This window comes from Mobula hypostoma, chromosome 23 (genome assembly GCF_963921235.1).
Source record: "Mobula hypostoma chromosome 23, sMobHyp1.1, whole genome shotgun sequence".
Taxonomy (NCBI): Eukaryota; Metazoa; Chordata; class Chondrichthyes; order Myliobatiformes; family Myliobatidae; genus Mobula; species Mobula hypostoma.
This window is the reverse complement of record NC_086119.1, coordinates 1,638,126-2,599,835: the sequence shown is the minus strand read 5'-3', so window position 1 is coordinate 2,599,835 and position 961,710 is coordinate 1,638,126. Positions and strand designations below refer to the sequence as shown.

At 47.3% G+C, this 961,710-nt stretch overlaps 8 protein-coding genes and 1 long non-coding RNA gene across 22 annotated transcripts in view; 5 read left to right on the top strand and 4 right to left on the bottom strand.

Moving 5' to 3' along the window:
• wdr81 (WD repeat domain 81) overlaps positions 1-87,413 on the bottom strand; it is a 96,165-nt gene extending 8,752 nt beyond the window's left edge. The window contains exons 1-10 of one of the 2 annotated variants that reach the window (XM_063031004.1): positions 87,351-87,413; positions 28,905-32,219; positions 28,349-28,456; positions 22,022-22,209; positions 21,247-21,428; positions 15,461-15,626; positions 10,943-11,093; positions 8,956-9,609; positions 7,033-7,178; positions 5,919-6,098 (exon numbers count right to left, since the gene is read on the bottom strand). In XM_063031004.1, coding sequence (XP_062887074.1) covers positions 5,919-6,098; positions 7,033-7,178; positions 8,956-9,609; positions 10,943-11,093; positions 15,461-15,626; positions 21,247-21,428; positions 22,022-22,209; positions 28,349-28,456; positions 28,905-32,142 — 5,013 coding nt within the window. In that variant the 5' untranslated portion in view covers positions 32,143-32,219; positions 87,351-87,413. The other variant, XM_063031005.1, reaches the window with a different exon arrangement.
• A 17,940-nt stretch (positions 87,414-105,353) lies between these two features.
• Positions 105,354-139,470, top strand: si:ch211-167j9.5 (tyrosine kinase receptor Cad96Ca). The gene is made up of 12 exons (XM_063031109.1): positions 105,354-105,686; positions 111,996-112,095; positions 112,407-112,509; positions 115,827-115,992; positions 116,456-116,594; positions 127,120-127,218; positions 129,514-129,674; positions 132,050-132,181; positions 133,186-133,300; positions 134,623-134,722; positions 137,036-137,135; positions 138,322-139,470. The coding sequence occupies exons 2-12, from the start codon at positions 112,026-112,028 to the stop codon at positions 138,442-138,444; spliced, it is 1,308 nt and encodes a 435-aa protein (XP_062887179.1). The 5' UTR covers positions 105,354-105,686; positions 111,996-112,025; the 3' UTR covers positions 138,445-139,470.
• An 11,808-nt stretch (positions 139,471-151,278) lies between these two features.
• tsr1 (TSR1 ribosome maturation factor) lies at positions 151,279-196,389 on the top strand. The gene is made up of 15 exons (XM_063031193.1): positions 151,279-151,411; positions 153,086-153,189; positions 158,353-158,569; positions 159,759-159,893; positions 162,400-162,812; positions 174,316-174,463; positions 176,012-176,172; positions 176,368-176,573; positions 179,948-180,107; positions 181,994-182,104; positions 183,183-183,315; positions 184,812-184,928; positions 185,770-185,910; positions 194,461-194,535; positions 196,136-196,389. Exons 1-15 carry the CDS (start codon positions 151,288-151,290, stop codon positions 196,312-196,314), a joined length of 2,424 nt encoding a protein of 807 aa, XP_062887263.1. The 5' UTR covers positions 151,279-151,287; the 3' UTR covers positions 196,315-196,389.
• A 32,792-nt stretch (positions 196,390-229,181) lies between these two features.
• On the top strand, positions 229,182-763,236 carry smg6 (SMG6 nonsense mediated mRNA decay factor). Of its 3 annotated transcripts, XM_063031015.1 has the most exons (19): positions 229,182-229,341; positions 232,931-234,728; positions 261,263-261,455; positions 266,452-266,562; positions 271,161-271,267; positions 275,421-275,499; positions 296,154-296,264; positions 303,970-304,191; positions 359,025-359,086; positions 428,737-428,882; positions 480,378-480,494; positions 533,802-533,961; positions 552,266-552,467; positions 647,003-647,179; positions 651,785-651,934; positions 690,764-690,917; positions 728,754-728,965; positions 748,275-748,356; positions 763,091-763,236. In XM_063031015.1, exons 1-19 carry the CDS (start codon positions 229,254-229,256, stop codon positions 763,219-763,221), a joined length of 4,302 nt encoding a protein of 1,433 aa, XP_062887085.1. In that variant the 5' UTR covers positions 229,182-229,253; the 3' UTR covers positions 763,222-763,236. The 3 variants fall into 3 exon arrangements, with proteins under 3 accessions (XP_062887085.1, XP_062887086.1, XP_062887087.1); XM_063031016.1 differs by lacking the exons at positions 229,182-229,341; positions 232,931-234,728; positions 261,263-261,455; ... (1 more) ...; positions 271,161-271,267; positions 275,421-275,499 and adding an exon at positions 294,524-294,613; XM_063031017.1 differs by lacking the exons at positions 229,182-229,341; positions 232,931-234,728; positions 261,263-261,455; ... (5 more) ...; positions 359,025-359,086; positions 428,737-428,882 and adding an exon at positions 441,536-441,813.
• Positions 763,237-765,705: 2,469 nt separating this feature from the next.
• On the bottom strand, positions 765,706-769,415 carry hic1 (hypermethylated in cancer 1). 6 transcript variants are annotated; one of them, XM_063031018.1, is made up of 2 exons: positions 769,043-769,415; positions 765,706-767,482 (listed from the first exon to the last, which is right to left on the bottom strand). In XM_063031018.1, the coding sequence occupies exons 1-2, from the start codon at positions 769,092-769,094 to the stop codon at positions 765,714-765,716; spliced, it is 1,821 nt and encodes a 606-aa protein (XP_062887088.1). In that variant the 5' UTR covers positions 769,095-769,415; the 3' UTR covers positions 765,706-765,713. The 6 variants fall into 6 exon arrangements, with proteins under 6 accessions (XP_062887088.1, XP_062887093.1, XP_062887092.1 ...); XM_063031023.1 differs by lacking the exon at positions 769,043-769,415 and adding an exon at positions 768,568-768,862; XM_063031022.1 differs by lacking the exon at positions 769,043-769,415 and adding an exon at positions 768,604-768,694.
• Positions 769,416-839,929: 70,514 nt separating this feature from the next.
• LOC134337111 (uncharacterized) lies at positions 839,930-882,099 on the top strand. Its single transcript, XR_010015932.1, has 3 exons — positions 839,930-839,954; positions 847,380-847,498; positions 881,373-882,099. It is a non-coding gene; the product is annotated as an uncharacterized LOC134337111 (long non-coding RNA).
• On the bottom strand, positions 879,619-921,229 carry poldip2 (polymerase (DNA-directed), delta interacting protein 2). 2 transcript variants are annotated; one of them, XM_063031955.1, is made up of 12 exons: positions 920,965-921,229; positions 920,519-920,600; positions 916,628-916,725; positions 911,146-911,245; positions 908,800-908,875; positions 906,422-906,529; positions 904,297-904,433; positions 900,902-900,928; positions 898,908-899,033; positions 889,756-889,835; positions 882,290-882,426; positions 879,679-879,815 (listed from the first exon to the last, which is right to left on the bottom strand). In XM_063031955.1, exons 1-11 carry the CDS (start codon positions 921,096-921,098, stop codon positions 882,297-882,299), a joined length of 1,098 nt encoding a protein of 365 aa, XP_062888025.1. In that variant the 5' UTR covers positions 921,099-921,229; the 3' UTR covers positions 879,679-879,815; positions 882,290-882,296. The 2 variants fall into 2 exon arrangements, with proteins under 2 accessions (XP_062888027.1, XP_062888025.1); XM_063031957.1 differs by lacking the exon at positions 882,290-882,426 and having other exon boundaries at positions 879,619-879,815; positions 920,965-921,187.
• tmem199 (transmembrane protein 199) lies at positions 921,114-939,452 on the top strand. 5 transcript variants are annotated; one of them, XM_063031959.1, is made up of 7 exons: positions 921,114-921,247; positions 923,696-923,922; positions 928,703-928,776; positions 930,585-930,674; positions 931,080-931,122; positions 933,697-933,809; positions 935,389-939,452. In XM_063031959.1, exons 2-7 carry the CDS (start codon positions 923,739-923,741, stop codon positions 935,482-935,484), a joined length of 600 nt encoding a protein of 199 aa, XP_062888029.1. In that variant the 5' UTR covers positions 921,114-921,247; positions 923,696-923,738; the 3' UTR covers positions 935,485-939,452. The 5 variants fall into 5 exon arrangements, with proteins under 5 accessions (XP_062888029.1, XP_062888031.1, XP_062888030.1 ...); XM_063031960.1 differs by having other exon boundaries at positions 921,238-921,404; positions 931,083-931,122; XM_063031958.1 differs by having other exon boundaries at positions 921,240-921,404.
• A 2,473-nt stretch (positions 939,453-941,925) lies between these two features.
• LOC134336832 (homeobox protein SEBOX-like) lies at positions 941,926-950,160 on the bottom strand. Its single transcript, XM_063031379.1, has 3 exons — positions 950,046-950,160; positions 949,614-949,816; positions 941,926-942,357 (listed from the first exon to the last, which is right to left on the bottom strand). Exons 1-3 carry the CDS (start codon positions 950,074-950,076, stop codon positions 941,926-941,928), a joined length of 666 nt encoding a protein of 221 aa, XP_062887449.1. The 5' UTR covers positions 950,077-950,160.
• Positions 950,161-961,710: the final 11,550 nt, after the last annotated feature.

Genomic DNA, 961,710 nt, shown 5'->3' with positions numbered 1-961,710 from the left:
AGAGCGGGGAGGGAGAGCGGGGAGGGAGAGCGGGGAGGGAGAGCGGGGGAGCGGGAGGGAGAGCGGGGAGGGAGAGCGGGGAGGGAGAGCGGGGAGGGGGAGGGAGAGCGGGGAGGGGGAGGGAGAGCGGGGAGGGGGAGGGAGAGCGGGGAGGGGGAGGGAGAGCGGGGAGGGGGAGGGAGAGCGGGGAGGGGGAGGGAGAGCGGGGAGAGGGGGAGGGAGAGCGGGGAGGGGGAGGGAGAGCGGGGAGGGGGAGGGAGAGCGGGGAGGGGGAGGGAGAGCGGGGAGGGGGAGGGAGAGCGGGGAGGGGGAGGGAGAGCGGGGAGGGGGGGGGGGAGAGCGGGGGGGGAGGGAGAGCGGGGGGGAGGGAGAGCGGGGGGGAGGGAGAGCGGGGAGGGAGAGCGGGGAGGGAGAGCGGGGAGGGAGAGCGGGGAGGGAGAGCGGGGAGGGAGAGCGGGGAGGGAGAGCGGAGAGCGGGGAGGGAGAGCGAGGGAGGGAGAGCGGGGAGGGGGAGGGAGAGCGGGGAGGGGGAGGGAGAGCGGGGAGGGGGAGGGAGAGCGGGGAGGGAGAGCGGGGAGGGAGAGCGGGGAGGGAGAGCGGGGAGGGAGAGCGGGGAGGGAGAGCGGGGAGGGAGAGCGGGGAGGGAGAGCGGGGAGGGAGAGCGGGGAGGGGGGAGAGCGGGGAGCGGGGAGGGGGAGGGAGAGCGGGGAGGGGGAGGGAGAGCGGGGAGGGAGAGCGGGGAGGGGAGGGAGAGCGGGGAGGGAGAGCGGGGAGGGGGAGGGAGAGCGGGGAGGGAGAGCGGGGAGGGAGAGCGGGGAGGGAGAGGGGGAGGGAGAGCGGGGAGGGGGAGGGAGAGCGGGGAGGGAGAGGGGGAGGGAGAGCGGGGAGGGAGAGCGGGGAGGGAGAGCGGGGAGGGAGAGGGGAGGGAGAGCGGGGAGGGAGAGCGGGGGGAGGGAGAGCGGGGAGGGGGAGGGAGAGCGGGGAGGGGGAGGGGAGCGGGGAGCGGGGAGGGAGAGCGGGGGGGGGGAGAGCGGGGAGGGGGAGGGGAGCGGGAGAGCGGGGAGGGAGAGCGGGGAGGGAGAGCGGGGAGGGGGAGGGAGAGCGGGGAGGGAGGGGAGGGAGAGCGGGGAGGGAGAGCGGGAGGGGGAGCGGGGAGGGAGCGGGGAGGGGGAGGGAGAGCGGGGAGGGAGAGCGGGGAGGGAGAGCGGGAGGGAGAGCGGGGAGGGAGAGCGGGGAGGGAGAGCGGGGAGGGGGAGAGCGGGGAGGGGGAGGGAGAGCGGGGAGGGAGAGCGGGGAGGGGGAGGGAGAGCGGGGAGGGAGAGCGGGGAGGGAGAGCGGGGAGGGAGAGCGGGGAGGGAGAGCGGGGAGGGAGAGCGGGGGGGAGAGGGGGAGGGAGAGCGGGGAGGGAGAGCGGGAGAGGGGGAGGGAGAGCGGGGGGGAGGGAGAGCGGGGAGGGGAGCGGGGAGGGAGAGCGGGGAGGGGAGGGAGAGCGGGGAGGGGGAGGGAGAGCGGGGAGGGGGAGGGAGAGCGGGGAGGGAGAGGGGGAGGGAGAGCGGGGAGGGAGAGCGGGGAGGGGGAGGGAGAGCGGGGAGGGGGGGAGAGCGGGGAGGGGGAGGGAGAGCGGGGAGGGAGAGCGGGAGAGCGGGGAGAGCGGGGAGGGAGAGCGGGGAGGGAGAGCGGGGAGGGAGAGCGGGGAGGGGGAGGGAGAGCGGGGAGGGAGAGCGGGAGGGAGGAGGGAGAGCGGGGAGGGAGAGCGGGGGGGGAGGGAGCGGGAGGGAGAGCGGGGAGGGAGAGCGGGGGGGAGAGCGGGGAGGGAGAGAGCGGGGAGGGAGAGCGGGGAGGGAGAGCGGGGAGGGGGAGGGAGAGCGGGGAGGGGGAGAGCGGGGAGGGGAGAGCGGGGAGGGAGAGCGGGGAGGGAGAGCGGGAGAGCGGGGAGGGAGAGCGGGGAGGGAGAGGGGGAGGGAGAGCGGGGAGGGAGAGCGGGGGGGAGAGGGAGAGCGGGGAGGGAGAGCGGGGAGGGGGGAGGGAGAGCGGGGAGGGGGAGGGAGAGCGGGGAGGGGGAGGGAGAGCGGGGAGCGGGGAGGGAGAGCGGGGAGGGAGGCGAGAGCGGGGAGGGGGAGGGAGAGCGGGGAGGGGGCGGGGAGGGAGAGCGGGGAGGGGGAGGGGGCGGGGAGAGGGGGAGGGAGAGCGGGGAGGGGAGCGGGGAGGGAGAGCGGGGAGGGAGAGGGGAGGGGAGCGGGGAGGGGAGAGGGAGAGCGGGGAGCGGGGAGGGAGAGCGGGGAGGGAGAGCGGGGAGGGAGAGCGGGGAGGGAGAGCGGGGAGGGAGAGCGGGGAGGGAGAGCGGGGAGGGGGAGGGAGAGCGGGGAGGGGGAGGGAGAGCGGGGAGGGGGAGGGAGAGCGGGGAGGAGGGAGAGGGAGAGCGGGGAGGGAGAGCGGGGAGGGAGAGCGGGGAGAGGGGAGGGAGAGCGGGGAGCGGGGAGGGAGAGCGGGGAGGGAGAGCGGGAGGGGGAGGGAGAGCGGGGAGGGGGAGGGAGAGCGGGGAGAGGGGAGGGAGAGCGGGGAGGGGGAGGGAGAGCGGGGAGCGGGGAGGGGAGCGGGGAGGGAGAGCGGGGAGAGGGGGAGGGAGAGCGGGGAGGGGAGGGGAGGGGAGGGGGGGGAGGCGGGGAGGGGAGGGGAGGGAGGGGAGGGGAGGGAGAGCGGGGAGGGGGAGGGAGAGCGGGGAGGGGGAGGGAGAGCGGGGAGGGGATGGAGAGCGGGGAGGGGATGGAGAGCGGGGAGGGGATGGAGAGCGGGGAGGGGAGAGGGAGAGCGGGGAGGGAGGGAGGGAGAGCGGGGAGGGGGAGGGGAGGGAGAGCGGGGAGGGAGAGGGAGAGCGGGGAGGGGGAGGGAGAGCGGGGAGAGCGGGGAGGGGAGGGAGAGCGGGGAGGGGGAGGGAGAGCGGGGAGGGGGAGGGAGAGCGGGGGGGAGAGGGGGAGGGAGAGCGGGGAGGGAGAGCGGGAGGGGAGGGGGAGGGAGAGCGGGGAGGGGGAGGGAGAGCGGGGAGGGGGAGGGAGAGCGGGGAGGGGGAGGGAGAGCGGGGAGGGGGAGGGGAGCGGGGAGGGGGAGGGAGAGCGGGGAGGGGGAGGGAGAGCGGGGAGGGGGAGGGAGAGCGGGGAGGGGGAGAGGGAGAGCGGAGAGCGGGGGAGGGAGAGCGGGGAGCGGGGAGGGAGAGCGGGGAGGGAGAGCGGGGAGGGAGAGCGGGGAGGGAGAGCGGGGAGGGAGAGCGGGGAGGGAGAGCGGGGAGGGAGAGCGGGGAGGGAGAGCGGGGAGGGGGAGGGAGAGCGGGGAGGGGGAGGGAGAGCGGGGAGGGGGAGGGAGAGCGGGGAGGGGGAGGGAGAGCGGGGAGGGGGAGGGAGAGCGGGGAGGGGGAGGGAGAGCGGGGAGGGGGAGGGAGAGCGGGGAGGGAGAGCGGGGAGGGAGAGCGGGGAGGGAGAGCGGGGAGGGAGAGCGGGGAGGGAGAGCGGGGAGGGAGAGCGGGGAGGGAGAGCGGGGAGGGAGAGCGGGGAGGGAGAGCGGGGAGGGGGAGGGAGAGCGGGGAGGGGGAGGGAGAGCGGGGAGGGGAGGGAGAGCGGGGAGGGAGAGCGGGGAGGGGGAGGGAGAGCGGGGAGGGGGAGGGAGAGCGGGGAGGGGGAGGGAGAGCGGGGAGGGGGAGGGAGAGCGGGGAGGGGGAGGGAGAGCGGGGAGGGGGAGGGAGAGCGGGGAGGGGGAGGGAAAGCAGGGGCGGGGAAAGCAGGGGCGGGGAAAGCAGGGGCGGGGAAAGCAGGGGCGGGGAAAGCAGGGGCGGGGAAAGCAGGGGCGGGGAAAGCAGGGGCGGGGAAAGCAGGGGCGGGGAGGGAGAGCGGGGAGGGGCGAGGGAGAGCGGGGAGGGGGAGGGAGAGCGGGGAGGGGGAGGGAGAGCGGGGAGGGGGAGGGAGAGCGGGGAGGGGGAGGGAGAGCGGGGGCGGGGGGGGAGAGCGGGGGCGGGGGGGAGAGCGGGGGCGGGGGGGAGAGCGGGGGCGGGGGGAGAGCGGGGGCGGGGGGAGAGCGGGGCGGGGGAGAGCGGGGCGGGGGAGAGCGGGGCGGGGGAGAGCGGGGCGGGGGAGAGCGGGGCGGGGGGGAGGGAGAGCGGGGAGGGGGAGGGAGAGCAGGGGCGGGGAAAGCAGGGGCGGGGGGAGAGCGGGGAGGGGCGAGGGAGAGCGGGGAGGGGCGAGGGAGAGCGGAGAGGGGCGAGGGAGAGTGGGATGAGGAAGAGCAGCCTCACCAAGGACTTGTCAACTACAACACAATGTCCGAACTTGTTGGCACATGATAAAATAGGCCATAGTCAGCATAATTCCTTTAAGAGAATATCTTGCTTGACAAATTTGTTGGAATTCTTTGAAGAAGTAACAAGCAGGCTAGACAAAGGAGAATCGGTTGAAGTTGCGTACTTCGATTTTCAGAAGACCTTTGACAAGGTGCCACACGTGAGGCTATTTAACAAGCTACGAGCCCATGGTATGACAGGGAAGATTCCAGCATGGATAAAGCAGTGGCTGACTGGCAGGAGGCAAAGAGTGGGAATAAAGGTGCCTTTTCTGATTGGGGGCAGTAACTAGTGGTGTTCCATAGGGGTCTGTGTTGGGACCAATTCTTTTTATGTTATATGTCAATGACTTCAATGACGGAATTGATGGCTTTGCTGCCAAGTTTGCAGATGATACGAAGATAGGTGGAGAGGTAGGTAGTTTTGAGGAAGTAGAGAAGCCACAGAAGGACTGAGACAGGTTCGGAGAACAAGCAGAGAAGTGGCTGATGGAATACCATGCCGGGAGTGTATAATCATGCACTTTGGTAGAGGAAATTAAAAGGTAGACTATTAACTAAATGAAGAGAAAATAGAAAAAAAACTGAGGTGCAGAGGGAGAGAGGAGACCCTGTGCAGGATTCTCTAAAGGTTCATTTGCAGGTTGAGTCCGTGGTGAGGAAGGCAAACTCGATGTTAGCATTCATTTTGAGAGGACTAGAATATAAAAGCAAGGATTTAATGTTGCGGCTTTATAAAGCACTGGAGAGAACTCACTTGGAGAACTAAGAGCAGTTTTGGACCCCTTAGCTTAGAAAAGGTGTGCTGAAACTATAGAGGGTTCAAAAGAGGTTCATAGAAATGATTCAAGGATTGAACTGCTTGTCACATGAAGAGTATTTGATGGCTCTGGGCCTGTAGTCACTAGAATTCAGAAGAATGAGGGGTGACCTCATTGAAACTTATCGAATAGTGAAAGGCCTTGACAGAGTGGATGTGAAGAGGATGTTTCCTGTATTGGGAGAGTCTAAGACCAGAGGACACAGCCTCAAAATAGAGGGGCATCCTTTCAGAATGGAGATTAGGAGGAATTTCTTTGGCCAGAGACTGGTGAATCTGGGAATTTGTTAGCACATGTGATAGTGGAGGCCAAGTCTTTATGGATAGTTATGGCAGAGGTTAATAGATTTTTGATTAGTCAGGGCATGAAGGGATACCGGGAGAAGGCAGGAGACTGGGGCTGAGAGGAAAAATGGATCAGCCATGATGAAGTGGCAGAGCAGACTCGATGGGCCAAATGGCATAATTCCACTCCTATATCTTAAGGTCTCGTGATCTTTTTTACCACCCTGTCTACCTGTGATGCCACTTTCAAGAAGCTATCCACTTGTACTGTTCGGTCTTGCTGTTCCATTACACTGACCATTCAAAGTACAAGGCCTACACTGGCTTGACTTTCCTAAATGCATCAGCTCACACTTACAACAAATACAGATGGGCCCAGGACTCTAGTGGTTCTGAAGGTGCCCAGGCAAGTTGAGAAGTTGGGAACTAGATAGTCGACAGTATGTCCATCATTCAAACACAACCCCAGCCACCCCCACCCCACCCCTACCTTCAGCTGAAGTATGTCACTCTCATGGGCTGGCCACACCTTCAGGATGAGGCCGGTCCTGATGTCCAGCAGGTAAATGTACCCCGAGGAAAAGCCCACGGCCACCGAACGTCCACTGGGGCTGACGGACATACAGCGGATTAGTCCAGCACTGGCGTTCATCCCGAGCCGAAACTCATGCTGCCAGGGAACGACATACTCATCAGTCTACCATGTCCTACAGCACACCCCTTCCCCGGCCAAGGAGTTCCAAAAGACTAGAAACAATTCCCAAAAAAGTCCAACCTCCCCTCCCTATGCACCATCCAACCTCCCCTTCATCCCACCTCCCCATCCAACCTCCCCTTCATCCCACCTCCCCGTCCAACCTCCCCTCCTTTCGCACCATCTCACCTCCCCATCCAACCTCCCCTCCCTACGCACCATCCCACCTCCCCATCCAACCTCCCCTCCCTACGCACCATCCCACCTCCCCATCCAACCTCCCCTCCCTACGCACCATCCCACCTCCCCCTCCAACCTCGCGTCCCTAGGCACCATCCCACCTCCCCCTACATCCTCCCCTCCCTACGCACCATCCCACCTCCCCATCCAACCTCCCCTCCCTACGCACCATCCCACCTCCCCATCCAACCTCCCCTTCATCCCACCTCCCCGTCCAACCTCCCCTTCATCCCACCTCCCCTCCATCCCACCTCCCCGTCCAACCTCCCCTCCCTACGCACCATCCCACCTCCCCTTCATCCCACCTCCCCATCCAACCTCCCCTTCCTATGCACCATCCCCAACACCACCCGCATCCTCCGTCCCACCCACTTTTTAAACAAAACTATAAAAGTTTATTTGCATGACAAATGCACAAAGTACAAACATTCATTATTTATAAGGCAGTGAATAATTCACATTCAGATATGATTACTACAGTCAATACTGAGGGGCCCACCACTACCGGAAATTCCCCACTGTACCCAACGTGACAGCATGCTCCCTCTCCAAGGACAGCCGGACACGAACACACCCCCACAGTGTGACCCTCCCTCGGTACCACCCCTCCCACAGGGTGACCCTCCCTCGGTACCACCCCTCCCATGGCGTGACCCTCCCTCGGTACTACCTGCAGTCCGGGTTTGCGGGGGTCGATGAAGTGAAGCACAGAGTCTGACGTTCCCACCAGGAGGCTGCAGTGAGGGGAGGGCATGGCTGTCAGAGCTGTGATCGGATTCCGGGAATCAAAACCATCGAATACCCGGATCGACTTTCCTGGAAAACACAAGTGTCAGAGCTGGGGGGGGGAGTGGAAACTACTGTGGGACCAGGTGGGAGGGGGAGACACTGGTGTTGGATCGGGAATTGGTGGGACCACCGATCTGCAGGGGGTGGGGTGGCAGGCCTGGTGACTTCCCCACCCCAGCAAAGGAAGATGTGGGGGTGGTGACCACTCTCCCCCCTACCCCGCCCCCCATAGCTCCCAGCCCACTGGGTGGCCCCCGTACGGGTGTTACCCCCCCCCCGCAGGTACGCAAGGCTCCCACCAGGTGTCTCCTCACCGTGAGCTCCCGGGGTGGGGCTGCCCCAGCAAGGTTCAGTCCCCCAGGGTGAGCAGGTTTGACACTAGTGGGTATACGTTGAAGGGAAGGGTTCAGGTTGGTAAGGGGATGCGTAGGTAAGGGGACCCCAGTCACTTTTTTGTACACTTTAGAAATTTTCCAACTGTCTTTGGTGACATACCAAGTCTCTTCAAATTCCTGATGAAATACAGACACTGTCACGAGTCCTTTTTAACTACATCGATATGTTGGGCCCAGGATAGATCTTTAGACATGTTGATGCCCAGGGAATTGTAACTGCTCACCCTTTCCACTGCTAATCTCTCCACGTGGAGAAGGTGGGAATCTTCTCCTACCTTCTGCACATCCATTACAACAAAGCCCTTTCAGGCTGTGGGGACCTCTTTTCTTCACTTCACTCTACAGGTAGAGTCAAAGTGAAGTACAGCACAGAAACAGGCCCTTTGGCCCATCTAGTCCATGCCAAAAGCATTTAAACTGCCTCGTCCCATTGATCTGCACCAGGACCCAAGCCCTCTATACCTATCCAAACTTTGCTTAAACATTGAACTCGAGCTCGCCACCACCCCTTGAGCTGGCATGACCCTCTGAGTGAAGAAGTTTCTCGTCATGTTCCCCCAAACTTTTCACCTTTCACCCTTACCCACGACCTCTGGTTGTAGTCCCATCCAACCTGAGTGGAAAAAAACCTGCTTGCATTTACCCTGTCTATACCCCTCATAATTTTGTGTACCTCTATCAAATCTCCCCTCAATCTTTTATGAAGTCCCAACCTATTCAATCTTCCCTTTTAATTCAGTTCCTCCAGACTGGTAACATCCTTTTCTATTTTCTCTGCACTCTTTCAATCTTATTCATATCTTTCCTGTAGGTAGGTGACCAAGACGGCACAATATATTCCAAATTGGGCCTCACCAACGTCTTATACAATTTCAAAAGAACATCCCAACTCTTGTACTCAATACATTGATTTATGAAGGCCAATGTACCAAAAGCTTTCTTTATGAACCTATCTACCTCTGACTCCACTTTCAACAAATTACGGATCTGTATTCTCAAATCTCTTTGTTCTACCGCACTCCTCAGTGCCCTACCATTCACTGTGTAAGACCTACCCTGGTTGGCCCTACAGAAGTGCAACACTTCACATTTGTCTGCATTAAGTTCCATTTGCCATTTTTCTGTCCATTTTTCCAGCTGGTCTAGATCCCTCTGCAAGCCATGACAGCCTTTCATGCTGTCTACTACAGCCCGAAATCCAGCATAACACGGTGTCAAAGAGACTCTGGGGGTTCTGGGGCGGGGGGGTGACATCGAGGAACATGGGGCAAAAGAACAGAGATTGGTCTGAAAGGCCTGCTCCTGCCTGACCCCCCTCCCCAGGCCAGGAGTCTCACCTGTGAAATGGTCTCAGATGTGGATAGTCCAATTACCCTACCCCCCACCCCCTCCCCAGATGGGGGTCTCACCTGTGAAAGGGTCCCAGATGTGGATGGTTCCATCACAGCTGGCCACTTGCTGTAGGGTGTCCAGATGTTGTGTTGCGAAGACGGGGCGGCGGTGCTGGGCATAGGTGAGGCGGGGGCCCACGGCGTCGTTCCCATCCCCCCGGTTGTAGAGGGGCCACAGGCGCACGGTCCGGTCGCGACCAGCGCTCAGGAAGAAGTCTTCAGCGGGGAGGGGGCAGAGAGCACGAACGGCACTGGTGTGACCGCGGAAACACTGCAGGGGGATCTGATGGAAGTGGCAGCAGTGGTCTTGGTGCGCCCGGCCCACCTCGTATTGCCAGTGCGCCAGCCAGTTGCCGTCCAGCCAGCGGCCGCTCCGAACCAGCTCCTGTTTCAGGCCGCCAGGCTCGTGGGGAGGGGCCGCTCGTGACCCCGAAGCCACCCCTGCTCCCCGCCAGCCCGCGGAACCCCACGCCACCTCAATCCGGTTGCCCACAACGCCGCTGCCGAAGATGCCGCTCTGCCCGTCTTCAGCTCCCGCACCCCACCACAAAGGGGACTGGCTGGCGTCCGGCGAGGGTGGGGTGGGGCAGGTGCTGACCTCCTCCTGGTAGCGGGTGGCAAGGGCCCGCACCCACCCATCATCCCACCGCGGCTGCTGGGAGGGGCTGTCTCCTGCAGTAGAGCAAAGGGCAGGGCTAGTTCAGGGGTAAGACCACCTCCATGCCACAACACTGCCCAATCCTTCCAACCCAACACCCACTTGACCCCACCCAGTGGGAACACAGACTCCTCTCCCCCCCCCAATACTTCAATCTTCCCTTCCCCAGCCTGCCACCCAATCCAACATGACCCTCTCACCCTGCTCTCTACCATCGGATATAAGAGCAGAATTAGGCCAATCGGCCCATTGATGCTCTGTCATCCCATCACGGTTGATGTATTTTCCCTCTCGACCCACTCTCCTGCCGTCTCCCCTTTAAAAACCCTGCCTCATCAAGAACATATCAAACTCCGCTTTAAACATACCAATGTCTTCCCCTCCACCGCCATCTCTGGAAATTAATTCCACCCACTCAACACCCTCTGGCGAAAGAAATTCTTCCTCACTTCTTTTCTAAAGGGATATCCCTCTATTCTAAGGCTGTGAAAACAGGACACAACAGATCCCGCCCACACAAACCCAGGACAGGACAGGTACAACCCACACTGACCCAGAACAAGTACCGGCCACATTGATCCAGGAGCAGGCAGGGACCACTCACACCTACTTTAAATGTACCCAATGACATGGTGTCCACAGCCATTGTGGCAATGAATTCCACAGATTCACCACCCTCGGGCTACGAAAATTCCTCCTCCTCTCTGTTCTAACGGGGCATCCTTATATTCTGAGTCTGTGTCCTCTGGTCCTAGACTCTCCCACTACAGGAAACATCCTCTTCACACCCACTCTATCTGTGTCCTCTGGTCCTAGACTCCCCCACTACAGGAAACATCCTCTCCACACCCACTCTATCTGTGTCCTCTGGTCCTAGACTCCCCCACTACAGGAAACATCCTCTCCACACCCACTCTATCTGTGTCCTCTGGTCCTAGAGTCTCCCACTACAGGAAACATCCTCTCCACATCCACTCTTTCCAGGCCTTTCAATCTCCAATAGGTTTCAATGAGATCTCCCTCATTGTTCTGAACTCCAGTGAATACAGGTCCAGAGTTATGAAACGCACCTTTTAACCTTTTCATTCCTAGAATCATTCCCATGAACCTCCACTGGACACTCTCAAATGCCAGCTCATCCTTTCCATATGGTGTCCATAACTGACCACAATACACCCAATGGGGTCTGATCAATGCCTTCTAAACTCTCAGCATTACACCCTTGCTCTTATTTAATCCCTCCCCCCACTCCCCCACGCATCTCACTGAGGGGGCCCACCATTACCCTGTCCTATCCTGCAACCATTCTTCCCCAGCTCTCCAACCAAGACTCTCCCAGCACCCTACCGATCAGACAGTTGAAGAGGACGTAGGCAGAGTAGGCCATCTCCGGGCTGAACGTCTCCTCAAGCTCCTCGAGGGCTGCAAGATCCCAGCCTCCTCCAAGCTCTGTCTCGGACACTCCTGCCCAGTCCTGGGCATCTGCGCTCAGCCCCAGCTGCAGGGAACAGCACAAAACTCAGCAAGGTCACCAGCAGAGATTTACCAGGATGCTGCCCGGATTGGAGAGGGTGCAGAGGAGATTCACCAGGATGCTGCCTGGATTAGAGAGGGTGCAGAGGAGATTCACCAGGATGCTGCCTGGATTAGAGAGGGTGGTTTATGAGGACAGGTTGAGCGAGCTAGGGTTTTTCTCTTTGGAGAGGAGAATAAGAGGCAACTTGTTGGAGGTGTACAAGATGATAAGAGGCGTAGATCGAGTGGACAGCCAGAGATTTTTCCCCCCAGGACAGAAATGTCTAATACCAGGGGACATCATTTTAAGGCGTTGGAGCTAAGTATAGGGGGAGGTGTCGGAGGTAGGATTTTTACACAGACAGCGGAGGGTGCGTAGAACATGTTGCCAGGGGTGGTGGAATATAGGGGCATTTAAGAGACTCTTAGATAGGACCATGGATGATGGAAAAAAGAAGGGCTATTTGGGAGGGAAGGGTTAGATCGGTCTTGGAGTAAGTTAAAAAGTCAGCACAAGATTGTGGGCTGAAGGGCCTGAACTGTGCTGTAATGTTCCATGGACCATTTAACATAGGAGCTGAATGAGGGCATTTGGCCCATCAAGTCAGCTCTGCCATTCCATCATGGCTGATTTATTATCCCTGCCAACTCTATATTCGTGCCCTCTCTCTGTAATCTTCAACATCCTTAAAAATAAAGAACCTACCAAGCTCCACCTTAAATATACCCAATGACTTGACCTCCACAGCCGTCCGTGGCAATGAATTCCACAGATTCACCAGCCTCTGGCTAAAGAAGCTTCTCTACATCTCTGTTCTAAATGGACGTCCCTCTATTCTGAGGCTGAGCCCCCTGGTCCTGAGCTCCCCCAGTACAGGAAACATCCTCTCCACACCCACTCTATCCAGGTCTTTCATGAGATCCCCCTCATCCTTCTAAACTCCAGTGAGTACAGGGACAGAGCCATCCTATGCTCCTCATAGGTTAACCCTTTCTTTCCCAGAATCATTCTCGTCAACCTCTTCTGTACCTTCTCCAATCCCAGCATATCTTCTCTTCGATAGGGACCTAAATTTGCTCACAATGATCCAAGTACAGTCTGACCAATGCTTTATAAAGCCTCAGCATCACATCCTTGCTTTTGTATTCTAGTCCTCTTGAAATGAATGCTAAATTTGCATTTGCCTTCCTTACCACCGACTCAACCTGCAAGTTAACCTTTAAGATTCTTGCACAAGGATTCCCATGTCCTTCTGCACCTCAGATTTTTAAATTTTCTCCCCATTTGGAAAATAGTCCACACCTTCATTCCACCCGCAAAAGTGCATCACCATACACTTCCCAACACTGTATTCCATCTGCTATTTCTTTGCCCATTCTCCTAATCTGTCTAAGTCCTTCTGTAGCCTCTCTACATCCTCAGGACTACCTGCCCCTCCACCTATTTTCATATCACCTGCAAACTTGGCCACTAAGCCAACAATTCCTTCATCCAAATCATGACATATAACGTGAAAGGAAGTAGTCCTAACATCGACCCCTGCGGAACACCAGTAGTCACCAGCAGCCAAACAGAAAAGGCTCCTTTCATTCCCACTTTTTGCCTCCTGACAATCAGCCAATGCTCTATCTATGCAAGTATCTTCCCTCTTATACCATGGGCTCGTATCATGTTAAGCAGCCTCATGTGTGGCACATCAAAGGCCTTCTGAAAATCCAAATGAACAACATCCACCGTCTATCTGGCCTGTTATTTTGTCAAAGAATTCCAACAGATTTGTCAAGCAAGATATTCCCTTGAGGAAACCATGCTGACTTTGGCTCATTTTATCATGTGCCTCCAAATACCCCAAAACCTCATCCTAAGTAATGGACTCTAACATCTTTCCAACCACTGAAGTCAGGCTAACTGGCCTATGATTTCCTTTCTTCTGCTCCCCTCTCTTCTTGAAGAGTGGAGTGACGTGCAATTTTCCAGTCGAGAACCATTCTAGAACCTCATGATTCATGTAAAAAAATCATTGCTAATGCCTCCAGATTCTCTTGAGCCACGTCATTCAGAACCACGGTATGTAGACAACCTGATCCAGGTGACTGATCCACCTTCAGACCTTTCAGCTTTCGAAACACCTTCTGGTCTTCCACGGGCACTACCCCATCCCCAGGACCAATGACAGAGGGAGCACCCGCCACCTCTGGATCCAGGACCCGTCCCACAGCCAGAGCACGAGCCTGCTGGGCTGTGCCCATCTCCACACCTTTGTCACCCTCCTTGGAACCAGCACGAGGAGAGTCCCCAACTTCCTTACGTCCTGGGACACAGTCCCTGTGATCAGCTGCTCAGGATGGTGATCCCAGGCTATGTGGTTCCCCTTGTGGACAAGATGCCCCTCAGCAGGGCACTTAGCCTCGACTGAGGCAACAATCTGGGAAACTAATCGGACCGGTGACGCTGTACCCACAGGCGATCCACGTTCTCCAGGACTTTGCCTCTCCCCGGGGAATACGTGCTCCGAGTGTACACTCAGCTGAGGGAAGCCTGCCTCCCCACACCGTCCCTCTGCAGTGGCGCCGCTCACCAGCTGCGAGGGCGCATCTCAGGAGATGCCACCCCAGCACAGGGCCTCTGTATGCCAAGGCTATCCTCCGGCTCCGCGGTGACATACTCCGCGCAGACGGCCTTTACCGCTCCTCTTGCAGCCCCTGATTTCCGGACTCCGGGGACACGACCCTCCGCCATTTCGGGCAGCAGAAATGCTGAGGAACGCTGATCTCCATTTCAGAGGTGTCCCCAGTCTCCGGCATCATATCCCTCCCCCGACTTCATCAGGGTCTTGCTGGATTTCCGGAGCCACGGGACTCTCCGGGTCAGTTCAACAAAATAGCCTGCTCCTTCTTCCCAATGTCCCGAACTCCTTCCAGGCATGGCACATTGGGCAGCCCTAGCCCACGGGACAGTGTGAAAATGCCCCTCAAAATGAACCCAAAGCCGCCCTTGCCATCCCCACCCCTCTCCAGCTGCATAAGCAGTCGGCGCTGGAATGAACAGATTCTCATATCCCCGCGGAGGTGCCCTGTACAGTATTGGGGTTATTTTCGAACGCACCTTGCCAATGGATCGCAGGTAGGGAAAGAAGGTCTTGTCAGGGATATGGGGGTGGACGTCTGAGAGTATTACCATCTGCACGAGGGCCAACACCGGCTCCACCTGCATGAAAACCCTCCCCACCCTTAACCCCAGACTGAAAATAGTCTTCCCATTCAAAACTGCTGATGCAACAAATGCCCTCAAGGCATCCAACATTCTCCACCACGGCTTTTATGGGGGCATTCCTACCGAGTGAAGGAGGCACAGTAAACTGCAAAGGATTCTTTAAAGTCAGTAATTTAAATGTATGGTCCTCTTTGTGGGCTGCAACTCCCAAGCCTGCAGCCTCTGCATGTGACTCTGGCGCAGATATCTGAGAGCTCCACTTTACCATCACTTCGCAGTTTGAATTCAAAAGTTGAACACCACTGCTAGGATACTGCCCAGCCTACACCCAGTGGAAAACCAGAAAACAGTCAAAAAGAAACAAAAACAGTTCAGAGACAAGACAGGACCAAGCAGTGGATAGGAGAGGTCTGTGCAGTGTTAAGAAGTTCAGCGCCATCCTTGCAGCTGTGAATGAAGGTACTTTTCCGCTGTCACAAATGGAATACATCCGTCCCTGCTCCCGGCAAAGTCAGACTCAAAAATTTGACAATCCGCCAGCTGTACCCACTGCTCAGCGCCCAGAGACACCAAACAGTTGTTCCAGACAAATAAACCGTTTCAGTCCACTGCCGAGCTGATATTCCACACTCCCAAAATCTTCTGGCAGTGTCCAAAACTGTCCTTTGGTGATACTGCCATAAAATTTTCAACTTCAAAGGAGAGAGAGCTCCCACCGTGTGAGTCACTCTTAGTACCACCCCTCCCACAGTGCGACCCCCCCTCAGTATCACCCCCCCACAGTGTGACCCTCCCTCAGTACACCCCCACAGTGTGACCCCCCCTCAGTACCACCCCCCCACAGTGTGACCCTCCCTCAGTACCACCCCCCCACAGTGTGACCCCCCTCAGTACCATCCCCCCCACAGTGTGACCCTCCCTCAGTACCACCCCTCCCACAGTGTGACCCCCCCCTCAGTACCACCTCTCCCACAGTGCGACCCCCCCTCAGTACCACCCCCCCCACAGTGCGACCCTCCCTCAGTACCACCCCCCCACAGTGTGACCCTCCCTAAGGGTGTGACTGAGTGGGACTGTCAAACTGGAGCTCCTTGCCCCCAGTCCTGCCTCGCCTTGCCCCCTTCCCCTGCACTCACCTTCTCCCGCAGCTCAGGCACAACGGAGAATCCCTGTAAGAATCTGCCCAACATCTCGGTCATGTGCTGCATCACCATCTCCTGGCCAATGCGCAGGCACACCAGAGCAAGTAGCCCGAGGGTCTTCACCCCCAACACCGAGCGAGTCTGTGCCCCACCTGGGAAACTGAGACACTCGTACCGTCAGCAACACAGCCAGAGCCCAGGATAGTCCGTCCACCCACACAGAGACAGTGACCCGTACACAAAACCCACCACCCACACAGAGACAGTGACCGGTACATAAAACCCACCACCCACACAGAGACAATGACCCGTACACAAAACCCACCACCCACACAGAGACAGTGACCCCTACACAAAACCCACCACCCACACAGACACAGTGACCCGTACATAAAACCCACCACCCACACAGAGACAATGACCCGTACACAAAACCCACCACCCACACAGAGACAGTGACCCCTACACAAAACCCACCACCCACACAGAGACAGTGACCCGTACACAAAACCCACCACCCACACAGAGACAGTGACCCGTACACAGTCTCCACCACCCACACAGAGACAGTGACCGGTACACAGTCTGCACCACCCACACAGAGACAGTGACCGGTACACAAAACCCACCACCCACACAGAGACAGTGACCCATACACAGTCTCCACCACCCACACAGAGACAGTGACCCGTACACAGACTCCACCACCCACACAGAGACAGTGACCCGTACACAAAACCCACCACCCACACAGAGACAGTGACCCGTACACAGTCTCCACCATCCACACAGAGACAGTGACCCCTACACAAAACCCACCACCCACACAGAGACAGTGACCCATACACAGTCTCCACCACCCACACAGAGACAGTGACCCCTACACAAAACCCACCACCCACACAGAGACAGTGACCCCTACACAAAACCCACCACCCACACAGAGACAGTGTCCCGTACACAAAACCCACCACCCACACAGAGACAGTGACCCGTACACAAAACCCACCACCCACACAGAGAGTGTCCCGTACACAAAACCCACCACCCACACAGAGACAGTGTCCCGTACACAAAACCCACCACCCACACAGAGACAGTGACCCGTACACAGTCTCCACCACCCACACAGAGACAGTGACCCGTACACAAAACCCATCACCCACACAGAGACAGTGACCCGTACACAAAACCCACCACCCACACAGAGACAGTGACCGGTACACAAAACCCACCACCCACACAGAGACAGTGACCCCTACACAAAACCCACCACCCACACAGAGACAGTGACCCCTACACAAAACCCATCACCCACACAGAGACAGTGACCGGTACACAGTCTCCACCACCCACACAGAGACAGTGACCCCTACACAAAACCCACCACCCACACAGAGACAGTGACCCGTACACAGTCTCCACCACCCACACAGAGACAGTGACCCCTACACAAAACCCACCACCCACACAGAGACAGTGACCCGTACACAGTCTCCACCACCCACACAGAGACAGTGACCCGTACACAAATCCCACCACCCACACAGAGACAGTGACCCGTACACAGTCTCCACCACCCACACAGAGACAGTGACCCGTACACAAAACCCACCACCCACACAGAGACAGTGACCCCTACACAAAACCCACCACCCACACAGAGACAGTGACCCGTACACAAAACCCACCACCCACACAGAGACAGTGACCCCTACACAAAACCCACCACCCACACAGAGACAGTGACCCCTACACAAAATCCACCACCCACACAGAGACAGTGACCCCTACACAAAACCCACCACCCACACAGAGACAGTGACCCGTACACAAAACCCACCACCCACACAGAGACAGTGACCCGTACACAAAACCCACCACCCACACAGAGACAGTGACCCGTACACAGTCTCCACCACCCACACAGAGACAGTGACCCGTACACAAAACCCACCACCCACACAGAGACAGTGACCCGTCCACAGTCTCCACCACCCACACAGAGACAGTGACCCGTACACAAAACCCACCACCCACACCGAGACAGTGACCCCTACACAAAAACCACCACCCACACAGAGACAGTGACCCCTACACAAAACCCACCACCCACACAGAGACAGTGACCCGTACACAAAAACCACCACCCACACAGAGACAGTGACCCCTACACAAAACCCACCACCCACACAGAGACAGTGACCCGTACACAAAACCCACCACCCACACAGAGACAGTGACCCATACACAGTCTCCACCACCCACACAGAGACAGTGACCCGTACACAAAACCCACCACCCACACAGAGACAGTGACCCCTACACAAAACCCACCACCCACACAGAGACAGTGACCCCTACACAAAACCCACCACCCACACAGAGACAGTGACCCCTACACAAAACCCATCACCCACACAGAGACAGTGACCCGTACACAAAACCCACCACCCACACAGAGACAGTGACCCCTACACAAAACCCACCACCCACACAGAGACAGTGACCCGTACACAAAACCCACCACCCACACAGAGACAGTGACCCGTACACAAAACCCACCACCCACACAGAGACAGTGACCCGTACACAGTCTCCACCACCCACACAGAGACAGTGACCCGTACACAAAACCCACCACCCACACAGAGACAGTAACCCGTACACAGTCTCCACCACCCACACAGAGACAGTGACCCGTACACAAAACCCACCACCCACACCGAGACAGTGACCCCTACACAAAAACCACCACCCACACAGAGACAGTGACCCCTACACAAAACCCACCACCCACACAGAGACAGTGACCCGTACACAAAAACCACCACCCACACAGAGACAGTGACCCCTACACAAAACCCACCACCCACACAGAGACCCCTACACAAAACCCACCACCCACACAGAGACAGTGACCCATACACAGTCTCCACCACCCACACAGAGACAGTGACCCGTACACAAAACCCACCACCCACACAGAGACAGTGACCCCTACACAAAACCCACCACCCACACAGAGACAGTGACCCGTACACAGTCTCCACCACCCACACAGAGACAGTGACCCGTACACAAAACCCACCACCCACACAGAGACAGTGACCGGTACACAAAACCCACCACCCACACAGAGACAGTGACCCGTACACAAAACCCACCACCCACAGAGACAGTGACCCATACACAAAATCCACCACCCACACAGAGACAGTGACCCATACACAGTCTCCACCACCCACACAGAGACAGTGACCCGCACACAAAACCCACCACCCACACAGAGACAGTGACCCGTACACAAAACCCACCACCCACACAGAGACAGTGACCCCTACACAAAACCCACCACCCACACAGAGACAGTGACCTGTACACAGTCTCCACCACCCACACAGAGAAAGTGACCCCTACACAAAACCCACCACCCACACAGAGACAGTGACCCGTACACAAAAACCACCACCCACACAGAGACAGTGACCCCTACACAAAACCCACCACCCACACAGAGACAGTGACCCGTACACAAAACCCACCACCCACACAGAGACAGTGACCCGTACACAGTCTCCACCACCCACACAGAGACAGTGACCCGTACACAAAACCCACCACCCACACCGAGACAGTGACCCCTACACAAAAACCACCACCCACACAGAGACAGTGACCCCTACACAAAACCCACCACCCACACAGAGACAGTGACCCGTACACAAAAACCACCACCCACACAGAGACAGTGACCCCTACACAAAACCCACCACCCACACAGAGACAGTGACCCCTACACAAAACCCACCACCCACACAGAGACAGTGACCCATACACAGTCTCCACCACCCACACAGAGACAGTGACCCGTACACAAAACCCACCACCCACACAGAGACAGTGACCCCTACACAAAACCCACCACCCACACAGAGACAGTGACCCGTACACAGTCTCCACCACCCACACAGAGACAGTGACCCGTACACAAAACCCACCACCCACACAGAGACAGTGACCGGTACACAAAACCCACCACCCACACAGAGACAGTGACCCGTACACAAAACCCACCACCCACAGAGACAGTGACCCATACACAAAATCCACCACCCACACAGAGACAGTGACCCATACACAGTCTCCACCACCCACACAGAGACAGTGACCCGCACACAAAACCCACCACCCACACAGAGACAGTGACCCGTACACAAAACCCACCACCCACACAGAGACAGTGACCCCTACACAAAACCCACCACCCACACAGAGACAGTGACCTGTACACAGTCTCCACCACCCACACAGAGACAGTGACCCCTACACAAAACCCACCACCCACACAGAGACAGTGACCCGTACACAAAAACCACCACCCACACAGAGACAGTGACCCCTACACAAAACCCACCACCCACACAGAGACAGTGACCCGTACACAAAACCCACCACCCAACAGAGACAGTGACCCCTACACAGTCTCCACCACCCACACAGAGACAGTGACCGGTACACAGTCTCCACCACCCACACAGAGACAGTGACCCCTACACAAAACCCACCACCCACACAGAGACAGTGACCGGTACACAGTCTCCACCACCCACACAGAGACAGTGACCCCTACACAAAACCCACCACCCACACAGAGACAGTGACCCGTACACAAAACCCACCACCCACACAGAGACAGTGACCGGTACACAAAACCCACCACCCACACAGAGACAGTGACCGGTACACAGTCTCCACCACCCACACAGAGACAGTGACCCCTACACAAAACCCACCACCCACACAGAGACAGTGACCCCTACACAAAACCCACCACCCACACAGAGACAGTGACCTGTACACAGTCTCCACCACCCACACAGAGACAGTGACCCCTACACAAAACCCACCACCCACACAGAGACAGTGACCCGTACACAAAAACCACCACCCACACAGAGACAGTGACCCCTACACAAAACCCACCACCCACACAGAGACAGTGACCCGTACACAAAACCCACCACCCAACAGAGACAGTGACCCCTACACAGTCTCCACCACCCACACAGAGACAGTGACCGGTACACAGTCTCCACCACCCACACAGAGACAGTGACCCCTACACAAAACCCACCACCCACACAGAGACAGTGACCGGTACACAGTCTCCACCACCCACACAGAGACAGTGACCCCTACACAAAACCCACCACCCACACAGAGACAGTGACCCGTACACAAAACCCACCACCCACACAGAGACAGTGACCGGTACACAAAACCCACCACCCACACAGAGACAGTGACCGGTACACAGTCTCCACCACCCACACAGAGACAGTGACCCCTACACAAAACCCACCACCTACACAGAGACAGTGACCCATACATAGTCTCCACCACCCACACAGAGACAGTGACCCCTACACAAAACCCACCACCCACACAGAGACAGTGACCCCTACACAAAACCCACCACCCACACAGAGACAGTGACCCGTACACAAAACCCACCACCCACACAGAGACAGTGACCCACATGCAAGACCCTCACCTGGCGAAGGGGTGGGGCCAGGCCGGGCTCACCTGGCGAAGGGGTGGGGCCAGGCCGGGCTCACCTGGCGAAGGGGTGGGGCCAGGCCGGGCTCACCTGGCGAAGGGGTGGGGCCAGGCCGGGCTCACCTGGCGAAGGGGTGGGGCCAGCCGGGCTCACCTGGCGAAGGGGTGGGGCCAGGCCGCACTCACCTGGCGAAGGGGTGGGGCCAGGCCGGACTCACCTGGCAAGGGGCGAGATGAGCAGGTCCAGCACAGGTAGCAGCAGGTCCTGGTTAATCTTGGGCAAGATGTCCATCAGCGTGGTGTCCGATAGGTAGACAATGATCTTATGCATCAGGACCACTGCTGCCAACAGCCCTGCCTCCTTCCGACTGTTCAGCCGCCGGCTGTTGCTAGGGGCAACCTGTGGGACACAACCTACGGGGTCAGAGTGCAGCCAGTACCATTCCCTCCACACCGACCTTAGCTCTGTGTCCACTCTGCTGGCTCAGGGACGGTCACACAATCCGGGACCCCATCCCATCCCATCATAGGTTCATCCCATCGGTCGGCTCCCGGCTCGTTTCCATGGTTTCCATCCCCCAGCACGTACCATGCGTCATGTCCCTCAGCTGCCCTCCCTCCCTCTGCAGCAGAGAGGACATTGCAGCCTCAGCCCGTGACAAGACCACCCCTTCCTCAGTCTGACTCCATGGGATCAGTGCGACTGGGTGGTCAGTACAGATCAGTTGGGCTGAAGGGCCTGGGCTGCATCTCAATGGTATCCTGCCACCCAAATGCACACATTCCTGCTCCCCATCACCAATTTTCTGGGTGCAGGGACTGGTGAGTCCTTCGACCAGAAATATAAATGAGAGAGGGAGGGGACAACAGGCCAAATTCACGTGACCGGGCCCTCCAAACCCACCATTCTCCCTGGTCACTTCTGCCAGAAGGAGCCAGACCAAACGCCCCCACCCCATTGCAGGATCGGGATGAGGCCTGGAGTGTGCTTACCAGGTAGGCGACGTAGGGCAGGCACTGGTAGGTGAGTACAGGCTCCCCGTACAGCTGAGACACGTGGACCAGGCAATCCAACACGGGCCGCGCCACCACGTCACCCAGTACCATCTGCTGCTTGTAGACACTGCCCACACATGGCACATCCTCTTCACCGCTCACCACAAACTGCTGCTTCTCCACACCTGAGGGGTCAGACACAGAGTGAATCTCCCTCCACACCGTCCCATCACACACTCCCGGGTCAGAGAGTGAATCTCCCTCCTCACCGTCCCATCACACACTCCCGGGGTCAGACACAGAGTGAAACTCTCTCTAGTGTCCCATCACACACTCCCGCGGTCAGACACCGAGTGAAACTCCCTCCGCACTATCCCATCACACACTCCCAGGGTCAGACACCGAGTGAAACTCCCTCCACACCGTCCCATCACACACTCCCGGGTCAGAGAGTGAATCTCCCTCCTCACCGTCCCATCACACACTCCCAAGGTCAGACACAGAGTGAAACTCCCTCCGCACTATCCCATCACACACTCCCGGGGTCAGACACCGAGTGCCTGATTCTATCATCCAAATGCGGATGTGTTCCTGTTCCCTGTAAGTAATCATTCCATTGAACATTGTGCTGAGATTCTGGGCCAGACCCAGATGAACTCAACCAGGAAGTGGAATAGCGGATAGAAAATCAAAGATGTTGAGAAAGTTCACTGAAGTGGACCCTGGGACTTGGGAATGCACGGACTGCCCGTGCACACACATTCCGTATCCCTCCGTTCCCTGCCTCCTTTCCTCTCCACAGTCACTGCCTGACCTGCTGAGTACTCCAGCAGTTTGTGTGTGTTGCTGAGGGTTTCCAGCTTCTGCAGAATCTCTTGTGTTTATGGTTCTTGTACACCTGTAGCTTCTTTGCTGAGCTGAAGTTCACAGGCTGATCTAACCCACTTCAGACTAGTTTGCAGTAGGAAAATCGTTCTCACCTCATTCTTCTGGGCATCATCACCTCCACATTCAACAACTTGGTGTCCTGAACAGGAGTAAAGGACAGAAATAACCCAGGGTGTGACAGGAAATGTCAGTGTGCAAGGCTTCCCTCAATGTCAGAGAAGCGTCCTGTTCCTGCCTCACTGCACTCTGCTCTGCTTTATTAAGCAGCACTGTTTGGCTACGCGTTGTGTATTAATTTAACAATTCAGTGTGATGTAGTCACTGCGCACAGTCCATCGTAGAATCTGTTTTCTCAGGCTATAGATTCAGGCCCCCGGCCCCCAGTAATCAGAATCAGATTTAATATCACCGGCGTATGTCCTGAAACTTCTTGTTCTCACAGCAGTGGTACATTACAGTACAGGTAAAAAATGTAATTACTATTTTATATATACACAAAAAATAGTTTTCTTGGGTTCATTGTCCATTTAGAAATCGGATGGTAGAGGGGAAGAAGCTGTTCCTGAATCGTTGAGCGTGCGTCTTCAGGCTCCAATAAGAAAAGGACATGCCCTAGGTGATGGGGGTCCTTAATGATGGACTTTTTGAAGCATCGTCTTTTGAAGGTGTCCTGGACACTGGGGAGGCTGGTGTCCACAGTGGAGCTGTTTGAGTTTGCAGCTTTTCCTGATCCTGTGCAGCGAAGATGTCCTTGAAGCTGGGGAGGCGTGGTGAGCATCACTGCCTTCCAGTCAGTGAACGATCGTTCTAAACCTACACACACACAGTGGGGAGGAGAATCAGGGTCTCGGCCAACTACAGAAGTAACCTACTGCAGGAAAACAGGGAACGGAACCTCACAAAAGTGCCAGAGGGAATCAGCAGGTACGGCAGCATCTACGGAGAGGAACAAACAGTCAATGTTTCAGACCAAGACCCTTCATCAGGACTGGAAAGGAAGGGGGAGGAAGGCAGAATAAGAAGGTGGGTGGGGAGAAGGAGTACAAGCTGGCAGATGATCAGTGAGACCGGGTGAGCGGGAACGGGTTGGGTGACGGACAGGGATGAAGAAGGAAGCTGGCAGGGAACAGGTGGAAGGAGGTAAAGAGCTGAAGAAGGAGGAATCTGAAAGGAGAGGAGGGTGGACCACAAGAGAAAGGGAACCAGGGAGAGACCATGGCAGACGAGGAGAGGAAAAGGAAATAGAGAGAAGCCAGACTGGGAGATGGAAAAAGAGAAAAGGGGGAGGGGGAGGGATTATGGAAAGTTTAGAGAAATTGATGCTCATGTTATCAGGTTGGAGGCTACCCAGATGGAATATGAGGCTTTGCTCCTCCAGTGTGAGTGTAGCCTCATTGTGACAGCAGAGGCCCTGGACCGGCAGGTCGTAACGGAAAGGAGTAGTAGAATTAGTATGGGTGACCTTCAGGAAACCCTGCCTGTTGTGGGGGACAGAGCGAAGGAATCTCCAAATGTTACGTTTGAACAACAGACTGAGGGTTTGAGTTCTCATCTAAACTTTCTAACTAGAGGTTTTCTAAGTGGGGAAGAAAAAGAATGAGGTGCATCATCAGTGCTGAGTTTACTGGAATCTGCCTGCCGGCTGATAGTAAAAAGGCCTGGGTAAAATCCAGAAAATGTCCAAGAGGGAAAACAGAAACTGATTGGACATTTGCAGCCTTATCACAACTCAGAAAGAGGTGGTGCAGTCACTTACAACGTCAGCAAGCAGTGTCAAACTCCATCTCACACAACCTCTCACGGTCCCAGAACACATTCTGCACAGTCAGGAGAGCTCACCAGGGCCCCTACTTTGAGGCGGATGAAGAGGGCTGGACTTTGCAAACCCATGCTCGCCTCACTCTACAGATGTGTAATGGAGCCCCTGGACCAAGGTCCCCTAACAACAACCTCAATGCAAAGAACTGGAATTGGTTTATTATCATCAAGTGAAAAGCTTGTCTTGCAAACTGTTCATACATTTACTGGAAAGGGACAAAGCAGAGTCCTCTCAGCAATGTATCTGAGGAAGATCATTTATCCAACATTAATCAGCTAGGGAAAGGGGAATTCTTGTCAAGAGACATAACCCATCAAACCGGTTTGGCCAGTTAAGGAAGTGAATGGCTCCGGGAGACTGACAGTGGCTGACAGGGCAGCCAGTCAACACACTAACAGGTTCACTCCTCTGGTAGCTGAACCATTAACCATCTTGTTGATGGGCGGTTGCTTTCTCTGGAACTGAAATATTGGCATGAGGAAGATTGGCTCCTGGTACCTCTGTACAACAGGCAAAGCTGATGGAACTTGTAAGATGGCAGAATGAAAGCAGCTGACATCGACACAGATCCTGATAGCTTTTGGTGCAGTTCACAATTCTGAACAGTTCTAGAGGCAAAGGGGATTTCTTACAGCTGGAAGAACTGCCACCAAGAATGGCCAGTTGCTGCAAGAATTCATGGATGTTGTACAATTGCCGACAGAAGTGGCCGTATTGAAATGTAAAGTCCACTCCAAAACAGACACAGTGGAAAGCTTTGGAAATGCATTAGCATGTAGAACATAGGACAGTACAGCACAGGAACAGATCCCACAGTATCTCTAACTCTTTGCAAAGATAAAGTGTGACTCAGTCATTACCTACTCCCAGGTTTCTTACCAAACTCACTTCAGACTGGTTTGCAGTATAAAAGGACACCATATGCTCTTTACAAAGAGAAAGCGATGCACACTGGAGAACCCAGTGCAGAGTTCATTCGTTATGTGCCATATGGTATGACGTAGGCGATCATGGTCTTTCCATGACCTTGATTGTTTTCGGCAAATTTTTCTGCAAAGTGATTTGCTGTTGCCATCTTCTGGGCAGTGTCTTTACTAGACAGGTGACCCCAGCTACTACCAATACTCTTCAGAGATTGTCTGCCTGGCGTCAGTGGTCGCATAACCAGGATTTGTGCAGAGTAAGGTCTAGAATTAACTCAGACTGGAAATAAACAGAATGGCAATTAAATCGAAAGCCAAAACCACAAACAGTAGAACTGGAGATGGAACTCTATGATTGAGCACTGACTCTGCTCAGCACGAGGCCCTTAAGTACAGACTTCCCCTGAAGGAATGTGGCAGGCAATCACTGGCAGTCTGAGTTTTAAAGGGACAGTGGTAGCTAACCATTCCTCGGGGAATTGGAGCACCGAAACTTGGATGCCTGCCGCTGTTCAGACTGAACTTTGTTATTTACCTCCTTTGCTGGTGAAGAACTTTCTACAGGGGCACAATTGAGAGCATCCTGACTGGCTGCATCACTGCCTGGTATGGGAACTGTACCTCCCTTAATCACAGGACTCTGCCAAGAGTGGTGTGGACAGTCCAGCACATCTCCAGATGTGAACTTCCCACTATTCCGGACATTTACAGTGACAGGTGTGTAAAACAGGCCTTAAGGATCATTGGGGACCCAAGTCACCCCAACCACAAACTGTTCCAGTGGCTCCCATCCAGGAAACGGTACCGCAGCATAAAAGCCAGAACCAACAGGCTCCGGGACAGCTTCTTCCACCCGGCTGTCAGACTGATTAATTCCTGCTGACACAACTGTATTTCTGTGTTATATTGACTGTCCTGTTGTACATATTATTTATTATAAATTACTATAAATTACACATTGCACATTTAGACGGAGACGGAACATAAAGATTTTTACTCCTGATGTATATGAAGGATGTAAGTAATAAAGTCAATTCAGTTCAAAGACAGGTGACCCTATCTGACCTGTACTAAGATAAACATAAGATAAAACAGCTGTGATGATAAGGTTTCTGCCTGATTGTTGACTTCTGAAGGACCTTCTAACTCTGCCAGAGGTGGCCCCAAACCCGGCCACAAAAGGAGGGAGGTTGTGCATGGAACTAACAACCCCAACCCATCAAAACCCAGAGCTACAGAAACACTAACAGAAGCTCCAGAGACCTCATCCCTGCGAGAGGAAGGAGCTTTGAAGATGGGCGACACCTAAGGACACCTTGGACGTCTGGCCCAGACAGAGGACTGGGAGCTGCTGTTTGCCCCAGTGGGGCTGATCGCTTAAGAAAGACATCATGTGTAGATCGAACACACAACTGACTGAGCCCCCACAGCTCTGATGAGGAGCGAGCTGCCTCTGAATGCAGACATCTCTCCTCACCTCTGTTCTGAACAGCCAGTCCCTTATCCTCACACCTTGTCCTGGTGCTCTCAGCCAGGGACAGCATTTCACTGCGTCCAGCCCATCAAACGCAAGAAGAGTTTTTAAACTTCACGAAGATTCCCTCTCCCCTCACTTCCTGGAGATGTGTCCTGGCCAACTGCTCCTCACAGGGAAACCTGCTATCCCTGAAAGCTGAGCAGAGAGCTCCTGTTGTACTCCCTCCACGTCCTTCCTCAGGCAGGAAGACCAGAAGCATTCATAACCTCACCGAGGTGTGACACAACTGTTTATCCCTGTGATCAAAGCTTCTCAGACAGAGCAGAAGAGTTTATACAAAGGGCCCAAGGTATCGTTGGGATTCCCTACCACCCATCCCACAACCTGATTAACCCAGTACTGTCAAGCAGAAGGTATAGGAGCATCAGGACTGGGACTGTCAGACTGGGTAACAGCTTCTTCCCTCAGGGTGTGAGACTAATGAATACCCTGCCACCTCCGGGTCTCGTCACTGGGACAGTGAGCTGTTTACTCTTTCCCTGTGCTGCACTTCACATGCACTTTGAATTATAGTTTATTGACTTATTTGTGGTGATATTTTGTTTCATGTGTTGTGTGTAAAACACGTTGTGTGTGATGTACGTTGTGTGTGATGTATGTTGCGTGGCGTTCCGGGGTCTGGGGGAATGTTGTTGCGTTTGGCTGTTTCCGTGTACAGACAGGTGCCGATAAACTTGTGCTTGAACTGGAGGGTGGAGGAACACACGGGAGATGAGGTCCAGGTCATGAAGACTGTTAAGGGTGGGGAGACTAGGAAATACAGAGGGGGGGGGGATTAATACGAGAGCGAGAGGCTACAGCGAAAGGAAGGGTGGACACCCACCCATCAGACCTGACCCTGAGGCTACCTCCTGGTGCTGCGTCCCACCACTGACTCTTCGGTTAGGGTGGCCTGTGGCAGAGGTCGCTCTAACTGGCCAGAGAAGTGGACACGTTCACTGTCTCTGCCCACCCAGAGACAAGCTAGTCCACTGAGTGGGGAACACGGGCTGACTCCCCCTCCATTAACCCTGCACCAGGCGGGGTGTCCTGTCCGCTCACGAACATGGGCGGTGTGGGAGAAGAGAAGGTGAGGGTGTCTGCAGACACTTCCCCCACCCAACTGGCCCCCACAGCAGCAGCCCCTCCCACCGCGAGTACCCCATGCCGTCACTTACCGAAGTAGCAGGTGACGAGAAGGCGTAAGAGGGTGCGGACAATGTGCCTGGAGCTGAGGGTGGGGCCCAGCTTCGCCGACAGCCACTTCACTGTCTTACAGGCCGTGTCTGCGGGGTGGAGGGGACAACAGTATCAGTGCTGGACGTCCCGCCAAGCCTAGGTGCTGCCCCCATCTCACCTCGTCTCTCACGCTCTCCTCACAGACCCCACCCCGAATCCCTCCCTTCTCCTCACACCAGGCAATACCTTCACCCATCCCATCCCTTACCCACTCACACACCCCCTAACCAAATCTACACCCCCAGCATCACCCATACCCACCTCCTCTCAGATGGAACAACCCCTTCCTCGGGCACCAGGGTGTGCCCGTCCACGGCCAGTGTTCACGCTTACATCACCAGCCCACCCAAGAGTGCCGGCCTGGGCACGTGGGACCAGCCCTGGTGGGCATCTGATCCAGGCAGGCCAAAGGGCCCATTCATAGGCAAACTGGCCATTTCTCCCTTCCATCCCACAGCCCTGTCCTCTCCCCCATGAGACCAGCCGCCCCCTTACCGAGTAATATCTTCTGCTCCTTGTTCTCGCTCAGCTCGTCGTCCTCCTCCTCCACACTCTGCCTCAGTTCCTCACACGCTCCTGCCTCCGGAGTGCCGCACAACACAGCTGTGGCCTCTGCCTCCTCCTCCTCCTCCTCCTCTGCATCCTCCTCCTCTTCATCTTCTTCGGGTGGCCTCAGCTCCTGTCCACCGGGCGAGGGGAGCTGCAGCCCGTCCCTGGACTCGGGATCGGGCTCGGGGCCTAGCTCGTCAACCGAGGCCTCGCTGTTGCTGCTGCCGCCACTACCACTAGCAGCCTCAGCCTCGGCCTCGGCCGGAAAGATCTCTGGCGGCAGCTCCCCGCTCTCAGCTAGCTCAGGCCCACTACCCAGGTAGTCCGCAGCGGCCTTGCCCTCTGTGGGCCCCGCCTCATCCTCCAGGCTGGCGGCCAAGCCCGGACTGTCTGCTGGGCCCTCTAGGCCGGTTAGCACCTGCAAAATGTGGGGCAGCAGGCCGGTGAGGAAGGGTCGCAGGCCGAGCCGCACTAGCAGCTGTAGCACAAAGCAGTCGGTGTAGAGGTAGAAACGGCCGGGAAGGGAGCCGGGCCTCTCGTAGACGGCTGAGAGTGGGCCGAGCAGACAGCGCTGGGTGCCACAGGGGCCCAAGGCCCGTGCCAAGGGCTCAAACAAGTACCAGGCGGCATAGATGGCAGTGGCATCAGCTGAAAGCAGCTCCAACACGAAGGGCAGCAGAATGTCCAGACCCTCGGGCTCCAGCAGATCCAGCAGCTGCTCCAGCTGCTGCCAGAGCAAGAAGACAAAGTCGCGGCCCAGCAGGGCAGCGGCCTCGCCTGGGGCCGGGAAGCTGCAAGCCAGCCGGTACAGGCCGGGGAAGTAGGCCGGAAAAGGGATAGTGGGGCAGCAGGGACTGAGCAGCAGGTCGGGGCTGGGCGGAGGCAGCCCCTCCTGCACGGCCGGGTAGCGAAGGGGCAGCGTCTCGGCTCTGGGGGCCGGCTGCTCGCCCTCCAGCTGCAGCAAGGTGACTACGGCCTGCTGCAGGGGCCCGGCCACCTCCCGCAACCGGGAGCAGGCCAGCTGGCGGGCAGCCTGCAGGCGCTCGTCCAGCGAGGCCTCGGGCCCCAGGAGCCGCAGCCGCGGGGCGAAGAACATCTCGGCCACCAGCACACCGAAGGCCTGCATGTCGCGCTGGAGCAGGTGGAGCAGGCGTGGCAGGCGTAGGCCATCGCTGGGTTGGGGTGGGGCCAGGGGCGGGGGGCCCTGCAGGCCGCGGGTCAGGAAGCCGCCCAGCCTTTCCAGTTCCTCCAGAGCCTGCAGCGGGTTGAAACCCTGCGGCAGCAGCAGGCGGCCCTCTTCCTCCTCCCCCTCCCTCTGGCCCTGGCCCACCCTACCAGGGGCCTCCTCTAGGCCTGAGAGGGAATCCAGAGCCTCAGTCCCCTCCTCGAGGTCTCCTGCCTCCTCCGCCGCCGCTGGCTCTCGGCCCGCTGCCTCTCCCCCCTCCTCCTCGGGCACCGGCCTGGCGAGGCGGCACTGCCCCTGTCCCTGCCGCAGTCGGCGGGTAACGGCGGGCGGCTCCCAGCCGGGCCCCGCCAGGCGCTGGGGGTGGGGCTGGTCGAAGAGCTGCACCACGCCGTAGCTGGTGAGGTGCGTGTGTGCGTCCACCAGAGGCAGGCAGACGTTCTTGGCCCGCACCGCCTCCTTGCCCGAGAGCCTGTGGCCGAAGGTCAGGTCTACCCAGTGATGCAGGTGGAGCGAGACCTCGGGCGACTCCAGCAGGCGGCGGTGCGCGGCCACGAAGCTGGCGGGCGTGCCACACCAGGCTGGCACCTCCAGGTCTGGCATGTCGTCGTGGATGGACTGGAAAACGGTGGGGTCGGTGTAGAACTCGGGGATGCATTCGTCGGGCGTCCACGCCTGCATACGCTCCACGCTGCCCGGGTACTCGTGAGGCTCCCACTGCGAGCGGACGTGACGGCACAGGAGCGAGCGCGGCGTGCGCCGGGCCCGGTACACGTAGTAGGTGATGTCCGACAGAACGTCGGGGATGTGGTGCGGGACGTGCAGCCTCTCGCTGCTCCCTGGGCCGGTGGCGGCCTCCCGGTACGTGAAGTCCAGCTGCCGGTCACCCTTGTTGAGCCGGAACTTGGACTTGCGGAGGTCGCGGAGACGGCCGTGCGGCGAGGTGAAGTCCGTCACCCAGGGGAGCACCGGGTGGTAGTTGGGGTCGCCCCAACGCCGGCCCGCCAGCCGGTTCAGCACCATCAGGTAAGCAAAGTTGCTGAGCCGCCCGTGTACCCAGTCGGTGACCAGCTCCCGCAAGGACCCAGGCTCTCGGCACGAGCCCTCCTCTCCCTCCTCGGGCGTGATCGCCGCCTGGCTTCGCTCCCCGCCACCATCCGGCCCCTCGTAGTCTGCCAGGTTGAGGCGCAGGCGGGTGAAGAGGCGCTCGTCCAGCGACAGGTGGGCGGGGGTGAGGGCACCGCAGGCCAGGCCGTGATGGTGACAGGCCCTCATCGCCTGCAGGGCCTGGTACAGCACAAAGAGCACCTTGGCGTGGCTGCCCGCCAGCTTGGCAGGGCTAAAAGTGAGCACGTCACACAGGGTATGGCTGGGCAGCAGCTGCACCAGGTACAGGGCCTCCGCTGACTCCAGGAGGGCCTCAGCGGGCAGCAGGTTGGGATGCGGGCTCCCCAGGGCCTGGTCTGGGCTATCCTCCTGCTCAGGGCTTCCCCCTGGCCCCACCCAGGTGAAGTTGCAGCCCAGTACCCTGCTGAGGGAGGCCTTCAGGGCCTGCAAGCAGGGAGTTGCCCAAACCTTGGCTCCGGGTTCAGGCCCCACCGGCCTGGCAAACCTTTCGTGGGCCTCCCGCCACAGGTTCTGGTAGTTCTGCTCAGCCACGTGGCTCATGAAGCCGCAGAAGGAGTCAAGGTCAGGGTCAGGGTCGGGGGCGGGGGCCAGGGGCTCCGATGGCAGCCAGCACGCAAGCCGCCTCTTCCTCAGGCCCTGGATGGAGATGCGGGCCCAGCCGGAAGGCAGCTTGCTGACAGAGGGCTGCAGCAGCGTGGACAGCTCGGCCTGGTTCAGCCCCTCAGGCCTGGGACAGGGCCCAGGCCAGCTTTGCCGCAGGCTGCCCAGCCACCTCACCGGCACCAGAGCCACCAGCTGCCCCCCCTCGCCCAGCGCCAGCTGCCCGCCATCAATGCCCAGGTCCATCTGCACTGCCGCCAGCAGCCACTCCATCCTCTCCGGTCCCCTCAGACAGCGTGTCGCACCCTGGGGAGACGGTGGCCCGTCAATCGACAGCCGATGGAGCCCACCTGTGGGACACAAAGCCAGGCCAGTTCAGACCCATTCTGTATATCCCCACCCAAACTGACCACTCCGTCCTCCCACACCACCAGCGTATCCAACAACGCTAACGCTCTTAGCATCGTCAGTGAACCCTCCCACCCGTTTCAGAATCTCTTTCACCCCCTACCATCCTCTGGAGGTACTGTAGCATGAGGACAAAGACTGGGGGGGGGAGGAGGGAGAGGTGAAGGAGGGAGGGGTGAAGGAGGGGAGGAGGAGGGAGAGGTAGGAGGGGAGGAGGAGGGAGAGGTAGGAGGGGAGGAGGAGGGAGAGGTAGGAGGGGAGGAGGAGGGAGAGGTGAAGGAGGGGAGGAGGAGGGAGAGGTGAAGGAGGGGAGGAGGAGGGAGAGGTGAAGGAGGGGAGGAGGAGGGAGAGGTGAAGGAGGGGAGGAGGAGGGAGAGGTGAAGGAGGGGAGGAGGAGGGAGAGGTGAAGGAGGGGAGGAGGAGGGAGAGGTGAAGGAGGGGAGGAGGAGGGAGAGGTGAAGGAGGGGAGGAGGAGGGAGAGGTGAAGGAGGGGAGGAGGAGGGAGAGGTGAAGGAGGGGAGGAGGAGGGAGAGGTGAAGGAGGGGAGGAGGAGGGAGAGGAAGGAGGGAAGGAGAGGTGAAGGAGGGGAGGAGGAGGGAGGGGTGAAGGAGGGGAGGAGGAGGGAGGGGAGAGGTGAAGGAGGGGAGGAGGAGGGAGAGGAAGGAGGGGAGGAGGAGGGAGAGGAAGGAGGGGAGGAGGAGGGAGAGGAAGGAGGGGAGGAGGAGGGAGAGGAAGGAGGGGAGGAGGAGGGAGAGGAAGGAAGGAAGGAAGGAGGAAGAGGAAGGAAGGAAGGAGGAGGGAGAGGAAGGAAGGAAGGAGGAGGGAGAGGAGAGGTGAAGGAGGGGAGGAGGAGGGAGGGGTGAAGGAAGGGAGTAGGAGGGAGGGGTGAAGGAGGGGAGGGGTGAAGGAGGGGAGTAGGAGGGAGGGGTGAAGTAGGGTAGGAGGAGGGAGAGGAAGGAGGGGAGGAGGAGGGAGAGGAAGGAATGGAGGAGGAGGGAGAAGAAGGAGGGAAGGAGGAGGGAGAGGAAGGAGGGAAGGAGGAGGGAGAGGAAGGAGGGGAGGAGGAGGGAGAGGAAGGAGGGGAGGAGGAGGGAGAGGAAGGAGGGGAGGAGGAGGGAGGGGTGAAGGAGGGGAGGAGGAGGGAGGGGTGAAGGAGGGGAGGAGGAGGGAGGGGTGAAGGAGGGGAGGAGGAGGGAGGGGTGAAGGCGGGGAGGAGGAGGGAGGGGTGAAGGAGGGGAGGAGGAGGGAGGGGTGAAGGAGGGGAGGAGGAGGGAGGGGTGAAGGAGGGGAGGAGGAGGGAGGGGTGGAGGGGAGGAGGAGGGAGGGGTGAAGGAGGGGAGGAGGAGGGAGGGGTGGAGGGGATGAGGAGGGAGGGGTGAAAGAGGGGAGGAGGAGGGAGGGGTGAAAGAGGGGAGGAGGAGGGAGGGGTGAAGGAGGGGAGGAGGAGGGAGGGGTGAAGGAGGGGAGGAGGAGGGAGGGGTGAAGGAGGGGAGGAGGAGGGAGGGGTGAAGGAGGGGAGGAGGAGGGAGGGGTGAAGGAGGGGAGGAGGAGGGAGGGGTGAAGGAGGGGGAGGAGGAAGGAGGGGAGGAGGAGGGAGGGGTGAAGGAGGGGAGGAGGAGGGGTGAAGGAGGGGTGAAGGAGGGGAGGAGGAGGGGTGAAGGAGGGGAGGAGGAGGGGTGAAGGAGGGGAGGAGGAGGGGTGAAGGAGGGGAGGAGGAGGGAGGGGTGAAGGAGGGTAGGAGGAGGGAGAGGAAGGAGGGGAGGAGGAGGGAGAGGAAGGAGGGAGAGGAAGGAGGGAGAGGAAGGAGGGAGAGGAAGGAGGGAAGGAGGAGGGAGAGGAGAGGTGAAGGAGGGGAGGAGGAGGGAGAGGTGAAGTAGGGGAGGAGGAGGGAGGGGTGAAGGAGGGGAGGAGGAGGCAGGGGTGAAGGAGGGGAGGAGGAGGGAGGGGTGAAGGAGGGGAGGAGCAGGGAGGGGTGAAGGAGGGGAGGAGGAGGGAGGGGTGAAGGAGGGGAGGAGGAGGGAGGGGTGAAGGAGGGGAGGAGCAGGGAGGGGTGAAGGAGGGGAGGAGGAGGGAGGGGTGAAGGAGGGGAGGAGGAGGGAGGGGTGAAGGAGGGGAGGAGGGGGGAGGGGTGAAGGAGGGGAGGAGGGGGGAGGGGTGGAGGGGGAGGGGTGAAGGAGGGGGGAGGGGTGAAGGAGGGAAGGAGGGGGGAAGGGTGAAGGAGGGGAGGAGGGGGGAGGGGTGAAGGAGGGGAGGAGGGGGGAGGGGTGAAGGAGGGGAGGAGGGGGAGAGGAAGGAGGGGAGGAGGGGGGAGAGGAAGGAGGGGAGGAGGGGGGAGAGGAAGGAGGGGAGGAGGGGGAGAGGAAGGAGGGGAGGAGGGGGGAGAGGAAGGAGGGGAGGAGGGGGGAGAGGAAGGAGGGGAGGAGGGGGGAGAGGAAGGAGGGGAGGAGGGGGGAGAGGAAGGAGGGGAGGAGGGGGGAGAGGAAGGAGGGGAGGAGGGGGGAGAGGAAGGAGGGGAGGAGGGGGGAGAGGGGGGAGAGGAAGGAGGGGAGGAGGGGAGGAGGGGAGGAGGGGGAGAGGAAGGAGGGGAGGAGGGGGAGAGGAAGGAGGGGAGGAGGGGGAGAGGAAGGAGGGGAGGAGGGGGAGAGGACGGAGGGGAGGAGGGGGAGAGGAAGGAGGGGAGGAGGGGGAGAGGAAGGAGGGGAGGAGGGGGAGAGGAAGGAGGGGAGGAGGGGGAGAGGAAGGAGGGGAGGAGGGGGAGAGGAAGGAGGGGAGGAGGAGGGAGAGGAAGGAGGGAAGGAGGAGGGAGAGGAGAGGTGGAGGGGAGGAGGAGGGAGAGGTGAAGTAGGGGAGGAGGAGGGAGAGGTGAAGCAGGGGAGGAGGAGGGAGAGGTGAAGCAGGGGAGGAAGGGCACAGAGTGGATGGTTAAGTGACCAGAGAGTGGCCGGGAAACTGGGGCCAGTTTGGACATCGAACACTCCTCGACAGGACGAAGGATTCAGCACTACGTCCCCACAGTACACCACACCCTCAGCAGTGTGCTGCTAAACACACATTACCGTGCAGACTCCAGTGAGAATCTGGGGGTGAAATCAAACCAGGGTGGTGGGATCACCGAACTGTGAACTGTACACAGTCATAGTCATACTTTATTGATCCCGGGGGAAATTGGTTTTCGTTACAGTTGCACCGTAAATAATAAATAGTAATAGAACCATAAATAGTTAAATAGTAATATGTAAATTATGCCAGTAAATTATGAAATTAGTCCAGGACCAGCCTATTGGCTCAGGGTGTCTGACCCTCCAAGGGAGGAGTTGTAAAGTTTGATGGCCACAGGCAGGGATGACTTCCTATGACGCTCTGTGCTGCATCTCGGTGGAATGAGTCTCTGGCTGAATGTACTCCTGTGCCCAACCAGTACATTATGTAGTGGATGGGAGACATTGTCCAAGATGGCATGCAACTTAGACAGCATCCTCTTTTCAGACACCACCGTGAGAGAGTCCAGTTTCATCCCCACAACATCACTGGCCTTACGAATGAACACAGATGCAACACCCTGCACACACAGAGACTCGTTCCAGACAAGGTGAGGAGCCTCACAATACAACCACGTCAGAACATAGCTGTTCATCAGCTGAAAACGTGTGGACAAGCGTCACCACCCAACCCTGCAAAGGCAGGTCACCAGACTTACAGCCACAGCATGAGCTCTCAATCTCCCTCCACACCGTCCCGTCGCAGAGTGAAACTCCCCCCACACCGTCCCGTCGCAGAGTGAAACTCCCCCCACACCGTCCCGTCGCAGAGTGAAACCCCCACACACCGTCCCGTCGCAGAGTGAAACTCCCTCCACACGGTCCCGTCGCAGAGTGAAACTCCCTCCACACCGTCCCGTCGCAGAGTGAAACTCCCTCCACAGCGTCCCGTCGCACAGTGAAACTCCCTCCACACCGTCACTTCACAGAGTGAAACTCCCTCCACACCGTCCCTTCACAGAGTGAAACTCCCTCCACACCATCTCTCCACAGAGTGAAACTCCCTCCACACAGTCCCATCACAGAGTGAAACTCCCTCCACACTGTCCCTTCACAGAGTGAAACTCCCTCCACACCGTCTCTCCGCAGAGTGAAACTCCAACCACACCGTCCCATCACACAGTGAAACTCCCTCCACACCGTCTCTCCAGAGAGTGAAACTCCCTCCACACCGTCCCATCGCAGAGTGAAACGCCCTCCACACCGTCCCATCACAGAGTAAAACTCCCTCAACACCGTCCCATCAGAGTGAAACTCCCTCCACACCGTCCCATCGCAGAGTGAAACTCCCTCCACACCATCCCATCGCAGAGTGAAATTCCCTCCACACCATCCCATCACAGAGTGAAACTCCCTCCACATCGTACCATCGCAGAGTGAAACTCCCTCCACACGGTCCCGTCGCAGAGTGAAACTCCCTCCACACCGTCCCGTCGCAGAGTGAAACTCCCTCCACAGCGTCCCGTCGCAGAGTGAAACTCCCTCCACACCGTCACTTCACAGAGTGAAACTCCCTCCACACCGTCCCTTCACAGAGTGAAACTCCCTCCACACCATCTCTCCACAGAGTGAAACTCCCTCCACACAGTCCCATCACAGAGTGAAACTCCCTCCACACTGTCCCTTCACAGAGTGAAACTCCCTCCACACCGTCTCTCCGCAGAGTGAAACTCCAACCACACCGTCCCATCACACAGTGAAACTCCCTCCACACCGTCTCTCCAGAGAGTGAAACTCCCTCCACACCGTCCCATCGCAGAGTGAAACGCCCTCCACACCGTCCCATCACAGAGTAAAACTCCCTCAACACCGTCCCATCAGAGTGAAACTCCCTCCACACCGTCCCATCGCAGAGTGAAACTCCCTCCACACCATCCCATCGCAGAGTGAAATTCCCTCCACACCATCCCATCACAGAGTGAAACTCCCTCCACATCGTACCATCGCAGAGTGAAACTCCCTCCACACCGTCCCGTCGCAGAGTGAAACTCCCCCCACACCGTCCCGTCGCAGAGTGAAACTCCCCCCACACCGTCCCGTCGCAGAGTGAAACCCCCACACACAGTCCCGTCGCAGAGTGAAACTGCCTCCACACAGTCCCGTCGCAGAGTGAAACTCCCTCCACACCGTCCCATCGCAGAGTGAAACTCCCTCCACAACGTCCCATCGCAGAGTGAAACTCCCTCCACACCGTCCCATCGCAGAGTGAAACTCCCTCCACACCGTCCCTTCACAGAGTGAAACTCCCTCCACACCATCTCTCCACAGAGTGAAACTCCCTCCACACCGTCCCATCACAGAGTGAAACTCCCTCCACACTGTCCCTTCACAGAGTGAAACTCCCTCCACGCCGTCTCTCCGCAGAGTGAAACTCCAACCACACCTTCCCATCGCAGAGTGAAACTCCCTCCACACCGTCCCATCACAGAGTGAAACTCCCTCCACACCGTCTCTCCAGAGAGTGAAACTCCCTCCACACCGTCCCATCGCAGAGTGAAACGCCCTCCACACCGTCCCATCACAGAGTAAAACTCCCTCCACACCGTCCCATCAGAGTGAAACTCCCTCCACACCGTCCCATCGCAGAGTGAAACTCTCTCCACACCGTCCCATCGCAGAGTGAAACTCCCTCCGCACCATCCCAACGCAGAGTGAAATTCCCTCCACACCGTCCCTTCACAGAGTGAAACTCCCTCCACACCGTCCCATCACAGAGTCCAACTCCCTCCACACCGTCCCATCAGAGTGAAACTCCCTCCACATCGTCCCATCACAGAGTGAAACTCCCTCCACATCGTCCCATCACAGAGTGAAACTCCCTCCACACCGTCCCATCGCAGAGTGAAACTCCCTCCACACCGTCCCATCGCAGAGTGAAACTCCCTCCACACCGTCCCATCGCAGAGTGAAACTCCCTCCACACCGTCCCATCGCAGAGTGAAACTCCCTCCACACCGTCCCATCGCAGAGTGAAACTCCCTCCACATTGTCCCTTCACAGAGTGAAACTCCCTCCACACCGTCCCTTCACAGAGTAAAACTCTCTCCACACCGTCCCTTCACAGAGTGAAACTCCCTCCACATTGTCTCTCCAGAGTGAAACTCCCTCCACACCGTTCCTTCAGAGAGTGAAACTCCCTCCACACCGTCCCATCACAGAGTGAAACTCACTCCGCATTGTCCCTTCAGAGTGAAACTCCCTCCACATTCTCTCCACAGAGTGAAACTCCCTCCACATTCTCTCCACAGAGTGAAACTCCCTCCACACCATCCCATCACAGAGTGAAACTCCCTCCACACCATCCCTTCACAGAGTGAAACTCCCTCCACACCGTCCCTTCAAAGTGAAACTCCCTCCACATCATCCCATCAGAGTGAAACTCCCTCCACATCATCTCGCCACAGCGTGAAATTCCCTCCACATCGTCTCTCCGCAGAGTGAAACTCCCTCCACACCGTCCCTTCACAGAGTGAAACTCCCTCCACATCATCTCTCCACAGAGTGAAACTCCCTCCACACCGTCCCATCACAGAGTGAAACTCCCTCCACACTGTCCCTTCACAGAGTGAAACTCCCTCCACGCCGTCTCTCCGCAGAGTGAAACTCCAACCACACCTTCCCATCGCAGAGTGAAACTCCCTCCACACCGTCCCATCACAGAGTGAAACTCCCTCCACACCGTCCCTACAAAGTGAAACTCCCTCCACATCATCCCATCAGAGTGAAACTCCCTCCACATCATCTCGCCACAGCGTGAAATTCCCTCCACATCGTCTCTCCGCAGAGTGAAACTCCCTCCACACCGTCCCTTCACAGAGTGAAACTCCCTCCACATCATCTCTCCACAGAGTGAAACTCCCTCCACACCGTCCCATCACAGAGTAAAACTCCCTCCACACCGTCCCATCAGAGTGAAACTCCCTCCACACCGTCCCATCGCAGAGTGAAACTCTCTCCACACCGTCCCATCGCAGAGTGAAACTCTCTCCACACCGTCCCATCGCAGAGTGAAACTCCCTCCGCACCATCCCAACGCAGAGTGAAATTCCCTCCACACCGTCCCTTCACAGAGTGAAACTCCCTCCACACCGTCCCATCACAGAGTGAAACTCCCTCCACATCGTCCCATCACAGAGTGAAACTCCCTCCACACCGTCCCATCGCAGAGTGAAACTCCCTCCACACCGACCGTCCCTTCACAGAGTGAAACTCCCTCCACACCGTCCCATCACAGAGTCCAACTCCTTCCACACCGTCCCATCAGAGTGAAACTCCCTCCACATCGTCCCATCACAGAGTGAAACTCCCTCCACATCGTCCCATCACAGAGTGAAACTCCCTCCACACCGTCCCATCGCAGAGTGAAACTCCCTCCACACCGTCCCATCGCAGAGTGAAACTCCCTCCACACCGTCCCATCGCAGAGTGAAACTCCCTCCACACCGTCCCATCGCAGAGTGAAACTCCCTCCACATTGTCCCTTCACAGAGTGAAACTCCCTCCACACCGTCCCTTCACAGAATAAAACTCTCTCCACACCGTCCCTTCAGAGTGAAACTCCCTCCACATTGTCTCTCCAGAGTGAAACTCCCTCCACACCGTTCCTTCACAGAGTGAAACTCCCTCCACACCGTCCCATCACAGAGTGAAACTCACTCCGCATTGTCCCTTCAGAGTGAAACTCCCTCCACATTCTCTCCACAGAGTGAAACTCCCTCCACATTCTCTCCACAGAGTGAAACTCCCTCCACACCATCCCATCACAGAGTGAAACTCCCTCCACACCATCCCTTCACAGAGTGAAACTCCCTCCACACCGTCCCTTCAAAGTGAAACTCCCTCCACATCATCCCATCAGAGTGAAACTCCCTCCAAATCATCTCGCCACAGCGTGAAATTCCCTCCACATCGTCTCTCCGCAGAGTGAAACTCCCTCCACACCGTCCCTTCACAGAGTGAAACTCCCTCCACATCATCTCTCCACAGAGTGAAACTCCCTCCACACCGTCCCTTCACAGAGTGAAACTCACTCCACACAATCCCATCACAGATTGAAACTCTCTCCACACTGACCCTTCACACAATGAAACTCCCTCCATATCGTCTCTCCACAGAGTGAAACTCCCTCCACAACGTCCCTTCACAGAGTGAAACTCCCTCCACATTGTCTCTCCACAGAGTGAATCTCCCTCCACACCGTCTCTTCACAGAGTAAAACTCCCTCCACATCATCTCTCCACAGAGTGAAATTCCCTCCACATCGTCCCTTCACAGAGTGAAACTCCCTCCACACTATCTCATCACAGAGTGAAACTCCCTCCATATCGTCTCTCCACAGAGTGAAACTCCCTCCACACCGTCCCTTCACAGAGTGGAACTCCCTGCACATCATCTCTCCACAGAGTGAAATTCCCTCCACACCGTCCTTTCACAGAGTGAAACTCCCGCCACATTGTCTCTCCAGTGAACTCCCTCCACACCGTCCCTTCACAGAGTGAAACTCCCTCCACACCGTCCTATCGCAGAGTGAAACTCCCTCCACAACATCTCTCCACAGAGTGAAACTCCCTCCACACCATACCTTCACAGAGTGAAACTCCCTTCACATTGTCTCTCCACAGAGTGAAACTCCCTCCACATCGTCCCTCCACAGAGTGAAACTCCCTCCACATCGTCTCTACAGTGAAACTCCCTCCACACGATCCCATCACAGAGTGAAACTCCCTCCACATCGTCTCTCTACAGTGAAACTCCCTCCACACCGTCCCATCACAGAGTGAAACTCTCTCCACACTGTCCCTTCACACAATGAAACTCCCTCCATATCGTCTTTCCAGAGTGAAACTCCCTCCACACCATCCCTTCAGAGTGAAACTCCCTCCACACCATCCCTTCACAGAGTGAAACTCCCTCCACATCATCCCACCACAGAGTGAAACTCCCTCCACACCGTCCCATCAGAGTGAAACTCCCTTCACACCGTCCCATCGCAGAGTGAAACTCCCTCCACACCGTCCCTTCACGGAGTGAAACTCCCTCCACATTGTCTCTCCACAGAGTGAAACTCCCTCCACACCGTCCCTTCACAGAGTGAAACTCCCTCCACACAGTGAAACTCCCTCCACACCACCCCTTCACAGAGTGAAACTCCCTCCACATTGTCTCTCCACAGAGTGAAACTCCCTCCACACCGTCCCTTCACAGAGTGAAACTCTCTCCACACCGTCCCTTCACAGAGTGAAACTCCCTCCACATTGTCTCTCCAGAGTGAAACTCCCTCCACACCATCCCATCACAGAGTGAAACTCCCTCCATATCGTCTCTCCACAGAGTGAAAAACTCCCTCCACACCGTCCCTTCACAGAGTGCAACTCCCTGCACATCATCTCTCCACAGAGTGAAATTCCCTCCACACCGTCCTTTCACAGAGTGAAACTCCCTCCACATTGTCTCTCCAGTGAACTCCCTCCACACCGTCCCATCGCAGAGTGAAACTCCCTCCACACCATCCCATCACAGAGTGAAACTCCCTCCACACCATCCCTTCACAGAGTGAAACTCCCTCCACACCGTCCCTTCAAAGTGAAACTCCCTCCACATCATCCCATCAGAGTGAAACTCCCTCCACATCATCTCTCCACAGCGTGAAATTCCCTCCACATCGTCTCTCCGCAGAGTGAAACTCCCTCCACACCGTCCCTTCACAGAGTGAAACTCCCTCCACACCGTCCCTTCACAGAGTGGAACTCCCTGCACATCATCTCTCCACAGAGTGAAATTCCCTCCACACCGTCCTTTCACAGAGTGAAACTCCCTCCACACCGTCCCATCGCAGAGTGAAACTCTCTCCACACCGTCCCATCGCAGAGTGAAACTCCCTCCGCACCATCCCAACGCAGAGTGAAATTCCCTCCACACCGTCCCTTCACAGAGTGAAACTCCCTCCACACCGTCCCATCACAGAGTCCAACTCCTTCCACACCGTCCCATCAGAGTGAAACTCCCTCCACATCGTCCCATCACAGAGTGAAACTCCCTCCACATCGTCCCATCACAGAGTGAAACTCCCTCCACACCGTCCCATCGCAGAGTGAAACTCCCTCCACACCATCCCATCGCAGAGTGAAACTCCCTCCACACCGTCCCATCGCAGAGTGAAACTCCCTCCACACCGTCCCATCGCAGAGTGAAACTCCCTCCACACCGTCCCATCGCAGAGTGAAACTCCCTCCACATTGTCCCTTCACAGAGTGAAACTCCCTCCACACCGTCCCTTCACAGAATAAAACTCTCTCCACACCGTCCCTTCACAGAGTGAAACTCCCTCCACATTGTCTCTCCAGAGTGAAACTCCCTCCACACCGTTCCTTCACAGAGTGAAACTCCCTCCACACCGTCCCATCACAGAGTGAAACTCACTCCGCATTGTCCCTTCAGAGTGAAACTCCCTCCACATTCTCTCCACAGAGTGAAACTCCCTCCACATTCTCTCCACAGAGTGAAACTCCCTCCACACCATCCCATCACAGAGTGAAACTCCCTCCACACCATCCCTTCACAGAGTGAAACTCCCTCCACACCGTCCCTTCAAAGTGAAACTCCCTCCACATCATCCCATCAGAGTGAAACTCCCTCCAAATCATCTCGCCACAGCGTGAAATTCCCTCCACATCGTCTCTCCGCAGAGTGAAACTCCCTCCACACCGTCCCTTCACAGAGTGAAACTCCCTCCACATCATCTCTCCACAGAGTGAAACTCCCTCCACACCGTCCCTTCACAGAGTGAAACTCACTCCACACAATCCCATCACAGATTGAAACTCTCTCCACACTGACCCTTCACACAATGAAACTCCCTCCATATCGTCTCTCCACAGAGTGAAACTCCCTCCACAACGTCCCTTCACAGAGTGAAACTCCCTCCACATCATCTCTCCACAGAGTGAAATTCCCTCCACATCGTCCCTTCACAGAGTGAAACTCCCTCCACACTATCTCATCACAGAGTGAAACTCCCTCCATATCGTCTCTCCACAGAGTGAAACTCCCTCCACACCGTCCCTTCACAGAGTGGAACTCCCTGCACATCATCTCTCCACAGAGTGAAATTCCCTCCACACCGTCCTTTCACAGAGTGAAACTCCCGCCACATTGTCTCTCCAGTGAACTCCCTCCACACCGTCCCTTCACAGAGTGAAACTCCCTCCACACCGTCCTATCGCAGAGTGAAACTCCCTCCACAACATCTCTCCACAGAGTAAAACTCCCTCCACACCATACCTTCACAGAGTGAAACTCCCTTCACATTGTCTCTCCACAGAGTGAAACTCCCTCCACATCGTCCCTCCACAGAGTGAAACTCCCTCCACATCGTCTCTACAGTGAAACTCCCTCCACACGATCCCATCACAGAGTGAAACTCCCTCCACATCGTCTCTCTACAGTGAAACTCCCTCCACACCGTCCCATCACAGAGTGAAACTCTCTCCACACTGTCCCTTCACACAATGAAACTCCCTCCATATCGTCTTTCCAGAGTGAAACGCCCTCCACACCATCCCTTCAGAGTGAAACTCCCTCCACACCATCCCTTCACAGAGTGAAACTCCCTCCACATCATCCCACCACAGAGTGAAACTCCCTCCACACCGTCCCATCAGAGTGAAACTCCCTTCACACCGTCCCATCGCAGAGTGAAACTCCCTCCACATTGTTCCTTCACAGAGTGAAACTCCCTCCACACCGTCACTTCACGGAGTGAAACTCCCTCCACATTGTCTCTCCACAGAGTGAAACTCCCTCCACACCGTCCCTTCACAGAGTGAAACTCCCTCCACACAGTGAAACTCCCTCCACACCACCCCTTCACAGAGTGAAACTCCCTCCACATTGTCTCTCCACAGAGTGAAACTCCCTCCACACCGTCCCTTCACAGAGTGAAACTCTCTCCACACCGTCCCTTCACAGAGTGAAACTCCCTCCACATTGTCTCTCCAGAGTGAAACTCCCTCCACACCATCCCATCACAGAGTGAAACTCCCTCCATATCGTCTCTCCACAGAGTGAAAAACTCCCTCCACACCGTCCCTTCACAGAGTGCAACTCCCTGCACATCATCTCTCCACAGAGTGAAATTCCCTCCACACCGTCCTTTCACAGAGTGAAACTCCCTCCACATTGTCTCTCCAGTGAACTCCCTCCACACCGTCCCATCGCAGAGTGAAACTCCCTCCACACCATCCCATCACAGAGTGAAACTCCCTCCACACCATCCCTTCACAGAGTGAAACTCCCTCCACACCGTCCCTTCAGAGTGAAACTCCCTCCACATCATCCCATCAGAGTGAAACTCCCTCCACATCATCTCTCCACAGCGTGAAATTCCCTCCACATCGTCTCTCCGCAGAGTGAAACTCCCTCCACACCGTCCCTTCACAGAGTGAAACTCCCTCCACACCGTCCCTTCACAGAGTGGAACTCCCTGCACATCATCTCTCCACAGAGTGAAATTCCCTCCACACCGTCCTTTCACAGAGTGAAACTCCCGCCACATTGTCTCTCCAGTGAACTCCCTCCACACCGTCCCATCGCAGAGTGAAACTCTCTCCACACCGTCCCATCGCAGAGTGAAACTCCCTCCGCACCATCCCAACGCAGAGTGAAATTCCCTCCACACCGTCCCTTCACAGAGTGAAACTCCCTCCACACCGTCCCATCACAGAGTCCAACTCCCTCCACACCGTCCCATGAGAGTGAAACTCCCTCCACATCGTCCCATCACAGAGTGAAACTCCCTCCACATCGTCCCATCACAGAGTGAAACTCCCTCCACACCGTCCCATCGCAGAGTGAAACTCCCTCCACACCGTCCCATCGCAGAGTGAAACTCCCTCCACACCATCCCATCGCAGAGTGAAACTCCCTCCACACCGTCCCATCGCAGAGTGAAACTCCCTCCACATTGTCCCTTCACAGAGTGAAACTCCCTCCACACCGTCCCTTCACAGAGTAAAACTCTCTCCACACCGTCCCTTCACAGAGTGAAACTCCCTCCACATTGTCTCTCCAGAGTGAAACTCCCTCCACACCGTTCCTTCACAGAGTGAAACTCCCTCCACACCGTCCCATCACAGAGTGAAACTCACTCCGCATTGTCCCTTCAGAGTGAAACTCCCTCCACATTCTCTCCACAGAGTGAAACTCCCTCCACATTCTCTCCACAGAGTGAAACTCCCTCCACACCATCCCATCACAGAGTGAAACTCCCTCCACACCATCCCTTCACAGAGTGAAACTCCCTCCACACCGTCCCTTCAAAGTGAAACTCCCTCCACATCATCCCATCAGAGTGAAACTCCCTCCACATCATCTCGCCACAGCGTGAAATTCCCTCCACATCGTCTCTCCGCAGAGTGAAACTCCCTCCACACCGTCCCTTCACATAGTGAAACTCCCTCCACATCATCTCTCCACAGAGTGAAACTCCCTCCACATTGTCTCTCCAGTGAACTCCCTCCACACCGTCCCTTCACAGAGTGAAACTCCCTCCACACCGTCCTATCGCAGAGTGAAACTCCCTCCACAACATCTCTCCACAGAGTGAAACTCCCTCCACACCATACCTTCACAGAGTGAAACTCCCTTCACATTGTCTCTCCACAGAGTGAAACTCCCTCCACATCGTCCCTCCACAGAGTGAAACTCCCTCCACATCGTCTCTCTACAGTGAAACTCCCTCCACACCGTCCCATCGCAGAGTGAAACTCCCTCCACACCATCCCATCACAGAGTGAAACTCCCTCCACACCATCCCTTCACAGAGTGAAACTCCCTCCACACCGTCCCTTCAAAGTGAAACTCCCTCCACATCATCCCATCAGAGTGAAACTCCCTCCACATCATCTCTCCACAGCGTGAAATTCCCTCCACATCGTCTCTCCGCAGAGTGAAACTCCCTCCACACCGTCCCTTCACAGAGTGAAACTCCCTCCACACCGTCCCTTCACAGAGTGGAACTCCCTGCACATCATCTCTCCACAGAGTGAAATTCCCTCCACACCGTCCTTTCACAGAGTGAAACTCCCGCCACATTGTCTCTCCAGTGAACTCCCTCCACACCGTCCCTTCACAGAGTGAAACTCCCTCCACACCGTCCTATCGCAGAGTGAAACTCCCTCCACAACATCTCTCCACAGAGTGAAACTCCCTCCACACCATACCTTCACAGAGTGAAACTCCCTTCACATTGTCTCTCCACAGAGTGAAACTCCCTCCACATCGTCCCTCCACAGAGTGAAACTCCCTCCACATCGTCTCTCTACAGTGAAACTCCCTCCACACGATCCCATCACAGAGTGATACTCCCTCCACATCGTCTCTCTACAGTGAAACTCCCTCCACACCGTCCCATCACAGAGTGAAACTCTCTCCACACTGTCCCTTCACACAATGAAACTCCCTCCATATCGTCTTTCCAGAGTGAAACTCCCTCCACACCATCCCTTCAGAGTGAAACTCCCTCCACACCATCCCTTCACAGAGTGAAACTCCCTCCACATCATCCCACCACAGAGTGAAACTCCCTCCACACCGTCCCATCAGAGTGAAACTCCCTCCACACCGTCCCATCACAGAGTGAAACTCCCTCCAGATTGTTCCTTCACAGAGTGAAACTCCCTCCACACCGTCCCTTCACGGAGTGAAACTCCCTCCACATTGTCTCTCCACAGAGTGAAACTCCCTCCACACCGTCCCTTCACAGAGTGAAACTCCCTCCACACAGTGAAACTCCCTCCACACCACCCCTTCACAGAGTGAAACTCCCTCCACATTGTCTCTCCACAGAGTGAAACTCCCTCCACACCGTCCCTTCACAGAGTGAAACTCTCTCCACACCGTCCCTTCACAGAGTGAAACTCCCTCTATATCGTCTCTCCACAGAGTGAAACTCCCTCCACACCGTCCCTTCACAGAGTGGAACTCCCTGCACATCATCTCTCCACAGAGTGAAATTCCCTCCACACCGTCCTCTCACAGAGTGAAACTCCCTCCACATTGTCTCTCCAGTGAACTCCCTCCACACCGTCCCATCGCAGAGTGAAACTCCCTCCACACCATCCCATCACAGAGTGAAACTCCCTCCACACCATCCCTTCACAGAGTGAAACTCCCTCCACACCGTCCCTTCAAAGTGAAACTCCCTCCACATCATCCCATCAGAGTGAAACTCCCTCCACATCATCTCTCCACAGCGTGAAATTCCCTCCACATCGTCTCTCCGCAGAGTGAAACTCCCTCCACACCGTCCCTTCACAGAGTGAAACTCCCTCCACATCATCTCTCCACAGAGTGAAACTCCCTCCACACCGTCCCTTCACAGAGTGAAACTCACTCCACACAATCCCATCACAGATTGAAACTCTCTCCACACTGACCCTTCACACAATGAAACTCCCTCCAAATCGTCTCTCCACAGAGTGAAACTCCCTCCACACCGTCCCTTCACAGAGTGAAACTCCCTCCACATCATCTCTCCACAGAGTGAAATTCCCTCCACATCGTCCCTTCACAGAGTGAAACTCCCTCCACACTATCTCATCACAGAGTGAAACTTCCTCCATATCGTCTCTCCACAGAGTGAAACTCCCTCCACACCGTCCCTTCACAGAGTGGAACTCCCTGCACATCATCTCTCCACAGAGTGAAATTCCCTCCACACCGTCCTTTCACAGAGTGAAACTCCCGCCACATTGTCTCTCCAGTGAACTCCCTCCACACCGTCCCTTCACAGAGTGAAACTCCCTCCACACCGTCCCATCGCAGAGTGAAACTCCCTCCACACCTTCCCATCGCAGAGTGAAACTCCCTCCACATTATCCCTTCACAGAGTGAAACTCCCTCCACATTGTCTCTCCACAGAGTGAAACTCCCTCCACACCGTCCCTTCACAGAGTGAAACTCTCTCCACACCGTCCCTTCACAGAGTGAAACTCCCTCCACATTGTCTCTCCAGAGTGAAACTCCCTCCACACCGTTCCTTCACAGAGTGAAACTCCCTCCACACCGTCCCATCACAGAGTGAAACTCACTCCGCATTGTCCCTTCAGAGTGAAACTCCCTCCACATTCTCTCCACAGAGTGAAACTCCCTCCACATTCTCTCCACAGAGTGAAACTCCCTCCACACCATCCCATCACAGAGTGAAACTCCCTCCACACCATCCCTTCAGAGTGAAACTCCCTCCACACCGTCCCTTCAAAGTGAAACTCCCTCCACATCATCCCATCAGAGTGAAACTCCCTCCACATCATCTCTCCACAGCGTGAAATTCCCTCCACATCGTCTCTCCGCAGAGTGAAACTCCCTCCACACCGTCCCTTCACAGAGTGAAACTCCCTCCACATCATCTCTCCACAGAGTGAAACTCCCTCCACACCGTCCCTTCACAGAGTGAAACTCACTCCACACAATCCCATCACAGAGTAAAACTCCCGCCACATTGTCTCTCCAGTGAACTCCCTCCACACCGTCCCTTCACAGAGTGAAACTCCCTCCACACCGTCCTATAACAGAGTGAAACTCCCTCCACAACATCTCTCCACAGAGTGAAACTCCCTCCACACCATACCTTCACAGAGTGAAACTCCCTCCACATTGTCACTCCACAGAGTGAAACTCCCTCCACATCGTCCCATCACAGAGTGAAACTCCCTCCACACTGTCCCAGAGTAAAACTCCCTCCACATGTCTCTCTACAGAGTGAAACTCCCTCCACATCGTCCCTCCACAGAGTGAAACTCCCTCCACATCGTCTCTCTACAGTGAAACTCCCTCCACACGATCCCATCACAGAGTGACACTCCCTCCACACAGTCCCTTCACAGAGTGAAACTCCCCCCGCATCGTCCCATCACAGAGTGAAACTCCCTCCACATCATCTCTCCACAGAGTGAAATTCCCTCCACACCGTCCCTTCACAGAGTGAAAATCACTCCACACCATCCCATCACAGATTGAAACTCTCTCCACACTGTCCCTTCACACAATGAAACTCCCTCCATATCGTCTTTCCAGAGTGAAACTCCCTCCACACCATCCCTTCAGAGTGAAACTCCCACCACATTGTCTCTCCAGAGTGAAACTCCCTCCACACCATCCCTTCACAGAGTGAAACTCCCTCCACACCGTCCCATCACAGAGTGAAACTTCCTCCACATCATCCCACCACAGAGTGAAACTCCCTCCACACCGTCCCATCAGAGTGAAACTCCCTCCACACCGTCCCATCGCAGAGTGAAACTCCCTCCACACCGTCCCATCAGAGTGAAACTCCCTCCACACCGTCCCATCGCAGAGTGAAACTCCCTCCACATTGTTCCTTCACAGAGTGAAACTCCCTCCACACCGTCCCTTCACAGAGTGAAACTCCCTCCACACAGTGAAACTCCCTCCACACCACCCCTTCACAGAGTGAAACTCCCTCCACATTGTCTCTCCACAGAGTGAAACTCCCTCCACACCGTCCCTTCACAGAGTGAAACTCTCTCCACACCGTCCCTTCACAGAGTGAAACTCCCTCCACATTGTCTCTCCAGAGTGAAACTCCCTCCACACCATCCAATCACAGAGTGAAACTCCCTCTATATCGTCTCTCCACAGAGTGAAACTCTCTCCACACCGTCCCTTCACAGAGTGGAACTCCCTGCACATCATCTCTCCACAGAGTGAAATTCCCTCCACACCGTCCTTTCACAGAGTGAAACTCCCGCCACATTGTCTCTCCAGTGAACTCCCTCCACACCGTCCCTTCACAGAGTGAAACTCCCTCCACACCGTCCTATCGCAGAGTGAAACTCCCTCCACAACATCTCTCCACAGAGTGAAACTCCCTCCACACCATACCTTCACAGAGTGAAACTCCCTCCACATTGTCTCTCCACAGAGTGAAACTCCCTCCACATCGTCCCATCACAGAGTGAAACTCCCTCCACACTGACCCAGAGTAAAACTCCCTCCACATGTCTCTCCACAGAGTGAAACTCCCTCCACATCGTCCCTACACAGAGTGAAACTCCCTCCACATCGTCTCTCTACAGTGAAACTCCCTCCACACGATCCCATCACAGAGTGAAACTCCCTCCATACCTTCCCATCACAGAGTGAAACTCCCTCCACACGGTCCCTTCACAGAGTGAAACTCCCTCCACACAGTCCCTTCACAGAGTGAAACTCCCCCCGCATCGTCCCATCACAGAGTGAAACTCCCTCCACATCATCTCTCCACAGAGTGAAATTCCCTCCACACCGTCCCTTCACAGAGTGAAAATCACTCCACACCATCCCATCACAGATTGAAACTCTCTCCACACTGTCCCTTCACACAATGAAACTCCCTCCATATCGTCTTTCCAGAGTGAAACTCCCTCCACACCATCCCTTCAGAGTGAAACTCCCTCCACATTGTCTCTCCAGAGTGAAACTCCCTCCACACCATCCCTTCACAGAGTGAAACTCCCTCCATACCGTCCCATCACAGAGTGAAACTCCCTCCACACCGTCCCTTCACAGAGTGAAACTCCCTCCACACAGTCCCTTCACAGAGTGAAACTCCCCCCGCATCGTCACATCACAGAGTGAAACTCCCTCCACATCATCTCTCCACAGAGTGAAATTCCCTCCACACCGTCCCTTCACAGAGTGAAAATCACTCCACACCATCCTATCACAGATTGAAACTCTCTCCACACTGTCCCTTCACACAATGAAACTCCCTCCATATCGTCTTTCCAGAGTGAAACTCCCTCCACACCATCCCTTCAGAGTGAAACTCCCTCCACATTGTCTCTCCAGAGTGAAACTCCCTCCACACCATCCCTTCACAGAGTGAAACTCCCTCCACACCGTCCCATCACAGAGTGAAACTTCCTCCACATCATCCCACCACAGAGTGAAACTCCCTCCACACCGTCCCATCAGAGTGAAACTCCCTCCACACCACCCCTTCACAGAGTGAAACTCCCTCCACATTGTCTCTCCACAGAGTGAAACTCCCTCCACACCGTCCCTTCACAGAGTGAAACTCTCTCCACACAGTCCCTTCACAGAGTTAAACTCCCTCCACATTGTCTCTCCAGAGTGAAACTCCCTCCACACCATCCAATCACAGAGTGAAACTCCCTCTATATCGTCTCTCCACAGAGTGAAACTCCCTCCACACCGTCCCTTCGCAGAGTGGAACTCCCTGCACATCATCTCTCCACAGAGTGAAATTCCCTCCACACCGTCCTTTCACAGAGTGAAACTCCCTCCACATTGTCTCTCCAGTGAACTCCCTCCACACCGTCCCTTCACAGAGTGAAACTAACTCCACACCGTCCTATCGCAGAGTGAAACTTCCTCCACAACATCTCTCCACAGAGTGAAACTCCCTCCACACCGTACCTTCACAGAGTGAAACTCCCTCCACATTGTCTCTCCACAGAGTGAAACTCCCTGCACATCGTCCCATCACAGAGTGAAACTCCCTCCACACTATCTCATCACAGAGTGAAACTTCCTCCATATCGTCTCTCCACAGAGTGAAACTCCCTCCACACCATCCCTTCACAGAGTGGAACTCCCTGCACATCATCTCTCCACAGAGTGAAATTCCCTCCACACCGTCCTTTCACAGAGTGAAACTCCCGCCACATTGTCTCTCCAGTGAACTCCCTCCACACCGTCCCTTCACAGAGTGAAACTCCCTCCACACCGTCCCATCGCAGAGTGAAACTCCCTCCACACCTTCCCATCGCAGAGTGAAACTCCCTCCACATTATCCCTTCACAGAGTGAAACTCCCTCCACATTGTCTCTCCACAGAGTGAAACTCCCTCCACACCGTCCCTTCACAGAGTGAAACTCTCTCCACACCGTCCCTTCACAGAGTGAAACTCCCTCCACATTGTCTCTCCAGAGTGAAACTCCCTCCACACCGTTCCTTCACAGAGTGAAACTCCCTCCACACCGTCCCATCACAGAGTGAAACTCACTCCGCATTGTCCCTTCAGAGTGAAACTCCCTCCACATTCTCTCCACAGAGTGAAACTCCCTCCACATTCTCTCCACAGAGTGAAACTCCCTCCACACCATCCCATCACAGAGTGAAACTCCCTCCACACCATCCCTTCAGAGTGAAACTCCCTCCACACCGTCCCTTCAAAGTGAAACTCCCTCCACATCATCCCATCAGAGTGAAACTCCCTCCACATCATCTCTCCACAGCGTGAAATTCCCTCCACATCGTCTCTCCGCAGAGTGAAACTCCCTCCACACCGTCCCTTCACAGAGTGAAACTCCCTCCACATCATCTCTCCACAGAGTGAAACTCCCTCCACACCGTCCCTTCACAGAGTGAAACTCACTCCACACAATCCCATCACAGAGTAAAACTCCCGCCACATTGTCTCTCCAGTGAACTCCCTCCACACCGTCCCTTCACAGAGTGAAACTCCCTCCACACCGTCCTATAACAGAGTGAAACTCCCTCCACAACATCTCTCCACAGAGTGAAACTCCCTCCACACCATACCTTCACAGAGTGAAACTCCCTCCACATTGTCACTCCACAGAGTGAAACTCCCTCCACATCGTCCCATCACAGAGTGAAACTCCCTCCACACTGTCCCAGAGTAAAACTCCCTCCACATGTCTCTCCACAGAGTGAAACTCCCTCCACATCGTCCCTCCACAGAGTGAAACTCCCTCCACATCGTCTCTCTACAGTGAAACTCCCTCCACACGATCCCATCACAGAGTGAAACTCCCTCCACACAGTCCCTTCACAGAGTGAAACTCCCCCCGCATCGTCCCATCACAGAGTGAAACTCCCTCCACATCATCTCTCCACAGAGTGAAATTCCCTCCACACCGTCCCTTCACAGAGTGAAAATCACTCCACACCATCCCATCACAGATTGAAACTCTCTCCACACTGTCCCTTCACACAATGAAACTCCCTCCATATCGTCTTTCCAGAGTGAAACTCCCTCCACACCATCCCTTCAGAGTGAAACTCCCACCACATTGTCTCTCCAGAGTGAAACTCCCTCCACACCATCCCTTCACAGAGTGAAACTCCCTCCACACCGTCCCATCACAGAGTGAAACTTCCTCCACATCATCCCACCACAGAGTGAAACTCCCTCCACACCGTCCCATTACAGAGTGAAACTCCCTCCACACCGTCCCATCAGAGTGAAACTCCCTCCACACCGTCCCATCAGAGTGAAACTCCCTCCACACCGTCCCATCGCAGAGTGAAACTCCCTCCACACCGTCCCATCAGAGTGAAACTCCCTCCACACCGTCCCATCGCAGAGTGAAACTCCCTCCACATTGTTCCTTCACAGAGTGAAACTCCCTCCACACCGTCCCTTCACAGAGTGAAACTCCCTCCACACAGTGAAACTCCCTCCACACCACCCCTTCACAGAGTGAAACTCCCTCCACATTGTCTCTCCACAGAGTGAAACTCCCTCCACACCGTCCCTTCACAGAGTGAAACTCTCTCCACACCGTCCCTTCACAGAGTGAAACTCCCTCCACATTGTCTCTCCAGAGTGAAACTCCCTCCACACCATCCAATCACAGAGTGAAACTCCCTCTATATCGTCTCTCCACAGAGTGAAACTCTCTCCACACCGTCCCTTCACAGAGTGGAACTCCCTGCACATCATCTCTCCACAGAGTGAAATTCCCTCCACACCGTCCTTTCACAGAGTGAAACTCCCGCCACATTGTCTCTCCAGTGAACTCCCTCCACACCGTCCCTTCACAGAGTGAAACTCCCTCCACACCGTCCTATCGCAGAGTGAAACTCCCTCCACAACATCTCTCCACAGAGTGAAACTCCCTCCACACCATACCTTCACAGAGTGAAACTCCCTCCACATTGTCTCTCCACAGAGTGAAACTCCCTCCACATCGTCCCATCACAGAGTGAAACTCCCTCCACATCGTCTCTCTACAGTGAAACTCCCTCCACACGATCCCATCACAGAGTGAAACTCCCTCCATACCGTCCCATCACAGAGTGAAACTCCCTCCACACGGTCCCTTCACAGAGTGAAACTCCCTCCACACAGTCCATTCACAGAGTGAAACTCCCCCCGCATCGTCCCATCACAGAGTGAAACTCCCTCCACATCATCTCTCCACAGAGTGAAATTCCCTCCACACCGTCCCTTCACAGAGTGAAACTCCCTCCACAACGTCCCATCGCAGAGTGAAACTCCCTCCACATTGTCTCTCCACAGAGTGAAACTCCCTCCACATCGTCCCATCACAGAGTGAAACTCCCTCCACACCGTCCCATCAGAGTGAAACTCCCTCCACACCGTCCGTTCACAGAGTGAAACTCCCTCCACACCGTCCCTTCACAGAGTGAAACTCCCCCCGCATCGTCCCATCACAGAGTGAAACTCCCTCCACACCATCCCATCACAGAGTGAAACTCCCTCCACACCTTCCCGTCACAGAGTGAAACTCCCTCCACACCATCCCTTCACAGAGTGAAACTCCCTCCACACGGTCCCATCACAGAGTAAAACTCCCTCCACACCGTCCCTTCACAGAGTGAAACTCCCTCCACACCTTCCCATCACAGAGTGAAACTCCCTCCACATCATCTCTCCACAGAGTGAAATTCCCTCCACACCATCCCTCCACAGAGTGAAACTCCCTCGACACCGTCCATTCACAGAGTGAAACTCCCTCCACACCGTCCCTTCACAGAGTGAAAGTCCCTCCACACCTTCCCATCACAGAGTGAAACTCCCTCCACATTGTATTTCCACAGAGTGAAACTCCCTCCACACCGTTCCTTCACAGAGTGAAACTCCCTCCACATCCTCTCTCCACAGAGTGAAACTCGCTCCACACCATTCCATCACAGAGTGAAACTCCCTCCACACCATCCCATCACAGAGTGAAACTCCCTCCACACCGTCACTTCACAGAGTGAAACTCCCTCCACACCATCCCTTCACAGAGTGAAACTCCCTCCACACGGTCCCATCACAGAGTGAAACTCCCTCCACACCGTCCCTTCACAGAGTGAAACTCCCTCCACACCATCCCATCACAGAGTGAAACTCCCTCCACACCGTCCCATCACAGAGTGAAACTCCCTCCACACCGTCCCTTCACAGAGTGAAACTCCCTCCACACCTTCCCATCACAGAGTGAAACTCCCTCCACATCGTCTCTCCACCGAGTGAAACTCCCTCCACACCGTACCATCACAGAGTGAAACTCCCTCCACAATGTCCCATCGCAGAGTGAAACTCCCTCCACATTGTACCTTCAGAGTGAAACTCCCTCCACACCGTCACTTCACAGAGTGAAACTCCCTCCACATTGTCTCTCGACAGAGTGAAACTCCCTCCACACCGTCCCTTCACAGAGTCGAACTCTCTCCACACCGTACCTTCAGAGTGAAACTCCCTCCACATTGTCTCTCCACAGAGTGAAACTCCCTCCACACCGTCCCTTCACAGAGTGAAACTCCCTCCACACCGTCCCTTCACAGAGTGAAACTCCCCCCGCATCGTCCCATCACAGAGTGAAACTCCCTCCACATCATCTCTCCACAGAGTGAAATTCCCTCCACACCGTCCCTTCACAGAGTGAAAATCACTCCACATCATCCCATCACAGATTGAAACTCTCTCCACACTGTACCTTCACACAATGAAACTCCCTCCATATCGTCTCTCCACAGAGTGAAACTCCCTCCACACCTTCCCATCGCAGAGTGAAACTCCCTCCACATCGTCTCTCCACAGAGTGAAACTCCTTCCACACCGTCCCTTCAGAGTGAAACTCCCTCCACATTGTCTCTCCAGAGTGAAACTCCCTCCACACCATCCCTTCACAGAGTGAAACTCCCTCCACACCGTCCCATCACAGAGTGAAACTCACTCCACACCATCCCATCTCAGAGTGAAACTCCCTCCACACCTTCCCATCAGAGTGAAACTCCCTCCACACCGTCCCTTCACAGTGAAACTCCCTCCACATCATCCCATCACAGAGTGAAACTCCCTCCGCACCATCCCATTGCAGAGTGAACCTCCCTCCACACCGTCTCATCGCAGAGTGAAACTCCCTCCACATTGTTCCTTCACAGAGTGAAACTCCCTCCACACCGTCCCTTCACGGAGTGAAACTCCCTCCACATTGTCTCTCCACAGAGTGAAACTCCCTCCACACCACCCCTTCACAGAGTGAAACTCCCTCCACATTGTCTCTCCACAGAGTGAAACTCCCTCCACACCGTCCCTTCACAGAGTGAAACTCTCTCCACACCGTCCCTTCACAGAGTGAAACTCCCTCCACATTGTCTCTCCAGAGTGAAACTCCCTCCACACCGTTCCTTCACAGAGTGAAACTCCCACCACATCCTCTCTCCACAGAGTGAAACTCCCTCCACACCGTCCCATCAGAGTGAAACTCCATCCACACCGTCCCTTCACAGAGTGAAACTCCCTCCACATCATCCCATCACAGAGTGAAACTCCCTCCACAACGTCCCATCGCAGAGTGAAACTCCCTCCACATTGTCTCTCCACAGAGTGAAACTCCCTCCACATCGTCCCATCACAGAGTGAAACTCCCTCCACACCGTCCCATCAGAGTGAAACTCCCTCCACACCGTCCGTTCACAGAGTGAAACTCCCTCCACACCGTCCCTTCACAGAGTGAAACTCCCCCCGCATCGTCCCATCACAGAGTGAAACTCCCTCCACACCATCCCATCACAGAGTGAAACTCCCTCCACACCGTCCCATCACAGAGTGAAACTCCCTCCACACCATCCCTTCACAGAGTGAAACTCCCTCCACACGGTCCCATCACAGAGTAAAACTCCCTCCACACCGTCCCTTCACAGAGTGAAACTCCCTCCACACCTTCCCATCACAGAGTGAAACTCCCTCCACATCATCTCTCCACAGAGTGAAATTCCCTCCACACCATCCCTCCACAGAGTGAAACTCCCTCGACACCGTCCATTCACAGAGTGAAACTCCCTCCACACCGTCCCTTCACAGAGTGAAAGTCCCTCCACACCTTCCCATCACAGAGTGAAACTCCCTCCACATTGTATTTCCACAGAGTGAAACTCCCTCCACACCGTTCCTTCACAGAGTGAAACTCCCTCCACATCCTCTCTCCACAGAGTGAAACTCGCTCCACACCATTCCATCACAGAGTGAAACTCCCTCCACACCATCCCATCACAGAGTGAAACTCCCTCCACACCGTCACTTCACAGAGTGAAACTCCCTCCACACCATCCCTTCACAGAGTGAAACTCCCTCCACACGGTCCCATCACAGAGTGAAACTCCCTCCACACCGTCCCTTCACAGAGTGAAACTCCCTCCACACCATCCCATCACAGAGTGAAACTCCCTCCACACCGTCCCATCACAGAGTGAAACTCCCTCCACACCGTCCCTTCACAGAGTGAAACTCCCTCCACACCTTCCCATCACAGAGTGAAACTCCCTCCACATCGTCTCTCCACCGAGTGAAACTCCCTCCACACCGTACCATCACAGAGTGAAACTCCCTCCACAATGTCCCATCGCAGAGTGAAACTCCCTCCACATTGTCCCTTCAGAGTGAAACTCCCTCCACACCGTCACTTCACAGAGTGAAACTCCCTCCACATTGTCTCTCGACAGAGTGAAACTCCCTCCACACCGTCCCTTCACAGAGTCGAACTCTCTCCACACCGTACCTTCAGAGTGAAACTCCCTCCACATTGTCTCTCCACAGAGTGAAACTCCCTCCACACCGTCCCTTCACAGAGTGAAACTCCCTCCACACCGTCCCTTCACAGAGTGAAACTCCCCCCGCATCGTCCCATCACAGAGTGAAACTCCCTCCACATCATCTCTCCACAGAGTGAAATTCCCTCCACACCGTCCCTTCACAGAGTGAAAATCACTCCACATCATCCCATCACAGATTGAAACTCTCTCCACACTGTACCTTCACACAATGAAACTCCCTCCATATCGTCTCTCCACAGAGTGAAACTCCCTCCACACCTTCCCATCGCAGAGTGAAACTCCCTCCACATCGTCTCTCCACAGAGTGAAACTCCTTCCACACCGTCCCTTCAGAGTGAAACTCCCTCCACATTGTCTCTCCAGAGTGAAACTCCCTCCACACCATCCCTTCACAGAGTGAAACTCCCTACACACCGTCCCTTCAGAGTGAAACTCCCTACACACCGTCCCATCACAGATTGAAACTCCCTCCACATCATCTCTCCAGAGTGAAACTCACTCCACACCATCCCATCACAGATTGAAACTCTCCCCACACTGTCCCTTCACACAATGAAACTCCCTCCATATCGTCTCTCCAGAGTGAAACTCCCTCCACACCGTCCCATCACAGAGTGAAACTCCCTCCATATCGTCTCTCCACAGAGTGAAACTCCCTCCACACCGTCCCTTCACAGAGTGTAACTCCCTCCACATTGTCTCTCCAGAGTGAAACTCCCTCCACATCGTCTCTTTACAGAGTGAAACTCCCTCCACACCGTCCCTTCAGAGTGAAACTCCCTCCACACCGTCCCATCACAGAGTGAAACTCCCTCCACACCGTCCCTTCACAGAGTGAAACTCCCTCCACATCATCTCTCCGCAGAGTGAAACTCCCTCCACATCGTCCCTTCACAGAGTGAAACTCCCTCCAGACCGTCCCATCAGAGTGAAACTCCCTCCAGACCATCCCATCAGAGTGAAACTCCCTCCACATCGTCTCTTTCCAGAGTGAAACTCCCTCCACATCGTCTCTTTCCAGAGTGAAACTCCCTCCACACCACCCCTTCACAGAGTGAAACTCCCTCCACACCACCCCTTCACAGAGTGAAACTCCCTCCACATTGTCTCTCCACAGAGTGAAACTCCCTCCACACCGTCCCTTCACAGAGTGAAACTCTCTACACACCGTCCCTTCACAGAGTGAAACTCCCTCCACATTGTCTCTCCAGAGTGAAACTCCCTCCACACCATCCAATCACAGAGTGAAACTCCCTCTATATCGTCTCTCCACAGAGTGAAACTCTCGCCACACCGTCCCTTCGCAGAGTGGAACTCCCTGCACATCATCTCTCCACAGAGTGAAATTCCCTCCACACCGTCCATTCACAGAGTGAAACTCCCTCCACATTGTCTCTCCAGTGAACTCCCTCCACACCGTCCCTTCACAGAGTGAAACTCCCTCCACACCGTCCTATCGCAGAGTGAAACTCCCTCCACATCATCTCTCCACAGCGTGAAATTCCCTCCACATCGTCTCTCCGCAGAGTGAAACTCCCTCCACACCGTCCCTTCACAGAGTGAAACTCACTCCACACAATCCCATCACAGATTGAAACTCTCTCCACACTGACCCTTCACACAATGAAACTCCCTCCATATCGTCTCTCCACAGAGTGAAACTCCCTCCACAACGTCCCTTCACAGAGTGAAACTCCCTCCACATTGTCTCTCCACAGAGTGAAACTCCCTCCACACCGTCTCTTCACAGAGTAAAACTCCCTCCACATCATCTCTCCACAGAGTGAAATTCCCTCCACATCGTCCCTTCACAGAGTGAAACTCCCTCCACACTATCTCATCACAGAGTGAAACTCCCTCCATATCGTCTCTCCACAGAGTGAAACTCCCTCCACACCGTCCCTTCACAGAGTGAAACTCCCTGCACATCATCTCTCCACAGAGTGAAATTCCCTCCACACCGTCCTTTCACAGAGTGAAACTCCCGCCACATTGTCTCTCCAGTGAACTCCCTCCACACCGTCCCTTCACAGAGTGAAACTCCCTCCACACCGTCCTATCACAGAGTGAAACTCCCTCCACAAGATCTCTCCACAGAGTGAAACTCCCTCCACACCATACCTTCACAGAGTGAAACTCCCTCCACATTGTCTCTCCACAGAGTGAAACTCCCTCCACATCGTCCCATCACAGAGTGAAACTCCCTCCACATCGTCTCTCTACAGTGAAACTCCCTCCACACGATCCCATCACAGAGTGAAACTCCCTCCATACCGTCCCATCACAGAGTGAAACTCCCTCCACACGGTCCCTTCACAGAGTGAAACTCCCTCCACACAGTCCATTCACAGAGTGAAACTCCCCCCGCATCGTCCCATCACAGAGTGAAACTCCCTCCACATCATCTCTCCACAGAGTGAAATTCCCTCCACACCGTCCCTTCACAGAGTGAAAATCACTCCACACCATCCCATCACAGATTGAAACTCTCTCCACACTGTCCCTTCACACAATGAAACTCCCTCCACATTGTCTCTCCAGAGTGAAACTCCCTCCACACCATCCCTTCACAGAGTGAAATTCCCTCCACACCGTCCCATCACAGAGTGAAACTTCCTCCACATTGTCTCTCCAGAGTGAAACTCCCTCCACACCATCCAATCACAGAGTGAAACTCCCTCTATATCGTCTCTCCACAGAGTGAAACTCCCTCCACACCGTCCCTTCACAGAGTGGAACTCCCTGCACATCATCTCTCCACAGAGTGAAATTCCCTCCACACCGTCCTTTCACAGAGTGAAACTCCCTCCACATTGTCTCTCCAGGGAACTCCCTCCACACCGTCCCTTCACAGAGTGAAACTAACTCCACACCGTCCTATCGCAGAGTGAAACTTCCTCCACAACATCTCTCCACAGAGTGAAACTCCCTCCACACCGTACCTTCACAGAGTGAAACTCCCTCCACATTGTCTCTCCACAGAGTGAAACTCACTGCACATCGTCCCATCACAGAGTGAAACTCCCTCCACACCGTCCGAGTGAAACTCCCTCCACATCGTCTCTCCACAGAGTGAAACTCCCTCCACATCGTCCCTCCACAGAGTGAAACTCCCTCCACATCGTCTCTCTACAGTGAAACTCCCTCCACACGATCCCATCACAGAGTGAAACTCCCTCCACACCGTCCCTTCACAGAGTGAAACTCCCTCCACACCGTCGCTTCACAGAGTGAAACTCCCTCCACATCATCCCATCACAGAGTGAAACTCCCTCCGCACCGTCCCATTACAGAGTGAACCTCCCTCCACACCGTCCCATCGCAGAGTGAAACTCCCTCCACATTGTTCCTTCACAGAGTGAAACTCCCTCCACACCGTCCCTTCATGGAGTGAAACTCCCTCCACATTGTCTCTCCACAGAGTGAAACTCCCTCCACAGCATCCCTTCAGAGTGAAACTCCCTCCACACCGTCCCTTCACAGAGTGAAACTCCCCCCGCATCGTTCCATCACAGAGTGAAACTCCCTCCACATCATCTCTCCACAGAGTGAAATTCCCTCCACACCGTCCCTTCACAGAGTTAAATTAACTCCACACTGTCCCTTAACACAATGAAACTCCCTCCATATCGTCTCTCCAGAGTGAAACTCCCTCCACACCGTCCCTTCAGTGTGAAACTCCCTCCACATTGTCTCTCCAGAGTGAAACTCCCTCCACACCATCCCTTCACAGAGTAAAACTCCCTCCACACCGTCCCATCACATAGTGAAACTCCACACCATCCCATCTCAGAGTGAAACTCCCTCCACACCTTCCCATCAGAGTGAAACTCCCTCCACACCGTCCCTTCACAGTGAAACTCCCTCCACATCATCCCATCACAGAGTGAAACTCCCTCCGCACCATCCCATTGCAGAGTGAACCTCCCTCCACACCGTCACATCGCAGAGTGAAACTCCCTCCACATTGTTCCTTCACAGAGTGAAACTCCCTCCACACCGTCCCTTCACGGAGTGAAACTCCCTCCACATTGTCTCTCCACAGAGTGAAACTCCCTCCACACCGTCCCTTCACAGAGTGAAACTCTCTCCACACCGTCCCTTCACAGAGTGAAACTCCCTCCACATTGTCTCTCCAGAGTGAAACTCCCTCCACACCGTTCCTTCACAGAGTGAAACTCCCACCACATCCTCTCTCCACAGAGTGAAACTCGCTCCACACCATCCCATCACAGAGTGAAACTCCCTCCACACCATCTCATCACAGAGTGAAACTCCCTCCACACCATCTCATCACAGAGTGAAAGCCCTCCACACCATCTCATCACAGAGTGAAACTCCCTCCACACCATCCCTTCACAGAGTGAAACTCCCTCCACACGGTCCCATCACAGAGTGAAACTCCCTCCACACCGTCCCTTCACAGAGTGAAACTCCCTCCACACCATCCCATCACAGAGTGAAACTCCCTCCACACCGTCCCATCACAGAGTGAAACTCCCTCCACAACGTCCCTTCACAGAGTGAAACTCCCTCCACACCTTCCCATCACAGAGTGAAACTCCCTCCACATCGTCTCTCCACCGAGTGAAACTCCCTCCACACCGTCCCTTCAGAGTGAAACTCCCTCCACATTGTCTCTCCAGAGAGAAACTCCCTCCACACCATCCCTTCACAGAGTGAAACTCCCTCCACACCGTCCCATCAGAGTGAAACTCCCTCCACACCGTCCCTTCACAGAGTGAAACTCCCTCCACATCATCCGATCACACAGTGAAACTCCCTCCACACCGTCCCATCGCAGAGTGAACCTCCCTCCACACCGTCCCATCGCAGAGTGAAACTCCCTCCACATTGTTCCTTCACAGAGTGAAACTCCCTCCACACCGTCCCTTCACGGAGTGAAACTCCCTCCACATTGTCTCTCCACAGAGTGAAACTCCCTCCACACCGTCCCTTCACAGAGTGAAACTCCCTCCACACCGTCCCTTCACAGAGTGAAACTCCCCCCGCATCGTCCCATCACAGAGTGAAACTCCCTCCACACCATCCCATCACAGAGTGAAACTCCCTCCACACCGTCCCGTCACAGAGTGAAACTCCCTCCACACCGTCCCTTCACAGAGTGAAACTCCCTCCACACGGTCCCATCACAGAGTAAAACTCCCTCCACACCGTCCCATCACAGAGTGAAACTCCCTCCACACCGTCCCATCACAGAGTGAAACTCCCTCCACACCGTCCCTTCACAGAGTGAAACTCCCTCCACACCTTCCCATCACAGAGTGAAACTCCCTCCACATTGTCTCTCCACAGAGTGAAACTCCCTCCACACCGTCCCTTCACAGAGTGAAACTCTCTCCACACCGTCCCTTCAGAGTGAAACTCCCTCCACATTGTCTCTCCAGAGTGAAACTCCCTCCACACCGTTCCTTCACAGAGTGAAACTCCCTCCACACCGTCCCTTCACAGAGTGAAACTCCCTCCACACCGTCCCTTCACAGAGTGAAACTCCCTCCGCATCATACCTTCACAGAGTGAAACTCCCTCCACATCGTCCCATCAGAGTGAAAATCCCTCCACATCATCACTCCAGAGTGAAATTCACTCCACACCATTCCTTAACAGAGTGAAAATCACTCCACACCATCCCATCACAGATTGAAACTCCCTCCACATTGTCCCTTCACAGAGTGAAACTCCCTCCACACGGTCCCATCACAGAGTGAAACTCCCACCACACCGTCCCTTCACAGAGTGAAACTCCCTCCACACCGTCCCATCACAGAGTGAAACTCCCTCCATATCGTCTCTTTACAGAGTGACACTCCCTCCACACCGTCCAATCACAGAGTGAAACTCCCTCCACACCGTACCATCACAGAGTGAAACTCCCTCCACACCGTCCCATCGCAGAGTGAAACTCCCTCCACATTGTCCCTTCAGAGTGAAACTCCCTCCACACCGTCACTTCACAGAGTGAAACTCCCTCCACATTGTCTCTCCACAGAGTGAAACTCCCTCCACACCGTCCCTTCACAGAGTCGAACTCTCTCCACACCGTACCTTCAGAGTGAAACTCCCTCCACATTGTCTCTCCACAGAGTGAAACTCCCTCCACACCGTCCCTTCACAGAGTGAAACTCCCTCCACACCGTCCCTTCACAGAGTGAAACTCCCCCCGCATCGTCCCATCACAGAGTGAAACTCCCTCCACATCATCTCTCCACAGAGTGAAATTCCCTCCACACCGTCCCTTCACAGAGTGAAAATCACTCCACACCATCCCATCACAGATTGAAACTCTCTCCACACTGTACCTTCACACAATGAAACTCCCTCCATATCGTCTCTCCACAGAGTGAAACTCCCTCCACACCTTCCCATCGCAGAGTGAAACTCCCTCCACATCGTCTCTCCACAGAGTGAAACTCCTTCCACACCGTCCCTTCAGAGTGAAACTCCATCCACATTGTCTCTCCAGAGTGAAACTCCCTCCACACCATCCCTTCACAGAGTGAAACTCCCTCCACACCGTCCCTTCACAGAGTGAAACTCCCTCCACACCGTCCCATCACAGAGTGAAACTCCCTCCACATCATCTCTCCAGAGTGAAACTCACTCCACACCATCCCATCACAGATTGAAACTCTCCCCACACTGTCCCTTCACACAATGAAACTCCCTCCATATCGTCTCTCCAGAGTGAAACTCCCTCCACACCGTCCCATCACAGAGTGAAACTCCCTCCATATCGTCTCTCCACAGAGTGAAACTCCCTCCACACCGTCCCTTCACAGAGTGTAACTCCCTCCACATTGTCTCTCCAGAGTGAAACTCCCTCCACATCGTCTCTTTACAGAGTGAAACTCCCTCCACATCGTCTCTTTACAGAGTGAAACTCCCTCCAGACCTTCCCATCAGAGTGAAACTCCCTCCAGATCATCCCCTCAGAGTGAAACTCCCTCCACACCGTCCCTTCACAGAGTGAAACTCCCTCCACATTGTCTCTCCAGAGAGAAACTCCCTCCACACCGTTCCTTGACAGAGTAAAACTCCCTCCACACCGTCCCTTCACAGAGTGTAACTCCCTCCACATTGTCTCTCCAGAGTGAAACTCCCTCCACATCGTCTCTTTACAGAGTGAAACTCCCTCCACACCGTCCCTTCAGAGTAAAACTCCCTCCACACCGTCCCTTCACAGAGTGAAACTCCCTCCACACCGTCCCTTCACAGAGTGAAACTCCCTCCACATCATCTCTCCGCAGAGTGAAACTCCCTCCACATCCTCCCTTCACAGAGTGAAACTCCCTCCAGACCGTCCCATCAGAGTGAAACTCCCTCCAAACCATCCCATCAGAGTGAAACTCCCTCCAGACCGTCCCATCAGAGTGAAACTCCCTCCACATTGTCTCTTTCCAGAGTGAAACTCCCTCCACATCGTCTCTTTCCAGAGTGAAACTCCCTCCACACCGTCCCATCACAGAGTGAAACTCCCTCCACACCGTTCCTTCACAGAGTGAAACTCCCTCCACACCGTCCCTTCACAGAGTGAAACTCCCTCCACACCGTCCCTTCACAGAGTGAAACTCCCTCCGCATCATACCTTCACAGAGTGAAACTCCCTCCGCATCGTCCCATCAGAGTGAAAATCCCTCCACATCATCACTCCAGGGTGAAATTCACTCCACACCATTCCTTAACAGAGTGAACATCACTCCACACCATCCCATCACAGATTGAAACTCCCTCCACATTGTCCCTTCACAGAGTGAAACTCCCTCCACACGGTCCCATCACAGAGTGAAACTCCCACCACACCGTCCCTTCACAGAGTGAAACTCCCTCCACACCGTCCCATCACAGAGTGAAACTCCCTCCATATCGTCTCTTTACAGAGTGACACTCCCTCCACACCGTCCAATCACAGAGTGAAACTCCCTCCACACCGTACCATCACAGAGTGAAACTCCCTCCACACCGTCCCATCGCAGAGTGAAACTCCCTCCACATTGTCCCTTCAGAGTGAAACTCCCTCCACACCGTCACTTCACAGAGTGAAACTCCCTCCACATTGTCTCTCCACAGAGTGAAACTCCCTCCACACCGTCCCTTCACAGAGTCGAACTCTCTCCACACCGTACCTTCAGAGTGAAACTCCCTCCACATTGTCTCTCCACAGAGTGAAACTCCCTCCACACCGTCCCTTCACAGAGTGAAACTCCCTCCACACCGTCCCTTCACAGAGTGAAACTCCCCCCGCATCGTCCCATCACAGAGTGAAACTCCCTCCACATCATCTCTCCACAGAGTGAAATTCCCTCCACACCGTCCCTTCACAGAGTGAAAATCACTCCACACCATCCCATCACAGATTGAAACTCTCTCCACACTGTACCTTCACACAATGAAACTCCCTCCATATCGTCTCTCCACAGAGTGAAACTCCCTCCACACCTTCCCATCGCAGAGTGAAACTCCCTCCACATCGTCTCTCCACAGAGTGAAACTCCTTCCACACCGTCCCTTCAGAGTGAAACTCCATCCACATTGTCTCTCCAGAGTGAAACTCCCTCCACACCATCCCTTCACAGAGTGAAACTCCCTCCACACCGTCCCTTCACAGAGTGAAACTCCCTCCACACCGTCCCATCACAGAGTGAAACTCCCTCCACATCATCTCTCCAGAGTGAAACTCACTCCACACCATCCCATCACAGATTGAAACTCTCCCCACACTGTCCCTTCACACAATGAAACTCCCTCCATATCGTCTCTCCAGAGTGAAACTCCCTCCACACCGTCCCATCACAGAGTGAAACTCCCTCCATATCGTCTCTCCACAGAGTGAAACTCCCTCCACACCGTCCCTTCACAGAGTGTAACTCCCTCCACATTGTCTCTCCAGAGTGAAACTCCCTCCACATCGTCTCTTTACAGAGTGAAACTCCCTCCACATCGTCTCTTTACAGAGTGAAACTCCCTCCAGACCTTCCCATCAGAGTGAAACTCCCTCCAGATCATCCCATCAGAGTGAAACTCCCTCCACACCGTCCCTTCACAGAGTGAAACTCCCTCCACATTGTCTCTCCAGAGAGAAACTCCCTCCACACCGTTCCTTGACAGAGTAAAACTCCCTCCACACCGTCCCTTCACAGAGTGTAACTCCCTCCACATTGTCTCTCCAGAGTGAAACTCCCTCCACATCGTCTCTTTACAGAGTGAAACTCCCTCCACACCGTCCCTTCAGAGTAAAACTCCCTCCACACCGTCCCTTCACAGAGTGAAACTCCCTCCACACCGTCCCTTCACAGAGTGAAACTCCCTCCACATCATCTCTCCGCAGAGTGAAACTCCCTCCACATCCTCCCTTCACAGAGTGAAACTCCCTCCAGACCGTCCCATCAGAGTGAAACTCCCTCCAAACCGTCCCATCAGAGTGAAACTCCCTCCAGACCGTCCCATCAGAGTGAAACTCCCTCCACATTGTCTCTTTCCAGAGTGAAACTCCCTCCACATCGTCTCTTTCCAGAGTGAAACTCCCTCCACACCGTCCCATCACAGAGTGAAACTCCCTCCACACCGTTCCTTCACAGAGTGAAACTCCCTCCACACCGTCCCTTCACAGAGTGAAACTCCCTCCACACCGTCCCTTCACAGAGTGAAACTCCCTCCGCATCATACCTTCACAGAGTGAAACTCCCTCCGCATCGTCCCATCAGAGTGAAAATCCCTCCACATCATCACTCCAGAGTGAAATTCACTCCACACCATTCCTTAACAGAGTGAAAATCACTCCACACCATCCCATCACAGATTGAAACTCCCTCCACATTGTCCCTTCACAGAGTGAAACTCCCTCCACACGGTCCCATCACAGAGTGAAACTCCCACCACACCGTCCCTTCACAGAGTGAAACTCCCTCCACACCGTCCCATCACAGAGTGTAACTCCCTCCACATTGTCTCTCCAGAGTGAAACTCCCTCCACATCGTCTCTTTACAGAGTGAAACTCCCTCCACACCGTCCCTTCAGAGTTAAACTCCCTCCACACCGTCCCTTCACAGAGTGAAACTCCCTCCACACCGTCCCTTCACAGAGTGAAACTCCCTCCACATCATCTCTCCGCAGAGTGAAACTCCCTCCACATCCTCCCTTCACAGAGTGAAACTCCCTCCAGACCGTCCCATCAGAGTGAAACTCCCTCCAATCCGTCCCATCAGAGTGAAACTCCCTCCAGACCGTCCCATCAGAGTGAAACTCCCTCCACATTGTCTCTTTCCAGAGTGAAACTCCCTCCACATCGTCTCTTTCCAGAGTGAAACTCCCTCCACACCGTCCCATCACAGAGTGAAACTCCCTCCACACCGTTCCTTCACAGAGTGAAACTCCCTCCACACCGTCCCTTCACAGAGTGAAACTCCCTCCACACCGTCCCTTCACAGAGTGAAACTCCCTCCGCATCATACCTTCACAGAGTGAAACTCCCTCCGCATCGTCCCATCAGAGTGAAAATCCCTCCACATCATCACTCCAGAGTGAAATTCACTCCACACCATTCCTTAACAGAGTGAAAATCACTCCACACCATCCCATCACAGATTGAAACTCCCTCCACATTGTCCCTTCACAGAGTGAAACTCCCTCCACACGGTCCCATCACAGAGTGAAACTCCCACCACACCGTCCCTTCACAGAGTGAAACTCCCTCCACACCGTCCCATCACAGAGTGAAACTCCCTCCATATCGTCTCTTTACAGAGTGACACTCCCTCCACACCGTCCAATCACAGAGTGAAACTCCCTCCACACCGTACCATCACAGAGTGAAACTCCCTCCACACCGTCCCATCGCAGAGTGAAACTCCCTCCACATTGTCCCTTCAGAGTGAAACTCCCTCCACACCGTCACTTCACAGAGTGAAACTCCCTCCACATTGTCTCTCCACAGAGTGAAACTCCCTCCACACCGTCCCTTCACAGAGTCGAACTCTCTCCACACCGTACCTTCAGAGTGAAACTCCCTCCACATTGTCTCTCCACAGAGTGAAACTCCCTCCACACCGTCCCTTCACAGAGTGAAACTCCCTCCACACCGTCCCTTCACAGAGTGAAACTCCCCCCGCATCGTCCCATCACAGAGTGAAACTCCCTCCACATCATCTCTCCACAGAGTGAAATTCCCTCCACACCGTCCCTTCACAGAGTGAAAATCACTCCACACCATCCCATCACAGATTGAAACTCTCTCCACACTGTACCTTCACACAATGAAACTCCCTCCATATCGTCTCTCCACAGAGTGAAACTCCCTCCACACCTTCCCATCGCAGAGTGAAACTCCCTCCACATCGTCTCTCCACAGAGTGAAACTCCTTCCACACCGTCCCTTCAGAGTGAAACTCCATCCACATTGTCTCTCCAGAGTGAAACTCCCTCCACACCATCCCTTCACAGAGTGAAACTCCCTCCACACCGTCCCTTCACAGAGTGAAACTCCCTCCACACCGTCCCATCACAGAGTGAAACTCCCTCCACATCATCTCTCCAGAGTGAAACTCACTCCACACCATCCCATCACAGATTGAAACTCTCCCCACACTGTCCCTTCACACAATGAAACTCCCTCCATATCGTCTCTCCAGAGTGAAACTCCCTCCACACCGTCCCATCACAGAGTGAAACTCCCTCCATATCGTCTCTCCACAGAGTGAAACTCCCTCCACACCGTCCCTTCACAGAGTGTAACTCCCTCCACATTGTCTCTCCAGAGTGAAACTCCCTCCACATCGTCTCTTTACAGAGTGAAACTCCCTCCACATCGTCTCTTTACAGAGTGAAACTCCCTCCAGACCTTCCCATCAGAGTGAAACTCCCTCCAGATCATCCCATCAGAGTGAAACTCCCTCCACACCGTCCCTTCACAGAGTGAAACTCCCTCCACATTGTCTCTCCAGAGAGAAACTCCCTCCACACCGTTCCTTGACAGAGTAAAACTCCCTCCACACCGTCCCTTCACAGAGTGTAACTCCCTCCACATTGTCTCTCCAGAGTGAAACTCCCTCCACATCGTCTCTTTACAGAGTGAAACTCCCTCCACACCGTCCCTTCAGAGTAAAACTCCCTCCACACCGTCCCTTCACAGAGTGAAACTCCCTCCACACCGTCCCTTCACAGAGTGAAACTCCCTCCACATCATCTCTCCGCAGAGTGAAACTCCCTCCACATCCTCCCTTCACAGAGTGAAACTCCCTCCAGACCGTCCCATCAGAGTGAAACTCCCTCCAAACCGTCCCATCAGAGTGAAACTCCCTCCAGACCGTCCCATCAGAGTGAAACTCCCTCCACATTGTCTCTTTCCAGAGTGAAACTCCCTCCACATCGTCTCTTTCCAGAGTGAAACTCCCTCCACACCGTCCCATCACAGAGTGAAACTCCCTCCACACCGTTCCTTCACAGAGTGAAACTCCCTCCACACCGTCCCTTCACAGAGTGAAACTCCCTCCACACCGTCCCTTCACAGAGTGAAACTCCCTCCGCATCATACCTTCACAGAGTGAAACTCCCTCCGCATCGTCCCATCAGAGTGAAAATCCCTCCACATCATCACTCCAGAGTGAAATTCACTCCACACCATTCCTTAACAGAGTGAAAATCACTCCACACCATCCCATCACAGATTGAAACTCCCTCCACATTGTCCCTTCACAGAGTGAAACTCCCTCCACACGGTCCCATCACAGAGTGAAACTCCCACCACACCGTCCCTTCACAGAGTGAAACTCCCTCCACACCGTCCCATCACAGAGTGAAACTCCCTCCATATCGTCTCTTTACAGAGTGACACTCCCTCCACACCGTCCAATCACAGAGTGAAACTCCCTCCACACCGTACCATCACAGAGTGAAACTCCCTCCACACCGTCCCATCGCAGAGTGAAACTCCCTCCACATTGTCCCTTCAGAGTGAAACTCCCTCCACACCGTCACTTCACAGAGTGAAACTCCCTCCACATTGTCTCTCCACAGAGTGAAACTCCCTCCACACCGTCCCTTCACAGAGTCGAACTCTCTCCACACCGTACCTTCAGAGTGAAACTCCCTCCACATTGTCTCTCCACAGAGTGAAACTCCCTCCACACCGTCCCTTCACAGAGTGAAACTCCCTCCACACCGTCCCTTCACAGAGTGAAACTCCCCCCGCATCGTCCCATCACAGAGTGAAACTCCCTCCACATCATCTCTCCACAGAGTGAAATTCCCTCCACACCGTCCCTTCACAGAGTGAAAATCACTCCACACCATCCCATCACAGATTGAAACTCTCTCCACACTGTACCTTCACACAATGAAACTCCCTCCATATCGTCTCTCCACAGAGTGAAACTCCCTCCACACCTTCCCATCGCAGAGTGAAACTCCCTCCACATCGTCTCTCCACAGAGTGAAACTCCTTCCACACCGTCCCTTCAGAGTGAAACTCCATCCACATTGTCTCTCCAGAGTGAAACTCCCTCCACACCATCCCTTCACAGAGTGAAACTCCCTCCACACCGTCCCTTCACAGAGTGAAACTCCCTCCACACCGTCCCATCACAGAGTGAAACTCCCTCCACATCATCTCTCCAGAGTGAAACTCACTCCACACCATCCCATCACAGATTGAAACTCTCCCCACACTGTCCCTTCACACAATGAAACTCCCTCCATATCGTCTCTCCAGAGTGAAACTCCCTCCACACCGTCCCATCACAGAGTGAAACTCCCTCCATATCGTCTCTCCACAGAGTGAAACTCCCTCCACACCGTCCCTTCACAGAGTGTAACTCCCTCCACATTGTCTCTCCAGAGTGAAACTCCCTCCACATCGTCTCTTTACAGAGTGAAACTCCCTCCACATCGTCTCTTTACAGAGTGAAACTCCCTCCAGACCTTCCCATCAGAGTGAAACTCCCTCCAGATCATCCCATCAGAGTGAAACTCCCTCCACACCGTCCCTTCACAGAGTGAAACTCCCTCCACATTGTCTCTCCAGAGAGAAACTCCCTCCACACCGTTCCTTGACAGAGTAAAACTCCCTCCACACCGTCCCTTCACAGAGTGTAACTCCCTCCACATTGTCTCTCCAGAGTGAAACTCCCTCCACATCGTCTCTTTACAGAGTGAAACTCCCTCCACACCGTCCCTTCAGAGTAAAACTCCCTCCACACCGTCCCTTCACAGAGTGAAACTCCCTCCACACCGTCCCTTCACAGAGTGAAACTCCCTCCACATCATCTCTCCGCAGAGTGAAACTCCCTCCACATCCTCCCTTCACAGAGTGAAACTCCCTCCAGACCGTCCCATCAGAGTGAAACTCCCTCCAAACCGTCCCATCAGAGTGAAACTCCCTCCAGACCGTCCCATCAGAGTGAAACTCCCTCCACATTGTCTCTTTCCAGAGTGAAACTCCCTCCACATCGTCTCTTTCCAGAGTGAAACTCCCTCCACACCGTCCCATCACAGAGTGAAACTCCCTCCACACCGTACCATCAGAGTGAAACTCCCTCCACACCGTCCCATCGCAGAGTGAAACTCGCTCCACACTGTCCCTTCACAGAGTGAAACTCCCTCCACATCATCCCATCACAGAGTGAAACTCCCTCCACACCGTCCCTTCACAGAGTGAAACTCCCTCCACACCGTCCCATCACAGAGTGAAACTCCCTCCACACCGTCTCTCCACAGAGTGAAACTCCCTCCACACCGTCCCTTCAGAGAGTGAAACTCCCTCCACATTGTCTCTCCACAAACTCCCTCCACACCGTCCCTTCACAGAGTGAAACTCCCTCCACACCGTCCCATCAGAGTGAAACGCCCTCCACATCATCTCTCCACAGAGTGAAACTCCCTCCACACCATCCCTTCACAGAGTGAAACTCCCTCCACACTGTCCCTTCACAGAGTGAAACTCCCTCCACACTGTCCCTTCACAGAGTGAAACTCCCTCTACACCGTCCCTTCAGAGTGAAACTCCCTCCACATCGTCCCATCAGAGTGAAACTCCCTCCACATCATCTCTCCACCGAGTGAAACGCCCTCCACACCGTCCCTTCAGAGTGAAACTCCCTCCACATTGTCTCTCCACCGAGTGAAACTCCCTCCACACCGTCCCTTCAGAGTGAAACTCCCTCCACATTGTCTCTCCAGAGAGAAACTCCCTCCACACCATCCCTTCACAGAGTGAAACTCCCTCCACACCGTCCCATCGCAGAGTGAAACTCCCTCCACATTGTCTCTCCACAGAGTGAAACTCCCTCCACACCGTCCCTTCACAGAGTGAAACTCTCTCCACACCGTCCCTTCACAGAGTGAAACTCCCTCCACATTGTCTCTCCAGAGAGAAACTCCCTCCACACCGTTCCTTGACAGAGTAAAACTCCCTCCACACCGTCCCTTCACAGAGTGTAACTCCCTCCACATTGTCTCTCCAGAGTGAAACTCCCTCCACATCATCTCTTTACAGAGTGAAACTCCCTCCACACCGTCCCTTCAGAGTGAAACTCCCTCCACACCGTCCCTTCACAGAGTGAAACTCCCTCCACACCGTCCCTTCACAGAGTGAAACTCCCTCCACATCATCTCTCCGCAGAGTGAAACTCCCTCCACATCGTCCCTTCACAGAGTGAAACTCCCTCCAGACCGTCCCATCAGAGTGAAACTCCCTCCAGACCTTCCCATCAGAGTGAAACTCCCTCCAGACCGTCCCATCAGAGTGAAACTCCCTCCACATTGTCTCTTTCCAGAGTGAAACTCCCTCCACATCGTCTCTTTCCAGATTGAAACTCCCTCCACACCGTCCCATCACAGAGTGAAACTCCCTCCACACCGTACCATCACAGAGTAAAACTCCCTCCACACCGTCCCATCGCAGAGTGAAACTCGCTCCACACTGTCCCTTCACAGAGTGAAACTCCCTCCACATCATCCCATCACAGAGTGAAACTCCCTCCACACCGTCCCTTCACAGAGTGAAACTCCCTCCACACCGTCCCATCACAGAGTGAAACTCCCTCCACACCGTCTCTCCACAGAGTGAAACTCCCTCCACACCGTCCCTTCAGAGAGTGAAACTCCCTCCACATTGTCTCTCCACAAACTCCCTCCACACCGTCCCTTCACAGAGTGAAACTCCCTCCACACCGTCCCATCAGAGTGAAACGCCCTCCACATCATCTCTCCACAGAGTGAAACTCCCTCCACACCATCCCTTCACAGAGTGAAACTCCCTCCACACTGTCCCTTCACAGAGTGAAACTCCCTCCACACTGTCCCTACACAGAGTGAAACTCCCTCTACACCGTCCCTTCAGAGTGAAACTCCCTCCACATCGTCCCATCAGAGTGAAGCTCCCTCCACATCATCTCTCCACAGAGTGAAATTCCCTCCACACCATCCCTTTACAGAGTGAAACTCCCTCCACACCGTCCAATCAGAGTGAAACTCACTCCACATCGTCTCTCCACAGAGTGAAACTCCCTCCACACCGTCCCTTCACAGAGTGAAACTCCCTCCACATCATCTCTCCACCGAGTGAAACGCCCTCCACACCGTCCCTTCAGAGTGAAACTCCCTCCACATTGTCTCTCCACCGAGTGAAACTCCCTCCACACCGTCCCTTCAGAGTGAAACTCCCTCCACATTGTCTCTCCAGAGAGATACTCCCTCCACACCGTTCCTTGACAGAGTGAAACTCCCTCCGCACCGTCCCATCACAGAGTGAAACTCCCTCCGCATTGTCCCTTCACAGAGTGAAACTCACTCCGCATTGTCCCTTCACAGAGTGAAGCTCACTCCACATTCTCTCCACAGAGTGAAATTCCCTCCACACCGTCCCATCACAGAGTGAAACTCCCTCCACACCGTCCCTTCACAGAGTGAAACTCCCTCCACACCGTCCCTTCACAGAGTGAAACTCCCTCCACACCGTCCCTTCACAGAGTGAAACTCCCTCCACACCGTCCCTTCACAGAGTGAAACTCCCTCCGCATCGTCCCTTCACAGAGTGAAACTCCCTCCGCATCGTCCTATCAGAGTGAAAATCCCTCCACATCATCTCTCCAGAGTGAAATTCCCTCCACACCATTCCTTCACAGAGTGAAAATCACTCCACACCATCCCATCACAGATTGAAACTCCACACTGTACCTTCACACAATGAAACTCCCTCCATATCGTCTCTCCACAGAGTGAAACTCCCTCCACACCTTCCCATCGCAGAGTGAAACTCCCTCCACATCGTCTCTCCACAGAGTTAAACTCCCTCCACACCCTCCCTTCAGAGTGAAACTCCCTCCACATTGTCTCTCCAGAGTGAAACTCCCTCCACACCATCCCTTCACAGAGTGAAACTCCCTCCACACCATCCCATCGCAGAGTGAAACTCCCTCCACATTGTCCCTTCAGAGTGAAACTCCCTCCACACCGTCACTTCACAGAGTGAAACTCCCTCCACATTGTCTCTCCACAGAGTGAAACTCCCTCCACACCGTCCCTTCACAGAGTCGAACTCTCTCCACACCGTACCTTCAGAGTGAAACTCCCTCCACACTGTCCCTTCACAGAGTGAAACTCCGTCCACACTGTCCCTTCACAGAGTGAAACTCCCTCTACACCGTCCCTTCAGAGTGAAACTCCCTCCACATCGTCCCATCAGAGTGAAGCTCCCTCCACATCATCTCTCCACAGAGTGAAATTCCCTCCACACCATCCCTTTACAGAGTGAAACTCCCTCCACACCGTCCCATCACAGAGTGAACCTCCCTCCACATCATCTCTCCACAGAGTGAAACTCCCTCTACACCGTCCCTTCACAGAGTGAAACTCACTCCACACCATCCCATCACAGAGTGAAACTCCCTCCACACCGTACCATCACAGAGTGAAACTCCCTCCACACCGTCCCATCGCAGAGTGAAACTCCCTCCACATTGTCCCTTCAGAGTGAAACTCCCTCCACACCGTCACTTCACAGAGTGAAACTCCCTCCACATTGTCTCTCCACAGAGTGAAACTCCCTCCACACCGTCCCTTCACAGAGTCGAACTCTCTCCACACCGTACCTTCAGAGTGAAACTCCCTCCACATTGTCTCTCCACAGAGTGAAACTCCCTCCACACCGTCCCTTCACAGAGTGAAACTCCCTCCACACCGTCCCTTCACAGAGTGAAACTCCCCCCGCATCGTCCCATCACAGAGTGAAACTCCCTCCACATCATCTCTCCACAGAGTGAAATTCCCTCCACACCGTCCCTTCACAGAGTGAAAATCACTCCACACCATCCCATCACAGATTGAAACTCTCTCCACACTGTACCTTCACACAATGAAACTCCCTCCATATCGTCTCTCCACAGAGTGAAACTCCCTCCACACCTTCCCATCGCAGAGTGAAACTCCCTCCACATCGTCTCTCCACAGAGTGAAACTCCTTCCACACCGTCCCTTCAGAGTGAAACTCCATCCACATTGTCTCTCCAGAGTGAAACTCCCTCCACACCATCCCTTCACAGAGTGAAACTCCCTCCACACCGTCCCTTCACAGAGTGAAACTCCCTCCACACCGTCCCATCACAGAGTGAAACTCCCTCCACATCATCTCTCCAGAGTGAAACTCACTCCACACCATCCCATCACAGATTGAAACTCTCCCCACACTGTCCCTTCACACAATGAAACTCCCTCCATATCGTCTCTCCAGAGTGAAACTCCCTCCACACCGTCCCATCACAGAGTGAAACTCCCTCCATATCGTCTCTCCACAGAGTGAAACTCCCTCCACACCGTCCCTTCACAGAGTGTAACTCCCTCCACATTGTCTCTCCAGAGTGAAACTCCCTCCACATCGTCTCTTTACAGAGTGAAACTCCCTCCACATCGTCTCTTTACAGAGTGAAACTCCCTCCAGACCTTCCCATCAGAGTGAAACTCCCTCCAGATCATCCTATCAGAGTGAAACTCCCTCCACACCGTCCCTTCACAGAGTGAAACTCCCTCCACATTGTCTCTCCAGAGAGAAACTCCCTCCACACCGTTCCTTGACAGAGTAAAACTCCCTCCACACCGTCCCTTCACAGAGTGTAACTCCCTCCACATTGTCTCTCCAGAGTGAAACTCCCTCCACATCGTCTCTTTACAGAGTGAAACTCCCTCCACACCGTCCCTTCAGAGTAAAACTCCCTCCACACCGTCCCTTCACAGAGTGAAACTCCCTCCACACCGTCCCTTCACAGAGTGAAACTCCCTCCACATCATCTCTCCGCAGAGTGAAACTCCCTCCACATCCTCCCTTCACAGAGTGAAACTCCCTCCAGACCGTCCCATCAGAGTGAAACTCCCTCCAAACCGTCCCATCAGAGTGAAACTCCCTCCAGACCGTCCCATCAGAGTGAAACTCCCTCCACATTGTCTCTTTCCAGAGTGAAACTCCCTCCACATCGTCTCTTTCCAGAGTGAAACTCCCTCCACACCGTCCCATCACAGAGTGAAACTCCCTCCACACCGTACCATCAGAGTGAAACTCCCTCCACACCGTCCCATCGCAGAGTGAAACTCGCTCCACACTGTCCCTTCACAGAGTGAAACTCCCTCCACATCATCCCATCACAGAGTGAAACTCCCTCCACACCGTCCCTTCACAGAGTGAAACTCCCTCCACACCGTCCCATCACAGAGTGAAACTCCCTCCACACCGTCTCTCCACAGAGTGAAACTCCCTCCACACCGTCCCTTCAGAGAGTGAAACTCCCTCCACATTGTCTCTCCACAAACTCCCTCCACACCGTCCCTTCACAGAGTGAAACTCCCTCCACACCGTCCCATCAGAGTGAAACGCCCTCCACATCATCTCTCCACAGAGTGAAACTCCCTCCACACCATCCCTTCACAGAGTGAAACTCCCTCCACACTGTCCCTTCACAGAGTGAAACTCCCTCCACACTGTCCCTTCACAGAGTGAAACTCCCTCTACACCGTCCCTTCAGAGTGAAACTCCCTCCACATCGTCCCATCAGAGTGAAACTCCCTCCACATCATCTCTCCACCGAGTGAAACGCCCTCCACACCGTCCCTTCAGAGTGAAACTCCCTCCACATTGTCTCTCCACCGAGTGAAACTCCCTCCACACCGTCCCTTCAGAGTGAAACTCCCTCCACATTGTCTCTCCAGAGAGAAACTCCCTCCACACCATCCCTTCACAGAGTGAAACTCCCTCCACACCGTCCCATCGCAGAGTGAAACTCCCTCCACATTGTCTCTCCACAGAGTGAAACTCCCTCCACACCGTCCCTTCACAGAGTGAAACTCTCTCCACACCGTCCCTTCACAGAGTGAAACTCCCTCCACATTGTCTCTCCAGAGAGAAACTCCCTCCACACCGTTCCTTGACAGAGTAAAACTCCCTCCACACCGTCCCTTCACAGAGTGTAACTCCCTCCACATTGTCTCTCCAGAGTGAAACTCCCTCCACATCATCTCTTTACAGAGTGAAACTCCCTCCACACCGTCCCTTCAGAGTGAAACTCCCTCCACACCGTCCCTTCACAGAGTGAAACTCCCTCCACACCGTCCCTTCAGAGTGAAACTCCCTCCACATCATCTCTCCGCAGAGTGAAACTCCCTCCACATCGTCCCTTCACAGAGTGAAACTCCCTCCAGACCGTCCCATCAGAGTGAAACTCCCTCCAGACCTTCCCATCAGAGTGAAACTCCCTCCAGACCGTCCCATCAGAGTGAAACTCCCTCCACATTGTCTCTTTCCAGAGTGAAACTCCCTCCACATCGTCTCTTTCCAGATTGAAACTCCCTCCACACCGTCCCATCACAGAGTGAAACTCCCTCCACACCGTACCATCACAGAGTAAAACTCCCTCCACACCGTCCCATCGCAGAGTGAAACTCGCTCCACACTGTCCCTTCACAGAGTGAAACTCCCTCCACATCATCCCATCACAGAGTGAAACTCCCTCCACACCGTCCCTTCACAGAGTGAAACTCCCTCCACACCGTCCCATCACAGAGTGAAACTCCCTCCACACCGTCTCTCCACAGAGTGAAACTCCCTCCACACCGTCCCTTCAGAGAGTGAAACTCCCTCCACATTGTCTCTCCACAAACTCCCTCCACACCGTCCCATCACAGAGTGAAACTCCCTCCACACCGTCTCTCCACAGAGTGAAACTCCCTCCACACCGTCCCATCAGAGAGTGAAACGCCCTCCACATCATCTCTCCACAGAGTGAAACTCCCTCCACACCATCCCTTCACAGAGTGAAACTCCCTCCACACTGTCCCTTCACAGAGTGAAACTCCCTCCACACTGTCCCTACACAGAGTGAAACTCCCTCTACACCGTCCCTTCAGAGTGAAACTCCCTCCACATCGTCCCATCAGAGTGAATCTCCCTCCACATCATCTCTCCACAGAGTGAAATTCCCTCCACACCATCCCTTTACAGAGTGAAACTCCCTCCACACCGTCCCATCAGAGTGAAACTCACTCCACATCGTCTCTCCACAGAGTGAAACTCCCTCCACACCGTCCCTTCACAGAGTGAAACTCCCTCCACATCATCTCTCCACCGAGTGAAACGCCCTCCACACCGTCCCTTCAGAGTGAAACTCCCTCCACATTGTCTCTCCACCGAGTGAAACTCCCTCCACACCGTCCCTTCAGAGTGAAACTCCCTCCACATTGTCTCTCCAGAGAGATACTCCCTCCACACCGTTCCTTGACAGAGTGAAACTCCCTCCGCACCGTCCCATCACAGAGTGAAACTCCCTCCGCATTGTCCCTTCACAGAGTGAAACTCACTCCGCATTGTCCCTTCACAGAGTGAAGCTCACTCCACATTCTCTCCACAGAGTGAAATTCCCTCCACACCGTCCCATCACAGAGTGAAACTCCCTCCACACCGTCCCTTCACAGAGTGAAACTCCCTCCACACCGTCCCTTCACAGAGTGAAACTCCCTCCACACCGTCCCTTCACAGAGTGAAACTCCCTCCACACCGTCCCTTCACAGAGTGAAACTCCCTCCGCATCGTCCCTTCACAGAGTGAAACTCCCTCCGCATCGTCCTATCAGAGTGAAAATCCCTCCACATCATCTCTCCAGAGTGAAATTCCCTCCACACCATTCCTTCACAGAGTGAAAATCACTCCACACCATCCCATCACAGATTGAAACTCCACACTGTACCTTCACACAATGAAACTCCCTCCATATCGTCTCTCCACAGAGTGAAACTCCCTCCACACCTTCCCATCGCAGAGTGAAACTCCCTCCACATCGTCTCTCCACAGAGTTAAACTCCCTCCACACCCTCCCTTCAGAGTGAAACTCCCTCCACATTGTCTCTCCAGAGTGAAACTCCCTCCACACCATCCCTTCACAGAGTGAAACTCCCTCCACACCATCCCATCGCAGAGTGAAACTCCCTCCACATTGTCCCTTCAGAGTGAAACTCCCTCCACACCGTCACTTCACAGAGTGAAACTCCCTCCACATTGTCTCTCCACAGAGTGAAACTCCCTCCACACCGTCCCTTCACAGAGTCGAACTCTCTCCACACCGTACCTTCAGAGTGAAACTCCCTCCACACTGTCCCTTCACAGAGTGAAACTCCGTCCACACTGTCCCTTCACAGAGTGAAACTCCCTCTACACCGTCCCTTCAGAGTGAAACTCCCTCCACATCGTCCCATCAGAGTGAAGCTCCCTCCACATCATCTCTCCACAGAGTGAAATTCCCTCCACACCATCCCTTTACAGAGTGAAACTCCCTCCACACCGTCCCATCACAGAGTGAACCTCCCTCCACATCATCTCTCCACAGAGTGAAACTCCCTCTACACCGTCCCTTCACAGAGTGAAACTCACTCCACACCATCCCATCACAGAGTGAAACTCACTCCACATCGTCTCTCCACAGAGTGAAACTCCCTCCACACCGTCCCTTCACAGAGTGAAACTCCCTCCACATTGTCTCTTTACAGAGTTAAACTCCCTCCCCACCTTCCCATCACAAACTCCTTCCACACTGTCCCATCAAACACTCCCAGGGTCAGATACAGAGTGAAGCATCCCCTACAGTGTTCCATCACACACTCCCAGGGTCAGACACAGAGTGAAGCTCCCTTCACACTGTCCCATTACACACTCCCGGAGTCAGACACAGAGTGAAACTCCCTCCACACTGTCCCTTCACAGAGTGAAACTCCCTCCACACCGTCCCTTCACAGACTGAAACTCCCTCCACACCGTCCCATCACAGAGTGAAACTCCGTCCACACCGTCCCATTACAGAGTGAAACTCCCTCCACATCATCTCTCCACAGAGTGAAACTCCCTCCACACCATCCCTTCACAGAGTGAAACTCACTCCACACCATCCCATCACAGATTGAAACTCTCCCCACACTGTCCCTTCACACAATGAAACTCCCTCCACATCGTCTCTCCACAGAGTGAAACTCCCTCCACACCATCCCTTCACAGAGTGAAACTCCCTCCACATTGTCTCTCCAGAGTGAAACTCCCTCCACATCGTCTCTTTACAGAGTGAAACTCCCTCCACACCGTCCCTTCAGAGTGAAACTCCCTCCAGACCGTCCCATCAGAGTGAAACTCCCTCCAGACCGTCCCATCAGAGTGAAACTCCCTCCACATCGTCTCTTTCCAGAGTGAAACTCCCTCCACACCGTCCCATCACAGAGTGAAACTCCCTCCACACCGTACCATCACAGAGTGAAACTCCCTCCACACCGTCCCATCGCAGAGTGAAACTCGCTCCACACTGTCCCTTCACAGAGTGAAACTCCCTCCACATCATCCCATCACAGAGTGAAACTCCCTCCACACCGTCCCTTCACAGAGTGAAACTCTCTCCACACCGTCCCATCACACATTCCCGGGTTCAGACACAGAGTGAAGCTCCCTCCTCACTGTCCCTTCACAGAGTGAAACTCCCTCCACATTCTCACCACAGAGTGAACCTCCCTCCACACCGTCCCATCACAGAGTGAAACTCCCTCCACATTGTCTCTCCACAGAGAGAAACTCCCTCCACACCGTCCCTTCACAGAGTGAAATTCCCTCCACACCGTCCCTTCACAGAGTGAAACTCCCTCCACACCGTCCCATCACAGAGTGAAACTCCCTCCACACCGTCCCATCACAGAGTGAAACTCCCTCCAGACCGTCCCATCACAGAGTGAAACTCCCTCCACACCGTCCCATCACAGAGTGAAACTCCCTCCACACCGTCCCTTCAGAGTGAAACTCCCTCCACACCGTCCCTTCACAGAGTGAAACTCCCTCCACATCATCCCATCAGAGTGAAACTCCCTCCACATTGTCTCTCCACAGAGTGAAACTCCCTCCACACCGTCCCTTCACAGAGTGAAACTCCCTCCACATCATCTCTCCACAGAGTGAAACTCCCTCCACATCGTCCCTTCAGAGAGTGAAACTCCCTCCACACCGTCCCATCACAGAGTGAAACTCCCTCCACACCGTCCCATCAGAGTGAAACTCCCTCCACACCGTCCCATCACAGAGTGAAACTCCCTCCACACCGTTCCTTCACAGAGTGAAACTCCCTCCACACCGTCCCTCCACAGAGTGAAACTCCCTTCACATTGTCTCTCCACAGAGTGCAACTCCCTCCACACCGTCCCTTCACAGAGTGAAACTCCCTCCACATCATCTCTCCACAGAGTGAAACTCCCTCCACACCGTCCCTTCACAGAGTGAAACTCCCTCCACACCGTCCCTTCACAGAGTGAAACTCCCTCCACACCGTCCCTTCACAGAGTGAAACTCCCTCCACACCGTCCCTTCAGAGTGAAGCTCCCTCCACATCGTCCCATCAGAGTGAAACTCCCTCCACATCATCTCTCCAGAGTGAAATTCCCTGCACACCATCCCTTTACAGAGTGAAACTCCCTCCACACCGTCCCATCAGAGTGAAACTCCCTCCACATCATCTTTCCACAGAGTGAAACTCCTTCCACACCGTCCCTTCACAGAGTGAAACTCACTCCACACCATCCCATCACAGATTGAAACTCTCTCCACACTGTCCCTTCACACAATGAAACTCCCTCCATATCATCTCTCCACAGAGTGAAACTCCCTCCACACCGTCCCATCACAGAGTGAAACTCGCTCCACATCATCTCTCCACAGAGTGAAACTCCCTCCACACCGTCCCTTCACAGAGTGAAACTCCCTCCACATCATCCCATCAGAGTGAAACTCCCTCCACATTGTCTCTCCACAGAGTGAAACTCCCTCCACATCATCTCTCCACAGAGTGAAACTCCCTCCACATCGTCCCTTCACAGAGTGAAACTCCCTCCACACCGTCCCATCACAGAGTGAAACTCCCTCCACACCGTCCCATCAGAGTGAAACTCCCTCCACACCGTCCCATCACAGAGTGAAACTCCCTCCACACCGTTCCTTCACAGAGTGAAACTCCCTGCACACCGTCCCATCACAGAGTGAAACTCCCTCCACACCGTCCCTTCACAAAGTGAAACTCCCTCCACACCGTCCCTTCACAGAGTGAAACTCCCTCCACAGAGTGAAACTCCCTTCACATTGTCTCTCCACAGAGTGCAACTCCCTCCACACCGTCCCTTCACAGAGTGAAACTCCCTCCACATCATCTCTCCACAGAGTGAAACTCCCTCCACACCGTCCCTTCACAGAGTGAAACTCCCTCCACACCGTCCCTTCACAGAGTGAAACTCCCTCCACACCGTCCCTTCACAGAGTGAAACTCCCTCCACACCATCCCTTCACAGAGTGAAACTCCCTCCACATTGTCTCTCCAGAGTGAAACTCCCTCCACATCGTCTCTTTACAGAGTGAAACTCCCTCCACACCGTCCCTTCAGAGTGAAACTCCCTCCAGACCGTCCCATCAGAGTGAAACTCCCTCCAGACCGTCCCATCAGAGTGAAACTCCCTCCACATCGTCTCTTTCCAGAGTGAAACTCCCTCCACACCGTCCCATCACAGAGTGAAACTCCCTCCACACCGTACCATCACAGAGTGAAACTCCCTCCACACCGTCCCATCGCAGAGTGAAACTCGCTCCACACTGTCCCTTCACAGAGTGAAACTCTCTCCACACCGTCCCATCACACATTCCCGGGTTCAGACACAGAGTGAAGCTCCCTCCTCACTGTCCCTTCACAGAGTGAAACTCCCTCCACATCATCCCATCACAGAGTGAAACTCCCTCCACACCGTCCCATCACAGAGTGAAACTCCCTCCACACCGTCCCTTCAGAGTGAAACTCCCTCCACACCGTCCCTTCACAGAGTGAAACTCCCTCCACATCATCCCATCAGAGTGAAACTCCCTCCACATTGTCTCTCCACAGAGTGAAACTCCCTCCACACCGTCCCTTCACAGAGTGAAACTCCCTCCACATCATCTCTCCACAGAGTGAAACTCCCTCCACATCGTCCCTTCACAGAGTGAAACTCCCTCCACACCGTCCCTTCACAGAGTGAAACTCCCTCCACATCATCTCTCCACAGAGTGAAACTCCCTCCACATCGTCCCTTCAGAGAGTGAAACTCCCTCCACACCGTCCCATCACAGAGTGAAACTCCCTCCACACCGTCCCATCAGAGTGAAACTCCCTCCACACCGTCCCATCACAGAGTGAAACTCCCTCCACACCGTTCCTTCACAGAGTGAAACTCCCTCCACACCGTCCCTCCAGAGTGAAACTCCCTTCACATTGTCTCTCCACAGAGTGCAACTCCCTCCACACCGTCCCTTCACAGAGTGAAACTCCCTCCACATCATCTCTCCACAGAGTGAAACTCCCTCCACACCGTCCCTTCACAGAGTGAAACTCCCTCCACACCGTCCCTTCACAGAGTGAAACTCCCTCCACACCGTCCCTTCACAGAGTGAAACTCCCTCCACACCGTCCCTTCACAGAGTGAAACTCCCTCCACACCGTCCCTTCAGAGTGAAACTCCCTCCACATCGTCCCATCAGAGTGAAACTCCCTCCACATCATCTCTCCAGAGTGAAATTCCCTGCACACCATCCCTTCACAGAGTGAAACTCACTCCACACCATCCCATCACAGATTGAAACTCTCTCCACACTGTCCCTTCACACAATGAAACTCCCTCCATATCGTCTCTCCACAGAGTGAAACTCCCTCCACACCGTCCCATCACAGAGTGAAACTCGCTCCACATCATCTCTCCACAGAGTGAAACTCCCTCCACACCGTCCCTTCACAGAGTGAAACTCCCTCCACATCATCCCATCAGAGTGAAACTCCCTCCACATTGTCTCTCCACAGAGTGAAACTCCCTCCACACCGTCCCTTCACAGAGTGAAACTCCCTCCACATCATCTCTCCACAGAGTGAAACTCCCTCCACATCGTCCCTTCACAGAGTGAAACTCCCTCCACACCGTCCCATCACAGAGTGAAACTCCCTCCACACCGTCCCATCAGAGTGAAACTCCCTCCACACCGTCCCATCACAGAGTGAAACTCCCTACACACCGTTCCTTCACAGAGTGAAACTCCCTGCACACCGTCCCATCACAGAGTGAAACTCCCTCCACACCGTCCCTTCACAAAGTGAAACTCCCTCCACACCGTCCCTTCACAGAGTGAAACTCCCTCCACAGAGTGAAACTCCCTTCACATTGTCTCTCCACAGAGTGCAACTCCCTCCACACCGTCCCTTCATAGAGTGAAACTCCCTCCACATCATCTCTCCACAGAGTGAAACTCCCTCCACACCGTCCCTTCACAGAGTGAAACTCCCTCCACACCGTCCCTTCACAGAGTGAAACTCCCTCCACACCGTCCCTTCACAGAGTGAAACTCCCTCCACACCGTCCCTTCACAGAGTGAAACTCCCTCCACACCGTCCCTTCACAGAGTGAAACTCCCTCCACACCGTCCCTTCACAGAGTGAAACTCCCTCCACACCGTCCCTTCAGAGTGAAACTCCCTCCACACCGTCCCTTCAGAGTGAAACTCCCTCCACATCGTCCCATCAGAGTGAAACTTCTTCCACATCATCTCTCCACAGAGTGAAATTCCCTGCACACCATCCCTTTACAGAGTGAAACTCCCTCCACACCGTCCCATCAGAGTGAAACTCCCTCCACATCATCTCTCCACAGAGTGAAACTCCTTCCACACCGTCCCTTCACAGAGTGAAACTCACTCCACACCATCCCATCACAGATTGAAACTCTCTCCACACTGTCCCTTCACACAATGAAACTCCCTCCATATCGTCTCTCCACAGAGTGAAACTCCCTCCACACCGTCCCATCACAGAGTGAAACTCGCTCCACATCGTCTCTCCACAGAGTGAAAGTCCCTCCACACCGTCCCTTCACAGTGAAACTCCCTCCACATTGTCTCTCCAGAGTGCAACTCCCTCCACACCATCCTTTCACAGAGTGAAACTCCCTCCACATCATCTCTTTGCAGAGTGAAACTCCCTCCTCACCGTCCCATCACAAACTCCTTCCACACTGTCCCATCAAACACTCCCAGGGTCAGATACAGAGTGAAGCATCCCCTACACTGTCCCATCACACACTCCCAGGGTCAGACACAGAGTGAAGCTCCCTCTACACTGTCCCATCACACACTCCCGGAGTCAGACACAGAGTGAAACTCCCTCCACACTGTCCCATCACACACTCCCGGGGTCAGACACAGAGTGAAGCTCCCTCCACACCGTCCCATCACACACTCCCGGGGTCAGACACAGAGTGAAACTCCCTCCACACCGTCCCATCACACACTCCCGGGGTCAGACACAGAGTGAAGCTCCCTCTACACTGTCCCATCATACACTCCCGGGGTCAGACACAGAGTGAAGCTCCCTCCGCACCGTCCCATCACACACTCCCGGGGTCAGACACAGAGTGAAACTCCCTCCACACTGTCCCATCACACACTCCTGGCGTACACAAACAGTGAAGCTGCTACTTGCATGTCACAGTCTCGGGTTGTGCTTTGCACAGATTAGTGTGTGAAGCTGCCGTGTCTTTCTCTCTCTAATGGTTCCTACCCTGGCGGGTCCCGTCCCGTACAATCCGCTCTCCGGGCCTGTCTGCACCCCCACCCCTCCGGAACTCACCGAGTGCCGCTAATTCCGCAGCTCGGACAGCCGCTGGCGAGAACAGGTCAGATGACTGGTCACGTGAGGCGAGTCTCGCTCCAGAGGGGCACGTGACCCGGAACTCGGAAGCAGATGAGAGGCGCCGGGCCGCCGGGCCGCCGAGCCGCCCTCGGGCTGTCTGAACCCGGTGGCGGGGAAAGCGGAAGAGGAGGGTGGGACACGTTTGGCGGGGATCTGACTGGAGGAGGCCAATATGAGCAACATTTCCACCACATGGATAGGTCACGTCTGCTACTTTATCTTATGGCTGCCAAACCCGCGTCTCCCCAAGCAGATCCCTTACTCCCCGTTGAAGGAAGGTCAGTAAGCCCCTGGTGGGCAAAGGAAACGCTTCCAAGATAACGTCAAAATCAGCCTGAAGAAATTCAACATTACATCCAAAAACCAGGAAGACATTGCACTCACCTGGAGGGAGTTGCGCTACATGAGAGCGACCTCCTCTGCGCCGCAGGGAACAGGCGGCAGCTGAGAAAGGAGAGACTGAGCAACCAAAAGACCCAAACCCTGGCCACGGCCACCACTTACCCTTGCCCACATTACACCAAAGTACGTGAATCCTGGATCGGCCTCTGCAGCTCCCGAGGACACAGCAATAGACCCCCTGTGAGAACATCGTGCTCAAATGCAGTGATTGCATTCCTGCCGAGAGGAGTCAGGGATGGTGGATAGGGAGGAGGGGGCAGAAAGAGACAGAGAGGTGGTCTGCCAAATAAGGGAAAGGGTGGGGGTGATTGGGGGAGGGCTCTGACTACTCCACCCTGTTAATCAGCCCTAGACCAAGAGGGGAAACTTCGGGTCAGGGTCTTCTCCCAAATCTCACCCTGTCCTTTGCCCAGTGATCCCACCTATTACAAGACAAAGGAGCAGAAGTAGGCCATTCGGCCCATCGAGTCTGCTCCGCAGCTCCCCCATGAGCTAAACTATTCACCCATTTAGTTCCAATTTCCAGCTTTTTCCCCAAATCCCTTGATACCCTGACTAATTAGATACCTGTCAATCTCCTCCTTAAACACCCTCAATGACCGGGCCTCCCCAGCTGTATGTGGCAACGAATTCCACAAATCCACGACCCTCTGGCTAAAAAAATTTCTCCTCATCTCTGTTTTAACTGGGTACCCTCTAATTCTAAGACTATGGCCTCTTGTCCTGGACTCACCCACCAAGGGAAACAACCTTTCCACATCTACTCTGTCCAACCCTTTCAACATTCGAAACGTTTCTATGAGATCCCCTCTCATTCTTCTATACTCTAATAAATATAATCCAAGAGCCGACAAACGCTCCTCATATGTTAGCCCCTGCATTCCAGGAATCATCCTCGTAAATCTTCTCTGAACTCTCCAACATCAGAACATCCCTTCTAAGATAGGGGCCCAAAACTGCACACAGTATTCCAAATGAGGTCTCACTAACACCCCATAGAGCCTCATCAACACCTCCTTACTCTTATACACTATTCCTCTTGAAATGAATGCCAACATAGCATTCGCTTTCCTTACCGCCAATCCAACCTGGTGCTTAACCTTTAGGGTATCCTGCATGAGGACCCCCAAGTCCCTTTGCACTTCCGATTTTTGAATTTTCTCCCCATCTAAATAATAATCTGCCCAATTATGTCTTCTTCCAAAATGTACAACCGTACATTTCTCAACATTGTATCTCATCTGCCATTTCTTTGCCCACACTCCTAAACTAACTAAGTCTCTCTGCAGCCTTTCTGTTTCTTCAACACTTCCTGTTCCTCCACCTATCTTGGTGTCATCCGCAAACTTAGCCACAAAACCATTTAATCCATACTCTAAATCATCGATATACATTATAAAAAGAAGCGGCCCCAACACTGACCCCTGCAGAACATCACTGGTAACCAGCAACCAATCAGAATAGGATCCCTTTATTCCCACCCTTTGCTTTCTGCCTATCAGCCAATGCTCCACCCATTCCAATATTTTTCCTGTAATTCCATCGGCTCTCATTTTATTAAGCAGCCTCTTATGTGGCACCTTATCGAAGGCCTTTTGAAAATCCAAATACACAACATCCACAGCCTCTCCCTTGTCAATTTTATTCAAGATTACCTCAAAAAATTCCAATAAGTTGGTAAGGCAGGATCTTCCCTTCATGAAACCATGCTGGCTTCGACCTATCTTGTCATGCACCTCGAGGTATTTCATAACCTTGTCCTTGAGGATTGACTCCAATATCTTTCCAACCACCGATGTCAGACTAATAGGTCTGTAATTTTCTTTTTGCTGCCTCCCTCCTTTCTTAAATAACGGAACTACATTTGCGACCTTCCAGTCCTCCGGAACCATGCCAGAGTCTATTGATTCCTGGAAGATCATTTCCAATGCTTCCACAATCTCCAAAGCCACCTCCTTCAGAACCCTTGGGTGCACCTAATCCGGGCCGGGAGACTTATCTATTCTTAGTCCACGTAGCTTCCCTAGCACTTTCTCTCTAGTAATCTTGACTGTACCTAGTTCTATTCCCTGATACCTCTGGCTATCAGGTATATTGCTCATGTCTTCCACTGTGAAGACTGATCCAAAATACTCATTCAGTTCCTCCGCCGTCTCTTTGTTATCCATTATAATTACTCCAGCATCATTTTCAATGGGTCCCATATCTACCCTTGTCACTCTTTTCTCTTCATATATTTAAAAAAAAATCTTAGTATCCTTTTTTATGTTAATCGCCAACTTCCTTTCATAATTCATCTTTTCTTTCCTAATGACTTTCTTAGTTTCTTTCTGTAAGTTTTTAAAAGTCGTCCAGTCCTCATTTTTCCCACTAATTTTTGCTTCCTTGTACGCCGTTTCTTTTGCTTTTATTTTTGCCTTAACCTGTCTCGTTAGCCACATTTGCGCCATTTTTCCATTCATGATTTTCTTTTTTCTTGGAATATACTTTTCCTGCATTTTCCTTATTTCTTGTAGGAATTTCATCCAATTCTGCTCTGCTGTCCCTCCATTTAGTTTACTTTTCCAATTGACTTGGGCCAAAGATGTACAGTTGCTCTTGAATACGTCCATTGACATCGGGGGAGAGATTTCCAGAGACTCACCACTCTCAGAGGGAAGAAATTCCTTCTTATCGCCATTGGACACGAGTGATCCAACCCTGATGTTCTAGTTGCCCCCACCGATCACCCAACCTGCAAACCCTCCCCAACTCCAACCCCCGATGTCAGCTTCGTCACCCTTCCGCACTGTTTCCTTAAATCTGTGCCCACGACTCTGGGTCCAGTCAGCACCTCCCTGTCATGTCAAAAGATTAAAAATTACTCTTGTTTGTCACATGTACATCAAAGTATACAATGAAATGTGTGGTTTCTGTCAAGGAGCAACACAGTCTGAACTTGTGCTGGGGGCAGCCTGCAAGTGTCACCAAGCTTCTGGCGCCAAAATTGCACCTAACCTGTACATCTTTGGGTTGTAGGAGGAAACCAGAGCACCCGGAGGAAACCCACACAGTCACAGGGAGAACGTACAAACTCCTTACAGACAGCAACAAGTTGAATCAGGTCCACGGGCCACGGGCACGGTACAGAGTTACACTAACCGTTTTGCTACCGTGGCCCTCTCTCTATCCCTCAGCAGACTGTGTGTTGTCACAACCAAACAGTCATCAGTCTCTCTCTCACCACCAGGATGGGTCAAGTAAGGCCAAGTGAGACAACATCTCTCTGGACCAGGATGTAAAGCACAATACACATAAACACATTTCACAAAGCAGGGATAATGGGGGACAAGGAGATGGCAGATGAACTAAATGAGTATTTTGCATCAGTCTTCACTGTGGAAGATACTAGCTATGTGCCAGATGTTGAAGGGTGTGAGGAGATAGAAGTGAGTGCAGTTACTATTACAAGCAAAGACACAAAATGCTCAGCAGACCAGGCAGCACCTATAGAGATGAGTACAGTTGACGTTTCAGGCCAAGACCCTTTGGCAGGTCTGGAGAAAAAAGCTGAGGAGTAGGTTTAGTGAGGGGGGTGAGAGAGAAAAACACAAGGTGATAGGTGAAATCTGAAGGTGGAGGGGTGAAGTAAAGATCTGGGAAGTTGATTGGTGAAAGAGGTACAGGGCTGGAGAAGGGGGAATCTGATAGAAGAGGACAGAAGGCCATGGAAGAAAGAAAAGGGGGACAGGAGCGCCAGAGAGAGGGAGGTGATGGGTGGGCAAGGAGATAAAGTGAGAGAGGGAAAAGGGGATGGGAAATGATGAGGGGTGGGTGACCTTTACTGGAAGTTCGAGAAATTGATGTTCATGCATCAGGTTGGAGGCAGCCCAAAAGGAATATAAGGTGTTGTTCCTCCAACCTGAGTGTGGCCTCATCACAAACCCATATCAGTCTGTGTCTGACCCACATCACTGTCCCAGACCAGGCCTGTGTCTGACCCACATCACTCTCCCAGACCAGGCCTGTGTCTGACCCACATCATTGTCCTAGACCAGGCCTGTGTCAGACCCACATCACTGTCCCAGACCAGGTTGTGTCAGACCCAAATCATTCTCCCTGACCAGGACTGTGTCTGACCCACATCACTGTCCCAGACCAGGCCTGTGTCTGACCCACATCACTCTCCCAGACCAGGCCTGGGCCAGACCCAAATCATTCTCCCTGACCAGGCCTGTGTCTGACCCACATCACTGTCCCAGACCAGGCCTGTGTCTGACCCACATCACTGTCCCAGACCAGGCCTGTGTCAGACCCACATCACTCTCCCAGACAGGCCTGTGTCTGACCCACATCACTGTCCCAGACCAGGTTGTGTCAGACCCAAATCATTCTCCCTGACCAGGACTGTGTCTGACCCATATCACTCTCCCAGACCAGGCCTGTGTCTGACCCACATCACTCTCCCAGACAGGCCTGTGTCTGACCCACATCACTGTCCCAGACCAGGACTGTGTCTGACCCACATCACTGTCCCAGACCAAGCCTGTGTCTGACCCACATCACTCTCCCAGACCAGGCCTGTGTCAGACCCAAATCATTCTCCCTGACCAGGACTGTGTCTGACCCACATCACTGTCCCAGACCAGGCCTGTGTCTGACCCATATCAATCTGTGTCTGACCCACATCATAGTCTCAGACCAGGCCTGTGTCTGACCCACGTCACTGTCCCAGACCAGGCCTGTGTCTGACCCACATCACAGTCCCAGACTAGGCCTGTGTCTGACCCACATCACTGTCCCAGACCAGGCCTGTGTCTGACCCACTTCACTGTCCCGGACCAAGCCTGCATCTGACCCACATCACTGTCCCAGACTAGGCCTGTGTCTGACCCACATCACTGTCCCAGACTAGGCCTGTGTCTGACCCACATCACTGTCCCAGATCAGGTCTGTGTCTGACCCACATCACTGTCCCAGTTGTTGAGATAATGCAGGATGACTTGGACAGGTTGGGAGAGTGGGCAGATGCAGTTTAATATGGATAAATGTGAGGTTATCCACTTTGGTGGCAAGAACAGGAAGGCCGATTACTATCTGAATGGTGTCAAGTTAGGAAAAAGGGAAGCACAATGAGATCTAGGTGTCCTTGTTCATCAGTCACTGAAAGTAAGAGTGCAGGTACAGCAGGCAGTGAAGAAAGCTAATGGCATGTTGGCCTTCGGAACAAGAGGAGTTGAGTATAGGAGCAAAGAGGTCCTTCTGCGGTTGTACAGGGCCCTGGTGAGATCACACCTGGAATATTGTGTACAGTTTTGATCTCCAAATTTGAGGAAGGACATTCTTGCTATTGAGGGAGTGCAGCGTAGGTTCACGAGGTTAATTCCCGGGATGGTGGGACTGTCATTTGTCGAAAGATTGGAGCGACTGGGCTTGTATACACTGGAATTTAGAAGGATGAGAGGGGATCTGATTGAAACATATAAGATTATTAAGGGATTGGACACGCTAGAGGCAGGAAACATGTTCCCGATGTTGGGGGAGTCTAGAACCAGAGGCCACAGTTTAAGAATAAGGGGTAGGCCATTTAGAATGGAGTTGAGGAAAAACTTTTTCACCCAGAGAGTTGTGCATCTGTGGAATGCTCTGCCTCAGAAGGCAGTGGAGGCCAATTCTCTGGATGCTTTCAAGAAAGAGTTAGATAGAGCTCTTAATGATAGTGGAGTCAAGGGATATGGGGAGAAGGCAGGAACGGGGTACTGATTGTGGATGATCAGCCATGATCACAGTGAATGGCGGTGCTGGCTCGAAGGGCTGAATGGCCTACTCCTGCACCTATTGTCTATTGTCTATTGACCCACATCACTGTCCCAGACCAGGCCTATGTGACCCACGTCACTGTCCTAGATATCTCTGGGGGTTGCAAGGAACGTGTGCATCTGGGCGCCCTGTGAGTGAGTGTGGGGTATATGTATCTGGGGTCAGAATTATAAAGCGGTCACCTGGCAGACAGAACCCACATCCTGTGTCACATGCTCGCTCTCTTGCTATCTCAGTTAACATCAGCGTGTGTCGAGGCTGTGCACAGGGCAGGGACTCATGCTTTCCACTCGAGTTCACACACCAGAGATAGTTGTGCTTATTAACTCTTTCATTGCTGCAGAATGTCCCATTGTAACCTCACAGCCTTGCGTTTTGTACCATGACTTGTTACTGACAATCAGAATCAGGCTTATTGTCACAGGTGCACGACCTGAAATTTGTTGTTTTATGCCAGCAGTCCAGTATTAGGAACTTATAGTAACAGAAAATCACTCTAAGTTACAATAAGTAATGTATTAAAAATAAATAACAAAACTATAAGATATAGGAGCAGAAGCAGGCCATTCAGCCCATCGAGTCTGCTCCACCATTCAATCATGGGCTGATCCACTCTTCCAGTCCCCAACTCCCCTGCCTTCTCCCCATACCCTTTGATACCCTGGCTAATCAAGAACCTATCTATCTCCCCCTTAAATACACCCTCCACAGCCTCTCATGGCAAAAAATTCCACAGATTTATCACCCTCTGACTAAAGTAATTTCTCTGCATCTCTGTTCTAAAAGGACGTCCTTCAATCCTGAAGTCGTGCCCTCTTCTCCTAGAATCCCCTACCATGGGAAATAACTTTGCCATATCTAATCTGTTCAGGCCTTTTAACATCTGGAATGTTTCTATGAGATTCTCCCTCATTCTCCTGAACTCCAGGGAATACAGCCCAAGAGCTGCCAGATGTTCCTCATACGGTAACCCTTTCATTCCTGGAATCATTCTCATGAATCTTCTCTGAACCCTCTCCAATCTCAGAATATCCTTTCTAAAATAAGGAGCCCAAAACTGCACACAATACTCCAAGCGTGATCTCACGAGTGTCTTATAGAGCCTCAACATCACATCCCTGCTCTTATATTCTATACCTCTAGAAATGAATGCCAACATTGCATTTGCCTTCTTCACAACCGACTCAACCTGGAGGTTAACCTTTAGAGTATCCTGCACAAGGGCTCCCAAATCTCTTTGCATCTCTGCATTTTGAATTCTCTCCCCAGCTAAATAATAGTCTGCCTGTTTATTTCTTCCCCTAAAGTGCATGACCATACACTTTCCAACATTGTATTTCATTTGCCACTTCTTTGCCCATTCTCCTAATCTGTATAAGTCCTTCTGTAGCTTCTCTACTTCCTCAAACCATCTAAATCTCTTTGCAGGCTCTCTGTTTCCTCAACACTACCCACTCCTCCACCTATCTTTGTATCATCAGCAAATTTAGCCACAAATCCTTTAATCCCATAGTCCAAATCATTGACGTACATCGTAAAAAGCAGCAGTCCCGATACTGACCCCTGTGGAACTCCACTGGTAACCAGCAGCCAGCCAGAATAGGATCCCTTTATTCCCACTCTCTGTTTTCTGCTGACCAGCCAATGCTCCACCCATGCTAGTAACTCCCCTGTAATTCCATGGGCTCTTAACTCGATAAGCAGCCTCATTTGTGGCACCTTGTCAAAGGCCTTCTGAAAATCCAAGTACACCACATCTACTGCATCTCCTTTGTCTACCCTGCTTGTAATTTCCTCAAAGAATTGAAGTAGGTTAGTCAGGCAGGATTTTTCTTTCAGGAAACCATGCTGGCTTTGGCCTATCTTGTCATGTGCCTCCAGGTACTCCGTAATCTCATCCCTAACAATCAATTCCAACAACTTCCCAACCACTGATGTCAGGCTAACAGGTCGATAGTTTCCTCTCTGCTGCCTCCCACCCTTCTTAAATAATGGAGCAACATTTGCAATTTTCCAGTCATCCAGTACAATGCCAGAATCTATCGATTCTTGAAAGATCATTGTTAATGCCTCCGCAATCTCTCAAGCTACTTCCTTCAGAAACCGAGGGTGCATTCCATCTGGTCCAGGAGATTTATCCACTTTCAGACCATTAAACTTCCTGAGCACCTTCTCAGTCATAATTGTCACTGCACATACTTCACTCCCCTGACACTCATCTTGAATGTCTGGTATACTGTAGATGTCTTTCACTGTGAAGACTGATGCAAACTACTCATTCAGTTCCTCTGCCATCTCTGCATCTCTCATTACAATATCTTCAGGGTCATTTTCTATTGGTCCTATATCCACCCTCAACTCTCTTTTACTCTTTAAATACTTGAAAAAGCTTTTAGTATCTTCTTTGCTATTAGTCGCCAGCTTCTTTTCATAATTCACCCTTTCCTTCCTAATGACCTTCTTAGTTTCCTTCTGCAAGATTTTAAAAGCCTCCCAATCCTCTATCTTCCCACTGGCTTTGGCTTCCTTGTCAGCCATAGTAGTGTCCTTCTTCCATTCAAAAATTTCTTCTTATTTGGAATATATCTGTGTTGCACCTCCCTCTTTTTTCACAGAAACTCCAGCCATTGCTGCCCTGCTATCCGTCCTACTAGTGTCCCTTTCCAGTCAACCTCGGCCAGTTCCCCTCTCACGCCATTGTAATTTCCGTTGTTCCACTGAAAAACCGACACATTGGAATTTAGTTTCTCCTTCTCAAATTTCAAAGTGAGCTCGATCATATTGTGATCACTGTTCCCTAAGGGTTCCTTAACCTTAAGCTCCCTTATCACCTCCGGATCATTGCACAACACCCAATCCAGTACAGCGGATCCCCTAGTGGACTCAACAACAAGCTGTTCTAAAAAGCCATCCCATAGACATTCTACAAATTCTCTCTCTTGAGGTCCAGTACTGGCCTGGTTTTCCCAATCCACTTTCATGTTAAAATCCCCAATGACTATCATGACGTTGCCTTTCTGACACGCCTTTTCTATCTCCTGCTGTAATTTGTAATCCACATCCCGCCTGCTGTGTGGAGGCCTGTATACAACTGCCATTAAGGTCCTTTTACCCTTGCCATTTCTTAGCTCAACCCATAGAGACTCTACACTTTCCAATCCTATGTCATCACTTTCAAATGATTTAATATTATTTCTTATACATAGGGCCACACCACCCCCTCTGCCTACTAACCTATCTTTCCAATACATTGCATGTCCTTGGACGTTCAGCTCCCATCCTTTAGCCAAGTTTCAGAGATGGGCACAACGTCATACTTGCCAATCTGTAGCTGAATTTCAAGATAATTGGTGCAAGAGAGCTAAAGTAGTAAGGAAGTGTTCATGCATTCAATGTCCGTTCAGAAATCCGATTGTAGAGGGGAAGAAGCTGTTCCTGAATTGTTCAGTGTGTGTCTTCGGTCGTTGAGTGTGGTGTCTTCTGTACCTTTTCTCTGAGGGTGGTATCGTGAAGAGGGGATGTTCTTGATGCTGAAGGTCTTTCATGATGGATGCTGCCTTTTTGAGGCATCACCTACTGAAAATGCCCTCGATGCTGGGGAGGCTGGTGCCCATGATGGAGCTGGCTGAGGTTACAACCCTCTGCAGCTTTTCCCGATCCTGTGCAGTGGCCCCTCCGTTCCAGACGGTGATGCAGCCAGTCAGAATGCTCTCCATGGTACTTCCGTAGAAATTTGCTGGAGTCTTTGGTGACACACCAGAAGAACATGGATTGGTCACTGTGACGATGTGGACTTTGCCCACCCACTCCTGGGATTTAATCGCCCTCTGTCCCATCCAAAAGGCAACATCACTTTCTGCTGACATCAGAATCAGGTTCATTATCAATGACGTGCAGCGTGAAATCTGTTGTTTTGTCCAGTGCAGGACAAAACTTCACGTCCACTGGTGTGCAGCCAGTTAACTCTCTCATTTCCATGCACCCTTCACCTCCTGTGGCTCTTCCAGACACCAAGCAGAACGTGAAGCATGTTCTGAAACACCACGAGAGGCTGGCACTCGATTAACACACAAGAACGAGCAGTGACTGAGGGGGATGGTCAATCCACTCTCACTCTCAGAACCTGAAGCTGCATGTGGCCCTTAAAGACAGTAGTCAAACCGGGTGTCCCTCCGCACTTATTGTCACATGTTGGAGACGAAGGGCCTGAGGCACTGCTGAGGATCCCTACCACCCAGCCCACAATCTCTCTGACCCACTACCGTCAGGAAGGAGGTACAGGAGCATTAGGCCGCGGACCACCAGACTGGGTAACAGCTTCTTCCGCCATGCTGTGGGATTAATGAATACCCTATCACCACCAAGGTTTTGTCTCTCAGACAGTGAGCTGTTCAATGTTTACCTGTGCTGTACACTTTGAATGATATTTTACGAACATTTCTGGTAATATTTTGGTTTAGGTGTGTGTTATGTTTTGTGGGTGCACTGTGGCCTGAAGGAACGTTGTTTCATTTGGTTGTACACTCAGATGAGAATGAATTTGAGGTTGAAAGCTGTGTTCAGTACTGGCTATTGGAATTCAATATTCAGTTGGAAAGAGTGCAGAGGAGATTTTCCAGGATGTTGCCAGCACTCGAGTAGTCGAGTGACTGAGTTACAGGGACAGGTTGAGCAGGTTTGGACTGTGGAGAATGAGGGCTGACATTACAGAGGTGTATGAAGTCAATAGGGTGAATGGGCACAATGTTTTTCCCAGGTTGGGAAATCAAGAACTGAAGGACACAGATTTAAAGTAGGAGGGGAAAGAAGCTGAGGGGCAACATTTTCACCCAGGGAGTGGTCAGTGTACGTAACGAGTTGCCAGAAATGATTAAGGCAGGGACAATAACAACATTCAGCTCACAATGTTGTGCCAAACTTATAACCCACTTTACGATCAATCTAACCCTTCCCTCCCACATAACCCTCTATTTGTCTGTCTTCCATGTGCCTATCTAAATGTCCATAATGTATCTGCCTCTACCACCACCCCTGGCAGGGAGTTCCACACACACACACACCATTCTCTGTGTAAAAAAAACTACCTCTGACATCCCCCTCGTAATTCCCTCCAATCTACATAAAATTATGCCCCCTCATATTAGCCATTTCCACCCTGGGAAAAAGTCTCTGACTTTCCACTCTATCTTCGCCTCTTATCATCTTGAACACCTCTATCAAATCACCTCTCATCCTCCTCCTCTCCAAAAAGAAAAGCCCGAGCTCACTCAACCTATTCTCATAAACCACCCTCTCTAATCCAGACAGCATCCTGGTAAATCTCCTCACCACCCTCTCTAATCCAGGCAGCATCCTGGTGAATCCCCTCAGTGCCCTCTCCAATCCGGGCAGCATCCTGGTGAATCTCCTCTGCATCCTCTCTAATCCAGGCAGCATCCTGGTGAATCTCTTCTGCACCCTCTCTAATCCAGACAGCATCCTGGTGAATCTCCTCCGCACCCTCTCTAATCCAGTCAGCATCCTGGTAAATCTCCTCTGCACCCTCTCTAATCCAGGCAGCATCCTGGTAAATCTCCTCTGCACTCTCTCTAATCCAGGCAGCATCCTGGAAAATCTCCACTGCACCCTCTCTAATCCAGGCACATCCTGGTAAATCTCCTCTGCACCCTCTCTAATCCAGGCACATCTGGGCAAATCTCCTCTGCACCCTCTCTAATCCAGGCACATCCTGGTAAATCTCCTCTGCATGCTCTCTAATCCAGGCACATCCTGGTAAATCTCCTCTGCACCCTCTCTATTCCAGGCAGCATCCTGGTAAATCTCCTCTGCACACTCTCTAATCAAGGCAGCATTCTGGTAAATCTCCTCTGCATGCTCTCTAATCCAGGCACATCCTGGTAAATCTCCTCTGCACCCTCTCTAATCCAGGCAGCATCCTGGTAAATCTCCTCTGCCCCCTCTCCAATCCAGGCAGTATCCTGGTAAATCTCTTCTGCACCCTCTCTAATCCGTGCAGCATTCTGGTGAATCTCCTCACCACCCTCTCTAATCCAGGCAGCATCCTGGTGAATCTCCTCTGCACCCTCTCTAATCCAGGCACATCCTGGTAAATCTCCTCTGCACCCTCTCTAATCCAGGCACATCTGGGTAAATCTCCTCTGCACCCTCTCTAATCCAGACAGCATTCTGGTAAATCTCCTCTGCATGCTCTCTAATCCAGGCACATCCTGGTAAATCTCCTCTGCACCCTCTCTACTCCAGGCACATCCTGGTAAATCTCCTCTGCACGCTCTCTAATCCAGGCAGCATCCTGGTAAATCTCCTCTGCAGGCTCTCTAATCCAGGCACATCCTGGTAAATCTCCTCTGCATGCTCTCTAATCCAGGCAGCATCCTGGTAAATCTCCTCTGCACCCTGTCTAATCCGGGCAGCATCCTGGTGAATCTCCTCTGCATCCTCTCTAATCCAGAAGCATCCTGGTAAATCTCCTCTGCACCCTCTCTAATCCAGGCACATCCTGGTAAATCTCCTCTGCTTTCTCCCAAGGCATTTGGTCATCTACATTCATGGGAAAGATTTCGAGCAGGGGTTCCCGACCAGGTGTCGAAGCACACACGGTTAGTGGTAAGACTCCAGGGTTTACATAGAACATAGAGCATAGAATAGTACAGCACAGTACAGGCCCTTCAGCCCACAATGTTTTGCCAACCCTCAAACCCTGCCTCCCATATAACCCCCCACCTTAAATTCCTCCATATACCTGTCTAGTAGTCTCTTAAACTTCACTAGTGTATCTGCCTCCACCACTGACTCAGGCAGTGCATTCCACGCACCAACCACTCTCTGAGTAAAAAACCTTCCTCTAATATCCCCCTTGAACTTCCCACCCCTTACCTTAAATCCATGTCCTCTTGTATTGAGAAGTGGTGCCCTGGGAAGAGGTGCTGGCTATCCATTCTATCTATTCCTCTTATTATCTTGTACACCTCTATCATGTCTCCTCTCATCCTCCTTCTCTCCAAAGAGTAAAGCCCGAGCTCCCTTAATCTCTGACCATAATGCATACTCTCTAAACCAGGCAGCATCCTGGTAAATCTCCTCTGTACCCTTTCCAATGCTTCCACATCCTTTCTATAGTGAGGTGACCAGAACTGGACACAATACTCCAAGTGTGGCCTAACCAGAGTTTTACAGAGCTGCATCATTACATCGCAACTCTTAAACTCTATCCCTCGACTTATGAAAGCTAACACCCCATAAGCTTTCTTAACTACCCTATCTACTTGTGAGGCAACTTTTAGGGATCTGTGGACATGTACCCCCAGATCCCTCTGCTCCTCCACACTACCAAGTATCCTGCCATTTACTTTGTACTCTGCCTTGGAGTTTGTCCTTCCAAAGTGTACCACCTCACACTTCTCCGGGTTGAACTCCATCTGCCACTTCTCAGCCCACTTCTGCATCCTATCAATGTCTCTCTGCAATCTTTGACAATCCTCTACACTATCTACAACACCACCAACCTTTGTGGCGTCTGCAAACTTGCCAACCCATCCTTCTACCCCCACATCCAGGTCGTTAATAAAAGTCACGAAAAGTAGAGGTCCCAGAACAGATCCTTGTGGGACACCACTAGTCACAATCCTCCAATCTGAATGTACTCCCTCCACCACCACCCTCTGCCTTCTGCAGGCAAGCCAATTCTGAATCCACCCGGCCAAACTTCCCTGGATCCCATGCCTTCTAACTTTCTGAATAAGCCTACCGTGTGGAACTTTGTCAAATGCCTTACTAAAATCCATATAGATCACATCCACTACACTACCCTCATCTATATGCCTGGTCACCTCCTCAAAGAACTCTATCAGGCTTGTTAGACACAATCTGCCCTTCACAAAGCCATGCTGACTATCCCTGATCAGACCATGATTCTCTAAATGCCCATAGATCCTATCTCTAAGAATTTTTTCCAACAGCTTTCCCACCACAGACGTAAGGCTCATTGGTCTATAATTACCTGGACTATCCCTACTACCTTTTTTGAATAAGGGGACAACATTCGCCTCCCTCCAATCCTCCGGTACCATTCCCGTGGACAACGAGCACATAAAGATCCTAGCCAGAGCCTCAGCAATCTCTTCGCTCACCTCGTGGAGCAGCCTGGGGAATATTCCGTCGGGCCCTGGGGACTTATCTGTCCTAATGTATTTTAACAACTCCAACACCTCCTCTCCCTTAATATCAACATGCTCCAGAACATCAACCTCACTCATATTGTCCTCACCATCATCATGTTCCCTCTCATTGGTGAATACCAAAGAGAAGTATTCATTGAGGACCTCGTTCACTTCCACAGCCTCCAGGCACATCTTCCCACCTTTATCTCTAATCGGTCCTACCTTCACTCCTGTCATCCTTTTTTTCTTCACATAATTGAAGAATGCCTTGGGGTTTTCCTTTACCCTACTCACCAAGGCCTTCTCATGCCCCCTTCTTGCTCTTCTCAGCCCCTTCTTAAGCTCCTTTCTTGCTTCCCTATATTCCTCAATAGACCCATCTGCTCCTTGCTTCCTGAACCTCATATATGCTGCCTTCTTCCACCTGACTAGATTTTCCACCTCACTTGTCACCCATGGTTCCTTCACCCTACCATTCTTTATCTTCCTCACCGGGACAAATTTATCCCTAACATCCCGCAAGAGATCTCTAAACATCGACCACATGTCCATAGTACATTTCCCTGCAAAAATATCATCCCAATTCACACCCGCAAGTTCTAGCCTTATAGCCTCATAATTTGCCTTTCCCCAATTAAAAATTTTCCTGTCCTTTTTGATTCTATCCTTTTCCATGATAATGCTAAAGGCCAGGGAGCGGTGGTCACTGTCCCCCAGATGCTCACCCACTGAGAGATCTGTGACCTGACCCAGTTCATTACCTAATACTAGATATAGTATGGCATTCCCCCTGGTTGGCCTGTCCACATACTGTGACAGGAATCCGTCCTGGACACACTTAACAAACTCTGCCCCATCTAAACCCTTGGAACTAATCAGGTGCCAATCAATATTAGGGAAGTTAAAGTCACCCATGATAAGAACCCTGTTATTTTTGCACCTTTCCAAAATCTGCCTCCCAATCTGCTCCTCTGTACCTCTGCTGCTACCAGGGGGCCTATAGAATACCCCCAGTAGAGTAACTGCTCCCTTCCTGTTCCTGACTTCCACCCATACTGACTCAAAAGAGGATCCTGCTACATTACCCACCCTTTCTGTAGCTATAATAGTATCCCTGACCAGTAATCCCACATCTCCTCCCCTTTTTCCGCCCTCTCTATCCCTTTTAAAGCACTGAAATCCAGGAATATTGAGAACCCATTCCTGCCCTGGTGCCAGCCAAGTCTCTGTAATGGCCACTACATCATAATTCCATGTACGTATCCAAGCTCTCAGTTCATCACCTTTGTTCCTGATGTTTCTTGCATTGAGGTACACACATTTCAGCCCTTCTACCTTACTGTCTTTACACCGTTTATTCTGCTTCTCTTTCCTCAAAGCCTCTCTGTATGTTAGATCTGGCTTTACTCCATGCACTTCTTTCACTGCTCTATCGCTCTGGGTCCCATCCCCCTTGCATATTAGTTGAAATGCTCCTGAACCATGCTAGCAAACCTACCTGCAAAGATATTGCTCCCCCTCGAGTTCAGGTGCAACCCATCCAATCTGTACAGGTCCCACCTTCCCCAGAAAAGATCCCAATGATCTAAAAATCTAAAACCCTGCTCCCTGCACCAACTCCTCAGCCACGTATTCAACTGCCATCTCCTCCAATTCTTACCATCTCTGTCTCATAGCACTGGCAGCAATCCTGAGAACGTCACCCTTGATGTCCTGTTCTTCAGCCTTCTGCCTAATTCCCGAAACTCACACTTCAGGACCTCATCCCTCTTCCTGCCTATGTCGTTGGTCCCAACATGTATCACGACTTCTGGTTGCTTTCCCTCTCGTACCAGGATGTCGTGCACCCGGTCAGAGACATCCCAGACCCTGGCACCCGGGAGGCAACAAACCATGCGGGTATCCTTCTCACGTCCACAAAATCTCCTGTCTGCTCCCCTGACTATAGAGTCTCCAATGACGACAGCTCTCCTCTTCTCTGTCCCACCCTTCTGCACCACAGGGTCACACTTAGTGCCGGAGGCCCTGCCACCGTGACTCACACCTGGTCGGTCGTCCCCGCCAACAGTATCCAGGACGGTAAACTTATTATTCAGGGGAATGGCTACAGGGGTGCTCTGCACTACCTGTCTGCTCACCTTTGCTTTCCCCCCTCTGACTGTCACCCAACGACCTGCTTCCGGCAGCCAAGGTGTGACTACCTCCCTGTAGCTCTCATCTATGACTGCCTCATTCTCCCTTATGAGTCGAAGGTCATCCAGCTGCTGCTCCAGATTCCTTACACGGTCTTCCAGATCGCCCAGCCCTATGCACTTCTGGCAGATGTGACTCTGCAGGAGAGGGGCATTCCCCCAAGACTGCCACATCTCACATGAGAGGCACATCACCGTCTCAGGAGACATTGTAAAAAACTAACTGCGAGCCAGCTTCTCCTCCGCCTCTTCTCGTCGAAGCCTCTCGAGTCAAAGCCTCAAAGCTCCACTCTTTCACTTTAGAGTGATATGAGCCAAACATGGGCAATGGGACTAGCTTAGCTGGGAACCTTGGTCAGCAGGGAGTGGTTGGGCCAAAGGACCTGTCTTGGTGCTGTGTGACCCTGCCCCTGGTGGTCACAGGATCTCTCCTACTGTATGACAGGGCAGCACCCCTTGGAACCGTGGCTCCATTTGAGTGCAAGACCAAAGAGAGGAGGCTGGTGGGGCCTGGGGCAGGTTTGGCCTATGTAGCCTCTCTTCCTGAGACCCTGGAGAACCAGACAACAGTTGGGTACCTAATGCTACATCCCTGGTGGCTGGATCTCACCGTTCCCCCCTCCCACAGCTCACCCAATGACAGATAGTGGTGTGCCCCCCTCCACCTGCTCGTGGTAACACACACCAAATGCTGGAGAAACTCAGCAGGTCAGGCAGCATCTATGGAGATGAATTAACAGTCGACGTTCCAGGCCGAGGCCGTCGCTTTTGTTTTTGCATAGTGCATTGTCTGCTGTACATTGATTGTTTGTCCATCCTGTTGGGTGTGGTTTCTCAGTGAGACTTTTGTGTTTCTTGTATTTACTGTGAATTCCTGCAACAAAATGAATCTCAGGGTTGTAAACGGTGACATATATGTACTTTGCCAATTAATTTACTTTGAACTTCCTTTGGAAAGGAAGGGGGAAGAAGCCACGAGGAGTTGTTTACCTCTGCCCCGCCTGAACCAACTGCTAAACCCTGCCAATTTCTCAAGCATGATGGGACTGCTATTCCCTTCTGGCCATCCCAGAGACGAGGATGTCAGGGACACAGTGGAAAGGTGAGGCACCTTCAGCCCAGAGGTACAGGGTGAAAATAAGAAGTTTCACAATAGCAGGCAAGCAGCACAGCACCGGAAACCACAGGCTGCTCCCGGAGTCTAAGGTACCACGCGAGGCAGTGGGCTGTTGGTAACGTGAAAGGAAATGGTCTGAGTGAGTCTGTCGTCACACCGGGCAGAGTAAGTGAGTGAGCAGGACCTTGAGGGAGGGAGGGAGGCAGGTACGGGGAGAGTGGCAGAAAGCTGGAAGGAGAGCAGAAAAGGGAAGGGGGAAGGGAGCATAAATGGAGTGAGAAAGGGATGGGAAGAAGGAGAGAGAGGGGCAGAGAGTTATAGAAAACAGAAAGAGATAAAGAGGGAAGGAGGGAGGCAGCAGGGGGCTGGGGAAGGAGAGAGGTGACGAGTGATGTCACGTCTGCAGAGTGAGTGATCGGATCACTCTTCAGAGATTGACAGGAACGAAAGATTCACTTTGAAATTTTCTCTCAGTTTCTGCTCTCACATTTTTCAATATCTCCATGGAGTTTTCGATAACGTAGAGAGGAGGATTTTGGTTTGAAATCAGTACCTTCCAGTCGGAAGGAAGGACAAGACTCACAAGGTAAGAGAACTTGGATGTCGAGGGAGGTGGTGAGAAGTGTGTAAAACTTAGGAAGCTCGAATCAAACAGAGCCCTTGAGGATATAAAGAGGCCAGAAAAGAACTCAGGAAAGCTGGAAGGGACCATGAAGAGTCCTTGGCAAGTAGGATTAAAGAGAATCTCAAGACATTCTATACGTACATCATGATAACTAGGGAGAGCACAGGACCGCTCAAGGATAGAGTTGAGAACATTTGTTTGAATGTGGAGGATGTGGGTGAGGTTCTTAACAATACTTTACATCAGAATTTACCAAGGTGAAGGAGGAGGACGATAGGGCGATCAGTGCTGAGAGTATTGATATGCTGGGGCATTTCAAGGTAAGGGAATACTCACAACACGCTGAGGGAACTCAGCAGGTCGGGCAGCATCTGTGGAAACGATCAGTCAATGTTTCGGGCCGGAACCCTTCGTCAGGACCGGCCTGAAATGTTGACTGATCGTTTCCACGGATGCTGCCTGACCTGCTGAGTTCCTCCAGCGTGTTGTGAGTCTTGCTTTGACCCCAGCATCTGCAGATTATTTTGTGTTTTCGAGGTAAAGGATGAAGTTATGTTGGGTCTCGAAAGAATATTAAGGTGGATAAATTCCAGGGCCTGATGGAATATACCCCAGGTTATTAAGAAAAGCATGTGAAGAGGTTGCTAGGGCCTCGATGAATATTTTTGTATCCTCTCCAGCCACAGGCAAGGTCCTGGAGGACTAGCAAGTAATTAATGTTGTTCTATTGTTCAAGAAGGGAACCAAGGATAATCCTGGAATACATAGACCGGTGAGTCTCATGTCAGTGATTGGGAGGTCGCTGGAGAGAATTCTTAGGGATAGGAATTACAAGCATTTGGAAAACCATGATCCAATTAAAGAGAAACCAGCAAGACTTTGCACAAGGCAAGTTGTGAATTACTAACTCGATTGAGTTTTTGACGAGGTGACAAGGGCTGTAGATGTTGTCAACATGGACTTTAGTAAGGTGCTTGACAAAGTCCCTCATGGGAGGCTCACCTAGATTAAGATGCGCGGGGTCCGTGGCGAATTGGCTGTTTGGATTCAGATCTGGCTTGCGCACAGAAGACCGAGGGTAGTGGTTGAAGGGACTCGTTCTAGTCGGAGGTCTGTGATTAGTGGTGTTCTGCTGGGACCTCTGCTGTTTGTGAAGTACATAAATGACCTATGTAGATGGGTGGGTTAGTAGATTTGCAGGTGATATGAAGATTGGTGATGTTGTGGATGGTGTAAATGACTGTCAAAAGTACAGTAGGATATAGATCAGTTATAGGTAAGGGCACAGAAATGACAGATAGAGTTTAACACAGCCAAATGTCAGCTGTTGCACCTTGCTAGGTCAAATGAGGAGAGACTTAAGGCTCTCCATTGTCGGGGTTGACAGTGGATGCTCCATTCCAGCTGAATACGTTTGATACGCAAGCCAGGGCAGTACAATGTGGAGAGCAAACTGTTGCCCATGTAGTAGGCTCACCCTCTCCACACAGAAGATGAATCAAAAGAAACAGCAGGGACCAGTACAGATTGACCCCCAGCAGATCACCGGAGCTTCCAGTCAGCATTGAATTCAACGTGGAACTGCCTTGGGCATCACAGCTCTGGATTTTCCCTATGAGTGAGTGAGCCACGAGGCAGCGGAGGTTTGAGATCAGAGATTGCCTTCTCCTCGATGAGCTGCCAACCACGGTTCACAAGCCCTATCTGCCCAGTGTGATTGACTTTAAGGTATCAGTAACCCACCTTTGCCCCTTCTCCTGTCAGTAGAAAAGGTTCTGCTGGGCTTAGAAGCTAAGCCACAGGTGAAGGCCGGGGACTGGACTTGGTTGTCAGAGGCTATTTGAGAAACCCACCATTGGGAGCACTTAATAGGTAATGGGAGGTTGTCCTGCTAACCCTCATCCCTGGCTATGACAATCTTAAAGAACCTGTAAAGAGACTGTGCACTATTAAGGCCAAGATCCTTAACAGTGTGGAAGAGCAGAGGGGTCTTGGGGTCCAAGTTCACAGTTCCCTGTAAATGGCTGCGCAGGTTGCTAGGGTGAGTAAGAAGGCTTATATTACTCCAGGCATTGAGTTCAAAAGTCAGGAAGTTATGTTGCAGCTTTACAAAACTCTAGTTAAGCTGAGACGAGATCAGACAGAGGCTCATAAGATTATGAAAGCATAAATAGAGTAGATTTGCAATATCTTTTTCTCAGGGTTGAAATGTCTAAACCCAGAGGTCATGCTTTTAAGGTGACAGGGGGTAGATTCAAGGAAGGTATGAGAGGCAAGTTCTTTTACACTGAGTAGAGGGTGCCTGTGGTGGTGGTCGAGGTGGGTAGGTTAATAACTTTTAAGTGGCGTTTACATAGAAACATAGAAACATAGAAAATAGGTGCAGGAGTAGGCCATTCGTCCCTTCGAGCCTGCACCGCCATTTATTATGATCATGGCTGATCATCCAACTCAGAACCCTGCACCAGCCTTCCCTCCATACCCCCTGATCTCCATGGCCACAAGGGCCATATCTAACTCCCTCTTAAATATAGCCAATGAACTGGCCTCAACTGTTTCCTGTGGCAGACAATTCCACAGATTCACCACTTTCTGTGTGAAGAAGTTTTTCCTAATCTCGGTCCTAAAAGGCTTCCCCTTTATCCTCAAACTGTGACCCCTCATTCTGGACTTCCCCAACATCGGGAACAATCTTCCTGCATCTAGCCTGTCCAATCCCTTTAGGATTTTATACGTTTCAATCAGATCCCCCCTCAATCTTCTAAATTCCAACGAGTACAAGCCCAGTTCATCCAGTCTTTCTTCATATGAAAATCCTGCCATCCCAGGAATCAATCTGGTGAACCTTCTTTGTACTCCCTCTATGGCAAAGATGTCTTTCCTCAGATTAGGGGACCAAAACTGCACACAATACTCCAGGTGTGGTCTCACCAAGGCCTTGTACAACTGCAGTAGTACCTCCCTGCTCCTGTACTCAAATCCTCTCACTATAAATGCCAGCATACCATTCACCTTTTTCACCGCCTGCTGTACCTGCATGCCCACTTTCAATGACTGGTGTATAATGACACCCAGGTCTCGTTACACCTCCCCTTTTCCTAATCGGCCACCATTCAGATAATAATCTGTTTTCCTATTTTTGCCACCAAAGTGGATAACTTCACATTTATCCACATTAAATTGCATCTGCCATGAATTTGCCCACTCACCCAACCTATCCAAGTCACCCTGCATCCTCTTAGCATCCTCCTCACAGCTAACACTGCCGCCCAGCTTCGTGTCATCCGCAACCTTGGAGATGCTGCATTTAATTCCCTCATCCAAGTCATTAATATATATTGTAAACAACTGGGGTCCCAGCACTGAGCCTTGCAGTACCCCACTAGTCACAGCCTGCCATTCTGAAAAGGTCCCGTTTATTCCCACCTTTTGCTTCCTGTCTGCCAATCAATTCTCTATCCACATCAATACCTTACCCCCAATACCGTGTGCTTTAAGTTTGCACTCTAATCTCCTGTGTGGGACCTTGTCAAAAGCCTTTTGAAAATCCAAATATACCACATCCACTGGTTCTCCCCTATCCACTCTACTAGTTACATCCTCAAAAAATTCTATGAGATTCGTCAGACATGATTTTCCTTTCACAAATCCATGCTGACTTTGTCCGATGATTTCACCGCTTTCCAAATGTGCTGTTATCACATCTTTGCTAACTGACTCCAGCAGTTTCCCCACCACCGACATTAGGCTAACCGGTCTATAATTCCCCGGTTTCTCTCTCCCTCCTTTTTTAAAAAGTGGGGTTACATTAGCCACCCTCCAATCCTCAGGAACTAGTCCAGAATCTAACGAGTTAGACAGGCACAGGAATGTGAGGAAAGTGGACGTGGACATTGTGCAGGCAGGAGGGATTGATTTGGTTGCCCATTTGATTACTAATTTATCTGGTTCATCAGAACATTGTGGGCTGAAGAGGTTGTCCCTGTGCTGTACTGCTTATGTTCTATGTTCTATCTTCCAGACAACAGCTACAGTTCAGTAACTTGCCCAGGGTAACTCGGGTTCACTAACTCGACTGGGGTATAGAATTGTTATTTTCCATGTAGTATAATCTTTCCGAATCACCTACGCATGTATTCGTAATTGTTCAATGTTCCAGTAATTACAGTAGAGTGGCTTCTGTACTTCTCTAGAAAGTTCTTTGTTTTCACTCTGCGTATCACGCTACTGAAACCTGGCTATGTTATCGGTTGATTGTTGTCACTGGGATGCTGTTATCTCCAGTCTGAATCTGAGACGCCCACAATTATATTTTCCTTTGTCTTTTCTTTCTTCTCCGAGCTCTCTCGTCTTCACTTTTTTGTTCTTGTAATATCTAATAAAACGGCCATAAGCAACAGGTTTAAAGCCTTTTTCTCGACTTCCGAAGAAGCTTTGGATTGCAGACATCAGGATCCAACACCAGGGACTGGGATCTCGTCTCAGACTGGCGGCTGGCTGCCAGCGGAGGAGGTCAGGGTCCTGATGTGGATTCAGCGGGCAGAGGTCAATGCTAACACCCAGAGATCACAGGCAGGGTTGCCGTTTCTTGCCAGAGGCAGACTTTTGCATTTTATTTCTCTTTCTGGCATCTTCACCTTTCCTTTCCAATCCTGATGAAGGGTCTTGACCTAAAACCTCAACTGTTTTTTCATTTCCATAGTTGCTGCCTGATCCTCCACCATTTTGTGTGTGTTTCTCTGGATTTCCAGCATCTGAAGAATTTCTTGTGTAGCTGACAGAAGCAGTTGTGAGGGGGGAGAGAGAGAACTTTCTTACTTGCTTAAGCCTGTTTCCTCTACCGGGACATAGACCACGAACAGTAGCTTGTCAGAGTTCTCTATTCTGGACCAGCCTTTCGTGTTGTCCCAGATGTCGCGCATTTTCTTGGTATATCCTCCCTCTCCCAAGGGTGAGGTCTTTGGAACTTCTGTTGGTGTTTCTGTAGTGCTGGGTTTTTTCAGAATGGGGTTGCTAGTCTCCTCCTTTCACAGCCGGATTTGGGACCATCCATGGCTGAGTTGAGAGAACTCTGCATACCCTTCTTGTTTTTTTTTCACTGTTTTAATGGAGGTCGGGATTGAGGACGTGATTTTAAGTTTAACTCTGTTTGGTTTCAAGTTAGCCCATTGCTTTGCTTTGCTTTTAGTTAGTTGCACGGTGGGTTTTTTTTTTGGGGTTTTTTTTTCTTTTTTTTCCATTGATATATATAAAATCTAGTATACTATTATGTTATCTTGGTTTCTTATGCTTAAATTACATTGTTTGTAGTATTTTCTTTTTGGTATTGTTATCTTTTGGAATTTTATTATACTTTAACATTGTATTAATGTTTATATGGCTTACCTTTTTTGTATACTTACTCAATAAAAAGATTTAAAAAGAAAAAAGAGAGAACTCTGCAGCGTTGAAATTCTCCGGGTATGTGGGTGCACGCAACTGGGTCAATTGGTAAATTAGTATTTTCACATATACAGTGAAAAACTTCAAAGTCGTTACTACAATAACTGAACGCAGAGTAGAGAGTCACAGCTACAGAGACAGTTCAGAGAAGGCAGACTGTAAAGTGCAAGGGCCAGGGCGAGGGTAAGTTGTGAGATCAGCAGGGAGGCTTGGTTCTTGATAAGTCAGGGCGTCAGAGGTTACGAGGAGAATGGGGTTGAGAGAGATTATAAATCAGCCATGATGGAATGGCAGAGCAGACTTCCTGATCCTTTGTCTTATGATCTAGTTTCCGACTATTAGGGAGCCATTCAGTGGGGGGGGGGAGAAGCTGTCCTCGAGCCTAGTGGGATGTGCTTTTAGGTTTTTGGTTTCTGGTGGAAGAGGGGAGAAGAGATAATGTCTGGGGTAAGTGTGAGGCTGTGGGAAGAGGGGTTTTGAGACATCACCTTTTGAAGGTGTCCTCGATGCTGGGGAGGCTGGTGTCCATGGTGGAGCTGGCTGAGTTTACAACTTTCTGCAGCTTTTCCCCATCCTGCCAGAACTCCGGAAGGATTGTAGTGTACGGAATGCAGGGAATTGGGGAAAGCAGCACCTGAAGTTCTGATCTGGGTGTTGCTGTTTGAGGAGTTGTTTGGCTGCTGTTGAGCCCACCGAGGACTGAGGGAGGGAGGGGTAATCATGAGACTGTTATCAGGTATACTGCGGTGAGCAGGGGTGGGGGGACAGTCCGTACGCGGTGCAGTGTGGAGGAAGATTCTGGAACTGCTCTGGGTTTGTGTCTTTCAGCTGGGGCAGAGTTCCCACCCCCCACCACTGATGGACAAAGAGAACTCAACTGCAAACTATTCAACCTTCGCCACTTCCATATACAGCACCAGACCAGACGGTGAGGGGCAGGGGTGGGAGGGGGAGAGGAGACAAGGGAGGGTGGGAGGGGATGAGGAGGGGGAGGGGAGGTCGGTGGTGTGAGGGGGAGTGAAAGGATGAGGGAGGAGGATGAGGGTAGATACAGACTTTGTGACATGGAGATTCCTATTGCTGCGTTCAGTATCAATGCTTGTACTGTGTGGTGATTCGGTTCATTTCTACCCTCTCTCTCTCCCCCTCTCCCTATTCCTCTCTCTCTTTCCTCTCTCCCTCTCCCTCTGTTCCCCCTTCCTTTCTCCCTCCCTCCCCTCACCCTCTCCCCCTGTTTAGAAGCTGGCTCTGGGCACAAGCTACCCCCCTTAACCTGGCTGATCCTGGTGCTGCTGCTGGTGTCCGTGGGATTGGTCCTCTTCCTCCTCATCCGCTACCTGAGGTGAGTTACCAACCAGACTATTCAGCCCATCGGATCTGCACTTGTAGTTCCAGCCCTTCCCAATCCTGGGCCAGGTCTCTCATCTAGGGGTGCTGCTGGGCCAAGAGGGGTTGATGTGGCAAGGGAGGGACAGCGAGGGTGCATGAGGGAGATTAAGGAGGGGTGGTAAGTGATGTCCCACTCCACCCTTGCAGACAGCAATCCCCTCCTCCTCCTCCTCTCTCCCCTTCCTTTCCCTTCCCTGTCACAACCCTCCCTCTCTTCCCCACATCCTTCAAAGATTAGTTGAGATTCCCCCCCCCCGGTGAGAGAATTGGTCCTCCCTATTATTAAGAACATTAGAAACTAGAAGCAGGAGTCGGCCATTTGGCTCATCGAGCCTGGTTCGCCATTCAATAAGATGGTGGCTGAACTGGCTGTGATCTCAGCTCTGCCAACCTGTCTTTTCCCCATAATCCTTCATTTTCCTGCTGTGCAAAAATCTGTCTATCTGGGTATTAACTATATTTACTGAGGTAGCCTCCACTGCTTCGTTGGGCAGAAAATTCCACACATCCACTTCTCCTTGAGAAAAGTAGTTTCTCCTTTTCGCCATCCGAACTCTATTCCCCTGAATCTTGAAGCTCCAGTTCTAGTCTCACCGACCAGTGGAAACAACTTTCCTGCCTCCATCTCATCTATCCCTTTCATAATTGTGTATGTTTCTGGAATAACCCCTCTCATTCTTTTAAATTCCAGTGACTCCCAGGTGACTCAATTTCTCCTCATAGTTTAAACCCCTTATCTCCAGAATCAACCTGGGGAACCTCCTCTGCACTGCCTCCAAAACCAGCATATCTTTCCCCTAATAAGGAGACCAGAACTGCAGGCAGTACTCCAGATGTGGCCTCACCAGTACCCTGTACAGTCGCAGTGTAACCTCCTGTCAGATTCTTCCCATTCGCTTAACCTATCTATATCTCTCCGCACACTACCCATAACCTCTGTACAATTTGTTTTTCCATTCAATTTAGTGTCATCAGCAAACTTGGATGCACTACACTTGCTCCCCTCTTCCAAATCATGAATGTAATGTGTATCGTGAACAGTTGGTGGTCCAACAAAGATCCTTGTAGCACCCCACTCACTACTGACAGCCAACCAGAAAAACACACATTTATCGCAGCTCTCTGCCATTTATTGGCTAACTAATCCTCCATCCATACTAATACATTACCCTTAACTCTATTGGTTAACCAACCCTCTGTCCATGCTGAATATTACTCCACTCCATGTACCCTGATTGTATGAATGTCTTTCATGACCTTCTGGACATCCAAGTACACAACACCCACCCATTCCCCCATGCACTGCGCTCATTCCTTCACTCAACCCCAGTAAGTTTGTTATGTTTAACATGCCCTTCATCCACAAAAAGCAGAATTCCCAGTGGCCAACCATGTTAATTTCTATTCCCATTCCCATTCCGACATGTCGGTCCATGACCTCCTCTTCTGCCATGATGAGGACACTCTCAGGGTGGAGGAGCAACATCTTATATTAAGACCATAAGACCATAAGACAAAGGAGCAGAAGTAGGCCATTCGGCCCATCGAGTCTGCTCCGCCATTTTATCATGAGCTGATCCATTTTATCCTATTTAGTCCCACTGCCCCGCCTTCTCACCATAACCTTTGATGCCCTGGCTACTCAGATACCTATCAATCTCTGCCTTAAAGACACCCAATGACTTGGCCTCCACTGTCTGGGGAGCCTCCAACCTGATGGCATCAACATCGATTCCTCCAATTTCCACTATTTTCCCCTCATCTTGCCCTCTTCTTCATTTCCTCACTCTGACCTCTTACTTCTTCTCCTCACCTCCCCCGGTGCCCCTCCTCCTTCCCTTTCTCCCATGGTTCACTCTCACCTCCAGCTCTTTACCTTTTTCCACCTATCACCTTTCAGCTTCTCACCTTATTCCCTCTTCCCCACCCACCTGGCTTCACCTGTCACCTTCTAGCTCTCCTTTCCCTCCAACACCTTTTTATTCTGGCATCTTCCCCCTTCCTTCTCAGTTCTCAGGAAGGGTGTCGGCCCAAAACGTCAACTGTTCATCCATTTGCATAGACGCTGCCTGACCTGCTGAGTTCCTCCAGCACTTTGTACGTGTTGCTCTGGATTTCCAGCATCTCCTGTGTTTGTGCCTTTCAGGAATCCATGTTCCCCCTGTTGGATGCCCTCCCCTCACTATTTTACACTGCTCTCAGCCCCCTCCTTACCAGGGAGATGAGCCCCTCCCCACGGTCAGTTCCCCGGCAGGAAATGAGCTACTGATCAGTTGAGCAGCATCTGTGGAAGGGAGTGGACGGTGTGTGTGTGAAGACCAGTTCCCTGGCCATGGCTTCCTCCTCTGTCCCCTCCCACAATGTCTACTCTGTCCTGGCTATGAACAACCAAGGCACAGGTCCAGAGTATACCCTTTCACCCCGCCCCCCCCCATCCCATGCTCCTGTCTCCCATGCCTTGGCCAATGAAGTGAAGTTTCCCTCCCGCCACAGACCGAGGTAGCGCCAGCACTGACGTGCACTTCAGCTCTCCGCTGCCGCATGGCGCACCGAAACCTTGTGGCGAGTGTCAGTGCTCAGGTATGGAATGCCAGCACCCCCCACTCCCTCCAACACTGGGTGGAGAAGAGGAGCTAACGTGTAACCTCCTGGAGTTCAAGACAGGCAGGATGGAGACCAAGCTGCCCATCGGCTGCACATCGCTCTCAAAATTTCCGCTGCAGTTTCTTCTCCAAAGTCTTATAACTTTGTTATTGGAATATTGTGTTCAGTTCTGGTCACCTCATTATAGGAAAGATGTGGAAGCTTTAGTGAGGGAGCAAAGAAGGTTTTCCAGGATGCTGTCTGGATTGGAGAGCACATATTAGGAGGATAGTTTGAGCAAGCTGGGACTTCTCTCTCTGGAGTGAAGGAGGATGAGAGGCAACTTCATAGAGGTGTACAAGATGATGGGGGGCATAAATCCAGTGGATAGACAGAGACTTTTTCCCATAGTGGAGATAGCTAACACAAGGGGACGAGGAAAGTACAGACGTGATGTCTAGGTTTTTATTGGTAGATGTGTGGAATGGGATGGTGGTGGAGACAGCTACATCAGGGACATTGAACAGTCTTTTAGATGGGCACATGGATGATGGAAAACTGGAGGGCTTTGTGGGAGGGAAGGGTTAGATTGATCTTGGAGTTGGTTAAAGGGTTAGCACAATATTGTGGGCCGAAGGGCCTGTACTGGGCTGTACTGTTCATTGTTCTATGTTCTCTGGGGCACAGGAAGTGGAAGGCCAGGAAATGGCGGCAGTCCAGAGTGACAGAAAGGCAGCAGGCTGGACACATGATGGTGAAGGTGCTGCCGTCTCCCAAGCAGCCGGCTCCAGGACAAGGACCCAGACATCCATTAATCATCGCACGCTTACCAGCGAGAGGACCGAGCCTGCAGGTATTCACACACAGTGGAATAGTGTATACAGGGCTGGCTATATCAGTGCACACTGTGGGTCACTTTCAAGGTTACAGATTAGTTTTATTTGTCACATGTACATCGAAACACAATGAAATGTGCCATTGACCATCACACCGTGCTTCTGGCACCAACATAGCACGTCCACAAACTACTAACCCCCACTGTATGTATCTGGAATGTGGGAGACACCCACACGGTCACAGGGCACCGGGAGAAAGTACAAACTCCTTACAGACCCTGGCAGAAATGAACCACAATCGCTGGTGCTGTCAAGAGTTACGCTAACCGCGGTGCCACACTGTGTGTGTTACTCAGTTGTGTGGGTGTGTGAGACTGTGTCCCTGTTTATGAGACTCTGTGTGTGTGTGTGTGTGTGTGTGTGTGTGTGTGTGTAGCTCTGTGTTGTGAGGGCTGTGTCTAACCCTGCCTGTCCCCACAGCCGGTGCACTTCACCGTCCGGGACCTGTCTCTGCTCGAGGTTCTGAAGGTTGGCCAACAGGGCAGTTTCTACCGGGCCAAGATCACCAGAGGCAACTGTAAGGGTCATCGGCTTGTCACCTGTAAATTCACCATGAGAAGTGAGTATAGCCCTCTCTGTACAAGCCTCATCTCCCTCGATACTGCAGTTCAGACAGCCTGTCCCCAGCAGATCAGCCGTGTCTGCACTGACCATCACATCACGCCTCACGTGAAAACCCCTTCCTTATTGCCCCTTTCTGTTTACAAAACTACAAAAGAGAAATTACACCAACCATAAGTGTTCACAAGACAGTGAATAAATACAAATTTAGATATGATTACTACTGTCTATAAAACAGTCAATACTGAGGGTCCACTGCTTCCGGAAATCCCCCACTGCACCCAACGTGACCTCAGTCTCCCTCTCCACGGACAGCCGGGCATGAACGTATCCTCGGAAGAGGGGCAGACAATTGGCCCTGGCAAAGCCCTCAACTGTCTATTCTGAATGGCCATCTCGTTCAGGCCCAGGAGTAACCCCCGAGGAGATCCCCCTCGTAACCCGCCCCACCCGCTGTGAGGAGATTCCCCTCGCGACCCCCCCCCCACCCGCTGAGGAGATCCCCCTCGCAACCCCTCCCCCACCCGCTGTGAGGAGATCCCCCTCGTAACCCGCCCCACCCGCTGTGAGGAGATCCTCCTCGTGACACCCCCCCACCCGCTGTGAGGAGATCCCCCTCGTGACACCCCCCCACCCGCTGTGAGGAGATTCCCCTCGCGACCCCCCCCCACCCGCTGTGAGGAGATCCTCCTCGCGACCCCCCACACCCGCTGAGAGGAGATCTCCCTCGTAACCCGCCCCACCCGCTGTGAGGAGATCCCCCTCGTGACACCCCCCCACCCGCTGTGAGGAGATTCCCCTCGCGACCCCACCCACCCGCTGTGAGGAGATCCTCCTCGCGACCCCCCCCCCACCCGCTGTGAGGAGATCCTCCTCGTGACACCCCCACACCCGCTGAGAGGAGATCCCCCTCGTGACACCCCCCCACCCGCTGTGAGGAGATTCCCCTCGTGACACCCCCCCCACCCGCTGTGAGGAGATCCTCCTCGCGACCCCCCCCCCCACCCGCTGTGAGGAGATCCCCCTCGTGACACCCCCCCACCCGCTGTGAGGAGATTCCCCTCGCGACCCCCCCCCACCCGCTGTGAGGAGATCCTCCTCGTGACACCCCCCCACCCGCTGTGAGGAGATCCCCCTCGTGACACCCCCCCACCCGCTGTGAGGAGATTCCCCTCGCGACCCCCCCCCCACCCGCTGTGAGGAGATCCTCCTCGCGACCCCCCACACCCGCTGAGAGGAGATCTCCCTCGTAACCCGCCCCACCCGCTGTGAGGAGATCCACCTCGTGACACCCCCCCACCCGCTGTGAGGAGATTCCCCTCGCGACCCCACCCACCCGCTGTGAGGAGATCCTCCTCGCGACCCCCCCCCCACCCGCTGTGAGGAGATCCTCCTCGTGACACCCCCACACCCGCTGAGAGGAGATCCCCCTCGTGACACCCCCCCACCCGCTGTGAGGAGATTCCCCTCGCGACCCCCCCCACCCGCTGTGAGGAGATCCTCCTCGCGACCCCCCACACCCGCTGTGAGGAGATCCCCCTCGTGACACCCCCCCCACCCGCTGTGAGGAGATTCCCCTCGCGACCCCCCCCCCACCCACTGTGAGGAGATCCCCCTCGTGACCCCCCCCACCCGCTGTGAGGAGATCCTCCTCGCGACCCCCCCCCCACCCGCTGTGAGGAGATCCCCCTCTGCGACTCCCCCACCCACTGTGAGGAGATCCCCCTCGTGACACCCCCCCACCCACTGTGAGGAGATCCCCCTCGTGACCCGCCCCACCCGCTATCCCGTATACGAGGAGCGCGGGGCTGAAGTGATCGAGAACCTGAGCAGCCCCTCAGACACCCAGCCAGGGGCTGCGACCTCTCACACTCCGTGTAGGCATGGTACACTGACCCCCCCCGGGCACGGAACGGACAGGCGGACGTGATGTCAGTGAACCTGCTGTACGGTACTGCCCAGTGCGACACCTTCCACCCCAGGCCCCCAGTGTACGGGGAAAGGCCCGTGTAAAGAGATTTCCACCGGGAGCCTCCTCCGCTGCCCGATGGTCGAGTCCGGTCGGCAGACGGAGGCGAGGAAGTGAAAGGTGCGCAGGAGCAGCCCGTACAAGAGACGCTTTGGATCGTCATGGAACCACATGGTGGGCATCCCTGCGAGACGGCTCACGTTATGCAGGACCCTCTCCCGCGAGGTATTCTGAGGCCTGGGTCCGATGAGCACTTCTGGCTGAGCAGGTGTTAGTGCAGGCAGGACCCCTCCAATTCCCTGAGGCACCCCCCCCCCAAGACCCAGCATAATAGGGTTGGGACCAGTCCCCCAGCAGCCACAGCACCCTGCCTGGAAGAGACAAGTCCCCATACCCTTAACAGCTCTCGGTAGAAGTGAGGCAGTTCCCTCAGAGCGGTGTGGCTGGTGCTGTCCGCTGGAAGCTGCGTGCCCTCCTGCAGGCAGGGTCCCCAGCAGAGAAAGTGCCATCTCGGAGGGTGGTCTCTGCAGGGTCCCGAGGCGGAGAGCCACCAGCCGGGTGCCCACGCACACCAATGACTGACCGCCCTCCGCGATCGGAACACTCAGGACCGCAGAGAGACTCAGTGCCTCCTGTTGCCCCAGAAGTCCACCAGCCTCTTCTGGGTCCAGGATACAGACGCTGTGGACGGGACTAAAGTAATCAGCTGGTACCCGATCATGGAGGTGACCAGCTGATTGATCACTAAAGCACCCCCTCCCCCGTATGAGATCGCGCAAAGGAGGTCGAACAGCGTACCAGCCGGGCAGAGATATTTGTCTCCAGATCCCACCAGTTCACCGGCCAGGTCTCCTCTGTCGAGCTCAGGTAGACCCCCAAGTGGAGGAGGTGTGTGGTGCTCCACGCAAACGGCCTCAACCTCTCCGGTAGGGAGTCCACCTGCCACTGACCCACCAGGAGGCCCACACTCTTCTCCCAGTTGACCCTTGCAGAGGACGCAGCCGAGAGGACCTGCTGGCGGTCTCGCATCCTCTGCAAGTCAACAGGGTCGGTGACCATGAAGAGGATGTTGTCAGTGTAGGCCGACAGGACAACCTCGGTGTCCGGTTCACGCAGAACCAAACCCGTTAACCTCCCGCAGAGTAGGCACAGGAATGTCTCCACGCAAACAGAGTACAGCTGTCCCAACATCGGGCACCCCGGCACACTCCCCTCCCAAAGCACAAGGGCGCTGTTAGGGACTCGTTAACTTTTTACCAGGCACTCCGCAGTTGGACGTGGGCCGCCCTAGCCCAAAGGCTTGCAGAGTCCTCATGGTTCACCCTGTCAAACCTTTCTCTTGGTCGAGGCAGAGAAGAGCGACTGACAGACCAGTCTTTCAGCACGGGTAGATCAGATCCCGGACAAGGTGGATATTGTCCTGGATCGACCGCCCTGGGACCGTGTAGGACTGATCAGGGTGGACTACTTACACCAGCACAGAACCCGGACATTGACCATTGCCCGGGCAAAGATCTGACACTCCGTGCTGAGGAGGGATACGGGGCGCCAATTCCGCAGGCTACGGAGAGACCCCTTCTTGGGCATCAGGGCCACGACTGCCGTGCGCTAAGAGAGGGGCATCTCACCCATCGCCGTGCTCCCCGCCCCCCCCCCGGTATATGGATCAGGCCAGAAGAGAGCCTCATAGAAGGAATGGACTCCACAATAATTCTCGCCGGATCTGTGACAGAGGAGCCAGAAACTCCATGAGCTGCCTACAGACACTCCTCCCCTTCTCAGGAGAGTAGAAGGGTGAGGTGTAGTCCAGCTCTACGACCTCAAGTAAGCGCCTCGGGACCTCTCAAGCTGCAGGTGCCTCAGTGCCTCCTTCTTCCTCTGGCACTCATCCCAGCGGGGCTGTTCTCCATTGGTCAGCCCCAGCCGGGACTCCAAGTCGATCAGTTCCTTCTCAAACCAATCGATCCCAATCAACTGCTGCTTGGTTGACCCATGACCATACTCCTGGCAGAATATGTGAGTCTTGCCCACATCCCACAGGAGCCTCCTGTTCCCTCTCACCATGTCCCATGCTCTCGTCATCCTCCAAGCAGTTACCATCTGCACTCGAATTGACCACTTCCCTCCTCCCCAGGCCCTAATGGGAGACCCCACCATGGGCACTACCCCATCCCCAGGACCAGTGACGGGGGAAGGCCCCGCCAGAGTCCAGAATCTGTCCCACAGCCAGAGCACGAGCCTGCTGGGCTGTGCCCATCTCCACACCCTTGTCACCCTCCTTGGAACCAGCACGAGGAGAGTCCCCAACTTCCTTACGTCCTGGGACACAGTCCCTGTGATCAGCTGCTCAGGATGGTGATCCCAGGCTACGTGGTTCCCCTTGTGGACAAGATGCCCCTCAGCAGGGCACTTAGCCTCGACTGAGGCAACAATCTGGGAAGCTAATCGGACCGGTGACGCTGTACCCACAGGCGATCCACGTTCTCCAGGACTTTGCCTCTCCCCGGGGAATACGTGCTCCGAGTGTACACTCAGCTGAGGGAAGCCTGCCTCCCCACACCGTCCCTCTGCAGTGGCGCCGCTCACCAGCTGCGAGGGCGCATCTCAGGAGATGCCACCCCAGCACAGGGCCTCTGTATGCCAAGGCTATCCTCCGGCTCCGCGGTGACATACTCCGCGCAGACGGCCTTTACCGCTCCTCTTGCAGCCCCTGATCTCCGGACTCCGGGGACATGACCCTCCGCCATTTCGGGCAGCAGAAATGCTGAGGAACGCTGATCTCCATTTCAGAGGTGTCCCCAGTCTCCGGCATCATATCCCTCCCCCGACTTCATCAGGGTCTTGCTGGATTTCCGGAGCCACGGGACTCTCCGGGTCAGTTCAACAAAATAGCCTGCTCCTGCTTCCCAATGTCCCGAACTCCTTCCAGGCATGGCACATTGGGCAGCCCTAGCCCACGGGACAGTGTGATAATGCCCCTCAAAATGAACCCAAAGCCGCCCTTGCCATCCCCACCCCTCTCCAGCTGCATAAGCAGTCGGCGCTGGAATGAACAGATTCTCATATCCCCGCGGAGGTGCCCTGTACAGTATTGGGGTTATTTTCGAACGCACCTTGCCAATGGATCGCAGGTAGGGAAAGAAGGTCTTGTCAGGGATATGGGGGTGGACGTCTGAGAGTATTACCATCTGCACGAGGGCCAACACCAGCTCCACCTGCATGAAAACCCTCCCCACCCTTAACCCCCGTACTCTCGGCCAGAAATACATTTCTCACCAACCTCAAATAGAAAATGGACTTTCCATTTGAAACCTTTGACACAACAATGCCCCCCAACCTTCAACAGTCTCCCCCATGGCTTTTAAAGCACCATTCCTACCGACTGCAGTAGATACAGTACATGGTACGCCGTTCTTTAGTCGGTCACTCCGACGGGTTGTCCTCTTCACTTGCTGTTACTCCAAAGCCCGCAGCCTCAGCGCGATATCTTGGAGTTGCAGTCCACCATGACGATCAGAACACAGTCTGAGATTCGACACCACCACCAGGGTTTTAGAAACACAGAAACATAGAAAACCTACAGCACAATACAGGCCCTTCGGCCCACAAAGTTGTGCCGAACGTGTCCCTACCTTAGAAATTACTACGCTTACCTATAGCCCTCTATTTTTCTAAGCTCCATGTACCTATCCAAAAGTCTCTTAAAAGACTCTATCATATCTGCCTCCACCACCGTTACTGACAACCCATTCCACGCACTCACCACTCTCTGCGTAAAAAACTTACCCCTGACATCTCCTCTGTACCTGCTTCCAAGCAGTTTAAAACTGTGCCCTCTTGTGGCAACCATTTCAGGTCTGGGAAAAAGCCTCTGACTATCCACACAATCAATACCTCTCATCATCTTATACACCTCTGTCAGGTCACCTCTCATCCTCCGTCGCTCCAAGGAGAAAAGGCCGAGTTCACTCAACCTATTCACTTAAGGCATGCTCCCCAATCCAGGCAACCTCCTTGTAAATATCCTCTGCACCCTTTCTATGGTTTCCACATCCTTCCTGTAGTGAGGCGACCAGAACTGAGCACAGTACTCCAAGTGGGGTCTGACCAGGGTCCTATATAGCTGCAACATTACCTCTCAGCTCCTAAATTCAATTCCACGATTGATGAGGCCAATACACTGTACGCCTTCTCAACCAGAATCAATCTGCACAGCTGCTTTGAGTGTCCTATGGACTCGGACCCCAAGATCCCTCTGATGCTCCACACTGCCAAGAGTCTTACTGTTAATACTATATTCTGCCATCATATTTGACCTACCAAAATGAACCACTTCACACTTATCTGGGTTGAACTCTATCTGTCACTTCTCAGCCCAGTTTTGCATCTTATCAATGTCCCGCTGTAACCTCTGACAGCCCTCCACACTATCCACAACACCTCCAACCTTTGTGTCATCGGCAAATTTACTAACCCATCCCTCCAGTTCCTCATCCAGGTCATTTATAAAAATCACAAAGAGTAAGGGTCCCAGAACAGATCCCTGAGGTCACCGACCTCCATGCAGAATATGACCCGTTTACAACCACTCTTTGTTTTCTGTGGGCAAGCCAGTTCTGGGTCCACAAAGCAATGTCCCCTTGGATCCCATGCCTCCTTACTTTCTCAATAAGCCTTGCATGGGGTACCTTATCAAATGCCTAACAGTTCAACACCAAGCGGAACACAGCAGATAGATTCAAATAGAAAACAATTCAGAGACAGGCGGGGAAAAGTTAGGAAAGGCTGTGGATAGGCAGGAAGTGCATGCATGTTAAAACCTCAACACTGTCCATGCTGCTGCAAAGATGAAGCCGTCTCCTTGGCCAGTTCACTCTTCCTTTGGCCACTGAAAAGTCTGAAGTCCTTTTCACCCGGTTGTCCTGGGCTGTGCACTCCATTGTCACAAACAGAATAAATCCATCCCTGCTCCTGGCAAAGTTTAGACTTGAACTTTGATAATCCACAAGCTGATCAGTGCTCAAGAAACAGGGACAAAACACTCTACAACAGACTCCTTCCAGGAAAGAATCTGGTCTCGTCCTTTGCCAAGATGATACTCCACATTCCCAAAGGTTTCTGCTGGTCTCAAAACCTGCTCTTTTACGATTTTGCCATGAAAATTTCAACTAGCAGAAAGAGCTCTCACAGTGTGACCCCCCTCAGTACCACCCCCCCACAGTGGGACCCTCCCTCAGTACCACCCCTCATAGTGTGACCCTCCCTCAGTACCACCCCCCACAGTGTGACTCTCCCTCAGTACCACCCCCTCACAGTGTGACCCTCCCTCAGTACCACCCCTCCCACAGTGTGACCCTCCCTCAGTACCACCCCTCCCACAGTGTGACCCTCCCTCAGTACCACCCCTCATAGTGTGACCCTCCCTCAGTACCACCCCTCCCACAGTGTGACCCTCGCTCAGTACCACCCCTCCCACAGTGTGACCCTCCCTCAGTACCACCCCCCACAGTGTGACTCTCCCTCAGTACCACCCCCTCACAGTGTGACCCTCCCTCAGTACCACCCCTCCCACAGTGTGACCCTCCCTCAGTACCACCCCTCCCACAGTGTGACCCTCCCTCAGTACCACCCCTCATAGTGTGACCCTCCCTCAGTACCACCCCTCCCACAGTGTGACCCTCGCTCAGTACCACCCCTCCCACAGTGTGACCCTCCCTCAGTACCACCGCCCCACAGTGTGACCCTCCCTCAGTACCACCCCTCATAGTGTGACCCTCCCTCGGTACTATCCCTCCCACAGTGTGACCCTCCCTCAGTACCTCCCCTCCCACAGTGTGACCCTCCCTCAGTACCACCCCTCATAGTGTGACCCTCCCTCAGTACCACCCCTCCCACAGTGTGACCTTCCCTCAGTACCGCCCCTCCCACAGTGTGACCCTCCCTCAGTACCACCCCCACAACAGTGTGACCCTCCCTCAGTACCACCCTTCCCACAGTATGACTCTCCCTCAGTACCACCCCTCCCTCAGTGTGACCCTCCCTCAGTACCACCCCCACCACAGTCTGACCCTCGCTCAGTACCACCCCTCACAGTGTGACTCTCCCTCAGTACCACCCCCCACCCCTCACAGTGTGACTCACCCTCAGTACCACCCCTCCCACAGTGTGACCCTCCGTCAGTACCCCCCCCCACAGTGTGACCCTCCGTCAGTACCACCCCTCCCACAGTGTGACCCTCCGTCAGTACCACCTCTCCCACAGTGTGACTCTCCCACAGTGTGTCCCTCCCACAGTGTGACCCCCCTCAGTACCACCCCTCCCACAGTGTGACCCTCCCTCAGTACCACTCCCACACTGTGTGACCCTCCCTCAGTACCAACCCCCCCCACAGTGTGACCCTCCCTCGGTAACACCCCTCCCACAGTGTGACTCTCCCTCAGTACCACCCCCCCACACTGTGACCCTCCATCAGTACCCCCCCCCCCCACAGTGTGACCCTCCCTCAGTACCACCCCTCCCACAGTATGACTCTCCCTCAGTACCACCCCTCCCACAGTGTGACCCTCCCTCAGTACCACTCCCCACAGTGTGACCCTCCCACAGTATGACTCTCCCTCAGTACCACCCCTCCCATAGTGTGACCCTCCCTCAGTACCACTCCCCACAGTGTGACCCTCCCTCGGTACCACCCCTCCCACAGTGTGATCCTCCCTCAGTACCACCCCCACCACAGTGTGACCCTCCCTGAGTACCACCCCTCCCACAGTACCACCCCCCACCCCTCACAGTGTGACTCTCCCTCAGTACCACCCCCCAACAGTGTGACCCTCCCTCAGTACCACCCCCCCTACAGTGTGACTCTCCCTCAGTACCACCCCCCCACAGTGTGATTCTCCCTCAGTACCACCCCTCCACAGTGTGACCCTCCATCAGTACCCCCACCCCCACGGTGTGACCCTCCCTCAGTACCACCCCCACCACAGTGTGACCCTCCCTCAGTACCACCCCTCCCACAGTATGACTCTCCCTCAGTACCACCCCTCCCACAGTGTGACCCTCCCTCAGTACCACCCCCCACAGTGTGACCCTCCCTCGGTACCACCCCTCCCACAGTGTGACCCTCAGTACCACCCCCCACAGTGTGACTCTCCCACAGTGTGTCCCTCCCACAGTGTGACCCACCTAAGTACCACCCCTCCCACAGTGTGACCCTCCCTCAGTACCACTCCCACACTGTGTGACCCTCCCTCAGTACCACCCCCCCCCCCACAGTGTGACCCCCCTCGGTAACACCCCTCCCACAGTGTGACTCTCCCTCAGTACCACCCCTCCACAGTGTGACCCTCCATCAGTACCCCCCACCCCCACAGTGTGACCCTCCCTCAGTACCACCCCTCCCACAGTGTGACCCTCCCTCAGTACCACTCCCCACAGTGTGACCCTCCCTCGGTACCACCCCTCCCACAGTGTGATCCTCCCTCAGTACCACCCCCACCACAGTGTGACCCTCCCTCAGTACCACCCCTCCCCACAGTGTGACCCTCCCTGAGTACCACCCCTCCCACAGTACCACCCCCCACCCCTCACAGTTTGACCCTCCATCAGTACCCCCCACCCCCACAGTGTGACCCTCCCTCAGTACCACCCCTCCCACAGTGTGACCCTCCCTCAGTACCACTCCCCACAGTGTGACCCTCCCTCGGTACCACCCCTCCCACAGTGTGATCCTCCCTCAGTACCACCCCCACCACAGTGTGACCCTCCCTCAGTACCACCCCTCCCCACAGTGTGACCCTCCCTGAGTACCACCCCTCCCACAGTACCACCCCCCACCCCTCACAGTGTGACTCTCCCTCAGTACCACTCCCCCACAGTGTGACTCTCCCTCAGTACCACCCCTCCCACAGTGTGACCCTCCATCAGTACCCCCACCCCCACAGTGTGATCCTCCCTCAGTACCACCCCCACCACAGTGTGACTCTCCCTCAGTACCACCCCCCAACAGTCTGACCCTCCCTCAGTACCACCCCTCCCACAGAGTGACCCTCCCTCGGTACCACCCCTCCCACAGTGTGACCCTCCCTCGGTACCACCCCTCCCACAGAGTGACCCTCCCTCGGTACCACCCCTCCCACAGTGTGACCCTCCCTCAGTACCACCCCTCATAGTGTGACCCTCCCTCGGTACCACCCCTCCCACAGTGTGACTCTCCCTCAGTACCACCCCTCCCACAGTGTGACCCTCCCTCAGTAACACCCCTCCCACAGTGTGACCCTCCCTCAGTACCACCCCTCCACAGTGTGACCCTCCCTCAGTAACACCCCTCCCACAGTGTGACCCTCCCACAGTGTGACCCTCTGTACCACCCCTCCCACAGAGTGACCCTCCCTCGGTACCACCCCTCCCACAGTGTGACCCTCCCTCGGTACCACCCCTCCCACAGAGTGACCCTCCCTCGGTACCACCCCTCCCACAGTGTGACCCTCTCTCGGTACCACCCCGCTGATCTTTCATCCAGGGTGGTGCTGAGCTCTGGCCTGTTCACTCCCAACAGCTGTGTCCCAGAAGAAGATGAAGACAGAGATCAGCATCATGAAGAAACTCGGATACCACAAGAACGTGATCCAGCTGTTGGAGTGGAACATTCTGGAAGGTGTGAGCTCAGATCGAATGACCCATCCCAGTGGGGCCATGGAGCAAGGACCTCTGTCGCCCTGACCCCTTGTGTTCAGCTTGCTCACAAAGCATAAATTCGGATAAACCGGCTGGTAACTTGTGACCGGTGAGGTTGTTTGGGGCCTCAGCTACTCACAGACCTGGCAGGCAGTGAGCCTCAGATTAGAAGCACGTCCATTTAGGACAGAAATGGGGAGGAATTTATTTTGCCAGAGAGTGGTGAATCTGTGGAATTCATTGCCACAGGGAGCTCTGGAGGCCAAGTCATTGACTATATTTAAAGCTGAGGTTGACAGGTTCTTGATTCATTGGGGTGTCATAGGCTTTGGGGAGAAGGCAGGGGAATAGGGTTGAGAGGGATAATAAATCAGCCATGCTGGAATGGTAGAGCAGACTCGATGGGCTGAACGGCCTCACTCTGCTCAATGGCTTTGTGGTTGTGTGTTGGCCACTGGAGCCATCTCGGGGCTGATACAAAGAAGGTTGGTCTGCTGGTTTTTCAGCAATGTGTACTGGTCTGGTCACCACTCTCAGCAGATGCTGGAGGACCTCAGCAGGTCAGATAGCATCTATGGCCAATGTTTCAGGCCAAGAACCTTCATCAGAACTGGAAAGGAAGGGGTTAGAAGGGAGAGGGAAGGGAGGAGTGCAAGCTGGCAGCTGATAGGGGTCAAACCAGATGAGCGGGAAAGTGAGTGGGTGGGGCGGGGGATGAACTAAGAAGCCGGGAGGGGATAGGTGGGAAAAGTAAAGTCTGAGGAAGAAGGAATCTGATAGGACAGGAGACTGGACCATGGGAGAAAGGGAAGGAGGTGCACTGGAGAAAAGTGAGGAGAAGAGAAGGGACGAGAGAGGAACCAAAGTGGGGAATGGAAAAACGGAGAAGGGGAGGGAGAGAAACCTCCAGAAGTTGGAGAATTCCATCTTCGTGCCATCAGGCTGGAGACCAGCCAGATGGAATATGAAGTGTTGCTCTTTCAGCCTGAGTTTGGGCTCATTCAATCTGCTTTACTCCTCATCTTCGGAATGTGGGAGATAACTGGAGTACCCCAAGCAATCCTACGCCTTCGGGGAGAGTACATACAGCCTCCCTACAGACAGTGGCAAGAAATGAACCCAGGCTGTTGGCACTAACCGGTTCCCTACCATGACAGCTAAATCACGTGGGATTGGGATGGAGACTGACTGTTTCCTGACCATGACAGCTAAATCACATGGGATTGGGATGGAGACTGACCGTTTCCTGACCATGACAGCTAAATCACATGGGATTGGGATGGAGACTGACCGTTTCCCGACCATGACAGCCGGATCATGTGGGGTTGGGATGGAGACTGACTGTTTCCCGACCATGACAGCCGGATCACGCAGGGTTGGGATGGAGACTGACCGTTTCCCGACCATGACAGCCGGATCACGCAGGGTTGGGATGGAGACTGACTGTTTCCCTACCATGACAGCTAAATCACGCAGGGTTGGGATGGAGACTGACCGTTTCCTGACCATGACAGCCGGATCACGCAGGGTTGGGATGGAGACTGACTGTTTCCCTACCATGACAGCCAGATCATGTGGGGTTGGGATGGAGACTGACTGTTTCCCTACCATGACAGCTAAATCACATGGGATTGGGATGGAGACTGACCGTTTCCCGACCATGACAGCCAGATCACGTGGGGTTGGGATGGAGACTGACTGTTTCCCGACCATGACAGCCGGATCACGCAGGGTTGGGATGGAGACTGACTGTTTCCCTACCATGACAGCCAGATCATGTGGGGTTGGGATGGAGACTGACTGTTTCCCTACCATGACAGCTAAATCACATGGGATTGGGATGGAGACTGACCGTTTCCCGACCATGACAGCCAGATCACGTGGGGTTGGGATGGAGACTGACTGTTTCCCGACCATGACAGCCGGATCACGCAGGGTTGGGATGGAGACTGACTGTTTCCCTACCATGACAGCCAGATCATGTGGGGTTGGGATGGAGACTGACTGTTTCCCTACCATGACAGCTAAATCACATGGGATTGGGATGGAGACTGACCGTTTCCCGACCATGACAGCCAGATCACGTGGGGTTGGGATGGAGACTAAGGATTGGCCTTTTCTGCGACATACACATCAAAATGTATAGGGAAGTGTGCAGTGAAATGAGTCAGCAGTGATGCTGAGGCCAGGGCTTAATCTGAGGGGCTAACAGGCTGAGTGGTACTCCAGTTCCTCGGGCATGCAAGTGCTAACGAGCTTATGTGGTGTTTTCCAGAGCCGTACGTTCTGATCATGGAGCACGTGGGCTCCCAGAACCTGAAGAGCTTCCTGCAGGTCAACAGGGAACAGCTTTCCAGCTGCAAGGACCTGTTGTCCCAGCTGACACTGGCGGCATACTTCATCTCTCTGGGCATGCAGCACATTGCATCAAAGAAGGTAAAGGTTTGGCTGGGCTGGCATGGTGAGCAGGTGCCAGCCGGGTGTGGACGGCCGAGATAAAGCGCCGCGGCCCTTCCCAATGCCACTGACCTTCCCATGGTCAGGGCCGTAGATTTATAAAGGGGCAGTTAAGCCGGATCTCGGGTATTGCATTCAGTTCCAGTCACCCTCTTGTAGAGAGGTTTTAAAAGACAGGTCAGTTTTATTTGTCACATCTACATCGAAGCATACCGTGAAATGTGTCATTTGTATCAACAACTAACACAGTCCAGGGATGTGCTGGGACCAGCCCACAAGTGCTGCCACACTTCTGGCACCAACATAGCACGCCCACAATTTACTAACCGTAACCGGACTGTGGGAGGAAACCCACGCGGCCTCTGGGAGAACGTACAAACTCCTTACAGACAGTACTGGGATTGATCCCGGGTCACTGGTGCAGTAAGAGCGTTGTGCTAACCGCTACCCTACCGTGTGGAGATTTCAGAGAGGGTACAGAAGAGGTCTACCAGGATGAGAGATCAGACAAACCTGGAGTGCTTTCCCTGGAGCAGGGGAGGCTGAGCATCATCAGAAAACCTAGGAGCTGAATGAGGCCATTCAGCCCATCGAGTCTGCTCCGTCATTCCATCATGGCTGATTTATTATCCCTCTCAATCCCACTCTCCTGCTTCTCCCTGTAACCTTTGGTGCCATGACTAATCAAGAACCTATCAACCTCCCCTTCAAATATATCCATTGACCTGGCCTCCACAGCTGTCTGTGGTAATGAATTCCACAGATTCACCATACTCTGGTGAAAGAAATTTCCCCTCATCTCTGTTCTAAATGGATGTCCCTCTGTTCTCCAGTCCTAGACTCCCCCACTGTAGGAAACATCCTCTCCACACCCACTCTATCTGTGCCCTCTGGTCCTAGACTCCCCCACTACAGGAAACATCCTCTCCACACCCACTCTGTCTGTGCCCTCTGGTCCTAGACTCCCCCACTGTAGGAAATATCCTCTCCACACCCACTCTATCTGTGCCCTCTGGTCCTAGACTCTCCCACTATGGGAAACATCCTCTCCACACCCACTCTATCTGCGCCCTCTGGTCCTAGACTCCCCCACTACAGGAAACATCCTCTCCACACCCACTCTATCTGTGTCCTCTGGTCCTAGACTCCCCCACCATGGGAAACATCCTCTCCACACCCACTCTATCTGTGTCCTCTGGTCCTAGACTCCCCCACCATGGGAAACATCCTCTCCACACCCACTCTGTCTGTCATCAAATAATCCTCGTGTTAACCCCTTCATTCCCTGGATCATTGCCATAAACGTACTCTGGAGCCTCTCCAATGCCAGCACACCCTCTCTTCGATATGGGCCCAAAACTGCTCCCAGTATTCCAAATGTGGGATGAGCACAGAGGAAGAATGTTGAGTCTTTGGAGAGGGTGCAGAAGAGATTTACCAGGATCAGAGGGTCTGATTGAGGTTTATAAGATTATGAGAGGCACAGATAGAACAGACAAAAACTAATATGTTCCATGAGTTGAAATGTCTAATACCAGAGGGCAAGCTTTCAAGGTGTGTGTGTGTGGAGGGGGAAGGGTTATTTCAGAGGAGATGTGAGGGGCAAGTTTTTGTACAGGGAAGGTGGTGAGTGAGTGCCTGGAATGCGCTGCCGGCTGCCGGCTGCCGGTCGAGGCAGAAATGATATACGTAAACGTTCAAGAGGTTCTTGGATACACGAATTTCCCCCGGGATCAATAAAGTATGGCTATGACTATGAATGAACTTGCAGGAAATTAGGGAGGCACTGTAACGTCGCAGTTAACATGACACTGTTACGGCTCAGGGTGTTGGAGTTCGGTGTTCAAACCTAATGTTCTCTGTGAGAAAGTCTGTATGTTATTCCCGAGTGTACATGGGTTTCCTCCCATAGTCCAAACACATACCGGTCAGCAGGTTAATTGGTCATTATAAATTGCCCTGTGATTTGGCTCGGGTTAAATAGATGGTTGCTGGGCCCGTGGCTCATTGGGCTGCATTCTGTGCTGTATTTCTAAATAAAATGGATATATATGGACATTGCATGGGCAGAAGGGCTTCATTTATTTGGACATTTGATTAGTAATTAATTAGTGTGGTACAACACTGTGGCCAAAGGGATTGTGCTCTAGAACCGCTCCACATGGCGCGTTTGGGTTTGGCGTCGCTGAGCTGGTCATTGGCCAAGCCAGGCTCAGTGCAATGGCGCCATCCAGCGGTGTGTCCTGGATTGGCAGTGCGCGCACGGCCAGGCAAACTTCTCCGCATCGGTCCCGCATCGGCCCCGTCTGGCCCCGCATCGGTCCCGCATCACTGAGGCTGACTTCTCTCTGCAGATCGCTCACCGCGACTTGGCTGCCCGAAACATCCTGGTGGGACGCTTTCCCCAGGAGTGTAAGATTGCGGAGTTCAGTCTGGCCATTGACTTTTCTGATCCTCGGGTCAAGATGCAGAAGAGGGGAAGCGCGGTGAGTAACTGTTTGGAGAAAGTACAGGAGGGGTCGGAGTGGTTTTATCACACCGGGTGCCGAGTGCTGGGGCTGGGTGCCGGGTGCTGGGTGCCGGGTGCTGGGTGCTGGGTGCCGGGTGCCGGGTGCTGGGTGCCGGGTGTCGGGTGCTGGGTTCTGGGTACCGGGTGCCGGGTGCTGGGTACCGGGTGCTGGGTGCTGGGTGCCGGGTGCTGGGTGCCGGGTGCCGGGTGCCGGGTGCTGGGTGCTGGGTGCTGGGTACCGGGTGCCGGGTGCCGGGTGCCGGGTGCTGGGTACCAGGTGCTGAGTGCTGGGTACCGGGTGCTGGGTGCCGGGTGCCGGGTGCCGGGTGCTGGGTGTGTGCAACGCTCTGCCAGCATGCTGATCCAGGCAGAGATGTCAGGGACATTATGACAAACTTACATAAGCACACGGATAACAGAAAAATGGAGTTATGCGTGAGGGAAGGGTTAGATTGATCGTATGGTAGGTTTAAAGGTCGGCAGGGATACAGTATTCACAGTTCAATGAAACAAAATTACTTTAATTTCACCAACAATTTCTCATCATAAAAAGCATTTTCGTTGTTACAGTATATAGTGACAGACCCGTCCCCACCGGTACCGTACCCCCGGTGTGAAACACTGACAGACCCGTCCTCACCGGTACCGCACCCCGGTGTGACACACTGACAGACCCGTCCCCACCGGTACCGTATCCCCGGTGTGACACACTGACAGACCCGACCCCACCGGTACCGTACCCCCGGTGTGACACACTGACAGACCCGTCCTCACCGGTACCGCACCCCGGTGTGACACACTGACAGACCCGTCCCCACCGGTACCGCACCCCGGTGTGACACACTGACAGACCCGTCCTCACCGGTACCGTACCCCCGGTGTGACACACTGACAGACCCGTCCTCACCGGTACCGTACCCCCGGTGTTCTATAGTGACAGATCTGCATCCAGTGATTTTAAAGTTTAACTGCTTTGTGCAGAACTTCAGCATCCCGTTCCGTTGGTACCCCCCGGAATACTTCACTGACGGGACTTACAATCTGCAGGGAGACGTCTGGGCATTTGGGATTCTGCTCTGGGAGCTCTATAGTCTGGGTAAGAGCACGTTCCGTGGAACTCTGGAGATCGTCCCCTCTGGTCCCTCAATCCCAATTCCACCCCCATCACTCATCACTGAATCATTACTTATCCGCTGCACATCTTTCTCCCCCTCACTCACTTCCCTCCACTCACCACCCCTCTCTTGTGCATTCCACTGCTGCTAGTCACTCTACATTACCTCCCTCCTTCCATCCACACCATCAATCCATCCCTCATTCCTCCCTCCACTCTCCCTCTTACACCACTCCATCTTGCCCTCCATCCCCAACCTCCTGTACCCCCATTTGCACCCTTATTCCTCTCTCTCTGTCCCCCATTCATCCCTCCTTCTGCCCCTTCATACTCACACCCCAATTCACGGCCCTCCTCCCCCCAAAGCAGTCCCTACTTCCTCCAACATACATCAAAGTTGCTGGTGAACGCAGCAGGCCGGGCAGCATCTGTAGGAAGAGGTACAGTCGATGTTTCAGGCCGAGACCCTTCGTCAGGACTAACTGAAGGAAGAGTGAGTAAGGGATTTGAAAGCTGGAGGGGGAGGGGGAGATCCAAAATGATAGGAGAAGACAGGAGGGGGAGGGATGGAGCCAAGAGCTGGACAGGTGATAGGCAAAAGGGGATACGAGAGGATCATGGGACAGGAGGTCCGGGAAGGAAGACGTGGGGGGGGGACCCAGAGGATGGGCAAGGGGTATATTCAGAGGGACAGAGGGAGAAAAAGGAGAGTGAGAGAAAGAATGTGTGCATAAAAATGAGTAACAGATGGGGTACGAGGGGGAGGTGGGGCCTTAGCGGAAGTTAGAGAAGTCGATGTTCATGCCATCAGGTTGGAGGCTACCCAGACAGAATATAAGGTGTTGTTCCTCCAACCTGAGTGTGGCTTCATCTTTACAGTAGAGGAGGCCATGGATAGACATGTCAGAATGGGAATGGGATGTGGAATTAAAATGTGTGGCCACTGGGAGATCCTGCTTTCTCTGGCGGACAGAGCGTAGATGTTTAGCAAAGCGGTCTCCCAGTCTCCCGTGGTTGTGGACAACTGTGTCGGTGCTGGTGAGGGTACCTCTCTGTTCATTGTGCCCCTCCCCACCCGATTCATTCTCCTGCCCAGCTCAGGGTGCCGACACTGGGTCTGTGTTCTGGTAATGATAACCCACACCACTGTGCCCAGGACACTAACCCACTGGACTCAAACACTGTCCACTGCCCAGTACAATGCTGACATCATGTGGCATTCCTGGGTGGGCTGATCTCGGGTTCAGTCCCGCAGATGCTTCTGCCGTAGGTCCCCATTGACCCTGGTTCCATTCCTGCCACAGGGAGCTCCCCCTACCCGGAGTTCGAGTCAGCCAAGGAGGTGGTGTACAACATCTGTTCTGGATACAAGATGAAGGCCCCCCAGCAGTGCCGACAAGAGTTGTAAGTACTCTCACTCTTCGTGGACTCTCCAACCCTCTCCAGCCATGTGCAGTGGTCCAAGGTACAGTCTGATCTCAGCCATCCCCCAGACAGCCATGGACCGCACGTTCTCTCTCTGTGGGGACACAGGGTACAGTTATATCCCTCGAGCTTGCAGCTCAGTTGCTTTTTCAGATTTTGAAGGGTTGGGGACAGCATGGGGAATCATGGGACAGGTTGTGGTTCAGGGACATGAGGGGTTAAAAGTCAGATTAGGGTTCAGGAACAGAGATGTGGGGGAGATAAACGTCAGATTAGGGTTTATGGACAGGGATGTGGAGGAGTTAGAGGGCAGATTAGGGTTTATGGACAGGAATGTGGATGTCAGTTGTCAGATTAGGGTTTATGGACAGGGACATGTGGAGTTAAAGGTCAGATTAGGGTTCAGGAACAGAGATGTGGGGGAGATAGAGGTCAGATTAGGGTTTACGGACAGGGATGTGAGGAGTTAGAGGTCAGATTAGGGTTTAGGGACAGGGATGTGGAGGAGTTAGAGGTCAGATTAGGGTTTAGGGACAGGGATGTGGGGAGTTAAATGTCAGATTTGGGTTGAGAGACAGGGATATGGGGAGTTAAATGTCAGATTAGGGTTTAGGGACAGGGATGAAGGGGGAGTTATGGGTCAGGGGCAGTAAATGAAAAGTCAGGGTTCAGAGTTGAAGCACTCTGTGCTTGAAGGGCAACACTCCCCAGAGGGTGGGTCACCAGGCGCTGAGGACCAAGATCAACAAGTCCTCAACTCAGAGGTTTGTGTCGGCGGGAGACAGGAGGTCCGACAGCATCCCAGGGTCAGAGGTCCATGTGAGTCCAAAGTCAATAGCCAGGGCACGAGGCCCAGGGTGGGAGGTGTGTGCGCGCCTGCCTCTGTGTTTCTGTGTGTGTGTGTGGTACGTGTGTGTGTGTGTGTGTGTGTGTGTGTGTGTGTGTGTGTGGTACGTGTGTGAGAAATGGGTTTGTTTTGCTGTTGTTGCTTTGTTCTGTTGTTTTTGCTAGTTTAGCACCAGAATGTGGAGACTTTAGCAGGCTGCCCTCAGTACATACTTCTGTCGTTTTGGTCGTTAGGGTAAAAAGATAAATGTTGGTGTATGTTTTGATGCGCTGTACAAGTGATAAATAAATAAATTTTGTATATCAATCCACCCCTCCCCCCACCTGACGACCGAACAACAAGCAGGACCACCACTCCACATCCCTCCTGACTCAGAATCTGGGGAACAGGGCTCAAATGCACTCCAACGTCAGGAGTTGCCCCCTCAGACACTGAAGCAGGAACTACAACCTGTCCTGACGATGTGCACCCACCCTGGGGTAGGGTGAGAGGGTGGGGTTGTGGGTCAGCGGTGAAAGGTTATGGGAATGTTCACCTCAGGAAAGTCATGAGAATTATTCAGGGAATGAAAGGGTTAACATATGAGGATCATTTGATGACTCTGGACTGTACTGGGCTTGTACTCGTTGGAATTTAGAAGATTGAGGGGGGATCTGATTGAAACGTATAAGATCCTAAAGGGATTGGACAGGCTAGATGCGGGAAGATTGTTCCCGATGTTGGGGAGGTCCAGAACGAGGGGTCACAGTTTGAGGATAGAGGGGAAGCCTTTTAGGACCGAGATTAGGAAAAACTTCTTCACACAGAGAGTGGTGAATCTGTGGAATTCTCTGCCACAGCAAACTGTTGAGGCCAGTTCATTAGCTATGTTTAAAAGGAAGTTAGATATGGCCCTTGTGGCTACAGGGGTCAGGGGGTATGGAGGGAAGGCTGGGTTCTGAGTTGGATGATCAGCCATGATCATAATAAATGGCGGTGCAGGCTCGAAGGGCCAAATGGCCTACTCCTGCACCTATTTTCTATGTTTCTATGTTTCTATGTTTTAAAACAATCGAATATTGAAAGGCCTGGATAGAGTGGATGTGCGAGGATGTTTCCATTAGTGGAGGGGGAGGGGAAGGGAGTCCGGGACCGGAGGGCACAGCCTCAGAACAGAGGGACATCCATTTAGAACGGAGATGAGGAGGAATTTCTTTAGCCAGAGGATGGTGAATCCATGGAATTCATTGCCACATGTGACTGGAGGCCAAGTCATTGGGCATATTTTAAGCAGAGGTTAATAGGTTCTTGATTGGTTAGGGTGTCAAAGGTTAAGGAGAGAAAGCAGAAGAATGTGTTTGAGCAGCTATGAAGGAATGGTGGGGGAGATCTGAGGGCCAATTGGCTAAATTTGCTCCTATGGCTTGTGGTCTTATGGTTACCCAGGGGTTCCTGTGTCTCTGCAGGTACGAGGTGATGGGTTACTGCTGGACAGACAGACACGAGGAGCGGCCGCCGTTCAGTGACATCACCAAGTACCTGGAGGATCTGGTGGAGAACGACGCAGTAAGTGGGGAGGTGGCCATTTAACAACCGAGCCTGTTGGGCTATCAGACTGGACACCAGGCTGAGGACTGAGCTCACCGCACTAGAGGCATCCTGACCCAACAATGACCCTGGTCCACCCTGGGTCGAATCACCAGACACCAGGAATGGGGGGAGATAGAAGCTGCATTAAACAATGGTGGGATGTTAGAAACATAGAAAACCTACAGCACAATACAGCCCATTCGGCCCTCAAAGTTGTGTCAAACATGTCCCTAACTTAGAAATTACTAGGCTTACCCATAGCCCTCTATTTTACTAAGCTCCATGTACTACCGGAAAGTGTCTTAAAGACCCCATCGTATCCACCTCCACCACCGTTGCCGGCAGCCCATGTTGGTGGGCAGGGGTAGCGATGTGGTTACATCCCACCTGCTGCCATCTCATCCAGTGGTTCCTGTGGCTGCTGGATTGAGTCTGGCTCTGAATAACTGATCTGCACAATTTGTCTGCAAGAGTGTGTCGGGACCATCAGGACCTGGGATATGAGAACACCAATACCAGAGAGAGAGAACACCCTGGGGTCTGTCCCCAGGGAGGGAGAACACCCTCAGGGAATGTCCCAGGGAGGGTGAACATCCTCAGGGTCTGTCCCCATGGAGGGAGAACACCCTCAGGGAATGTCCCAGGGAGGGAGAACACCCTCAGGGAATGTCCCCATGGAGGGTGAACACCCTCAGGGAATGTCCCAGAGAGAGAGAACACCCTGGGGTCTGTCCCCAGGGAGGGTGAACACCCTCAGGAAATGTCCCAGGGAGGGTGAACACCCTCAGGGTCTGTCCCCAGGGAGGGAGAACACCCTCAGGGAATGTCCCAGGGAGGGTGAACACCCTCAGGGTCTGTCCCCAGGGAGGGTGAACACCCCCAGGGTCTGTCCCCAGGGAGGGTGAACACCCTCAGGGTCTGTACTCTCGAGGTGGATATGTTACAAGTGGGGTGGGGGGAGGTGTTGTCATGTGCGGGGGGTTTCCGTCAGTGGTGGGTTCCTCAGTGATCAGCTCGCACGGTGACGGATTCCTGGGTGAGCAGATCTGTCAGTGACGGGATCCTCGGTGATGTGTCCCTTGGCGAGCAAGATGAGGGGCTCCCATTGTGAGCAGATCACTCGGTGGCAACCTGACTAACTCTGCAATCTTTCTTTTGAAAGGATTACATCCAAGTGGAGGACTGCTTTGTGCCGTCTGCACAGCGGAACACCTCTGCTCGCTGGAGTCTGCCTCACCCCCACCACACGGAGACCCCTGTCATGGGCTGGTTCGATTCGGTCTGATGTAGACCTTGATCTTCCTCTCACCGCCCATCCCCCGCCTACGTCAGGTCCCAACCTTCGCCCACAGTGTGGACAGAACGTGACCTGTAACCAGCAACACTCGGCGTGTACACGGTCCCTCAGAACTACCAGCATACGTCATGAAACGTGTTGTTTTGTGACTGCACTACCATGCAATATATGAAAAAACTATAAATTTCAATGTATATAAAAAATATATCATGCAAAAGGAGACCAAAATAGTGATGTAATTCTCATAGGATCGTGGACCTTTCAGAAATCTGATGGCGGAGGGGAAGAAGCTGTTCCTAAAGCGTTGAGTGTGGGTCTTGAGGATCCTACACCTCAGGGGTTCCCATCTGGAGTCCACGGACCCCCTGCTCTGTGGCATAACATAGGTTGGAAATCCCTGCTGTATGTCCTCGCTGGTGGTAGTGAGGAGAATAGGGCATGACCTGGGTGGTGAGAGTCCCCAATAATGGATGCCACCTTGAGCCATCGCCTTTTTAAAGGCCTTGATGCTGGGAGGCTCGTGGCCATGGTGAAGCTGGCTGTGTCTATAGCCCTCTGCGGCTTTCCCTGATCCTGTGCGTTGCTGGCTGCATGGCAGATGGCGATGTAACCAGTTCGAATGCTCTCCATGGTACATCTGCAGAAAATTGCTGGAGTCTTCTCAAACCTGGCGACTGACTCCAGTGGAGACCCGTGCCCACATGCAGGGAGGCTGTGCATGGGACCTCAATATTGCCGGCTATGACCCTGTGCCCACAGATGGGTGGCACTGTGGCATAGTGGTGGGCATAATGCTGTTACAGTGCCAGCGATCACCGATCGGGGTGCAATTCCTGCCGCAGTCTGTCAGGAGTTTGTATGTTCTCCCTGAGACCACATGGGTTTCCTTCGGCTGTTCTGGTTTCCTCCCACATTCCATTGGTTAGGGTTGTGGGCATGCAATGTTGGTGTGGGAAGTGTGACCACACTTGTAGGATGTCCCAGCACAATCCCCAGGCTGTGTCGGTTGTTGACGCAAATGATGCCTTTTCTTTATGTGTTTTGATGTTTCAATGTAAATGTGATAAGTAAAGATAATCTTTAAATCTTTAATCTTGGTGGCTGGCTGCTGTCCCTTGCACTGGGTTACTGATTTACCTGGGCAGTGGAAAGTGGTTTGGCATGCCCAGGCAGGTGAGGTGTGGATGGTGTTGCTGCTCGGTGTGGGGCTGTTGTCTGAGGATAGCAGCTGGTTCCAGATGAGCTGTGTGTGAAAGACTGTTCTTAGCTTCTCACCGTGTGTAAAACCGGGTGTGCGGTTGTAAAGCTGCACCTCTGCCTGTCAGTGTCAATGTTACAACAATGTGATCAGACAGAAATTACAATACCAGCACAGAAGGATGCACTGTCTCCTAGCTCAGTGATCACATCAGTCTCGTTATCCACTCCTCACCTCCCTTTATTCCTGCAACATTCTCTTTCCCACTTGTCCATCAGCTCCCCCTCCCCATCCATTCTCCGTACGAAGGGTCAATTACTTACCTATCCACCCGGTCAGGCACCTCCACCTCCACCCTCAAGTTTAGTTTTTGTCACTCAGATGTACACACATATACCACCAAATGAGAGCATGTTCCTCCAGGCCAAGGTGCACAACACAGTACATACAGCTCACACACCTAACACATACAGTAATACCACCACAAATAAATGATCAACTATTCAGGTGCACTTATGACACAGGTAGAAAATTTAAAACGCTGCTTGCATTGTATCAGAATCAGGTTCAGTGCCTCTGGCATTCGTTGTGAAATTTGTTGATTTGTGGCAGCAGTACATTGCAATATGTAATAAAATAGTGAGGTAGTGTTCATGAGTTCAGTGTCCATTCAGAAATCGGATGGCACAGGGGATGAAGCCATAAGAACTTAACATATAGGAGCAGGAGTAGGCCATCTGGCCTGTCGAGCCTGCTCCACCATTCAATAAGATCATGGCTGATCTGACCATGGACTCATCTCCACCTACCTGCCTTTTCCCCATAACCGTTAATTCCCCTACTATGCAAAAATCTATCCAACCTTGTCTTAATTATATTTACTGAGGTAGCCTCCACTGCTTCATTGGGCAGAGAATTTCACAGACTCACCACTCTCTGGGAAAAGCAGTTCCTCCTCCTCTCCATCCTAAATTTACTCCCCCGAATCTTGAGGCTATGTCCCCTAGTTCTAGTCTCACCTACCAGTGGAAAGAACTTTTCTTTCTCTATCTTATCTATCCCTTTCATAATTTTATATGTTTCTATAAGATCTCCTCTCATTCTTCTGAATTCCAGTGAGTATAGTCCCAGGTGACTCAATCTCTCCTCATAGTCTAACCCCCTCATCTCTGGAATCAACCTGACAACTCTCCTCTGCACTTCCTCCAAAGCCAGTATATCCTTCCTCAAGTAAGGAGACCAGAACTGCACACAGTACTCCAGGTGTGGCCTCACCAGTACCCTGTACAGTTGCAGCATAACCTCCCTGCTCTTAAATTCAATCCCTCTAGCAATGAAGGCCAACATTCAATTTGCCTTCTTAATAGCCTGCTGCACCTGCAAACCAACCTTTTATGATTCATGTACAAGCACTCTAAGAACCTCTGCATAGCAGCATGCTGCAATTTTTTTTTGCCATTTATATAATAATCTGCTCTTTCATTATTCTTTCCAAAGTGGATGGCTTCGCATTTACCAACATTGTCCTCCATCTGCTAGATCCTTGCCCACTCACTTATAATATCTATCTCTCTGTCTCTGGACTCTCCATAACTTCTGCACAATCTGTTTGTCCACTCAATTTAGTATCATCAGCAAACTTCGATACACCACACTCGGTCCCCTCTTCCAGATCGTTAATGTGCATCATGAACAGGGGCCCAGCACCAGCCCCTGCGGCCCAACGCTCACCACTGATTGCCAACCAGAGTAACACCCATGTATCCCAATTCTCCACTTTCTACTGGTTAACCAATCCTCTATCCATACCTGAAGCCAATCCTGAAATGTTGGGTGTGTGTCTTCAGGCTCCTGTACCTCCAACTTGATGGTAGCAATGAGAAGAGGGCATGTCCTGGGTGACGGGGGTTCTTAATGATGGACGCCTCCTTTTGCGGATATTTGTCATTCAAAATCAAACTGTGAATTTCTGTGGGTGTCTGCAACTCCAATTCCCAATCCAAGTCTGAGGCCGAAGCTGCGATCACTGTGTCCTGGCGTTAGAGGAGTGTGTGTGTGTGTGTGTGTGTGTGTGTGTGTGATTGAGTGTGTGTGTGTTTGTGTGTGTGTGTGTGTGTGTGTGTGTGTGTGTGTGTGTGATTGAGTGTGTGTGTGTTTGTGTGTGTGTGTGTGTGTGTGATTGAGTGTGTGTGTGTGTGTGTGTGTGTGTGTGTGTGTGTGTGTGTGTGAGACAGAGAGTGTGTGTGTGTGTGTGATTGAGTATGTGTGAGTTTGAGTGTGTGTGTGTGTTTGTGTGTGTGTGTGTGTGAGACAGAGAGTGTGTGTGTGTGTGTGTGTGTGTGTGTGAGACAGAGAGTGTGTGTGTGTGTGTGTGTGTGAGACAGAGAGTGTGTGTGTGTGTGTGTGTGTGTGTTTGTGTGTGTGTGTGTGTGTGTGGTGTGTGTGAGTGAGTGAGTGAGTGAGTGTGTGTGTGTGTGTGGAAGAGGGGAATGGGGGTCTGTTTTGCTGTTGTGTTGTGTGTTGTTGTACTGAGCACTGTCAGTATGCTGTATGGGCACAGGAACTCAGACTGCCGCCAGCACACCTCTGGGTGTGTTGGTTGTTAATCCGAACGATAGATTTCTCTGTATGCTTTGATGCACACATGATAAGTGTGGTAAACCATGTATATATGTTGTAACTCGGCTACCTGTCTGGACACACCCCTCTGCTGACTGCCCCTGTGGCTCCTCCCACAGATTCCTGTATAAAGGTGTTTGCCTTGCCCCTCCCCCTCAGTCCGGGGGCAGACACTCACCATGCAGGTCGTATTGTACAGCGAATAAAAGCCTTTCAGTATTTTACCCAACCTCAGTCTTTTGGACTAATTGAAGGTGCTTCAATTTTATTCGCTGTACATTTTAAAACATGGAACAGGCCCTGAGACCAGAAAAATTAGACCTCGATCCGCAAATGCCTGACGCTGGAAACGCTTTCGAACTCTGGCTGGCCTGCTTCAAAGCGTATCTAGAGGAGATTAAAGCGACCGACCCCGTAGCGAATTGCAGAGTTCTACTCTCCAGGGTCAGTCCACGGGTCTATTCACTGATCAGAGACCAGCCGAACTACGACAGCACGATGAACGCACTCAAAAGACAATACCTGCGGCCGATAAACAGCGTCTATGCGCGACATTGCTTAGCGACATGGCAACAACGGTCTGGGGAATCGAGTGCTGAGTTTGTCCAGGCCCTACGGACGCTCGTGCGGGCCTGCAATTGCCAGGAGCTGACGGTGGTGCAGCATGCAGAACTCCTAGTGAGAGGCGCCTTCGTTACGGGGACCAGGTCAGTGTACGTGCGCCAGCGGCTGCTGGGAAAAGCCGATCTTACCCTAAGTTTGGCGATGGAGCTGGCTGATACGTTGGAGGCCGCTCTGCATAACTCCGAGGCTCTCCAGGCACGCGATACCCCGATGGCCTCGTGGGCGCCGCAGACCCTGCAACCCGCCGGCGAATCGACCTCGGCTGCAGCCAGTCGTGAGTCCGCGAAGTGCTACTTCTGCGGACTGGAGAAGCACCCCCAGAAACGCTGCACGGCCCGACAAGCTACCTGCTCCAGCTGTGGAAAGAAGGGCCACTTCGCCAAGGTCTGTAAGTCCAAACCGCGAGCGGGATCGAGCAGCGCCACGTGCGAGTCGTGGAGGTCGCCTTCTTCCCTGCACACTGCCACCACATGCGAGACATGGGGGCCGCCATCTTCCCTGCACGCCACTACCACGTGCGAGACATGGGGGCAGCCATCTTGGTCGGCGCCACCTCCCATCACCTACGACCAACGGGTGCTCACAGGGCACCCCACTGCGCCGGACCAAGACAGTGACTCAACCCTGGCCTCCGTGACCCTTGACCAAAGCGCTCCCCACCAGCTCGCAAGGTCAGTGATGGACATCCTGGTGGAGGGGCACAGGACAAGCTGCCTGTTTGACACAGGCAGCACGGAGAGTTTTATCCACCCGGCCACGGTGCAGTATTGTGGACTCATGATACGGCCAGTAAGTCAGAGGGTCACCATGGCCTCCAGGTCGCATACAACAGACATCCGGGGGGGGTTGTGTAGCGACACTAGTGGTGCAGGGCACAGAATATCGGGACTTTACGTTACTGGTCTTGCCTCAACTGTGTGCCCCTGTGCTATTGGGGTTGGACTTCCAGAGCCACCTGAAAAGCGTGACAATGAAGTATGATGGGCCCCTCCCACCAATTACTGTCATAAATCCCCAGTTTTGTAGGGATATGTCACGTACCCCGCTACTGACCACACACACACACCGACCCGCGCATCCCACCCAACACCATGCCAACTGCCGCACTACCGACACCACTTGCGGCCTCTCTACCCTCAAGATCCCTCCCCCACCGCTGTTCGCCAACCTGACCCCCGACTGTAAACCTGTGGCAACTAAAAGCAGGAGGTACAGTGCGGGGGACAGAGCCTTCATTAAGTCGGAGGTGCAGCGGCTGCTCAGGGAGGGGGTCATTGAGGTAAGCACAAGTCCTTGGAGGGCCCAAGTGGTCGTTGTTCGGAACGGGGAGAAGAATAGGATGGTCGTGGACTATAGCCAGACCATCAATAGGTTCACGCAGCTCGACGCGTACCCTCTACCCTGCATTGCGGATATGGTCAATCAGATAGTACAGTACAAGGTGTACTCGACCATAGACCTAAAATCCGCTTACCATCAGCTCCCCATCCGCTGGGAGGACCGCCCTTACACTGCCGTCGAGGCGGACGGCAGGCTTTATCAATTCCTGCACGTCCCCTTCAGTGTCACGAATGGTGTATCTGTCTTCCAGAGGGCAATGGACCGGTTGGTGGACCAGTGCCAACTGAAGGCCACGTTCCCATATCTGGGTAACATCACCATCTGCAGTCACAACCGGCAGGATCACGACAACAACCTCCAAAAATTTCTCCAAGCGGCCAAAGCTTTCAATCTCACCTATAACAAGGACAAGTGTGTATTCGGGACCACCCGACTTGCTATCCTTGGGTGTGTCGTGGAGAATGGAGTCATTGGCCCTGACCCCGACCGTATGCGCCCCCTGTTGGAACTCCCTCTTCCCAATACCCTCAGAGCCCTCAAAAGGTGCCCGGGCTTCTTTTCATATTACGCCCAATGGGTCTCTAACTATGCAGACAAGGCCCGCCCCCTGGTCAAGTCCACCACATTCCCCCTCTCAGCCGAGGCCCGCGTGGCCTTCAACCGCATAAAAGGGGACATTGCCAAAGCAGCAATGCATGCGGTGGATGAGGCCATTCCCTTCCAAGTAGAGAGTGACACCTCCGACTTTGCGCTGGCTGCTACCCTCAACCAGGCAGGAAGACCAGTGGCGTTCTTCTCCTGTACCCTTCAAGGCCCTGAAATTCGGCACTCCGCAGTGGAGAAAGAGGCCCAGGCCATAGTGGAAGCTATAAGGCACTGGAGGTACTATCTTGCCAGCAAAAGGTTCACCCTGCTAACTGACCAGCGCTCAGTCGCGTTCATGTTTAATAATCAGTAGCGGAGCAAAATCAAAAATGATAAAATTCTGAGGTGGAGAATCGAACTCTCCACCTACAACTATGACATCATGTACAGGCCTGGGAAGCTCAACGAGCCCTCCGATGCCCCATCCCGGGGAACATGCGCCAGCGCGCAGATCGACTGGCTATACGCCTTACATGTAGACCTTTGCCACCCGGGAGTCACCCGGCTTTTCCACTTCGTGAAAGCCCGGAACCTGCCTTACTCCCTTGAGGAGATCAGGATGATGACCAGGGACTGCCAAGTCTGCGCAGAGTGCAAACCGCACTTCTACCGACCCAAAAAGGTAAAACTCATCAAGGCCACCCGCCCCTTTGAGCGACTGAGTGTTGACTTTAAGGGCCCCCTTCCCTCCACCGACTGCAATGTGTACTTTCTTAACGTTATCGACGAGTACTCGTGGTTCCCCTTTGCCATCCCCTGCCCCGACACCACTACCACATCAGTTATAAAAGCCCTGCGCAAGCTCTTCACTCCGTTCGGATACCCATGCTGTATCCACAGTGAGAGAGGGTCCTCGTTTATGAGTGACGAGCTGCGCCAATATCTACTGGCTAGGGGAATTGCAACCAGTAGGACCACGAGCTATAATCCCCGGGGGAATGGACAGGTAGAGAAGGAGAATGGCACAGTGTGGAAAGCCACACTCTTAGACCTCAGGTCAAAGGGACTGCCAGTCTCTCGCTCGCAGGAGGTCCTTCCCGAGGCACTCCCCTCCGTCCCCTCCCTGTTATGCACAGCCACCAATGCCACCCCTCATGAGTAGCTCTTTTCTTTTCCCAGAAAATCGACCACTGGAACCACCCCACCGACTTGGCTGATGTCCCCGGGGCCAGTGCTGCTCCGGGAACATGCGAGGATCAATAAATACTCCCCAATAGTCGAGAAGGTTCACTTACTTCATGCGAACCCCTAGTATGCCTATGTGGTTTTACCTGATGGGCAGGAGGACACGGTCTCCATCCGCGACCTGGCGCCCGCAGGAGCTCTGGGCCCCTACCCTGAACACTCCGTGGTGATTATTGACCCCGTACCCACCAATGTATGTACCTACGAGACACTGTGCACCCCAAACCCTACACAGACACCACATGACACTCCCATACCGGGCGTGACACACACGCACGGGGGATTACCGACGCCTAACGTGCTAACACCTGAAGTCAGGCCGGAGCCAGCACAACCGCCATCGCCGGTGCTACGTAGATCACAGCGACGGACTCGACCGCCTGATAGACTTAACCTGTAAATATACTTCTTGTAAATATTGTCAGTCACTTCACCCCGCGGGACTCTTTTAAAAAAAAGGAGGGGTGAATGTGGTAAACCTCATATATATGTTGTAACTGGGTTACCTGTCTGGACACACCCCTCTGCTGACTGCCCCGTGGCTCCTCCCACAGAGTCCTGAATAAAGGTGATTTCGCCTTGCCCCTCCCCCTCAGTCACTCACTGTGGAGGTCATATTGTACAGTGAATAAAAGCCTTTCAGTATTTTACCAAACCTCAGTCTTTTGGAGTAATTGAAGGTGCTTCAATAAGCAAACATGAATCTTGAGAAAATGCTGGAGACTTTCAGCAAGTCAGATTGTGTCTGGTGAAAGAGCCAATGTTTCAGGTTAAAACCCCTTCACCAGAACTGAGAGAGGTACGTCAGCTGGCAAGGAAGGCAAATGCAAATTCAGTTCGAGAAGACTAGAATATACAAGCAAGGACGTAATGCTGAGGCACTAGTCGAACCACACAGAGTACTGAGAGCAGTTTTGGGCCCCTTGTCTAAGAACAGATGTGGTTGCATTAGAGAGGGTTCAGAGGGCACTCAGGAGAGTGATTCCAGGAATGAAAGGAACACACATCAAAGTTGCTGGTGAACGCAGCAGGCCAGGTAGCATCTGTAGGAAGAGGTACAGTCGACGTTTCGGCCCGAGACCCTTCGTCAGGACTAACTGAAGGAAGAGTGAGTAAGAGATTTGAAAGTGGGAGGGGGAGGGGGAGATCCAAAATGATAGGAGAAGACAGGAGGGGGAGGGATGGAGCCGAGAGCTGGACAGGTGATTGGCAAAAGGGATATGAGAGGATCATGGGACAGGAGGCCCAGGGAGAAGGAAAAGGGATGGGCGGAACCCAGAGGATGGGCAAGGGGTATAGTCAGAGGGACAGAGGAAGAAAAAGGAGAGTGAGAGAAAGAATGTGTGTATAAAAATAAATAACGGATGGGGTATGAGGGGGAGGTGGGGCATTAGCGGAAGTTAGAGAAGTCGATGTTCATGCCATCAGGTTGGAGGCTACCCAGACGGAATATAAGGTGTTATTCCTCCAACCTGAGTGTGGCTTCATTTTTACAGTAGAGGAGGCCGTGGATAGACGTGTCAGAATGGGAATGGGATGTGGAATTAAAATGTGTGGCCACTGGGAGATCCTGCTTTCTCTGGCGGACAGAGCGTAGGTGTTCTGCAAAGCGGTCTCCCAGTCTGCGTCAGGTCTCGCCAATATATAGAAGGCCAAATTGGGAGCACCGGACGCAGTATATCACCCCAGCCGACTCACAGGTGAATTGTCGCCTCACCTGGAAGGACTGTTTGGGGCCCTGAATGGTGGTAAGGGAGGAAGTGTATGGGCATGTGTAGCACTTGTTCCGCTTACAAGGATAAGTGCCAGGAGGGAGATCGGTGGGGAGGGATGGGGGGGAACGAATGGACAAGGGAGTCGTGTAGGGAGCGATCCCTGCGGAAAGCAGAGTGGGGCGGGGAAGGAAAGATGTGCTTAGTGGTGGGATCCCGTTGGAGGTGGCGGAAGTTACGGAGAATAATATGTTGGACCCGGAGGCTGGTGGGGTGGTAGGTGAGGACCAGGGGAACCCTATTCCTAGTGGGGTGGCGGGAGGATGGAGTGAGAGCAGATGTACGTGAAATGGGGGAGATGCGTTTGAGAGCTGAGTTGATGGTGGAGGAAGGGAAGCCCCTTTCTTTAAAAAAGGAGGACATCTCCCTCGTCCTGGAATGAAAAGCCTCATCCTGAGAGCAGATGCAGCGGAGACGGAGGAATTGCGAGAAGGGGATGGCATTTTTGCAAGAGACAGGGTGAGAAGAGGAATAGTCCAGATAGCTGTGAGAGTCAGTAGGCTTATAGTAGACATCAGTAGATAAGCTGTCTCCAGAGATAGAGACAGAAAGATCTAGAAAGGGGAGGGCTGTGTCGGAAATGGACCAGGTAAACTTGAGGGCAGGGTGGAAGTTGGAGGCAAAGTTAATAAAGTCAATGAGCTCAGCATGCGTGCAGGAAGCAGCGCCAATGCAGTCATCGATGTAGCGAAGGAAAAGTGGGGGACAGATACCAGACAACAGGAATTCTGCACATGCTGGAATTTCAAGCAACACACATAAAAGTTGCTGGTGAATGCAGCAGGCCAGGCAGTATCTCTCGGAAGAGGTACAGTCAACGTTTCAGGCTGAGACCCTTCGTCAGGACTAACTGAAGGAAGAGTTAGTAAGAGATTTGAAAGTGGGAGGGGGAGGGGGAGATCCAAAATGATAGGAGAAGAGAGGAGGGGGAGGGATGGAGCCAAGATGAGGCTTTTCATTCCACGACGAGGGAGATGTCCTTTTTTAAAGAAAGGGGCTTCCCTTCCTCCACCATCAACTCTGCTCTCAAACACATCTCCTCCATTTCACACACATCTGCTCTCACTCCATCCTCCCGCCACCCCACTAGGAATAGGGTTCCCCTGGTCCTCACCTACCACCCCACCAGCCTCCTGGTCCAACATATTATTCTCCGTAACTTCTGCCATCTCCAATGGGATCCCACCGCTAAGCACATCTTTCCCTCCCCCCCCCCACTTTCTGCAGGGATCGCTCCCTACGCGACTCCCTTGTCCATTCGTCCCCCCCCATCCCTCCCCACTGATCTCCCTCCTGGCACTTATCCTTGTAAGCGGAACAAGTGCTACACATGCCCATACACTTCCTCCCTTACCACCATTCAGGGCCCCAGACAGTCCTTCCAGGTGAGGCAACACTTCACCTGTGAGTCGGCTGGGGTGATATACTGCGTCCGGTGCTCCCGATGTGGCCTTCTATATATATTGGCAAGACCCGATGCAGACTGGGAGACCGCTTTGCTGAACACCTATGCTCTGTCCGCCAGAGAAAGCAGGATCTCCCAGTGGCCACACATTTTAATTCCACATCCCATTCCCATTCTGATATGTCTATCCATGGCCTCCTCTACTGTAAAGATGAAGCCACACTCAGGTTGGAGGAACAACACCTTATCTTCCGTCTGGATAGCCTCCAACCTGATGGCATGAACATCGACTTCTCTAACTTCCGCTAATGCCCCACCTTCCCCTCGTACCCCATCCGTTATTTATTTTTATACACACATTCTTTCTCTCACTCTCCTTTTTCTCCCTCTGTCCCTCTGACTATACCCCTTGCCCATCCTCTGGGTTTCCCCCCCTCCCTTGTCTTTCTCCCTAGGCCTCCTGTCCCATGATCCTCTCATATCCCTTTTGCCAATCACCGTCCAGCTCTTGGCTCCATCCCTCCCCCTCCTGTCTTCTCCTATCATTTTGGATCTCCTCCTCCCCCTCCCACTTTCAAATCTCTTACTAACTCTTCCTTCAGTTAGTCCTGACGAAGGGTCTCGGCCTGAAACGTCGACTGTACCTCTTCCTAGAGATGCTGCCTTGCCTGCTGCATTCACCAGCAACTTTGATGTGTGTTGACAGATACCAGAATAGGTTTGGAACATAGATTGTTCCACAAAGCCAACAAAAAGGCAGGCATAGCTCGGACCCACACGGGTGCCCATAGCTACACCTTTAGTTTGGAGGAAGTGGGAGGAGCAAAAGGAGAAATTATTAAGAGTAAGGACTTATTCCGCTAGACGGAGCAGAGTGGTGGTAGAGGGGAACTGATTAGGTCTGGAACCCAAAAAGTAGCGGAGAGCTTTGAGACCTTCCTGGTGGGGGATGGAAGTATATAGAGACTGGACATCCATGGTGAAAATAAAGCGGTGGGGGCCAGGGAACTTAAAATCATCGAAAAGTTTAAGAGCGTGAGAAGTGTCACGAACATAGGTCGGAAGGGATTGAACAAGGGGGGATAAAACCGTGTCGAGGTATGCAGAAACGAGTTCGGTGGGGCAGGAGCAAGCTGAGACAATAGGTCGGCCAGGACAGGCAGGTTTGTGGATCTTGGGTAGGAGGTAGAAACGGGAAGTGCAAGGTGTGGGAACTATAAGGTTGGGAGCAGTGGATGGGAGATCCCCTGAGTGGATAAAGTCGGTGATGGTGTGGGAGACAATGGCCTGGTGCTCCTTAGTGGGGTCACGATCGAGGGGTAAATAAGAGGAGGTATCCGCGAGTTGTCGCTGTGCCTCGGCAAGGTAGAGGTCAGTACGCCAGACTACAACAGCACCCCCCTTATCGGCAGGTTTAATAATAAGGTTAGGATTAGTGCGGAGGGAGTGGAGAGCAGAGGGTTCGGAGGGAGTGAGGTTGGAATGGGGACAAGGTGCGGTGAAGTCGAAACGGTTGATGTCCCGTCGGCAGTTGGCAATAAAGAGATCCAGAGCAGGCAGAAGACCAGAGCGGGGAGTCCATGAAGAAGAGGAGGGTTGAAGATGGGAGAAGGGGTCATCGGTGCCGAAGAAGACCTGAAGACTCAACTCACACTCTCTCTCTCCATCGCTATTCAACTAAATACCACGAACTGAACTGAACTGAACTTTACTCAGCATCGTAAGACTGTCCTTTTACCCCTAGACTTGAAGAAGCTTGGTTTTTTCATACATCTATTTCCACTCACTGATTTACCTACTTATATATAATCATTGCTAACCTGTTTGATTTATCTTCATTTATATTACTGTATTGCGTAGTTACTAATAAATATTAGTAGTTTATAGCAATACTGGACTCCAAAGAGTTTTCCATCTCTGCTGGTTCTTTATTCCCGTCACGGGGGACGCGACACTCGAACGAAGAAAAGGCTGGAGGCGCCCGTCAGTCCTCCGGCATCCCAGGGTGCAGCGCGCCAGGTCCCTTCTTGCCGTCGCTGGCGATGGCGATGGCGGGCGGCATGGGGCAGCAGGAGACGCATCGGCCCGGTTCCCTCAATCGGCCCAAGAAGGCGCACAAGGCGGGGCGGCACCGTACCAAGGGCGCGGTGGAGCGGGCGAACAGAGGTAGAGGGGAAGGCCTGGTCCCGGGACTCTGGAGCCCCCTGATCCTCGGTCCCCGTCCCTCTCCCCCCGACCTTCTCTCCTCGATCCCCCGTCCCTCTCCCCCCTGATCCTCGGTCCCCCGACCCTGTCCCCTCGGTCCCCGACCCTGTCCCCTCGATCCCCCGTCCCTCTCCCCTCGATCCCCGTCCCTCTCCCCTCGATCCCCCATCCCTCTCCCCCCGATCCCCCGTTGATCCTCGGTCCCCGTCCCTCTCCCCCCTGATCCTCGGTCCCCCGAACCTGTCCCCTCGGTCCCCGACCCTCTCCCCTCGATCCCCCGTCCCTCTCCCCTCGATCCCCCATCCCTCTCCCCCCGATCCCCCGTCCCTCTCCCCCCTGATCCTCGGTCCCCATCCCTCTCCCCTCTGATCCTCGGTCCCCCGTCCCTCTCCCCCCTGATCCTCGGTCCCCCGTCCCTCTTCCCCCTGATCCTCGGTCCCCGTCCCTCTCCCCTCTGATCCTCGGTCCCCCGTCCCTCTCCCCCCTGATCCTCGGTCCCCCGAACCTGTCCCCTCGGTCCCCGACCCTCTCCCCTCGATCCCCCGTCCCTCTCCCCTCGATCCCCCATCCCTCTCCCCCCGATCCCCCGTCCCTCTCCCCCCTGATCCTCGGTCCCCGTCCCTCTCCCCTCTGATCCTCGGTCCCCCGTCCCTCTCCCCCCTGATCCTCGGTCCCCCGACCCTGTCCCCTCGGTCCCCGACCCTCTCCCCTCGATCCCCCGTCCCTCTCCCCTCGATCCCCCATCCCTCTCCCCCCGATCCCCCGTCCCTCTCCCCCCTGATCCTCGGTCCCCATCCCTCTCCCCTCTGATCCTCGGTCCCCCGTCCCTCTCCCCCCTGATCCTCGGTCCCCCGTCCCTCTTCCCCCTGATCCTCGGTCCCCGTCCCTCTCCCCTCAGTCCCCCCTGATCCTCGGTCCCCCGTCCCTCTCCCCCCTGATCCTCGGTCCCCCGACCCTCTCCCTCCGGTCCCGGTCCCTCTCCCCTCTCCCCTCAGTCCCCCGTCCCTCTCCCTCCTGATCCTCAGTCCCCCGGCCCTCTCTCCCCTGATTCTCGGTCCCCCTCTATCCCCCGACCCTCTCCCCTCGGTCCCCCTTTCCTCTCCCCCCGATCCTCGGTTCCCTGTCCCCCTCTGCCCTCCGTGGCCCAGCCCCTCATCCTTCTTTCCTCTCTCGTCTTACCCTGGCCTCTCCCAAATCTAACCACAGCCAGCACACGTTCCTTCTCAACCCTCAATGTCCTTGCCCTCACCCCCAACAGCCTCTTGTCATCCCTTCCCACTCTTTCTCATCACTGTCTCCTGACTGAATCACTACTGGTTCTCAATTTCCACCTGCATCTGCCCTCAGCTCGCCCCCCCCGCCCAATCAGTCTTCTCCATTTCTTACCAGTCTTGCACCATAGCACCCAACTCTCAGATCCTTCTCCTCCAGCCAGGTACTCCTTACCCACTGGCCCCTCCCTGCTCCTTTCTCACTAAAAGCCCCACTCCACCTCCCCAGCTACCCTTGAAGCCTGACTCCTGCTTTCCTTTTACCACAACACTCTAACTCCTGGATCGACCTCCACGCCCCAGTCCCAGCCTTGCTACTTCCACCCAGCCCCTGTCCTGTGCTGATACTGTGCTGTGTCCACAGGCAGAGTTGATGTGAAGGTCGTTAGTAAGAAAGCGAATAAGGACCAGCGGAAACACGACAGGAGGCATCATGCCAGCCAGCGGCGGCAGCAGTGTAGAGAGGCGGTGAGTCAGCCCCGTTATCGCACCAGCTCAGCCAACGTTACAACCCTTAAGATTCTCCAACAAGAATCCAGGTTTGAGTCTGCCCAGGACTCAAGTAAGAGAAGGTCGGATTTATTTGTTACACGTATATTGAAACACAGAGTGAAATGTGTCGTCTGTCTCAATGACCAACACAGTCTGAGGATGTGCTGGGGACAGCCTCAAGTCAACTCACTTTTTATTGTCATTTCGACCCTAACTGCTGGTACAGTACACAGTAAAAATGAGACGACGTTTTTCAGGACCATGGTACTACATGAAACAATACAAAAACTACACTGAACTACGTAAAACAACACAAAAACTACACCAGACTACCGACCTACCCAGGACTGCATAAAGTGCACAAAACAGTGCAGGCTTTACAATAAATAATAAACAATAGGCACAGTAGAGGGCAGTAGGTTGGTGTCAGTCCAGTTCTGGGTATTGAGAAGAAGAAACTGTTACATACTCTGGTCGTGAGAACCCGAATGCTTCGGTGCCTTTTGCCAGATGGCAGGAGGGAGAAGAGTTTGTATGAGGGGTGCATGAGGTCCTTCACAATGCTGTTTGCTTTACGGATGCAACATGTGGTGTAAATGTCTGTAATGGTGGGAAGAGAGACCCCGATGATCTCAGCTGACCTCACTATCCGCTGCAGGGTCTTGCGATCCGAGATGGTGCTATTTCCGAACCAGGCAGTGATGCAGCTGCTCAGGATGCTCACAATACAACCTCTGTAGAATGTGGTGAGGATGGGGGGTGGGAGATGGACTTTTCTCAGCCTTCACAGAAAGTAGAGACGCTGCTGGGCTTTCTTTGCTATGGAGCTGGTGTTGAGGGGCCAGGTGAGATTCTCTGCCAGGTGAACACCAAGAAATTTGGTGCTCTTAACGATCTCTATGGAGGAGTCGTCGATGTTCAGCGGAGAGTGGTCGTTCTGTATCCTCCTGAAGTCAACAACCATCTCTTTTGTTTTGTTCACATTCAGAGACAGGTTGTTGGCTCGGCACCAGTCTGTTAGCCGCTGCACCTCCTCTCTGTATGCTGACTCATCGTTCTTGCTGATGAGACCCACCACGGTCGTGTCATCGGTGAACTTGATGATGTGGTTCGAGCTGTGTGTTGCAGCACAGTCGTGGGTCAGCAGAGTGAACAGCAGTGGACTGAGCACACAGCCCTGGGGGGCCCCCGTGCTCAGTGTGACGGTGTTGGAGATGCTGCTCTCGATCCGGACTGACTGAGGTCTCCCAGTCAGGAAGTCTAGGATCCAGTTGCAGAGGGAGGTGTTCAGGCCCAGTAGGCTCAGCTTTCCAATCAGTTTCTGAGGAATGATTGTGTTGAATGCTGAACTGAAGTCTATGAAGTGTCTTTTTTGTCCAGGTGTGTTAGGGCCAGGTGGAGGCTGATGGCAATGGCGTCGTCTGTTGAACGGTTGGGACAGTACATGAACTGCAGGGGGTCCAGTGAGGGGAGCAGCAGGGTCTTGATGTACCTCATGACGAGCCTCTCGAAACATTTCATGATGATGGATGTGAGAGCAACGGGACGGTAGTCGTTGAGGCAGGACACTGAAGACTTCTTCAGCACGGGGACAATGGTGGCGGCCTTGAAGCACATAGGAACGATGGCGCTGCTCAGAGAGATGTTGAAGATGTCAGTGAGAACCTCTGCTAGCTGGTCTGCACATCCTCTAAGCACACTGCCAGGAATATTGTCTGGTCCAGCAGCCTTCTGTGGGTTGACCCTGCACAGGGTTCTCCTCACATTGGCCATGGTAAGACACAGCACCTGGTCATTGGGAGGAGGAGTTGTCTTCCTCACATCTGGGAGGGAGGCATCACCAGCTCAGGCAGGTGGTGTTACCTTGTAGTTGGTGATGTCCTGAATGCCCTTCCACATGTGCCGCTGTCCTGGAAGTGGCTGTGGATTCACTGGGTGTGTGCACACTTTGCCTCTCTGATGGCCCGGGACAGTTTGGCCCTCGCTGTTGTTAGGGCTGCCTTGTCACCTGCTCTGAAGGCGAAGTTACGGGTCTTCAGCAGCGCACAAACCTCCACGGTCATCCATGGCTTCTGGTTAGCGCATGTAGTGATGGTCTTGGCCACAGTGACGTCATCAATGCACTTGCTGATGTAGCTAGTCGCTGATGCTGTGTACTCCTCTAAGTTGGTAGAGTCGCCATCGGTTGCAGCCTCCTTGAACATGTGCCAGTCAGTGTGCTCAAAGCAGTCTTGAAGAGCAGAGATGGCTTCTGCTGGCCAGGTTTTCACCTGCTTCTGAACTGGTCTGGAGTGTCTGACGAGCGGTCTGTATGCTGGGATTAGCATAACAGAGATGTGGTCAGAGTAACCGAGGTGGGGGAGGGGCTCCGCCCGGTACACGTTGGGAATGTTTGTGTAAACAAGGTCCAACGCGTTCTCCCCTCTTGTTGCAAAGTCCACATACTGATGGAATTTGGTTAAAATCTCCGGCGACAATAAACAGTCCATCAGGGTGTGCGTTCTGCAGTTCGCTAATAGCCCCATACAGTTCACAGAGCGCCTCCTTAGCATTAGCGCTGGGGTGAATGTACGCCGACTATAAGGACAGTGGTGAATTCCCATGGCAAATAAAATGGTCTGCATCTAACAGTCACAAACTCCACTGGCGATGAGCAGTATCTGGAAACCAGCACAGAGTTCCTGCACCATTCCGTATTGATGGAAACACACAAGCCGCCACCGCGAGTCTTACCAGAAAGAGCTGCATCTCTGTCCTCTCGAAACAAGACGAGCTCGTCCAGCTGAATGGCGGCGTCCGGGATTCCATCGGACAGCCACGTTTCTGTGAAAACATACGCACAGCAGACTCTGTACTCCCGCCGAGTATTTCGTTAGAGTCGGATGTAGTCCAACTTATTGTCCAGGGAGCAGACATTGGAGAACAGAATGGACGGGAGAGCCGGCCGGCTAGCGTTTGCTTTATGCCTCGCTTCCATTTCATAGAAACATAGAAACATAGAAAATAGGTGCAGGAGTAGGCCATTCGGCCCTTCGAGCCTGCACCGCCATTTATTATGATCATGGCTGATCATCCAACTCAGAACCCAGCCTTCCCTCCATACCCCCTGACCCCTGTAGCCACAAGGGCCATATCTAACTTCCTTTTAAACGTAGCTAATGAACTGGCCTCAACAGTTTGCTGTGGCAGAGAATTCCACAGATTCACCACTCTCTGTGTGAAGAAGTTTTTCCTAACCTCGGTCCTAAAAGGCTTCCCCTCTATCCTCAAACTGTGACCCCTCGTTCTAGACCTCCCCAACATCGGGAACAATCTTCCTGCATCTAGCCTGTCCAATCCCTTTAGGATCTTATACGTTTCAATCAGATCCCCCCTCAATCTTCTAAATTCCAACGAGTACAAGCCCAGTTCATCCAGTCTTTCTTCATATGAAAGACCTGCCATCCCAGGAATCAATCTGGTGAACCTTCTTTGTACTCCCTCTATGGCAAAGATGTCTTTCCTCAGATTAGGGGACCAAAACTGCACACAATACTCCAGGTGTGGTCTCACCAAGGCCTTGTACAACTGCAGTAGTACCTCCCTGCTCCTGTACTCGAATCCTCTCGCTATAAATGCCAGCATACCGTTCGCCTTTTTCACCGCCTGCTGTACCTGCATGCCCACTTTCAATGACTGGTGTATAATGACACCCAGGTCTCGTTGCACCTCCCCTTTTCCTAATCGGCCACCATTCAGATAATAATCTGTTTTCCTATTTTTGCCACCAAAGTGGATAACTTCACATTTATCCACATTAAATTGCATCTGCCATGAGTTTGCCCACTCACCCAACCTATCCAAGTCACCCTGCATCCTCTTAGCATCCTCCTCACTGCTAACACTGCCACCCAGCTTCGTGTCATCCGCAAACTTGGAGATGCCGCATTTAATTCCCTCATCCAAGTCATTAATATATATTGTAAACAACTGGGGTCCCAGCACTGAGCCTTGCGGTACCCCACTAGTCACCGCCTGCCATTCTGAAAAGGTCCCGTTTATTCCCACTCTTTGCTTCCTGTCTGCTAACCAATTCTCCACCCACACCAATACCTTACCCCCAATACCGTGTGCTTTAAGTTTGCACACTAATCTCCTATGTGGGACCTTGTCAAAAGCCTTTTGAAAATCCAAATATACCACATCCACTGGTTCTCCCCTATCCACTCTACTAGTTACATCCTCAAAAAATTCTATGAGATTCGTCAGACATGATTTTCCTTTCACAAATCCATGCTGACTTTGTCCGATCATTTCACCGCTTTCCAAATGTGCTGTTATCACATCCTTGATAACTGACTCCAGCAGTTTCCTCACACACCGCTTACGACGTCTCCACCTCCGGCCACCGGCATCAGGCGACTCCAAGGTCTGGCAACCCGATCCCCTCAGCAAGCCGAGGTCGCGCAATTTAACCAGCAGATCTTTGTGAAGGTTTGTTTTTGGGTGATCTCTGTATTGTAGCAGTATCTGGCGATGGTAGATAGTCGCTCTGTTATCCATGTGCCCTAATCAAAAATTGTGCCTTAAAATTAAATTTAAAAATTAAATTGAAGTAACACCAGATCGGAAAGGCCGCTGCTGCCGTGCCGCGCTGCCTGCAAGTGTTGCCAAGCTTCTGGCACTAACGTAGCATTCCCACAGCTCATTAACCCAACCCATATATTGTTTAGATTGTTTAGTGTACACAAATGTAAGGAGAACAAGATCATTGTTACTCCTTGCCTGATGCAGCACAAATAAAACACAGAAGCTAATGAGCACCATAATAATAATAAACACGCAATAAATATACATGAGATAATCTGTCTACATTGTACATCCATTAAGTGACACTAGGCTGTTCGTAATGTGACTGACGGGAAATAATAAAGTAGTGGTGGAGTTAGTGGGTGGAGGCGCTGATCGGCCTTACTGTATGGGGAAAGGAACTGTTTTTGTCTTTGTGGGAGGAGGGAGAGCATACAAACTCCTTACAGACAGTGGCGGGAATTGAACTCAGATCGCTGACACTGTGAAGTGTTAAGGCTACCGTGCTGCCCTGTGCACGGAGATGGCCATAGCAGAAGTTGAAGTGTTTGGCACACGTTCCTTCTCCAGGTGCTGACGGAGAAGCGGGGTCTGGGCAGTCGAGACGGCCCCCCACACCTGGTGGCTGTGATCCCCCTGCATGGTGGCATCGGTGTCCAGGATGCCTTGAGGCTGATTTGCAGTGACGAGAAGGCGACTGTGTTTGACGGTGATGGAAGTGGCCAGTGTTTTGGGTTGGTGTCTGCCAGGTTCAAGCGGAGGTTTTACTTTGTACGAGCAAACGCAGGTGAGCAACTGTCTTTACCGATCAGTGTGTCTGTCTAGCATGCAGAAGTTACGAATAGAGGGGATAAAGCTATAACTGTAGTCATGGGGGTGGGGGCCGACAGAAAAGGTGGGAGGTGGAGAAAGCAGTCCTTGTGAGGAGTCATCAGTGGAAAGGTTGAGCAGGTTCAAGTTCCTGGGTGTCAGCATGTCTGAAGTTCTGTCCTGGGTCCAACATGTTGATGCAGTCACCAAGAAGGCACACAGCGGCTCGATTTCATTCGGAGTTTGAGGAGATTTGGTATGTCACCGAAGACACCCAGGAATTTCTACAGATGTACTACGGAGAGCATTGTAACTGGTTACATCTCCGTCTGCTATAGAGAGCTCACTGCACAAGATTGGAAAAAGCTGCAGAAAGTTGTAAACTCAGCCAGCTCCATCATGGGCACCTCACAAAACGCTGGAGCGTCAGGCGGCACCTATAGGGGAAAAAGTACAGTCGACGTTTCAGGCAGAAACCCTTTGGTGGGTGTGGAGGAGTAGATTTGAAAGGTGGTGTGGGGGAGGTGAGAGAGAAACACCGGGTGATAGGTGAAACTTGGAGGGGGAGGGATGAAGCAAAGAGCTAGGAAGTTGATTGGTGAAAGAGACAGAAGGCCATGGAAGAAAGAGGAAGGGGGTGAGGGGAGGAACACCAGAGGGAGGCGATGGGCGGGCAAGGAGATAACATGAGAGAGGGACAAGGGGATGGGAAATGGTGAAGGTGGGGGAGGAGGTAGCATTACTGGAAGTTTGAGAAATTGATGTTCGTGCCATCAGGTTGGAGGCTACCCAAATGGTAATTGTAATGCCTGAAGGCGCACATTCAATGTTTCAGGAACAGCTTCTTTCCCTCTGCCATCAGATTTCTGAATGGTTTGTGATCACTCCCCCAGTGTTCTGTCCCTGTTTTACGCTGTTTATTTTCTCTGTAATTTGTACTGTACTCTATGTAGTGCATTGTGCTGCGGCCGCAAAACAACAACTTTCCCGTGATACGTCAGCAATAATAAACTTGATTCTGGCTGTAAGAAATTGGAGAGGTGTAAATGTGAGGAATTCCCATGAAAGATTTGTGTGATGGGTTCAGTTTGGGCTTTGAGAATTGTGGTTCAGGGCAGTTGTGTTCCGAGCTGAACTTACTGCTCTGCTTTTCTGTTCTATTTTAGGTGACATTCATGCGGTTCTTGACCTGGCCAAGGTAGCTGACACGCTGATGTTTGTACTGGATCCGTATGAGGGATGGGACAGTTACGGGGACTTCTGTCTCTCCTGTCTGCTTGCCCAGGGCTTCCCCAGCCATGGTATGTGGATTCATTTTGGTTCTGCTGAGGACTGGGAGGGTCAGTCATTATATCGACACAGTAGACTGCACTTGCTGGAGATCTGGAGTTAACTCACATAATAGAGCATAGAAATCTACAGCACATTACAGGCCCTTCAGCCCACAATGTTGTGTCAGTCATGTAACCTAGTCAAGAAACTGCCTAGAATTGCCCTACCGCATGGCCCTCTATTTTCCTAATCTCCATGTACCTATCTTAAAAGATCCTATTGTATCCACCTCTACCACCGTCGCTAGCAGTGCATTCCACACACCCACCACTCTGTGTATAAAAAAAACAAACTTACCCCTGACATCCCCTCTGTACCTACTTACAAGCACCTTAAAACTGTATCCCCTCATGTTAGCTATTTCAGCCCTGGGGAAAAAGCCTCTGGCTACCCACACAATCAGTGCCTCTCGTCATTTTACACACCTCTATCAGGTCACTTAACCTATCTATAAGTCTCTGCAGACTCTCTGTATCCTCTGCACAATTTGCTTTTCTACGCAATTTAGTATGATCAGCAAACTTGGATACACTACACTCGGTCCCCTCTTCCAGATCGTTAATGTATATCGTTAACATTTGCAGGCCCAGCACTGACCCCTGTGGCACACCATTCACCACTGATTGCCAACCAGAGAAACACCCGTGTGTCCCAACTCCCTGCTTTCTATCCATACATCACCCCCAACTCTATGCTTTGTTATCTTAAGGATAAGTTTTTTATGTGGTACCTTATTGAATGCCTTCTGGAAATCTAAGTAAATAACGTCCATCTGTTCCCCTCTATCCACTCGTTATATCCTCAAAGAACTCCAGGAAGTTTATCAAACAGGACCTGCCTTTGCTGAATCCGTGCTACGTCTGCCTGGTGGATCCATTTCTTTCCAGATGCCTCACTATTTCTTCTTCAATAGCAGCTTCAAGCATTTTCCTAACTACAGATGTTAAACTAACTGGCCCATAGCTACCTACCTTTGGCCTACGTCCTTTTTTGAACAGTGGTGTGAAATTGACAGTCTTCCAATCCACCAGGACCTGCCCAGAGTCCGGAGAAGTTTGGTAAATTATCACCAAAGCCTCAACTATAACCTCTGCCATTTCTTTCAGTACCCTGGGATGCATTCCATCAGGACCAGGGACTTGTCTCTCTTTCGGCCCACAAGTTTGCTCAGCACTACCTCTTTAGTGATAACCATTGTATTGAGGCCCTCACCTCCCATCACATCCATATTATCTCTCTTTGGCATGTTAGATATGTCCTCCACAGTGAAAACTGACACAAAATAGTCATTCAAAGCCTTGGCCATTTCCTTATTACCCAATATCAATTCCCCCTTCTCGTCCTCCACATTCACTATGGTCACCCTTTTCCGCTTTATATAATTATAAAAATTTCTACAATCGGTTTTTATATTTTGTGCTTGTTTTGTTTTCATAATCTATCTTCCCTTTCTTTATTGCTCGCTTCGTGGTCTTTGTTCCTTTTCAAAGTTTTCCCATTCTTCTAGTTTCCAACTACCCTTGGCAACTTTGTACGCACAAACTTTCCGTTCAATGCTTTATTTCCTCAGTTATCCAAGGTGGGCTCTCCCCATCCTTACTGTCCTTGCTTTTAACTGATATACGCTTTTGTTGAGCACCGTGAAAAATCTCTTTGAAAGTCTTCCACTGTTCCTCAAGCATCTCACCATGTAGCCTGTGCTCCCAGTGTACCCTGTCCAACTCCTCCCTCATCCTGCTGTAGTCTCCTTTGTTTAGGCAAATTACACTTGGAAAGAGTGATCACAGCATGATTGAGTTTCTCAAACAAATGGAGAGTGCAATAGTTCGATCTAAATCCAGTGTATAATGATGGGTTTAGGCATTCAATTCTTCAATGTTTTAAGCCACAAAGAGTATCGTAAGAAATGACAATGAATAGAACATTACAGTACAGTACAGGTTCTTTGGCCCACAACGTTGTGATGACCCTTTAACCTGCCCTAAGATCAACCTCGCCCTTCCTTCCTGTGTAGCCTCCATTTTTCTTTCATCTGTGTGCGTACTTAAGAGTCTCTTCAAAGTCCCTAATATGTCTGGCACAATGTAACATGTAATTACAGTTAAAATTTGGAAAAATAAACACAGAAAATTCTGAAGATGTTGGAAATCCAGAGTAACATGCACAATATGCTGGAAAAACTCAGCAGATCAGGCAGCATTTATGAAGAATAATAAACACTTGGAAATTCAGGATGAGACTTGATCCTGAACTTGTCTGGGACTGCCAACTGTTTATTCCTTTCCGTAGATACAAACCTGTATGCTGCCCCCTTGTGGGAAAGGAAACCGGCTGTGTTTGGATTAAAATTGGCTTCAAGGAGCACCGTGTTGTAGGTTGTTAGAGCAGGACTGACTTCAGGGGGTGTGAACAAATCTGGTAACATGAGTTTCTGTCAGGAGGGTCCCACACCTCTAACTAACTGTTCCTCCGCAGTGTTTGTGGTTCAGGGAGTTAATGACCTTCCCACCAAGAAGAGGGCTGATGCCAAGAGGAATCTGAGCAGGATTTTGGAGCGACGGTTTCTCGACGCCAAGCCCTTTCACCTGGACACTGAGCAGGAAGCCGTTCAGCTCATCAGACACATGGGCGACCAGAAGCAGAGGCAGCTGTCCTATCGACACCACCGTTCCTATTTACTGGCTCAGCACGTGGCATTTGAAGCCAGTGAGGAGAGTGGCCTCGTGGGAACGCTGAAGGTGACAGGCTACGTCCGAGGGAAACCTCTCGATGTCAATAAGCTGGTGTACATTGTTGGACACGGTGACTTTCAGATGAGCCAGGTTGATGGGCCACCTGATCCCATGCCCCTGAACCCCAGAGTCACAAAGAAAACAGCAGGTGCTGAGGTGAGAGCGGATGGGATGGGTGAGGGTTAACCTCCTGCAGGGAGTGAGAGTGGATGGGATGGGTGAGGGTTAACGTCCTGCAGGGAGTGAGAGCGGATGGGATGGGTGAGGGTTAACGTCCTGCAGGGAGTGAGAGCGGATGGGATGGGTGAGGGTTAACGTCCTGCAGGGAGTGAGAACGGATGGGATGGGTGAGGGTTAACGTCCTGCAGGGAGTGAGAGCGGATGGGATGGGTGAGGGTTAACGTCCTGCAGGGAGTGAGAGCGGATGGGATGGGTGAGGGTTAACCTGCAGGGAGTGAGAGTGGATGGGATGGGTGAGGGTTAACCTCCTGCAGGGAGTGAGAGCGGATGGGATGGGTGAGGGTTAACCTGCAGGGAGTGGGAGCGGATGGGATGGGTGAGGGTTAACCTGCAGGGAGTGAGAGCGGATGGGATGGGTGAGGGTTAACCTCCTGCAGGGAGTGAGAGCGGATGGGATGGGTGAGGGTTAACGTCCTGCAGGGAGTGAGAGCGGATGGGATGGGTGACGGTTAACGTCCTGCAGGGAGTGGGAGCGGATGGGATGGGTGAGGGTTAACCTCCTGCAGGGAGTGAGAGCGGATGGGATGGGTGAGGGTTAACGTCCTGCAGGGAGTGAGAGCGGATGGGATGGGTGAGGGTTAACCTCCTGCAGGGAGTGAGAGCGGATGGGATGGGTGAGGGTTAACCTCCTGCAGGGAGTGAGAGCGGATGGGATGGGTGAGGGTTAACCTCCTGCAGGGAGTGAGAGCGGATGGGATGGGTGAGGGTTAACGTCCTGCAGGGAGTGAGAGTGGATGGGATGGGTGAGGGTTAATGTCCTGCAGGGAGTGGGAGCGGATGGGATGGGTGAGGGTTAACCTCCTGCAGGGAGTGAGAGCGGATGGGATGGGTGAGGGTTAACCTCCTGCAGGGAGTGAGAGCGGATGGGATGGGTGAGGGTTAACGTCCTGCAGGGAGTGAGAGCGGATGGGATGGGTGAGGGTTAACGTCCTGCAGGGAGTGAGAGCGGATGGGATGGGTGAGGGTTAACGTCCTGCAGGGAGTGAGAGCGGATGGGATGGGTGAGGGTTAACGTCCTGCAGGGAGTGAGAGCGGATGGGATGGGTGAGGGTTAACGTCCTGCAGGGAGTGAGAGCGGATGGGATGGGTGAGGGTTAACGTCCTGCAGGGAGTGAGAGCGGATGGGATGGGTGAGGGTTAACGTCCTGCAGGGAGTGAGAGCGGATGGGATGGGTGAGGGTTAACCTCCTGCAGGGAGTGAGAGCGGATGGGATGAGTGAGGGTTAACCTCCTGCAGGGAGTGAGAGCGGATGGGATGGTGAGGGTTAACCTCCTGCAGGGAGTGAGAGCGGATGGGATGGGTGAGGGTTAACCTCCTGCAGGGAGTGAGAGCGGATGGGATGGGTGAGGGTTAACCTCCTGCAGGGAGTGAGAGCGGATGGGATGGGTGAGGGTTAACCTGCAGGGAGTGAGAGCGGATGGGATGGGTGAGGGTTAACCTGCAGGGAGTGAGAGCGGATGGGATGGGTGAGGGTTAACCTCCTGCAGGGAGTGAGAGCGGATGGGATGGGTGAGGGTTAACCTGCAGGGGTGAGAGCGGTGGGATGGGTGAGGGTTAACGTCCTGCAGGGAGTGAGAGCGGATGGGATGGGTGAGGGTTAACTCCTGCAGGGAGTGAGAGCGGATGGGATGGGTGAGGGTTAACGTCCTGCAGGGAGTGAGAGCGGATGGGATGGGTGAGGGTTAACGTCCTGCAGGGAGTGAGAGCGGATGGGATGGGTGAGGGTTAACCTCCTGCAGGGAGTGAGAGCGGATGGGATGGGTGAGGGTTAACCTCCTGCAGGGAGTGAGAGCGGATGGGATGGGTGAGGGTTAACCTCCTGCAGGGAGTGAGAGCGGATGGGATGGGTGAGGGTTAACCTCCTGCAGGGAGTGAGAGCGGATGGGATGGGTGAGGGTTAACCTCCTGCAGGGAGTGAGAGCGGATGGGATGGGTGAGGGTTAACCTCCTGCAGGGAGTGAGAGCGGATGGGATGGGTGAGGGTTAACCTGCAGGGAGTGAGAGCGGATGGGATGGGTGAGGGTTAACCTCCTGCAGGGAGTGAGAGCGGATGGGATGGGTGAGGGTTAACCTCCTGCAGGGAGTGAGAGCGGATGGGATGGGTGAGGGTTAACGTCCTGCAGGGAGTGAGAGCGGATGGGATGGGTGAGGGTTAACGTCCTGCAGGGAGTGAGAGCGGATGGGATGGGTGAGGGTTAACCTCCTGCAGGGAGTGAGAGCGGATGGGATGGGTGAGGGTTAACCTCCTGCAGGGAGTGAGAGCGGATGGGATGGGTGAGGGTTAACGTCCTGCAGGGAGTGAGAGCGGATGGGATGGGTGAGGGTTAACCTCCTGCAGGGAGTGAGAGTGGATGGGATGGGTGAGGGTTAACCTCCTGCAGGGAGTGAGAGCGGATGGGATGGGTGAGGGTTAACTCCTGCAGGGAGTGAGAGCGGATGGGATGGGTGAGGGTTAACTCCTGCAGGGAGTGAGAGCGGATGGGATGGGTGAGGGTTAACCTCCTGCAGGGAGTGAGAGCGGATGGGATGGGTGAGGGTTAACCTCCTGCAGGGAGTGAGAGCGGATGGGATGGGTGAGGGTTAACGTCCTGCAGGGAGTGAGAGCGGATGGGATGGGTGAGGGTTAACCTCCTGCAGGGAGTGAGAGCGGATGGGATGGGTGAGGGTTAACCTCCTGCAGGGAGTGAGAGCGGATGGGATGGGTGAGGGTTAACCTCCTGCAGGGAGTGAGAGCGGATGGGATGGGTGAGGGTTAACGTCCTGCAGGGAGTGAGAGCGGATGGGATGGGTGAGGGTTAAGTCCTGCAGGGAGTGAGAGCGGATGGGATGGGTGAGGGTTAACCTCCTGCAGGGAGTGAGAGCGGATGGGATGGGTGAGGGTTAACCTCCTGCAGGGAGTGAGAGCGGATGGGATGGGTGAGGGTTAACGTCCTGCAGGGAGTGAGAGCGGATGGGATGGGTGAGGGTTAACGTCCTGCAGGGAGTGAGAGCGGATGGGATGGGTGAGGGTTAACCTCCTGCAGGGAGTGAGAGCGGATGGGATGGGTGAGGGTTAACCTCCTGCAGGGAGTGAGAGCGGATGGGATGGTGAGGGTTAACTCCTGCAGGGAGTGAGAGCGGATGGGATGGGTGAGGGTTAACCTCCTGCAGGGAGTGAGAGCGGATGGGATGGGTGAGGGTTAACCTCCTGCAGGGAGTGAGAGCGGATGGGATGGGTGAGGGTTAACCTGCAGGGAGTGAGAGCGGATGGGATGGGTGAGGGTTAACCTGCAGGGAGTGAGAGCGGATGGGATGGGTGAGGGTTAACCTCCTGCAGGGAGTGAGAGCGGATGGGATGGGTGAGGGTTAACGTCCTGCAGGGAGTGAGAGCGGATGGGATGGGTGAGGGTTAACGTCCTGCAGGGAGTGAGAGCGGATGGGATGGGTGAGGGTTAACCTCCTGCAGGGAGTGAGAGCGGATGGGATGGGTGAGGGTTAACCTCCTGCAGGGAGTGAGAGCGGATGGGATGGGTGAGGGTTAACCTCCTGCAGGGAGTGAGAGCGGATGGGATGGGTGAGGGTTAACCTCCTGCAGGGAGTGAGAGCGGATGGGATGGGTGAGGGTTAACCTCCTGCAGGGAGTGAGAGCGGATGGGATGGGTGAGGGTTAACCTGCAGGGAGTGAGAGCGGATGGGATGGGTGAGGGTTAACCTCCTGCAGGGAGTGAGAGCGGATGGGATGGGTGAGGGTTAACCTCCTGCAGGGAGTGAGAGCGGATGGGATGGGTGAGGGTTAACGTCCTGCAGGGAGTGAGAGCGGATGGGATGGGTGAGGGTTAACGTCCTGCAGGGAGTGAGAGCGGATGGGATGGGTGAGGGTTAACGTCCTGCAGGGAGTGAGAGCGGATGGGATGGGTGAGGGTTAACGTCCTGCAGGGAGTGAGAGCGGATGGGATGGGTGAGGGTTAACGTCCTGCAGGGAGTGAGAGCGGATGGGATGGGTGAGGGTTAACGTCCTGCAGGGAGTGAGAGCGGATGGGATGGGTGAGGGTTAACGTCCTGCAGGGAGTGAGAGCGGATGGGATGGGTGAGGGTTAACCTCCTGCAGGGAGTGAGAGCGGATGGGATGGGTGAGGGTTAACCTCCTGCAGGGAGTGAGAGCGGATGGGATGGGTGAGGGTTAACCTGCAGGGAGTGAGAGCGGATGGGATGGGTGAGGGTTAACCTCCTGCAGGGAGTGAGAGCGGATGGGATGGGTGAGGGTTAACCTCCTGCAGGGAGTGAGAGCGGATGGGATGGGTGAGGGTTAACCTGCAGGGAGTGAGAGCGGATGGGATGGGTGAGGGTTAACCTGCAGGGGTGAGAGCGGATGGGATGGGTGAGGGTTAACCTCCTGCAGGGAGTGAGAGCGGATGGGATGGGTGAGGGTTAACCTCCTGCAGGGAGTGAGAGCGGATGGGATGGGTGAGGGTTAACGTCCTGCAGGGAGTGAGAGCGGATGGGATGGGTGAGGGTTAACCTCCTGCAGGGAGTGAGAGCGGATGGGATGGGTGAGGGTTAACCTCCTGCAGGGAGTGAGAGCGGATGGGATGGGTGAGGGTTAACTCCTGCAGGGAGTGAGAGCGGATGGGATGGGTGAGGGTTAACTCCTGCAGGGAGTGAGAGCGGATGGGATGGGTGAGGGTTAACCTCCTGCAGGGAGTGAGAGTGGATGGGATGGGTGAGGGTTAACCTCCTGCAGGGAGTGAGAGCGGATGGGATGGGTGAGGGTTAACCTGCAGGGAGTGAGAGCGGATGGGATGGGTGAGGGTTAACCTGCAGGGAGTGAGAGCGGATGAGATGGGTGAGGGTTAACCTCCTGCAGGGAGTGAGAGTGGATGGGATGGGTGAGGGTTAACCTCCTGCAGGGAGTGAGAGCGGATGGGATGGGTGAGGGTTAACGTCCTGCAGGGAGTGAGAGCGGATGGGATGGGTGAGGGTTAACCTCCTGCAGGGAGTGAGAGCGGATGGGATGGGTGAGGGTTAACCTCCTGCAGGGAGTGAGAGCGGATGGGATGGGTGAGGGTTAACCTCCTGCAGGGAGTGAGAGCGGATGGGATGGGTGAGGGTTAACGTCCTGCAGGGAGTGAGAGTGGATGGGATGGGTGAGGGTTAATGTCCTGCAGGGAGTGGGAGCGGATGGGATGGGTGAGGGTTAACCTCCTGCAGGGAGTGAGAGCGGATGGGATGGGTGAGGGTTAACCTCCTGCAGGGAGTGAGAGCGGATGGGATGGGTGAGGGTTAACGTCCTGCAGGGAGTGAGAGCGGATGGGATGGGTGAGGGTTAACGTCCTGCAGGGAGTGAGAGCGGATGGGATGGGTGAGGGTTAACGTCCTGCAGGGAGTGAGAGCGGATGGGATGGGTGAGGGTTAACCTCCTGCAGGGAGTGAGAGCGGATGGGATGAGTGAGGGTTAACCTCCTGCAGGGAGTGAGAGCGGATGGGATGGGTGAGGGTTAACCTCCTGCAGGGAGTGAGAGCGGATGGGATGGGTGAGGGTTAACCTGCAGGGAGTGAGAGCGGATGGGATGGGTGAGGGTTAACCTCCTGCAGGGAGTGAGAGCGGATGGGATGGGTGAGGGTTAACGTCCTGCAGGGAGTGAGAGCGGATGGGATGGGTGAGGGTTAACGTCCTGCAGGGAGTGAGAGCGGATGGGATGGGTGAGGGTTAACCTCCTGCAGGGAGTGAGAGCGGATGAGATGGGTGAGGGTTAACCTCCTGCAGGGAGTGAGAGCGGATGGGATGGGTGAGGGTTAACGTCCTGCAGGGTGTGAGAGCGGGTGGGATGGGTGAGGGTTAACGTCCTGCAGGGAGTGAGAGCGGATGGGATGGGTGAGGGTTAACCTCCTGCAGGGAGTGAGAGCGGATGGGATGGGTGAGGGTTAACCTCCTGCAGGGAGTGAGAGCGGATGGGATGGGTGAGGGTTAACGTCCTGCAGGGAGTGAGAGCGGATGGGATGGGTGAGGGTTAACCTCCTGCAGGGAGTGAGAGTGGATGGGATGGGTGAGGGTTAACCTCCTGCAGGGAGTGAGAGCGGATGGGATGGGTGAGGGTTAACCTGCAGGGAGTGAGAGCGGATGGGATGGGTGAGGGTTAACCTGCAGGGAGTGAGAGCGGATGAGATGGGTGAGGGTTAACCTCCTGCAGGGAGTGAGAGTGGATGGGATGGGTGAGGGTTAACCTCCTGCAGGGAGTGAGAGCGGATGGGATGGGTGAGGGTTAACGTCCTGCAGGGAGTGAGAGCGGATGGGATGGGTGAGGGTTAACCTGCAGGGAGTGAGAGCGGATGGGATGGGTGAGGGTTAACCTGCAGGGAGTGAGAGCGGATGAGATGGGTGAGGGTTAACCTCCTGCAGGGAGTGAGAGTGGATGGGATGGGTGAGGGTTAACCTCCTGCAGGGAGTGAGAGCGGATGGGATGGGTGAGGGTTAACGTCCTGCAGGGAGTGAGAGTGGATGGGATGGGTGAGGGTTAACCTCCTGCAGGGAGTGAGAGCGGATGGGATGGGTGAGGGTTAACGTCCTGCAGGGAGTGAGAGCGGATGGGATGGGTGAGGGTTAACGTCCTGCAGGGAGTGAGAGCGGATGGGATGGGTGAGGGTTAACCTCCTGCAGGGAGTGAGAGCGGATGGGATGGGTGAGGGTTAACCTGCAGGGAGTGAGAGCGGATGGGATGGGTGAGGGTTAACGTCCTGCAGGGAGTGAGAGCGGATGAGATGGGTGAGGGTTAACGTCCTGCAGGGAGTGAGAGCGGATGGGATGGGTGAGGGTTAACGTCCTGCAGGGAGTGAGAGCGGATAGGATGGGTGAGGGTTAACGTCCTGCAGGGAGTGAGAGCTGATGGGATGGGTGAGGGTTAACCTCCTGCAGGGAGTGAGAGCGGATAGGATGGGTGAGGGTTAACGTCCTGCAGGGAGTGAGAGCTGATGGGATGGGTGAGGGTTAACCTCCTGCAGGGAGTGAGAGCGGATGGGATGGGTGAGGGTTAATGTCCTGCAGGGAGTGAGAGCGGATGGGATGGGTGAGGGTTAACGTCCTGCAGGGAGTGAGAGCGGATGGGATGGGTGAGGGTTAACCTCCTGCAGGGAGTGAGAGCGGATGGGATGGGTGAGGGTTAACGTCCTGCAGGGAGTGAGAGCGGATGGGATGGGTGAGGGTTAACGTCCTGCAGGGAGTGAGAGCGGATGGGATGGGTGAGGGTTAACCTCCTGCAGGGAGTGAGAGCGGATGGGATGGGTGAGGGTTAAGCTCCTGCAGGGAGTGAGAGCGGATGGGATGGGTGAGGGTTAACCTCCTGCAGGGGGTGAGAGCGGATGGGATGGGTGAGGGTTAACCTCCTGCAGGGAGTGGGAGCGGATGGGATGGGTGAGGGTTAACCTCCTGCAGGGAGTGAGAGCGGATGGGATGGGTGAGGGTTAACGTCCTGCAGGGAGTGAGAGCGGATGGGATCGGTGAGGGTTAACGTCCTGCAGGGAGTGAGAGCGGATGGGATGGGTGAGGGTTAACCTCCTGCAGGGAGTGGGAGCGGATGGGATGGGTGAGGGTTAACCTCCTGCAGGGAGTGAGAGTGGATGGGATGGGTGAGGGTTAACCTCCTGCAGGGAGTGAGAGCGGATGGGATGGGTGAGGGTTAACCTGCAGGGAGTGAGAGCGGATGGGATGGGTGAGGGTTAACCTGCAGGGAGTGAGAGCGGATGAGATGGGTGAGGGTTAACCTCCTGCAGGGAGTGAGAGTGGATGGGATGGGTGAGGGTTAACCTCCTGCAGGGAGTGAGAGCGGATGGGATGGGTGAGGGTTAACGTCCTGCAGGGAGTGAGAGTGGATGGGATGGGTGAGGGTTAACCTCCTGCAGGGAGTGAGAGCGGATGGGATGGGTGAAGGTTAACGTCCTGCAGGGAGTGAGAGCGGATGGGATGGGTGAGGGTTAACGTCCTGCAGGGAGTGAGAGCGGATGGGATGGGTGAGGGTTAACCTCCTGCAGGGAGTGAGAGCGGATGGGATGGGTGAGGGTTAACCTGCAGGGAGTGAGAGCGGATGGGATGGGTGAGGGTTAACGTCCTGCAGGGAGTGAGAGCGGATGTGATGGGTGAGGGTTAACGTCCTGCAGGGAGTGAGAGCGGATGGGATGGGTGAGGGTTAACGTCCTGCAGGGAGTGAGAGCGGATAGGATGGGTGAGGGTTAACGTCCTGCAAGGAGTGAGAGCTGATGGGATGGGTGAGGGTTAACCTCCTGCAGGGAGTGAGAGCGGATGGGATGGGTGAGGGTTAATGTCCTGCAGGGAGTGAGAGCGGATGGGATGGGTGAGGGTTAACGTCCTGCAGGGAGTGAGAGCGGATGGGATGGGTGAGGGTTAACCTGCAGGGAGTGAGAGCGGATGGGATGGGTGAGGGTTAACCTGCAGGGAGTGAGAGCGGATGAGATGGGTGAGGGTTAACCTCCTGCAGGGAGTGAGAGTGGATGGGATGGGTGAGGGTTAACCTCCTGCAGGGAGTGAGAGCGGATGGGATGGGTGAGGGTTAACGTCCTGCAGGGAGTGAGAGTGGATGGGATGGGTGAGGGTTAACCTCCTGCAGGGAGTGAGAGCGGATGGGATGGGTGAGGGTTAACGTCCTGCAGGGAGTGAGAGCGGATGGGATGGGTGAGGGTTAACGTCCTGCAGGGAGTGAGAGCGGATGGGATGGGTGAGGGTTAACCTCCTGCAGGGAGTGAGAGCGGATGGGATGGGTGAGGGTTAACCTGCAGGGAGTGAGAGCGGATGGGATGGGTGAGGGTTAACGTCCTGCAGGGAGTGAGAGCGGATGAGATGGGTGAGGGTTAACGTCCTGCAGGGAGTGAGAGCGGATGGGATGGGTGAGGGTTAACGTCCTGCAGGGAGTGAGAGCGGATAGGATGGGTGAGGGTTAACGTCCTGCAGGGAGTGAGAGCTGATGGGATGGGTGAGGGTTAACCTCCTGCAGGGAGTGAGAGCGGATGGGATGGGTGAGGGTTAATGTCCTGCAGGGAGTGAGAGCGGATGGGATGGGTGAGGGTTAACCTCCTGCAGGGAGTGAGAGTGGATGGGATGGGTGAGGGTTAACCTCCTGCAGGGAGTGAGAGCGGATGGGATGGGTGAGGGTTAACCTGCAGGGAGTGAGAGCGGATGGGATGGGTGAGGGTTAACCTGCAGGGAGTGAGAGCGGATGAGATGGGTGAGGGTTAACCTCCTGCAGGGAGTGAGAGTGGATGGGATGGGTGAGGGTTAACCTCCTGCAGGGAGTGAGAGCGGATGGGATGGGTGAGGGTTAACGTCCTGCAGGGAGTGAGAGTGGATGGGATGGGTGAGGGTTAACCTCCTGCAGGGAGTGAGAGCGGATGGGATGGGTGAGGGTTAACGTCCTGCAGGGAGTGAGAGCGGATGGGATGGGTGAGGGTTAACGTCCTGCAGGGAGTGAGAGCGGATGGGATGGGTGAGGGTTAACCTCCTGCAGGGAGTGAGAGCGGATGGGATGGGTGAGGGTTAACCTGCAGGGAGTGAGAGCGGATGGGATGGGTGAGGGTTAACGTCCTGCAGGGAGTGAGAGCGGATGAGATGGGTGAGGGTTAACGTCCTGCAGGGAGTGAGAGCGGATGGGATGGGTGAGGGTTAACGTCCTGCAGGGAGTGAGAGCGGATAGGATGGGTGAGGGTTAACGTCCTGCAGGGAGTGAGAGCTGATGGGATGGGTGAGGGTTAACCTCCTGCAGGGAGTGAGAGCGGATGGGATGGGTGAGGGTTAATGTCCTGCAGGGAGTGAGAGCTGATGGGATGGGTGAGGGTTAACCTCCTGCAGGGAGTGAGAGCGGATGGGATGGGTGAGGGTTAATGTCCTGCAGGGAGTGAGAGCGGATGGGATGGGTGAGGGTTAACGTCCTGCAGGGAGTGAGAGCGGATGGGATGGGTGAGGGTTAACGTCCTGCAGGGAGTGAGAGCGGATGGGATGGGTGAGGGTTAACCTCCTGCAGGGAGTGAGAGCGGATGGGATGGGTGAGGGTTAAGCTCCTGCAGGGAGTGAGAGCGGATGGGATGGGTGAGGGTTAACCTCCTGCAGGGGGTGAGAGCGGATGGGATGGGTGAGGGTTAACCTCCTGCAGGGAGTGGGAGCGGATGGGATGGGTGAGGGTTAACCTCCTGCAGGGAGTGAGAGCGGATGGGATGGGTGAGGGTTAACGTCCTGCAGGGAGTGAGAGCGGATGGGATCGGTGAGGGTTAACGTCCTGCAGGGAGTGAGAGCGGATGGGATGGGTGAGGGTTAACCTCCTGCAGGGAGTGGGAGCGGATGGGATGGGTGAGGGTTAACCTCCTGCAGGGAGTGGGAGCGGATGGGATGGGTGAGGGTTAACCTCCTGCAGGGAGTGAGAGCGGATGGGATGGGTGAGGGTTAACCTCCTGCAGGGAGTGAGAGCGGATGGGATGGGTGAGGGTTAACGTCCTGCAGGGAGTGAGAGCGGATGGGATGGGTGAGGGTTAACCTCCTGCAGGGAGTGAGAGCGGATGGGATGGGTGAGGGTTAACGTCCTGCAGGGAGTGAGAGCGGATGGGATGGGTGAGGGTTAACGTCCTGCAGGGAGTGAGAGCGGATGGGATGGGTGAGGGTTAACGTCCTGCAGGGAGTGAGAGCGGATGGGATGGGTGAGGGTTAACCTCCTGCAGGGAGTGGGAGCGGATGGGATGGGTGAGGGTTAACGTCCTGCAGGGAGTGAGAGCGGATGGGATGGGTGAGGGTTAACCTCCTGCAGGGAGTGAGAGCGGATGGGATGGGTGAGGGTTAACCTCCTGCAGGGAGTGGGAGCGGATGGGATGGGTGAGGGTTAACGTCCTGCAGGGAGTGGGAGCGGATGGGATGGGTGAGGGTTAACCTCCTGCAGGGAGTGGGAGCGGATGGGATGGGTGAGGGTTAACCTCCTGCAGGGAGTGAGAGCGGATAGAAGAATGAGGGAGGATCTCATTGAAACCTATCAAATATTGAAAGGCCTAGATAGAGTGGATGTGGAGAGGATGTTTCCTATAGTGGGGGAGTCTAGGACCACGTGGCACAGCCTCAAAAAGGACATCCCTTTGGAACAGAGATGAAGAAGAATTTCTTAGGCTGGAGCGTGGTGAATCTGTGGAATTCATTGCTATAGACTGCTGTGGAGGCCAGGTTAATGGAGGTGATCAGTCAAGGTGTCAAAGGCAGGGGAGTGGGGTTGAGAGGGATAATGATGGAATCTCGGAGCGGACACGATGAGCTGAATGGTCTAATTCTGCTCCTAGATGTTCATGGTCTTATGGATTCAGGCTGTTGCTGATTCTCTGAATAATGTTGTTATTAATAAATGCTCCTGGTTTTGGGGTGAGATTGATTGATTACTAACGATTAAGCCCTTGTTCTGATTTTAGGATGCTTCCTGCGAGATGGAAGAAGATGTGAAAGTTCTGATGAAAGCAGACTGCAGCAAGCAAGAATCATTGGAGTTGGAGGTGGTCCCTGACCCAATGGAAGGGGAGCAGACCTGGCCGACGGATGAGGAGCTGAGGGAGGCCGACGGTGTGTACTGGGCACGCTGCAAACACGTTTCACTCTTCTTTTTTGAGTTGTCTACCACTAACTGCTGCAGCAGAAAGTGGCGAATCTCCTCGTGACTGCTGCCACCCTTCTTGTGAATGTGCTTCTATGGTGACGTTGGCGAAGGAGTTAGAGACATTAGTGATTATTGACCAGTTATACGTTTCCTAATCAGGATAGTGGGTGACTCTACATGGTAATATTCCCTTGCGTCTCCGAGTCCTTTCCCATCTTGATGGTAGGGTCTGTCGGTTTGGGAGGTATTGTCAGCATTTTACAGATGTAGATATATGCAGGAGTGTTTTGGATGGAGGATAGTGGGCTGCTTTGTTGTGTGATGTCATGTGTCCCAGGCAGCCAGAGAATGTTCATCAGAAGCCTGCTCGTCACAACTTCATTAGACACAAAAGATTCTGCAGGTGCTGGAAATCTTGGACAAGACACCAAATGCAGGTCAGCCAGTATCTGTGAACAGGAGTAAACAGTCAATGTTTCAGGCCGAGACCCTTTACCATGACTCAAGTTCATTAGAGATCATTTAATAACTATTGTTTATTTATGGACTTACAGTGAATTCCCTTGGCTTGAACCTCACCACAAACTTGTAAATATGGTAATTTTCCAGATATTTCTCTGGAAGAGTGATGAAAGTTTTAACAAATAATTAAATCCGGGTGATGGGATTAAGGTAGAGTTGAGAGCGAAGAGGAAATGTTGAATTCGAATGTTGATAGAATCAATGAAAATTGGCAATTTGTGCTACTGAAATCTGAAATGGTTGAAAATGCTCAGCTGGTCAGATAACATCCATGGGGAGAGAGACAGAGACCAAGTTAACATTTCAGGTCAACAAACTTTCACTGGAGTTGACAATCATGTTTGATACCAGCAGTTATTAAACCCGTTGCATATTTATGGAGTGTGGAGTGACAGAGTTGTCTCATGGGCCCTTGTACAAACTGTGTGCTTCTCACTAACCTCTTCTTTATTTAACAGATTTATGGAGGCCTCCAATCAGGATGCCATTGACACCTGCCAAATGCTGGAGGAAACCAGCAGGTCAGTCAGTATCTGTGGAAAGGACTTTCGGGCTTAGATCCTTCATCAGGAGACCTGTCATCTGAAAGGGTCTTGGCACGAAACGTTAACTGTCTTTTCCCATAGATGCTGCCTGGCCTGCTGAGTTCCTCCAGCATTTTGTGTGTTACTCTGGATTTCCAGCATCTGAAGAATCTCTTGTGTCTGTGATACCAATGGCGGAGTTTTATTAAGGATTAACATGTTCTTGTTTGTCTTTCTAGCCTGTATAATTAACTCCAACCCACCCACCTCTCATTACCCCCCAACCCCCTGCCCCTAAACTGTCAGCAGTGATCCAGGCAAACAGTCTTTGCCTCAGGCTGGTCTCGTGGCTGGGTTACACCAGCATTAACGCGTTGGTCCTGAATTGTGGGTTGTAGGTGAGCTGTGCTCTCTTTGACTCAAAGCCTTCAATGCCCATTCATAGCTCTGCCAATTTGGCTGATTTAGATGCACTGAGGGAAAGCAGGAAGATCGTTCGAAGGGTCCCAAAAGGCACATCAGACTACCAGGCTGCCTGGATTCTGGATGATGAGGAAGATGTGGACAAGGAGGAAGAAAGTGGTGACGAGATGGAAGAGGAAGAGCTGATGGGAGACGCTGTGTCACAGGTAGGTAACTTCTGGGTGCATTACATCCATCATCTGGAATTAGGGAAGACTGGGCAGAACAGTTTCAGGACAGACAGCCCCTCCTGCATTGGAGGGCTCAGTCTGAAACTTCTGGAGTGAGGGCTTTGTGTCTGGGTCTCATTGACTGGCTCCAACCTGGCCTTCGTCAGTACTGCCAATATTCTCTCTCTTCAGGCCAGCGATGAGAGTGACGATGAAGGGGAAGCTGTGGATGAATGTGAAACCATGACTTTGCCTGAGAGTGTCCGTGATGACAATTACGATGAGAAGATTGACGAAGCTGAGGAGGAGGAGATGCTAGAAAAGTACAAACAGGAACGGATGGATGAAATGTTCCCTGATGAAGTGGACACTCCAAAGGATGTAGCTGCAAGAGTCAGGTACTGGGTGCCGGGGGCAGTTGTCTCAATCGTTTAGTGTCTGCTTACCATGGACAAGTGACACCCTGGTGCACACAATCCTGCTTTTAAACAGAGTGGTGGTGGAACTTGTTTGTTTCTTTAGAGCTGGTAACCGGCCCTTCTCACCCAATGAGTCCACACTGCCCAATTATGCCGATGGAACCACTTAACCTACTGACCTTTACAAGTTTGGAATGTGGGAGGAAAGCAGAGCACCCGGAGGAAGCCCCAGTGGCAGAGAGAATATACCAACTCCTTACGGACAGTGGCAGGAATACCTGGGTCACCGGTGCTGCAGTCATGCTATGCTGCCACGCCACCCTCTGGATATAAGTTATAAACCTTTAGATAAAGAAATTGTTTGTCTCCTTTAAAAATCCTGTGACTGTTCAGATTGAGAAAGAAGCCTCTCTATATCCCCTTTAGACTGACTTTCTTTCATCTAAATCCTAGTGAGAAAAGACCAATTCCACTTTGTCTCAGGCCAGGCTCTCTACGCAACCGTGTGTAACAGTAACATTTTATTCAAGTTCATTGTCACTCAACCATACACAGGTATGGAGCTAAACAAAACTAGGGCCAAGGTCAAAACACAGTTCGTATAGCTGCACACAGCACATATAATTGCAATCCAGTGCATACGGTCACAAAATATTGCTGGAAATCCAGTGAAAAGGAATGCTGGGGGAACTCAACAAGTCAGGCAGCATCTGTGGCGAGACAAATTAGAGACATGAGATACTGCCAATGCTGGAAAATCAGAGGAACACACAAAATGCTGGAGGAACCCAGCAGGTCAGGGAGGAATGAATAGTGTTTTGGCTGAGACCCTTCCTCAGATCTGTGGAGACAACAAGACTGTGCTTGTGTAGATATTGACAAATGTTGCTTTGGGTATTCTTTCTCCACAGGTACTACCTAACCTGCTGAGTACTTTCTGCATTCTCTCTTGTCCAGGTTCCGTCAACTGCACTGTTTTATGTCTCTCAGAATCACCACTGATTTCCCTTGCTCCTCCATTTTTTCATGAGCTGCATCTAAGAAGCTCTTGCCACCCTCTTTCAGTTGGCAATGTCACCTTTTACATTGCCTGGATGATCATTTGCCGCAGGTGTACGGAGTTTGCTGTGGTGTGTGGGTCACCATGTGACATGCAACAAAAAACCTTCAGCACTTATTCAATACACACGCAAATACTATCATTTACAAAGTAAGCAGCATGATAAATAGTGGTTTAAATTGTTTACAGTGTAGTGCAGTGATGGGGTAATAGATAAGGGTGGGAGGGGGTATCTAGAATGGTTGATTAGATTAACTGCCTGGGGATGGAGCCTTTATTTCACTAGCCCTATGTCCTTTCCACAAGGGAAAATCTGGTTTGTTGGGTAGGTAGTGTCCGCAACGATTTTTTCCTGTCCCTTTGTTGAATAGTGATGGTAGACTGCAGCTAACGACCTTTTCTGCTGATCTGACTGTTCACTGCAGGAAGGGTAACCCCCTTAAGAGATTCTAGTATATGCACTCAAAGGCCATTTCATTAGCTACCACTTGTACCTAATAAATCAGCTACTGTGTAGTCTTCTGCTGCTGTAGCCCATCTACTTCAAGGTTTGATGTGTTGTGCATTTAGAGATGCTCATCCCCATGCTACTGTTGTAATGTGTGGTTATTTGAGTTACTGTTGCCTTCCTATCAGCTTGAACTAGTCTCTGACCTCTCATTAACAAGGCATTATCACCCACAGAAATGCCACTCACTGGATTATTTTTTTTACGCACCATTCTCTGTAAACTCTAGAGACTCCTGCATAGATAAAGCAGTAGCTGATTGGCAGGAGGCAAAGAGTGGAAATAAAGGGAGCCTTTTCTGGTTGGCTGCTAGTGACTAGTGGTGTTCCACAGGGTTCTGTGTTGGGACTGATTCTTTTTACTATCAGATGGAGGAGCAGAATTAAGCCATTTGGCCCATTGACTCTGCTCCACCATTTCATCATGGCTGATCTAATTTTCCTCTCAGCCCAATCTCCTGCCTTTTCCCCGTATCCCTTCATGTCCTGACCGATCAAAAATCTATCAACCTCTGCCTTAAATATACGGAAAGACTTGGCCTCCATAGCTGCCTGTAGTAAAGAATTCCATTGATTCAGCACCCTTTAGCTAAAGAAATTCCTCCTCATCTCCATTCTAAAAGGACACCCCCCTATTCTGAGGCTGTGTCCTCTGGTCGTAGACTCTCCCACCATAGGCACATCCTCTCCATACTCGCTCTATCAAGCCTTTCGCCATTCAATAGTTACAAATGAGGTCAGCTCTCATTCTTCTGAATTCCAGTGAATACAGGCCGAGAGCCATCAGACACTCTTCATATGACAAGACATGCAACCCTGGAATCATTTTTGTTGACCTCATTTGTACCCTCTCCAGTGTCAGCACATCCTTTCTAAGATAAGGGGGACAAACCTACTCACATACCCCAAGTGAGGCCTCACCAGTGCTTTATAAAGTTTTAACATTACATCCTTGCTTTTATATTCTTGTCCTCTTGAAATGAATGCTAACATTGCATTTGTCTTTCTCACCACAGACTCAATTTGCAAATTCATCTTTAGGGAACCCTGCACAAGGACTCCCAAGTCCCTTTTGTCTCAGTTTTTTGTATTTTCTCTCCGTTTAGAATCTTTTCATTCCCACTCTTTGCCTTCTGCAGTTAGCCACTGCTTTATCCATGCTGGAATCTTTCGCGTAATACCATGGGATGGTAGCTTGTTATCAGCCTCATGGGTGGCACCTTCTCAAAGGCCTCTGAAAATCCAAGCACACATCAGCTGATAATATGACATGTGTTGTATGTTTCAATGATTTGGATAATGGAATTGATGGCTTTGTTGCAAGAGATCAGCAGTTTCTGAAATACTCAATCCACCCCGTCTGGCACCAACAATCGTTCCATGGTCAAAGTCACTTAGATTACATGACTTCCCTTTTCTGATGTTTGGTCTGAACAGCGACAGAACCGTTTGAACATGTCTGCATGCTTTCATGCATTATTGTTGCCACATGATTGGCTGATTAGATAATGAGCAGGTGTGCCTAATAAAGTGGCCACTTTGAGTGTGCATTCATACCGATAGTCCCAGTGCAGTTTCAGACTGGAGTCTCAGCCATGAGATAATGCCAAGACCTTGCTTGACCAGCTGGATCTAAAATGTCCCTCTGCACATTTTGGAAGGGAAGGTGTGTGTCTCCAGTTGGAAGGTGGAACATAGCAGCCAACTTTTCCTTGGTTTCTGCACTTCCCTTACTCTGGTGTAGCTATTTTTTGTGTATCCTGATGATTTCCTGCAAACTTCACAGGTTTCAGAAATACAGAGGCCTGAAGAGCTTCCGGGCATCACCGTGGGATCCCAAGGAGAACTTACCCCGGGATTATGCCAGGATATTCCAGTTCCAGAACTTTGCCCGAACGAGGAAGCGAATCTTCAGTGAGCAGACGGAGGAGCAGGAAGGTGCAATGGTAACGTGTCTGTGCAGAGCAGTGCTGAATGGCACAAATATCCTTCGCAGTTTACTGCTTCAGCACCCTGATCTCCACTAAAAACATTCGGGGAATGGGGCATACTGTGTACTGATTGTGTGAGGTGTGTTAATACCGACTGGAAGGAGTTTCAGACGTACCTGTCCCCTGCTGTGGGAATACAGAATATGGAGGCCAACACTGGCCAGTATTGTCTCAGTTATGTTCTCCATGAACTGAAGCATAAAATTCCTAGTCTAATCAATTTTCTAGCAGTAAATTTTATTTTATTTAGAGGGGATCACAGTAGTGTAGCAGTTAGCACAACACTATTACAACTTGGGGTTCAATTCCGGCATCCTCCCTAAGGAAGTTTGAATGTTCCTTCCTGTGTGCTAGTAGCTTTCGTCCAGGTGCTCTGGTTTCTGCTCACAGTCAAAAGATGTACTGGGTAGCAGGTTAATTGGTCATTGCAGATTGTGCTGTGATGAGGCCAAGGTTAAATCGGTGGGCTGCTGGGCGGCTAGCTTGTTGATCTGGAAAGGCCTGTTCTGCACTGCATCTCCAAATAAATAAACAGGCACACCACAGTAACAGGCCCTTCTGGCCCAACAAGCACTCATTACCCAATTACACCCGCACGGCTGATTAGCCTGCTAACACATACGCCTTTGTGATGTGCGAGGGAACCAGAGAACCCATGTGGGTGTTGGGAGAATGTACAGTCTCCTTTGGTGGGAGTTGAAGCCAAGTCACTGGCACTGTAATAGCATTATGCTAACTGCTAATTTACTGCACTACCATGGCACCCTAAAGGATAGCATTGGTCAGGTCTGGAGATCATGGTGGGTTTTGGCAGCGGGGGAGTCATTCCCCGCCCCCGGAAAAACTCCTCATTCCAGGTCGCGGGTGCTGTGACTCCACAGTGTGGGAGATTCTCCCTGCTTACAGAGAAGAGCATAGTGCAACTTCACTTCAGATCTGGTTTGACTGAAGCACTGTGCATTGCAACAAGACTTTCTCCATCTAAACACAAGAGATTCTGCAACTGCTGGTAATCTTCACACGTGCGCGCACACAGACACATGCATGTGCACACAGACACACCACACGTGCACACACAGACACACCACACACACACAGACACACGCACTGCACACACACACTGCACACACACAGACCACATGCACGCGCACACAGACACACCACACGTGCACACACAGACACACCACACACACACAGACACACTGCACACACACACACACAGACACACGCACTGCACACACACAGACACACCACACACACACTGCACACACACACACACACACAGACACACCACACGTGCACACACAGACACACCACACACACACTGCACACACACAGACACATGCACGCGCACACACAGACACACCACACGCGCACACAGACACACATTCTGCACACGCACACAGACACACCACGCACACGTGCACACACGTGGAGGAACTCAGTAGGTCAGGCAGCATCTGTGGAGGGGGAAAACAGTCAACTCTTTCATCAGGATGGGTAAGGAAGCAGGCTGAGCAGGATAAAAAGGTGGTGGGGGAATGGGGAAGGAGTACAAGTTAATAGATATTAGCTGTTTATTCCCCTTCAGGGATGCTGCCTGACTTGTTGAACTCCAGTTTTTTGCCCTGATGAAGGGTCTCAGCACAAAACATTGGCCATTTATTGCTCTTCATAGATGTTGCTCGACTTACTGCGTTCCCCCAGCATTTTATTACTTGTGTGTTTCAGCCTCATTTCATTAAGTGCAAATGTACCAATTTAATTGCCAACAAGTTGTAACTGGATTCCTGCTCCACCCTGCACTGCAGTCATGCCCTCTCTCTTGGCTTCTTCCCCAGGCTGGGTGGTACGTCACAGTCCACATCTGCCACGTGCCGCTGACCGTGATGGAGAGTTTCAAGCCTCAGGCACCTCTTGTCCTATTCACCCTGCTGCCCCATGAGCAGAAGGTACGCTGGCCACTGGGGAGGGGGCAGGAAAGGGTGTGGAGGGTAGAGGGGATAAGGGAATGAGTTGGAGATGGTCAGCAGGACTGGACTTTGTACAGTATGCTGGTGTTACACAGTGACAGACCCGTCCCCACCGGTACTGTACCCCGGTGTTATACAGTGACGGACCCATCCCCATTGGTACTGTACCCCGGTGTTATACGGTGACGGACCCGTCCCCACCGGTACCGTACCCGGGTGTTACACAGTGACGGACCCATCCCCACCGGTACTGTACCCCGGTGTTATACACTGACAACCCATCCCCACCGGTACCGTACCCCGGTGTTATACACTGACAACCCATCCCCACCGGTACCATACCCCGGTGTTACACAGTGACGGACCCGTCCCCACCGATACTGTACCCCGGTGTTACACAGTGACAGACCCATCCCCACCAGTACCGTACCCCGATGTTACACAGTGACAGACCCGTCCCCACCGGTACCGTACCCCGGTGTAATACAGTGACAAACCCGTCCCCACCGGTACTGCACCCCGGTGTTACGCAGCGACGGACCCGTCCCCACCGGTACTGCACCCCGGTGTTACACAGCGACAGACCCGTCCCCACCGGTACCACACCCCGGTGTTACACAGCGACAGACCCATCCCCACCGGTACCGTACCCCGGTGTTACACAGCGACAGACCCGTCCCCACCGGTACCGTACCCCGGTGTTGTACACTGACAGACCCGTCCCCACCGGTACCGTACCCCGGTGTTGAACACTGACAGACCCGTCCCCACCGGTACCGTACCCCGGTGTTACACACACGGTGACATACCCGTCCCCACCGGTACCGTACCCCGGTGTTACACAGCGACAGACCCTCGCAGGAAGAACACCAGCAGTACCAAAGTCTGTATTGACCTGGGTACCCATATGTGGGTCATTGCTGCTTTGCAGCACGAGTGTGTCGTCCCGTGTCACAGGCAGACAGACTTGAGTTGGGGTTTCTGTAGCATGGGCTTTGTGTGTTTGAGGGTAATCTCGTGATGAGGACTGCCTCAGGAATGATGCTCTGTTTTCTAGATGTCCGTTGTCCATTTTTTGCTGAGGAGACATGCGAGCAACAGCGAGCCTGTTAAGTCGAAGGAGATGATGGTTTTCCACTGTGGCTGCAGGCGATTCCGGGCTCCTCCACTCTTCTCCCAGCACACAGCAGGTGTGCACCACCCTCTGTTGCCAGCGGATACGTTTGTAATCCAAAGGTTATTCACAAGGATGAGACTCAAGACCTGTTGCTTACGACCATTTTTTAAAATGCTACGAGAATGGAAAGTGAAAGAGGAGCTGAGAACAAAGAAGAAAATAGTTGAGGATGTCACATACTCAGCTGGCTAACGATCCAGTGTTAACAATTAACCTCTAACTAACGATCCAGTGTTAACAATTAACCTCTAGCTAACGTTCCAGTGTTAACAATTGACCTCTAGCTAACGATCCAGTGTTAACAATTAACCTCTAACCAACGTTCCAGTGTTAACAATTAACCTCTAACCAACGATCCAGTGTTAACAATTAACCTCTAACTAACGATCCAGTGTTAACAATTAACTCTAACTAACGATCCAGTGTTAACAATTAACCTCTAGCTAACGTTCCAGTGTTAACAATTGACCTCTAGCTAACGATCCAGTGTTAACAATTAACCTCTAACCAACGTTCCAGTGTTAACAATTAACCTCTAACTAACAATCCAGTGTTAATAATTAACCTCTAACGTAGCCAGATTTAAGTGGCTTGATATGTAGAGTGAAAACTAAGAAGCTTCTAGAAGAATACAGAAGTAACTGTCATAATTACTGTAAAATTCACTGAACAATTGCATTTACGTAGATGATTATATACAATTCTAAACAAGCAAAGGAAAGCTGAGCGGCAAAGAAGATGGTTCTTCTCTGCAGTCCAACACCTCTATGGCTGGCGATCCAGAGTGGGTCAAGGGGGGACACTTCCATGCGGGGATCGTCAGGGCACGTTTGATGAGATGAGGGTACCTCTGGCAATGTCAGTATTTAGAGAAATCAACCTAAGTTTGTCCAACTCTGCTTGTAACACCTGCTGCCTAATCCAGGTAGCGTCCTGGTGAAGCTGGTGCGGTGCTGGTTAAAGGAGTGGCTGTGCTGCGCCAGCCTGCCCTGTGGGATACCTGACGGGTGGCCAGAGTGTTTGGACCAACTTGGGGTGTTTTCTCTGAAGCAGCAGAGGCTGTGGGAAGACCTGATAGAGTAATAGGCAGCATCTATGAAGGGGAATAGACAGTGGACATTTTGGGCTCATACCAGGGGGCAAGCATTTAAGGTGAAAGGAGGTAAGATCAAAGGAGATGTGTGGGGCAAGTTTTTATTTACACACAGTAAAGTGCTGCCGGGTGCGTTGGGGGCAAATACAACAGGGGTATTCAAGAGGCTCAGAGAGAGACAGCTGAATATGAGGAAATGGAGGAATTTTGTGTGGGCAGAAGAGATCAGTTCGGCATTTGATTTACTAACATAATTACTTCACACGACGTTGTGGGCCAAAGGCCTTGCTCCATGTTCATTAACTATGTGGATATTTCACTGGGTATGTCAGTCAGCACAGCTGATACTCGTGGAATGAGGCTCTCCGAGGATGTGAGGCAGGTCTCTTCATTCACCAACTACTTCTCCTCCGCAGCCAACAAGTTCAAGTGTGAGAGATTTCTGCGTCCTAATACCACAGTGGTGGGCACGGTGTACTGCCCAATAACGTTTCCTCCAGCAACGGTCTTGATGTTCCGGCAAAGAGCCAACGGTACGTCCTGCTGATTTTCAGCAGGTCTGGACTTGGGGTGGGGCATGTGGGTGTAGGTGGACATGAAGTGCTTATGTGTGAGTAGGGAGCTAGGGGCTGGTGTCTGTACAGTAGAAATGTGTCCATAAGAATTTAGGTAAGGTGTGTGTGTGTATACTGGTATAGATAGTTGTGTGCGTGTGCATGAACAGTGTTGGGGACGAGCACGTGTGTATAAAGCATCTGGTGTCCATGTGTCACTGTGGCTGGCGTTGCCTGTCAGTACATGTGCTCTGCCTGTGCCTGGGACTTCAGTGGGTCCAGACTCGGTGGTACTGCAGTGAAGTTGCGCTGTCAGGGGTGCCCAGGCCTGCTGCTTGCTGAGTAATTTTTTTAATTTAAAGATATAGGATGGTTAACGGGTCCTTCTGGCACAGTAAGCCCATGCTGCCCTTTTACACCCATATCACCAATTAACCTACTAACCAGTACATCTTTGGAATGTGGGAGGAAACCAGAGCACCCTGAGGAAACCCACACGGTCACGGGGAGAACTGGGTCATTGGCATTGGAAAATGTTACACTAACCATTATGCAGCCATGCCTCAAATTATCATGGCTGATGGCTCACTGCTGGTGTGACCAGGTCCCAGGATGTTAACAGCTGACTTGTGCGTTTATGGAAACCTAATTCTGTGACTCTCCAGTGGATGACGGCAGTTGTCTGTGATGCCCCGTGCTCTGGAACTGCTACCCATGAGTGAACGTTGCGGTAGGTGTGAGTGGTTCAGTGCAGGGAAGGTGAGTTTCACAGTGACCTGTTCCCATCACTTACAGCCTGTTACACCTTGCACTTGCCCAGGTATGCAGGACCTGATAGCCACGGGCTCTGTGCTAAAAGTTGACCCTGACCGAGTGATCGTGAAGCGAATCACCCTGAGTGGACACCCTTTCAAGATCATGAGCAAAACCTCGGTGGTTCGATACATGTTCTTCAACCGTGGTGAGTGGAGGGAGGGACTTGACTTTGGAGGTGGTGGGGAAAGGGGATGAGAGTGGGGTGGCAGGAATCATATTAGAATGTGAGTTAACAGCTGACATTTCATGACAAGTGTCTGAATATTACATGTCAAGGGTCCCTTCATTTGAGTGTGTCATGTGTCACTGCAGAGGGAGTTTCACTCTGTGTCTGAACCTTTTTTTTAAAACAAATTCTTTATTACAAATGTCGGTGCTATACAATATGTACAAAACCAGTGACTAACACATTTACTACACTACAAACAGACCCAATACATGTTAAACCAATATATTACCATCCTCATCAATGATGGCATTTACACCCCGCGGAGCCCAACGGTTCCGGAACACCTCTACGGTCGCCGTGGACTGTGCGTATTCCTTTTCAATGTTCACCCGGGCACGAACATACCCCCTAAACATAGCCAGGCAGTCCGCCCGGGAAGAACCTCCTGCCACCCTTTTCCAGGAGCCACAGATGGCAATTTTCGCCAGCCCCAGGAGCAAGTTGACAAGGACATCCTCATCCCTCTGTGCCCCCCTCCTTACTGGATGACCATATATGAATAGGGTGGGACTGAAATGCAACCAGAAGGCGAGAAGCAGCCCACGCAAATACGCGAAAAGGGGCTGCAGCCTCATACTCTCCACGTACATATGGTACACGGTCTCCTCCAGCCCGCAGAAGTGACACACGGCTGGGAGATCCGTGTACAGACTAAAGAACTTATTGCAGGGCACCGCTTTATGCAGCACCCTCCAGCCGAGATCCCCAAGGTGCATGGGAAGGACTCCCTTGTAAAGGGACTTCCATTTCGACCGCCATGGTGTGTCGGGACGGTGGACAAAGGCTAGGAAGTGGAGGGTGTGGAGCAGCAGCCCATAAAGGTACCTCCTGCCTGCATCCCTGAATGGGATTGTGGGTGTCGACGAGAGACGGCTCAAGTTGTGTGGATTCGTCTCTCGGGTAAGGCTGCGGGGCCTGGGCCCGACGAGCAGCTCAGCTTGAGTCGATCCACACACCTGAGCCGCACCAACATCCGCTGAGGCAGGGCAAGGGTCGGCCAGGACCCCGCCCTCTGCCAGAGGAGGGGATTCCCGGCCTGAGGCAACCATGTTCCAGACTCTCAGTAGGTCCTGATAGAAGCCGGGCAGCCTCTGCAAAGCAGCACGGCTGACGCCCGCCGGTGGTAGCTGCATATCTTCGTGAAGCCAGCAGCCCCCCCGGAGGAAGAAAGTCGCCAACACGTGCCACCTGGGAGGGTGTTCGGCGTACAGGAATCTCTGCAGAGTCCTGAGGCAGAGAGCCGCCAGTCGTGTGCGTACACACACCAGCGACTGTCCGCCCTCTCCTACTGGGAGACTCAGAACCGCTGCAGAGACCCAGTGTTTCCTGTTTTCCCAGAAGAAGTCCACTAGCTTCCTCTGCATTCTCGTGACAAAAGGGGCAGGGGGGGCCAAGGTGACCATCCCGTACCACAACATGGAGGCCACCAGCTGGTTTATGACCACCACCCTGCCTCGATAGGAAAGCACCCTGAGAAGGCCTGACCAGCGCCCCAGCCGGACCATGACCTTTGTCTCCAGGTCCTGCCAGTTCGCCAGCCAGGTCTCCCCAGAAGGACTCGGGTAGACTCCCAGATAGAGAAGGCGTCTGGTGCTCCACTCAAAAGCTCTCATCTCCTCCGGCAGGGAGTCCACCTGCCACTGGCCTACTAAGAGTCCGGAACATTTCGCCCAGTTGATCCTTGCGGAGGATGCCGCCAAGAAAACATCTTGGCACTCGCGCATCCTCCCCAGGTCACAGGGGTCTGTCATCATGAGGGGTACGTCATCGGCGTAGGCCGAGAGGATGACCTCCATGTCGGGTTCGCGCAGAACCAGACCTGTCAGCCTTCGTAGAAGAAGGCTGAGGAATGGCTCATCAGAGATGGCATACAATTGATCAGACATGGGGCACCCTTGACGCACTCCTCTTCGGAAGGGAATAGGTCATGTCAATGATCCGTTAATCTTAACTAGGCACTCTGCGGCAGAGTACAGGAGCCGAACTCGGGCCACAAAGTGTGGTCCGAGCCCAAAAGCCTGCAGGGTGCCCACCAGGAAACTGTGGTCCACCCGGTCAAACGCCTTCTGGTCAAGAGAAAGAAACGCTGCCGGGGTCCCAGTCTCCTGGAGTAGGTGGATCAGGTCCCGTACTAGGTGGACATTGTCCTGGATGGAGCGGCCCGGGACTGTAAGATTGGTCAGGATGGACCACCTGTCCAATTACCGAACCCAGACGGTTGGCCATTGCCCGGGCGAAGATCTTATAGTCCGCGCACAAGAGGGAGACCGGCCGCCAGTTCTTTAGCAGGCGGAGGTCTCCCTTCTTGGGCAGTAGGACCACAACAGCTCTTCGCCATGAGAGGGGCATTTCTCCGGTGGCTAGGCTCTCCCCTAGGACAAGGCTGTAATCATCCCCCAGGACATCCCAAAAAGCCTGATAAAACTCAACACTCAGTCCATCCAAGCCAGGGGACTTGCCCCTCCGGAGTTGCCGAAGGGCAGTGGACAGCTCCTCCCGAGTCAGGGGAGCATCCAGATGCACTGCGTCCTCTGGACTGACCTTAGGCAAATCCTTCCAGACCTCATTAAACGCCTCCGCATTTGACGGATCAGGCGAGAATAAGTGCTTTTGATCTCCCCGCCACCTCTCCAACGAGTAGAAGAAGGGTGAGCCACGGTCCAAATCCTGCAGCATTTGGATCCGTGACCTCACGTACGCACCTCGGGACTGCTGAAGCTGCAGGTCCCTTAGTGCGTCCTTCTTCTCCTGGTATTCCTGCCACAGCTGCTGGTCTCCAGCGGTCGGACCGAGGCGGGACTCCAGGTCAAGCAACGCTCTCTCAAGCCGCTCAATCTCAGAGCCCCGCCCTTTTGTCGACCCCCTAGTGTACTCCCGACATAAAAACCGGATGTGGGCTTTGCCCACATCCCACCATAGCCGTAGGGAGCAGAACTCTCTCCGCCTCTCCTTCCAGGAGACCCAGAACGCTCGGAACGAATCCCGGAATCGGCTGTCCTCCAGCAGCCGGTTGTTAAAATGCCAATACCCGGATCCCACCCGAGGGTGTAGTGGAATAAATTCCATCCACACAAGGTGGTGGTCCGAGCACGACAATGGCCGCATGGAGGACGCCGACACGCGGGAGACGTAGGCCCGAGAGATGTAAATGCGGTCTATCCTGGAACCTCCTTCTCTAGACCTTCTCGAGAAGGCGCTAGAGTCGGGGTGAAGATTCCGCCAGCTGTCCACCAAGTCAAAGGAGCCGACTAGCTCCTTTAACTTTTTTGCTGATGCTGGCTGGCGTTGGAGGCCCGAGCAGTCCTCCGCCTCGAGGGTACAGTTGAAGTCTCCCCCAAGGATGACGCAGTCCCCAGGATCGATGGAGCTCAGCAGGGTGGACAGCTGGCAGAATAGGCGCGTCTGCATCACCCCGCGCCTGGGAGCATACACATTGATAAAATGCAATGGTACGCCATCCAGGCGCACAACCGGGTGGAGCAGACGGCCGGGCACAACGTCCTGGACTCTTTCAATTACTGGCTGGAAGGTCGGGGCCAACAGGATCGCCACCCCGCTAGAAGTGGAGCTGAGGTGACTCATGTAGACCCTGCCCTGCCACTCCATGGAGCCAAGCAGACTCGTCCCCAGGGATGGTATGGGTTTCCTGCAGGAAACTCACCGTGGACCGCCCATCCCTGAGGACTGAGAAATTGTTATGCCTGCGAAGAGGACCCCTGCTGCCGTTTACATTTAGACTAGCTATGGTAAGCTTCATGGCGGGAGCACACTAGGCCTCAGCAGCTGTGCCCATTTCGGTGAGAGCGGAGGCGCCCTCCACCACACTGTCCCGAAAGAAAGCAAGGATACTTTTTGCCTTCCGGGCTCGAGTGGTACCAGCGACACCCTGTGACCCGCCATCCCCCGTTGGAGCGAGGCTGCTTCTCCCTCTGATGTCCCTCATCTAGGAAATATTTTAGTTGCCGTCTGTCGTTCCCCGACACCGCATTCCTCTTCCCCTTTCCCTTCCGTCTGAGGATGACTCGCAGGGAATTCACCAGCCTCGGCATGCTGGGCCAGCGAAGCGAGGCTAGTTGAGGCCGGCGCTTGGCACCCTCAGAGGTGAGAATGAAATGCTTAATTTCCTCTACAGGTATCAATGGGGATTTCTCAGGAGGGGGAGGATGTCCATTGTTTCACTATGGAAGGAGTCCCCCTCCAACCCGTCACTGCAGACAGAATCCCCATCGGCCTCCCCGCATGTTCCAATAGATGGCTGCGCCTGTGACCCACACCGCGCAGCAGGCACCTCGCTCTTACCTGCCTTCTCCACCGTCGCATCAGCCTCATCCACATTTGCCACAGTGGAGGGACAATCCCCAGGGACTCCCTGCAAGCCATTTATTGCTGGGGTTGACATGCATAGAATATCGTCCTCCTCAGGGGGCAGGTATAGAGGGGAACCCGGCACCTTTGGTCCAAGGGATTCACAAGCAGCCTGGTGCTGAGAATGAGAGAGCTTTGCCTCGTCTCCTCTTACACTATTTGGTACACTTGCCTCCAGGGAGGCGCTGGCTAGTAAGTCCAGGGTGGAGGTCTCCAGGGCTGTCTCATTTGTGCAAGCAGGGCTATCACAAGCTTTTTGCACAACCACACCAGCTACCCCAGGACTGGTGGCTACATCTGGGGACTCAGGTTTGGAACTAACATCCGCCAGGATTCCCACCCCTTCCTGGGACTCCCCCGCATCTACATCCCCTGCCCTCTTGCGGGAACGTTCCCTTCTCCTCTTCACGCCGGAGGAGCACACAGGTGCAGGCTTCACTGATGGGGCGGTGCTCTCTGTTTCCATCGCCCCGTCTGCTTGTGCACCTCCCCGAGCCCCACGCTCCACTTCAGGCGAAATGGGCGTGAGCTCTGCGGCCTCAGAGGCTGGCTTCTTAGGGTGTTTGGATTTCTTCTTTGCCTTCTTACTCCGCACAGACTCCACCCCATCCCCCACCTGAACCACAGGGAGAGGAACAGGGACCGACCCAACCGCAGGAGTAGGGACAGGGGTAGGGGCAGGGTGAGGGGCTGGGGCAGGATCACGGGTGGGGGCAGGGTCAGATGCAGGCGCAGGCGCACGCGCAGGAGTAGGATCAGGGGCAAAGGTAGCTGGGGCACTGGTGCCCGAAGTGGGCTCCCTCGGGTTCCGGGTGGTAGGACAGTCCCTCCGAAAGTGCCCCACCTCCCTGCATGGCACCGTGGGCGCTTGGAGCTCCAGTACACCTGATAATCTACTCCCTCGTGCCGGACAGTAAACCGGCCCTCAACATCGTCCTCCCTTTCCAGCTGCATGAATACCTGACGCCGGAAAGAGATTACGGTGCGGAGGGTGCGTCTCTTAAATTTGTGTCGGATGGCAGTGATCTCCGACCTTACTTGCCCTAAACGAGCCAGTGGGGGAAGCAGGTCCTCATTTGGAATGAAAGGCTTAACATGCCCAAGCACGATACGTTGCGTGGGGGCCGTCACCAGCTGCATCGGTAAAAAGATGTTGTCTACCATGACTCCCCTGCCTAGGGCCCGGTGCACTAGCTCTTCATTCGCCAGATAGAACACCGCCTTTCCGAACTCATTTTCGGTGGCCAGAATACCACCTTTCCCCACAAGGTCCTCCATGGCCTCCGCACACTTTTCTAGTGTCATTCCCGGGCGCAAAATACATTGCACCCCGCGTTGCACCTTCACCGACCGAAACAGGGCGTTGTCCGAGGCCGGGGAGGCAGCCGACCTTGTGTAACTCCCCGAAGGCCCGCGACTCCCTGGAGACCGGTCCGGCATGCTGGCGCTCTTTCCAGTCCGAGAATTTTACAGCGGTGTCGATTAGAAGTCCTGGAGCGAATCGAGTAACTGGCCGGGAAAGTTTGCAGTCGACAGTTCCTCGCTGGCTCGGCGCCAGGAAAGGCTCCGTCGGGCTTGCAGAAGCCCAGGCCAGGAGAGGTCGAAACGTCCTTTCAGATGCTCCAGCTCCGACACCGGACGAAAATCAGGAAAATAATGGAGGAGGAACGTTGCCCCAATGTCAATGGGGGGGAACGACGGCGTTTGCCTCCGGTTTTGGAGCGAACTGGCTTCCTGGCGAGTTGCCAGCGGCCGCAGCTGGGAGCTACGCAGTTAGCAGCCGCCAACAAACTCAGCCCAAACCGGCAGTAAAACTCCACACCGAGCTTCCACACCAACGCCGTCACTCGCTCAGTTGTCCAAGAGACTTTTAGTGCCACCTCCAAAATATTCCACGAACTTTATCCAGTAGTTTTGCCTCGATTTCTCCCAGCTCAGTCAGCACAGCTCCTCTCTGTGTCTGACCCCGGGAGTGTGTGATGGAACAGTGAGGAGGGAGCTTCACTCTGTGTCGGACCCCGGGAGTGTGTGATGGGACGGTGTGGAGGGAGCTTCACTCTGTGTCCGACCCCAGGAGTGTGTGATGGGACGGTGTGGAGGGAGCTGCACTCTGTGTCTGACCCTGAGAGTGTGTGATGGGGTGGTGTGGAGGGAGTTTCACTCTCTGTGATGGGACGGTGTTGAAGGAACTTCACTCTGTGTCTGTCCCCGGGAGTGTGTGATGGGATGGTGAGGAGGGAGCTTCACTCTGTGTCTGACCCCGGGAGTGTGTGATGGGATGGTGTGGAGGGAGTTTCACTCTGTGTCTGACCCCGGCAGTGTGTGATGGGACGGTGTGGAGGGAGATTCACTCTGTGTCTGACCCCGGGAGTGTGTGATGGGATAGTGTGGAGGGATTTTCACTCTGTGTCTGACCCCGGGAGTGTGTGATGGGATGGTGAGGAGGGAGCTTCACTCTGTGTCTGACCCCGGGAGTGTGTGATGGGACAGTGTGGAGGGAGATTCACTCTGTGTCTGACCCCGGGAGTGTGTGATGGGACGGTGTGGAGGGAGCTTCGCTCTGTGTCTGACCCCAGGAGTGTGTGATGGGATGGTGTGGAGGGAGTTTCACCCTGTGTCTGACCACGGGAGTGTGTGATGGGATGGTGAGGAGGGAGCTTCACTCCGTGTCTGTCCCTGGGAGTGTGTGATGGGGTGGTGTGGAGGGAGTTTCACTCTCTGTGATGGGATGATGTGGAGGGAGCTTCACTCTGTGTCTGACCCACTTTTTTTTCTTGGTCAATTTTATTGAATGTAGTTTGTGCAGGAGTCCTGACCATCCATCACCTCTTCATTGTGATTGAGGTGAAGGTAACCGAGTTTGCAGTTCACTTTTCATGAGCTGAGTGTTGCATATTGTTCCTCTGAAGATGTTCCTGAGGTGTCTCGGGTATCTCAGGAGCTCGGAAGCTGTGGTGATCCCTCTGTTGTTCTCAGTAGTTACCCAGGTTTCCCCTTTAGCTCAATGTGTTCCCAAGGAGCTGTTCAAAACTGACAGCCCAGTGATTTTGTCCAACTGGTGTTGCCACTGCTGTTGGAGGCTGTGACAAGGTAAGGTGAGTGTGGAGGGAGATTTCCTTTCTGCTACCCAAAGTTGAAAGTAAATTTATTATCATAGTACATGTGTGTCACCCTGAGATACAGGAAGTACGGTAAAATAAAGGAGTACAATAGAATCTGTGCGAAGCTGTACATAAACGTAGACTGACAAGCAATGTGCAAAAGCAGACACAGTGCAATTAATAAAAATAATGAGAACACAAGTTGTAGATTCTTTGAAAGTGAGTCTGTATGTTGTGGAATCAGTTCAGTGTTGTGAGTGAAGTTGTCCACACTGATTTCCGAGCCTGATGGTTGTAGGGTAATGACTGTTTCTGGACCCGAGGCTCCTGTACCTCCTGCCCAATACTAGTACTAAGACGATTCAGGATTGTTTAATGTCATTTCCAGTACACAAGTGTAAAGGAGAATGGAATAGTTGTTAGCATACAACAAGATAAAGAACCTAATAATAATAAAATCACAATAAATATAGGTTATCCATCCATAAAGTGACACCAGGCACAGGAGTGTCTGTACACAAGGTGCCTCTGACAGGAAATGATAAAGTAGTGGTGGTTGGGGGTGTGGAGGGGTGGGTTCATGGGTGGAGGTGTTGATCAGCCTCACTGCTTGGGGAAAGTAACAGTTTTGAGTCCGGTGGATGCTAGGTAGCCACCTCAAAGATGGGAGTGGGACAAAAAAATCCCTGAGCAGGATGGGTGGAATCCTTCATGATGTTACTGACCCTTTTCCGGCACCTTTCTCTCTACAATCCTTCACGGTGGATAGGCTGGTGCTAGTAATGCATTGTATAGTTCTGACTCCTCGCCGTACAGCCTTCCTGCGTGCCGCACTGCAGTTTCCATGCCAGGCAGTGTCACAGCGTAGTAGGATGCCCTGCACTGCACATCTGTAGGAGGACAGCATTGGTTGGGTGGTGGGGATCCTTGATAACGGAGGGTTTGATAGAGGCATTGATGCCCTGGGTAAGGACACACAATTCTGCTGTTTTTCTTTCAGATGATGTTCTGTGGTTCAAACCAGTGGAGCTCCGTACCAAGTGGGGTCGCAGAGGCCACATCAAGGAGCCTTTAGGTAAGCAGAGCACAGTGAGACGTGGTAGGACAGTGCTGTGGCAGGATGCTCTATGGAGTCTCATTACTTCAGCACCAAGGTGACTTTTCCCTTGCAGCTTTTCACCGAGTGGAGCATCAAAGAGCTCAGGCAAAGCTGGGCATTGAGGGGAAATGGGGATCAGACCTCACCCAGAGGAAGATGGGGGTGGGTGTTGGAGGTCACTCACCCTAGCCCCAGGACATCACACAGGAGTCCCTTGGGGCAGGGTCCTGAGGTCAACCTCCTTCAGGTGCTTCAGCAGTGATCTTCCATCCATCAGAAGCTCAGTGGAGATGAAGAAAGAAAGGATGAGTTTATTTGTCACTTCGAAGTTCGTACAGATGGTTGAGGCAACAGGTTAGGGGGCAGGTGAGTAGAGTTAGGGGACAGGTTAGGGTTTTTGGATAGTGATTTGGGGATTTAAGGACCCTGCAGAGACCACATCTGGAGTTGTGTGGACAGCTGTGATCTCCTCACCTGAGCTTGGATGCTCTCACCACAGAGTTCAATGGACTGATTTCTGGGATGGCAGGACTGGAGGGTAGAACGAGTCAATCTTGGAGGGTCTGTTGTAATCTAGAAGCAACAATACTCAGTTTTGCACCTCACATTTACTGTATTCACTAAAACACAAAATACTGGAGGAGCTCAGCAGGTCAGACAACCTCTATGGAAATAAACATTCAGCATTGGGCTGAGATCCTTCTCCATAGATGCTGCCAGACACCTGCAAAGTTCCTCCTGCATTTTGTGTGTGTTAGTCTGCATAATCTCTTTTGTTATACAACATTAACTGCTTTTAACTTTTTTTTCTTGATTTGATAAGTCTGGACTTTATCTGATCCTTGGTACACCTTATGATTGCTGATGAACCTTTAACATTTACTGTCAGCATTTACCATTTAACTGGGTCATAACTTAAATGTGCTGTTGACACTATGGCCTTCCCAATGTTCTACCTTTCCCTTCCTCAACAGTTTTACCTCACAATCAGAATCAGGTTTAACAACACTAACATATGTCATGAAATTTTTGTTATGCAGTAGCTGTACATTGCTGAGCATAATTTTAAAAACAAAAAATATGAAAAATAAAATAAATAGTGAGGTCGTCTTCATAGGTTCGTTGTCCATTCAGAAATCTGAAGGTGTTCCTGAGTGTGGGTCCTGTACCTCATCCCGGATGGCAATAAGAAGAGGCCTGTCCTGGTGACGGGGGTTCTTCATGACAGGTGTCACTTCTTTGAGGCGTCTCCTTTTGAAGTGCCCCGGATGTTGAGACAAGCAGCCATGATGGTGCTGGCTGAGTTCAGAACTTTCTACCCCTTCTTCCTATCCTGTGCAGTCGCCCCTCTATACCAGACAGTGGTACAACGTCAGGAATAGGAAGAACATGTATTATTGTAAAAAGGGTGAAGGAATGTGGGGAAAGGTTGGATCAGGGTACAGAAGTAGCGGTGTTAAATGGTGGAACAGAACTGAAGCTTTAACGAGTCTCCTGCTACTTCTGTCTGTGTCTGTTTGAGAAGTTGTTCTGATCTATGCTCCAGTCTGACATGGCGCCTTTCTCTTGTCTGCAGGGACTCATGGACACATGAAATGCTTGTTTGATGGCCAGCTCAAATCCCAGGACACTGTGCTGATGAACTTGTACAAGAGGGTTTTCCCACGTTGGGCATATGACCCCCACGTTCCCAATCCCGTGCCGTGGGAAAAGTCTGAGGATGGCGTCAGTGTGCAGGAGGTGCCAATGGACTAGAGTAAACAGCAGGAGTTTGGAGTTGCTGCCTTCTTATTAAAATGTTTCCGTTCAACATCCTTTGAATTGTGAAGTGTGTCAGTGCCCGCATCTGAGAGGACTACAGTACTGTGGACCGCCACAGGGAGACACCAGAGTGCTGTCAGAAAGTTGCCACATAATATTGGGAACAAACAGTATTGGATACTCTCCACTGTTTCCATCCCGTACACTCCCTGGCTTTTACTGCCCCTAAGTCCGTGCTTCACCTGCCATCATTCTGGGCAGGAGAAGCATGCGATGTTGGGAACATTTCCCTAGCCTGCTGCTGTTTGTGGCTAGTGGCTATCGTAGATCATAGAACAATACAGCAGAGTACAGGCCCTTGGTTCTATGATGTTGTACTGACCTTTTAACCTACTCTAAGATCTATCTAACGTTTCCCTCCCACATTGTCCTGTATTTTTCTATCACCCATGTGCCTTAGAGTCTCTTAAAAGTCCCTAAAGTATGTTTCTCAGCTACCATCCCTGGCTGGGTGTTCCATGCACCCACCAGTCTCTGTGTTAATAAAAAAAAAATTAAAAGGTAAAAAAACTACCTTTGACATTCACCCTGCCTAGACTTTCCTCAAATCATCTTAAAAATTATGCCTCCCTTGTATTAACCATTTCTGCTCTAGGGAAATGGCTGTGCACTTGATCGATGGCTCTTATCATCTTGTAGAATTCTAACAAGTCATCCTCCTTCACTCCAAAGAGATAAGCCCTAGCTCGCTCTACCTATCCTCATAAGGCACGCTCTCTAGTCCAGTCAACATCTTGGTAAATCTCTGCACCCTCTCCAAAACTTCCACATCCTTCCTATAATGAGGGGGCCTAATCCTATCCACTCAGTCTGTGCCCCTTATTGTCTTGTACACCTCTATCAAGATGCCAGTGAGCTGGGAACCGTGGTGACACTGGTGTGGGGGTTGGAGTATCAGTGGGGAGTGTATCGGGTGACACCGAGCTTGCAAGGAGACTTCCTCTGCGTCAAGCGAACAGAACAGCGTCATCTGTTAAATGGGTTTGTTGGGTCGGAGATCGGAGATGGTGTCCCCTCCCCCACCTCTCTCTCCTCGGTGAAGTCTGTCGCTCCCTTACGAGGTTTCCTGTGGCGGCATCTGGGAAGGGGGTGGGAGGACAACCTGCACCTCACCCTCAGCAGAGTGCTGTGTGGTTGGCCTGAAGTCTCTCCAGCCGAGGTGAAGCCTTGTTCAAGGATGGAAAACGTGCCCAGTCTCTGGCCCACACGCCCCTGTTCCCAACCTCTGACCCCCCCTCCCCCCATTCACACTATCTCTGTGCTCCCCACCGCCACAAGCCCCCTGTGGTTCTGAGGGGGGAGTTTGGGTCGGTTCAGTACATGGATGGGCGGGGCACGGAGCACTCTGGTCAAGGTGCATGTCGGTGAGATTAGGCAAAATAACAGTTCTGCACGGACTGCGGGGGCTAAAGGATGTTTCTGTTCATTTATTACCAACACATGTTTACCACATACAACCTTGAAATTCGTCTTCTTGCACACAAAACAAAGAATCACATTAGAATTCACAAAAAAAAACACATAGAATAGATTGGAAGCACCCAATGTGTGGAAAAAATCATGCAAACAATAAAAAAGTAAATAAATAATACATAGAACCGCAGAGTCCCTGAAAGTGCATCCAGGGCCACACGGAGCCAGTTCGGTGCTGAGGTGCGTGAAGATGGATACAGGCCATGGAGCCAGTTCTGAGGTCAGTACTGATGGTTGCAGGCCACAGCCATGGAGATTGTTCAAAAACACAGCCCCCAAGGGGAAATTACAAGTGGTGGATGACTATAGAGCAGTGTCTTTCAGTGAGATACTTATCTGACATTTGCCTTCTAGGCCCATTGTCCTCCACTCAGGTTTCTGGTGATTCACTGTAGATTTCTCGGGGGTGGGGTGGGGAGGGCAGCGATTGCTATTGCTCAATTTTGCCCTGTGTGGTGTGTCCATAGCCTGCCAGGGAAGAAATGCCCCTTGGAGGGGCGGTGGTGTGCTTGCCACCCTTCCTTGCACACTGTGTAGGACCACAGGTAGCTTGAGCTGAGTATGCTGGTTTGACAGGAACACATTGGCTGTGCAGCCTTCCCTCGTCAGGACCAGAATTATGTAATTTGGCCCATCGAGTCTGTTCCACCATTCCATCGTGGCTGACATTATCCCTCTCAACACTATTCTGCCATTTCCCTGTAACCTTTGGCACCCTGACTAATCAAAAGCCCCCAACCTCGGCTTTCAATATTCCCAATAACAAGCTTTCAATATTCCCAATGACAAGCTTTCAATATTTCCAATAACAAGCTGTCAATATTCCCAATAACAAGCTTTCAATATTCCCAATGACAAGCTTTCAATATTTACAATAACGAGCTTTCAATATTCCCAATAACAAGCTTTCAATATTCCCAATAACAAGCTTTCAATATTTCCAATAACGAGCCGTCAATATTCCCAATAGCAAGCTGTCAATATATCCAATAACAAGCTGTTGCAGGGAATGTTGTCAGAGTGGGTTATGTTAACTGCTATTTTTGCATCCGCCACTGACAATACCTTGCTCCCACCCTCACCATTCTTGGGTGCAGAGAACCATGCCTGATGCCTCTGACCTGATCATAAAAGCTAGTGGAGATTAAAAACGAGCCGAAGCAGAGGATGATACAGCACACCCACTCCATACTGATCACCCATTTCCACCGATCTGGGATTTGTGCTCATTCCCCCTACGCTCCCATCAACCCCACCTCTCTCCCACACATAGTGGCAGGTGGGGGGCGATTTGCTGTCTACATCTCTGGGATGTGTGGGAGGAGACCAGGGAATTTCATGCCGTCACAGGGACCATGTGCAGACCCCAATGGGGAATTGGGCTGGTCTCCATGGAGTTGTGACCTCGATCTTGGGTCAGAATCCAAACCGAGGATTGACCTCGACTGAGTCTGCAATGCAGACCTGTGGAGTCAATGAATGCTGTTGTGGAGCCTCCTGAGCCAGCCATTCACACCACTCCAGAGGAAATGGTGCAGAGGGTTTGGGCTTTCATAAAGCATTACAGGCCCTTCGGACCATCAAATACTCTCCCACATAACCCTCCATTTTCTATCATCCATGTGCTTATCTAAGAGTCTAATGTCCCTAATGTATCTGCGCGTCCCACACACCCACCACTCACTATATTTTAAGAACACCTCCGATATCCCCCTTGTACTTTCCTTCATACGTCTCCATCAGTCCAATGAAACAGTAAGGAAATGCACAGGGTGACCTGTGACAGGTGTGTCCAGCTACTTACTGGAATACAGTGTTGCGAAATGTATGATAATGCATTTTGGTAAAAGGAACAATAATGTGGACTATTAATCTAAATGGGGAGGAGGTTCAAACATCAGAGATGCAGAGGGACTCGGGAGTCCTCATGCAAGACTCCCAGAAGGTTAAATTACAGGTTGAGTCTGTGGTAAAGGCAAATGCAATGTTGCCATTTATTTCAAGGGGAATAAGAGTATAAAAAAAAGGAGATAATACTGAAGCTCTATAAGATACTAGTCAGGCCACACTTGGAGTATTGTCAACAGCTTTGGGCCCCATATCTAAGAAAGGATCTGTTGTTATTGGAGAGAGTGCAGAGGAGGTTCACAAGGATGATTTCAGCAATGAAGGGGTTAACATGAGCAGTTGGGAGCTTTGGCCCTGTACTCACTGGAATTTAGAAAAATTCAAGGGAATCTAATTGAAACCTACCGAATGTTGAAAGGACTAGATAGGCTGGTTGTGGAGAGGATGTTTCCTGTGATGGGAGCATCCAGAACTAGATCCTCAAAACTGCACGGTGACCCTTTAGAACAGAGGTCAGGAGGATTTTTTTTTTAGCTGTTAAATCTGTGGAATGATCTGCCACAGACTGTAGTGGAACCCAAGTCTGCGTGTATATTTAAGGCATAAGTTGATAGTTTCCTGATTGCTCAGGGTATCAAAGAATATGGTGAGAAGGCAGGTGGTATGCAAGGCATTTGATAAGGTGCCCCATGAAAGGCTTATTGAGAAAATAAGGAGTCATGGGATCCAAGGGGACATTGCTTTGTGGATCCAGAATTGTCTTGCCCACAGAAGGTAGAGTGGTTGTAGATGGGTTATATTCTGCATGGAGGTCGGTGACCAGTAGTGTGCCTCAGGGATCTGTTCTGGGACCCCTACTCTTCGTGATTTTTATAAATGACCTGGATGAGGAAGTGGAGGGATGGGTTAGTAAGTTTGCTGATGACACAAAGGCTGGGAGTGTTGTGGATAGTCTGGAGGGTTGTCAGGTTACAGCAGGACATTGATAGCATGCAAAACTGGGCTGAGAAGTGGCAGATGAAGTTCAACCCATGTAAGTGTGAAGTGGTTCATTTTGGTTGGTCAAATATGATGGCAGAATACAGCATTAATGGTAAGACTCTTGGCAGTGTGGAGGATCAGAAAGATCTTGGGGTCCGAGTCCAGAGGACACTCAAAGCAGCTGCGCAGGTTGACTCTGTGGTTAAGAAGGCATACAGTGCATTAACCTTCATTGACCGTGGGATTGAGTTTAAGAGCCAAGAGGTAATGTTCCAGCTATATAGGACCCTATCAGACCCCACTTGGAGTACTGTGCTCAGTTCTGGTCGCCTCACTACAGGAAGGACGTGGAAGCCATAGAAAGGGTGCAGAGGAGATTTACAAGGATGTTGCCTGGATTGGGGAGCATGTCTTATAAGAATAGGTTGAGTGAACTCGGCCTTTTCTCCTTGGAGCAATGGAGGATGAGAGGTGACCTGATAGTGGTGTACGAGATAATGAGAGGCATTGATCGTGTGGATAGTCAGAGGCTTTTTCCCAGGGCTGAAATGGCTAGCACAAGAGGGCACAGTTTTAAGGTGCTTGGAAGTAGGTACAGAGGACATGTCAGAGGTAAGTTTTTTTACGCAGAGAGTGGTGAGTGTGTGGAACGGGCTGCCAGTGGCGGTGGTGAAGGTGGAAACGATAGGGTCTTTTAAGAGACTCCTGGATAGGTACACAGAGCTTAGGAAAATAGATGGCCATGGGAAACCCTAGGTAATTTCTAAGGTAAGGACATGTTTGGCACAGCTTTGTGGGCTGAAGGGCCTGTATTGTGCTGTAGGTTTTCTGTTTCTATGAATGGGATCTGGGATCTGCCATGATGGAATGGCGTGGCAGACTCGATGGGCTGAATGGCCTAATTCTGCTCCTGTGTCTTATGGTCTTATCGTTCAGCCTTAGGGCAGTGATCCTATCAGCCTCAGAATAGAAGGACAAAGATAAGAAGGAATGTGATGATTCAGGCAGATGGTGATTCTGCGGAATTCATTGCCACAGGCGGCTGTGAAGGCCAAGTTTATGGGATATTTAAAGCGGAGGTTGATAGGTTCTTGCCTAGTCAGGGTGGGAAAGGATGTGAGGAGTAGGCAGGAGAATGGGGCTGAGAGGAATAAAAATCAGCCATGGTGGAATGGCGGAGCTAAGTCAATGACCTAATTCTGCTCCAATGTCTGATGGTCTGGTGGTCTTATGGATTTGGAGTGTATTGTCACATATGCCCATTAACTAGAGACAATTGGCAGCAGCAGCTCTGTGGGAGGAAACTGGAGGAGTGTGTATACACACACACACACGAATTGTACCAGGCTTTGAGGTTGCATTCGGCATGTTGTGTTCAGTTTCAGTTCCCACCAAGCCAGAAAGAATGCAGAGGAGATTTCTGATGTTGCCAGGACTTAAGGGACTGAGTTACCGAGAGGTTGAATAGGTTGCGCATGGTTTTTCATTGGACTTGGGAGAATGGTGAGTGATGTTATATATGGTTCCATGATGTTATGGGGGCAGAGTAGTTATTGTCTGATCACTTGCATATGATGTCCTAAGGCAGGGGTTGTCTATTGGTGCGTTTTCAGGTAGCTGTAGAGGCCAGTCCAGGATCACCACAGGATGTTAGCATGGATTCAACGGGGAATCCCTATGCCTGATTTTGGTGGAGAAGCTGATGCTTGACAGATCGGAGTCAGGGTTCAGTGGAACAGAGTTCATGATGACTGGGGACCCTTCGCTGCTGCCCCCTGCCTCCACCTTCACCGCCATTGTGATGTGTCATCATCTTCCGCCAGCTCCACCGTTGAGGGAGGTGCAGATAGGGTGAGTGTGCAGTCTTTCTCCCCAAACTGGAGAATCAAGAACATGATGGCATAGGTTTAAGGTGCAAGGGGAGACATTTAGTGAGAGTGTTTTTTTGTTTTCCCTCACCCAAAGAGTGGTGAGTGTGTGGAATGAGTTGCCAGAGGAAATCTTTGAGGTGGGTACATTAACATTTAACAGACACTTGGATGGGTATGTGGGGAAAAAAATATTTATTTCAAGATAGGGTGCAGAACAGGCTCTTCCTGCCCGAAGAGCTGCGCTGCCCAACGGCCCATCTATTTAATCCTAGCCTAGTCATGGGACAGTTTACAATCATCAATTAGTCGACAAACCGGTATGCCTTTGAACTGTGGGAGAAAACCAGAGCACCCAGAGGAAACCATGTTTCACAGGGAAGATGGCATCGGAATTGAACTCTGAACTCCACCCTGAGCTGTAATTTGTCATGATAACCACTACGCCACCATTTAGAGGGATATGGGGCTTAGTTGGATGGGAATCTCACTGGGGCTGAAGGACCTGGTTGCACAATGTATGACAGAATAACACAGGCAGTCCCCAAACACCGCATCTGCCGGGGTTCCTGCAACCGAGAGTCAGCCGCAGGGGTAAGATCTGGTGAGGGAGGACACTTAACAGCCGCCCTTAGGGCAGCACATGTGATGCAGTTCAGTGTTTTGGACTGGCGGCAGAGTTTTGACATATATGTTGTAAAATCAAAGCCCTTAAAAAAAGCCTGGCGACCCAGAACTGTGGCCTGGAACTGGCAAAAACAATTAAACTCTGCCTGACCTGTCTGTGTGATGCCAAGTAAACTGGCCTTGATCACCTTTCAAGCTGTCAGCAAAGGCAGGAAAACATGCAAGCAATCAGTAATTATTTTGGGAGCCAGTGTTTCCAATGTGTGTGCCAGCTGACATCGATTCAAACACAGGCTCTCACTTAAGTGCAGCTTCAAAAATATCCCCAGTAACCAAAGAAACAAAAAAAATCAAACTGGGAAAAGGGTTGGAAAATGGGAATGCAGAAAATAAGCTGCATTGGAAATGTGAAATAAAAAAACCATGAGAAGAGATTGGGAGAAGCAGAGTGGTGAGGGAACATAAATCAGAGGAACAGTGCTCCGGGACACCACGTCCCCACCACTCTTCCTAAAAGCATCAGTAGCTTCCCTCACATTGGGGCATTCTTAGTTTTAGAACAGTACAACACAGGAATGGGTCCTTCAGCCCACAATCTTGTGCTGAACCAAATAAATTAAAATGGATAACTAAACGAATCCCTTCTACTGACACAATGTCCATATCTTTCCATTTTCCTCACGTTCATGTGCCTATCTAAATGTCTCTTTTAAAAGTCTTTAATGTATCTGCCTCTACCACCACGCCAGGAAGCACATTCCAGGCACCCACCAATCTGTGTATGAAAAACAGAATTTGCCCCTCGCATCTCCTTTGAAGTTACCCCCTCTCACCTTCAATGCACGACCTCAGGTATTAGACATTTCAACCCTGGGAAAAAGGTACAGAGGGCCATTACACTTCCTTTCAGATTCCCCCTTCTCCAGCCCTGTATCTCTTTCATCAATCAACTTCAAGCTCTTTACTTCACCTCTCCCTCCTGGCTTCACCTTCCCTCCTACCTTCTAACTCTGACTCTTCGTCCTTTTTTTCTCCAGTCCTGATGAAGGGTCTCAGCCTAAAACTCTTTTCCATAGATGTTGTCTGGCTTGCTGAGTTCCTCCAGTGTTTCATGTGTATTGCCAAGAGATTTTATTTTTATTTACAGATAAAGCCTGGAACAGGCACTTCCAGGCCAACGAGCTGCACTGCCCAGCAGTCCACTGGTTTAACACTAGCCTAATCACAGAACAACCCACCAGTTTAACACTAGTCAAATCACAGAACAACCCACCGGATTAACACTAGTCAAATCACAGAACAACCCACCAGTTTAACACTAGTCAAATCACAGAACAACCCACCAGTTTAACACTAGCCTAATCACAGAACAACCCACCAGTTTAACACTAGTCAAATCACAGAACAACCCACCGGATTAACACTAGTCAAATCACAGAACAACCCACCAGTTTAACACTAGCCTAATCACAGAACAACCCACCAGTTTAACACTAGCCTAATCACAGAACAACCCACCGGATTAACACTAGCCTAATCACAGAACAACCCACCAGTTTAACACTAGCCTAATCACAGAACAACCCACCGGTTTAACACTAGCCTAATCACAGAACAACCCACCGGTTTAACACTAGTCAAATCACAGAACAGCCCACCAGATTAACACTAGTCTAATCACAGAACAACTCACCGGTTTAACACTAGTCTAATCACAGAACAGCCCACCAGATTAACACTAGTCTAATCACAGAACAACTCACCGGTTTAACACTAGCCTAATCACAGAACAGCCCACCGGTTTAACACTAGTCTAATCACAGAACAGCCCACCAGATTAACACTAGTCTAATCACAGAACAACTCACCAGTTTAACACTAGCCTAATCACAGAACAGCCCACCGGATTAACACTAGCCTAATCACAGAACAACCCACCAGTTTAACACTAGCCTAATCACAGAACAACCCACCGGTTTAACACTAGTCAAATCACAGAACAACCCACCAGTTTAACACTAGCCTAATCACAGAACAGCCCACTGGTTTAACACTAGCCTAATCACAGAACAACTCACCGGATTAACACTAGCCTAATCACAGAACAACCCATCCGTTTAACACTAGTCAAATCACAGAACAACCCATCCGTTTAACACTAGTCTAATCACAGAACAGCCCACCGGATTAACACTAGTCTAATCACAGAACAACCCACCGGATTAACACTAGTCAAATCACAGAACAACCCATCCGTTTAACACTAGTCTAATCACAGAACAACCCACCGGTTTAACACTAGTCAAATCACAGAACAACTCACCGGTTTAACACTAGCCTAATCACAGAACAACCCACCGGATTAACACTAGTCAAATCACAGAACAACCCACCGGATTAACACTAGTCAAATCACAGAACAACCCATCCGTTTAACACTAGTCTAATCACAGAACAACTCACCGGTTTAACACTAGCCTAATCACAGAACAGCCCACTGGTTTAACACTAGTCAAATCACAGAACAGCCCACCGGTTTAACACTAGCTTAATCACAGAACAACTCACCGGATTAACACTAGCCTAATCACAGAACAACCCATCCGTTTAACACTAGTCAAATCACAGAACAACCCATCCGTTTAACACTAGTCAAATCACAGAACAACCCACTGGTTTAACACTAGTCAAATCACAGAACAACCCACCGGTTTAACACTAGTCAAATCACAGAACAACTCACCGGATTAACACTAGCCTAATCACAGAACAACCCATCAGATTAACACTAGTCTAATCACAGAACAACTCACCGGTTTAACACTAGCCTAATCACAGAACAGCCCACCGGTTTAACACTAGTCTAATCACAGAACAGCCCACCAGATTAACACTAGTCTAATCACAGAACAACTCACCGGTTTAACACTAGCCTAATCACAGAACAACCCACCAGTTTAACACTAGTCAAATCACAGAACAGCCCACCGGTTTAACACTAGTCAAATCACAGAACAACCCACTGGTTTAACACTAGTCAAATCACAGAACAACCCACCGGTTTAACACTAGCCTAATCACAGAACAACCCATCAAATTAACACTAGTCTAATCAGAGAACAACTCACCGGTTTAACACGAGCCTAATCACAGAACAGCCCACCGGTTTAACACTAGTCTAATCACAGAACAGCCCACCAGATTAACACTAGTCTAATCACAGAACAGCCCACCGGTTTAACACTAGTCTAATCACAGAACAGCCCACCAGATTAACACTAGTCTAATCACAGAACAGCCCACCGGTTTAACACTAGCCTAATCACAGAACAACCCACCAGTTTAATACTAGTCAAATCACAGAACAACCCACCGGTTTAACACTAGTCAAATCACAGAACAACCCACCAGTTTAACACTAGCCTAATCACAGAACAACCCACCAGTTTAACACTAGCCTAATCACAGAACATTTTTCCATGACCATTTGGTAGGGAGATGACAACCAGTATGATAGAGCTGAGGATGAGCCAGCAGGTTTACACATAGATGATGGATGTAACATGAATATAAGGAAGAACAAGCCAATGATTGGCTACAAATTCAGACAGAGCAAAGAGTTAAATTGTACCACAGTGACAAAATTCAAAAGGGTGAAGAACGCAGGACTAAAGATGCTGTATTTAAATGCGCGTAGCATTCAGAATAAGGTGGATGAACTCATGGTGCAGTTAGAGATTGGTCGGTATGATGTTGTGGGCATCACTGAGTCATAGCTGAAAGAAGGCTGTAAATGGGAGATTAACATCAAAGGATATAGTTTGTATCGAAAGGACAGGTAGGAAGGTATAGGCGGTGGTATGACTCTTAGTAAGAGATGGAATTACATATTTAGGAAGAGGTGACATAGGGTCAGAGAACGTTGAATCTTTGTGGGTGGAGTTAAGAAATTGCAAGGGTAAAAAAACCATGATGGGGATCATATATTGACCTCCAAATAGTAGCCAAGATGTGGGGTTGAGAATGCAAAGGGAGCTGGAAAGGGCATGTAATAAGGGTAATGTCACAATTGTGATAGAGGACATCAATATGCAAGAGCTTTGGGAAAAGCAGATTAGTGTCAGGTCACAAGAGAGGGAATTTGTTGAATGCCTACGAGATGGCTTTTTAGAGCAGCTTGTGCTTGAGTCTATTCAGAGAAAGGCTATCTTAGATTGGGTATTGCGTAATTACCCAGATCTTACTTGGGAGCTTAATGTAAAAGAACCCTTAGGAGACAGTGATCATAATAAGATTGAATTCATACTGCAGTTTGAGAGGGAGAAGCATAAGTCACATGTATCAGTTTCACAATGGAATAAAGGGAATTACAGAGGCATGAGAGAGGAGCTTGCCCAGGTGGATTGGAGGAGGATACTGGCGAGGATGACAGCAGAGCAGAAGTGGCTGAAGTTTCTGGGAATAGTTCACAAGATTCAGGATAGACAAGTCCCACAGAACAAGTTCTCAAATGGCAGGGGTAGGCAACCGTGGCTGACAAGGGAAGTTAAGGACTGTGTAAAAGCCAAGGAAAGGGCATATAAGGCAGCAAAAGTGAGTGGGAAGTTGGATGATTGGGAAGCTTTTAAAATACAACAAAAGGCTACTAAAAAACCTATAAGAAGGGAAAAGATGAAATATGATGGCAAACTAGCCAATAACATAAAGCAGGATACCAAAAGTCTTTTCAGTTATATCAAGAGTTAAAGGGAAGTTGATATTGAACCACTGGAAAATGATGCTGGAGAGGTAGTAATGGGAACAAAGAAATGCAAATAAACTTGAGGAGTATTTGCATTTGTCTTCACTGTGGAAGACACTGAGAGTGTGCCAGAGGTCTGTGAGTGCCAGGGAGCAGCAGTGAGTGCCATTACTGTTGCAAAGGAAAAAGTGCAGGCATGCTCAAAGGTCACCTGGGCCAGATGGACGACATCCCAGAGTCCTGAGAGAGGTTGCTGAAGAGATAATGGATGCAAAATATCAAGACACAAGCGTGGCGTGTTGGAGAAGGTGTGGCTCCAAGGATCACTTTCACTTTCATATTTTTTGGGATTGCCTTAAATTAAGTTTATATTGGAAAGATATACACAGAACATTAGTTAAGGTATTTAAGACTCAGATACCTCTGAACTTAGAGACTCTCTACTTGGGGGATGTATTGTTTTTGGAGCAGAAGGAAGATATAAAGTTGCTGCAGGCCCTTTTAGCGGCAAGTAAGAAATCAATCACCAGGAAGTGGCTAAATCCAACATCACCTACATTAGAAGATTGGCATGAAATTATTTTGGAAATATTTAAAATGGAAAAGATGACTTACTTTCTGACAATTCAAAAAGAAGAATTTTATCAAATTTGGAATAAATGGATTGAATTTATAACCCCAATGCGAGCAGACTTTAGATGACTCTCCTTAAGGTTCCTACTGATTTCCTCATCAATATAGTTATAGTGTTAGTGTAAACTCCCTTGGTTAGAATGTTCACTGTTTTATTTATGGAAAACATGGAATTAATACAAGTAAAGGTAAAGATTTGGGAAAAAATTATAAAATGAAGTAAATAAGTACACAGGGATTGGATAAGTGTATCTGTGGGTAGGAACAAATATGAATGTGTACTTGTGAATGTATAAATATATACAGACTTATACATGTATAAAAAAATGGAAAAGGTTTTTATATGTAAAAAAGTTTGTGTAATATCTTTCCCAAATAAAAAAATATTTTAAAAAAAGATAATGGATGCATTGGACATGATCTTTCAAGAATCACTTGATTCTGGCATGGTCCCAGAGGACTGAAAAATTGCAAATGTCACTCCACTCTTTAAGAAGGGAGGAAGGCAAAAGAAAGGATGAGCCTAACCTCAGTGGTTGGGCAAGTGTTGGAGTCTGTTATTTAGGATGAGGTTTCGGGGTACTTGGAGACTAATGATAAAATAAGTCAAAGTCAGCATGGTTTCTGTCAAGGGAAATCTTGCCTGACAAATCTGTTAGAGATCCTCGAGGAAGTAACAAGCAGGGTGGACAAAGGAGAGGCCGTGGATTTCATTGACTTGAATTTTCAGAAGGCGTCTGATAAGGTGCCACACATGGAGGCTGCTTAGTAAGATAAAATCCCATGACATTACAGGAAAAATACTGACATGGATAGAGGAATGGCTGACAGGCAGGAGGCAGTGAGTGGGAATAAAAGGGGCCTTTGGCTGGCTGCCAGTGACTAGTGGTGTTCCTCAGGGTCAGTACTGGAACGGCTACTTTTCACATTGTTTGTCAATTATTTGGATAATGGAATTGATGGCTCTGTGGTAAAGTTTGCAGATAATACAAAGATAGGTGGAGGGGTAGGTAGTACTGAAGAAGTAATGTGATTGCAGCAGGACTTGGGCAAATTGGAAGAGTGGGCAAAAAAAGCGACAGATGGAATACAGTGTTGGGAAATGTATGATAATGCATTTTGGTAAAAAGGACAACAATGTTGACTGTTATCTAAATGGGGAGCAGGTTCAAACATTAGAGGTGAAGAGGGATTTAGGAGACCTCGTGCAAGACTCCCAGAAGGTTAACTTGCAGGTTCAGTCTATGGTAAAGAAGGCGAATGCAATGTTGGCTTTTATTTCAAGGGGAATAGAATATAAAAGCAAGGAGATAATGCTGAACCTTTATAAAAGACTAGTCAGGCCACACGGAGTATTGTCAACAGCTTTAGGCCCCATATCTTAGAAAAGATGTGTTGTCATTGGAGAGGGTCCAGAGGAGGTTCGCAATGATGATTCCAGGAATGAAGGGGTTAACATTTGAGGAGCACTTGGCAGCTTTGGGCCTGAACTCACTGGAATTCAGAAGAATGCAGGGGGTATCTCAATGAAACCTACCAAATGTTGAAAGGACTAGATAAGGTGAATGTGGAGAGGATGTTCCTACGCTGGGGGTATCCAGAATTAGAGGGCACAGTCTCAAAATTGAGGAGTGATCCTTTAGAAAAGAAGTAAGGAAGAATTTTTTTTAGCCAGAGGGTAGTGAATCGGTGGAATGCTCTGCCACAGACTGCGGTGGAGGCCAAGTCCGTGGGTATATTTAAGGTGGAAGTTGATAGTTTCCTGATTGGTTAGAGCATCAAGGGATATGGTGTGAGGGCAGGTGTATGGGGTTGAATGGGATCAGCCATGGTGGGGCAAACTCGATGGACTGAATGGCCTAATTCTGCTCCTATGCCTTATGGTCTTATTAACCAACTAACCAGTACATCTTATTAACCTACTAACCAGTACATCTTACTAACCAACTAACCAGTACATCTTATTAACCTACTAACCAGAACATCTTTGGACTGTGGAAGGAATCCAGGGAAAAACCACACACCCTTGACAAGAGCATGCAAGCTCCTTACAGCCGGCACTGGATTTGAATTCCAAACTGCAATGTCCCAAGCTGTATCAGTATCGTACTAACCACTACATTACTGTGGCACCCAATTTAGCCCTTCCCTCCTATATAGCACTCCATTTTTCTACCTTTCATGTGCCTATTGGAGAGTTTTTTAAACGTTCCTTGTGCATCTGGCTTTACCACCGCCGTGGCAGAGCATTCCACACACCCACCACGCTCAGTGGAAAGAGAAACCTACCTATGATATCGCCTCAAAGTTGCTGGTGAACGCAGCAGGCCAGGCAGCATCTATAGGAAGAGGTGCAGCCGACGTTTCAGGCCGAGACCCTTCGTCAGGACTAACTGAAGGAAGAGTGAGTAAGGGATTTGAAAGCTGGAGGGGGAGGGGGAGATCCAAAATGATAGGAGAAGACAGGAGGGGGAGGGATAGAGCCGAGAGCTGGACAGGTGATTGGCAAAAGGGGATACGAGAGGATCATGGGACAGGAGGTCCGGGAAGAAAGACAGGGGGGGGGTGACCCAGAGGATGGGCAAGAGGTATATTCAGAGGGACAGAGGGAGAAAAAGGAGAGTGAGAGAAAGAATGTGTGCATAAAAATAAGTAACAGATGGGGTACGAGGGGGAGGTGGGGCCTTAGCGGAAGTTAGAGAAGTCGATGTTCATGCCATCAGGTTGGAGGCTACCCAGACGGAATATAAGGTGTTGTTCCTCCAACCTGATGGCATGAACATCGACTTCTCTAACTTCTGCTAATGCCCCACCTCCCCCTCGTACCCCATCTGTTACTTATTTTTATACACACATTATTTCTCTCACTCTCCTTTTTCTCCCTCTGTCCCTCTGAATATACCCCTTGCCCATCCTCTGGGTCCCCCCCGCCTTTCCTTGTCTTTCTTCCCGGACCTCCTGTCCCATGATCCTCTCGTATCCCCTTTTGCCAATCACCTGTCCAGCTCTCGGCTCTATCCCTCCCCCTCCTGTCTTCTCCTATCATTTTGCATCTCCCCCTCCCCCTCCAGCTTTCAAATCCCTTACTCACTCTTCCTTCAGTTAGTCCTGACGAAGGGTCTCGGCCTGAAACGTCTGCTGCACCTCTTCCTACAGATGCTGCCTGGCCTGCTGCGTTCACCAGCAACTTTGATGTGTGTTGCTTGAATTTCCAGCATCTGCAGAATTCCTGTTGTTTATGATATCGCCGCCCCCCCCCCATACTTTCCTTCAATCATTTTACAGTTATGTCCCCTGTATTAGCTATTTCCGCCACAGGTAAAAGGCACTTCCTGTCCACTCAGCCTCATTATATTGTACACCCTACAAGTCACCTCTCGTCCTACTTGTCTCCATAAAGAAAAGCTCACTCGACCTATACCCATAAGACGTGCTTTCTAATCCAGACACCATCCTGGTAAATCTCATCTGTACCCTCTAATGCTTCGATGTCCTTCCTATAAAAACTTTTTCTATGCCTAAGGCTTGTTTCGCCGCTGGTCTGTCGGCTCAGACTGTGTCTGCCCTGATTTACTCTCTGAGGCCATGCTATTAGGAATGACAACATTTGACGATGCTGAATGTTCTGGGAGGAACAGGACTTGTTGCAAGTGGAAAAGATTGAATTGCTTCTTAGGACTGATAATCCCTCCCCAAATATTGCTCTGATTTCAGCAGGAGTTTCTGCTAAAACAGTTTGCCTGAACCAGTTCTACACACTGGCATGCATTTACAAGCATTGGAAAGAAGTGTGATTAGATTTCTGTGACAAGTATAACAAAGCCAGATACCTCCTGTTGGACGCCAGCCACCACATTCGTGGACTTCACTCCTGGGACATCAGAACCATTGTTTTAATTCTGTTTGTCAGTTTGTTAGGGGTTAGATGTTTAAGATATCACGACTTGAAGTCAGCCAGGGGAGTTCTTGTAGTGTTTCAGCCAACAGTTATCCCTCAACTCACACCATCGGAATAAAACTAGCAAGTTGTCCATCTAGCTGCTTGTGAGGTTGCGGGAGGTGCAGTGACGGTGGTGTGAGCTGACTGTCTATATCACACTTCATGCTTCACGCACCGAGTCGCTTTACAGCTCCCCAGCCCCCTGGCAGCAGAAGAACTGAAGCTTACCACCAAAGTTTAACACTTTCATTACCCAGAAAACTCCATCAAACAGGAACCTTGCACCATAACATGTGATTCATAGAACAGTACAAGCCCTTCGGCCCACAATGCTGTGCTGACCGTTTACTCTGGGTGCCAGTGGTAGAGTAGCAGTTTGTGCAACACTATCACAGGTCAGGGAACTGTTCAGACTTCAATCATGATGTCATCTGTATGGAATCTCTGTCCTCCCACAGTCCAACGGTGTTGCTAACCAGTTAGCAGGTGAATTGGTTGTTGGAAATTGTCCTGCGATTAGGCTAGAGTTAAATCGATGGGTTGCTGGGTGCTGTGATTCAAAGGGCCCGTTCCATGCTGTATCTCTAAATAAAATTTTACAATACTCCAAGATCAATCTAACCTTGCATTTTTCTATCTCTATATCCCTATCTAACTGTCTCTTAACTGCCCCTAATGTATCTTCTCTACCACCACCCTTGGCAGTGTGTTCCACATATCCACCACTCCCTGTTTAAAAAAAAAACCCTCTCGCATCCCCTCCATACTCGTCTCCAATCACCCTTGTATTTGCCATTTCCACCTTGAGAAATTTCTCTGGCTGTCCATTCTATCATCTTATCATCTTGCACACCTCTATCAAGTCATCTCTCATCCTCCTTCGCTCCAAAGAGGAAAGCCCGAGCTCACTCTACCTTTCCTCATAGGACACGCTCTCTAGTCCGGGCAGTATTCTGGTAAATCTCCTCTGCACCCTCTCTAAAGCTTCCACATCCTTCCTATATTATGAGGCAAATGGAGGGGCATAGATATTGGGAGGGAGGGAGAATGTGTATCCTCAGTGTGAATTGGACCATGATTGACGGTGCTGTTGGAGTGTGTTTTGTCTTTTGGCAGTGAATGACCATGGCTGGAGGCATCTGCGCGTGACCCAGTTGTCACATGCCCAACTTGCCACACTGCTGTGAGATCTGTGAGCAGCTGGGTATTGCCAATTCAGAGAGCACAACAAAGATCTTAGAGTTATAGAACACTACAACACAGAAGCAAGCCCTTCATCCCATCTGGTCTATGCTGAACCATTAATCTTCCTAGTCCTATTGACCCGCTCCTGGACCATAGCCCTCCATACTGCTCCCATGTACTTGTCCAAATTTCTCTTAAAAGTTGAAATTGACTCCACACCCACCATTTGCACTGGCAGCTCATTCCACACTCACCACCCTCTCATCCCCCCTCGTGTTCCCCTTAAACCTTTCACCTATAACCCATGACCTCTAGGTTTAGTCCCACTTGCACTGGCAGCTCGTTCCACACTCACCACCCTCTCATCCCCCCTCATGTTCCGCTTAAACCTTTCACCTTTCACCTATAACCCATGACCTCTAGGTTTAGTCTCATTTACCCCATCTATACCTCTCATAATTCTGCATACCTCTATCAAATCTCCCCTCGATCTTCTACGTTCTAACCAGTTCAACCTTTCCCTGTAACTCAGGTCCACAAGTCCCATCAACATCCCTGTAAATTTTCTCTGTACTCTTTCAACCTTATTTACATCGTTCCTGTAGGCAGGTGACCAAAACTGCACAAAATACTCCAAGCAACATACATCAAAGTTGCTGGTGAACGCAGCAGGCCAAGCAGCATCTATAGGAAGAGGTGCAGTCGACGTTTCAGGCCGAGATCCTTCGTCAGGACTCCAAATTGGGCCTCACCAATACATTGATTTATGAAGGCCAATGTACCAAAAGCTTTCTTTATGAACCTATCTACCCGTGACTCCACTTTCAACATATTACGGATCTGTACTCTCAGATCTCTTTGTTCTACCGCACTCCTCAGTGCCCTACCGTTCACTGTGTAAGACCTACCCTGATGGGCCCTACGTACCTCACACTTGTCTGCATTACATTTCCCTGCCATTTTTCCAGCCGGTCCAGATCCTGCTGCACGATCTGATAGTTCAAGATTTCTGGTCTAAGATGGCACTGGCGATGCCAAGTGACTACTTACGGGTGTCAAAAAACAAATCAAAGGAACCTACTCTGTACCTTATTGATAACGATCAATGGAGAAGCAACCAAAGGGTGGTCAGGGTGAGTGGTGGCAGAAGCGCAGGCAAGCGGAGGCGGAGTTGGGGTCAAAGCAGAGTTGTTACGTCCCCGAGAACAAGGAGAATCCCAATGACCGGTCGATTTAAGTGGCGGCAGGTTCCAGGCTGCAGAGTGATCCGAAAGTGAGAAAGAACATGACGTTTGGATGACTTAAGTGCCAGGCCAGGGTGTCAGGACTGGAGGCAAAGCGAGGGCTTGCTGATCAGTACTGGTTACTTGGTTCTATGCTATCACTCTCTGGCTTCTTCCTTAAGGTCAATGTCTAATCCAATTTACCAGCTCATCTCGAATGCTGAGGGCCTGGGCCTCCTTTACCAACCTCCCGGACAGTACCTCGTCAAAGGCCTTGCTAAAGTCGATGTAGACAACATTCACTGCCTTGCCTTCATCAACCTTTCTTGAAAAGATTGCTAAGACATGACTTACCAGGCACAAAGCTATGTTGATTACTGCTAATCAGTCCCTGTCTATCTAAATACTTATATAACCAATACCTTCCCAATAACTTTCCCACTACTGATGTCAAGCTCACCGGCCTAAATTTTCCTGGCTTATTCTTAGAGCTTTTCTTAAACAACTGAACACCATTAACTATGTTTCAATCCTCGGGCACCTCAGCCATGGCAAAGGATGTTTTAAATATCTGCTAGGGCTCCTGCAATTTCTGCATTTGCCTCCAGTGGGGTCGGAAGGAACACATGGTCAGACCCTGGGGAATTATCCACCCTAATTTGCCTCAAGGTAGCAAACATCATCTCCTTTGTAACCTGTATATGGTCCATGATCTTGCTACTGCATTGCCTCTCATCTACAGACTCTGGGTCCGTCTCTTGAGTAAATACAGAAGCAAAAAAATCCTTTTAAAATCTCCCCTGTCTCTTTTGGCCCCATGCATACAATAGCACTCTGATTTTTCAGAGGACCAGTTTTGTTCCTTGTAATCCTTTTGCTCTTAATATAGTATCTGCAGAGCTTGTTAGGATTCCCCTTCACCTTGTCTGCTAGAGCAACCTCATGCCTTCTTTTAGCCCTCTTGATTTCCTTCATAAGTGTTCTCATGCATTTCTTATGCTCTTCAAGTGCTTTGTTTCTCCCTGCCTGCCTACACTTGCTATGCACCTCCTTCTTCTTAACCAGGGCCTCAATATCTCGAAAACCTGCCATCCTTGCCCTTCATTCTGATAGAAACATACAAACTGTGTATTCTCAAATGTTAATTTTGAAGGCCTAGCACTTACCAAGCACACCTTTGCCAGAAAACAATCTGTCCCAATTCGCAGTTGCCAGATTCTTTCTGATACCATCAAAATTAGTCTTTCTCCAATTGAGAATCTCAAACCAAAGGCCAGACCAATCCTGTTCCATAATTACCTTGAAGCTACAGGCATTATGATCACTAGATGCAAAGTGTCCCTTACAGAAACTTCTATAAGCTGCCCTGTTTCATCTCCTAATAGGAGATCTAGTATTGCACTCTCTCTAGTTGGGACTTCTATGTCCTGATGAAAGAAACTTTCCTGAACACATTTGACAAACTCTTTCCTATCCAGCCCTGTTACAGTATGGCAGTCCCAGTCAATGTGTGGAAAGTTGAAAACAGCTATGATCACAACCTTATGTTTCTTGCAAAGGTCTGCGATCTCCCTACAAATTTGTTCCTCTAAATTCCAAGAACTGTTGGGTGGCCCATGAGATAATCCCATGAATGTGATCATACCTTTCTTATTCCTCAGTTCCACTCATAAAGCCTCAGCAGATGAGCTCTCCAGTCTGTCCTGACTGAGCACTGCTGTGACATTTTCCCTGACTGGTAACGCCACGCTTTAATCCCTCCCGCTCTGTCACTTTTAAAACAACGCAACCCCAGAGCATGGAGCTGCCAGTTCTGCCCCTCCTGCAACCAAGTCTAAATAATGGCTACAATGTCATAGTTCCACATGCTGATCCATGCCCTAAGCTCAATTGCCTTTCTAACAAAACTTCTTGCATTGAAATATATGCATCTCAGGACATTAGTCCCACCATGCTCACCTTTTTGATTCCTGACCTTGTATGTAGGCTTAATATCTGTGTTTACAACCTCTCCACTATCTGTCCTGGTGCTCTTAGTTCTCCCATCCCCCAGTACCTTTAGCTTAACTCCCCCCACCCTCCAATGCAGGATTGGCAAACCTTCCCATTAGGAATTAGTCCCCCTCCTGTCCCAGTACAAACCATCCTTCTGTACAGGTCCCACCTTCCCTGGAAGAGAGCCCAATGATCCAAAAGTCTGAAGCCCTCCCTCCTGCACCATCTCATTGGCCACATGTTAAACTGTATGATCTTCCTAGCTTTTTATTTCTTTTTAATATTTTTGGCCTCACTGGAACATGGCACAGGTAGCAATCCTGAGATGACAACCTTGGTTGTCCTGCCCTTTAACTTTGCTCCTAACTCCCTGAACTCACTTTGCAGAACCTCGTCACTTTCTGTGTGTCATTGGTACCTACACAGACCATGACCTCTGGCTGCTCACCCTCCTACTTAAGAAAGTTATGGACTCAATCGGAGATGTCCCAGACCCTGACACCCTAGAAGCAACATACCATCAGGGAATCTCGTTCTCGTCCACAGAACCTTCTTTCTGTTCCCCTAACTAATGAATCCCCTATCACCACAGCTTGTCCTTTCTCCCCACCCCTTCGCTTCTGAGTCACAGAGCCAGACTCTGTCCTAGGGACCTGACTGCTGTGATTTCCTATACTCGGTCATACCCCACAATAGTATATCCTGTTTCTCAACCCCTCAGCCTCCCAAATAATCCAGAATTAGAAACATAGAAAACCTACAGCACATACAGGCCCTTCTGCCCACAAAGCTGTGCCGAACATGCCCTTACCTAAGAAATTACCTAGGGTTACCCATAGCCCTCTATTTTTTTGAGCTCCATGTACCTGTCCAGGAGTCTCTTAAAAGACCCTATTGTTTCCGCCTCCACCACTGCCGCCGGCAGCCCATTCCACTCTCTGCGTAAAAAACTTACCCCTGACATCTCCATCATTAGAGTTCCAGCTCTAACTCCTTAACATGGAGTGTTAGAAGCTGCAACTGGATGCGCTTCTTTCAGGTGTAGTGGTCAGGGACACTAGAAGTCTTCCTGCCTTTCCCACATCCCACAAGAGGAGCACTCCAGTATTCTGACTGGCATCCCCAATGCTCGAAATGTGCAATAAGAAAGAAATAAAGAATAATTTTTTGAAAAGAATCTATGTACAGCCGACACCTCTCCTTATCACTAAGGGGCAGAAGACGCTGGTGGGAGTTGTGTACAGGCCACCTAACAGTAGTAGTGAGGTCGGAGATGGTATTAAACAGGAAATTAGAAATGTGTGCAATAAAGGAACAGCAGTTATAATGGGTGACTTCAATCTACATGTAGACTGGGTGAACCAAATTGGTAAAGGTGCTGAGGAAGAGGATTTCTTGGAATGTATGCGGGATGGTTTTTTGAACCAACATGTCGAGGAACCAACTAGAGAGCAGGCTATTCTGGACTGGGTTTTGAGCAATGAGGAAGGGTTAATTAGCGATCTTGTCGTGAGAGGCCCCTTGGGTAAGAGTGACCATAATATGGTGGAATTCTTCATTAACATGGAGAGTGACATAGTTAATTCAGAAACAAAGGTTCTGAACTTAAAGAGGGGTAACTTTGAAGGTATGAGACGTGAATTAGCTAAGATAGACTGGCAAATGACACTTAAAGGATTGACGGTGGATATGCAATGGCAAGCATTTAAAGGTTGCATGGATGAACTACAACAATTGTTCATCCCAGTTTGGCAAAAGAATAAATCAAGGAAGGTAGTGCACCCGTGGCTGACAAGAGAAATTAGGGATAGTATCAATTCCAAAGAAGTAGCATACAAATTAGCCAGAGAAAGTGGCTCACCTGAGGACTGGGAGAAATTCAGAGTTCAGCAGAGGAGGACAAAGGGCTTAATTAGGAAGGGGAAAAAAGATTATGAGAGAAAACTGGCAGAGAACATAAAAACGGACTGTAAAAGCTTTTATAGATATGTAAAAAGGAAAAGACTGATAAAGACAAATGTAGGTCCCCTGCAGACAGAAACAGGTGAATTGATTATGGGGAGCAAGGACATGGCAGACCAATTGAATAATTACTTTGGTTCTGTCTTCACTAAGGAGGACATAAATAATCTTCCAGAAATAGTAAGGGACAGAGGGTCCAGTGAGATGGAGGAACTGAGTGAAATACATGTTAGTAGGGAAGTGGTGTTAGGTAAATTGAAGGGATTGAAGGCAGATAAATCCCCAGGGCCAGATGGTCTGCATCCCAGAGTGCTTAAGGAAGTAGCCCAAGAAATAGTGGATGCATTAGTGATAATTTTTCAAAACTCGTTAGATTCTGGACTAGTTCCTGAGGATTGGAGGGTGGCTAATGTAACTCCACTTTTTAAAAAAGGAGGGAGAGAGAAACCGGGGAATTATAGGCCGGTTAGCCTAACGTCGGTGGTGGGGAAACTGCTGGAGTCAGTTATCAAGGATGTGATAACAGCACATTTGGAAAGCGGTGAAATGATCGAACAAACTCAGCATGGATTTGTGAAAGGAAAATCATGTCTGACGAATCTCATAGAATTTTTTGAGGATCTAACTAGTAGAGTGGATAGGGGAGAACCAGTGGATGTGGTATATTTGGATTTTCAAAAGGCTTTTGACAAGGTCCCACACAGGAGATTAGTGTGCAAACTTAAAGCACACGGTATTGGGGGTAAGGTATTGGTGTGGGTGGAGAATTGGTTAGCAGACAGGAAGCAAAGAGTGGGAATAAACGGGACCTTTTCAGAATGGCAGGCGGTGACTAGTGGGGTACTGCAAGGCTCAGTGCTGGGACCCCAGTTGTTTACAATATATATTAATGACTTGGATGAGGGAATTAAATGCAGCATCTCCAAGTTTGCGGATGACACGAAGCTGGGTGGCAGTGTTAGCAGTGAGGAGGATGCTAAGAGGATGCAGGGTGACTTGGATAGGTTGGGTGAGTGGGCAAACTCATGGCAGATGCAATTTAATGTGGATAAATGTGAAGTTATCCACTTTGGTGGCAAAAATAGGAAAACAGATTATTATCTGAATGGTGGCCAATTAGGAAAAGGGGAGGTGCAACGAGACCTGAGTGTCATTATACACCAGTCATTGAAAGTGGGCATGCAGGTACAGCAGGCGGTGAAAAAGGCGAACGGTATGCTGGCATTTATAGCGAGAGGATTCGAGTACAGGAGCAGGGAGGTACTACTGCAGTTGTACAAGGCCTTGGTGAGACCACACCTGGAGTATTGTGTGCAGTTTTGGTCCCCTAATCTGAGGAAGACATCTTTGCCATAGAGGGAGTACAAAGAAGGTTCACCAGATTGATTCCTGGGATGGCAGGACTTTCATATGAAGAAAGACTGGATGAACTGGGCTTGTACTCGTTGGAATTTAGAAGATTGAGGGGGGATCTGATTGAAATGTATAAGATCCTAAAGGGATTGGACAGGCTAGATGCGGGAAGATTGTTCCTGATGTTGGGGAGGTCCAGAATGAGGGGTCACAGTTTGAGGATAGAGGGGAAGCCTTTTAGGACCGAGATTAGGAAAAACTTCACACAGAGAGTGGTGAATCTGTGGAATTCTCTGCCACAGCAAACTGTTGAGGCCAGTTCATTGGCTATGTTTAAGAGGGAGTTAGATATGGCCCTTGTGGCTACAGGGGTCAGGGGGTATGGAGGGAAGGCTGGGTTCTGAGTTGGATGATCAGCCATGATCATAATAAATGGCGGTGCAGGCTCGAAGGGCCGAATGGCCTACTCCTGCACCTATTTTCTATGTTTCTATGTTTATCAAAGCCTTGATGAGTCAAGTCCTCAACTCCCCACTCCAACACTGGCCCACTCATACAATGGCCGCTCTGTTTAAACTTAACTTCTTTTTGTTGGCTCTGCCAAGAGCCTAATCATGCACAATTCAATGTCTCCACGGGAACTGTGACAAGTAGAATTTGTTTGTTTATTTATTTATTTATTGGAATACAACATAGAATAATCCCTTCTGGGCCTTCGGGTCATACCATCCAGCAACCCCCGATTAACCCTTGTAGAATCATAGGACAATTTACAAGGACCAATGAACCTACCAACCAGTAAGTATTTGGAAGAAACCTACGCAATCACGGGGAGAACGTACAAATTCTTTACAGGCAGCGGTAGAAATGTGCCAACTTCCCCCACTCACTTCTTTTAAACTGTTTCTCCTTCTACGCAATCTAATGACTTCTTGGGAATTGTGGCACACAAGATGAGGTGTTATCCTACCACAGGGTCAGGGGAAGGTGATCAAACATGCCTCCATTTGGGGTAAGGAAGAACACAACAAACACCAAACTAAAACAACAACAGCAAGACGACAGAAGAAACTCTTTTCACACTCGCACACAGACAAGCCTCCAACTCCAGCACAGCTCACCTCCAGACTTCCAGTCCTTAGCCCTTGACCTCCAGACTGGCTGACCCGTGGAGTCACTGGCCCTCGTACCTCAGGCTTATGTGGACCTGTGACCTGGGGATTTGCCGACCCGGGGGTCGCTGGCCTCTGTCCTCAGCGCCTGCTGATTTGACTTCCCAGACTGCTGGCCTTCGAGCATGGAGCACTTTGTCTTCAACACCGGCTTCTGCCCCGACCTCTAACTCTCCCTCACCCTAACCTGCCCCCTAACTTCCCGCGCAGTCTCCAAACCATCCCTACAAACCTAAAAAACCAACGGTCTGAGCTATGAACTCGATGGAAACCACAGCGCAGTGACACCTTCACTGGAACAGTTACTGAAGTGTTAGGCCAGGGAGGGACAGACCTGGGCAGAGTCACGTCAGCCGATCACTCCCAGCGCAGTCACTCCTGCTTAAAGTGTTTCACCAGAGCATTGCCGTTCAATCCAGATGGTGTTAAGAGGCCACGAGTGAATTAAAGTTCGAAAGGCAATACGGTGATGTGTCAGAAATTCGTGCGGAAACAAGCGTAGAATTCTCCCAATTACCCAACTCTGACTCAGCTTTGCAGCCTGATCTCTCTGTAGGGTTCCCTCAGCATCATGGACAGTCAAACAAATGTGACCACCAGCTGTTTCTTCGTATCAGATGTACTGTGGTGTCCGAGTGTCCTTGGAATGTTAGCTACCTTGTAACCCTACCCAGTCCAGCGTAGGGTTACAGCAGGTTTCACCACGGATGCTGGTTACCTGTAGGTAATCCGTGGAGGAGAAGATTCAGGATGCTTGAGACATGGTGATGTAGTTGGTCTGGCCGAGAACTTGCAATTCCCTGCACCAGCCTCTTCCTGTGTCAGAAGAATATAACAGGACCCCTGCCTGTCTGGCAGGGACGACACAGCTTTGTTTGGCTGCTGCGGCAGCATAACTGTTAGTGCAATGCTAGTTCAGGGCGTTCTGGAGTTAGGTGTTCAATTCCAGCGTCGTCTGTAATGAGTTTGTACGTTCTCCCCATGAACTGTGTGAGTTTCCTCTCACTGTCGAAAGATGTACCAGTTAGCCGGTTAAGTTGTAAATTGTCCTGTGACTTGGCAAGGGTTAAGTAGGCGGGTTGTTGGGCAGTGCAGCTCATTTGGCCAAAAGGGTCTGTTGTGCAATGTATCTTGAAATAAAAAGAAAAATAAATAATATCTGTTTGACATCAAATGAAATGTCAGTCCAACCCAATCTGAAGAGCCCTCCCACTGTGGGAGGGAAGGGCTAGATTCATCTTGGAGCAGGTTAAAAGGTTGGCACAATATTGTGGGCCGAAGGGCCTGTACTGTTCTATATTCAGAGACTGAGCCTCCAGGTTCCTTTTGGTGGAAAATTCCTGAGATTCACTGGGTGGGACATTTTTCTCAATTCTGTCCTTGACCTAGCCGTCTCTTTGGTTCTGGACATCCAGCAAGCAGTCATCAATTCCGTATCTGTCCTCTTCACTATCTGTGACCTAGCAGATTTTGGTGCCATAGGGTCATAGAGTCAAGGAGGTGGTTGTGGGAGGCAGAGGAGCGGTTTTGAGCCGGTGGACTGGGCCGTGTTCAAGGACTCACATGTGGATCTGGATGAATACACCATAGTTGTCACAGACTTTTTAAAACAGTTTGTAAATGGGTGTGTCCCCACAAAATCATCCACCCAGCAGCCCAGGATGAACCATGAGATCGGCAATCTGCTGAGGGCCTGGTCAGAGGCATTCAGGTCTGGTGACCAAGAAAGTTACAAGCGGTCCAGGCTTGATCTCCAGAAAGCCATCTCATGGGTGAAGTGGCAATTCTGGACCAAACTTGAATCAACAAAGAATGCTTGACAGCTCTGGCAGGGCCTGAATGTTATCACCTGTTATAAAGTAAAATTAAGCAACATTGGCAACAATGGGGCTTCACTTCCAGGTGAGTGCAAAGCCTTCTCTGCTCATTTTGACCATCAAAACATGGGGAAACCATCAGCAACTTCTGCAGCCCACGATAATCCTGTGACTTCATTCTCTGAGGCTGACGTATGAGCTGCCTTCAGGAAGGTGAACCCACAAAAAGCATCAGGCCCAGACGCCAGTTGGCCAAGTATAAAAGATATCTACTGATCAACTGGCTGGAGTGTTCACCAATATCTTTTATCTCTTGTTTTGGCAGTCTGAGGTACCTACCTGCTTCACACATCTATCGTTGTGTGGTGGAGAGTAAGCTGACTGGCTGCATCACAGCCTGGTATGGAAACACCAATACCCTTGAATGGAAAATCCTACAAAAAGTAGTGGATACAGCCCAGTTCATCACAGGTAAAGCCCATCTTTGAGCATATTTACACGTTGTCGCAAGAAAGCGGTATTCATTGTCAGGGACCCCCACCACCCAGGACACGCTCTCTTCTTGCTGCTGCCATCAGGAAGAAAGTACAGGAGCCTCAGGACCCACAGGTTCAGGGGTTTTAATCCCTCAACAATCAGGCTCTGAACCAGAGGGGATAATTTCACTCAACTTCACTTGCCCTTCCAATGAAATGTTCCCACATCTATAGAAGTTTGTCAAAGTTTTAGATGTTAAATCTATGTAAACTCTTAAGACAGTAGAGGAACTACCATGCTTTTTTCATAATTATGCTTACATGCCGGGCTAGGACAGATCCTCTGAAATAGTAACACCCAAGAATTTAAAGTACTGACCCTCTCCACCTCTGATCACCCGGTCAGGACTCCGGTTTCTCTCCCAAGGTCAATAATCAGCTGCTTGGTCTTGCTGACACGGGGTGAGAGGTTGTTGTGGCACCACTTGGGCAGATTTCCAATCTCCCTCCAATGTGCTGATTCACCACCTTTGATTCAGTCTACAACAGTGGTGTCGTCAGCAAACTTGAACACGGCATTGAAGCTGTGCTTAGTCGTGGGTGTAAAGCGAGTGGAGTGGGGACTAAGCGCAGCCTTGTGGAGCACCTGTGCTGATGGAGATTGTGGAGGAGATGTTGTTGCCAATCCAAACTGACTGGCATCTGTATGTGAGGAAATCAAGGATCCAATTGCACAAGGAGGCATTGAGCCCCGGGTATTGGAACTTATTGATTAGTTTTTAGGGGATGATGGTATTGAATGTTGTCGATAAAGAGCATCCTGATGTATACACCTTTGCTGTCCAGATGTGTCAGTGAAGAGCCAATGAGATGGTAATCTGCTGTCGACCTGTTATTCCGGTAGGAAAATTGGAGCAGATCCAAGTTGCTTCTCAGGCAGGAGTTGATATGTTTCATCACCAACCTCTCAGAACACTTCCTCACTGTGTACGTAGGTGCTACTGAACGGTAGTCATCGAGGCAGGTTACCGCATTCCTCTTAGACACCAATATAACTGAATCCTGGTTGAAGCAGGTGGGTACCTCAGACTGCCGAAGTGCGAGGTTAAAGATCTCAGTGAACACTCCAGCCAGTTGATCAGCACAGGCCTTTGGTACTTGGCCAGGTGCCCCACCTGGGCTGGACATTTCTCATGGGTTTACTGAACAGTTAACAACGGGCCCAGCACTGATCCCGGGGGCACTACCAGTCGCAAGCCTCCAGGCTGAGAAATAACCTTATATCTTCACCCTCAGTATTCCACCTCCCGGTCAATTCTGTGCCTAGTTTGCTAGCTCTCCTCACGATATGCAATCTAACCTTCCGAGGCAGCCCATCACGCAGACCTCTATCAGAAGTCAGTACCCCTGTGGCCATCATCCTCAACCATGGTTACACTGCTTCAGCTCTGTGGCTCAGGAGGGGTGGGGGGGAGACAGACGCGAGCTGTAGTGAGAGGGGATTTGTTAGTTAGGGAAACATAAGGAGGTTCTGTGGGTGAGAATGAGATTCCTGGAAGGTAGGTTGCCTCCCAGGTGCCAGGATCTGGGACGTGTCGGATCGAGTCCTCAGCATTCTGAAGTGGAAGAGTGAATAGCCAAAGGTTGTGGTCCCAATGCCATGGGTAGGATGAGTGATGAGGTTCTGCATAGGGGGTTCAGGGAGTTGGGTGCTAAGTTAGAGGACTGGACCTTCAGGGATTTGATCTCAGCATTGCTACCTGTGCCACATGCTAGTGCGTTCAGAACTAGGACGATTATACAGTTTAACATGTGGCTAAGGAGTTGGTGTAGGAGGGAGGGAGGGCACAAGATTTTGGATCATTGGGCTCTCTTCCAGGGAAGTTGGGACCTGTACAGAAGGGAAGGTTTGCACCTGAACTGGAGGGGGGCTTAATATCCTCGTGGGAAGGTTTGCTAGTGCTGCACAGTGGGGTTTAAAATAGAGTCGCAGTGGGATGGGAACCAGAGTGCCAAAAGAGTCAGCGGAGAGGCTGTGGAGCCAGATGTCGCTAAGACCTCAGGCAAAGTCAGGAATCAGAGAGTTGAGTCCGGTGGGCCGAATGTTCCGAGTTGCATATATTTCAATGCAAGAAATATCGTAGGGAAGGCAGTTGAGCTCAGGGCATGGACCAATGCATGGAAGCATGATACTGTAGCCATTAGTGAGACTTGGTTGCAGGAGGGACTGGACTGGCAGCTCAGTTTTCCGGGATTCCATTGTTTTAGACATGGCAGAGTGGGAGGGATTAAAGGGGGAGGGGTGGCATTACTGGTTGGGGAAAATGTCACAGCATTGCTCAGTCAGGACAGTCTGGAGAACTCGTCTAGTGAGGATTATGGGTGGAACTGAGGAACAAGAAAGGTATGACCACATCAGTGGGGCTGTATTACAGATCACGCAACAGTACTGGGGACAAAGAGGAACAGATTTGTAAAGAGATCACAGATTGTTGCAAGAAACATAAGGTTGTGATAGTAGGTGATTTTAACTTTCCACATATTGGCTGGGACTGTGGCTTCCAAACTGTAAAATGACTAGATGGGACAGAGTTTGTCAAATATGTTCAGGAAAGTTTCCTTCATGAGGGCAGGTGACAGAAATTTGTAACAGGGAACACTTTGCATCTAGTGATCCCATGCCATTAGTTTCAAAGTAAGTATGGAAAAGGATCGGTCTGGTCCTCGGGTTGAGATTCTAAATTTGAGAAAGGCCATTTTTGATGGTATCAGAAAAGATCTGGCAAGTGTGGATTGGGACAGGCTGTTTTCTGGCAAAGGTGTACTTGGTAAGTGGGAGACTCTGAAAAGGGTAAATTTCATGCCTGTCAGAATAAAAGGCAAGGATACAAGTTTAGGGAACCTTGGTTTTCCAGAGATATTGAGGCCTGGTTAAGAAAAGAAAGGAGGTGCATGGCAGGTAAAGGCAGGTGGGAACAAGTGAGCTCCTTATGGAGTACAAGAAATGCAAGAGAACACTTAAGAAGGAAGCAACACACACAACGTGCTGGAGGAACTCAGCAGGCCAGGTGGCATCTATGGAAAAAAGTACAGTCAACGTTTCGGGCAGAGGCCTTTCATTAGGATTCTTTTTTCTCCAGTTGTGATGAAGGGTCTTGGCCCGAAATGTCGACTGTCCACTAGAAGATCAGAATAAGAATTCATGTGTGAAGCCGAAAGAGATGGGGAAGATCTTAAATGGAGCTTTTGCATCTGCGTTTCCTCAGGAGATGGACTCAGAGTCGAGAGAAGTGAGGCAGACCAGCAGAGAGGTCATGTACAGATTACAGAGGAGGAGGTGTTTGCTGTCTTCAGGCAAATAAGAGTGGATAAATCCCCAGGGCCTGACAAGGTGTTCTCTTGGACCCTGTGGGAGGCAAGTGCAGAAGTTTCAGGAGACCCTAGCAGAGATATTTAAATCATCCTTAGTGACAGGTGAGATACTGGAGGAATGGAGGATAACTAATGTTGTGCTGTTGTTTAGGAAAGGCTCTAAAAATTAACAAGGAGATTATAGGCTGGTGAGCCTGACATTAATAGTAGGAAAAGGTATTCTAAGGGACCAGATATATGAGTATTTGGATAGGCAGGGACTGATTAGGGATAGTCAATATGGCTGTATAGTCAATAGGTCATGTCTACTGTGGATGTTGTCCTCATGGAATTTACAGCCATTTTGACTATCCCTAATCAAGACATTTGACAAGGTCCTGCATGAGAGGCTGGTCAAAAAGGTTCAGTCGCTTGGCATTCAGGACGAGGTAGTATATTGGCTTTGTGGAATAAGCCAGAGAGTGGTATTAGAGGGTTGCCTCTCTGACTGGAGGTCTGTGATGAGTGGAGTGCCACAGGGATCGGTGTTGTTTGTCATCTATATCAACGATCTGGATGATAATGTGGTGAACTGAATCAGCAGATTTTCGGATGACGCCGAGATTGGGAGTGTAGTGGACAGCGAGAAGAACTATCACAACTTGCAGCAGGATCTGGATCAGCTGGAAAAAATGGCAGATGGAATGTAACGCAGGCAAGTGTGAGGTGTTGCATGTCAGAAGGACCAACCAGTGTAGGTCTTACACAGTGAACGGTAGGACACTGGGGTGTGTGGTAGAACAAAGGGATCTGACAATTCATTGAAAGGGGTGTCACAAGTAGACAGGGTTGTAAAGAAAGCTATTGGCACATTTGCCTTCATCAATCAAAGTACTGAGTACAGAAGTTGGGATGTTATGTTGAAGTCGTATAAGATGTTGGTGTGGCCAAATTTGGAGTTTTGTGTGCTGATTTCGTCATCTACCTACAGGAAAGATGTAAATAAAGTTGAAAGTTTGAGAAGAAAGTTTAGAAGGATATTTGCCAGGTCTGGAGGGCCTAAGTTATAGGGAAAGATTGAATGGGTTAGGACTTTATTCCTTGGAATGTAGAAGATTGAGGGGAGATTTGATAGAGGTATACAAAATTATGAGGGGTATAGATAGGGTAAATGCAAGTAGGCTTTTTCCACTGAGGTTGGGTGGGACTACAACCAGAGGTCATGTGTTAAGGGTGAAAAGTGAAAAGTTTAAGGGAAATTTCTTCACTGAGATGTCGTGAGAATGTGGAATGAGCTGCCAGTGCACTTGGTGGAAGTGGGCTTGATTTCAATGTTTGAGAGAAGTTTGGATAGGTATATGGATGGGAGGGGTGTGGACCACATGCAGGTTGATGGGGACAAGGCAATTTAAAAGGTATGGCACAAACTAGGTAGATGGGCCGAAGGAACATGCACAGAGGAAGGAATTTAGCAAGCCAGGCAGCATCTGTGGAAAAAAAGTACAGTTGATGTTTCATCTGGGACCCTTCCAGTATTTTGTGGATGTTGCTTGGATTGCTGGCATCTGCAGATTTTCTCTTGGGCTGAGGGCCTGTATTTGTGCTGTAATTTTCTATGATGCTATGACTTAAAGCCTGTCGGGGTTCTGAACACAGTTATTGATTTTAGCACCGTGCTGAACGGACTCACAACTGTGCTCGGTGTACTGAGGAGGCATCTGAGGGACACAGTTGCATCTGTGGAAAGAGAAGCAGTTAATGTGAAGGCACTTCAGTGGAAGTATTGATTTCTCATTGAGGTCGGGGCAGCAGACACTTGAAGAGAATATCTCCAGGATGTGGTGCCTCAAAGACATCAGGACACACTCTCCTAATTCCTACCCCCAGGGAGGTGGTACAAGAACCCAAAGATCCGGACTCAACAATTCGGGAACAACTCTTTCCCCTCTGCCATCCGACTTCTGAATGGTCCATAAACCTATGAACACTATCTTGCAATTCCTCTTTTGCACTATTGATTTATGTTATGATATTTTCCATGTTCTTTATCTCTTGCACTGTTCTACAGGCTCAAATCAAGAAGTTTCTTGTCGGACGTCAGTGACAGAGGGCTGGGTTCACGGCAGGACATCAGGAGCGCCTATCCGCCGCCAGGGGAGGCTGCATGGCCGCCGCGAGCCACCGTGGCGCGGTGCAGTGTGGGGCATGTAGTCCAAAGCGGGGAGAAGATGGCGGAGTGCTTGGAGCGAGTGCGGGTGTCGGAGGCCGAGCTAAGGGAACTGGTCAGGAGCCTTGGTCCAGCGACAGCCCGCGCCGGTAAGGATCTGTTGTATGCTTGCTTACGGGCCCGGGAATCCTCAGGTGCGCTTCTGACTCTGAGCGGCGGTGCCGATGCCGCAGGCCCACAACCTGGGGCCCAAGCGCGATTCCAACCGGCAGCCGGCGGCTCGAGCCGCCCGTCACAGCTCCCTCACCGACCCAGAACTCCCTCCTACCCACTACCCTCTCCCTTCCTTCCCACTACCCTCTCCCCTCCTTCCCACTACCCTCTCCCTCTCTCTCCCCCTCCCCTCCCCTCCCCTCCCCCTCTCTCTCCCCCTCCCCTCCCCTCCCCTCCCCCTCTCTCCCTCCTACCCACTACCCTCTCCCCTCCTTCCCACTACCCTCTCCCTCTCTCCCCCTCCCTCCCCCTCCCCTCCCCCCTCCCCCCTCCCCCCTCCCCCCCTCCCCTCCCCCATCCCCCCCTCCCCTCCCCCCTCCCCTCCCCCTCTCTCCCCCTCCCTCCCCCTCCCCTCCCCCTCTCTCCCCTCCACTCCCCTCCCCCTCCCCTCCCCTCCCCCTCTCTCCCCCTCCCCTCCCCCTCTCTCCCCCCCCTCCCCCTCCCCTCCCCCTCCCCTCCCCCTCCCCTCCCCCTCCCCTCCCCTCCCCCCCCCCCCCTCCCCCCTCCCCTCCCCCTCTCCCCCTCCCCCTCTCCCCCTCCCCTCCCCTCCCTCTCTCCCCTCCCCCTCTCTCCCCTCCCCTCCCCCTCCCCCTCTCCCCCCTCCCCCTCTCCCCCTCCCCCTCTCCCCCCTCCCCCTCTCCCCCCCTCCCCCTCTCCCCCCTCCCCCTCTCCCCTCCCCCTCCCCTCTCCCCCTCCCCTCTCCCCTCTCCCCCTCCCCTCCCCTCTCCCCCTCCCCTCTCCCCCTCCCCTCCCCTCTCCCCCTCCCCTCCCCTCTCCCCTCTCCCCCTCCCCTCCCCTCCCCTCTCCCCCCTCCCCTCTCCCCCCTCCCCTCTCCCCCCTCCCCTCCCCTCCCCTCTCTCCCCTCCCCTCCCCTCTCCCCCCCCCCTCCCCTCCCCTCCCCTCGCCCCCCTCCCCTCCCCTCCCCTCTCCCCCCTCCCCTCCCCTCTCCCCCCTCCCCTCCCCTCCCCTCCCCTCCCCTCTCCCCCTCCCCTCCCCTCTCCCCTCTCCCCTCCCCTCTCCCCTCTCTCCTCTCCCCTCCCCTCCCCTCCCCTCCCCCTCCCCTCCCCTCCCCTCCCCTCCCCCCTCCCCTCCCCCCTCCCCTCCCCCCCTCCCCTCCCCCTCCCCTCCCCCCTCCCCTCCCCCCTCCCCTCCCCTCCCCCCTCCCCCCTCCCCCCTCCCCTCCCCCCTCCCCTCTCCCCTCCCCCTCTCCCCTCCCCTCCCCCTCTCCCCTCCCCCTCCCCCTCTCCCCTCCCCCTCCCCCTCTCCCCTCCCCCTCCCCTCCCCCCTCCCCTCCCCTCCCCCTCCCCTCCTCCCCTCCCCCTCCCCCTCTCCCTCTCCCTCCCCTCCCCTCCCCCTCTCCCTCTCCTCCCCTCCCCCTCTCCCTCCCCTCCCCCTCTCCCTCCCCTCCCCCTCTCCCTCCCCTCCCCTCTCCCTCTCCCTCCCCTCCCCCTCCCCTCCCTCCCCTCCCCTCTCCCTCCCCCTCCCCTCCCCCTCTCCCTCTCCCTCCCCTCCCCTCTCCCTCCTCCTCCCCTCCCCTCCCCTCCCCTCTCCCTCCCCTCCCCCTCCCCTCCCCTCCCCCTCCCCTCCCCTCCCCCCCCCCCCTCCCCTCCCCTCTCCCCTCCCCCTCCCCCTCCCCCCCCTCCCCTCCCCCCCCCCCTCTCCCCCCCCCCCCCCTCCCCCCCCCCTCTCCCCCCCCCCCTCCCCCTCTCCCCCCTCCCCCTCCCCTCTCCCCCCCCCCCCTCCCCCCTCTCCCCCCTCCCCTCCCCCCCCCCCCCCCCTCCCCTCCCCCCCCCCCCCCCCCTCCCCCCCCCCCCCCCCCCCTCCCCCTCCCCCCCCCCCCCCCCCCCTCCCCCCTCCCCCCTCCCCCCCCCCCCCCCCCCTCCCCCCTCCCCCCCCCCCTCTCCCCCCCCCCCCCCCCCCCCCCCCCTCCCCCCTCCCCCCTCCCCCCCCCCCCCCCCCCCCTCTCCCCCCTCCCCCCTCCCCCCTCCCCCCTCCCCCTCCCCCTCTCCCCCTCCCCCTCTCCCCCTCCCCCCCCCCCTCCCCCCCTCTCCCCCCCTCCCCCTCTCCCCCTCTCCCCCTCTCCCCTCCCCCCTCTCCCCCCCCCCTCCCCCTCCCCCTCCCCCTCTCCCCCCCCCCCCTCCCCCCCTCCCCCCTCCCCCCTCCCCCTCTCCCCCCTCTCCCCCCTCCCCTCCCCCCTCTCCCCCTCTCCCCCCTCTCCCCCCCCCTCTCCCCCTCCCCCTCTCCCCCTCCCCCTCTCCCCCCTCTCCCCCTCCCCCTCTCCCCCTCCCCCTCTCCCCCTCCCCCTCTCCCCCTCCCCCTCTCCCCCTCCCCCTCTCCCCCTCCCCCTCTCCCCCTCTCCCCCCTCTCCCCCTCCCCCTCTCCCCCCCTCTCCCCCTCCCCCTCTCCCCCCTCCCCCTCTCCCCCTCCCCCTCTCCCCCCTCCCCCCTCTCCCCCCTCCCCCCTCTCCCCTCCCCCTCTCCCCCCTCCCCCCTCTCCCCCTCCCCCTCTCCCCCCTCCCCCCTCTCCCCCTCCCCCTCTCCCCCCTCCCCCCTCTCCCCCCTCTCCCCCTCCCCCCTCTCCCCCTCTCCCCCTCTCCCCCTCTCCCCTCCCCCCTCTCCCCCCTCCCCTCCCCCCCTCTCCCCCTCCCCCCTCCCCCTCCCCCTCCCCCCTCCCCCCCCTCCCTCCCCCTCCCCCTCTCCCCTCTCCCTCCCCCCTCTCCCCTCTCCCTCCCCCTCCCCCCTCTCCCCTCCCCCCTCTCCCCTCCCCCTCTCCCCTCCCCTCCCCCCTCTCCCCTCCCCCTCCCCCTCTCCCCTTCCCCCTCTCCCCTCCCCCCTCCCCCTCTCCCCTCCCCCCTCTCCCCCTCTCCCCTCCCCCCTCTCCCCCTCCCCCTCTCCCCCCCCCCCCTCCCCCTCCCCCTCCCCCTCCCCCCCCCTCCCCCTCTCCCCCCTCCCCCTCCCCCTTCCCCCTCTCCCCCCTCTCCCCCCTCCCCTCTCCCACCCTCTCCCCTCCTCTCCCACCTCCCCCCTCTCCCACCCTCTCCCCTCCTCCCCTTCCCCTCCCTCTCCCCTCCTCCCCCTCCCTCTCCCCTCCTCCCCTTCCCCTCCCTCTCCCCTCCTCCCCTTCCCCTCCCCTCCTCCCCTTCCCCTCCCTCCTCCCCTTCCCCTCCCTCTCTCCTCCTCCCCTTCCCCTCCCTCTCTCCTCCTCCCTCCTTACCACTACCCTCTCCTTCCCACTACCCTCTCCCTCTCCTCCTCCCCTCCCTCCTCCCCACTACCCTCTCCCTCTTCTTCCTCCTTCCCACCTCCCCCTCCTCATCCCTCCTCCCCTCCTTCACATGGCATTCAGCTGGCCCCTTGCTCACTACCCCTCCCCAGCCTGCCCAAGGGTCCCTCACATTAAATTTCCCTCTCCCTCTGTATTTCTGTGAGTTGGTTTCTAAACATGACGACTCTGCTTCCTTTCCAGACATGTGCAAAGAAGTTAAAGAGCCTCGGCAAAGGAAGGACAACCGGCGCCCTGATATTCAGATCTACCAGCCCGGTATATCGAGGCTAAGCACAAACAAGCAGAGAGCCACAGAGGGTGAGGAAGTAGATCATGGGGGACGTAAGGATGGCTCTTGTAAGTTAGTGCCAGAGAGGAGCACTCCCTCAACTGGTGAGGACCATCGTTTTGGAGTTAGTACTCAGAGATGTATGAACAGGAATGGGCAGCTGGATAGAAATGGTGATGAAGATTTGAAGTGGACTGATGAGCAAACTGGGCCAAATTGCAGTTGTGCTACTGTTGGGAAGCAGTTAAAAAAGACGAAGAAACCCGATCGGCAGATCTACCAGCCAAATAGACGGATGCAAGGGCTCAGCGTGGAGTCAACTGCTGGCCTAGGCAACGAGGAACTGGTGAGGAAGGTGGAGGAGCTGAGACTGGCAGACTACGGTAAGGCTGCCTGTCCCGGCGAGGAGCGCCTGGAGGTCCGAGAGAAGATCCAGCCAGCTGAGGGGGCCAAACCTGGGAAGAGGGAGAAGGGGAGAAGAGGGGGGAGGGAAGATGGTGCAGACGAACCTGTGGACAGTCAAATTAGCCGCTCGCAGGCCAGAGCGGAGAAAGCGGGGGGGCCGTCCAAGCGTTACTCCAGGTCTGACAAACGCAGGGGCCGCAAGCGTACTTGCAGTACGAGCTCCGCAGGAAGCAGCAACAGTCTAGATGGTCCCCAGTGCCCACACCGGCCCGCTGACGGGGAAAGGAAGAGGACAGTGGGGAAGGACAGGAAGACTGCCGGAGAGCGGAAGGAAAGGTTGAGACCTTACAAGCAGGTTTCAATCTCCTCTACAGACTCTTTGGAGGAAGATGTTGCTGAAGAGAACAGAGCTCACACACCTGAAAGGTGGAAAGCTTTTGAGAAAGAGTGGCCTGTTGGCAGAGATGATGGGCGGTCAGACTGCAGGACCAGGGAGGATAAGGCCTCGCCCAAGGTTGTGTTCGACAGTGAGACTGTTACATCCAAGTTAAACTCTGAGGAAAAGACTAAAGGGAGAGGCAAAGCCAGCAGACCAGTGTCCAAACTCAGCCTGTCAGCAGGCAAGTTCCATCAGAGCACAGAGAGAAGGGAGAATGTGGAAGAGCCCAGAGGGAAGGGACGGGGTATCTTGGTCCTGCCTGCCAACACCGATCTATCGTCCACAGCGCCTGGGTCTCCTGACACCCCACAAGCGGGGCCAAGGCTCCTCTTTGGTCACAGTTCCCGCAGCCGGGGTCGAGGTGGGACATCCCGCCGTCTCTGGGACCCCAACAATCCCGACCAGAAACCTGCACTGAAGGGTCAGGCCACCCTGTTGCACTTCTTGGACACTGATGATGAATGCAGTTCATCCTCCCAAGGTGAGACCTACTCCTCATACTCACACCCGACCCCCACGGCGTTCTACAAGTTCCAGAACTCGGACAATCCGTATGGTTACTCTAGGACGGCGGTGACTGGCCCACAGTATTCCTACGGGGCGTATCCCATACCCTACCAGATGGGTGGTAATAACAGCCTCTACTCAGCGCAGTATTACCCGGGCTACCCGCCTCCGCAGTTGGTGGCTCCCTACCAGGCTGGGCAGATGAACCCAGAGGAGGTGGAGCAGCACGTGCAGACCCTGCATCACCAGGAACTGGGGAAGCTGCTGCGGATGGCAGACAACCAGGAGCTGCAGCTTAGCAACCTGCTGTCCAGGGACACTGTCAGCAAGGACGGCTTGGAGAGGATGGCCCAACTCAGGTGAGTGTTATTCAGATTCAGATTTATTAATCACATACAGGTGTCCCCCGCTTTTCGAGCGTTCGCTTTACGAAACCTCACTGTTATGAAAGACCTACATTAGTACCCTGTTTTCGCTTTCAGAAGGTGTTTTCACTGTTACAAAAAAAAATCAGCGCGCGATAAAAGGCAGCGTGCGCCCTGAGCAGCCGCTCTCCCCCGGATTCGGAATGGCTTTCTCGCCGGCATTGCTTAAACACATGCCTGTGAGCAGTCGTTTGTAAGATGAGTTCTATGATATCGGAAAAGCCTAAAAGAGCTCGTAACGGTGTTACACTTTGCGTTAAACTAGACGTAATTAAGCGTTTCGATCGTGGTGAACGAAGTAAGGACCAAGTGAGTTTGGCTTGTGGAAGTTGACTAAGATGATGTTGAAGACGTTTTGGCATCCCATGACCAAGAACTGATAGATGAGGAGCTGATGTATCGCTCGGCAGCCTGGAGGGTGGGGCCACTGCACCACCCAACCTCCGACTCAGTCTAACACACCATCATCAGTGTGCTCTGCGCTGTCTTCCCGATTCCCGTAAGTGATACTACACTGTACATACATTGTTTCTACTTTATATAGGCTGTGTATTTTTACGTGTTATTTGGTATGATTTGGCATCTTCATAGCCTAAAGGTTACTGGAGAGCGCTTGTGCCAACAGTACTTGCGTGAGATTTTCGCTACGGAGAACAGTTCAGTAATGATTGTGGAGAAGTATTTCTACTTCATATAGGCTGTGTATTTATCATATCATTCCTGTTTTTACTATATGTTACTGTTGTTTTAGGTTTTATGTGTTATTTGGCATGATTTGGTAGGTTAATTTTGGGTCTGCGAACGCTTACAAAATTTTCCCATATAAATAAATGGTAATTGCTTCTTCGCTTTACGACATTTCAGCTTACGAACCGTTTCATAGGAACTCTTACCTTCGGATGGCGGGGGAAACGTGTACAGTGAACTGCATCATTTTCTGTTAACAACTAATGCACTCAAAGGATAAACACAGAGATTCTGCAGATTAACACACAAAATGCTGGAGGAATTCTGTAGATCAGGCAGTAACTATGGAGGGGAATAAACATTCAACAGTTTTGTCCGAGACCCTTCATTGGGACCGGAAAAGAAGGGGGAAGCAGCCAGAATATGAAGGGGGAGGGGAAGGAGGACAGGATGAAGATGGGGGGGGGTGGAATGAAGTGAGAAGCTGGAAGGTGATAGATGGAAAAGGGAAATGACTGAAGAAGGAATCTGATTACTAGGGGAGAGTGGACCATGGGAGAAATGGAAGGAGGTTGGGCACCAGAGAGAGGTGATAGGCAGGCAAGGAGAAGAGATGAGCCAGGGGAATGGAAGAAGGAAAGGGGGGAAGTAAAAGAGAAATCAATGTTCACCTAAGGATGGGCTTCACAATTGTTCCAAACTAACTCTCCGCTAGTTCCTGTCTAACGCTCTCGTTATTTGTCTTGCTCCAATTTAATATGAGGTCCATATAGATTTCTTAAACTGCTCACCGACTGCGAGTCAGTTACCCGAGCAGACTCATTCCCCATCACCAGGTCCAGTTGGACTATCTACATATTGATTGAAGAAATGCTCCTGGATGCATCAAACAAACTCTACCCCATCTAATTCTCTTGCACTGATGAATTTGGAAATCAGAGGTGCAAAGGGACCTGGAATCCTATTGCAGCATTAAAAGGTTAACTTGCAGGTTGAGTCAGTAACAAGGAAGACAGTGCAATGTTAGTATTCATTTTCAGAGGTCTAGAATAAAAAAGCAAAGATATAACGCTGGGACTGGCGAAACCACACTCGAGTATTGTGAGCACTTAAGGGCCACATATCTAAGAAGAGATGTGCTGGTGTTGGAGAGGGTCCAGACAAGGTTTACAAGAGTGATCCCAGAGTTGAAAGGGTTATCCCGTGAGGTGCTCTGGGCCGGTATTTGCTGGAGTTTGGAAGAATGAGATGGGTTCTCATTGAAGCCTATCAAATATTGAAAAGTCTAGATAGAATGGATATAGAGAGGATGTTTCCTATAGTGGAGGGAGTTTAGGACGAGAGAGCACAGACACAGTACAAGAACATTATTTTAGAACAGCTGAGGAGGACTTTCTTTAGTCAGGGTGGGGAATCTGTTGATATCATTGCCATGGATGGCTGTGGAGGCCAGTTTGGTATGCAGGTTTCCCCCGCTATCTGAAAGTAGAGCATTCCTATGAAACAGTTCGTAAGTTGGAATGTTGTAAAGTGAGTAAGCAATTACCATTTATTAATATGGGAAAAATTTTTGAGTGTTCCCAGACCCAAAAAATAACTACAAAATCATGCCAAATAACACACAAAACCTAAATTAACAGTAACGTATAGTAAAAGCAGGAACGATATGATAAATACACAGCCTATATAAAGAAGAAATACTTTTCTGCAATCATTGAAGCACTGTCTAGCGCAGTGAAAATCTCATGCAAGCGCTCTGGGCAGAAACACACTCTCTCCAGTAACCTTTAAGCTATGAAGCTGCCAAATCATACTAAATAACACATAAAAACACACAGCCTATATAAAGTAGAAATAATGTATGCACAGTGTAGTATCACTTACCGGAATCGTGAAGACAGCGAGCACACTGATGGTGTGTTAGACTGAGTCGTCGGAGGTTGGGGTGGTGGGACGCTGGGGTGTCATCTCATCATCGTCTGTTTCCATCAGGGCAGACAGGTCATCTTCTATGTCTGCCTGCCTCGATGTCGAAGGTCGAGGTTCGTCATCTGCTGTGGCTGAAAAACGACAGTATGCTTGACTGCTAGCCTCATGCATTTTTCTATTGTACAGTTCTTTGTAAACACTCAAACCATCCTGCAAATATGCCCTAAACCTACATACCCTTTCAAAGTCGTACTTTTCTGCAATCATTGTCGTCAATTGCAGTGAAAATCTCACGCAGTTGCTTCACGTTCAGTTCCTGGATGACTTCACTTTCGGTCCGTTTGCTACTGCGTTCGGTTTCGATTGTTATCCTTTCCTCTTCCAATTGCATCAGCTCCTCATCTATCAGTTCTTGGTCATGGGATGCCAAAACCTCTTCAACATCATCTTAGTCAACTTCCACAAGCCAAACTCACTTTGTCCTTACTCGTTCACCACGATCGAAACACTTAATTATGTCTAGTTTTACGCTAAGTGTAACACCCTTATGAGCTCTTTTAGGCGTTTCCGATACCTTAGAACTCATCTTGCTAACGGATTCTCAAAATAAATTGACATGAAGCATAGATGCTCACAGGCACGTGTTTAAGCAGTGCGGGCTAGAATACAGTTCCGGGGGAGGAGCTTGGCTGCTCGGGGCGCGCGCTGCCTTTTATCGTAACAGTGAAAACACCTTCTGTTAGTGAAAACAGGTAACTAATTTAGGTCTTTCGTAACAGCGAGGTGTTGTAAAGTGAACATTCGAAAAGCGGGGGGACACCTGTGTTTAAATTGGAGGTTAATAGGTTCTTGATTGGTCAGGGTGTCAAAGGTTACAGGGTTGAGAGGGGTAATAAATCAGCTGTGATTAGATTATGAGGACACTCAGTCCTCGTTTATTGTCATTTAGAAATGCATGCATTAAAAAATGATTCAATGTTCCTCCAGTATGATATCACAGAAACACAAGACAGACATAGATGAAAACTGACAAAAACCACATAATTATAACATATAGTTACAACAGTAATTTGATAAGAGCAGACCATGGGCACGGTAAAAAAAAAGTCTCCAAGTCCCAATAGCCCCAACATCTCACGCAGACGGTAGAAGGGAGAAACTCTCCCTGCCGTGAGCTTCCAGCGCTGTAAGCTTGTCGATGCAGCATCCTGGAAGCACCCGACCACAGTCCGACTCTGAGACTGTCTGAAAACTTCGAGCATCCGACCAGCCCTCTGACACCGAGCACCATCTCTGTCAAGCACTTCAACCCCGGCCCTGGCCGCCGAGCAACAGGCAAAGCCAAGGATTTGGATCCTTCCCTTCCGGAGATTTCGGATCACACAGTAGCAGCGGCAGCGAAAAAGGAATTTCAGAAGTTTCACCAGATGTTCCTCCGTGCTCTCACATCTGCCTCCATCAAATCAGAATTGTGCACGGCCTCCTACTTGACAGATAACTGATAGTCATCACCGGAGAGGCCGCGCGTGCTGCATTGCTCCGCCATCTTCTCCTCCTGCCGATGGAGTGATGGGGCAGACTTGATGGGCCAAGTTCTGCTCCAGTATCTTATGTCGTGAAATTAGTTATTTTGCAGTACTGCGCAATACATAACATACTATACATTACAATAAGAATATATATAAAAAAAACAAGCCTCTGTTGTCCTTCTCTGCAGATTAATAGCTCGGTTTTTGCTGGTGAATGGGCTGCCTCATTGCTTCTACCTTTGTTCTTGTTCTAGCTGAGGTCTGAGGGACTGACCATTCTCCGGGCACCTGTAATGCAGTACACTAACCGCAAGGATATAAATGTAACAGGTTAGCAATGATAGTATACACATATAAACAGAAATAGGGTAATAGGAATCAACCAAGCTCTATCGCAGTCGAGGGGTAAAATGATCAGTCTTAGGGTGAAGCAGAGTTCAGTTCAGTCTAGTGTAGTTTGAAGTAATCGCTGTTGTTGTACCGTTGGGGGGGGAGAGAGAGAGAGTGAGAGATACACTTGGTTTCAGGCAAACCTTTCGATGCCTTCTGATCCCGCTGTAGTCACCGATTGTGACCCCTCCGTTCTGGATGCGACCGTTCTTCCGTGGTGAACCCGGTACCCAGGCAAGGGCAGACACACAGCAGGTCCCCACTGGTTGTACCTTTACACCCTGTGAGCCTCTGGCCAATTCCTGCGAATCGGTCCTCCAACTTCCACCAACTTGTGGGGCACAATGCTCTTTCCAGGGTCTCGTGGCGTGTGTCTTGTGCCTTAGCAAACCCGCTATTTTTATCCCCCTGATGGGGTATCACCTGTCCATCAAACTTCACACTTCCTATTGTCTCAGCAGGATTGTTAATGAACAGTTCAGGTTCAAAGCAAACTGTCTGTGGCAGATGCCAACATCTGAATTATGTGTCTCTCTCTCGTTATCTCTCTCTTCTCTCTTATTAGCACTTTGAATGGCTCTCCGCTGTCTCTCGTTATCTCTCTCATTAACATCATCCGTCCTGCAGCTCTACTTGGTTTCACACATGACACAGTGGATACCCTTGCTATATTTAGAAGCATTAAGAGCATCAGTAGGGCAGCGTCTCCACACCCCGCTGCCCACGGGAGGACTGCAGTGAGGAGGAGTCTGTGACCCACCTCTGCACACTGTGGGTTTGCAGAGAAGGTGTGGTGGAGGATGTAAGTGACGGTGTCACGTTTCACCCCCAGCAGCTGAGTAACAGAGGACTCTCTGATCTGCAGGCTGCTCCCGGGGACGCACACGGAGACCAACATCTGGTGCTGCTGGCAGATCATCAACTCAGTGAAAGACGCTCTTTGGTAGGCCTGAAACTTGATGATCTACCAGCACATGGAGATGTCCATGGGAGAATGCTGCCGACTGGCACATTCTCGGCTGCACGGCTGCAGGAGTATGTGCTGAGGGACGCGCTGAAACTTGGTGCAGACACTGCAAGGGCCCAGTGGGGAAGGACCGCGGTTTAGGGTTCTTCTCCCGCGGGAGTGGGAGGGGTCGGGTGGTGGGGAGTATACCCCTCAACAGTGGTGTGGAAATATGAAACAACAGAGCGCCACGTGGGTGGCTAAAAGTGTGGAAATGTAAAGCCTGTAATGGAAACATCTGTAAAGGATTGAGAGTCATTGAATGGTTTATTGTACATAATTTTATTTTTGAATAAAGTATATTTTGAAATTAAAAAAATCAGTGGGGCACGAATAAGTGAGTGCTCCTTTGACTCTTCTCTCTCATTCCTCCCACATCTACTTGTGTCATTTTCTAGCATTGTCAACAAAAAATGGAGGCTGTGTAAGAGGGTTAAAGGGTCAGTACAACATGGTGGGCTGAAGGGTCTGTACTGTACTCCCTGTTACGAGAATACACATAAAATTAAGATGTTTGCTGGCCTGGGCTAGCATCAGTGGCATCAGCAGTTGGTCTGCCACCTGCCCTCAGGGGAAGGAGAGATAAGGAACAATGGAGCAGCGTCTGGAGATGTGTAATGAAGGGATGTGGGAGGAAGAGCTGTCTGGAGCGGCTCCCCCCTTTGAACCCTGAACTGTTTGAAGTGATGGACAGGCGATACCCCAGCAGGGGGATAAAAAGGGACAGGTTCGCTAAGACAGACACACGCCACCCGAGGTAATGAGACCCTGGAAGCGGTACGCTTCTCACGAGTGGGTGGAAAGGTACGATCAGCGGGAACCCGGTGTGTGTCCGCCCTTGCCTGGGTGCCGGGTTCACTGCAGAGGATCGACCGCATCTGGAGGAGGGGTCACAGTCGGTGACCTCAGGTGACATCACCAAGGACCCGCCCAAAAGCTGTTTGTGAACCATCTCGCTGGTCTGTGAGCCATCTTGCTGGTCTGTGAGTGAAGCCGTTCTGAATGATGAGTTGTTCCTATTCTATCTCTCTCTTCCCCCACCTTGTCCATCGCCATGGCAACGATTACTGCGAACTGAACTACAAACTGGACTGAACTTTGAGTCATTTTGAAATTGGTCATTTAACCCCTAGACAACGATAGAGCTTGATTGATGCTGTTATCTTAATTCTGTGCACATGTGTGGTTATCATTGTTGAATTGTTGCATTTATTATCCTTTCGATTACTGTGTTGCTTGTCTCTTTAATAAAACTTTCTTAGTTCTAGTACTCCAGACTCCAACTGAGTGATCCATTTCTGCTGGTTTGGCAACCCAGTTACGGGGTACGTAACATCCCTTAACAAGTCTGCGAGTCTGATCCATTCTATGCTTTCATCTGACATGCTGGCATAACGTGGACTAGGAACTGGGAATGGATTCAAAATCCCTTTTTTTTTGACATGTGCATGCACAATAAGTTGAATGCTAACCTGTAAATTTTGAGTAATATTCAGCCAAACAGAAGCTCAGTTCTATTGGCAAGGTCTTTACCTGGTTCAGTTTTGTGTACAGTCAGATCTGCAGAGAAACACGTTGAAAGGAAAAATTCAGTCACTTTTGTTTCACTGACAGATCAGCCTTTTGGTTGACAGTGAAGTAATGTTTATATATTTGGAGAAAAGGCCTGAAAATCGGTTGTTGGGTGCTTGTGTGAGTTCAGTCGAAGTCTCGCAGTTCTGTGCAAGTTCCACAGTGAGATTCAGACCTGGGCTGCTCAGAACTTGGTACGATCTACGGGTCAGACTCTAAGTAAGAGTCTTGGGTGCCATACCATGAGCAGTATAGTGGTTAGCCCCACTCAACCAGGTGCAATTGCTTGGGTTTCCCCCACGGTCCAAAGATGTACAGGTTAGGGTTAGTGAGATGCCAGCTTTCAATGTTGGATTTGGAAGTATGACAGCACTTGCAGGCTGACCCCAGCATTTCCTTAGATTTTATTGGCTGTTGACTCAAAATACGCATTTCACTGTATGTTTTGAGGTTTGGACCGATATGGTGTGCAATAAATTTAATCTTTTAAGCTTTCTGCAGATAACTCCCTGATCAGGCTAAGTTTGCTGTTTCCACTTTGAGCAGTGCCCAGCCCTGCTGTTCACTGGCCACAGGATACAACCTGTACTTTTATCTTACTACAGTAACTCAGTTACAAATATTCCTTAAGTAGTAAAAAATGTTCTTCAATGGGGAACTGTTAGACAAGATGCGAAACAAAATACTGGGCTGGGTCACCAAGAGATTTATCAAGGAGTTAGGTAAAAAGAAGTCAGATGGGTTTAACAAAAGAATTCACTACTTTAGCAAGGGGTAAGTGATGTGTGGGTGCTCTGTACTGGGGTTGGACATGGGGTAAGTGATGTGTGGGAGCTCTGTACTGGGGTTGGACGCGGGGTAAGTGATGTGTGGGTGCTCTGTACTGGGGTTGGACATGGGGTAAGTGATGTGTGGGAGCTCTATACTGGTGTTGGACACGGGGTAAGTGATGTGTGGGAACTCTGTACTAGGGTTGGACACGGGGTAAGTGATGTGTGGGTGCTCTGTACTGGGGTTGGACATGGGTTAAGTGATGTGTGGGAGCTCTGTACTGGGGTTGGACACGGGGTAAGTGATGTGTGGGAACTCTGTACTAGGGTTGGACATGGGGTAAGTGATATGTGGGTGCTCTGTACTGGGGTTGGACATGGGGTAAGTGATGTGTGGGAGCTCTGTACTGGGGTTGGACACGAGGAAGTGATGTGTGGGAGCTCTATACTGGGGTTGGACATGGGGTAAGTCATGTATGGGAGTTCTGTACTGGGGTTGGACACGGGGGAAGTGATGTGTGGGAGTTCTGTACTGGGATTGGATAGGGTAAGTGATGTGTGGGAGGTCTTTACTGGGATTGGATGGGGTAAGTGATGTGTGGGTGGTCTTTACTGGGATTGGACACGGGGTAAGTGATATGTGGGAGCTCTATACTGGGGTTGGACACGGGGTAAGTGATGTGTGGGAGCTCTGTACTGGGATTGGACGGGGTAAGTGATGTGTGGGAGGTCTTTACTGGGATTGGACACGGGGTAAGTGATGTGTGGGAGGTCTTTACTGGGATTGGACACAGGGTAAGTGATGTGTGGGAGGTCTGTACTGGTGTTGGACACGGGGTAAGTGATGTGTGGGATTTCTGTACTGGGGTTGGACACGGGGGAAGTGATGTGTGGGAGCTCTGTACTGGGGTTGGACACGGGGTAAGTGATGTATGGGAGTTCTGTACTGGGGTTGGACACGGGGGAAGTGATGTGTGGGAGTTCTGTACTGGGATTGGATAGGGTAAGTGATGTGTGGGAGGTCTTTACTGGGATTGGATGGGGTAAGTGATGTGTGGGTGGTCTTTACTGGGATTGGACACAGGGTAAGTGATATGTGGGAGCTCTATACTGGGGTTGGACACGGGGTAAGTGATGTGTGGGAGCTCTGTACTGGGATTGGACGGGGTAAGTGATGTGTGGGAGGTCTTTACTGGGATTGGACACGGGGTAAGTGATATGTGGGAGCTCTATACTGGGGTTGGACACGGGGTAAGTGATGTGTGGGAGCTCTGCTGGGGTTGGACACGGGGTAAGTGATGTGTGAGTGGGAGCTCTACTGGGGTTGGACACGGGGTAAGTGATGTGTGGGAGCTCTACTGGGGTTGGACACGGGTTAAGTGATGTGTGGGAGCTCTACTGGGGTTGGACACGGGGTAAGTGATGTGTGGGAGCTCTACTGGGGTTGGACACGGGGTAAGTCATGTGTGTGTGGGAGCTCTACTGGGGTTGGACACGGGGTAAGTGATGTGTGGGAGCTCTGTACGGGGATTGGACGGGGTAAGTGATGTGTGGGAGCTCTATACTGGGATTGGACACGGGGTAAGTGATGTGTGGGAGCTCTGTACTGGGGTTGGACACGGAGGAAGTGATGTGTGGGTACTTTTTACTGGGGTTGGACACGGGGTAAGTGATGTGTGGGAGCTCTACTGGGGTTGGACACGGGGTAAGTGATGTGTGTGTGGGAGCTCTACTGGGGTTGGACACGGGGTAAGTGATGTGTGGGAGCTCTGCTGGGGTTGGACACGGGGTAAGTGATGTGTGAGTGGGAGCTCTACTGGGGTTGGACACGGGGTAAGTGATGTGTGGGAGCTCTACTGGGGTTGGACACGGGGTAAGTGATGTGTGGGAGCTCTACTGGGGTTGGACACGGGGTAAGTGATGTGTGGGAACTGTACTGGGGTTGGACACGGGGGAAGTGATGTGTGGGAGCTCTGTACTGGGGTTGGACACGGGGTAAGTGATGTGTGGGAACTGTACTGGGGTTGGACACGGGAAGTGATGTGTGGGTGCTCTGTACTGGAGTTGGACATGGGGTAAGTGATGTGTGGGAGCTTTATACTGGGGTTGGACATGGGGTAAGTGATGTGTGGGAGCTTTATACTGGGGTTGGACACGGGGTAAGTGATGTGTGGGAGTTCTGTACTGGGATTGGATGGGGTAAGTGATGTGTGTGAGGTCTTTACTGGGATTGGACACGGGCTAAGTGATATGTGGGAGCTCTGTACTGGGATTGGACGGGATAAGTGATGTGTGGGAGGTCTTTACTGGGATTGGACACCGGGTAAGTGTTATGTGGGAGCTCTATACTGGTATTGGACACGGGGTAAGTGATGTGTGGGATCTCTGTACTGGGGTTGGACAAGGGGTAAGTGATGTGTGGGTGCTCTGTACTGGGGTTGGACAAGGGGTAAGTGATGTGTGGGAGCTCTGTACTGCGATTGGACACGGGGTAAGTGATGTGTGGGAGCTCTGTACTGGGGTTGGACACGGGGTAAGTGATGTGTGGGAGCTCTGTACTACGATTGGACACGGGCTAAGTGATGTGTGGGTGCTCTGTACTGGGATTGGACACGGGGTAAGTGATGTGTGGGAACTGTACTGGGGTTGGACACGGGGGAAGTGATGTGTGGGAGCTCTGTACTGGGGTTGGACACGGGGTAAGTGATGTGTGGGAACTGTACTGGGGTTGGACACGGGAAGTGATGTGTGGGTGCTCTGTACTGGAGTTGGACATGGGGTAAGTGATGTGTGGGAGCTCTGTACTGGGGTTGGACATGGGGTAAGTGATGTGTGGGAGCTTTATACTGGGGTTGGACACGGGGTAAGTGATGTGTGGGAGCTCTGTACTGGGGTTCGACATGGGGTAAGTGATGTGTGGGAGCTCTGTACTGGGGTTGGACATGGGGTAAGTGATGTGTGGGAGCTTTATACTGGGGTTGGACACACAGTAAGTGATGTGTGGGAGGTCTGTACTGGTGTTAGACGCGGGGTAAGTGATGTGTGGGAGCTCTATACTGGGGTTGGCACGGGGTAAGTGATGTGTGGGAGCTCTATACTGGGGTTGGACACGGGGTAAGTGATGTGTGGGAGCTCTATACTGGGGTTGGACACGGGGAAGTGATGTGTGGGAGCTTTATACTGGCGTTGGACACACAGTAAGTGATGTGTGGGAGCTCTGTACTGGTGTTGGACATGGGGTAAGTGATGTGTGGGAGCTCTATACTGGGGTTGGACATGGAGTAAGTGATGTGTGGGAGCTCTATACTGGGGTTGGACACGGGGTAAGTGATGTGTGGGATCTCTGTACTGGGGTTGGACAAGGGGTAAGTGATGTGTGGGTGCTCTGTACTGGGGCTGGACACGGGGAAGTGATGTGTGGGAGCTTTATACTGGCGTTGGACACACAGTAAGTGATGTGTGGGAGCTCTACTGGGGTTGGACACGGGTTAAGTGATGTGTGGGAGCTCTACTGGGGTTGGACACGGGTTAAGTGATGTGTGGTAGCTCTACTGGGGTTGGACACGGGGTAAGTGATGTGTGGGAGCTCTGTACTGGGATTGGACGGGGTAAGTGATGTGTGGGAGATCTATACTGGGATTGGACACGGGGTAAGTGATGTGTGGGAGCTCTGTACTGGGGTTGGACACGGAGGAAGTGATGTGTGGGTACTTTTTACTGGGGTTGGACACGGGGTAAGTGATGTGTGGGAGCTCTACTGGGGTTGGACACGGGGTAAGTGATGTGTGGGAGGTCTTTACTGGGATTGGACACGGGGTAAGTGATGTGTGGGAGGTCTTTACTGGGATTGGACACGGGGTAAGTGATGTGTGGGAGGTCTTTACTGGGATTGGACACGGGGTAAGTGATGTGTGGGATTTCTGTACTGGGGTTGGACACGGGGTAAGTGATGTGTGGGAGCTCTACTGGGGTTGGACACGGGGTAAGTGATGTGTGTGTGGGAGCTCTACTGGGGTTGGACACGGGGTAAGTGATGTGTGGGAGCTTTACTGGGGTTGGACACGGGGTAAGTGATGTGTGGGTGCTCTGTACTGGGATTGGACATGGGGTAAGTGATGTGTGGGAGCTCTACTGGGGTTGGACACGGGGTAAGTGATGTGTGTGTGGGAGCTCTACTGGGGTTGGACATGGGGTAAGTGATGTGTGTGTGGGAGCTCTACTGGGGTTGGACATGGGGTAAGTGATGTGTGGGAGCTCTGTACTGGGGTTGGACATGGGGTAAGTGATGTGTGGGTGCTCTGTACTGGGGTTGGACACGGGGTAAGTGATGTTTGGGTGCTCTGTACTGGGTTTGGACACGGGGTAAGTGATGTGTGGGAGCTCTGTACTGGAATTGGACACGGAGTAAGTGATGTGTGGGAGCTCTGTACTGGGGTTGGACACGAGGAAGTGATGTGTGGGAGCTCTATACTGGGGTTGGACATGGGGTAAGTGATGTATGGGAGTTCTGTACTGGGGTTGGACACGGGGAAGTGATGTGTGGGAGTTCTGTACTGGGATTGGATAGGGTAAGTGATGTGTGGGAGGTCTTTACTGGGATTGGATGGGGTAAGTGATGTGTGGGTGGTCTTTACTGGGATTGGACACGGGGTAAGTGATATGTGGGAGCTCTATACTGGGGTTGGACACGGGGTAAGTGATGTGTGGGAGCTCTGTACTGGGATTGGACGGGGTAAGTGATGTGTGGGAGGTCTTTACTGGGATTGGACACGGGGTAAGTGATGTGTGGGAGGTCTTTACTGGGATTGGACACAGGGTAAGTGATGTGTGGGAGGTCTGTACTGGTGTTGGACACGGGGTAAGTGATGTGTGGGATTTCTGTACTGGGGTTGGACACGGGGGAAGTGATGTGTGGGAGCTCTGTACTGGGGTTGGACACGGGGTAAGTGATGTATGGGAGTTCTGTACTGGGGTTGGACACGGGGGAAGTGATGTGTGGGAGTTCTGTACTGGATTGGATAGGGTAAGTGATGTGTGGGAGGTCTTTACTGGGATTGGATGGGGTAAGTGATGTGTGGGTGGTCTTTACTGGGATTGGACACAGGGTAAGTGATATGTGGGAGCTCTATACTGGGATTGGACGGGGTAAGTGATGTGTGGGAGGTCTTTACTGGGATTGGACACGGGGTAAGTGATATGTGGGAGCTCTATACTGGGGTTGGACACGGGGTAAGTGATGTGTGGGAGCTCTGTACTGGGATTGGACGGGGTAAGTGATGTGTGGGAGCTCTATACTGGGATTGGACACGGGGTAAGTGATGTGTGGGAGCTCCACTGGGGTTGGACACGGAGGAAGTGATGTGTGGGTACTTTTTACTGGGGTTGGACACGGGGTAAGTGATGTGTGTGTGGGAGCTCTACTGGGGTTGGACACGGGGTAAGTGATGTGTGGGAGCTCTGCTGGGGTTGGACACGGGGTAAGTGATGTGTGAGTGGGAGCTCTACTGGGGTTGGACACGGGGTAAGTGATGTGTGGGAGCTCTACTGGGGTTGGACACGGGTTAAGTGATGTGTGGGAGCTCTACTGGGGTTGGACATGGGGTAAGTGATGTGTGGGAGCTCTACTGGGGTTGGACACGGGGTAAGTCATGTGTGTGTGGGAGCTCTACTGGGGTTGGACACGGGGTAAGTGATGTGTGGGAGCTCTGTACTGGGATTGGACGGGGTAAGTGATGTGTGGGAGCTCTATACTGGGATTGGACACGGGGTAAGTGATGTGTGGGAGCTCTGTACTGGGGTTGGACACGGAGGAAGTGATGTGTGGGTACTTTTTACTGGGGTTGGACACGGGGTAAGTGATGTGTGGGAGCTCTACTGGGGTTGGACACGGGGTAAGTGATGTGTGTGTGGGAGCTCTACTGGGGTTGGACACGGGGTAAGTGATGTGTGGGAGCTCTGCTGGGGTTGGACACGGGGTAAGTGATGTGTGAGTGGGAGCTCTACTGGGGTTGGACACGGGGTAAGTGATGTGTGGGAGCTCTACTGGGGTTGGACACGGGGTAAGTGATGTGTGGGAGCTCTACTGGGGTTGGACACGGGGTAAGTGATGTGTGGGAGCTCTGCTGGGGTTGGACATGGGGGAAGTGATGTGTGGGAGTTCTGTACTGGGATTGGATGGGGTAAGTGATGTGTGGGAGGTCTTTACTGGGATTGGACACGGGCTAAGTGATATGTGGGAGCTCTGTACTGGGATTGGACGGGATAAGTGATGTGTGGGAGGTCTTTACTGGGATTGGACACCGGGTAAGTATTATGTGGGAGCTCTATACTGGTGTTGGACACGGGGTAAGTGATGTGTGGGATCTCTGTACTGGGGTTGGACAAGGGGTAAGTGATGTGTGGGTGCTCTGTACTGAGGTTGGACAAGGGGTAAGTGAAATGTGGGAGCTCTGTACTGCGATTGGACACGGGGTAAGTGATGTGTGGGAGCTCTGTACTGGGGTTGGACACGGGGTAAGTGATGTGTGGGAGCTCTGTACTACGATTGGACACGGGCTAAGTGATGTGTGGGTGCTCTGTCCTGGGATTGGACGGGGTAAGTGATGTGTGGGAACTGTACTGGGGTTGGACACGGGGGAAGTGATGTGTGGGAGCTCTGTACTGGGGTTGGACACGGGGTAAGTGATGTGTGGGAACTGTACTGGGGTTGGACACGGGAAGTGATGTGTGGGTGCTCTGTACTGGAGTTGGACATGGGGTAAGTGATGTGTGGGAGCTTTATACTGGGGTTGGACATGGGGTACGTGATGTGTGGGAGCTCTGTACTGGGGTTGGACATGGGGTAAGTGATGTGTGGGAGCTTTATACTGGGGTTGGACACGGGGTAAGTGATGTGTGGGAGCTCTGTACTGGGGTTGGACATGGGGTAAGTGATGTGTGGGAGCTCTGTACTGGGGTTGGACATGGGGTAAGTGATGTGTGGGAGCTTTATACTGGGGTTGGACACACAGTAAGTGATGTGTGGGAGCTCTGTACTGGGGTTGGACATGGGGTAAGTGATGTGTGGGAGGTCTGTACTGGTGTTAGACGCGGGGTAAGTGATGTGTGGGAGCTCTATACTGGGGTTGGACACGGGGTAAGTGATGTGTGGGAGCTCTATACTGGGGTTGGCACGGGGTAAGTGATGTGTGGGAGCTCTATACTGGGGTTGGACACGGGGTAAGTGATGTGTGGGAGCTCTATACTGGGGTTGGACATGGGGTAAGTGATGTGTGGGAACTCTGTACTGGGGTTGGACACGGGGAAGTGATGTGTGGGAGCTTTATACTGGCGTTGGACACACAGTAAGTGATGTGTGGGAACTCTGTACTGGTGTTGGACATGGGGTAAGTGATGTGTGGGAGCTCTATACTGGGGTTGGACATGGAGTAAGTGATGTGTGGGAGCTCTATACTGGGGTTGGACACGGGGTAAGTGATGTGTGGGAGCTCTATACTGGGGTTGGACATGGGGTAAGTGATGTGTGGGAGCTCTGTACTGGGGTTGGACATGGGGTAAGTGATGTGTGGGAGCTCTATACTGGGGTTGGACACGGGGTAAGTGATGTGTGGGAGCTCTGTACTGGGGTTGGACACGGGGTAAGTGATGTGTGGGAGCTCTGTACTGGGATTGGACGGGGTAAGTGATGTGTGGGAGCTCTATACTGGGATTGGACACGGGGTAAGTGATGTGTGGGAGCTCTACTGGGGTTGGACACGGGGTAAGTGATGTGTGTGTGGGAGCTCTACTGTGGTTGGACACGGGGTAAGTGATGTGTGGGAGCTCTACTGGGGTTGGACACGGGGTAAGTGATGTGTGAGTGGGAGCTCTACTGGGGTTGGACACGGGGTAAGTGATGTGTGGGAGCTCTACTGGGGTTGGACACGGGGTAAGTGGTGTGTGTGGGAGCTCTGCTGGGGTTGGACACAGGGTAAGTGATGTGTGTGTGGGAGCTCTACTGGGGTTGGACACGGGGTAAGTGATGTGTGTGTGGGAGCTCCACTGGGGTTGGAGACGGGGTAAGTGATGTGTGGGAGCTCTACTGGGGTTGGACACGGGCTAAGTGATGTGTCTGTGGGAGCTCTACTGGGGTTGGACACGGGGTAAGTGATGTGTGGGAGCTCTACTGGGGTTGGACACGGGGTAAGTGTTGTGTGGGAGCTCTACTGGGGTTGGACACGGGGTAAGTGATGTGTGTGTGGGAGCTCTACTGGGGTTGGACACGGGGTAAGTGATGTGTGGGAGCTTTACTGGGGTTGGACACGGGGTAAGTGATGTGTGGGTGCTCTGTACTGGGATTGGACATGGGGTAAGTGATGTGTGGGAGCTCTACTGGGGTTGGACACGGGGTAAGTGATGTGTGTGTGGGAGCTCTGCTGGGGTTGGACACGGGGTAAGTGATGTGTGTGTGGGAGCTCTACTGGGGTTGGACATGGGGTAAGTGATGTGTGGGAGCTCTGTACTGGGGTTGGACATGGGGTAAGTGATGTGTGGGAACTCTATACTGGGGTTGGACACGGTAAGTGATGTGTGGGTGCTCGTACTGGGGTTGGGCACGGGGGAAGTGATGTGTGGGTGCTCTATACTGGGGTTGGACACGGGGTAAGTGATGTGTGGGAGCTCTATACTGGGGTTGGACATGGGGTAAGTGATGTGTGGGAGCTCTGTACTGGGGTTGGACATGGGGTAAGTGATGTGTGGGAGCTCTATACTGGGGTTGGACACGGGGTAAGTGATGTGTGGGAGCTCTGTACTGGGGTTGGACACGGGGTAAGTGATGTGTGGGAGCTCTGTACTGGGATTGGACGGGGTAAGTGATGTGTGGGAGCTCTATACTGGGATTGGACACGGGGTAAGTGATGTGTGGGAGCTCTACTGGGGTTGGACACGGGGTAAGTGATGTGTGTGTGGGAGCTCTACTGTGGTTGGACACGGGGTAAGTGATGTGTGGGAGCTCTACTGGGGTTGGACACGGGGTAAGTGATGTGTGAGTGGGAGCTCTACTGGGGTTGGACACGGGGTAAGTGATGTGTGGGAGCTCTACTGGGGTTGGACACGGGGTAAGTGGTGTGTGTGGGAGCTTTACTGGGGTTGGACACAGGGTAAGTGATGTGTGTGTGGGAGCTCCACTGGGGTTGGAGACGGGGTAAGTGATGTGTGGGAGCTCTACTGGGGTTGGACACGGGCTAAGTGATGTGTCTGTGGGAGCTCTACTGGGGTTGGACACGGGGTAAGTGATGTGTGGGAGCTCTACTGGGGTTGGACACGGGGTAAGTGATGTGTGGGAGCTCTACTGGGGTTGGACACGGGGTAAGTGATGTGTGTGTGGGAGCTCTACTGGGGTTGGACACGGGGTAAGTGATGTGTGGGAGCTTTACTGGGGTTGGACACGGGGTAAGTGATGTGTGGGTGCTCTGTACTGGGATTGGACATGGGGTAAGTGATGTGTGGGAGCTCTACTGGGGTTGGACACGGGGTAAGTGATGTGTGTGTGGGAGCTCTACTGGGGTTGGACACGGGGTAAGTGATGTGTGTGTGGGAGCTCTACTGGGGTTGGACATGGGGTAAGTGATGTGTGGGAGCTCTGTACTGGGGTTGGACATGGGGTAAGTGATGTGTGGGAACTCTATACTGGGGTTGGACACGGTAAGTGATGTGTGGGTGCTCGTACTGGGGTTGGGCACGGGGGAAGTGATGTGTGGGTGCTCTGTACTGGGGTTGGACACGGGGTAAGTGATGTTTGGGTGCTCTGTACTGGGTTTGGACACGGGGTAAGTGATGTGTGGGAGCTCTACTGGGGTTGGACACGGGGTAAGTGATGTGTGTGTGGGAGCTCTACTGGGGTTGGACACGGGGTAAGTGATGTGTGGGAGCTCTACTGGGGTTGGACACGGGGTAAGCACGGGGTAAGTGATGTGTGTGGGAGCTCTACTGGGGTTGGACACGGGGTAAGTGAAGTGTGGGAGGTCTGTACTGGGGTTGGACACGGGGTAAGTGATGTGTGGGAGCTCTCTACTGGGGTTGGACACGGGGTAAGTGATGTGTGGGAGCTCTACTGGGGTTGGAGCGATTGGACACGGGGTAAGTGATGTGTGGGAGCTCTGTACTGGGGTTGGACACGGGGTAAGTGATGTGTGGGAGCTCTGTACTGGGGTTGGACATGGGGTAAGTGATGTGTGGGAGCTCTATACTGGGGTTGGACATGGGGTAAGTGATGTGTGGGAGCTCTGTACTGGGGTTGGACATGGGGTAAGTGATGTGTGGGAGCTCTATACTGGGGTTGGACACGGGGTAAGTGATGTGTGGGAGCTCTGTACTGGGGTTGGACACGGGGTAAGTGATGTGTGGGAGCTCTGTACTGGGATTGGACGGGGTAAGTGATGTGTGGGAGCTCTATACTGGGATTGGACACGGGGTAAGTGATGTGTGGGAGCTCTACTGGGGTTGGACACGGGGTAAGTGATGTGTGTGTGGGAGCTCTACTGTGGTTGGACACGGGGTAAGTGATGTGTGGGAGCTCTACTGGGGTTGGACACGGGGTAAGTGATGTGTGAGTGGGAGCTCTACTGGGGTTGGACACGGGGTAAGTGATGTGTGGGAGCTCTACTGGGGTTGGACACGGGGTAAGTGGTGTGTGTGGGAGCTCTGCTGGGGTTGGACACAGGGTAAGTGATGTGTGTGTGGGAGCTCTACTGGGGTTGGACACGGGGTAAGTGATGTGTGTGTGGGAGCTCCACTGGGGTTGGAGACGGGGTAAGTGATGTGTGGGAGCTCTACTGGGGTTGGACACGGGCTAAGTGATGTGTCTGTGGGAGCTCTACTGGGGTTGGACACGGGGTAAGTGATGTGTGGGAGCTCTACTGGGGTTGGACACGGGGTAAGTGTTGTGTGGGAGCTCTACTGGGGTTGGACACGGGGTAAGTGATGTGTGTGTGGGAGCTCTACTGGGGTTGGACACGGGGTAAGTGATGTGTGGGAGCTTTACTGGGGTTGGACACGGGGTAAGTGATGTGTGGGTGCTCTGTACTGGGATTGGACATGGGGTAAGTGATGTGTGGGAGCTCTACTGGGGTTGGACACGGGGTAAGTGATGTGTGTGTGGGAGCTCTGCTGGGGTTGGACACGGGGTAAGTGATGTGTGTGTGGGAGCTCTACTGGGGTTGGACATGGGGTAAGTGATGTGTGGGAGCTCTGTACTGGGGTTGGACATGGGGTAAGTGATGTGTGGGAACTCTATACTGGGGTTGGACACGGTAAGTGATGTGTGGGTGCTCGTACTGGGGTTGGGCACGGGGGAAGTGATGTGTGGGTGCTCTATACTGGGGTTGGACACGGGGTAAGTGATGTGTGGGAGCTCTATACTGGGGTTGGACATGGGGTAAGTGATGTGTGGGAGCTCTGTACTGGGGTTGGACATGGGGTAAGTGATGTGTGGGAGCTCTATACTGGGGTTGGACACGGGGTAAGTGATGTGTGGGAGCTCTGTACTGGGGTTGGACACGGGGTAAGTGATGTGTGGGAGCTCTGTACTGGGATTGGACGGGGTAAGTGATGTGTGGGAGCTCTATACTGGGATTGGACACGGGGTAAGTGATGTGTGGGAGCTCTACTGGGGTTGGACACGGGGTAAGTGATGTGTGTGTGGGAGCTCTACTGTGGTTGGACACGGGGTAAGTGATGTGTGGGAGCTCTACTGGGGTTGGACACGGGGTAAGTGATGTGTGAGTGGGAGCTCTACTGGGGTTGGACACGGGGTAAGTGATGTGTGGGAGCTCTACTGGGGTTGGACACGGGGTAAGTGGTGTGTGTGGGAGCTTTACTGGGGTTGGACACAGGGTAAGTGATGTGTGTGTGGGAGCTCCACTGGGGTTGGAGACGGGGTAAGTGATGTGTGGGAGCTCTACTGGGGTTGGACACGGGCTAAGTGATGTGTCTGTGGGAGCTCTACTGGGGTTGGACACGGGGTAAGTGATGTGTGGGAGCTCTACTGGGGTTGGACACGGGGTAAGTGATGTGTGGGAGCTCTACTGGGGTTGGACACGGGGTAAGTGATGTGTGTGTGGGAGCTCTACTGGGGTTGGACACGGGGTAAGTGATGTGTGGGAGCTTTACTGGGGTTGGACACGGGGTAAGTGATGTGTGGGTGCTCTGTACTGGGATTGGACATGGGGTAAGTGATGTGTGGGAGCTCTACTGGGGTTGGACACGGGGTAAGTGATGTGTGTGTGGGAGCTCTACTGGGGTTGGACACGGGGTAAGTGATGTGTGTGTGGGAGCTCTACTGGGGTTGGACATGGGGTAAGTGATGTGTGGGAGCTCTGTACTGGGGTTGGACATGGGGTAAGTGATGTGTGGGAACTCTATACTGGGGTTGGACACGGTAAGTGATGTGTGGGTGCTCGTACTGGGGTTGGGCACGGGGGAAGTGATGTGTGGGTGCTCTGTACTGGGGTTGGACACGGGGTAAGTGATGTTTGGGTGCTCTGTACTGGGTTTGGACACGGGGTAAGTGATGTGTGGGAGCTCTACTGGGGTTGGACACGGGGTAAGTGATGTGTGTGTGGGAGCTCTACTGGGGTTGGACACGGGGTAAGTGATGTGTGGGAGCTCTACTGGGGTTGGACACGGGGTAAGTGATGTGTGGGAGCTCTACTGGGGTTGGACACGGGGTAAGTGATGTGTGTGGGAGCTCTACTGGGGTTGGACACGGGGTAAGTGATGTGTGAGTGGGAGCTCTACTGGGGTTGGACACGGGGTAAGTGTTGTGTGGGAGCTCTACTGGGGTTGGCCACGGGGTAAGTGATGTGTGTGTGGGAGCTCTACTGGGATTGGACACGGGGTAAGTGATGTGTGTGTGGGAGCTCTACTGGGGTTGGAGATGGGGTAAGTGATGTGTGGGAGCTCTATACTGGGGTTGGACACGGTAAGTGATGTGTGGGTGCTCGTACTGGGGTTGGACACGGGGGAAGTGATGTGTGGGTGCTCTGTACTGGGGTTGGACACGGGGTAAGTGATGTGTGGGTGCTCTGTACTGGGATTGGATGGGGTAAGTGATGTGTGGGAGCTCTGTACTGGGATTGGATGGGGTAAGTGATGTGTGGGAGGTCTGTACTGGGGTTGGACACGGGGGAAGTGATGTGTGGGTGCTTTTTACTGGGGTTGGACACGGGGTAAGTGATGTGTGGGAGCTCTACTGGGGTTGGACACGCGGTAAGTGATGTGTGTGTGGGAGCTCTACTGGGGTTGGACAAGGGGTAAGTGATGTGTGTGTGGGAGCTCTACTGGGGTTGGACACGGGGGAAGTGATGTGTGGGTGCTTTTTACTGGGGTTGGACACGGGGTAAGTGATGTGTGGGAGCTCTACTGGGGTTGGACACGCGGTAAGTGATGTGTGTGTGGGAGCTCTACTGGGGTTGGACAAGGGGTAAGTGATGTGTGTGTGGGAGCTCTACTGGGGTTGGACACGGGCTAAGTGATGTGTGTGTGGGAGCTCTACTGGGGTTGGACACGGGGTAAGTGATGTGTGGGAGCTCTACTGGGGTTGGACACGGGGTAAGTGATGTGTGGGAGCTCTACTGGGGTTGGACACGGGGTAAGTGATGTGTGTGGGAGCTCTACTGGGGTTGGACACGGGGTAAGTGATGTGTGAGTGGGAGCTCTACTGGGGTTGGACACGGGGTAAGTGTTGTGTGGGAGCTCTACTGGGGTTGGCCACGGGGTAAGTGATGTGTGTGTGGGAGCTCTACTGGGGTTGGACACGGGGTAAGTGATGTGTGTGTGGGAGCTCTACTGGGGTTGGAGATGGGGTAAGTGATGTGTGGGAGCTCTATACTGGGGTTGGACACGGTAAGTGATGTGTGGGTGCTCGTACTGGGGTTGGGCACGGGGGAAGTGATGTGTGGGTGCTCTGTACTGGGATTGGATGGGGTAAGTGATGTGTGGGAGCTCTGTACTGGGATTGGACACGGGGTAAGTGATGTGTGGGAGCTCTGTACTGGGATTGGACACGGGGTAAGTGATGTGTGGGAGCTCTGTACTGGGATTGGACACGGGGTAAGTGATGTGTGGGAGCTTTACTGGGGTTGGACATGGGGTAAGTGATGTGTGGGAGCTCTACTGGGGTTGGACACGGGGTAAGTGATGTGTGTGTGGGAGCTCTACTGGGGTTGGACATGGGGTAAGTGATGTGTGGGAGCTCTGTACTGGGGTTGGACATGGGGTAAGTGATGTGTGGGAACTCTATACTGGGGTTGGACACGGTAAGTGATGTGTGGGTGCTCGTACTGGGGTTGGGCACGGGGGAAGTGATGTGTGGGTGCTCTGTACTGGGGTTGGACACGGGGTAAGTGATGTTTGGGTGCTCTGTACTGGGTTTGGACACGGGGTAAGTGATGTGTGGGAGCTCTACTGGGGTTGGACACGGGGTAAGTGATGTGTGTGTGGGAGCTCTACTGGGGTTGGACACGGGGTAAGTGATGTGTGGGAGCTCTACTGGGGTTGGACACGGGGTAAGTGATGTGTGGGAGCTCTACTGGGGTTGGACACGGGGTAAGTGATGTGTGTGGGAGCTCTACTGGGGTTGGACACGGGGTAAGTGATGTGTGAGTGGGAGCTCTACTGGGGTTGGACACGGGGTAAGTGTTGTGTGGGAGCTCTACTGGGGTTGGCCACGGGGTAAGTGATGTGTGTGTGGGAGCTCTACTGGGGTTGGACACGGGGTAAGTGATGTGTGTGTGGGAGCTCTACTGGGGTTGGAGATGGGGTAAGTGATGTGTGGGAGCTCTATACTGGGGTTGGACACGGTAAGTGATGTGTGGGTGCTCGTACTGGGGTTGGACACGGGGGAAGTGATGTGTGGGTGCTCTGTACTGGGGTTGGACACGGGGTAAGTGATGTGTGGGTGCTCTGTACTGGGATTGGATGGGGTAAGTGATGTGTGGGAGCTCTGTACTGGGATTGGACACGGGGTAAGTGATGTGTGGGAGCTCTGCACTGGGATTGGACACGGGGTAAGTGAAGTGTGGGAGGTCTGTACTGGGGTTGGACACGGGGGAAGTGATGTGTGGGTGCTTTTTACTGGGGTTGGACACGGGGTAAGTGATGTGTGGGAGCTCTACTGGGGTTGGACACGCGGTAAGTGATGTGTGTGTGGGAGCTCTACTGGGGTTGGACAAGGGGTAAGTGATGTGTGTGTGGGAGCTCTACTGGGTTTGGACACGGGGAAGTGATGTGTGGGAGCTCTACTGGGGTTGGACACGGGCTAAGTGATGTGTGTGTGGGAGCTCTACTGGGGTTGGACACGGGGTAAGTGATGTGTGGGAGCTCTACTGGGGTTGGACACGGGGTAAGTGATGTGTGGGAGCTCTACTGGGGTTGGACACGGGGTAAGTGATGTGTGTGGGAGCTCTACTGGGGTTGGACACGGGGTAAGTGATGTGTGAGTGGGAGCTCTACTGGGGTTGGACACGGGGTAAGTGTTGTGTGGGAGCTCTACTGGGGTTGGCCACGGGGTAAGTGATGTGTGTGTGGGAGCTCTACTGGGGTTGGACACGGGGTAAGTGATGTGTGTGTGGGAGCTCTACTGGGGTTGGAGATGGGGTAAGTGATGTGTGGGAGCTCTATACTGGGGTTGGACACGGTAAGTGATGTGTGGGTGCTCGTACTGGGGTTGGGCACGGGGGAAGTGATGTGTGGGTGCTCTGTACTGGGGTTGGACACGGGGTAAGTGATGTGTGGGTGCTCTGTACTGGGATTGGACACGGGGTAAGTGATGTGTGGGAGCTCTGTACTGGGATTGGACACGGGGTAAGTGAAGTGTGGGAGGTCTGTACTGGGGTTGGACACGGGGGAAGTGATGTGTGGGAGCTCTACTGGGGTTGGATACGCGGTAAGTGATGTGTGTGTGGGAGCTCTACTGGGGTTGGACAAGGGGTAAGTGATGTGTGTGTGGGAGCTCTACTGGGGTTGGACACGGGGTAAGTGATGTGTGGGAGCTCTACTGGGGTTGGACACGGGCTAAGTGATGTGTGTGTGGGAGCTCTACTGGGGTTGGACATGGGGTAAGTGATGTGTGGGAGCTCTACTGGGGTTGGACACGGGGTAAGTGATGTGTGGGAGCTCTACTGGGGTTGGACACGGGGTAAGTGATGTGTGTGTGGGAGCTCTCCTGGGGTTGGACACGGGGTAAGTGATGTGTGGGAGCTTTACTGGGGTTGGACACGGGATAAGTGATGTGTGGGTGCTCTGTACTGGGATTGGACATGTGGTAAGTGATGTGTGGGAGCTCTACTGGGGTTGGACACGGGGTAAGTGATGTGTGTGTGGGAGCTCTACTGGGGTTGGAGACGGGGTAAGTGATGTGTGTGTGGGAGCTCTACTGGGGTTGGACACGGGGTAAGTGATGTGTGTGTGGGAGCTCTACTGGGGTTGGAGACGGGGTAAGTGATGTGTGGGAGCTCTGTACTGGGGTTGGAAATGGGGTAATTGGTATGGGGAAGCTTAGTCTGAGGAGGGGCTGAGGATGTGCTGGGGATAGCTGCCATGTTTCCGGCACCAATATTGCATGCTCACAACTTGCTGACCCTAACTTTTCAATGTGGGATGACACTGGAGCGAGCAGAGGAAACTCACACAGTCATGGGAGCAGAGGTGGTAATTGAACTCGAATCGCTAACTGCCGTGCTGCTGTGGCACCCAAGATCGAGTCTCGCTGGAACCTGTGGACTGAGGTGGTTGTGTTATTTGGAATCATTGGTGGTGCTGGGGTTTATCGCGTCTGAGCTCTTCACTGCAGAGTGTAACCCATGTCGACAATGAAGCCCCTTGATATTGTGCTGTAGGATGTTTGATTAATATCCTTATTGCACGGAGCTGCAGCTGCTGTGAATCTGACACAGATCTTAGCTCTGAAGCATTAACTCAGTTCCTCTCTCTGTAGGAGCTGACTGACAGGGGTACAGGTGTCCCCCACTTTTTGAATGTTCGCTTTGTGCAACTTCACTGTTACGAAAGACCTACATTAGTACCCTGTTTTCGCTAACAGAAGGTGTTTTCACTATTATGAAAAAAGCAGCGCGTGATAAAAGGCAGTGCGACCCCAAGCAGCCGCTCTCCCCCGGATTCAGAACTGCAATCTCGCTGGCATTACTTAAACGTCTGTGAGCAGCCGTTTGCAAGATGAGTTCTATGGTATCGGAAAAGCCTAAAAGAGCTCGTAAAGGTGTTACACTTGGTGTAAAACGAGACATAATGAAGCGTTTCGACCGTGGTGAATGAAGTAAGGACAAAGTGGGTTTGGCTTGTGGAAGTTGACCAGGTTGATGTTGGAGAGGTTTTGGCATTCCATGACCAAGAACTGATAGATGAAGAGTTGATGCAATTGGAAGAGGAAAGGATAACAATCGAAACCGAATGAGTAATGATAAAGTACGACTTTAATTTTGAAAGGGTACGTCGGTTTAGGAGATATTTGCAGGATGGTTTGAATCCTTATTAAAGAACTGTGTGATAGAAAAATGCTCGAGGCTCAGCAGTCAAGCAAGCCTTCCACATCAGCCACAGCAGACGACGAACCTCGACCTTCGACATCGAGGCGGGCAATCACAGGAGAAGCTGAGCTGCCTGCTCTAATGGAAACAGACGACGAGATGACACCCCAGTGTCCCACCACCCCAACAGCCAGGCCGCGGACAGATACGGATTCGTGGAGAATGCAGCAATAGCCAGGTGACACACAGCACATCTTTAAGAAAAAAGCCAAAATAAACATGCTAATTAATTAGGTGCCGCCGACACGTAATTGTCGGCCCAGATCAGAGGCAATGCAATCGGAAATCGGCACTGATCTGGGCCGACAATTACGTGTCGGGCGGCACCTAATTAATTAGCATGTTTATTTCGGCTTTTTTCTTAAAGATGTGCTGGATGCCTCCCGGCTGCTGCTGGACCCCAACATGCTTCGCGGCAATGTATCGCTCGGCGGCCTAGAGGGTGGGGGCCGCTGCACCACCCAAACTCCGACAAGTCCAACACACCATCACCAGTGTGCTCCGCGCTTTCCCAATTCCATTAAGTGATACTACACTGTACACACATTATTTCTACTTCATATCGGCTGTGTATTTTTACGTGTTATTTGGTATGATTTGGCACCTTCATAGCTTGAAGGTTACTGGAGAGCGCTTGTGCCGTGTTTTTGCCGACGGTGCTTGTGTGAGATTTTTGCTATGGAGAACAGTTCAGGCGATGATTGTGGAAAAGTAATTCTGCTTTATATAAGCTGTGTATTTATCATATCATTCCTGCTTTTACTATATGATACTGTTATTTTAGGTTTTATGTGTTATTTGGCATGATTTGGTAGGTTATTTTTGGGTCTGTGCATGCTCACAAAATTTTCCCATATAAATAAATGGTAATTGCTTCTTCACTTTACGACATTCCGGCTTACGAACCGTTTCGTAGGAACGCTCTACCTTTGGATGGCGGGGGAAACCTGTATATGCAGTGTTTTCTGTTATTAAATCCTTCCCTCTTTCTCTTCTGTAGGGCAGAGATTCTGCTCTTGTATGAGCGTTGCATTCTCTCAGATATTGAATATTCTGACAATCAGAATGTGGAGCAGACAATGTGGAAAAATGCCTTCTACCAGGTCATTGAGAAGTTCCGGCAGATGCTCAAGGAGCCCTCTGGAGACAACGGGGTGGAGATCCGAGGGAGGCTTTTAAAATTATTGGATGAGGTGAGAATATATAGATGAAACTTAACATATAGATGCAAGACAAAGTTTGTGAAGCCTTTTCAATTACCTGGTTTTCTGCATTAATTACTCATAAAACGTGGTCTGATCTTCATCTCAGTCACAATAATAGACACTCACAATTTGCCTATACTATTAACACGCAAATAGTTGAACTTCTCATGTCTTTATTGAACACATTGTAAAGGGTTCACAAATTTTTTCTTGCAACTGTAGATCTTCAAATTTTTATTTGCTATAAGTGCTTCTCATCAGCCAGCTCCTCTCTGACTTTCTTTCCTTCTGCCCTCTGAACTGTTGCCCTTTTTGTCCTTGCTGTTTCCTTGCTTTCCTTGCCTTCGCTGTTCCGTTATGGAGTCAATTTAAACTGTTATGTAACCGGCAACAATGAATATCAATTGAGACAGGTTATATAAAAACAACCAAACATTTATTAAACACGGATAAACAATAAAAAAAAACAAACGAAAACCTTAACCGGAAGTTAACCACTATGCAGCCGTTCAACAAATCGTCACTCGGCACTGGTTCTTAAAGCGTTAAATGCGAAAACAGTTCTTAAAGCGGTAAAGTCAGATATAGTTCTTAAAATGGTAAATTCGAAAGTCCAACTGATTTATACGTTCAATTGGGAGAGACTTCTCTGGAGAAGGAGTTCTTCATAGACGCAACTTTCCTGTTGGTTCTGTCGAAAGGATTCACGATGCAGGAAAAACAGTTTAAAACAACTGACCTTAAATTCTAGAGAGCACCTTGCATGAACTCTTTTCTCTTTTGGCAAGAGTTATCTTCGATGCAGGTCACTACTCCTTCAACGAAGACTCAATAAGGTCGATTCTTTTGTTAAACTGCCGAACGATACTGACTCCTCTCAATCCTTTGGGTCCTGTACTTCGATAAAGTCTTCACTCTCCCGCACTACTGCTGGAATAAGGTACATCAACACATCTAGCAAAAATGTCCAGTCCACACTATTGTACCTTGCCACAGAACGTAACAACCATTTTAAAAATGAAACTGTGTTATAAAAACAAATACGCAACAGAAACGGAGACACATCAACGTTCTAGCTGGAAAACTAAAAAACTAACTGCATCATCTGAGGTCTTCCCTTATATACCCGTGGCGCACATGTCATCATGTGACCTCACCGGCGGGAAAATTACACCAGGTGACCTCCAAAAGACCATTACATCATTCTCACAAAAAAGATCACAGATCTCCTTGAGGCATGTAACAAAACACCGGCCTAGATAGTCTGTAGACAGGGTGTCGGTTGGGACAAGAGCTAATTTTGCTGGGTCTCTGTGATGGTCATCGTCATGGTGCTGAGTCTATGAAGACTGCCCTGGTTGCTGTGTGCCGTGCCCACTAATATGATGAAGAGATGAATCGAGGCTTTGGGTGTGCTCTGGGCTGCCCTGGGATCGGATCTGAGGACTCGACTCAGTTTTGGTTTGGAGTGCTTTCAGTCGCTTCCATTGTTTCCTTTTTTAAAAAAATTTTATTTTTATTTGGATAAGGAATTCACAAATATCATGTACTTTTTTCACACATATAACCTTTTCCAATTTTTTATATGTATAAAACTATAATTATTTATACATTCTTAAGTACACATTGAGATGATATAAAAGGAAATTAGACACTTAAATAGATAATTATGTACTGTGGTTATTCTAATCTATTAGGCTAAGTAATGGTATTAGTTGTTAAGAAAATAGTAATAACAGTTTCCATATAACTCTTCTGGACCATTTCCACTGGTCCAAAATGTTGTATGTAAGCCTATGTAACAACCATTGTAGGTGTTTATATCCTAACTTGTTCATGCTTGCTCCTGCCCGCAGACATAATTATCCCATCCCTATGTACTTATTTACTTAATTTTTTCATTTTTTATCCCTTTCCCAAATCTTTCCCTTTACTCGTGTTAATTCTCTATTTTCCAAAAAAAAACAAAAACAGTAAACATTTAGACTAGGGGTGCTTACGTTAGCAATATTACTGTGTTGATGAGAAGAGCAGTATAAATCATTAGGAGAGTCATCTAAAGTCTGCTCGCATTGGGGTTATATATTCAATCCATTTATTCCAGATTTGATAAAATTTTTCTTTTTGAATTCTCAGGGAGTAAGTCAACTTTTCCATTTTAAATATTTCCAAGATAATTTTGTGCCAATCTTCTAATGTAGGTGGTATTGGATTTAGCCACTTTCTAGTGATTGATTTCTTACTTGCCGCTAAAAGGGCCTGCAGCAACTTTATATCTTCCTTCTGTTCAAGAAACAATACATGCCCCAAATAGAGCATCTCAAAGTTCAGAGGTATCTGGGTCCTAAGTACCTTAACTAATGTTCTATGAATACCTTCCCAATATAGACTTAATTTAGGGCAATCCCAGAAAACATGAAAATGATTTGCCTCCTTGGAGCCGCACCTTCTCCAACACGTCATGTTTGTATCTTTATATTTTTCCTGATATGGGGTCTTGAAGTATCTTATAATATTTTTCCAACAATGTTCTCTCCAAGTCAAAGAATTAGTCGAGGACCATTGAAAGCTGCAGATTTTCCCCCAAGCCTCCTCTGAAAGTACCAACCCCGCCTCTTTCTCCCACTTCTCTTTAATATACAATGTGTTTACATTTTTAGCATGGGAGAGTGCATTATATAATCGAGAAACTGATTTACTAGGTATTGAACTGCAAGCCGAATTCAGAATCTTGAAAAATTCTAATTCTACTGTTGATAGGTCTGTATATCTACAACTCTGGTTAACATAGTTTCGTACTTGAAGGTACCTAAAAACAGTCCTTGTGTTCTAGGCCATGTTTGTCCTGCAGGATTTGGAAACTTTGTAATACTCTTTTACGCTTCCATCGTTTCCATGATTTTTTTTCTGCTTTCATTTTTATTTTTATTCTTTTTTTCTTTAATTGGGTTCTTTCGGGTTTCTTGCCTTGTGGCTACCTGCAAGCAAATCTCAAGGTTGTATAATTTATACATGAATCTTGAATCATTTTTTCCAGTCAAATATTAACATCTGACATAAATGTCATACATTAACATAGAACATTACAGCACAGTACAGGCCCTTCAGGCTACTATGTTGTGCTGACCTACTCCAAGTGGAACCTACCCCTTCCCACGTCACTTTTTATTTTTCTATCCTCCATGTTTCTGAAATGTCCCTAATGTATCTGCCTCTGCCACCATCTCAGCAGAATACTCCAATCTGTGTTTTAAAAAAAAAACTACCTCTGTACTTTCCTTCAATCACCTTAAAATTATGCTCCCTCGTATTAACCATTTCCATGGCGGGGGAAAGAATCTGTTTGTCCACTTGACTTATGCCTCTTATCATCTTAGACACCTCTGTAAAGTTACCTCTCTTCTTCCTTGGCTCCAGAGAAGAAAGCCCTTGCTCAGTCAACCTTTCCTTATAAGATACAGTTGCAAGAAAGTGTTTGTGAACCCTGGTTTTCTGCATTAATTACTCAAAAAATGTGGTCTGATATTCACCTCAGTCACAATAATAGACATACACAGCCTGCATTATACTAATAACACACAAACAATTGTACTCTTCATGTCTTTATTGAACATATTGTTTAATCATTCACAGTCCAGGCTCGAAAAAGTATGCTGACCCTTTTATTTAACAACTGGTAGAACCTCCTTTAGCAGCAATAACCTCCGCGAAATGTGTCTTGTAGCTACTGATCAGACTTGCACAATGGCAAGGTGGAATTTTAACCATTCCTCCATACAAAACTATTTCAGTTCACCTTTATTTCTGGATACCTTGCATGAACAGCCCTCTTCAGGTCATGCTGCAGCATCTCAATTGGGTTAAGGTCTGAACTCTAATTTGGCCATTTCAAAACATGAACTTTCTTCTTTTTAAATTATTCTGTTACTGATTTGTGTTTCTGGTCATTGTCTTGTTGCATCATCCAACTTCTATTAAGCTTCAGGTGACAGACCGCTACCCTGACATTCTCCTGTAAAATGTCTTGACACAATTTGAATTCATTGTTTCCTCAATGATTGCAAGCTGTCCAGGCCCTGAGGCAGCAAAGCGGCTCAACCCATGATGCTCCTTCCACCGTGCTTCACAGTTGGGATGAGGTTTTGGTGGTGTTGTGTAATGCCCTTTTTCATCCAAACACAATGGTGTGCATTTCTGCCACAAAGTTCCACTTTGGTCTCTTCTGTCCACAGAACATTGTCCCAGTAATGTTGTGGAACATCCAGGTGGTGTTTTGCAAACTTGATACATGCAGCAATGCTTTTTTGAGAGCAGTGGTTTCCTCCATGGTGCCCTTCCGTGAACACCATTTTGTTCAGTGTTTTTCTCATAGTGGACACACAAAGAGAAACTTTAGCAAGTTCTAGAGATTTCTGCAGGGCTTTTGCTGTTACCTTTGTTTTCTTTTTGACATTCAGTATTGCACGTCGTGCTCTTGGTGTGATCTTTGCAGGACACCCACTCCTAGGGAGAGTAGCAACAGTACTGAGTTTCCTCCATTTGTAGACAATACTTTTTCTAGAAGGCATTATTCCCAAGATTCACATAGCTTTTTGAACCTAGACTGTGATTGTTTAAATGGTGTACTCAGTATTAATGAGAAGTATATTGTTTGTGTGTGATTAGTTTTGGCAGGTTGTGTTTGTCTGTTATTGGGACTTAAATGAAGATCAGACCACATTTTATGAGTAATTAATGCAGAAAACCAGGTAATTGAAAAGGTTTCACTCACATTTTTTTGCAACTGTGTGTTCAAAGGAAGGGTACTTGGTTAGGTGAGGGGTATCGTCCAGTAAAAACGGTGGCTTGTTTCTGCCCTGAGGGGTATTTCCTTCCCCAATGTCAGAGGAAGTGAGAAGGTTTGTGTGTCCTGTTGCTGTCGGTGCGAAGTGTGCAATGTGTACCAAAAACCAGGCTTGTGATCCCAAGTCTGTTTCTGTTTTAGGGAACCAGCTTCTTTGAGAACCTCCTGCACAAGCTGCAGGTCACGTACCAGTTCAAACTGGAAAACTACATGGATGGGATGGCCATACGTAGCAAGCCTCTTCGTAAAGCGGTGAGTAGATAATGCATGGAAACAGGCCCTTTAGCCCAGCCCAGCTGAGCACACTATCCTCCCTGTATTCGGCTCATAACCCTTCAGGCCCCTCCCCTCCATCTACCTATCCAAATGCCTCTTAAATGTTTCAGTTGTACCTGCCTCAACCACTTCCTCTGGCAGCTTGTCCTAGGCACTCACTACCCCCTGTATAAAGAAGTTACCTCTCAGGTATTTTTAAAATCTCTTCCAACTTACCTTTTATCTGTGCCATGTAGTTTTGGACTCCCCAACCCTGGGGAAAAGAGTGTGAAGGTTGATTTATACTTCTGCGTCAAATCGATGCCGTAGGTATGGCGTCACCGCGAACCCTACGCAGAGCCTACGCGGGTCCCTATGCTGTAGCCTGGCGCGCACCTCTCCCAAAATGTAACTACGCGTCGCGGCAAAGCAGACCGCAACAACAGTGATTGGTCCACTTGGTAGCATCGCATTTCCTCCTACACTGCAATAGCTTCCCATTGGACGACTGAAGGGCAGGGAAGGAACTCTGGCTGCAATGCTTTCTCTGAATTATGGAGGATACATTTCGCTTTTACGAAAAAAGATGCTCGCTTTAAACTTGTTTACCCTGAGAAAGACTACCATGACCATGAAGCCTCGCACGGGCAGGTGTGTGCGCATGCGTGACATGCGCGAATTGCAGAGTGACACAGACACACCAACGCACAAGTATAAACGCTCACAAAGCGCGTAGGCCACTTGTGTAGATTATGGCGTCCATTTGACGCAGAAGTATGAATCAACCTTGACCGACCACCGTATCTATACCTCCCATGATTTTATGAACATATAACTTAGTCCCTCTAGTCCAGGCAGCATCTTCATGAATCTCTTGTGTACCCTCTCCAATTTGACAATATTTTTCCTGTAACAGGGTGACCAAACTGTACACAATACTTCAAGTGTGACCTCAACACTGACGTATATAACTCTTAACATAATGTCCCAACCCTGAAACTTGATGCCCCGACTGACGAAGGCCAGCATGCTAAATGCCTCCTTGTGCAGCCACTTTCAGTGAACTGTGCACTTGTATTCTCAGGTCCCTCTGTCCATGAAACTTGTCAGTACCCTGCCATTCACTGTGTCGGTCCTAATCTGGTTTGACTGCCCAAAATGCATCACCTTACACATACCCAAATTGAAATCGATTTGCCATTTCTCGGCCTCTCTCCCCAGCTGATTGAGATCTTTGTAATTCACTGTAACCTGCCTCAAAATCAATGATACGCCCAGTTTAGTATCATGGCAAATTTGCCAATTGTGCAGTGTACGTTCACATCTAAATCATTTGTGAATAATGAATAACAGAGGCCCCAACACTGATCGCTGGAGCAGCCCGCTAGTCGCAGACCTCCAGTTGGAAAATCAACCTTCAACTATCATCCTTTGCTTCCTGTCATTGAGCTAATTCTGAATCCACTTCACCAGCTCCCCCTGAATCCCACGTGACCTAACCTTCCAGATCAGCCTGCCCTGTGGGACCTTATCAAAGGATTTAGTTACAGTGCCAATACAAAGTATTCAACCCCCTTTGGAAGTTTTCATGTTTTATTGTTTTACAACATTGCGTCACAGTGGATTTGGCTTTTTGATACTGATCAACAGAAAAGACTCTCTTGTCAAAGTGAAAACAGATCTCTACAAAGTGATCTAAATTAATTACAAATATAAAACACAAAATAATTGATTGCAGAAGTATTCACCCTTTTCAAATGTGTATTTAGTAGATGCACCTTTGCCAGCAATTATAGCCTTGAATCTGTGTGGATAGGTCTCTGTCAGCTTTGCACATCTGGACACTGCAATTTTCCCCCTTTCTTTACAACCACTTCAGGACATTAACGTTGTTGTTTTTAAGCTATTCCTGTGTAACTTTGGCTTTATGCTTGGGGTCATTGTCTTGCTGGAAAACAAATCTTCTCCCAAGTAGCAGTTCTCTTGCAGATTGTATCAGGTTTTCCTCCAGGATTTCCCTGTATTTTGCTGCATTCATTTTACCCTCTACCTTCACAAGCCTTCCAGGGTCTGCTGCAGTGAAGCATCCCCACAGCACGAACGTTAACCATGCTTCAGGGTAGGGATGGAGGTTTTTGATAATGTGTGGTGTTTCACTTACACTAAACATAACGTTTAGTCTGATGGCCAAAAAGCTCAATTTTGGTTTCATCAGACCATAGAACCTTTTTCCAGCTGACTTCAGTCTCCCACATGCCTTCTGGCAAACTTTAGCTGAGATTTCATGTGTTTTTTTTCAACAGTGGCTTTCTCTTTGCCACTCTCCCATAAAGCTGTGACTGGTGAAGTGCCCAGGCAACAGCTCTATGTACGCGCAGTCTCTCCCATCTCAGCTACTGAAGCTTGTAACTCCTCCAGAGCTGTCATAGGTCTCTTGGTGGCCTCTCTCATTAGTCCCCTTCTTGCACAGTCACTCAGTTTTTGAGGATGACCTGCCCAAGGCAGATTTACAGCTGTGCCATATTCTTTCCATTTCTTGATGATTGACTTAACTGTACTCCAAGGGATATTCAGTGACTTCAAAATTTTCTTGTATCCACCTCCTGACTTGTGCTTTTCAATAACTTTTTTGTGAAGTTGCTTAGACTGTTCTTTTGCCTTCATGGTGTAGTTTTTGCCAGGATACTGACTCACCAGCAGTTGGACCTTCCGGATATAGGAGTATTTTTACTACAATCAATTGAAACAGCTTGACTGCACACGGTGATCTCCCTTTAACTAATTATGTGACTTCAGAAACCAATTGGCTGCATCAGTGATGATTTGTTGTGTCATATTAAAGGGGGTGAATACTTATGCAAACAATTATTTTGTGTTTTATATTTGTAATTAATTTAGATCACTTCGTAGAGATCTGTTTTCACTTTGACACAATAGACAATAGGTGCAGGAGTAGGCCATTCGGCCCTTTGAGTCAGCACCGCCATTCACTGTGATCATGGCTGATCATCCACAATCAGTACCCCGTTCCTGCCTTCTCCCCATATCCCTTGACTCCACTATCTTTAAGAGCTCTAGCCATCTCTTTCTTGAAAGCATTCAGATAATTGGCCTCCTGCCTTCTGAGGCAGAGCATTCCACAGATCCACAACTCTCTGGGTGAAAAAGTTTTTCCTCAACTCCGTACTAAATGGCCTACCTCTTATTCTTAAGCTGTGGCCTCTGGTTCTGAACTCCCCCAACATCGAGAACGTGTTTCCTGCCTCTAGCGTGTCCAATCCCTTAATAATCTTATATGTTTCAGTCAGATCTCCTCTCATCCTTTTAAATTCCAGTGTATACAAGCCCAGTTGCTCCAATCTTTCAACATATGACAGTTCTGCCATCCCAGGAATTAACCTCGTGAACCTACGCTGCACTCCCTCCATAGCAAGAATGTTCTTCCTCAAATTTGGAGACCAAAACTGCACACAGTACTCCAGGTGTGGTCTCACCAGGGCCCTGTACAACTGCAGAAGGACCTCTTTGCTCCTATACTCAACTTCCCTTGTTATGAAGGCCAACATGCCATTAGCTTTTTCCACTGCCTGCTGTACCTGTACGCTTACTTTCAGTGACTGATGTACAAGGACACCTAGATCTCGTTGTACTTCCCCTTTTCCTAACTTGACACCATTCAAGTAGTAATCTGCCTTCCTGTTCTTGCCACCAAAGTGGATAACCTCAAAGTGTCTTTCTGTTGATCAGTGTCAAAAACAGCGAAGTTTTTGTGAATCAATGTTGTAAAACAATAAGACATGAAAACTTCTGAGGGGGGGAGTGAATACTTTTTATAGGCATTGTACAGACAACGTCCACTGGCTTACCTTCATCTGTCCCCTTAGTTACCTCCAAAGGACGAAAAGGTTACTTTGAAAGATTCACCAGACATGATCTCCCACACCAAAACCATGCTGACTGTTTCTGATCAGTCCTTGACTATCCAAATATGTCCATCAGAATTCTCTGCCGTAACTTCTGTAGAACTGAAGTCAAGCTCACTGGCCTGTAGTTCCCTTCTTGAACAATGGAACAATATTATCCTTTTACTGTTAATGTAACTGAAAAACCTCTTGTGAGTACCAGTGAGACTTGCAGCAGTGATTAAACAGGTCTGAGAGAAATGGAAATAATGAATTAAGTGGTAATAATTTTCCCTGGCTTTTAGAAGCTGTGCTTCTCTGGGTACGATCACTTTTGATCTGGACTGGTTCCACCTGACTCCTCTTACCCTTGCTCCCCATCTAATCCTGCTGAAACCAGTCTGAATGTTCTCCATAGTGCATCTGTAGGAATTTGCTAGATTTTGGTGACATACCAAATCTCCTCAAGAAGCGCTGTATACTTTGGACCAACTTAATTAAAAAAAATTCTTCTTTTCCTCTATTTAACATTTTTTTTCATAAGAAATTCGGGTTCTCGCTCTGTAGTGCTCTGCTCTCTGGCCAGTTGTGTTCTGCTCCAACTCACAGTAGCTCTGGAGTAGCAGCGTCATTGTAAGTGTTCAGCGCTCCTCTATAGTTTCAGACTGGTAACCCATTGTGTTTGCCCTCCAGGTGAAGTATGCATTGATCAGTGCTCAGCGGTGTCTGATCTGTCAGGGAGATATTGCCCGCTACAGAGAGCAAGCAAATGACACCACCAACTACGGCAAGGCACGCAGGTGCAGTATCACTGTGCAGATGAGAAGTGGAATCTACCCCCACTTGATTTCATTTTGGATTGTGTTCTGATTTGTACTAATCTGTTGTTAGCACAGCGACACCATCCTTTCCCCATATATCACAATCAGATTTATTATCACTGTCATATATTACATGAATTTTGATTTTGTGTCAGTGCAGTGCAAAGACGAACAAAGTTACTATAAATTACAACATAAATATTGTAAAGAAAGGAACAGTGAGGTAGTGTTCATGGATGCATGGACTGCTCAGAATTCAGATGGTGAAGGGGTGAAGCTTTTCCTAAAACGCTGAGTGTTGGTGTTCAGGCTCCTGTAACTCCTCCCTGCTGGCAGTGAGACATGGTTTCTGGATTTGTGTGCTTGTCTGTGCGATTGGACCCGATCTCCCAGCCCACAGCCCCAAAGGCTGATGCTGCTTATCGAGATGCTGTTGACACTGCCTCCCTCACCCAACAAAATCTTGATTTGGAGTTTTCAGTGCTTCTTGCCCTGGTTCACGAGAATGATCCTGGGAATGAAATGGTTAATGTCTGAGGAGTGTGATGGCTTTGGGCCTGGAGTCGCTGGAGTTTAGAAGAATGGTGGGTAGGGTATCTCATTAAAACATATTGTAAGGTCCAGATAGACTGGATATTGAGAGGATGTGTCCAATAGTTGGCGAGTCTAGGACCAGGGGGCACAGCCTCAGAACAGATGAGGAGGAATTTCTTTAGCCAGAGGGTAGTGAAACTGGAATTCATTGCCACAGATGGCTGAGGAGGCAAAGTCGTTGGGTATACTTACAGTGGAGGTTGATAGGTTCTTGGTTAGTGAGGGAGTCTAAAGTAACAACGAAAAAGCAGGTGAATGAGGTTGGAAAGGCAAATAAATCAGATACGATGGAATGGCAGAGATACTCAATGGGCTGAATGGCCTCATTCTTCACTGATGAATTATAGTCGATAACTGTGCACAATCATCCAGGTGCAGACTTAGCAATATTTCTAGCCCCCTTATAGTAAAGACCAGTGTGCCACTTGCCTCCCAAGCCATGCAGTGTACCTAGCTTCTTTTTGTGATTCATGCACAAGAACAGTCTTTCTCCATTTAGATAATCTTTCATTAGACTTGTCTCTTACTGAAGAGTGTGACCTCTATTTGCCAAGTTTTCACCCACTCACACAGCCTCTGTACCATGTGTAATAGAGCTGTACCATTGTCACAACATGTCCTCTCACCGTACATCGTGTTACAGAACTGTACCATCATCACAACATGTCCTCTCACAGTACATCGTGTTACAGAACTGTACCATCATCACGTCCTCTCCCCATACATCGTGTTACAGAACTGTACCATCACAACATGTCCTCCCCCCCGTACATCGTGTTACAGAACTGTACCACCATCACAACATGTCCTTCCCCCCATACATCGTGTTACAGAACTGTACCATCATCACGTCCTCTCCCCGTACATTGTGATACAGAAACGTACCATCATCACGTCCTCTCCCCATACATTGTGTTACAGAAACGTACCATCATCACGTCCTCTCCCTGTACATTGTGTTACAGAACTGTACCATCATCATGTCCTCTCCCCGTACATCGTGTTACAGAACTGTACCACCATCACAACATGTCCTTCCCCCCGTACATCGTGTTACAGAACTGTACCATCATCACGTCCTCTCCCTGTACATTGTGTTACAGAACTGTACCATCATCACGTCCTCTCCCTGTACATTGTGTTACAGAACTGTACCATCATCACGTCCTCTCCCTGTACATTGTGTTACAGAACTGTACCATCATCATGTCCTCTCCCCGTACATCGTGTTACAGAACTGTACCACCATCACAACATGTCCTTCCCCCCGTACATCGTGTTACAGAACTGTACCATCATCACGTCCTCTCCCTGTACATTGTGTTACAGAACTGTACCATCATCACGTCCTCTCCCTGTACATTGTGTTACAGAACTGTACCATCATCACGTCCTCTCCCTGTACATTGTGTTACAGAACTGTACCATCATCACAACATGTCCTCTCTCCTGTACATCGTGTTACAGAACTGCACTGTCATCAGAATGTACCCTCTCCTCTGTGCATTGTGTTACACAGGCGTATCTGCTCTCCCCCCCCTCTCGGATAGCTTGCAAGTTCCTCCTGGTCAATAATGGAAAGGTACTGATTGTGGACCGAGAGCTGATCATTGGGGCACCTCACTACTTTACATCCTTCCAGCTACATTCAGGCCTCTTTACGTAGAACAGTACAGCACAGTTCAGGCCTTTCAGTGTGCCGTGTAGTGCCAACTCTTTAATGTACTCTAAGATTAATCTAATCCTTCCCTCACACGCAGCACTGAATTTCTCCTTCATCCATGTGTCTTAAGAATTTCTTAAATGTCCCTAATGTATTTGCCCCTACCACCACCCCGGCAGGGCGTTTGGCACACCCAGCACACTAGTAAAAACCTACCTCTAACACCTCTTGTAAACTTACCTCCAATCACCTTAAAACTATGTTCCCTGATATTACCTATTTCCACCCTGTGCTCAAGTCTCTGACTGTCCAGACTGTCTGTGCCCCTTATCATCTTGTACAGCTCTTTTAAGTCACTTCTCATTTTCCTTCATTCCAAAGTGAAAAGGCCTAGCTTGTTTGTCTTCTGTATAATGACTCAACTTCAGTCTGTTGTGCCTCATTGACAGTGACAGGAGAAAGTCTTTATGATAGATGGGGTGTGGAAGTGGGGCAAAGTTATGCACACTCTGTGATTGTGGCCAGAATGCCGTTGGTGTGAAGGGAATGGCACTGATTTGGAGGAAGACTGGATTTGGCGAGGCAACGTGCTGGGGTACTGCGTCCCGCTGACCCTCATCTGGTTGGGGTGCCACTGCAGTGTAGCAGTTAGCACGACGTTTTTATAGCTCGGTTGTTAGAGTTCAGCTTTCAATTCCTGTGTTCTCTGTAATCTTTCCTGTGTGTTCATGGGTTTCCTCTGGTGTTCTGGTTTCCTCCCATAGTTAAAAGATGTACTGGTTAGTAGGTTAATTGGCCATTGTCACTTGTCCTGTGATTAGGCCAGGGTTATATCAGTGGGTTGCTGGGCTGTGCCAGAAGGGCCTGTTCTGCATTAATTAAAATAAAATAATTTCACTCTCCCACAGCAGGGTCAAACAGGGATTGGTGATCATTGCCCAAGCTGAAGCAGCAATAGACAGGAAAGGTCTCTGAGTAGCACACACAAAATGCTGAAGGAACTCAGGAGGTCAGGTAGCATCTCTGGAAATGAATGAACAGTCAGTGTTCACCGTGGTGGTGATAGGTGAAGCCTGGTGGGTGGGAGGGGGGGGATGAAGCAAGAATCTGGGAGGTGATAGGTGGAAAAGGCAGAGGGCTGAGAAGGAGGAATCTGATTGGAGAAGAGGTACTGGGGAAGGTGAGGAGACGAGGGAGGAGGCCAGAGCGGTGAATTAAACAGGATCAAACAGGGATTAGTGATCATTCCTCAGGCTGAAGCAGCAATGGGCAGGCAGTGTCTCCGAGTGTTAGTAGAGCACATGTGAAGTTTGGCCAGGACTCTGGACAAGTATCACTTGAAACAGCAGATGCTGCTCCAGGCATAACAGTACAGTGAGGGCCAATAAACAGCTATGCTGACACCCGGTCTGTGAAGTGAGACCCTGCCAGCTGATGTTTGCAAGGACCTCAGGGACGTTGGTACTGAATCCTTGGACAGCCACAAGCTCTGCAACTGAGAAGGTGGACCAGGTCTCAGACTGTGTCCCAGACCAGGCCAAGAGACAGTTCCTTGATGTTCTGAGCATTAAATTCATATGCCATGTGGTTAATGTTGGGCTGTTCAGGGGTGAACTGAATAAATTCTGTGGGGCATGGGATTGAAGGGTGAGTGTACTGTTAATTGAAATGAGATTGGCCAGATTAATTGTGTTGGCTCTTTCCACGAATGTGATTTCCTCTGTTTGTGTTCAACTGTGGGAAAACTGTTCAGTCATAAATCTTGGAAGTGGCATAAACCATCTGATGAGTGAGTGTTTAGCAGGAGGGGGTGTGTTCACAGTGCTGATGGAACTGGAATGGGACAGTATTTAATGTCTGCTTTCTTCTCCACAGTTGGTACTTGAAAGCTCAACAAATTGCACCAAAAAACGGGCGACCCTACAACCAGCTGGCTATTCTGGCCATCTATACGGTGAGACCATTGTTCGTCCTAACACTCTTGGATCAAAGCTTTTGTGCACTAGCTGGAGTTACTTTGCACCTTAAGTTTTTATCCCATTTGTAGGATTGCATCCCAGAAGATAAAAGTTGCATATTCTGTGTGTGTGTTTTTGCATTTAACAGAAATTGTCTCAGTACATCAATTGGAGGGGTATGGTCAGGTACAGGTCGATGGGACAAGGCAAAATAACAGTTCGGCACAAACGAGATGGGCCAAAGGACCTTTACAATTGCCAGACATCTGAATTTCTCATACCGAAGGGAGGATTCTGAAGAAACACTTTATTTTCTGCAGTGATCCTCTTTATATTGGCATGCTACAGTTCAAAGATGCCCAAATTTAACACTCTACAGACCGTACTGATGTCAGGAAAGGAGGTGGTCATCGGGATTGCCTGTGACCGGGTGGGTTTCAGGTGAAATCCCATTGCTCGTGAAGCACACTGTCCACAAGAGGGGTTTGAAGCTGGGATGGTGGCAGTATGAACATTGCTTAGGCATAGAGCTCTGGGCCAAAGGTTGATATGAACAAGATGGTCTGAATGGCCTGTTTCCATGTTGAATAAATTTAAGACTCTGGTCTCTAGAACTGTTTGCTCTTGGGAGAGTGTTATGGGATATTTAGCAAGTTTCCAAACTTTAGTTTAATGTCTCTGTAAATAAATGTAGCACTCCTGCACTGCGTTCCAAATTAGCAAAACAGGGGATGAGCCCATAACTCCCTGCCTTTCAGTTCAATTGTTACTAACTGATCATCCCCAACCCTTTTAAAATTTTTTTCTTGCGTTGTGCTCCCTTTGGGTCCTCAGTCCCAAAAGGATGAATTTGGAGACCAGACTGTGTGGATGTGAAACCTTCAGGTGCTCTGTGCTCAGTTACCACCAGGTGGCAGCACGAGTCCATTCTTGTGGTGCGACGGAGCGGCCTGAGAGGCTCTCACCATCAGTCATTATCACCAGCCTCAGGTCTCCCTGAGCTGGTGGGTGTAGTCTGTGTGTGATTCCACCCCTCTTCAGAGGGGCATGACGCTTCATCAGTCAGGTACATGACTGAAAATCTAAAATTAAATTGGGAATTGCTTGAAGTGGGCTCTGATGTGGCACAGTAGTGCAGTGCTTTATTTATTTAGCAATATAGCGCAGAGTAGGCTCTTCCTGCTCCAGCAGACCCCCCCCCCCCCGACAATCCCGATTTAACCCCACCCTAATCACGGGACAATTTACGATGACCAATTGACCTGCCCGCTTTACAGCGCTGCTGTTTATAAGGAGTTTGTACGTTCTCCCCAGGGGGGCAGTCGGCAAGTGTCACCATGCTTCCAGCAACAATGTAACATGTCCAGGTTACTAACGCTAACCTGTATGTCTTTGGAATGTGGGAGGAAACCGGAGCAATTCCACATGGTCATGGGGAGAGTGTATAAATGTCTTACAGATGGTAATGGAAATTGAAGCTGGGTCACTAGTGCTGTAAAGCCTTGCGTGAACCGCTACGCTACCACGTCACTCCGTATGAAACTGAGCTTGCTATCTGTAACCATCTTAGCCTTCTGAACACAGAATTTATCAGCCTGCAGCTTAGCCCAAGCCCTGAACATCTGAACTGTTATCACATAAGCCCTTTACTAGTTTGAACTTATTTATTGATAGAAGTGTACAAGGTGATAAGAGGCATAGATTGAGTGGACAGCTGAAGGTGGAAATGGCAAATACTAGGAGACAAAATTTAAAGATAACTAGAGGAAAGTGTAGGAGTGTAATGTATTGTGTGAGTATTCGTAGCATCAGAGTGTGTATGACATCAGGACGTGGAAAAAGGGTTTAAAAAAATGGAAGTCTGGTGAATAAAGGTTGGTTGTTCAATCTACACCGGTGTCTGAGTCACATCAATATTACATGGTGTCAGAAGAAAACGTGAAAAATAAAAAGGAAGAGAAGACACGTAAAAGATGTCACAGTTACAGCCACCGTCAGGTTTAAGCCTACAAGGTAATCTTGCTGAGAGCTGGAAAATATGGATCCCGAAGTTTGAGCTGTTTTGCACCGCTAGCGACCTAGCTGAAAAGACGGAGAAAGTGCAATGTGCTACGTTTCTGCACGTAGCGGGAGAAGAGGCAATAAAGGGTTGCAACACGTTTGTCTTCCAAGATGATAAGCAAGATAAAATTGAAGTGTTATAAAAAAAAAGTTTCAAGATTACTGCAAACCGAGAAAAAACCTACCGTTCATCCGACACCAGTTTTTCACGAGGGCTCAAGGACCAACGGAGACCATAGACGACTACGTAACAGATTTGAAGAGCAAGGCAAAAGACTGTGAGTTTGGACAACTGCATGATTCTTTAATACGTGACAGGATTGTACATGGCATACGAGATGATCAAGTGAGAAGCAGGCTATTGAGAGAGGCAGATCTTACATTAGAAAAGGCGATTGATGTTTGCCGTGCCAGCGAGATCACGTCAAGTCAGGTTAAAGTGCTCAAATCGAGAAGGAATTACTCACCATAGTTTATGGATGTGAGAAGTTCCACCAATATGTATATGGCAAAGAAATCCAGGTTGAGAGTGATCACAAACCACTTGAGAGCATCTTCAAAAAGCCACTCCACCAAGCTCCTATGAGGCTGCAAAGGATGCTTCTCAGGCTACAGAGGTACACTCTCACAGTCACCTATAAGCCAGGAAAAGAACTGTACATCGCTGATGCTTTGAGCTGTGCTTACCTCAAAGAGCAAAAGGAAGAGTTGCTAGGAAGAGAGCTGGAGGTCAACTGGGTTACACCTCAGCTACCCATCTCTGAGGAGAAGTTGAACATGTTCAGGAAAGCGACTGCAGATGATCCTGAAATGCAAATACTAACAGACATTACAATGAATGGATGGCCAACAGAAAGAAAAGATGTTCTAAAGGAAATACAGAAATACTGGAGATTTAAATAGAAAATCAGCTATGCATCAGGACTAATATTCAAAACGGCAAAACTCATCGTACCAGACCAAATGAGACAGGAAATGCTCAACAGAATTCATGAGTCACACCTGGGGATAGTGAAATGTAAAGAAAGAGCAAGGGACATTCTCTATTGGCCAGGCATGTTAACTCAGATAGAGGACATTGTGTCTCAGTGTGCTGTCTGTAATGAAAACAAAAACAGCAATCCAAGAGAGCCTCTGCTTTCCCACCCACTACCAGGAAGGCCATGGGAGAAGATTGGCACAGATCTCTTTCACTACAATGGTGCAGAATATCTGCTTTGTGTGGACTACTATTCAAAATATCCGGAGATCACCAAGTTAAGTGACACGTCCAGTCGAGGTGTCATTACCGCAATGAAGTCAACATTCACAAGACATGGAATTCCAGATATTGTCGTTAGTGACAACGGTCCACAATATGCCAGTGGTGAGTTCAGAGGGTTCTCAGAAAGCTGGGAATTTCAACATGTTACTTCCAGTCCAGGGCACGCTCAGTCTAATGGACAAGCAGAGAGAACTGTACAAACTGTCAAGAACATGCTCAAGGAGGCACAAAGCAGCAAAGGTGACCTTTACATTGCTCTGCTTGAATACCACAACACACCGATTGAGGGTGTGGGGTTCTCTCCTGCACAGCTGTTGATGAGACGTCATCTGAAGTCCAAACTGCCAACATCCACAACTCTACTGACTCCTGAAGGTAACGCTCACGTACATGACAAGCAAATAAAGCAAATAAAGCAAAAGAGCTACGATGACAGACATACAAGACAGTTGCCAGATCTACATACAGGTGAAAATGTCAGAATACAGAGAGGAGACACTTGGCAACCAGCTGTGGTTGTGAACAGACATCAGCAACCAAGATCCTTCATAGTTCGCACGCCGGATGGAAGAGTCTACAGGAGGAACAGGAAGCATCTGCTGAAGACGGGCGAGAGGGAGTTTCCACGTACAGATGCACAGGACATTTCCACATGTACAGACATGGGAACAAACGACACCAAGAGTGATGCTGACCGCAAAGACACAGACGTCACTTGAGAGACTGGCACTGATGAAGGTCAAGCACAGTCACAGTTGTATCACACACGGTCTGGGAGACAAGTCAAACTTCCAGCTAGATACAGAGACTAGACATACAGTTGAGGCAAAGTCACACATGTCATAAGTTCCAAGGTGTGAAATAAAAGGTTTATTAGTCTATGTTAGTAAAAGAAAATACACTGCTGTTAGTATTGTAAAATACAATGCAGAATACAGTACAAGAAGGTAAGATTTTTTTTAGTTTATGTTATGGTTGTTGCACTGTAAGAAAGGCGTACCTAGAGGCATTGTTTTGGTAATTCACAGTGTTGTAAAAAAAATCTTGAGAAGGGGGATGTAATGTATTGTGTGAGTATTCGTAGAGTCAGAGTGCGTATGACGTCAGGACGTGGAAAAAGGGTTTAAAAAAAATGGAAGTCTGGTGAATAAACGTTGGTTGTTCAATCTACACCGGTGTCCGAGTCACATCAATATTACAAGGGGGATATCAGAGGTAAGTATTTTACACAGTGATTGTTGGGTGTGTGGAACGCACTACCAGGGATGGTGGTGGAGGCAGATACATGGGGGACAATTAACAGACTCTCCGATACGCACATGAATGATAGAAAAATGGATGGCAATGTAGAAGGAAGAGTTAGATTGATTTTAGTGTAGGTTAATCGGTCAGCAGTACATTGTGACATGCAACACAGAAACAGCCCTTTTGGCCAACCTTTTATATGCTGTTATTAATTCCAGAGTATACTTTTATACTGATGTATATTATGGAATAAATATGATGGTACTGATCTATACTGATCCCACTTCCCAGTGCTTGTTCCATAGCTTTCTATGTCTTGGCAATATAATTGCTCATCTTGATATAGCCAGGTATATTTTGTGCGAGTCTCTCTCTCCACCACGCCTCCAGTCAGTAAATTTCTGATGGCAAGCGTGGGTGAAATATTCTTCCTCAAATCCCCTCTGCAGCTTTCATTACTCAGCTTAAGCATGTGCCCTCTGGTTTTGGACAGGACTTGGAGTATTGTGTGCAGTTCTAGTCACCACACCATTGGAAGGATGTGTTTGCACTTGAGGGGTGTAGAGGAGATTCGATGTTGCCCGGATGGGAAGTCTTTAGTAATTGGGAGAGATTAGATAGGGTGGGTTATGTTCCCTGGAGCATGGAGGCTGAGGGGGTGACTGATAGCTAGGGTTGTCAAAAAGTCTCTTTCCTGTGATGGGACCATCAGAAACAAGGGTGATTTGAGGATAAAGTTTATTTTTGCAAAGAGTGGCATTGATTGCAGGAGTTAGAACAACTGTACTAGTCATTGGTGAGACCACAGTTAGGGTGTTGTGTCCACTTCTGCTCAGCAGGTTTGTGAAGGATTATTAAGCTGGAGAGGGTGCATTAAAGAGTCGTGATGTTACTGAGATTGTAGGGCTTGAGTTATAAGGACTGGGGGGATAGGCAGGGACTGTTTTCCGTGGTGTGTGGAGATTGAGATGTGACCTGACAGAAGTTGATAAAATAATGAAAAACTGGATATACGAATGGCCAGAAGTTTTTCTGCAGGGGTGGTGAGTCTAAAACGGAGGGCATTGGATGAATGTAGGAGTATGCACAGATGTTGAAGTGGTCAGAAGCTCTTCTGCAGAGGAGGCAAGTCTAAAACTTAGGGGGCATGGGTTTAAGAGGAGAGGGGAAAGATTTTAGAGATCTTGGGAGAATGTTTTTCCACATAGAGGGCAGAGGGTATATGAAATGAGTTTCCAGGAGGAGGTGGTAGTATACTTCCCCTAACATCCCAATGTTAACGTTTCACAACACACACAAAATGCTGGAGGAACTCAGCAAGCCAGGCAGCATCTAGGAAAAGAGTACAGTCGACATTTTGGGCTGAAACCCTTTGGCAGGACTGGAGAAAAAAAGCTGGGGAGTAGATTTGAAAAGTTGGGCGGTGGGGAGAGAGAAATGCCAGGCGATAGGTGAAACTTGAAGGGGGATGGATGAAGCAAAGAGCTAGGAAGTTGATTAGTGAAAGAGACAGAAGGCTATGGAAGAAAGAAAAAAATGGAGTGCAGCACTAGAGGGAGGCAGTGGGTGGTCAAGGAGATAAGGTGAGCGAAGGAAAAGGGGATGGGAAATGGTGAAGGAGTTGGGGCATTACTGGAAGTTTGAGAAATCAATGTTCATGCCATCAGGTTGGAGACTACCCAAACGGAATACAAGGTGTTGTTCCTCCAACCTGAGTGTGGCCACATCGCGACATTGGAGGAGGCCGTGGATGGGCATATTGGAATGGGAAGTGGAATTAAGATGTGGCCACTGGGAGATGCCACTTGTTCTGGCGGATGGAGTGTAGATGCCTGCCCATTGTGTCCCTCTGGTGTTATCTCTATCGCCTAGTGTTTCTCTTTCCCCTCACCGCACCTTTCAAATCTACTCCTCAGCTTCTTTCTCCAGTCCTGCTGAAGGGTCTTCGCCTGAAACGGCGACCGTTCCGAGCCTGCTGACTTCCTCCCGCATTTTGTGTGTGTTGCTCAGATTTCCAACATCTGCAGATTTTCTCTTGTTTAACATTTCAAAAGGTCGTCTTCTGTTAAATGCTCTGTTTTTGTTAAGGACATTTATTGTGGTATTGCTATCTGCCACTGGAAGAGATACAAAATCACAAACTCACCTCTCCGAGCCTCTCATCCACTCATCAAAACTCACCCAGTTTGTTAAACAGCTACACGCTTGTCATCTGCAAGAGATCCCCTTTTTCTAGTGCAGGGCAGTCCAGAACTAGAGGTCACAAATTTAAAGAGATAATTATTTTCACACAGAAGGTGGCAAATGTCTGGAATGAGCTGCCAGAGATGAATACAGTTACAACATTTAAGATGCTTTTGGTCAGGTACTTGCGTAGGAGAGGCATAGAGGGGTATGGGTCCAATACCGGCAATGGGACTAATGTGGGTGGGGAGTCTCTGTTGGTACCGACAAGGTGGATGAAGTACTGTTTCCCTGTATGATCCCAAGCCATGGGATCCTGTGCTTGAGCAGCTGATAGAACTCAGGAAATCTGCAGACTAACCAGAAAAACATAACCATTGTGACCTTGAGGTTTGGAAGCCAAGAATGGCGCATAAACCCCAACCCTAATGTATGAAACGTTATAAGAACAAAAAATGAGCAAAGAACAGTGGAGAAACAGAAAAAGTTGTGGATGTCCTCAGCAAAAGCTAACTCTGACTAAAATAATCAACAGTCCAGTAATAAACAATTAGAATAGTGGCGTGGCGTGACATGTACAGGCAGCCTAAGAAGCTTCTCAAAATACAGAAGCAGATGTATTTCAATTATTGAAAAATTCACTGAGCATTTACTCCTGTATAGGTGATTAGATAAAAATACAAACAACCATAGGAATATTGAACAAAGACAAAAATACAAGAAAAATAACAATTCTGTATCTTAATCTAGTACACCAAGTAAACAGTGTAAATAAATGAACCAACAGTTTACAGTTATTGTAGTATTTGAACCTTGTATATTCTGATATTCAGTGATGTAGTTGGGTGGTGGAGCGGGATGGACTGTGTCATACAGTCGTAATCATAGGGCACTACAGCACAGAAGTTTGGCCTTTGGGTCGTTTATCCCATGCTGAACTATTAATCTGCCTAGTCTCATCGACCCATAGCCCTCCATATCCTTCCCATCCGTGTACTTATCCAAATTTGTCTAAAACGCCGAAATTGAACCCAAACCCACCACTTGCACTGGCAGCTCATTCCATGCTCTCACCACCCTCTGAGTGAAGACGTTCCCCCTCGTGTTTCCCTTAAACAGGTCACCTTTCATCTTTAACATAAGACCTCTAGATCTAGTCTCACTGAGCCTCAGTGGGAAAAGCCTGTTTGCATTTACCCTGTCTCTCCCCTCTCTTAAGACCATAAGATACAGAAGCAGAATTCAGCCATTTGGCCCATTGAGTCTGCTCTGTCATTTCATCATATGGCTGATCCATTTTACTCTCTTGCCTTCTCCTCATATCCCTTCACGCACTGACCAATCAAAAATTTATCAACCTCTGCCTTAAATATACATAAAAACTTGGCCTCCACAGCTGCTTGTGACAAGAAATTCCACAGATTCACCACTTTCTGGCTAAAGAAATTCCTTCTTTATTTCCATTCAAAAAGGGCAACCTTCTATTCTGAGGCTGTGTCCTCTGATCCTACCACCATAGGAAACATCCTCTCCACATCTACTCTCTCAAGGCCTTTCACTGTTTGACAGGTTTCAATTAGGTCACCCCTCATTCTTCTGAATTCCAGTGTATACAGACCAAGAGTCATCAGACGCTCTTCATATGACGAGCCATTCAATCCTTTCATGAATCTCCTTTGAACCCTCTCCAGTGTCAGCATGTCCTTTCTCAGATAAGAGGCCCAAAACTGCTCACAATGAGGCCTCACCAGTGCTTTATAAAGCCTCAACATTATATCCTTACTTTTATTTTCTAGTCCTCTTGAAATGAGTGCTAACGTTGCATATGCATTCCTCATGACAGACTCAACCTGCAAATTAACCTTTTAGGGAATGCTGCACAAGGACTTCCAAGTCCCTTTGCATATCAGATTTTTAAATTTTCTCTCCATTTAGAAAATAGTCTACCCTTTTATTTCTTCTAAGGTGCATGACCATACACTTCCTGACACTGTATTGCACCCGCCATTTCTTTGCCCATTCTCCTAACCTAAGTCTTTCTGTAGCCTCTCTACATCCTCAAAACTACTTGCCCCTCCACCTATCTCCGTATCATCTGCAAACTTTGCAACAAAGGCATCAATTCCATCGTCCAAATCTTTGACATATAATGTAAAAAAGCAGTCCCAACGCAGATCCCTGTGGAACATCACTAGTCACTGGAGAAAAGTTTCCCTTTATTCCCGCTCTTTGCCACCTGCCATTCAGCCACTGCTTTATCCATGCTAGAATCTTTCCTGTAATACCATGCGCTCTTGTTAAGCAGCCTCATGTGTGGCACCTTGTCAAAGGCCTTCTGAAATTCCAAGTACACAACATCAACTGATTCTCCTTTGTCTATCCTGCTTGATATGTCTTCAGAGAATTCTAACAAGTTAGTCAGGGAAGATTTTCCCTTATCACGTGCCTCCAAGTACCCCGAAACCACATCCTTAACAATCAAATCCAACATCTTCCTAACCACTGATATCAGGCTACTCGGGGTATAATTTCCTTTCTTCTGCCTCTCTCCCCTATTGAAGAGTGGAGTATTATTCCAGTCTTCTGGAACCTAGTGATTCTTTAAAGATCATTACTAATGCCTGTACAATCTCTTCAGCCACCTCTTTCAGAACCCTGGGGTGTACACCATCTGGTCCAGATGACTGATCCATTTTCAGTTTCCTAATACCCTTCTCCCTAGTAATGGCAACTTCACACATTTCTGACACCTGACACTCTGGAGCTTCCATTATACCACTAGTGTCTTCTGCAGTGAAGACTGATCCAAAATACTTGCTCTGCTTGTCTGCCATTTCCTTGTCTCCCATTTCTACCTCTCCAGCATCATTTTCCAGCAGTCCAATATCTACTTTTGTCTCTCTTTTACACTTTATTTATTGAATAAATTTTTGGTATCCTCTTTAATGTTGTTGGCTAGCTTACTTTCATACCATCCTTTCCTTAATGACTTTTTTAGTTGCCTTTGGTTGTTTTCTTAAAAGCTTCCCAATTTTCTAACTTCACACAAATTTTTGCTCTATTATATGCCCTCTCTTTGGCTTTTGCCCATTACACTGCTGACATTTAGGGCAACATTGAAGGTCTTCCATCTCCGGCAGTGTTCATGGTTTCCTTCATCATGCCATTAGTTTCCATCTGCAGTCAGTCATGCAAGTGGATACTCTGAAATACCGTCGTGGAATTCTTCATTGCTGTTTTCGTAATCATTTTGTTTTACCACTCAGGGTTGTTGGCCCTGAGCTGAACCTCTGAACCTGCAGGACTGGTGGACCACTCTTAGTTTGGCCTCTACCCTTTCACCTGTTTGCATGGGTGGCCCTACCAAGAAGCAAAGCATTAAGTCCTGACTCCAAGCCAACATAGCTTTCCAGGTCATTGAGAAACACAGGCCTCCAAATCAAGACAAGGTTGTGATCCTTTTGGAGGATTTACCCTATCAATACCCCTCATAATTTTGTATACTCTTATAGAATCTTCTCTTACTCTCCTGCACTCCAGGGAATGAAGTCCGAACCTATTCAACCTTTCTCTGTAACTCAGATCTCAAATCCTGGCAACATCGTAGATTTCCCCTCTTTCAGTCTTACTGATATTTTTCCAGTGTGTTCTGCTGCAATTTCTCTCTATTCCTGCATAAGGAAATACTGTGATATATTTCTGCTGGGTGACATTGTGCAGACTTCCCTGGTGTAAGCAGTGATAGGGTTAACATCCAAGACAACTGCTCCCAGGAGAGTGGGTTGGTATGTGGCTATCTCATCGTTACCAAGTGCTGTCATCTGGATAGCCACTGTGGAAGGGTTGAGAGTAGCTAGAATCCTGCTCTCGGGTTGAATTGTGAGCTAGCGTTTAACTTCTTAACTTCACAGTGAAATCATGGCTGAGAAGTGGGATGGAGCCATTGTAACTTCTCCAGATCAACCCACACAAAATGGGGCAGGAACTCAGCAGGTCTGGCAGCATCTAGGAAGAGGAATAAACAGTTGACATTTCAGGGCAAGACCCTTCATTGGGACTGGAGAAGAAGGTGGAAGCAGCCAGAATAAGAAAGTAGGGAGGGGGAGGAGGAGAAGCGAGAAGGTGAAGGGTGAAATCAGGTGGGTTGGGGTGGGGACTTGAAGTAAGAAGTGGGGAGGCAATGGTTTGAAAATGTAAAGGGCTGGAGAAGGAGTGGGATGGGAGAGGAGAATGGACCATGGGAGAAAGGGAAGAAGGAGGGGTGCTACGGGGAGTTCTTAGGCAAGTGAGATGGGAATCAGAGTTGGGAATTCAGGAAAGGGGGGAAGTACCAAAAGTTAGAGAAATCGAGATTGGAGGCTATGCAGACAGACTGTGAGGTGTTGTTCCTCCAGCCAGAGGATGGCCTTCTCGTGGCAGAAGAGGAGGCTATGGTCTGACATGTTGGAATAGGAGATGGGATTGGAATTAATCTGGGAAATCCTGCTTCTCCATCTTGTCTTCTGATTTTCATTATCCTTTGAGCTACAGTCTGTCCCTTGTGTTAATGCCTCTCTGAGCTGCAGTCTGTCCCTTGTATTAATGTTTCACTGAGCTACTGTCTGTCCCTGGTGTTAATGTTTCACTGAGCTGCAGTCTGTCCCTTGTGTTAATGTTTGACTGAGCTGCAGTCCGTCCCTTGTGTTAATGCCTCTCTGAGCTGCAGTCTGTCCCTTGTATTAATGTTTCACTGAGCTGCAGTCTATCCCTTGTGTTAATGCCTCACTGAGCTGCAGTCTGTCCCTTGTGTTAATGCCTCACTGAGCTGCAGTCTGTCCCTTGTGTTAATGCCTCACTGAGCTGCTGTCTGTCCCTTGTGTTAATGTTTCACTGAGCTGCAGTCTGTCCCTTGTGTTAATGTTTCACTGAGCTGCAGTCTGTCCCTTGTGTTAATGCCTCACTGAGCTGCAGTCTGTCCCTTGTGTTAATGTTTCACTGAGCTGCAGTCTGTCCCTTGTGTTAATGTTTCACTGAGCTGCAGTCTGTCCCTTGTGTTAATGTTTCACTGAGCTGCAGTCTGTCCCTTGTGTTAATGCCTCACTGAGCTGCAGTCTGTCCCTTGTGTTAATGTTTCACTGAGCTGCAGTCTGTCCCTTGTGTTAATGCCTCACTGAGCTGCAGTCTGTCCCTTGTGTTAATGCCTCACTGAGCTGCAGTCTGTCCCTTGTGTTAATGCCTCACTGAGCTGCAGTCTGTCCCTTGTGTTAATGCCTCACTGAGCTGCAGTCTGTCCCTTGTGTTAATGTTTCACTGAGCTGCAGTCTGTCCCTTGTGTTAATGCCTCACTGAGCTGCAGTCTGTCCCTTGTGTTAATGCCTCACTGAGCTGCAGTCTGTCCCTTGTGTTAATGCCTCACTGAGCTGCAGTCTGTCCCTTGTGTTAATGCCTCACTGAGCTGCAGTCTGTCCCTTGTGTTAATGCCTCACTGAGCTGCAGTCTGTCCCTTGTGTTAATGCCTCACTGAGCTGCAGTCTGTCCCTTGTGTTAATGTTTCACTGAGCTGCAGTCTGTCCCTTGTGTTAATGCCTCACTGAGCTGCAGTCTGTCCCTTGTGTTAATGCCTCACTGAGCTGCAGTCTGTCCCTTGTGTTAATGTTTCACTGAGCTGCAGTCTGTCCCTTGTGTTAATGCCTCACTGAGCTGCAGTCTGTCCCTTGTGTTAATGTTTCACTGAGCTGCAGTCTGTCCCTTGTGTTAATGCCTCACTGAGCTGCAGTCTGTCCCTTGTGTTAATGCCTCACTGAGCTGCAGTCTGTCCCTTGTGTTAATGCCTCACTGAGCTGCAGTCTGTCCCTTGTGTTAATGCCTCACTGAGCTGCAGTCTGTCCCTTGTGTTAATGCCTCACTGAGCTGCAGTCTGTCCCTTGTGTTAATGCCTCACTGAGCTGCAGTCTGTCCCTTGTGTTAATGCCTCACTGAGCTGCAGTCTGTCCCTTGTGTTAATGTTTCACTGAGCTGCAGTCTGTCCCTTGTGTTAATGCCTCACTGAGCTGCAGTCTGTCCCTTGTGTTAATGTTTCACTGAGCTGCAGTCTGTCCCTTGTGTTAATGCCTCACTGAGCTGCAGTCTGTCCCTTGTGTTAATGCCTCACTGAGCTGCAGTCTGTCCCTTGTGTTAATGCCTCACTGAGCTGCAGTCTGTCCCTTGTGTTAATGCCTCACTGAGCTGCAGTCTGTCCCTTGTGTTAATGTTCACTGAGCTGCAGTGTGTCCCTTGTGTTAATGTTTCACTGAGCTGCAGTCTGTCCCTTGTGTTAATGCCTGAGCTGCAGTCTGTCCCTTGTGTTAATGTTTCACTGAGCTGCAGTCTGTCCCTTGTGTTAATGCCTCACTGAGCTGCAGTCCGTCCCTTGTGTTAATGCCTCACTGAGCTGCAGTCTGTCCCTTGTGTTAATGCCTCACTGAGCTGCAGTCTGTCCCTTGTGTTAATGTTTCACTGAGCTGCAGTCTGTCCCTTGTGTTAATGCCTCACTGAGCTGCAGTCTGTCCCTTGTGTTAATGTTTCACTGAGCTGCAGTCTGTCCCTTGTGTTAATGCCTCACTGAGCTGCAGTCTGTCCCTTGTGTTAATGTTTCACTGAGCTGCAGTCTGTCCCTTGTGTTAATGTTTCACTGAGCTGCAGTCTGTCCCTTGTGTTAATGTTTCACTGAGCTGCAGTCTGTCCCTTGTGTTAATGTTTCACTGAGCTGCAGTCTGTCCCTTGTGTTAATGCCTCACTGAGCTGCAGTCTGTCCCTTGTGTTAATGTTTCACTGAGCTGCAGTCTGTCCCTTGTGTTAATGCCTCACTGAGCTGCAGTCTGTCCCTTGTGTTAATGCCTCACTGAGCTGCAGTCTGTCCCTTGTGTTAATGTTTCACTGAGCTGCAGTCTGTCCCTTGTGTTAATGTTTCACTGAGCTGCAGTCTGTCCCTTGTGTTAATGCCTCACTGAGCTGCAGTCTGTCCCTTGTGTTAATGTTTCACTGAGCTGCAGTCTGTGTCTTGTGTTAATGTTTCACTGAGCTGCAGTCTGTCACTTGTGTTAATGCCTCACTGAGCTGCAGTCTGTGTCTTGTGTTAATGTTTCACTGAGCTGCAGTCTGTCCCTTGTGTTAATGTTTCACTGAGCTGCAGTCTGTCCCTTGTGTTAATGTTTCACTGAGCTGCAGTCTGTCCCTTGTGTTAATGCCTCACTGAGCTGCAGTCTGTCCCTTGTGTTAATGCCTCACTGAGCTGCAGTCTGTCCCTTGTGTTAATGCCTCACTGAGCTGCAGTCTGTCCCTTGTGTTAATGTTTCACTGAGCTGCAGTCTGTCCCTTGTGTTAATGCCTCACTGAGCTGCTGTCTGTCCCTTGTGTTAATGTTTCACTGAGCTGCAGTCTGTCCCTTGTGTTAATGCCTCACTGAGCTGCAGTCTGTGTCTTGTGTTAATGCCTCACTGAGCTGCAGTCTGTCCCTTGTGTTAATGTTTCACTGAGCTGCAGTCCGTCCCTTGTGTTAATGCCTCACTGAGCTGCAGTCTGTCCCTTGTGTTAATGCCTCACTGAGCTGCAGTCTGTCCCTTGTGTTAATGCCTCACTGAGCTGCAGTCTGTCCCTTGTGTTAATGCCTCACTGAGCTGCAGTCTGTCCCTTGTGTTAATGCCTCACTGAGCTGCTGTCTGTCCCTTGTGTTAATGTTTCACTGAGCTGCAGTCTGTCCCTTGTGTTAATGCCACACTGAGCTGCAGTCTGTCCCTTGTGTTAATGTTTCACTGAGCTGCAGTCTGTCCCTTGTGTTAATGTTTCACTGAGCTGCAGTCTGTCCCTTGTGTTAATGCCTCACTGAGCTGCAGTCTGTCCCTTGTGTTAATGCCTCACTGAGCTGCAGTCTGTCCCTTGTGTTAATGCCTCACTGAGCTGCAGTCTGTCCCTTGTGTTAATGCCACACTGAGCTGAAGTCCGTCCCTTGTGTTAATGTTTTACTGAGCTGCAGTTTGTCCCTTGTGTTAATGCCTCACTGAGCTGCAGTCCGTCCCTTCTGTTAATGTTTCACTGAACTGCAGTCTGTCCCTTGTGTTAATCCCTCACTGAGCTGCAGTCTGTCCCTTGTGTTAATGTTTCACTGAGCTGCAGTTTGTCCCTTGTGTTAATGCCTCACTGAGCTGCAGTCTGTCCCTTGTATTAATATTTCATTGAGCTGCAGTCTGTCCCTTGTGTTAATGTTTCACTGAGCTGCAGTCTGTCCCTTGTGTTAATGCCACACTGAGCTGCAGTCTGTCCCTTGTGTTAATGTTTCACTGAGCTGCAGTCTGTCCCTTGTGTTAATGCCTCACTGAGCTGCAGTCTGTCCCTTGTGTTAATGCCTCACTGAGCTGCAGTCTGTCCCTTGTGTTAATGTTTCACTGAGCTGCAGTCTGTCCCTTGTGTTAATGCCTCACTGAGCTGCAGTCTGTCCCTTGTGTTAATGCCTCACTGAGCTGCTGTCTGTCCCTTGTGTTAATGTTTCACTGAGCTGCAGTCTGTCCCTTGTGTTAATGCCACACTGAGCTGCAGTCTGTCCCTTGTGTTAATGTTTCACTGAGCTGCAGTCTGTCCCTTGTGTTAATGTTTCACTGAGCTGCAGTCTGTCCCTTGTGTTAATGCCTTACTGAGTTGCAGTCTGTGTCTTGTGTTAATGCCTCACTGAGCTGCAGTCTGTCCCTTGTATTAATGTTTCACTGAGCTGCAGTCTGTCCCTTGTATTAATGTTTCACTGAGCTGCTGTCTGTCCCTTGTGTTAATGCCTCTCTGAGCTGCAGTCTGTCCCTTGTGTTAATGTTTCACTGAGCTGCAGTCTGTCCCTTGTGTTAATGCCTCACTGAGCTGCAGTCTGTCCCTTGTGTTAATGCCTCACTGAGCTGCAGTCTGTCCCTTGTGTTAATGCCTCACTGAGCTGCAGTCTGTCCCTTGTGTTAATGTTTCACTGAGCTGCAGTCTGTCCCTTGTGTTAATGTTTCACTGAGCTGCAGTCTGTCCCTTGTGTTAATATTTCATTGAGCTGCAGTCTGTCCCTTGTATTAATGTTTCACTGAGCTGCTGTCTGTCCCTTGTGTTAATGCCTCTCTGAGCTGCAGTCTGTCCCTTGTGTTAATGCCTCACTGAGCTGCAGTCTGTCCCTTGTGTTAATGCCTCACTGAGCTGCAGTCTGTCCCTTGTGTTAATGCCTCACTGAGCTGCAGTCTGTCCCTTGTGTTAATGTTTCACTGAGCTGCAGTCTGTCACTTGTGTTAATGCCTCACTGAGCTGCAGTCTGTGTCTTGTGTTAATGTTTCACTGAGCTGCAGTCTGTCCCTTGTGTTAATGTTTCCCTGAGCTGCAGTCTGTCCCTTGTGTTAATGTTTCACTGAGCTGCAGTCTGTCACTTGTGTTAATGCCTCACTGAGCTGCAGTCTGTCCGTTGTGTTAATGTTTCACTGAGCTGCAGTCTGTCCCTTGTGTTAATGCCTCACTGAGCAGCTGTCTGTCCCTCGTGTTAATGCCTCACTGAGCTGCTGTCTGTCCCTCGTGTTAATGCCTCACTGAGCTGCAGTCTGTGTCTCGTGTTAATGCCTCACTGAGCTGCAGTCTGTCCCTCGTGTTAATGCCTGAGCTGCAGTCTGTCCCTTGTGTTAATGTTTCACTGAGCTGCAGTCTGTCCCTTGTGTTAATGCCTCACTGAGCTGCAGTCTGTCCCTTGTGTTAATGCCTCACTGAGCTGCAGTCTGTCCCTCGTGTTAATGCCTGAGCTGCAGTCTGTCCCTTGTGTTAATGCCTCACTGAGCTGCAGTCTGTGTCTTGTGTTAATGTTTCACTGAACTGCAGTCTGTCCCTTGTGTTAATCCCTCACTGAGCTGCAGTCTGTCCCTTGTGTTAATGTTTCACTGAGCTGCAGTCTGTCCCTCGTGGTAATGCCTCACTGAGCTGCAGTCTGTCCCTTGTGTTAATGTTTCACTGAGCTGCAGTCTGTCACTTGTGTTAATGCCTCACTGAGCTGCAGTCCGTCCCTTGTGTTAATGCCTCACTGAGCTGCAGTCTGTCCCTTGTGTTAATGCCTCACTGAGCTGCAGTCTGTGTCTTGTGTTAATGCCTCACTGAGCTGCTGTCTGTCCCTTGTGTTAATGCCTCACTGAGCTGCAGTCTGTCCCTTGTGTTAATGTTTCACTGAGCTGCAGTCTGTGTCTTGTGTTAATGTTTTACTGAGCTGCAGTCCGTCCCTTGTGTTAATGTTTCACTGAGCTGCAGTCTGTCCCTTGTGTTAATGCCTCACTGAGCTGCAGTCTGTCACTTGTGTTAATGTTTCACTGAGCTGCAGTCTGTCCCTTGTGTTAATGCCTCACTGAGCTGCAGTCTGTCCCTTGTGTTAATGCCTCACTGAGCTGCAGTCTGTCCCTTGTGTTAATGTTTCACTGAGCTGCAGTCTGTCCCTTGTGTTAATGCCTCACTGAGCTGCAGTCTGTCCCTTGTGTTAATGTTTCACTGAGCTGCAGTCTGTCCCTTGTGTTAATGCCTCACTGAGCTGCAGTCTGTGTCTTGTGTTAATGCCTCACTGAGCTGCAGTCTGTCCCTTGTGTTAATGTTTCACTGAGCTGCAGTTTGTCCCTTGTGTTAATGCCTCACTGAGCTGCAGACTGACCCTTGTATTAATATTTCATTGAGCTGCAGTCTGTCCCTTGTGTTAATGTTTCACTGAGCTGCAGTCTGTCCCTTGTGTTAATGCCACACTGAGCTGCAGTCTGTCCCTTGTGTTAATGTTTCACTGAGCTGCAGTCTGTCCCTTGTGTTAATGCCTCACTGAGCTGCAGTCTGTCCCTTGTGTTAATGCCTCACTGAGCTGCAGTCTGTCCCTTGTGTTAATGTTTCACTGAGCTGCAGTCTGTCCCTTGTGTTAATGCCTCACTGAGCTGCAGTCTGTCCCTTGTGTTAATGCCTCACTGAGCTGCAGTCTGTCCCTTGTGTTAATGTTTCACTGAGCTGCAGTCTGTCCCTTGTGTTAATGCCTCACTGAGCTGCAGTCTGTCCCTTGTGTTAATGTTTCACTGAGCTGCAGTCTGTCCCTTGTGTTAATGTTTCACTGAGCTGCAGTCTGTCCCTTGTGTTAATGCCTCACTGAGCTGCAGTCTGTCCCTTGTGTTAATGCCTCACTGAGCTGCAGTCTGTCCCTTGTATTAATGTTTCACTGAGCTGCAGTCTGTCCCTTGTATTAATGTTTCACTGAGCTGCAGTCTGTCCCTTGTGTTAATGCCTCTCTGAGCTGCAGTCTGTCCCTTGTGTTAATGCCTCACTGAGCTGCAGTCTGTCCCTTGTGTTAATGCCTCACTGAGCTGCAGTCTGTCCCTTGTGTTAATGCCTCACTGAGCTGCAGTCTGTCCCTTGTGTTAATGCCTCACTGAGCTGCAGTCTGTCCCTTGTGTTAATTCCTCTCTGAGCTGCAGTCTGTCCCTTGTGTTAATGTTTCACTGAGCTGCAGTCTGTCCCTTGTGTTAATGCCTCACTGAGCTGCAGTCTGTCCCTTGTGTTAATGCCTCACTGAGCTGCAGTCTGTCCCTTGTGTTAATTCCTCTCTGAGCTGCAGTCTGTCCCTTGTGTTAATGCCGCACTGAGCTGCAGTCTGTCCCTTGTGTTAAGGCTTCATCGAGCAGTCTCCTGGCTGATGTGCAGAGGAACCTGTTGTTTGGCTTGTGTGCCCTCTCAGCAGAAGCAGGAAGAGTGGAGGGGTAGGAGATACAGCTGTGAGGCACTGTGGCACTGCTCTGGCTGGAAGTTGATGTGTTACTGATCCTATGTGTGTTTACCCCTGAGGAAAACATAGAAGAGGAGAACACAGGAAGAGGCCCTTTGGCCCACAATGTTGTGCTGAACCAATTAAATTAATAATCAAATGACAAAGTAAATTAATCTCTTCTGCCCAGACAATGTCCATATCCTTTCATTTTCCTCACTTTCCTGTGTCTTTCTAAAAGTCTGATAAATGTCTAATGTATCTGCCTCTCTCATCTACCCCAAGCGTCGCAATCCAGGCATCCAACATACTCTGTCTTGTACAAAAAAAAATCTTGCCTCTCACAACTCCTTTGAAATTACCCCTGATCATCTTAAATGCATGCCCTCTGGTATTAGATATTTCAACCCGTGGTAAATAACGTTTGCCTCTCATCGGTCTTTATCGGATCTCCCCAAGCCTCCGCTGCTTCAGAAAAAAACAACTCAAGTTTTTCCAACCTCTCATTATAGCACTTGCTTTGTAATCCAGGCAACATCCTGATAAACCTCTTCTGCATCCTCTCCAAAGCCTTGACATTATTCCTGCAATGGAGCAATCAGAACTGTATGAAATACTCTAGGTACGACCTAACTGGAGTTTTATAAAATTGCAACATAACTTTTTGAGAAAGGAAGCGATGTTGTTCCTTGGGGAAGGGCACTGACTTCATGGTCGGAGCTGGGATAAAACGGCCAGTTAAATGTACGGCGACTCTGAACCCTTTAGCTGCTCCTTCTGCCTGGTGGTAACAGACACACCTGGGCACTGGTTTTCCCAGATACTGGGAGATTTATTTCTCCTCCTCCTCTTCACTGAGAGAATATCAACCGACCTCAACTGTTCACCTCTCCCTGTGCAAATACTCTCTGAAGAGCCGTGTCCACAATGATTGTCTTCATGTGGTTGTGGTTAATGTAACAGTAATGTGGAGGTAGTGACTGGTGTTCGCTCCTCCCCCGCCCCCGGTGCATCCCAGATTTTGAGCCCTTTGACTGACATGGTCCCAACTCTGCCAACTCAGCTCAAACACTTCGCTAGCTATTCCCCTACTCCTTCTCACCGAATGTCTGCATAAGGCCAACACATCTGGATGTTCCCGTTTAAAGATGTGCTGAAGAAGAGCAGGGAGGTTTTCCGCAGTGGTGGCCAACATTCCAGCCCAAGCTGACATTCCCAGAAGCCTGCCCGTGGGATTGTGCTGTGTACAGAATGGTGGGAGTTGTGTCTTGTATAAGTCACTGCACTGTTCCTCTCCAAGCTGCCTGGGACTGGTATTCTTGTAACTGTGATGAGTCTTCAGTTAATCAGACCTTTTTGGAAATTAGATCTTTAAGCCTCACTTTAATCTGTAAGTTTTTGAATCTGAACTAGGGTTGGCATGTATCCTTCGTGCCACTTGATGTCATTGGCTGATGTGAGATTTGTTCTGGGGAAGGATCTGAAGTGATAATGAGGAGTCATTCTTTTCCCAGAGGACTTGCTGATTAAATTTCCCATTTGAAATAGGGCAAGGAATTCAATCTCATGGCACTGAAAGCTGCACTGCGTGGGTTTCACGTTGAGTTGGTGCCAGGATGTTGCAAAAAATGGAACAGATTTTGTGCATTTCTCTTGGAATTTTAATCTCCTTGGAGTTGGGCCTCAACACCCTCACCTCGTGAGGTGTGTGGCGCTACGTGTCTACGGATAGTTTTTGCGTTGATATCGCAGTGACCCAAGGAATGTGAAACCTTAGCTTAGCATTCAGAGGTACAGCCAGTAAATATTTCCCTCCTTGTTAAACTGCAGTTGTTGGTATTGTTTTCTTTGCACCCATGCTGATACGGGCATTGAAAAGGTCGATAGCCTGCCCACCTCACGGAACAGCCAGGGGCCAGGACAGGGGTGTGAGAAGTCTGCCTTGTTATTTTTGTGTTGAGCTGATAAATCTGCTCCTCAGGGGTAAGCCAGTGGGGGAAAAATATCCAGCATTTTTTTATGAAAGTTGGATAATTTATGACTAATAGTTTTCGTGAAAATGAAGTAATTGTGGGAATGCCTCATAATTGGGTTCAGCTGAGATTTGTCTGCTTTTTAAACGGGTTTCATCTCTGCTCTTTTAAAAATTTTTGTTTTAACAGAGGCGGAAGCTGGATGCTGTATACTATTACATGCGGAGTCTGGCTGCTAGTAATCCAATTCTTACAGCCAGAGAGAGTCTGATGAGCCTCTTCGAAGAAACGAAAAGGAAGGTCAGTCTATCGCTCAGTGCAGGCAGCAAGCTGGCACAGTTTGTCAGTGTGTGCGTGCGTGGGAGGGAGGCAGGCAGCAAGTGAATGAGCTTGGCTTTTACTGCTGTTTACTTAGTCCTAAACAGACCTTGGTGGCGGTGCTGGAAGACACTGTGAGATCTGTGTGACCTGTCAAGAACAGAAAAACAAGTTGGACAGGCCGTGTGAAAATGACCATTCGTGCCTTCTGCACGACTGTGATGGCAGGCTTGGCAAGTGGACAAACTGTGATCAAAGCCCTGCTCTCTCTTCTCTCACAAAATAAACAGAATGAACTGGGTTTCAACACTTCAGGGAGGTTGAAAAGGCTGCACTGAGTGCAAGTTGGAGCGCAGGATTACATGGGGATACGTTGCATATTTTTAAAAAAATGTACTTTTTAAAACAGCTATTCCAAAAAAGATGAAACCCAGAGGCCACTGAATGCCTGGCTGTATTATTCATTCTGGGTAAAAAGGCCTGGATTGGACTGTGCACCCAGTGCCTGCTTCTCGGTATGGGTCATTTGCAATTTTCCCACCACATGCATTCCTTCTGATGTGTGACATGAACAGCATTTTTTTACGTTAACACTGAATAAGGATAACTGCACCAGTTGGGCCAAAGCACTGATTTTTGTGCTGTGACTTTATATACAGAGCAGCGAAAGGCAAGAAGTCTGACCTCTTTTGTTGAGAATCATACACTTCACCATTAGTTCCTCTCAGGGTTTAAACAGCATGGGTTAGGCTCAGAATAAAGCTTCCTCTTCACTTTATCGGTCACATGTACTTCGAAACATACAGTGAAATGTGTCGTTTGTGTCAACAACCAACACAGTCTGAGGATGTGCTGGGGTAGCCCGCAAGTATTGCCAAGCTTCTAGCGTCAACGTAGCATGTCCATAACTTCTAACCCTAAGCTATGCGTGGTTGGAATATGGAGAGAATGTACAAACTCCTTACAGCAATGAAATTGAACCAAGTTCACAGGCGCTGCAATAGTGTTGCATACTATGCTGTAAAACTGCTATACTTCTGTATCCTGTTACACACTCCTTTTTCACCTTCCACCCCTTTATTGAGATATAGCATGGAACTGGCTCTTCCGGCCCTTTGAGCCGCGATGCCCAGTAATCCCCTGATTTAATCCGAGCCTAATTAAGGGGCAATTTACAGTGATTGATTAACTTGCCAACAGTGGGTCTTTGGTCTATGGGAGGAAGCTGGAGCACCCAAAGGAAACTTGTGTGGTCATGGAGAGAACGTACTTTATAGGCAGTGGTGGGAATTGAACCTGGGTCGCCTGGTGTCGTGCTACTGTCTCCACTACCATGCTGCCCTAACTCCCATCAGTGTTATAGAGTTGGGACACAGTGGATAAACTTTGCAACTTGACAGCTGCACAAATCGTATTATATTGTGAAGATTTCATTCCTTGTCCCCATTATCCTAGGGCTTCTGAAAACCCACATCCTTTTGGATGATTGCCAAAGGCTGGCCAGTAATTTCTGCTCACTATCCCTTCTCAAGTCTCTCTCCAGTTTCAGTGTGAAACTCAGGGTGGACAAAATAGGGAAGCTGTTGGGTGGATTGAAATGATCAGAAGCCATGTGCAGAGCATGTTCTTTTGAATCTTTCACTTAGAGGTAAATAAGTAATCGGAATGTGTTGGGGTGGGAGTGAAACGCCTCGTTCTGTTGGAGCACCGGGAGGAAACCCATGCAGTCGAGGGGAGAGCGTACACACTCCTCTCAGACAGCAGCTGGAATTGAACCCTGTATAGCACCATACTAACTGTACAGTACTGTGCTGCTCTAATGTTGCACTGAGGGGCTAAATACCCAGACCGACATAATCCCACATTCATGTGCAGCAGCCTGTGCTTCCTAGTTTGGTGCCTGATTGCACTTGGTTGAAATGTTTGAGTTGGTTTGATCTTCAAGATTGAAAAATGCCTGTAAGATCTCCTTTCCCATTTCCTGCCATTTCTAAATGCCTGAAACTTCCAGAGAGAGCTGCTACGTCACAACTGGGGTTTGGATGAGAAGTTACTTGTGGTGCACTCCACTTTTCTTTCCCTAGGTGCAGAGCCACCGCGGCTGTTAGCCCTGCTCACTGTTTTGCCCGTGTCCTCCTCTCTGCCCGTTGGATCACTCATTGCTTACAGCCCAGACTGCAATCTGATCTTTCTCGCTTCCTGTGAGACTCCATTGACACAGAAGGACTGAAGGGAGAATGTATCAGGAAATCTCTCTTCGTGCATGCTGCTCTCTTGGTGATTTCCAGGTGGGAGCCTGCTTAGTGTTTTGGGCGACCAGCTGCAGATTCACTTTCCATTTTCCCTTTACACCGTAGTGTGCGGTGCAGATGGACAGCCCCGCCACAGGCTTTATTGTGTAAACAGTAAACAGTTTGCTGTCTAGTGACAGGAACTCAGTGGTGGCAGTCTCACAGCCTGAGGGGAGAAACTTACTCGGTCTGCCAGTCCTAGTCCTGATGCTCCTGTGCCTGTTAATATTATCATAACACATCGTAGCCTTATTATACACCCTATGCATCGTTCACTGATGATACAACTGTAGCTGGCCTCATCAAAAATAGTGATAGGTCGGCATACGGAGAGGAGGTAGAGAGGCTTGTCAAATGGTGTGAAACTATTGCCTGAGTCTCATTATGGACAAGACAAAAGATTGCACAACAATGGCTCTGCCATGCAGTGAGTGAATAGCACAAAGTCTCTTGGTTCTAACCTGAACCCACAACACTCCTCATTAGTCAATGTCTGCACTTGCTGAGGAGATTGAGGTGCCCCCATTCTAAGAACTTTCTACAGGAGTTCCATGGAGAGTCTCCTGTCTGGCTGCGTCATTGTGTGGTATGGAAACTGCAAAACCCTAGAGAGGACAGTAAAAACCACCGAGAGGATCACCAGCGTCTCCTTACCCCCTTCTTGTGACATTTAACAGGAGTGTTGTATATAAAGGGACTGAAGAATTGTTGAGGATCCCACAATCTCTTTGACCTACTACCATAAGGAAGGAGGACTGTCCGACTGGGTACAGCTTCTTCCCTTAGGCTGTGAGACTAATGAATATCCTCCCACCACTGAGCTCTAACAAGCTGTTTACTGTTTACCTGTGCTGCCTTTACTGCATGCATTTCGAATTATATTTTTATAAGTTACAGTCTCACATTTTGTCTTATGTGCTGTGTGGGCATACTGTATTCTGGAGAAATGTTGTTTCGTTTGGTTGTATATGTGTACAGTCAAGGTGGCAAACTTGAACTGGAACATACTTAAGCAGGTAGAACTCTGTGTGTGGGAGAGTGTTTGTGGTGAAACATAACTGCTCATGTGTTTCCATCTGTGCAGAGAAAATACCTCTGATCTTGGAAGTCAGGTGACAGTTACAGTACTGGCCAAAAGTCTTAGGATGTATATCTAGCCAGGGTGCCCAAGACTTTTGCACAGTACTGTAGTCAATTTATGTGCTGCAAAAAAAAAAAGAATTGTGACATATGTGAGTAATGATAAACCTGATTCTGATATTGGTCTCTGGACTGAGAGTGAAAGGGGCAGGGAGAGAGGAACAATGCACCAGAGAGACATTATGTTGTTTGGCATCAGATGTCTTTGACTGGTGTCTCAGAGCTGGGTGTGTCAGCACCAAAGCCATCCCCTATTGCTGGCATCATTCCTCTGCCAAGATAACCCATCCAAATCAATCCTGTTTACCAACGTTTGAGCTATAACCTTCTCATCTTCCTTATTCAGGTATCTGTCCCAGTGCCTTTAAAGCTTTGCAGCTGAGAGTGGGTGTAACAGTTGGCAGGGACATGATGGAATGGAAAAGGCAAAGGGCAGTTCTGCTGGGTATGTTGGAAGGAGTGGAGGGGGTGAAGCCCCTGGTCCTGGTGGAGCTGTGGGAAGGGGTGGGGAGTAAAACCCTGGTTCTGTTGGAGCTGTGGAATGTGCTGAGAGGGAGTGAAACCCCTGGTTCTGGTGGATCTGTAGGAAGGGGTGGGGTTGAAACCCTGGTTCTAGTGGATCTGTGGGAAGGGGAGAGGTTGAAACCCCTGGTTCTAGTGGATCTGTGGGAAGGGGAGGGAGTGAAACCCCTGGTTCTAGTGGATCTGTGGGAAGGGGAGGGAGTGAAACCCCTGGTTCTAGTGGATCTGTGGGAAGGGGTGGGAGTGAAACCCCTGGTTCTAGTGGATCTGTGGGAAGGGGAGGGAGTGAAACCCCTGGTTCTAGTGGATCTGTGGGAAGGGGTGGGAGTGAAACCCCTGGTCCTGGTGGAGCTGTGGGAAGGGGTGGGGAGTAAAACCCTGGTTCTGTTGGAGCTGTGGAATGTGCTGAGAGGGAGTGAAACCCCTGGTTCTGGTGGATCTGTAGGAAGGGGTGGGGTTGAAACCCTGGTTCTAGTGGATCTGTGGGAAGGGGAGAGGTTGAAAACCCTGGTTCTAGTGGATCTGTGGGAAGGGGAGGGAGTGAAACCCCTGGTTCTAGTGGATCTGTGGGAAGGGGAGAGGTTGAAACTCCTGGTTCTAGTGGATCTGTGGGAAGGGGTGGGAGTGAAACCCCTGGTTCTAGTGGATCTGTGGGAAGGGGTGGGAGTGAAACCCCTGGTTCTAGTGGATCTGTGGGAAGGGGAGGGAGTGAAACCCCTGGTTCTAGTGGATCTGTGGGAAGGGGTGGGAGTGAAACCCCTGGTTCTAGTGGATCTGTGGGAAGGGGTGGGGTTGAAACCCTGGTTCTGGTGGATCTGTGGGAAGGGGAGAGGTTGAAATCCCTGGTTCTAGTGGATCTGTGGGAAGGGGTGGGAGTGAAACCCCTGGTTCTAGTGGATCTGTGGGAAGGGGAGGGGTTGAAACTCCTGGTTCTAGTGGATCTGTGGGAAGGGGTGGGAGTGAAACCCCTGGTTCTAGTGGATCTGTGGGAAGGGGAGAGGTTGAAACTCCTGGTTCTAGTGGATCTGTGGGAAGGGGTGGGAGTGAAACCCCTGGTTCTAGTGGATCTGTGGGAAGGGGAGGGGTTGAAACCCCTGGTTCTACTGGATCTGTGGGAAGGGGTGGGAGTGAAACCCCTGGTTCTAGTGGATCTGTGGGAAGGGGTGGGAGTGAAACCCCTGGTTCTAGTGGATCTGTGGGAAGGGGAGGGAGTGAAACCCCTGGTTCTAGTGGATCTGTGGGAAGGGGTGAGAGTGAAACCCCTGGTTCTAGTGGATCTGTGGGAAGGGGAGGGAGTGAAACCCCTGGTTCTAGTGGATCTGTGGGAAGGGGTGAGAGTGAAACCCCTGGTTCTAGTGGATCCGTGGGAAGGGGAGCGAGTGAAACCAGTGGTTCTAGTGGACCTGTTTATTTGTCTGTTTGAATATCTATCTATTTATTTATTTAGTGCTCCAGTGCGGAATTGGCCTTTCCAGCCAAACGAGCTGCACTGCCCAGCAACCACCTATTTAATCTTAGCGTAATCACAGTGCAATGTTCGTTGACCAATTGGCCTCGAATGATGTAGGTAACTGGAGCACCCACAGGAAACCCAGGTGGCTCACGGGGAGGAACGGACAAATTCCTGACAGATGTCATCAAAACTGAACTCTGAACTTCAACGTCCTGAGCTGAAATAGCGTTGTGCCACTGTAGCTGTGTGAGGTTTTGGGGTGGAGGTGAAACCCAGTGGGTCGTTCTGGGGGGCTATTAGATGTGTTGAAGTGGACCATTGCAGGAATTCATCTTGTGCATCACTCTGGAGTAATATGAGAGTTAGGGTAATATTTACTACCTGTATTATTAAAAATACTGGTTGATATGTTGTTCCTTCATGAAATCATATTTCTTTAAAGCTTATTGTTTGTGACAGTTTTGGACAGCCCACCTTGCCATTTTTTTTGACGTCTACATGAGCAGGTCTTTGTGTAGGAAAAATCCTTGGGAAGGGCTGAGTCATTGCTGAAGGACGATTGTCCCTCACAGCTTGTGATAGTGAATATCTGCCCTTTCATTTCATTAGTTCTTTCCTGAAAAATGAAAAGATAAGACATCTAGTTGTTTCTTTGAAAGAGTTACTAAATTTCAATTTCCCTTTGTATCTACCTCATAGGTACAGTATATTGTTACAGTCAGATTTAACCTTGGTCCTCCTCTGCAGTGTGTACTGTGTTTACTTACAACTGACCTGGGCCCGTAGCTGCCAGTGGGCCATATGTCCCCATCGTCTGCATGGTGGAGGTCACGAATGCCTTTCTAATCCGTGGCATCCACTAAACAGGGGATTGGCCTGAACGGCTTCGCCAGAGCCCTGGTGGCCGGCCTCGCTCATTTCCACCTCTCACCATGGACTTATACTGTACTTACACGAGGAAATCTGACACCACCTCAACCCCCTTCTTTCCGAGGGAGGGAAGTGACCTGCACTCATTAGATCAGTTTTGTCATTCTTGATATCTGTGCTTATCATTGATTAGTAGAACAATTTTGAGGGACTGAGTGGCTCTCTGTTCCAGTAACACCCGACTCTCCAAGAGCCAGATTCATTCAGGGTATTTAAGAGACACTTAGAGAGGCACATGGATGGAAAAAAAAAGGATTGATCTTTGAGTGGGTTAAAACGTTGGCATGTCATAGTAAGCGGACGGGCCTGCGCTGTGCTGCAGTGTTTGTTTATTCAGCGATACAGTGAGTCACAGGCCCTTCTGGCCCGAGAAACCTCACACCCTGCAACCAGCCTAATCACAGGACAATTTACAATGACCAATTAAACTACTAACTGTTCTTCTTTGGACTGTGGGAAGAAACCAGAGCACCTGGAGAAAGCTCACACAGCCATGGGGAGAACGTACAAACTCCTTACAGATGGTGCCGAAATTGAACACTGAACTATGGAACACCCCAAGCTGTAATGGCAGTACTGTGTTACACTACCATGTTCTGTTTAAGACAATCCAGCCTATAATTCCATCACCCTGGGCTTCTGCCTCAAGGGAAATGAAATGAGTTTGAAAGAGCAAACGGCAAGGTGCAAAGGCTGATTCAGACCCAGCATGTTAACAGATTTAAGATGAACAGAGCCAGAAATATAAAAATCTACAGAAAAACAGTGGCATTCTGTGTCTGTCCCAGCATTAGCTCATTATTTGTGAGATCCTCTGGCCTGCAAGATGGATTGTCACTTGAAAGTAGTTAATGAAATGTTAAGTACTTTGGGCTATATGGGAATTAGGAGAGTGACTTCAGACATGCACCTTCGTGCCTGCGTTTGTCACCCTAGGTACTGTACCGAGACTCCTGCTCTGTTGTTCAATTCCCCACTCTGGCCGCTTCCCTCTTCTCCTCACTTGCCTATCACCTCCCCGGTGCACTCCTCCTTCCCTTTCTCCCATGATCCATTCTCCTCTCAGATTCCTTCTCCAGCTTAACCTTTTCCCTCGTCTCCCAGCTTTTTACTTCATCACACTTCGCTTCACCTATCACCTGCTAGCTTGTTCTCCTCATTCCCCTCCCCCGCTTCTTCTCCCTTCCTTTTCAGTCCTGATGAAGGGTCTTAGCCTGAAACATTGACTGTTTATTCCTCTCCATTGATATTGCCTCACTTAATGAGTTCCTCCAGCATTCTGTGTGTGTGCTCTGGATTTCCAGTATCTACATAATCTCTTGTGTCCATTGTCTCTTTGTTTTTGCTCCAGGCTGAGCAGGCAGAACTCAAGAGACACAGGGAATCAGATCACAGCCCAGGCCCCAAAGTCAGGGGCAAGAAGCAGACTTTTCGGCAGGTTGGGGAAGATACCAGCAGGGTGGAGGTCTGGATCCACACTACCCATCCTCACTTCCTTCAGGGTAATGAGCTGAACAGGGATGAAGCGACTTCAGAGCAAGACGAAGACCTGGGAAATCTCTCTCCCAGTGATGTAAGTACATTGATAATGTCGACAAGTAATAGTTACTGTTCAAGATTGTTTAATGTCAGTGCCAGTGTAAAGGAGAACAGAATAATTGTTACTCCGGATCTGATGCAGCACAAAAAAAACACAGTAAAGTAGAAAACAAATAAATAAATACAAATAACACAGTAAATATAAATACGTAAAATAGTTTATATCCATAGATTGATTGTCTGTCCATAAAGTGACACTGGGTATACGAGTGTCTGTACATAAGGTGACTGACAGGAAATGATAAAGTAGTGGTAGTTGGGGGTGTGGAGGGGTGGGTGAGTGGGTGGAGGTGTTGATCAGCCTCACTGCTTGGGGAAAGTAACAGTTTTTGAGTCTGGTGGTCCTGATGTGGATTCTACACAGCCTCCTCCCTGATGGGAGTGGGACGAACAGTCCATGAGCAGGGTGGGTGGGATCTTTCATGATGTTACTGGCCCTTTTCCAGCTCCTTTCTGTATATCTGTCATTGCTGGTGGGTAGGTGGGTACTGGTGATGCTTTTGTCTGTCTGTTGTGGAGTAATACAAAGGGCAAAATAGTGAAGTAGTGTTCATGGATTCCTAAAACATTGAGTGTGTGTGTTCAGACTCCTGAACCACCTCCCTGATGGTAGTAATGAGAAGAGCGCGTGTCCGGATGGTACAGGTTCTTAATGATGGATGCTGCCTTCTTGATGGTGGGGAGGCTGGTGTCCATGATAAGCAACACTCATAACACGCTGGAGGAACTCAGCAGGTCGGGCAGCATCCGTGGAAACAATCAGTTGACGTTTCGGGTCAGAACTCTTCGTCAGGACTGTAGAGGGAAGGAGCAGAGGCCCTATAAAGAAGATGGGGGGAGGGTGGGAAGGAGAAGGCTGGTAGGTTCCAGGTGAAAAACCAGTACGGGGAAAGATAAAGGGGTGGGGGAGGGGAAGCAGGGAGGTGATAGGCAGGAAAGGTGAAGGAATAGGAGAAAATACAATGGGTAGTAGAAGGAGGTGGGACCATGAGGGAGGTTATAGGCAGCTGCGGGGGGGGGGGTGCAGAGTGACATAGGGATAGGGGAAGGAAGGGGGAGGGAATTACCAGAAGTTGGAGAATTCTATGTTCATACCAAGGGGCTGGAGACTATCTAGACGGTATATGAGGTGTTGCTCCTCCAACCTGAGTTTCGCCTCATCATGGCAGTATAGGAAGCCATGTATGGACATATCCGAATGGGAATGTGAAGCAGAGTTGAAGTGGGTGGCTACTGGGAGATCCTGTCTGTTTTGACGGACGGAGCGGAGGTGCTCGACGAAGCGGTCCCCCAATCTGCGTTGGGGTTCACCGATGTAGAGGAGACCGCACCGGATGCAATAGATGACCCCAACAGACTCATAAGTGAAGTGTTACCTCACTTGGAAGGACTGTTTGGGGCCCTGAATGGTGGCAAGAGAGGAGGTGTAGGGACAGGTGTAGCACTTGCGCTTACAGGGATAAGTGCCAGGTGGGAGATCTGTGGGGAGGGACGTGTGGACCAGGGAGTCGTGGAGGGATCGATCTCTGTGGAAGGCAGAGAGGGAAGGATGTGCTTAGTGGTGGGGTCTTGTTGAAGGTGGTGGAAGTTGCGGAGGATAATGTGCTGGATCCTGAGGCTGGTGGGGTGGTAGGTGAGGACAAGGGGAACTCTGTCCCTGTTGTGGTGGCGGGAGGATGGGGAGAGAGCCGAAGTGCAGGAAATGTCTGTGTGTCTCTTGTTTTACGGCGGTTGGCATCCAGCTTAATGGTGCATTACCGCCACCCTCTGCTCCAGAATGTGCACTAGACATACATTCTAAATCCCTTCACCCAATCGCGCATGCGTGCGCGCGCACACTCCCATCTTTGACCATCCTAGTATCCTATTCCTGTTTATTCGTCATATTCTATAAAAAAACCCCTGTACCCCTAAAAATACCTGGACTTGTGCTCTCTCACCCATGCCCAGCAACCCTTTTAATGTGAATTACTACAATCCCAACTCCCTTAATTTATTTCTCATCATCTCTCTCTGTATCCCATATTTCCTGCAACTCAGGACTACATGTTCTACTGACTCCTCTTCCTGACATTCCTCACACAATCCTGTCTGGTGTTTCCCTATCATTTTCAATGTTTTGTTTAATGCACAGTGTCCACACAATTTCCTCTCTTCTGTTTCCATTACCTACCCTAGTAACTGCAACACTCTTTTGGATTTGATATAAATGCCTCCCTTTCCCCTCCCTGTCCCATCTTTCTTGCCACATTCGGTTGACTTTTTCCCAGATTACACACTTAACCTCTGCTTTACTGATACTAATGTGCATTTCCACATTTTCTTTCTTTAATGCCCTCTTTGCCAACTCATCCACCCTCTCATTCCCCTTCACCCCTACAATGTGCTGGAACCCATAGAAATTTTACCTGACCTCCCTGATTTGCAATTCTTATAACTAACTGAAGAACTTCATAAAGTACATCTTGCCGACTGTTTGTGTGAAAAGACCTTAAGCTTGGTAGAACTGAGGATGAATCTGAACATATCAATGCTTTGGCTTGTCTGGCTTTCTGCACCCATTGCAACGCAACCAACACTGCCAGCATCTCCACTGTAAACACCCCTAACTTATTAGATGTTCTTCTGCTGATTCCAATTTCTTTTGCTGGTATTACCACCCCAAACCCTGTCACTCCTGTTTCAGGTTCCTTCGCACCATCCGTATAAATGTGAGTATAATCACTATACTTTTCCATCACATGACAGTTAAATGCATTTACCAAATCTGTTTTATATCTTTCTTTCCTTTTTACCTCTAACAAATGCCAGTCTATGTCAGGCCATACAAGCTTCCATGGAGCTACAACCGGATAAACTACTGAAGGACTTATCCTCAGATCAAACACTCCACATTCTTTCGCAATATCATTCCCTACCCAACTAAAGGTATCCCTCTGAACCTCCCATTTTCCCAGCACTCCTGCAACACTCCTTTAGTAGGGTGAGAATCATTATGCCCCTGCAAGTTAGCCCAGTAGTTTGCCATCAGTTGCATCCTTCTTAGTTCCAAAGGCATTATTCCCATTTCTACCTGTAGGGCGACACTGGTGACGTTTTAAAAGCCCCACTGCACACTCTCAAGGCCTGAGCCTGAATCACATCCAGTTTCCTTATAAGAGACCTAGCTGCTGATCCATATACTATATTTCCATAATCCAATACAGATCTCACTAAAGCCACATACATTCTCTTCAAAGCTGAACAACTTGCTCCCCATTCCTTACCAGTCAAACATCTCATCACATTTATTACTTTTTTATATTTCTCCTCAACTTTCCTGATATGGAGTGTGGGAAATGGAGGGGATGCGGGTGAGGGCATCATTGATGACAGCAGAAAGGAAACCATGATAACCATGGTGTCCATGATGAAGCTGACTGAGTTTACAACTTTCTGCAGCTTTTCCGATCCTTTGCAGTGGCCCCTCCATACCAGACGGTGATGCAGCCAGTCAGAATGCTTCCCATGGTATATCTATAGAAATTTGCCAGAGCCCATGGTGATATATCAAGTCTCCTTCAACTCCTAATGAAGTGTAGTCAGTGGTGTGCCTTCTTCGTGATTCCATCAATCAGGAGTAGGCAGTGCGTGCTTAAAATGAATTTAATTAGCAAAATAACCAAATCATTAACCAGACAGACAAAATCAAAATCAGGTTTATTATTACTGACTTGTGTCATGAAATTGGTTGTTTTATGATAGGAGTATGTGCAAAGCATAAAATAATTACCATATAATAAGAAAATATAATGTAACAGAGGAATTGATAGTGGCTATGGATTTGTGGACAGTTTAGAGATCTGATGCTGGGCACAAGAACAGGCAGAGAATGGAGGGATGTTTACCAGATACAGGCAGATGGTGTTAGTTTGGATTGGTGTCATGGTCAGCGCAGGCATAATTGCCGAAAGGGCTGTTCTTTTGTTGTATTGATCTATGTTTCTTGTATACAGTTCAAATTCTCTTTTTTTTGTAATTTATTTTTTATTGAAGTTCATCATCAAACAAACATTTCCATAAGATGTATTTCAGATACTGTACATACATATCATATAATCATATTTGTCACAAATCTCCACATAATATTTATCTGAGGTATACACATATAGAAAGGAGAGGAAAGAAAGAACAATCGAAAGAAGAAAACTACGTACAGAGTAGGGAGTGTTTTTTTTTACAACATATTCATTGACTTGTGAGAATAAAATCAGGCCTATGAGGTGTTATGTAGTTAAACCATTTTTTCCAGTATGAATAAAATTGTTCCAATTTATGAGTATATCATTGAAATTTGCAGAATGTAACATAATCGATCTACTCCCTGAACAAATAAGAGCCAAGAAACACTAATAATAATAAAAAAAGGTAACAAAGGTGTGATTCCAAGGCTGGGGTCTCTAGATGACCGTGGGTTGAGCTAGAAGAAACGTCTAGCTGTGGGGGATAGCCCCTCCTACCTGTGAGTTGAGGGCCCCTGCTGCAGTACCTATAAAAGTAAGTAAAAAAAAAACTGTCCATTACACAGAAATGGGTTCCCTGTGTATTCCTCCCATGTATATATTCTCATTTAAGTGGGGAAAAAGGAATGAGTGAATAAAAAAATTTTGAGTAATATAAAATCCACATTATAATACATTTTCTCGAGATAGGTATATCACTGTCTATTTTTGCTTCCGTTTAGTTTCTCAGCACTTTTAAAGTTAGCTAAACCTTATGGCTCTTCTGGAGGAGATGAGGGCTGTCCTCGGAGAACTCACAGTCTCTTCCTAATATCCTTCTCTCGTCCTGTTCCCGTCTCCTGCTTTCTCGGCTCTCTTACTATTTCCCAAGCAGATCGGGATTACTGCTCAGCCAGACTTTTCCTTGGTTTGACCATGCTAACGGGCAGTCCTCTGTTATTCATGTCTGCAGTCGCCTCTTCCACCGTCTGATATAGTTGTATCCCTTCTTGGTAAAATAACCTCAGTTTAGCAGGGTACAGGGTTTGGAATTTAATCTTTTCTTGCTTTAATATTCGTTTTGCTTCGGAATATTCCTTCCGTTTCTGTAGGACCGCCGGGGGGTAATCATGATTGAAGTATATTAACTTCCCGTTCCAAAAAACCCCTCTTTTTACCCCAGGCCCTTCGTAGAATCTCTGCCTTGCTCTTAAATCGAAGGAATTTAAGTACTATTGAGCGCTATTATTAAGTACTACTTTCTCTGTCTCTGGGAGGCCTCGGGACGAGCGCACGATGTGCCCTCTCAATTTCAATCTCCATAGTCGGCGGAATCTCCAGCGTGTCCCGCAGCAGCTTCTCTACAAAGTCTATCATCGACAATCCCTCCGCTCCTTCGGGAACATTATAAATCCTGATTATTTTTCCGTCGCGGTCTTCCCTCCTGGTCAAGCAATTTACTTTCCTGTTGATTTAATATTTTTATCGTCTTACTTAGTATCCTTGCCACGTTTTGCACGCGATCTTCCACCTTCTCAATTCGAGTCTCTGCCACTGCTATTTTCTGATTGACGTTGGCGAGCTCTGACTTTATATCATTGAGTTGCTGCTTTATATCTTTTTGGACTTCCCTCATCTCCTCCAAAATCCTTATCATATTTGCCACTTTGCCTGCACGAGGCCCCGTGTCAGCTTCGCCACAATGCGCACACGTAGGAGAGCCGCGCACTGTACCGCTCTCTTCCATAGGCTCCGCAGTGGTGCTTTCTTTTTTTAATCTCCATTCTTTCTCCCCATTCTTGCCCCCCTTATCAATTCAGGTATTTTTGAAAGATCTTATATTTGATGGATTAACGGGGCAAAATATGCATTTTTCCAGAGGAGCTATTGATTTAAGCTGCCATTCTGAACGATGACATCACCGGAACCCTATCCAGTTCAAATTCAAGTTTATTGCCATCTGTGCATATGTATGTACAAATGAAAGAGTGTTCCTCTGGAGGACAGTGTGTATGAAGTGTGTGGAATGCACTGCTTGTGTGGTTGTGGAGCCAGATTCAATGTGGTATTGAAAAGGGAGCTATACGGGTATTGAAAGAAGAGCAGGCTAGTGTGAAGAGAGTGGGGTGGGGTGTGGTGTGGTGGTGTGCTGAGATTAGCTGGTCATGCCATGGATGGACTGAATAGCATTCTCCTGTGTTGTTATTTTTCTACAGTTCTGAACTTGTCAGTGATACCTGTGTGCCTGATAAGGTACCAAACTGATATGTACGGTGTCTTTGTTCCACTTTGATCTGCAGTTGTTTTATTGGCTGTGTGGTTACAGGTCTTGCATTGCCCACTGAATTTCATGTCAGTCCTGTAATTCTTACTGTGCCCCATGCTGTTGGTTGACCATCCACCCCCACTTTCCTCTCTGACTACCAAGTGACTTGGCGCTGAGTTCCTTCAGCATTCCCGGTTGGGTAATTGGCAGGATCTTCTCTTGGGCATACCGTGCCAGTCTGATATTCGGTCTGCCCCAAAGGCAAACAAAGTCTAGAGTCACAAAGTTATATAGCACAGAAGCATTCTGTCCAACACGTCCATAGCTGATGTGTCCATGCCCATTAAAATTGCTATCAATTATTCCATTGCCTCCATTAGGCCCATATCCTCCAGGTCTTTCTGATCCATGTACCTGTCCAAAAAGCCATTTAAACATTGTAATTATGCCCACCTATCCATCTCTACCACTTTGGCAGCCTGTTTCCAAATACCCGCCTCATTGTGTGTTGGGAAAAGTTGCCCTCACGTCCCTTTTGAATATTTCTTGTTTCACCCTAAACCTGTCCCCTCTAGTTTTCGACTCCCCTGCCTGCAGTAAAGCATGACCATCTTAGCGTGATTTTACATACCTCAACAAGGTCATCATCAGCCTCCTTTGCTCCAAGTAAAACAGCCACAGCCCAGCCAGAGTCTCTCCTTAAGTCCTCAGGAAGCTTTTCTGCACCCTCTGGTTTGATCACATCTTTCCTCTGGTGTGGCAAGCAAACTTAAATTCAAATTCAATATGTTCTTGTAGTGAAGTTGATTAGAGTCTGATTTATTTCTCTTAGTACGTCGAAATCTAAAATTTGACTAAGCATAAATGGCAATATCCCGTGCTCTTGTAGAAGTATGCATGAGAACGCAGTCACAGTGAAGTACAACAATTATAACATTGCACCTCATTGATTGGCAATGATCATTTATTCTGAATGCATTTCACACGTAACAGAGGCCAGTTGATTCAGTTTGTTTCCCCTCTGATGAAGGATTTCCACCTTTCCCACGCCTGAAAGATGTAAGGAAAGCAAACTTCAAACAAGTCAAATATTAAAACCAAATCGCAATAAAAGCAGAGCCCAGGTCTGGCATCAATAGACTACTACATGTTGAAGTGTTTTGTACACGTAAATTTCTATTATATTTTCTCCACTTGTGAGGCTGACATGCCTGCCTCAATCGAAGAATAAGAAACATATGAGACATTTCAATTTCACGTCTGCTCTGTGGAATGTCTGCACTTCTTTGCCCCTTCACCTTCAATCAATCAATTATTTATTAAGTAGTTTAAAAGGTTCACTTTACATACTGTACAAGTTAGTGCCAGCAGAAGATTCTGTGTTGTGTTTGGTGTCGCAATGGAGCAACAGCAACATGAGCATCACCGTGCTGCTGTGAGTGTTGGCATTGAAGCAGGGTATTGGTCAGGGGATCTGGGCAAGGAATTGTTTGGGGGACATGGGCAGGGTATCAATTGGGGGGGTGCGTGGGCAGGGTATTGATCGGGCGGGGGGGAGACTTAGGCAGGGTCCGACGGGGGGGGCGTGGACAGGGACTGACTGGGGGGGGGTGTGTGGGCAGGGTCCGACCAGGGAGGGGGGCTTGGGCAGGATATCAATTGCGGGGGGATGGCGGGGGGTGTGGGCAGGGTCCAACTGGCGGGGTGTGTGGGCAGGGACCGACCCGGGGGGGAGGGTGGGCAGGTACCAACTTGGGGGGGTGGGGAGGTGCACGCGGGCAGGGTACCGACCGGGGGGAGGTGCACGTGGGCAGGGTACTGACCTTGGGGGGAGGGGCGTGGGCAGGGTACTGACGGTGGGGGGGCTGCACATGGGCAGGGACCAACAGGGTACCAAGCCGGGGGGAGGTGCACGTGGGCAGGGTACTGACCTTGGGGGGAGGGGCGTGGGCAGGGTACTGACGGGGGGGGGCTGCACATGGGCAGGGACCAACAGGGTACCAAGCTGAGGGGAGGTGCACGTGGGCAGGGTACTGACCTTGGGGGGAGGGGCATTGGCAGGGTTCCGTCCAGGGGCGGTGGGGGGTGGATGTGGGCAGGGTACTGGGGGGGGGCGGGGAGCATGGGCAGGGTACCGACTGGGCAGATGTGGGCTATGGAAGCAAGCTGGCACTTACACAAGTATGTTGTTTGAGATGGCTGGCATTAATGCTTTAGTTGCAAACTTGCAGACTTTTTTATAATCTTGCATTTTCTGATTTGGCATTCTCTTCGAGCCATTAGTGTGCTACAGCAGTAGAGCTCCAGACATCCAGCTTTGCTCCTGACCTCCAGTGCTATTTGTGTGAAGGTTGCAGTGTCATCAGCCTGATGGAATTGTGTAAAATTGTTGTTGCTTGTGCTGTTCTGCTGAACTTTTTGGGCAGTAAGCAGTCTGCCCTCACACATCCTGAGTGTGTTGTTGATGCATTTAGAACATAGACTATTACTGCACAACACAGGCTTTTTGGCCTATGAGGTTGTCCCAACCTTTTAAACTACTCTATGATCAATCTATCCCTTTCCTTCCACGTAACCATCCAAGTTTGGTCATCTGTGTGCCTATCTAAGAATCTCTTCAATGTCTGTCATGTACCTGCCTCTTGACATTCCCTTATACTTTTCTCCAATCACCCTCTCGTATTAGTTATTTCTGCTCTGGGGAAAGTCTGGTCATCCATTTGATCTATTCCTCATCATCTTGTACTCCTCTATCGAGTTACCTCTCATCCTCCTTCGCTAAGAAGAGAAAAGTCCTAGATCACTCAACCTACTCTCGTAAGACATGATGTGTAATCCAGGCGGTATCCTGGTAAATGTCCCCTCCACCCAGGCGGTATCCTGGTAAATGTCCCCTCCACCCTCTCTCATGTTTTCACATTCTTGAACTAGATACTGAAATAGATACGGGAAATAGTGGAAGAACTTTGTTAGTCAGACAGCATCTGTGTCACAACTTCAGTGAAGGGTGTCTGACCCAGAATGTTATCTCTGTGCCCCTTTCGCTGGATGGTGCCTGAGCTCAGTATCTGCAGTGTTTTAAGTTGGAGCTGGATTTGTCTATGATGATCAGTCAGTGCTCATTCCCACTTGCTACACCTTAGCATTGCCGATGTTCCACTGTAAGTCGGCATCTAATCCTGGATTGGTGTGTAGCAGATAAGCTTGTGTGCTGCAGTAGTGTTGCGGTTAGTGCAACGTTATTGGAACTCTCCTTATTCTGGAGTTCAGAGTTCAATTCTGGTGCTGTCTGTAAGAGGTTTGTACCTTCTGCCCATGAAGCGTGGGTTTTCTCCTACAGTCCAAAGGCATACTGGTTAGTAGGTTAGTTGGTCACTGTAAATTGTCCTGTCATTAGGTTAGTGTTAAAGAGGTGGTTTGCTGGGTGGTGCCGCTTATTGGTTTGGAAAGGCCTGTTCTGCATCGTATCTCTAAATAAATAAAATAAACTATCGTTGCTCACTGACCATCTCCACAAGAGAGCCTGATCATGTACTCTTGATGCTGAAAGACATTGCTAAAAATCCCTTGATTCATTGCTAAAATCCATTGCTAAAACCCACCCCTTGAATATAGCCCTCCATATCTCTGCCAGCCAAACTGTTGAAATGGAGCCCACATACATCTCTTCCACTGGCAGCTCATTCCAAAGTCGCACCACCCTCTGAGTGAAGAAGATACCCCTCAGATTTCCCTTAAATATTTCAACTTTCACCTTTAACCTATGAACTCTAGTTCTAGATTCACCCAATCTGAGTGGAAAAAGCCTGCTTGCATTTACCCTCTCTACAGCATTACTACCATGGCTAGAAGGGCAGCTCAGAGGCAGGGTATTCCTAACACTTCAGCTCAGGATTGTAAAGGAATTTTTCCACTTGCCTGGGTGAGTTCTCAGGAAGCTTGTCTCCATTCACTTTTTAAAGTCTGAATGTTGGGCAGCAATACTCACATCCCATGAACAACGTGTCGTTCAGTATCCTAGGTGCAGGCTCTACAATACAAAGCCACAGAAAGCATTGAATGCTTAAACGTTTACCAGTTCTATTCTAGTTCGTTTAATTCTTCGCTTTATGTGAGATACCTGAGACGAGAGTGACCACACATATCAGTTCTGTGTTCTTGAAATAATTAGCAGCGTGTTACATTTATATGTAATGAGCAGAGTGGTCTTGGCAAGGTGCTGAAGATGCACGCTTGCTGGAGACCAGCTACAGAAAGCAAGCAACAGAGTTTATTTCTGGATGTTGCACAATGCTGCAGACCACCTGAGCTGTGAGACGTGCTTGCTTGCTCGCTCAGAGACTGAGGCCTGCGGTGTGTGATCGTTCACTCGGACTGCAGAAGCACTGTGATGTGCTAGTGGCTATCGTCGTCTCTGAATGCGGGCTGCTAGCCTGTAGAGGATTCTCCCAGCAGTGTTGTTCACCTGGTTCCTCTAAGTGTTGTTAAATATTCAGCAATCTTTCCCAAATATCTGTTCCTTCATTAGAAGTTGTTGATCAGATGGGTACGGAAGACAGTCCTTGTCATAGAGTCCTAACAATATTGTATGACGGCACAATAGCGTAGCTGTTAGCGTAATGCTTTTCAGTTCCAGCAGTCAGGGCCACTTTCTGCCACTGTCTGTAAAGAATTTGAGCATTCTTCTGATCATCGCGTGCATCTTCAGCACCTTGCCAAGACCACTTTGCTCATCACATATAAATGTAACACACTGCTAATTACTCAAAGTGCTCCAGTTTCCTCCCACATCTCAAAGCTGTCCAGGTTAGGGTTAGAAAGTTATGGGCATGCTACGTTGGTGCCAGGGGCATGGCGATACTTGCAGGTTGTGCACAGGACGTTCTGGGATTGTGTTGGTTGTTGACACGAACACCACATTTCATTATATGTTTCGATGTTCATTAGAAATGAGAACAATACAGTACAGTACAGGCCCGTCGGTTCACAAAGTGGTGCCTACCCCTAAATCTGCTCTAAAATCAATCCAACCCTGCTCCCCCACATAGCAGTCCATTTTCTTTTAATCCATGTGCTAAATCTCCTCTGCATTCTCTCTAAAGCTTTCACATCCTTCCTATTCTGAGGTGACCAGAACTGAACACAATACTCCTAGTCTGGTCTAACCAGAATTTTATAAAGCTGCAATATTACTTCATGCTCTGACTAATGAAGACTGACACACCATACGTCTTCCTTTCTCAGGTGCCCATATCTGCTCTCGATACTCAAAGTAAGGCCTCAGCAGTGCTTTATAAAGTCTCAACATTTCATCCTTGCTTTTATATTCTAGTCCTTTTGAAATGAATGCCAACATTGCATTTGCCTTCCTCACCACAGAGTCAACCTGCAAGTTAACCTTTGGGGGATCCTGCACAACAACTCCCTTTGTGCCTCAGTTTTTTGTATTTTCTGTCCACTTAGAAAATTGTCAAATCTTTAATTTCTTCTACCAAAATGCATGACCATACACTTCCCAATACTGTATTCCATCTGCCATTTCTTTGCCCATTCTCCTAATTCGTATAAGTCCTTCTGTCGCCTCTCTACTTGCTCAAAACTACTTAGCCCTCCCCCTATCTTCATATCGTGTTCAAACTTAGAAACAAAGCCAGCAATTCCATCATTCAAATCATATAACATGAAAAGAATTGGTCCCAACACAGATCCCTCTGGAACACCAGTTGTAATCGGCAGCCAACCAGAAAAGGCTCCTTTTATTCTCATCTTTGGCTTCTACCAATCAGCCACTGCGTTATCCATGCTAAAATCTTTCCTGTAATACCATGGGCTCATAGCTTGTTAAGTAGCCTCATGTGTGGCACCTTGTCAAAGGCCTTCTGAAAATCAAAGTACACAACATCTCCTTTGTCTATCCTGCTTGTTAGTTCTTCAAAGAATTCCAACAGATTCGTCAAACAAGATTTTCCCTTGAAGAGACCATGCTGACTACAGCCTATTTTATCATGTGCCTCCAAGGATGGTAGACTGCCAAAGGACATCCTCTATGGAAAACTAGCAACAGGCAAGGGGGACGTTGGTAGACCCCGCTTCGCTTCAAGGAGCTCTGCAAGCGCGACATGAAAGCCTTAAAAATCAACATAGAGTGCTGGGAGGGTACAGCAGATGACTGCAACAAATGGCGAGGTACTCTTCAGCAACACCTCGAGCAAGGCGAAAGACTGATCGTGAGTCAGTTTGAGGAGCGGAGGGCTACACGAAGAGGACAGCGGACAACAATTCCACAACGCCCTACACGTGCAGCAACAGTGGCAGAGCCTGCCGTTCCAGGATCAGCCTCAATAGCCACAGTTGACTCTACTCAACAAACCAGTGTCTGCCAGAGGCGCAGTACCCATTGTTGACCACGACCAACGGAGGCCACACACCAAGTACCTTGACACCTCATCCTTAATAATTGACCTCCACGTCTTCCAAACAACTGTGGTCAGACTAACTGGCCTGTAGTTTCCTTTCTTCTGCCCCTTTCCCTTCTTGAGTAGAGTGACATTTGCAATTTTCCAGTCTTCTGGAACCATTCCAGAATCTAGTGATTCTTGAAAAATCATTAGTAATGCCTCCACAATCTCTTCAGCCACCTCTTTCAGAACCCTGAGGTGTATACCATCTGGTCCAGGTGACTTATCTACCTTCAGACCTTTCAGTTTCCCAAAAGCCTTCTCTCTAGTTATGGTAACTTCACACACTTCATGACCCTTGACACCTGGAGTTTCCACCAAACTGCTAGTGTCGTCCACAGTGAAGATTGATGCAAAATACTTATTCAGTTCAACCGCCATTTCATTGTCCCCCTTTACTACGTCTCCAGCATTGTTTTCCAGCAGTCCGATATCCACTGTCACCTCTCTTTTACACTTTATGTATCTGAAGAAACTTTTGGTATCCTCTTTAATATTATTGGCTTGCATATTTTCGTATTCCATCTTTACCTTCTTAATGACTTTTTTTTAACTTGCCTTCTGTTGGTTTTTAAAAGCTTCCAAATCCTCTATCTTCCAACTGATTTTATGCCCTCTCTTTGGCTTTTTATCACAGCAAGGGAAAATCTGCAGATGCTGAAAATCCAAGCAACACACACAAAATGCTGGAGGAACTCAGCAGGCCAGGCAGCATCAATGGAAAAAAGTACAGTCGACAGGTCCTGCCAAAGGGTCTAGGCCCGAAATATCAACTGTACTTTTTTTTCCATAGATGCTGCCTGTTCTGCTGAGTTCCTCCAGCATTTTGTGTGAGTTGTTTGGTTTTTATGTTGTCTTTGACTTGTGTTGTTAACGATGGTTGTGTCATCTTTCCTTTAGAATACTTCTTCCTCTTTGGGATGTATATATCCTGTGTCTTCTGAATTGCTTCGAGAAATTCCAGCCATTGCTGCTCTGCCATCATCCCTGCCAGTGTTCTTCTCCAATCAATTCTGGCCAATTCCTCTCTCATGCCTCTGTAATTCCCTTTTCTCCACCATAATACTGATACATTTGACTTTAGCTTCTCCTTCTCAAGGATGAGTTTGATCATTTTATGATCACTTGCTCCTAAGGGTTCTTTTACCTTCAGCTCTCTCATCAATTCAGGTTTATTGCATAACACCCAATACAGAATCTCTGATCCCCTCGTGGGCTCAATCATGAGCTGCTCCAAAAAGCCATCTCATAGGCACTCTAGAAACTTCCCCTCCTGGAATCCAGCACCAAGCTGATTTTCCCAATCTACCAGCGTATTGAAATCCCCCATGACTATTGTAACATTACCCTTCTGACATTCATTTGCTATCACCCATTGTAATTTGTAGACCACATCCTTACTATTGTTTAGAGGTCTGTATACAACTCCCATCAAGGTTCCATCAAACTCCCATTAATGCATGGAATATAAGAAATAAGGTGGATGATCTTGTTGCACTTTTCCAGACTGTTGGGTATGATGTTGTGGCCATCACTGAATCGTGGCTGAAGGATGGTTGTAGTTGGGAGCTGAATGTCACATTGTATTGGAGGGATAAGAAAGTAGGCAGAGGGGGTGGTGTGGCTCTGCTGGTAAAGAATGGCATCAAATCTTTTGAAAGATGTGACATAGGATTGGAAGATGTTGAATCCTTGTGGGTTGAGTTAAGAAACTACAAGAGTAAAAAGACCCTGATGGCAGTTATATACCGGCCTCCAAACAGTGGCTGGGATGTGGACCACAGCTTACAACAGGAAATAGAAAAGGCATGTCAAAAGGGCAAAGTTATGATCGTCATGGGAGATTTCAACATGCAGGTAGATTGGAAAAATGAGGTTGGTAATGGATCTCAAGAGAGTGAGTTTGTTGAATGCCTACAAGATGGCTTTTTAGAGCAGTTTGTCATTGAGCCTCCTAAGGGAACAGCGATACTGGATTGGGTGTTATGTAATGAACCAGAGGTGATTAGGGAGCTTAAGTTAAAGGAACCCTTAGGAGACTGTGATCTCAATATGACTGAGTTTAACTTGATAGGGAGAAAGTAAAGCCTGATGTAGCAGTATTTCAGTGGAGTAAAAGAAATTACAGTGGTATGAGAGAGGAGTTGGCCAAAGTAATTTGGAATTTGGCATGGATGTCAGCAGAGCAGCAATGGCTTGAGTTTCTGCGAAAAATGAGGAAGGTGCAGGATAGATGTATTCCAAAAACAAATAAATACCCAAATGGCAAAATAGTACAACCGTGGCTGACAAGGGAAGTCAAAGCTGATGTAAAAGCAAAACAGAGGGCATACAACAAAGCAAAAATTAGTAGGAAGATAGAGGATTGGAAAACTTTTAAAAACCTACAGAATGCAACTAAAAGAATCATTAGGAGGGAAAAGATGAAATATGAAAGCAAGCTAGCAAACAGTATCAAGGTGGAAAGAAAAAGCTTTTTCAAGTATATTAAAAATAAAAGAGAGATGAGAGTGGATATAGGACTGCTAGAAAATGAGGCCAGAGAAATAATAATGGGGAACGAGGAGATGGCAGATGAACTAAATGAATATTTTGCATCAGTCTTCACTGTGGGAGACACAAGCAGTGTGCCAGGTGTTGAAGGGTGTGAGGGAAGAGAAGTGGGTGCGGTTACTATTACAATGGAGAAGCTGCTCAAAAAGCTAAAAGACCTAAAGACACCAGACATAAGACACCAGGACCAGATGAACTGCACCCTAAGGTTCTGAAAGAGGTAGTGGTAGAGACTGTGGAGGCATTAGAAAATGATCTTTCAAGAATCATTCAAGGACTCTAGTATGGTTCCAGGGGACTAGAAAATTGCGAATGTTACTCCAGTCGTTAAGAAAGGAGGAAGGCAGCAGAAAGGAAATTATAGACCAGTTAGCCTGATCTCAATGGTTGGGAAGATGTTTGAGTCAATTGTTAAGGATGAGGTTATGGAGTACTTGGTTACACAGGACAAGATAGGACAAAGTCAGCATGGTTTCCTCAAGGGAAAATCTTGCCTGATGAATCTTCTGGAATTCTTTGAGGAGATTACAAGTAGGATTGATAAAGGGGATACAGTGGATGTTCACAACAGGAATTCTGCAGATGCTGGAAATTCAAGCAACACACATCAAAGTTGTTGGTGAGGGGTCTCGGCCTGAAACGTCGACTGCACCTCTTCCTACAGATGCTGCTTGTCCTGCTGCGTTCACCAGCAACTTTGATGTGTGTTACAGTGGATGTTGTATGTTTGGATTTTCAGGTGGTCTTTGAGAAGGTGCCACACATGCTTACCAAGATAAGAGCCCATGGTATTACAGGAAAGTTACTGTCATGGTTAGAGCATCGGCTGATTGGTAGGAGGTGACAGTGGGAATAAAAGGATCCTTTTCTGGTTGGCTGCCAGTGACTAGTGGTGTTCTGCAAAGGTTGGAGTTGAGACTGCTTTTTATGCTGTATATCAGTGATTTAGATGATGGAATAAATAGCTTTGTTGCCAAGTTTGCAGATGATACGAAGATTGGTGGAGGAGCAGGTCATGTTAGGAAACAGGAAGGCTGCAGAAAGACTTAGACAGATTAGGAGAGTTGTCAAGAAAGTGGCAAATGAAATACAGTGTTGGAAAATGCATGGTCATGCACTTTAGTAGATGAAATCATTGTGAGACTATTTCCTAAATGGGGAGAAAATCCAAAAATCTGAGATGCAAAGGGACTTGGGAGTCCTTGTGCAGAACACCCTAAAGGTTAACTTGTAGGTTGAGTCAGTGGTGAGGAAGGCAAATGCAATGTTAACATTCATTTCAAGAGGTCTAGAACATAAGTGCAAGGATGTGATGCTGAGGCTTCATAACGCACTGGTGAGGCTTCACCTCGAGTATTGTGAACAGTTTTTGGCTCCTCAACTAATAAAAGATGTGCTGGCATTGGAGGGGGTTCAGAGGAGGTTCACAAGGACAATCCTGGGAATGAAAGGGTTATCATACAAGGAACATTTGATGGCTCCAGGCCTATGTTTGTTGGAATTTAGAAGAATGGTGTGGGATCTCATTGAAACCCTTTGAATGTTGAAAGGCCTAGACAGAGTAGATGTGGAAAAGATGTATCACGTGGTGGGGGAATCTAAGACAAGAGGGGAATCTAAGACAAGAGGGGACAGGCTCAGAGTAGAAGGTTGTCCATTTAAAACAGAGATGCGGAGAAATTTATTTAGCCAGACGATGGTAAATTTGTGGAATTTGTTACTACATGCAGCTGTGGAGGCCAGGTTATTGTGAGTATTTCAGGTGGAGATTGATAGGTTCTTGATTGGCCAGAGCGTCAAAGGTTATGGGCAGATAGCTGGGAGTGAGGCTGAAGTGGGGGAAAGAACATGATCAGCCGTGATTGAATGGTGGAGCAGACTCGATGGACCACATGGCCTAATTCTGCTCCTGTATCTTATGGTCTTTTTACCCACGCCTTTCCTTAGCTCTATCCACAGTGATTAAACACTTTCCAGCCCTATGTCACCTCTTTCCAAAGAAGTTCTCTTTATCTAGTTTTAGGACTTGTGTGAAGATCTGATCATATTTTAGATCATATTTATGCAGAAATAGAGAAAATCCTACAAGGTTTACAGACTTTTTAGCACCACTGTATATGTGGGGTGGGTGACTACAGGCTGGTTCTGAGGCACTTTAGAGGTGTATATGTAGAGTGCAGGTTGTAGGCTGGAAGCTGGTTGAGTTGGAGTGGGGTATATAATAATACTTTATTGATCCCCAGTGGGAAAATCTTCCATTACAGCAGCAATGTTTCAAAACGCACTTTGCAGTTTGCCTTACTCATAATACATACAGAATAATAATATACCAAAATAGTGTACCAATGTGCAATAATAATGTACAAAATAATGAACAGACTATTGTACTATGATGTGTGTTCTCCTGTCGCACAGAGATGAACTGGTGAATGTATTCCATTTGGTAGGAAAGGTTTTCTGTAATGACCCTTGTGACAGTGGAGCTGAATGAGCCTGTTTGAAAGGGTGCTCCACTGCTTGTTCAGTAGGTCATGGAGAGGATGTGCCTGATTGTCCATAATGGTTAACAGTTTGTTCAGTGACCTCCTCTCCACCACAAACTCAAAAGAGTCCAGGTTGTAGACATAGACGGATCCAGCCTTTTTTTTGTAGGGTGATAGATTACTGGCTGTTCTGATTCAGTTTAGGGGTGTATATAGAGTGAGGGTTATAGGCTGGAATCCGGTTGTATTGGAGTGGGGTATATATGCAGGGTGATAGATTACTGGCTGTTCTGATTCAGTTTAGGGGTGTATATAGAGTGAGGGTTATAGGCTGAAATCCGGTTGTATTGGAGTGGGGTATATATGCAGGGTGATAGATTACTGGCTGTTCTGATTCAGTTTAGTGGTGTATATATAGAGTGAGGGTTATAGGCTGCAATCTGGTTGTATTGGAGTTGGGTATATATGCAGAGTGATAGATTACTGGCTGGTTCTGAGGCAGCGTAGGGGTGTCTATGGAGTGAAGGTTATAGGCTGCAGTCTGGTTGAGAGGAACTTGGAGAGCAGGGTGTCTTGTGCAGAGGGATCTGGTTTAAGGGATTAGGAACGTTATGCACAGGGTGACTGAGTGAGTTATGTGCTGGCATCTAATTGAGAACAGCATCTGATGGTTATCTGATCGATGACCGTTTTCTGAACTCTGGTAGATAACTGGCTAGAAATGGGCTGCAGCTTTTGGTTTTAATATATGGCATATTGTTTATGTTTTATGTGGAGATTGCAATCAGTTTTTGGCTCCTTTCCTTGGCAGGAGTAGTGGTCAGGGCTGCTGCCGACTATCTTGGGGGAGGTCTGTTTTTATGATGTTCACTTGGTACGTTTAACCTATTGAATGGATTCTGTCTTACTTTGCTGTGCCCTCTGACTGGACACTCTAATACGTTGCCATTGGGCTGTGTTTCAGCAGCTGCTGTGTTGGTTTCCCATCAGCACTTTTGCCACTGTTGTAACCTGTCAGCTGCTGCAATACAGAATGTAGAACGGTGTAGCACAGTACCTGCTTTTTGGCTCATCCTGTGTGCCGACCCTTTAACCTACTATAAGATCGATCAAACCCTTCCCTCCCACATGGCTCTCTATTTTACTATCATCCATTTGTCTATCTGAGAGTCCCTTGAATGCCCCTAATGTATCCGTCTCTACCACCACTCCTGGCAGTGCATTCGACGTGCCCACTGCTCTGTGTGTTTTTAAAAAAAACACTACTATCATCCCCTCTATGCATTTCTCCAAATCAGCTTAAAAGTATGTCTGCTGGTATCAGACATTTCCATTAGAACCATAGAACACTACAGCACAGAAAACAGGCCATTCGGCCCTTTTAGTCTGTGCCGAAACTTTATTCCACTAGTCCCATTGACCCGCACCCAGTCCATAACCCTCCAGACCTCTCCCATCCATGTATCTATCCAATTTGTTCTTAAGAGTGAGCCCGCATTTACCACGTCAGATGGCAGCTTGTTCCACACTCCCACCACTCTCTGAGTGAAGAAGCTCTCGCTAATGTTCCCCCTAAACCTTTCCCCTTTCACCCTAAAGCCATGTCCTCTCGTATTTATCTCTCCTAATCTAAGTGGAAAGAGCCTACTCGCACTTACTCTGTCTACACCCCTCATAATTTTGTAAACCTCTATCAAATCTCCCCTCATTCTTCTACGCTCCAAGGAATAAAGTCCTAACCTATTCAATCTTACCCCGTAACTCAACTCCTGAAGACCCGGCAACGTCCTAGTAAATCTTCTCTGCACTCTTTCAATCTTACTGATATCCTTTCTATAGTTAGGTGACCAGAACTGCACTCAATACTCCAAATTTGGCCTCACCAATGTCTTATACAACCTCACCATAACATCCCAACTCATATACTCAGTACTTTGATTTATGAATGCCAGAATGCCAAAAGCCTTCTTTACAACCCTGTCCACCTGTGATGCTACTTTCAGGGAATTATGTATGTGAACTCCCAGATCCCTTTGTTCCTCCGCACTCCTCAGTGCCCTACCATTTACTGTATATGTCCTACCTTGATTTGTCCTTCCAAAATTCAACACCTCACACTTGTCTGCATTAAGTTCCATCTGCCATTTTCTGGCCCATTTTTCCAGTTGGTCCAGATCCCTCTGCAAGCTTTGAAAGCTTTCCTCGCTGTCCACAATGCCTCCAATCTTAGTGTCATCAGCAAACTTATTGATCCAATTTACCACATTATTATCTAGATCATTGATATAGACAACAAACAACAATGGTCCCAGCACAGATCCCTGAGGCACACCACTAGTCACAGACCTGTAGTCTGAGAAGCAATCATCCACTACCACTCTCTGTCTTCTCCCACACAGCCAATTTCAAGTCCAGTTTACAACATGGATATCTAGTGTCTGAACCTTCTGAACTAACCTCCCATGTGGGATCTTGTCAAAGGCCTTACTAAAGTCCATGGGGAAGATGTCTGTGGCTGCCTACTATCTACGCCTCTGTTATCACTTTGTACACCTCTGTCAATCACCTCTCATCTTTCTTCTCTCCAGAGAGAAAAGCCTTAGGTTGCTCAGTCTATCCTCATAAGACACACTCTCTAATCCAGGCAGCATCCTGGTAAATCTCCTCTGCAACCTCTCTAAATCTTCCACATCCTTCCTGTAATGAGACACCCACAAATGAAGGCAGTACTCTATGTGGTCTAACCAGGATTTTATATTATAGAGCTGCAACATTACCTTGTGCCTCTTGAACTCAATCCTTTGAGAAATGAAGGCCAGCGCGCCGTACACTTACTTTATTCTGTATTCCCCAGTGATCATGTCCATGTACTTCCCAACAGATGCTGAATAACAGACTCATTTTCTGCTTATCAATCCAATGATTTCAAGACCACCCAGTGCCCTTGCTGGGCAAGGTTAGACCAAGACGTGCTGGGAACTGTTCAAATCACAAGCGAGAAAATCTGCAGATGCCAGAAACCAAGCAACACAAACAAAATGCTGGAGTAACTCAGCAGGCCAGGCAGTATCTATAGAGTACAGTCAACGTTTCAGGCTGAGACCCTTCAGCAGGACTGGAGAAAAGAAGATGAGTCAGACTTAGAAGGTCTCTACTCATCTTTTTTCCAGTCCTGATGGAGAGTCTTGGACTGAAACATTGACTCTACTCTTTTCTATAGATGCTGCCTGGCCTGCTGAGTTCCTTCAGTATTTTGTGTGTGTTGTTGGGATCTATTCTATTTCATTTGGCACAGGTGACACCAGTGTAATGTTGGGGAAACTGAAGTGGTAATGGTCACTGCTTCTTTAAGCTGCACCACCAAATGGGAGGTGCAGGCAGGGAAGGTGGGTTTCACGTTGCCCTACTACCTGAATAGGGCCCCTTATCTAAGGAAGGATGTGCTGTGGTTGAAGAGTGTCCAGATGAGGTTCACAAGAATGATCCTGGGAGTGAAAGGGTTAACATATGAGGAATGGCACTGGGTCTGTACTCATTGGGGTTTAGAACAATGGGGAGGGGGTGGTATCTCATTGAAACCTATTGAATATTGAAAGCCCTAGATGGACTAGATATTTCCTGTGGTGCGCGACTCGAGAACCAGAGGCACAGCTTCAGAATGTCCCTTTGGAACAGAGATGGAGGAATTTCTTTTGCAAGAGGGTGTAGAATCTGTGCAATTCATTGCATATTTGGATGTGGAGGCCAAGATAAAGCGGGGATTGATAACCTCTTGATTACTAAGGGCATCAAAAGTTATGGGCAGAGTGGTCTCCTATGGACTGAGGCGTTTATTTTGAAGATGTAATTGAGCTGTTGTTCTTCCTGTGGTCAACAGGTGGGGCTGTGCCGACTGATTCGTCATTGAGACCAGTATGTGTGTGTGTGGGAGCTGTAGATTGGTAGTTTCTGAAGTAATGTAGTTTTAGGTAGGCTCCTGTGTGCTGAGGAGGAATTGTCACCATGTTTAAAAATCAATTGTTTTTTATCGATCACTAATTGATCAGAAAGTTGATGACTAGATTAGTTTTTTAATGTCTATTCCTTACTAACTGTATAGTATATTTCAAACCCGGGGCAATATGGCCAGGATGTCAGATTCCAATTCTTTTATTTGTCACATGTACATTGAAACGTACAGTGAAATATGTTGTTTGTATTCACAGCCAACACACCCAAGGATGTGCTGAGGGCAGCCCGTAAGTGTTGCCACACATTCTGGCACCAACATAGTATGCCCACAATACTCGTCAAGAGCAGCACAGAACACAGCAAACAACAAGACAACAATAGCAAAGACCTCTGGGCCACGTAGAGAACAATTTGCTTCAGTTTATAAGCAGTGTGATATAGAGTGTTATATTTTGTTTAAAATGTATGTATACTCCAGAAGAGTGGTGAACTGATTCTAAGATGACTATTGTCATCTCCATTTTGTTTCCTGACTCTGTCGTAGACTTTGCTAATTCTTTGGAACTTTTATCCAAACTTTTAGCCTTCTTTCTTCTAGACCTGGTCATTCCACTTCACTCCTGGCTGTCTTCCTGTGTTAGAGTCATAGAATACTACAGCACAGAAATAGGTCCCTCAGACCATCAACCTGCACTTGGATCACTGCCCTCCATACCCCTCCCATCAATGTACCGATCCAGACTTTTCTTACACGTTGAAATCAACCCTGCATCCACCGCTAGCGCTGGCCGCTCGTTCCACACTCTCATCTGAGTGAAGAGGGTCCTCATCAGGCTCCCCTTAAAATATTTCACCTTTCATCCTTAATCTATGACCTCCAGTTTAAGTCTCACCCAATCTCAGTGGAAAAAACGTACTTGCATTTACCCTACCTATACCCCTCTTCTCATATTCGTAAACTTGGAATCGTCCAAAACCCAGGATACAGAAAATACTCAGCAGGGAAAGCAGCATGTGTGAAGAGAGAAAAAACCCTGATATTTCAGATCAGAATTATCTGAGACCCATCTGCTCTTAATGTAGACCAGGCAGATCCGTATTTATAGAGCATAGAACAGTACAGTACAGGCCCTTTGGCCCATGTTGTTGTGCTAACCTTTTAATCTACTCCTAGATGAAAGGTTTATTCCTCTCAGATGATGCCTGACCTGCTGAGTTCTTCCAGCATTTAGTGTGTTGCCCAAGATCAATCTAACCCTTCTCTCTCACATAGCCTTCCATTTTTACTATCATCCATGTACCTATCTCAGAGTTTCTTGAATGTCCCTAATGTATCTGCCTCTACCATCACCCCTGGCAGGCTCAGGTAAAATGAACTTCTGCAATGTTTCTTTTCTTTGGAGCGTAGAAGGTTGAGGGGGGACTTGATAGAGGTATTTAAAATTATGAGGGGGATTGATAGAGTTGACGTGGATAGGCTTTTTCCATTGAGAGTGGGGGAGATTCAAACAAGAGGACATGAGTTGAGAGTTAAAGGACAAAAGTTTAGGGGTAACATGAGGGGGAACTTCTTTACTCAGAGAGTGGTAGCTGTGTGGAACGAGCTTCCAGCAGAAGTGGTTGAGGCAGGTTCAATGTTGTCATTTAAAGTTAAATTGGATAGATATATGGACAGGAAAGGAATGGGGGGTTATGGGCTGAGTGCAGGTCGCTGGGACTAGGTGAGAGTAAGAGTTTGGCACGGACTAGAAGGGCCGAGATGGCCTGTTTCCGTGCTGTAATTGTTATATGGTTATAATATTCACATTTGAGAGTAAAGATTGTTAATGTAATTTCCCATGCACAAGTTTAAAGGAGAACAAAATAATTGTTACTCTGGATAAGATGCTGCACAAAAAAACACAACAAGATAAAGAACACAATAATAAAAAACACAATAACTACATAAGAGAGCTTCTCTGCACAGATTGATTGTATGTCCATAAAGTGACTCTAGGCACAGGAGTGTCTGTACACAAGGTGACTGACCGGAAATGATAAAGTAGTGGTGGTTGGGGGTGTGGAGGGGTGGGTTAGGGGGTGAACGTGTTGGTCACCCTTACTGCTTGGGGAAAGTAACTTTTTTTAGTCTGGTGGTCCTGGGATGGATGTTATATACCCTGCTCCTGATGGGAGTAGGACAAACAATCCATGAGCAGGATGAGTGGTATCCTTCATGATGTTACTGGCCCTTTTCAGGCACCTTTCTGTGTGTATGTCATTAATGGCAGGTTGGCAGGTCGGCTGAAATGCTAATTCTGATTCCACTGCCGCAAAAGCTGCCTGACACACTGGAAATGTCAGTATGAGACATTCCACTGTGTGCTTCGATGTGCATGTGACAAGTAAACCTCATCAAATCTATTTCCAGCATTTACTGTTTCACTTTAGGAAATGTTCATCCTATCACACCAATGCCAAATCCAGGCTCTTTCCTCCATCTGCTTTTTCAAATTCATTTAAATAAGTAGTGCAAAGAAAGTAAACAAATGGAGGAAATAAGCTCATGGTCCATGCAGATAACTGATGGTGGTGGGGAAGAAGTTGTTCCTGAAACATTGAGTATGTGTCTTCAGGCTTCTGTACCTCCTCCCTGATGGTAGGAATGAGATGAGAGTATGCCCTGGGTGATGGGGGTCCTTGATGATGGATGTCGCCCTTTTGAGGCACCACCTTTTGAAGATGTCCATTGTACATTGATGTCTATTGGGATTAAAAAAGTTGCACATTATCACCAGCCCATGAATCACCTCATTGGTTTGATACAGGGGATTGTATTTTCACTAAGCAGCTGCTGCCAAAACCATGATATGAAATCTTTCCAGTCGGAATAATACTGAGTGTCTGATATATCTGTTATCACCATTCCTGATGAATGGTGAGTATTTCACACAACTCTATTCAGCATTATCAGAAATGTGTGCATGCATTTTGACAGGCTGGCTGCTGTTAGCTGTAACTTGAGAGGTATTGGATTTTCATTCAAGGGATGGGAAACATGCAACACACATCAACGTTGCTGGTGAACGCAGCAGGCCAGGCAGCATCTCTAGGAAGAGGTACAGTCGACGTTTCAGGCCGAGACCCTTCGTCAAGACTAACTGAAGGAAGAGTGAATAAGGGATTTGAAAGTTGGAGGGGGAGGGGGAGATCCAAAATGATAGGAGAAGACAGGAGGGGGAGGGATGGAGCCAAGAGCTGGACAGGTGATTGGCAAAAGGGATATGAGAGGATCATGGGACAGGAGGCCCAGGGAGAAAGAAAAGGGTGGGGGGGGGGGAAGCCTAGAGGATGGGCAAGGGGTATAGTGAGAGGGGCAGAGGGAGAAAAAGGAGAGAGAGAAAAAGAATGTGTGTATATTGGGGTACGAGGGGGAGGTGGGGCATTAGTGGAAGTTAGAGAAGTCATTGTTCATGCCATCAGGTTGGAAGCTACCCAGACGGAATATAAGGTGTTGTTCCTCCAACCTGAGTGTCCCTTTCCATCCCTTCCCCTCCTGTCTTCTCCCATTATTTTGGATCTCCCCCTCCCCCTCCCACTTTCAAATCTCTTACTAGCTCTTCTTTCATTTAGTCCTGACGAAGGGTCTCGGCCTGAAATGTTGACTGTACCTCTTCCAATAGATGCTGCCTGGCCTGCTGCGTTCACCAGCAACTTTTATGTGTGTTGCTTGAAATTCCAGCATCTGCAGATTTCCTCGTATTTGCGATGGGAAACGTGGGTGATTTTGTGGGGATACGTTGGACTGATGGAGAGGCTTGGTTTTTTCTGCATTCCTCATGTCTGAAAGCACTTCACGGGAAGAAATAGGGTTGAAATGGTGATGCCGAAGGTAGTTTTTTTTTACACAGAGAATCGTGAGTGTGTGGATCACACTTCCAGGGCTGGCGGTAGAGGCAGGTGCATTAGGGACATTTAAGAATCTCTTAGGCACATGGATGAATGAAAAATTGAGGGTTATGTGAGGGAATGGTTGGATTGATCTGAGCAGGGTGAAAGGACAACCGTAACATTGTGTGCCAAAAGGTCTGTAATGATTCTGTGTTCAAATTGAAAGCAAAATAAGGTGTGGAGGCTGTTTTTGAGAGGATTAGCAATGTACATTGGGTTGGTATCAGTGGGGAGATCAGGGTTCAGTGAGTAATAGGCTGAGTTTTGTGCTTACTTGGTGGATGAGAGCAGGTTAGGCTCGGAGAGCCGAGAGTAGTTGAGCTTTTTCCAAAATAATTTGCTTTATTATCCATTCAGAAAATCTTTGCCATGTAGTTGACATCTTGGTAACTCATTCTCAGTGTAAACACCATTCTCTGTTCAGTAATATTTAATTTGATTTGGAGATTGCACATTAAATAAGGTGGTGGCTGATGTGTAGGACTTTCAAGTGAAGATTGCATTGGGTTTGTCAAGCGCCAGTGCCCACGCCAGATCAATTACTTCATCATCTGTGTATTGGAGAGGAGGTTGAAGATAAAGCCATGTAGCAATAAAGTCTGTGGTAATGAATTTTGCAGGTTAACTATCATGTGGCTAAAGAAATTCTTCGTCATCTCTGTTCGAAAGGGACATCTTTCCATTCTGGTCCTAAAATATCCCACTATAGGAAACATCCTCTTCATGTCACTCAGTCTAGACATTTCAAAATTTGATAAGTTTCAATGACATCCCCCCTCCAATGAGTACAGGCCCAAAGATATCAAACCCTTTTCACATTAACCTTTCCATTCCTGAGATCATTTTCATGAACCGCTTTTAGACCCTCTTTAAAGCCGGGACATGCTTCCTTAGATAAGGGGTCTGAAACTGCTCACAATACTTCAAGTGTGGTCTTACCAATGCCTTATAAAGCTTCAGCATTATATCCTTGTTCTCTCGAAATGAATGCTAACATTGTATTTACGTTCCTTACTACCAGCTCAACCTGAAAATTAACCTTAAGAGGATTCTGAACGAGGACTCCCAAGTCTTTATGCACCTCTGATTTCTGAATTTTCTCTCCATTTAGAAAATAGTCTATGCTTTTATTCCTTCTACCAAAGAGCATGTCTGTACTCTTTCCTATACTATATTCCATTTGCCACTTCTTTGCTCCCAATCTGTGGAAGCCCATCTGTAGACTCCCTGCTTCCCCAATCTCTGCCCCTCTATTTATCTTTGTATCATCCACAAGCTTGGCCACAAAGCCATCAATCCCATCATCTGGATCATTAACATATAACATGAAAAGTAGCAGATCCAACACCAACCCCTGCAGAGCTTTGCAGGTTTCCATAAGACATAGGAGCAGAATTAGGCCATTTGGTCCATCGAGTCTACTTCACCATTCAATCACGGCTGATCCTTTTTCTCTATCTCCTCCTCAACCTCAGTTCCCGGCCTTCTCCCCATAATCTTTGATGCCATGATTTCCTTATTAAGTGATGAGGCATTTTCGGTATTGGTACTGAACAAGGACAAACGAAATAGAAGCAGGTGTCGATCACCAACCTGTCATACCTTTCAATAAATCACTTCTTTTTCCTGTACTTAACCCCATATCCCTTCATTCACAGTATCGAAGACCATAATAGATTGGAGCAGAATTCAGCTATTCGGCGCATCAAATCTGCCATTTGATCATGGCTCATTTATTTTACCACTCAATTTCATTCACCTACCTTCTCCCATAACCTTTAACACCCTAAAGCTCTCTTCATATGTTAACCCTTTCCATCTAAAACTCTGCCTGCCTCTAGAGGGAATATTTTCAGCATCTAAGTTTTCACACTTCCAGAGACTCTCTGCATTACTTTCTCCTCATCTCTTCCCTGAAGGACCTGCTGCTTAATTTGACACTGCAACCATTGATTCTCAACGTTCTGGCCAAAGGGATTTCAACTCCCCTTCCTGGTGCCTGAAGAATATTGTCAGTTTGCATGAGATCACCTCTCATTCTGAACCCCAGAGAGTATAGATCCAGGCTGGATAATCTCACAAGAAGGCGTCCCAGAAATCAGCCTGGTGAAACTTTACTGCATTCCCTCAATCACAAGCAGTTTGTTGCTTAGTTGGGAGACCAGACTTGTACATATTATTCCAGATGTGGTCTCACCAGAGCTCTGTGTAATTGGAGCAAGATGTTTCTCTGCTTGTATTTGAATCCTTTTGCAGTAAAAACCAATGTTAGCCTTCCTGATTGCTTGCTGAATCGACAGGTTAACTTTCAGTGATTCACAAACAGGATACTCGAAAAAAAAGTACTTTTCAGTCTCTCACTATTTAAAAAATGCTCCTCCTTACCATTGCTAAAGTAGATGACCTCATATCCACTTGGCATAGTGTAGCGATTTACAGCACCAGCGATCTGGGTTCAGTTCCTGTCACTGACTGTAAGGAGTTTGTACGTTCTCCCCGTGACCACATGGGCTTCCCTCCATGTGTTCCAGTTTCCTCCCACATTCCAAAGGTTGGAGTTAGTAAGTTGTGGGCATGCATTGTTGGTGCAGGAAGTGGGGCCGACACTTGCGGGCTGCCCCCAGTACATCCTGGAACGGTGTTGGTTGTTGACACAAACAATGCATTTCACTGTATTTTCATATACATATGACGAATAAGATTATAAGAAAGGAACAGAATTAGGCCATTCAGCCCATTGATTCTGCTCCACCATTCTATTCTGGCTGATCCTAGATCCCATTCAACCCCATGCACCTATCTTCACTAACCTTTGATGTCCTGACGAATCAGGAAACTATCGATTTTTGCTTTAAATGTACGCACGGTGTTGGCCTCCACAGCAGTCTGTGGCAGAGCATTCCACAGGTTCACTACTCTCTGGCTAAAAGTTCTCCTTACCTCTGTTCTAAAAGGTCGCCCCTCAATTTTGAGGCTGTGCCGTCTAGTTCTGGACACCCCCACCATAGGAAACATCCTCTCTACATCCACCATATCTAGTCCTTTCAACTTCCAATATGTTTCAATGAGATCCCCCTGCATTCTTCTAAATTCCAGTGAGTATAGGCCCAAAGCTATCAATGCTCCTCAGATTTTAACGTCTTCATTCCCAGAATAATCTTTGTGAGCCTCCTCTGGACTCTCTCCAATGACAACGCTTCCTTTATAAGATATGGGGCCCAGTACTGTTGACAATACTCCAAGAGTGGCCTGACCAGTGTCTTATAAAGCTTCAGCATTATCTCCTTGTTTTTATATTCTGTTCCCCATGAAGTGAATGCCAACATTGCATTTACCTTCTTTACCACAGTCTCAACTTATTAATTAACGTTCTGGGAGTCTTGCACTAGGACTCCTAAGTCCCTTTCAGCTTGGATGTTTGAATTTTATCCCTATTTAAATAATCGTCTGCACTTTTGTTCCTTTTACCAAAATGCATTATTATACATTTCCCAATACTATATTCCATCTGCTACTTTTTGCCCCATTCTTCCAATTTGTCCTTCTGCAATTGCATTGCTTCCTCAGCACTACCTACCCCTCCACCTATCTTTGTGTTATCTGCAAACTTTGCCACAAAACCATCAATTCCATTGTCTAAATCACTGATGAACAATGTGAAAAGTAGCGGTTCCAATACTGACCCCTGAGGAACACCACTAGTCACTGGCAGCCAACCAGAAAAGCCCCCATTTTTTCCCACTCGTGGCCTCCTGCCTGTCAGCCATTCCTCTGTCCATGCCAATATCTTTCCTGTAATGCCATGGGATTCTATCTTGTTAAGCAGCCTCGTGTGTGGTACCTTATCAAATGCCTTCTGAAAATGCAAGTAAATGACATCCACTGCCTCTCTTTTAAAAACCCTGCTTGTTACTTCCTTGAGGAACTCTAACAGATTTGTCAGGCAAGATTTCCCTTTACAAAAACTATGCTGACTTTGACTTATTTTATCATTAATCTCCAAGTACCCTGAAACCTCATCCTTAATAAGGGATTCCAACACTTTCCCAACCACTGAGGTTAGATTACCTGGCTTATAATTTCCTTTCTTTTGCCTTCCTCCCTTCTTAAAGAGTGGAGTGACATTTACAGTCTTCCAGTCCTCTGGGACCATGCCATAATCGAGTCATTTTTGAAAGATCATGACCAATGCATCTGCTATCTCTTCAGCAACCTCTCTCAGGATTCCGGAATGTAGTCCATCTGGCCCAGGTGACTTATCCACCTTAAAACCTTCCAGTTTGCCTTTCTCCTTTGTAACAGTAATGGCACTCACTCCTGCTCCCTGACACTTAAGGATCTCCGTCACACTGCCAGTGTCTTCCACAGTGAAGACTAATGCAAAGTACTTACTTTAGTTCATCTGCCATTTCTTTGTTCCCCATTACTATCTCACCAGCATCATTTTCCAGTGGTCCAATATCAGCTCTCACCTCCATTTTACTCTTTATATAACTGAAAAAACTTATAATGTTCTGCATTATATTATTGGCTTATTTGCCCTCATATTTCATCTTTTCCGTTATGGCTTTTTGAGTTGCCTTTTGTTGGATTTTAAAAGCTTCCCAATCATCCAATTTCCCACTCAGTTTTGCGACCTTGTATGCCCTTTCTTTGGCTTTTATGCAGTCCTTAACTTCCCTTGTCAGCCACGGCTGCCTAGCCCTGCCATTTGAGAACTTCTCCTGTGGGACATATCTATCCTGTGCCTTGTGAACCATTCCCAGACACTTCAGCCACCTCTGTACTGCTGTCATCCCTGCCGGTATCCCCCTCCAATCCACCTGGGCAAGCTCCTCTCATGCCTCTGTAATTCCCTTTATTCCATTGTTATACTGATACATGTGACTTTTGCTTCTCCCTTTCAAGTTGCAGTATGAATTCAATCATTTTATGATCACTGTCTTCTAAGGGTTCCTTTACATTAAGCTCCCTAATAAAATCTGGATTATTACACAGCACCCAATCTAAAATGGCCTTTCCCCGAGTAGGCTGAGCACAAGCTGCTCTGTCTTCCGTAGCCTTGGGGAGACTATCTCCCTGTTGCTCCTGTTTATCACTGCTTCACTTTCCCTAACAAGCCGAAGATCATCAAACTACAGCTCCGGTTCCTCAACATGGTCTCTAAGGATCTGTATCTCAATGCACCTAGTGCAGATGTGGCTATCGGGGAGGCTGAGAGTCTCTGGAAATCCATCATCTCTGACACCCAGAACAGCACATTGGCTCTGTAGACATACCCCCCATTCTCTCAAGAGTTAAATAAGAAAAAGAAATAAACTGACCTACTTACCTCGCCTCTGCCTGTTCTTGCATGGGAACGTTTCTATTGCATCTGCGCCGCTGTCCAATCAAAGGTGATCTCTTTATCTTTGACATTCACTGTATCCTCCTGATAGCCCACACTTAGTTTCAGCAGCAAACTTGGATATAGTACATGATATCATCAACCAAGATATTGAGATACCTTGTGAACACCTGGGCTTAGCCCTTGCCCTACAGCACCTGAATGGACATTGGCAACCTCAGTCCGAAAGCAGGACTTTTGTTTGTTCTGTTTGTTGCATTTGTTTTAGTTTATTAGTGTAATGTATAATTTATTATGTTCTGCAATGTACTGCTGTCGCAGAACAACATATTTCACGATGTATGCCAGTGATATGTAAAGGGACAGTAACCATTGAGAAAAGGGAGGACAAAACCTATTAACAGACTTCAAATGATATGCAAAAGGGAAAGATTAACTATGTGGGTGACTTACAGACTATAGCAGATGAAAAATGTTGAGGAAGAAAAGAAATATATATTGTGTTGCTGTTTTTAAGGAAGAAAGCACAAAAACCTTCCAGAAATAATGACGAACTTCAGATCATGAGAGAATGAAAAGTCTAAAATACTGGTAGCTGTAATGAATTAGTATTGGAGATATTAATGAGACTGAAAGGTGTATTTCTGAGGAGGGAATGACCTTCAGAGCAGGTTTTTGAAGACTGTAAATGCCCAGATTCTTATCTTCAATTCCAACCCATTGGAAGGGAGCAGATGTAATCCCCACAGTTTAAGAAAGGAGTGGGAGCATGAACAGGGAGTGGTGGGTCAGCTCACCTGACATTGGCAATGGGGAAAATGCTGGAATCAATTATTAAGGAAATGGTAACAGGGTGCTTAGAACGTAATCACAGGATGTAATAATTGGAAAGAGTCATGAAGAAGTACAGCCTGTAAGCGAATCCTTTGGACTGCCAATTACTCATTTGTGCTAATTCTACAGTCATGCTATTCTCCCCATATTCTCATCAGGTCTTCTCCAATTTCAGCACTCACCTACCCCTTAAGGGAATTTTTTTGCAGATACAGATACAGGGCAATGCGCACACACACCTGGAAGAACTCAGAAGATCAGGCAATGTCTCTGGAAATGAATAAACAGCTGATGTTAGGGGCTGAGACCTTCCTCATGCCCTGATGAATGGTCTTTGCCTGAAACGTTGACTGCCTGTTCCTCCCCATAGACGTTGCTTGACCTGCTGGTAGTTTTCAGGAGTCGGTTAACCTGCCAACCCACACACTTTTGGAATGTTGGAGGAAATTGGAGAAGCCAGGTTTACTGCCTCGCTACCATGGCACCCCTTTATCATGCACTCCAGTCTCGTTTAATAACCTTGTGTGGCACCTTACTGAAGGCCTTCTGAAAAGAAGGAAAGTCAGCTGGTTACAAAGAGAGCATGCAAACTCCACAAAGACATCACTAGAGGTCCTGAGTCTCTACTTGCTGCTCGGACAGATCTGTCTGAATTTGAGGTCCTAGCTATTAGAATAGTAGTAGGCAAACGTTTTTTTTTCCAGAAGGCCTTCAGTAAAGTGCCACACCAGGTTATTAAACAAGACTAGAGTGCATGACTTGGTATCAGCTCACCCCTCTGCAATTGGACCTTGGACTTTCTGACTAACAGACCCCAATCAGTTAAGATAGACAACTTCTCCTCCTCCACTCTCACCCTAAACATCGGCGTGCCTCAAGGCTGTGTGCTGAGCCCTCTTCTGTACTCCCTTCTCACCTATGACTGCGTTCCTGTACGTGGTTCTAACTCCTTAATGAAGTTCGCAGACAACACCATGGTGGTTGGCCTGATCAGAGCTGATGGACGAGACGGACTACAGGGACGAGGTCCAGCACCTGGCCGCGTGGTGTGCCGACAGCAACCTGGCCCTTAACACCCAGAAGACCAAGGAGATCATTGCGGACTTCAGGCATGCTAGGAGCCACACTCACGTCCCCATCTACATCAATGGAGCTGTAGTGGAGCATGCATCAAGCTTCAAATTCCTTGGTGTCCACATTTCCGAGGATCTCACCTGGTCCCTGAACTCTCCATCCTGATCAAAAAGGCGCATCAGTGCCTTTATTTCCTGCGGAGCATCAAGAAAGCTCACCTCTGTCCCAGGATACTGACGGACTTTTACCGCTGTACCATTGAGAGCATACTCACCAACTGCACCTCAGTGTGGGATGGCAATTGTCCTGTATTGGACCACAAAGCACTCCAGCATGTGGTGAAAACTGCCCAGCGGATTATCGGCACCCAATTGCCCACCATTGAGAACATCTACCATAAACGCTGACTGGGCAGGGCGAAAAGCATTATCAGGGATGCATCTCACCCTAACCATGGACTTTTTACTCTCCTCCCATCCGGTAGGTGCTACAGGAGCCTCCGCTCCTGCTCCAGCTGGCACAGGAAGAGCTTCTTCCCTGAGGCTGTGACCTGCTGAACCTCACATCACAGCGCTAAGCAGTATTGCACCCATATTGGACTGTCTCAGTACTTTTATATTTGTGTGCTTTAGCACTTTTCACTTGCAGTTATTTTGTAATAACACTATTCTTTGCATTTCTGGTTAGATGCTAACTGCATTTCATTGGCTTTGTATCTGTACTCGGCACAATGACAATAAAGTTGAATCTAATCTAATAAAGGGGTGCCCTGGTAGTGAGGTAGTAAGCATGATGGTATTACAGTTTGGGGCGTCAGTGTTTGGTGCTGTCTGTAAGGACTTTGTACATTCTCTGTTATGAATGTGTAGGTTTCTTCTGGATGCGCGGGTTTCCTTGCACAACACGAAAGCGTACAGCTTAGTCGGTTAATTAGTCATTGTAAATTGTCCAGTGATTAGGCGAGAGTTAACATTTGTGTGTTGCTGGGTGGTGCGGTTCGGTGGGCTGGAATAGTCTGTTCTGCACTACATCTCTAAAGAAAAATAAGTCAATAAAGTATTCGAGGTAATGACAGGTGGAGATTGAGGATTGGTTCAGGGTAAACATTAGGAATTGGATGATTCTTTGATGTTGGAAGGCTGTGATCTGTGGGATGGGTACTAGACCCAATTGCTCAGAAACTCAAATCAGTGTGCTGAATAAGGGGATCATGTACAATATATCCAAGTCTACGGGTAATTGAAAGCTAGATGGCAGTATGGGCTGTGGGACTGAGCCAGAGTGACTTCAGAAAGGCACGTTGTGAGTAAGCAAGGCCATTGCAGAGGGACTGAGAGGTTATTCTCTGGTAGAAACAAATGTGGACTTCTTAAAATGTGAGAGTTTGAAATATTCAGATGGATCTTGGTGCAACTGTACATGGATCAGTATACGTGTTAATATGCAAGAACATTCAACAATTAGGAAGGCAAGTGGTAGTATAATGGTTAGCATGATGTATTACAGCACCAGTAATTAGGGTTCAATTCTCTCCGTTGTCTGTAAAGAGTTTGTACGTTTTCCCTGTCAGTGCGTATGTTTGCTGTCTGGGTGCTCTGATCTCCTCTCACATTCCAAAAATGTACTTGTTAGTAAGTTTGACCTATCGCCTTCCCCTCCCCAGCCAGACCTCCTTATTCTGGTTTCTTCCCCATTCCTTTCCAGTCCTGATGAAAGGTCTCAGCCTGAAACGTTGACTCTTTATTCCCCTCCATAGATGCTGCCTGAGCTGCTGAGTTCCTCCGGCATTTTGTGTGTATTGCTGTAGACATACAGTGTTGGTGCCAGAAGCATAGTGACACTTGCAGGCTGCCCCCAGCACATCTTCAGACTGTGTCATTGACGCAAGTGACACATTTCATGATATGTTTTGATATACATGTGGCAAATCTTTAATCTCATTGTTTTTTTCTGCAACAGAACTTGTCCACTGGAGTAGGGCCCTTATGCTCCAGTTTTACTAGCCCCCGGTGATACTACACCTGGAATATGATTTGCATTAGCCTACCAATGTAATAATTCACTTGCAGTTGTGGGTTCAGTGAAGGTTTACTAGCCTGTTTCCTGGCATGATATATTTGCCATACATACAGATTAAAGTAGGCTAGGCCTCTTTGCTGTAGTTTCAAAGAATGAGGTGTGACTTAACTGAAGCAAAATCTGACTGGACTTCAGAGGTGAATATTGGAATTCTCTATCCAAAATTTAGACACTGAGCAGAGACAGATGATTTCATAGGAATGAAGAGAATTGAGGCCTGTGGGATTGGTTTAGGAAAGTGCCACTGTGATTCTTATTGGTGGGCCATTAATGAGGGACCTAGTAACTTTGTCCTGCTGATAATAAATTAATTAGTTCTCTATCCCAGTAGTGTTGGCTCAAAACTAATTTCTGTTTCCTACATTCGTATGACTTGTACTCAATCCTGTTATTATTTTCTAAGTGCCATGGTTTCACTCCTTAACATTTTGCCTGCTGCTGACAGAAGGCCAGCTGACCTGTTGTTCCTTGTGTCTCTTGCCCTCCTTTCTTAACTAATGAGTTAACATTTGCTGCTTTCTGATCTGTGGGAATTATTTTCAAATCTCTTCAGAGGTACAAGATAACAACTAGCCATTAACTCGGTCCGTAGTGGCTACCTTGAAAACTGTAGGTTGCAGGTCACCTGTGATTTATCACCTTTTAGTCTGTTACTTTGTAATTCTAGTTTAAAAAAATAAATTTATAAGATCATAAGATATAGGAGCAAATTAGTCCAATCATATCTATTCTGCCATTCCATCATGGCTGATGTATTATCCCTCTCAACCCCATTCTCCTGCCTTGTCCCTGTAACGCAAGACACCCTCACCCTGACTAATCAAGAACCTAGCAACCTCCACTTTAAATTTACCAAATTATTTGGCCTCCACAGATGTCTGGCAATGAATTCCATAGATTCACCATCCTCTGACTAAAGAAATTCTTCCTTATCTCTGTTCTAAAGGGAAGTCCTTGTATTCTGAGCCTGTGCCCTATGGTCCTAAACTTACCCCACTGTAGGAAACATCCTTTCCACATCCACTGTATCTAGGTCTTTCAGTATTTGATAGGTTGCAATGAGATCCCCACACCCAAACCTTCTAAACTCCAATGAGTACAGGTATGCCTTTGAGCTGATCAATTTTAAACCTGGAGTTCTCCACTATTTCCGAGAGATTTCCTGAGATAAACTTGCTGGGTTGTATGTTAGCTCCAAGGAGGGCCTTGGTTGTCAACCATGCCTGTTATGTTTGTGAGGGAGCCTGTGGGTTTTTGGTTATGGTAAGGAAGGAACTGAAACTTTGCTGAACAAGCTAGTCTGATTCATTCGTACTCCTTTAGAAGCCCTGAGTTGCTTCTGAAGTTGCCTGGTATGGATGCACCAATGCCTTTGAACAGAAAATCCTGCACAAAAAAGTAGTGGATACAGGCCAGTCCATCGTGGGAAAAGCTGTCCACGCCATTGAGCGCGTCTACTGTATATATGAATCTCTGTCACAGGAAAACAGCATCTGTCAGCAGGAACCCCCACCATCCAGGTTCTCTCTTCTCAATGCTTCCATCTGGCAGGAGATATAGGAGCCTCAGGACTCACACCACCAAGTTCAGGAACGGTTATTACCCCTCAACCATCAGTCTCTTGAACCAGAAGGGATAATTTCACTCAACTAAACCCTCCCCGTCACTGAAATATTCCCACAACCTCTGGACTGACTATCAAGGACTCTTCATCTCATTTTCTCAATATTTATTCTTATTATTTATTATTATTATTATTATTATCTTTTCTCTCTTGGTATTGGTAGTTTGTTGTCTGTTGCACACTGGTTGTCTTTGTCACGTGCTGTTTTTTATTGATTCTGTTCTGTTTCTTTGTATTCACTGTGAATGCCTGCAAGAAAATGAATCTTAGGGTAGTATATGTACCTTGATACTTTGAAGTTCGTGTGATTCATTTTATGATGTTTGGGAACTTCCTGCTGCATTGTAAAGTATAACCAGTTGGGATTTTGATTAGAGTTGGGATCAGATGTCTGGACAGGAAGTTCTTCACACCCCTTCCCTTTGCCATGTCAGATTGCTGTACCTGGATTCAGTAGGTGATCAGTAGTGAAACCTCCTGTGACATGCGTATTCTCAACTGGGATTGCTGGAGGGATTGAATTAATTTAAGTTCTTTTAGTTCCCTGTCGGTGTCCAATTACCAAGCAAGTTGTGCCGTTAGTGAGAATGTCAGTTAGATGGTTAATACAGATGAGCTCATGTTCTAATCATTGGCGTTGTATTTTCTCTTAGGATAATATTTAAAAGCTAAATATTCTAAAGCCACATCAGATGGATTGGCTCATTTTCACTTGCGTTGCCTGCAGTTATATTGGAACCGGTCCATTGAGTAATGTAATGCACCATTTAATTGCTCTACCTCATTGGCAATAGTTCTGCCAATTGTCTCTCCTTCCTCACACTGAGAGTAACACCACACCTAAGCTGTCATGCCAGTGACAGTCTGTGTGCTTAGTTAGTAGAGAAGTAGTGGTTTGCACATGTCCATAGTTGAACTGCTGGCAAGGTGTCTTGATGGTGAATAAGGTCAGAAATGCTGACACCTCTTTCTCTGAGGCTAAGTTTGTGATTTAATCAATGTCACTGTAACTAGTGAAAAGCTTGTGAGACGTTGTTTGTCAGTAATGCATCCCCACAATGAGGCAGTACAGAGATAAACAGGATTGCAAGTGTTGTGGAATCTAGTACAAAACCAATGCTGGAAGAACTCAGCTGGCTGAGCAGCATCTGTGCACGTTGACACTTTGGCACTTCAGGTTGAGACTTTCCATCAGTACTGAGAGGGAACAGGAGAGATTTTCAGTATGTAGTGAGGCCGATTGACAGGTGATAGGAGGAACCACTTGGGATCACCACCCAAAGTTGAAAACCCAATTTACCTGAAACCCAATTTCGGGCGACCCACATCTCGGGTGCTGTCCTCCCACCCTCAGCTAATCCAGCTAGTTTCATAGAACATAGAAATTTATAGCACGTTACAGGCCCTTCAGCCCACGATGTTGTGCCGACCATGTAACCTGCTCAAGAGTTTCCTAGAATTTCCCTAGTGTATAGCCCTCTTTTTCTAAGCTCCATGTACCTATTTAAGAGGCTCTTAAATGACCCTATTGTTTCCTTCTCCATTTGTTCCTCTCTCCCATCCCTTCCCTGGCTGTACCCATTACCCACAAGTCTTGATCTTGCTGTTCCCCCACTCCCACTTAGGTATTTGTTCTTGGAGAAAGAACTAGTGAATAGTGTTAATGTGGTAACGGAACCACAGACAAAAGTAGGGATATGGCATGTAGAAACAGTGACACCAAGTTATAGCATGCACGCATTCTTGTAATTGACAATTGGATTTACTGGTAGACCTGTGGATAATCATTTCATTCTGTAATCAGGACCTAGTCTGTTACTTAATATCTCCCTGTTACCACCATTTTGTTAACAAAATGTAATTTTACTGGTAATCTCATCAACTGAGAACGTAAAAGCTGTACCAAATTCATGTTCCAGTAGATCAGCTGTAAATGGACTCCTGGTGCATGGCATTTTTTAATAAATTGCTCACTATTTCGAACACCAACTACGTGTGTTCTTTCAGTCTGCTCCTACAGTACTGGTGATCTTCCCTTTTCCCTCTTGGTCCCAATATAGGGTCTCAACCTTACACCTCTTGCCTCTGCAGACACTTCTTGGCCTACAAAGTTGTTGCAGTGTTTTGCGTTTGAGTTGTGTCACTGACTCCAGCTGTAACCTGACATGGAGCTCCATCTGTACTTGCCTACCTGTTCCATATGTCTGACTTGAGTAGGTTACCCTGTGGAAACATGGTTGAGGATTCAGGCTCCAGCTGATGTAAACCACCATCGTAAATCTCACAGAATTGCTTTGACAGCTGGCGGAACCACACCCGCAGCCTGAACCAAATGTAAAACAGCTTGAATGTTTGTGAATGTCTGAAATTTAAATTATTGACCTCCTCTTAAAAATATGCTTAAAATCCTTTAACTCAAGTCATTTCCAACAAAATGTACCTTATTTGAAGTGTGGGCGGCACTGAAGTGTGATGGTTAATGTAACTCTTTACTGTGCCCTCTATAAAATCGGGGTTCAGTTTCCACTGCTGTTTACAAAGATTTTGTATGTTCTCCCCATGACCGCAAGGGTTTCCTCTGGGTGCTTCCACATTCCAAAGACGTATGGGATAGGGTTAGTGAGTTGTGGGACATGCTGTGTTGGTGCCAGAAGCATGTTGACACTTGCAAGCTGTTCTCAGCACATCCTCAGACTGTGTTGGTCGTTGATACAAGTAGCACATTTCTGTGTGTTTTAATGTAATGTGACAAATAAAGCTGTTCTGTATCTTTGTGCCCTTGTCTTATTCAAGTGAGGGGAGTCAATGAACTGTGCCAGGTGTAACCGAGTCATGTTTCAGCAGAGTTTCCAGTATAAACTGGTCTATTATTGTCACGTACAGTAAAGAACTTGTCTTGCTGGGCTGGCATGGTACTGGAGCAGTTAGCGTCTTGCTGTTGCTGCGCCAGTGACCGTGGTTCAGTTCTGCCGCTGTCCATAAAGAGTTTTTATTTCTCCCAGTGCTGCTGGGTTTCCTCTGGGCGCCCCGTTCCCTCGCACATTCCAAAGATGTATGGGTTAGGGTGAGTAAGCTGTGGGAATGCTACACCCAGGAACGTTGCAGTCGCTTTACAGCACCAGCGATCATGGATCGCGGAGCAGTTCCCGTTAGTAATGAGTCTGCACATTCTCCTTGTGACTGCGTGGGTTTCGTCCAGGTGCTCTGCTAAACGCAAGGTCATAATGAGGTGCATTATGAGGTCAAGTGCGGTGCTGGGCAATCAATAGTGTAGAGATTTGGGATGTCTGCATTCACATGCACTTGCAAGGGAGCCCTGATATACCTGGCTTTGCACAACTTTTCTGAGAAAATTTCAGCTGTTTTGGGAGATGTTCGACTTTGAGTGGGGAACTTGGGCACAGTAATATTAGGTTTGTCAGCATGAGATGAGTAAAAGGAATCACTGCTCCATTCCCCCTCTGTCCTTTCAGTGGTCTCTCTGTACAGGGCCAGTTTTATCCGTTGGCTCCATGGCCACCAAGATCACTTCTTTCACCACATGCGTTTGCAGTCAGCATTCAGGGCTGGATTTCAGTGTGCTTTTTACAGCTTTGACCACTGCATATGGAAATATTTAATTGCTGTAGGTAGGCATGAAATCTGAAGTCTCGAGCAGTTGTTTGAAAGTGTTTTGTGTGTGTTCCTGGCATTGTGTCACCTGTGACTGGGAAGATGAATGTGGTTTACCCTGAGGATTGTTGAGCGTGAGTGTGTTGTAACAATTGTCTGCCTCGGAAGGAGCAGCAGAAGTCACTGATGGAGATGTGTTTTGAAGTTGATGCTGGGTTTATGATTTTTCAATGAGCTTTTTTTTCTGCTTATGTGGCACTCACTGTGGCCTGCACTTGATGGCGTAGAACATTACTGTACAATACAGGTCTTTTGGCCCAAAATGTTGTGCCAACCTTTTAACTTACTCTAAGATCAATCTAACTCTTCACTCCTACATAGCCCTCCATTTTTCTGGGCCAATCTAAGAGTCTCTTAAATGCCCCTAATATTAGTGTCTCTACCACCACCCCTGGTAGCACATCTCTTGCACCCATCACTCTCTGTGTACATTAAAAAAAAACTAACCCCTGACATCCCCCCTGCCTCCCACCGTAGTTTCCAACAATCACCTTAAAATTCTGCTCCCTCGTATTAGCCATTTCCACCCTGGTAAAAGTCTCTGGCTGCCCACACAAACTATGCCTCCTATCATCTTGTACACCTCTATCAGGTTTCCACTCATTCTCTTTTGCTCCAAAGAGAAAAACCCTGCCTCGGTCAACCTCTCTTTATAAGATATGCTTTCTAATCCAGGCAGCATCCTGGTAAATCCTCTCTGCACCCTCTCAGAAGGGACTCAGCTTTCTGAAGTGAATAGAGCTGACTAGGGTGACTTGGTTCTTTCATATGTAAACCCTCATGGGTGATGCTGGAAATTCCATGCTCATGACAATATTTTGTTTCCCGTACCAGCTCAATTTGGTTCCCTTACACGTAACATTTTGCCCAGTTTTAACTAAGCAGGCAGAATCCTGTTACTCACTTCAGTCAGATACATGGAGAAGGGGATTTTTTAATGATAAGCTGTTTATTACTTTGAATTTGATTATCAAGAAGTTATAACTTGAGGTTAACCTTTTCCTGGTCTCCTCATGGCAATTATTCATTGTAACAGTTGGATGTTAAGTGCAGTGCAGTGTCACAGTTATTATCCCTGAACTGTCAGGCCCTTGAACCAGAGGGGATAACTTCACTTGCCTCATCACTGAACTGTTCTCACTTTCAAGGGCCCTACATCTTATGTTCTCCATATTTATTGTTTATCGATTTATTATTATTATTATAAGTTTATTTATTCTTGTTCTGGTATTTGCACAGTTTGTTGTCTGTTGTACATTGGTTGTTTATCCATCTTGTCATTCATTAATTCTATTGTGTTTCTTTGTATTTACTGAAAATGAACCTCAGGGTAGTATATGGTGGCATATATGTACTTTGAACTTTGAATGTTAGTCTCCCTTGATTTGTCCATTGCTCTTAGAATGAAGTAGACTCCATACTTGGGAGGCCTTGCTGCTGCCATTTTTGTACCAATGTAGATGATGAAATCTTGGATCTTTTGGAAAGAGTGTTGATGTTGTTATAATTTATATCAGCAGTGTGTGAGATCAAAGACCACCAACTGGTTAGTGATATTGTCAAGGGGTTAATGATTTATTCAGTGAAAAACTGGTGTACGTGCAACACTCACTGCAGTCCAAAATAAAAAAAAACACAGATAAATGTATCTTGTCTCTTGGTGGTTGTTTGAGAGAAGCTCGTGTGAGAACAGTACTTGTTGGTATGAACTTTCTGTGGTTTGACCGGGGCTAACTTCACCTCAATCGAAACTGGAAAAACTAACAAGTACTTTCCCATCTCTATTCTCCATCTTGTTAAACTGCTTCAAGTTCAAAGTTCAAAGTAAATTTATTATTGAAGTGCATATTTGTCACCATATACTACCCTGAGATTCATTTTCTTGTGGGCATACTCTTTAAATACAAAGAAACACAATAGAATCAATGAAAGACAACACCCATCAGGCTGAAAAACACCCAGTATGCAAAAGACAAATTGTGCAAATACAAAAGAGGAAAAAAAGTAATAAAGATCAAGAAAATGAGTTGAAGAATTCTTGAAAGGGAGTCCATAGTTTTTGCGAACAGTTCAGTGATGGGGCAAGTAAATTTGAGTGAAGTTATCCCCTCTGGTTCAAGAGCCTGATGGTTGAGGGCTGTTGGGCTAGAACCTGAAACTTTCTGCAGACTAATAGTGTGATCACTTGAGTATATCTGGCAGTCATGCTAGTAATTCCACTTCAGCAGTAAGACTTTGTCAACCATATCGTGCCTGAGTGCAGAGAGCGTTTTACTGTGTTCAGCCTAGGTGGTCTCTGCCTTGGTGGCTCTGATAAGACAGTGCACAGGCAGCTTTTCTGTCCCTGAAAGTGGCTACACAGGTTGGTAGAATGGTTAAGAAGGCATATGGCATGTTTGCCTTCATTAGTTGAGACATCGAGTTTACATCGCTGGTTATCAACTAGAGCTCAAGAAAAGCAGCTAAGATCTCTGCAAAGCTATCAAGGCTGCGAAACAACAATATAGGGACAAGATTGAGTCAAGATTCACAACGAAAAGCACATGTGACTTGTGGTGAGGGCTGCAAACCATCACAGACTTCAACGCCAAACGTTGTGGTGCTGCCAACATCGTGGCTTCTCTCCCAGATGAGCTCAATCGCCTTTACACTCGGTTAATGTTGCTAACTCTGAGCCTCCGAGGAAAGCCACTGCTACAACCTGCAAGCTGGTCATCTCTGAGGCTGAGGTACGTAGATGTTTCCATCGAGGGGACAGTCACAAGGCTGCGGGACTGGACGCCATCCCAGGGCGAGTACTCAGGATGTGCACAGCACAACTGGCAGGTGTATTTACTGACATTTTTAATCTCTTCCCTCTCCCAGTGTAGAGTGTCCTCCTGCTTCAAATTATCCACCATTGTCCCTGTACCAAAAAAGACCAAGGTAACATGCCTGAAGGACTAGTGTCCTGTCACACTCACCTCAATAATAAGCAAATGCTTTGAGAGGCTGGTCAATGATCACATCTCCAGCAAGCTACCACCCACACTGGACCCCCTGCAATTTGCCGACCGACATAACAGATCGACAGACGACGCAATAGCCACTGCTCTACACACCGTCCTTACACATCTGGAGAAGAAGGATGCTCATGTGAGAATGCTGTTCTTGGACTACAGTTCAGCATTCAACACCATAGTTCCATCCAAGCTCGACAAGAAGCTCGGAGACCTTGGCCTTGACCCTGCCTTGTGCAGCTGGATCTTGGACTTCCTGTCAGATTGGCAGCAAGTTGTAAGAGTGGGCTCCCTCATCTCCACCCCTCTGACACTCAACACAAGAGCCCCTCAGGGCTGCGTACTGAGTCCCCTCCTTTACTCCCTGTGTACCCATGACTCTGTCGCCACCCACAGCTCCAATCTGCTAATTAAATTTGCCGATGACACTACACTGATTGGCTTAATCTCAAACAATAACGAGGTGGCCAACAGGAAAGTCATCTCTCTGACACAGTGGTGTCAAGAAAACAATCCCTCCTTCAATGTCGCAAAAACAAAGGAGCTGGTTGTGGATTACAGGAGGAATGGAGATGGGCTAACCCCTATTGACATCAATGGATCTGTGTTTGAGAGAGTAAACGGCTTTAAGTTCCTCAGCATCCACATCACCAAGGACCTCAAGTGGTCTGTACGCAACAGTGCCTCTTTCACCTCAGACGGTTGAGTAAGTTTGGTATGGGCCCCCAAATTCGAAGAACTTTCTACAGGGGCACAATTGAGAGCATCCTGACTGGCTGCATCACTGCCTGGTATGGGAACTGTACCTCCCTTAATCACAGGACTCAAGAGAGTGGTGTGGACAGCCCAGCGCATCTGTAGATGTGAACTTCCCATGATCCAGGACATTCACTAGAACAGGTGTGTAAAAAAGGCCCATAGGAGTATTGGGGACCCAAGTCACCCCAACCACAATCTATTCCAGCTGCTACCATCTGGGAAGCGGTACTGCAGCATAAAAACCAGGACCAACAGGCTCTGGGGCAGCTTCTTCCACCAGGCCATCAGACTGATGAACTCATGCTGATTTGAAGAAGAAGAATTACATTGTTCTATTTATTATAAATTATTATAAATTACTATGATTGCACATGGCACATTTAGTTGGAGATGTAACGTAAAGGTTTTTACTCAGTATGTGAAGAATGTAAGAAATAAAGTCTATTCAATTCATTGAGTTGAAAAGTCAGGAAGTTATGTTGCAGCTTCATGAAACTCGAGTTAGGCTGCATCTGGTGTATTGCATACATTTCTGGTCTCCTCATTATAGGAAGGAAGTTGAGGCTTTGGAGAGGATGCAGAAGAGGTTTACCCAGGACGCTGCCTGGATTACAGGGCATGTGCTGTAATGGGAGGTTGGACAAAGTTAGATTGTTTTCTGCGTAGTGGTGGAGGCCGAGGGGAGATCTGATAGAAGTATATAAGATTATGAGAGGCATAGAGTAGACAGACAGTATCCTTTTCCCAGGATTGGCATGTCTATAATACCAGAGGGCTTGCATTTAAGGTGAGAGGGGGCAACTTCAAAGGAGATGTGAGGGGCAAGTTTCTTCCACAGAGAGTGGCGGGTATCTGGAATGTGCTGCCTGGTGTGGTGGTAGAGGCAGATACATCGGGGCTTCAAAGAAACATTTAAATAGGCACATGAATGTGAGGAAAATGGACATTGTGTAGGCAGAAAGGAATTGTTTAGTTAGACATTTAATTAGTTTGCACAACATTGTGGGCCAAAGGGCCTGTTCCTAGGCTGTATGTTCTGTGTTCTACTTCTTCTTGCTTATTTGCCTACTTTTATTGTTTGCACGACTTTTTGCCCCTGCACAATGGGTGATTGATGCTCTCTTTCTTAATGGGTTCTATTGGTTTTTTGTTTTGTGGTTGCCTGTAAGGAGATGAATTTAGGGTTGTATACTGCATACATACATTGATAAGGAATGTACTTTGAACTTTGAATCTTTTTCTATATTCTATATTCTTATCGAACTAGCGTTGTCCCTGCTGTGGGAGAAGGTGACCCGTAATGTAGTGGGAGGCTTCCTGCATATCTAATCAATTTAAATTTAAAGTAATATTATTTTAAACAGCAAGCAGTTAAATTAAAACATATAAATAGAGCACTATAGCACAGTACAGGCCCTTCAGCTCATGATGTGTCGACCTTTTAGTCTACTTTTAAGACCAATCTAACCCATCCATCCTACATAGCCCTCTGTTTTTCTATCACCCATGTGCCTATCCATGAGTCTCTTAAATGCCCCTAATGTGTCTGCCTCTACCACCAACCCGGCAGCACGTTCCACACACTCACCACTCTGTGTGTAAAATAAACCACCCCTACCTCTGACATCCCTTCTATACTTTTCCTACTATAACCTTGACATTGTACCCCCTTGTATTAGCCATTTCCACCAAGGGGAAAATGTTTCTGGTTGTCCACTTGATCTATGCCTCTTATAATCTTGTACATCACTATCAGGTCACCTCTCGTCCTTCGCTTCACAGAGAAAAGCCCTAGCTTGCTGAGTGTGTTGTTGTGTATGTTGCTCTAGACTTCCAGCGTCTGCTGAATCTCTTGTGATTAAAATTAAAACACTATGCTCCTTATTCAGGATGGGCCTTGACCTCTGTGGCAACAATGGTCTTGGGCCTCCAGTAAGCCAATTGCTACTGCGTGCTCTGCATGCAGAATGCTGGATAAACTGGGCAAATCAGGCAGCATTGATGGCGGGGAATAACTGTTGACTCTTCACACTGAGACCCTTCCTCAGTTCCGTTGAATCCCAATGGTGGGTCTTGGCCCAAAATATTGACTGTGTATTCACCTCCATATATGCTGCCTGGCCTGCTAAGTACCTCCGAGAGTTTGTGTGTTACTCAAGATTTCCAGCATCTGCAGGATCTCTTATGTTTATGATTTGCTACTGCATGCTGAGTGTCCAGGGATACTTGGGTCAAATGCTGCTGTTCCTGCTCTGGGAATGAGTGATGGGACAGTGTGCAGCGGTTTTCCTCTGTGTCCAACAGCTGCTATCTCTGACCTGGGATTGTGTGATGGGGCAGTGTATCTAGGCAGATACTTTATTGATTCCAAAGGAAATTAGTGTCGCAGTAGCATTACAAGTGCACAGATAAACAAATATACCAATATTAGAAGAGAAGTAAGAAAAAATAAAAAATAAGTTACCATAAGCAATCAAACAGGAGGGAGTCATCACTTCCCTGGCTATAGGTTGACTCATTATAGAACCTAATGGCCGAGGGTAAGAATGACCTCATATGGCCCTCTTTGGATCAGAGCAGTTGTTCTAGTCTTTTACTAAAATTGCGCCTCTGTTCAGCCAAAGGGGCAAGCGGAGGGTGAAAAACATTGTGCAGCCCCTGTGTTGGTGCCCACTCAAGTCTGGTCATTTAGGTGCACCCCTAGGTATTTGTCGTCTTCACCATATCCATGTTCTTATAGAGAGCAGTGCTGGCTTAGTCTTTCTGAAGTCCATCACCATCTCCTTTGTCTTACTGAGGCTGAGCTGCAGATGATTCAGCTTTCACCATCTGACGAAGTCCTCCACCAGGGCCTGTATTCATCCTGCCACCCTCCCTTTGTACACCCAGCTATTGCTGAGAACTGATGGGCCGCACTGTGGCTCGTACAGTGCTGCAGGACTTGTGTTCAGTCCTGCATTGTACTGCTATCTGATTGGAGTTTTCATGTTCCTTCTGTGACCACACGTGTTTCCTCTGAGAACTTCAGTTTCTGCTTTCATCCTAAAAAAAAGCAGGGTGGGCAGGTTGCTTGACCACTGTAACTCACCACTGGGGGTGTTGATGTGGGGAGAGTGAAAAATGAGTTGGTGTTGTTGGGTGGTATGAGAGGTGAAGAATTTGTTTCCAAGCTGTGACTCTGCAGCGGTTTATTCTGTTACAAACCCGTGCTGTCCTTGCCCTGGGAGTGTATGATAGCAGAGTATGGAAGGAGATGTACTCGGTCTGACGTGGACTTGTCATCTTGAATCCGGTTGACAAGACTTCACTGCATCACTCATCACCTCGGTTAAAATGGAAATAATTATTAAAAAAAATTAAAAGATTTGTATTTGTATTTGTTAAACAGCCAGGAACTTGTGTTGCAAGTTTATAAAATTCTGGTTAAGTCACAACTGCAGTTTTGCATTTGGCTCTGGTTACCCCATTATTGGAAGGGTGTGGAGGTTTTGGAAAGGGTGCAGAAGAGGTTTCCCAGGATGAGAGGGCCTCAGCTATAACGAGAGGTCAGACAACCTAGTGCAGTTTTCCCTGGCACAGCGAAGCTCGAGAGGGCACAACACTGGTGCTCCACAAAATGCCTCATGTCATGAGTGTAGAGGAGGCCAAACACAGCACTGAATGCTGTAAGGGCAGGTAGTGCACCTCCGACAGTGGCAGGGGGTTGGAGGGAGGGGTGGGTAGGATGTGTGAGACAGGGAGTCCTGAAGAGAGTGGTCCCTGCAGGAAGTGGGAGAAGAGGGGAAGATGCGACCAGCGGTGGGATCTGGCAGATGGTGATGTACTGGATATGGATTTTGGTGGGGTGAAAGGTGAGGGTCAGGGGAACTTTATTGGTGTTCTGCCTGGGGAGTGGGTTGGTTCAGAGCAGATGTGCAAGAAACAGGAAATGCATGCAAAGGCTCCATCAACTATGGCAGAGGGTCAGGCATGTACTGGGACGAGAAAGACATTTCAGAAGCCAGTGTTCATCATTTGATATCCTGAGCAGCTGTCACTGCTATTTCAGATTCATTTTATTACATATATATTGAAGCATACGGTGAAATGTGTCGTCTGCGTTAACAACCATCACAAAGTAGGGATATGCTGGAGTGTTGCCACACCAACATAGCATGCCTGCAATGCTCTTTCAGAACAGCACAGAACACAACAGTGAAACAAGCCCCTTTTTTTCTTGCTCTCTCTTTGTCTCTCTCTCACTCACTCCCATTATTGAGTTAATACCCGCCAAGATTCTGAGCTTGCTCATTTGGTAATCTGTGCTAGCAAGTGAAGGCTGCCATCTGGTTAGTTCACTCATATCCTTGTCACCTCTTTCGTCTCTTTCGCATTGGCAGTGTTGGATCAGTAGGTGGCTGTTTTTCTCAATGTCGTTTGTGGATAAGTCCAGGCTCATTGGCGGAGAGGAAGTGCTTTATGTTGTAATGACTTGACTGGTGTCACATTCAGGCTGGGTTCGTGCACTTTGTGACCTCGGTCACTCAAACCACTACTGAAGTGGTAGATCACCACGATTCATTTTAAGAAGTGCTGCTGGTTTCCAGTGTACTTGTTTTGCTGTCGTCGGCCAGTGTGTGCCAGGTTGGTTAAACACAAAACCACATACGAGTAGTAAATGTGTCGCAGCGACGTGACAAGATCCGTGTAGCTGTGCCGAGGCTGCAGGTTCGAGCAGCTCATGAGGTAGTTCACCACCTACCTTTGCTCACCCTCCTTATTATGTTGATCACTAAATGGAAGCCTGCGTGATTTCTCCCCCTCCTCTGTTACATCCGTTACTTGAAGGTTATATTTAAATGTAAACTTGTTTGAGTATGTGTATTGGGGGCTATTTTTTAATTTCATGTTTGGGTGTTGTCCTGTCCCTTCCCTCCACCCTGTGCTAAGCGGAACTCTGTCAGGGTACTGAAGGAACTGAAGCTGCCTCGTATCACCCGAAGTTTCCGAATTTACATGTCCTGCTCCGTGAGAAGTCACTGCTTTTCTCGGCTGTTGTGGGGGCTGAGAGGTTCTGTGAGAAAGTTTGGTGCTGAGAAGCACAGCCTACCGCCCGAGCAGGTGGATGTTGCTGGCTGATGGATAAACTACAAAAGGGTGGAAAGCCGAGGGACAAACTGGTTTTTCCATGACATGACCTCTCTCTCTGACCTCTGATGAAAGATGTCTGGTGGCTGGAGAGATCTGTGCTCAGTTGGAAACAAATGCCCCTCTGGTCCTATTTGCATATGGCCAGACTTCACAAAGAGTGTTGCTAGACTATGCAGCTTCGATTGCGGGGGTGGAGATTGCAGTTTAGCAGAGAGCAATGCTCACTCTCCTCCCCTTTCCGTTACCCCTCTCTCTGCCTCCTTGCAGGGACTGCATTCCTGCCAGTCTGTTGCCCATGCAGAACAATCCGTGAATATTTTACACTCTCTTTGCATTAATTTATTTTTATCTTTCTCTTTGTAACATAGTCGTGTTTATATGTATTGCAGTTTACTGCTGTCACAAAACAACACATTTCACAGCGTACGTCAGTGATATAAACCTGGTTCTGATGAGGTGCTTTTTCTGCTGGCCCAGCACAGCTGAATGGATCCTGTTCTTTGGTGGACAGGAAGAATCTACAACGTGGTGAACTCAGCTGAGTATATCATTGGGACCAGCCTACCTGCCATCAAAGACATGTATCGAGAGAGGTGCTCGAAGAGGGCCTGCAACGTCACCTTGCTCATGGACTGTTTGCCTCACTCCCACTAGGGAGGAGGCTACATAGCATCTATGCCAGGACCACCAGACTCAAAAAACTGATACTTTCCCTAAGCAGTGAGGCTGATCAACACCTCCACCCACTATCCCACTCCTCCAACCACCACTACTTTATCATTTCCTGTCAGTCACCTTGTGTACAGACACTGTACCTGGTGTCACTTTATGGACAGACAATCAATGCATTAAGCTATCTCATACATTGATATTTATGTGTTTTTTAATTAATGCTGTTTTCTTTATCTTATTTTTATTTTGTGCTGCAACAGATCCAGAGTAACAATTATTTTGTTCTCATTTACACTTGTGGACTGGAAATGATATTAAACTGTCTTAAATCTTGAATGAATGCAGCCATATCGGTCTGTATGGCTAGTGACTGTCTGTGTTCCTGTCCTCTGTCAGGGCCTATTGGTCTGTATGGCTACTGACTGTGTACCCGTCCTCTCTGTCAGGGCTTTGAACGGAGAGCATCTGAGTTTTATTTTCTCACTCTTGGAATGTTGAGTGACGTATTTTTGGAATTGCTTCTTGCTTGGGTATGATGGAAAACATTTGGGGTGTCCACCACAGTAACTATTTTGCTTTGCTCTGTTTTGAACAGTGGAATTTAAAGTTTGAAGTTCTGATCTATTCCCGGTGAGACATTTAACGTTTAAACAGCCCACATTAGTATTCTTCCTCAGATGATAACATGGTAACAAGTAATGCTGTGATATGATAAGGAGCTCTGGTTCAGAGCATTGCTGCTTGGGCCTGGGCCTGCATTAGTGGCATCGGAGGTGACTACTGACTCTTGTGTCATTGAATTTTTATAATGTGGAGGCTGTGTATAAATGTTCTCCCAAACAGTGTGGCCACGCTAGGCTGAGAGTATGGGAACTTTGCTAACCCTGGGTTAGTGCATCCTGTGACAGCTGTAATGTCGTGATTTGATTCTGGCCACTGTCTGTAAGGAGTTTGTACATTCTCCCCATGAACATGCGGGTTTCCTCTGGGTGCTCCGAATTCCTCCCACTTTCCAAGGATGTACCAGTTACAGTTAGTGAATTGTGGCCATGCTATGTTGGAGTTGGAAGCGTGATGACACTTGCAGGCTGGCCCCCGCACAATCTTCGCCGATTTGATTTGATGCAAACGATGCATTTCATTCTATGTTTTGATGTACATTGGATAAATAAACCTAATATTTCTTCAGTCTTTTGCATTGAGTTAAGCAAATGGTGAGAATGCTTTCCCTCTGGATGTCTGCTGTGTCTTAATGGAACACAGAATCTTGCTTGTGACGAGGTAATGGTGAAGCAAGGGAACGTATATGCCCTCAGTTACACATCTGTACCCTCACTGCCTATCCCCTTAACTCTACCCTCAACACATCTGTCAAGATTCAACATTGTTCAATGTCATTTTCAGTACACAAGTGTAAAGGACAACAAAATAATTGTTACTCTGGATCTGATGCAGCACAAAAGCACAATAATAATAATAAACAATAAATATAAATATGTAAGAATATGTAAGAATTCCTTACAGACAGAAACAGGTGAATTGATTATGGGGAGCAAGGACATGGCAGACCAATTGAATAATTACTTTGGTTCTGTCTTCACTAAGGAGGACATAAATTATCTTCCGGAAATAGTAGGGGACAGAGGGTCCAGTGAGATGGAGGAACTGAGGGAAATACATGTCAGTAGGGAAGTGGTGTTAGGTAAATTGAAGGGATTAAAGGCAGATAAATCCCCAGGGCCAGATGGTCTGCATCCCGGAGTGCTTAAGGAAGTAGCCCAAGAAATGGTGGATGCAATAGTGATAATTTTTCAAAACTCTTTAGATTCTGGACTAGTTCCTGAGGATTGGAGGGTGGCTAATGTAACTCCACTTTTTAAAAAAGGAGGGAGAGAGAAACCAGGGAATTATAGACCGGTTAGCCTAACATCGGTGGTGGGGAAACTGTGAGAGTCAGTTATCAAAGATGTGATAACAGCACATTTGGAAAGCGGTGAAATCATCGGACAAAGTCAGCATGGATTTGTGAAAGGAAAATCATGTCTGACGAATCTCATAGAATTTTTTGAGGATGTAACTAGTCGAGCAGATAGGGGAGAACCAGTGGATGTGGTATATTTGGATTTTCAAAAGGCTTTTGACAAGGTCCCACACAGGAGATTAGTGTGCAAACTTAAAGCACACGGTATTGGGGGTAAGGTATTGATGTAGATAGAGAATTGGTTGGCAGACAAGAAGCAAAGAGTGGGAATAAACGGGACCTTTTCAGAATGGCAGGCAGTGACCAGTGGGGTACCGCAAGGCTCAGTGCTGGGACCCCAGTTGTTTACAATATATATTAATGACTTGGATGAGGGAATTAAATGCAGCATCTCCAAGTTTGCGGATGACACGAAGCTGGGCGGCAGTGTTAGCTGTGAGGAGGATGCTAAGAGGATGCAGGGTGACTTGGATAGGTTAGGTGAGTGGGCAATTTCATGGCAGATGCAATTTAATGTGGATAAATGTGAGATTATCCACTTTGGTGGCAAAAACAGGAAAACAGATTATTATCTGAATGGTGGCTGATTAGGAAAAGGGGAGGTGCAACGAGACCTGGATGTCATTATGCGCCAGTCACTGAAAGTGGGCATGCAGGTACAGCAGGCGGTGAAAAAGGCGAATGGTATGCTGGCATTTATAGCGAGAGGATTCGAGTACGGGAGCAGGGAGGTACTACTGCAGTTGTACAAGGCCTTGGTGAGACCACACCTGGAGTATTGTGTGCAGTTTTGGTCCCCTAATCTGAGGAAAGACATTCTTGCCATAGAGGGAGTACAAAGAAGGTTAACCAGATTGATTCCTGGGATGGCAGGACTTTCATATGATGAAAGACTGGATGAACTAGGCTTATACTCGTTGGAATTTAGAAGATTGAGGGGGGGATCTTATTGAAACGTATAAAATCCTAAAGGGATTGGACAGGCTAGACGCAGGAAGATTGTTCCCGATGTTGGGGAAGTCCAGAATGAGGGGTCACAGTTTGAGGATAAAGGGGAAGCCTTTTAGGACCGAGATTAGGAAAAAATTCCTCACACAGAGAGTGGGGAACTCTCTGCCACAGGAAACAGTTGAGGCCAGTTCATTGGCTATATTTAAGAGGGAGTTAGATATGGCCCTTGTGGCTAAAGGGATCAGGGGGTATGGAGGGAAGGCTGGTGCAGGGTTCTGAGTTGGATGATCAGCCATGATCATACTGAATGGCGGTGCAGGCTCGAAGGGCCAAATGACCTACTCCTGCACCTATTATCTATGTTTCTATGTAAGATAGCTTGTATACATAAATTATAGTATGCCTATAAAGTGACAGTAAGGAGTATGTGTAGGTAAAGTGACTCTGATAGTAAATGATAAAATACCTTTTTCCACAGTTGCTGCCTGGCCTGCTGTGTTCCTCCAGCATTTTGTGTGTGTTGCTTCGATTTCCAGCATCTGCAGACTTTCTGTTGTTTGTGAAATGATAAATTAGTGGTGGTTGGGGGTGTAGAGGGATGGGTTAGTGAACGGATGTGTTCATCAGCCTTACCACTTGGGGAAAGTAAATGTTTTTGAGTCTGGTGGTCCTGGCGTGGATGCTGTGTAGCCTTCTTTCTGCTGGGAGTGGGATAAACAGTCCATGAGCAGGGTGGGTGGGATACTTCAGCACCAAGGTTCCCTCTGATCTTGAGCTGTGCAATTTTTTCCTCAGTGATAACAACATGTGCACATTGAATAATGTCTTCAATAAAAACAGTATAAATAACCAGTTCTAAAATCTGCAGACAAATCATCACAAACTCCACGTTGTCAACACCGTCCAACCAGAAACCGGGAAAAGAAAATGCTGATTGTGTACGATTGTGAATTATACTTAACATGCCAACGAGATAGAGGGTGACAACCTTTTGTGTGTAGTTTAAATTCCTTTGTGCGCTAGTAGCAAAAGATCTGTGCACGCTCTCATCTTCGAGGGAACGTTGTACAGCAACTGTCTCAACAGTCAGATTGCAAATGTCCTAGGCTTTACGCGGTCATTCCCTTCTGTGCCACCCAGCGAGGGGGAAAGTCGGGGTAATTTTATAAGGAATGTTTCTATTATTATTATTAGGTTTAAGGTAAAACGACAAGAAGTTTGCAAAACACTGGAAGAATGCTTTCACTCAAATTGCCTGAAGGGGTGGTGGAGGCTCGTACTTTCACATCTTTTTAAGAGGTATCTAGACAAGCACTTCAGTTGCCATGACATAGAAGGCTGTAAACCATTTGCCAGTAAATGACAAGCAAGAGCAAATCCAAGCAACAAGTCCTGATGAAGGTTCATGGCCCGAAACGCCAACTCTTTTCCATAGGCGCTCCAGCATTTTGTGTGTGTTACCAGTAAATGAGACAGTGGGTCAAAATGGCCTTTTTGTGCTCTGAATCTCCTTTCCCCTTCAAAACCCACCCACCCAAACCTATCTGAGTATGGTGTTGAGATGATTGCACATATCATTTTTAAATGGTATTTATTTATTTTGAATGTCTCGGAAAATGGAATGAGAGCATCTGGTGATTTAGTTGTGTGATATGCGTTGAACAGACATTCCATTTTGTATTCTGACTTAACTGTATTTCTGGCCCTTTATGAGGTCATGATTTCTATGAGATATTTCATATTTTACTGTGATTTGGAATTAGCTGCACTGTCATTGATTCCCCTGCTGTCAAATGGGTTTCAAGGTCAGGGTATGCCTGGGGCTTCAGGTATGGGTGATTTCCAGCAGAGGGCGGTACTGAGCCTTGGCAGCAGCAGCAGGGCTAGGACTGTGACTCTGGGCACGTTTCGCCTCCAGGCATCTGTTCCTTGCCACTGAGCTGTGGTCATGCTGTCCTCTGCCTCTGATGTTGACTGCTGATAAAAACGCACTGCAACAAGATTAATTGTCTCTTTCTTTCTTTTTTTATTCCCTTCCCTTCTATCTTCTTCCCCAAAAAAAAGCTGAATAAAAGATTTATCCTGAATTTTCTTCATGCCCAAGGGAAGCTCTTCACCAAGATAGGGTAAGTGCAAAATACATTTTTTCTTTTGTATACTAAAGATGACATTTCAATGGTTCCTCAGAGGTTTTTGTTTCCTGCATAATGTTGAAATTAAATATTGTAATGCCAGCAGTTTCAACATGTTAAATAAGCTTGGCATTAACTCTTTTTGAGCTGCTTGATTTTGCGACTTTTTGAAATGAGGTTTTGGTTGTGGTATGGTGAGCTTATATCTGGCACGTTGCATATGGGCAGCACTACAAATTACTAGTTGGACATTCTGGCAGCATCCTGGGTGGCCAGTTATCTGTCCGTCTTTGTGCATCACAGTCTGGTGGTGCTGCGTTTGTCTACCGTAGAGGTGCAGGGCCCCGCACTGTTAGAATACTTCGAACAGCTGAAACACTGTTGGCTTTGGGAATGAAGCATGATCCATCTCTCATCCTTTTAAAATCACATCCTCCAGCAGTAATTTTATAGATGAAGATTAGATTAGCTTTATTTGTCACACGTACATTGAAACATACAGTGAACTGTTCTGGGGGTAGCCTGCAAGTGTTGCCATGCTTCTGGCCCAAATGTAGCATGCACAGAACTTACTAACCCTAACCCTAACCCATATGTCTTTAAGGTGTGGGAGGGAGCCAGGCACCCAGAGGAACCTACGTGGTCTTGGAGAGAACGTACAGACTCTTTATAGACAGTGGTGGGAATTGAACCTGGGTCGTTGGCAATGTAATAACCAGTTTTAGGATGTAACAAAACACATTGATGAAGGTAGAGCAGTGGATCTAGTGTATATAGATTTCACTAAAGCATTTCATAAGGTTCCCTATGCAAGGCTCATTCGGAAAGTAAGGAGGCATGGGATCCAAGGAGACCTTGCTTTGTGGATCCAGAATTGGCTTGCCCACAGTAGGAAAAGAGCGGTTGTAGACGGGTTATATTCTGTATGGAGGATGGTGACCAGTGGTGTTCTACAGGGATCTGTTTTGGGACCCCTCCTCTTTGTGATTTTTATAAATGACCTGGATGAAGAAGGTTAGTAAGCTTGCTGATGATAGAAAAGTTGGAGGTGGTGTGGATAGTCTGGAGGATTGACAGAGGTTACGATGGGACATCGAACGGATGCAGCACTAGGCTGAGAAGTAGCAGATGGAGTTCAACCCAGATAAGTGTGGTGTGAATTGGTAGGTCAAATTTGAAGACAGAATATAATATTAATGGTAAGACTCTTGGCAGTGTGGAGGATCAGTGAGATCTTGGAGTCTGTCCATAGGACACTCAAAGCTGCTGCACAGGTTGACAGTGTTGATATGTTTGCATTCATCAACTGTAGGATAGGGTTCGAGAGCTGGGAGGTAATGTTACAGATATATAAGACCTAAGTTAGACCCATGTGGAATACTGTGAGTTCTGGTCGCCCCAATACAGGAAGGATGTGGATACTATAGAGAGAGTGCAGGGGAGCTTTACAAGGATGTTGCCTGGATTGGTGAGTATGCCTTATGAGAATAGGTTGAGCGAACTTGGCCTTTTCTCCTTGGGTGATGGAGGATGAGGGGTGACCTGACAGAGGTGTATAAGAAGCTGAGAGGCATTGATCATGTGGATAGTCAGAGACTTTTTCCCATGGCTGAAATGGCTAACTTGAGAGGGCATAGTTTTAAGATGCTTGGAAGTAGGTACAAGGGGAATGTCATAGGTAAGTTTTTCACTCAGAGTGGTGGGTGCGTGGAATGCACTGCCAGTGATGTTGGTAGAAGTGGATACAATGGGGTCTTTTAAGGGACTCTTAGATAGGTACATGGAGCTTAGTAAAATGGAGGGCTATGCGATAGGGAAATTCTAGACAGTTTCTAGAGTAGGTTACATGGTTGGCACGATATTGTGGGCTGAAGGGCCAGTACTGTGCTATAGATTTCTATGTTCTGTGAGTTTGTTTCCTGTTTCTCTGTCTATCTTGGGGAGAGAGTGGCCTTATGCTGAGTTCTGTGCTTGAGCTGAAGTGTGATTTGAATGTGGCAGGCAGTAATTTTCTTCCCGTCACATGAGTTGACCTGAACATATGAGATTTGAATGTAGTGGGAATAACCAAAAGCAAGTTCCTTGCTGACTATTTGAAATAGTAAGTTTGGTTCTCATAAGTGGGAGGTGCAGAAATTGTTAAAAGTTTAGGATGGTCAGTCAGTGTCCTGAAGTATCTTAATGCTCAGCAACACAACCTTTTCCTTGGGCTTCACTGGGAGGAATGCTGGTGACTGGCACATTCCAGGCTACAGGAGGACATGCTGAGAGACACACTGAGGCCTGGTACCGCCACCGCCAGGCCAGTGTGGAGAAGGACCACAGCTGAGCGTTCTGCTGTTACTGGAGCAGGAGGGGCCAGGTTGGCCGAGGAAGCTCCTCAATGATTGTAGTAGGGTATCAGCCCAGGGGGCACAGAATGACAGCAGTGTTACTGAGGTACAGGAAGCATTGACCATGTACGCAAAGAATGTAAAAGCATTGCACAGCTTATTCTTGGAAACATGCTTTGGTTTTCGAGTTCATTAATATTCCTTTTCTTTCAAACAGTATTAACATACATCACATTTTTATTTGGCAATTTGTTGGTCATGGGAGAAGTATTCAAAGCAGTTTGAAGTGATTTCAGGCTTTGTAGAATATTAGAATGTTACCCCATTACCAGCTTCACAATCACAGTTACAGATTCTGCAGATTCCAATAATCAGTGATCCAGTCTTAAAAGTTGCTGGTGAATGCAGCAGGCCAGGCAGCATCTCTAGGAAGAGGTACAGTCGACGTTTCGGGCCGAGACCCTTCGTCAGGACTAACTGAAGGAAGAGATAGTAAGAAATATCTCTTCTTTCAGTTAGTCCTGACGAAGGGTCTCGGCCCAAAACGTCGACTGTACCTCTTCCTAGAGATGCTGCCTGGCCTGCTGCGTTCACCAGCAATTTTTATGTGTGTTGCTTGAAATTCCAGCATCTGCAGATTTCCTCGTGTTTGCGCCCAGTCTCAGAAACTGCCGCAGACTCCATCCCTGGAAATAGTTAACCTGTGAGGATAGTCCGGCTGCTGTGACTCTGGCAAGGTTAACATGACATCGTAAAGAGTTGTCGTCATTGTAGAATGCAAGGTTTGGAATGAAGAATAAAAGAGCAACTCTGTAAATAACGTGGCGTAATGTGATTTGACTGATGTATCTGATTTCAAGGCAGAATTCCTGGAGCAACTCTTGAAACAGTGAGCCTGTAATGCATTCGGATGTGCCTATCATTGATCTGTCTCAGGCTGTGCATGCTGCTTCTTTCTATCCATGTTTCATTTGTCCTCTCAAGAGTGACAAGTGTGTGTCTGGGTAAGACACTGTGTGCATGGCGATTATCTACTTAATGTCTATGTGTGCACTTACAAAAGAAGCCAAATAAAGTGAGTGATGAAATATGTCAGTATTAAATCCAGTGGTGGGAGGTTTGTGAACACGTGGTGTTGATGCAAAAAAGAGAAGTGGAAGTATTTTCTTGGTAGAAAATGAGGAGGTGTGAAGGAGCCTGTGGATTTTGTTATCCATGTGCATGTCATTAAATGCAGCCTGCTGGTACAAAAAATTAAGCAATAAGACCATAATACCATAGGAGCAGAATTGGGCCGTTTGGCCCATCGAGTCTGCTCCACCATGCCATCATGGCTGATTTATTATCCCTCTCAGACCATTCTCCTGCCTTCTCCCTGTAACCGCTGACATCCTCACTAATCAAGAGCGTATCAACCTTTGCTTTAAATATACCCAATGATTTGGCCTCCACAGTCATCTGTGGTAATGAGATCCACAGATTCACCACCCTCTGGCTGAAGAAATCCCTCTTCATCTCTGTTCTGAAGGGGTGTCCCTCTATTCTGAGGCTGTGCCCTCTGGTCCTGGACTCCCCCACTACAGGAAACATCCTCGCAGCTTCCACCTTATGCAGGACTTTCAATATTTAACAGGTTTCAATGAGATCATTGTTCTTCTGAACTCCAGTGAGTACAGGCCCAGAGCCATCAAACTCTCTTCATCAGTTTTATGCCAAAGAGGAATAAAAACAGATGGGCCAGGTGTAATCTATGTGGAGAGGAAAAGAGTTGGGGTTTCAGGTCAGTGGCCTTGCGTCAGAACTAATGGAGTATTGGCAGGGCACAGGAACAGGCCCTTTAGCCCACAGTGCTGTACTGTTTTTGGCAACACAAAATCCTGGGCTTTTGTCACAGAACCTTGGTCAAACTGCATCCAGCTTGTATGCTTATTGTGGGATTTTAAAGAATCAGAGGAAGCTGTGTCGGCAAGAATCGGAAGAAAGTGGCCTGAGGCCAAAGGTTGGTCATGATCTTGCTGCATGGTGGAGCAGTGACTGGGGCCAGGTGGGTAGTTTTTGTAATGTCTGAACACCACACCATGAAGGGGATGTAGGCAGCTGTGACTGGGCTACACTGTACAGGGAGATTTAAATATATCCAGTGACTCGGCATCCAAAACTGTCAACTGCACAAGAGTTGTGAACTCAAGCCTGCTCCGTCATGGCCACTACACTCCCCATCATTGAAGACACACACATTCAAAAGCTGCTGCCTCGAAAAGGCAGCAGTCATCATTGAGGGCCCCCATCACCCAGGACGTGCCCCCTTCTCATTGCTACCATCAAAGAGGTGGTACAGGAGCCTGATGACACATACTCAACGATTCAGGAACAGCTTCTTCCCCTCTGCCATTAGATTTCTTAATGGACAATGAACCCATGAACACTATCTCACTATTTTTTCCCCTTCTTTTTGAACTACTTGTTTAATTTAATTTTTCATATATATTTCTTATTGTAATTTATAGTTAAAAAAATGTATTGCAGTGTTTTGCTGTGGCAAAACACATTTCACGACATAAACAGTGATATTAAACCTGATTCTAATTTATTGAATTTATTCTTAGACTTAAAGGGTTAAATTGCAAAATCAACGATTACTTAAAGTTGGTTTGAATTCCCTTGTTTGGGAGGTCAAGGGGGATATAATTGAGGTATTTAAAACGATTGGGATTTCATAGGGTAGTTAACATGAAACTATTTCCTCTAGTAAGGAAATCCAAAACATGAAAGCACAGTTTTCAAGTTCGAGCTGAGCCATGTTGTTGTGAAACAGGGCGGCTGCTCTAGACAACTTCAAGTTTATTGTCATCTGACTGTCAGTATATACAGTCAAATGAAACAAAGTTTCTGTGGACCACAGTGTACCCACAAAACATGTATCACGTACAGCACATAAAACAAAATATTACAACATATAAGTTAATAAAATATAACTCAAAATACATGTGGTGCATAGCACAGGTAAACAGTAAGCAGCTTACAGTCCTAGTGATGAGACCTTGGTGGCGGTGCGGTGACATCCCTGCCCCCAGTGTTCTTGCTGTGGCCTGACTGAAATTTGAAAATGAGAGTGTATAATTACGTAAAGTAAGAATGAGCTGCTGGATAGAAGTGAGAATATAGAATGGAGTTACAGGTTACCTTTCAAATTGCTCAAAGAAGTGCCTCCCTGTTCAGACCACCTGTATATTTCTCTAGTTAGGGCACATGAACCTTTCTCTCCCCGATCAGCAGCAGCGATTATCCTTCTCTCTTGATAACGTGAATGCAGTGTGAGAGATTCTACAGGTATGTAGACTGTTGGGGAAAATGCGAATCCGTGACAGTCAGAGTTCTGAGAATCTATAATGGGAAATAAGGAAACTGCAGAGGAGTTAAGCTATTTGTGTCAGTCTGCGTGGGGAGAAAAAACAGAAACACCTCCCCAAAACATCGAGAACCAGGGGTCTAGCAAGATTAGAAACTGATAAATTCTAATGACCGATGAGCCACATTGTGACGGGTTGGTGTAGGACAGTGAACCTCCCAGTTGTGATCTTCCTGAATTCTGTAGAAACTTAAATTCTGCTTATGGATTGGAAGGAAACAAACATGGCCTCAATATTGAAGAGGAGGAGAGAGAAAACAGGAAACGACTCATCTGTCAACCTACTTCAATAGTAGGAGAAGCTCGGAATCAGTACTAATGTAAAAACAGCACATATCCAGTACTGTGCAGAAGTCTTCGGAACATTCAGTATATATAGCTACAGTGCTTGAATTTTGCAGCGTACTGTATTTATCAATGTGGAGCGGAGAGTGAGTTGTGAATTTGGCAAGAGCAAAGGATGTTTAGAATGGTGAGGGTGGAGTGCCGCTGGAGGGATGGGATGTGTAGCAGAGAAGGAATGCCAGGGTGGTGGTGATGTGGGTGCAGACACACCCAGCCCTGAGACACCAGGCAAAGTCATTTGATTCCCAGCAATTGATTTATTGATCATTACAGAATGTGTCTGTGGTGCTTCCAGCTCCCTCCCCGCTCCCTTCCCCATTTCCCAACCACGATTCTCCTCTCCCTGCCCTCTTCCCACTCTCAGTCCACAATAGAGACCCGTATCAGAATCAGGTTTATCATCACTCACATGTCATGAAATTAGTTTTTTTTTAATGTGTGGCAGCAGTGCAGTGCGATACATAAAATTACAGTACTGTGCAAATGTGTTAGGCACCCTAGTTATATACAGGTGCCTAAGACTTCTGCACAGTAAGTGTATATCAGCAATTCAGCTGAGGGAACCATATGTCAGATACCCAAGTTTGATAGTTGGGATTGTGAGCAGGGGGAAAGATTTACAGAGGTTTCATGGGAATAAGGCCACACTGAGTGACAACTAGAGTCCAAGATAGAAATGTGAAATCACTTACTTTGGTACAATGCACCTATTAATTTGGTTAATTAAGGCTTATTTATTAAAAGAAACTTGATGGTGTTGTGAATAGTGTAGGAATTTGTCAATGGTTGTAATGGCACATCGATAGGATGTAGAGCTGAGGTACGAGGTGGCAGATGAATTTTAATCCAGAAAATTGTGAAGTGATGTACTTTAAAAGGTCAATCTTGAAGGCAGAGCACAAGGAAAAGACAATTTTAAGCAGTGCGGTGGAGCAGCGGGATCTTGTAGTATATAAATCCCATAAATTTGCCATGCAAGTTGGTGTGATGGCCTTCATTAGTTGGGGGGGGGATTAAGTTAAGCTCATGAGGTAACGTTGCAGCTCTTTAAAACTCTGGTTAGATCAGACTTGGAGTATTGTGTTCCGTTCTGGTCACCTCGTATGGCAAAGTCTGACATGGGAGGTTGGTCAAGAAGGCTCAGTTGCTCGTCATTCAGGATGAGGTAGTAAACTGGATTGGACATTGGCTCTGTGGGAGAAGCCAGAGAGTGGTAGTAGAGGGTTGCCTCTCTGACTGGAGGTCTGTGAGCAGCATTGTGCTGCAGGGGTTGGTACTGGGTCCTTTGTTTGTCATCCATATCAATGATCTGGATGATAATGTGGTTAAACTGGATCAGTAAATATGCGGATGAAACCAGGATGGGGAGGGGGGTGGTGGCGGGTGTAGTGGACAAGTGAGGAAAGCTATCATGGCTTGCATAGGAATCTGTATCAGTTGAAAAACGGGCTGAAAAATGGCAGATGGAACTTAATACAGCCAAGTGTGAGGTTTTGCACTTCAGTAGGATCAGCCAGGGTAGGTCTTACACAGGGCACTGAGGAGTGTGGTAGAACAATGGGATCTGGGAATACAGAAACATAGAAACCCTACAGCACAATACAGGCCCTTCGGCCCACAAAGTTGTGCCGAACCTGTCCCTACCTTAGAAATTACTAGGCTTACCCATAGCCCTCTATTTTTCTAAGCTCCATGTACCTATCCAAAAGTCTCTTAAAAGACCCTATTGTATCTGCCTTCCCCACAGTTGCTGGCAGCCCAATCCACGCACTCACCACTCTGAGTAAAAAACTTACCTTTGACATCTCCTCTGTACCTACTCCCCAGCACCTTAAACCTGTGTACTCTTGTGGCAACCATTTCAGCCCTGGGAAAAAGCCTCTGACTATCCACACAATCAATGCCTCTCATCATCTTATACACCTCGATCAGGTCACCTCTCATCCTCCCTCGCTCCAAGGAGAAAAGGCGGCGTTCACTCAACCTATTCTCATAGGGCATGCTCCCCAATCCAGGCAACATCCTTGTAAATCTCCTCTGCACTCTTTCTATGGTTAACACATCCTTCCTGTAGTGAGACGACCAGAAATGAGCACAGTACAGGTGTCCCCCGCTTTTCGAGCGTTTGCTTTATGAAACCTCACTGTTACGAAAGACCTACATTAGTACCCTGTTTTCGCTTTCAGAAGGTGTTTTCACTGTTACAAAAAAAATTCAGCGCGCAATAAAAGACAGAGCGCGCCCCAAGCAGCTGCTCTCCCCCGGATTCGGAACGGCTTTCTCGCCGGCATTGCTGAAACACATGCCTGTGAGCAGCCGTTTGCAAGATGAGTTCTAAGGTATCGGAAAAGCCTGAAAGAGCTCGTAAGGGTGTTACACTTATGGTAAAACTAGACATAATTAAGCGTTTTGATTGTGATGAACGAAGTAAGGACAAACAACAGGAATTCTGCAGATGCTGGAAATTCAAGCAACATACATCAAAGTTGCTGGTGAACGCAGCAGGCCAAGCAGCATCTATAGGAAGAGGCGCAGTCGGCGTTTCAGGCCGAGACCCTTCGTCAGGACTACGTCGACTGCGCCTCTTCCTATAGATGCTGCATGAAGTAAGGACAACGTGAGTTTGGCTTGTGGAAGCTGACGAACATGATGTTGAAGAGGTTTTGGCATCCCATCGCCAAGAACTGACAAATGAAGAGCTGATGCAATTGGAAGAAAAAAGGATAACAATCGAAACCAAATGAGTAATGATAAAGTATGACTTTAATTTTGAAATGGTGCGTCGGTTTAGGAGATATTTGCAGGATGGTTTGAGTGCTTATTAAAGAACTGTGTGATAGAAAAATGCTCGAGGCTCAGCAGTCAAGCAAGCCTTCCACATCAGCCACAGCAGACGACGAACCTCGACCTTCGACATCAAGGCGGGCAGAGATAGAAGAAGATGAGCTGCCTGCTCTAATGGAAACAGATGACGAGATGATACCCCAGTGTCCCACCACCCCAACAGCCAGGCCACGGACAGATACCGATTCGTGGAGAATGCAATGGTAGCCGGGATGCACACAGCACATCTTTAAGAAAAAAGCTGAAATAAACATGCTAATTAATTAGGTGCCACCCGACATGTAATTGTCGGCCCAGATCAGAGACGACGCAATCGGAAATCGGCACTGATCTGGGCCGACGATTACATGTCGGGAGGCACCTAATTAATTAGCATGTTTATTTCGGCTTTTTTCTTAAAGATGTGCTGTGTGCCTCCCGGCTACCACTGGACCCCTGCGTGCTTCGCGGCAATGTATTGCTGGGGGGCCTGGAGGGTGGGGGCCACTGCACCACCCAAACTCCGACAAGCCTAACACACCATCACCAGTGTGCTCTGCGCTTTCCCAATTCCGGTAAGTGTTATTACACTGTACATACATTATTTCTACTTTATATCGGCTATGTATTTTTAAGTGTTATTTGGTATGATTTTGCAGCTTCATAGCTTAAAGGTTACTGGAGAGAGTGTTCTTGCCAACAGCGCTTGCGTGAGATTTTCGCTACGGAGAACAGTTCAGTAATGATTGTGGAAAAGTATTTCTACTTTATATAGGCTGTGTATTTATCATATCATTCCTGCTTTTACTATATGTTACTGTTATTTTAGGTTTTATGTGTTATTTGGCATGATTTGGTAGGTTATTTTTGGGTCTGCGAACGCTCACAGAATTTTCCCATATAAATAAATGGTAATTGTTTCTTTGTTTTATGACATTTTGGCTTATGAACCGCTTCATAGGAATGCTCTACCTTCGGATGGTGGGGGAAACCTGTACTCCAAATGGGGTCTGACCAGGGTCCTATATAGCTGCAAAATTACCTCTCGGCTCCTAAATTCAATTCCATGATTGATGAAGGCCAATGCACCATACGCCTTCTTAACCACAGAATCAACCTGTGCAGTTGCTTTGAGCGTCCTACGGACTTGGACCTCAAGATCTCTCTCATCCTCCACACTGCCAAGAATTTTACCATTGATACAGTACTATATTCTGCCATCATATTTGACCTACCAAAATGAACCACTTCACACTTATCTGGGTTGAACTCCATCTGCCAATATAGATCCATAATGTGCTGAAGGTTGCATCACAGGTGGATAGGATCATAAAGAATGCTTTTGGCACATTAGCCTTGATAAATCAATGTACTGAGTGCAGGAGGTTGGATGTTATGTTAAAGTTGTACAAGATGTTGGTGAGGCCTAATTTGGATTGTTGGGTGTAGTTGTGGTCACCTACCTACAGGAAAGATGTAAGCAGATTGAAAGAGTACAGAGAAAATTTACAAGGATGTTGCTGGGTCTGGAGGACCTAAATTATAAGGAAAGGTTGAGTAGGTTAGGATTTTATTCTTTGGAACGTAGAAGATTGGGAAGAGGTTTGATGGAGGTATACAAAATTATGAGGGGTATAGATAGGGTAAGTGCAAGCAAGCTTTTTCCACTGAAGTTGGGTGGGACTGCAACCAGAGGTCATGGGTTATGGGTGAAAGGTGAAAAGCTTAGGGGGAACATGAGTGGAAACATTTTCACTCAGAAGGATGTGAGAGTGTGGACTGAGCTGCCAGCACAAGGGGTGCATGTGAGTTTGATTTCAATGTTAAAGAGAAGTTTGGATGGTTAATATGAGGGAGCATAATTTTAAGGTGATTGGAGGAAAGTATAGGGGGGTTGTGAGAGGTAGATTTTTTTTACACAGAGTGATGGGTGTGTGGAACATATCGCCAAAGGTGCTGATAGAGGCAAGCACATTTAAGAGACTTTGATGGGCGAATGAATGATGGAAAAATGGAGGGCTGTGTTAGATTGATCTTGGAGTAGGTTAAAAGTTTGGCACACTATATGGGCTGAAGGGCCTGTACTGTATGTTCTAATTAAATGGTGAGAGGTGAGTATTAACCAGCAGAAACACTGTTCTTGTAAGCAGCTCACTTGAAGCTAGCATGCAGGTCAGAAAGCAATAAGGAGTGTTAGTGGCATGTCAGTCTTAAGGAAGTCCTACTGAAATTATCTAACACTTTAGTGAGACTACATACAACACACACAAAAGTTGCTGGTGAACGCAGCGGGCCATACAGCATCTATAGGAAGAGGTACTGTCGACGTTTCGGGCTGAGACCTTTCGTCTGGCCTGCTGTGTCCTGACGAAGGGTCTCAGCCTGAAACGTCGATGGTACCTCTTCCTGTAGATGCTGTCTGGCCTGCTGCATTCACCAGTATTTTTTGTGTGTGCTGCTTAAATTTCCAGTACCTGCAGATTTCCTGGTGTTTGAGTGAGACTACATGTGTGGTTTTGGTCTCCTTGTTTCATGAAGCAAAGGTGCTTCGAAGAATTCAAAGATAAGAGGTGCAAAGGGACTTGTGAGTTGTGTAGGATTCCCTAAAGGTTAATTTGCAGGTTGAGTCAGTGGTCAGGAACACAAATGCCATTTTAGCATTCATTTGGACAGGTCAAGAATATAAAAGTTTAAGGATGTAATGTTGAACCTTTTATACAATGATGATCACACCACATTTGGAGTATTGTGAACAGTTTTGTGTCCTATTTCTTAGAGAAGTTATGCTGGAATTGGAGAGTGTCCAAAGGGAATGAAAGAACTAACATATCAGGAGCTTTTGATGGCATTGGACCTGTACTCACTGGAGCTTAGAAGAATGTGTGGGGGCAGGAGAGGCAGAATCTCATTGAAACCTATTGAATATTAAAAGGCCTTGATAGAGTGGATGTGGAGAGGATGTTTCCTATGCTGGGCAAATAATTTCCCTAAAGAATAGAAATGAGGAGGAATTTCTGTACCAGAGGGTAGTGAACCTATGGAATTCATGGTCACAGATAACTGTAGTGGCCAAGCACTGCAAGTCATTGGGATATGGCGTGCCACGGTAGTGTTGTGGTTAGCGCAATGTTATTAGAGTTGAGTTGAATTCCAGCATCCTCTGTAAGAAGGTTTGTCCATTCTTCCCGTGAGCATGTGGATTTCCTCCTGGTGCTCCAGTGTGCAAAGATCTACCGGTCAGTAGGTTAATTGGTCATGCTAAATTATCATATGATTAGGCTGTGTTGCTGGGTAGTGTGGCTCATGAGGGCCAAAGGGCCTGTTCTGTGCTGTATCTCTATAAAAAAGGGAGGTCAGAGGTTTTTTTTACGTAGACAGTGATGGGTAGTGGTCGAAACAGATACATTACGGACATTTAAGAGAAAAATGGAGGACGATGTGGGAGGGAAGGGTTAGATCGCCCTTTCTCACCCACTCTTTGCCCTGGAGGAACCCTTGAAATAATTTTCAGGTCTCAAAATTATTATATTTACAGCTCATGCTATGTTAGTGTTTCAGTAAGTTGTAGATGTAATAATGCAAAATAATTGCCAATGTTCTTTTGAGTAGAGAATGAATTTTAGCAAACCTTTCTCAATTTAAAAAAAAAGATAACTTTTTTGAAATTATTCTTTCTTTCCCTTTCATAAATTTTAAAAACTCTTGAGTCAAATGTAATACATTTCTGTTAATAAAATATAAAAATAACTAAATGAGAAAACTACAAAAATACGAATACTTGTCAATACAACTCACTTCTAACCTCCACACTCCACCTTTTACAACATTTACAACAGCAAAACGGCAGCCTGCAGCTGAGTCGCGGCACGTAAAATTTCCTCCTTTAGAATGAAAATTTCCTTCCAATATTCTACTACATTAGTAGAGTTTGTTAGCTCTCAGTTGGTGGCACATATGCGAAAGTGTGGGGTGGGGGATAATTTGGGAGGGAGAGACTGATGTCAGAGCCCAAGTTGGGCGAGTCCATTCAGTGCTCGGAAAACACACTTCACGCTCCCCATCAGCCTACCGTCCTCCCCTTCATGCAATACATCCCTCACCAATTGTTAATGGCCTGCTCTAGCTATAGTCAAAAAATGAGAATGGATTCAACCAAATAAACACAATCCTATTGTGCATTGCCATACTGGGCTGAGAGAATTCTAACGAGATTGCTAACGGGGTTGCGTGAAGTTAAAAAAATGTTTTTTTTATCACTATCTCTTGCGGAACCCCTAGCGACTTCTCATAGAACCCTAGTTGAGAAACCCTGGGTTAGATTGATCTTAGAGTAGGTTTAAAGGTTGGCACAACATCGTGATCTGAAGGGCCTGTACTGTGCTGTAATGTTCTATGTGTATATACTGACTTGGCATCCAGCAATCGGGGAGACTCAGAGCCTAATTGCTGACTTGGCCTCATTTCTGCTTGTATTCATTGGCACCACTCTGTGTATGTTACTCTGGGCAAGTGCTGAACGAGTCTGATTGTTTCATAAATTCTATTGTATTTCTTTAATTTTCCTGTAAGTGCCTGCAAGAATTTCAGGGATAGGATATGGTAATATATACAGACTTTGATGATAAAATTTTTTGAACTTTGAAGCTGAGGTAAGAACTATCAGAGTCACAGCCTTCAGCTGAATTTAAATCACTTTTATCTAATCAGGCTGGGGAGTCATGTTGTCAAAGAACACAGACAAGGTTCACTGATTAAAAATAAAATGGGCAAATGCTCTCAGTCAGCTTTGTGCAGTTGTTGCGGGTATGTGTATGGGTTGATGTTGGCAGAAGTTTTAAACATTAGGAACAACAGAGAATTGGACAAAAGGAGGTAACAACTGAGCCGAAGGTCAGGGATAATAGTTTAATAAAGCTATGAATGTCATCAAATGTGAAAAATGGCGGTATAGGGGGCGCTGGATAGAGGTAGTACCTTTGATGTCTGTCATGCTGCTCCGTATCAGCTTTACGCCAAGACAACCAGTGCAGTACTTGCGCAGGGCACCATTGGGGAGTGGTTCTGTACCTCTGTAGGAGTCCGTCAGGCCTGCCTCCTCTCCCCCACTCTCTTCAGCGGCTTCCTGGAACGAATCATGAGTGTTTTCCCCTTGAAGATCATGTGGGCATAGTCAGCATTGGAGGGAGGAACATCACAAACCTAAGATTTGCTGACGACATTGATGGACTTGCAGGAAAAGAGGATGAACTGGCCAACCTGGTCAACCATAGAACCATAGAAACTACAGCACAGAAACAGGCCTTTTGGCCCTTCTTGGCTGTGCCGAACCATTTTTCTGCCTAGTCCCACTGACTTGCACACGGACCATATCCTTCCATACACCTCCCATCCATGTATCTGTCCAATTTATTCTTAAATGTTAAAAAAAGAACCCGCATTTACCACCTCTGCCATCTTGACAGAGCCTCCACAAGGTTTGGAATGGAAATAAGTGCCGAGAAAACCAAGCTCGTGGCAAATGCCAATGGTGCCATCACAACAGACATCTCAGTCTATGGTCAGACACTTGAGACAGTGCAGCAGTTCAGATACCTGGGGGCAATCATCAGTGATGAAGGATCAAGACCAGAAGTCCTGGCAAGAACTGCACAGACAATGACTGCACTATCCAAACTCAAGACAATATGGAGGGGCAGCAACATCACCATGAAGTACAAGATCAGACTCCTGTGTGCATTGGTATTCTCCATCTTCCTGTACGCATGTGAGACATGGACCCTCACAGCACAGCTACAGAGGAAGATACAGACATTGGAAATGAGATGCTGTCGCAACATCTTGGGCATCTCATATTTGAGCCACATCACAAACGAGCAGGTCTGCAAGACCATCCAGCACCACATTGGCCCCCATTAAGACCTCCTCACAATGGTGAAGAAAAGAAAGCTGAGATGGTACGGCCATGTAACAAGATCCAATGGCCTTGCAAAGACTGTTCTACAAGGAACTGTGGAGGGGAAAAGAAGGACAGGCAGACAGAGGAAAAGATGGGCAGACAACATTTAAGAATGGACAGGGAAAACATTTGCGGTGACCCAGGCTCTGGCACACAACTGCGACAGATGGAACAGACTGGTGCAAAGCTTGTCATGACTGTGCCCCGACGACTCCACAAAGAGTTAAGGGCTCAAGGAAGGAAGGAAATGCGAAAAATAAAATACAAGGACTCCATATTACAAATTAGCAATCTTGGGTACAAATTTTGTGGGAGGGAACTGGGTCCCAAAAGAAGCTGGTTGATAAGTTAATTGATTACTATAATTTCCCTTAGCAGAAAATCTGGAGGATATTATTGGGCATGTGAGAGAGTGGGTGTTACATGCATGAGAGACCTGGGGTGGGTTGGGGGTTACACGGGGAATACCTAACAGTCACAGGAGTATCTGGGTCCCTGGGTATTCTACGAGGGCTGCTATGCTGTTACAAGTAGTGCAGCAACACAGTTATTTTAGTTATTCATTGTTGCTTTCAAGTTGTCCAATCTTCTGATCTGCCATCTATCTTAGCAATTATATGCTTTGCTTAATTGGGTTTCTGATGCCATGGTCATATGGGCCGACCAGGTCCATGCTGACAACCAAGTACCCGTCTGTCCAAGTGCCATTTAGTGTGAGGTCTTTGTGACGCTAGTGCTTTTCTGGAGATAATTGGAATAGCTTTATCCTGGTACCACTCCTCCACTGTCCCTCAGTCACTCAGCTCCAAGGAAAACAAAGTGCTGCCTCTCCAGATTCTCTACAGAACAAAAGTGTTCCAACCCTGGTGAATCTTCGCTGCACCTTGTCCAGTGCATTCACATCCTTTCAGTGGTGAGATCAGAACTGCACACAGTGTTTGATTTTATATCAGATTTAACGACGGACAATGGGTCTGTCGCATGGAATCCAATAAACATTGAAAGGACTATGGGGCGGAGGCGGGGTAGAGCCAGTGGAAGAGGTGACACTCCACTGCCCTGGCACTGATCAGTCCTGACCCCCTCTCACACCATCCCCCAGACTCTCAGTGTCTCTTCCCACCTGGTTGTTTCACTGTCTCGCCACTCCCTTGGACCTTCTCACAATCTTGCCCCCTCACCTTGACGTCAGTGCAGCTGGAGTTGGACTTAGTGCACAGTACTTGACTTTATATCTGATGTAACCACAGATGATGGGTTTGTCCCATGGAATCCAACAAACATTGGAAGGGCAATGGGCCTATCAAGGTTGTGTCTCTGTGAATTGGCGGATGGTCGAATGCCTGGCTATGTGTTGCGTTATTTTGATTTCCTGTCCTTTTATTTTTAAAGCACTAGACTTTTGTTCAAAGCTGTTTATTTCTCTGATGTGAAGCAGGCAGGCCAAGCCCTGGCTGGGCGCTGCTTCATTGTGATTGGGTGGATGAAGTGATACTCTGTCCTACCTGTGACCGTGCCCAGTTGTGTGTGGATACTGTGGATATTTTTTCAAAATGTTAGCTGGCTTTTAAGCAGAGGTGGTACATTAGGGACTAGGTTAACATCCATCTCATTTCCAAGCGCCCTGCTGGGAGACCCACATGTTACAGTTCTTTGAACTACAAGAATTTTTAGAAGTGGTCAAGGTTGGAGAAATCTCACAACAGTTGATTCTCCAAACCAAACAAATAGCTGCTTTATGTAGTGCAGATTTTCGCTCCCTTGAGAAATATTGCATTTTAAGCTTGGAGGTAATTAAGTAAGTGTCTACTTCAGGTTTCTTCAAGCCCATTCCTGGATATGTACGGGGACATTCTGGTGTTTATTAAGTAGGCAACATGAATTACCTTTCTGGAGGGTGGAAAACTATCTGACCAGCGAGAATGTTTGGTTTTCACATGTTTGGGACCAAGGTCGACTTGACTGCAGCCACAAAGAGTTGATTTATTTCTCTAGGCCTTGTAGTGTGATAATATTGGTGGTGGGTTGCCATCATCTCTCATAGTCATAGGAAGAGCACATCAGCTCACTGGGATAATCCCAAGGGCATAATGCCATTAATCCCATCTTGCTCTCCTACTTCACTGTACCCCTACAATTTATTCCTTCTACTCTATGCCATAAATTCCCACTTGATGCTCTTTGCCATTGTATTGTGTGGGAGACAATGAAGCACATGGATGATAAAAAAAAAATGGAGGGCTTTGTGGAGGGAAGGGTTAGATTGATTTTAGAGTAGCTTAAGAGGATGGCAGAACATTGTGGGCTGAATGGCTTGTGTAACCCTCAGGCTCAGCCAGTTCATCTAGGGGAAGGCAGTTTCTGACCCCGCCAAACTGAGAAATCTCGTTTGTGTGGATGCTGCGTGATGTGTTGCCTGGTTACAAATCCGCACTGCAAAATATCAGACAGTACACCATATGCAATTAAATGTTTGAACTTCATAAATCTTAATCTGAATATAGGGTTAGTAAAGAAAATAAAAAGAAAAAGGGCCGATTTTACAGAAAAAGTCAAAGTTGGAGCGCACTGATACAGCCATTTATCAACCATTGACCTCCTCCGAGTGTCACTGACCTTCGGATCTTCACTCCCAGTCCACTCCTTCTGGTGGTCTACCAGCTCTCTCACATGCATCTTCCTTCTTCTTCTCTTGCCAACAAAGATTGCAAAAATCCCTCTTCCAGACCCACAAGACAGAACAACATTCTTCTCATTGGATAGCCAAACATTCCAAAGCCCCATTATCTCTAGTCATAACCCAAACATTGCTGCTACAGAGAAACCATTACATTAGCAGTGAAACATTACAGAGAGGCTATTACATTAGCAGTGAAACGTGTTACGCTTGTAATGTGCTGTAGTGTTCTATGTTCTGTGTATACAGAAGAAACTCAGGCAGCCGCGGAGAGAGGAGACTTGATTCGTGCTACAAATAAGGCAAGGCAGCTCCCCTGCCGTCGCTCTTGTTAATGAACCAATGAATCGGTCATGCCATATTATAAATTACCAATGTCCGACAGGGTCTTGCAATCACAACAAAAGCATCCAAGACAATCACCTGCACTGTCCATTGGGTCACATATCACCTCTGTACACTGCCACTAGTGCCTTCTTCCCTGGGTAGCTGAAGCAGGCTACAACATGGTACGCAACAAGTTCAGCTCTTAAACAACTTGCTAGTGAGGTAGATCTACAGTACTCAATGTTCTTGATAACCATCAGTCTCTTGTGATTGTGAAAAAGATGTAAAGGGCGAACAATCACACCTTTGTTTGGATCCAGAGAAGCTGCTGCCTATAAGTTTGTTGCCATCTTACAGCCTGAAAGTGATGGTTCACTTGATTCCTTGGAGATTTTCATGCTTATAAATGACACAATGCAGACTCCAGAATTCAAGTTTAGATCCTCTCTTCGACGGGAGTTCAGTGAAACCATCTCTCACTGCTCCCCATCTGTAATTTCTTCGGCTCTTCAACTTTTCGACCACACTTTGACTCAAACTCGCTATCACAGCCATATATCCTTCCTTGGAACGTGCCTCCGTCGCCAACTTACTCCAGTTGGCTTTAGGATTCGTTTCCAAGCCTCTCAATTTGGACCTTCTGAGGACCCCAGGTACTCACATTTTATTGACTCTGCCTCTCGCCGCTTCTCCCGTCAAGCTCTGAAGGCGACTCTCTCCGCCATGAGGAGGTACTTGGTGTCCCTATCCCAGACCCTTCCACACCTTCGGGACACTTTCTTCGCCGTCTGTAATGGTCCTACCCATTATTTCATCCTCCGTCGGATCCACGCCTGCAATCGCCGTTTTTTTGACTTTGTCATGTTAGGCAAAGATCGTAAGATCTTACATCTACGGACTCCAGAGCCTGCCGGCCCCGACGCTAGCAGGCATGAACTTTCAATTGCGGCCCCTGCCATTGATCTCGGCGGCTCCAACACCTCAGGACATATTCAAAACCCGGACTCCAGCAACGACCATGGACACATTCACAGCGATTGCGCAACCACCAACTGCAACTCCAGCCTTGAACTCCAGGCCGGGTCTTTATGTGCTGCTGTTGTGACTCCCGTCTCCCCTTCCCCCACCACCACTCCGCAGCCCCGTCTTCCTCAGATCCCACCGTCAACTCCTGGGCCCTCAGAGGCTCCATCTTCCTCTCACCCCAACCCTCCCCTCTCCACTGACACCCCCAGCCTCCCCCCTCCCCCCTCTGATCCCAGCTCTCATCCGTGCCGGGTCTTTACCATCCCCTCCGACCTTCAACTGTCGGAGGCAGAACGCTCTGTTCTCAGTAAGGGCCTCACGTTTGTCCCCCTTCGCCCACACCTCAGCGAGTTCCGTGTTCGCCACGATGCGGAACTTTTCTTCCGCCGTCTCCGTCTCCGAGCCTACTTCTTCGGCAAGGACTCTTCCACCCCCACCGATGACCCCTTCTCCCGTCTTCAACCGTCCTCTTCTTCATGGACACCCCGCTCTGGTCTTCTGCCTGCTCTGGATCTCTTTATTGCCAACTGCCGACGGGACATCAACCGTCTCGACTTCACCGCACCTTGTCCCCATTCCAACCTCACTCCTTCGGAACGCTCTGCTCTCCACTCCCTCCGCACTAATCCTAACATTATTATTAAACCCGCTGATAAAGGGGGTGCTGTTGTAGTCTGGCGTACTGACCTCTACCTTGCCGAGGCACAGCGACAACTCGCGGATACCTCCTCTTATTTACCCCTCAATTGTGACCCCACTAAGGAGCACCAGGCCATTGTCTCCCACACTATCAACGACTTTATCCGCTCAGGGGATCTCCCATCCACTGCTACCAACCTTATAGTTCCCACACCCCGCACTTCCCGTTTCTACCTCCTACCCAAGATCCACAAACCTGCCTGTCCTGGCCGACCTATTGTCTCAGCTTGCTCCTGCCCCACCGAACTCGTTTCTGCATACCTCGACACTGTTTTATCACCCCTTGTTCAATCCCTTCCGACCTATGTTCGTGACACTTCTCACGCTCTTAAACTTTTCGATGATTTTAAGTTCCCTGGCCCCCACCGCTTTATTTTCACCATGGATGTCCAGTCCTTATATACTTCCATCCCCCATCAGAAAGGTCTCAAAGCTCTACGCTTCTTTTTGGATTCCAGACCTAATCAGTTCCCCTCTACCACCACTCTGCTCCGTCTAGCGGAATAAGTCCTTACTCTTAATAATTTCTCCTTTTGCTCCTCCCATTTCCTCCAAACTAAAGATGTAGCTATGGGCACCCGTATGGGTCCTAGCTATGCCTGCCTTTTTGTTGGGTTTGTGGAACAATCTATATTCCGTGCCTATTCTGGTATCTGACCCCACTTTTCCTTCGCTACATCGACGACTGCATTGGCGCTGCTTCCTGCACGCATGCAGAACTCGTTGACTTTATTAACTTTGCCTCCAACTTTCACCCTGCCCTCAAGTTTACCTGGTCCATTTCCGACACCTCCCTCCCCTTTCTAGATCTTTCTGTCTCTGTCTCTGGAGACAGCTTATCTACTGATGTCTACTATAAGCCTACTGACTCTCACAGCTATCTGGACTATTCCTCTTCTCACCCTGTCTCTTGCAAAAACGCCATCCCCTTCTCGCAATTCCTCCGTCTCCGCCGCATCTGCTCTCAGGATGAGACTTTTCATTCTAGGACGAGGGAGATGTCTTCATTTTTTAAAGAAAGGGGCTTCCCTTCCTCCACTATCAACTCTGCTCTTAAACGCATCTCCCCCATTTCACGTACATCTGCTCTCACTCCATCCTCCCACCACCCCACTAGGAATAGGGTTCCCCTGGTCCTCACCTACCACCCCACCAGCCTCCGGGTCCTACATATTATTCTCTGTAACTTCCGCCACCTCCAACGGGATCCCACCACTAAGCACATCTTTCCCTCCCCCGCTCTCTCTGCATTCCGCAGGGATCGCTCCCTACACAACTCCCTTGTCCATTCGTCCCCCCCATCCCTCCCCACTGATCTCCCTCCTGGCACTTATCCGTGTAAGCGGAACAAGTGCTACACATGCCCTTACACTTCCTCCCTCACCACCATTCAGGGCCCCAAACAGTCCTTCCAGGTGAGGCATCACTTCACCTGTGAGTCGACTGGGGTGATATACTGCGTCCGGTGCTCCCGATGTGGCCTTTTATATATTGGTGAGACCCGATGCAGACTGGGAGACCGCTTTGCTGAACATCTACGCTCTGTCCGCCAGAGAAAGCAGGATCTCCCAGTGGCCACACATTTTAATTCCACATCCCATTCTCATTCTGACATGTCTATCCACGGCCTCCTTTACTGTAAAGATGAAGCCACACTCAGGTTGGAGGAACAACACCTTATATTCCGTCTGGGTAGCCTCCAACCTGATGGCATGAACATTGACTTCTCTAACTTCCGCTAGGCCCCACCTCCCCCTCGTACCCCATCTGTTACTCATTTTTATGCACACATTCTTTCTCTCACTCTCCTTTTTCTCCCTCTGTCCCTCTGAATATACCTCTTGCCCATCCTCTGGGTCACCCCCCCCCCCGTCTTTCTTCCCGGACCTCCTGTCCCATGATCCTCTCGTATCCCCTTTTGCCTATCACCTGTCCAGCTCTTGGCTCTATCCCTCCCCCTCCTGTCTTCTCCTATCATTTTGCATCTCCCCCTCCCCCTCCAGCTTTCAAATCCCTTACTCACTCTTCCTTCAGTTAGTCCTGACGAAGGGTCTCGGCCTGAAACGTCGACTGCGCCTCTTCCTATAGATGCTGCTTGGCCTGCTGCGTTCACCAGCAACTTTGATGTGTGTTGTTTCCAGAATTCACTGATGTTTCTGAATGATAGAATTTCAATCCATGCAGAGGAAGTTACATATGGCAGCAAAGAGTGAGAATTTTAATTTAATAGAGGGTTTGTACAGAGTTTAATCCCTCCCCCCCTCGCTATCCCTAACAGTGACATGGGCTCAGTTCACTTCCTGATCATATCTAAATACAACATATCAGTGTACAATAATATCCTGCTGTTGTCGTCCATCTGTTGCCTTGGACCAACATGAAAAGGAACCCCTGTGTTTACTTTATATCATTGCTGTTAATACTCTACTCTGCTGGGTGAGCAGTTCCCGAATCTCAGCAAGTCTACACTGTGAGCATGGACCCTTCACTGTTCGGTTATCATTCACGCCCATTACTCGGTGTGACAACTGTGTTGTTGTTCTATAAAAATTACTTTGATGAGGCATTTCTCCTGCTAATCTTTTGGGTTTGTATACTGTATCTGATGCTCCCGATGCGGCTTCCTCTGCGCTGCTGAGATCTGATGTAAATTCGGGGACCACTTTGTCGAGCACCTCCACTCTATCTGCAAAAAGCAGAATTTCCCGCTGACCAGTCATTTTAATTCCTATCCCAATTCCTGTTCTGACATCTCGGTCCATGAATGAGTTAGTAAGTGTGTGGATGAATCCAAGATTGGTGGAGTTGTGTTTAGTGCAGAAGACGGGCAAAGAATACAGCGCAATATAGATCAGTTGCAGATCTGGGCAGGGAAGTGGCAGATGGAGTTTAACCCAGATAAATCTGAAGTGTTGCACCTTGGTAAGGCAAATATAGGGAGACAGTACACTGTTAAGGGTAAGGACCTTAATAGTGTTGCTGAGCAGAGAGATCTCGGCATCCAAGTTCATAGCTCCTTGAAATTGGCTACAACAGGTTGATAAGGTGGTTAAGAAGGCTTATGGAATGTTTGCTTTTATTAGTTGTGGCATTGAGTTCAAAAGTCAAGAGGTTATGTTGCACCTTTGTAAAACTCTGGTTAGGCCACAGCTGGAATATTGCATAGTTCTAGTCATCCCACGATGGGAAGGATGTTCAAGCAACACACATCAAAGTTGCTGGTGAATGTAGCAGGCCAGGCAGCATCTCTAGGAAGAGGTACAGTTGACGTTTCAGGCCGAGACCCTTCGTCAGGACTAACTGAAGGAAGAGTTAGTAAGAGATTTGAAAGTGGGAGGGGGAGGGGGACCAAATCTCTTACTAACTCTTCCTTCAGTTACCCCTCCCCCTCCCACTTTCAAATCTCTTACTCACTCTTCCTTCAGTTAGTCCTGACGAAGGGTCTCGGCCTGAAACGTCGACTGTACCTTTTCCTAGAGATGCTGCCTGGCCTCCTGCGTTCACCAGCAACTTTGATGTGTGTTGTTTGAATTTCCAGCATCTGCAGAAGTCCTGTTGTATGGGAAGTATGTTGATGCTTTGGAGCGGGCGCCAAAGAGGTTTACCAGCATGCTGTCTGGGTTACAAGGTATGTAGTATCAGGCAGGAGAATAGGGTTGAGGGGGAAAATGGATCAGCCATGATAAAATGGCGGAGCAGACACGATGGGCCGAATGGCCCAATTCTGTTCCTGTGTCTTATGGTGTTATTACAAAACAAAGGGAAATAACAAAGTCGAACTCTTACATCTTTTGTTTGTGATCAGAGGAAGATGATTTCTGAATAACCAAATTATTTTACTCAAAATAACTGTGTAAAACAAGCAAACAGAAAAGTTGTCCGATCACTGTCAAAGCACTCCACTCCTTAGAATGTTGCATAAAGGCTCACGTCTGCCAATGGATTCTTACCCTCAGCCAGCGGTAAAACAGCCTTGTGCAAGGAGCAGGCCATCAGGATAAATGATTGACCACCTCATAATGAGTCGTCGAATAACTGACCTCTAGGGTTGTGAATCCCTGGCTGGAATTCTGTTTCTCTTCTCCCCCCTAAGGGTGGGGCTGGCCAGGTGATTAGATATAGAAGTTACTGGAGAAAATCCTTGGGGATAGGATTTGTGGGCATTTGGAAAACCATGGCTTAATTAGGAAAAGCCAGTATGCTTTTGCATGCAAGTCGTGTTATATTAACTTGATTGAGTTCTTTGATGAGGTGATGCAGAGGGATTGATGAGGGTAAGGCAGTGGATTTTGTTGATATGGATTTTAGTAAGGTGTTTGACAATGTCCCTTCCTTAAATCCATATTGACACTGTTTAATCATATTATATTCTGTGACATCACATCCTTCATTATTAATTCCAACAACTTCCTCACATCTGATGTTAGGCTAACAAATCAATAATTCCTTGCTTTTTCTCTCTCTCTTCTTTGTTAATCATTAATGGTACGAAAGCGTAAGAACAGGCATGTGTGTGAGCAATGAGCCAATGGAGATGACTAACGCTGAGTCAGAGAATAAATATAAATGGGAAATAAACAGGTAGAAGAAATCTTTTATCTTAAAAGGTTGGCAGTGTTGAGTGCCTGTATTAATTGTCAATTTTGGCTTCTCTAATCTGTGCCAATCAACAGCACTGTGCTGACGCTCAGGGATAACAATGGTCAGCTATCTGTTGCTGTAAATAGATTATACATGTGTACAGAAAGATGCCAGAAAAGGGCCAGTAACATCATGAAGGATATACCCCCCCCCCCCCGCCAACCCTGCTCATGGGCTGTTTTTCTCACACCCATCAGCACCACCAGAATCAAAAATAGTTACTTTCCCTAAGCAATATGGCTGATCAATATATCTACTCACTAACCCATCCTACCACACCCCAACCACCACTATTTTATCACTTCCTGTCAAAGTCACCTTATATACTGACATTCCTGTGCCTAATGTCACTTTATGGACATACGATCAATCTATGCATATAAACTACCTTACATTGAGAACATGAGATGAAGAGTCCTTGAAAGCAAGTCCATAGGTTGTGGGAACATTTCAGTGATGGGACAAGTGAAATTACCCCCTTTGGTTTAAGAGCCTGATAGTTGAGGAGTAATAACTGTTCTTGAACCTAATGGTGTGAGTCCTGAGGTTCCTGTACCACCTTCCTAATGACAGCAGTGAGAAGAGAGCATGACCTGGGTGGTGGAGATCCCTGACGATGGATGCTGCTTTCTTACTACAGTGCTTTGTGTAGATGTGCTCAATGATGGGAGGGCTTTACCCGTGAAGGACTTGCCATACCCACTACTTCTGAAGGATTTTCTGTTGAATGGCATTGGCGTTTCCATACCAGGCTGTGACGCAGCCAGTCAATATACTCTCCACCACACATCAAAGTTTTAGTGGCATGCAGAATCTTCAAAAACTCCTGAGGAAATAGAGGCACTGTCGTGCTTTCTTCGTAATTGCACACATGCTGGGCCCAGGACAGATCCTCTGAAATGTTATCACTGAAGAATTTGAAGTTGCTGACTCTCTCTACCTCTGATCCTCTGATGAGGACTGGATGATGGATCTCTGGTTTCCTCCTCCTGAAGTCAATTATCAGCTTCTTAGTCTTGCTGACATTGAGTAAGAGGTTGTTGTTGTGGTACCACTCAGGCAGATTTCCTGTCTCCCTCCTATATGGTGATTCATCACCACCTTTGATTCGCCTGATGACAGTGGTGTCATCAGCAAACTTAAATATGGCACTGGGATTGCACTTACAAACACAATCAGAAGTGTAAAGTGAGTAGATCAGGGGCTAAGCACACAGCCCTGTGGTGCACTTGTGAGCGAGCAAAATTGATGTATAGATTGGAGGCTACCCAGACAGAATATGAGGCGTTGCGTCTCCAACCTGTGGGTGGCTTCATCATAACAGTAGAGGAGACCTTGGACAGACAGTTGTTTATAGGTCCCCAAACAGGAATGCCAGTCTAGAACATAGTATTAATCTGGAAATTAAAGGTGCATGTAAATACAGTAATCATGGGGAATAGAATTTTCACCGAAGACTGGGAAGCCCAATCAGCAGTGGTAGTGTAGAGAGTGTATTTTATCTCATATTATCTAGTATTGTTGTAATGCCAACGTGTTAATTGTTGATCTAGTAGTTATTGGGCCTCTGGGAAACAGTAATTGTTGTATCTAAAGTTGAAAGTGATTTAGTGTAGTCCGAATTAAAGCAACTTTCACAATGTGCAAGTTGGCTATGTGCGATCGGTACTTCAGCTTTTTGAAAAAATGATATATCATTTACAGACTGTAAATATTCCTGGAAGACCCAAAAGCTGAACAGGAAGAGTGGCTATTGAAAGTTAGAGATAATTTTAGATCAAAGTATTGCCTAAAATAAAGCAGTGAGCCTGAGGAAGAAGACAGTTTGAGAGTTCAGCAGAGGTTCAAGAGGGTGATAAGGGAAGGAAAAGCAAAGTATGAGAGTAGGCTAGTGGGGAAGATTAGATTGTGAGAACTTCTGTAGCTAAGTACAATCGAAAGGGTAAACAGAGTTTAAGGAGAGCAGCTTGCAAAAGCTGCCATGCTCTGGTTACGGATTGAGACAAGAAACAATACTGGGCAATAACGAAATAGAGAAATGGCAGAAGGTAAAGGAAATCTCTTAGAAATGGAGGACCACAGCTCCAGATTTAATATGGAGCTCCACAAAATTCCCATATTGGAGATATTAACAGAACAGAATGGCAATAAAAGGCCTGGAACTGATGATGCTGGGATTTTGAAAGAGGTGATGGGTGCACTAATTGTCATTTTCCAAAATTTCATAGATTCTAGAATATTCTCATGGAGTGAAATATCACAGATGTAATAGAAAACATAGAAAATAGGTGCAGGAGACGGCCATTCGGCCCTTCGAGCCTGCACCGCCATTTATTATGATCATGGCTGATCATCCAACTCAGAACCCTGCACTAGCCTTAGCCTTCTCTCCATACCCTCTGATCCCCCTAGCCACAAGGCCATATCTAACTCCCTCTTAAATATAGCCAATGAACTGGCCTCAACTGTTTCCTGTAATGTCATCATTTGAGAATGAGGGAGAGAACGCAGCAATCTTTAGCCTGACATCTATAGAGGAAAAATTCATGGTTTTTTAAAATGGTGGAAATGGTTGTATAGCACTTGGAAAGCAATAATAAGATTGGAGAGTCCAAAAGGATTTCAAAATGGAAATTATGTTTGGCAAACACGAGAAAATCTGCAAATGCTGGAAATCCAAGCAACACGCACAAAATGCTGGAGGAACTCAGCAGGCTAGACAGCAACTGTGGAAAGAGTAAACAGTCGACTTCTTGACTTGAAGCCTCGACTGTTTACTCATTTCCACAGATGCTGCCTGGCCTGCTGAGTTCCTCCAGCATTTTGTATGTATTGACAAATCTGTTTATTTTTTTTGGGCTGTAACCAGCAAAATAGATTAGGACAAACCAGTTGGTGTGTTGAATTTAGGCTCTCTGGAACCTTTAGTAAGGCTCCATCTGAGATTATAAAGTATTAAAAAAATACGTGTGTATGTTATTGTGAGTATTATGATGGAGTTGCACAACATGAAGTTCGGAGCCTGGAATGTCAGCAGTGACAGAGCTGAATGCTGATCTGCTATTGTGGCTGAGGAACTCGGCCACTTTGATGTCAATACAATGGACAGGAAGCAGCTGGAATGAAGAACAAGGCGGTGGGCGCACCACCTGCAAGGGGGAACAAAGAGAAATGCCCTTCACCAAGAAGAATAAACTGGCCTGGCTTCTCAGTGATCTCCACATGGTATTAGGGAACACATCATCACTTTTAGTTCAATGAGCTGGAAGAACTCAGTGGGGTCGAGCAGCATCTGTGTGAAGGTGGGTGGGAGGGCATAGGGAATAGAATTGTTGATGTTTCATACTAAAGTCACTGGTGGGAACTCCTCCAAAACCTTGGTCATAATGCAAATGCCACAATTCCATCCCACTGCAGCCTTGTTATCCCAGCCTCACTATAGTTATATCCTATCTTAAAAAATACCACCTCAGGATCAGCTGGAACCACTGCTGAAGTTCTGACTTCAGCAGTAAAGAGATTTATTTTACAAATTTGCAGTGTTTTTGTCACATCTAGAGAGAGGAGGATATACCAGAGACCTCAGACGCTGTAATTATCATCTTTTAAGAGAAGAGGTAACGGTTGATCTAACTCTGTTACTGCGTCAGTAATCCACGTTCAATTCTGCAGCTGCCTGTAAGAAGTTAGTACATTCTCCCCATTACCACGTGAATTTCCTCCCACAGTCCAAACATTCAAAATTGTTCAGTGTCATTTCCTATACACGTGTAAAGGGGAACAAAATAATTCTCACAACACGCTGGAGGAACTCAGCAGGTTGGGCAGCATCCGTGGAAGCGGTCAGTCAACGTTTCGGGCCGGAACCCTTCGACAGGACTGAAGAGGGAAGGGGCAGAGGCCCTATGAAGAAGGTGGAGGGAGGGTGGGAGGGAGAAGGCTGGTAGGTTCCAGGTGAAAAACCAGTAACGGGAAAGATAAAGGGGTGGGGGAGGGAGGCAGGGAGGTGATAGGCAGGAAAGGTGAAGAAAGAATAGGGGAAAGCACAATGGGTAGCAGAAGGAGGCAGAACCATGAGGGAGGTGATAGGCAGCTGGGGGAGGGGGCAGAGTGAAATAGGGATAGGGGAAGGGAGGGGGAGGGAATTTCCAGAAGTTGGAAAATTCTGTGTTCATACCAAGGGGCTGGAGACTACCTAGACGGTATATGGGGTGTTGCTCCTCCAACCTGAGTTTAGCCTCATCATGGCAGTAGAGGAGGCCATGTATGCCCATATCCGAATGGGAAGCGGAGCTGAAGTGGGTGGTTACTGGGAGATCCCGTCTGTTGTGGCAGAAGAAGCGGTCCCCCAGTCTGCGTCAGTTTTCACCGATGTAGAGGAGGCCACACCAGGAGCACCGGATGCAATAGATGACCCCAACAGACTCACAAGTGAAATGTTGCCTCACCTGGAAGGACTGTTTGGGGCCCTGAATAGTGGCAAGAGAGGAGATGTAGGGACAGGTGTAGCACTTACGCTTACAGGGGTAAGTGTCGGGTGGGAGATCTGTGGGGAGGGTCCTGTGGATCAGGGAGTCATGGAGCGACCGATCCCTGTGGAGAGCGGAGTGGGAAAGATGTGCTTAGTGGTGGGGTCTTGTTGAAGGTAGTGGAAGTTGCGGAGGATAATGTGCTGGATCCGGAGGCTGGTGAGGTGGTAGGTGAGGACAAGGGGAACTCTGTCCCTGTTGTGATGGCGGCAGGATGGGGTGAGGGCCAAAATGTTTTATAGGGCCTCTGCCCCTTCCCTCTTCAGTCCTGATGAAGGGTTCTGGCCTGAAACGTTGACTGATCGTTTCCACGGATGCTGCCAACCTGCTGAGTTCCTCCAGTGTGTTGTGAGTGTTGCTTTGACCCCAGCATCTGCAGAGTATTTTGTGGGAACAAAATAATTGCTGCTTCAGGACAGATGCAGCCCCCAAAAAAATCTCAAAAGATAAAAAAAAATAATAAAAAATAAAAAAATAAAAAACACAATAGAATCAGTGAAAGTCCACACACAACAGGACAGGCAAACAACCAACGTGCAAAAGACCACAAACTGTACAAATTAAAAAAGAAGAAAAAACAATAAATGTTGAAACAATCAATATTGAAAACATGAGATGAAGAGTCCTTGAAAGTGAGTCCATAGATTGTGGGAACATTTCAGTGATGAGCAAGTGAAGTTGAGTGAAATTATCCCCTTTGGTTCAAGAGCCTGATAGTTGAGGATTAAGAACTGTTGAAGATGAATGTGGTGTGAGTTCTGAGACTCCTGTACCATCTTCCTGATGGCAGCAGTGAGAAGAGAGCATGACCTGGGTGGTGTGGGTCCCTGAAGATGGATGCTAATTTCCTGCAACAGTGCTCTGTATAGATGTGTTCAGTAATGAGGACAGCTTTACCTGCAATGGACTAGGTCATATCCACTACTTTTTGTAGAATTTTTCATTCAAGGGCATGATGCAACTAGTCAATGTACTCTCCACCATATGTCTATAGAAATTTGTCAGAGTTTTAGATGACGTGTTGAATCTTCACAAACTTCTAGGAAAGTGATGAGCTGCTGTGCTTTCTTTATAATGGTACTAAGTGATGGACCAGGACAGATCCTCTGAAGTGATTACACTGAGGAAATTAAAGCTGCTGACCCTCTCCACCTCTGATCCCCTAGTTAGTACTGGTTCATGGACTTCCGGTTTCCTCCTCCTGAAGTCAATAATCTTCTCCTTGGTCTTGCTGACATTGAGTGAGAAGTTGTTGTGGCACCACTCAACCAGATTTTCAGTTTCCCTCTTATATGTTGATTCATCGCCACCTTTGATTCGGCCAATGACATGGTGTTGTCTAGCAAACTTAGATTTGGCATTGGAGCTGTGCTTAGCTTCACAGTCATAAGTATAAAGTGAGTAGAGCAGGGGGCTAGACCACAGCCTTGTGGTGCACCTATGTTGATGGAGATTGTGGAGAAGACTGACAGGAAATAATAAAGTAGTGGTGGAGTTGATCAGCCTTACTGCTTGAGGAAAGTAACTGTTTTTGAGTCTGGTGGTCCTGACGTGGATAATACGTAGGTCACCCAATGGGAGTGGGACAAACAATCCATGAGCAGAGTGGGTGGGATCCTTCATGATGTTACTGGCCCTTTTCTGTCACATTTCTGTATATATGTACTTAATGGCAGGTAGGCTGGTACCGATGATGCATTGACTACCCGTCGTAGAGCCTTGGTCTGCCACAATGCAGTTACCGTATTAAGCAGTGATGTAGCTTTTCAGGATGCTTTCTACCACACATCTGAAGAATGACATGAATATTGATGTCCATAGTCCAGCTCTCTTCAGCTTCTGAAAGTAGAGCTATTGATGCGCTCTCTTGACTATGTAGGAAGTGTTCTGGGACCATGAAGGGTTTGATGTGATGTGCGCTCTCAGGAGTTTAAAACTACTTGTAGTTTCCGCTATTGTGCTGCTGATGTAAAAGGATGTGTGAGTGGTTTGAGTTCTCCTGAAGTTGATAGAAACATAGAAAATAGGTGCAGGAGTAGGCCATTCGGCCCTTCGAGCCTGCACCGCCATTCAGTATGATCATGGCTGATCATCCAACTCAGAACCCTGTACCTGCCTGCTCTCCATACCCCCGATTTCTTTAGCCACAAGGGCCATATCTAACTCCCACTTAAATATAGCCAAAGAACTGGCCTCAACTGTTTCCTGTGGCAGAGAATTCCACAGATTCACCACTCTCTGTGTGAAGAAGTTTTTCCTCATCTCGGTCCTAAAAGGCTTCCCCTTTATCCTCAAACTGTGACCCCTCGTTCTGGACTTCCCCAACAATATTCCTGCATCTAGCCTGTCCAATTCCTTTAGAATTTTAGACGTTTCAATAAGATCCCCCCTCAATCTTCTAAATTCCAGAGAGTATAAGCCTAGTCGATCCAGTCTTTCATCATATGAAAGTCCTGCCATCCCAGGAATCAATCTGGTTAACCTTCTTTGTACTCCCTCTATGGCAAGAATGTCTTTCCTCAGATTAGGGGACCAAAACTGCACACAATACTCCAGGTGTGGTCTCACCAAGGCCTTGTAAACTGCAGTAGTACCTCCCTGCTCCCGTACTCGAATCCACTTGCTATGAATGCCAGCATACCATCTGCCTTTTTCACCGCCTGCTGTACCTGCATGCCCACTTTCAATGACTGGTGTACAATGACACCCAGGTCTCGTTGCACCTCCCCTTTTCCTAATCGGCCACCATTCAGATAATAATCTGTTTTCCTGTTCTTGCCACCAAAATGGATAACCTCACATTTATCCACATTAAATTGCATCTGCCATGAATTCACCCACTCACCTAACCTATCCAAGTCACCCTGCATCCTCTTCGCATCCTCCTCACAGCTAACACTGCCGCCCAGCTTCGTGTCATCTGCAAACTTGGAGATGCTGCATTTAATTCCCTCGTCTAAGTCATTAATATATATTGTAAACAACTGGGGTCCCAGCACTGAGCCTTGCGGTACCCCACTAGTCACTGCCTGCCATTCTGAAAAGGTCCCATTTATTCTCACTCTTTGCTTACTGTCTGCCAACCAATTCTCTATCCACATCAATACCTTACCCCCAATACCGTGTGCTTTAAGCAACATACATCAAAGTTGCTGGTGAACGCAGCAGGCGTTTGTTACCGTGTGCTTTAAGTTTGCACACTAATCTCTTATGTGGACCTTGTCAAAAGCCTTTTGAAAATCCAAATATACCACATCCACTGGTTCTCCCCTATCCACTCTACTAGTTACATCCTCAAAAAATTCTATGAGATTCGTCAGACATGATTTTCCTTTCACAAATCCATGCTGACTTTGTCCGATGATTTCACCGCTTTCCAAATGTGCTGTTATCACATCTTTGATAACTGACTCCAGCAGTTTCCCCAGCACCGATGTTAGGCTAACCGGTCTGTAATTCCCTGGTTTCTCTCTCCCTCCTTTTTTAAAAAGTGGGGTTACATTAGCCACCCTCCAATCCTCAGGAACTAGTCCAGAATCTAAAGAGTTTTGAAAAATTATCACTAATGCATCCACTACTTCTTGGGCTACTTCCTTACGCACTCTGGGATGCAGACCATCTGGCCCTGGGGATTTATCTGCCTTTAATCCCTTCAATTTACCTAACACCACTTCCCTACTAACATGTATTTACCTCAGTTCCTCCATCTCACTGGACCTTCTGTCCCCTACTATTTCCGGAAGATTATTTATGTCCTTCTTAGTGAAGACAGAACCAAAGTAGTTATTCAATTGGTCTGCCATGTCCTTGTTCCCCATGATCAATTCACCTGTTTCTGACTGTAGGGGACCTACATTTGTCTTAACCAATCTTTTTCTTTTCACATATCTATAAAAGCTTTTACAGTCAGTTTTTATGTTCCCTGCCAGCTTTCTCTGATAATCTTTTTTCCCTTTCCTAATTAAGCCCTTTGTCCTCCTCTACTGGACTCTGAATTTCTCTCAGTCCTCAGGTGTGCAGCTTTTTCTGGCTAATTTGTATGTTTCTTCTTTGGAATTGATAATATCCCTGATTTCCCTTGTCAGCCACGAGTGCACTACTTTCCCTGGTTTATTCTTTTGCTAAACTGGGATGAACAATTGTTGTAGTTCATCCATGTGATCTTTAAATGCTTGCCATTGCATATCCACCGTCAACCCTTTAAGTATCATTTGCCAGTCTATCTTAGCTAATTCACATCTCATACCTTCAAAGTTACCCTTCTTTTAGTTCAGAACCTTTGTTTCTGAGTTAACTATATCACTATCCATCTTAATGAAAAATTCCACCATATTTTGGTCACTCTTACCCAAGGGGCCTCGCACGACAAGATTGCTAACTAACCCTTCCTCATTGCTCAATATCCAGTCCAGAATGGCCAGCTCTCTGGTTGGTTCCTCGACATGTTGGTTCAGAAAACTAAGAAAACTATCCCGCACACATTCCAAGAAATCTTCTTCATCAGCACCCTTACCAATTTGGTTCACTCAATCTATATGATAATCATCTTCTTCATCCTGTTGACCTTAATAAAGAGATTATTTGCCTGGCACCTGGCCTCAAACTCTCACCTCCTCTCTGTTTACTGCTTCATTGTTGGTGATGAGCCCCATCATTATTAGCTGTTCAAAATACTTCATGATGATTGATGTCAATGCCACCGGGTTGGAGTCATTTAGTTTTGAAGGTGAAGAATTCTTTGCTGCAGGGATGACGGTAGCTGATTTGAAGCATGTGAATGAAGTTTTGGAGATGTCGTGAAGACGTCAGTGAGTTGGTGTGCATGGTCCCGGAGTACTTGGCCTGGGATGTTGTCCGGCCCAGCGTCCTTACAGGGATTGACTCCCTGCAGAGCCCTCCTGCTACTATTATAGACAGTGGCTGCTCAGCTGGGAGTGGGGGTTATCTTTCGTGGCCAGCATTGTGTTCATGCCTTGAAGCATTCATAAAATTTGTTTACAGCTTCAGGAAGGGAGGTGTTACTTTACAGACAATGCTGTTTTTTTTTACGTAATCTGCAGTGCCATTGATGCCCAGGCACATATGCTGGGGATTGTATGTTCCTGAAATTTTTGTGCATAGATTGTCTTTTGATGCCTAAGATGAAGTTTCTGCTGGCTGCTGTGAAAGGTGTCCGGTCACCAGACTTGAAGGCAGTGCCCTGAGCTTTTAGTAGGGAGCACATCTCTGCGTTCAGGCGTGTTTCTGGTTGAGCCGTGAGATGACTGTTCTTGAGATACCAATGTCGTTTACACACTTAATGATGTGGCTGAAAGAGATGAGACATATTCCTCGAGGTCTGTGTCTTCTCCGTTTGTGATAGCCTCCTTGAATGTCTGCCAGTTAGTCCATTCAGAACAATCCTGGAGCAAAGAGATTGCTTTATAAGGCCATACCAGGATGGTCCTCTTGACTCTTTCTCCATTTTCAGCAGCAGTCAGTATGCTGGGATTAACATTAGGTTAGAGAGGCCAAGATGAGGGCGTAGGGTGGCTTTGAAGTACTGCGTTTTTTTGTACAAACACAGTCCAGTCTGTTTGTTCCCTAGTGGCCATGGTTTCGTTTTGGTGGAATTTAGGTAGAATATCCTGTAGCGTGACATGATTGAAGAGTCCTGATTGAAGTGTCCTGCAATTATAAAGTGAGCGGACTTTGGCCAGAAAAAGTGATGGTACTGCTGATCTGGTTGGATCAGCTCTCAACCTCACGAGCGCCCAGCTCTCTACCTCACGAGCGCCCAGCTCTCAACCTCACGAGCGCCCAGCTCTCTACCTCACGAGCGCCCAGCTCTCTACCTCACGAGCGCCCAGCTCTCTACCTCACGAGCGCCCAGCTCTCTACCTCACGAGCGCCCAGCTCTCAACGTCACGAGCGCCCAGCTCTCTACCTCACAAGCGCCCAGCTCTCTTGCCACCTGCATCTGCCCCTTTCTTGGCTGAGCTGCAAAGTCAGTTTGCCGTCGCGGGGTTTGGTGCCCTTAGAATCCCCAGTCCGTTGAGCACCACTATTAACTCGTGTGGGTTAATTGGCCACGTAGGTGTAATTGGTGTGGCATGAGCTCATTGGGCCAGAAGGACCTGTTACTGTACTGTAAATAATAGGGGGAGTACAGCAGACGTTCACCAGGTTGATTGGTGAGATACTGACTTCTTGTAAGAGGAGAGATTAAATGTATTATGTATTACTTCACTGAAGATCTCGGTGAAACATAAAATTCTTACTCTGCTTGACAAGATGCTTTTTCGTGCCCAGGGTATCTGGAACCAGATGTCACTGTCCGAAACTAAGGAGTTAGCCATTCTGGATAGAAATCTGAATCCGAATAGGGAAAGAGCAATAATGGCCCACTGAGTCTTCACCAGCCAGCAAACACCCATTTACACTCTTCCTATTTATCCCGTAAACAACAAACCTCCCGGTTTAACCTTACATACACACTGGAGGCAATTTATAGTGGCTAATAAACGGACTTGGATCTCTTGGGATGTGGGAGAAAATCCACATGTACAGTTGAAGATGCTTTGCAAACAGCACCTGAGGTCAACATCGAATCTGGGTGCGAATCAACTGGCAAATTATTTCAAGAAAGATTTGAAAGTTCAGTTTATTGTCGGATACACAAGTACATATATGCACATGTATTACTTGTGGGAACACCACATAGTTTTATATATTACAATTGTTTACAGTCACACGTATCAAGGTACAGTGAAAATTGTTTCTTGCATTCCGGTTATGCAGATCAAATCATTACACAATGCATTGAGGTAGAATAAGATAAAACAATAATAATGCAGAATAAAGTGTAAAAGCTACTGAAAAAGTGAGGTGTAAGTAAATGATAAAGCACAAGATCATAATGAGGTAGACTGTGAGGCCAGGAGTCCACTTTAGCACAAGAGATCTGTTCAGTCTCTTATAACAGCGGGGTAGAAGTTGTCCTTGAGCTTGGTGGGATGTGCTTTCAGACTTTTGGTATCTTCTGACCAAAGGGAGATGGGAGAAAAGTAATGTCTGGGTGGGTGGGGTCTTTGATTATGCTGGCTGCTTTCATGAAGCAATCAGTCAGGATACTTTCAACAGTGCATCTGTAGGAGTTTTTTTGAGTGTTCGGTGACCTGTTGACCCTCCTTAACCTCCAAGAAAGTAAAGACACTGGTGTGCCTTCCTTATCATTGCATCTACGTCAGTGTCAACATCAGCAAGACGAAGGAATTGGTTGTTGACTTCAGAAGGAGTAGCGGACCGCACGACCCAATTTACATTGGTGGTGCGCAAGTGGAACAGGTCAAAAGCTTTAAGTTTCTCGGGGTCAATATCACAAATGACCTGACTTCGTCCAACCAAGCAGAGTCCACTGCCAAGAAGGCCCTCCAGCGCCTTTACTTCCTGAGAAAACTAAAGAAATTTGGCCTGTCCCCTAAAACCCTGACTAATTTTTATAGATGCACCGTAGAAAGCATTCTTCTAGGTTGCAACACAACCTGGTATGGAAGTTGTCCTGTCCAAGACCGGAAGAAGCTGCAGAAGGTCGTGAACACGGCGCATCACATCACACAAACCAATCTTCCGTCCGTGGACTCACTTTACACTGCACGCTGTCGGAGCAGTGCTGCAAGGATAATCAAGGACACGACCCACCCAGCCAACACACTTTTCGTCCCTCTTCCCTCTGGGTGAAGGCTCAGGAGCTTGAAGACTCGTACGGCCAGATTTGGGAATAGCTTCTTTCCAACTGTGCTAAGACTGCCGAACAGATCCTGACCCGGATCTGGGCCGTACCCTCCAAATATCCGGACCTGCATCTCGGTTTTTTTTTTGCACTACCTTACTTTCCATTTTTCTATTTTCTGTTTATGATTTATAATTTAAATTTTTAATATTTACTATCGATTTGTAAACCAGGGAGCGAGAAGCGCAGAATCAAATATCGCTGTGATGATTGTACGTTCTAGTATCAATTGTTTGGCGACAATAAAGTATAAAGTATTTGTGTGCTGGGCCCAGGATCAGACCTCTTGTACATTAATACCAATGAATTTAAAGCTGCTGGCCGTCTCCATTGCCAATCCAGCAATGTAGGCTTCCCCTTTTTGAAGTTAACAGCCAATAGTTCAGTTTTACTGATGTTGAGTGAGAGGTTTTTGTTGTGGGGCGACTCAAACAGGTGTCCCCCATCCATGATTTCTTCATCAACAGTGGCATTGGAACTGTGTTTAGCCACATGGTCACGTGTGCTGAGAGAGGAATACAGGGGGTGAAGCACGCAGCCTTGAGCTGCACCTGTGTTGATGGTCAGCAAGGTGGAGATGTGGTTACCAATCCTTACCAATGAGGAAGTTGAGGATTGAGTTGCAGAGGGAGGTCCAAAGGCACAGGTCTCGATGTTTGATGATGAGTTTGGAATGGAAGCTTTGTTTCATTGAAAGGGAATCAAGGGGAATTATACTAGTGTGGCAAATGGTTTAGAATTGAACAATCAGTTATGATATTGTAGGTATGGTATGTGGGGATGCACGTAGCTTACACTTGTAATACTTAATCTTCTCTTGTAACCTCTTAGAGGGAGCTTTGAAGTCTCAGAGCCTCAGGTTTCTGGCTCCTGGTTCAACTCCTGCTTTCTTGCCTTCAGTTACAGTGCCAATTCTGCAGTTCTCTTGTACCTCTTTTTATTGGAAATCTCTATTCCTATGGGATCTTCTTTAAAGTTCTTGTTAATTCAGCTTTTGGTTAATTTCCTGTCTACCAGGTTAGATGTGAAAGATATAGTCTTGTACTGAAAAACATTGCTTCTTCCATGCACATTCTCAAAACATGCATCAACCTGCCACCCATATCAGACTGTTGGTGGGACTTGTTTTGAGCTAATGGGCTGTTGCTGGGAAGTGCTTGGGGCCAAATCAAGCATGTGAAAGGAGCTACATAAGGCATGTTTAGTTTCCTTGTCTCCACCCAGAGTTAATGCTCAGTGCTGCTAATGAATGTTGTTGGGTTCCCAGAGTGGGCTGTTGATAATGTCTTCAGTAGCATCTGCTATTTCAACACATCATTTTGAATTGTTTGTGGATTCATTGATCACTAGGAAAGTGCAATATGCTTGGCAGCCTGGCTTGTGGTTAGTTGTAGCAGCACATGGTGGTGCATAATGTGGGAGAGAATTGAAAAGTTACTTGGTACAGAAGCCTTGGATCTCACACCACCAAATTCAAGAGCGGTTATTACCCTACAGTCATCTAGTTCTTGAACCATTGTGTAGAATTTCACTTGCCCCAACTCTGGACCGATTCTACGACCTACAGATTCTCTTTAAAGTTTTGTTTACAATTATGTTCTCTGTATTTTTTATTTGCACAATTTGTCTTCTTTCGCACATTGGTTGTTTATCGGTCTTTGTTTTATGTATAGTATTTTTGTAAATTCTATTGTATTTCTTTATTTTTCCTGTAAATGCCTACAGGAAAATAAATCTCAAAGTAGTATATAGTAACACGTGTACTTTGGAAATAAATTTGCTTTGAACTTTGGACTAAATTATTTAGAAAGCGGAGCACCACAGGTACTGAAAATCTGAAGTCCTGTGAGTGCTCAGTTCGTCAGGCAGCGTCAGTGGAGGGGGAAAGAGTTAATCTCTAGGTTGTGTGATTCTCTCTGCCTCTCATTCAGCTTGCAGTAAGTGGTTATAATGTTTACTACTACGAAAATAATGAGAAATATCTTAAGCTCCGTCACGCTGAGCACTGGTCCGCCCGGGGCTGTGTACTCAGTCCACTGTTGCTCACGATGCTGACTCACAGACGCACTGCTAGATCCAGCTCAAACCACATCAGCATCAATGATGAGTCAGCATACAGAGAGGAGTTAGAGAGGCTTGTCAAATGGTATGAGAACAACAACCTGAGTCTCAATATGGACAAGACAAAAGAGATGATTGTGGACTTCAGGAAGGCGCAGGTCAACCACTCTCCATTGCACATCAATAGTTCTGCTGTGGAGAGAGTGAAGAGCATATAGTTTCTTGGTGTGCACATAATGGATGATTTAACCTGGACCTTCCAAACCTCCTCATTAGTCACAAAGGCACAGCAGTGTCTACACTTTCTGAGGAGATAGAGGCATGCAAGGCTTCCCACCCCATTCTAACAACTTTCTGTAGGAGCACCATCGAGTGTCCTGTCTGGCTATGTCACTGTATGGTACGGAAGCCCAAACCTCACAGAGGATAGTAAAGACCGCTGAGAGGATCACTGGGGTCTCCCTCTCCCCCGTTTGTGACATTTACTGGGAGCGGTGTAAACGAGGGGACCAGAGTATTGTCGAGGATCCCTATCCACCCATCCCATAAACTCTTTGACCCACTACCATCAGAAAAGAGGTGCAGGAGCATCAGGACTAGGACTATCGGACTGGGTAACAGCATCTTCCCTCAGGCTGTGAGACTAATGAATACCCTGCCACCAATGAAGACAACGAGCTGTTTACTGTTTACCTGTGCTGCACACTACATGCATTTTGAATTATAGTTTATTAACTTGTTGTAATATTTTGTTTTATGTGCTGTGTGCAATATGTATTTTGTGGGTGCATCATAGTCTGGGGGAGCCTTGTTTTGTTGGGTTGTATATATGTACTGTCAGATGACAATAGAGTTGAACTTGAAGAGCCTGTTAACCTCCTGAGTGAGTGACCCCATGTGTTGTCCTCACCATTCACTGATCACTGGGAAGCGGGAAGATGTCTTCAGCCACCTTCACAGGTGTCACTTTCTTTTATAGCTGTGCCCTTTTGGATCGGCTGTGGATACATACCTACAGAAAAACTTGACATTTTAAATATCAGCTATCTGGGAGGAAGCAGAAGTTAGGAGATTTTAAATATTTACAAAGTGTAAGGTTGAAGTTTTGTTCTTTAAATGCTGATATCCAAAATACATCTGTTATATTGGCTGGTATCTTGGGTATAAAAACACTTTACTAAGAGACACCCAGACTGAACCACAGCTGCTGTGGATGATGGTTGTCTTTGACTCCTATTAATTAATACAGTCTTGTTGAAAGTTCTCGATATGGGAGCAATGCTAATTGCAAGACAAGCCTGCTCCCCAAAAGCCACGAGTCACTTGTGCTTGGTGCTATGAACAGTTAGCAGGCTGTCAGAAGACAGCTGCCTGGGGAATGGAATGGGGAACAAGGTGTCCCATAGAAAATCTGTGTTCAACCCCCTTCTAATAGGAAAACCAAGGTAAGTCCAGGCATTTTCTCCAGTAATTACAGGTCAGCAGATCCGGCCAACGTGATGACTGTTGTGTGTGATGCCAGTATTAAGTGTAACTCTGCAAGTGTTGACTGTGCTGAGCTAAGTGCACAACATGGTATGGATACTGAAATGTATGGGAACACAAGAGGTTACAGAGAGTGGTGGATTCAACCAGTTCCATCAGGAGTACAGCTCTACCCACCATCGAGGGTACCTGTAAACAGCGACGTCACAGGAAGGCAACATCCTCCATTAAGTATTCCAGGCATCCAGAACATGCCCTCTTCCCAATGCTGCCATCAGGGAGGAAGTACACGAGTCTGAAGACCCACACCTCAAGGTTCAACAACAGCCTATTCCCCACTCTGAACAAGTTCTTGAACTGACTGAAGAAACCCAAACCCTGCCTGGGAATGTGTTTCTTATTTTGCCTCCCCCTCCCCCAGGGAACAGAACACAGCATTCAGACACTTGTTGGTCAGTAACAACTAATTTCACTAGGGAATGACAGGGGCCAATTTGAGAGAGTTTAGTTGATTTTCTTTCCCTTGTACCTAAAGGCATCATTGCCAAGTGCCCTACCATTAATAGAAATGTGACATTGCTTCTTATAGGTACCCTGGATGGTGGGTAGAGCTGTACCCATGATGGGACTGGTTCAGTCCACCACTCTAGGTAGCCTCTTGTGTTCTTGTACATTAGCTTAAAACTGAATATCTCTCCATCTGGCATCTAGAGCCTTGATGCTTTTACCAGACGCAATTCAGTAGTGTCACACGATGCTGTTTGCTTGCCGGGGTGGCAGCAACACCAAGAAGCTCAAATCCATTCAGAGCTGAGAAACCAACTTGACTGTCATCTCCTTCAGTATTATAACCCTTCATGTCACATCTGTGTCATTGCGGCTACACTATGTACTGTCTGCATACTGTGGCAGGGAGTAAAAGGGGCTTGCTTTGCTGTTGTTTTGTTGCTTGTGTTCTCTGAATAATGTTTTGCTCTTGGCATCAACAAGTCTGACACCCAATATTGAGAAGCTTTCAAGCAACAAACAGCATCAAGTTTCATATTGATTTATCGACTGTTTGCATTAAAGTTTTCTTTTATATTATACTTAATTTACCACTATTCAATGCATCATGGTCATATGTTTTATGTTTAAAGATTCTTTGTGTCCTTTTAATAGATTCAAAAGATGCCTTGATCGAAATAAATTGCAACTAAACTGAGTTCTTTGATTACTAATTGGCATCCTTGGTTAAGCCCAATAGTCAGAGAGAATTGGAGGAGCAAATCTGTAGAGAGATAACAGACTGATGTAAGAAACAGGAAGTTGTAATAGCAGGGGATTTTAACTTTCCACATATTGACTGGGACTCCCACACTGTGAAAGGGTTAGATGGCGTGGAGTTTGTCAAATGTGTTCAGGAAAGTTTTCTAAATCAATATATAGAGGTACCAACTACAGAGGATGCAATACTTGATCTCCTATTAGGGAACCAGACAGGTCAGGTGACAAGTATGTGCAGGCGAACATTTTGGGTCCAGTGACCATAATGTCATTAGTTTCAAGTTAATTATGGATAAGGATAGGTCTGGTCCTCAAGTTAAGGTTCTAAATTGGAGAAGGTCCAATTTTGAAGAAATGAGAAAGGATCTAGGAAGAGTGGATTGGGATAAATTGTTTTCTGGTGAGGATGTGTTCAGTATGTGGAAGGCGTTCAAAGGCAAAGTTAACAGGCATAGGGAACCTTGGTTTTCAAGGGATATTGGCGATCTGGTTAAGAAAAGTTGCATGCCATCTTGGACAATGTCTCCCATCCACTACATAATGTACTGGGTGGGCACAGGAGTACATTCAGCCAGAGACTCATTCCACCGAGATGCAACACAGAGCGTCATAGGAAGTTATTCCTGTCTGTGACCATCAAACTTTATAACTCCTCCCTTGGAGGGCCAGACACCCTGAGCCAATAGGCTGGTCCTGGACTTATTTCCTGCCATAATTTACATATTACTATTTAACTATTTATGGTTTTATTACTAATTAATTATTTATGGTGCAACTGTAACGAAAACCAATTTCCCCCAGGATCAATAAAGTATGACTATGACTATGAAAAAGAGAAAGGTGTATAGCAGGTATAGGCAACAAGGAACAAATGAGGTACTTGAAGAATGTAGAAAATGTAAGAAAATACTAAAGGAGGAAATCAGGAAGGCAAAAGGAAGACATGAGGTTGCTTTGGCAGATAATGTGAAGGTAAACCCGAAGGGTTTCTACAAGTATATTAAGAGTAAAAGGATAGTAAGGGACAAAATTGGTCCCCTAGAAGATCAAAGTGGTCGTCTATGTGTGAAACCTCACGAGATGGGGGAGATCTTAAACAATTTTTTTGCATCAGTATTTACTCAGGAAACTGGCATAGCGTATATGGAAGGAAGGGAAACAAGCAGCAGTGTTATGGAACATATAGAGATTAAAGAGGAGGAGATGCTTGCTGCCTTACAGTGAATAAAGGTGGATAAATCCCCCAGGTCTGACATGATATTTCCTTGGACCTTGAGAGAGACTCATGTAGAAATTGCAGGGGCCCTGGCAGAAATATTTAAAATGGCCTTAGCCACAGGTATGATGCCGGAAGATTGGAGGGCAACTCCTGTTGTTCCGTTGTTTAAAAAAGGCTTCAAAAGTAAACCAGGTAATTACTGGCCAATGAGCCTGGCATCAGTAGTAGGTAAATTATTGGAAGGTGTTCTGAGAGATCAGATATACAAGTATTTGGACAGCCAAGGACTGATTAAGGATAGTCAGCATGGCTTTGTGCGTGGTAGATAGTGTTTAACGAATCTTGTAGAGTTTTTTGAGGAGATTACCAAGAAGATGAAGGAAAGGCTGCAGATGTTGTCTACCTGGACTTTAGTAAGGCCTTTGACAAGGTCCCACATGGGAGGTTAGTTCAAGCGCGAGGTATCCATGGAGAAGTTGTAAACTGGATTCGAAATTGGCTGTGTGGGAGAAGACAGGGAGTGGTAGTGGATGATTGCTTATCAGACTGGAGGCCTGTGACTAGTGGTGTGCCTCAAGGATCTGTGCTGGGACCATTGTTGTTTGTTGTCTATATCAATGATCTAGATAATAATGTGGTAAATTGGATCAACAAGTTTGCTGATGACATTTAAGATTGGAGGCGTTATGGACAGCAAGGAAGGCTTTCAAAGCTTGCAGAGGGATCCAGACCAACTGGAAAAATGGGCCAGAAAATGGCAGATGGAAATTAATGCAGACAAGTGTGAGGTGTTGCATTTTGAAAGAACAAATCAAGGTAGGACATATACAGTAAATGGTAGGGCACTGAGGAGTGCGGAGGAACAAAGGGATCTGGGAGTTCAGATACATAATTCCCTGAAAGTGGCATCACAGGTAGACAGGGTTGTAAAGAAGGCTTTTGGCATCCTGACATTCATAAATCAAAAGTATTGAGTATAGGAGTTGGGTTGTTATGGGAAGTTTGTATAAGACATTGGTGAGGCCAAATTTGGAGTATTGTGTACAGTTTTGGTCTCCTAACTAGAGGAAGGATATCAGTAAGATTGAAAGTGTGCAGAGAAGATTTACTAGGATGTTGCCGGTCTTTAGGAGTTGAGTTATAGGGAAAGATTGAACAGGTTAGGACTTTATTCCTTAGAGCGTAGAAGAATGAGGGGAGATTTGATAGAGGTTTACAAAATTGAGGAGTATAAACAGAGTAAATGTGAATAGTCTCTTTCCACTTATATTAGGAGAGATGACTACGAGAGGACATGGCTTTAGGGTGAAAGGGAAAAGGTTTCGGGGGAGCATTAGGAGGAACTTCTTCACTCAGAGAGTGGTGGGAGTGTGGAACAAGCTGCCATCTGACATGGTAAATGCGGGCTCCCTCTTAAGTTTTAAGAATAAATTGGATAGGTACATGGATGGGAGAGGTCTGGAGGGTTATGGACTGGATGCAGGTCAATGGGACTAGCGGAGTCATGTTTCGGCACAGACTGGAAGGGCCGAATAGCCTGTTTCCTGTGCTGTAATGTTCTATGGTTCTATTTTCTAGCATGCATTATTCATTAATTTGAGGCAAAGCATAACTAGATGTACTTAAATGGATAATTCCCATATTTCAAGTTATTTATGGCAATTATCTGGCCCACTGTCCGCTCATTAATACGTGATCCGGCCCACAGAGGCAAAAAGGTTACTGACCCCTGCCCTAGAGCAAGGGATTTAGATGGGGTGGAGTTTGTTAGGTGTGTTCAGGAAGGTTTGTTGACCCAATATGTAGATAAGCCTACAAGAGGAGAGACTATACTTGATTTGGTATTGGGAAATGAACTTGGTCAGGTGTCAGATCTCTTAGTGGGAGAGCATTTTGGAGATAGTAATCATAATTCTATCTCCTTTACAATAGCGTTGGAGAAAGATAGGAACAGACAAGTTAGAAAGGTGTTTAATTGGAGTAAGGGGAATTAATGAGGCTATCAGGCAGGAACTTGGAAGCTTAAATTGGAAACAGATGTTCTCAGGGAAAGGTACGGAAGAAATGTGGCAAATGTTCAGGGGATATTTGTGTGGAGTTCTGCATAGGTATGTTCCATTGAGACAGTGAAATTATGGTAGGGTACAGGAACTGTGGTGTACGAAGGCTGTAGTAAATCTAGTCAGGAAGAAAAGAAAAGCTTATGAAAGGTTCCGAGAGCTAGGTAATGTTAGAGATCTAGAAGATTATAAGGCTAACAGGAAGGAGCTTAAGAAGGAAATTAGGAGAGCCAGAAGGGGCCATGAGAAGGCCTTGGCGGGCAGGATTAAGGAAAACCCCAAGGCATTCTACAAGTATGTGAAGAGCAAGAGGATAAGACATGAAAGAATAGGACCTATCAAGTGTGACAGTGGGGAAGTGTGTATGGAACTGAAGGAAATAGCAGAGGTACTTAATGAATACTTCACTTCAGTATTCACTATGGAAAAGGATCTTCGTGATTTTAGTGATGACTTGCAGTGGACTGAAAAGTTTGAGCATGTAGATATTAAGAAAGAGGATGTACTGGAGCTTTTGGAAAGCATCAAGTTGGATAAGTCGCCGGGACTGGATGAAATGTACCCCAGGCTACTGTGGGAGGCGAGGGAGGAAATTGCTGAGCCTCTGGCGATGATCTTTGCATCATCAATGGGGACGGGAGAGGTTCCAGAGGATTGGAGGGTTGCAGATGTTGTTCCCTTATTCATGAGAGGGAGTAGAGATAGCCCAGGAAATTATAGACCAGTGAGTCTTACTTCAGTGGTGGGTAAGTTGATGGAGAAGATCCTGAGAGGCAGGGTTTATGAACATTTGGAGAGGCATAATATGATTAGGAATAGTCAGCATGGCTTTGTCAAGGACAGGTCGTGCCTTATGAGCCTGATTGAATTTTTCGAGGATGTGACAACACACATGATGAAGGTAGAGCAGTAGATGTGGTATATATGGATTTCAGCAAGGCATTTAACAAGGTACCCCATGCAAGTCTTATTGAGAAAGTAAGGAGGCATGGGATCCAAGGGGACATTGCTTTGTGGATCCAGAACTGGCTTGCCCACAAAAGGCAAAGAGTTGTTGCAGACGGGTCATATTCTGCATGGAGGTTGGTGACCAGTTGTGTGCCTCAGGGATCTGTTCTGGGACCCTTACTCTTCGTAATTTTTATAAATGGATGAGGAAGTGGAGGGATGGGTTAGTAAGTTTGCTGATGACACAAAGGTTGGGGGTGTTGTGGATAGTGTGGAGGGCTGTAAGAGGTTACAGCAGGACATTGATAGGATGCAAAACTGGGCTGAGAAGTGGCAGATGGAGTTCAACCCAGATAAGTGTGATGTTGTTCATTTTGGTAGGTCAAATATGATGGCAGTATATAGTATTAATGGTAAGACTCTTGGCAGTGTGGAGGATCAGAGGGATCTTGGTGTCCAGTCCATAGGACACTCAAAGCTGCTGCGCAGGTTGACTCTGGTTAAAAATGCATAAGGCGCATTGGCCTTCATCAATCGTGGGATTGAGTTTAGGAGCCGAGAGGTAATGTTGCAGCTATATAGGACCCCGGTCAGACCCCACTTGGAGTACTGTGCTTAATTATGGTCACCTCACTACAGGAAGGATGTGGAAACCTTAGAAAGGGTGCAGAGGAGATTTACAAGGATGTTGCCTGGATTGGGGAGCATGTCTTATGAAAACAGGTTGAGTGAACTCGGCCTTTTCTCCTTGGAGCTGATAGAAGTGTATAAGATGATGAGAGGCATTGATTGTGTGGATAGTCAGAGGCTTTTTCCCCAGGGCTGAAATGGCTGCCACAAGAGGGCACAGGTTTAAGATGCTTGAGAGTAGGTACAGAAGAGATGTCGGGGTAAGTTTTTTACACAGAGAGTGGTGAGTGCGTGGAATGGGTTGTCAGTAACGGTGGTGGAGGCAGATATGATAGAGTCTTTTAAGAGACTTTTGGATAGGTACATGGAGCTTAGAAAAATAGAGGGCTATGGGTAAGCCTAGTAATTTCTAAGGTAGGGGCATGTTTGGCACAACTTTGTGGGCCGAAGGGCCTGTATTGTGCTGTAGGTTTTCTGTGTTTCTATGTATCATTGACAGATAGTTCTGCCAGAACAGGCATTCAAGTTCAAGTTTATTGTCATCTGACTGTGTGTGTGTGTGTGTTTATATATATATATATATATCTCAATGTTCCTCCAGACCATGGTGCACACAGCATATTATCTAAAATATTACAACAAATAAGTTAATAAAATCTAATTCAAAGTGCATGAAGTAAACAGTAAACTGTTCACTGTCTTAGTGATAAGATCTTGGTGGTGACAGGTATTCATTAGTCTCACAGCCTGGAGGAAGAAGCTGTTACCCAGTCTGACAGTCTTAGTCCTGATGCTCCTATACCTCCTTCCTGCAGTTAGTGGGTCAAAGTGATTATGGGATGGGTTATAGGGATCCTAAACAATGCTTCTGGTCATTTGGCTATAATGCTGCTGTTAAATGTCACAAACAGGATGGAGGGAGACCCTGGTCATCCTCTGGACACTTTTTACTATTCTCTGTAGGGCTTGCAGTCTGATGCCTTGCAGTTTCCGTACCACACAATGATGAAGCCAGACCGGACGTTCTCCATGGTGCTCCTGTAGAAAGTTGTTAGAATGGGGGCAGGGAGCCTTGCACAGCTTGATCTCCCCAGAAAGTGTAGATGCCTTCTTGACTAGTGAGGAGGTGTTGTGGGTTCAGGTTAGATTGTCGTTACATGCACACCAAGGAGCTTTGTGTTCGTCACTCTCTCCACGACAGAGCCGTTGATGTACCATAGAGAGTAAGTAGTTGACCTGTGCCTTCGTGAAGTCCATAATCATCTCTTTTGTCTTGTCCACTTTGAGACTCAGTTTGTTGTTCTCCCACTATTTAACAAGCTTCTTTACCTTCTCTCTGTATGCTGACTCATCAATGTGGCTGATGAGGCCAACCACTGTTGTATGATCGGTGAATGATGCAGTCTGAGCAGGATCCAGCCGTGTAGTCGTGAGTCAGCATTGTAAACAGCAGCAAGCTGAGCACATAGCCCCGGGGGCACTACTGCTCAGCGTCATGGAGCTTGAGATGTTGCTGCCCGCTCAGACAGACTGGGGTAAGCTGTGAAGAATACCAGGATCTGGTTACAGAGAAGGGTGTTGAATCGCAGTGGAGGCAGTTTACCCACCAGTCTCTGAGGGTAGGTTGCGTTAATCCGAGCTGAGGTCGATGAACAACAACCTGGCGTATGAAGCAGGATCTCCCAGTGGCCACACATTTTCATTCCACATCCCATTCCCATTCTGACATGTCTATCCATGGCCTCCTCTTCTGTCAAGATGAAGCCACACTCACGTTGGAGGAACAACACCTTATATTCCGTCTGGGTAGCTTCCAACCTGATGGCATGAACATTGACTTCTCTAACTTCCGCTAATTCCCCACCTCCCTCTCGAACCCCATCCGTTATTTATTTATATACACACATTCTTTCTCTCTCTGTCCTTTTTCTCCCTCTGTCCCTCTGACTATACCCCTGCCCATCCTCTGGGATTTTCCCCCCCTCCCACTTTTCCTTCTCCCTGGGCCTCCTGTCCCATGATCCTCTCACATCCCTTTTGCCAATCACCTGTCCGGCTCTTGGCTCCATCCCTCCTCCTCCTATCTTCTCCTATCATTTTGGATCTCCCCCTCCCCCTCCCACTTTCAAATCTCTTACTAACTCTTCCTTCAGTTAGTCCTGACGAAGGGTCTCAGCCTGAAACGTCGACTGTACCTCTTCCTAGAGATGCTGCCTGGCCTGCTGCGTTCACCCGTATCTTTGATGTGTGTTGCTGGCGTATGAAACATTGTTTTCTAGGTGGTACAGGGCGGAGTGGAGGATCGAGGCTAAGGCATCATCAGTGGACAGGTTTGAGCATTAGGCGAACTGGGAAGGGTCCAATGTAGCTGGAAGGTGGGATTTTATAGGATATATTACCAGCTGCTTAAAGCGCTGCATGATTGTTGAAGTTAGTGCCATTGGTCGGTAAACATTCAGGCCAATTATCATTGTTTTCCTGGGCACCAGAGTGATGGTGGCTGCCTTGAAGCCTGTGGGGACAGTGGACTGATAGAGAAATATTTCATTTTATTTTAGCGATACAGTATGGAGTAGTCCCATCTGACCCTTTGATCCACGCTGTTTCAGCAACCCCACAACCTCAATTTTATCCTGACCTAATCACGGGATAATTTACAATAACCAATGAACCTACCTGCTACATCTTTGGACTGTTGGAGGGAAACCAGAGCACCTGGGGAAAACCCATGCATTTCATAGGGAGGACGTACAGAGACTTAGAGTCATAGAGAAAACAGCCCTTTGTTCCCACCTATACCATACTGAAACCATTCGAACTGCTTACTCTCATTGACCTTCCATACCACACCATCCATGTACCTATCCAAATTTCTCTTTAACATTGAAATCGAGCTCGCATGCACCATTTGTGCTGGCAGCTCATTCCACACTCTCACAACCATCTGAGTGAAGAAGTTTCCTTTCATGTTCCCCCTAAACTCTTCACCTTTCATCCTTAACCCGTGACTTCTAGTTGTAGTTCCACCCAACCTCAGTGAAAAAGCCTGCTTGCATTAATCCTATCTATACCCCTCATAATTTTGTATGCCTCTATCAAATCTCCCCTCAATCTACTACGTTACAAAGTATAAATCTGCTCAGGTCCTGCAGACCCAGCAACATCCTTGCAGATGTTCTCTGCACTCCTTCAACCTTGTTTATTTCTTTCCTGTAGGTAGGTGACCACAACTGCATCCAATAATTCAAATTAGGCCTCACCAACGTCTTATACAACTCCAACATGACATCCCATCTCCTGCACTCAGTACATTGATTTATGAAGGCCTATGTGCCAGAGGCCTTCTTTACGACCCTATCCACCTGTGATGCCACTTTCAATGAATTACGGATCTGTATTCTCAGATCCCTTTGTTCTACCGCTGTCCTCGGTGCTTTCCGGTTCACTGTGTAAAACCTACCCTGGTTGGTCCTACTAAAGTGCAAAACCCTGTACTTGCCTGCATGAAATTCCATCTGTCACTTTTCAGCCCAGTTTTCAATGCGATGCAGATCCCTCTGCAAACCATGAGAGCCTTTCTCGCTGTCCTTGCTTTTTATAGAATGGCACTGGACTCCCTGATCTATGATAGCATCGTGCTAACTTCTACGCTACCGTGGCGCCCAAATTAAAGATGTCTGTTAAGATCTCTGTTAGCTGGATTGTACAATCCCTCAATACCTGCCCAGATATGTTGTCTGGCCCCTCAACTTTGTGTGAGTTTACGCTAGCTAGGATCCTCTTTGTTTCAGCTGCGGTTAGACAGGGTGGCTGTTCCTCAGGGGGCTAGGGGGCTTTCCTCAATGTCACATCATTCATTGTCTCAAGTCATTCAGAGAATGTGTTCAGCTTATCAGAAAGAATTATCCCTGAGCACTTTACTCTAAGTCATTGGAGTATACCTGGCCCAGTCCTTGACCAGTAGTCTGCAGGCAGTTTCAAGCCAGTAAAGCAGGTTTTATCTCATCATGCACCTTTTCAGAAAATCATAAATACAAGAGATTCTGCAGGTGCAACACACTAGGTACATTAGGGGCGTTTTAAGAAACTCTTAGATAGGCACATGGATGATAGAAATATGGAGGACTGTGTGCGAGGGAAGGGTTAGATTGATCTCAGAGCAGGTTATGTGGTTGGACAGCTTTGTGGGTTGATGATATTATATGTTCTAACACACACAAAATGCTGGAGAGACAATACTTTATACTTTATTGTCACTAAACAGTTGATACTAGAACATACAATCATCACAGCGATATTTGATTCTGCGCTTCCCACTCCCTGGATTACAAATATTAATTATTAAAACTAGTAAAAATTAGTAAATATTAAAAATTTAAATTATAAATCATAAACAGAAAATAGAAAAATGGAAAGTAAGGTAGTGCAAAAAAAAACTGAGAGGTAGGTCCGGATATTTGGAAGGTACGGCCCAGATCCGGGTCAGGATCCATTCAGCAGTCTTATCACAGTTGGAAAGAAGCTGTTCCCAAATCTGGTCGTACGAGTCTTCAAGCTCCTGAGCCTTCTCCTGGAGGGAAGAGGGAGGAAAAGTGTGTTGGCTGGGTGGGTCGTGTCCTTGATTATCCTGGCAGCACTGCTCCAACAGCGTGTGGTGTAAAGTGAGTCCACGGACGGAAAATTGGTTTGTGTGATGTGCTGCGCCGTGGTCACGATCTTCTGCAGCTTCTTTCGGTCTTGAACAGGACAACTTCCATACCAGGTTGTGATGCACCCTAGAAGAATGCTTTCTACGGTGCATCTATAAAAATTAGTCAGGGTTTTAGGGGACAGGCCAAATTTCTTTAGTTTTCTCAGGAAGTAAAGGCGCTGGTGGGCCTTCTTGGCAGTGGACTCTGCTTGGTTGGACCAAGTCAGGTCATTTGTGATATTGACCCCGAGGAACTTAAAGCTTAAATGTATCCTTACGAAGCATTGACTGTTTATTCCTCTCCATAGATGCTACCTGACCTGCTGAATTCCTCCAGCATTTTGTTGGTGTTGTTCACCTTTTTGGAAGGTTGCTCTCTCTCCATGATGAGGCTGAAAAAAACAATCCATTTACAATCTACAATAAAAGAATGGGGTTGGTTAATTGAAAGCAAGAAATATTGGAGTGGGGAGAAAGAGGCAAAGCTTATTTCATCCACTCACTGCCTGTTCCTAAATGTGCCCGAAGGGCCGTGAGGCACCACTATCTTGAATCACTGCAGTTGACCCAGTGAGGTTGAAGAAATAGAGATACCTCCATATCTGGTTGTTTAACTTGGAGTTGAGTCTGGAAGTTGTGTTCCCCCATGCCTATTGCCCATGTCCTCTTGTTGATGGGCATTGTCACTGAAATTTTGCAAAGTTCCTCTGGGGCATTCTGCAGCTTGTGTAGACTCAGCACTGCTGAACTGGATCTTTATGCTGATGGGGTGCCAGCACGGTGCTATTGAAGCACCAGTGACCCGGGTTCAATTCCTGCCTGTGTTGGTAAGGAGTATGTATGTTCTCTCCATGATTATGTTTCTAAAGATGTACGGGTTTGGGAGTGAGTAAGTTGTGGACATACTGCATTGGCACCAGAAGCGTGGTGACACGTGGGCTGCCCCCAGTACAACCTCAGACCACGTTGGCCGCGGACATTTCATTGTATAATTTGATATACTTTACATGTGACAAATAAAGCTCTCCTCTCTATCATTCATGTGGTTTGCTCTGCTTTGGGTGTTGTTGAACTTTCTAGGTATTTACTCAGGCAGTGTGCGTTCTGGGGTGGAGAAGATGGCGGCGCGACGCAGCGCACGCGGCTGCTCCAAAATGATATCGTATTTGTAAGTAGGTACTGTGCACAGTCCTGATTTGATGGAGACAGACGGAGAAGCGTGGAGGAACATCTGGAGAAACTTCTGAAATGCCCGCTTTGCTGCCGTTGCTGCTGTGCGATCGAGAATCTCAGGAGGGGAAGGCCCCAAATCCACAGCTTTGCCTATTGCTTCTTGCTGGGGCCGGGGTCGAAGCGCTCGGCAGAGATGGTGCTCGGTGTCGGAGGGCTGGTCGGAGGCTTGAAGTTTTCGGATGGACTCAAGAGTCGCCTGTTGTCAGGTGCTTCCAGGGTGCTGCATCGGCAAGTTTGCAGCGCTGGAAGCTCATGGCAGGGAGAGTTTCTCCCTTCTACCGTCTGCGTGAGATGATGGGACTATCAAGAGACTTTGAGGCTTTTTTTTACCGTGCCCATGGTCTGTTCTTTATCAAATTATGGTATTGATTTGTACTGTTGTAACAAATGTTATAATTATGTGGTTTTTGTCAGTTTTTCAGTCTTGGTTTGTCTTGTGTTTCTGTGATATCATTCTGGAGGAACATTGTATCATTTCTTAATGCATGCATTACTAAATGACAATAAAAGAGGACTGCGTGTCCTCATAATCTAATCTAAATCTAATCTAAATCTAATCTTTCACATTTGGAGTAAAAAAAACTTGAATTAATCACTGCAGAATACCCAGCTCTGGCTCTTTTGGTTTCCTGTAGTGACAGTTATTTTGTGACTGGACCAGATGACTTTCCAGTTGATGGGAGTCATGTGATTTCCCTCACCTCCTGTCTTCACTGCCTCCCACCTTATGCAGGGTACTGAAGATAGGGAATTTAGTGATTATCATTCAGATATCCTGTAGAAATATTGACACCTCTCTTATTGAAACTGGTCTCTCCAAATGACACAAGTGTACTCAGTGAATTCAGTCTAACTGTGTGGACCTTGTTGTACACAGGCACGAGCAGCATGTTGTGAATGGAATTAAACATTATGCAAACTTCAACCATGCTGAATGGAAGGACATTGGTGAAACAGCAGCAGCTGGTGAGGTCAATGGCTGAGAGCTGAAGTGTTCCTGCTGTGATGTCTTGGGATGGAGCTCTTTTGAGCTCAGTACCATTCTGGATTCATCTGTATTCGCGTTAGCTTGAATTTGACCAGGACTCCTTGATGCTTCACTTGATCAAGTGCTGACTTAATGTCACAGCCACTTCACTGTAGTTTAGCTGCTTGGTCCATGTTTCAACCGAAGCTCCAGTAATGCCTGAACTGGGAGAATTTGCGTAGGTCAAAATTGAAACAGCAGGTTTGCTAGTGTCTGTGAAAGGAGTTAAAGCAAAAATCTCAATTCAAGATTAAAATTAGCTTTATGTGGCACATGTACATTGAAACATACAATGAAATTGTTGTTTGCATCAATGACTAATAGTCCGAGCATATGCTGGGGGGTTGGGGGAACCTGCAAGTGTCATAATGCTTCCGATACCAATATAGTATGCCCACAACTCACTAACCCTATCCTGTACGTGGGGTAAACCCACAAGGTCACAGGGAAAACGTATACACTCCAAACTCCTTATAGACGGCAGTGAGAATTGAACCCCAATCGATGGTGCTGTAAAGCGTTGCATTTACTGCTGTGCCGGCCCAACCAATGGAGTGTTGTGATGGTCCTTAACTTCTGGCTTAAGTGCGTGCATCACCATGATTGTTGTTGTCAAGACGATGTGAATTTAACATTCGGGATTGTGTGGTACAGCTAGTACTTGGGTGTGGGACAGACACTGTTGTGGTACTGCTGGGAGTTCGGTGTGAGACAGGCATAATTGTGATACAGCTAGGATTTGGGTGTGGGACGGGCACTGTTGGTGTCTGGGGGGTGGGGGTGGACATCAACTTTCTCTTCGGGTAGATGCTGCCTGACCTGCTGATTATTTAGATTTCCAGCATCTCCAGTGATTTGTTTCAGAGATTGTTCTGTCTTGGGTATTTGACAAAGAAGTGATGATTTTACATACAGATACTTGTATGCAGATGCGTGGGATCTGTATGGGGACTAACCTTGTCATGGGATCTGTGTAAGAGAATGGCATTGTTTGAAGCTCTCTTTAATCAGTATTTTCATTGCAGTCCTGTCCTGGGGAGAAAGACAGCAAAATCAGAATCAGGTTTCTTGTCACTGACGGATGTAATGAAAATTCTTGTTTTGCGTCAGGTACAGAGTACCTGGAGGCATATGACAAGATAGGCAGAACTCAGCATGGATTCCTTAAAGGAAAATCCTGCCTGACAAACCTATTACAATTTTTTGAGGAAATTACAAGTAGGCTGGACAAGGGAGATGCAGTGGATGTTATATATTTGGATTTTCAGAAGGCCTTTGACAAGGTGCCACACATGAGGCTACTTAACAAGATAAGAGCCCATGGAATTACGGGAAAGTTACATACGTGGATAGAGCGTTGGCTGATTGGCAGGAAACAGAGAGTGGGAATAAAGGGATCCTATTCTGGTTGGCTGCCGGTTACCAGTGGTGTTCCACAGGGGTCCGAGTTGGGGCCGCTTCTTTTTACATTGTACATCAACAATTTGGATTATGGAATAGATGGCTTTGTGGCTATGTTTGCTGACGATATGAAGATAGGTGGAGGGGCCGGTAGTGCTGAGGAAACAGAGAGTCTGCAGAGAGACTTGGATAGATTGGAAGAATGGCAAAGAAGTGGCAAATGAAATACAATGTTGGAAAGTGTATGGTTATGCACTTTGGCAGAAGAAATAAATGGGCAGACTATTTAAATGGGGAAAGAATTCAAAGTTCTGAGATGCAACGGGACTTGGGAGTCCTCGTGCAGGATACCCTTAAGGTTAACCTCCAGGTTGAGTTGGTGGTGAAGAAGGCGAATGCAATGTTAGCATTCATTTCTAGAGGAATAGAGTATAGGAGCAGGGATGTGATGTTGAGGCTCTATAAGGTGCTGGTGAGACCTCACTTGGAGTACTGTGGGCGGTTTTGGTCTCCTTATTTAAGAAAGGATGTGCTGATGTTGGAGAGGGTTCAGAGAAGATTCACTAGAATGATTCCAGGAATGAGAGGGTTAACATATGAGGAACGTTTGTCCGCTCTTGGTCTGTATTCCTTGGAGTTTAGAAGAATGAGGGGAGACTTCATAGAAACATTTCGAATGTTGAAAGGCATGGACAGAGTGGATGTGGCAAAGCTGTTTCCCATGATGGGGGAGTCTAGTACGAGAGGGCATAACTTAAGGATTGAAGGGTGCCCATTCAGAACAGAAATGTGAAGAATTTTTTTAGTCAGAGGGTGGTGAATCTATGGAATTTGTTGCCACGGGCAGCAGTGGAGGCCAAGTCAATGGGTGTATTTGAGACAGAGTTTGATAGGTATCTGAGTAGCCAGGGCATCAAAGGTTATGGTGAGAAGGTGGAGGAGTGGAACTAAATGGGAGACTGGATCAGCTCATGATAAAATGGCGGAGCAGACTCGATGGGCCGAATGGCTGACTTCTGCTCCTTTGTCTTATGCTTTTAATACAGTGCAACACATAAAATAAACTGTAACACCGCAGTAAAGATTTTACTGCTAATGTTGTTGGATATTTCATGTAATGGTTTTCTGTAGAAACTGTGCATTCTGCTGGTAGTGTTTGGTTTACCATTAAAGATGAGGGATGCTTAGGAATGTTGTGTCATCCAATCAGGAGGGTGGAACTGGGAGAAGGTTCCAGAGAAAGCTGGAGAGAGGTTTTTGTGACAGAAACTGAGGTGTGTTGAGGTCTTTTTTTTGGCGGGAAATGGTGATAGAAGCTGGAGAGAACTGGCCATAGGATTTGATCCAGCTGAAGTGTGCAATTTCCCAAGAGGGGAAATTCTACCAGGGATCGGTGAGTATGAGTTGGTGCAGTGAGAGAATTGGATACAATAGGTTTTGGAAGACTTGAGCTCCACTTGTATGCATTTAACTGTATAATTATAATGGGCCCGTTTTGTTTCTTTCCCTTTCTTTTTAATAACTGGTTAAGTTAACATACATAAATATACTTTCTTTATAATTGTATGCAGTGTACGATTTGTTATTTCTTGCCGACGGGCAGTGAATCACACAGTATTCACACAAACTGGGGTTTGGGTGAGTGAGATATCCAAATCTCACGGGTTTGGCGTGACCAAAGTCTTCTATACCCTAGATGTATGGAGTCTGAGAACGGTGGCTTATTCGCCGCGGGTCCAGTGGCTGTTAGTCTTTCTAGATATGCCCAATAAAAAGAGGTTTCAATACTATCAATTACAGTAAGAAATACCACACACACACACACACACACACACACACACCTCCCCCCTCCCCCCCCCACCTCTCAGTTCGGCGAGCAGCTTAATCTGGGGGAAGGCAGCCCTCGGCCTGGCCAAACTTAAGGAATTTTGTTTGGGAGGATGCTGGGCAATGTGTCCCCTCTTACAAATCAGTACCAGGGAATACGAAACAGTACACTATATGCGATTAAATGATTGAGCTTTATAATTCTGAATTTAACTTTATGGTTAGTAAAGAAACATAAAAAAAAAGAAGGGCCCATTCTCATGAAACAGTCTAATGCGCAACGTTGGAGCTCACGGTTCCGTTCATTTGTTCCCCGTCGACCTCCTTCAAGTGTAGCCGACCTTCGGTCCCTCGCTCCCAGTCCACTCCATCCGGCCGTCTACCAGCTCCCTGCATTCACGTCTTCTCTCCTCATCTCTCCCCAGCAAAAGACTTCAAAATCCCTGCTCCCAGACCCACAAGAAAGAACAACATCTCGCTCATTGGCGAGCACATATTCCAAATCCCCTGTTATCTCTAGTCATAACCCAATCATTGCTGCTAGGACATTACAGAGAGGCCTTTACCTTAGCAGTGAAACCTTACAGCCTGTTACACTCTCCCTCCACTAAATTTAGTCATATCCTCATAGAAATATAAAACATAGAAAACCTACAGCACAATACAGGCCCTTCGGCCCACAAAGCTGTGTCGAACATGTCCTTACTTTAGAACTACAGCGGCTTACCCATAGCCCTCTATTTTTCTAAGCTCCATGTATCCACCCGGGAGTCTCTTAAAAGACCCTGTCGTTTCTGCCTCTACCACCACCACTGGCAGCCCATTCCACGCACTCACCACTCTGCGTAAGAAAAACTTACCCCTGACATCTCTACTTCCAGGCTCCCCAATCCAGGCAACATCCTTGTAAATCTCCTTTGCACCCTTTCTATGTTTTCCACGTCCTTCTTGTAGTGAGCACAGTACTCCGAGTGGGGTCTGACCGAGGTCCTATATAGCTGCAACATTACCTCTCGGCTCTTAAACTCAGTCCCACGCTTTGTGAAGGCCAATGTACCGCATGCCTTAACCACAGAGTTAACCTGCATAGAAGCTTTGAGTGTCCTATGGCAGGGGTCCCCAACCTTTTTTGCACTGTGGACCGGTTTAATATTGACAATATTCTTGAGGACCGGCTGGCTGGGTGGGGGGGGGAGGGGGGAGGGGGGGAGGGTTGCCAACGGACAAGAGTAGCAGTCAAGTACGTTGTGTTTACCCAGAAAAGACTACAATGACCATGAAGCCTTGCTCGGGCACCAGTGTGCATGCGTGACCTGCGCATGTGTGTACCTGCCGATTTTTTTTCCCTGGAAATCCTTTTTGGCGATTCTGTTCGGGGGTGGAGGGGGGGTGTTGTTAATCACGACTGGAATATTGGTGATAAGTGGCTAATACACTCAATGTCATTTCTAAATGGGTTTATCTAACGAATTTAATATTAAACACAGCGCATATTTTCCTCGCCTGAATATAGCGATAAATCAATTATCAGGGGGAGGACAGGGGAGCTTGAAGTAAGTTTGGAACAAACTTCCAGTAGAAGTGGCAGAAGCAGGTTTGATATTATCATTTAAAGAAAAATTGGATAACTATATGGACAGGAAAGGAATGGAGGGTTATGGGGTGAGTGCAGGTCAGTGGGACTAGGTGAGAGTAATGTTCGGCATGGACTAGAAGGGCCGAGATGGCCTGTTCCGTGCTGTAATTGTTATATGGTTATATAAGTGAGTCAATAGCACCATAACATTTTAAGTAACGTTTGGATATTAAACACACAGCACATATTTTCCCCGTATGAACATATAAAATCATTGCAACACACCAATATCGCTGAATCAGTGGGAGCCCTGGGCTTGTTTCCTTGCAACAACACAGTGCCATCGAGGGGTGATGGGAGACAGCGATACCCGAAGGGGGTTCCTTATGTCCAGTCTATTCCGCAATTTAGTTTTCGTTGCATTTGTTGCAGAAAAGCCCGCTTCGCAGAGATGTTGTTGGAAATGGAAGCAACGTTTTCAGTGCTCTTGTGGCTATCTCAGGATATTTAGCCTTGACTTTGATCCGGAATGCCAGCAGAGATGTTATGTCAAACATACTTTTCAGCCCGTTGTCATTTGCAAGCTTGAGGAGTTGATCTCCTTCCCGCGCTGACATGGATGACGCACGGGTAATGACCTCACATGTGTTCAGGCTCAACAGTGCGTGACAGGGAATGAAGAGAGGTGCAGCTGACTCCTATCACCAAATCATATCGATTCCTTGCGGCCCGGTAGCACATGCTTTCCGGCCTGGTACTGGTCCGCGGCTCGGTGGTTGGGGACCGCTGTCCTATGGACTCAGACCACAAGATCCCTCTGATCCTCCACACTGCCAAGAGTCTTGCCATTAATGCTATATTCTGCCATCATATTTGATCTACCAAAATGAACCACCTCACACTTATCTGGGTTGAACTCCATCTGCCACTTTTCAGCCCAGTTTTGCATCCTTTCGAACTGGAAAAATCCCAGGGGACGTATAAATGTTGTCTTTTCTTAGTCTGCATCACTCATGGGGATCTGGTAATATCCACTCCTCAAGTCCAGCACACTGAACCACTTCACCCCACTCAGGCAGGCCAGCGCGTCTTCAATCCTCGGGACCGTATACTGGTCAGGGATGGTGCTCTTGTTCAGAGTCCTATAGTCCACATACATCTGTACCTTCCCATTCTTCTTTCGGGCCACTACTGTTGGGGATGCATAGGGGCTTTGAGACTTGGTGGTGATCCCAGCTTCCTTCAACTTACACAAATGCTGCCGAACGTCCTCCACCTCTGCAGGGGCCAGTCTCCACGACCGCTCTCTAAAAAGGGTGTCCTCGGTCACCTGGATAGTGTGACGAGTGCTTTTGGAACAACCCACATCAAACTCGTCAGTGGAAAAGACACCTTCCAGCTTCAACATATTCTTTACCAACCTCCTCCTCCAACCCGCAGGAACTGGAGAGTCCCTGAAGTTGAATGACTCAGTGGTCGACTTTCCCCCCCTTTTCCAGTAGTTTCTCCCTGGCTTGTCTCACAGGGACAGTAGACATTATCGTCACCTGGAACAGATGCGCCGGGGCATCTCCCGCTTGAAGGTGATCTCCCTCTTCGTAGTGTTCCTGCTGATCACTGCCATCCTGCTCATCTGTACAACTGTGGGCTTCTGCCTCACCAGTACCCCAGCAGGAAATCCCGACTCGCCCTCCTGGTTTTCCGGAGGGTCCATTAAGAGGGCTTCACCCTCAGGCACGCCGGGAAATTTTGGGGTCTCCATCACTCTCGCTACTTCCCTGGGCCGTACCACACAGTCCCTCGTCTAAATTCGGTATCCAGCCCAATGCAGCCACATACTTCCTCAAAAGCAACTTGAAACACCGGGTGCATGGACAATGTTCCCAGAAAGCTTTCTACTTGCAGGCCCCCATGGGCCTCCTCACAAGAGGGGTGTTGTCCCAGCAGAATTGAAACGCTGCCCTTCTCAACAGGGTCCGGACAAACCAGTACCAATGTATCAAGGACCTCAGACACTCCCACACCGGCCTCCGAGAACTCCAACTTCACTGACAAATAACCGTCGTATGGATAGTCACTAGCACTAAGCCCCCAGACCTCCAATGCCCTGAATGGGATCAATGGTAAATGCTGCAGATACCGGTTGTAAAATGAATGGTGCAACAATGTGACCTGCGACCCAGTGTCGAGTATGGCTTTAGCATAAATACCCTCTATCTGTAGTGACACACTGGAGCATGGTCCCACTAAGCCTTCAGAAATTGGGCCTTCCCCTTTTGGGGGTTCCCTGGTACATTGCTGGGAACGTGTTCCCCCAGAGACAGCAGGCCGTTCCCTCACTGGGTCTCCTCTAGGTTTTCCCAACAACTCTCTCTGCTTAGGTACCTGGGGGCTCACTCTCCTCCTTGTATGACACCTGCTGTCAACAGCCCTCCACGCTGTTTGTCCCCTTAGGGGATCCGTCCCCCCATCAGCTCCATCCTATGGGGGCGGGGGGGATCACACCCGCTGATAACAGCCGGAACATCTCCGTTCTCAACTCCGCCACGATCTCCTCTATCGCTCCCTGGGGTGGGTTATCCATGGTCACTTCATTGCAGGGGACCACTACTGAGGACTCTACCCTGCAGACGGAGGCCTCCCGCGCCTTCGACGTGTTCTTCTTTTCCTGTACCTCTCTGATCAGCTCAACAAAAGATGGAGGGGGCTGTGTCTTACGAGACTGTTGGAGACCCCAAGCAATCGGGTCCTGGGACCAGGCGAACTTAGCTATCTGGTCCATTCTTAACTGATCCACCTCAGCCGCCTGAATGACCTTTCTGCGCTGCAAGCAATTTATCTGCCTCTCTAGCCGAAAAATAAAAGCAGAAAGCTTCTCCCCCTTCTCCTGACACGTTCTGAAACCCCGTCACGAGCTCCATCGGGCTTCCTGTCGGGCCAAAAGCATTGTCCAGTGCTCGCATGTGATTGACAGCTGTTGCTACGGGATACCGCAACCTGATGGCTCTCACAACGTCAGCGGCCTGCCCATTCAAACTCTCAACCAATCTCTGTCACTTTACATCATAAGAGCACTGCCACTCATCTAACCACTGAGAGTCCGCTCCGCTCAAGTCTCATACTCCTCCTCCCCTTTTGGGGTGGGCGTTATTCCAGAGAATAGGTGGAATCTACTGTAACAAGGACTTTGAACGGAGCATTTTTCTATTTATTCGCTAGAGGGGTAAGGGCGGATACTAACTCAGAATTCTCACTCTTCACTGGGGAATGTGGACTAATTAGACATTCCAAATCACACCACTCCTTCCCCTCCCTCCTCAGAAACGACAGAAACCTGCCTTTGAAATCTCGCCCCCAGCTACCACTGTGTCAGCACTGGTCTGCTTTAAAATGAGAGCTGCGCCAGCCATTTTATCAAACCTCCGCCCCGCAGTAGCAACTTTAACAGACGAATTAATAATTCATCCGGAGTACGATTATCTACCCCACTGGTTCAATGCTCAGGGTAATCACACAGCATTCAACGAAATCAATCCCGGACGAGCCCCCACAATTGTAACTCTCGGTTCGGCTAGTGGCTTAATCTAGGAGAAGACAGCCTTCAGCCTGGCCAAACTTAAGAAATCTTGTTTGGGTGGATACTGCGCAATGTGTCCCCTGTTACAAATCAGTACCACGAAATAACAAACAGTACACAATATGCGATTAAACGATTGAGCTTTACAATTCTTAATTTGACTGTATGGTTATTAAGAAACAAAAAAAAAGGGCCCGTTCTCATGAAACAGTCTAATGCTCAGTGTTGGAGCTCACAGTTCCGTTCATTGGCTAGCACACATTCCTCCGCTTCTCTGAGCGTAGCCGACCCTCAGACCCTTGCTCCAAGTCAACTCCGTCCAGGGGTCTACCAACTCTCTCCATTCACGTCTTCTCTCCTCATCTCTCCCTGGCAAAAGACTACAAAATCCCTGCCCCCAGACCCACATCCCGTTCATTGACGAGCACACATTCCAAAGCCCCGGTTATCTCGAGTCATAACCCAAACATTGGTGCTACAGAGAAACCATTACTTTAGCAGTGAGTGAAACCGTACAGTGTGTTACATATATATTCTGAAACCTCGCTGGTTTCCTTGGCTGTGACAGTCTGGGGAAGGCACACTCTGGTCCCGCCAAACCCGTGAGATTCATTCGGCTCTCCCAGTCCCAACCCTGGTCTGTGTGGATGCTGTGTAATCTGCAACCCTGTTACAATTCAGTGCCAAGAAACAACAGACAGCACACTGCATAGGATTAAAGGAATCTTTCATTTTTGATCTTGGGGTCAGCAGCCATAGGACACTTAAAGCAGCTGCGTAGGTTGACTCTGTGGTTAAGAAGGCATAGGGTACATTGGCCTTCATCAATCGTGGGATTGAGTTTAAGAGCTGAGAGGTAATGTTGAAGCTATATAGGACCCTGGTCAGACCCCACTTGGAGTACTGTGCTCATTTCTGGTCGCCTCACTACAGGAAGGATAAGGAAACCATAGAAAGGGTGCAGAGGAGACTTACAAGGAGGTTGCCTGGATTGGGGAGCATGGTATGAGAATAGCCTTTTCTTCTTGGAGCGACAGAGGATGAGAGGTGACCTGATAGATGTGTACAAGATAATAAGAGGCATTGATCGTGTGGATAGTCAGAGGCTTTTCCCCAGGGCTGAAGTGGCTAGCACGAGAGGGTATAGTTTTAAGGTGCTTGGAAGCAGGTACAGAGGAGATGTCAGGGGTAAGTTTTTTACGCAAAGTGTTGAGTGTGTGAAATGTGCTGCTGGCGGTGGCGGTGGAGGTGGATACGATAGGGTCTTTTAAGAGACTCCTGGATGGATACATGGAGCTTGGAAAAATAGAGGGCTATAGGTAAAGCCTAGGTAGTTCTAAGGTAAGGACATGTTCGGCACAGCTTTGTGAGCCGAAGGGCCTGTATTGTGCTGTAGGTTTTTTATGCTTCTATGAATTATATTTATGAATCATAACTAAAGGGTTAGTAAAGAAAAGAAAGAAAAAAACAAAAAGGGCCCATTATAATTTAACAGTTAAATATGCACCAGTTGGGAGTTCAATTCCCCGATCCTCAGTCGATCTTGCCATCCGGCTCCATTGAATCACGATCTCCCCATTGGGTTGTATCCTACGACCCATTCTCTCCAGTGCCTTCTCTCTTCTTCAACAACGCTCCCAGCTCACATTCCAAAGCATCTGTTATCTCTCACATAACCCAAACATTGCTTCTACAGAAAGACCGTTATATTGGCAGTGAAACCTTTCCCAGGGTGTTACAATTATATTAATTAAGTCATTTAATTTAAGGTGCCAGTAACCTGCCTTTGTCTCTTCTCCTGTCAAGAAGCATTTCCACCGGGCTTTGTAGCTAAGTCACATGTGAAGTCCAGGAACCGGACTTAGTTGTCAGAAGCTATTTGAGGGGCACGCCTTTGTGATCATTTATTAGGTAGTGGGAGCTTAACCCCATTACCACTCCTGGCTATAACAACCTTAAAGAACCTTCACAAACAGGAGAAAATCTGCAGATACTGGAAAATCAAGCAACATACACAAAATGCTGGAGGAACTCAGCAGGCCGGGCAGCATCAATGGAAAAGAGTACAGTTGACATTTAAGGAATGTTAAGGAACCTTCACTTTGGGCAAATGGGGCTTGTCAGCCGTGATTGGCAGCTCATCTAGGAGAAGCTAAGCTATGATCTCAAACCTCAGCTTCCTTGCGGCTATACCCACGCATGGGGAAAGCTTTGGGAGTAAACCCCGAGGGAAACGTCTGGAGCTGGAATCCCGAAGATAGTCCTACATTGAGTTGTGTTGACAGCTCCTGTGACACTGCTGGTGCCAAACTGTATTATTCTCAGTCATTCTTTCGGGTTCATTGGATATGTGGAGAGGTGAAGATTGCTACATGGGCAGCAGCTTGCTTTCCATATCGTACTGCCCTGGCTTGTGTATCTAGACAGCTAGGATGCAACATCCATGGTTGACCCTGACCAAAGGAGGCCTCAAATAAGTTGTGCAAAGAGAGCAAAAATAGTGAGATAGTGTTCATGGGGAAGAAACTGAGGGGAAGCAGAGGGGAAGACACTGTTCCTACAATGTTGAGAGTGGGTTTTCAGGCTTCTTGTTCCTCCTCCCTGATGGTAGTAATGGGAAGAGGGCAAGTCCTGGGTGGTGGAGGTCCTTAACGTGGTAATATCCTGGATGTGTCACAGCACAAGTGGTTGTCTCCTATCCTGCAATGACGAAAAGGAAAGGCAGATTAGAAAATGTGATTATTGGCAGCAGCCAGCTGAGTTTCCTTACACTTGATGATTTGTCTGAAGCAGGTAGAGCGGTGGATTCTGGGTTAGTCCTTTATGGATTCAGTTGTGTGGAAATGTCATGGGGGAAATCAGGAAATGGCAGCACATCAGTCTTCTCAAGTGAAGACTTTGGCCCGATTCCAGATGCAATCTCACTGGTTCAGAAATGTGTAACACATGTAGAGGTCACTTATGCCTGTGTTATGAAGAATCTTGGTGCATTAAATACATACAGGGCACCTGGACCAGATGGGATATGCTCCAGAATCCTAAAGGAAATTAGCTTGTGGCTAATGATTTCTAGATTGTGCCCAAGGGTTGAGAATTGCTCAATTCACAGTGCAAGATATAAGGAATAGGCTCCCATAAAGACAAGTTATTTTTCCAATTAGCTGGGGTGTCTAGTGGCAATGGGAGGGGAAACTGGACAAGGGATTCCTGTTCCTGATTATAATCTAGTGATTGGAAAGGTGCAGAGAATGGGAAAACCATTCGGGACACAATCCATGGCCAGTGAAATAGGACTAGAATCCCTGAAGTCACGGTCAAATCTCAACAAGGCAAATTGTAACTTGAGCATTAATAAAGTCAATGATTTCCGGATTCTTTCAGAAAAAAATATATAAAACAAACTCACCAAAGCTCCTCTCTGTTCTCCTTACTCAGGATGACATACATGCAGTTCTGGTCCTGTAAGTTGCCTTACTCTTAATAATTGGCAAATACCTTAGAATCAGAATCAAGTTTATTATCACTGACATGTGTTGTGAAATTTGTTCTGTGGCAGCATTACAGTACAATACATAAAAAGGTCAAAAAGTTCTGTAATATTCATGGGTTCATGAACCATTCAGAAATCTGAGGGGAAGAAGCTATTCCTAAACATTGAGCGTGGGTCTTCAGTTTGCTGTACCTCCTCCCTGATGCTAGTAATGAAATGAGGGCGTGCCGTGGGTGGTGACACTTGCTGCCTTCTGTGAGCCACTGCCTTTTGAAGATGTACTCGATGGTGGGGAGGCTAGTGCCCACAATGGAGCTGGCTGGGTTTTCAACCTTCTGCATTTTTTTTCGATCCTGTGCAATGGCCCCTCCATACCAGATGGTAAAACATCCAGACAGAATTCACTCCACGGTGCATCTGTGGAAATTTGCTAGCTTCTTTGATCACATCCCAAATCTTCTCAAACTCCCAATGAAATAGAGCTGCTGGTGTGTCCTCTATGTAATTGCATCCATCTGTTGGGTCCAGGACAAATCCTCTTCTGAGATGTTGACTCCAGATGTTTGCCGAGATGTTACAAGATTAACCTGCCTTTCAGATGTGTATCCGGGTGGTGTGTGCATGGAATGACTGACAGAGTGCATCATTGCACTGAGGGAGACGATGGTTTCTAGGGCCGCCATGGCAGGTGTGGTCCTGCTAGTATTCATCGCTGAGGGAAAAATTAGAAAGGTAGGATGGTGTGGAGCTTGGACGGAAGCATTCACATAACTGTACTTTCTAAAATTGTGGATCCCTCACCATGTGTGGGCATGTGGCCAAGTGGTTAAGTCATTGGACTAGCTAGCTGAAGGTCGAGAGTTCGAGCCCTAGACGAGGGAATGTGTTGTGTCCTTGAGCAAGGCACATAATCACACATTGCTCTGCGACGACACTGGTGCCAAGCTGTATGAGTCCTAATGCCCGTTGGCGTCGTGGAGAGGGGAAACTGCTGGTCTTCCATACAACCTTGCCCAGGCCTGCGCCCTGGAAAGTGAAGCGCAGATTCATGGTCTCGCAAGACTAACAGATGCCCTCCCCGTGAGCTTGCCAGTGCCTCTGAAAAAGGAGGGAAATCAATGTGTCTTCAAGTCATAGCTGGAGGAGGAGGTTGGGTGTAGTGGGGATAAGTTCCCACTACCTATTAAATACTCCTGTTGGCATGCATCTCAAATAACTTCTGACAACTATGTCCAGCTCCTGGCCTTCATGTGTGTTTTAGCTACTAAGCCAGGTAGAACCATTTCTACAGATGGGAGAAGGGACAAAGATGGGTTACCGGCACTTTGAAACCAGTCACTTCGGGCAGATGGAGCTCATCAGCCATGCTTGGCAGCTCCTGTAGGAGAAGGAAAACTCTGCTCTCGAACCTCCACTGCCTTGCAGCTATGCCCACTCATGGGGAAGGCTTTGGGAATAAACAAAATGGGAAAATCTAGAGCAGGAGCCCCTAATGCGGTTTAAAACTGACTGAGAACTCCTGCAATGCATCTGGTGCCAAACTGTATTGGTCTCTGTCATTCCTTTGGATTCATCAGCTGTGTGCAAAGGACGAACCTGCCTCATGGGCAACAGCTTGAGCTGCATATCGTACTAGCTTGTGTGCAGCTATCGCACAGCATCTATGCTGAACTCAGACCAGTGGAGAGCCCTTGAATGTGCAAGTCTGCAGTCAGCGCTTGAGAGAGATGAGAAGTCAAACTCCTCAGCTTGCTATTAAAGTGAGTAATGTTTATATGTTTTGATGGGTTGCCCAGGCCTGCCTGTGAACCTAGCGAGCCTGTGTTCCTCTGCAATGGAAGGCAGCACTGGAATTTTTATGTTTGGATCGGTGTCGAGATTGGATCCGGCGTGTGTTTATCTGTACTCAACAGCACTTGACAACTTGGCAATAACTATGCAGCAAGAGTTTATGTTGGGATAGAGCAATGAGGCACTTGTTCATTTGAGGTCTAAGTGCATATGCTGACACAGGTGAGGTCCTCGTATCTGTGATGGTTATTACTGTTTGCTAGTGGGTTATGTTACAGTTTGAAGTTAGTCAAAGATTAGTCATAAGTAGAACAGGGTTCTCAGCCAGTTTTTCCCATTACAAGTACGACGAATGCTGTACCGTGTGGTATGCTGTTAACTAGACCTCCTCATTTTCAGGAAAAGTCCTCAGCAATGAATTCCTGTCATTCCTATAGTCGGGTGTTTATAATTACCCAGTGTTACAGCTGCAGCTTCAAGCAGCATGCATATGATGGGCTATGTGTGCCAACTGTTGTTTGGAGATGTAAAGCTTTCTCATGGATGCCTTCCTTCATGGCAATGTCTTTATTCATTCTGTAAATGTTCATACCCCTCAACCATCAGGCTCCTGAACCAGAGTGGATAGCTTCACTCACCCCAACACTGAGGTCCCAACTGATTCCACAAACTATGGACCCACTTACAAGGACTCAACAACTCCTGTTGTTAATTTTATTTATCACTTATGAAACTCTCAGGTTCTGTCGGCTGTGTAAGTCTAGGGAAGACAACCTCTGGCCCCTCCAAACGGGTGAGATTGAGATGTGAGACCACCCCGAAACCCCCGTTTGTGTGGGTGATGCGTGATTTGTTCCTGTGTTACAAATCAGTACCACGAAATAACAGGACACTGCATACAATTAAACGATTAAGTTTTATAATTCTTAATTTGACTATAGGGTTAGTGAAGAAAAAGCAAAAAAAGAAAAGGGCCCATTTTAATGAAACCGTCTAATGTGCACAAGTTGGAGCTCACAGTTTCCCCGTCACCGATCTTCCTTCGATCCCCTGGATGGTCTAATGTGCACAAGTTGGTGCTCACAGTTTCCCCGTCACTGATCCTCCTTCGATCCCCCCGGACAGCCTAATATGCACAAGTTGGTGCTCACAGTTTCCCCTTCTCTGATCCTCCCTCGATCCCCCCGGCCAGTCTAATGTGCACAAGTTGGTGCTCACAGTTTCCCCTTCTCTGATCCTCCCTCGATCCCCCCGGCCAGTCTAATGTGCACAAGTTGGTGCTCACAGTTTCCCCTTCTCTGATCCTCCCTTGATCCCCCTGGCCAGCCTAATGTGCACAAGTTGGTGCTCACAGTTTCCCCTTCTCTGATCCTCCCTTGATCCCCCTGGCCAGCCTAATGTGCACAAGTTGGTGCTCACAGTTTCCCCTTCTCTGATCCTCCCTCGATCCCCCCGGCCAGTCTAATGTGCACAAGTTGGTGCTCACAGTTTCCCCGTCACCGATTCTCCTTCGATCCCCCCGGACGGTCTAATGTGCACAAGTTGGTGCTCACAGTTTCCCCGTCACCGATCCGCCTTCGATCCCCCCGGCCTTCGTCAGATCATGGCTCCGCTCCAGGTCGAGTCCTATGACCTCTTCCCTCTGTCGTCTTCTCTCTTTATCTCCTCCTGAACAAAAGAGCCAGATCACCCCAGTATCAGGCACACAGTACGAAAACACCCTCCCATCATTGGATGGCTCATATTGCAAAGCACCCGTTATCTCTAACCATAACCCAAACACTGCCTCTACAGAAAGACTATTACATTAGCAGTGAAACCTTTCCCGGTGCGTTACACTTATTTATGTAATATTATTTTGTTCTTTTTGTATTTGTGCAATTTGTTGGCTATTGCACATTGGTTGTGTGTTTCATTGATTCCATTGTGTTTCTTTGTATTTATTGTGAATGCTGCAAGAAAATGAATCTCAGGGTAGTATATGGTGACGTATATGTAGTGTGATAATAAATTTGAATTTTGAACTTTGTTCTATAATCTTACAGGCTGCTTTTTGTAAATAAGTTTTTCTTTGTTCTTTCTGTTTTAAAATTACCCTATTGAAAGGAACAAAGACAATCTGCAAAATGTTCTTTTTGGCCATTCTTACAGCATCTGTTAAACCCCATGGGCTCTGCCAGCATGAAGAAGGGTAGACTTGCAGTGGAACACCACTACCTGAAGGTTCCCCTCCAAGTTATGGTCCATCCTGATTTGGAAATGTTTCACAAGTCTCCTATAATCAGTCTTCGTGTGTACAGTTGCCAACACAATACTAATGGGGTTATGTCCTGGGAAGAGTGAACTGATTTATTTGCATGTGGCAAAGAATGGTAACTGGAGTGGTGTTGAGAAGTATGGGGAAGCAGAGAACTTGTAGTGCGTGTCTACAGATGTCAGGGCAGGCAGCCAACTGATTGAGAAGTGTCACAGAACGATTACCTTTATTTATCACAGAACGGAGTGCGACACTGAGAGGTCACACTGGGACAAGAGCTTGATGAGGACTACAGCCACGTGTACGGTTCTGATCACCACTCTCCAGGAAGGGTGGACAGTAGTAATGAGAATATAGGGGAGTTCTGCTGGGATGCTGCTGAAGCAGGGAATTGTAGATGTGAGCAGAAAACGTAGGCTGGCATTCCTCTCTACCATCTTTAGATGATTATATATTTCTCACTGGTGCATTGCTCTGTATTAATTAATAGCTTCAATCTCTTGAAGAGAACGATTTAACTACCTTTGGAATCTCTTGAAAGCTACATAATGTGTATGCTTTTTGTTGCAGAATGGAGACCTTTCCATCAGTGGCTGCAAGCGTTCTAAAGGAGTTCCGAGTGTTGCTTCAGCACAGTCCATCCCCTCTTGGTAACACGCGGATGCTGCAGCTGATGGCTATAAACATGTTTGCAGTGCACCGCTCTCAACTCAAAGGTGAGCCGTACCTCTACTTACTAAGTTTCCGAAAAATACCAGTGCCGCCAAGTATGAGTTTGATTAACAGTGGGATTTAGATTGAGTATTGTTCAGTTCAGACTTTCTGCAGACCATCAGACATAGGAGCAGAATTAGGCCATTCAGCCCTATGAGTCTGTTCCACCATTTCATCATGACTGATTTATTATCCCTCTCCATTCCATTCTTTTATCAATCTGCTTTAAATATACCTAATGACTTGACCTCCACAGCTACCTGTGGCAATGAATTCCATAGACTACTACCCTGTAGCTAAAGAAATTCCTCCTCATCTCTGTTCTAAATGGATGCCCCTCTATCCTGAGGCTGTGCCCTCTGGTTCTAGACTCCCCCGCAGTAGGAAACATTCTCTCCACATCCACTCTATCTAGGCCTTTCAAAATTTGATAGATTTCAATGAGATCCCCCTCATTCTTCTAAACTCCAGCAAGTACAGGCCCAGAGCCATCAAACACACCTTGCATGTTAACCCTTTCATTCCCATGATCAATCTCATAAACCTCCTCTGGACTCTCTCCTTTTCTAGTCTGTCTTGTCATTAGTGACAACAGGTGACAAATGTACTCAGAACCACAGGTTCTGAGGCCTGCTGCCATTGACCCTTTAACCATATTTTCTATTTTCCTGACATTTTGGCATTGTTTTATCAAATGCCTTGTTATAATCCATTAGCGAGCATTAGCTGTATTGTCTTCACCAACTTCTCCATTGATCTAGGACACAACATTGTAATTGGTTTATTATTGTCAAAATGAAAAACTTTGGTTTGCTTGCTATCGAAACAAATTATGCCGTACATAAGAACATAGAGGTGGTAGTAATAATAATACAGGATATAATATTAGATTGGCAGCAAAAGTGCAGTGCAGATAGACCAATAAAGTGACAGGGTAGATAAAGAGATCGTCTTTATCACTCATAATGTCTGTTCAATTTCCAATTTATTGTCATTCAGCTGCGTACACGTATACTGCCAAACAAGACAGCAATCCTTCAGATGAAATGAAACACAAGTGAGCACTATCTTGTTTAGAACAACCCCCATCTTTTAAATCTACTCCTCAGCTTTTTTTTTCCAGTCCTGCCAAAGGCTGTCAGCCAGAAACATCGATTGTACTCTTTTCCATGGATGCTGCTTGGCCTGCTGGGTTCCTCCAGCATTTTGTGTGTGTTAGTGGGATAGAATATTGTGTTTAATTCTGGTCACCTTTGGAGAGGGTGTGGAGGAGACTTTGCTGCCTGTTTTAAAGAGTATGTCTTATGAGGATGGGTTGAGCGAGCTAGGGCTTTTCTCTTTGGAGTGAAGGAAGATTAGAGGTGACTTGATAGAGGTGTGTAAGATGATAAGAGGCATAGATTGAGCGGACAACCAGACACTTTTTCCAGGACAAAAACGGTTCATACGAGGGGCATAATTTTATGGTGATTGGAGGAAAGTAGAGAGAGGATACGAGAGGAAAGTTTTTCACACAGAGAGTGGTGAGTGCATGGAATGCACTACCAGGGGTGGTGGTAGAGGCGCAGATATTAGGGATTTTTAAGAGACTCTTAGATAGGCACATGAGTGATAGAAAAACGGAGGGGTTATGTGGGAGGGCAGGGTTAGATTGATCTTGGAGTAGGTTAAAAGGTTTCCATGGGGTAAAAAGGTTCTATGTTCTTAAGATGTCCTTTAAGTTGGTATGGGTAATCAAGCTTTTATATATTGAATCTTCTGTTTAGACAGGTGTCACTTGTTCATTCTTTCAGGGTTACCTCAATGTCCAGGCCAGTTCTTAGGGTTGTTTGTGGGTGCAGAGTACTAAATTCCTAAGCAGCTTTATGGGCTCCAAGCAAAGGAGTGTGAGGCCTGCCCTTTGTGAGTGGGTGAGTTGGAAAGGGACTTGTTTTGTTGTTGTTTGTGTTGTTCTGCTGTACATTGTGGGTATGGTATGTTGTCACTGCAATGTGTGGCAACTCTTGCAGGCTGCCCCAGCATATCCTTAAAGAGTGTTGGTTGTCAATGCAAATGATGCATTTCAAACGATGTATATTTTGATATACATGTGATAAATAAGTCTGAATGTGTTCTGCCCGATAGAAGAGAAAATAACTGGGCCGGGAGAGGTTCTTGATTACGTTGGCTGCTTTCCCAAGGCAGTGGGAAGTGTAGACAAGAGCCAGTGGAGGAGAGGCTGGTTTTAGTGGTAGACTGGGCTAGGTTCATAACTGCAATTTATCATAATCCTCTGTCCACTCACACTGGATTTCAAGCACACTCGTATCCTTTGAACATGAGCTGTACCCAGTCTGTCACCATTTTACAAGTACTCAGCTCTCCTGCGTTGTGTCTGATATTACACTTTGCCACATCAGTCATGCTCTCAGCTTGCCCATATCTCCTTCAAGTCTCTTGTACATCCTTGTACTACGGATTTAGTGGAAATTAAATCCCGCCTCAATAAACTTTGGTAATATCACATCCTGCCCCTCAGCCATATCACTGATAGAGAGAATGAATCTAGGGCTGAAGTGTCAGTCCATTAAGCACAACCTGCTAACCTGAGAGTGATCTCCTCAGAGACACTGCTGCTCTCTGTTCAGTAAACACTTTGCTCAGTCCATGCTATCCCAGCGGCCTAATCTTTGTGCCCAAATTCCTCTGGGACTTTATTGAAAGCCTTTTAAAAATACATATACATATAACATAGAATATTACAACATAGCACAGGCCCTTCAGCCCACAATGTTGTGCTGTCATTTTAACCTATACTAAGATCAATCTACCCCTTTCCTCCCACATAGCCCTCCATTTTTCTAAACACAAAGAATTCAGCAGATGCTGGAAATCCAGAAAAATACACACAAAATGATGGATGAACTCAGCAGGTCAGGCAGTATCTGTCAATCCTGATGAAGGTTCCCAGCCTGTGACATCAACTGCTTATTCCTCTCCATAGATACTGCCTGACCTACTGAGTTTTTCTAGCATTTTGTGTGTGTTGCTCTTCATTTTTCTATCATCTATATGCCTTGCACCATATCTATGGGCTCCTCTTTATTCATTCTACTCATCACTTAAGGGTTGAAATACATTATTTAAAATTGGTATTCCTTTCATAAATTCCTGCTGACTTTGCTCAGTCTACTGTTCTTTCCGAGGTGTTCTATAATCACATCTATCGCTATAGATTGCAGCATTTTCCCAGTTTCTTTTTCTCTTCCCCCACTTCTTTGTGGTGGGACCACACCGATGATGTTAACCAGAGCATCTACTGTCTCCAGAGACACTTCCTTCAGAGCTCTGGGAAGTGATCATTGCCTTCTTGGAATTTATTGACTTTCAAGTTTACCAACTTCTCTAGAAGTAGTTTTTGGCTAAAACCTACATTTAGTTTGTCATTCTCACTGACCTTCTGGTTCTCCAATATTTGTAGCTTCCATGGAAATAGACACGAGTAGTTGTTTAATCCCTCTGTCATTTCTTTATTCCCCATTGTAGATTCTCTTACCCCTCTCTGTGAGGGACCCTTCTTTGCCCTTGTCCTTGTGCAATCATCCTACAGTACATTTGTATATTTCTGCCTGCCTTATATTCTTCTTCTTAAGCCTGTCACCCCTACTGGGACATAGGCTGCTGACAGTGGCTCACTGGAGTCCTTTATCCTGGGCCAGTTGTTTCAGGTTGTCCCAGGTGCAGCCCATGTTCGAAGATCACTTCTCTCCCAGGGTGAAGTGTTTGGCTCTTGTGTGAATGTTTCTGTAGCTCTGGGATTTTTGTAGTGGGGTTGTTAGCCCCATGTTCATCCCTCCTCCTTTTGTAGCCGGGCTTGAACAGTCCATGGTGGAATTTTCTCATATTCTGAATTGCCCTTTTTTATATTTAGGTGTCCCTTTGCAGAGCGCTGGAATGCTGTTAGTGCTGCTGATTTCTGGCAGTTTTATGCTATCTCTGAGTTTTCCTATCAGTCGTGGATGAATCACTTTCATTGTGGATGAAGCATTTTTGTGTCTTCAAGGATTTTTTTTTTGCCATTTTTACACTATTTCTTTCAACTCTAACCATTGCTACCCACAGTCAGACCCCCTCAGTGTAAACACAAAATAATCTGCAGATGCTGGGGTCAAAGCAACACTCACAACACGCTGGAGGAACTCAGCAGGTCGGGCAACATCCGTGGAAATGATCAGTCAATGTTTCGGGCCGGAGCCCTTCGTCAGGACTGAAGAGGGAAGGGGCAGAGGCCCTATAAAGAAGGTGGGGGGAGGGTGGGAAGGAGAAGGCTGGTAGGTTCCAGGTGAAAAACCAGTAAGGGGAAAGATAAAGGGGTGGGCGAGGGAAGCAGGGAGGGGATAGGCAGGAAAGGTGAAGGAATAGGGAAAAACACAATGGATAGTAGAAGGAGGCGGAACCATGAGGGAGGTGATAGGCAGCTGGGGGAGGGGGTAGAGTGGAATAGGGATAGGGGAAGGGAGGGGGAGGGAATTACTGGAAGTTGGAGAATTCTATGTTTATATCTATCAAGGGCTGGAGACTACCTAGACGGTATATGAGGTGTTGCTCCTCTAACCTGAGTTTAGCCTCATCATGGCAGTAGAGGAGGCCATGTATGGACATATCTGAATGGGAATGTGAAGCAGAGTTGAAGTGGGTGGCAACCGGGAGATCCTGTCTGTTTTGGCGGACGGAGCGGAGGTGCTCGACGAAGCAGTCCCCCAATCTGCGTCGGGTTTCACTGATGTAGAGGAGACCGCACCGGGAGCACCGGATGCAATAGATGACCCCAACAGACTCACAAGTGAAGTGTTGCCTCACCTGGAAGGACTGTTTGGGGCCCTGAATGGTGGCAAGAGAGAAGGTGTAGGGACAGGTGTAGCACTTGCGCTTACAGGGATAAGTGCCGGGTGGGAGATCCATGGGGAGGGACATGTGGACCAGGGAGTCGCGGAGGGAATGACCCCTGTGGAAAGCGGAGAGGGGTGGAGAGGGAAAGATGTGCTTAGTGGTGGGGTCTTGTTGAAGGTGGCGGAAGTTGTGGAGGATGATGTGCTGGGTCTGGAGGCTAGTGGGGTGGTAGGTGAGGACAAGGGGAACTCTGTCCCTGTTGCGGTGGCGGGAGGATGGGGTGAGAGCCGAAGTGCGGGAAATGGAGGAGATGCAGGTGAGGGCATCATTGATGACGGCAGAAGGGAAACCACGATCCTTAAAGAATTGATCCCCCTCAGTATGTTCTCCCAGTGAACCACAGTCAACTCTCATACGTTCATATTTCCTTATCGAAATATTGAACAACATTGCTTTTGAAATTGTATTCTAGTTACAAACAAGAGAAAATCTGCAGGTGCTGGAAATCTGAGTAACGCACACAAAATGCTGGAGGAACTCAGTGGGCCAGGCAGCATCGATGGAAAAGAGCACAGTCGATGTTTTGAGCTGAGACCCTTCATTAGGACTGTAATCAATTTTGAAATTGTGTGTGAAATTCTGTGATGTTATGGTTACTCTTCCCTAGAGCCTTCCTAACAAGATTATCAATCAATCTTCCTGCAAAACAGTGTCTAAAATGTCCTTTCTCTTTGTTACACAGTTTGTTGCTTGTGTATATTCCATGAATTTGATTTCCACCTTATTGCTGCTAATTTGACTTACCCAGTCTATATTTAGGTCGGAGTCCCTCATGATTAGCTCTGTAACACACTGCTCTAATTTCCTGATTATGTGGTTCCCAAAGTTGCAAGTACTATTGACTGGCCAATAAATAACCTCCACCGCTTATTTTCTGCCCTTGCAGTTTCTCAGCTTAAACTGAATGGATGCTCGTTCTTCGCTGTGATTTGCCAAGCTAGGCTCATTCTCACCACTGCATTGCTATTCTTTCTTTAATACATGTGTTACAACACCCCCTTTTTCTTTTTCATGTCTTTCAGAAGTGTAAATTGTCTTCAATGTTAGCCCTCAGGGTTGGTCACATAGCTCTGATTTCTCTGCAATAGGAACTGTACAAGCTGTTCGGCCCGTCATGTTGAGCTGGCCATTTCGTTTACACTGACCACTATCTGTGTGAAAACAAACACACCTGCCTCTGACATTCCCCCTATACTTTCCTCCAAATATCTTAAAATCATACCCCCTGGTATTTGCCATTTCCACCCTGGGGGAAATATCTATGCCTCTTATAATCCTGTACACCTCTATCAAGTCACCTGTTGTTCTCCTTCACATCTTGCTCCTGTTTCTTCAGACAATTCCAACTTGTCAGTGAAAAAAACTGGAGCTAAAAAAGAGAAGTCTAAGATGTACTTTTGCATATTACCTTGGCACATCCATCAAATGAACAGCCAGAAACGCTTCACTCGCACTGGGCTTTGAGCTGCAGTAACTATTAATCAGGAATGGGAATGTAACTATTCAGTAAAAGCTGTAATTTTAGGGCGAGCAAAGCGTTGTCTCAATCAAAATGCAATGCCGGCATTTGGCAAGGCAGTGTTTTGTTACCCTGATTATTTTTATGTGCTTCTGAGGAATTGGTTGCCAGTACAACAAAAGCAGGTTGAATTTACGCAGCACATTCTCGCTTTGCTTCATATACCCAAGTGACACTGGCATGGTATTGAGAGACACCAGAAGGCATTGCAAAAAGTTCAATCAGCAAGGGATTGTTAAGTATAGTTTGAGGAGAAAAGAGGCCAGAGGAAGAGGATGTTTCCTTTGGTGGGAGAGTCTGGGACCAGTGGGCGGATGTCCATTTAGAACAGAGATGAGGAGGAATTTCTTTAGCCAGAAGATGGTGAATCTGTGGAATTCATTGCCACAGTCGGCTGTGGAGACCAACTCATTGGGTGTACTGAAAGTGCAGGATGATAGGTTCTTGATTAATCAGGGTGTGAAAGGTTACAGGGAGAAGGCAGGAGAATAGGTTCCATCAGTCATGATGGAACGGCAGAGCAGACTCGATGTGCCGAATGGCTGACTTCTGCTCCAATATCTTATGTTCTTATGATTGAGGGAAGGAATTCCAGAGTAGAACCCAGACAGATAGAGGCACACATTATGATTATAAAGAGTGGAAATAAAACAAGTCAAGATCAGGGAGTGCAGGGTCTGGATTGCATGACAAGAAGTTACAGATTGAAGCATCAAGGTTAGAATTTTAATTGTGAATAAAAAAGCAGCAAGTTGTTAGAAGCACAGTAAGTAATATGAAGAGGCAGCAGAAGATATCAAAAGACAATTCTTTAATAGGGTCAGAATGTAGGAAAATGGGAAGGTGGAAAAATTCAAGGTGCCGCCCAAGGCAAAGCAAACAACCGATCTAATACAGGTAAATGGGATTAGTGTAGATTGTTTGGAAATGATGGGCCCAATGCCCTGTTTCTTTGCTGAAACGCTCTTTGAATACTTAAAAAGAACTAAATGGGCACTGCCCGGGGTGGTGGTGGAGGTAATACATTACAGGTATTTTAGAAACTCTTGAATAAGCACATGGATGATAAAAAAAAATGGAGAACGATGTGGGAGGGAAGGGTTAGACTGATCTTGGAGTAAGTTGAAAGTTTGGCACAGCATTGTGGGCCGAAGGGCCTGTATATTCTGTGAGCAGTTCCCTAACTGCTGGTGGTCACTCGATGGCTTTGGCTATTGGTGTTTAGCATGTAAAGTTGCTGCAGTCAGCAAGTTGAGGGATACTGCACTCTGGTGTCAAACATTAGCTGGGAGAGTCAGAAGGTAAGGTGGGTGGAAGCTGTCACCTTCCACCAGCCTTTGTACTATGAAGCGTCAGACATTTTGTGCAACAGCCGGCAAATTTCAGTTTGTACTCAGCCCCTCTGGGTTTGCCCTCTGAGGAGTTCGCTCTTCATAAGGCTTGATTTTTACAAAAGGTGCTTGAGTAGGTCACTTCATTCAGCACTCTCAATCTGCAGGGGGAATTTTCCAAATGGTAGACAGACAAGTCTGGGGAGAGGCAGCCCTGGAGTGACCCAGACACTTGGAAGAGACGCATTAAAACATAATTTAAAAAAAAATGATGGATTAAAACAAATTTATCGCCACACCTGCTGTATGAACTGGAAACTCGCAAGTTAGTGAATATAACCAGCTCCATTCTGACACAATAAACAGAGAATTCCGCATTTCCCAATTGCCTATCCTCAATTTCTTTTCTCTCATCTGGGAATGATAAAGACTACAGAGCCTAGATCGGCATCATTTTCAATAGTAAAAACACAATTTTTTAAAGTCGCAATGTCAAAAGTTTTTTTAAAAAGACTAGGTTTTCTTTCCAATATTTGCACCCACTCAGTAATGTTTGTTTATTATTTATTGAGATACAGCGCAGAACAGGGCCTTCTGTCCCATTGAACTGTGCTGCCCAGCAATCTCTGATTTAACCCTAGCCTAATCACAAGGCATTTAACAATGACCAATTAACCTATTAATGGGACCGTAGGAGGAAAGTGGAGCATCCGGACAAAACCCACGCGTTCTCTGGGAGAAAGTACAAACTCCTTACAGATACTGGCGGGATTTGAACTCTGAACTCCAACACTCCGAGCTGTAATAATGACACTCTGTGGTGCCCATGTATGGGATAGGAGTGAGTGATTATATTGCATTGCAGTGAGTGAGGCTGCAGCTGAGCTGAAGTCCATGGTGAATGCAGAAGAGTTTGGATTTTGTTAAGTATTGAGTTAATGAAGTTATTTGTCTTATTCCGCACACCCGCCAGTGCAGAGTCGTGCACTCCTCCAGGCACCAAGTAGGTGGTGTGTGATTGGTACTCCATCATGTTCCCATTGCCCTTGTTCTGCTCTTGTTGTCCGATTGGAGACTCTGCACCAGGCCCTGGACTCCAGACTCGAGGTGTAACCCCCAGACCCAGATGTGTAACCCACAGCCACACCAGACATCGGACCCGAGTGTGACTACCAGCCACACCGGGCACTGGACCCGAGTGTAACCCACAACCCCTCCAGCCATTAGACCCAGAGTGTAACCCACAACCCCTCCAGGCATTAGACCTAGAGTGTAACCCACAACCCCACCGGTCATTAGACCCAGAGTGTAACGCACAACCCCTCCAGGCATTAGACCCAGAGTGTAACCCACAACCCCTCCAGGCATTAGACCCAGAGTGAAACCCACAACCTCACCGGTCATTAGACCCAGAGTGTAACCCACAACCCCTCCAGGCATTAGACCCAGAGTGAAACCCACAACCCCACCGGGCATTAGACCCAGAGTGAAACCCACAAGCCCTCCAGGCATTAGACCCAGAGTGTAACCCACAACCCCTCCAGCCATTAGACCCAGAGTGTAACCCACAACCCCTCCAGGCATTAGACCCAGAGTGTAACCCACAACCCCACCGGTCATTAGACCCAGAGTGTAACGCACAACCCCTCCAGGCATTAGACCCAGAGTGTAACCCACAACCCCTCCAGGCATTAGACCCAGAGTGAAACCCACAACCTCACCGGTCATTAGACCCAGAGTAACCCACAACCCCTCCAGGCATTAGACCCAGAGTGAAACCCACAACCCCACCGGGCATTAGACCCAGAGTGAAACCCACAAGCCCTCCAGGCATTAGACCCAGAGTGTAACCCACAACCCCACCGGGCATTAGACCCAGAATGTAACCCACAACCCCACCGGGCATTAGACCCAGAGTGAAACCCACAACCCCACCAGACATTAGACCCAGAGTGTAACGCACAACCCCACCGGGCATTAGACCCAGAGTGTAACCCACAACCCCTCCAGGCATTAGACCCAGAGTGAAACCCACAACCCCACCGGGCATTAGACCCAGAGTGTAACCCACAACCCCTCCAGGCATTAGACCCAGAGTGAAACCCACAACCCCACCGGGCATTAGACCCAGAGTGAAACCCACAACCCCCCCAGGCATTAGACCCAGAGTGTAACCCACAACCCCTCCAGGCATTAGACCCAGAGTGAAACCCACAACCCCACCGGGCATTAGACCCAGAGTGTAACCCACAACCCCTCCAGGCATTAGACCCAGAGTGAAACCCACAACCCCACCGGGCATTAGACCCAGAGTGTAACCCACAACCCCACCGGGCATTAGACCCAGAGTGAAACGCACAACCCCACCGGGCATTAGACCCAGAGTGTAATGCACAACCCCACCGGGCATTAGACCCAGAGTGTAACCCACAACCCCACCAGACATTAGACCCAGAGTGTAACGCACAACCCCACCGGGCATTAGACCCAGAGTGTAACCCACAACCCCACCAGGCATTAGACCCAGAGTGTAACCCACAACCCCACCGGGCATTAGACCCAGAGTGTAACCCACAACCCCTCCAGGCATTAGACCCAGAGTGAAACCCACAACCCCACCGGGCATTAGACCCAGAGTGAAACCCAGAACCCCCCCAGGCATTAGACCCAGAGTGTAACCCACAACCCCTCCAGGCATTAGACCCAGAGTGTAACCCACAACCCCTCCAGGCATTAGACCCAGAGTGTAACTCACAACCCCACCGGGCATTAGACCCAGAGTGTAACCCACAACCCCACCGGGCATTAGACCCAGAGTGTAACCCACAACCCCACTAGGCATTAGACCCAGAGTGTAACCCACAACCCCTCCAGGCATTAGACCCAGAGTGTAACCCACAACCCTACCGGGCATTAGACCCAGAGTGTAACCCACAACCCCTCCAGGCATTAGACCCAGAGTGTAACGCACAACCCCACCGGGCATTAGACCCAGAGTGTAACCCACAACCCTACCGGGCATTAGACCCAGAGTGTAACCCACAACCCTACCAGACATTAGACCCAGAGTGTAATGCACAACCCCACCGGGCATTAGACCCAGAGTGTAACCCACAACCCCACTAGGCATTAGACCCAGAGTGTAACCCAAAACCCCTCCAGGCATTAGACCCAGAGTGTAACCCACAACCCCACCGGGCATTAGACCCAGAGTGTAATCCACAACCCCACCGGGCATTAGATCCAGAGTGTAACGCACAACCCCACCAGGCATTAGACCCAGAGTGTAACGCACACCCCCACCAGGCATTAGACCCAGAGTGTAACCCACAACCCCACCGGGCATTAGACCCAGAGTGTAACCTACAACCCCACCAGGCATTGGACCCGAGTGTAACCCACAACCCCACCAGGCATTGGACCCGAGTGTAACCCACAACCCCTGCGGGCATTAGACCCAGAGTGTAACCCACAACCCCACCAGGCATTGGACTGGATTGTAACGACCAACCCTACAGTGCACTGGACCCAAGGTGTAACCCCTATGCCCACTAGGCATTGGAATCTGAATTCTCCCTCCCCCCCTCCCCCCACCTGCCAGGCAACGAATCCAGGGTCTAACCTCTGCCCCTTCCCCTCACAATCTCCAGACCTGGATCCTTTTCCTTCAGCTACCAGACCTGAGGCCACTCCCTGCTCCCCACTCCCCACCCCACCAGATAGTGGCCCTTGGTCTCTTGTCTCATTTGACCATTTTTATTTGAGTTTCTTGTGTATAAAGTTCAGTATTAAGTTTTACTGAGTAGTACAGTGGTAATAAACCAAAATAGCCCTAAGTGTACTCAGCAAAAAATGGCTCCTGCACACCAATAAACAGCTTGGAAGTTGGCCAGGGTGTTTATTCATTGTGCAGCAGCCGTTTATTGCCTCATACACTCTGGGATTCCTACATTTATCACTTAATTTTCACTGCCTCTTTCAGCTTACCACCACCGCTACGCCTCAATACTTTCACTAACTGCTTCTGCCTTGAATCATTACAATTTGGGGATTAGTGAGTCCTGCCTCAACCCTATCAAAACTCAAGGTTTGTTTGTCTTCAGACTAAGTGTTCAAGCCCTTCCTAACCGAACACACGCTGAATTCCCCTCACACACAAGCACATCAATCAGTGAGCAAAACTCCTCTGTAAACTCACCTTGTGCAGACTTGTAGTGGGACGCTGTGTCTTTATACAGTTGCTCTTTTGCTTTAGTGTAAACTCTGGTGAAGTGCTCTTGTGTTTTTACGGCAAATGTTTTGATGTTAAAAGAATTCAAATTTGTACTCAGCTGTGCTCAATTTGGTAAATGGGGTTCCTATTTTTCCCTAATGCGTCAAGTTTCTGGAATTAAAACCATATCTTCAGCACAAGATTTTCTATTATTATTGTATGAAATTCACCATCAATCAGTTGGAGTGCAGCGCACTGAACAAACGCTCACCATATGCTGAGGAAATGCAGCAATAGAGGGCACCCAAGAGACACTCCTAGAGTCAGTGTGTGCACAGAAAGATGTGACATCTATTATCTCCCTCCACCCCACCCACAGCTACCCTCCGTACTTCTCCCTAAACATCTCAGCATGTTCCAGTCTGTATTCCTGTCTGCCCCACTACCTAGCCTATGGTTCTGCCTGTTCCTGTTGTGCTGACTGACACTGAAGTGTCTCCACAACCTGCAGACGCGCTTTCATGGGTCTACAACTCAGTATTATTTATTTACTTTTCCAAAAATTATTTGCACGACCTGTCTTTTGCACATTGTCAGTCTTCATTATTTATCATTTTTCATAATTTCCATTGTATTTCTTTGTTTTCCTGTGAGTGCCTACAGGAAAACGAAGGAAAATGAATCTCAAGTTAGTTTATAGTAATGTATATGTACTTTGATCATAAATTTACTCTGAACTTTTAATAAGCTTGAAGTTCAAAGTTCAAAATAAATTTATTATCATAGAATGTCAGGGTAGAATCGCCGTACTCTACCCTGAGATTCATTTACTTGCAGGAATACCTGATCACAGTAGATCAAAGAAGTACAATGGAATCAGTGAAAAACTACACACAACAAAGACTGACAATAGCCGATGTGCGAAAGAAGACAATAAATAAGTAAGTAAATAATACTGAGAACATGAGTTGTGGAGTCCTTGAAAGTGAGTGTGCCGGTTGTGGAATCAGTTCAGTGTAGAGGTGAGTAAAGTTGTCCACTCTGGTTCAGGAGCCTGATGGTGTAAGGGTAATAACTACAATGCTCTTTATTAAAATTCATTGTTTTCCTATAAATGCCTACAAGAAAATGAATCTCAAGATAGTATGTAGTGATATATATGTACTTTGATAATAAATTAGCTTTGTGCAGAGAGCCTGGTACACACAGTGTTAAATGTGCACAATCTTTCCACATTGTGGACTGATGAAGCAGACATGGTGCAGCTGGTATAAGACACTGGTGGTTTCAAGAACTGCTGTCTGTTGGGATTTGGTGTCTGCAGAGAGAGAGCAACAACGGCTGGGGTGGCAGCCTGCCAGCCCTGGTTAGCTTGCCCCCACTTTAGTCATTGCTGGCCAGACATGGATTAGTCTAGTATAAGACTCTGGGCACTTCACTTGTTGGCACTGATCGGCAGGATGTGGGTTTTTTTTGTGTTGGCTGACTTTTTTACCTCTCTGAGAATTTGGAGAGCTGTGAGATTCACTTTTTTAACGCAGTTTTCCTCGAACAGCTCTTTCTGCTGTGGCTGCTTATTAATAGATTACATATGTGGTCTTAGTTTACATCAGTATTGAAATATTTTACGTGGGACCAAGTATGTTTCCTGAGGAAATTTTAAAAGGATATTTATTGGAGGTACAAAAAAGACACTAATTTATATTCCTTTTGATTTTTAACACATGAATTTAGTTAATAAATTAGAATATTATCAACACAGGATTTGAGACAGTGAGATCTGAAATTGTGTCTATGTTTATGGACCAGAGTTTGTGAACAATAAACTCCAGGGAAATAGTTCTCTGTGCTCATCCTCCTGCCCCTTAACCCCCCAACTTTTCTACACGAATTTCATTCCAGTAAGAAAGTGCCACGGCGGTGTAGCGGCCAGCGCCACGCTGTTACAGCTTGGTTATTGGAGTTGGGAGTTCAGGGCTGATGCTGTCTGTAAGGAGTTCGTATATCCTCCCTGTGGATGTGTGGGCTTGCTCTGGGTGCTCTGGTTTCCTCCCACAAACCAAAGACTTGCTAATTAGTAGGTGAATTGGTCATTGTAATTTGTCCTGTGATTAGGGTAGGGTTGAATCGGTGAGTTGCTGGGTGGTGTGGCTCCTTGAGTCCAAAGGACCTATTCCGTGCTGTATCTGTAAATAAAGAAATAGATATTCTTTCTCTTTCCACCCTGTGTTTCTGGAGCTGCTTATCTGTACTCGTCTTTGACAGGGTTAGTGCTCTGTGCACTGACCTTTGAAGTTCTGATATCTGCTTGTGATGATCGCCTTCCACCCCATCAGGAAACTGCACAGTTAGGTGCAGTTCAGGAGCAGATAACAAAGTCTAATGTCTCTATACATCAGATTATGAGTTAAAGATTAAAGATTAGCTTTATTTGTCATGCGTACATCAAAACATACAGTGAAATGTAACGTTTGTACTTACAACAAAGTTGATAGGTTCTTGATTAATCATGGGGAGAAGGCAGGAGAATGGGGTTGAGAGGATAATACATCAGCCATGATGGATTGGTGGAGCAGACTTGATGGGCCGAATGGCCTAATTCTGCTCCTGTGTCTTGTGTCTTAAATGCATTGTTTGCGTTAATCAAATCAGTGAGATTGTGCTGGGGACATGCTGCAAGTGTCGCCATGCTTTTGGCACCAGAATGGCATACCGACAGCTCATTAACCCTAACCTGCGTATCTTTGGGCTGTGGGAGGAATCAGGAGCTGTGGAAGAGCCTCACAGGGACAACGGATAAATTTCTCACAAGCAGCGGAAGGAATTGAATAGAGGTTACTGACAATGTAATAGTATTATGCTAACCACTACACTGCCTCACAGGGACAACGGATAAATTTCTCACAAGCAGCGGAAGGAATTGAATAGAGGTTACTGACAATGTAATAGTGTTATGCTAACCACTACACTGCCATACCATTGCTTGCTGAGTTCCTCGAACGTTTTTTGTGTGTTGCTCAAGGATTCCAGTATCTGCAGAATCTCTTGTGTTTATTGTGTACCATCGTCAGGACTGACAAAGGGTCTCGGCCCGAAACGTCGACTGTACCTCTTCCTAGAGATGCTGCCTGGCCTGCTGCGTTCACCAGCAACTTTGATGTGTGTTGCTTGAATTTCCAGCATCTGCAGAGTTCCTCACGATTATGTAAGAATGTTGAGTTGGTTTGTCATACTGTGTACATCTTTGGTAGTGTGCTGTTCAGGTTGTGACCCAGGGCCAACATTATGTGCCTGAAAGTGCAGCAGAGACTTGGGGCAGAATATGCCTAATTCTAATTCGTGGGCTGAAGAGTCTGTAGTCTGGTTAGTGTCCTCTGTCTGAATATAATGGCAACACACACACTTGGCTACACATTTCATTGTAAATGTCTCAGCAGATATGGTTGTTGTTGCTCCTTTCTAGACCTAATTGAACTAACGTTGTTTCCCTGCCCTTGTCTTATACTTTCACTTCATTTTATTTTCCTACCATGTAGACACTTTTCTGAAGTTATATATAATGCCTGAAACCTCTGATGATCCTATTTCCAAAGACCTCTCAATTTTTCAGCCTCTCTGTGATCTGTGGAACCCAACTGCATCCTTGGGAGGGATATTCCAAAGTTTGAATCCTTCAGATCGTGGTATGTCAAAATGCTGCACATATGCAGTTCATTCCAAGGAGAGTGGCTGTCCAGTCCATTCCTTTGGGTATGGAGTACCTGTTCATTCCCTAATCCGGTACTAAACAGCTGAAGTATGGAAGTGGTTTTATGTAAAGTGCTTCCTATTTGGCCGTGCTCACTTTCAGCTTAATGCCTTCAGACGACCTACTTTAGAAATGGTGTAATTGTCAGTACTTTGCCCAGAGTTAAAACTGTTGAATTAACTCTGATTAACCTGACTCTGATCAGCAATGCATGTAAGCAGTTTGACAGTACATCATCATTAATTCTGTACATGCAGTAGCCTGAGCCCTAAGTCTACCCTTTAATTTTACCACAGAAGTTTTCAAAGTGAAAAGTAAATTTACTATCAAAGTACAATTATGTCACCATATACTATCCTGAGATTAATTTTCTTGTGGGCATTCACAGTAAATACGAAGAAACGCAAAAGAATCCATGAAAAACTGCACATATGATGGACAAAGAACCAATGTGTAAAATACAACAAACTGCAAATGCAAGAAGGAAAAGAAAGCAAACAAAATAATAGTAAATAAGTAGGCAATAAATATCAAGAACATGAGACGAAGAGTCCCTGAAAGTGAGTCCACTGGTTGTGGGAAGAGTACGTTGATGGGGGAGTGAAGTCAACCCCTCTGAATCAAGAGACTGATGGTTGAGGGGTGATAAATGTTCTTGAACCTGATGGCGTGAGTCCTGAGGCTCCTGTCTCTTCTTGCTGATGGCCGCAGTGAGAAGAGAGCGTGAGCTGGGTGGTGAGGGTCTCTGATGATGGATGCTGCTTTCCTGTGACAGTGTTTCATGTCAATGTGCTCAGTGGCTTTACCTGTGATGGACTGGGCTGTATCTACTACCTTTTGTAAGATTTTCTATTCAAAGGTATTGGTGTTTCTTTGCCATGTTGTGATGCAGCCAGTCAATATATTCGCCATCACACATCTGTAGAAGTATAGATACCACCATATACTACCTTAAGATACATTTTTCCAGGTATTTTGAGTAAAACAAGGAAATATAATAGAATTAATGAGAAACTACACACAAAGACTAACAAGCAACCAATAAGCAAGAGAAGACAAACTGTAAATAAATAAATGAAATGAGTCCCTAGGTTTCACGTAGCATCAATTCAACCTTTTTACTGCAAGTGGCCTCCTTGCTTCCTCATCTGTTGTACCCAAATTTCTTTTAGTTCCTTTTCCTGGAGTTTGTGTTTAGTTTTTATTCTTTGCCTGTTAAATGACTAATCTTTTCCCTTCTGAGTCCCAGTGGGTTGTTGGGCTATGTCGCCTCACCAGATTCCAAGGTCTGGGATGCTTTCTCTGCTTTCTCTCTACTCGGGTGTGAATAAAGCCCCCCCTCCCCCCGTTTGATTGGGTGAGATGATAGATGGGTTTCACTAGGATCTTTATTCTTGGGTGTGAATAACTCCCCCCTCCCCCGATGTTTGATTGAGTGAGAGGAAAGATGGGTTTCACTGGGATGGTTCCAATGAGGCTTTTTTTTGGAGTCATACTGTGAACTTTGAGGTCATGGTTACAGGGTATTTTTTTGGAAGAGAAATAGTGACAGAGAGCAAATTTCATCAGTTTCACACTAATCCAAGCATGTTTGGTTATAATATCACTAATGCTGCCTTGTTATGTAATGTCTACACGTGTCAGAGTGTAGTGCCGAGTGTTAGTGTCATAAATGTCAGTAATGGCACTCCTGAAGAAGGATCTCGACCCGAAATGTCAACTGTTCATTTCTCTCTGCAGATGCTGCCTGACCCCCAGAGTTCCTCCAGCACTTTGTGTTGTTCAGAGAGTTTTCCCCATTGTTAGTATCACTGCCCGGATCAATAACAAGTGTGTATTGATGTAGAGCATGCCTGTTTCTGTGATGTAATTAACTTTACTATTCCTCTTGAAACAACTTCAGATTCCAGCAGCTTGGTTGGGAAATCCACATTCAGTTAACCAATCTGGGGTGGTGAAGGGAGTTTTTGGTATATTGACCTTCATAAATCAACGTATTGAGTGCAGGAGTTGAGATGTTTTGTTGAAGTTATACAAGATGTTGGTAAGACCTAATTTGGAGTATTGTGTGCAGTTTTGGTTACCTACCTACAGGAAAGATATCAATAAGATTAAAAGAGTACAGTGAAAATTTGCAAGGATGTTGCTGGGAATTGAGGACCTGACTTATAGAGAAAAGTTGAATAGGTCAGCACTTTATTTCCCAGAGCATAGGAGAATGAGGGAAGATTTGATTGAGTTATACAAAATGATGAGGGGTATAGATAGGCTAAATGCAAGCAGGCTTTTTCCACTGAGGTTGGGTGAGACTGGAACAAGAGATCATGGGTTAAGTGTGAAAGGTGAAATGGTTAATGGGAGCCTGAGGGGAAACATCTTACCTCAGAGGGTGGTGAGAGTGTGGAACGAGCTGCCAACAGAAGTGATGGATGTGGGTTTGATTTCAACATTTAAGTGAAATTTGGATAAGTACATAAATGGGAAGGGTATGGTCCGAATGCAGGTCGATAGGACTAGGCAAAGTAATAGTTCATCATGGACTAGATGTGCCGAAGGGCCTGTTTCTGAGCTGACTTTAAATACGCCTGTAATTATAAAGCTAGTAACATTGATCGTGATCTTGGATTGGATTTTGTAAAAATCTGTTTGCCTCACTAATGTTCTTTAAGGGATGAAAGTCGTAGAGTCATTGAGCACTACAGCACAAAACAGGCCATTTGGACATCTACTCTGTGCCAAGCTCTTAATCTGCCTAGTCCCATTGACCTGCGCCTGTACCGTAGCCCTCCGTACCCCTCACATCCAGTACTTATCCAAATTTCTCCTAAATGTTAGAATTGAACCCACATCAACCACCTGAATCTGATTACAGACCTGCAGGAATGTAACTAACTCTTAACTACCGTTAATGTAGCACAAAGTGAGGTAGATCTTTGTATGTTTGGAAGCAAGTGCCTTGAATTGTCAGAGAAGGCTTGATGGTGAATTTCCCATTATGTTGAAACACAAATTAAGGGTGTGGCTTGAATTGTACTATCTCCTGGGCTCATTGGACATGTTCGTCATCTTTGCACGTTGCCACAAATGTGCTTCCAGTTACCATCCTGCATGCTTCATGGTTGCAACCACTGTCTACAATGCCAGCATTCACTCACACAAGTTTTATTCTCCAAAGTTGCTGACATCTGAGGTGATACTGAATTTAAGAGCGAGTGCGTGTGATGGTCCAGTGCACTGTACCAGATTTCATTGAGGAAGGGAAATGTGAGCCGCTCTCCAGGCCAGTGACGTGGCATTGTTGCAGGAGAGAGGAACCTTTCCCAGGTCTCACTCAGTACCACAAGCTTGTTCCTCTGCTGACTTTCTGTTTGCACAGCTCAGTTAAAGGCATGGTTGCCCCTTGAGCCTGGCGTTTGGACATTTGGGAGCTAGGAATGCAGTCTAGGGCCCAGTGTTTCAGTTTTGTCCTTTTGGGTGAGATGTTAAGTGAAAGTCTGTCTGCTGCTTCAATGAGGATGTGTGACACAATTGAAAGGAGAACAGAAGGTCCCCTTTGTGTCCTGGCCAAAGCACCTGATCATTCGCAAGTCACAGGGGATTGACATGAGGATTGCTGTTTCAGCACAGTCTTTATTTCATGGAAGCACTTTTTCTTACTAAATTTCTAACCCTACAAGATTCTACCTGTAAAGCGAGCTGCATAAATCGTTGAGCTTCCTTTGAACGCTGTGATCCGTTGCCTCATTTAGGGAAAAGGCTTGTGGCACTGGGCCAGCCCATGTCCCGCTCTACTGCACCATGCCTGTATTAAAACAATTTAGTGAAATTAGCGATTGCATTGTTCCTGATTTACCCCAATCTGCTGGTAATTATTTATCTTGGCCATTAAATGTTGGAATTGTATTTAAAAAATTCCAGCCATGCTGTACATTTGTGCATGGGTTACAGATGCGTTTGTTTGTAAATGTCCCTTTACCCGCTTATGGAGATTTATGGATTTACTAATTAACTTTGCTAAAAGAACCTGATCTGGCATTATTGACATGTGAAAGGATAGTATGGCAGACTAATGGAAGTGTAGCTAGAGAATGCCATTCAACCTTGTTTTCAATTAGATTGTGACAGAACTGTGCTTTAATCCAGTGTTTTAATTGATACGCTTACCTGTAAAAATACCTCCACAGATAAAGCATCCGCTGCATCTTGGGGTCTGTTTGGTCTGCATGAGCCTTTATGAAGCATGATGTTCTGACACTGCATGGTTCTAATTGTATGTGCCCTTCTCCTCAATCACTTTCTTCTGCTGTTCTTGCACAAATCAGAGGAAAGAATCCCTTTATTTTCCCCTTTCAGTTCAATTAGTCCTTTATATTCAGGAGTTCAGACAATGTTTGTGGGAACCTTGTCACCCTCAGTTCATAACAACATGACATTCAGTGAGGCTCGAGAGTGAACAGTTTCTGTCGTCCAGCATTTGTGTTACAGAATCAGAAGAGATGGTGTTGGAGAAAGTGCCTCTGATGATCTCCCTGATGGCTGAGGCCAGGTTACGAACTTGTCAGTGCTGTCCTAGGTGATCTCAGCCTCGTCTGCAGTAACCCTGGTACAGGTCACAAGGGGACTCATGTTACTGAAATACTTGATGGCTGCAGGAATAGTGAGCGTCATGCTTAATGCCCCTTTGTTGCCTAACTAACATTTTATTTATATATTCCAGTCTACAGCTTGAGCTTAGAGTGGGAAAATGAGTGTTTTTCAGTTGTGGGGAATCCATAGTGCAGTCGTTTCACGCTTCCTGTATATTAAACACAGACATGTTCACTGGGTCACCAGTGGGTTTTGCATTCTGAGTCATCAGACAGTCCGATGTGTAATCCTTCCAATAATGGTGGGGTTGCATGACAGAGAGAGACAGTAATTGTTTATAAATGTTCTCAGTTTTACAACGTTTCTGGCTTTCAATTTGTACACGATGCTGAGGATCCGTCATCTTTACATCTCAGGTGGCAATGTAGCGCAATCAGGACGGCGTGGAAACAACAGTTAGTTTAGTGCTTTATAGTGCCACTGTTCGATTCCCACTGCTGTCTGTAAGGAGTTTGTACATTCTGCCCTTGACCAAATGGGACTCCTCGGTGTGCTGCGATTTCCTCCCACAATCTAAAGACATATGGGTTAGCTTTAGTAAGTTGTGGGCATGCTACATTGGTGCTGGAAGCGTGGCGACACTTGTAAGCTGTCCAACACAATGCTCACTGATTTGATGTGACGCAAAGCGATGCATTTCACTGTATGTTTCAATGTACATGTGACAAATAAAGATAATATCTTTAATCTTTACATTTCAATCCGGTACAGGTGAAATACTCTGGTCACTGTTGCTACCCCCACCTTGGCTGACTCACCTGAGATGTTTTATTTCTGGAATGTATGCGCTGTCATGTGAGGACAGAGTCAAAACTTCTACTAAACTTTTCAACTGCTGTGAAAAATCCTAGTCTGAGTTCTCATGTCGTCAGACAGAGGCAGTGAGAAGATGCTTCCCCAATGCCGCCTGCAGAGTGGCTACCTGATCACCTGCTGTTTGAACTTTTTTAAAAACCTTTTTCCACTAAAAGTTGGAAGGAAGTTGGACTCTTAGACATAGGAATGAATGGATTATTTTGAGTTACTCCAAATGTGGAGACAGTTTGTGTGGGACTAGTGAGATGAGCGGGAGTATCCCACCTACCCTGCTTACGGTCTGTTTAGTCCTCTCCTATCAGGGAGGAGGTGACATAACATCCACACCAGGATCACCAGACTCGAAAACAGTTACTTTCCCCAAGCAGAAAGGCTGATCAACACCTCCACCCACCAACCCACCCCTCCACATCCCCAACCACCACTACTTTATCATTTCCTGTCAGTCACCTTCTGTACAGACACTCCTGTACCTAGCGTCACTTTACAGATATAGAATCAATCTATGGATATAAGCTATCTTATGTATCTGGTGTATTTATATTCATTTCTATTCACTATTATTATTGTGTTCTTTATCTTTTGTGTTGTATGCTGCATCAGATCTGGGGTAACAATTATTTAATCCTCCTTTACACTTGACTTTAAATGAGATTAAACAATCTTGAATACTAGTTATTTATGTTTATGGGAGTAAGATTCTGAATTATAATTATCAACAGAGACACTGTCATCTGTGCAGTCCCTTTCTTGTAGCACCCCACCTGGCGACTTGCTAGTGCTGGGTTACCTTCAGAGTTTGATTCCCTTTGAATTTCAATTGTTCTATATTCATTATTTTGAGTCAGAGTTTCCAGTTGAATGGGCAGTTTAACTTTGTGCCAAAATGGATTGCAACCAGCAAGTAGGATAACTTTTCCTTTTCACATTTGAGGAAAATTGCAGAATTCCCACGGAAATTCCCTGTAGCTGTGCCATCGGTCTTAAGGGTTGTTACTGGAATTTTGTTTTTGCTGAGGGTGGAAGATTTGGATTCTGTGTTTAGCAAAAATTCAGATCATACTTTCCAATGATATTTGACCTGTTTCATTTGTTTCCAGCAACTTACTGACTCAATTCAGGAAAAATCTGCAGATGCTCAAAATCTGAAATAAAAGCAGAAAATGTTAGAAACACCCAACAGATGAGGCAGTGTCTATGGAGAGGGAAACCAATATAATTTCGGGGTAATTTCAGGTACATTTGAAGGATGTTGTGTGGGCGTGGAGAGATGTGCTTGTTATGTATTTAGCTGAGTCCACTACTCTCTGTAGCTTCTTATGTTCCTGCACATTCGAATTGCTGTGTCAGACCATGATGCAACCAGTCAGAATACTTCCAATGTATGTCAGTAGGAGTTTGTTAGAGTGTTGCATTACACATCTCTCCCCACTGTACTGGAGCTTAGGGCTAGGTTGTGATGAGCAAGGTGAAAATGAAGAGTGTGTAAGGAAAATTAGAGTCTGGGGCCTGGACTGAAATGGTGCAATGTACAAAATACGTCAGAACACAAAGCTTAGAATAGTGTACATGGTCATCTGCTGGCTGTGTACACTGACCTCCACAAACCAAAAGGCATAGAACAACAGAACTGAACCAAGAATGTACAACATAGAATGTTGCAACACACGACAGTCCCTTGGCTCACGATGCGGTACTGACCTATTAACCTACTCTGAGATCAATCTAACCCTTCCCTCTTATATAACCCTCTATTTTTCTATCACCCATGTGCCTATTTAAGAATCTCCCTAATGTACCTGCCTCTACCATCACCCCTGGCTGCGCATTCCACGCACCCATCTCTCTCTGACATCCCTCCTATACTTTCCTCCATTCACCTTAAAATTATGGCCCCTCAAATTAGCCATTTCCACACTGGGAAAAGTCTGTTTCTCTTCTCTATTGATGCCTCTTATTATCTTGTACACATCCATCACCTCACCTCTCATTCTCCTTCACTCCAAAGAGAAAAGCTTGAGCTTTTCTCATAGCAGATGTGCTAATATCAGTGTTCTTGTGTTATTTCTGTGAATGAAGGCTGCAACAAAATTCAATTATATCTGTCATTGTAACATAGAAACATAAAAAATAGGTGCAGGAGTAGGCCATTCGGCCCTTCGAGCCTGCACCGCCATTCAGTATGATCATGGCCGATCATCCAACTCAGAACCCTGTACCTGCCTTCTCTCCATACCCCCTGATCCCTTTAGCCACAAGGGCCATATCTAACTCCCTCAACACATTTGTCTCCAACATCTTTTGTGGGAAACAGGGATAATCTAGCCTCGATACCCTGCCTCGGTGTAATATTTGGCTGCAGCTTAACTTTTTTTGAACCATCTCTGAAAAGGTACTGCAAAGATCAAGTGAATACTGTGTAAGAACTAGCTGCGATGTTGGAACCTCTCTGCCCTTCTCAGTGGGAGATTGCAGTGTGCCTGTCTGGGCTATTAACACTGATTAAAGGGATGGATGTCTAGTTCATTTATGTAATGAGTACTATCGTTGGAACCCTGATAGCAACTTGATGAGGTTATACTGTTTTAATCTACTCCTAGATCAATATAACCCACATCCTCCGTTTTTTTCTATCACCCATGTACAGGTCTAGGAGTCTCTTAAATGCCCCTAATGTATATGCTTCTACCACCAGCTCCCTTGCAGTTCATTCCACGCAGTGTAAAAAACCTACCTCTGGCATTCCGCCCCCTATACTTCCTTTCAATCACCTTCAAAATATGTCCTCTCATACTAACTATTGCTGCCCTGGGAAACAGGCACTGGCTATCTATCAGTGCCTCTGAGATGCAAAGGAACTTGGGAGTCGTTGTGCGGAACACTCTGAAGGTTAACTTGCAGGTTGAGTCAGTGCTGAGGAAGACAAATGCAAAGTTAGCATTCATTTCAAGAGGTCTAGAATACCAGAGCAGAGATGTGATGCTGAGACTTTGTAAGGCACTGGTGAGGCCTCACCTTGACTATTATGAACAGTTTTGGGCTCCTCATCTAAGACAAGATGTGCTGGCTTTGGACAGGGTTCGTTTGATGGTTCTGGTTCTGTACTCTGGAATTTGGAAGGATGAGGGGGATCTCATTGAAACCTTTAGATTGATTGGTGGAGCAGACTCGATGGGCCAAATGGCTTAAATCTACTCCTTTGTTATGGTCTCTTATCTTAGGATGTTGACTGTGGACTTCAGGAAGACACAGGTTGACCACTCTCCATTACACATCAATGATTTTGCCATAGGGAGAGTGAAGAGCACAAAGTACCTGGACCCACAACACCACCTCATGAGTCAAGAAGGCACAGCAGTGTCTGTACTCTTGGAGGAGACTGAGGTGTGCAAGGCTCCCTGCCCCCATTCTAACAACTTTCTACAGGAGCACCATGGAGAGTGTCCTGTCTGGCTGCATCATTGTGTGATACAGAAGCTGCAAGGCATCAGACTGCAAGCCCTACAGAGGGTAGAATAAACCACCGAGAGGATCACCGGGGTCTCCCTGCCCTCTATTTGTCATATTTACCAGCAGCATTATCGACAAAGGGCCCAAAGCATTGTTTAGGAACTCTATAACCCATCCCATAATCGCTTTGACCACTTCCATCAGGAAGGAGGTACAGGAGCATCAGGACTAGGACTGTCAGGCTTGGGTAACAGCTTCTGCTCTCAGGCTTGAGACTAATGAATACCCTGCTACTTCCAAAATCTCATCACTAGGACAGCAAACTATTTACTATACTGTTTACCTGTGCTGTGCACTATGTGCATTTTGAATTATATTTTATTAATTTATTTGTGTTAATATTTTGATTTATGTGCTGTGTGTGTTATATGTTTAGTGTGCACTGTGGTCCAGAGAAACATTGTTTTGTATGGTTGTATAGTATATCTGTACAGTCAGATGACAAACTTGTCTTGAGCATCATTTTATACAGCATTATCAAGTCACCTCTCCTCCTCCTTTGCTCCAAAGAGCAAAACCTTAGCTTGCTTAACCTATCCAATGACATGCTGTCTAATCCAGGCATCATGCTGGCATCCTGGTTAATTTCCTCTGAACCCTCTCTGAAGCTTCCACATCTTTCCTAAAATGAGGCGACTAGGACAGACCATAAACACGAGGAAATCTGCAGATGCTGGAATTTCAAGCAACAAGAGATAGTAATCTCTTACTATCAGTTAGTTCTGATGAAGGGTCTGGGTCTGAAACGTCGACTGCACCCCTTCCTATAGATGCTGCCTGGCCTGCTGCATTCACCAGTGATTTTTATGTGTGTTGCTAGAACAGAACATAATGCTTCCCAAGTGTGGTCTAACCAGGATTTTATGAAGCTCAGTCCTCTAACTAATGAAGGCCAATACATCAGTCTGCAGGCCTCTCCTTCTCAAGTTCTATAAGTCTGGTGTCTCCAGTACAGTTTCTATGCGGTGGTGTGCTGGGGCAATGGCATCAACACGGGTGATGCCAACAGGCTCAATAAACTGACTAGAAAGGCCTGCTTTATTATAGGAGTCAAAATGGACACACTGGAGGTTGTAGTGGAACAAAGGACCCTATAGAAAATCCTGGCAGTTTTGAACATTGTTTCTCAACCTCTGCATGCCACTTTGGCTGAACAGAGGAGCACTTTTAGAAATAGACTAAGACAACTGTGCTGCTCCAAAGAGCACGATATGAGGTCATTCTTACCCTTGGCTATTAGGCTCTATAATGAGTGAACCTTTAGCTGGGAAAGCGATGACCCCCTGCTTCTCTTCTAATATTTATATCTTTGCAATTGTGATGCTATTGTGACACTAATTTCCTTTGGGTTCAATAAAGTACCTATCTATACACCTTTGTAACAACCCTATCAACTTGCATAGCGACTTTGAGAGATCTATGGATGTGGACCCCAAGTCCCTCTGTTCCTCCACACTGCTAAAAATCCTGTCATTAATCCTGCATTCTGCCTTCAAATTTAACCTTCCAAAGTGAATCGCTTCACATTTTCCGGAATTGAACTCCCATCTGCCACTTCTCAGCCCAGCTCTGCATCTTGTCAATGTCCTGTTATAACCTATGTCAACTCTCTACACTCTCTGAAATTCTACCAAGCTTCATGTCATCTGCAAACTTACTAATTCACCTTTCCGCTTCCTTATGTAAGATATTTAGTAAAATCACAAAGAGCAGAACAGATGCCTGCAGAATACTACTGGTCACCAACCTCCAGGTAGAATACGCTCCATCTACAACCACCTCTGCCTTCTATAGGCAAGCCAATTCTGAATCCAAGTTTCCCTGGATTCCATGTCTCCAGACTTTCTGAATAGGCCTACCATAAGCAAACCTTGTTGAATGCCTTATTAAAATCTATATACACTGCATCCACTGTTCTAGCTTAATCTACAGTATGTGCTCTGTTACACTGTCAAAGAATTCAATCAGGCTCATAAGACATGACTTATCCCTCTTTTAATCAGACTATGTTTTGCCAAATGCTCATAAATCTTGGACCTAAGAATCCTCTCCATTAGTTTTCCCAACACTGTCACTGGTCTATAAATCCCAGGATTATGCCTGTTACGTTTCTTGAACAAAGAAATAACATTAGCCACTCTCCAGTCTTCTGTTGCCAGTGAAGGTGCAATGATCATCTCCAAAAAGCGGCACTATTTTCCCTTGCAAGCCTGTAGTAACCTGGGATCTATCCCGTCCAGCCCCAGGGATTTATCCAGTCTAATGTTTTTCAAAGATTCCAGCACATCCGCTTTCTTAACTGTGACATGTTCCAGCAATTAGCTTGTTCAGCGCTGACCTCATGTTTGTCAAGGTGTTTCTCACCATTGAATACTGAAGTAAAGTATCCAGTAAAGACTTCCCCAACTCCTCTTACTCCAGGCATATCATTCCTCTTTTACCCCTGATTGTGGACTTCATGAAGGGTAAGACGAAGGAACACATACCAATCCTCATAGAGGAATCAGAAGTGGAGAGAGTGAGCAGTTTCAAGTTCCTGGGTGTCAAGATCTCTGAGGATCTAACCTGGTCCCAACATATCGATGTAGTCATAAAGAAGGCAAGACAGCGGCTATACTTCATTAGGAGTTTGAAGAGATTTGGCATGTCAACAAATACACTCAAAAACTTCTGTAGTTGTACTGTGGGGAGCATTCTGACAGGCTGCATCACTGTCTGGTATGGAGGGGCTACTGCACAGGACTGAAAGAAGCTGCAGAAGGTTGTAAATCTAGTTAGCTCCATCTTGGGTACTAGCCTACAAAGTACCCAGGACATCTTCAGGGAGTGGTGTCTCAGAAAGGCAGTGTCCATTGTTAAGGACCTCCAGCATCCAGGACATGCCCTTTTCTCACTGTTACCATCAGGTAGGAGGTACAGAAGCCTGAAGGCACACACTCAGCGATTCAGGAACAGCTCCTTCCCCTCTGCCATCAGATTCCTAAATGGACATTGAATCCTTGGATACTACCTCACTTTTTAAAAAAATATACAGTATTTTTTTTGCACTTTTTAAAATCTATTCAATATACGTATACTGCAATTTATTTATTTATTTATTATTATCCTATGTTATGTATTGCATTGAACTGTTGCTGCTAAGTTAACAAATTTCACGTCACATGCCTGTAATATTAAACCTGATACTGATTCTAATCATTACTCTCGTTATCTTCCTTTTCTTTATGTACGTATAGAACACCTTGAGGTTTTCCTTAAACCTGCTCACCAAGGCATTCTGTTGGCCTTGTCTAGTTCTCCTAAGTCCCCCCTTAAGCTCCTTCCTGCCTCCTTTATAACTTTTAACCCCTTGTCTGACCTTTGTTTCCTAAACCTTCAGTAAATTCTAAGATTTCACCTTCTCGCTAACTACTTTTGTAACTCCAAAGAACACAGACGGATCTCTTTTTGTTCCTTGTAAGCAGTACAGCAATGCTATCACAAAGATTAGCCATGAATCTCTTTTGGACAGCTTCCCATGGCAGTGAGAGAGGAGTCAGACATTTTGCACAGTACTCAAGGTTTGACCTCCTAGTCACTGAAAAACTGGAACAACATGCCTCTCTTTCTGAATTGTAACTCTCCTAAAGGACAGAGTGCCCTTTGCCTTCCTGGCTACTCTGCTACATTCTCCTGGCTAACTCTGTGTGATTCCTGCACAGCGAGATCCCTCTATACACCTGCAGTCTCCCTCCATTCAGATAATCTGCTTTTTGATTCATCGTACCAAAGTGCATAATCGCACACATACTCCATTTTTACCCACTCACACAACTTACCTGTATCCTGCTGCACTGTTGCAACGTGCCATCCCACCAAATTTCATATCAGCAAACCTTAATGCATCAATAAACTAACTGGGGAGATCGATAGATATATACTTTATTGATCCAAGGAAATTACAGTGTCACAGTAACACTACAAGTGCACAGATATACAAATATTAGAAGAGAAAGTAATAAAGAATAAAAAATGTTATCTCAAACAATTTAGCAGGAGGGGGTCATCATTTCCTTAGCTATAAGTGACTCATTATAGAGCCTAATGGCCGAGGGTAAGAATGATCTCATATAGTGCTCTTTGGAGCTTGGTAGGCTTGGCAGTGTCTGTGGGCAGAGAAATTGTCAATGTTTTGATTTGAGACCCTGTGTCATTTAGAACAGAGATGAGGAGGAATTTCTTTAACCAGAGGGATGATGAATCTGTGGAAGTCATTGGCACAGACAGCTATAGAGGCCATGTCATTGGGTATATGGGGTGCCAAGGTAGAGTAGAAGTTAATGCAACACTATTACAGCCCTGGTGCCTCGGCATTCAGATGTCAATTCTGGCGTTCTCTGTAAACAAGTCTGTGCATTCCTTCCTGTGAGCACATGGGTTTCTTCCAGGTGCTCTGACTTCCTTGCACAATCTAAAGATGCAGCAGTTAGCAGGTTAATTGTAAATTGTGCTGTGATTATGCTCGGGTTAAATATGTGAGTTGCTGGTCATCACAGTTTGGTGGGCTGGAAGGGCCTGATTTGCACTGTATCTCTAATTTTAAAAACTGTTGACAAATTCCTTGCTCCTCACAGACAATGCTGGGTCACTGAGTTCCTTCACTAGTTCTTTTGCTCTATATTCCAGCCTCCGCAGTCCCTTGTGCCTCATTTGATACCTTACACTCTGTTCCTTCTGTTCATTAATACTGAGTCACTGTTGCACAGCGCAGAAATGGGCATCAAGCCCAATTTGTCCATGCCGGCCAAGTTGTCTACCTGAGCTGCTCCAATCTGCATGCCTTTGGCTCATTTACTTCTAAATCTTTCCTGTCCATGGACCTGTCAAAATATCTTTTAAACATTGTAATTGTACCTGCCTCTACTACTTCCTCTGACAGCTCTTTCCAATTACCCATCACTATCTGTGTACATACTTACTGATCAACACCTCCCCCCACTAATCAACCCCTCTACTCCCCCAACCACCACTACTTTATCATTCCCTGTCCCTGTCAGTCACCTAATGCACAGACAGTCCTGTGCCTACCATTACTTTATGGGCATACTGTCAAGCTATCTAACGTACTTATATTGTGTTTTTAAAAAATTATTATTGTGTTCCTTATCTTATTATTTTTTGTGCTGCATTGGATCTGGAGTCACAATTATTTTCTTCTCCTATGCATCGTTGTACAGGAAATGACATTGAACAATCTTAAATGTTAAAGTTGCCCCTCAGGTCCCTTTTAAATCTTTCCCTTCTCACCTTAAACGTATGCCTTGTTTTAGCCTCCTCAACTCTGGGGAAAAAGATTGCCACCATTCACCTTGTGGTTTTAGAGTGCCATCCCTCAGCCTCTGCTTTGGGTTAAAAAGATCCCAGCCTCACCAAGTGACAGAGGACAGAGCACAGAGCAGGCCCCTTCAGCCTCACTTGTCCGTGCTAAGCAAAAGGTTCTGTGGGCTCTCTGCTTCTGGCAACTCGTCTGCTTTTAGATCCAATAGTTTTTCCAGTACCTTGCCCTTCAACATAGTGATTTTTATTAGTTCTTCTGTACTGTTTGAAACCAATCCATCTTTCCATCATAAAGGCTGATGCAAAGAATCAACAATGTCCTTGTTTCCTGTAATTCATTTCCCCATACTTGCTCCTGAGAGATCCCACACCTACCCAGCTATCCTTTATCTTTTAATATATCTGTATAAGTCAATTTACCCAGTCCACTCCTGGTAACTCCACCTTCATTATAGTTGACAATCTAGAGCAGATAACGGCTACCTTCATACAATATTTTCAGCGATTGCATCCTCCAAATTTTCTTCTTCATTGTAGTATTCAAGAAGATTGTCGATACCTTCAAATTCTTCATAGTTCCTCACTTGAAGGAGAAAAATCGTTTCATTTTTACTAGCTCACTGTTCGAGAGTATCAAGTTAGCTGGTTGCATCATAGTCTGGTATAGAGGGATCATGGGATCAGAAAAGGTTGCAGAGTTGCAAAATCAGCTAGCTCCATCATAGGCACTAGCCACCCCAGCTGTGAGGACATCTTTAAAAGGTGATGCCTCAAAAAGGCGGAGTCTGCCACTAAGGTCCCCGTCACCCAGGACATGCCCTCTTATTACTAGCATCAGAGAAGGAGGTACAGTAGCCTGAAGGTACGCACAACGTTTTAGGAACAGCTTTTTCCCCTCTGCCATCAGATTTCTGAGTTAACAATGAGCCAATTCATAAACACTAGCTCACTATTTTTGCACAACTTATTTCATATATACAGTAGCATGCAAAAGTTTGGGCACCCCTGGTCAAAATTTCTGTTATGGTGAATAGCTAAGCGAGTAAAAGATGAACTGATTTCCAAAAGGCATAAAGTTAAAGATGACACATTTCTTTAATATTTTAAGCAAGAAAACTTCTTTATTTTCATCTTTTACAGTTTCAAAATAACAAAAAGGAAAAGGGCCCGGAGAAAAGCAACACTCACAACACGCTGGAGGGACTCAGCAGGTCGGGCAGCATCGGTGGATAAGATCGGTCGAGGTTTCGGGTCGGAACCCTTCGTCAGGACTGAAGAGGGAAGGGGCAGAGGCCCTATAAGGAAGGTGGGGGGAGGGTGGGAAGGAGAAGGCTGGTAGGTTCCAGGTGAAAAACCAGTAAGGGGAAAGATAAAGGGGTGGGGGAGGGGAAGCAGGGAGGTGATAGGCAGGAAAGGTGAAGAACCTCCCTGCACCTCCCTGCTTCCCCTCCCCCACCCCTTTCTCTTTCCCCTTACTGGTTTTTCACCTGGAACCTACCAGCCTTCTCCTTCCCACCCTCCCCCCACCTTCCTTATAGGGCCTCTGCCCCTTCCCTCTTCAGTCCTGACGAAGGGTTCCGGCCCGAAACCTCGACCGATCTTTTCCACGGATGTTGCCGGACCTGCTGAGTTCCTCCAGCGTGTTGTGAGTCTTGCTTTGACCCCAGTATCTGCAGAGTATTTTGTGGCCCGAAGAAAAGTTTGGGTACTCTGCATGACAGTACTTAGTAACACCCCCTTTGGCAAGTATCATAGCTTGTAAACGCTTTTTGTAGCCAGCTAAGAGTCTTTCAATTCTTGTTTGGGGGATTTTCGCCCATTCTTCCTGGCAAAAGGCTTTTAGTTCTGTGAGATTCTTGGGCCGTCTTGCATGCACTGCTCTTTTGAGGTCTATCCACGTTTCTCGATGATGTTTAGGTCGGGGGACTGTGAGGGCCATGGCAAAAGCTTCAGCTTGCGCCTCTTGAGGTAGTCCATTGTGGATTTTGAGGTGTGTTTAGGATCATTATCCTGTTGTAGAAGCCATCCTCTTTTCATCTTCAGCTTTTTTTACAGACAGTGTGATGTTTGCTTCCAGAATTTGCTGGTATTTAATTGAATTCATTCTTCCCTCTACCAGTTAATGTTCCCTGTGTCACTGGTTGCAACACAAGCCCAAAGCATGATCGATCCACCCCCATGCTTAACAGTTGGAGAGGGGTTCTTTTCATGAATTTCTGCACCCTTTTTTCTCCAGACATACCTTTGCTCCTTGCAGCCAAAAAGTTCTATTTTAACCATCAGTCCACAGGACTTGTTTCCAAAATGCATCAGGCTTGTTTAGATGTTCCTTTGAACCTTTTGAATAGAACTTTTTGGCCGCAATGAGCAAAGGTATGTGTGTGTGTGTATGTATGTGTGTGTGTGTGTATATATATATAGTGGCATCCGTTAGTCTCGTGAGACCCACCTGAAAAGTCTGAGTGTCCTTTCCAGGGCGCAGGCTTGGGCAAGGTTGTATGGAAGACCGGCAGTTGCCCATGCAGCAAGTCTCCCCTCTCCACGCCACCGATGTTGTCCAAGGGAAGGAAGGGAAGGGCAAGGACCAATACAGCTTGGCACCAGTGTCGTTGCAGGAGTTGCCAGAACGAGGTTGAAGGCAACGTCGGACTGCCTTAGGGACTCCAGCTCCGGATTTGTCCTCAGGGTTTACTCCCGAAGTCTTTCCCGTGAGTGGGTATGGCCGCAAGGCAGCAGAGGTTTGAAATCAGAGTTTTCCCTCCCTTAGATGGACTGCCTTCCCAGGCTGACAAGCTCCATCTACCCGAAGCACTGGTTTTAAGGTGCCAGGACCCGCCTTCGCCCCTGCTCCTGTCAGTAGAAACAGTTCTGCCGGGCTTAGAGGCTAAACCACATGAGAAGGCCAGGAGTTGGACTTGGTTGTCAGAGGCTATTTGAGGTGCATGCCATGAGGAGCACTTTTTAGTAGTGGGACCTTGTCCCCACTACCACTCCTCGGCTTGACAACCTTGGAACCTATATTATAATTCTTGTATTTTTATTTATTGCACTCTACTGAATCTAGAACATAGAACAGTGCAACACAGGAACAATGTTGTTCCAAACCAATTAAGTTAGTAATCATGCAAACACGAGGAAATCTGCAGATGCTGGAATTTCAAGCAACACACATAAAAGTTGCTGGTGAACACAGCAGGCCAGGCAGCATCTTCAGAAGGGTCTTGGCCCGAAACGTCGACTGTACCTCTTCCTAGAGATGCTGCCTGGCCTGCTGCGTTCACCAACAACTTTTATGTGTGTTGCGTAAGTTAAGTCAGTAATCAAATGGCTAACTAATCTCTTCTGCCTGCACAATATCCATATCTGCCATTTTCCTTATATTCGTGTGCCTATCTATAAGCCCCTAATGTATCTGCTTCTACACTATTCTAGGCTGCACATTCCAGGCACCCACTGCTGTGTTAAAGAAATGTGCCCCTCACATCTCCTTTGAAATTACCCCCTCTCACCTTAAGTGCATGCCCTCTGATATTCGACATTTCAAAATGCTGCAAAACAGCCAGTGATATTAAACCAGATTCTGATTCAGTCGTGGACATTGGTTATAGACCCTGGGGTTTTTGTCCTCAAACTGTATTTGGAATTCTGTCATATCGAGGCTTTGGAGGTTCACTGGGATGTTGCTTGCATTAGAGGATATGTGCTATAATGAGAGGTTGGGCAAATTTGGGTTGCTTTCTCTGGAGCAGTGGGGGCTGAAGGGAGATCTAATAGAGGTTTATAAGGTTATGAGAGGCATAGATAGAGTAGACAGACAGTATCTTTTTCCCAAGATTGAAATGTCTAATGCCAGAGGGCATGCATTTAAGGTGAGAGGGAGTAATTTCAAAGGAGATGCAAGGGGGATGTTTTTTTACACAGGGAGTGCCGAGAATGTGCTACCTGGGGTGGTGGTAGACTCAGATACATTTGGGAGTTTTAAGAGTTGCTTAGATAGGCACATGAATGTGAGGAAGATGGAAAGATATGGATATTGTGTGGACAGAAGGGATTAGTTTAGTTGGCCATTGATTTGGTTTGGCACAATACTGTGGGCTGAAGGGCCAGTTCCTGTGCTGTCCTGTTCTATGTTGTGATCACTACTCAGGGGATCGTTAACCACATCTTCTATTAATTCTACCTCATCACACAGGGCCAAATCTAAAGTATCTTGTTCCCGGGTAGGTTCTGTAGCATACTGCTTTCATTTGAACAGGGCATAGACACTGTGGTCACTGGATGCACAAGTGGTGAGCTTGAATGTGCCTGTGGCAGTCCTGATCAAACTGTGGACCACACAACAACACTCTGCAGTCAACACCCACTTAACATTTCAGTGGTACGTTTGTTTTCCCCAAGAGCATTCACTTAACCTGGACATAATTGCTGTTCTAAGTCAGCTGTACAAAAGAGGGGAGAAAGCACAAACTCTGTGTGAACTGTCAGATTCAACATGCTGCCTGCCAGGATTACATTCCTAACAATTGTTGCCTGCTTTCTGGGGAGGGGTAGCTGTTTCAGAAATGGTTTTGCCAGTCTTTGCTGCCTGAATGTCTGATGTACAGTTTTCTAATCGAGCCAGTGGCTGAAGAATGCCCCGACGACGGAAGTGGGAGCTGCCAACTGAAGAACAATTGAATAGTGTTATTAGTTTATTGTGTGAGGAGACACACTGGTGAATGATACAGAGCTAATTAGAAAGGCACAACATCCTGCCATGTGTTGGCCCTCTCTGCCTTTGTTTCCTGACCCTCCAGTCAGCCTGCTGAATTCTGTTTCATGATTTCCCAACTGTACGTCTCACTCCTAAAGAGGCACTGTCTAGTCTGTTAGAATGCACAATCACTTTATTCATCTTCGATTTGACCACTTGTCTGCTAACCTCATACACGCATTGTGTTGTTTAAAGATAGTTTTTCATCTTGTGTGAAAGGTTAAAGAAACATGTACTTTTTTGTGAGGCTTTTAAGGAACCTTAAATGCAGTGTCTGTGTTGTGTGCAGAGGCTTACTGATTCTTTGCTTGTATGAGAGTGAAGAATGCTCCTATGCCTAGGTAGCAATTCCAGCTTTGCTGTGTGTTTGGCGATGCAGCGTGCAGTCTCTTCCTGTAGTTGCTATTGCATCTTCAAGTATCAGGTACAGTACTGTCGTAACTACACTGCAATGGACAGGTAGTGAAAACGGCCCAACGCATCGCTGACACCATCGAGGACTTGTATACAGAAAGCTGCTGGAAAAGGGCTGGTAACATCATAAATGATCCCATCCACTCTGCTCATGGACTGCTTGTCCCACTCCCATCAGCAAGGAGGCTACATAGCATCCACACCAGGGCCACCAAACACAAAAATGTTTACTTTCCCCAAACAGTAAGGCTGATCGACATCTCCATCCTTATGTACAGACACTTCTGTGCCTAGCGTCACTTTATGGGCATGCAATCTATCTACGTACAGCATATAAGCTATCTGATGTGTTTATATAAAACCTACTAATATTATTATAATTATTGTGTTAATGGTGTTGGCACGTGGCCAAGTGGTTAAGGCGTTCGTCTAGTGATTTGAAGGTCGCTAGTTCGAGCCTCAGCTGAGGCAGCATGTTGTGTCCTTGAACAAGGCACTTAACCACACATTGCTCTGCGACGACACTGTTGCCAAGCTGTATGGGTCCTAATGCCCTTCCCTTGGGCAACATCGGTGGGGTGGAGAGGGGAGAATTGCAGCATGGGCAACTGCTGATCTTCCATACAACCTTGCCCATGCCTGTGCCCTGGAAACCTTCCAAGGTGCAAATCCATGGTCTCACGAGACTAACGGATGCCTATATATTGTGTTATTTATATTATTTGTTTTATTTTGTCTTGCATCGGATCTGGAGAAACAATTATTTCATTCTCCTTTATACTTATGTTCTGGAAATTATATTAAAGAATCTTGAATCATGTTTTAATGGGCCAAGCGAGAAGCCTCATCCTCGATTTGCGCGAAAATATTGTTCACAAATGGGTTCATAATGCTCATAGCCTTAGAGGAGAACCTGGTGTCAGGGTGAATCTGCTTCGTAAGACATAGGAGGAGAATCAGGCCATTCAGCCCATCAAGTCTGCTCTGCCATTCCATTATGGCTGATCCTGGATCCCACTCAACCCCTTACACCTGCCTTCTCACCATAACCTTTGATGATTTGACCAATCAGGAAACACTCTTTTTTTGCTCTAAATATACCCACGGTCTTGGTCTCCACAGCTGTCTGTGGCAGAGCATTTCACAGATTCACTATTCTCTTGCCAAAAAAATTCCTCCTTACCTCTGTTCCAAAGGGACGCCCCTCAATTCTGAGGCTGTGCCCTCTGGTTCTGGACACCCCACCATAAGAAACATCCTCTCAACATCCACTTTATCTAGTCCTTTCAGCATTCAGTAGATTTCAATGTGGTTCCCCCACCCCACCCCGCATTCTTCTAAATTCCAGTGAGTGCAGGCCCAAAGCTGCCAAACACTTTCCATATATTAACCCCTTCATTCCCAGAATCATCCTCGTGAACCTCCTCTGGACTCTCTCCAATGACAACACACCCTTTTTGAGATATGGGGCCCAAAACTGTTGACGATACTTCAAGTTCACCTTGACTAGTGTCTTATAAAGGCTCAGTATTATCTCCTCGTTTTTATGTTCTATTCCCCTTAAAATAAATGCCAACATTGCTTTTGCTTTCTTTCCCATAGACTCAACCTGTAAATTAACCTTCTGCGAGTCTTACACAAAGGCTAAGTCCCTTTGCACCTTGGATGTTTGAATTTTATCCCCATTTAGATAATAGTCTACTTTTGTTCCTTTTACCAAAATGCATTATCATACATTTCCCAACACTGTATTCCATCTGCCAATTTTTGCCATTCTTCCAATTTGTCTAAATCCTTTGTACCCACTTCCCCTCCCCCACTCTCCCCTCTCCAATGTCTCACCTCCCTTTTACTCTCTATATAACTGAAGAAACTTTTAGTATCATTGGCTAGTTTGCCCTCATATTTCATCTTTTCCCTTATGGCTTTTTTTAGTTGCCTTTTGTTAGATTATTAAAACTTTCCAAACATCCAACCTCCAACCTCCCACTCACTTTTGCCACCTTATATTCCCTTTCCTTGGCTTTTATGCAGTCCTTATCTTTCCTTGTCAGCCATGGTTGCCTGCCCCAGCCATTTGAGAACTTCTTCTGTGGGACATACATATCCTGTGCCTTGTCAGCTATTCTCAGCTGCCTCTGTTCTGCCATTATCCGGCTAGTATACCCCTCCAATCCACCTGGGCAAGCTCCACTCTCATGCCTCTGTAATTCCCTTTATTCATTATGATATGGATACACGTGAATTATACTTTCCTCTCAAATTGCAGCGTGAATTCAATCATATTATGATCATTGCTTCCTATGGGTTCCTTTACCTTAAGCTCCCTAATAAAATCTAGATTATTACTCAGCACCCAGTCTAAGATAGCCTTTCCCCCAGTAGGCTCGAGCGCAAGCTGCTTTAAAAAGCCATTTCATAGGCATTCAATAATTTCCCTCTCGACACCAACCTGATTTTCCCAATCCCCTTGCATATTGAAGCCCCCCATTTCAATTGTGACATTACTCTTATTACATGCCCTTTCCAGCTCCCTTTGCAACCTCAACCCCACATCTTGGCTACTATTTGGAGGCCTATATATGATCCCCATAATGTTTGTTTTGTAAATGTTGGCAGCATAACTCTCCTTCCTTGCCTGCTTCTGCCTCTTACTGGCCTTGGCTTGCACTTCACTTTGGACTTGGTTTTCTTAGTGCCCTTCTGTGGAGCTTCCCATAATCTGGCATTTCTTCAGTAGTCTTCACACCCAGACAGAAAAATGGGCATTAGGTTATTGACCAAAAGCACAAAAGGTTCTGCAGGTACTGGGAATGCTGGAGGAACTCAGCAGGTCAGGCAGCATCTGTAGGGAGGAATAAACAGTCGCTGTTTTGGGCCAAGGCTCTTCTTCAGAACTGGAAAGGAAGGAGGAAGAAACCAGAATAAGAAGGTGGAGGAATACAAGTTGGCAGGTGATAGATGAGACCAGGTGAGGGGAAAGGTGGGTGGTTGGGGGAGGAAATGAAGTGAGAACTGGGAATTGATAGGTGGAAAAGGTAAAGAGCCAAGGAAGAAGGAATCGGTGATAGGTGATGAGAGTGGGCATGGGAAAGGGAAGGAGGAGGTGCACCAGAGGAAGTGATGGGCAGGGGAGGGGAGAGAAGGGATAAGAGAGAACCAGAATGGAGAATAAAAAAAGAGAGAAAAGGAGAAGAAGAAATTACCAGAAGTTAGAGTTTTCCATGTTCATGCCATCAGGTTGGAGGCTACCCAACAGGAATATGAGGTGTTGCTCCTCCAACCTGAGAGTGCCCTATCATAGCAGTAAAGGAGGTCATGGGCCAACACGTCTGAACGGGAATGGGAAGTAGAATTAATATGGGTGGCAACCGGGATAACCTATAATTATTAATTTATTAAGTAATTAATCCCTGATCCTGAATGGCATGGAGCTTCAGGCTTGTATCATTGGTTAATATCCCTTCAAGTCTGTGCCTGAGCACCTATCTTCCGTTGCTATCATCTCACCCAAGACCATTGACCCACACACTGGGGGCAATTTACAGTGGCCAATTAACCCAGCAATCCACACATATCTGGTATGTGAGGGGGAATTACACATGGCTGCTGTGGAAGCTCCATGGACTATATAGAAGGACTGGCCCTGTGTCAGTAGAGCTGCGAGGTAGAGATTCCCTTTTGCTTCCCTTCATGCTGCAGCCACTTCCTTCCTGCTCTCCATAAGTCAATTGGAAGTGTCCTTTCAGCGGATTCCTGTCTGATTTTGTGCACCGTGAGACCTGTTTTGGAACTAAATATATATATTACCAATTCCAAAAGAGAGTGGGTAGTTAATTTTACCAGTCAGTTTCATTTTTTACCATGTCAATATTAAACCGGTCTGCGGTGCAAATAAGGTTGGGGACCCCTGACTTAGGACATACCCCCTTTCTCATGCTACCGTCAAAGAGATGGTACAGAATCCTGAAGACACATTCTCAACATTTCAGAAACAGCTTTTTCCCCTCCACCATCAGATTTCTGAATGGACAATGAACCTATGTACACTACGTCACTTTTTGTTTGCTCCCTTTTTGCAGCACTTGTCTAATTTAATTCTTTAAAATATATTTCTTATTGTAATTTATAGTTTTTTATTATTGTGTATTGCATTGCGCTTCTGCCACAAAACAACAAATTTCTCGACATATGTCAGTGATTGTAATTCTAATGTCTTATGTTATATCCACAAATAAGCCTGGGATGAGATGGTGATTTTCTTTGCCCTCCTTTCAATTTGCTAATCCCTTTAATATCAGAAGTGGTTGCATACTTTAAGTACTGTTATCTACAAGTTTTGGGAATGTTTCTCCTGGGGACTGGGCAGTGCAGTGATCTTTCAGCTCAGGGATCTGCATTGTAATCTCTGCTGCACCAAAGGAATAAAACACCATCTTGCCAGCATCTACCACAAGCTTGAGGTAGTCTCTGCTTCCACTTTAGTGCAGAGATGCAGACGAAAGTAGTTTGCCAGTGGTAGTCTAAACAAACTAATTGAGGAGACCAGTTTAGGAATTGAAAATGTCACAGATCATCTGACCAGTTGGACAGAAGCATACCAAATGGAATTTAATCCAGAGATGTGTGAAGTACTATATTTTTAATATAGCAGTGGAATTAGGCCATTTGGTCCATCAGGTCTGCTCCACTATTTCATCCTGGCTGATCCATTTTTCCTCTCAGCCCCAGTCTGCCGCCTTCTCCTCATATCCCTTCATGCCCTGACTAATCAAGAATCTATCAACCATTGCCTTAAATATACCCAATGACGTGACATCCACAGCTGCCTGTGGCAGTAAATTCCACAGATTCACTATTCTCTAGCTGAAGAAATTCCTCCTCTGTTCTAAATGAATATTTCTGTACTCTGAGGCTGTGCTGTCTGGTCCTGGATTCCGCTACTATCGGAAACATCCTCTCCACATCCACTCTGTATGAGCCTTTCAATATTCGATAGGCTTTAATGAGATCCACCCCTCCCCCAAACCCTATTCTCCCGAACTCCAGTGAGTACAGACCCGAAGTCATCAAACACTTCACATACATTAACCCTTTCATTCTCAGAATACTTCTTGTGAACCTCCTGATCCTCTCCAATGCCAGCATGTCTTTTCTTAGATAAGGGGCTCAAAACTGCTCACAGTGCTCCAAATACATTTTGACCATTGCCTTATAAAGCCTCAGCATTACATCCTGACTTTTATATTCTAGTCCTCTCAAAATGAATGCTCATATTGCATTTGCCTTCTTTACCAACGACTCAACCTGCATTCTGGACAAGGACTCCCAAGTCTCCTTGCATCTCAGATTTTTTTCGAATTTTCTCCATTTATAAAATATTCTAAGCCTTTATTCCTTCTACCAAAGTGCACTACCATACACTTCCTACACTGATTTCCATCTGCCACTTCTATGCCTGTTCTCCTAATGTGCCCAAGTCCTTCTGCAGACTCCCCGCCTCTTCAACACGAAGTGCCCTTCCATTTATCTTTGTATCGTCTGGAAACCTGGACACATCCAGTGATATGTCAATCCAAATAATTGACATATAACGTGAAACAAAGCGGTCCCAGTACCGACCCATCTGGAACATCACTAATCACTGGCAGCCAATCAGGATAGTTAAAAAAAAGACCCCCCCCCCTTTATTCCCACTCTTTGCCTCTTGTCGGTCAGCCAATCTTCTATCCATGCTAGTATGTCAGAATTAGAATCAGGATCAGGTTTAATATTGTCGGCCTGTGTCATGAAATTTGTTGTTTTTCCAGCAGCAGTATAAGGCAACACATAATAATAGAGAGGGCAAAACTGAGTTACAGTAAGAGGGTGTGTGTATATCTCAGAGGGAAGTCTTACCAGTGGCTGGAAATAGCAGCACAGAGTCGCTGCTCATGGCTGCACATGAGCAGTAGAAGCAGGGCTCTATCACACCAGACAGGACACAAGATGCAAGGCTGTGCAAGGAATCCATTGAAACCATCCAGCATATAGTAGCAGGGTGCAAGATGCAGGCGGGGACAGCATACACTGAACAGCACAACCAAGTTGCAGGAATGCTGTACAGGAACATCTATGCTGAGTATGGATTGGCCATCCAACCAGGCCTAGTAATACTGGACAAGGAACAGAAGAAAGCTATAGTAATAGATGTGGCAATCCCGAATGACAATAACCTCAGACTAGGAGACAAGAATATGCAAAGGTGGAGAGCGAATAGAAAGGATGTGAAAGGTTAAAGCCAGAGTAATCCCAGTGGTGATAGGAGCATTTAGAGCTGTGACACCTGGACTGGGAAAGAGGCTCCAAGAAATCCCGGGAACAACACCTGAGATCTCAGTGCAGAAGAGCACACTACTAGGAATATTGTGCCTAACCCTCAAGCTCCCAGTTCTCTGGTAAAGGACCTCAGATTGAGAGAAAGTTACACATACACATCACTCATAAGAGATGTGAAAAAATATACAATAGTTAAATTAAATAAGCTGTGCAAAAAAAAATCAAATATATTTGTGAGGTAGTGTTCATGAGTTCAATGTCCATTCAGGGGAAAGGGGAAGAAGCTGTTCCTGTATTGTTGAGTTTGTGCCTTCAAGATCCTGTACCTCTTTCCCAATGGCAGCAATAAGGACAGGGCATGTCCTGGGTGATGGGATTCCCAATGATGAATACCGCCCCTTTGAGGCATTACTCCTTGAAGATATCCTGGATAGAATGGAAGTTGAGGCACATGATGCTGCTAAGTTTAAAACTTTTCTGCAGCTTATTTTGATCCTTGCAGTAGCCAAGCCCCCATATCAGATGGTGATGCATGTAATTCCATGGGCTCTCATCTTGTTTAACAGCCTCATGTTCAGCACCTTGTCAAAGCCCTTCTGAAAATCCAAGTAAACAACATCCACTGACTCTCCTTTGTCTATCCTGCCTGTTATTTCCTCAAAGAGTTCCAACAGGTTTGTCAGACAAGATTTCTCCTTAAGGAAGCCTTGCTGACTTTGGCCTACTTTATCAAGTGCCTCTAAATACTTAGTAATGGACTCCAACATCTTCCCAGCCACTGAAGCCAGCCGAACTTGGAAGGTGTTTGAAAGGAAGGGATTACAGAATAAATGGGAGGGTATTGATTGGTGTGAAGGACCAGAGAGAATTTGAAACGTTTGTCCAGGGATCTTTAAAGACAACAGAAATTTTAAATATGGCACTTAAACTGGCAAGAAGTAATAATTAAACGGGATGAGACACTGGTCATACCAGGAACAAGGAAGCACTCTGCAGAGGGTCAGCTCCTGTAAGGTGGTGGGCTGGACACCAGCATAGGCAAAGTACTTGGGGTGTGCACTGCGACACACTGACATCATCCAGGCTGCTGCCCCACATGCTTCAAATCAGCTACCATCATCCCGGTAGCAAAGAACACCTTCAGAACTAAACAACCATTGTCCGGTTGCACTGAAACCAATAATCATAAAGTACTTTGAACATATCAGTGAAACATCAAAACTCATTCCTGCCACATTGGACATTCACCAATATGCTTACTGACAGCTACTCTATTTCAGATGCCATAGCATCTGTCATTCAACTGGCCCTGATACACCTAGAAAACAAAGACACACCAGTCTGGATTGCAGTTTGGCATTCAACACTATTGTCCACAGACCTTGGTGAACAAACTCCCACTCCTCAGTCTAAATACACCACTGTGCAACTGTGTATTTGACTTCCTAACGAACAGACCTCAGATAGTCAAGTTGCACAGCATCTTCAGTATAGGTGTCCCCCAGGGCAGTGTGCTGAGCCCATTGCTGTATCCTCTGCTCATACATGACTATGGTCAAACACCTGAATAAAATCACATTGTCAAGTTTGCCGATGACACAGCAGTTGGCCTACAGAGAGAAGGTGGAAGAGCTTAAAGTCTAGGGGCAGACAAGTAACCTCCTCTGTAATGCCAACAGGACAAAGGAGATGGTTATTGACTTTGAGAGAACTCACACCCACTTTACATCGGCGACAAAGCAGTGGAAACTGCAAGCAGCTTCAAACTCCTGGGTGTGTCTATCACACACAACCTCTCACGGTCCAAGAACACATCCTGCACAGTCAGGAAAACTCACCAATGCCTCTACTTTCTGAGAAGGTTGAAGAGAGCTAGACTTTGCACATTCATACTCACGTTATTCTACAGATTTGCAATAGAGAGCATTCTAACAAGCTGCATCACTGCTTGGTACAGAAACTACACTGCGGTGGAGAGGAAGGGTCTAAAACGAGTAGTCAAAGCTGCCCAGTGTATCACTGGCACCTGCCTACTCCCCACTCCCCACTCCCCATCAAGGACGCATATACAGAAAGGTGTCAGAAAAGGGCCAATAAAACCATGAAGGATTCCACACACCCTGCTCATGGACTGTTTATCCCACTACTATCGTGGACGAGGCTGCTTAACATCCACACCAAGACCAATAGACTCAAAAACAGTTACTCTTCCTAAGCAATAAGACTCCACCCATAACTCTGCCACTATTTCCCATCAGTCAGCTATGTTTAGCCGAGTGTCATTTTATGGACATAAAATCAATTTTATGTATATAAGCTATAATTATGGATATATATTTCTTGTGTGTGTTTTTTTTTAGTAGTTTTATTGAGTTCTTTATCTTTTTTGATTTTTTTTGTGCTGCATTGGATCCGGAGTAACTATCATTTTGTTCTCCTTATGCTTGTGTATAGAAAATAACATTAAGCAATCTTGAAAGGTATGACTGGATGAGAGAGGATGCAGAGGAGATGGTTTATGAGGATATTTACCATGACTGAAAAGCTAGTCATGAGGAGATATTTGATAGAATAGGGCTGATTTATTTGAAAATGAAAAGCCAAGAGGAGACTCAATTAAGGTGTCTAGAACTATGAGGGCCTTAGGTAGAATAAATAGGAGAGACTTACTTCCCTTGTCAGAGAAGCCAAAAATCAGTGGGCGGTGCTTGAGTAGAAGTTGTGGGGTGAGCAGTGCAGGAAGACGAGGGAGTTTTACTCAGAATAGGTAGGAGCCTGGAACTTGGGTAGAAGCAGAAAGTCTTTCACGTTAAGTTACCTGGATGTGGGCTTGAGGTTGTGATCTTCAAGGCTACAAATCCAGAACTGAAGGTGAGACTAGGCTGCAGACCTTTCTTGATATTGGCACAGGCATTGGTTCTGTAGTTCTGTATAAATAAAGGGTGTGCCTAATGTGCTGTTCACTTGTAAAGTACTGCCAAACTGAATTCCACACTGCTGGATAATTGCCCTTGATTAGCAGGGTGGCATCGATTCTCCATTCACCTCAACCTTTTATCATTTTTGACTCCATACTCACATGTACGTACATGCTGGGCAGAGCCAGCAGTTTGAGCTTCCTACTGGTACAGTGAAGCCATTTGTTTGTTCTTCTGTCTTCTGCATCCTAGACTACCCTACCTGCATCAATGTGACCATTCCAGCTTCTGCATCAGTGACTACTGCATTCTATCTTCTGTGTTTCCATGAATTTCTGTGGACTGAAACTTTTGCTAACCTTTATCATCACAAGGAACATCATTGGACCTTTGCTGCTTCTTGGAACTGGCTTGACCATGCCCACTCACTACCAAGCCCTGCCTTTGCTTGGCTGAACTTTTCATGGTCCGAGCAGTCATAGTTTAAATTGCTTTGTGGATAAAATGCTTAGCTCTGGGTTCACAGATAGGTTCTATCTACTGTGTAATTTTTGCAAAACACAGTACCATTGAGCACATCTACACGAACTGCGTCGCAGGAAAGCTGCAATCATTATCATAGACGTCACCATCCAGGCCATACTCTCTTCTCACTGTTGCCATCAGGACGAAGGTACAAGAGTCTTAGGACCCACACTACCAGGTTCAGGAATAGTTATTACCCTCTCAACCATCAGGCTTCTGAACCAGAGGGGATAACTTCACTCACAACATTGAACTGTTCCCACAATCTATGGATGCACTTTCAAGGACTCTTGATAATGTTCTTGATACTTATTGCTTATTTATTTATTACCCTTAATTTTTTTTTGTATTTGCACAGTTTGATGTCCGTCCTGTGTGTGGTTTTTCATGGATTCTGTTGTGTTTCTTTGTACTTACTGTGAATGCTAGCAAGAAAATGAATCTCAGGGTTGTATATGGTGACGTATATGTACTTTGATAATAAATTTACTTTGAACTGTTGAATATGGCAGTCTTTGGATTCCAGCCTTACCTGCTTCCCTCAAGATATTGTTGCCTGGATTGCTGTTTTTTCTGCTGGTTTGGAGATTTTCATTGCTTATCCTTGTTCTTTGCACTCATCATGTTGAAATGAATTGTCTCCTTCTCGGATTATCGTCTGCCCATATCAGGAAATCGTTTCCCACTACATTGTTTATTAAAAACCTATGGGCTTTCACTATCATTTGGATTGCTCAGTTCACCATGCTTCCTGCACCCCAACTCCTATCCCTCCCCCCTTCGCCCTCTAGCCTCCTCCCTGTCCCCTGCCCCTCCCCTTCCCATACCCTCCTGCTGTCTCCCTCTCCCCCTCCCCCTCCCCTCCCCTCCCCCTCTCCCCTCCCCTCCCCCTCTCCCCCTCCCCTCCCCCTCCCCTCCCCCTCCCCTCTCTCCCCCTCCCCTCTCTCCCCCCTTCCCCTCTCTCCCCCCTTTCCCCTCTCCCCTCCCCCTCCCCTCCCTCCTCCCCTCCCTCCTCCCCCCCTCCCCCTCCCCCCTCTCCCCTTCCTCTCCCCTCTCTCCCCCCTCCCCTCTCTCCCCCTTTCCCCCCGCCCCTCCCCCTCCCCTCCCCCTCCCCTCCCCCTCCCTCCTCCCCCCTCCTCCCCTCCCCCTCCCCCTCCCCCCCTCCCCTCTCTCCCCTTCCTCTCCCCTCTCTCCCTTCCCCTCTCTCCCCCCTCTCCCCTCTCCCCTCTCTCCCCTTTCCCCTCTCCCCTCCCCCTCTCCCCTCCCCCTCCCCCTCCCCCTCCCCCTCCCCTCCCCCTCCCCTCCCCCTCCCCCTCCCCTCCCCCTCCCCTCCCCCTCCCCTCCCTCCTCCCCCTCCCTCCTCCCCTCCCCCCTCCCCCTCCCCTCCCCCCCTTCCTCTCCCCTCTCTCCCCTTCCTCTCCCCTCTCTCCCCTTCCCCTCTCTCCCCCCTCTCCCCCCTCTCCCCTCTCTCCCCCCTCTCCCCCTCCCCCTCCCCCTCCCCCCCTCCCCTCTGTCCCGGTTCAGAGAGACCGTGATGTGGAAAAATATTAGAGTGAATAAGCGAGAGCCAAGAACCTGGTTATCAGGTTTGAGGTGTTCCCAGTGCTGTTGTACTTGTCCCATTGTCCAGTCCTGCACCCTGCCCCCTGCCAGTCACTCAAGCCAGCTTCTGTTTCAGCTTTGGGTTCGTGATGGAATGGGTCACAATACACTCATCCATAGACAACATGGGCAATGTACATTGTTAAGGGCATCACAAGTTACAGGGAGATGGCAGGAGAATAGAGTTGAGATAGATAATACATCAGCCATGATAGAATGGTGGAGGAGACTCGATGGGACAAATGGCCTACTTCTGCTCTTAAATCTTATGGTCTTATCCACCAGTACCCTCATCCTAATGACTACCTTTGTGTATGGCTGCATCACCTTGCAGTTGGAATCAGAACGTGGGTACCAAGTGTCAGTACAGGCTGAGGTCCTACGTGTCCCTGGTGTTGCGAAGAGTGGACCTGACCCTCTTGCCACACAGTATCCCAATCAGCAGGACATTGCCACATGACCTGTCCTTTGTGTTCTTCCAAAAAAAAGCATCTTAGACCACATGTCTAACAAGCCGTCATCAGCTGGGATCATCCTGCAGACTATACGGGAAAAAACAAGGTGGATGCTGTGGACAGGTTTCCCGAGCAAATTATTGGAACCCAGGTTTAAAAACAGCTTCTTCCCTACTGCCATCAGTTCTTGAACTGACCTGAAATACCCTAACTCTACCTTGGACTATATTCCTTTCTTCTCTCTCTCAACTTGCGCTAATATTTTTATGTTTTTTAAATTTTTAGAAAATTTTGTCCTCAAGTAAGTTATGTATAATCTATGTTAATTGCTGTTTGTCATGTTTGTAATGTGCTGTGCTGCTGCTGTTGCACAAAGCTCATTTCCATGGAATTTATACCCTGCCCTGGGTATTTATCCCTATGCCAGTAAGCTTGAACTTGGAAATACTGTATGATGCAGTAAAGTTAGTTGCATAGACTTTGTGTGGAACAACTGCAGTCTGTTGTCCCTTAGCCAGTAGACACTGAGGGGCTGGGTCCCGTGTAAAAGCTCCTCAGACAGTGAGAGTTTGTATTGTCCCAGCCAGGGGCATACGAATGGCAATGGTGCCTTGTACACAGAATGTGATAACACTTTCTAATGTCTACAGCAAGTGACACTGAATGCAAGAACTGAATGTCACAACAAATATAGAGAGTCATCTTCCTTTTCTTTGTACTTGCATATATTTTTATGAATAAGATGGAAAGAGTGCAGGGAAAAATTGCAAGGATGTTGCCAGGACTTGAGGACCTGAGTTATAGGGAAAGGTTGAATATTCCCTGCAGCGTAGGAGACTGAGGGGAGATTTGCTAGAGGTATACAAAAATTTGAGGGGTATAGACAGTGTATGCAAGCTTTTTTTCACTAAAGTTGGCTGAGACTAGAACTATAGGTCATGGGCTGAAGTTGAAGGGTGAAATATCTGAGGGGAACAGGAGGGAGATCTTCTTCACTCAGAATGCTGAGCGCGTGGAATGAGCTGCCTGCACAAGTGGTGGATGCGGAAAGAGAAGTTTGGATAGTTATGTGGATGGGAGGGGTATGTTTCTGGTGTGGGTCGTTGGGAGTATACAGATTAATATTTTGGCATGGTCTAAATGAGCGGAAGGGCCTGTTTCTGGTGTGGTAGTGTTCTATGACTGACTTAATGAATAAAATTTATTTCTTAAATAATGGAGAATTGCTTCAGTTTTTTGCTACTAATCTGGGTTCCTTTCTCAAACATCCCGCTGTGAAGCATTAATGTCCCATTAGGGCACAGGAGACAAAAGTGTGCCCTTTACTCACCAGATTGTTCCTAAATTATAACTCCTAGCATTATTTTCTTCCAGTCATTACTAATCTAAAATCTTGAACATTTGTTCCCGCTACCACTCAGAGTGCAGCTGGTTTCAATAATCTTTCCCCCGGCACTCTGTAACCTCTCACCTGTGCTCTGCTGCACTTCCGGTGTTTCTATTTTTTTTACTCTTTCCCGATCGTGTTACGGTTGGCCACAGTAAATGATATTGGCTGCTTGTCAGCCAGATTTACCCAAATCTGCATCAGTGTCAAATGGCACAGTGTCATGTACAGTGTGAGAGAGTGGATGTTAAACGTGTAGGCAGGAGCTGAACACATCTTTGTTGAAGGCAGGTCTTGCTTGGCGGGGAAGCAGTTGATCAAAGTTGATAAATTTATTAGCAAAGTACATATATGTCACCGTATACAACCCTGAGGTTCATTTCCTTCTGGGCATACACAGTAAATCCAAGAAACTCAATAGAATCAATGAAAGATCGCACCCAACAGGTCGGGCTAACAACCAACGTGCAAAAGACCGCAAACTGTACAAATACCAAAGAAAGAAAAAAATAATAATTAAGCAATAAATATTGAGAACGTGAGATGAAGAGTCCTTGAAAGTAAATCCATAGTTTGTGGGAACATTTCAAGGATGGGTAAGTGAGGTTGAGTGAAGTTATCCCCTCTGGACTGATGGTTGAGGGGTAATAACTGTTCCTGAACCTGGCTGTGTGGGTCCTCTGGCTTCTCGCAGTGGCAAGAAGAGAACATGGCCTGGATGGTGAGGGTCCTTGATGATAGATGTTGCTTTCCTGCAACAGTGCTCCTTGTAAGTGTGCTGAATGGTGTGGAGGGCTTTACCCATGAAAGACTGGGCCATATTCATTACTTTTTGAAGGATTTGATGCTATATTAATGGTCAAGCAGTGAGAAATGTTGGGCAACATTACCGAAGACAAAGTGGATCAAGTCTGACATACATTACCGGAAATGGGAACTGATACTGGATGTACTATAATTAATTGTTCTGTCTGCGATGGATTGAACACATCTCAGCCGTGATCGTATTAGTGCAGTATGGCTTGGTAGCACAACACTATGCAGCATCAGTGATCACCAATCACGGTTCAGTCCTGCCGCTGTCTGTAAGGAGTTTATATCTTTCCCCATGACCATGTTGGTTTCCTCCAGGTACCTCCCACGTTCCATCACCAGATTTCTCAAAAGTGCACGAACACTACCTTGCTATTCCTCTTTTGCTCTATTTAATTATTGTAACAGATTGTAATGTTTATGTCTTGCATTGTACTGTGCCGCAAAACTACGCATTTCACAAGCTGTCACTGATAATAAATGACTTTGATTCAGTGCTGTCATAGGTGTGAGGACACAGAGAGGAGAAAGCTTGATGTAGGTGTGAGGGAGGGAGAGGGGACAGACTGATATCGATGAGAGGGTGATGGTTTGTTTTAAGTGTTTGGTTGAACAGGTTGCATTTGATGGAAGTGAAACTGTGTGAGAGCAGCACCATCCAGGTTAATCACCAAGGTGTGCAGCGGTGGGTGAAGCAACATGGAAATATGGGAGGACATTCAGAGATTGGGCAGTGTTGTGTGTCTGGTCCAAAAGCACATATCATGAGGTTCAAGGGCAGCTTCTGTCCTGCTGTTCTAGGGCATTTGAATGGTCCACTGGTCTGATAAGATGGATTCTTGACTTCACAATCTACTTTGAGGTCAATCTTATTTATTTATTGAGAAAGACAGCATGCGTGGAAAAGGCCCTTCCGCCCCACAAGCTGCGCTGCCTAGCAACCCACCTATTTAACCCCAGCTTAATCGCAGAAAACCAATTAATCTACTAACCAGTATGTCTTTGGAATGTGGGAAGAAACCCACGCGTTTGCCTTAGGACAGTACAAACTCCTTACAGACAGCATTGGAATTGAAATATAAACTCAGACGACTTTATCTTGTACCTCATTTTCTCTCTGTGTGCTGCATTTCCCTGTAACATGTTATTCTACATTCTTATTGTTTATCTTGCACTACCTCAATGCACCGTTTAAAGTTCAAAGTAAATTTATTATCAAAGTACATATATGTCATCATCTACAATCCTGAGATTCATTTTCTTGCGGGAATTCACAGTAGATACAAAGAAATACAATAGTATCAATAGGGCACCATGGTAGTGTAGCGGTTAGCATGACAGTATTACAGCTTGGAGCATCAAGAATTCAATTCCAGTAAGAAGTTTGTACGTCCCTCCCGTGAGCACATGGGTTTCCTCTGGGTACTCTGGTTTCCTCCCACAGTCCAAAGACGAACTGGTTAATAGGTTAACTGGCTAGGGTTAAGTAAGTGGGTTTCTCGGTGGTGCTGTCGTTGGGCTGAAAGGCCTGTACTGCACTGTAACTCTAAATGAAATAATTGAAAACTATACACAAAGAAAGATGGACGAACAATTGTAATGAATTGATCTGTATCGACAGTATGCAAGACAAGTTTTACAATGTACAATAAAAAACCCATTTGCCAATTTATTATCTTAAATGACTTAATATTTATAGAATTATTGTTGATTCCTTTGAGTTCCTATAATTCTAGTATTTTCTTGCCTTTAACGAAGAACTTCCTCCTATTGGTAAATCAGACACCATTGTTAGCTCACTGACACATATGTTTTGTTTACTGACATCCAAGGGGATCCTCCTTAATTCTTACCTGTAGCCAGTGAAGTCCCAGATTTCTAATGACTTACCTAGAAAATCTGTTTGCAGAAATCCACATTCTCAAGCTAAAACCAAAATCAATGGGAGTCTGCACCAGGTCTTTGAGCATTTATAAAAATCAGGATAACATTTCAGGTACAGTATTACATCAGATCTGGAAATAGTTCAGTCATGTTTTCTGAAGGATTTGGCGTTCACCCGTTGTTTGTGGGGGCTAATGTCCTGAATGCAATTCAACTTGCAGTTTATTGGTGAAGGAATTTGTGTTAACATGGCTCGACCTGTGGTCAGATAACTGTAAAAAAAATGTTTAAATAAACTGTACTGGTGCAACTGAAAGTTCTCCAAGTCTTTGAGGAAAGAGCTGACAATTTTTCTCAGTCCTTATGAATAAAAGTGTTGTCTGTCCTGTGATGCATTAGATTCTGGTTCGGAGAACTGCCGATCAGTCATTCAGGAGCACGCTACCACACTGGGACTGGCCATGTTTGGTTTGCTTGTTGAACGTTGCGTCAAACTGTTAAAGGAAGCTGCCCAAGGTAAGTGTTGGTGTCTGTCTATATCAGGTATTAAAACACCAGTATTTATTTATCCTATATGTCTATAGGTATGTAAAATCATACCTTTGTAATGAGGTTTTGCATTTTTCCTAAAGCTTTCATGTTGTAGCTTTGGTAAAATGGAAGGATATGTACGTTGTGCAGCCAGAAGGAATGAGCTTAGTTGGGTATTTAATGACTAATTGGTATTACCGAATATCATGGGCTGAAGGGCGTATACTGTTCAATGTTCTACCAACCCCCTGCCTGTAGTGTGTTACTGGATAGTACATTGTACCATATTGTCAGCATATATTTCTACCTTATACCCAAAGTGGTTCAGAGTAGAAAGTCAAAGTTGACAGGGTACGGGGACTGCACTGTGATGTGTCCTGATTGTGTGCTAAGTCCTCTGAGATCATTCAGCTCGTGTCTCTGGAAGCTGATGAACTAGTCGTAGCTCTTTACACTTCACTCTGTAGAATGTTCCCTTTATAAGTGCTTAACAAATTCTGCTTATTTTGTCAGTTAAATGAGCTTCTTAACATAGATTGCTCCTTCTCATTCCATAAAATATAAATTTAAATTACTTTCCACAGTTTTGTGTTGCTCACTTTCTCTGCTCTTCTGATGATAGATAGTCCTTTTGTTCTCTCTATTCTGGCTTTCCCCAGTTCTGGTGCATCTTCCTCTCTGATCCTGCCCCTCCTGTGGAGCAATTCCATCTCATTCTATCCAAGGTTTTGGCTACACACATAAAAGTTGCTGGTGAACGCAGCAGACCAGGCAGCATCTCTAGGAAGAGGTGCAGTCGACGTTTCAGGCCGAGACCCTTCGTCAGGACTAACTGAAGGAAGAGTGAGTAAGGGATTTGAAAGTGGGAGGGGGAGGGGGAGATCCAAAATGATAGGAGAAGACAGGAGGGGGAGGGATGGAGCCAAGAGCTGGACAGGTGATAGGCAAAAGGGATATGAGAGGATCATGGGACAGGAGGTCCGGGAAGAAAGACAAGGGGCGGGGGGGGGGGGACCCAGAGGATGGGCAACGGGTATCCCCCTCCAACTTTCAAATCCCTTACTCACTCTTCCTTCAGTTAGTCCTGACGAGGGGTCTCGGTCTGAAATGTCGACTGCACCTCTTCCTAGAGATGCTGCCTGGCCTGCTGCGTTCACCAGCAACTTTTATGTGTGTTGCTTGTATTTCCAGCATCTGCAGTATTCCTGTTGTTCAAGGTTTTGGCTTCTCCTTTTATCTCTCCCATTACCCCCTCCCTACGCCCCTTCCTGCTGTACAAGTTTGTTCTCTGACTTAGAGATCTCTAATGATAGTGTAGGAGTTAGTGCAATCACTTTACAGCACCAGTGTTTAATTCCCACTGCTGTAAGGAGTCTGTACACTCTCCCCATGACCATATGGGTTTCTTCAAGGTGCTCCGTATTCCTCTTACATTCCAAAGACGTACAGGTTTATGTTAGTAAGTTGTGGGGATACTTTGCGGGCGCCAGATGTACGGTGACACTTGTGGGCTGCCCCAGCATATCCCTAGACTGTGCTGGTCATTGACAGGTGCAACTCGTTTCATTGTATTTTTGTGACAAATGTGACAAATAAAGCTAATCCCTTATTTTCTTCAAAGCACTAACATTTCTATAATGTTTCAGTTAGTGACTGAAGACATTAACAGGTCTTCCCCACCCTCTCCCTCTCCCTCTCAGCACCAATACCAATTGTACCATTCAGTCTGTCTTGGTCTTCTGAACACAGGTATGGGTGTCCAACTTCTTTATACCATGGCCCAGTACCATTCAGCAAGGATATCGGACCCAGGTTGGGCATCCCTGCTTCAGAGCACATTGACACTGTATATAATGGTAAACACAGGAGATTCTGCAGATGGTGGAAATCCAGATTAACACACACAAAATGGTGGAGGAACTCAGCAGGTCAGGCAGTATCAATGGAGAGGGATACAGTGTTGACGTTTTGGGCCGACAACCTTCTTCAGGACCAGGTTAAGGGTCTTGGTCTGAAACATTGACTGTTTATTCTTTTCCATAGATGTTACCTGACCTGCTGAGTTCCAGCTGCATTTTGTGTGTGTCACACTGTATAGAATGGAACTTTTCTATGTACGCACAGTGGAAACCTGGGATATATGAATGATAGAAAGTCTGTTTAAGTTGCTGTACTGATCAGCTCTCAGTAGGTTCTGTTCCTGAAGAGAGTGACATGCTGTTGCAGCAATGTGTGTATAGTCACTGGGAACATGATGAGCTTTGGGTTCACCAGGTTTGGGTCATTGTGATCCTCATAAAGATCTCCTCAATGAATGATAGCTCTGAGAAGTAAATGTTTCTCTCATGCTCTGATCTGAAGTTTAAAAAAAAAATCAGTATCTGAGAGGATCACTTTTCTCTTCAGATAAACTGTTCTTTGGAAAAAACCCAATTAGTCTGAGTATGAGTTGTCCTCCTTCTATGACTTTGTCACATTGGCAGCAGAAAGTTTCCATCTTGTGGTATGGCCCTTTAACGTTCTAAGCATTTCTTTACCACTTTTCTGATTGGAGTTTACTATCATTTTACATTGTAAAGTCTCTGAGCTGATGTGCACAGATGTGTACATTGTGTGGCTTTGAGATTATTTTGATGGTTACGTGGCAGAAAAATTAAATCTAAATTCTTGGAGTGCCTACATCGTTTTTAAAGAAAGCTCTTAAATGATTTTACAGCTGAAATAGTCATTTTTATGTGATTCTAGTTCTTGTTTTCAGACAATTTAAGAGCAGTTATCCACAGAAATGTTACTAGCTGGCAGTGAGTAATAGGGCAGTAATTCAATCTCAGAATTTGGATAATGTATCTAAACCAGAGTGAGCAGTCCTCCTTGTTGATGATGTCATTTGGAGTCCCCTGCATTTCATTACCACCATGACGCTCTCTGAAAACATGTAAAGAGTTCCAGTATGTGTGTTCATCATGCAGAGTTTGAAGGTGGAATTCTCCAATGCTGATCGGAAGCAGTTTTGCATGTGATATATTATGATGTAGTGCCATTCACAATAGTACAGGTTTCCCCCGCTATCCGAAGGTAGAGCGTTCCTATGAAACGGTTCGTAAGCCGGAATGTCATAAAGTGAATAAGCAATTACCATTTATTAATATGGGAAAATTTTTTGACCGTTCCCAGACCCAAAAAATACTCTACAAACTCATGCCAAATAACACACAAAACCTAAAATAACAGTAACATATAGTAAAAGCAGGAATGATATGATAAATACACAGCCTATATAAAGTAGCAATACTTTTCAGCACTGACTAGCGCGGCAAAAATCTCACGGCAGCACTCTCGGCGCAAGCGCTCTCGGCAGAAACACTCTCTCCAGTAACCTTTAAGCTATGAAGCTGCCAAATCATACCAAATAACAAATAAAAATGCACAGCCTATATAAAGCAGAAATAATGTATGCACAGTAGCCAAACTCACTATTGCCGTATTTATTGTTGATGGTTTGAAGCCTTTAAAATCGTTCACTGCCTCGGGACACAGTTTCCTCCAAACGCCATTTCTCATCGAGACTGTTAGCCTATTGAGAGCATCTGCCAATTTTATATTGTATTCTTTCCAGCTCTCTCGCAAAGATGCTTCGGAGTTGCCCTCTCTGTCAATGGCACTTACAATAAAAATGCAGCACATTTTGCGTATAGTAAGCCTTAATTATGGCCATTAGGCCTTGGTCGCACGGCTGCAGCAATGATGTCGTATTCGGTGGTGAGAACGTAACATGTATGTTACCGCCATACTCGGTAATGCCAGGCGGATGAGCAGCACAATTATCGACAATCACAAGACACCTATTATTGAGGTTATTTTCTCTACAGTATTTTTCAACAAAAGGACTAACGTATCGAAAGGACAGACTGATGGACAGAGGGGGTGGGGTGGCTCTGTTGGTGAGGAATGATATTCCGTCCCTTGCGAGGGGGGACATAGAATCAGGAGACGTAGAGTCAGTATGGATAGAACTGAGAAATTCTAAGAGTAGAAAGACCCTAATGGGAGTTATCTACAGGCCCCTAGACAGTAGTCTGGATGTAGGGTGTAAGTTGAATCAAGAGTTAAAATTGGCATGTCGCAAAGGTAATGCTACAGTTGTTATGGGGGATTTCAACATGCAGGTAGACTGGAGGAATCAGGTTGGTACTGGACCCCAAGAAAGGGAGTTTCTGAAGTCCCTCTGAGATGGATTCTTAGAACAGCTTGTACTGGAGCCTACCAGAGAGAACACAATTCTAGATTTAGTGTTGTGCAATGAACCGGATTTGATCACGGACCTCAAGGTAAAGGAGCCATTAGGAGGTAGTGACCATAATATGATAAGTTTTAATCTACAATTTGAGAGGGAGAAGGGAAACTTGGAAGTGTCAGTATTACAGCCGTTGATTAGACAATCAAGATTTGAATAGCTCAGACTCAGCAGAAAGCAGCTGATTGGGCAGTTGAGGTCAGGTGACCAAACATTTTGAAAAGCTCAAACAGATAAATAGAGGGATAGCTTAAGCGAAGCGGCCAGTGCGTGAGTGGACCAGTGAAGGAGTGGAGCTTTGAGGCTTTGACTCGAGAGGCTTCGACGAGAAGAGGCGGAGGACAAGCTAGCTCGCAGTTAGTTTTTACAATGTCTCCTGAGACGGTGATGTGCCTCTCATGTGAGATGTGGCAGTCTTGGGGGAACGCCCCTCTCCTGCAGATTCACATCTGCCAGAAGTGCATACGGCTGGGCGATCTGGAAGACCGTGTAAGGAATCTGGAGCAGCAGCTGGATGACCTTCAACTCATAAGGGAGAATGAGGCCGTCATAGATGAGAGCTACAGGGAGGTAGTCACACCTAGGCTGTCGGAAGCAGGTCGTTGGGTGACAGTCAGAGGGGGGAAGCGAAGGTGAGCAGACAGGTAGTGCAGAGCACCCCTGTAGCCATTCCCCTGAATTATAAGTTTACCGTCCTGGATACTGTTGGCGGGGACGACCGACCAGGTGTGAGCCACGGTGGCAGGGCCTCCGGCACTGAGTCTGACCCTGTGGTACAGAAGGGTGGGACGGAGAAGAGGAGAGCTGTCGTCATTGGAGACTCGATAGTCAGGGGAGCGGACAGGAGATTTTGTGGACGTGAGAAGGATACCCGCATGGTTTGTTGCTTCCCGGGTGCCAGGGTCCGGGATGTCTCTGACCGGGTGCACGACATCCTGGTACGAGAGGGAAAGCAACCAGAAGTCGTGATACATGTTGGGACCAACGACATAGGCAGGAAGAGGAATGAGGTCCTGAAGTGTGAGTTTTGGGAATTAGGCAGAAGGCTGAAGAACAGGACCTCAAGGGTAACATTCTCAGGATTGCTGCCAGTGCTATGTGACAGAGATGGTAAGAATTGGAGGAGATGGCAGTTGAATGCGTGGCTGAGGAGTTGGTTCAGGGAGCAAGGTTTTAGATTTTTAGATCATTGGGATCTCTTCTGGGGAAGGTGGGACCTGTACAGATTGGATGGGTTGCACCTGAACTCGAGGGTGAGCAATATCCTTGCAGGTAGGTTTGCTAGCATGGTTCAGGAGGGTTTAAACTAATTTGCGAGGGGGATGGGACCCAGAGCGATAGAGCAGTGAAAGAAGTGCATGGAGTAAAGCCAGATCTAACATACAGAGAGGCTTTGAGGAAAGAGAAGCAGAATAAATGGTGTAAAGACAGTAAGGTAGAAGGGCTGAAATGTGTGTACCTCAATGCAAGAAGCATCAGGAACAAAGGTGATGAACTGAGAGCTTGGATACATACATGGAATTATGATGTAGTGGCCATTACAGAGACTTGGCTGGCACCAGGGCAGGAATGGATTCTCAATACTCCTGGATTTCAGTGCTTTAAAAGGGATAGAGAGGGCGGAAAAAGGGGAGGAGGGGTGGCATTACTGGTCAGGGATACTATTACAGCTACAGAAAGGGTGGGTAATGTAGCAGGATCCTCTTTTAAGTCAATATGGGTGGAAGTCAGGAACAGGAAGGGAGCAGTTACTCTACTGGGGGTATTCTATAGGCCCCCTGGTAGCAGCAGAGATACAGAGGAGCAGATTGGGAGGCAGATTTTGGAAAGGTGCAAAAATAACAGGGTTGTTATCATGGGTGACTTTAACTTCCCTAATACCGATTGGCACCTGATTAGTTCCAAGGGTTTAGATGGGGCAGAATTTGTTAAGTGTGTCCAGGATGGATTCCTGTCACAGTATGTGGACAGGCCGACCAGGGGGAATGCCATATTAGATCTAGTACTAGGTAATGAACCAGGTCAGGTCACAGATCTCTCAGTGGGTGAGCATCTGGGGGACAGTGACCACCGCTCCCTGGCCTTTATAATTATCATGGAAAAGGATAGAATCAAAGAGGACAGGAAAATTTTTAATTGGGGAAAGGCAAATTATGAGGCTATAAGGCTAGGACTTGCAGGTGTGAATTGGGATGATGTGTTTGCAGGGAAATGTACTATGGACATGTGGTGGATGTTTAGAGATCTCTTGCGGGATGTAAGGGATAAATTTGTCCCATTGAGGAAGATAACAAATGGTAGGGTGAAGGAACCATGGGTGACAAGTGAGGTGGAAAATCTAGTCAAGTGGAAGAACGCAGCATACATGAGGTTTAGGAAGCAAGGATCAGATGGATCTATTGAGGAATATAGGGAAGCAAGAAAGGAGCTTAAGAAGGGGGCATGAGAAGGCCTTGGCGAGTAGGGTAAAGGAAAACCCCAAGGCATTCTTCAATTATGTGAAGAAAAAAAGGATGACAGGAGTGAAGGTAGGACTGATTAGAAATAAAGGTGGGAAGATGTGCCTGGAAGCTGTGGAAGTGAGCGAGGTCCTCAGTGAATACTTCTCTTCGGTATTCACCAATGAGAGGGAACTTGATGATGGTGAGGACAATATGAGTGAGGTTGATGTACTGGAGCATGTTGATATTAAGGGAGAGGAGGTGTTGGAGTTGTTAAAATACATTAGGACAGATAAGTCCCCAGGTCCTGACGGAATATTCCCCAGGCTGCTCCACGAGGCGAGAGAAGAGATTGCTGAGCCTCTGGCTAGGATCTTTATGTCCTCGTTGTCCACGGGAATGGTACCGGAGGATTGGAGGGAGGCGAATGTTGTTCCCTTGTTCAAAAAAGGTAGTAGGGATAGTCCGGGTAATTATAGACCAGTGAGCCTTACGTTTGTGGTGGGAAAGCTGTTGGAAAAGATTTTTAGAGATAGGATCTATGGGCATTTAGAGAATCATGGTCTGATCAGGGATAGTCAGCATGGCTTTGTGAAGGGCAGATCGTGTCTAACAAGCCTGATAGAGTTCTTTGAGGAGGTGACCAGGCATATAGATGAGGGTAGTGCGTGGATGTGATCTACATGGATTTTAGTAAGGCATTTGACAATGTTCCACACGGTAGGCTTATTCAGAAAGTTAGAAGGCATGGGATCCAGGGAAGTTTGGCCAGGTGGATTCAGAATTGGCTTGCCTGCAGAAGGCAGAGGGTGGTGGTGGAGGGAGTACATTCAGATTGGAGGATTGTGACTAGTGGTGTCCCACAAGGATCTGTTCTGGGACCTCTACTTTTTGTGATTTTTATTAACGACCTGGATGTGGGGGTAGAAGGGTGGGTTGGCAAGTTTGCAGACGACACAAAGGTTGGTGGTGTTGTAGATAGTGTAGAGAATTATCAAAGATTGCGGAGAGACATTGATAGGATGCAGAAGTGGGCTGAGAAGTGGCAGATGGAGTTCAAACCGGAGAAGTGTGAGGTGGTACACTTTGGAAGGACAAACTCCAAGGCAGAGTACAAAGTAAATGGCAGGATACTTGGTAGTGTGGAGGAGCAGAGGGATCTCGGGGTAATGTCCACAGATCCCTAAAAGTTGCCTCACAGGTGGATAGGGTAGTTGAGAAAGCTTATGGTGCGTTAGCTTTCATAAGTCGAGGGATAGAGTTTAAGAGTCGCGATGTAATGATGCAGCTCTATAAAACTCTGGTTAGGCCACACTTGGGGTACTGTGTCCAGTTCTGGTCACCTCACTATTGGAAGGATGTAGAAGCATTGTAAAGGGTACAGAGGAGATTTATCAGGATGCTGCCTGGTTTAGAAAGTATGCATTATGATCAGAGATTAAGGGAGCTAGGGCTTTACTCTTTGGAGAGAGGAGGATGAGAGGAGACATGATAGAGGTGTACAAGATAATAACAGGAATAGATAGAGTGGACAGCCAGCGCTTCTTCCCCAGGGCACCACTGCTCAATACAAGAGGACATGGCTTTAAGGTAAGGGGTGTGAAGTTCAAGGGGGATATTAGAGGAAGGTTTTTTACTCAGGGAGTGGTTGGTGCGTGGAATGCACTGCCTGAGTCGGGGGATACACTAGTGAAGTTTAAGAGACTACTAGACAGGTATATGGAGGAATCTAAGGTGGGGGCTTATATGGGAGGCAGGGTTTGAGGGTCGGCACAACATTGTGGGCCGAAGGGCCTGTACTGTGCTGTACTATTCTATGTTCTATGTACAGTTGAACAAAGGGAACTGTGGTGCTATGAGGGAGGAGCTGGCCAAAGTTCAATGGAACAATTCCCTAGCAGGGATGACAGTGGAACAGCAATGGCAAGTGTTTCTGGGAATAGTGCGGAAGGTGCAGGATCAGTTTGTTCCAAAGAGGAAGAAAGATCCTAAGGGGAGTAAGGGGAGGCCATGGCTGACAAGGGAAGTAATGGACAGTATAAAAATAAAAGAGAAGTATAACATAGTCTAGACAAGTGGGAAGCCGGTGGATTGGGAAACTTTTAAAGAGCAACAGAAGGTAACTAAAAAGGCAATACACGGAGAAAAAATGAGGTACGAAGGTAAACTAGCCAAGAATATAAAGGAGGATAATAAAAGCTTCTTTAGGTATGTGAAAAGGAAAAAAATAGTTAAGACCAAAATTGGGCCCTTGAAGACAGAAGCGGGTGAATTTATTATGGGGAACAAGGAAATGGCAGACGAGTTGAACAGGTCCTTTGGATCTGTCTTCACTAGGGACACAAATCTCCCGGATTTAATAGTGGCCAAAGGACCTAGGGTAATGGATGAATTGAAGGAAATTTATATTAGGCAGGAAATGGTGTTGGATAGGCTGTTGGGTCTGAAGGCTGATAAGTCCCTGGGAACTGATGGTCTGCATCCCAGGGTACTTAAGGAGGTGGCTTTAGAAATCTTGGACGCATTGGTAATCATTTTCCAATGTTCTATAGATTCAGGATCAGTTCCTGTGGATTGGAGGGTGGCTAATGTTGTCCCTCTCTTCAAGAAGGGAGGAAGAGTGAAAACAGGGAATTATAGACCAGTTAGCCTGACGTCGGTGGTGGGAAAGATGCTGGAGTCAATTATAAAAGATGAAATTACGACACATCTGGATAGCAGTAACAGGATCGGTCCGAGTCAGCATGGATTTATGAAGGGGAAATTGTGCTTGACTAATCTTCTGGAATTTTTTGAGGATGTAACTATGAAAATGGACAAGGGAGAGCCAGTGGATGTAGTGTACCTGGACTTTCAGAAAGCCTTTGGTAAAGTCCAGTTAGGAGATTAGTGGGCAAAATGAGGGCACGTGGTATTGGGGGCAGAGTACTGACATGGATTGAAAATTGGCTGGCTGACAGAAAACAAAGAGTAGCGATTAACTGGTCCCTTTCGGAATGGCAGGCGGTGACCAGTGGGGTACCGCAGGGTTCAGGGCTGGGACTGCAACTGTTTCCAAGATATATTAATGATTTAGATGAGGGAATTAAAAGCAACATTAGCAAATTTGCTGATGACACAAAGCTGGGTGGCAGTGTGAAATATGAGGGGGATGTTATGAGAATGCAGGTTGACTTGGACAGGCTGGGTGAGTGGGCAGACGCATGGCAGATGCAGGTTAATGTGGATAAATGTGAGGTTATCCACTTTGGTGGTAAGAACGGGAAGGGAGATTATTATCTAAATGGAGTCAAATTAGGAAAAGGGGAAGCACAACGAGATCTAGGTGTTCTTGTGCATCAGTCACTGAAAGCAAGCATGCAAGTACAGCAGGCAGTGAAGAAAGCTAATGGCATGCTGGCCTTCATAACAAGGGGAATTGAGTATAAGAGCAAAGAGGTCCTTCTGCAGCTGTGCACAGGGCCCTGGTGAGACCACACCTGGAGCACTGTGTGCAGTTTTGTCATAGTCATACTTTATTGATCCCGGGGGAAATTGGTTTTCGTTACAGTTGCACCATAAATAATAAATAGTAATAAAACCATAAATAGTTAAATAGTAATATGTAAATTATGCCAGGAAATAAGTCCAGGACCAGCCTATTGGCTCAGGGTGTCTGACCCTCCAAGGGAGGAGTTGTAAAGTTTGATGGCCACAGGCAAGGATGACTTCCTATGACGCTCTGTGTTGCATCTCGGTGGAATGAGTCTCTGGCTGAATGTGCTCCTGTGCCCACCCAGCACATTATGTAGTGGATGGGAGACATTGTCCAAGATGGCATGCAACTTAGACAGCATCCCCTTTTCAGACACCACCGTGAGAGAGTCCAGTTCGATCCCCACAACATCACTGGCCTTACGAATGAGTTTGTTGATTCTGTTGGTGTCTGCTACCCTCAGCCTGCTGCCCCAGCACACAATAGCAAACATGATAGCACTGGCCACCACAGACTCGTAGAACATCTTCAGCATCGTCCGGCAGATTTTAAAGGACCTCATTCTCCTCAGGAAATAGAGACGGCTCTGGTGGTCTCCAAATTTGAGGAAGGACATTCTTGCTATTGAGGGAGTGCAGCGTAGGTTCACAAGGTTAATTCCCGGGTTGTAGGGACTGACATACGTCGAAAGATTGGAGCGACTGGGCTTGTATTCTCTGGAATTTAGAAGGCTGAGAGGGGATCTTATTGAAACATATAAGATTATTAAGGGATTGGACACGCTGGTGGCAAGAAGCATGTTCCCGCTGATGGGTGAGTCCAGAACCAGAGGCCACAGTTTAAGAATAAGGGGTAGGCCATTTAGAATGTTGAGGAAAAACTTTTTCACCCAGAAAGTGGTGGATATATGGCATGCTCTGCCTCAGAAGGCTGTGGAGGCCAAGTCTCTGGATGCTTTCAAGAAAGAGATGGATAGAGCTCTTAACGATAGCAGAATCAAAGGTTATGGGGATAAGGCAGGAACTGGATACTGTTTGTGGATGATCAGCCATGATCACAGTGAATGGCGGTGCTGGCTCGAAGGTCCGAATGGCCTACTCCTGCACCTGTTGTCTATTGTATCCGCTCATTTACTCAGAAAACAACACTTGGGTATTCCAACCACTTGGATGTGAATGGAACACAATGGGAAGTGTTTTTTTATCAACGCCTTTAAATGCCCTCGGATTTTCTGAATGGTACACTAGTAGAAGCTTAAGGACAGCATCACCAGTGGCATTAATAATAGGCATTAGGGTAAACCTGTCCTTCGATGCCTTGTGTCCCTTAACCTGCTTTTCTTCTATCAAAATAAATGTCTTGCTTGGCAATTTTTTCCAATAAATTGCAGTTTCGTCACAGTTAAATCCTTGCTTATACGAATAACCAAACACCATTTCTCTCTGCATATAAATAGTGCGAATGGTGGACGCAGGCAAGTTCAACGCGCGGACAATGTCCTTACTTCGTTCACCACGATCGAAACGCTTCATTATGTCTAGTTTTACGCTGTGTAGCACCCTTATGAGCTCTTTTAGGCTTTTCCGATACCTTTGAACTCATCTTGCTAACGGATGCGCAAAATAAATTGAGATAAAGCACGTGTTTAAGCAATGGCAGTGAGAATGCAGTTCCGGGGGAGGAGCTTGGCTGCTCGGGGCGCGCGCTGCCTTTTTTTGTAACAGTGAAAACACCTTCTGTTAGCGAAAACAGGTAACTAATGTAGGTCTTTCGTAACAGCGAGGTGTCGTAAAGCGAACATTTGAAAAGCAGGGGCCACCTGTAATTTTGTGCATGGCAGTGGTGGATACTGTTGATGTATTTGTGTCCTAATGATTTTATAGGGGATTTTAAAATCTGAATGGTGCAAACCAAGTCAATTTGCCCAGCCCTGTTCTCATTTTGCAGTATGGGCAAGGTTATATTTCTTGCCTTCCTGTGGTATCTTCAGGGCACCAAGAGCCAGTTGCGTCATATGAGGCAAATCTCATGCAGGTAATGATTCATTTATTCGATAGGGGTGTGGGAGTTCCATCATAAAACCCACTAGGGATGTTTTATGACGAGCAGTTGCTTTCATCATTATTTTCTGGTATCAGTCCAGAGATTCATGGAGTTAGGCTTTACTGCTTGCCATGATGAGATTTGAAATCTCTGTCTGGAGTTGCTAGTCCATTACCAGAAGTGTTAGGAGCTTCCCCTTTTAGGTAAGGTTACCTGATACTCGACCAGGGGCTTTTCCTAGATTGCGTGGACATGGACAGGATGTTCCCCATTGTGAGCGGGTCTAGGTCCGGAGGGCACAGTCTTAGAATAGAGGGACGTCCATTTAGAAAGGGGATGGGGAGAAATTTCTTTAGCCAGAGGGTAGTGAAGCTGTGGAATTCCTTGCCACAGACTGCTGTGGAGGCAAAATCGTTTGAGGTTGATAAGATCTTTATTAGTCTGGGTATCAAATGCTTCAGGTCAATGTTCCCTCTAAGGTGTGTGCATGTGTGAGCGCACACACATCTTTTGCTACTAGTGCACAAAAGAATTTAAACTGCACACAAAAGCTTGTCATCCTCTACCTCGTTGGCATGTTAAGCATATTTCACATTCATACACAATCACATTTCCTTTTCTAGTTTGTGATGCAGATGGTGTTGACAACATGGAGTTGGCGATGATTAGTCTGCAGATTTTAGAATTGTCTTATTTATACTGTTTTACTTGAAGAAATTATTGATTCACCGTGTCAAATTCCAAAGAAGCAAAGGGCGTGAAGCGCAAAAGAGCTGCTCGTTCATTTCAAGTGGAATGGCTTAATGAAAAAGTAGAAACTGCTACACCGAAAGCTCATGAAGTCAGGAAGGTACAGCTACGAGAAATATTTGTGTACAACACAGAAACTGGTGTATTGTCGCGATGCAAAAGTTGCTGGAGAATTTGCAATTGGGAAGAAGTGGAGTAATATTTGGACACCTGACTTCTTTCTTAAAGCGTCATTTAGCAAGTGAATCACATATGGATGGTGTGCTAAAGCTCCAGCGAGAAAATCCTTCATTATCCTCTACAGGCCTGCTATGTATGTTTTGTTAAAGTGCAGATGAACGAGAGTGAAAATGGTCAAACCCAGAGGAGATTAGAGTTCTTATTGACAGTGTTTTGCTAGCTGTTAAAATGAATATCTCTATATATAACATGTTGCCACTGGGGGAAAAAATTGCACAGCATGAGTTTTGCACACACTGGTCTTTACAAATCAAAGGGAACATTGTTACAGGGAGAAGGCAGGAGAATGGAGTTGAGAGGGGTAATAAATCAGTCGTGATCAAGTGGTGAAACAAACTTGATGTGCCGAATAGCCTGATTCTGCTCCTATGTCTTATGTTAGCATAGGTTAGTGTACAGTTTTAAGTTTTCAGTTGTAACCATCTAGTTTCTAGCTGGTGGAGTATTGGAGAAATCACCAGTGAAATACCACTTGCCAAGAGATATGAAGTGCAGTGCAGTGGAGGGCTCTTTCTGACACAGGCTTCCCCCACCATCCGAAGGTAGAGCATTCCTATGAGACAGTTCGTAAGCCGGAATGTCGTAAAGTGAAGAAGCAATTACCATTTATTTATATGGGAAAAATTTGTGAGCATTTGCAGACCCAAAAATAACCTACCAAATCATGCCAAATAACACATAAAACCTAAAATAACAGTAACATATAGTAAAAGCAGGAATGATATGATAAATACACAGCCTTTATAAAGTAGAAATACTTTTCCACAATCATTACTGCACTGTTCTCCATAGCGAAAATCTCATGCAAGCGCTCTTGGTAGAAACACTCTCTCCAGTAACCTTTAAGCTATGAAGCTGCCAAATCATACCAAATAACGCATAAAAATACATAGCCGATATAAAGTAGAAATAATGTATGTACAGTGTAGTATCACTTACGGGAATCGGGAAGACAGCGCCGAGCACACTGGTGAAGGTGTGTTAGGCTGGGGTGGTGCAGTGGCCCGCACCCTCCGGGCAGCGAACCAATACCGATCCGCGAAGAATGCAGGGGTACAGCGGTGGCCAGAATGCACCCAGCACATCTTTAAGAAAAAAACCGAAATAAACAAGCTAATTAATTAGGTGCCGCCTGGCACGTAAATGTCAGCCCAGATCAGAGGTGACGCAATCAGCAATCACCTCTGATCTGGGCCGACATTTACGTGCCGGGCGGCACCTAATTAATTAACTTGTTTATTTTGGCTTTTTTCTTAAAGGTGTGCTGGGTGCGTCCCGGCTATTACTGCATTCTCCGCGGCAATATATCGGTCCGCGGACCCGGGGTTGGGGTGGTGGGACATTGGGGTGTGATCTCATTGTCGTCTGTTTCCATCAGGGCAAGCAGGTCATCTTCTTCTATGTCTGCCTGCCTCGACGTCGAAGGTCGAGGTTCATTGTCTGCTGTGGCTGATGTGGAAGGCTTGCTTGACCTCTTAGCCTCACGCATTTTTCTATCATACAGTTCCTTGTAAGCACTCAAACCATCTTGCAAATATGCCCTAATCCGACTTACCCTTTCAAAATTAAAGTCGTACTTTATCATTTCCTGGACGACTTCACTTTTGGTCCGTTCACTACTGCATTCGATTTCGATTGTTATCCTTTCCTCTTCCAATTGCATCAGCTCTTCATCTATCAGTTCTTGGTCATGGGATGCCAAAACCTCTTCAACATCATCTTCATCAGCTTTACAAGCCAAACTCATTTTGTCCTTACTTCGTTCACCACGATCGAAACGCTTAATTATGTCTAGTGTTACGCTAAGTGTAACATCCTTACGAGCTCTTTTCGGCTTTTCCGATACCTTACAAGCCATCTTGCTAATGGGTGCTCCCAGCCACGTGTTTAAACAATGCCGGCGAGAATGCAGTTCTGAACCTGGGGGAGGAGCGGCTGCTTGGGGCGCGCGCTGCTTTTTTTGTGTGCTGCCTTTTTTCGTAACAGTGAGAACACCTTCTGTTAGCAAAAACAGGTTACTAATGTAGGTCTTTTGTAACAGTGAGGTTTCGTAAAGCGAATGTTCGAAAAGTGGGGGACACCTGTAGTCCTCCTTTCGCCTGATGCACTGCTGAGGATCTCTGCTGGCCAGCTGTTCATTTCTTTCTGGAAATGGTCTTCCTTGCCCAGTCAAGACCAGGGAGCAGTGGGCCACCTGTTACCCTGCCCATAAGCTTCGAGTTTACCTGGAACAAATCTACCAGAGTCATCTTGGTCCCAGAAAAAGCCTGCTCCCATTCTGATGGGTGAGGCCCTTTGGAGCACTGCCTTGTGAGCACAAATGTCAAACCTTGCCCACAAAGACTGGCCAAGCTACTACCCACGATAACCACATTTCCAATTACCAGAGTTTGTAGTGGATAGTGAAGTGACTGCTGACTGAGATTGTGAGGGCTGAGGGTTACTGAGATGAAATCGGCAAATCTCATGACTGCCCAAGACTGGGCACGTTTCTCAAGGTGGGCTGGTTTGATTTTTATGATTCCCCATTCCTTTTTCAAACCCTGTCTCCAGCATTTTTAAAGTTTGTCATCCAAATACAAGACCAATCAGGTTTTCGTCAGTGTCCTGACGAAGGGTCTCGGCCTGAAACGTCGACTGCACCTCTTCCTACAGATGCTGCCTGGCCTGCTGCGTTCACCAGCAACTTTGATGTGTGTTGCAACAATCAGTTTTATCAGTTGTTCAGTTGATGATCAACCATGAAATTCCTAAAATTATACCTGTAATGACCTGTGCTGTTTATTGAGCTGTCAGATCTAGAACGCAGCACAGGCCAGGCCCTTCAGCCCATGATGTTGTACTAACCCTTTAACCTAACTCCAAATTCAATACTTCCCTCCAACATATTCCTTCATTTTTCTGTCATGCATATGCCTATCTGAGAGACCCTTTTATGTCTCTAAAGTATCTGCCTCTGCCATCATCCCTGGCAGAGTGCTCGGTGAACCTACCACTTTGTCTATAAAACATATCTCTAATATCCCCTCAACACCTTACAATTATGCCCCCTTGTATTAGCCATTTCTGCTCTGGGAAAAAGTCTCTGGCTGTCTACTCTCAGATGGTGATGAGATGTACAGGAGTGAGATAGATCAGCTGGTTGAGAGGTGTTGCAGTAACAACTTCGTACCCAGTGTCAATAAGATCCAAGATTGATTGCAGACTTCAGGAAGGGGTAGTAAAGGGAAGTGAAGAACACACTTACCTGTCTTCATTAAGGGATCAGCAGTCCTCATCAAGTGGAAAAGGGTGAGCAGTTTTAAGTTCCTTGGTGTCAACATCTCTGAAGATCTATCCTGGGCCCCAACATATTGATGCAATTACAAAGAAGGCACATCAGCAGCTATAAATTATGAGGAGTTTGAGGAGAATTGATATGACATCAAAAACTCTCACAACTTTCTACAGATGTACTGTGAAGAGCATCCTAACTGGTTACATGACTGTCTGGTGTGGAGGGGCCACTGCACAGGATTGGAAAAAGCTGCAGAGGATTGTAAACTCAGCCAACTCCATTATTAAGGACTGGCATCACCCAGGACATGCCCTCTTCTCATTGCTACCATCAGGGATGAGGTACAGGAGCCTGAAGACACACATTCAGCACTTCACGAACAGCTGCTTACTCTCTACCAGTAGATTTCTGAATGGACAATAAACTAACCCATAAACTCTACCACACTATTTTGTGGCTCTCTTTAAATATTTATATCTCTCTCTGTATCTGATAGTAATTTATAGGTTTTTTATGTATTGTACTGCACTACTTTTGCAAAGCCACAAATTTTGAGCCATTTGTCAGCAATAATACATCTGATTCTGATTCTCTATCTATGCCTCTTATCATCTTCTATGGCAATATCAAGTGACCCCTCATCTTCCCTTGCTTCAAAGAAAAAATCCCTTGCTCGCTCAACCATTCCTCCTAAGATATGCTCTCTAATTCAGGTAGCATCCTGGTAGTTCCCTCTGCACTCTCTCTAAAGCTTCCACATCCTTCCTATAATGAGGCGACCAGAGCAGGACACAATATTCCAAGTGTGGTCTAACCTGGGTTTTATAAAGCTGCAACAATATCTTAGAGCTCTTGAACTCATCCCCTAACTAATAATGCACACCTTCTTAGCCACCCTATCAACTTGTGTGGCAACTTTTGAGGGCCAAGATCCCTCTTTTCATCCACACTGCTAAGAAAATCCTACCATTAACTCTATTTTGCCTTCAAATTTGATTTTCTAAACTGATTCAATTCACACTTTTCTGGCTTGAACTCCCTCTGTCACTTCTCAGCCCAGCTCTGCATCCAGTCAATGTCCTGTTGTAGTCTGTAATAACCTTGTACACTATCTACATCTCTACATTCTTTTGGTCATCTTCAAGCTTACTAACTCACCCTTCCACTTCCTTATCCAAGTCATTTAGAAAAATCACAAAGAGCGGGGTTCCCAGAATAGATCCCCGTGGAACATCCCTCTGTCTATTACGGTCCTCTGCTTTCTATAGGCAAACCAATTCTGAATCCATACAGCCAAGTTTCCTTGGATTCCATGCCTCCTGACTTTCAGAATGAGCCTAACATGGGGAAGCGGTAGTAAATCAAGGCAACTGGACTTGCCGTGTTCTCTAAAAGACGTTTCGCCACTCATCCCAGAGGCTTCTTCAGTTCTAATCCATGGTGGGTAGTTTTCTGGTTTATAATCTGAGTTGTTTAAAGGTATAGCAATCACATGAGGGTCATTAAGAGTTGTAGAGGTATGAACTGTTGTAGAGATGTTAAGATTGCATTGTATGTAGCTGATAGCTGGTGTCATACCCCATCCCCTCTGTTCAAGGATGAGTTTTTCAGTTTAACAACGATGGCTTCTTTAACCTCTCTTTCAAACCACCTCCCCTCCTGTTGAAAATGTGCACATTGTTATCATCAAAGGAATGTCCCTTCTCCTTTAGGTGTAGATATACAGCAAAGTCTTGACCTGAGGTGTTAGTTAGTCCTCCTATATTGGGCCATCCATTTGTGATTCTATGTCGGTTAACGACCCTAGTGTGATTGCTATCACCTTAAACAACTCACAGAGTTTATAAGCCAGAGAACCCCCCCCCCCCGTGGAATTAAAACTGAAAAAGCCTCTGGGATGAGTGGTGAAACGTCTTCTAGCCAACACAGCAGGTCCAGTTGTCTTGGTTTACTACTGCTTGATATACAGTGACTTGAATGACTGAGAACCTTCATAGACATAGAAACATAGAAAATAGGTGCAGGAGTAGGCCATTTGGCCCTTCGAGCCTGCACCGCCATTCAGTATGATCATGGCTGATATCCAACTCAGAACCCTGTACCTGCCTTCCCTCCATACCCCCTGTTCCGTTTAGCCACAAGGGCCATATCTAACTCCCTCTTAAATATAGCCAATGAACTGGCCTCAACTGTTTCCTGTGGCTGAGAATTCCACAGATTCACCACTCTCTGTGTGAAGAAGTTTTTCCTCATCTCGGTCCTAAGAGGCTTCCCCTTTATCCTTAAACTGTGACCCCTCGTTCTGGACTTCCCCAACATCGGGAACAATCTTCCTGCATCTAGCCTGTCCAATCCCTTTAGAATTTTATACGTTTCAATAAGATTCCCCCTCAATCTTCTAAATTCCAGCGAGTATAAGCCTAGTCGATCCAGTCTTTCATCATATGAAAGTCCTGCCATCCCAGGAATCAATCTGGTGAACCTTCTTTGTACTCCCTCTATGGCAAGGATGTCTTTCCTCAGATTAGGGGACCAAATACATATACAGTTAAGTCAGAAGTTTACATACACCTTAGCCAAATGCATTTAAACTCAGTTTTTCACAATTCCTGACATTTAATCCTAGAAAACATTTCCTGTCTTAGGTCAGTTAGAATCACTACTTTATTTTAAGAATGTGAAATGTCAGAATAATAGTAGAGAGAATGATTTATTTCACCTTTTATTTCTTTCATCATTTTCCCAGTGGGTCAGAAGATTACATACACTTTGTTAGTATTTGATAGCATTGCCTTTAAATTGTTTAACTTGGGTCAAACGTTTTGGGTTGCCTTCCACAAACTTCTCACAGTAAGTTGCTGGAATTTTGTTCCATTCCTCCAGACAGAACTGGTGTAACTGAGTCAGGTTTGTAAGCCTCCTTGCTCGCACACGCTTTTTCAGTTCTGCCCACAAATTTTCTATCGGATTGAGGTCCTGGCTTTGTAATGGCCACTCCAATACCTTGACTTTGTTATCCTTAAGCAATTTGGCCACATCTTTGGAGGTATGCTTGGGGTCATTGTCCATTTGGAAGACCCATTTGTGACCGAGCTTTAACTTCCTGGCTGATGTCTTGAGATGTTGCTTCAATATATCCATGCCATCTATTTTGTGAAGTGCACCAGTCCCTCCTGCAGCCAAGCACCCCCACAACATGATGCTGCCACCCCCATGCTTCACGGTTGGGATGGTGTTCTTTGGTTTGCAAGCTTCACCCTTTTTCCTCCAAACATAACGATGGTCATTATGGCCAAACAGTTCAATTTTTGTTTGATCAGACCAGAAGACATTTCTCCAGAAAGTAAGATCTTTGTCCCCATGTGCACTTGCAAACTCTAGTCTGTCTTTTTTATGGCGGTTTTGGAGCAGTGGCTTCTTCCTTGCTGAGCAGCCTTTCAGGTTATGTCGATATAGGACTCGTTTTACTGTGGATATCGATACTTGTCTACCTGTTTCCTTGAGCATCTTCACAAGGTCCTTTGCTGTTGTTCTGGGATTGATTTGCACTTTTCACGGCAAAGTATGTTCATCTCTAGGAGACAGAATGCGCCTCCTTCCTGAGCGGTATGACGGCTACGTGGTCCCATGGTGTTTATACTTGCGTACTATTGTTTGTACAGATGAACATGGTACCTTCAGGCGTTTGGAAATTGCTCCCAAGGGTGAACCAGACTTGACATCATTTTCTAACCTCAATCTGATAGAAAATTTGTGGACTGAACTGAAAAAGCTTTTGCGAGCAACGAGGCCTACAAACCTGACTCAGTTACACCAGTTCTGTCTGGAGGAATGGAACAAAATTCCAGCAACTTACTGTGAGAAGCTTGTGGAAGGCAACCCAAAAAGTTTGACCCAAGTTAAACAATTTAAAGGCAGTGCTACCAAATACTAACAAAAGGTATATAAACTTCTGACCCACTGGGAAAGTGATGAAAGAAATAAAAGGTGAAATAAATCATTCTCTCTACTATTATTCTGACATTTCATATTCTTAAAATAAAGTAATGATCCTAACTGACCTAAGACAGGGAATGTTTTCTAGGATTAAATGTCAGGAATTGTGAAAAGCTGAGTTTAAATGTTTTTGGCTAAGGTGTATGTAAACTTCTGACTTCTACTGTACATACCATGGGGAACATTATCAAACGTCTTACTAAAATCCATATACACCACATCCACTGCTCTACTTCATAATTTTTTTCAAAATGAAGACAAACTGAAATCAGCAATACACACAAAATGCTGGAGGAACTCAGCAGGCCAGGGCTCCTGCTGAAGTGTCTCACCCTGAAACGTCGACTATACTCTTTTCCATAGATGCTGCCTGGCCTGCTGACTTCCTTCAGTGTTTTGTGTGTTGCTTGGATTTCCAACATCTGCAGATCTTCTCTTGTTTGAAATTGAAATCGTGAAGTACAGTTGATCTAGAGGGGGCACTGTCAGTTATGTATAACGTGGCTGTTGGAGGTCAGGGGAGGGGATGATTGAATTGCATTGAATTTATTACTTATATCTTTCAAATACACAAGGAGTAAAAATCTTTACGTCACGTTTCCGTTCAAATGTGGAGTGTGCAATTATAGTAAGTTATTAAAAAAATAGTATGTACAACAGGACAGTCTGTATAGCATAGAAATGCAATTGTGTCAGTGTGAATTAATCAGTCCGATGGCCTGGTGGAAGAAGCTATCCCAGAGCCTGTTGATCCAGGCTTTTATGCTGCGGTACTGTTTCCCGGATGGTAGCAGCTGGAGCAGTTTGTGGTTGGGGTGACTCAGGTCCCCAACAATCCCTCGGGCCCTTTTTACACACCTGTCTTTGTAAATGTCCTGAATAGTGGGAAGTTCAGAACTACAGATGCGCTGGACTGACTGCACCACTCTCTGCAGAGTCCTGCGATTGAGGGAAGTACAGTTCCCATACCAGGCAGTGATGCAGCCAGTCAGGATGCTGCACTGATTACCCAGAAATCGCTGTATATTCTGACTATTGTCCTAAAGTGTTGAGTGTGTACCTTTAGACTCTTGAACGGGTATTCTTTGATATTGTACCCTTTGCTTCTGGTCAGCTTTGTCCTACACCTCAGACCTTCCTTATTAGGCATTGAGTTGCTTTGTGCTGTAAGTAATGATAGGTAAAGTAATGTCTATTGTCCAAAGGGCAAGTAGCAAAGTGTCTATCTGCACAGCACTTCACTCAGATGCAGTGTATTGATTCATTTGGGTTGGCTTAACGCAGAATCTAGTAAATGACAACGTGTCTATATTTCTAACTTGCACCAGCTGGCACTCCACAAGTTTGCATAAAGAGCAGGAGTATCTTGTCACATCTTGTTAGCTGCTGGGTACCATCCTGACCCCTCTGCATGGTGCTCTGGGATAGTGTAAGTAATGAAGTTCACTGCTGTACTGCAATGTTTGCTGCTTTTGAGTACTTTGTTTTTACAACATAAGACCATAAGATATAGGAGCAGAATTAGGTCTGCCCCACCATTTCGTGATGACTGATCCAATTTTCCTCTCAGCTCCAAACTCCTGTCCCCTTATCCCTTCATGCCCTGACCAATCAGGACTCTATCAACTTTGCTTAAATATACATAAAGACTTGGCCTCCATGCTGCCTGTGGTAAAGAATTCCACAGATTCACCACACCCTGCCCAAAAAAAATTCCTTCTCACCTCCATTCCAAAAGGGCGCCCCTCTATTCTGAGACTGTGCTTTCTGGTCTTAGACTCTCCTACCATAGGAAACATCATCTCCACATCCACTTTATCAAGACCTTTCACTATTCGATAGATTTCAATGAGGTCACCCCTCATTCTTCTGAATTCTAGTGAATACAGGCCTGGAGCCATCAAATGTCATTCAATCCTGGAACCATGTTCGTGAACCTCCTGTGAACCCTCACCAGTTTCAGCACATCCTTTCAAAGATAAGGGGCCTAAAACTGCTCACAATACTCCAAGTAAGGTCTCACCAGTGCATTATAAAGTCTCAACATTACATCTTTGCTTTTATATTCTGGTCCTCTTGAAATTAGTGCTGACATTGCATTTGCCTTCCTCACCACAGACTCAAACTGCAAATTAACCTTTAGGCAGTCCTGCTCAAGGACTCCAAGTCCCTGTGTGCCTCAGTTTTTTGTATTTTCTCTCCATTTAGAAAATAGTCAGTCCTTACATTTCTTCTAGCAAAGTGCATGACCATATACTTCCTAACACTGTATTCCATCTGCCATTTTTTTTGCACATTCTCCTTTGCAACAAAGCCATCAATTCCATCATCCAAATCCTTGACATTTGAACATGAGCCACCTGAGAGGAAATGCTGATTGTTAGCTTGCTGTCCTATTGTACACTCTCAATCTAAAGTAATGATGAATTTCTCCTTTCCGGTGGTTTTATTTACCTCAGCTTTTAACGTCTGTGTTAGTCCACACGACAGACTCATTCCTGTTTAGCAATCAATATACCTGATTCATCAAGTCATGTTACAGAATGCGGCTCAGAACCTCGCTCACTAAATCTGAGATTAACAACCCACAAAATGTAACTGTAGGCATGAAAGCAGTGATGAGTCTGCACACAGATGGGTGGTGGAACGGCTGGCCCTCTGGTGTGGTCAGAACAATTTGGAGCTAAATACGCTCAAGACTGTGGCGATGACAATGGACTTCAGGAAGAGCCCCCCAATACTCCCCCCACTCGCTATACTCAACAGTATTGTGTCTGCTGTGGAGACCTTCAGGTTTCTGGGTGTCACAATCTCCCAGGGCCTGAAGTGGACACCCAACATGGACACTCTTATCAAAAAGGCTCAGGCCATCAGTCTTATGAACACTTGAATTTTAGTCTATTATAAACCAAGTCCACCTGTACATACACAGGTATACCTCATTGTATATAGTTCACGATTATTTGCACTATTGTTTTGTTGGCTTTTTGATTCTGTACAGCGAGAGCTCAGGGAAACCAGCATCAATTTCCCTGTATGTGTCCATATACTTGGTGATAATAAAGGATTCGGATTCGGATATTTTAACGTACTTAGGGCAAACAAGTGATTGAGGAATCCCTCCGGCTTCTGCAGATTTGGAGGCTGATGCTACATCATTTAGTGAATCAGAATCAGGTTCATTATCACTCATGTACAGTACGTAGTTAAAGTTCTTGTCTTGTGGCAGCAGTATATTGCAAAGCATAAAAAATACTGTAGGTTACAATAAGTAATAAATAGTGCAAACGAGAAAGAGTGAGGTAGTGTTTGTAGTTGGATAACTCACAGCAGAGTGTTGGTTAGTCATAGTCATACTTTATTGATCCTGGGGGAGATTGGTTTTCGTTACAGTTGCACCATAAATAATAAATAGTAATAGAGCCATAAGTAGTTAAATTGTAATATGTAAATTATGCCAGGAAATGTCCAGGACCAGCCTATTGGCTCAGGGTGTCTGACCCTCCAAGGAAGGAGTTGTAAAGTTTGATGGCCACAGGCAGGAACGACTTCCTATGACGCTCTGTGTTGCATCTCGATGGAATGAGTCTCTGGCTGAATGTACTCCTGTGCCCACCCAGTACATTATGTAGTGGATGGGAGACATTGTCCAAGATGGCATGCAACTTGGACAGCATCCTCTTTTCAGACACCACCGTCAGAGAGTCCTGTTCCATCCCCACAACATTACTGGCCTTACAAACGAGTTTGTGGATTCTGTCGGTGTCTGCCACCCTCAGCCTGCTGCCCCAGCACACAACAGCAAACATGATCGCACTGGCCACCACAGACTCGTACAACATCCTCAGCATCGTCTGGCTGATGTTAAAGGACCTCAGTCTCCTCAGGAAATAGAGACGGCTCTGACCCTTCTCGTAGACAGCCTCAGTGTTCTTTGACCAGTCCAGTTATTGTCAATTCGTATCCCCAGGTATTTGTAATCCTCCACCATGTCCACACTGACCCCCTGGATGGAAACAGGGGTCACCGGTACCTTAGCTCTCCTCAGGTCTACCTCAGGTTATTGTTTACAACCTCAATCCAGTGTACATTGGAACATGATAAAATATTAAGAATTCAAAATATAATAGGAATTTTAATAACCAATAATTTGCAAGTGTAAATATCACAGTTTAGTGGTTAAACTTTTCACATAATCAATATAAAAAGCAAATAATTTCAACCCACATTTAACCAACTTGCCATAGTAAATGCTGATTACAGCTGTTAGCACACATTGGGTTGAGTTGCTCTTATCCAGTGTGGAACAACTTTCCCTGGTTGTCTGTAGTAGAAATATATCAGGGTTGTGGTGTTTGGAGACAAAGGTGGGAAGAGTTATGGTTAGGAATAGAAATGTACTTCCCAGAGCATTAACTATCTGTCCTCACAGTAGAAGACCTGTATAAATGAGGCACAGAAGCTACTCAAGGTGTATTGGCTGACTTATCATCTAACAGCTTATCAATGTACAGGTTTCCCCCGCCATCCGAAGGTAGAGCATTCCTATGAAACGGTTCATAAGCCGAAATGTCGTAAAGCGAAGAAACAATTACCATTTATTTATATGGGAAAATTTTGTGAGCGTTCGCAGACCCAAAAATAACCTACCAAATCATGCCAAATAACACATAAAACCTAAAATAACAGTAACATATAGTAAAAGCAGGAATGATATGATAAGTACACAGCCTATATAAAGTAGAAATACTTTTCCACAATCATTACTGAGCTGTTCTCCGTAGCGAAAATTTCACGCAAGCGCTGTTGGCAAGAACTCTCTCTCCAGTAACCTTTAAGCTATGAAGCTGCCAAATCATACCAAATAATACGTAAAAATACACAGCCTATATAAAGTAGAAATAATGTATGTATAGTGTAGTATCACTTACGGGAATCGGGAAGACAGCGCTGAGCACACTGATGATGGTGTGTTAGACTGAGTCGGAGGTTGGGGTGGTGCAGTGGCCCCCACCCTCCAGGCTGCCGAGCGATACATTGCCACCAAGCATGCAGGAATGCAGCGGTAGCCGGGAGGTACACAGCACATCTTTAAGAAAAAAGTCGAAATAAATATGCTAATTAATTAGGTGCCGCCCGACACGTAATTGTCGGCCCAGATCAGTGCCGATTTCCGATTGCGTTGTCTCTGATCTGGGCCGACAATTACGTGTCGGGCGGCACCTAATTAATTAGCATGTTTATTTCGGCTTTTTTCTTAAAGATGTGCTGTGTGCCTCCTGGCTACCGTTGCATTCTCCGCGAATCGGTATCTGTCCGTGGCCTGGGGGTTGGGGTGGTGGGACACTGAGGTGTCATCTCGTCATCGTCTGTTTCCATTAGAACAGGCAGCTCATCTTCTTCTATCTTTGCCTGCCTCGATGTCGAAGGTCAAGGTTCGTCGTCTGCTGTGGCTGATATGGAAGGCTTGAAGAACGACAGTATGCTTGACTGCTGAGCCTCGCACATTTTTCTATCACACAGTTCTTTGTAAGGACTCAAACCATCCTGCAAATATCTCCTAAACCGACGTAACCTTTCAAAATTAAAGTCGTACTTTATCATTACTCATTCGGTTTCAATTGTTATCCTTTTTTCTTCCGATTGCATCAGTTCTTCATCTGTCAGTTCTTGGTCATGGGATGCCAAAACCTCTTCAACATCACCTTCGTCAGCTTCCACAAGCCAAACTCACGTTGTCCTTACTTCGTTCACCACGATCAAAATGCTTAATTATGTCTAGTTTTACGCTAAGTGTAAAACCCTTACAAGCTCTTTCAGGCTTTTCTGATACCTTAGAACTCATCTTGTAAATGGCTGCTCACAGGCTCATGTTTAAGCAATGCTGGCGAGAATCCGGGGGACAGCGGCTGCTTGGGGCGCGCTGCCTTTTATCGCGCGCTGCTTTTTTTTCGCAACACTGAAAACGCCTTCTGAAAGCGGAAACAGAGTACTAATGTAGGTCTTTCGTAACAGTGAGGTTTCGTAAAACGAACGTTCGAAAAGCAGGGGACACCTGTATCTATCTTTGCCTTAAAATTTTTCAAATGCCCTTTTTATTTATATATATATATATATATATATATATATATATATATATGAGAGACAGACTGACTGACTGACTGAGCTGGAACTGCCTGTTACCAAGCTGTACTGTATCTCTAACATAAAAGTTAAAAAAGTATTTAAAGGGGTGATACCCTTAAACATTGAGCCCTGATTCTAGATTCTGTCCATGTCCACCTCATCCATATCCCTCAGGAATTGTATTTCAATCAAAATGTGGCAAAATAGAGATGAACCAAAGATCTAATGACGTTGATAATCTAAAATAATATTATTGTGCAGAAATTCTGTGGACTAAACACTGATTAACCCCCAGGATCCTCAACCCTGAGAGTGATGGACTTGTGGTAATCATGCAAGTTTCCCTAGATTGTGAAATGCTCCAAAAGATTGGAATGATGTAAATGTAGCACTATAACTCAAGAAAGGCAGGACAGAGAAAATAGGGCATTGCAGTCTGGGTGGCCTGACATGTTGAAAATTGTTAAAATCTGTTATTAAGGACATGAGAATGGTGTGTTTATTGGAATTGGTTTATTATTGTCATATGTACCAAGATACAGTGAAAATTTTGTCTTGCGCACCGTTCATACACAGTGCATTGAGGTAGAATAAGGTAAAACAATAACTGCACAACAAAGTGTAAAAAGACAGTGCAGGTAAATGATAAAGTGCAAGATCATAGCAAGGTAGGTTGTGAGGCATACAAGAGGTCCATTCAAGAGCCTGATAACAGTGGGATAGATGCTGTCCTTCAGCCTGGTGATGAGGCCTTTGTATCTTGCCTGATGGAGAGGTGAGAAGAGCGAACGTCTGGTATGAGTAGGTCTTTGATTATGTTGGCTGATTTACTGGGGTACTGAGAAATATAGACGGAGTACATGGAGAGAAGGCTGGTTCCTGTGATGTGTCTGTAACTCTCTGCAGTTTCGTGTGATCACATGCAGAGCAGTTGCCATACCAAGCCTTGATGCATCCAGACAGAATGCTTTCTGTGGTGCATTGATAAAAATTGGTTGATGAGAGTTGTCGGGAATATGCCGATTTTTTTTTTAGCCTCCAGAGGAAGTTGAGGCATTAGTGAGCTTTCTTAGCCATGACCTCTTGGTGTTTGGACTAGGACAGGATATCAGTAATGTTCACATCTGGAAACCTGAAACTCAAAGACAGGAGCATGTACACCCACCTCCTCCCCATTTCTTAAAGTCAGTGACCAGCTCCTTTGTCTCGCTGCCATTGGGGGAAAGGTTGTTGCCATGACACTGTCACTAAACTCCTTCTGCTGCTTCGACTCATCGTTACTTGAGATACGGCCCACTACAATGTTGTCAGCTGCAAGCGTGTAGATGGAGTTAGAGCGGATTCTAGCTACACAGTCATGAGTGTACAGGCAGTAGAGTCAGGGGGTTGAGGACACAACCTTGTGGAGCAGCAGTGTTTAGAATAATCTTGGTAGAGGTGTTGCTGCCTATCCTTACAGATTGTGGTCTGTGGGCAGGAAATGAAGGATCAATTTGCAGAGGTAGGCATTACTCCCAGGGACCAGGGTTTGATGATGAGTTTACTTGGAGATATAGTTGTCAATAAACAATAGTCAGACGTTTAGAGGTGAGTGAAGGTTCAGGGAGATTCTGATTGGCAAATTGCAGTGTGTTGAGGTTATCAGGAAAACTCATGTTGATGTATGTCAGACCAGACTCTCAAAGCACTACATTCTTAAGATTAAAGTCTGTCACAAGCCTTGTGGCCCATCAGGCTGGTGCTTATGCCGGTTTCCATGGCATGAAGCGACTGAGAGTACGAGACTCCATCCCCCCGCCCCCCCCCCCCGGATAGGACGCCAGTCTATCGCGAGGTTAACCCCCAGCATTTTTGCCGGTATCCATTTTCAGCTGGGTAGACTGGAGCACTGTATGGTTAAATGCCTTGCTCAAGGACACACATGCTGCCCCGGCCAAGGATCGAACCCACAACCTTCAGGTCACTAGTCCAATGCCCTAACCACTTGGCCACGCGCTACACACTACATTCTTAAAATCATAACTTAATTCAGTGGTGCTAACATGGCTTTGATGGAGAATTATATTTGACAATCCTAATAAAAGTTTGGTGAATAAAGAGTAATCAATAGATGCAGTAATTTGGGTTTTCAGAAGATATTTGAAAATAAGCCACATATCAGATTAGGATTCACAGGGTATGTATTAATAGATTAGAGTAGATATCTAAGAACGGGAAAGACGGCAAGGATGGTAAACCTTCGGCTGAACCGAAAGCTACGGATCTCCCTCCGACTGAATCACCGGTGACTTTGAAAGCGATATCGGAGTTAATTCAGAGGGAAATTTCAACCTCTGTTAGGGAGATGATTCGTACGGAAATTGCAGGCTTTGTTAAAGACCTGATTCATACGGAAATCTCAACTAATTTCCAGAAAATTGCCGATTTAATTGATAAGATGCAAACATGTATTGCGGAACATCAGTCGGCTATATCTGATCTTCAAAAATTCGCGCAACAAAGTGAGCTTAAGATGGGGAAAATCGAAGAAACAATTAATGTAATGAAGAAGAAACTTGACTTTTTGACTTTTAAAAACTCTGACTTGGAATCTAGAATGCGACGGCAGAATTTACGAATGATTGGCGTGAGGGAAGCCGTTGAAGCTAACAACCCCATGAAATATTTCTCCCAACTTTTAAAAGATGCATTCCCTACTGTATTTCCTGACCAACCACCGCTACTGGATCGTGTTCACAGAATCCCATCATACTCGTCTAGGTCAGATAGACCTAGGCATGTTATCTTACGTTTTCATTACTTTCAAGACAAGGAGAGACTGTTTCGATTCGCTCGATCTAAAGGTTTCATTGATTTTTCGGATCTTAAGTTCCGATTCGTGGAAGATTTCAGTAAACCAATCTGGGACCAACGGGTCCGTTACAGATCCGTGATGTCGGAATTCTATAAGAGGGATTTAAGACCAGCGCTGCTGTACCCTGCACGTCTAAGGATTCGCATGTCAGATGGAGCCCTTCGTTTTTTTGATTCTCCATCGGATGCCCAGAGTTATCTGGATCAACTTTCATCTCCAACATCTTAATTGCCTTCTTTTTAATTTTCTCCGTTGATCGGAGGCTGTGAATTGGTTGGTTTTAACTTTTCTGTGCCCTATTTGGGCAGAAAAGTTTACTTTCGATTTCTTAATATGGCTACTAAACTTTCTTTTTAACTGCGTCATTTCTTTCTTTTCCCAGGGGATTCTGGGTGGTTACTTCCCTTTTGTCATCTTACGTATTTCCTGTGCGGCCTTAAATTTTGTAGTTTTTGTTTAAATTTTATTCTGTTTTGCTTTTTATAATCACTTTATGTTAATAATCCTATATTTTTTTTGTTGCTGTGTCTATTCATGAGTTTGAGGTTTATTGTGGTTTTTTTTTAATATATATTTTCCGGCTTTTGTTCTGTTCTGTGTGTATTCTAATTGAGCTAACTTTTTTTTACTTATTTTTTTACTGTTTTACAATTAGCTGATCCTTTTCATATTTATACCTTTTTTTTAGGGAGCGTATACCGGAAGTCATGGGGGTAGTTTTAGCGCTTGCTTCTTTCTGGCGGGTCTGCTTTAGATTTTGCCTTGGGGTCTTGGGCTGGGGGGTGGCGGGAGGGGCTTCACGTTTTAGTTTGTTTTTCTTTGGGCTATATACATTATTGAAGTACTGGTTGCGTCCTTTTCCCCGGTATCTTTTGTATGTTCTGTTTCCTCTCCGGGTTTGTGGGTCGCGCCTATTGTCAATCCTCCTTGTTGTGGGTTGACTTTAGGATTTATGGAGTCTATTATTAATTTTGTCTCCTGGAATACTAATGGTCTTAATCATCCTATTAAAAGAAAAAAAGTTTTTAAAGTGTTCCGGAGACTTAAAGCACAAATTTTATTTTTACAAGAGACCCATGTACGGAGGGGGGACAGACTACGTTTTTTCAAATTCTGGAAGGAACAACAATTTCATTCGAACTCCAATGCTAAGATTCGAGGCGTCTCTTTTTTTATAGATTCCTCAGTTACTTTTATACAACAGGATATTATTTCTGATCCGAATGGTAGATTTTTATTGGTTAGTGGTTTACTATTTAATAAAAAAGTAGTTTTGGTTAATGTTTATGCTCCTAATATGGATTGTCCGGAATTTTATAAATCATTGTTTGATCAGTTTCTGAATTTGAACGAGTTTTCATTGATTTGGGGCGGAGATCTTAATACCTGTTTATCTCCAGCTTTGGACCGTTCGGCTCCTTTACGGACTTTACCTAATAAATCTGCAAATTTGATTAATTTTTTCCTTTCTGATTCTGGGTCGACGGACATTTGGCGTTTTCTGCATCCTCAGGAAAAAGATTTTTCCTTTTTTTCACATGTTCATCATTCCTATTCAAGAATTGATTATTTTTTTATTGATTCTCGTCTCATTCCTTCAGTGATTAAATGTGATTATGATTCTATAACCATTTCGGATCATGCTCCACTTAAGCTTTCTATTAAAATTATGGCCAATATACCAAACAATAGACAATGGCGTTTTAATTCGCTGTTGCTTCAGGACTCGGACTTTGTTAATTTTATGAATGAACAGATTGAGCTTTTTTTTACAATTAACCATACAGAAGATATTTCGGTTAACACTCTTTGGGACACTTTTAAAGCCTATATTCGGGGTCAGATTATTTCGTATTCCGTTGCTTTGAGGAAGAAACAGAAGCAGGAGGAGATGGCAATTGTGGACAAGATTAAAGAAATTGATAAGAAATATGTTATGGCTCCTTCTGAGGAGCTATACAAACAAAGAACTGAACTTCAAATGGAACACAGTTTACTACTCTCGTCCTCGATTGTAAACCAATTAAAGAAAACAAGAAGTGATTTTTATGTTCACAGTGATAAAATTGGCAAGCTGCTGGCTAATCAATTGAAATCTAATTATGTTAAATCTCAAATCAATCAGATTTATAACCAAAATGATCGATTGATATTGGATCATGTGGGGATTAATCAAACCTTTTGTGATTTTTATTCTTCTTTATATCAATCAGAGTCTCCTCGAGATTCTAAATATATGAATGATTTTTTAGATAAGTTAGACTTCCCTCTGATTTCACAGGATATGTCTTCTTTATTAGATACTTCCATTACAATGGATGAGATTAAGAATGTTATTTTTTCTATGAATCTGGGGGAAGCTCCTGGCCCTGATGGGTTTACCGTTGAATTTTATAAATGTTTTGCTTCTTTATTGATTCCTTGGCTCTATAAGGTTTTTGAGGCTTCTTTGAAACTTGGTAAACTTCCGGAATCTTTTAATAGAGCATCAATTTCTTTAATACTAAAGAAGGATAAAGACCCTGCTCAATGTGCATCTTATAGACCAATATCTTTATTAAATGTTGATTCTAAAGTTTTTTCTAAGTTATTAGCAAATAGACTAGAAAAAGTACTTCCTTCTATTATTTCGGAAGACCAAACGGGTTTTATTAAAGGTCGTTACTCTTTTTATAATATTCGTACATTGTTAAATATCGTTTATACTCCCTCACAAAATGTTCCTGAGTGTGTTATTTCTTTAGATGCCGAGAAAGCTTTTGATAGAGTAGAATGGCCTTATTTATTTAAGGTGCTTGAAATGTTTAATTTTAGCCTGAAATTTATATCCTGGATTAAACTATTATATCACTCCCCTGTAGCCTCGGTTCGTACTAACTCTTTAAACTCACCTTTTTTTCCTCTCTTTCGTGGTACTCGACAAGGCTGTCCTCTTAGTCCCCTATTATTTGATATTGCATTAGAACCTCTTGCAATTGCTATTCGAGAATCTTCAAATATTACTGGGATAACTCGGGGATTAAAGTCCCATAAATTATCACTCTATGCTGATGATTTACTTTTATATATTTCTAATCCTGAGAGATCTATTCCTGCTGTCTTAGAGTTATTAGCACAATTTGGTCTTTTCTCAGGTTATAAATTAAATCTTAGTAAGAGTGAACTTTTTCCGATTAATAAACATCTTCCCTTATATTATAAATTTCCATTTAAATTGATTAATAATTACCTTTCATATCTTGGGATTAAAATTACTTGTAAACATAAAGATTTATTTAAGACTAACTTTTTACCATTAATAGACCATATTACTCAACTTTCATCTAAATGGTTTCCTTTATATTTAACTTTGATTGGTCGTATTAATGCAGTTAAGATGTTTTTTTTGCCAAAATTTTTATATGTGTTTCAGGCATTACCAATTTTCGTTCCTAAATCTTTTTTTGATAAAGTCGACTCTAAAATTTCTTCATTTATTTGGCAGAATAAGAATCCGAGACTGGGTAAAATACATCTACAGAAAGCTAAGAGAGATGGAGGTTTAGCATTACCTAACTTTAGATTTTATTATTGGGCTATTAATATTCGACATATGAAATTTTGGTTACTTGACCGGGATATACTATCTATTCCTAAATGGGTAGCATTGGAATTACAATCTGTTCAGGGTTATACACTTGGTTCTATTTTAGGTTCATCTCTTCCTTTTGATTCGAAACGCCTTAAGCAGGTCTCTAACCCGATCGTTAAATATGCTTTGCGTATTTGGTTTCAATTCAGAAAATTTTTTGATCTTAATCAATTCGGGTTAGCGATTCCTATTTTAGGTAACATATTTTTTCCTCCCTCTTTTACGGATCGCGCTTTTCAAACTTGGAAGACTAAGGGTATTTTACGGTTTTTGGATTTATTTTTAGATGGTTCCCTTATGTCTTTTGAACAATTATCTAATAAATATAACCTATCAAGAATACATTTTTTTAGATATTTACAAGTTAGAAATTTTCTAAGTACTATACTTCCTTCCTTTCCAATGCTTCCTCCTATATATATTTTAGATTCGATAATTAACCTTAATCCATGTCAGAAAGGTGCATCGGCTATGATTTATAATATTATTATGAAACTCAGGAAAGCTCCATTTGATAAGATTAGGGTAGATTGGGAACAGGAATTGGGGCTTATCATTTCTGTGGATGATTGGGGGCAGATTTTACAATTAGTTAATACTTCCTCTATTTGTGCTAAACATTCCCTAATTCAATTCAAAGTGGTGCATAGAGCACATATGTCCAAAGATAAGTTAGCGCGTTTTTACTCGCATATTAATCCTTTCTGTGATAGATGTTCGGGGCAGATAGCCTCTTTAACTCATATGTTTTGGTCTTGCCCTACTTTGGAAACTTTTTGGAGAGATATTTTCAATATTATTTCTAAGGTATTAAATATAGATATCTCTCCTCACCCTATTACTGCTATCTTTGGACTACCTAAAATTTCTAGTAATCTTTCCCCTTCAGCCCGTAGAATGATTGCATTTCTTACTTTAATGGCGAAAAGATGTATTTTACAACATTGGAAAGAGCTTAATGCTCCAACTACCTTTTTTTGGTTTTCTCAGATGATTTTATGTTTGAATCTGGAGAAAATTAGAAGTAACCTTTATGATTCTTCATTTAAATTTGAACAGATTTGGGGACCTTTTATTCGATATTTTCATTTAATGTAATATTTACCCTTCTTGTTTTTTTTTTCACTGTTTTAATGGATGTCGGGATTGAGGACGTGATTTTAAGTTTAACTCTGTTTGGTTTCAAGTTAGCCCATTGCTTTGCTTTGCTTTTAGTTAGTTGCACGGTGGGTTTTTTTTGGGGGTTTTTTTTTTCTTTTTTTCCATTGATATATATAAAATCTAGTATACTATTATGTTATTTTGGTTTCTTATGCTTAAATTACATTGTTTGTAGTATTTTCTTTTTGGTATTGTTATCTTTTGGAATTTTATTATACTTTAACATTGTATTAATGTTTATATGGCTTACCTTTTTTGTATACTTACTCAATAAAAAGATTTAAAAAGAAAGAAAGAGTAGATATCGAGTTGGTTACAAGAGAGAAAGGAGAAGGCATAAGTGTATGGTTTCCAACATCCACAAAAACAGAGGAGTACCCCAAAGAATGAATGACAGTTAAATGTTAGAACCCCACAGCCCCCCAACTCCCCCCTCCCATGCATAAGCAGCAGTACCCCAAAGACTACTCGTTCACCCGGTAATTCGACATACCACAGGCTCTCTCTTTCCTTAATAAGGGAAAAAGAGGTGTCCCTGTTTCACAGCGAGGGGTAAACATAACAAAAACAATTTGCTGATTTATGGTGTTAAAAGTCTGTTGCGTTGCTTTTTCTGAGATTTCTGCCCAAAGAACTCGGGTCTCTGGCACACAGCCAGCAGCCAACTTGCTGCTTTAATCTTCCATGTACTCCCACAACACATCAGGCGGCGGCAGCGACCATGAATCTGCCCGCCTCCAGAACCATGAAAATCCAGCACCCTGAAGGTGCACTAGGCTTCCAGGCCGCATCCTTGGCATATCAAAAAGTGGTCGGTCATGAGGCCTGAGAGCGGGTCCCACTGCCGTAAAGAACTGAAGTCAATGTGTAACTCCAGGTCAGGGTTTTTAAAAGAACCCTGAAAAGGGAAAAAAAATATTAAAAACAGAAATAGAGCTGTTTCTGAAGATGCAAGCAAAGGAGACGCTGTTAGGCCCCATCATCCTAAACTCCGCCCTCCGGTTTTGTCTTTAAGTTTTTGTTGTTCTGGATGATTATAATCCAGTCATGATTATGAAGCCAGGCTTCCTTAGGACTTGGGTATCCTTGAAACTGGTCAAACCTTTGGTGTATGGTGCTGTGTTTTGGGAAACACAAGCTCCTCTTGCTTCTGTTAACTTCTTTCTCCTGCTCACTTCTTAACAGAAATTTGTTCAACTTACATTGAAGCCACCACTTCACACTGTCCAATCAGTGCTGGTTTTGGAGTGATGAGGTTTTCTTTATTTATTACTCCAGTGAAGAAGTATTATCTTTGTCAATATTGGACTTTTCATCTCTGAATTTCTATTGTGACAAGATTGAATGCCCATGATTTAGAGTCACAGAACTCTACAGCACAGAAACAGGCTCTTTGGCTTATCTAGTCCAGTTGAACTGTTATTCTGCCTCGTCAAGTTCGAGTTTAATGTCATCTGACCATACAAATATTTAACCAACTGAAACAGTGTTCCTCTGGACCCCGGTGCACCCACAGCATATAAACCCAAATATTTCCATAAATTAATTAATAAAAAAAGTGCCATAGACCCTGGACCATAGCCCAGAGATTTGATTTATTTATTTGTATTTCTGTGTCGTTTTATTCTGTTGGATCTTTTTGAAGACAGGGCAGTGTGGCAGTCCTCAAAGAGTTAATCAACCTGGTGAATAGTGGTTGACGCATTTTGTTTTCTCAGTAATTCCAGCGTTTCCATTCTATCTCTGCCTCGAGCCCAGGGTCAGTCACCCTTTGATTGAAAACAATGGAAGTTCGAAGGCAGCTTTTCTCTGCATCCGATAACCCTGTGTGTTTTTTTTTGTTTTTGTTGTTTTCTTCTATAGATTATACTGCACTGCAGTGTGCAACATAACTGTGGATTCACAGCAGGTCATGCAGGAGTCAGAATTTGTAAATACTTTCCACTAGGATCCAGTGCCAAGTGGTTGGAGTTGGAGCAGTCCATGTTCTGTAATTTTAAATATAATTCTGCATACAAACTCCACTTGGCACAGGATTATTGATACCCTTCACTCTGTGATCTTACTCCCCCCAAAATATACTTCATTATGGTGTAAGAAAAGCACAGCGGGCCAGGCAGAGTGGGTAAAGAAGCTAAGAAAGCTGTTAAGTATTTTTACATTTTTATTTGACTTCCAGTATGGTTCAAAGCTGTGCTGTGTTGTCCACGATCAGACTGCTGTGTGCTTGTTCTAGCTGACATCATCCAATTCACCATCCATCTACAGGACATGACACTCCGCGACTTCGGCTGGATTATTATGTGTTTATGTGACTATACGTTTACTGCTATCATCATTATATGTCCCTTGTGCTGTGTGTAACTGTTGGTACTGTGTTTTGCACCTTAGCCCTGGAGATATGTTGTTTCATTTGGTTGTATTCATGGGCATTCATGTATGGTTGAATGACAACTAAACTTAAACTTGAGTGTCATTTTTCAAGTGAGCTAGGCCACAACTTCGTTTTAATCAACTGGCTTGGGGGCTATGCCACTGTGGGGAGAAAACATGAAACTCTTCACACTTCTGCTCAAGCAGGTCCCAGTCAAGCCTGCAGACAGCAGACAACATACAAGACGGAGATGCGAAAGGGTGTCCCTGACCCTGACTCACAGCCAGCCGGCAGCCATACACATCCCTGTTAGAAACAGGCAAAGGTGACAAGTGGGAACAGATTGGAACTTGCTGTAGGCTGGGGATTCCTAGTGAAGAAAACAATGAAGGCAATAGTCCAACAATTGCTGGAACCTGCACGTTCTGTATTATCAAAGCACATGGGAACATTTGATGGAGAAGGACCTGCTGTGTTTTGTTGAGAAGGCCCATCAGTGTGAACTGATGGTTTAGGTAAGGGAATTATTGTGAGTATTGGTAAACTGTAGAAAGAGTTCAGGTAAAAGCACTTGTTTCACTGAGGATGGTGAAGAAGTAAATCCCCTTCCGGGAACTGTGCTGGAGACGGCACATTGGGAAGCACATTTATAAAGAGAAAACAACTACTAAATGCGATTAAGTGACTGACTTGTACTTGCCTGATAAACAGAATGGGTTACTCTTTACAGTGTAAGTATGGTTCTGGTGTAAGTGCCATTGTTCCGGTGTAAGCACGCTGGCTCTGCTCCTGTTCATAGATCTATTGGTCATGGACCTAGACAGGAGTTTGGAATCTGGAGCAGATATAATCAGCTGGAGGAACTGTCAAATTTTTGGGTCGAAACCCTGCATCAAGACTAAGGGCTGAGAGGGAAGATAGCCAGCATAAAGAGGAGAGGGGGAGTGATAAGATGGGGGCCAGTGGGTGATGCATTGTTGGCTCGGTGCTCTTCCTTGTGTCAGTTATTTACAAAACTTAGCTCCACAGAGCAGTGAGAAGTAGGATGTTGATTGCCATTATAATTGGTATGTCAATACCACCACCATTAGTAATTCTCATCAACATCAGTAGGGAGAAGGTACAGGATCCTGAAAGCTGCTTTCTTCTGCACCATCAGGTTTCTGACCATTATTTGTCTTTCCATTGATTGATTTATCTATTTATTTATCCATTATTTGTTTGTTAATCTATTGACTGATGTATTGATTGATTGAATCTTACAGTAATGTATCTAAGGCATCCGTTAGTCTTGCGAGACCATGGATCTGCGTCTGGAAAATCTTCACTCTCCAGGGTGCAGGCCTGGGCAAGGTTGTATGGAAGACCAGCAGTTGCCCAATGCTGCAAGTCTCCCCTCTCCACGACACCGATGTTGTCCAAGGGAAGGGCACTAGGACCCATACAGCTTGGCACCAGTGTCGTCGCAGAGCAATGTGTGATTAAGTGCCTTGCTCAAGGACACAACACGTTCCCTCGTCTGGGGCACGAAATCACGACCTTCAGGTCGCTAGTCCAATGCCTTAACCACTTGGCCCCGTGCCCACACAGTCAAAATGCTCGAGGAACTCAGTATCTTGTTTGTGTTGAACTGGTTTATTATCACCGACATATAAATTACTGTAAGATTCAATCAATCAATAAATTAGTCAATAGGTTAACAAACAAATAATGTAAAAATAGTCGACATTTCTGGCAGAGGCCCTGTTGAAATCTTGATGAAGGGTCTTGGCCTGAAATGTTGACTCTTTATTCCCCTCAATAGATGCTGCCTGACTTGCTGAGTTCCTCCAGAATTTTGTGTGTGTTGCTTTGGATTTACAGTATCTGCAGAATCCCTTCAGTTTATGATAAACCTGATTCTGATTTGTTTGGAAAATCTTCCATTAAAACCTTTCTAAAGAATTATCTCGTGTGCTCCTGGCTTGCTAGGTAACACTGCATGGTATGATTATGGTCATGCATACCGGTAAATTCCCCTATCCACACTGAGTTAACTCGGTCTGGGAATCACATCTCCAGCTGGCTCATTTCCCCTGGGCTGAGGAAAGAATCCTGCTCCTGATCTGCACTTGGTGATTCCTGCTAGAAACTGTGAGTTGCTCTGTACAGGAAAGAGAAGCAGGGCTTGCAAAGCTGTAACATAGAATCATGGCTGAAAATTTCAGTTCAGCCAGAGTGAATATTTTTCATTTTTTCACTGGCTGTGTCCTTGAGCCTGGAATTTCAGTGAACTGTTGAAAACATCACAATTAGATTTCATCAAAAAGTGCCATGAGTATTCTGCATCTGAGCTAAATCAGTCCCCAGGGCCCATGCACTAATGCAGAGGAAGTGATGTTGTATCCTCGGTAACTTCCGTTGTTTGCTGTTATTTTCAGCTTTGGCGGGATCTAACTGCATTGCCTCAGAGCTGAACGTAGTGTTTGGATAGCAGCACTCTTTTCTCTCAAGCAGGTAATCTGAACATCAGAGAAACAACAGCTGAAACACTTGTGGAGATTAGTTTGCAGATTTCATGTTGCAGGGACCAATATTGCCCTGACATTTCAGGCCTGACGTTGATACCCTGACAGAGACATGAAGTCATAGAGCCATACAACATAGAAATAGGCCCTTCAGTCTGCTGTCTGAGCTGACCATCCACCATCAACTTACACCAAACCTATCTTGTTTCCCTCATGTTTTCATCAGTTCCCCACACCCCACCCCACCACAGACTCACCAACTCACTCAAAACCACATCAAGTTCACTGATGGTACAACAGTTGTGGCTCTTCAGCAACAATGATGAGTTGACATACAGAGAGGAGGTAGAGAGGCTTGTCAAAAGGCGTGAAAACAGCAGCCCGAGTCTCAATGTGGGTGAGACAAAAGAGATAATGATGGACTTCAGCATGGCACAAGTCGAGCACTCTCCATTGCACGTCAATGGCTCTGCCATGGAAAGAGTGAAGAGCACAAAGTTCCTTGGTCTGCACATAATGGACAATCTAACATGGACCCACAACACCACCTCATTAGTCAAGAAGGCACAGCAACGTCTACACCTTCTAAGGAGATTAAAGTGTCCTAGGCACCTTATCCCCATTCTAACAACTTTCTACAGAAGCACCATTGAGAATGACCTGTCTGGCTGCATCATTGTTTGGTACGGAAACTGCAAGGCATCAGACCACAGGACCCTACATAGGACAGTAAAAACTGCCAAGGGGATCACCTGGGTGTTCCTCCATTTGTGACATTTACTGCAAATGTTGTAGGCGAAGGGCCTGAATCATTACCGAGGATCCCTACCACCCATCCGACAATCTCTTTGACTACCATCAGGAAGGAGGTACAGGAGCATTAGGACTAAGATGGCCATACTTAGTAACAGCTTCTTCCCTCAGGTTTTGAGACTAATGAATACCTTGTCACCACAGAGGTCTTGTCACTAGGACAGTGAGCTGTTTACTGTTTACCTGTGCTTATTTGAGGTAATATTTGTGCAGACAGGTCGAGAGCGGATGCCATTTCATTCACTCTTCACACAACCCTGGATCATCTGGACAGTAAAGGTGCATTCATCAGGATGTTCTTTATCGATTACAGCTCAGTATTTAGCACCATCATCCTCTCAAAACTAGTCAGTAATTTCTGGACCTCCATAACCCCTTGTGCAATTGGATCCTGGATTTCCTCACTTGCAGACCCAGTCATTTCAAATTGGCAAAAACATCTCCACAATCTCCATCAGCACAGGAGCACCACAGGGAGTGTGCTTAGCCCCCTGCTCTACTCGCTTTACACCTCTGACTGTACAGCTCCAACACCGTATACCAGCTTGCTGATGACACACTGTTGTGGGCCGTATCAAAGGTGGTGATGAATCAGCATGCAGGAGGGAGATTGAAAATTTGGCTGAGTGATGTAATAACAACAACCTCTCACTCAATGTCAGTAAGACCAAGGGACTGATTGTAGACAGCATTCTCAAAATGCTGGAGGAGCTCAGCAGACCAGGCAGCGTCGATGGAAAAGAGTACAGTCGACGTTTCGGGCTGAGACCCTTCGGCAGGACTGGAGGGAAAAAAAACTGAGGAGTAGATTTAAAAGATGGAGGGAGGGGAGAGAGAAATGCCAGGCGATAGGTGAAACCTGAAGGGGGAGATATGAAATAAAGAGCTGAGAAGTTGATTGGTGAAAGAGACACAGGGCTGGGAAAGGGGGAGTCTGATAGAAGAGGACAGAAGGCCATAGAAGAAAAAGAAGGGGGAGGAGCATCAAAGGGAGGCGATGGGTGGGCAAGGAGATAAGGTGAGAGAGGGTAAAGGGGATGAGGAATGGTGGGGGGGGGGGGGGATATTACCAGAAGTTCGAGAAATCGATGTCCATGCCATCAGGTTGGAGGCTACCCAGACGGAATATAAGGTGGTGTTCCTCCAACCTACGTGTGGCTTCATCACAACAGTGGAGGAGGCCATGGATTGACATATCAGAAGGGGAATGGGAAGTGGAATTTAAACGGGTGGCCACTGAGAAATCGCGTTTGTTCTGACGTACAGAGCATAGGTGCTCAGCAAAGCGGCCTCTCAATCTATGTTGGGTCTCACTAATATACAGGAGGTGACACTGGGAGCACCGAACACAGTATATGGCCCAAACAGACTTACAGGTGAAGTGTTGCCTCACCTGGAAGGACAGTTTAGGGCCTTGAATAGTGGTGAGGGAGGAGGTGTAGGGGCAGGTGTAGTACTTGTTCCGCTTGCAAGGATAATTGCCAGGAGGGAGATCAGTGGGGAGGGACAAATGGACAAGGGAGTCGCATAGGGAGCAATCCCTGTGGAAAGCAGAAAGTTGGAGGGAGGGAATGATGTGCTTGGTGATGGGATCCTGTTGGAGATGGTGGAAGTTGCAGAGAATTATGGGCTAGACGCGGAGGCTGGTGGGATGGTAGTTGAGGACAAGAGGAATCCCATCTCTGGGAAGATGGGGTAAGAGCAGATGTGCGTGAAATGGAAGAGATGTGGTTGAGGGCAGCATTGGTGGAGGAAAGGAAGCCCCTTTCTTTGAAGCAAGAAGACATCTGCATCATTTTAGAATGAAAAGCCTCATCCTGAGAGCAGATATGGCAGAGATGGAGGAATTGAGAGAAGGGGATGGAGTTTTTACAAGTAACAGGGTGGGAGATGGTATAGTCCAGGTAGCTGTGAGAGTCCGTGGGTTTGTAATAGACATCAGTAGATAAGCTGCCTCCAGAGATAGAGCCAGAGAGAGGAGGAAAGTGTTGGAAATGGACCAGGTAAATTTAAAGGCAGGGTGGAAGTTGGAGCCAAAGTGGATGAAGTCGACGGGTTCTGCGTGAGTACAGGGAGCAGCACCAATGCAGTTGTTGACGTAGCGTAGGAAAAGTATGGGATGGTCACCAATGTAGGCTTCGATCATATACTCGTTCCAACTGATTGTAGACCTTGGGGGAGGGAAACCAGTATCCTTCAGAGGATCAGAGGTGGACAGAGTCAGTAGCTTTAAATTCTGGGTGTCACTATCTCAGAGGACCTGTCCTGGACCCATTATATAAATATAATTGCAAAGAAAGCATGATAGCATCTTTAGTTCCTCAGGAGTTTGACAAGATTCGGCATGTCATGGAAAACCTTGGCAAACTTCTATAGCTGTGTGGTGGGAAGTGTGCTGACTGGCTGCATCACAGCCTGGTATGGGAACACCAATGCCTTTGAGTGGAAAATCCTACAAAAGATAGTGGATTTGGCTCAGTACATCACGGGTAAAACTCTCCCAACCATTGGGCACATCAGCATGAAACATTGCTGTAGAAAAGCAGCATCCATCGTCAAAGGTCCTCACCACCCAGGCCATGCTCTTATCCCACTGCTAGAAGGTAGAAGGTACAAGAGCCTCAGGACTCACACTACCCCTCAACCATCAGGATCTTGAACAAAAGGAGATAGCCTTACTCATACAACAGGAATTCTGCAGATGCTGGAAATTCAAGCAACACACATCAAAGTTGCTGGTGAACGCAGCAGGCCAGGCAGCATCTGTAGGAAGAGGTGCAGTCGACGTTTCAGGCCGAGACCCTTTGTCAGGACTAACTGAAGGAAGAGTGAGTAAGGGATTTGAAAGTTGGAGGGGGAGGGGGAGATGCAAAATGATAGGAGAAGACAGGAGGGGGAGGGATAGAGCCAAGAGCTGGACAGGTGATTGGCAAAAGGGGATACGAGAGGATCATGGGACAGGAGGTCCGGGAAGAAAGACAAGGGGGGGGGAACCCAGAGGATGGGCAAGAGGTATATTCAGAGGGACAGAGGGAGAAAAAGGAGAGTGAGAGAAAGAATGTGTGCATAAAAATGAGTAACAGATGGGGTACGAGGGGGAGGTGGGGCCTTAGCGGAAGTTAGAGAAGTCGATGTTCATGCCATCAGGTTGGAGGCTACCCAGACGGAATATAAGGTGTTGTTCCTCCAACCTGAGTGTGGCTTCATCTTTACAGTAGAGGAAGCCGTGGATAGACATGTCAGAATGGGAATGGGATGTGGAATTAAAATGTGTGGGCACTGGGAGATCCTGCTTTCTCTGGCGGACAGCGTAGATGTTCAGCAAAGCGGTCTCCCAGTCTGCGCCGGGTCTCGCCAATATATAAAAGGCCACATCGGGAGCACCGGACGCAGTATATCACCCCAGTCAACTCACAGGTGAAGTGTTACCTCACCTGGAAGGTCTGTTTGGGGCCCTGAATGGTGGTAAGGGAGGAAGTGTAAGAGCATGTGTAGCACTTGTTCCGCTTACACGGATAAATGCCAGGAGGGAGATCAGTGGGGAGGGATGGGGGGGACGAATGGACAAGGGAGTTGTGTTGGGAGCGATCCCTGCGGAATGCAGAGAGAGGGGGGGAGGGAAAGATGTGCTTAGTGGTGGGATCCCGTTGGAGGTGGCGGAAGTTACGGAGAATAATATGTTGGACCCGGAGGCTGGTGGGGTGGTAGGTGAGGACCTTTGGCCCTTCTTGGCTGTGCCGAACCATTTTTCTGCCTAGTCCCACTGACCTGCACACGGACCATATCCCTCCATACACCTCCCATCCATGTACCTGTCCAAGTTTTTCTTAAATGTTAAAAGTGAGCCCGTAGTTACCACCTCGTCTGGCAGCTCATTCCACACTCCCACCACTCTCTGTGTGAAGAAGCCCCCCCTAATGTTCCCTTTAAAATTTTTCCCCCTCACCCTTTACCCATGTCCTCTGGTTTTTTTCTCCCCTAAGTTAAAGATGACACATTTCTTTCATATTTTAAGCAAGAAAACTTTTTTATTTCCATCTTTTACAGTTTCAAAATAACAAAAAAGGAAAAGGGCCCAAAACAAAAGTTTGGGCACCCTGCATGGCAGTACTTAAAACACCCCCTTTTGGCAAGTATCACAGCTTGTAAACACTTTCTGTAGCCAACTAAGAGTCTTTCATTTCTTGTTTGGGGGATTTTCACCCATTCTTCCCTGCAAAAGGTTTGTAGTTCTGTGAGATTCTTGGGCCATCTTGCATGCACTGCTCTTTTGAGGTCTATCCACAGATTCTCGATGATGTTTAGGTCAGGGGACTGTGAGGGCCATGGCAAAACCTTCAGCTTGCACCTCTTGAGGTAGTCCATTGTGGATTTTGAGGTGTGTTTAGGATCATTATCCTGTTGTAGAAGTCATCCCCTTTTCATCTTCGGCTTTTTTACAGACGGTGTGAAATTTGCTTCCAGAATTTGCTGGTATTTAATTGAATTCATTCTTCCCTCTACCAGTAAATGTTCCCAGTGCCACTGGCTGCAACACAAGCCCAAAGCATGATTGATCCACCCCCGTGCTTAACAGTTGGAGAGGGGTTCTTTTCATGAAATTCGGCACCCTTTTTTCTCCAGACATACCTTTGCACATTGCGACCAAAAAGTTCTGTTTTAACCATCAGTCTACAGGACTTGTTTTCAAAATGCATCAGGCTCGTTTAGATGTTCCTTTGAACCTTTTTGAATAGAACTTTTTCCTAAAAACATCAAGAATCTGTGGATAGACCTCAAAAGAGCAGTGCATGCAAGATGGCCCAAGAATCTCCCAGAACTAGAAGCCTTTTGTAAGGAAGAATGGACGAAAATCCCCCAAACAAGGATTGAAAGACTCTTAGCCGGCTACAGAAAGCGTTTACAAGTTGTGATACTTGCCAAAGGGGGTGTTACTAAGTACTGTCATGCAGGGTGCCCAAACTTTTGCTTCAGGCCCTTTTCCTTTTTTGTTATTTTGAAACTGTAAAAGATGGAATTAAGAAAGTTTTCTTGCTTGAAATATTAAAGAAATGTGTCACCTTTAACTTTATGCCGTTAGGAAATCAGTTAATCTTTTAATTGCTTAGCTATTCACGGTAACAGAAATTTTGACCAGGGGTGCCCAAACTTTTGCATACTACTGTATGGTCCCCTCAGCTGAATTGTTGATATAGATGTGTTGTTATTACATTAGTACTGATTCATATATTCTGCTACAACTGATGTAGTCAACAGCTCTGTAGTTCCCCATTTTCTCTCTCTTTTTCAATATTTGATAGGTTTCAATGAGATTCTCCCTTTCATTCTTCGAAACTCCGGCGAGAACAGGCCCAGAACTATCAAAATTATGAATGGTATAAATAGGGTAATGCAAGCAGACTTTTTTCCACTGAGGTTGGTGAGAAAAGAACTAGAGGTCATAGGTTAAGGGTGAACGGTGAAGCATTTAAGGGGAACCTGAGGGGGAACATCTTCACTCAGAGACTGGTACGAGTGTGGAATGAGCTGCGAGTGGAAGTGGTGGATGTGGTATCAATTGCAACCTTTAAGAGAGGTTTGGATAAGAAGATGGATGGGAAGTGTCTGGAGAGCGATGGCTCAGGTGTGAGTCAATGAGACTAGGCATTTTTCTTCATCAGAGCTACGTTTCAGATCAAAAGGGTTGACAATTTCAGGATAGTGGAACAGTTGGCTGAATATTCTATTAAGAAAACTGCTACCATCCTATCATATTTCAGGAAAAGCCACAAAAAGGGAGGTTGTTTTTGCTATGTAAATGTTTAGTGTTGTGTGTGGGACTTTTGTGTTTGGTATAAAAAAAAATCCAGGAGTTGAGGTAGACTTGAACAGTTTTGATTCTCTTGACTTTCTGATCTATTCCTGCAGGACTTTATCTTCAGTTGTTTATGACTATTCTTCTCCTTAGATCTCTGTAGCTATGTTTGAGAGGCATTTGGACAGACATGAACAGGCAGGAAGCAGGGAGGGATAAAGACTACATACAACCGGATGTTCGGTTTAAATTTGCATTGTGGTCAGCAAAGACTATGTGAGCTGAAGGGTCTGTTCCTCTGCTGTACTGATGAATACTCAGTAGCTACTTCATTAGGTGCATTTGTACACCTGCTTGTTAATGCAAATATATAATCAGCCAATCATGTGGCAGCAGCTCAATGCATAACACGTGCAGACATGGTCAAGAGTTTCAGTTGTTGTTCAGACTAAGCATCAGAATGGGGAAGGAATCTGATCTAAGTGACTTTGAGTGTGGAATGATTGCTGGTGCCTGATGGGGTGATTGGAGTATCTCAGAAACTACTGATCTCCTGGGATTTTCACACACACAACAGTCCCTAGAGAATGGTACGCAAAACAAAAAAAGTGAGCAGAAGTTCTTTGGGTGAAAACGCCTGATTAATGGGAGAGGTTGGAGGAGAATGGCTAGACTGATTCAAGCTGGCAGGAAGGTGACAGTAACTGAAATAACCATGTGTTACAACAGTGGTGTGCAGAAGAGAATCTTTGAATATACATGTCAAACCTTGAAGTGGGAGGGCTACAACGGTAGAAGACCATGAATATACACTCGGTAGCCACTTTATTAGGTAGAGGAGGTTTGTAACAAAGTGGTCATTGAGCAACAATTTATCAGGATGTTGCCTGTAGTTAGCTCTTTTCAGTTGTAAGGAGAGATTGGTTAGGCTGGGATGATTCGTTGATTCTTACTGGAATGTATGAGGCTGTGGAGTGACCTTACAGAGGTTTGTAAAATTATCAGAGACATCGATAGGATCCTTAGTCCAAATCTTTCTCCCAGGGCAGGCGAGTCCAGAACAAGGGGACACACATTGAAGGGTTGTAGTTGTCTGGAATGATCTGCCAGTAGAGGTGGTGGAAAAAAGGTTTTGGACAGTTTCTTGGATGGGATATGTACCTGTTGCTAGCCAATGGAATTAATGTAGATCAGAATGGACGAGCAGGTCAAAGGGTAGTGAATCGTTCAAGGCTAGTGAATGGTGGTTTGGGTTGCAGCAAGGTTCTGCCTATTAGACGTATTGGGGATGTGTGAGATGAGTGTATGTATTTATCTATACCCCTCATAATTTTGTATACCTCTATCAAATTGCTTCTCAATTTTCTACATTCTGCAAAATATAGTCCTAACTTATTCCACCTTCCCCTATAACTCAGGTCCTCAAGTCCTGACAACATCCTTGTAAACTTTCAATGTACTCATTCAATTTTATCGATATCTGTCCTGAAGATAGGTGACCAAAACTCCACACAGTACTAAGATAGGTGGAGTTGTGGATAATGAAGTAGGTTTTCAAAGATTGCAGAGAGATTTAGGCCAGTTAGAAGAGTGGGCTGAAAGATGGCAGATGGAGTTTAATTCTGATCAATGTGAGGTGCTACATTTTGGTAGGACTAATCAAAATAGGACATACATGGTAAATGACAGGGCATAGAAGAATGCAGTAGAACAGAGGGATCTAGGAATAATGGTGCATAGTTCCCTGAAGCTGGAATCTGATGTGGATAGGGTGATGAAGAAAGCTTTTGGTATGCTGGCCTTTATAACTCAGAGCAGTGAGTATAGGAGTTGGGATATAATGTTGAAATTGTATAAGGCATTGGTAAGGCCAAATTTGGAGTATTGTGTACAGTTCTGGTCACCGAATTATAGGAAAGATGTCAATAAAATTGAGAGAGTACAGAGGAGATTTACTAGAATGTTGCCTGGGTTTCATCTCCTAAGTTACAGAGAAAAGTAGAACAAGTTGGGTCTTTATTCTTTGGAGCATAGAAGGTTGAGGGGGGGACTTGATAGAGGTATTTAAAATTATGAAAGGGATAGATAGAGTTGACGTGGATAGGCTTTTTCCATTGAGAGTGGGGGAGATTCAAACAAGAGGACATGAGTTGAAAGTTCAAGGGCAAAAGTTTAGGGGTTACATGAGGGGGAACTTCTTTACTCAGAGAGTGGTAGCTGTGTGGAACGAGCTTCCAGCAGAAGTGGTTGAGGCAGGTTCGATGTTGTCATTTAAAGTTAAATTGGATAGATATATGGACAGGAAAGGAATGGAGGGTTATGGGCTGAATGCAGGTCAGTGGGACTAGGTGAGAGTAAGAGTTCAGCACGGACTAGAAGGGCTGAGATGGCCTGTTTCTGTGCTGTAATTGTTATATGGTTATATGATTTGTATCATACATCAATACGTAATGTATTGTTCCTTAAGACCACTGAAACCACAGACCATTGACCCTAACATCAGTGGAAGCATTTGTGAGAGGTAGAATCTACCTGATGGAGGTTTATAAAACCATGACAGGTGTAGATAAGGTGAATAGTCACAGTGTTTTTTTTTTCTGGGGTAGGGGAGTCCAAATCTAGATGGTATAAATTAAAAATGAATGAGGAACCACATATCCACCCAGAGGGAGGGGGTATCCAGACCCAGCTGCTAGAGGAGTTGGTAGAGGTAACAAAGATTAATTTAAAGATTACGAAGTTTAAAACAATTTAGACAGTCCATGCATAGGAAAGGTTTAGAGCAGGGGTTCCTGACCTTTTTTATCCATGACCAATATCATTAAACTTAAAGGGCAGGACCTCCAGGATTCTGACCTCAGGATTGCTAGCCATGCCACATGCTAGTGAGGCCAGAACTAGGAAGATTATACAGTTTAATACATGGCTAAGGAGTTGGTGTTGGGGGGGACGGCGGTGGTGCATAAGATTTTTGGATCATTGGGCTTTCTTCCAGGGAAGGTGGGACCTGTACAGAAGGGACAGTTTGCACCTGAACTGGAGGGGGACTAATATCCTAGTGGGAAGGATTGTTAATGATGCACGATGGGTTTTAAACTAGAGTTACAGGGGGAAGGGACCCAGAGTGCCAGAATAGTTGGTGTAAAGTTTGTGGAGGCAGATGAAGGTAAGACCTCAGACAAAATTAGGTTGAGCATGGTGCAACTACTGACCTGAGCTGCCTATATTAAACTGAAAGAAGCATCACAGGAAAGGCAGAAAATAATGCTAAAGATGAGGTAGCTGGTTTACAAACAGAGGCAATGTGTAGTGAGGAGAGGCTGTTGATAGGGCAAAATTGCAGTTAACAGGATGAGCTGCAACGTAAAAGGCGGACAAAATTGAAAAGGGTGAATACAGGACTGAAGGTATTGTATCTTCATGTGTGTAGTATACAGAATAAGGTAGATGGACTTGCAGCACGCACAAAATGTTGGAAAAACTCTGCAGGCCAGGGAGCGTCTAGGGAAAAGAATACAGTCAACGTTTTGAGCTGAAACGTCAACTGTCCTCTTTTCCATTGATGCTGCCTGGCCTGCTGAGTTCCTCCAGCATTTTGTGTGTGTTTCTCTGATTTCCAGCATCTGCAGATTTTCTCTTGTTTGTGAGATGAACTTGCAGTATAGTTACAGATTGGCCAGTATGATTTTGTAGGCATCACTGAATCATGGCTGAAAGAAGATTATAGTTGGGAGCTTAATGTCCAAGGATACATATTGTATCGAAAAGATAGGCAGGAATGCAGAGGGGGGTGGTGTTGCTTCTTTGGTTAAAAAAAATGAAATCAAATCATTAGAGAGAGGTGATACGGTCGGAAGTGGTTGAATCATTGTGGGTAGAGCTAAGGAACTGCAAGGGTAAAAAGACCCTGATGGGAGTTGTATACAGATGCCCAAACAATAGTAAGGATATGGCCTACAAATTTCTATGGGAGATAAAAATTGATGCCAAAAGGGCAATGTTAAAATAGTCATGCGGGACTTCAATTTACAGATAGATTGGAAACATCAGGTTGGTGCAGAATTGCAGGAGGGGGAATATCTAGAGTGTCTGTGAGATGGCTTTTAGAACAGCTGATGGTTGAGCCTATAGAGGATCTGCTGTTCTGGATTGGGTGTTGTGCAAAAAACCAGAACTGATTAGAGAGCTTAAAGTAAAAGAACCCTTAGGGGCAAGTGATCATGAATGTGATCAAATTCACCCTGAAATTTGAGAAGGAGAAGCTCAAGTCAGATCTATCAGTATTACAGTGGAGTAGAGGGAATTACAGAGGCATGAGAGAGGAGTTGGCTAGAACTGATTGGAAAAGAACACTGGCAGGGATGATGGCAGAGCAGCAATGGTTGGAATTTCTGGAAGCAATTCGGAAGGCACAGGGTATATACATCCCAAAGAGGAAGAAGTATTCTAAAGGAAAGATGTCACAACTGTGGCTAACAAGAAAAGTAAAAGCCAACATAAAAGCCAAAGAGTGGGCATATAATAGTGCAGGAATTAGTGGAAAGTTAGAGGATTGGGAAGTTTTAATAACCAACAGAAGGCAACTAAAAAGTGATTAAGATAATAAAGATGGAATACGAAAGGAATAAGCTAGCCAATAATATTAAAGAGGATACCAAAATTTCCTTTAGATACATAAAGTGTAAAAGACGAGAGTGGATATCAAACCGCTGGAAAACGATGCTGGAGGCAACGAATGGGGGACAACAAAATAACAGACAAACTGAACAAGTATTTTGCATCAGTCTTTACAGTGGAAGACACCAGCAGTATGATGGAAGTTCCAAATGTTGGGGGCATGAAGTGTGTGAAGTTACCATTACTAGAAAGAAAATTCTTGGGAAAATGAAAGTTGTGAAGGTGGATAAGTCACCTGGACCAGATGGTGTACACCCCAGGGTTCTGAAAGAAGTGGCTGAAGAGATTGTGGAGGCATTAGTAATGATCTTTCAAGAATCAGTAGATTCTGGAGTGGTTTTGGAAGACAGGAAAATTGCAAATGTCACTCCACTCTTCAAGAAGGGAGAGAGGTAGAAGAAAGGAAACTATAGACCAGTTAGTTTGACCTCAGTGGTTGGAAAGATGTTGGAGTTGATTGTTAAGGTTGAGATCTCAGGTTACTTGGAGGCAGATGATAAAATAGGTCATATTAGCATGGTTTCCTCAAGGGAAAGTCTTGCCTGACAAATCTGTTGGAATTCTTTGAAGAAATAACAAGTGGAATAGACAAAGGAGAATCGGTTGATGCTGTGTACCTGGATTTTTAGAAGGCCTTTGACAAAGTGCCATACATGAGGCTGCTTAACAGGCTATGAGCCCATGGTATTACAGCAAAGAGTCTAGTATGGATAAAGCTGTGGCTGATTGGCAGGAGGCAAAGAGTGGGAATAAACGGAGCCTTTTCTAGCTGGCTGCTGGTGACTAATGGTGTTCCACAAGAGTTTTTGTTGGGACCAATTCTTTTTATGTTATATGTCAATGACTTGAATGATGGAGTTGACGGATTTGTTGCAAAGTTTGCAGCTGATATTAAGATAGGTGGAGGGGCAGGTAGCTTTGAGGAAGTGAAAAAGCTACAGAAGGATTCAGACAGATTAGGAGAATTGGCAAAGAAATGGCAGATGGAATAGTTTCAGGAGGTGTATGGTCATGCATTTGGGTAGAAGGAATGAAAGAGTTGACTATTTTTTAAATGGAGAGAAAATACAAAAAACTAAGGTGCCATGGTATTTGAGAGTCCTTGTGCAGGATTCCTTAAAGGTTAATTTGCGGGTTGAATCTGTGGTGGTGAAGGCAAATGCAATGTTGGCATTCATTTCAAAAGGACCAGAATATAAAAGCAAGATGTAATGTTGAGACTTTATAAAGCACTGGTGAGGCCTCAGTTGGAGTATTGTGAGCAGTTTTAGGTTATGAAGACACGCAGTCCTCTTTTATTGTCATTTAGTAATGCATGCATTAAGAAATGATACATTATTTCCTCCAGTGTGATATCACAAAACACAGGACAGACCAAGACTGAAAAAACTGACAAAACCACATAACTATAACATATAGTTACAAACAGTGCAACAATACCATAACTTGATGAAGAAGTCCATGAGCACAGTAAAATTCAAAGTTTCTCAAATGTCCCACATCTCACGCAGATGGGAGAAGGAAGAAAAACTCTCCCTGCCATGCCGACCACAATCCGACTCTGAGTCATCCAAAAACTTTGAGCTCTGATCAGCTCTATGACACTGAGTACTGAGTGCCATCTCTGTCTGAACAATTCGACCTCCTTCTTGGTCGCAAAAAGCAGGCAAGGCTGGGGATTTTGAGGCCTACCCTCCGAAAGATTCCCGACCACACAGTAACGACAGCAGCGGACGGGCGTTTCAGAAATTTCTCCAAATGTTCCTCTGTGCTTTCACGTCCATTCTCTATCAAATCAGAATTGTCCACGGCCACTATTTAACAGAAACGATATCATTTTTCACCGGAGGGCTGCGCATGCGCAGCGCGCTGCCATCTTCTCCTCCCACCTCTTGGGCACTTTACCTTAGAAAGGATATGCTGAAACTGGAGAGGATTCAAAGAAGGCACATGAAAATGATTCCAGGATTGAATGCAAACAACAGGAATTCTGCAGATGCTGGAAATTCAAGCAACATACATCAAAGTTTCTGGTGAACGCAGCAGGCCAAGCAGCATCTATAGATGAAGTCCTGACGAAGGGTCTCGGCCTGAAACGTCGACTGCGCCTCTTCCTATAGATGCTGCTTGGCCTGCTGCGTTCACCAGCAACTTTGATGTATGTTGCCAGGATTGAATGGCTTGTTATATGAAGAGCGTTTGATGGCTCTGAATTCAGAAGAAAGAGGGGTGACCTTATTGAAATCTGTCAAATGGTGAAAGGCCTTGGTGGATGTGGAGAAGATGTTTCCTATGGTGGGAGAGTCTTAAGACCAGTGGACACAGCATCAGAATACAGGGGTGTCCTTTCAGAACGGAGATGAGGAGGAATTTCTTCAGCTAGAGAGTGGTGAATCTGTGGAATTCTTTGCCACAGGCAGCTGTGGAGGCCAAGTCTTTATGTGTATTTAAGGCAGAGGTTGATAGATTCTGGATTGGTCAGGGTATGAAGGGATACGGGGAGAAGGAGATTTGGGCTGAGAGGAAAATTGGATCAGTCATGATGAAATGGTGGAGCAGACTCAATTGGCCAAATGGCCTAATTCTGCTCCTATATCTTCTGGTCTTGTGCTCCTATGGACCTGTGCAGGGCGTCTGTGGTTGGGATCCCCTGGTTTAGAGAGATCTGGGTCAGACACAGGCAAATAGGACTTGCTCCAGTTGAATCTTTGGTCATCATGGATATGTTGATGCAAAGGGCTGTTTTCAATGATGTATAACTCTGAGACTGTAATTCTATGAATATAGAGCTCCGTTACTTTCACAAACAACATACGATGTACTGTTTATTTCCACACAGTCCACTCGAGTGAGGCGGAGGAGGAAGATGATATCAAAGTGTCAGCTTTCAGCGTTGACTTGAAGGAGCTGCTTCCCAGTGTGAAGGTGTGGTCTGACTGGATGCTGGGCCACCCGGACGAATGGAACCCACCACCAAACTCGCTCATTCTGTCAAAGGAGTATGTTGTTTTAATCTCTCTTTACACGGCAGAGTAGAGAATGTTTGTTTGTTTACAGTTATTCTGTTCACTCTCTGATGTTTGGGTGTTTGAGAGCCAGGCTAATATGTTGAGTTTAAAAATCAGTTTAATGCCCCTCAACTTTCCATTCAGCGCTCAGTTTCTTTGTCAGATTATGTTTGTGCTTTAAAGATACAGAGCTGACAGACGCATCGAGTAGTTTTCAGAGTTTCTGACCCAAGCTCTCCTCTCATTCACTGTGACTGATTGGGACACTTCTAGTCACATTCTTCTAACATTGCTTTCAGACTCAGATTACTAACATAATGTTTCTAACATAATCCCTCTAAACTTTTCCTCACCACGTACAGTACCCGTTCATTGTCTGCACCCTTCCTAAACATGTAACTGTCCATTGTCTATACCTTTCCTATCCATGTACAGTATCGGTCCACTGTCTAAACCTTTCCTATTCATGTATCTTCCCATTGTCTAAACCTTTTCTATCAATGTACAATACCTGTCTATTGTCTAAGCCTTTCCTATCCATGTACAGTATCTGCCCATTGTCTAAACCTTTCCTATCCATGTACAGTATCTGCCCATTGTCTAAACCTTTCCTATCCATATATCCATATATTGTCTAAACCTTTCCTATCCATGTATAGTATCTGCCCATTGTCTAAACCTTTCTTATCTATGTATCTGTCTAGAAACTTAAAAACATGGAAAACCTACAGCACAATACAGGCCCTTTGGCCACAATGCTGTGCCGAACATGCACTTACCTTAGAAATTACCTAGGATTACCCATAGACCTCTATTTTTCTAAGCTCCATGTACCTATCCAGGATTCTCTTAAAAGACCCTATCATATCTACCTCCACCACCGTCGCCAGCAGCCTATTCCACGCACTCGCCACTCTCTGCGTAAAAAAACTTAACCCTGACATCTCCTCTGTACCTACTCCCCAGCACTTTAAACCTGTGCCCTCTTGTGGCAGCCATTTCAGCCCTGGGAAAAAGCTTCTGACTATCCACACAATCAATGCCTCTCATCATCTTATACATCTCTATCAGGTCACCTCTCATCCTCCATCACTCCAAGGAGAAAAGGCCGAGTTCACTCAACCTATTCTCATAAGACATGCTCCCCAATCCAGGCAACATCCTTGTAAATCTCCTCTGCACCCTTTCTCTAGTTTCTACATCCTTCCTGTAGTGAGGTGACCAGAACTGAGTGCAGTACTCCAAATGTGGGGTCTGACCAGGGTCCTATATAGCTATAACATCACCTCTCGGCTCTTAAACTGAATCCCACGGTTGATGAAGGCCAATGCACCGTATGCCTTCTTAACCACAGAGTCAACCTGCGCAGCAGCTTTGAGTGTCCTATGGACTTGGACCCCAAGATCCCTCTGATCCTCCACACTGCCAAGAGTCTTACCATTAATACTATATTCTGCCATCATATTTGACCTACCAAAATGAACTACCTCACACTTATCTGGCCTGAACTCCATCTGCCACTTCTCAGCCCAGTTCTGCATCCTATTGATGTCCCGCTGTAACCTCTGACAGCCCTCCACACTATCCACAGCACCCCCAACCATTGTGTCATCAGCAAATTTACTAACTCATATCTCCACTTCCTCATCCAGGTCATTTATAAAAATCACGAAGAGAACGGGTCCCAGAACAGATCCCTGAGGCACACCACTGGTCACCAACCTCCATGCAGAATATGACCCGTTTAGAACCACTCTTTGCCTTCTGTGAGCAAGCCAATTCTGGATCTACAAAGCAATGTCCCCTTGGATCCCATGCCTCCTCACTTTCTCAATAAGCCTTGCAAAGGGTGCCTTATCAAATGCCTTGCTGAAATCCATATATAGTATATCTACTGTTCTACCTTCATCATTGTTTTTAGTCACATCCTCAAAAAATTCAGTCAGTCTTGTAAGACACGACCTGCCTTTGACGAAGCTGTGCTGACTATTCCTAATCATATTATTCCTCTACATATATTCATAAATCCTGCCTCTCAGAATCTTCTCCATCAACTTACCAACCACTGAAGTAAGACTCACTGGTGTATAATTTCCTGGGCCACCTCTACTCCCTTTCTTGAATAAGGGAACAATATCTGCAAGCCTGCAATCCTCCTGAACCTCTCCTGTCCCCATTGATGATGGAAAGATCATTGCCAGAGGCTCAGCAATTTCCTCCCTCGCCTCCCACAGTAGCTTGGGGTACATCTCATCCGGTCCTGGAGACTTAACCAACTTGATACTTTCCAAAAGCTCCAGCACATCCTCTTTCTCAATATCTATATGCTCAAGCTTTTTAATAGAAAATTTTCTATTCTCTAAACCTTTCCTATCCATGTATCTGTCTATTATTTACACCTTTCCTATCCATTTACTTTGTTGCCCATTGTCTAAAACTTCACTCTCCATATACAATAGCTGCCCATTGTCAAAACATTTCCTATCCATGTATCTGTTTATTGTCTACACTTTTCCCATCTAGGCACCTGCCATTGTAATTCTATCCACCTGTACCTTTCCTCTGGCAGGTTGTTCCATCTATCCACCTTCCTTCATGTGCAAATCATTGCCCTACAGGACCCCTTTTAAATCTTTTCTCTCTCACTGAAACCTGCTGGTTGTCCTTTAGTTTTAGATGCCTCTATGCTGGGGAAAAAAATGGCAATAATTCACCCTCATGATTTTGGATACCTCTACAAGGTTAACGTGGCAACATCAAATTTGGTGTAGTAGTGAACAGCGAGGGTCATCTAAGATTACAATATAAGACATGATCAACTAAGGAAGCAGACCAAGGAAAGGCAAGTGGACAAGTCTGAGGTATTGCATTTTAGGAAGTTGAACCAGGGCAGGACTTGCAAAGTAAATGGTAGGCCCCTGGAGAATATTGTGGACAGAGCGACCAAGAGCTACAGGTAACTAGTTCCGTTAAAGTGGCAACAGAGGTAGGCTTCATTGATTAGGGCATTGAGCACAGAAGTTGAGATGACATGTTACAGCTGCACAAATAGTTGGTGAGACCATACATCGAGAGTATTATGTGTGCAGTTCTGGTCCTCCAACTACAGGATAGATCTCAATAAGCTGGGCAGGGTACAGGAGAGATTGACCAGGATATTACAGGGAAATGACGGGAGAATGGAAGAAATAAATCAGCCGTGATCAATGTTCCCTCTAAATTTATACAGTTGTATAGACGTCTGGATTGCTTACAGTTGTAGAGACCTCCAGATCATTACAGTTGTAGAGACCTCCAGATCATTACAGTTGTAGAGACCTCTAGATCACTACAGTTTACAGTCCTCGAGATCACCAACAGTTGTACAGACCTCCAGGTCACCTACAGTTGTATAGACCTCTCAATCACCTCTCGTTGTACAGACCTCTGGATCACCTACAGATGTGCAGACCTCTAGATCACCCACTGTTATGCAAACCACAGAATCATCTGGAATTGTACAGACCTCGAGACATTTACAGTTGTACAAGGCACTAGTTCACCTAAAGTTGTATACACCTCAAGATCATTACAGTTACACAGACCTCTAGATCATTACAGTTGTACAAACATCTGGATCACCTACAGACTTCTAGATTACCTACAGTTGTACAGACCTTTGGATCACATACAGACCTCTTGATCACCTACAGTTGTACAAACCACTGGATCACCTACAGTTGTACAGGCATCTGGATCACCTACAGACTTCTAGATTACCTACAGTTGTACAGACCTTTGGATCACATACAGACCTCTTGATCACCTACAGTTGTACAAACCACTGGATCACCTACATTTGTACACACCTCTGGATCACCTGCAGTTGTACAGACCTTTGGATCACATACAGTTGTACAGGCATCTAGATCGCTCACAGTTGTACAAACATCTGGATCACCTACAATTGTACAGACTTCTAGATCACCTACAGTTGTACCGACCTTACTGTTGTACAGAAATTGGATCACATACAGGGTTGTACAAACCTCTTGATCACCCACAGTTTTACAGAACCCTAGATCACTACAGTTGTACAGACCGCTGGTTCACCTACAGTTGTACACACCTCTAGATCACCTACAGTTGTAAAGACCCCTAGATCACCCACTGTTGTGCAAACCACAGAATCATCTGGAATTGTACAGACCTCGAGACATTGACAGTTGTACAAAGCACTAGTTCACCTAAAGTTGTATACACCTCTATATCATTACAGTTGCACAGACCACTAGATCACTTACAGTTGTACAAACATCTGGATCACCTACAATTGTACAGACTTCTAGATTACCTACAGTTGTACAGACCTTTAGATCACATACAGACCTCTTGATCACCTACAGTTGTACAAACCACTGGATCACCCACAGTTGTACAAACCACTGGATCACCTACTGTTGTACAGAAATTGGATCACATACAGGGTTGTGACCTCTTGATCACCCCCAGTTTTACAGAACCCTAGATCACAGTTGCACAGACCACTAGATCACTTACAGTTGTACAGACCCCTGGTTCACCTACAGTTGTACACACCTCTAGATCGCCTACAGTTGTAAAGACCCCTAGATCACCAACAATTGTACAGAACTCTGGATCACCTACAGTTGTACACACCTCTGGATCATCTACATTTGTACAGACCCCTGGATCACCTTCAGTTGTACACGTCCCTAGATCACCAAGTTATACAGACCTCTAGATCACCTACACTTGTACAACATCTAGATCATCTACAGTTGTACAGACCTCTAGACCACCTACAGTTCAACTCACCTCTAGATCACCTACAGTTGTACAGACATCTGGATCACCTACAGTTGTACAGACCTCTAGATTACCTACAGTTGTACAGACCTTTAGATCACCTACTGTTGTACAAACTACTAGTTCACCTACGATTGTACATACCTCTGGATCACCTACAGCTGTACAGGCCTCTAGATCACCTACAATTGTGCAGCCCTTTTGATCTGCTCTGGCTCTTTTTCACACTGCATTCCCAACAATTTCTCAAAGCCTGCTGCTTGTAGGCAGTTCTCTTGGATCATCTGTCTCCTTTTGTGGTAGCACACTGATTATTTCTCTGTAAGTTTGTGTGTGTGTGTGTGTAGCCTTGTTTTTTTTGGTAAGTAAATTTCCTTCCTTTTTGAATTCCTCCTTACTACTTTCTGTCATTTGTGAGGAATGGAGGGATGCTGGGGTCCACATCTATAGATCTTTCGAAGTTGCTGACAGGGTGGTTAAGAAAGTGTACAGGGTTGGCTGTCCTTCGTCAGGGTATTGAGTGCAAGAGCCACAAGGGAATGTTGCAGATCTCTAAAACTCTGATTCAATTACTTCTGGAGTATTTTGTTCAGTCCTGGTTGTTTCATTTTTGGAAGGATGTGGAAACTAGAGAATGTATGGAGGAGATTGACCAGGATGCTGTTTGGATTAGAGAGCGTGTCTCATGAGGAAAGGTTGAGTGATCTAGGGTTTTTCTTTTCGGAGTGAAGGAGCATGAGAGCTGACTTGATAGAGGTGCATAAGATGATAAGAGGAATAGACAGACTGGACAGCCAGACATTTTTCCCCAGGGCAGTAATGGCTAATTTGAGGGGGCATAATTTTAAGGTGATTGGAGGAAAGAATAGGGGCTTGGCAGAGGAAAGATTTTTCACAAAGAGTAGTGAATGCATGGAATGCTCTGCCAGGGGTGGTGGTAGAAGAGGCAGATGCATCAGGGACATTTAAGAGACCCTTAGATCGACACGTGCATGACAGAAAAATGGAGAGTTATGTGGGAGGGAAGGGTTATATTGATTCTAGAGTAGCTTATAAGGTTGGCACAATATGGTGGCCCGAAGGGTCCGCACCATGCTGTAATGTTCTTATGTTCTATGATGTTGGTGATGAGTGTTTGACTCCTTTAAAAATCTAAAAGAAGAAATGGAAGACTGGTAAACTTAAATCGATGTCTTTGGATACTGGCGGTGCATGCGGACGTTTCACTGAAATTAAATTGTTGGACCTCACTGCAGGTTTTATCTGCTGTACTCAGTCCATTGTGACAACAGATAGATGGCAGGCAAGCGTATATGAGATTTCAAGAAGTGCTCCCTTCAGTCTGTACAGAAAGTGGTGCCCAGATTTGTGTTGTTCCAGTTTGGGAAGGTGTTTATAAAATCTCAGGGCCTGTTGCTGAGCAGCTGATGTCTCTATTGGCTATTCGCTGTCACCAATCCAATGGTATCACCGTGGGGTTTCTCTCTTCATTCAGCTCCCACACCTGCAGCACAGGAAACTCAACAAGTAATAGCCACGTCAGAATTCACTGAGATTCAAAGCTGTTTTTCTCCTCTAACCTCCCTTGCTTCTTCAATTCATAAATGCAAGGGATTCTGCAAACGAGCGGAGGTATTTTCAAAGGAGATGTGAGGGGCAGTCTTTTTACACAGAGAGTGGTGGGTGCTCCCCGTGAGGCAGAAGCATCAGAGAGACATTTAGATAGGCACATGAATGTGAGGAAAATGGAAGGATATGGACGTTGTGTAGGCAGATTAGTTAGCCATTTGATTACTCATTTAATTGGATCGGTATAACACTGTGGGCCGATGGGCCTGTTCCTGTGATATACTGTTCTATGTTCTACATTCTAGATGCTGAAAATCCAGAGCACACGCACAAAATATTGAAGGACAGTTCTGATGAAGGGTCTCGGTCCAAAACAATGACTGTTTATTCCTCTGCATGTATACTGCCTGAGTTCCACCAGTTTTTTGTATGTGTTGTTTCTTCAGTTTTCACCACGTAGGTGAGATTGGGTCCCTTTATTAATGTGGGATACACGGCCACTTGTGCAAGTACAAACTTGCATGTGCACTCACTTTCTCCTGAGTCTAGTTAATAAACATAAATTTCCTTTTTTTTAAGGAATCAGCTTTGCCTTTAAGCAAATCTAAGTGAGAGAGCAGTCAGGCAGAGAGCTATTGGCAAAGTCAGTTTCTGAGGGAGTTTGCCCTGCCGGCAGCATTGAGTTTGGAGCTGCAGCGGCTGAGTTTCGGCCCCTGGTTCACTCCTGCACAGCTGTGTGACACTGTCTTGGCCCGGAGCTGGGATAGGAAAACAGAAAGCGGGCCAAGCCAGAAAGTCCTCTTTGTTTTGTAGCTGGCAGCCTGCCTGTGACTGGGGTTACATAATGGGAATCATTGTGGTACTCTTGAGATCGCTGGAGTATTTACGGGATCTGGGTCACACTGAGCGCTGTGTGGCTGCAGCAGGGTCACATGACTCTGGTATGTCAGTGTCAGGCCCTTCCCCCTACCCCCACCCCCCTCCTTTCCCTAGTCTTTCCTCTGCCTTGCAGCTATAGAACGGTGTTTCTTGGCAGCCGCCCATGGGTTGTATGTGACTTAACTCGTGTAATGGCTTTGGCTCGTAAGGATCTAGAGTCAACAGAGGGGCACAGGGAGGAGGCGAGCAGAGCCTGGAGCGTCTCATGGGCAAGCAAGCAGAGAGGCTGGAATACTAGACTCGAGCCATATCACATCCGTCTGTTGTCTACCCAGCCAGCTTTGGATAAACTCTCTAAGACCAGTGCAATACATCATTCCTTTCTTCTCTCTTTTTTTTCTTTTTTTGCTTTGGGGTCATGTAAAGTTCTGTGTTTGTGCTTTTAACCCTGTAAACACTTTCCTTAAGGCAGCTGGCAACCAAATGCAGCTCTGGTTCCCATTACATCACAGTTTAAAAAAAGTCAAAAAATAACTTCTTACAGAAACTAAACTTTGCTGGAAATTTTCTCTCAGCAAAAAAAAAGCCTATTTAAAAAGCAACAGATTTGCCACCGTGGTAAGTGAACTGTGGTCAGGAGTGTGTTGTGCTTAAGAGGCTGGCTTTGCATCTGTCCCGACGTAGAGTGCGTGGCAGAGGCAGGTCAGAATGAAGATGAGGTAGTAACAAAGGAATTAGTCAACTTCAAGAGTGAGCTTACATTTATCTGAAGCTTTTCATGACCCTCTGATATTCCAAAATGATTCATGCTACTAGTGAGAAGCTTAGGAGAAGCGAGATGAATGTCCAAATGATCTGTGTGTTGGTGACAGGGGGGAAACTAAGCAGGAGAGACCCCAGATTTTCTCTGTATTGTCTTCTAATTACTTTTGTCTGCCAGAACAAGTAGATAGTTTAGTAGAGCAAAAGGCAAATTGCTGGAGGAATTCAGGTAGAATCATAGGGTCACAGCGCATTACAGCATAGAAACAGGCCCTTCAGCCCATCTAGTCTGTGCTAAACTATTATTCTTCCTAGTCCTATTGACCTGTACTTGGACCACGAACCTTCATACTACTCCTATGACTGACAAATAACCCATGTGGAAAAGAAGCAAACTGTAAATACAAAAAAAAACCCACAAATTTATATATAAATAAATAGATAGATAAATAATCCTGAGGACATGAGTTGTAGCGTTGCCAAAAGTGAGTCCATAGGTTATGGAATTAGTTGAACTGAGTGAAGTTATCCACGATGGTTCAGGAGCCTGATGGTTGAAGAGTAATAACTGTCCCTGAACCTGGTGGTGTGGGACCTGAGGCTCCTGTACCTTCTTCCTGAAGGGAGCAGAAAAAAGAGAGCATGACCAGGACAGTGAGGTTCTTGATAATGGATGCTGCTTTCCTGTGACAGTGTTTCACATATATACGCTCAGTAGTAGTGAAGGCTTTCCTTGTCAAGGACAGGGCTGTACCCACCACTTTGTACACAGTGTGCTTTTTCTTTCTCGGGCTTTGCTGTTTCCATAACAGGCCATGAAGCAACCTTTGTGCATTTGGAAGTTTGTCAGTCAATGTCCTCGATGACATGCTGAAGCTGTGCAAACTTCTGAGAAAGTAGAACAATTGATTACAGGGTGCTGTGGCACCGGGGGAGCTGCCCGTCACGGTGCCTGTTTTTGGGAGGTGACCAAAAACAGGGGGAAGCCCAAAGTTTCTGTGAGTTCTGTTCAAAAATACATTTAAAACACTGGATAGGTGGACAGGTGATTTATCAGGCTGAGGGCAGATTGTTCCTTGGGTCCAGCTGGAGGTAAGATTAGAGAAGGTACATCTCTAAAGAAGCATGTCAAAGGGTCACCCCGAGGAGTGTAATTATCAACTGATTTCAAACATTGAAAACCTAAATAGTTAAAGGAAGAATTCTGTGCAGAAAAGTATTTTGTAGATCAGTGTGAACGGCCCTTTATATCAGGATGCTGCCTGGATTCGAGAGCATGTCTTCACAAGATAGGTTGAGTGTGCCAGCCTTTTCTCTTTAGGACGAAGGAGGATGAGAGGTGATTTGATAGAGGGTCTGCAAGATTTCAAGAGGCATCGATAGAGTGGACAGCCAGATACATTTTCCCAGGGCAGAGATGGCTAATATGAGGGAGCTTAATTTAAGGTGATTGGAAGAAGTATAAGTCAGAGGTAGGGTTTTTTTAAACAGAGAGCGGTGAGTGCATGAAACTCCCTGCCAGGGGTGGTGGAGGAGGCAGATGCATTAGGGACTTTAGAGGCCCCTAGATAGGCACATTTATGATAGAAAATTAGAGAGCTATGTTGGAAGGAAGGGTTAGATTGATCTTGGAATAGGTTAAAAGGTCAGCCTGTGCTATGCTATGCTGTTCTCTGTTCTGTGTTGTGGTTTGAATCACAAACATGAGTTTTTGGCTTAGACTGCAGAGAATTGGACAATTGGAGGCAACTTTCTTTTGTTGAGGAAGTCATAGTGATTGTGTGTGAACTTCAGAGCTAATGCTGTAGGTTCCATCCTTTGAGTGCATTGTAGTGGGATGCCAGCTCACTGGTCTCGCTGCATGCTCGTCACCACATACTGCTGATGGGGGTTCATCACCACACGAATGGTTGTAGAGTTATTTCACCAGTGCTGTTTATGAAAATTGGTGTGCGTTTTATCAGGTGAATTGGATTTGCTGTTGTGATGAAGATGCTAAGCTGAGTGAAGTTGCTGACAGTGGATCGTAAGGCATAGGAGAATAAATAGGCCACTCGGCCCCTCGAGTCTCTTCCACCATTCCATCATGGCTGATTTATTATCCCTCTCAACCCCATTCTCTTGCTTTCTTCACATAACCTTCGACATCCTGACTATCAACCTCTGCTCTAAATATTCTCAATGTCTTGGCCTCCACAGCCATTTGTGCCAGTGAAATTCCATAGATTCACCCCCTTCTTGCTAAAGAAATTCCCTATCATCTCTGTTCTTAATGGATATCCCTCTAGTCCGAGGAAGCATGCTCGCCACATCCACTCTGTGTAGTCCTTTCAATATTCGATGGGTTTCACTGGGATCTCCCCTCTTTCTTCGAAACTCTCGTGAGGACAGACCCAGAGCCATCAATTAATACATTAACCCTTTTATTCCCTGAATCATTCTTGTGAACCTCCTCTGGAACCTCTCCAATGCCAGCATAACTTTTCTTAGATAAAACTGCTCGTAATCTGACCAATGCCTTATAAAGCCTTAGCATCACATTCTTGCTCCTACATTCTAATCCTCTGTAAAATGAAGGCTTACATTGCATTTGTCGTCTTATCACCAACTCAACCTGCAAATTAATCTGTAGGGAATCCTCTGATTTTTGAATTTTCTCGCATTTAGAAAATTGTCTGTGCCTTAATTCCTTCTACCAAAGTGCATGACCATACACTTCCCAACACTATATTCCATCTATTACTTCTTTGCCCATTCTCCCAATCTGTTCAAGTCATTCTGTAGACTCACTGCTTCCTCAACGCTACCTGCCCCTCCACCTATCTTTGTATCGTCCGCAAGCTTGACCACAAAACCATCAATCCGTCATCCAAATTGTAATAGTTACATTTAATGTCAGAGAAATGTATACAGTATCCATCCTGAAATTCTTTTTCTTTGCAAACATCTACGAAAAACAGAGTGCCCCAAAGAATGAATGACAGTTAAATGTTTGAACCCCAAAGCCCCCCAACTCCCCCCTTACACGCATAAGCAACAGCAAAGCAACGACCCCCTCCCCCACCAGCCAAAAAAGCATTGGCACCCCCCCCACTGAGCACTCAAGCATGCAGCAAAGCATCAATAAAGACAAGACTTGCAGTACCCCAAAGATTACTCATTCACCCTGTAATTCGACATACCACAGGCTCTCTCTCTTCCTAATAAGAAAAAAAAGGTGACCCCGTTTCACAGTGAGAGGGGAGACATAGCAAAAACAACTTGCCGATTTATGGTGTTAGAAGTCTGTTGTGTCACTTTTTCCGAACTCGGGTCTCTGGGCACCTTGCTGCTTCCGATTTTCCGTGTACTCCCATGACACATCAGGTGGCGGCGGCACTGACCTCGAATCCACTCACCTCCAGAGCCATGAAAATCCGGCACTCTGAAGGTGTGCTTGTCTTCCAGGCCGTGTCCTTGGCATATCGAAAAGCAACCGGTCGTGAGGCCCTGAGAGTGGGTCCCATTTCCGCAAAGAACCAAAGTCAGCATATAACTTCAGTCAGCAAGTGAAAAGAAGCTTTCCCAACACTGAACCCTGTGGCACATCACTTGTCACCAGCAGCCAAACAGAAAAGGCTCTCGGCCCGAAACGTTGACTGTACCTCTTCCTAGATATGCTGCCTGGCCTGCTGCGTTCACCAGCAACTGTTATGTGTGTTGCTTGAAATTCCAGCATCTGCAGATTTCCTCGTGTTTGAGGCTCTCTTTATTCCCATTCTTGGAGACATTCATCTCATGGAGACTCCTCCACGTTGGCATGCTTGCCACAGTTATGATCACTGTCTCCCAAGGGTTACTTTACCTTAAGCTCCCTGATCAGGTCTTGTTCATTGCACAACACCCAATCCAGAATAGCTGATCCACTAGTTGTTTTGAAAATCCATCTTGTAGACATTTTGCAAGTTCCTTTTGACGTGTGTTTTCTATCCCCAGTTGTAATTTGTTGCCCACATCCTAGGTACTGTTCAGAGGCCTGTATATAACTCCCATAAGGCTATATTTACTCTGGCAGTTCTTTAACTCTACCTACAAGGATTCTACATTTCCCGATCCTATGTCACTTCTTTTCAAAGGTTTCATTTCATTTTTTACCAACAGAACCATCCCACCTCTCTGCCTACTGCCTGTTTTTTTGATTCCAGTGTGTATCCTTGGATGTTAAGTTCCCAGTTGCAATCTTCTTTCAGCCACATCTGAGTGATACTCACAACAACATACCTGCCAATGTTTACAAGAACATCTACCTTATTGTGTATGCTGTGTGCATTCAGATATAGCACTTGCTGTCCTGCATTCATCACACTTTTCAATTTTACACTTCACACTTCATGTTACACTTCACTGTTACTTTGCCCTACCATCTGCCTGTCCTTCCTGACAGTCTCACTACACATTGCATCGACTTGTATACGAACTGCCCCATCCTCTAACCTATCATTCTGGTTCCCATCCCCCTGCCAACTTAGTTTAAATGCTCCTCATCAGCTCTTTCAAATCTGCCTGCCAGGATAGTGGCCCCCCTCGGATTCAGGAGTAACCTGTCCTTTTTGTAGAGGTTATACCTTTCCCAGAAGAGATCCCAATGATCCAGAAATCTGAAACCCTCCTCCTGAACCACTCCCCCAACCACTCATTCATCTGGACTATCATCCTATTCCTACCCAGCCTAGCTCATGGTTCTGGCATTAATCCAGAAGTTACTACCTTGGAGGTCCTACTCCTCAGCCTCTTCCATAACTCCTTATACTCACTGTGCAGGACCTCTTCCCCCTTTCTACCAAAGTCGTTTGTGCCAGTGTGTACCATGGCCTCTGATTGCTCACCATCCCTCCTGAAAACCCTCCTTTTGATCCTCTTGAGGATCTGAGATGTGAAGAAGGTAAACGAGTACAACAAAACTGGGAAGTATTTAGGCACATAACCAGGGAAATTGATCACAAAATGGTAGGTTGGTTAATGAGTTCAGGTGCAAAGAGACTGGGGTGGTGATATAAGAAGGGAGAGGTATAAATGGGTTCAGGAACAGAGAGATTGAGATGATTGTACAACAAGAGAGAGGTATAACTGGGTTCAGGAATGGGCGATTGGGTGGTTATATGAGGGAGAGAGGTGTAAATGGGTTCAGGAGCAGGGGACTGGGGTGGTTATATAAGGAGAGAGAGGTATAAATGGGTTCAGGAACGGAGGACTGGGGTGGTTATATGAGGGAGAGAGGTACAAATGGGTTCAGGAGCAGGGGACTGGGGTGGTTGTATAAGACAGAGAGAGGTATAAATGGGTTCAGGAACGGAGGACTGGGGTGGTTATATAAGGAGAGAGGTATAAATGGGTTCAGGAACGGAGGACTGGGGTGGTTATATGAGGGAGAGAAGTACAAATGGGTTCAGAAGCAGGGGGACTGGGGTGGTTGTATAATGACAGAGAGAGGTATAAATGGGTTCAGAAGCAGGGGACTGGGGTGGTTGTATAATGACAGAGAGAGGTATAAATGGGTTCAGGAACGGAGGACTGGGGTGGTTATATGAGGGAGAGAAGTACAAATGGGTTCAGAAGCAGGGGGACTGGGGTGGTTGTATAATGACAGAGAGAGGTATAAATGGGTTCAGGAGCAGGGGACTGGGGTGGTTATATAAGGACAGGGGTATAAACGGGCTTAGGAACAGACTGAGGGGACTGTGGTGGATATATAACGAGAGAGACAGAGATATAAATGGGTTCAGGAGCAGGGAGATTGGGGTAGTTATATAAAATTGGCAGAGCAAGTTCTGACGATTTAAAAAATAAAAAGCATATGAGATTCTTGGCTTTATTAAGAGAAGACAAAAGCCAAGAGGTTATGTTAAAGCTTTCTGAATCATTTGTTGAGCCTCACCGGGGGTAATGTGTTCAGGTCTGGGCACCACACCGTAGGAAGTGCAGAAAAGATTGATTAGAGTGGTTCTGGTGTAGACATTTCTGTTCTTTGAAGACGATGGGGTGATTCTTGGGGCAGTAGAGTTAGAGAGTTTAATAAACGTTCAAAATCATGAAAGATTTAGTTGAAAAAATAAGGAAAATTGACACCTTCGACGGCTGGAGGCTTGGTGATCAGAGGGGACCAATTGAAGATGTTGGCAAACAAGGAAGGAAGATAAAATTGTTTTTGTACAGTGAACTGTGATCTTGTCTTTGCTGCTGGTAAAGAGAGTGCAGCTGGAGTCAACACCAACTCTCGAAAGGGAATCGCTTAGGAAACAGAAATTAAGAGGGCATTCAGGAAAGAGGAGAGCTTAAAAAACAGAAGCCCAGTGCGATAAATGGCCACCAGTACAGGACCCCACACTTCCACATCAGGTCACTACACCTCCAGTGCACGTCCCCTCACCTTCCAGTACACGTCACCAAACCCCCAGTACATGTCCTCTCACCCCCAGTACACGTCACCTCCAGCACACGTCACCTCACCCCCAGTACACGTTCCCTCATCCCCAGTACACGTTCCCTCACCTGCAGCACACGTCACCAAACCCCCGGTACACATCACCTCACCCCCAGTACACGTTCCCTCACCTCCAGCACACGTCACCAAACCCCCGGTACACGTCACCTCACCCCCAGTACACGTCACCAAACCCCCAGTACACGTTCCCTCACCCCCAGTACACGTCACCAAACCCCCAGTACACGTTCCCTCACCTCCAGCACACGTCACCAAACCCCCAGTACACGTCACCTCACCCCTAGTACACGTCACCAAACCCCCAGTACACATTCCCTCACCTCCAGCACACATCACCTCACCCCCGGTACACGTCACCTCACCCCCGGTACACGTCACCAAACCCCCAGTACACGTCTCCTCACCTCCGGCACACGTCCCCTCACCCCGGGTACACCTCACCAAACCCCCAGTACACGTCACCTCACCCCCAGTACACGTCCCCAAACCTCCATCACATGTCCCCTCACCTCCAGTACACGTCACCAAACCCTCGGTACATGTCACCTCACCCCCAGTACACGTCACCAAACCCCCGGTACATGTCACCTCATCCCCAGTACACGTCACCAAACCCCCGGTACACGTCACCTCTCCCCCAGTACACGTCACCTCACCCTCAGTACACGTCACCTCACCCCCAGTACACGTCACCAAACCCCCAGTACACATTCCCTCACCTCCAGCACACGTCACCTCACCCCCAGTACACGTCACCAAACCCCCAGTACACGTCACCTCACCCCCAGTACACGTCACCAAACCCCCAGTACACGTTCCCTCACCCCCAGTACACGTTCCCTCACCCCCAGTACACGTCACCTCACCCTCAGTACACGTCACCAAACCCCCGGTACACGTCCCCAAACCTCCAGTACATGTCCTCTCACCTCCAATACACGTCCCCTCACCTCCAGCACACGTCCCCTCACCTCCAGCACACGTCCCCTCACCTCCCATAACCTGTCCCCTCACCTCCCATAACCCGTCCCCTCACCTCCCATAACCCGTCCCCTCACCTCCCATAACTCGTCCCCTCACCTCCCATCACCCGTCCCCTCACCTCCAGCACACGTCCCCTCACCTCCAGCACACATCCCTCATCCAGCACACGTCCCCTACCTTCCATAACCCGTCCCCTCACCTCCAGCACATGTCCCCTACCTTCCATTACATGTCCCCTACCTTCCATTACATGTCCCCTCACCTTCCATTACATGTCCCCTCACCTCCAGCACATGTCACCTCACCTCCAGTACACGTCCCCTCACCTCCATCGCAAGTCCCTCATCCAGCACACGTCCCCTCACCTCCAGCACACGTCCCCTACCTTCCATAACCCGTCCCCTCACCTCCAGCACATGTCCCCTACCTTCCATAACCTGTCCCCTCACCTTCCATTACATGTCCCCTCACCTCCAGCACACGTCCCCTCACCTCCATTGCAAGTCCCTCATCCAGCACACATTCCTCATCCAGCACACGTCCCCTCACCTCCAGCACACGTCCCCTACCTTCCATAACCCGTCCCCTCACCTCCAGCACATGTCCCCTACCTTCCATAACCTGTCCCCTCACCTTCCATAACCCGTCCCCTCACCTCCAGCACACGCCCCCTCACCTTAAATGCACCCCATTGTTAGGAATAAGAGTTCGGGAAGCTAGTGTGATGGATTTGCCAGCTGCTGTGGGGCTGAAAGCATGGAGGCATCTTCTGCTGGATGGGAAGTCAGTCTGCAGCCATGTGTCCAGTTTGCAAACTGTCTGGATCCCCTGCCATAATCTGGGGATGACCAGTATTTCTCAGTCATCTTTTGCAGACCAGATCCCAAGGAGAGTCAGTAGCTTTGAGGAATGTACCTTGGAAAGAGTTAGTACGTCAGGGACTGTACCCCAGGGAGAGTTGGTTCATCTGGGACAATCGGTACATTAGGGACTATATCCTGGGGAGAGTTGATACATCTGGGACTCTACCCCAGAGAGAGTTGGTACATCAGGGACTGTACCCAGGCAGAGTCTGTGTCTTTGGGTACTGTACCCCAGGGAGAGTCAGTACCTTCAAGAAATGATACAAGGGAATGTCCGTGGTTTTGAAAGAGAGAAGATTGATGGACAATTGAGAAATGACAGGGGAATAATTATGTAAAACAAGACAATATTTGCGTGTGGGGACTTGCTGCCATGTCTCCATTGGTTTGTTGTTGAGGTTTGAGAGACGTTGACCTGAAGGAGCTTGTTGTTCTTGGCCTGTAGTTATACCCACGGGGGTGCTGTCACTCCCAGCTTGTTGGCATGTTCAAACATACCCTGCTTAGCTGGCTCCCTTAAAGCTGCATTGGGACAAAATTCCTCTGAAATTTGCAGGTAATTTAACTTCCCTTGTAGAGCAGTGGGTTTAGACTTAAAGACACAAACTGCAGATGCTGAAATTGGGAACAAAAATCAAACTGCTGGAGGAACTTTTTCAAGTGTTGAGCGGCATCTGTGGAGGGAAAAGGACAGCTATTATTTCAGACTAAGAAACTTCATCTAAACTCTGATTTTTTTCCTTTATCATTCATACCTTCCTTCACTGTATCAAAAATTTTTCATTCAAAGCAGAACTGCATGAGGCAGTTAAACATGAATGTAGAAATTGGAAGGTTGTGAGGTTAAATCTACATCAAGTTTATAAGGGCCTGTAGTCAGGAGAATGTTGCCTACAATGGTGCAGCCCTCCTACAGTATGGCACTGCAGCGTCAATCTGGCTTCTGTGGGTAGGGTACCAGGAGTGGGAATTGAACCCATAATGTTCTGAGAGAGGTTGCCCACTGAGCCAGTGTGTGTCAGTAGTTTACTGGTTCCCAAGTGTAGTTACAACTGCTGGTCACCATGGGAACATGAGTCTCCTCGGAGACGTGTCCGTATTTGCAGCATTCTTGGAGGGGGTGTGCCCACCTTTGTAGAGGACCAGGCTGTGTGTCCATGTTTGAGGGATCCCTGAGGTCTGTGTGTCCCGCTTTGGGAGTGGCCTTGGGGTGTGTGTCCATCTTTGCACAGGTCCTGACATGCGGTATGTGCTGGGATGTCTTCCTGTGTTTGTGGATGATCCTGGAGCAGATGTCTGTGTTTGCAGCCAGCCCCAGGGCATGTGTCTGTGTTTGAAGGGAGTCCTGGAATGCATGCTGGTGTTTGCAAGGGGTCCCAAGGTGCATGATAGTGTTTGCAGGGAACTCTTAAGTGGTTCTGAATTTGCAAGAACATTCCTGGTCATATGTGTGCTCACAAGGAATAACGAGAAATTGTCAGAAATCTGCAGCGTATGGAAAATTTGAAACAACCTGTGCCGAGATGAGGTATCAACAACTGAACGCAATACATCACCCGGAGGGTGTGCGTGCAGGGCTGCTGGGAATTTGTTATGGAAATGCTTTTTCAGAGAAACCCTTAATGTTCTGGGTAATGGGGTGTAAAATACATTGGGTATCTTTTGAAAAGTGGGTGAGTGCTAAGAGGAACAGGAGTGTCGAAGTCTCAAAGTCACAACACCTGCGTCTGTTTCTTTTTTCCTAATTGGGTAATCGTTTGAGACCAAAATCCGGAACTGTTCTTGCACTGACTTAATAAAAACATCATCTGTTTTTCTAGTTCCAAATGAATGTTTTATTATTAACAATGTCTTTACATCCTAAAACACTTTGCTGAGCATCGTTTTCATCTCCCCAGTGAGCTAACCTTTGACTCTTGTTCCTTTCTGCTGGATTTCCTCTGTTCAGAATTGCCATCGACGTGTGGGCCACGTTGGCAGAGTTCTGCAACGTTTTCACAGCCGTCAACCAGTCCGAGGTACCGCTGTACAAGGACCCGGATGAGGACCTCACCCTGCTTGTTCTGGACGAGGACAAGATCCTCTCAGGCTTTGTTCCTCTCCTGGCTGCCCCTCAGGACCCTTGCTACGTGGAGACAGCCGCAGATAAGGTCAGCCGGGGGGCACACTGTAAACTCTTGTTCCTGGGAAGGCTTTTTTTAAACAGAATGTGATTAACTCAGTGAGGGTGTAAAGGGAAAACGGTGACCTCAACATCTGACATCTGTCTGTACAGCACCAGTGTCATGAAAAGCACCTCTTCCTGTAGCGTGCATTCTGTGGCATGCTTTGTATACACTGCCTTCCCTCCTTGTCTAAATAGCTAGTGTTGGCCACCCTGCATTCCTCCAAACGGAGGCTGTCAGACCCTGCCAAGGCTCTGTGCTGGGCTGTCATCCAAATCCCCTGGGCTAATATCACCATCCCAGAATATGATTTTCTTTAGGCTTGGGGCTGAACCTCAATCAAACTCTGACTGCCTCCTGTCCTGTAAAAGCTGCTGGGGCTGAATTCGTTGACTTCAGCTGTTAGATTTGATGCATTTTTAAAGCAATGTCAGAAGCACAGACATAGGAATTTATCCGCACATAGATAGGTGCATTCATCATGAGCCAACTCTGATGCCCAAGACTTTCATGCCACCACCAACAGACTGACTGGCTCCACCGTGATTGCATGGGCTGCTTGTGGTATGATATTGACCTGCTGAATCATAAAGATCAGCTTTATTTGTCACATGTACATCAAAACATTGAACCATACAGTGAATTGTGTCGTTTGCATTAAAGACCAACACAGTCTGAAGAGGTGCTGGGGGCAGCCTGCATGTGTTGCCACACTGATGCCAATAGAGCATGTCTACAACACACTAAACCTAAAGCATATGTCTTTGGAATGTGGGAGGAAACCAGAGCACCCAGAGGAGACCCATGCAGTCATGGGGAGAAGGTACAGATAGTGGTGGGCAGTGAACCCTGGTTGCTGGTGCTGTAAAGCTTTACACCATCTGGTAGACTACTGGCTAGCATCGCAGTACAAAATTGTTTAGGAATCTTAGATTGTTTTCCCAGCTTGAGTTACCTTAACAGGTAACAGGCTGCCTCAGCTGACTGAGACATTCAGGTCCTACAGAGCCCTGCATACCCTGATCCTATTTTGTGGTGGAATGTTGAGCTTGTAAGGAGTCGAGGTGTTAGAGTGAGCCTCGTGATCCTCTAAATCACCAACAGTTCTGATTGCGTTCCATGTGTGTACACGGCTCAAATGTGATGCCCCCTTCTTTGACAAAACCGCACACCAACGCTCACAAGCAACTTCACAAAGGTACCAAAGTCGTCCAAAATACTCTTCTTCACCTTGGGCCCTGAAGAGGAATCAAGGACTTCAGAAGAGCTGGCGAGTTAGTAAGAGGAGAAGAAACTTTACCCTTCACTCTCAGTCTCCTGACACTGCATGCTCCAGAGCCTGCCTGGATCAGGAACAGGCACTTTGAACAAAAAAATGTGTATCAGCTTGAAAAGTCAGGACATATTTTGGCATGAATAAATTGTAGACTAAGTCTGGTACGGAATGATCTGCTCTTTGGGGAGAGTGAGCTGTTGATTTGTGGAGGCATGATGTTCGGCTCAGCAGGTGTGCAGCATCGAATCACTGCTCCAAGGCTGTTAGCTTTAGCCTATGGGGCAACCTTCCCTTAGTCTTGGCTTCTCTGAAACTTCCCTCTGTTTGAAATGTATAGAGGAGCCATACTGTCCCAAACACAGAGCCTGAATGTGTTCGCATGTAACACAGTACCACAAGTTAAACTTGGCATCTCTACAAAGAATTGGCCTTGAATATTCTAATGTTAGAATCCAGAAAAAAAATTGCTTATAATAAGTATCCCGTTTTCTCTTTGTAATTTTAAAGTGTATCAGCTACTGTTGTCCGGTGCTGTAGACAATGTGACAGGAAATCATATCGGATCAATGGCCAGGTGGCTGATCTGATGAATCTGTGATTAGAGTCATAGAAAAGTATAGCACAGAAACAGGCCCTTTGGTCCATCTAGTCTGTGCCGAGCCATTTAAACTACCTATTCCCATAGACCTGCAGCGGGACCATAGCCCTCCATACCCCTACCATCCATGTACCTGTCCAAGTTTCTCTTAAACATTGAAATCAAGCTTGCGTGTATCACTTGAGTTGCAAGCTCGTTTCACACCCTCGCCACCCTTTGAATGAAGAAGTTCACCCCCCCCATCACAAACAAGAGAAAAACTGCAGATGCTGGAAATCCAAGCCAAGCACACGGAATGCTAGCGGAGCTCAGCAGACCAAGCAGCATCTATCGAAAAAAGGTACAGTCGACGTTTGGGCCGAAACCCTTCGGCAGGACTCCCCATGTTCCCTTTAAACTTTTTACCTTTCACTCTTAACCCCTGACCTCCAGTTGTAGTCCCATCCAACCTCAGTGGAAAAAACTTGCTTGCATTTACCCTATCCATACTCCTCATAACTTTGTATACCTCTGTCAAATCTCCCCTCAATCTTCTACATTTGTCACAATGGGGGCATTGGGAACGGACCCAAATACAAGACACAGACACTGAAGTACAAGGAACAAGATTTGACTAGAGAAAGGACGTGACAGGATACAGACAGGGAGCAGAGACAAGTACGCAGACTTGGGTTTGGACCCCGAACCAGACTGGACAAGGACTCAGAACCTGGGTCTTTCCTCGGGCTCGGGCCGGGACCCGGACCCCAGAACCAGGCAAGGACGTGACATGACTACAGGACTGGAGGCAGGCTGGGGTCTTGGCTCCTGGGGCTTGATGCCGGGGTCTTGGCTCCTGAGGCTTGCGGAGGCTGATAACTCAGAGGCTGGAGCTCAGAGACAGACTGGGAACTGAACATCAACATAGAGCCAGGACTCATCCTTCGAAAAGCTGGGACTCATCTTTAACACAACACCAACATGAGACAGGACAGTACATAGACATAGAGCCAGGACTTATACTTAGACAAGCCGGGACTCAACTTCTTCTCCACACCAAGGTGGGACAGGACCATCCATCAGGTAACGGCAGAACAGCCGGACTTACCCAACAGAAGCAAAGCAAAGACAAGACAAGACAAGACAGATCCCCCTGCAGGGTAACGGCAGAACGGCCTGTCTTACCCCACAGAGGCGAGGACAAGACAAGACAGATCCCCCGGCAGGGCAACGGCAGAACGGCCTGACTTACCCCACAGAGGCAAGGTCAAGAAGAGACAAACACCAAAGAGCGACAGACAGTTCCATCTCTGCATTGGGGTTGCTCCGAGTTGTAGTTACAGCCAGCAACCTAAGCTGGCTATGGAAACAGCCGGATCCCTACCTAGCTTGGAGTGGCTGACGGCCACTCAGCTGGCCCGGGAAACAGTCAAATCCATATCACAAAGACAGCTCTGACTACTGACAGCAAGGATCCATGAAGCGATGGTTCTCTAATGCAGCCTAAAGATGGCAAGTGGCTGCTCTAGTCTTTTACCAGCAGGTTGCTCCCAGGGGATCTTGACAAGTCAAACCAGCAGCTCACACTCAACCCCAAGGCTACTTATATTCCAAGCCTCAAGATGGGAATCTGGTGCCTATGATTAACTCAATCAAAACAAGGGACAGCTGGAAGACCCAGAGTCCTGAGTCCACGGACTGGACTGTGAACAGGAATGCGGACTTCACGGACCAGACCATGACAACATTCTAAGGAATAAAGTCTTAACCTACTAAATCTTTCCTCATAACTCAGGTCCTCCAGACCCGGCAACATTCATGTAAATTTTCTCTCTACTCTTTCAATCTTATTTACATCTTTCCTGTAGGTAGGTGACCAAAACTGCACATGATACTCCAAATTAGATCTCACCAACCTCTTATACAACTTCAACAGAACATCCCATCTCCTGTACTCAGTATTTTGATTATGAAGACCAATGTGCCAAGAGATTCCTTTACAAGCCTATCTATCTGTGATGCCATTTTCAATGAAATATGGACCTGTATTCCCAGAAACCTTTGTTCTACCACACACCTCAGTGCCCTACTGTTCACCGTGTAAGGCCTATCCTGGTTGGTCCTACCGAAGTACAACACCTCACACTTGTCTACATTAAATTCCATCTGCCATTTTCAGCCTATATTTTTCAGTTGGTCCAGATCCCATTGCAAGCTCTGATAATCTTCCTTGTTGTGCACTACACCCCCAATCTTAGTGTCATCCACAAATTTGCTGATCCAGTTAACCATATTATCATCCAGATCATTGATATAGATGACAAACAACAAAGGACCCAGCACCAATCCCTGCGGCACACCACTAGTCACAGGCCTCCAGTCAGAGAGGCAATCCACTCTGGCTTCTCCCACAAAGCCAATGTCTAGCCCAACTTACTAGCTCATCTTGAATGCTGAGCAACCGAACATACTTGACCAATCTCCCATGTGGGACCTTATCGAAAGCCTTGTAGACAAGTCCGTTGCCTTGCTTCATCAACTTTCCAGATAACTTCCTTGAAAAACTCTATAAGATTGGTTAGACAACAACCTCCCACACACGACACCATGCTGACTATCCCGAATCAGTCCAGTTTGGTGAAGCTTGCATTTGCTTGCAGAAGCGGTTTTGTGAATACAGTGTGTGTCCTGGTGTGGAGCCTTTAAGACCACAGAGGTTCAGCTCTGACTTCTCCCTGGCTGAATTGTCCTGTCAGCCGGGACAGCCATAGGTACACTACTGCTGCCTTCAGTGCTGCTACAGTAAATCAGCGAGGATGATTACCATCGTATCACCCCTGCTGAAAATTGTGTGTGTGTGTGCTCTGCCTGTCTGTGTGAACTCGGCCAGTGTTTGCCTCACCTTTGATTCTGCTCTGGTGATGACCATGCTGACTCTGCCTGCCAACGTTCCCATCTGTTGGCCATTCCAGTGGCACCCTAATCCAGGAAGAAAGAGACACTTGCAAATGGCTGACTGCATCTTTTCTCTGAGCCTTAGGGTCAGATGCCTGGTCATTAAGTGAGAAATCTGAGACTGAGTTATATTTCTTTATACTGTTTGAGCAAGGGAATCAAATTCTCATACTGTTGAGCTCTAACAGTTGATGTGAATAGATGTAAATGATGAAGAAGTTCTGTGTGAGCAGTCCTGGTCACTGCACTATGTGGAAGGATATACTGGCATTTGAGGGAGTGTAGAGGAGCTTATCCATGCTGGCCTGAGGCAGGATGCTCTCCATTGCCTTCTGATACCTAAGCCTTTCACCATAGAGTCCTACCCCAACTCAGGCATGCCAACCAAGGCGCCCACCTAAACTAATCCTATTTGTCCCATTTCCCTCCAAACCTTTCCTACCCACGTACACCCAGATGTCTTTTAACACTCTGTACTTCTTAGTCCAAACTTCAAAGTAAACTTCCAAGAAAATTTATTTTCAAAGTACGTATATGTTGAATAAACTCTTCTTAGGGTTCCAGACAGGTCCAGGTATCGATTATAACTGCTGCTTCAATTACAAACTCTGTTATAACAGGAAGCTCAGAGACCTCTGCCTGCACCCTACCTTGTGCAGCTGGATCCTGGACTTCTTATCAGATCACCGACAGATGGTGAGGATAGGCTCCCTCACCTCTGCCCCTCTGACCCTCAACACAGGAGCCCCTCAAGGTTGTGTCCTGAGTCCCCTCCTCTACTCCCTTTACACCCACGACTGTACTGTCGCACACAGCTCCAATCTGCTGATCAAATTTGCAGATGACACAACATTGATCGGCCTTATTTCTTGCGGTGACCAGACAGCCTACAGAGGAGAGGTTGACACCCTGACACGGTGGTGCCAAGATAACAACCTCTCCCTCAATGTCCAAACAACAAAAGAGCAGATTGTGGATTACAGGAGGAATGGAGACAGGCTTGCCCAGATCAACATCAATGGGACGGCAGTTGAGTAGTTTCATTTTCCTCAGTATACACATCACTAAAGGTCCTTCCTGGATTATACACACTGGCTGTGTAGCAAAAAAAGCACAACAGCATCTCTTCCACTTCAGGTGACTAAAGAAGTTCGGTATGAGCCCCCAGATCCTCAAGACCTCTACAAGGGCATAATTGAGAGCATCCTGACTGGCTGTATCACTGCCCGGTACGGGAACTGCATCAACCTTAATCGCTGGTCAGAGAGTGGTACGGACAGCCCAGCACATCTGCGGGGGTGAACTTTCCTCCATTGAAGACATTTACAGCAGCAGATGCGTAAAGAAGGCCTGGAAGATCACTAGGGACACCAGTCAACCCAACTATAAACTCACAGCTGTTTCCATCTGGCAAATGGTACTGTGGCATTAAAGCCAGGACCAACAGGCTACAGGGTAACTTCTTTCTACAAGCCATTAGACTTAAAATTCATGTGTCTGTATATTGTGACGGAGTCATAACGCAAAGATTTTTACTCCCTCACATTGTGGGATGGATGTAAGATTTAAATAAATTCAAATCAATATATGTACCTGGCTGGAAGCCAAAGAAGAGTTTATTCGTCATATATGCTGGGGAAGTACTGGATCCTTTTTTACATATAGGTCACCATTTACAACCCTGAGATTCACTTTTGTGCGGACATTTGCAGTAAATCCAACAAACACAATAGAATCAATGAGAGACTGTACCCAACAGGACAGACTGATAACCAGTGTGCAGAAGGCAAATAGAAAAGTGCAAATAGAAAAAGAAAAAGGGAAATAATCATAATAAATAAACAATAAATATCAAGAATATAAGATGGAGAGTATTTAAAAATGAGTCCGTAGGTTGTGGGAACGGATGGGTGACGGGAGGAGTGAAGTTATCCCATTGGTGGAAGGGTTATTACTGTTCCTGGACCTCGTGGTGTAGGTCCTGGTCCTGAACTGCTGAGGAAATACTGGAATGGTAAAATAGTACAACCAGGGAAGTTACAGCTATTGTAAAAGCAAAAGAAAGGGCATACAACAAAGCAAAAATTAGTCGGATGATAGAGGATTGAAAAGTTTTTAAAAACCTACAGAGAACAACAAAAAAAATTATTAGAAGGGAAAAGATTAAATGAAGCTAGCAAATAATATCAAAGTGGATAGCAGAAGTTTTTTCAAGTATATTAAAAATAAGAGAGATAAGAGTGGATATAGGACCGCTAGAAAATGAGGCGAGAAATAATAACGGGGGACAAGGAGATGGCTGATGAACCAAATGAGTATTTGCATCAGTCTTCACTGTGGAAGACACTAGCAGTGTGCCTGATGTTGTAATGTGTGAAGGAAGAGAAGTGGCTGCAGTTACTATTACAAGAGAGAAGGTGCTCAAAAAGCTGAAAGACCTAAAGGTCACCTGGACCGGATGAGCTGCACACTAAGATTCTGAAAGAGGGAGCATTAGAGATTGTGGTGGCATTAGAAATGATCTTTTAAAAATCATTGTACTCTGGCATGGTGCTTGAGAACTGGAAAATTGCAAATGTCACTCCACTTTTTCAGAAAGGAGGAAGGCAGCAGAAAGGAAATTACAGACCAGTTAATCTGACCTCAGTTGTTGGGAAGATGTTAGAGTCAATTGTTAGGATAAGGTGATGGAGTACTTGGTGACACAGGACAGGATAGTACAAAGTCAGCATGGTTCCCTTCAGGGAAAATCCTGCCTGACGAACCTTTTGGAATTCTTTGATGAGATTACCAGCCAGATAGATCAAGGGGATGCAGCGGATGTCATATATTTGGACGTTCAGAAGGTCTTTGACAAAGTGCCACACATGAGGCTGCTTACCAAGTTAAGAGCCCATGGTATTACAGGAAAGTTACTAAGATGGTTAGAGCATTGGCTGATTGGTAGGAGGCAGCGAGTGGGAATCGTTTTCTGGTTAGCTGCCTGTGACTAGTGGTATTCCGCAGGTGTCGGTGATGGGATCATTACTTTTTATGCTGTATATGAATGATTTAGATGATGGAATAGAAGGCTTTGTTGCCAAGTTTGCAGATGATACCAAGATTGGTGAAGATTGGTAGTGTTGAGGAAACAGGCTGCAGAAGGATTTAGACAGATTAGGAGAATGGGCAAGAAAGTGGCAAATGAAATACAATGTTGGAAAATGCATGGTCATGAACTTTGGTAGTAGAAATAAATGTGTGGACTATTTTCTGAACGGGGAGAAAATCCAAAAATCTGAGATGCAAAGGGACTTGGGAGTCCTTGTGCAGAACACCCGGAAGGTTAATTTGCAGGCTGAGTCAGTGGTGAGGAAGGCAAATGCAATGTTAGCATTCATTTCAAGAGGTCTAGAATACAAGAGCAGGGATGTGATGCTGAGGCTTTATAAGGCACTGGTGAGGCCTCACCTTGAGTATTGTGAACAGTTTTGGGCCCCTCGTCTTAGAAAAGATGTGCTGGCATTGGAGAGAGTCCACAGGAGGTTCACAGGGATGATTCCAGGAATGAAAGGGTTATCATACAAGGAACGTTTGCTGGCTCTGGGTCTGTACTTGCTGGATTTCAGAAGGATGAGCGGGGATCTCATCGAAACCTTTTGAATGTTGAAAGGGCTAGACAGAGTAGATGTTGAAAGGATGTTTCCCGTGGTGGGAGAGTTTAGGACAAGAGGGCACAGCCTTAGGATAGAGGGTTGCCCATTTAAAACAGAGATGTGAAGAAATTTCTTTAGCTAAAGTGTGGTGAATTTGTGGAATTTATTACCACAGACAGCTGTGGAGGCCAGGTTGTTGGGTGTATTTAAGGTAGAGCTTGATAGGTTCTTGATTGGACATGGTATCAAAGGTTACAGGGAGTGGGGCTGAGGAAGGGGAAAAAAGGATCAGCCATGATTGAAAATGGTGAAGCAGACTCGATGGGCTAAATGGCCTAATTCTGCTCCTATGTCTTATGGGACCACAAACTGATGTCCCTTCTAAGTCGCAAGAAGTCCAGCACTGCTATCAGCTCTGAACTCTCAGAAACCACTGGAACCCAATTACACCCCTCTAACAGTCTGGAGAAACCTTGTCAGAACTGGTATTCATGGAAGAGTTGCTGTCAAAACGTCATTCCTCCAAAGTAGAAACAAAGCCAAGAAACTCACCTATGTACAGAAACACAAGGACTGGGGTGGTGAAAGATGTTGGACTATGTGCAGCAGATGGGATATGTTAAATTGGCATTGTGGTTGGTGTAGACATTGTGGGATGAATGGCCTGTTCTTTTGCTGTACTGTTCTATGTTTAAAGGCCTGCTATTATTCAGCCTGCCAAACGTCAATTCCGATTTCTAAAAGCCAAATCTGTTCCCATCCATTGAAATTGGCCATACTCTAATGGACTTTTTTTATCTTGAAATGCTTTATGTCCTTTTCCATAATTATGGTAAATGTAATTATATTATGATTGCTGTTTTCTGTGTGTTCCTCACTGACATCTACTCTACTTGCTACAGGAGATCAAAGGTTCATTTTATTGTCAAATGATGCATGTACAACTCTGATATTTGTCTACTTCAGATAACCATTAAATACAGAAAGACCACGGGTGTTGATGTAAGAAAAGATGTCAACTCCCCCCCCCCCACATGCTAGCATAGAAAAGATAAGAAATAAAACTTGCAGACCCCAAAATCCCCCTCCCCCACAGCCACAAATCAGCCACAGTAACAATCTCCGACCCCCTTCCCTCGCAGAAAAGAACAGTGGCAATAGCACCAAACCCACCCCCCACACAAAAACTTAGCAGATCACCCACCCGCCAATCGTCCACAAGAAAGAAAACACCAAAAACCTGAAGGAAACCAATATAAAGTATAGTCCAATAATCATATAAATCTCAGTATGGGAAAAGTCTTTTCAGTTGCACTTGAGGAGAGTGATCACACAAACTCAGTCCTTCCATAAAGAGTGACTGCCGGCCCGGGTGGGAGAGCTGCTGGTCCCGCGGATGATGGTCTCCGTTGGGAGCCATTGCTGACCTCCTCTGTATTCACCTTGATGCTTCAGTCTTCCTCACCTCTTCGAGATGGAGTCATTCATAACCCCGCACCTCATCTCTGGAGTTTTCCACGAGTCAGTTTGTGTTCTTGGTCCTTTTCATTTCGTTCCCCAATCTCTAATCTCCACGAGGCGGCTCTCCGGACACAGCATAGCTCTGGGTTCTTTGATCAAGTTCCAAAATGTACGTCACAGGCTCCAACAGTTTGCATAACACAAACAAGACAGAGAACAAGCAGAAGGCAAATAGAAGAAGTGAAATAATTGGAGAGATTTGCTATCTGGAAGATGTCGCCCGAGGAATCATTGTTTGCTGGCACTATCTTGACTGGAAGAATCCTTAAAGGTTGGCTTGGATGTACAAACACTTTACCCTGGTGCATCTGTGTCAAACTCTAGACTTCCCCTTCTTCACTTTGGAAGAGCTACTGCTATTGGAGCTCAGACTGGGATCTTTATTGCTTGACCTGTAGAAAAGGAGATACAGAACTATGTGCCGCTGCAAGTTGTGAGGGAAGTCTCCAGCTCACTTCCCCTTCTCTGTTTGCTATTGGATCTAATTCTTATTGTAACCTGGACAAGAGGGAACTGAGTGCTGTCGTCTTTCATCTCTGGAACTTGATTTCACATTCATTAATGCGACTTCAAATAAACGTCTGGTCCCCATGGACACAGAATTGTTAACTATCCTTCAACTAGTGAGGAGTATGGCCTTGGACTTTAATAGTTTTATGTTTTGGGTGCGACTGAGAATGCTACTGTGTGGTCAGTGTTGACCATTCAGATTCTGTTCTTGTCAATATGAACACAATGGGTCATTCTTCACAGATACTACCTGACCTGCCGAATGTTACAGAAATTTCCTTTTCATTTTAGACTTATAGCATCTGTTGGTTTTTACTTCAAAATCAGATAGTTTGCTCACTGCAATTTGGTGTAGCTGCTTCTCGCCATCCCACAGTTGAAACATTATGAAAATTGGAATGTTGAGTTAGGCTTCCACAAAGAGGAAGAAGGCTGGGGAGAGTGGAGAAGACTCAAGTCTTTTTTTTATATAATGTATATTCTTGGTTGTCTCAGCACATTAACGGGTAAGAAATTTAACATTAATGCAGTACTGCAGGATAAATGTTTGCTGGAAACATTAGACTGCAATTTTGCAGCATCAAGATACACAGTAGTTAAACAGTTGGTTTGCTGTAGTTGAGTTCATTGTATGGCATTGACCAATAACTTCCCACACTTATTGGATTCTGTGTCCTCCACATTACTTATTCATTCTCTGTCTCAAGACAACTGCCATAAAAGTGTGCGAGGGAATTTGTGAAACATTTTACAATGTCAAAGTTGAAAGTCAAGTTTATTGTCATCCATACGCGTACATGTATTGCGTGCTCAGGTGCAATGAAAAACCTACTTGCAGCAGTATCACAGGCACGTAGCATTAAATAATTAACATTCACAAGAAGAACATAAATTATACACAATTTTGTATGTTTGTCAGACCCAAGTTGTGTCCATAGACCCAAGACCCAAGGGCAACGTTGTGTATCTGGTATTTGGTTCAGTAATTGATGCTGCCCAGAATTGAAGAATCAGCCATTTTGGAATTATTGTGGCATGGAAGATCTGTAGTGCCTGGAATAGTTTCATTCCCATACAGATCCCTGGCTGTAAGTATAAGAGTTGCGGGAAGCTCAGTACGTTGTTGCTTTCTCTCGTGTGGCCAGACACCACCTATACTTACTGCCATGGTCTCAGGTGATATAGTGCTGTCTTATTGTCTTTCTCTTGTCAGTTCTAAACATTCACTGATGTATGCCTGTTGTCCTCAGAAATGTGACCCATCCTACCCTGGTGATGGCCCAGGTTTGTCTGCTGTTAATCGCTAGGGCCAGTGACAAGGGTAATAGAGGTGAGTTGGGTCTTTGAGAGGAAGTGGTGGTTAGGTGGGGACTGGTTTCAGGAGGAAGGTGTTGAAGGATTGATGATGAAGGTAGAAGGGAGGAATTTAACATTCACACGGTATTGCAAAGTAAATGTTTGCTTGATACATAACCTTGTTCCACTTTGGTAGCAAAGAAGTGACAGGCAATTATCCAGTTCAGCTTCTGACACACCTGGTCAGTTGGCCCCTTGCCAGGTTGTTGCCAGATTATTTTTAAGTGAGTCTCCTGGCAGTCAAACACTTCTGCCATTTTGTGCTGTGTGACCGATGGGGAAACGTGAGACATTATAAGCAGATGACATGTCATAGAAAGCATTCTTCACTGAGGAGACTCTGATCTTCTGTTATGATTGGCTGAAGGCCAGTCAGCATTACTCCAGGCGTTTTCTGAGGTGGGGCAGGGGGTTTAAACAGGTAATAAAAGTAACTTAATACTTCAGTTTTAAGTAATTGCCCAAGAGTCCCACAAATAACATGCCAAGGTGTTTAACTCTTTGGTGACCCAGACAGAAACTGCATCCAATGCTCTTGTGTTTATTGTGAAGACCATTGTGGACCAGTGTGCCAACAGTGAGTTGCTGGTGGAGGCTCGGCTGCATGTACCTAGAGACCGGGTCTTCAGAAGCCCAGAGCATCAATGGCGGCAAGTACATTTCAGACTTAGATGTTAAAGCACTCACTGAAGCTGGGGTTACAGGTGGGACTTGGTGTTGAGGTAGAACATAAGCTTCTTGAATGATGGAGCTAATGCTTCTTGTGATCTCATTTTCCTCACACTGTATAAGGGGGCCACGCAACTCCTGCATTTTAGAGATACTGTGCAATATGAGTCTCTTCTGACGCAGTAAGACCACACTGTCCAAATTCACTCATTAAACCCGAGCATCATGAGGAAACCCATGCTGCCACAGGAAAATGTACACACAGTGGCGGGAATTGCGTTATCCTAACTGTTATGCTGCTATGCCCCTTGCTTCCTTGTAACCTGTTCCCTCTCATATGCCCACCTACGCTAGGGAAGACTTTTAGAGGAACCGATTACATAAAATAGTACAGCGCAGGAGAGGCCATTCAGCCGGTAGCGTTATGCTAAACTAATGCAACCAGTGGCACCTAATTAATCTAAACCCACTTCCCGGTACATTTGCCATGTATCTTCCTCCCTTTGCAGATTCATGTGCCTGTTAAAGGGTCTCTGAAACACTCCTGTCTGCCTCCACTGCTGGCCCAGCAGCACATTCTGGACCCCCACCACTCTCTCTGTAGAAAACTGGCCCTGCACAATTTCTTTGTACTTTCCACCTCTCACCTCAGATACGTGCCCTCAATCCTGGAAAATGATACTGGCTGTCAACTTCTGCCTTGCATAATTTTACAAACTTGTATCTCCCCTACAAACAAGCAGCTGTTTGGGATGTGACGGGAAACTGTTGCACCTGGGGAAACCCACACAGTTCTTGATTGAACTTGGCATGAAAGGTTATGGGGAGAAGGCCAGGAACTGCGGTTGAGGAGGAGGGGAAAAAATAGGATCAGCCACAATTGGATGGTGGAGCAGACTCGATGGGCTGGATGGCCTAATTCTGCTCCTATGTCTTATGGTCTTATAGTTGTAGTTAGGACATGCAAACTCCACACAGTAGCTGGGTTGCAGCAACTGATCTCGTTGTCTCTGAGCCTGTTCTGGTGAGCAGCTCCTCGTTCCTTGCGGTTTGGTTGAAATATTTAAAGAGAATTCTTGCAAAGCGAGCAGTAGCTGAGAAGGCAAACAACAGGAGTTCTGCAGATGCTGGAAATTCAAGCAACACACATAAAAGTTGCTGGTGAACGCAGCAGGCCAGGCAGCATCTGTAGGAAGAGGTGCAGTCAACGTTTCAGGCCGAGACCCTTCGTCAGGACTCACTGAAGGAAGAGTTAGTAAGAGATTTGAAAGTTGGAGGGGGAGATCCAAAATGATAGGAGAAGACAGGAGGGGGAGGGATGGAGCCAAGAGCCGGACAGGTGATAGGCAAAAGGGATACGAGAGGATCATGGGACAGGAGGTCCGGGAAGAAAGACAAGGAGGCGGGGGGGGACCCAGAGGATGGGCAAGGGGTATATTCAGAGGGACAGAGGGAGAAAAAGGAGAGTGAGAGAAAGAATGTGTGTATAAAAAAAAAGTAACAGATGGGGTATGAGGGGGAGGTGGGGCATTAGCGGAAGTTAGAGAAGTCGATGTTCATGCCATCAGGTTGGAGGCTACCCAGACGGAATATAAGGTGTTGTTCCTCCAACCTGAGTGTGGCTTCATCTTTACAGTAGAGGAGGCCGTGGATAGACATGTCAGAATGGGAATGGGATGTGGAATTAAAATGTGTGGCCACTGGGAGATCCTGTTTTCTCTGGCGGACAGAGTGTAGATGTTCAGCAAAGCGGTCTCCCAGTCTGCGTCGGGTCTCGCCAATATATAAAAGGCCACATCGGGAGCACTGGACGCAGTATATCACCCCAGTCGACTTACGGGTGAAGTGTTGCCTCACCTGGAGGGACTGTTTGGAGCCCTGAATGGTGGTAAGGGATGAAGTGTAAGGGCATGTGTAGCACTTGTTCCGCTGACACGGATAAGTGCCAGGAGGGAGATCAGTGGGGAGGGATGGGGGGGACGAATGGACAAGGGAGTCACGTAGGGAGCGATCCCTGCGGAATGCAGGGGGGCGGGAGGGAAAGATGTGCTTAGTGGTGGGATCCCATTGGAGGTGGCGGAAGTTACGGAGAATAATATGTTGGACCCGGAGGCTGGTGGGGTGGTAGGTGAGGACCAGGGGAACCCTATTCCTAGTGGGGTGGCGGGAGGATGGAGTGAGAGCAGATGTGCGTGAAATGGGGGAGATGCGTTTAAGAGCAGAGTTGATAGTGGAGGAAGGGAAGCCCCTTTCTTTAAAAAAGGAAGACATCTCCCTCGTCCTAGAATGAAAAGCCTCATCCTGAGAGCAGATGCGGTGGAGACGGAGGAATTGCGAGAAGGGGATGGCAATTTTGCAAGAGATAGGGTGAGAAGAGGAATAGTCCAGATAGCTGTGAGAGTCAGTAGGCTTATAGTAGACATCAGTGGATAAGCTGTCTCCAGAGACAGAGACAGAAAGATCCAGAAAGGGGAGGGAGGTGTCGGAAATGGACCATGTAAACTTGAGGGCAGGGTGAAAGTTGGAGGCAAAGTTAATAAAGTCAATGAGCTCAGCATGCGTGCAGGAAGCAGCGCCAATGCAGTCGTCGATGTAGCGAAGGAAAAGTGGGGGACAGATACCAGAATTGCCACGGAACATAGATTGTTCCACAAAGCAAACAAAAAGGCAGGCATAGCTAGGACCCATACGGGTGCCCATAGCTACACCTTTAGTTTGGAGGAAGTGGGAGGAGCCAAAGGAGAAATTATTAAGAGTAAGGACTAATTCCGCTAGATGCTCTGAAACTTTTCGATGGTTTTAAGTTCCCTGGCCCCCACCGCTTTATTTTCACCATGGATGTCCAGTCCCTATATACTTTCTTCCCCCATCAGGAAGGTCTCAAAGCTCTACGCTTCTTTTTGGATTCCAGACCTAATCAGTTCCCCTCTACCTCCACTCTGCTCTGTCTAGCGGAATTAGTCCTTACTCTTAATAATTTCTCCTTTGGCTCCTCCCACTTCTTCCAAACTAAAGGTGTAGCTATGGGCACCCGTATGGGTCCTAGTTATGCCTGCCTTTTTGTTGGGTTTGTGGAACAATCTATGTTCCGTGCCTATTCTGGTATCTGTTCCCCTATTCTGGTATCTGTCCCCCACTTTTCCTTCGCCACATCGACGACTGCATTGGCGCTGCTTCCTGCACGCATGCAGAGCTCGTTGACTTTATTAACTTTGCCTCCAACTTTCACCCTGCCCTCAAGTTTACCTGGTCCATTTCCGACACCTCCCTCCGCTTTCTAGATCTTTCTGTCTCTGTCTCTGGAGACAGCTTATGCACTGATGTCTACTATAAGCCTACTGACTCTCACAGCTATCTGGACTATTCCTCTTCTCACCCTGTCTCTTGCAAAAACGCCATCCCCTTCTCGCAATTCCTCCGTCTCCGCCGCATCTGCTCTCAGGATGAGGCTTTTCATTCTAGGACGAGGGAGATGTCTTCCTTTTTTAAAGAAAGGGGCTTCCCTTCCTCCACTATCAACTCTGCTCTTAAACGCATCTCCCCCATTTCACGCACATCTGCTCTCACTCCATCCTCCCACCATCCCACTAGGAATAGGGTTCCCCTGGTCCTCACCTACCACCCCACCAGCTTCCGGGTCCAACATATTATTCTCCGTAACTTCCGCCACCTCCAATGGGATCCCACCACTAAGCACATCTTTCCCTCCCCCCTCTCTCTGCATTCCGCAGGGATCGCTCCCTACGCAACTCCCTTGTCCATTCGTCCCCCCCCATCCCTCCCCACTGATCCCCCTCCTGGCACTTATCCGTGTAAACGGAACAAGTGCTACACATGCCCTTACACATCCTCCCTTACCACCATTCAGGTCCCCAAACAGTCCTTCCAGGTGAGACAACACTTCACCTGTGAGTCAGCTGGGGTGATATACTGCGTCCGGTGCTCCCGATGTAGCCTTTTATATATTGGTGAGACCCGACGCAGACTGGGAGACCGCTTTGCTGAACACCTACGCTCTGTCTGCCAGAGAAAGCAGGATCTCCCAGTGGCCACACATTTTAATTCCACGCCCCATTCCCATTCTGACATGTCTATCCATGGCCTCCTCTACTGTAAAGATGAAGCCACACTCAGGTTGGAGGAACAACATCTTATATTCCCTCTGGGTAGCCTCCAACCTGATGGCATGAACATCGACTTCTCTAACTTCCGTTAATGCCCCACCACCCCCTCGTACCCCATCTGTTACTTTTTTTTATACACACATTCTTTCTCTCACTCTCCTTTTTCTCCCTCTGTCCCTCTGAATATACCCCTTGCCCATCCTCTGGGTTCCTCCCCCCACCTTGTCTTCCTCCCCGGACCTCCTGTCCCATGATCCTCTCGTATCCCCTTTTGCCTATCACCTGTCCGGCTCTTGGCTCCATCCCTCCCCCTCCTGTCTTCTCCTATCATTTTGAATCTCCACCTCCCCCTCCCACTTTCAAATCTCTTACTAACTCTTCCTTCAGTTAGTCCTGACGAAGGGTCTCGGCCTGAAACGTCGACTGTACCTCTTACTAGAGATGCTGCCTGGCCTGCTGCATTCACCAGCAACTTTGATGTGTGTTGCTTGAATTTCCAGCATCTGCAGAATTCTTGTTGTTTGCATCTTGAACATGTCTGCTTGTTTTTATGTATTGGATTGCAGCCGCATGATTGGCTGATTAGATAGTTGAGTTAACAAAGCAGGTGTACCTGATAAAGTGGCCACTGAGATTATAAAATAAAGTTAGGTACAGATATGGAATAAAATGTGCATAAAACATAATAGCAGCATGTATTTACAATGGACAGCATTATAAAAAGTGGTTTGAAGTGCTTACAGTGCAGTGCTGTAAGCAAGAGCACACAACAACTCTGCCAACAGCTTTTCATCTCTTTATTTTCTCTGGATCTCTTCTGATTCCACCGTTACCACAGATTTGTATGATATCAATGTTATAGCATTAATATATAAAATACTAGTGAAACTCATTTAAGTTTTAAATTTCAAAATGTATATGGTGGTTATATCAGGGCTGAAATGTTCATTTACACTGTGAAGCCGAGCCCTAGGGCTGCTTTCATTGTCTGTACAGCCAGGCTGTCTTTTTATATACCGAATGGCTTTGAGCTGTCACAGTCCCAGACCTGCACTGAGACTCTCCTTCACTGAAGTCAGCGGTTAGATGAAGTCAGGATGGTAATGAATGCTCATCAGTTTTACTACCTGAGATGTTACAGCTGCAGAGTTGTGTTTCTTTACCAATTTGCAACCAAATCGCATTTCCTGCCTAAATGGAGTGATTACTCCGTTATCATATGGCCACCAAACAAGGATCCCAGAATCAGGTTTAATATCACTGGCATATGTCGTCAAATTTGTCTTGCAACAGCAGTACATTGCAATACATCATAAGAAGATAAAAGAATGAAATTACTATAAAAATAGATATAAAAATTAAATTAAATATGTAAAAAGAAGATAAAAGAATGAAATTACTATAAAAATAGATATAAAAATTAAATTAAGCAAGTTGTGCAAAAAGGGAGCAAAAAAGAAAAAATGGTGAGGTAGTGTACATGGATTCATTGTCCATTCAGAAATCTGATGGCAGAGGGAAACGTTGAGTGTGTATCTTCAGGCTCCTGTACCTCCTCTTTGATGGTAGCAATGAGAAGAGGGCATGTCCTGGGTGATGGAGATCCTTAATGAAGGATGCTTCCTTTTTGAGGTATTGCCATTTGAAGGTGTCCTGGATGCCGGGGAGGCCGGTGACCATGATGGAGCTGGCTGAGTTTACAACTTTCTGCAGCTTTTTCCGATCCTGTGCAGTGGCACAGCACAACAGGCGTCTATCTTCATAACATTTTGTGCTAGAGGAATCAAGAATGGCCATATTGGTCTCACCATTTCTGCATCTACCACCTTGCTTCATTATCTCTAGATCTCAAACCGCTTACAGTGGTCATTCAGTATTCCCTGAAAAGCTGTAGTGGCCATCTATCAACCATAGTCTCTGGTTAAACAGTGTCTACTTCTCTAAAAGAATGCCCTCCTCTCTCCCTCTCTGACCACTTCAAATTAATGCCCCACATTTCTGGCTCCCGATACAGATAAAATAGTCATTCACAATAACACTTCAAATGTGTAAATCTTCTGATATCCCAGCCTTTTAGTTTCAGTGGTCACTTTCAGCATCTTGCCTCTCTGCCCAAGTGCTGTTGGTCATTTCTATTATCCTTGTGAATCCACCATTCTGTGCTTTCATCAAAGGAGTTGAATTAGGCCATTTGGACCATCAAATCTGCTCTGCCATTCTATCATGACTGATTTATTATCTCCCTCACTCCTATTCTTCTGCCTTCTCCCTGTAACCTTTGACGACTGACTAATCAAGAATCTACCCACCTCCATTTTAAATATACCCAATGACTTAGTCTCCACAGCCATCTGTAGCACTGAATTCCACAGATATTAAATATGATTGACTTCAGGAGGAAGAAACTGAAGGTCCATGAGCTCGTCCTCGCCGAGGGATCAGAGGTGGAGAGGGTCAGCAACTTTAAATTCCCAGTGTTATTATTTCCTGGGTCCAGCACGTAAGTGCCATTACGAAGAAAGCATGGCTGTGTCTCGACTTAGAAGTTGGTGAATATTTGGTGTGTCATCTAAAACTTTGACAAACCTCTATAGATGTGTGGTTGTGAGTACATAGACTGGTTACATCATGGCCTAGTATAGAAACACCAAGCCCCTTGTACGGAAAGCCCCCAAAAAGTCGTAGATACAGCGCAGTCCATCATGGGGACAGTCCTCACCAACATGGAGCACATCTACATGGAGTGCTGTTTCAGGAAAACAGCATCCATCATAAAGGACCCCACCATCCAGATCAGGCTCTCTTCTTGCTGTTGCCATCAGGAAGGAGATATAGGAGCCTCAGAACCCACACCACCAGGTTCAGGAACAGTTATCACCCCTCAACCATCAAGCTGTTGAAACAGAGGGGACAACTTCACTTGCCCATCACTTTTTTGTATTTTATCAGTTTGTTGTCTTTTGCACAGAGTGTGTTTACCTTTTGGGTATGGTCTTTCATTGATTTTATTGCATTTCTTGTATTTACTGTGAATGCCCACTAGAAAATCAATCACAGGGTTGTGTATGGTGACATATATGTACTTTGATAGTTAACTTACTTTGAACTTTGAATTTAAACATTAGGGGGATTCAGGGACTTGCAATCAGTGCAGTAAAGTGCTGCTGAGGGATTTCATGAATGGCAGAGCATGTAACAGTCCGAATGGTCCTCTGTTTCTAAGTATAACGCTCTGGTAAAAATTTTACTGCTAATATTGTAGGGTATTTCATGTAATGGTTTTCTGTAGAAGCTGTGTGTTCAGCTGGCAGTGTTTGGTTTACCATTAAAGACAAGGAATGCTTAGGAATGTGGTGACATCTAATCAGGATGGTGGAATTGGGAGAAGGTTCTAGAGAACATTGGGGAGAGGTTTTGGCTGAAGGTCTTATTCGGTGGGAGATGGAGAGAGAAGAAGCTCGAGAGAACCGGCTATAGGAGTCTGGTGGGAATGCGCGATTCAGTGGAGCCCACAAGGGGGAATTCTACCTCGGATTAGTGAATAGGAATTGATGCTGGGAGTACATCAGACATAACGGCTTTTGGAAGATTTAAACATAGAAACATAGAAAATAGGTGCAGGAGTAGGCCATTCGGCCCTTTGAACCTGCACTGCCATTCAGTATGATCATGGCTGATCATCCAACTCAGAACCCTGCACCACCCTTCCCTCCATACCCCCTGATCCCTTTAGCCACAAGGGCCATATCTAACTCCCTCTTAACTATAGCCAATGAGCTGGCCTCAACTGTTTCCTGTGGCAGAGAATTCCACAGATTCACCACTCTCTGTGTGAAGAAGTTTTTCCTAATCTCGGTCCTAAAATGCTTCCCCCTTATCTTCAAACTGTGACCCTTCGTTCTGGACTTCCCCAATATCGGGAACAATCTTCCTGCATCTAGCCTGTCCAATCCCTTTAGAATTTTATATGTTTCAATAAGATCCCCCCTCAATCTTCTAAATTCCAACGAGCATAAGCCTAGTTCATCCAGTCTTTCATCATATAAAAGTCCTGCCATCCCAGGAATCAATCTGCTGAACCTTCTTTGTACTCCCTGTGTGGCAAGGATGTCTTTCCTCAGATTAGGGGACCAAAACTGCACACAATACTCCAGGTGTGGTCTCACCAAGGCCTTGTACAACTGCAGTAGTACTGCTCCTGTACTCGAATCCTCTTGCTATAAATGCCAGCATACCATTTGCCTTTTTCACTGCCTGCTGTACCTGCATGTCCACTTTCAATGACTGGTGTACAATGACACCCAGGTCTCGTTGCACCTCCCCTTTTCCTAATCGGTCACCATTCAGATAATAATCTGTTTTCCTATTTTTGCCACCAAAGTGGATAACTTCACATTTATCCACATTAAATTGCATCTGCCATGAATTTGCCCACTCACCCAACCTATCCAAGTCACCCTGCATCCCCTTATAGCATCCTCCTCACAGCTAACACTGCCACCCAGCTTCGTGTCATCCACAGACTTGGAGATGCTGCATTTAATTCTCTCATCCAAGTCATTAATATATATTGTAAACAACTGGGGTCCCAGCACTGAGCCTTGCGGTACCCCACTAGTCACTGCCTGCCATTCTGAAAAGGTCCCGTTTATTCCCACTCTTTGCTTGCTGTCTGCCAACCAACTCTCTATCCACATCAATACCTTACTCCCAATACCGTGTGCTTTAAGTTTGCACACTAATCTCCTGTGTGGGACCTTGTCAAAAGCCTTTTGAAAATCCAAATATACCACATCCACTGGTTCTCCCCTATCCACTCTACTAGTTACATCCTCAAAAAATTCTATGAGATTCGTCAGACATGATTTTCCTTTCACAAATCCATGCTGACTTTGTCCGATGATTTCACCGCTTTCCAAATGTGCTGTTATCACATCTTTGATAACTGACTCTAGCAGTTTCCCCACCACCGATATTAGGCTAACCGGTCTATAATTCCCTGGTTTCTCTCTCCCTCCTTTTTTAAAAAGTGGGGTTACATTAGCTACCCTCCAATCCTCAGGAACTAGTCCAGAATCTAAAGAGTTTTGAAAAATTATCACTAATGCATCCACTATTTCTTGGGCTACTTCCTTAAGCACTCTGGGATGCAGACCATCTGGCCCTGGGGATTTATCTGCCTTTAATCCCTTCAATTTACCTAACACCACTTCCCTACTAACATGTGTTTCCCTCAGTTCCTCCATCTCACTGGACCCTCTGTCCCCTACTATTTCCGGAAGATTATTTATGTCCTCCTTAGTGAAGACAGAACCAAAGTAATTATTCAATTGGTCTGCCATGTCCTTGCTCCCCACAATCAATTCACCTGTTTCTGTCTGCAGGGGACCTACATTTGTCTTAACCAATCTTTTTTTTTTCACATATCTATAAAAGCTTTTACAGTCAGTTTTTATGTTCCCTGCCAGTTTTCTCTCATAATCTTTTTTCCCCTTCCTAATTAAGCCCTTTGTCCTCCTCTGCTGAACTCTGAATTTCTCCCAGCCCTCAGGTGAGCCACTTTTTCTGGCTAATTTGTATGCTTCTTCTTTGGAATTGATACTATCCCTAATTTCCCTTGTCAGCCACGGGTGCACTACCTTCCTTGATTTATTCTTTTGCCAAACTGGGATGAACAATTGTTGTAGTTCATCCATGCGATCTTTAAATGCTTGCCATTGCATATCCACCCTTTAAGTGTCATTTGCCAGTCTATCTTAGCTAATTCACGTCTCATACCTTCAAAGTTACCCCTCTTTAAGTTCAGAACCTTTGTTTCTGAATTAACGATGTCACTCTCCATCTTAATGAAGAATTCCACCATAATATGGTCACTCTTACCGACTGGGCCTCTCACGACAAGATTGCTAATTAACCCTTCCTCATTGCTCAATACCCAGTCTAGAATAGCCTGCTGTCTAGTTGGTTCCTCGACGTGTTGGTTCAATAAACCATCCCGCATACATTCCAAGAAATCCTCTTCCTCAGCACGCTTACCAATTTGGTTCACCCAATCTACATGTAGATTGATGTCACCCATTATAACTGCTGTTCCTTTATTGCACACATTTCTAATTTCCTGTTTAATACCATCCCCAACCTCACTACTACTGTTAGGTGGCCTGTACACAACTCCCACCAGCGTTTTCTGCCCCTTAGTGTTATGCAGCTCTACCCATCTCGATTCCACATCTTCCCGGCTTATGTCCTTCCTTTCTATTGTGTTAATCTCCTCTCTAACCAGCAACGCCACCCCACCTCCTTTTCTTTCGTGTCTATCCCTCCTGAATATTGAATATCTCTGAATGTTGAGCTCCCATCCTTGGTCACCCTGGAGCCATGTCTCTGAGATCCCAGCTATATCATATTCATTAATAACAATCTGCACTTTTAATTTATCCACCTTGTTACGAATGCTCCTTGCATTGACACACAAAGCCTTCAGGCTCGCTTTTACAACTCTCTTAGCCCTTATACAATTATGTTGAAAAGTGGCCCTTTTTGATTTTTGCCCTGGATTTGTCAGCCTGCCACTTTTACTTTTCACCTTACTACTTTTTGCTTCTACCCTCATTTTACACCCCTCTGTCTCTCTGCACTTATTCCCATCCCCCTGTTGTGAACTAACCTCCTCTCTCTTAGTCTCTTTAATTTGATTCCCACCCTCCAACTATTCTAGGTTAAAGTCACCTCAGTAGCCCTCGCTAATCTCCCTGCCAGGATATTGGTCCCCCTAGGATTCAAGTGTAACCCGTCCTTTTTGTACAGGTCACGCCTGCGCCAAAAGAGGTCCCAATGATCCAAAAACTTGAATCCCTGCCCCCTGCTCCAATCCCTCAGCCACGCATTTATCCTCCACCTCATCGCATTCCTACTCTCACTGTCGCGTGGCACAGGCAGTAATCCCGAGATTACTACCTTTGCGGTCCTTTTTCTCAACTCCCTTACTAGCTCTCTATATTCTCCTTTTAGGACCTCTTCCCTTTTCCTACCTATGTCATTGGTACCTATATGTACCACGACCTCTGGCTCCTCACCCTTCCACTTCAGGATATCTTGGACACGATCAGAAATATCCCGGACCCTGGCACCAGGGAGGCAAACTACCATCCGGGTCTCTGGACTGCATCCACAGAATCACCTATCTGACCCCCTTACTATCGAGTCCCCTATTACAACTGCCCTCCTCTTCCTTTCCCTACCCTTCTGAGCTACAGGGCCGGACTCTGTGCCGGAGGCCGGCCACTGTTACTTCCCCCAGGCAAGCTGTCCCGCCCAACAGTACTCAAACAGGAGTACCTATTGTCAAGGGGCACAGCCACCGAGGTACTCCCTATTACCTGACTCTTCCTCTTCCCCCTCCTAACCGTGACCCACTGGTCTGCCTCCCGTGGCCCCGGTGTGACCACCTGCCTGTAACTCCTCTCTATCAACTCCTCGCTCTCCCTGACCAGACGAAGGTCATCAAGCTGCAGCTCCAGTTCCCTATCGCGGTCCCTTAGGAGCTGCATCTCGGTGCACCTGGTGCAGATGTGGACGTCCAGGAGGCTTGGAGACTCCAGGGCCTCCCACATCCGGCACCGAGAACAACAAACTGCCCTCACACTCATACTGCCCCTCTCCTCAAATAACAACAAAAAATGAATACCAAACCTTCCTCGCCTCGCCCATTTCCGCCTAAGCCCGTTGAGTTGAAGCCCTTAAGCCTTCACTCTGCTCCTGGCTCACTCCGCTGCCCGCAAACTCCGCTGCCTGCTGTATGAGGCTCTGTTCCCTTTAAATCTTCCGCGCTGCACTGCCCGACGTCACACGCCTGCGCAGTCCCACCTCTCTGAACGCCGATGGAAAAAAAACCCAAAAAATTCTAAAATGTCTTCCTCCACACTCCCGCTCCGACTCTCAGACTTCCTTCTTCGAATCAAACCCGAAGCAGGATTTCTGCCCTTTTAAATCTTTCGCTCGTCACTGCCCGACGTCACACGCCTGCGCAGTGGGGTTTGCGCTCCAACCTGTGCACATTTGACTGTTTGATTGTGGTGGGCCCATTTCTTTTTTTAAAAAAACTGTTTGTTTAAGTTAGCGTTCATAAATACACTCTTCTTATAATTGTATGCTGCATACGGTTTGTTATTTCTTGCTGCCAGATGATTACATGGGAGCAGTAAGTTGCACAGTATTCACACAAATTGGGGTTTAGGTGGGCGAGACATCCCAACCTCATGGATTTCGCAGGACCCAAGTCATATCTACCCTAGACGTACGGAGTCTGAGAACAGTGGTTTTCTCACCACTGAGTCCAGTGACTGTTAGCAAGGGGCTGGCGAGCTGCATCTCCAGGGACACCTAGTAAAGGCGGGTTTCATACAGTTCTTACATTCTGATGTTATTGAGGTGAGATGCCCAGAAGGCTCACTGATCTGACTAGCTTTAAGTTCTTCACTAATACCCTAATGCTTGTTCATAAAATAGTCATAGGATTTTAGGTACGTGGATGTTGCTTAGAATGTTGCTTCTGGTCCATGTCATGCGTATAATAGTCACCCTTTGATAGTAAAGCAGTATGAGTATTTGGAGAAACACAGTCTGATTCAGAATAGTCAGCATGGCTTTGTGAGGAGCAAGTCATACCTTACAAGCCTGATTAAGTTCTTTGAAGATGTGACAAAAGCACATTGATGAAGGTAGAGCAGTGGATTTGGTGTATATGGATTTTAGTAGGGTGTTTGATAATGTTTCCCCATGGTAGGCTTATTCAGAAAGTCAGAAGGCATGGGATCCAGGGAAACGTGGCTGCATGGATTGGCAATTGGCTTGCCCACAGACAGCAGAGGGTGTTTGTAGATGGAGCATATTCTGACTGAAGGTCAGTGACCAGTGGTATTCGACAGGGCTTTGTTATGGGACTCCTGCTCTTTATGATCTTTATAAATGACTTGGATGAAGAAATGAAAAGGTGGATTAGTAAGTTTGCAGATGCTGTTAAGGTTGGTGGTGTGTAGGTAGTGTAAAAGGTTGTTGGTCATTACAGTGGAATATTGATAGGATGCAGAGCTGGCTGAGATATTGCAGCTGGAGCTCAGCCTGGAAAAGCATGAAGTGATTGTCTTTAGAAGTTTGAACTTGAAGAAGGCCAAATACTTGGTTAATGGCAGGATTCTTAGCAGTGTTAAGGTATAGAGGGGTCTTGGGGTCCACACTGAGATCCCTCAATGTTGCGATGCAAGCTAATAGGGTGGTTAAGAAGGTGCATGGTACGTTGGCCTTCATTACTTGGGGGATTGAATTCTAGAGTCACATGGTAATGTTGCAGCTCTGTAAAACCCTGGCTGAACCACGCTTGGAGTATTGTGTTATTTTCTATTTTCTGGTCGTCATGTTGTATGAAGGATGTGGTAGCTTTAGAGAGGGTGCAGAGGAGACTTACCAGCATGCTGTTGGATTAAAGAGCGTGACTTATGAGGAAAGGTTGAGTAGGTGAGGGCTTTTCTCTCTGGAATGAAAGAAGTTGAGAGGTGACTTTATAGAGCTGAATAAGTGCCACACATGAGGTTGCTTAATAAGTTACCAGCCCATGGTTTTACACGAAAGATTCCAGCATGGATAAAACAAAGGCTGATTAACTGGAGAGAAAGAGTGGAAATAAAGAGAGCCTTTTCTGGTTGGTTGCCGGTAACTAGTGGTGTTCCACAGGGGTCTGTGTTGGGACCGATTCTTTTTACGTTATATGTCAGTGATTTGGATGACTGAATCGATGGCTTTGTTACAAAGCTTGCAGATGATACAATGATAGGTGGAGGGGCAGGTAGTTTTGAGTAAGTAGAGAGGTTAAAGAAGGACTTGGACAGATTAGGAGAATGGGCAAAGAAGTGGCAGATGGAATACAGTGTTGGGAAGTGTATGGTCGTGCACATTGGTAGAAGAAAATGAAAGGGTTGGCTATTTTCTAAATGGAGAGAAAATACAAAAAACTGAGGTGCAAAGGGACTTAGGAGTCCTTGTGCAGGGTTCCCTAAAGGCTAATTTGCAGTTTGAGTTTGTGATGAGGAAGGCAAATGCAATATTAGCATTCATTTCAAGAGGACTAGAATATAAAAGTAAGAATGTACTGTTGAGACATCATAAAGCACTGATGAGGCCTCACTTGGAGTATTGTGAGCAGGTTTGGGCCCCGCAGAAAGAATGTGCTGAAACTGGAGAGGGTTCAAAGGAGATTCACGAAAATGATTCCAGGATTAAATGCCTTCTCATATGAAGAGGAGATGTTATCACTAATCCGCACAGATTGTGGTTAGGAAGTCGAAGATTCAGGCGGTCTAAAGCGGTGTGAAGAGCCATTGAGATTGCGTCTGCCATTGACCTATTGTGGCGATAGGCAAATTGCAATGGGTCCAGGTCCTTGCTGAGGCAGGAGTTCAGTCTAGTCATTACTAACCTCTCAAAGCATTTCATCACTGTAGATGTGAGTGCTGTCAGCTGATAGTCATTAAGGTAGCTCACACTCTTCTTCTTCAACACTGGTATAATTGTTGCCATTTTGAAACAAGTGGGTTCTTCCACCCGTAGCGGTGAGAGGTTGATTCATTGGATCTCAGAATCTGGTTTAATATCACTGATATATGGTCATGAAACTTGTTGTTATATGGCAGCAGTATTGTGCACACATAATAATAAAAGCTGTAAATTACAGTATATATATTTAAAAAGTTAAATTAGAGTGGTGAGTGCATGGAATGGGCTGCCAGCGATGGTGGTGGAGGCAGATATGATCGGGTCTTTTAAGAGACTCCTGGATAGGTACATGGAGCTCAGAAAAACAGAGGGCTGGGCAGGCTGGTGGCGCAATGACATCGGCGCCAGACCCGGGAGCGGAGGTTCCCGGGTTCGAAACCAGCCGGGTCCGCTCCCGAGTACGCTTTCCATCCGTGCCGGGTTGAGTGTCGAGATCGCAACTCGACCTCGTAACATAAAGGGAAAAATACTGCAAAATGTCTGTGTGAGGAGTGGCTCGTCACACAGTGTCTGTCTGTCTGTCTGTGTGAGGAGTGGCTCGTCACACAGTGTCTGTCTGTCTGTGTGTGTGAGGAGTGGCTCGTCACACAGTGTCTGTCTGTGTGTGTGAGGAGTGGCTCGTCACACAGTGTCTGTGTGTGTGTGTGTGAGGAGTGGCTCGTCACACAGTGTCTGTCTGTGTGTGTGAGGAGTGGCTCGTCACACAGTGTCTGTCTGTCTGTGTGAGGAGTGGTGTGTCACACAGTGTCTGTCTGTCTGTGTGAGGAGTGGCTCGTCACACAGTGTCTGTCTGTGTGAGGAGTGGTGTGTCACACAGTGTCTGTCTGTCTGTGTGAGGAGTGGCTCGTCACACAGTGTCTGTCTGTCTGTGTGTGTGAGGAGTGGCTCGTCACACAGTGTCTGTCTGTCTGTGTGAGGAGTGGCTCGTCACACAGTGTCTGTCTGTCTGTGTGAGGAGTGGCTCGTCACACAGTGTCTGTGTGTGTGTGTGAGGAGTGGCTCGTCACACAGTGTCTGTCTGTGTGAGGAGTGGCTCGTCACACAGTGTCTGTCTGTGTGAGGAGTGGTGTGTCACACAGTGTCTGTCTGTCTGTGTGAGGAGTGGCTCGTCACACAGTGTCTGTCTGTCTGTGTGTGTGAGGAGTGGCTCGTCACACAGTGTCTGTCTGTCTGTGTAAGGAGTGGCACGTCACACAGTGTCTGTCTGTGTGTGTGTGTGAGAAGTGGCTCGTCACACAGTGTCTGTCTGTGTGAGGAGTGGTGTGTCACACAGTGTCTGTCTGTCTGTGTGAGGAGTGGCTCGTCACACAGTGTCTGTCTGTCTGTGTGAGGAGTGGCTCGTCACACAGTGTCTGTCTGTCTGTGTGAGGAGTGGCTCGTCACACAGTGTCTGTCTGTGTGAGGAGTGGCTCGTCACACAGTGTCCGTCTGTCTGTGTGAGGAGTGGCTCGTCACACAGTGTCTGTCTGTGTGAGGAGTGGTGTGTCACACAGTGTCTGTCTGTGTGTGTGAGGAGTGGCGTGTCACACAGTGTCTGTCTGTGTGAGGAGTGGCTCGTCACACAGTGTCTGTCTGTCTGTGTGAGGAGTGGCTCGTCACACAGTGTCTGTCTGTGTGAGGAGTGGCTCGTCACACAGTGTCTGTCTGTGTGAGGAGTGGCTCGTCACACAGTGTCTGTCTGTCTGTGTGAGGAGTGGCTCGTCACACAGTGTCTGTCTGTGTGAGGAGTGGCTCGTCACACAGTGTCTGTCTGTCTGTGTGAGGAGTGGTGTGTCACACAGTGTCTGTCTGTGTGAGGAGTGGCTCGTCACACAGTGTCTGTCTTTGTGAGGAGTGGCTCGTCACACAGTGTCTGTCTGTCTGTGTGAGGAGTGGCTCGTCACACAGTGTCTGTCTGTGTGAGGAGTGGCTCGTCACACAGTGTCTGTCTGTGTGAGGAGTGGCTCGTCACACAGTGTCTGTCTGTGTGAGGAGTGGCTCGTCACACAGTGTCTGTCTGTGTGTGTGTGAGGAGTGGCTCGTCACACAGTGTCTGTCTGTCTGTGTGAGGAGTGGCTCGTCACACAGTGTCTGTCTGTGTGAGGAGTGGCTCGTCACACAGTGTCTGTCTGTGTGAGGAGTGGCTCGTCACACAGTGTCTGTCTGTGTGAGGAGTGGTGTGTCACACAGTGTCTGTGTGTGTGTGTGAGGAGTGGCTCGTCACACAGTGTCTGTCTGTGTGAGGAGTGGCTCATCACACAGTGTCTGTGTGTGTGTGTGAGGAGTGGCTCGTCACACAGTGTCTGTCTGTGTGTGTGAGGAGTGGCTCGTCACACAGTGTCTGTGTGTGTGTGTGAGGAGTGGCTCGTCACACAGTGTCTGTCTGTGTGAGGAGTGGCTCGTCACACAGTGTCTGTCTGTCTGTGTGAGGAGTGGCTCGTCACACTGTCTGTCTGTGTGTGTGAGGAGTGGCTCGTCACACAGTGTCTGTCTGTCTGTGTGAGGAGTGGCTCGTCACACAGTGTCTGTCTGTGTGAGGAGTGGCTCGTCACACAGTGTCTGTCTGTGTGAGGAGTGGCTCGTCACACAGTGTCTGTCTGTGTGAGGAGTGGCTCGTCACACAGTGTCTGTCTGTGTGTGTGTGAGGAGTGGCTCGTCACACGGTGTCTGTCTGCCTGTGTGTGTGAGGAGTGGCTCGTCACACGGTGTCTGTCTGCCTGTGTGTGTGAGGAGTGGCTCGTCACACAGTGTCTGTCTGCGTGTGTGTGTGTGAGGAGTGGCGTGTCACACAGTGTCTGTCTGTGTGAGGAGTGGCGTGTCACACAGTGTCTGTCTGTCTGTGTGAGGAGTGGCACGTCACACAGTGTCTGTCTGTCTGTGTGTGTGTGTGTCTCTCTCCCCCCCGTAAAAAGACATCATCACACACGCACACAGGCACACGCCAAACAAAAAAAGAAAAATAGAGGGCTATGTGCTATGTTCCCTCGAAGCTGTGTGTGCACGCGCGCACACACATTTTTCAACCAGCACACAAAGGAAATTAATGTGCGCACAAAAGGTTAGTTACCTAAAATAATGTAGTAATTAATAATTATACTTATTGAAAATAATCTTTTAGCTAAATGTTTCTGTTAACTAGTTAGTCGTTTTTCAAATACCACAATGCACGTCACTAATTTACATCACCTCACCTTTCCTGTTACAGTTTGTACAGCTGTATCACAGCGGTGCCATCTTTGGCGGATAGTGTTTGTAACATAAAGTTTACAAAGATCTGTTTCAAATCCTGTAGATAGCTTACTAAGTTTTTATTGAAAAAAATATTGATTCTCTATGTCAAATTCAAAAGAAGTGAAGGGCGTGAAGCGCAAAAGAACTGTAAATTTGTTTAAAGTTGAATGGCTTAACAAAATAGTGGAAACTGCTACACCGAAAGCTCATGAGGTCATGAACGTTCAGCTATGAGAAATATTTATGTATGATTCGGAAACTGGAGTTACTGTTTGTATTGTCGTGATGCAAAAGTTACTGGGGAATTTGCTAGTGAAAAGAAGTGGGATGATATTTGGAATCTTGACTTTTTGAAGTGTCATTTGGCAAGTAAATCGCATTTGGATGGTGTACAAAAGCTCAGGCAACAGAACCCGTCATTACCCGTTACAGGAGTGCTGCGCATGTTACGGTTGAGTGCAGATGAGCAAGAGCGAAAACAATCAAACCCAGAGGAGATCAAAAGTTCTTATCGACAGTGTGTTAAACAGGATATTCCACACTTAGTTCAGCAACACTGTGTAGCACACCGTGAAGATCTTTTCCAGCTGAAAATACTGTAATAGTTAAACAGTTTAATGATTTCAAATTTTCCGTGCAAGAAAAAATTAAATCCAAACTAATTTCAAACTTTGCTCAAATGGTGGCATTTGTACTTCAAAATGAACAGTTTTGCGACCTTGCACAGTTGATGGACATTGGGGGAACCTTTCTTGCGTCTAGTGCAGACTGTGAGCGAGGTTTTAGCCTGATGAATCAACTCAAAAACAAGCTGAGAAACCGTTTAGGTGAATGTTATTTGGATATGTTAATGAGAATCAAAAGCTATCAATTGGATGGAAGTTCTATTAGGTTAGATAGAGTTTACAAAGAATGGGTAAATGCCAAAGACAGGCGAGAGAAAAAATAACTGAGTGACTTAAATATGTATGTTATTTTGTTATTCTGTGCAGTTTTATGTTAAATAATTTGTAAACCTATATAAACTGTGCCATGTGTGCATTCGGTGCTCACATACTTTTGTCCCTGGAAAAGAATTTGCACAACTTAAGATTATTGCACACACTGACTACTAAAAATTAGAGGGAACATTGGCTATGGGTAACCCAAGGTAATTTCCAAAGTAAGTACATGTTCAGCCCAGCTTTGTGGGCCGAAGGGCCTGTATTGTTCTGTAGGTTTTCTATGTTTCTAAATAACTAGTGCAAAAGTAGTGAGGTAGTGTTCATGGGTTCATTGACCATTCAGAAATCTGATGGCGGAGGGGAAGAAGCTGTTTCTGAATTGCTGAGTGTGTGCCTTCTGGCTCCTGTACCTCGTAATGGTAGCAGTGAGAAGAGGGCATGTTCAAAGTTCAAAGTAAAATTTATTATCGAAGCGCGTACATGTCACCACATACAACCCTGAGATTCTTTTTCCTGTGGGCATACTTTTAAATCTACAGAACAGTAACTGTAAACTGTAAACAAACTGAGCAAATGCAGATATAAATAAATAGCAATAAATAATGAGCATGAAATAACAATATTACAGAGTCCTTAAATGAGTGTAGTTTTCCCCTTTTGTTCAAGAGCCTGATGGTTGAGGGGTAGTAACTGTTCTTGAACCTGGTGGTGTGAGTCCTGAGGCTCTTGTACCTTCTACCTGATGGCAGCAGTGGGAAAAGAGCCTGGCCTGGGTGGTGAGTGGTGAGGATCTTTGATGATGGATGCTGCTTTTCAATGGCAATGTTTCATGCTGATGTGCCCAATGGTTGGGAGAGTTTTACCCGTGATGTACTGAGCCAAATCCACTATCTTTTGTAGGATTTTCCACTCAAAGGCATTGGTGTTCCCATACCAGGCTGTGATGCAGCCAGTCAGCACACTTCCCACCACACAGCTATAGAAGTTTGCCAAGGTTTTCCATGACATGCGGAATCTCCGCAGACTCCTGAGGAAGTAGAGACGCTATTGAGCTTTCTTCGCAGTTATATTTATATGATAGGTTCAGGACAGGTCCTCTGAGAGAGTGATACCCAGGAATTTAAAGTTACTGGCACTCTCCAGCTCTGATCTTCCGGTGACTCCTGGCTCACGGAGCTCTAGTTTCCCTCTCCTGAAGTCTACAATCAGTTCCATGGTCTTATTGACATTGTTATTACAACACTCAGCCAAGTTCTGAATCTCCCTCCTGCATGCTGATTCATCACCACCTTTGATACGGCCCACAACAGTGGTGTCATCAGCAAACTGGTATAGGGTGTTGGAGATGTGCTTAGCCACACAGTCACAGGTGTAAAGCGAGTCAGGCAGGGGGCTAAGTACACATCCCTGTGGTGCTCCTGTGCTGATGGAGATTGTGGAGGAGATGTTTTTGATTGTGATGGACTGTTGTCTGCAAGTGAGGAAATCCAGGGTCCAGTTGCACAAGGGGGTATTGAGGCCCAGGTCTTAGAGTTCACTGTTTAGTTTTGAGAGGATGATTGTATTAAATGCTGAGCTGTAATCAATAAAGAGCATCCTGATGTATGTATCTTTGCTGTCCACGTGTTCCGTGGTTCTGTGAAGAGCCAACGAGATAGCATCTTCTGTTACTTCGGTAGGCAAATTGAAGTGGATCCAAGGCACCATTCAGACAGGAGCTGATATGCTTCAACTCCAGCCTCTCAAAACATGTAATCACTATGGATGTAAGTGCCGCCGGGTGATAGTTATTTAGGCAGGTTACCTCACTCTTCTTGGGCACCAGTACGATTGAAGCCTGCTTGAAGCAGGTGGGTATCACACACTGCCGGAGTGAGAGGTTGAAGATATCCGTGATTACACGATCCGGTTGGTCAACACATCTCTTCAGTACTCGGCCAGGTACACTCTCTTGAAGGCAACCGGCACGTAATCGTCAGGTACTGGGACCAAAGAATTGTCAGGAAACCGGGTGCATGACGGTTCCTCCCTGTTCTGGTGGTCAACATGAACATAGAAGGCATTGCGCTCATCTGGAAGCGAAGCTCTACTGTCCCCTATGTCACAAGATTTAGCTTTGTAGGAGGTTATGGCATTCAAACTCTGCCACTGCCATCCAGCATCCCTCATTGATTCCACTCTAGTCCAGAATCTCCACTTTGTCTGAGAGATGGCTTTCTGGAGATCATACCTGCACCTCTTGTAGCATTCTTGATCTCCAGACTAGAATGCCTCTGATCTGGCTCTCAGCAGCAGGTTCCGGATTTAATTGTTCATCCAGGACTTCTGATTGGGGAAGCACTGAGCGATTTCACGGGAGGAGCACTCATCGACAGCTGTTTTAATGAAGTTTGTCGTGACCCTGGTGTTGTCATTCTGGTCCTCATCTGAGTTCTTGAACACAGCCCAGCCCTTTGACTCAAGGCAATCCTGTAACTGTTCCCCCATCTCCCACGACCACCCCTTAGTCGCCTTGATCTGTGGAGCCTTGCTGTTTAGGCTCTGTCCATATGCAGGTAACAGGAGTATAGCCAATCGATCTGACTTATCAAAATGCGAGCTCGGCAAGGAGAGATAGGCATTCCTTATCGTAGTGTCTTGAGTGGTATAGCAAAGACCTACCATATCTTCCTAGCTCTCCTGTTTCTTAACTCCACCCAAATTATTTCCTACATCTTGAGCTGAGCCAGTGTCATTTCTCATTACTGCACTGATGTTACTTGGTGTTCTAGTTCCCATTTCTGCTAAGGGACAAAATCCTACAAAAAGTTAATGAATAGTTGGCCAGACTTGGAGGGGGTTATAAATGTTTGGAGTGAGGAAAGATGTTGGAATGTATGGAGTGGAGGGGTGAAGTTGGAAGTCTATCGCAGCTCTAGATTCTGGCTGAGTCGGTCACTCTGTATCCTACTGAAGTGAAGAGCAGGGCATAGGGACTACCACATGTTCCGTATGCATGGAACAAAAATGACAATGGAGTGGTTGGATTAAACGTTATCACTGAGTTGTGTTAGGAACGGTACACGCTGGACAACGTACAGGGTGGGAGTAACGAACTGGGCCAGTGGAGATGAAAACGTATGTTGGAAAGGCCCCACGCTGCATTCTTGATTTGATCTTCATTGCCAAATATTAGGTATCCACGGAGAAAGAGCAACAAAGAAGTGGTATGATGAATCATTTTTATTGAGTCGTGTTAGCCATGGTACATGCTGGGCAACTTGCTGTGCGGGAGCGAAGAACCAGGCATACACTTGAATGCCTGCAGAAAAAGCGAGTGCCTTCCACACACAGGAGCCGCAATCGATTGGCGGCGTGATCATACTTGCCACATTCTCGCAATCAATGTGATAGCGTTCACCACCCAAAGACATTCAGTGTGTCAGGGTCTGTGCTAAGTCCTGTTGTCATGCCTCAGGAGCAGTCTGTCTGCTCTGCATCTCAGTGCAGTGATGTGTGACTGGGTGGATTATTTGGTGTAACTTTGTGTTGTTACAAATATGTGCACTGGCTCGGGCTAGCTGGGATTCTGAGTAAAACCAGACAGTGCTTGATTCTAGTCTCACCACATACTTCACAAGGACAGGTCACGAACTTGCATGATGCCTAGGTGGAAGCTGACATAATAGCTGTGTAGTTTGAGGTCAGATTGTGACCAAAGAACCTGCAAGCATTATGAATGATTTAAGTTAACTTTCACATTTAACTTTAGGATCTGCTTGATCCAATTACTTATTAAATATTTCTATATTTAAGCTTTGTTTTGTACGTAGAAGAATGAAAGGAGATCTTATAGAAACATATAAAATTATGAAAGGGGTAGATAAGATAGAGGCAGTAAAGTTGTTTCCACTGGTAGATGAGACTAGAATTAGAGAATATAGCCTCAGGATTCTGGGGGAGTAGATTTATGATGGAAATGAGGAGGAACTGCTTTTCCCAGAGAGTGGTGAATCTGTGGAATTCTCTGCCCAATGAAGCAGTGGAGGCTACATCAGTAAATATATTTAAGATAAGGTTGGATTGATTTTTACATAGTAGGGGAATTAAGGGTTATGGGGGAAAGGCAGGTAGGTGGAGATGAGTCCATGGCCAGATGAGTTTATGGCTAACACGAGAGGACACAGTTGTAAGGTGCTTGGAAGTAGGTACAGAGGAGATGTCGGGGTAAGTTTTTTTACACAGAGTGGTGAGTGCATGGAATGGGCTGCCAGCCATGGTGGTGGAGGTGGATACGATAGGGTCTTTTAAGAGGCTCCTGATTAGATACATGGAGCTTAGAAAAATAGAGGGCAATGGGTAACCCGAGGTAATTACTAAAGTAAGTACATATTCTGCACAGCATTGTGGGCTGAAGGGCCTGTATTGTGCTGTTTCTATAGATCAGCCATGATCTCACTGAATGGTGGAGCAGGTTCAACAGGCCAGATGGCCTCCTCCTGCTTCTATTTCTTATGTAGGTGAGACGAGAAGTGTGGCTCCCAAGTCATTGAGAGCACAACTCTGATGGTTATTGTTCTTTATGAGGATTTAACGAGCACAGTAGTCAAGACCAGTACTCATTCTTTGGAAGGTGAATCTTATGTCAGGGCTGAGTGTAAAATCACCTGTGTAAGGGGCAGAAGATGTCCTGACTTGTAACATTTTCAAAGTGCACTGAAGTTTTTAATTTTTTTCTGATTTTGTTTAATTTAGGCTTGGAATGCTAACCAGTCATGAGGAGGTTAACAGCAACTTTGGTTGTGACCACCAAGAGAGAGGGGGGCTGGTTGAAGTCACCCAGTCACCCAACCACCCACACTGCTGGCCCTGAGCTGTGTTGTACACAACAGGCCCTCACAGCTGTTTCTCAGAACAGATTGCCGTCCCAAAGTGTCAGATTAACCTTTCGGGGACTGGATGACTGCGTTCTCTCAAAATGTTGTAAGAATATGAGAAATGGGAGCAGGAGGGGACCATGTGGGCACTTCTGATTGTTCCTCCGTTCTGTTAGATCATGGCCTTGACCTCACAGTCTACCTGGTTATGGCCTTGCAACTTATTGTCTATCTATACTGCACTTTCTCTGTAGCTGTTACACTTTATTCTGCATTCTGTTACTGTTTTACATCATGCTACCTCAATACACTGTATAATGAATTGATCTGTGGAAATAATAGGCAAGACAACTTTTCACTGTGTCACAGTGTATGTAACAATAACAAACCAGTTCTAACTCCAGTTCCATTTATTTATTGTTTTAGTTATTTATTTTTATTTAGGGATACAGCGCAGAACTGAGCCGCACTGCCCAGCAACCCATCTATTTAACCCTGGACTAATCACAGCACATTGTACAATGACCTAATAACCTACTAACTGCTACGTCTTTGGACTGTATGAGCAAACCAGAGCACCTGGAAGGAACCCACACGGTCATGGGGAGAACATATAAATTCCTTGCAGACAGTGCCCGAATTGAACTTCGAGCTGTAATGGTGTCGCACTAACCACTATGCTACCTCAGTAAACTTACCAACATCTCTGAATTCTCTTGAGATGCAAACACCTATCACCCTCTGCCTTGAATATATGGCTGGCCCGAGTCTCCACATCCACTCTCTTTCGGGTAAGGGAATTCCTCACAGTATTGTCCTCAATGACTGACCCTTTGAAATATTGGCCTGTATTCCAAACATTTCTGTCTTTCAGTAAGATTAGCTTTCATTCATTTAAGCCCAGTCTGCTAAGAAGTCTCGCTCCACCTGTCAAACACAATTTCCCTTCCATAAATTCATGTTAACTTTACCCATTATATCGCAGTGAATCGCAATGACCAAGGTACCACTTCCGCAATAATTGATTTGGTACTTTTCTTTCTGCTGTTGTCGTTATGTTGGGTCCTGAGCTATTCCTGCCGAAAATCAGCACTGTACGTCAGTTGTTGAGTACAAACGAGGCCTGGGCTTCAGGCAGGACCTTTTGGGGATTCCATTCCATGCATTACCCATGTCTTTCCTTTCTCATGTGCGTGACCAGTCCGCTTTATATTTCAGTAGTTCTGTGGTTTTATTTATTGTTTTTCTGTTGTTTCAGTGTGGGTTTCTGTATCCAGGAACCCTGGAAAGAGCAAGCTGATGATTCCTTTTCACCTGCTCTGTCTCCATTTCAGACTTTCTTCAAAGTTTTGTGAAAACTTTTACTGAGCTGTTTCCATCACATTTCCTGGTGGTGTGTAAGGCTCAAGGCTTCAAACTTCTTCTCTTGAGCTTCCGCTCCTGCAAGTGGAAGTAATTTCTCCCAATTTACTTCCTTAAAACCTGTCCTCAGCCACCATTTTCTGTCCATGTCCTGTCAGTCCAAGTGAGCATAAAAGACATTTAGCTCATCTGGGAGCAAAACCTTGTTTATGTTGCTTGGTTTTGCTTTGTAGGAAGTGATGGCATTCAATTCCATAGTATTTATTTATCTTCCTGAAATTAATCTCAAGGTAGTATATGGTAATCACATACTATAAAGGTAGTATAGTCAGAAGTTTACATACACTTAGGTTGAAGTCATTAAAACTCATTGTTTAACCACTCCACAGATTTCATATTGGCAAACTATAGTTTTGGCAAGACGTTGAGGACATCTACTTTGTGCATGGCACGAGTAATTTTTCCAACAGTTGTTTACAGACAGATTATTTCACTTTTAATTGACTATATCACAATTCCAGTGGGTCAGAAGTTTACAAACAAAATCAAAAGAAATCAGCCAAGACCTAAGAAAAAACAATTGTGGACCTCCACAAGTATGGTTCATCCTTGGGAGCAATTTCCAAACGCCTGAAGGTACCACGTTCATCTGTACAAACAATAGTACGCAAGTATAAACACTATGGGACCATGCAGCCGTCATACCGCTCAGGAAGGAGATGCATTCTGTCTCCTAGAGATGAACGTACTTTGGCCCGAAAAGTGCAAATTAATCCCAGAACAACAGCAAAGGACCTTGTGAAGATGCTCAAGGAAACAGGTAGACAAGTATCGATATCCACAGTAAAACGAGTCCTATATCGACATAACCTGAAAGGCTGCTCAGCAAGGAAGAAGCCACTGCTCCAAAACCGCCATAAAAAAGCCAGACTACAGATTGCAAATGCACATGGGGACAAAGATCTTACTTTTTGGAGAAATGTCCTCTGGTCTGATGAAATAAAAATTGAACTGTTTGGAGGAAAAAGAGTGAGGCTTGCAAGCCAAGGAACACTATCCCAAATGTGAAGCATGGGGGTGGCAGCATCATGTTGTGGGGGTGCTTTGCTGCAGGAGGGACTGGTGCACTTCACAAAATAGATGGCATCATGAGGAAGGAAAATTATGTGGATATATTGAAGCAACATCTCAAGACATCAGCCAGGAAGTTAAAGCTCGGTCGCAAATGGGTCTTCCAAATGGACAATTACCCCAAGCATACCTCCAAAGTTGTGACAAAGTTGCTTAAGAACAACAAAGTCAGGGTATTGGAGTGGCCATCATAAAGCCCTGACCTCAAACCAATAGAAAATTTGTGGACTGAACTGAAAAAGCTTCTGCGAGCAAGGAGGCCTACAAACTTGACTCAGTTACACCAGTTCTGTCTGGAGGAATGGAACAAAATTCCAGCAACTTACTGTGAGAAGCTTGTGGAAGGCAACCCAAAACGTTTGACCCAAGTTAAACAATTTAAAGGCAACGCTACCAAATATTAACAAAATGTATGTAATCTTCTAACCCACTGGGAAAGTGATGAAAGAAATAAAAGGTGAAATAAATCATTCTCTCTACTATTATTCTGACGTTTCACATTCTTAAAATAAAGTAGTGATCCTAACTGACCTAAGGCAGGGAATGTTTCCGAGGATTAAATGTCAGTAATTGTGAAAAACTGAGTTTAAGTGTATTTGGCTAAGGTGTATGTAAACTTCTGACTTAACTGTGTATGTATTTTGATAATATATTTACTTTGACTATATTGTCTATGTTGCAGTATTACAGATTGCCAGGTATGATGTTGTGGCCATCACCGAATTGTAGCTGAAGGATGGTTGTAGTTGGCAGCTGATTGTCCAAGGTTACATGTTGTATCAGAGGGATAGGAGGGTAGGCAGAGGGGGTGGTGTGGCTGTACTGGTAAAGAATGGCATCAAATCAGTAGAAAGTTGTGACATAGGATCAGAAGATGTTGAATCCCTGTGGATTGAGTTAAGAAACTGCAAGGGTAAAAGGACGTTGATGGCAGTTATACACAAGCCTCCGAACAGTGGCTGGGAGGTGGACCACAGGTTACAATAAGAAATAGAAAAAGCGAGTCAAAAGGGCAATGTTATGGTAGTCATGGGAAATTTTAACATGCAGGTGGATTGGGAAAATCAGGTTGGTAATGGATCTCAAGAGAGTGAGTTTATTGAATGCCTGAGAGATGGCTTTTCAGAGTAGTTTGTCGTTGAGCCTACTAGGGGATCAGCTATACTGGATCGGGTGTTATGTAATGAACCAGAGGAGATTAGGGAGCTTAAGGTACAGGAACCCTTAGGAACCAATGATCACAATATGATTGAGTTCAACTTGAAATTTGATAGGAAAAAAGTAAAGTCTAATGTAGCAGTATTTCAGAGGAGTAAGGGAAATTACAGTGGTATGAAAGAGGAGTTGGCCAAAGTAAACTGGAAGGAGCTGCTGGCAGGGATGTCAGCAGACCAGCAATGGCGTGCGTTTCTGGGGAAAATGTGGAAGGTGCAGGGCATGTGTATTCCGAAAATAAAGAAATACTCAAAGGGTAAAATAGTACAACTGTGATTGGGTACTTGGTGACACAGGACAAGGTAATACAAAGTCAGCATGGTTTCCTTCAGGGAAAATCCAGCCTGATGAACCGGTTTGGAATTCTTAGAGGAGATTACAAGTAAGATAGATAAAGGGGATAGAAACATAGAAAACATAGAAAATAGGTGCAGGATTAGGCCATTTGGTCCTTTGAGCCTGCACCGCCATTCAGTATGATCATGGCTGATCATCCAACTCAGAACCCTGTACCTGCCTTCTCTCCATACCCCCTGATCCCTTTAGCCACAAGGGCCATATCTAACTCCCTCTTAAATATAGCCAATGAACTGGCCTCAACTGTTTCCTGTGGCAGAGAATTCCACAGATTCACCACTCTCTGTTTGAAGAAGTTTTTCCTAATCTCGGTCCTAAAAGGCTTCCCCTTTATCCTCAAACTGTGACCCCTCGTTCTGGAAATCCCCTCGTTCGGGATGCAGTGGATGTTGTATATTTGGATTTTCAGAAGGTCTCTGACAAGGTGCCACATGAGGCTGCTTATCAAGTTAAGAGCCTATGGTATTACAAGAAAGTTACTAAGATTGTTACATCATTGGCTGACTGGTAGGAGGCAGCGAATGGGAATAAAGAGATTCTTTTTTGGTTGGTCGCCAGTGACTAGTGGTGTTCCACAGGGGTTGGTGTTGGGACCACTTCTTTTTATGCTGTATATAAGTGATTTAGAAGATGAAATAGATGGCTTTGTTTACAAGTTTGCAGATGATATGAAGATTGGTGGAGGGGCAGGTAGTGTTGGGGAAACAGGTAGGATGCAGAAGGACTTAGACAGATTAGGAGAATGGGCAAGAAAGTGAGAAATGAAATACAATGTTGGAAAATGTATGGTCATGCACTTTGGTAGTAGTGTGGACTATTTTCTAGACGGGGAGAAAATCCAGGAATCTGAGATGCAGAGGGACTTGGGAGTCCTTGTGCAGAACACCCTGAAGGTTAACTTGCAGGTTGAGTCAGTGGTGAGGAAGGCAAATGCCATGTTAGCATTCATTTTGAGGTATAGAATACAAGAGCAAGGATGTGATTCTGAGGCTTTTTAAGGCACTGGTGAGGCCTCACCTTGAGTATTGTGAACAGTTTTGGGCCCCTCATCTAAGCAAAGATGTGCTGACAATGGAGAGGGCCCAGAGGGGGTTCACAAGGATGATTCCAGGAATGAAAAGGTTATACAAGGAACATTTGATGGCTCTGGGTCTGTACTCGCTGGAATTCAGAATGATGAGGGGGGATCTCATTGAAACCTTTTGAATGTTGAAAGGCCTAGACAGAGTAGATGTGGAAAGGATGTTTCCCATGGTGGAGGAGTCTAGGACAAGAGCGCACAGCCTCAGGATAGAGGAGCGCCCTTTCAAAACAGAGATGCAGGGAAAGTTCTTTAGCCAAGGATGGTGAATATAGAATTTGTTGCCAAATGCAGCTGTGGAGGCCAGGTCTTTGGGTGTATTTAAGGCAGAGATTGATAGGTTCTTGATGGACATGGCATCAAGGGTTACGGGGAGAAGGCTGGGAACTGGGGTTGAGGAGGAGATTTTAAAAAAAAGGATCAGCCATGATTGACTGGCGGTGCAGACTCAATGAGCCAGATGGCCGAATTCTGCTCCTGTGTCTCATGGCCTTATGGTCTTATGGACTTTTTTTTTATAATTTTAAACACAAACATTAAATATACCCTTAGTAACCTGAGCTAAAAGGAGAATGATCTGAGCTCCTCTAGTCACTCCACTGAACTGAAATCTGTAGTTCCTGAAACAGGAATAGGAAGAGGCAGTTCTGTTCCTCAAACCTGTTGTCATTTAATAAGATGGTGATGATTCATCTTTATAGATACCACTTTCCCCTATCTAAAACTGCCATGGATTGATTTTCATAACTAATTTCATTTAATGTCAAAACTTGGCTTTGATTAGAGAAGAATGTCTAAATCTCTCTGTCTCTGTGTGTAGTTTTGCTTCTGGAAGGCCTTACTCTCAGTTTTCAACACTTCCCAGCCAGTAGAGTTTCTTTCCTTCTATGTTTTTGACTCTTAATATTCCTTAAATGCTTTTGTCTATTCTATGTTTTTAAACTTTAATGTTCCTTAAAATCATCAACCAAATTGCTCTCTGATCTTCTGAATTTCAAGGAACACCACAGTTGATGAAATTTCTCCTCCCGAGTTTTTCTAATCCTGGTTGACCAGTTATCAACCTTGCAAATCTCTGCTGTACTCTCCTCCCAAAACGTTAGAAGACATTGGGGCATACTTAGGCCGTTCAGATCATTGAGTCTTCTCTGCTCTTCGTTCATGGCTGATTTATTATCCCTCTCTACCTGATTCTCCTGCTTTCTCCCCATAACCTTTGACATCCTCTAGCTGGAGAAATTCTTCCTCATTTCAACGTCAAAGTCAAGTTCAATGCCAAATGCACAAGAATACAAGTGCATCTGCAATGAGAAAAACTTACTTGCCGCAGCAACATAGGCACATAGCATTAGATGAACAGCACTCACCGGAATAAATAAATTAAACATAAATTATACAAATACACAGTTGGAACCAAAGCAAAGTCCATTTCAGCTCAACATGTTCAGAGTGGCTATAGCGTTGCTAAACTGTAGTGTAGATTAGTTAAAGAACTGGATGGTTGAAGTCGTAGCTGTTCTTGAACCTGGTGATACAGGCATCTAGCTTCTGTACCTCCTGCCTGATGAGAGTTGCAAGAAGGTGGCAGGGCCGGGTTGCTGTGGGGTCTTTGAGGACGGATATTGTCTTCTTCAGGCGGTACCTCCTGTAGATATTTCCAATGGTGGGGAGGGATATGATTTATTTATTCTGCATTTCATAGTAATTTTATATCTTTGCACTGTACCGCTCTTGTAAAGCAATGAATTTGACATCATATAAGGCAGTAATATAAATCTGATTCTGAATAGGAGTTGATATTATTGAAATATATCAAATTCTGTATCTCTTGTCTGATGGTAATAGCAAGAAGGTGGCATAGTCTGGGTGGTGAGGGTCTTTGATAATGTGTAAATGTGTACTCAGTGTAACACACACAAAATGCTGAAGAAAGCAGTTCAGGCAACATCTATGGAGAGGAATAAACAGTCTCTAAAGCAGTTACTTTCCTCAAGCAGTAAGGCTGATCAGCACTTCCTCCCACTATCCCATTCCTTCACATCCCCCACCTCCACCACCTTATCATTTCCTCTCAGTCACCTGATGTACAGACACTCCTGTGCCTAGCGTCACATTATGGGCACACAATCACTCTATGTATCATAAGCTATCATATGTATTTTTATTTCTTGTGCTTTTTATTTTTATGTTCTTTATCTTATTGTATTTTTTTGTGCTGCATTAGATCTGGAGTAACAATTATTTTGTTCTCCTTTACATTTGTGTACTGGAAATGACGTTAAACAATCTTGAATCTTGAAACGGTCAACGTTTTGGGCCGACATCCTTTGTCAGGACTGGAAAGGAAGGGGGCAGAAGCCAGAAAGAACTTGAGCATAGTAGTTCAGAATGGGTTGGTGGGCTCTTTGTTAAACACAGGATTCTGAACACAGTCTAGTTGCAGCTAGGGCTGGAAGTGTTGATGTTATAATTAACAGTGCTGCCCATTGGTGCTGTTTCATCCCAGCCACAAAGGAAAAGTGAGAAGTCTCTCCCTGAAGTCAGTTGTAGTTGAGCTATGCAGTAATCCATGTCAATCTATGTCAATGTATTGTCCATACAGGATCGAGAAAAGTCAAGCTGCTGTTGGCTCTTGCCTCGGCTTGGCTTTGTGGTGGGTGGCATCTTGCTGAACCACAGATAAGTGCTCTTCCCTTTCCTCTCCTCCTTTCAAAAAAAATCTTAGGAAGAAAGTATACTAATAATTTCAAAATTTCAATTAATGAAAAAGTCTTGAAGGTTGACAGTAAATGGAAGTTCCTGTTCAACAACACTGAACTTGAAAGCTACATTGGCTGTACAGGTAGTTGAGAGAGAAGTTCCTCACAGGTGGTCTCTGTCCTGCAGTCAGAGGGTTAAAGACAATGAGAGGTACTCGTTTATGAATCAATCTCCCTCAGCAAGACGTGAGTGCCCTCAGGGATTAGGATAATTACTGTGTGCCTGTGTGAGATAGTGTAACGTTATTTGAATTCATTAGGTTTTGAGAATGATTCAAGTTGGTAAAAGATTGATTTGTGGGCTTGTACTGCCACATTCCTGTAGGAACCTGCCCTTTCCTCGTCTTAGCAACTGAAGCAAGATGCAATGAAGCCATTAATCATGCGTCTGACCAAACTTCCATTTGTACAGTTGTCAGAAGGGTTTCTCATACTCTTAAATTTGTTATATCTCCTTGATCTCCTCTTCTTCATTTCAGAGTGAATTTGGTTATTTGCCAGATGCTCAGATGCCATGTGTGACACCAAGTGAGATCTGGCAGTAACAGTAGTGTATGAACACTGTTGATGAGGCTGGTGGTAAACAAGAATGTTGCCAGGGCTTGAGGACTGGCGTTGGGGAGCCATGAACACTACCTCACTTTTTTTAATATTGTTTCTGTTTTTTTGCACTATTTTTAATTTAACTATTTTATAATATTTATTGTAATTGATTTACTTATTTTTTCTTCTGTATTATCATGTATTGCATTGCACTGCTGCCGCTAAGTTAACAAATTTCACGACACATTTCGGTGATATTAAACCTGATTCTGATTTACTGCACTTGATAATAAGTTTACTTGGAAGTTTCATTATATTTTGTTCTTCATCCTGCTTCAATTTCATATGTGTCTAATTTGGGAGAGGAGAATTCCCACATTTCTGGATGAATACTACGAGAACATCAGAGACTGCACAGAGTGTTGTTTATCACAGGAACATAAGGCCTGCCTGGTCTGTGCTGACTGTGATACCTGTCTACACTCATCCCATCTGACGGCATTAGGCCCATTTCCTTCTACTCCTTTTCTATCTAAGTACTTAGCCATATGTTTTTATGTATTGTAATTGTATTGGCCTTCCTCACCTCCTCTTGCAACTTATTCCAGATATTCACCACAATCTTGTGGGGGAGAAAACTACCTCTCAGACTCCCTTTAAACTTTGCCTCTCTCACCTGTGTCCTCCAGTTCACCTTAAATGCATGTCCTCTAGTACTTGACATTTTTAGCCTGGTATAAAGATTTTGATGGTCTACCCTACCTCAGTGAAGTGGTTAGCATGCATTATTACAATTCAGAGCATCGGAGCTCAGAGTTCAATTCTGGCATCATATACCTGTGGATACGAATTGACAATAAACTGCACTGGTCAAAGAACACTGAGGCTGTCTACAAGAAGGGTCAGAGCCGTCTCTATTTCCTGAGGAGACTGAGGTCCTTTAACATCTGCCGGACGATGCTGAGGATGTTCTATGAGTCTGTGGTGGCCAGTGCGATCATGTTTGCTATTGTGTGCTGGGGCAGCAGGCTGAGGGTAGCAGACACCAACAGAATCAACAAACTCATTCGTAAGGCCAGTGATGTTGTGGGGATGGAACTGGACTCTCTGACGGTGGTGTCTGAAAAGAGGATGCTGTCCAAGTTGCATGCCATCTTGGTTAATGTCTCCCATCCACTACATAATGTACTGGGTGGGCACAGGAGTACATTCAGCCAGAGACTCATTCCACCGAGATGCAGCACAGAGTGTCATAGGAAGTCATTCCTGCCTGTGGCCATCAAACTTTACAACTCCTCCCTTGGAGGGTCAGACACCCTGAGCCAATAGGCTGGTCCTGGACTTATTTCCTGCATAAATAATTTACATATTACTATTTAACTATTTATGGTTTTATTACTATTTATTATTTATGGTGCAACTGTAATGAAAACCAATTTCCCCCGGGATCAGTAAAGTATGACTATGACAACTATGAACTATATGAAAGCAAATTTGTATATTCCTTCATGTGGAATGTATGTTTTTTTCTGTGTGCTCCCATTTTCTCCCACGGTCCAAAGATATACCAGTTAGGTTAATTGGTGATTGTAAGTTGTCCTGGGATCAGGTTAGGGTTGAATCCGGTTGCTGGACGTTGCTGGAGTGGTGTTGCTCAAAGGGGCTGGAAGGACCTACTCTGCACTCTATTGCCGAATAAATAAAATTGTATCATCCTCCACCAATATCTCCCCTCAGCCTTTAGTGCTTCCAGCCTCTCTTTACAGTTCATAATAACACACACAAAATGCTGGAGGAACTCAGCAGGTCAGGAAGGATCAATGGATTGGAATAAACAGTCAATATTTCCAAGCCGAAACCCTTCACCAAGAGGGTCAGGGAAATAAATGGTTGCCATTTCATGCCGAGACCCTTCATATGGAGGGTCCTGATAAAGGGTCTCGACCTGAAATATTGACCATTTAATCCCCTCCGTAAATGTTGCCTGACCTGCTGAGTTCTTCCAGCATTTTGTGTGTATTACTCTGGATTTCCAGCATCTAGAGAATCTCCTGCCCTTATCGCTCATGCTGTCATGATCCAGGCAACACACTGGTGAACCTTTTCTGCAGCTTCTCCATATCATCCAGATCCTTCTTGTAATGAGCCAACCAGAACTGCAAACAAAGTTTTATACAGCTGAATGCCCCCAAACAATGAAGACAAGCATGCCGTATGCCTTCTTTACCACTGTGGTCATTTTCAGACTCAAAAAGTTCAAACTTCAGAGTAAATTTATTATCTAAGTGTGTATATGTTACCATACACTATGTTAAGATTCAATTTCTTGCAGGCAAAAAGGAATACAATAGAACTTTGTAAAAAATTATAGGTCAACTGACAAATAAGCAATGTGCAAAAGAAGACAAACTGATCAAACAAAAATATTACTGAGAATATGAGTTGTAGACAGTCCTTAAAAGTGAGTCGGTGGGTTTTGAGGTGAGTGAAGTTATCCACACTGGTTCAAGAGCCTGATGTCTTGTAGGGTAATAATTGTTCCTGAACCTGGATTAGGATACTCATCCTACTCATCTTGCGTTAGGAGAGGCAGAAGAAAGGAAACTATAGGCCAGTTAGTCTGACGTCAGTGGTTGGAAAGTTGTTGAAATCGATTACTAAGGATGAGGTCTCAGGGTACTTGGAGGCACATGATAAAATAGGTCGTAGTAAGCATGATTTCTTCAGGGAAAAATATTGCCTGACAAATCTTTTAGAAGTCTTTGAAGAAATAACAAGCAGGATGGACAAAGGAGAATTGGTTGATGTTCTATATTTGGATTTTCAGAAGACCTTTGAAAAGGTGCCACAGGTGAGGCTGTTTAACAAGCTACGAGCCCATGGTATGACAGGGAAGATTCCAGCATGGATAAAGCAGTAGCTGACTGGCAGGAGGCAAAGAGTGCGAATAAAGGGAGCCTTTTTTTACTGGCTGCTGGTAACTAGAGGTGTTCCACGGGGGTCTGTGTTGGGACTTATTCTTTTTACGTTATATGTTAATGATTTGGGTTATGGAATTGATGGCTTTATTGCAAAGATTGCAGATGATACGAAGATATGTAGAGGGGCAGGTGGTTTTGAGAAAGGCTACAGAAGGTCTTAGGCAGATTAGGAGAATGGACAAAGAAGTGGCAGATGGAATATAGTGTCAGAAAGCCTATGATCCTGCACTTTGGTAGCAGAAATGAAAGGATTGACAAAAAACTGAGGCGCAAAGGGACTTGGGAGTGCTTTGCGCAGATGAGAGCAAAACCGGTGCGTTACCTGTTACTGTGTGTGTGAGTTCCAGGGTGAGGCTCGGAAAGGAAAGCTGACTGAAGTTCAGAAGCAAGATGGCAGTGGAGACCTCTGAGCACATTCCCAGGTTGTGGTGAAGACCACCTGGACCGGACCCTGTAACTGCTGTGTGATGCTTTCACAGAGGGGAAACCCATTACAAGGGTGGCTGGAGGGATTTATAATTGGAAACAGTTAACAGTAAAAGTGTGACAAGTGATACAGACAGGAAGTGCAGGCAGGTGCACAATTTTTAATAAACTAAAGATTAATGTTCAATGGTTTGAAAGGCTTAGTCAAACTAAATATGTCGTTTCACCTGTTTTTAATGGACAGTGGGTTGTTTTTCATTCATACTTTCTAAGTTCTCTACAATCAACAGCATCATCTTCGGGTGCAGAATGAGGTACTGTGGCAATAATGTTTGAAGTCATGGTTGAAGGTTTGAACACAACAGACAGATGTGAACAGTTGATTCACATCTGGTACAGTACAGTTTCTGAGGGTGTCTGAACTTCAGTAAGCTTTCCTTTCCAAGCGTCATTCTGGAACTCACACACATAATCATGGCTAATGGATCAGTTTTGCATCAAGGGTCTGGTCCGTCCTTTTGGGTTGATTTAAAAAAAAGTATCATAAAACAAGAGAGCAGTGGAATTCTCTTGAGACTGCCATTATAGACTAATACCCGTTTACCTCATTAACTTAATCGTTACGCTAATCACTAGGAGTGTGCTGTGTACAGTATGGTACCATACAATGAGATGATAAAAGGCCTGCATCTTGTGAGAAAGTATCACTGCTTCACTCTCCGGTCATTGCAGGACAAAGAAGCGGGCAGGAAAAATCATTGCGGTCTCTACCCACCCTACAAACTACCTTTTCCGAAAACTCCCTTCCAGAAAGTGCTATGGGGCTGTTAAAACAAAATCTTCATGCCATATTAAAATGTTTCTTCCCCTCTATCTGTTACCTCAGTCACTGCACTGTAAGCACTTTAAACCACTTTTTACATTGCAAATACATGATGGTATTTATGTATTTCTACACATTTTATTCCATATCCATACATCTAGCTTTATTTTATAAGATTCTTTACTCTTTATAATTGTTAGATGTCTTTTGTTGCACATTACACCAATACACCACAGAAAATGTAAATGTATGTGAGAAGACAGTTAAAAATGGATATGTGGAGTTACAAGAAAGGGCACAAAGTTGGCTAATGGGATGTAATGAGGGAAAACATGAGATTTTCCATTTCGAAAGAAAGGATGAAAAAGCAAATTATTGTTTGGTCTGTCCCGTTCCTATTCCTTATATTATTTAATTGGATTGTTGTTGTACAGAGGGATCTGAGAGCTAATGTTCAACACCTGTTCTTCACAAGCCACTTCTGTTCCAGGGGGTAGATTTCTAGCATTTTGGTGACTGAATATCTACAGAGATTATTTATCTGCACGACTTGCTGAGGGCATATGAGGGTGGTTCTCCAGTCAAGTTCCTTGATATTTGCTGCCCACTGTGTAGGGTCTCTTTGTGGTGCTGTGTGTGAGTCTTAGTGAGTCCTTGATAAAAGCAGGAAAACTGATTTTTGAGAATGGTCAAGCTTGTGGAAGTTTGGTCATCAGCCTTCCAGTTTTAAAAGCAATGGTGATGAATGGGTGGTTGAGAAAATACCCTCTTTATAGCCCTTTACCAGACTTTACGTCAGGAGTTCCCAACCTGTGGTCCACGGACCTCTTGTTTAATGGTATTGGTCCATGGCATAAAAATGGTTGGAAACCCCTGCTTTACTGGGATTCCTCTGATACCAGGAAATGGGAGACAACAGTTGTCCATCCATCATCCTATGATTATCAATGTGTTCACTCCATCCTCTGATTACCTTTCAGCAAAGAAGCAGCTGCTGGTAATAGTGAGGGAGATTACATTCTCTATTGATCATCAAATGTTAATTAAACCAATAAATATTGTAGTGGCAAACACGAGGAAATCTGCAGATGCTGGAAATTCAAGCAACACATACAAAATGCTGGTAGAACACAGCAGGCCAGACAGCGTCCATAGGAAGAAGCACAATCGATATTTCGGGCCGAGACCCTTCGTCAGGACTAACTGAAAGAAGAGCTAGTAAGAGATTTGAAAATGGGAGGGGGAGGGGGAGGGGGAGATCCGAAATGATAGGAGAAGACAGGAGGGGGAGGGATGGAGCCAAGAGCTGGAAAGTTGATTGACAAAAGGAATATAAGAGGATCATGGGACAGGAGGCCCAGGGAGAAAGAAAGGGGGAGGGGAGCACCAGAGGAAGATGGAGAGCAGGCAAGGAGTTATTGTGAGAGGGACAGAGAGAGGAAAAAGAGAAAATAAATAAATAAATAAATAAATAAGGGATGGGGTAAGAACGGGACGAGGGGCATTAACGGAAGTTAGAGAAGTCAATATTCACCCCAACCCTTATTTATTTATCTAGCTATCTGTCTGTTTGTTTGTTTGTTTATTTATTTACTCTTTCATCCTCAGTCGCTCCAAGGAGAAAAGGCCGAGTTCACTCAACTTTTTCTCATAAGGCATGCCCCCCATTCCAGGCAACAACCTTGTAAATCTCCTCTGCACTCTTTCTATGGTTTCCTCATCCTTTCTGTAGTGAGGCGACCAGAACTGAGCACAGTACTCCAAGTGGGGTCTGACCAGGGTCCTATGTAGCTACAACGTTACCTCTCGGCTCCTAAACTCAATCCCACAATTGGTGAAGGCCAATACACTGTATGCCTTCTTAACCACAGAATCAACCTGCGCAGCTGCTTTGAGTATCCTATGGACTTGGACCCCAAGATCCCTCTGATCCTCCACACTGCCAAGAGTCTTACCATTAATACTATATTCTGCCATCATATTTGACCTACCAAAATGAACCACCTCACACTTATCTGGGTTGAACTCCCTCTGCCACTTCTCAGCCCAGTTTTGCATCAAGTTTAACTCAATGTTTGAAACAATTTTTGAAACCAGAGACTCTTTCCCAGGGTGAAAATGGTGATAGAGGAGGGGATCATTTTAAGGTGATTGGAAGAAAGTATAGGGAGATGTCAAAGGAAGGTTTTTACACAGAATGGTGGGTGTATGGAACACCCTGCCAGGGTGATGGTAGAGGCAGGTATGTTTAAGAGACTGTTAGGCACATGGATGATAGAACAATGGAGGGCTATGTGGAAGTGAAGGGTTAGATTGATCTTAGAGCAGGTTAAATGCTCACCACAATATTGTTGGCTGAAGGGACTGCACTGTGCTGTAATGTTCTGTGTTGTGTGTTCATTGTGTTTGTGTGTGTGTGTGAGAGAGAGATGCCCTTATACCTGCAAAATCTCTTGCGCATCAGCCTGTGTAAATCTACATGAGCCTATGAGTCTGTGTTTGCGTGTAGTGCATATGAATATGTTTGTGTCTGCCTACACTTATATATCAAATGTGTGAGTACCTGTTTCTGAATGTGTATCTCAGCAGACACCCATAGATACTGGTAGGTACGTGTGTGCATATTTACCTTTTGTTAGCCTAGTCTAAAGCAGTCTGAACGAAATCTTCCAAGGGCAACTGACAAAAGCAATTGCATGCAGGTGTTTTGTCATCACACATGGTCCACAGTGGGAGCCGGCAGCTTCAGAGACCGTACATGGGTGTCAACAACTGCACCAGAAGTTTAGCCTGATTTTAAACAGATCTGGTAAACAACGAGTGTTTTTACATCAGGCTGTTACAATTTAAACATTGGACAATAACCAGGCATGCTGGGACCACACCAGATCCCGGTGGTTGCTACACTGGGCCATGGAATTGTTGGACAAATTTCTCTTGGTTGTAGTGACTCCATGGGTGTCACATGATCTTTTATTATTCTTCTTCCATTCCCATGTTTTCATCTGCCTTGAGTCGCTCTGGCTCACATGGGCTTCTTTCAGTAAGGAGCTGTGCAGAAATTCATTGTGTACTGGAGATGTGGAGCTGCCTTGTGCAGATAGGTTGCCAGTGCGAAGGTGCAGCTGCGCCAGAGGATTCTGCTATTGTCAGCTCTCCTGAATCATTAACTAGAACTTCAGCCCTCAGATTCAGCCCTTTGGTTAAATTTGTAGTTGTACAATTATCCGGACATAAACGGCACGGGGCTCTCCTGGTTCTCCTGGCGAGGGTTCAAAGGAGGTTCACAAAAATGATTCCATGTTTGAATGGCTTGACATATGAAGAGCTTTTGATGGCTTTGGGCCTGTGTTCACTAGAATTCAGAAGAATAAAGGGTGACCTCATTGAAACTTATCGAATGGTGAAAGGCCATGATAGAGTGGATATGAAGAGGATGTTTCCTGTGGTGGGAGAATCTAAAACCAGAGGATACAGCCTTAGAATAGAGGGACATGCTTGTTAGAATGGAGATGAGGAGGAATTTCTTTAGCCAGAGGGTGGTGAATCTGTGGAATTCTTCCGCACAGGCAGCTGTGGAGGCCAAGTCCTTATGTATATTTAGGGCAGAGATTGGTACATTCTTGATTGGTCAGGGCTTGATGCGATACGGGGAGAAGGCAGGAGTTTGGGGATGAGAGGAAAATTGGATGAAATGGCAGACCAGATTTGATGGGCCAAATGGCCTAATTATGCATGTATATCTTATGGTCTTATCCTTCTTTTCTATTTATGTGTAGGTTACTCGTAATTTTATACATCTAATCTACACTCTTGGTCTCATCTTTCCAACAAAAGAAAATTTGTCCTATCCATTCCAGGTAGTTTGATCATGAATCTCCTCTGATTTCTCCGCATTGGAGCCATACCTTTACTCTAAATACACTTGCATTACCAGCATAACCTTGCTGCTCTTTCATTCTAAGCCTTGCTCGCTAAATGGAAACAATTCCTCTGCTTTTTGAACTACCTTGTAACTCTAAAAACTAAAATCGACAGAAAAACCTGGGAGCCCGGGAGTACTCATTTACTTCGGTTTTCTTTTTGTGAAGCGCGCACATATGATGTGGTATAATATTGCATGGCATTCATGTACTTCTTACACATAACCAGTAATGAATTACGCAAATGAACAAGGATTGCTTAAACAAACAATATATTTGTAGTATTAGTCAAATATTAAATTACAACACTCTTTCCTGCTTAGCTATAAACTGCCACACAATACAGAATGCGTCTCAACACAAATATGTAACATATTGCTCTCTTGTCATTATATACATTCACAGTATGCAATATAATACAACTTCTTTATAGATATCTAGGGGCTAAGCACACAGGCCTGTGGTGAATCTGTGCTCCTGGAGATTGTGGAAATGTTTTTGCCAATCTGAACTGAATGGGGTCTACAAGTGAGGAAATCCAGGATCCAATTGCACAAGGAGGTATTGAGGCCAAGGTCTTGGAGATTATTGATTAGTTTTGAGGGGATGGTATTAAATGCTGATCCGTAATCAATAAAGGGCATCCTGATGTCAGCATCTTTGCTGTCCAGATGTTGCAGAGTTGTGTGAAGAGCATCTACTACTAAGAAATTTATGCCCATGGTCAGGCAAAATACATTTGAAACCTCTGGCAGGGCAATGCAGGCCATTCCCAGGGATGGAGTGGCACTGTTCTTGGCATCTTCTGGTCGAGTTGGCATCCCAAACAGCACATGATAAGCTGTTTGATTTGCTGATCTATCCCAAGCCTCCAGACAAAGCTTCGATCCAATGCTTTCATTCTGACACGCCTAGATGACCAGCAACGCTTGAGCTCGTAGCCTGGATGGTACAACAACTCTCAATTCCCCATGTAAGGGCAAGTTCACCCAGGCGCTGGTAAGAATGGGGATCTGGGATTTCTGCTGCACATTCCAGCCATTTGGGGTTGCCATGTAGACCTGAGACAGTGTGGGGTCTTCTTTGGTTTCCCGTTGGATCATCTCTGCCATAATAGGGAGACTTTTGATTGCTTTATACTTTATACTTTATTGTCGCCAAACAATTGGTACTAGAACGTATAAACATCACAGCGATATTTGATTCTGCGCTTCCCACTCCCTGGATTACAAATACTAACTATTAAAAATATTAAAAATAGTAAAAATAAGTAAATATTAAAAATTTAAATTATAAATCATAAATAGAAAAATGGAAAGTAAGGTAGTGCAAAAAAAGCCGAGAGGCAGGTCTGGGTATTTGGAGGGTTGGGCCCAGATCCGGGTCAGGATCCGTTCAGCAGTCTTATCATAGTTGGAAAGAAGCTGTTCCCAAATCTGGCTGTACGAGTCTTCAAGCTCTTGAGCCTTCTCCCGAAGGGAAGAGGGACGAAAAGTGTGTTGGCTGGGTGGGTCGTGGCCTTGATTATCCTGGCAGCACTGCTTCGACAGCGTGCGGTGTAAAGTGAGTCCACGGACGGAAGATTGGTTTGTGTGATGTGCTGTGCCGTGTTCACGATCTTCTGCAGCTTCTTCCTGTCTTGGACAGGACAACTTCCATACCAGGTTGTGATGCACCCTAGAAGAATGCTTTCTACGGTGCATCTATAAAAATTAGTGAGGGTTTTAGGGGACAGGCCAAATTTCTTTAGTTTTCTCAGGAAGTAAAGGCGCTGGTGGGCCTTCTTGGCAGTGAACTCTGCTTGCTTGGACCAAGTCAGATCATTTGTGATATTGACCCCGAGGAACTTAAAGCTTTTGACCTGTTCCACTTGCGCACCACTGACGTAAATTGGGTCGTGCGGTCCGCTACTCCTTCTGAAGTCAACAACCAATTCCTTCGTCTTGCTGACGTTGAGGGATAGATTATCGTCTTCGCACCACGCCACCAGGTTCTTAATTTCCCCTCCGTACTCAGACTCATCATTACCCGAGATACGGCCTACATTTGGAGAGAATACACCAAGAGCAGGGTTGCTTTTTTGTAAATTTTTCAGGTATTTCCTTTTCCAAGGGTAAATGGGTCAATCCGTCAGCAACTCGCCGATAAGTTGTCCTCTTGAATTTGGTCTTGTAATTGTGTCCTACAAGAAACAGACCTAGCCTCCGCATTCGTGCTGCTGCTGCTAACGGAGCACCCTTCTGTGGATTGAAAATGGACACTAGCAGTTGATGATGAGTAATAAGGGTAAACTCTCTCCCAAACAAGTACTAGTTGAAACGTTTTACACCTCAAACCAGACTGAAGGCCCCTCTGTCAATCTCTGTGTAATTTTTCTCTGCAGCGGTAAGGGAACGTGATACAAAGGCTATGTATGGAATGTTCACTTCCATCACTCATAACATGCGACATGACTTCACCTATACCATGAGGTGAAGCATCACAGGCAAGCTTCTCGGGTCAGTATGGATCATAATGTGTGAAGATGTGTCTGACGTCATCATTTCCTTTACCTTTTGGAAAGCCACTTCACACTGCTTTGTCTATTGCCATTTCTTCCCAATCTGTAGTAATGAGTTCAAGGTTTGGCAGGAACCTGTTATAGTAATTGACAAATCCTAAAAAGTTCCGCAACTGTAACACATCCTTTGGCTTTGGGACATCCACCACTGCTTGATTTTTCTCAGCATGCTTGCGTAATGCTTGTGCATCAATGGTGTGACCACAGTAAGTGATGCTTGGTCTAAAGAATTCACACTTTGTTGCATTGTGCTCTGAGCCCATAATCTTCTAATCTTTTTTAATACTGTCTTAAGATTTTAGAGATGTTCCTTGTCATCTCACTGGTAAGAATGATGTCATCCAGGTAAAACTGAGTTCCTGGGCAGCCTTGCAGCACTTGATCCATGGCTTATTGCGGGAGTGGAGGCACAGATGCTACTCCAAAAATAAGCCTATTATAGTGATGAAGTCCTTTGTGAGTGTTTATGATGAGAAACACTTTGGACTTTTCTTCCATCTCCATCTGTAGATAGACTCAGTGTTTTCCTCCTGAGAGGTTTGCAAAGTTATCTTCCATCCTGGGCAGGGGTATTGATCGACTTTCAGTACCGGGTTGATGGTGACATTAAAATCACCACAGTTCCTGACAGTCCTGTTCTTCTTGGCTACTGGGACCACTGGTGTTGCCCATGGGCTCTACTTAATCTTGGAAAGAATTCCTTCATTTTGGTTCATTTTTAACATCAGAGAATTCATCTTCTATGCAATCTAGCTCACTGGCAACTTCATCATGGATAGTATAAAGAACTGGATGGACTTTGTAAAACTTGGGTGTGACATTTTTATTCAACACAACTTTACCCTTGATATGCTCAAATTTTCCAACGCCATTTTGGAATACTGCTGTGGCGTCATCCAGTACCTTTCTTAATTTGGTTTCAGTTGTCTCTATTTATTAAAATATTTCCTTGTTGTACCACTCTAGAGGTATCACCTCACATTCTGCTCCCTCTCTGATCAACTGATCAGATCACCAGTTTTATTCACTCACAAAATACAAACATCAGGGATTGACAAGACTGTAAGTAATTTCAAATTAAAATATAGTTACAAAATACTCAATTCCCCAGGGGGCCCACCATTTCCAGAAATCCCCAACTGTACCCATAGTGACTGCATGGTCCTTCTTCAAGGACACCTTGGCATGAACGTAACTCCAGAAGAGGGAGAGGCATTCAGCTCAGGCGGAGCCCTTGACTGCCTGTCCCCTGGTCCTGGCACCATGAGCATGAATGGCCATCTTGGCCATCCCAGAAACAAGCCCAGTAGTGGATCCTCTGAGCGACCCACAACACCCCCCCCCATTAATATAAATTGCAAAAAACGCGGGACCACGGGTTGAGCTCTGTGAATTTATCTGATACAGTTACATAAATGCCTACCAGACATTATCACTTGCTTCCAACGACTGGACTAGTTTGTCACTGACCCATAGAGCATGTGGACCTTTGTCAAATGCCTTCCCAAGGTCCATGTATATGGCCTCAAAATATGCTTACCTCATTGATTCTCCTTGTTAGCCCTCAAAATTCTGCAGTTTGTCAGGCCTGGCCTTCCCTTGTCAAATAAATACTGACTATTCTTGATTAATCCATATCTCTCTATTTTAAGGGTATACTTTCCCTTAAAATTGATAACAGTAATTTGGCTACCTCTAAAATTAAACCAGCTGGCCTGTAGTTGAAGAAAATGTTGTAAATATTCAACTTGTGAGAGAAACAATTAAAATTGCAGATGAATAAGTTCTCCATGAAGGGCTATTGATTTTAAATGTTAACACTTTTTTTCTCCACTGCCACTGAGTGACTCAGTATATTTTAGTCTTGATTTCAGATTTCCAACATCTGCACTGTTTTGCTATCCACTGATCTGTAACCACTTGACTTGGGTAACAGTATAATAGTGATCCTTTGGCACCAACCCTGTTTTCAGGAAGGGACAGTCAGCATTCCTGAAATTTACTCCTTGTTTTATATTTCACCCTGCTCAATAACTTACTCACTTGGAGATAATCCCCTTACTATTTGGGGTGCCACAGTAGTGAGTGGCTATAGTGATGCTAATACAGCTCTGGGTATCAGAATTAGAGTTCAATTTCATCACCATCTGTAATAAGTTTGTATGTTCTCCCATGAGTGCGTGGATTTCCTCTGGGTGCACCGGCTTCCTCCCACAGTCCAGAGACATACTGGTTAGTAGGTTAATTGGTCATTGTAATCTGTCCTGTGATTAGGTGAGGGTTAAGTAGGCGGGCTGCTAGCTGGTGCTATGGGCCAGAAGGGTCTGTTCCACACTCTATGTCTAAATGATAATAAGTAAAAATTTCCTTCGTTACCATGTTTATTCCATGCAACCAATCAGCGACACGACCCCCGCCCAACATCACAATTCAGTTTCCACAATGTCGACCGATCAACTGATTGATATGTTTATAGAAGTCAGCAGTGGGATGACACAGCACAAGTGAACAGCACATCGATGATGTCTGCTCATATGGTGATGAAACATTTTCAAATGGATTGCCAAGATCAGAGAACAACTCGATGCCCCCAGTGTTCTTCCCATTCAGCTCTACTGCCCCAGTCACATTATTAGCAACTCTGACCACTTGCTGCTATAATGGACTTCTTTCAGTTCTGATTGTGTTTGCTCTTGTTAAAGTTGTGTATCGTTTATGTTTTACATTTGGATGTTGTGTACCTGATGCTCTTTGCTTATGCTGCTGCAAGTACGTCTTCCATTGCACCCTGTGTACACACTTCAACTGTGACTTTCACACCACCTATTCTAGTCCTTTTTAAGTTTCCTTCCATTCAGAATCAGATGATTATTTTCTGTGTATCTTTTGAGTGGAATCCTTTCGGGTTGCTGAATCTCTGTAATATTGCTCAAGTTTTTTCTTGTCATTTCAACTGTATCCATGTGTACCGCCAAACGAAAAAAAAGTTTGTCTGTACCAAGGTACCCCAGTACCTATAATTCACACAGAGCACATGAAGAAATATTACATGAATAAATTAACAAATAATAAGATGCATTTACAACACAAAAATAAAAATAATGCAGTGTTTTGCAGTCATAAGAAAGACATAAAGGACAAACAATGACACCATTAGTTGGAACTGGAGTGGGCACTATGACTGGTTGTGCCGAAGTCTTGAGCAAAATGCTGCTTTGCTCTGTGTTCCCCTTCAGGTTTGGCAGCCTGGTGACTTCATTACCACCTTTCACTGTACATTATTATGAAAGGGCAGGTTGTGCCTGGGTTTTGCCCTCCTCAGTTTTGTGGCAGAATGCATTCCCAGGTGTCATAAATCCAATGATCAATCCATCCTACATGGAGAGCATGGGCCCTGAAATGGCGGTAGGGTTTCCCCCCACAGCTCATTGTGTTACTGACGTGCCATGCTGCTGAGGATGTTTTCAGTCTGCCCAAACAGTGGAAATATCACGTCGCACTGCAAGGCTGCCCAGTATCCTGTCTCCACACAATGGACATTTCCACAGCATTTTTTTTCAATTTGAAGATTCCAGCAATGTTTTCTGCCTCTGATGTAGAATAGAGGCTGTCGCCCCCGGCCACTTCCTGGAGCTGTTTATTTGTGTTGGGATGTGCCACTGGGCTGTCCTCCGGTAACTTGCCCCTTCTCTGTCACAGGCTAGTGTGACCCTGTCCTGGCCTGACATCCGCTTCCTGGCAGGCAGCGTTGCACGATGTTAATTCCTCCCTCCCACCCCCTCTTTGTGAACTCTGTAATATTACTTTTGTAACTCTATTTTCTGTTATCAGAATTATATGTGCTGTATGCGACTGTTGGTACTGTGTTTTTCACCTTGGCCCTAGAGGAAAGCTGTTTCATTGGACTGTATTCATGTTTATGGATGAATGACAATTAGGCTTGAACTTGAACTTGTATAGTGCCTGGCGCTGTCTTTCTGTCCTAAGCTCACCAGCCTGCACACAGAAATTCTGTCTGTATTTTTCAGTGGATTCTGTAAGGGCAGATTGTTCATTCCCAAGTTTTCTAAGCAACCTAACCACTGCAGTCATCTTGGGCAAATATCCATCTTCCTCCTTTCCCCTTCCCCTATACCTGGTTTCACCTGTCCCCTGTCTGCTTGAGTTCCTTCCTCTCCCTCACCTTCTTGTTTGGGCTTCTGCCCCACCCCCCACTTCCTTTCCAAGGATTGATCTGAGTAGGTTAAAGGTTGGCACAGCATTGTGGGCCGAAGGGCATGTACTGTGATGCAGTATTGTGTGTTCTTTCTTTACTCATGTGAATCACTTTCAGATCCTGTTGATGTTTCAGACAGAGGCTGGTAAACGCGTTTCTTATCAAAAATAAATATGTGTGGGGTATTCTTGAAGCAGCACCCATGTCCAGTGCTCAAGGGGTTAAACGTCTGCACTGCACGGCCTCATTCTAAGTGTGCTATAGTATGAAAGCGGGTATGAGCCAGTGGAATTGTACTGAGCTCCATTTTTACTATGTGTTCAGTACGATTTACAAGAGTCTGCTTAGTTTTCTGAATGACATGCTGCGTACTTTCCAGTTCCCACAGTCAGGCTGCCAGCAAGAGGTAGTAGATGGTCCAAAAGCAACGTCAAGTTGCTGTTTTGCCTTTGAAATTGGTTCAGGTATTTGCCATCTCACTGCAAAGTTCTTCAGGCAAAAAAAAAACAGGCGCATTATATCGAGGTGAGGGATGTAGAACGGCCACTTCAAACCTGTGATTTTAACACCTTAGTGAAAAAAATCAGATTTCTGCCTCAGAAACTGTAGTGTATAAGATATTCTGCAGTTATTGTGACCTCAGCAGAAACAAGAGTGGGCAATTTTGTATCCTCCTGTATCCACACCCTTTTCAGTTAGGTCCTACACTGAGTGTCCACTTTATTAGGTACACCTGTACACCTCATTAATGCAAATAACTGATCAGCCAATCATGCAGACTTAATCAGACGTGGTCAAAAGGTTTAGTTGTTGTTCTGACCAAACATCAGAATGGGGAAGAAATATGATCTAAGTGACTTTGACCATGCCAGACGGGTTGGTTTGAATATCTGAGAAACTGCTGATCTCCTGGGATTTTCACACACAACAGTAGCTAGAATTTACAGAGAATGGTGCGAAAAACAAAAGACATCTAGTGAGTTGCAGTTCTGTGGGTGAAAATGCCTTGTTAATGAGGGAGGTCAGAGGAGAATGGCCAGACCGGTTCAAGCTGACAGGAAGGTGACAGTAACTCAAATAACCATGTGTTACAACAGTGATATGCAGAAGTGCATCTCTGAACGACAATATGTTGCACTTTGAAATAGTTTGACTGCATCAGCATAAGACCACACCGGGTTCCGCTCCTGCACCTAGTAAGGTGGCCACTGGGTGTACCTGTCGCATTGACTGCTGTCTGGACTCACACCTGGGCAGTTACTCAGGATGGTCCAGTTGCTGAAGAGGGTGTTGTACATTGCAGGTGTAGCCATCTCATCATTTACATTTGCGTCATGGGAAGGAAAGGGTTGAGTGTATGTCACTGTTGTTGAGCAGGGACCCAGGAAATAAGGTTTTCATTAACACAGAGCATACCTCTGTTATACGGATCTCCTATAAGATAAAGATGAACTCCTGGTCTCTCAATCGACCTTGTCACAGCCTTTTATTTCATTTATCTGGCTGCATTGCACCTTCACCATAACTCTTAGCGCTATGTTGTTTATTGTGTCTTTTTCCCTTTGGTGGACTTTGTATGGAGTGTTCAGTCTGCGAATGGAATGAGAGTCAGGATCAGATTTGTTATCACTGACTTATATTGTGTGAAGTTCGTTGTTCTGTGACAGCAGTACAGTACAAAGGCAAAAGAGATTCAAGATTCAATGTTTAAAGTCATTCCCAGTACAGAAGTGTAAAGGAGAACAAAATAATTGTTACTTCTGATCCAATGCAGCACAAAAAACACAATAAATATAAATACATGAGATACTTTATATACATAGATTGATAGTATGTCCATAAAATGATGCTAGGCACGGGAGTGTCTGTACATAAGGTGACTGACAGGAAATGATAAGGTAGTGGTGGTGGTGGTGGGGGAGGAATACTGAGGTAGTGTTCATGGGTTCACAGACCTTTCAGAAATCTGACAGTGGAAGGCAAGAAGCTGGTCCTGAATCATTGCATGTTGGTCCTCAGGCTCATAAGAGATTTCCTCTGTACCTTGGTACAAGTGCCAGTAATAAACTAATTACTGATGCCCTGGGAGTGTAAGAATATACAAACCCCAAACTGCTAGTTCCTGTGTTTCACGTCATTAGTTAGTCACAGTGCGACATTACCTTCTGGTGGTCAGTCCCAACCTATTGTCCAGTCTTCCTTAATTAGCAAAGCAGAGCGCATTGAGCTCCCACTTGAATTAATTGTCACTGCCTCCACAAATGTATTTTCCACTGGATGCGGTTGTTACGCCTTCAGATGGCCTTTAGTTAAGCTTTCGCCCTCCGAGCTCCTGTGTGCCATGTGAGCTGTGACCTGAATGTTGTACTTTGGAGTGGTTCCAATTAGGAACAATCTCACTCAGTGTCCAAAGCCTGCTCCACCATTGCTTTGAAGTGTTGATCAGATTGTAACCTTATCCCTGAACCCCCACCCATCTCACCAATTACCAAAATATTTACAGATTCTTCCCCTTGCCCTTTTAGGACATCCAAAGATTGATGACCTGCTAAGATTTAAAAAAATGTTCACCTCATTTCTGTTTTAAATGGATCATCATTATTTTTAAACCTTGACTCCCAGGTCTAGATTCTGCTAGTAGATCAACTCCACCCTACTTTTGTAGTTGGTTGTTTGTTAGCCTTTGTTTATGCATAGGTTTTGTTTTTGTAAATTCTATTGTAATTCTCTGTTTTCCTGTAAATTTCCATCATCAGGGAGCCCACCAACCAGGTCATGCTCTCTTCTCACTGTTGTCATTAAGCTGGAGGTACGGGAGCCTTTGGTCCCACACTACCAGGTTCAGGAACAGTTATTACCCCTCAATCATCAGCATCCTGAACCAGTGTGGATAACTTTTGTCACCTCAGCTTTGACCTGATTCAGCAACCAGTGAACTCACTTCCAGGGAATCTGCAACTCATGTTCTCAGTATTAATTAATTTAAGGTCTTGAAGGCAGATTGGACCTGGCTGGGTTCAAACTCAGCCAGGTCCAACCTGTTGCAGCAGCAGTATCTTCATGGAAGAAAGGCCTGGCAATCTATTTCCATATTTTGCCATGAAAACCCTGTGGACCCTATGGTCCATAAGATCACAAAGAGTCGGACTCGGCTAAACGACTGAACAACAACAACAACAATAACAGTAAGTAAATAAACACACACACACACACACACACACACACACACACACACACACACACGGTGATTGATAAGTTCGTGGCCTAAGGTAGAGGGAGATGAGTTATTAACTACAAACTTTCTGCATAATCGCTCAAAGAGTTGGTCTGCATGTGCATGTAACGAGAGCTGTAAACTCATCTCCTTCCACCTTAGGCCACGAACTTATCAATCACCCCTGCTGTGGACCACTTTCTGGAGGTCCAAGATGCTGACTTCTACAAAGAAGGGATCCATATGCTCCACGACCGCTAGACTAAGTGTGTAAATGTAGGAAAAATAAATGTGCTAGGTTTTCTAAAATTGACTCCTTCTACCTTAGGCCACGAACTTATCAATCACCACGTTCGCGTGCGTGCGTGTGTGTGTGTTTATTTATTTATTTGATACTTTGAGCACTATACTTTGATCAAGGCTCCTCAGAATCATATAAGTTTCAATCAAATCCCACCTACAATTTTAAACTTTCCTCATAAGACAAACCTTCCCAATTAAAGATTGCATTTAAGAGTGAAGTTCTTTCCATGCCACGGCAATAGTTGGCTTTTGACCAGCAGTACCAGCAACTGTGTCCTTTACACACTGGTTACTTGTCTGTCTGTGCATGTCTGAGTTTTGATTGATTCTATTGTGTTCCTTTGTATTTATTGTGAATGCCCACAAGAAAATAAATCTCAGGATTGTATATGATGACATGCAAGTACTTTGATAATAAATTTATTTTGAACTTTGAACTTTGAGCAGTGACCAGTTCTTCACTCCAGTGAATCATGTTTTTGTAAAATAAAGTTGACAGTTCTGGAGTGATACACTGGCTGTGATATGCCTTAGGGTGCCCTGGCCTTTCATTTGGGTGCTATAGAATGTGAGCTTGTTCTCTGCTGGGGTTTGGTGACTCAGCATTTGGACAAATGCCCTGTCAGTAAAGTAACTGATGAATAATTGAGTTCCCGCATTTAGCCATGTTGCATCATGTGAATGAAGATAAGTCTGAGACAAGTGTCACAGGCTGATTTAAACCCAGCCATTTCTGCCACAAGATTATTCTGGTGTACGGGGAGGGGGAGAAGCTGGGTGATGAGAGTGTAGATTGGTTATCATGTGCCTTTTAAATACTGCTGCTCAACAGGCAGCTCCTTGGAAGATGCTGCTCCTTGGCTCAGCCTGCCTGAGGAAGAATCTCTTAAGCATACACATGGCCCCTTCTAACCAAGTGCTGTGCCTGAGAGGTTCCCAGGCTGAGAAGTGTTTGAACTGTATATTGTTCACTGAGTCACATTTTCCATTCACTGATGAGCTCGCTGCTGCTGAGCCTGGCCTTCATCTGCTGGGCTTCGTACGTGTACCCTGACTGCCATGGGATGAAATATGACTGGAAGAAGATTAACCTACAATGCAAATATTCAGCAGAGAAAGCAGTGGCGATTCATCTGCACCAGGGATTTATTACTGCAGTAAATACTAATTGGACAGACATTTGTGAATGAGCTGCAGTTCATTGTTTTCCAATTCAGCTGTGAGGGAAGATTAATATTATTTTTCTTTACAGTTGCAAACTCTGTTCCTTTCGAGAAGCAGATGGTTTTTAAAATGTTGTGAGTTTTTTAAAGTTAGGCCAAGTTAATGTCTGCTGAAGTTGCTGCCATTATTCAGTTAATCTGCACACCAGACTCTCTGTAGTTTCCTGTCTCTATGTTCCATCTGGAAATTGGCACAATTTGGGATAAGTGGCACATTTCAACTCTGCCCCCAGAGCCCCCTGATTCATACGCTGCAGTTCCACACTTCTTTCACGCACCTGAGGCAGCATAGTAGTATAGCAGCTAGCGTAATGCCATTCCAGCACTAGCAACCAAGGCTGAGTTCCTGCTGTCTGTACATTCTCCGCATGACTGCACTCCTCCAAGTGCATTTTTATCTTCCCACATTCCAAAGACATTTGTAGGTTAATTTGTCACATGGATGTAATTGGACAGTGGGGGCTCGTTGAGGTGGAAGGTCTTGTTAACACGTAATATCGTTACATCTAAATCTCTCAATGATCTGGTAAATTGTATGGAGAGGCATAAGATCTGGGGAGAAATAGTGTTGATTTAAGGCTGCAGAGTATATAGGGCTGGCAGAACGGGCAAACAAGTGGCAAATTAATTGTTTTTTTTTCTTCATTTTTGGAGATCTGGATGTCACTGGCAAGTTCAGCATGCATATACTTTCAGGAAGTGTAGGTGAGCTTCCCCCTTGTACCACTGTAGTCCTGCTGGTGACAGGTCCCCAAGTGCTATTGGAGAAGGGGTTCCAGAGTGTGGATCCATTGGGACAGTAAGTCCAGTGATTTCAATGTCATGTTGGTGTACGGCGTGAAAGGAGACCTGCAGGTGGAAGAGTTCCTATGTGCTTGTCCATTGTGGTGGTAGAGTTTGCAGAGTAGCTGGGGTACGGAACTCAGTGCACACGAGTTTATACTGCAGTGCACAGTCTGGTACACATTGCATCCCTATGCACTAATTACCACCAAGGTGGCACCGAGAGTGGTGACTATTTGTGCACAGCTATCAAGGGGATCATTAAATATTCCTATTCAGAATTATTGCAAGCTTTGAAACCTGGGCTTCTGTACCTTCCTTTGCAACTAGTTTCTTGACTTCTTCATTTAAAGACCACAGTCAGCACGGATTGGGGATAACATCTCCTCCTCACTGACAATCAACATCAGTGCATCTCAGGGATGTGTGCTTAGTCCACTGCTTTTCTCTCTCTACACTCATGACTGTGGCTAGGTACAGCTCAAATGCCATATATAGATTTGCTAATGCCGCCACTGTTGTTGGCAGAATCTCAGATGGTGATAAGGAAACGGACAGGAGTGAAGTAGATTGGCTGCCTGAGTGGTGTCACAGTAATAACATTGCATTTTTTCATTAAGATTTAAAGGAGATTTGGTATGTCTTCAAGGACTGTAGCAAATTTCAGCAGATGTACCATAGAGAGCAGTCTTGACCGGATACATTACATCCTGGAATGGAGGATCCAATGCACGGGATTGCAAGAGGGTGCAAACGTTGTAAACTCAACCTGCTTCATCATGAGCACTAGCATCCCACCGTCGTAGACATCTTTAAAAGGCGATGCCTCAAGAAGGTGGCATCCATCATGAGTGCACCCTCACCGTCCAGGACACGCCTTCATATCATTTCTACCATCGGGGGAAGTACAGGAGCCTGAAGAGAGACACTCAATGTTTCAGGATTATCTTCTTCCTCTCCGCCATCAGATTTCTGGATGGACAATGAACTCATGAACACCACCACACTATTAGACTTTTGTACTACTCTTTAATTTTCATTGTAACTTATAATAATTTGTTATTCTACTGCTGCCACAAAACAACAAATTTCATGACTTGTCAATGATTTTGATTCTAGAGAAAGAACAAATATTTTGGATGGAAGATGGGTTCTGAATCAGGTAGATTGCTTTGTGTTAAATGTAGTTGAGCTTCTGGGAAGATATTGGCACTACAATTGTTGAGAGAGGAATTGATTAATGCTCCTAACTTGTAGATGGTGGAAAGCCCTTGAGCAGTCACTCATCGTAGGATTCCCAACCTCTAAACTGCTCTTGACCCATCAGGTTGAAGTATTGGACCAACTGAGTTCCTAGTCAGTGACAATCATTCAGGATATTGAGGGTATGCCACTGAATGGCAAGGGTGCATGGTTTGATACTCTCCTGGAGGTGGTCTTTGCCTGGCACCTGTGGGGCACATATATCCATGCCTGCATCGGCCATGCCTGAACATTGTCTCGGTCTTCCTCCATGCAGACACGGACTGCTTCATTGGCTGAGGAGGCGTGAACATGATGCGGTTATCAGTTGCCATCCAATGGAAGGAACGTTGTTGATCGGTGGCTGAGAAACTCCTGCAGTGACATCTTGCAGACTGACACACCTGCAAGTGCCTTCCTTTGTGTGAGGTGTTCCTCCAGTCGTCCTTTGTCCGTGGATTTCAGCTTTACCAGGATAGCACTTAGTCAGACATTGGCTTGATGTCAGTGCCATGAGCTCGCACTTCTGTAGTACTGATGAAGTGAAACCTAGACCGGGTAACATGACCAGGTGACAGCTGAGAAAATACTGCACAATAGCACAGTAAATGACAACTTCTTTCGCTTTGCTGGATTAGAGGGCACGGGTAATAAGGAGAGGCTGGACAAACCTGGGTGGTGGTAGAGGCAGATACATTTGGGACATTTCAGAGATGTTTAGATAGGCACATGAACGTGAGGGAAATGGGAGGATAGGGACATTGTGTAGGCATAAGGGATTTGTATAGATGACCATTTGATCATTAATTTAATTAGTTTGGCACAACATTGTGGATCAAAAGGCCTGTTCCTGTGCTGTATTGTTCTAAGTTCTTCCCTGATGACAGGAGGATACTAAATTTTCTTTTTGTTTGTTTGGCATTTCGTGTTCAACACTGGTATTGCATTGTGGGAATTTGTAGAAGGAATGCAGCCTGCGCCATACTGTTTGTTCTCAAATGCTTGGAGAATGGTTTCAATTTGATTTCCCATGACACTGTACCCAGTGTCTAACAGGATTCACGTGCCAAGCTAAAAGGAAAATTGTGAAGGTATCTGTTTATTTCATTTGGAAATATTTACATTTGAACTTTGCGTTAGTTCATGTGCTCACTGGAAGGGTGATTCTGTGAACACTTAATAGTGTGTGAGCAGCAAGTTGAAGTATTTTGTCACCTGTCTGTACATATATACAACCAAACAAAACAACCTTCCTCTGGACCACAGAGCACACACAAAGCATATCAAACACAGCACATAAAACAAATATTACTACAAATAAGTTAACAAAATATAATTCAGAGTGCATGTAGTGTATAGCACAAGTAAACAGTAAACAGCTCACTGTCTTAGTGACATGGTGGCAGATATTCATTAGCCTCACGGCCTGAGGGAAGAAGCTGCTACCCAGTCTGGCCGTCCTGGTCCTTATGTTCCTGTACACCATATTATTCTGTGGAAAACCCTGGAAACACCACCCTGCTCCTTCCATAACTAGGTCTGCTTTCCCCCACTTTCATTCATCAAAGGCTAGATGGTTGGTATTGTTTCTGTTTATTTTGAGAATTGTTTGAAGTGTCTTTCCTGAAATTGAGCTGCACATTCCATTCTTAGCTGCAGCCAGACTCTGAAACATTGAATTAACATCTTGACATGCTAAGGTATCATTGTAAATACAGTTTGTACAATGCAGACATCAGTTGTGTAAGGGTGACAACATTTTGGGAGCTGTGGTGAAATATTCTGTTGATTTCTGTAGATATTGTAAGCGGTTTTGGGCCCCTTATCTATGAAAAGATAAGCTGACATTGGAGAGGGTTCAGAGGAGGTTCATGAGAATGATTCCAGGAATGAAAGGGTTAATGTATGAGGAGCATTTGATGGCTCTGGGCCTGTACTGTCTGGAGTTCAGAAGAATGAGGGGGATCGCATTGAAACCTATTGAATATTGAAAGAGCTAGATAGAGTGAATATGGAGAGGCCCTTTCCCTATAGTGGGTGAGTCTCAGATCAGAGGGACATCCATTTAAAACAGAGATGAGGAATTTCTTTTGCCAATGGGTGGTGAATCTATGGAATTCATTGCCGCAGACTGCTGTGGAGGCCAAGTTATTGGATATTTTTAAACCAGGCCTAAGGTTGAAGGAGATGAGTTTACAGCTCCCGTTACATGCACATGCTGGTCAACTCTTTGAGTGATTATGCAGAAAGTTTGAAGTTAATAACTCATCTCCTTCTACCTTAGGCCACGAACTTATCAATCATCCCTGCTGTGGACACTTTCTGCAGGTCCAAGATCCGTATGCTCCACGACCGCTGGACTATGTGTGTAAATGTAGGAGGGGACTATGTTGAAAAATAAATGTTCTAGGTTTTCTAAAATTGACTCCTTCTACCTTAGTCACAAACTTATCAATCACCCCTCGTGTTTTAGACTCTCCTGTGCCAGGATAAAGACGATGACTCTGTATTCTATACACCTCAGTAAGGTCACTCCTATGTTTAAGTGAGAATCTCTCCTTGTTATTACAGCCCTCCATTCCTGGCAGCATCCTGGTGAATCCCCTTTACACTCTTTCTAAAGCTACCAAAAAAATTTAAAGTATTGTATGTATATGTCACCATATATTACCTTGAGATTCACTTCTTTGCAGGCATTTACAGGAAAATAAAGATGTACAATAAACTTTATGATAAACTATTCATAAACAAAGGCTGACAAACAGCCAGTGTGCAAAAGAACCCACACACCCACCAATGTCTGCAGAAAAAAACTCTACCCCCTGACCTCCCCCTTTATACTTTTCTCCAATCACCTTAAATTTATGCCCCCTCACGTTAGTCATTTCCACCCTAGGAAAAAGTCTTGTCTGTCTGCTCTGTCTATGCCTCCTATTGTCATATACACCTCTATCAAATCTCCTGTCATCCTCCTTCACTCTAGAGAGAAAAGCATAGCTCTTTCGACCTGTTCTCATGATTCATGCTGTCTAATTCAGGCAGCATCCTGGTGAATCTCCTCTGTACCCTTTTTAAAGCTTCCATATCCTTCCATAATGAGGTGACCAGAACTGAACGCAATACTCCATGTGGTATAACTCGGGTTTTATAGAGCTACAGCATTACCTATATAACCATATAACAATTACAGCACGGAAACGGGCCATCTCGGCCCTTCTAGTCCGTGCCGAACTCTTACTCTCACCAAGTCCCACCGATCTGCACTCAGTCCATAACCCTCCATTTCTTTCCCGTCCATATATCTATCCAATTTAACTTTAGATGACAACATTGAACCTGCCTCAACCACTTCTGCTGGAAGCTCGTTCCACACAGCTACCACTCTCTGAGTAAAGAAGTTCCCCCTCATGTTACCCCTAAACTTTTGCCCTTTAACTCTCAACTCATGTCCTCTTATTTGAATCTCCCCCACTCTCAATGGAAAAAGCCTATCCACGTCAAATCTATCTATCCCCCCCATAATTTTAAATACCTCTATCAAGTCCCTGCTCAACCTTCTACGCTCCAAAGAATAAATACCCAACTTGTTCAACCTTACTCTGCAACTTAGGAGATGAAACCCAGGTAACAGTCTAGTAAATCTTCTCTGTACACTCTCAATTTTGTTGACATCTTTCCTATAATTCGGTGACCAGAACTGTACACAATACTCCAAATTTGACCTTATCAATGCCTTGTACAATTTCAACATTACATCCCTACTCCTATACTCGATGCTCTGATTTATAAAGGCCAGCATACCAAAAGCTTTCTTCAACACCCTATCCACATGAGATTCCACCTTCAGGGAACTATGCACCATTATTCCTAGATCCTTCTGTTCTACTGCATTCTTCAATGCCCTACCATTTACCATGTATGTCCTATTTTGATTAGTCCTACCAAAATGTAGCACCTCACATTTATCAGCATTAAACTCCATCTGCCATCTTTCAGCCCACTCTTCTAAGTGGTCTAAATCTGTCTGCAAACTTTGAAAACCTACTTCCATCATCTACAACGCCACCTATCTTAGTATCATCTGCATACTTACTAATCCAATTTACCACCCCATTATCCAGATCATTAATGTATATGACAAACAACATTGGACCCAGTACAGATCCCTGAGGCACACCACTAGACAACGGCCTCCAATCTGACAAACAGTTATCCACCACTACTCTCTAGCTTCTCCCATCCAGCCACTGCCGAATCCATTTACTACAATATTAATACCTAATGGTTGAACCTTCCTAACTAACCTTCCATGTGGGACCTTGTTAAAGGCCTTACTGAAGTCCATATAGACAACATCCCCCGCTTTACCCTCATCAACTTTCCTAGTAACCTCTTCAAAAAATTCAATAAGATTTGTCAAACATGACCTTCCACGCACAAATCCATGTTGACTGTTCCTAATCAGACCCTGTCTATCCAGATAATTATATATACCATCTCTAAGAATACTTTCCATCAATTTACCCACCACTGACGTCAAACTCACAGGCCAATAATTGCTAGGTTTACTCTTAGAACCCTTTTTAAACAATGGAACCACATGAGCAATATGCCAATCCTCCAGCACCATCCCCATTTCTAATGACATTCGAAATATTTCTGTCAGAGCCCCTGCTGTTTCCACATTAACTTCCCTCAATGTCCTAGGGAATATCCTGTCAGGACCCAGAGGCTTATCCACTTTTATATTCCTTAAAAACACTAGTACTTTCTCTTCTTTAATCGTCATAGTTTCCATAACTACCCTACTTGTTTCCCTTACCTTACATAATTCAATATCCTTCTCCTTAGTGAATACCGAAGCTCCCATCTCTTTTGGCTCCGCACATAGCCGTTCACTCTGATCCCCTAAGGGACCAATTTTATCCCTCACTATCCTTTTGCTGTTAATATAACTGTAGAAACCCCTTGGATTTATTTTCACCTTACTGCCAAAGCAACCTCATATCTTCTTTTAGCTTTTCTAATTTCTTCCTTAAGATTCTTTTTACATTCTTTATATTCCTCGAGCACCTCATTTACTCCAAGCTGCCTATATTTATTGTAGATCTCTCTCTTTTTCCGAACCAAGTTTCCAATATCCCTTGAATACCACGGCTCTCTCAAACTTTTAACCTTTCCTCGCAACCTAACAGGAACATAAAGATTCTGTACCCTCAAAGTTTCCTCCATTTTTCTGTTACATCCTTCCCATAAAACAAATTGTCCCAATCCACTCCTCCTAAATCCTTTCGCATCTCCTCAAAGTTAGCCTTTCTCCAATCAAAAATCTCAACCCTGGGTCCAGTCCTATCCTTCTCCATAATTATATTGAAACTAATGGTATTGCGATCACTGGACCCGAAGTGCTCCCCAACACATACCTCCGTCACCTGACCTATCTCGTTCCCTAACAGGAGATCCAACACTGCCCCTTCTCTAGTTGGTACCTCTATGTATTGCTACAAAAAACTATCCTGCACACATTTTCCAAACTCCAAACCATCCAGCCCTTTTACAGAATGGGTTTCTCAGTCTATTAGATTTAGATTAGATTATGAGGACACGCAGTCCTCTTTTATTGTCATTTAGTAATGCATGCATTAAGAAATGATACACTGTTCCTCCAGTGTGATATCACAGAAACACAAGACAGACCAAGACTGAAAAACTGACAAAAACCACATAATTATAACATATAGTTACAACAGTACAAAGCAATACTGTAATTTGATAGAAGAACAGACCATGGGCACGGTGAAAACAAGTCTCAAGGTCTCTCGGAAGTCCCAACATCTCACGCAGATGGTAGAAGGAAGAAAACTCTTCCTGCCATGAGCTTCCAGCGCTGCAAACTTGCCGATGCAGCATCCTGGAAGCACCCAACCACAGTCTGACTCTCAGTCCGTCCAAAAACTTCGGGCCTCCGACACCGAGCACCATCTCTGCTGAGCGCTTCGACCCCAGCCCTGGCCATCAGCAACAGGCAAAGTCAAGGATTTGGGGCCTTCCCCTCCGGAGATTCTCGATCGCACAGTAGCAGCGGCAGCGAACCGGGCATTTCAGAGGTTTCTCCAGATGTTCCTCCGTGCTTCTCACGTCTGTCTCCATCAAATCAGAATTGTGCACAGCATCCTACTTACAAATACAATATCATTTCACCGGAGAGGCCGCTATGTGTGGAAAATTAAAATCTCCCACAATCACAACCTTGTGCTTACTACAAATATCTGCTATCTCCTTACAAAATTGCTCCTCCAATTCTCGCTCCCCATTAGGTGGTCTATAATACACCCCTATAAGCGGTTAAACACCTTTCCCATTCCTCAATTCCACCCAAATAGCCTCCCTAGACGAGTCTTCTAATCTATCCTGCCAAAGCACCCCTGTAACATTTTCTCTGACAAGCAATGCAACACCTCCCCCTCTTACCCCTCCAATTCCATCACACCTGAAGCAACGAAATCTAGCTTTCTCTATTTGTGAACGAACCTCCTCTCTCCTAGTCTCTTCAATTTGATTTCCACCCCCCAACCATTCTAGTTTAAAGTCTCCCCAATAGCCTTCGCAAATCTCCCCGCCAGGATATTGGTCCCCCTAGAATTCAAGTGTAACCCGTCCTTTTTGTACAGGTCACACTTGCACCAAAAGAGGTCCCAATGATCCAGAAACTTGAATCCCTGCCTCAATCCCTCAGCCACGCCTTTATCCTCCACCTCATTGCATTCCTACTCTCACTGTCGTGTGGCACAGGCAGTAATCCCAAGATTACTGCCTTTGCAGTCCTTCTTCTCAACTCCCTTCCTAACTCCCTATATTCTCCTTTCAGGACCTCTTACTTTTTCCTACTTATGTCATTGGTACCTATATGTACTATGACCTCTGGCTCCTCACCCTCCCACTTCAGGATATCTTGGACGCAATCAGAAACATCCTGGACCCTGGCACCAGGGAGGCAAACTACCATCCGGGTCTCTGGACTGCGTCCACAGAATCGCCTATCTGACTCCCTTACTATCGAGTCCCCTATTACTACTGCTCTCCTCTTCCTTTCCCTACCCTCTTGAGCTACAGGGCTGGACTCTGTGCCAGAGGCACGGCACTGTTGCTTCCCCCAGGTAAGCTGTACCCCCCCCCAACAGTACTCAAATAGGAGTACTTATTGTCAAGGGGCACAGCCACTGGGGTACTGTCTAGTACCCAACACTTCTCCTTCCCCCTCCTAACCGTGACCCACTTGTCTGCCTCCCGTGGCCCCGATGTGACCACCTGCCTTCCACTCCTCTCTATCAACTCTTCACTCTCCCTGACCAGACGAAGGTCATCAAGCTGCAGCTCCAGTTCCCTAACACGGTCCTTTAGGAACTGCTGCTCGGTGCACTTGGCGCAAATGTGGACGTCTGGGAGGCTAGGAGACTCCAGGACCTCCCACATCCGACACCAGGAACAGCAAGCTGCCCTCATACTTCCCTGTTTCCTCAAATATCCAGGGATATTGAAAACCAAACCTACTTTGCCTCACCCGTTTCCGCCTAAGCCCGTTGAGCCAAAGCCCTTAAGCCTTCACTCTGCTCCTGGCTCACTCCGCAGCCCGCAAAACAATGCTGTCCGCTGTATACGGCTGTGTTCCTTTTAAATCTTCCGCACTTCACTGCCCGACGTCACACGCCTGTGCAGTCCTGCCTCTCTGAACTCCGATGTGAGAAAGAAAAAATCAAAATGGCTTCCACCGCACTCCCACTCCGATTCTCAGACTTCCTTCTCTGACCTCACGGCTCTTCAGCTCAATGGGTCGAAGGACTTAATTCTGCTCCTATGTTTTATGGTTTATGGTAGTGTCTCATAAACTGAAGAGATTCTGCAGGTGCTGGAAATCCGGAGTAACACATACAAAATGCTGGAGGAACCTTTTGGGCCGAGACCCTCGGTTGGGTATCGCCTTCTTGTGCTTTCAGCTATTTTGTGTGTCAGTGTTTGAAAAGTGATAAAGGTAGGAAAACAATGAATGACTCAGAAGAGTTTTTTGCCTGGAGCTCGGGTATAGGACTGGCATTATTGATGAGCAGCTTGATATGGGAAGCCCCTGGTTTTCATTACCATTTGCATCACAAACAGACAGCTGATCTGCAACACTAGCTGCACACCTGAGCAGCAAACTGAAAATGCAGCCTGTGCCTGTTAAATAGGCTCGATGTTACGGGCTTTCTCCCAGCCTCTGAGCAGCCCAGGTGTTGCAGAACAATTTGAAAACTGTTCCAGCTGCAAGCAAAATGCCTAATTGTTAATTCAGAAGGCTTAACCCTTTCTGTATGGCTGTGGGCAAAAACAAGTCAGAATTCTGCTGATGCCTGGACTGTGGCGCATCACTTTGCTCGGGGCTTTGACTGAAGCCAGCTGCCAGCAATGTGCACTGAGCCACAGCGTAGACATCATGCACTCACAGCTTCTGGCAGTCCTCAAGCCACAGAGGGGCCCAGGCAGTTCCGCTAACAGGGACATATAAATCTAATTAGCTGCTGAATGGTGATAGCATCAAATGAAAAGGCATATATACAGCAGTGGCAACAGTTCAGCAGTCCGAACCTCTCAAACTGGAACTTGGGCTCCGTGCCAAAATCAATAGCGAGGTAGCTTGTGTTTCTCTGCAGCTGCCTTCAGATGTGAATGGAACTGTGAAAGGCTTTTCCTTCCATTCACATGAAGGACAGCTTTGGCGTTACTGTATGGCACTATCTATATCGATATTTCTCTATAACCTCCCATTCAAGTTCACCATCTGAATAACAGGATGGATAGCTTCACGTTTCACTCTGCACCAACATCTGTCTGTTTGGATACACTCCTCCTCAGCCTGGAGCTGACGTTGCAGTGTTCTTAAATAAAAACAGAAAGGCTGGAAATGCATAGGAACTCTGTCAGAATTAGTGAAAGGAAACACAGCATAGCAATTCAGTGAGGTCCACACCTGGCCCATTCACTGCCCTTCTTCGCAGGTGATGAGAGACTTGAATTCTGCCAGATCTTCCGTTTATTTGCGCAGTTCTCTTTTCCCCCTGGACTCCTTGTTAATGGTCAGGATTTTGAGGAGAATAACAGCAAGTTGGTTCTGTTGCTGTGGTTCTCATGACACCAAAGTCCTACTGATCTATCAGTGTCCTGTCGTATCATGGGCAGACATAGTATAAATGCCATGAAAATGAGCTTTGTGAAGCAGCAACACAAACATAAGTTAATATAAACTTAACGTAAATTATCCATAACTTGCACATGTGAAAGGAGCTGCCAGCGTAGGATGTGGGTGTGATTTCAACATTTAAGCAAAATTTGGATAGGTACATGGATGGGAAGGGTATGGAGGGCTCTGGTCCAGGTGCAGGTCGATGGGACTGGGTATATCAATATTTTGGCATGGTCTAGATGGGCTGAAGGGCGTGTTTCTATGCTGTAGTCTTTCTAGTGCTCTACAGTATATGGAAAAATAACAGCAAAATAAATATAACAGTACTATTGCAAGGTTGAGAGGGAAGGAAAGTGACAGTCTGAGACAATGTATGGCGTTTGCAAATCAGTTCAAGAACCTTGAAGAATCTGGGAGTGGGGAAGAAGTAGTTGTTGAACTTCGAGGTGTGGATCTTCAGGGTCCTGTACCTCCTTCCTGATGGCAGCATTGAGAAAAGGGCAAGGCTAGATGGTGGAGATCCTTGACTGTGGAGAGTGTCCTTAAACCAAGTTATTAAACTGAGGACTCTCATGTTTCCCAGCTGTGTATTGAAGTTATGAGCCCATAGAAAGGCTGGTACTTCCAGCCAGTAGGCTTTTCTCAGCCACACGCCAGTAGTTCATGTCCCCTGGTCGTTCATCAAAGTTCATGAGCTTGTAGAAACACAGGTAGTTCTGGCCAATGGGCTTCCCTCAGCCACATTCCAGTAAAGTTCAAGTTTATTGTGATCTGACTGTACATACATACAACCAAATAAAACAACGTTCCTCCGGACCACGGTTCACCCACAAAACATATATCACACAAAGCACATAAAACAAAATAATACAAGTACGTTAACAAAATATGATTCAAAATGCATGTAGTGCTTAGCACAAGTAAACAGTTCCTTGTCCTAGTGATGAGATCTTGGTGATGGTAGGGTTGTTCATTGGTATGGGAAGAAGCTGTTACCCAGTCTGACAGTTCTAGTCCTAATGCTCCTGTACCTCCCTCCTGACAGTAGTGGGTCAAAGAGATTGTGGGTTGGGTAGTAGGGATCTTCAGCAATGCTTTGGTCCTTCGTTTGCAATGCTCCCAGCAGATGTCACAAATCGGTGGGAGGGAGACCCCAATGATTCCCTTGGTGCTTTTTACTATCCTCTGTAGGCTCTTGCAGTCCGATATCATGCAGCTTCCATACCACACTGTGACACAGCCGGACAGAACACTCTCGATGGTGATCCCTCATCTTGAACAGACTCTGGGTGCTTTGATAAACTTTGCAATGGGAGGGATGGTGCATATATCTGTTACTTCACTCTCGGCCGATAGCCAGAAGCTGTGTTTGTGTTTTGCCTTCAGTAGCTGCGTCAGTAACCCATGATATGTTAGGTCTTGGAATGTACTTGAGCCCTGGTTCCTGGCTGTCTCACTACAACTCAATGTATTGAGAACCTGCCAGACATGGCACATCATCAGCACAAAACTGCCTGAAGAAACTTGACTCCACAATCTCTGCCATTGAATACTATTTAATATTGTTTAAATAATAATGAAGTGGAGAAAGCCAGCCAGGACTGAGACGCAGCTCTGTTCCGACTCTGTGTGCTAATGACATATGAGCTGGTAAAGGGGGGCACCTTGATGAATGGCTTGTCCAGAGTGGGAGTGTAAGAACTCAGAGCCAGCAATCTCCTCTTTGCATTGTATCCTTGGAATCTGAGACAAAACACTATAGATTCAGCTCTCCTCTCTACACCGATGATACAGGTCATTGTTTAATATGTGTATTTAACAAGTAAGTTGTAATTGTACAGGACATTTGCAGATGACACAAATGTTGGTTGTATTGTGGATAGTGTAGGAGGGTGTCTTATGTTAAAACAGGACATTGATAGGATGTAGAGCTGGGCTGAGTAGTGGCAAATGGAGTTCAACCCAAAAAAGTTTGAAGTGATTCACTTTGAAAAGTCAAATTTGAAAGTAGAATGCAGCATTAATGGCAAAATTCTTAGCAGTTTGGAGGAACAGAGGGATCTTGGGGATCATGTCCATAGATCCCTCAAAGTTGCTACGCAGGTTGATAGGGTTATTACAAAGGTAAATGGTGTGTTGGTTTTCATTAGTTAGGGGATTCTTCCCTCTTTCTTTCCAGTCCTAATTAAGGATCTTGGCCCGAAACATTGACTTTTTATTCCTCCCCAGAGATGCTACCTGATCTGCAGAGTTTAAGCAGAATTTTGTGTGTGTTACTCTGGATTTCCAGCATCTACAGATCTCTGGTGTTCATGATTTTCTATATCTGAATCTGGGATATACTGTCCAATTATTTGCTGCTAATTTCATGTTTCATGCACATGGACACCCTGATTCAGAAGTTCAAAGTTTCAATAGGTACCTTTAAAGTACCTATTCAAAGTTGAAAGAAAATTTATTATTGAAGTACATATTTGTCACAATATACAACCTGAGATTCATTTTCTTGTAGGCATACTCAGTAAATCCAAGAATCGCAATAGAATCCGTGAAAGATGGCACCCAATGTGCAAAAGACTACAAACTGCGCAAATACAAAAGAAATAATAATAAATAAGCAATAAATATCGAGAGCATGAGATGAAGAGTCCTTGGAAGTGAGTACATGGGTTGTGGAAACATTTCGGTTACGCGATGAGTGAAGTTATCCCTTCTGGTTCAAAAGCCTGACGGGTGAGGGTAATAACTGTTTCCGAACCTGGTGGTGTGAGGCCTGAGGCTCCTGTACATTTTACCTAATGACAGCAATGAGAAGGGAGCATGGCTTGGATGGTGGGGGTCCTTGATGCTGGATGTTGCTTTCCCGTGATTCTGCTAGCAACCTTCTATCTTCTATGTCCATTCAGAGTATTCTGCTTCTCTAATCTCCCAGGCAGAATGGATAACCTCTTGTTATTTCCACTGGATGACAGATAGTTGTGAAACTGAAGTCTTGTATGCCCCGTTGATCAAACCCAATGCCATTTTCTCAATGAAGGGATAGTGGGTCTCGGCCCAAAACATTGACTGTTTATTCCTCTCCATAGATGCTGCCTGACTTCTTGAGTTCCTCCAGCATTGTGCATGTTTGCTGCCCAGGATTTCCAGCATCTGCAGAATCTCTTGTGTGTTCACTCTAGCCTCCCAGGCCAATATTTAGCCCTCAACCAACATTTGGTGATTATCATATTCCTGGTTCCCTCCTATGTGTTAGTGGTAATTACACTTGAAAAGGGATACGTTTTGCATTCTCCCATTACTGTATTTAAAAGGCTGTTATTTTCATTTAGCAATAGCATCTCATTTGTAAATCACACCAAGTAATCTTGTGTAAATTGTAACAGCTCATAATGGGTTAGGTGTCATTTTCAATAGAGCTCTGGGATTATCTGAAAATTCCATTTTTAATGTTCATAATGTTGGGATGGAAGATTTGTCCTGAACATCTGATAGAAGCATGATCAATTGTAATTTTTAAAAGGGTATTGGATAGATACTCCAATACGATGTAGGGAAGCTAAGGAACAGGATTAATTTGATTTCCTTCCAAAGGAAGGGCCCAGTGTGATGGACTTGATGGAATCCTTTGTTCTGTTATTCCACTGGTTTTCACTGATTTTTCTTCTCTTTCCTCTTTGAATGTTCATCATCTTGTGATCAAAAGCATTGCTGAATAATTGATTCCCCCACTGGTGGTGAACCCGTCTTGTTAGGAGCATTAAACCTATAAAGCAGGTGATACATGTTGGTATTTCAGTAGACACTCTTTCTCTCTAATCTTGTATGGGCTATTTGAGCTGTTGGTTTGTTTCCCTCACCCGTGGAGCCCCTTTCCGCATTCACCAGAGATGTGCTTACCTAACATAAGGCACTGGCAGCTCACACGGAGTGGCACAGGAGTGGGGAACAACATAAGACATTGCTTTCTAATCAAACTCACTCCCCACCTTTTAACCCCTTCACTCTGCAGAAGCCCCCACCACCCTTGGAGTATTTTTGTACCATACTTAAACCCATAATGGAGGGACGCCCCTTTAGAACAGAGATGAAGAGGAATTTCTTTAGCCAGAGGGTGGTGAGTCTGTGGAATTGATTATCACAGATGGCTGTGGGGGCCAAGTCATTGGATATAATTAAAGCAACACACATCAAAGTTGCTGGTGAATGCAGCAGGCCAGGCAGCATCTCTAGGAAGAGGCACAGTCGACATTTCAGGCCGAGACCCTTCGTCAGGACTAACTGAAGGAAGAGCTAGTAAGAGATTTGAAAGTGGGAGGGGGAGGGTGAGATCCAAAATGATAGGAGAAGACAGGAGGGGAGGGATGGAGCCAAGAGCTGGACAGGTGATTGGCAAAAGGGATATGAGAGGACCATGGGACAGGAGGTCCAGGGAGAAAGAAAGGGGGAGGGGGGAAGCCCAGAGGATGGGCAAGGGGTATAGTCAGAGGGACAGAAGGAGAAAAAGGAGAGTGAGAGAAAGAATGTGTGTATGCAAATAAATAACGGATGGGGTACGAGGGGGAGGTGGGGCCTCAGTGGAAGTTAGAGAAGTCGATGTTCATGCCATCAGGTTGGAGGCTACCCAGACGGAATAAAAGGTGTTGTTCCTCCAACCTGAGTGTGGCTTCATCTTTACAGTAGAGGAGGCCGTGGATAGACATGTCAGAATGGGAATGGGACGTGGAGTTAAAATGTGTGGCCACTGGGAGATCCTGCTTTCTCTGATGGACAGAGCGTAGGTGTTCAGCAAAACGATCTCCCAGCCTGCGTCGGGTCTCGCCAATATATAGGAGGCCGCATCAGGAGCACCGGACGCAGTATATCACCCCAGCCAACTCACAGGTGAAGTGTCACCTCACCTGGAAGGACTGTCTGGGGCCCTGAATGGTGGTAAGGGAGGAAGTGTAAGGGCATGTGTAGCACTTGTTCCGCTTACACGGATAAGTGCCGGGAGGGATGGGGGGGACGAATGGACAAGGGAGTCGCGTAGGGAGGCAAATGGTTAAGGATACAGAATTTATTCGCCAAACCAACCATTGCAATTTCTGTCAACTCCAGCAAGATTCCACCTGCTGATGTGCATTCCCCTTCCCTTTCAGAATATCCAAGGGATGACTCCCCCTTGTCTCCCTGGTTTGTTTGCCCAACTCATCGACCACTCCCTGTCTTATGGCACCTTCCCATGCAGCCACAAGAGGTGCAGCTTGGGTTCTTTCTCCTCTTCCCTTCTCACAATCCAGGGAGCTGAACAGTCGTTCCTGGGATACAGGTACATAGTGGCCCAGTGAGTGTTGTAGAACAGAGAGACCCAGGGGTACAGGTACATAGTGGCCCAGTGAGTGTTGTAGAACAGAGAGACCCAGGGGTACAGGTACATAGTGGCCCAGGGAGTGTTGTAGAACAGAGAGACCCAGGGGTACAGGTACATAGTGGCCCAGTGAGTGTTGTAGAACAGAGAGACCCAGGGGTACGGGTACATAGTGGCCCAGGGAGTGTTGTAGAACAGAGAGACCCAGGGGTACGGGTACATAGTGGCCCAGGGAGTGTTGTAGAACAGAGAGACCCAGGGGTACGGGTACATTGTGGCCCAGGGAGTGTTGTAGAACAGAGAGACCCAGAGGTACGGCTACATAGTGGCCCAGGGAGTGTTGTAGAACAGAGAGACCCAGGGGTACGGGTACATAGTGGCCCAGGGAGTGTTGTAGAACAGAGAGACCCAGGGGTACGGGTACATTGTGGCCCAGGGAGTGTTGTAGAACAGAGAGACCCAGGGGTACGGGTACATAGTGGCCCAGGGAGTGTTGTAGAACAGAGAGACCCAGGGGTACGGGTACATTGTGGCCCAGGGAGTGTTGTAGAACAGAGAGACCCAGAGGTACGGCTACATAGTGGCCCAGGGAGTGTTGTAGAACAGAGAGACCCAGGGGTACGGGTACATAGTGGCCCAGGGAGTGTTGTAGAACAGAGAGACCCAGGGGTACGGGTACATTGTGGCCCAGGGAGTGTTGTAGAACAGAGAGACCCAGAGGTACGGGTACATTGTGGCCCAGGGAGTGTTGTAGAACAGAGAGACCCAGAGGGACCCAGAGGTACGGCTACATAGTGGCCCAGGGAGTGTTGTAGAACAGAGAGACCCAGGGGTACGGGTACATAGTGGCCCAGGGAGTGTTGTAGAACAGAGAGACCCAGGGGTACGGGTACATAGTGGCCCAGGGAGTGTTGTAGAACAGAGAGACCCAGGGGTACGGGTACATAGTGGCCCAGGGAGTGTTGTAGAACAGAGAGACCCAGAGGTACGGGTACATTGTGGCCCAGGGAGTGTTGTAGAACAGAGAGACCCAGAGGTACGGGTACATAGTGGCCCAGGGAGTGTTGTAGAACAGAGAGACCCAGGGGTACAGGTACATAGTGGCCCAGGGAGTGTTGTAGAACAGAGAGACCCAGGGGTACGGGTACATAGTGGCCCAGGGAGTGTTGTAGAACAGAGAGACCCAGGGTGCATAGTTCACTGAGAGTGGTAACATAGGTAGATAGAATCAGAATCAGGTTTATTATCACCAGCATGTGTCATGAAATTTGTTAAATTAGCAGCAGCAGTTCAATGCAATACATAATATGGAAGAAAAAAACAAAATAAAATAATAATAACAAATAAATAAACCAATTACAGTGTACGTATATTGAATAGATTAAAAATCGTGCAAAAAACAGAAATAATATATATTTAAAAAGTGAGGTAGTGTCCAAGGGTTCAATGTCCATTTAGGAATTGGATGGCAGAGGGGAAGAAGCTGTTCCTGAATTGCTGAGTGTGTGCCTTCAGGCTTCTGTACCTCCTACCTGATGGTAGCAGTGAACAAAGGGCATGCCTTGGGTGCTGGAGGTCCTTAATAATGGACGCTGCCTTTCTGAGACACCACTCCTTGAAGATGTCCTGGGTACTTTGTAGGCCAGTTCCCAAGATGGAGCGGACAAAATTTACAATCCTCTGCAGCTTCTTTTGGTCCTGTGCAGTAGCCAACCCATATCACCCATCCCCCCCCCCACCAGACAGTGATACAGCTTGTCAAAGTGCTCTCCACAGTACATCTATAGAAGTTTTTGAGTGTATTTGTTGACATACCAAATTTCTTCAAGCTCCTAATGAAGTATAGCCGCTGTCCGCTGTCTTGCCTTCTTTATAACTGCATCGATATGTTGGGACCAGATTAGATCCTCAGAGATCTTGACACCCAGGAACTTGAAACTGCGCACTCTCTCCACTTCTGATCCCTCTATGAGGATTGATATGTGTTCCTTCATCTTACTTTTCCTGAAGTTCATAATCAGCTCTTTTGTCTTACTGATGTTGAGTGCCAGGTTGTTGCTGTGACAGAACTCCACTAGTTGGCATAACTCGCTCCTGTTTGTCCTCTCGTCACCACCTGAGATTCTACCAACAACAGATGTATCATTAGCAAATTTATAGATGCCATTTGAGCTGTGCCTAGCCATATAGTCATAGGAATATAGAGAGTAGAGCAGTAGGCTAAGCATTCATCCCTGAGGTGCACCAGTGTTGATCGTCAGCGAGGAGGAGATGTTATCACCAGTCTGCACAGATTGTGGTCTTCCAGTTAGGAAGTTGAAGATCTAATTGCAGAGGGAGGTACAGAGGCCCCGGTTCTGTAACTTCTCAATCAGAATTGTGGGAATTGCGGTAATTAATGCTGAGTTATAGTCGATGAACAACATCCTGACATAGGTGTTTGTGTTGTCCAGATGGTCTAAAGCCGTGTGAAGAGCCATTGAGATTGCGTCTGCTGTTGACCTATTGTGGTGCTAGGCAAATTGCAATGGGTCCAGGTCCTTGCTGAGGCAGGAGTTCAGTCTAGTCATGACCAACCTCTCAAAGCATTTCATCACTGTAGATGTGAGTGCTACCGGATGATAGTTATTAAGGCAGCTCACGTTATTCTTCTTAGGCCCTGGTATAATTGTTGCCTTTTTGAAAGAGGTGGAAACCTCCACCCGTAGCAGTGAAAGGTTGAAAATGTCCTTGAATACTCCCACTAGTTGGTTGGTACAGGTTTTCAGAGCCTTACCAGGTACTCCATTAGGACCTTCCGCCTTGAGAGGGTTCACTCTCTGTAAAGACAGCCAAACATCGGCCTCTGAGACAGAGATCATAGGGTCATCAGGCGCAGCAGGGATCTTCACAGCTGTAGTTATATGCTTCCTTTCAAAGCGTGCATAGAAGACAATTGAGTTCATCTGGTAGTGAAGCATCGCTGCCATTCATTGAGGATGGTGACGAAGGTATTTTGTTTTCATTGGTTGGGGCATGGAATACAAGAGTTGGAACACCATGTTACAATGAAAGACAATGTTGCTGAGACCACACTTCATTGCTGCAGCTATAGGAAGAATGTCATTGAGCTGGAAAGTGTGAAGAAAAGATTAACAGGGATGTCACCAGAACTGGAGAGGTTGAGTTATAAGGAGAGATTGGATAGGCCAGGATGATTTGTCCTGGAGCAGGGGAGGCTAACGTCCAATCTTTTGGAGCTGTATAAAATTGTTACGCACGTGGGTACAGTGAATGGTCAGTCTGTATAAATTCTAGTCACCCTATTACAGGAAGGATGGGCGGCTTTGGAGAGTCTGCAGAAGAGCTTCGGCAGGGCGCTGTCTGGATTAGAGGGTATGAGCTATGACGGGCAGTTGGACAAACTTGATTGTTTTCTCTGGAGTGGCAAAGGCTGAGGACAGACCTGACAGATGTTTATAAGGTTATGATTGACATAGACAGAGTTTCTTTTTTACCCCCAGAAGTGAATTGTCTAATAATAGAGGCCACGCATTTAAGCTGAGAGGGGCTAAGTTTAAAAGGGTTGTGCAGGGCGGAGAAGGGTGGGTGCCTGCAGTGTGTGGCTGGGGGGGTGGGGTTGTGAAGGCAGATAGGACAGAGGCTTTTAAGAAGTTTTTAGATGTTGGATGTTGTGTAGGCAGAAGGAATTAGTTTATTATGCATTAAATTACTGATTGGCACAGAATTGTGGGCTGAATGGCCTGTGTGTACTGTACTGTTCTGTGTTCTAAGATGTCATCTTCTGTCTGGGCACGTTGCAGTCTGCAGAACTCAGTATCGAATTCTCCAACTGTAGGGATCTTGCTGTTTCTATCAGAATTGACATTTTCCATCTTCCTTTGTTTTGGCTCAGTTTTTACTTGGTACAGACTGACCTGCTGGGCGTACCCACAGCCTTACCATTGTTAACACGTTGCGCAGACAGAGAGTCAGAATCAGGGTTGATATTTTCTATCTTATATGGCATTTTGTGGCAATAGTACAGTGCAGACATAAAATAACTATACATAACAGAATAAGCAGTGAATCTGATTCTAACTGCTACAACAAAGAGTATGATGTCACCCTATCGGATATATTCCTTTCCCTCCCTTACCTCAGAGGCACGTTTATTATCATTGACATACATCTTGAAATTTGTTCTATTGTGTACAGTGTAAAATATACTATGAAGTACAATAAATAGTGCCAAAAGAGAGCAAAAATAGAAGTTGTTTGTTACGTAAATTACCTTGATTTTTCTCTTTCTGAATTCTGTTGAAGGATTTATAGGCTGAACCATTAATTGGTTCTCTATCCACAGACACTGCCTGGATTGATGAGTGGTTCCAACATTTTCTGATTTTATTTCAGATTCCCAGCACCTGCAGAACTCTTGTGTTTTGATTTACAGTTTTATTTCAGTTTGATGAACTGGTGCTGAAATGGGCAGTTTCTGGCCGGCACACTGTATGAAGCAGAGAAGAGTACTGTGACAGCACAGGAGGTTGGTGGGGTGAGAAATACAGCAGGGCTGGGGGGCAGCTTGCAGGAGGGGTACAGAGGAGGTGGAGGTTTGGCGAGTGATGGTGTGAGATGTGACATGCAATGTTGACCGCAGTGAAGTACGTGGAGACGATTGGTGGGCTGTGATCAGCAGGGTAGGTGGGTGTTGTGTGGAGATGTAAAATGATGTTTACTGTTAAGAAGAGGCTGTCGCAATATAAAGAGGTACAGGAGCAGGAAACTTGGGGAGTTGCCTTTCTTTACGGGAAGCAAAGAAAACTAAGCTTGTGTTTTAACAAAAGTCCATTGAGGCCTTCAGCTTTATAAACGGACATAGCATATATAGGCTTAGAAACTACATAACCACTTCATTGTATTGTCCAGTTCTAGGCTTCCCTCTACCAGAACAGACTAAGTCAGAGAAGATTTGGTTGAATTGTATCAGAGAAACTTTATGGAAAGTTCAGAGGAGCAACTGTGTTTTTTTTATAAAGGATGACTTGAGCACCACTTTGGAGTTCTGTCCTTCTCTATGTCCTCCCTATGGAATGCATGGGTTTCCTCCGGCTACTCCGGTTTACTCCCACAATTCAAATACATACCAGTTGGTAGATTAATTGATTTTGTAAATTGTCCTGTGATTAGATTAGGGTTAAATTGTTGGGTTGTTGGGTGGGGCAGCTCAAAGGGCCAGAGGGTCTGATTCCCACTGTATCTTTAAATAAATAATAACGAGTCATTCACCAAAAATTTTGAAGGTGGGTCTTGAAAGGAATAGGGAAAGTGATACAGTCATCTCAAAAGGGATTTATATAAACGGTTAAAGGAAAATACTGCAGAACAGATGAGTAGAACTACCTGGGGAGAGTGTTCTGTCTGTAATACAAGGATTGAGACTGCTGTCCATGACAAGGGTGCTAAGCAACAAATTACAGAGGAAAAGACGTTTGTCCTGTAGAACCTGGCTGGAGGGTCTGTTCGTGTGCTGTACTGTTCTTTATCTGGATAACCTAGCCTCCCAAGGGGCTGTGATTTGAAAGTTGTTGTTACTTGCATTTAAGGACCAGAGTTTGGTGTTACAGCTGGAGTTAGTAATTGTAAACAACACATACAGTGCCTTGAAAATGTATTCAGCCCCCACAACTATTTTCACATTTTATGTCGTTTTCTATATTTGAAGTAGGATTCTTTGAGCTAATCTACAAAACATTGTGCATCATGTCAAATGAAAAGAAAAATTCGAAAACCTTTCAACAGTTTACTAAAAATTAAAAACCAAAATTGTAAGACTGAAAAAGCTTTGCAATTACTATGCTAACTTTCCTCAGGTGCAATATAATACTTTACCAACTCATCCAGTTTATCAATGTAGAAAATTGGAAATTCGTCTTTTTTCAATGAATTTGTAAGAATAAATAGCCCCCTCTCTCTAAGGTCCAAGAGTATGGTAGATTTTCAACAGTCAAACCAAAGTGAAGACAGAAGGGCATTCAAGACAAGTCAGGGAAATGATAATAGTGAAGCACAAATCTGGGGTAGAGTACAAGACCATCTCAAAGGAACTGAACATGTGCTCTGTGCTCAATGGAGTTCTTTGTGAAAAAGTGCAAAAATATGAAACCACAGCCACTCTGCCTAGGTCAGACCGCATCTTTAAACTTAGTCACTACCCCAAGAATGGCACTTGTAAGAGAGGCTACCGTGATGCCAACAGTCACTCTGAGTGAGCTGCTGAAGTCACTGGCTTCAATTGGAGATGAATTAGATGGGTTCATAATCTCTAAAGTCTTGCACGAAAAGGTTATTTATGGAAGAGTGGCAAGAAAGAAACCCTGGCTAAGTAAACAGCATATCCCTGTCTGTAAATATTTTGCAAAGTGTCACCCAGAAGATATTGTAAAGATGTGGAAGAAGGTCTTGTGATTGAATGAGACTAAAGTGGAACTTTTGGGCTTCAATACTAAGTGGTACGTGTAGCGTAGATCTAATACTGCACATCAGCCAGGTAATACCGTCCCTACAACAAAATATGGTAGAGGTATCATGCTATAGGGGTGCTTTTCAGCTGCAGGGACTGGAAACCTGGTCAGGATTGATGGGAAGATGAATGATGATAAATACAGAGAGATCCTGGATAAAAACCTACTAGCCTCTGCCAGAAAGCTTAATCTGGGGAGGAAGTTTGTCTTTCAGCAAGACAACAACCCAAAGCACACAGCCAGAGCAACCATGCAGTTGGCTTCAAATGAAGAAAATTGACATGGACTAGAAGGGCCGAGATGGCCTGTTTCTGTGCTGTGATTGTTATATGGTTATATGATGTCATTGAGTGGCCCAGTCAACTGGAGATGAAGTCCTGACCTTAACCCAATTGAACATCTCCGGCAATTCCTCAAGATTGTTGTCCACCACTGCTCCACAACTAACCTGGTACAGCTTGAGGAATTTTGCAAGGAGCAAGGGGCAAATATTGCTTTATCATGCTATGCAAAGCTAATAGAGACTTATCCAAAAAGACTATTGTCTGTAGTAGCTGAGAGAGGTAGTTCAAATAAGTACTGAACAAAGAGGGATGAATACCTTTGAACTGCTGACATTTCAGGTTTTGAATTTTTAGTTTTTCATACTTTACTACTTTCCCTGATTTTTTGGCTCTACTGTGAAAAAGGAGCATGTTTCAAAGATACATTTAATGTCAGAGAAGTGTATACAATATACATCCTGAAATTCTTTTTCTTCGCAACCATCCACAAAAACAGAGGAGTGCCCCAAAGAATAAATGACAGTTAAATGTTTGAACCTCAAAGCCCCCCTCCAGCTCCCCTTCCCACATGCACGCAGTAGCAAAGCAATGATTCCCCCTCCCCCACCAGCAAAAAAAGTATTGGTGCCCCCCCGCCCACCAAAGCATTGATAAAGACACAGACTTGCAGTACCCCAAATTCTACTTGTTCACCCAGTAATTCAACATACCACAGGATCTGTCTCTCCCTAATAAGGGTAAAAGAGGTGTTTCCATTTTACAGCGAGAGGGGAGACATAGCAAACAACTCGCTGACTTACGGTGTTAAAAGTGTGTTGTATCATTTTTCCAAGCTCTGTGCCCAAAAAACTCGAGTGATTCACAAATTAAAATTCCCAGTTAAATTGGTCAAAATCCCTGGTTGTAATATTTATGTGATCAAGGATTAGGGGCTGAATACTTTTACAAGACAATGTATAAGATAATGGAGGAACTTAGCAGCATCTGTGGAGAGGAATGATGATCTGAAGGGTCCTGATGAAACGTCATGACCCAAAACGTCAACCGTTTATTCCTCTCTATAGATGCTGCTTGACCTGCCGAGGAACAGCATTTTGTGTGTGTTGCTCTGAATTATCTTATGGTTATTGATTGTAAAACTTTCATCGTAGCTGTCTATTCACGAGCTGTTTGCTATCCTTGCACTGAAGGTGTATTTTGAAATCCACAACTATAATTATAATTGAGTTCTGATGAAGGGTCTTTGTTAGGTTGTTTCTTTTTCCATGGCCGCTGCCTGCCTTGCTAATGTTGCCAAGATTTTCTGTTTTTATTAACTATAAAATATCAGCTTTGCAAATTAGACCACAAAACAATAACATTATAGGATTAGGATTAGGCCATTTGGCCCATCGAGCCTGCTCTGCCACTTCATCATGGCTGATTTATTATCCTATTCTCCTGCCTTCTCTCCATTATCTTTGAGTGGCCCTGACTAGTCAAGAACCTATCAACCTCTGCTTTAAGTATGCTCAATGACATGGCCTCCACAGCCATGGTAATGAGTTCCTCAGATTCACCATTCTCTGGCTAAAAAAATTCTTCCTCATTTCTGTTCTAAGTGGGCGTCCCCCTATCCTGAGGCTGTGCCCTCTGGTCCTACACTTGCCCACTGCAGGAAACATCCTCTCCACGTCTACTCTATCGAGGCCTTTCAACATTCAATAAGTTTCAATGAAATCCCCCTCATTCTTCTAAATTCCAAAGAGTATAGGCCCACAGCCATCAGTCACTCCTCATTCTTTATCCCTTTCATCCCTAGAATCGTTCTGTTCAACCTTCTGTGGGCCCTCTCCAATGCCAGCTCAGATGAAGAACCCAAAACTGGGGCCCGCTGGTGGCGCAATGACATCAGCGCCAGACTTTGGAACGGAGGTTCCCGAGTTCGAACCCAGCCGGGTCCGCTCCCGTGTACGCTTTCCATCCGTGCCGGGTTGAGTGTCGAGATCGCAACTCGACCTCGTAAAATAAAGGGAAATGTCTGTGTGAGGAGTGGCTCGCCACACAGTCTCTCTCTCTCGCTCCGTGCCTTGTAAAGGCATGAAAAAGACATCGTCCCGCCAACATCACACAAGCACACGCACGTACGCACACGCCAAAAAAAATGAACCCAAAACTGCTCACAATACTCCAAGGTGCAGTCAGGCCTTATAAAGCCTCAGCATTACATCCTTGCTCTTATATTCTAGTCCTCTCAAAATTAATGTTAACTTTGCATAATTAGTATACTATTTACTACTACTAATATAAGTTACTGTATCAAAGTGTAATAATTAACTTTCAGGTATTTAATGAGAACTAATATTAATGAGGTTTATTGTTGGAGGGAAGGTGTTTGGCAAAGGAGAGTGTGTGAGTGTGGTTAGTGGTTTGGAGCCATATGGAAATTTTCAGCTCAAGCCCGATGATTGTTGATCTCGTCTGCTTTCTGATAGAGTGTTGCCCTGGAAGGGCTTCAGAGATGCTCCAGGCAGTGAATTTCATAACTCTAGGTTTTAGTTAAAAATCACAGCTTCCTGCTGTGTTCTGGATCATTACTCCTTTATAATTTTCTCTTTTGAAAGAGAAGCCAAAATAAGTCAATCCTTTTATCTGCCCATGCAGATACTTCCTTGCCGTATTGATATTCTTTGTGCTCACCTACTTGAGCCTCTTGGGTTCTAATGAATGACGTCTTTCACGGTTTTAAAAATAGAAACTGTTTTGTTAAATGACGCTGCTGCGAAATGAAGACATCTCAGGCCACACCCACTGACGTCAAACTCATTTCAGTCATAAAGCCAATGTCACTAGGGGCTGTCCTTGGATAGAAACACTCTGTTCCTTGCAACGTTAACGTAGAAAGGTGTTGCCATGGAAACTCAGGATACCTGACTGAGCAGAGAAGGGAGTGACAAAGGCAGACGCACTAAGATCCAGGGAAAAACGCAACATTATTAACTGCTGCCATCTCATTCCCTGTTGGGGCTTTCCACTCTCTTTAATGTAAGCATTTTGGTGAATATATCATTTCATTCTGATCCAGAGAGCAGCGTGGTATGAAACTTCAGCTGGCGAGAGCAACAGTAACAAAGCAATGCCTTACTCGACAAAAATAAAATTAAGGAGACCAGCCAATCCCTTAATCGCAGCAGGTACCTCATAGGTTATCAACAGGAGATTCTGCGGATGCTGATCAACACACACAAAATGCTGGAGGAACTCAGCAGCTCAGGCAGCATCTGTGGAGGGGAATAATTAGGACTGGAAAGGAAGGGGGAAGAAGCCAGAAGAAGGTGGGGAGAGGGGAAGGAGTACAAGCTGGCAGCTGATAGGTGAGACCGGGTCACAGTTTTCCATGTACACGTCTAGAGATGATTTAAATGCGATGAGCCTTGCTGCCTTTACCACCCTGTCATGCAGTCAGCTCCAGCTCACCCTCTCTCCACACAATGGTTGAAAAAATATTTTCCATCTTTCACTTACTTAAATTTGTGCGCCTTCTTTCCTTCTCCTAGACATGTTATGATTGAAAAAGCCACGTGGAAATCCCCTCCCCCCCATCACAAATTGTGACTATGTGCCAGGAAGCTGTCATTAACCTGGATAATGCTAAAGCTAAAGATGAAAGATTGGCTTTACTTGTCATTGAAACATACAGTGAAATGCATCTTTTGCACAACAACCAACACAGTATGATGATATGCAGGAGACAGTCCACAAGTGTGGCCTTGCTTCCGGCACCAACGTAGCATGCCCACAACTTACTAACCCCACCCATCTTTGGAATGTGGAAAGAAGCTGGCAAACCCAGAGGAAACCCACACAGTCATGGGAAGAACGTGCAATCTCCTTCCAGACACTGGCGGGAATCAAACCCCTATTGATGATTGCCCATGCTGTTAAGCGAATGCGCTAACCACTATACTACTGTGCCAACCCATAATATGGATGAATGAAGTGGCATTAAATGTAAAAGTGTCTGGAGATCTTAAAAGTAATAAAAAGAGGCTGAAGTATTTAGTGAATACTTTGTATTAGGAAAAATAAACGTAGGGATATTGGTGGAGAACTCTGACCTAGGTTGACCAACGTTACAAGAGATAAAACCAATACTTCCCCCAAGGTATCAAGGTACTTGAGTCCAATTGGGCAGGACTGAAGAGGGTCAAAATTAACCTTTGTTTGAAAGTGTTTCTGAGCAAGCAAATGGTGTTATTGCAGCCTGATCGTTCACAGTCTAAGGTGTCTGAGAATTTCAGTAAGGATGCATTTACCAATCTGACAGATAACGGAAATTAGTTAAAATAGCAAGAACGGATTCCAGATGGAGCATTTGTACTTGAGGATCTAAAGGTCACAATGGATAGAGAAGTGCAGTGTACAAGGATATGAACAATTAGGGTGCTTTGAACATTGTAGATTACAAGCGATTATCTTATTTTTAAAATCATCAGGGCGGCCGATAGGTGAGAGCTGTTCTCAGTCAGTAAAGGTCTGGGATGAGGAGCCAAAGATGTAATTAACTATTGGAAGTTTAGAAAAGGGATCTGTTTTTTCAAAGAAATAGGAAGAGTTGAATTTACAGTGGGTTGGAGCTTGGAGAGGAGTTGAAAGGATTTGGAAGTGGGTTGGTTCATGGGGAACGTGGTACGGAGTGCACAGCATGTATTGTTTCCTCAGCAACATACACAAAAATGGAAGTTAATAGGTTTTTGATTAATCAGGATGCCAAAGGTTAGTGGGAGGAGGCAGGAGAATGGGGTTGAGAGGGATAATAAATCAGCTGTGATTGAATTGTGGAGCAGACTCGATGGGCTGAATGGTCTAATTCTACTCCTATGTCTTGCGGTCTTATGGTGGCTGTTCAGCATTGTCGCGCTGGGCCAAAGGGCCTGTATCCGTGCTGTATTCCTGCTTAATTTAATATTTATTTTTCCTCTTTCTGTTGCTTATTTTTTTCTTCTTCATCGAGTATTGCAGTAGAGAAACAGGCTGTTCAGTTTCATGTTAATCCCATTTTCCAGCACACGGTCCATAAGTTACTCTGTCTTGGTGATTTTAGTCCTGATTCTGAAGTATTGTGAGAGGACCAGACTGTCTGGCAGTGTGTTCCCAATTCCACCCACTCTACAGTGAAAATATTCTTCTGGTTTGTCCAGGCCTCCTGACTCATCACCCATTCTACCTGTAGACTTGTATGTACACCAATGCCCTTCCGTTCCTCAGTATCCCCTAAGGGCCTACCATTCGTGCTCTTTAACCCATGAGACATAGGAGAATAACTAGGCCATTGTCCTACTCTTAGTTAGGTCATCCACTCCAAAATATGTCACCTCATTCTTGTTAGGATGAATTTGCATCTGTATCTTACCAGCTTCCTCAAACCCACTGACTCCAACATGAGGGAAAGCACCAAGATCAAACCCCTAGAGTCCAGCTGACTTGCCAAGGAAGCGGCTGGTATTTTACCTCTTCCTACTCCTGCACCTTCCCCCCCCCCCAGCTCATTCTACCACACAATACCCCCCATGACTCTTCTCCTTGCCACTGTTCCCCAGCTATTGCCAGTGATTGCCTGGGGTGGTGGTAGAGGCAGATACATTAGGGACATTTAAGAGACTCATAGCTAGGCACACGGATGATAGAAAAATGCAGGGCTACGTAAGAGGGAAGGATTAGCTTGATCTTGGAGTAGGTTAAAAGGTCGGCACAATATCATGGGCTGAAGGGCCTGTACTGTACCCAAGCACCCCACCCCCAACAGAATTTTCCACTCTTCCCCAGAACTGCTCCCACCCTTCTTACTCTCACTGCTCCATCTCTCTTCTCCCCCTCACTGCTTCTCCTGCTCACCCCACCCTTTCTCTTCCCCCCACCCGGCTCTCTTCTCCCTCCCACTTACAGCTCCAGTCCCAACCCTCCTCCCTACCTCGGCCCCCGTCCCTTTTCCCTCTCCGTTCAGTCTCTTCCATGGTATGGTGGGTACCGCGCTCCCACATACCCTCCCTGGCAGTATCAGGGCCGAGTGTGACACTCACAGTCAGTTGCTGATGATGAAGGGTTCCTGTTCGAATAAGATGAGTTTCACCCCTAACCTTGTAATCTATTAACCATTAGTATGTGTTCTTTGGTAACTCACAGTACAGTTTTATATTTTGACTTTAGAAGCTACCCACTGTCAGGGCAGCCCTTTCTGCAGTTGTAGCTGTTCGGTATTGTGCATTGAGTGGAATATACATTCCACATACATTGCAAAAGTATTTAATTTATACTTTTGTGAGAAAAAACGTCCCCTTGATTGCAAAACAACAATTGAAAAGGATCATGTTATGTTTTCAGTCTGCACTTTGTAGAAGCGGACATGAATCTATGTCAGTACTCTGCCGACCTGAAGCTGTACCCCCAGCTTAGGGTCAAGCCTGAGGTTCTGGTTTTGTGGTCACAGGTCACGCCAGTGTCAAGAGGCTGACGAGCAATATGATCATGGGTAGTTAAAATTAAAGAAAGGAGGAAGTTGATGCTATTGTGGAAATCCTTTTAGTTTCTTTTTTGTGACTTAAACCATCTTTCAAACGCCCTGCTGGTCTTTTTATGTTCCTCTTGTGATGTCGGTGGCACGTAGCGACTCCTGTGCTGTGTACTTTTGGTTCCGCTTGCGACCATCCCTGTGGCTTCTGATCCTGCCGTCAACTCAGCTTGAGCTGTCCTCCTGGTAGCCTCAATGCCGTTTGACACGTTTCTCATGAGCCTTCTGGCACTCAACCAACAATGTGGGTTTTTTTCCCCCTGCTAATGTTCTGGTTTCCTCCCCCAAAACACTAGGTAATAGCGGCTGACTGCAAGAGGGTCACAGTGCTAAAGTACTTCCTGGAAGCTCTTTGCGGCCAAGAAGAACCTCTGCTGGCATTCAAGGGTGGAAAATATGTGTCAGTGGCACCCATCCCAGACAGCCTGGGAAAGGAAGATGGAGGCCAACAGGGAAAACAACTGAAAGATCAGGTACAGCACACCAGAGGGATTTTTTTTATTCCATTTCCTGAAATTCCACTGCTGCTACGAGATCCACATGCTGTTTTCGATTTCACTGTTTAATGGATGATTTAATGGAGCTAACCTCGGCAAGGTCAAGGTTCAGGAGTAGGATAAAGTTTATAGCTGTGGCACTGATTTCACAGGGGGCCTTGCTTGGAGCACTGATACAGGAAGAGACAAACTCATTGGTTTGTGTGGAAAATTGAACAGCAGCCCACATCCTGATATGATTAGGGAATTTGCTGGTGTTCCTGCTTTTTCATATATACTCCCTTAAAGCTGCACTGTCTCCAATTCTTTGTTCACTAAGTGCTTCTTTCACTCTGAATCAGCCCGTCTAGTGAATGTATACATATCCTGCACATAGATCGGACAATGACATCTGTTTCGTGGGTTTTACCGCAGCCGAGTACATAACCAAATTCCCATCAAACCTGTGCCTTTTTGATGACATCCCCTGGTTGAGCAGCTGCCATGCTGTTTAATTTTAATCACCAATTATCAAACTGCTTGTCACTTGCTGACATGTGCCTCCCACCACATGCATGCCCACTCAAAGCCCCACACCCCTTTTGGGTAAATGTTTTTACACTAAGATGAAATATGTAAATATTGAAGAGATACTATGAAGGAATATATGAGAGAAAGTCATTAAGCTTATTCATGAGACATAAGAGCAGAATTAGGCCATTCGGCCCATCAATCCTACTCTGCCATTTATTATGGATGATTTATTATTCCTCTCAACCCCATTCTCCTGCCTTTTTCCCGTAACCTTTGACACCCTAATTAAGAACCTTTGAACCCCTGCTTTTAAAAAACCCAATGACTTAGCCTCCACAGCAGTCTATGGCAATGAATTCCCACAGATTCATCACCCTCTGGCGAAATAAATTCATCCTCACCTCCATTCTAAAGGGACGTCCTTCTACTCTGAGTCTGTGTTCTCTGGTCCTGGACACTCTCAATATTGGAAACTTCTTTCTACATGCACTCTATCTTGGCCTTTCAATATTTGGTAGATTTAGATGAGATCCCCGCCCCCCCCCCCCATTCTTCTAAAGTCCAGGGAATACCGATCCAGAGCCATCAAAGGCTCCTCATACAGTAATCCTTTCATTCCCAGTGTCATTCACACGAACATCCTCTGGACCCGCTCCAGTACCAGCTTTCTTAGATATGGGGCCCTAACTGCTCATAATACTCCAAATGTTGCCTGTCCAGTAATGGTGAAATAACATTTCACCATTAAATCCTTGCTTTCATATTCTAGTTCTCTGGAAATGAATGCTAACATTGCATTTGCATTTCTTACTGTCAACTCAACCCGCAAGTTAGCCTTTAGGAAATCCTGCACGAGGACTCCCAAATATTTTTGCACCTCTGACTTCTGAATTTGCGCTCTGTTTAGAAAATAATCTACATCTTTATTCTTCATTGCTTGCAGCTCAGCTCCACCTCTCCACCTTTGTGCCATATCTCTTGCTGCCCTTGCTGCACAGCATTGGTCATCCTCCAGCCTGAAGCCTTTGGCCTCAGTGTTGGCATTCCTTTACCTCCCATTCCCTTCCCATTGTTTACCTCGTGGTTCAACGTGGGCTGCCATAACCGGTGAGCTAGACAATAAAACCACCTGTATCAGTGAACCACTTCAACTCCGTTGCAAATAAGCTACTTGCTTCAGACCTCTATAGATGTAGCTCACCACCCTGCCCACAGCCCCTGCAGAGAAACCTCTTTGTGCCAGCTACAAACTGCGGCACCTCAGCTTAACTAGACCGTAAGATAGAGAGGAATAAACCATTCGGCCCCTTGAGTCTGCTTTGCCATTCAATCATGGCTGATTTATTTCTCAACCCCATTCTCCTTTTTCTACCCATAACCATAACCACCATTTCTGGCACTCTCAAAAACACTGCACTTTGAACATGCCCTTCCCATTCCTAATGGAGCAGTTTCTGGGCTTAGAGGTTGGTCTCCCTATCCCCAGAAAGGTGAAGCAGAGGTCCCTCACTTCCCTCTGCACGAGCCATTGGAAGAGAAGCCAGCTATTGAGGTCTCTCACTGTGAGCTTCTGACATCTCTTCCTGAGACGTGAAGAGAGGCACGATGGGCCCGTGCCAGAGTCAGTGCCTTGAAGGTAAAGTAGGAAGGTGTTGGATCCAGCAATCTGACCGATTGGCAAAGAGGAAACTGGAATGTACCACGTTACCAAGGGAGCATTCTTTCAGTTACTGGCTTGCCAGCAAATACTCAACATCTGATTCAAGTCATAAGGATTTTTACAATTTAAATAAAAAAAGTTTAACATACAGGTTCTCAGCTGGTAAGTGGGTTTGGGTTATGGGGAGAAGATGGGAAAATGGAATTGAGAGATAAATCAGCAATGACTGAGTGGCAGAACAGACTCAAAGGACCGAATGGGTGAATTCTGCTGCTGCATCTTCTGGTTTAATTAAGCTGAGATGCCACAGTTTATAGTGGGCACAAAGGTGCAGTACCAGCTGCATGCTGCCACAGATGGCGCTTGGCTAATGGTTGGCAGTTACCAAGGATGTTCTATGTTTATGTTCATCCCACTGGGTGCCACACCCTCCCCGTGCCTGTTTTCTCTGACTGTGTAGGAAAGAGACTATCGGCTGCCTCAGCTTGCCAGAGTATATTTTGTTTTATTTCTTTTCTTATTTAAAAGTGCAGTCTGTTGCGGGTATGGCTTCCAGGCTTGTGAGTATTCATAGGCTCCTAACTGAGGAGGACATCACAGCTTGTCCTTTAAAAGATTAGCTTTATTTGTCATATGCACATCAAAATATACAATGAAATATGTTGTTTGTGTAAACAACCAACAAAATTTGGCAATGTGCTAAGAGTAGCCTGCAAGTGTCACCGTGCCCCGAATTCACTAAGCCTAACCCACGTGTCTTTTTGGACTGCGGGGGGCGGGGGGGGAACCGAAACACTGAGAGGAAACCCGGGCGGTCTACAAGCTCCTTATAGACTGTGGTGGCAATTAAACCCCGATCTTACAGCTGGTGTGGTAAAGCATTATACTAACCTCCCGCTATGCTACTGTGCTGTCCCTTGCCCTCACCTGTTGTCCTGTTAGCCTGGGCTCCTAGCAGTGGGCAGCAGTCTCTAGTGATCTACATGTTGCTCAATCCCACTAGCCTAGTCCATACAATAAAAACCCTGCACATGAAATCCTCATTCCCAGCTCATTGTACTTTTGAACCAACATTGTAATCTAGAAGGTAGCAATGTTCCAAGATGCTGAGCCTAGTAGTGACAGGTGTATGTGGGTGGTGCTGTTGGACTCAGTCGCTCTCTGTTTCCTGGTCTGTATGGGCTTTATACCACTGAATCAATGTTAGCAGTGAGTTCAGTTGAAACTGTGGGCTAATAGTGGAATAGTGGCAGCCTAAATCAGTAGTGACGAATGACTTAAATTCCGTCAGCTGATCAATCCCTGATTGAAATCATAGTGTCCTCATGATCTAACCTGGTGGCCCCCGATTTTTTAACAAAACCCTCATTGTTCAAACACCTCCCTCATCCCATGAACCCTGATCACATCACAGGCCACTCCTTTTAAAGTGTTAGAAATGGCCAGAAAATTCCAGAAAAGTACAAGTGGTCCTAAGGCTGTGGTCACTTAAAGTAGTAAATCTATTTCTGTATTCTGTCAACTCTTCTACCAAATTTCCTCAAAATTATTGAAGTGGCGTGGGCCTTCTGTACTCTCTGCACCCCTGTCTGCCACCCCAGCACCTGTGGTTGAAACACTGGCCAAACTGTTGACACCTAGCAATGAAATCAGTATTCCATGAGTTGCTGCTGTGAACCTTGCATGCTGCAATGTGCAGTGGGAGCCAGAGGCCTCCCTTCCTGGCCAGCAAAGAACACACAGACACTACCAGTGCTCTGAATTCTCTGGAGTGAATCACTTTCAGCTGTGTGGCAGTGTGAAGCCTGAGCAAAACTGCTTTTTCCACTGATGAAGTGGAGGGTGTGACAGCAGAATGCTGGCTTTTCACACAGGCAAGCTGAGTTGCACAGAGCCAGGTGAGATACTTGGAATCAGTCCTTTCAGCCCTTGGTGCCAGTAAGCGTCGAGGTAACAGTGGAGCAGATGTGACCTCCTTCCCTCTAGCAGGGTGGTGCCTGTCATTTGTATCTTTGGTTGGTTGCCCAATCATGCAGTTTGCCTCTGCAGCCAGAGGTAATATCTGCTGGGGCAGGACTCTGCCAATAGCATGATGCAGGACTTGTGGAAGCTCTCCAGTAGACCTGGTGTTTTCAAATATTAGAATTTAACTTGAGAAATCTGGATTTGGAGTCTACTAGAGCTACCAGACCTGCTTGGTAATCCATGTTTATCTAGGTTTTTTGGCAGCAGAGGCATTATTAATCACCGAGGCATGAATATGACAGCTGAAATGTGTGTTGCTGAACTTTAGTTTAATGTATGGGGCTGAATATTGAAGATGGCAGCGCCTTGCTGCATCTTGTTAATAGCAATCTCATTTTTCACCGTTGCTCACTTCAGTTCTGTTGCCAACCATTTGTGCACAGGAAGAAGATGTCATCATTGAAGAATACGAGGGACAGGACACTGAAGCTGAAGGCAGCGGAGAGGAAGATGATATAAAGGAGCTGAGAGCAAAAAAGCAAGCTCTGACTAAAAAGTTTGCTGAGCAGAAGCGCAGACAGGAAAAGATCCAGGTACCCAAGGCTCTTCACTGGGGAGAAAACTTTCCATCTTTTTTTTCTTTCATTTCTGTCAGCCTTGAACTGGAGCCAGAAGCATCTGTCTAGCCATATGCTTCAAACTCTTGTGCTATGTAGGGCTGGTTATAAAATAGGCAAACCAAAGACCCTTTTGGGAAAATGCACATGTGTGCCCTCGAGGCTTTGGCTTTGCTCCTGAACAGACTCAAGTTATTTTTCCAAACCCAGCTTAACCTTTTAAAAGTACGATAAATGTTTTAAAATGTTAATATCAACAGAGTCTGATGTTTCCTTCTCGATTTATCCATTCAGAAAAAGTGTGTTTTTAGACAGCTCTCCCAAAGACTCATTTGTTAAAGTTAATTTCATGTATTTTTACAACTAGCTCTCTGCTTAGGACCCAGCGGCTCGTATTAAAATCGATCACTGACAGTTAACCTGTGCACTAGCTAGAACTGATTTCTTATTTTTGGCATGTCTGATCCCTGTTTTAGTTCAATTAACTCTTTCAGTGCTAAAATATTGCTGCCATTACTTATGTCCAAGCCCTGTGCTGTTTCCTTAACGTGATTTATTTTAGGCATATCTTTATCATTGAGCTACAAACCTTAAAGGTTGTGGAAAAAATATTGCAGGATGTTGGGTAGTATTGCTTGGAACATTGTGTGTGTGTGTGTGTGTGTGTGTGTGTGTGTGTGTGTGTGTTTGTGTGTTTTGTCTTAACAACCTCTGTTACCTGGACAACAGGGAATCTCAGTCACCCAGGAGTCCATTCTCTCAGGTGCCAGTTACACTGTTCTCAATAGGATAATTTGCAAGCATTGCTGTTTTATAGTACAGGGATGTGTGATTATTGACAAAGGAAACCACAAACCAAGTGTAACTACTTCACACTTCGGGATTAATTTTTATGACAGGATGTTGCCAGCGCAGCGAATGAGAAGCCTGACAAAGCAAGAACCAGGCCGATTTGTAGTTTAGGGCTGAGGGGGTGAAGAAGGCTGACAGGGTTGGGATGAGATCCAGACAGATACCTAGGTGAGGTGGGCTGTTGGAACCTGCCATTTCCACCTCGTGTTCCTCTGGAGATGGCGGTCTGGCTCGGCGCAATACAAGGAGGGACAGATTCCAGGGCCAAGCCTTTCTGCCTCTTGGATGCTGTGCTCTCTTGGGCTCACTCAATCAGTCACACACTCCTAATACATAACAACAATCCGTAGCTCAGACACAGGCTGTCCCAGGGCACCCTACAACCAGAGCCCAAGTGGTACTATGTAAATGTAGTCTTTCTTTCCCTCTTCCCACTGAGGATTCAACTTGAATGTGTCAGTAATATTAGACTGACTGTCCCTGGTGTTTACCAGGGACTACAGGTTCAAAATACTTTGTTGAATTCAGTAAATAGGGTGTTTCTGAAGTTGTTACTGGTACTTTGTTAGATCATCACACTGGTAAACTCCGATATTTAGATTTCGAGAAAATCATTGCTCCAGAATAATTCCCTTCCACTGCTGGAAACACTTTTTGTTTTCTATTTACTACCAAGTCCCCTCATGACTCTTCATTAGATCTGATCTCTTCCCAGCCTCTTGTGATGTGGGGAGAACCCCTGTTGCTGTTCCAGTCACCTTTGAAACTGAAGCCCCTGATCCTACAGAACTACCTCTGGACACTAATGAATCTTTTTCGTACCAAGCTGGACAGTGCAACCAGAACTGAGCGACAGTTTTTTATCTGGTACCTGTGTTGGTCATGGTCCCTCAAGGATCCATTCCCAAGGCCTTACCTATACACCCCAATTTCCAAAGAGAGCCCTAGGCTTTATTAGACACCACAGCCCCTACCCCCGCTCATTAACACTTTCCTGGAAAGTTGGTGGAGAGATACATGAAGTGACTCTCCAGCCCAGGAGACACAAGGTGAAAGCCAGTGTTGTGGGTTGAAACCTGCATTAGGACTGAGAGGAGATAGGACAAATTGCAAGTACGTAATGGCATGAGATAGAGGCTGGAAGATGGGTGAGAGGTGGAACCAGATAGATGTTCCAGCTCCCATCTACACTCCTCCACCCCACATTCTCTATGTCCTGCTGTACACTAGCAGCCTTTCCTGTTCTCTCTCAGTCTTCACATTGTGCCTCCATAGATGCCGCCCGACCTGCTGAGTTCTCCGGCATTTTGTGTGTGTGTTGCTCAGGATTTCCAGTATCTGCAGAATCTCTTGTGTTATGTTAAAAGGCATAGATCGAGTGAACAGCCTTGTTTCCAGAGCAGAAATGGCTAATACAAGGGAGCATAATTTTAAGATGATTGAAGGGAAGTATAGGGGTATAGGAAAGTCAGAGGTAGGTTTCCTTACACAGGGGGTGAGTGCATGGAACACCCTATCTGGGGTGGGGGTAAAGGCAGATACAGTACATGAGGGATGGAAGGAAGGGTTAGATTGGTCTTGGAGTAGGTTAAAGGGTTGGCACAACATTGTGGGCTGAAAGGCCTCCCCCTGTAGCTTTTTTGGAATTCTGGCCTGTTCAATCATCCTTCAGGGATTCCAGTCTCATCCTGCTGCTCCTCCTCTCCTCTGCCGTCAGATTCCAGCCTTCCCTCCATCCCTCAGGAATTCTGACCTTGAGATTACTGAACATCCTCAGGAAAAAAGCGAGGTTTGCTGACATTAGAACTGGATGCTGATAACTGCTTTCTCCTGGATTTATTGCTGAAGCCCACATACTATATAATTCTGTGCAGATGGTCACTGTTTGAATGAAGCACACACCATGGATGTGTCTCATGACACATGTTCAGAGTTCGTCATGTAATAGAGACAAAGGTGCATTGAGTATGAGATTATGATGATGACAAGAAGTTGATCTATTTAGTAGTGGGATGGGTTGTGAGGTGGAGATACATCTGTACTGAAGGAGGTGTAAGGAGCTCCTTCCCTCCGCTAGCCTGCAGGTCACCCTTAGGCAAGGTGTAGCACCTGCTTAGCCTCCGATCAGGGTCACGTGGACCCATGGGAGCAGGTGGTGGATGGTCGTATGAGCAGCTGGTGCACATCACAGGTCCTGGTTATGCAACTCCTGATGCCAGCAGACAGTCTCTGAAGAATATTGATAATGGCCGGGGGTCACCCATCTTGTAAAAACACTGCCTGGAAGAAAGCAATGGCAAACCACTTCTGTAGAAGAACTTGACAGGAACAATCATGGTCATGAGACCACGATGGTCCACGTTATACGATATGGCACATAATGACGATGAGTATTTGGAATGTGAATGGGTTTCAAATGCTAATTAAGTTGCAAGGCATTAGTGCTCACTTATATTGCTCACCCAGATTCTGGGTACTTTTGATATGGACTCTTTGTGCCTATTTTCAGTGAGCTGTTAGGCTCGGCATTTGATCCAGATCCTTCACTTGTTCTTAGACCTGTCTGGGAAACTGCCTCTCTCAGTCTCATTGACCACCATACCTAAATCAGATCAAAGACACAGATGCACTGAATGGATTCTGGTTGCCTCCCAGTTACATAAACTGGAGATAATCCTAAATAATCTGAAACATTTATAATTATTTAACAACCAAGGAAGTACTACTTAATAATCCTCACTGAGATGAACAAAATCTTAAACACAAGGAAATCTGCAGATGCTGGAATTTCAAGCAACACACATAGAGGTTGCTAGTGAACGCATCAGGCCAGGCAGCATCTCTAGGAAGAGGTACAGTTGACGTTTTGGGCCGAGACCCTTGTTAGGACTAACTGAAGGAAGAGTTAGTAAGAGATTTGAAAGTGGGAGGGGGAGATCCAAAATGATAGGAGAAGACAGGAGGGGGACGGATGGAGCCAAGAGCTGGACAGGTGATTGGCAAAAGGGATATAAGAGGATCATGGGACAGGAGGCCTAGGGAGAAAGAAAAGGGGAGGGGGAACCCAGAGGATTGGCAAGGGGTATAGTGAGATGGACAGAAGGAGAAAAAGGAGAGAGAGAAAAAGAATGTGTATATATAAATAAATAACGGATGGGTTATGAGGGGGAGGTGGAGCATTAGCGGAAGTTAGAGAAGTCAGTGTTTATGCCATCAGGTTGGAGGCTATCCAGACGGAATATAAGGTGTTGTTCCTCCAACCTGAGTGTGGCTTCATCTTTACAGTAGAGGAGACCATGGATAGACATATCAGAATGGGAATGGGATGTGGAATTAAAATGTGTGGCCACTGGGAGGTCCTGCTTTCTCTGGCGGACAGAGCGTACGTGTTCAGCGAAACGATCTCCCAGTCTGTGTCGGGTCTCGCCAATATATAGAAGGCCGCATCGGGAGCACCGGACGCAGTATATCACCCCAGCCAACCCACAGGTGAAGTGTTGTCTCACCTGGAAGGACTGTCTGGGGCCCTGAATGGTAGTGAGGGAGGAAGTGTAAGGGCATGTGTAGCACTTGTTCCGCTTACAAGGATAAGTGCTGGGAGGGAGAACGGTGGGGAGGGATGGGGGAGACGAATGGACAAGGGAGTCCCATAGGGAGCGATCCCTGTGGAAAGCAGAGGGGCGGGGGAGGGAAGGATGTGCTTAAAGGTGGGATCCCATTAGAGGTGGTGGAAGTTATGGAGAATTATATGTTGGACCCGGAGGCTGGTGGTGTGGTAGGTGAGGACAAGGGGAAGCCTATTCCTAGTGGGGTGGTGGAAGGATGGAATGAGAGCAGATGTGCGTGAAATGGGAGAGATGCGTTTGAGAGCAGAGTTGATGCTGGAGGAAGGGAAGCCCCTTTCTTTAAAAAAGGAGGACATCTCCTTCGTCCTGGAATGAAAAGACTCATCCTGAGAGTAGATGCGACGGAGACGGAACTCTTCTTCTGCCGGCACAGTCTTCAAACCTACTTCTTCTGCAAGGACTCTCCCACCCCCACCGATGACCCCCTTCTCCCATCTTCAACCCTCCTCCTCTTCATGGACACCCCGCTCTGGTCTTCTGCCTGCTCTGGATCTCTTTATTGCTAACTGCTGATGGGACATCAACTGTCTCGACTTCACTGCACCTTGTTCCAATTCCGACCTCACTCCTTCCGAACACTCTGCTCTCCACTCCCTCCGCACTAATCCTAACCTTACTATTAAACCTGCCGATAAGTGGGGTGCTGTTATAGTCTGGCGCACTGACCTCTACCTTGCCAAGGCACAGTAACAACTCACGGATACCTCTTCTTATTTACCCCTTGTTCATGACCCCACTAAGGAGCACCAGGCCATTGTCTCCCACACCACCACCAACTTTATCCGCTCAGAGCAATCTCCCATTCACTGCTACCAACCTTTTAGTTCCCACACCACGCACTTCCCGTTTCTACCTCCTACCCAAGATCCACAAACCTGCTTGTCCTGGCCGACCTATTGTCTCAGCTTGCTCCTGCCCCCCCGAACTCGTTTCTACATACCTCGACACGGTTTTATCCCCCCTTGTTCAATCCCTTCCTACCTATGTTCGTGACACTTCTCACGCTCTGAAACTTTTCGATGATTTTAAGTTCCCTGGCCCCCACCGCTTTATTTTCACCATGGATGTCCAGTCCCTATATACTTCCATCCCCCATCAGGAAGGTCTCAAAGCTCTCCGCTTCTCTTTGGATTCCAGACCTAACCAGTTCCCCTCTACCACCACTCTGCTCCGTCTAGTGGAATTAGTCCTTACTCTTAATAATTTCTCCTTTGGCTCCTCCCACTTCCTCCAAACTAAAGGTGTAGCCATTGGCACCCATATGGGTCCTAGCTATGCCTGCCTTTTTGTTGGCTTTGTGGAACAATCTATGTTCCGTGCCTATACTGGTATCTGTCCCCCACTTTTCCTTCGCTACATCGACGACTGCATTGGTGCTGCTTCCTGCACGCATGCTGAGCTCGTTGACTTTATTAACTTTGCCTCCAACTTTCACCCTGCCCTCAAGTTTACCTGGTCCATTTCCGACACCTCCCTCCGCTTTCTAGATCTTTCTGTCTCTGTCTCTGGAGCCAGCTTATCCACTGATGTCTACTATAAGCCTACTGACTCTCACAGCTATCTGGACTATTCCTCACCCTTTCTCTTGCAAAAATGCCATCCCCTTCTCGCAATTCCTCCGTCTCCGCCGCATGTGCTCTTAGGATGAGGCTTTTCATTCCAGGACGAAGGAGATGTCCTTTTTTTAAAGAAAGGGCCTTCCCTTCCTCCACCATCAACTCTGCTCTCAAACACACCTCTCCCATTTCACGCACATCTGCTCTCACTCCATACTCCTGCCACCCCACCAGCCTCCGGGTCTAACATATAATTCTCCGTAACTTCCGCCACCTCCAACGATCCCACCACTAAGCACATCTTTCCCTCCCCCCTCTCTCTGCTTTCCACAGGGATCGCTCCCGACACGACTCCCTTGTTCATTCGTTTCCCCCATCCCTCCCCACCGATCTTCCTCCCGGCACTTATCCTTGTAAGCGGAACAAGTGCTACACATGCCCTTACACTTCCTCCCTCACTACCATTCAGGGCCCCAGACTGTCCTTCCAGGTGAGGCGACACTTCACCTGTGAGTTGGCTGGGGTGATATACTGCGTCCGATGCTCCCGATGTGGCCTTCTATATATTGGCGAGACCCGATGCAGACGGGGAGATCATTTCGCTGAACACGTACGCTCTGTCCGCCAGAGAAAGCAGGATCTCCCAGTGGCCACACATTTTAATTCCACGTCCCATTCCCATTCTGACATATCTATCCATGGTCTCCTCTACTGTAAAGATGAAGCCACACTCAGGTTGGAGGAACAACACCTTATATTCTATCTGGGTAGCCTCCAACCTGATGGCATGAACATTGACTTCTCTAACTTCCGCTAATGCCCCACATCCCCCTCGTACCGCATCCATTACTTATTTCTATACACACATTCTTTCTCTCTCTCTCTCTCTCCTTTTTCTCCCTCTGTCCCTCTCACTATACCCCTTGCCCATCCCCTGGTTTCTCTCCCCCCCCCCCCCACCGTCTTTCTCCCTGGACCTCCTGTCCCATGATCCTCTCATATCCCTTTCGCCAATCACCTGTCCAGCTCTTGGCTCCATCCCTCCCCCTCCTGTCTTCTCCTATCATTTTGGATCTCCCCCTCCCCCTCCCACTTTCAAATCTCTTACTAACTCATCCTTCAGTTAGTCCTGACGAAGGGTCTCGGCTTGAAACGTCGACTGTACCTCTTCCTAGAGATGCTGCCTGGCCTGCTGTGTTCACCAGCAACTTTGATGTGTGTTGAACAAAATCTTGAAGGTTTGAATCCCAGCAATGTGTGCTCCAGGCCAAGATCCTTCATGAGGATTATGTGAACCTCCTGAGGAAGGGTCTCAGCCTGAAATGTCAGCTCTTTATTCCTCTCCATAGATGCTGCCTGACCTGCTGAGTTCCTCCAGCATTTCGTGTGAGTTAATCTAGATTTCCAGCATCTGCAGAAGCTATGTTTAGGACAGTGCTCAGTGGGTTTCTGGAAATGTGGAGTGTTGAGCAGACTTCTTTGTTTTTCCTTGACACAGGTTTGCCTTTCTCTGGCCTCAGTATGCATTGGCTGCTATCCAGACCATAGTTTTCCTTTGATAAATCTTGCTTTACACTCTCTTCCTTGCCCACTTCTCCCTTTGACCCCATTTCTCCTCTTTGTGCCTTGTTTTTCTTCTGGCAACATTTTCCCTCAGTTGTCCAGCTGAGCTTTGTTCCTCTTGTTGCTGGAGCAGCCTTCGGTTCCACATTGGAGGCTGGTCAACAAGGTTCAGTCGCTCGACATTCAAGATGAGATAGCAGAATTGGATTCAGCATTGGCTTATTGGGAGACGTCAGAGAGTGGCTGTCGATGATGTCTCTCTGACTGGAGGCCTGTGACTAGTGGAGTGCCGCAGGGATCGGTGATGGGTCCATTGTTGTTTGTTATCTGTATCAATGATCTGGGTGATAATGTGGTTAACTGGATCAGCAGATTTGCAGATGACACCAAGATTAGGGGTGTAGTGGACAGCAAGGAGACTACCAAAGCTTGAAGAAAATGGTCAGGACCTGCTAGGAAAATGAGCTAAAAATGATGAATGGAATTTAATGCACACAAGTGTGAGGCATTGCACTTTGGGAGGACAAACCAGGATAGGTCTTGCACAGTGAGCAGTAGGGCACTGAGAAGAGGGGTAGAGCAGGGATCTGCGAATACTGATCCATAATTCATTGAAAGTAGCATTTTAGGTAGATAGTGTCATAAAGAATGCTTTTGGCATATTGATCTTCATAAATCAAGGCAGTGGGTGCAGAAGTTGGGATGTTATGTTGAAGTTCTCTAAGACGTTGATGAGGCCAAATTTGAGTATTGTGTGCAGTTCTGGTCAGCTGCGTACAAGAAGATTAAATGATTGCAGTGAAAATTTACAAGGATGTTGCTGGGTCTTGAGAACCTGAGTAATAGGGAACGGTTGAACTGGTTAGGACCTCATTCCCTGGAGTGTGGCAGAATGAGGGAGATTTGATAGAGAGATACAAAATTCTGGGGGATATAGATGGGGTAAACACAAGCAGGCTTTTTCCACTGAGGTTGGGTGAGACTGGAACTAGAGGTCATAGGTTAAGGGTGAAAGGTGAAATATTTAGGGAAACCTGAGGGGGAACTTCTTCCCTCAGAGGGTGGTGAGAGTGTGGAATGAGCTGCCAGCACAAGTGATGGGTGCAGGTTCAGTTTTAACATTGAAGAGAAGTTAGGGTAAATACGTGGGTGGCAGGGGTATGGTGCAGGTGCAGCTCGGTGGGACTAGCCAGAATAACCGTTCAGCACAGACTAGATGGGCTGAAAGGTCTGTTTCTGTGCTGTACTGGCGCTATGACTCTTCACCTCCCAGTTCACCCTCCTCTGGGGCCATCATAGTCTTGCTAAACAGTTTCCTAATCGCAGTTTCCAGTGGCTACTAAGCCAGTCCAAGGAATCTGGCACCCATCTTTCCTTCAGGTGAATTAATGTCTCTGGGTTAATATGGCTCAAAGTAACAGAACAGCAGTTGAAGACTGAATGAAAGTCAGTTCTCCAGTTTGGATTGGATAATTGTATGGCCTTGCAAGAAGGTTGACTCAGGGTACGGTTGATCATTGCTGAGACCCAGTGGTGTATTTCTGTGGTTGGAAGCTGGTCGAACTCCCACAGTCTCTGGATGCCATTACTGCCTGTGTGTCAGCCACTGCCAAGAAATACCAAAGCTCTTTAGATTTGTGCTAATGTGGTTTGTCCTGATGGATATGATACGTTGCATTCTATACTGGGCAAAATGGATCTCTCCTGTGGATTTAGCAGTAATTTACTTCAGATGGTAATAAAGAGGAGAATTGGTTTCCCAGTGAATCAGGCACTTAGCTGATTACAAAAAGGCTTAATCTATCATATGAGCTGGTATGAAGTGATAATGTTGTCTGTTCTTGATTCCCTAATAGTTCTGCTTGCATCCACAATGGTAAACTTCTTCATAACGTACACACGTACCTCTTGCAGACTAAATCAGGTCTTTCTCGTTCTGAGCTTTTGTTCACCCGAGCAGCCTGCCACTGGACAATCAGCTGTTGGTTATAACAGTGGTTCCCAATGAAACATCACAAGTCCTGGTTATGCAACCATTGACGCCAGGCAGACAGTCGCTGAAGAGTAGTGACAATGCTGGGGTCACTGTCTTGTAAAGACATTGCCCAGAAGAAGGCAATGCAAACCACTTCTGTAAAAGAACCTGCCAAGAACAATCACGGTCATGGAAAGACCATGATCACCTAAGTCACAGGACATCGCACAAATGAACAAGCCCAATGAAAAGAGCTGTGAACCTCAACACCCCACTCCTCTCACAACCATCAACACCCCCTCCCTCTCCACTGCTCTCATCACCCCCTCCCCAACCCTCACTGCCCCCTCCACAGATGCTGCCTGCCCATCTCCAGCATTCTCCATTTTTATATCAGGTTCCAGCATGAGCGTTTGTTGTTTTCTCCCATTCCCATTTGTGTCTGGGTCTGTTCTTGCTGTACACATTCCAGGATGAAGCATTAGTAAGGAGTAATTCTAAGGTGCGATAATTGGTTTTATCATGTTGCTCTACACTAACTGCACTGCATATGGCAGTCTTGTCAAACCTGCCTTGCTTGCAACCCCTTTGGCTTGAATTAAAACTGTCCATTCTTTGTGGCTTGTATCTCTCCCCATTGCCCAGGTCAGCCTCTGTCCTGCCTTGTTGCCTTCTGTTAGGGGTGCAAGATGGATGTGAAGAGACAGGGCAGTTTGCACCCAGTCTTTGTGGAGAGGATGTTTCCTATAGTGGGGTGTCCAGAACTAGAGAGCACAGCCTCAAAATTGAGGGGCGACCTTTAGAACAAAGGTAAGCAGGTTGTTTTTCAGTCAAAGAGTAGTAAGTCTATGGAATGCACTGCTAAAGACTGCAGTGGAGGCCAAGTCCGTGCTTTATTTAAGGCGGAAGTTGATCTTTTCCAGATTGGTCAGGGTATCAGAGGATGTGGTGAGAAGGCAAGTGTATGGAGTTGAGTGGGATCCAGGATCAGCCATGATGGAATAGCAGAGCAGACTCGATGGGCTGAATGGCCTAATTCTCCTCCTATGGTCTTATCTACCTGTTAATTTTATCAGAAATTATCAGGAATCAGAAACACAACATTCTCTTTCAACCCCAGCCTTGGTTTAGGAAGAATTTCACATGGTTTCTATAAAGAATTACTTCCGTCCTGGCATCTTTTGCACCTTACAGCCAAGTTCATTCTGATCTCAGTCTGAGAACGACAGGTGTGATTTCAGCTTCCCCATCCCAAGCATTAAGCACCAGTGCCCACAGCAGGAATATTGTTCATCAGTCTAATCTCCACATGGGCCTCTTGCACACTCTCACTCATCCAGTTAAACATTTAACTGTTTTCATACTCGCCCCTTTCACTTCCACTGTGATTTAATGTTCTACGCTGAAACATTTTGCACACTACTCACAGATCCTGCAAAGGAGGCACAACAGCGGCTATATTTCCTTCAGAGTTTGAGGAGATTTGGTATGTCACGAAAGACACTCACAAATTTCTACAGATGTACCATGGAGAGCATACTAACTGGTTGCATTCGCCATTTGATATGGAGGGGCCACTGCACAGGATCAAAATAAGCTACAGAAAGTTATAAATTCAGTAAGCTCACTAACCTCCCCAACATCCAGGACATCTTCAAGGAGCAATAACTCAGAAAGGCAGTATCCATCATTAAGCGCCCCCATCACTCAGGACATGCCCTCTTCTCTCTCATTACTACCATCAGAGAGGAGGTACAGAAACCTGAAGACACACACTCAACCATTCAGGAACAGCTTCTTCCCCCTGCCATCGTATTTCCTAATGGACGTTGAACCGATGAATCTTCACTACTTATTTTTGCTCCTTTTGCACTTCTTATTTATCAGAGTAGCCTCAGATCCAGGGGCACTTTATTTTACAAGTGGCCCAACATGCTTTGAAAGGGCAAAGGAAAGGAATTGTGTACATACTGGAGGAGAAAGTCATAGGGCAGCCGGGAGGGAAGTAGCACGAATTGGGTAACCTTTTAAAAGACTGAGCACAGACATGATGAACCAAATGGCCTTTTTCCAAATTGTACAATTCCATGAGTGAGTGGGAGTGCAGAACAATTTAGAACAGGGAGTACGTTTGCCACTGGCAATGATGTTAGATGTGAAAGACAACCATCTTGTCCTGTAGCAAATTCCTTTTTGAGTGAAAGACTTGTTAACTCTCTGACAGGTTTGCTAGTTCAGGGTTAAGGAAGTATTACTGAGACTGGTGTCATACATCATGCAATGGTTGTTTTTCCTTAGCATCTATTTTTCAATTCAGTTGTATGAGACCTAAAAAAATTCTCCAAAGCCCTTGGAAACCAATTCAAAATTTAGACAAATTTGTGACTGAAGGTCTCTGAAATTAAGCTCAGATTCCACAAAGCTTAGTTAACACACAAAGTGTTGGAGGAGCACAACAGGTCAGGCAGCATCTATGGAGGGGAATAAATAGTCGAAGATTGGAGCCAACACCCTTCGCTAGGATTAACTTTCGACAAAGTGTTGGAGGAACTCAGCAGGTCAGGTAGCATCTTTCGAGGGGAATAAACAGTCAAAGATTCAGGCAAGACCCTTTATGAGGACTAGCTTGCCACAAAGCTACTGGGTTTACCATTCTATGCTAAGGATGAGTTGGGAGGTATTCTCCTGTTCAGTACCATGGAATAATAGGGATGTTTCTTCAGCCCATTGAACTTTCTGCAGCCTTCTGCTATTGCCCTGCACCTTCCCAATGCTTTGCAGTGTTTGAAAATCAGACTCACTTCTGTCATTAACTTCAGGCACTGAATTGCATGAAAACCGTCCTGGTTTAAGTACGGGTGCTAGCTTAAGTATTTGATGTTTTGCAGTGCTAATGATATTATATAAATACAAGTTACTGATGTTTATAAGCTCTTCTGTGAAATCCGTTTAGATTACTATTTTAAGAAAGAGTATATTCGTGGGAACCCATCTCCAAAGAGGTTGGCTCAAAGAATGTCTTTGGTTTACAGCAATTTGACCATAAGACATGGGATCAAAATTAGGCCATTCAGCCCTTCCTAGTCTGCTTCACTAAGTTTGTTTCCATTTCTTCCCTAGGTTGGCAGAAGTTGATCAATTTTGTTATCTTTAATTGGTTCTACTTCAGTTTGGTTCCATCCACACCTTACATGTTGAGTTGAATGCAATGTTCAGGCTGGGTATTTGTACAATGAAGTGATGATGGACGTAGGCTGGGTAAGGTTGGGGTACTGCCATGCAGAATCAGTGGACAGACCTATGACTGTCCAGAAAACGGTCTCGCTGTATAACTGGTTCCTTTTTGGATGGAGTGTTACATTCCCAGTAGCTGAGCTGAACATTAAAGAAGGGCTTATGGGAAAAGGTGATGGAGGATGTGTTGGCCAAATAACCCTCAGCATTTCCTCCTTGGTTCTGTCATCACAAGGCTTCAGAAACCCCTTCAGTTCACTGATAGATGTACCACCAACTTCTCAAGGGGGCATTTAAGGACCCACACTAATAAATAAAAGCATAGAAGAGGTGGAGTAAACTAGACAGAGAAGACATTTTTATTTATTAAGATGCAATGCGGAACTGGCCCTTCCAGACCTTCAAGCTGTGCTGCCCAGTAACCCCTGATTTAACCCTAGCTTAATCACAGGACAATTTACAATGACCTATTAACTTACCAACTGGTAGGTCTTTGGACTGTGGAAGGAAACTGGAGCACACAGAGGAATCCTACAGGGTCATGGGAGAAAGTACAAACTCCTTCCAGACAGCAGTGGGAATTGAACCCAGATCAGTAGTACTGTAAAGCACTGTGCTAACCACTACTGTACTGGGGGCATGTTGGGGAACATATCGTTAAAGATTATGGGAGATTGTGATCTGAAATTGTGAAGAGACCTAGTGGATTGAGGACAGAAGAGACCCAGTGGATCAAGGATTGATGATGGAAGAGATCTAGTGGATGAAGGATTGGGGATGGAAGAGACTCAATGGATCAAGGATTGAGGGTGGAAGAGACCTAGTGGATCAAGGATTGAGGATGGAAGTGACCCAGTGGATCGAGGATTGAGTATGGAAGAGACCCAGTGGATCGAGGATTGAGGATGGAAGAGACCCAGTGGATCGAGGGTTGAGAGCAGAATTGACCCAGTGGGCTGAGGGTTGAGGATTGAAGAGACTTAGTGGATCAAGGGTGGAGGATGTCCATCCATAGGACATGAGCAGCATAACTGCAGGAAAATTTGGAGAGGGAAGACACTGGGGGAAATAAAACTCTGTACACAGGAGTAAAATTGAAATGTTGCTGCTTGATTGTACTAGTTACAAAGCCTTTCATCACTTCATTTCATTGCTGAGTAGATGTGGGGTGTTAGAATGGGTGAACGATTGTCCACATTGTCAGGTGGGTGGCAGTGATGTAACTGTTACAGAGTGTCTCAAGGCGCAGCTGGTTTTGGGGAATAGCTCTTCCATGGTGCAGTTGAGATGTTACCTGATCCGGTAGCTGTTGATGTACCCAGTGTTTACAACCCTATGGCATAGAGTGATCAAGTTGGCTGAAGGCTGCCTTCCATGATGGGGAGGTGGGGCGGATCTGAAGTATTGCCAGCATCTTGGTCCATTTCTGTTTCAGCCTGGTCTTGCTGAGGGTGACACATCTGGAAGCCACTTCCTCCTGATGCCTCTTTAAATGCAGTTCCTGCCATCAGGTAGTCAATATCTCTAACTTCTGGTAATTCCCCCCTCCCCTTCTCTCTTTTTCCATTCCTTCTCACTCCTTTTCTTCTCCTCACCTGCCCATCACCTCCCCTGGTGCCCCTATTCCTTGCCTTTCTCTCATGGTCCACTGTCCTCTCCTATTAGATTCCTCCTTCTTCAGCCCTTTACTTCTTCCACCTATTACCTCCCAGCTTCTTTCTTCATCCCCCTCACCTATACACCCACTCACCTTCCCCCTCACCTATCATCTACAGTTTGAGCTCCTTCCCCCCCCCTGCCAATTTCTTATTCTAGCCTTTGTCCCTTTCCTTTCCAGTCCCGATAAAGAATCTCAACTGCTTATTCCCCTCCATAGATACTGCCTGACCTGTTGAGTTTCCCCAGCATTTTGTGTGTGGACCTCTTTAAATTGTCTGCTGCCTGTCACTCTCATATGTCCGTGCCAGGATCTGATCCTTGGTGCAATTCCTTAACTGATAATTTTCTCGGATGTTGTTACATCATCATTGGATTTTTTATCTTCACTTCAGGTATCCCTGCTGCTGGCTAACATTCCCTGTCGAATCAGAGATTTAGATTGGTAAATTGTCACAGGTACAGTGATCTTCTACCTGATGGGAGAGCCTAGTTCTTTCCACTCAATGTGTAACCAGCCAACCATCCATTCTTCCTCTAAAGTCTCCACATTGGCAGGTTTGTCACCACCAAGGCTCTGTTCACCAGGCCAGTACCTTATCTCTGAAACCTCAAGTTGTCTTGGATTCACCTCTTGCATTACCTTGGAGTCCAGCCACTAGGCAGTGACAGCCAGAGGCCAGGCAATTGCTGGCTGCACCCTGGACAGTGAAGTCTTGGACCAGAAGGAGGCCAAGGCTGGATGGTAGGAACACACTCCACATGTTGTCATTCACCCAGAATGTAGAGTTAAATAAACTCCTTCCTAGCATTAACAGAGTCATAGGACACTACAGTACCAAAACAGGCTCTTTGGCCCATCTACTCTGTGCCAAATTATTAATCTGCCTGGTCCCATCAACCTGTACCCGGACCATCGCCCTCCATACCTCTCCCATCCGTGTACCTATCCAAACTTCTCTTAAATGCTGCAATCAAACCCACATCCACCACTTCTGCTGGCAGCTCGGTCCACACTCTCACCACCCTATGATTGAAGAAGTTCCCCCTCATGTTCCCCTTAAATATTTCACCTTTCATTCTTAACCCATGACCTTTACTTCTCGTCTCACCCAACCTAAGTGGAAAAAGCCTGCTTGCATTTACCATATCTATACCCAACATAATTCTGTATACCTCTGTCAAGTCTCCCCTCATTTTCCTATGTTCTGGGGATAAAGTCTTAACGTATTCAACCTTTCCCTGTAACTAAGGTTTTCAAGTCCTGGCGACACCCTTGTAATTTTTTTCTGTATTCTTTCAATCTTATTGACATCTTTCTGCAGGTTGGTGACCAGAACTGCACACAGTGGACCAAAGTCGGCCTCTTCAACGTCTTGTACAACTTCAACATAACATCCCAGCTTTTGTACTCATTGCTTTGATTTATGAAGGCCAATGTGCCAAAAGCTTTCTTTATGACCCTATCTACCTGAGATGCCACTTTCAATGAATTATGGATCTGTATTCCCAGATCCCTCTGTACACTGCACTCCTCAGTCCTGCCTTGGTTTGTCTTCACAAAGTGCAGTATTTCACTCTTACCTGCATTAAATTCAATCTGCCTTTTTTCAGCTGGTCCAGATCCCGCTGCAAGCTTTGATAACCTTCCACACTGTCCAGTACACCCACAATCATGTTGTCATCCACAAATTTGCTGATTCAGTTGACCACATTATCATCCAGATCGTTCACATAGATGACAAACTACAACAGAAACCAGCAGCGAGTCCAGTCAGAGAGGCACCCATCTACTATACTCTGGCTTCTTCCACAAAGCCAATGTCTAATCTAATCTACATCATCTTGAATGCCGAGCGACTGAACATCCTTGACCAACCTCCCATGTGAGACCTTGTCAAAGGTAATAAAACCATTAATTTAGGCTAACACAGCCCAAAACCATCACAAAAGCTGGCCTCCCCACCATAAGCTCTGCCTACACCACAATGCTTCAGGGAAGCAGCCAGCAAGATCAAGGACCTTGCTCACCCAAGGTATTCCACCCCTCCCCCAATCAGGCTTGAGAGCACATATCACCAAGCTCAAAGCCAGCCTGCACGCCGCTGTTACAAGACACTTGAACAGCCCCTTGTACGATAAAGATAAAGCTTGATCTTGCAATCAACCTCGTTATTGCCCTTACAGCGTATTGTCTACCTGCACTGCATTTCTATACAGAGATCACAGTTAACCTGGTGACTGTGTGGGACCGTTACCTGTGTCCTGTACAGAGATCACAGTTATCCAAGAGACTGTGTGGGACGTTACCTGTTCTATACAGAGATCACAGTTATCTTGATGACAACAGGATGTTACCTGTGTCCTGTACAGAGATCACAGTTATCATGGTGACTGTGTGAGACGTTACCTGTGTCCTGTACAGAGATCACAGTTATCCTGGTGACAGCAGGATTTTACCTGAGTCCTGTACAGAGATCACAGTTATCATGGTGACTGTGTGAGACGTTACCTGTGTCCTGTACAGAGATCACAGTTATCCTGGTGACAGCAGGATTTTACCTGTGTCCTGTACAGAGATCACAGTTATCATGGTGACTGTGTGAGACGTTACCTGTGTCCTGTACAGAGATCACAGTTATCCTGGTGACAGCAGGATTTTACCTGAGTCCTGTACAGAGATCACAGTTATCATGGTGACTGTGTGGGAAATCAGGGTGTTATTCTGCAGCCTTTGGTCAATGTGTGAAACCCAGGTGACAGTGTTGTTGTTTTCTGACTGGGAAAGTTATTTCCAATTAAATTCTTCTTTGTTTTCTGTCTTTTGCTAAAAATACACAGCGCAGAGGAAGAGATGGCTGGATCTAGGAGTAGATGGGAAGTGCACTCAGTTCGTGGAGATTTGAATTGAATTAGAGGGTCACGTCCAGTTTAGGATGTGAGTAAGTCAATCCCTGAATAATGCAGCCAGAGGATGGGGCAGGGAGACCACGCTTAGAATAATGGGTGGTAGTTACAGTCTCCCCCTTTTCCTCATCAGTGTTTCCTTTCCTATGGCAATTGTGACCTGCATCTGGCCTGGAGACTTGCATTGATAGGATCAAAAACCAGGTGGTCACTGCTCCAGTGAGACAGAGAGAGAGGGGGGGAGGAAGTTTCAAGTTTAGCTGACACCCTCCATAACCTCTGGAGGGTTTCTGCATGGGCATCCTGCCAGTAAAGCATTATGAAGCACAGAACAACCCCAAGAGGAGCTTCTACAGACTCTTCATATACAAACACAAATAAATCTCGCTGACTTGTGAACCCTGCAGCTCGGTATAAATCAGTTGAAAGCTGGAGTTCACTTCCACCGGCCGCTGTGTGTGACTTGGCACTCCTTCCCCTTGGCCTTGCTGTGTGCATCCTGTGTCCTGTGCACCACACGGTGCAGGCTGCTATTGGGACGTGACAAGCTGCACAACAGCCTCTCCGCTGCCAGATTGTGATGGGGTGAAGTTGAGAAAATGGGTATAGGCAGACAGAAGGCTACATGTCACTTCCACTGCTGGCTGCAGTTTAACCCTTTCCCTGCTGTAGGATGTGTCTGCCCTGTCTTCAAAATCTTGACCCTAGTATTGGAAAGCTTCCCTGCTCAGACTCCCACTTGCAATTTGTTCCCTGTTGCAATACAAGGGTCTCGGAGAAAAATTCTGTAATGCTGCATAATACATGGAACAAGGAACAGTACAGCACAATATAGGCTCTTTGGCCCACAATGTTGTACTGACCCTTTAACCTACCCTGAGATCAATCTAACCCTTCCCTCTCACATATCCCTCCATTCTCCGATCCTCCCTGTGCCTATCTAATAGTCTTTTAACTGTCCCTCGGTATCAGCCTCCACCACCACCCTTGGCAGCACATTCCACACACTCATCACTCTCTGTGTAAACAAACCTACCTCATATAAAAAAAAGAGATGGATAGGGCACTTAAAGATAGCGGAGTCAAAGGTTATGGGGATAAGGCAGGAACTGGATACTGATAGTGGATGATCAGCGATGATCACAGTGAATGGCGGTGCTGGCTCAAAGGGCCAAATGGCCTACTCCTGCACCTATTATCTATTGTCTGTTGTCTATAGCCACCCCTATACTTTTCTCCAATCACCTTAAAATAATACTCCCTGGTATGAGCCATTACTGCTCTGGAAAAGGGTCTCTGGGTGTCCACTGGGCCTGTGGCTCTACACTTGATGTGTCCTGGACAATGCAGTGTTTGGAGCTTGAGATCGTTAATCATCTCCTTTCTGCAGTCAGCAGGACACAACATTGTTTTACTGGAAATGTTGCACTGTGTAGTTTGTCAATCAGCTTCTGAAAATACGTGTCAAACCTTCTGCAATGTACACTTTGCCAACAAAGATACTGGTAAGAAAGTCAGTTGTGAAGAGGGCATAATGAAGCTGAAGAGGGATTGAGATGGGTTGGGTGAGTGTGAAATGATCTGGTAAATTGTATTTGCTGTGGGAAACTCAGATTGTCCATGTTGACAGAAACAGAGAAAGATGCAAAGGTGCATGTAAGAGATTGTACACCTTGGAGATAAGGTATTTATGTGCAGTGTGCAGGCACAGCGCGTATGCGAGAAAAAACAGACACAAAATGCTGGAGGAATTCAGCAGGTCAGGCAGCACCTATAGAAAGGAATAAACAGATGACATTTCAGCTGAGACCCTTCATCGGAATGTATGTAGAAAAGCTGGTAGATTTTATTGCTTTACTGTGAGAAGAACCAAATACAAAGTACAGAGATTATGCATCAGGCTTTGGTGGGCTACATCTGGAAGGAGTAATGTTAGGTGTTTGAGGATTAATATCAATACATTAGAAACATACAGAAAGTCTTTACTAATACTTGAAATGGGCAGGCTGTCTTATAAGGAAAAGTTACGCACTTGAGGCTTGTACCTGCTATAGTTCAGAAGGTAGATGTGGGAAGTGTCTACAGATAGGAGTTGCTCTTTAAATAGAAGTGGTCACCCATTTATTTTCTCCTGAGGTAATGGCTCTTTGCAACTCTCTTCCCCAAAAGGTCATTAAGGAAACAGTCCATAAGACGTAGGAGCCATTCATCCCATCAAGTCCGCTCTGCCATTTCATCATGGCTGATCCTGGATTCCATTCAACCCCATACACTTGCCCCCTTCATAATATACCTTGATGCCTTGACCACTTAGGAATCTATCAACTTCAGCTTTAAATATACCCACAGAATTGGCCTCCAGCGCAGTCTGTGGCAGAGCATTCCACAGATTCACCACTCTTTGGCTAAAAGATTCCTCCTTACTTCTGTTCTAAAAGGTCACCCCTCAATTTTGAGGCTGTGCCCTCTAGTTCTGGATACCCCAGAGAGAACATCCTTTCCACATCCACCTTGCCTAGTCCTTTCAACATAAAGACCATAAGACATAGAAGTAGAATTAGACCCAATCCAGTCTGCTCTGCCATTTGATCATGGCTGATCCTTTTCTCCCCTCCTGAGCCCCACTCCCCGGCCTTCTTCCCATAACCTTTGATGTCATGTCCAATCAAGAATGTATCAATCTCTGTCTTAGATACCCCCAACGACCTGGCCTCCACAGCTGCTTGTGGTAATAAATTCCACAAATTCACCATCCTCTGGCTAAGGACGTTTCTCGGCATCTCTGTTTTAAATGGATGCCCCTCTATCCCAAGGCTGTGCCCTCCTGTCCTTGACTCCCCCACCATGGGAAACATCCTTTCCACATCTACTCTGTCTGGGCCTTTCAACATTCAAAAGGTTTCAATGAGATCTCCCCTCATCCTTCTGAATTCCAGTGCGTACAGACCCAGGGGTATCAACCGTTCCTCGTACGATAAACCTTTCATTCCCAGAATCATCCTTGTGAACCTCCTCTAGACCCCCTCCAATGCCAGCACATCTTTTCTTAGATGAGGAGCCAAAAACTGTTCACAATAGTCAAGGTGAGGCCTCACCAGTGCCTTATGAAGCCTCAGCATCACATCCCTGCTCTTGTATTCTAGACCTCTTGAAATGAAAGCTAACATTGCATTTGCCTTCCTCACCACTGACTCATCCTGCAAGTTAACCTTCAGGGTGTTCTGCACAAGGACTCTCAAGTCCCTTTGCATATCAGATTTTTGGATTTTATTCCTGTTTAGAAAATAGTCTGCACATTTATTTCTTCTACCAAAGTGCATGACCATGCATTTTTCAACATTGTATTTCCTTTGCCAATTTCTTACCCATTCTCTTAATCTGCCTAAGTCCTTCTCCATCCTACCTGTTTCCTCAACACTACCTGCCCCTCCACCAATCTTCATGTCATCTGTAAACTTAGCAACAAAGTAATCTATTCCATCATCTAAATCATTTGTATACAGCATAAAAAGAAGCGGTCCCACACCGACTCCTGTAGAACACCACTAGTCACTGGCAGCCAACCAGAAAAAGATCCTTTTATTCCCACTCGCTGCCTCCTACCAATCAGCCAATGCTCTAACCATGTTAGTAACTTTCCTGTAATACCATTGGTTCTTAATTTGGTAAGCAGCTTCGTGTGGTCATTTTCAATGAACATTCTTCTAAATTCCATTGAGTTCAGGCCCAAAGCTGTCAAACATTTCTCATATGTTAATCCCTTCATTCCAGGAATCATCCTTGTGAATCTCCTCTCGCTTCCTCAGCGCTACCTACCCTTCCACCTATCTTAGTATCATCTGCAAACTTTGCCACTAAGCCATCAATTCCATTATCTAAATTATTGACAAACAATGCGAAAAGTAGCGGTCCCAATACTGACTCCTGAAGAACACCACTAGTCACTGGCAGCTAACCAGAAAAAGCCCCCTTTATTCCCACTTGCTGCCTCCTGCCTGTCAGCCATTCCTGTATCCATGCCAGTATATATCCTGTAACACCATAGGATTTTATCTTGTTAAGCAGTCTCACGTGAGGCACTTTATCAAATGCCTTCTGAAAATCTAAGTAAAGGACATCCATTGCCTCTTCTTTGTTCATCCTGCTTGTTAACTTCCTCGAAGAATTCTAACAGATTTGTCAGGCAGGATTTCCCTTTACAGAAAGCATGCTGACTTTGACTTATTTTATCATTAGTCTCCAGGTACCCAGAAACCTCGTCCTTAATAATGAACTCCAACACTTCTTCAACCACTGAGGTTGGGCTAATTGGCCAATAATTTCCTCTCTTTTGTCTTCCTCTCTTCTTAAAGAGTGGAGTGACATTTGCAATTTTCCAACATCTGGAATCTTGCCAGAATCAAGTGGTTCTTGAAAGATCATGACCAGTGCATCCGTTATCTCTTCAGCAACCTCTCTCAGGACTCTGGGATGTAGTCTATCTGGCCCAGGTGACTTATCCACCTTAAGACCTTTGAGTTTGCCTAACACTTTTTCCTTTGTAATAACAATGGCACTCACTCCTGCTCCCTGATACTCATGGACCTCTGGCATACAGCTGGCGTCTTTCACAGTGAAGACTGAAGCAAAGTACTTATTAAGTTCATCTGCCATTTCTTTGTCCCCAATTACTACCTCAGCAGGTCAGCCATGATAACAAGGAGACATGCTCCTACCATTAATTCATGTTTGTGTGTAACTTTCCCACTAAACTTTCTTTAAATCATTAGTCTTCAATAGAACAAAAAGCATCACTTCAGTTTGATCAACAACAGTTTTTCAACATTAACATAATATTTTAGTTGTAATTCTATAGTTCACCCCAATGGATCTTTATTGGGCTTCTAGGAGTTGGGGTTGCAACACAGAGCCATCACCCAAGTTGTGGGTGACAGGGGGTGGAAAAGTTGAAGCTATTGCTTTAGGAATGGGGGAGGGAAATCAAAAATTGTCGCCATTGTTTTATGGAGGTGGAATTGACAACGTTTTTGGTGTGATGGACTACGTAAAGGTACAGCTCCTATGATATGTTTAAATCATTAATAGTTTATTATTGTCACCATGAACAGCCTTGTTTGCTGACCAGATAAGCCATTTCCTACATAACTACATGGAGGTGGTTCAGAAGGAAAACTCAATTCAGAACTTAGCAAAAGTAGAGTGTAGGTGCACAATGTCGTTCAAGTTTGTTGTCATCTAACTACAACCAAACAAAACAACGTTCCTCCGGACCACGGCGCACCCACACAGCATGTAACCAAAATATTATCATAAATAAGTTAATAAAATATAATTCAAAGTGTATCTGGTGCACTGCACAAGTTAACAGTAAACAACTCACTGTCCTAGGGATGAGACCTCGGTGGTGGCAGGGTATTCATTAATCCTGTAGCCTAGGGGAAGAAGCTGTTACCCAGTCTAACAGACCTATTTCTGAAGCTCCTGTATCTCCTTCCTGATGGCAATGGGTCAAAGAGATTGAGGGATGGATGGTAGGGATGCTCAACGTTTGGGCCCTTCGTCTACAATACATCTCAAGTGCGCACCTTCCTAGTAACGAGACCTCGGTTGTGGCAGGGTGTTCCTTACTCTCACAGCCTGAGGGAAGGAGGTGCAACTCCAACTCCTGATTGCCATCCCCTCCTCCCTTATTCCAGTGTTATTCCTTTTCAATGGCTAATTTCATTTAATAATGATTTATAGATGCTGCCTTATTGTTGGTAGAACTGCTCTCAATGTCTGGAAACTACATGTTCCCAGCACAGATCATTCCTGTCTTTCTGATATTGACTGGGTTTGTGAGAGAGATTTACACATTCTGACCACCCTCTGTGTGATGAACGATTTCCAGGGCTCTCCACTTTTTGAATTGGTGCCATCTCACCAACGAGGAGAACTGATCACAACTTCCCTTCTCATAACTCTGTCTGGTCTCCCCTTCACATCTGAATCCTAAACATTCCCCATCTTGCAAATCTCTTCTCCTTTGTCTTTCATATCTGATCAAAATGCTGTTGGCAAGATTGTGTCCAATTACACCCACATTCTGTAAAGTGTATATAAGTTGAACAGTTCTTTGACTCTTTGATTTTGACATGGGATCTTTCTCACATTCGTACACAGTTAAAAGTCCCGCCCAAAGAATAAATGTCACCCATGAAAAGCAGGACTGGTTTAAACACACTGCACCCTTCACTCACAGGGTTTATTTAAACAAGATTGCAGCTTCTGGGAAGTATTGAAGAGAGAGACAGTTTCTGATTACCTCAGGAAGGAAATGTTTGAGGTGAAGTTCGTGACATCCCTACTTCACTGCAGTTTTATTGTGGAATCCCAGGAGAATGTCGATTGTTCAACCGTAGCAAACTGTACCACAGAGCCATTCGGCCCATCTATCCTGCTGTGCCATTCCATCATGGCTAATTTATTATCCATCTCAAACCCCATTCACCTGCCGTCTCCCGTAACCTTTAACACCACTATTTTCTGGTGCAGCACTGGGATACAGTGCAGCCCAGGACAGGAACATGACACAAAAACTGAAGAGGGTCTCCTGCAAACTCCAGCCACCTCTGTAGGAGCCGTACATGTACACAAGTGAAGAGGTACAGGAGTGTGCCACTTGTCCCTTCTATCCTGCCCCACCATACTATGCTGGCTTCAACTTCTCTGCCTTTTCCCCAGGTCCGATCTTCCACCTAAGTATTTATGTTGATCTGGTCTCCTCCACCCTCATGGGCTGAGAATTCCAGAGACCCACCACCCCCGAGAGGAGACAATTCTATACACCACAGTTTTAACTGAATGGTCATATTTAGTAGATATGTCCGCTTGTTCAAGACTCTTATACAAGTGAAAACATCTCAACGTCTATGTCAAGACCCCTTGAGGTCACACCTCCTTCGACACACCAACGAATACTGCTTGGTTTCTAATAGGGTAAACTGGTAGCTCAGCTTGTCAGCTAATTCCCTTCAGGCACAAATATGTCATTAGAGTTCCTAAAGTAAGGAAAGTTATGGGTAGTTATTTTCCAATATTGTGCCTTTCCTCGTCGCACCCTGTCCCCACCCCACACCAGCTGCGATGGGTCTGATTGCATGTTGCTGCATTTCTCGGCATGTCCCTGACAGGAAGTATAACCAGAGTGATCCCAGACAGAAATGAGTGTCCCCTGCCCCAGCATTGACAGCGACCCCCTTCCTTCAACGTGGCACTCCATCTAGTGGCCTGCCTGAGAATTGACAGATTGCTACACAATACATGACAACTGGACATCATGCCCCGGTTGGTAGTTTCCTGTGCTCCTCAGTTATGTGTATAACTAAAATACAATTCCACCCAGCTGGTTTAAACCTGGTAAAGTATTTCATTTTGATTCATTTTTTCTCCACTTCTGCTGGAGTACAATCACCCAGGTACAATCCCTGAAGACACCATTTCTCCCCAAGTGCTGTCCCTGATACACTAACTCTTCCCAGGGTATGGTCCCTGATGTACTGCCTCTCCCTGGGGTCCAGACACTGATGTACTGACTCTCCCTAGGGTACAGTCCCTGATGTATTGACTCTCCCCAGGGTACAGTCCCTGATGTACTGACTGTCCCCAGGGTACAGTCCCTGATGTACTGACTCTCCCCAGGGTACAGTCCCTGATGTACCGCCTCTCCTTGGGGTCCAGACCCTGATGTACTGACTCTCCCTAGGGTACAGTCCCTGATGTACTGCCTGTCCCCAGGGTACAGTCCCTGATGGACTGCCTCTCCCTGGGGTCCAGACACTGATGTACTGACTCTCCCCAGGGTACAGTCCCTGATGTACTGACTCTCCCCAGGGTACAGTCCTTGATGTACTGGTTTTCCCTGATGTACAGACACCGATGTATTGACTCTCCCCTGAGTCTGGTCCCCAAAGTCATCGATTATCTCCAGGATCCGATTGCTGAAGGTACTGAGTCTCCCCGGGTATAGTCACTGATGTACTGACTCCCGCCAGGGTACAATCTCTGAAGATATCCCAGTTATGGGAGAGCTTCCTGAGAACATACCGATGCTTTCCGAGAGTGACCTCCAGTCAAGAGGTGACTGTGTAGATCAGGAAAAGCAGGATTCATCATTCCCACCTTAACTCCACAGCAGCAACCTTTATCTTTATGAATTGCACCTGCATTTCCTCATCTCTTTTCATGTGACTGTAATGATGTTTCACTGTCAGTGAGGTACTTCTTAAATATATTTACTGTTGTGAAGTTGGGCAATGACGCAATGAGCAGTATGATAGAGAATAGTTTAATTGGCATTGTTTAAGGGATAAAGATTGGCTAGGACCCCAGGGATGACTCTTTTTTTTCCCTCCTTGATATCATAGCTCTTGAATGTTGTGTGAGAGCGAACAGCAGTGTGTTTTAAAGGTAGCTCCTCCATCTGGGTTACAGTGCTGGACTAAAGAAGCAGCCTAGATTCCTCTGGGTACATAATGCCTTTTAACACAGTAAAAAGTATCCAGGACTTCCAGGAAAAATTTTATATTTACACAGTTGGAAGATAAAAAGGCAAATGCTGAGGTAGATTGAAAGGTAAGTAGCAGTGATGAGAGCTGCACAGCTGGGGAAGTTGACATAAACTGGGAGGGGCGAGTGTAATGTTTTCAACCACCATTAGTTAACTTCACCTGTTTCCTATATCCTTAGCTTCTTCATGCCTTTATGTAAAATATTTGTTGGATTAAACCTGATTATTGTTTTGACAGATTAACACAGAAATCATAAAAATTGACATCAATGAATGCTAAGTGCCAGGGAATGCTGCATTCTGTGTATGTAATCTTAAAGGTAGAAGTAAGTTGGGCGCAACTGCCTCAGTGATGGGCACCTCAACGCCCAGAGCCAGCTAGCGATGCTGAGTTTATAAACAAGTGGAATCAAAGGACAAGGAGGTAGTGTGGAAATGGACTTCCTGTGACAATCTCAGAGTGAATTACCTTCAGTGTAATCAGTGCTTATCTTTTCTTCTTGGCGTGTGCGCGAGTCTGTGTGTGCGTGTCTGCGTGTCCGTGCATGTGTCCACCGTGATGATGGATTTTTCATGGCTTCTTCCAAGGCGCAGAGCGAGAGAGAGACTGTGTGGCGCGCCACTCCCCACACAGACATTTTTGCAGTATTTTCCCTTTGGTTTACGAGGTCGAGTTGCAGTCTTGACACTCAATCCAGCACGGATGGAAAACGTACTCGGGGGCAGACTCGACTAGTTTCGAACCCGGGAACCTCCGCTCCTGGGTCTGGCGCCAATGTCGTTGCGCCACCAGCCGGCCCTGTAAACAGTGTTTCAATAAGGAAGCTGTATAAGTTCTTCTGCAAATTGTATGTCCCAGAATGAAAAAGGTCACCAATTTACTGCTTACAGTGACAGCTGCAGAAGGAAAAGGACGGTGGACATTTTCACCTGGACTGAAAGTTGGAGGGTAGATAGCCAGTATAAAGACATGAGGGGTAGGGGTGGATGGCATGTGATAGGTGAGAAGAAGGATCAGAGTCAAGTTTATTGAAATGCAGCAACATCACTTTGGCAGATGGAGGAGGGAAGGACACAGCCTCAGAATACAAGGGCATCCATTTACAATAGTTGAGGAGGAATTGCTTTAACCAGATGGTGGTGAATCTGTGGAATCCATTACCACGGGCTGCTGTAGAGGCCAAGTCATTGGGTATATTTAACGTGGAGGTTGATAGGTTCTTGACTAATCAGGGCATCAAAGGTTACAGGAGATGGCAGGAGAATGGATTTGAGAGAGAAGATAAATCAGCCATGGTTGAATGGTGAAGAAGACTCAATGGGTTGAATGGCATAATCAGCTTCTGTGTCTTAAGGTTTTATGAAAAAGTTAAAATAGTGACAGAGGTAGGGAGGAGATAGGTGGAGGCACCTATCACTTCTTTTGCTGCAGATTCCAGCGTCTTGTGTCCCCATAGCTTATGGTGTTGCTGTCTGAGGGTCAGACATCTCAATTACCGGGAGAACTTTGCTGCTCCTCCTTAATAATGTTATATGTCTGTCTACCAACGAGTATGGCTTCAGTTTATTATCTTATCTGGAAGGCTTCCTCTCGCAGTACAGAACGATCCAGAGGTCAGCTAGCAGTGAGCCAGAGCTAGCCCTAGACAAGGATGAAGCAGGCTGATCAAGCTGGAGGGTCTGTAACAACTTTTGTCAGTGAGTCCAGGTCATTTAAACTCTTGCATCAGGTGTTGTAAAAAGTGGATAATTCTGAAAGTCCTCGCCTGCGAGCAGCAGTTTGCGCAAAGATAAGACAGATGTGTTGGGTGTAGTTGTGGCTCAGACAGTAACAGAAAGTCGCAGTGCTCAACAGCACGTCAGGTTATAAAAGATGAAATAAGAATGAACTACCAACCTGTGGATATGGTGCTTGTCACACAGAGGCAAGCAGCTTTCAAACATTCAGTGTAGATCTTTCAGATAGAAACATCTATACGGGATCTATATTCTGAAGGTCTGTCCTGGGCCCAATATATTGATGCAATTACAAAGAAGGCATGGCAGCAGCTAAATTTCATTTGGAGATTGACTGTCAAATTTCTACAGATGTACCATAGAGAGCATTCTAACTGGTTGAATCCCAACTGGTATGGAGCCTGCAATGCACAGGATCAGGGAAAGCTACAGAGGGTTGTAGATTCTGCCAGCTCTATCATGGGCACTAGCTTTCCCACATTGAGAACATCTTCAATGGGCAATGCCTGGAAAAAGTGGCATCCATCATTAGGGACCCTCGGCATCCAGGATGTGCCCTCTACCCATTGCCTAAGACTCACACTTAAAGAATTAGGACCAGCTTCCTCCCCAGTCCATGAATGGCAACAATCAAATTTATTGTCACAGACGTACTATTTGCAGTGAAATTTGTTGTTTTGTGGCAGCAGTACAGTGCAGTACATTTTACTACAAATACAGTAATAATATATTTTACAAAATAAATAGATAATGCAAAAAGAGAGCAAAAATAGTGAATTAGTGTCTATGGGTTCATGGACTGTTTAGAAATCTGATGGCGGAGGGGAAGAAGTTGTTCCTAAAACATTGACTGTGTGTCTTCAGGCTCCTGAACCTCCTCCCTGACGGCAGTAATGAGAAGAGGAGCTGCTGGCATTGAAGCAGTCATGTTCTTCTGTTGAAGCGCTGCCTGATACCGACTGCCAAGTTATAAAGAAATGAGCTGACTCTAAACACCCACTCCCAATCGTTATGCTACAAAATGAATGACAAAAATTAAATTATAGAAATAACACTAATCTAACTTTAATGGTTGCACACAGTCACAAGATTACTTCATGACTCTAAACTAAAGAAACTGATTGTCCTTAAAGATGCTATTTTGATGGTACAGATGACTACTAATAATGATGTTTGGGCAGTGTTGATGCCCTGAATGAGATGCCAGCCAAAGGTTACATTTTTTTTGTAATATTGTTTGCTGCTTCCTGCAGTTGCCAATACCCAATGGTACTGTCCCCGAGGTACAGTCCCTGATAAGACCCTAAGATGTAGGAGCAGAATTAGGCCATTCAGCCCATCGAGTCTGCTCTGCCATTCCATCATGACTGATCCCAGATCCCACTCAACCCCATACACCTGCCTTCTTGCTATATCCTTTGATGCCTTGACCAATTAGGAAACTATCAACTTCCTCCTTAAATATATATGTGGACTTGGCCTCCACCACAGTATGTGGCAGAGTTCCACAGATTCACTACTCTCTGGATAAACAAATTCCTCCTTACCTCTGTTATAAAAGGTCGCCCCACAGTTTGGAGGCTGTTCCCTGTAGTTCTGGATACCCCCACCGTAGGAAACATCCACCCTATCTAGTCCTTTCAACATTCAGTAAGTTTCAATGAGATCCCCATGCGTTCTTCTAAATTCCAGTGAGTACAGGCCCAAAGCTGTCAAACACCCTTCATATGTTAATCCCTTCATTCCAGGGATCATCTTTGCGAACCTCCTCTGGACCCTCTCCAATGTCAGCACATCCTTTCCGAGATATGGGCCCCAAAGCTCTTGACAATACTTTGTGGCCTGACTACTGTCTTATAAAGGCTCAGCATTATCTCATCACTTTTATATTCTATTCCCCTTGAAATGAATGCCAACATTGCATTTGCCTTTTTTACCATAGACTCAACCTGTAAATTAACCTTCTGGGAGTCTTGCACAAGGTTCTTCCCAAGTCCCTCGGCAACTCCAATATTTGAACCTTCTCCCCATTTAGATAATAGTGTGCACTGTTGTTCCTTTTACCAAAATGCATTACTGTACATTTCCCAACGCTGTCTTCCACTGCCACTTTTTTGCCCATTCTTCCAATTTGTCTAAGTCCTGCTGAAATCTCATTCCTTCCTCAGCATTAGCTACCTCTCCACCTACCTTCATGTCATTCACAGACTTTGCCTCAAAGCCATCAGTTCCATTGTCTAAATCATTGACAAACAATGTGAGAGGTAGCAGTCCCAATACTGACCCCTAAGGAACACCACAACTCACTGGTAGCCATCCAGAAAAGGCCCCCTTTAATAATAAACTTTAATCTCATCCTTAATTACAGACTCCAGGACTTTCCCAGCCACTGAGGTTAGGCTAATTGGCCTATAATTTCCTTTCTTTTGCCTTCCTCCCTTTGTAAAGAGTGGAGTGACATGGTCCAGTCCTCCGGGACCATGCCGGAGTCAAACGATTCTTGAAAGATCATGACCAATGCATCCATTATCTCTTTAGCAACCTCTCTCAGAACTCTAGGATGTAGTCCAACCTTTCAGTTTGCCTAGCAGTTTTTCCTTTGTAATAGCAATGGCTCTTAATCCTGCTCCCTGACACTCACAGGTATCTGTCACACTGCTAGTGTCTTCCACAGTGAAGACTGATGCAGAGTACTCATTTTCATCTGCCATTTCTTTGTCCTCCATTACTACCTCACCAGCATCATTTTCCAGTGGTCCGATATGAACTCTCACCTCCCTTTTACTCTTTATATTACTGAAAAAACTTTTAGTATCCTATTTTATATTGTTGGCTAGTTTGTCCTCATTTCATCTTTTCCCTTCTTATAGATTTTTTTAGCTGCCTTTTGTTGGATTTTAAGAGCTTCCCAATCATCGAACTTCCCACTCACTTTTGCTACCTAATATCCCCTTTCCTTGGCTATTATGCAGTCCTTAACTTCCCTTGTCAGCCACGGTTGCCTACCCCTGCCATTTGAGAAATACTTCTTCTGTGGGACATATCTATCCTGTGCCTTGTGAACTATTCCCAGAAACTTCAGCCATCTCTACTCTGCCGTCAACCCCACCAGTATCCTCCTCCAATCCATCTGGGCAAGCTCCTCTCTCATGCCTCTGTAATTCTCTTTATTCCATTGTGATACTGATACATGTGAGTTATGCTTCTCCCTCTCAAATTGCAGTATGAATTCAATCATAATATGATCACTGCCTCCTTAACAGTACTTTTACATTAAGCTCCCAAATAAGGTCTGGGTTATTAAACAACACCCAATCTAAGATAGTCTTTCCCCAAGTAGACTCAAGTACAAGCTGCTCTAAAAAGCCATCTCGTAGGCATTCAACAGACTCACTGTCTTGTGATCCGACACCAACCTGATTTTCCCAATCCCCTTGCACATTGAAGTCCCCTGTTACAATTGTGTCATTACACTTATTACGTGCTTCTTTCAGCTCCCTTTGCAATCTCAACCCCACGTCTCGGTTGCTATTTGGAGACCTATATATGATTCCCATAATGTTTTGATTTTAACCCTTGCAGTTTTTTGTTACCCTCTCCCCAGGGTCCAGTTTCTGATGTACCAACTCTCCCTGGGGTCTGGTCCCTAATGTGCCTACTCTCCCTGGGGTCTGGTCCCTAATGTGCCTACTCTCCCCAGGGTCCAGTCCCTGAGAGATTGACTCTCCCCGGGGTCCAGTGCCTGATGTACTGACTCTCCCCAGGGTTTGGTCCCTGATGACCTGAGTCTCCCTGGGATACAGTCACTGACATACCAACTCACCCTGGGGTCCAGTCCCTGATGTACCAACTCTCCCCAGGGTCTGGTCCCTGATGGTAGCTCAAAAGGTACCAACTCTCCTTGGGAAAAGTGGTAATGTCCAAGTTACCTTGATCATGCCTCCTCTCTTCTGTTACATTTTTCTTCTGTCAATAGCATGTTAATTCAAACACATATGTGAGTGTGCTGAGGTAATGATTAGTTAAGTTCTCTCTGTGTCTGCAGAACCATAAGGTCACACTCCACAGAGACAAAATATCATACAGCCACATTCATACATAATGAAATTCACTAATTGTCCCACCTTTTCTATCCCTCCTAATCCCGCCCCCCAGCACATAGTCAATTAGCGAATTACGTATTCGTCTTAAGACCTTATACTTGCTCTCAATGACTCTGCTTACTCTGTTTTCTTGGACAGTGTGTTTCAGCTACTTGCTGATTTCTGGGTTAAATCAGAGTGCGAATCAAGCTTAATATCACTGACATATGTCATGTAATTTATTGTTTTGCAGCAGCAGTTCATTGCAATACATAATAAAAATCTCTAAATTACATTCTGTAAATATATAAAAAATAAATAATTCATGCAGAAAAAGAGGGAAAAATGATGAGGCAGTGTTCTTGGGTTTAATGTCCATTCAGAAATCTAATGGCGGGGAAGAAGCTGTTCCTGACACATCGAGTGTGTGTCTTCAGGCTCCTGTACCTCATCCCTGATTGTGCAGTGAGAAGAGGGCTTGTCTTGGGTGTGTGGGTCCTCAATGACGGATGCTGCTTTTTTGCGGCAACAACAGTGTTCTGGATGCTGGGGAGGCTGGTGCCCATGGTGGAACCTCTGAGCTTGCAAACTTCTGCAGCTTTTTCCAATCCTGTAGAGTGGCCCTTTTCCTAAACCTTTGTCCTCTAGTTTTATTGACCTCTCATAAGGGGAAAGGGCAGATGTACAGAACATGTATCTACATTGTCATCTTCAATATGACATGTTGTTTTAGAGATTAGCTTTATTTGTCATGGTTAAACATTCAAGTATCGAAACTTACAATGAAATGCATTGTTTTGCATCAATGGCCAACTCCATCCAAGATGGTGCTGGGTGCAAGTGTCACCATGTTTTCGGCACTGGCATAGCATGCCCACAACTTACAGCCGTACTAGCCCTAACCCATAGGTCTTTGGAGTGTGGGAAAAAGTGGAGGAGATCCACATGGTCACAGAGAGAACGTACAAACTCCTTAGAGACAATGACGGGAATTGAACTCTGATCAGTGATTGCCCCAACCACTACGCTCTGTGGTGTGTTGTTGGGAAATTAATTGTTACCAAGGGTGGAGACCAGCTTGAAGAATTCTCTGACCAACTACCACCAGCAGACCATCTGTGGAACTATGGTCAAGAACACACTGGGATATACAAGTTGCATCCCACAGTGCCATTTTTACAAGGAGAAGGTACAGGAGCCTGAAGACCTACACTTCTAGAAACACATTTCAGGAAAAGCCTCTTCCACTCTGCCGTCAGATTTCTAAATAGACCATGAACCATATCACTACCTCACTATTTGCTCTCTTTTTGCACTACTTATTTTTAAATATATATTTCTTATTGCAACTTACAGTAATTTATTAAGTCTTACACTGTACTGCTGCCACAAAACAACGTATTTCACAACATATGTTTGTGATAATAAATCAGATTCTGATTCTGAAATGTATGATGGTAAGTTGTGACAGACAAGCCAGGTTGGTGGGTGGAAGTGCACACCTGGGTTTTTTAATAAATAGAGAATTATAAAGGGAGACAGAGACGTTGAATTTGTGAAATTTTGAGTTGTACCATGTGAACACAAATTATCAAGAGGTAATTTAGGTAACTTATCACAAATGTTATAGGGAAAGGTTGAATACGTTAGGACTTTAATTCCCAGAGCAGGGGTTCCTATCCAGGGATGCACAGACCCCTTGCTTAATGGTATTGGTCCATGGCATAAAAAAGCTGGGGAACCCCTGCAATCTGGAGCATGGGAGAATGAGGGAGATTTGATAGCGGTAGGCAAAATGATGAGGGGTATAGATCGGCTAAACGCAGGCAGGCTTTTTTCACTGAAGTTGGGTGAGCCTAGAACTAGAGGCCATAGGTTAAGGGTGAAAGGTGAAATATTTAAGGGAAACCTGATGGAAAATTCTTCAGTGAGAGTATGGAACAAGCTGCCAGCAGAAGTGGTAGATGTGGACTTGATTTTAACATTTCAGAGAAATTTGGATAAGCAGACATCCCACCTCTCTCGGAAGTTCCGGGAGTCTCCCGCATATTAATAGTGGTTCCCTGATGTACAATATCCTGGAAATCAATTTTTTGAGAGCGAGCGAGAGAGCGACCATGAGAGAGAGAGAGAGAGAGAGTGCAAGAGAGCGAGCGCGCCATGGCAGAGTGTTCCAAAAGAAGAAAAAATAAAACGTATGTCACCCCAGACCTCCCTAAAGTGTACCCCTGCCTAATAGGGGTCAAAAATAATGACAGTGTTGCTCGCTGCACTGTTTGCAACAGTGACTTTTCTATTGCCCATGGTGGGTTAAGACTGTACAAGACATGTTGAGGTGAGTTTAACAGGTGTCATTCATTCATTAGCATAGCTAACGTTATTTAATCTAGCTGGCTAGCTGCTAAGGAGCTACTCTATTGCAGACATCCCACCTCTCCCGGAAGTTCAGGGAGTCTCCCGCAAATTGATGGTGCTACCTCCCTGAAATGAGTTTTTGCAGGGTGGGATGTCTGGATAAGTACGTGGATTAGGAAGGGTTTGGAGGGCTACGGACCAGGTGTGGGTCGATGGGACAAGGCAGAATAACACGGTATGGACCTGATGGGCCAAAGAGCCACTTACAGCGCTGTCGTGCTCTATGACTCTATAATGAACATCTGCAAAGTAGAGAGTGCATGGCAGTGGACGAGTTGGAAACAGAGATGGAGGTTAGTGCGGGGCCTCGTGATGATTATATCATTCGCTGTGTTCTGCTGCAGATCTGCTTTGTTCCATGAGGTAAATCTTCAGCACTCAGACATTTTCCAGCTATTCAGCTGACTGGGCAGTTGCTGGCACTGAGGGATAACTGATTATCCCCGCAGCTGTTGTGCCTCTGGATATTTGCTCTTTGTTCACAGATTATTACCAAAACCTCTGGTACAGTCTAAATGGAAACACGTCCTGCTTCACTGGTTGAAAATCACACGCAAGGGTAATGGAGTAAAATGTGTGTCTGTGGGCCGAGCAGTGGCAGGGATAAGAAAGGAGCAGAGCTGCCAGGACAGTGGGAGTTTCCCTTCATGGAGAAGATATGTCACTGGCTGTGAGCACCGCAACTCTGACAGTGTTGGGATGGCCAACAGGATAAGGATAAAAATTAATTTTATTTGTCACGTGTTCATCCACACCAGCAAAGGACTTGTATAGTGAATGGTCGGTCACTAATGGGACAGTGCACAGTTGTTTGAAAGCAGCATCACAATTAGGTAGGGTAGTGGAAAAGGTCTTTAGTATGTTGGCCTTCATCTGTCAATGTGAACAACACAGTGAAGTGTGTCATTTTGCCTCAAAGCAAATCATTCAGTATGCGTCACCACGCGACCAGCACCAACATAGCATGCCCACAATTCCCTAACTCTAAGTTTTGGATTGTGGAAGGAAACTATCATATTCAGAGGGAACCACACAGTCACGGGGAGAATGTACAAAATCCTTACAGACAGTAGGGCAATAATCAAACCCCGTCTTACAGCTGGCTGCTGTAAAGTAATAGACTAACAGCGACACTACTGTGCCACCTGAACAAGGAGGTTGTGCCCTTGCATTGAGTTGGCATCCAGACTCCAGCTCTGCATCCAGGATGGAGAGAGTACTTGAGTTTTCCCAATCTGGGCCCAGGATTGAGGGAATTCTTGTCTGGGCACAGTGCGGGACACTGCATTGGCCAAAGCCCAATGAATGGTTTGACTGTTAGTTTAGAAATATCGAATGGAACAGCTCAGACCATTGATGGAGCCAGCCTCCTGTGGACTGACACTGAACCTCTATGTACGGCATTGTGGGCCAAGGGGCCTGTATTGTGTTGTAGGTTTTCTATGTTTCTATGTATCCCTGGTAATTGTCCACAGTAATGTTGTCAATAATCTCTGACACTATCTTTCATATGTACATTACTTCTTGCAGTGGCTACTTCAAAGTTCAAAGTAAATTTAAGTACATATATGTCACCATATACAACACTGGATCCATTTTCTTGCAGGCATACTCAAATTAATCCGTAATAGAATCAAAGAAACATCGCACCAAATTGGTAGTTCAACCAGTGTGCAAAAGACAATAGACAATAGGTGCAGGAGTAGGCCATTCGGCCCTTCGAGCCAGTACCGCTATTCACTGTGATCATGGCTGATCATCCACAATCAGTACCCTGTTCCTGCCTTCTCCCCATATCCCTTAACTCCACTATCTTTAAGAGCTCTATCTAACTCTTTCTTGAAAGAATCCAGAGAATTGGCCTCCACTGCCTTCTGAAGCAGAGCATTCCACAGATCCACAACCCTCTGTGTGAATAAGTTTTTCCTCAACTCCGTTCTAAATGGTCTACCCCTTATTCTTAAACTGTGGCCTCTGGTTCTGGACTCCCCCAACATCGGGAACATGTTTCCTGCCTCTAGCGTGTCCAATTCCTTAATAATCTTATATGTTTCAATAAGACAACAAACTCTGCAAATACAGAAATAAATAAATAAATAAACAAGCAAGCAAGCAAGCAATAAATATTGAGAATGTGAGATGAAGAGTCCTCGAAAGTGAGTCTATAAGTTGTGGGAATATTTCAATAGCACAAAATACTCTGCAGATGCTGGGGTCAAAGCAACACTTACAACACGCTGGAGGAACTCAGCAGTTCGGGTAGCATCCGTGGAAACGATGAGTCAATGTTTCGGGCTGGAACCGACCCAAAACGTTGGCTCATTGTTTCCACGGATCCTGCCCAAACAGCTGAGTTCCTCCAGCGTGTTGTAAGGGAATATTCCAATGATAGGGCAAGTGAAGTTGAATGTAGTTATCCCCACTGGTTCAAGAGTCTGACGGTTGACAGGTAGTAACAGTTCCTGAACCTGGTGGTGTGAGTCCTGAGGCTTCTGTACCTTACTGTACATTCCCAAACCAAAAGCCGTGGATGAACCAGGAGGTACATCGTCTGCTGAAGGCTAGATCTGTGGCATTCAAGTCTGGCGACCCAGGCCTGTACCAGAAAACCAGGTATGATTTGTGGAGGACTATTTCAAGGGCGAAGAAACAATATCGAATGAGGTTGGAGGCAACATTGGATGTACGGTAACTCTGGCAGGGTCTGCAAGACATTACTTCCTACAAAGCAAAACCCAATAGCATGAATGGCAGCAATGCTTCACTACCAGATGAACTCAACGCCTTCTATGCACACTTTGAAAGGGAGAACACAACTATAGCTGTGAAGATTCCTGCTGCACCTGATGACCCAGTGATCTGTGTCTCAGAGGCCGATATTAGGCTATCTTTAAAGAGAGTGAACACCTTACAAGGTGGAAGGTCCCAATAGAGTACCTGGTAAGGCTCTGAAAACCTGTGCCAACCAACTAGCGGGAGTATTCAAGGACATTTTTAACCTCTCACTGCTACGGGCGGAAGTTCCCACTTTCTTCAAAAAGGCAACAATTATACCAGTGCCTAAGAAGAATAATGTGAGCTGCCATAATGACTATCACCCAGCAGCACTCACATCTACAGTGATGAAATGCTTTGAGAGGTTGGTCATGACTAGACTGAACTCCTGCCTCAGCAAGGACCTGGACCCATTGCAATTTTCCTATTGCCACAACAGGTCAATAGCAGACACAATCTCAATGACTCTCCACACGGCTTTAGACCATCTAGACAACACATCACCTATGTCAGGATGCTGTTCATCGACTATAGCTCAGCATTTAATACCATCATTCCCACAATCCTGACTGAGAAGTTGCAGAACCTGGGTCTCTGTACCTCCCTCTGCAGTTGGATCCTCGACTTCCTAACCGGAAAACCACAATCTGTGCGGATTGGTGATAACATATCCTCCTCGCTAACGATCAACACTGACGCACCTCGGGGTGGTGCTGTGTGGCTAGGCATAGCTCAAATACCATCTATAAATTTGCTGATGATACAACCATTGTTGGTAGAATCTCAGGTGGTGACGAGAGGGTATACAGGGGTGAGATATGCCAACTAGTGGAGTGGTGCCGCAGCAACAACCTGGCACTCAACGTCAGTAAGACAAAAGAGCTGATTGTGGACTTCAGGAAGTGCAAGACGAAGGAACACATACCAATCCTCATAGAGGGATCAGAAGTGGAGAGGGTGAGCAGCTTCAAGTTCCTGGGTGTCAAAATCTCTGAGGATCTAACCTGGTCCTAACATATCGAAGTAGTTATAAAGAAGGCAAAACAGCGGCTATACTTTACTAGGAGTTTGAAGAGATTTGGCATGTCAACAAATACACTGAAAAACTTCTATAGTTGTACCGTGCAGAGCGTTCTGACAGGCTGTATCACTGTCTGGTATGGAGGGGCTACTGCACAGGACCGAAAGAAACTGCAGAAGGTTGTAAATCTAGTCAGCTCCATCTTGGGCACTAGCCTACAAAGTACCCAAGATGGCTTTAGGGAGCAGTGTCTCAGAAAGGCGGCGTCCATTATTAAGGACCTTCAGCACCAGGGCACGGTGCTGTTACCATCAGGAAGGAGGTACAGAAGCCTGAAGACACACACTCAGCGATTCAGGAACAGCTTCTTTCCCTCTGCCATCCGATTCCTAAATGGACGTTGAATCTTTAGACACTCCCTCACTTTTTTATATACAGTATTTCTGTTTTTGCACTTTTTTCAAATCTATTCAATATACGTAATTGATTTACTTGTTTATTATTTTTTTCTCTCTGCTAGATGATGTATTGCATTGAACTGCTGCTGCTAAGTTAACAAATTTCACATCACATGCTGGTGATAATAAACTGGATTCTGATTCTTCCTGATGGTAGCAGTGAGAAGAGAGCATGACCTGGGTGGTGGGGGTCCCTGATGATGGATGTTACTTTCCTGTGACAGTGTATTGTGTAGATGTGCTCATTAAGGGGAAGGACTCTACCCATGATGGCCTGAGCTCTATCCACTACTTACACATCCCTCCAGTCCCCACACCTTCACCTCACATACCCTGCAGCAAATCCAATGTTTAGAGATCATTCTCATGTGTTTCGTATTTTCCTTTCTTTCTTCAACAGGCCCTGTTAGAAGATCAGACTTTGAAGAGGCAGATCGAGATTGAGATAACACCTGTGTTTCTCGTGCCAGACACCAATGGATTTATTGATCACCTCCCTGGCCTGGCCAAGCTGCTGGATAGTAGACTGTACATCATCGTGGTCCCTCTTATTGGTAAACATATTTTTTCCTGCCCTCTGGTCGGAGTTGCGTGTGTGTGTGTGTGTGTGTGTGTGTGTGTGTGTGTGTGGGGTTAGGGGAGTGGTCTGGCAGAAGTACTAAATGCAGTAAATTGATGAGTTGAGCCTTCAGTTGAGTCGCTGCACCAGGTTACGTCTGGTATTTTCTTTTTAAGGGTCTCCTTTAAAGTGCATGCCACAGTAAACTACTAGGAATATGAGAGAGAGAGAGTCTTCAGAAACCAAACAAATTCGAATCCCTGGTCACTGTTGATGGTACACTCCCCAGTGATGTGAGAGCTCAGGAGAGTGGAAATCAATGCAAACCAGCACCGGGTGGAAATGCATCTCTAAACATCTGAGCCTATAACACAAGCCACAAGAACAACACTCAAACCCCAGACTGTAAAACAGCCCAGAATTTAGAGCCAACCACTTGTCTATTTCTAACTCTAACCTGGTCAATCTGGGTCCTGATCTCAGAGGTAGCAAGCAGGGGTGATCGTTGAAAGTTGTACCTTGGAATCAGGGGTTCGCAACCAGGGGCCCACAAGCCCCTCGGTTAATGGTAGGGGTCAATAGCAAAAAGATTGGGACCCGCTGCTCAGAATGGAGGCCAAATACTAGTGTTGTGCTGCAGGGATCATGTTTGAACCCTCATTATTCATTATTTATACAAATGATTCAGATGTGAATGCACAAAGCGTGATCAGTAAATTTTATGGGGCTGATCAGTGGCATCAACAGAACTCTATGAAGAAGAGGTGTTTCTCGCAGGTTGGCGATGATTATTTAAAAGGAGAGCGTCGGGGGTGTTGTCCATTGTACGGGGCCTATCAGCAGTGTCATCAGAGCTCTACGAACTAATAAAAGAACAGAAGGTATAAGTGGAGTGGCCACTGTCGGGAGTAGGCCAGTGGCGAGAGTAGAAGTGACAGGCTTTGGCTTGAAGGAGGCTTCAGCTTGGAAGAGGTGTCAACTCTGTGCAAAGCGTCTGTTTAGGTTTCCTTTTTATCTTTTTTCCCTCTCTTACTGTACCATTTAAATGGCTGTGGTGTGTTCTTCTTGACAGATGTTGGAGTCTTGGGAGACCCAGAGTCTCCTAGGGAACTGCACCTGCGTGAAGTGCATTGGACTGCATCTCCTTGAAGACTGTGTTAGGGATCTGGCACAGCAACTGGATGATCTTTGGCTTGTACAGGAGAGTGAGGACCAATGACATAGGAAGGAAAAGCAATGAGGTCTTGAAACGAGGATTTAGACAGCTAGGTAGAAAGCTGAGAAGTAGGACCTCCTGGGTTGTAATTTCTGGATTGCTGCCTGTGCCACGCGCCAGAGAGGGTAGAAACAGGATAGTTTGGCAGATAAATGCGTGGCTGAGAAGCTGGTACAGGGGGTAGGGCTTCAGGTTCTTGGATCATTGGGATCTCTTCTGGGGGAGGTATGACCTGTTCAAAAGTGACAGGTTGCACCTGAACCTGAGGGGGACCAATATTCTTGTGGGCAGGTTTGTTAGAACTGCTGGTGAAGGTTTAAACTAATTTGGCAGGTGGGTGGGAACCGGAGTGAAGGGACTCAGGATAGGATGGATGGTAAAAAAGTAAAGATAGCATTCAGTCAGACTGTCAGGAAGGGCAGGCAGGTGACAGTCCTACAGGCTGAATATCAAATCATTAGGGATGCAGAATCAGGAAGGATAGCAAATACGGTACTCAAGGGGTTGTGTCTAAATGCATGTAGAGTGAAGAGCAAGAGGATAAGACGTGAGAGAATAGGACCAATCAACTGTGACAGTGGAAAAGTGTGTATGGAACTGGAGGAGATAGCTAAGGTACTTAATGAATACTTTGCTTCAGTATTCACTACGGAAAAGGATCTTGGCGATTGTGGGGATGACTTACAGCAGACTGAAAAGCTTGAGCATGTAGCTATTAAGAAAGAGGATATTGACATATGGCAGAGATTTCAAGATGGCGGCGCAGTGAAAAGTCTGCTTTGCTGAGCTCAGCACTGCAACACTGATAATTTTGCCTATAAACCTATCCGTTTCAACTTTTTTAAAAGTGCTCAAGTGTCAGATTTAATGACATGAACATTAATGAGTATTTTTTTTTGAGCTGCTTCAACACCATGCCATCGAAAAGCACTAAAAAGGCGGCCAGGATGGACTGCACAGAGTGCTCGCCTGGGGCTGAGGAGCTAGCTGCTGCTAGCTATGCTAACACGTTGGACCCTACTTTTCGTCAAGTAATTCAGGAAGTTACGGAGAACATATCCAAAATGATGGACGAGAAGCTGGGTCCACTCTCTCTAACACTCCAGAACCACACATTGGAGCTTAAAAATCTTGATACAAGAACGACCGAGGCTGAGGGACGAGTCTCCGTGGTAGAAACTGTAACTGATCAGCCCCAAAGCCACATCCGAGCGCTAGAAAAGCAAGTTCAAAGCCTGTCTGACCATATCAATGATCTTGAGAACTGAGGTAGGAGAAAGAATATACGAATCATCGGTCTACCTGAAGATACAGAAGGCAGCCAACCGGCGAAGTTTTTTGAGGGCTGGCTGCCTAATTTCCTTGATTTGGAAACCAAGGCTGGACACATTAAAGTGGAAAGAGCTCACCGTATGCTGGCACCAAAACCGGGCCTAGGCCAACGTCCTCGTGCAGTTCCATAATTTCAGTGATAAGCAAAGAGAGATGAAGGCTTCGAGATGCCACGGGACTGATGCCCAGGCTTTAATATATGAGGGATCCAGGCTTATGATTTTCAAGATTTTTTGGCAGCTGTTTTTCGGAAGCGCAAGGAACTCGACCAGGTAAAGAAACGGCTGAGAGAATCCGGAATCCAGTGCTTTCTTCTATACCCAGCAGTGCTAAAAATCACTTACAATGGGACCACCAAGATATTTGATTCTCCTGGCATAGCTAAAACTTTTGTGGACACGTTGGGCTAAAGAATGTATACAGAATGTTGTGTAGCCCTGGTTATGGACGATAACATGCTTGATGGTCGCTTTATTTTACCCTTTCATTACTCGTTGGCAAGATATCTTATAGGATGGGTAACGTGTTTGTTTTGATTAATACAGTTTCATTATTTGTTTTAATTAGCGGTGCTGCTCCAGCCTGAAGGAGTTTAAATATGACGGTAACAAATCGGTGGATTGATAAATTATGTCCTGTTTTCATTTTTGACTATGTTAAATGCCATATTGGCAGTGGGGCAGAAGGTTCAGATATCCCCTTTAAATGTGGGGTAAGTCCTCTTGTTCAGCGCTGTTGGCGCTTTGTTTTTTTTGTGAGTTTTTTTAATTTACTTATTGCTGCTCAGCTGACCTTAAGTCGGGTTTCTTCTACTCCGGAATCACATGATTGTTATAAAGGGTTATGACCAGTAATATATTAAAATTGTGCACTTGGAACATTAAGGGGAGTCATTCACCAATCAAGAGAAAGAAAATCCTACTAATCCTGAAAAAGGAAAGGGTGGACACAGCCTTATTGCAGGAGACTCATTTAATTGATAAAGAACATCTAAAACTGCAACAGAGTGGATTTGATCAAGTCTATTTTTCATTTTTTAATACCAGGAGTAGAGGGGTGGCTATATTAATTAGGAAGAACTTACCTTTAAGTTATTAGACTGCATTAAGGATAAGTATAAAGCAAAAGAAAGGGCATACAACAAAGCAAAAATTATTGGGAAGAGAGAGGATTGGGAAGTTTTTTAAAACCTGCAGAGAGCAACTTAAAAAACCATTAGAAGGGAAAAGATGAAATATGAAAGCAAGCTAGCAAATAATATCAAAGTGTATAGTAAAAGTTTTTTCAAGTATGTTAAAAATAAAAGAGAAATGAGAGTGGACATAGGACCGCTAGAAAATGAGGGAGGAGAAATAATAACGGGGGACATGAAGATGGCTGATGAACTAAATGAGTATTTTGCATCAGTCTTCACTGTGGAAGACACGAGCAATATGCCTGATGTTGTAGTGTGTGTAGGAAGAGAAGTGGGTGCAGTTACTATTACGAGAGAAGGTGCTCAAAAAGCCAAAAGATCTAAAGGTATATAAGATATGTTTCTTTGGCAGTTTGAACAGGGCACGACTGCGCAAGCGCGTGGAGGTCAGCCAGTGAGAACAGCAGGAAGAGTTTAAAAGGAAGACAGATTTACAGAGCGGGCAACGGAGTAGTGGGTGACAGAGTAGGAAGGCTTTGGCTCAACGGGGCTTAAGCAATAAGGAGTCAAGGCCTGGTAGGTTATCTGTTTAAAATAAAGACACAGTATGTGTATGAGGCCAGTTTTCTGTGCTCGGTGTCAGATGTGGGAAGTCCTAGAGACTCCCAGCCTCCTGGACGACCACATCTGCACCAGATGCGTTGAGCTGTAGCTCCATAGAGACCGCGTTAGGAAACTGGAACTGCAGCTCAATGACCTTCGTCTGGTCAGGGAGAGTGAGGAGGTGATAGGGAGGAGCTATAGGCAGGTAGTCACCCCAGGACCACAGGAGACAGCGAAGTGGGTAACAGTCAGGAGAGGGAAGGGCAAGAAGCACGTACTAGAAAGTACCCCAGTGGCTGTCTCCCTTAACAATAAGTATTCCTGCTTGAGTACTGTTGGGGGGGAAGCAACAGTGGTCGTGCCTCTGGCACAGAGTCTGGCCCTGTGGCTCAGATGGGTAGGGAAAGGAAGAGGATGGCAGGAGTGATCGGGGACTATATAGTTAGGGGGTCAGAAAGGCGATTCTGTGGACACAGGAAAGAAATGCTTATGGTAGTTTGCCTCCCAGGTGCCAGGGACCGGGGATGTTTCTGATCGAGTCCACGATATCTTGAAGTAGGAAGGAAAACAGCCAGAGGTCATGGTACATATTGGTACCAACGACATAGGTAGGAAAAGGGAAGAGGTACTGAAAAAAGACTACAGGGAGTTAGGAAAGAAGTTGAGAAGCATGACCTCAAAGGTAGTCATCTTGGGATTTCTGCCTGTGCCATGTGACAGTGAGTATAGGAACAGAATGAGGTGGAGGATAAAAGCGTGGCTGAGGGATTGGAGCAGGGGGCAGGGATTCTGACTCTTCTGGGCCAGGTGTAACCTGTACAAAAAGGACGGGTTGAACTTGAATCCGAGGGGGACCACCGTCCTGGCGGGAAGGTTTGCTAAGGCTATTGGGGAGAGTTTAAACTAGAATTGCTGGGGGGTGGGAACCAAACTGAAGTGACAGAGGAAAGGGAGGTTGGCTCACAAATAGAGAAAGTTTGGAGACAGTGCAAAAAGGAGAATAGCAGGTGATAGAGAAGGGACGCGCTCAGTCCGATGGTTCGAGATGTGTCTATTTTAATGCGAGGAGTATCATTAATGAAGCGGATGAGCTTAGAACGTGGATCAGTACTTGGAGCTATGATGTGGTGGCCATTATAGAGACTTGGATGGTGCAGGGGCAGGAATGGCTACTTCAAGTGCCAGGCTTTAGCTGTTTCAGAAACAATAGGGAGGGAGGCCGGGTGGGGGGGCATGACACTGTTGATCAGAGATAGTGTCACGGCTGCAGAAAAAGCGGAAGTTACTATTGGGTTGTCTACGGAGTCTCTCTGGGTGAAAGTTAGGAATAGTAAGGGTCAATAACCCTACTGGGTGTTTTTTATAGACCACCCAATAGTAACAGGGACATCAAGGAGCAGATAGGGAGACAGATTCTGGAAAGGAGTAATAATAACAGGGTTGTTGTGCTGGGAGATTTTAATTTCCCAAATATTGATTAGCATCTCCCTAGAGCAAGGGGTTTAGATGGGGTAGATTTTGTTAGGTGTGTTCAGGAAGGTTTCTTGACGCAATATGTGGGTAAGCCCTCAAGAGGAGAGGCTGTACTTGATCTGCTATTGGGAAATGAACTTGGTCAGGTGTTAGGTCTCTTAGTGGGAGAGTATTTTGGAGATTGTGATCACAATTCTATCTCCTTTACCATAGCATTGGAGAGAGATAGGAACAGACAAATTAGGGAAATGTGTAATTGGAGTAAAGGGAACTATGAGGCTATCAGGCAGGAACTTGGAAGCATAAATTGGAAACAGATGTTCTCAGGGAAACGTGCCAAAGAAATATGGCAAATGTTCAGGGGATATATGCGTGGGTTTCTGAGTAGGTACATTCCGATGAGACATGGAAAGGATGGTAGGGTACAAGATCCGTGGTGCAGCCTTGATTGAGTGGGATTGAGTTTAAGAGACGAGAGGTAATGTTGCAGCAATATAGGTCCCTGGTCAGACCCCACTTGGAGTATTGTGCTCAGTTCTGGTTGCCTCAGTATAGGAAGGACGTGGCAACCATAGAAAGGGTGCAGAGGAGATTTACAAGGATGTTGCCGGGATTGGGGAGCATGCCTTATGAGAATAAGTTGAGTGAACTCAGCCTTTTCTCCTTGGAGCGACGGAGGATGAGAGGTGACTTGATAGAGGTGGACAAGATAATGAGAGGCATTGGTTGTGTGGATAGTCAGAGGTTTTTCCCCAGGGCTGAAATGGCTAGCATGAGAGGGCATAGTCTTAAGGTGCTTGGAAGTAGGTTCAGAGGAGATGTCAGGGGTAATTTTTTTACACAGAGAGTGGTGTGTGCGTGGAATGGGCTGCCGGCAGCAGTGGTGGAGGCGGAAACGATAGGGTCTTTGAAGAGACTCCTGGATGGCTACATGGAGCTTCGAAAAATAGAGGGCTATGGGTAAAGCCTAGGTAGTTCTAAGGTAAGGACATGTTCGGCACAGCTTTGTGGGCCGAAGGGCCTGTATTGTGCTGTATGTTTCTATGTTTCTAAGTCACCCGGACCAGATGAACGGCACTCTAGGGTTCTGAAAGAGGTAGCGTTAGAGGTTATGATGGTATTAGAAATGATCTTTCAAAAATCGTTGGACTCTGCCATGGTGCCAGAAGGCTGGAAAATTGCAAATGCCACTCCATTCTTTAAGAAAGGAGGAAGGCAGCAGAAAGGAAATTATAGACCAGTTAGCCTGACCTCAGTGGTTGGGAAGATGTTAGAGTCAATTGTTAAGGATGAGGTGATGGAGTGCTTGGTGACACAGGACAAGATAGTACAAAGTCAGCGCGGTTTCCTTCAGGGAAAAACCTACCTGACAAACCTGTTGGAGTTCTTTGAGGAGATTATAAGTAGGATAGATAAAGGGGATGCGGTAGATGTTGTATATTTGGACTTTCAGTAGGCCTATGACAAGGTGCCACACATGAAGCTGCTTACCAAGTTAAGAGCCCATGTATTACAGGAAAGTTAGTAACATGGTTAGAGCATTGGCTGATTGGTAGGAGGCAGTGAGTGGGAATAAAAGGATCCTTTTCTGGTTGGCTGCCAGTGACTAGTGGTGTTCCGCTTGGGCCAGTGTTGGGACCACTTCTTTTTATGCTGTATATAAATGATTCAGATGATGGAATAGATGGCTTTGTTGCCAAGTTTGCAGATGATATGAAAATTGGTGGAGGGGCAGGTAGGGTTGAGGAAACAGGTAGAATGCAGAAGGACTTAGACAGATTCGGAGAATGGGGAAGAAAGTGGGAAATGAAATACAGCGTTGGAAAATGCTTGGTCATGCACTTTTTTTGGTAGTAGAAATAAATGTGCAGACTGTTTTCTAAATGTGGAGAAAATCCAGGAATCTGGGATGCAAAAGGACACCTTGTGCAGAACACCCTGAAGGTTAACTTGTAGGTCGAATCAGTGGTGAGGAAGGCAAATGACATGTTAGCATTCATTTCAAGAGGTTTAGAATACAAGATAAAAAATGAATAATAAAAAAAAATACAAGAGCAAGGATGTGATGCTGAGGCTTTATAAGGCACTGGTGAGGCCTCACCTTGAGTATTGTGAACAATTTTGGGCCCCTCATCTTAGGAAAGATGTGCTGGTATTGGAGAGGGTCCAGAGGAGGTTCACAAGGATAATTCCAGGTGTGAAAGGATTATCATACAAGAAAAGTTTGATGGTTCTGTGTCTGTACTCGCTGGAATTCAGAAGGATGAGGAGGGGATCTCATTGAAACCTTTTGAATGTTGATAGGCCAAGATAGGGTAGATGTGGAAAGGATGTTTACCATGGTGGGAGGGTCTAGGACAAGAGGGCACAGCCTCAGAATAGAGGGGCGTCCTTTCAAAACAGAGATGCAAAGAGATATCTTTAGCCAGAGAGCACTGAATTTGTGGAATGTGTTGCCACGTGCAGCTACGGAGGCCAGGCCATTGGGTGTATTTAAGGCAGAGATTGATAGGTTCTTGATTGGACATGGCATCAAGCGTTACAGGGAGAAGACCAGGAACTAGGATGGAGGAGGAGGGAAAAAAGGATCAGCTATGATTGAATGGCGGAGCAGACTCGATGGGCCAGATGGCCTAATTCTGCTCCTATGTCTTATGGTCTTATTTGTGGATGACATGAAATTACAAGGTGGTATTGATCGTGAGGAATGATTTAGTAGATTACAGGAATCTTGATCACTTAGGGAAGTGGGCCAAGGATTGACAAATGGATTTCAGTTCTTAGAAGTTGAAGAGATTTATTTTGGAAAATCAAACTAGTATAGGAATTATACGAGGAATATTGGGGCACTAGGGAGTTTAATGGAACAGTGGGATTTAAGAATACAAGTGCAGATTTTGTTAAAAGCAGTGTCACAGATAGACAGGGTGGCAGAAAAGGTGTTTAGTATGCTAGCCTTCTCAGTTGGGGCATTGAATGCAGGAGTTGGGATGTTTCATTGCAGTTCCATAAATTGTTGGTGAGGCCACACTTGGAGGACTGTGTACATTTTTGTGACGCAATTGTAGGAAAGATATAATTAAACTGGAGAGAATGCAGAAAAGGTTTACAAGGATGTTTTCAGGACTATAGGGCCTGAGTTACAGGGAAAGGTTGACTATGCTAGTCCTTTAACCATATAACCATATAACAATTACAGCACGGAAACAGGCCATCTCGGCCCTTCTAGTCTGTGCCGAACTCTTACTCTCACCTAGTCCCACTGACCTGCACTCAGCCCATAACCCTCCATTCCTTTCCTGTCCATATAGCTGTCCAATTTAACTTTAAACGACAACATCGAACCTGCCTCAACCACTTCTGCTGGAAGCTCGTTCCACACAGCTACCACTCTCTGAGTAAAGAAGTTCCCCTCATGTTACCCCTAAACTTTTGCCCTTTAACTCTCAACTCATGTCATCTTGTTTGAATCTCCCCCCACTCTCATTGGAAAAAGCCTATCCATGTCAACTCTATGTATCCCCCTCATAATTTTAAATACCTCTATCAAGTCCCCCCTCAACCTTCTATGCTCCAAAGATAAAGACCCAACTTGTTCAACCTTTCTCTGTAACTTAAGGAGATGAAACCCAGGCAACATTCTAGTAAATCTCCTCTGTACTCTCTCAATTTTATTGACATCTTTCCTATAATTCGGTGACCGGAACTGTACACAATATTCCAAATTTGGCCTTACCAATGCCTTATACAATTTCAACATTACATCCCAACTCCCATACTCAATGCTCTGATTAATAAAGGCCAGCACACCAAAAGCTTTCTTCACCACCCTATCCACATGAGATTCCACCTTCAGGGAACTATGCACCATTATTCCTGGATCCCTCTGTTCTACTGCATTCTTCAATGCCCTACCGTTTACCATGTATGTCCTATTTTGATTAGTCCTACCAAAATGTAGCACCTCACATTTATCAGCATTAAACTCCATCTGCCATCTTTCAGCCCACTCTTCTAACTGGCCTAAATCTCTCTGCAAACTTTGAAAACCTACTTCATTATCCACAACTCCACCTATCTTGGTATCATCTGCATACTTACTCATCCAATTTACCACCCTATCATCCAGATCATTAATATATATGACAAACAACATTGGACTCAGTACAGATCCCTGAGGCACACCACTAGACACCGTCCTCCAATCTGACACACAGTTATCCACTACTACTCTCTGGCGTCTCTCATCCAGCCACTGCTGAATCCATTTCACTACTTCAATATTAATGCCTAACAATTGAACCTTCCTAACTAACCTTCCATGTGGAACCTTGTTAAAGGCCTTACTGAAGTCCATATAGACAACATCCAACGCTTTACCCTCGTCAACTTTCCTAGTAACCTCATCAAAAAATTGAATAAGGTTTGTCAAACAAGACCTTCCATGCACAAATCCATGTTGACTGTTCCTAATCAGACCCTGTCTATCCAGATAATTATATATACCATCTCTAAGAATACTTTCCATCAATTTACCCACCACTGACGTCAAACTCACAGGCCGATAATTGCTAGGTATACTCTTAGAACCCTTTTTAAACAATGGAACAACATGAGCAATACGTCAATCCTCCGGCACCATCCCAGTTTCTAATGACATTTGAAATATTTCTGTCAGAGCCCCTGCTATTTCCACACTAACTTCCCTCAATGTCCCAGGGAATATCCTGTCAGGACCCGGAGACTTATCCACTTCTATATTCCTTAAAAGCTCCAGTACTACTACTTCTTTAATCATCATAGTTTCCATAACTACCCTACCCGTTTCCCTCATCTTACACAATTCAATATCTTTCCCCTTAATGAATACCGAAGAAAAGAAATTGTTAAGAATCTCCCCCATCTCTTTTGGCTCTACACATCTGATTCTAATTCTCTAAGGGACCAATTTTATCCCTCACTATCCTTTTGCTCTTTATATAACGGTAGAAACCCTTGGGATTTATTTTCACCTTACTTGCCAAGGCAACCTCATATCTTCTTTTAGCTTTTCTGATTTCTTTCTTAAGATTCTTTTTACATTCTTTATATTCCTCGAGCACCTCATTTACTCCAAGCTGCCTGTACTTATTGTAGATCCCTCTCTTTTTCCGAACCAAGTTTCCAATATCCCTTGAAAACCATGGCTCTCTCAAACTTTTAACCTTTCCTTTCAACCTAACAGGAACATAAAGATCCTGTACCCTCAAAATTTCACCAGGGTAGACGAGTCTAAAACTAAGGGGCATAGCTTTTGGGTGAGAGGGGAAAGATTTAAAAAGGACCTGAGGGATAATTTTTTTTCACACAAAGGGTGATGAGTGTGGAACGAGCTGTCAGAGGAAATGGTTGAGGCAGATACAGCAGCATTATTGAAGAGGTACATGGAGGGGCGGGACTTTGAGGGATATGGGCGAAATGCAGAAAGTTGGGACGAGCTGTGTGGACACCATGGTTGGCTTGGACTGGTTGGGCCAATTGACCTGTATCTGTACTGTATTGCTTCATGAGTCTATGATACTCGTACGTCTAATAGCACAACACTCCATTGTAGGTATACCCGTGCTTAAAGACGGAGAGGTGCACAGTATACTCTGCTCTGTGTGGGTCCCACTTTCCTTCTCTTCCACTGCTCTCCCCTTGCAATACACCCACACTTCATTACCCTTCCAAGCTATGTGTTATTTCTGCCTTTATTTTCAAAGTTCAAAGTCAATTTATTCTCAAAGTACATATATGTCACCATATTCAAAACGGAGATTCGTTTTCTTGTGGACATACTCCATAATAACCATCACAAAAAATGCTGGTGAACGCAGCAGGCCAGGCAGCATCTCTAGGAAGAGGTACAGTCGACGTTTCAGGCCGAGACCCTTCGTCAGGACTAACTGAAAGAAGAGATAGATAGAGATTTGAAAGTGGGAGGGGGAGATCCGAAATGATAGGAGAAGACAGGAGGGGGAGGGATGGAGCTAAGAGCTGGACTGGTGATTGGCAAAAGGGATACGAGGCTGGAGAAGGGAGAGGATCTTGGGATGGGAGGCCTCAGGAGAAAGAAAGTGGTGGGCGGGGGGAGCCCAGAGGATGGGCAAGGAGTTATAGTGAGAGAGACAGAGGGAGAAAAGAGAGAGAGGTAAAAAATAAATAAATAAGGGATGGGGTACGAAGGGGAGGTGGGGCATTAGCGGAAGTTGAGAAGTCAATGTGCATACCATCAGGTTGGAGGCTACCCAGACGGAATACAAGGTGTTGTTCCTCCAACCTGAGTGTGGCTTCATCTTTACAGTAGAGGAGGCCGTGGATAGACATGTCAGAATGGGAATGGGACGGGAGTTAAAATGTGTGGCCACTGGGAGATCCTGCTTTCTCTGGCGGACAGAGCGCAGGTGTTCAGCAAAACCGTCTCCCAGCCTGCATTGGGTCTAGCCAATATATAGAAGGCTGCATTGGGAGCACCGGACGCAGTATATCACCCCAGCCGACTCACAGGTGAAGTGTCGCCTCACCTGGAGGGACTGTCTGGGGCCCTGAATGGTGGTGAGGGAGGAGGTGTAAGGGTATGTGTAGCACTTGTTCCGCTTACAAGGATAAGTACCGGGAAGGAGATCAGTGGGAAGGGATGGGGGGGACGAATGGACAAGGAAGTCGTGTAGGGAACAATCCCTGCGGAAAGCATTTTTGTGTGTGTTGCTTGAATTTCCAGCGCGTTCACCAGCATTTTTTGTGTGTGTGTTGCTTGAATTTGCAGCATCTGTAGATTTCCTGGTGTTTGAACAATAACCATAATAGAATTGATGAAAGACTGCCCAAGTAGGGCGTTCGATCAGACTGCAGAAGACTACAAACTGTACAAAAAGAAGAAATAATAGTAATAAATAAATACGCAATAACTAGTGAGAACATGAGATGAAGAGTCCTTGAAAGTGAGTCCATGGGTTGTGGGAACATTTCAGTGATGGGGCGAGTGAAGCTGAGTGACGTTATCGCCTTTTGTTCAAGAGCCTGATATTGAGGGGTAATAACTCTCCCTGAACCTGGTGGTGTGAGTCCTGAGGCTCCTCTACCTTCTTCCCGATGGCAACAGCGAGAAGAGAGCATGGTGGGGATGGCTTTACCTGTGATAGACTCACTGAGTTCTCTCTATATTTCTCTTTGTAGTTTCTGCATACTCCTTCATGACTTACTGTTCCACGTTGTTGTATAATTACCAGTCCTGGACGTACAACGGCTGGCGTGGTGTAGCAGTTTGTGCAACACTATTACAGCGCCAATGATCGGGCTTTAATTCCCAGTGCTGTCTGTAAGGAGAATGCATGTTCTCCATATGGCCACATGTGTTTTCTCTGGGTGCTCTGGTTTCCTCCACCATTCCAAAGATATACCAGTTAGAGTTAGCAAGTTGTGGACAATGCTTTTTTAGATTAGATTAGATTATGAGGACACACAGTCCTCTTTTATTGTCATTTAGTAATGCATGCATTAAGAAATGATATAATGTTCCTCCGGTGTGATATCGCAGAAACACAGGACAGACCAAGACTGAAAAACTGACAAAAACCACATAATTATATAGTGCAACAATACCGTAACTTGATGAAGAACGGGCCATGGGCACGGTAAAAAAAAGTTCAAAGTCTCTCGAAAGTCCCATGATCTCACGCAGACGGTAGAAGGAAAAAGCTCTTCCTGCCATGAGCTTCCAGCGCCGCAAACTTGTCGATGCAGCATCCTGGAAGCACCCGACCACAGTCTGACTGTGAGTCATCCGAAAACTTCAAGCCTCCGACACTGAGCACCGAGCACCATCTCTGCCGATCGCTTTGACCCCAGCCCCGGCTGCCAGCAACAGGCAAAGCTGAGGATTTGGGGCCTACCCTCCGGAGATTCTTGATCGCACAGTAGCAGCGGCAGTGAACCCGGCATTTCATAAGTTTCTCCAGATATTCCTCCGTGCTTCTCACGTCTGTCTCCAGCAAATCAGAATTCTGCACGGCCCCTATTTAACAAATACAATATCATTTCACTGGAGAGGCCGCGCCGCCATCTTCTCCTCCCGCCAGACTGGCGCCAGAAGCATAGTGACACTTGCAGGCTGCTCCCAGCACATCCTTGGACTATGTTAGTCGGTGATGCATACAGCACATTTCACTGTATACTTCAATGTTCGATATACATGTGACAAATAAAGCCAATGTAATCTAATCTGTAATGCCCATGACATAAGAAAGACTGCAGATGTTGTTATCTGGAGCAAAAAAAACACTAGCAGAACTCAGCAGGTCAGACAGCGCCTATGGAGGCAGAGGGAGAATTGACTTCTCAGACAGGTAAGGCCCTGCATCACAACTGAGAGTATAGAGGGGAGATAAACAGTAGAAAGGGATAAGGCAGGTTGGCAAGTGATAAGTGGATCCATGTGAGGAGATGAGGGGGGAGGTAGAGACAAGGGCTGGCAGGTGATGGGTGGATCCAGGTGAGGAGATGGTGGGGAGGGGAGATAAAGACAGGGGCTGGCATGTGATGGGTGGATCCAGGTGAGGAGATGGGGGGGAGATAGAGACAGGGGCTGGCAGGTGATGGGTGGATCCAGGTGAGGAGATGGGGGGAGGGAGATAGAGACAGGGGCTGGCAGGTGATGGGTGGATCCAGGTGAAGGAGGATGACCTCATCAACTGACTCATTAATATAAATGATAAATAGCTAAGACCCCAGCATTATTCCCTGTAGTTCCTCACTAGATAGAGTTTGCTAAACTGAAAATAACCCAATTTCCCTGACTTTATTTTCTTCCAATTAACTAGCCCTCCACTTCTGACAATGCAGTCAATGGCCACTTTATGAGGACCCTTCTGTGCCTAATAAAACTGGCCTCTGAGTACATGTTCTTGGTTTTCTGCTGCTTATTTCTATTGCTGCTGTAATATTGGCATCCACCATTTTGCTGACGATAAATATTAGACCAACTGGCCAATATTTGCTTGTATTTCCTCGCTCTATTTTGAATCATATTGTTGCATTTGTGGTTTTCTAATGAACTGAAGCCTTTCCACAATTAAGAAGTTTTGGCAGGTCACAACAAATGCACCAACTTTCTTAGTGGCCACTTTCTTTGGAACCCAAAGCTCAAAGCCATTGGGTTCAGGAAATTTGTCAATCTTTGTCCCATAAGCTTACCTTGTACTTTTTTTGTAAAGGTGACTGGGGAAATTAAATTCCTCTCCCCTACTTTCCCCATTGTTTCTGGCTATTTTTGGTATTCTTGTCATCTACCAAGAAAACAGATGCAAAATATTTGTACAGTGTCTCACAATTTCCTTAATTCCCATAATTAATTCCCTTGCTTTGGTTTCTAAGGGACCAGCATTTACATTCTCTGTGTCCCCTTTCTAAATATAGAAACCCTTGCAATCTGTCTTCATGTTCGTCACTGGCGCATACTTATATTCTGTGTTCTACCTCCCTGTGTTTTTAAATTTTTAGCCATCTTTTGCTCTTTTTACATCCTCTCTATCCTTAGGCTAGTGCTACAATTTAAGTCTTTAATTTCTCCCTAATACCATGCTTGATAACTTCAGATCACCACAAATGACTTCCTTTCCCAATCAGACTTTCTTTCTCAGTGGTAGTATCAGTTGACAATTATTTAAGTATCTGCTTATCTACATTCCACTTGTAAACTAATTTCCAAAGTCACTTTAGGGAACTTAGATCTTTATAAATGCCTTTCCTTTGGTTTAGTACCTTTGTTTCAGACCCAAGTTTATCAGTCTCATGATGTGAAATTCTACCATATGCCAATCCCTTCGCCTAGATGAGCAGGATTATTAATTCTACTCTTTTCATTCTACATGTTTGTTCGTTATGTAATACACCCATGTCGTATTATGTGGGCGATCATGGTTTTTCCATGACCATAATTGTTCTTGGCAGATTTTTCTACAGAAGTGGTTTGCCATTGCCTTCTGGGCAGTGTCTTTACAAAATGGGCGACCCCAGCCATTATCAATACTCTTCAGAGATTGTCTGGCTCCAGTGGTCACATAACCAGGACTTCATAGTCATAGTCATACTTTATTGATCCCGAGGGAAATTGGTTTTCGTTACAGTTGCACCAACCCAGAATAGAGTATAAATATAGCAATATAAAACCATAAATAATTAAATAGTAATATGTAAATGATGCCAGGAAATAAGTCCAGGACCAGCCTATTGGCTCAGGGTGTCTGACCCTCCAAGGGGGGAGTTGTAAAGTTTGATGGCCACAGGCAGGAATGACTTCCTATGACGCTCTGTGCTGCATCTCGGTGGAATGAGTCTCTGGCTGAATATACTCCTGTGCCCACCCAGTACATTATGTAGTGGATGGGAGACATTGACCAAGATGGCATGCAACTTAGACAGCATCCTCTTTTCAGACACCACCGTGAGAGAGTCCAGTTCCATCCCCACAACATCACTGGCCTTACGAATGAGTTTGTTGATTCTGTTGGTGTCTGCTACCCTCAGCCTGCTGCCCCAGCACACAACAGCAAACATGGTGTGCACCAGCTGCTCATACAACCATCCACCACCTGTTTCCATGGCTTCATGTGATCGTTATCAGGGGTCTAAGCAGGTGCTGCACCTTGCCCAGGGATAACCTGCAGTCCAGCGGAGAGAAGGAGCACCTTACATCTTCTTTGGTAGAGACGCCACCCAGCATTTTACATGAGCCAATCTAAAACAGTCAGGACCTCAGGGAACAGTCTTGAATGCATCCACGTTCTCACCCTGGAGATTATCTCTGGCAATTTAATTTATCTAAATTAACTGAAGATCACAGTCACAGATTTGCAACAAGTTCATTTTAATTCTTCATCAATACTTCTTCCAACGCATAGTGCTCAGAGATGCAGAACCTGCTGCCAACATTAGCTTTACTTCAGTTCTCATTTTTCTCTGTCCAAAGATCATTCAATCCTCTGATTTGGGAGTTGCATTGTTTCTCACACCTTTTACTGTGTTATCCTTCATTGTCTGTGAAAGGAGGTAGTTCCCTTCTCTGTGGTGTTCTAGAATAGGTGAAGGGCAGTTAACATCTCTTGGGGGTTTCCAGATTGATGGAAGAGCCCATTATTATCTGTGGGTTACTAAAATGCGTGACGGGGCAGTTAACATCTTTATGGGGTTCTAGAATGGGAGAAGGGGCAGTTAATATCTCTGGAGTTCTAGAATGAGTAAAGGGGTATTTACCTCTCTGTTGGGTTTGTAGAATGAGTGAGAGTGCAGTTAACGTCTTGTGATGTTCTGGAATGTGCAAATTGGCAGTTTCCTCTTTGTGGGATTCTAGAATGGGTGAAGGGGCGAAGTGATTCTGGAATAGGAATAGGGGTAGTTACCTTTCCATAGGATTCTAAAATTGCTGAAGAAGTAGGTTAACTTTGTGTAGAGTTCTAGAATGAGTGAAGGCCACAGTTCACTTCCCTGTGTTCTGGAGTGGGTGTAAATGGACAGTTGACTGCCTTGTGGGTTCTTAACTGAGTGAAAAGGAGCATGGAGTTCTGGAGTAGGTAGCCTTCCTTTGGGGTACCGGAACTTGTAACTGAAATGTGTGGACAAGCTGCCAGCAGGAGTTGCCAGAGGTGGGTGCAGTGGCAGTGTTTAAAAGACATTTCGATATACGGGGAAGGTTCCAGTGCAGCATGGACTGAATGCAGGTAAATGAATCTTGGTCAGCAAGGAGCTGGTACCCTGCTGGATAACTCTGTGATTGATAGCCCGTCAGTGTGGTACTAGAAGGTAGTAAATTCCCCATGCTTGCATTTCAAACAGGGGTGACGTCACTCTTACTCCCCATTAATTAGTTGTATTGATCTGATCATTTGTCCAGCTGTGGTCCAGAGCTCTCAGTTGTGTGTGTGTGTGTAAAACTGACCAAGTGATTTGCACAATCTGTTGTCTTTTACATATTGGTTGTTTGTCCACCCTATTGGGTGCGGTCTTTCATTTTATGTACTTGGAAAATAAATTTACTTCGTACTTTGAACCCTAGGACAGGCCATCAGTGACCACAAGTGGACTCATGAATTTGCAGATATTGGACCTTCAGCTTCCCCAGCGTACTCATAAAGTCGGGATGGGGGTCATATGGGCATCTTGTCTTAACTCATATTTGGAACTACGAAAGAAAAAAAACCTCTCAGTCTTTGCTGTCAGCAGTCCATGACAGTCGGCTTCAGAATAAGCTGCTGAGCAGCCCCAGGTTCCCCTTTTCCTCTGCCTCTTCCTGGTTCACAGAGAGTATCAGAGCGTTTGCAGTGGGTCTGCCTATATGTGTTTTAAACACCCACATCTTACATGGACTTGAACAGTACCCTGCTTGAAATGGTCCTTGAGGTGAATCATGTAAACGAATCCTCAATTTTGTGTGTGTTTACAGGGAATCTGAATGGGCTAATGTCCCCAGCACTCGTTTCAGTTCCAGGGTAGATGGCAGCAACCACTATGTGCTTGTGCCAAAACAATCAAGTCCTGACCACAAAACTCAGCTCTAATTTTATGTTGTAAGGGTGCACAAAGCAGCCTGTGTGGTCTGAGTAATAGGTTGTCACTGGTGCAGTCAGCAGTGCCATTCACAAAAATTTGGCACACCACATGCAGGTCTCAGAATGGAATAATTTTAATTAAAGCAAAGTGGAACTGGTTTGAATGCAGCCGCGCTGCAGAAAGTATTGCCAATTGAGTGATCTTGCTCTGAGATGGGAGGGATCTGGAGGGACCCGTCTTCTGTAAGCAATGGTAGTGATCAGACCAGCGCTGAATGCACCCTGGATAAAGGGGGTAGGATTATCTACCATGTGTCATCAGGACAGAAGTGGGCTGTGCTAGATTTGTCCCATACAGATCGGTGGATTGGATCCAGAGAGCTCCAGGAAATAACAAGGAGCATGGGAGATTCTGATGGGGAGATTCACATCTCAAGGATGGAGGAGACATTAACACCTCCTAGTTGAAGGGAGACAGAGATTTCTATATCGTCTTTATAGTTTCTATACAAATTGCACTGTTTGCTTTTACTCTGGCTCTCTTCCAATGGCTCTGTATTGCTCCCTTTGCACCCTCCCTGTCTTCCACACCTTCCCTTCCCCCTCTTTCTTTTCCCTTTCTCTCTCCCTCACTTTTTTGCTCTTCCCCTTCTCAACCTCCCTCTGCTCCTTCCTCTCCCCCTCTTCCGCTCCCTCTCTCTTTCTACACACACCCCCCTCCCTCCCCTTCTCCGTCTCCCTCTCTTTTCCTACTCTCTCTCTCACACACCCTCTCTCCCTCTCTCTTTCCCATTCTCTCTCTTTCTCACCCACACACACCCTCCCTCTCACCCTCTCTCTCTCCCCCCTCCCTTGCTCTCATTCGCCCTCTCGCTCCGTCTTTCCCATTCTCTCCCTCTCACCCACTCTCCCTCCCTTTCCTACTCTCTCTCCCGCTTTCCTATTCTCTCTCTCTCTCCCCCCCCTCCCACCCTCCCTCCCTCCTCCCCACCCCCCAGGACCTCCCTCAATCGATGCTTGTCTCTGGGAGCTGCGTGTCATTAGAAGTCGCCATGGTGTATGAAGTCTCTCGCAAGCCCAAACCATATATGGCAGCTGCACATATAGGTCCAAGGACAGAGAGTCACCTCAGGGTACACGTACACGCACACCCCAGCGACTGATCGTTCTGCCCACTGAACCACAGAGCATAACAGCAGGGTAGTCCAGTGACTAGAGTAACGCTTTATAGCACCAGGGATCGGAAGATCAGGTTCGGTTCCCTCCCCTCCCCATCTCCTGGGGCAGCCCACAAATGTCGCCACACATTCCGGTGCTAACATAGAATGTTCAGCAGAACACCCAGGCAATATACAAGCAGCAACAGCAAAATAACCCCATCCCATACACAATGGACTTCAGTCCCAGGGCAGGCCACCTGGAGCTGGTGTGTTTCATTTCTTTCCAAGCACAGTGTGTTCCAGATTTCTTGAGGATCTCTCTTTCATTTACAAAGTGCCCATGGATCATTAGTCATGGTGTCAAAAAGGTTGTGTGGAAGGCAGGAGAGTGGGGTTGAGAGGGTTAATATATCAACCATGATGGAATGACAGAGCATACTCAAAGTGCCAAATGCCCTAATTCTGCTCGAATGGTCCGGTCACAAAATACAGCACAGTGGTGCAGCAGGTCGAACCGCTCTCACACAGCTCTAGTGACTCCAGTTCAGTCCTGACCTCTGACACTGCGTGTGCGCGTTTGTGAGTGTGCGTGTGAGTGCTAATGTGTGTGAATGTGCATGTGAGTCTGTGTGTGCGTGTGTGTGTATGTGTGTGTGTGTGTGTTTGTGTTTGGGGGGGGCATACATTTTGTTTCCATGACCATATGGGTTTCCTCTGGTTTCCTCCCACATCTCAGACATGCAAAATGGTAGGTTAATTAGCTGTTGTAAATTGCCCCTTGAGCAAGGGGAGGGAGGGCAGCAAGTTGATGGGAACATGAGGAGAGTAGGCTATAGGAAAAAGTAGTGGCGGGCTGGGATGAGTCGCTGTGCTGAAATAACCTCCCAAATTACACAGAAATGGAAGAATGAATTGTGCAGCTCACAGTTGGGAAAGTGAAGGTGGTCTACAAACCAGCTGTCTGGCTGCCCTTAGATTCAAGTTCCATGTCAGTACACCATGTACCACTCTCCTCTCTCCTGAGAATGTTTCTGAGCCCACGATTCAAAGAAGGTCAGGCCCTTCCACCTACTCTGCCACTTCGAAAGAGGGAGGCCTTTTGTCCATCTGTCTGGGCGTGATTCAAAAAGCAAGCCCCAGAGATGAAAGGCCTGTCTGCACCACCCAGTCCCAGTGAATCTGTGATTAGAGTGAGGCAGGTGGGGCTTCCCAGAGAAGAGCAGCTGTTGGATTTCAGTGACGAGCCCGGCTTTTTACAGAACTCTCAGTCTTGTGTTCCTCTTCAGAATGTCAACTCCCAGAGTTAACTTGGAAGTAGAGCACCACTGAAAAAGGCAAACAAGGTTTCTTGGGGGTTTATGTAATGTCCAAAACATTGAGAGTGCCTCAGGGAGTCGCTGGAGTTTGAAAAGCATTAGGCAGTCCTGGAGAGGCTGAAGGGCCCAGGCAGAGATGCAGTTAGACTGAGCCAGGAACTGGTAGATGGTTCAGAAACTGGTTTAATATCACTGGCAGAACATAGAACATAGGAAACAGACAGCACACTACAGGCCCTTCGGCCCACAAAGCTGTGCTGAACATGTCCGTGTTAGAAATTAAAATGTTGTTTTGCAGCAGCAGTATTTTGCAATACGTAATAAAAGTATTATAAATTACAGTAAAAAAATAGGTAGTGCAAAAAGAGAGGAGAAAAAAACATAGTGAGGTAGTGTTTGTGGGTTCATTGTTCCTTTAGAGGGGAAGAAGCTGTTCCTGAATCATTGAGTGTGTGTCTTTAGGCTCCTGTACCACCTCCTTGATGGAAATAATGAGAAGGGGGCATGTCCTGGATGATGGGGGTCTTTAACGATAGATGCCACCTTTATGAGGCATCTCCTTTTGAAGGTGTCTTTGATGCTGGGGAGGCTGGTGCCCATGATGGTTGCTGGTTGAGTTTGCAACTTTCTGCAGCTTTTTCTGACCATTTGCAGTGGCCCTTGCATACCAGCTAACTTGCTACTCTCGAATAGTGATCTAATAAGGGGATATCTTCTCTGTCACTGTATTTAACTGGTTCAGGTAATTAGGTATTCTGGATTCTGCTGGGAAATATTGGACGTGTGTTTTCCTTGCCTGTTAACTTTAATCTTCAATTTTTGGTTAACATTGTTGTTTCCTTTTTAGAAATTGTTTGACATCCCTTGAGCATATTTGAGTGAAAACAAAATAATGTGTTTGTCAGTGTATGAGGGCCAATGTAAAAGAGGTGCTGAGAGAGAAGTGTACTCAGACAGCTCCAACGCACTGGCAAGGCAAAACCATCGGTGATTATGGCACAGGGCTTCACTCCAAATTACCTTCTTCCTATGTATTCTTTTGATCTAGCCGTGTAGAATTTGTTGAGAATGCCTTTGCCAGAATTTTACTTGCTGCACGCCAGAAATTCTTGAAGTGAGTTCAATGCTGTCAATTTGTGTTAAGTCTGATCTCAGTTTGTCTTTAAAATGCTCAAAAAGTATCAGGAATCTATCTTGATTCATTAATTGTTTTCAGAGGCAAACCAGTATTAAAAGATGAACTTCCTTCAGCGAGAGTATGAAACTGAATACAGGAACTATGTGAAGGCTTGAAAGCTTCAAAGTCTGCTTGTTGTTCATCTGATTTATAGTAGAGGAACCGATACAGTGGAGAGAAACTCTCTCTTAATCCTACATGTCTAAACTATGATCCATCAGCCCTATTTACTCTTGTGTTTCTTCCTCGCTGATTTGTCTTACTTGAATTTTGTGTTGACGTTTTGGAAAGGGTTTCTAGTAGCAGTCGACCTGATAGCAATGGTAAATGAGTCGGAACACAGCCCGGCTACAGTGCATGTGAACCCTCAAGATCCCACAGCGTAGTCCAAGTGGCCAGTGGAGAAACAGAATGGCAAGCTTGTATGGTGCAACATGTCCCACCACGTATTCCAACTCACTGGAAAATTGTACCAAGGTACATGTCTTGCATACTGTCCATACGGATCAATTCATTACATCGGGGTAGAACAAGGTAAAGTATTAACAGAATGCAGAATAAGGTATTACAGTACAGAGACAGTGCAGTGCAGGGTTATAACAAGGTACACTGTGAGGTCACGAGTCCTCAAGGAAACCTTTCAACTGTCTTATAAGAGTGGCTGCTAGGAATGCACTGCCAGAGGGGTGGTAGGGACAGATACATTAGGAACATTTGAGAGCCTCTTAGATAGGTACATACGTAGGTGCAGGAAAAATACAGGGCTAAGAGGGAGGGAACGGTTAGATTGATGTTGGAGAAGGTACAACATCATAGGCTGAAGGGCCTGTACTGTGCTGTAATGTTCTATTACAATGGGATGGGGGCTGTTCTTAATCCTGGTGACTCATGCTTTCAGGCTTTTGTATCTTCAGCCTAGTGGGAGGGGACAAAAGAGAGAATGTTTGGGATGGGTAGAATCTTTGATAATATTGACAACTTTACTGAGTGTAGACAGAGTCCAGGGAGGGAATGCTGTTTTCTGTGACATGCAGAGCTGTATCACATCTCTCTGCGGTTTCTTGCTGTCATGGGTAGAGCAGTTGCCGTACCAAGCTGTGACACATCCAAATAGCATGCTTTTTGTGATGCATTGATAAAAGTTGGTGAGAGTGAAAGGTGACATGCCAGATTTCTGTAGCTTGGGGAAGTAGAGGTGCTGGTGAGTGTTTTTGTACATGGCATCAGAGTGACTGGCCCAGGACAGGTTATTATTGGTGATGTTCACACCTCAGAACCTGAACCTCTCAGCCTCAACACGGTTGACGTAGATAGAGACATGTGCACGATGCTCCTTCCCGAGTCAAGGACCAGCTCTTCTGTTTTGCTGACACCATGTCACTGAGCTCTCTCCCTCCTTCCTGTACTCTGACTCATCGTTATTTAAGATAACACCCACTACGGCAGTATGATCTGCAGATGTGCAGATGCAGTTAGAGCAGAACCTGGCCACGCAGTTGTGAGTGTACAAGGGTGCTGAGGATGCAGAATTTAGAATAATCGTGTAGCTGCCTATAAGCTCGTAGCTGTGTCATCAGCTCAGGAGCAATGGATGGTGATTTTATGATGAGCTTGCCTGCATGATATCCACAGCGAGTTAGTAATTTGGTACAAGATGAACTTGCTCGTAGAAGACAGAGGGTACTAGTGGAGGGGTGTTTCTCTGGCTAGTAGTCTGTGCGATATATATTTCTTAAAAGCGCCTATGAAAAGTATTCATCCCCCTTGGAAGTTTTCATGTTTTATTGTTTTACAACATTGAATCCATTGAATCACAGTGAATTTAATTTGGCTTTTTTCTGATACTGATCAACAGAAGAAGACTCTTTCGTGTCAGAAGTGAAAACAGATCTCTACAAAGTGATACAAATTAATTACAAATATAAAATATAAAATAGTTGATTGCATAAGTATTCACCCCCTTCAAGTCCATATTCAGTAGGTGCACCTTTGGCAGCAATTACAGCCTTGAATCTGTGTGGATAGGTCTCTATTCTTCTTTACAAAACTGCTCAAGCTCTGTCGGATTGCATGGGGATCGTGAGTGAACAGCCCTTTTCAGGTCTGGCTACAAACTCTCAATTGGATTGAGGTCTAGACTGATTTGGCCACACCAAGACATCAGCTTTGTTGTTTTAAAGCCTTTCCTGTGTAGCTTTGACTTTATGCTTGGGGTCATTGGCTTGCTGAAAACAGTTGTCTTGCTGAAGTTGCAGTTCTCTTGCAGACAGCATCAGGTTTTCCTCCAAGATTTTGCTGCATTCATTTAACCTTCTACCTTCACAAGCCTTCCAGGGTCTGCTGCAGTGAAGTATCCCACAGCACAATGTAGCCACCACCATGCTTCCATGGTTGAGATGGTGTGTTTATGATGATGTGCAGTGTTTGGCTTATGCCAAACATAGCGTTTAGTCTGATGGCCAAAAGGCTCAATCTTGGTTTTATTAGACTATAGAATTTTCTTCCAGCTGGCTTCAGAGTTATCCATATGCCTTCTGGCAAACTCCTCGAGAATTCATCTGAGTTTTTTTTTCAATCGTGGCTTTCTCTTTGCCATTCTCCCATAAAGCTGTGACTGGTGAAGCACCTGGGCAACAGTTATAAGTGCAGTCTCTCCCATCTCAGCTACTGTAGGTTGTAACTCTTCCAGAGTTGTCACAGGTCTCTTGATGGCCTCTCTCATTAGTCCTCTTCTTACAGGTCACTCAGTTTTTGAGGACAGCTTGCTCTAGGCAGATTTACAGCTGTGCCATATTCTTTCCATTTCTTGATGATTGACTTAACTGTACTCCAAGGGATATTCAGTGACTTGGAAATTGACTTGTATCCATCTCCTGACTTGTGCTTTTCAATAACCTTTTGTGGAGTTGCTTGGAGTGTTCTTTTGTCCTCGTGGTGTAGTTTTTGCCAGGAATCTGACACACCAGCAATTGGACCTTCTAGATACAGGTGTATTTTTACTACAATCAATTGAAACACCTTGACTATACACAGTGATCTCTATTTAACTAATTATGTGAATTCTAAAACCAATTGGCTGCACCAGGGGTGATGCCTTGTGTCGTATTAAAGGGGGTGAATACTTATGCATTCAATTGTTCAATGTTTTATATTTGTAATTAATTTAGATCACTTTGTAAGGATTTGTTTTCACTTGACACAAAAGAGTCATTTTCCGTTGATCAGTGTCCAAAAAAAGCCAAGTTAAATCCACTGTGATTCAATGTTCCGAAACAATAAAGCATGAAAACATCCAAGGGGGTGGTGTGAATACTTTTTATAGGCACTGTACTTCCATTGAAATGTATGCTCAACCGTGCTCAACCTTCTCCCATTGCCCTGCAACTCTACTTTAAACCCCACTGTGCAGCATTAGCAAGCCTTCCCACCAGGATATTAGTCTCCTTCCTGTTCAGATGCAAATTGTCTTTTCAGTACAGGTCCCACCTTCCCAGGAAGACAGCCCAATGATCCAAAAATCTTATGCCCTCCCTCCTACACCAACTCCTTAACTGTATAATTGTCCTAATTCAATGAAACAATAAAACATGAAAACTTACGGGGGCAGGGGGGAGGGTGAATACTTTACCTGGCGGGAGCAAAGGATCATGTGCATGGTGAAGGTGTGGCGCTGTGGGAGAGGTGTGGGACAGGTGGTAGAGGAGTGTTGGATGGTGGGTGGCAAGGGTGCAGACACACCCAGCCCTGAGACACCAGGCAAGGTGATTTGATTCCAAACAATTGGGTGTCTCTCTGGTGCTTCCCATACACTCCCCACTCCCTTGCCTTTTCCTAACCATGACTCCCCTCTCCTTACCTCCTTCCCACTCTGAGTCCACAATAGAGATCCATATCAGATTCTGGTTTATTATCACAAACATGTCATAAAATCTGTTGGGTTTTTTTTGCGGCAGCAGTACAATGCAATAAATAAAATTACTACAGTACTGTGCAAAAGTCTTAGGACAGTAATATATAGAACTTGGGTGTCTAAGACTTGTATGTAGGCTGATAAGCAAGTCTGTAGATGGCACAGAAGTCAGCAGAGTTCTGGACAGTGTTGCCACACTAGGGGAACAATATGGAGGCTTTGGAGAGGGTGCAGAAGAGGTTCACCAGGACATTATAAACACACAAGATTCTGCAGATGCTCAAAATCCAGAGTAACACACACTTTTCTCTTTCTCACCTTATCTCCTTGCTTGGCCATCGCCTCCCTCTGGTGTTCCTCCCCCTTTTTTCTTTTTCCATGGCCTTCTGTCTCTTTTATCAATCAACTTACCAGCTCCTTACTTCATCCCTCCCCCTCCAAGTTTCACCTGTCACCTGGTGTTTCTCTCTCACCTCTCCCCACTTTTTAAATTTACACCTCAGTTTTTTTTCTCCAGTCCTGCTGAAGGGTTTCAGCCCAAAACGTTGACTACTCTTTTCCAAGGATGCTGCCTGGCTTGCTGAGTTCCTCACATTTTGTGTGGAAGCTCAGATCACCCTGTTGGGCAAAACAAAGATGTTCTGCAAAGTAGTTTGGTTTCTCCAAGGTAAAGGAGACCACATTACAGAACGTGGAGCACACCAGTTGCTCTGCTCTGCAGCTTTTAGTTTCTCCTTTTGTCCTGGTCCGTCTCCATCTGTTGATGCTTCTCCACACTGATCAGCGATGTTTACCGAACATCCATGGACGTGAGCAGGTGCCCCTGTACCTCCTGGTCCTCAGGCCCCCCGCCGTTATGAAGTTCCGGTCTGCACCCTCCCTCTCCACTGGTTAAAGGGCTCCTTTTGTTTACATTCCCTGTGGCCTGGAACGTTAGCTCTGTTTCTCTCCAGAGATGCTGCCTGATCGGCTGAGCAGCGACAGGACTAACTGCTTTTACGTTTCTAACTCTTGACAGTCTGTCCCTATGCTGCAGTAATAACCACCGTGATCTGTCACAAATCGAGTTTTTTCTATGTTTCCATGAACCAGTAATTCAGTCAGAGTGTTTCATGTGTTTGTTCTAAGGACAATAATTTGGACCCACACACCAGGCAGTAATTCTGTAAATGTTTTATTCTATTCTTGTGTCTCTCTATGATTTAATCTGTATTTCTTGAATTCGACTCACCTTCACTATCTGAAAACTTTTTTCTACTCTCTTACCTTTAGAACATAGAACAGAGCAACACACACATAAACATCAACTGTTTATTCCTCTTCACACATGCTACCTGATTTGCTGAGTTCCTGTAGCACTTCATGTGTTACTCTGGATTTTCTAGCCTCCTCAGAATCTCTTTTGTTGAGAACTTTGAACAGTACAGCACAGTACAGGCAATTGGCCCACAATGTTGTGCCTACCTTTTAACCAATTCTAAGATTAATTTAACCCTTGCCTCCCGCATAACCCTCAATTTTTCTATCATCCATGTGCCTCTCTAAGAGGTTCTTAAATGCCCCTAGTGTATACTTTATACTTTATTGTCGCCAAACAATTGGTACTAGAACGTACAATTATCACAGCGATATTTGATTCTGCGCTTCCCGCTCCCTGGATTACAAATATTAAATATTAAAAATAGTAAAAATTAGTAAATATTAACAATTTAAATTATAAATCATAAATAGAAAATAGAAAAATGGAAAGTGCAAAAAAACCGAGAGGCAGGTCCAGATATTTGGAGGGTACGGCCCAGATCCAGGTCAGGATCCGTTCAGCAGTCTTATCGCAGTTGGAAAGAAGCTGTTCCCAAATCTGGCCGTATGAGTCTTCAAGCTCCTGAGCCTTCTTCTGGAGGGAAGAGGGACGAAAACTGTGTTGGCTGGGTGGGTCGTGTCCTTGATTATCCTGGCAGCACTGCTCCGACAGCATGCGGTGTAAAGTGAGTCCATGGATTGAAGATTGGTTTGTGTGATGTGTTGCACCGTGTTCATGATCTTCTGCAGCTTCTTTCGGTCTTGGACAGGACAACTTCCATACCAGGTTGTGACGCACCCTGGAAGAATGCTTTCTATGGTGCATCTATAAAAATTAGTGAGGGTTTTAGGGGACAGGAAAATTTCTTTAGTTTTCATAGGAAGTAAAGGCGCTGGTGGGCCTTCTTGGCAGTGAACTCTGCTTGGTTGGACCAAGTCAGGGCATTTGTGATATTGACCCCGAGGAACTTAAAGCTTTTGACCTGTTCTACTTGCGCACCACCGATGTAAATTGCGTTGTGCGGTCCGCTACTCCTTCTGAAGTCAACAACCAATTCCTTCGTCTTGCTGACGTTGAGGGATAGGTTATTGTCTTCGCACCATGCCACCAGGTTCTTAATTTCCTCTCTGTACTCAAACTCATCATTACCCGAGATACGGCCTACAATTGTTGTGTCATCAGCAAAGTTGTATATTGAGTTTGATGGAAACTTGGCTACACAATCATGGGTTACAGTGAGTACAGCAGGGGGCTGAGTACACAGCCTTGTGGGGCACCGGTGCTCAGAGTGATTGTAGAGGAGAGCTTGTCCCCTATTTTTACAGCCTGGGTCCTGTCTGTGAGGAAGTTGAAGATCCAGCTGCAGATCTGAGTGCTAAGGCCCAGGTTCCGGAGCTTAGGAATCAGTTTATTTGGAATGATGGTATCTGACTCTACCACTACCCCTGGCAGATCATGTCATGCACCCACCACTCTCTCTATAAAAAACCCATATCTGACATCCCCCCTATACTTGCCTCCAATCACCTTAAAATTTTGCCCCCTACATATTAGTCATTTCTGCCCTTGGAGAATGTCTTTGGCTATCCACTTGACCTATGCCTCTTAATATCTTATACACCTCTAACACGTCACATCTCATCCTCCTCCTCCCAAAGAGAAAACCCAAGCTCATTCAACCTTTCCTCGTAAGAAATGTTTTCCAATCCTGCTAGAGCTCCTCTGCACCCTCTCTAAAGCTTCCACATCCTTTCTATAATGAACTGAATACAACATTCCAAGCGTTGCAAATGAAGCTGACCTTTGATCTTTGAGACAGGAGCTATATAATTTAATCTCATAGAATCACCTTGCTAAATTATTTAAACAGAAAAAGTAGTTGACGTTATCTGTGCTGGTATTTGCTGCTCCCAGCCCACTTCCTCATCTGCACCTTTCAACGTATCTCCCTCATCGACCTGTCCTTTTCAAAAGCATCCAGACTGAACCTATTGCTTGTAGTAGCAGGCTAATTGTTTCCTTCGTTGCTTATTCAATTTCATGTTTAGGTACTGCACCTGCTCTGCCAGCTACAGGATGTCAGTCAGGTTACCTGTCAGTTATCTCTTCAAATGAGAAAAAAACCCAAGTACTCAGCCTTTCCTGACACCTCCAATCTTCTGCTAGTATCCTCACAAACCTTTTTGCTGTATAATACATCAATGTCCTTATAGTTGGAAGATTCTAACCTCACTAAATGCAATGTTAATTATTTATCAAAACTTTGTTCCACTTGAATTCTACACTTAAGAATCCCATTACCTTTCAATCCCTCTGTTAACTAGCAGTAATGATTCTAGATATCTGTTCACCATGCTACTTTCTAAAATGAATGTGATATTCATCTTAGTGATCTATTCACTATCCTGTGTTCCAAGGTGAATGTGTTATTTCTGCATGTCCTATCAACTCATAACCCATAGTATCATTGCTCATTTTCCTGAAGTTCAACTGAAGCTGGTTCACTTGCACTACAACCTTCCTGACCATCCCAGTCATCACCTGCCACTTGTCCCAGTCGCTACCTACAGGTTGTACAATTGAGTATGCTGTTTCCATCTCTAAGCAATTTATATATCTTGTAAACACCACATTCTAACCTTCTCCAGTCTACAATAACTACCCTTTTACCTCTCTGTCTCTGCACTCAGCCTTAACTAATTTCCTTTCCATTCACCATAGCCAGGAGTAGGCTAAATATTTGTTAAAAAAGGTCACTGTACTCCCTAATCACTTACTACTCTCACAAGCTGTCTGTCTGTGATTCATTTACAAAAATGACCATGACATGTGCAAGCCATGAAACTGGGAAATGTTAGTCTCTGTGACCAAGGAGAAATTAGCATTTTTATATTGTATATTGGGTTGGAGTTTGCATGAAAAGCTTAACTGTAAATAGTAAATGCTTCATCTGAACCATCCTCCCTTCCCCCACCCCCTCCTGTAACAAAGCCATCCCAATACTAAAACAGGGTCTTGGCCAGAATGTTCCTCTCTATAGATGCTGCCTGACTTGCTGAGTTTCTCCAGTATTTTATATGTGTTACTCTGGATTTCTAGCATCTGCGGAACCTCTTGTGTTTATTATGACTATCTTCTCTATCAGTTGTCATGTTAGCTGCTCGTCTTTAAGGAGAGCATTTGGAGATAATTCCTCAGCAGCTGAATTGTACTTCCTTTTCAATAAAATCTGAGAGTACTGTATGTTGTAAACACCGCATTCTGCATCCAGGGATACCCCTGAAGATGGAATCCCATTCCCATTTTTGGAAAAGACTTGGCTGATATGAATCTGCCTTGGAACATGAGGTGCCCACTGGATGATGGTGCTGGATTTTGACCAATAGTGGATACATCTGAGTGTGATACATTTACCTGCTCAGTATTCGAGTTTGATCTGGCTCTAATCTGACATTGACAAAGGCCAGTCTAACTCCCTGCAAACAATGTGCCATTTCTGTAAAGTACTGCCTTTGCCCTAACTCTTTAGATCAGACTTTTAACAAATTGTTCACCTGTTTCAAATTAGTAACAAGAAAACTATAACCACAAGCAGTGAAATGGATTCAATCAGGGCAGTGCAACAGGATCTGTCTCCCCATCTGCTGCATTTAAACCTTAAACACACACCCAAATCAAATTGATGGGGGAGGTGTTTTAATTTTCCCTCATGGTACACCAGCGATTAATGATCAAATTGTACCATATCACAGAATCTGGATAGTTAAATTGTTCCCTCGAGGAGTGCACTGAGCTTGTTTGCCATCTTGAACACTCACTAATAATTATACAGTATTATTCAGTGAGGACGCCTGGACTGTCAAACAGCACAAAACAGCCCCTTTGGCCCACCCTTGTCTGTACTATCATAACACAAGCTTATCTCATTTTACCAATACCAGTACTCATACTAATGCCTCCACATTCTTTAGATTAGAGTAGATTCAGATATATTTATCATCTGTACATGGAAACTTGCAGTGAAATGTGACATTTCTGTTAAGACCAAAAGACATAAAGGGCAGAAGTAGGCCAGTAACAACCAGCACACCGAAGGATGTGTTGGGGGCAGTGTGCAAGTGTCCCACACATTCTGGCACCAAGATAGCACGTCCACCATGTTCAATGAAACTGAACAGAATACAACAAGCAACAAAACAACAGCAGAACAAGCCTTGATGCTCTCTCCTACACACATGGACAATCCTCCCACTCCAGGAAAGGCCTCCAGTCTCCAGGCTCCAGGCTTTGGCCATTGGGCTTTGATTTCCAGACTTCTGGTCGATCTTTGGGCTTCAGCCTACGGTAATGAACCCCCTGACTAGCCAATAATAGGACCTTGAACTCTGGGCTCACTGACTAACCAGCCCTCATGCCTTCAGCTCATAAGGTCATTGATCCCAGGACCCAGTGACCTGTGACAGCCACACATTCACAGATATCCTTCACCACCCGTCCACATTGCTGGCCTGCCAGGCAGTGTGTTTCAGGTTCCATCCACCCTCTGGGTGAAAACATCTTCTTTTACATCCTCTCTAAAGCTCGTACCTTCGCCATTGAAGGGGTGGATTCAATTGAAGGGGTATTAGAAAGTTTAAAAAATTATTTTATATACAGTATTTAGAGAAACAGTATGGAAAAGGCCACATTGTCCAACAGCCTACCAATGTCACACTAGCTGATTTAAAGGACAATTTAAAATGACCAGTAACTGGACTGTGTCACACTAGCCTAATTAAAGGACAATTTAAAATGCCTAGTAACCGGACTGCGGAAAAAAAACCCACACAGTTCACGGGGAGAACATACAAACTCCTTACAGACTTGTACTGTGAACTCTGGAACACACCGAGCTGTAATAGTGTCACACTAACCGCTACACTGACATGGTGCCCTATCTAGATGGTAATTGTATGGGTTGTTATAATGACCAGATATGAATGAAATGGAGAAACAAAGAGAGGCAAAGTAGGGACTGGTTGTATAAAGACAAAGTTAAACGCTCTTTATCTGAATGTGACTTTTCCCACATGGTACAAGTAGATGTAATAGTCATTGTGGAGGTTAGAGATGTAGAACTAGATTGGAGGAGAATTTTGTGATGGCCCTGAGGATTGGAAAAATATTAAAATAGTGGGTGAAGGTTGATAAAGGAAGAAAATGAGTTGAAAGCAAGTTACTGAGACTTTGTAGGAATACTAACTAATTGGAATTTCCACATCTATATATTAGAGTCATAGAGTTGTACAGCACAGGAACAGAGCAGGGAAAATACATATCGGTCCCTCAGGAGTAGAGTTGGGAAATTAATATTGGAGAATAATATAAAGGTCAAACTTTTTAAAGAATAACCAAAAAAATCTCAAAATAATATATGGTGACAAATACGTACTTTGATAATAAATTTACTTTCAACATTGAGTTTATGATGTTTTGTTTCAGTTTTTAAAGTGGAGCCGTATACATAAACTGAAGTATAAATAGGAGTAAGAGTAAGCCATTCAACGTCAGGTACCTGCTTTTTCATTCAGTTATCATCATGGCCGATCTGTTACCTCAATGTCCGTTTCCTGCACCAACCTTGTATCCCTTGGTTTAAATATTGTCAGTTGCAGTCTTGAATATACTCAGAAGCTAAACCTCCACACACTTCTTAGGTGGAGAATTCAATCCTCTTGGATAGAAATTACATTTTTCCATTCTTTTGTGAAGATATTTCTTCTCATCTCTGTGTTGCATGACCAGCTCATTATTCTAAGGCTGTAACCCCCGGTACTGATGCCCCAAGCAGAGGAAACCTTATTCTCTATTGTATCAAGAGGGTAACAGTTTTGTGGATTTCAATCAGATCCCTCTCATTTTTCTTATATCAAGAGATTATTGGCCAGGTCTGTTTAATTTCTTCTTGTGTAACCAGTCATCCTCAGAATCAGAGCAGTCCATGTATCGTAAATTTCACTTGGGTAAGGAGACGGGACTTGTGCACAGATGTGGACTCTGCAGAGCACTATTTAATCAGAGAAAGGTACCTCTACACTGCTTTTGAAATCCTCTGGCACTAAAGTATGACAGACTAAGTATGTAAACCAGTGGCGATTGATGTAGAACGGGGGTCCGTGCATCCCTTGCTGAGTGATATTGGTCCATGGCGTAAGAAAGGTTGGGAACCGCTGATGTAGAAGGACACCAACACCCTTCACTCTCTCCATTTTTGTTTTTTTTCTGACAAAGTGGATGACACTACATTCCTCAACTCCATATTCCATCTGCCATGCCCTTGCGCATTCCCTTGATATGCTTTTATCACCCAAAGCATCTCTACATCTCCCCACAGCCCACACTGCCACCTAACTTTATATCGTCAGCTAATTTGGACGTGTTACATTTCATATCCTCATCCAAACTATTGAAATAAGAAGACAAAAGATAGCGGGAAAATGAAATGGTTTTCAGAGGTTGCTTGATGAAGATGTATAAGATGGTAAGAGGCACAGACAGTGGACAGCCAGAGACTTTTTCCCAGGGAACTGGTTAATATGAGAGGGCATAATTGTAAGGTAATTGAGGGAAAGTATTGGGGGAGGGGGGTATTAGAGGTAAGTATTTTACACAGAGAGTGGTGGGTGCTTGGAATGCCCTGCCAAGGGTGGTAGTGGAGGCAAATACATTAAGGACATTTAAGAAACTCAAAGTCAGACACATAGATGATAAAAGAAATGGAGGGCTTTGAAGGAGGAAGAGTTAGATCGATCTTGAAAAAAGTTGAAAGGTCAGCATAACATCATGGGTCGAAAGGCCTGCACTGTGCTATAGTGTTCAGAATATCATTGGAGAAACAAGTGGACATAAAGTTGGCAAGACTCTTGGACCAAATGAAGGGCATCCTAGGGTTCTTAGGGGATGATTGTAATGTTAGTAGAGGCACTTGTGAACTCCCACTGTTCCCCATATTCTGGAAAAGTCCGAGCAAATAGGAGAACATAAATGGTCTGCCGCTATTTCAAAAGCAGAGGGAGACAGAAGCCAGAAACATTGAGGGAAACTGCTGGAATCTGTTATTTAGGAAGTGATGAGTGAACACCTGGAAAATTCTCATATGATTGGGCAAAGTCAACAAGGTTTATGAAAGTGAAATTGTTTGAGGATGTTAACTAGACGATGGAAGTCAGTTGACGTTATATATTTTGATTACCAAATGATATGCAGGTAGAATAGCAAAGATAAAGTCTTGTAGTATTGAGGGAAATATATCAGCAGAGATACTGAAAATTGAGATTAAAGATAAATAAGTTATTTTTAGCTTGGCAAGCTGTAACAAGTGGGGTGCTACAGAAATCAGTGCCAGGAACAACATCAACTGCATCTGACTGACTAGAAGCAGTCTTTTAATGTAATTGTATATTTGGAAACCAAGTTTGAGCGTGTGTCTGTGTGTGTAGGGGGAGATGTCAGAGGGAATACATAGGATTTCTGACAAGGATGATTGGCATGAGTACAAATTTCTTCTTTACATTGACTGTTTGCAATCTTCCCACAGTATTGTGAAAACAACAGGTGCTGTGAGTGAAGCTGGGAATTCCTGTAAGCTAAGCTTTTCAAGCTGAGAATCTCCCCTTTTGACAAGTAGTGGTTTTGTTTCTGCAGACCGTACTAGAATTCCAGGTAACAGGAGTGTTGGAGGAAGTACTATAGGTAGTCAAGGTGATGTATGCTGCATCAGAACACCAGTTTTATTGATGCAGAGTTATGCGTAGCTGTTGTTTTTCTGGTATCAGAAAGCAGCTGTGACCGTAGATGGAGAGGTGATGTTTCCTCTGCTCCTAGGTCTTGTAGAAGGAATTCCTGCATCACCCAGACTGTTGAGCCTGATCACTTTGGGTCACGGTTACTCCCAAGAGCAGTCTCAGAAGAGACAATGCTCCCACTGCTTCCATACTGTCTAAAAATTGCCATTCTCCACCTCTGGCATCATTCTCGCTCCTGTTTCCACCACCCTCCTGTAATGACGAGAGACATGTGAATTGGCTGTAGGCTGGGTGGGCAAACTGCCAGTCATTCCTTTTCACTGGATATAATGCCTTGTGTCTTGATCATCCTGTGTGCGCTCATCGTGGGCTGAAGGACCTGTACTGTACTGTTCTGTGTGCTATGGTATCTACTTGTGTTGTTACTGACAATGGGAATCCAGAAAGTTACAAGTAAATTTATTATCAAAGTACGTATATGTCATATGTACCATATACTAACCTGAGATTCATTTTTGCGGGCATTCACAGTAGGTACTAAGATACTTACTTTGCTTACTTTGGCCAAGTACTAAAGGCCTGTGCTGATCATCTGGCTGGGTAAAGCGAACTTTAACCCCTCACTTGGGCAGCGTGTGGTGCCCACCTGTTACAAGCAGGCTTCAACTGGACCATTGCCCAAGGAGAATGTGGTAACCTGCCTCAACAATTACCATCCAGTACTGCTTACATCCACAGTGATGAAGTCTTTTGAAAGCTTAGTGATGAAACACATCAAATCCTGCCTGAGATGCGATTTAGATCCACTTCAGTTTGCCAACTGGAGCAACAGGACCATTACAGATGCCATCTCATTGGCTCATCACTCAACCCTGGAACATCTGGACAGCAAAATGCATACATCAGGATGCTCTTTATCAATACCATCACCTCTTAAAAACTAATCAATAAGCTTCAAAACCTTGGCCATAATACCTCCTTGTGCAATATAGATCCGAGATTTCCTCATTTAGAGACCGCAAGTCAGTTTGGATTGACAGCAACATCTCCTCTCACGATCTCTATCAGCACTGGTTGTGTTCAGCCCTCTGCTCTACTTGCTTTACAGTTATTACTGTGTATGCTTAGCCACACACAGTTTGCAGACAACACCACTGTCATAGGTCAGGTCATAGCTGGTGAAGAATCAGCAGGGAAATTGAAAATCTGGCTGAGGGGTGCCACAGCAACAGCCTCTCACTCAATGTCAGCAAGACCAAGGATCTGATTATTGAGTTCAGGAAGAGGAAACCGGAGGTCCATGAGCCATTCCTCATCAGAGGTGGAGAGGCTCAGCAACTTTAAACTCCTCAGTGTTATCATTTCAGAGGGCCTGACCTGGCCCCAGCACATACTGTAAGTGCAATTACAAAGAAAGTACAGCACTGCCTCTTCTTCCTTAGGAGTTTGTGAAGATTTAGCATGTCATCTAAAACTTTTAACAAACGTCTATAGACGTGTGGTGGAGAGTATACTGACTGGCTGTGTCACAGCCTGGTATGGAAACACCAATGCCCTTGAACGGAAAATCCTACAAAAAGTAGTGGATACGCCTCAGTTCACCACAGGTAAAGCCCTCCCCATCTTTGAGTACATCTACATGAAGTGTTGTGGCTGGAAAGCAGCATCCATCATCAGAGATCCTCACCACCCAGGGTATGTTTTCTGCTTGCTGCTGCCATCAAGAAGAAAGTACAGGAGCCTCAGGACTCACACCATTAGGTTCAGGACCAGTTATTACCCCTCAACCAACAGGCTCTTCAACCAAAGGGGATAACTTCACTCAACTTCACTCGCCCCATCATTGAAATGTTCCCACAACCTATGGACTCACTTTCAAGGACTCTTCATCTCATGTTCTCAGTATTTATTGCTTAGTAATTTATTATTATTATTTCCTTAATATTTGTGAAGTTTGTTTTCTGTTGCACACTGGTTGAACGCTCAAGTTTTATTGATTCTGCTACGGTTATTATTCTATTGTGGACTTATTGAGTATGCCCGCAAGAAAATGATCTTCGGGTTGTATATGGTGACATATGTACTTAAACTTACTTTGAACCTTTAACTTTAAATACAAAGAGACACAATGAAAGACTGCACACAACAAGATGGACCAACAGCCAGTGTGCAAAAGACAACAAACTGTGCAGGTACAAAATAATAATGATAAATAAGTAAGCAATAAATATCGAGAACATGAGATGAAGAGTCGTGGATAGTAAGTCCATAGGTTGTGGGAACAACTCAGTGATGTGATGAGTAAAGTTATCCTTCCTGGTGCAAGAACCTGATGATTGAAGGGTAATAACTGCTCCTGATCCTGGTGGTGTGGGACCTGAGGGTAAGTTTGCAAAAAAATCAGGAAAAGTTAGTGCAGTTACAGGAGTGAAGGGGAATGGGTTGTTGCCTGTCAGTTCAACAGTGTCTTACTTTGTCACCCTGTTCTATTTTGCTCCTTCACACCTGTATTCAAAGGGCAGGTTGGTTTTGTGAACCTCAGCGCATCTTCCATTACAGAGATTAATTCAGTCAAAGGGCTAAGCAGACAGGATGCTGTGGTACCAGGGCAGCACCTTGTTGTCATCCTCTGGTGAAGCACAACGATGCTTAGGCGTACTGAGCTCAGTAACCATTTCACCGGACACTGCGTTTCTGCACTCACTTGTGTTGGGTGGTTTTATATATATTTTAGGAAGATTTCTCTGTGTCTGTGTAGTCTCACAGTGGAAGTGTTAATATAATGACGTTTTGGATAATTTCCTGCCGTTTCAAATACTAGATGTAGAATTGACAGACGCTGTGTGCTGTTTAATGTTTCAGTGATTAATGAGCTGGACGGCCTGGCGAAAGGCCAGGACGCAGACTACCACGCTGCAAGCCATGCCAGAGTTCTGCAGGAGAGAGCCAAGAGAGCCATCGACTTCTTGGAGCAAAGGTTTGAATCCCGTGACTCATGCCTGAGGGCCCTGACCAGCAGAGGTAACGAACTGGAGTCGATTGCATTCAGGAGTGAGGATACAACAGGACAGCAGGTAACCCTCCTCAACCCTCTCTTCTTTCTCCATCCCCATGATCTGCTGTTCCTGTCCAGTTTCTCATCACTGGTTGTCATCAACTAGCAGAAGCTGAACCTTCAGTTCAAATTAACATTATCCAAGAGCATATAGGCACATGGATAATCGAAAAATGGAAGGCTATGTAGGGGGGAGGGGTTAGATTGATCTTGGTGTACATAGGTCAACATAGTTCGGCATGGCTGTGGGCTGAAAGGCCTGTACTGTGCTGTTGAATGTTCCATAATGTATGTTCTAACACTGATGGTGCAAGTGGGGCTGGGCATTGAACTATCTGCTTGTTCAGCTGCCAGTGGTGTTCCTCAGAAAAATGCAATACCCTGGCCAGCATTCATACTTCAACCAATTTTGTCGCCAATATATCAGCAGCTCTTCTGCAGATGACAGGAAGGTTGTTGTATGTTACAACTGGACATTGACAGGATGTTGAGATGGGCAGAGAAGTGGCAGATGGAGTTCAATCCAGAAAAATGTGAAGTGATACACTTTGTAAAATCAAATTTGAAAGCAGATTATATGATTAACAGCAGGATTCTTAGCAGTGTAGAGGAATAGAAGGATCTTGGGATCCACATTCATAGTCGGGAGATTGAGTTCAATAACCACGAGGTAATGTTGCAGCTCCTTAAAACGCTAGTTAGACCAGACTTGGAATATTGTGTTCAATTCTGGTCACCTCAATACAGAAAGAATATGGAAGCTTTCCAGAGGGTGCAGAGGAGATTTACCAGGATGCTGCCTGGACTAGAGGTCACGTCTTATGAGGATAGGTAGAGCGAGCTAAGGCTTTTGTGTTTGGAGTGGAGGAGGATGAGACATGACTCGATAGAGGTGTACAAAATGATAAGAGGCATAGTCAGTCCTCAAATGTCCCTTAAACTCTCACTGCTGTGATCTCTGCACAACTTCTCACTGAGTTAGAATGGCCAGGGAAGTCAAACTGCTGTGAGCTAGGTGAGCAGCATTTGCCTTTCTCTGAGTCCCTTCTACTGCATTGCCGGCTAAAACTACTAACCCCATCATATCTAATCACTGTGACCATGCAAGGCCGCACAGTTAGCAGAACCTCAGTGGTTGGGAAGATGTTGGAGTCAATTGTTAGGATGAAGTGATGGAGTATTTGGTGACACAGGACAAGATGGTAAAAATTCAGCATGGTTTCCTTCAAGGAAAATCCTGCCTGATGTCCCTGTTGGAATTCTTAGAGGAGATTACAAGTAGGATTGATAAAGGGGATGCAGTGGATGTTGTATATTTGGACTTTCAGAAGGTCTTTGACAAATTGCCACACACGAGGCTGCTTATCAAGTTAAGACCCCATGATATCACAGGAAAGTTACTAACATGGTTAGAACATTGGCTGATTGGTAGGAGACAGCGAGTGGGAATTAAAAGATCCTTGTCTGGTTGGCTGCCAGTGACTAGTGGTGTTCCCCAGGGGTTGGTGTTGGGACCACTTCTTTTTATGCTGTATATAAATGATTTAGATGATGGAATAGATGGCTTTTTTGCCAAGTTTTCAGATGATACAAAGATTGGTGGAGGGGCAGGTAGTGTTGAGGAAACGAGTAGGATGCAGAAGGACTTAGACAGATTAGGAGAATGGGCAAGAAAGTGGGAAATGGAATACAATGTTGGAAAATGCATGGTCATATGCTTTGGTTGTAGAAATAAGTGTGCGGACTATTTTCTAAATGGGGAGAAAAGCCAGGAATCTGAGATGCAGAAGGACTTGGAGGGACTTGGGAGTCCTTGTGCTTGCAGGTTGAGTCGGTGGTGAGGAAGGCAAATGCCATGTTAGCATTCATTTCAAGAAGTCTAGAATACAAGAGCAGGGATGTGATGCTGAGGCTTTATAAGGCACTGGTGAGGCCTCACCTTGAGTATTGTGAACAGTTTTGGGCCTCTCATCTTAGAAAAGATGTGCTGGCATTGGAGAGGGTCCAGAGGAGGTTCATAAGGATGATCCCAGGAGTGAAAGGGTTATCATATGAGGAACCTTTAATGGCTCTGTATCTGTACTCTCTAGAATTCAGAAGGATGAGGGGGGATCTGATTGAAACCTTTCGAATGTAGAAAGATTAGACAGAGTAGATGTGGAAAGGATGTTTCCCATAGTGGTAGAGTCTAGGACAAGAGGGCACAGCCTCAGGATAGAGGGGCGCCCTTTCAAAACAGCGATGTGGAGAAATTTCTTTAGCCAAAGGGTGGTGAATTTGTGGAATTTGTTGCCACATGCAGCTGTGGAGGCCAGTTCATTGGGTGTATTTAAGGCAGAGATTGACAGGTTCTTGACTGGACTTGGCATCAAAGGTTACGGGGAGAAGGCCAGGAACTGGGGTTGAGGAGGAGATTAAAAAAAGAGGAACAGCCATGATTGAATGGCCGAGCAGACTCGATGGGCCAGATGGCCTAATTCTGCTCCTGTTATGGTCTTATGATCTAATTGGGTTTGGGGCAGAAACCATAAGGAGTGGGCTGGTTTGAGCACTGAGTGTTTCAGGCTTCACACCACATGTCTAGTATGGTTACGTGGAAAGGACAGGCAGGTTGTTCAATACCTTGTGAAATCTAATACTCTTGTTCATATCTAGGCGGCTGCTTTTCTGTGTAAGTAGTACCAAAAAGTGTCCTTGTTGGTACTGGCTCTATCCTCAGTTATTTCCCCTCTGATGCCCTCAAAGCCTGCACGATCAAGTCTAGAGCAATGCAATCCAGAAATACTGCCCTCCAGACACAGGATAAATCACCTCTCTTTTAAAAAAATTGTTTTTTTTATAACTTCATGAATTTCTGTTCATCAAAATTTGGGAGGCGGCACTGCAAGGGGTTTGATGAATTGCTTAATACTGTTAGTGGCTGTGTCCCAGCCTGTATCAGGTGTGGATGGGTTCTGTGAAAAACAGCTTCAGAAAGACTTTGAAAAACTATTGTCCTCGTTTTATTCTTCAAAGGAAAATCACTCTGGATGCTCAGTTATTCAGGGCCCACTTTCATCTGTCATGTTCTTTAAACAATATACACTTTCACAGGCAGAACTGGGAAACAGTTTCCTTTCGTAGGGGAATCTGGGCCAAGAGGTACAATTCAAACTTTCTGGCCAAGACATTCAGGAATAAAATCAGGAAGAACTAATTCATATGAAGGTTAATGCTGGGTTCATGAAGGTGTTTTGAGAGCTGTAATGAGGTGCAGCACATTATCAGGAGTGGTTGCAAACACCAAACTGTTTGGGGGGAGCTCAGTGGGCCAGGTAGCATCATGGAGAAGGAGGACTGTTGATGAAACCATGCGTCAGAGCTGATCTTTATTTATTTAGAGATACAGTGCAGAACAGGCCCTTCTGACCCAACGAGCCACACTGCCCAGAAACTCACCTATTTAACACTAGCCTAAACACAGAACAATTTAGAATGACCAATAACCTGCTTGCCGGTAAGTCTTTGGACCATGGGAGGAAACCGTGTCACCTGGAGAAAATCCATGCAGTTCATGGGGAGAACATACAAAATCCTTACAGATGGTGCCAGAATTGAACTCTGAACTCCAGAACAGCCCGGGCTGCAGTAGCATCACACGAAGCACTATGCTACTGTGACACCCATGCTGCAGGAGAGATAGCCAGTATAAAGAGGTGACTGGTTACCTCCCTCTACACTATTCTCTTGATGCAGGGTTTCGGTATGAAGCATCCCTCTGCCTCTACAGACGCTGCTTGACCCACTGATCTCCTACAGCAGATTTGTCTTTGCTCTGCGGCCTGATGAATTGAATTGAATTGACTTTATTTCTTATATCCTTCACATACATGAGGAGTAAAAATCTTTACATTACGTCTCTGTCTAAATGTGCAATGTACAATCATAGTAATTTGTTATAATTTATAATAAATAGAACAGTCAATGTAACAGAAATACACTCAAATCAGTGTGAGTTAATCGGTCTGATGGCCTGGTGGGAGAAGCTGTCCTGATGCCTGTTGGTCCTGGCTTTTATGCTGCGGTACCGCTTCCCAGATAGTAGCAGCTGGAATAGACAGTGACTTGGGTTTCCAATGATCCTTCGGGCCCTTTTTTCAGACCTGCCTTTGTAAATGTCCTGAATCATGGGAAGTTCACAACTACAGTTATGCTGGGCTGTTCGCATCACTCTCTGCAGAAGCCTGCAATTAAGGGAGGTTCAGTTCCCATACCAGGCAGTGATGCAGCCAGTCAGGATGCTCTCAATTGTAGAAAGTTCTTAGGATTTGGGGGACCATACCAAACTTCCTCAACCGCCTGAGGTGAAAGAGGTGCTATCATGCCTTTTTCACCACACAGCTGGTGTGTACAGACCATGTGAGGTACTCGGTGATATGGATGCCGAGGAATTTAAAGCTGTTTACCCTCTCAACCCCAGATCCATCGATGTCAATAGGGGTTAGCCCGTCTCCATTCCTCCTGTAATCCACAACCAGCTCCTTTGTTTTAGCGACACTGAGGGAGAGATTGTTTTCTTGACACCATTGTGTCAGAGAGATGACTTCTCCCTGTAGGCCATCTCTTTATTGTTTGAGATTAGGCCAATCAATGTAGTGTCAATGGCAAATTTAATTAGCAGATTAGAGCTGTGGGTGGTAACATAGTCATGCTGTGTCTCTAGGTATGTTTGCTGCAGGAAATGATTGAATTAGAAAGCAGTAACTTGGAAAGGTGTCATCTCTAACTTCGCAGAATATCCTGGATATCTGTGAGAAATCGGAGATTCAGCCACAGAAGGAGACAAAACCATAAGACATAGGAGCAGAATTAAGCCATTTGGCCCATCGTGTCTGCTCCACCATTCGATCATGGTTGATTTATTTTCCCTCTCAACCCCGTTCTCCTGACTTTTCCCCTCTGAAGCCCTTATTAATTAAGAACCTACTAACCTCTGCTTTAAATATATTCAATAACTTGACCTTCACGGCCATATGCAGCAATGAATCTCACATTTTCATTGCCCTGCCCTCTAGCTAAGGAGATTCCTCTTCACCTTTGTTCTCAAAGGACATCATTCATTCCATATTGCCCTCTTGTCCTAGACTGTCCCGCGATAGAAAATATCCTCTGTGCATTGACTCTATCTAGGTCTTTCTACGTAGATGTTGGGGCATACTACCAGAAGGTTGGTGCACTGATGGGTTTAGGAGAGGGAGGGAATGAGAAATGTCAGAACCCGAAGGCAGGGCGGTCAGCGGGAGAACAGTCAGTCTCGTGAGCTCCAGAGGCCAGGAGGACTCCGATTCCAAAGAATTGTCGGGGACAAAGGTAATTCAGAGTGAGACGTGCAGAGACTTGAAACCAAGGCAGGGACATTTTATATCAAGTTAAGCATTGGAAAAGCTCTCTGGCACATAGAGTTGGCAAGTTTAATGCTGCTGGGTAACCTCCTGTTGCTGTCAGCGGGGATGTCCGTGTTGCGTGAACAAAAGCCTGGTGATAAACAGTGTGCAGGAACAATTCACTGAGTTGGGTTTACAGCAGAAACATTTAAGTGAACTTCAAACTGATTAACAAGAGGAAATCTACAATAGACAATAGGTGCAGGAGTAGGCCATTCGGCCCTTCGAGCCAGCACCGCCATTCACTGTGATCATGGCTGATCATCCACTATCAGTATCCAGTTCCTGCCTTACCCCCATAACCTTTGATTCCGCTATCTTTAAGAGCTCTATCCAGCTCTTTCTTGAAAGCATCCAGAGACTTGGCCTCCACAGCCTTCTGGAGCAGAGCATTCCATATATCCACCACTCTCTGGGTGAAAAAGTTTTTCCTCAACTCCGTTCTAAATGGCCTACCCCTAATTCTTAAACTGTGGCCTCTGGTTCTGGACTCACCCATCAGCGGGAACATGCTTCCTGCCTGCAGCGTGTCCAATCCCTTAATAATCTTATGTTTCAATAAGATCCCCTCTCAGCCTTCTAAATTCCAGAGTATACAAACTCAGTTGCTCCAATCTTTCAACATATGACAGTCCCGCCATACCGGGAATTAACCTTGTGAACCTATGCTGCACTCCCTCAATAGCAAGAATGTCCTTCCTCAAATTTGGAGACCAAAACTGCACACAGTACTCCAGGTGTGGTCTCACCAAGGCCCTGTACAGCTGCAGAAGGACCTCTTTGCTCTTATACTCAATTCCCCTTGTTATGAAGGCCAGCATGCCATTAGCTTTTTTCACTGCCTGCTGTACTTGCATGCTTGCTTTCAGTGACTGATGCACAAGAACACCTAGATCTCGTTGTGCTTCCCCTTTTCCTAACTTGACTCCATTTAGATAATAATCTGCCTTCCCGTTCTTACCACCAAAGTGGATAACCTCACATTTATCCACATTAAACTGCATCTGCCATGCATCTGCCCACTCACCCAGCCTGTCCAAGTCACACTGCATTCTCATAACATCCTCCTCACATTTCACACCGCCTCCCAGCTTTGTGTCATCAGCAAATTTGCTAATGTTACTTTTAATTCCCTCCTGTAAATCATTAATATATATTGTAAACGGCTGCGGTCCCAGCACTGAACCCTGCGGTACCCCACTGGTCACTGCCTGCCATTCCGAAATGGACCCATTAATCGCTACTCTTTGTTTTCTGTCAGCCAGCCAATTTTCAATCCATGTCAGTACTCTGCCCCCAATACCATGTGCCCTAATTTTGCCCACTAATCTCCTATGTGGGACTTTATCAAAGGCTTTCCGAAAGTCCAGGTACACTACATCCACTGGCTCTCCCTTGTCCATTTTCATAGTTACATCAGATGCTGAAAATCCGAGCAACACACACAAAATGCTGGAGGAGCTCAGCAAGCCAGGCAGTGTCATTGGAAAAGAGTACAGTCGACGTTTCGGGCTGAGACTCTTCGGCAGGACTGGATAAAAAAAAGCTGAGGAGTAGATTTAAAAGATAGAGGGAGGGGAGAGAGAAACACAAGGTGATAGGTGAAACCTCGAAGTGGAGGGATGAAGTAAAGAGCTGGGAAGTTGATTGGTGAGATGAGGTGAGAGAGGGAAAAGGGGATGGGAAGTGGTGGTTTGGGTAGGGTGGTATTTCCGGAAGTTTGAGAAATTGATGTTCATGCCATTAGGTTGGAGGCTACCCAAATGGAATATAAGATGTCATCCCGCCAACCTAAGTGCGGCCTCATAATGACTGTGGAAGAGGCCATGGATGGACATATTAGAATGGGAGTGGGAAGTGGAATTAAAATGGGTGGCCACTGGGAGATGCTGCATATTCTGGCAGATGGAGCATAGATGATCGGCAAAGCAGTCTCCCAGTCTACATTGGGTCTCTGCAATGTATAGGAGACCATACAGCAAATGGCCCCAGCAGACTCAAGGGTGAAGTGTCACCTCACCTGGAAGGACTGTTTAGGGCTCTGGATAGTAGTGAGGGAGGAGGTGTAGAGGCAGGTGTAGCACCTATACTGCTTGCAGGGATAAGTGCCAGGAGGGAGATCAGTGGGGAGGGACGAATGGACAAGAGTCGTGTAGGGAGCGATCCCTACGGAAAGCAGAAAGTTGGGTGAGGGGGGAGGAGAAGATGAGCTTAGTGGTGGGATCCCGTCAGAGGTGGCGGAAGTTTCAGAGAATTATGTCCTGGATGCGGAGGCTGGTGGGATGGTAGGTGAGGACAAGAGGAACCCTATCCTGGTACGGTGACGGAAGGATGGGGTAAGAGCAGACGTGTGTGAAATGGAAGAGATGCAGTTCAGGGCAGTGTTGATGGTGGATAAGCTGTCTCTGGAGACACAGACAGTGAGATCGAGAAAAGGAGGGAAGGGAGGTGTCGGAAATGGACCAGGTATATTTGAGGTCAGGGTGGAAGTTGGAGGCAAAGTGGATGAAGTTTGCGAGTTCAGCATGGGTGCAGGAAGCAGCACCAATATAATCGTCGCGTAGTTTAGGAAAATGTGGGACAGTCACCTGTGTAGGCTTACAACATAGACTGTTCCATGAAGCCGACAAACAGACAAGCATAGCTGGGACCCATGCAAGCTCCCATTGCTACCCCTTTTATTTGAAGGAAGTGGGAGGAGCCAAAGGAGAAATTATTTAGAGTGAGGCAGAGGAGAGTGGTGGTAGAGGAGAACTGGTTAGGTCTGGTGTCCAGAAAAAGACTGAGAGCTTTGAGGCCTTGCTGGTGGGGGATGGAGGTGTATAGGTACTGGACATCCATAGTAAAAATGAGGTGATGGGGACCAGGGAACTTGAAATCCTTGAAAAGATCAAGAGACTGTGAGGTGTCATGGATGTAGATAGGAAGGGACTGAACTAGAGGGGATAAAACAGAGTCGAGGTAAGATGCTATGATTTCAGTGGGGCAGGAACGAGCTGAAACAGTGGGTCTACCTGGACAAGCTGGTTGTCTTAACTGATTAAATTTAAACTGTCCTTAAGAAAAACAAGTGTGAATGTAACAGGTTTGGAAATGTGCAAGCCTCTGAGTTGTCTATTTTCTTACACAGAGAATGGTGGGTATGTGGATCGCACTGCCAGGGGTGCTGGTAGAGGCAGATACGTTAGGGACATTTAAGAAGCTCTTGAACAGGCACATGGGTGACAGAAAACTAGAGGCCTATGTGGGGGGGAAGGGTGAGATTGATCTTGGAGTAGGTTAAGCAGGGCCGTAGGGTCTGTCCTGTGCCGTACCATTCCATGTTCTGTCTCAAGAAGCTCAGCAAGAGCTGACAGGAGCTTGACTCATGGTGGTTCTTTGAGTCAAGCACCAGGAAGGGGATGATGTTATGAATAAAATTGTTAATTGCCACACTCTTGCCTAACGAGCCCACGTGGCCTAATTACACCCATGTGACCAATTAACCTACTTACCGGAGCATCTGGAGGAAACTCACGGAGTCACAGGGAGAATGTACAAGCTCCTTGCGGACAATGGGTGAACTAAATCTAGGTCGATTGTCACTATAATGGTGGTACACATCCACGCTGTTTGCTGTAATAGTGTTACACTACTGCACTGATCACTGTAATAGTGTCACGCTACCATGCTGATTGCTGTAATAGTGTCACGCTACCATACTAATTGATGAAATAGTGTTACACTGCTATGCTGATTGATGAAATTGCGTTACACTATCATACTGATTGATGAAATAGTGTTATACTACCATGCTGATTGATGAAATTGTGTTACGCTACCATGCTGATTGATGAAATAGCATTACACTACCATGCTGATTGATGAAATTGTGTTACACTACCATACTGATGAAATTGTGCTACACTACCATGATGATTGCTGTAATAGTGTTAAGCTTACTGCTACGCTACCGTGCTGCACAAAAAATAAGTCTCCAGCAGTCAGCAGCAGAGGTTGGGATCGAACCCAGCTCTCTGGAACTGAGGCAATGACTCTGCCAGTCATCATTTGCCACTGTTGGCCCTAATTAACTGCAGTGATATGGTTTAATATCCAAAGGCTGCCTTTCAGAGCTGTTGTTTATTGACAGAGTGGGATTAAGCGGCCAGTGCAGAGGGCAGTGAGAGGAAGCGCAGGTGTTGTGTGGAACGGACTGGCCTTTCACATTGCCTCCAGTCTAGGGGCCACAATGTGGAGGTGAGACAGCACGTTGCTTCTGGCACTTCCAGTCACCATGTAAACTCTGCCGTCCTGCCAGGTGTTTATTGTCTGTTTGTTCAGACTGTGCCTCACTAGGGACACATAAGCCACTGCCATAAACAGAGCTCAAATAAAGGTTTTATGTACACGCTCCAGCATCCTATAAACTGCAGCACAGCCACATACTCAGGGCTAGAGCTTCTTGGAAAAGTAAGTTCCAGCAAACTCCTACCACTAACCCCACCCCCCTTCTCCCATCCTGCATCACCCAACAGAAGAGACTTTAAACTGCTGTTGCTTCATACAGTCCCTCTGAAATTAGTTGCAGGTGTAACAGGAACACCTGCAGGAGAGTTCAAAATCTAATCCGGACACTATTCTGAATTTTCTGAACCTGCCTGCAACATGTGGCCTCCATTACACAGCTGTGCTTGGCTCCCTCTCCTTCATCGTGATGTTGTGCTGGCTAGAGAAATTTCAAAGCAACACTCTCACGTACCCTGGCTATTCATGTATTTTACTTATCTCCAACGAGCCTATATCCTAATTATCATCACCCATTCAGACCTTACCTGTTACAAATACGTTAAAGTTCCAGTTTAGCAAATGCTTTTGGGATGTGTTCAGTTCCAATCTCCTCATTATAGGAAGGATGTGAAAGCTTTAGGGAAAATGCAAAGGAGATTTACCAGGATGCCACCTGGACTAGAGGGTATGCCTTATGAAGAAAGGTTGAGCAAACCAGGCCTTTTCTCTTTGGCGCAAACAAAGAAGAGAGGTAACTCCATAGAGGTCTACAAGATGTTAAGGGCATAGATAGACTGGACAGCCAGAGACTTATACCTTGGGGGAAATGGCTAATACGAAGAGGCAGAATTTGAAGTTGTTTGGAAGAAAATGTAAGCGTGTGTGCGCACACGCATATCCGCGGCCATCACAAGCGATGGGGACCACTGACATCCTTGGGTGAGTGTTTTTGTGATGTTGTGACTTGCATATAAGTTTGATTAATGTGAAGGAGAGTTGCTCAGGTCCTCATCCTCACTGTCTTATCTGGATCCAATGGCAAGACGACTAGAGGTAGGCGATGATGCGGTGGAAGTCCAGGGCAATCTATGTGTCTTGCTGTGATCTTTGCCCTCCACAAAGCATGCTGGGAAATGCCTTCCTGCCCGTTGAACCGTTTGGTGGTTTCCTCCCTGCAGTCTGCTGAATCCAGTCTTCATTGGAGGGAAGTATAGGGGTGATGTCAGTGGTAGGTTTTTTTTAGTGGTGGGAGCATGGAACATGCTGCCATGGGTGGTGAATGAAGCAGGTTCATCAGGGACAATTCAGAAACTCTTAGACAGGTATATGGATAAAAGAAAGCTCCCTTTACATTAAGCTCCCTGATCAAATCCGGTTCATTACACAGTACCCAAACCAGAATGGCCTTTCCCTGAGTGGACTCAACCATGAGTTACTCTAAAAAAAACACCTCATAGGCCTTTCACAAATTCCTCCTCTTGGAATCCAGCACCAACCTGATTTTCACAATCTACCTGCATATTGAAATCCCCCGTAACTATTGTAACATTGCCCTTATTATACGGCTTTTCTATTTCCCATTGAAATTTATATCCCACATCCTAGCTACTGTTCAAGGGCCTTATATAACTCCCATCAGGATCTTTCTACCTCTGCAGTTTCTTAACTCTATCTACAAGGATTCTACATCTCCAAAACCTGATCAGCTCTTTCTGAGGATTTGATTTCAATTTTTGCCCCTCTGCATACCTAACTGTCCTTTTGATATAAAGTGTATGCTTGGATGTTAAGCTCCTAACCATGATCTTCTTTCAGCCACATCTCAGTGATGCCCATAACATCATACCTACTGATCTCTAACTGCACTATAAGATCATCTACCTTATTCTGTATACTGTATGCATTCAGATATAGCACCTTCAGTCCTGTGTTTACCTTTTTTGAGTTTGGCCCCCCCGTGACACTTTAACTCATCACACTGAATGCAGTTTTGCTCCATCCTCAGCCCTATCACTCTGGTTCCCATCCCCCTGCCAAATTAATTCAAGGGTCAAGGGAGGGGGATGGGGCTAACATGGGATAGGACAACACACTGAACAATTCGAAACAAGAATAATCTCTTTATATTCCAAACACTGGGCTTCAGTAGCCAAGACAAGAGCTTGGAGAGGACACGGGTAGTAGACAGAGAAACATTAACTGAGTGGGTGAGAATGAACAGAGAAACAGATGCTGCCTGACCTGCTGAGTGTTTCCAGCATTTTTGCTTTCTTATGCTGGAGCTAATGAAAAATAGAAAATGGGAATAAAGGCTTAAAAATTTCCACTTGTAGCTATGTTAGTGCTTGGCTGTGTTTTGGGGTCCAGCATTTCCCCACACCTTTAGTGGGTATGGTGATGTTGTGGACATTTCTACAGCACCTAAAGCTCACAAGTACAGCATCTGCATTTGGTCGTGCCAGGAGAATGAAGGACACAGTGGTAATGTTAATCTCTCTGGGGTTTTTTGAGTTTTACTGAAAAAAGTTTGCTGTATTTGTCACATGTACATCAAAAGCAAAGCTACAGTGAAATGTGTTGTTTGTGTCAATGACCAGCAGGGTCTGAGGATGTGTTGGGGGCATCCGACACCAACATAGCATGTCCACAACTTACTAACCATAACCCATATGTTTTCGGAATGTGGGAGGAAACCCACATAGTTACAAGGAGAACGTACAAACTCCTTACAGACAGTGTGAGAATTGAACCCAGATCACTGATGCTGTAAAGCATTGCACAATCTGCTACGCTACTGTGACTGTGAAGTCACAGAAAAATTATGATCACTTCCTAATTCATATCAGGTTCCAACAAACATCACCAACCCCAGCTGGACCAGACAGTAGAACCAGCCCAATTATACTTTGGCACGTAGTATCAGCAAATTCGCTCACCGCCCCTACCCACCTGGCACCCAAGGGACCAGGAGGAAGCAATGGATATTTCAGTACACGCAAAGTACTGGAGCAACTCAGCAAGTCAAACAACATCTGTGGAGGCGAATAACCAGTCAACATTTCGTGTCGGTGCCCGTCATCAGCACTGGAAAGGAAGGGGGAAAAATCTAGAAAAGAAGGTGGGGGAGGGGAAGGAGTTAAAGCTGGCAGGTAAGAGGGAGACTAGGTGGGTGGGTGGGGAGAGTGAAGTGGGAGGTTGGGAGGGGATCGGTGGAAGGGATAGAGGGCTTGAGAAGGAGGAATCTGATAGGAGAAGAGAGTGGACGATAGAAGAAAGGGACGGAGAAGGGGCACCTCTCAACTTCTTACTTCATTCTCACCCACCTGGCTTCACCTCTGTACTCCTCCTGTTGTCTTATTCTGGCTTCTGCCCCCTTCCTGATGAAAGGTCTTGGGCCAAAACAGTGAAAAATTATTCCACTCCATTCATGCTGCCTGGCCTGCCGAGTTCTTCCAGCATTTTGTTTGTGTTGCTCAAGATATCCAGCATCTGCAGAATCTCTTGTGTTTATGTAACAGATGGTTCAAACTTCCTGATACTCGGCTGAGAAGGAGGAAACTCATGGAGGTTGAAAGTCCCCTGGTTACACTCTGACTGAGTGTCAATGAAGAATGGCACTCTGTTGGCTGTATACAGTGAGATGCGAGACTCTTAGTAAAGTGCTGACAGAGTGGGTTACAAGCTCACACCCATTCTCTGCACTCCTCTGATGATGCCAACAGTATGGAGTGGGAACCAGTTATCCATGGCTGTAACTGCATTAACATACAGAGCCGTGGACTTTTGGTGTTTTAGATAATTAGGCTGCAGAGAAACAGACGTCTCAGTAACATCACTTACTCTTGGATCTAAGCAGAAAAATGGGCGCAAGAATTCACACGGCCTTGGTACGTGACTACTGGGGCTTCAGAGGTAAAGAGTTCAGCAAAAGAGGGAGAATATAATTGCCAGCATTTGGTAGGTCCAGGTTGGACAGGGGTATCCGTGCTTTGCAACCAAGGAGAGACTAGTTACACTTCAAACATAGAACAGTACAGCATGGTGTAGGCCCACGATGTTGTGCCGGCCATTTAACCTTTAACCTTTAACCTACACTAAGATTAATCTAACACTTCCCTCCCACATAGCCGTCTATCTTTCTATCATCCATCTTCCCATCTAAACGTTCCTAATGTATCTGCCTCCACCACCACCCTTGGCAATGTGTTCTATGAACCCACCACTCTCAGTGTTAAAAAACCTCCCTCTGACGTGCCCTCTGTACTATCCAATCACCTTAAAATTATCCCCCTCATGTTATCCATTTTCATCGTGGGAAGAAGTCTCTGTCTATCCACTCTGTTAATGCATCTGTCATCCAATACACCTCTGCCAGGAGAGAGAATGTACTTGTTAACACTTGGCAGGTCCAGGTTAGATGGGGGTACCTGTGCTTTGACTGAGGTGAGACTCGTATACACTTTAAACACCTCATTGGTTTGTTAGGCACCAGTTTCCGTGTAAGGAGCCCGCAGCGAGTCACATTCTTGCCTGCAGCTGGCAGAGGCTGGTCTGTAAGCCTTCCTTTAGCAGCCCTGCCTCTGTCCTTTACTCTTGGGATTTGCAGCAACTCCTGAAGCCACCTTGCATCCATCAGCTGGTCTCACTGCAAGGACCCAATTAGCTGTTGTGTTATTCTCACTACACCTACACAATTATGGAGTCTTGAAGCAGCACAACATGCAGGCAGGCCATTCTGCCCAACTCAAGCACATGTGCCACCATTTGGTCCCCTTGTCTTCTATGCCTCAGCAATTCAAGTGCTCATGTAGGCATTTCTTAAGTGAACCTCTTCAACCTCTCTCTTGGACAGTGTGTTCTAGGCACTCACCACTGTGGATGAAAGTTTCCCCTTTTAATTCTTTTTCCCTCTTCACTAAACTGGTTTTATTTACCTCTGATATGGGGAAATGTTTCCTGCAGCCTACCTAACAATATCCCTCATAATGCTATATACTCAATCATGGTTTCTCTTAACCTCCCCTGCTGCAGGGAGAACAAGCCCAGCCTATCTGAAACACTCCATCCCAGACATCATCCTAGTGAATCTGCTCTCTCACACTCTTCCTGAGGGCAGCACTGACGCTCTACGGCTCCAGCAACTGGGGTTCAACTCCCCCACTGTCTGTAAGGAGTTTCTGTGTTCTCCACCATGACAGAGACAGAGGCAAACAACCAATCTGCAAAGGAAGATAAATGGTGCCAGCACTAAAAAGCCTAATAATAATAATAGTAATAATAATAATAAATGATATTGAGAACAAGAGTTGTAGAGTCCTTGAACTCCAGCTGCTGGCTAAAACATTCCTCCTCATCTCTGTTCTAAATAGATATCCCTCTATTCTGAGGCTGTGTGCTCTAGTCCCAGACACATATTCCAGGGACTATCCTCTCCACATCCTTTCTATCAAGGCCTTTCAACATTCAATAGGTTTCAATGGGATCCTCCCTCATTCTTCTAAACTCCAGTGAGTATAGACCCAGAGCTCCTCATACATTAACCCCTTCATTCCTGTGAACCTCCTTTGACCCCGCTCCAATGTCAACACTTTCTTTCTTAGATAGGGCATCGAAAACTGCTCACAATACTCTAGGTGAGGCCTGTCCGGTGACTTATAAAGCTTTAGTATTACATCCTTGTTTTTCTTTGGAAAATAGAGGACTATGCAGTAAGGAAATTCTAGGCAGTTTCTAGAGTTATATGGTGGGCACAACAAATCCCAAGGGTAAAGGGAAGAAGCAGGGCTGCTAAAGGAAGCCTTGTGTTTATGTGGAAAGGTCTTTATCACATTTGCACAGCTGGACACTGCAATTTTCCCCCATTCCTCTTTACAAAGCTGCTCAAACTCTATCAGGTTGCAAGGGGATCGTGAGACAACAGCCCTTTTCAAGTCCCACCACAAATTCTCAATTGGATTGAGGTCTAGACTCCAACTTGACCACTCCAGGATGTTAACTTTATTGTTTTAAAGCCATTCCTGTGTAGCTTTGGCTTTATACTTAGGGTTATTGACTTGCTGGAAAACAAATCTCCCAAGTCGCAGTTCTCTTGCGGACAGCATCAGCTTTTCTTCCAGGATCTCCCTGTATTTTGCTGCATTCATTTTACCCTCTACCTTCACAAGCCTTCCAGGACCTGCTGCAGTGAAGCATCTCCACAGTATGATGCAGCCACCACCGTGCTTCATAGTAGGAATGGAAACACGAGGAATTCTGCAGATGCTGGAAATTCAAGCAACACACATCAAAGTTGCTGGTGAACGCAGCAGGCCAGGCAGCATCTCTAGGGAGAGGTACAGTCGACGTTTCAGGCCGAGACCCTTCCACCTTTGGCTGATGGTTGACTTAAACATACTGTTTAGTCTGATGGCCAAGAAGTTCAATTTTGGTTTCATCAGACCGTGGAACCATCTTCCAGCTGACTTCAGAGTCTCCCACATGCCTTCTGGCAAACTCTAGTCAAGATTTCATGTGAGTTTTTTTCAATAGTGGCTTTCTCTTTGGCATTCTCCCATAAAGCTGCGACTGGTGAAACACCTGGTTAACGGTTGTTGTATACGCAGTCTCTCACATCTCAGCCACTGAAACTTGTAACTACTCCAGAGTTGTCATAGGTCTCTTGGTGGTCTCCCTCACGAGTCCCGTTCTTGCACAGTCACTCAGTTTTTGAGGATGGCCTGCCCTAGGCAGATTTACAGCTGTGCCATATTCTTTCCATTTCTTGATGGTTGATTTAACTGTACTCCAAGGGATATTCAGTACTTGGAAATTTTCTTGTATACATCTCCTGATTTGTGCTTTTCAATCACCTTTTTCTGGAGTTGCTTGGAGTGTTCTTTTGTCTTCATGGTGTAGTTTTTGCCAGGATACTGACTCACCAGCAGTTGGACCTTCCAGATACAGGTGTATTTTTACTACAATCAATTGAAACACCTTGACTGCATGTAGGTTTATATACAGCTAGGACACCTTAACTAATTATGTGACTTCTAAAACCAACTGGCTGCACCAGTGATGATTAGTTGTGTCATATTAAAGGGAGTGAATACTTACGCAATCAATTATTTTGTGTTTTATATTTGTAATTAATTTAGATCACTTTGTAGAGATCTGTTCTCACTTTGACACGAAAGAGTCTTTTTCTGTTGATCAGTATCAAAAAAAGCCAAATTAAATCCACTGTGATTCAAAGTTGTAAAACAATAAAACGTAAAAATTTCCAAGGAGGGTGAATACATTTTTTTAGGCACTGTATATAAAAAATAAAAGGTTGGTGAGAGTGGATAAAGGACCACTAGAAAATGAAACCAGAGAAATAATAACAGGGACAAGGAGATGGCAGATGAACTAAATGAGTATTTTGCATCAGTCTACTGTGGAAAACACTGGCCAGGTGTTGAAGGGTGTGAGGGAAGAGAAGTGAGTGCAGGTACTATTACAATGGAGAAGGCGTTCTAAAAGCTGAAAAACCTAAGGGTACATAAGATCATGTGGATAGCGGGACGCTTTTTCCCAGAGCTGAAATGGATAACACAAGGGGGCACAATTTTGAGGTGCTTGGAAGTAAGTACAAGGGGGATGTCAGAGATAGTTTTTCACACACAGAGTGGTGGGTGTGGAATGCACTGCCAGCAATGGTGGTGGAGGCGGATACAATAGAGTCTTTTAAGAGACTCTTAGATAGGTGCATGGAGCTTAGAAAAATAGAGGGTTTTGCGCTAGGGAAATTGTAAGCAGTTTCTAGAGTAGGTTACGTGGTCAACAGAACATTGTGGGCCAAAGGGCCTGTAATGTGCTGTAGATTTCTATGTTTTTTTCCTGTTGTTTTTCTATGAGACACCCAGACCAGGTGAACTGCATCCTAGTGTTCTGAAAGAGGTAGCGGTAGAGATTGTGGAGGCATTAATAATGGTCTTTCAAGAATCATTGGACTCTAGCCTGGTGCCAGATGACTGAAAAACTGCAAATGTCACTCCATTCTTTAAGAAAGGAGGAAGGCAGCAGAAAGGAAATGATAGATCAGTTAGCCAGACCTCAGTGGTTGGGAAGATGTTAGAGTTAGTTGTTAAGGACGAGGTTATGGAGTACTTGGTGACACAGGACAAGATAGGACAAAGTCAGTATGGTTTCCTTAAGGGAAAATCTTGCCTGACAAACCTGTCGGAATTCTTTGAGGAGATTACAAGTAGGATAGATAAAGAGAATGAAATGGATGTTGTATATTTGAACTTTCAGAAGGCCTTTGACAAGGTGCCACACATGAGTCTGTTTACCAAGTTAAGGGCCCATATTATTACAGGAAAGTTACTAACATGGTTAGAGCATTGGCTGATTGGTAGGAGGCAGCAAGTGGGAATGAAAGGATCCTTTTCTGGTTGGCTGCCAGTGACTAGTGGTGTTCCACAGGGGTCAGTGTCGGAACTGTTTCCTTTTATGCTGTATATTAATGATTTAGATGATGAATAGATGGCTTTGTTGCCAGATTTGCAGATGATACAAAGATTGGTGGAGGGGCAGGTAGTGTTGAGGAAACAGGTAGAATGCAGAAGGACTTAGACAGAAAATGGGCAAGAAAGCAGCAAATGAAATACAGTGCTGAAAAATGCATCGTCATGCACTCTGGTAGTAGAAATAAATGTGCAGATTATTTTCTAAACAGGGAGAAAATCCAAAAATCTGAGAGGTAGAGGAACTTGGAAGTCGTTGTGCAGAACACCCTATAGGTTAACTTGCAGGTTGAGTCAGTGCTGAGGAAAGAAAATACAATGGTAGCATTCATTTCAAAAGATCTAGAATACATGAGCACGGATGTGATGCTGAGGCTTCATAAGGCACTGGTGAGGACTCACCTTGAGTATTGTGAACAGTTTTGGGCTCCTCATCTAAGAAAAGATGTGCTGGCATTGGAGAGGGTCCAGAGGAGGTTCACAAGGATGATTCCGGGAATGAAAAGGCTATCATGAGGAACGTTTCATGACTGTGGGTCTGTACTCTTTGGAATTTAGAAGGATGAGGGGAGATCTCATTGAAACCTTTTGAATGTTGAAAGGCCTAGACAGAGTAGATGTAGAAAGGATGTTTCCCATGGTAGGGGAGTCTAGGACAAGAGGGCACAGTCTCAGGATAAAACAGCATCCATTTAAAACAGAGATGCAGAGAAATTTCTTTAGGCAGTGGGTGGTGAATATGTGGAATTTGTTACCACTGGCAGCTGTGGGGCCATGTTGTTGGATGTATTTAAAGCGGAGATTGATAGGTTCTTGACTGGCCTCGTTATCAAAAGTTACTGGGAGAATGTCGGGGAGTGGGGTGAGGAGGGTTAAAAAGGATTAGCCATGATAGAATGGGGTAGCAGAATCAGTAGGCCAAATCAGTTCTGCCCCCCCTTCCCTCAACCCTTCTCTCTCCCCCTTCCTCTCCCCCTCCTCTTCTCTCTCCCCTTCCCTCTCCCCATCCCTGTCACTCTCCCCCTCCTCTTCTCTCCCCCCTCCTCTTCTCTCCCCCCTCCTCTTCTCTCCCCCCTCCTCTTCTCTCTCTCCCCCTCTCCCCTCTCTGTCTATCTGAAGCTGACAAGTTTTGCTGCTTTTGTCTCCACAGGGAAACAATGATGACTTGATCCTTTCATGCTGTCTCCATTACTGCAAGGACATGGCCAAGGACTACATGCCAGTACACAAAGGTACGGACAGCATCCGTGTGTTGTTGGGGACTATTTTGAATAAGACCTGGTTGTGGTGGCTCCAGCAGCAGGGCCTTTACCAGTCTGCCCTGCAAGGTTTGTTGCCTGCCGTGGGGGTAACGTCACTCCCTCACCCATGGCCAGGCTGTACCGATTATCCAGGTCAACATCCACTACCATTCTGTGGGAAGGGTGGTCCTGAGGGAGATTCACACTGTGGGAGTGGTGGTGTGTGCACATCCATCACAAATGATGAGGACCACTGACATCCTTGGGTGGATGTGTCTGGAGATGACTGATGAGTCCATTCAGGCTAGGAAGTACCTCCCACAAGTGGGGCAAGTGTGTGAAGGTTCTGCAATTGAGAAGCTTGCTGCCCATTCTTTCCACTGTTGTTGTTTCGTTTTTGCTTCACCGTTGCAGTTCCTTTCAGCTTTGGTGGCACCCTTATTGAGAAGCCTGTGCCAGGATGAGTGATTCAAGGTTACACGTTCCCAAGAAGTGTGATCGATCTCAAGGGCCTTGAGCATCTCCTTGAATTGTTTTCTCTGACCACCATGAGAGTGCTTCTCTGTGGACAGTTCCTTGAAGAACAATTGCTCGGGGATGCGATTGTCTGACATCCTGACGACGCACCCTGCCCATCTGACTTGATGTTTTGTTAGCAATGTGTGGATGATGGGCATGTCTGCTGCAGAGAGCACTTCCATGTTTGTCAGCCCAGCGAGTCTCAGAGAGAGCTGCAATGTCAATCCTATCCCTCTCCAGTTTTTGTGTTACCTAAGCAGTTCTTCTGTCTGGTCTGTCGGACTTGGCATTGGCCATTAAAGTTCGCATGTTCCATGTGCCGACTCTGAGCAGAATTATTTTTGTTCGATTTCTTTGATTTCAGCCGCTGAAGTGGGATCCCCACCAGCCGTGATTTGCTGAACAGAGTTGAGTGAAATAGACAGTGTTTAGGGCAACTTTTCTAGCCCCTTTCTCATATAACCATATAAACCATATAACAATTACAGCACAGAAACAGGCCATCTCGGCCCTTCTAGTCCGTGCGGAACTCTTACTCTCACCTAGTCCCACCGACCTGCACTCAGCCCATAACCCTCCATTCCTTTCCTGCCCATATAGCCGTCCAGTTTAACTTTAAATGACAACATCGAACCTGCCTCAACCACTTCTGCTGGAAGCTCGTTCCACACAGCTACCACTCTCTGAGTAAAGAAGTTCCTCCTCATGTTACTCCTAAACTTTTGCCCTTTAACTCTCAACTCACGTTCTCTTGTTTGAATCTCCCCGACTCTCAATGGGAAAAGCCTATCCACGTCAACTCTATCTATCCCCCTCATAATTTTAAATACCTCTATCAAGTACCCCATCAACCTTCTACGTTCCAAAGAATAAAGACCCAACTTGTTCAACCTTTCTCTGTAACTTAGATGATGAAACCCAGGTAACATTCTAGTAAACCTTCTCTGTACTCTCTCTATTTTGTTGACATCTTTCCTATAATTTGGTGACCAAAACTGTACACAATACTCCAAATTTGGCCTCACCAATGCCTTGTACAATTTCAACATTACATCCCAACTCCTGTACTCAGTGTTCTGATTTATAAAGGCCAGCATACCAAAAGCTTTCTTCACCACCCTATCCACATGAGATTCCACTTTCAGGGAACTATGCACCATTATTCCTAGATCCCTCTGTTCTACTGGATTCTTCAGTGCCCTACCATTTACCATGTATGTCCTATTTTGATTAGTCCTACCAAAATGTAGCACCTCACATTTATCAGCATTAAACTCCATCTGCCATTTTTTAGCCCACTCTTCTAACTGGCCTAAATCTCTCTGCAAGCTTTGAAAACCTACTTCATTATCCACAACTCCACCTATCTTAGTATCATCTGCATACTTACTCATCCAATTTACCACCCCATCATCCAGATCATTAATGTATATGACAAACAACATTGGACCCAGTACAGAACCCTGAGGCACACCACTAGTCACCGGCCTCCAATCTGACAAACAGTTATTCACCACTACTCTCTGGCGTCTCCCATCCAGCCACTGCTGAATCCATTTTACTACTTCAATATTAATACCTAACGATTGAACCTTCCTAACCAACCTTCCGTGTGGGACCTTGTCAAAGGCCTTACTGAAGTCCATATAGACAACATCCACCGCTTTACCCTCGTCAACATTCCGAGTAACCTCTTCAAAAAATTCAATAAGATTTGTCAAACATGACCTTCCATGCACAAATCCATATTGACTGTTCCTAATCAGACCCTGTCTATCCAGATAATTATATATACCATCTCTAAGAATACTTTCCATCAATTTACCCACCACTGATGTCAAACTCACAGGCCGATAATTGCTAGGTTCACTCTTAGAACCCTTTTTAAACAATGGAACAACATGAGCAATACGTCAATCCTCCAGCACCATCCCCGTTTCTGATGACATTTGAAATATTTCTGTCAGAGCCCCTGCTATTTCCACACTAACTTCCCTCAATGTCCCAGGGAATATCCTGTCAGGACCCGGAGACTTATCCACCTTTATATTCCTTAAAAGCTCCAGTACTACTACTACTTTAATCATCATAGTTTCCATAACTTCCCTACCTGTTTCCCTCATCTTACACAATTCAATATCTTTCCCCTTAATGAATACCGAAGAAAAGAAATTGTTAAGAATCTCCCCTATCTCTTTTGGCTCTACACATCTGATTCTAATTCTCTAAGGGACCAATTTTATCCCTCACTATCCTTTTGCTCTTTATATAAGGGTAGAAACCCTTGGGATTTATTTTCACCTTACTTGCCAAAGCAACCTCATATCTTCTTTTAGCTTTTCTAATTTCTTTCTTAAGATTCTTTTTACATTCTTTATATTCCTCGAGCACCTCATTTACTCCATGCTGTCTATATTTATTGTAGATCTCTCTTTTTTCCCAAACCAAGTTTCCAATATCCCTTGAAAACCATGGCTCTCTCAAACTTTTAATCTTTCCTTTCAACCTAACAGGAACATGAAGATTCTGTACCCTCAAAATTTCACTTCTAAATTACCTTCATTTCTCTATTACATTCGTCTCATAAAACAAATTGTCCCAATCCACTCCTTCTAAATCCTTTCGCATCACCTCAAAGTTGGCCTTTCTCAAATCAAAAATCTCAACTCTGGGTCCAGACCTATCCTTCTCCATAATTATATTGAAACTAATAGCATTGTGATCACTTGACCCAAAGTGCTCCCCAACACAAACCTCCGTCACCTGACCCATCTCATTCCCTCACAGGAGATCCAACACTACCCCTTCTCTAGTTGGTACCTCTATGTATTGCTGCAAAAAGCTATCTTGTGCACATTTTACAAACTCCAAACCATCCAACCCTTTTACAGTATGGGCTTCCCAGTCTATGTGTGGAAAATTAAAATCTCCCACAATCACAACCTTGTGCCTACTACTAATATCTGCTATCTCCTTACAAATGTTCTCATACTATGGTGGTGAGCAGTGTGGTCCTGAAAAGGGCTGCTCAGTCTCCCAGGTGGCTGCTGACTTCTGCTGCTAATTCGGTCAATGACAAATGACCTGTTGGCCTGAGCCGCCTGTGTGCAGGTCTGCGTCTTCAGCATCCAGAGTATCCTCACATGCTGCTTTGTCGCTTGCCCATCACCACAGGACTTGGACTTGAATGTCCTGACTTGCGCGTCAGTTTGATTAAAATGAGGGGGAGTTGCACAGGTCGTCAACCTCACTCTCTCGTCCTAGTCTATTTGGATCCAGTGGCAAGAGGAGAGTCCAGACGATTGGAGATGGGTCAGCATGCAGTAGGTGACCAGGGTGATCTACGTGTCTCGCTGTGTTCTTCTCACTCCACAACGTGTGGTGGGAAACACCTTCCTGCCCGTTGAACCAGCTGGTGGTTTCCTCCATGCTGTCAACCACATCCAGTCTTCACATACTTCAGGGTTTGGGGAGAGGTAGTACTGAGAGAGGGTGACTCTGTGGGAGGGACAGTACTGAGAGGGACACACTGGGAAGGGTGATACTGAGGGAGGGTCACACTGTGGGAAAGGTGGTACTGAGTGAGAGTCACACTGTGGGCGGGGCAGTACTGAGGGAGGCTCACACAGTCAGAGCTCTCTCTCCTAAAGTTGAAAATAGGCTACAAAATTGTTAAAGTGTTTTGGAGACTGTCAGAATACCTTAGGAATGTGGACTATCACCTTGGCAGTGGACTGAAACAGTGTCCTTGCCTGGAAGTATTTGTTTGGTCCGTGTTTCTTGGCACTGAGCATTGGGTGCGGCTGGTGGTTTGCCAAAGTTTTGAGTTTGACTTTGCCAGGAGCAGGGATGGATTTATTCTGCTTGTAACAGTGGAAAACCCCTCTCGTTCGGAGTGGCTAGCTCAGGGCAACTGGGTGAAAAGGACTTTGGAGCGGCTAGAGGAACAGCAGACCAGCCCGGTAAAGCTATCAGTGTTTGCGGGTGCACAAAGGGCACTGAGGTTTTTAAACACCACACGGAATTCCATGCCTATCCGCTTCTTTTTCCCGTCCCGTCCCGTCTTTTCTCTGAACTGTTTCTTTTTGACTGTTTTCTGGTTTTCCACTGGGTGTAGGCTGGGCAGTATCCCAGCAGTGGTGTTCAACTTTTGAATTCAAACTGCGAAGTGATGGTAAAGTGGAGCTCTCAGATATCTGCGCCAGAGTCACATGCAGAGGCTGCAGGCTTGGGAGTTGCAGCCCACAAAGAGGACCACACATTTAAATTCAAACAACAGGAATTCTGCAGATGCTGGAAATTCAAGCAACACACATCAAAGTTGCTGGTGAACGCAGCAGGCCAAGCAGCATCTATAGGAAGAGGCGCAGTCGACGTTTCAGGCCGAGACCCTTCATCAGGACTAACTGAAGGAAGAGTGAGTAAGGGATTTGAAAGCTGGAGGGGGAGGGGGAGATGCAAAATGATAGGAGAAGACAGGAGGGGGAGGGATAGAGCCGAGAGCTGGACAGGTGATAGGCAAAAGGGGATACGAGAGGATCATGGGACAGGAGGTCCGGGAAGAAAGACGGGGGGGGGGGTGACCCAGAGGATGGGCAAGAGGTATATTCAGAGGGACAGAGGGAGAAAAAGGAGAGTGAGAGAAAGAATGTGTGCATAAAAATGAGTAACAGATGGGGTACGAGGGGGAGGTGGGGCCTAGCGGAAGTTAGAGAAGTCAATGTTCATGCCATCAGGTTGGAGGCTACCCAGACGGAATATAAGGTGTTGTTCCTCCAATCTCCCAGTGGCCACACATTTTAATTCCACATCCCATTCCCATTCTGACATGTCTATCCACGGCCTCCTCCACTGTAAAGATGAAGCCACACTCAGGTTGGAGGAACAACACCTTATATTCGGTCTGGGTAGCCTCCAACCTGATGGCATGAACATCGACTTCTCTAACTTCCGCTAAGGCCCCACCTCCCCCCCCTCGTACCCCATCTGTTACTCATTTTTATGCACACATTCTTTCTCTCACTCTCCTTTTTCTCCCTCTGTCCCTCTGAATATACCTCTTGCCCATCCTCTGGGTCACCCCCCCCCCTTGTCTTTCTTCCCGGACCTCCTGTCCCATGATCCTCTCGTATCCCCTTTTGCCTATCACCTGTCCAGCTCTCGGCTCTATCCCTCCCCCTCCTGTCTTCTCCTATCATTTTGCATCTCCCCCTCCCCCTCCAGCTTTCAAATCCCTTACTCACTCTTCCTTCAGTTAGTCCTGACGAAGGGTCTCGGCCTGAAACGTCGATTGCGCCTCTTCCTATAGATGCTGCTTGGCCTGCTGCGTTCACCAGCAACTTTGATGTGTGTTGCACACATTTAAATTACTGACTTTAAAGAATCCTTTGCAGTTTACTGTGCCTCCTTCACTCGGTAGGAATGCCCCCATAAAAGCCGTGGTGGAGAATGTTGGATGCCTTGAGGGCATTTGTTGCATCAGCGGTTTTGAATGGGAAGACTATTTTCAGTCTGGGGTTAAGGGTGGGGAGGGTTTTCATGCAGGTGGAGCTGGTGTTGGCCCTCGTGCAGATGGTAATACTCTCAGATGTCCACCCCCATATCCCTGACAAGACCTTCTTTCCCTACCTGCTATCCATTGGCAAGGTGCGTTCGAAAATAACCCCAATACGGTACAGGGCACCTCCGCGGGGATATGAGAATCTGTTCATTCCAGCGCCGACTGCTTATGCAGCTGGAGAGGGGTGGGGATGGCAAAGGCGGCTTTGGGTTCATTTTGAGGGGCATTATCACACCGTCCCGTGGGCTAGGGCTGCCCGATGTGCCATGCCTGGAAGGAGTTCGGGATATTCGGAAGAATTGCTCTAACCATCAGTCTGCCAACTCTGCCTTGAAGGCACAGGGTAATATCGCTGACCACCCCCCCCCCCGCTGTTCCTCCCCCTGTCCCCCCACCCCACCCTGTGCCATTGGCTGCGGAGGTCGTGGTTGGGCACGGTGCAAATGATGGATTGATAGTGAGGGGGGATTCAGAAGGCAAAAAAAAAAGTAAAAGCATCTGAAGGCTTCTGCCCCAGAGAAGGAGCAGGCTGTTACTGTTCAACTGAGCCCAGAGAGTCCCGTGGCTCCGGAAATCCAGCAAGAGCCTGGTGAGGTCGGATCCCGGATCCAGAGGTGGCAGGGCCTTCCCCCGTCACTGGTCCTGGGGATGGGGTGGTGCCCATGGTGGGGTCTCCCATTAGGGCCTGGTGAGGAGGGAGGTGGTCAATTCGAGTGCAGATGGTGACTACTTGGAGGGTGACGAGAGCATGGGACATGGTGAGAGAGAACAGGAGACTCTTTTGAAACCCAGATGGTAGACTTCCTTGACACCAGCACTGAGTTACAGCCCGCCTCTGTGGAGATCTGGTGGTTTGTGAAGGACTACCACAGGAAACCATTCAAGGCCCAGCTGGCCACTGATCAATGGTGGGATCTGCAAGGGGCCATTCAGTCTATCTGCACGATTCTCCAAAAGAAGGGGATGGGAGCTGAAGTGACCCGTCAGAAGAGGTACCAGTTTGGAGAAGGGTTGTAAGGCGAAGACGAGAGAGGTCTCGAAGGAGAGCTCTGCTCCTTCCTCTTAGGGCTCCGTTGAAGGGTCTCAATAAGATGCATCATGAAGTTAAGAGTTGCAATCTTTAATGTCAGTGGTGGTAGGGGAGCAGTTCGCAGATTCCATCATCTCCCTGTCCTCCAGGACGAGAGATATGCGGTAAGCTTCTTGCGGGAAACCCGCGCCGTTCCAGGAGACAAATCCACCTGGTTCCTGGAATGGTGAAGGCGGGGGGGGTGTCCACATGAGCCACCTCAACTCCTCTTGGCCCCTTTTTCCCAGCCAGAGATGTTTCAGGTTCAGGAACTCATGCCAGGCCACCTGCTTCTCCTCGCCATGTCCCAGGATGGTGTGCGGATGCATTTTGTAAATGCGTACGACCCCTGAGCCCAGCCCGATGCAGGCACGCCTGTTCCATGAGGTGTCCACGTTGCTGGGGTCCATAGAATACAGTGAGAACATTATCCTCGGAGGTGACTTCAATTGCACCCTTGAGGAGAGGGATGACACTGGTTTCAGTGTAGTCGTGCATCGGTAAGAAAGTTAAGGGAGTCGGTTGTACCCTCTGACTTGCTCAATGTCTGGCGGAGCCTTCACCTTGACCTCTGTGCTTTTCAAGGAGGTATAGAGTGAGTGGAGGCTTGCAGATCGATCAACTGTACAACTCCAGGGCACACGTCTCCTGGGTGTCTGCTGCCTCTATGCGCCAGGTTGCGTGCTCGTACCACCACCTGGTGTGGGCGGAGTTGAATGCGCTGCCTGCACGGGTGGGGTCCACGTATGGGCATTTCAACAACTGGCTGCTGAAGGATGGTCGTTTTCAGGACACTTTCTATCAGTTTTGGAGGACCTGGCAGGGAGAACAGGGGAGTTTCCCCTCTCTGAGGCTCCTGTGGGATGTGGGCAAGACTCACATATTCTGCCAGGAGTATGGTCATGGGTCAACCAAGCAGCAGTTGACTGGGATCGATTGGTTTGAGAAGGAACTGATCGACTTGGAGTCCCGGCTGGGGCTGACCAATGGAGAACAGCCCCGCTGGGATGAGTGCCAGAGGAAGAAGGAGGCACTGAGGCACCTGCAGCTTGAGAGGTCCCGAGGTGCTTATGTGTGAGTGGTGTCTGCAGGGAGGTTATGGATTTTCTGGCAGAGGATGGCTCCTCTGTCACAGATCCGGCGAGAATTATTGGGAAAGTCCTTTGCATGCAGGGCCTTGTGGGAGGGCTTGCCAAGGGTTAGCCTTGGGGGTGCTAAGTGATTAGATGCCCCACTGTCTTTGGGGAAGGTAGCCAGTGCCCCTCAACCAGCTGCAGAGAGGCAAGTTCCCAGAACTGGATGGGTTGACTGTTGAATTTCTCCAGGCCTTCTGGGACATCCCTAGGTGCGGATTATGTGAGGGTATTGGGGGATGGTGAGATGCCCCTCTCTTGGTGCAGAGCAATTGTAGCCCTGTTGTCAAAGAAGAGGGATCTCCATTGCCTAAGGAATTGGTGTCCAATATCTCTCCTCTGTGTGGAGTAGTGGCTCTTTGCCTGGGCAGTGGCCAATCATCTGGGCTCCATGCTGGCTCATGTGGTCCACCCTGTTTAGCCCTACGCGGTCCCAGGGCGGTCCAGCCAGGACAATTTCCACCTTGTCCGGGATCTGATTTACCTATGCCGGGAGGCTGGTCTGTTCATCAGGAGACCAGGAGAAGGCATTAGACAGGGTGGAGCCACGAGTACATTTTTGGGACTCTGCAAGCGTCCAGATGTACACTGCTGCGGAGTGCCTCGTTAAGGTTAAGGAACCCTCAGGAAGAAAGTGATCATCGTATGATTGAATCCACACTGCAGTTTGAGAGGGAGAAGCATAACTCACATCAGTGTTGCAATGGAAGAAAGGGAATTACGGAGGCATGAGAGGGGAGCTTGTTCAGGTGGATTGGAGGAGGATACTGTCGGGAATGATGGCAGAGCAGAGATGGTTGAAGTTTCTGGGAATAGTTCACAAGGCACTGGATAGATATGTCCCACTGAGGAAGAAGTTGTCGAATGGCAGGTGCAGGCAACCGTGGCTGACAAGGGAAGTTAAGGACTGCATAATAGCCAAGGAAAGAGCATAAAAGGTAGCAAAAGTGAGTGGGAAATTGGATGATTGGGAAGCTTTTAAAATCCAACAAAAGGCAGCTGAAAAAGCTACAAGGGAAAAGATGAAATATTAGGGCGGACTAGCCACTAATATAAAGCAGGATACCAAATGTTTTTTCAGTTATATAAAGAGTAAAAGGGAGGTGAGAGTTGATATTGAACCACTGGAAAATGATGCTGGTGAGGTAGTAATGGGGGACAAAGAAATGGCAGAGGAACTTAATTGGAACTTTGCATCTGTTTTCACTGTGGAAGACACTAGCAGTGGGCCAGAGGTCTGAGAGTGTCAGGGAGGAGGAGTGAGTCCCATTGCTATTGCAAAAGAAAAAGTGTGAGGCAAACTCAAAGGTCTTAAGATGGATAAGTCACCTGGGTCAGATGGACTACAACCCAGAGTCCTGAGAGGTGTTGCTAAAAAGATAACGGATGCATTGGTCATGATCTTTGAAGAATCACTTGATTGTGGCATGGTCCCAGAGGACCGGAAGATTGCAAATGACACTCCACTCTTTAAAAAGGGAGGAAGGTGAGAAAAAGGAAATTATAGGCTAGGTAGCCTAACCTCAGTGATTGGGAAAGTGTTGGAGTCTATTATTAAGAATGAGGTTTCAAGGTACTTGGAGACTAATGATAAAATAAGTCAAACTCAGCATGCTGGCCTGACCAGTCTGTTAGAATTCTTCGAGGAAGTAACAAGCAGGGTGGACAAAGGAGAGGCAGTGGATGTCATTTACTTGGATTTTCAGAAGGCGTTTGATAACGTGCCACACACGAGGCTGCTTAACAAGATAAATTCCTATGACGTTACAGGAAAGATACTGGTGCAGATAGCAGAATGGCTGATAGGCAGGAGGCAGTGGGTGGGAATAAAAGGGGCTGCTGGTGATTAGGCGGTGTTCCTCAGGGGCCAGTATTGGGACCACTGCTTTCCATGTTGTTTGTTAATGAGTTAGTGGAATTGATGGCTTTGTGGCAAAGTTTGCAGATGATACAAAGACAGGTGAGGGGTAGGTAGTGCTGAGGAAGCAACGTGATTGCAGCAGGACTTAGACAAATTGGAAGAATGAGTAAAAAAGTTGCAGGTGGAATACAGTGTTGGGAAATATATGATAATGCATTTTGGTAAAAAGAACAATAGTGTGGACTATTATCTAAATGGGGAGAAGGTTCAAACATCAGAGGTGCAGAGGGACTTAGAAATCCTCGTGCAAGACTCCCAGAAGGTTAATTTACAGGTTGAGTCTGTGCTAAAGAAGGCAAATGCAATGTTGGCATTTATTTCCAGGGGAACAGAATATAAAAGCAAGGAGATAATGCTGAACCTTTATAAGACACTAGTCAGGCCACACTTGGAGTATTGTCAACAGTTTTGGTCCCCATATCTCAGAAAGGATGTGTTGTCATTGGAGAGAGTCCAGAGGAAGTTCACAAGGATGATCTGGGAATGAAGGGGTTAACATATGAGGAGCGTTTGGCAGCTTTGGGCCTGTACTCACTGGAATTTAGAAGAACGTGGGGTACCTTATTGAAACCTATTGAATGTTGACAGGATTAGATAGGGTGGATGTGCAGAGGATATTTCCTATGGTGGGGTATCCAGAACTAGAGGGCACAGCCTCTAAATTGAGGGGCAACCTTTTAGAACAGAAGAAAGGAGGATTTTTAGCCAGAGAGTCGTAACTCTGTGGAATGCACTGCCACAGACTGCACTGGAGGCCAAGTCCGTGCGTATATTTAAGGCGGAAGTTGATCATTTCCTGATTGATCAGTGCATCAAAGGATATGGTGAGAAAGCAGGTGTACGGGGTTGAGTGGGATCCAGGATCAGCCATGATGGAATGGTGGGGTAAGCTCGATGGGCTGAATGGCCTAATTCTGCTCCTACGTCTTACGGTCTTGAGTCTTTGAGGTTCTGATTGCACTACTGCCCCGTGCTCCTCATAGATGGGAGCAAGAATGGATGGGGTGGGTTGCTAGTAGGATCCACTGATGATCTTGCTCCTGGGCCTGGCCAAGTTGAGGGCTCTGCCAGGGTCACCTGCCTGTCCCTCTTCCGAGGACACTTCCTTGCAGAGGGAACGTGGTCATAATGGGTACAGTGGGGTATTTCTAGGGGCGGTGGACCTCCAGGGAATTAACTTTTCCTATGGACAGTAGAAATCATATTTTAATTTGAATTTGTTCACTGTCTTGTAAATAATGTTTGTACTTTGTGTAACTGTTGTGTAAGTAAACTTCTACAGTTTTGTTAAAAAAGGGGCGTGCTGAGAGAAGTCACTGAAGGAACAGTACTGAGTTAGATGCAGTGTGACCACGTTTTAGACAAATGTTAAACTGTCAGCCCATAAGTAAAAGTCAGGATTGGGAGCTCTTGTTAGCCTCCTGAGACCAATGTTTATCCTACAGTAAATCAGATTACCTGATCATTATCAAACTGTTTGTGGGATCTGGCTGTTCATCAGTTGACCACCGTACTTCCTTCCTCACACCACTGACAGTTCTTGAATAATGCTTGAAAAGTGAAAAATGGCAGATGCAGGAAATCTGAAAATGCTAGACACAATTAGCAAATCAGACAGTGTCAGTGGAAAGAGGCAGTTAATATTTCTGCTCCAAGATCCCTGATTAGAAGATTGTCGATCATTCTCCCCTGGTGGAACGTCCCTGCCCTGTATCATTAACTCTGTTTCTGTCTCCATAGGTGCTGCCTAACCTCAGTGTCCCAGCACTTGCTATGGTTTTTCTAAAGTCTGTTGGCTGTGGACAGTGAATGTGTCTGGATGTGCTTGTGGGAGGGGTGCAAAGAGAAACAAGCACAGAGGTTTTAGGCGTGTCCCAGCGCAGAGGACTTAACTTTTCAGCCCCAGTGTCCTTCTATGTCCTTCCTTCCAATTTCACTCAGATGATGAACATTGAAAAGAAACTCTTTATAAGTACGTGTGCCGACTGGCCCATTTGTAGGCTCAGCTGTAATAGATTGGTGGTTGTATTGCATCGAACATAGAACAGTACAGGCCCTTTGGCCCACAATGTTGTGCTGACCTTTTAACCTACTCTGATAGAAATCTAAGTTTTCCCTTCTACATAGCCCTCCGTTTTGCTAACATCCTATCTAAGAGTCTCTTAAATGCCCCTAATGTATCTGCCCCTACCACCACCCCAGGCAATATGTTCTCTGTACCCATCAGTCTCTGTGTTAAAAAACCTACCTCTGACATTCCCCCTGTACTTTCGTCCAAATACCTTAAAATTATGCCCCTCATATTAGCCATTTCTGCCCTGGGAAAAATCCCTGGCTGTCCATTCGATCTATGCTTTTGATCATCTTGTACACCTCATCCTCCTTTGGTCCAAAGTGAAAAATGCTAACTGGTTCAACCTGTCTTCAGTGGATTTGCAAAGCTGAATAATGTGAATATGTGGACTCTGCAATGTTCTGTCAGTGAGATTAAATCACTTAATACTGGGCACACATTGGGAAAATCACACAGTACAGTGTGTCAGAATTCCCAGGGAATAAGCAGATGCTTGGTGACTGATGGAACGTAAAGTTTAGACAGCTCTCTGTACACTTTCACCTGACAACACTCATTGTCCTCCCTCCCCAGGTCACCTCCATCTCTGATGGGGTTGTCACAGCTTCTGCCAACTCATCTATGCTGACCCAGATACTCACCGAAGCCAGTCCCATTTGTTCACGTTGGTCCCATGTCCTTTGAAACATTGCCTATCCACGTACCTTTCCAAGTGTCTTTTAAATGGTGTTACTCTACCTGCCTCAACCACGTTCTCTGGCAGCTCATTCCATATACAGACCACTGTCTGAGTGAAGAAGCTGTCCCTCAGGTTCCCATACAATCTTTCCTCTCCCACTTAAACCTGTACTATTATTTTTCCATTCTCCTTCCTGGGAAATAAGACTGTGAGTATTCATCCTATCTCTGCTCCTCAGAATTTTATCAGCCTCTTAGTCTCCTATGCTCCAAGGAATCCCCAACCTCCCCCATAACTAAATCCCTCATGTCCTGGTAACATTCTTGTAAATCTTAAACACAAGAGATTCAGCTGATGCTAGAAATTGAGAATTATACACACAAAATGCTGGAGGAACTCAGCAGGTCAGGCAGCATCTATGGAGAGGAATGAAGAGTCGACGTTTCGAGCTGAAATTATTTATTCCTGTCCATAGGTGCTGCTTGACCTGCTGAGTTCATCCAGATTTTGTGTGTGTTATGCTTGTAAATCTTTTCTGCACTCTTTCCAGCTTCATGACATCTTTCTTATAACTTTATTCCAGTCCACTAGTATACTGGTAGGTTACTGTATGGTGCGTAATTGTGTACAAGTACACAGGCCCCTCCCCATCAAGCTGTATATAAGCATGAGGCTGCTGAACCTTCTCAATTCTGCGCCCCATTCACTACACAAGGGATATTCAGTCATCAAAACAAATCATTCCAGTTTGTTTATTCAGTTTTGAATTTACCCTTCCAGTTGGTTTTCTTTGCTTCCAGCTGACAGTGTATCTTTGCAAGGAATGGTTGTAAAGGATCTAAGCTGTTCCACAATACAGTACGGTACAGATCCTTCATCCCAGAATATTATGCCAACTGTTAACCTACTCCACAATCAATCTCCTTCCCTCCTGCATAGGCCTCCATCCATTTATCCCCCTAAGAGTTTCTTAAATGCCCCTATTGTACTTGCCTCTACCACCTCTCCCCAATAGCACTGCGTTCCACACACGTACTACCCTCCATGTTTCTGACATCCTCCCTATACTTCCCTCCAATCACTCTAAAATTATGCCCCACTGCATTTCCTCACTGGGAAAAGGTCCAGCTCCCCACTCTATCTATGTCTCTTATCATCTTGTACACTTCAATCAAATCACCTCTCATCCTCCTTCACTCCAAAGAGAAAAGCCCCTAGCTCACTCAAAAAATCCTCATAAGACATGCTGTCTAATCCAGGCAGCATCCTGGTCAATTTCTTCTGCATCCTGTCTAATCCTTCCACAACCTTCTTATAATGGGGGGACCAGAACTGAACACAATACTCCAAATGTGGTCTAACCAGGGCTATTTAGAGCTGTAACATTACCTCACGGTTGTTGAACTCAGTCCCTCAACTAATGATGGCCAACACAGTGTATGCCTTCTTAACAACCCTATCAACTGTGCGGCAGCTTTGAGGGATCTCTGAACGGATTGTAGTGGGTCACGGTGGTGGTTTCCAGTGCTGCTATGTACAGTCAGGCAGACAACATCTATCCTCTTTAAACCCCCCTCTCACAGCCTTTCCTTGGCACTGTGGAGCCGGTGTGGTTGGTGACCTGTGCTCGCTCTCTGTAATAAGATGTATAGTAATTTATAGTTTGTATGTATTACAATGTACTGCAAACAAAACAGCTTACTGCAGGACATGTCAGTGATAAAACTGATTCTAACTCTGTGGTCTTTCTGTCTTCACCCTCGTCCCCAGATGAGCCCATCCGCCTGCGACGTGACGTGGTGCTACTGACTGATGACCGCAACATGAGGGTGAAAGCCTTGACTCGCAATGTGCCTGTCCGACCCATCCCGGTCTTCCTGAAGTGGGCCAAGGTGGGCTGAGGTGACAGAGCTATCCTGTGGATTCCAGTGAGCGTTGTTGAGAGACCACGGCAACCCACCCCTCCATTAAAAAAGCATTAAGAGAAGATGAGAGTGAATACATGGTAGAAGATTGTGATATGAAGCTGAAGAGGCAAGTCCCGATGAAACGTGTTGATGGTTCTGTAGGAGCAGCTGGTCCCTAGTGGGTTGATAGACACAACTGACAAGTGTGCAGCCAGATGCAGGTTAGTGAGAGGGAGTGGTATCTGCGGGTTATTTCATTGGAGCCTGGGTAGTTTTATGCAGAGACGGAAGGACTTCACTCTCCTCTGCTGAGTGTGTGTGAAAGCTTATCCCCGAATCTGTTCTCTCAGAGTGGCAGAGCACATGGGTGCCAGGCTTTGGTGGCATCGCTGCTGCTCGTGTGCTGTCAGTGTTTGACAGGAGGAATTTCACACACAAAAGTTTGCAATGAGGACTTGGTGTCGGCTTGTTAAAGGCCCATGGTATGGGATTAGCCTGAAAAGTTGTGCTCAGGGTCACAGCCGGAGCTAGCTTTTTATTGGTCTGGTGACATCAGCCTATCAGCTTGAAATGTGCTCTGCACGACGGAGCCCATGGAGTTGAATCCAAGTAAGATTTAGTGCTGTCCTTGCTGCTGTGGTGAGTCAGGTGTAGGGCTGGGGCTGGGAGGGGGTCTGTTACACTTTGTATATCTGCCCTTTCATTTTGAGCTCCATGCCCAGGACCTTTGGCATTTGGCAGAGTTAAAGAATCTTGCCTTGGAGGAGGCGGGAGAGGAGTTCGGTTACAGCGCCCTGATGACTGAGATACCTGGTGGGTTCTAAATCCCAGCTCTATGCCAAGCTATCAAGTAGCTGAGAGTGACTGCTTAACTTTGGATGTAGAGGCAGAGGGCTCCCAGCCCTGAGGCAGTAATGCGCTGGCGGCTGGGATTCGCACCCTTTTAAAGTGCAAAGAAATTCCGAAAGCTGATTTATTTTAGACATTTCAGAACTGTTTCCATTGTTTTAATTTATAGGTGGTTAGGTTTGGCTAAAGCATAGTTAGGTGCCTGGATTAGCGTTGAGTGTGCTGTCTGGTTTTGTGTGGTGAGAAAGTGCAGCGTAACTGGGGTGTTTAAAGCGCTTAGGCTGAACACGCAGCTCTGTAGTCAGTCACGTTCGATAGGTACTGACCAATGTGAAAGCAGCGCACACTCCCACACACACCCCTCTTCCCCATGTGATTTGCAAACATTGTCACCTAGTAGGAAGTTTAACAGCTAATTAGTATTCATTTAACTACCAGTCGAATAAAATGGAGATTAAAATCCACGTCTGTAACGTTTTAATTGATATTTGGTGTTTTATAGAAACCAGTTTCACGATGAAAATTTTTGGTTTGCTGATTTACAAAAATACAATTATAGAAACATTATCCCATCGAAGCATTTTATACAGACTGGTTTGAAGTAAACAGTACAAATACATGCAATAAATACATTCATCTTAATGCAAAAAACATTTATAAAAATACTGTTTCTTGTATTGCAACATTGTGAATTGTATTTTGGCTTTTAAATTTTGTTTATAAAAAAAATATTGGGGTAGGTGACAGCACAGACTGACTTTGGTCACATTTATTTACAGAGCGTGTGTCAGACACACAGGCGCAGTGCTCACATTCCACCCACATCCAATCGGACGTACAAAATAGGACATTTTTACAAATCCCTGCAAAAACACTGGCAAGTTGCATCTCATGCTAAAATACTGCATTTAATAAGTGTCTGAATAACCGACCTGCAATTTCCAACTTTATCCCGTGGTTATTTAAGGACCCAGCTTCTTCCCAGCTCCACGCTGTCATTTCCAAAGTCCTTGACAGCCGCCCCGTGATACTTTGGATGATCCGCAAGATTTGCTGACCTCGCCTGGAGAAGATTAGCTGCAGCTCTGGGGCGAGCCGTCGTAACTCACGCCGAGGCACGGTTACCACTGGCCGTTACTGGAACCAGCGTTGTCACAGTGTTGAGTTTGGTAAAGCGGGCGGCGCGGTGACACCGGGACCTGTTTGGAGACACGCAGGATGGCGAGTCCGTGGTCTCTGGGCTGCGGGGCTGCCGTGGAGAGGGGTTGGGACTTAGTGGTTCTGTGGATGGGTAAAGTTGATAAACTACAGGGACGTTTTCAGAAAATGTAGGATATAACTGGTGAAAGCGGTTAAACAAGTTCCCGCCTAGACCTTGGGGCAGGAGGCTGAGGTGATGAGGTGCTGTGTAGAGAGGGAGCGGACCAGAGGAGGTAGTGAGGGACCCTGGCCTCTTGCCTCAGGTGCAGGCTCCGTGCGCTCACATTCGACAGTTCAAATCTTTAAGGCAAAGGTGACTCGGGGTTCTGCCGCCGCCTCCTCCGTCGGCCCTGGCACTATTGGCCACTTAGCGGGAAGCCACGGTGGGAGAGGGGGGAGCGGCCCCCGGCTCTGGAGGGAGGCACAAGCGCAGCCCCTTAGGGCGGGGGGTAAGAGTCGGCCGTCAGATGTGCCGACTGGCCAAGCATTTCGGCCGCCTTGTCCTGGTGGATTCCCAGGTGCGCGGCGGCGAACTTGGCCAGCGGGTAGACACCGTCGCCGAAGTCCAGCTTGGTCTTGCACTCGGCCGTGTGCATCTTCATGTGGCTGATGAGGTTGCGCTGCTGTGCGAACTTGCCGCCGCAGATCTGGCACTCGTATGGCTTCTCGCCGGAGTGGATGCGCATGTGCTCGGTAAGCCGGTATTGGCGGGTGAAGCGCATCCCGCACGCCTCGCAGGCGAACGGCTTCAGGCCCAAGTGGCTCCGCATATGGCGGGTCATGGTGCCCCGCTGCGTGAACTTCTTGCCGCAGATATTGCAGGGGTAGGGCCGGGTCAGCCAGTGTGACTTCTCGTGTTGGCGTAGCGTGGCCGGGTCTTTGTATGACTTGTCGCAGCTGGAGCAGCGGTACGGCCGCACCAGGTCGCCGAGGGCGGCGCCCGGCTTGTCGGCGAAGGCGGCGGCGGCGGGCTCGGTCACTTCCTTATGGAAGAGCTCGTCCTCGGTGTGGCTCTCCACGTGCGCGTTCAGCTGCTCGGAGCTGGGGAAGCCCTTCCCGCAGGGGATGCACACGTACAGGTTGTCGCCGAAGTGCTCGGGCTCGTAGGCCAGGTGTGCGCACTCGGCGTAGCGCTCGGCGGCCCCGGAACCACACGGCTCGTCGCTGCTCGTCTCCTCGCTGCTGCTCTTCTCGTCTTCCGCTTCGTCGCAGCCCAGCCCCGGGTAGCGGGCGGTTGCGGGAGCCGGGGGAGGGGGAGGGGGCCCGGGACCTCCAGCCGCATCCCCCTTGCGCTCCTGTCTTTCGCCCCTCGCCACCTTCTCCCGGTCGCACTCGTCGGCGTACGGTGGCAGCGGCTCCTGCTTGAACCAGCGCGACACCTCGTCAGTTCCCTTCACATCGCCCCGGAAGACGCCGCCGTCTGGCCGCAGCATCTCGTCCGTCTCCATCGCGTGCATAACGCCCACCGCCTGCTCTTTGCCCGGGGTCCCGTTGGCGAGTAGGGGGCCGCCCGCCGGCGGGCTGGTCTGCCTGGACTCACCGGAGTGCACGTCGTCCCGCGGGCTCCTTTTGGACAGGTCGAGGCCGAGCAGCTGCGACGTGGCCTGGTCTGGCAGCGCCAGGTCCTGGAGCCGGTTACCCTGAGAAGGCGGGGCGTAAAGCTCGCCCGAGTTCGTGTTCAAGGTGTGCAGGGGCTGGCCGTCCAAGAGCCGTGGAGGCACCGAGTAGCAGGACTGAATGACGGGGGTGGCGGCGCGCAGACCCCGGCCCAGTTTACCGTACGACGAGAAGCCGGTGCGGATGTGCAGGTAGCTGCCGTTCCGTTTCAGTCTCTTCTTGCAGAGGGCGACCAAGTCGGGAAGTTGCAGGTAGCTGGCGGCCGCCAGGATCGCGCCCAGGGTCTGCTCGCTGCCCTGCTCGTAGTCGTTGAGGCGGCCAGTGTAGATGTAATCCAGGATGGTGCGGAAGGTGCCGGGGCTCACCATCTCCGGGTCCAGGTTCACCAAGTTGTCGTGCACCACCAGGGACTTCAGGTAAACGCTGCTGGCCGCCAGGATGTTCTTGTGCGCCCGAAACAGAGCGTTCTGCACCACGATGATCACATCGCACAGGAAACCCTTGGTCCGCTGCCGGTTTAGCTGCAGTAGGAGCTGTTTGGCGTGGTTCGGCACCTCCATGGCTTCGAGCATGGGCATCATCTCGCCACCTTCAGCCAGAGAGCAGAGTCAGTGTGGGGAGCGGGGAGCCTATCAGAGACGCCACAGCACCCTCCCCAAAAAAAACATTCAAACCCGTCAACATCATCCCCCCAAAGCCACCCAAACACCTCCCGCTGACTCAGATATCACCCGACACAGCCTTGGAAACAGCCCGCGCTCACTTACACCCACCTGACCTCTCAAACCTCACCCTCAATGACCCTGCAATCTCCCCATCCAAGCCGGCAGACTCTCCCCGCTCACCGCCACCCCGAGCCCACTGATCTCCGCTCGCCGCGCCCCGGTCCCGATAATACTCCCATCCCGAGCTGCTGCGTACGAGGAATGGCTGGTCTGCTGGAACTCGGGGCGGGAATGGCTTTTAAAGGGCCCGCGCCTCGCCCGGGACTGTGGGACAGTTGGCCTCAGGACCGCGTGAGGAGAGCGGAACACCGGCGCCCCCACCCCCGATTCCAGCGGAAAATCCCGTTCAATGATTGACGGAGGTGGTGGGGGCTTGGCGTTTACCTGTGGGGGGGGGCTTGCAGCGTCTGGTGGGAGTGTGGGTCGCCGTCCCGCATCCAGATTAGGAGCCCAATTGACCGGAGGCTGAACGGTGCCACCTCTTATACATGTTAGAATGGCTGGTGAGGAGGGAGGGGGGTCACATCACAACCCCCCTGTGGGCACTGCACACATTACATCACTATGGGACGGGGCTAGTTCTGTTTACCGGCACCCGCTCGGCCGTCGCGTTTAACCCTTCCGTCCCCAGTACGGGCAGACAGGAGCCCCACCCCCCACCGTATCCCGTCCCGACTTACACCACCTTCCCGGACCCGCTCATCACACCCCACAAACTCACAGAAGCCGCACCAGCAGACATCCCTCCATTCAGCCTAGAAATACCCCGATCCTCAGCCCCGAGATCGCCCGCCCCCCGAGATCTACCATCTCAGCCCAGAGATCGCCCCCCCTCGAGATCTACCACCCCAGACCAGAGACCTCTACAACACTGAGACCCAACCCCGACGTCTACCAGTTCTGAGATCTTCCATTTCTAGCCGTAACCCCTTTACCCCCTGGATATTACCTCCGCCCCAACCCGAGACCAGAGAATCCCCCGCACCCAAGCATGGTGGCAGCGCCGGAGAGGGGACGGTGTGTGCCCGGGCTCCGCGCTCCGCCAGCCGGCGGACATTCTCCTTACGGCCGTTCCTGATCCTTTGAATAAAGTGCGTCCCGTCCCCGGAAATGAGCGCTTGCTCCTGAGGCGCGTTAACCCTTCCGCGGCCGCGGCGCCGGAGTTGCTGTCGGTTCGGGATGCCCCCACGGCCGCACTCAGCTGATTGCCCCGCAGTCCCGTTCCCAAACACCTCCTCCTCCAGTCCGGACCCGGAGCTTTTCGACACCGACCTTTCCCCGGGGATAGTCTAGCGGCTCCGAACGGCGACCGATCCCCTGTCCCAGGCTGAACCCCGGGATCTGCGCAGGTCCCGGCACGAAGAGGTGCCGGATCGGGAGCCCGACTCACGTCCGGAAGGGTAGCCGGAGTCGGCTCTTCTTACCTGGAGACTGTAGCTGTGTCCGCCCGGGGCCCGAGAGCGGCGGAATAATCATCGCAGCAACACGGCCGGCCGCTCTGACGCGTCCCCACTGACATTTACCGCTTATTACAATAAGCAGAGGGAGGGGTGTGGAGGAGGTTCTGGGAGGGGCAGGGGGAGGGACGAAGGGGAGGGGGAAGGTGGGATAAGGGGAGAGGAGGGGAGGAAAGTGGTAGAAGAGAGAGGGCAGGAACGAGGGAGGGGAGGGGTGTTGGAGTGGTGGGAAGTGTGGGAACGGTGGATCTGGGAGAGCGGGGTGAGGATGCGCAGAGAGATCGGGTACGTGAGAGGGGATTCGGTCGGCATCCGGCGCAGAGGGAGAGATGCAGTTGGGAGATGAGAGTGATGAGGAGGGGCAGGGGAGTGATGAGGGGAGAAGAGAGTGATGAGGGGGAGAGGGGAGTGATGAGGGGAGAAGAGAGTGATGAGGGGGAGAGGGGTGGGTAGTGAAGGGGAGAGGGGATGGACTGATGGGGAGTGGAGAGGGTAATGATGGAAATTGGGGAGGGAAGTCTGATTGGGAGAGGAGAGGAATGGAATGGTGAGGGGAGGGGTGAGTGATGGGGATGAACGAGAGGAGGGCAAAGAGGAGTGATGGGCAGTGGTGAAGGGAGAGGGAGTAGCGGGGAGGAGGGGAGAGATGGCGTGGGGTGGGATGGGGAGAGAGGGTGGAGTGATGGGGAGTGGGGAGAATGATGGGGCGGGGGAGGGGACAGTGATAGAGGAAGGGGCAGTGGAGAGTGATAGGGATGCCCGAGTAGAGGAGAAGGGTGGGTGGATTTATGGGGAATGGGGAAACTGACGGGGGAGGGGAGAGTGGAGTGATGGGGCCGGGAGGGACAAGTGATGAGGAGGGCCGAGGACAGTGATGGGAAGGGGCAGGGACGACTGATGGGGAGAGGGGAGGGAGGAGTGTTGGGGAGGGGCAGGAGAGAGGAGAGTGATGAGGAGGGGATAGCAGAGTGATCGGCAGGAGAGAGCCTCCTGGTGGAGCCCGTGGCAGGGAGCTCGTCAGTGAGTGAGTCCCGGGTGGCTTCCCCACCCCTCTGACCAGCAGTTCTTCCCCTCCTTCTCCCTCACCCTCTCCCCTCCCTCTTCCTCCTCCCCTTCTCATTCCCCCTCTTCCCCTTCCCCCTCTTCCCCTTCCCCTCCCATATTCCCCTCTCCCCATTCCTTACCCTTCCAATACATTCTTCTCTGCCCCTTCCCTTCACCATTCTCCTCCCCTCCCCTTTCTCCTCCTTTCTCCCCTTCTTTACCCCACCTCTCCTTCCCCTCCCCCACCCCACCTCTCCTTCCTCTCCTCTCCTTCCCCTCCTCCACCTCACCTCTCCTTCCCCACCTCCTCCTCCCCTTCCTCTCCCTTCTCCCTACCTCCCCTCCCCTTTCCCTCCCCTCCGCTCCCTACCTCCCCTCCCCTCCCCTCCGCTCCCTACCTCCCCTCCCCATCTCCATCCACCCCCTCCCCATTCATTTCTCCCCTCGCCCCCGCCCTCTCTCATTTCCCCCTCTTTACCTCCCTTCCCTTTCCTGGTCACATTTCTTCCACCCCTCTATCCCCGCTGCTGCCCCCCGTCCGTCGAGCTCCCTGCCGGATGTTCCTTGCTGATGGCCCCGGCGTCGGGGAGCCAAGCTGAGGATCAGAGTCGCAGCTCCTACCGCCACCCAGTGACGGCGGCCGGGAGCGCCAGTCCAGAACCCGGCGCTCGGAAACTCTCCGCCTTCTGCTGACTGGGCCGCCGTTCGCTTGAGAAAGGTGGGCTTAACTGGTTTAACTCTCTCCTCACCAGCGCCTGCAAATCTGAAGTAAGATCCCTGAAAACAACTCATTGTTCGGCTAACGTCGGCGGAGAGAGAGTTCACGCTCCACTCTGCCACCTTTATTGGGACAAGCCATCCTGACATTTCTCACCGGGATGGGAACTACCTACGGGTTGCCAAGGCTCTGGTCTTGGGGTGGGAGAGGCGGTGGGTTTGGGATTTGCTGTCCCGTGGGTTCGGAAGCCCTGCGGTACTTTTTATCGGTGTTCGACCTGCTGGAAGTTCTCAGCATGTCAAGCAGCTTCTATGGAGGTAGAGGGGGTGGTAGTCGGCGCTCTAAGTTCAGACCCTGCTGGCCTGTGGCCGGATGTTGCCTGGGTCTTCATGCCTGTAGCTTGCTTCCGTAAGCCCATCGCCCCCGTCAGGGCACAGGCAGCTCGCCACGGTCCTGGGCTAGTCCATACAGGCGAAGATCCCTCCCTCCTATCCCAGGGATGAAGTCTGTTAGCATTTCTGTGACTCTGGGTTTCTCTGGGATGCGGTTGCTAGCCCCGTTTCGCAGCCAGGCTTGGCACCGCCCATGGCCGAGTTTTGGCCTGGTTGATTTACGCTGCTCGACCTGCTGGGCTCCTCCAGCATTTTAAACATATACAAAATATACCGCGGGTTATTCGAACCACCGGGACAGCCATTCCCTAAACCGACGCCTCTCCGACCCCAGGACCAAGGTTCACCAGCAGGGCGCTGCCCGTCCCGCAGAGGAATTGAACACGGTACAGTCACCACCCTGGGCGGTCGGAAGGTGAAGATGTTTGGGCCCAGAATACCGCCCCGAGGGACTCCTGTGTGATATTTGGGGAATGGGTGAGTGGCCTCTAGCACCCAAATGCGCCCTCCTCTTGGTGAGATCAGCCTGGAGGGATTCTCCCAGACTTCAGTTTTACCCGGGATCCCTGCCGCTCCCCTCGGTCAACCCCCAGACAGTCTATCTCCGGACTTGTCCTCTCTGCTTTGTGTTTCGACCCCGGCTGGGATGAGCGAACTCAGACCGGGCGGAAGACATACGAGAAATTTAGGCAACTCGGCCCGTCGATTATTCGCAAACAACAGGAATTCTGCAGATGCTGGAAATTCAAGCAACACACACCTCTTCCTAGAGATGCTGTCTGGCCTGCTGCGTTCACCAGCAACTTTTATGTCCGTCGATTATTCTCCGTCATTTCATCATGACGGATTCCATTCCATCATTTCCTCATGTTTCCATTCTCCTGCCTTCTCCCGACTAATCAAGATCCTATCACCATGACATCGTGATCAGGATCCCTCCCCCGATCAGTGGTGGGTGGGCGCGGGTACCCGAGACCCGCTGTCGAGTTTTCAGTGACCCATCCTTCAATGTCCCTTGTTTCGGGGCGGTATTTATTGCCAATCTCTAGTTGTCCCCGAGAAGGGCGACGACGACTAACCCGCCGCCATCGCAGAGACAGCCGGCGGCAGGGGAAGTCAGGTAAAAGCGGTCGCTTTCTTCCGCCGCTTGTGGGTTTGAACGACAGGACTAAACACGGCTGCCCGGCTCCCACTCTCCCCCCTCACAGAAACGTCCAACACCCGTCCCGGGTCACTCCCGCCCACCTCGGACCCGCTCCAGTCCACTGCGGGCGGCTGTCGGGACGGCGCAGGGTCCGGCCCCCTGCCCTTACCCTGAACCCTTCCTCTGCTCCTGCTCTCTCTGGGACTCGATTCTAAACCATTCCAGGTGAGAAAATAAAACAGATTTGTTTAAAATGGAGAAATCATTTCCAAATGGTTTTATTTTTCTCTGATCATTGTTGGCGTTGTTACCGCGGCCCAGATCGCCGCTTCCCCGGCAATGATGCCTCCGCCTACGACCAGCTGCCCGTTGTCTCCCTCATTCCCTCCGACCCCCCCCCCACCCTCCCGTCCTTCCACCCCTCTCACTTCCTCACTCATCTTCCACTTCTCATCCCCCTCATTCCCTTCCCTCTCAGAGATTGCTGAAGTTTCTGGGAATAGTTCACAAGGCACAGGATAGACATGTCCCACAGAAGAAGTTCTCAGATGGCAGGGTTAGGCAACCGTGGTTGACAAGGGAAGTTAAGGACTGCATAAAAGCCAAGGGAAGGGCAAATAAGGTAGCAAAAGTGAGTGGGAAGTTGGATGATTGGGAAGCTTTTAAAATCCAGCTAAAGGCAACTAAAAAATCCATGAGAAGGGAAAAGATGGACTATGAGGGCAGACTAGCCAATACTACAAAGGAAGATGCTAAAAGTTTCTTTCCCGGTTATATAAAGAATAAAAGGGAGGTGAGAGTTGATATTGGGAAATGATGCTGATGAGATAGTAACAGGGAACAAAGAAAAAGCAGATGAACTTAATGAGTACTTTGCATCTGTCTTCACTGTAGAAGACACTAGCTGTATGCCAGAGGTCCGTGAGTGTCAGGCAGCAGTAGTGAGTGTCATTGCTATTACAAAGGAGAAAGTGTTGGGCAAACTGAAAGGTCTGAAGGTGGATAAGTCACCTGGACCAGATGGACTGAGAGAGGTTGCTGAAGCCATAACAGATGCATTGGTCACGATTTTTCCAGAATCACTTGATTCTGACATGGTCCGAATGTCTGGAAAATTGCAAATGTCACTCTACTCTTTCAGAAGGGAGGAAGACAAGAGAGAGGAAATCATTTGCCAGTTAGCCTAACCTCAGTGGCTAGGAAAGTGTTGGAGTCTATTATTTGGGTTGAGGTTTCGGGGTATTTGGAGACTAATGATAAAATAAGTCAAAGTCAGTATGGTTTCTGTAAAGAGAAATCTTGGCTGACAAATCTGTTGGAATTTTTCGAGCAAGTAACAAGCAGGGTGGACAAAGGAGAGGCAGTGGATGTTATTTACTTAGATTTCAGAAGGCATTTAATAAGGTGCCTCACACGAGGCTGTTTAAAATAAAATCCCATGGTGTTACAGGAAAGACACTGGCATAGATAGCGGAATGAGGAGGCAGCGAGGGGGAATAAAAGGAGGGCTTTTCTGGATGGCTGCCAGTGACTAGTGGCGTTCCTCAGGGGTCAGTATTAGGACCGCTGCTTTTCTTATTGTCAGTGATTTAGGTGATTGATGTGGCTAGGTTTGGGGATGATATGAAGATAGGCGGAGGGGTAGGTAGAGCTGAGGAAGCAATGAGATTACACCAGGACTTAGACAAATTGGAAGAATGGGGAAGAAAATCGCAGATGGAATACAGTGTTGGGAAATGTATGATAATGCTTTTTGGAAAAAGAAACAGTAGTGCAGACTGTTATCTAAATGGGGAGAAGGTTCAAACATCAGAAGTGCAGATTTAGGAGTCCTCGTGCAAGACTCCTAGAAGGTTAATTCACAGGTTGAGCCTGTGGTAAAGAAGGCAAATGCAACGTTGGCATTTATTTCAAGGGCAATAGAATATAAAAACAAGGAGGTAATGCTGAGCCTTTATAAGACATTAGTCAGGCCGCACTTGGAGTATTGTCAACAGGATGTATTGTCATTGGAGAGGGTCCAGAGGAGGTTAACGAGGATTATTCAGGGAATGAAGGGGTTAACATATGAGGAGAGTTTGGCAGCTTTGGGCCTGTACTCACTGGAATTTAGAAGAATGCCGGGGGGTAGAGGTGGGGGTGGGGATCTCATTGAAACCTACCGAATGTTGAAATAACTCGACAAGGTGGATGTGGAGAGGGTATTTCCTCTGTGGGGGTGTCCAGAACTAGAGGGCACAGCCTCCAAATTGAGGATTTCTTTTCTGCCGAAGAGTGGTGAATCTGTGGAATGCTCTGCCACAGACTGCGGTGGAGGCCAAGTCCGTGGGTATATCCAAAGCGGAAGTTGATAGATCCGTGACTGGTCGGGACATCAAGGGTATTGTGAGAAGGCAGACATATGAGATTGAATGGGATCCAGGATCAGCCATGATGAAATGGCGGAGAGGATTCGATGTGCTGAATAGCCTAGTTCTCCTCCTATGTCAACACAAGATCACAAGACAAAGGAGCAGAAGTAGGCCATTCAGCCCATCGAGTCTGCTCCGCCACTCCACCATGAGCTAAACTATTCACCCATCTAGTTCCAACTTCCGGCTTTTTCCCCATATCCCTTGATACCCTGACTAATTAGATACCTATCAATCTCCTCCTTAAGCACCCTCAATGATCGGGCCTCCACAGCCATATGTGGCAACGAATTCCACAAATCCACGACCCTCCGGCTAAAAAAATTTCTCCTCATATCTGTTTTAAATGGGTACCCTGTAATTCTAAGACTGTGGCCTTTTGTCCTGGACTCACCCACCAAGGGAAACAGCCTTTCCACATCTACTCTGTCCAACCCTTTCAACATTCGAAATGTTTCAATGAGATCCCCTCTCATCCTTCTATACTCTAACGAATACAGTCCAAGAGCTTATGGTCTTATGCTCACTCCCTCAGTCTTCATTTGCTCCCCCCCTTCTCTCTCTCTCTCTCCCCTTTCCTTCCCTAAAACCCTCTCACTGCCTTCCACTCCCTCCCAACCACCTATCTCCTTCCGACGTCCCTTCATTATTTCTATCCTCTCTCCATGCATTTCTCCACCTCTTCTCCCCCCTCTTTCTCCACGTCCTCTCTTCCCTTCTTTTTACCTTCCACTCTCCCCGGGCCATTCTCCCAAAGATTGCCGCCTCTTCGAGAAAGGCGAGTGGGGCTGCGCAATTACGCGAGACTGCGAGACTGAATTATGTGGAGTGGGGTGGGGTGGGGAAATCCAGTAGACAGGCGGGTTCTCTACACTACGTGAGTTCTCAGCCCTGAGTGTAGCCCGACCCCTGGGCGATGTGCCCTGGAACCCCGGAGAGGGTGCGGAGCGGCGTGAAGTCGATGGAGAGCGAGTGTTGGCTCAGGCGCGACTTACAGAACGGATCACCACAGAGAGGACGTGTGTGCACAGTCAGGCGGCAGGGTCACTTGTTAACGGAGCAAGTGTGTGCACAGGAGCTGGGTGTGTTCACAGGTGGGTGGGCGCTTCCACAGACGACGTGTGCAAAGCTGGGTGTGTGCAGGTGGTACACAGAGGACGTGTGCAGAGGTGGGTGGGTGTACACAGAGGGATGGTTACAGAGATGGTGTATACATTCAAACTGATTATATGGATCCAAACAAGCACTGCAGCTCCACATTAACCCCAACACACACACCACACACTCTGTCTCTCCCACACACACACTCTCACACACTCACTCATTCTCTCACACACACTCTCACGCACACACAGTCTCTCTCACACACACACTCACAATCACACTCTCACACACCACTCACACTCTCTCAGACACACACACACACTCACACACACACACACTCTCTCTCACACACACACTCACACTCTCCCACACACACACACTCTGTCTCTCTCACACACCACTCACACTCTCTCACACACACACACACACACACTCACACGCACGCACCACACCCAGCTGCAGCAGACAAGCGATTGGAAACAGCTGGAATGTCCGGGTTGAGGGTATTGCACAGCACAACTGAGAAACATCTGTACGGTGTGAATGTTCAACATCTGGGGTGTGTGGATGCTGTAAACAGCTGTTGAGGTAGAACACGAGCGCAGACCTGTGGAAGTCCTCAGCGGGCGCTGTGGAACGGGGCAGCCTCATGCGACGGGCAGTTTGGTGGGGGTGGAACGGTTGGGGGAGAAGGAATAGGTTGGCACCGAGCGTACCCACGGAGGACGTGACCCCGGGCGTTTCCAGACCTTGTAGAGGGCAGAGAAGATGCTGAGTTACAAGGAACTAGATAACCAGCTCCCCAATTCAGGAGACGGACAGCGGCCGCAAGTTTAGGCACTGCCGCTCAGGCCTGGAATGCTGGGGTCGCTCAGCGGCTCGGGCAACATCTGTGGGGGGGGGGAATGAATGGTTCAGACCAAGAGCGACCCTCAGACCCTCCCTCCCACAGTACCACCCTTCCTCAGCCGAGAGCCCGGCACGGAGACTGACAATCTGAGGGCCAGTCTGGTCCTGGACTCGGTGCGGTGGAGGAACACGGAGAGTCATCGACCGAGACAATGCGGAGATGATGATAGAATCCCAGCAGCGATGGGATGAAGGAGCAGGAGGTGGGTGCCGAGATCCTCCTGGAGGAGGCAAACGAGAGGCCGGACAGCCGGCTCCTGACCCCACCACCGGTAAATGGCGCGGTCGTTCAGAATATCAACACAAAATATTTAACCACGCCACTACCATGTCCCTGTCACAGCACTGCAGGCGGCGCTCCATCCTCTCCTGCGGCCTTTGCCCTGACCCCAGACCTCGATGTGGGGAGCGAGAGGGGCCGGTGTTAAAACTTCTTCCTGGGACACTTTTAGAATAGAGTCGCCGGAGCAGGAGCCGCAGTGCAGCGCCGCCGCCGCCAGGTGGTGCCACTGCTCCACTCCAACGCAAAATGCTGCAGCTGCTGTGAACCGGAAATAAAACCGGCAACTGTTGCCGAGGGTCGGTGGGTCGGGCAGCCTCTGGACAGAGGGAAGCAGATTATTAATGTCCCTGGTCAATGACCTTTTATCAGAACTTGGATATACTCAAGTGAACAAGATTTGAGTTCCACAGATTATGTTCTAAAGGGATGTCCCTCTATTCTGAGGTTGTTCCCTCTAGTCCGAGACTCCTTCACTATAGGAAACATCCTCTCCACCTTCACGTTATCTTGGCCCAGACCTTCAATATTCAATATATTTCAATGAGATCCCACCTCATTCTTCTAAACTCCAGCGAGTACAGGCCCAAAGCCATCAGATGCTCTTCATTCGTAAACACTTTTCATTCCCAGAATCATTCTTGTAAGACTCCTCCAGACCCTCTCCAAAGCCAGCACATACTTTCTTAGATAAGGGGCACAAAACTATTCTTGCTTTTATACTCTACTCCCCTTGAAATGAATGAATTCCTCAACACCGACTCAACCTGCAAGTTAACCTTTAGAGAATCCTGCACGAAGACTGCAGGGTGCATTTACACTTCCAATTTTTGAATTTACTCCTGAATTAGAAAATAGTTCACGCCATTTTTCCTTCTACCAAAGTCCATAATCATTAAGACGTGTGAGGTATTGCACTTTGGGAGGACGAACCAATGAACGATAGGGCACTGAGGAATGCAGTAGGGCAAAGTGATCTGGGAATACAGGTCCATGATTAATTGAAAGTGGCGTCACAGTCAGTTATGGTCATAAAGAAAGCACTTGGCTCATTAGCCTTCATACTAAGTACAGGAGATGGGGCGTTATGTTGAAGTTGTATAAAACATTGCTGAAGCTAACTTGGAGTACTGTGTGCAGTTTTGGTCATCTGCCTACAGGAACGATGTGAATAATTGAAGGAGTGCAGAGAAAATTCACAAGGATGTTGCCGCGACAGAACTTTATCCCTTGGAACATAGAAGTTTGAGGGCAGCTTTGATAGAGGTATACAAAATTATGAGGGTATAGATAGGGTAAATGCAAGTAGGCTTTTTCCACGGAGGTAGGGTGAGACTAATTAGAGGACATGGATTAAGGGTGAAAGGTGAAATATTTAAGGGGAAACATGAGGGGAAATTTCTTCACTCAGAGGGTGGTGAGTGTGTGGAACGAGCTGCCAGTGCAAGTTGTAGATGTGATTCCGGTTTCAACGTTTAAGAGAAGTCCGGGTAGGTACATGGATCAGAAGGCTATGATATGGGTGCAGATGAATGGGGTTAGGTAGTTTAAATGGTTTGGCATGGACTAAATGGGTCAAAGGACTTGTTTCTGTGCTGTAGTTCTCTATCGCTCTATGACATACACTTCCCTACACTGTATTCCTTTTGTCACTTATTTGCCTAGTCTCCCAATTTGTCTAAGACCTTCTGCAGACTCCCTGTTTCTTCAGCGTTACTTACCCTCCATCTGTAAACTTGACCACAAAACTATCAATTTATCGTCCAGATAGTAGACACAACACCTACACCTCATGAACACAACCAGTTACCAGCAGCCAACAAGAAAAGGCCTTTATTCCCAATCTTTCGTTCTTAGCAAATCTTCTCTCCATGCTAATATCTTTCCTGTAGTACCATGGGCGCTTATCTTGTTTTGCAGCCTCGTGTGAGGCACCTTGTCAAAAACCTTATGAAAATCCAACATCCACTGATTCTTCTTTGTCTATCCTGCCTGTTACTTCTTCAAAGAATTCCAACAATTTTTCCTTATCATTTTTTTAGTTGCCTTCTGTTGTTTTTTCAAAAGCTCCCCAATCCTTTACCTTCCCACTGATCTTTGCTCTACTGTGTTTGCTCTGGGTTTTATGTTGTCTTTGACTTCCCTTGATAATACTTCTTCCTCTTTGGATGCGTCTATCTTGTGCCTTCTGAATTGTGCCCAGAAACTCATCCCTGCTAGTGTCCCCTTCCAATCAACTTTGGCCAACTCCTCTATCATGACTATAATTCCTTTTACCCCACAGAAATACTAATACATCTGACATTAGCTTCCTAGAAGCTTCTCCCTCTCAAACTGCAGGGTAAATTCCATTATACTATGATTGCTACCTCCTAAAGTTCCTTTACCTTCAGCTCCTGAATCAAATCAATTTAGAATTTTCATCTCCCTAATAGGCTCAACCACATGCTGGTCTAAAACCCATCTCGTCGGCAATCTACGAATTCCTTCTCTTGGGATTCTAATTTATCCAGTCTATCTTTATATTGAAATCCCCAATGACTATTGTAACATTGCCCTTTTGACATGCCTTTTCTATCTCTTGTTGTAATTTCTAGCCCACATACTGGCTACTGTTCAGAAGTCTGTATATAACTCCTATCAGGGTCTTTTTACCCTCATAGTTTCTTAACCCTACCCACAAAGATTCTACATCTTCCGAACCTATGGCACCACTTTCTATGGATTTTATTTCATTTTTTATCAACAGAGATACACCATCCCTTCTCCCTACCTGCTCATCCTTTCGATACAATGTGTATCCTTGGATGTTAAACTCCCAGCCTTCAGCCACGACTCAGTGATGCCCACAATGAAATACCTGACAATCTCTATCTACCTTATTCCATATACAGTGTACATTTAAATATAACATCGTCAGTCCTGTATTCATCACTCTCTTCAATTTTGTCTCCACGTTGCTTGAAGTTAAATTATTATCCCTTTCTAAATTTCTGTCTTATTCTTTATTCTTGAGATTTCAGTACCCCTCCTGCACCTTTTACTTTATTCATACTTTTCCAAGATTTTGAACCTACACTGCCCCACCCCCTTAAAGCCCTAGTTATACGATTCACAGAACCCTGGTCACAGTATGGTATTGGGCTCCTTCACCAATAATAGTACCAATATCCCACAAATTCACAAGCAGGTTTAATACCTGCAGCACATGTCGTTAAATTTGTTGTCAGCGGTAGCATTACATTGCAAGACATAACTTTTAAAACCATAATTTACAATAAGATATATATGTATGTTCCTGAAACGTCGTGTGTGTCTTTAGGCTCCTGTACCTCCTCTTTGATGGTAGCAATGAGAAGACGGCGTGTCCTGGGTAATGGATGTTGCCTTCTTGAAGCATCGCCTTTTGAAGATGTCGTCCTTCATATTAGAGATAATTTCAACTTTCTCTCGGAAACACGAGGAAAGCTGCAGATGCTGGAAATTCAAGCAACACACAGGGTCCTGACGAAGGGTCTCGGCCCGAAACGTCGACTGTACCTCTTCCTATAGACGTTGCCTGGCCTGCTGCGTTCCACCAGCATTTTGTGTTCAAATTTCTCTCCAACTTTTCCCAGTTCCGATGAAAGGTCATTGACTGGGGGCATTAATCTGCTTCCCTCTACCCAGAGGCTGTCCGACCCGCTGACCATTGGCAACAGCGGCTGATTTGATTTCGGGTTCCCATCAGCTGCAGCATTTCGCCTCGGAATGGAGCCGATCCTGGAGCAGTGGCACCACCTGGTGGTGGAAGCTGCGCACAGCGGCTCTTGCTCCAGGATTTCACTTCCAAAGGAGGAAGAAGGAGTTTTGGCCTCGTCCCCTCTCCCAACCCACATCGAGGTCTGGGACCTGGACAGAGACAGCGGGAGTGGTGGGATGGGGAGGAGCGGGGACACCGCCTGCAGTACTGAGGCAGGGACAGGGCAGTGCGGTGTTTAAGTATTTCCTGTTGAACTTCAGGGATTCCTTAAGGTTTTTACCAGCCGGGCATGGTAATGGAGACGAGCTCCCACGACCTATTAAATGTTCCCAATGGCGTGCTCCTCAAATAGCCCCTGACAACCAAATCCAGTCCCTGGCCTTCACGCATGGCTTAGCTACTAAGCCCGGCGGAACCGTTTTTTACTGACAGGGGAAGAGGCGAAGGCGGGTTACTGGCGCCTTAAAACCAGTCGCATTAGGCAGATGGGGCTCGTCAGCCATGGTTGGCAGCTCATCTAGGAGAAGGAAAACTCTGTTCTCAAACCTCCGCTGCCTTGCGGCTATACCCACTCATGGGGAAGGCTTCGGGAGTAAACCCCAAGGGAAAAATCGGGAGCTGGAATCTCTAAGGCAGTCCTACAGTGAGTTCAATACTGACTGGCAACTGCTGCGATGCTGCTGGTGTCAAACTGTATCGGTCTCTGCCGTTCCTTTGGGTTCATCAGATGCATGGAGAGGGGGAGCTTGCTACACCGGCAACAGCTCGCTCTCCACATCGTACTGCCCCGCTTGTGTATCTAGACAGCTAGGATGCAATATCCACGGTCAACTCTGACCGACGGAGGCCTCAGACATGCCTTCAGGTAAGGACACAGTAGACACTGAACGACCAGGACATACTACCAGCAGAAGGGGTAGGAGCCGGCCATTTGGCCCTTCGTCCAGAAGGACCCCAGCATTCTTCCCCTGCCCCTCCACCCTCTCACTACGGGATTCTATCATTCAGTCGATGAGTCTGCATGTTCCTCTACGTCAGGAGGAATTGCTTGGCGGGACCAGACCGACCTCACATTGTCAGAAACAGGTCTGTGGCAGACACCATCTCCCTGGCCCTACACTTACCTTTGGAGCATCTAGACAGTAAAGACACCCTGGGTCACCCTTGTTTATTGATTACTGCATAATTGTAAACAGCTCTGTCTTAAAAGCTATAATTCCAAGAAAAATCACCACTAAACTTCGGACCCTGGGAGTTAAAGCTTTTCTCTGTTGGTCTCTGACTTCCTGAGTAACAGACCGCAATCAGTAACGAGAGGCAGCAACACCTCGCCATGATTATTCATTTTTGAATGCCCGCAAGAAAATGAATCTCAGGGTAATATATGGTGACATATCAAAGTTGAAAGTATACTTATTATCAAAGCACGTCTAACATTTACAACGTTGATTCATACACTGTACGTACTTTGATAACCACGATTATTCTAAACCCTGACTCTACTCTCTCTACACTGTTGGCTATGAGGATTCTGCTCTGACTCTCTTTACAGATGATATGACTAGTGGGCCGTATCTGAAATAGCGATGTCCGAGTACAAGAAGGAGATAGAGAGCACAGGGACGTGCGTCATGACAACAACCTCTCCCTCCATTCCAGCAAGACAAGGATCTGGTTATTGACCTTCAGAATGGGGGGAGGGGGTGGGTGGACCTTGTCCTGTTTACATCAACAGTGTTGAAGTCGAGAGGGTTGAGGACTTCAAATTCCAAGGAGTGAACACCAGCAGTGGCCTGTCCCGCTCCAATCACGTAGACATCACGGTCGATAAAGCTCACCAACATTTCCAGTTCATCGGGAGGCTGCTGAAAGTCTCCGTGTCCCTGCCACCTTTTGCTAATTTTTATTGACGCATACAGAAAGCTGTCTGGATGTGTAACGGCTTGGTACGGCATCTGCTATACCAAGTCATTTGTTTGATGTTTTCTTGAACGGGTTCCATGGTGTTGCTTTTCATGGCTGCCTGCGGGAGGACGAACCTCAGCTGTATTCTGTGCATACTTCGATCATCTATACATTTGGAAGTTTGCTCTGCACGTGACTGTAAGGATCTGCAGAGAGATGTGAGCACGGCTCAGATCAGCGCGGAAACGGGTCTCCACTCCATATGGACCTTCTCTACATCTCTCGCTGCCTCAGTAAAGCAGCCAGCGTTATCAAATATCCCACCCCGGACGTTCTCTCTCCTCTCTCCCATCACACGGGAGATACAAAGGTCTGAAAGCACATACCACCAGACTCAATGACAGCTTCCACCCGCAGTTATAAGATTATTAAATATTCCTTAGTGTGTTCAGATAGATTCTTGACTTCACAATCTACCTCATTGTGATGATGCACCCTTATTGTTTATCTGCACTGCATTTTCTATAGTTATAATACTTCATTCTGCATTGTTACTGATTTACCTTGTTCTCCTCAATGCACTGTGTAATGATCTGATCTGTATGAACAGTGTGCAAAACAAGCTTTTCACTGTATCTCCGTACATATGAGAATAATAAACCAATTCCAGTCCCAGTTTTCTCTCTCTCTCTCTCTCTCTCTCTCTCTCTCTCTCTCTCTCTCTCTCTCTCTCTCTCTCTCTCTCTCCCTCCCTCCCTCCCTCCCTCCCCTCCATCTTGTCTTTCCATGACCCTGACCTCTCCTCAGGGCAAGGAGGAGATCAATACGAGCTGACCTGCCCACTGCGGCAGTGGTCAGCCCATTGGTCAGCCATTGATCATTGAGCAACCCATTGATCAGCCCATTGGTCAGCCATTGATCATTGATCAGCCCATTGGTCAGCCATTGATCATTGAGCAACCCATTGATCAGCCCATTGGTCAGCCATTGATCATTGATCAGCCCATTGGTCAGCCATTGATCATTGGTCAGCCCATTGATCAGCCATTGATCAGCCCATTGATCATTGATCAGCCCATTGATCATTCATCAGCCGTTGATCATTGATCAGCCCATTGCCCTCCACTCCTGACCATCCGGGGAGGTGGAACAGGGTCAGGTTGATGGAGGAGCCTGTCTTAATGTTGAGTGAAGGATGTGGAGCATTTGGGGCCACTGCTGTGTGTAACCGTGTTGCCCATACACCGCAGATTGATGATTGTGCTAACCCTGAATCTTATTTCAGCCCTTGACACCCCCCAGCAATCCAGACATTTACCATCATCAACCACGCCCAGTGGGCACGCAGTCCTTAAGGACCTTGCGCAGTCTGCCTTTGTGTCCCCATATACACTGTAGTCCAGCGCTGACCTGTTTTTCACGTTCACCTCTTCATCTCTCAGTGTGAGCCAGTGTCAATGCTCTTTCAGTGCCCAGGGATGTGTCGTGGATCGATGGTGCTACATAAATGAGTTTCAAATCTGTTTCTGTGCACAGGTCTTTCTACATAGATAGGTCTCCATACACAGGACTTTGTGTACAGGTCTCTGTCTGTATGTCCGTATAGTTTGTTCACATCCTGTCTGTACACAGGTTTCTCTCTGTACACAGATCTCTGTTTGTACAGAGGTAACTATCTGTACACAGGACTCTACACACAGGTCTCTGTTGTACACTGGTCTCTGACTGTACACGGATCTTCGATTGTACACAGGCCTCGGACCGTACACAGGTCTCTGACTGTACCCAGGTTTCTGTTTGTATGCAGGTGTATGTCTGTACACAGGTGTCTGACTGTAAATGGGTCCCCATCTGTACACGGGGCTTTGTCTGTACACAGGTGTCTCTGTCTGTACACATGTTTCTGTTTGTACAAAAGTCTCTGTTGTACACAGGTGTCTGTCCGTACATAGAAAATAGGTGCAGGAGTAGGCCATTCGGCCCTTTGAGCCTGCATCGCCATTTATTATGATCATGGCTGATCATCCAACTCAGAACCCCGCCCCAGCCTTCCCTCCATACCCCCTGACCCCTGTAGCCACAAGGGCCATATCTAACTCCCTCTTAAACATAGCCAATGAACTGGCCTCAACAGTTTCCTGTGGCAGAGAATTCCACAGATTCACCACTCTCTGTGTGAAGAAGTTTTTCCTAATCTCTGTCCTAAAAGGCTTCCCTTCTATCCTCAAACTGTGACCCCTCGTTCTGGACTTCCCCAACATCGGGAACGATCTTCCTGCATCCAGCCTGTCCAATCCCTTTAGGATCTTATATGTTTCAATCAGATCCCCCCTCAATCTTTTAAATTCCAACGAGTACAAGCCCAGTTCATCCAGTATTTCTTCATATGAAAGTCCTGCCATCCCAGGAATCAATCTGGTGAACCTTCTTTGTACTCCCTCTATGGCAAAGATGTCTTTCCTCAGATTAGGGGACCAAAACTGCACACAATACTCCAGGTGTGGTCTCACCAAGGCCTTGTACAACTGCAGTAGTACCTCCCTGCTCCTGTACTCGAATCCTCTCGCTATAAATGCCAGCATACCATTCGCCTTTTTCACCGCCTGCTGTACCTGCATGCCCACTTTCAATGACTGGTGTATAATGACACCCAGGTCTCGTATCGGGAACGATCTTCCTGCATCCAGCCTGTCCAATCCCTTTAGGATCTTATATGTTTCAATCAGATCCCCCCTCAATCTTTTAAATTCCAACGAGTACAAGCCCAGTTCATCCAGTATTTCTTCATATGAAAGTCCTGCCATCCCAGGAATCAATCTGGTGAACCTTCTTTGTACTCCCTCTATGGCAAAGATGTCTTTCCTCAGATTAGGGGACCAAAACTGCACACAATACTCCAGGTGTGGTCTCACCAAGGCCTTGTACAACTGCAGTAGTACCTCCCTGCTCCTGTACTCGAATCCTCTCGCTATAAATGCCAGCATACCATTCGCCTTTTTCACCGCCTGCTGTACCTGCATGCCCACTTTCAATGACTGGTGTATAATGACACCCAGGTCTCGTTGCACCTCCCCTTTTCCTAATCGGCCACCATTCAGATAATAATCTGTTTTCCTATTTTTGCCACCAAAGTGGATAACTTCACATTTATCCACATTAAATTGCATCTGCCATGAGTTTGCCCACTCACCCAACCTATCCAAGTCACCCTGCATCCTCTTAGCATCCTCCTCACTGCTAACACTGCCACCCAGCTTCGTGTCATCCGCAAACTTGGAGATGCTGCATTTAATTCCCTCATCCAAGTCATTAATATATATTGTAAACAACTGGGGTCCCAGCACTGAGCCTTGCGGTACCCCACCAGTCACCGCCTGCCATTCTGAAAAGGTCCCGTTTATTCCCACTCTTTGCTTCCTGTCTGCTAACCAATTCTCCACCCACACCAATACCTTACCCCCAATACCGTGTGCTTTAAGTTTGCACACTAATCTCCTGTGTGGGACCTTGTCAAAAGCCTTTTGAAAATCCAAATATACCACATCCACTGGTTCTCCCCTATCCACTCTACTAGTTACATCCTCAAAAAATTCTATGAGATTCGTCAGACATGATTTTCCTTTCACAAATCCATGCTGACTTTGTCCGATCATTTCACCGCTTTCCAAATGTGCTGTTATCACATCCTTGATAACTGACTCCAGCACTTTCCCCACCACCAACGTTAGGCTAACCGGTCTATAATTCCCAGGTTTCTCTCTCCCTCCTTTTTTAAAAAGTGGGGTTACATTAGCCACCCTCCAATCCTAAGGAACTAGTCCAGAATCTAACGAGTTTTGAAAAATTATCACTAATGCATCCACTATTTCTTGGGCTACCTCCTTAAGCACTCTAGGATGCAGACCATCTGGCCCTGGGGATTTATCTGCCTTCAATCCCTTCAATTTACCTAACACCACTTCCCTACTAACATGTATTTCACTCAGTTCCTCCATCTCACTGGACCCTCTGTCCCTTACTATTTCTGGAAGATTATTTATGTCCTCCTTAGTGAAGACAGAACCAAAGTAATTATTCAATTGGTCTGCCATGTCCTTGCTCCCCATAATCAATTCACCTGTTTCTGTCTGCAGGGGACCTACATTTGTCTTTACCAGTCTTTTCCTTTTTACATATCTATAAAAGCTTTTACAGTCCGTTTTTATGTTCCCCGCCAGTTTTCTCTCATAATCCTTTTTCCCCTTCCTAATTAAGCCCTTTGTCCTCCTCTGCTGAACTCTGAATTTCTCCCAGTCCTCAGGTGAGCCACTTTCTCTGGCTAATTTGTATGCTACTTCTTTGGAATTGATACTATCCCTAATTTCTCTTGTCAGCCACGGGTGCACTACCTTCCTTGATTTATTCTTTTGCCAAACTGGGATGAACAATTGTTGTAGTTCATCCATGCAACCTTTAAGTGCTTGCCATTACATATCCACCGTCAATCCTTTAAGTGTCATTTGCCAGTCTATCTTAGCTAATTCACGTGTCATACCTTCAAAGTTACCCCTCTTTAAGTTCAGAACCTTTGTTTCTGAATTAACTATCTCACTCTCCATCTTAATGAAGAATTCCACCATATTATGGTCACTCTTACCCAAGGGGCCTCTCACGACAAGATCGCTAATTAACCCTTCCTCATTGCTCAAAACCCAGTCCAGAATAGCCTGCTCTCTAGTTGGTTCCTCGACATGTTGGTTCAAAAAACCATCCCGCATACATTCCAAGAAATCCTCTTCCTCAGCACCTTTACCAATTTGGTTCTCAGGTCTCTGTACACGTGTGTCTGTCTGTAAATGGGTCTCCGTCTGTGCACAGCTGTCTGTTTGTACAGGGATCTCTGTCTGTGCATAGGTCTTGTCTGTAAATGGTCTCTGTCTTTACACAGGTGTCTGCCTGTTTACGGGCGTCTGTCTATACACTGGTCTCCATCTGTACACTGGTGTCTGTTTGTACACGGCTCTCTGTGCACAGTTCTCTGTCCGTACACAGGTGACTGACTGTACATATCTCTCTGTCTGTACACAGATGTTTATCTGTGCACAAGTCTGTGTCTGTACATAGGTGTCTGGCTGTACACAGATGTCTTTCCACAAAAGTCTCTGTTTTACACAGGTGTCTGTCTGTACTCGTATCTCTGTCTTTACACAGGTTTCTGTCTGTGTACGGGACTTTGTCTACACTGGTCTCTGTCTGTACACAGGTGTCAGTCTGTACACTGGACCTTGTCTGTACACGGGTCACTCTCTGTCCATAGATGTTTGTCTGTACACAGGTGTCTGTAAATGGGTTTCTGTCTGTATAGGGGTCTCTGCCTGTACACAGGTGTCTCTGTTTGTACCCGCATCTCTGTTGTATATGGGCTCTGTCTGTATACAGGTGCCTGTCTGTACACGAGTCTCTGCTATACACAGGTCTCTGTCCATACATAGGTGTCTTTTCGCTCAAAAGTCTCTGCTGTACACAGGTGTCTGACTGTACACTGGTGTCTGTACACATGTGTCTGCCTATAAACGGGACTCCGTTTGGACACGGGCTTCCTGCCTGTACACAGCCGTCTGTCTGTACACAGGTGCTTCTTTCTGTATCTAGACCTTTGTCTGTAAACAGGTGTGTCTGTTTGTACACAGGTCTCTGTCTGTATACGAGCGTCTGCCTGTACACAGGTGTCTTTATAGAGATGTTTCTGTCTGGGCACAGGTCCCTCTCTGTACACAGGTCTATGTACACATGTGTCTGTCTGTACACAGGTGCCTCTGTCTGTACACGGGGCTGTGTGTCACAACGACGGATTCGGCAGCGCAGCAGGTACGGCAATTGCGCTCGTGAATATGCACATGTCAGCAAATTAGTATTTCATTGTGATGGTATATAACTCCATTGTTTCGTTGTAGAGCTTGTCGAGAATTGAGCAAAGCACAGCAACGTTACGCTGTCTACTTGCATTCGGCCTTGCCTGAGAAATTGCACTGTCGAGACAAATGACTTTGAATACTAGCGGTACTCGTTTTAGAAACATAGAAACATAGAAAATAGGTGCAGGAGTAGGTCATTCGGCCCTTCGAGCCTGCACCGCCATTTATTATGATCATGGCTGATCATCCAACTCAGAACCCCGCCCCAGCCTTCCCTCCATACCCCCTGATCCCCGTAGCCACAAGGGCCATATCTAACTCCCTCTTAAATATAGCCAATGAACTGGCCTCAACTGTTTCCTGTGGCAGAGAATTCCACAGATTCACCACTCTCTGTTTTATATTTAGTTATTCCTTTCAGCCGCAGTACTGGCTTCTTTTTCCATTTGAGAGTTTTAGTTAGCGGCCCTGTTTGGCCTTGCATTTATTGTTTTCTTTTTGCCTCTAACTCTGTTCGCATTAAAGTCTGAAATACTGTACCGACCCGCTTCAGATTCTCTCACTCCGCGATTTCCGCTCTCACGGCCGCCGTCCACGGGCTCGCTGTGGACAGCCAGCGTCAGCTGACAGCCGTTCACGTTCTCGCCAACGCAATTCAGCAGCCTCTGGCCGCCTCAGTCCCACTCCCAGCATCTCGCGAGTCCTCCCCGACAGTCTCTGCTACTAATGCTCTCGCTTTCGCTCCCGGACCGGAACTGGCTCCCGCATTCGGACCCCTACGGACACCCGTGTCTGTACAGGAACCGAGTATTCCACCTCCAGGCAGATATTCTGGTGATCCCGATGGCTGCGCGATTTTATTACCCAACGCGAGCTGACATTCCAAGACCAGCCTGGCCGTTTTGGTGATGATGCGCGAAGACTGGCGTACATGATCAATCTTCTTGATGGACCTCCACCCGGCCTGTCCAACGATTTACGGGAGCAGGGATACCCCGCAGCCCAGACGTCCTGACATTTTTTTGTGGAGTTAAGGAGGGTTTTTGATCTTCCAGTACGGGGTCAGGAGGCTGCCCACCGACTCTTGGACCTGCGCCAAGGCAGAGGAACAGTGAGAGCCAATGCAGTTAAATTCCGCACGTTTGCAGTAGAGACGGGTTGGAATGAGAGATCTCTAATCACCGCTTTCCAGCGTGGACTGAACGCAGGCGTCCGGCATGAGATCGCCGTCCGGGACGAGCAGGATACTGTCTGGATGACCTGATTAATCTGGCTATTCGAGTTGACGACCGGGTAACTGAGTGGCGCAGGGAAAGAATGTTTCAAACTTCCTCCGCGCAGCCTGATCACCGTCTTTCCTCGCCCTCTTTCCCCCCACCCTCCCCCTCCCCCCCTCACCCCCCCTACCACCACCCAGCACCCAGTCCACGGAAGAGCCTGTGCAAGAAGGGCGCATGCGCCTGCCTCAGGAGGCAAGCGAGCGGTGCAGGAGACGGGTTTCTGCCTCTATTGTGGCAGGACATTTCCGGGCGACATGTCCCAAGCGTCCAGCAGGGAGGGGAGGCCTGACGGGTCGGTTCTCTCTTCAGTCAGCTTCCCCTAATTGTGAAATGCTCGCAGTGTCCTGGTCGTGGGGGTCTCAGACCCATCATTCATTGACTCCGGTGCAGCTGGGAATCCCATGAACATCTCTCTTGCTCAAAGATTGGGAGTTCCAACTGGGGAATTAAGAAAAAAGATCAATGTCAAGGCGCCGGACGGTTGACCTCTGGCTCTGGCCAGATCCACCTTTCCACCCAACCCCTCCAACTGGTGCTCGAAGGCAACCATCATGAAGAAATATCTTTCTATCTGGTTGATTCCCCTGAGCTGCCACTGGTACTTGGTCTCCCCTGGTTGTCCCGACATAACTCGCGGATCGATTGATCTCTGAAAGCACTCCAGGAGTGAGGACCCGCATGCCCTGCTATCTATCTGGGTCCGGCTCAAGCTCCGTTCCATAAATCCCCTCCTGTATCAGCTAAGGATGTGGACCTGTCTGGGATTCCGGCCGGATATGCGGATCTCCTTGGGGTTTTCAGTAAAAGAAAAGCCACCGCCCTGTCCCCACGACTGTGTCATAGACCTCCCACCTGGCACTAGTCCTCCCCGGGGCCGGCTCTTTTCCCTCCCTCGTCCTGAAACCGTGGCCATGGAGGAGTACATCAAGGAGGTATTGAGCATGGGGTTTATCCGTCCGTCAGCCTCGCCGGCAGGAGTCGGCTTCTTTTTCGTGAACAAGAAAGATGACAAGCTCCGTCCCTGCGTCGATTATCGGTCCCTGAACAACATCACTGTGAAGAACCGCTACCCTCTTCCCTTGCTGGCGTCTGCGTTTGAACATCTCCACGGAGCAACCATATTTTCCAAAAACGATCTGCACAATTGCGACAATCTGATTCGCGTGAGAGAAGGGGATGAGTGGAAAACAGCTTTCGACATCTCTAATGGCCACTATGAGTACCTGCTGATGCCTTTTGGCCCGGCCGACGCCCCCGCTGTATTCCAGGCATTAGATAACATGTTGGACCAGTTTGTTTTTGCGTATTTAGATTACATCCTTATCTATTCCCGCTTTTTTCAGGAGCATGTCCAGCATGTCCGGAGAATACTTGGACGGCAACTTGAAAATAACCTGTAAGCCAAGCCCCAAAAATGTGAATTCCATAAAGACCAGGTGTCGTTTTTGGGCAACACACTTACCCCATCCAGTGTTCAAATGGACCCTAGTAAATTTCAGGCAGTTGCAGAGTGGCCCAAACCGTCTACAGCCAAACAGGCATGGCGCTTCATGGGGTTTGTGAACTTTTATCGCCGCTTCATCCGGAATTTCGGCTCTATCGCATCTCCAATTAATGCACTCACCATGGAAGACCTCGACAGGATTCCACTGGACGGACGATGCCGACCAAGCATTTTCGGAGCTGAAGCGACGTTTCACCACTGCCCCGCTGCTGCACACCCAGACCCATCTCAGCCATTCAGTGTCGAGGTGGAAATCCGATGCCGGCATTGGAGCTGTCCTCTCTCAGCGCTCGTCTGCGGACAGCCGGCTGCGCCCTAGTGCCTTTCTTTGCTGTCGCTTGACTCCGGCCGAGAGGAATTACGACGTCGGGAACCGGGAGCTTCTGACTGCCGAGGAGGCCCTGGAGGAATGACGACACTGGCTGGAGGGGGCAGAGCATCCATTCTTGGTCTGGACAGATCACAAGAACCTCTCTTACATTCAGGATGCAAAAAGACTCAACTCCTGTCAAGCCCGGTGGGCTTTTCTTCACACGGTTCAATTTCGTCCTCACTTATCGTCCCGGCAGCAAGAATACAAAGGCCAATGCTCTCTCCCGGCAGTTCGACGGATCTGAGGACAATGCCGATCCAGAGCCCATTCCTCCTCGCTCATGTATTGCTCCGGTGATCTGGGGAACAGAGGCAGAGGTGAGGGCCGCCCAACAGTCGGACCCAGGCCCAGGTGGAGGACCTCCCAACCGGCTGTTTGTCCCTGCCGCGGTGCGTTCCAAAATGTTGGAATGGGGTCACTCCTCCCGTCTGGCTGGACATCCAAGAATTCAACGGACCCAGGAGTTTATAAAGAGACAATTTTGGTGTCCCAGGATGTCCACAACTTTGTATCTGCCTGTCCCACCTGCGCTCGGAACAAGACATCATGTCAGCGTCCTGCGGGTCCGTTGTGTCGACTGGCTGTACCCCACAGCCCCCGGTCCCACCTCTCAGTAGATTTCATCACTGGTCTGCCCCCGTTGAATGGAAACACCATCATTTTACTCGTTGTGAATCAATTTTCCGAGGCTGCCACTTCAAAGCACAGCAACATTTCGCTGCCTGCTTGCATTTGGCCTGGCCTGAGAAATTGGACTGTCGAGTGTGACTTTGAATGTGGGCTACAATATCCTGTCCAAGGCTATCGCTATCAGGGTCAAGTCTGCTCTGGAACAGGTGATCCACCCGGACCAAACCTGTGCTCTACCTGGCAGGAAGATCTCGGACAGCCTCGCGCTGCTGAGGAACACCATCGCCTACGTGCAGGACAGGTGGGTGAACTCCTGCCTGGTCAGCTTGGACCAGGAGAAAGCCTTCGACAGGATATTACACAAGTATATGACGGACGTGCTCTCCAAAATGGGATTTGGGGAGGGATTCCGGAATTGGATCAAACTGCTCTACACAGACATCCGTAGTGCAGTCCAGGTTAACGGGTGGGAAACAGACAGCTTCCCCATCAGGCCTGGAGTCAGGCAGGGCTGTTCCCTCTCCCCCGTCTTGTTTCTGTGCTGCATAGAACCCTTCGCCGAAGCCATCGGGAGGGATGAGGGCATAAGAGAGGTGAGGCTTCCAGGCAGTGGAGGGACCCAAGTGAAAACCTCTCTGTACATGGACGACCTCACCAACTTGTTCGCTGATCCGAGGTCAGTTCGCAGGCTGATCAGCATCTGCGACCAGTTTGAGCTGGCGTCGGGGGCCAGGGTCAACTGCACGAAGAGCGAGGCCATACTCTTCAGCAACTGGCCCGACCGATCCGGTGTCCCCCTTGACCATCAGGCCCGATTACGTGAAGGTGTTTGGGATCTTGTTCGGGGGTGGCGGGGTGGGGAAGCAAGCAATAAGAACCGGCTGGAGTGGTTTGCCAAGGTAAAACAGAAACTGGGACTGTGGGGAGGGTGCTCCCTGTGGATAACGGGCAAGAACTTGGTCATCAGGTGTGAGGTGCTCTCAGGGCAACCATGGCCCATCCCCTGCTCCTGCAGCTCGGAAATCTCCCCAGCTGTCTTCAAGTTCATCTGGGGATCAAAGATGGAGCGGGTCAGATGGGTCTCCGTGTACAAGTCCCTGGACAATGGGGTGGTGGGGACGTTCCAAATGTCGCCCTCATCCTCTCGGCCAGCTTCGTGTGTGGCTGCATCAGGTTGTGTGGAACGCAAATATTTGGGCACCAATTACAACTACGTGCCCAGATTCTACCTGTCGCCCTGGTTGCGAAGAATGGGTCTGACCTCATTCTCGCGCAACGCCCCAGTCAGCTGGACCTGTCCTTCGTGGAGAAGTTCTTCCAGAACAACCCCTTTGACCACAGGGCCATCAGGCAGTGGTCAACACGGAGCAGTCATAGTCATAGTCATACTTTATTGATCCCGGGGGAAATTGGTTTTCGTTACAGTTGCACCATAAATAATAAATAGCAATAAAACCATAAATTGTTAAATAGTAATATGTAAAATTATGCCAGGAAATAAGTCCAGGACCAGCCTATTGGCTCAGGGTGTCTGACCCTCCAAGGGGGGAGTTCTAAAGTTTGATAGCCACAGGCAGGAATGACTTCCTATGACGCTTTGTGTTGCATCTTGGTGGAATGAGTCTCTGGCTGAATGTACTCCTGTGCCCATCCAGTACATTGGACAGCATCCCCTTTTCAGACACCACCGTGAGAGAGTCCAGTTCCATCTCCACAACATCACTGGCCTTACGAATGAGTTTGTTGATTCTGTTGGTGTCTGCTACCCTCAGCCTGCTGCCCCAGCACACAACAGCAAACGTGATAGCACTGGCCACCACAGACTCGTAGAACATCCTCAGCATCGTCCGGCAGATGTTAAACGACCTCAGTCTCCTCAGGAAACAGAGACGGCTCTGACCCTTCTTGTAGACAGCCTCAGTGTTCTTTGGCCAGTCCAGTTTATTGTCAATTCGTATCCCCAGGTATTTGTAATCCTCCACCATGTCCACACTGACCCCCTGGATGGAAACAGGGGTCACCGGTACCTTAGCTCTCCTCAGGTCTACCACCAGCTCTTTAGTCTTTTTCACATTAAGCTGCAGATAATTCTGCTCACACCATGTGACAAAGTTTCCTACCGTAGCCCTGTACTCAGCCTCATCTCCTTTGCTGATGCATCCAATTATGGCAGAGTCATCAGAAAACTTCTGAAGATGACAAGATTCTGTGCAGTAGTTGAAGTCCAAGGTGTAAATGGTGAAGAGAAAGGGAGACAAGACAGTCCTCTGTGGAGCCCTAGTGCTGCTGATCACTCTGTCGGACACACAGTGTTGTAAGCACACGTACTGTGGTCTGCCAGTCAGGTAATCAAGAATCCATGACACCAGGGAAGCATCCACCTGCATCGTTGTCAGCTTCTCCCCCAGCAGAGCAGGGCGGATGGTGTTGAACGCACTGGAGAAGTCAAAAAACATGACCCTCACAGCGCTCGCTGGCTTGTCCAGGTGGGCGTAGACATGGTTCAGCAGGTAGACGATGGCATCCTCAACTCCTAGTCGGGGCTGGAAGGCGAACTGGAGGGGATCTAAGTGTGGCCTGACCATAGGCCGGAGCAGCTCCAGAACAAGTCTCTCCAGGGTCTTCATGATGTGGGAGGTCAATGCCACTGGTCCATAGTCATTGAGGCCGCTGGGGCGCGGCGTCTTCGGCACAGGGACGAGGCAGGACGTTTCCACAGTACAGGAACCCTCTGGAGCCTCAGGCTCAGGTTGAATACATGGCGAAGTACTCCACATAGCTGAGGGACACAGGCTTTGAGCACCCTGGTACTGACACCATCCGGTCCTGCAGCCTTGCTTGGGTTGAGACGTTTCAGCTGTCTTCTCACCTGTTCAGCTGTGAAGCTCACTGTGGTGGTTTCGTGTGGGGAAGGGGTATAGTCATGAGAGCAGGGTGGGGGACTGTGAGGAGGGGTAGGAGGAGAGAGTGGAATATGTGTTGGTTGGGGGCCGACAACAGATGACTCATGTGGGGATGGGCAGGGGTCACAATGTCAAATCTGTTAAAGAACAGGTTAAGTTCGTTGGCCCTGTCCACACTGCCTTCAGCTCCTCTGTTGCTAGTTTGCTGGAACCCAGTGATGGTCTTCATCCCCCTCCAGACCTCTCTCATGTTGTTCTGCTGGAGTTTCCACTCAAGCTTCCTCCTGTACCTGTCTTTAGCCTCCCTGATCCTGGCTTTCAGGTCCCTCTGTATTGCCCTCAGCTCCTTCCTATATCCATCTCTAAACACCCTCTTTTTAGCGTTCAAGATGTCCTTAATGTCTTTTGTTACCCATGGCTTGTTATTTGAATAACAAAGGACAGTTCTTGTCGGAACATTGCAGGCACTGCAGGAGAAGGACGTGATGGACACAGTGGGGTGGTCCCCTGAGCAGACCGTCCAGTTGATCTGACAAAATGCCTCATCGCCAGACCTCACCAACAGGCACCAGGACCTCGCCTGGCTGGCGGTGAGAGGAGCCCTCCCGGTCAGATCCCTCCTGTACGCCCGGAACATCATCTCCACACCCCGCTGCCCACGGGAGGACTGCAGTGAGGAGGAGTCTGTGACCCACCTCTTTGCACACTGTCAGTTCGCAGAGAGGGTGTGGAGGAGGATGGACGGGCCAGTGTCACGTTTCATCTCCAGCAGCTGCGTAACAGAGGACTCTCTGATCTGCGGGCTGTTCCCGGGAACGCACACGGTTGTCTCCATCCGGTGCTGCTGGCAGATCATCAACTCGGTGAAAGATGCTCTTTGGTCGGCCCGAAACTTGATGATCTACCAGCACATGGAGACGTCCGTGGGAGAATGCTGCCGACTGGCACATTCTCGGCTGCAGGAGTACGTGCTGAGGGACGCACTGAAACTCGGTGCAGACACCGCAAGGGCCCGGTGGGGAAGGACCGGGGTTCAAGGTTCTTCTCCTGTGGCAGTGGGAGGGGTTGGGTAGCGGGGAGTATGGGAGTATACCCCTCAACAATGGCTGTACAATATGAACCGGCAGAGTGCCACGGAAGTGGCTGAAATTGTCGAACGGTACAAAATGTAATGATAATGTCTGTAAAGTATCCAGAGTCATTGAATCATTTTATTGTGAATGAAATATCTTTTGATAATAAAAAACGGACTCTGAAGACTAGCGGTATTCGTTTTATAGTTAGTTATTCCCTTCAGCCGCAGTGTTGGCTTCTTTTTTCCATTTGATAGCATTAGTTAATGGCCCTGTTTGGTCTAGCGTTTATTGTTTTCTTTTCCCTTTGACTCTGTTCGCATTATAAACTCTGAACTGTCGACCCGCTTCAGTGGCTGTCTGTACCCGGGTGTCTGACTGTTAACAGGTCTTTATCTGTACAAAAGTCTCCGTCTGTACCCAGGTGTCTGACTGTTAACAGGTCTTTATCTGTACAAAAGTCTCCGTCTGTACCCGGGTGTCTGACTGTTAACAGGTCTTTATCTGTACAAAAGTCTCCGTCTGTACCCGGGTGTCTGACTGTCTGCGCGCGGGTGTCTGTTCATGGGTCTATGTACACAGGCGGCAGTCTGCGTACGGGCGTCTCTGTCTCTACACAGGTTCTCTGTGTACTTGTCTGTCTGTGCATGGGTCTCTATCTCTACGCAGTTCGCTGTCTGTACGAAAGTGTTTGTATACGGATGTCTCCGTCTGCGCACGGGTGTTTCTGTCTGTACATGTTTGATCATGAGTCTCTCTGTATACATAGCTCCTGTCTGTACCCCTCTTGTCTGTATGCAGGTGATGTGGAGTTCTCCCAACGAGCAGACGGTGTGAAAGTGTTTGTGTGGCTGCTGGATACAGGGATTGTTATCTGGATGTTGTCCAGTGGCGTCACTAGTACACTGCCGATGACTCATTGCGGGGGAAGGTAGGGCAGCTTGGCCCACAGTGATTGTCAGCCAAGCAGCTGTGATGCAGAATCTTCAGTAATTCATCATGAAACTCTGCAGAATAAAAAAAAAATTATTGTCTGTCCCTGCACGCGTGACAGGCTGTACAACGAACCCCTTCCACAGGAGCTGCTCTCCCAGTGTTGAGCAGTCTTCACGTCCCCTGTGCTTAGTCACTGAACCTCGGGTACACGATGACTAGTTGTACCGGAGCCGTCCGGGAAATTGCACAGTGAAGGCGCACCAGTGGGCTGATGTCTCTGTGGGTACTGGGTATGCGTGAGTAAGACTGTTCTGTGAATGTAAGGTATGTTTGTGTGTCTAGAAGTGTCATGGTGTGAGTGTGTGTGTGGATGTACAAGTAGGTTCCTGTAGGTGTGTGAGGGAGGGGGCGTGTGTGTGTATGTGTGGGGTTGGTGGGTGTGAATGCACATGTGATGGTGACTAAATGAATGTGTAATCGTGAGTGTGAATGGGTGTGTAACTGCCAGTATGAGTGATTTTGTGATAGTGAGTATAAATGGGTGTGGGAAGGTAAATGTGAATGGTTGTGGAAGATTGATTGTGAGTGTGAATTGGGTGTGCGGTTTTGAGTGTGGGTGGGTGTGTGACCGGGAGTGTGATCAGCTGCATTGCCTATTTAGTTACAAGTTGTTGATGGTGAAGAGTGATTAAAGGAGTCCCTGATCAGTGAGGGAAGTGGGCTGAGGAATGGAAAATGGATTTCAATACAGAGAAGCATGAGGTGATGGGAACCAGTGTAGGACTTGTGCTGTGAATGGTCAGGCACAAGGAAGAGTGCAATGGAACAGTGGAATTTATGAGTAAAAGAACACAGTTCATTGAAAGTGGCGTCACAGGTAGACAGGGTGGTAGAAAGGTCATTTAGCACACTGGCCATCAGTCAGGGCACTGAGTCTAGGAGCTGGGACAAGTTGCTGCAGTTTGCAAGCCATTGGTGAACTACATTGAGTACAGTGCTGTTGCAGTTTTGGTCACCCTGTCATACAAAAGATGTTGTTAAACTGGAAAGGGTGAAGAGAAGATTTCATAACTCCTCATCTTTCAGGATAGCTATACAGTTGAAGTCAGAAGTTTACATACACCTTAGCCAAATACATTGAAACTCAGTTTTTCACAATTGCAGACATTTAATCCTAGAAAACATTCCCTGTCTTAGGTCAGTTGGGATCACTACTTTATTTTAAGAATGTGAAATGTCAGAGTAATAGTAGAGAGAATGATTTATTTCAGCTTTTATTTCTTTCATCACTTTCCCAGTGGGTCAGAAGATTACATACACTTTGTTAGTATTTGGTAGCATTGCTTTTAAATTGTTTAACTTGGGTCGAACGTTTTGGGTTGCCTTCCACAAGCTTCTCGCAGTAAGTCGCTGGAATTTTGTTCCATTCCTCTACACAGAACTGGTGAAACTGAGTCAGGTTTGTAGGCCTCCTTGCTCACACATGCTTTTTCAGTTCTGGGAAAGTGATGAATCCATTTCACTACTTCAATATTAATACCTAACGATTGAACCTTCCTAACCAACCTTCCATGTGGAACAATGTCCATATAAACAACATCCACCACTTTACCCTCGTCAACTTTCCTAGTAACCTCTTCAAAAAATTCAATAAGATTTGTCAAACATGACCTTTCACACACAAATCCATGTTGACTGTTCCTAATCAGACCCTGTCTATCCAGATAATTATATATACCATCTCTAAGAATACTTTCCATCAATTTACCCACCACTGACGTCAAATTCACAGGCCGATAATTGCTAGGTTTACTCTTAGAACTCTTTTTAAACAATAGAACAACATGAGCAATACGCCAATCCTCCGGCACCATCCCCGTTTCTAATGACATTTGAAATATTTCTGTCAGAGCCCCTGCTATTTCCACACTAACTTCCCTCAAGGTCCTAGGGAATACAGTATCCTGTCAGGACCCAGAGACTTATCCACTTTTATATTCCTTAAAAGCTCCAGTACTTCCTCTTCTTTAATCATCATAGTTTCCATAACTTCCCTACCTGTTTTCCTTATCTTACATAATTCAATATCCTTCTCCTTTGTGGATACCAAAGAAAAGAAATTGTTCAGAATCTTCCCCATCTCTTTTGGCTCCACACATAGCTGTCCATTCTGATTCACCAAGGGACCAATTTTATCCCTCACTATCCTTTTGTTATTAATATAATGGTAGCAACCCTTGGGATTTATTTTCACCTTACTTGCCAAAGCAACCTCATATCTTCTTTTCGCTTTTCTAATTTGTTTCTTAAGGTTCTTTTTACATTCTTTATATTCCTCGAGCACCTCATTTACTCAACGCTGCCTATATTTATTAAACACAAAATAATCTGCAGATGCTGTTGTCAAAGGAACACTCACAATGCGCTGGAGGAACTCAGCAGGTCAGTCATATTCAGTTGAAAAGATTAGTCGATGTTTTGGGCCAAAACCCTTCGTCAGGACTGAAGGAAGAACTTTGAGGAGGGTTTGAAGAATGCTGGTAGTTGAAAAAAACAGTAATTTGAAAGACAAAGGGATGGGGGAGGGGAAGCAGGGAGGAGATTGGCAGGAGGACAATGTGCAGTAGTAGGAGTAGGCAGAACTATGAGGGAGGTGATGTGAAATAGGGATAGAAGAAGGGAGGGGGAGGGAATTACCGGAAGTTGCAGAATTCTATGTTCATACCAAGGGGCTGGAGACTACCTAGACAGTAATTGAGGTGTTGCTCCTCCAACCTGAGTTTAGCCTCATCATGGCAGTAGAGGAGGCCATGTATGGACATATCTGAATGGGAATAGGAAGCAGAGTTGAAGTGGGTGGCTACCAGGAGATCCTGTCTGTTGTGGCGGATGGAGTGGAGGTGCTCGACGAAGCGGTCCCCCAATTCCCATTCAGATATGTCCATACATGGCCTCCTCTACTGCCATGATGAGGCTAAACTCAGGTTGGAGGAGCAACACCTCAATTACTGTCTAGGTAGTCTCCAGCCCCTTGGTATGAACATAGAATTCTCCAACTTCCAGTACTTCCCTCCCCCTCCCTTCCTCTACCCCTATTTCACATCGCCTCCCTCATAGTTCCGCCTCCTTCTACTACTGCGCATTGTTCTCCTGCCAATCTCCTCCCTGCTTCCCCTCTCCCACCCCTTTGTCTTTCAAATTACTGTTTTTTTCAACTACCAGCATTCTTCAAACCCTCCCCAAAGATCTTCCTTCAGTCCTGATGAAGGGTTTCGACCCGAAACGTCGAGTAATCTTTTCAACTGATGCTGACTGACCTGCTGAGTTCCTCCAGTGTATTGTGAGTGTGCCTGTATTTATTGTAGATCTCTCTCTTTTTCTGAACCAAGTTTCCAATATCCCTTGAAAAGCATGGCTCTCTCAAACTTTTAACCTTTTCTTTCAACCTAACAGGAACATGAAGATTCTGTACCCTCAAAATTTCACTTCTAAATTACCTTCATTTCTCTATTACATTCGTCTCATAAAACAAATTGTCCCAATCCACTCCTTCTAAATCCTTTCACACTTCTTCAAAGTTAGCCTTTCTCCAATCAAAAATCTCAGCCCTGGGTCCAGACCTATCCTTCTCCATAATTCTATTGAAACTAATAGCATTGTGATCACTGGTCCCAAAGTGCTCCCCAACAGATACCTCCGTCACCCGACCTATCTCATTCCCTAACAGGAGATCCAACACTGCCCCTTCTCTAGTTGGTACCTCTATGTATTACTGCAAAAAGCTATCTTGCACACACTTTACAAACTCCAAACCATCCAGCCCTTTTACAGTATGGGCTTCCCAGTCTATGTGTGGAAAATTAAAATCTCCCACAATCACAACCTTGTGCTTACTACAAATATCTGCTATCTCCTTACAAATTTGCTCCTCCAATTCTCGCTCCCCATTTGGTGGTCTATAATACGCCCCCATAAGTGTTACTACACCTTTCCCATTCCTCAATTCCACCCAAATAGCCTCCCTAGACGAGCCCTCTAATCTATCCTGCCAGAGCACTGCTGTAATATTTTCTCTGACAAGCAATGCAACACCTCCCCCTCTTGTCCCTCCGATTCTATCACACCTGAAGCAATTAAATCCAGGAATATTTAGTTGCCAATCACACCCCTCCTGTAACCATGTTTCACTAATAGCTACCACATCATACTTCCGGGTATCAATCCATGCTTTAAGCTCATCCACCTTTCTTATAATGCTCCTAGCATTTAAAAAATGCATTTAAGAAATTTTCCACCTCTTACTGTCTGTTTATCACTAACGGTGCAAACAACTTTACTATTTTCTTTATCTTCCTTTTTCCCTACATCAGTTCCTACACTCTGGTTCCCCTCCCACCTTGTATCTAGTTTAAATCCACTGGAGCCTCTAGCAAACCTACCTGCAAGAATATTTGTCTCCCTCCAGTTCAGAGGTAAACCGTCCCACCAGAACAGGTCCCACCTTCCCTGGAAAACTGCCCAATTATCTATAAATCTGAAGCCCTTCCTCCTGCACCATGTCTTCAGCCATGTGTTGATCTGCACTATCTTACTACTTCTAAACCCACCCGCACGTGGTACTGGTAGCAACCCTGAGACTGCTATCCTGGAGGTCCTGTCCTTTAATTTGGTGCCGAATTCCCTAAACTCACCTTTCAGGACCTCCTCACTCTTCCTATCCACGTCATTGGTCCCTACATGGACCACGACATCCGGCTGCTCACCCTCCTTCTTGAGAATACCGAGAACTCGATCCGAGATATTGCGGACCTTGGCACCAGGGAGGCAACAGACCATCCTGGGTTCTCGATCTCTTCCACAGAATCTCTTACCTGTCCCCCTGATTATCGAATCCCCTATCACTACTGCTCTCCTCTTTTCCCTCCTTCCCTTCTGAGTTGAGTTTCCCATCTAGGTGCCAGAGACATGACCACTATAACTTGTCCCTGGTAAGTCATCCCCATCAACAGTATCCAAAACGATGTACTTATTATTGATGGGAACGGCCACAGGGGTGCTCTGCTCATTCTGTCTATTCCCCGTCCCTCCCTGGCAGTCACCCAGCTACCTGGCTCCTGACTCTCAGTGGTGACTATCTCTCTGTAACTCCTGTTTATTTCTGCCTCTGCCTCCCGAATGATCCGAAGTCATCCAGAGCTCCAGCTCCAGTTCCCTAACTCGGTTTGTCAGGGGCTGCAGCTGGATGCACCTTTTACAGGTGTAGTCATCAGGGACAATTGTGCTCACCCTGACTTCCCACATACTGCAAATGGAGCACTCAACTGCCCTAACTGCTGCCTCCATTACCTACTTCTAAGATAATTAAATTAATTAAAGGAACTTACCCGGCCATACCTCACATGGAGTGAAGTTCTTCCTCAGCCTCTGCTCGCCGAAGCCTCAGGAGCCAAAGCCTTCCTACTCTGTCTCCCTCTACTCTGTCGCCCGCTCCATTAATCTGCTCTCTTTTAAACACTCCCGCTGCCTCACGATCGGACCTACATGCGCTTGCGCAGTCGTGTCCTGTTCAACTGCCAAAGAAATGCAAAGCCCCTATTTTTCTAAGCTCCATATACCTATCCAGAAGTCTCTTCAAAGACCCTATCGTTTCCGCCTCCACCACCATCACCAGCAGCCCATTCCATGCACTCACCACTCTCCACGTAAAAAACTCACATCTCCTCTGTACCTACTTCTAAGCACCTTAAAACTGTGTCCTCTCATGCTAGCCATTTATCATCTTATACACCTCTATCACATCACCTCTCATCCTCCGTCGCTCCAAGGAGAAAAGGCTGAGTTCACTCAACCTGTTTTCATAAGGCATGCTCCCCAATCCAGGCAACATCCTTGTAAGTCTCCTCTGCACCATTTCTATAGTATCCACACCTTTCCTGTAGTGAGGCGACCAGAACTGAGCACAGTACTCCAAGTGGGGTCTGACCAGGGTCCTATATAGCTGCAACATTACCTCTCGGCTCCTAAACTCAATCCCACGATTGATGAAGGCCAATACACCATACGCCTTCTTAACCACAGAGTCAACCTGTGCAGCAGCTTTGAGTGTCCTATGGATTCGGACCGCAAGATACCTCTGATCCTCCACACTGCCAAGAGTCTTACCATTAATACTATATTCTGCCATCATATTTGACCTACCAAAATGAACCACCTTTCACTTATCTGGGTTGAACTCCATCTGCCACTTCTCAATCCAGTTTTGCATCCTATCAGTGTCTCACTGTAACTTCTGACAGCCCTCCAGACTATCCACAACAACCCCAACCTTAGTGTCATCAGCAAATTTACTAACCCATCCCTTCACTTCCTCATCCAAGTCATTTATAAAAATCACGAAGAGTAGGGGTCTCAGAACAGATCCCTGAGGCACACCACTGGTCACTGACCTCCATGCAGAATATGACCTGTCTACAACCACTCTTTGCCTTCTGTGGGCAAGCCATTTCTGGATCCACAAAGCAATGTCCCCTTGGATCCCCATTCCTCCTTACTTTCTCAAAAACCTTGCATGGGGTACCTTATCAAATGCTTTGCTGAAATCCATATGCACTACATCCACTGCTCTACCTTCATCAATGTGTTTAGTCACATCCTCAAAAAATTCAATCAGGCTTGTAAGGCACGACCTGACTTTCACAAAGCCATGCTGACTATTCCTAATCATATTATGCCTCTCCAAATGTTTGTAAATCCTGCCTCTCAGGATCTTCAACTTACCAACCACTGAAGTAAGACTCACTGATGTATAATTTCATTGGCTATCTCTATGCTCTTTCTTGAATAAGGGAACAACATCTGCAACCCTCCAATCCCTCGGAACGTCTCCCATCCCCATTGATGATGCAAAGATCATCGCCAAAGGCTCAGCAATCTCCTCCCTCGCCTCCCACAGTAGCCTGGGGTACATCTCGTCTGGTACCGGTGACCTATCCAACTTCATGCTTTCCAAAAGCTCTAGCGCATCTTCTTCCTTAATATCTACATGCTCAAGCTTTTAAGTCCACTGCAAGTCATCCCTACAATCACCAAGATCCTTTTCTGTAGTGAATACTGAAGCAAAGTATTCATTAAGTACCTCTGTTATCTCCTCCAGTTCCATACATACTTTTCCACTGTCACATTTGATTGGTCCTATTCTCTCACGTCTTAGCCTCGTGCTCTTCACATACTTGTAGAATGTCTTGGGGTTTTCCTTAAACCTGTCTGCCAAGGCCTTCTCATGGCCCCTTCTGGCTCTCCTAATTTCATTCTTAAGTTCCTTCCTGTTAGCCTTATAATCTTCTAGATCTCTATCATTATCTAGTTTTTTTGAACATTTCGTAAGCTCTTCTTTTCTTCTTGACTAGACTTACAACAGCCTTTGTACACCACAGTTCCTGTAGCCTACCATCCTTTCCCTGTCTCATTGGAACATACCTATGCAGAACACCACGTAAATATCCCCTGAACATTTGCCACATTTCTTCTGTACGTTTCCCTGAGAACATCTGTTTCCAGTTTATGCTTCCAAGTTCCTGCCCGATAGCCTCATATTTCCCCTTACTCCAGTTAAGTGCTTTCCTAACTTGTCTGTTCCTATCCCTCTCCAATGCTACAGTAAAGGAGAAAGAATTGTGATCACAGTCTCCAAAATGCTCTCCCACTGTGAGACCTGACACCTGACCAGGTTCATTTCCCAATACCAGATCAAGTACAGTCTCTCCTCTTGCAGACTTATCTACATATTGTGTCAAGAAACCTTCCTGAACACACCTAACAAACTCCACCCCATCTAAACCCCTTGCTCTACAGAGATGCCAATCGATATTTGGGAAATAAAAGTCTCCCACAACAACCCTGTCATTATTACACCTTTCCAGAATCTGTCTCCCAATCTGCTCCTCGATGTCCCTGTTACTATTGGGTGGTCTATAAATAACACGCAGTAGAGTTATTGACCCCTTCCTGTTCCTAACCTCCACTCACAGAGACTCCGTAGACAATCCCTCCATTACTTCCTCCTTTTCTGCAGCCGTGACACTATCTCTGATCAGCATTGTCACGACCCCCCCACCTCTTTTGCCTCCCTCCCTGTCATTTCTGAAACATCTAAAGCCTGGCACTCGAAGTTATCCCCTTTGGTTCAGGAGCCTGATGGTTGAGCGGTAATAACTGTTCCTGAACCTGACGGTTGAGGGGTAATAACTGTTCCTGAACCTGATGGTGCGAGTCCTGAGGCTCCCAATGGCAGCAGCGAGAAGAGAGCATGACTCTGCCCTCTGCTTGGGCCACCCTGGTCCATCGCATGGTGCTGGAAACCAGTAAGTGCCCCTGTGTGGCACAGCAGAGAGAACAGGCTGGCTGGGTATCTGTAAAGAGGATAGACACACAGAAGAATTCTCCCCACTGTCGGGCAGTGTTGTCAATGGAGCCCTACAGTTGGGGTAGAGGTTCTGGAGTCACATCGTCTACCCACTGCTCTCAGCTGTTCCTTGGCATCAAAGAGAGGAGCTGAATAGCCCAGAGATGGGCTGGAGACAGATTCCAGAGAGGGTGGGGATCACCACAGGGAGCTGGGATTGTTTCAGTCTGTCTCCAGCACTCTGCCCCATCCCAGCTGGTATGTTTGCTGAAGAGTGTGGAAGGAAAGGTAAGTTTCTTTTGTCACATGTACATCAAAACACACAGTGAAATGCATCATGTGTCATCAACACAGTCTGAGGATGTGCTGGGGGCAGCCCACAAGTGTTGCCTTGCTTCCTGCGACAACAGAGCATATCCACAACTCACTAGCCATAACCCACATTCTTTGGAAACCGGAACACCCGGAGGAAACCCATGTGGTCACAGAGAAACCCTACAGTGGCTGGAATTGAATGCTGGTCGCTGGCTCTGTGAAATGTTGCACTAGTCACTGTGGTACTGTGCCCCCTTTTCTCCCACAGCAACTGCGCGGGAATCTTCTGCCATGACCGCGGGCAGGTAGGTTGAATGAGACAGGTAGACTGGATATTTCACATGATGACCTTTCATAAGACCATTTGGCCTATCAGGTCTGCTCCACCGTTCCATTCTTTCTGATTTTGTTCAGTGTGTCGGGCCTGAAACCCTCCCAACACTTACGAAGGGCTTGCACAGCAGTTGGTATAACTGTCGGTATCCATGTGTGGAGTCAAAGCAGATGGGGGAGATCTTAAACATATTCTTTCTATTTGTATTTACTCAGGAGATGGATACAGAGTCTTTAGAAATGGGACAAAGTGGCATCAATTTCATCGACCCTGTAAAGATTACAGAGGAGGAGGTCCCTCAGACTCTTCAGGTGCAGGGACACACGCAGAGATATTTAAAATATCCTTAGTGACAGAAGAGTGTGGTACCAGAGGATTGGGCGATAGCCAATGTTTTTCCAATGTTTAAAAAAGGCTCCAAACAGAAACCAGGAAATTATAGGCCAGTGAGTCTGACTCAGTTGTCAGAAAATAATTGGAAGGTATTCTAAGAGACTGGATATATAAGTATTTGGTTAGACATGGACTGATTAAGGATAGTCAGCATGGCTTCATACATGGTAGGTCATGTCTAACCAAACTTATAGATTTTTTTGAGTAAGTTACCAGGAAAGTTGATGAAGGCAAGACAGTGGATGTTGTCTACGTGGACTTAGTGAGGCACTTGACAAGGTCCCACATAGGCGCTGGTCAAGGAGGCTCAGTCGCTCGGCATTCAAGATGAGATGGTAAACTGGATTGGACATTGGCTCTGTGGGAGAAGCCAGAGAGCTGTAGTAGACAGTTCCTGTCTGACTGGACGCCTGTGACTAGTTGAGTGCCACAGGGATCGACGATGGGTCTGACATTGCTTGTCATCTCTACCGATGATCTGGATGATAATGTGATAAGCTGGATCAGCAAATGTGTGTATGACACCAAGATCAGGGGTGTAGTGGACAGCAAGGAAGGCTGTTACAGCTTGCGGAGAGATCTGCATCAGCTGGAGAAATGGGCTGAAAAGATGGAATTTAATGCAGGTAAGTGTGAGGTAGGATAGGATAGGATAGGATCATCCAGGGTAGGTCGTACACAGTGAACGGTAGGGCACTGAGGAGTGTGGTAGAATGAAGGGATCCGTAACATAATTTGTTGAAAGTGGCATCACAGGTAAATAGGGTCATAAAAAAGCATTTGCTCCATTGGCCTTCATAAATCAATGTATTGAGTACAAAAGATGGGATGTTATGTTGAAGTTGTATAAGACGTTGGTGAGGTTTCATTTGGAGTATTGTGTGCAGTTTTGATCACCTTCCTACAGGAAAGGTGTAAACAAAATTGAAAGAGTACAGAGAAGATTTTCAATGATGTTGCTGAGTCTGGAGGGCTTGACTTATAAGGAAAGGTTGAATAGTTTAGGACTGTATTCCTCAGAACGTAGAGATTGAGAGGAGATTTGATAAAGGTATACAAAATTATGAGAGGTAAACGCAAGTGAGGTTGGGTGGGACTACAACCAGAGGTCATGGGTTAAGGGTGAAAGGTGAGAAGTTTAAGGGGAAGATGAGGGGAAACTTCTTCAATCAGAAATTCGTGAGAGTTTGGAATGAGCTACCAGCACAAATGGTGATGCGAGAAGTTTGGAGAGGTACATGGATGACAGGGATATGGAGGGCTATGGTCCCAGTGCAGGTTGATGGGAATGGGCAGATTAAATGGTTTCAGCATGGACTAGATGGGCCGAAGGGCCTGTTTCTGTGCTGTATTTCTCTATGACTCAGGAGCAAGTGGGAATACATATTAAACATATAGGAAGGAGGTGGAAGCTATAGGAAGGTGCAGGGAAGATTCACCAGGATGTGCCTGGATTAGGGAGCATGTTTTACGAGAATAGGTGGACTGAGCTGGGCTTTTCTCTTTGGAGCAAAGGAGGATCAGAGGTGACTTCATCGAGACGTACAAGATGAGAGGAAACATAGATCGAGTGGAGAACCAGAACTTTTTCACAGGATGGAAACAGCTAAAACGAGGGGGCATAAATTTAAGGTGCTGAAGCAAAGTAAATGGGGGGGGGCAGGTGGAATGCCTGCCAGGGTGGTGGTAGAGACTCTTTGGATGATAGAAAATGGAGGGTTATGTGGGAGGGATGGGGATGATTGATATTGGAGTAGGTCATATTTCTTGTACTGTGCTGTACTGCTCAATATTGTAAGCTGCTAGAGCCTGGGGCAGCGGCTGTGTCCGCGATGTCAGCAGCACACAATAGAGTGCGTCTGCTCAGAGCAGAGCACCGCAACAGAGAGGCTCTGTCACAATGCCAGTAATTACCCACAGCACAGCAATCTCACATCATTACACAAAACATCACCTTCCCCTTTAGTACTACATGTACAGCAGTCTGTCCAGCTCCTGAAATATGAGTTAACAATTCTACACCTCAAAATATTTCAAAAACCACAGTCCCAGGGTCAGACACAGAGTGAAGCTCCCCCCACACTGTCCCATCACACTCCCGGGGACAGACACAGAGTGAAACTCCCTCCGCACCGTCCCATCACACACTCCCGGGGTCAGACACAGAGTGAAACTCCCTCCTCACCATCCCATCACACACTCCCGGGGTCAGACACAGAGTGAAGCTCCCTCCACACTGTCCCATCACACACTCCCGGGGTCAGACACAGGGTGAAACTCCCTCCGCACCGTCCCATCACACACTCCCGGGGTCAGACACAGAGTGAAACTCCCTCCGCACCGTCCCATCACACACTCCCGGGGTCAGACACAGAGTGAAGCTCCCTCCGCACCGTCCCATCACACACTCCCGGGGTCAGACACAGAGTGAAGCTCCCTCCTCATCGTCCCATCACACACTCCCGGGATCAGACACAGAATGAAACTCCACACCGTCCCATCACACACTCCCAGGGTCAGACACAAAGTGAATCACCCTCCACATCGTCCCATCACACACTCCCGGGGTCAGACGCAGAGTGAAACTCCCTCCACACCGTCCCATCACACACTCCCGGGGTCAGACACAGAGTGAAACTCCCTCCACACTGTCCCATCACACACTCCCGGGGTCAGACACAGAGTGAAACTCCCTCCACACTGTCCCATCACACACTCCCGGGGTCAGACACAGAGTGAAACTCCCTCCACACCGTCCCATCACACACTCCCGGGGTCAGACACAGAGTGAAGGTCACTCCACACCGTCCCATCACACACTCCCGGGGTCAGACACAGAGTGAAACTCCCTCTACACTGTCCCATCACACACTCCCGGGGTCAGACACAGAGTGAAACTCCCTCCACACTGTCCCATCACACACTCCCGGGGTCAGACACAGAGTGAAACTCCCTCCACACTGTCCCATCACACTCCCGGGGTCAGACACAGAGTGAAGGTCACTCCACACTGTACAAAGTAGAGGTACATGAGATCCCAAGGATGTTTTCTGTGGACAGGAAGAGGAGGACAGAAGGGACCAAGGGTTGGGGGGAGAGAGGCAGGGAAGAGGGGGATGAGAGGAGATTCTTGTGGTAGTGAGTGGACGCTTACATCTGTCACATCTTGGTATGTTAGCTGCCACACCTGTGACTACAAGAAGCTGCAGAGTTGTGGATGAAGCAGAGCATGTCACAGAAACCAGCCTCTGTGGACCCTATCTACACTTCTCACTACCTCAGTACAGCAACCAACAAGATCAAAGCCCCCACCCACCCAGCACTTTCTCTTCTCAGCCCTTCCATCCAGCAGAAAATAAAAAAGCTTGGAAGTACGGAGTACCAGGCTCGAGAGGAACTTCAACCCTGCCATAAGATTGAATATTTCACTAGCGTGATAAGATAGACTCTTGCCTTCACAACCTACCTCATTATGAAGGGATTTGGAAGTCCTTATGCAGGATTCCCTAAAGGTTAACTTGCATGTAGAGTCGGTGGTGAGGAAGGGAAATGCAGTGTTAGCATTCATTTCCAGATGACTAGAATATAAAAGCAAGGATGTAATACTGAGGCTTTATAAAGCACTGGTGAGGCTTCACTTGGAGTATTGTGAGCAGTTTTGAATCCTTTAGCTATGCAAGGATGTGCAGACGTTGGAGAGGGTTCAAAGGAGGTTCATGACAATGATTCTGGGAATGAAAAATTTATCATATGAGGTGCATTTGATGGCTCTGGGCCTGTACTCACTGGAATTTAGATGAATCGGAGGTGGGGGTGCTCATTGAGACCTATTGAATATTAAAATGCCCAGATATGGCTGAGGAGAGGATATTTCCTGTAGAGGAGGTGTCTCGAACCAGAGGGCACAACCTCAGAATAGAAAGACGTCCATTTATAACAGAGGTGAGGAGGAATTTCTTTAGCCTGAGAGTGGTGAATCTGTGGAATTAGTTGCCACAGGCAGCTGTGGAAGGCAGATCACTGGGTGTATTTAAAGGAGAGGTTGATCGGGCGTGAAAGGTTATAGGAAGAAGGCAGGAGAATGGGGTTGAGAAGGAAATGATGAAGTGGTCTAGCAGACTCTGTGGGCCAACTGGCCTAATACTGCTCCTAAGTCTTATTGTCTGCACTTTCTCTGTAACTGTAACACTTCATTCTGCATTCAGTTATTGTTTCTGCCACACACATGTTGATCAGAGAATAAAGCTACACGTGTGGGAAAAACCCCACCATATCTTGTGGTCTATGACCTCTGTCTTAGAGGCCATTGTTAGAACATCCTCCAAGAGGGTGAGTTCTCACCAAGTGTCAGGTGCCAATGATGTACCTGGTAGGGCACTGAAAACCTGTGCCAACCAACTGGCAGGAGTGTTCAATGAACTTTTTTGCTCAGACGGTGGTGAGAGCCTGGAATGAGCTGCCGGTGGAAATTGTGGATGTAGGCTCAATTGCAATGTTAAGACAAATTTAGATAGGAAGGAGTATGGAGGACTACGGTACAGGTGCAGGTCAATGAGACTAGGCAGAATAACAGTACAGCACGGACTAGAAGGGCTGAAGGGCCTGTTTCTTGCTATAGTGTTCTATGACTCTGACAATATGACATCTTCTAACTCTGTCAGTGAGTGAGAGGCTCCCACCTGTTTCAAAAGGGCATCAGTCGTACAGGTGTCCAAGAAAAGCGGGCTGAGTGGCCTCGATAACTGCTGCTCAGTAGTTACAACTACGGCTTTGAGAGGTGGTCATGGCTAGAATTAACTCCTGCGTAAGCAAGGAGCTGGACCCACTGCAATTTGCCAATGGTCACAATCAGTCTACGGCAGAAACTATCTCAGAGGCTGCTCACTTCTCTGCTGGCCTTTGCAGCACATGGACAACAGCAAAGCTGCAGTTTATTGATTCCAGCGTCATTGCCCCGATACTAATCAATAAGCTTCAAAACCCAGTCCTCTTTCCCTCCCTTTGCAGCTGGATTCCTGATTTCCATGCCAGGCAGTGTGGGTTAGTAATAACATCCCCTCCTCACTGACACACAAATACAGTACAGGTGCATTTCAAGTATGCATGCTTAAATCACTGCTTTACTCTCTCCACACCCACAACTGTGTGGCAAGGCACAGCTCAAACGCCATCTATAGATTTACCAATGACACCACTGTGCTGGCAGAATCTCAGATAGTGACAGGAGGGAGATACGTCCAGTGGTGCTGCAAACACAACCTTGCACTCAACATTAGCAAGACCAAGGATTCGATTGCAGACTTCAGAAAGGGGAAGTCAGGAGAAAGCACACCAGTCCTTATCAGGAGGTGGGGGGCGTCAGCAGTGGAAAAGGAGAAAAGCTTCAAGTTCCTGGGTGTCAGCATCTCAGAGGATCTGTCCTGAGCCCAACATATCAATGCAATCACGAAGAAGGCACACAGTGGCTATATTTCATCAGGAATTTGCATAGATTTGGTATGTCACCAAAATTCCTGCGGATGTACCAAAGAAAGCATTCTGACAGGTTTTTTACCAGCTGGTACGGGGGGTCCAATGCACAGGATTGGAAAAAGCTGCAGATGGCTGTGGTCTCAGCCAATTCCATCACAGGCACCAGCCTCCCCAGCATTGGGGAGGTCTTCAACAGGTGATGGCCCAAGAAGGCAGCGTCCATCATTAGGGACCCACCACCCAGGGCATGCCCTCTTTTCTCATTGCTACCATCAGGAAGGAGGTACTGGACACAGAGAACACTCGCTGTTTCAGCAACAGCTTCTCCCCTCCGCTGTCAGAATTCTGAACAGCCCTTGAACCATAAACACCACCTCATTATTCATTATTCTTTGTTATTATGACACCTCACTATTCTTTTTGTCATTTATGGTAATTCTATGACTTTGCCCTATGCTGCCGCTAAACAACAAATTCCACAGCGTATAGGGAGGGGTTGACACACACATAACAAACAAATGAATAGATAGGGTAAATGCAAGTAGGTTTTTTTCACTGAGGTTGGGTGAGAATCTAATATGGTATTATATCACTGAGCACCCAGCAGTCTGCGAGATTTAGAGAAACAAATTTGTAAAGAGATCGCCGACTGTTGCAAGAAATATAAGGTGACAGTAGGTGATTTTAACTTTCCACATATTGTCTGGGACTCCCATACTGACTGTAAAAGGACTAGAGGGAATAGAAGCAACACACATCAAAGTTGCTGGTGAACGCAGCAGGCCAGGCAACATCTCTCGGAAGAGGTACAGTCGACGTTTCGGGCCGAGACCCTTCGTCAGGACTAACTGAAAGAAGAGATAGTAAGAGAGTTGAAAGTTTTTTGGAAAATAGAGAATTATCACAAGTAAAGGGAAAGATTTGGGAAAGGGATAAAAAAAATGAAAAAATTAAGTAAATAAGTACATAGGGATTGGATAATTATGTCTGCGGGCAGGAACAAGCACGAACAAATTGGGATATAAACACCTACAATGGTTGGTATATAGGCTTGTATGCAACATTTTGGACCAGTGGAAATGGTCCAGAAGGGTTGTATGGAAACTATTATTACCATTTTTCTTAACAACTAATTTCATTACTTAGCCTAATAGGTTAGATTTACCACAGTACATAATTATCTATTTAAATGTTTATTTTGCTTTTATATCATCTCAATGTGTACTTAAGAATGTATAAATAATTGTAGTTTTATACATATAAAAAAATGGAAAAGGTTATATGTGTGAAAAAAGTACATGATAATTGTGAACTCCTTATCCAAATAAAAATAAAATTAAAAAAAAAGTGGGAGGAGGAGGGGGAGATCCAAAATGATAGGAGAAGACAGGAGGGGGAGGGATGGAGCCAAGAGCTGGATAGGTGATAGGCAAAAGGGATATGAGAGGATCTTGGGACGGGAGGCCCAGGGAGAAGGAAAAGGGGGAGGGGGGGAAAAAACCCAGAAGGATGGGCAAGGGGTATAGTCAGAGGGACAGAAGGAGAAAAAGGAGAGAGAGAAAAAGAATGTGTGTATATAAATAAATAACAGATGGGGTACGAGGGGGTGGTGGGGCATTAGCGGAAGTTAGAGAAGTCAATGTTCATGCCATCAGGTTGGAGGCTACCCAGACGGAATATAAGGTGTTGTTTCTCAAACTTCCGCTAATGCCCCACCTCCCCCACGTACACCATCTGTTATTTATTTATATACACACATTCTTTTTCTCTCTCTCCTTTTTCTCCCTCTGTCCCTCTGACTATACCCCTTGCCCATCTTCTGGGTTTCCCCCCCTCCCCCTTTTCCTTCTCCCTAGACCTCCCGTCCCAAGATCCTCTCATATCCCTTTTGCCAATCACCTGTCCAGCTCTCGGCTCTATCCCTCCCCCTCCTGTCTTCTCCTATCATTTTGGATCTCCCCCTCCTCCTCCCACTTTCAACTCTCTTACTATCTCTTCCTTCAGTTAGTCCTGACGAAGGGTCTCAGCCTGAAACGTCGACTGTACCTCTTCCTACAGATGCTGCCTGGCCTGCTGCGTTCACCAGCAACTTTGATGTGTGTTGCTTGAATTTCCAGCATCTGCAGAATTCCTTGTGTTAGAGGGGATAGAGTTTGTCAAATGTGTTCAGGAAGGTTTCTTTAATCTGTACATAGAAGTCTCAACAAGAGTGTGTGCAATATTTGATTTCCTGTTGGAGAATGATGCAGGGCAGGTGACAGAAGATTGTGTAGGGGAACACTACATCACTACATCTAGAGATCATAATAGATGAGGACAAACTATTTTCTAGCAAAGGTGTACTTGGTAAGTGGGAGGCCTTCAAAGTGAAATTTTAAGAGTTCAGGGTCTGTATGTTCCTGGCAGAATAAAAGGCAAAATAACAGATAGTGAATCTTGGTTTTTCAGAGGTATTGAGGCCCTGGTAAAGGAAAAGGAGGTGTATAGCAGGTGTAGACAGGCAGCAACAAATGAGTACCAGAAATGCAAGACAGCATTTGAGAAAGAAATTAAAATGGCTAAAAGAAGGCATGAGGTTGCTCTGGCAGACAAGGTGAAGGAGAATCCGAAAAGCCTCTACAGGTCTATTAAGAGCAAAAGGATAGTAAGGGACAAAAGTTTTCCTCTGGAAAATCAGAGTGGTAATCTACCTGTGGGGCTGAAATAGATGGGGGATCTCTTTGATGGGTTTTTTGCATCTGTGTTTACTTGGGAGGTGGTCTCAGAGTCTATAGAAGTGAGGCAATGCAGCAGAGAGATCATGAACCCTGCACAGATCACAGAGCAGGAGCTGGTTGCTGACTTGAGGTAAATTAGGATGCATAAATCCCCAGAGTTGACAAGGTGTTCCCTTGGACCCTATGGTAGGCAAGTGCAGAAATTGCAGGGGCCCTAGCAGAGATACCTAAATCATTCTCAGTGGCAGGAGAGGGACCAGAGGATTGGGGGATAGCTAATGTTGTCCCACTGTTTAAGAAAGGCCCTAAGAATAAGCCAGGAAATTATAGGCTGTTGAGCCTGACATCAGTAGTGGGGAAGTTATTGGAAGGTATTTGGATAAACAGGGACTGATTAGGGATAGTTAACACAGTGTGTAGTAAGTCGTGTCTGATTACCTGGAAAGTTGGTGAAGGCAAGGCAGTGGATGTTGTCTACATGGACTTCAGAAAGGCATTTGACCAGGGCTCCTTGCGGGAGAGTATTATATTGAAGCACGGAAAATTACAAGAGCATTAGGCAGGAACAAAGGAGAATTACTTGGGAACAGCTGTTTTTGGCCAAGTCTACATCACATATGTGGAGGGTATTTACAGACCAACTGCACAGATACTGGACAGGTACTTTCCTGTTAGAAGGAAGGACAAGGATGGCAAGGTATGAGAGCCTTGGATGTCGAGAGACATGATGGATTTAGTCAAGAAGTAAAAGGAAACATTTGTAAGGTTCACTAAGCTAAAATCAAACAGAACCCTTTGGGATTATAAAGAAGCCAGAAAAGAACTAAAGAAGGGAACTAGGAAAGCCAGGAGGGGCCATGAAATGTCTTTGGCAAGTAGGATTAAATTAAATCCCAAGACATTCTACACATACATCAAGAGCAAGAAGATAACTAGGGATAGGGTGGGACCACTCAGGAACAAACAGGGGAACATTTGCTTGGATGTGGAGGACATGAGTGAGGTACATAATGAACATTTTACTTCAGTATTTACCAAGGAAAAGGACATGGAAGACCAGGAGATCAGTGCTGAGTGTATAAATATGTCAGGGTGTTTTGAGCTCGAGGATGAGGAAGAATTGGAGCTCCTAAGGAATATAAAGGTGGATAAGTCCACTGGGCCTGATGGGATTTACCCCAGAGGATCTGAAGAAGGCGAGAGACAAGACTGCTATACCCTTGACCAGTGTCTTTGTGTCCTCTCTAGTCATAGGTGAGGTCCCGGAGGACTGCTGAGTGCCTGGCATCTGTTAAAGAAGGGAACAAGGAAAATCCTGGCAAATATAGACTAGTGAGTCTCACGTCAGTTGTAGGGAAATTGCTGGAGACAATTCTTAGGACTAGGATATATGAGCATTTGGAAACCACCGACCTAATTAGGGAGAGCAAGCATGGCTTGCGTGTGTGGCAGGTCGTGCCTTACCAGCTTGATTGAGTTTTTTGACAAGGTGACAAGAGAGATAGATGAGAGTAGGGCAGTGGATGTTGTATACATGGATTTCGGTAAGGTGTTTGACTAAGTCTCTCGTTAAGATGAATGGGGTCCATGGCAGATTGGCTGTTTGGATTCACAATTGGTTTGCACATAGAAAATGGAGGGTAGTTGTTGAAGGGACGGACTCGAGCTGGAGGTGTGTAATAAGTGGAGTTCCTCAGGGATCCGCGCTGGACCTCTGCTGTCTGTGATCTATTTTAATGACCTGGATGAAAATGTAGGTGGGCAGGTTAGTAAGTTTGCGGAAGATCCTTGCACTTGAGAAGATTAGGAGTTGTGGATAGTGTAGCAGACTGGCAAAGAATGCCGCACAATATAGATCAGTTGCAGATATGGGCTGAGAAATGGCAAATGGAGTTTAAGCCAGATAAATGTGAGATGTTACGCGTCAGTAGGACAAGTGCAAGGAGATGGTACGGAACATTGTTAAGGGCAAGAACCTTAACAGTGTTGCTGAGCAGAGAGATCTTGGCATCCAAGTTCGTAGTTCCTTAAAAATGGCTATGCAGGTCAATAAGGTGGTTAAGAAGGCTTGCCTTTATTAGTTGAGGCATTAAGTTTAAAAGTCTGGAGGTTATGTTGCCAACTCTGGTTAGGCCATATCTGGAGTATTGCGTACAGTTCTGGTCACCTCACTATAGAAGGACATTGGAGCTTTGGAGAGGGTGCAGAAGAGGTTTAGCAGGTTACTGCCTGGTTTAGAGGGCACGTGCTATAAGTTGGGTTGGTTTCTCTGGAGCGTCGGAGGCTGAGGGGAGATCTGATAGAGGTTTACAAGATTATGAGAGGCATAGATAGAGTAACTGGAGGTGGACTCATATCCTAGTGGGAAGGTTTGCTAGTACTGCACAATGTGTGTGTGTGTGTGTGGGGGGGGGGCGCAGAGTGTTAAACTAGAGTTACATAGAAACATAGAAAACCTACAGCACAATACAGCCCCTTCGGTCCACAAAGTTGTGCCGAACATGTCCCTAACTTAGAAATTACTAGGCTTACCCATAGCCCTCTATTTTTCTAAGCTCCATGTACCTATCCAGGAGTCTCTTAAAAGACCCTATCCTATCCACCTCCATCATCGTCGCTGGCAGCCCATTCCATGCACTCACCACTCTTTGCATAAAAAATTTACCCCTGACATCTCCTCTGTACCTGCTTCCAAGCACCTTAAACCTGTGCCCACTCGTACTAGCCATTTCAGCCCTGGGAAAAGGCCTCTGACTATCCACACAATCAATGCCTCTCAATATCTTGTACACCTCTATCAGGTCACCCCTCATCCTCCGTCACTCCAAGGAGAAAAGGCCAAGTTAATTCAACCTATTCTCAAAAGATATGCTCCCCAATCCATCCTTGTAAATCTCCTCTGCACCCTTTCTATGGTTTCCATATCCTTCCTGTAGTGAGGCGACCAGAACTGAGCACAGTACTCCAAGTTGGGTCTGACCAGGGTCCTATATAGCTGCAACATTGCCTCTCGGCTCTTAAACTCAATCCCATGATTGATGAAGGCCAATACACCGTATGCCTTCTTAACCACAGAGTCAACCTGCGCAGCAGCTTTGAGTGTCCTATGGATTTGGACCCCAAGATCCCTCTGAACCCCCACACTGCCAAGAGTCTTACCATTAAAATTATATTCTGCCATTATATTTGACCTACCAAAATGAACCATCTCACACTTATCAGGGTTGAACTCCATCTGCCACTTCTCAGCCCAGTTTTGCATTGTATCAATGTCCCGCTGTAACCTCTGACAGCCCTCCACACTATCCACAACACCCCCAACCTTTGTGTCATCAGCAAACTTACTAACCCATCCCTCCACTTCCTCATCCAGGTCATTTATAAAAATCACAAAGAGTAGGCGTCCCAGAACAGATCCCTGAGGCACTCCACTGGTCACCAACCTCCATGCAGAATATGACCTGTCTACAACCACTCTTTGCCTTCTGTGGGCAAGCCAGTTCTGGATCCACAAAGCAATGTCCCCTTGGATCCCATGCCTCCTTACTTTCTCAATTTGCCTTGCATGGGATATCTTATCAAATGCCTTGCTAAAATCAATATACACTACATCTACGGCTCTACCTTCATCACATCCTTAAAAAATTCAATCAGGCTCGTAAGGCACGTCCTGCCTTTGACAAAGCCATGCTGACTATTCCTAACTTCATTTATCTGCCATCTCCTTGGCCCCCATTATTATTTTGCTGGCCTCACTTTCTAGAGGTCCTATATCCACTCTCATCTCTCTTTTATTTTTCACATACTTGAAAAAGCTTTTACAATCCATTTTGATATTGTTTGCTAGTTTGCTTTCATATTTCATCTTTTCCCTTCAAATGATTCTTTTAGTTGCTCTCTGTAGGGTTTTAAAAGCTTCCCAGTTCTCTGTCTTCCCATTAATTTTTGCTTTGTTGTCTGCCCTCTCTTTCACTTTTACATTAGCTTTGACTTCCCTTGTCAGCCACGGTTGTACTATTTTGCTATTTGGGTATTTCTTTGTTATTGGAATACATCTATCCTGCACCTTCCTCGTTTTCCGCAGAAACTCAAGCCATTTCTGCTCTGCTGTCATCCCTGCCAACATCTCCTTCCAATTTACTTTGGCCAACTCATCACTCATACAACTGTAATTTCCTTTACTCCACTGAAATACTGCTATGTCAAACTTGACTTTCTCCCTATTACATTTCAGGTTGAACTCAATCATATTGTGATCACTGCCTTCTAAGGGTTCTTGTACCTTAAGCTCCCTAATCACCTCCAGTTCATTACATAACACCTAATCCAGTACAGCTGATCCTCTAGTAGGCTCAATGACAAACTGCTCTAAAAAGCCATCTCACGTGCATTCAACAAACTCACTCTCTTGAGATCCATTTTCAACCTGATCTTCCCAATCGACCTGAAGGTAGAAATCTTCCATGACTATCATAACATTGCCCTTTTGACAAGCCTTTTCAATTTCTCATAAAATCTGTGGTCCACTTCCCAGCTACTGTTGGGAGGCCTGTATATAAATGCCATCAGGCCCTTTTACCAAGGCAGTTTCTTAACTCAACCCACAAGGATTCAACATCTTCCAATCCTATGTCACATCTTTCTACTGAGTTGTCGCCATTTTTTACCAGTAGAGCCACACCATCCCCTCTGCTACCTTCCTATCCCTCCGATACAACATGTAACCTTGAACATTCAGCTCCCAACTACAACCGTCCTTCAGCCACAATCAGCGATTGTCACAACATCATGCCTGACAATTTGTAATAGTGCAATAAGATGGTCCAACTTATTTCTTATACTGTACTCCATGCATTGAGAAGTAACAGGTTGAGTACTGTATTTGCTGCCCTTTCTGATTCTGCATCCCTAATACCCTGATACTGACCCTGCTGGCTGCAGTTTTGTCCTATCATCTGCCTGCCCTTCCTGACAGTCTGACGACACGCTATCTTTGCTTTTTTACCATCTGTCCTATCCTGAGTCCCTTCATTCCAATTCCCACCCCCCTGCCAAATTAGTTTAAATCATGTCCAACAGCTCTAACAAACCTGTTCGCAGGATACTGGTTCCCCTCGGGTTCAGGTGCAACCCGTCACATTTGAACAGGTCATGCCTCCCCCGGAAGAGATCCCAATGATCCAAGAACCTGGAGCCCTGCCCCCTGCACCAGCTTCACAGCCACACATTAATCTGTCAAATCACACATCGAATTTGCTGGTGAACGCAGCAGGCCAGGCAGCATCTCTAGGAAGAGGTACAGTCAACGTTTCAGGCCGAGACCCTTCGTCAGGACTAACTGAAGGAAGAGTTAGTAAGAGATTTGAAAGTGGGAGGGGGAGATCCAAAATGATAGGAGAAGACAGGAGGGGGAGGGATGGAGCCAAGAGCTGGACAGGTGATTGGCAAAAGGGATATGAGAGGATCATGGGACAGGAGGCCCTGGGAGAAGGAAAAGGGGGGGTGAAACCCAGAGGATGGGCAAGGGGTATAGTGAGGGGGACAGAGGGAGAAAAAGGAGAGAGAGAAAAAGAATGTGTGTATATAAATAAATAATGGATGGGGTACGAGCGGGATTTGGGGCATTAGTGGAAGTTTGAGAACTCAATGTTCATGCCATCAGGTTGGTGGCTACCCAGACTGAATATAAGGTGTTGTTCCTCCAACCTGAGTGTGGCTTCATCTTTGCAGTAGAGGAGGCCATGGATAGACATGTCAGAATGGGAATGAGACGTGGAATTAAAATGTGTGGCCACTGGGAGATCCTGCTTTCTCTGGCGGACAGAGCGTAGGTGTTCAGCAAAACGATCTCCAAGTCTGCACTGGGTCTTGTCAATATATAGAAGGCCACATCGGGAGTACCGGACACAGTATATCACCCCAGCCGACTCATTCCAGGACGAGGGAGATGTCCTCCTTTTTTAAAGAAAGGGGCTTTCCTTCCTCCACCATCAACTCTGCTCTCAAACGCATCTCCCCCATTTCACGCACATCTGCTCTCACTCCATCCTCCTGTCACCCCACTAGGAATAGGGTTCCCCTGGTCCTCACCTACCACCCCACCAGCCTCCGGGTCCAACATATTATTCTCCGTAACTTCCGCCACCTCCAACAGGATCCCACCACTAAGCACATCTTTCCATCCCCCCCCCCCCGCTTTCCACGGGGATCACTCCCTACGCGACTCCCTTGTCCATTCGTCCCCCCCATCCCTCCCCACTGATCTCCCTCCTGGCACTTATCCTTGTAAGCGGAACAAGTGCTACACATGCCCTTACACTTCCTCCCTTACCACCATTCAGGGCCCCAGACAGTCCTTCCAGGTGAGGCAACACTTCACCTGTGAGTCGGCTGGGGTGATATACTGCGTCCGGTGCTCCCGATGTGGCCTTCTATATATTGGCAAGACCCGACGCAGACTGGGAGACCACTTTGCTGAACACCTACGCTCTGTCCGCCAGAGAAAGCAGGATCTCCCAGTGGCCACACATTTTAATTCCACGTCCCATTCCCATTCTGACATGTCTATCCATGGCCTCCTCTACTGCAAAGATGAAGCCACACTCAGGTTGGAGGAACAACACCTTATATTCAGTCTGGGTAGCCACCAACCTGATGGCATGAACATTGACTTCTCAAACTTCCACTAATGCCCCAAATCCCGCTCGTACCCCATCCGTTATTTATTTATATACACACATTCTTTTTCTCTCTCTCCTTTTTCTCCCTCGTCCCCCTCACTATACCCCTTGCCCATCCTCTGGGTTCTGCCCCCACTTTTCCTTCTCCCTAGGCCTCCTGTCCCATGATCCTCTCGTATCCCCTTTTGCCAATCACCTGTCCAGCTCTTGGCTCCATCCCTCCCCCTCCTGTCTTCTCCTATCATTTTGGATCTCCCCCTCCCCCTCCCACTTTCAAATCTCTTACTAACTCTTCCTTCAGTTAGTCCTGATGAAGGGTCTCGGCCTGAAACGTCGACTGTACCTCTTCCTAGAGATGCTGCCTGGCCTGCTGTGTTTGCCAGCAACTTTGATGTGTGTTGCTTGAATTTCCAGCATCTGCAGAATTCCTTGTGTTTGTGAATCTGCCAAATCATCCTGTTTCTACCTTCACTGGCCCATGGTACAGGCAGCAATCTAGAAATTACTACCCAGGAGGTCCCGCTTCTCAGCTTTCTCTCTAGCTCTCTAAATTCTCTTTTCAAGACCTCTTTGCTTTTCCTTCCTATGTCATTGGTACCAATATGTACCACGACATCTGGCTGCTCCCCCTCTCTCTCCAAAATGTTGTGGACACCAACTGAGAGATCCCTGACCCTGGCACCTGAGAGGCAACATATCTTTCGGGTGTCCTGTTCACGTCCACAGAATCTCTTGTCTGTTCCTCTGACTATTGACTCCCCTACCACTACCACGCTCCTATCCTCCCTCTTTCCCTTCGGCACCATGAACCCATGCTCATTACCAGTAACCCGGTCTCCGTGGCATTCCCTTGGGAGGTCATCCCCCACAATAGTATCCAGACAGTGTACTTACTATTGAGGGGAATGGACACAGGAGTGCTCTGCGCTAGATGCTAGTGGATTCATCTCCATTTCTCCTGACAGTCACCCAGCTACTTGCTTCCTGCAACATAGAGGTGTACTGAGATACAGATACAGAGAATAGATCCACTGGGATACAGACACAGAGAATGGATCCACTGTGATATGGATACAGAGAGAATGGATCCACTGGGATATGGATACAGAGAATGGATCCACTGGGATGTGGATACAGAGAGAATGGATCCACTGGGATGTGGATACAGAGAATGGATCCACTGGGATACGGACACAGAGAATGAATCCACTGGGATACGGACACAGAGAATGGAACCACTGGGATATGGACACAGAGAATGGATCCACTGGGATGTGGATACAGAGAATGGATCCACTGGGATGCAGACACAGAGAATGGATCCACTGGGACGTGGATACAGAGAATGGAACCACTGGGATATGGACACAGAGAATGCCTTTTGCCTGTCACCCATTCCGCTATCCATGCCAGTATCTTTCCTGTAACGCTACAGGATTTTATCTTGTTAAGCAGCCTCGTGTGTGGCACCTTATCCAATACCTTCTGAAAATCCAAGTAAATGACATCCACTGCCCCTCCGGTGTCCACCCTGCTTGTTACTTCCTCGAAGAACTCTAACGGATTTGTCAGGCAAGATTTCTCTTTACAGAAACTATGCTAACTTTGACCTATTTTTATCATTAGTCTCCAAGTACAGCAAAACCTCGTCCTTAATAATAGACTCCAACACTTTCCCAACCACTGAGGTTAGACTAACTAGCCTACAAATTCCTCTCTTTTGCCTTTCTCAACTAAGTGGGATACAGGGAATGGTGAGTCGGGTGGTTTGGAGGGGAGAGTGGTAGGGGAGGGTGGGCAAACTGAGTTGAAGAGTGATAATCCTGCTGTAGACAGGAGGGAGGGTGTTATTTCAGGGTGTAGGGAATGGTGGTGAGGTTTGAGTTGGGTGGGTGCGCATCCAGCGGGAATGCAGTGATATCGCTGATGACACTGACCTTGGGCTGTTTGGCTTTGCAAAGATTGTAACTTTCTAATTTTGCAGTTGGCCAACATGAAAAGCTGCTTGCCCCTAGCAACAGACTCCAGTGTCCTCCTTCCCACTGGGCTTGGCCTTCAACGAACAACAGATGTGCCGTTGCTGGCGGCGCGGCGACCCGTGACCGCCTGGACGGTACCGGAGCGCGGACGGTCACTCGCCAACACCGCAGTCCGCTCCACCCAGTTCTACCCTGCTTCTCCCGCTCCACGCCATTTCAGGCCGCTCACAGGGCGTTTCGCGTGTGTGGGACCGGCTCCCGCCTGCGGGGTTTCGGGACTTGGGTCCGGTAATCCGTGACGTCTAATCTCATCCTGGGAGCTGCGTGTCCTCCGCAACGCCGTGGCCGGGTGGGAAAAACGTTACCAGATCCCGCCACCTGAGGGAGGCTCTCAATGCGCGGGGTTTCTGCCGGGTCCTGAGGCGGAGATCCACCTCCTGGTTACGGTGTTTCGCCCTACCGCTGGACAATTCCGCCAACTGCTGGATTTTGGCAGCAGCCTTGACAAACCATTTCCATGGGATTCAGGTGACCAGATGGTTTCCGCCCAGGGCTATTTCGAGCAACAGCCTCTCCCCTTCTCCTGATGAAGAGTCCTGCCCGAAATGTCGACTGTTTATTCCCCTTGATAGATATTGCCTGACCTGCTGAGTTCCTCCAGCATTTCAGAAGTTCCAAGTAAATTTATTAACGATATGCCGTGGCTTATACAACTTTGCGGTTCGTTTTCTTCAGAATTTCACAGCAGAATAAATAAATACAATTGAATCAATTTTAAAAAAATACACACAAAGACCAACAAACAGCGTGCAAAAGAATACAATCTGTACGAATGCAATAAATAAAAAAATAAATAATACTGAGAACATGAGTTGTACAGTCTTTGAAAGTGAGTCTGTAAGTTGTGGAATCAGTTCAGTGTTGGGGTGAGTGAAGTTATCCCCTCTGGTTCAAGAGCCTGATGGTTGAATTGTAACAACAGTCCCAGAAGCTGGAGTGTGAGTCCTGAGGCTCCTGTTCGTCCTTCTGATGGCAGCGGTGAGGAAAAGCGTGAGCTAGGTGGTGGGGACCCTGATGACGGATGCTGCTTTCCTGTTGCTGGTCTCCCTGTAGGTGTGCTCAATGGTGGGGAGGGCTTTACCCACCACTGACTGAAGGATTTTCCCTTCTAGGGCTTTGGTGGGTCCATACCAGGCGGTGATGCAAACACTCAGAATATTCCCCACTGTACATCTATAGAAATTAGTCAACATTTTAGATGACATGCCTATCTGTGCAAACTTCTAAGGAAGCTGAGGCACTATTGTGTCTTCTTTGTAATGGCACTTAGGTGCTGGTCCCAGAACAGATCTTCTGAAATGATCATGCCAAGGAATGTAAAGTTGCTGACACATTCCAGCAACGATTTGTGTGTGTTCCTTCAGATATTGTCAGTTTGCTTACCGGACCTCTTCAGCGGGGCACGCTTAGGCTCCCAGATGGATAAGAAGCACGTGCTCCCTCCTCTGTCTCACCTCCTCTGGTACTGACTCCAGACCATTCCCTCCAATCGATCAGACCCCCATGACCCCGTGACCTCCAGGCCTTGGTTCATGCAGAACCCAACCCCACAACTCCTCCCAGACATTACAGGTATGTCTCCACACAAATGATCCCTGATATGCCCCTGCCCCAGAGAACACGGTGCTGGAAAGTGATTGGTGATCTAGCCTGTCAGTCACCTTAATCTGGTGGAGGGAGAGGAAGGCAAAAAATGGACCAGGTCCTGAATCAGTTGGGTGTTGCCCTGGATGAACCAGCCTGGGACCATGTAGCACCAATGGGAGTCGATCACGTGAGCCAACCCAGACAGGTAGAGAGAACCCGGGCAAAGTAATCTTCACTGAGGAGGGAGACAGGTGTCAGCTTCATAAGGAGCAGAGGTCACCCAGCTCAGGTGGAGGACTGTTCTGTGCCACAGGAGGGGCACCTTCTCGGTCACCCTGGCTTCCCCCTGGAACCTGCACCCAGCCATTCCTCAGGACATCCTTTCAAAGCCATGGAGTCTCTGAAAGATTGGACAAACTTGGGTTGTTTTCTCTAGTGTGCCAGAGGTTGAGGGGAGAACTGATAGAGATTAATTGATTGATTGATTGACTGATCAATTTATATATTTATTTATCTATCTATCTATCTGTTTGTTTATTTAGATAGATAGATGCAGCACAGAATAGACCCTTCAGGCTGCAACGCCCAACAATCCCTGATTTAAACTGAGCCTAGTCACAGGACAATTTATAATGACCAATGAACCTGCCATCCAGTATGTTTTTGGACTGTGGGAGGAAACCGGAGCACCCGGAGGAAACCCACGCGGTCACAGAGAAAATGTACAAACTCCTTACAGGCAGCGATGGGAATAAGATTATGAGAGGCACAGTTAGAGGAGACAGACAGTATCTCATTCTCAGGTTGAAATATCTAATACCAGAGGGCACGCATTTAAGGTGAGAGGGGGTAATTTCAAAGGAGATGTGAGGGGCGGATTTTATGTACAGATTGGAGTAGGTTTCTGGAACGTGCTGCCTGGGGTGATGGTAGAGGCAGATATGTTTGAGCCTTTTAAGAGATGTTTAGATAGGCACATGAATGTGAGGAAAACAGAAGGATATGGACATTGTGTGGGCAGAAATGATGAATTTAATTGGCCATTTTATTGTTAATTTGGTTTAATTGGTTCAACACAATGCTTTGGGATGAAGGGCCTGCTCCTGTGCTGTACTCTTCTATGTTTTATACAACACCACCCCGTTCATGTTCACCAAGTTCTGAGCTGCTTCCATTTGCTAGTCTTCAGCCCATATTCCTCTAAACCAGGCTTCCTAACCTGGTGTCCATGGTTAATGGTATTTAGTCTGTAGCATAAAAAAGGTTGGGAACTCCTGCTCTAAACCATTCCTAAAATGCACCTATCCCAGTGTTGTAATTGTTTTGTCCCCCACCCTACCCCACCCCACCTTTAAAACATCTTCCAACACCTTGTTCCATGAACACACTGTCCTCTGTGTCAACAACTTGATTCTTTGGCTGGCACAGCAGTGTAGCAGTTAGTGTAATGCATTACAGCACCAGTGATTGGGATTCAGTTTCCACTGCTGACTGCAAGGAGCTTGTATGTTCTTCCAGTGAATGTGTGGGGAGCCTCTGGGGCTCCAGTTTCTCCCCACATCCCAAAGACACACGGATCAGGGCTAGTGAGCTGCGAGCATGCTGCACTAGGTTCAGAAGCATGGTGACGTTTGCGGGCTGCCCCCAGCACATCCTTGGACTGTGTCAGTTGTTGACATGAACCACTCTTTTCACTGTTTGATGCTCGGACATGCGACAAATTAATCTAATCTGCTTATCTTGATCATTCCCTCTTTATTTTAAACCAGTGCCCTCTAGTTTTAGATTCCACCAGTCCTGGGAAAAGATAGAGACCACCCACAGGTTTATATTCCTGGTGATTGTATATGGACCAGTCTATCCGCTCTTGTAACTCAAACCCTCCAGTCCAGGGAACATCCATGTGAATCTTGTCTGCGCCCGCTCCAGCCTTCCTATATATGGACACAATCCGACCAGAATTCTGCACAATCTTAGAGTCGTAGAGAAGTACAGCACAGAAACAGGCCCTTCAGCCCATTTAGTGCATGCCAAAACCATTTAAACTGCTTTCTCCCATCAACCTGCATCGAGATCATAGCCCTCCATACCTCTACCTATCCAAACTTCTCAAACTTGGAACTTGAGCTTGTATGCACCACTTGTGTTGGCAGCTCATTTCACGCTCTCATGTCCCCTGAGAAAAGAAGTTTCCCCTCATGTTCCCCTTAACCTTCTCACTTTTCACCCTTTACACATGACCTCTGGTTGCAGTCCCATCCAATCTTAGCTGAAAAAGCCTGCTTGCATTTATCCTATCCATACCCCTCATAATTTTGCATACCTCTATCAAATCTCCTCTCAGTCTTCTATGTTCTAAGGAATACAGTCTTAACCCACTCAATCTTTCCTTATAATTCAAGTTCTCCAGACTGACCACATCCTTGTAAATTTTTCCTGTATTCTTTCAAACTTGTTTACATCTTTCCTGCAGGCGGGTGACCAAAACTGCACACAATACTCCAAATGTGGCGTCACCAATGTTTTATACAACTTCATCATAACATCCCATCTCCTGTACTCACACACTTCGATTTATGGAGGCCAATGTGCCAAAAGCTTTCATTACGACCCTGTCTACCTGTGATGAAACTTTCAACGAATTATGGACCTGTATTCTCAGATCTCTTTTTTCTACCAAACTCCTCAGTGCCCTATAGTTCATAGTGTAAGATCCACACTGGTTGGTTCTACCAGAGTGCAAAACCTCACACTTGTCTGCATTGAATTCCATCTGCCATTTTCAGCCCATTTTTCCAGCTGTGCTCCATCATCTGTTTTGGCTCCACAGATAGATTACCATTCACATCTTCCAGAGAACCAATACTGTCCCTTTCAATCCTCTTGCTCTTAACATATCTGTAGAATCCCTTAGGATTCTCTTTTACCTTGTCTGCTAGAGGTTGGTTTTGGGGGATTTGTAGCCCGTTCCTTAGTTAGAGCCTTCAGCATTTTGGGCATCGAGGGAGAGAGGAAGAGGAGAGCCATCCGCAGTACCACCGATGCGGCAGAGAGGGCCTCAAGATGGCTGTGGCTCAAAAGAGGGGAGCCATGGAGTCATAAGTACCTAGACATCTGGACACAAGTTGGGGTCTGATTAGCCCCGGCTGGGTCACCTGGAGGAGGTAGTATGATGTTGAAAGACCCGAAACACCCGATGAGTCCAGAAGCATCAATAGATGTATGTACACAGCCTTCCTGATCTCTTTCTTAAGTGTTCTCTTGATTTCTTATACTTCATTAGCACCTCATTTGTTCCTACCTGCCTATGCCTGCTATGCGCCTCCTTTTTTTATCTTAGCTAGGGCCTCAATATCTCTTGTAAACCAAGGTTCCTTATTATCTTTACCAAGGTTCCTTTTTATCTTTACCTTTTATTCTGACAGGCACATACAAGCTTTGTACTCTCAAAATTTCACTTTTGAAGGCCTCCCACTCACCAAGTTCACCTTTGCCAGAAATCAGCCTGTCCAATCCACATTTGCCAGATCATTTCTGATGCCACCAAAATTGGCCTTTCTCCAATTTAGAATCTCAACCCGTTGACTAGACCTACCTTTCCATACTTACTTTGAAACTAGTGACATTGTGGTCACTGAGTGCAAAGAGTTCCCCCACACAAACTTTTGTCAACTGCCCTGTCTCATTGCCTAACAGAGGATCCAGTATCACACATTCTCTCGTTGGGACTTCTCTGTACTGGTGAAGGAAACTTCCCTGAACACGTCTGAGAAACTAGCTAAAACCTCACTGGGAAGCAATCCTGAGATCACAACCCTGGAGATCCTGGCCTTTAATTTAGTACCTAACTCCCTGAACTCCCTGCGCAGAACCCCATGTCATTGATACTACATGGACCATGACTTCTGGCTGTTCACCCTCCCACTTAAAAGTGCTGAGGATAGGATCCGAGATGTCCCGAAAGGTCGTTGGTCAGAGCTCAAAGAAATAACTGCCATGAGTTGCTGCCTTTTACACTCGGTCAGTGAACCTGAGTGAAATTCCCTCCTCTCAAACTTCTGATCTCCCGATTGGTCGCTGGTCAAAGCTCTGACCAGAATTCTGTACAACCTAACCAAAATTCCACACAACCAACCAGAATTCCGATCAATCTGACCAGACTTCAGCACAATGCGACCAGAATTCCGCACAACGTGACCAGAATTCCGAACAATCCGACCAGAATTCTGAACGATCTGACCAGAATTCCACACAAAATGACCGCAACTGCAAACAATCCAACTAGAACTTCGCACAATACACGGGATGTGCTCTCACCAACGCCTTACACAGCTCTAACATGAGACTTCAACTCGTGTACCCGGTGTTCTGACTGATGAACATTACAGTACCAGCCGCCTACTTCACCATCAGGTCTATCTATGTCGCTAATCCCAGGGAGCATAGAAAACCTACAGCACAATACAGGCCCTTCGGCCCACAAAGCTGTGCCGAACATGTCCCTACCTTAGAACTACCTAGGCTTTACCCATAGCCCTCTATTTTTCTAAGCTCCATGTACCTATCCAGGAGTCTCTTAAAAGACCCTATCGTATCCACCTCCACCACCGTTGCAGGCAGCCCATTCCACGCACTCACCACTCTCTGCGTAAAAAATTTACCTCTGACATCTCCTCTGTACCTATTTCCAAGCACCTTAAAATTATGCCCTCTCGTGCTAGCCTTTTCAGCCCTGGGAAAAAGCCTCTGACTGTCCACACAATCAATGCCTCTCATTATCTTATACACCTCTATCAGGTCACCTCTCATCCTCCGTCGCTCCAAGGAGAAAAGGCCGAGTTCACTCAGCCTATTCTCATAAGGCATGCTCCCCAATCCAGGCAACATCCTTGTAAATCTCCTCCGCACCCTTTCTATGGTTTCCACATCCTTCCTGTAGTGAGGTGACCAGAACTGAGCACAGTACTCCAAGTGGGGTCTGACCAGGGTCCTATATAGCTGTAACATTACCTCTCAGGCCCTAAACTCAAATCCACAATTGATGAAGGCCAATGCACCCTATGCCTTCTTAACCACAGAGTCAACCTGCTCAGCAGCTTTGAGTGTCCTGTGGACTCAGACCCCAAGATCTGATCCTCCACACTGCCAAGAGTCTTACCATTAATACTATATTCTACCATCATATTTGACCTACCAAAATGAACCACCTCACACTTATCTGGGTTGAACTCCATCTGCCACTTCTCAGCCCAGTTTTGCATCCTATCAATGTCCCACTGTAACCTCTGACAGTTCTCCACACTATCCACAACACCCCCAACCTTTGTGTCACCAGCAAACTTACTAACCCATCCCTCCACTTCCTCATCTGGTCATTTACAGAAATCACAAAGAGTAGGCGTCCCAGAACAGATCCCTGAGGCACACAACTGGTCACCAACCTCCATGCAGAATATGGCCTGTCTACAACCACTCTTTGCCTTCTGTGGGCAAGCCAGTTCTAGATCCACAAAGCAATGTCCCCTTGGATCCCATGACTCCTTATTTTCTCGATAAGCCTTGCATGGGGTACCTTATCAAATGCCTTGCTGAAATCCATATACACTACATCTACGGCTCTACCTTCATCAATGTGTTTAGTCATATCCTCAAAAAAGAGTGTCCCTTGGTGCCTGTGTTCTACAACACAACCCCGGGCCTTGTGTAAATGCTGCACTGGTATAAACCCAGAGTGTGGCATGTTGCACTATGCTGAGTTAAATTCCTTTGACCCACTTTACCCATTTGATCTCGATCTTGTTGTCACCTGAGACAACTTTCTCCACTGCCCTCTGCACTCCCTATTTTGGGGTCAGCCATATATATATGAACCACCCAACCAAACCGTTAAAGCAGGTGACAAAACAACCCTAATCCTTGCGGCACACCGCTGGCCTCCAGTCAGAGGGGAACCATTCACCCCCCACCCCCCCACCTCTGCAACACACACAAAATCCTGGAGGAACTCAGCAGGCCAGGGTCTTGCCCAAAACGTCGATTGTAGTTATTTTCCATAGATGCTATCTAGCCTGCTGAGTTCCTTCAGCATTTTGTGTGTGTTGCTTGGATTTCCAGCATCTGCAGATTTTCTCTTGTTTGTGATTTGACTCCCGCCCTCTGATCCTTTCCACCAGCTCCACCTGGATTAATTCCCCTGGATCCCCATGTGAACAAAAATTCCAAAACCTGGCACATCTCCCCTTGGCCCCCGAATGCTCTGGTCATAGTTCAAATTCAAATTTATTGTCAGTTGACTGTACATATATACAACCAAATGAAACAAATTTCCTCCGGATCATGGTGAACCCATAAAACATATTTTATAGCACATAAAACAAAATATTACCACAGATAAGTCAATAAAATGTAATTCAAAAAGTGTACAGTGCACAGTACAAGTAAACTGTCCTAGTGACGAGACCTCAGTGGTGACAGAATGTTCATGAGTCTCACTATTAACCAGGGACGTTAGACGGAAAAGACTAAAAAGGTTTGAAATGCGGGATACGCCCAGCTGATCAAGAGGTGTTGGTGAAGAGAGAAAACCCCAGCTGGAATCCCACGTGGACAGGAGTGTCCGGCTCTGATGCTGACAGAAAGGAGCATTCGATACCGAGACCTGCGGGCTGTAGCGTGCCCGGGCAAAGGTGAGCTCTATCTCCTCACGATCGTATTGGGTCTTGTCATAACAGAAAGGGCAGGTGAGATTGAGGTGGAGAGTTAAAGCAGCAGCAACATGAAGCTGCGGCCTCAGCTTCGGGTGTTGGACAGAGTGTCTGCTTTCTCCAGTGACCTGTGATGGAAATTCGCTCTTACAGAATTCACAAATCACTTCCCAGAAATTCAAGAATGAATAAAATTCCATCTGAGAGGGTCCAGAGGTGGTTCAAGGGAACGATTCAAGAAATGAATGGGATGTGGGTTTGCTAGCTGTAGGCCTGTTCTAGCTGGAGTTTAGAAGAATGGGGGTGCGGGGGAACCTTATTGAAACCTATCGAATATTGAAAGGCCTAAATAGAATGAGTGTGGAGTAGATGTTTCCAAAAGTCGGTGCGTATAGGGACTTGAGGGCACAGGCTCAGAAGAGAGGGATGCCTGTTTAGAACGGAGATGAGGAGAAATTTCTTTAGCCAGAGGATGGTGAATCTGCGGAATTCATTGTGACAGTTGACTGCATTGGCCAAGTCAATGGATATATTTAAAGTGGAGGTTGATAGGATATTGATTAGTAAGAACATCAGAAGTTATGGGGAGAAGGCAGGAGAATGGGGTTGAGAGGGGTAATAAATCTGCCATGATGGAAAGGCCAAGCAGACTCGATGGGCCGAATGGCCTTATTCTGTCTTATGAAAGGTAATCGCCATGAAATATCCTCTCTACCTCTCTCGTTCAACAGGTGTCCATGGTCATGACAGAAGACTCCCCATGCAGTTGTTGTGGGGAAAAGGTGGGGAGGGGAAGAGTAGCACAGCATTTGACCAGGGTTCAATGTACCTTCTGTCTGCGACCACATGGGTTTCCTCCGGGTGGTCTGGTTTCTTCCCACAGTCCAAAATCGTACAGAGCGGTAATACATCAGCCATGATCAAATGGGGGAGTGGTCTCGAGGGGCCGAACTCTGCCGCTATGTCTTATGGTCTAAGATTCATTCTCACAGAACATATATGAAAAAAAATAAAAGTAAATTAGGGCAGGTACTGAAGGTGGGGGAGGGGGGAGATGTGAGGGACAGAGAGAGTGCGGGCACTGGTATGCGCTGTCTGCAGTGAAGGTGGCGCCAGGTACATTTGGGAGTTTTAAGAGGTGTTTAGGTAAGTACATGGATGTGAGGAAGGTGGAAGAATATGGACATTGTGTAGGCAGAAGGGATTAGCTCAGCTGGACATTTGATTACTCATTTATTTGAATTTTTTGAGGATGTAACTAGTAGAGTGGATAGGGGAGAACCAGTGGATGTGGTATGTTTGGATTTTCAAAAGGCGTTTGACAAAGTCCCACAGGAGGATAAAGGGGAAGCCTTTTAGGACCGAGATGAGGAAAAACTTCTTCACACAGAGAGTGGTGAATCTGTGGAATTCTCTGCCACAGGAAACAGTTGAGGCCAGTTCATTGGCTATATTTAAGAGGGAGTTAGATATGGCCCTTGTGGCTAAAGGGATCAGGGGGTATGGAGAGAAGGCAGGTACAGGGTTCTGAGTTGGATGATCAGCCATGATCATACTGAATGGCGGTGCAGGCTCGAAGGGCCGAATGGCCTACTCCTGCACCTATTTTCTATGTTTCTATGTTTAACTGGCTCAGCAGATTTGTGGCCCGAAGGGTCTGTTGCTGTGCTGTACTATTGTATGTTCTATGTTCAATAAACTTCCGGGCAGTGAGCCCTTGGAAATGCCGAGAGGGGAGTTGGAATGCAATCTGCCGGCAGGGTCTTGGTGGAGAGGGCAGAAAGTGCGGGTGTTGATCCGCTGAGAATATGATGTATCCTCACCAATTTGCCCGAGTCACCCTTTTCAGACCCTGTTCATCACTGAATGTCTCAGAATTTCTTTTTTCGATACAGTGACTCAAACCAATAAATTCACCGGCAGGTTACTGAGCAAAGCTTTTGAATTTTAAAAACGTGAAGATGACGAAAACGGAGTCACATCCGAATTGAAGGGGCGACCGCAGACACAGATGGGAAGGGGCGAGTTCCCTGTAGTTGGGGAATTCGATACCCAGCTCTGCGGGCTGCAGCGTGTCCGGAGAGTGAGGAGGGGTCGCTCTTCACCATTACTCTGCACAGCGCAGGGGGCAGCGGACCGCACCGAACACTGACCTCAGCTGCCGAGAGGGAAAGTAAGGCGAATCGACGCTTCACCAGAGGAGCAAAATTTCTGGATGAGAAGTGGCGGACCCTCAGTTCAGAGAGGTATCCCTGCCCAGGTCAGCCGTAACCTCTCCTACCCCCCTTTCCCTTTTCGGTGGTGGGTTAGTTCAGTGCCTCGGTGTTTGGGGGCGGGGGGTGCAGGGTGCGGTTTGACATCCTGGGACTCGTGAGCCAGTAAATGTAGGAGCTCCTCCGCATGAGCCATGTCCCCTCGATACATGCCGGCTGAAAACCTGAGGAAACATCGCTTCAACAGGTGTCTTCTCCAGTTACACGCGTCGGTCAATCACTTTCCGAGCCTAGATTTGGTCCGGGGAAGAGTTGGTGGTCAGGGTCGACTTTAAAGAGTTCTGGAGTTCTGTGGGAAGAAAGGTTATCTCGTTATCATCCTCTCTCTCGCTCCCTCCCTGTCTATCGGTTTACCTATCTATTCAATGCAACTCATGGTAATTTTATGTATTGCACTGTACTTGCCACAAAAACAAATTTCTCGACATACTGTATGTAAGACCATAACATATAGGAGCAGAATTAGGCCATTGGGCCCATCGAGTCTGTTCCATCACGGCTGATCTAGTTTTTCTCTCAGGCCCAAGCTCCTGCGTATCCCCGTATTCCTTCATTGAACTGTGCACTCTGGTCTTAGGCACCCCCACCATAGGAAATATCCTCTCCACATCCACTGTATCAAGGCTTTTCGGTAGGTTACAATGAGGAAACCCCTCATTCTTCTGAATTCCAGTGAATACTGGCCCAGAGACATCTGGTGCTTTTCATATGACAAGCCATTCAGTCCCAGAATCATTTTTCTGAACCCCCTTTGAAATCTCTCCAATCTCAGCACATCCTTTCTAAGATAAGGGGCCCAAAACTGCTCACAATACTCCATGTGGTCAGAGTAATGCCTTATGCAGCTTTAGCAATATAGAGAAGGTACAGAGGAGATGTCAGGGGTAAGTTTATTACATAGAGAGTGGTGAGTGCATGGAATGGGCTGCCGGTGACGGTGGTGGAGGCGTACACGATAGGGTCTTTTCAGAGACTCCTGGATAGGTACATGGATCTTAGAAAAATAGAGGGCTATGGGTAACCCTAGGTAATTTCTAAAGTAAGTATATGTTCAGCACAGCTTTGTGGGCCGAAGGGCCTGTATTGTGCTGTAGATTTTCTGTTTCTATACACCTGGCTTTTATATTCTAGTTCTCTTGAAATGAATGCTGATATCACATTTACCCTCCTCACCACAGACTCAACCTGCAAATTAACCTTCAGGGAATTCTGCACAAGGACTCCCAAGTCCCTTTGTGCCTCAGTTGTTTTTTGGTGTTTTCTCAGCATTTAGAAAATAATCAACCCATTCATATCTTCCACCAAAATGCATGACCATACACTCCCTGACGCGTGTACTCCATTTGTCACTTATTTGCCCATTCTCCTAATCTGTCTAAGTCCTTCTGTAGCCTCTCTACTTCCTCAAAACTACCTACACGTCCACCTATCTTCGTATCATTGGCAAATTTTGCAATAAAACCATCAATTCCATCATCCTAATCATTGACGTATAACATAAAAATGAATCGGTCCCAACACAGATCCCTGTGGGACACTCCTTGGTGTCAGTGACCTTGCATATAGACCTGTTCAAGAGTCTGGTCCAAAACGTCGACAGTATTTTTTTTCTATAGATGCTGCCTGGCCTGCTCAGATCCTTCAGCACTTTGTGTATGCTGCTTGTATTGGGGAGAGATCAGTGTGAGGGGACTGTGAATTGGAGAGAGGTCAGTGTGAGGGGACTGTGTATTGGGGAGAGGTCAGTGTGAGGGGACTGTGAATGGGGAGAGGTCAGTGTGAGGGGACTGTGAATTGGAGAGAGGTCAGTGTGAGGGGACTGTGAATTGGAGAGAGGTCAGTGTGAGGGGACTTTGAATTGGGAAAGGTCAGTGTCAGGGGACTGTGTATTGGGGAGAGGTCAGTGTGAGGGGACTGTGAATTGGGGAGAGGTCAGTGTGAGGGGACTGAATTGGAGAGAGGTCAGTGTGAGGGGACTGTGAATTGGGGAGAGGTCAGTGTGAGGGGACTGTGTATTGGGGAGAGGTCAGTGTGAGGGGACTGTGAATTGGGGAGAGGTCAGTGTGGGGGGACTGTGAATTGGGGAGAGGTCAGTGTGAGGGGACTGTGAATTGGGGAGAGGTCAGTGTGAGGGGACTGTGTATTGGGGAGAGGTCGGTGTGAGGGGACTGTGAATTGGAGAGAGGTCGGTGTGAGGGGACTGTGAATTGGGGAGAGGTCGGTGTGAGGGGACTGTGAATTGGGGAGAGGTCAGTGTGAGGGGACTGTGAATTGGGGAGAGGTCAGTGTGAGGGGACTGTGTATTGGGGAGAGGTCGGTGTGAGGGGACTGTGAATTGGGGAGAGGTCAGTGTGAGGGGACTGTGAATTGGGGAGAGGTCAGTGTGAGGGGACTGTGTATTGGGGAGAGGTCAGTGTGAGGGGACTGTGAATTGGAGAGAGGTCGGTGTGAGGGGACTGTGAATTGGGGAGAGGTCAGTGTGAGGGGACTGTGAATTGGGGAGAGGTCAGTGAGAGGGGACTGTGTATTGGGGAGAGGTCAGTGTGAGGGGACTGTGAATTGGGGAGAGGTCAGTGTGAGGGGACTGTGTACTGGGGAGAGGTCAGTGTGAGGGGACTGCGAATTGGGGAGAGGTCAGTGTGAGGCGACTGTGATTAGGGGAGAGGTCGGTGTGAGGGGACTGTGAATTGGGGAGAGCTCAGTGTGAGGTGACTGTGTTTAGGGGAGAGGTCAGTGTGAGGGGACTATGTATTGGGGAGAGATCAGTGAGAGGGGACTGTGTATTGGGGAGAGGTCAGTGTGAGGGGACTGTGTACTGGGGAGAGGTCAGTGTGAGCGGACTGTGTATTGGGGAGAGGTCAGTGTGAGGATTGTGTAATGGGGAGAGGTGAGTGTCGGAGACTGTGTATTGGGAAGAGTTCAGTGTGAGGGGACTGTATTGGGGAGAGTACAGTGTGAGGGGACTGTGTATTCTGCAGAGGTCAGTGTGAGGGGACTGTGTATTTGATACAGGTCAGTGTGAGGGAACTGTGTATTGGGGAGAGGTCGGTGTGAGGGAACTGTCTATTGGGGGAGAGGTCAGGTGAGGATTGTGTATTGTGGAGAGGTCAGTGTGAGAGGACTGTGTATTGGGGAGAGGTCAGTGTGAGGAGACTACTGTGGAGAGGTCAGTGTGAGGAGACTACTGTGGAGAGGTCAGTGTGAGGGAACTGTATATTGTGGAGAGGTCAGAGGTCAGTGCGAGGGGACTGTGCATTGGGGAGAGGTCAGTGTCAGTGGACTGTGTAGAGGGGAGAGGTCAGTGTGAGGATTGTGTATTAAGGAGAGGCCAGTGTGCAGAGACTGTGTACTGGGGAGAGGTCAGTGTGAGGGTCTGTGTATTGGGGAGATGTCAGTGTGAGGGGACTGTGTATTGGGGAGATGTCAGTGTGAGGGGACTGTGTATTGAGGAGAGGTCAGTGTCAGGGGACTATGTACTTGGGAGAGGTCAGTATCAGTGGACCATGTAGTGGGGAGAGGTCAGTGTGAGGGTCTGTGTATTGGGGAGACGTCAGTGTGAGGGGACTGTGTATTGGGGAGAGGTCAGTGTGAGGGGACTGTGTACTGGGGAGAATTCAGTGTCAGTGGACCGTGTAGTGGGGAGAGGTCAGTGTGAGGATTGTGTATTGAGGAGAGGCCAGTGTGAGGAGACTGTGAACTGGGGAGAGGTCAGTGTGAGGGGACTGTGTAATAGGGGAGGTCAGTGTGGTGGAATGTGTATTGGGGAGAGGTCAGTGTCAGTGGACGGTGTAGTGGGGAGAGGTCAGTGTGAGGATTGTGTATTGGGGAGAGGTCAGTGTGAGGGGACTGTGTATGGGGGAGAGGTCAGTGTGAGGGGACTGTGTACTGGGGAGAGGTCAGTGTGAGGGGAATGTGTATTGGGGAGAGGTCAGTGTGAGGGAACTTTGTTTACGGGAGAGGTCAGTGTGAAGGTTGTGTATTGGGGAGAGGTCAGTGTGAGAGGACTGTATATTGTGGAGAGATCAGTGTGAGGGGACTGTGTATTGTGTAGAGGTCAGTGTGAGGGGACTGTGTATTGTGGAGAGGTCAGTGTGAGGGGACTGTGTATTGGGGAGAGGTCAGTGTGAGGGGACTGTGTACTGGGGAGAGGTCAGTGTGAGGGGAATGTGTATTGGGGAGAGGTCAGTGTGAGGGAACTTTGTTTACGGGAGAGGTCAGTGTGAAGGTTGTGTATTGGGGAGAGGTCAGTGTGAGAGGACTGTATATTGTGGAGAGATCAGTGTGAGGGGACTGTGAATTGTGGAGAGGTCAGTGTCGGGGACTGTGTTTAGGGGAGAGGTCAGTGAGGGGGACTGTGTACTGGGGAGGGGTCAGTGAGGGGGACTGTGTACTGGCGAGGGGTCAGTGTGGGGGACTGTTGTGTTGGTTCGTGGTCACTCTCAGGGGGTTGTTTCTCTCCGGAGGTGAGTGTTGGAGCAATATGTACCAGAAGGTACAGGAGCATCAGGACTCGGACTGCCACACTGGGTAAGAGCTCCTCCACCAGGCTGTGAGACTAATGATTAACCTGCCGCGGCCGAGGTCAGGTCTTTAGGGCAGTGAGCTGGTTGTTGTTTATCTGCGCCGCACACTGCATGTATTTTGAATGATATTTTATTAACGTATATGTTGTATGTGCTGTGTGCGATATGATCTATGTTGTGTGGGCGCAGCGTGCTCCGGAGGGACACAGTTTCGTTTGGTTGTACGTATGACAATAAACTTGAATTTGAACTCGATCTGATGGGGAGAGGCGGGTGTTGGAAAGTTGTGCTTTGGGGAAGAGTCAGTGGGCGTTTCGGTGTCTTACTAATGCTAGGTATCGGCGCTGTTCTCATAATCAGTACTGGGACCAGATTCGTCCCGGCCACTGGGACCCCTCACCGAGCGACCCCCACACAGGACAGCGCTCTTCCCGGGACCTTCACCTTGGGACCAGATCTCACGCTGCTAATGGGTATTTCCCAGTTTGTGGCACCCTGACTGGCCCGGACCGACCACACCGGTGTCACGTCTCCCCACCACCTCCACGACATCCACGGACCCCCGATTCTCCGCTCCCCTTCGCTCCGCTGGAGCCCAGCCATTTAAACTCCCGAGCAACTCTCCACCTCCAGGGTTTAGGGGAATGGCCGCCCGCACCCGCAGCCGCAGCTCGGAGGGAGGCAAACCTGAATGGGATTGTGTGAGGTTGGCAGCGACTCGAGAGCGGCACGGTCCGACAAGGCGAACGGTGCGTTTACCGGTGAGACCGATATTGATACTCGGCCGCGTGCACACTCGGTTATCGCGGGCGAAACGTGCGGTTACCGGTGGGAGGGGCCGTAATTCCCAGCCGAATGCACCGTGTAGCTGCCGGGGGCAGACCGTGATTCCCGAGCGGGTCTCGGTGTGTTTCCCGGCCGGCCCCCGCTGCTGGGCTGTGCTCCCACTCGGCGCAGGATGTTTATTAATAAATCCGCTTGCATTGCGGTGCTGACGTAGATGCTGCGCACTGATTCGGTGCTCGGGATTCGCTGGCCCGGGACCTCACTTTCAGCTCTCGGTATAAAGGCAGCCGCGGCAGCAACTCAGCCGCCTGTGTAACCGCCAGCGTGTGCTGACCGCGCCGGACCCCTCGCCTCCTCCCGGATGCTGTGTGTTCCTTTCCGATGTAAGCGGCGTTTCAGTTCAGCGGATTACGGTAAGATTGCGGAGAGACTCCGCATCATCCTCTTTCCCAAATCCGAGTCTCGGCATCAACACGTGGGCGATGAACGGCGGAGGCGCCCCGAGCTCCGGTACCAATCCCAATACCTGCGTGCAGAGCAGGGGGAGGGAGAGAGGGGTGAGGTTCTCTCGGAGTTGGGGTGACTTGGATTGGGCTGACAGAGAAAGAGAAGTGGGCGCGTAGATTCGGAGTTGGGAGTTGGACAGCGTTGGAATTGGTTTGGGTGGAATTGGATTGGATCGAATGGGTTTGGGATGGGATTGGGACTAGGTTTGGAACGGTTCAAGGGCTGAACTCGAACGGTGGGGTGTTTGGGACGGAGCTGGGGGTAACGTGGCTTGAACCGGGATTACGGTGGGTTGGGAACGTTTGAAATTGCTCCAGGATGGTTGGTGTTGAGCGGGATGGGTTGTGACTATCCCGGGATGGCGACGAGTAGTTGCTGCGCTGAGGATCCCCGAGGCACGTTCAGATGCCGCCGGATCGTGCCCTCTTCCCCTGCGCAAACGGGGTCACTCTCGGTGTGTCACGATGCCGGACGTCCCGGATAATGATCTCCCTCGTACCTGGCGTGTCTCCCCTCCGGATCCGGACCGGCATTTCCGGGGTCCGGGGAGGGTCTACTGAGGTACAGAGTTCGCGGCAACGGGCCGAAGGGCGGAGCGGGGGTGAGGACTGGCCGGAGTTCCGAGGGAACCGGTGGTTGCGGGGATTCGACTGCAGACCTCTCGAGACCGATGCAATGCCATGAAGCGACCTGGCAGACTTGCAGCGATGGGAGTGAAGCGGAATATTGGGCGGCGTGGAGGAGGGGACAGACCAGCTCCGATCACGGACTCCCCGAGACTAGCCGCGTCCACCCGAGGGCACAGCGTGGGTGTAGGAAATGGTCCAGGATAACACTGTACGACATGCCTCAGGGAGAGAAAGTTCTGGCTTCCACACCCCCCACCCCTCCCCGAGGTTTCTGACACCCATCCCCACGCCGGGACGGATAACGCGACTTCATTGACTCCGTCTCTCCCGTGGACACCTCAGCCCCCGCATCCGAGCCTCTCCCGTCTCCTGCACTCTGCAGCCAGCCCGTCGCGACCTGTCAGTGGGATGTGAAGTTCATGGAGATTAGGGCACGTTGCGCGCAGTCTCTCCCCGAGAGACCAGCCCGGAGAAATCTTCTCTGTGGTCGGGAAGGAGATTAGAACCGTCAACCGTTTCTGGGGGGGGGGGGATCCAGTTACATGGAGGTTTCCTTCGGTAGTGCGGCGCTCCCTCTGACTTTGCGAGGGAGCGCTGGAAGTGAGCGGACAGCGGTGTTTGCGGGGTTAATGCGGGCTGGGAGGGCTGTGGGCAGCGAGGGGTTAAGTGACGGAGGTGGCGAGGCCGGTTGGCGGCGGCGGCTGGGGCTGCGTCAGCGCTGCTGATGGTCGCTGCGTGCGTCAGGAAGGAGCGCGTCAGCCGCCGGCACCTTGGCTCTGGACTGATTACTGTGTGCTACCGGGTAACAGTCTACAGTCATGGCTACTGGAGGCTGACCGAGGCTGCACCGGGAGCCGACCCAACCGCTGGCCCCGGCATCAGACAGCGTCGCGGCCGCCGGGAGCGGGCCAGATCGTTGGCCAGTGGGGCGGCGTGCATACAAAGGATGCGGCACCAGACCGGCTCCGGCATCAGAGGGTTCCGGGAGTCCGCTGCACCACGGGGTGGGCAAGGGTGCAGTACTGAACAGGGGGTTACCGATAGTCCCAGTTCCATACTGGCCCTCACTTCCACACACACACACACACAGTGCCGAGCTCAGGAACGCCTGAATCTCCGTCAGACGTTTCGCCGAGCTGGTGGGAGTTGCACCCCCACCCCACCGCCGACTGGATTCCCGGTTTCTCCGTTAACTGCTCCCCTCGGCCTCCTCTCTGCCCCTCTCGCTATGTGGGTCTGCCCCGCGCACGTTAATAACGGGAGCGACAGCAACCAATCTCTTTGGACTCTGTTAGAATTGTTCCCGGGCACCGATTCCAGCTGAAACCGGGCGTAGGGTGTAAACTTGGCGTGAGCATCAGACTATTCTTTTGGCAAGTCGCTAGATCATCGGTCAATTTTAACGACCACCTCTCGGGGGCTCCTTGCAATCTCTTCCCTCTTATCTTGTACATGTGCCCACCGGCTCCACAACCCTGGCGAAAAGATTATGACTGTCCGTCTTATCAATACCCCTCAAGGTTATATAAACTTGAAGTCACCTCTCAATTTGCTAATTTCCAAGGATTAAAGATCCAGTGCGGCCAACCTCTCCCTATAATTTAGTCCCTGTCGTCCAGGCAGCATCCCCGTGAATCTCTTCTGTACCCTCTCCGGCTTGACAATGTCTTTCCAGTATTGACCGCGGTGGGCCTGTACTCACTGGAATTCTGAAGAATGAGGGGTGATCTCATTGAAACCCATCAAATGGTGAACGGCCTTGATAGAGTGGAAGTGGAGACGTTGTTTCCTGTAGTGGGAGAGTCTCGGACCAGAGGACACAGCCTCAGAATAGCGGGGCATCCTTTTAGAATGGAGATGAGGAGGAATTTCTTTAGCCGGAGAGTGGTGAATCTGTGGAATTCATTGCCACAGGTAGCTGTGGAGGCCAAGTTTTTATGTATATTTTAGGCAGAGGTTGATAGATTCTTGATTGGTCAGGGCATGAAGGGATACGGGGAGAAGGTAGGAGATTGGGGTTGAGAGGTAAATTGGATCAGCCATGATGAAATGGTGGAGCAGACTCGATGGGCCAAATGGCCTAATTCTGCTTTTGTATGTTCTGGTCTAACAGGGTGACAAAACTGTACACAATACTTCAAGTATGACCTCAACACTGACGTGTATAACTGTAACATAATGTCCCAACCCTGAAACTTGATGCCCCGACTGACGAAGGCCAGCATGCTAAATGCCTTCTTCACCATCCCGTCTCCTTGTGCAGCCACTTTCAGTGAACTGTGCACTTGTGTTCTCAGGTCCCTCTGTCCATGAAACTTGTCAGTACCCTGCCATTCACTGTGTCGGTCCTAATCTGGTTTGACTGCCCAAAATGCATCACCTTACACATACCCAAACTGAAATCCATTTGCCATTTCTTGGCCTCTCTCCCCAGCTGATTGAGATCTTTGTAATTCACTGTAACCTGCTTCAAAATCAATGATACGCCCAGTTTAGTGTCATGGCAAATTTGCCAATTGTGCAATGTACGTTCACATCTAAATCATTTGTATAAATAATGAATAACAGAGGCCCCAACACTGATCACTGGAGCAGCCCGCTAGTCACAGACCTCCAGTCGGAGAATCAACCTTCAACTATCATCCTTTGCTTCCTGTCATTGAGCTAATTCTGAATCCACATCACCAGCTCCCCCTGAATCCCACGTGACCTAACCTTCCAGATCAGCCCGCCCTGTGGGACCTTATCAAAGGTCTTGTATATAGACAATATCCACTGCCCTACCTTCATCTGTCCTCTCAATTAACTCTTTGGAAAAACTCCAAGATATTCATCGGATACACAAAACCATGCTGTTTCTGATCAGACCTTGACTATCCAAGATAGTGTCCATCAGAATTCCCTCCAGGAATTATCCTACAACTGAAGTCAAGCTCACAGGCCTATCGTCCCCTGGCTCACCCTTGCTACCCTTCTTGAATAATGGAACAACATTGGCCACCCTCACATCTACTGGAACATCATCAGTGGCTAGCAACAAAGCAAATGTCACCACAGGGTCCCTTGCAATTTCTTCTCTGGCCCCCTAGAGTTGCAGGGGATTGGGATCCAGAGTGACAGGGCAGCAAATGGAGTGGAGGGGTGGGGGGAAGTAGATGTTAAGCTTACAAGCAAAGACATAAACTGACAGATTGATGAGAATGGTGGGATTAATGTTCTGAGATGAGTCTATTTCAATGCAAGGAGTATTGTAGGTAAGGCAGATGAGCTTAGGGCACAGATCAGCATGTGGAATTGTGACATTGTAGTCATTAGTGAGACTTAGTTGCGGAAGAAGCAGGGCTGGCAGCTCAGTGTCCTGGGATTCTGCTGTTTTAGACGTGACAGAATGGGAGGGGTGGCATTACCAGACAGGACAATGTCACTGTAGTGCTCAGATAGGACTCATCGACTGGAGGCTGTATGGGTGGAATTGAGGAATAACAAAGGGATGACCACATTAATGGAACTATTTGGTCTCAGTTCTATGGTCTCTGTGTCTGTCTCCAGAATAAATACAGATGCAAACAAAAAATCATTTGCAATCTCCCCATCTATTGGGAACTATCCCAATAGCAAGATTTAGAGAAGCAATTTTGTAGAGATCACAGACTGTTGCAAGAAACATAAGGTTGTGATAGTAGGCAATTTTTAACTTTCTACATATTGACTGGGATTCTCATTCTGTAAAAAGGGGTGGATGGGATAGAGTTTGTCAACTGTGTTCAGGAAAGTTTCCTTAATCAATATGTAGAGGTCCCAACTATAGAGAATGTGATCCTCGATCTCCGCTTGGGGAACAAGATGGGGCAGGTAACAGAAATGTTTGCAGGGGAACAGTTTGGATTTATTGATTAAAATGCCATTAGTTTCAAGGTAATTATGGAAAAAGACAGGTCTGGTCCACTATTTGAGATCCTAAATTGGAGAAAGGCCAATTTTGATGGCATCAGACAGGATCTGGCTGTGTGGATTGGGACAGGTTGTCTTCTAGCAAAGGTGTACTTGGTAAGTGGGAGGGCTTAAAGTGAAATTCTGAGAGTACAGAAAGTTATAGTTTTTCTTTTAGAACAAAGGGCAAGGTTTACAGGTTTAGGGAACCTGGGTTATTCAGAGGTTCTGAGGCCCTGGTGAAGAAGGAAGTGCATACAGGGCATGGGCAGTTAGGTTCCAGAGGAGTATAAGAAATACAAGAGAACACTTAAGAGAGAAATCAGGAGGGCTAAAAAAGGACATGATGTTCTTCTGGAGACAAGATGAAGGAGAATCCCAAACATTTCTGTAGCTACAAATATTAGGAGCAAAGGGATAAGAATAAAATTGATCCCCTGGAAGATCAGAGATGGGGGTCTGGGAATCTTAAATGGAATTTACTCGGTAGCGGGTGCACTTTTTTTTGCCAGGGGGTGTATTGTTGCCTCACTGCCGCTTATGCGCGGGAGGGGGGAGCTGGGGGAGACTTCGGGGTTCTCACGTTTAACTGTCGTTCTTCTTTGGGGCACTTCTCTGTTTTCGTGGATGTTTTGCAAAGAAAAAGCATTTCAGGATGTAGTTTGCATACATTTCTCTGACATCAAATTGAACCTTGACACAGAGTCTACAGAAGTGAGACAAAACAGCAGTGAGGCCATAAACCACATACAGACTATGGTGGACAAGGTGCTTGCTGCCTTCAGGCAAGTTAGAGTTAAGTTCCCAGGGCCTGACAAGGTGGCATCTTAGACCTTGTGAGAGGCTAGTACAAAAATTGTAGAAGTCCTACAATTAAATGGTTGCCCTTCAGGATGAGGTAGTAAATAGTATTCAAGATTGGCTTAGCCAGAGAAGCCAGATCAGAAGTGACTTGTCTCTGACTGGAGGAGCTTGACAAGTGAACTATGTTGAAGTTTTACAAGATGTTGGTGAGGCCAAATTTGGAGTATGAAAACATAGAACAGTACAACACAGTGCAGGTCCTTCAGTCTTTGATGATGTGCTGACGCCTTAACCTACTCTAAGATGAATCTAATCCTTCCCTCCTACATAACCCTCTATTTTACTATCATCCATGTGCCTATCTAAGAGTCTGTTAAATGTTCCTAATGTATCTGCCTCTACCACCACTCCTGATTAGAACATTCCACACAGCAACCTGTGTAAAAGAACTAAATATGATCCCCCCCCCATACTTTCCTCCAATCACCTTAAAATTATGTCTCTCACATTCCTCATATTAGTTTCTGCTGCCCTGGGGAAAAAGGAGCTGAATTTGCACTCCATCAATGCCTCTTGTACATCTCTCTCAACTCACCTCATCCTCCCTCGAGAAAAGCCCTAGTTCACTCAGTTTATCCGCATAAGACATGATCTCTAATCCAAGCAGCATTCTGATGTCTCCTCTGCTCCTTCTCTAAAGCTTCCACCTTCTTCCTATAAGGAATTGAACACAATACTTCAAGTGTGGTCTAACAAGAGTTTTCTAAGGCTGCAGCTCTTGACTCAATCCTCTGATAATGAAGTCCAACATACCATATGCCTTCTTAACAACCCTGTTAACTTAGAATCATAGAGTCATAGAACACGACAGCACAAACAGGCTCTTTGGCCCATCTAGTTCATGTTGAACTATTAATCTGCCGAGTCAATGAACTGAGCAGATCAGGTTGAATGGACTAGAAGAGCTGAAAGATTCTGTTTCTGTACTGTCGTGCTTTATGACTACAAGACATAGGAGCAGAATTAGACAAATCAACATACATGTGACTTATGCTTCTCCCTCTCAAACTGCAGTATGAATTCAATCATATTATGATCACTGCTACCTAAGGGTTCCTTTACATTAAGCTCCCTATTACACAACACCCAATCTAACATGGCCTTTTCCCAATTAGGCTCAAGCACACTGCTCTAAAAAGCACTCAACGGATTCCATCTCTCATAATCCAACACCAACCTAATTTTCCAATCCCCTTGCATATTGTGTCATTACCCTTATTACATGCCATTTCCAGCTTCCTTTGCAATTTCAACCCCATATCCTGGCTACTATTTGGAGGCCTATAAATGATTCCCATGGTGTTTTTTTTACCCTTGCAGTTCCTTAACCATCCACAAAGATTCAACGTTCTCTGACCCTATGTCACCTCTTTCTAAAGATGGAATTCCACCTCTTACCAAAAGAGCCACACCTCCGTCTATGCTGTCCCACCTGTCCTTTCGATACAACGTATGTCCTTTAATGTCAAACGGCCAGCCATGGCCACCTTGCAGCCTCGACTCAGCGATGCCCACGGCCAGTCGCTAACTGCACCACGAGTTTGTCCACCTTATTCCGAAAGCTACGTGCATTTCAATTCATCCTGCGTTCTTTGCCCCTATGAATTTTGCCCTTGTGGTACAACTTGGCTCTTTGCTCTGTCTGCCATTGTACCCAATCATTGGCTTGTCCCTCCTTACGTTCATATTACATATTACATCACCCACTTGTAATCCTGCCGGCTCATCCTCACCCTCAGCTCTATCTTCCTCCTTCCCATTCCCCTGTAGATCAAGCCACTACTGTAAGGTCTGGGGTGCAGTTGGACTCTGGGGCTGCAAATGCCTCCTCCTTCATATTATGCATATGATCTAAGAGCTCACTACTTATTGTCCTCATTTCTCCATTAACTTCATGATCCATGACAGCTTCCTTCGTAAATACTGAGGAGAAATGGATATTAACAGTCTTGGCCTCCTGCAGATCCATACATGCCTCCCTGCTGGTCTTCACAAGGTCCTAGTTTGTCCTTGGTCACCCTTTTACTGTGAGTATAGCTGAAGAACCTCTTCAGACTCAGAATCACCTTTAACATAATTGGCATATGCCGGGAAATTTGTTGTTTTGTGGCAGCAGTGTTTGGCAATACATAATATTTTTTAAAAACCTATAAGTTACAATAAGAAATATATTTTTAAAAGTTAAATTGAATAAGTAGTGTCAAAAGAGAGCAAAATAAAGAAAATAAATAGAGGTAGTGTTCATGCATCATTGTCTATTCCGAGAAGGGGAAGAACCTGCTCCTGAAGAGTTGGCTGTGGGTCCTCAGTCTCCCTGTACCTCCTCTCTGATGCTAGTGATAAGAGGGCACATCCTGGGTAATGGGGGCCTCGGTGACAGATACCAGCTTTTTGAGGCATCACCTACTGAAGATGCCCTCGATACTGGGGAGGCTAGTGCCCATGATGGAGCTGGCTGAGTTTACAACTTTCTGCAGCTTTTTCCGATCCTGTGCAGTGGCCCCTCCACACCAGATGGTGATTCAACCAGTTACAATGCTCTCCACCATACATTTGTAGAACCTTGACATACCAAGTGTCCTCAAAATCTTAATTAAAATACAGCCACAATTGTGCCTTCTTTAATGTTGTCTGTAAAATCCATCTCATTCCATTTTTTTTGCCCTCATGAAATCTCTCAAGCCTGCTCTTAAAGCCCCTTCTTCATCCTCACCTTCTCTCTCTCAGCACTCCCATCTCCTGCCCCAAGCTCGACACACACTCGTATCCACACTTCCATCGCATTCACTCCCTCCCCCCTCACCCACATCATTCCCTTGCCTCTCTGACCCCAGATGATGAGATATTTTGTCTCCAGTGATGGAAGAGGCATGTGTAAGGTATCAGTGGAGGAGAGGCCAAGGGAATCCAATGCGGAGTACTGGTGGTGTCGGAATACACAAGGAAATTCAGAGCATAACACAACAACATGAGATAGATTTGCAAGAGAAGGTAACTGTGAATGCAAAGACAGTTACATTAAATGCAAAAGAGAAACTAAGGAGGGAATAGGGCCCCTTAAAGATCAGTGTTGTTTCTATGTGGAGACAGGTGAGATTGTAAACCTTTCTAATTTGTACTTACTGTGGAGACGTGGACACTCGAGAACTTGGAGAAGTTAATGTCTTGCAGAGAGCTACATTATGGAGCAGCTGCTGGAGATCTTCAAAAGTATACATAATGGATTAGAAAGATTTAGAGCAAGGGTTCCCAGTGTGGGGTATGTGGACCCCTCAGTTAGAGATAGGAGTCCATGAAGGTTGGTTTTAGAGGGATATGGGCAAAATGCAGGCAAATGGGACCACTTTAGAACGGAAGTTTGGTCAGCAGGGACCAGTTGGACCAAAGGGCCTGGTTAAAACCATAAGACATAGGGGCAGAAATAGGCCACTCAGCCCATTGAGTCTGCTCTGCCATTCCATCATGGCCGTTTTACTATCCCTCTTGGTCCTATTCCCCTGCCTTCACCCTGTAACCTTTGATGCCCTGACTAATCACCTCCACAGTCATCTATGGCAATGAATTCCACAGATTCACTACCCTTCACTGAATGAAGTTCTCTAATATCTGTTTGAAATGGACGTCCCTCTATTCTGAGGCTCTCTGGTCATAGACCGCCCCACTGTAGGATGCATCCTGCACATCCACTCTATCTAGGCCTTTTGATATTCAATAGGTTTCAATGAGATCCCCCCCCCCCACCGCCATTCTCTAAATCCAGTGAGTAGAGGCTGAAAGCCATCAAACGCTGCTCCTACATTAACCCTTGCATTGCTGGGATCATCCTCGTGAACCTCCTTTGTACCCTCTCCAATGCAATCACATCCTCTCTTACATGTGAAGGCCCAAAACTGCTCACAGTATTCCAAGTGCGGTCAGAGTAATGCCTTATACAGCCTTAGCAATACATCTCGCTTTTATATTCTAGTCCTCTTGAAATGAATGCTAACATTGCATTTTGCTTTCCTCACCGCTGACTCAACCTGCAAGTGAACCTTCAGGGAACCCTGCACGAGGACTCCCAAGTCCCTTTGAAACTTCTACACCTCTATTCCTTCTACCGATACACTTCCCTACATGATCTTCCATCTACCACACCTTTGCCCATTTTCCTGATAAAAGCCCCTCGGTAGATTCCTTAACACTACATGCCCCTAAACCTACCTTTGTATCATCTGTAAACTTGACCACAAAGCCATCAATACCTTCACCTAAATCACTGTCTATTCTGTGATAGTAAGCTGATTAATCCCCGGCACCTGTGGCAAGAAAGAAAAATGTGGGTTCCTGACAAAGGTATTGTGTTATCAATATCCATGGGTGAGGTGTCAGAAAACTGAAGGTGACAATAAGACCATAAGATATAGGAGCAGAATTAGCCCATTCAACCCATTGTGTCTGCTCTGCCATTCTATCATGGCTGATCCTGGATCCCACTCAACTCCATACACCTGCCTTCTCACCATATCCTTTGATGCCCTGACCGATCAGGAAATGATCAACTTCTGCTTTAAATATACACACGGACTTGGCCTCCACCGCAGTCTGTGGCAGAGCATTCCTCAGATTCACCACTCTCTGGCTAAAAAAATCTTCTGACCTCTGTTCTAAAGAGTTGCCCATCAATCTTGAGGCTGTGCCCTCTAGTTCTGGATACACCCACCACAGGAAACATCCTCTCCACATCCATCCTATCTAGTCCTTTCAACATTCTGTAGGTTTCAATGAGATCCCCCTCATTCTTCTAAATTCCAGTGAGAACAGGCCCAAAGCTGCCAAACGCTCTTCGTATGTTAAACCTTTCATTGCCAGAATCATCCTTGTGAACATCCTCTTGACTCACTCCAATGACAACACCTCCTTTCTGTGATATGGGGCCCAAAATTGTTGACAATACTCTAAGTGTGGCCTGATTGGTGTCTGATGAAGGCTCAGCATTATCTCCTTGCTTTGATATTCTATTCCCGTTGAAATAACTGCCAACGTTGTATTTGCCTTTTTTACCACTGACTCAACCTGTAGATAACCTTCTGGGAGTCTTGCATGCGGGCTCCTAAGTCCCTCTGCAACTCTGATGTTTGAACCTTCTCCCCATTTAGATAACAGTCTGCACTATTGTTCCTTTTACCAAAATGCATTATCATACATTTCCCAACACTGTCTTCCATCTGCCACTTTTTTGTCCATTATTCCAATTTGTCTATATCCTCCTGCAATCTCATTGCTTCCTCAGCACTACCTACCCCTCCACCTATCCTCATATCATCCACAAACTTTGCTACAAAACCATCAATTCCATCATCGATATCATTGACAAACAGTGTGAAAAGCAGCAGTCCCAATACTGACCCCAAAGGAACACCACTAGTCACTGGCAGCCAACCAGAAAAAGCCTCTTTTATTCTCACTCGCTGCCTCCTGCCTGTCAGCCATTCCACTATCCATGCCAGTATCTTTCCTGTAATGCCATGGGATTTTATCTTGTTAAGCAGCCTCATGTGTGGCACCTTATCAAATGCCTTCTGGAAATCCAAGTAAATGACATCCACTGCCTCTCCTTTGTCCACCCTGCTTGTTACTTCCTCAAAGAATTCTAACAGATTTGTCAAGCAAGATTTCCTTTGACAGAAACCATGCTGACTTTGACTTATTTTATCATTAGTCTCAAAGTACCCTGAACCCTCACTCTTAATAATAAACTCCAACACTTTCCCAGCCACTGAGGTTAGGCTAACTGGCTTATAATTTCCTTTCTTTTGCCTTCCTCTCTTCTTAAAGAGAAGAGAAGAGTGTCATTTGCAATCTTCCACTCCACTGGTACCATGCAAGCATCAAGTGATTCTTGAAAGATCATGACCAATGCATCCATTATCTCTTCACCAAACCTCTTTCAGAACTCTGGGATGTAGACCATCTGGTCCAGGTGACTTATCCACTTTCAGACCTTTGAGTTTGCCTGGCACTTTTTCCTCTGTAATAGCAATGGCACTCACTCCTGCTCCCTGACACTCATGGACCTCTGGCACACTGCTAGTGTCTTCCACAGTGAAGACAGATGCAAGTACTCATTAAGTTCATCTGCCATTTCTTTGTCCCCCATTACTACCTCAGCAGCATCGTTTTCCAGTGGTCCAATATCAACTCTCACCTCCTTTATGGTATTGGCTAGTCTGTCCTTGTATTTCATATTTCATCCTTTCCCTTGTAGCTTTTTTAGTTGCCTTTTGTTGGATTTTAAAAGTTTCCTAATCATCTAACATCCCACTAACTTTTGCTACATTATATGCCCTTTCCTTGGCTTTGATGCAGTCCTTAACTAACGCTGTCAGCTATGGTTGCCTACCCCTGCCATTTGACAACTTCTTTTTGTAGGACATGTCTATCCGGTGCCTTGTGATCTATTCCCAGAAAATTCAGCCATCTCTGCTCTATCGTCATCCTCACCAGTATCCTCCTCCAATCTACCTGGGCAAGCTCCTCTCTCGTGCCCCTGTAGTTCCCTTTATTCCACTGTGTTACTGATACATGTGAGTTATGCTTCTGCCTCTCAAATTGCAGTATGAATTCAATCATATTATATCATCACTGCCTAGTAAGGGTTCCTTTACCTTAAGCTCTCTAATGAGATCTGGGTTATTACACAACACCCAGTCGAAGATAGCCTTTCAGTAAGTAGGCTCAAGCACAAACTGCTGCAAAAAGCCATCTCACAGGCATTCAACAAATTCCCTCTCTTGTGATCTGACACCAACTTGATTTTCTCAATCCCCTTGCATATTGAAGTTCCCCATTACAATTGTGTCATTACCCTTATTACATACCCTTTCCCAGCTCCCTTTGCAATCTCAACCCCACATCTTGGCTACTATTTGGAGGCCTAGTTATGATTCCTATAATGTTTTTTTTTCCTTTGCAATTTCTTAACTCGACCCATAAAGATTCAACATTCTCTGATCCTACGTCTCCTCATTCTAAAGATGTAATTCCATCTCTTACCAACAGAGCCACACCACTGCCTTTGCCTTCCTGCCTGTGCTTTCAATGCAAAGCCTATCCTTCGATGTTAAGCTCTCAACTATAACCGCCTATCAGCCACGGCTCAGTGATGCCCACACCGTCCTATCGACCAATCTTTAGTTGTGCCATGAGTTCATCCACCTTATTCCAAATGCTATGCGCATTTAAATACAGCACCTTCAGTCCTGCATTCTTTGCCCTTTTGAATTTTGCCTCTGTGGTACAATTTAACTCTTTGCTCTGTTTGCATTTGTTCCCAATCATTGGCTTGTCCTTCCTTACATTCGTGTTGCACCCGTCATCTACTTGTAAACCCGCTGGCTCATCCTCAGCTCTGTCATCCGGGTCCCTACTCCCCTGCCATGTTAGTTTAAACCACACCCAAAAGCTCTAGTAAATCTGCCCGCAAGAATATTGGTCTCCCGCAGATTCAAGGGCAACCCATCCACAATGAATAGGTTCCACCTGCCCCAGAAGAGATCCCAATTATCCAGAAATCGGAATCCCTGCCACGTGCTCCAATTCTTCAGCCACACATTTATCTGCCACCTCATTCTATTCCTATCCTCACTGTCGTGTGGCACAGACAGCAATAGTGAGATTACTACCCTGGAGGTCCTAATTCGAGGTTCGGCTTCCTTCCTAACTCTGTATTCTTTTCTCAGCACCTCCTCCCTTTTTTTTCCTATGTCATTGATACTAATATGTACCACAACTTCTGGCTGCTCACCCTCCCTTTTCAGGATATTGTGGATGTGTTCAGAAACACTGTGGACCCTGTCACTTGAGAGGCAAACTACCATCTGTGTTTCCTTTTTGCTTTCACATAATCAGCTTTCTGCCCCCTTAACTATAGAGTCCCCTATTACTCCTGCCATCCTCTTCAGTTTCCTACTCTTCTGAGCTACAGGGCCAGACTCAGTGCCAGGGGCACAGCCACTGTTGTTTCCTGCAGGTAGTCTGTGTCCCCACCCCACCCTCAACAGTACTCAAAATGGAGTACTTATTGTTGTGGGGGATGGCCACAGGAGTGTATTCCACTATCTGAAATACCTCTTCCCTCTCCTGACAGTCAGCCATTTATCTGTCTCCCATAGCCTTGGGGTGACTACCTCTCTGTAGCTCCTGTCTGTCACCTCTTCACTTTCCCTAACAAGCCGAAGATCATCAAACTGCAGCTCCAGTTCCCCAACGCGGTCTCTGAGGAGCTGCATCTTGAAGCAACCAATGCAGATGTGGCCATCAGGCAGCCTGGGAATCTCCTGGAAATCCCACATCTGACACCCGGAACAGAACACTGGCTGCGTAGACATACCCCCGATTCTCTCTAGAGTTAAATAAGAAATAGAGAATGGACTTGCCTCTGCCTGTTGAGCCAAAGCCTTACTACTCTGCCTCACACTACTCCAACAACAACTGCTCCACCAGACGGTCCCTCACTTTTATAGACACTGGGTTTCCTGTCAAAAATCCTTATCGGACCTATGCGGTGGGAACGCTCCTGTTGCGTCTGCGCGGTAGTCCACTGGACAAACCCTGTCGGAAAACGCTGTTTTTTCAAGCTCTTTGTTGGACCTGTGCTGGAACACTCCTGTTCCATCTGCAGAGTACTCCAAAAGTGTCTTATTCACGAAAGGCTGCAAGGACAAAGCTGTGAGCCTGGCAGGAGTGGCAGGATAGTTCACTGACGGGGATTCTGAGTGTCAGGCTGTACCTGCATGTCAAAGGGCAAGGACTGTTTAGACTTGGCATAAAATTATACTCCAGACTGATTGTGATGTTATGTTGAAGTTGTGGAATGAGCTGCCAGTGGAAGTGGTGGATGTAGAATTGATTTCAACATTTAAGATCAGTCTGGATAAGTACGTGAATGGGAGGGGTATGGAGAGTTATGTTCCAGGTTCAAATCAATGGGATTAATCAGAGTAACATTTCAGCAAGGACTAGACAGGCTGAAGGGCCTGTTTCTGTGCTGTAGAGTTCTATGACTGTTAGAGTTATTTTTTGAAGGGTTGACCAAGAAGATTGAGGTAGATATTGTCCACATGGACTTTCAAGGCCTTAGACAAAATCCCGCATAGTAGGCTGGTCCAGAAGGTGAGATCATGTGGGCTCCATGTTGATCCAGACAATTGGCTGCAAAATTGGCCTGATGGTAGGAGTGAGAGAGTGGCCATGGGATGTTGCTTTTCAGACTGGAGACCTGATATGCTACAGGAATCAGTCCTGAACCCATTGTTGTTGGCCATCTATATTAACCATTTTGATTAGACTGTAGGTGGGACATTTAGTAAATTTGTGGTGCACCAAAACTGATGATGTGGTGGACTGTGAAGAAGGTTGTCCAGGATCTCCACCTGGGCCAGGGCAACAAGGGATGAGAGATAGTTTACATGAGATAAATATGAGTGTTGCAGTTTGGGAGGAGAAGCAGGTCAGGACATGTGCAGTGAATGGCAGGATTCTGGGGAGTGTCTGCACCACGATAAAGCACCACCAACTCCGATGGATAGGTCATGTCATCCAGGTGCCTAACTCGTGTCTCCCCTCCCCAGAACTGTTGAAGGAAGGTCAGCAAGCCCCTGGTGGGCAAGAGAATTGGTTCAAGGTTAACATCAAAATCCGCCTGAAGAAATTCAACATTACATCCAAAAACCGGGAAGACATTGCACTCATTTGTCCAGAGGAGTATATTTAAGGTGGAAGTTGATAGTTTCCTGATCGGTCAGGGCATCAAAGGATATGGGGAGAAGGCATGTGTATGGGGCCGAGTGGGATCCAGGATCAGCCATGATGGAAGGGTGGAGCAGACTCGATGGGCTGAATGGCCTACTTCTGCTCCTGTGTCTTATGGTCTAATAGATACACCTGGAGGAATCTGTTTTAAGAGGGAGCTGTGCTACAGGAGAGCGACCTCCTCTGCGCCGCAGGGAACAGGCGGCAGCTGCGGAAGGAGAGACTGAACAACCAAAAGACTGAAATACTGGCCACGGCCACCACTTACCCTTGCCCACATTACACCAAAGTACGTGAATCCTGGATCCTGAGCCAGCTCCTGAGGACCCAGCAATAGACAACCCCCTGTGAGAACATCGTGCTCAAATGGAGTGATTGCACTACTTTGCACTACTACTTCTGGATTGTGTTATAGAACAGAGGGACCTAAGAATGCAAACAATTAGTTCCTTGAAAGAGGTGAGAGAAGTAGACAGGATGATAAAGAAGGCGTTTGGCATGCTTGCCTTTGTTGCTCAGGAGAGGTTGGTATGTTGTGTGACAGCTATATAAGGTGCTGGTAAGTCCGAACTTGCAGTACTACATACAGTTCTGCTCACCCTGCTATGGAAATTGAGTTGGCAGGTTACGGAAAAATTTCACCGAGATGTTACCAAGACTGGAGAACTTGAGTTATAAGAAGAGACGGGATAGGCTGGGGCTGTTTTTCCTGGGGTAAAGGAGGTCGAGGGCTGACCCTGACACAGTTATAAAATCAAAAGAGGCAGAGATAAAGTACGCTAACTAGACTTGAGGGGCTGGTTTTCACTTGGAGGGTGGTGGGGATATGGGGGCAGACATTTGGACAGATTCTGTACATGGATAGGAGGAATTTTGAGGAAATGGGCAGATGGGACTAGCTGGGGCAGATAAATTGGTTGGCATGGAGAAGCCGGGCTGAAGGGCCTGTTTCAGTTCTGTGCCTTTCGGACTCTAACCCTCCCCTCAACCTCTCCCTCATTCCCACCCTCTTACTCACTCCCACCCCTCACATTTATTTGGGGGGGGGGACAAGTGCGGTGGGTGGGATAGGGATAAGGTGGGGACTGGAAGGAGCCTAAGCCTGCACAGCCTGTGCAGGTCCTGTCCCATCCCTGTCTGCACGGTGACCGTGGCTTTAGATCGTTACTGTGAGTGTAACGTTGGTAACAGTCTACAGCCATGGTCGCTGGGCCAGGGAGCAAGCATCCCAATGCCCACCTGCCCACTGGTCACTGTGCCACGGAGACAGCATCCCAATGCCCACCTGCCCACTGGTCACTGCGCCAGGTAGAGGGCATCCCAATGCCCACCTGTCCACTGGTCACTGCACCAGGTAGGCCTGCCCACTGGTCACTGTGCCAGCTAGAGAGCATCCCAATGCCCACCTTCCCACTGGTCACTGCACCACAGAGAGGGCATCCCAATGCCCACCTGCCCACCGGTCACTGCGCCACAGAGGGCATCCCAATGCCCACCTGCCCACTGGTCACTGTGCCAGGCAGAGAGCATTCAAACGTCCACATGCCCACTGCACAGATGTGAGGAGGGGACCGGGTGATGAGTGGATGGATGCTACAGCACAAAAACAGACCTATCAGCCATCATATCTGTACTGACCAATCTTGCCTGCATATACACAATTCCTCTTCTCCCTTTCCCTGTCTGCTCCTGTATCCATAAGATGCCTCTGTCTGCATCCTCCCTCATCCTGGGGCTCATACCAGGCACCCATTGTCCTCCTCGCTCAGGGCACTGGAAGCATCCACTGGCTGAGCCACCACCCTGGGGCCTCCTCCATCTCTGGAGGGGAAGGGGAGACTGTCTCTGAATGTATCTGCTTCTATTCCCAGTCCCTAGGAGTGGGATGGGAAGAGATCACAGACTGGGCACTCGTGGGGTGTTGGGCTCCCCAGGGTCAGGCTGTGGGGGGGTGGGTGCAGGGTGTGAAGATCACTGGGAAAGGAGGGACATGGAGAGGATGAGTCTTCCTCTGCTGGTCCCTCTCCTCCCTTGGTCATTCCCCTCCCACCCAGCTGGGGCTGTGGTGGGAGGTGAGGCTGGAGTGGATGGCATTGGGGTGGATGAGTGAGGTTTGGAGGGAGGGAAAGGGTAGAGTGGGAGGAGGGGAGGGTTGAGTTTTGGGGTGGGGATGGAATTGCTGTGAGAGTTTGCTGTTTGGTGCGAGGGGATGAGGATAGAGAGGTGGAAGGAGGTGGAAGTCCCCTTGTGTTAGGTGAGACCACGTGGTACTCATCTGCCCAATGAGTCTTCTTACTGCAGCCTCTCTGCTGGTAACTTTGAAGAAAACAGAGACACAAGAGGTTCTGCAGATGCTGGAACACTCACAAGATGCTGGAGGAAGTCAGCAGGTCACTCACCCGATGAGTCCTGATGAACGATTGCACCTTTGGGATTTTCTTTAATCCTACTTGCCAAGAACTTTTCATGGCCCCTTCTGTCTTTCCTAATTCTCTTCTTGAGTTCTTTTTGACTTCTTTAGAATCTGTTTGAATCTGGCTCCATAAGTTTTACATACTTCTCCTTTTTCTTCTTGACTGAATGCATCACCTCCCTCAATATCCAAGGTTCTCTTTTTCATGCCATCATTGTTCTACCTTCTATTGGAACATACCTGTCATGTGCTCTGTGCCATTGTTCCTGTCTAATGTTCTCGTAATTTTCTCTGCTCCACTTTAATACTCTCCCACAAGGTCGATACTTATCTGTAGCTATTCTAAACCTTAAGAAGTTGTGGTCGCTGTTCCCTAACTGCTTTCCCACTGAAAGGCTGGTCTCCTGGCCAGGTTCATTACCCAACATCAAGTCCAGTGCAGCCCCTCGCCTTGTTGGACTATCAACATATTGATTTTCGGTGCCCTCTGGGATGCACATGACAAATTCTGCCCCTCTGAACCTCTTGCACTCAGAAGGTCCCAGTTCATATTAGGGAAGTTCAAGTCCCCATGACAACAACTCTACTGTTCTTACACTTTCAATCTGCCTGAATATCTGTTCCTCAGTGTCCTGCAGTACAATCCCGTCAGAGTGATTGCACCCTTCCTACTTTTGAGTTCTGCCCATACAGACTCAGTGGATGAGCCCTCCATTCTGTCCCCATTGAGTGCAGCTGTGATATTGTCCCTGATTAATCCTGCAACTCCCCACCTCTTTTTACCCCCATCTCTATCTTTTCTGAAACATCAAAACCCTCGGACATTAAGCACCCATTCCTGTCCCTCTCTCAACGAAGTCTCTGTAATAGCCACAGCATCATAATTCCATGTATTGATCCATGCTCTAAGTTCATCACCTTCACCCATAATACTCCTAGCATTAAAATACACACACTTCAAACTATCCATCCCATCATATCTATTACTTTGCTCCTGTCTGTTTTCACTGCCCTGGTATCTACCTTCCTCTGTATCCCTCCACCTTCCGACCTGGTGTTCTGGCTCCAATCCCCCTGCCAAACTAGTTCAAACACTCCCGAATAGCAGTAGTGAACTTCCTGTCCAGGATATCGTTTGGCCTCCAGTTTACGTGCAGCCTGTCCCTCTTGTACAGGTCACCCCTGCCTCAGAAGAGGTTCCATTGATCCATTAACCTGAAAGCCTGGCCCCAGCACCGCTTCCTCAGCCACTCATTCATCTGTACTATCACAAACAACAGGAATTCTGCAGATGCTGGAAATTAAAGCAACACACATCAAAGTTTATGGTGAACGCAACAGGCCAGGCAACATCTCCAGGAAGAGGTACAGTCGACGTTTCAGGCCGAGAGCCTTCGTCAGGACCGGGGTGATGTCCTGACGAAGGGTTTCGGCCTGAAACGTCGACTGTACCTCTTCCTAGAGATGCTGCCTGGCCTGCTGCGTTCACCAGCAACTTTGATGTGTGTTGCATCTGTACTATCATCCCATTCCTGCCCTGACCAGCAGGTGGCACCAGGAGAAACCCAGCAATTACTACCTTGGAGTTCCTCTTCTTCAGCCTCTTTCCTAACTCCCTCTGCAGGACCTCTTCCCCCTTTCTACCTGCGCAGAAGGGGTTTCACTCAGTGTCTGACCCCGGGAATGCGTGATGGGACGGTGTGGAGGGAGCTTCACTCTGTGTCTGATCCCGGGACTGTGATAGGACGGTGAGGAGAGAGTTTTACTCTATGTCTGACCCCGGGAGTGTGTGATGGGACAGTGTGGAGGGAGTTTCACTCTGTGTCTGACCCCAGGAGTGTGTGATGGGACGGTGTGGAGGAAGATTCACTCTGTGTCTGACACCCAGAGTGTGTGATGGGACAGTGTGGAGGGAGCTCCACTCTGTGTCTGACCCCGGGAGTGTGTGATGGGACGGTGTGGAGGGGGATTCACTCTGTCTGACCCCGGGAGTGTGTGATGGGACAGTGTGGAAGGAGCTTCACTCTGTGTCTGACCCCCATTTTTATACAAAATATCCTTATTCCAAATTCAGTGCTACAGTATATATACAAACCAGTGACTAACACAATTACTACACTACAAATAGACAATACACATTAAGCTAAAATGTTTCCATCGCTGTCAATGATGGCAATAGCCCCCCGCGGAGCCCAACGGTCTGGGAACGCCTCTATGGTCGCCGTGGACTGCGCGTGTTCCTTCTCAATATTTACCCGGGCACGAACATACCCCCTAACCGTTGCCAGGCAGTCTGCCCGGGCAGATCCTCCCGCCACCCGTTTCCAAGACTCACGGATGGCTGACTTCGCCAGCCCCAAGAGCAAGTTGACAAGAACATCCTCAACCCTCTGTGCCCCCCTCCTTACTGGATGACCGTATATAAATAGGGTGGGGTTAAAATGCAACCAGAGGGCCAGAAGCAGCCCACGCAAATACGCGAAAAGGGGCTGCAGCCTCACACTCCACGTACATATGGTACACGGTCTCCTCCAGCCCGCAGAAGTGAGATGCGGCTGGGAGATCCGTGTACAAACTAAAGAACTTATTGCAGGGTACCGCTCTATGCAGCACCCTCCAGCCGAGATCCCCCAGGTACATGGGAAGAACACACTCGTAAGGGGAATTCCACTGGGGACCCCCCTCACCTCCAGGTGGACAGACCGACCGCCATGGCGTGTCGGGACAGTGGACCAGGGCTAGGAAGTGGAGGGTGTGGAGCAGCAGCCCATACAGATACCTCCTACTTGCATCCCTGAATGGGATTGTGGGTGTCGAGGAGAGACGGCTCAAGTTGTGTGGACTCGGCTCTCGCATAAGCTTGCGGGGCTTGGGCCCGACTAGCTGCTCAGCCCGAGTCGTTCCACACACCCGAGCCGCACCAACATCCGTTGGGGTAGGGCAAGGGTCGGCCAGGACTCCGCCCTCTGCCAGAGGAGGGGATTCCCGGCCTGAGGCAACCATGTTCCAGACTCTCAGTAGGTCCTGATAGAAGCCGGGCAGCCTCTGCAAAGCAGCACGGCTGACGCCCGCCGGTGGTAGCTGCATATCTTCGTGAAGCCAGCAGCCCCCCCGGAGGAAGAAAGTCGCCAACACGTGCCACCTGGGAGGGTGCTCGGCGTGCAGGAATCTCCGCAGAGTCCTGAAGTGGAGAGCCGCCAGTCGCGTACGTACACACACCAGTGACTGTCCGTCCACTCCCGCTGGGAGATTCAAGACCGCTGCAGACACCCAATGTTTCCTGTTGCCCCAGAAGAAGTCCACTAACTTCCTCCGCATTCTTGCGACAAAGGGGGCGGGGGGGGGGGCAAGGTGACCATCCGGTACCACAACATGGAGGCCACCAGCTGGTTTATGACCACCACCCTGCCTCGATAGGAAAGCACCCTGAGAAGGCCTGACCAGCGCCCTAGCCGGGCCATGACTTTCGTCTCCAGGTCCTGTCAGTTCGCCAGCCAGGTCTCCCAAAGGACTCGGGTAGACTCCCAGATAGAGAAGGCGTCTGGTGCTCCACTCAAAAGCTCTCATCTGCTCCGGCATGGAGTCCACCTGCCACTGGCCTACTAAGAGTCCGGAACATTTTGCCCAGTTGATCGTAGCGGAGGATGCCGCCGAGAAAACTTCTTGGCACTTGCGCATCCCTCCACAGGTCACTGGGTTCTGTCACAGTGAGGAGTACGTCGTCGGCGTAAGCCGAAAGGACGACCTCCATGTCCGGTTCGCGCAGAACCAGACCCATCAGCCTTCGCCGAAGAAGGCTCAGGAATTGTATGCACAGATTGCAGACAACTGGCCAGACATAGGGCACCCCTGACGTACTCCGCTTCTGAAGAGAATGGGTGCTGTCAGTGACTAGGCATTCTGCGGCGGAGTACAGGAGCCGAACTCGGGCTACAAAGTGTGCCGAGCCCAAATGCCTGCAGGGTGCCCACCAGGAAACGGTGATCTACCCGGTCAAACGCCTTCTCCTGGTCAAGAGAGAGAAACGCTGCCAGAGACCCAGTCTCCTGGAGTAGGTGGATCAGGTCCCGTACTAGGTGGACATTGTCCTGGATGGAGCGGCCCGGGACTGTGTAAGATTGGTCAGAATGGACCACCTGTCCAATTACCGAACCCAGGCAGTTGGCCATTGCCCGGGCGAAGATCTTGTAGTCCGCGCACAAGTGGGAGACCGGGCGCCAGTTCTTTAGCAGGCGGAGGTCTCCCTTCTTGGGCAGAAGGACCACGATAGCTCTCCGCCATGAGAGGGGCATTTTCCCGGTGCCTAGGCTCTCCCCTAGGACAAGGCTGTAGTCATCCCCCAGGACATCCCAGAAAGCCTGATAAAACTCTACACTCAGTCCATCTAAGCCAGGGGACTTGCGCCTCCGGAGTTGCTGAAGGGCAGTGGACAGCTCCTCCCGAGTCAGGGGAGCGTCCAGATGCACTGCGTCCTCTGGGCTGACCTTAGGCAAATCTTTCCAGACCTCACTGCACGCCTCCGCATTTGACGGATCTGGTGAGAATAAGGACGGATAGAATGAACGGACTTCTTTATTGATTACATCGGGGTCCGTGACGGAGGAGCCATCGGCAGCCAGCAACCCCACTAGCTGCTTTTGGACTCCCCGCCACTTCTCCTACCAGGAGAAGAAGGGTGAGCCACGGTCCAAATCCTGCAGGATTCGGATCCGTGACCTCACGTATGCACCTCGGGACTGCTGGAGCTGCAGGTTCCTTAGTGCGTCCTCCTTCTGGTATTCCTGCTATAGCTGTTGGTCCCCAGCTGTTGGACCAAGACGGGACTCCAGGTCTAAAATAGAAGAGCAGATTATTATTTAAATGGTGAAAGATTGCAGCATGCTGTTGTGCAGAGGGACTTGGGAGTGCTTGTTCATGAATCGCAAAAAGTTGGCTTGCAGGTACAACAGGTTATTAAGAAGGCAAACGGAATGTTGGCCTTCATTGCTAGAGGGATTGAATTCAAGAGCAGGGAGGTCATGCTGCAACTATACAGGGTACTGGTGAGGCCGCACCTGGAGTACTGTGTGCAGTTCTGGTCTCCATACTTGAGGAAGGATATACTGGCTTTGGAGGCAGTGCAGAGGAGGTTCACCAGGTTGATTACAGGGATGAAGGGGTTAACCTATGAAGAGAGATTGAGTCGCCTGGGACTATACTCTCTGGAATTCAGAAGAATGAGAGGGGATCGTAAACATACAAAATTTTGAAAGGGATGGATAAGATAGAAGTAGGACAATTGTTTCCATTGGTAGGTGAGACTAGAACTAGGGGACATAGCCTCAAGATTCGGGGGAGAAGATTTAGGACGGAGATGAGAAGAAACTGTTTTTCCCAGACAGTGGTGAATCTGTGGAATTCTCTGCCCAGGGAAGCAGTTGAGGCTTCTTCACTAAATATATTTAAGATACAGTTAGATAGGTTTTTACATAGTAGGGGAAATAAGGGTTATGGGGAAAAGGCAGGTAGATGGAGCTGAGTTTACGGACAGATCAGCCATGATCTTATTGAATGGCGGGGCAGGCTCGACGGGCCGGATGGCCTACTCCTGCTCTTTTTTTTAAATATTCTTATGTTCTAGGTCAAGCAACGCTCTCTCAAGCCGCTCAATCTCAGAGCCTCGCCTCTTTGTCGACCCCCTAGTGTATTCCCGACATCAAAACCGGATGTGGGAAGCCCACATCCCATCATAGCCGGAGGGAGCGGAAATCTCCCCGTCCCGTTCTCCAGATGACCCAGAACGCTCGGAACGAATCCCGGAATCGGCTGTCCTCCAGTAGCCGGTTGTTAAAATGCCAATACCCGGATCCCACCCGAGGGTGCAGACGAGTAAATTCCATCCACACAAGTTGGTGGTTCGAGCACGACACTGGCCGCATGGAGGACGCCGACACGCGGGAGACGTAAGCCCGAGAGATATACAGGCCGGGAACCTCCCCCTCTAGACCTTCCCGAGAAGGCGCTGGAGTCAGGTTGAAGATTCCGCCAGCTGTCCGCCAAGTCAAAGGAGCCGACTAACTCCTTTAACTTTTTTGCCGATGCTGGGTCGCGCTGGAGGCCCGAGCAGTCCTCCGCCTCGAGGGTACAGTTGAAGTCTCCCCCGAGGATGGCGCAATCCCCAGGATCGATGGAGCTCAGCAGGGTGGACAGCTGGCAGAACAGGCGCGTCTGTATCACACCGCGCCGCGGAGCGTACACATTGATAAAATGCACAGGTACACCATCCAGGCGCACAACCAGGTAGAGCAGGCGGCCGGGACGACATCTTGGACTCTTACGATTTCTGGCTGGAAGGTTGGGGCCTACAGGATCGCCACCCCGTGGGAGTTGCTGAGGTGGCTCATGTATACCCCTCCCTGCCACCTCAGGAGCCAAGCGGACTCGTCCCCGGGGAAATTATGGGTTTCCTGCAGGAAACTCACTGCATATCTCCCATCTGAGGATGACTCGCAGGGACTTCACCAGCCTCGGCATGCTAGACCAGCGCAGCGAGGCCAGCTTCGGCCGATGCTTTGCACCCTCAGAGGTGAGAATGAACTCTGATTTCCTCCGCTGGTATCAACGGGGATTTCTCAAGAGGGGTGAGGATGTCCATTGTCTCACTACCAAAGGAGTCTCCCTCCGCCCCCTCACTACAAATAGGTCCCCCATCTTCCTCCCCGTGTGTTCTGATAGACCGCTGCACTTGCGACCCACACAGCGTAGCGGGTACCTCACTCATACCTGCCTACTCCACCATCGCATCAGCCTTACCCGCCATTACGACAATGGAGGGATAATCCCCAGGGACTCCCTGCGAGCCATTCGTTGATGGGGTCGGCGTGCAGAGTACTTCACCCTCCCCAGGAGACAGGTACGAGGTAGACCTCGGTAACTCCGGTGCTAGGGGTCCACTGGCAGCCTGATGCTGAGAGTGAGAGAGCTTGGTCTCCTCTCTGCTTACATTATTTAATACACTTGCCTCCAGCGAGGCACTGACTACCAGGTCCTGGGTGGAGGGCTCCAGGGCTGTCTCAGTTGCCCAAACAGGGCTAACATCACCTTTCTGCAAAAGCACTCCACCTACCACAGGACTGGTGGATACATCTGCGGATTCAGGGTTAGAACCAACCTACACCCGGATTGCAACCCCTTCCTGGGACTCCCCCGCGACTACGTTCCCTGCCCTCTTGGGGGAAGATCCCCTTCTCCTCTTCACGCAGGAGGAGCACACAGGTGCAGGATTCACCGATATGGCGGCACTCTCCGCTTCCATCGCCCCGTCCACCTGCGCACTTCCCTGAGTCTCCCGCTCCACTTCGAGGCCAGTGGGCGTGAGCTCTGCGGTCTCAGGGGCTGACTTCTCAGGGTGTTCGGATTCCTTCTGCACTTTCTTGCCCCACACAGGTTCCACCCCGTCCCCCGCCGGAACCTCTCTGCACGTAGCCTCAAGATCTCCCAACCGAACAACTGGGGCAGAGGCAGCGGCAGCATTGGTGCCCGAAATTGACTCCCTATGGTTTCGGGTATTGGGACAATTCCTCCGAAAGTGCCCCACCTCCCTGCACGCATGGCACCGTGGGCGCTCAGAGCTCCAATATTCCCGATGGTCTACCCCCTTGTGCCGGACAGTAAATCTGTGCCGGACTTGTGCTTTTAAAAAAGAGAGAGAGAGGGAATTGTACAGCACAAACACCTTGTTATTAAGAGAGAGAGAGGGGGGGGGCGAAGACTGTTCACAGTTTGTTTGGAATTTCTGCAAGGACACTGCCAGCTTCTGAGTTCCTACAGAGAGAGAAGGGAGGAGCTACTTGATGGACAGCTGGTGTTCAGCATGCTGAGATAAATACAAGGTCAGCTGGTTGTTAGACAAATGATTTTGGACACTGGATGAGCTTTGTTGTGCCCACAGAAAGGTGGGTTTTTTAGAGGATCGATCAGGAGAATCGATCAGTGACTCTCGCAGTGTGGAAAAGGTGTGACCAGTGGGAAGTTATTAGTGTGTCTAACTCTCGCCTGGGTTGATAACTCCACCATAGAAAACGGTCTCCTTGTTGTGGTCACATTCAGTGACTTCGAAAGGATTTCGGAGGACAATGGGAAGATCAACAGCCTCGGCTCACTCTAACAACCACAACTTCTCTCTCTCTCCATCACTACTCAACTCAGTACCACGAACTGAACTGAACTTTACTCATCTCTGTAAGACTGTATCTATACACCCCTAGGCTTGAAGAAGCTTGGTTTTTATATTTCCACACTTATATAATCTTTGCTAACCTGTTTGATATATCTGAATTTATATTACTGTATTGCGTAGTTACTAATAAATAGCGTTAGTTAACAGCAATACCAGACTCCAAGGTGTCTTCCATTTCTGCTGGTTCTTTAACCCATCACGGGTACGTGACAAAATTGGGGGCTCGTCCGGGATATGAACAAATTGTGTGGAGGCTTGTTTGAATTGATTGGAGAAAATTCTTTTTGATTTGTTTGTGTGGAAAGCAGCAGAAATGGAGGTTAGTGTTGAGAGGTTTCTGTTGGAACCAACCCCTGAAGCGTTGGAGGACGCTACGAGGAATATGCTGTTGGCAGTCACTCAAACGTTAAGACGAAGGGTGGCCACTAAAATGACGAAAGCTCAGATGCAGACGATAATAGCCCAGCATTATATAGCTAAGGGAAAGTTTGGAGAGGAGGTGTTAGAGTTATTCGATGGAGGTAAACTTACTGAGCCTGAGATTCAGCTTCAGGTAGAGCACTTCAGGCTGGAGGCTGAGGATAGGAAAAGACAGCATGAGTTGCAACGAAAACAGCTCGAGGGTAGAGAGACAAGCAAACAGAGACAGTTCGAGAGGGAGGTGTGGCAGCTGGGAGGTCCAGTGTTGGACCCTGCTGATTTTTACAGTGCGAAAGAGCTTGTGTTGATTGAATAATTTAAGAGTTGTGTTCCCGATGATGTAAGGGTATACCTAGATGAAGAGGATGCCGCCACCATGCGGGGCTCTGTTAAGGCAGCAGACGAGTTTGTTTTAACCCACGAGGTTGAGTTTACTCTGGATGAGAGTTTCCCAGAGAGTAACTGGGAGGATGAGGGTAACTTTGAATTTGAAACTGGGACAAGTGATGATAGCCTAGAAGAGGCAGCTGTCCCGATTACCTGTGTTCAGGTCGTTGAAGTACCTGTGGATACACAGGTTACTGAACCTTGTGTTGAAGCTCAGTTAAGGTCTGAGGTGTCTGACTCGGTTGAAAAGGAATGCAGTCCTTTTGTGTCAGATGGTCTTGGTTCAGTGAATAAGGGGTTAACCTTGGTACCACTGGAAATTGAGGATGTTCAGTCACTTGCATTAGGGAATGTTCTAAAAGTTAGTGATGAGATGAAATTTGGTGAAGTAAATGTTACTGAAGATATTGAGGAAAGTGTTGTTTCTGGACTTTTGAATAAAGTACTTGTGAAGTTTGGATTGGTTTAGCTACCTTTGACCCTGCTTTCAGGACAATGACCTACTAAAGAAGTATGTGCCACTCTGTTGAATTTTGTTCTAACATTTGGATGTAAACACCTTCAAGGTTATGAAGTTGCTTTTCACGATGGTGTTGTGGAGAAAAAAAAGATTGTTTTGGTTTTGAGAGGCCAGTTGCAGAGATTACTATGGAGACAAAGAGAGATGAAGGTTGTAGAAATGGAATAAATGGATTGTTTGGGATTTTTCACAATATACACATGGTTTTCATAAGTCTGGTGATAGTGCTGAGTTTTGTAAACATTGCGGGGGGGGGGTGTGGTTAACACCTACCCAAGGTGTTTTCCATTTCTGCTGGTTCTTTAACCCGTCACGGGGTACGTGACAAAATTGGGGGCTCGTCCAGCATTTGAACCCGGACCTCTTTTGTCACATACCCCGTGACGGGTTAAAGAACCAGCAGAAATGGAAGACATCTTGGAGTCTGGTATTGCTGTTAACTAACGCTATTTATTAGTAACTACGCAATACAGTAATGTAAATTCAGATATATCAAACAGGTTAGCAAAGATAAATATAATATATGTGTGTGTGTGTGTGGAAATATAAAAACCAAACTTCTTCAAGCCTAGGGGAAAATGGATACAGTCTTACGATGATAAGTAAAGTTCAGTCCAGTTTGTGGTATTGAGTTGAGGAGAGGGAGGGGGAGAGGGGAAGGTGGAGGCCCTCCCTACTCCCCTCTACATCCCCTCTCCCTACCCCCCTCTACACCCCCTGTCCCTCCCCACTCCACTGTACACCCCTTCCTTCCCGTCCCCTCCCCACCCCACTCCTGAACCCTCTACTCCCATCCCCACCCCACTCCCCTCATCACCCCTTCATTCCCCCTCCTCACCTTCTCATTCCCCCGGTCACTGGGTGTATTTAATGGTGAATAAAGCAAGATGTCGGGGGACCTGAAACACAGTGCCAGAGTAAAGAGCGAGGGCCATCGCTGACAGCAGTGACGAGGTGCTGAGATGAGCACTTGAATTGTCTGGGCCGGCTGGGTTGTGGGTCAAATGTTGGCACATGGGTTAACTCCTGGTCAGTATGGCCACTCTGGGCTGAATGGCCAGTCCCTGTGGTTTACCTCAGCACCACCAACACACCAGTTAGCATACACACCCTTCACATTCCTTTTGGTTTGGGATGAACACAGCTGGCAAATAGATGATTCTACAAATGTACAACTGGTATCTCTACCCCATAAGACAACAACTGGGATCTCTCTGCAGTGTGAAGTAGACCGGTGCAGCCAGGGCTCCGATTTACCAATGGGGCGTCGGCTGGGAGCAGCATGTTCTGCACCACCAGAAGAGCATGTCAGTCATTCCAATCCTCAGCCCATCGGGACACACTCTCCAGCACTGGCCCCTCGCTCAGACCCCGGCCGTGCCAATGCTGCTGTCACCATGCCAGCTCCTGCAGGATATTCTCCACCCCTGCCTGCCCCTCTGTGCCAAGAAACATTTCCCCAGCTACATCTCTGGCCCCCAGCCCAGGGGTAAAAGATAGAACATAGAATTGTACAGCACAGTACAGGCCCTTCGGCCCACCATGTTGTGCCGACCCTCAAACCCTGCCTCCCATATAACCCCCCACCTTAAATTCCTCCATATACCTGTCTAGTAATCTCGTAAACTTCACTAGTGCATCTGCCTCCACCACTGACTCAGGCAGTGCATTCCATGCACCAACCACTCCCTGAGTAAAAAACCTTCCTCTAATATCCCCCTTGAACTTCCCACCCCTTACCTTAAAGCCATGTCCTCTTGTATTGAGCAGTGGTGCCCTGGGGAAGAGGCTCTGGCTACCCACTCAATCTATTCCTCTTAATATCTTGTCTCCTCTCATCCTCCTCCTCTCCAAAGAGCAAAGCCCTAGCTCCCTTAATCTCTGATCATAATCCATACTCTCTGAACCAGGCAGCATCCTGGTAAATCTCCTCTGTACCCTTTCCAATGCATCCACATCCTTCCTATAGTGAGGTGACCAGAACTGGACACAATACTCCAAGTGTGCCCTAACCAGGGTTTTATAGAGCTGCATCATTACCTCGTGACTCTTAAACTCTATCCCTCGCCTTATGAAAGCTAACACCCCATAAGCTTTCTTAACTACCCTATCTACCTGTGAGGCAACTTTCAGGGATCTGTGGACATGTACTCCCAGATCCCTCTGCTCCTCCACTCTACCAAGTATCCTGCCATTTACTTTGTACTCTGCCTTGGAGTTTGTCCTTCCAAAGTGTACCACCTCATACTTCTCCGGGTTGAACTCCATCTGCCACTTCTCAGCCCACTTCTGTAACCTATCAATGTCTCTCTGCAATCTTCGACAATCCTCTACACTATCCACAACACCATCAACATTTGTGTCCGCAAACTTGCCAACCCACCCTTCTACCCCCACATCCAGGTTGTTAATAAAAATCACGAAAACTAGAGGTCCCAGAACCGATCCTTGTGGGACACCACTAGTCACAACCCTTCACTCTGAATGTACTCCCTCCACCATGACCCTCTGCCTTCTGCAGGCAAGCCAATTCTGAATCCACCTGGCCAAACTTCCCTGGATCCCATGCCTTCTGACTTTCTGAATAAGCCTACCGTGTGGAACCTTCTCAAATGCCTTACTAAAATCCTTGTAGATCACATCCACTGCACTACCCTCATCTATATGCCTGGTCACCTCCTCAAAGAACTCTATCAGGCTTGTTGGACACGATCTGCCCTTCACAAAGCCATGCTGACTATCCCTGATCAGACCATAATTCTCTAAATGCCCATAGATCCTATCTCTAAGAATCCTTTCCAACAGCTTTCCCACCACAGACGTAAGGCTCACAGGTCTATAATTACCCGGACTATCCCTGCTATCTTTTTTGAACAAGGGGACAACATTCGCCTCCCTCCAAACCTCTGGTACCATTCCCGTGGACAGCAAGGACATAAAGATCCTAGCCAGAGGCTCAGCAATCCCTTCACTCGCCTCGTGGAGCAGCCTGGAGAATATTCCATCAAGCCCCAGGGACTTATCCGTTCTAATGTATTTTAACAACTCCAACACCTCCTCTCTGTTAATAACAACATGCTCCAGAACATCAACCTCACTCATATTGACCTCACCATCATCAAGTTCCCTCTCATTGGTGAATACCGAAGAGAAGTATTCATTGAGGACCTCGCTCACTCCGACAGCCTCCAGGCACATCTTCTCACCTTTATCTCTAATCGGTCCTACCTCACACCTGTCATCCTTTTTTTCTTCACATAATTGAAGAATGCCTTGGGGTTTTCCTTTACCCTACTCACCAAGGCCTTCTCATGCCCCCTTCTTGCTCTTCTCAGCCCCTTCTAAAGCTCCTTTCTTGCTTCCCTATGCTGCCTTCTTCCACCTGACTAGATTTTCCACCTCACATGTCACCCATGGTTCCTTCACCCTACCATTCTTTATCTTCCTCAATGGGACAATTTTATCCCTAACATCCTGCAAGAGATCTCTAAACATCAACCACATGTCCATAGTACATTTCCCTGCAAAAACATCATCCCAATTCACACCCGCAAGTTCTAGCCTTATAGCCTCATAATTTGCCCTTCCCCAGTTAAAAATTTTCCTGTCCTCTTTGATTCTATCCTTTTCCATGATAATGCTAAAGGCCAGGGAGCGGTGGTCACTGTCCCCCAGATGCTCACCCACTGAGAGATCTGTGACCTGACCTGGTTCGTTACCTAATATGAGATCTAGTATGGCATTCCCCCTAGTCAGCCTGTCAACATACTGTGACAGGAATCCGTCCTGGAAGCACTTAACAAACTCTGCCCTGTCCAAACCCTTGGAACTAATCAGGTGCCAATCAATATTAGGGAAGTTAAAGTCACCCATGGTAACAACCCTGTTATTTTTGCACCTTTCCAAAATCTGCTTCCCAATCTGCTCCTCTGTATCTCTGCTGCTACCAGGGGGCCTATAGAATACTCCCAATAGAGTAACTGCTCCCTTCTTGTTCCTAACTTCCACCCATACTGACTCAAAAGAGGATCCTGCTATATTACACAGCATTCCCACCCTGGCCCCATCTGGGCCTGATGCTGTCCTTATGGCCAGTGGGTACTGGGTGAACCCAGACCTAGGCAGGACTGAGGCACTGGGCCTCTGTGGGTAAGCTGTGCAGACCGGTTGGGGTAGGGAGCAGGCTGATGAGGTTAATGCTGTCCAATGATTGGACTCCTCGCAGTCTCCCGGGCCCGGCCCAGTGTTTGGCGCCAGTGGAAGCGCCAAGACATTGCTTGCACCTTGCTGGCTGGTGGCGTAGTGGCATCAGTGCCAGACTTCGGAGTGAAGGCTCCTGAGTTCGAATCCAGCTGGCTCCCTTGCACGCTTTCCATCTGTGCTGGGTTTAGTGTTGAGCTAGCAACTGGGCCTCAGAAAATTAAGAAAGCCAGCTAAAAAAAGACCATCATGACGGCGTCCTGATGACTCTATTATTATTATTATTATTATTACTCTTCTTCCATCAGGATGTCAGTGAACCCACAGTGACAGCCCAGGGAAGTCAACACCAAATAAAGCAATTCTGCTAACATTACACAATGTATAAATCCAATATGTCAATGCCAGCTAACTGTATAGAGTCATTGTGTAGGCATGATTACTGTAGCTATATGCATTCACTGCATATCAGGGTCACTGTGTAATCACTGTCACTGTAGCTGTACAGAGTCATTATGTCAGGGCCCCAGACAGTCCTTCCAGGTGAGGCGGCACTTCACCTGTGAGTCGGCTGGGGTGATATACTGCGTCCGGTGCTCCCGATGTGGCCTTCTATACATTGGCGAGACCCGACGCAGACCGGGAGATCGTTTTGCTGAACACCTACACTCTGTCCGCCAGAGAAAGCAGGATCTCCCAGTGGCCACACATTTTAATTCCACATCCCATTCCCATTCTGACATGTCTATCCACGGCCTCCTCTATTGTAAAGATGAAGCCACACTCAGGTTGGAGGAACAACACCTTATATTCCGTCTGGGTAGCCTCCAACCTGAAGGCATGAACATCGACTTCTCTAACTTCCGCTAATGCCCCACCTCCCCCTTGTACCCCATCCGTTATTTATTTATATACACACATTCTTTCTCTCACTCTCCTTTTTCTCCCTCTGACTATACCCCTTGCCCATCCTCTGGGTTCCGCCCCCCCCTTGTCTTTCTCCCCGGACCTCCTGTCCCATGATCCTCTCATATCCCTTTTGCCAGTCACCTGTCCAGCTCTTGGTTCCATCCCTCCCCCTCCTGTCTTCTCCTATCATTTTGGATCTCCCCCCTCCCCCTCCCACTTTCAAATCTCTTACTAACTCTTCCTTCAGTTAGTCCTGACGAAGGGTCTCAGCCTGAAACGTCGACTGTACCTCTTCCTAGAGATGCTGCCTGGCCCGCTGCGTTCACCAGCAACTTTGATGTGCGTTGCTTGAATTTCCAGCATCTGCAGAATTCCTCGTGTTTGTGTGTTCACTGTGGGTGTGGTTTGATATGGTTAGTTGGGCACTGGGTGTGGTTTGAGATGGTTAGTCGGTCAGTGGTGGGCATGGTTTGAGATGGTTAGTTCACTGTGGGCGTGGTTTGAGATGGTTAGTTGTTCACTGTGGGTGTGGTTTGAGATGGTTAGTTGTTCAGAGTGGGTGTGGTTTGATATGGTTAGTTGTTCACTGTGGGTGTGGTTTGAGATGGTTAGTTGTTCAGAGTGGGTGTGGTTTGAGATGGTTAGTTGTTCAGAGTGGGTGTGATTTGATATGGTTAGTTGGGCACTGGGTGTGGTTTGAGATGGTTAGTCGGTCAGTGGTGGGCGTGGTTTGAGATGGTTAGTTCGCTGTGGGCGCGGTTTGATATGGTTAGTTGTTCACTGTGGGTGTGGTTTGATATGGTTAGTTGTTCACTGTGGGTGTGGTTTGATATGGTTAGTTGTTCACTGTGGGTGTGGTCTGATATGGTTAGTTGTTCAGAGTGGGTGTGGTTTGAGATGGACTGTTGGTCAGTGGTGGGCGTGGTTTAATCTGGTCAGTGTTGGGTGTAGTTTGATCAGGTCAGGCGGTCAGCAGTGGGTGTGATTTGATTCAGTGAGTTGGTCGGTGTGTGTGATTTGACCTGGTTCGCTGGTCCATGGGGGTGTGTTTTGTTCTGGTCAGCTGGTCATCAGTGGGTGTGGTTTGATCTGATCAGGTGGTCACTGGTGGGTGTGGTTTGATCTGGTCAATTGGTCAGCAGTGGGATTGTTTTGGTCTGATCAGTAGGTGCATGGTGGATGTGGTTTGATCTGGTCAGTTGGTGAACAGTGGGTGTGATTTGATCTGGTGAGTTTGCCAGTGTCTGTGGTTTTGGTCAGTGTTGGATGTAGCTTGATCTGGTCAGCAGTGGCTGTGGATTGATCTGATCAGCAGAGGGTATGGTTTGATCTGGTCAGTTGGTCAATAGTGGTGTGATTTGATCTGGCTGCTTGGGTTGGTGGTGAGTGTGGTTTGTTATGATTGGTCAGCGGTGGGTGTTGCTTCCTTTGATAACTTCATTTCTCTGCTGATTTTCTCAGAGTTGTAATAAAAATAGAAAATTCCATAAGTACTCAACTGGGCGGGCAGTATCTGTGGTGAGAACCTTACCCCTATAGGTAAAAGATTCTTCACCTGAGTTTCACTCTCCACTGAGGGTGGCTGCCGGCCTTTTGGGCGTTTCTTCAATTTGTGAAATCCAGTTCTGTTCTCTGGGCTGGTTAGACCATTCATTCTGTGCAACACAGACGAGGGGCCTAGTGAATGTGGCAATTGGGGTCAGATTTGAGGTAGTGTGTTTGGGGTTAGGTGCAAGTTACGGTCAGATTACAGGTTAGATTTGTCGTTCACGTAGAGTTGGAGGTCACACTGGGTGTTGGTATCGAGGGTTATGGTCAAGGTAGGTTTGGAAATCAGGTTAGGATTGGGAGTCAGTGTTGAGCATGACGGTTGGGGTAGGGTTGGAGATCAGGTTTGGACCAGGGTTAGGTTGGGTGTCAGTGCTGATGTTGGGGGTTGAGGTAGTAGGGTTGGAGATCAGGGTTAGATTGGGCTAGGTTTGGAAGTCACAAAGGGAGTTGGGGTTGAGGTTGGGGAGTGATAGGTTAGGGTTGGGTTGGGAATTGGGGTCGTGAATATATTTGGAGATCACGGGTTTGGGTTGGGTTGGAGGTCAGGGTTGAGTTGGGGTGAGGTTCAAGGTCAGGTTGGGTGTCAGTGTTGCGGGTGGGGATAATGGTGGAGGTGGGGTTGGAGTTGAGGAGTTATGGACGAAGTAAAGGTTGAACAGACTGTCACAGCTGCAGCCGTCCTTGTCGTCTCCTTAGGGCTACTGAAGTTAGTCGCCTAACACATGATCCTGGAACAACTTATGATAGTTAGTCGAGACACTATTCCTTCACTTCTAAAAGATGATAAGACATCAGAGCAGAATGACCATACAAAGCATTGATAAATTACTGCCATTCCACTGTGGCTGATTTGTTATCCCTTCCAACCCAATTCTCCTGCCTTCTCCTTGTAACCTTTCGCACCCCGAATAATCAAGAGCCTATCAACCTCTGCATTAAAGATTCTTTTTTTTTAAGTTTAGAAATTCAGCACAGTAAGTCGTGCCTCCCAGTTACACCTATGTGACCAATGAAACTACTGACTCATACAAGTGTTAGACTGTGGGAGGAAACTGAGACACCAGAGGAAACCCGTATGGTCACGAGGAGAACGTACAAGCTCCTTGTGCAGTGATGGGAATTGAATCTCAGTCGATATCTGTGTTTTGATTACCCAGCCGAGCCCACATCCCACAGAGGCTGGCAGGGTTCTCCCAGATGGGAAGGACTGCACCAGCCCCCCACCCCGACGAGAAACACTCAATGTAAGGTAGTGTAATGACATCTATCTCCCTCAGAGATTTCTGTGATGAGCACTGAGGTTCTCCCCTGGGCTTCATACGTCCCAGCTCTAATGGAGGCTGTAACAGGGGGGATGAGGCTGCAGTCCAGCACTGCTCGGGGCGGGGTGGGGGGGTACGAGGCCGCAGTCCAGCACTGCTGGGGGGGAGTGTACGAGGCCGCAGTCCAGCATTGCTCGGGGGGGGGGGAGTGTATGAGGCCGCAGTCCAGCACTGCCCGGGGGGGGGGGGGGTATGAGGCTGCAGTCCAGCACTGCTCGGGGGGCGGGGGAGTGTACGAGGCCGCAGTCCAGCACTGCTCGGGGGGGGGGGGGAGTGTATGAGGCCGCAGTCCAGCACTGCTCGGGGGGGGGGGGTGTACGAGGCCGCAGTCCAGCACTGCCCGGGGAGGGGGTACGAGGCCGCAGTCCAGCACTGCTCGGGGGGGGGGGGAGTGTACGAGGCCGCAGTCCAGCACTGCTCGGGGGTGGGGGGAGTGTACGATGCCGCAGTCCAGCACTGCTCGGGGGGGGGGGGGGAGTGTATGAGGCCGCAGTCCAGCACTGCTCGGGGGGGGGGGGGGTGTACGAGGCCGCAGTCCAGCACTGCTCAACTGCACGATCATTGGGCAGGTGGTAAAGAGTTTGGGATTCCAACCACGTAATTACAGGATGAATGGGCCAGTTGGTGGGGCCGGTCTCCCTGACAAACCTGTTCCATTTCTCACTGCAGGATGCCCTGCGTGAGCTGATGAACAAGGCTTGCCGCTTTATTGCGTGGATATTCTGCAGCATGAGTCAGGCAGCAGTCGAGCACCACCGAGAAAAGGCCCAATGCCTCGACTGGAAGCCAGTGTAGCCACTGGTGTGTCTGCTGCCCACAAACGATGGGAAGGGAAGGGGGGGGGGAGGAGGAGGAAGAAGAGGGAAGGAATGAAAGATGAGAGGAGATGAGGGTGAGGAGGCAAATGAGGAGGGGAAGGGGAGGGATAGGAGGGGGATGATGGTGACGGTGGGGCAGAGGGACAGGAGGGAGAATGGGAAGGGAAGGATGCAGGGAACCCTCGTCCACGCACCAGCTGGAGGCTGGCTCTGTTTCACACCCACAACAGCCCAACTTCCTTACGCAAATACTTTCAGGACCTGGTTCAAGACCACAGATCAGGGCAGGGTTTGCCTTGTGGTGGCGTAACTGGGAGATAGCACTCACACCCCTAATGTGGACATACCTTGTGCTGTACGACCTAAGGGTATTTACAGAGTAGATTACAGGGCTTGTCTCACTTTCTCTGAGTGCACTTGATGGAGTCTGTACCATTCTACTGCAGGGACATTGGAGAACATGGCTGAAGTACAGACCAGTAACTGGCAACAGCACATTCTCAGTGCTGGTGTACAGCCGGCACATTCCTGACTCCTCCTGGTAGTGGGCATTCAGTTCTCCACTAGCAGCCAGGACGTGACAGGGGAGCTGGATTGGGAAAGGAGGGAGAGATCTGGGGAGTGGGAAACAGATGGGTGAATGAAAGGGTTAACATACGAGGCACATTTGATGTATATGGACCCGTACAACGGAGTTTGAAAGCAGGATCTCACTGGAACCTACCAAAGCCGGGATAAAGTGGACTGGAGAGGATGCTTCTCTTAGTACGAGAGTCTAGGTTCCGAGGGCACAGACTCAGAATAAAGGGACTTCCCCTTCAAACTGAGATAAGGAGAAATTCCTTAACCAGCAGGTGGTGAATCTGTGGAATTTGATGCTACAGCCAGCTGTGGAGGGTTTAGGTTCCTGATTGGTATGGGGGTGGTTAAGGGTTATAGCAGAAGGGATGACAATGAGGTTTAACAATAACTGAATGGCAGAGCAATCGACAGGCTGGATGACACGATTCTGCTCCTATTTCTGATGTTCTTATAAAGCTGGAGCATTATCTTGCTGCCCTGACTAATGAAGGCCGGTATCCCAGTATCATCTTGACATCCCTATTAACCCCTTATCACGTCTGTGTCACTAACACAGGGTCCAATCTTTTACAACCCTACAGTCAGACTCTGGCATGAAAGAATCCACATACAACAGTGAAGGGCACCTCCTGACATCTGAGCGTGGGCTCAGACAGTGCCTTCTCTCGGGGAGGCTGATTTAACACAGAAACTGGGCTCACACAGTGCCTTCTCTCGGGGAGGGTGATTTAACACAGAGACTGGGCTCACACAGTGCCTTCTCTTGGGGAGGCTGATTTAACACAGAGACTATGGTCAGACAGTGCCTTCTCTCGGGGAGGGTGACTTAACACAGAGACTGGGCTCAGACAGTGCCTTCTCTCGGGGAGGCTGATTTAACACAGAGACTATGGTCAGACAGTGCCTTCTCTCGGGGAGGCTGATTTAACACAGAGACTGGGCTCAGACAGTGCCTTCTCTCGGGGAGGCTGATTTAACACAGAGACTGGGCTCAGACAGTGCCTTCTCTCGGGGAGGGTGATTTAACACAGAGACTACGCTCAGACAGTGCCTTCTCTCGGGGAGGGTGATTTAACACAGAGACTGGGCTCAGACAGTGCCTTCTCTCGGGGAGGCTGATTTAACACAGAGACTGGGCTCAGACAGTGCCTTCTCTCGGGGAGGGTGATTTAACACAGAGACTACGCTCAGACAGTGCCTTCTCTCGGGGAGGGTGATTTAACACAGAGACTGGGCTCAGACAGTGCCTTCTCTCGGGGAGGCTGATTTAACACAGAGACTATGGTCAGACAGTGCCTTCTCTCGGGGAGGGTGATTTAACACAGAGACTGGGCTCAGACAGTGCCTTCTCTCGGGGAGGCTGATTTAACACAGAGACTATGGTCAGACAGTGCCTTCTCTCGGGGAGGGTGATTTAACACAGAGACTGGGCTCAGACAGTGCCTTCTCTCGGGGAGGCTGATTTAACACAGAGACTATGGTCAGACAGTGCCTTCTCTCGGGGAGGGTGATTTAACACAGAGACTGGGCTCAGACAGTGCCTTCTCTCGGGGAGGGTGATTTAACACAGAGACTGGGCTCACACAGTGCCTTCTCTCGGGGAGGGTGATTTAACACAGAGACTGGGCTCAGACAGTGCCTTCTCTCGGGGAGGCTGATTTAACACAGAGACTATGGTCAGACAGTGCCTTCTCTCAGGGAGGCTGATTTAACACAGAGACTGGGCTCAGACAGTGCCTTCTCTCGGGGCGGCTGATTTAACACAGAGACTGGGCTCAGACAGTGCCTTCTCTCGGGGAGGGTGATTTAACACAGAGACTGGGCTCACACAGTGCTTTCTCTCAGGGGGAGGGTGATTTAACACAGAGACTGGGCTCACACAGTGCTTTCTCTCAGGGGGAGGGTGATTTAACACAGAGACTGGGCTCACACAGTGCTTTCTCTCAGGGGGAGGGTGATTTAACACAGAGACTACGCTCAGACAGTGCTTTCTCTCGGGGGAGGGTGGTTTAACACAGAGACTATGCTCAGTGCTTTCTCTCAGGGGGAGGTTGTTTAACACCAGTGCCTGGGCTCTCACAGTACTTTCTCTCAGGGGGATATTGGAAGCCCACCTCAGTGATGCTTAAGTTCCTACACTAATATTTCAAAGAGTATGGAAGGTGCATGATATCCCAAGTCAGCAATCTTCTCTCAACACCCAAAAAGTAGCTTTCCATCATCCAATCATTACTCCATATTGGATTTTCCCATGTAAAACCCATTGCTTGTAGGATTTTGTACAGAGCACTGAGTACTCATGCTAGTCTGATGTGTTTGCGAGGGGCATACAGAAAGCATTTGCCAACAGTGGACTCCTTGCTCTTGCCTATTTCAATCTCTCACCTGGGGGAAACTACAAATCCCTTGCTCACAAAGCTGTGACCTCTGGTCAGACAGCACTCAGATTGGGCCATGAGACCCGAAGGCATAAGAGCAGATTAGGCCATTCGGCCCATTGAGTCTGCTCCACCATTTAATCACAGATGACTTACTATCCCTCTTAACCCCATTCTCCTGCTTCTCCCCATAACCTCTGACGCCCAGGTTAATCAAGAACCTATTAACCTCCACTTTAAATATACCGAATGACTTGGCCTCCACAGTAACCTGAGGCAAGAAATTCCACAGATCCACCAGCCTCTGGCTGAAGAAATTCTTCCTGATTTCTGTTTTAAAGGGACGTCCCTCTATTCCAGATGACTGGTTTGCACATGGCCACCTCTTGCTAAATAAATGTTCCTTCATGTGCAGGAGGACAGAATTTCAGGAATGTCAGTGAGCAATAAGCACAATCCCATTCATCCTGACTAAAGCAAGCAAGAATCTCTGATGTCTATTTTCCCCAATAATACATTAGACTCAGAGGTCCAATTCCAGCAAAATATTTTTTTTTCCAAGAATACGATCAGTTTGTACATGGCAAACCCAGGATACCTGCAAAAGGTTGACTCTGGGGGGCTTACCCCCCTCCCACCCAGCTCCTCACCCACCCCACCCCTCCCGAAGTTCCAGGCAGCAGCAGTCACTGTTGGACCAAGGAGCAGTGGGCATCGCTCTACCAGCTATAGCCAGCGGGGGGAGCCTTGTCATCCTTATTGCTCTCCAGGGAGAAGGGCGGGATCCGAACGTCCAGCTGTGAACCTCCAGGCCTCTCAAAACGAAACGTCCCCCTGGCAACAGAACAAAAGAAGCGGAGTAAATAATGTGATCCATGGCCAGTCCTTATCCACACAGTCAACTCCCCACTTAGTCAGTGTGTGAAAGGGTAAAAACAAGGACGTAATGCTGAGGCTTTATAAGGCAGGCTGCACTTGGAACAGTGTGAGCAGTTTTGGGCCCCTTATCTAAGATGTGCTGGCATGGGAGAGGGTCCGGAGGAGGTTCATGAGAATGCTGTCAGGAATGAAAGGGTGAGACTGTGAGGAATGTTTGCTGGCTCTGGAACTCGCTGAAATGAGGGGGCGGGGGTCTCTTTGAAAACTATAGGATATTAAAAGTCCAAGATAGAGTGCATGTGGAGAGGATGTTTCCTGTAGTGGGGGAAATCTATGACCAGAGGGCCACCCTCACAAATGGAGGGACATCCATTTAGAACAGAGGAATTTCTTTAGCAAGAGGCTGGTGAATCTGTGGAATTCATTTGCACAGACAGCTGTGGAGGCCAAGTCATTGGGTATATTTAAAGCAGAGGTTAACAGGTTCTTGATTAGTCAGGACGTCAAAGGTTAAGGGGAGAAGGCAAGAAAATTGAAGTTTTTGTTTTAGGGATAATAAATCAGTGACAATGGAATGGTGGAACAGACGCGATGGGCCAAATGGCCTAATTCTTCTCTGTGGGACAGCACCCTATCACCACGTGACTGAGACTCTGCAGGCAGCACCCCAGGGTACCTTCCTTCAGGTCGCACTCACGGCTCTCTCTGTGACTGCTCTCAGTTGTGGGTAGTTTGAGCTATTGCATCTCTCTACACACACACTGCCGAGGACCCCCAGCACCTGTAGTGAAACCTGTTGGCAGCAGAGTGCCTGTGTTGGGATTTACCTGCAGCTGGTTCTCCTTTTACCATTGCAGAGCATCTTCATGCACTTGCGCTCTGCAGGGTAAAACTGGGTGACCGTACACAAATATACTCACACCAAATAATGTAACAAGCTCTTCCTAGTCCAATGAGCCCATACGATCCAGATTACACTCATCTGACCAATTAACCGACCAACCCAAAACACAATGCTGGACATGCAGAGCAACACACACAATGTACTGGAGGAACTCAGCAGATCAGGCAGCATCTATGGAGAGAAACAAACAGTCTCCATTTTGGGCCAAGACCTTTCATCGGGACTTTTTCCCAGGATGTCAATGGTATTAATTATTTACCATTAATAAATGGTAAAATCCATTGGTATTAATAATGGTTATGTGGGGGCAGATATCGGAGGTAGTTTTGGATTGTGGAATGTACTGTCGGGGTGGTGGAGGAGGCAGATACATTACAGACATTTAAGAGGCTCTTAGATAGACACATGGATGATAGAAAAATGAAGGCTCTGTGGAAGGGAAAGGCTAGATTGATCTTGGGAGTAGGTTAAAGGGTCAGCATAACATTGTGGCTAAACGGCCTGTACCGTGCTGTATGTTCTAGGATCAGCTGTAGCTCGAGGACCCTTCCTAAGGGTAACCAGGGATGAACAATAACTGTTGGCTTTGCTGTCCATGTTTACACCAGGGAACAGTGGAAAACACGTCATCACTTTTACAGCGTTCCCTTTCCTGAAGTACAAGATGCAAACCTTCTAATTCAGAGATCATCTACAATAATCCAACAGCCGGACACACTACTTAGGACATGAGATGACAAGGGAGATAAGTAAACAATGGACTGGCATCAAGGTACCACAGAAGACAATGACATTCCTACAGCAGCACAGGGCTGTGTTCTAGGCTCTTGTCTGATCTAAACATGTACATACAAACTGTCGAACTAATGCTGTAAATACACCAATCATTACTGCATCATCAAATAAAGTTATTGACTCTGTCATGGACAGTCCCAAAGCTGGATGTGAAAGGAGGAGGGTTGAGCATGTAGCTAGTGAAAACCCAGAGCTACAGAAACACCAGAACTGCCTCTGGAGTTTCAACCCTGGAAGAGGAGGGGCATTTGAGAATGGGCTACATCTGGGGACAAATTGAAGTACAGAGGACGCTGGTAAGCTGCTGATGACAGTCTATGCCCCAGGAGGGATGATGGTCACAACCTCATTGGTACCATAACTCCACATTAAGAGGTACTGACCACGTGTAACAATATCATGAGCTTCTTTGTCAGTGAGGCAACTTTCTCAGCAAGTTTCCAACATCAAGATTACATTGGAAATTAAAGCTCTCACAAAAATGTCAATAGACTATTTGATATATTTAATACATGCTTCTAAAGAAATCTTTTCAGGAAGGGGTTCCATGCTAGCTGCTCGTCCTGTCTGCTCACGTCCACCTCTGGGAGTTTGGTTATCGCTCAATCTGACTGAACCCCTGAACCATTTTCAGCAGCCCACAGGATGGGAGGGGGAGCACAGGCCCATTCCCCAAAGTCTCTTGCTAGCTTAATACTTCTATCATTCAGTGAGAGACTGTGGTAACTACCTCGTGCTTAGGTTAAAGAGATGAATGGGCCTGGCAAGAACCCATTGGGAGAGTCATCATTCTTGCTTTCGAGGGAGAATGGTGGAATACGAACATCGAGGAGACTCCGGTTGGCGCTCTCAAAGCGATAGGAACCCCTGTGAAATGCAGAGACAAGGTCAGCCTCCGGAAATGGCCCCCGACAACTGATAATTTTCTGTGGAAACAAGGCTGAGGAAGCCGGAAGAAAGGGAAATAGCTGAGAATAAAGTCTACAGGGAATGTTCATTCTCAACTCCTCTGAAATGCTGGATACGTGGACCAGCTCATACTCACAAATCTCCTTCCAACCTAGATTTTCTCAGTACAATAATATAAGTACACCAGGCAGTTAACTCACACAAGTTTTAGCAAATGAGCATTAACACCGATCCTCGAGGAGATACAAGAGAATTAATTGCATCACATCCTCCGTGGAGACACAGAGCACCCCTGCATCTGAGTACAAAGTACACTTGGAGGCAGGACCCATCCCATGCCAGACCTCCAGTTCCAGCAAGCCTTCTGGAAGGAACAAGTGACTGGGTGACAGCGGCTCACCTCTGAGGGATGGTCTTTGAATGAGTGAGAGGCAAAGAGGTAGTTAGTGCCATGGCCCAAGAGCTGTGGGTAGGGAGTTGCTGAGGCACTAATTTTGGAAGTAATCCTCAGTATGCCTCAGAGTTGGTGAGATTTATAATGCCAGGAACAGTAATTCAACCCATCGTCTCTCTGCTGGCCTAGAGGGGACAGTAGGTTCCACCCACTTACTAACTCACAGGGGATAACCCAGCAGGTCGTGGCTCCATCATCCATCTCCCTTTGCCTGCCACGCTTCCTCCCTCTAGAACTGTGCCCCTGACCTCCCTGCAAAGGAACAGGAGCCACTCCTCCTCACCCTCCAGGAGCCCAAGTTTAGAACATCGGAACTAGGAGCTGGAATCAACCATCTGGCCCATTGAGCCTGCTCTGCCATACAATGTGCATGGCTGATCTGGGCATGGAGTCAGCTTCACCTACCTGCCCTTTCCCCATAACCCTGCGCCAACAGATTTCCAGAACTCTGGCACAGTGTTGAGCCCATGGAAATGTTCCAACACAACACAGTGTCTCAGGAGTAGCTCCGTCTCAGTCACACAACATACAAAACATCCTCTCCACAGTGTTGAGCCCATGGAAATGTTTCAACACAATACAGTGTCTCGGGGGCAGCTCAGACAACATAACAACGTCCTCTCCATGTACATCAGTCAGGACTTTACACATTTCAATCACACCCCTACTCACTCTTTTAAACTGCAGCAGATACAATAAACTTCCATGACAGGACAACCCAACCATCTTAGGTAATAAATAGTCCAGTAAATCTTCCTTCAATTGCTTCCATTACCATCTATCCCTAAACAAGGAGACAATATTGTCCACAGTATTCCGGGAAACGCTCTGTGGATCAACATTCAGAGCTTTGATTGTATTGCAATACAATGGCTTACACTCAGTGGCCACTTTATGAGGGATCTCCCGATCTGAACAACAACTGAACCTCCTGACCACGTCTGCATGCTTTTATGTTTTGAATTGCAGCCACATGATTGGCTGATTAGATATGTGCATTAATGAGCAAGTAAACAGGGGTACCTAATAAAGTGGCCACTGAGTGTGTGTGAGCAACACACAAAAAAATACAAATGCACGCATAAGTACATGGGATAACCCGGTAGGTCATGGCTCCATACGAGGGGTGACTGATAAGTTCGTGGCCTAAGGTAGAAGGAGGTGAGTTATTAACTTCAAAATAACGAGAGCTGTATAAATCATCTCCTTCTACTTTAAGCCATGAACTTATCAGTCACCCCTGCTGTGGGCACTTTCTGGAGGTCCAAGACACTGACTTCTACAAAGAAGGGATCCGTATGCTCCACGACCACTGGACTAAGTGCGTAAATGTAGGAGGGGACTACGTTGAAAAATAAATGTGCTAGGTTTTCTAAAATTGACTCCTTCTACCTTAGGCCACGAACTTATCAATCACCCCTCGTACTTCGTTCAACAATGAGAATATCCTGCAGCTGAATTTAAGGTTTATCTTATTTCTGAACATGGGGCCCCCTGACCCATGGATGGATTTATTCTAAGTGAGCAGAGTAGCGAGCTCAGCGGTGAATTCACAGAAAAGCGCCGCTCTGCTCAATGCTCCACATCAAACATAACAGCCGAGATTTCTCCCCCTGAACCCACTGACTGTGCTCCACAACAGACAGCTAACCTCACGGGGCTACCAACGGGCCTTACATCCAACTGCCACAGGTTCTCAGACTCTTTCTTGGAAGTGGTTAGATAGTGGAATTTGTCAGAGATGCAGTTAGGGGTAAGCAGAGAGAGAAAGGACTTGAAGGTTATAGAGTAACAGATGCAGAGCAATGGGAGCTGGTTTGTGAAAAGCAAGGCTCCTTGTCTCTCCTACCTTCAATCATTCCTCATTTTCAAAAACCAGTCAATTCTCTCCTTGCACACTGGCAGAATAATTCCATAGGACGTAAGAGTGGAATTGGGCTATTCAGTCCATCAAGTCTGCTCCACCATTCCATCATGGCTGATTTATTATCCCTCTCAACCCCACTCTCCTGTCTTCTCTCCGTAACCTTTGACTAATGAAGAATCTATCAACCTCTCCTTTAAATATACTCAATAACGGCTTCCACCACTGCCTGTGGCAATGAATTCCACAGATTCACCACCCTCTGGCTAAAGAAAATCCCCATCATCTTTGTTCTAAACAGATATCCCTTTATTTTGAGATTATGCCCTCTGGTTCTAGACACTCCCACCAAAGGAAACATCCTCTCCACATCTTCCATAGTTTTTAATAAGATCCCCCCTTCATTCTTCTAAACTCCAATGAATGCAGGTCCGAGATAATTCTGAGGAAGAATTGGCTGAAATCCATGAAGAGCTGGGAATAAATTCACCTGAGAGCACCGATCTAGTTAGTAATGAGAAGGCTGTGGAAATTAAACTGGAATATACCGGAAGCCCATCTTGCACATCGAAGATTAGAAGGTCAGGAAGGGAAGAGGCAGAACATAACTAATATTCCCTACACCTTGTATTGAGTACAAAAATCTCCAATAAAATTAGAGAACAGAATTTGAAGACACGCATTAAATCATTATGCATTAGGTGTGCTGACTGAAAGATGGCCACATTAGTAGGAGCCATTCACTACAACTAATCATGCTCCACTACAGATCTGGACTGGACGTGTCTAGCAACCTACAGGCAGTGCGCAGGCCCGATTCAGTAGGTTATCTGTGCATCAGCTTACAAGGTGTCAGTAGGGTTGACATCAGCTCTCTGTCAAAATTCTACTTCAGGAAGGAGGGGTGGATCAGGCAGAATCAAGCCACTGAAGGATGGGACCTGCTCTCAGGGTTCCATAAAGAGTCCGGCTCGAATTCGGAAGCTGAGGATCTCGGGGTTCTGGAGACAGGCGGATTGAGGGTCGCTATCACGACAGGAGACCCGGATGACATCGGGGGTGCTGAAATATCTACGGCTGTATGCCTGGAGACCTGGGATCTTTGCGATCTTCAGGCACAGAGCTCGAAAAAAGCGACGTTATGAACTTTTAACATCGTTAACCAGCGAGTTGTTTGTTATGTCTCCCCGCTCACTGGGAAAATGGAGACATCTCTTTCTCCCTTATTAGGGAGAGAGAGAAAGAACCTGAGATATGTGAAACATGAAGTCTTTGGGGTAACGGCAAGTCCGTGTCTTTGCTCACACTTGAGTGCTTGGCGGTGGTGCCGATGTTTTTTTGCCAGTGGGGGGTGGGGGGAGGGGGGGATTGTTGCTCGCTGCAGCTTATGTGTGGGGGGGGAGCTGGGGGGGGGTTCTTTGGGGTTCTAACATTTAACAATTGTTCATTCTTTGGGACACTCCACTGTTTTTGTGGATGGTTGTGAAGAAAAAGCATTTCAAGATGTATATTGTATACATTTCTCAGACATTAAATTGTACCTTTGAAAATTTCCTACCTTACACTATCTGGTGTATGTGCTCCAGACTCTCACAGTGTAGTAGTGCTCCCCACAGAACACCCCCGATGGTATATCCCCCACAGACCACCCCCGATGGTATATCCCCCACACACCACCCCGATGCTAGTTCCTCACAGACCACTCACGATGGTATTCCCCCCACACAACACCCCGATGCTAGTTCCCCACAGACCACTCACGATGGTATTCCCCCCACACACCACCCCAATGCTAGTTCCCCACAGACCACCCCCGATGCTAGTTCCCCACAGACCACCCCCGATGGTATATCCCCCACAGACCACCCCCAATGGTAGTTCCCCACAGACCACTCACGATGGTATATCCCCACAGACCACCCCCGATGCTAGTTCCCCACAGACCACCCCCGATGGTCTCCCCCCACGGACCACCCCCGATGGTATATCCCCCACGGACCACCCCCGATGGTATATCCCCCACAGACCATCCCCGATGCTAGTTCCCCACAGACCACTCACGATGGTATCCCCCCACAGACCACCCCCATGGTATTCCCCCACAGACCACCCCCGATGGTATCCCCCCCACAGACCACCCCCGATGGTCTCCCCCCACGGACCACCCCCGATGGTATATCCCCCACAGACCACCCCCGATGGTATCCCCCCACAGACCACCCCCGATGCAATCCCCCCAAAGACCACCCCCGATGGTATATACCCCACAGACCACCCACGATGCTAGTCCCCCACAGATCACCCCCGATGGTATCCCCCCACACACCACCCCAATGGTGTTCCCCCACAGACCACCCCCGATGGCCTTCCTCACAGACCACCCCCGATGGCCTTCCTCACAGACCACCCCCGATGGTGTTCCCTCACAGACCACCCCGATGGTATATCCCCCACAGACCACCCCGATGGTGTTCCCCCACAGACCACCCTCGATGGCCTTCCTCACAGACCACCCCCGATGGCCTTCCTCACAGACCACCCCCGATGGTGTTCCCCCACAGACCACCCCGATGGTATATCCCCCACAGACCACCCCGATGGTATATCCCCCACAGACCACCCCGATGTTATCCCCCACAGATCACCCCCGATGGTATATCCCCCACAGACCACTCCCGATGCTAGTCCCCCACAGACCACTCCCGATGGTATATCCCCCCACAGACCACCCCGATGGTATATCCCCCACAGACCACCCCCGATGTTATCCCCCCAGACCACCCCTGATGTATCCCCCACAGACCACCCCCGATGGTATATCCCCCACAGACCACCCCCGATGGTATATCCCCCACAGACCACCCCCGATGTATCCCCCACAGACCACCCCCGATGCTAGTCCCCCACAGACCACCCCGATGGTATATCCCCCCACAGACCACCCCCGATGGCCTTCCCCACAGACCATCCCCGATGGTGTTCCCCCACAGACCACCCCGATGGTATATCCCCCACAGACCACCCCCGATGGTGTTCCCCCACAGACCACCCCGATGGTATATCCCCCACAGACCACCCCCGATGCTAGTCTCCCACAGACCACTCCCGATGGTATATCCCCCACAGACCACCCCGATGGTATAACCCCCACAGACCACCACCGATGGTATAACCCCCACAGACCATCCCCGATGGTATAACCCCCACAGACCACCCCCGATGTTATCCCCCGCAGACCACCCCCGATGTTATATCCCCCGCAGACCACCCCTGATGTTATCCCCCCCCAGACCATCCCCGATGGTCTCCCTCCACAGACCATCCCCGATGGTCTCCCCCCACAGACCACCCCTGATGGTATAACGCCCACAGACCACCCCTGATATCCCCCCCACAGACCACTCCGATGGTATATCCCCCCACAGACCACCCCCGATGCTGTTCCCCCCACAGACCACCCCCGATGGTATCCCCCCACAGACCACCCCGATGGTATAACCCCCACAGACCACCCCGATGGTATATCCCCCCACAGACCACCCCCGATGTTATCCCCCGCAGACCACCCCCGATGTTATATCCCCCGCAGACCACCCCCGATGGTATATCCCCCACAGACCACCCCCGATGTTATCCCCCCACAGACCATCCCCGATGGCCTTCCCCACAGACCACCCCCGATGGTATCCCCCCACGGACCACCCCCGATGGTATCCCCCCCACAGACCACCCCTGATGGTATCCCCCCCACAAACCACCCCCGATGGCCTTCCCCACAGACCACCCTGATGGTATATCCCCCACAGACCACCCCCGATGCTAGTCTCCCACAGACCACTCCCGATGGTATATCCCCCACAGACCGTCACCCCCCGATGGTATTCCCCACAGATTGTCACCACCATGGCCTTCCTCCCCCAGCCATCCCCGATGGCCTTCCCCCACAGATTGTCACCCCCATGGCCTTCCTCCCCCAGACCGTCACCCCCGATGGCCTTCCCCCACAGACCGTCACCCCAATGGTATTCCCCCTCAAACCGTCACCCCCAATGGCATTCCCCTTTACACTGTCACCCTCTATAATGTTGCTCCTTAACTGTTACCCCCTGTGGCGTTCCCCCTTACACTGTCACTCCTATGGCATTCCCCCACCGTCTGTCATCCTTGATGGCACTCATCAAAAACCAACCTATCCAATCACAGTCAGCCCTGATGGTGTCCCCCACAAACTGTCACCACAGAGCGCCACCCATGAAGGTGACCACCAAGGACAGATTGTGACCCCCACAGTCTGCACCCCTGAACGGTGACCCCCACAGAGCATCACTCTGATGGAGCTCCCCACAGTGTGACCGTCACCCTAAATGATGCGCCCCCAAGTCTGACCATGACTCCCATAGACTGTCATCCTTCTGGGCCATTAACCCCGATGGTGCTCCCCAAAGGCCGTGACCCCCAATGGCGCTCCCACTAATTTACGGACTCACACAGCAGCAGCGATGCCCCACTGGTGTACAGCAGCTGGGACCTGGCTGATTTTTCCTATGTAATCCAAGAACTGTATGGCCCTAACTACAGGCATCTGGCTGAGAAGGGTAAAGGCGGAAAAGCAGAGAGCCCTGTGTATGTACGTCGGGAACTTTTGCAGACTAGCTGCCATGTTACACAGAGGACCTAATGTGTCTATGTGTGTACATTCAGACCAAGTCTATATCACAAACAAGAGAAAATCTGCAGATGCTGGAAATACAAGCAGCACACACAAAGTGCTGGAGGAACTCAGCAGGCCAAGCTGCATCTATGGAAAAAAAGTACAGTCGACAGTCTGGGCTGAGACCCTTGGGCAGGACTGGAGAAACAAGGATGGAGTAGATTCTGTACCAAATGGTTTCACTTTATAGACAGCAGGCAATGCAGTAGAAAACAGTGAAGTACGAGCTGACTCAACTGCAGTGATCGGCTTACTCACCACATGTGACCACTGGGGGCCTGCAGTGAGACGTGGCTGCTGTACTGAAAAGCAGGTTGCTCCTTTGATAGAACTGGCTCCTAAACAATGAGAGAGACAAAGGAAACACACTTAGAGAATGCTCATATCAGCGCTAGAATCCTTGCCCACATCGGAACGTTATCTAACTCCAGTTCACTGTAATAGTGGAAATACAATAATGAATACAGAACACATAGTGTTTCCAATGTCTGCTCTGCTTCATGTCCAGGAGAGATGCACTGGGGCAGCATGGTAGCATAGTTGTTAGCACAATGCTTCACAATTCCAGCAACCCAGGTTCAAATCCTGCCACTGCCTGTAAGGAGAAACCGTGGGGCTGAATTCCAGAACTGTGGGGTAATGTTACAGTTATCTAAAACCTTGGTTAGACCCCACTTGGAGTACTGTGTTCCATTCTGGTCACCTTACTACAGGATGTGGATACTATAGAAATAGAGTACAGGACATTTACAAGAATGTTGCCTGTATTGGAGAGCGTGCCTTATGAGAATAAGTTGAGTGAACTTGGCCGTTTCTCCTTAGAACAACAGAGGATAAGAGGTGACTTGACAGAGATGTATAAAATGATGAGAGACATTGATCGATTTGGATAGACAGAGACTTTTTCCCAGGACTGAAGTGGCAAACACGAGGGGGCATAGTTTTAAGGTGCTTAGAAGCAGGTACAGAGGGGATGTCAGGGGTAAGTTTTTCCACACACACAGAGTGGTGGGTGCGTGGAATGCACTGCTGGTGACGGTGGTGGAAGTGGATACAACTGGGTCTTTTAAGAGACTCTTAGATAGGTACATAGAGCTTAGAAAAATAGAGGTCTTTGCACTAGGGAAATTCTAGGCAGTTTCTAGAGCAGGTTACATGGTTGGCACAACTTTGTGGGCCGAAGGGCCAGTAATGTGCTGTAGATTTCTATGTTCTATGTTCTAAATTATTAAACTTAATATCCTTTTGCACCAATGTTTTCTGGAGAGCAAAAATATTTCATCGCATCTTTCCCCAGATGTTCTAAAATCCAACTGCCTTATAATCCAATTCAGCAACATGTCAAAAACTACTTATTTCGCTTCTCAAACCATTTTTGAACTGAAAACTCACATAAAATGTTGGAGGAACTCAGTAGGTCAGGTAGCATTTATGGAGTTGAACAGTTGACACTTTGGGAAGAGGGTCCTGACCACAAACAAGAGAAAATCTGCTGATGCTGGAAATCTGAGCAGTACACACAAAATGCTGGAGCAATTCAGCAAACAGGGCAGCATCTATGGAAAAGAGTATAGTTGACGTTTCGGGTCGAGAACCTTCAGCAGGACTGGAGAAAAAAGCTGAGGAGTAGATTGAAAATGTGGGGGGAGGGGAGAGAGAATCACAAGGTGATAGGTGAAACGGGGGGGAGGGGGAGGGGGAATGAAGTAAAGAACTAGGAAGTTGATTGGTGAAAGAGATACAGGACTAAATAAGGGGAATCTAATAGGAGAAGACATAAGGCCTTAGAAGAAAGAAAAAAAGGGGGGGGGGAGGAGCACCTGAGGGAAGCGATGGGCAGGCAAAGAGATAACGTGAGAGAAGGAAAAGGAGATGGGGAATGGGGTCCACACCAGAAGTTTGAGAAATCAACGTTCATGCCATCACATTGGAGGCTACCCAGATGGAATATAACGTGTCGTTCCTCCACTGAGTGTGGCCTTGTTGCCACAGTAGAGAAGGTGAAAGATAGATAGATTGACATATCAGAATGAGAATGGGAAGTAAAATTAAAGTGGGAGGCCTCTGGGAGATCTCATTTCTTCTGGTAGGTCTCCCAATCTGTACTGGGTCTCACCGATATACAGGAGGGCACAGCAGGAGCACAGGACACAGTATATGACTTGAAACCATACTGATACTTGCATTGAGAATATGAGTCAGATGTATTCTTACTGAGTTGGATGCCATGAATTGTGTTGTTTTTGTGTAGGTGCAGTGCAATCACATAAAATTCTTTTAAAAAAAGTAACAAGACAATCCTTGGGTTCGCAGACCATTCAGAAATTGGAATGAGACTGGTAAATAGATGGACTTCCGGTAGCGCTCATGGAGTGAAGTCGCGTTCTTGACTCGCTCCATTACCTCTGAGTTTTTTCTCTCTATGGTCAGCTATACTTTAATTAACCATTAAGGCATCAATTCTTACAATACTTTGAATTAAACTGAATTCTCCGACAATTGGATGATACTTAGATCTGCTATGTCTAAGAACGGGAAAAACGGCAAGGATGGTAAACCTCCGGTTAAACCGAAAGCTACGGATCTCCCCCCGACTGAATCACCGGTGACTTTGAAAGCGATATCGGAGTTAATTCAGAGGGAAATTTCAACCTCTGTTAGGGAGATGATTCGTACGGAAATTGCAGGCCCTGTTAAAGACCTGATTCATACGGAAATCTCAACTAATCTCCAGAAAATTGCCGATTCAATTGATAAGATGCAAACATTTATTGCGGAACATCAGTCGGCTATATCTGATCTTCAAAAATTCGCGCAACAAAGTGAGCTTAAGATGGGGAAAATCGAAGAAACAATTAATGTAATGAAGAAGAAACTTGACTTTTTGACTTTTAAAAACTCTGACTTGGAATCTAGAATGCGACGGCAGAATTTACGAATGATCGGGGTGAGGGAAGCTGTGGAATCTAACAACCCCATGAAATACTTTTCTCAACTTTTAAAAGATGCATTCCCTACTGTATTTCCTGACCAACCACCGCTTCTGGATCGTGTTCACAGAATCCCATCATACTCGTCTAGGTCAGATAGACCTAGGCATGTTATCTTACGTTTTCATTACTTTCAAGACAAGGAGAGACTGTTTCGATTCGCTCGATCTAAAGGTTTCATTGATTTTTCGGATCTTAAGTTCCGATTCGTGGAAGATTTCAGTAAACCAATCTGGGACCAACGGGTTCGTTACAGATCCGTGATGTCGGAATTCTATAAGATGGACTTAAGACCAGCGCTGCTGTACCCTGCACGTCTAAGGATTCGCATGTCAGATGGAGCCCTTCGTTTTTTTGATTCTCCATCGGATGCCCAGAGTTATCTGGATCAACTTTCATCTTCAACATCCTAATTGCCTTTTTTTAATTATCTCCGTTGATCGGAGGCTGTGAATTGGTTGGTTTTAACTTTTTCGTGCCCTATTTGGGCAGAAAAGTTTATTTTTGATTTCTTAATATGGTTGCTAAACTTTCTTTTTAACTGCGTCATTTCTTTCTTTTCCCAGGGGATTCTGGGTGGTTACTTCCTTTTTGTCATCTTACGTATTTCCTGTGTGGCCTTAAATTTTGTAGTTTTTTTAAAATTTTATTCTGTTTTGCTTTTTATAACCACTTTATGTCAATAATCTTATTTTTTCTTGTTGCTGTGTCTATTCATGGGTTTGAGGTTTATTGTGGTTTTTTTTTAATATATATTTTCCGGCTTTTGTTCTGTTCTGTGTGTATTTTAATTGAGCTACCTTTTTTTTTACTTTTTTACTGTTTTACAATTAGCTGATCCTTTTCATATTTATACCTTTTTTTTAGGGAGCGTATACCGGAAGTCATGGGGGTAGTTTTAGCGCTTGCTTCTTTCTGGCGGGTCTGCTTTAGATTTTGCCTTGGGGTCTTGGGGCGTGGGGTGGTGGGAGGGGCTTCACGTTTTAGTTTGTTTCTCTTTGGGCTATATACATTATTGAAGTACTGGTTGCGTCCTTTTTCCCGGTATCTTTTGTATGTTCTGTTTCCTCTCCGGGTTTGTGGGTCGCGCCTATCGTCAATCCTCCTTGTTGTGGGTTGACTTTAGGATTTATAGAGTCTATTATTAATTTTGTCTCCTGGAATACTAACGGTCTTAATCATCCTATTAAAAGGAAAAAAGTTCTGGAAGGGATAACAATTTCATTCGAACTCCAATGCTAAGATTCGAGGCGTCTCTATTTTTATAGATTCCTCAGTTACTTTTATACAACAGGATATTATCTCTGATCCGAATGGTAGATTTTTATTGGTTAGTGGTTTACTATTTAATAAAAAAGTAGTTTTGGTTAATGTTTATGCTCCTAATATGGATTGTCCGGAATTTTATAAATCATTGTTTGATCAGTTTCCGAATTTGAACGAGTTTTCATTGATCTGGGGCGGAGATCTTAATACCTGTTTGTCTCCAGCTTTGGACCGTTCGGCTCCTTTACGGACTTTACCTAATAAATCTGCAAATCTGATTAATTTTTTCCTTTCTGATTCTGGGTCGACGGACATTTGGCGTTTTCTGCATCCTCAGGAAAAAGATTTTTCCTTCTTTTCACATGTTCATCATTCCTATTCAAGAATTGATTATTTTTTCATTGATTCTCGTCTTATTCCTTCAGTGATTAAATGTGATTATGATTCTATAACCATTTCGGATCATGCTCCACTTAAGCTTTCTATTAAAATTATGGCCAATATACCAAATAATAGACAATGGCGTTTTAATTCGCTGTTGCTTCAGGACTCGGACTTTGTTAATTTTATGAATGCACAGATTGAGCTTTTTTTTACAATTAACCATACAGAAGATATTTCGGTTAACACTCTTTGGGACACTTTTAAAGCCTATATTCGGGGTCAGATTATTTCGTATTCTGTTGCTTTGAGGAAGAAACAGAAGCAGGAGGAGATGGCAATTGTGGACAAGATTAAAGAAATTGATAAGAAGTATGTTATGGCTCCTTCTGAGGAGTTATACAAACAAAGAACTGAACTTCAAATGGAACACAGTTTACTACTCTCGTCCTCGATTGTAAACCAATTAAAGAAAACAAGAAGTGACTTTTATGTTCACAGTGACAAAATTGGCAAGCTGCTGGCTAATCAATTGAAATCTAATTATGTTAAATCTCAAATCAATCAGATTTATAACCAAAATGATCGATTGATACTGGATCATGTGGGGATTAATCAAACCTTTTGTGATTTTTATTCTTCTTTATATCAATCAGAGTCTCCTCGAGATTCTAAATATATGAATGATTTTTTAGATAAGTTAGACTTCCCTCAGATTTCACAGGATATGTCTTCTTTATTAGAAACTTCCATTACAATGGATGAGATTAAGAATGTTATTTTTTCTATGAATCTGGGGAAAGCTCCTGGCCCTGATGGGTTTACCGTTGAATTTTATAAATGTTTTGCTTCTTTATTGATTCCTTGGCTCTGTAGGGTTTTTGAGGCTTCTTTGAAACTTGGTAAACTTCCTGAATCTTTTAATAGAGCATCAATTTCTCTAATACTAAAGAAGGATAAAGACCCTGCTCAATGTGCATCTTATAGACCAATATCTTTATTAAATGTTGATTCTAAAGTTTTTTCTAAGTTATTAGCAAATAGACTAGAAAAAGTACTTCCTTCTATTATTTCGGAAGACCAAACGGGTTTTATTAAAGGTCGTTACTCTTTTTATAATATTCGTACATTGTTAAATATCGTTTATACTCCCTCACAAAATGTTCCTGAGTGTGTTATTTCTTTAGATGCCGAGAAAGCTTTTGATAGAGTAGAATGGCCTTATTTATTTAAGGTGCTTGAAATGTTTAATTTTAGCTTGAAATTTATATCCTGGATTAAACTGTTATATCACTCCCCTGTAGCCTCGGTTCGTACTAACTCTTTAAACTCACCTTTTTTTCCTCTCTTTCGTGGTACTCGACAAGGCTGTCCTCTTAGTCCCCTATTATTTGATATTGCATTAGAACCTCTTACAATTGCTATTCGAGAATCTTCAAATATTACTGGGATAACTCGGGGATTAAAGTCCCATAAATTATCACTCTATGCTGATGATTTACTTTTATATATTTCTAATCCTGAGAAATCCATTCCTGCTGTTTTAGAGTTATTAGCACAATTTGGTCTTTTCTCAGGTTATAAATTAAATCTTAGTAAGAGTGAACTTTTTCCGATTAATAAACATCTTCCCTTATATTATAAATTTCCATTTAAATTGATTAATAATTACTTTTCATATCTTGGGATTAAAATTACTTGTAAATACAAAGATTTATTTAAGACTAACTTTTTACCATTAATAGACCATATTACTCAACTTTCATCTAAATGGTTTCCCTTATATTTAACTTTGATTGGTCGTATTAATGCAGTTAAGATGTTTTTTTTGCCAAAATTTTTACATGTGTTTCAGGCATTACCAATTTTCGTTCCAAAATCTTTTTTTGATAAAGTTGACTCTAAAATTTCTTCATTTATTTGGCAGAATAAGAATCCGAGACTGGGTAAAATACATTTACAGAAAGCTAAGAGAGATGGAGGTTTAGCATTACCTAACTTTAGATTCTATTATTGGGCTATTAATATTCGACATATGAAATTTTGGTTACTTGACCAGGATATACTATCTATTCCTAAATGGGTAGCATTGGAATTACAATCTGTTCAGGGTTATACACTTGGTTCTATTTTAGGCTCCTCTCTCCCTTTTGATTCGAAACGTCTTAAGCAGGTCTCTAACCCGATAGTTAAATATGCTTTGCGCATTTGGTTTCAATTCAGAAAATTTTTTGATCTTAATCAATTCGGGTTAGCGATTCCTATTTTAGGTAACATATTTTTTCCTCCCTCTTTTACGGATCGCGCTTTTCAAACTTGGAAGACTAAGGGTATTTTACGGTTTTTGGATTTATTTTTAGATGGTTCCCTTATGTCTTTTGAACAATTATCTAATAAATATAACTTATCAAGAATACATTTTTTTAGATATTTACAAGTTAGAAATTTCCTAAGTACTATACTTTCTTCCTTTCCAATGCTTCCTCCTACATATATTTTAGATTCGATAATTAACCTTAATCCATGTCAGAAAGGTGCATCGGCTATGATTTATAATATTATTATGAAACTTAGGAAAGCTCCATTTGATAAGATTAGGGTAGATTGGGAACAGGAATTGGGGCTTACCATTTCTGTGGATGATTGGGGGCAGATTTTACAATTAGTTAATACTTCCTCTATTTGTGCTAAACATTCCCTAATTCAATTTAAAGTGGTTCATAGAGCACATATGTCCAAAGATAAGTTAGCGCGTTTTTACTCGCATATTAATCCTTTCTGTGATAGATGTTCGGGGCAGATAGCCTCTTTAACTCATATGTTTTGGTCTTGCCCTACTTTGGTAACTTTTTGGAGAGATATTTTCAATATTATTTCTAAGGTATTAAATATAGATATCTCTCCTCACCCTATTACTGCTATCTTTGGACTACCTAAAATTTCTAGTAATCTTTCCCCTTCAGCCCGTAGAATGATTGCATTTCTTACTTTAATGGCGAAAAGATGTATTTTACAACATTGGAAAGAGCTTAATGCTCCAACTACCTTTTTTTGGTTTTCTCAGACGATTTTATGTTTGAATTTGGAGAAAATTAGAAGTAACCTTTATGATTCTTCATTTAAATTTGAACAGATTTGGGGACTTTTTATTCGATATTTTCATTTAATGTAATATTTACCCTTTTTTTTTTCCACTGTTTTTAATGGAGGTCGGGATTGAGGACGTGATTTTAAGTTTAACTCTGTTTGGTTTCAAGTTAGCCCATTGCTTTGCCTTGCTTTTAGTTAGCTGCACGGTGGGTTTTTTTTTGGGGTTTTTTTTTTTCTTTTTTTTTCCATTGATATATATAAAATTTAGTACACTATTATGTTATCTTGGTTTCTTATGTTTAAATTACATTGTTTGTAGTATTTTTTTTGGTATTGATATCTTTTGGAATTTTATTATACTTTAACATTGTATTAATGTTTATATGGCTTACCTTTTTTGTATACTTACTCAATAAAAAGATTTAAAAAGAAAAAGAAAGAGACTGGTAAATAAATAAATTACTACAGCACAGAGCCAAGTGTTAAACCCCTTCAGGACTAAATTTCACATCTTCTTCACCCCTTAAGGCACAAAATATAATCCAATGGGGCTTGACATAGCGTACAACAATTTTGCCATAAAACAGATTTTGCTTTGTTTTAATTGTGTTATTTCCTGTCAAACTCTTGCATAATTTACATGTCATTGATGTTTTTCTTGTGAATGCTGCTGATCTGATGCGATGTGCCTGTGATGCTGCTGTTCGGAAGTATTTCATTGCAAACATGGACTTGCTAAACTCAACTTTGACCTTACTTACCTCTTGCATTGGGCTCTCCTGTAAGTGAAAATGTTTCCACATCTACCTTAGCAAACCCTTTCAGAACTATTTCTAATCAGGTCACTTTGCCGTTTGCAGCAAAGTGAGTGGTTGCAAGGCCCAAGGACAGAGGGCAGGTCTGACTGCTGACTCCTTGCTATCAAAGGGTAACCACTGTCTAGTGACAGCCTTGTGAAGTATCACCATTAACATTTTAATCCACCTTCCTGCTGAAGCAGAGTGTTTATTCACATTGACATTCTCTCAGGATGTCAAATAGCTATCATAGCTATTCACACCTGTTTGTGGCTCAAAACTCTGGTCTTTTCGGTTAGAAAATGCAACCAACACAATCCCACAGTGTAAAATGATGAAATATCTTGCTGTAAACATACACAAAATGGAGGAACTCTACAAGTCAGGCAGCATCTAAGGAGAGGAATAGACAGGTGATAAAAATAGTCTTACGTAAACCTTCAGATTCATTTTATTTATCACACATACATCGAAGCATAGCCAGTACAACCTAAGCGAGTGTTGTCATACATTCCAGCGCCAACATAACATGCCCACAGCAGAAAAACACAAAACACAACAGAACAACAGCAAAACAAGCTACCATTTAAAGTGTAAATCATAAACACAAGAGATTCTACAGATGCTAAAAATCCAGAGTAATAAACACAAAACGATGGAGGAATTCAGCAGGTCTGGCAGCATTTATAGAGGAATGAACAGTCGACATTTCGGGCTGAGATCCTTCATCCAGTCATAATGAGGAGTCTCAGTCCAAAACAATGACTCTATTCCACTCCATAGATGCTGCCTAACCTGTTGAGTTCCTCCAGTATTTTGTGTGTTACTCTAAATCACTGGGATTGCTGGAGGGTGAGATTGATGGAGGGCATCATCTTGTACTCACCCTGCCCACAACTCCTCTCCCTCGCACCGTCTCCAGCGTGCCAGAGAGGCTGAAGATGCGCCAGTGCCTTTCCCGAAGCTGTACCACTTCTGTGCCAAGGTTCTCCAGCCGAATACAGTACCGCCACTGTAAAGCAGGTCAGTCAGACACAAGTCAGCCAGTCAAATCAAACTTAATTCATTATCAAAGTACCTGTACATCTATAAGATAAGATATTGCAGCAGAATCAGCCCATTTGGCCCATCGAGTCTACTCCACCATTTCAACATGGCTGATCCAATTTTCTTCTCAGCCCCAATCTCCTGCCTTCTTCCCGTATCCCTTCATGCCCTGAAATATATCTCACCATAAACTACCTTGAGATTTGTTTGCTTGCAGATATTGACAGGAAAGTAAACAAATACAACAGAATTTAGGAAAAACTATACATAAATAAAGATTCACAAACAACCAATGTACAATAAGTAGAGTCCATGAACGTAAATCTATAGGTTGTGGAATCAGTTCATAGTTGAGGTGAGTGAAATTATCTATGCTGGTTCAGGAGCCTGATGTTTGAGGGGTTAATAACTGTCCCTAAACATGGTAGTGTGGTACCCAAGGCTCCTGTACTGAATGCCCGATGGTAGTAGCAAGAAAAGAGCCTAGATGGTGGGGGTCATTGATGATAGATGCTGCTTTCTTGTAACAGTGCTCCTTATAAACGTGCTTACAGGTGGGGAGGGCTTTGCCTGTGAAGGACTGGCTGTATCCACCAGCTTCTGTGGACCTCAATCAGGGCCTCAAAGTGAATCAGCAACCCAGGCTCCCTTGGATGGAGTGGGGTGGGGTGGGGTGGTGTGTGGGTGTGTGTGTGTGTGTGTGTGTGTGTGTGCGTGTGTGTGTGTGCGCGCGCACAGTTATGTACATACGTGCGTGTGTGCGCATAAGTGTAGGTGTGTCTGTGTGTTCTGTGTGCATTTAATATTCAGGATATTTTCCTAGGAAGAAAGTGTAATTGGAATCAGTGCTAGACGGGCCAGTCTAACATTGACTATTGAGCAAGTCTCCATCTGGGGAGGGGAGAGCAATGCAGCTGGACAAGGAGACGGGAAAACTGCAGGATTAATTACATTAGCTGGAGGCCATAGGACCCAGACAGTCTGTCAACAACAGGGGTGGTGCTCCCCATCGCCACTCGTCACCCTGGCCAAGCAGGGCCTCAGTCTGAGCGGCTGGACCATCCAATCCGTCCAGCCAGCAGCAGTCGTCACAGAGAGCCTCCGGAGTTCACCCCACACCAGACAGTGCAGCAATGAGGTCCCTGCAGAGCATCAGTTTGCATTAGTTCCAAGGCAGCACTGGGTCAGATCTCCCTATTAAGTACATGAGTACTGTACTTGACGCATATGAATGATAGAAAAATGGAGGGCTATGTAGGAAGAAAGGGTTAGATTGATTTTAGAACAGGTTAAAAGGATAGGTTAGCACAACATTGTGGGCTGAAGGGCCTGTACTGTATACACTGCAACAGGTTAGCATTCAGTGAGGTCGTGCCAATCAGACTTCAGGGGTGTACAGCTGCTGCATTCATAAAACACCAAATATGAGACCCAGGGGGACGGTGACATTGTACAGTAGAACATGAGCAGCAGGAACAGGAAGTGCTTTTCACTCTTCGGTCAAAACCATTTGGGTTTACTGTTTAACGTACTCTAAAGCCACAGGGGAGCCACATCCTCACTCAGTTCTCTTCCAGGTCAGACTCCCACCACAACATCTCTTCCTGTCATCTCCCTGTCCTTCCTCTCCTCTCTTCTTCCACCACTCTCACTACTTTCAATGGTCCCATGTTCCCAGCACCTCCAGAACATCCCGTTCTGTGTGGCTCCCCTTCCCAGTCACACACCATTTCATTTTCATTTCTAACTACAGATCTGTTTGGAGAATTAATCCTGTGAATAGATCACACATCTGTTTACCACAGATTGTTATGAAAACTGAGCAATACTTACCCAGTACACATGCGAATTCTGTGCTTCCTGCAATTAAACCAAGCATTGAAAGAATGAATTAATTTACTCATTTAGTCAGAGACACAGCGCAGTAATAGGCCGTTCCTAGCCAAAGAGCCCGTGCTGCTCACTTACACCCATGTGGCCAGCTAGGGATGGGCAATAAATGCCAGCTTAGCTGGCGATGCCCATATCCCATAAATGAATAAAAAAAATTAACCTATTAACTCACATGTCTTTGGACCATGGGAGGAAACCAGAGCACCTGGAGGAAACCCACATGGGCATGGGTTGAATGTACAAACTCCTTACTGATAGCAACAGAATTGAACAAGATTTGCTGGCGCTGTAATAGCATTACGCTGAGTGAACTGTTATGTTACGGGGCTGCCCCATTCTTTGGAATGAGGGTGGAAATCAGAGCCTGGGAGGAAACCACAAGATCACAGGGACAACAGAATGTACTAACTCCTTAGACAGCGGTGGTAATTGAACCCTGATTAGTGACTGCTGATGTTTAAAAGTGTGGTGCTAACCGTTACATAACCATGCAGCCCCAGTCTCTGGAAGGAGGGAGGAAACCAGAGCAGCCAGTGGAAACTCACACAGTCATCGGGAGAACTTACAACAGCAGAAAATGAACCATGAACCCGGGTCACTGGCACTGTAATCATGTTATGCTAACTGCTATGATACCGTGCCACCCGGTTGACAGGCAGGAATGATTAGATCTCTCTGTTAAAACTACAGCACTGGGAGCACCAAAATGAGTCAGCATTCTACAGGGCCGTAACAATCAGGCTACTGGGGTATACTTATCTCGACATGTCCGCAAGTGAAATATCTTGGAAGCCAGTTTGCAGCTTTTATACAGGATACTCACATAGAATAATGCCCCTCACTCAGCAACCTTCCCCATTTCACACCAGACCCTACTCTCAAAGGAACATCACAGCTCTCTGTATACGCTCAATGATGAGATGTAACATTCCTTGTGAGGTTTTTAGCTCAGCTGCTTGGGAACATCATGTCCACCAAGCAATATATTTAAAAAAAACAAAAGTGTGCAGAAACTATTTAAGGGGAGCACATTTCTGGAGCCAGTATGACTATCATTAAATATTCCTCCTTAACCTCGCTCTAGCACCAAAAAGACAAACTTCCTCCAGTCCTGGGTTAAACAGAGGATGTATGTATGTGCAGGATCTGCTCCAGGTACCATACTCCTGAAGAGTAAACCTGTCTATGTCCGTCAGCCCCACCACCTGAAAGGCAGTGCCTCCAAACACCCCAATACCAGCTGCTACAATGAGCCTCCACACATTTATACAGTAAAAAAAAATACATTGACAAGCAACATTTTAAACAGTCTCAAGCAGACAAGGAGAAATGAGGATAAAATGTTTCAGCAACATATTTCCTCGGCCTGAAATATCGACTCTTTATTCCTCTCCAAAGACATCAACTATTTTGTGTGTGTTACTCTGGATATCCAGCATTTGCAGAATCTCAGGTTTATATTTGCTGGCCTTTGTGCTTCACAAATTCCAGCCATTCCCTGCTACCAGCTCACCATGATCACACTTACTTTTAGGATTTTACTAAACAACCGGGTGACCCGTTGGGGCACCTTTTGAGAGAAAAGATAGCGCAGTATGATGTGATGTGCTTTGGAAATTAGAGAAGAACTCAGTGTATTAAAGAAGAAAGACATGCAGCAAGACAAATATTGCTCTTCCTCGTTTAACGAAGGACACTTTTTATGACCACATCTCTTGCAATAATTACTCTGTGCCGCATATTCTCAAGTTGATCTTTCCTTTTCTCCTCTGCCTCTTCCTCTCTCCTCCTTCTCTGCCTGATTTTGTCATTCTGGCGACGCACAGCCCTTTCATCCTTCATCTCTTCTACCATTTGTTTTTCCTCTCTGATCCTGGAGTTGTGCGGCCCTGGCCTGATTGGATTCTTGTTCTCTCCTCCGTCTGTGCCTATTGTCATTTTGGAGACATGCATGCCTGTCCTCCTCTGTCTCGTCTTCTCTCATCCTTTTTGTCCTGACTCTCTGATCCTGGAGCCATGCGGCCCTGGCCTCATCTGTTTGTTCTTTCCCTCTCCTTGCCGCTTCCCGACGACGTTTGGAATCACCTCTTGACCATAATGTCCCCCTTCTCTTTTCACGCGGCATAATTAGGCTATCCATATATTTTTACCCTAATGCTGGATAGAAGATTCGAAGCAGTAACACCAAAGCCTCCAAGATGCTGTTGCTTCTTGATGATGTGGTTGGTGCTCTGCTAAATGGACATGATAGCCCTGCCCTTTTGCTGCGGTTGGTGCGGCTGCTGTGAGCATCGTCAGGCGCTGCTGAGGCTGGCCGTGCGCATGCATCGGGCTGTGGCGTCCCAATTTCCATGATGGCCGATCGGGTCTCGGGTGAAAGACAGCCTGTTGATTTTTGGTGAATGAGCAATCTTATATGAATATATAACCCTGAACTTTGCCTGCATTCTGTAAGTTAGCGGATTTTAATTCCATTTAGGCAGAAAAAGTGCCGCTGTAATGCACGGTTTGTGCTAATTGAAGGTCACAAACAGACAGAGCATGAGAGTTTTATATATATATAGATATTCACTACATCACCTTCCAGTCACTCATACCCACCCACTCCATCTACTATGTCACCCTCCACTACATCACTTACCCCGGTCCAGAGCTGTGCTGTCACCATGCTCTGTCCCCATTGGTGGCAGAGTCTCTGATCTATTTATTTATTTAAAGATACGGCACGGTAATAGGGTCTTCTGGCAATCTTTCAGAGAACACCTATCCCTCTTCTTCACATCTCTCAAGCACTTTTTTGGAGTAATCACAGCTAACCCTCCTGCATAATTCAGCTCATCTTCCCCAACCCACCTCCTCAGTGAACTGACTGAGCCCTCTCCAACTCTTCTAGTGCCTCCTCACCTACCTCAGAGAGTGCAGGCTCTCCCCAAAATCCTCTTACTCTTGCCCAGTCCACCCTCACCTACCTCAGCTCTTTCACTGGAAGATAAGAAACCATGTGCTGGAGTGATACTAAACCACAAATTGCAAAGTATGAAATTAAACTCAACAGTATGTTTCCTGACTTTGCATGTTCAGTAAAGGTCGCACAGCCTTACCCGCATGCCCATACAGAAGGGTATAACTGTGACCCTTACCCCCATGCCCATGTAGAAGGGTATAACTGTGACCCTTACCTGCATACCCATGTAGAAGGGTGTAACTGTGACCCTTACCCGCATGCCCATGTAGAAGGGTGTAATTGTGACCCTTACCCGCATGCCCATGTAGAAGGGTGTAATTGTGACCCTTACCCGCATGCCCATGTAGAAGGGTGTAATTGTGACCCTTACCCGCATGCCCATGTAGAAGGGTATAACTGTGACTCGAATGTTCTCGGTTGTTTCTCGATGAACATCAGATAATTCCAGCCAGGGATGGTTCTTCTCCTGCCATGCACGCAATGTGTCTCTGGCTACAAATGGCAGAGCTGGGGGTGGGGGTTGAGGATTAAATAATGCTTAATCAAAAATTCACTCCTTCAGGACAAACACACTGGAAATGATTGTACAAACTCATTTCATCCAGAAAGTTAAGTGTATGCCAACTTTCTCACCATTGCTCTTACAAGAACCAACACTGCATGAAGCAGAGCTCCATTGTAAAGTCACCAAAGAATGACAAATTTCAACAGATATACCATGGAGAGCATTCTAACCAGTTGCATCACCACCTGGTATGGAAGGGTTACTGCACATGATCAGAAAAAACCTGCAGAGGACTGCAAACTCAGCCAGTTCCATCACAGACACTCGCCTCCCCACCAGAGGACATCTTCAAAAGGTGATGCCTGAAGAAGGCAGCATCCATCATGCAGGACCCTGACCATTTGGGACGTGCCCTCTTCTCACTGTTATCATCAGGGAAGAGGTACAGGAGCCTGAAGACACACACTACAACATCTTAGGAAAAGATTCTTCCCCTCTGCCATCAGCTTTCTGAACAAACAATGAACCCATGTACAATACCTCAATTCTGCTTTCTTTTTCCACAACATATTTGTCTTTTATATTTCTTATAAGTTACAATTTTCTTGAAACAACACATTTTGTGACATTTGTCAGTAATATTAAACCTGATTGTGATGCAACTGGTTAGTTCATTCACACAAGTACCCACCCACCCACACACCCTCAGCCGTCAGACAACTGGTACCCACCCACCCACACACCCTCAGCCGTCAGACAACTGGTACCCACCCACCCACACACCCTCAGCCGTCAGACAACTGGTACCCACCTACCCACACACCCTCCTAAGAAAGGATGTGCTAACATTGAAAGGGTTCAAAGGAGGTTCACGCAAATTATTCTGGGATTGAAAGGCTTATCATATGAGGAGCATTTGTTGGTTCTGGGTCTCTACTCACTGAAATCCAGAAGAATGAGGGGAATATCATTGAAACCCATTCAATGTTGAAAGGCCTCTACAGAGTGGATGTGGAGAGGATGTTTCCTATATTGGGGAAGTCTAAGACCAGAGGACACAGCCTCAGAACAGAGATGAGGAAGAATTTCTTTAGCTAGAGAGTGGTGAATCTGTAGAATTCAATGCCGCATACAGCTGTGGAGACCAAGTCATTGATTATATGTAACACAGAAGTTGAGGGCTTCTTGATCAGTCAGGGCATGAAGGGTTATGGGGAGAAGGCAGGAGACTGGGGCTGAGAGGGAAATGGATCAGCCATGATGAAATGGCAGAGCAGACTCAGTGGTGTGGCCATCAAACTTTACAACTCCTCCCTTGGAGGGTCAGACACCCTGAGCCAGTAGGCTGGTCCTGGACTAATTTCCTGGTGTAATTTACATATTATTATTTAATTATTTATGGTGCAACTGTAATGAAAATCAGTTTCCCTCGGGATCAATAAAGTATGACTATGACTATGACGATAATACTGCTCCTATATCTTATGGTACCTGGCACCGTCAAGCATCAAGTAACTGGGCTATATGGAACATCACACTTAAACCCAATCCTGTACATGACTCATTTGGGATCTGGCCTGTTTTACCCCATTAGTTCACACTGCTAATGTGAATGAAGGGAGCATTAGGTTGACTGGCCTATGTGGCAGGAGCTTGTCCAAGATCAAACCTAGGCCCACAATATTTCTATGGGCCATCAGTAAATCCTTCAAGGTGACTAATTGTGAGGTGTACAGTTCATCTCACCAAATGGATGAGATTCATGGATTTGAATGACAAAGGATCTGCAATCTGAACAAAGCAGAACCAGCTCACTTTCAGTCTTCCTCCCACATTGTCTATTATTACAGCCCTGCTTTGCTTCAATCTTTTCCTCACAGTCATACAAAGGCAATACAAATCAACCTGAGTCATCTTGAAAACAGAGAAACTTGCAGCTTAACACTGCAAAGCTGACTCATGCCTGCACACAGTACAAACTTTAACCAACCTTTTGCCGAGTCATATGAGAGAAATCTATCGAACAACTCGTGCTGGATGGGACTTTTATCCGACGAACTGTAAGGCAGGATGTCCTCATGGCTCACATAGTCCAAACCTAACACAAGGCAAAAGTTCACATCAAAAGGCCTGTAAGTCTTGACAGCAAGAGTTATCATGTAGTAGCGAATCTGTGGGATTCATTGTTGCCGACAGCTAGAGTATATTGGGTATACTTAAAGCAGAAGTTGATAGGTTACTGATTAGTAAGGGTGTCAATGGTTATGGGGTTGAGGAAGATAATAAATCAGCCATTTTTGAATGGGGTGAATGGCCTAATTCTGCTCCTGTGTCTTATGGGCTTCAATTGTGGGAAAAATGGTATCTATAGCTCCGGGCAGAATCACTCACTTGCCACATAACTGTGCACATGAACTAGAAACTTTACACCCACCAATTCAATTTACAGCCCACCCACCCCTGTAACAAATTACTGTACATAAAATTTCATATAACACACCACAGGGTAATTCAGGAAATTTGATGCTAAAGCACAAAGAGTAGTGATAAAACACTAGCCAAAGATATTGTACAATTTACAGGAAATAGTGATGGATTCATACTTATATAAAATAGAAACAGGCAAACAAATGATCCAGACATTGGCCGCGTAGTTGGCAGTGAGGAGGGAAGATCAATAGTCAGCTCAGTTGTACAGTTCAGCCTGAAGAAGTGAACATTATACACTAGAGAGGTGCTTCAAAACAAGGGAATGTACAATAAATGAAGCTACTGGGGGATGTGTGGAAACAGGGCACTTAGAATACATGTTCACTTTCACAAAGGGAGAGATGTGGGTGAAAGGGCACATGGGGTGAGGTACGGGAGATAGGAATATGTCCATATCCATAAAGGGGAGAGGAGAAGTGGGTAAAATGGCACATGAAGTGAGACACAGGAGACAGGAACAGAAGATTGTTGTGCCACATATTGTTGTGGTTCCATATTGCAAGGATGCTACACTTCGGTTCTATAGGGTACAGTGTACAGGTTTCCCCCGCTATCTGAAAGTCGAGCGTTCCTGTGAAACCTTCGTAAGCTGAAATGGCGTAAAGTGAAGAAGCAATTACCATTAATTTATATGGGAAAATTTTTTGAGCGTTCCCAGACCCAAAAAAACCTACCGAATCCTACCAAAAATCGGCACATACACACATGCGCACGCACCTGCCCGCACAAGGCTTCACGGTCATGGTAGTCTTTCTCAGGGTAAACACAAGTTTAAAGTGGGCGCCTTTTTCGTAAAAGCAAAAATCCTCTTCGGATTTCTTTCAGTTAGTGAAAACAGGTACTAATGTAGGTCTTTCCTAAAAGCAAAATGGCGTAAAGCGAACTTTCATAAAGCGGGGAACACCGGTAGGTTCCTAAGGATGGTATTAGCACTGGAATACGGCAACTGGGTGGAGAAACTGGATTGCTGGGGTACTTTCCTTCGGAGCAGGAAGTAACTGAAGGAAGATTCACCTGAGATAGAGAGGGAGGAAAACCTGTATCCAATAGCAGAAGAATCAAAAAATATGGGGAACCACAGATTTAAATTGATCAGTGGAAAGAGAGACAAAGAAAGGGAATCTGGAATTCATGACTGAAAAGGTGAAAGACGGAAACCCTCATCATACTTACATAGTTGAATATGCACGCAATCCCCATATACACACATTGGGAGGAAGTATTAGGTTGGGTATAGTCCTTTTGAACAATCAGTCGAAATAGCCCCCTTCTTAGGTGTAACTTTCCTACTATTCCACAACTGTTCATTTACTTTCCAAAGACAGACAGAGAGAGGCTTGGATGAGTTAAAGGGGAGTAATGCACCACAGGATATCCGACATGCAGAACTTGCTAAAGGAGAACTGGGTAACTGCAATACTGCTCAATGTCAGGAAGTGGTGGCTATTGTTTGGCATAATTATTATTTGTTGCAACAACTTGTCTGTGCTCTATCTAGATCTAGCTGCAGTAGACATGTGCATTCCTTTCGCTCTGAGGACTAGTGAATGGAACTGTGAACAATGACCAGCATCCTCACTTTTGACCTTACAATGGAAAGACTGGCGTGGATGACTCATTTGGAGAGGTCGGGCTTTAGACACTGCCCCAAGGTAGTCCTGTGGCAAGTAGAATCCTGGACAATGTCCATTATCAGGGCTTTCACTCACAACTGGCATGATGTGGTCACCACAATGTCCATGTGCTCACACAGTCTATCCTTGCGGTTTTCCTCTCAATATCCTGGGCATTTTAACTAACCATAGCAACCTGACTGATTTTAGCAAACAAAAGCACGGACTCTTGCCTTAAGAATAGACCGAGGTTCAAACCACTCACCTGGAATAGCATAAAGGGCTCTGCTGTCATCGTGGTTAGCAAGAAAAGTCACGGCTTCAGTCTGTGACCTCTGAGACTGAAATAGAAACACGGCAGTTACATGTTGGGACACAACAGTAAACTAGCAATGGTCAACCTTTAGATCATTAATACACCATTTGCAGCATTTAAGGCACAGATTCTCAGCAGGAAAACTGGCTCAGGGAGAGGGAGAGAGGGGGAGGAGGAGGAGGGGAGGAGGGGGAGGAGGAAGAAGGAGGAGGAGGAGGAGGAGGAGGAGGAGGAGGAGGAGGAGGAGGAGGAGGAGGAGGAGGAGGAGGAGGAGGAGGAGGAGGAGGAGGAGGAGGAGGAGGATGATGATGATGATGATGATGATGATGATGATGATGCAAGGGAGCCGGCTGGATTCAAACTCGGGAGCCTTTGCTCCGAAGTCCGGCGCTCATGCCACCAACCGGCACATGAAGAGAAAGCATGCATTAAATTAAAGGGTATTGTGTATTTAATATACCAGTAACATTCGTGTAATATTGTAAATATATTGTTTGATTAAGTATTCTTTGGTGTTTAAATAATTCATTATGGTTATATGTATGAAATATGTGAATTGCAGATGTTAAATGCTTAAAGTAAAAATGAAGGTAGACTAACATTTCTGGTTCGCTTGTTTTCTTTTCAATTAGCTTTTACGTTTTTGCGTTACAAAACATAAGAATGATTATGAGGTATTTTAAAAACAAACCTGAGATGACCACCTGCCTGTTGAAGTGCAGCAAGACATTAGTTAAAAAAAACACGCAGCAAGCAATGATCAAGTTAAAAAAAAGCAAAATACAGTTTTATTTTCTTCAGATCAGCATGTTTTCTTTGCAAAAGGAAAGAGTACAGAGTTTAAAAAAGGCAGAAAATGGAAGAATTCATAGGTTCATGAACAGTGAGTACTGGGTGATAATGACTTTAAAAAAAGCAGGAACAGCGGGCTACATTGGAAACACTGATATGTTTGATTGCTCAATGGACAACCGGCTCATGTATACTGAGCTAATTGAGAAGTATTTTGAAGCAAATGAAATAGCCAATGAGAAACAAGTGCCAGTTTTGCTGCGTATATTGGGTTTAAAGTAATATAGTTTGTTTAAAAATTTAATTGTTCCAACCAAACCAGCTGAAAGGAGCTTTGCTGATATTGTGAATTTAATGCAGGGGCATTTAGAACAAAAAACATTGTTGATTGCAGAATTCTTTAGGTTTCATAGTGGAATTAAAAGGGAGGGGAGTGCCTTTCAGTGTACATGGCTGAATTGAAGAAGCTGTCTAAGCATTGTTAGTTCGGGAATGCTCTGCCACAGTCTGCGCTGGAGGCCAAGTCTGTGGGTATATTTAAGGTGGAAGTTGATCGTTTCTGATCTGTCAGGGCATCAAAGGATGTGGCAAGAAGGCAGGTGAACAGGGTTGAGTGGGATCCGGGATCAGCCATGACGTAATGGTGGAACAGGCTCGATGGGTTGAATGGCCTAATTCTGCTCCTACAGCTTATGGTCTTATTTCTCACTCTTGTGGGATAACATCTTTCCTTAGTATATTCTGTCTTCAAATTGGACCTACCAAAATGAACCATTTCACACATATATTGGTTGAACTTGGTTACCATTGAAGATAAGGGGTGCTTAGGAATGTGTGTCATCCAAGAAGGATAGTGGAACTGGGAGAAGGTTCCAGAGAACACTGGGAGGAGGGGTTTTGTAAGGAGCATGAAAGTTAGTCTTGGTCTTTGTTTGGCGACAGATGAAGAGAGAAGACGCTGGAGAGAACCGGTGGGGACCGTGACTCAACGGAGAACGGAGCCAAGGTGGGGAAGTCTACTGGGGATCGGTGAATATGACTTTAGGGAGATTTGAGCTCCAACCTGTGCACATTTGACTATTTAATTATACTGGGTCCTTTTTCTACTAACTCTTCAGTTAAGTTAATATTCATAAATAGATTCTTTTAGTTTTATGCAATGTATGATCTGTTATTTCCTGCCAAGAGCTGTAACAGGGCAGCAAATCACACAGCATTCATACAAACCGGGGCTTGGGTGGGCGAGACATGCCAATTTCACAGATTTGGTGGTACTGGAGTGTGTATACCCTAGACGTATGAGGCCAGAAAAAGGTGGGTTTCTCGGCACTGAGTCAGGAGACTGCCAGCGAGGGCTAACAAGCCATTTCCTGAGATGCCCGAGAAGAAAGGGGGTGCCCTCTTGCTCATCAACACATCATATTCCAGAAATAGCTTTGTAACTACAGCACATTTCTGCCGACAGGTGAGGCCCACCGTTACCCCAGCAATGTTCACACTTACTATATGAGGACAGTCCCTGGTGTCAATCAACACCTGGTAGTAGGTATGTGTTTTGCCTTTGACCTCTTTGGAACCTTGGGTCTCTGAACTGTCTGTTTTACTGCAAGTAAGTGAAAGAAAATGTATTAAATTCATATCCAGAACCTGGCAAGAAATATAAATTTTAAAAACTGCAGATGCTGGAAATCTGAAATAAAAATAGACAACTGTTCTGATGAACAGTTCTTGATCATAATTGTTAACGGTTGCTTTCCCTACAGACACTGCCTGACTGACTAATTAAGTGAAATAAAGTACAGTAAATAAATGGACTATCATTTTTTCAACTTGTATTTATTGATGCAGGCAAAGATGACTTAGTTTCACATTATGGAAAATAATGATAGACCATTTTCTCTGAACAAAAGCCCACAACCCCCATAACTCAAGGGTCAACTGTACTCAACTCTCAAATACCACAATGTCATCTGCAGCACCACTGAGATGCAGAAAACATCTGTCCATCCCTGAGTTGAGGCTGGGAAACAGCAAAAACCCATTGTATTCACGGGGAAAAAAATTAGAAGTGAAACAGTCTCTTGGAGTTGCTGAAACAACAGTTCTGTTCACTGAAGGAATGCAGACACCAGGACCCCAGCAATGCAGCATAGCACTGTTATGCAGCTCCAGTGACACGGGTTCAAAGTTCAGTTAATTTATTATCAAAGTACATACATGTCACCATATACAACCCTTGCAGGGATACTCAATAAATCCAATAACTATATTAAAATCAATCCTGACTTCCGGTGCTTCTGTGTGTAGCTTTCACATTCTATGTTCAATTTCAATAATAGAATTGAAAAGCAAAATCCAATGAGATATTTTAAGTATACTACGGGAAAAAGAGTAACTAGAGAGAGAACAGCAAACCTCAAAGACCAAAAAGGACATTTTTGTGTGGAGCCGTAGGATATGGGCAAGGTCCGTATTGAATATTTCTCCTTTGTTTTTACCATGGAGAAAGACATAGAGACTTTAGAACTAGTAAAACTAAGTGTGGAGGTCTTGGGATAGTTCACACTAAAGTAGTGGATACTATGTGAGGCTAGGGAAGAAACTGCAGGAGCCCTGGTGGCGATACTTGCATCGTCATTAGCAATGGGTGAGGTGCCAGCAGACTGCAGGATAACAGATGCTCTTTGAGCCATGAAGTGTGGCAAATAAAAGCCTGGGAACTATAGGCCAGTATGTCTAACATCTGTGGTAGCTAAGTTATTGGAGAGGATTCTGAAGGATAAGATGTACACACATCTGGAAAGACAAGGGTCGATTAGGGGTAGACAGCATGGCTTTCTGAGTGGGAGATCATGCCTTATGAACTTAATTGAGTTTTTTGGTTGTGTAACCAAGACGGTTGATGAGGACAGGTAATAAATGTGGTTTATATGGACTGCAGTAAGGCCTTTGATAAGATTCCACATGGTGGGCTGCTCTAGAAGGTTACATCACATGGAATCCAGCAATACGTGACTGGATCGATGGTAGGATACAGACACTGATGATGGGAGGCTGCTTTTCGGTCTGGAGGTTCATGACTACCAGTATTCCCTACATACCTATGCTGGGCCCATTGCTGTTTGTCATCTCTATTGATGATTTCCATAGGAATGTACAAGGCAGTAAGTTTGCAGATGACATTAAAGTAGATGGTATAGCGGACATTTGGCTGGTGGGGTGGAGGAATGTCACTACCAAAGGAGGTGTAAGACACTCCTTCCCAACGTGAGCCTGCAGGTCACCCTTGGGCAAGGAGTAGCACCTGTTTAGTGCCCCCCCGGACCAGGGTCATGTGAAGCCATGGGAGCAGGTAGGAGATGGTTGAATGAGCAGCTGATGCATATCACGTCCTGGTTATGTGAACACTGATGACAGACAGACAATCGCTGAAGGGTATTGATATTGGCTGAGATCACCCATCTTGTAAAGACACTACCCAGAAGGCAATGGCAAACCATCTCGATAGAAAACTTTGCCAAGAACAATCATGATCATGGAAAGACCATGACTGCCCATGTCATACAACATCAAAGGTACATTTAATGTCAGAAAAATGTATACAATATACATACTGAAATTCTTTTTCTTCGCAACCATCCATGAAAACAGAGGAGTGGCCGAACAAATGAATGACAGTTAAATGTTAGAACCCCAAAGCCCTCCTCCAGCTCCCCCTCCCACATGCACGCAGTAGCAAAGCAATGATTTCCCCTCTCCCACCAGCAAAAAAAGTATTGGCGCCCCCTCCACCAAAGCATCGATAAAGACACCAGACTTGCAGTACCCCAAAGACTACTCGTTTACCCCGTAATTCGACATACCACAAGCTGTCTCTCTCTGTAATAAGTCAAAAAGAGTTGTCTCTGTTTCACAGCGAGAGGGGAGACATAACAAACAACTTGCTGATTTACGGTATTAAAAATCCGCTGCATTGCTTTTTCCAAGCTGTGCGCCCAGAGAACTCGGGTCTCTGGGCACGCAGCCAGAGATCTGGCACATAATGAATGAACAGCGGTGAACAGAAGTTTATTAAAAATGACAGGAGCATCTCGATCAGCTGAGTAAGCAGAATTTAACTCAGATGAGGGCAAGTTGTTGGATTTTAGGAAGACAAACGAGGATAGGAACAACAGGGCCCTGGGAATAGTTGTAGAACAGGGAAATTGGGGACTGAGTGCAGTCACAAATGGACAGGGTGGTGAAGGTGCTTTTGGCATGCTGGTCCCCATCAGTTAGATCAAGGAGTATAAAGGTTGCGAGGTCATGGTGCAGTTGAACAGGTCACTGTTGAGACACACTTGCAGCACAGTGTTTAGTTTTAGTCGCCCTGCTATAGAAAATATTTTACTGAACTGGAAAGAGTGCAGAAAAGATTGACAAGGATGCTGCCAGGATTTGAGTTGAAGGGAGAGGTTGGACAGACTAGGAGTGCAGGAGACAGAGAGATAATCTTATAGAGGTGTACAAGATCATGTGGAGAATAGATAGCATATATGCACTCAGTCTTTTTCCCAGGTTTGAGGAAACAAGGACTAGAGGACATACATTTAAGATGAGAGGAGAAAGATTTAAGAAGAACACAAAGGACAACTTTATATTTTTCATAAAGGGTGGTATCTATGCGGAATGAGCTGCCAGTGAAGTCATTGAAGCAGGTACAATAACAATTTTTACAAGACAGTTGGACAGGTACATAGATTGGAAAGGTTTAGACAGTTACAGGCCTACCACTGGTAAATGGGATTAACTGGGATGGGGCAGTACACCATAAGACAAAGGAGAATTAGGCCATTCCATCATTCAAGCATGGGTGATTTATTATCCTTCTCAACCTTATTCCCCTGCCTTCTCCCTGTAACCTTTGACTCCCTGACTAATCCAGAGCCTATCAACCTCTGTTTTAAATATACTCAATGACTTGGCCACCACAGCCGTCTGTGGCAATGAATTCCACAGATTCACTCTCTTCTGGCTAAATAAACTCCTCATCTCCGTTCTAAATGAAAACATCCTTCTATTCTGAGTCTGTGGCTTCTAGTCCTAGACTGCCCCACTATCGGAAACATCCTGTCCGCATCCACTCTATCTAGGCCTTTCAATACAAGATCCTGCCCACCCTCCATTCTTCTAAACTCCCAGAGCCATCAAACAGAGCAGAAGGAACTATTTCTGTGCTGAACTTTTCTACGACTCTATAAACACTTCTCACAGGTTAACCCTTTCTTTGCCAGAATCATTCTTGCGAACCTCCTCTGTACCCTCTCAATGCCAGCACACTTTTTCTTAGGTAGGGACCCAAAATTGCCCACAATAGTCCAAGAGCAGTCTGACGAATGCCTTATAAAGCCTCAGCATTACATCCTTGCTTTGGTATTCTAGTGGGAAGGGTCCTTGATTATGTTGGTGCTTTCCCGAGGTCATGGGAAGTGTAGGCTGGGTCCAACCATGGGCTTTTACAACTGAAGCATAACTTATTATCTTTGAGGTCCTCCCATCTAAACACCCACAATCCATAGAAAGTGTTGATAGTTCTTTTTTCTCTCTTGAAATGAATGCTAACATTGCATTTGCCTTCCTTACCACCGACTCAACTTACAAGTCAATCTTTAAGAGATTCTGTATGGGGACTCCCAAGTCCCTTTGAACCTCAGATTTTTGAATTTTTTCCATGTTTAGAAAATAGTCTACACCTTTATTCCTTCTACCAAAGTGCATGACCATGTCCTTCCCTATACTATAGTCCACCTGTCACATCTTTGCCACTTCTTGGTGTACATGGACCAGATTGGCCAAAGGGCCAGTTTCTGCGCTATATCACTCTGTGATAGAATGACTCCTCGTGACTTTATGGGCTTCCCTTGCTTTCCTTCCTCAGGCTGGTACATTAATTACCATAGTCTTTAGCAAAGTACAAAACTCAAAGTAAATTTACTATCAAAGTACATATATGTCACCATATACAATCCTGAAATTCATTGTCTTGTGGGCATATTCAATAAATCCACAGAATAATAACCATAACAGAATCAATGAAAGTTCGCACCAACTTGGGCATTCAACCACTGTGCAGAAGACAATATACCGTGCAAATACAAAAAGAAAGAAATAATAGATAAATGAGCAATAAATATTGAGAACATGAGATGAAGAGTCCTTGAAGTGAGTCCATAGGTTGTGGGGCAAGTGAAGTTATCCTCTTTGGTTGAAGAGCCTGATGGTTGAGGGGTTATAAATGTTCCTGAACTTGGTGATGTGAATCCTGAGGCTCCTGTAATTCCTTCCTGACAGGGGCAGCAAGTAGAGATCATGTCCTGGATGGCGTGGGTCCCTGATGATGGCTGCTGCTTTTCTGTTACACCAGTAGAATTTGGGAAGATTGACAGAAAAATTAAATGGGGCGAAACTTAAACACCAGTAGCAAACTCGAATGATCACAGGGGAACACAGGCAGCACCTGAGGTCAGGATCAAACTTGGGTCACCGAAGCTGCTAGGCATTAGCTTTTAAACTGCTATGCTGCTTTCCATTCCCGTTTCCAAGGGTGGTGCAAGTCCCATCTGATCCTGCCAATCAAAGTGTATACATACAGAACGCAGGTCCAAAGCTCAGAGGCAATCCCCATGTCTTCAGTCACCTCCATAAAATCCAGGCTTACTGGCCCCCCTCCCCCAATAACCCTAGATCTAAGTTTTCACCTTCTTCTCCCACCACACATCCCATTCAAAGGTCGGAGCTTCTTTCAGCAGCCCCCCAACCCCCCGGCTCCCAACTCCTTACATATTCTCCCCAGGTTGTCACCCTTCCTCAGGGAGGAGTGCTCTACGTGCTGCCCTTGCCCACCAGTGAGACATTCCTCAGCATGCCTTACACATTTGCCGCCAACTGGGGAACACCACAGGAAATTAGCAGAAGCAGTGAGCAGCCTGAAGGTGATCATTTGTACCTGTCAATGCCGGATGAAGCCACATCCCGATCGTAGAGCCTGGCATGCCAAGGGAAGAGGACAATTCCTCGGTAACCAAACACGCTGTGCAGAAAGAGCTGCAGAGAAAGCACACCAGAAGCTCAGTCAGTTACAGCTGACTGCCAGTACAGGAGTTTCCTACACAGCAGCCCGCTCTCTCCAGAACCATTCACAATCTGATGACAGGCATTCATCATGAGCATAGTCAGAGGCTTTTTCCCAGGGCTGAAATGATTGCCACAAGAGGGCACAGGTTTAAGGTGCTGGGGAGTAGGTACAGAGGAGATGTCAGGGGTAAGTTTTTTACGCAGAGTGGTGAGTGTGTGGAATGGGCTGCTGGCAATGGTGGTGGAGGTGGATACGATAGGGTCTTTTAAGAGAGATTTGGATAGGCACATGGAGCTTAGAAAGATGGAGGGCTATGGGTAAGCCTAGTAATTTCTAAAGTAAGGACATGTTCGGCACAGCTTTGTGGGCCGAAGGGCCCGTATTGTGCTGTAGGTTTTCTAAGTTTCTATCTTTCCACCACTCTGAATAATCTGCAAACAGGATGAAGGGGAGATTTTAAGGAGACACGCGCAACCTCACAAGTGGTTGGGAAGGCAAATAGCACACTGGGTTTTTCTGCAAGAGGGTCAAGTTTAGGAAAGGGTGGCATTGTTATAGCTGTATACAGATGAGTCCCCTGAAAAGCTGAAAATAGCTCCTCGCCCCTTACTTAGGAACGGATATACTGGTATTAAAGGCCAGGATAATATAGGAGAGACTCTCTAGGCTAATACCAGGGTTGTTCTCAAACAGCTTTAAAAATCAGATCAGTACTTGACAGGTATGTACATTGGAAAGGCTTTGAGGAATGTGGGCCAACTTGGAGAAATGAGATTAGCTTGAAGACAAGTTGGGTGGCACATGGATAAGTTGGGCTAAAGGGCCTATTTCCATGCTGTATAACTCTGTCTGTGCTTTTTATTATATACATGTTCGCACTTGAGGTTCAGATGAATGAGTAATCTCATTGAAACAGGAACTCCTTATGCCTAGCGCCACAATCAACTGGAACTGTACTCTCTGGAATTCAGAAGAATTAGAGGAGATCTTACAGAAACATATAAAATTGTGTTTAGTCACATCGTCAAAAAGTTCAATCAGGCTTGTAAGGCACGACTTGCCTTTGACAAAGCCATGCTGACTATTCCTAATCATATTATGATTCTCCAAATGTTCATAAGTCTTGCCTCTCAGGATCTTTTCCATCAACTTACCAACCACTGAAGTAAGACTCACTGGCCTATAATTTCCTGGGCTATCTCTACTCCCTTTCTTGAATAAGGGAATAACATCCGCAACCGTCCAATCCTCCGGAACCTTTCCTGTCCCATTGATGATGTAAAGATCATCGCCAGAGGGTCAGCAATCTCCTCCCTCACTTCCCACAGTAGCCTGGGGTACATCTTGTCCAGTCCCAGTGACTTATCAACTTGATGTTTTCCAAAAGCTCCAGCACATCCTCTTTCTTAATATCTACATGCTCAAGCTTTTCAGTCCACTGTAAGTAATCCCTACAATCGCCAAGATCCTTTTCCATAGTGAATACTGAAGTATTCATTAAGTACCTCTGCTATCTCCTCTGGTTCCATACACACTTTTCCAATGTCACACTTGATTGGTCCTATTCTTTTACGTCTTATCCTCTTGCTCTTCATATACTTGTAGAATGCCCTGGGGTTTTCCTTAATCCTGCCCGCCAAGGCCTTCTCATTGCCCCTTCTGGCTCTCCTAATTTCATTCTTAAACTCCTTCCTGCATCGTCTAGATCTCTATCATTACCTACTTTTTGAACCTTTTGTAAGCTCTTCTTTTCTTCTTGACTACATTTACAACAGCCTTTGTATACCATGGTTCCTGTACCCTACCAACCTTTTCCTGTCTCATTGGAACGTACCTATGTAGAACTCTACGCAAATATCTCCTGAACATTTGCCACATTTCTTCCATACGTTTCCCTGAGAACATCTGTTTCCAATTTATGCTTCCAAGTTCCTGTCTGATAGCTTCATATTTCCCCTTACTCCAATTAAACGCTTTCCTAACTTGTCTGTTCCTATCCCTCTTCAATAAAGGAGATAGAATTGTGATCACTATCTCCAAAATGCTCTCCCACTGAGAGATTCAATGTTAAACAATAAAGATTCTAAGGGACCACAGCAGGTTAGAGGTTAACCAATAGGAGAATCTCAAACTGCGGGATATAGTTCGATTAGGGAGTGGTCATTTCAACCGAGCTGTTTATGGACTATTCAGAAGGTGGTGAACTTCTGGAGCGTTTGGGAGGTTGCATCATGGAGAATGATAGGGGAAAATAAAAGAGGAAATAAATTCCTTCAAACACCTCTATAAACTTGCTGATGACACTGCTGTCCTTGACAGCATCACAGATGGTGACGAGGAGACATACCGGAGTGAGATAGATCGGCCGGTTGAGTGATGTTGTAACAACCTCATACTCATCATCAGTAAGACCAGGAGTTAATTGTGGACTTCAGGAAGGGAAAGTTGAGGGAACACACATCAGTTCGAGGGGGTTAGCAGTGGAAATGGTGAGCAGCTTCAAGTTCCTGGGTGTCAACCAGGGGTGCAGTCGTAGCCGGAGCGCTCTGGAATGCGCCCGGCCCATCTTTAAGAAAAAAGCCGAAATAAACAAGCTAATTAATTAGGTGCCACCCACGGTGATTTGAGTATCTCAGAAACTGCTGATCTCCTGGGATTTTTACGCACAGACTCTGGAATTTACAAAGAATGGTGCCAAAGACAAAAAGAAATTCAGCGAGTGGCTGTTCCATGAGCAAAAACATCATGTTAAATCCACTCACTGGATTTTTTTTTTGCTTTTGGCACCATTCGTTGTAAACTCCAGAGTCTGTTGTGCGTAAAAATCCCAGGAGATCAGCAGTTTCTGAGATACTCAAGTCACCCTGGGCGGCACCTAATTAATTAGCTTATTTCAGCTTTTTTCTTAAAGATGGGCCGAACGCGTTCCAGAGCGCTCCAGCTATGACTGCACCCCTGATGTCAACATCTCAGAAGATCTAACCAGGCCCCAACATGGATCAACATTGATCCAATTACAAAGAGGGCATATCAGTGGATATATTTCATTTGAAGTTTGAGGAGATGTGGTATGTCACCAAAGACTCAAACAAATTTCTACAGATGTACCATGGAATGCATTCTGACAGGTTGTATCACCTTCTGGTATAGAAGTGCCGATGCAGAGGATCAGAAAAGGCTGCAGAGGGTTGTAGAATCAAGCAGTTCCAACATGGGCACTAGCCTCCCTACCATCAAGGTCGGCTTCAAATGGGACGTTTCAAGAAAGCGGCATCCATCATTCAGGACCCTCACCATACAGGGCACACCTCTTGTCATTGCTACTATTGAGGAGGAGGTACGGAGCCTGAAGATGCACACTCAACATTTTAGGAACAGTTTCTTCCATTTCATCATCAGATTTCTGAATAGTTCATGATTCCATGAACACTACCTCACTATTTAGCTCTTTTTTTTGCACTTTTTTAATATAGTACATTCCTATTGTAACTTATATTTATTTTATGTTTTGCTGCTATAAAACAACAAAAATCACAGTATATGTCAGTGATAATAAACCTGATTCTGATTTTTGAAAGATCACAGAACTAAGAGAGGGGTACAGCGGGGAAATGACACCTAAAGCAGATTATGGTTACATTGAGTGGCTGGCCAAGTACTCCCATTTCATGCTCTCAGGACACGTGAATACCACACGTCCTCCAGTCTGGCACCCGACCTCTCGGCTTCCACCCTGGATTTCAGTTCTCGGTTCTCTCTTACCTGACCCGTTTCATATTTCCCCTGTTGTTTTGGTGCCTCGAACACTCCAACCGTTTCCAACACTTTGCCTTCAGGGCGATTCCTAGGAAAATTAAAGTAACTGATTTAGAAGAGAACTGACAGTGGAAGAATTTTGGGGGAAGGGAATTTCGGGAGGGGGTTCATTCTACGAGGACGAGGTTGGGGGTAGAGGAAGGCTTAGATGTATACACGGGGGAGGCGGGGGTCGTACACGGCGTGGGTGGAGTTGTACATGGCAGGGGAGAAGAAGTGGTGGGGTGTACGCGGTAATTGGGTACTCGAGAAAGGTTATATACATCGGGGGAAATGCGGGGACATTTATCCGGGGGTTAGGGGATCAGAGTTATTTCCAGAAGCGGTCTCGCACCCTCAGTAACCTTGGCTCCGCTTATCTCCTGCGCACAACCCTGGAGCCGGAACCTTACCTGGACGAAAGGAGGCGGGCGTGCTGGTGCCGCTGATCGATACTGCAGGCGCGGCATACGGCCAGGGCGCGGAGAGCGGCGGCTGGGTTCCTGGCCAAGGCCGACACACACCAGCCAAGCACCGGAGCCGCCATGACTGTGCGGGGCGTGTTGTCTGCAACCCTTGGTCGCTACCACCACTGTTCCAATCCCAGGCCTGCAGTCGCCCCCAACTAAGATGGCGGCGGTTGCCATGGCGATGGGCCTAGCGCGGCCTGCAGCCTGCGCCTGAAGTTTCTGCAAGGTCAGAGCTCACGGCAGATTTAATTCACCTCGGGGCTGCGTCCTTTTCCTCGCCGGGGTTTAAACCTGCTGCTTACATTTGGTGTGATTTTACAAATTACCTAAGGGCGCTTTTCCGACTTCTGCCCCAGACTCGGGTCAAATCCGCCCGGTAACAGGTAAACCTCCGTCCCGGCCGGACTAAGCAGGCGATGCCCAGCCGGTCGGTCAGAGTCGGTTAATAGCGGGGTTAATGCTTTAGGCCGTAGACCCTTCATCTGGCACAGGGCTCAGAGTGAAGGGTTGGGGGTGGGGTTAGAAGGAGTGAGGGACTAGGATTGGGAATGGAGGGAGAGTGAGAGGCTGGGAACAGGGATAGTGTGGTGAGCTGGTCATGTCGGCAGGCAGTAGGCGTGACTGGAGGACGAGAAGATTTGAAGCATTTTCTCTACTTCTCCATAGATGCTGCCTGACTTCTGAGTGCTTGCTGTATTTCCCGTGTTTGCTACATAAAGTATTGTTTAATTTATCTACATTTCCATATTTACTTACATCTGAATTTCATTTGCTTGCATCAGAACCATATCCATGTATACCTTGTCTATTGTGTCTATCTAAATGCCTCTAAAACATAGTGATTCTACCATAATCTCTTCTAGTATTCTAGATATCAATCGCTCTCTTTGCAAGATAAAAATTAGCCCTAAAGTTCCTTTTTAAACTTATTTCACTGTGTTTTGGAGCACATGTGATGCATTAGGGTTGTTTTTGATACCCACACTTTGTCTAACTGCACTAGTTTCTCTGTAACTGTAACACTATATTCTATATTTTTGTTTTTTTTTTACTTTTGTATTATCTCCAAGTACTTATCTTTGGAGTGGCTTGATTAAAAAAAATAGAATCAACCTCGGAAAGGCAGCGTTCATTATTAAGGACCCCCATCACCCAGGGCATGCCCTCTTCTCATTGTTACAATCAGGTAGGAGGTACAGAAGCCTGAAGGCACACACTCAGCGATTCAGGAACAGCTTCTTCCCCTCTGCCATCCGATTCCTAAATGGACATTGAATCTACCTCACTTTTTAAATATATATTATTTCAGTTTTTGCACTATTTTAATTTATTTAATATACATATATTTTTAAAATCCATTTATATTTTTCTTTCTGTATTATTATGTATCGCATTGAACTGCTGCTGCTAAATTAACAAATTTCACGACACATGCTGGTGATAATAAATGTAATTCTGATTCTGGCTGTGTGGCTAAGCACAGCTCCAATGCGATTTTTAAGTTTGCTGATGACATCACTATTGTAGGCCGAATCAGATGTGGTGATGAATCAGCATATATGAGGGAGATTGAAAATCTGGATGACTGGTGCCATAATAACAACTTCTCACTCAGTGTCAGCAAGACCACAGAGCTGTTTATTGACGTCAGGAGAAGCAAACCAGAGGTTCTCATTGGAGGATCATATTGGAGAGGGTTAGCAACTCGCATTCCTTGGTGGTATTATTTTGGACAGCCTGTCCTGGGATCAGCATGTAAATGTAACTTTGAAGAAAGCATGACAGCACCTCTCCTTCCTTAGGAGTTTGCAGAGACTCAGTTTGACATCTAAAACTTTGACAAACTTCTATAGATGTGTAGTGGAGAGTATATTGACTAGTTACAACACAGCCTGGTATGGAAACACCAATGCCCTTGAACAGAAAATCCGACCAAAGGTAGTGGATATGGCCCAGTCCATCATGTGTAGATGTGAGCACATCTATGTAGAGCAGTGTCTCAGGAAAGCAGCATCCATCATCAGGGAGCCCCACAACACAAGTCACGCTCTCTTCTTGCTGCCGCAATCAGGAGGGAGATACAGGAGCCACAGGACTCACAGCACCAGGTTCAGGAACAATTATTACCCCTCAACCATCAGACTCTTGAACTAAAGGGGATAACTTCGCTCAGCTTCACTTGTCCTATCACTGAAATGTTCCCACAACCTATGAACTCACTTTCAAGGGTTCTTCATTTCATGTTCTCAATATTTATTATTTATTTATTTATTACTGTTATTTATTTCATTTTGTATTTGCATGATTTGTTGTTTTTTGCACACTGGTTGAACGCCCAAGTTCGTGCAATCTTTCGTTGACTCTGTTACAGTTATTCTATTATGGATTTATTGAGTATGTTTGCAAGAAATGAATCTTGGGGTTGTATACAGTGACATAAATGTACTTTGATAATAAATTTACTTTGAACTTATGAACGAACTGCTACAGACAGTGATGGGAATCGAACCATGATGTCCTGACAGCTGGCACTGCAAAGCATTACTCTAACCTCTACGCTGCATGCTGCCCTCTTTAACTGTATCTGAGTACCTGTGACAATAATAAACCAATTTTGAAAATTACTCATTCTACCTTCTGCTTTGCTTGCTGTTAATGCATTTGTTGTGACCAGCTCTTCCAGATTTCCACTCTGGACTGCTCACAGTTCAACATCTATGGCGTGTGCTCTGCAAGTGAGGGATGGCTTCCTCCAACAGCTCGGCCTTGCGATGAAGGAGGGTCATTCTCTGCCTGTGGACCTGCACTCTGAACTGCAATCCTGCTTCACAGGAACAAAGTCCACCCCCACCGTTCCTTTCAGCCTCCTGAGAAAACTCCACAGATTCTTACAAAAAGAAGGCAAGTAATCTGGGACCAGGATAACAGTGTTAACTGGTTCCTGCTAACTCTTGGTCAGGGACCTTTAAGAGACTCTTAGATAGGCACATGGATGAAAGAAAAATGGAAGGCTATATGGGAGGGAAGGGCTAAATTGATCTTGGAGTGGGTTAAAAGGCTGGCATAATATTGTGGGCTGAAGGGCCTGTACTATGTTGTAATGTTCTATGTTTCTATAAAAGTCTGGTGTTTAATTCCATTATTCTGTGTGATATGCTGTTGGGACACAGGAAGTTCAGTAGCTATGTTATTTTGGTGTTTGTATAGCGAGCACACACTGAGCATTCATCTCAGTATTTGTCAGCCTCTTCCTCTACAACTCTAAATGAACCTCAAAACTTAGATATTGGTGTAAAATTCGGATGTGGTAGGTACTGTATAAATATGAGCTTACATTTTTCAGTCGCTCACAGTCACAGCCTCAATCCAGTCAATGTAGGGTCCTCAACCACCCTGTAGTACTTTCACTGGAGGAAAGTATGGGGGGATGTCAGAGATAGCTTCTTTTTACACAGTTTGGGTGCATGGAACACGCTGCCAAGAGTGGTGTTAGAGAGGCAGATATGAGGGTCATTTAAGAAAATCTTAGATGGGCACATGGATGACAGAGAATTGGAGGGCTACGTAGGAGGGAAGGGATTGATTGATCTTAGAGTGGGTTAAATGGTCGTCACAACATTGTGGGTTGAATGGCTTACAATATGCTGTAATGTTCTACGTTGTATGAATACCAAACTGCACTCTTGTCCCTCTGACGGCATTGTGCTTCCTCAGCACTACCTCTCCCACAGAAAATCAGCAACCTTTGTAAAGGCGCAGTCGACGTTTCAGGCCGAGACCGAGGCCAGGAGTCCTGACGAAGGGTCGTCGACTGCGCCTCTTCCTATAGATGCTGCCTGGCCTGCTGCGTTCACCAGCAACTTTGATGTGTGTTGCTTGAATTTCCAGCATCTGCAGAATTCCTGTTGTTAACCTTTGTAAAGCTTCCTCCACCCTTCCCTCAACACTCTACTGCTCACTGATACTCTTCCTCACTCAATATCGCACCTTAGTACAGTTCTGCTGTCACACAGCTGCTCTGTCTCTTACGGTCACCACTGCCCTCTGTGCTGGGTGCTGATCCCTTGGACCTGTCACCACCTCTGGCAGGGTGGCATTCCCTCAGTACTGCCCAGCCACCTAGACGATGAATGAGGTTGCCTTTTCTTTCCTGCCAAAATAGACAATTTCCCATTTTCCCCTATTACTCTCAGTTTGTCAGATCTTGGCCCGCTCACTTAAACATTCCATTCCTTTTCTCTCTGTGTTTGTGTATCCAGCAAGGCCAGCAGCAGTACTCTTGGTACTTTCACATATCATTCTCATGAATTGTGGAAAGTTAAGGCCAGATCCCTATGGGACACCATTCATTTCACCTTATCAAGCCAAAGTAGCCTGCTTATACTTGCTGGCTGTTCTCTCTGTCTTGTATAAGTAGTCACTCATTCATCTGTGAGACAGAGAGCTCCTTCTGTGGCTCTCCCTCCTTAACTGCTGCCTCAGGGAACCTGTACGGAGTGGCTGGGCACGCTTTCATTGATGGTATTGTGAATCCTCACCAAATACTCAGGAAGGGTGCATCCATCATTAACAACTCTCCCCATCCAGATCGTTCCCATGGCTCCAGGGTGACCAAGGATGGGAGCTCAACGTTCAGGGATATTCAATATTCAGGAGGGATAGACATGAAAGAAAAGGAGGTGGGGTGGCGTTGCTGGTTAAAGATGAGATTAACACAATAGAAAGGAAGGACATAAGCCGGGAAGATGTGGAATCGATATGGGTAGAGCTGCATAACACTAAGGGGCAGAAAACGCTGGTGGGAGTTGTGTACAGGCCACCTAACAGTCGTAGTGAGGTCGGAGATGGTATTAAACAGGAAATTAGAAATCTGTGCAATAAAGGAACAGCAGTTGTAATGGGTGACTTCAAACTACATGTAGATTGGGTGAACCAAATTGGTAAAGGTGCTGAGGAAGAGGATTTCTTGGAATGTATGCGGGATGGTTTTTTGAACCAACATGTCCAGGAACCATCTAGAGAGCAGGCTATTCTGGACTGGGTTTTGAGCAATGAGGAAGGGTTAATTAGCAATCTTGTCGTGAGAGGCCCCTTGGGTAAGAGTGACCATAATATGGTGGAATTCTTCATTAAGATGGAGAGTGACATAGTTAATTAAGAAACAAAGGTTCTGAATTTAAAGGCGGGTAATTTTGAAGGTATGAGACGTGAATTAGCTAAGATAGACTGGCAAATGACACTTAAAGGATTGACGGTGGATATGCAATGGCAAGCATTTAAAGGTTGCATGGATGAACTACAACAATTGTTCATCCCAGTTTGGCAAAAGAATAAATCAAGGAAGGTAGTGCACCCATGGCTGACAAGAGAAATTAGGGATAGTATCAATTCCAAAGAAGAAGCATACAAATTAGCCAGAAAAAGTGGCTCACCTGAGGACTGGGAGAAATTCAGAGTTCAGCAGAGGAGGACAAAGGGCTTAATTAGGAAGGGGAAAAAAGATTATGAGAGAAAACTGGCAGGGAACATAAAAACTGACTGTAAGAGCTTTTATAGATATGTAAAAAGGAAAAGACTGGTAAAGACAAATGTAGGTCCCCTGCAGACAGAAACAGGTGAATTGATTATGGGGAGCAAGGACATGGCAGACCAATTGAATAATTACTTTGGTTCTGTCTTCACGAAGGAGGACATAGTAGGGGACAGAGGGTCCAGTGAGATGGAGGAACTGAGCGAAGTACATGTTAGTAGGGAAGTGGTGTTAGGTAAATTGAAGGGATTAAAGGCAGGTAAATCCCCAGGGCCAGATGGTCTGCATCCCAGAGTGCTTAAGGAAGTAGCCCAAGAAATAGTGGATGCATTAGTGATAATTTTTCAAAACTCGTTAGATTCTGGACTAGTTCCTGAGGATTGGAGGGTGGCTAATGTAACCCCACTTTTTAAAAAAGGAAGGAGGGAGAAACCGGGGAATTATAGACCGGTTAGCCTAACGTCGGTGGTGGGGAAACTGCTAGAGTCAGTTATCAAAGATGTGATAACAGCACATTTGGAAAGCGGTGAAATCATCGGACAAAGTCAGCATGGATTTGTGAAAGGAAAATCATGTCTGACGAATCACATAGAATTTTTTGAGGATGTAACTAGTAGAGTGGATAGGGGAGAACCAGTGGATGTGGTATATTTGGATTTTCAAAAGGCTTTTGACAAGGTCCCACACAGGAGATTAGTGTGCAAACTTAAAGCACACGGTATTGGGGGTAAGGTATTGATGTGGATAGAGAATTGGTTAGCAGACAGGAAGCAAAGAGTGGGAATGAACGGGACCTTTTCAGAATGGCAGGCAGTGACTAGTGGGGTACCGCAAGGCTCAGTGCTGGGACCCCAGTTGTTTACAATATATATTAATGACTTGGATGAGGGAATAAAATGCAGCATCTCCAAGTTTGCGGATGACACGAAGCTGGGCGGCAGTGTTAGCTGTGAGGAGGATGCTAAGAGGATGCAGGGTGACTTGGATAGGTTGGGTGAGTGGGCAAATTCATGGCAGATGCAATTTAATGTGAAGTTATCCACTTTATTGGCAAAAATAGGAAAACAGATTATTATCTGAATGGTGGCCGATTAGGAAAAGGGGAGGTGCAATGAGACCTGGGTGTCATTGTACACCAGTCATTGAAAGTGGGCATGCAGGTACAGCAGGCTGTGAAAAAGGCGAATGGTATGCTGGCATTCATAGCAAGAGGTTTCGAGTACAGGCGCAGGGAGGTACTACTGCAGTTGTACAAGGCCTTGGTGAGACCACACCTGGAGTATTGTGTGCAGTTTTGGTCCCCTAATCTGAGGAAAGACATCCTTGCCATAGAGGGAGTACAAAGAAGGTTCACCAGATTGATTCCTGGGATGGCAGGACTTTCATATGAAGAAAGACTGGATGAACTAGGCTTGTACTCGTTGGAATTTAGAAGATTGAGGGGGGATCTGATTGAAACGTATAAAATCCTAAAGGGATAGGACAGGCTCGATTGTTCCGGATATGAGGAAGTCCAGAACGAGGGGTCACAGTTTGAGGATAAGGGGGAAGCCTTTTAGGACTGAGATTAGGAAAAACTTCTTCACACAGAGAGTGGTGAATCTGTGGAATTCTCTGCCACAGGAAACAGTTGAGGCCAGTTCATTGGCTATATTTAAGAGGGAGTTAGATATGGCCCTTGTGGCTAAAGGGATCAGGGGGTATGGAGGGAAGGCTGGTGCAGGGTTCTGAGTTGGATGATCAGCCATGATCATAATAAATGGCGATGCAGGCTCGAAGGGCCGAATGGCCTACTCCTGCACCTATTTTCTATGTTTCTATGTTTCCCCTTCTCATTACTACCATTAGAGTGGAGATACACGAGTCGGGAGAGACACTCTCAATGATTTAGGAACAGCTTCTTCCCTTCTGAGAGATTTCTGAACAGTCCGTGAGCCCGTGAACACTACCTCACTGTTCCTTTATTTTGCACTATTTATTTGTTCTGTAATTTATAATTTTATGTCCTGGCACTGTACTGCTGCCGCAATAACAACAAATTTCACATTAAAAAAGACATTGCTAGAAACCTGTATCTGATACTGACCAGTGTTTTCAATAGCCCTTGTACCAAGTTGCTGAGCTGTGAGGGTTCGTGTGCTTTATTTGCAGGGTTCCCAGTGTATCTTCATGAACTTCTGGAGGGAGCAGAAATATTTACACCAGAGGTGAAGTTGCCCGTGAGGGTGAGTATAAAATATGGGAAGAGATTACTGAGGGAGGATGGTGGTGGTGGAATGCTGTCCTTAATCTAGCACTGGTTTCTGCACTGGACACTGACCTATGCCACCCTCCCACTCACTGGTGCCACATTGCCCTCAGAGAACGTGTGACTAGGTCATTTGGTCCTTACTGCTTGCTAAATAACCAAAACCTCTTTATCTCTGACTTCAATGTGATCAGTAACTGAGTCTCTGCTGCCCTCTTGGGCAGAGAAATTCAAAGATTCTCTATTTTCTGAGAGAAGGCGATCCTTCTTACCTCCTGTACTGAACGACCGATTTCTTACTCAGAGCCTGTGTATACATCCTGGCTAGGACAAAAGACATCCCTGCATCTACCCTAAGCTACACACAAAATGCTGAAGGAACTCAGCAGGACAGGCAGCATCTATGGAGGGGAGAAAACAGTCGATGCTTAGGGCTGAGAACTTTCTTCAGGCAGAACACTGAGGAATGTTGGGGAATAGAGGGATCTTGAGGTTCAAGTCCGTAGTTCTCTGGAACTGACAACACTGCTGGATTAGGTGGTGAAGAAGTGGCTCACAGTATGCTTGCCTTCAGAGGTTGGATGGGACTACAACCAGGGATCAAGGGTTAAGGGTGAAAGGTGAGGTTTAAGGGAAAAATGAGGGGGAAGTTCTTCAGAGAGTGTGAAATGAGTTGTGGTGCATGTGAGCGCAATCTCAACATTTGAGAAGTTTGGACAGATACGTGTAGGGATATGGAGGGCTATGGTCCTAGTGCTAGTCAATGGGACTAGGCAGTTTAAATCGTCTCGGCATGGACTAGATGGGCCAGTGGTACTGATTCGGTGCTGTACTTCTCTGAGGCTATAAGTTGTCCAATTCATTGTTTTACGGCAGCAGTGCAATGCATAAAAAATTACTGTAAGTTAAAATAAGTATAAAAACAAAAAGTAAGTCATGGAAATAGGGAGATAGTGTTCATGGGTTCATTGCTTGTTTAGAAATCTGACGGCAGAAGGAAGGAGGCTGTTCCTAAAATGTTGAGTGTGTGTCTAGCTTCCTACAATTTTATATAGTTCTATATAAGAAGCGAGGCAGAGGTAGCTCAATAGTCAGAATTGTTTTACTCCTGGTAGGAGGAGGCTCTTTGCCTCATCGGGTCTGCCTGGGGTCTGTGCGGAGTCTAGGAGTGAGGGGCTTCTCCACCAGTGGTTGTAGTTGTCCTGCACCTTGGGTGTCATGTTGCTGAGCCAGTTTCTGTCAAATGTTTTGCAGTGCTGGATGCTTCTGGCGATGGGCAGTGTGGTGGCCCATAGCTCAGACTGCCTGAGTATTCTCTGTCCTGAGTGGATGTCCAAACAGAATTCCCTATCCTGTATGTTTGATGTCACTGAACCTCGGCTTGGGAGCGGGTGAATTCGCATCCAGTGTTTCCTTGCCATGGTCCAGCAGTGGGTACCCACTCCCGCGGGCAGAGAGAAGGTGAGAGTGCTCTTTAGGATGTGAGCACGTTCTTGTATTGCATCTTGTATTCACTACGTAATAAACGAGCTGATCCTGGCCCGGGCGCACAGACGTTTTGCCGGGGTTGCTGCAGAGTGGGTCACCAGCCTCAGCTCCTTGAGTGAGCGTCTGTACTGAGGACCAGATGAAAGCGGGCATGATTCCAGCGCCAGCTGCCCTCTGCTCTGCCCACTCACAGTGGCATTCAAAAAGGGGTTGGCACTCTCGAGGGGTCGTGTTAGAGGGTTTCAGTTGTAAAATGCTAAAGATCCTCTTCTTACATCATATCCCCGTCTCTTCCAGAACCCTGAGCTGGTGGCCAGACTGGAAAAGATCAAAGCAAAGTTGGCAAATGAGGAGTACCGACGGATTACCAAAAATGTCAATTGCCAGGTGTTGTTGTCTTTACCAGGGGCTTATTTATTTACTTAGAGATACAGCGTGGAATAGGCCCCCTCAGGCTGCACCACCCAGCAACCTACGATTTAACCCTAGCCTAATCACAGGACAATTTAAAATGACCAATTAACCGACTGACCGGGCTTCTTTACACTGTGGGAGGAAACTGGAGCACCAGAAGAACACCAACGTGCACACAGGAAGGAATGTACAAACTTGTTTATAGAGAACACTGGAATTGAACTCCAAACTGAACACTGACACCATGAGGTGTAATAGTGTTGCGCTAACTGCTAGGCTACCATAGTGCCCTTTGTCCTGTTGTCCTGTGCTGGTCCAGGAGAAGGGCAGCTTGGCTGCGGCTTTGTGATAACATTCTTTTCATTTGTTTGTTCCCAGCAGATAAACCGACATGGCACTCTGGGAGATTTGGCCAGGCAAGGTGAGTGGCTAAAGGCTTTCCTCAGCATCCGAATGGGTCGTAACAGAAGACAGGACCCAATGTGGGGGGGAAAAAAAGGGAGATCTCTGTAGGATGTGCAAACTGCAAATTCATCCAGCAAGTTGTGCATCATCTGTGGAGGGGAATAAACAGTCAACGTTTTGAGCCAATCTCGGGCCAACTGTTTATTCCCCTCTATAGATGCTGCCTGACATGCTGAGTTCCTCCACCATTTTGTGTGTGTTACTCTGGATTTCCGGCCTATGCAGAATCTCTTGTGTGTAGGATCTCAGTAGGTCAGGCAGTACTGGTGAAAGAGAGGCCAATTATCATTTAGGCGTAATGGGCCTGAGGTTCTGAGGAAAGATCTGTTACAAGAATCACCCCTTGTAATAATGACCAAGGAGGCACAGAGAGAATCAGTAAGTACCAATAAGTACCTTTATTGTCTCAACAGAAGAACATGGGAACTTACACAATCTACTGTTTTCCTCGACCTTCCAACAACGGTCAAAGAATAGAAAATATAATACCAGTTATGAAGTAGTTTTTCTGCTGGCCACCTGTTCCTCATGGTCCTGTTTTGAATCTTCGCGTGTCCGCGGGGTACTTTACAGCCACGATAGCTGGTCTTGAGTTACAGCCGCCAGCACCCTTGAACCGTCTGCTTTTATATTCATTCCTTACCAATTCAAATGTAGCATTTCAGTGTCATTGGACCGTTTACACCTTTTTATTGGCTCTGATCCAGGCCAGCATCCATTTATTGCCCTCTTCCCAGCAAGCGACAACCAGTAATTTATGGCTCTTTGTTCTCGATCAGCAACCAGCTTGAATCACACAGCACGGATTCATATTCCAACAGTCAAAAACACACATGTTGTATCCAACCAAGAACACCTCACAAGTAATTTATTATTTGGAAATGATCCCCAGTTCAGCAGATTACCTGAGGCATTGCTGTGTCGACTTTAAATCACTGATTAAGCCAAGCAACTAACTCACAAAAAGGAGAACACAGTCTCTTCATAAATGGCAGCCTCCATCTCCTCCCTCATGGCAAGAACAAAAACAATTGGTCTGTCTGCTTCCACTGTCCTTGGTTCATTTGAATTCATTGATTTGCAGACTGTAGTTCTTTCTGGCCAACAGATCCCAGGCCTGAAACCTGAACTGGTTTCTCCTTCCACAGGTACTGCCTGATTGGCCAAGTTCTTCCAATGTTTGTATTGCTTTGGATCCTAGCATCTCCTGTTTTCTTTGTTTTCTGATGTGAAATAAGTTGGTCACCTTGCCATTGGACTTGCACTTGTTCACCAGTCTCGTTCAGTGTGGCTGGGGCCGCTGAGGGTTTGTTGGTCAGCTGGAACTCATTGAAAGGTTACACTGAGATTAGAAGCACCCATGGGGTTGGGGTGGTGCAAGGGGAGCTTTATTGATCCGATGATTGTACACCTTGACCAACTCTGATTGGACAGTCCAGTCATCACTGGCTCTGAATCCTTTGGAGTTCAGGAGATGAGGGGTTGATCTTCTTGAATACTATAAGATCCTGAGAGGGTTTGATGGGGTAAATGTGAGACAGAACAATACAGCACAGGAACAGGCCCGTCCGCCCACAATGTTGTGCTGAACCAAGTTAGTACCCTGTGCCCACATGGGCCCATATCCCACCATTATCTGGGATTTCTCCAATACTGGGACAGTCATGAACAAGGAGACAAGCTTTCAATATAGGTTGGTCATTTAAAACCCATGTATGTAGGAAGTTCCTCTTGCAGTGGGTCGTAAATGTCTGAACATTGTGGGGGCTGGGTCATTAGAAATCTTTTAAAGATATAGGGAGGTAATGGGGTCTGGTCTGGGGCAGGCCAGCCATGGTCGTATTAAATAGTGGGGCAGGCTTGAGGAGTCAAGTGGCTTACTCCTATCCTCTGCCCACCTCCCGCATTACAGCCATAACTCGTTACAAGTTACAATAACTTGCCCTGTTAGAATTCACAGTTCTGTGCCTAAAGTATGGGATATAGAACAAAAATGACTCATGGAAAAAGTAGACAAATTTACTGAACAGGTTCCATGTTTTTCTTAAGTTCTGTGGCTGCCTGTGAGGAAGATAAATCTCAGGGTTGTATACTACACACATAACTTTGATATTTAATGCTCTTTGAATCTCTGCAGCCCAAATAAACTATAGTTTTTTTTCAACTTGCATTTCTTGAAGTGCAGAGGGTGAGGCTTTGTATTGGGGAATGTCTGTTTCCCCAGTGACACGGGGATCATCGGAACGGTAGGCAGCAGCTCACCCACCCATTCTCTTCCTAATGTCTTGGTGGCAGTGGGGGCACCTCCACGACACAAACTTCATACAAAATCACCTCTGCTGTTAAAGCTCAATGTACATCTGTCATCGAGGAGCTTGTGTGCTGTATCCACACATCCCTAATCTGCCCAGAGTTACTGTAAGAGCATTTCTCCCATTTCTCCAGTGCTGTGAGGCTTCTATTGCCCACCTGTGTTGGAGTCGGCCTGCGGACCTCACTGACATGTCCCTCTGCTCTGTGTGTGTTGCAGTGCGGTCAGTCAAGGCACTGGTTGTGACCATCTTTAACTTCATGGTGACCGTGGGGGCTGCATTTGCCTGTGCCTACCTGGGCAGTCAGTACATTTTCACGGAGCCGGCTGCGGTGAGTGTGGGCACCTGATGGCAGGAGTAATGTTGTAATGGAGGGCTTTGATGAGGAGGGGTTAAGGGGAAAGGTCATGTGGCTGTGGTCTGGGGTTTGCTGGGATAGTGTTAATGGATAACTGACCTGAGTGTGTGGCAAATACACTGGATTCTGAGGTCTGGCATCCTCAAAGGGCTGTAGTCAGACTGACCAATGGACCCCAAGCTCTGCTCTTGCCTCCCTGTACTGAAGTTTATCCTGATCTGCTTCCAAACACAGTCTGGACCATCCCGACAGGAATATGCGTGATTTGGATTTCTAGTGGTAATAAATATAGGTTTCCCCGGCTATCTGAAAGTAGAGCGTTCCTATGAAACTTTCGTAAGCCAAAATGGCATAAAGCAAAGAACCAATTACCATTAATTTATATGGGAAAAATTTTTGAGCGTTCCCAGACCCAAAAAAATAACCTACCAAATCATACCAAATAACACATAAAACCTTTAAATTCCACTTCCGCAACACTTTTATCACCATCGTCCAGTGCTTTCTGTTACAGCTTATTAAAAAGACTGACTGATTTCTCCTTAAGTATAAGAAAACATAACGGAACACCATGCTTTGTACACCCATCAATCCACTCAAGCAATAGACTTTACATTTTATCCATTCCCTGATGCCGACTAAAAGAGACCACTTTACTACTAGCAGAACCAATAGTAACATCGGCAGCTTTCAAGATCCTTTCTCTCTGCGTGTAAATAGTATGAGTGGTGGACGCAGGCAAATTCAACGCACGCATGATGTCTTTATTTCGTTCACCACGATCGAAACACTTAATTACATCCAGTTTTACGCTAAGCGTTAACACCCTTACAAGCTCCCTTAGGCTTTTCTGATACCTTAGGATACATCTTGCGAACGGATGCACAAAATAAATCGAGATAAAGCACAGATGCTCACAGACACAGTTCAAAGCTATGGCGGCTTGATGCTGAGATGCTGCGTGTAGTTCCCGGGGAAGGCGCTTGGTGGCGCCACTCTCACTGCTCGGGGTGTGCGCTGCCTCTATAATGGCTCGCTGCAAAACAAACGCTGAATGCTGTTTTCGCGTTTCGCCTTTTTTCGTAAAAGCAAAAATCCTCTTTGGATTTCTTTCGGTTAGCGAAAACCGGTACTAATGTAGGTCTTTCGTAAAAGCAAACTTTCTAAAAGCGGGGTTACCTGTATTACCAAGAGAATGGAATATGCATGTGTGTGCGGTGTGGGCCTTCAGCCCATCTAGTCCATGCCATACTGTTAATTTGCCTAGTCCCTTAGACTGTACCTGGACCATAGCCCTCCATGTAGCTATCCAAACCTCTCTCGAATGTTGAAATCAAATCCGAAGCCACCACTTTGGCTGGCAGCTTGTTCTACACTCTCACCACCCTCTGAGTGAAGAGTTCACCCCTTATATTCCCATTAAACATTTCACCTTCCACCCTTAACCCATGACCTCTTATTCTAGTCTCATGCAACCTCACTGAATGTGTGTGTGTCTGTCTGAGATGGGCTTGTTCTCTAACTTTTGCCTGTCTCTTCCCTTCTGCCACAGTGTGTTGTCAGTGCAGTGATTGTGGCCTCTGTGGTGGGGCTGGCAGAGCTGTACGTGCTCGTGCGGATGATGGAAGGAGAGCTGGGAGAGATGTAGCAGGAGCTTCGTTGCAAGTGACCCCCCGGATGAGGAGCTGGAATCGAGTTTCTGTGGCTCTGAGACTTCTACCTATAAACCTTGACTTTGTGAATACACAGCACTGACATCCTGCAGTTTGTAATTCACATGCTCCTGCACTGCCGGCAAAAGGTCATTTGTTGTTCTACATGTTTTTTTATGGGCATTTAAGGGATAAAGATGAAAAGATAAAGATGAATTTTATTTGTCACATGTACATTGAAACACAGTGAAATGCATCATTTGCGTTAAATGGAATCACTGAGGATTATGTGGGGAGGAGCCTGCATGTGTCGCTACACTTCCAGCGGCAACACACCATGCCCACAACTCACTAATCTTAGCCTGTACGTGTTTGGAATGTGGGAAGAAACCCACGCTTTCAGGGGGCGAAGGTACAGTGGCGGGAATCACACCCTGATCGGCAATTGCTGTAAAGTGATTGTGCTAACTACTATGTTACTGTGCTGCCTATTTAAGTCAGGGTAATTGAGTCAGTGAGTGTCTGGCCAGACAAGATTGGAGCAATATTCTCTCCCACAACAAACATTAATAAGTAAGTTGTGACTTCTGATGATCTGACAATAAGGCATAATTCTGCCCTCGCATTAGGCCCATGGAGTCTACTGCATCATTCCAACATGGCTGATTTATTATCCCTGTCAACCCCATTCTCCTGCCTTCTCCCCGTAACCTTTGACTCCCTGATTAATCAAAAACTTAGCAACTTCTGCCTTAAATATTCCCAAATGACTTGGCCTGCATAGCTGTCGGTGGCAATGAATTCCACAGATTCACCACACTCTGGCTAAAGAAACTTCTTCTTCTAAATTCTTCTAAACTCCAGCATTTAGACCCAGAGCGATCAAACACCCCTCATATGTTAATGCTTTCATTCCTGGGATATTCTTGTGAACCTCCTCTGGACCCTCTCCAATGCCAGCACATTTTTTTCTTAGAGAAGGGGCCTAAAATTGCTCACAATACTCCAAGTGCAGTCTGAACAATGCCTTATAAGGCCTCAGCATTATGCCCTTGCTTTTGTATTCTAAACCTCTCAAAATGAATGACTAATATTACATTTTGTATTCTTACCACTGACTCAACATGCAAGTTAGCCTTTAGAGAATCCTGCACAAGGACTCCTTTTTGCTAAAGTGCATGACCATGCATTTCCCTACTTTATATTCCATCTGCCACTTCTTTGCCTATTCCCCCAATCTGTCCAAGTCCTTCTGCAGATATGCTGCTTCCTCACCTTCCTTTGTATCATCTGCAAACTTGCACAAAGCCATCAATTCCTTCATCCAAATCACCAATATACAGCGTAAAAAAAAGCAGTTCCAACACGGACTGCTGCAGCACAGTATTAGACACCGACAGTCAACCAGAAAAGTCCTGCTGAAAGGTTTCGGCCCAAAACGTTGACTGTATTTGTTTTCTGTAAATGCTGCCTGGCCTGCTGAGTTCCTCCAACATTTTGTGTGTGTTGCTCAGAACAGGGCCCCTTTAATCCCACTCTTCGCCTCCTGCCAGTCAGCCAATCTTTTAGCCATGCTAGTATCTTTCCTGTAATACCACGAGCTGTTATCTTGTTGAGCAGTGTCACGCTCAGCACCTTGTCAAAGACCTTCCGAAAATGCAAATAAAACAACATCCACTAACTTTCCTTTGTCTATCCTGCCTATTATTTCCTCAAAGAATTCCAACAAATTTGTCAGGCAAGATTTCCCCTTTAGAAAACTATGCTGACTTTGGCCCATGTTATCATGTACCTCCAAGTACCCTGAAACCTCATCCTTAATAATAGATTCCAACATCTTTCCAACCACTGAAGCCAGGCTAACTGGCCTATGATTGTCTTTCTTCTGACTCCCTCCCTTAAAGAGTGGAGTGAAATTTGAAATTTTCCGCTCCTCAGGAACCATTCCAGAACCTAGTGATCCTTGAAAGATCATTACTAATGCCTTCACAATCTCTTCATCTACCTCTTTCAGAACCCTCAGGTGTTGTCCAGCTGGTCCAGGTCACTTGTCTACCTTCAAGTTTTTCAGCTTTTGAAGTATCTTCTCCTTAGCAATAGAAACACTTCTGCCCCCTGGCACTCTCACATTTCTGGCATTCTGCTGGTGTCTTCAACAGTGAAGACTGGCACAAAATACATAATGAATTCCTCCATCATTTCTTTGTGCCCCATTAGCACCTCGCCATCATTTTCCAGTGATCTGATTATCCACTCTCACCTCAGTTTTACTCTTCATTTATCTGGAAAAAACTTTTAGAATCCTCTTTTATATTATTGGCCAGCTTCCCTTCATATTTCATCTTTTCTCTTTTTATTGCTTTTTTAGTTCCCTTCTATTGGTTTTTAAAAACTTCCCAATCCTCTACCTTCTCACTATTTTTTTGCAGTATTATATGCCCTCTCTTTTGCCTTTATGTCAATTGTGACTTTTTTTGTTAGCCATGTTCGCCTCATCCTCCCTTTAGAATACTTCATCTTTGGGATGTATCATTCCTGCTCCTTCTAAATATCCCCCATAAACACCAGCCTTTGCTGTTGTGCCATCATTCCTGCTAATGTCCCTTTCCAATCAACTTTCCTTTCTCATGCCTCTCTAATTCTCTTCACTGTCTCTAAGGGTTCCTTTATTTTAACTTCCCGAATCAAATATGGTTCGTTACACAATAGCTGATCATCCCCTAGTGAGCTCAACCACAAACTGTTCTAAAATGCGATCATCCTGGCTTTCTACAAGTTCCTTCTCGTGGGATCCAGCACCAACCCAATTTCCCAATCTACCTGCATGTTGAAATCTCCCATGACCTCGTAACATTGCCCTTTTGACATGCATTTTCTATCTCCAATTGCAAGTTGTAGTCCACATCCTAGCTACTGTTCAGAGGTCTGTATATAACTCAAGGATCTTTTTACCCTTGCAGTTTCTTAACTCTACCCACAAAGATTCTACATCTTTCATTCCTATGTTACCTTTTTGCAAGGATTTGATTTCTTTTTTACCAACAGAGCCACCCCACCCCCCTTGCCTGCCTACCTACCTGTCCTTTCGATACAATGTGTATCCTTGGATGTTAAGGTCCCAACCACAACCTTCTTTCAACCACAACTTAGAGATGCCCACAACATCATACCTACCAATCTAACTGTGTCACATGATCATCTATCTTATTCCATATACTGCAGGCATTCAAATATAAGACCTTCAGTCCTGTATTCGTCACTCTTCTTCATTTTGGCCCCCTGCTGCACTTTAACTAATCCCACTGACTGCAATTTTGCCCTATCATCTGCCTATCCTTCCTGACAGTCTCAATACACACTGCTTCTGCTTGTAAACCACCTGCCCCATCCTCTGCCCTATCACTTCAGTTCCTATCCCCTGGCCAAATTAGCTTAAACCCTCCCCAACAGTTCTAGCAAACCTGCCTGCAAGGATATTGGAACCCCTCAGATTCAGAAGTAACCTGTCCCTTTTGTACAGGTCATAACTTCCACAGAAGAGATCACAATGATCCAGAAATCTGAAACCTTGCGCCCTGCACCAGTTCCTTAGTCATGCGTTCATTTGTCAAATCATCTTATTCTTGCCCTCACTAGTGCATACACAGGCAACAATCTAGTGATTACTACCCTGGAGGTCCTGCTTTTCAGCTTTCTCTCTAACTCCTTAAATTATTTCTTCAGCACCTCCTCCTTTTTGCCACCTTGTTCTCATTTTTCAGTTGAATTTCATTTCACAATTTGTAAAGTTCTGGATCTGTTGATCAGATAGAGTATCAAGTCTTTGGCAGCACTCCCAGAACAGCTCTCCAGTCTACAATATAACGGAGCATGTGGAAATGCTTTGCAGATCAGTTAGCATCTGTGGGGAGAGAGAGGGGAAAGTTAGTCAGAACATTAAGACATCTCCACGGTCTGAGCATTCAATTCCAGCTGCTGGCAGAATGGAGCTTGTGGTACTGTACAGAGGTTCTGGGGCACCCATTCACAGATGTAAGCTCAGGAGAGGGGTGAACAGTTGGCTGGGGTTTCAATAGACACTGGATTGTATCTGACTGGAGGCAGGAGAGTGCACCAAGCTGTGGATGCACGGGGTTGTATCGAGTCCATAATCCACCAACACACTGAGCGTGAGAGGTCACAGCTCCGGTCGGAGTGTGTGAGAGGGCTGCTTCTCAACACATCAACCCCACACTCCTAATCTCTGGGCATCCAGCAAGGAAGTGTTGGGGGGGGGGGGGTCACTTGGGGGAATGTACTTCTTGATCTACCCCTGGGTCTGGCTACATTGACCCCTCACAGGTCCCACCAGCAGCTTGGTCAACGTTTGACCCCAGCCAACTGTTCACCCCTCTCCTGAGCTTACATCTGTGAATGGGTGCCCCAGAACCTCTGTACAGTACCACAAGCTCCATTCTGCCAGCAGCTGGAATTGAATGCTCAGACCGTGGAGATGTCTTAATGTTCTGACTAACTTTCCCCACACCAAGATTAGACAAAGGGGTTTATGGTTGCTGTGTTTATCGGTGAACCTTTCATCTGAATGAGCTGTAACCTCTGCAGTTCCCGTTCTGCAGCCACCACTCTTGTTTCTGTGAGTGTTTTGGGAGATTATGGAGGCTATTCTGCTTGTATTCCAGAGCCTTTGCTGAGACTTCTCAGAATCTCGTCCTCAGACAATGAGCTGAGAGAAGTTTGGATAGGTATTTGGATGGTAGGGGTGAGGAGGGCTATGGTCCAGGTGCAGGTCACTAGGACTAGGCAGAATAATGGTTCAGCACAGACTAGGTGGGCTGAAAGACCTGTTTCTGTACTGTGGTACTCTGAGCTTACAACTCCTCAACCCTTCTCCCCATGAGTAGATCCCTCAGTAATGAATGCTAATGTCCCTGCTAATGTCTGTCTGCTGCCTGCAAAGTTTTAACTGGAACTCCCTTGCCTTTAGTAATTCTAGCAGAGACTGCTGGGAATGGAAGCAAGTCCCAAATGGAATTGTGTCTTGCCTGAGTCTGTAGCTGGCTAGGAGATGTATATGACAGGATATCTTCACCCTGAGCTCTGCATTTTGGCTATGTTGATTCTTAAATCACTTCACTCCCACTTGTGATAAAAGAATAACTGTTAAACTTGAGGTTGTGGTTTTGTTACTCAGTCAACTGCCTTACCTTACATTCGACATTGAGATGGGGATTAACAGATTGCTGGCAGGTGGGGAGCAGGATACCAACCAAACTGATGATGAGACTTGCAGAGCTATAGTTGATGATATTCAGATATTAAAAAAATCCCAGAGTAATTAAAAGATCATCTTAGAGGCTTGTGTATAGATCAATCTGATTGTTGTAACTCCCAGGGTTTTTCATTATTTTATCTTTGCATTGCCCTGTGTACGAGGCTGTATATTGTAATTCAGTCTGGATTAATTGAAGGATCAGAAAGTCTCAGTGAAAGATTCAGGAGCTGGAATTAGACAATCTTTATTTTGTTTAATCTCAGTGGTCTGGGGGTGGGGGAGGTGTCCCAAAAGAGCTGCGCACTGGTGACAGAGACCACCTTCACTGTTCCACCTGCCTAATGGTCCGGTCACTCCAGCACTTTGCCCAGTCTCCCGACCTTACCCGAGTTCCACCCTTCTGCCTCCCACCTTCCGGATGTGAACAACTGCCCCTGGCACCGAGCTTCCTAGGGTTCCTTAGGGTTTACGGTAGTGGGAGTGGGGCAGGAGTGCTGTAAATACAAGCCCAGGGATTGTTCCCATTCGCTCTCTGCTGGTATATCAACCCGAAGTCTTCCCGACCCAAGGACAATATGACACATGAACAAATAGTAACTCTCCAAACCAGGGTGTGTCCAGCCTTCTGTCCCTCTAACTCATAGTTAATATAGAGGAGAGGAAGATGGGGATCACAGTCTCATCATCCCCAGGCCAAATAGACCAATAAACCAGTGATGTGGAGCACACTATATTACCCACCTCCTCCGTGACCTTTGATTTGCCCCTGCCTTATTCCCCCCCCCCACCCCCGTCTAGAGTGTGGACTACTGCAGGCACAATAACCACTGGTGAAAGTGTGATGGTGAGACAGGTTGAAGCCTACTCTCTCCATCATAAACTGAATACATCTCCCTCTGAACATGACCAGGCTAAGCTAAGGAGATGTCTGAGATCAGATCTTGCTCCCTGTCCTTGCAGACCACCCTGATACCAGGTGGGTCTTTCACCACGAGGCTGAATTCAGGGAAGGAAGTGTACAGAAATCTGTGGAAGGGCAGAGATGTCTGCTCTAACGGAGAGATAGGTGGGCTGTCTCTCCTGGTCTAACTGTGGGAAGAGACTGGGGTGACAATGTAGATAAGGTCTGATAACCCTGTACATCATCGTGGGAGGCCAGGCTCTGTTACACATTGGTGACAATGGCTGCACTGTAAATTAGGTCTGAGGTGAGGCGGAGGGAGGTGTAAGACCCAGATGTGCCTTGGTCTTCAGCTAGTGATTTCAGTTGTGGGACGACTTGGGCAGCGTGCCGACAGGAGGGAGCTGCCCTGACTCCTTTGTTCCGACATCTAAGATTGTCGCTGTCTGTGGTCACGGCGTGGTCAGGAGCCCAAGCTGTGATCTTCTCGCTGGAGATCTGTACCCCGCCCGCCCATTCCTGGTACCAGTTTGGACAGCTGTGCCTTCCTGCTCTGGGGGTGCTGCAGACCTGGGCCCCGCTGCCCAGCCCCATGTAGGCAGGAGCCAAGGGTGGACACCACCCTCCCAGGCGCCTCCTCCTCTTCCCCCTCCTGGCCTGTTTTGTGCACCGAGCCCGACGGTTCTGGAACCAGACCTGTAAAACAACAAGCGATCATTCAGCTGGCTGCCAAGTTGTGCATATAATGTGACTGATGTATTGAGCATCTGCCCTATCCCCACACGATGGGAGTGAATGACATGGACAGAGCTGCAGGGGAGGGCTGCAACACTGGATGCTTTACCTCTGTGTGGACAGATTGGGTCAGATGTGATAGCTGCCTGCATTCACTGTTTCCAGATCCCCTTGTATGTCAGCTCAGCTGGTAAAACAATCAGATCCACCTGAAGGAATCAGGTGACATTACAACACTGCCAGGAAGAGACTAGTGCCATTGCTTACAACTCTTACGGAAGGAAGGCAGCAATGAATCGAAAAGCAGTAGAAAGCAAACTGAGAAGACGGAAATCAAAAGGGGGCAGGCCTAGGGAATGGAGAAGAGATGGCGAAGGTGATTAGACCCTAACAGCTTTGTGTCTGAATGCATTGAGCATTTGGCTCCTTTTTTTTAAAAAGGGATCAGAGTGTTGATTACTGTACTAAGGTCTCACTATAGTACACTCATGAGACCACAACTACAGAAGTATTCTGGTCTTGCTAATTCAGAAAAGATATTATAGAACATAGAACAGTACAGCACAGTACAGGCCCTTCGGCTCACAATGTTGTGCCGACCCTTAAACCTTGCCTCCCATATAACCCCCACCTTAAGTTCCTCCATATACCTGTCTAGTAGTCTCTTAAATTTCACTAGTGTATCTGCCTCCATCACTGACTCAGGCAGTGCATTCCACGCACCAACCACTCTCTGAGTAAAGAAACCTTCCTCTAATATCCCCCTTGAACTTCCCACCCCTTACCTTAAAGCCATGTCCTGTTGTATTGAGCAGTGGTGCCCTGAGGAAGAGGCGCTGGCTATCCACTCTATCTATTCCTCTTAATATCTTGTACACCTCTATCATGTCTCCTCTCATCCTCCTTCTCTCCAAAGAGTAAAGCCCTAGCTCCCTTAATCTCTGATCATAATCCATACTCTCTAAACCAGGCAGCATTCTGGTAAATCTCCTCTGTACCCTTTCCAATGCTTCCATAGCCTTCCTATAGTGAGGTGACCAGAACTGGACACAGTACTCCAAGTGTGGCCTAACCAGCGTTTTATAGAGCTGCATCATTACCTTGCAACTCTTAAACTCTATCCCTCGACTTATGAAAGCTAACACCCCATAAGCTTTCTTAACTACCCTATCCACCTGTGAGGCAACTTTCAGAGATCTATGGACATGTACCCCCAGATCCCTCTGCTCCTCCACACTACCAAGTATCCTGCCATTTACTTTGTACTCTGCCTTGGAGTCTGTCCTTCCAAAGTGTACCACCTCGCACTTCTCCGGGTTGAATTCCATCTGCCACTTCTCAGCACACTTCTCTGTCCTATCAATGTCTCTCTGCAATCTTCGACAATCCTCTGCATTATCCACAACACCACCAACGTTTGTGTCATCTGCAAACTTGCCAACCCACCCTTCTACCCCCACATCCAGGTCGTTAATAAAAATCACAAAAAGCAGAGGTCCCATAACTGATCCTTGTGGGACACCACTAGTCAGAATCCTCCAATCTGAATGTACTCCCTCCACCACCACCCTCTGCCTTCTGCAGGCAAGCCAATTCTGAATCCACCTGGCCAAACTTCCCTGGATCCCATGCCTTCTGACTTTTCGAATAAGCCTACCATGTGGAACCTTGTCAAATGCCTTACTAAAATCCATGTAGATCACATCCACTGCACTACCCTCATTTATATGCCTGGTCACCTCCTCAAAGAACTCTATCAGGCTTGTTAGACATGATCTGCCCTTCACAAAGCCATGCTGACTGTCCCTGATCAGACCATGATTCTCTAAATGCCTATAGATCCTATCTCTAAGAATCTTTTCCAACAGCTTTCCCACCACAGACGTAAGGTTCATTGGTCTATAATTACCCGGACTATCCCTACTACCTTTTTTGAACAAGGGGACAACATTCACCTCTCTCTAATCCTCCAGTACCATTCCCATGGACAACGAGGACATGAAAATCCTAGCCAGAGGCTCAGCAATCTCTTCCCTCGCCTGGTGGAGCAGCTTGGGGAATATTCTTTCATACTTCTGTAGATGTGGTTCTAATAGTCACCAGGATGACCTGAGGTATGGAGGGACTATTCTAGGAGGAGGGGTAAACAAGCTGGGTCTCTCCTCACAGGGATTTAGAAGAATGAGAGGTCATCTTACTGAAACAGATAAGGTTCTCAGTAAGAGACAGTAAATGTTAAAAATGCCTTTCCTGTCATGAGGCAGTCAGGAACCAGAGGGCATGGGTGCAGAATAAAGGGGTTCTGTTCTAAGCAGCTCACCCGAGTCCTTTGTCCTGGGCCAGTCTTTCACAGCTCCAGCTGCAGCCCATCCTTACAGATCCTTCCTCTTCCTCTCCCAGGGATGAGGTCTGTGGAGCTTCTCCCAGTGTTTCTGTAGCTCTGGGTTTTTACAGGACGGGGTTGCCAGCCTCATGGCCAGCCCTCCTGCTTTCGCAGCTGGGCTTGGGACTGGCCATGGCAGAGTTAGTGTATCAGGGCGCTTCGAAGAATTTTTCTGAGGACTGACAGTGTGGGACATGTTACCACAGAGAGCTGTGGGCCACAGTCCTTGTGTATATTTAAGACTGAGATGGACTCCAATCAGTGAACAGATCGAGGGTTGCTCAGAGAGAGCAGGGACTAAATGTCAGACCAGCTATGGAGCAGTCTCAGGACAGGCTGACTGGTTTTCCCTATTTCTACACCCCGTGGTGTGATGGACCAAGAAATAACTAGAAAAATGGAGGTTCGGAGGTAGCAATGGTTCAGTGGGAGAGTGAGGAGGCATTTCTTGCCACACACAGAACAGTATTTAACAGAAGTCAACTGCTCACACATTCAACAAGATCACAGCTGAACATTTTTCTCAGTATCACCTCGCATGGCACCCCCACACTCTCAGTTCCATGTAAAAATGTATTAGTTTCTGCCTTGAATATTCTCAGTCAAGTAATCCCCTGAGAATCCCAAAGATTCACAGCCTCTGGCAGAGACATTTCTGATTTCAGTCCAACTTGGCCAACTACTTCTTCCGACACTCTGCCCCGGTTCTAGGCTCCTCGGGGGAATTATCCTTGCACCACCCACCCCTTTACTTGTACTTTTTAATGAGCTCACCTCTGACTTAAATCCTTGACAGCAGATCCTTACCCTCCATCTCCCCCATGTGACCTGCCTGCCATCCCTGTATGTCATCTGAATCTTCACTGTACTCCCTCTACAACAAGCTCATCTTTTTGTAAGATGTTCGCTCGTTATGTGCTGTGCCATATGTTGTAGACGATCATGGTCTTTGACCATGATTGTTCTTGGCAAATTTTTCTGCAGAAGTTGTTTGCCATTGCCTTCTTCTGAACAGTGCCTTTACAAGACGGGTGACCCCAGCCGTTATCAATACTCTGCAGAGATTGTCTGCCTGGTGTCAGTGGTCACGTAACCAGGACTTGTGATATGCACCGGCTGCTCGTACGACCATCCACCATCTGCTTCCATGGCTTCACGAGACCCTGATCAGTGGGGGGGGGGCGCGGGCAGCTAAGCAGGTGCTACACCTTGCCAAAGGATGACCTACAGGTTAGCAGAGGTAAAGAACACCTCAAACTTCCTTTGGTAGAGACACATCTCCACCCTGCCATCCATTCTGTAAGATAAGGTGACCAAATTGTACACAGTAGTCCATGTGCAGTTTCACTAGCCCCTGTACAACTGCAGCATGAGACCTTTCACATTTTCTTTCACCTTCCTGACCTCGTACTGAACCTGCATCAATTTTCAGGGTTTTTGTCCCTTTGAAAATCCCTTGCTGTTTAAGGAAATACCTTGAGATGAAACCTCTTGCCTCTTGTTCCCACCTGCCACCCCTCAGCATGTCCACCTCAACTTCAAGCCTCTTCACAACATTCTCTCAGGTTTTGTGTCATTAGCAAGTCTAATGTTACCTTTGTTTTAGGTGATGACTAGCTGGCCCCAGTGCTAATCACCATGGTCCCTGACCAAATACACTCTGAGAATGATGCATTTATACTCACTCCTTGTGTTCTGTTGACTAACCAGTTCTCAGCCTGACAGAGGCCCAGTACATCAGATCAGCTTGTTTACTGGCTACGTTCTTAAAGATCAGCATGTATGATCAAACATGATTTCTGTTTCTGTATTACATTGACTCTGCTCAGCTCAGTTAATCTTTGATCACACAGTCCTTGCAATGGATTTCAGCATTTTACCAGCATATGATGTCGGGCAAATTGGGCAGCAGTTCCCCATTCTCCTTCTCTCACACTGTGGGCTCTCATTTGCTCTCTAACAATCCACAGGAACATTTCCAGAATCAATTATCGTGGAAGGTGTTCAGTAGTCACAACCTGGTCACCTCTTCACGACTCCCTTCTTGGGGTTTACCAGGATCCATGCTCCTTACCTGCTCTGGGAGAGTTTCTTTGGGTATGGGACCAGAACTGTTTTGCCACCACCCCTTTCTGTTTACTGGCATCTAGACCAGGTAGGTAATTGTGGCATGTACATCAGATACTGAGTGACTATTGCCTGTTTTATACACCTGCCATTCCTCCATGGATAACTGAGAGAAGAACAATAATGTGGCCAGGAATGAAGACACAGCCCCAACCCCATGCACAGAAACAAGCACAGGGAAATTGTTTGACTCTGAAAAACATGCATGGTGCCCGGGACAGCCCTCACTGTGCGTGGTACCAGTTTGCAATGCCAGAGCCTACAGTCATGTGGCAGAGAAAGGGGCATTTCAGCCCAACTCATCCATGCCCACTGAGCTAGTGGCATCTGCCCGTGTTTGGCTCATAGACTTCTGAACTTCTGCTGTTCATGGACTTGTATGGATGGATTTTAAACATTACTGATGTGCTCACATCAATCATTATTCCTGGTAGCTTGTTCCTAACACATGCCACCCTCTGCTTGAAGAAGCTGCCTGTAACGTACCTTTTATATCTCTCAACTCTGATCTTAAACCTGTGGGCATGTGGCCAAGTGATTAAGGCATTGGACTAGCGATCTGAAGGTTGTGAGTTTGATGCCCAGCCGAGGCAGCGTGTTGTGTCCTTGAGCAAGGCACTTAACCGCACATTGCTCTGCGACGACACTGGTGCCAAGCTGTATCGGCCCTCGCCCTTCCCCTGGACAACATCGGTGTCATGGAGAGGGGAGACTTGCAGCATGGGCAACTGTCAGTCTTCCATGCTAGAGTCAGTTATCAAAGATGTGATAACAGCACATTTGGAAAGCGGTGAAATCATCGGACAAAGTCAGCATGGATTTGTGAAAGGAAAATCATGTCTGACGAATCTCATAGAATTTTTTGAGGATGTAACTAGTAGAGTGGATAGGGGAGAACCAGTGGATGTGGTATATTTGGATTTTCAAAAGGCTTTTGACAAGGTCCCACACAGGAGATTAGTGTGCAAACTTAAAGCACACGGTATTGGGGGTAAGGTATTGATGTGGATAGAGAATTGGTTAGCAGACAGTAAGCAAAGAGTGGGAATAAACGGGACCTTTTCAGAATGGCAGGCAGTGACTAGTGGGGTACCGCAAGGCTCAGTGCTGGGACCCCAGTTGTTTACATTATATATTAATGACTTGGATGAGGGAATTAAATGCAGCATCTCCAAGTTTGCGGATGACACGAAGCTGGGCGGCAGTGTTAGCTGTGAGGACGATGCTAAGAGGATGCAGGGTGACTTGGATAGGTTAGGTGAGTGGGCAAATTCATGGCAGATGCAATTTAATGTGGATAAATGTGAAGTTATCCACTTTGGTGTCAAAAACAGGAAAACAGATTATTATCTGAATGGTGGCCGATTAGGAAAAGGGGAGGTGCAACGAGACCTGGGTGTCATTATACACCAGTCATTGAAAGTGGGCATGCAGGTACAGCAGGCGGTGAAAAAGGCGAATGGTATGCTGGCATTTATAGCAAGAGGATTCGAGTACAGGAGCAGGGAGGTACTACTGCAGTTGTACAAGGCCTTGGTGAGACCACACCTGGAGTATTGTGTGCAGTTTTGGTCGCCTAATCTGAGGAAAGACATCCTTGCCATAGAGGGAGTACAAAGAAGGTTCCTGAGATTGATTCCTGGGATGGCAGGACTTTCATATGATGAAAGACTGGATGAACTAGGCTCATACTCGTTGGAATTTATAAGATTGAGGGGGGATCTGATTGAAACATATAAAATCCTAAAAGGATTGGACAAGCTAGATGCAGGAAGATTGTTCCCGATGTTGGGGAAGTCCAGAACAAGGGGTCACAGTTTGAGGATAAAGGGGAAGCCTTTTAGGATTGAGATTAGGAAAAACTTCTTCACACAGAGAGTGGTGAATCTGTGGAATTCTCTGCCACAGGAAACAGTTGAGGCCAGTTCATTGGCTATATTTAAGAGAGAGTTAGATATGGCCCTTGTGGCTAAAGGGATCAGGGGGTATGGAGGGAAGGTTGGTACAGGGTTCTGAGTTGGATGATCAGCCATGATCATACTGAATGGTGGTGCAGGCTCGAAGGGCCGAATGGCCTACTCCTCACCTATTTTCTATGTTTCTATGTTTCTACAACCTTGCCCAGGCCTGTGCCCTGGAGAGTGAAGACTCTCCAGGGCGCAGATCCATGGTCTCACAAGACTAACAGATCTTAAACCTATACCCTCCTTTTTAGGACCCCCCTCTCCCTAGGAAAAAGAGTGTGTACTTTCATCCTGATCTTGGGTCACTCCTCAGTCTCCTACACTGCAGGGAATAAAGTCCTAGTCTACTCAACCTCTCCTTGTAACTCAGGCACCCAGTTACTGGCAACATCCTGGTAAGCCTTTCCAACACTCTTCCTAGTTTAATAATATATTTTCTATAACAGGGTGACAAAACTCCAAGTGTGGTCTCACCAATTCCTTTGTATATCATATACCTTTTCCAAATGCAGATAATGGGACCGTCTGGATAGATAACCATGGTCAGCATGGACCGGTCAGGCTGGAAGGCCTGTGTCAATGCCATATAACTATGATCTCAGTTATAAATGACTAGACCCTCAGTTCGTGAATCTGTCCCCACGTTTGTGAGTCTCCTAATGACTCCTGTCAGACCTCTCCCGCCACCCCAGCCCAAGCGAGGTTACGCAGGCAATCTCACTGCCTTTGCTGACTGCACTCACCTGGATTTTGGCCTCGGGCAGCCCGATGGTCTCAGCCAACCTTTCCCTCACACTGATGCCCGGGTAGGGAGTCTCCGCGAATGCCTCCTCCAGCTCCCCCAGCTGCCACTGGCTAAAAATGGTCCTCTTCCTTCTGCGTTGGCCATCACCCACAAGCACTGGCCCTATTGTCTGCGGCAAACACGGGGTCGAGGGCCTGGTATCTAGGGCGGGTAAGGAAGTGGAGGGGGAGGGAGGGTTGGGGGAAAAGGGGGGAGTGAGAGGTGGAGAGAATTGGAAAGACAGAAAGGGAGATATGGCGTCAAAGTGAACCGCCAGCCTGACCTGCCCCATCCAGACCCCTCTCCAGCACTCCTCCACCCCAGCCAACATCCTTTCGCACTCAGACCCCTCACCTCTTTCCCCGAATCCAAGACCCGCTCCCGTCCTCACCTCCAGGTACTTCCCTGCCCCGTCCGTCCATCGGACGCCGTGGGTTGGCTTTAGTCTCGGAGAGTCCCGAGTGTTCGTTCGCTTCCCAATCCACTTCCCAGCGGCTGTCGCTCCATCCGGATTGGGAGGGGGTCGCTAGACAGATTCACACCTTCCTCGGACACAGCAAGCAATCCGGGACAGGACTCAAAACTCCACTCGGTGGGGGGGGGGGGGTGGAGAGTCAGAGTGACAGACACACACACACACACACAGAGTTCGTGACGCCACCGGCAGACCCGGAGGTATAGAGTCACCGCCGGGACGGTGCACGGGAGTGGGGGGAAGCAGTGTTCAGTGGGGTGGACACAGCCGGCCAGCCGCGTTACACTTTATCAGGATACGGGATAGGAGAGAGCGTGTGGTTCTGTGACTGCGACGGCATTTACTCCACAGAACAGGCTGTGCGTGTGTAAGATTACAGAATGATAAAGCCGTTGGGAAACAATTCGGCCCACAAGGTCCTCCTACCGACTTTTTACAGTAACTTGTAGGTTCCACCGGCACTTTGTTCATCTCATTTTACTCCAATTCACTCCGCCCCGCACCCCCACCCCCCGAACCTGCCCCGACCACACGACTGTAATGTGTTACCAGTATTCCTTCGGGCCATTGTTCATTGTGTTTTGTGGAACTGCACATACACCCGCCGTTTTATATACCTGTACTTGCCCATATTTCACTAAGTCTATGATGGCTTACAGACTCAGTGTCCATAAGACCATAAGACAAAGGAGCAGAAGTCGGCTATTCGGCCCATCGAGTCTGCTCCGCCATTTTATCATGAGCTAATCCATTCTCCCATTTAGTCCCACTCCCCCGCCTTCTCACCATAACCTTTGATACCCTGGCTACTCAGATACCTATCAATCTCTGCCTTAAATACACCCAATGACTTGGCCTCCACTGCCGCCCGTGGCAACAAATTCCACAGATTCACCACCCTCTGGCTAAAAAAATTTCTTCGCAACTCTTGTTCTGAATGGGCGCCCTTCAATCCTTAAGTCATGCCCTCTCGTACTAGACTCCCCCATCATGAGAAGCAACTTTGCCACATCCACTCTGTCCATGCCTTTCAACATTTGAAATGTTACTATGAGATCTCCCCTCATTGTTCTAAACTCCAAGGAATACAGACCAAGAGTGGTCAAACTTTCCTCATATGTTAACCCTCTCATTCCCGGAATCATTCTGGTGAATCTTCTCTGTACCCTCTCCAATGTCAGCACATCCTTTCTTAAATAAGGAGACCAAAACTGCCCACAGTGCTCCAAATGAGGTCTCACCAATGCCTTATAGAGCCTCAACATCACATCCCTGCTCCTATACTCTATTCCTCTAGAAATGAATTCCAACATTGCATTTGTCTTCTTCACCACTGACTCAACCTGGAGGTTAACCTTAAGGGTATCCTGTACGAGGACTCCCCAGCCAGTTGCATCTCAGAACTTTGAATTCTTTCCTCATTTAAATAATAGTCCGCCCGTTTATTTCTTCTACCAAAGTGCATAACCATACACTTTCCAACATTGTATTTCATTTGCCACTTCTTTGCCCATTCTTCCAATCTATCCAAGTCTCTCTGCAGACTCTCTGTTTCCTCAGCACTACTGGCCCCTCCACCTATCTTCGTATCATCAGCAAACTTAGCCACAAAGCCATCTGTTCCATAATCCAAATTTGTTGATGTACAACGTAAAAAGAAGACCCCTGTGGAACACCCTCCCCTCTAACCTATTTTCTCCAATACCCTTTCCTCACCCACACACTGGGACGATTTACAGTGACTGATAGATATGAGAGGAAACTGCAGCAGCCATGGGTAACATGCCCGGTTCAGTTCACAGGGAGAACATGCAAACTCCACTCAGGCAGCACCGGAGGCCAGGATCAAACCAGGGTCACTGATCGATCAAGTCTGCATTCAACTGCCTTTCTCTACTGGAGGAAACTCGCTCTCATCCCGGTAATCAATCTCATAAATGTCTGCATCTCCCCATTGTTTTCCTCCTCCTTCCTATAGTCAGAAGTGCAGAACGGAACAAGATGCTGCTGATGAGGCTGGGCCGGTGTTTTAGATAGACGGACAGACACTTTATTGATCCTAAAGGAAATTACAAGTGCACATATATATAAAATATTAGAAGTAAGAAAGAATAAAAAATAAGTTACCTCAAACAGTCTAATAGGAGGGGTCATCCTTCCCCGGCTATAGATTGACTGATAAAGCCTAATGGCGAGGGTGAGAAACATCGTCTAGATTTGCCAGGATTTTCCATAGGGTTCTTTGTTCTACTACAACCTCCAGAGTGTCCAGTAGCAGAGTCAGCCTTTCTAATCAGTTTATTGAGCTTGTTGGCATCACCCATGTCGATCTCATTGCCCCAGCACACCACCACATAGTAATTATACTGGCGACTACAGACTGGTAGAACATGTGAAGGAGAGGCCTGCATACTCCAAAGAACCTCAGTCTCCTCAGGAAGTAGAGGTGATTCTGTGTTGGTGCTTCTCAAGACTGTCATCCAGGTGCACCCCCAGGTACTTGTAGGTCCTCACCCTCAAGAGTAACAGGGAGCAGTACAGGCTTAGTCTTAGTTAACATGGTTTCTAAGTCTGAAGATGTCAGTATATTGCATGAAGGTTGTTTTTCTAAGATTAGGATGTAGAATTCAACTGTGGAATTGGCAAGGAGCCGGTGATGGAATTTTACATGGACATTTTACACGGAAATGCGAGTGGTTGCATTTCAGTCAGTTAAACCAGGGGAGGGCATACACAGTCAGAGACACCTGGACGTGCAGATACCTGGTTCCCTGGAAGTGCCAACACAGGTGGACAGACAGTGTTCGGCACATTTGTTTTCATTGTGCAGGGCAATGAGTACAGGAGCTGGGAAATCGTGTTGGGCTGTACATGCAGAGTGCAAGTCTGTGGTGAGAACGCACATGAAGTATGTCGGTGAGAGAACATGTGTAGTACAAATCTGTGGTTTAACTACACGTGGAGTACAAGTCAGTGGTCATTTTCTGCACAAGGCAGTGACATTCTAAATGTTCCAGTCCTCTGGAACCACCCCACACCAACTGAGCATTTAATGACTGTGCACAGCATCCTGTGATTTCCTTCCACACCTTCTCAAAACCCCAAAGGTCCTGGGAACTTTCCAAAACCATGCTGTCAATATTTGAACACACTCAGTGTTTCTGCCATCTCCTCGTACACTATTACATCAGGAACTTCCTCTTCCCTGATGAACAGCCATAATCTCTTCATTAACTGTGCTCTCAGGATCTTTGTGCAAGCCCTGAATTCTGCCCTGAATGAGCCCACTTCCCCATGCTCTATTTTTTACTACTTACACATGTGCAGATCGCACTCCTGGGTTCCCATTTGTTGGGACAGATCTTCCTGTTTTCTGTTAAATTCCCCCATTTTAGTTTTCACTTCCTCTCTGGTGCCTTTGTTTTCACTGGTGTACACAGCACAACACTTGCCTGCAGAGGCCTTTTCCCTTTCATCATTCAGAGATCTCTGTATTTGTTAGTTCTCACTGGCTCCCGTGAAATCTATTCAACTCTCCCTTCATCATCTCATCCCTAAAGGCAGCCACTGCTCTGCTAACATAGGTTCCAAACCAGCTGGACCAGATCCACATTCAGACATTAAAATTAGCCTCTTCCATCAATTAAATACATCTACGTAACTTGTTTTCCGCTTCCACAGAAAACCTGAATCTTATGTTAAGATTACTATTTCCTAAATGTTCCCTTACAAAAACATTATGCCTTGACTTACCTGATTTCCTGGGTCCAGATGCAGCAATATTTCCTTCCTCAGTGAACCAGAAGCCCATTATTGGAGGAAACCCTGAACCTATCATGTTGGTGACCATGACAACATATTCAGCAGGGATCTGCTCCTTGCTCCAACTCCATTCCTTCTGTGACATCTTCTCCCCAAAATGTTAATCACACCACTTCCCCTCCATCCCTACACTTCTTGAATATTTCTGTGTGCAACAATAGTTTTTAGCTATTTCTGTTATGGTCCCTTCTGTCACCAGGCAACATGTCAGCAATTCACCACAACTCATGTACAGTGAACTAAATGTATTATGTTCACTCTCCCTCACCCCAGTAAAGACCTTACCCTGGCCTAACCTGCTGAGAACGGTCTTCCCCACTTCTTTTTAACTTTTATATTAGGCTTGCAGGCTGAGCCTACATTTATCACCTGTCTCTGGTTGCCCCGGAGAAGGTGGTTTTCAGATTCCTTCTTACACCGCTGCAGTCCTTAAGGTGTGAGCACAATCACTGTGCTGTTAGGGAGGAAGTTCCAGGATTTTAACCCAGTAACGATGAGGGTGTGGCAATATATTAACAATAAAACCAATAAATATTCCCAAGCCGGGACAGTGTGTGGCTTGGAGGGAACTACCAGAAGGAGGGGGGTGGTGAACTTCATGCTGTTGCTGTTGTAGATATGGTGGGTTCGGAAAGTGCTGTCTGAAGAATTTTGGTGAGCTGCTGCAGTGCATCCCGTAGACAGCACAAAACCTGACTACTGTGTGTCGGTGGGGGAGTGAGTGAATGAATAGGTGTAGATGGGGTGGTCATCAAGGGAACCACTGTGTCCTGGGGGTGTGGGATTTCGTGTGTGTGCACTCATCCAGGCAGCTGGAGTGTTCAGTCGCACTGCTGACTGGAGCCACGTAGATGGTGGACAAGCTCTGGGAGTTAACCTGAGATTCGCACCTTCTGACCTGCTCCTGGAGCCACACTGTGTGTACGTGGTGACTCCAGTTCAGTTTGCGGTCAGTATGAACTACCAGGCCATTGTGACAGTCGAGAACACCATGTTGTGGAGTGTCTGTAAGGCATAGGAGCAGAATTAGGCCATTCCGAATCCCACTCAACTCCATACACCTGCCTTCTCACCATACCCTTTGATGCCCTGACCAATCAGGAAACAACCAACTTTTGCCTTAAATATACACACGGAGTTGGCCTCCGCTGCAGTTTGTGGCAGAGCATTCCTCAGATTTACTACTCTCTGGCTAAAAAAATTCTTCCTTAACTCTGTTCTAAAAGCCCCTGAATTTTGAGGCTGTGCCCTCTAGTTCTGGATACCCCCACCATAGGAAACATCCTCTCCACATCCACCCTATCTAGTCCTTTCAACTTTCAGTAGGTTTTAATGAAATTTTCCCACATTATTTTAAATTCCAGTGAGTACAGCCCCAAAGCTGCCACTTTTTTGCCCATTCTTCCAATTTGTCTAAGTCTTGGTTCCTCAGCACTACCTACCCCTCCAACTATCAGCATATTATAACCAGATAACAATTACAGCATGGAAACAGGCCACCTCGGCCCTTCTAGTCCGTGCCGAACTCTTACTCTCACCTAGTCCCACCGACCTGCACTCAGCCCATAACCCTCCATTCCTTTCCTGTCCATATAGCTGTCCAATTTAACTTTAAATGACAACATTGAACCTGCCTCAACCACTTCTGCTGGAAGCTCGTTCCACACAGCTACCACTCTCTGAGTAAAGAAGTTCCCCCTCATGTTACCCCTAAACTTTTGCCCTTTAACTCTCAACTCATGTCCTCTTGTTTGAATCTCCCCCACTCTCAATGGAAAAAGCCTATCCACGTCAAATCTATCTATCCCCCTCATAATTTTAAATACCTCTATCAAGTTCCCCCCTCAAACTTCTACGCTCCAAAGAATAAAGACCTAACTTGTTCAACCTTTCTCTGTAACTTAGGAGATGAAACCCAGGCAACATTTTAGTAAACCTTCTCTGTACTCTCTCAATTTTATTGACATCTTCCCTATGATTCGGTGACCAGAACTGTACACGATACTCCAAATTTGGCCTTACCAATGCCTTATACAATTTCAACATTACATCCCAACTCCTATACTCAATGCTCTGATTTATAAAGGCCAGCATACCAAAAGCTTTCTTCACCACCCTATCCACATGAGATTCCACCTTCAGGGAACTATCTGTAAACTTTGCCAAAAAGCCATCAATTTCATTATCTAAATCATTGACAAACAATGAGAAAAGTAGCGGTTCCAATACTGACCCCCTGAGGAAAACCACTAGTCACTGGTAGCCAACCAGAAAAGGCCCCTTTTATTCCCACTCGCTGCCTCCTGCCTGTCAGCCATTCCACTATCCATGCCAATACCTTTCCTGTAACACCATGGGATTTTATCTTCTTAAGCAGCCTCGTGTGTGGCATCTTATCAAATGCCTTCTGAAAATCCAAGTAAATGACATCCACGGCCTCTCCTTTGTCCACCCTGCTTGTTACTTCCTCGAAGAACTCCAACAGATTTGTCAGGCAAGATTTCCTTTGACAGAAACCATGCTGACTTTGATTTATTTTATCATTAGTTTCCAAGTACCTCGAAATCTCATCCTTAATAATAGACCCCCAACACTTTCCCAACCACTGAGGTCAGGCTAACTATCCTACAATTTCCTTTCTTTTGCCTTCCTCTTTTCTTAAAGAGAAGAGTGTCATTTGCAATCTTCCAGTACTCCGGGACCTTGCCAGACTTAAGTGATTCTTGAAAGATCATGACCAATGCAGCTTGAATCTCTTCAGCAACCTCTCTCAGGACTCTGAGATATATTCCATCTGGCCCAGGTGACTTACCCACCTTAAGACCTTTGAGTTTGCCTAGTACTTTTTCCTTTGCAATAGCAATGGCACTCACTCCTGCTCCCTGACACTCACGGGCTTCTGGCATTCTGCTAGTGTCTTCCATAGTGAAGACAGATGCAAAGTACCCATTAAGTTCACCTGCCTCTTCTTTGTCCCCCATTACTACCTCACTAACATCATTTTTCAGTGCTCCGATATAAACTCTCACCCCCCTTTTACTCATTATATAACTGAAAAAACTTTTGGTATTCTGCTTTATTTTATTGGCTAGTCTGCCCTCGTATTTGATCTTTTCCCTTTTGTTGTATTTTAAAAACTTCCCAAACATCCAACTTCTCTCTCACTTTTGCTACCTTATATGCCCTTTTCTTGGCTTTTTCGTAGTCTTTAATTTCCCTTGTCAGCCACGATTGCCTTCCCTGCCATTTGAGAACTACTACTTCCGTGGGCCACATCTATCCTGCGCCTTGTGAACTATTCCCAGACACTTTTTAGCCATCTCTGCTCTGCCATCATTCCTGTCAGTATCCTCTCCAATTCACCTGGGCAAGCTCCTCTCTCATGCCCTTTATTCCATTGCAATACAGATACTTGTGATTAATGCTTCTCCCTCTCAAATTGCAGTATGAATTCAATCATATTATGATCGTTCCTCAGGGTTCCTTTACGCTAAGCTCCCTAATAAGATCTGGGTTATTAAATAATATCCAATCCAAGACAGCCTTTCCTCAAGTAGGCTCCAACACAAACTGCTCTAAAAAGCCATCTTGTAGGCATTTAACAGGTTTCCCTCTCTTGCAATCCAACACCAACCTGATTTTCCCAATCCCCTTGCATATTGAAGTCCTCCATTACAATTGTGACATTACCCTTATTACATGCCCTTTCCAGCTCCCTTTGTAATCTCAACCCCACATCTTGGCTACTATTTGGAGGCTTATATACGATTCCCATCATGTTTTTTTTTACCTTTGCAATTTCTTAACTCCACCCACAAAGATTCAACATTCCCTGAACCGATGTCACCTCTTTCTAAGGATGCAACTCCATCACTTACCAACACCACCGCCTCTGCCTTCCCACCTGTCCTTTCAACACCAGAATCAATCAGGTTTATTATCACCAGCATGCGTCGTGAAATTTGTTAACTTAGCAGCAGTAGTTCAATGCAAAACATAATATAGAAGAAAAAATAAAATAATAAGTAAATCAGTATACGTATATTGAATAGATCAAAAATCGTGCAAAAAGACAGAAATAATATATATTTAAAAAGTGAGGTAGTGTTCACGGGTTCAATGTCCATTCAGGAATCGGATGGCAGAGGGGAAGAGGCTGTTCCTGAATCAATGAGTGTGTGCCTTCAGGCTTCTGTACCTCCTACCTGATGGTAACAGTGAGAGAAGAGCATGACCTGGGTGCTGGAGGCCCTTAATAGTGGACTTCATCTTTCTGAAACACCACTCCTTGAAGATGTCCTGGGCTAGTACCCAAGATGGAGCTGACTAAATTCACAATCCTCTGCAGCTTCTTTCGATCCTGTGCAGTAGCACACCTCCACCCCACATGCCAGATGACGATGCAGCCTGTCAGAATGCTCTCCACAGTACATCTATAGAAGTTTCTGAGTGTTTTTGCTGACATACCAAATCTCTTCAAACTCCTGATGAGGTAGAATCACTGTCTTGCCTTGTTTATAACTGCAGCGATATGTTGGGACCAGGTTAGATTCTCAGAGATCTTGACACCCAGGAACTTGAAACTGCTCACTCTCTCCACTTCTGATCCCTCTGTGAGGATTGTTATGTGTTCCTTCATCTTACCCTTCCGGAAGTCCACAATGAGCTCTTTTGTCTTATTGATGTTGAGTGCCAGGCTGTTGCTGAGGCACCACTCCACTAGTTGGCATATCTCACTCCTGTATGCCCTCGTCACCATCTGAGATTCTACCAATAATGGTTGTATCATCAGCAAATTTATAGATGGTATTTGAGCTATGCCTAGCCAAACAGTCATAGGTATATAAAGAGAGTAGAGCAGTGGGCTAAGCACACACCCCTGAGGTGCACCAGTGTTGATTGTCAGCAAGGAGGATATGTTATCACCAATCCACACAGATTGTGGTCTTCCGGTTAGGAAGTCGAGGATCCAATTGCAGAGGGAGGTACAGAGACCCAGGTTCTGTAAGTTCTCAATCAGGATTGTGGGAATGATAGTACTAAATGCTGAGCTATAGTCGATGAACAGCATCCTGACATAGGTGTTTGTATTGTCCAGGTGGTCTAAAGCCGTGTGAAGAGCCATTGAGATTGTGTCTGTCGGTGACCTATTGTAGCGATAGGTAAGTTGCAATATGTCCAGGTCCTTGCTGAGGCAGGAGTTCAGTCGTCATGACCAACCTCTCAATGCATTTCATCACTGTAGATGTGAGGTGCTATCGGGCGATATTCATTAAGGCAGCTCACATTATTCTTCTTAGGCACTGGTATGATTGTTGTCTTTTTGAAACAAATGGTACCTTCTGCCCGTAGCAGTGAGAGGTTGAAAATGTCCTCGAATACTCCCACTAGTTGGTTGGCACAGGTTTTCAGAGCCTTACCAGGTACTCCATCGGGACCTTCTACCTTGTTCACTCTCTTTAAAGACAGCCTAACATCGGCCTCTGAGACACAGATCACTGGGTCATCAGGTGCAGCAGGGATCTTCACAGCTGTATTAATATTCTCCCTTTCAAAGCAGGCATAGAAGGTATTGAGTTCATCTGGTAGTGAAGCATCGTGGCCATTCATGTTATTGAGTTTCGCTTTGTAGGAAGTAATGTCTTGCAGACCCTGCCAGAGTTGTCATACATCTGATGTCACCTCCAACCTCATTCAAAATTGACTCTTCGCCCTTGAAGTAGCTCTCTGCAAATCATACCTGGTTTTCTGGTACAGGCCTGGGTCGCCAGACTTGAATCCACAGATCTAGCCTTCAGCAGACAATGCACCTCCTGGTTCATCCACGGCTTTTGGTTTGGGAATGCAGAGTCTTTGTAGGAATACACTCATCCACACAGGTTTTAATGAAGTCGGTAACAACTGCAGCATACTCATCCAGGTTTGAAGATGAATCCCTGAATAAAGTCCAGTCCACCGATTCAAAGCAGTTCTGTAGGTGCTCCTGTGCTTCCCTTGTCCATACTTTCTTGCTCCTCACTGCTGGTGCTGCAGTTTTCAGTCTCTGCCTATACTCAGGGAGTAGAAGTACAGCCAGGTGATCAGACTTCCTGAAGTAAGGGCGTGGAATAGAACGGTAGGCATTCTTGATGGTGGTGTAACAGTGTGTTGTTTCCTCTGGTATTGCAAGTGATCTGTTGATGGTAATTGCTTAGTGATTGTTTTCAGACTGGCCTGGTTAAAATCCCCCAAAACGATAGTGAAAGCGTTAGGGTGCACTGTTTATCCTTTGATGTAAAGCTGCCAACTATGATCCTCTTTCAGCCACGACTCAGTGATACCCACAATGTCATACCCACCAATTTCTAATTGCGCCACGAGTCAGAGGGTGAGGGCTGGATTTTCCGTTGTTGAGTAGCAAACAATGTTGGCTGTAGGTTACCCTGATGAATAAATGAGGTGTCATTCCTCTGCTTTGCGTTGAGCTTTCCCTAGTGGTTGAGGCTGAGTATGGGTCGGTGTGAGAACGGGAAGCAGATAGAGCTCAGGATGGCCACTGAGAGCAGTCTGCAGGAGTTGTCTACACCTCAACTACAGGAGATGTCCACACCTCACTCAGTCACCGAGGGACCTAACAGGTGGGACAGATTCAGGTGCAGCTGCTGCAATCTGGTCTAATCTTTCAGGGCTGACGTGCCCTTGTCTATATTGGTGAGACTAAGCACAGACCAGGAGTCCCATGCACAGCGAGTGATAGGTCACCTAGCTGAGTGATGTTGTAACACCCTCTCACTCAACATCAGCAAAACTAAAGAGCTGAATGTTAACTTAGGAAGGGAAAGGAGATAGAGCATGTGCCAGTCTGCATTGGGGGTTGGCAATGGAGAGAGCAGCTTTAAACCCCTGGGATTTAACATATCAGATGACTGCTCCTGGACCCAATACATGGATGCAATCAAAAGAAAGGCACAATGGCATCTTTATTTTTTTATATTTTTTTTTAGGAGGTTGAGTTTGTCACCAAACTCTCTGACAATTCTGCAGATGTACTGTTGAAAATATTTTGACTGGTTGCATCATGGTCTCTTGTGGCAAGGTGTTTGTCTCCAACTCCAGAGATAGATCATCTATTGACATCTTTTACAAACACTTAATTCTCAGTTGCCTTGACTACATCTTTTCCCACCATCACTTGCAAGGATGCTATTCTCTTCTCTCAGTTCCCCCGTTCTACCACTCATTTTTCAGAAAACTCCTCTACTGCTGTCTACTGCATCTCCTCCATTTCCCATCTGCCCTCACCTCCCAACATAACAGGGGCAGGGCTCTCCTCGTCCTCACCTTCCTTACGGGTGACACAGTGGTATAGCAGTCGGTGTAACACTTAACAGCACCAGTGAATAGTGTTCAATCCCTACTGCTGTCTGTATGGAGTTTGTACGTTCTCCCTGTGACTGCATGGGTTTCCTCTGGGTGCTCTGGTTTCCTCCCACAGTCCAAAGACGTTCCAGTTAGGGTTAGTAAGTTGTGGGCCTGTTATGTTGACACCAGAAGTGTGGCAACACTTGCAGACTACCCAGCACAATCCTTGGACTGTGACACAATGACACATTTCATGGTATGTTTCAATGTCCTTATGACAAAAACAACTAATCTCTATCCTTGTCACCCTGTAAGCCTCCACATCCAACATATCATTCTCCACAACTTTGCCAACTCCAACGAGACCCCACCGCCAAGCACATCTTCCCCTCCCCTCCTTTCTTTCCACAAGGATTGC

Coding starts and splice junctions, on each gene's coding strand:
- LOC134336832 (XM_063031379.1), bottom strand. CDS start 950,076: ATGGACGGACGGGGCAGGGAAGTACCTGGAG. Junction 949,817..950,045: donor GGGCAGGGAAGTACCTGGAG/GTGAGGACGGGA, acceptor TACCCGCCCTAG/ATACCAGGCCCTCGACCCCG. Junction 942,358..949,613: donor TGCCCGAGGCCAAAATCCAG/GTGAGTGCAGTC, acceptor GTTGTTTTACAG/GTCTGGTTCCAGAACCGTCG.
- tsr1 (XM_063031193.1), top strand. CDS start 151,288: ATGGCGATGGCGGGCGGCATGGGGCAGCAGGAGACGCATCGGCCCGGT. Junction 158,570..159,758: donor CTTTGTACGAGCAAACGCAG/GTGAGCAACTGT, acceptor GTTCTATTTTAG/GTGACATTCATGCGGTTCTT. Junction 176,173..176,367: donor TGGGAGACGCTGTGTCACAG/GTAGGTAACTTC, acceptor CTCTCTCTTCAG/GCCAGCGATGAGAGTGACGA.
- poldip2 (XM_063031955.1), bottom strand. CDS start 921,098: ATGGCGGCTCCGGTGCTTGGCTGGTGTGTGTCGGCCTTGGCCAGGAAC. Junction 900,929..904,296: donor CCTTCTACATGGGCATGCGG/GTAAGGGTCACA, acceptor GTTTAATTGCAG/GAAGCACAGAATTCGCATGT. Junction 882,427..889,755: donor GCCCCCAGTGGTCACATGTG/GTGAGTAAGCCG, acceptor TGCATTTCACAG/GGGTTCCTATCGCTTTGAGA.
- smg6 (XM_063031015.1), top strand. CDS start 229,254: ATGGCGGAGTGCTTGGAGCGAGTGCGGGTGTCGGAGGCCGAGCTAAGG. Junction 690,918..728,753: donor CATCGTGGTCCCTCTTATTG/GTAAACATATTT, acceptor TTAATGTTTCAG/TGATTAATGAGCTGGACGGC. Junction 728,966..748,274: donor AGGATACAACAGGACAGCAG/GTAACCCTCCTC, acceptor TTGTCTCCACAG/GGAAACAATGATGACTTGAT.
- hic1 (XM_063031018.1), bottom strand. CDS start 769,094: ATGATTATTCCGCCGCTCTCGGGCCCCGGGCGGACACAGCTACAGTCT. Junction 767,483..769,042: donor GACACAGCTACAGTCTCCAG/GTAAGAAGAGCC, acceptor CTCTGGCTGAAG/GTGGCGAGATGATGCCCATG.
- si:ch211-167j9.5 (XM_063031109.1), top strand. CDS start 112,026: ATGGACAAAGAGAACTCAACTGCAAACTATTCAACCTTCGCCACTTCC. Junction 129,675..132,049: donor AGCACATTGCATCAAAGAAG/GTAAAGGTTTGG, acceptor TTCTCTCTGCAG/ATCGCTCACCGCGACTTGGC. Junction 132,182..133,185: donor TGCAGAAGAGGGGAAGCGCG/GTGAGTAACTGT, acceptor TGCTTTGTGCAG/AACTTCAGCATCCCGTTCCG.
- tmem199 (XM_063031959.1), top strand. CDS start 923,739: ATGGCGTGTGCTCTGCAAGTGAGGGATGGCTTCCTCCAACAGCTCGGC. Junction 923,923..928,702: donor CAGATTCTTACAAAAAGAAG/GCAAGTAATCTG, acceptor CTTTATTTGCAG/GGTTCCCAGTGTATCTTCAT. Junction 928,777..930,584: donor AGGTGAAGTTGCCCGTGAGG/GTGAGTATAAAA, acceptor CGTCTCTTCCAG/AACCCTGAGCTGGTGGCCAG.